General features: G+C 45.3%; 3 protein-coding genes across 13 annotated transcripts; 1 reads left to right on the top strand and 2 right to left on the bottom strand.

Annotated features, from left to right (window-relative positions):
* Window positions 1-50,933: 50,933 nt before the first annotated feature.
* LOC143942265 (uncharacterized) lies at window positions 50,934-52,971 on the bottom strand. The gene is made up of 3 exons (XM_077463508.1): window positions 52,304-52,971; window positions 51,639-51,761; window positions 50,934-51,553 (listed from the first exon to the last, which is right to left on the bottom strand). The coding sequence occupies exons 1-3, from the start codon at window positions 52,542-52,544 to the stop codon at window positions 51,282-51,284; spliced, it is 636 nt and encodes a 211-aa protein (XP_077319634.1). The 5' UTR covers window positions 52,545-52,971; the 3' UTR covers window positions 50,934-51,281.
* A 37,908-nt stretch (window positions 52,972-90,879) lies between these two features.
* LOC143942242 (uncharacterized) lies at window positions 90,880-93,073 on the bottom strand. The gene has a single exon (XM_077463489.1). It carries the CDS (start codon window positions 93,010-93,012, stop codon window positions 90,880-90,882), a length of 2,133 nt encoding a protein of 710 aa, XP_077319615.1. The 5' UTR covers window positions 93,013-93,073.
* Window positions 93,074-98,277: 5,204 nt separating this feature from the next.
* Window positions 98,278-748,107, top strand: LOC143943350 (uncharacterized). 11 transcript variants are annotated; one of them, XR_013264918.1, is made up of 6 exons: window positions 98,294-98,875; window positions 102,654-103,144; window positions 129,763-129,865; window positions 626,401-626,528; window positions 626,623-626,746; window positions 747,012-748,105. XR_013264918.1 is itself a non-coding variant. In XM_077465068.1 (4 exons), exons 2-4 carry the CDS (start codon window positions 103,069-103,071, stop codon window positions 159,616-159,618), a joined length of 309 nt encoding a protein of 102 aa, XP_077321194.1. In that variant the 5' UTR covers window positions 98,278-98,875; window positions 102,654-103,068; the 3' UTR covers window positions 159,619-160,248. The 11 variants fall into 11 exon arrangements, 1 of the variants encoding a protein (XP_077321194.1); XR_013264919.1 differs by lacking the exon at window positions 747,012-748,105 and adding an exon at window positions 698,703-698,935; XR_013264921.1 differs by lacking the exon at window positions 747,012-748,105 and adding an exon at window positions 698,703-698,935 and having other exon boundaries at window positions 98,285-98,875; window positions 626,401-626,746.
* Window positions 748,108-1,061,871: the final 313,764 nt, after the last annotated feature.

The following is a 1,061,871-nucleotide window of genomic DNA, read 5'->3' as shown; positions in this document are numbered from 1 at the left end:
AGAGAATGAGAGCGATAGAGGGAGAGAGGATAGAGGGAGAGAGATAGAGGGAGAGAGAAGAGAGGAAGAGAGAGAGAGGAGAGAGAAGAGAGAGAAGGGAGAGAGGGGAGAGAAGGGAGAGAGAGAATATTTTACATTAATATTACTAATAATTCAAAATTAAAGAAATGTGCAACATCTTTATATTCTGGCATGGCTTTGAAAAATTCAAATCCGCTTGTCATTGCAATCTATGGAATAAAAAATAAAATAATATTAGAATGATAGTATAACTAAAAGTTATACAAAATAACATAAAAACAGCATGTGCGAAAAGGTTTACATGTAAAAAAATTACACACATATAAACAAACCACCTTTTTTTTGTTTATTATCTTACCTGAATTCAACGAAGAGGAAAAGAAGAAAACATATGAAGTATTAATAGCAATACCCACTCTTCTGTCGCTCTGAAAGTAAGAAAAAATAGAAAATTAATAAAATGTATATATATAGATGGAAGAAGAGAGAAGCGGAGGGAGGGAGGAGAGAGAGAGAGGCGGAGGGAGAGAGGAGGAGAGAGGGGGGTGAGAAAGAGAGGGGGGTTAGAGAAAGAGAGAGGGCGTAGAGAGAGAGAGAGAGAGAGAACAAACATTGAAAGAGCATGATACAAACTCCATAACACATGAAACTGTACATAAAAAAAATATTAGGATGTTTTTGAAATGATACAAAAACAATTGCCTTTGAAAAAACTGAGAGAGAGAGGGAGGGGAGAGGAGAGAGAGAGAGATGAAATGAGAAGAGAGAGAGAGAGGGGGGGGGGGCAGACGGAGGCGAGAGATAAAGAGGAGGAGAGAGGGGAGGCGGACAGATAGACAGATTATATTACATCAATTTTATAAATAAATTTAAAATAAAGAAATCTAAAACATCGTTATATTCTGGCATGGCTTTGAAAAATTCAAATCTACTTGTCAGTGCAATCTATGGAATAAAAAATAAAAAGAATATTAGATTTATAGTTTAATTAAAAATTACAATCAAAAAAACACATATAAAAACAGTATTTGCAAAAATGTATGCATATATTTAAAAAAAATTGGAAGATTAAAAAAATATTACACACATGTAAACTATCAAATTTTTTTTTCTTACCTGAATTAAAAGCAGAAGAAAAATAACGAAGTATTTGTAGCAATACCCACTCTTCTGTCGCTCTAAAAGGTAATTAAAAACACACACACACACACACACACACTATAGATATCAAAACAGTCGAATAATAATGAACCTAAAAAAAAATATAAAATACATTAAAAGATATATTTTTTATTAAAGTACCTGTAAATATATGTATATATATATTTGTAAATTTGCCGTCTGTAAGCAGAGTACAATGTGATCTAAATTAAAAAAATAATAATAATTTTATTTATACAGAACATACGTTTTGCTAATACATTGACATATAAATATTTTAAATAATAAATTAATTTTAAAAAAAAGTTGTTGTTGAAAAATTGAATTATACAGTGGAGAAAAAAAAAATAATAAGAAAGGGAAAAAAAATAGAAAAAAAAATGTAAAAAAAAAATTGTCAAAACCATAAAAACAAAAACAAAAACCAAGCACATAAAGATGATGGTACAATAGCAATGATTTGAGATACAATAATTATTTTATATATTACATTAGAATACATACATTACATTTTACACTAACATTAGAAATACAGCAACTATATACACATGTGTTATTGAATATAGGTATAATTATAAACCTAATGAGTCTAATTATACCATGCAGTAAAGATTACTTACCTTTTGTGTGAAGCTGTATGTAGTGCAGGTCCGCAGGTGCTGTGCCTTTGTGTCCTCCTTTGTTTTGCTTCCTCTTGCCTCGTGTGCTATTGTGGTAATGGCAAATACAGCTGCTTGCCCACTTTGAAAATGGCAATTTTGGACACGCCCTCATCACGTGACCGGCGTCCTCCTTCCGAAATCTCACGAGATTTCGGCATGACTGTGTCCCCCATGGATTCTTGGGAAATAACTAAAAAAGTTCCCAGGGATCATTGCGAAGCAGGGGAAAGGCGATAAACACGCCTACTCCCACGGGAGGAGAGCCCGGAAGTCGTTATAAACATTATAGTTAAAAGGTAATTACTGGATATTATTTTATTTAACCCCTTCCCGCCGAGCGTACGCAGATCTGCGTACTCGAATTCCGGGGGGTATACCGGGATGATGCCCGCACCTGCAGGCATCATCCCGGTACCGTTTTCTTCAGCAGGTGATTGGCTATCCAGGCATAACAACCAAAGCGGCTAAAAGCCGCTCGGCTGTTATGCCGGAGGAGCGGGAGGGCACGCCCCCCCCTCCCGCCGCCTCCCGCCGCTGTTACCGGGGCTCCCGTTCGATCGGGAGCACCGATTCCGTGTCCGCTGCCTCCGGCCGCTGGGGAGGAACTGGAACGAAGCCGTAATCGGCTTCGTTCCAGTCTCCTCATAGTAAACACGGAAGCGACGTCATGACATCACTTCCCGTTTACTCGGCTGCCAATGGCGCCGGTTTTAAAAAATATACGGTATTCAGAATCACCGTTTTCGGCGATCTGAATACATTGAAGTGTAAAGGAGGGGTGGGGGGTCTTTTAGACCCCCGATCCCTCCATAAAGAGTACCTGTCACCACCTATTACTGTCACAAGGGATGTTTACATTCCTTGTGACAGCAATCAAAGTGATCAATTTTTTTTTTTTAAACAATTTAGTCATTTTAAAATAAATAAAAAAATAAAAAAACATTTTTTTAAAGCGCCCATCGTCCCCGCAAGCTAGCGAAGCAAAGAAAACGCATACGGAAGTCACGCCCGCGTATGTAAACGGTTTTCAAATCACACATGTGAGGTATCGCCGCGATCGTCAGAGCGAGAGCAATAATTCTAGCACTAGACCTCCTCTGTAACGCTAACCTGGTAACCTTAATTTTTTTTAAAGATTTGAGATTTTTAGGTACCGTACTTTGTCGTCAATCCACAAGTGCGTGCGATTATAAAGTGTGACATGTTTGGTATCTATTTAGTCGGCGTAACATTATCTTTCACATTATGCCAAAAAATTGGGCTAATTTTACTGTTTTTTTTTTTAATTCATGAAAGTGTCTCTTTTCCCAAAAAGTTGCATTTAAAACACCGCTGCGCAAATACCGTGTGACATAAAATATTGCAACAATCGCCGTTTTATTCTCTAGAGTCTCTGCTAAAAAAATATATATAATGTTTGGGGGTTCCAAGTAATTTTCTAGCAAAAAATATGGATTTTAACTTGTAAACACCAAATGCCAAAAATAGGCTTAGTCATGAAAGGGTTAAACGGACATATATGCATCTATGGTCCAAAGCGATTTGGATAAGATTAACTTTCAATTTTCAGTACAAAACCGCTTTAAATACTTAAAACAAATGTTATACTGATGTTGGCCAAGAATGTTTGTGTCTAATCTGCTTGTCTCTAATCTGCTTGCAATGTTATGTCCAAAAGTAGTAATTTTATTTTTTCTGGTTTGACTCCACAGTTTCCTTCAACGCCACAGGAATGGCAGACTGTGGCCTCCCAGTTTGCCGAGCGTTGATATTCTCCCAACTGCAGAGGGGCAAACGATGGGAAACATGTCCACATCGTCCCACCACCCCACTCGGGGGCATAATATTTTAACTATAAGGGGTTTCATAGTATCGTGTTGATGGCGGTGGTGTCGGCGACATATAGGTTTTTATATGTGGACGTGGGGAAGAATGGCCAGATGTCGGATGGTGGAGTCTTTGCCCAGACCGAGTTCTATGGACGTTTCCAGAGTGGTGGCTTGGCATTGCCACCTTCAGAAGAGAACGTGGAAGGACTCCCAATTGTGTTTGTCGCAGATGAAGCATTTGGTCTGGGTGAACATCTGATGAAGCCATTCCCCCAGAGGACCCTCACCCTGGAGAAGAGGGTTTTTAATTACCGGCTGGCCAGAGCCAGTAGAGTGGTGGAGAATGCGTTTGGTATAATAGCCAGCAGGTTCCGCCTATTCCTTACGGCAACATGGCGGTGTATAAACGTATTCACATAGTGCTAGCGTGCTGTATTCTCCATAATTATTTAAGGAGAAATGCTCCAAATTATGTGGCTTCAGTTGAGTCTGAGGCCGCAATTCAGAACATAAATACAATGATGGCCCTGGAAGCTGGCCATCCTGGCTTGCCACCCAAAGCGCCCCTGATGTGCGGCAAAAATATCTGGACTATTTTACAGATGGGGGCCTTTGCTATGCCAGCAAATTAAAAAAATATATATATTTTGATCTGAAATCATCTTTAATTTAATTTACTGCTTGTGTTTCTTTTAGCTGTCTCCTAGGTTATCCTAGTGCACTTGTAGTGCCAAATGGATTTTGCTTTATTAAATAACCCTCATTGTCACTGTAAACACCAGCTTAATACAAAAACTGGTATTGAGCATTGAAAGAAGAAGCCAGTATAAAAAATTTTACTCCGTGCACATTCACATGTGCTTTGAAAAAAAAAATTCCAACAAAAATACATCTTTGTTTAATTAAGTTTGCCATTTTTATATTTTGCTTTAACAGGCATGTTTCAAACCATAACATACAAAAAGTGAAGGCAAGATCAGACATGAGTGTGTCAAAACTGTGTTGATCTTGCCTTCATCATATGAAGTGATGTCACCCCTGTAAAAGCCACATTTTAAAGATGCACAAAAATTGGGATTCAAATGGGAATTTCCCTCCTGATCCCATGCCTCATGTCAACATGTGCTAGCTCCCATCATGGGGGATCAATGACGTGTTTTGGGGGTGCAACCCCTTCCTCTCACCTACTTTGCACCCACAAAACGTGTACATTGATATCCCATGATGGCAGATAGCACATTTTGACACACTGTGTGCATCGTCAAAATTTGGCTTTTAAAATGTATTAAAACTTTAGGAAATTTATATTAAAAAAAATAAAATGGTGTAATTTTGTTGTTCTTTACATTCTCCCTAATACATCAATCATGTTCTTCAGTTTTTGTTCAACATCATTCGTTTTTTGCTTTATGATGTCTAAATCCCAACCACACAGCATTGTGTCCTGGCACTAGCATTTGTGCACTTTCACTGGTGAAATTAGTAGATTGTTCTTCCACAATATGCACATCACCTAAAATCAAAAAACACACCATGTATTATAAATATGCAGGCATATAGCTATTACCCAAAGCTGTGGTCTCAGACACTCACCTGTTGTGGTCACTATTTCAACCACCTTCCTCCACATCCTCAGGTTGTGTGCTGAGTTCCCCTTTCAGAGGTGGGGGGTTCCTGGTGTCCTCAGACATCTTTTCTCCCCTATGAGAATTAAACAAAAGGTATATTTGGCACACAGATATGTGAGGGCAGAAATAGGAATATGAAACATTGCTTGGAAGTGTCGTACAATTATCTGTTTTGGTAGAGTTCCGTGCTGAATACATGATTTGTTCCCTTACCAAAGCTGGAATTTACCTTTTTTGTACAATATTCACACATGGAGACACCCCTAGTATCCCCTGGAGCACCTGTGTGGGACACCCTAAATTTCAGAGAAGATGGAAAAGTTATGCAAAGTATGGTTTAACCCTGGGTCAGATACTTGAAACAGGGAGCAGGCAGGGGCAGAGCCTCTGGATTCACACATGGAGATGTTAAATATTGACCTGCTGCAGATAGAGGGGTTAGTCTGGGTCTCATTCCCTAAATGAAAACACCAATCAGGGGAATGACTTCTACCTGCTATTGGAAAGGTAACAGTGTTGTTTATGTACAAAGTGGATATATTAGTCAAGAACACAGGAGGAGTCTCATTGACAAAGGAGGAAATATTTAAAGGTACAGCCAAAAGGGGAATTCAGGCAGTGCTAGGATGTAATTTTCTACATATCCAACATTCTTCATACACAGATTTTTGAGCATAAGCATACTTAAATTTTAGCAAAAGCATCTTATCAGTAAAACTATCTCCAATCTCTCTCTTGGTTCTAGCTTGTGTCACTCTAATGTTCTCTTGTGTGTGTGTTTCCACAGATACTTTTAATTGCACCCAAATCTGCAGGGCGGTAGATACAGTTCATGATGATCAGAGAGATCAGGATCAGTAGGCAGAATGCCTTGCTAGAAGTCTGTGGTGAAATAAGCGAGGTCATCTTTTTCAGGGACTTGGCTACCTATCCCATTCGCTGTTTGAGGTCTTATATCACCTGCTTCGCCCCTCTGTACTTTGTCTTTGTCTTGCTTCTTAGGGTCCTGGTTGACCTTCTTTACCCGACTGGCATGCATCCAGGATTGGCAGTTGTCCACTAGGATGGCTGTTCTGGTCACTGCAACCACTGTGGTAGGAGGTCCAAAGGGATACTCTTGCTTCTTATTTCTGTTCAGCTGTTGGACCACCATGGTGTCTCCCACCTTGAAGGGGTGAGTAGCTTCCTGTGAAGAAAATGGAGAGGTGCGAGCAACATTTCTCTCAACTGTATCCAATGTTTCAAACAATGTTTCAACCAGTTTCCTGTATTAAAGGGGTTGTAAAGGTAAATGTTATTTCACCTTAATGCATTCTATGCATTAAGGTGAAAAAACATCTGACAGTGCCTGCGCCCCCAGCCCCCCCGTTTTACTTACCTCACCCCTCAAAAGTCCCCCGACATCCTTTCCACCGTTCAGCCTGGCCGCTGATTGGCTGGAGTGGAGGGATGGAAAGCAGCGCAGTCATTGGCTCGCGCTGCTGTCAATCACATCCACTGACGCGGAGCTGTATCATGGAAGCATGCCCACAGATGTTTCTCACCATGCGAGGGAGCTCGCATGAACGGGAGAAGCACCTGCGGGAGGAAGCAGAGACAGCCGTCGAAGGACCCCAGAAGAGCAGGTTCGGGGCCAAAACGAGCTGCACAGTGGTGGTAAGTATAACATGTTTGTTATTTTAAATAAAATAAAAAATTCACTTTACAACCCCTTTAAGTCTAAATCTCCCTTTTCTATCATTAAAGGTGCTCTGGCCCATGGGGTGGGAAAAGGTCGACCCATCAAGACTTCAAAAGTTGAATATCCTGTTGTCTTGGAATGGGTCATTCTTATTTCTGCCAGAACTTCTGGGAGGACCTTCTTCCAGTTGGCAAAGGTTCCTCCTGTGGCCTTTCTTATTTTGTCTTTTTGTCAGGAAAGGTACTGGTAAGATCTATCATTTGGCGTGCAGTACTGAGGTCCACCAGCAGGTGTCTCCTGGCAGTTTGGAATGGTCAGGAGCGTCTTTCCCTGCTGGTGTTATGTCATTATTGCACCGCAGTACTGACGTTCACTAGCTGATGGATCCTGGCAATATGGAGCAGACAACACTCCCTGTGCTCAGGTGTTACATGAGGACAATCACTGGCATTCCCATAAATACTCGGCAAGCCTTCACATGCTTGGCTTGATATCTTTCTTCCTTGTGCCCTGGCCTATACCTGCAACCTGTATCTGGAACCCTGTAACCTGAGCCTGTCCCCAATCCCATCCTGATCCTGTCCCTCCTGTGTTCCTGTTCTCTTGTAAGCCTGATCCCATCCATTATCTCCCTCTCCTATCCTGCTCTTGTTCATTTTCTGATCCCCTGTGTATGACCCAGGCATGGCTAACATGTTTGATTTCGGTACCTCCCTTTGGCTTTATATATTATCTGTTGTCTGTGGGTTTCTATTGCTTGGTTGAGCACTATTTGTGTTTGGGGTGTTTACTTATTTATATCACTTATATTAAAGAGGAAGTAAACCCTGTTGAGTTTACTTCCTCTTTCATTCCCTGCAAAGGCAAAGCATAATGGGCCACTATGCATCGCATAGTAGTCCATTATGTGTCACTTACCTGACACAGGAGCCAGCGAAGTCACCGCTGTCCCCTGTAGTCCGGCGCATCCATCTTCTCGGTGGGGTCTCGCAGCTCCGCCGCTGTCATTCGGCGAAGCCGCGGTGACGTCACTCCCGCGCATGCGCACGGGAGCCGACACGCGCGGCAGCTCCGTCATTGGAAATGCCGCGCTCAGTGCGCCTGCGCGCCGCTGTCTAAGGCGCATGCGCCGTAGACAGCGGTGCCTGTCTTCGGGCAAATATCTCCTAAACCGTATAGGTTTAGGAGATATTTCTTGGACCTACAGGTAAGCCGTAATCTAGGCTTACCTGTAGATCAAAGTGTGTTGTAAGGGTTTACAACCACTTTAACCACTTAAGGACCGCCGTATTGCCATTGTACGTCATCACAATGGCACAGGCAGGCACAAGCACGTACATGTACGTGCCTGCCTCCCAGCGGGTGGGGGGTACGATCGGACCCCCTCCCGCTGGATACGGCGGTCCGGTTCGCTCCAGGAGCGATCCGTGATGAGGGGATGGCCGTTGGTTTCTGGCCACCCCCTCTAGATCGCTCCTGGCCAATGACAAGCTTCCTCCCACTGTGTATTGTTTACACAGGAAGGAGGAAGTGATGTCATTCTCCTCGGGGCGGTCTTTTTGACCGGACTACGAGGAGAAGACTAAAAGTAAGTGCACCAAAACACTACACTGACACATAGGTACACAAACCCCCCCCGATCCCCCCCCCGATCGCCCCCCCTCCCCCCCCAGTCACAGTGTCACTGATTGAATTGATCATTTCTTTACTGATCACTGCATTCAGTGTCAGTGGTAACAGTTAAAACTGTCAGGGCAGTTAGTGTTAGGTCCAGGGTAGCCCCCATCACCCCCCAATAAAGATTTAACCCCCTGATTGCCCCTAGAGTTAACCCTTCCATCCCCTTTTGCCAGTGTCACTAAGCGATCATTTGTCTGATCCCTGCATCAGTGTCGCTACTGTCGCTAGGTAGCTAGTTATTTTTTTAGGTTCACTGCCAGGTTTTTATATCGCTAGGTACCCCGATATACTACCCAATAATGGTTTTAACCCCCTGATTGCCCTTAGTTAACCCTTTCACCCCCTTTTGCCACTGTCACTAAGCGATCATTTTTCTGATCGCTGCATTAGTGTCGCTACTGTCGCTAGGTAGCTAGTTATTTTTTTAGGTTCACCGCCAGGTTTTTATAGCGCTAGGTACCCCGATATACTACCCAATAATGGTTTTAACCCCCTGATTGCCCCTAGTTAACCCTTTCACCCCCTTTTGCCACTGTCACTAAGCGATCATTTTTCTGATCGCTGCATTAGTGTCGCTAGTGTCGGTAGGTAGCTAGTTATCCCTTTCACCAGCGATCACGGTATAAGTGTCACTGGTGAAGCTGGTTAGCCAGTTAGTTATTTAGGTTCCCCGTCAGGTTTTTATATAGCGCCAGGGACCCCCATATACTACCTAATAAAAATGTAACCCCCTGATTGCCCCTAGTTAATCCTTTCACCCCCTTTTGCCACTGTCACTAAGCGATCATTTTTCTGATCGCTGCATTAGTGTCGCTAGTGTCGCTAGGTAGCTAGTTATTTTTTTGGTTCACTGCCAGGTTTTTATAGCGCTAGGTACCCCCATATACTACCTAATAATGGTTTTAACCCCCGATTGCCCCTAGTTAACCCTTTCACCCCCTTTTGCCAGTGTCACTAAGCGATCATTTTTCTGATCGCTGCATTAGTGTCGCTAGGTAGCTAGTTATTTTTTTAGGTTCACCTCCGGGTTTTTATAGCGTTAGGTACCCCCATATACTACCCAATAATGGTTTTAACCCCCTGATTGCCCCTAGTTAACCCTTTCACCAGCGATCACAGTATAAGTGTCACTGGTGATGCTGGTTAGCCAGTTAGTTATTTAGGTTCCCCGTCAGGTTTTTATATAGTGCCAGGGACCCCCATTTACTACCTAATAAAAATGTAACCCCCTGATTGCCCCTAGTTAACCCTTTCACCCCCTTTTGCCACTGTCACTAAGCGATCATTTTTCTGATCGCTGCATTAGTGTCGCTAGTGTCGCTAGGTAGCTAGTTATTTTTTTGGTTCACTGCCAGGTTTTTATAGCGCTAGGTACCCCCATATACTACCTAATAATGGTTTTAACCCCCGATTGCCCCTAGTTAACCCTTTCACCCCCTTTTGCCAGTGTCACTAAGCGATCGTTTTTCTGATCGCTGCATTAGTGTCGCTAGGTAGCTAGTTTTTTTTAGGTTCACCGCCAGGTTTTTATAGCGCTAGGTACCCCGATATACTACCCAATAATGGTTTTAACCCCCTGATTGCCCCTAGTTAACCCTTTCACCCCCTTTTGCCAGTGTCATTAAGCGATCTTTTTTCTGATCGATGCATTAGTGTCACTAGTGTCATTAGGTAGCTAGTTATTTTTTTAGGTTCACCGCCAGGTTTTTATAGCGTTAGGTACCCCCATATACTACCCAATAATGGTTTTAACCCCCTGATTGCCCCTAGTTAACCCTTTCACCTGCGATCACAGTATAAGTGTCACTGGTGACGCTAGTTAGCCAGTTAGTTATTTAGGTTCCCTGTCAAGTTTTTATATAGTGCCAGGGACCCCCATATACTACCTAATAAAAATTTGAACCCCCTGATTGCCCCTAGTTAACCCTTTCACCACTGATCACCGTATAAGTGTTACGGGTGACTCTGGTTAGTTTGCTTTTTATAGCATCAGGGCACCCACCATTTATTACCCAATAAAGGTTTAACCCCCTGATCACGCGGCGGGTGATATCAATTAGGTTTTAGGGTCAGGGTCTGCGTCGCCCCAGGCAGCGCTAGGTTAGTGCCAGTACCGCTAACACCCACACGCAAAGCATAAACCTCCTGTAGTGGTATAGAATCTAAACAGATCAATATCTGATCTGATCAGATCTATACTAGCGTCCCCAGCAGTTCAGGGTTCCAAAAAAATGCATTGTTAGCGGGATCAGCCCAGATACCTGCTAGCACCTGCGTTTTGCCCCTCTGCCCAGCCCACCCAAGTGCAGTATCGATCGATCACTGTCACTTACAAAACACTAAACACATAACTGCAGTGATCGCAGAGTCAGGCCTGATCCCTGCGATCGCTAACAGTTTTTTTGGTAGCATTTTATATTTAAATCCGGAAGGCAGTGCTTGGTTTTCGGGGTCCCGTACGTGGCTAGGCTCCCAAAAAGTCCCCCACATGTGGTATCTCCGTACTCGGGAGAAGCAGCAGAATTTATTTTGGGGTGTAATTTGACTTATGCCCATAGCATGTGTGAGCAATATATCATTTAGTGCAAAAAAAAAAAGTTTGTAATATTCGCAACTTGTGGCAAAATATAAAATATTCCATGGACTCAACATGCCTCTCAGTAAATAGCTTGGGGTGTCTACTTTCCAAAATGGGGTCATTTTGGGGGGTTTTGTGCTATTTTGGCATCTTATGGCCTTCGAAACTGTGATAGGTAGTGAGGAGTGAAATCAAAAATTTGCACCCTTAGAAATCCTGAAGGTGGTGATTGGTTTTCGGGGTGCCGTGCGCGACTAGACTTCCAAAAAGTCCCACACATGTGGTATCCCCATACTCGGGAGAAGTAGCGGAATATATTTTGGGGTGCAATTCCACATATAACCATGGCATGTGTGAGCAATATATCATTTAGTGACAACTTTTTGTAAAAAATAAAAAAAAAAAAAATTTTTGTCATTATTCAATCCCTTGGGACAAAAAAAAAAATATTCAATGGTCTCAACATGGCCCTCAGCAAATAGCTTGGGGTGTCTACTTTCCAAAATAGGGTCATTTGGGGGGGTTTTGTGCCATATTGGCATTTTATGGCCTTCAAAACTGTGATAGGTAGTGATAGGTAGTGAGGAGTAAAATAAAAAATGTATGCCCTTAGAAATCCTGAAGGCGGTGCATGGATTTCGGGGTCCCGTACGCGGCTAGGCTCCCAAAAAGTCCCACACATGTGGTATCCCTGTACTCAGGAGAAGCAGCAGAATGTATTTTGGGGTGTCATTTCACATATGCCCATAGCATGTGTGAGCAATATATCATTTTTTTTTTTATCAGAAAAAGTTTTTATTAGAAAACATAATGGTACGAGACATCCATAACAATGACCACACAATGTACCAACGCACATAATATGAAATCTGTAGGATTTCCCTCCATACAGGAGTTTCTGTGCTGCCTCCTTGTAGCAATCTTTCGCCGCCCTCCGCGCGCCGGCGCCATCTTGGTCAGGGGGATCCGACGGGGCCTTGTTCTGTCTGTGTCCTTTAGACATGTCCGGTGTCCTACGGCGTCCGGAGGCAGAGCCCGCCCGTCTTCTGGTGCCCGGTGGAGCAATTTCTAGAGTGTTTCGCCGCACGAGAGCGGGCTGGGGAGGATGTATGCACGGATGGCCGGCGGAGCTCCGGGAACACACGTCCACCTACATGCGCTTCTAGGCCATGCCCCAGCAATATATATATATATATATTTTTTTGTCATTATTCAATCCCTTAGGACAAAAAAAATAAATATTCAATGGGCTCAACATACCCATCAGCAATTACCTTGGGGTGTCTACTTTCCAAAATGGGGTCATTTGGGGGGGGTTTGTACTGCCCTGCCATTTTAGCACCTCAAGAAATGAGATAGGCAGTCATAAATTAAAAGCTGTGTAAATTCCAGAAAATGTACTTTAGTTTGTAGACGCTATAACTTTTGAGCAAACGAAAAAATATACGCTTATTGACATTTTTTTTACTAAAGACATGTGGCTGAATAGATTTTGCCCTCAATGTATGACTAAAATTTAGTTTATTCGATTTTTCTTAAAACAAAAAGAAGAAAATATCTTTTTTTTTCTAAATTTTCGCTCTTTTTCCATTTATATCGCAAAAAATAAAAATCGCAGAGGCAATCAAATACCATCAAAAGAAAGCTCTATTTGTGGGAAGAAAAGGACGCAAATTTCGTTTGGGTGCAATATTGCATGACCGCGCAATTACCAGTTAAAGCAGCGCAGTGCGAAATTGGAAAAAGACCTCTGGTCCTTAAGGTGTTTATTGGTCCGGGGCTGTAGTGGTTAAATAAACATTCTTATTCACTTTACATGCGTTTTGGTTTCCTCTTTGCAGTCCATACAATCTGGTCACACCTGTTCATGACAGTATACCAAGGCCATCTCTGACCAGAAGTGGCTGCACAGGGGAACCATCTTGGTTCTGTTTCACGTTGCTGGGATGAATTCAGATATAATTGTTTGCCCCTGGATGACGCAATTTTGTTGCGAAACGCGTAGGGATGAGCGACATGCCAACGTCACCTCATGTTCAGTGTCCAGGAAGGACGGGTTTGTCCGCGTGCGTCCAGCCGGCGCAACGGACTTAAGGCTCAAAAAAGTGAAATTTTAAATTTCGGCTTTTAATAATAAAAGGTTTTACACTATTGGAGCTTTATCTCTCTTTCATGATTTGTGCATACCTTGAGCTTTCCAAACACATGAGAGGTGTTCTGTGGGAATGTATCCAGCCATTTATGCATGAAAGCGGTGGTGCAAGGAGATCAATAAGGATTGCTTTGGAGTGGGGGATCTATCTATATGCTCATTGTGACCCTCTGTAGTGGGGGGGTCATGAATTTCTGGTAAGAAGTGAATTCAGATATATGGTGGTGGATAGAACACTGTTCATCTATGGAGGATTCCGTTTACATCTAATCTGTTACAGCAGGACTGTTTTCTGTTTGACAATTTTTATTTCTACAGAGACTCTTTGTATTTCACTGGGTGTTTTTTATTAATTCACATTATTTGTATTATTTATGATTGAGGTTGTGTTCTGCCCACCCAAGGGTAAGGTAGAACATATGAAAGATTGTCACATCATTTGCATATGCACTTTGGTTTTGTATGCTTTCCCCCATTAGTTGGGGGTACAATAGAGTTGTAATTTATTGTCACATCATTTATATTTGCAAAGTAGGCCTCGGCCTTGTTACACGTTGCATTTAGCGCAGCTTATTTTTTCTTTTCTTTTCAATTGTTTATTATGCTCTGCTGGCAACAGAGAGTTCTTAATATCTCCGCCAGACATTGAAAGGATAGTCCAGTGATCAGCTGCTGGAGATTATTTGTTTAGCTCACTCTGTGGTCGATCAGGGCAGTGTACTGTTTGAGGATGTTCAGCCTTTGATTGGAATGTGTACAGAGCTGGCTCTGTCCTATATCCCAAAGGGTCATGATGACCCGGAGTCTGCTGCCCAGCCTGATGGCCCGGAGCTCACTACCCAGCCTGATGACCCAGAGCCTGCTGCCCAGCCTGATGACCCAGAGCCTGCTGCCCAGCCCGATGGCCCAGAGTCTGCTGCCCAGCCTGATGACCCAGAGATCGCTGCCCAGCCTGATCACCTGGAGCCTGCTGCCCAGCCTGATGACCCGGAGCCTGCTGCCCAGCCTGATGACCCAGAGCCTGCTGCCCAGCCTGATGTGCCACTGTCCGCTGCTTAGCCTGATGTGCCTCTGTCCGCTGCCCAGCCTGATGTGCCTCTGTCCGCTGCCCAGCCTTATTATTCTGTTCATTCTTTCTACTATCCCTGAGCTTTGAGGGAGGTAGGGAATATGACATTTTCATTCTATCTTGAGAGTTTTTACCATGTCCTGGCTGACCCTTTTTTAAAATAGAATTTTATTTATATTCATACACAACAAACAATACAGAAAACAAACTGTATATGAAGTGAACATCGCTTAAACCATTACATAATCTGGTAAACTGGTATACATTTAGTGGATATATGACAACTTAAAGGTCCAATGTCCATTCTGCTTAACTGGAACCAATCAATGATCAAGGGGCTACATTTAGTCTTTCAAGGGGTCGGCGGTATGGTACTTTCAGAGCTGACCTAAGAGCCCCAAATCTTAAGGAATTTTTTTGGGCATCCTCTGGCCTCATACATCAACTTATATAATGGTATTGCATGATTAATGGTAGTGATCCAAAAGGCTATAGTGGGTGAGGATTGAGACTTCCAGTGGATGGTTATCGATATATTATAATACTATGCGCAGAAAGGTTTTTACATTTTTATGTAAACCTTCATCATCAATATATCCCAGTAAGCACCGTAGAGGGTTGCAGATATTGGGTATCTGAGTCAAGGAGCTGAAGAAAGCCGTGACCTCCGACCAGAACTTCCTAATCGGGGTGCACTCGCACATCATATGAAAGAACGTGCCATCTACCGTACCACATCGAGGGCATAATGCAGAGGGCAATCTATTTAATATGTATAGTAAACATGGTGTCAAGTAGGATCTGTATAACAATTTTGTCTGTATCACCTTGTCACGGGAAGAAATGACTAAGGGGACCTGGAGGGGAAGAACTTCCTTCCAGATGTCCTCCGTCAATTCAGGGATGTCAGCACTCCATTTATCAACCGTACTGCTAAGCCTATGAGTTGTAGAATGTAGGAGGGATCTATAATATGATGAAACTAGTTTAGTGTGAGAAGAATCGGTCAGTAATCGTTCTAGTGGAGAGAGTTGAACAACTATGTTACGAAGGCCTAACTGCGTTGCAGCAGTGTGACGTATCTGCAAATATATAAAGTAGGCTGTATTGAGTAGGTTATATTCCCGACAAAATTCCTCAAATGGGCGGAACACATTATTTGAAGATAGGTGCATAATAATTTTTGCCCCATGTGTAGACCAAAATCCCCCATCAGTTCTGCAGTAGAATTCCTGCAAATTTGGATTTCCCCATAGTGGGGTATTTGGTGAGTAGGTATTGCGTTCGCTGAATGCCAGCATTTTAGTGAGCCTAAAAATCCATAGGGTCATTGCTAGTATAGTCATGCCTTCTCTCCCTCTAAGAGACAGATGATGAATCAGGTTTTGAAGGGACTCATAGGAGGTGAGTATAGCTGCTTCCAGGTCAGTGGCCGCATTGTTGGTTTCAGGATAAAACCACCAGTGCGTGTGGGCCAACTGCGAGGCGATATAATAGGTTTGAAGGCAAGGTAAAGCCAGTCCGCCCTCCATTACTGGCAACTGTAGGGTGTTTCTCGCAATCCTAACTGCTCCCCCCTCCAAATGAAGGTGGTAAGAAGTGAGTCTATTTCCTTAAACATGACCTTAGTGACATATACTGGCGAATTACTCAAGATGTTCAGAAATCACGGTAAAAAGATCATTTTAAAAATGTTTATCCTACCAATAGTGTTAGGGGGAGGTTGGTCCACGTCTTTAATGTGGTTCTTAGCCTTCCGATAAGAGGATCCAGGTTAATTTTGATGTAGGAGGAGATTGGTTGTTGTGTCATAACCCCCAGATATCGGAAGGAACTGAATATTTGTAAGGGACAGGAGGGAAGTGGCAATATCGACGTTGCTTGGTCTATCATAAACACATGGGATTTGTCCCAGTTGACCTGGAACCCAGAAAAGTGACCAAATCTCTGAATAATTTCCAGCAGGGCTGGGAGAGACGATTGGGGGTCCGACAGGTAAATTAACATATCATCAGTGTACAAAGATACCTTCCAGACCCCCAACCGTCAGTCCCACTACCTCCCCACTGGATCTTATTAGCGCTGCCAGAGGTTCTATCGCCAATGCAAATAGCAGCGGCGACAGGGGACATCCCTGTCTAGTGCCTCTCTTTATCAGAAAGGGATCAAACATGGCTGCATTTACTGTTAGTCTAGCAGTGGGCTTCAAGTAGAGTAGTTGCACCCATCTGATAAAGGTGTTGCCAAATCCGAATTTTGCTAAAACTTCCAACAGGTATGGCCATTCAATTCGGTCAAATGCCTTGTGTGCATCCAAGGCCAATACTGCCCGAGATCCCACATTATCATGAGTGACTTGCAGATTAGTAAAAAGTCTACGCAAATTGATGGAGGTCGATCGCCCAGGGAAGAACCCAGTTTGGTCCGCTCCAATAATAGCAGTGATGACTGTGTTCAGTCACCGGGCAAGCACCTTGGCCAGAATCTTGATATCTGAATTAATGAGCGAAATCGGTCTATACGATTCACAGAGCAGGTGATCTTTATGGGGTTTGGGAATGAGGACAATCAGTGCCTCTGACATAGAGGGCGGTAACTGTCCTGTTTTCATAGCAAAATTATATACCCTCAGTAGGTGAGGTATTAGTAGTTCTCTGAAGTGCATATGCCACTCGATGGGGAATCCATCCAACCCTGGCGTTTTATTTCTGGCAAAGGATTGTATGGCTTCCCCAATTTCCTCAGTCATTACAGGGGAATCAAGACGTGAAGCCTGATGATCCTGAAGTCTTGGTAGCGAGATATCAGATAGGAAGTCATCCAGTTCCACAATCGTGTAATGAGCTCTGGTAGTGTATAATGAGGAATAAAATGCGACAAATGCGTCCATTATCTCTTTGTTTTGTTCTACAACTACTCCCTCTGAGTTTCTAATTCTCGGGATGCTACATGGCTGATAGTCGGGTCTGGAGAGATAAGCCAGTAGGTGACTGTTTTTGTCACCGAACTCAAAGAGTCGCTGATTCTGATACAGCAACTTCTTTTGGGTGCGCTCCAAAAGTACCAAGTCTAGTTCCCTGGTCCTGTGCTTCCAGGCCGTGTGTGTCTCGGGTGGGGGCAGCAGAATATGCAGCTTCCGTCTCCCTGAGACCCCTTTCGGCATCCACCAGTCTGGACTGAGATGCTCTGCAGGCTTGCCCGATTGCTGCAGCAAAACAGCCACGTGTGGTGGCCTTAAAAGCATCCCATACCATCGGGAAGGAGGCGCTCTGTTTGGTAGTTATCCAATATAATTTAATTTGGGCCATAATTTGGTCCACAATGGCCTGGTCAGCTAGCCACAAAGGACCCAGTCTCCACACCCTATAGGAGGAGGGGGAGTCCAGGGCAAGGACTACCATTAAAGGAGAGTGATCAGATACCGCCCTAGGGAGATACCTAACCTCAATCATCATATTGAGCAAGTCTGATGACACTAGACAGAGATCAATACGAGATAAGGTACCATGTGATTCTGACTGACACGAATACTCTCTCTTAACCGCATGCTTCCATCTCCAGGCCTCTACTAAATCAAATTGAATCAGAAAAGAACCTAAGGGTGTGGGGGGCTTTGTAGAGAAACGGAACCTATCGATAGAGTTATCAAGTACTGTATTAAAATCACCCGCTATTAATAAAGGGCCCTCCGCTATTGCCAGTATGGAGCTAATCACCCGGTCAAAAAACTGTTTAGTGAAGGGTGGTGGAGCATATATACTAGCCACTGTGTATGGCTTACCTAGGAGTTCAAGCACGACAATTACAAAGCAGCCATTAGGATCGAGTTTGATATGTTTAATGCTGATGGGTGCTGATTTCGCTATGAGGATGGATGTACCCCTAGCGTATGTGGAGTACGTGGAGTGGATGGCGTATGCAATTTTCACTCTCTTAAGGGCCATGACCCTAGATCCATGGAGGTGGGTTTCCTGGAGAAGAATCACATGCAGATTATGTCTTGCCAGATATTCAAACATAAGGGACCATTTCACTTTAGAGTTAAGCCTCCGAACATTCCAGGAAACTATACGTAGTCTAGACATGAGCAGAAATAAAGTATGACTAGTAAAGCCCAGTTCTCAAAGCCTGCTGGGGTCAACCATAGCCTAGGGTCCAGTGTGCCACGAGAAGTGCATAAAAGTGTGGGGGAGTCAAACATGTGAAACCACAGAATACCTTGTATAGTTATCAGTTGTATACCATATTGGTTGGTTAGATTACTAAATAAAAATACATATAATGGTAGATACCAGCAACACAGCAGAAAAAAAGCCTCTTGAATGGATCAGTTGCTGGCTAAACAAGCTAGCCAAACCCGTAGCCAGATACTCATGCATTAGCGAGTTAGATCTGCACAAAACAAAAAACAAAAAAGTAACAGGAACAAAAAACAATCCCAAAACATTCAGTACCACCCTAACCCTCCCGGCTCCCAAACCCAAACACATGAGAGCTTTATTCCCAAAACTGTAACTGCAAAGCAAGGGGGACATGTCACTGTCCCACAACCCACAAACCCTGAGGTGTGAAAAGAGGTCCGTAGCCGTGGTCTTCCATCCACATCCGCACAAAACAAAAATATGTGTTCACCCGAATTCTAGAAAAACAATTCCTGAGTTAATAGGAGTAAACGTTGAAGGAGAAACATAAGGTTAATACCAATTGTCAACCTGTGAGGCTGACATGCATGGCCCGTGATGTAGAAATGAGGATGATCCCCAGCTTCAGCGGGTGGCATGGTGAATAATGGGGCCATACATTTGTAGTAACCTATCCCTGTCACTTTTTCTCCCCCAATCTATCTCAAACAAATGGGGGGGGGGGAGTGTAGGCCATAGGTATGCAATTGTGTTCTGCTTCAAGCCACTTCAATGATGAGGTGGTCTCTGGTTTTGATCCTTGTGATCCGGGCGTCCTAGGGTGTCCACCCAATGCGACGCCTCCTTAGGATCTGTGAAGAAGTAGGCATTGCCTTGATAAGTCATCCTCAATTTTGCAGGATAAAGCATACCATAGGGTAGATGGAGCTCTCTTAGCCTCCTTTTGATGGCCAGAAAGGTAGTCCTTTGTTTCTGAGTGGCTGCTGAGAAATCAGGAAAGATAGTGATTTCATTGCCATGGAAGGATATTTTGCCTTTTTCTCGGGCAGCTCTGAGAACAGTTTCCCTGTCTCTGAAGTGCAATAATTTGATGACGATGGAACGTGGTGGGGCTCCTGGAAGCATAGGGCGTAGGGGAACTCTATGCGCCTGTTCGATTGCGAACAACCGTGAGAAGGTGTAGGCGCTAAAGGTGGTGGTCAGCCAGTGCTCCATGAAGGCTTCCGGGTCCCTGCCCTCTGAAACCTCCGGGAAACCTAAGAAGCGCAAATTGTTACGTCTCAAACGGTCCTCCATATCCCTGAGCTTGTCAGCAGTATAGGTATGGGTCTGACGCAGTTCCCTAACAGAGCCTTGCAAGGGATGCGTTTCATATTCTAGGTCCCCTATGCATTGTTCTGCATTTGTCACTCTATGATGGAGGGTATGAACATCATGTTTCAGGAATGAGAGATCCGTTTTAATGGAATCTATCTGTGTTGTGAGAGCGGTATGGCTGTGCTGTATAGCCTCCATGATCTGTGTCAGGGTAGGTTCTGTGTGCTCTGTCTCATGGTGTGGATTTTCAGGGGAGTCAGTGGCATCAGGAGGAGAGAATAGGAGGGGATCAGCAGGGCTGGAAGCCTGGGATTGCTGTGACTCACCCTTCCCTGGAGGTTGCTGTGTTGAGGAGGGCGAGGATGAAGGCTGCCCCTGCTTCCAACTGTGGTGCTGTTCTTGCTGTTGGGAAGGCTGCGGCAGCGGTGGTATGCATCCTGACACTTGCTCCATCGCAGGTCCGTACTTTACCATCCCTTGATGGGTTGCGTAGTCTGGATAGTCTATTGAGGCAGATGGAACCCCTGGAGCTTGATCGGGTGTGTGTTATCTCCTGAAGATGTGTGCGGCATGAACGGGCTCCCCTCATTTTCTGGTCATGGGCTACCTCCCCGGGTTCCCCCCACAGGCAAGTTTAAAGGAGGATTGTCAGGTGGGCTATGGTGCTGTGATGGTGAAATGGGGGCCCAAAATAAGGAGGAGAGAGGCCAGGAGGCTGGGGTGTCCGTTTAGGTGTGGCAAGATGGCCGCCACATACCCCAGGAATCTAGTAGTATCTGCAGGCCAGTGTAAGCCAGAAGCTCCCAGGAGGGCTGTGGGCAGTAGTGGATAAATGGGCCCTCAGTTGGTGTACTGCAGAGGGCTATAGGAAAGCCAGGGATGCCAATGCACAGCACAGAGTGGGCCTGGGTGTACCTGGGTGTACCAAGATGGCCACTGGCTCCAGAGTAGGCCGAAGCCACGGCCTTTCCCGGGGGCCTGAAGCCTAAAATGTGATCCTGTGATTCCCCAGTCTCTGTACTCATCCGGGGGTGAGCTGCTATCGGCGGATGGGGGTGTGATGCCGTTTGTTTCGCTGAGCACCGCACTGGGGCTCGGGGAGGGCAGGAGGCTTCACAGGCCTCAAGATGGCAGCCGGTCCTGAGTGCATGGAGCCGGCCGTGGCCTGATTGCAGTACAATTGGCCGGCCAGTCTCCACCATTCAGACTGGGGCTGCTGTGGGGTATGTCAAGGAGCAGGTAGGCCAAGTTTGGGGGCTCACCAGGATGGATTTGTGGCAGGATGGCGGTGGATTTGTCAGGAGTTTGCAGAGCTCCTCAGCTATGTGTCTATCTCCTTTCCCAGTAGGACACGCCCCCCTGGCTGACCCTTGATACAAATGCAGGTCCATTGTCTGAGTTTATTTGAAGTGAGCATCCCCATTGAGGAATGATTTCCTGAGGGAGAATCCTCACTACTGTTTGTGCATCTTCTTTTGTGGTCATAAAAAGTTCAACCTATCTTGAGAATGTCCACAATTACCAAAAGATATTCCTGTCTTTTGCCTAGTTTGGGCATGTGTGTGAAGTCAATCTGCAAATGTGTAAAATGAGTTATTGGATATATCAAGTGTTCATGTTTGGCCTCCTGTGGGTTGTTTGGTTGTTCCTGATACATGTGATGCATCTTTTTTTTGTTTTCAAAAAAGTTTATTAAAGCGATAAATAGAAAACAGCGTCAGCAAAAAGGATCAGATGACATATGCATCATAAGCAGTTGGATGACAAGATTATAATAAAATGGTAAACAGACCATAGGACTCTACGGGAACATACAAAAAATATAAACATTAGTATAGATCTTACATCCAACAAAAGACTGCAAGAAAGGGAGAGATAAAATATTCAATGTCCTGACCTTAATATTTGTAATGTATAAGAATAGACAATACTAAGAAAGAAAGGAGAAAAGATTAGAAAGAAAAAAAACACACACACAAAAAAAAAAAAATTCAGATAGCCAAGAGAAAAAACCAAAGGTGTGATCATTTTTGTAATCGGAATAGGAACCATGGGTTCCACTTTAGGTCATATATATGAGTCGTGTCCTGCAGAGTATGGAAAATCTTTTCAGTCAGCATTACTTGATCAATGCGTGAGAGAACCTGAGATAAAGGGATCGACGGGGACTTCCAATGTAGTGCTATAGTCTATAGCATAGAGACACAGATGGAATGAATGAGCCTTACTAGGGGTTTAGGGGTGTCAGGCGGGGTTTGGAAGAGAAGACAGTGGTGGTAAGTAAGGGACAATGCACGACCAGCGAGCTTGTCCATCATTCTCAAAACCTCTTGCCAAACTGGACGAATCAACTCACAGTCCCAAAAGATGTGAACAAAGGTGCCCAGGTGATTGCAACCTCTAAAACAGCTGGGGGATGTATGAACATAAATCTTGTGCAAACGTATCGGAGTGTAGTACCATCTGGTAATTACTTTAATAGCCGTTTCCCTAATTGTTAAGGATCTGGTGCATTTACACATGTTGTCTCATCCCTCTTCCCAATCTACAACACCGGCCCCCAGTGCAAGCTCCTGTTCCCATTGTGATCTATACTTCAGAGTCTGAACCACTGTAAGTCCTTCAAGAACATTGTAGATCAGGGAAATCAGGCCTTTTTGGCGTGGGAAGTTAAAACATAAATCCTCAAAGATGGTGAGTTGGACCTGGGACCGGAGTCTGTAATGGGAGAGAAAGAAGTGACAGATTTGCAGTTATCTGAAAAGTTCTCCGTCGGGGAGTTGGTGCTGGGTCTGTAATACCGAGAAGGGAATGAAGTCAGAACCCGTCACGAAGTCCCTTAACTGAGTAAGTTTGCATTGAACCCACAATCTGAAAGACTCAGTATGGAGATAGGCTGGGGGGAACCTAGGATCGCCCAGGAAAGAGGCGCCCACAGAGCTCTCCGAAGTGAGGTTGTATTTGTGTTTGTAGCGGTGCCACAGTAGTAGACTGTCCGCAACTATAGTATTAAGCGTGCATAAGGTTGAGTGAGGTCGATGCGTTGACCACATAAGGCCAGGGAGATAAAAGAGTGCTATCGAATCACTCTCAAACCGCAACCAAGGAACTCTGGAGTTAGGGATCGACCACTGTGCTTGTTGAGTAAATCTGCAGGTAAGATAATACAACCAAATTTGAGGAACCCCTAGGCCTCCACTTCTCATAGAGCTGTACAGGACTCCCTTGGCAAACCTGGGCGACCTATTATTCCAAATGAATCTGTTAAAATGGGACTGAAGGTTGAGGAGAAAAGATTTGGAAAGCTTAACCGGTAGGGAGTGAAACAGATATAACAGCCTAGGAAGGATGACCATTTTGAGCGCTGTGATTCTTCCTATAAAGGGGATATGTAAAGAAAGCCAGCTTTTAATAGTATTTTTAAGTTTTCTAATCAATGGGGGGTAATTAACCCCAAAGAGATCGCGGAAATTTCCGGGCAGTCCTACTCCCAAGTAGGGTATGTGGGAAGTGGCCCATGTAAAGGAGTAGTTTTGTTTAATAAGGGCAAAATCAGTGGGAGCAAAGCCTATAGGAAGGGCCACAGATTTGGAGACATTAATGGATAGACCAGAGACCTTCGCGAAATTCGACAGAGTCAGAAAAAGGTTGGGGAGTGAAACATGGGGATTGGTTATGAACATCAAAACATCATCTGCATACATGCAAAATTTGTACATTTCGTCACCCTTAGTGTAACCAGTAATATCAGGATGTCTCAAAAGGGCAATCGCGAGGGGCTCTAGGGTTAAAGCAAAGATTAAAGGGGAAAGGGGACACCCTTGTCTAGTGCCTCTACCTATTGGCAAGAATTCGGAGCAACAGCCAGGTAGCTTAATGCGGGTCATAGGGTTATCGTAAAGGGCTTTGAAACCTACTAGGAATTTACCCTGAAATCCCATGCGTGGCAGAAGCGTGTTGATGTAATCCCATGTAACACTGTCAAACGCCTTCTGTATGTCTAGGCTTAACAGGAGGAGCTTGCGGGAAAATAGGTTAGCATCTTGGATGTGATGCATCTTGATACATAATCTTTGATCAGTCAAGGAAGTTCTGTAATGTAAAAATCGTTCTCCAATAGTTCACAAGTGGCTTTCCAGCCTCTGTGACCTATTCCATGGTACTGGGAATTAACCACCTCAATACAGTGCAGTTACACCCCCTTCCTGACCAGACCAATTTTCAGCTTTCAGCGCTCTCACAGTTTGAATGACAATTACTCAGTCATCCAACACTGTATCCATATGAAACTTGCGTCCTTTTTTCCACACAAATAGAGCTTTCTTTTAGTGGTATTTAATCACTAGTGGGTTTTTGTTTTTTGTGCTATAAATAAAATAAAACGTACATTTTGAGAAAAAAATGCCTTTTTCTTCGTTTCTGTCATAAATTTTTGCTAATTAGTAATTTTTCTTCATAAATTTTGGCCAAAATTTATACTGCTACATATCTTTGGTAAAAATAACCCACATTAGTACATATTATTTGGTCTTTGTGAAAGTTATAGAGTCTACAAACTATGGTGCCAATCACTGAAAATTGATCACTTCTGATCAGGCCTTCAGTACATCAGGTGTACCTCATTTCTTGAGACACTAACAAGTCAGGAAAGTACAAATACCCCCCAAATGACCCCTTTTTACAAAGTAGACATCCCAAGGTATTAAGTAAGTAGCATGGTGAGTTTTTTTAAGTTGTCATTTTTTTCCCACAATTCTTTGCAAAATGAAGATTTTTTTTTTTTTTTTTTTTTTACTAAATTGTCATATTATCAGGTTATTTCTCACACACAGCATATGCATACAACAAATTACACCCCAAAATACATTCTGCTACTCTTCCCGAGTACGGCGATACCACATGTGTGAGACTTTTACACAGCCTGGCCACATACAGAGCACCAACATTGATGTAGTACCTTCAGACGTTCTACGAGCAAAAATGACGCATCTCATTTCTCAACCACCTATTACACTTTTGAAGTCCCTGGAGTACCAGGACAATGGAATTTCCCATAAAATGACCCCATTTTGGAAAGCAAACACCCCAACGTATAATCTGTGAGGCATAATGAGTCTTTTGAATGGTTAATTTTTTTCCAGAAGTTTTTGGAATATGTGGAAAAAAATTAAAACGCATTTTTTTTTACACAAAATTATCAATTTATAAGATATTTCTAACACATAGCATGTATATAGCAAAAATTACACCCCAAAATACATTCTGCTACTCTTCCCGAGTACGGCGATACCACGTGTGTGAGACTTTTACACAGCCTGGCCACATACAGAGCATAACATTGATGTAGTACCTTCAGACGTTCTACGAGCAAAAATTACGCATCTCATTTCTCAACCACCTATTACACTTTTGAAGGCCCTGGAGTACCAGGACAATGGAATTTCCCATAAAATTACCCCATTTTGGAAAGCGAACACCCCAATGTATAATCTGTGAGGCATAATGAGTCTTTTGAATGGTTAATTTTTTTCCAGAAGTTTTTGGAATATGTGGAAAAAAATTAAAACGCATTTTTTTTTTACACAAAATTGACAATTTATAAGATATTTCTAACACATAGCATGTATATAGCAAAAATTACACCCCAAAATACATTCTGCTACTCCTCCCGAGTATGGCGATACCACATGTGTAGGACTTTTACACAGCCTGGCCACATAGAGAGGCCGAAAATTGAAGTAGTACGTTAAGGCGTTCTAGGAGCATAAATTACACATCTCATTTCATTCCTACCCATCACACTTTTGAAGGTCCTGGACCACAGGACAGTGAAATTACCCACAAAATGACCCCATTTTGGAAAGCAAACACCCCAACATATATTCTATGAGACATGGGCTGCAAATAGGTACTCGGGTACTCTGATGGGCTGGAGATAGGTACTCGGGTACTCTGATGGCCTGGTGACAGATACTCGGGTACTCTGATGGCCTGGTGACAGGTACTCGGGTACTCTGATGGCCTGGTGACAGGTACTCGGGTACTCTGATGGCCTGGTGACAGGTACTCGGGTACTCTGATGGCCTGGTGACAGGTACTCGGGTACTCTGATGGCCTGGTGACAGGTACTCTGATGGTTTGGTGACTGGTATTTGGGTACTCTGAAGGGCGGTGACAGGTACTCATATGGACTGTGACAGGTACTCGGGTACTCAGATGAACTGTGACAGGTACTCTGGTACTCAGATGGACTGTGACAGGTACTCTGGTACACAGATGGACTGGAACAGGTACTCGGGTACTCAGATGGGCTGTGACAGGTACTCGGGTACCCTGATGGACTGTGACAGGTACTCGGTACTCTAATGGACTGTGACAGGTACTCGGTACTCTAATGGACTGTGACAGGTACTCGGTACTCTGATGGACTGTGACAGGTACTCGGGTACCCTGATGGACTGTGACAGGTACTCGGGTACCCTGATGGACTGTGACAGGTACTCGGTACTCTAATGCAGTGGTCATCAACCCTGTCCTCAGGGCCCACTAACAGGCCAGGTTTTATGTATTACCTTGGGGAGATGCAGACTAGAATACTGCAATCACTAAGCAGCAAATGATCTCACCTGTAATGAATTTCAGTAATCTTGCAAACCTGGCCTGTTAGTGGGCCCTGAGGACAGGGTTGATGACCACTGCTCTAATGGACTGTGACAGGTACTCGGGTACCCTGATGGACTGTGACAGGTACTCGGGTACTCAGATGGGCTGTGACAGGTACTCGGGTACTCAGATGGGCTGTGACAGGTACTCGGTACTCTAATGGAATGTGACAGGTACTCGGTACTCTAATGGACTGTGACAGGTACTCGGTATTCTAATGGACTGTGACAGGTACTCGGTACTCTAATGGACTGTGACAGGTACTCAGGTACTCAAATGGGCTGTGACAGATACTCGGGTACCCTGATGGACCGTGACAGGTACTCGGTACTCTAATTGACCGTGACAGGTACTCGGGTACCCTGATGGGCCGTGACAGGTACTCGGGTACCCTGATGGGCCGTGACAGGTACTCGGGTACCTTGATGGGCCGTGACAGGTACTCGGGTACCCTGATGGGCCATGACAGGTACTCGGGTACTCTGATGGGCCGGGACAGGTACTCGGGTACTCTGATGGGCCGGGACAGGTACTTGGGTACTCTGATGGGCCGGGACAGGTACTCGGGTACTCTGCTGGGCTGTGACAGGTACTCGGGTACTCTGATGGGCTGTGACAGGTACTCAGGTACTGTCAGGGAAATGGCCGTAGGAGAACGGGCTATAGTGTCAGTTGTCAGGGAGCCATCAGCAGGAGAAGGGCTCTAGGACCCAGAATCTCTGGCAGGAGAAGGACTTTAGGACCCAGTATCTCTACCAGCAGGTCACATGGGCCTATTTAAGGAAGTCTGCTGGTGTCTGCAGTTGCTGGTTTGTCAGTCTTCCTGTGTTCCTGAACCTCTGTGAAAGTTCTATTTGGATTCCTGTTGTGACCCGGCTTGTTCCTGACCTGTCTGATCTGCTCTTCTGGTTTTGACCCCCTGGCTTGCTTTACCGACTTGCTGTCTTCTCCTATACCTGATCCCGGCTAGTATCACGGACTTCGCTACAGTTATCTGTTCCTGCCTGCTTCCTGATACCAGACCTTTGATTCGTCCCCGTTTCTGCAACCTGCCTCATCCTCCTGCTGGATCTACTGTGTTTGACCCCTGGCCTGGCTTCCACTACTGCTCCTTACGCACACCTTGCCAAGTATTACCGAGGATTCTCATAGACTTGAACTCTGCTGTGCTTCCTGCATTACCTGGTGTCCTTCTGGTGCCCACCAGCTCTTATTTCCGGAATCCATCTGGCAACCTGTGCTTCTCTGGGCATTACACCCTCTGTACCCAACTTCAGGGGTGTACTGCACTCAGCCGCAAGGGGAGCCCTCTCGGCATTTCGGCCTCCAACCAGGTACGTGACAGTACAAACCAGCCATGACCGAGGCCGACGGAGGTGCTTCCCCGCTCAAAATGATGTGTCAGCAAGTCACCACCCTTACACAAGCTGTACAGAAGCTCCAGGACGGCTACTTCCAGTTGAAGGATCGGCTGCAGCATTTGCCTGTTGCTCCAGCCTTGGTGGACTCTAGTTCTTCCTCCTCTAATACGGTTCCAGTTTCCTTGCCTCCTCCTGAACCACGGATACCTACACCCGAACGATTCTCCGGTGACCGGAAAAAGTTCAGGGCCTTCAAGAATGCCTGCCTACTGTACCTGGCCCTCCAACCTAGAACTTTTTCTTCGGAGTTTGTGAAAGTAGGATTTGTCATTTCTTTATTATCTGAGGGACCCCAAGCCTGGGCTCATAACCTGCTGGAACAAAAAAATTCTGCTTTGAATACTATGGACACTTTCTTTGAGGCCATGACTCTGTTGTACGATGACCCCCAGCGTGCGGCCTCCGCTGAATCTGCCTTAGTTGCTCTACGGCAAGGAAAACGCCCAGTGGAAGATTATACTGTGGATTTCTGCAGATGGTCCACTGACACTAACTGGAATGAGGCAGCACTCAGGTTCCAGTACCGCCAAGGACTGTCTGAGATCCTTAAGGATGAACTGGCTCGAGTTGCTATTCCTGACTCTCTTGATGGACTTATTCGCCTAGCCATTCAGCTTGACAGGCGCCTGCGGGAGCGGCGGTCTGAACGTGCTCAATCCTTTCAGCCTACACAGATGCTACCCAAGTTTTCTCCTGCTGTAGCACCCACAGCTGTTTGCCCTGCAACTTCTGAAAGGGAACCAAAGCAAGTTGGCCTGGCCCGTTCCTCCCTTACTCTTGGGGAGAGACAACACCGCCAGCAGGCCAATCTCTGCCTGTACTGCGGAGGGGCCGGACATTTTTTGCGCAGCTGCCCCATAAGACCCAGTAAGGTCTACCCACCAACTTCCACATATCTCCAAGTCTCTGGATCCTGCCATTCTTACCTTGTTCTTCCCATCTCCTTACAAGTGGCAGAAAGGGAGATTCGGCTACAAGCAATCATTGATTCTGGGGCATCTAGCTGTTTTATGGACTTATCTCTGGCTAAGAAACTTGGTGTGCCTCTCTATGAAAAAAAGCAAAGACTTGAGGTTCTGTTGGCTGATGGTTCCCTTCCCAGTTCTGGAGTTGTCACCCAGGAAACCATGCCCATCTTCACTACCACAGATACCGGCCATCAAGAATTTGTCCGATTTGATGTCCTATGTTCCCCCATGTTTCCCATCATCTTGGGAATTCCATGGCTGCAGGCACATAACCCACAGATCAATTGGACCAAGAAGGAAATTTCTCTTTCTTCAGGATATTGCCTGCAGCATTGCTTTACTCCCAGCTCAAGTAAGCCTGTTAGCTGTCTGGCGGTGCAACCTGCTCTCAGTAATCTCCAGTATGTTCCTCCAGCTTATCATGAGTTTATAGACATTTTCGACAAGAAAAAGGCCGATGTCCTCCCACCTCACCGGCCTTATGACTGTCCAATTGAACTCCTCCCGGGGGCCGAGATCCCATTTGGACGAATCTTCCCCCTATCTGAAAACGAGCTGGAGACCCTACGAGTATATATTCACGAGAACCTAGAAAAGGGGTTTATCCGACCCTCTTCTTCTCCTGCTGGGGCAGGTATATTCTTTGTGGAGAAGAAGGATGGTACATTGCGGCCGTGTGTAGATTACAGAGAAATCAATAAAATCACTGTAAAGAACAGATACCCACTCCCTCTCATTCCTGAACTCTTTCAAAGGTTCCGAACCGCCCGGATTTTCACTAAATTGGATTTGAGGGGTGCTTATAACCTTGTCCGCATACGCCAGGGTGATGAGTGGAAAACAGCATTTCGGACACGGTTCGGCCACTTTGAATATCTTGTGATGCCGTTCGGGTTATGCAACGCCCCAGCCACGTTCCAGCATCTAGTGAACGACATTTTTCGGGAATTCCTGGATTACTTTGTAATCGTATACCTCGATGATATCCTAATTTTTTCTGCCTCTTTGGAGCTTCATCGAATCCACGTAAAAAAGGTGCTCTCAACCTTGAGAAAACATGGACTATATGTTAAGGCAGACAAATGTGATTTTGAAAAAACATCTATTCAATTCCTGGGTCTCATTATCTCCACAGAAGGAATTTCAATGGACCCAAAGAAAGTGAAAGCAATACTAGACTGGCCAGCTCCTTCAGACAAGAAAGGTGTTCAGCGCTTCGTGGGGTTCTCTAACTTCTACAGGAGGTTTGTGAAGGATTTCTCCACCACCATAGCACCCATCACTCAGCTGACCCACCAGAAGGTCCGGTTCCAGTGGTCTCCAGAAGCCCAGACAGCCTTTGACAAATTAAAGAATCTGTTCACTTCCGCCCCAATCCTACGGCACCCAGATCCGACCCTGCCTTACGTATTGGAAGTGGACGCCTCTGAAGTAGCTACAGGGGCAATCCTGTCCCAAGGGCAGGGACCTAAGGCTCTTCTTCACCCCGTAGCCTTTTTCTCTCGAAAGATGAGTCCACCAGAGAGAAATTATGACGTGGGAGATAGAGAACTTCTGGCCATTAAATCTGCCCTAGAAGAATGGAGGTACTTATTGGAGGGCGCCGCTCATCCCATTATGATTTTTACAGACCATAAGAACCTGGAGTACCTCAGGACAGCCAAGCGTTTAAGACCTCGGCAAGCCCGCTGGGCTCTGTTCTTCTCCAGGTTCAATTTCCATATTACATATAGGCCAGGTTCCAAGAATGGGAAGGCAGATGCACTCTCCCGAATGTTCCCGGACACCCCTGAAATGACAGAGCCAAGTACGATCCTATCTACCCAGAATTTTTTGCTTATCCAACCTGACTTAAAGACCTTAATCAAGCAAGCCTCAACCCAGTGCTCTGGATCAGAAGTGTCCTCACTGAGAAATGAAGATGGATTTTTGTGGCACCAGAATAAAATTTTTGTTCCCCAGCCAGTCAGACTCCAGGTTCTAAAGATGTCACATGACCATAAACTTGCTGGGCATTTTGGGATACGAAGAACCACTGAACTTGTTCAACGCTCATTTTGGTGGGCCAGCCTAAGACAGGACTGCAGAAAGTATGTGAACTCTTGCACCATATGCCAGCGCAGCAAGGGTTGCAATGCCAAGCCATGGGGACTTTTGAGGCCATTACCCATTCCTGAACAACCTTGGAAAGAAATATCCATGGACTTTATAGTAGACCTGCCCCCCTCTGGGGGATGCACCACCATCATGGTGGTGGTAGACCGCCTTTCCAAAATGGCACACTTCCTTCCGATGAGTGGCACACCCTCCGCCTCAGACACAGCAAACATGTTCATTAAAGAGATTGTCAGATTACATGGATTACCCGATAGTATTGTCTCCGATAGAGGGGTACAGTTCACCTCCAGGTTCTGGAGGGATCTCTGCAAATCTCTATCAATAGAAGTGTGTCTTTCCTCAGCTTACCACCCTCAGAGCAATGGTCAAACAGAGAGGACTAACCAGACCTTAGAACAGTACCTTCGGTGTTTCTGTACTTGCTCGCAGGATGACTGGATCTCCCTTCTTCCCTGTGCTGAGTTTGCATACAATAATTCTTTGCATGCAGCAATCAATCAGTCCCCTTTCTGGGCAAACTATGGATTCCATCCCTCCTTCCTTCCAAATACTATACCTGAAACTTCTGCTCCCGCTGTCCAGGATCGATTAAGGTTCATTCAATCCAACTATAAGTTGCTACAGGAGGTCATGCGAAAAGCCCAAGAGGACTATAAAAAATTCCATGATAAAAGAAGAAGAAGGAATCCTGTCTTTAAGATTGGGGACAAGGTATGGCTTTCTTCAGTAAACCTCAAGCTCTCATGTCCCTCCCGGAAGCTCGGACCCAAATTCATCGGTCCCTTTGAAATCAAAAGAGAGATAAACCCGGTGGCTTTTGAGCTGGCACTACCCAATACTTACAAGATCCATCCAGTGTTCCACATATCCCTGCTTAAACCAGCTGTACCCAGTCCCTTCCCTGGAAGAGAAGAGCCACCTCCACCTCCAGTCTTGGTAGAAGGGGAAACAGAATTTGAGATCGAAGCCATTATGGATTGCCGGAGGAGGGGTAGGCAGGTTCAGTACCTAATCAAATGGAAGGGGTACCCCCCCGAAGACAATTCCTGGAAGCCTGAAAACAATGTGCATGCTCCTAGACTTGTGCGAGACTTTCACAGAAGACATCCCGAAGCATTGGCCCGTTGGGGCATCCGGAGGCTGCCCCTTGGGGGGGGGCACTGTCAGGGAAATGGCCGTAGGAGAACGGGCTATAGTGTCAGTTGTCAGGGAGCCATCAGCAGGAGAAGGGCTCTAGGACCCAGAATCTCTGGCAGGAGAAGGACTTTAGGACCCAGTATCTCTACCAGCAGGTCACATGGGCCTATTTAAGGAAGTCTGCTGGTGTCTGCAGTTGCTGGTTTGTCAGTCTTCCTGTGTTCCTGAACCTCTGTGAAAGTTCTATTTGGATTCCTGTTGTGACCCGGCTTGTTCCTGACCTGTCTGATCTGCTCTTCTGGTTTTGACCCCCTGGCTTGCTTTACCGACTTGCTGTCTTCTCCTATACCTGATCCCGGCTAGTATCACGGACTTCGCTACAGTTATCTGTTCCTGCCTGCTTCCTGATACCAGACCTTTGATTCGTCCCCGTTTCTGCAACCTGCCTCATCCTCCTGCTGGATCTACTGTGTTTGACCCCTGGCCTGGCTTCCACTACTGCTCCTTACGCACACCTTGCCAAGTATTACCGAGGATTCTCATAGACTTGAACTCTGCTGTGCTTCCTGCATTACCTGGTGTCCTTCTGGTGCCCACCAGCTCTTATTTCCGGAATCCATCTGGCAACCTGTGCTTCTCTGGGCACTACACCCTCTGTACCCAACTTCAGGGGTGTACTGCACTCAGCCGCAAGGGGAGCCCTCTCGGCATTTCGGCCTCCAACCAGGTACGTGACAGGTACTCTGATGGGCTGGGACAGGTACTCGGGTACTCTGATGGGCTGGGACAGGTACTCAAATACTCTGATGGACTGTGACAGGTACTCTGATGGACTGTGATTGACAGGTACTATGAGGGGTGGTGACAGGTCCTCTTTATTGGGGGGGGGGCAATCAGTATGATTGGTGTACACTGTATGCGGTAACGAGATGTTACCGCAATCTCCTCCTCACACACGATCGGTGTGTGAGGAGGAGAACCCGGTAACATCCCGTTACCGCGGTTTGTTTACATTTTAGTGATCGGCTGTGAAAGGATCACAGCCGATCACGTGGGTAAACAGCCGGCCAATGGCTGTTTACCAGCGTCGGTGACGAGCAGTGTTCCCGGGGAACACGCCGCCACCGACGTGCACGCGCAGCGCGCTCGCGATCGCACGCATGCACCGTGCACGTTCGGGGTGTGACCATCTGTGATCGGCCGTGACTTCATCACGGCCGATCACGTGGTAAACAGCCATAACGAATGGCTGTTCACCCCCTTCGGTGGCGAGCGGTGTCTCCGTGACACGTCGCCACCGAAGAAACAGGGATGCACGCGCACGATCGCGCGCATTCCCTGTTTAAATGGGAGGCCGTCATATGACGGCCTCCCGCCACAATAGGTGCGCCGCCTGGCCGTCATTTGACAGCGGGCGGTCGGCATCTAGTTAAAAAGTGATGCACTAGCTACTGGTATACATGGCTTCCCCTCTTTGCAGAGAAGTCCAGTCTTTGGATCTTTCTGCACACCTATTTTGTCCCAATCTCTAAAATCAACTTCTTCTGCACATCCCTGCATATCTGAAAGAACCTGATCAAAAAAGGGCAATTCTGGTGCTAGAATGGGCATTTGGATCTGTACATTTTGTGAAGTAGCAGCTTGTTTAACAGCTAAATCGGCCAGAGCATTTCCCTTGGATGTCTCTGTTGGCCTGTGTGTGCTCTGCAGTGTACTATAGCCAGTGTTTTAGGTAGCTGGATAGCTTTTAGCAGTGACATTACCAAAGAAGAATGTGAAATGTTCTTTCCATCTGCTGCCATAAAACCACGCCTACTCCATATCACACCGAAGTCGTGTACCACACCGTACCCATACTTTGAGTCAGTGTAAATGTATAGATCCTGACCTTCAAAGAGCTGACATGGTCTAGTGAGTGCAATTAACTCAACAGCTTGTGCTGATTGATATGGGATAGGCTTGGTCTCAAATATGACATCTGGAAGTTGTACAACTACATAACCTGCAGGGTATGTGTGATCATTTGGCCTAGAGCAAGAACCATCTACAAAAACATTCTGTGTGTCTGGCAGTGCTGTGGAAGATAAATCAGACCTGGGTGATGTGTCTTGGTGAATGAGGTTTACGTAATCATGTTGTGGTACAACCTCATCCTGTTCACCTTTTAATCCTAAAAGGGCATTTAAGATTGGTGCTGGTCCTGCAGTGGGAGAAGCATATTTGATGTGCAATTTTGGATTAGACAGTAAGATCACCTCATAGCCACTCAACCTTTGAACATGTGCTGTGTATGTACATTTTTCAACAAGATTGACACATTGTGGGTTGTGTGAAGTGTAGTGTCGTGCCCCAACGTGAAAGAAGTGGCCATCTCAACCACCATCACATAGGATGCTGAAGCTCTGAGACATGCAGGCATGCCTTGAACCTGCACCAGAACCATCTATGAAAAAAAAAGCAATAGGGGGCAACTTGCCTTCATGCTCTTGAGCGAGGACACCTGATAAAGTTTTAAAATTTTCCCTTGCAAACAAATGAAACATCTTTCCATAGTTAGGGAGGCCGAGCCCTGGAGCTGTTACCATAGCATTTTTCAAATACACAAAAGCATTGCACATTTCATCTGACTATTTTATAGAGTCTGGCATGTCTGAACCTGTGGCTTGTCTCAGGAGATTTTGACATAGTAGGAACAGTCAGGTATCCATTGGCGGCAGTAACCAATCATACCAAGAAAGGTAAGCATGTCTTTCTTAGTAAGTGGGCGGGGCAGACCCACACGAGCCATAGCTCTTTTGTGACTGACTTTCCTTTCTCCTTTGAGAGTGCAAAGCCAAGATATTCAACCGTTTCCTGACACCATTGTAATTTTTTTCTTTGACACTTTGTGACCACTTTCAAAAAGACATTTCAAAAGATCCCTCCCATCCTCCAAGGCAGCCATCCAATTAGAACTGCAGAGGAGGAGATCATCCGCATACTGCAGCAGCGATATTCAGTGTCTTGGTATCCAAGCTCTGAGAGTAGTTTGGAGGACAATGGAATAGACTGAGGCATTCTACACCATGTTAGTTGGTGGTTTTTAAAACACAAAGCAAAGATTGTCTGTCTCCTCATCCACAGGGATGGAAAAAAATATAAGTTTGACAAATCAATCACAGTGAAATACTTTGCATCGGATGGTATGGCGGTAAGTATTGATGGCACATCAGGCACTATTGGGGCAATTGGTACCACAAGGCTATTGATGGCCCTTAGGTCTTGTACAAACCTATAGTCACCATTTGCCTTCTTTACTGGGTTAATGTGAGTATTGTAGGGAGAGATCCCTTTCTTTAAGAAATCCTTGACTATTGGCTGTAAGCCATCCTATTTTTCTTTAGCTATGGGGTATTGTTTGTGGTATAGAGTTTGGGCCCCTGGTTTTAGGGTGGCTTTGTAAGGTATACAAGGGATAAATCCCACATCCAGTGAATTTTCTGCCTAAACTGCCTCCTCTATTCCTCCTTCAATCACATCTTCTGTCAAGGAGATGGATAGAAAAAGGGTGAGGATGTTTATCCTGTCAGATTCCACATGTAGTCCTCCTTGCTTTGTGACTTTCATTGTAATTTCCAGTTTTCCTAGTAAATCTCTGCCCAAGAGATTCACCGGACAGCCAGGTATTATTCTGAAACAGTGTTGAATCACTGATCCTGTTTCAGTCAGGTCAATGATTGTAAGGGGTGGTGTTTTAAACGTTTTGGTCAGTACCCCATTTATTCCAATTGAAGGCTTAGCATTTGCGACCTCTCCTCTATAAGAATCCTTGCTAATTGTGCTGCATGTGGCTCCACTGTCTATTTACTTGTGAACCTGCCACTGCAATTGTTGCTAAAAATTCCATGTCCTCTTTCGAGAACGAGGGATATATTTGTTTATATGGCTCCCCTTGAGGCTGTGGAATGTAAGGGGGAGGAGGCGGGCACATGGTACAGGCATATAGGGTTGATTTAACCCTTTTCTCACAAGAATGTAATCCTGGAGCTTCTATATCCCTTAATTTAGGTGTTGTCATAAACTAGATGTGACCAGAACTGTGCGACTGCGACCAAGTGAACCAGACATAAATAGGTGAAGGTAAGTTTATTAAAGTAAATGCATATAAATGTGAACACACCACCAATACAAACTGAGTGAACAAACCAAACAACCAAACAGTGATAATAAACTAACTAGCATATGTAGCAAAAAAGGAGTACCAGACTCAAAGTCAAGCCAGGCCAGTGTCATAAACAGGAGATCAGTAGATGGGGAGCCAGAAGTAAACAGACAGGGAACAAGATGGAGGGATCAGGCTGCAGGGTAAGGATCCAGGGATACAGGAGCAGATACAAACAGGTACAGGATACAGGAATCAGGGTTCAGTTTCAGGTTCAGGATCAGGATAACAGATAAACAGGCTGCAGGTCAGGGCACAAGGATAATACCAGCGCAAGGTGTGTGTGCACTTGGCGGGTATTTAAACTATAGCTGCTATCAAAGTCATGTGACGCCTGATTGCAGAAGCTAATACCTGCTCCACACTGCCATGACCCCTCCGCTGGTGGACGCCAGTATTGCGGTCCAAAGATGACATAATTCCAGCAGGGAAAAGCTCTTCTGACAGATCCAAACTGCCAGGAGACTGTCAGGGCTGGCTTAGCCCTTCCTCCTCTGGGCTGGCTGCTCAGCTGTCGCCTAATTGCCAGCTCTCTTCTCTCTCCACAGTTACTAGCTGTTCCGGATGATACTCGTCTGACCTGCCTATTTAAAGTCTTCCAGCTCATTTCTCCATTGCCTTCACGTTTGGCCACATCACAAGGAACCATCTCCTGCTGTTTGTTTCTAGACTGGCTTGCTGACATCCCTCCTGGCTTCTTATCCGGCTTGCAGTTGCTCTCCTTGGATCCCTGACTTCCGGACTGGCTGATTACCCGATCTGGTTTATGAACTTTGGACTGGCTGACTACTCGATCTGGCTACTGGACTCTGGCTATGCTTGACTACGCTTTTTTCTATTTACCTTTTTATTTTTATTATTAATAAACAAGTGTGATTTGATTTTTACTTCTGTCTCTGTCTGTTTCATGGTTCCTGACAGTACGTGAAGGCCATGAATTCAGAAGATAGTCAATCCACTTGTTGGTAATATTTTTTCCAGATTGGATGAGCAAAATCACTGCATGGATACATTTGCCTTGGCAATACAAATGCTCCTGAATTGCAGGGCTCACCTGGAATCCCCCACGGTGGCTGCTCCGGTACAACCTGAGTCGCAGGCCGTCCCTGCTGCTGCGCCAGTCTCTGTGCAGGCACCCGCCTCCAGTATTACCTCTATAAGAGGTATGTCTGGTTCTGCTCCGCTTCCCTAGCAATTTGGGGGCGATCCAGTTCAATGCAGATGGTTTCTAAATCAGGTTTAGATATACTTCGAAATGCTGCCCCAGGCGTTTCCCACGGACAGAAGCAAAGTAGGTTTCGTGACATCTTTGCTTTCTAAGAGAGCCTTGGCCTGGGCTAACCCTCTATGGGAGATGCAAAAACCTGTTTTCTTGAGTTACCCTTAGTTTGTGGCCTTCTTTAAAAGGGTTTTTGACGTCCCCGCACGCTCCACTTCTGCTGCCAAGTGCCTCATGTCCATCAAACAGAGTACGAGAACTGTTGCAGACTACGCCATTGAATTCCGTAGTCTGGCAGCAGAGGTTGCTTGGAACAATGAGGCCCTCGTGGCTGCTTTTTCTCATGCTCTCTCGAATTCCATCAAGGATGAGATAGCAGCCCGAGATATACCCACTGAGCTGGAGAGCTTGATCTTGTTTGCCATCCTCATTGACTCCAGACTCAGAGAAAGACTTTCTCTTAAGGAGCGCTTGCGGAAGCCTCCTGTACATTTGCCTCCGAGCTTTGTAGTCCTGCCCATGCCTCCCTCACCTCCCATGCCTCCTGGTACCGAGTTGGTCAGTGAAGATGAACCCATGCACCTGGGCTTCACGCGTCTCTCTGCAGATGAGAGAGCCTTTAGGAGGAGGGATAGATTGTGCCTTTATTGTGGCCAGGCAGGTCACTTTTTGAAGTCTTGTCCTACCCGTCCAGGGAACGCCCGAACCTTGAGGTCCTGTCATGGACAGACCTTAGGTGGCGTTGTTTCATCCCCAGTTATCCAGAAGGATAAGCCCCTGGTTTTTGTCACCCTTTCTTGGGCTGAGTCGTCCATCGAGATACAGGCTCTAATCAACTCTGGGGCTGCAGGCCTGTTCATTGATGCTGCATTTGTTTTGCAGCACTCGATTCCACTGCAGCTGCGTGATACTCCACTTGCCTTTGAGGCTCTTGACGGGAGACCTTTACAGTCTGCCCATGTGACTCATGAGACGGTTCCGTTGTCCATGGCCGTAGGGGCTCTTCACCATGAGATAATCCAATTCCAATTTATTTCCTCACCCAGATTTCCGCTGGTTATTGGTCATTCTTGGTTACAGAGGCACAACACCTCTTTTGATTGGCTTTGTGCTGAGGTTCTCTCCTGGTAACCACAATGCAGTGAGACATGCTTCCTGAAGGTATCCAAGGTCCTGTGCACTGCTTCACTCCCCTCCCTGCCGGAGGAGTACCATGATTTTGGCGATGTCTTTGATAAAGGTCAAGCCGGTAGTTTGCCTTCACACCGGCTTTATGATTGTGAAATTGACCTTCAACCTGGTACCATACCTCCTCGTGGCCGGGTTTACCCTTTGTCGGTCTTGGAGGATAAGGCCATGGAGGAGTATGTTGCTGATGTACTTTCTCGAGGTTTCATCAGCAAATCCTCGTCTCCTGCTGGTGCTGGTTTCTTCTTTGTGAAGAAGAAGAGCGGTGAACTGAGACCTTGTATAGATTATAGGGGTCTCAATTGTGTCACAATTAAGAATGCCTACCCGATTCCATTGATTACTGAGTTATTTGAATGCCTCAAGGGAGCAACGGTTTTCACGAAGCTTGACCTGAGAGGGGCATACAATCTCGTGCGCATTAAGGAGGGTGACGAGTGGAAGACTGCGTTTAATACCAGAACAGGCCATTATGAATACCTGGTAATGCCTTTTGGCCTTTGTAATGCCCGACAGTTTTCCAGGAATTTATTAACAATGTCCTCCGAGATTTGTTGCAGTTTTGTGTGGTGGTTTATCTTGATAATATCCTCATAATTTCCAAGTCCCTGGAGAGCCATCACACAGATGTCTGTAGTGTACTTCAGAAACTAAGAAAGAACAATCTCTATTGTAAACTGGAGAAGTGCGAGTTCCATCGTGAACAGGTTACATTCCTGGGCTATGTTATTTCCACTGCTGGGTTTTCAATGGACCCAGAGAAACTTTTGGCAGTCCTACAGTGGCCTCGACCCGTGGGTTTACGTCCTCTGCAGCGTTTCCTGGGCTTTGCCAACTACTATCGGAAGTTTATTCGTAACTTCTCATCTCTGGTCAAGCCTCTGACTGATATGACCAGAAAGGACGGTAATCCACAGAGTTGGTCTCCGGAGTCCAATTTGGCCTTTGAGACTCTCAAGGCTGCCTTTGTTTCTGCTCCTGTGTTGGCACATCCTGATCCTACGTTGCCTTTTATCCTAGAAGTTGATGCTTCTGAGACTGGAGTTGGCGCTCTTCTGTCTCAACGTCCTAACTCTGAGAGTGCTATGCATCCGTGTGGCTACTTTTCCAAGAAATTGTCACCTGCTGAGTGCAATTATGAGATTGGTGACAGAGAGCTGTTGGCGATCATTTTAGCCCTGAAAGAATGGAGACATCTCCTTGAAGGTACCACTGTGCCCGTTCTTATTCTTACTGACCATAAGAAACATTCTTATCTGAGGCTAAGCGACTCTCTCCCAGAAGGGCGCAATGGGCTCTTTTCTTGTCGAGCTTTAATTACATTGTCTCATTCTTACCCGGTACTAAGAATGTAAGGGCTGATGCCTTGTCACGACAATTTTCCTCCACTTCCAAGTCGGAGTCGGTTCGGGTTCCTATGATTCCTCCTGATCTTATCTATGGTTCGCACCAGTCTTACTTCTCCTTTGGGTGACAAAATTCTTGCTGCTCAGGTCCATGCTCCTCCTGATAAACCTTGTGACCGCTGCTTTGTCCCAGAGAGTCTCCGTACTGCAGTGCTCCAGACTTATCATTCTCCCAAGGCAGCTGGCCATCCAGGAAGAAATCAACTCATTTGGGCCATCTCCCAACAATTCTGGTGGCCTAGTCTACGGGCTGATGTTACTGCTTTCGTAGCTGCCTGTCCCGTGTGTGCTCAGAGTAAGACTCCACGACACCTTGGGCCTCCTACAACCCATACCCAATAGAGAGAGGCCCTGGACTCACCTGTCTATGGATTTCATTGTGGAATTGCCCAACTCCAAAGGCAACACTGTTATCCTTATGGTGGTTGACCGGTTCTCAAAGATGTGTCATTGTATTCCACTTAAGAAGTTGCCCACCTCTAAGGAACTGGCTTCCATTTCTGCTTGGGAGATCTTTCGCTTACATGGGCTACCCAAGGTTATTGTCTCGGATAGGGGCAGTCAGTTTGTGTCCCGGTTCTGGTGAGCCTTGTGTGCACAGTTGGGAATCCAGCTTGCGTTCTCTTCTGCATATCACCCGCAGTCTAATGGGGCCGCAGAACGAGCCAATCAGTCCTTGGAGCAATTCCTACGTTGCTATATTTCTGACCATCATAACAACTGGTCTGACCTATTACCTTGGGCAGAGTTTGCTCACAACAGTGCCTTGAATTCTGCCTCCCGATTGTCTCCATTTATGGCGAATTATGGTTTCCAACCTTCCATGTTGCCTGACTCGTTTGTTCCGCAGAGTATTCCTGCGTTAGAGGAGCATCTCCGTGGTCTTCGTTCCACTTGGGTACAAGTCCAGGAGGCTTTGCGTCATGCTAATGATAGGTACAGACTCCATGCTGACCGCAGACGCCTGGCAGCGCCTTCCTACCAGGTTAGGGACAGGGTCTGGCTGTCATCTCGCAACCTCGGGCTTCATGTTCCCTCACTGAAGCTTGCACCTCAGTTTATTGGGCCTTTCCGTATCCTTCACAGGATTAATCCAGTAGCTTACGTGTTGGAACTTCCTCCTAGTATGCGCATCTCAAATGTGTTTCATGTCTCCTTATTGAAACCGTTGGTCTGTAACCGATTTACCACCTCGGTGCCACGTCCTCACCCTATTCAGGTTGAGAATCATGAGGAGTATGAGGTACAATCCATTGTTGACTCCCGTAGGTTCCGTGGGCGCATACAGTACCTGGTGCATTGGAAGGGGTACGGTCCGGAGGAACGCTCCTGGGTTTCATCCTCTGACGTACATGCCCCTGTCCTCCTCCGCGAGTTCCATAGACGGTTACCTTCAAGCCCGGTGGCCCTCTGAGGGAGAGGGGTCATTGAGGGGGGTGTACTGTCAGGGCTGGCTTAGACCTTCCTCCTCTGGGCTGGCCGTTCAGCTGTCAGCTAATTGCCAGCTCTCTTCTCTCGCCACAGTTACCAGCTGTTCCCGATGATGCTCGTCTGACCTACCTATTTAAAGTCTTCCAGCTAATTTCTCCATTGCCTTCACGTTTGGTCACATCACAAGGAACCATCTCCTGCTGTTTGTTTCTAGACTGGCTTTCTGAAATCCCTCCTGGCTTCTTATACAGCTTGCAGTTGCTCTCCTTGGATCCCTGACTTCTGGACTGGCTGATTACCCGATCTGATTTATGAACTTTGGACTGGCTGACTACCCGATCTGGCTACTGGACTCTGGCTATGCTTGACTACGCTTTTTTTATCTACCTTTTTATTTTTATTATTAATAAACAAGTGTGATTCGATTGTACTTCTGTCTCTGTCTGTTTCATGGTTCCTGACAGAGACACCTGCTAGTGGATCTCAGTACTGCACACCAAATGATCGATATTACCAGCGGAGGGAACCTTTCCTGACAGTACCCCCCCCCCCCCCCCCGAAAGAGTGACCTCCAACTAGCCATTGCTGGGGAAACTCCATGGCGTCAAGCCAGGCAGTGGGCAAAGTCACATCAGGTTGGTCAGTAAGTATGTCAAGCTGGATAGCAGGCACAGGAACCTCAAGCTGAGTAGCAGGCACATTGAGCTGGGCGGCAGGCACATCAAACTTGGCAACAGGCACTGGCAGGTGGCACGGGCTGGGCAGGCGGTACAGGCACATCAAGCAGGGCAGCAGGCACGGGCACATGAAGCGGAGCAGCAGGTACATCAAGCGGGGCAGCAGGCACATCAAGCTGGGCAGCAGGCACAGGCACATCAAGCTGGGCAGCAGGCACAGGCACATCAAGCGGAGCAGCAGACACATCCAGTGGGGGAGCAGGCAGGGGCACATCAAGCTGGGCAGAAGGCACGGGCACATCAAGTGGAGCAGCAGGCACGGGCACATCAAGCGGAGCAGCAGGCACATCAAGCAGGGCAGCAGGCATGGGCACATCACGCTTGGCAACAGGCACTTCAACCTGGGCAGCAGGCATGGGCTAATCAGGCTGGGCAGAAGGCACATCAGGCTGAGCAGCAGGCATGGGCACTTCAGGCTGGGCAGCAGGCACGGGCACATCAGGCTGGGCAGAAGGAACGGGCACATCAGGTTGGGCAGAAGGCATGGGCACCTCAGGCTGGGCAGAAGGCACGGGCACCTCAGGCTGGGCAGCAGACAGTGGCACATCTGGCTGGGCAGCAGACAGTGGCACATCAGGCTGGGCAGAAGACAGAGGCTCATCAGATTGGGCAGAAGACAGAGGCGCATCAGGCTGGGTAGCAGACAGAGGTTCGTCAGGCTGGGCAGCAGACAGAGGCTCGTCAGGCTGGGCAGCAGACAGAGGCTCATCAGGCTGGGCAGGAGACAGGAACACATCAGGCTGGGCAGCAGACAGAGGTTCATCAGGCTGGGCAGCAGACAGAGGCTCATCAGGCTGGGTAGCAGACAGAGGCTCGTCAGGCTGGGCAGCAGACAGAGGCATGTCAGGCTGGGCAGCAGACAGAGGCATGTCAGCCTGGGCAGCAGACAGAGGCATGTCAGGCTGGGCAGCAGACAGAGGCTCATCAGACTGGGCAGAAGACAGAGGCTCATCAGACTGGGCAGCAGACAGGAACACATCAGGCTGGGCAGCAGACAGAGGCTCGTTAGGCTGGGCAGCAGACAGAGGCTCATCAGGCTGGATAGCAGACAGAGGTTCGTCAGGCTGGGCAGCAGACAGAGGCACATCAGTCTGGGCAGCAGACAGAGGCTCATCAGACTGGGCAGAAGACAGAGGCTCATCAGGCTGGGCAGCAGACAGGAACACATCAGGCTGGGCAGCAGACAGAGGTTTGTCAGGCTGGGCAGCAGACAGAGGCTCATCAGGCTGGGTAGTAGACAGAGGTTCATCAGGCTGGGCAGCAGACAGAGGCTCATCAGGCTGGGCAGCAGACAGAGGCATGTCAGCCTGGGCAGCAGACAGAGGCACTACAGGCTGGGCAGCAGACAGAGGCTCATCAGACTGGGCAGAAGACAGAGGCTCATCAGACTGGGCAGCAGACAGGGGCTCATCAGACTGGGCAGCAGACAGGAACACATCAGGCTGGGCAGCAGACAGGAACACATCAGGCTGGGCAGCAGACAGAGGCTCGTCAGGCTGGGCAGCAAACAGAGGCTCGTCAGGCTGGGCAGCAGACAGAGGCTCGTCAGCTGGGTAGCAGACAGAGGCTCGTCAGGCTGGGTAGCAGACAGAGGTTCGTCAGGCTAGGCGGCAGACAGAGGCATGTCAGGCTGGGCAGCAGACAGAGGCACTACAGGCTGGGCAGCAGACAGAGGCACGTCGGGCTGGGCAGCAGACAGAGGCACGTCGGGCTGGGCAGCAGACAGAGGCGCGTCGGGCTGGGCAGCAGACAGAGGCGCGTCGGGCTGGGCAGCAGACAGAGGCACGTCGGGCTGGGCAGCAGACAGAGGCACGTCGGGCTGGGCATAAGACAGAGGCAGGTTGGGCTGGTCAGCAGACAGAGGCACGTCAGGCTGGGCAGCAGACAGAGGCACGTCAGGCTGGGCAGCAGACAGAGGCTCGTCAGGCTGGGCAGCAGACAGAGGCTCATCAGGCTGGGCAGGAGACAGGAACACATCAGGCTGGGCAGCAGACAGAGGTTCATCAGGCTGGGCAGCAGACAGAGGTTCATCAGGCTGGGCAGCAGACAGAGGTTCGTCAGGCTGGGCAGCAGACAGAGGCATGTCAGGCTGGGCAGCAGACAGAGGCATGTCAGCCTGGGCAGCAGACAGAGGCATGTCAGGCTGGGCAGCAGACAGAGGCTCATCAGACTGGGCAGAAGACAGAGGCTCATCAGACTGGGCAGCAGACAGGAACACATCAGGCTGGGCAGCAGACAGAGGTTCGTCAGGCTGGGCAGCAGACAGAGGCTCATCAGGCTGGATAGCAGACAGAGGTTCATCAGGCTGGGCAGCAGACAGAGGCACATCAGGCTGGGCAGCAGACAGAGGCTCATCAGACTGGGCAGAAGACAGAGGCTCATCAGGCTGGGCAGCAGACAGGAACACATCAGGCTGGGCAGCAGACAGAGGTTTGTCAGGCTGGGCAGCAGACAGAGGCTCATCAGGCTGGGTAGTAGACAGAGGTTCATCAGGCTGGGCAGCAGACAGAGGCTCATCAGGCTGGGCAGCAGACAGAGGCATGTCAGCCTGGGCAGCAGACAGAGGCACTACAGGCTGGGCAGCAGACAGAGGCTCATCAGACTGGGCAGAAGACAGAGGCTCATCAGACTGGGCAGCAGACAGGGGCTCATCAGACTGGGCAGCAGACAGGAACACATCAGGCTGGGCAGCAGACAGGAACACATCAGGCTGGGCAGCAGACAGAGGCTCGTCAGGCTGGGCAGCAAACAGAGGCTCGTCAGGCTGGGCAGCAGACAGAGGCTCGTCAGCTGGGTAGCAGACAGAGGCTCGTCAGGCTGGGTAGCAGACAGAGGTTCGTCAGGCTAGGCGGCAGACAGAGGCACCTCAGGCTGGGCAGCAGACAGAGGCATGTCAGGCTGGGCAGCAGACAGAGGCACTACAGGCTGGGCAGCAGACAGAGGCACGTCGGGCTGGGCAGCAGACAGAGGCGCGTCGGGCTGGGCAGCAGACAGAGGCGCGTCGGGCTGGGCAGCAGACAGAGGCACGTCGGGCTGGGCAGCAGACAGAGGCACGTCGGGCTGGGCATAAGACAGAGGCAGGTTGGGCTGGTCAGCAGACAGAGGCACGTCAGGCTGGGCAGCAGACAGAGGCACGTCAGGCTGGGCAGCAGACAGAGGCTCGTCAGGCTGGGCAGCAGACAGAGGCTCGTCAGGCTGGTGTCAGTACTAGAATCCCTTTAGGACCCAGCAATAATCTACCCTCATCTGCAGCAGTGAACTACAAGGTCCAGCAATCATCTACCTTCACCTGCAGCAGTGAACTACAAGTCCCAGCTGACCTGCTCTGCTTAGACCTACTCATGGTATGTGCTCTTGTTTTTTGAACTCTTTGTATAATCAGCACACCTGAATTGTTACCTGTTAGCTGCTCCTAGCCTGACATTAACACGAGCCATACATAAAGGGAAACCTATCATGGATCCTGAGCAGGCTCGGTTGTTTGCACAAGAACTTTGCCGTTTATCCCATCAAGTTCAGGAAATGGCCACAGAGCTCACTAAGGTGCAATCTCCTTCTACTACCACTGCTATAAAAAGTCCATCTGAACCAAAAATTCCTTTGCCCGACCGGTTTTCTGGTGACCGTAAAGGATTTTGCAACTTTAAAAACAGCTGCAAATTATATTTCAAGCTGAGGCCATCCTCATCTGGCCCTGAAACTCAGAGGGTTCAAATCATTATCTCTCTACTACAGGGTGACCCCCAGGCTTGGGCCTTTAACCTGCAACCAAACCATCCAGCCCTGCTAACAGTAGATGCCTTCTTTGAAGCCCTTGGTTTGCTATATGATGATCCAGATCGTGCTGCTACTGCAGAATCAACCCTGCGTAACTTAAAACGAGGAACTACCACAGCTGAAATGTATTGCTCAGAGTTTCGCAGGAGGGCCACAGAATCTGGCTGGAATGATGCAGCTCTCCGCAGCCAGTTTAAAATTGGCCTTTCAGATGCAATTAAAGCGGCTCTGGTCAACTTCTCCTACCCAGCCTCACTGGAAGAGGCTATGTCTCTAGCCATTAGAATTGACTGCCGCTAGCGAGAGAGGAGGTGAGAACAAACCATGGCTGTGGCAAACTATATACCTTGCTTGCCACCTGACTATTCCATCTCCAGTGCCAAACCTGAGGAAGAACCTATGCAGTTAGGCTCCACCCGGTTATCTGCCCAGGAACACAAACGCCGGCGAAATATGGGGCTCTGCTTATACTGTGGCCTCAAGGGTCATATGCTCCGTTCGTGCCCTACACGTATGGGAAACTCCAGGACCTAGGTGATTGCGGGGAGGTCACCTTAGGTCTACTCTCATCTCCCCAGGGGGACAATTGTGTACTTTTACCTGCTGTCATTCACTTCGGGACAGGGGCTCATGAACTGCTGGCCTTGGTGGATTCTGGAGAAGTTGAGAATTTTATTGATAAGACTGTGATTACCTCTTTGTCCCTGGAAACTCATGCTCTAGATTGCCCAGTCCGCCTGATCTCCGTGGATAATCGGCCTCTCTCACAAGACCTAGCGCTCCAATCCACCAACCCTTTCCAGTTACAATTGGAGGCTTTGCATTGGGAGAAGATTTCATGTCTTGTCATTGACTCTCCATCCACTGCTTTGATCCTATGCCTTCCTTGGCTTCAGAAGCACAATCCTGTAATTGACTGGCCAACAGGAAATATTCTGGCTTGGTCCAATCAGTGTAAAAAGAACTGCATCCAGCACCCTGTTCGACTTGCTACCTGTCAAGTGGGAATGGACAGATTCCGCTTTGTTATAAGGACTTTCGGGATGTGTTTTCTAAAGGGATTGCTGACCCTTTACCTCCTCATCGCTTTGCAAGAATACATCCAGGAAAACCTAGCTACGAGTTTCATCCGTTCCTCCACTTCTCCCGCAGGAGCAGGATGCTTCTTTGTCCCAAAGAAGGATGGGGGACTGAGACTTTGTGTTGATTACAGAGGTCTAAATAAAATAACTGTTCCCAATCGGTATGCTCTCCCTCTCATCGCAGAGTTGTTCTCTCAAATACAGGGAGCCAAAATCTTCTCCAAACTGGATTTAAGGGGAGCCTATAATCTGGTGCGCATCCGTGCAGGCGACGAATGGAAGACGGCCTTTAACACCAAGGATGGTCATTACGAATATCTTGTCATGCCTTTCGGCCTCAGAAATGCACCAGCCATCTTTCAGAACTTTATGAATGACCTTTTCCGTGACATGTTGGGTCGCTTCATGCTTGTATATTTAGATGATATTTTGATATACTCTCCCAATCTTGAAACACATCAGAAGCATGTCTGTTCGGTATTGGCCCAACTAAAGACTCACTCCCTTTTTGTAAAGCCTGAAAAATGTATTTTACATGTTAAACAAGTACCTTTCCTGGGATACCTAATTTCTGACACAGGCCTCACCATGGACCCAGCCAAGATTCAAGCCATTTTAGACTGGGCACCACCTTCAGACCTGAAGGCAGTTCAACGCTTCCTGGGCTTTGCAAATTTCTATTGAAAATTCATTAAGACTTTACCACCATTGCACATCCCATCACCTCTCTCACCAGGAAGACTCTGACTACATTTAAATGAAGTACTGAAGCCCAGGCAGCCTTCACTCAGTTAAAGAAAGCCTTTACCTCTGCACCAATTCTACGCCATCCTGTTCCTGAGCTACCTTTTATTGTAGAGGTAGATGCATCTGAAGTAGGGGTGGGGGCGCTTTTGTCACAAAAGGATCCTGTAAATGCTGCCATCCACCCTGTGCCTTCTTGTCCCCAGCAGAGCGCAATTATGATATAGGCAACAGAGAACTTTTAGCCATAAAGCTAGCTTTGGAGGAATGGAGACATTGGCTGGAGGGAGCTCGCTATCCATTCATAGTTCTGACTGACCACAAAAACCTTGAATACATCCGTTCTGCTAAAAGACTGAACTCACATCAAGCCAGGTGGTCATTGTTCATCTCCAGATTTGACTTCACAATTTCTTATTTACCAGGACCAAAAAACATAAAGGCTTGTCTCGCAGCTTGTCACCACTTGACCACTTGTCTCGCAGCTTTTTATCAGAGTCTCCTCCTCCGCTTCCTCCACAACCCATTATCTCTGAGGATAGGATTTTGGCTTTTACCCAGACTGATATCTCGGAGGCCTTGTAACCAGCACAGGCTGAAGCTCCTCCTTCCACTCCCTCTGGTATGCTCTTTGTGCCCCTGGCTCTTCGTTTGCAGGTATTGCAGCAAGTATATGCATCAAAACCTGCAGCACATCCGGGGTTTAGACAAACCTTTGAGATTATCTCTCTGGTGGCCATTGATTAGGCAGGATGTGTTATGCCTGACGGAATTCCAATGACCAGTTCTCTCATTTGCCTTTGCTGCGTGAGATCCGTGAGAATAATCCTGATGATTTCAGGAATTATCTCCGGATGATGGACCTCGTTTTTCACCGTCTGCTGGCTTTGCTGTCCCCTTATATCAGCAGGCAGGATACCTACATGCGGCAAGCCATCACTCCGGAGCAGAGGCAAGTTGCCACGTTGCGGTACTTGGCGACTGGGAGAAGCCTTCAGGACCTCAAGATCTCGACAGGCATCTCCCCCCAGGCTATGGGAATCATTATTCCAGAGACCTCTTCTGCCATTATACAGGTCCTGCAGAAGGATCATATGAGGGTAAGTTTTCTCCTTTAACATCACATTCTATGTATTTAATGTTTGCTAATGCATTGTATTTTTTTCATCATTCTATAATTAACATAATTGTAATATGCTGGGAATTTCCTCTTTGTCCTCATGCATGTTGGATTTTTGTATGCTCCTTTTTTGTCCTTCATGCATATTCTGTCCTTCACTAACCCCCCCCCCCCCCCCCCCAGCATGCTATCCGAGGCCCATATACTCCTAGTCTAGTCACTTAACAATGTATTTTGTCATCTCCATTGTAATGCTTTACCCTAAAGACCCCCTAAAATGTTTACAAATGTTATTGTTGTCCTTAAATTCATGCAGAGTGCCAGAGGCTTTTTTGGGGGGCTCAAAATCATTTGGAACCACCCGCTTCCCAACTGCTAATAAGTCAGCTGATAGCAATCCTCTATCTGCTGACTTTGCCAAACCCAATACACACTATACCTACCTCTTTTGTGGTCAGATTTATGGATGAATTTCTCCAAAGCATGTAGTGCAAGGGCCTGCCTCAATACTTTCAAATGCTACTGTTTACATTTGTCTTTTCATATTATTATCTTGATAGGTAATTGCAGAATCTACAAATGTGCTTCCATTTGTTAATTTGTTTTGATGCCACTTCTTATTACCTGTCCAGTGGGCTGCCAATAGTGTAATTAAGGAGGGGCTGGCCAAAGTAACACACATTACTTTGTTATTACTCCATTACATAGTGGAGAGGGTGGTTACCTGTCCAAAACATACCTCCCCCCCAAAATATTTACAAGGAGCCATCAGAGGGGGTGATAAATCTGATAAGTGGACCTTATAGTTTAGCCTTTAAATACTCTTTACAAGAAATGTTTGAATGATTTTTTTGTTTGACTCCACAGTTTCCTTCAACGCCACAGGAATGGCAGACTGTGGCCTCCCAGTTTGCCCAATGGTGGGATTTGCCTAACTGCGGAGGGGCAATCGATGGGAAGCACATCCGCATCGTCCCACCACCCCATTCGGGGTCATACTATTTTAACTATAAGCGGTTTCATAGTATTGTGTTGATGGCGGTGGTGTCAGCGACATATGAGTTTATATATGTGGACGTGGGGTGGAATGGCCAGATGTCGGATGGAGGAGTATTTACCTGGACCGAGTTTTACCGACGTCTCGAGAGTGGTGGCTTGGGATTGCCACCCCTGGAGGAGAATGTCAAAGGACTGCCATTTGTCTTCGTAGCAGATGAGGCTTTCGGTCTGACAAACCATGTCATGAGGCCATTCCCACAGAGGACCCTCACCCCTGAGAAGAGGGTTTTTAATTACTGGCTGGCCAGAGCCAGAAGAGTTGTGGAGAACGCGTTTGGGATTCTGGCCAGCTGGTTCCCCCTGTTTCAAACGGCCATTAATATGGCGAAATACAAACTTAACACCATCATTTTATCTTGTTGCATCTTGCATAACTTTATGAAAAGAAACAACCCAAATTATGTGGTCACAGTTGGGCCTGACGCCGGACTTCAGCAATCAATGGCGTCCCTGGAAGTGGCCTGTCCTGGCTTGCCTCCCCAAAGTGCCCGTGAAGTGCACCAAAATTATGTACAATATTTTTCGGGGAGGGGGGCCATTGCTTTGCCAGCACATGTTTGAATACATTTTTTAAGCTGGAAAAATCTGGATTTTTGAATTCCTGCTTGTGTTTCTTTCTTCTGTCTCCTAGTGCACTTGCAGTACCAAGTGGTTTGTACATTATTATCTAAACCCATTGACACTGTAAACACCAATTTAAACACAAAAAATTGTATTGATCATTGAAAGAAGAAGCCACACATTGTTGAGTAAAAATTATTTTACTCCGTACACATTCACATGTGCGTTGTAAAACTTTTTTTTGTAAAACAATTCAGTTAGCTACATATTTTTTTGTTTTAAGGTTACATAAACAGCCATGTTTCAAAACAGAACATACAAAACTCTGGAACTTACAAAGTTGAACATTGAAAAACTTAAAAGGCAAGATCACACATTATATTGTCCAAAATTTGTGCATCTTGCCTTCAACAGATGGGGTGAAGTCACCTCTGTAACAGCCTAATTTTGAAGATGCACACAAACTGGGAGTCAAACTGGGGATTTGCATTCTGATCCCATGCCTAATGTCAACATGTGCTATCTCCCATCAAGGGGGACACATGGACGTGTTTTGGGGGTGCAACACCTTTCTCTCACCCACTTGAGTTTTGAGGAAGGGGTTGCAGGCGCAAAACGCGTACATTGCTAATTTTATTCTTCCTAGGACATCAATCATGTTCTTAAGTTTTACTTCAATATCCATAGTTTTCTGTTCGATAATGTGTAAATCCTGACTGCACCACATGATGTCCTGGATTAGCCTTTGGGCACTGTCACTGGTGAAATAATCTGATTGTTCTTCCACAACCCGTACATCACCTAAAAATCAAAAAAACACACCATGTATTATAAATATGCAAGCATACATCTCTTATTGCCTGAAGATGGGGTGTCGGACACTCACTTGTTGTGGTCTCAGTCTCGAGCACCTCTCCTTCCTCTACATCCTCTGGTTGTGACCTCTGTTCCCCTTGTTCAGGAGGTGAGGGGTCCCTGGTGACCTCATATCTCCTGATTCTTTGCTCCCCTATGAGAATGAAACAAAAGGTATACTTAGCACACAGATATTTGAGGCAACAAATATGAATAATAAACATTGCTTGGAAGTAGGGTACAATTGTCTGTTTGATCAGAATTACAAGCTGAAGACATGATTTATGCCCTACTAAAGCTGGAATACTTACCTTTTTTGGGCCCCCAAGTATCCAATGGAGTACCTGTGTTTGACACCCTAAAAAGTTTGTTCTGGTGTCCCACACTAGTGCACCTGAGTCCAGATGTGTAGACAGCTACTGACTGTCATCTCCTACATTACACTGAATCTAGTTTGCTATTTCTTATAGGTTCAAACACATCTAGACAACAATGTCCTAAACCTCTTTTATTAAATTCAAAAATAACATGAACAAATGTATTTAATCAGGTATCTGGGAAAACAGCGTATTTATTTAGGAAATGAACAATGTTTACTACAACCGCTTACTGTGCGTATGAACATGAAAGTAGCCAAGTAACACATGGCGCAGCATGCAATATTAATAATAATAGGAGCACATGACAAATACTTACTTTTTCTAAGAACTTTCTTGATCTTTCTATACTGATCGTGCTCCCTTAATTTGAGGTCCGACCAGCGTTTCCTAAATTGATCCTTGAAACGTCGTACCCCAAAATTCCTGTACAGACTCTTCACAACTTTAGTCATGATCTTGGCCTTTCTCAGATTTGGGTTTGGATATGGACCATAATTCCCGTCATAGTCGTTCTTCCTCAAGATGTCGACCATCTCCAACATCTCAGCAAAGGACATATTTGTGGCCTTAAATCTCCTCCGGGATCAGGATGTTTCTGGTTCCGGGCTTTCCTCCTCCTCCTCGTTACTGCTATTATTATGCACCTGGTGTGTCTCCGCCATGTTCCTCTCCCACTGCAACGAAAGAGACGGGGTGGGGAACATTCTAGAAAGAATGTCAGGGGTGGGCGATGCGGGTGGAGTTTCACGCATGCGTAGTGTATATAAAGCTTAAACACTTGTGTGTCGTAACTACGTTCTGTGTGCAGAGGAAGGAGGAATGGAAACGTTAGAACGAAGGTAAGATTTTAACTTTGGTGACATGAGCAGACTATACTAAATCTAGATTGATGCCTATATTGGCTTTTAAGATTATCCTGAGATGAGTGTTTTTGTCTTTTGTTTGGTCTTGCAGAGAATATGTATCCATTTAAAGATCAAGAATTTCTGGGCGAATTCCTGGATAAATACAGAGATATGAGAAATCTATGGGAGGTGAAAAACCCCTTATATCACAACAAAGCAGCTAGGAAAGCAACGCTGGAGAAGCTGCTTGAATTTGTAAAGACCCGGGCCCCCAATGCAGACATGAGGTCTCTGGAAACAAAAATTGGTAGCTTGAGAAGCACCTATAGGAAGGAGTATCAGAAGGTCCAGCAATCCCTGAGGTCAGGAGTAGCAGCAGACCAGGTGTATGTACCTAGTCTGTGGTACTATAACAGGATGCGCTTTCTTGATGACCAGATTAAGGGCAAGGAATCACTTTCAACTCTTTTGGCACCCCTTCCCTCCAGCCTTCCCTCAACCCCAGCTGAGGCTTCCGTGGACCAACCTGGGCCTTCCATCCAGGAGGAGATTGAGGAGCCCAGTTGGAGTCAGGTATAGGATTTTTATACATATTTTTTATGTGAAAATGATGATTGTTAATTAGATGTTATTAATGATAAGAAATTAATGATTTAACAAAAAGTGTTTCACATATCAATAGACAGTACTGGCCAAAAATGATTGGGGTAAGAATGAAAAAAGCTGGGTTTAGAATCATAGTCTTTTCTATTTAGTAACATTAAATTTGCAACAGTCATGAGCTGAAAATTGTGTGTGTTTGATGAACAAAAAACTAAAACTCTGTCCCTTTTTCATACACAGGAAGACCTCAGCCAGGACGAGGCTCTGGCAAGTGGCACACAGGTGGAGGCGGGGGAAGGTGTCAGCCAGGAGGTGGCAGGGCCTAGTAACACCCAGTCTCAGGTGCCTCCCCTCTGCCTTCCATACAAAAGGCCCAGGAAGGGGACTAAAACAGAGGAGGCAGCATTGCCCCTCATTAAGGAGGCTAATGACGCCCTGAAATCCCCCCTCGATGCTGTAGAGGCCTATGGCATCTACATAGCCTCCAATTTACAGCAAATAGAGGAGGGCCAATGGCGCAAATGTGAAAAACAATTTTTTTACAACCATCCACAAGGGGTTGAGTGGCGAAATAACTGATGACGACCACCTGTGTGCGCACCCCCATCCTCCTCCTCCTCCTCCTGCCACAGGTCCACCTCCAGAGCCACAGCCTCCAGGGAAGGCTCTAGGGAAGGCTACAGGGAAGGCTGCAGGGAAAGCTGTACGGGAGACAAGAAAGTGATTGCATGCCTTCAGTCTGGCCTGAAGAACACACAGCCTGTTGTAGTACCACAGCCTGGGTACATATGTCATCTGCTGCTGTTCCTGTTCTCTGGGATTCCTGGACCAGACCTTGAGAAGTCCTTTCAATATGGACTTCTCAAGCTACCAAGTTTTTGAGCCACAAAGTTTATGTGTGCCTTTGGGGCCAAAGGCTTCGCAAATCCAAGCACTTTCTCCAGCATTGCCTTCTTTATTTTGTTTTTATGATGTTAAATAAATTCAGATTTTTTTTTTCAAGAAAATACTTGCCTATGTGTTTTTCTTCAAATAGCAAATATAACATTTTTGGGTGAGTGGGCAGGTACATTTCAAAAATACAATGTCAAAATTAACAAGGGACACCAACAACAAACAGGTTTACAAATAAAACATAATAATGGTGCTGTGGAAATGTGACATAAAAAAATAAAAAGGAGAGCACGAGAAAATAATACAATAATCCAAAAATGTATATTAATGAAAAAAAAGGACTTTACAAAAAATATATATATTATGTAGATCTGGCTTAAATTAAAATAAAGATTATTCAGGAGTAGGGATGAGCTTCGAGTTCGAGTCGAACTCATGTTCTACTCGAACATTGCCTGTTCGCCTGTTCAGCGAACAGTGAACAATTTGGGCTGTTCGCAGCAAATTCGAAAAGCCGGAACACCCTATACAAGTCTATGGGAGAAATCTAAAGTGCTAATTTTAAAGGGTAATATGCAGGTTACTGTCCTAAAAAGTGTTTGGGGACCCGGGTCCTGCCCCAGGGGACATGGATCAATGCAAAAAAAAGTTTTAAAAACGGCCGTTTTTTCAGGAGCAGTGATTTTAATAATGATTAAAGTGAAACAATAAAAGTGTAATATTCCTTAAAATTTCGTAGCTGGGGGGTATCTATAGTATGCCTGTGAAGGGGCGCATGTTTCTGGTGCTTAGAACTGTTTCTGCACAAAGTGTCATTTGTGCAGGAAAAAAAGTCTTTTAAAATCACTTGCGGCTATTGTCGGGTCCCGTAATACAGAGAACACTCAATGAGTGTTCTCTGCATTAGCCGACAATTCATTCATTCATTGATAAAAAAAAAAAAAATAAAAAAAAAAAAAAAGCGTGGGGGTAATTGAATTTACAATTACCAGGCCCTTCAGGTCTGACATGGATATTAAGGGGAACCCCGTGTCAAATTTAAAAAAAAAATTGACGTGGGGGTCCCCCTAAATATCCATAACCAGACCCTTCAGGTCTGATATGGATATTAAGGGGAACCCCGCATCAAATTTAAAAAAAATTGACGTGGGGGTCCCCCTAAAAATCCATATCAGACCCTTTATCCGAGCATGCAACCTGGCAGGCTGCAGGAAAAGAGGGGGGGACGAGAGCGGCCCCCCTCCCTCCTGAACCGTACCAGGCCACATACCCTCAACATTAGGAGGATGCTTTGGGGGTCTGTGACCCCTCAAAGCACCTTGTCCCCATGTTGATGAGGACAAGGGCCTCATCCTCACAACCCTGGCCGTTGGTTGTGAGAGTCTGCGGTCGGGGGGCTTATCAGAATCTGGAAGCCCCCTTTAACAAGGGGACCCCCAGATCCCGGCCCCCCCCTGTTTGAAATGGTAAGGGGGTACAAAAGTACCCCTACCATTTCACAAAGAAAGTGTCAAAATGGTTAAATAAGACAAACACACTTTTGAAAAATTCCTTTATTAAAAAAAAAAAAAAAAGATTCCAGCGGTGCTAATCCACTCTTGCTATCCAGTGACGGGTCTCCGGGGTCCAGCGATGGATGATCATATCCAGCGACGGGGGATCTCTCAGTCCAGCGCTGTCCATACATCCTTCTTCTGTCTCCACTCCGGAGACACTGCAGAGAGCCCAGCGCTGACGTTTCTTATATTAGGAGGGCGGGGCCACCCGTCACCTGACCCCGCCCCCTCTGACGCTGGTGAAGGGAGCCAGGGGTTCCCCAGTGACGTATGGGTGACCCCGCCCCCTCTGATGTAACGGAAACTTGCGTTACATCAGAGGGGGCGGGGTCACCCACACGTCACTGGGGAACCCCTGGCTTCCCTCTCCAGCGTCAGAGGGGCGGGGTCAGGTGATGGGTGGCCCCGCCCTCCTAATATAAGAAACGTCAGCGCTGGGATCTCTGCAGTGTCTCCGGAGTGGAGACAGAAGAAGGATGTATGGACAGCGCTGGACTGAGAGATCCCCCGTCGCTGGATATGATCATCCGTCGCTGGAACCCGGAGACCCGTCGCTGGATAGCAAGAGTGGATTAGCACCGCTGGAATCTTTTTTTTTTTTTTTAATAAAGGAATTTTTCAAAAGTGTGTTTGTCTTATTTAACCATTTTAACACTTTCTTTGTGAAATGGTAGGGGTACTTTTGTACCCCCTTACCATTTCAAACAGGGGGGGCGGGATCTGGGGGTCCCCTTGTTAAAGGGGGCTTCCAGATTCTGATAAGCCCCCCGCCCGTTGACCCTCACAACCATCGGCCAGGGTTGTGAGGATGAGGCCCTTGTCCTCATCAACATGGGGACAAGGTGCTTTGAGGGGTCACAGACCCCCAAAGCATCCTCCCAATGTTGAGGGTATGTGGCCTGGTACGGTTCAGGAGGGAGGGGGGGCCGCTCTCTCGTCCCCCCCTCTTTTCCTGCGGCCTGCCAGGTTGCGTGCTCGGATAAAGGGTCTGATATGGATTTTTAGGGGGACCCCCACGTCAATTTTTTTTTAAATTTGATGCGGGGTTCCCCTTAATATCCATATCAGACCTGAAGGGTCTGGTTATGGATATTTAGGGGGACCCCCACGTCAATTTTTTTTTAAAATTTGACACGAGGTTCCCCTTAATATCCATGTCAGACCTGAAGGGCCTGGTAATTGAATTTAGGGGAACCCCCAGGCTTTTTTTTTTTTTTTTTTTTATCAATGAATGAATGAATTGTCGGCTAATGCAGAGACCACTCATTGAGTGTTCTCTGTATTACGGGACCCGACAATAGCCGCAAGTGATTTTAAAAGACTTTTTTTCCTGCACAAATGACACTTTGTGCAGAGACAGTTCTAAGCACCAGAAACATGCGCCCCTTCACAGGCATACTATAGATACCCCCCAGCTACGAAATTTAAAGGAATATTACACTTTTATTGTTTCACTTTAATCATTATTAAAATCACTGCTCCTGAAAAAACGGCCGTTTTTAAAACTTTTTTTTGCATTGATCCATGTCCCCTGGGGCAGGACCCGGGTCCCCAAACACTTTTTAGGACAGTAACCTGCATATTACCCTTTAAAATGAGCACTTTAGATTGTGAACGTTCGAGTCCCATAGACTTTAATAGGGTTCTAAAGTTCACACGAAGTTTAGGTCTGTTCGCAGGTTCTGGTGCGAACCGAACAGGGGGGTGTTCGGCTCATCCCTATTCAGGAGATACCTAGAAATAATAAAAAAATAAGTTTGTGATAACTCTGCGTGAATATGAGCAGCAAAACAACTTCATTCTTCTAGCATTATATAAAGAAGAGAATGCGCGGCATTGAACAATTTAAAAATATACAGTGTGACGAATCTGCTATATCCATTACGAACGCTAGTTTTACCAGACCGAGCAGTTCCGTCTCGTACTGGATTCTGAGAATGCGTGATTTTTTGGCATGTCGGAATTGCATACACAGGATCGGAGTTACCGATACAAAGTTTTTCAGTCAGGAAAATTGAGAACATGCTATAAATTTTTGGCTGGCGGAAATTCGGACAGCTAAATTCCGATGGAGCATACACACGGTCGCATTTTCCAATGAAAAGCTCTCATCGGTCTTTTTCTGGCTGATATTTCGACCGTGTGTACGTGGCATTAGCCTCCGTCCAGGCCTGTGAAGTTTGCGCCAGAAGCAAGAGCAGTACCTCTAAGCCCCCCAGTCTCCTACGTCCTCTGCCAATACCTACCTGTCCCTGGACCCATTTATCTATGGACTTTATCACTGACTTGCCTCCGTCCCAGGAATGTTCCACGATCTGGGTGGTGGTAGACAGGTTCAGTAAGATGGCCCACTCTGTTCCGCTTCCGAAGCTGACATCTTTATTCATTAAGCATATTTTCAGGCTCAATGGGGCACCAATTAACATTGTCTGTGACAGTGGCTCTCAGTTTATAGCCCGGTTTTGGAAGGCCCTTTGCTCTCAGCTGGGGATTAAATTATCATATTCTTCAGCATATCATCCTGAGACAAATGGCCAAACAGAAAGGACTAATCAGACTCTAGAGAAGATGGTATGTTGTCTGATGGCCAAAGATGAGGTGGAGTAGGTCAACATCCTTCCATGGGCAGAGTTTGCCTTTAATAATTGTGCCAGCACTTTTACAGGGACCTCTCCTTTCTTTTGTGTTTACGGATTGCATCCTCGTGTGTGCTCCTTTGATCTTCCGCCCTTTGATGTGCCAGATGCCAACACTCAGATTGAAAATTTCTCCAAAATTTGGTCTGATGTAAATCGTGCTATTTCTTGCTCTGTGCAGGCTTTTAAAAAAACGACTGACAAGAAGCGCTCAAAGGCACCAGGATATAAAGTTGGTGACAAAGTGTGGCTATCATCTAGGAATCTGTCCCTGCATGTTCCATCTAAAAAGCTTGGCCCAAAATTCATTGGGCCTTATGAAATTTTGGAGATTGTTAATCCTGTGTCCTACAGATTAAAACTTCCCCCATCCATGTGCATACCAAATGTCTTTCATGTTTCATTGTTGAAACCTGTTTATTCCAGCCTCGTAGTAAATGAACCAGAACCTGTGGATGTGTTGGACAGTCAAGAATATGAAGTGGCATTTATTCTTGATTCCAGACGGGTGCGCAATTCCTTACAATATCTCGTTCATTGGAAAGGTTTCGGCCCAGAGGATCGATCTTGGGTACCAGCTCGTGATCTTCATGCTGATCGTCTTAAGAAGAAGTTCCATCTCCATTATCCAAGTAAGCGTGGGGATGCAGGAGCAACCCCTCGAGAAAGGGGGGGTACTGTCAGTACTAGAATCCCTTTAGGGACCCAGCAATCATCTACCCTCATCTGCAGCAGTGAACTACAAGATCCAGCAATCATCTACCCTCACCTGCAGCAGGGAAATACAAGGTCCAGCAATCATCTACCTTCATCTGCAGCAGTGAACCACAAGTCCCAGCTGACCTGCTCTGCTTAGACCTGCTCATGATATGTGCTCTTGTTCTTTGAACTCTTTGTATAATCAACACACCTGAGCTATTACCTGTTAGCTGCTCATAGCCTGACAGCTGGGCAGCAGACAGAGGCTCATCAGGCTGGGCAGCAGACAGGAACACATCAGGCTGGGCAGCAGGCACTGCAGGCCGGGAAACGGGCAATGCACCCTCAGACCGGGAAACAAACACTGGGACTTCAGGCTGGAACGCTGGCTCTGGTTCTTTGGGCTGGAATGCTGGCTCTTCAGACTGGAACACTGGCTCTGGCTCTTCAGGCTGGAACGCTATACGAAAGAAAATATGAAAATATTCCCCATGGGATTTTTTAGCAGCCAATTGAGAGACATCAAATACATTTTTTTCTCCAAAATATTTTTATTACTTATAAAACACTAGGTGACACATATCACAATAAATAAGCATAATGGGATTAAAATATGAGCTTACGTGTGACAATGAGGATCCGCAAGGTTTTTTACACAATAATGCTAGATATTGCAATCCTAGATGGAATATATCTCAGTTTAAACAAAGATCTCTCTTTATGAATTCCCAAATTTTCTTTACATGTTATAACAAAACCACTTAATATTGGGAAATACCCCAATGCATTTCGACTTGGAACTTGTCACAGTCTTCTTCAGGGGGTTCTTTATTTCTATCAATATGACAAATGAATAATTAATATAAATTACAATATCATTAGACAGATACTTATACAGACATCTTCCATATATTTACCCTTTCCATAAATGGTGTATATGCAAGCCAGAAGCTCTCATAACAACATCCAATTTCGCTGGAGGCAAACCCAAACTGTCCACACCCCGCTATCCATGTCCACACAGTCCCCCGGTGAGGAAAGAGGAAGAAGATTGTTTTCTACATAAACCGGGGGCCCTTTGGGACCTACAAGCGGTCACAAGACTTTTGAGGCTTTAACCATCCAGACAGAAGAACGGAGAGGTGCACCTGCAAGTGATTATGTTTATAAAAGCATTTTTTTATATCTATACAAATACAATATGGTAAGTTCACTATCTAGTATAAAAGGGAAATGAGGAATGGGGGAGGAGACTAAGGAAAAATAATGACATATGGTTTATATATATATATATATATATATATATATATATATATATATATATATATATATATATATATATATATATATATATATATATATGAATGAGTGTATCCTGCAAATTAATTACAATGCCTTATTTGAAGATGTGAATAAATCAGTTTTTATATTTTATTTTATATTTTGTATTCCTTAATAAATAATTAATTTAAATGTGTCAATGTGTGAATGTGAGTGGACCAAATTCTAAATGTGTGTAGGACTGCAACTATGCAAAAAGTGATAAGTGAATGATGATAGTGAATGTGACACTGATATAAGTGAAATGATAATAATGATGGTGAAATAAAATAAAATGAAATGAAAAAAATAATGGAATGAAATAAAGTGAAATAAAATAAAATTAAATTAAATGAAAAAAATTATGTAATGAAATGAAGTGAAATAAAATAAAATAAAATGAAAATAAATAAAAAGAATACGTAAGTGAACCAACAATAATTAGTGAAAAAACCTGAAAAATGTGAGAAAAAAAATTATTTAAAATGGATACCTGTTATGTAATTTAGGTGCTAAAGAGTCCTTATAGAAAGGAGAGCTGCACCACTAAGAGGAAAAATTGTTTGCATCTAATTAATTCTAAGATAGAATCAAAGATTTTTTATGTAGAACCATAATTCATCCATGGTCTTACCTGCTCCTCAGCTTTAGCATGTACTGTCTCCGGTAGAAGAAATCAGTTAACTGACCTCCGCCGGAGATAGACCATTTATATATACCCTTAATTGGCTTTTACTTAGCTGCACCTGTGCCTCACTCATACGCTCCCCTGATGGCATGGAGCCTCCTGGCCATTAAGCATGGTCCGTTCATGGCCGCCTCGGCGTCCTGGAATCCCCCTGACGTCGCCACCACGTGACGTCAGAGGTGAGGGACAGCCTCTGCACGCGCGGCACCGCCGCAGTATCCCGACCTGGCCCACCGCGCACACGCCAACGTCCCCCCACTGGGCCAGACTGCGCACGCGCAAGGCGGGCGCCAGGGCGGGGACCGGACGTGGCGCCCGCGCCCACCTCTCCCCTACCTCCTAGTCCGGCGGCGATTACAGGACGCCGCCGGCACTGGGAAGGAGCCCTGGGCAGTCAAGGAGACCACTGGGGTTAGACGGAGGTCCTCTCAGGCCTCCCCCATCTCTCTCTCCAGTGCCGTGAGGACCCTCTGGGACCCCGGCCATGCATCCCCCAAAGATAGCCTCAAACCCAGGGAAAAGAGAAGACCGGGACAGAGCAATCAGAAGGGAGGAGCCTGCAATAAAATGATAAAACAAAATATGATTTTATACAATAATACGGAAAATACAAGGATGTAATTGTACCAAAATATAAAAATACAAATATATATATATATATATATATATATATATATATATATATATATATATACACAATTATAAATAGCAGATCTCTGAATTGTCATCACTCTCTATTTCTTACACGGGTCCTAACATATCTATGACACCCGTATCTCTCAAAAAACAATTATTTTTTGAGCCAGGAAAGAATTATATTGTGAAAATGTATAGTGTGCATTAATTTCATTTTTTCTTTTTTATAAAAGGCTATACCCTTTCAACTAATTATATTTAGTTTTATTATTATGTCTTCTATATTCCTGAAAGTTTAGCTTGTTGTGCCTCCAAGAATTGTACAAAAGAAATTGACTCGTTGAGACCTGGATATACATTGGCTTGCAATCTAAATATCAATTTTTGTTCTATTTGCAATAAATGCTTGTTCCAATCACCGCCCCGGCTAGGGATATGTATCCGATCCAGGACGGTGAAGGAATCCTTAGGCATCTTGTAATGGTGTTTAGTCACGACATGTCTTCCTAAAGGGAGATAAATGTTCCCAATTTCCATGTTTTAAATATGTTTTGACGTTCTACACCAGAATCGTTGCTTGGTTTTACCTACATAAAATGAGCCGCATTCGCAGCTCATAAGGTAAACCACCCCACACGTTTGACAGTTTGTGAAATGTTTAGGAATAAACCTTTCGCTGTTTGGAAGGATAAAGGTTTTTTCTTTTCTAACGAACGAACAATGTGAACAATGCCCGCAGGGAAATGTGCCAAACATAGAACAATGTTTTTTAGTACATTTTTTATATTCACTTTTAACTAATTTGTTATACTTTGAGCGAAAGTGCTCTTTTATAAGTGATTGAAGGGGAACAGGAGATGAATCGACTCACTTTTACATCATCTGTTAGAATGGACCAATGTCGATTTAGAATATCATAAATTTCCTTATGCTGTACTGAAAACCGCATAATCATACGTGTAACTTTACTTGTCTTCTCTCTAGTGTTTTTCGGTCTAAATAATAGGGTTTCCCGTGCCTGTTTGACCATACGATTATATGCCTTCCGAAGGCAGCAACGGCTGTACCCCCAGTCAAAAAAGCGTTGTTGAAGCTTTGCAGCCTCTTCTTTAAAAAGAGCGTCACTTGAACAATTCCTGCGCAAATGGAGGTATTGTCCATATGGTATTGAGTTCTTAAGAGGTAGAGGATGGAAACTATTTGCATGAAGAACGGTGTTTCCTGCCGTCCCTTTACTATACAGGGTACTGGTCAGATTGCCCTGAAGATCTTGTTGGATTTTTACGTCCATAAATTTAACACACTTTGTGTCATAAGTCATGGTAAATTTTAGCTTAAATTGGTTAATGTTTAATGCATCAAAGAATTCCAACAGCAATTTCTCCATGCTCCCCCAGATTACAAAGACATCATCTATGTACCTGAGCCACATTTTTATGTGGCCCAGGTACATAGAGAGGTCCTCATTCTCTGGAAAGGACCGCTCCCACTCCCCCAGGTACAGATTGGCGTAGGATGGGGCACAACATGTCCCCATCGCTACGCCCTGGACCTGGAGGTAGTGGGAGCCGTCAAAACTGAAATAATTGTTGAAAAGAATGTGACCCAGACCCTCCACAATGAAGTCATTTGTTTTCAAGTCACACCGTGGCGAGGAGACCTTTGTTATGTGGAATCCAAGAATGAAGGGATTCAACGTCAATAGTCACTAGAAAGCTATTTGGAAATAATTGAAGTTGATTAATTTTCTTGAGGAAATCAATCGTATCCTTAACGAAGGAGGGCATTGTTATAACAAAGGGTTGAAGGTACGTAGGGGTCCAATATTTTTAGGCACATTTGCCTGTACCCAATGTTGTCCATTATGATGACATTACCTCCTTTAACTGAGGGTTTGATCAAAATTTGATTATTAGTACAAAGTAGTGATAATGCCTTATTTTCCTCAATTGAAATATTTCTTGGCATATGCTGAAGTTTACGTGAAAGTTTCGACAGATCTTTCAAGGTCTAACGGAAACCTGCCTGTGTTACATCAGAGGGGGGCGGGGTCACCCATACGTCACGGGGAAGCCCGGGTTTCCCCTTGCGCCAGAGGGGGGCGGAGTCAGGTGACGGATGGCCCCGCCCTCCGCATATAACACGCATTAGGCCGCCGGGATCCCCGCAGTGTCTCCTCCGTGGAGACAGAAGATGGATGGATTCGCTGTGCTGGATCAGATCAGCCATCGCTGGAGAGATGATCATCCATCGTTGGATAGCAAGAGTGGATTACCACCGCTGGAATCTTTTTTTTTTTTTTTTTAATAAAGGAATTTTTCAAAAGTGTGTTTGTCTTATTTAACTATTTTTTACACTTTCTTTGTGAAATGGTAGGGGTACTTTTGTACCCCCTTACCATTTCAAACAGGGGGGCGGGATCTGTGGGTCCCCTTGTTAAAGGGGACTTCCAGATTCTGATAACCCCCCCGCCCGCAGACGCCCACAACCACCGGCCAGGCCCTTCTCCACATCAACATGGGGACAAGGTGCTTTGAGGGGTCACAGACCCCCAAAGCATCCTCCCAATGTTGAGGGCATGTGGCCTGGTACGGTTCAGGAGGGAGGGGGGGCCGCTCTCTCGTCCCCCCTTCTTTTCCTGCGGCCTGCCAGGTTGCATGCTCGGATAAAGGGTCTGGTATGGATTTTTAGGTAGACCCCATGTCAATTTTTTTTTAAATTTGACGCGGGGTTCCCCTTAATATCCATACCAGCTTTTTTTTTATTTTTATTTTTTTTTTATCAATGACTTTCAATGAGTGTTCTCTGTATTACGGAGCCGACAATTCATAATAGCTGCGAGTGATTTTAAAGGACTTTTTTTCCTGCATAAATGACACTTTGTGCAGGGACAGTTCTAAGCACCAGAAACATGTGCCCCTTCACAGGCATACTATAGACACCCCCCAGGTACGAAATTTAAAGGAATATTACACTTTTATTGTTTCACTTTAATCATTATTAAAATCCCTGCTCCCGAAAAAACGTTAGTTTTTAAAACTTTTTTTTGCATTGATACATGTCCCCTGGGGCAGGACCTGGGTCCCCAAACACTTTTTAGGACAGTAACTTGCAGAATCTGTTCTCTCTGTCAAATCTTTTTTCTCTGTCGAATATTTTCTCTATATAATCTTGGACTAATAGAGGTAAGGTTAGGCACATTCGACCACAGGCTCTATAGACAGATTGTTATTGTCAGAGTCACGTTGAATCTCCTATTCTATATCGAACTGTTGTAACAATGAAAACGAAAATAAAGCATTTATTTATGTCGGATCTTTCGTTTTTCGGATTCTGTGCTTTCGTTATCGTTTGTCAAAACGAAAATGAAAATACCTGAAACTCGGACGAAAATGCATTCGGACGAAAACGAATGCACATGTCTACTGATCAATCAGCTCTTCTGGATTATTTTCCTCTAGCAGTAAAGTTAAGTCCCTGAGTGCTTTAAATTCCCGCATTGAGAATTTTGAATAATCCGTTGTGTCTATTTCATTGGGAACTGAGTCATACTGACATCTCAACAACAACTTCCTTGCAAATAAATGAAGATCTATGATCGATTCAAAAAGATCAAAATTTTTCTCTGGGCAAAAATTCAACCCCTTAGAGAGGAGGTGAATGTCTGCCTCTGTTATAATATACAAAGATAAATTAATTACATTTTGGGATGATTTTGGAAGCAAATTACATGGGGTTCCATCCCCTTTCCGACTTTGTTGGATTGTGGGGAGAAGGCTCCCCGTCCTGGGTTTAAATAATTTTTTTGCGGCATTGTTCGTTCTGGTACAATTCCTGTCCTATTCGAAATGAAAGCAGCGTCAGATAGGGATAAATCTGATTCCCCTAACCCTGTATCTAAACACTGGCCACCACAAGATGATGTTGGAATGGATTCATTCTGATTTTCCTGTTGTGTATAGTCTGAGTCAGTATCAATGGTGCATTTTTTCTGATCTTGTTCTAACGAAAACCCCTGTTGTTTCTGCTTCTTTTGTGTTATCCCCGTCCACTATTGCCAACATTTCGGCTTTGTATGGGTGGAGGAGAAGATGATTGTGAATACTGATAAGGTTTCTGGAACTTAGAATGTTCACGTGAACTTCCTCTTCCTTGCGATTTTTGTGCAAGCCATTTATAGGCCCTACCTTCCGAAAATGACATTTTGCCTCTCCAGAACTTAATCTCTTTATTCAGAAGGATGCTTTTATTGTATACTGTGTGGCAGCAGGCAGGTAAAATCACCTGGTTGTATCCAGGATGGAAAATATGTATGCCATAGATTCAGGCTTTATGCGGACTTGTACAACTAGAGGGGAGTGCTGGGAGTCCTATAGGGGAAGAGTTAATGAGCCCAGCTGAATTAAGTGGGCTCATTAAGGCCTCTACAAAAAACCCCAGCATGCTTAGGGAGATGCTCCATCCTGGAACCAGTTTTGTGTTTGTATAGACTGGGGAGTGTGACAACTGTTCTGTGTGGTGAGTTAACGCCTGTGTGGCAAACCTCTACAACAGAGACAGAGACAGAGACAGGGACTGGTGCAGCACAAGGCTGCACTCAGTTGTTAGACAGGGAATCTATGTGTGTAATTAGAGGTCAAGCTGACCAGGATTTATTTTCATGTTTTTTTTTTTTGTTTGGCTGTTATATTTTTCACTGCATGTAGCATAAATAAACCGCACCTTTTGTTGTTTCCACCTACAACGCTGTCTGCTGTACCTGATTTTGTGTTGTGAACCCATCCAGGGGGTCACACACACCCGCTGCCGAGCAAACCCCTCACAGTTGGTGGAGAATTCAGCAGTTTTTTTTTTTAAGGCCAGCATGGAGGAGATACTGAGACAGCTGGCTCTAGCAAATGCAAATCAGCAGCAAACAAATGTGGGTTTACAAAAGAGCCTTGCAGCCCAGCAGCAGACAAATGCAACTTTGCAGCAGAGTCTGGAAGCTCAGCAACAAGCCCAGCAGCAATCTGAAGCCTGCTTCATAGACCTGTTGCAGAAGCAAGAGCAGCAACAGTTTTCAACAGCAAATAGAGACATTAATACAGCAACGTCCGCAGACCAATGAGGCAAGTGGTTACACTAATACCGCATCCTTTGGTGTGAGCCGTTTACTGACAAAAATTACTGGAGAGGATGATCCGGAGGTGTTTTTGACCACATTTGAAAGGACTGCTGAAAGGGAAAAGTGGCCTAAGGAGCAGTGGGCTGGACTGGTGGCCCCTCTGTTAACTGGGGAATCGCAGAAAGCTTATTATGACCTAGAGCCTGACCAAGCAAAAGACTATGTGGTGCTAAAAACAGAAATATTGGCACGGCTGGGTGTCACCCTGGCCGTCCGGGCTCAGCGTGTGCATAATTGGACTTTTCAGGTTGGAAAACCCCCCAGGTCTCAAATGTATGATCTCATTCACCTGAGCAGGAAGTGGCTGCACCCAGAGACTTTGACCGCACCAAACATTGTGGAACGTGTTGTTATGGATCGTTTCCTGAGAGCTCTTCCTACTGCCATCCAAAAATGGGTAAGCCATGGAGACCCAGAAAATGCAGATAAACTTGTGGATCTGGATGAGAGGTACTTGGCTACAGAGAACCTGACCACCTCTTCCAGGGACTCACAGACTTTACACCCTAAGACCAGATCATCCCCAGTGGCGGGTAAGATGATTCCAAGGGGTGAGGGTGGAGAGAGTGAGAGGGTGGGAGTTCTACCTAAGGTCTGGCGGGAGCAGCCCGGGAAGCCCAGGCTGCAAAAAGCAGCAAAAAAGATTATTTGCTACCACTGCCGGCAAGAGGGACATATTGCAGCCAATTGCCCAGTTGTGGATGAGCCTATGCAATGTGACTTTATAAGGGAGAGACGTCAGTCGCTGTTTGCGACAGTTGCATGCACTGCCATTCGGGGACCTGAGAAACATTTATGTAAAATGTGTATTAATGGTAGAAATGTTGATGTGTTGCTGGATTCAGGTAGCCTAGTAACATTGATAAAAGCTGAATTAGTTACTACAGAGGTCTCTGGGAAGAACAAGGTGGCTGTTATTTGTGTGCATGGGGACACCCGAGAGTATCCTGTAACTTCAGTGTTTTTTGAGACCCCCAAAGGTAACCTCTCTCATCAGGTGGGGTTAGTGTCTCACTTACCACATGATGCTATTGTGGGAAGGGATTTTCCAAAGTTCTGGGAACTCTGGGATTGTCCTGAACCCCCCACTGGTGCCCCTATAGACCAGGAAGATGACCAGAATTCCTCTGGGAGTGGTGAGGACTCTCCTGAAATTCCCTTGTCGGTATTGGCGGGGGAAACTCGAGAAACTGGGGAGGAGCCAACATCCTCAGATGAAAACATGCCGTCTGTGGAGTTTTCAGATCTTGAGGTTCACAGGGAAAATTTTGCCACAGAACAGTTAAAAGACCCCACCCTAATAAAGGCACGGGAAAATGTGGTGAAAATAGATGGCGAGTTAGTGAACCCAGAAAAGATTTGCACTTACCCCGTACTTCACTATGGAAAGGGACCTGCTGTATCGAGTGGCTCAAAGGGCAGAAGAAACCATTGAGCAACTTGTGGTGCCCAAACCTTACAGGAAGTTGGTGTTAGAATTGGCCCATGGGCACATTCTGGGAGGTCATCTGGGGACCGAGAAAACCAGAGAGAGGGTATTGCAGAGATTCTATTGGCCTGGGGTCATGAAGGAAACAGAAAATTATTGTTCCTCCTGCCCTGTGTGTCAGAAGTCGGCACCTATGCCACATTTCCGTAACCCGCTGGTACCTCTTTCTACCCTTTGAGAGGATCGCAATGGATTTGGTAGGTCCGATAATGAAGTCCGCTAGGGGGCATCAGTACATTTTGGTTATATTGGACTATGCCACCCGTTATCCGGAAGCAATTCCTCTTCGAAATACCTCGGCCAAAACCATAGCCAAAGAGCTATCTCTTGTTTTTAGCCGTGTGGGTATTTGTAAGGAACTGCTTACGGACCAAGGTACACCCTTTATGTCCCGGGTTATGAAAGAACTATGAAAGTTGTTCAAAGTGACACAATTGCGTACATCTGTGTATCACCCTCAAACAGATGGGTTGGTTGAAATATTCAACAAAACCCTAAAACAAATGTTAAAGAAGGTGGTGGATAGAGATGGAAAGAATTGGCACTGTCTAATACGCTATCTGATGTTTGCCATTAGGGAGGTACCCCAATCCTCTATGGGTTTCTCACCCTTCGAGTTGCTCTATGGGAGACACCCAAGAGGGCTGCTGGATATCGCCAAGGAAACTTGGGAAAATTAGAGTTCTCCTCACAGGAGTGTGATTGAGCATGTCGCCCTGATGCAAGATAGAATTGCACAGGTAATGCCAATAGTAAAGGAACATTTGACCCAAGCGCAGTTAGCACAGCAGAGAGTGTACAACCGTGGGGCCAAGACCCGTACTTTTTCCCCGGGGGATAGGGTCTTGGTGCTAATTTTGAAAGCAAGGTTGAAAGCAAATTTCTGGCCAAATGGCAAGGTCCATATGAAGTAATTGAAAAAATTAGTGAGGTGAACTACAGGGTTAGACAGCCAGGAAGGCGAAAGCCGGAACAGATCTATCACGTCAATCTGCTGAAAGCCTGGAGGGATAGGGAATCCCTAGTCGAAGAGACTTGGTCACAAGCCCAGTCTGATTGCTTAGTTCCTGAGGTTGGAATAGCAGTCACCTTATCGAAACCCCAACAACAGGAGGTTAGAGTTTGTACTTCGTAACAAAGAGATTTTCTCTGAGCTGCCTGGACAAACATCTGGCGTAAAGCATGACATTATCTAAACTAAAACCTTATAGAATACCAGAGGCCCGACGGGAGGCAATACGTGGGGAGGTTCAAAGAATGCTGGAATTGGGTGTGATAGAGGAGTCCCAGAGTGACTGGTCCAGTCCTATCGTACTAGTGCCCAAACCTGATGGGAGCTGGCGGTTTTGTAACGATTTTCGACAATTGAATAAAGTTACAAAATTTGACACCTACCCCATGCCGCGTATAGATGAGTTGATTGACCGGCTGGGAACAGCCCGATAGATGACAACTCTTGATCTCACCAAAGGGTATTGGCAAATTCCCCTAGCCGAGTCGGCCAAAGAGAAAACTGCGTTTGTAACCCCAGATGGGGCATTCCAATATAAGAGAATGCCGTTTGGGTTACAGAATGCACCAGCAACATTCCAGCTGAAAATGGATAAGATTCTGAGGCCCCATCAGAAATAGGCTGCAGCTTACCTGGATGATGTGATTATCCATAGCACAGACTGTGTCTCACATTTGCCAAAAGTACAAGCAGTCCTAGACTCTATCCGGGAAGCTGGGTTTACGGCCAATCCAAAGAAGTGTACCATTGGACAGGAGGAGGCCAAATATCTTGGGTACACTATTGGGAGGGGGGTGATAAAACCCCAAGTCGAGGCCATACAGAGTTGGCCACGTCCCAACAGCAAGAAACAGGTACGAGCCTCTCTGGGAATCGCTGGCTATTATCGACGATTCATTCCCCATTTTGCTTCTCAGGCTGTGCCCCTCACCAACCTGACAAAAGGGAAAGAGACTGTCATGGTTAAATGGTCCCCAGCGGCTGAGGAAGCATTTCAGTCCTTAAAAACAGCCTTATGTAGCCAGCCAGTGTTGTACTCACCAGACTTCTCTAAGGACTTCGTTGTACAAACCGATACATCAGACGTTGGGTTAGGAGCAGTGTTATCCCAGGTCTGGAACGGGGAAGAGCACCCAGTCATTTACCTCAGCAGGAAGTTGAAGTCCCATGAGGTAAAATACGCCACGATTGAGAAGGAATGTTTAGCAGTGAAGTGGGCTCTAGATTCCCTTCGGTACTATCTGTTAGGTAGGCACTTTGACCTGGTGACTGATCACACTCCTTTAAAGTGGATGGCTCAGAACAAGAAGACCAATAGAAGGGTAAATAGGTGGTTCCTGGCCCTACAGGAATTTAACTTTACAGTTAAGCATCGCCCTGGTGCTAAAATGGGGAATGTGGATGCTTTGTCTCGGATACATGCGTGTCTGACTGCTTGTGTTACAACCCCAAGGTTGAAACAAGAGGGGGGGGTATGTGGCAGCAGGCAGGTAAAATCACCTGGTTGTATCCAGAATGGAAAATATGTATGCGCCTGTGTGGCAAACCTCTACAACAGAGACAGAGACAGGGACTGGTGCAGCACAAGGCTGCACTCAGTTGTTAGACAGGGAATCTATGTGTGTAATTAGAGGTCAAGCTGACCAGGATTTATTTTCATGTTTTTTTTTTGTTTGGCTGTTATATTTTTCACTGCATGTAGCACAACGCTGTCTGCTGTGCCTGATTTTGTGTTGTGAACCCATCCAGGGGGTCACACACACCCGCTGCCGAGCAAACCCCTCACAACTGATAAATGATTCTTCAATTTAGTATATAGCCGGGAGTGAGCATTGTGGCCACTAAACGAGGCCAACTGTGTCTCCAGGATACCAATTTCTGAATCAAACTTGGATATTTGTTGTGTGTATTCCTCTATTAAAATCGTCATCATTGTTTCCGAACAGTTCTGTAAATTAGTTTCCCATGCTGCCTTAGCCCTTGTACACACGGTCGGAGAATCCGTCAGAATGTGTCCTATTGGACAAGGGCTTACATTTATCACTGATTTGTTCTAAATTAGGAAAGATTTGAATTCTTAGTCCATAAGGGTTGATTTTTTCTTTAATATACCTATTGAAGGTTTTAATGTGCCAAAAAAGGGCGGATTTATTTTCTAAGATTTTGGTTAGTTTTTGAATCAGGGAGGATATTTCTGTTTCCCCCTGATCTCCCTGTTCGAAGTCCGTTTCATAACCGGACATAAGATTGGTCCATTCCTCTCCCTGAAAGACACTAATTTTTGAGATACAAAAAAAGGGAACAAATAAATCTACTACAAATATTTATAAGCAATTCTTTTCACTATCTATCTCCAATAGCACAACACATAATTCACAATACAACATAGCTCAAATTATTAACCCATCATGTTCAAAAAGGGGAAAGAATGAGTGTTTAACCACCCAAATAGTGACAAGAAAGCAAAGTTTGAACATTTTACTGGGTTTCAAAAAAGGCTGCACATCCCGAAAATCTATACGGAACTCTGGCATCTTCGGCTGGAACTCTGGCATCTTCGGCTGGAACTCTGGAACCGGAACTTCAAGCTGGGACTTGGTGGGTGTGGAGGCAGGTTGGGTTAATGGCAGGATCGTTTTGGTTTGGAAAAACTTTCATTTTTTCTTTGACTTAGCCACTGAAGCTCTGTACATGACTGCAGGACTGTAGGTAAGGGGTGCAGTAGACTGGAAATGAGGATTGGGATATGGCAGAGAAGAGGTAACAGCTGGGGGAAGATCTTGTGGGTTTGTAGGCAGCGGAGAAGAGGGAGGTGGGTTGAATGCAGGATAGGTACAGGGAGCAGAGACCGGATATGAGTATTTGGTTGGGAGCAGCGTGTACTGGGCTGCAACTGAGGTTGACATGGCTGATGGGGAAACATTCATTTGGGTGGGCTAGTGTCTGATAGCAGAGGTGGTTTGTTTGGCTGGGGCTGACTGCACCATGTCAGACCATGCTGAAAGTATAGGTTGTACAAACTGTAGTTTTAAGTCTCCCTGTTTAACAAAAGACTGAGCAGACACAATGCACTCAGCAATCACCTGTGGGGAACAGGCTGAATAGTGTTCACAAAAATCGTCAGGATCATCTTCAAAAAGCCATATTAAGGATACAACCTGATTCATATTAAAAAGAGGAGTGAAATCATCATGGCCATCTGGGATACAGGGCAGGGCCGCCAGCTTAGTACAGATCTTGATCAAAGGCTGCACCTCCACAAACAACATATAACCCTGATCGACCAGGGAGTGAGCCAAACGTGTGGTTGAAAATAACTGGTCACTAGACCATCCTTTTAAAGCCTGGTGGCAATAATCACCACTTTCAGATGGCAGCAGAGAAAAATAAATAACCTCATGGGCATTCATGTTTGCAACAAAACTGAATCAAATTGTTCCCCTGTGCAGCCACTTCTGGTCAGGGATGGCCCTGGTATTCTATCATAAACTAGCTGTGACCAGAACTGTGTGGCTGCGACAGAGTGAACCAGACATAAATATTTTTATTAATGTAAATGCATATAAATGTGAACACACCACCAATACAAACTGAGTGAACAAACCAAACAACCAAACAGTGATAATAAACTAACCAGCATATGTAGCAAAAGGGAGTCAAAGTCAAGCCAGGCCAGTTTCATAAACAGGAGATTAGTAGATTGGGCCAGGAGTAAACAGATATGGAACAAGATGGAGGGATCAGGCTGCAGGGCAAGGATCCAGGGATACAGGAGCAGATACAAACCGGTCCAGGATACAGGAATAAGGGTTCCGGATCAGGATAACAGATAAACAGGCTGCAGATCAGGGCTCAAGGACAATACCAGGGCAAGGTGTGTGTCCACTTGCCAGGTATTTATACTATAGCTGCTATCAAAGTCATGTGATGCCTGATTGCAGAAGGTAATACCTGCTCCACACTGCTAGGATCCTTCCGCTGGTGGACACCAGTACTGCGGCCCAAAGATAACATAATTCCAGCAGGGAAAAGCTCTTCTGATAGATCCAAACTGCCAGGAGACACCTGCTGGTGGATATCAGTACTGCGTGCCAAATTATCAATATTACCAGTGGAGGGAACCTTTCCTGACAGGTGTCCTCTTTTTCTGCTTTTTATCTGTTCTTTCATACCAGTAAGGGGCATAAGTTAACCAGTTCTCTCCTCCTTTTTTCATGTATGTCATGTCCCATTGAGGACCAGCAGAATAGTAGGCAAACGCCTCTTTATCTCCAAGACAAAAGGCTTTGATCATATCCATATGGAACATGTCGTTCGCCCCGTCATGGGGAATGGACTGCTACTACCCATAGCTTCTGTAGATCCTGTTAAGTTGTCCACCCAGGGGTTAATGTACACATAGTCAGTACCACACACACTTTTTCAAGTCTCTTTTACAAGTCTCTCCCACATCCGGTGGTAGCGGGACATTTTTCCTATTAAGCCTTCCTATTATAACACAGTGCAGTGGAGGGCGTTGCCTCACCTATATATGGTTCTTGTAGATACTGAGTCTTTTTTTTTTTCTTGCCAGAATGCCAATAAGAACTCCTTATGGCCAGAGGTTCCCCTGATCACAAGCAAGCTTTGTATGTTATTACTGTTCTTATATTTATAACCAAACAATTTTTATTTATATTTCAAATTTGTTGGCAGAGTGCCAACATGTTCAAACAGTACTTTCAATTGCAGTAGTTCCCCACTACGGTTAGTGAGATATTAGCAATTGAACCCTGTTGGCAAAAAGACAAATAGCCAAAGTTTGCACCTGACTTCCACTGTGCAAGAGATGTCAGTAGCAAAAATAATTATTCAAATAGCATGTTTTTATCAAAAGTTAGCCTCAGAGTATCCTGCTGACTGTGCCAATTTATGTATTACCTTAAGAAAGTGTTATTAACCCTGTTACTACACTCACTATCTTACCATATAGGCAAATAAGGATTAAAGGTAAAACATATATTATTTATTGTAAAGTAATACGATACAGGTTATAACTTATACTTTATAGTCAAAGCATTCATATGTAATCCATTAAGAGTAAGCATCAATACATTACCGGATATTGTAGCATCACACAGTGCAGTGGAAAGTGTTGTCTTACCTCACAGCGTTTGACAAATTCCACACAGGCAAATTTTACAAATTATCTTATGTTGCTATGCGACAAGAAGATAAGCAAAGAGATTGAGTTTTGTCTGGCAAACCTTATCAGACTTTTTCTTATAATTACAGTACTATATAAATCATATTCTATGGACTTCTCAGAGCCCCTTGAAAGCCTCCCAGGGCTTATCTCACTGTTACTCAGAACAGTTTCAAATTATTAAGTATAAAAAGTTATTCCTGCGCCTAATCAGGGAACCAAAGAGCGTTTGTACTGCTGCACACACTGAAGTGGGGTACTTGAACCCCAGTAAAGGAGTAAAAAACGGCAAAGGTAGTGATGCGCAGTACTATGACAGGAAGTTTAGCCTTGAGGCTAATAAGCTCTATGGGCACTAAAAATATTAGGTAATATATATACTATCGCATAAGGTGAAAATATATGTGTAAAACAATATGCGTGTTTTATGAGGGGATAATGAGGGACCCTCACCACTATAACGTTATAGCATCCAGGATAAAAATCAAATGTAGATACAAACATACGAAAAGAAAACAATCGCAATATTTAAAACTAGTGATTCCCAATGCGATTTGTTGTAGCTGACAAAATCGCATAAAGTGCCAGTGCCAAAGGATAACAAATAAATCCGTGCAAATATCCTCTACACCATAAAATAATTAAAACAATATAAATAAAGCAGTGAACAACTCGATAATTCAATTGTGCAGAGAGTGACAGAAAGTAAAAATCCAAATAAAACGCATTAAAGTGTTATTGCTGAGGGAATAAATGCAGAATCCCTCTAGAACAATATAAAGCTTATGCACAATACCTAAAATTTATGCAAAAATATCAAAGTAAAAAATATAAAAAAATGAAAAATACATATGTCGGAAAATGTCTGTTACACTTGTGCAACAACCAGTGGCGATTATATCAAAGAATCGCATAAAGTGCTAGTGTCTAAATACATGTGCACTATATTTAACCACTTGGGTACCGCGCTATTGCAAAATGACGGCAATAGCGCGGACCCACATTTTCGGGACTACGTCTATTGACGTAGTCCCGGTTACGAGCGGCCTGCGCGCCCCCTGAGGGGCGCGCGCGGCGCGCTCTGTGATCGGCGAGTCTGTGAGACTCGCCTGATCACCGATCCGTGTAAGGGGTCGATCCCGACCCCTTATCACGTGATCAGCTGTCAGCCAATGACAGCTGATCATGTGATAAAACGGAGCCGGTAATCGGCTAGTATTCCTCCTCGCGCTGACAGCGCGAGGAGAAAAAAAAAAAGCCGATCGCCGGCGGCCGTGTTCGGGACATCAGTCCCGATCACGGCCAGAAATTTAAACGGACACCTGCCCCCTGCCAGTGCCCACCTGCCACCCGCAGTGCCATCCTGAAATAAAGTAAGTGCCCCCCTGTCAGTGCCACCCAGCAGTGCCCATAGTGCCCACAGTGCCACCCAGCAGTGCCCACAGTGCCACCCAGCAGTGCCCACAGTGCCACCCAACAGTGCCACCCAGCAGTGCCACCCACAGTGCCACCAAAATCTGCCTCAAAGGTGCTGCACCCCAGTGCCGCCCATCAGTGCCCAGCAGTGCCGCCCATCAGTGCCCAGCAGTGCCGCCCATCAGTGCCCAGCAGTGCCACCTATCAGAGCCACCTATCAGTGCCACCTATCAGTGCCCATCAGTCCCATCTATCTGTGGTACCTATCAGTGCCCATCCGTGCCACCCATCCGTGCCACTTATCCGTGCCACCCATCCGTGCCATCTTATCTGTGCCCATCTTTGCCCATCAGTGCCGCCTTATCTGTGCCCATCGGTGCCGCCTTATCTGTGCCTATTAGTGCCGCCTTAACTATGCCTATCAGTGCCCACCAGTGCAGCCCATCAGTGCCCACCAATGCAGCCCATCAGTGCCCACCAATGCAGCCCATCAGTGCCCACCAATGCAGCCTATCAGTGCCGCCTAATCAGCGCACTTCAATGAAGGAGAAAAATGACCCGTTTGCAAAATTTTATAACAAACTATTAAAACATGATTTTATTTTTTTATTTTTTTGCATCTTTTTTTGTTTGTTTAGCAAAAAATAAAACTCCGAGCTGTAACTAAATACCACCAAAAGAAAGCTCTATTTGTGGGAAAAAAATGATAAAAATTTCATTTGGGTACAGTGTTGTATGCCCGCGCAATTGTCATTCAAAGTGCATCAGCGCTGAAAGCTGAAAATTGGTCTGGGACTGAGGGGGGTTTAAGTGCCCAGTAAGCAAGTGGTTAAAAAGCAATGTAATCGGTGATGATAGTAGTGATGGTGAATATATCCCTCGTGGTCCTGTGTGGTCAGAATATGGGTGTCCCCTTACCTTACAGCTGTAAGGTAACAGCATATAATATGTATATCATTAGGGTCCCTGGTATTCTTTATCCTTTGAGGTCCTGTTGTGGTGTCCCCAGATCCTGGCGTCAGTATCCTGCCTATTGCGCTGTGTTGGTCCCTTTAATTAATAACTCAGCAGCATTCAGCGTGGGGGGTGCCTCAGCAATTGGTGTGTATATAAGGGGTTAAAAAGATGAGGAGGAAGGAAGCCCCATAGTGTAGTAGTTTTTAACCATATAGTATTTTATTTAAGTAAAATAATCAGGTACTCACAAACAAAGCAAGTCTCTAATGCAGTGTATAAACGAGCCTCGAGCTCGATTTGCGGCACTTCCGGTAGCTCGTCCCGACGCGTGTTCGTCGCGGTCACGTGACCGTGGCGAACACGCGTCGGGACGAGCTACCGGAAGTGACGCAAATCGAGCTCAAGGCTCGTTTATACACTGCATTAAAGACTTGCTTTGTTTGTGAGTACCTGATTATTTTACTTAACCACTTGAGACCCGCGCTATAGCCGAATGACGGCTACAGCGCGGATCTCCTTTTCCGGGACTACGTCTATTGACGTAGTCCCTTGCACGAGCGGCCTGCGCGCCCCCTGAGGGGCACGCTCGGCGCGCTCTGTGATCGGCGAGTCTACGAGACTCGCCTGATCACCGATCCGTGCAAGGGGTCGATCCCGACCCCTTATCACGTGATCAGCTGTCAGCCAATGACAGCTGATCATGTGATATAACGGAGCCGGTAATCGGCTATTATTCCTCCTCGCGCTGACAGAGCGAGGAGAAACAAAAAGCCGATCACCGGCGGCTGTGATCGGGACATCAGTCCCGATCACGGCCAGCCCTGCTAGTGCCCACCTGCCCCCTGCCAGTGCCACATTAATAAAAAGTAAGTGCCCCCCGTCAGTGCCACCCAGCAGTGCCCATAGTGCCACCCAGCAGTGCCCACAGTGCCACCCAGCAGTGCCCACAGTGCCACCCAGCAGTGCCACCCAGCAGTGCCCACAGTGCCACCCAGCAGTGCCCACAATCTGCCTTAACAAATGTGCTGCACCCCAGTGCCACCTATCCGTGCCCATCAGTGTCATCTACCAGTGCCCAGCAGTGCCACCTATCAGAGCCACTTATCAGTGCCCATCAGTCCCATCTATCAGTGGTACCTATCAGTGCCCATCCGTGCCACCCATCTGTGCCACCCACCCGTGCCATCTTATCGGTGCCCATCTTTGCCCATCAGTGCCGCCTTATCTGTGCCCATCGGTGCCGCCTTATCTGTGCCTATTAGTGCCGCCTTAACTATGCCTATCAGTGCCCACCAGTGCAGCCTATCAGTGCCCACCAATGCAGCCCATCAGTGCCCACCAATGCAGCCCATCAGTGCCCACCAGTGCAGCCCATCAGTGCCGCCTCATCAGCCCACTTCAATGAAGGAGAAAAATTACCTGTTTGCAAAATTTTATAACAAGCTATTAAACATGATTTTTTTTTTTGCATCTTTTTTTGTTTGTTTAGCAAAAAATAAAACTCTGAGCTGTAATTAAATACCACCAAAAGAAAGCTCTATTTGTGGGAAAAAAATGATAAAAATTTCATTTGGATACAGTGTTGTATGCCCGCGCAATTGTCATTCAAAGTGCATCAGCGCTGAAAGCTGAAAATTGGTCTGGGACTGAGGTGGGTATAAGTGCCCAGTAAGCAAGTGGTTAAATAAAATACTATATGGTTAAAAACTACTACACTATGGGGCTTCCTTCCTCCTCATCTTTTTAACCTCTTATATACACACCAATTGCTGAGGCACCCCCCCACGCTGAATGCTGCTGAGTTATTAATTAAAGGGACCAACACAGCGCAATAGGCAGGATACTGACGCCAGGATCTGGGGACACCACAACAGGACCTCAAAGGATAAAGAATACCAGGGACCCTGATGATATACATATTATATGCTGTTACCTTACAGCTGTAAGGTAAGGGGACACCCATATTCTGACCACACAGAACCACGAGGGATATATTCACCATCACTACTATCATCACCGATTACATTGCTTTTTAAATATAGTGCACATGTATTTAGACACTAGCACTTTATGCGATTCTTTGATATAATCGTCACTGGTTGTTGCACAAGTGTAACGGACATTTTCCGACATATGTATTTTTCAATTTTTTATATTTTTTACTTTGATATTTTTGCATAAATTTTAGGTATTGTGCATAAGCTTTATATTGTTCTAGAGGGATTCTGCATTTATTCCCTCAGCACTAACACTTTTATGCACAATTGAATTATCGAGTTGTTCACTGCTTTATTTATATTGTTTTAATTATTTTATGGTGTAGAGGATATTTGCACGGATTTATTTGTTATCCTTTGGCACTGGCACTTTATGCGATTTTGTCAGCTACAACAAATCGCATTGGGAATCACTAGTTTTAAATATTGCGATTGTTTTCTTTTCGTATGTTTGTATCTACATTTGATTTTTATCCTGGATGCTATAACGTTATAGTGGTGAGGGTCCATCATTATCCCCTCATAAAACACGCATATTGTTTTACACATATATTTTCACCTTATGCGATAGTATATATATTACCTAATATTTTTAGTGCCCATAGAGCTTATTAGCCTCTAGGCTAAACTTCCTGTCATAGTACTGCGCATCACTACCTTTGCCGTTTTTTAGTTTCAAATTATTACTGCTTCTCAGAGCAGTCAATTTATTATCAAGGTCTAAAACATACACAAATTACAGGTCCCTTTAAAGAAATCTATCTTTTAAATAGAGGTCACGGCAAGAGAAGATATAAATTCATCTCATGGGACAGATTATAATCGATCCCGAAACGAGTCCCCAAACTGATAGAATGTTGATAATCTAGTGCAGGGGTCGCCAAACTGTTGTCAGATGTGGCCCTTTGCTACCCTTTAGCCGGCTCCTGGGGCACAATTCCTCCCACTGATAAGAGGCACTATTCCTCCCACTGACACAAACAATAGGGCACTATATCGTCCACCAATACCAATGATGGGATACTATTCCTTCCTACTAATAGGGGGAATACTGCTCCTCCTATTGACCACCAACCCTGAGGCCATATTTATTCTCACTGATGCTGGGTTGTGACATTTTCTGCCTCTACTGCCTACAGTTCGGCCCTCCTAAAGTCTGAAGGACAATAAAGTGGCCCTTTGTTCTGGTCTAGGGGTAGGTTAACCCTCAATACCTCTGTATAAGGTGTGACTTCCAGTCCCCACAGGCCTGGAGATTTAACCCTTTGAGACACTGACACAAGACAAGATCTCTCCGAGCAAATCTAAATCTTTATTCTTTGGTGAGAATATTTAAAGGGGGCTTTCAGAAGGTACTGCCCTTTGAACGTGTCATACCGATTGTTCAATCAAATACAGAGACAAAACATGCATTACAAGAATTGTGAAGTAACTTATGAGAAATGAAACTTACAAGAAGATAACAGGAACATGAAAAACGAAACTACCGCATTTATCGGCGTATAACACGCACCCCAAGTTTAGAAGGGAATTTTAAAGAAAAAAACTTTTAGGAGGGAAGTTTAAGGAAAAAAACTTACATTTAAATATCCATCAATGCAGCCTTGTCAGTGTCATTTGCAGCCTTGCATTGCAGCCTTGTCAGTCATTTGCAGCCTTGCATTGCAGCCTTGCATGTCATTTGCAGCCTTGCATTTCAGCCTTGCATGTCAATAGCAGCCTTCCATTGCAGCCTTCCCAGTCATTTGCAGCCTTCCATTGCAGCCTTGTCAGTCATTTGCAGCCTTGTCAGTTTCTTTTGCAGGATTTCCGTTTAAAAATGGCGCTGCCGAGATACAGAGTGGATGTCCTGTGTATCTAGGCGGCACTTAGTAGCTCTCGGCCGTTCTCGGCTATTTGCGGCCGCACTCGGCCATTCTTGGCTTCCGAAAGCCGTCGAGAATGGCCGAAAATAGCCGAGAGCAGCCGGAAATAGCCAAAAATAGCCGAAAGCTGCTGAGACCGGCAGAAAAGGCAGAAGAGTTTGCAATCGGCGGGTGATCTGCGTATAACACGCACCAACGATTTTCCCCTGATTTTAAGGGGGAAAAAGTGTGTGTTATACGCCGATAAATACGGTAGATTACCAATACGCACCTAGTAATTGTCAGAAACCATGAACTAGACCAAGACAGAAGTACAATTAAATCACACTTGTATCAGAGTCCTATGTACCTGACCGGTGAGTCCACTTGGGCAGAGGGTGGTTTCCCTTACGTATCCAACTCGAGGCCCCTGGTAGAGAAGATAGATGGCTGAGGAGTGTGGAAGAGTATGAAAGCCTGGTAGGTAAGTCCTGATGCTGGAAGAGAAGGGTCTTCAGACAGCAAGGTGGTGAGCAGGAATGCAGGCAGCGAATACTGAGCAGGAGCAGGTTGGGTAAGTCCAGGTACAGGCTGGGTTCAGCAACGTGCGGGCAGCGAAGTACAAGGGAACAGGCAGAAGCAAGGTCAAAAATGAGCCAGATGTCAGATGCGGGCAGCTATCCAGGAAGGTCCAAAGGGCAAGCTGAGTCAATAGATAGTCAAGCCGGAATTCAGGTTCAGGGACCAAGGTCACGTGGAACTGTTGATCAGGCAGCATCGATCAATTGGCTCAGCCAGACTAAATAGACCAGTAGATGCCTAACAGCGCGCAGATGTGTGCGCCAATGCGCACAGGCGTGCGCAAACCCGCACACATGCCCGAATACCCGCGGGCACACCCCCAGAAGCACGTAAGTCGATGCCCAAAGAAGCGCACACACCATTGTGCATCCGCACGCGTGTCTGTGCACCAACCTGTGCATCAGGGTCAGCCGGCACACGCACACGGGTGCCCACAGGAGCACGCACAGGAACGTGCGCCGGTGCACACCGGCGTGAGCCAGAGCGGCCGACCATCCGTCCAGTCAGGTAACCTCTCTGACAACCTGTTTATTAATAAAAAGGTAAATAGAGTACGCATAGCCAGAGTCCAGTAACCGGATCGAGTAGTCAGCCAGTCCAGAGTTCAATAACCAGATCAGGTAATCAGCCAGGCCAGAAGTCAGGGATCCAAGTGGAGCAACAGCAAGCAGGGTAAGGATTCAGAAGGTATGTCAGAAAGCCAGTCTTTAAACAGGACCACAGTAGATGGTTTCTTGTGACCAAGGCGAAGGCAGAGATGAAGTGAGCTGGACAGCTTTAAGTAGGCAGGTCCAATAAGTAGGATCAGGAACAGCTGAGTGACTGTGGAGAGAGCTGAGAGCTGGCAATTAGGCGACAGCTGAGCAGCCAGCCCAGAGAAGGAAGGGCTAAGCCAGCCCTGCTAGTACCCCCTCCTCACTGACCCCTCTCCCTCGGGGGGCCACCGGGCTTGAGGGGAAAATGTCTATGGAACTCGTACCCCTTCCATTGCACCAGGTACTCTATGCGCCCACGGAACCTACGGGAGTCAACAATGGATTGTACCCAGGGCAGGACTTAGGGTGGTGGGGGCCCCGGGCTTGAGTCACGTTCGGGCCCTACTTTCTATACATTACCACATTTATCGGCATGCAACAAGCGTCGGCATATAACACGCACCCCAAGTTTAGGAGGAAATTTTTAGGAAAATATATTTTAGAAGGGAAGTTTAACCACTTGCCGACCGCCGCACGACGATATACGTTGACAGAATGGCACGGGCAGGCATATGGGCATACCTGTACGTCCCTGCCTTCCCGCGGGTGGGGGGCCCGATCGGGCCCCCGCCCCGGTGCCTGCGGCAGTCGGTATTCGTTCGGGAGCGATCCGGGATGAGGGGGCGGCCATTCATTCATGGCCACCCCCTCGCGATCGCTCCCGACGAATGGAAATGCTCCGTGACATCACTTCCTCTCCTGTAATGTAAACACAGGCAGAGGAAGTGATGTAATCTCTCCTCCGTGTCGGTATTTTTCGTTCCGGCACCGAGGAGAGAGGATCGGTGAGTTGCACCAACACGACACTACACAGTAGAATATGCCAGGCACACTCACACCCCCCGATCACCCCCCCAATTACCCCTGCCCCCCCAGTCACAGTGACACCAATTGCATTTTTTTTTTTTTTTGCATTGGTGTCATTTGTGACTGTAATAACTGTTAGGGCAGTTAGGGTTAGCCCCCTTTAGTTCTAATGTACCCCCCTAACCCCCCCAATAAAGGTTTAACCCCGTGATCACCCCCCGTCGGCAGTGTCACTAACGCTGGGTTCACATTGCAGCGGTTTATGAGAACGGATGTGATTCGCACCGCACTGCAGTGCAAATCACATCCGATCTCTGTGCGATTCGAGTTCAGCCATACAGATAGTATGGCTGAATTCGCGCCGCACCCGCCGCAAATTCGCACGGGACCCTTTTTTTGGTCCGCAGCAGAATCGGATCGCATGGGTGTTCACACCATGCGATCCGAGTTTGCAGATCGCACTGCGATATGCGAACTGATCTGGGGGTGTCATTAACATTTCACTGACACTCCCAGCAGTTCGCATAGGGCAGTGTGAACTGCCGCCGGGAGGCATGCGATGCGGGAACCCGCCGCGGATTTGTGGCGTTCCCGCATCGCTCCAGTGTGAACCCAGCCTAATAAGCGATCGTTTTTCTGATCGCTGTATTAGTGTCACAGGTGACGCTAGTTAGGCAGGTAGGTATTTAGGTTCGCCGCAGCTTTTTATAGCGCCAGGGACCCCCATATACTACCGCATAAAGCCCCCTGATTGCCCCCTAGTTAACCCTTTCACCAGTGATCACCATATAACTGTTACAGGTGACGCTGGTTGGTTAGTTATTTTTTTATAGTTTCAGGGCACCCGCCATTTATTACCTAATAAAGGTTTAACCCCCTGATCACCCGGCGGGTGTCATTTGTGACTGTAATAACTGTTAGGGCAGTTAGGGTTAGCCCCCTTTAGTTCTAAGGTACCCCCCTAACCCCCCCAATAAAGGTTTAACCCCGTGATCACCCCCCGTCGGCAGTGTCACTAAGGCTGGGTTCACATTGCAGCGGTTTATGAGAACGGATGTGATTCGCACCGCACTGCAGTGCAAATCACATCCGATCTCTGTGCGATTCGAGTTCAGCCATACAGATAGTATGGCTGAATTTGCGTCGCACCCGCCGCAAACTCGCACGGGACCCTTTTTTTGGTCCGCAGCAGAATCGGATCGCATGGGTGTTCACAACATGCGATCCGAGTTTGCAGATCGCACTGCGATATGCGAACTGATCTGGGGGTGTCATTAACATTTCACTGACACTCCCAGCAGTTTGCATAGGGCAGTGTGAACTGCCGCCGGGAGGCATGCGATGCGGGAACCCGCCGCGGATTCGTGGCGTTCCCGCATCGCTCCAGTGTGAACCCAGCCTAATAAGCGATCGTTTTTCTGATCGCTGTATTAGTGCCACAGGTGACGCTAGTTAGGCAGGTAGGTATTTAGGTTCGCCGCAGCTTTTTATAGCGCCAGGGACCCCATATACTACCGCATAAAGCCCCCTGATTGCCCCCTAGTTAACCCTTTCACCAGTGATCACCATATAACTGTTACAGGTGACGCTGGTTGGTTAGTTATTTTTTTATAGTTTCAGGGCACCCGCCATTTATTACCTAGTCTCACTAGTGTACCCCTAAATTTAGGGGTGTCTACTTTCCAAAATTGGGTCATTTGGGGGGGGGGTTTGTGCCATCTTGGCATTTTATGGCCTTCAAAACTGTAACGCCCTTAGAAAGCCTGAAGGCGGTGCTTGGTTTTCGGGGCCCCGTACGCGGCTAGGCTCCCAAAATGTCCCACATATGTGGTATCCCCGTACTCAGGAGAAGCAGCAGAATTTATTTTGGGGTGTCATTTCACATATGCCCATGGCATGCGTGAGCAATATATCATTTAGTGACAACTTTGTGAAAAAAAAAAAAAAAAGTTTGTAATTTTCCCGCAACTTGTGGCAAAATATAAAATATTCCATGGACTCAACATGCCTCTCAGCAAATAGCTTGGGGTGTCTACTTTCTAAAATGGGGTCATTTGTGGGGGTTTTGTGCCATCTTGGCATTTTATGGCCTTCAAAACTGTAATAGGTAGTGAGAAGTGAAATCAAAAATTTACGCCCTTAGAAAGCCTGAAGGTGGTGCTTGGTTTTCGGGGCCCCGTGCGCGGCTAGGCTCACAAAAAGTCCCACATATGTGGTATCCCCGTACTCAGGAGAAGCAGCAGAATTTATTTTGGGGTGTCATTTCACATATGCCCATGGCATGCGTGAGCAATATATCATTTAGTGACAACTTTGTGTAAAAAAAAAAAATAAAAAATTTTTTTTTTGTCATTATTCAATCGCTTGAGGCAAAAAAAAAAATATTCAATGGGCTCAACATGCCTCTTATCAATTTCCTTAGGGGGTCTACTTTCCAAAATGGGGTCATTTGGGGGGGTTTTGTACTGCCCTGCCATTTTAGCACCTCAAGAAATGAGATAGGCAGTCGTAAACTAAAAGCTGCGTAAATTCCAGAAAACGTACCTTAGTTTGTAGATGTGACAACTTTTGCGCAAACCAATAAATATACAGTTATTGACTTTTTTTTTACCAAAGACATGTGGCTGAATACATTTTGGCCTAAATGTATGACTAAAATTGAGTTTATTGGATTTTTCTAATAACAAAAAGTAGAAAATATCATTTTTTTTTCAAAATTTGCGGTCTTTTTACGTTTATATCGCAAAAAATAAAAATCGCAGAGTCAGTCAAATACCTTTAAAAGAAAGCTCTATTTGTGGGAAAAAAAGGACGCAAATTTTGTTTGGGTACAACATTGCATGACCGCGCAATTACCAGTTAAAGCAGCGCAGTGCCAAATTGTAAAAAGACCTCTGGTCATTGACCAGCAAAATGGTCCGGTCTGAAAGTGGTTAAGGAAAAAAATTACATTTAAATGCCTATCAATGCAGCCTTATCAGTGTCCAGCTGCAGCCTTGCCCATCCATCTGCAGCCTTGTCCAGTGTCATTGCAGCCATGTCAGTGTCATTTGCAGCCTTGTTATTGTAGTCTTGTGCCCCATACATACTATCAGTTTTTCTGCTGAGTTTTTCCTTCAGATTTACCAAAACCATATAATATGAGGTCAAACCATAGGGGTTTCAGTTTGTATGCAGTCAGGCAGGCCCTTGCACTACATGGTTTTGGTAAACCTGAAGGAAAAACTCAGCAGAAAAACTGATAGTGTGTATGGGGCTATAAAGTTTAAAAATGGCGCTGCTGAGTTTACTACAGAAGTGACATTCCGTCGCCGCCATCTTGGTACACGCCACACTTGTCCACAGTTAGGATACACTAAGCCGATGTACACACGGTCGGAGATTTCGACAACCAAATCCGTCGGATCTTGTCCCTCGGATTTTGCCCATCGGATCTTGTCCGAAACTGTTGCATACACACGGTCGGACCAAGTTGTCGAAAAATCCGATCATTCAGAACGTGATGACGTAATTTCGTTACGATGGCACTACGTTCAGGCTAGTAGCCAATAGCTTTGATTCAGGAATTTGATCTGAGCATGCGTGGCACTTGGTCCGATCAAAATTCTCTACACATGATCGGAGTATGTCCGATCGAACCAGTTGGTCGGAAAATATTTCCAACAAGTTGGAAAATTGGGTCAGACGGATATTCCGACAGAATCAGTCCGATGCATACCACACACAGTCGGATTATCCAAGAACACGGTCCGATAGGACACATTCCGACGGATTCTCCGACCGTGTGTACAAGGGCTAAGAAGGGGTAAAGCGGACATGTTGTTACACCCACCGGAGTTTTACATTTTACATGTATTTATAACAGTAAAGTCAGTTTACTGACTTACCATTGGGCTTGACCCACCAGAGTTTTGCATTTTAGACATATTTATAACATTAAAGTAAGTATATAGTGAAATATAGTACTTACAACTCCCTCTGACTACTTAGATGTTGAATTTTAAAACCAGCGGCAACCCTGCTCATCTCACAGGTTTGCTAATCTGATAGAAGTTTGCTGCTTTTAAAATTCAACATTTAAGTAGTCAGACGGAGTTGTAAGTACTGTATTTCACTATATACAGTGGTGTGAAAAAGTGTTTGCCCCCTTCCTCATTTCCTGTTCCTTTGCATGTTTGTCACACTTAAGTGTTTCGGAACATCAAACCAATTTAAACAATAGTCAAGGACAACACAAGTAAACACAAAATGCAATTTGTAAATGAAGGTGTTTATTATTAAAGGTGAAAAAAAATCCAAACCATCATGGCCCTGTGTGAAAAAGTGATTGCCCCCTAAACCTAATAACTGGTTGGGCCACCCTTAGCAGCAACAACTGCAACCAAGCGTTTGCGATAACGTGCAATGAGGCTTTTACAGCGTCCTGGAGGAATTTTGGCCCACTCATCTTTGCAGAATTGTCCTAATTCAGTTACATTAGAGGGTTTTCGAGCATGAACGGCCTTTTTAAGGTCATACCACAACATCTCAATAGGATTCAGGTCAGAACTTTGGCTAGGCCACTCCAAAGTCTTCATTTTGTTTTTCTTCAGCCATTCGGTGGTGGACTTGCTGATGTGTTTAGGATCATTGTCCTGCTGCAGAACCCAAGTTCGTTTCAGCTTGAGTACACGAACAGATGGTCGGACATTCTCCTTCAGGATCTCTTGGTAGACAGCAGAATTCATAGTTCCTTTTATCACGGCAAGTCTTCCAGGTCCTGAAGCAGCAAAACAGCCCCAGACCATCACACTACCACCACCATATTTTACTGTTGGTATAATGTTCTTTTTATGAAATGCAGTGTTCCTTCTACGCCAGATATACTTGGACACACACCTTCCAAAGAGTTCCACTTTTGTCTCATCGGTCCACAGAATGTTGTCCCAAAAGTCTTGGGGATCATTGTGACGAACGCTGGTGTCAGATCCCTGCCCTCCTCGCTAACTGGCGACAAAGGACCGGCCAACCTAACACCACGCTGTCACTTACGTAACAATGCCACACTCAGCTGCACCCAGCACAAAGATTTTCCAGCTTGCGGGACCACAATCTAGGTGCAGGCAGCCTGAGAGCGATTGTCACTGGGCTAATTACACAATTAACCCTTTAACTGCCACCACCCCCGTTTAAAAGACAGAGCCGGGGGGACTCGTAATTTAAGCAATACCAATTATAAGTTTAGAATAAGCGCCTGCAACACACACTGCCACCACTGACAGGTCTGCTCAGTGCCTTACTCTACCGCAGTAGCGCCCTTTTAAGAGACAGGTTCGTTTATAGTTTGCATCAAGAGCTTTAAAGACAAGGTTAACACTTTTCAACATAAGGATTTATTATGAAAAGGTCAAGGTTGGTGCGAATAAAACATTTACAGAAAAAGGATGTTTCAAAAAATAAAGACAATATACAGCCACCAAGAAATAAGGTAGAATTGAGAAGGAAGAATACTTGCAATTAATGTCCGAGAGTTGATCAGAGTTCAATCGATAAGCAAAGGTAATCGGTTCTCAAACTTGGCAGAGGTTCCTGCTTGGATGGTAAAAAGGAGAACTGCCTATTGCCTTGGCCTCTCCTCTTTTCTGTCAAATCAAAGGGGGTGTTGACAGCGACCAGTGACCAATCGTCTGGTCATCTTGTTTAGGGGTTGGTTGCTGGGAGGTGTCTACACTCATGACCCTGTCCCAGGTACACTTTGTTATACATATTCATATCTCTGCCTCTCTATTGTTTATAGACTGCAGATATCCATTTTAGTGATCAGCATGATATTTGCTTCAAAACGAGTCCACACATGACAGGTTTCCCATTTCAGGGTTACCTTGGAGGAGTAAGGGGTCCCAGTGGCTTCCCATATGACCTGACATAGGGGTGTTTGGACTTGAAATGTTAGAAATTATCCAAGGAAACTAAATATATCCATATTATGGCTGTGCTATGAGGGCTTTGAAAGTTATAAAAAATGTTAAAGTTTTCAACACTTTACTAATCTGTTTGCACGCTATCTGTTTGGAAGTATTTACGACGGGGATCTGTTGGTTCTCTGAATGGAGAAAGTGACAGTTTTACGACAGGCCGGAATATCTGCCAGGCAACTTGAGCCTTGTTTTCTCTGCTAAGATAACCTTTCTTCCCTTTGAAGATTTTAAGAGCTTTTGGAATTCCTAAGACAAGGGAGGGGGGAGTTTAGATTATTCTGTAAGTTTATTCTAAGGTCAGCCAAACTGTCATGGCTGCTTTCCACACAAAATGGCAACTAGTTACAATATATCCTGGCTCAGACGTGATATCGTTACACCTCCCTCCTTAGGTGGTTGCATGGGAGGGAACTACAATTTCCCTCCTGACGCAACCGACTCTTGCAGGCTCGGCTTGTCGCAACAGCCCATCAGCATTGCCATGGGTGCTGCCTTTCTTATGCTGGATGGTGAAATTGTATTGCTGAAGAATTAAGCTCCACCGAAGTAGTTTGCCATTCTCCCCAGCCACACGATTTAGCCAGCTCAAGGGATTGTGATCTGTGATCACAGTAAAGTGCCGTCCATAAAGGTACGTTTGTAACTTCTGGAGAGCCCACACGATCGCAAGACACTCCTTTTCAATCGTAGCGTATGCTACTTCCCTGGGAAGCAGCTTTCGGCTCAGGTAGAGGATGGGATGCTCCTCTCCAGCATCATCCACCTGGCTCAGGACTGCACCCAATCCATAGGCAGAGGCATCAGTCTGCACTAGGAAACGGCGGGTAAAGTCTGGAGCCTGTAGCACAGGAGCGCGGGCCAGCGCCTCTTTCAAGGCCTGAAATGCCTGCTCACATTCTGGTGTCCAAGACACCACCTTGGGCAGTTTCTTTTTGGTTAGGTCAGTCAAAGGTTTAGCCAGGCTACTATAGTTACATACAAACTTCCTATAGTAGCCAGCGGTCCCCAAGAAAGACATAACCTGCTTTTTGGTTTGGGGGGTAGGCCATGCCAGGATGGCATCAACCTTCCCGGTCTCGGGTTTCAGGGTGCCCCCTCCTACCCGGTGTCCCAAGTACTGCACATTGGTCATGGCAATCTGACACTTACTGGGTTTGACGGTCAGATTGGCAGCTGTCAGTTGGTCCAGGACCTGTGACAGGTGCCCCAGGTGTTCTTCCCGCACAATTTCCAGCAGCGTCTCCATTTTATCCCTGATATGCGTCATCTGTATTTTCTGACAGAGAGCTTGCATCAAGTCAGACACAAACTGAGGGCCTTGATCGCTAATGAGCTTGGCTGGGAATTCCACTCTTGTGAAGATTCCCAGCAGAGCATCAGCGACCTTGTCTGTCCGGAGGCAGGAGAGAACCACCGCCTCTGGATAACGCGTGGCATAGTTGACAACTGTAAGGATATAACGTTTGCCTGAACTGCTAGGGATGGCCAAAGGCCCAACGATATCCACTGCCACCCTCTTAAAAGGTTCGTCAACCACAGGCAAAGGTTTTAGTGGGGCCCTGTGGACATCCCCTACCTTGCCAACTCGCTGGCAGGTAACACAGGACCGACAGTAGTCAGCTATGTCAGCAAGCATCCTGGGCCAATAAAAGTTATGTACCAACCGCCCTCTGGTCTTAGTGATCCCCAAGTGCCCTGCGAGGGGAATCTCATGGGCCACTTTTAGCAGCGGTCCCCTATATTGACTGGGTACCACCAGCTGTCTGTCACCTATGTCAGCCTCATTCCCCTCTGCAGGCAAATTTTCTCTATACAGTTTCCCTTTGTCCCAGTAGACCTTTTGTTTGTCATTCATCAGCTAGACTTCTGAGCTGTGCTAGTGTTTGGTCTGTCTGCAGTGCTGTTTCAAAGGCGGGACCACAACTCTCAGCCAGCAGTCCTGTGGCAAACGAGGACGGCTGCTGAGGCTCAACAGAGGTGGAGTCCACTGGGTCAGAACAGGGAGAGGGCCCCGAGACCTCCTCCTGCTGTTCTGCGATCAGTGCCTGCACCTCGGCTGCCTTTGCAGCACTGCGAGTGACCACTAAGACTGGCAATACATCATCATCATCATCATCATTATCGTCATCATTGTCATCATCATCACATTTAACCTTTATCAGTTCAGCAACATTGGAACATACATCAGGTACCTTCACTAGCAAGGGGATCTCCTCTCCTGTCTCTGAAGGAGGACCTTGCACTTCAACTCCACCCTCCCCCTCCCTCTGTCCATCCACAGGTTGCCCAGATATTACCCCAACATCTGTAAACAGTACCTTGGTAGGTCCAGAAGGTTCCGTGGGAGCATCCTGGGTGCTCTTAGCAGGGGCATAGTAAGAAACAAGGGTACCTAAATCAGAACCCAACAACACAGCAGTGGGGATCTCCTCAGAGACACCCACCTCTCTCATCCCACTTCCGGCACCCCAATCCAGGAAAACATAGGCACGAGGTACATGGGAACAGGTTCCCCCAACTCCAGTCAGGGAAAGGTACTTCTCTGGGATGATGTCTGTTTCTTCTATCACCTCTGGTCTGACCAAAGTGACTTCGGCTCCAGTGTCACGAAAGCCTGTTACAGTTCGTTGGCCTACAATGACTGGCTGCAAGTTGACATTGGTTCCTGGAGGTTTTCCACCGACGAGCAGCACAGCAGAAGGGTTGCTGGCCGGATGGCCAGGGGTTGTCGTCTTCTTCTGCTCAGGGCACTGTGTCCGGAGATGTCCGCTTTTCCCACAGTTATAGCATTTGCGGTTGTCAGTCACAAAGGCTTTGGCCCCAGGAGCTGCAGGTTCCGGCCGCTGAGGAACTTGGTTGGTAGGTAGAGGAGGGGTTGCCATGTGTGATTTCCCTCCTTTCCAGCCATTTGGAGGAGCCTTGCGATGGTCAGATACCCGAGAGTGGATATAGGTATCTGCCAGTTCTGCTGCTGCTTTGGCAGAGGTTGGCTTTCGCTCCAGCACAAACTGTCTGACGTCTGTAGGACAGATGTGCAAAAGTTGATCTTCAATCATAAGATCTTCCAAGGACTCAAAAGAATCGGCTTTCAAGCCTTTAGTCCACTGCCGGAATGTGGTGCGTAAGCGACTTACCACATCCAGGTATGAGTCCCCAGGCCCCTTTTGCAAGGACCTAAAACGCTTCCGGTACACTTCCGGGGTTAGCTGAAACTTTTGGATGATTGCAGCCTTTAGGGCCTCATAATCACCGCCTTGCTCTTCTGACAGTTCAACATAAGCATCCAGGGCCTTGCCTCGTAGCCCTGGCGTCAGGTACCGGGCCCATTGTGCTGGGGGTAGATGGTACTGACGGCAAGTTTTTTCAAACGACAGTAGATACACGTCAATATCACTGTCCTTTTCCATAACTGGAAATTTGGCTGCCGGGGTCACTGGCAGAGAGTCATCCCTGTGCTCTAGGGATCCGAGGTTCTGAACCTGTCGCTGCTGCTGGAGCCTAGCCATCTCCAGTTCTTGCCGACGATCAGCCTCCCTCTCAGCCCGGCGTTCCGCAGCCTCTCTCTCAGCCCTGCGTTCCTCTCTCTCAGCCTGGCGCTCGAGAAACTGCAGGTACGCCACAGGATCCGTCTCCCTGAGGTGTTGTAGTGTTTCCTGCATTTGAGGACAGTCTATTCTGGTTCCAGGCAATCTGATGCTGGCCTGCTCTGGCGATGACTTGGAGGTAACAATCCGTGGTAGTCCAGTGTCAGTCTCTGCATGCCCATCTGGTGAGGCCGCCTCTGAACCACTGGGCTCTGGAGTAGCGGAAACCCTTTCTGGTCCAGTTTCCCCCAGGTTCTGTTCTGCACGGATATCAAACTCATGTAGGGCATGTATCAAGCCATCACGGTTTTTGCCACCGACATCAATTCCTCTTTCTGTGCACTCAGCAGTCAGTTCATTTTTGCTCATCTTTTTATATGCTGATACCCCAGACATGTTGCAAGCAGAAAAGATAGAACAGAAAGCAGAGATAGGAAGAAGGTGTAGAAAGGAGCTGTTGCTGTATATCTTTTTTTTTTTTTTTTTTTTTAAAGTAAACAAAAAAAATAATGTGCACCAGCTTGTCTCTAAGGACTGTTTCCACAAAGGTTACAATCCTTCAGTGCAGAGCTAATTCCTAACAATGCACTGAATGCTCTTAATGCGAAACTATCCCGCTACGCTGCCAGCCAATATGTGACGAACGCTGGTGTCAGATCCCTGCCCTCCTCGCTAACTGGCGACAAAGGACCGGCCAACCTAACACCACGCTGTCACTTACGTAACAATGCCACACTCAGCTGCACCCAGCACAAAGATTTTCCAGCTTGCGGGACCACAATCTAGGTGCAGGCAGCCTGAGAGCGATTGTCACTGGGCTAATTACACAATTAACCCTTTAACTGCCACCACCCCCGTTTAAAAGACAGAGCCGGGGGGACTCGTAATTTAAGCAATACCAATTATAAGTTTAGAATAAGCGCCTGCAACACACACTGCCACCACTGACAGGTCTGCTCAGTGCCTTACTCTACCGCAGTAGCGCCCTTTTAAGAGACAGGTTCGTTTATAGTTTGCATCAAGAGCTTTAAAGACAAGGTTAACACTTTTCAACATAAGGATTTATTATGAAAAGGTCAAGGTTGGTGCGAATAAAACATTTACAGAAAAAGGATGTTTCAAAAAATAAAGACAATATACAGCCACCAAGAAATAAGGTAGAATTGAGAAGGAAGAATACTTGCAATTAATGTCCGAGAGTTGATCAGAGTTCAATCGATAAGCAAAGGTAATCGGTTCTCAAACTTGGCAGAGGTTCCTGCTTGGATGGTAAAAAGGAGAACTGCCTATTGCCTTGGCCTCTCCTCTTTTCTGTCAAATCAAAGGGGGTGTTGACAGCGACCAGTGACCAATCGTCTGGTCATCTTGTTTAGGGGTTGGTTGCTGGGAGGTGTCTACACTCATGACCCTGTCCCAGGTACACTTTGTTATACATATTCATATCTCTGCCTCTCTATTGTTTATAGACTGCAGATATCCATTTTAGTGATCAGCATGATATTTGCTTCAAAACGAGTCCACACATGACAGGTTTCCCATTTCAGGGTTACCTTGGAGGAGTAAGGGGTCCCAGTGGCTTCCCATATGACCTGACATAGGGGTGTTTGGACTTGAAATGTTAGAAATTATCCAAGGAAACTAAATATATCCATATTATGGCTGTGCTATGAGGGCTTTGAAAGTTATAAAAAATGTTAAAGTTTTCAACACTTTACTAATCTGTTTGCACGCTATCTGTTTGGAAGTATTTACGACGGGGATCTGTTGGTTCTCTGAATGGAGAAAGTGACAGTTTTACGACAGGCCGGAATATCTGCCAGGCAACTTGAGCCTTGTTTTCTCTGCTAAGATAACCTTTCTTCCCTTTGAAGATTTTAAGAGCTTTTGGAATTCCTAAGACAAGGGAGGGGGGAGTTTAGATTATTCTGTAAGTTTATTCTAAGGTCAGCCAAACTGTCATGGCTGCTTTCCACACAAAATGGCAACTAGTTACAATATATCCTGGCTCAGACGTGATATCGTTACAGGATCATCAAGATGTGTTGTGGAGAAATTGAGACGAGCTTTGATGTTCTTTTTGCCCAGCAGTGGTTTTCTCCTTGGAACTCTGCCATGCAGGCCATTTTTGCCTAGTCTTTTCCTGATGGTGGAGGCATGAACGCTGACCTTAACTGAGGCAAGTGAAGCCTGCAGTTCCTTGGACGTTGTTGTGGGGTCTTTTGTGACCTCTTGGATGAGTCGTCGCTGCGCTCTTGGGGTAATTTTGGGCGGCCGGCCACTCCTGGGAAGGTTCACCACTGTTCCATGTCTTCGCCATTTGTGGATAATGGCTCTCACTGTGGTTCGCTGGATTCCCAAAGCTTTGGAAATGGCTTTATAACCCTTTTCAGACTGATAGATCTCAATTACTTTCTTTCTCAATTGTTCCTGAATTTCTTTGGGTCTCGGCCTAATGTGTAGCTTTTAAGGATCTTCTGGTGGACCTTACTGTGTCAAGCAGCTCCTATTTAAGTGATGCCTTGATTGTGAACAGGTGTGGCAATAATCAGGCCTGGGTGTGGCTAGAGAAATTGAACTCAGGTGTGGACAACCACAGTTATAGTATGTTTTAACAAGGGGGCAATCACTTTTTCACACAGGGCCATGATGGTTTGGATTTTTTTTCACCTTTAATAATAAACACCTTCATTTACAAATTGCATTTTGTATTTACTTGTGTTGTCCTTGACTATTGTTTAAATTGGTTTGATGTTCCGAAACACTTAAGTGTGACAAACATGCAAATGAACAGGAAATGAGGAAGGGGGCAAACACTTTTTCACACCACTGTACTTACTTTAATGTAATTAATACATCTAAAATGCAAAACTCTGGTGGGTCTAACAACATGTCCCCTTTACCCCTTCTTAGTGTATCCTTACTGTGGACAGGTGTGGGGTGTAGCAAGATGGCAGCGATGGAACGTCACTTCCCTAGCAAACTGCAATGGGTCACCGAATATGTCATTACATCGGCTCTCGGGTCCTCTTGCAGTCTTGCAGTGGAGCCAAGAGTAGCCGAGTGTACGCGGCTCACAGTCACGCCCAGTCCCTGTGTTATGTCCATCATAGGGTGGGACTGGGCGTGACTGTGAGCCGAGCCGAGTACACTCTTCTATGTATCTCAACGGGGTCCCCTATTGGGGGGGCCCATGGGCTTGAGCCCAGTCAAGCCCAATGGTAAGTCCAGCCCTGTCTGTCACTCGCTGACCACAGAATGGATCCCTCTTAGTAATTTGCCCGGCAGTGCTCCCCGCTGTCCTCTTCCTGCTCCTATTCAGGATACCACAAGTTAGGGTTGTATGAAGAGGTTCCTTCCAAGCTCCCGAGCTCAAAGCCCAAGGTCACCCCCCCCCCCCCCAGAAAGAGGGCTCCCTCAAAAGGCCCTCGACAGCCTAACACTCCATTACTCAGTTCTTCCACCCGACAACTCCTCCCACAGCAGGCTGACCCTGAGTATATATAGGAGGCCTGCCCCTTGTCAATCATAGTTGGGCATTGGACAGGGCTCCCAGATACACTCCATGCCACTCCAATCCTCTGCCATGCCTCTTTTCAAGAACCTTCTATAAATAGGAGGTATCAGAGAGATAAAGTACATGTCATTCATTTGCTACTACTCTAAACCACTACCTAGCCCCAGATCAAAACAAACCAGCCTAGCTCCTAGCTAGGCCTGCCTAAATTTACCTGCACTCTCTGTAAAAAAAAAACACAACTACCTCTAGCAACCTACCTACATTAGAGGGTGCTACACTAAGCTCTTGTGAAAATTCTCTTGAAAAGTGCAACTCCCATTGCAAAGTGAACAGTCTATTTGCCATTAGTAAATCCAACTCATTATTTACAGTGACTAATGTTTTCCCACACTGGATAAATTCCAGTCACTGCAACAGCACAGAAAACAACACTGGTGTGATGTGTGGTGCAGTGAAGACAGATGCACACATGCTGCTGTGTGTATAAACAAATGAAATGTCAATTGGACATGTCAAAGAATGTTTTTTTTTTTTTTTTTACGTAAACAGTGCAATGCGCTGAAATATGCATCCCCTCACTACTGCTCACTACAGAGCAACACTCACAGCTGCTAGCGCAATAAAATTGTGCTTTTAATGTACAGGAAGTGTAGATGATCCCCAAGGCTTTGCAGAGACCTAAAAAATATTTTAGGGCTTCCTCTTGGGTAAAAAGGTTTAGAAAGGTGATCTACAGTGCAGTACAATATGTGACTAGAACATGGAGATTGCCTTAAAGTATAAGGCGCACTTTGTTAGATTTTGGATATAGTTGAAAGGGATTAGAACATGTCAGGTTTTTATTCTTTCCTGAGTGTGTTTCCGTTAGACTCCTTTCACATTTAGGCAGTTTTATCTCTAAAAATAGCACCTGTAAAACACCTGAAAACTGCCTCTCATGCCTCCCGTTTGAAAGCCTGAGTGCTTTCACACTGGGGCGATGTGCTTGCGGGATGGGAAAAAAGTCCTGCAAGCAGCATCTTTGGAGTGATGAGGGAGCACTGTATATAGCGCTCCTACACCGCCCCTGCTCATTGGAATGAATGGGCAGCACTTCGGAAGTGCCGCAACACGGGCGCATTTAACCCCTTCTTGGGGGTTAAAAGCACCCCGCTACCGGCCGAAAAGCGCATCTTTAACAGCGCTTTACCTCTTATGTACCGGCCGTCCCAGTGTCAAAGCAGCCTTAGGAAGATTTATCTTCTTTATTTGCCCTTGTGACTGTTATCACTGAAAGCAAACATCACAAAAAAATACCACATTTTGGATTGATGCCAGAACAGAAATAAAAGGGGAAATAATCCAATGTTGATATTGGTTCTGGTCACTACCAGGTACTTCCTCACTTTAGAGCGGTTTCCTTTCACTTTCGGCTATTGGACAGGAAGTGAAAGGGAAATCTCCCCAATGAGATTCGGATGACAAATACAATTCTGAAAGGGATTATTATGCCCCGTACACACGTTCCAATTATCACAAGACAGATCGTTCACATTTTGTTGTATACAACTAAGATCGAATACAACAGTGCAAAATGTATGTAAGATTTTTGTCGTACGATTCTGGAAAAATTTTCCGTCATGCGTAGCTACGTATTTTAAATGATGTCACATATGTGTGACCTGTGTGTCCTTCTGGTTTATTTTCGTGTTTCTGATCATGCGTGGTGTTTGTCGAATGACTTTTATCAGATGCATACTGTACTGGCTACACGATTGTCATACGATGGGCTGTCATCCGACCAAAGTTTTCCTGTTTATCCCTTCGGATTTGGTTGGACGGACTGTTGTGATCGGCTGTCAAAAGCTACGTACTAACGATCAGATTATTGAACGATCTGTCCGAAAGTGACTTTTGTGGTCCGATAATTGGAACGTGTGTACGGGGCACTACTCTATCCAAAATAAAGAGAAATGTTTTGCCTTTCGTTTCACTTTAATGAACAGGGTACGTTTCACTGATTTTAAGACAGCCTATCAGGGATGAAGTGTACATTTCTCGTCAGGTTCCTCCTCCTATATTGTGCACATCCATTGTCTGCGGATGCGTTTGCTGTAATCAGGTCTTTTGTCATCTATGAGAACACGATAAACACAGACTCTCACGTAAACCAATCCCTCACATGTACAGATGACTAGTGGGACGTATATTATGTACGAATATCACCAGTCGTGTGGAGCATCTATTCTACGCTATTTCCGTAGTGACCCCGATGACGCACGAGGAACACTTCCGCTGATTGCGGTGCAGTTTAGAGGGGAAGCGGCGGACAATGCGCGTCTCATTGTTATGATCTCGGAGATCATGCTGTTTGATCTCCGGAGATCAGAGAACATGACTCTTATATTGACAGAGTGGGGCAGGAGTGTATATTGGGCTTAGTATGTCAACATCGGTTTAGAGGGCTGGGGATCCTTTTGAGCTCCCAGCTCTTCACTGACCGGAACTCGTACATAGAGATCATCTATATTTCTGTTCATATCACACCGTACGCTACCTCATCATAACATGGCCACGGACCGAAGTCTGCATGTAACCAGTGCGGATGTCAGAACGGGTAGTAGTCCCTCCTCTCACAAACTCTCTGATTGGCTACCTCCTGAGCTGAAGGCTCATTTGCTGCATGTAGATTAACCAATCACGCCACGGGGAGAAAACAGCTGAGCACCAGAAGTGTCATCGCCAGTCTGAGCTGTGTGTGTGGTAAGTGTACCTTCCGTCACTAGATCGCTCAACTGTTAATGGTTAGGTCGCCAAACGTTCCACCGCAAGTTCACTGAACCATCCATCATAATATCACTAAACATCCCATCACTAGATCAGTCATGAATAGGGATGAGCTCAGGCGCGTTCACGTGGTCCATGCACTGAGCCCACCAGGAAGACGGTGCAGCGTTGCGCTAATCACAGGCAGTGAAACATTGCCCAGATGTGCAGCTGCAGAGATCGGGCAATGTCTCCCTGCCTGTGATTTGCGCAGCGCTGCGCCGACTTCCTGGCGGGCTCTGCACGTGGACCATGCAAACACGCCTGAGCTCATCCCTAGTCATGAACATCAATACAATATATTGAGCCAATAGTGAGTAGGCCATAAATATGGGTGATGTCAGAGTACAGTAGAATGTTAAAGCGGAGGTCCAACCTAAATTGGACCTTCCTCTCATCGGAACCCTCCCCCCCTTCGGCGCCACAATTGGCACCTTTCAGGGGGGAGGGGGGTGCAGATACCTGTACAGTACAGGTATCTGCACCCACTTCCGGAATAGCTCTCTGCGGAAAGGGGCGTAGATTACGCTCATTTCCGCAAGTGCCCCGCTGCCTGCTGGGAAACACAGATCCCAGAGGCAGCGGGGCCGTCCTTATTGCGCAGCGCGTCTCGCGCATGCGCAGTAGGGAACCGGGAAATGAAGCCGAAAGGCTCAATTTCCTGATTCCCATACCCAAGATGGCGGCGGCAGCACCCGAGAGACGATCTAGAGATCGGCTTCGGGTGCCGACATCGCGGGCGCGCTGGACAGGTAAGTGTCACTATTTTAAAAGTCAGCAGCTGCAGTATTTGTAGCTGCTGGCTTTAAAAAAAAAAAAAAAAAAAAACGCGGAGTCCCAGCGGACTCCCGCTTTAATCCAAATCATTTGGGTACAGTGAGGGACAGGGCCATACAGTGGCGGCTGGGGAAGTTTTAGGATTGGGCCCCCCCTCTTTTTGACACCTCCCATTTATAAGCCCCACCCCTTATGGCATCCACCCACTCTGCCCCCCTTATTCCACTTGCTTCCACCCATAGTGCCAGGGGTATACAGCTCTGCATCACAGGACAGAGTGTACAGCCCAGACTTGCAGCAGATTATACAGTCCAGAATCACAGCAGAGTATCCATGCATGACTTGTAATGGGTCTAATGTTCTCCACTGCTACCAAGTACTCAGTTACAATGAACAGGCTGAAGTTGATCTTAATACGTACGTTGAATTACCTAGCAGCCATATGGCATTCAACTTCTGTGATTGCAAAATATTCTTATAAATCTTGGGACTGATAGAAAGTATGAGCTAGCTTGATTTTTTTTTTATGTTCCAAAAATAAAATAGCCTGTGAAGATGATGCTTTTGTGGATCAGAATTTTGTGATGGTGGAAAAAGGAAATCTCTATAAGGAGAGGACTTACCATCCGATTCTGGGAAAAAAAAGCTCTGTGCTTTCCACTGATGTCACTTCTGGTTTATCACTGGCACAGATAAACCAGAGGTGAGGCTGTAACTCAGAGGGAAAGCACCACCCATGTCCTAGGGCAGTGCCAATCAAAAACCAGGCATCCATAACAACACTCTGGATGAGAGCAATATGGCACAATGTATCACGCCAGAAGGCAGAGCTAAGCAGAGATGTCATGCTTCCCATGGTGCACAGTGTCCGGCTCCCGAACACCGTGCACTTAAAGGACCTTTTATTATTATTATTATTTTTTTTAAATTGCCTTGGGGTGCCCCCTATGGACGGGCCGCCACTGGCCATAGATGGGGTTTTTTTTACCGGGGGGAAGGGGGTTCAGCCTTCGGTACAAAGAGGACAATTAGTGCCTGCCACGGTTATGGCAAATTGTGGGTGTGGCACAAATAGACTGTTTCCTTAAACAATTCAATACTGGGTACTTTCCCCCCTTTCCTGCCCAAGCCAGCTTTCAGCGCTGTCGCCTATTAAATGACAATTGCACAGTCATGCTATGCTGTACCCAAGCAACATTTTTATAATTTTCTTCCCACAAATAGAGCTTTCTTTTGGTGGTAGTTGATCACCTCTGTGGTTTTTATTTTTTGCTAAACAAATAAAAAAAAACGGAATGAAATACAAATGTTATAAAATTTTGTAAATAAGTAAGTTATCTCTTTCACTTATGGGCACTAGGCTGCACTGCCGGGCACCGATGAGGTGACACTGATAGGGGTATAGATGGGCACTCATAGGTGGGCATGGATGGGCACTGATAAGTGGCACCTCATATGTCCTTAGTGCTACCTATGGGCACTGATATGCGACACCAATGGGCATTGATAGGTGGCACTGATATGCAGCACTGATGTTCACTCATAGATGGCACAGATGGGCACTAAAAGGCTGTATTGATGGGTTCTTATGGGTGGCATTGATGGGCATTAATATGCAGCACTGATAGGTGGGCACTGAGGTTAGAGCTGGGCGATTATCTAAAAAAAAAAAAAAAATTCAATTTTTTATTTATTTTTTTTAAAGAAAAAAAACTCAATTCACGATTCAAATCAAGTTTATTTTTTTTGATGAACACCGCACTGGTTCTGAGTAGGGATGAGCTCCGGAAGAGCCCACCAGGAAGTCAGTGCAGCGCTGCGCTAATCACAGGCAGTGAGACATTTCCCAATCTCTGCAGTTGCGCATCGGGGCAATGTCTCACTGCCTGTGATTAGCGCTGTGCTGCGCTGACTTCCTGGCGGGCTCTGCACGTGCAGCATGCGAACATGCTTCAGCTCATCCTTAGTCCTGAGCAGCTGTGGGCGGACTAGGCCGAAGCCACGGCCTCACCTAAAAACTCCTGCCCGCAGCTCCTCAGGACTGGCGCGGTGTCAGCACCGGTCCTGGTGAAAAAAAAATAAAAAAACGATTTGCTGAAAATTTGAATCGATTTGACCTCTCAACTCGATTCAAAATTCAAATCGATTTTTTTCCCCCAGTCCTATGATAGGTGGCACTGATTGACACTGATAGATGACAATCATGACACTGATTGGCATCACTGATTAGGAGGCACTGGCAGGTATTGCTGGTGGGCACTGGCATCATGTGGGCACACATTGCCACCCATGGCCACCATACCTGGTGGTCATCGGTGGTGACCATCCCTGGTGGTCCTGGGTGGGCATCCAAAGGGGGGCTGTGCTGATAAACAATCAGCGCAGACCCCCCCCTGCCAGAGGAGCAGCTGATCAGCTCTCCTCTACTCGTGTCTGTCAGATGCGAGTGAGGAAAAGCTGATAAATGACTCTTCCTATTTACATTGTGATCAGCTGTGATTGGACACAGCTGATCAGGTGGTAAAAAGTCTCTGTAAAATTTTTCAAAAATGGGACCTGTCAATTGTACTACAGGGATGGATAAAATGGTCACAGGAAGAAGAGCCCTCCTTAAAATGGGTCATGCACAAAACGGTCTTCTTAGTGGCCATATCCACAGCTAGACGTATTAGCGAGCTTCAGGCGCTTTCCATTAAAGAGCCTTTTTTGCTAATTTTTGAAGACAGGCTGGTGCTACGCACAGACCCAGGGTTTTTGCCTAAAGTAGTGACAAAATTCCATAGAACTCAGGAAATGAATTTGCCATCATTCTGTGGGTCCCCCACCAATCCAAAAGAAGTAGAATTCCATCAACTGGATGTGAGGGCCTATGTGTTACAGTATCTGGAGATGTTGAAAAGAATTAGGAAATCCAATGCACTATTTATTTTACATGCAGGAAAGAAATTGGGGTCCCAAGCTTCAAAAAACACAATTGCAAGATGGATTAAACAAGCTATTGCGGAAGCTTACAAAATTATGAAAATGGAATGTCCTTTTTCCCCCATGGCTCATTCCACACGGGCACTATCGGCCTCCTGGGCAGAGCAAGCTGAAGCGACACCAGAACAAATCTGTCGAGCAGCAACATGGTCAAACTAATCGACTTTCGTGAAGCACAATAGATTGGACCTGATCTCTGCACAAGACCAAGCGTTTGGGAGAAAAGTCCTCCAAGCAGTAGTCCCCCCAATCTGGTTTGTTCTCGTTGGTCCTCTCTAGTGCTGTCCTGGACAGACGACTAGAGAAAACTAGAAGTTCTCGGTTAAAGACTGAGGGAGAAGGGACGGGAGCCGCCCTTGAAAGATCTGGTGATGTGTTTCCTGCCTCCAGAGGTGGAGCCTATCTCTTCAGTGCTGTCCTTGACAACTCCTAGAAACAGAGTTACCGGTAAGTATAACTCTAGTTTTATGGTGTTTTTTATTAATAATTTTTTTTTTTTACTAGTAATGGTGGCAATCTGCGATTGTTTTTTTTTTTTGTGACTGCGACATTATGGCGGACACGTCGGACATTTTTGACACATTTTTTAGACCGTTGTCATTTATACAGCAATCAGTGCTATACAAATGCACTGATTCCTGTGTAAATGACACTGGCAGTGAAGGGATTAACCACTAGGGGGCAGGATAAGCGTTAAGTGTGTCATGGGGTGTGTTTATAACTGTGGGGGGCGTGGATACATGTGACACGTCACTGATCTCTGCTCTCAATCACAGGGAGCAGAGATCAGTGACACTGTCACCAGGCATAATGGGGAGATGCTTGTTTACATTAGCAACTCCCCCGTTCTTCCTCCCAGTGAGGCGATCGTGGGTATCCCTGTGGCGAGTCCACAGGACCTGCGACCCAACTCACGGAGGTCCCGGCCGTCACTCGCCGCCGATGGCACGGCGGCAAATTTAAAGGGATGTACCTGTATGCCCATTTTCCTGCCGATGTACAACGACGTGTGCCGGTCGTGAACTGATTAAACAATCATGGTAGAGGATGATGGGCTTGTTGAAGAGGATGGGACTGCTATTATGGAATTTGATTCAGATGCTGGACTCTTGAAGTAGACATCAAGGGATGTTTATCTCATCATAAATAGCCCTGTAACATCTCAGGCCTTCAGTAACTGTACAATAAACTTTGGTAAACCTCTCTGTATCAGAATCTTGCTCATCTAACTTTGCCATTCCTGCTTCAATGAGATGAAAAGCATCAGCTAACTGTTTTGTAGAAAACTTTTTAAATTTTGGATTTTCTAGGTCCTGTTTTTTTTTCCCTAAATGCTTTCATCTGCTGCTCTAGTTCCATAAGGTCTTCTTCATTGGTTAGTTGTTGGCCATGGGAGTCAAGTAACTCAATATCATTTTCACAGATGTCCAACTGCAGTTGATTACCAATAGTAACCACAGCTTGCCTAGTTGTGGCGATTTCTTCATCTGTAAACCCCAGAAATTCTTGTGTGAATTAGAGGAACAATTTCTTACAAACTCCTCTCATATTTGTTTCTGTCACTTCAGCCCAAGCATCAGCAATATTTTTGATGGCATCATAAATGTTATAATTCTTCCAGAGCCCTCTTAAGGTCGTCTGATCCTTTTGGGTAGCCCTGACAGCTTTTGAGAATGTCCTCCATAAATAATACGCCTTAAAGGAGGCTATGATTCCTTGATCCATAGGCTGACAAGTGATGTGGTCTTGAGGGGTAGAAATGCCACCTTTACATTGGGATGCATGTGAGCTAAAGTGTTTGGATGTCTAGGGGCATTGTCAAGGAGAAGAAGAATTTTGAAGGGAATGAATTCCCAGCAATAACGTTAAACAGCAGGGACAAAATGGTTTGAAAACCAGTCCTCAAAGACTGTAACCCAAGCCTTTGCATTTGCCCTCCAGATAACAGGCAGAGACGCCTTAGTGACATTACGTAGTGCCCTGGGATTTAAGAAGTGATGCACTAGCAAAGGCTCGAGCTTGAAATCCCCAGATTCATTAGCCCCAAGTAATACAGTCAGCCTGCCCTTTGATGCCTTATGTCCTGGTGCACGTTTCCTCTTTTGAAATGTAGGTCCTTGCTGGCATTCTTTTCCAAAACAAGCCAGTTTCATCTACATTAATATTTTGTTCTGGCATATAACCTCCGTTTTATCAATAATATCTTCCAATATCTTGGGAAAATCATTTTCAGCACTTATATCTGCACTTGCTGCTTCACCTTGCACTCTAATGTTATGCAAATTAGCTCTTTCTTTAAAGCGATTGAACCAACCCCTACTTGCACCAAATTCTTCATTGCAATAGTTTTCAGCTGTTGGATGAGCAACTTTTAAATCTTTGAATAGGCTTCGAGTCTTTTCTTGGACTAAAGAAAGAGAGATAGACATATTACGCTGATTTTGGTCTTCTATCCAAATTGTCAGCAGCCTTTCCATCTCAACAATTAAACCACTGCGTTGCTTGGTAATAATTGTAGACTGCATTTGGGTATGGCCTTTCACATGCTCCATTATTCTACCTTTATCTTTTAAAATTGTTGCGATCGTTGACTGATTGTAGCCTAATGCTCTGCCAATAGATGATGGAGTTTCAAAATTTTCTGATCTTTTTAATATTTCTACTTTATTTTCCATGGTTATGGTTCTTCTTTTCTTTGCTGTATCACCAGCACTTGCATCAGATTTGTTTTTTGGCATGTTAAAGACAGAAAATGTGGAATTAAGTGCACTTTAGAAAAGAACAAGAAGAAAAAGTGTAGCAGCCAGCCAATTTATTCTATTAAGATTGGTACAGTACTGTAAAAAAAACCTCACTATGGCCGCAAGCTATAAGGTTGGAAATGCCCGCTTGTTGTGCGCCCTCAGCAGTAGTGGTCCTCAGAGCCACCCAGCACTGTGTGATCCAGTATAAAAAACAGGGCTAAAAGACCCAGAAGAATAGTTGCATTCATGACCAAGTGACTTCTGTACAGTACTGTATAAACAATAAAAGATGTATAAAAAAAAAAACTAGGGATGCACCGAAATTTCGGCTGCCGAAATATATCGGCCGAAAGAGAATTCTTGCCGATAATGGTGCCGAAAATCGCGCATGCGCAGTAGCGGTGGGAGAAACTTCGGATGACGCCACTCGTTCTGTGGGCGGCTTGCACGTTCCTCGCGGATAAGACGCCGCACTCATAAGCACGGTCCCTGCTGAGACGCTGGCACCTTCCCCGCGAAAGTTCCTCGTGCTTGTGAGACACTGCTGGGACCCGAGAGATGGCTTCATAGAGGGCTGCACATAGCATACTCGAGTACAAGAGTGGGCACTGTCCCTCCTGGTTGGCTACCATTACTACTATTCGCCGGTGAGCAATGCATTGCCTTTTTTGCCTTACTTAAACCGACAAACAATCCAACTAATTTTATTTTACTATACTACTGAAACTGTCATAGTAGTCAAACAACATGTATTACTTACTACTTGGCCTTTGTGCCATGCAGTATGGTATTAAATATGTCTGTCTGCACTGCAGTACATCTGACTTGTACCAAAAATAATATTATATATAATAAAACTGATTTGAAATGGAATGGCATGCTATTTATTCTGCAGTATACTATAAAATTAAATGTGTGCCCTTGTTGTCATTAAATTTGTCATTTTGTCACAGTATAGTATAATTAGTTATACAGTACACACTGACATGACAGCAAGCACATGATTTTTTTTAAAACATGACCGTACTCAATAAATATATAATATATTTAATAACTATATATTTTATTGCGTACTGTCATGTTTCAACAAATCATGTATAACTTAGTTATAATACTACGCTGACAAATTCAATGACAACAAGCGCATGAGGTTATAGTATACTATACTACAGACTAGCTAAAAAAAATTAAATATAGCATGCAATTGCAATTTGCATGCAAGCAATCCATTCCATTTCAAATGAAATTTAATCAGTGCAATTATATTATCTTTTTGGTACAAGTCAGATGTACTGCAGTGCAGACATAACTACCTTGCATGGCAAGAGCTGCACCGTTTAAAAAAAAAAAAAAAAGTGATAGTTTGTTATTTTTTAAAGCTGCCTCCTGGGGTTTAGCTTTTAAATTGATTTCGTCCTTTCTCCCCCCCCCCCCCCCCCTCAGATTTCTCTCCCACTATAGATCATTCTATGCTATTATTCAGCACTTCCAGCTAAGGTGGACCATGTCTGCAGTGTGGAAATATTTTAAAGTTTCTGATAAAGACCCCAAATTTGCAATCTGTAGTCTTTGCTCAGCAGAAATTTCAAGAGGGGGTACAGTGCCAAGGCATTTTTCAACAACAGGTTTGATACACCACCTGAAAACACGTCATCCAGTTCAGCATTCAAATTACAAGAAAACAGTGCCACTTCCAAAAAGTGACTCGGGCTCAACACCATCTGTGGCCACGGTCTTTGAAAAGGTTAACAAATTTGCAAGTGACAGTCCCAAAGCTCGTGCCATAACAGATAAAATGATGGAATTTATTGCATTAGACGACCAGCCATTCTCCGTTGTGGAGGACATTGGATTCCATAGGCTCATGCAACATATTGAGCCGCGTTACTTACTACCAAGCAGACGCTACTTTGCAGATACCTGTCTACCTGAATTGTTTTGCAGTGTTAGAAAACACGTTCAAGAGCTCATGACTACCGACATCATAGCAATCAGTTTTACTACCGACATTTGGAGTTCAGACGTCAGTCCAATGAGCATGCTTAGCCTGACAGCGCAGTGGATAGATGACAAATTTCAATTGCAAAACATCCTACTTAATGCACGTGAGTTTGTTGTATCACATACTGCAGCAGCAATAGCTGACACTTTAAAATCCATGCTTGACACTTGGCACAGTGAGAAGTCTAAAGTGCATTTGATTGTCCGAGATAATGCGTGGAACATGGCAAAGGCAATGGAGGAAAGTGAACTTAAAAGCATACCGTGTATGGCACACACGCTGCAATTGGCTGTGAATGAAGGATTGCTGAGTCAGCGCACCATATCTGATATTGTATCAAAAGGAAGAAAAATTGTGGGTCACTTTAAGCATTCTCCGCTTGCTTATTCCAGATTACAAGCTTTGCAGATACAGTTTGGAATGCCACCGAAACGACTGCAGCAAGATGTAGTCACTCGTTGGAACAGCACCTACTATATGCTGCTAAGTCTTTTTGAACAAAAGCGTGTTTTAGCTGCATACATTGCATGAGCTGCCGGCAACACTGAGCGCACATCAGTGGATGTTAGTTGAAAATAGTTTGTCTCTTCTATCTCCATTTGTACAGTTAACAAAAGAAATAAGCTCAACTAATGCTTCCATTTCTGAAGTTATTCCCTTGATTGCCGCACTGAAGTGTCTGCTAGGAAAAGAGATAGAAACAAACCATGGCATAAAAACGGCTAAAACCACTCTACTGGAGGCCGTTACCAACCGGTTTCAAGACACAGAGTCCAACCCTCTGTACTGCATTGCAACAGTTCTAGATCCTCGATTTAAAGAGCATTATTTTAATGTTGAGAAAAAGCAGCATGCACAGGAAATGATACAGGTACAAATGGAGGTGGTGGAAGCATCTGGTGAAGGAGTTTTGAGGTGTAGCACAGAGGAAAGTGAGAAGAAACGGTTGCATACAAGTGAAGAGGGACACGCTCCCTCCATATCTGATATGTTTGAAGAAATTTTACATGAATGCACCCCGGTCCATAGCAGTGCAACAAGTGCAGCTACCCAACAGCTGGACATTTTATTTAGCTGAACAGCCTATTGCCAGAAGTGACAATCCCCTTGCGTACTAGCGCATCAACAAACAACATTTTCCTTTGCTTGCGCAGATTACACGCAGATATTTATCTGCCCCAAGCACCAGTACAGAGAGTGAGAGACTATTCCGTCTAGCATCTCATATTCTTGACGAGAAGAGAAACTGTCTCTCCTGTGAGAAAGCTGAGCAACTTTTGTTCTTAAAGCGAAATCTATCACTTTTACTGAAATAGATTTATAAATCCGTAGCATAGACTAATTAATTTACCATCTTGTTGAACATAGTAAATGAATTGGCATTGGACTGTGCTATTGGAACATACAGCATAGTATGACTGACTACCAGTATGTTCCAATTGTCTAGTTGTGCCATACTGCTATTAGTTGGTTGTTCATTGTAGTTCTTCTACAGTTTTTTGCACTTCTTCAATTTAAGAGAGAACTCCAGCTTTTAATCTAGTACTGTACACACATACATAGTTTTTTGCTGTTGGGCCAAACTATATCTCTCCCTAAGCTTTCAGCCCGCTGCATGTGCAAAACTGTATGTTCTGTATCTGTGGCTGTCTACATACTCCAGTACTATACACTATACCACTCTGTGTTTCAGATATAGGCGGAGACTTCTAGAAACAGACTAGTCTACAATGCTTGCTTGCTGTGATTGGCTGAGCACCGCCTCTTTAGACCAGTCTGTGTTCCGGGATGTCTCCGCTCATACCCGGGGGCCGGAAAACAGTGTGGTCTACTGTATGACTATGTATGTAACCCGCAGCTGCATACATACTTTTATTGGACATGCAGCCGCTGACACCTTAGGGAGAGAGAGAACTGAATTAATACTAGTTCTGATTTACGTTGAAAATTAATAAAATCTAAGACTTTAAGTATTCTTAGACTTAGTCTTAGTCATTTTATTTTTATATTATTTATATATATATATATATATTTTTTTATTTTGTTGTTATGGTTCAATGTGCACTGACTGCAATCTGCACTGCAGGATATGCTGTAGTAACTTTAATTTATAATTTTGTATTATTTGATTTTATGATTTGATTTTCATCTTCTGTCCACTGTCCAATTTATTTGGGTTGCTTTATTAAAGTACTGTTATTTACATTACTGGACTATTCTTTTATTCATAAAATTAATGATTCAGTTGAATATAAATACTATAATGAATAATAATATAAGACAATTTTATATAAATCATGTATTTTTTAAAATATATATAAAAAGCCATTTTTGGTTTCGATGCTGTTTCGGTTTTCGGGCTAGTGTATTTTTCATTTTCGGTATCGGTTTCGGCACCAAAAAACCCATTCGGTGCCCCCCTAAAAAAACCCACACACGATTAAATGAAAGCTCCACATAGGCAGATGACATGAGCTCATTCTGGGACACAGGGATAGTAACAGAGTCCAGTTATCACATAAGTTATAGATACAAGTACTGTACATGGCATATAGTAGTGGGCACAGAGAACAGTATGTAATCTCACCAGCTCCACAGGGGATGCTTTTCTAGGAGCATCTGGGCATATAGTCCTGTACTGTATGTGGGGCCTGCAGTACATCTGCAGTGTGAAATGTGTCCCGTTCTGCAAGATGGCTATTTGACAGTTTCCAGGACCAGCGTGGAACGCAAGAGACCTGCAGTGATGTCACGCCGACTCCGTCCTATCATAAGTAGGAGTCGTTCGCAAGTTTGATGTTCGGAATTCGGGGACTCCCTGTATGCAGAATCAGCTACATACAGGATAAAGCGCTGTGTTCCAGCAGCAGGATGGGGATTTTCCATCATGCTCTCAGATCAAAATTTAGTTGGGTTATGCGCTCAGCAATTCACGGGACACCTTGTATTTTATCAACAGATACAAAGCTTCCTCTGATTAGCTGAGGTGGGAATTGTGACATTATCCACCCACCTTCATCAATCAGAGGAAGCATTGTGTTTGTTGTTACAATATAAGGTTCCCTGTGCAGTGGCGGCTGGTGCTCAAATTTTTTGGGGGGGGGGTGGGGGGGCGCAAACAAACTGAAAAATGTAGAAGAAAATCCCCATCAATTGTAGCCTCACTGTGTCCATCAAACACTGCCACTGTGCCCCCACCCGCCCACCATCTGCCCGGCACTTACCCTGTCTCGGTGGGGCAGCGGTTGACTACAGCGGGCGGTGTCCTCTCCTCCATGTCCTTGATGTCTTCTCTTCCCATCCTCTCCTATGATTAGATGCCTGATAGGCATCCAATCACAGCGCCAGTTGTTTTAGCCAATCAGGTGATGGGTAACAGACCCAAGTACCTGTTTGGCAAAGAGGCGGTTCAGTGTTAGGAACGTGAATATTCATTGGCTTTTCTAACACAGCGGGGTGAACTGTGAGTGCCAAGTATGATGCTCGCTGTTTGCCTTTTTCAATGCCTATTAGAGCCTATGGCCCTGATCAGGTGCTTCAAAAACACCCCCCACTGCTGTAATTCAGGCGCCCTAATAGGGGGTGGCAACGGCGGCCATGGATAGATTTGAATCTATTTATTGGTGATAGAGGGGGCACTGCCCATGTGCCCTTATGGACGCAGCGCCACTGGTCCTGTAAATGGCTGCGCACTCAACCCAACTCAATTTTGTTCTGAGTGCATAATGAGAAGTCACCATTCTGCTTCTAGAACACAGTATGTAGCTGATACAGTTTATACAGCGCCCTCAGCAGGCACCCCTGTCAGTGAAGCAAATGGTAAAGCTGGAATTTACAAAGACTGTCAGCCTCTTTACAGAGGGGCTCTTTTTTAAAATATTTTGGGCAGAGCTGCTGAGTAATTGGGATGGCCGAACTGTGTATAGATGGGACTGCTTTGCTTTTGTCTGTTTGTCCACAGGCTCAAATGTTGCTTCTAGTTGATTTGTGTTTCCCTGCACAGCTGCTCTTTCCCTGGCTCACACTCCTTATATCTCACATGGTTTTGTAGTCCACAGTGCTCTCTGCTGCTGTCTTCTCTCCCCACCCAACTTCTACTGTACTGCATGCCACATGGCCCAATGTGGAAATGTGATTGCTCTCACCAGATCCAGTCCCCTTGAGGGGTTAATCAAGCTTTCACAATGTAAGCCACTGTGTTGCTATTCAAACGCTGTTGCTGGTGCGCTGGGAGAATTGAAAAGTGAACATTCTCCCAGCGCACCAGCAGCAGCGTTTGAATAGCAACACAGTGGCTTACATTGTGAAAGCTTGATTAACCCCTCAAGGGGACTGGATCTGGTGAGAGCAATCACATTTCCACATTACTGAGTGGCGCACCGGGGATGAATGTTTCCGCTTTATACTGACTTTTTTGCACTAGTCACCTCACTTTACTTTAATCTCTCGAAGTACTGCAGCATGCGATTTTCCAGCAATTTCTGAAAGCGATTTTGGAAAAAAAAATTTTTTACATCAAAGGATATTTTTTGGGAGATTAATTTAATTGCACATGTGAATTATTTCCATTTTTATTTCCATTTTCATTTTTCTCTTGATATATGTATTTTCTGTATTCGCTCTAGTTTCTAGGATTTCCTATAAAATTGCAATAGAAGTAGAATATAGACGGGTTACCGTAGCACTAGCACTTTACGCATAGTTTGATAGCACTGGTAAATTTGATGCGCATACACTTATATGCACAAGTTGCACATACATTGGGTTTTAGCGCCATAGCACACTTTTTAATTTTTCAGGAATTTGTAATGTACAGAGTGTAGAGGTAAGGACTGTGTAATGTACAGAGGTAAGGTAATGTGTAATATACAGAGCACAGGGGTCAGGAGTGTATAAAACACAAAATGCATGATCACCTACTGGTCTTATAACGGTCAGTGCTTGCAGACAAATAATTGTACCCTTTCAAGGCCTCTTTCACATGGATGGTCATGAGACATTAAAAACAGATGACTGAACCTCACTTACACTGCCCCTTGGCCACGCACCCAAGTCTAAAATACAGCTAAAAGAGGCTGCTTACATGCTGTGGCTGTGGCGCTTTGTGTCACAGCCACAAAAAATTTACAGTGTAATTTAGAGTTGACTATCAAACTCAGCCATTCAAGTCAATAGGACTGTGCCACAACTGTGAGCCAAACACTTGGATCGTGGTTATGGTGCATAAGCACCATTATAAACTGTTATTTGGCCTCCTGAATAACTTACCGCAGCCACTTAGCTGCACTCTGAAAAGTGATCCAACAAGGATCACTTTTCAGAGCTTTGGCTAGCGTAAACCCAGCCTAATAACACTCATTGTAATGCCAACCATATTGCCATCATTTTAACATGTGACAGTAGGCTGACAACTATGATACACAGGTGCACACTTATCAGGTTTCTGTGGTGCTGTTAAAAGAACAGGAATATGGGTGGCATCACAGAGTGTTGTTAAGGGGTGGCACAGGCTATGCAGTGTACAGGAGGAACTTCTAACAGCTCCCCATTTTTCCTTAATTTCTACTGGGGAAAAATGCTGCTTTTGTCCTCTTCTCCCTCACCTTATCGATCATTAAAGGAGAGAAACCTCACTGCTTGAAGTTCAGTTCAGGAGCTTGCCTGCAGGCTTCTCTCCATATTGGAGTCGCCAATCCATCCTGCATCTGCACTGACGAGAAGCCCGTGGGATGAACATTTAATTGCAGTGATGGACAGCACACAGGCAGTAGGAGGCGCTGAAGTCCGTAGGCTACAGGCTGCACTACCCCCTGCTGCCTCTTCAGCCAATAGTTAACATAGTCTGGCTAAAAATAGACACAAGTCCATCTAGTTCAACCAATAAAATAAAATAATAAATAAAATCATATTCCCACAGTTGATCCTGAGGAAGGCAAAAAACCCCAGCAAAGCATGATCCAATTTGCTCCAGCAGTCGGAAAAATTCCTTCCTGATTTCCCCAAGAGGCAATCCGATATTACATGGATCAACTTTACCTATAAATGTTAGTATCCAGTTATATTATGTACATTTAGGAAAGAATCCAGGCCTTTTTTAACCACTTCCGGACCAGCCGCCGCAGTTTTTTGGCTACCCTGCACGAAACCACATAACTATACGTTGGCTCGTGGGGTCCGGATAGGCAGGCCCTGCTACACAGCTGGGGTGCTGTTGCTCATGGCCGACGGTCATGATGACCGCTGGCCACTGGCCACGAGTAATCGTGAGCTGGAGACACACACACACGCTTCCCTGTTCTGTTCTGACAGGAGTGACAGCTCGTGTGTTCCTATTAGCTAGGAACCACTATCTGTCACTTCCTGTAGTTAGTCCCTCCCCATTAGTTAGAATTGCCTCCCAGGGAACACAGTTAACCCCTTTACTGCCAGTGACATTTTTACAGTAATCAATGAATTTTTAATCGCACTGATCACTGTATTAATGTCAGTGGTTCCAAAAATGTGTCAGAATTGTCCGATGTGTATGCCATAATGTCTCAGTCACAATTGAAATTGCAGATTGCTGCCATTACTAGTAAAAATAGTAATAATGCTATAAATCTATTCCCTATTTTGTAGACGCCATAACTTTTGCACAAACCAATCAATTTACACATACTGCGATTTTCTCTTACGTTCACCAACTGACGCAGCTCCTTTCTTAGACCATTGGGTTGTTACGCCACCTTCCGGAGAGGACTAGGCATAACATGTTAACATGTGATAATAAAACTAGAACTTTCTAGTTCCGCCCAAGGGGCGGTCCCTTAGGTAACAACCCCTGAGCCTGCTACTGCAGCCTCAGTTTTTTTCTGCGTAGTGAAGGAGAAGGACCTAGGAACCCTGCGGGCCCATCGGTCCGTGGATTTTTCTGCAGAAGTTTTGCTTTTTGAGCAAGAGTAAAGATCCTGTGATCTGCTGTCAACAGCCGGCTGGGTGACAGGCTGGATACTCTTATCCAGGGATATGCAATTAGCGGACCTCCAGCTGTTATAGAACTACAAGTCCCATGAGGCATAGCAAGACTCTGACAGCCACAAGAATGACACCCAGAGGCAGAGGCATGATGGGACTTGTAGTTTTGCAACAGCTGGAGGTCCACTAATTGCATGTCACTGCTCTTATCCTTGTAGTCTCCACAGCCTGGCCAGCGAGCGTGTGCAGACCAGAGCTCTGCGCTGGGTCGGCAATGACATGCCCCTAACTCCAGGGGGACCAGTGAGCGCAATGCTCTGGGGCACCTATATGACTGGGCTACCGATGTCTGCGTCGCAGTGTGCCGGGCCTTCAGCCACCCCGTACTGATCGGAGAGTGGGTCTGTGATGGAATGTCTCCCAGCTCTTCAGCACTGGTAAGTACAGCTCTCCCTGCCTCGGGCTGAGCAGCTGGGCATTCCCTGGGAGGTCGATTCGGGGGTCCCTCCCCTCCCTCTCTTCTCTCCCTGTCCTTATCTTCCCTCCCCCCTTTCCCTGTAGGGGATGCTGCATGGGCTGCTGAGCAGTGTGTGTGCCATAGACAGGGGCTCTCACCTGGGGGGGGGGGGGACTGCGCTGGATAGCTGTGCCTAGATGTGTGTAGGTCTCTCCCCTGAGGTGTCTGGAGGCTGTGTCTGTTGATCACTAGCAATGTTTCACCACCATTTCTCTGCCTGTTTTTTCATTGTCCCTCATGGTATACAGTGCGCTGTGGCCATTTTTGGTGTGACCAGAGAGCAGCATGCTCTGTCTCCATTTTCCTGTAATCCGGCGGCCATTTTCCTTGTAATTATGTCCTTTATACTGGACGCTTGGCGGCCATGTTCTTGGAGCCTAAACACGTTTTTCAGTTTCAGCGCTATTCAGAACTGCTCAGCACAGTGCGGTGTGGTCTCTTATGCATCTGAGAGCTGACACAGGCACACCTAGCTGGATGGCAGAGAACTCGGTCAGGGTGGTGAGTCCTGCGGGAGGAGCCCCTCAGCCAGCGGCAGTTAGCAGTGTGGGACCATCACTGTCCTAAGTCCCCAACAGGTGGCAGACAGGATAGGGTAAGCATGGCTTCAGAAACTGGTGTTTCTTCCCCCGAAATCCAGGTAATTGCAACCGGTTCGCCTGCAGACAGTGCAGTGCTTCTGGGCGATTTGTCAGCGGCCCTTAATTAGTTTGTTGCCAAGATGGAGGCGGTGGGCGGGCGCAAAGATAGTAAAAAATGGCCCCTGCCCCCCGTCCTCCGGGGAGAGCTCTGACGCAGACTCGGGCCCTGCTGAGGCTGGTGACCCTTGTTCTGTCGTTTCAGACGACGCTGACCAGGACTGATCGGACCGTTCCGGGTCCGTGCACGACAAAACGCTTGTTGGAGCACTTATCACGGCTTTGCGTGGTACCCCCTGCTGAACCGTGGGGTGATAGTACCTGTTCCTGAATTGGAACGTTTCCAGGGGTTCTACTCAAACCTGTTTGGACGTACCCCTTCCTTTTTGGGGACTACAATTTTGGACCTTATAGCCCTCAATTATTTTGTAAAAGTTTAGAGGTTCAGAATGGAATCAGTTCGCTCAGTAGTCGCTGCACTCCATCAAGGGGACTCCCTGGCGTCTTTGGACATCCAGGATGCGTACCTGCACATACCCATATGCCTTTGGTATCAGAGGTTTCTGTGATTTTGCAGTTGGGGAAGCCCACTACCAGTTTGCGGCTCTCCCCTTTGGTTCGGCATCAGCCCCCCGAGTCTTTACCAAGGTATTGGCTACTGTTTTGGCGTTACTGCAGCAACGATTACTTCTGCATGCGAGTCCTGGGACTCATGGTGGCCTCCTTTGAGGCAGTACCATATGCCCAGTTTCACACCAGAGTATTGCAGAAGGAGATTTTGACAAAGTGGGACAAATCTCAGTTGTCCCTGGATCGGCAGATTTAGTTAGCCAGTTAGTCAGGGATTCCCTACTCTGGTGGTTGAGGTCCCCGGCACTTCCGTCTGGGAAGTCGTTCCTACCTCTGAAATGTACAGTGATCACAACGGACACCAGCCTAACCAGCTGGGGTGGAGTAATGGGAGTTCAGTTGACCCAAGGCCTCTGGTTGGTGGAGGAATCCAAGTTGCCGATCAATCTGCTCAAGCTGAGAGCTATCAGGCTATGCCTTTTTGCTCATGGTCGATAAGACTTTGAGTGTGTCCGATCAGGATCCAGTCAGACAATGCCATGGCAGTCGTATACGCCAGTCACCAAGGAGGAACGAGAAGCTCGGCCGCTGCACGGGAGGTCACTCACATCCTTCAGTGGGCAGAGCGGCATGTACCAGCCCTGACGGCCATTTACATCCCGGGAGTGGAGAACTGGCAGGCGGACTACCTAAGTCGCCAGATGCTGGACCCAGGAGAATGGGCGTTGCATCCGGAGGTGTTCAGGCTACTGTGCCTGCGACGGAGCACACCAGACGTGGATCTTCTGGCCTCCTGTCTCAATTGGAAGGTGCTGAGATTCGTGTCCGGGTCAAGAGATCCTTGGGCAGACGCGCTGGTGGCTCTGTGGGATCAGTACCAGCTGATCTATGCCTTCCCTCCACTGAAACTATTACCACTTCTGCTCCACAGAGTGGAGGCTAAGGGGCTTCCAGTAATACTGATTACCCCAGCGTCCCTGGTACACAGACCTAGTGCGCCTGGTGGCCGTTACGAGAGGACCTTCTGTCTCAAGGTCAGATTCTCCATCCTGCTTTACCATTGCTGGTTTTAACGGCATGGCTATTGAGAGCCAGGGGTTGAGGAACTGGGGTCTTTCAGACTCGGTGATTCCAACTATGCTGAGAGCACGTAAATCTTCTTCTTGGAAGATATATCGTCGTACCTGGAAGGCCTACATCTCCATGTGTGAGGCGAAAGGATGGCGTCCACGCTACTTTTCTATTTCCAGGATCCTGCTGTTTCTACAGCAAGGAGTAGACCAGAAATTGGCTTTAAGCACCATTAAGGGACAAATATCAGCTTTGGCTGTCTTTTTTTTCAATGACTCGTGGCATCTCATTCTCTAGTGAGCACTTTTGTTCAAGGTGTCCGACAGGTAGTTCCTCTGATGCGTCCACCGTTACCCCCGTGGGATCTGAACCTGGTATTATCAATGCTTCAAAAACCGCCATTTGAAAATATCAGAGAGATCACTCTGTTGACTCTTTCCCATAAAGTGGTCTTTCTAGTGGCAATTACTTAGGCCAGGAGGGTTTTGGAACTGGCGGCTTTCTCTTGCAAGTTGCCCCATCTGGTTATCTACAAGGATAAGGTGGTGTTGCGTCCGCAACCTTCTTTTTTGCAGAAGGTGGTTTTTGGCGATACACATCAATGAAGACATTGTGTTACCATCTCTGTGTCCTAAACCGACACATCCTAAGGAGGTGGCCCTCCATTCCCTGGACGTGGTTTGGGCTCTGAGGGTGTATTTGTCTGCTACGGCTCCCTTTTGGAAGTCAGACTCCTTGTTTGTTTCAGTGGCTGGTCTGAAAAAAGGCATAGTGGTCTTGTCGGACACCATTTCTAGGTGGATCAGACAGATTGTAGTACAGGCTTATGCCTTGAAGGAGCAGGTGCCCCCTTTTCCGGTCATGGCCCACTCCACCAGAGCAATTGGAATGTCTTGAGCCTTCAGTCATCAAGCGTCTGTTGCTCAAGTGTGTAAAGCGGCGACTTGGTCGTCTGTTCACACCTTTACAAAATTCTACAAGGTAGATGTCAGTGCATTGGCGCGGATACCTGTTTTGGCCACAAAGTTTTGCAGGCGGCCGTGTAATTGCAATTGCACTTAAATTTTTTCCTGGGTTTTGGTAAAAACACAGTACCTTTTAAGTAAATGCACTGTTGCATTTGTTACCGCAGTTCTGAGGCGGTTTGGAGGTACTGACTCCCAGATGAGGAGCACTGGGGGTAAAAAAGTTCTTGGTTATTCCCACACACTGTTGTTTTTGTGGGTAAAGTTTTTGTATTAGTTCCCACATGCCATTGTGGGTGAAGTTTTTATGCTGTTTTCCCACTCCTCGTTTTGGCACTGCTTGGGGATGTTCCAATGGTCTAAGAAAGCAGCTGTGTCAGTTGGTGAAGTTAGGGGAAAATAGGATTTTTTGTACTCACCGTAAAATCCTTTTCTCTATAGTTCACTGACTGACACAGCATCCTCTCCTCCTATTTTTGTCTGTTATACTGCTTGTTGACGTATTGAGGCTGCAGTAGTAGGCTGAGGGGTTGTTACCTAAGGGACCGCCCCTTGGGTGGAACTAGAAAGTTCTAGTTTTATTATCACATGTTAACATATTATGCCTCGTCCTCTCCTGAAGGTGGCGTAACAACCCAATGGTCTAAGAAAGGAGCTGTGTCAGTCGGTGAACTACAGAGAAAAGGATTTTACGGTGTGTAGAAAAAAATCCAATTTTTTTTTTTTAACCAAAAATATGTAGAAGAATGCATATCAGCCTAAACTGAGGGAAAAAAAAATTATATACTTATATTTATTCTATTTATTATAGCAAAAAGTAAAAAATGCGTTTTTTTCAAAATTGTCACTCTTCTTTTTTTTATAGAGCAAAAAATAAAAACCGAAGGGGCAATCAAATACCACCAAAAGAAAGATCTATTTATGGGGGAAAAAAAGGGCATCAATTTTGTATGGGTACAACGTCACACGACCCCGCAATTGTCAGTTAAAGTGATGCAGTGCCGAATCCCAAAAAGTGCTCTGGTCAGGAAGGGGGTAAATTCTTCCGGGGCTGTTTAAAGCAAGCTACTGAACGGACATAACCAGCTCTTGAGGGAGTCTGTTCCACATTTCCACAGCTCTTACTGTGAAGAAACCTTTCCGTATTTGGAGATTAAATCTCCCTTCTTCTAGATGTAAAGAGTACCCCCTTGTCCTCTGTGACAGAGTTTCACTAAATGGACCATCGTGTATTTATACAAATGGACTCCTATTTCTCCGTCTGTCTGTTTTTTTTTATCTCACTGAAAAAAGATAAGAGGACTGGTCAGGGCTGGTCTAACTCTTGGTGGCAAGACTGGGCACAGATGACATGAAATCCTATACTGTACAAGGTGCAGGCCTTAATTAAAAATGTATTTTTTCGGGTTTACATCCACTTTAATCTCCTCTTCTCAAGAGATAATACATTTGGTTCCTCTAATCTTTCCTCAAAGCTGAGCTCTTCCGGGCCTCTTATCAGTTTGGTTGACCACCTCTGCACTTTCTCTGGTTCCCTGATATTCTTTTTGTTATTTTGTGCCCAAAACTGAACTACATATTCCAGTTGAGGTCTTACTAATGATTTGTATAGGGGTAAAATTATATCTCTCTCTGGAGTCTATACATCTCTTATTACAAAGGATATTACTCGCTTTGGAAACCGCAGCTTGGCATTGGCTGCCATAACTAAGCTTATGATCTACCAGCACACCCAAGTCCTTCTCCACTATTGATTGATTATGTATGATGCATGTATATTTTTAGTTCTCAAGTGCATAACTACATTTATCATCATTAAACCTCATTTGCCGCATCCATTAGTTACCCAATTAAACAACGCATCGAGGTCGGCTTGTAAGTTGGAGACGTCTTGTAAGGATGTTATTCCATTGCATAGTTTGGTGTCATCTGCAAAGACTGAAATAGTACTTTTAATCCCTGACCCTATATCATTTATAAATATATTAACCAAATGCTGACCGACGGCCGTCAAATGACGGCCAGGCGTCGCACCTATTGTGGCGTATGACGTCCTCCTGTTTAAACAGGGAATGTGCGTGACCCTTCGGTGGCGGCGTGTCATGGAGACACCGCTCGCTGCCTAGGGGGGTGAACAGCCATTGGGTATGGCTGTTTACCACTTTATCGACGTGATGAAGTCACGGCCGGTCACTGATGGTTCCACCCCCACTGTGCACAGCGCGTGATCGCGAGCGTGTGCACGTCGTGGTGGCGTGTTCCCGGGAACAGTGCTCGTCACGAGGCTGGTAAACAGCCATTGGCTGACTGTTAACCCACGCGATCGGCTGTGATCCTTTCACAGCCGATCACTAAATGTAAACAAACTGCGGTAACGAGATGTTACCGGGTTCTTATCGTATGTGAGGAGGAGATTGCGGTAACATCTCGTTACCGCTTACAGTACACATCAAGCACACTGATTGTCCCCCCAATAAAGAGGACCGGTCACCACCCATCATAGTACCTGTCCTTCACAGCCCATCAGAGTACCCGAGTACCTGTCCTTCACAGCCCATCAGAGTACCCGAGTACCTGTCACTCACAGCCCATCAGAGTACCCGAGTACCTGTCGTTCACAGCCCATCAGAGTACCCGAGTACCTGTCGTTCACAGCTCATCAGAGTACCCGAGTACCTGTCGCGGTCCATCCGAGTACCTGTCGCAGCCCATTAGAGTACCCGAGTACCTGTCACAGCCCATCAGAGTACCCGAGTACCTGTCGCGGTCCATCCGAGTACCTGTCGCGGTCCATCCGAGTACCTGTCGCGGTCCATCCGAGTACCTGTCGCGGTCCATCCGAGTACCTGTCGCGGTCCATCCGAGTACCTGTCGCGGTCCATCCGAGTACCTGTCGCGGTCCATCCGAGTACCTGTCGTGGTCCATCCGAGTACCCGTCGCGGTCCATCCGAGTACCCGTCGCGGTCCATATGAGTACCAGAGTACCTGTCACAATCCATGTAAATACCTGTCACAGTTAATCTGAGCACCCGAGTACCTATCACAGTCCATATGAGTACCCGAGTACCTATCACCGCCCTTCAGAGTACCCGAGTACCTGTCACCAGGCCATGAGAGTACCCGAGTACCTGTCACCAGGCCATGAGAGTACCCGAGTACCTATCTGCAGCCCATCAGAGTACCCGAGTACTTATTTGCAGCCCATGCGTCATAGAATATACATTGGGGTGTTTGCTTTCCAAAATGGGGTCATTTTGTGGGTAATTTCACTGTCCTGGTGCTCCAGGACCTTCAAAAGTGTGATGGGTAGGAATGAAATGAGATGTGTCGTTTATGCTCCTAGAACGCCTGAAGGTACTACTTCAATGTTCGGCCTCTGTATGTGGCCAGGCTGTGTAAAAGTCCTACACATGTGGTATTGCCATACTCGGGAGGAGTAGCAGAATGTGTTTTGGGGTGTAATTTTTGCTATATACATGCTGTGTGTTAGAAATATCTTATAAATTGACAACTTTGTGTAAAAAAATAAAATAAATGCGTTTTCATTTTTTTCCACATTTTCCAAAAACTTCTGGAAAAAAAAATGAACCATTTAAAAGACTCATTATGCCTCACAAATTATACGTTGGGGTGTTAGCGTTCCAAAATGGGGTAATTTTATGGGCAATTCCATTGTCCTGGTACTCCAGGGCCTTCAAAAGTGTAATAGGTGGCTGTGAAATGAGATGTCATTTTTGCTCGTAGAAGGTCTGAAAGTGCCACTTCAATGTTGGTGCTCTGTATGTGGCCATGCTGTGTAAAAGTCTCACACATGTGGTATCACCATACTCGGGAAGAGTAGCAGAATGTATTTTGGTGTCTAATTTGTTGTATGCATATGCTGTGTGTGAGAAATAACCTGATAATATGGCAATTTTGTAAAAAAAAAAATAATAAAAAAAAATCTTCATTTTGAAAAGAATTGTGGGAAAAAATTACAACTTAAACACTCACCATGCTACTTACTTAATACCTTGGAATGCCTACTTTCTAAAAAGGGGTCATTTGGGGGGTATTTGTACTTTCTTACTTGTTTGTGTCTCAAGAAATGAGATACACCTGATGTACTGAAGGCCTGATCAGATGTGATCAAATCTTTAGTGTTTGGCACCATAGTTTGTAGACTCTATAACAGGGGTGTCCAAACTTTTTTCAAAGAGGGCCAGATTTGATGAAGTGAACATGCACGAGGGCAGACCATTTTGCCTGACATTCTTTGAACCATTAAAAATCGGTCTAAGTGTGTTCGTTTGAACACTAATACACGGCCCAACAAGAATTCTCTTGCCTTTGTGGCTGTGTGTGTTGAAAAGATGAGCTCGGGCGTGTTATTTGGATATACCATATTTATTGGCGAATAAGAGGGAAGTTTCAGGAAAAAAAAAACTCTCAAGCAAAATAAGGGTCAGTGCCCATCTGCGCTCCCACCATTGCCAGGAATGCAGCCACCATTAGCCAGGAATGCAGCCACCATTAGCCAGGATTTCACTCACTATTGCCAGGAATGCAGCCACCATTGCCAGGAATGCAGCCACCATTGCCAGGAATGCAGCCACCATTGCCAGGAATGCAGCCACCATTGCCAGGATTTCACATACTATTGCCAGAAATGCACCCACCATTGCCAGTATTTCACATACTATTGCCAGGAATGCAGCCACCATTGCCAGGATTTCACATACTATTGCCAGAAATGCACCCACCATTGCCAGTATTTCACATACTATTGCCAGGAATGCAGCCACCATTGCCAGGATTTCACTCACTATTAGCCAGGAATGTACTTACCATTGCCATCAGTGCAGCCTTTGAGGGGACATGGAGGGGGCTGGACGAGCGCCAAAGAACATGAGAATCTCCTGTTTTCACAGCGGCCTCTTTAAGAGAAAGTCCTGCCTCCTTTGATGGACAGAACAGTCGTCCAATGGCGGAGATGGGACTTCCTATTACAGAGGCTGCAGTGTAAACAGGAAATACTCCTGTGTGCACAGCGCTCGTACAGCCTCCTATCTCCAATGCAGCCAGACTATATATCTTTTGTGGCCCCGGCGCTGGGAGATCGTCGGGGGCCACAAAAGATATACATGTTTAGATTACCAGGCGGGCCGCTCAAAACCGGACCGTGGGCCGCGATTGGCCCGCGGGCCGGACTTTGGACATGCCTGCTTTAGAACTTTCACAAAGACCAAATAATATACACTAATGTGGGTTATTTTTACCAAAGATATGTAGCAGTATACATTTTGGCCAAAATTTATGAAGAAAAATTACTCATTAGCAAAATTTTATGACAGAAACAAAGAAAAAAGCATTTTTTTCACAATTTTTTTTTTTTTTTTTAATTTATAGCACAAAAAATAAAAAACCCACTAGTGATTAAATACCACTAAAAGAAAGCTCTATTTGTGTGAAAAAAAGGACGCAAGTTTCATATGGGTACAGTGTTGCATGATTGAGTAATTGTCATTCAAACTGTGAGAGCGCTGAAAGCTTAAAATTGGTCTGGTCAGGAAGGGGGTGTAAGTCCACTGTATTTAGGTGGTTAAAAAAGAAGGTTCCCAGCACTGAATCTTGGGGTACACCACTGATGACCACTCAGAGTTAGAATCATTAACTCTCTGAATACAGTCTTTATATGCATCTACAAACAGATTTTTCCAAGCCTGTAACCTTAACCCTACACATTAGCTTTGTGTGGGGAACTGAGTAAAACACTTTGCACTGTGTCTGAGGCTCTGAGCTCCCCACCTGCGCAATCCTCCTATTAATCCTTCTATTATTGCCATCACACACGACCCTCCTGTGTCCCCTAGCCTCTCCGGTGTGTGACTTTGTGCAGGGGAGAAGTTGAACTGTCAATCAGCCACCTGCACTCCCGGCCGCCACGGATTAGGCCGAAGCCACGGCCTCCCCTTAATAATCCTGCCCGCAGCTGTGATTTGTTAACAGTTCCTAGCAGTTAAATAGCTTACATTTGGATTATTAATAAGAATTAGAGGTCGACCGATATATCGGCCGATTGTGCTGATAAAAAGCCGATTTAGAACTGCAGCGGGACTTTGAAATGACTTCTGTAATAGAAGTCAGTGTAAGTTGCCTGAGTCGTCATAGAAACGCCTTTCCTCCTCTCTGGGCAGGCTGCCAAGAAAAGAACAGAAAGATACAATGTTTACACTTGAATGAATGAAATCATCTCTGTGTGTAGAAGTTCAGTTTAACCATTTAAAGACTAAATCTTTTCTGACACTTGTTGCTTACAAGTAAAAATCCTGTATTTTCTGCCAGAAAATCACTTAGACCCCCCAAAAATGATATATATTTTTTTAGCAGAGATCCTAGGGAATAAAATAGCGGTTGTTGCAATATTTTATGTGACACAGCATTTGCACAGAGGTCTTTCAAATGCACTTTTTTGGGAAAAAAATACACTATTTAAAAAATAAAAATAAAATAAAAACAGTAAAGTTAGCCCATTTTTTTTTTCGTCCAAAAGTTTTGACTACCGTATATACTCGAGTATAAGCCGAGATTTTCAGCCTCTTTTTTGAGGCTGAAAGTGCCCCCTGGGCTTATACTCGAGTCACCGCTGTCTGACTGCTCGATCAGCGTATCGAGCAGACAGACAGCGGACATTCTAAAATTCAAAAGCCGCGCCTCCGCCTCCGCCTTCGCCTGTGATAGGCGGAACACTGAATTTCCCAGCAGTCAGTGTTCCGCCTATCACGGACATCCGCTCATCCTCGTACTACGGACGAGGATGAGACGATGTCCGTGATAGGCGGAACACAGGCTGCTGGGAAATTCAGTGTTCCGCCTATCACAGGCGAAGGCGGAGGCGCGGCTTTTGAAATTTAGAATGGCCGCCGAGAAGAGCGGCGATCCTGGAAGGACGGAGGAGGCTCGGGACGGCGGCTCGGGACGGCGGCTCGGGACGGCGGCTCGGGACGGCGGCTCGGGACGGAGGCTCGGGACGGAGGCTCGGGACACAGGCTCGGGACACAGGTAGGCTGGACACACACACAAGGCTGCACGGACACACACACACAGGGATGGATGGATGGACACACACACACAGGGATGGATGGATGGATGGACACACACACAGGGATGGATGGATGGATGGACACACACACAGGGATGGATGGATGGATGGACACACACACAGGGATGGATGGATGGACACACACACAGGGATGGATGGATGGACGGACACACACACACAGGGATGGACGGACACACACACAGGGATGGACGGACACACAGGGATGGACAGCCATGTCTCACCCTCGGCTTATACACGAGTCAATAAGTTTTCCAGTTTTTTGGGGGTAAATTGGGGGCCTCGGCTTATATTCGGGTCGGCCTATACTCGAGTATATACGGTACCTGTTTTTATTTAATATATAGTTTTGTTTTGTTTTTTTATCTAAATCATACATACAAGTAAACTGATTGGAGGTTTGTTTTGTTTAATAAATGTTTAAATGTAAGAAATTTTCTGTATCACTTATGAAGGCTGCTTTCACACTGGAGCGGGCAGGCGTTGATGGTAAAACGCAAGTTTTAGCGGCTCTTTACCATCATTTTAGCGGTGCTATTTGGCTGCTAGTGGGGCACATCTAACCCAGCTAGCCACCAAGGAAGAGGTTAAATGCGCCCATGAAGCACTGCTGCCAAATCGCATTGCATGCGCTTCGGCAGTGGTGCCCATTCATATCAATGGGCAGGAGTGGTGGAGGAGCGGTATACACCACTCCAAACGTGCTGCTTGCAGGACTTTTTTTTAAGATCCTGCCAGCGCATCGCTCCAGTGTGAAAGCACTCTGTCTTTCACACAGACTGCAGGGGAGCCATTTTGCAGGCACTTTACAGGCGCTATTTTTAGCCCAAAAGCGCCTGAAAAACGCCCCAGTGGGAAAGGTGTGTTGGTTTAAGGGGGATTAAAAAAAAATAATAATAAATAAAAAAGGAAAAAAATAAATAAATAAAATAAAATCGGCCTAACATATCGGCCCAAAAAAATTGGCATCATATATCGGCTATCGGCCGCCATGATTTCTAAATATCAGCATCGGCCAGAGAAAAACCCATATCAGTCGACCTCTAATAAGAATTGTGCACAAAGGAATGTCAATGAATCTTCTTGGCTGTCTAGGCTGTGAACACTTTTTAGTAAATTCATTAATTCTCAATTATTTACATACCAATATTCTTCCAAAATGTCAGTAAAAAAGGCAAGTGCAGTGTTCTATAGCCTATGTGCTACAATGCATCCTGTACTCTTTGTCCAGCATGCCGTTTATTTCCCCACTATCACTATAGTATACTAAGATATTATACCATTGTCTTCATATAGGCTTTCTTTCTGAACATATGCAGCTGCTTTTTTTTTTTTTCTTTTTTTTTACATTTTACAAAAATAAGAGTGAACAATACCATATTAGGGCCTGAGTCGGCAGACTTTAGGCTTGTGTTGATGCCATCAGTTAGACATCAGTTTAATAATTTCCAATTCACTTGCAGGTGGAATTTTACCTGCCAGTGAGTGACTGACCTGCATTGGACATGCTTCAAGCACGTTTTGTATTCCCATAGACAATATATATACAGTACAAGCTTCAGTATCTTGCTAGTCGGCCCCGCTGGGTCTCAACCTAAACCATGCCTGCACCAAATCAGAATGTTTAGGTATTGTGAGAGCCAGCAGGGCCGACTATCAAGATATGGAAGCTTGGGCCAGTGGGAGATTCTTACATCCACACAGTTCAGCATAGATGGAGGAATCTGTTCCACTTTTTCTATCTGACCGTCACCTGACCATAGAAATCTGCAGATAATCTATAGGTAGTATGACCAGTCTTGGAGTCAGTTACCTCAGGATTTTTTCTTGTTTTGTGGGGGCATTGTGACTTGTCACCTGTCACCGAGCTTGCCTAAACCTGCTGTTGTTGATAGGCACATTTTCCTTGCGAAGAATGTTTAAAATGCAATTACATTTTTTTGGGGAATGCTGTTACTGTTTACATGTTCAAATCAACTAAGAGTAACCTCAGGATTTTTTTGTTTTATTAGCTCAATCCAAATACAGTATAATTTGGATGTTTAACAATCTTTGTTGCACACTGACTTTTTAGTTAAAGCGGGAGTCCGCTGGGACTCCGCGTTTATTTTTTTTAAAGCCAGCAGCTACAAATACTGCAGCTGCTGACTTTTAAAATACTGACACTTACCTGTCCAGCGCGCCCGCGATGTCGGCACCCGAAGCCGATCTCTTGATCGTCTCTCGGGTGCTGCCGCCGCCATCTTGGGTATGGGAATCAGGAAGTGGAGCCTTTCGGCTTCATTTCCCGGTTCCCTACTGCGCATGCGCGAGTCGCGCTGCGCAATAAGGATGGACCCGCTGCCTCTGGGATCTGTGTGTTTCCCAGCAGGCAGCGGGGGACTTTCGGAAATTTTGGCACTGCGCTGCTTTAACTGCTAATTGCGTGGTCATGCAATGTTGTACCCAAATTTAATGTGTGTCCTTTTTTTTTCCCCACAAATAGAGCTTTCTTTTGATGGTATTTGATTGCCTCTGCGATTTTTCATTTTTTTTTGTGATATAAACGGAAAAAGACAGAAAATGTTGAAAAAAATATGTTTTCTAATTTTTGTTATAAGAGAAATTCAATAAACTCAATTTTAGTCATACATTTAGGCCAAAATGTATTCAGCCACATGTCTTTGGTAAAAAAAAAAATGCCAATAAGCGTATATTTATGGCAGGGCTCGACAAAACCCCGGGCGCCAGGTCGCATTGGCGACTAGAAATAGCGACCTCGCGCCTGGGGCAGCACAGCTGGGGGTATCCTGTCTCTGTGGACCCCCCCAGCGTGATCGCGTCGGGCCGTTCCGCCGGCGGCCGAAAATTTAGGCCGCGGCTTTGAGGCCTTCTGCGGTCCTATGATTCCTTATGGAATCTGGCGCCCTCTTGTGGTCGCCGTTGGTATGACAAACCAGCAATGTTAATGAAGTTTCCTCTGCCTGTTTTATATTACCTGCCTTTTCTTCCCTTTATTTAGAACCCCCTAAACATTATATATATTTTTTATTCTAACACGCTAGAGAATAAAATGGTGGTTGTTGCAATACTGTCTGTCACACCGTATTTGTGCAGCGGACTTACAAGCGCACTTTTGTTGGGAAAAATAATTTAGTTAATAAAAAAATAAGACAACAGTAAAGTTAGCCCAATTATTTTTTATATTGTGAAAGATAATGTTACGCCGAGTAAATTGATACCCAACATGTCACGCTTCAAAATTGCACCCGTTCATGGAATGGCGACAAACTTTTACCCTTTAAAATCTCCATAGGCGACGTTTAAAAAAATTCTACAGGTTGCACGTTTTGAGTTACAGAGGAGGTCTGGGGCTAGAATTATTGCTCTCGCTCTACCGATCACGGCGCTACCTCCTATGTGTGGTTCGAACACCGATTTTATATGCGGGCAGGACAGGGCGCGTTTAAAAATTATTATTTTTTCTGCTTATTTTAATTTTTTTTTTTTCCACTGTTCTTTTAAAAAAAATGTTGTGTCACTTTTATTCTTATTACAAGGAATGTAAAAATCCCTTGTAATAGAAAAAGCATGACAGGTCCTCTTAAATATGAGATCTGGGGTCAGAGAGACCTCGGATCTCATATTTACACTAAAATGCAATTGAAAAAAAATTGTCATTTGAAAAAAATAAATAAAATGTCCCTCTAAGAGCTATGGGCAATGACTTGGAGACGGGGGGGGGGGGGGGGGGGGGGCGGCGACGGCGCTGCTATCTTCCCCTCACTCGTCTCCATGTCAGGCCAGGGACAGGTCCGGATCGCCGTCACGGACCTGGCTCCTAACTTTTTAAGCTGGCTCCTAGATTCCAAGCAAATTTGTCAACCCCTGCACTTAGGTGTCTTGAGCCTCACAGCTGTGTAACTGCAGTGTGAGATCATCTAAGGTGGGGATCTTCCAACTAAAAAAAGATTTATGGCCCTCCAGCTGTTGTGGAACTATACACCCCATGAGGCATTGTAAACCTCAGACATGACTAGGCATGATGGGAATTGTAGTTCCTGAACAACTGGAGGGCCATAGTTTGAAGACCCCTGATCTAAGGCTAGTTTCAGGAGATTCATGATGATATTTGGAAATGTAACCATTCTGTACTGTTCTCCTTACTGGAGAGAATTATGTACCCGGGGATCTACAGTGATGGTTCTGTGTCATCTATTCTGTGGATCTGTGGCTTCTGCACCTTTCCTGTTACCTCTTGATTATAACGTCACCAGTAATCCGATCACCAGCCATCATGTGACCAGCTCTGACACAAGGTGTTAGGTAAAGCTAGTCTTTTGTTCTCTGCTTTTTTTGGGGCACATCACATGTCCTTAGTAACTCTTATAATGAATGACTTTAGTAATGATGAATCTTGAAGTAATATTTGGAATTTAGTACATTTTAAAACTGGCTTGAAAATTTAATTGGCAGAATGTGCTTAAAGATGATGTTTTATTTTTATTTTTTTTATTTTATCCAGGTATTCTTCAGCAGAAATAAGGAAACATGTCACCCTTCATGGTACCTCTGGATTTTTACATCAGCGTAGTCAGAGTACACAAAATTCATCTTCCTTACAACTAGTAAGTATGACAGCATTAACTGACATACAAGAGAATATAAAAGTACAGATATTCATTTCCAAAAGCGTAATCCTTAGCACAGGGCTCGACAAAACCCGGGCGCCAGGTCGCATTGGCGACTAGAAATAGCGACCTCGCGCCTGGGGCAGCACAGCTGGGGGTATCCTGTCTCTGTGGACCCCCCCAGCGTGATCGCGTCGGGCCGTTCCGCCGGCGGCCGAAAATTTAGGCCGCGGCTTTGAGGCCTTCTGCGGTCCTATGATTCCTTATGGAATCTGGCGCCCTCTTGTGGTCGCCGTTGGTATGACAAACCAGCAATGTTAATGAAGTTTCCTCTGCCTGTTTTATATTACCTGCCTTTTCTTCCCTTTATTTAGAACCCCCTAAATATTATATATATTTTTTATTCTAACACCCTAGAGAATAAAATGGTGGTTGTTGCAATACTCTCTGTCACACCGTATTTGTGCAGCGGACTTACAAGCGCACTTTTGTTGGGAAAAATAATTTAGTTAATAAAAAAATAAGACAACAGTAAAGTTAGCTCAATTATTTTTTATATTGTGAAAGATAATGTTACGCCGAGTAAATTGATACCCAACATGTCACGCTTCAAAATTGCACCCGTTCATGGAACGGCGACAAACTTTTACCCTTTAAAATCTCCATAGGCGACATTTAAAAAAATTCTACAGGTTGCACGTTTTGAGTTACAGAGGAGGTCTGGGGCTAGAATTATTGCTCTCGCTCTACCGATCACGGCGCTACCTCCTATGTGTGGTTCGAACACCGATTTTATATGCGGGCAGGACAGGGCGCGTTTAAAAATTATTATTTTTTCTGCTTATTTTAACTTTTTTTTTTTTTTCCACTGTTCTTTTAAAAAAAATGTTGTGTCACTTTTATTCTTATTACAAGGAATGTAAAAATCCCTTGTAATAGAAAAAGCATGACAGGTCCTCTTAAATATGAGATCTGGGGTCAGAGAGACCTCGGATCTCATATTTACACTAAAATGCAATTGAAAAAAAATTGTCATTTGAAAAAAATAAATAAAATGTCCCTCTAAGAGCTATGGGCAATGACTTGGAGACGGGGGGGGGGGGGGGCGGCGACGGCGCTGCTATCTTCCCCTCACTCGTCTCCATGTCAGGCCAGGGACAGGTCCGGATCGCCGTCACGGACCTGGCTCCTAACTTTTTAAGCTGGCTCCTAGATTCCAAGCAAATTTGTCAACCCCTGATTTATGGGTTTGCGCAAAAGTTTTATAACCTCTACAAACTATGGTACATTTTGTGGAATTTATGCAGCTTTTAGTTTGACTGCCTATCTCATTTCTTGAGATGCTAAAATGTCAGGGCAGTATAACCCCCCCCTCAAATGACCCCATTTTGAAAAGTAGGCATCCCAAGAAAATTGCTGAGAGGCTAGTTGAGCCCAATGAATATTTTATTTATTTGTCACAAGTGATTGAAAGATGACAAAAATAAATAAAATTACACACAGTTGTCACTAAATGATATATTGCTCACACATGCCATGGTTATATGTGGAACTACACCCCAAAATACATTCTTCTGCTTCTCCTGAGTATGGGGGATACCACGTGTGAGACTTTTTGGGAGCCTAGCCTCGTACAGGACCCTGAAAACCAAGCAACGCCTTCTGGATTTCTAAGGGCGTAAATTTTTGATAATTTTTGATTTCACTCCTCACTACCTATCACAGTTTTGAAGGCAATAAAATGCCCAGATAGCACACAACCCCCCCCCCCCCACCCCCAAAATGACCCAATTTTGGAAAGTAGTCACCCAAAACTATTTGCTGAGAGGCCTGTTGAGTCCATGGAATATTTTATATTTTGCCACAAGTTGCGGTAATATCAGACACTTATTTTTATTTATTTTTTTGCACAAAGCTTTCACTTTTTTTTCACTTTTGCTACTTCTCCTGAATACAGGCATACCACATGTGAGACTTTTTGGGAGCTTAGCCGTGTGCAGGACCCCAAAAACCAAGCACCGCCTTCTGGATTTCTAAGGGCGTAAATTTTTGTTTTAACACCTCACTACCCCTATCACAGTTTCGAAGGCCATAAAATGTCAAGATAGCACAAAACCCCCCCAAATGACCCAATTTTCCAAAGTAGACACCCCAAGCTATTTGCTGAGAGGCCATAGAGATGATTGGAGCCATTCTGGTCTCTGATCAGCTCTATGGTCACCTGGCGGAACCACCGGCTGCATTCTCGGGTTGGGACAGGAGAGCCCGAGAAATCCATGGACGATGGCGGGGGGAGTTACTTCCCACTGCTTGTAAAAGCAGTCTAGAGGCTAATTAGCTGCTAGGATTGCTTTCACATGAAAGCTGACTGCTGGCTGAAAAGAATGATTCCAAGATAATACCTAAATCTGCAGGCATCATTCTGGTATAACTACTCAAAGTCCAGCAACATACCAGTATGTCGCTGGTCCTTATTGAGCATACATTGTAATGTTCTTTTTTTCATGCAGCCTGTGGGCCTAAAAAAATGATCAGCGAGTATGCCCACCATTAGAATACTGCCCTTCATCCACCCACTTCTAATGATGGGCATTCATGCACCTTTTTTTTTTTTTTTTTTTTTACTGTGGTGGTGAAATCACCTCCTACACCATTGGACTCGCCGATTTGCATATCGTGGGAGCAAACGCTGTTGCTGTCAAGATAGATAAATTAGCTGAATGAAGCTGCAGGGTGTACCTGCTAAGAAAATGATGGTTAACAATAAAACAAAGTAACATTACGGTATAACAGTAAGACATACCATACCTGCAAAGCAAATACGATAAAACATAGTAAAAATAAAACGGAGAGAGAACAATAGCTATAGATCAATAGTGAGCGAACATAAGGCAGAGAACAATAGAAGAAATATAAAACCACAACTATTTTTTGGCTTTTTTTATTATAATATAATATATATATTTATTTTTTTGTGTGTGTTTTGCGTTTTTTTTTTTTTTCACTTTTATAAAAACTGTAAGCTGAACATTGCAATTTAGGGTCTCTCAAAATGTGATGGCCATCACATCTTTCAAGACCCTGTGTTGGTGTGCCCCAAGACTGTGTAGTGCTGTATCCTACGCTAATACTTCACTAGTGTGTGTGGTAACGTTTGAAACAGTCACTGATGCAGAGATCAGGTTGGTCAGGACATGAGGGACAATAAAAGCCGGTGTCATGCCTAAATCTGCAGACACAACATCTTCTTTCGGGTGTTCTTTTATGTAGGGGTACCAGGGAGGACATAAGGAAAATACCTCTCATGCAGCCAGCTCACTACATTTGCGTTGGGAAGATGGGCCATAGCACCGTCTGGAAACAGAAGGGCTGTGATTATCTCTTCCTGAAATCTGAGGAAGGATCCAACTGAATGTTTGAGACCTCTGGTCTCCAAACAGAGGTATCAAAAGGATGTGAGCAAGGGGACTATTGTGGTGCACATGAGTTACATACATCACATAAGGAAAGAACAAATTTTACATAAAAAAAATGATAAAGTTTATTTCAATAAAAAACATTACAAAATCCAACATATCCAAAATTCATGGGGCAGGTGAGGTGAGCTAACCAGTGTCACCCTGGTGACGCTGGTGACGAGGGGTGATTAAGGGGTTAAACCTTTATTAGGGGGTCCCTAGACCTATCTTGGCCTACACGAAGTACCCTAATACTGATTTTTGTCACTAATGACACCAGCACAGTGATCAAAAAAACATAATATGAACACTGCACTGGGTGACACAGTGACAGGGGGTGAAGAGATTAACTGGGGGGTGATCGGTGGGTGACAAGTGTACCTATGTGAACTGGTGCTAGTGTAGAGTTGGTGCACTTACTGTGAGATGTTCTCTCTCCTCTCTCTGGAACTGAAAAGCATTCCATGAGGGGAGATGACATCAGTTCTCCTGCTGTGTTTACACTTATCCATGCAGGGGAAGGATTTCATTTGCCAGGACCGATCACGAGGTCCAAGCCAGATATCATTGACCTGGGGATTGATCAAATCCGATCATCACGGCCACGTTGGGGGCGCACAACGTATAGCTATGACGCTTCGCGCAGCCGGGCCAACCTGCCGCGGTATAACTGCGGCGGCTGGTCTGGAAGCGGTTAATAATAGCAAAATATTACAAGAAAAATATCAAAATGTAAAAATAACGTGTGTGTGAAGCTGTGTTAGCTTCCTTCAATGTCTGCCCAACTGTCCTGTTACTAGCTTTTACTCCTAAAATCTGGCCCGCCTTCCTAAAAAGGCTGGTTAAAGGTTCTCTTTTGTCTTGCAGTTCCACAGAAAACCGCAGGCTTTAACCCCCTTACGTAATGGTGGGAGTTACTTAGTCTCTATGTATTGACATCCCTGAGGAGTGGGCAAGAACAATGTGTGAAACTATTTTAAGTATAGGATATAACTTCTTTAACATCTAAATCAAATACTACATAAATCGGTATGCATATTATATTACTGTAATTGAAATCCCAATGTTCTTATATCCTAATCAAGTAATATTGTAGTTTAAAGAACTTATAATCTTAAGTAAAGCATGAACTTTTACATCTTAAGAAATATGAATCCTTCCTTCTCTATCTGTGATGGGGGGCGGGGGGTGATAATGTTAATTGATGTATATTAGATTAAAGAAACTTTCTAACAGTCTTCCCAAATATAGAAGTTAATCTAACAGGTCTATAGTTGGTAAAGACTTGGATCCCTTTTTAAATATAGGTACCACGTTAGCCTTACACCAATCCAGTCATTAAAGACTCCCTAAAAATTACAAAATGATGGCTTTGAAATGAGAGCGCAGGTGCACATCCTTGCTTTGGCACATTTCTGATGCATCCTAGTGCATTTACACATTCCTGCTCAGGCAAATGCGGCCATGTAAAGTACAGTGCATACGGAAAGTATTCACAGTGCTTCATTTTTTCCACATTTTGTTGCAACCTTATTCCAAAATGGATTAAATTCATTATTTTCCTCATACTACAAACAATACCCCATAATGACAACGTGAAAGAAGTTTGTTTAAAATCTTTACAAATTTATTAAAAATAAAAAAAAACACATGTACATACAGTGGGTATACAACTTCTACACACCCCTTTTTAAAATGTCAGGTTTCTAAAAATTTGGACAAAAATTAGTTTTTGTAAAAAAGCTGGACAAAAATCATTTCAGAGCTTTTTCCACCTTTAATGTGACCTATGAACTCAGTTGACGACAACAAACTGAAATCTTTTAGCTGGAGGGAAGTAAAAATAAAAAACAAAAATAATATGGTTGCATAAGTGTGCATACCCTTAAACTAATGCTTTGTTGAAGTACCTTTTGATTTTATTACAGCACTCAGTCTTTTTGGGTATGAGTCTGCATTAGTACATATTGACTTGGCAATATTTGCCCACTCTTCTTTGCAAAAATACTCCAAATCTGTCAAATTGCAAGGGCATGTCCTGCGCATAGCTCTCTTCAGGTCACCCCACAGATTTTCAGTCGGATTCAGGTCTGGGCTCTGGCTAGGCCATTCCAAAATAATTCCTCTTTTAATATTGCTGTAGTCCTCTTGGCAGCCTCCCTGACCAGTTTTCTTCTCATCAATTTTGGAGAGACATCCAGTTCTTGGTCATGTGACTTATGCCATATTTTCTCCACTTGATGACTGTCTGTCTTCATTGTATTCCATGGTATTTCTAATGCCTTGGGAATTCTTTTGTACCCTTTTTGTAACGATATCACGTCCGGGACAGGAGATTTTGTAACTAGTTGCCATGTTGTGTGGAACGCAGCCAACATTACAGAATAATTTTAACTTCCCCCTCCCTTGTCTTAGGAATCCAAAGCTTTTAAAATTTTCAAAAGGAAAGAGAGGTTATCTCAGCAGAGGAAGCAGAGCCAGGCTAGGTCAATAAACAAGGCTCAAGTTGCCTGGCAGGATATTCAGGCCTGTCATAAAACTGTCACCCTCTCCATTCAGAGAACCAACAGATACCCGTCGTAAATGCCTCAAACCACATAGAGTGCAGACAGATTAGTATAGTTTTGAAACTTCAACATTTTTTTATAACTTCCAAAGTAATCATAGCATAGCCATAATATGGATATATTTAGTTTCCTCAGATAATTTCTAACATTTCAAGTCCAGACACCCATATGTCAGGTCATATGGGAAGCTACTGGGACCCCTTACTCCTCCTAGGTAACCCTGAAATGGCAAACCTGTCATGTGTGGACTTTTTTTGAAGCAAATATCATGCTGATCACTAAAATGGATATCTGCAGTCTATAAACAGTTGAGAGGCAGAGATATGAATATGTATCACAAAGTGTACCTGGGATAGGGTCATGAGTGTAGACACCTCCCAGCAACCAACCCCTAAACAAGATGACCAGACGATTGGTCACTGATCGCTGTCAACACCCCCTTTTGATTTGACAGAAAAGAGGAGAGGCCAAGGCAATGGTCAATTCTCCTATTACCATCCAAGCAAGAACATCTGCCAAGTTTGAGAACTGATTACCTTTGCTCATCGATTGAACTCTGATCAACCCTCGGACATTAATTGCAAGTATTCTTCCTTCCCAATTCTAGCTTATTTCTTTGTGGCTGTATATTGTCTTTATTTTTTGAAACATCCTTTTTCTGTAAATGTTTTATTCGCACCAACCTTGACCTTTTTATAATAAACCCTTATGTTGAAAAGTGTTAACCTTGTCTTTAAAGCTCTTGATGCAAACTATAAACGAACCTGTCTCTTAAAAGGGCGCTAATGTGGTAGAGTAAGGCACTGAGCAGACCTGTCTGTGGTGGCAGTGTGTGTTGCAGGCGCTTATTCTAAACTTATAATTGGTATTGCTAAAATTATGAGTCCCCCCGGCTCTGTATTTTAAATGGGGGTGGTGGCAGTTAAAGGGTTAATTGTGTAATTAGCCCAGTGACAATCGCTCTCAGGCTGCTGCACCTAGATTGTGGTCCCGCAAGCCGGAAAATCTTTGTGCTGGGTGCAGCTGAGTGTGGCATTGTTACGTAAGTGACAGCGTGGTGTTGGGTTGGCCGGTCCTTTGTCGCCAGTTAGTGAGGAGGGCAGGGATCTGACACCCGTGTTCGTCACACCCTTCTCCTGATACCTTTTAACAAATAGAGCCCTCTGATGCTTTGGAAGCTCTCTGCGGACCATGGCTTTTGCAGAAGGATGCGACTAAGAAAATGTCAGGAAAGACATATTAGAACAGCTGAACTTTATTTGGGGTTAATCGGAGGCACTTTAAATGACAGGTGTGTACTGACTCTTATTTAACATGAGTTTGAATGTGATTGCTTACAGCTACATCCCTGGTTATGAGAGGGTGTGCACACTTCTGCAACCACATTATTTTATTTTAGTTTTATTATTTACTTCACACAAGTTCTGAAATGATTTTTTTTTTTTTTTTTTTTTTTACATCACAGAATCCTGACGTTTTACCAGGGGTGTGTAGACTTTTTATATCCACTGTAGGTATTAAAGTGGTTTTAAACCCTTACAATACACTTTTTACTACAGGTGATAAGGCTTACCCATAGCTACCCTGGATATCTCCTAAACCTCCCAACGGTTTAGGCGATATCCCCTGTATCAGCATGTGCCGACAGCAACGGCACTATTCCTGCTGTTGCTTCAGCTGATGTGCCATTACCGGCGGCTCCCACGTGCATGCGTGGGAGTAATGTCATCGCAGCCCTGGCCAATCACAGCGCAGGAGCCTTCGATGCCTGGAAATAACTCTTGTAGCGGTTTCGCCAGCCGGGCCAGTGTATGGGGACTGCTGCGGGGGCTTTGATCTAAGGTGAGTATTTCATAATAGGCGAGTATGCTATGCATACTCGCTGATTATGACTGTCTTGCAGGGTTTTTTTTTTTTTTTTTTAAGTGGAGTGGTTTTACAACCACTTTAACAGCTTTTGCCGTGACACTTAAAATTTAGCTCAAGTGCATCTTGTTTCCACTGGTCATCTTTGAGATGTTTCTACAACTTGACTGGAATCCACCTGTGGTAAATTCAGTGGATTAGACAGGATTTGGAAAGGCGCACACCTGTCTATATAAGGTCCCACAGTTAACAGTACATGTCAGAGCACAAACCAAGCCTTAAAGTTTTTCAGTGACTGGGACTAGTCGGGATCAAGGGAAAATGCAGCAATGTACAGATACAGCACTCTGGACCTCAGACTGGAGTAAAGTTTCATCTTCCAACAGGCCCACGACCTTAAGCGCTCAGCTAAGATAACAAAGGACTCGCTACAGGACAACTCTGTGAATGTCCTTGGGTGGCCCAGCCAGGACTAGATTTGCCCCTAGTTACGCTAATCTATTCATGGGCTACTGGGAGCAGAATTACATTTGGGCTAATAATCCATTTGGAAGGAACTAAATACTGTATTCCCGGTATATTGATGATGTCCTTATTATCTGGAGTGGTACTGATGAAGAATTAGGATTCTTAAAACAATCTGTTTGGAATTACATTTACGCATGTGGTGGATGACGTGTCTCTGGTTTTCCTGGATTTGGAGCTGCGTGCTGACGATGAGGGAAGAATATATTCAAGAATTCATTTTAAGCCAAGTGCTGGCAATTCATATCTTCATGCACATAGTCATCACCACCCCAAATGGATTTGATATTTCCCTTTCGACCAATTCTGTAGACTGAGGCGGACCTATACCCTTAAACGAGACTATGAAGAACAAAGTCTTGTCCTTAAGAGTAAATTCACGGAAAAGGGATACAAGGATGAGCATATTGAGGAAGCCTGTTGAAAATATCTGTTGTTGTACGACAATGCTGGGGTGGAAGGGGGGGGAAAGATAGAACCCCATGGTGATCAACAACTCCAAGTAGGCGTCTGTACTAGGTTTAGCAATAAGGCCCCTGCAATACAAAAAATCCTCAAAAAGAACTGGAGGATATTAGAATCAGACCCCATCCTGAGGACCAGTCTTGCTCTGAGGAGACCTGAGGAGTATCATTGCCCCAAGCAGGGTGAAGAATATTAGAAATAGTGGCCTAAATAGCCTTTGGACAACGGTATTCGATCAAAAGGGTAGCTACAAATGTCGGAGTACCAATTGCAGGAATTGTACACACATGTGCCATAGGAAGAAGGATGTAGTAGGTGTTGACGGCAGAACCCACAAGATCAAGCAATTCATAAATTGCGGTACCCCATATGTAGTCTATGGCCTCCTGTGCCCATATCGCCTCTTGTATGTTGGCCGTACTTCAAGGCCAATGAGAACCAGAATGAATGAACATAGAAGCAATATTCTGACGAAGGATAAATGTTCAATACTGAGACATTTTAAGGAGGTTCACACCAGGAATGTGGACAGTCTTAGGGTTTTTGGTATTGAGGCCATGCCGAATGATTTGGACAATAGCAAAATACACCAGCTGCTGTGTAGTAGAGAGGCTTACTGGATTTTCTCCTTAGGAACTATGGTCCCAAAGCGCTTGAATGAAGAAATTGAATTACATAATCTCGTATGAGATCTGCTGTCTCTGTGAGTCCCTGGGATATGTTACAGTATGGCAATATTTACTGGGCTTGTCTACTGGATCAATTTACTACAAGAGGGCCCCATCCCTTTTTGATGAGGTCCAGCACTTAAAATAACTTATTTTGTAGCCATTATATCTGATAGTGTATTGTTGTGTAGAACTAGGATATCGCTTTTTTTTTAATCGATCGGTTGAATTATTGGTTAACTAACTAGGAGATTGGGTGACTGACTAATTAGTCGTTCTATTCTTATTTTTAAAAGAATTTCTTGAATTATGTTAATTATTTTAAGTACTATTTTTAATTTGTGCACAGGTCTTGCTATTACATGTAATGTGTGTGTGTGTGTGTGTGTGTGTGTGTGTGTGTGTGTGTGTGTGTGTGGGGCTGGGCTCCTCCATTCCCCCCTTCCTCCCCTTAATTTTTTGCAAAAATAAATAGATTTTTTATTATTACCGTATTTTATTATTTTCATTATAAAAAAAATGTAACATTATTTGCCCCCCCCCCCCATATTCCACTATGCCTATAGTGCGAGCTGCCAGTCTGTGGGTTGACACTGTCCCCACTTGCGGGCAGTGCCATTGCACACATTATCTGTATTTATGTGCTGGCCGAAAGTAGCAGGTGGAACGCACATATCCTCACTTCTGGACCGCACTAAGGACATTTAGTCCTTATGCGTGCGCCGAGACGCTGGTGCTGTCGCTTGCGCATGCAGGCATTCCGCTTGTGAGCGGAAGTGACGCGGGGCAGCTGGAAGTTGCGGGTGGAATGCACTTTCACCCGCACTTCCTGTTTGGAGGTATGGTGTGCAATCCACTCTCTGCATTATGTGGATGGGACATCTTCATTAGTTCACACCTCCCCTCTCGTCGCCCTGGCAACCAGTATGGTAAGTGCAATATGGAAGTACATGTATTATTATTACCACTGCTAATGATATCTGATCATCCCCATTACTATTGTTATTATTAATACACTAGTATGGGTTAGCGCGAGATGGTAGTGCACTTATGAACATTACCATAGAGATCTGATTTCCGATTTTTTATTTATTTATGCACTATTACTATTGTTATTATTATTATATGATATACACAAAAATGGTTCTATTGCCATATAATAACTTTTTAACAATTTTTAATTTATTCAATTTAATAAAATTTTTATTTACATTTTTTTTTTGGGTGTGGCCTATAGGGGTGGATTGGGTGGGGCTTGGGGTGTGTGGCCGCACACACACTCAGACACACACATATATGGGGCTGTCTGTATGTGAGAAACCATTGCCTGTTTAGGCTCTGAAGAAAGGGGTTCTCCCTGAAACGCGTCAGGATTTTTTGGGGTATCGTTTGATCCACTCGACGTCAGGTCCAGGCTTGTTGATGTTCGGAAACGTTGATTCTGCTTTATTGATTATGCCTTCTATCAATACTCTTTTGTGAGTATATATTTTGCTGTGTTTTATTGAATAAAGCTCTATTAGTGGTAATGCACTAGGTTGGTGTGCCCTCCTTTTTCTTTTTTGTTTCTTTTGGCCCAGCCAGAGCCCAGACTATAACGCGATTGAACATCTCTGGAGAGATCTGAAAATGGCTGTGTACCGACTCTCCCCATCCAACCATCTTGAGAGGTCCTGCAAAGAAGACTGGGAGAAACTGCCAAAAAATAGGTGTTCCACCACGCTTGTAGCATAAATACTTGAGGCTGTAATTGGTGCCAAAGGTGGTTCAACAAAGTATTGAGAAAAGCCTGTGAATACTTACCGTATTTATCAGTGTATAACGCACTTTTTTTTCCCCTTAAAATCTGAGAAAATCACGGGTGTGTGTTATACGCTGATCTCTGCTGATTGTGAGGAGAGGATTGAGCGGAGCCAAGATACACAAAGCTTAGTGTACTTTGGCTAGACTCGGCTCCTCTCGCAGTCCCGCCCCTGACTGTGAGCAGAGCCGAGTCTAGCAGAAGTACACTTAGCTTTGTGTATCTCGGCTCCTCTCCTCCGATCGGCACCAATTTTAAATGACACAGGGCTGCAAAGACATTGGGAAGGCTGCAATGATGCAGGGCTGCAAAGACTCTGGGAAGGCTGCAGATGGACACTGGACAAGGCTGCAATGATGTATGCATCAATCGCATGCAATTCCAAGCTGCAACATGCAGACTTTTAGCATGTGTTTAAAAAGGTATTTACTAAAGAGATAAAACTAAATATTTCTACTACTTCACAGAATTCTGGTCCAGCCACATCTTGAATAAGTTGTCCCGTACTAGTCACAAGTCCTCAGGATGTACTGGAGGTTTGGAGGACCTCTGTTATGAGGAATAGCTACAAGCATTAAAGTAGAACTGCAGGCAAACTTTTTTTTCTCTTTCGTTCATTGACGGACACAGCATCTTTATTTTGACCTTAGGTTTATATCACCCCTTTAGGAGAGGACTAGGCAGAAAGTGTTAAAAACAGCAACACTTGCACAGTACCACCCAGGGGGCGGTCCTACTGGATATAACCCCTCACATTGCATCCAGCAGCTCCAGTTTTTTTCCTTCCTAGTGTAGAAGAACCTGGCTCCCGGTGGGACCGTAGGCCCTGGAAATTTTTATTTTTTCTCCCGCATTTTTGTTTCCCGTGATCTACAATTAACAGCCGGGCTGGGTGACAGGCTGGATAATATAGATCCTGGTAGTTTCCCCAGCCCGGCCATTGAGCGTGAGCAGGCCCTAGCTATGTGCTGGGTTGGCCACGCCATGCCCTGTCTGATCTAGGGGTGGCCAGTGAGCTGTGTGCTCTGGGGCACACATATGACCGGGCTACTGCTGTCTGTGTCACAGTGTGCTGTGGCCGACAGCCACCCCGTACTGCTCGGGTGATGGGTCTGTCTGTGGAATGCGTCCAGCAGTCCCTGCAGGAGGGGTAAGTATGGTTCCACCTGTCTCGGCGGGATGAAGCAGCTGGGCATTCCCTGAGAGGTTGACTAGGGGGTCTCCCATTCTTCTCTCCCTATCCCTTCCCTCCTCCCCATTCTGTGGGCCGCTGTGCGACTGGGCACATGGGGGTGTGGTGCAGGTACCTGGCCGTGGGTCCTCCGGGGGCCTCTGGGTTCTGGCAGGGGGCTGCGCTGGGTGTTGGGGGTCTGTTCATCCTCTTCACTGTTTCTGGGCCATGGTGGGGTATTTGTGCTGTGTTTGACATGTGGGGAGGCCGCCCGCGCGCTCCCCGGCCATTTTTTTTGTAGCCTCAGCCAGTTTTTGCCTTTCAGCCATTTTCTGGAAGTTCGGCGGCCATTTTCTCGGTGCCCTCAGACGTTTTTGCTGAGACGGCCGGTGGCCATTTTCTAGTAGCCCCAGGTAGTTTTGTCTCTAGCGCTGAGTGCTTGTTTCCTTCTAGAACAGTGCGCTTTTCACATAGAACACCTTGTGGATGACACAGGGGAGAGCAGACAGCAGCAGCACAGCGCAGTACCTGGGTCAAGGTGGCGAGTCTTGTGGGGGGCCCCTTAGTCTGTGGCAGCTAGGAGGGTGGACATTTTGTGTGACTTGCCTTAGGTTCCTAAGTGGTGACAGGTAAGTGGCTTCTTCCACAGACATCCCTGTTATTGCAACTGGTTCCCCTGCACCTGCAGTGCCTATGAATGATCTGTTGGGGGTCCTGGAGGCCTTTGTTGCCAGGGTGGAAGCGGCGTTCGGGCGCAAGGGAGGTAAAAACGTCCCCTCCCCCTCACCGTTTTCTGGGGAAAGCTCTGATTCATACTCAGGCCCTGCTGTGACAGGCGGCCCGTGTTCTGATGTATCAGAGGATGCAGACCAGGACCCTTTGGACAGTGAGGATGACTCTGTGTCCAGGTCAGCACAGGAAAAGGTGCTTGTAGGAGCACTTATTACAGTGGTGCGGGATACCCTAAAGATGGAGGATATGCAGGGGGCATCTAAAGAGGTGTCAGTCCTTTTCGAGTCCCACAAGCCGACCCACACTGCTAAGGTGTTTCCTTACCCAATTTATTTTGATACGTTTATTTACAAGGAGTGGGGAAAACCGCAGTGGGCCATTTCAGTCCCGAAACACATGGTGGAGCTTTACCCTTTTGAGGAGAGTTTCCTGAAGAAATGGACATCTCCTCCAATTGTCGACCCCCCCCCCCCCTGGTATACAGGCTAAATAAGGTTACCACGATTCTGGCAGAAGAGCCGAGGTGGTTGCCCGGTCCATGTTTATGTTGGTGGGGTCAGCATTGTGGCCAGTGTTAGCCACGGCCCTGGTGTCAGCAACGTTTACTGAATGGGCAAAATTGTTGCACCATGCAACAGGCTTCCCTGGCCTGCGTGGAGCTGGCGGATCAGTTGGTACAGGGCCTTAAGTATGTCTGTGATGCGGCCTTTGATATGGCCCCCTTTCTCTCTAGAGCCTTTGTATTACCACAACAGCGGAAAGTGCTAAGTGCTAAATAAAAGTGCTGAATTAAAAGTGCCAAGTGCTAGAAAAAGCTGAAGATCCTTAATATTATATTCTTATTATTAAGAGATGACAAGGAGGAGACACGCCTCCCTGAAATATTCCACTCCTCTTATAAATGTGATTAAAAAGTATTCAAGGTAAAAGTGCACTGTGCAAAAAAAAAAATATATTAAATATACAGTTATTATTAAAGAGGAGGGCCGGTTTTGAAAAAAATAAAATAAAAGTCAGCAGCTGCAAACACTGTAGCTGCTGACTTTTAAAAAGTAGACTTACCTGTCCAGGGCCCCCGCGATGTCGGCCGCCCGAGGCTGACCCGTCCCTCGGCCTCGGGTCCCGGCACTGCCATTTTGAGTAAGGGAAACAGGCAGTGGAGCCTTGCGGCTTCACTGGCTGTTTCCTACTGCGCATGCGCGAGTCGCGCAGCGCTTTGTGAATGGGATGCGCTGTGTTCTAGGACACACAGTTCCCAGAACACAGCGTGACCCATTACCCAGAAGACGCCGCACGGAGGAGAGAAGAAAGAAGATCTCCGCGGAGGAGGAAGAGGCAGATTAGGATGATGTGCCTAGCAACAGGCATTTCTGGTAAGTAAAATAAAAATATAATGTATTTTCTTTTTTCAGGGTGGCCCTCCACTTTAAGGATCTTCAGCTTTTTCTAGCACTTGGCACTTTTAATTCAGTACTTTTATTTAGCACTTTCCGTTGTGGTTACACTGAAGAAAGCGCAATATATGTTATTGCTTTCTTGGGATAATTTAATATATATTATTTGGATAATTTAATATAATTTTTTGATGATTAGGCAGTTGGCACTTAGTGGTCTGATTACTGAAGATAGCGCAACACTACCAATATGTAGCTCTCCCTTATGGCCTGGCATCGGCACTGAGGGTCTTCATCAAGGTGCTAGCCCCAATTTTGGCTTTGCTAAGGCAGCGAGGAATCGCAGTCATGGGTTACCTGGACGACCCCTCCTTCTGAGAGCACCTTCCACCTCAGAAATAAGGGAGGATGTGGCAATCGCTATGCAAACTCTTCTGGAGTCGGTGTTGGTGCCGAATCAATGCCTGGAGTACCTGGGCCTGCTTCCGGACTCAGAGGAGAGAGTCTTTCTCCCTTCGGACAAGCTGCAGACTCTTCAAGCTGCAGTTGTTGGTTTCCCACAGGTGGTCGTCGCTACGTTTTTGCATGCGAGTCCTGGGTCTCATAGTAGCCACTTTCGAGGTGGTACCGTATGCTCAATTCCACACTTGAGTCTTGCAAAAGGAGATCCTGTCCAAATGGGACAAATATCATTGTCCCTGTATTGTCAAATTCGGGTGAGCCAGCTAGTCAGAGATTCCCTGCTCTGGTGGATGAGGTCGTCGGCACTTCGGTCCGGGAAGTCGTTCCTTCCTCTTCATTAGACGGTGATAACAACGGACGCCGGCCTGACCGGTTGGGGGGGAGTTTGGGGCATACAGTCAGCCCAGGGTCGCTGGACCCAGGAAGAAGCCTGCTTGCTGATCAACACGCTAGAACTTTGGGCGATCAGGCGGCGCTTCTCCATATGATCACAGAGACTGCAGGGGCGTCCGGTCAGGATCCAGTCGGAATACGCCACAGCGGTGGTGTATGTCAACCATCAAGGAGGAAAAGGAGCTTGGCTGCCGCACTGGAGGTCATTCACATCCTGTGATGGGCAGAGTGGCGCGTGCCGGCTCTGTCGGTTGTGTACATTCTGGGCGTAGAAAACTAGCAAGCGGACTACCTAAGTTGTCAGATGCTGGACCAAGGGGAACGGTTGCTACATCTGGATGTATTTTGGCTCCTTTGCCTAAGGGGGGGGCATGCCAGATGTGGATCTCCTGGGTTTTTGACTCAATTGGAAGGTACAGAGGTTTTTGGCCAGGTCAAAGGATCCCTGGGCGAACGTGGCAGATGTGTTGGTGGCTCCATGAGGGCATTATTGGCTGATTTACGCTTTTCAACCACTCAAACTTCTACCACGTCTGCTTCGCAGAGTGGAGGCCGAGGGTGTGAGCGCATCTTTGGATGCTTGCTTCGGCCGCAAGGTTTTGCAGGTGGATGTTTAAGGTTGCAACACCTCCGTTGAGGTTGTTATGGGTGGAGTTATTTTCTTGCTGTTCCCACCCCTCGTTTCTTTGACACTGCTTGGGGACGTCCCTAAGGTCAAGATGAAGATGCTGTGTCCATCAATAAATGAAAGAGAAAATAGGATTTTTGTACTCACCGTAAAATACTTTTCTCTGAAGTTCATTGACTGACACAGCACCCACCCCTCCTATTTGTTTGTACTGCTTTTGACGAACAGAGCTGCTGGATGCAGTGTGAGGGGTTATAGCCAGTTGGACTGCCCCCTGGGCGGTACTGTGCAAGTGTTGCTGTTTTTAACACTTTCTGCCTAGTCCTCTCCTAAAGGGACGATATAACTGGGCGGCATAGTGGTGTAGGGTTTAGCACTCTCGCCTAGCAGTAAAAAGGGTCGCTGGTTCAAATCCCAGCCACCACACTACCTGCCTGGAGTTTGCATGTTCTCTCTGTGCCTGTGTGGGTTTCCTCCGGGTACTCCGGTTTCCTCCCACACTCCAAAGACATGCAGGTAGGTTAATTGGCTTCTGTCCAAAATTGGCCCTGGTATATGAATGGGGACCTTGGATTGTGGGCTCCTTGAGGGTAGGGACTGATGTGAGTGTGCAATGTACAGCGATAGGGACAATTGTAGACACTCGCTCAGGTTGAACTGGATGGACTGGTGTCTTTATTCAAAATTACTAACTAACCCAAAAGTCAAGATGAAGAGGCTGTGTCCGTCAATGAACTTTTGAGAAAATTATTTTATGGTGAGTACAAAAATCCTATTTAAAAAAAAAAAAATATTTTGGAGAGAGTAAGGGAGGGTTTTAACCCCTATAAGGTTTAGTCTTGCCATATTTGTTCCATTGGGGAGACTTACCTTTACTTCCTGTCCTATAGCCAAACAGGAAGTGAGAGTAAATCCCTGCAAATAAAGGCAATCTCTTGGGGACCCCCAGGTCAGTAGACCTAGTGTCATCATTGAAAGATTTACCCTCTGTTACTTTTCTAGGGACAGCCCAACATTTGGGATTTTCTTTTACTTTTACTGTCAATGATAATGGTAAATAGGACAAACAGAGAAGGCAAATCTCCCTAACAGGTGTTCTAATCTCTCTCCCTCTATCCAAAAAAAAAAAAAAAGTTTTGCTTTTATCTATTCTTTAATCCTATTGTAATATAGATAAAAAATGCACATTAATCCACTCGCTAGCCTAAAAAAAAAATCGAAGCCTCCCATGGAGCAGAATAAATATGTATAGAAAAAAAAAGAGAGATGACACCATAGCGGGCTCACGACTGCTCCAACGGGAAAATAAAGAAACAAAGTTGTATATTTTGATCATCAAAAGGTAAACTTTATTGAAATAAATGCACAGACATCTAAAAAAGAGATCCCACAGGTGTATCACATACCCACACCTGTGAGATCCTTTCCTTCACAGTACCACGTAGTCGAGTAAAACGTGAAGCTGTCGAAACAAAACAAAACAACCTTGTGTACTAAAAACAATACAATATGCTGCTATCAACTATATAAACCCCCCCACTACCTTGCAACCCTGATATTGCACTCTTATAAAAGTTTACTAAGCTAGGTATAGAGCATAGCATTACTTTCTCATAATCTCCTGACCGCACCAGAACCATAATATGGAATATATTTATAGTCCATAAAGATCCAGGAGGAGGGTAAATATATGTTCACTTCCCACATAATCACTTGTCAAAAATCTTAATTTGCAAGTCTATAGCTGGTATAACAAGTATGGAGCAAAAAGGCAGTCCAATAAATGGAGAGTATATAGTCTGCTATGCATAAATGAAGAGTGGGGGATGTATGTATAAGTCCATAGGTCTTGTCCTATCTAAAGACACACGTCAGCCGCCAACTGGCTATATGGTCATATAGATGAAGAATAGAGACTCTGAATATACCGGTAACACAGCGCTCATGTCACTCAGCTGTCCGTCAGATCACCGTAATCATGCCATCAAGAAGTGTCCAAGGGGAATTAATCCACAGTGTAGAGGATGGCCATCATAGTGCAAGCGGACAGACCACAGGCGGAGCTGTTAATAGGCAGATACTTGCTAAACAGCGTTGGTCAGCGTGAGAGAGCAAACACTCTTAAGCCCTTGTACACACGATCGGAGAATCCGTCGGAATGTGTCCTATCGGACCGTGTTGTCGGATAATCCGACTGTGTGTGGTATACATCGGACTGATTCCGTCGGAATATCCGTCGGACCCAATTTTCCAACTTGTTGGAAATATTTTCCGACCAACTGGGCCGATCGGACATACTCCGATCATGTGTAGCCTACTCAGACGGATAAGGTGCCACACATGCTCACATTCAAATTCCGACACAGAAGCGCTCGTTCAGGTAAAACTACTGCTCGTAAGCGATATAGCACATTCGTCACGCTGCAGTGTTAACAATTCTTTCATCAAGCGCATTCTCTTGTTCTTTACAATGCTGCAAGAACGAACTTCTTTTGATGCTCATAGTCACATACACTTCTCCCGAACGTATTTCATTACTTTTTTTTAACCATTTTAGCAATACAATTTTAGTTTGCGTCACAACTACACAATTTTAGATTTGGTTTATTCTTTTTTGGATGCTAAAGTAACTGATCAATTCACTCTATTAATATTATTATCAGTTATGTATTCCTTTGTCTAGTCCCTATAGTTCAGCTAATCTATCAATACGCCAAGCACATGTTATCGTTAATATCACAATACTAACATTGGCTATGAAATCAATACACGGTCTAAGATCAATTAAATCTCATTTATTTCCCAAGGAAATAATAAAGCGTGCATAAGGTATCAATATAAGTTACAATAATACATAGCATACAATCAAAGTACAATATAAGCCATACTTATCAGACCTTCGCAGCTAAGCCTCATGATGGAAGTGAGAGACCGAACTCATTGTTGCAACCCTTTTTGTTAAACATACCTCAGCCATACCACACCCCATAGCCCACCCTACTTTTCCCGTAGACCAATCAGCGTCTCTGGGGCGTTTCCTCCCCCAGGCTAATCACCTCGGACAGTCCTGCCATACTTGGCCTCTGGGGGGCAGTGTCTGCCCATGAATTGCAACTGCTCCGATTGAGTTCCCATCTTGTGGCTCGATCTCGGACGCCCCTCCCGCTCACCAACTATCTTCTTTGTTCTTGCAGACAGGCCGGCACCATATTGTCTTTGAAGTTCATGTACATTCCAGGTGGGCTGAATAGAACTCATTCTGCTATTCAAATTGTGTCTTGGTGTCACATTCCTTGCTTTTAAACATGTGAGACTGCATGGTATCAATATGGCTGAGTTCGGCTGTACAAACAGCTGTGTAGATGTATAATATTAATTCCTGTTTGATTCCAACATATGCCGCTTTGCGCCTAAAAGGCGCACACCACCCTTCTTTAGACACGGCTCCTATTGAACAGTCCATAACTGTCTTAACGTGTGTAGTTCCCCAACATGTGCGTCTGAACCAGTACCTGTGGCACAGTCCTTAGCTTGTGTAACGCGTGGTTGTTTTCAACGAGCGCTCCAGAGACATCTCTCATGGAACAGTACACAATTGTCTTACCATGCTGTGTTTTTAACGTGTGCAGAAACAGGTCCTATGGAGCAGTCCATAATTGTTTTACCATGTGATGTTTCCCAACACGTGCCGCTTTGCCACTGAGTGACACATCTCCACCATTCTTCAGGGACAGCTTCCATGTCACCATTCTGTATCTTGGGTATATTCAGGACGGCAGTACAGGCAAGGGGTGCCCATTCATTCACCATTCACCAGCACCCATTCAGAGCAACATATCACCCAGCTTTCAGACCCAGAGTCTTGAGGAGGGCCTTTCTTGCCCATATTACTAGCCTACAATACCCATAGGTCACACTCTACCACAAACATGAATCAACTTATTACCATAATATATACATATATATCTATTACGCAGCCCGCTCCCAACCTCCTATAACCTCTTACTGTAAATACGGGTCGGGATTAGGCAGGCTTGCTCGCAGCGGCGTTGCAGGGCTCTGACTTGGCAGCAACGTCTCCAATTTGTACACAGAGAGCTCACCGTCAAATCGTCCCTCAACTTGCATAGACAAATGGGAGACCCTTCTAGATAAATATCGCTTAACTACACATATAAGTTTACAACAATTACCAAACCCACACAATTCCACCCCTGTGCCTGGATTTCAGAGATCATGCCCATTGTATACCATGCACCTCTACCTACGGTTAGGTTCAAGGAACCCTCTAGTTCCATGACTAACTCTACACCGGTATTCTTTAGGACAAAGAAACAAACTCGCCTATGTCCTAAATAATACCTGGGTGCCTTCTTCCCAGCAATGATCTCTCCATCCAGAACACAGAGAGAAATAACTTCCCAACATTACTCGTTCATCCCCACGTATTGACCTGGCATACAAAGGACATCATGGTCATGCTTCCGACAAAGGGAAATATCCACCTGCCTCCAGCATTCATCTTCTCTGATCACATGTGTGATATAGTCTCAAATGCAACAAGATAGAATCCCCAGTCAGTAAGCCCATTGATGCCACCCAACTATACAGACCGAGTCTGCACTTCTGTATATGGGAACATACAGCATAACACCTTTCACAATCCAACTTAGTACAGCCCATACAGGCATTCGACCACTACTTTGGATTAGTGTAAGCAACGTGTTTTGGCAAAATCTTACTGAGCGGTGATGCTAACTCATCAGGCCACTGCCCCTCATACGGAGACGGTACAATCAGCTTGATGTTGGCTGATATTTCCACCTGCCACAGAGTGCGCGCCAGAGCCGATGACAGGTTTCTGTCCTCTCTACCAACCTCTCAACATGGTTGACACAATCCGGAGCCATTCTAACCTGAGGGTCTCTGTGACTTCATTGAATGTTATCAAGGATGCCACCAATCTCCCGGGGTAACAAAGTCACGTTCCTTCTCTGAAGCTATGGCTGTGAGTTTGTTCCTCAGGAGGCTGATGTCCCCTCCATTAACAACACCCATCCCAGCTATTGTCCCCCCCCCAATATAGTGCTGAATACATCCCTCCTCTTTCGGGTTACTCCTCAGAAATAAGCATCCTGCATGGACTTGATCGCATCTCTGGGAGTAAGTCACTGGTACAATGACCGTACTTGATTCAGTGTATACTCAGCACATATAGGGTGATAGGTTCCTGTCAACCACCGTGAGATGTTGCAGCGCCATGTGGTGAAGTCCTATGGTATCCTGGTAGCCAGCGTTTGTTCCCTTTATTTTAACGGAGCATTCTCCTGTGTGTATTTACTGGCATTATCTGTGCAGGGTTTCAACTTCTCAGGTGAGACATCAACCAGGCGTATCTTCCCCATGTCTAGTTCTGGTGTCCCGCATGTCCAGTAACCGAAAGCTTCTCTCTAGGACCGCTAGGATTGAGACACCACCCCTACGAGGAAGTTTTCACCCCATTGATGTGTCACCTGGCACCCTCTAGTCTGGCCAACAGCTACCTTATTATGCATAAGTGCCGGCCTGCCTCCTAGGTACCTGCACCATATTAACTCTGTTACATCAATACATGTCATACATTAAAACCTTTCTTCTTTCAATTCCTCCTTCCAACAAAAAAACACATATTTTACATTTTCATGTTTTGACGGATTGGATGTGTCATAATTCTTCCCCAACCTCCAACCCATTGCACATGTATAAATAACATGTTTGCATTCATCAGGAGAGACTTCAGCAAAAATATTTCACAAGTTCTCTTGCTAGGCACAGTCTTTCAGATTCAGCATTAGCACCAAATTGTCCATACGAAAAAACAGGTATTAATCTGAATCTTTCAGTTTTCCTTCTCTCCTGATGTTTATCGGAACTAATTTGTGGTATGGTGTGGCACAGACAAACTGCCAACCAGATGATCATCTGTGATCCATGTTCCAGAAGCCTCTCCAATTCTCGCCCTACTTGGATTCTGGAAGTGAAAAACAAGAGCAGTATCAAATTCTTATCCACAATATCTGCTCGCTTACCATGTTTACTTATAGTTCCCTCCTTGGAGACCAGGATCTCAGTATTCCTGGCTTCTGCAACTCTGACCAAACTATCCAAACAACCATGACCTCTTTAGGCTGAACCCACTGTAAAATGGATCCCCATGGTATGATCAAAAAATGTTTAAAACTGAACGTCAGTGTTGCTTCTCAAAAACTTCAAATTTTACAAGCTACAAAAACAATGCATCTATCTGTATCTTTACGATGTATGCACTACCCCCTTTCAGGTGACTGGTTCTAACTGAGGGCATTGTCAATTCCCCCCCTTTCAGGTGGATTAGACCTACTACTTTTCCACCTGAATAAAAATATAACTAAAATAGAGGACTAAACCAATATCAAAAAAAAAAAAAAACATTTTAGAAGAAAAAAAAAAATAAATAAAAAAAAAAAATGTAAAAATTTTTTTTAAATCTGGCCATGATCACACAAACAACATGACAAGACAACCACCATAAAACAATGACAAACACTCAACTTTTAGTTAACAACATCCATGGACTTTTCCATGAGCGTGCTCATTCCAATCTGAAATACAATTAGTTAAAGAGGAGCTGCACCTAAAAAAAAAAATATTAAAAGCCAGCAGCTACTAATATTGCAGCTGCTGACTTTTAATAATATCACACTTACCTGTCCCAGGTTCCAGCGATGTCGGCGGCAGATGATGAGCGATCGCTCGTCTCGCTGCAGCCACCGCCGCCATCCTCTGTCAGGGAATCGGGAAGTGAAGCATGAGGGCTTCGCTGCCCGGTTCCCTACTGCGCATGCGCGAGTCGCGCTGCGCTTCTCTTATGGTCCCCCGCTGTGTCTCTGGGAACTGTTTGTTTCCCAGAACACAACGGGGGGGGGGGGGGGGGCCGGAGCGATGCAGGGGTCTGCGGCAGTCTGTCCGGAAGTGGGTGCAGTTACCTGGATTATTCAGGTAACTGCACCCCCCTCCCCCCTGAAAGGTGCCGATTGTGGCACCGGAGGGGGGGAGGGATAATACTAGCGGAACTTCCCCTTTAGGGTGAAGAACCGCTTTAATGGGGAAAACGAAAAACAAAAACAAAACAAAGCATATGTATCTCATCACAACACTGTAGCTTCATTTATATCCTTTTTAGTACTATTTATTTTTCATTGTTTGCAAACAATTACTAACTAATGAGCTCATGGTACCATGTGATAATCGATTATGCATTTACAATAACTTAACCCATGTTCTGCTATATTTTACCACTGTTGTTCTCACTTTGACAGACCTGCAAACAAATGCAAATGTCCGTATACGAACCAGTTTAACTTCTTCCCTGGTCTCTGGAAAAAGGAACACACAAGTGATTACACACAATTCTTATGTTAATCAGCAGTATTGGATATTACTCAGGAAAAGTTTACAAAGACTGACAATAAGAGAAGAGTAAAGAAACACAAGAAAAAAAAAATACTCATAACAGAAACATCTTTTAACCACACAAAAGAAAAACCACAATACCAATTCAGAGGTTTATCCCTGAAAGTACAAAACAAAAAAACAAAAACAAAAAAAAAAATGTATATCTATATCAAGGTCCTCTATCATATTCTGAACCTGAAACTTACATCAAACTTTTTTCATAGCCGGGAAACATTGACCAGAATATTCTTACCATGCTTGCAGCTCACTAAGTTCTGCTAACATTGTTTCCCCCAGTGCTATATTTGAGTAACCATGCGTCTATCTCCATTTTGACTCTACGCAACTGTCCTACATATTGCTTTTTAGTTTGTAGACCCCGCATTTGCGTTTTACACGGGAAATGGGTTTGATTACTATGGGTTCCATGCTTTGGATGGCTACCCCACCTTGCTGAATAACACACCTGAAGCCTTGGGGTCGTTTTCGGGTATAATTTCCTTTCGATATCATTATTCGCCGCCCGACAATATTTTGAAATGTGACCCCCCCTTTTACACAAAAAACATTTTAGTTCTGGTTTCCCTGCATAGGCCATTTTTTTAGCATATGGCGCTGGAAACCCACATTGCTGGATAATATTACTGCGATTGGAATGCACAGACTTTACACTTTCGTTGTCTGAGGAGTCATCCGAAGTTTCAACTCCTGAGTCAATTTCAAGTGCAGTTATCCCACCTTTATTTGCTTCTTCCACATCGATTCCCATTACAGTACTATCATTTGCAGTGATAATAGCATACGGGTTTTCTTCATGTTTCACTTCTAGCTTTTCTATACACTGAGCATGTGTGGAGGGTACCTCCACCATTGCACACTTGGAGGATAATTCCATTATGGCTGCTTGTGCCCTAAGCATTGTGATAACCTGCAAATTCTCAGCCTCCCTTTGATTCAAAGAGGCAATACAACTTTCTCTTAATCTGCACGTTTGTTCTAATTCATCTAATCTCTGTTGCAATACACATTTCTCAGTCACTAATTGTTTAATCCGACTACGAGCATCTGCATCAGCCTTTTCAATCCCCATTGCTATATCACTTACCTGTTCCATCACTTTTTCTCTATCAGCAAGCCATTCTAATTCTTTTTGTTCTGCAATTTCTTTCATTCTCATTAACATGCATAAGGCATTGGCCATTCTCTGTTTCCTGCCTTTTTTTGATTTATTACTTATGAGATTGTTATGTGTATTGCATTGTCTCAAAAGTTCACCAAATTGATATGTTAACTTACTTTCGTGAGTAAGTTGAAATCTAATCCCACCATGCTTGCTAATGAAACCTTCAATGGCTTCCATTGATATGCTAATTAGCCTATCCACACTAAGGTTGCTCCACCAGTTGCTTAGACAATAGAAACCAGACAAACAACTAGATAACCCCCACAAAGACACAGCTGTTTAAAAACTAGTTTACCTCTAGTCCTACCAACAAACAAAAAAACAAACAAAAAAAAAAACAGCTACGAACCGTTTAAATCTACTTTGACTTGTGGTTCTACAGCATACAAGACACAAGGCACACTCTTAATCAATGCCTTAGGTTGCAGGTCATCTTACCAGAGCTATTTCACTCTCACGTGGGTAGAAATAAAAACCTATATTCCCCCCCACTTTTTTTCTTTTTCCTCAAAGATGTATGGTCATTCCTGTCAATCTCTAACCAACACTTTGCATTAGCAATACACTAGACAAACAGATACCAAGCACACACAGAGACACAGATGAAGCTGTTTAGAAGCTAGCTTTGACCTGTAGTCCCACTCCAAATACAAAAAAAAACGCAAAAAAAAACGCAAAAAAAAACGCAAAAAACAAATACAAATCCGTTTACTCACGAATTTCGTTAGAACACACTCTTATTCAATGCCCTCCTATCCGATAGCAGGCCATAGGGAATTTCTATTGGGACCGAGCTTTGCCACACTCACGTGGATATTTCCACTTTTCCCTCAAAATTGTATGGTTTATCCTGTCAATCTGCGGTTATATCACATAACCGGGGATGATCAGTCCCTATCTCGCCAGTGCGCCAATTTGCCCTCTGGTTACAGTTCTGCAGCAAACACAACAATAATGTACATATATATATATATATATATATATATATATATCAGTCACAATTCTCACCAGGTTTTACACGTCCGTTCTACCAGTGGAATATCTCACAGAATCCTCCTGCTCATCCAAGCGTGGTTTCAGAATTCGCGAGCCAGCGCCAATCTTGTCCACACTAGAGATGACTTTCAGTTCTGGGTGTCTTTGAGGATCCTCGTGACTTACAGGGACTCAGAAACAAAAATACATTAGATTTTTTTGTGGATTCTGTGTAAAAATACGTTTTACACGCCTTCTGGGGTGCCAAATGAAGTAACTGATCAATTCACTCTATTAATATTATTATCAGTTATGTATTCCTTTGTCTAGTCCCTATAGTTCAGCTAATCTATCAATACGCCAAGCACATGTTATCGTTAATATCACAATACTAACACCATTGGCTATGAAATCAATACACGGTCTAAGATCAATTAAATCTCATTTATTTCCCAAGGAAATAATAAAGCGTGCATAAGGTATCAATATAAGTTACAATAATACATAGCATACAATCAAAGTACAATATAAGCCATACTTATCAGACCTTCGCAGCTAAGCCTCATGATGGAAGTGAGAGACCGAACTCATTGTTGCAACCCTTTTTGTTAAACATACCTCAGCCATACCACACCCCATAGCCCACCCTACTTTTCCCGTAGACCAATCAGCGTCTCTGGGGCGTTTCCTCCCCCAGGCTAATCACCTCGGACAGTCCTGCCATACTTGGCCTCTGGGGGGCAGTGTCTGCCCATGAATTGCAACTGCTCCGATTGAGTTCCCATCTTGTGGCTCGATCTCGGACGCCCCTCCCGCTCACCAACTATCTTGTTTGTTCTTGCAGACAGGCCGGCACCATATTGTCTTTGAAGTTCAGTACATTCCAGGTGGGCTGAATAGAACTCATTCTGCTATTCAAATTGTGTCTTGGTGTCACATTCCTTGCTTTTAAACATGTGAGACTGCATGGTATCAATATGGCTGAGTTCGGCTGTACAAACAGCTGTGTAGATGTATAATATTAATTCCTGTTTGATTCCAACAGATGCTTTTTTTTTGGGATTCCCTAAAAATCTCATTTAAAGACAGTTTGCTCATTTCTCCTTTTTTTGGTGTTTTTTTGGTGTGTAAACTTATCACAACAACATTATTCTATTTTTTATATTTTGCTTTTCTTTTTTAATATACAGGAGGTTGTTTAGTGTTGGTACCCCTTGTTATTTATTTCACTTTGTATTTTTGAAATGTACCTGCCTGCTCACAAATAAACTGGCCTTTTGGAAGGAAAACACATATGCAAGTATTTCTTCAAAACAAAAAATACCTTTATTTTGGTGTCAGTAACAAATAAAGAGGGAGGCAGCAATGTTGAAACTGGGGAGATTAGCGAAGCCTTTGGCCCCCAGGGCACACATCAACTATTTCAACGCAAAATTTGGTAGCCTGAGGAATACATGTCTGAGGGAGAGCAGTCTGGTCCTGAAGTTCATGAAACCCGGAAGAGCAGCAGATGACATCTATGTCCCCAGGCTGTGGTACTACATCAGGCTGCATCTTCAGTCAGACCAGACTGAACCCAGGTCATCACTCTCTGGTCTTCCTTCCACGCTTCCTTCCAGGCTGTGTCTGTGGTGCTGGAGGTGTGGCAGAAGGAGGAGGGGCATGGGCCAAATCACACAAGTGTGTTGTTTGTGTCATTTTGCCCAACAGACCCTTGTGGAGGGTGTGGAGTATAACCTCCTCACACAAGATCTGTTGCCCCTCCTCCATTTTATCAAGCTTGCACGCAACCATGGCGGCAAAGGCCTCTTGGTCGGTGGGTTTTGCTTGGAGTGCCACAGAAGCCTCACCAATCGGCCTCAGGGCCGACACCTCAACATTTCCCCCCTTCCTCTCCCTTTTGCGTGGAAGGCGGAGGGGAGGGACCTGGCATTCTGTGAGGCTCCTTTGGCTGCCCACTGCCTGGCTGCCGCTTACCCCCACCACCTCCTGGCTGCCACTTTCCACAGCCACCTCCTGGCTGCTGCATTCCACACCCTCCTCCTGGCTGAGTTCTTCCCGTGTATGAAAAAGGGACATAGTTTTAGTTTTTGGTTCATCAAACACACACACAATTTTCACATCAACACTGTTGCAAATTGTTAACCAATAGAAAAGACTATTATTCTGAGCCCAGCATTTTTCTTTCTTGTCCCAAAGGTTTTGGCCACTACTGTCTATTGATATGTGAAACGCTTTCTAAACTCAGCAATTGGTGAGCAAAAATCAAGTTATCATTCATTTTGACTCCACAAATATGTACAACAATACTATACCTGGCTCAAGCTGGGCTCCCACAGTTCTTCCTGAGTGGAAGGCCCAGGTTGGGCGTCGGAAGACTCAGCGGGTGTGGAATGAAGCATAGGACGTGTGGAAGGAAGAGTAGAAAAGGGATTCTCTGGCCTCAGCCTGGTCTGCCAGAAAATGCATCCTGTCATAATACCACAGGGTGGGTACAAAAACGTCATCTGCTGAAGCTCCAGATTTCTCGGACTTCAGCACCTTCTTCCTCTCCTTCAGATATGTACTCCTGAGGTTACCAATTTTCTTTTTAAAATATTTTTCATCTGCCCTGGGGACCACCGGCTTCACAAACTCAACCAGTTGCAACAGTGCTGCATGCCTCTTTTGTTTGTTACTATATAGTGGGTGTGTTGATTGCCACAGGATGGGCATGTCTCTGTATTTATCGATGAACAGAGGGAGGAAGCTATGGTCATTGAACCCGTCCATAATGTCTGCAAGACACAACACAAGACAAACCCTAATGTCAGGCTAAACTCCACTAATGCAGGCCTCAATCTAGAAGCAGTGTAGCCTAGTGATGTACCAAGTTCAAAATTTTACCTTCGTTTGCACGTTCGTCGCCTCAGCTTCTCCCTCTGTTCACAGATTGTACGGACAACACATGCGTGTTGCGTTTCATATACAGTACGCATGCCTGAAACTCCGCCCGCCCCTGATGTTCTTTCCAGACTATTCCCCACCCCTTCGCTTCCGGCGCAGTGGGGAGAGCACATAGCGGAGAGAACACAGGTGCGCACTAATAATTCCACTAACGAGGAGGAGGGTGAGGAAAGCCCGGAGCCTGAAACGTCCCGATCCAGGAAGAGAAGATTTAAGGCCTCAAATAGGTCTTTTGGAGAGATGTTGGAGATGGTGGACATATTGAACAGGACCGACTATGATGGGAAGTATGGACCTTACCCAAAGTCAAATATCAGAAAGGCCAAGATCCTGAATAAAGTTGTGAAGAGTTTTCTGCATAATTTTGGGGTACACCGATCCATGGATCAACTGAGAAAACGCTGGTCAGACCTGAAACTGAGGGAGCACGAGCAGTACATAAGGATCAAGCGTGTAAGTAGTTGTCGTGTGTTCATATGATTATTATTGCTTGCATACTGCTCCATGTGCTTTGAGTTCATGGTGTGCATTTTAAAATGGCCACTTTCAAGTTCATGGTTTCATTCGTTCGTAGGAAACATCGTTCTTCCGGTAAGTATTCCAGCTGAACACAGTGTCCCCAATAATGTTCTGACCTTGAAGCTCGGCCAAAATAAACAATTGAACAACTCTTCCAAACAATGTTTCATATTGTTAATTCTGCCCTCTGTGTGCTAATTGTTTATTTTTTTCCATTCTTATAGGGGAGAGAAGACTCGGCAAGTATGAGGACACCAGGGACCCCACCCCTCCCAAAGAAGGCCAACTTCCAAAAGCAGAAACAGAGGAGCAGGAGGAGGAGGAGGACAGAGAGATCGTGGAGGTTGGGCAAATTGTCACCACAACAGGGGAGTGTCGGAGAACACAGCTTCCGGTAAGCTCATCAATGTATGTCACCATATTTTTATTACATGGTGTTTTTTTTTTGCTTTGTTTTGTAGGTGATGTGGAAGAAGATTCCCGTTTTACCAGTGAAAGTGCCCAGATCCAGATTGGGGAGATAATGGGGTGCAATCGGGATTTGGAAAATATCCTGCAAAACATCAATGATGTTAAAAAAAAAAAAAAAAAATGAAGAACATCATTGATGTTTTGGGGAGAGTGTGAAACTCCAAAAACTAGATAGGGTCTTATTTTTGCTCTTTTAAAAACAAAATGTTGTATTTCTCAAAATTACAAATTTGGAAGATGCTCAGAGTGTGTAAACATGCGCTATCTCCCATCATGGGGGATCAATATACGTGTTTTGTGTAAAGTGTCTGAGATGAAGGGGTTGCAGCCCCAAAGCATGTACATTGATCCCCCATGATGGGAGATAGCACATGTTGACACACTGTGTGCATCTTCCAAATTTGGATTTTTCAGGGGTGACACCCCATGTGATGAAGGCAATATCAGCCCAGTTTGTACGTACTCAGGTCTGATATTGTCTTCACTTTTCAAAGTTGAACTTTGTAAGTTCCTGTATTCTGTATTTTACAGTTTGATACATGCCTGTTTACCCAAAAACACCAAGTAAACCAAATTTTGATTAAACTCGGTTTTTGAAACACACAATTTGTTGGTTTGTTGTAAAAACCTTTTCGAAACGCACATGTGAATGTGCTTGGATTAAAAAGTTTAATTATCAACAATGTGTGGCTTCCTTTTTCATGGCACCAAAAATGTATTTGGAGTAAAATTTTAGTTTGTGCTGAGAAGGAGTGTGATTTACTAAAGTCAACTCCACTTTGCACTCCAAGTGCAGTTTCAGGTGTACTTTTGCAGTGCACTTGTAGTGCATAGTGGATGTGCCTTTAATAAAAAACACCCACAGTGAGGTGTAAATTTTGACAATCATGCCATTTTCCTGCCATGGTGCTGAAAATGAGCACGATTTTGGTCAGTAATGCACTACATACATTAGTTACAAAAATAAGGTGTGTGTGTGTGTAGCAGACCCACAACATAATAAGATTATCTGAAGAAGAGACTGTCCCCTCATCTCGCTCTGAAATTGGGTTTGCACTGTTGGTGAAAAAGGCACAACTTGAAAAAACCTAATTATACCTAGGAGACACCTAATACCAAGCCAAGCAGTAAATGAAGGAGTTTCAGATTCAAATTTATTCTTAAAATGCCGCTCAGACATTGGCATATCAATGGCCCCTCTTCCCACACAGTAGTCCATGTATTGTGTTCTAACCTCACGGGCAGTTTGGGGGGGGGGGGGGCAAACCAGGATGAGCATGTTCAATGCCCATGAGGTTATCTGCATTTTCCATCAAGTCTGCTTCTTGTTGGCCAACTGAGACCGCATAGTTCACAGAAACTTTTTTCAAATAATTGTGCAGAACACAGCACGCCAGCGCTATGTGATTCAGTTTGTATTCCACCATGTGAATAGGCGTAAGAAAAAGGCGGAACCGGCTGGCCAGTATACCAAAAGTGTTCTCAACCACTCTTCGGGCTCTGGGCAGGCGGAAATTAAAAATGCTCTGGTCTGGGGTGAGGGTCCTCATGGGGAAAGGCCGCATCAGATGGTTCGCCAGGGCAAACGCCTCATCCGCGACAAAGAGGAACGGGAGTCCTTCCTGATTCTCCTCTGGGGGTGGCAAGCCCAGACTGCCACTCTGGAGACGCCAGTAGAACTACGTCCGTGTGAAGACTCCACCATCCGACATCCGTCCATTTTGCCCCACGTCCTCATACAAAAACTTAGTAATATGACAAATCAACATTACAAGCAGATTAGACACCAACATTTTTGGTCAAAATTAGTATAACATTTTGGGAACTGAGTATTTAAAGCCTAAAGTCTAATGTCCCCTTATGAGAGTCATCACCCCCCCATCCCTCCCCCACCCCCCATATCCCCCATCTGATGGGCCCTTGCTAAAAAATGAGGGGGGGGTGTTTAGGACAGGTAACCCTCTCCACTTGATTGAGAGCTGAATGGCTAAATAATGTGTGCTACTTTGGGAAGCCCCTCCTTAGTTACACTATTGGCAGCCCACCGGACAGGTAATAAGTGTCATAATAACAAAAAGAAACCAAAATTGAAGCACTTTTCGACATTCTGCTATTACATATCCAGATAATTAATAGGTTAAAAAAATAAATAATAGCATTTGAAAGTATTGAGGCAGGCCCTTGCACTACATGCTTAGGTGAATTCATCCATAAATGTGAGCATCAAAAAGGTAGGTATAGTGTGTATTGGGTTTGGTAAAGTCAGCAGTTAGAGGATTGCTATCAACTGAGCTAGCAGTTGGGGGAAGGTGGGTTCCTAATGAGTTTGGTACAACCCCTCAAAAAAATGTCACTGCATGAATTGAAGCACACACATAACATTTTTAGACATTTTAGGGGGTGTTTAGGCGAAAGCAATACTATGGAGCTGACAAAAGACATTAGTAAGTGACTAGACTATAGTTTTATGGGCCAAGAAGAGCATGGTGGGGAAGTTAGTGAGGCAAATATGCCTGAGGACAAAGGGGCAGAGCATATGAATTAGAGCATATTGCAATGATGGTAATTAGGGAATGAGGAAAGAAATCCAATACATTAGCAATCATGAAATACATAGAATGTGATGTTAAAGGATAAAACTTACCTTCATATAGTCCTTCTGTAGGACCTGAATGATGGCAGAATGGGTCTCTGGAATAATGATCCCCAGAGCCTGAGGGGAGATGCCTGTAGAGAACTTGAGGTCCTGAAGGCTTTTCCCAGTCGCCAAGTAGCACAACGTGGCGATGAGCCTCTGCTCCGGAGTGATGGCTTGCCGCATGCAGGTATCCTGCCTGCTGATATAAGGGGTCAGCAAAGCCAGCAGACGGGGAAAAACGGGGTCCGTCATCCGGAGATAATTCCTGAAATCATCAGGATTATTCTCCCGGATCTCACGGAGCAAAGGCATGTGCGAGAACTGGTCCCGCTGGCGCAACCAATTCTTGGTCCACAAACGCCTCCCCTCCCTGTTCATGGACCAGGCTTGTGTCAAAGTAAGAACCCCAACACGAAGCTCCTGCACAGCATAAACTCTACGACGAGTACGTAGACTAAACCTGGTTTGAAAATGGTCGGCTCGTCAGAACGGACACCAGAAAGCACCGATAAACAGCAAGGCCTGAAAGAACGACCTGAATAGCAGAAGCAAGCAGACAATAAAAAATGCCTTTCAAAGCGTACTATACCAAGATATAGTCCACAATGATCAACAAAAACGTACTTACTGCATGCACTGATTATCAGATACACAAAGACAAGCACAAACCGAAGAGTAGTAGCTATCTGAATCACAAATCTGAAAAGCGAGAATCGTCTCTCACCAAACTTCTACTAACGCGCGATAGACACGAGATCAGCAGAAGGAGCCCAAAGGGTGCCGGACGTGGTACTGAACTTCCCTTTTCTAGTCCCGCCGTACACGGCTTACGTCACCGCGTTCTTGGCAACCGCAAAATCAGACAACTTGGTCCAACCGTGTGTATGCAACAGTTTCGGACACAATCCGTCGGACAAAATCCGACGGATTTGGTTGGCAGAATGTCCGACCGTGTGTACGGGGGCTAACACATCTGAGTCATCAATGGTCTGCAAAGGGATAAGTCCGCACAGGCATCCAGCAGAGGGAGCTTTACTTAAAGCTTAAAGCAGACCTTCAGTAATTTTTTTCATCTTTTCCATCTATTAAATCTCCTGCCCTTGTTTTTAACTTTGGATAGTAAAACATATATATATTTTTTCTGCCAGTAAATACCTTATGCAGCCCACTTCCTGTTTCTTATCTGGTAAAAGCCTAAGCTTATGACATCATGCACAGCGCTCTCACTCTCGCTCTCTCGCTCTCTCTCTCTCTCTCTCTCTCTCGTGAAAGTTTCCCAGGAAGCGAGTTGGGGTGAGTCATAAGAGGGCCACTTAGAGCTTCAGAGCTGGAGGTGTGCCTCTGTGTAAATCCAGGAAGTGAACAGGCAGCAGTTTCAGCTGCCCACAGTTAAAATGGTTGCAGCCAGACTAAGTGAAGGGAGATTTCTGCAGCATATTTGGCAAGTACAGAATCACTGTGTGTGTGTATATATGTGTGTGTGTATATTATGCACTCACACACACAGTGGTTGGAGGGAAGCTTCCGAAAAGCAAATATGTTTTCTCTTTTGTTCACTGACTGACACAACTCCATTAATCTTGACCATAGGGTTGTTAGGAGAAGACTAGGTGTTATACATGAAAAAACAGAACTTTACAGTTCCGTCCAGGGGGCAGTCTCTCCAGTAATAACCCCTCAGCCTGCTTCCTGCAGCTCAGTTTTTTTCTGCCTATTGAGGGAGATGGATCTAGGATCCCTGCGGAACCATCGGTCCTGGGATTTTTTTGCTGAAGTTTGCCTTTTGCGCAAGATTTTAAGATCCTGTGATCTGCTATCAACAGCCGGCTGGGTGACAGGCTGGATAATCTAGATCCGTGTAGTCTCCCCAGCCTGGCCATCGAGCATGTGCAGACAACCCTAGCTACGTGCTGGGTCGGCCATGACATGCCCCTCAGGCTCCAGGGGCGGCCAGTGAGCGCAACGCTCCGGGGGACACACATATGACCGGACTACCGATGTCTTTGTCACAGTGTACCATGGCTAGCAGCCACCCCGTACTGATCGGAGAGTGGGTCTGTGACGGGATGTCCCCAGCTTGTCCGGATGGTAAGTACAGCTCTCCCTGGCTCGGCAGGATTGAGCAGCTGGGCATTCCCTGGGAGGTCAATTCAAGGGTCCCTCTCCCTGTCCCTATTTTCCTCACCCCCCCGAGGGGGATGCTGTATTTGTACCTGTAGCCAGGGGTCCCCTGGGGGGCTCTCACCTTAGCTGGGGGGCTGCGCTGGGTGGCTGTGCCCCTGGGTGACTGTGGTCTCCCCACTCGGTCTCAGGTGGTCTGCATGTGCTGATCGCCATAACTCTGTTCTGCTGCCAATTTCTCAGTCTTTTCACTCAGTCTTGTACAGTTGTTTGTCGGCCATTTTTGGTGTGCCTCAGTGGTAAGCATGGTCAGGGGACATTTTTCTGTAGCTCGGCCATTTTCTCTGTGATTGTGTCCTTTATACAGGGTGTCTGGCAGCCATTTTGTTGTAGTCCAGCGCTGTTTTTATGCTCAGTGCTGGTCCCTGCTGCTCAGAAATGCGTGTTTTTTTGCTGAGGACACCTGGGAGCTGATGCTGGACACAGACATTTTTAACTGAACAGCGCAGCACTCGATCGTGGTGGGGACCCCTCAGTCTGCAGCAGCTAGGAGGGTGGGACTGTGCACCTGTCCTAAGTGCCCAAGGGTGGAAGACAGAGTTGGTCAGCATGGCTTCAGAAAGTGGTGTTTCTTCCCCAGAACTCCCTGCAATTGCAACCGGCTCGTCTGCAAACAGTGCAGTGCCTTTGGACGCTTTGTCGGTGGTTCTTGAAACGTTCGTTGCCAGGGTGGAGGCGGTGTGTAGGCGGAAAGGTGGTAAAAAACGCCCCCTGACGCAGACTCGGGCCCCGCTGAGACTGGTGGGTCCTGCTCTGTTACTTCAGATGACGCTGACCAGGACCGATTGGACAGTGAGGATGAGTCCCCGTCTGGGTCCACACAAGAAAAAGCGCTAGTTGGAACACTTATCACAGCTGTGTGTGATACCCTGAAAATTCAGGATACAACAGGTTCCTCTGCTGAAGTAACGGTCCCTTTTGGGTCCCATAAGCCAGCCCGTACACCTAAGGTGTTTCCGTATCTGACTTATTTCGATAAGTTCATATACAAGAAATGGGGAAGACTGCAATGGACCTTCTCTGCCCCAAAAAGAATGGCGGCTTGTTACCCCATTGAGGAGAGCCTTCTTAAAAAATGGTCGGCTCCTCCGGTCGTGGACCAACCAATATCCAGGTTAAATAAAGTAACCACGAATCTGGTAGAGGAGACTCCTGAATTTAAGGACCCTACTGACAGGACGGCTGAGGCAGTGGGCCGTTCCTTGTTTACAGTTGTGGGGTCCGCAATACGACCAGTACTGGCCACAGCACTTGTGTCGCAGACACTTACTGAATGGGCAAAACTTTTGTACTGCAAATTGGAGAAGCAGCAGGCTACTCCCGTCTGCGTGGAACTAGCAGACCAGTTAGTGCACGGCCTTAAGTACGTTTGTGACGCGGCCCTGGATATGCTTCCCCTGCTATCCAGGGCTTCAGTGTCGGCAGTGGTGCTGAGGCGCCTGATTTGGCTAAAATGCTGGTCTGCGGACCAGGCATCTAAAAAGCCTTGACCGATCTACCCTTCCTTGGTGAGTGGCTCTTTGGAGCCTCGTTGGATGACATTATTAAGAATGTCACAGGTGGGAAGGGTACCTTGCTCCCACAGGCCAGGAAGCCTAAGGAGCCACGCCGCAGGCAAGGGCCCTAATTTTCCACTCAAAAGAGGCTTTTTCGTCTGTACTGTACTTCGGCTAAACGCTCCTAGTCCAACAGGAGGACCTCTGAGGGACAAAAACCTCACTGGAACCGCAAGCCTGCGAACAAAAGTGCTACCGCATGAAGGTTTGCCCCCGCCCGTCACACGGGTAGAGGTCGCCTTTGGCAGTTTGCAGCCCGGTGGGCCTCTCGGCTATTCAACCAATGATTCTGCGAACTGATTTCCTCTGGCTACAAGATAGAGTTCCAACAAAGAAAAGACACATACCAAAAGGTAAGAGAGCGCTGCTCACCCCCAAAAAGAAATGAAAATGGAAAGAACTCCCCTATAATGGGTTTTTAGGCGGGGGGGGGGGGAATTGTGATTAAATAGGCAATTTATGAAAAATCTATGTTTATTGATATATACAAAAACCCTTTACATGATGCTTAAAACATGAGCTTCAGTGGGAAATTAATAATGCCGGATACATATTATTAGAAAGTGGTTACAGATCAACATTACACAGTGAATGTCAAGTTTGTCAACAAATTGCAGTCTGACGCGTTTCAACCCACACTGGGGTCTTCTTCAGAGGGACTTTCTGCTAGAGAAATGTATAACAATTACTTATTGTACACACTGTTGGCATATCATAATCATGTAAAATACACATAGTTGATATAGTTACCCCATAGAATGTATCCAAAACCAAGAAAAAGGAATTATTCCCACATGAAGCAACTCTTGCTTAAAAGGAGATTAGAGTTCCTCTCTTGGCCACCAAACAGATTCTTCCTCTCCAATATACCTTTACTCCTGGCTCACCGGGAGGCCCTAATGGGGGCAGTAAGGGATCTGCTAAGCCGCGGGGTGATAGTGCCTGTTCGAGAGTTGGAAAGGTTCCAGGGGTTCTACTACATCTGTTTGTAGTCCCCAAAAAGGAAGGGGTACGTCCAATCTTGGACCTAAAAGCCCTCAATTGCTTTGTAAAAGTACAGAGGTTCAGAATGGAATCAGTTTGCTCAGTGGTCGCTGCGCTCCATCAAGGGGACTCCCTGGCATCTTTGGACATCCAGGATGCGTACCTGCACATACCCATATGCCTTCGGCATCAGCGTTTTTTGCGATTTGCAGTTAGAGAAGCCCAGTACCAGTTTGTGGCTCTCCCCTTTGGCTTGGCATCAGCACCCCGAGTCTTTACCAAGTTATTGGTTCCAATTTTGGCGTTGCGACGTGGGATCGCGATCGTAGGTTACTTAGACGATCTCCTGAGAGCAGCTTCCGCCTCAGAATTAGAGGATGTGGCGATCACCATGCAAACCCTGCAGGAATTTGAGTGGCTGTTGAACCTAAAAAAGTCGGTGCTCATACTGACTCAGAGCTTGGAGTACCTAGGCTTATTGCTGGACTCCATTGAATCGAGAGTTTTTCTCCCTTCAGACAAACTGCAGACTCTCCGAGCCACAGTAAAACTATTGATGAACCGCAGGTGGTCGTCGCTGCGCTTCTGAATGCGAGTCCTGGGCCTCATGGTATATCAAGGAGATATTTACCAAATGGGACAAATCTCCGTTATCCCTGGATCGCCATATTCGGGTGAGCCAGTCAGTCAGGGACTCCCTGCTCTGGTGACTGAGGTCCTTGGCACTTCGGTCCGGGAAGTCGTTCTACATATACATTGGACAGTGATCACAATTGATGCCAGCCTGACCGGCTGGGGTGGAGTGCTGGGAGTACAGTCGACCCAGGGCCTCTGGTCGAGGGAGGAATCCAAGTTGCTGATCAATGTGCTTGAGCTTCAAACAATCAGGCTATGCCTCTCCACATGGTCAATAAGACTACGAGGGCATCCGATCAGGATCCAGTCAGACAGCGCCATGGCGGTGGCATATGTCAACCATCAAGGAGGAACGAGAAGCTTGCCTGCAGCATGGGAGGTCGCTCACATCCTTCAGTGGGCAGAGCGACATGTACCGGCCTTGTCGGCCATTTACATCCTGGGAATGGAGAACATGCAGGTGGACTACCTAAGTCGCCAGATGCTGGACCTGGGAGAATGGACGTTGCATCCGGAGGTGTTCAGGCTACTGTGCCTGCGGTGGGGCACACCAGACGTGGATCTCCTGGCTTCCTGTCTCAATTGGAAGGTGCCAAGATTCGTATCCAGGACAAGAGATCCTTGGGCAGAGGCGTCAGATATGCTGGTGGCTCCGTGGGGTCAGTACCGACTGATCTACGCCTTTCCTCCGCGAAAACTACTACCACATCTGCAGAGTGGAGGCCGAGGGGATTCCAGTGATACTGATTGCCCCAGATTGGCCTCGGCATCCCTGGTACGCCGCTCTAGTGCGCCTGGTTTGCGGACGCTCCCTGGCGACTACCGTTACGAGAGGACCTTCTGTGTCAAGGTCCGATTCTCCATCCTGCTTTACCATCGCTGGTTTTAACGGCATGGTTGTTGAGAGCCAGGTGCTAAGGAACCGGGGCCTGTCAGACTCTGTGATTTCAACTATGTTGAGCACGAAAATCTTCCTCTCGGAAGATATACCATCGTACCTGAAAGGCCTGCATCTCCATGTGTGAGGAGAAAGGGTGGCGTCCGTGCACCTATTCTGTTTCCAGGATCCTGCTGTTTTTACAGCGAGGAACAGACCAAAAATTGGCTTTAAGCACCATTAAGGGACAAATATCAGCCTTGGCTGTTTTTTTCCAACAATCCCTGGCATCTCATTCTCTAGTGAGCACTTTTATTCAAGGGGTCCGGCATGTAGTTCCTCCGGTGCGTCCACCTTTACCCCTGTGGGATCTGAACCTGGTGCTATTGGCGATTCAAAAACTGCCATTTGAGAACATCAGGAAAATTCCCTTGTTGACTCTTTCTCAGAAAGTGGTCTTCCTAGTGGCCATTACATCGGCCAGGAGGGTTTCGGAACTGGCGTCCTTGTCTTCCAAGTCGCCCCCTATCTGGTTATCCATAAGGATATTGTGGTGTTGCGTCCGTAACCTTTTTTTCTGCTGAAGGTGGTTTCGGCGTTCCACATCAATGAAGACATTGTTACCATCTCTGTGTCCTAAACTGACACATCCTAAGGATGTAGCCCTTCATTCCCTGGATGTGGTCTGGGCTCTAAGGGTGTATTTGTCTGTCACGGCTCCCTTTCGAAAGTCAGACTCTGTTTGATTTGGTAGCTGGTCCGAAAAAAAGGTAGGGTGGTCTCGGCCACCATTTCTAGGTGGATTAGACAGATTGTGGTACAGGTCCGTTCACAGTTTTCCAAATTCTACAAGGTGAATGTAAGCGCATCGTCTGATACCTGCTTTTGGCCACAAAGTTTTGCAGGCGGAGATGTAATGTTGCAATTCTGCACTCTACTCTGTTTTTAAAAATACAGTTACTTTTGAGTATAATGCACTGTTGCATTGTTGACCGCAAGTTCTGATGCGGCTAGATAAGGTGGTGACTCCCCTGTTAGGGAGCACTTCTGGTTGTGGGTGAAGTGTTTATGCTGTTCCCACCCCTCATTATGACACTGCTTGGGGACGTCCCTATGGTCAAGTTTAAAGGAGTTGTGTCAGTCAGTGAACGAATGAGAAAATAGGATTTTTGTACTCACCGTAAAATCCTTTTCTCTGAAGTTCACTGACTGACACAGCACCCTCCCCTCCTATTGGTTTATGTTATACTGCTTATTGACGTACTGAGCTGCAGGAAGCAGGCTGAGGGGTTATTACTGGAGGGACTGCCCCCTGGACGGAACTGTAAAGTTCTGTTTTTTTCACATGTATGTATATTTCACATGTTCTGCCTAGTCCTCTCCTGAAGGTGGCATAACAACCCTATGGTCAAGATTAATGGAGCTGTGTCAGTCAGTGAACTTAAGAGAAAAGATGTTACGGTGAGTACAAAAATCCTATTTTTATTACAAATTATGTGAGCAGACTGCAGTTCTTCTTTAAGAGCAGATATCATTGAGATATTTGTATATCGCTGTGGAAAAGGTATATGGAAACTTTTTTGTACATATGGATTAATCTTCTGGTGACTAAAAAGAGCTGCAACAATGACAATGGGTCATTATAATCTACACCTCCCATGAACTGATTGCAGTCGTGTATACAATCAGGTTTTTGGACCGGAGCGTTCCTTCCTTGGATATCCACTGAGGAGCTGTGACTGGAGTAAAGGACCTACACATGGCGTTTTATTCCTCCTTCCAAAATTTCTTCTTTCCACAGACTGGTTGATTCCCCCCTTTTTCAGCTTAGTGGCAACTATTTGTTATTGGAAGCCCTTTTCAATTGAATCAAACTATAGCACAGTTTGTTGGAGATAAAGGTGGTGGAAAAGAGGCAGTCTAGTGAAAAAGTTGTCCATGTAGAAGTGGTACTCTTAATGGAAAAGGAGTGATCGAAGTTCCCACACAATTGTTTTCACTGCTCCCCATATAAATTGAACATCCATCCAGGGGGCTCCAGCTGGCTGTCTATTCCTTCATAAATCCAATCCAATCCATATGGCCCTCTCACTAAGTTTGTATAACTTCACTCCATACCTGGCATGTTTTGGATATATTGTTTGATGCCCAGCCTGCCAGTAAAATGGGTGAGGAACGCCTCAACACAGATATGCTTGTCAGGACTATACATTTCTGATTTTTTTGGGGTTAAAATACTTGATTATTTGTCTAAATGTTATAGTACTAGTCATATTTGGAGTGATTTTGGGGAGGGCACAAGGAATTGTTGGTGAAGTGTAGAAATCGCATAATTATTTTATAGTGGGTCCTGGACATAATGAAGGAATAGAGTGCCCTATGGTAAATGGAGTGTGTGGACCAATAAGCTTGCAGTTCATATTTTGTTATTAAGTGTGAAAGCTAGAAACACTTTAAATTCTTCAACTGTGATGGGTTTCCAGTGAAGTGGGCATTTTTTTTTTTTTGTTTTTGGTGATATACTGTTGGGCATAAAGGTTTCACTGGTCTACAATTGTATTAAAACAATCTTCTCTAAAAAATAAATGTAAAGATTGAATGAGCGTAAAATTTGGGGTTTCTGCCTGGCTGCGCTGTAAATGTGGAGATGCTGAACTTGAAGGCCCCGATATAGGATTTAAAAGGTGTAGGGTTATCTCTGATGCCGCGTACACACGGGCGGACTGTATGGCGTACTTAGTCCGTCGAAACACATTTCAGCGGACAGTCCGCTCGTGTGTGGGCTTCATCTGACTTTTTCAGCGTGCAGTCTGGCATACTAAGTATTTCGGATTTTTCTAAATTCTGTCCGTCGTACTTTGGTTTCAGCGGACAATCCGCTCGTCAGTAGGCTAGTTCGACGGACTAAGAATGGCGCATGCCCAGAAAGGATTTACACGGCGGAAGGGTGCTTTGCTGTGTATTGGACTTCCTATTTCTAGTCCCGTCGTACGTGCTGTACACGTCATCGCGCAAGCTTTCGACGGACTGTTTGTGCATCCGTGTGTGGTCAAGTCCGTTCAGTCGAAAGTATGACAGACTGTCCGTCGGATTGTATGACGGACTAAGTACGCCATACAGTCCGCTCGTGTGTACGCGGCATTAAACTTACTTTATACCATCCTCTGAGAATTCTTACACCATAACAGCTTCCATTATCCGAAATGGATTTCAATATTCCAAAGAGACAGTTATATATATTGAGAGAGATTTTTACTCTGGATGCTGAATATGATTCCCAGGGACAGTTACTTAAAGTGGTTGTTAAAGGAAAAGCAAAACCTAATGCTAAACCTGCTCTGTGCCACATTCTAAGCCTAACCTATCTAACCCATGTCAATCAAAACTCACTTTACTTACCTATTCTGTCACATATCACATGTATCAAAGTGTTTGTTAACCTCAAAAAATAAAAATAAATCCTGTTCCTTTAACCACTTAAGCCCGGACCATTTTGCTGGTCAATGACCAGAGGACTTTTTACAATTTGGCACTGCGCTGCTTTAACTGGTAATTGCGCGGTCATGCAATGTTGTACCCAAAAAAAACGTGCATGCTTTTTTCACACAAATAGAGCTTTCTTTTAAGGCCGGGTTCACACTGCTGCGGGGGGAGATCCGGATGTGATTCGCACCGCACTGCAGTGCAAATCACATCCGATCTCCGTAGCGATGCGAGTTCAGCCATACAGATAGTATGGCTGAATTCGCATCGCTCCCGCAGCAAACTCGCACGGGACCCTTTTTTTGGTCCGCAACAGAATCGGATCGCATGGGTGTTCACACCATGCGATCCGATTCCTGTGCGAGTCGGCAGATCGCACTGCGATATGCGGACGGATCTGGGGGTGTCATTAACATATCATTGACACTCCCAGCCGTTCGCATAGGGCAGTGTGAACTGCCGGCGGGAGTAATGCGATGCGGGAAAACGCAGCGGATTCGCTGCGTTCCCGCATCGCTGTGGTGTGAACCCAGCCTAAAGGTATTTGATTGACTCTGCGATTTTTATTTTTTGTGATATAAATGTAAACATTTTTGAAAAGAAATATTTTTGGGTGTAATTCCACATATGCCCATAGCATGCGCGAGCAATATATAATTTAGTGACAACTAAATTATATATCCCCAGAGTAGGGGGGACTTTTTGGGAGCCAAGGACCGCCTTCAGGATTTCTAAGGGCATACTTTTTAAATTTCACTCCTCACTACCTATCACAGATTTGAAGGCCATAAAATGCCAAGATGGCACAACCCCCCCCCCCCCCCCCCAAATGACCCAATTTTGGAAAGTAGACACCCCAAGCTATTTTCTGAGAGGCATGTTGAGTCCATGGAATATTTTATATTTTGCCACAAGTTGCGGGAAAGTGACCAACTTTTTTTTTTGCCCAAAGTTGTTACTAAATGATATATTGCTCACACATTCCATGGGCATATGTGGAATTACACCCCAAAATTAATTCTGCTGCTTCTCCTGAGTATGGGGATACCACATGTGTGGGACCTTTTGGGAGCCTAGCCACGTACGGGGCCCGAAATCCAAGCACCGCCTTCAGGATTTCTAAGGACGTAAATTTTTGATTTCACTACTCACTACTTATCACAGTTTTGAAGGCCATAAAATGCCAAGATGGCACCAAACCCCCCAAATGACCCCATTTTGGAAAGTAGACACCCTAAGCTATTTGCTGAGAGTAAGGTTGAGTCCATGGAATATTTAATATTTTGCCACAAGTTGCGGGAATAAGACAAACTTTTTTTTTGTTGCACAAAGTTGTCACTAAATGATATATTGCTCAAACATGCCATGGGCATATGTGAAATTACACCCCAAAATACATTCTGGTGCTTCTCTTGAGTATGGGGATACTACATGTGTGGGACTTTTTGGGAGCCTAGCCATGTACAGGTCCCCGAAATCCAAGCACCACCTTCAGGATTTCTAAGGGCGTACATTTTTGATTTCACACCTCACTACCTATCACAGTTTTGAAGCCCATAAAATGCCAAGATGGCACAACCCCCCCCCCCATGACCCTATTTTGGAAAGTAGACACCCCAAGCTATTTGCCGAGAGGCAGGCATGGTGAGCATTTTTGCAGCTCTCATTTGTTTTTGAAAATGTATATATTTTTTATTTTTTCAATTTTAAAAACTTTGTGACGAAAATCAAGGTCTGCAAAATACTCACCATACCTCTCAGCAAATAGCTTGGGGTGTCTACTTTCCAAAATGGGGTCATTTGGTGGGGGGGGGGGGGGTTGAACTGTCCTGGCCTTTTATGCACAACATTTAGAAGCTTATGGCACACATCACTCACTCTTCTAACCACTTGAAGACAGCCCTTTCTGACACTTTTTGTTTACATGAAAAAAAACATTTTGTAAGAAAATTACTTTGAACCCCCAAACATTAAGTATTTTTTTAAAGCAAAGGCCCTACAGATTAAAATGGTGGGTGTTTCATTTTTTTTTCACACGGTATTTGCGCAGCGATTTTTCAAACGCATTTTCTGGGGAAAAAACACACTTTTTTTAAATTTTAATGCACTAAAAAACACTATATTGCCCAAATGTTTGATGAAATAAAAAAGATAATCTTAGGCCGAGTACATGGATACCAAACACGACCTGCTTTAAAATTTGCGCAGAAACGTGCAGCGGTGACAAACTACATACATTTTTAAAAGCCTTTAAACGCCTTTACAGGTTTTCACTTTAGATTTATGGAGGAGGTCTACTGCTAGAATTGGTACCCTCGACCTGACCTTTGCGGTGATACCTTACATGCATGGTGCAATTGCTGTTTACATATGACGCCAGACCGACGCTTGCGTTCGAAATTTGTGCAAGAGCAGGGGGGACAGGGTTTTTATTTTTTTTTATTTTTTTTATTATTTATTTTTCTTTTTTCTTTTATTTTTAAACTGTTCCTTTCATTTATATTTTTTTTATTGTTATCTCAAGGAATGTAAATATCCCCTATGATTGCAATAGGTAGTGACAGGTACTAGGGTCTATTAGACCCTAGATCTCTCCTCTGCCCTCAAAGCATGCTTATATCCGGTGAAATCGAAGTCATGAAATGCTCGTAGCTTCCAGTTTCTTAGGCCATAGAGATGATTGGAGCCATTCTGGTCTCTAATCAGCTCTATGGTCAGCTGGCGGAACCACCGGCTGCATTCTCATGTTCCCTGTTGGGACAGGAGAGCCTGAGAAAACCATGGAAGACGGTGGGGGGGGGGGGGGGCATTCCCTCCCACTGCTTGTAAAAGTAGTCTAGAGGCTAATTAGCCGCTCCCTTCATCCACCCACTTCTAATGGTGGGTATACATGCACCATTTATATATATGCCGAAGCATGGGGGCATCAGCCCCAAAAAGTAGTAGCAAATCGTTCCTCCACCCCTGCTGCCCCCATGCTTCGGCATATATGCTCTTTTTTTTTTTTTTAACTGTGGTGGTGAAATCACCTCCGACAGCGCTGGAGTCATGGCTTTATGTATCGTGGGAGCAAACACTGTTGCTGTCTAGATAAATAAATCCGTGCTGCAGCCGAATGACGTACCTGCTAAGAAAATGATGGTTAACAATAAAACAAAGTAACATTACAGTATAGCAGTAAGACTTACCATACCTGCAAAGCAAATGCAAAAAATAAAAAATGTTAATGCAACCTGTGCCTAAAATATATATATATATATATATATACCGAAGCATGGGGGCATCCTCCCGCAAAAGGTAGGAGCAAATCACTCCTCCACCCCTGCTGCCCCCATGCTTCGACATATATGCTCTTTTCTTTAACTGTGGTGGTGAAATCACCTCCGACAGCGCTGGAGTCATGGTTTATGTATCGTGGGAGCAAACCCATAAATCCATGCTGCAGCTGAATGGTGTACCTCGAAACATAAAATGGTTAACAATAAAACATTGCAGAATAGAATACAGTACAAAGGAGCAGAACAATAGAGAGAGAGAGAGAACAATAAAACAACTATTTTTATTTTTTTTATTTAAATTTTTTTTTGTTTTTTATTTTTTACTTTTTTTTTTTTTTACACTTTTTTTATATAGCTGTAACAGTTCTAACTATTGTAACGGTTCCAGCAGTTTGGGTCTCTCAAAATGCGATGGCGTCTTGGGAGAACCTGTGAATGTGTGCCTAGTCTGTACAATGCTGTACCCTACTCTAAAACTCAACTAGTGAATGGTAGCGTTCAAAACATTCACCAATGCAAAGACCAGGATTTTCAGGACATCGGGGAAAATAATAACGGGTGTCAAGCCTATATCCGTGCTATCTGCAGACACATTTTCTTTGGTGGGCTCATTGGGTAGGGGCATGTGGGAGGACATAAAGATAATGCCTCTCATGCAGCCGGCTTACTGCATTTGATTGGGGAAGGTGAGGTGGAGCACCGTCTGGATACAGAAGGGCTCTGATGATATATTCCTGGAATTTAAGGGAGGATCTAGTCCGTCCTGAAGCTCTGTGTAGCACACGAGCGTTCAGCATAGCCAATTTAAATAAACAGACACTTTTTTTGTACCAGCATATGGCTTTACGGGCAACTAGGTACGGCGCCAACAACTGGTCATTGAGGTCCACCCCTCCCATATTTTGATTATATTTGTGGACACAGAGGGGTTTCTCCACAACACCAGTCGCCGTAGTAATTTGGACCGTCGTGTCTGCATGAAGGGAGGTAAGAACGAAAACATTCTTATTATTCCTCCAATTCATAGCGAGCAAGTTATTACACTTGAAGCAGGCTCTCTCCCCCAGCCTAAAACGAGAATCTAAAAGCCGCTGGGCAAAGCCCTGGCGATTAGTTCGCACGGTTCCACATGCTCCAATCTGCTGATCAAACAAATGACTAAACAGTGGCACGCTCGTGTAATAATTGTCCACATACAAATGGTACCCCTTTCCGAATAAGGGTGACACCAAGTCCCACACAATCTTGCCAGCGCTTCCTATGTAGTCAGGGCAGTTCTCCGGCTCTATGTGACTATCTTTGCCCGCATAAACCATAAAACTACATGTATAGCCTGTGGCCCTGTCACAGAGCTTATACATCTTGACCCCCTATCTGGAACGCTTGTTGGTAATGTACTGTTTGAATGACAAGCAGCCAGAAAACTTAATCAGAGACTCATCAACGCAGACAACTTGATGGGGAGTAAACAAGTCTGCAAAACGTTGGTTGAAGTGGTTTATAAGGGGCCGAATTTTGTAGAGCCGATCGTATTCAGGGTCTTCACGAGGACGACAGAGTTCATTGTCGTTGAAGTGCACGAAAAGCCAAATCTGCTCGTATCGTGCCCTGGCCATGGAAGCAGAGAACACGTGCATATGGTGAATTGGGTCAGTGGACCAATATGACCGCAACTCAAAAAACAAACAAAAATATTGCTCTTGGGGCAAAACCTAAAAGCTGCAACTAAAAACCATCAAATATCAATTATGGATCAAATCAGAAAAAATGATTTGTTTTGCAAATATCTTTTTATTGGTTTTATATCACATAAGTACAGAGATAGAGGATAGGCCCACAAATCTCTAGGATTCCCTAATATAGGGGTCAAAGGCGATGTCCGAGTTGTTTGTTGTATCCTCAGTATAGCTTTTGCACTTTGTATCAGAGTGTTTCCAATCAGGGGATGTGTCTTAAAGTCGGTTGGGATCCCGTCCCAGCACCAGAGTGCTCTATTTAGGGGGATGGTGGATTGCTCCTGTTCTATCTGGGCCCACAGCTTCAGTTTCCTGTGTCGTTGCCAATCAATGACTCTGCCCAGTTAAACCGCCAAATAGTAGCCTCTGACATCCGGGAGGGCGAGGCCTCCAAAATGTTTAGAAGCAGTTAATTGTGATCGCTTGATGCAGGGTTTTCTATGGGCCCAGACAAACTCTGTAAACAAAGCCTGCACTCATTTAAAGAATGTGCTCGGTATAGCCACCGGTAGGGCCTGAAATAGGTAGAGATATTTTGGAAGTATACTCATCTTTAGTAAGTTCAAATCAGAAAAAATTATATATAAAGTTGTGCTGAATATATGTGAAATCTATAGTGTAAAGAGTAATGAAATCCAATATAGATTATATATAAAACATGAATCAAGAAAATACAACATGTAAGAAATTCAATCAAAAAAGTCCTTATACGGAAAAAATCCTTGATATAACTAAAGTCCCCAAATAATAGAGAACAGGAAAATCAATCCTTCTCAAAAGTTTGATGAGACCTTCCTGGTTTTGCCAGTATCACTTCCAGACCGGAAAAAAAAGTTGGACTCTTACCGCAATGGATGGACTCCGGACCAACGGAGTGGTTAGCGCTGGCAGACAAACCCTCTGCAGGGATCACAGATGCGTACTCCGTTCTCACACGCCGCTGAGGGCGTGAGTACGTACGGATCTTCCGAAGATTACCGACACGGGCCGAAGAATTCCGGAACCAGCCGATCATCCTGCTTTCCTCTCAGTCGACACGAAGCAGATAGGCAGGGTGGCCGTCCAATCACAGTTAATTTCCGGAGTTATGCAAAGTTATGCAAAGCTCTGATATGACCGCAACTCATCCTTTTTGGTTATGCCCTTGTTGAGGGAAAGGCTCAGAAAGATCTTAAATTTGGAAACCGTAATAAAGCAAATAAAATCAAGTGACGTAAAATCAACAGTTTCCACCTGAATGCTGGGTTGGCCAGTAAATGGGGGAAGTAAGGGTTCTGCAAAAGTAGTGGGCACCCAATCAGGATTGACTAATTCTTCAGGAAGGGCACTATTGGCACGACGGGCCTGCCTTTGTCTTCTTGGTGGCAGCGGGACACTAGTTGTGCTTGCCACCTCGCCAGCTTGAACTGCACTAATGGACTCGCCACGCCACCACGTGCTACTGCAGTGCTGGATGTACGACCAGGGTGTACTAGGCTGCTGGTGCTTGCCAGTTCACCAGAAGCAATAGCAGCGCTAGTACTGCTCTGCTCCATACGAGGGACCTGTGGATCTTGCACATCAACAACAGAAGAGGTTTGGGGTCTGGTACGCCAAAGGAGGACCACATCTCTGTCATCAGAGCTATCTGTCATGGAGCCACTGTTCTCTACAGGATCGTATTCTGAGCCTGAATCTGACAGATGAGTGACTTCCTCTTCACTGTCTGTCATGCTCAGAAACGTATAGGCCTCTTCACTACTGTACCTTCGATTTGCCATTTTGGGCTCTAAATTTAGTGGTACACGAGTGAGACTCACAGGTAAAAAAGCACATAGGCTGTCAGCGACTGTATCAAAACGCTAACAAAAAAACTGTTAGCGATCACAGGGATTAGGTCTGACTCTGTGAATGCTGCAGTTATGTGTTTAATGTTTTGTAAGTGACAGTGATCGATCGATACTGCACTTGGGTGGGGTGGGCTGGGCTGGGCTGGGCTGAGGGGATAAACGCAGGTGCTAGCAGGTATCTGGGCTGATCCCGCTAACACTGCTTTTTGGGAACCCTAAACTGCTGGGGACGCTAGTATAGATTTAATCAGATCAGATATTGATCTGTTCAGATGCTATACCACTAAGGGAGGTGTATGCTGCGTGCGTGAGTGTTAGCGGTACTGGCACTAACCTGACGCTGTCTGGGGCAACGCAGACCCTATTTGATCCTAAAACCTTACTTATATCTAGAGGTCGACTGATATGGGTTTTTCTCTGGCCGATGCTGATATTTAGAAATCGCGATTTTTTTGGGCCGATATGTTAGGCCGATTTTTTTTTTATAGATTTTTTTCCCTTCATCTCATAAAATCTAAGTTAGACACCTTTCACACTGGGGTGTTTTTCAGGTGCTTTTGGGCTAAAAATAGCACCTGTAAATTGCCTTGAAAACGGCTCCCCTGCAGTCTGTGTGAAAGCCCGAGTGCTTTCACAATGAGGAGATGCGCTGGCAGGACGTTAAAAAAAAAAAAAAAAAAGTCCTGCAAGCAGCATCTTTGGAGTATTGTAAACCGCTCCTCCACCACTCCTGCCCATTGAAATAAAGTGCATTTAACCCCTTCCTGGGCCACTAGCTGGGTTATAAGTGCCCCGCTAGCAGCCGAATAGCGCCGTTAAATGGCGGTAAAGTGCCCCTAAAACTAGCAGCGTTTTACCGTCAACTCCTGCCCGCTCCAGTATGAAAGCAGCCTTCAGTAATAAGTGATACAGAAAATTTCTTACATTTAAACATTTATTAAACAAAACAAACCTCCAAATCAGTTCACTTGTATGTATAATTTAGATTTAAAAAAAAAAACCTATATATTAAATACACAAAAATAGGTACTCAAAACTTTTCAGACGAAAAAAAGGGCTAACTTTACTCTTTTAGTTTTTAAAAAAAAAATAATTAAATCGCTGTTTTTTTTTCAAAAGAAATTAAGTTTGAAAGACCTCTGCGCAAATACCGCGTCACATAAAATATTGCAACAACCGCTATTTTATTCCTTAGGGTCTCTGCTAAAAAATATATATCATTTTTGGGGGTTCCAAGTGATTTTCTAGCAGAAAATACAGGATTTTTACTTGTAAGCAACAAGTGTCAGAAAAGATTTAGTCTTTAAATGGTTAAACTGAGAACTCTACACACTGAGCTCAGTTCATTGAATAAGAAATATTGTATCTCTTTGATCTTTTCTTGGCAGACTGCCCAGAGAGGAGGAAAGCCGCTCCACTTATTAACTTCAGGCAACTTACATTGACTCCTGTTACAGAAGTGTGTTGCACTGAACATATAATCAGCCTTTTTATCAGCACAATCGGCCGATGCCGATTAATTAAAAAATGCCAAATATCGGTCGACCTCTACTTATATCACCCACAGGGTGATCAGGGGGTTAAACCATTATTAGGTAATAAATGGCGGGTGCCCTGAAACTATAAAAAAAATAACTAACCAGCGTCACCCGTAACAGTTATACAGTGATCACTGGTGAAAGGGTTAACTAGGGGGCAATCAGAGGGTTAAAACCTTTATTAGGTAGGATATGGGGGTCCCTGACGCTATAAAAAGCTGTGGCGAACCTAAATACTTACCTGTCTAACTAGCATCACCTGTGATACTAATACAGCGATCAGAAAAACGATTGCTTAGTGACACTGGTGACGGAGGGTGATCACAGGGGTTAAGCCTTTATTGGGAGGGGGGTCAGGGGGTACTCTAGACCTAAAAGGGGCTAACCCTAACTGCCCTAACAGTTATTTAAGTCACAAATGACACCAATGCAATAATAATAAAAAAAAAAAACTGCAATTGGTATCCCTGTGACTGGGGGTGATGGGGGGGGGGGGGGGGGTGATGGAGGATGAGAAGGGTGCCTAGAGTGTTCTGTACTGTGTAGGGTGTTGGTGCAACTCACTGATCTTTTCTCCTCAGCGCCGGAACGAAAAAGACCGACACGAGGAGAGATTGCATCACTTCCGCTGCTCCTGTTTACATTACAGGAGCAGAGGAAGCTTTCTATTCGTCAGGAGAGATCACGAGGGGGTGGCCATGAATGAATGGCCTCCCCCTCATCTCGGATCACTCCTGAATGGATTCCAACCACCGCAGGCACCGCGGAGGGGGGCCCTATCGGGCCCCCCACCCGCAAGCAGGCATGGACGTACCAATATGCCTGCCTGTGCCATTCTGCCGACGTACAGCGTCGTGCGGCGGTCGGCAACTGGTTAATGCATGTTATACAGCACAGTGCTTGTGTTGTCATTTGGCCCCCTGTATCACCTGAAATACCTGGCTGATCCTGTCAGTTTCTACCCTCCCCTCTCTGCACTGACTCTTATCTATCAGGGCTGCATAGCTCTGACACCAGAGTCAGCGTACATGTACATGCCATCCGCAGCCTACTCTGTGTCTCCTGTGTGCTCTCTTTCCTCCTCCTCCCGCCACCTCTCCTCTCTGCCTCCAGCTTCCGGATCCTCAACTCCTGCTCTAAAAAAACAGTTTTTATTTTATATAGTAATGAAATCCAGCGTTCATGTGACTGCCTGCCGGTCTCCTCCCCTCCCCGGCTGACATTTTTGCAACAACTTCTTTTAGCCGCTTCAGCCCTGGAAGATTTCCTGACCAGAGCACTTTTTGCGATCTGGCACTGCGTCGCTTTTACTGACAATTGCACGGTCGTGCGACGTTGCACCCAAACAAAATTGATGTGCTTTTTTCCCACAAATAGAGCTTTCTTATGGTGGTATTTGATCACCTCTGTTTTTTTTGCACTATAAACAAAAAAAGAGCATCAATTTTGAAAACGCAATATTTTTTACTTTTTGCTATAATAAATATCCCCCAAAAATATATTAAAAAAAATATTTGTTTTCCTCAGTTTAGGCTATGTATTCTTCTACATATTTTTGGTAAAAAAAATCACAATAAGCATATATAGATTGGTTTGCGCAAAAGTTATAGTATCTACAAAATAGGGGATAGTTTTATGGCATTTTTATTTATTTATTTATTTTATTAGTAATGGTGGCGATCTGCGATTTTGATCAGGACTGCAACATTATGGCGGACACATTGGACACTTTTGACACTATTTTGGGACCATTGTCATTTTATACAGTGATCAGTGCTATAAAAATGCACTGATTACTGTGTAAATTACACTGGCAGGGTAGGGGTTAAGTGTGTCCTAGGGAGTTATTCTAACTGTGTGGGGGGGGGGGGCTTCAATTCACATGATGATAGGGAGCAGTGATCTGTCATGAAATAAGGCAGAATGTCCTGTGGCTCCGTGACACGATTGCTGGGAGACCGGCGGACATAGAGTCCCATGGGCCTGCTAGCCCTGCCTCTTGAAGGGGACATACAGGTACACCCATTTGCCTACTGCTGCCATTGTGCCGACGTATATTGGCGTGCAGAGGTCGGCAAGTGGTTAAAGACAGGTTCCCTAACAAGGGCTATAATCCTGAGCTCATTGATCTAGTCCATCAGGAATGACACATTGTTCCCACTAAGATGGCCAATAACGAAATAGCATCCAATCCAGATGTTGACTACTTTAAGACAGCCCCATAGCATTTTTTCTGTTACAGGGCAGTTCTCCTGTGCAGAATTACGTTTACAGTATATACATGATTCTGCACTTCTGCCTGCAGGAGGCCTGAACCCCCTGGCAGGCTACTTTTTTGCTGTGATTATTCACAGCAGAAGCCGATCTGCTGGTGCCAGCCACTGTCCGCCAGCACCTGTTGATCGTCAGTAATACACACAGAACTGGGATCTACCTATGTAAACAAGGCAGATCTCAGTTCTGACAGAGGTAAATTAATGGATTTTGTGTTCCTGCATAACGGGGAACAAAATCTCTTCTCTTAGTAAAAGCACCAAACACAGTACACAAAAACACTGGCTAGGCACACAGTTAACCCTTTGATTACTCTAGATGTTTAAGCCCTTCCTAGCAAGTGTCATTAGTACAGTCACAGTGCATATTTTTAGCACTTATCACTGTATTAGTGTCACTGGTTCCGGCAAAGTCTCAACAATGCCAGTTTTCGATTGTCTGCAGCAATATTGCAGTCCTGCTATAAGTCGCTGATCGTTGCCATTAATAGTATAAAAATAAAAATTCCATAAATATATCCCATAATTTGTAGACACTATAACATTTGCATAAACCAAGGGGGGGGAAAAAAAGAGAGAGGGGGTAAGGATTCTGGTCCAGTACTCTCTACCTGCAGTTAGTGAAATGGTGTGAAGTGCAATCCCACCGTCCCACTGGGCCCCCTACCTCATTTCCAACACAAAAAGATATGTGGGCTGCTCTCTGCTCACAAGGAGAGCAGTTCCTCATAACCATTGATTGTATGCAGTGGGATATTTAAAATCATTCCAATAGAACCATTTCTTCGTCACTTCAGAGGTCCTGTCTCTAATGGCCATCGTGAGGTCTTCCATTTGCTGTAAATCATTAACCATGGCAAACCATTGACCCACAGTTGGAGGTGAAATACTCTTCCATGTACTGGTGGGGATGCAGGCCTTGGCCATGTTCAGCAGCTGCAAAAACAAAGATGAAGAAAGATGGCTGCTGGATTATCCACTAGGGAGAAGCCTGTGGCGTGGCATACGATCTCCAAGAAGGTTTGTAGGACTGGGCAATCCCAACAGATATGCAAGAAAGTACCTATACATGTACCACAGCTCCAACCTATCTGGCGTTCTGTACCAGCTGGTAACTAATAAGAGATTTCTTGATATTTGTTACATACTAATGCCTTGCGGGCAAAACCCAAGATGTGCTCTTTTTGTTTCTTTGAAAACGTAACCGCTATGTCAGTCTCCCATTTCTAAAGAAACACCAGCTCTCCTCGGGAATGAGTGTTCAGCAGCTTATTGTGGGAGAGGGACTACTCTTGCCGTATCGGGCCTCTGTTCATACATGTCCTTTCAGTGGGCATTAAGTCCCAATGGAACTGTTGCAGTGCAGGGAGGGAGCGCAAAACGTGAGATGGCTGTCGTCACTAGCGGCCCAATGTCAGAACCTCCCATGACAAGGAAAGGTGAGAAGTCACACCACTCTGTATTGGTCAGAATGTCTCTTGCTCTGGTTAGGCCATTGGCTGCCCAGGCTAGAAAAATGTTGTCCAGCCATCTGGGGAGGAACTGTAGGGCACTCAGTGTGGGGTAAGATGTGAAGAGCAACTGCGATAGCTCACCAAGGTACAATGTCTGGTCATTTTGCGTAACATAGCTCCTATTATCAGGTGCTTCTGAAGAGAAAGAGTAGTGATTTGACCAGATTTGATTTGGGCCTCTCTAAGTGGCTAGGCTGTGGAAAAGTCCCACACATGTGGTATCGTAATACTCAGGAGGAGTAGCAGAATTTATTTTGGGGTGTCATTTGTGGTATACACATGCCATCTGGGAGAAATAACTTCTTACAATGGCAATTTTGTGGAAAAAAAATCTTAATTTTGCAAATAATTGTGGGAAAAATGACATCATCAAAAACCTCACTATGCCTCTTACTAAATACATTGGAATGTCTACTTTCAAAAAAGGGGTCATTTGGGGGATATTTGTACTTTCCTGGCTTGTTTGGGTCTCAAGAAACGAGGTACATCAGGTGTGATCAATTTTGTATTATTTGCACCACAGCTTGTAGACTCTCTAACTTTCACAAAGACCAAATAATATCCACTAATTTGGGTTATTTTTTACCAAAGATATATAGCAGTATAAATTGTGGCCAAAATGTGTGAAGAAAAATCAATAATTTGCTAAATTTTATCACAGAAACAAAGAAAATGCTTTTTTTTTTTCCAAAATATTCGGTCTTTTTTCATTTATAGCGCAAAAAATAAAAAACCCAGAGGTGATCAAATACCACCAAAAGAAAGCTATATTTGTGAGAAACAAAAAGGACAAAAAATTTGTTTGGGTATAGTGTTGCATGACTGAGTAATTGTCATTCAAATTGTGAGAGCACCGAAAGCTGAAAATTGGTCTGGGCAGGAGAGGGGTTTAAGTGCCCAGTAGGCAAGTGGTTAAAGACCTCATGCTTGTCCCAGTCAATTACTTTTATCATATGAGAGGCCATGCAATATCTGGCTGGGTCTGGTGAGCCTGTTCCTCCTCTGTCTTGAGTTTATCAACATGTCCCTACCAATGTGTGGCAGTTTGCCCTGCCAAACAAAACCAGGTAAATTCAGCCTTGAGCAAGCAAAAATACGTATGCATCGGTAGAGTTTGAAGCAAATATAGGAGTCTGGGCATCACATTCATTCTTTAACTGGTTGCCGACCACCGGCCGTCAAATGACGGCCAGGCGGCGCACCTATTGTGGCGGGAGGACGTCATATGACGTCCTCCCGTTTAAACAGGGAATGCGCGCGATCGTGCGCACGCAACCCTGTTTCTTCGGTGGCGGCGTGTCACGGAGACACCGCTCTCCACCGAAGGGGGTGAACAGCCATTCGTTATGGCTGTTTACCACGTGATCGGCCGTGATGAAGTCACGGCCGATCACAGATGGTCACACCCCGAACGTGCACGGCGCATGCGCGCGCACGTCGGTGGCGGCGTGTTCCCCGGGAACACTGCTCGTCACCGACGCTGGTAAACAGCCATTGGCCGGCTGTTTACCCACGTGATCGGCTGTGATCCTTTCCCAGCCGATCACTAAAATGTAAACAAACCGCGGTAACGGGATGTTACCGGGTTCTCCTCCTCACACACCGATCGTGTGTGAGGAGGAGATTGCGGTAACATCTCGTTACCGCATACAGTGTACACAAATCACACTGATTGCCCCCCCCCAATAAAGAGGACCTGTCACCACCCCTCATAGTACCTGTCAATCACAGTCCATCAGAGTACCTGTCCCAGCCCATCAGAGTACCCGAGTGCCTGTCCCAGCCCATCTGAGTACCCGAGTACCTGTCCCAGCCCATCTGAGTACCCGAGTACCTGTCCCGGCCCATCGGAGTACCCGAGTACCTGTCCCGGCCCATCGGAGTACCCGAGTACCTGTCCCGGCCCATCGGAGTACCCGAGTACCTGTCCCGGCCCATCGGAGTACCCGAGTACCTGTCCCGGCAGATCAGAGTACCCGAGTACCTGTCCCGGCAGATCAGAGTACCCGAGTACCTGTCGCGGCACATCAGGGTACCCGAGTACCTGTCGCAGCACATCAGGGTACCCGAGTACCTGTCACGGCACATCAGGGTACCCGAGTACCTGTCACAGCCCATCTGAGTACCCGAGTACCTGTCACAGTCCATCTGAGTACCCGAGTACCTGTCACCGCCCTTCAGAGTACCCAAATACCAGTCACCAAACCATCAGAGTACCTGTCACCAGGCCATCAGAGTACCTGAGTACTTGTCTCCAGGCCATCAGAGTACCTGAGTACTTGTCACCAGGCCATCAGAGTACCTGAGTACTTGTCACCAGGCCATCAGAGTACCCGAGTACCTGTCACCGTCTATCAGAGTACCCGAGTACCTGTCACAGTCCATTAGAGTACCGAGTACCTGTCACAGTCCATTAGAGTACCGAGTACCTGTCACAGTCCATTAGAGTACCGAGTACCTGTCACAGTCCATCAGGGTACCCGCGTACCTGTCACAGTCCATCAGGGTACCCGCGTACCTGTCACAGTCCATCAGGGTACCCGCGTACCTGTCACAGTCCATCAGGGTACCCGAGTACCTGTCACAGTCCATCAGGGTACAAGAGTACCTGTCACAGTCCATCTGAGTACCCGAGTACCTGTCACAGTCCATCTGAGTACCCGAGTACCTGTCACAGTTCATCTGAGTACCCGAGTACCTGTCACAGTCCATATGAGTACCTGTCACCGCCCTTCAGAGTACCCAAATACCAGTCACCAAACCATCAGAGTACCTGTCACCAGGCCATCAGTGTACCTGAGTACTTGTCACCAGGCCATCAGAGTACCTGGGTACTTGTCACCGAGTACCTGTCACAGTTCATCTGAGTACCCGAGTACCTGTCACAGTCCATATGAGTACCTGTCACCGCCCTTCAGAGTACCCAAATACCAGTCACCAAACCATCAGAGTACCTGTCACCAGGCCATCAGTGTACCTGAGTACTTGTCACCAGGCCATCAGAGTACCTGGGTACTTGTCAGGCCATCAGAGTACCCGAGTACCTGTCACCAGGCCATCAGAGTACCCGAGTACCTGTCACCAGGCCATCAGAGTACCCGAGTACCTGTCACCAGGCCATCAGAGTACCTGAGGACCTGTCACCAGGCCATCAGAGTACCCGAGTACCTGTCACCAGGCCATCAGAGTACCCGAGTACCTATCTCCAGCCCATCAGAGTACCCGAGTACCTATTTGCAGCCCATGTCTCATAGAATATACGTTGGGGTGTTTGCTTTCAAAAATGGGGTCATTTTGTGGGTAATTTCACTGTCCTGGTGGTCCAGGACCTTCAAAAGTGTGATGGGTAGGAATGAAATGAGATGTGTCATTTATGCTCCTAGAACGCCTGAACGTACTACTTCAATGTTCGGCCTCTCTATGTGGCCAGGCTGTGTAAAAGTCCTACACCTGTGGTATCGCCATACTCGGGAGGAGTAGCAGAATGTATTTTGGGGTGTAATTTTTGCTATATACATGCTATGTGTTAGAAATATCTTATAAATTGACAATTTTGTGTAAAAAAAAAAATGTGTTTTAATTTTTTTCCACATATTCCAAAAACTTCTGGAAAAAAATGAACCGTTCAAAAGACTCATTATGCCTCACAAATTATACGTTGGGGTGTTTGCTTTCCAAAATGGGGTCATTTTATGGGAAATTCCATTGTCCTGGTACTCCAGGGCCTTCAAAAGTGTAATAGGTGGTTGAGAAACGAGATGCGTAATTTTTGCTCGTAGAACGTCTGAAGGTACTACATCAATGTTAGTGCTCTGTATGTGGCCAGGCTGTGTAAAAGTCTCACACATGTGGTATCGCCATACTCGGGAGGAGTAGCAGAATGTATTTTGGGGTGTAATTTTTGCTATATACATGCTATGTGTTAGAAATATCTTATAAATTGACAATTTTGTGTAAAAAAAAATGTGTTTTAATTTTTTTCCACATATTCCAAAAACTTTGGGAAAAAAATTAACCATTCAAAAGACTCATTATGCCTCACAGATTATACGTTGGGGTGTTTGCTTTCCAAAATGGGATCATTTTATGGGAAATTCCATTGTCCTGGTACTCCAGGGACTTCAAAAGTGTAATAGGTGGTTGAGAAATGAGATGCGTCATTTTTGCTCGTAGAACGTCTGAAGGTACTACATCAATGTTGGTGCTCTGTATGTGGCCAGGCTGTGTAAAAGTCTCACACATGTGGTATCGCCGTACTCGGGATAAGTAGCAGAATGTATTTTGGGGTGTAATTTGTTGTATGCATATGCTGTGTGTGAGAAATAACCTGATAATATGACAATTTAGTAAAAAAAAAAAAAAAAATCTTTATTTTGCAAAGAATTGTGGGAAAAAATGACAACTTAAAAAAACTCACCATGCTACTTACTTAATACCTTGGAATGTCTACTTTGTAAAAAGGGGTCATTTGGGGGGTATTTGTACTTTCCTGACTTGTTAGTGTCTCAAGAAATGAGATGCACCTGATGTACTGAAGGCCTCATCAGAAGTGATCAATTTTCAGTGATTGGCACCATAGTTTGTAGACTCTATAACTTTCACAAAGACCAAATAATATATACTAATGTGGGTTATTTTTACCAAAGATATGTAGCAGTATAAATTTTAGCCAAAATTTATGAAGAAAAATTAATGATTAGCAAAAATTTATGACAGAAACCAAGAAAAATGCATTTTTTTCACAAAATTTACGTTTTATTTTATTTATAGCACAAAAAATTAAAAACCCACTAGTGATTAAATACCACTAAAAGAAAGCTCTATTTGTGTGGAAAAAAGGACGCAAGTTTCATATGGATACAGTGTTGGATGACTGAGTAATTGTCATTCAAACTGTGAGAGCGCTGAAAGCTGAAAATTGGTCTGGTCAGGAAGGGGGTGTAACTGCACTGTATTGAGGTGGTTAAACTTTACAGTGCCCAAACCACGACAAGGCTAACGTGTTCCACGAAAGCAAATCTTTCTGGATCATTTACAGAATCTGGACAAGATAGTTTTAGTGTCTTAGATCCACAGAGATATAAGTGCCAAGATATCTTTGGGCATGAGTGGGCCATCGAAGCGGAAAAGTAGGCTGCACGGCTTGCATTGTAACATTCGGTAGATTGATGTTTAACCACTTCTTGATACTGCTATCTCTGAATGGTGGCTACAGCACAGCCATCCAGTTCTGGGAGGGCATCTATTGACGTCCTCCCAGAACGGCACTCGCTGCAATGCTCATCTGGCACACTCTGTGATCGCTATGTTTTTCGGACACAGCTGATCACAGATCAGGGTAAAGGGCCAATCACAGTGGTTCTTTTACCATGTGACACATCACCGCTGATCACATGTAAACAAGCTTGCCAGTTATCCCTATTCCTTTCCTCATACACTATCACAGCTTGAAGAGAGGAGAGCCGGTAACCGGCAAGTATGACGGGACATCTACACTGATAATCCGGGCAATCAGTGCTACCTCATCAGCGCACATCAGTAAAGAAGAAAAATTACTTATTTGCAAAAACTTTTTTTTTTCGTTTTGTTTATAAAAATATAAAACAACCTAGTGGTGATTAAATATCACAAAAAGAAAGCTCTATTTGTGTGAAAAAAACAATAAAAATTTTATGTACAGTGTTGCATGACTGCACAATTTTCATTCAAGGTGCGACAGCACTGAAATCTGAAAATTTGCCTGGGCAGGAAGGGGGTGAAAGTGGCCAGTAGGCAAGGGGATAATGCCTCTGACTTTTGGAGGGTGACCTCCAATTAATCTTTTTATTTTTTTTATTAAATTAAAAGATAAAAATGATCAAACTCCAATTTAGTGTGTATTTAAACAGGCATATCAACAGAGGACATCAAATAGGATGGGGTCACCCTCAGAATGGATCAGCAGTTTCAGGAGGTAAGAGAACTGGTGCAAGTTTCTCTCTCTTTCACAGGGGAATGCGGATTGCTCTGTCTGGCCTCTGCTATAGCTGAGAAGTAGAAATGCAGTTTGCTGAGCATCAATCCATACAGCCCAGCTGTGAGGGAGAGCCATGAACAGATATCGGGAGAGGAATGAGAGCTTCTGACCACAGTAGCAGGTAGCCTAGCATCCTTTTGAGTGTTCCCCTTTTTTCAAGTCATGGGCAATACATTGAGGCAGTCGTATATAACAAATCTCAGGATTGGCAGATTAACCCTTAAGGGTATGATTTGCGGCTAAAATGCAACTATTTACATACATATTTACATACTATTTAAAAGTAGGGTTGTCTCGATACCACTTTTTTAAGACCTAGTACGAGTACCGATACTTTTTTCAAGTACTCGCCGATACCGATGCTTTTTTTTAATGTCAGTAGTTTTTATTTTATTTTTACAATTTTTATTTTTTACAATTTCAATTCTTCTTTTTTTTTGTGTTTTACAATGCTTTCTTTTTTGTGGGCCGATTATTTATTACAATTCTTACTTTTTTTTTCTTTTTTTTTTTAGCTCTTTTGGGGGGCTTTGGTGCAATATCAGGGGTCTGTTTAGACCCCTGAAATCTCCTCTTTGAGACCGGGAAAGGGACTAAGGACACAGATTTCCTGGTCCCTTTCTCTGCAGCCTCAGGTGCACTGAAAATGAATGGAGAGGCGACCATTTACAATGCTCGGTTATGAATGGACAGAGTCAGTGATCACTGACTCTGTTGATTCGGAATAGGAAAGGGCTGGTAAATGATAGATTTACCGGCTCCTTCCACCGCTGTCCATCCTGACATATTGGGGACAAAGGGGGCGGAGGAGCACCGAGGGGGATCGGAGCAGAGCACGTAGGGTGAACACAGCATGAGGGAGGACAGGAGCATAGAGGAGCACAGAGGAGGACAGATGATTTATTAAAATCTATACAGGGGGATTGGTGCTTGTAACTCCCCCCACCACTGCACCGATCACCTCTGACTGCCCAGATATTGGGTCAAGCATCAAAGCATTTGCCCGTGTACAAGTACTCAGGCAAATGCTCGGTATTGGGACAGCCCTATTTAAAAGGGATCAATGTAATAAATAACGTAGCTGGACACTTTCCACTGTGGCCATTGTGACTTGCCAATTTATTCGAACTACCAGAGACCCTATCCAAAAAGTATCTCTTACTGTCAGTCCCAAAACATTTTGTGAATTGTGAGACCAAGGGCATCGAGTGCCTATTGGCAAAACTAAGAATGTTGTGGCAGAGAATGAAGGAACTTGTTGTGGACATTAATAATAATCACCCAGAGAGCCCCATTACAAGGCAGTTTGGTGACCACCATATGTATAAGCTAGAGTCTTTATAATTCATGGTCTTAGGTAGATAGATACACCCCAATACATGAGGGGGTGACACTAAAAACGGTATCGTATGCATAGAATCCAAGTGGATCTGTACCCTGAAAGCTAATCGTCCACCAGGTCTAAATGGATTTTTCAGTTATGCCCCCTTTTTGGAGGAATGACATGGTGAATGTACTTTTCCTGTTTTCTCACTGATTGACTGGCAGTTTTCTCACTGATTGCCAGTTTGTTGTATATTAATATGCATCCAGATTGTACACCCTTTGGCTTAAGGGGGAAGATACAGTATCTCACAGCTTTGTAAATATTTTAATCTATCTTTTCATGTGACACTACTGATAAAAAGTACACTTTGCTACAATGTAAAGTAGTGAGTGTATAGCTTGAAGAACAGTGTCAATTCCCTCAAAATAACTCAATACACAGCCATCAATGTCTAAACCGTTGGCAACAAAAGTTAGTACACCCCTAAGTGAAAATGTCCAAATTGGGCCTAAAGTGTAAGTATATTGTGTGGCTACCATTATTTTCCAGCACTGCCTTAAGGCATGGAGTTCACCAGAGCTTCACAGGTTGCCACTGGAGTCCTCTTCCACTCCTTCATGACCACATCACAGAGCTGGTGGATGTTAGAGACCTTGTGCTCTTCCACCTTCCGTTTGAGGATGCTCCACAGATGCTCAATTGGGTTTATGTCTGGAGACTAGAGGTTGATTGATATGGGTGTTTCTCTGACCAATGACGATATTTAGAAATTGGGGTGGCTGATATATGATGCTGATATTTTAGGCTGATTTAAAAAAAAAAAACTCTACCACACACTTGATGTCCTCAGTACAGATGGCACTGGTTGGCTTAGACAGGTGGCACTGGCAGGTGGAACTGGCTGGTGGCACTGGATTGGAATTGACAGATGGCACTGGTTGGCACTGGCAGGTGGCACTGGTTTGGAGCTGACAGATGGCACTGGTTGGTGGCACTGGTTTGGAACTGACAGGTGGCACTGGCAGGTGGCACTGGTTGGCACGTGGCACTGGTTTGGAACTGACAGATGACACTGGTTGACCATGGCATTGGTTGGCACTGGAACATGACACTGACAGTGGCAGGTGGCACTGACAGATGGCACTGGCAGGTGCCACTGATTGGCAGTGGCACTGGTTTGGAACTGGCAGGTGGCACTATTCGCACTGGCAGGTGGCACTGATTGGCAGTGACGTGGCACTGATTGCCGGTGACACTGGCAGGTGGCACTGATTGCCACTGGCGGGTGGCACTGGCAGGTTTCACACTGAACAAGAAGGTGAATGTAGCTAAACCCATCCAAATAACCATAAAATATCACCTTGTAGCGCTAAATTAGTGTAAAAGTAATCAAATTGAAGTTACCCCTCAAACAACAAATTGTGTTACTCACAACAAAATATCTCTAAAAAAATTGAAAATATATATATTTGTGAAAAGACTCAATGTGATAGTCTTAAAATAATAATACATAGATGAAATCAATAGTCCATAAAAAATTTTTTAAATCCTTTTCATGTGCAAATCTTATCAGTGTCCATATAATACTGGTATAGCCTTCACCATACACCCTCAGTGACCGTGCCCCCCTCGTTGGAGAACTCACCAGCTGTGGCGCCCAGCACTCTCGTGCCAGGCCAGATGTGCGTTTAGATCACTCAAACGATGACAGCAGGTATCCAGCAATCAATGTATATTCTCCTTTAAGGCTTTAATTATTATTTTAAGACTATCACATTGAGTCTTTTCACAAATATATATATTTTCAATTTTTTTTTAGATATTTTGTTGTGAGTAACACAATTTGTTGTTTGAGGGGTAACTTCAATTTGATTACTTTTACACTAATTTAGCGCTACAAGGTGATATTTTATGGTTATTTGGATGGGTTTAGCTACATTCACCTTCTTGTTAATTTATTCATACATTTAAGTAGCAGCTGGGAGAGGGGTTATTGGCGCGGTGGTGATACACTTAGGTGGCAATTTTTGAGGTGTGTATCAAGTTTTTTAGGTTTCACACTGAGCCGAGTGGAACTGTGTGTGAAACTGACAAGTAACAGACAGGAGAGAGGAGCTGTCAGAATTGAGCTTAATGTCGGGGGTGGGCGGGATACGGCCCGGGGTCCCAGCATCTATCAAACACCAGCCAATGATAGGGCTGCTTAAGAAAAGGGGCAGGGCAACATACACGTAGCTGCCCGCCCAGATCGCAGCCCATCCCATTGGCTGGTGTTTGATAGCTGCTGTGTCCCGCCCACGCCCAACATCAAGCTCAATTCTGACCGATCCTCTCTCTCTCCTCTGTGTTTATGTCAATTTCACACACTCAGCAGCTCTGGCAAGCATCAAGCGCCATGCTGAGTGTGAAGAAGGGAGGAGGAATCGCGGTCAGTGTTAAATAACGGCCTAATTTTGATAATAATCGGCCGATGCCGATTTATCAAAAATGGCCAAATATCGGCCAATGTATCAGCTGGCCGATGTATCGGTTGACCGCTACTGGAAACATGCTAGGCCAGTCCATCACCTTTTATACCCTCAGCTTCTTTAGCAAGGCAGTGGTCGCCTTGGAGGCGTGTTTGGGGTTGTTATGTTGGAATATTGCCCTGTGGCCCAGTCTCCGAAGGGAAGGGTTCATGCTCTGCTTCAGTATGTCACAGTACATGTTGGCATTGATGGTTCCCTCAATGAACTGTAGCTCCCCAGTGCCGGCAGCACTCATGCAGCTCCAGACCATGACACTTCCACCACCATGCTTGACTGTAGGAAAGACACTTGTCTTTGTACTCCTCACCTGGTTGCGGCCACACACGCTTGACACCATCTGAACCAAATAAGTTTAGCTTGGTCTCATCAGACCACAGGACATGGTTCCAGTAATCCATGTCCTTAGTCTTCTTGTCTTCAGCAAACTGTTCATGAGCTTTCTTGTGCATCATATTTAGAAGAGGCTTTCTTCTGGGATGACAGCCATGCAGACCAATTTGATGCAGTGTGCGGCATATTGGCTGATCACTGACAGGCTGATCTCCCACCCCTTCAACCTCTGCAGCAATGTTGGCAGCATTCATACGTCTATTTCCCAAACACAACCTCTGGATATGACGCTAAGCACATGCACTCAACTTCTTTGGTCGACCATGGCAAGGCCTGTTCTGAGTGGAACCTGTCCTGTTAAACCGTTGTATGGTTGTGGCCACCATGCTGCAGCTCAGTTTCAGGGTCTTGGCAATCTAATTTTAGCCTAGGCCATATTTTATGTAGAGCAACAATTCTTTTTTTCAGATCCTCAGATTCTTTGCGATGAGATGCCATATTGAACTTCCAGTGACCATTATGAGAGAGTAATGCCACGGACACACGATTGGAATTTTGGTCAGAAAAAGCTCTGGTTTTTCGGACAGAATTCCGACAGGATTTCGCTCAAGCTGTCTTCATACACACGATCGCATTCCGACCGTCAAGAATGCGGTGACGTACAACATGTACGACGGGACTAGAGAAAGGAAGTTCAATACCCATTGCGCCACCCTTTGGGCTCCTTTTGCTAATCTCATGTTAGTAGAAGTTTGGTGAGACGATTTGCGCTTTTCAAACTCTTGCTTAATAACGATCCTTTTACTGCTGTTCAGTTTGTGCTTGTGGTTTTGTATCTGGTTTTTGGTGCGTGTAGTCATGTCGTATATGCTTTTCAGTGTTTGTCCGCTTGTTTCTGATTTTCAGCTCGCTCTTTACAGGCCTTGCTGTTCTTCAGTGCATTTGGTTAGTTTGTTTTGACCAGCCGACCGCTTTGAAGCCATATTGCGGTTACGTACTCGTAGAGTCTGTGCTGTGCGGGGGTTTGGTGTTGGGGTTCTTACTTTGACCTAAGCCCAGTCCATGAACAGGGTGGGGAGGCGTTCACGCACCAAGAATTGGTTACTCCAGCGTGACCAATGCTCTCATATGCCTCTGCTGCGTGAGATCCAGGAGAATAACCCTGATGATTTCAGAAATTTTGTCCGGATGGCAGACCCCATTTTTCACCATATGTTGGCTTTTCTCACCTCTTATAGTAGCAGGCAGGACACCTGCATGTGGCAACTCATCATTCCCGTGCAGTGGCTAGGCGCCACCTTGCAGTACTTGGCGATGGGGAGAAGTCTTACAGGACCTCAAGTTCTCTACAGGCATCTCCCCCCAGGCTCTGGGGATCATTATTGCAGAGACCCGTTCTGCTATTATTCAGGTCCTGCAGCAGGACTATATTACGGTAAGTTTTATCCTTTAACATCACATTCTATGTATTTAATGTTTGTTAATGTTTTGTATTTATTTCATCGTTCCATAATTACCCTGATTATAATATGCTGTGAATGTCCTCTTTGTCGTCATGCATGCTTGAATCTTTTACTGCTCCTTTTTTGGCCTGCATGCATATTTGCCTTCACTAACCTCCCCAGCATGCCGTCCTGGGCCCATACACACCTAGCCTAGCCACTTAACAATGTATTTTGTCAGCTCCATTGTACTGCTTTACCGTAAACACCCCTATAATGTGTACAAATGTTATTGTTGTCCTTAAATTCATGCAGCATGTCAGAGGCTTTTTTTGAGCTCACAAACTCATTTATAACCCCCCCCCCCCCCCTAAAATTTGGACAATGGGCCATCAGAGGGGTGAGGAATTTGATAAGTGAACCTTATTGTTTTGTCTTTAAATACGCATTATGGGGCGTGGCCTGGCAAGCAATGGAGTAAGACGTGCTGTGGGTGAGCTCCCGTCCGCCGTTACTCCTATTTACATCCTGCGCACAAAAATCTAGCCAGAAATCGAAGATTGACTGCCCACACCCTCGCGGAGTACCGAGGACAGATGTCGCCCACCAAATGGAACCCTGGGGCCACGGACAAGCTGGCACAATTCCGCCGTCCGGGAGCGGACCGGCAGGCCGAAGATGGCGCGAGCACGTGTGCGGATGCAGAGCGCCATGCCTCAGACACTGCCAAGATATTAGACTCCATAGCGGGACTCCAGGGGACACAGACGGCCAAAATAGACGATGTTAAAACAGACATCTCCCTACTTAGGCAAGATATGTCCAAGCTCCGGGACAGAGTTACCGAGGCGGAAACGAGGATAGGTGCGGCCGAGGACATCCTACACCCGCTACGACATGCCGCGGAGGATATGCAAAGGCAGATACACATGCTGCACTCTCACCAGGACGACATGGAGAACCGCTTGAGGAGGTGCAACCTCCGGTTTATTGGACTCCCAGAAAAGATAGAAATAACGGATCCTGCCGAATACCTGGAATCCCTCCTTATCAATACATTTGGAAGAGCAGAGTTCTCAGGGATGTTTGCAGTGGAACGCGCACATCGTATTCCTATGAAGCCAGCGCCGCCTGGAGCTCCTCCCCGCACATTTATAGCAACGTTTTTGAATTTCCGTGACCGGGATAAGATCCTGAGACTCACCAGAGAAAAAGGCAACATCCAAGTGGAAAATTCCAGAGTAGCAGTGTTCCCGGATTTCTCCAGCGAAGTGCAAAGGAAAAGATCCCTTTTTCAGGAAGTCAAGCGGTGTCTCCGCACACAACACCTCAAATACGCCATGTTGTTTCCGGCCAGGTTGCGGGTTGAGGAGGATGGCCGTGCCCAGTTTTTTGATGACCCAGCGGCTGTGACATCCTGGCTGGACCAGCGGGGTAGGCCGGCCTAGTACCCGAGAAACCAGAGGTCTCGTGAGTATCCCTGCCTCTTGTTTGACCATGCCCTATAATATACTGGTCCCACACCACCACCGTTGCAGCCCGCAGGGATCCCCCTTATAAACTTGGGGAACTGATTAACTTGTCCCATTTTCAGGGGAGGAATCCTAAACTGAGCCATTTACCGCTGTCATATACCCGATTCACACCGAGGGGACAGAGGAGGGGGGAGTGGGGCGGATGTTCCCCTGAAGATCTCTTTTTCATATACTTAGTACTTTTGCCCCACCGAGTCTGTCACCTGGATGGATGGAGGAGTGCAACGGACCTGACATGCTGTGCAATTTACTTACAGGGGGCTTGCACCACGTACTTATACCGTATTACTTTACTGTTGACTACAGTGCAGGGAAGGGACATGCCAGGGTGGGTGGAGCAGTTAGACTCTCTTCAACATTACAACCGATAAGTTGAAAGGCGGGGGGAGCTCAAATGGGGGGATCCCAGGTTTACTGGACCCTGCTACACCGCGGAGCTCCGCTGATTGACAGTGTGAAGAGTTGCCTCCAGAGGACTGTTCTTACCCTGGTGTAATATGCATACTACTGTTAAATATGATGTACCTCCAGTTGCGTTTTTACACTGGATGATGAGCATTGGGAATATGGTTCAGGAAGATATGCTTTCACCATGTTGGGGCGGTGTAAAGCTGGGCAGGAGGGGTTGGGTTCTATTGTTTGGTTATTATTTACACGGGAAATACCTATTTACTATATGCTGGTTGCGGTATGAACAACCGAAGGGAGGGGTTGGGTGTGTACGACCGGGGAGGGGCAAGCAGTTTTTGCCACTCCCGGGTCGGCCGCACCGGCCCCTCGTGTATACGATGGATGGAGATATGGCGTCTATGAAGTTTATGACCTGGAATATTAGGGGGATGTGTAACAAGATTAAACTAACCGCAGCTCTCAACTTCCTCAAGACCCAGGGGGCTGATGTAATAGTTCTGGTAGAGACACATATAACAGGTCACCTCCAGGCAGCATTGAGATGGCCGTGGGTGGGATGGGTGTTTCACAGCACCCACACAAGCCAATCCCGGGGGGTCTCGGTGCTGGTGGCTAAGAAGGCCCCTTTTGAACTGATAGCAATGGAGACAGACCAGCAGGGCAGATTTGTGTTTCTGCACGCCCTGCTAGGGGGGAGCCCATTTCTCCTTTTGGCCTGCTATGTTCCTCCCCCATTCACGTTTGAGGTGATTACAAAGGGATTGTCATATATTGTACAGAACCCCTCGGTACCGGCGGTGTGGATGGGGGATTTCAACATGACCATGCATCTGGGGCTGGACAGGTCGGGAGGGGGGGTACAACAGAGTGGCGGACATAACTTAACCCACTTTGGCAAACTGATGACGAAATTTGCGTTGACAGACGCTTGGCGTCACCAACACCCGACCACCAGAGCATATACCTGCCATTCTATTAGTTATGGCACGATTTCTAGGATAGATCTTATTTTGCTCTCAAATATCCTGCTGCACAGGGTGGGGGGATCGGGGATGGCACCGCGGGCCCTCTCGGATCACTCCCCATGTTGGGTGACTATCACGATCCCGGGATCAACGCCCAAGCGGGTTTGGCGGCTGAACCCATTCTGGCTATCTAGCCTGCCGGATATGGAGGCCATTGCGGGTGAGCTAAGCCATATACTGTGCGAGACCGGAGTTACATACACTGACCCGACGGAGTGGGATGGGTTTAAAGATCATGCCCGCGGGTTGCTGTCCAGAAAAATTGACCGTTTAAAATGATCTTCAGGTCTAGCTGTGCAGCTCTCCACGACCAAATTACAAGAGCTAGAATTGGCCTACAATACTGACCCCAGTGCAGACAAACTAAGACAGGTTAAATTACAGTCTAGACTGGTCTCCCAGCTCCACATGGAGAAAGCTAAACAACATATATTCTTCAGCAGACAACGGGTATTTGAACATGGGGAGAGGGCCGGAAGACTCCTAGCATACCTCTCAAACCTGAATGACAGACCCCCGGTGGTGGTATCCTTACGGACTCCACAGGGCACAGGGGTCACTGACCCCGCTTCTGTGGCAGACACGTTCAGGGCTTTCTACCGGGAGCTGTATCGGATTCACCTTACACACACAAGTCAGGACATACAGGCAGAACTACACACAATCGATTTCCCGAGGCTCAATGTTGAACAACTTAAGATGTTGGAAGCCCCTATATCTACTGAGGAGGTAGCAGAGGCAGTGTCTCAATTAGCCAAGTCCAAAGCCCCGGGCCTAGATGGCCTACCCTTAGAATTTTATTCAACCTTCTCCGAGGTCCTTACCCCCACTCTGACAAAACTATACCATAACATATTTAGCGAAGGGATACTCCCCCCATCTATGCAAGAGACGCAAATTATAGTACTCCCTAAACCAGGGAAGGATCCAGGATACCCTGAATCCTACAGACCTATATCCCTTTTACAAGTGGATATCAAGATCTTGGCAAAGATCTTGGCCACTAGGCTGAATCGAGTTATACTGTCCCTTGTCCACCCTGATCAAACTGGGTTTATGCCGGGGAAGAATACGGCTAGGAACATCAGGAGGCTATTTATGAATATACAGGCGCGCCACGAAAACTCGGGTTCGCGAGTCATTGTAACGTTAGACACGGCGAAGGCGTTTGACTCGGTGGAGTGGCCCTATCTATGGGAGTGCCTCCGTAGTTTCGGATTCGGGCCCAATTTCCAAAAATGGATACGTATTCTATACCAGTCGCCTAAGGCCAGAGTTTTTGTCAATGGGTGGATGTCGGAGCAGTTTCCACTGGAAAGGGGAACCGGACAGGGATGTCCCCTTTCCCCTCTCCTGTACGCCCTGGCGGCAGAACATTTGGCCATGGCAATTAGGACATCCCCGGACATAGAGGGCCTGCGTGTTGGAAATACACTGGATAAACTAGGTCTATACGTGGACAACACACTATTATATTTGGCTGATCACGGTCCGTTTCTCTGGGCAGCACTGACCATCACTGAACGCATGGGCAATTATTCAGGGCTACGTATGAACTGGGACAAATCCCAAATTCTCCCTATAGACCAGTTTCCACCGCCACAGAACACCCCGGAGCTTCCTCTGCAGAGGGTGGAGGAGATTAAATACCTGGGGGTACAGGTCACAAGGGATCTGAGGGACTACTGCCCACGTAATATAGAGCCCTTGTTTACGCTGCTTAAACTTAGGACGCAGGCCTGGACCAAATTGCCGCTTGGGGTTATGGGCAGGATTAATTTAGTAAATACGCATTATAATCAATGTTATACTGATGAAAGGGGGTGTGGCTGGAAGAACCTCAATGAATATGGCACCTCATCCCTGTTACTGGATTTATTGTGTAAAGGGGAAGAGAAGGAGGAGGAAAGGGATTATCGCAATGCCAAAAACTACAGGGACACTATATATGTATAAAAAATATTTAACAATATCATTTTATTTTAACCACTTTCAGACCGGACCAATTTGCTGGTCAAAGACCAGACCACTTTTTGCGATTCGGCACTGCGTCGCTTTAACTGACAATTGCGCGGTCGTGCGACGTGGCTCCCAAACAAAATTGACGTCCTTTTTTTCCCACAAATAGAGCTTTCTTTTGGTGGTATTTGATCACCCCTGCGGTTTTTATTTTTTGCGCTATAAACAAAAATAGAGCGACAATTTTGAAAAAAACGCATTATTTTTTACTTTTTGTTATAATAAATATCCCCCCAAAATATATAAAAAAACATTTTTTTCCCTCAATTTAGGCCGATACGTATTCTTCTACATATTTTTGGTAAAAAAAATCGCAATAAGCGATTATTGATTGGTTTGCGCAAAAGTTATAGTGTTTACAAAATAGGGATAGTTTTATAGCATTTTTATTAATAATTTTTTTTTTTTTTTTTTTACTAGTAATGGCGGCGATCTGCGATTTTTATTGTGACTGCGACATTGTCGGGGACCCATCGGACATTTTTGACACATTTTTGGGACCATTGTCATTTATACAGTAATCACTGCTATATAAATGCAGTGATTCCTGTGTAAATGACACTGGCAGTGAAAGGGTTAACCAGTGGGTGGCAGTGTAGGGGTTAAGTGTTCCTAGGGGTGTGTTACGAACTGTGGGGGGGTTGGGCTTTCATTTAGTGTACACTGATCTCTGCTCCAATCACATGGAGCAGAGATCAGCGTCACTAGTTGCTAGGCAGAATGGAAAAATGTTGTTTATACAGCATTTCCTCCATTCGGCCGCTCCGTGAGACGATCGCGGGGATGCCCGCGGCGATCGAGTCCGCGGGTCCCGCGACCGGACTCACGGGGGTCCCGACCAGCGCGGGAGCGCGCCGCCGGCGGCGCGCTCCCGATGGCAGGGCGGCATCGAATATTGGACGTACATGTACGCCAATATGCCTGCCCGTGCCATTTGTCGACGTACATCGTCGTGCGCTGGTCGGGAAGTGGTTAATGACAAAAATGCAAAAACACTGAACAAGTACAAACAATATGACATAAACATAAGTTGATACAATGGGTACTAAGCAATTGATTATTCAGCTGTTAAGCAAGCAAAAATAATCCCACAGGCACAGATCTTGTATTAGTCTGTGATTTGAGATATCACCTCCTACATGTTTCGCCAAACCATGGCTTCCTCAGGGAAATGATATCTGCTTGTACTTGTAAAGTAAACAAAAAAGGACAAAGTAAGAATAAATAACAGAACAATTTACTTCAAAAACATAAGTCTCAATTCAGAATGCATGGCACGGTCACCCCCCCCCCCCCCCCCCATAGAAGCCACTAAATCAGAGAAAGCAGCAGCACATACCCCCAAATCGCAGAGGCCACAAGAGTGGGGGACAGGAAACCCCCAAAAACCAACAGGCACTACCGACCAGGCGCCGCGTCTATTGCTGCAGAGGGCAAATAAAAACCTAATGATAAAATTATAGTGTTCATTGATTATTAAATATTTTTTAGGATAGAAAAATCACAAAATTAGAAGGGGCTAACATAGCCTCAATTACAATTATATACGAAAATCAATTTTGAAGTAGGCACTGAGAAACAGATGTAAAATGAATAGAAGATCACCGAGAATAGGGATTGCAACCAATTGAATCTGTCAGAGAGGCTGTCAGGTCACCTTGAGGCGAGGTGACAGGTGCACACCGTAGGGATCAGGAGTGCACCGCAAGGTTGTGGACCCTACGGCTGACTGCTGCAGACGGGGGACAGATCCCACTGGGGTTAGAGCATAAGATTCCCTGAGGCGCGGAGTCTAAGAGCCAGCAGGTGTTCACCAGAGCCTCCAGTGGTGAGGATGGACTTGGCTGCAACTGGCTCCAGGTCGCGACCCCCAGGGTCCTCCAGCTCACACCCACAGTAGGCAACAGGAGGATAGGGATGATGAGGGACAAAGCCAAGGTCGGGGCCACAAGCAGACAAGAATAGTCGGGTACACGCCAAAAGGTCAGGATCACAGGCAAACAAGGATAGTCAAGACACGCCAAAGTCGGTAACAGAAACCAGTAGCAGAGCAAACGGCAGGAAACAGGAAGCTAACACACAAAGAATACACAATGGTTGATCAGCACTGAGGCCTGCAGTGCACAGGTTAATATAGGGCTCCCTGATAGGGCCTGGGGTGGAGCCATGCTTAGAGGAGAGGTTATAAAAACCACCAGGTGGAAGTGGCTAGCTTCTTAGTCTGAAGACATGGGGGAAGGTAAGCAAACACAGGAAGATCACTGCATAACCATGACAGAGGCTAAGAGAGAGAAGAAAAAATCATACTAATAATGATCCTTCACAAACAGCAGTGTACTGTCATTAATACAGCACACTAGGGTACAGCAAAAAACAAGACAAAAATCTCACCTATATTTGCAAAGAAAGCAAACTGCCAAACATGTTTGCCCAGTCACCAGGGGCTGGTGTATAATTTATGTAACCGAAAAGACAAGTGAGCTAACAATCAGCTAAAAAATAAATTATTTTTAGTAACTTTTTAAAGGCGAAAAAGAGCACATTAGAACTGCAAAAGAGCCCCATACCAAGTTCAGCTTACGGTGGAACCGCTAATGTGTTTGCTAGGTAGCCCAGATGAAGACTTGTACCTCCTCTTGGTGTACATTGCCCCCACGAGGCTCCTATACTTAGCCAGGAAGCTGATTTCCAGTTTGTGGCTATCAGCACGCACCCCAAGGGAGGAGCAGTGGATCCAAATGGTCAATGAAAATCGTCAAAAAAATGTACCAACATCTGGCAGAGTTGGTTGAACTCCCCAGAGGTGGCTCCACCACAACTGGCTCTGGATAGGCTGCTGTTGGGATAACTGGGCCTGCGGTGCTATTCTTTGAGCCTTATGCTGTAAGGAAAGATGAGCGACGTACTTGGAGTGCTTTGCATGAGTGACAGATTTAAACCCCTAGTGGTATACCAATGGTGCGTCTAACATTTATTTTTTATTTAAATTGAATTTTGTTTCTTTACTGGACTGCTCATCTGTTTGTTTGTATTTCCCGATACTTGTGGGAACCAGGAACAGTTAACACCATTCTTATGTTGATGTGAGATTTAAGATTCCAGCTCTTATTATATGTCATACGTATGTAAATGTGCCATGTAATGCCTTGTGTTCTCATTAAAAGAAAACTTTTTTGTTGATTAAAGAAAAAACAAAGTAGTCAAAACGCAGGATGAGATGGTCGATGTGCATGAGGAATATACTGAACCGCTCCGTAGACTGCAATTAAAAGTGGCAGACCTTGAAGACCGCTCGCGACGAAACAGTGTATATTTACAGTCCCCTCAAAATAACTCAATACACAGCCATTAATGTCTAAACCACTGGCAACAAAAGTGAGTACACCCCTAAGTGGGCCCAATTAGCCATTTTCCCTCCCCAATGTCATGTGACTCATTAGTGTTACAAGGTCTCAGGTAGGAATTTGCAGCAGGTGTGTTAAATTTGGTATTATCGCTCTCACTCTCTCATACTGGTCACTGGAAGTTCAACATGGCACCTCATGGCAAATAACTCTCTGAGGATCTGAAAAAAAGAATTGTTGTTCTACATAAAGATTGCCTAGGCTATAAGAAGATTGCAAAGACCCTGAACCCGGGCTGCAGCATGGTGGCCAAGAACATACAGCGGTTTAACAGGACAGGTTCCACTCAGAACAGGCCTTGCCATGGTCGACCAAAGAAGTTGAGTGCTTGCATGTGCTTAGCGTCATATCCAGAGGTTGTGTTTGGGAAATAGACATATGAATGCTGCCAGCATTGCTGCAGAGGTTGAAGGGGTGGGAGGTCAGTCTGTCAGTGCTCAGGCAGCACACTGTATGAAATCGGTCTGCTTGGCTGTCATCCCAGAAGAAAGCCTATTCTAAAGATGAGGCACAAGAAAGCCCACAAACTGTTTGCTGAAGACAAGCAGTCTAAGGGCATGGATTATTGGAACCATGTCCTGTGGTCTGATGAGACCAAGATAAACTTATTGGGTTCAGATGGTGTCAAACATGTGTGACACCAACCAGGTGAGGAGTACAAAGAATTGCAGGAGAAGTACAAAGACAAGTGTGTCTTGCCTACAGTCAAGCATGGTGGTGTGAGTGTCATGGTCTGGAGCTGCATGAGTGCTGCCGGCACTGGGGAGCTACAGTTCATTGAGGGAACCATCATGATCCCCTAACTTCGGAGACTGGGCCACAGGGCAATATTCCAACATAACGACCCCAAACGCACCTCCAAGGTGACCACTGCTTTGCTAAAGAAAGTTAGGGTTAAGGTGATGGACTGGCCAAACATGTCTCCAGACCTAAACCATATTGAGCATCTTTGGGGCATCCTCAAAGATAATGTTCAACATTCCTGTCAATGTTAACAGCCCAACTACAGCTAAACTTCTCGACTTAAAGGGGAGGGCCACCCTGAAAAACAAAAAAATGTTAAAAATTACAAAAAATCAAAAAAAAAAAAAATCAAAAAAAATTTTTTTTTTTACTTACCAGAAATGCCTGTTGCTAGGCACTTTATCCTAATCTTCCTCTTCCTCCTCCGCGGAGATCTTCTGTCTTCTCTCTTCGTCGCGGCGTCTTCTGGGTAATGAGTCGCGCTGTGTTCTGGGAACTGTGTGTTCCAGAACACAGCGCGTCCCATTCAGAAAGCGCTGCGGGACTCGCGCATGCGCAGTAGCTGCGGGACTCGCGCATGAGAAGTAGGAAACGGGCAGTGAAGCCGTAAGGCTCCGCTGCCTGTTTCCCTTACAAGGGATGGCGGCGCAGGGACCCGAGAGCCGAGGGACGGGTCGGCCTCGGGCGGCCGACATCGCGGGCGCCCTGGACAGGTGAGTGTGTTTATTAAGTCAGCAGCTGCAGTGTTTGCAGCTGCTGACTTTTTTTTTTTTTTTTTTTTAATAACCGGCCCTCCGCTTTAACCTCATCTTTTGACCTAACCCAATGGACACATACTTCCACTCACTCCAATGGTAATACACTTGCCCTTGTATTCTCCCATCTCTGAAACCCTGGCAACCTCACCAACACCCCCTTTCCTCTCTCTGATCACAACCTCATTAGTTTCACTATATCCTTGCCTTCAACCACCCATCCCTCCAAGCACCAAAAAAAAACTATTACTTGTACAAACCTTTGCTACTTTAACCCTTCTCTTGTCTATTCTGCTACTGACCACCTATATGACATGATCTCTCCCTTGTCCTGTCCTGACCTGGCCACCTCTGTCTACAACAGTTCACTCTCATCATCACTAGATGCACTTGCTCCTCTAACCACACCAGAATCAGGCCCCGACCATTACAACCCTGGCAAACTGCCATCATTAGAAATCTTGAGACATTGCCGTGCTCTTGAACGACTGTGGCGTAAAACCAAATGCCTGCAAGACTTCACCCTATATAAATCTGCCCTTCTAAAATACAATTTCTGCCTCCATCCTGCCAAACAAGCCTACTTTGTCTCTCTTATTAATACTTTGTCATCCAGTCCCCGTCGGCTCTTCTCAACCTTTAACTCTCTGCTTCGTCCTCTACCCACTAACTCACTCACTGCCCAAGAGATTGCCAATCACTTCAAAGACTAGATTGATGCACTTTGTGACGACAACTCCACTGTGCGTACATCTTCCCCACCCAACAAACGTATTCAACACTCTCTTCTTTTGAGTTGGCTACTATTGAAGAGGTTACAAAACTTTTCTTAGATGCCTACCTAACCAATTGTCCCTTGGATCCTGTTCTCCGCAACTGCTAAGGTCACCCTCTTCTTCTATCCTATGCTCCCTCACTCACATCTTCAATCTCTCCCTCTCTAGTAGCATCTTCCCCTCCCCTCTAAAACATGTGCATATATCTCCCATACTTAAAAAACCCTCACTGGACCCCATCAACCTGAACAACTTAAGACCCATCTCATTGCTCCCATTCAGCTCTAAACTTCTAGTAAAATGTATGGAACTAATTGATACAAATATTTCATAAACAATTCAAACAATTAAAAACTACTTTTATCCAATCTGTTTCATTGCTCCCGTGTGCTTCATGGAAAAGTCCCGCCATCTATGTTTTTCTATTTTTTTCTTTTTTAAATATTGAACCGGGATGGAGGAGGGGATTTGAACGGCCCCTGTATACCTCATTTAAAGTCCCAACTAACTCTTTTTTTTCTTTGCCTTTTATTCTAGAACGCTTAGTCTACAATCGTCTTAGCTCCTAACTCAGTGAAAATAACCTTCTTGACCCCTTACAGTCTGGCTTTAACTCACAGCACTCCACGGAAACTACCTTACTAAAACTCACGATTTACTAACTGCTAAAACCAACAGCCAGTATTCCGTACTCCTACTACTTGACCTCTCTGCGGCCTTTGATACTGTTGACCACTCGCTCCTTCTCAGTAAACTACATTCCCTTGGCCTCTGAGATTCTGCTCTATCCTGGTTCTCTGCCTATCTATCACAGCGCTCCTTCAGTGTCACCTACAACTCTGTCTCCTCCTCTCCATTGCTGTGGGGGTCCCCCAAGGCTCTGTTCTTGGACCCCTTCTCTTCTCTATCTACACCTCCTCCCTTGGTCCACAGCTTCTAATACCACTTGTACGCCAATGACACCCAAATCTATCTGTCTACTCACCTCACTCCTTCAGTCTCCGCTCACATTACTAACTGACATATCAGCATGGATGTCGCACCACTTCCTTAAACAAAAGCTCTCTAAAGCGGAGCTATTAATATTACCCCCCCCCCCCCCCCCGTGCACCGCTCCATGACTTTTCCATCGAAATCAACAATGTAACTATCAGTCCCTCCCCTCATGCCAAGGCACTAGGTGTAATCCTAGACTCTGACTTGTCATTTCAGCCTCAAATCCAATCGTTGTCAAAGGTTTGTAGAATTCACCTCCATAACATCTCTAAAACTTTCCCCTTTTTAACAAATGAAACTACCAAGCTCCTCATTCACTCCCTTGTTATCTCTTGCCTTGACTATTGCAACGCCCTTCTCATCGGCCTGCCTCTCCACCAATCACCCAGCAAATTAAATGAAAAATACTAACCACAACATACATACACATAGTATATACATATACAATATACATACACAAGTCATTCACATCTCTGCCCCGAGCTACATCACCGATCTTGTCTCCAAATATCACCCAAATCGTCCTCTCCGCTCTTCTCAAGACCTCCTACTCTCAAGCTCTCTTGTCTCCTCCTCTCATGCTCATCTCCAGGATTTCTCCAGAGCCTCTCCCACCCTTTGGAACTCACTACCTCCACCTGTCTGGCTATCCCCTACTCTTGCTACCTTCAGGCGATCCCTGAAAACTCATCTCTTCAGGAAAGCCTATCACGTCTCTAACTAAACTTTTACCATTTCCATCAGCTCATTCTCCACATTTACAACTTTTTGTACCACCTGCCCCACCCTATTAGATTGTAAGCTCTTCTGAACAGGGCCCTCTTCATCCTCTTGTATTTTATTGTATTATAACTGTATTGTCTCCCTTTTATATTGTAAAGCGCTGTGTAAACTGTTCGCGCTATATAAATCCTGTATAATAATAATGTAGAGGAATGGAAAGTCACTAACATCCGCCAGCTTCATGATGTCATCATGGAGGATTAGGAGAGGACTCTAGTGGCAACCTGTGAAGCTCTGGTAAACTCCATACCCAAGAAGGTTAAGGCAGTGCTGGAAAATAATGGTGGCCACACAAAATATTGAGACTTTGGGCCTAATTTGGACATTTTCACTTAGGGATGTACTCTTTTTTTTTTTTTTTTTTTTTTTTTTTTTTTTTTGCCCGTGGTTTAGAAATTAATGTCTGTGTATTGAGTTATTTTGAGGGGACAGCAAATTTACACTGTTATACAAGTTGTACACTCACTACTTAACATTGTTGCAAAGTGTAATTTCTTCAGTGTTGTCACAGGAAAAGATAAAATATTTTACAAAAATGTGAGGGTGTACTCACTTTTGTGATACTGTATACTCTTGGTTTTGCTTCAACTTGTGATTGGTGTCATCCTGGTGTATAATTAACTGGGCGTCTTCTGCCATTGTCTGGGGAAAAGCTGAGTCAACACTGGGTTCTTACGAAGGAGACAATCTCGCCCTTTGAAACAATGGGGATGTTTACCCTGGCTTTCCTTAAACAAAAGGCCTTGATATCTGAAACTCAAAATACCAGTTGGCCATTGTCCATTGGGTTTGAGTAGTTGCTTCATTGTTCAGGTTACTCTGTTTCAACTTTAGGTTTGTATATGAAAATTTGTATGTATCCTGGCCATGACACTCCTACCACCATGCTTGACTGTAGGCAAGACACACTTGTCTTTGTACTCCTCACCTGGTTGCTACCACACACGCTTGACACCATCTAAACCAAGTATGTTTTATCTTGGTCTTATCAGACCACAGAACATGGTTCCAGTAATACATGTCCTTAGTCTGCTTTTCTTCAGCAAACTGTTTGCGGACTTTCTTGTGCATCATCTTTAGAAGAGGCTTTCTTCTGGGACAACAGCCATGCAGACAAATTTGATACAGTGTGCAGTGTATGGTCTGTGCACTAACAGGCTGACCCCCCCCCACCCCTTCAACCTCTGCAGCAATGCTGACAGCACTCGTATGTCTATTTCCCAAAGGCAATCTCTGGATATGACTGTGAGCACGTGCACTCAACTTCTTTGTTTGACCATAGCGAGGCCTGTTCTGACTGGGACCTGTCCTGTTACACTGCTGTATGGTCTTGGCCACCCAGCTGCAGCTTAATTTCAGGGTCTTGGCAATCTTCTTATAGCCTAGGCCATCTTTATGTAGAACAACAATAATTTTTTTCAGATCCTCAGAGAGTTCTTTGCCATGAGGTGCCATGTTGAACTTCCAGTGACCAGTATGAGAGAGTGAGAGTGATAACACCAAATTTAACACACCTGCTCCCCATTCACACCTGAGACCTTGTACCACTAACGAGTCACTTGACATCGGGAGGGAAAATGGCTAATTGGACCCAATTTGGACATTTTCACTTAGGGGCGTACATACTTTTGCCAGCAGTTTAGCCATTAATGCCTGTGTGTTGAGTTATTTTGAGGGGACAGCAAATTTACACTGCTATACAATCTGTACACTCACTACTTTACATTGAAGCAAAGTGTCGTTTCTTCAGTGTTGTCGCATGAAAAGATATAAAATATTTTCAAAAAATGTGAGGGGTGTGCTCACTTTTGTGAGATACAGTGTGTGTGTGTGTGTGTGTGTTTACACACACACACACACACACACACAGTGCCTTGAAGACATATTCATGCCCCTTGCAATTTTCCACATTTGGTCATGTTACAACCAAAAAAATTAAGTGTTTTTTTTGGGGGGGGGGGGGTTATATGATAGACTAACACAATGTGGCACATAATTGTGAAGCTGAAGGAAAATTATTAAAATAGGTTTTTTTACGTACCATAAAATCAGTTTCTCTGAGTTCATTGACAGACACAGCCTTCTTTATTCCGAATGGTAGGGTTATATTATCTCCAAAGGAGTAGGACTAGGCAGAGCAAAAAACAACCCCTGGCTATGCCCATGGGCTGTCCTTTGTCAGTATATAACCCCTCCCTGTTCTAGGTATTCAGTTTAGTAGCAAGCAGTAATAGAATTATCAAAAAACTCCATGGAGGGGTGGGTGCTGTATCTGTCAATGAACTCAGAGAAACTGCTTTTACGGTAAGTAAAAAATACTATTTTCTCATTCGTTCATTGACGGACACATCCTTCTTTATTCAGAACAGTAGGGACGTCCCAAAGCAGTGCTGAACATGAGGGGTGGGACATCGAAAAATCCCAAGGCTAACACAAAAGCCAACCAGGTAACAGGAGTTTCACACAGGACAAGTCGGAACCCAACCTGAATGATGCCCCTTCAAGAGGGATTAGACCCTCTTAACAGCACCCTGCAAAAAGCTTGCGGCCAAAAAAGGCACCTGCAGATGCCAACCCATCCACTTTGTAGAACTTGTGAAAAATGTGCCACGAATGCCTGAAGACAGGCGCCAAAGAAGAAAGCGCCGTAACAGGGAAAGCAGGAACCCAATTCCTCACAGAATAGCCCAGAGTCATCATCTGTCTGATCCATCCCGAAGAAGGTCGCAGAAAAAGCAGACAGTCCCTTTCTTGGCCTGTCCGTGAGTACAGAGAGCCTGACCTCCAAAAGACTCATCGGATGGCAAATACAACTCAATCCCCCAAACCACATCTCGCTCAGATAAGACAAATGCCTTGGGATGTGTTGCCAGGGGCACAAGAAAGGAAACACAGTGTCCTTGTTCAAACAGAAACCCAGGCACGAAACTATAGAAAAGGGCGGAGCACCGCCTAAACCTGGGTAAGGTGAACGAGAAAATAACGCCACCCTTTTCGACGCCCTGTGAACAGAGGTGAAAGCCACCAAGAGGCCACCTTCCAAGACAGAGTAAGCAGTGGAATCTCCCGATATTTTGAGAGAGGGAGAGAGAGCGTGGTACCTGCAGAACCGAAAATGGCAAGTTCAGATACCACAGCAGTAGAAAAAAAAATGCACAGGTGGAAACAGACGTCTAACCCTTATATAAAGGTACGCATCAGGGAGCGCGTGACCAGGAGATGCTGAAGACGACCACCCAGGCTGACACCAGGTCCTCGATGGTTGGCCAATCATAGCGCAGAAAAAACGGAGAGCCATGATTGGCCAACGCCCAGGGGGTTTAGTACATGCCCCACACTATATAAGGCCGCCTGCGTGGCAGCCTTGTGTAGTGTGTTGCGGCGGTGGTTAAAGACAGAGAGAGACAGTGTCGTTTAATTTGAGTTAGATCGAGTAGGCAGGGGAATCAGCTACAGTTACAGTGTGTATAGGATATATATGCATCCTAGGTGTGTTGTGTGTGTGTGTATATGTATGTATGTATATATATATATATATATATATATATATATATATATATATATATATATATATATATATATATATATATATATATTCACTGTGTTCAGTTTAGCTAGATCCGTTCCTGTTATGAGAGCCAGGGAGCTGCAGTATTTTCACTTAGTGTACTGTGTCCTTTGCACAATGTGCACCTAAAGCTTTACCTGAATACACTTTTCGGCGTTCTCATACAAATACAGGCAGGGAGCTACAGTATTTTGTTTTAGTGTCCTTTGCACAGCGTGCACCTAAATCTTTACCTGAATACTATTGCTGGCGTTCTCATACAAATACAGGCAGGGAGCTACAGTATTTTGTTTGTGTTTTTTGCACAGTGTGCACCTAAAGCTTACCTGAATACAATTGCCGATGTTCTCATACTAAAAATACTACTAATACTAATAAAACAGGCAGACAATTGATTCTACTAGCTGCAGTATAATCAGTATATATATTCGTCCCAGCTTTGTGCAGCTACATCTCCCTGCAGGCCATTAGTATGTCTGGAATGCCAACAAGGAGAGGCAGACAGTCACGAGCCAATATGTCTAGAGGCAACAGTGCTGGTAATGGACACGGTGCATCCTCATCAGCATAAGGCCGTGGAACACGCTTGTCGTTTTTTTTTTTTTGGCAGCTGGTCTTGTTGAGCCGCAACATGGCGAAGACTTGGTAGAGTAGATGACCAAGCCGTCCTCATCCTCCTCATACTCTCTCACCCAGGCTCAGAGTACTTTGGCAAAGCAGCTGCCAACGCGGCCTCTTCCCTCGGCTCAATGTCATCAGTCACTCCTTCCCTAGCCCCACAATGCGCTCCTGAGGAGTCCCCTGAACTGTTTGACCACAGTGTTGGATACATGCTCCAGGAGGATGCCCAGTTTTTTGAAGGCTCTGATGATGATACCCAGCTAGAGGAAGGCAGCAACATGAGCCCAGAGAGAGGGGGTGCCCAAGAAGGACAGCAATCTGGCAGTCATGTTCCCCCAGCTGCAGCATACTGCTAGGATTGCTCCAGTGATGGGGAGGGAGAGGATGATGAGTTCACTGACTCCACATGGGTGCCTGATAGGAAAGAGGATGAGGCATATCTCCGAGGCAGGATGCCCTCCAGGGGCCAGCTTAAGGGCAGCACACCAAGTGCATCAGATAGCACTGCTGCTATTTGCAACATAGGTCTCAAGCGTATCTCACGTGGCCAAAACTTCAGGCGCTTGGGCACCACATGCTTGACCAGACATATGTCAACCTGCCATGCAGTTCGTTGGCAAGCGTACCTAAAAGACCCACACCAAAGAACAAAGCGAACCTCTCCTTGCTCCTCATCAGCTGGGATCTCCAACCCCACTATACCTTCAGTCCTCTCTGAAACCTGCACTGAGAGGAATAAAGGTATAGAATTAGGTGTGTCACAGCCAAGTACTTGCGTGAAATCTGCTATTGGTACACCGACATCAGATTGTACCAGGCAAATTTCCCTGCCCCAGCTGCTGCACTACCGAAAGAAGTTCATTCCCAGCCATCCACATGCCCAGCAGTTGAATGCTAGCTTAGCTAAATTGCTAGCACTTCAACTGCTGCCTTTTCAGTTGGTAGACTCTTCCCCCTTCCGTGAGTTTGTGGAATGTGCGGTTCCTCAGTGGTAGGTTCGCAAACGGCACTTTTTCTCACAGAAGGTGATTATGGCTCTCTGCCGGCATGTGGAAGGCAATGTCTTGGCCTCGCTGGACAGGGCGGTCAGCAGTAAGGTGTATATTACTGCTAACTCATGGTCCAGCAGGCATGGACAGGGACGTTACCTATCTTTCTCTTTCAAATATTTTATTGACAACAAGCAAGAAAAAGAAACAGGCACAGTTACAGATGTTCTAAACGTGGGAAGACATTCCAGCAGAGCATTGGTATAGTAAAAAGCCATGACTATGTATATAGATACAGATTATACAACTGATTCCCATTCAATGTGGATCAGAAACCAACAAGTAACATTGGTGGGAAAAGTATGTAAGTGTGAGTCCAAAAACTATAACAAACACAAGAGGTAGGGATACTCTGCCCGAGCAATCTGGGCAACAGTAGCAGGTACATAACGTGTATTATATGCCACAATATCCAAAAGAATCAGTGAAGGGGGAAAAAAGAGGGAAAAGAGAAAAGAAAAAGAAAGAGGGAACTAAAGATAGAGAGGAATAGAGACTAAAGGAGAAGATAAGGAGAGAAAAAATAAGATAGAGAAAGAAAAGGTACTGGCCAGGCGGCCCCCACGCACTATGGAAAGTTAGAAGCCACCTACCACCACTATGAATAGGATCAGGGTTCCAGGAGACTTTTATCAAAATCGGGGAGATAATGATCCGACCAAGGGCGCCAAATTTTAAGGTGTTGGGGAATCTTATCCAAGATTGTGGCTTCGATTTTACTGTGTATCATAGCCTGGGTGACTCTATTTTTAATTTCCACAGTATTCAGGAGTGGGGATTTCCAGGCTTTTGCAATGGTCTGCTTGGCGGCAGTGGTGAGCTGGAGGAAAAGACGCAATTGTGCCCTAGAGAAGTTGTGTGGGGGGAAATTGAGCAGTGCAAGGGCTGGGTCCAGGACAAGGGTTGTATTAAACAGGGTGGAAGCCATTCGGAATATGAGTGCCCAGAAGTGTTCCACCACAGGGCATGTCCACTATATATGAAGATGGGTACCCCCTGCATCGCACCCTCGGAAACAGTTGGGAGAATAGGTTGGAATGTATTTAGCAATCCTAACTGGGACCAGGTACCACCTCATGAGGACTTTGTAACTAGCTTCTAATGCCACCACATTCTGTGACGATAGTTTAGTTGTTGACCACATCCTTGTCCAGTCACCCGCATCCCAATCAATGGATAGGTCTTTGGACCAAGCAGAAGCATATGATGGAAGTGGGGATGGGGAGGACATGAGATGCGCATAGAGGCTGAAAATGATGCCCGGTGCATGCGGGTCCTAGTCGCATATATTCTCGAATGTGGATAGGTTGTTCGATACTCTGTGAGGGCCTATAATTGTTTGGATAAAATGGGAAATTTGGAGGTATCTAAAGCACTCCCGCGGAGAAATGTGTGTCTGTGACTGTAGGACTGGGAAAGGTGTGATGGCACCGTTGGAAATGAAATCACGTATACGATCCAGGCCGGCATGAGTCCAGGCCTGGAAAGAGACTGGTTGGGAGAAGGCTGGGTAAAATAATGGTTGACCAATTAGAGAAAGTAAGGGTAAGTGTGGAGTGAGTAACTTAAAAGGTTTGCATAATTTGTCCCAGATTCGTAAGGAATGCTGGGTTAAGGGATTAGTGATAGAGCCCCGAGCTGAAGCAGGGAGCCACAGAATATTGGCGATGGAGATGGGGTGCAAGTCTATAGCCTCCAAGGCGACCCAAAGGGGGATCTCCGTCTTCGCATGATAGAGAGTTAGTTGTGCCAGCTGGGCGAAGTGATAATAATGTAGAAAGTTGGGAACTCCCAAACCCCCATTAAGTTTACTGCGAAGTAAAATGGGTCTAGAAATACGGGGGGTCTTAGTGCCCCAGATATATTTATACACCCGACTCTGGATCGCCCTGTGGAAATAAGGTGGTATTGCGACTGGGAGGACCCTGTAGAGGTATAAAAGCTTGGGTAACAGAGACATTTTCACGGCTGCGATTCGTCCAAGCCAGGAGATATGGAGGGGTAGCCAAGTATTAAGTAAGGAGGACAAATATTTTAGCATCGGGAGGTAATTCGATTGGAATAGATGAGTGGGATCACTAGTCAATTTGATTCCTAAATACGGAATTGAGGAAGAGGACCATTGAAAGGGAAAATTAAGCTGTATGAGTTTCAATTCGGCTAATGGGAGGGACACATTAAGGGCTTTGGATTTCGCCTGATTAACCTCCAAACCTGAGATCTTAGCAAACTTGGTTAAAAGTAGGTGGAGGTTAGGCAGGGAAATATGTGGGGAAGTAATAAATAAAAGAGCGTCGTCGGCAAAGAGGCAGAGTTTATGGGATGTGGAAGCTATATCTAGGCCATGGATATTTGGATTTGATCTAATTAATGCAGCAAGAGGCTCTATCACTAAAGCAAATATTAATGGGGATAAGGGGCAACCCTGTCTCGTACCTCTCCGAATGGGGAAGCACTCTGAACTATAACCAGAATATTTTACGTAGGCTTGTGGGTGGGCATACAGGGCACTCACCCATTGTAGAAAATTGGGACCAAAGCCCCAGCGAGCTAAGATGTAGTGGAGAAAGGGCCATGAGACAGTGTCAAATGCTTTTCTGATATCGAGTGATAAAAGGTGCATAGGGATCTTGCGGGATTTTGCTATATGTTGTAGGAGAATAAACCGACGAATATTGTCACTGGCCTGTCTACGAGGGATAAAGCCTACTTAGTCTTTGTGAATTAAGCCTCCAATTATTGGGTTAAGCCTCAGGGCAAGAATTTTAGCTAGGATTTTCACGTCCAAATTTAAAAGGGAAATGGGCCTATAATTGGACCAGAGGGTATGATCTGTGTTGGGTTTAGGAAGCATGGCTATAATGGCTGTCAGCATATCACGACCGAGGGATTGTTGTTTTAGCAGGGCGTTATACGAATTGGCAAGGAGTGGGGCCAGGGTGGTTGCAAATTTCTTATAATATATGCTTGGAAGACCATCTGGACCAGGACGCTTGTGGGGCTTGAGAGTTTTAATAACACCGAGAACCTCATCGACCGTGATTGATTTATCTATAGACTCCCGGCTAGCATCAGACAATTTGGGTAAAGGTAAGTCCTGAAAAAGTATCTCTGCCTCCTTAGAGGGAAGAGACCCCCTCCCTTCATATAGATCAGCAAGACGCTTACGAAACTCAGAGAGTACTCTAACAGGGTTACTTGAATGTGTGCCATTGGCCAGCCGAAGTCTAATAGGGTTGTGGGTATGATCCTGTCTACTGAGGCGAAGTGCCAGAAAGGTGTCAGGCTTATTAGCCTTGGTGTAGATCTTGTGGCCAGACCGGCGGATAGATTTGTCTGCCGATTCGGCCAAAAGAAGGTCCAATTCCAGCTTGGTCTTCTCTAGTAGCTTTTTATTAGTGGCTGAGGGGGACGCCTGGAACAACAGGAAGCGGTGGTGAAAGTCAGATTCCAATTGATGTAGTTTGGATTTCTTAGCGCGTTTAAGGTGGGTGGCAACAGAGATACAGGTGCCTCTGATTACCGGCTTATGTGCTTCCCAAAGCAGGGTTGGCGATATATCGGGGGTGGCATTGTGTAGTAGATAGTCAGTAAGAGCTGATTGAATATCAAGACAATAGGACTGATTGGTAAAGTGGGCTTCATTCATGCACCATGTGTTCGTGGCAGAGCGAGATATTAGCGAGGAGACCGTGGTGATCACAGCACAGTGGTCTGACCATGTAATAGGGTGAATAACAGATCGTTGTAGGATTGGAGAGGATGCGACTGGGACAAGGATGTGGTCAATTCTAGAAAAAGAATTATGCGGGTAAGAATAGTAAGTATAATTTTTCTTTGATGGATTACACTCTCTCCATGTATCCAGGAGAGAGGAATGATGAAGTAGTCTGCGAAATTGTGAGGAAGGAGAGTAATGGTTCGAAGAGTATGGGGATTTATCCAGATGTGGGTGGAGTACTAAGTTGGAGTCACCACATATGAAAAGTGTACCTTTGGAATGAGTTCTGACTACCTGCAGTAAGTGGGAAAAGAAAGGGAGAGGGTTAGTATTTGGGGCGTAATAAGAGACCAGGGTCGTTTCCACATCTTGCAGGAGGCCAATCAAAATGATGTAACGGCCAGCTGGATCTTTAATTTCTGTTGTCACTTTAAAGGGCAAGGAGGAGTGGAAGGCCAGTAAGACCCCTCTGTGCTTCGATTCAGCAGAGGCGGTGTACACTTGGGGGTAACGGGAGCTGAAAAATGTAGGGGTACTACGGGTTGATAAATGTGTCTCCTGAAGGGCTACAATGTCGGCCCTCAGGGAAACAAAGGTGCGAAAGGCCTTGACTCCCTTAATGTTAAGGAAGAGGATGTTTAGAGGGGCCATCTGAGCGGAGGTAGGGGCTTATTAATAAATGATAGGTGACACATGGGGGCCACCCGGCCAGCAAAAAAAAATAAAAAAGCAGAAATAAGGAGAGAGTGAAAAGAAGAAACAGAGAGAAGGAGAGAGTAAAGAAGAATAGGCGTAGGGCATGACATTACAATTGATAGGCGGAAAATAACTTCTTTATAGCCCGACTAAATAGCGCGCTATCTCTGCAGCCAACAATAGAAAAAACCGCCACAGAGAGAGTGCACTGAGAGGTGGGGGAGCAGTGACAACTCCCCGCTGCAAACGGATCAAACAAATAAATCGTTACAGTAGAACTTAGAAAAGTAACCTAAAACGGTTTACCAGAAACATATAAGCATAAACAGCGAAGCATAGAGCCTCCATTGATAAACATTATATGCCTATCACATTGGGCAGTGTATGACCATTTTAAGGGGTGAGTGGGGGAAGGAGAGGGAGAGAGGGATAGAGAGATATAGGGTGTAGTAGTAGTTGAGGAGGGGGGCAAAAGGGGAAGAGAAAAAAAAAAAGGGTTGGGAGAGAGGGAGAGCGGATGGGGAAGGAATGGGTGGGGAGGGGGGGGAGGGAAGAAGGGAAAAAAAAAAAAAGACTAGCAGCCCAATAGACCTAAATGAAGGCACAAATATAAGAGAACATAAATCGCTGTGTATGCAACTTAACGCAGGAAGAGGGTGTGATGCAGAATAGCCGCCGGGGGCACATGGATAAAAACATGCAAAACAAAAAAGAAAAAGGAAAGGTGCCCAAGAATGACAAGGGGGGGGGGGGCAACCTCCCTCCATCCCCCCCCTGTCCACACACCGATCTTCACGCTGACAAGGCTTATGAAGAGAAAAAAAAAAAAAAATATATATATATATATATATATGCATTCAACGAAACTGGTTGGGTGAAACAAAAAACAAAAAGGGAGTGACTGAACCTTATCGGAGGCCCTACAGAGGGCACACCATTCTTGTGGGTCGCCCCAATTAGGGTACAATTAACAATCCTCGGTGTGAACCCCTGAGCTTAATACCCCTCTCCGCTTAATACAAAAAGTCAATAAAAGAAAATAAAATAAAAGTAAAACAAAGTAACTGAGGTGTCTGGGGCCAAGTGCAGTAACATTACAGCTGCAAGGTGGCTATGAGAGCCCGGAGCCCGAGGACACAGGGGGGGCACACCAAGGGTATCGGGCGGATGAAAGAGGAAGAAACAGGGCTCACGGAACCAAGTCAGCGTGGGATGCGAGACTTCGGGCTAAGGAAGGAGTCTTCGTGCCGGCGTGATGGAGTTCATTTACGGACCGATGCCGGGTCCAGGGAGATGCGCTTGGGCGTAGCTGTGTATGAGTGAGCTGCAGACCGGGCAGGGGTCCGAGGCAGTGCAGTCTCCGAAGGTTGAGCCGGTGGGGTCAAATGAAGCGATTCCAGGAGATGTTGTAAAGCTTCCGGAGAAGAGCAGGCATGCTGTTGGCCTAAGTGAGTGAATTGCAGGGCAAAGGGAAACCTCCAGGTATACTTAATTTGATGGTGCAGTACTGAAGCTGGGGTTTCATAGCACGACGCTTAGATATGGTCAGAGGAGCCAAATCGGAGAAGAGTTGATACTTGTGGGTTTGGAAAATCAATTCTTCTTTCTGGCGGGCGGCATTGAGCAGCTGTTTCTTGGTTCGGAAGAAGTGTAACTTTATAATGATGTCTCATGGAGGACCATCTGGTTGGCGGCGTGTGAGGGCTCTGTGAATTCTGTCAAATTCAAGCCGTTCAATAGGGATAGAGGGTAAGAGTTCCTGGAACAGTGCGGTTGTAAATGACTGTATGTCGTCTATTGATTCAGGGATTCCACGTAGTCGCAGATTGGATCTGCGGGAACGGTTTTCGGCGTCCTCTAAATGGGACAGCAAGGTGGCATTCTGCTCCCTGAGCACTGAGAAGTCTTGTGTGTGGTCTCGGAGGGTGAGCTCCATATCGTCCACCCTCGTCTCCAGATCAGCAGTGCGCTGGCCTATCAGTTATTTGTTCTGAAGTGTTCTTGAGGGCTTTCTGGAGCATATATTCCATATGTTTTCAGAAAGCAGCTTGCGACATACCTGGGGAAGGTAGAGGTGGGGAGCCGCCAAGATTGGAGTCTGTGTCCTCCTCTTCACCGCTGTCCGAGGCCGCTGGAGATACGGCGTGATGTTTCGCTAAGGCTTTCGCCGCCATTTTGGAGGAGGCCCGGGCCAAAGCTTCTTTGATGGGTTTCGGCTTGTTTTTGCCCTTGGGTCCCATGAGTACCATACCTTAAGGTACCGTGGAGTATCAGGAGGCGATCCCGGTCAGTTTGTAAAAAGATTACGGTTCAGGTTAGCATAAATGATCCGATAATGCAGCGGGGAATGCGGAGCTCTATGAAAGCACGTCTGCCATGTCGAGCCTCGCGCATGCGCCCGGACGTTACCTATCTTTCACGTCGTGTTGGGTGACTCTGCTGGGAGCTGGGAAGGATGCAGGACAAGGTGCAGTAGTGTTGGAGGTTGTTCCGCCACCACGCCTCCAAAATGCTACTACTGGTGATTCTGACACACCTCTCTCCTCCACCCCCTCCTCTTCTTCTTTCTCCATGGCCTCTTCCTGTGCTTTGTCCTCGGAACCAGCAGTACTCCGTAGGCTTTCAAGGGGCTACGCAAGTACGCAGGCAAAAAGATGCCATGCGGTGCTTGCGCTGGTGTGCTTGGGGGACAGGAGCCACACTGGAGCAGAGATTCTGTCAGCTCTGCAAGGGCAGGCTGAGAGGTGGTTAACGCCATGCCAGCTTAAGCCAGGAATGGTGGTTTGCGACAATGGCACCAACCTCCTCTCCGCCCTCTGACATGGAATACTGACCCATGTGCCCTGTTTGGCTCACGTCCTTAACTTGGTGGTGCAGCGGTTCTTGGGCGGGTACCAGAGCTTACAGGATGTCCTGAGGCAGACCAGGAAAGTCTGTATGCATTTCCGCCGGTCATATACTGTAATGCCAGTGCTCGGCTGGCTGACTTCCAAAAGAAATTTAACCTGCCCAAGAACCGCATAATCTGTGACATGCCCACCAGGTGGAACTCAACATTGGCCATGCTGCAGCGGCTGCACATGCAGCAGAGGGCCATCAATGAGTACCTGTGTGACTATGGCACCAGGAAAGGGTCAAGGGAGCTTGTTTTTTTTCCCCATGCCAGTGGGCCATGATCAGGGATGCATGCACTGTCCTGTCACCATTTGAGGAGGCCATGAGGATTGTGAGCAGTGACAGTGCATGCATCAGTGACACTGTCCCTCTTGTCCTCTTGTGTTGGAGCACACGCTGCGTGGAATAATGGACAGGGCACTTGAGGCAGAACAGAGGCAGGAAGAGGATGACTTCCTTACCTCTCAAGGCCCCCTCTCTCCAGACAGTGTTCCTGCTGGCCTGCCGATCACACAGGAAGAGAGGGAGGATTGTGTCAGCATTGAGGTGGAGCCTAGCACTCGGCATCAGCAGCAGTCTTTAAGGGATCATTTAGATCCCAAGAAACCCATGGACTTGTACGTGGCTGGGAGGAGGTGGCTGCGGATCATGTCGTCCTTAGTGACCCAGAGGACTCTGGACCGAATGCCTCTGCTAACCTACACTGCATGGCCTCCCTGATCCTGCAAAGCCTTCGGAAGGATCCTCGTATTCGTGTGATCAAGGAGAGGGATCATTACTGGCTGGCAACCCTCCTTGATCCACGTTACAAGGGTAAGGTTGCGGACCTTATCTTGCCATCGCATAGGGAGCAGGGGATGAAACATCTTTGGGAGGCCTTGCAGAAAGGTCTGTGCAATGCGTTCCCAGAGACTGGGAGGTTACAAATGCCTGGTCCTGGACAACGTGTTGCTGAGACTTCGGACAGTCACAGAAGGAGCGGTGGAGAAGGTGGCCGTCTCACCCATGCGTTCAGACAATTTTTTAGTCCGCAACCCCAAGGTATGATCGGTTCTAGCAACCATCGGCAGCATCTTATTTACATGGTGCAGGAATACCTAGGGGCAAGATCAGACTTCAACACCTTTCCCACCGAAAATCCTATGGGTTACTGGGTCTTGAGGATGGATCACTGGCCAGAGCTTGCACAGTATGCAATTGAGCTACTGGCCTGTCCAGCATCCAGCGTTCTTTTGGAACGCACATTCAGCGCTGCTGGAGCCTTTGTAATCGATCACAGGGTGCGCCTGTCCACCGACTAGGTCAATCGACTGACCTTCATAAAAATGAATCAGTCTTGGATCACCACCAGCTACCAAGCGCCTGATGCTGATGTAACTGAATAATTTTTTTTGAAATATCACATCCCTTTAAGACTGCCTATGCTGAGTGATTATCCTGTTATGCTGAGTGACTATCCTCTTCCTCCTCAATGAACATTTTTGGTTCTGGGCGCCGCCACCAGTGGCTAAGACCAGTGGCTCAACATATCTGTGAGGGGTTGCAGTGTTGTGGCACCAGTGCCTAAGGCCCAGTTTTTCAGCCCCTGTTTAATAGGTGTGTGTAATTAAAATTTTTGATGCAATACTTTGCAGCAGGGCTCATTCCTGCGCTCCAACTAGAGTATCTGTGAGGGGTTGCAGTGTTGTGGCACCAGCACCAGTGCCTAAGGCTCAATTTTTCTTCCCCTGTTCAACAATGTAATTGCAATTCTTGATCTAATATTTTACAGCAGGGCCTGTTCCAGCACCCACCAAGAGTAACTGTGAGGACTGTTGTGGGACCAGCACCACCACTACCAAAGGCCCATTTTTTTTCTGCTACTGTACAACAATGGCATGTAATTACAATGCTTGATATAATAGTTCACAGCAGGGCGTTCCAGCGCCCACTAAGAGTAACTGTGAGGGCTTACAGTGTTGTGGCAACACCTTAGGCCCAAATTTCTGCAGAGCATATAGGGCAGGCCCCTACTTTCAAACATCCAACTTACAAACGACTTCTACTTGCAAACGGAAGGAGACAACAGGAAGTGAGATGAAATCTACCCCTAGGAAGGGAAATTCTCTCCTGTAAGAGATGATATGGGAAAAACATGTCTCCTCTCCACTGATGCTTTATCGCCAATCCTTGTTTCACAAAAAATGCCACATTTTCAAAAAACATTTGTCATTGGGACAGAAAGTGAGGTGAAATCTTCTGAAGAGGTGCACAGACAGCACTAAAATGTTACAGGGGTGATAACCTTTCCCTATGTTTTCCAAAAATGCGTAAAAATTTTTTTTTTGCTGGAGCTACACTTTAAAAATGTGCCAGTTCAGAATTACAAACAGATTCTACTTAACAACAAACCTACACAGTCCATGTCTTGTTTTCACTGCCTGTATATTGCTGTTCAGAGTACATAGGGCCTGGGGGCCACACGCCTTTCCTTTTTTTAATTTGGGTGTGGGGTTCCCCTTAATATCCATACAAGACCCAAAGGACCTGGTAATGGATGGAGGGGTGGCCGTTTGTCTCACTGATTTTCATCCATATTGCCGGGACCAGACATTACATTAAAGCCTCAAGAAGTTTTAAATGACTTTTATTCCTTTAAAAATGACATTTTGTGCAGGGACTGTTCTAAGCACGGGAAACACGCGCCACTTTACACGCATACTATAGACAGTGTTAGACATCCCCCAGGTATGATATTTTTTCCACTTTAAGCATCATTAAAATCACTGCTCTCGAAAAAACATCAGTTTTTACAACTTTTTTTTGCATTGATACATGTCCCGTGGGGCAGGACCCGGGTCCCCAAACCCTTTTTAGGAAAATAACTCGCATATTAGACTTTACAATTAGCACTTTTGATTTTGAACATTCGAGTCCCATAGACTTTAACAGGGTTCTAAAATTTGCGCGAACTTTCAGTCCATTCGCAGGTTCTAGTGCGAACCGAACCGGGGGGTGTTTGGCTCATCCATAGCCATCAACAGTGTCGGAATGTCGGGCTCAACACAGCCAGGTCATTAAAACCAGTGACTCTAAGGCAGGATGGAAGAACGGCCCTGGGACCATAGATCCTTCCTGAGAGGCAGTCCACAAGGAACACCGGTGACCAGGCACACCCGGTTTGCGTACCCAGACTGACTGGACCCATCCGGGGATAATAGAATGACCGCAACCCCCGCAGCCATGATCCTGCGTAAAAGCCACAACAGAAGCTGGAGAGGAGTAAAGGCACAGGGAAACATCACTGGCCCCATGGGCCACCAGAGAAACCTATGACCTTACCAGAAACCTTGGTACCGTCCAATTGAACCAGGACACCAAGAGAACTACCTCATGAGTGTCCACGTGGGAACAAACCCAAAGAGACATGGCCCGGTGAAGGGCCAATCCGTGGTCCAACCCTCGCCAACTAAGTTATCCGCCTGTCCGCATTCCACTCCTGGAATGCATACAAAGGAAAGCGGGCAGACGAAACGTTCTGCCCACCGGGAAATATTGGCAACAGCCAGGGCCGCCACAGTCTATTTGACCTGCCCTGGTGAAGGGCATAAGCCATCGTGGTTGCCTTGTCCGACTAGAACCGTACTGAGAGCCCCCAAAGTCGATCAGTCCATGATCCAGATTTAGCCTGATTGCTCAAAGTTCCAGGATATTATCTGGTAGTCCGGATTCCACCAGCGTACAATGACCCTGAGCAGAGTTCAGTCCCAGGACATGCTACCTGGACGGACTGATATTGGTGGTCACCCTGTTTAATGCAAGAGGAGAAAGGATTTATCCCACCAAAGAACCAGAGATATTTTATCCTGCCGCCAGACCAGGGAACCCTGGTTTCCTAACTGTCCTGAGACCGCCGGTATTTGTCACATGCCAGGATCTCCCCAAAGGAAGCTTGTATGTAACTGCGCAAATGGAATTGTTTCAAAAAGGTAGAAACTCTCAGACCCAATACCCACACATGGGTCCGCAGAGGGCCTACCTGCCGTACAGAAAAATAAAAAATGCAGCATGCAACTTCTGGAGTTTGTTCAAGAGAAGAAAACATGCTGGCATGAGCTGAGGCTCAGGCTTAGATAATCTGATGTTCTGGAAGGGCCCAAGCAGACTTCAGATAGTATAGATGCTTAGTGAAATCAGTCAAGGTCTGTATAGAAACTACATTGCCCCTCGGGGTAGCCGAGGAGTGACAGAAGAAGATCGTCCAGGCAGCCAGGACCACATACCTCCACAGGTGCAACCACGCCCGATGCGGGCCAACACCTCGCGAATACCTGAGGATTGGTGGCCAGACTATGCGCCACACCCACAGGAAAACTGAGGAGGTGCTGGAGTTGGGCACATAACGGAATGCGTAAACAAGCATTTGTGATGTTGATAGAAACCAGAAGGTTCCCATGATGAAGGGGTGCTACCACCATGCTAGCAGACTCCATCCTGACCTTCTGTACCCACACAAGGCAGGTCAGAGCTTTAACCTGTTCCCGACAACCACACTCTGGAGCTTGCACATCCCCCCCCCCCTGCGCGTGCGCGGAGCACAGCAAGCGGCCCGTCAGTAGATGCCCATTGGAAGTATTGACTTCCAGGGTAGCCTCCAAAATACCTGTCTAAGCACCCTGAAGAGACCTTAGATTAAGCTCAGCAACCAGGGGAACTATGACCAAGAGGCGTAGCCTAGTCCATTGGTCCGGCAATGCAACAAAGGCAGGAGAATTCCCAAATGGGTACCTCACAGCAAGCGTTTTTTTTTTTTTTTTTAAACACAAATGCACTCTAGACTTTCCCAGTCTTCAAAGACAATATTGTCAAGATAAGAGGGAAAAGGGAACACTTTTGTCACGCAAGGCAGCTTATGAGGTATCGTCTCTCCTCCACAGCCACCACTGCATCCCCCATCTTGACAGATGTAATAAGTGCGATAACCAACGCTTTTTGTGCCCTACTTCAGTCATCCTCACTCCTTGACATTATAGGGAGTGTGGCCACTACCCCACAAGGTGGGCCACATCCCCAGAGCCAGATAGGAGATGGGGAGGGCAGGGGTGTTATATACAAGGCTATATGCCTAAGCACTACCCCAAAAAACACAGGGGGAGTGGGCCTCCAACTGGAACCCCCCGACCGAGGTCCACATATGGGATGTTGACCGAGGCCCCTCGGCCTCCTTTACAGGATACACAAAACTGATCTCCTAACAGGGGGTGCAGACCGGGGCCCCTCACAGGGTGTGCACACCAGGGGCCCCTCACAGGAGATACAGACCAGTGCCCCTCACAGGGGGCAAATACTGGGGGGGCCCTCACAGGGGCAAATATCGAGGGCCCGCACAGGGGCGCTGATCCAGGAGGCCACAGAAGCTGCGGCCCAATAGGTACAAAAAATGCGGTCCAGTAGGCCACAAAAGCCGCTGGCTAAATATTGGCCCACGGTGGGACCAAACCGCCCGACAGGACAGCCAGTCGGTTGGCTGCAATGCCACAGCCTAAATTTTCTGACCTCCAAGCCGGTAGGTCAAAAAGCGCAGCCTAAATTTTCGGCCGCAAGTGCGGTAGGCCGCAAAGCCGTGGCCTAAATTTTCAGCCACATGTGCGAAAAGCCACAACCTAAATTTTCAGCCGATGGCCACGAATGTGGTAGGCCGCAAAGTTGCGGCCTAAATTACGGCAACCGCTTACCTCCCAGGGCCAACCCTAGATGTCCCCCGAGTAACAACCCGAAGGTGAAAAAAGGGGAACCATGTCCCCTAGGGCGAAGCCTGGACCTCACCCGGGATGGGGAGTGGAGGAGAACCCCGGAGGGACCGTCCACCCCAGGGAGTTACCCGCACCCCACACCACTCCGGGGAAGGAGAGGAGGGGACCCCTTGCCTTTCCAGCGAAAAGCATGGGTAACATGCCCAGACAGATCCTCCTTGCCACTGAAGTGGGGGGCTGTCGGCCATGAGGAACGTTGCGACACAGGCTAAGACTCGGTCCTATGTGACCTCGCAAGCTGTTTAACTCGCAAGGCCAGCCCCTGTCCAGTGGGTCTTTGTCATGGCCGACCTAGCACATAGCTGTGGTCTGCGTGCGCTCCCTGGCCAGTCTGGGGTGACCACTGGATCTAGCCTCCAGCCCGACAGTTAATTGTAGATCTCTCTGGAAAAAATCCAGGAAAAAAGAGAAAAGAACAACAAAAAAATTCCCAGGACTAGAGATGCCAGCAAGGAACTAAGTCCTTACTCCTGACTAGGCAGAAAAAAAACTGAATACTGATGGAGGACAGCCCATGGGCGTAGTCAGGGTTTGTTTTTTTGTTCTGCCTAGTCCTACTCCTGCAGAGATGATATAACCCTACCGTTATGAATAAAGAAAGCTGTGTCAATGAACGAATGAGAAATGTTGTTTTTTAAAACGTTTTACAAATTATTATCTGAAAAGTGCATTTGTGTTCACCCCCGAGTCAATACTTTGTAGAAACAACCTTTTGCTGCAATTACAGCTGCAAGTATTTTTCGGTATGTCTTTACCAGCTTTGCACATCTAGAGAGTGACATTTTTTCCCACTCTGCTATGTAAAATAGCTTTGTCCGGTCAGATGAGAGGGTCGGTGAACGGCAGTTTTAAAGTCTTGCCACAGATTCTCAGTTGGATTTAGGTCTGGGCTTTGCCTGGGCCATTCTAACACATTAATATGCTTTGATCTAAACCATTCCATTGTAGCTCTGTATGGTTAAGGTCGTTGTCCTGCTGGAAGATGAACCTCTGCCCCAGTCTCAAGTCTTTTGCAGACCCTAATGCCGTGTACACACAACTGGACTTTTTTACAGCAAAGGTCAGACGGAAAGAATCCGCCAGACAATTTGATCATGTGTGGGCTTCATCGGACCTTTGCTATCTAAAAATCAGACGAACTTTAGATTTAGAACATGTTTCAAATCTTTCCGATGGACTCGAGTCCGGTTGAAAAATCAGTTTGTCTGTATGCTAGTTCGATGGATGATAACTGACGCTAGGGCAGCTATTGGCTACTGGCTATGAACTTCCTTATTCTAGTCCGGTCGTACGTCATCCTGTTCAAATCCGTCGGACTTTAGTATGATTGTGTGGGGCCAAGTCCGTTTGTTCGGAGAGTCCGTCGGGAAGACCGTCGGACCTAGTCTGTCGGAAAGTCCGGTCGTGTGTACACAGCATTACAGGTTTTCTTCTAAGATTGCTTGGTATTTGGATCCATCCATATTACCATCAACTTTGATCGGCTTCCCTGTCCCGGCTGAAGAAAAGCACCCCCATAACATGATGCTGCCACCACAATGTTTCCAGGGTGTTAGTTTTCTGCACCGCATAGCGTTTTGCTTTTAGTCCAAAAAGGTTAATTTTGGTCTAATTTGACCAGAGCACCTTTTTTTACATATTTTCTGTGTCCCCCATATGGCTTCTCGCAAACTGCAAACAGGAGTTTTTATGGCTTTCTTTCAACAAATGGCTTTATTATTGACACTCTTCTATAAAGGGCAGATTTGTGGAGTGCACAACTAATTGTTCTCCTGTGGACAAATTCAACCACCTGAGCTGCAGAGTTACTATGGGCCTCTTGCCTGCTTCTCTGAATAATGCTCTCCTTGACAGGCCTGTCAGTTTAGGTGGATGGTCATGTCTTCGTAGGTTTGCAGTTGTGCCATACTGTTTTGCCGGGACGACGTCTATTGACGTCGTCCCGTGCACGAGTGGCCTGCGCGCCCTGTGATCAGCGAGTCTGAGACTCGCCTGATCACAGATCGGAGCAAGGGGTCGATCGCGTGAACATCAATCGGCCATTTTTCCTCCTCGTGCTGACAGCGCGAGGAGAAAATAAACAGCCGATCACCGGCGGCCGTGAGAGGGACTTCAGTCCCGATCACAGCGAGCTGGGGCCAGCGCATCAGTGCCCACCTGCCCCCTGCCAGTGCCACCTAAAGTATTGGAAAAGTGCCACCCATCAGTGCCCCCAATTAGTGCCCACAGTGCCACCCATCAGTGCCCACAGTGCTACCTATCAGTGCCCACACTCTGCCTCAACAACAGTGCTGCACCTCAGTGCCACATATCCGTGCCCATCAGTGTCATCTACCAGTGCCCAGCAGTGCCACCTATCAGAGCCACCTATCAGTGCCCATCAGTCCCATCTATCATTGGTACCTATCAGTGCCATCTTATCTGTGCCCATCTTTGCCCATCAGTGCTGCCTTATCTGTGCCCATCAGATAAGGATCTGTGCTTATCGGTGCCGCCTTAACTGTGCCTATCAGTGCCCACCAGTGCAGCCTATCAGTGCCCACCAGCGCTGCCTCATCAGCACATTTCAATGAAGGAGAAAAATTACCTGTTTGCAAAATTTTATAACAAACTATTAAACATGATTTTTTATTTTTTTTTGTTTGTTTAGCAAAAAATAAAACTCCCAGCTGTAATTAAATACCACCAAAACAAAGCTCTATTTGTGGGAAAAAAAATGATAAAAATGTAATTTGGATACAGTGTTGTATGGCCGCGCAATTGTCATTCAAAGTGCATCAGCGCTGAAAGCTGAAAATTGGTCTGGGCAGGGGGGGGGGGGGGGTTAAGTGCCCAGTAAGCAAGTGGTTAAATAAACCTAACCCTGCTTTTAAACTTCTCCACAACTTTATCCCTGACCTGTCTGATGCTTTCCTTTGCCCTCATGATGCTGTTTGTTCAGCTCTGGTCAGAGGAGGCCACAATTAAACTTTTTGGCCTAAAAGCAAACCACTATGTGTGGCGGAAAAATAATACTGCACATCACCCTAAACACACTATCCCCACCATGAAACGTGGTGGTGGCAGCATCATGTGGAGTTACTTTTCTCATCAGCAGGGACAGGGAAACTGATCAGAGTTGATGGGAAGGTGGCTGGAGCCAAATACAGGGCAATCTTAAGCCTCATACACACGGTCTGATTGTTGAACGACTGAGCGTCTGATTTTGGTCAAAAGCGCATGTGCAAGATTTTGTCTAGCATACTGTCTGCAAATTGTCGTTTGACAAACACGAAAGCAGTGATGTACTATGAGTATATAAAGAGAAAGTTAATTTCTCAGGCGCCACCCTTTGGGCCCCTTCTCCTAATTTCGTGTTAGTAGAAGTTTGTTGAGCGTTGATTCGAGTTTTTCATATCGTAGAAAGCAAATGCCTTTTAAAATACATTTGGCATAACTACATCAGTATCACCAGCAAAGCAGCTTCATTATGATCCCATTAACCACTTCAGCCCCGGACCAATAAACACCCTAAGGACCAGAGGTCTTTTTACAATTTCGCACTGCGCTGCTTTAACTGGTAATTGCGTGGTCATGCAATATTGCACCAAAACGAAATTTGCGTCCTTTTCTTCCCACAAATAGAGCTTTCTTTTGATGGTGTTTGATTGCCTCTGCGATTTTTATTTTTTGCGATATAAATGGAAAAAGACCGAAAATTTTGAGAAAAAATTATATTTTCTAATTTTTGTTATAAGAAAAATCGAATAAACTCAATTTTAGTCATACATTTAGGGCAAAATTTATTCAGCCACATGTCTTTAGTAAAAAAAAATGTCAATAAGCGTATATTTATTGGTTTGCGCAAAAGTTATAGCGTCTACAAACTAGAGTACATTTTCTGGAATTTACACAACTTTTAATTTACGACTGCCTATCTCATTTCTTGAGGTGCTAAAATGGCAGGGCAGTACAAACCCCCCCCCCCCAAATGACCCCATTTTGGAAAGTAGACACCCCAAGGAAGTTGTGGAGAGGCATATTGAGCCCATTGAATATTTTTTTTTTGTCCCAAGTGATTGAATAATGACACAAAAAAAAAGTTTACAAAAAGTTGTCACTAAATGATATATTGCTCACACATGCCATAGTTATATGTGGAATTGCACCCCAAAATATATTCTGCTGCTTCTCCTGAGTACGAGGATACCACATATGTGGGACTTTTTGGGAGTCTAGCTGCGTACGGCACCCCGAAAACCAATCACTGCCTTCAGGGTTTCTAAGGGTGCAAATTTTTGATTTCACTCCTCACTACCTATCACAGTTTCGAAGGCCATAAAATGCCAAAATAGCACAAAACCCCCCCAAATGACCCCATTTTGGAAAGTAGATACCCCAAGCTATTTACTGAGAGTCATGTTGAGTCCATGAAATATTTTATATTTTGCCACAAGTTGCAGGAATTAAAAAAAAATTTTTTTTTTTGCACAAAGTTGTCACTAAATGATATATTGCTCAAACATGCTATGGGCATAAGTCAAATTGCACCCAAAAATAAATTTTGCTGCTTCTCCCGAGTACGGGGATACCACATGTGGGGGACTTTAAATATAAAATGCTACCAAAAAAAACTGTTAGCGATCGCAGGGATCAGGCCTGACTCTGCGATCGCTGCAGTTATGTGTTTAGTGTTTTGTAAGTGACAGTGATCGATCGATACTGCAGTTGGGTGGGCTGGGCGGAGGGGCAAAACGCAGGTGCCAGCAGGTATCTGGGCTGATCCCGCTAACAATGCGTTTTTTTGAACCCTAAATTGCTGGGGACGCTAGTATAGATCTGATCAGATCAGCTATTGATCTGTTCAGATTCTATACCACTACGGGAGGTTTATGCTTTGCGTGTGGGTGTTAGCGGTACTGGCACTAACCTAGCACTGCCTGGGGCGATGCAGACCCTGACCCTAAAACCTAATTGATATCACCCGCCGTGTGATCAGGGGGTTAAACCTTTATTGGGTAATAAATGGTGGGTGCCCTGATGCTATAAAAAGCAAACTAACCAGAGTCACCCGTAACACTTATACGGTGATCACTGGTGAAAGGGTTAACTAGGGGCAATCAGGGGGTTCAAATTTTTATTAGGTAGTATATGGGGGTCCCTGGCGCTATATAAAAACCTGACGGGGAACCTAAATAACTAACTGGCTAACCAGCGTCACCAGTGACACTTATACTGTGATCGCTGGCGAAAGGGTTAACTAGGGGCAATCAGGGGGTTAAATCAGGGGGTTAAAACCATTATTGGGTAGTATATCGGGGTACCTAGCGCTATAAAAACCTGGCAGTGAACCTAAAAAAATAACTAGCTACCTAGTGACACTAATGCAGCGATCAGAAAAATGATCGCTTAGTGACACTGGCAAAAGGGGGTGAAAGGGTTAACTAGGGGCAAACAGGGGGTTAAAACCATTATTGGGTAGTATATCGGGGTACCTAGCGCTATAAAAACCTGGCGGTGAACCTAAAAAAAAACTATCTACCTAGCGACACTAGCGACACTAATGCAGCGATCAGAAAAATGATCGCTTAGTGACAGTGGCAAAAGGGGGTCAAAGGGTTAACTAGGGGCAATCAGGGGGTTAAAACCATTATTGGGTAGTATATCGGGGTACCTAGCGCTATAAAAACCCGGCAGTGAACCTAAAAAAATAACTAGCTACCTAGCGACACTAATGCAGCGATCAGAAAAATGATCGCTTAGTGACAGTGGCAAAAGGGGGTGAAAGGGTTAACTAGGGGCAATCAGGGGGTTAAAACCATTATTGGGTAGTATATCGGGGTACCTAGCGCTATAAAAACCTGGCAGTGAACCTAAAAAAATAACTAGCTACCTAGCGACACTAGCGACACTAATGCAGCGATCAGAAAAATGATCGCTTAGTGACACTGGCAAAAGGGGGTGAAAGGGTTAACTCTAGGGGCAATCAGGGGGTTAAACCTTTATTGAGGGTGGTAGGGGGCTACCCTGGACCTAACACTAACTGTGATCAGTAAATAAATGATCACTGCAATCAGTGACACTGTGACGGGGGGGGGGGGGGGGGGGGTTGTGTGCCTGTGTGTACCTACATGTCAGTGTAGTGTTGGTGCACACTTACTTTCTGTCTTCTCCTCGTAGTCCGGTCAAAAAGACCGCCCGAGGAGAGTGACATCACTTCCTTCTTCCTGTGTATACAATACACAGTGGGAGGAAGCTTCTCATTGGCCAGGAGCGATCAAGATGGGATGGCCAGAAACCAACGGCCATCCCCTCATCTCGGATCGCTCCTGCAGCGAACCGGACCGCTGTATCCAGTGGGAGGGGGTCCGATCGGACCCCCCACCCGCTGGAAGGCAGGCACGTACATGTACGTGCTTGTGCCTGCCTGTGCTATTGTAATGATGTACATTGGCAATACTGGGGTCCTTAAGTGGTTAAAGGAGATAAGAATTCTGACATTTCATCGATTGCCGCGTCACAAATGTTAATTCTAGATTACGAACTGTAGTTTACAAGACCGAACTCTTCCTAGTCGTTCCTTGATTCCGAGCATGCGTTTGTAATTTTCGACTTTTGTGTGATGGATTTCTGTACTGACCATCCAAAAATCAGACGTTGAGTTCATATCAGACAAATATTTTATAGCCTGCACATGCAGCTCTTATCTGATTGTAAAAGTCAAATCGTCTGTCCAATGCACCGTACTAATGATCCGAAAATTCGCAAACAGCTTGTCTTCAGACTTTTCCCTTCTGATTTTCGTATCGTGTGTACGAGGCCTTAGCATAAAACCTGTTATGCCCCATACACATGACCGGTTTTCCTGTCAGAATAAACTCTAAGCCCTTGTACACACGGTCGGACATTCCGACAGCAATTTTGACCGAAACTGGTGTTGCATACACACAGTCAGACAAAGTTGACGGAAAATCCGATCGTTCGTAACGTGATGACGCTATTTCGTTGCGACGGGACTACGTTCAGGCTAGTAGCCAATAGCTTTGGCCTCGTAATTTGATCTGAGCATGCGTGGCACTTTGTCTAATCGGAATTCTCTACAAAAGATCGGACTTTGTCCGATCGGATCATGTTGTCGGAAAATTTTATAGCCCAGCTCTAAAACTTTGTCGGTTGGATATTCAGACGGAAACAGTCCGATGGAACCCGGATTATCCAACAACATGGTCCGATCGGACGCTTTCTGTCGGAATGTCTGACCGTGCGTACAAGGGCTTAGTGTCACATGCTCTGTCATTACATATACAAACACCTTTTTGAAAGGCCCCAGAGGCTGCAACACCTAATAAAGAGGCACCACTAACCAAAGGTTGCCATGAACACCAAGGAACTCTCCAAACAAGTAAGGGAGAATGTTGTTGAGAAGTACAAGTCAGGGTTAGGTCATAAAACATATCCAAATCTTTGATCCCTAGGAGCACCATCAAATCTATCATAACCAAATGGAAAGAACATTGCACAAAAGCAAACCTGCCAAGAGATGGCCGCACATCAATACTCACGGACCAGGCAAGGAGGGCATTAATCAGAGAGGCAGCACAGAGACCTCAGGTAACCCTGGATGAGCTGCAGAGTTCCACAGCAGAGACTGGAGTGTCTGTACATAGGACAGCAATACGTACGCTCCATAGAGACTCCCAAAATGTATGGAGGAAGGTGCTCTGGTCTGATGAGACTAAAATTGAACTTTTTGCCATCAAACATAATGCTTTGTCTGGCGCAAACCTAACACATCTCCCATAGAACACCATCCCCACAGTGAAATGTGGTGGTGGCAGTATCATGCTGTGGGGAAGTTTTTCAGCAGTTGAGACTGGGAAACTGGTCAGCATTGAGGGAAAGATAGATGGTGCTAAATACAGGGATATCCCTGAGAAAAACCTGTACCACTCTGTGTGATTTGAGGACAATGGCCCCAAACACACTGCTAAAGCAACACTGGAGTGGTTTAAGGGGAAACATGTAAATGTGTTGGCATGGTCTAGTCAAAGCCCAGACCTCAATCCAATAGAAAAACTGTGGGCAGACTTAAAGATTGCTGTTCACCAGCGCAAACCATCCAACTTGAAGGAACTGGAGCAGTTTTGCAAGGAGCAATGGGCAAAAATCCCAGTGGTAACATGTGGCAAGCTCATAGACTTATCCAAAGCAACTTAGAGCTGTGATAGCCGCAAAAGGTGGCTCTACAAAGTATTGACTTTAGGGGGGTGAATAGTTATGCACATTGACTTTTTCTGTTATTTTGTCCTATTTGTGGGCATGTTCTGTAAATTTAAATGATGCAAATCCTCAAACAATCCATGTTAATTCCAGGTTGTGAGGCAGCAAAACGAAAAATGTCAAGGGGGTGCTTTTAACCACTACAATACAGGGCACTTTCGCCCCCTTCCTTCCCAGCCCAATTTTCAGCTTTCATCGCTCTAGCGCTTTCAGTGACAATTGCGCGGTCATGCTACACTGTACCCAAATGAAATTTTTATCATTTTGTTCGCACAAATAGAGCTTTATTTTGGTGTTATTTATTCACGACTCCGTTTTTAATTTTTTGCGATATAAGTGCAAAAAAAGCGGAAATTTGGAAAAAAAACTATATTTTCTTTTTTCTATTTTAAAAGAAATCCAATAAAATCAAATTTTGTCATAAATTTAAGCCAAAATGTATTCTGCTACATGTTTTTGGTAAAAAAAATTCCGTTAAGTGTATAATAATTGGTTTGTGTGATCACGGACATATGTATGCAAATGATCATGTGCATATGTGTGCAGGTGATCACGTATATACGTGTGCAGATAATCATTGGAACATGTGATTTTAGTGAGACATATGTGGGGGACATGTTTTTATTATTAGGGACATGTGTTTTTATTATTTGGGGACATGTATGTTTTGGGGACATATGTGGGGACTGTGTTTATACTGTGTGGTGTGTGTTGTGTATTACACTAGACTGGTGATTAGTGAGTAAAAAGCTGTAAAAAAACAGCTCATACTCACTGATCATCAGCCGGCTGCAGCGATCTGCTCTCCTCTCCTCAGCGATGACTTCTGTGTGAGGAGAGGAGGAGCCGATTGCCTAGCAACCGGCTGTTTGTTTACATCACATGACAGCCGTGATTGGACACGGCCGTCATGTGATCAGGAGGGCCAATCAGAGAGCCCTCCTGCCGATCTGAGATGCGCCGTGTCTGGGTGACACGGGCACATCGGGATCGCGCCGCTGCGCGGGCAAGATCCCGTTCCTTCTGATGAACGTTCCTGAACGTCCTATCAGAAGTAGACGGCTCCCACCCGGCCGTATATGTGCATTGGCCGGGTGGGAAGTGGTTAAAGGCACTGCGGTTGCCCAACCAATTATTTTATTTAGGTCTTCCTGCAAGGTTTCCACATCCCATGTAGAAGTTATGACCCTACTTAACTTATTATTATGCACAGATATTGAGATTGAGCTATTTATCCCATTCTCTATTTCATTGATGATTAAATTAAACAGAATGTCCCAGGACATATATGCTCTGACATCTAAAAAAAACCCTTTAAGAACAAGAAATGAACAAAAAAACAGTCTTTGCACTAAAAGATATATGGAGTCCTAAAACAAAAACACTCTGTCCAAAGAATTCTTCAAGTGAAAGAGAGTTAATTCAAATGTCTATCTGACTCCACTCTCCTTGCAGCTCCGTGATCAGTGGGAAACTGACAGCTGTGAAAATATGGAGGAGGGATACGAGCGCACAGGCTCATGTTGCCAATAACGTTTGTTGAACGTTTGTTGAAAATAAATTCCTTCCATTACACTAAACAAACGTTATTTGCACCATGATGCTGTGCGCTTGTATCCCTCTTTATAAAAAAAAAACCCTTAATGTCGATAGATTGTCCTGACTGGGGATGGGTAAATGAGGTGCCCTTAATTATACTGGAACAGTGGGCACAAGACACACGGGAAGGAACCATTTCTATTAGGCCCTAGAAATGTAGGTAACCCCATCATTTTCTCACTCTGAAATTCTGACTTGATAACCATATTCCTAGTAGTTTGTCCCCTCCTATAAGATGGTAATGGAGGGGCTTGAAATTCTTCATCAGGAAAAGCTTCTTCTCTCAGAATTCTCCAGTGCTTCCTAATCACCGAATAAACTTGTGCAGAATGTAAGTGATACCGTGAAACAAAATTAATTATTTTGCTCTGCCCATATTGTCATCTAACTTCCCTGTTAGCTTCCTGTCTTGAATACCCTCTGTCTGCGAATCTGTGTTACATTTCTAATAAATGTTCCTGTTTCACTGACTCTTCACTCACTATGCGTCTCACACATGTCATCTGGCTATGGGGTACTGATAGAAATACAGCTGGTGGATGACAGCTAGAGTATGATGGCAACTGCTTACTGTGGGTTTAATGTATAGATCCTTCTCAATTTTACTGTTTTGCTTCTATAACTTAACATCCAGGAAGCGAACTGAGTCCTCACTACAATACATATTAAACAGTAATCCCAGTATTGTGCTATTTAAGTATGAATCAAAATATTTTAAAGTGGATGTAAACCCTCCCTATACCCAGTGAAGGGAACAGCCTCAGATGATACACAGGGGTGAAACAAATCTTCCCATATGTTTTACATGCATACCTGCGGTTCTCAGTTTGCTATATATACGGTAGTCTTAAGAATTCTTACACTGTGTTAGAATTTTTACTTCCTTTTTTTATTGTGTAAAAGGGAAGAGAAGGAGGAGGAAAGGGACTATTGCGGTGCCAAAAACTACAGGGACACTATGTATGAAAAATATTTAACAATATAATTTTATTTTAATGACAAAAATACAAAAACACGGAACAAGTACAAACAATATGACATAAAAGTTGATACAATGGTTACTAAGCAATTGATTATTCAGCTATTAAGCAACCAAAAATAATCCCACAGGCATAGATCTTGTGTTAGCCTGTGATTTGAGATATCAGTTCCTACATGTTTCGCCAAACCATTGGCTTCCTCAGGGAAATGATAATGATATAAGTAAATTGTTCTGTTATCCTTACTTTGTCCTTTTTTGTTTACTTTACAAGTACAAGCAGATATAATTTCCATGAGGAAGCCAATGGTTTGGCTAAACATTTAGGAGCTGATATCTCAAATCACAGGATAACACAAGATCTATGCCTGTGGGATTCTTTTTGGTTGCTGAATAATCAATTTCTTTGTACCCATTGTATCAACTTTTGTTTATGTCATATTGTTTGTACTTGTTCAGTGTTTTTGTATTTTTGTCATTAAAATAAAATTATATTGTTAAATATATTTTATACATATATAGTGTCCCTGTAGTTTTTGGCACTGCAATAATCCCTTTCCTCCTCCTTCTCTTGCCCTTTAGATAATAAAGCCAGTAACAGGGATGAGGTGCCGTATTCATTGAGGTTCTTCCAGCCACACCCCCCTTTCTTCATTTTAAAATTTTTACTTCCTCATTCTGCAGTAGGAGTGGTGTCTGGGCTTACACTGTGTGATAGCTGATTGGCAGAAAGGCGCACATGCCACATTGGCAGAAGAGCGAAGATACTTTCAGAGCTGTGCTGTGGCAAGACAAGCTCTCTGCTAATCTGTTTATAGTACCCACCCCGACACAAATCTCAGACTGGTTTTCTCCTGTCTTGGAGAACTTGTCAGAAGTTATCATGCTAATAACAGAGGAATGAAACAACAGAAAGACATGGAACTTAGGGCTTTGGAGAGAGATAAATAAACACTACAGAGATATGTGCCTAGGTCAAATTTCATGAATCGCGTTTACATCCACTTTAAGGACTACATGTCTTCCGCCCCTATAGCAAAAATATTAATCTATACCAAACAACTGTTGCAAAAACATAGGGTGTTGCATTGTCAACCATATCCATATACGAATAAGCATGGGGGGAGACATGTGAGCCCATTGCTGCTCCTCTCATTTGCAAAAAAAAAACTAATTATCGAACATAAAAAAAAAATATTTTGAAGAACAATTCTCAGTAAGACAGCAAAACATTGTATTTGTGCCTCACTATATAGACCACATGACCGTAAAAATGTTGCACCATGGCATATATACCCATATCATGTTCTATTGATGTACATAAGCTTGCTACATCCCAGGTAGCCAGAACAGAATGTTGAGGTAATGTCACATTGCCCAATTTGCTCAAAAAGGCGGTGTCTCTTAAATAAGTTTTGCCATTTGCTATTAATGGGGAGATGATTTTATCAAGATTCATAGCCAAAGGAGCACATAAAGAAACCTTATCTGTCATTGGTGGCGTGGAGGGGTTCTTATGGATTTTGAGTAATGTATACAGAACTGGAACAATGGGATGAGGCCCAAGCAGGAAAGTAACAGTTTGCCTATCAATTAGATCATCTTTAAATGCAGAATTAGGTGTGAAAAACATGAACGCATGGATCCATCCTGCCTTGTATCAATGGTTCAGGCTGGTGGTGTATTGGTGTGGGGGTTATTTTCTTTTTCACACTTTGGACCCCTTAGTACCAATTGAGCATCATTTAAACACCATGGCCTACCTGAGTATTGTTGCTGACCATGTCCATCCCTTTATGACTACAGTGACCCATCTTCTGATGGCTACTTCCAGCAGGATAATGCACCATGTCACAAAACTGAAATCATCTCAAACTAGTTTCTTGAACATGACAATTAGTTTGCTGTATTCCAGTGGCCTCCACAGTCACTAGATCTCAATCCAATAGAGCACCTTTGAGATGTGGTGGAACAGGAGATTTGCATCATGGATGTGCATCTCACAAATCGGCAGTAACTGCGTAATGCGATCATGTCAATATGGACCAAAATCTCTAAGGAATGTTTCCAACACCTTGTTGAATCTATGCCACGAAGAATTAAAGTGGTTGTAAAGACAAAAGTTATTTTTTATCTTAATGCATTCTATGCATTAAGATAAAAAGCCTTCTGTGTGCAGCAACCTCCCTAATACTTACCTAAGCCCCATCTTGAGCCAGCGATGTTGCATGAGAAACTTGGCTGTCCTGGACTCTCCCTCCTTATTGGCTGAGACATCAAGCACCACTGGCTCCCGCTGACGTCAGTCAGTGAACCAATGAGGAGAAAGAGGGGGCAGGGCTGGGCCGCGGCTCCATGGCTCCACAGGGACCTGTGGCTCGGCTTGGGTGCCCCCATAGCAAGCTGCTTGCTGTGGGGGCACTTAACAGGAGGGAGCAGTCAGGAGCTCCAAAGAGGGACCCGAGAAGAGAATCTGGGCTGCTCTTTGCAAAAATCGGTGCACAGAACAGGTAAGTATAACATGTTTGTTATTTTTAACAAAATAAAAATGAGACTTTAGTAGCACTTGAAGGCAGTTCTGAAGGTAAAAGGGGGTCCAAACGGGTACTAATAAGATGTACTTAATAACATTTTGAGGAAAAATATACTTTAATTCACTGTAAAGCGGAGTTCCAGGTAAAAATGTAATTCTGTTTAAATCAAAAGTACATACCGTATATACTCGAGTATAGACCGACCCGAATATAAGCCGAGGCCCCCAATTTACCCCCAAAAAAACTGGCAAACTTATTGACTCGTGTATAAGCCGAGGGTGAGACATGGCTGTCCATCCCTGTGTGTGTGTCCGTCCATCCCTGTGTGTCCGTCCATCCCTGTGTGTCCGTCCATCCCTGTGTGTCCGTCCATCCATCCATCCCTGTGTGTGTGTGTGTCCATCCATCCATCCATCCCTGTGTGTGTGTGTGTGTGTCCATCCATCCATCCCTGTGTGTGTGTGTCTCCATCCATCCATCCGTGTGTGTGTGTCTCCATCCATCCATCCGTGTGTGTGTGTGTGTGTGTGTGTGTGTGTCCAGCCTACCTGTGTCCCGAGCCTGTGTCCCGAGCCTCCGTCCCGTGCCTTGCCTCCTTGCCTCCGTCCCGTGCCGTGCCTTGCCTCCTTGCCTCCGTCCCGTGCCGTGCCTTGCCTCCTTGCCTCCGTCCCGTGTCGTGCCTTGCCTCCGTCCCGTGCCGTGCCTTGCCTCCGTCCCGTGCCGTGCCTTGCCTCCGTCCCGTGCCGTGCCTTGCCTTGCCTCCGTCCCGTGCCTTGCCAGGATCGCCTCGGCGGCCATTCCTCTTTTCAAAAGCCGCGCCTCCGTCTGTGATAGGCGGAACACTCAATCTCCCAGCAGTCTGTGTTCCGCCTATCACGGACATCCTCTCATCCTCGTCCGTAGTACGAGGATGAGCCGATGTCCGTGATAGGCGGACCGCTGACTGCTGGGAAATTGAGTGCTCCGCCTATCACAGACGGAGGCGCGGCGTTTGAAGGGTAGAATGTCCGCCGTCTGTCTGCTCGACACGCTGATCGAGCAGGCAGACAGCGATGACTCGAGTATAAGCCAAGGGGGGCACTTTCAGCCTCAAAAAAGAGGCTGAAAATCTCGGCTTATACTCGAGTATATACGGTACCACTCCTTGTTTTTGGATATATATTTTTTCTTCATACTTTTTTGGTATGTTTTCTTCAGGACTTCCGTCCCATGTCGCTGGGGTGAGGTACGTCCCTTCCGCATTTTTTACGTGCCCTCCTCCTCCTCCCTGTTGCCTTCCAGGACCTGTTTGTGTCCCAGAAGGCAACGGGACCATTCAGAAAGCGCCATGCGACTCTCACATGCCCAGTAGGAAACAGACTGTGAAGCTGCAAGGCTTCACTTCATTTTTCCCTTAGTAAGGATGCTGGCTTCAGGTGCTGACGTTGCGGGCTCCTTGGACAGGTAAGTGTACTTATATTAAAAGTCAGCAGCTACAGTATTTGTAGCTGCTGACTTTTTTTTTCACCCAGGCTAGAACTCTGTTTTAATAAATTGTACCAATTTTTTTTTATTTAAATAAAGTTGATGCCATACCAAGTAAATATATACCAAACATGTCACGTTTTACAAGTAAAAAATGTGCATTTATTTAAAAAATTTTCTTAAGAGCCTGTAATGCATTGCACCTGTGATCATCAGATCACGGGTACAATGTCAGGCTCCTGCAGACTGTTCATGTAGTTGTCTGCCCATACCTCTGATACGAAAAGACAGTTATTTCAGTCCAGGAAGTTTTAATGAACTATGAGGACTAACACCCTCATAGTCAATTGAGAACTATGAGCTGTCAGCTGCAAAGACTGAGGATCTCTGTGTGAGGAGAGAGGACCAGAAGCTGCACCGTTCGGCTTCTGTTTTCCATTTATCAAATGCTCTGACTGGGCACAGTGATCACATGATATAGGACCAATTTCATTGGTCCTGTACAATGTCATGTGATCTGCTGTGTCTGGGACGACACAGAAATCACTGAGTTTGTGGGTGCATTCTTTAAGAGGCGCAACACGAGCCTCTGATGCAGGAGGACCTATGGGTATTGCCACTCGAATCAACACTGCTTCTGTCCTGTATTGTATATAAGTTGGCTCTGCAGGAGGTAGTTCAATTTCCAGATGAAGTTAGATGACTCAGAGTTGGCAGATAGAGGAAGGTATCATGAAAGGTAGGGCTGACAGAAGATTCTTTCAGAAAGATTGTCATCTTGATGATGCTGCATTGTCCAAACAATAAAAACCATCCAGAGTTAAATTTCTGCAAGGGCCTTTTCACACTGATGTGCTTTTGGTAAGCTGTAAGGCCCCTTTCACACGGGGCGGATCAGTAATGATCCGCCCCGTGATGATCCGCTCGCTCAGCAGGGATCGCTCCGTTGTCCCCGCTGAGTAAGTTCTCCGTTCTCCTCTATGGGGATCGGATGAGCACGGACCGTCTGTCCTTGTTCATCCGATCCGCTCTGCAGATGGATAGAAAAATAGGATTTTCCTCCGTCTGCACTATCGGACAATAGCGGAGGCGGACAATAGCAGGTGTCTGCGGATGTTCATCCGCAGACACCCACTATCCCATAGGAATGCATGTATGTCCGTATTTCATCCGCGAGCGGATGGATGAAATACAGACATACTGTCTGCATCTGTGAAAGGGGCCTTACAGACACCAAAAAGCAATTAAAATATTTCCCTTCATATCCTATGGAACTCTTCACATCACTGCCCTGTTTAAAAAAATGCACCTCTTGTTGATTGCTATAGGAAATATACTTGGGGCTCATTTTTGGTGCTTTTTTTTTTTGAGTCACCTGTTTGTTTCATAAGTAAAAAATGTGATATGCAAAATGGATGCCACGTTTTTAAGCACACCAGTTTTAAAGGGCCCTAAGGCTATTCATTTTCAACAAGGATGCTGGGAAATGCCTACATTCAAACTCCATATTTTTTGCTAAAGTCACATGTAAAAATGATTACAGGACCCATTTGAATGACGGCCAGGCTGCGCATCTCTTGTGGTGGGAGGGCGTCATATGACGTCCTCCCGTTTAAACAGGGAATGCGCGCGATCGTGCGCACGCATCCCTGTTCCTTCGGTGGTGGCATGTCACGGAGACACCGCTCGCCAATGAGGGGGGTGAACAGCCATTGGGTATGGCTGTTTACCACGTCATCACGGCCGATCACAGATGGTTACACCCCCACTGTGCACGCACGTCGGTGGCGGCGTGTTCCCGGGAACACTGCCGACACTGGTAAACAGCCATTGGCCGGCTGTTTACCCACCTGATCGGCTGTGATTGTTTCACAGCTGATCACTAAATGTAAACAAACTGCGGTAACGAGATGTTACCGGGTTATCCTCACACACCGATCGTGTGTGGTGGAGGAGATTGCGGTAACATGTCGTTACCGCCTACAGTACACACCAATCACACTGATTGCCCCCCCAATAAAGAGGACCTGCCACCACCCATCATAGTACCTGTCACTCGCAGTCCATCAGAATACCCAAGTACCTGTCACAGTCCATCAGAGTACCTGAGTACCTATCACAGTCCATCAGAGTACCCAAGTACCTGTCACCAGGCCATCAGAGTACTCAAGTACCTGTCACCAGCCCATCAGGGTACCCGAGTACCTATTTGCAGCCCATGCCTCAGAGAATATACGTTGGGGTGTTTGCTTTCCAAAATGAGGTCGTTTTGTGGGTAATTCCATTGTCCTTGTGCTCCAGGACCTTCAAAAGTGTGATAGGTAGGAATGAAATGAGATGTGTCAATTATGCTCCTAGAACACCTGAAGGTACTACTTCAATGTTTGGCCTCTCTATGTGACCATGCTGTGTAAAAGTCCTACACATGTGGTATCGCCATACTCAGGAGGAGTAGCAGAATGTGTTTTGGGGTGTAATTTATGCTATATACATGCTACGTGTTAGAAATATCTTATAAATTGACAACTTTGTGTAAAAAAAAAAAAAAAATGCGTTTTCATTTACATTTACATTTTCCAAAAACTTCTGGAAAAAAATGAAGCGTTCAAAAGACTCATTATGCCTCACAGATTATACGTTGGGGTGTTTGCTTTCCAAAATGGGGTAATTTTTTTTTTTGTTTTCAAAAAAGTTTATTAAAGCGATAAATAGAAAACAGTGTCAGCAAAAAGGATCAGATGACATATACATCATAAGCAGTTGGATGACAAGATTGTAATAAAGTGGTAAACAGACCATAGGATTCTACAGACCAAGCAAAAAACATAAACATTAGTGTAGATCTTACATCCAACAAAAGACTGCAAGAAAGGGAAAGATAAAATATTCAATGTTCTGACCTTCATATTCATAATGTATAAGAATAGACTATACTAAGAAAGAGAGGAGAAAAGTTCAGAAAGGAAATAAAAAAAAAGGAAAGAAAAAATTTGTAGATAGCCAAGAGAAAAAACCCAAGGTCATGATCACTTTAGTAATCGGAATAGGAACCATGGGTTCCACTTTAGATCATATATAGGAGTCGTGTCCTGCAGAGTATGGAAAATCTTTTCAGTCAGCATTACTTGATCAATGCGTGAGAGAACCTGAGATAAAGGGATCGATGGGGATTTCCAATGAAGTGCTATAGTCCATAGCATAAAGACACAGATGGAGTGAATGAGCCTTACTAGGTGTTTTGGGGTGTCAGGCGGTGTTTGGAAGAGAAGACAGTGGTAGTAAGTGAGGGACAATGCCCGACCAGTGAGCTTGTCCATCATTCCTAAAACCTCTTGCCAAATTGGACGAATTAAACCACAGTCCCAAAAGATGTGAATAAAGGTGCCCAGGTGATTGCAACCTCTAAAACAATTGGGGGATGTATGGACATAAATCTGGTGCAAACGTACCGGAGTGTAGTACCATCTGGTGATTACTTTAATAGCTGTTTCCCTGATTGTTAAGGATCTAGTGCATTTACGCATGTTGTCCCATCCCTCCTCCCAGTCTACAACACCGGTCCCCAGCGCAAGCTCCTCTTTCCCATTGTGATCTATACCGCGGAATCTGATCCACTGTATGTCCTTCAAGAGTTTTGTAGATCAGGGAAATCAGGCCTTTTTGGTGTGGGAAGTTAAAACATAAATCCTCAAAAATGGTGAGTTGGGCCTGGGACCGGAGTCTGTAATGGGAGAGAAAGAAGTGGCGGATTTGTAGGTATCTGAAACGTTCTCCATCAGGGAGTTGGTGCTGGGTCTGTAATATCGAAAAAGGAATGAAGTCAGAACCCGTCACAAAGTCCTTTAACTGGGTAAGTTTGCATTGAACCCACAATCTGAAAGACTCAGTATGGAGATAGGCTGGGGGGAACCTAGGATCACCCAGGAAAGAGGCGCCTACAGAGCTCTCCGAGGTGAGGTTGTATTTGTGTTTGTAGCGGTGCCACAGTAGTAGACTGTCCGCAACTATAGTATTAAGCGTGTGTAAAGCAGAGTGAGGTCGGTGTGTCGACCACATAAGGCCAGGGAGATAAAAGGGTGCTATCGAATCACTCTCAAACCTCACCCAGGGGACCCTGGAGTTAGGGATCGACCACTGCGCTTGTTGCGTGAATCTGCAGGTAAGATAATACAACCAAATTTGAGGAACCCCCAGGCCTCCACTTCTCATAGAGCTGTACAGAACCCCCTTAGCAAACCTGGGCGATCGGTTATTCCAAATGGATCTGTTAAAATGGGATTGAAGACTGAGAAGAAAAGATTTGGAGAGCTTAACCGGTAGGGAGCGAAACAGATATAGCAGCCTGGGAAGGATGACCATTTTGAGCGCTGTGATTCTTCCTATAAAGGGGATATGTAAAGAAAGCCAGCTTTTAATAGTATTTTTAAGTTTTCTAATCAATGGGGGGTAATTAACCCCAAAGAGATCGCGGAAATTTCCGGGCAGTCCTACTCCCAAGTAGGGAATGTGGGAAGTGGCCCAAGTAAAGGAGTAGTTCTGTTTAATAAGGGCTAAATCAGTGGGAGCAAAACCTATAGGAAGGGCCACAGATTTGGAGACATTAATGGAAAGACCAGAGACCTTCGCAAAATTCAACAGTGTCAGAAAAAGGTTGGGAGGTGAAACATGAGGATTGGTTATAAACATCAGAACGTCATCTGCATACATACAAAATTTGTACATTTCGTCACCCTTAATGTAACCAGCAATGTCAGGATGTCTCAAAAGAGCAATCGCGAGGGGTTCTAGGGCTAATGCGAAGATTAAAGGAGAAAGGGGACACCCTTGTCTAGTGCCTCTACCTATTGGGAAGAATTCGGAGCAACAGCCAGGTAGCTTAATGCGGGTCATAGGGTTATCGTAAAGGGCTTTGAAACCTACTAGGAATTTACCTTGAAATCCCATGCGTGGCAGAAGTGTGTTGATGTAATCCCATGTAACACTGTCAAACGCCTTCTGTATGTCTAGGCTTAACAGGAGGAGCTTGCGGGAAAATAGGTTGGCGTCTTGGATAACGTCTGTTGCTAAGCGGATGTTGTCTGTTATGAAGCGATGTGGGATAAATCCAGATTGGAAGGGGGAAATCAAGGAGGGAATAAATTTTGCTAGTCTGTCAGCTAAAACTCTACTGAATATTTTGATGTCATTATAACCGAGATAGGCCTAAAATTTTGGGGTAAATTATGATTCTTATTGGGTTTCGGGATTAGCGACATGTTGGCTAACAACATTTCCTCTGGGAAGCTATTGCCAAGTAGGATTGAGTTAAAGAGGTGTACCATTCTAGGGGCTAGGATCATGGAGTATTTTTTGTAATAAAGGGCCGAAAAGCCATCTGGGCCTGGGGCAGAACCCGATTTCAGTGATTTGACGACCCTCCTCAAGTTGTGAGGGGGAGAGTGTTGGGAGGGGGATGTCATGAAGCCAGGACAGGTCATCAGGGGAGGGGAGAGTGTGGGGGGGCTCTAAGAGTTTGGTGTAGAATTGCTCGAAGATTTTGAGTACCTCCTTGGGATGTGAGGATGCAAATCCGTCTTTATTAGACAGCCGGTATAAATGAGGAGGGCGAATCGAGTTAGACAATCTCCTAGCAAACATAGTTGATGCTGAGTTATTGAACAATAAACAACGGGCTTTAGTCCAACGGAGTGTCTTTTCTACCTTGGACGACAAAAGGGAGTCTAGATCTAGGCGTTTTTGTTCGATGGAATGTCTGGTAGAATCTAAGTGTAATAAAGACGTATTTTTATATAATTGATCCAGTTCTCTGGTTAACTCCACTATTCTGAGTCTATTAGACTTGTTACGGGCAGCAGAAATACTGATAATTTTCCCTCTGATGACAGCTTTATGAGCCGTCCAGAGAAGCGAGGGCTGAATATCTGGGCGGGCGTTCAGAGAAAAATAGTCTTCCAGAGATTGGGCCAATTGGGAATCTACCGCTGGGTCAGAGAGAATGGATTCATTCAGTCTCCAGGAATGGGGTGTGGGGGCGAGCCTAATAAACCCCGTAGTGAAGGATGTAACCTGATGGTCTGACCATACACAGGGGTGGATGGAGGCCGCTAAAGAATTAGCAAGTATGATTGGAGAGGTGTAAATGTAGTCTAATCTCGCATAAATGTTATGAGGATGAGAGAAAATGGTGAACTCTCTGCAACCCACGTTATGTGCCCTCCAGGTGTCAGTGAGTTGAAGCTCCCGTAAGCCACCAGTGAGAGATTTCGGGAATGCTCTAGATGCGACCGTAGTCGACGAGCGGTCTAGAGTGGCGTTGGCTACTGAGTTAAAGTCACCACCTATGATCATATGAGGGGAGTGGTGTTGTGCCAATTTCTCAAAAAATTATCTAAAAAAAGCTGCTGAGCCGTCATTGGGTGCATAAACACTGGCAATAGTAAGTTCCCTGTTGTGGATAATCCCTTTCACAATCATATAACGACTTTCAGGGTCCCTGAACATTTGCTTAACCTCCATCGGGAGGGAAGAGTGGAGGAGTATGGCGGCACCCCTGGTCTTGGACGAGTGGAGCGAGTAGAAGGCTTGAGGGAAATCTTTATGAAAAAATTTAGGATGGGAGGAGTGGGAGAAATGTGTTTCTTGGAGAAAAAGGATTTTAGCTCCAAGTTGTTTATAAAAGGTAAAGGCTTTGCGCCGTTTGGAAGGGGAGTTAAATCCTTTAACGTTGTGTGAAATACATGTTATTGCCATGGCATATGAGAAAATACGTAGATAGTTGGGGGATCAGATCTGATGGAAGGGGGGGAGGGGGAAGTCACAAATGAACACTCGTCCGTCAAGTCCAAGAATGTCAGGGGAACCCTCACAGCATCCCCCAAAGTCCACAGGGATAGGGTACAATGCAGTAACACTAAGAGTATAATTAGATCACAGAACCTGAGTATAAAAAAAACATATGCTGTAGAAGAATCATAGGATTTGAAAAATGATCTACCTATAGAAGAGAGAACCAAAAAACATAGAAAAATAAAACTAACATTTGAAAAAACAATCCCAGCCTCTGACATAGGCCTGAGAAACAACATTAACGATAGATGTGGTAGCGTGTGGGAGAGAGTTCCCACACCGAAGGGAAAGTCGTATACCGAGACAACTAGGTCTCGTGCCCAGTAGGGTTGCGCAATGGTAGGGAGCACCCACCAGAGAAGCAACCAACCACTGGAAGGGGGAGCCATAATACAGCTCCTAGGGACTTGTAGAACTCCAGAGGAATGGGCAGAAGACCGTAGAAAACATATGCTTCTCCCCTCTCTCTCCCTCCCCCCCGAAAGAAAAAAGGGTGGAGAGGAAGAGAGGGAGAGAAAAAAAAGCTACTCTTAAAAAAACAAACGAAAAACATAGTGCGCATGTCCTCTGGGAGTCAATGTTAACTGCATATAGAACCTCAAGATAAGCCGGAGTAAGGTACCATTAACAAGGGCTGTCCTCCACCCATTCTCCAACATCATACCGGATCCTACGTCTGTCTCTCCTGGTAGGGGGTGTTTGCCATATAGGTGTAGCTCTGGGAGTAGAGGGTAGTCTGCGAATCGCAGAGGCATCCAATAGGCCAAGTTTTACCAGGATTTCTTGACCCTCCGGGACGGAGGTGGCGGAGTGCTTCGTGCCATTATGAGGGATCACCTGGCGGAATGGGAATCCCCACCGGTATCTGATACGGGCTGATTGCAAGACATTGGTAATCTCCTTCAGGTTCCTTCTCCTCTCCAAAGTCGCCGGTGCAATATCAGGGAAAATCTGGATAAAGTGGTCATCAAGGGTTATCCTCTGCTTGTTTCGGGCTGCTCCCAATATTTCTTCCTTAACCAGAAAATCCTTCATGCAAAGGATGATATCCCTAGGAGGCTTGTCCTCCGGGGGTTTGGGGCGAAGAGCCCTATGAATACGATCACATTTGAACATGTTGGAATCATGGTCAGGGAGCAAGGATTTAAACAACCTAATCACCACAGGGATGAGCTCAGATTCAGACTCAGGAATTCCATGGAGGCGCAGATTATGGCGCCTGTTTCTGTTGTCAAGGTCTTCGATCTGAGACTGCAGCAACTGGACTGTAGAGGATAGTGCTTCATGTTCTCTGCTAAGGCCATTATGAGCAATCGCCAGCTCATCATGCTTAGTCTCTAACCTCTCAGTTCTCGCACCCAGGGCAGAGATTTCTTGTGAAAGTGCATGTGAAGTTTTTTGTAGTTCTGACTGGAATTTGGAGGCCAACCTGTTGTACATGGTTTCCAGACTTTCCTCTAGGTCCGTTTTAGAGAGGGTGCTAGGGCACTCACTATTTGATGATGGAGCAAGTGAGGATGGACCTGGCGAACGTGGAGAGGTGGCGGGACCCGGGGAGAGGCCTCCTCTGACGGTACCATCCTGCGCCATGCCGGAATGTTCCTGAGAGCGGAGAAGATACTGCGTGAGGGTCTTTTGAGCGATGCCCCGTGCTTTTTTTTTCTTCGCCGGCATGCACCAAGGTTCTGCGGGTTGAGGGGTGATGTAAGAAAAGAGAGCGAATCGTGGTGTTAACGGCCCTTGGGGATAGGCAGAAGTCCCGGACGGAGCAGATCTAGAGACTCAAACGTCCATCCTGTATCTAGCCACGCATGCGGCCTCTGTGGAAGGGGGTGAGCTGAAGTGGGTGTAGAAAGATGGCTGCTGGCTTTCTACCCCTAGACCTGCTGGGATGTGCTGTCCCACAGACTGGTCCTGAACTGTAAAGGACCCAGGTCCTGTAGGGCTGGGTGGAGGGGGGTAGTCCCAAGGGTATATGCTCCAGCAGGGGTCAGGATGTCAGACAGCAGTTGGCAGCCGGGGGGGGAGCGCTGCAGTACTCACTGTGTGCTCAGTAGGCTGTGTGATGAGGCTGTAGGCCAGAGATGCAGCCTGTGCTCCTGTAGACGCAGGCCGCGGCCGGAAACTTGCCAGTGGTGGTCCGTGGCATCTCAGGGTCCGACTGCGAGCCGCTCTCCCCAGCTTCGGGAGGTGATCTCCTGCTATGCTGTGCGTATGGCGGTGAGATGCGGCGCGGGGCGACTCGTCCGAGGGCCCCAAGATGGCGCCCGCTGACACTCCTAACCTCGTGGCGGCAATCTGCGGCGAAAAGCGTTCCGGTCGCACAGGTGAAACCGGAGACTGCTGCACAGTGTCTGCGGCCGTGGCCTCGGGAAGGATGGTGCCTTGTTAGGTTGGTACAGGCTCCGGATCTGGAAAGGGAGACCCGCGGCCGGCCTAGGGTGTACCAAGATGGCCGCCGGCGCTCACCTGAGATCCCCAGGCTCCGATTCGCCGCTTTGTCTGCCGCCACCTGACTACAGTCCCCTGGTCTCGAGCGGAGTTGTCTTCCGTTTTGTGCGGCAGGTGGATGGCCCGCCGATGGCCGCTGCTTGGGAGCCACGGAGTGGAGGTAGGCCGAAAGATGGCGGCGGTGGGTCTCTTGCTGCGTCCGGGGCCTCCAGCTGGTCCGGAGTATGTAGAGGCGCCGTGGCCGAGCAAAAACATCCGCAACAAGCAGCGGGCGAGGGGTAATTTTATGGGCAATTCCATTGTCCTGGTACTCCAGGGCCTTCAAAAGTGTAATAGGTGGCTGTGAAATGAGATGCGTCGTTGGTGCTCTGTATGTGGCCAGGCTGTGTAAAAGTCTCACACATGTGGTATCGCCATACTCGGGAAGAGTAGCAGAATGTATTTTGGGGTGTAATTTGTTGTATGCATATGCTGTGTGAGAAATAACCTGATAATATGACAATTTTGTAAAAAAATAAATCTTCATTTTGCAAAGAATTGTGGGAAAAAATGACAAATTAGGAAAACTCACTATGCTACTTACTTAATACATTGCAATGTCTACTTTCTAAAAAGGGGCCATTTGGGGGGTATTTGTACTTTTCTGACTTGTTGGTGTCTTAAGAAATGAGATACACCTGATGTACTGAAGGTGTATCTGATGTACTGATCAGATGTGATCAATTTTCAGTGACTTTCACAAAGACCAAATAATATGCACTAATGTGGATTATTTTTACCAAAGATATGTAGCAGTATAAATTTTGCCCAAAATTTATGAAGAAAAATGACTAATTAGCAAAATTTTATGACAGAAACCAAGAAAAATGCATTTTTTTTCACATTTACATTTTTTTTATTTATAGCAAAAAAAATAAAAAAACCCGCTAGTGATTAAATACCACTAAAAGAAAGCTCTATTTGTGTGGAACAAAGGACGCAAGTTTCATATGGGTACAGTGTTGCATGACTGAGTAATTGTCATTCAAACTGTGAGAGTGCTGAAAGCTGAAAATTGGTCTGGTCAGGAAGGGGGTGTTAACAGATTTTCATAATAAGAAAAAGCTTTTTCTAATAACTTTTCTGCACCTTGGAGCTGTACCTTTCTGTTCAAAATGTTTAAAACCATGCATTCTGAGCACATCACTTCCTGTATCATCATGTGACCATCCAGAAAATTTCATATTTCACTGGGCACTGCCTTACTCCATCACATCGAGTGTGTTTACCTCTCTGGACTACACCTCTCTCAGTAATATACCACCTTTTTTATTTCCACCTACTTCTTCCATTAACTACTTCAGCCCCGGAAGGATTTCCCCTCTTCCTGACCAGATCGTTTTTTGCGATTCGGCGCTACGTTTAACTGACAATTGCGTGGTCGTGCCACATGGCTCCCAAACAAAATTGCCATCCTTTTTTCCCCACAAATAGAGCTTTCTTTTGGTGGTATTTGATCACCTCTGCAATTTGTATTTTTTTCCCTCAGTTTAGGCCGATACGTATTCTACATATTTTTCGTAAAAAAAAAAAAAAGCAATAAGCATTTATTGATTGGTTTGTGCAAAAGTTATAGCGTCTAAAAAACAGGGGATAGTTTTATGGCATTTTTATTATTATTTTTTACTAGTAATGGCGGCGATCAGCGATTTTTATCGTGACTGTGACATTATGGCGCACACATCTGACAATTTTGACACATTTTTGGGACCATTGGCATTAATACAGCGATCGATGCTATAAAATTGCATTGATTACTGTAAAAATGTCACAGGCTGTGAAGGGGTTAACCACTAGGTGGCAGTGTAGGGTTTAAGTGTTCCTAGGGGCGTGTTTCTAACTGTATGGGGGCGTGGCTGTGTGTGACGCCACACTGATCGCTGATCCAGATGACAGGGAGCAGACGATCAGTGTGCTGTTACTAGGCAGAACGGGGAGATGCTGTTTACATCGGCATCTCCCCATTCTTGAGCTCCGTGACACGATCACGGATATCCCCACAGTGATGGATTCCGCAGGACCCATGACCACGGTCATGGAGCCCTTGGCAGGCGCGCGCGCATGGTGGGGAATTCAAAGTAACGCATGGGTACCGTGCCATTCCGCCGACGTATATGTGCAGGAGCCGGTCGGGAACAGGTTAAGGTGGCCATACATAGTACAGTCTCCTTTAACTCTACCATCAGCTATGTGGTACAAGCGCCTACCCGATTTGATAAAAAATGAAATAGATTGTTCAGGTGGGTCCTTCTATTCCATATTTTTGGTAATTCTGAAAGAAAATTGTAGAGAGCGTGTACAATCAGATTGCATACTGTATGGCCAGCTATATACAAGTAGATGTAAGGGAGTGGGTGGAGACACCCAGCTGTAATTGTTCTTGTGTAAACACACCAACTATACTTTCAGGCCCCATTCACATCTAGCGTAGTGAAGGCACATGTATTTTGGCATGTTTTTCCAGCGTCATGCATAGGACAGTCAGTTGATTTTAATGGCTGCCCTACATGCGACAAGGTAGTTTATGGGACATTTTGGCGTGTTTCGGTTTGCATGTTTTTTATGGCACATTTTGCCTCTTTTTGTTATGCGATTTTTCACACTGAAAAATTCATGTTTGCTTCCACGTTTTGGGTGCCATTAACAATTAATGTTATCAAAAGCACGACTAGTTCATTTTAGGTGTGTAAAGGTGGCCATACACAATACTGTGGTTTCCAAACTGTGGCCTGAGGGCCTGATGCATCCTTTGTTTGCGTTTTATCTTGCCCTTGGGGCCCTATTCCTCCCACTGACATGAGGTACGATTTCTTCCACTGGCACCAACAATGGGGCACTATTTCTTCCACTGATATCAATGATGGGGTACTATTTCTCCTATGAATGCCAATTATGGGGCACTACTCCTCTTTCTACTAACCCCCAAGCCTGAGGCCATGTTGATCCAAACTGATGCTGGGCCGGGACAGTTTGTACCCACACTGACCATGGCCCCCCTAAAGTCTGAAGGACAGTAAACTTGCACTTTGAAAAGTTTGGAAAGCCCTGCACTATATATTGTTGCATGGTTAGTCTGCTTGAAAAAAGTCTATCTAGTTCAACCAATAAAAGGTAAAAAACATCCTATATAAACAGTCATATACCTACAGTTGATCCAGAGGATGGCAAAAAATAAATAAAAACGCAAAGCACGATCCAATTTGCTCCAGCAGTGGAAAACTATACATTAATTTTGTATAATTTATGGTGAGATTAAGGACTTACAGGGACACACGTCTCCCTGTTTTTAGTACTACAGCTTTGCTTCTGGTAAGGTACAAAACGATTAATAAGCAGAGTAAGACACTGGCTTGTGTATTCAGGGAGAATGGTTCTCACTGTAAATGATTGCATGGTAACTGCAGAGGTGGGCGGGAGAAATCTCAGTGGGAATGGCAAGTGCAGAGTGTGTTCAGGTCAACTGCTGAAGTACTTCGCTCTAATAGTTTTTACGTCCCTGAGGAGGACTACTCGGAAGTAAAGTTTTCCATAGGAGAAACTGGAGGCTGAGGTTAAGCTTGCTCTAAGATATAGAGAAAGCTTTTTCTTTTCTGCAACAGAGATGCATTAAAATAAACCTAGCTCATAAAACAACACTTATACCAGTCCAGGGTGTGTGTCTACAATAGAATGTTCATGCAAACAAAAAAAGTCAACTGTGAATTAGTGATGAAATAATCTCCATATGATGTAAAATAAACTCCAAGTGAAAAAACAACTCACTCCTTACTCCCGCACCAGAGCCCAAATCAAAGGCTTACCAGAACAGTATGACCCTCACAAAATAAAGTCATAAACTGCTTGAAAGTGATTAGCTCAGATCCTGGATATATGAGGACGCCGCTTCAACCCACTATATACATTAATCCATTAATAAATCACCGGGACCAGATGGCTTGCACCCGAGGATACTTGGGGAACTCAGTCAAGTAATTACCAGACCATTGTGCCTAATTTTTATTGACAGTCTACTGACTGGAATGGTACCAGCTGATTGGAGAAAAGCCAATGTAGCATCAATATTTAAAAAGCGCACAAAATACATCCCTGGGAATTACAGGCCAGTTAGCCTAACATCAATAGTATGTAAATTCTTGGAGGGGATGATAAGGGACTATATACAAGATTTTAGTAATTAGAATGGTATCATTAGCAGTAATCAGCATGGATTCATGAAGAATCGTTCTTGCCAAACCAATCTATTAACCTTCTATGAGGAGGTGAGTTGCCATCTAGATAAAAGAAGGCCTGTAGACGTGGTGTATCTGGATTTTGCAAAAGCATTTCACACAGTTCCCTATAAACATTTACTGTACAAAATAAGGTCAGTTGGCATGGACCATAGGGTGAGTACATGGATTGAAAACTGCCTACAAGGGCAAGTTCAGAGGGTGGTGATTAGGGATGAGCTTCGAGTTTGAGTCGAACATGAGTTCAACGAGAACACAGGCAGTTCGATCGTTTGACGAAGATCGAACATTATGGGGCGTTTGTGCCAAATTCGAGTGGCACATCACGTCCCATAACGCACTGTGTAATCGCAGTGCATTGCTGGCTGATGATTGGTCAAGCATGCACTATGACCCTATGAAGTTTGCTGCCGTGAGTGGAACCAGCACGGGCAGGGCTCTAGCTTATAAGCCCACTGAGGTACCTCTTTACATTTCCATCGGCAAAGTGGGGCAATATGATTCCGGCGTGGGCTCTATGAGTATTTCCCTTGCAAGTCTGGCAATATATTGTACGGACGATACACACATCTTCCAGCATAAGAGACTTCATATATGGGATGCTCGGGGACAAGCCCAGTACTGCTAAAGATGCCTGATGCTACAGAATGAAAAGTTAAAGAGTGAAAAATTGATTATAGATAACCCCTGCACTGACTTCAAGTATTGCTTATATTGTGTATATTTTCTATGCCTTGATTGGATTATTTGTCCCTCATTCTTTGACGCTGCAATAGAATCAAGCACACTTTATGAACAGGCTGTTTGTGTATGAGCAGATGAATAACTTTCAGTGATTTTAGAACCTTATTTAGAGGACTCTAATGGGTGGGGTTGCAATCATTATTACTATTATTATTATCTCTATGGCTCTGCTCTAATTGCTACCCTCTTGGCTATCCCTTTCTCCTATGTGGCTCGAGCCCCCGAGGGGGAATTGAGGTTGGACCTATATTGCCAATTAGTGGTAGTTGATGCATATTTTATTGACACCAACATTGGACCAGCTTCAATTCCACTGGCGTCCGGACGTGTATGTTTTTTGTTTTATGTTCGGTATAAGCATGGTTTTTGTGTCTGTTTCCTTCTCGTCTGTGCCTGTTGGGACCGATTAACCTTATTCGGTCAACAACAGCTCACATATTGTAGTTATTTAAGTGGTGATCTTTTATATAGCTCTTAGTGTGTCTTGGTGAATTTTAGGTGTACTATAGGTGTACTATATATATTAATTATACTAAACTTAAAGTAAGATTAGTTTTGATACGTTGGTGTATTGTCTCTCAGTGAGCCTCACTGCCCTTGGGGTCACCTGTCTTTTAGGGACCCATGTTTTTCGTATGCACTATGACCCACATGCTTTGGCCAATCACAGCGCCATCAGCAAAGACAGCCTTTGGCCAATTATGGCTCAGGGGGTTAAGTCCACGCCCCACACTATATAAGGCCATCTGCACATTGGCCTTGTGTATTGTGTTGCTGGCAGAGAGAGAGAGAGGGTAATTTTATTTACTTTGAGCAGGCAGTTTATTCAGTTAGATCTTACTGTGGACCATTCCTGCTGTACTGTTTCTAATATTCTTCAGGCAGGCAGTTTATTATGTTAGCTGCAGTGTATTTAATATTACATATATATATATATATATATTTCTTGATCATACATCACGGGACACAGGAGCTTCATTACATAGTGGGTTATATAGAGGCACCTCTGGTGATTGGACACTGGTTGACCCCAATTAAGGAGAATTCCTCCCCTATATAACCCCTCCCATATGGGAGGCACCTCAGTTTTTTCGCCAGTGTCTATGGTGGTTGGTCACGTAAAACTTTATCTCTGTGCAGGATTTCTTCATTGTGAGTAGTTGTATGTCTTACCTGGTTTCCACCACTAGAGGGAGTAAGAGCAGCCTAATGCATACTTACATGCCTTTCAGTACACATGCTCAGTGAAGCCTGGTTCTCCAGCTGTCTCACGTCTCCACTGCAGTCCCTGCCACAACAAGGTAACACAGGGATCCCACGTAGTCTGGGTGTCCCACGCAGCTCCGGTGGAGTTCTCCTTTCCCCCCCTGGATCCCACGGTCCTCGTGCATGCGCGCCAGGCGCGTTCCCAGCCTAATGGAGGAGGGGGGAGTGTGGTTGTGAGTCGTGCACGTCAGTGTGCACGGCGCTGTACTGCGCAGGCGCCAGGCGGCAGATTTAAAAAGCCCAGAGCGTCAGGGGGCTGTAAGTGGAGACACAGGAGCTGTGGGCAGTAAGCATCCCAGGGGATTGGATCCAGGCAAACCTTAGACACCTACTCAGCATCAGGTTGTGCAGTTTAAGCATATATATTTATTGTGAGACTTTAAGCACAACAGTGATTGCACTTGTACTAGTACTTCTGCTTTGTAGCTTAGGACTATGTCTCCCCGGGGGAGGTAGCAAAGGCACTGGTAAATCACCGCCTAGGTCCAGGGGTTCTAAAGGTGCCTGTAAGTTACCATCCCCCCCTACAAGACTGGAGCCAGCCTCTCAAGACGAGTCAGTGCCCCTGTCAGGTTTTGCAGCCTCTCCTAATGTCCCAGCCCCGGTTTATGTCACTGAGGACTCCCTTAGGGCTACATTAGAGGGTTTTGAAGGGAGAATAATGAATTATATTTCTGCTTCCCTGAAAGATAACAGGAAAAGGGGTAGATCCCTGCTGAAATTCCTCTCTCAGATGATTCTTTTGAAAATGAGGAGAGATCCCTGTCCCGAGCAGTCAGATGAATTAGAGGAAGAGGAGAGAGTCCCCTCCTCCCAGGAGCTCAGAAAACAGGTGCAGTATTATACTGAATTGGTGCGTACCACATTCAGAATTCCTGCTGCTGAAGTTGCTACGTTCTCTGTTTCTTCCCTGGGAGTCAGGAAAGCCCCACAGACTGCCTATTCCTTTCCAATTCATCCCTTAATGGATGAATTGTTGTATGAGGATTGGGGACATCCCGATTAAACTGTTTGCTCCTCCTAAAAGGTTTTCTATGCATTATCCTCTGGAGGAAAGTTTCACCAAGAAGTGGGGGGTCCCATCTGTTGATGCGGCTGTCTCTTGCGTGAATAAAAACCTGACTTGTCCCTTGGATAATGCGCAGGTATTTAAAGATCCAACTGATAAGAAGCTGGAAACCTTATTAAAAGCCTCCTTTTCCATGACTAGCGCTGTAGTGCAACCTACAGTCGCAGCCTTGAGGTTATGTCAGTTCCTCAAGGAACAGGTTAAGCAGATGCTTGGGCTCCTTCCCAGTGAGGAAGTAGAGAAGTATGCAGAAATGCCTCATATTCTGTGTTTCATGATTGATGCGATTTTGGATTCTGTCCAACAAGCATCACGTTTGTCCCTCATGTTGTTACACATGCGAAGGGCCCTATGGCTAAAGAATTGGGCAGCTGAGCTGTCATGCAAGAAGCATTTGATTGGGTTCCCATTTAAAGGGAAACATTTGTTTGGAGAAGAATTAGACAAATTCGTCCAAAAAATTTCAGGGGGTAAATCTACTCTCCTTCCAGTCAAAAGGAGCAAGCGTCCTTCATTCAGGCGTGCTCTCTCTTCTGGAGCATCAAGCTCTAAGCAGTGGCGACGGCCTTCTCAACCTTCCTCTACAGGAAAGGCTCAAGGCCGAGCCCAGGGACAGAAAAAGCAGAGCCCAAAAGCTTCCTTGTGAAGGGGCGCCCCCACTCGGCCGAGTGGCGGGAAGGCTCCTGCAGTTTGCAGGAGCCTGGCGGGAAAAGATCCGGGACAAGTGGGTGATCTCTTCGGTATCTCTGGGCTACAGGCTAAAGTTTCAGGAGATTCCACCTTCTCGCTTTCTAAGGTCAAGGATCCCCAGGGATCCAGTAAAGCAAAAAACGCTATTTCTGGCCTTAGATCACTTACTATCCCAGGGGGTGATAGTAGAAGTGGACCCAAAAGAACAGGGTTCAGGGTTTTACTCAAATCTTTTCACCGTCCAAAGCCAAATGGAAGTGTCAGACCTATCCTAGATCTGAAGGATCTGAACTGGTTTTTACGCATCCGGTCCTTCCGAATGCAGTCAATCCGCACTGTGGTCTCCTCCCTGCAAGGGGGAGAATTTATGGCATCAATAGATATCAAAGATGCATATCTCCATGTGGCAATTTTTCCCGCACACCAAAAATTTCTAAGGTTCGCGGTAGAGCGGCGCCATTTTCAATTTGTGGCCTTGCTGTTCGAGCTTGCTACGGCCCCTCGAGTCTTCACAAAGATTCTGGACCCTCTCTTAGCAAACCTAAGAGCTCATGGTATAGCCGTCATGGCTTATCTAGACGATTTGCTTCTCATGGAGAAAACAGCAGCGTTCCTGAACCACAGCGTCAACAGAACGCTAGAACACCTGGAACGCCTAGGTTGTATCATAAACCTAGAAAAGTCGTCCCTACAGCCTGCCACATGGTTGGAATACCTGGGCATGATCATCGACACCACTCAGGGCAGGGTGTTTCTTCCAAGGCCAAAGGCCTTGGCCATTGGGGATCTGGTGCGCCTAATTCTGGGCAGGAGATCTTCCCCCATTCGGTTGTGCATGAGACTGTTAGTGAAAATGGTCGCCTCCTTCGAGGCCGTCCCATTCGCCCAGTTCCACTCAAGGCCTCTGCAAAGATGCATCCTTTCGGCTTGGAAAAGGAAGCCCCAAGCCTTGGATCTCCTATGCGTCTATCCCCAGGGACACGCAAGAGTCTCGTCTGGGGGTTACAAACCAAGAATTTTCTGAAGGGCAAAACTTTTCTTCCTCTTCCATGGAAGATTATCACGACAGATGCCAGCCTGACAGGCTGGGGAGCAGTGTTGGAGGAGACGTGCTTGCAGGGGAAATGGTCTGCGATCGAGGAGCTATTGCCCATAAATATCTTGGAGATCCGGGCAGTTTATATGGCTCTCATAAAGTGGTCTTACAGACTACGAGGTCTCCCGGTTCGGGTTCAGTCCGACAATGCCACAGCAGTGGCTTGTATCAATCACCAGGGCGGTACCAGGAGTCTGGTGGCCCAAAAAGAGGTGAATCGCATACTTGTCTGGGCAGAAAAGCATGTTCCGTGTCTTTCTGCAGTCTTCATTCCAGGAGTGGAAAATTGGCAGGCGGATTTTCTGAGCCACCAGCAGTTGTGTCCAGGACAATGGGCTCTGCACCCCGACGTGTTTCGGAACATATGTCACCGGTGGGGTACTCCAGACGTAGATCTGTTTGCATCCAGGTTCAACAGGAAACTGGACAATTTTGTGTCAAGGACAAGAGATACACTTGCTCAGGGGTCAGATGCTCTGACAGTTCCCTGGGATCAGTACAATCTGATCTATGCCTTCCCCCCGACCCCGCTTCTGTTGCGGTTCCTGGGAAGAGTCAAGAGGGAGACAAAGTCGGTCCTGTTGGTGGCCCCGGCTTGGCCCAGGCGACCATGGTACACGGAGATCATGAAGTTGACAGTAGGCAGGCCATGGATCCTCCCTCTCCGGCCAGATCTGCTCTCACAGGGTCCAATCTACCATCCTGCTTTACGCAGTCTGAATTTGACGGTTTGGCTGCTGAGACCCACATTCTGAGAGACCGTGGCCTTTGGGGGCCAGTCCTTTCTTCTCTGGTCAATGCCAGAAAGCCGGCCTCCAGGCTTATTTATTACAAAATCTAGAGGGCATATGTTTCCTGGTGTGAACTCAGGAAATGGCATCCTAGAAAGTATGTCATTAGCAGGATCTTGGCCTTTCTCCAGTCAGGCCTCGAAATGAATTTGGCCATAAGCACTATCAAGGTGCAGATTTCGGCCCTGTCAGTGTTTTTTCAGAAGCCACTTGCATCACATTCCCTGGTGCGGGCTTTCATCCAGGGGGCTATGTGGATAAGGCCGCCAGTCAAACCTCCGGTATGCCCATGGGATCTGAATTTGGTTCTCTCGGCTTTGCAGGGGCAACCATTTGAACCTTTGCATCTGGCTTCATTAGTTCTCCTGACTAAAAAATTGGTCTTCTTGGTAGCCATATCTACGGCTAGAAGAGTATCAGAGCTAGCAGCTCTTTCCAGCAAGGAGCCGTATCTAATTATTCATAAGGACCGGGTGGTCATGCGTCCCAACAGGTCCTTTCTACCTAAGGTGGTTTCGGGATTCCATTTGAATCAAGACGTAATCCTACCATCCCTTTTTCCGGACCCACAGTCCGCAGAAGAAGAATCTTTGCACACCTTGGATGTGGTTAGAGCAATCAGTATATATCTTCAAGCAACTGCTCGGATAAGGAAAACTGATTGCTTGTTTATTTTGCCGGAAAGGCCCTAGGAAGGGCCAGGCGGTGTCAAAATCCACTCTCTCAAGGTGAATTAGACAGGTTATTTCTCAGGCCTATAATGTAAAGGGGAAGATTGCTCCTTTTCAAGTGAAAGCGCACTCAACGAGGGCTGTAAGTGCTTCTTGGGCAGTGCATCACCAGGCCTCCCTGGCTCAGATCTGTAAGGCTGCAACTTGGTCATCAGTCCACACATTCACCAGATTCTATTAGGTGGATGTCAGAGGGCAAGAGGATATCGCCTTCGGGCGCAGTGTACTGCAGGCTGCAGTTTAGGTCCTCCGGTCCCTTGTGGTCTATAATTATGATCTGTGTCTCCCTCCCCTCAATCTGAGCATTGCTTTGGGACATCCCACTATGTAAGGAAGCTCCTGTGTCCCGTGATGTATGATCAAGAAAATTGGATTTTTATATACAGCTTACCTGTAAAATCCTTTTCTTGAGAGTACATCACGGGACACAGGGCTCCTGCTCCTCTTGGGTTTGACGTGGTTTCTTATTGCTTTGCTACAAAACTGAGGTGCCTCCCATATGGGAGGGGTTATATAGGGGAGGAATTCTCCTTAATTGGGGTCAACCAGTGTCCAATCACCAGAGGTGCCTATATAACCCACTATGTAATGAAGCTCCTGTGTCCCGTGATGTACTCTCAAGAAAAGGATTTTACAGGTAAGCTGTATTTAAAAATCCCATTATCCACTGCATTCTAGTCTAGCCAAGCCTATATCTTTTTTTACCTTTATCTTTTTATTATTTTATACAAATATGTATTACAATCAAAAACATTTGTGCATTTTACAAAAGGAAAAAAAAAGAGGATAAAAACATCAACACCAGTAAATTCCTCAAGATTATCAAAATACATTTTTATGATACTATTCAATACCCATATTGGTAATTGCTATTATCCTCCCCTTTCCCGTTATTTACAGCCCCCCCTCCACCCCCCCCCGCTATCTCAACATCATGTTATTATACACCTCATTTTCACTTTTAACTCTCGCCTTTCCCCGCCACTCAATATGATTTGTTCACATGTTGTTAAGAAGCTTGTGGGGAAAAGCAGGGAAGAAATGACAGGAGAAAAAAAGAAAGAAAGAAAGAAAAAAAAAAGAAAAAATTTCCAGGTGGAGGGGGCAGGTCTGATTTTTATAGCTAGTACTAAAACCTCCTCGCAGCTTATGGGGGGATCCCCAGTCTCCCCAACCAAGGTCCCCACATTCTTATAAACTTCTTATCGCCCTGTTTGACAAAAAAGACCCTCTCATTACCAATTTGATTTTATACTCGCTAGCCAAGTTTCAACTAGCGGGGGCAGGTGCGCCTGCCATTGTTGGGCAATCAGCTTTCTTGCTTGGAAAAGGCATCTTATAACTGGTTCAACAATGTCTTTCGGGACTTTGCACCCTTCAAATAAACCCACAAGGCAGGTCTTAACAGTCGTTTCTAATTTTATCTTAAAGGTTTTATTGATCTCATCTATAACATTCATCCAATATCTAAGTAACTTCAGACACTTCCAAAGCATATGGTTAAAATCTCCAGATGACCCGCATTTGGGGCACTGCTCATTATCTCGCCATCCCAGTTTGAACATTTTCTTAGGGGTATAACATACTCGATAGAAAAACAAAAGATGTGAAACTTTCTGCGAGGTGGAAATTGAAACACATGTTCCCTGTTTGATTATCCGGTCCCATTCAACATTAGACAATGGCCCCACATCACTCTCTTGATTCACCCATTCCCTAGATCTTTCAATTTTGGCTACCTCAACCAGGTTCCTATTGTTCCATAGGGGAGACAATTCTGATACCCCCTGGTATCCTAATATGGCCTTCGTTGTTTGCCAAAGTTTAACAATTTGGTTTCATTGGACAACTGTGATGTTGCAACCACTTACGATATGTATATATAAAAAATATATAGTAGATGTTCCCAATACCCACATTAATAGCACACAAAAATTATGCGTAAAAGAAATACAAAAAAAACACAAAGTGCACAAATCAAAGTCCAACTAAAGTTCATGAATAAACATGTGAAGCACAAATGCCACCTCTCTGTTGGAGAGGTTTTGGGGAACATGTTCATATTTGGTGGTACTGCCCATTCATTCGGCCCTATTGGCCAACTATCCTACACTGAATGAAAGAAATTTTAGGTTATGAGATACCCAATGACCCATGGGTCATACTTTTTCACTGTACAGGCTCCCCAGCGGGATCATACAAAAAATCTTTGACTCCACACTTGCTTAATGCTGCAAAAGCACTTACTCCGCGCAGTTGAAAACAACCCACGGTACCCTCTTTACGTCAATGGTTGATGGAGGTGGATCGCACATATCATTTGGAGGATCTCACTTACTCCTTACGGAATAAGTCAGATCTGGGGAAAAAGATTTGGTCCTGCTGGTTAGTCTTCAAATGTACATCTGTATATACGGACATTATGTCACAAAATGGGTAAGATAGTGTACTAGCATATACAGTGCCTTGCGAAAGTATTCGGCCCCCTTGAACTTTTAAACCTTTTGCCACATTTCAGGCTTCAAACATAAAGATAAAAATTTTTAATTTTTTGTGAAGAATCACCAACAAGTGGGGCACAATTGTGAAGTGGAACGAAATCTATTGGATAATTTAAACTTTTTTAGCAAATAAAAAACGGAAAAGTGGTGCGTGCAAAATTATTCGGTCCCTTTACTTTCAGTACAGCAAACTCACTCCAGAAGTTCAGCGAGGATCTCTGAATGATCCAATGTTGTCCTAAATGACTGATTGTGATAAATAGAATCCACCTGTGTGTAATCAAGTCTCTGTATAAATGCACCTGCTCTGTGATAGTCTCAGGGTTCTGTTGAAAGCGCAGAGAGCATCATGAAGACCAAGGAACACACCAGGCAGGTCCGTAATACTGTTGTGGAGAAGTTTAAAGCCGGATTTGGATACAAAAATATTTCCCAAGCTTTAAACATCCCAAGGAGCAAGTGATCATTTTGAAATGGAAGGAGTATCAGACCACTGCAAATCTGCCAAGACCTGCTCAGACAAGGAGAAGACTGATCAGAGATGCAGCCAAGAGGCCGATGATCACTCTGGATGAACTGCAGAGAACTACAGCTGAGGTGGGAGAGTCTGTCCATAGGACAACAATCAGTCGTACACTGCACAAATCTGGCCTTTATGGAAGAGTGGCAAGAAGAAAGCCATTTCTCAAAGATATCCATAAAAAGTCTCATCTAAAGTTTGCCACAAGCCACCTGGGAGACACACCAAACATGTGGAAGAAGGTGCTCTGGTCAGATGAAACCAAAATCGAACTTTTTGCCCACAATGCAAAACGATATGTTTGGCGTAAAAAGCAACACAGCTCATCACCCTCAACACACCATCCCCACTGTCAAACATGGTGGTGGCAGTATCATGGTTTGGGCCAGCTTTTCTTCAGCAGGTACAGGGAAGATGGTTAAAATTGAGGGGAAGATGGGTGCAGCCAAATACAGGACCATTCTGGATGAAAACCTGTTGGAGTCTGCAGAAGACCTGAAACTGGGACAGAGATTTATCTTCCAACAAGACAATGATCACAAACATACAGCAAAATCTACAAAGGAATGGTTCACAAATAAACGTATCCAGGTGTTAGAATGGCCAAGTCAATGCCCAGACCTGAATCCAATCGAGAATCTGTGGAAAGAGCTGAAAACTGCTGTTCACAAACACTCTCCATCCAACCTCCCTGAGCTCGAGCTGTTTTGCAAGGAAGAATGGGCAAGAATTTCAGTCTGTCGATGTGCAAAACTGATAGAGACATACCCCAAGCGACTTGCAGCTGTAATCGCAGCAAAAGGTGGCTCTACAAAGTATTAAAGCAAGGGGGCCGAATAATTTTGCACACCCCACTTTTCATTTTCTTATTAGTTAAAAAAGTTTCAGAAATTCAATAGATTTCATTCCAATTGTGTCCCACTTGTTGGTGATTCTTCACAAAAAATAAAAATTTTATATCTTTATGTTTTGAAGCCTGAAATGTGGCAAAAGGTTGAAAAGTTCAAGGGGGTCGAATACTTTCGCAAGACACTGTATTTCTTCTCTCAGGCTAGGATAGGACCGAGGCAGACTTCAACTCTCCTTCCCCCTCCCTTCCCCCCCTCGATCTTCCTCTCTTTTTCTTCTTTCTATCTTTCTTCCACCCGCTTACTTTCTTTCAGCTTGGTTCAATGTAAGTTAATTGATGCAACAAGAGACTCTGCAGTTATACTGTTGTAGCCTCAAGTCTCTGCTGGTGATTGGCCTCCCTGCTTGGCCTGTTGGGCTTAGAGCCTAAGCGGACGACTACTGTCGAGTTGCTAGCAATACGGTGCCCTACACCTTGATCATTGTCATTTGCAGTTCTTGTCTTACTTTGTACTGTGTATTGTATGTGCCAAGATATGTTCTTGTTTTTTTTTCCCAATAAACATAAATTAAACAAAAAGAATAAACATGTGAAGAATCCAAAAATAAAAATGAATGAAGATCTCCCTCTACGCAGCCTGTGATGGCGCTCAACGGCAGGAATGAGCAGGATATATGGAACAATCAGCACTCCATGACTCGTTGACGTCACTGCGTGTGCGAACTGATTGTTTTGAGCTGGCCGGCTATATATTTAATGCTTTTTAGCTTTATATTATTTCGATTTTGCCTTAATAAAACTCTCGGATTTTACCGATGTGGGCCTTCCTCTGATTTTTTTTTCAATGGCCATAGAGTGCTGATTGTTCCATATATCCTGCTCATTCCTGCCGTTGAGCGCCATCACAGGCTGCGTAGAGGGAGATCTGGTCAGTGCAAACCTTATCCTAAGAGTGGACGGATGTCTGAGGATTACAGACCGGGGGAAATGCATCCTACCCCACTTCCCATGTGGTGAGGTGATAAGCCGTTTCTGATTGGGAATCCAGTAAGCCTAATTCATATAGGTGGTGGATACACAGAGTGGTGAAGCATTGAGGATTCGGCACTGGGTGTCTTTCTTGTGGTTGTGTCACTTCCTACAAATTGGATTTTTTAATTTTAATTTTAATTTTTTGATTCTTCACATGATTATTCATGAACTTTAGTTGGACTTTGATTTGTGCAGTTTGTGTGTTTTTTTTTTGTTTTTGTTTATTTTACCCGTAATTTTTGTGTGCTATTAATGTGGGTATTGTGAACATCTACTATATATTTTTAATATATACATATCGTAAGTGGTTGCAACATCACTGTTTTCATTTAGTTGTATCACTGTTTTGGCGCAGCTTCACTTTTCCCTATATGTCGATAGTGTTGTATACCACTTGAAGTTGCTGCTTTGTTTCTTTAATAATAACCTTTTATAGCACGGTTTTCTTTCTAGATATATCTTTGGACAACGTATAGCGAACGAGTTTGCCTCTAGGACCTCAATAAGTGTATTGTGGGGGCATCCTATCATCATCAATCTACCACTAGGTTTACCCCCGTTTAATGCTCCTCCCCCTGCTAAATGCTGTAAATAAAGTCTGGGATATGGAACTGCCAAGCCTATATCTGACTGCAGGTATTTCCTGGTGTACGTTTTCAAATACACTTTCAGGCAGGCACAGGTGATTCAGTGAACTGCAGTGCATAAAATATGTATGCAGTCTCCAAAATTTTATATATATATATATATATATATATATATATATATCTCCACTGCATTCCAGTGTAGCCAAGCCTATATCTGACTGCAGGCCATTGCTGGTGTACGTTTTCAAATACACTTTCAGGTAGGCAGGCAAGTGATTCAGTCATCAGCAGTGCATTAAATATATATATATATATATACAGTCTCCAACATTTATATCCACTGCATCCTAGTCTAGCCAAGCCTATATCTGACTGCAGGTAGTTCCTGGTGTACATTTTCAAATACTCCTTCAGGCAGGTGATTCAGTGATCTGCTGTCTCCTACATATATACCCACTGCATTCTAGTCTAGCCAAGCCTATACCTGACTACAGCCATTCCTGGTGTATGTTTTCAATGACACTTTCAGGCAGGCAGGGGATTCAGTGATCTGCAATGCATAAAGATATTTATATAGTCTCATATATATATATATATATATATATATATATATATATATATATATATCCACAGTATTCTAGTCTAGCCGAGCCTAACCTGACTGCAGGCCATTCCTGGTGTCATTTTTCTAGTAAACTTCAGGTGGTGTTTTGCTAATCCAATTTTACAGCATGTCTGGAAGGCCACCAAGGAAAGGCAGGCGCTCCGAGGCCACTAGGCAAAGAGGGCAAGCAGGCTCTGTATCTACACCCAACAGTGCTGGTAATGGACATGCTGTATCCTCAGCACGTGGCCGTGGGGCACGCTTGTCCTTTTTTTCAACAGCTGGTCATGTTGAGCCACAACATGCAGAAGAGTTGGTAGAGTGGATCACAAAGCCCTCCTAGGCCTCTGTCACCCAGGCTAAGGCAAGTTTGGCTGCCAATTCAGCTGCCAAAGTGGCATATTCCACCGGCTCAGTGGCATCATTTACTCCTTCCCTAGCCCCACCATCATGTCCTGAGGAGTCCCCCAAACTGATCACAGTGCCCGGGTGCATGCTGCAGGAGGATGCACAGCGTTTTGACGGCTGCAATGATGGTACCCAGGTTGAGTATAAAGGCAGTAATGTGAGCCCAAGGAGTGTGGGGGGTGCCCAAGAAGGACAAGAAAGTGGCAGTCATGTTCCCCGCAGCTGCAGCATACTGCCAGGTTTGCTCCAGTAGCGAGGGGGGAGGAAATGATGAGGTCATTGACTCTACGTGGGTTTCTGATAGAAGAGAGGAGGAGGCAGCACATCTCCAACGAGGTAGGATGCCCTCCAGGGGCCAGCTTAAGGACAGCCAACCGACTGCATCACACTGCAGAGCTCCGCATGTGCAGGATGCTGCTGATGTGTGTTTTTTCAAAAGTTCTTTGGTGTGGGCCTTTTTTGAGAAGTGTGCAGCAGATCGCACCATTGCTGTTTGCAACATATGTCTGAAGCGTATCAAGCGTTGTCAAAACAGCAGCCACTTGGGCACCACATGCTTGACCAGACATATGTCAAGCTCCCATGCATTCTGTTGGCAACAGTACTTAAAAGACATACACCAAAGAACAAGACGGACCTCTCCTTGCTCCTTATTAGCTGGGATCTTCAACCCCACTATACCTTCAGTCCTCTCAGAGACCTGCACTGAGAGGAATGAAGGTATAGAATTAGGTGACCCAAGCACTTGTGGGCAATCTGCTAGCGGTACACATAAATCAGATTGCAGCAGGAAAATTTCCCTACCCTAGTTGCTAGACGGTCAAAAGAAATTAGCCAGCCATCCACATGCTCAGAAGCTGAATGCTAGTTTGGCTAAATTGCTAGCACTCAAACTGCTGCCTTTTCAGCTGGTAGACTCTGCCCCCTTTCGAGAATTTGTGAAATGTGCAGTACCTCAGTGGCAGGTTCCCAAATGCCATTTTTTTCTCGGAAGACCATTCCAGCTCTCTATCGGCATGTAAAAGGCAATGTCTTGGCCTCATTGAACAGGGCAGTCATCGGTAAGGTGCATATTACTGCTGACTAATGGTCCAGCAGGCATGGACAGGGACGTTATCTTTCTTTCACTGCACACTGGGTAACCCTGCTGGCAGCTGGGAAGGATGCAGGACAGGGTGCAGTAATGTTGGAGATTGTTCTGCCACCACGCCTCCAAAATGCTGGTAGTGGTAATTTTACCACACCTCTCTCCTCCGCTCCCTCTTCTTCTTCCTCTATGGCCTCTTCCTGTGCATATTTGTCCTCGGAACCAGCGGTGCTCTGTAGGCATTCTAGGGGCTACGCAAGTACTCAGGCAAAAAAATGCCATGCGGTGCTTGAGTTGATCTGCTTAGGGGACAGGTGCCACACTGGGGCAGAGATTCTTGCAGCTCTACAGGGGCAGGTTGAGAGGTGGTTGACACCACACCAGCTTTAGGCAGGAATGGTGGTTTGCGACAATGGCACCAACCTCTTCTCCGCCCTCCGACAGGGACACTTGACCCATGTTCCCTGTTTGGCTCACATCCTTAATTTGGTGGTGCAGCGGTTCTTGTGCAGGTACCCGGGCTTACAGGATCTCCTGAGGCAGGCCAGGAAGGTCTGTGGGCATTTCTGCCGGTCATATAATGCTAATGCTCAGCTGGCTGACCTTCAAAAGGAATGCAACCTGCCCAAGAACCGCCTCATCTGTGACATGCCCACCAGGTGGAACTTAATGTTGGCAATGCTGCAGCGGCTGCACACGCAGCAGAGGGCCATCAATGAGTACCTGTGCGAGTATGACACCAGGACAGGGTCAAGGAAGCTTGGCTTTTTTTCGCCACACCAGTGGCAAATGATCAAGGATGCATGTACTGTCCTGTCACCATTTGAGGAGGCCACAAGGATGGTGAGCAGTGACAGTGCATGCATCAGTGATACTGTCCCTCTTGTCTTCCTGTTGGAGCACACGCTGCATGCAATAATGGGCAGGGTGTAGCAACATATTCGACGACCCATTGCAGTTTGCTACGGAAGTGACGTTCCGTCGCCGCTATCTTGCTACACCCCACATTCCTCCACAGTAAGGATACACTAAGAACGAGGAAAGCGGACATGTTGTTACACCCACTGGAGTATTGCATTTTACACATATTTTTCTAACAAAAAAGTGAGTTTATATAGTGAAATACAGTACTTACAACTCCGTCTGACTACTTAGATGGGAGGGGTTGTAATGTTGTGCCACCAGTGCCTAAGGCCCAATTTTTCTGCCCCTGTTTAACAGGGGCATGTAATTACAATTTCTACTGTAATATTTCACAGCAGTGCCTGTTCCTGCACTCAACAAGAGTATCTATGAGGGGTTACAGTGTTGTGGCACCACCACCACTGCCTAAGACCCAATTTTTCTGCCTCTGTTTAACAGGGGCGTGTAATTGCAATTATCTAATATTTCACAGCAGGGCCCGTTCCTGTGCCCACCAAGAGTAACTGTGAGGGCTTAAGTGTTGTGTCAACACCACCACTAAAGGCCAAATTTTTCTGACCCTGTTCAACAGGGGCATGTAATTACAATTCTTGATATAATATTTCACAGCAGGGCCCATTCCAGCACCCAGCAAGAGTAACTGTGAGGGCTTACAGTGTTCTGGTACCACAGGCCCAAATTTCTGCAGAGTATATAGGGCAGGCCATATAATATATACAGGCGGTCCCCTACTTTCAAACATCCAACTTACAAACGACTCCTACTTACAGAGAGAGACAACAGGAAGTGAAAGGAAATCTACCCCTAGGAAGGGAAATTCTCTCCTGTAATGCCACGTACACGCGATCAGACTATCCGCCGGACAACCTGCCGGACTTTGCAGCGGAGGTCCGTTGGACTTTCCGAACAAGCGGACCTGCCCACATACAACTGGGCTTCTCCGGCGGACTAGGTCTTTTCTGGCGGACTTTTGAAATGAACAGACTTGCCCACACACGGAGAAAAGTCTGTTAATTTAGAACGTGGCTCCAGGTAGACGGAACTAGCGAAGGAAGTCAATGTCGCCACCTCCACCAGCGAGATTGACACATCGTTAGCCCCGTCACCTGGTATGGATTTAAAGGGGAACCCCAACGCTGAAAAAACGCCGTGGGGGTCCCCCCTCAAAGTCCATAGCAGACCCTTATCCGAGCACGCAGCCCGGCTGGTCTTCTGTCTTCGGGGGTCTTCTCGCCAGGCTCCTCTGCTATCTTCTGCTATTTTACTAGCATAGGAGCCCGGCTTTCTTCTTTGTCGCCGCCACCGTCCGGGGGTCTTCTTCCGACTTTGGGGGTCTTCTTCTGACTTCGGGGGTCTTGTCCCGCTCTTCGGTTCTTCTTGCCGGGCCTCCGCTTTCTTCTTCCAGCTCTTTAACTAGCATTGGCCTGGTCTTGTCGTTGTCATTGCTGCCTTCTTCTTCTCCTCTTCTTCTTCTTCCTTTCGATGTTGACACAACGCTCTCTCCAGCCTTAATGGCAGGGATGCGTTGTACGGCGACTTATGTAGGGATAAGGGGCGGGGGTTACCGGATGTCACATGGTGACCCCGCCCCTTATGATGCCACAGTCCCGGAGGATGCTGGGACTGTGACATCATAAGGGGCGGGGGTCACCATGTGACATCACCCAGTGACCCCACCCCTTATCCCTATATAGTTACATTGTAAGGTTGAATAAAGACACCAGTCTATCCAGTCCAACCTGAGTGTCTACAATTGTCCTTATCCCTGTACATTGCACACTCACATCGGTCCCCACCCTCAAGGAGCCCACAAAGTCGCCGCACAAAGCGTCCCTGTCATTGCGGCCGGAGAGAGCGTCCAAATGTTACAGGGGTGATGATAACCCTTCCCTATGTTATCCAAAAAGCTTAAAAATAGATTTTTTGGCTGGAGCTACACTTAAAAAAATTTACCTGTTCCAAATTACAAACAGATTTAACTTAACAGTCCCTACAGTCCCTATCTTGTTTGTAACCCAGGGACCGCCTGTATACTGCTGTTCAGAGTATATAGGGCCTGGGGGCTCCACGCCTTTTCTTTTTTTTTATTTGGGTACGGGGTTACCCTTAATATCCACACAAGACCCAAAGGGCCTCGTAATGGGCTGGGGGTTTACCCATGCCGTTTTTCTCAATAATTTTCATCCTTATTGCCGGGACCCTACATTACATTACAGCCGCAAGCAGTTTTAAATGACTTTTATTCCTTTAGAAATTTAATTTTGTGCAGGGACTGTTCTAAACACGGGAAACACGTGCCACTTTACAGAAATACTATAGCCACCCCCTGGGTACAATATTTAAAGGAATATTTTGTTTTATTTTTTCACTTTAAGCATCATTAAAATCACTGCTCCCGAAAAAGCGTCCATTTTTAAAACTTTCGTTTGCATGCATATATATATACCCTGGGGCAGGACCCAGGTCTCCAAACCCTTTTAGGACAATAACTTTCATGTTAGCCTTTAAAATTTGCACTTTTGATTTCTCATGGTCGAGTCCCATAGACTTTAACGGTGTTCGAATGTTCGCGTGAACGTTCGTTCCATTCGCATGTTCTGGATGTGAACCAAACTGGGGGGGAGGGGGGTGTTCGGCTCATCCCTAGTGGTGATAAATGGGGATTACTTGGAATGGTCAGGGGTGGGTAACGGGGCTGTGCTGGGATCAATCCTGTTTAATTTGTTCATAAACGACCTATAGGATGGGGTAAACAGTTCAATCTCTGTATTTATGGACAATACTAAGCTAAGCAGGGCAATAACTTCTCTGAATTATGTGGAAACCTTGCAAAAAGATCTGAACAAATTAATGGGGTCAATAACTACATGGCAAATGAGGTTCAATGTAGAAAATTTTTAAATAATGCATTTGGGTGGCAAAAATATGAATGCAATCTATACACTGGGGGAGAACCTCTGGGGGAATCTAGCATGGAAAAGGCCCTGGGGGTCCTAGTAGCTGATAGGCTCAGCAATGGCATGCAATGCCAAGCTGCTGCTAACAAAGCAAACAGAATATTAGCATGCATTAAAAAGGGGATTCATTCCAGGGATAAAACAATAATTCTCCCACTCTACAAGACTCTGGTCTGGCCACGCCTAGAGTATGCTGTCTAGTTCTGAGCACCAGTCCTCAGGAAGGATGTACTGGAAATGGAGCGAGTACAAAGAAGGGCAACAAAACTAATGAAGGGTCAGGAAGATATTAGTTATGAGGAAAGGTTGCAAGCACTGAACTTATTCTCTCTGGAGAAGAGATGCTTGAGAGGGGATATGATTCCAATATACAAATACCATACTGGTGACCCCACAATAGGGATAAAACTTTTTCGCAGAAGGGAGTTTAACAAGACTCGTGTCCACTCATTAAAATTAGAAGAAAAGAGGTTTAACCTTAACCGCTTGCTGACCAGCGCACGCCGATTTACATGGGCAGAATGGCACTGGCAGGAAAAAGGGCGTACAAGTACGTCCCCTTTAAGAAGCAGTGTCGCGCACGCCACAGTCTCCGTGATTGCGGGTCCCGCAGACTTGATGTCTGCCAGGTGCCCACAATCTTGTCACAGAGAGGAAGAATGGGGAGATGCTTTTGTAAACAAAGCATTTCCCCATTCTGCCTAGTGACAGGACAAAGATCACTGCTCTCTGTCATCGAGAGCAGTGATCATTGTCCTATGTGTTGAAGCCCAGCCCCCTCACAGTTAGAATCACTCCCTAGGACACACGTAACCCCTTCACTGCCCCCTAGTCGTTAACCCCTTCACTGCCAGTGTCATTTACACAGTAATCAATGCATTTTTATATCACTGATCGGTGTATAAGTGACAATGGTCCCAAAAAAGTGTCAAAAGTGTCTGATCTGTCCGCTATAATGTCGCAGTTCCGATAAAAATCGCAGATCTCCGCCATTAAAATACGACTGAAGCGGTTAAACTACATAAAGGGTTCTTTACTGTAAGAGCGACTAGGATGTGGACTTTCCTTCCACAAGCGGTGGTCTCCACGAGCTGGGATTTTTTTATCGTGACTGCGACATTATGGCAGACACATTGGACGCGCTTGACACCATTTTGGGACCATTGTCATTTATACAGTGATCAGTGCTATAAAAATGCAATGATTACTGTGTAAATGACACTGGCAGGTAAGGGGTTAAACACTAGGGGGCGATCAAGGGATTAATTGTGTCCTAGGGAGATGTTCTAATTGTGAGGGTGTGGGCTACCACTGACATGACAGCGATCACTGCTCCCAATGACAGGGAGCAGTAGATTCCTGTCATGTCTCTAGGCAGAACAGGGAAATGCCTTGTTTATATAGGCATCTCCCCGTTCTACATCTCTACACTGCAATCGTGGGCCGCCGGTGTACATCGAGTTCCCGGGACCTGCAGGCACACTCCTGCGGTGTGCGGCGTGGCCGATAGGTATCAAATTTAAAGGGACGTACCTGTATGCCCTTTTGCCTCCCTGTGCCATTCTGCCAAAGTACATCTGTGTGCGGCGGTCAGCAAGCTGTTAAAGGAAAAAAGCTGTCCAAACCAGCCTGTGCCTATTTAAAAATGTTATTTCCCCCCTAAACCCAATAACTGGCTGTGCCAACCTTGGCGGCAACAACTGCAAGCAAACATTTTGACTGGCAATGAATCTTTTGCATCGCTGTGGAGGAATTTTGGCCCACTATTCTTTACAGGATTGTTTTAATCCAGCCACTTTGGAGGATTTTTGAGCGTAAACAACCTGTTTAAGGTCATACCACAGCTTAATGAATATAAGGTTTTATAATATGTTTTGAAAGCCTCTGCGATCTCTGACGTTTTGAATTTTATTTCTCCGTTTTCATCTTTAATCTTCTCAATATAATTTTCAGCTTTTTTTTTCCCGGGCTATTCTTGCTAGATACTTCCCCGTCTTATTCGCCCACATATATCTTTCTTTTGCTACGTTTTAATACTTCTTTGTTTTTGCTCTATCAGATCATTTAATTGAGATCGTTTTTGAATGATCTCCTTATATATTTTTTTATCTAGATATCTCTTATGTTTTTGTTCTAATTCATAAAGAGCTTTTTTTAAGATGTCATATCTAGCTTTGCTTTCTTTTTTTTTACCTGTACCTATACTAATTAACTTTCCGCGAATCAGGGATTTATGCGCTTCCCATAAGGTGGAATTGGAGACCTCCTTGGTGTCGTTTATTTTAAAATATTGTTCTATCTCAATTTTTATAATACTCTCAACTTCCTCGTTTTCAATCAGCCCCTCGTTCAATCTCCAATTCCCCCTTCTAGGCTCTTTTTCCAGCTGCTTAACCACTTAAGGACCGCCGTATTGCCATTGTACGTCATTACAATGGCACAGGCAGGCACAAGCACGTACATGTACGTGCCTGCCTTCCAGCGGGTGGGGGGCCCGATCGGACCCCCTCCCGCTGGATACGGCGGTACGGTTTGCTCCAGGACCGTGATGAGGGGATGGCCGTTGGTTTCTGGCCACCCCCTCTGGATCGCTCCTGGCCAATGAGAAGCTTCCTCCCACTGTGTATTGTTTACACAGGAAGGAGAAAGTGATGTCATTCTCCTCGGGGCGGTCTTTTTGACCGGACTACGAGGAGAAGACTATAAAAGTAAGTGTGCACCAACACTACACTGACATGTAGGTACACACAGGCACACAAACCCCCCCCCCAGATCCCCCCCCGATCGCCCCCCGATACCCCCCGCCCCCCCTCCCCCCCCAGTCACAGTGTCACTGATTGCATTGATCATTTCTTTAATGATCACTGCATTCAGTGTCAGTTGTAACAGTAAAAACTGTCAGGGCAGTTAGTGTTAGGTCCAGGGTAGCCCCCTATCACCCCCAATAAAGATTTAACCCCCTGATTGCCCCTAGAGTTAACCCTTTCACCCCCTTTTGCCAGTGTCACTAAGCAATCATTTTTCTGATCGCTGCATTAGTGTCGCTACTGTCGCTAGGTAGCTAGTTAATTTTTTAGGTTCACCGCTAGGTTTTTATATCGCTAGGTACCCCGATATACTACCCAATAATGGTTTTAACCCCCTGATTGCCCCTAGTTAACCCTTTCACCCCCTTTTGCCAGTGTCACTAAGCGATCATTTTTCTGATCGCTGCATTAGTGTCGCTACTGTCGCTAGGTAGCTATTTATTTTTTTAGGTTCACCGCCTGGTTTTTATAGCGCTAGGTACCCCGATATACTACCCAATAATGGTTTTAACCCCCTGATTGCCCCTAGTTAACCCTTTCACCCCCTTTTGCCAGTGTCACTAAGCAATCATTTTTCTGATCGCTGCATTAGTGTCGCTAGTGTCGGTAGGTAGCTAGTTATCCCTTTCACCAGCGATCACGGTATAAGTGTCACTGGTGACGCTGGTTAGCCAGTTAGTTATTTAGGTTCCCCGTCAGGTTTTTATATAGCGCCAGGGACCCCCATATACTACCTAATAAAAATTTGAACCCCCTGATTACCCCTAGTTAACCCTTTCACCACTGATCACCATGTAAGTGTTACGGGTGACTCTGGTTAGTTTGCTTTTTATAGCATCAGGGCACCCACCATTTATTACCCAATAAAGGTTTAACCCCCTGATCACCCGGCGGGTGATATCAATTAGGTTTTAGGGTCAGGGTCTGCGTCGCCCCAGGCAGCGCTAGGTTAGTGCCAGTACCGCTAACACCCACACGCAAAGCATAAACCTCCCGTAGTGGTATAGAATCTGAACAGATCAATATCTGATCTGATCAGATCTATACTAGCTTCCCCAGCAGTTTAGGGTTCCAAAAAAACGCATTGTTAGCGGGATCAGCCCAGATACCTGCTAGCACCTGCGTTTTGCCCCTCTGCCCAGCCCACCCAAGTGCAGTATCGATCGATCACTGTCACTTACAAAACATACCCATCAGCAATTTCCTTGGGGTGTCTACTTTCCAAAATGGGGTCATTTGGGGGGGGGGGGTTGTACTGCCCTGCCATTTTAGCACCTCAAGAAATGAGATAGGCAGTCATAAATTAAAAGCTGTGTAAATTCCAGAAAATGTACTCTAGATTGTAGACGCTATAACTTTTGCGCAAACCAAAAAATATACGCTTATTGACATTTTTTTTACTAAAGACATGTGGCTGAATACATTTTGCCCTCAATGTATGACTAAAATTTAGTTTATTCGATTTTTCTTATAACAAAAAGAAGAAAAAATCTTTTTTTTTCAAAATTTTCGCTCTTTTTCCATTTATATCGCAAAAAATAAAAATCGCAGAGGCAATCAAATACCATCAAAAGAAAGCTCTATTTGTGGGAAGAAAAGGACGCAAATTTCGTTTGGGTGCAATATTGCATGACCGCGCAATTACCAGTTAAAGCAGCGCAGTGCAAAATTGGAAAAAGACCTCTGGTCCTTAACCACTACAGCCCCGGACCAATAAACACCTTAAGGACCAGAGGTCTTTTTCCAATTTTGCACTGCGCTGCTTTAACTGGTAATTGCGCGGTCATGCAATATTGCACCCAAACGAAATTTGCATCCTTTTCTTCCCACAAATAGAGCTTTCTTTTGATGGTATTTGATTGCCTCTGCGATTTTTATTTTTTGCGATATAAATGGAAAAAGAGCGAAAATTTTGAAAAAAAAAAGATATTTTCTTATTTTGTTATAAGAAAAATCGAATAAACTAAATTTTAGTCATACATTGAGGGCAAAATTTATTCAGCCACATGTCTTTAGTAAAAAAAATGTCAATAAGCGTATATTTTTTGGTTTGCGCAAAAGTTATAGCGTCTACAAACTAGAGTACATTTTCTGGAATTTACACAGCTTTTAATTTATGACTGCCTATCTCATTTCTTGAGGTGCTAAAATGGCAGGGCAGTACAAACCCCCCCAAATGACCCCATTTTGGAAAGTAGACACCCCAAGGAAATTGCTGATGGGTATGTTGAGCCCATTGAATATTTTTTTTTTTTGTCCTAAGGGATTGAATAATGACAAAAAAAAAAAAATCACTAAATGATATATTGCTCACACATGCCATGGTTATATGTGGAATTGCACCCCAAAATATATTCCGCTACTTCTCCCGAGTATGGGGATACCACATGTGTGGGACTTTTTGGGAGTCTAGTCGTGCACGGCACCCCGAAAACCAATCACCACCTTCAGGATTTCTAAGGGTGCAAATGTTTGATTTCACTCCTCACTACCTATCACAGTTTCGAAGGCCATAAAATGCCAAAATAGCACAAAACCCCCCAAAATGACCCCATTTTGGAAAGTAGACACCCCAAGCTATTTACTGAGAGGCATGTTGAGTCCATGGAATATTTTATATTTTGCCACAAGTTGCGGGAATATTACAAACTTTTTTTTTTTTGCACAAGTTGTCACTAAATGATATATTGCTCACACATGCTATGGGCATATGTGAAATGACACCCCAAAATACATTCTGCTGCTTCTCCTGAGTACAGGGATACCACATGTGTGGGACTTTTTGGGAGCCTAGCCGCGTACGGGACCACGAAATCCAAGCACCGCCTTCAGGATTTCTAAGGGCATACATTTTTTATTTTACTCCTCACTACCTATCACTACCTATCACAGTTTTGAAGGCCATAAAATGCCAAGATGGCACAAAACCCCCCCAAATGACCCCATTTTGGAAAGTAGACACCCCAAGCTATTTGCTGAGGGCCATGTTGAGACCATTGAATATTTTTTTTTGTCCCAAGGGATTGAATAATGACAAAAAATAAAAAACATTTTTTTTTTTACAAAAAGTTTTCACTAAATGATATATTGCTCACACATACCATGGTTATATGTGGAATTGCACCCCAAAATATATTCCGCTACTTCTCCCGAGTATGGGGATACCACATGTGTGGGACTTTTTGGGAGTCTAGTCGCGCACGGCACCCCGAAATCCAATCACCACCTTCAGGATTTCTAAGGGTGCAAATTTTTGATTTCACTCCTCACTACCTATCACAGTTTCGAAGGCCATAAAATGCCAAAATAGCACAAAACCCCCCAAAATGACCCCATTTTGGAAAGTAGACACCCCAAGCTATTTACTGAGAGGCATGTTGAGTCCATGGAATATTTTATATTTTGCCACAAGTTGCAGGAATATTACAAACTTTTTTTTTTTTGCACAAAGTTGTCACTAAATGATATATTGCTCACACATGCTATTGGCATAAGTCAAATTACACCCCAAAATAAATTCTGCTGCTTCTCCCGAGTACGGGGATACCACATGTGGGGGACTTTTTGCGAGCCTAGCCACGTATGGGACCCCAAAAACCAAGCACTGCCTTCCGGATTTAAATATAAAATGCTACCAAAAAACTGTTAGCGATCGCAGGGATCAGGCCTGACTCTGCGATCGCTGCAGTTATGTGTTTAGTGTTTTGTAAGTGACAGTGATCGATCGATACTGCACTTGGGTGGGCTGGGCAGAGGGGCAAAACGCAGGTGCTAGCAGGTATCTGGGCTGATCCCGCTAACAATGCGTTTTTTTGGAACCCTGAACTGCTGGGGACGCTAGTATAGATCTGATCAGATCAGATATTGATCTGTTCAGATTCTATACCACTACAGGAGGTTTATGCTTTGCGTGTGGGTGTTAGCGGTACTGGCACTAACCTAGCGCTGCCTGGGGTGACGCAGGCCCTGACCCTAAAACCTAATTGATATCACCCGCCAGGTGATCAGGGGGTTAAACCTTTATTGGGTAATAAATGGTGGGTGCCCCGATGCTATAAAAAGCAAACTAACCAGAGTCACCCGTAACACTTATACGGTGATCAGTGGTGAAAGGGTTAACTAGGGGCAATCAGGGGGTTCAAATTTTTATTAGGTAGTATATGGGGGTCCCTGGCACTATATAAAAACCTGACGGGGAACCTAAATAACTAACTGGCTAACCAGCGTCACCAGTGACACTTATACCGTGATCGCTGGTGAAAGGGTTAACTAGGGGCAATCAGGGGGTCAAAACCATTATTGGGTAGTATATGGGGGTACCTAACGCTATAAAAACCTGGCGGTGAACCTAAAAAAATAACTAGCTACCTAACGACACTAGTGACACTAATGCAGCGATCAGAAAAACGATCGCTTAGTGACACTGGCAAAAGGGGGTGAAAGGGTTAACTAGGGGCAATCAGGGGGTTAAAACCATTATTGGGTAGTATATCGGGGTACCTAGCGCTATAAAAACCTGGCGGTGAACCTAAAAAAAAAATAGATACCTAGCGACACTAGCGACACTAATGCAGCGATCAGAAAAATGATCGCTTAGTGACAGTGGCAAAAGGGGGTGAAAGGGTTAACTAGGGGCAATCAGGGGGTTAAAACCATTATTGGGTAGTATATCGGGGTACCTAGCGCTATAAAAACCTGGCGGTAAACCTAAAAAAAAACTAGCTACCTAGCGACACTAGCGACACTAATGCAGCGATCAGAAAAATTATCGCTTAGTGACAGTGTCAAAAGGGGGTGAAAGGGTTAACTAGGGGCAATCAGGGGGTTAAAACCATTATTGGGTAGTATATCGGGGTACCTAGCGCTATAAAAACCTGGCGGTGAACCTAAAAATAACTAGCTACCTAGCGACAGTAGCGACACTAATGCAGCGATCAGAAAAATGATCGCTTAGTGACAGTGGCAAAAGGGGGTGAAAGGGTTAACTAGGGGCAATCAGGGGGTTAAAACCATTATTGGGTAGTATATCGGGGTACCTAGCGCTATAAAAACCTGGCGGTGAACCTAAAAAAATAACTAGCTACCTAGCGACAGTAGCGACACTGATGCAGCGATCAGAAAAATGAACGCTTAGTGACACTGGCAAAAGGGGGTGAAAGGGTTAACTAGGGGCAATCAGGGGGTTAAAACCATTATTGGGTAGTATATCGGGGTACCTAGCGATATAAAAACCTGGCGGTGAACCTAAAAAAATAACTAGCTACCTAGCGACAGTAGCGACACTGATGCAGCGATCAGAAAAATGATCGCTTAGTGACACTGGCAAAAGGGGGTGAAAGGGTTAACTCTAGGGGCAATCAGGGGGTTAAATCTTTATTGGGGGGTGATAGGGGGCTACCCTGGACCTAACACTAACTGCCCTGACAGTTTTAACTGTTACAACTGACACTGAATGCATTGATCAGTAAAGAAATGATCAATGCAATCAGTGACACTGTGACTGGGGGGGAGGGGGGGCGGGGGGCGATCGGGGGGGGTTTGTGTACCTATGTGTCAGTGTAGTGTTTTGGTGCACTTACTTTTTGTCTTCTCCTCGTAGTCCGGTCAAAAAGACCACCCCGAGGAGAATGACATCACTTCCTCCTTCCTGTGTAAACTATACACAGTGGGAGGAAGCTCGTCATTGGCCAGGAGCGATCCAGAGGGGGTGGCCAGAAACCAACGGCCATCCCCTCATCACGGATCGCTCCTGGAGGGAAACGGACCGCTGTATCCAGCGGGAGGGGGTCCGATCGGACCCCCCACCCGCTGGAAGGCAGGCACGTACATCTACGTGCTTGTGCCTGTCTGTGCCATTGCGATGACGTATAATGGCAATACGGCGGTCCTTAAGTGGTTAAGGTGTTTATTGGTCCGGGGCTGTAGTGGTTAATTTGCTCTATCACTGGGGCGTGATCCGATAACGTAATGTTACCTATCAGGACCTCTACCAGCATTTCTAGTGTTTCATGGTCTAAAATTATATATTCCAGTCTTGCATAAGTGTCATGAACTGGAGAGTAATATGTATAATCCTTTTCTAGCGGATTGCATGCTCTCCATGCATCCACAAACTGTTGTCTATGAAGAAGTTTTTTTTTTTTTTTTTTTTTTTTCAAAGTAATAGAAACTTTTCTTTTTTTTTTTTTTTTTTTTTTTTTTTTTTTTAATTTAAAAGATGTTTATTGAAACCAAGACAATACATATATCAAATTGCTCTCACGTAGGAGAGACAGCAGTAAGGCACGTAGTAAACAACAAAAGACAATATGCCAAAGGACAATGAAAAGGGGAATGATAGCGCCCGCGAGCCAAAACTACAAGAATACTGGTCAAAAATGCGGGGCACATGTGAATTGGGGGGGAGCGAGTGATGCACACGGGAGTCCCCAGCTAAAGAGAAGTCCAGGGAAAGGGGGAGAGGGGAACGGTTTCAGTGGTAAAGGGAGAATTCAATTTCTCTTGGGGAGCCCGGCTTCCAGACACCCCACATGGGCTCAGACTGTGCCCGGAGCTCTGAGCCCCCCAAACCCCTAACCCCCTAGGACTACCGCGTGCATCAAACCTGACATAGGACAACTTAACAAGAATAATGTCAACCAAACGAACTCAGGGACTGAAAACGTAGTAAAAAATGCGATCCGACTCTGGACCCTCCAAACAAGAAACAATGGGAGGGGCCAGAGTAGGGAAGGCCCTATGGGCCACAAGATAACAGTGTCTATGCAGGCCAAAAGGTAGGTCAATCTTGCTCAGTCCAGGCTCCAAACTTGTGCCGCATATCCAACACCTCCCGACGAAAGATTTCGAGGGGAGGGATGGAGTAGAGAGAAGAAGAAAGACAGGACAGAAACAGAGGGGACAGAATAGGGAAAGGGAGAAGGGAAAGGAATGGGTAGGGGAGGTACCCGTGCCAGGGGGAGCTCCTAGGGGAAGGCAGGGATCTCGTTGTGATACAGGTTGTCAAAAATACGCCCTGTTCTAGGGCTAGAGGAGAACCCCCACGTAGCGAGCCCAGGGATTCCAGATTTTCTTGAATTTTTTATATTTATCAATGATGAGACTGGAGGTCTTTTCCTGGAACATAATCCAGGAGATTTTCTGTTTAGCTGCTGGGTACGAGACCCTTGGGGACTTCCAAGCCCGGGCTATGGTCATCTTGGCACTAATCAAAATGTAGTGGATCAAACATTGCTGGTATTTAGAAGTATTAGGGATTGGCTGGTTCAGGAGCGCTATAGCAGGGGTTTGGGGGGCTGCAACGTCAGTGACCTTGCGGATCAGAGAGAAGATTTTGTTCCAGTAGCTTCTTACCCGGGGACACTCCCATAGGATATGGAGAAGGGAGCCCATGTGGCCACAGCCTCGAAAGCATAAAGGCGAGGTCTGTGGGTAGAATTTAGCCAGGCGGGTTGGAACCAGATACCATCTAGTGAGGACCTTAACGTCTGCCTCAATGAGGGAGACATTAAGGATCCCTGTGAAGGCTCTTGAAAAATAGGAGTGCCAAGTGTCCATGTCCCACTCTAAGTCAAGGTCTCGCTCCCAGCTTAGCATATAACTGGATTTCTCCGAGGGGGTAGACAGAGCTGTGTAGATCAGGGAGATTCCCCCCTTCATGTCCATGGCCGAGACACACCACTGTTCATAAGGAGTGACCTCAAGGCGATCTGAGTTGGTGTGTAGGAGAGAGCGTAAGAAGTGATTTATCTGGTAAAAGTGGAACTGCTCCGTGGGGGGCATGGCAAGTTGGGAGATGCATTGCTTTAAGGTGACGGGACCATTCATATTAAAGAAGTGCCCAATCCTATATAGGCCTTTGTCCAGCCACCATCGAAAAGCTTTAACGTTTAAACCGGGGGGAAGGCAGGATTATTAAAGATATGGGCCAGGGGGTGCCAGCTGGAAGTAACCTTATTCATCTTATGTAGGGTGTCACAAAGTGCGAAGGAATGGGAGAGAGTAGGGGACATGATCGGGGGTCTGCTTTTTGAGGGGCGCCAAAGGAGAAAGTCAATGGTGAAGTTGGGAATTGCCTGTCTCTCCATCTCGATCCAATCCGGTTTGGATCCTCTCGAGTATACAGTCGAAATTTGGTTCAGGTGAGCAGCTTGATAGTACCAGCGAAGATTGGGTAAGCCCAAGCCCCCTTTCCGTCTGGGGCGGAATAGAGTGTTCTTGGGGAGCCTATGGGTGGAGGACCCCCAAATAAATCGGTTAACGGACAATTGGAGGGATCGGATATGAGATTGGGGGACCAGAATAGGGAGCGAACGGAATAGGTAAAGAATCCTAGGGAGAAGGGTCATCTTGACTGCGTTCACCCTTCCGAACCATGATAATTTGTGGAGGGACCATTGATCTAGATCCATCTTAAGCTTCTTAAACATAGGGGGGTAATTATGTTTGTAGAGTTGGTCAAATTTTGGGGTGAGGTGAACTCCAAGGTAGGGAATGGAGGAGGTGCTCCAGGAGAAGGGGAAACGTTCTGTTAGCAGATCTACTGTGGCTTGGGGGGAGGAGATATTAAGGGCTAAGGACTTAGACATATTAACCTGTAACCCTGAGGCGTGTCCAAAGTGGAGAAGAAGTTGGAGGATATTGGGAGTAGAAACAAGGGGGTTGGTAACGAAAAGGAGGACATCATCGGCGAATAACGCACACTTATGTACGGATTGGCCGCATCGAACTCCATGAATGTCTGGGTGATTCCTGATAGCGATCGCAAGCGATTCCACGCCTATGGCAAAGAGGAGGGGGGAAAGGGGACAACCCTGTCTGGTGCCTTTGGAGATCGGGAACGGGTCAGAGAGGTGTCCCTGGAGTCTGACTTGAGCCCTGGGCTGTGAGTATAAGGAACTCAGGAGAGTCCTGAAAGGAGAACCGAAGCCCCAGTGCTCAAGGGTACGGAATAAGAAGGGCCAAGTGATAGTGTCAAATGCTTTCTGTAAGTCAAGCGAAAGGAGGAAGCCCTCCTGTGGGGGGCTCCCGTCCCATCGAGCCTGGAGGACAGAGATAATGTCTACAGCTCTCCTTATTTGGTCTGGGCCCTGTCTCCCCGGGATAAAGCCTACCTGGTCTTTGTGGACATAGGAACTTATAAAAGAGCCCAACCTGTTCGAGAGAATTTTTGTCATTATTTTGAGGTCGTTGTTGATCAAGGAGATGGGTCTGTAGTTGCTCACTAGGCTCTGGTCCTTGCCAGGTTTAGGTATGACAGATATGTATGCGAGGTTGGAAGCTGGGTCTACGGGTGAGTTTTGGCCTAGGGAGTTAAAGAATCGGGTCAGGAAGGGGGAGAGGGTTTCCGAAAAGGTTTTATAATAACAATTAGAAAATCCGTCAGGGCCGGGGGCAGAATTTTTTTTCAGGGACTTGATCACCTCGCTTACCTCCTCCTCAGAAAAAGGGGCATCCATGATGGATCGGTGGCTAGCAGAGATTTTGGGGAAGGGGATGCTGTTAAAAAAGGAGTCGATCGTTTGGTCGTTACCTGGATTAGGGCCAGAGTAGAGGTCAGAATAAAATTTGTGGAAGGCCTCAAGTATTTGTTTGGGGTTTTGGGTCAGAGAGCCAGAAAGGGATTTGATTTTGGGTAAGGCTCTTACTCTATATTTCGGGGAAAGTTTGGCCGCAAGATGGGGGCCAAATTTGTCAGAGTTAAGGTAGAATCTACCGCTTACCCACCGCAGATGCTGTTCCGCGTTGGAGGTAAGAGCTGTATTAAGTGCAAGCCTAGCTGCATCGAGGCGCGCGAGAGATGGAAGGGAAGGGGTAGCTTTGTGGGCCTGGCTAATGGAGCGGAATTCTTTCTCAAGTTTTACGATGTCTATTCGTTTCTCTCGCTTTAGGCGTGAAGAGAGTTGTATGATTTTACCCCTCATGACCGCCTTGTGGGCTTCCCAAAGAGTACCAGGAGAGGTATCATCGGTGTCATTGTGACGGAAATAATCCTTCAGTTCATGTTCAAGCATAGTGCGGTGAGCTGTATTGGATAGGAGAGAGTCCCCAAGGCGCCATTGAGGGGTGCTTGCTTTGTTCAACAGACCTGAAAGCGTTACTGAAACTAGGGAATGATCAGACCAGGGGACCTCGCATATGGTGGCCTGAGAGGCCAAAGATATGTCCGAGGAATGAAGGAAGATATGGTCGATGCGAGCATAAGTGTTGTGTGGAGCAGAGAAGTGAGTGTAATCCCTAGTCGTGGGGTGCAGCTCCCTCCAGGCATCAATCATGCCCATCGAGTGGAGGAGTCGTGCGATAGTGAGGCTCTGCTTGGGCGGTCTTTTGAGGATGGTTTTGTGGAGGGATGATTTATCCAAAAGGAGGTCGAAGGCGACATTTGAGTCGCCTCCTAGGACCACTTTACCTTCTATGTGAGGAGCGAGGGAAGTTAACATTGAGGAGAAGAAACGAGTCTGGCCCTTGTTAGGAGCATAGTATGAGATGAAGGTGAACAAGGTCCCATTCACATGGCCTTTGACAAGAAGGTATCTCCCCTCACTGTCTCTGATTATATGGGAAAGGGTGAAAGGGATATGTTTAGAAATGAGAATGGCCACTCCTCGCTTCTTTTCCTCAGCGCTAGCAAGATAAAAGGTGGGGTAATTGCGATGTAAAAAAGTGGGATTAAAACTTTTGGGGAAGTGGGTCTCCTGTAGTAGTATAATGTCAAGTTTTCTCGAGTGATAGCTATGAAAGGCTTTGCGTCTCTTCATTGGGGAATTCAGACCCTGCGTATTGTGCGTCCCTATCCGGAGGGATTGGAGCGTGGGGAGGTCATCAGCCATGGACATGAGGGTAGAGGAGCAAAAAAAAACAGAAGGGTCTCACCTGATCCAGTAGAGAGGATTTCATTGGAGACAGCAGGAGGGATCGATCCCGGTGTCGCTTGGAAGACGGGTGTGGAGCTCCCCTTGGAGGTACCTGAAGGAAGAGGGAAAAGGGGACGAGAAAAAGGAGGAAAAGCCAGAAAGGGGGAAGAGAGAGAGAAAAGTGAGAAAAGAGCAGGTCCAGGAAAGAAACTATCCTGGGCTGCATGTCAGCAGGGCTGGGCGGCCAGCACCTGCTCCGGTTCCCTAGACAAAATAGGGAACGGTATAAAGGCATCCCTACAGTGGGATGAAAGCCTGGTGGCATCCCGAGGGGAAATAAGGAGCCCTCGAGACAACAACAGGGGGAGCGGCAAAGAGTACCGCTCCGGCCGTTAGGCATTATACATTTCAAAATAGCAGTGGGACCACCAGGGGTCCGATCCACTTAGGTGAACCATCAAACCAATAGGGTTAATTAGACAGGCTCAAACAGACAATCAATAATGATAAGAGAGATAATGACATAGTTTTTAAAAAAAAAAAAAAAAAAAAAAAAAAAAAAGAAAAGAAAAAAAAAAAAAAAAACAAAACATAAATAAAAGGGTGAAAAAATGTTCGAAAATAGTTAAAAAAAAAGAAAAAAAAAAAAAAAAAAAAAAAAAAGGGGTCCCAAAAAAAAGGGGGGGGGAAAGGGGGACCTGTCTGGGTGTATAAGTGGATCATTGTTGACAAAAAAGAGAAAAATCCGGCCTAGGCAGAGGAATAGGACCATTCCCAGCAGGGAACACTGGCCGAGGGATTCATCTTGGGGGGATGGAGTCACGGTATCTCTTCGACTTTTGTTTCATCCACATCGGGGGGAGCGGGCTGGTCGGAGGGGGCCTCTTAGAGGAGCTGGAACGGGTTTCCATCTGGTCATGATCGACATCCTGGGAGATGAGACCAAGCTGGAGAAGTAGGCGTTCGCCATTTTGGAAGTTTGTGAAGCTGTAGGATTTCTCCTTGTACTGGAATTGCAGGCGAAAGGGGAAGGCCCATCTGTATTTGATGAATTTCTGGGAGAGGACTTCCAGGAGCGGTTTGAGGGATCTCCTCTTCTGGATAGTAGCCGGGGAAATATCAGCAAAAATCTGGATTTTATTGCCGTTCAAAAGTATGTCTTCTCTATTACGCGAACGCTTCATGATTTCCTCCTTGACCCCATAAAAGTGGGGCTTGACAACAATATCCCTGGGGAGGCCATCTTGACGAGGGGCTTGAAGGGCTCTGTGCGCCCTATCCAATTCTAGCCTGTGGTCTGGGATATCAGGGATAAGGTCTTTAATCACTGCTTTGACTGTGTCCTGCACATCTAAAGTGGATTCGGGGATGCCTCTGATACGAAAATTGTATCGTCTGCTTCTGTTTTCCAAATCTTCTAATTTGGACTGGGCAGTTTCAAGTTGATCCTGAAGCGATTGTATACACAGAGTGTTCTGGTTAGTGCGTGCATTAGAGTCATCAACCGCCTGTTCAATAGCATCTATCCTGGCCCCAAGGCTCTGTATATCTGCTTTAATGGATGTAGTAATCTGTGCAGCGTTTTGAGCAAGGCCTGCTGCCAGCATGTCAGAAAAGCTATTGAGAAGCTGTGCCATGTCAGGAGAGTGAATAGCCTGCATGATAGGGGCCTGTGGGGAAGCTAGTATACTGCCCGGTGTGTTACTGAGGGGGGAAAAAGGCGTCCCGTTCTGGAGTCTGCTTAGGAGGGATTCAGTAGATGCCGGGGATGAGAAGGGATGTTGGCCACTACTCACAATAGGAAGAGGAGTCAGCGGAGGTTCTGCCTCGATGGGGCCTGTAGCGGTGCCGCTGCCTGGATTCAACGCGGCCGCCATCTTGGAAGGCTCAGGGGGAACCAGGCCAAAGTTAAGATGCCGGTTAACGTCCCTCTTGGGAAGCCCCTGCGACATACGGGAGGTGTCTCTGCCGTGTCCGGAGTGCGTGGATAGTCTCGCTGGGATTTTTCGCTGTCAGATGCGCGGTCTGTATGCCTTAGACGGCCGGAGCGGAGCGGAGCTCCCGGTTAGCGTGGCGATCCGGAAGTCCCGCGCATGCGCCGAAGAAGTTTTTTTAATATTCTATGTTGTTTGATTTCTTGAAGAGGAATAGCAGATGTTGTATCTATTTCGGGCTTCATGGTAAAATTCAGGTCCCCCGCTATGATCACATGACCTTGTTTATATTTCTCTATTATTTTCAAAATCCTATTTAGGTATTTTTTTGGGGCCTTATTGGTAAATATTAATTGATGTATATTTTTGCATTCGTATATTACCCTTTAATGTTAAAAACCTCCCCTCCGGGTCCACCTTCATCTCCTCTAGCTTAATCAGGGAATCAGCATAATACCAAGTTGGATATTTTCTCGTATCTATCCGAATATTGGAATCCAGGGTTAAATGTGTCTCCTGTAGGAAAACAATATCCGCATAATAGCCCTCCAGTTCTAAAAAAATATTAAACCTTTTTCTTGGAGAATTCATTCCTCTCACATTGTATGTTACTATCTTGAGTTCTGCCATCCGGTAGTACTAGAATCTTTCCTATTTCTCTTTTTTGGATACGGGCCAACATGCTTTCCCTCCCTCCCCGCCCCCCTTCCACCCCTACCCCTCCCCTTGTTTGATGTAATTTTGACCCCTTGGTCTGGGCTACTTTCTCCGGAACCTCCATGTTCCTTGTGCCCCTATATCCTAGGGTGGAGTTCTGTTCTGCCTCGTCGTCGTCCCTCTCGCCTATTACTTGCGAGATGAAAGCCAAACATGCCTAGAGGATCCTAGCCCCCCCACTCCCCCGTCCCCCCCAACAGTAGGAGGGGGGAGAGCGGAGAGGGGGGGCGACGTGGGGAGACAGCCCCAGGGATCTACGTATAGACATATAGTACAGCCGGTCGGCTGCTCTCGCTTATCCCCCTCCTCCTTTTACAGGAGAGGGGGGATATTCCCTCGTCTCCCTGGTGTCTCCCCCCCTCGCTCGCCCCCCTACGCCCCAATCTTGGGGACTGGCACATCAAGCTTCCTACAGAATTCGGACACATCTTCCACATGTCTCAATATCCCAGTCCGTCCGTTCTTCCTGCCTATTAGGCATGCAAGGAACCCCCAGTTATATTGGACCCCATGCTCATTCAAAACTGTCAATAGCTGTTTCAAAGTTCTTCTTCTTTTCAGAGTATCTGGAGATAGATCCTGAAATATTTGTATGTCTGTTCCCTCGTATAGAATTGGTGTCTTTACTCTTATATTTTTCCAGATTAAATTCTTATCTTCTTCCTGCTGGAAACGCACTATTATGTCCCTTGGAATATCCTGCGACAATTCTTTAGGTTTCCTTACACGGTGCACCCTTTCTATATTGATTGTATTCGTTATATCTTTATTCATAAGAGGATTACATATCTTTTTTATTATTTCTATAAAATTTTCTTGCAATGCTGTATCAGGGACCCCTCGAATTCTTAAATTTTTCCTTCTTTCCCTGTTTTCTTGATCCTCTAGTTTATACGCTTGCACTTGTTGCGCCTTTTTTAAGGAAATTATTTCGGAATCCAATTTCTTTATTATTTTTGCTTCCGTCTCTACCCTTCTTTCTATTTCTTCCACCCTATCCATTACATGAGCCAAGTTCTTATGAACTCTATCCATTTCCTTTTTCATGGAGTTTTCCAATGCTGCAAACATGGAAATTATTTCTATTTTCGTGGGTAATGCAGAAGGGTTTTCCACGTGCGGCAAGTGGGACTGTATATCTTCTGTATCATGATCTACATCAGCTGATTGATCCGTCTCCATCTCCAACATACACTCCTGGGGGTGTGGGGAGGTGCTTTGCTATTGCTGTCTCCTTTTATCCCTCCTTTCCTTATCTTTCCTATCTTTGTTTTCTGCTTGAGAACTTCTTGTATGTAATTGTTTCTCTGATTGTTGTTTCTCTAAACCCCCCGATTGTGACAAATGTATTCATGGGGCCGGGACTTGCAACCAGGCTCCTACGGGGTGATTTAGGAATTGCTCCCACCTTGGGTGTCTTTCCCTTCATTGTCTAAGTCTCCGATCAGCCCCAGGGGGTGAACTGGACTAGTCCAATCCTTTTTATCCTGAGGGGGTGCCTTCACGCCAGAGGTTTAGCCTTGCAGCCATATAATTGTATGTATAATAGCATATAGCTATATCGATAAGTACCCAACACTTAATGACCGCTATATCCTTATTCCCTCAACTTTTCCGTTCTTATGACCCCTTAGTTCCTCCACAATATGTTATATTTGTTTGCACACATTTTCTGTTAACCAGGTTGCTATTATCTCCCTCAGGGGAGATCCGGAGAGGAAAAAAAAAAAAGGGGGGAAGCAAGCAAGACAAAAAAGGGAAAAAAAAGACACGACAGTTTAAAGTTCCTCTGACTCGCTTAGTGTCTCTCTTCTTTGCAGTATTGGAGTATAACAACTAAACATAAAAGTATTTCAGCCGTGACGGTCAATATAAGTTCTCTGCTCTGATTATCTGCAGAATCAGTGTCTGCTCATATCACTTTACCAGCATTTACAGAGGGTGTTAAAAAGGCCATAGAAAAAAAGACAGGTAGAGAAAGTTCTCCAGTACAACCAATGCTGAGATCATGAACGCAAATGCTTTTCTTCTCTCTGAATTCCTTTCTGATAAGTTCTTTCAGCTGTATATGTTGTACATTATTATTACTTCATACCTGGTCCTGTGTTTCTGGTTCACCGTCTAAACACTTCACTGTCAGAGAAGCAGCATCTCCTCTTGCCGCTGTTCCACTTTTTAGCCAGCAGTTGGCAGCCGACTCCACAGTCCGCTCGAACACCGCCACTGCCACTCCGCTCCCCCGGGGTTTCACAGCCTCGTCCGAGGTTCCAGTCGAGCCACCGTGCCCCTCCGGCTAACCGCTAAACTGGCTTCGGCTCTGCTCGTCTCCGCCCTGTCCGCGGCCTCGTCTCCTCTCCCAGAACGGAGCTCCGGTGGACCACAACGGCAAAGGTATGGGGGACAGATATAGGATGCTGTACACTGGGGCACACAGGGAAAGAGGGGGGAGCCTACCACCACACCACCTAGGTCAAAATCGGACCCGGCATTACGGCGGTATCCCAGCGGTACAGGGGGGGGGCGATCCTCATCCACACGCCTAGGGGAAGTAATGAGTCAGGGCCACAAAAGGAGCAAAGGAAAATTAAAATCCAGCAATACTTAGGTGAAGCAGATTTACCTAAATTATCAGAACAAAGGGTCAGAAGTTTAGAGGAGCCAATTAGGCCGGAAGAAATATATAAAGCAATAAAAGAAACACCAAATGGGAAAAGTCCTGGCCCGGATGGCTTCACAATCAGGTATTATAAGAAATGAAAACATCAATTAGTCCCTGAACTTTGTAAATTTTGGAATAGACTGGGTGAGGACGAGACCATGAGGAGAGAGGCCTTATTGGCAAATATTACAGTTATCCCAGAAACCAGGAAAGGATGAATCCATCTGCTCCAGCTATCGACCAATAGCTCTGCTAAATGTTGACACAAAGCTATACGCAAAAGTATTGGCAACAAGAATAAAAAATTTGATGACGGAATTAATAAATGGGGATCAGGTAGGATTCATCCCAGGAAGGGAGGGAAGAGACAACAGCCTGAGGACTTTGCTTCTCATAGGTAAAGATTATGAAAAAAAACCTCCAATGCTAATGATCTCCATCGATGCCGAAAAGGCATTTGATAGAGTTGACTGGTGTTTTATAATAGAAACTCTTTGGAATATTGGTTTAGGCCCAAAAATTTTGAAGTGGGTTACTAATTTATACACACAACCAACAGCCAGAGTGCGAGTAAATGGGAGTATGTCGTCCGTGTTTGAAATGCTAAATGGAACAAGGCAGGGCTGTCCACTTTCGCCCCTGCTATACGTAATTGCAATGGAACCATTTCTGGCAAAGATTCAAAATAATGTAAGTATAAGTGGGGTTAATTGGGGGGAAGAAGTTCATAAAGTGGCAGCCTACGCGGATGACATACTCCTATATATAACTAAACCAAGAATATCTCTACCTAGCTTAATAAAAGAAATAAAAGAATATGGCGGCCTTTCAAACTTTAAAATAAATCCGATAAAAACAGTTATACTGAACATAGGACTGGACAACGAGGAAGAGATGGCGTTACAACAAGAATATCCCTTCACATGGGAAAAAAAAGAAATAACTTACTTAGGTATTAAAATAACAAAAACGGTACAGGAGCTATATCTAGCGAATTATATCCCACTAGTAAACGAAATCAAAACAGTGTCAGGAAAGATAAGAAAGGGTCCAATATCCTGGACAGGCAGAATTAACATGCTGAAAATGGTAGTATTACCTAAAATCACCTATAAACTTCAAATGCTCCCAATTAATATTCCAAATAGTTTCTTTAAAATAATAAAATCACTTTTTCTAAAATGTATATGGCAAAATAAGAAATCGAGGATAAATTACAATATATTAATCAGGGAAAAAAAGGGGTGGGATGGCTTTGCCAGACATATATAGATACTATAGTGCAATCACGCTAGCGAGAATGGTGGAATGGGCAAATGTGGACACGGAAAAGAAATGGGCAAAAATGGAAGAGTTTCTAATAGGCACACAATTAAAAAAAATTATATGGATCCCCCAAAATTTAGATTTAAAATAGGCACGAATAAGGCACATGAAATCACGAAAATAACGTTTAAAATATGGGATGCACTGCACAGGAGAAATAAATGGGAATATAATTCTCCACTAATTCCATTAGAGGGCACAGATTTTTTTACCCCAGGAAAGGGTACTTCACTAGGTAAACAAATGGAAAATACACAATTAAAAGATATCACTTTAGGCGGTCAAAACAAGATATATTTGAGAAATATGGTTGGAAAAATTTAAAGGAATGGGAGTATGCACAGATCCAACATTTTGTTAGTTCAATTCCAAAACCCATAAGAGATGAAAATAATTTAACACCAATAGAAAAATTATGTAACTCTAAAACAAAAGTAAAGCACTGTATGTCAAAAATGTATGAATGTTTGTCGGAAATGGAGGCACATGAAAAAAATACCAGCTATAGGAAAATGGGAAATGGATATGGGTATCAAAATAGAGGAAAAGCAGATGATGGAGTCAATATATAGGCAGGTGTCGGATGTAACGTCTAGAGAGGTAAATTATAAGTGTATGATGAGATGGCAGCTAACTCCTGATAGACTCCATAGAATTGATCCTTCTAGACCCAGCTACTGTTGGAGGGAGTGTAAACTACCTGGGACAGCATTCCACATTTGGTGGGAATGTCCAGAGATAAAGTTATACTGGCAAGAGATTATAGCTTATATCGAAAAAAAAAAACGGAGAAAAAATACCATGTAGCCCGTTAGAATGGCTGTTCTATGGAGTAGACGAAATAAGTAGTAACTTACAAACAGAAAAAAATAAGGGAAAAAAAAAATGAACTCACTAGTAGTTTACTTGCTTAATGCGGCAAAAGCCTTGATACCGGTAAACTGGACACAAATTAAAAAACCCACCATTAGAGAATGGGTGCAGAGAATCGAACATATTAATAATATGGAATACTTAATTAAAATGGAGAACAATCAAATGAAAAAATATTGGGCAATATGGAAAAACTGGAGACCTTTCAAAAAGACAGAAACTTACATCCAAGCACTTGTAGAATAAATAGAGGAGGACGGGCCAACAAACAGAGGGGGAGTATGGGAGGGGGGATTAGGGTATACTGGGGAAAAATGGAAGAGGGGGGAGATAGAAAATATATTGATGTTAAGCAAGTAGGGTAAATAGGCCACGAAGTGTACTGAAGAGAATATTTGTTATGTACATGTGTTTTTTCTGCCACATGGTATTTTTGGCCTGTTTGGTGGCCATTTTATAATATTTTTTTTTCTCTTTGATACCCTAACGGATTGTTGATGTTTGTAATTGTAAAAATTTTATAAAATTTTAATTATAAAAAAAAAAAGGTCATACCACAGCATCTCAATTGGATTTAAGTTCAGACCTTGACTAGGCCACTCCAAAACTTTAATTGTTTTTGAGCCATTCAGAGGTGGACTTGCTGGTGTGTTTCAGATCATTTTCCTGCTGCATAACTGAAGGGCACTTATTTTTATTTTATTTCAGGTACTTATGTAGTGCTGTCAGTTTAAATATACATTGTACATTCACATCAGTCCCTGCCCAAGGAGCTTACAACCTAAGGTCCCTAACACACAATCTTACATACTAGGGCCAATTTAGACATGATCTGATTCACCTACCAGCATGTCTTTAGAGTGTGGGAGGAAACTGCAGTATCCGGAGAAAACCTATACAGACACAGGGAGAACATGCAAACTCCAGGTAGATGGTGTCATGGTTCGGATTCAAACAAGCAACCCTTTTCACTACTAGGTGAAAGTGCTAACCACTACACCACTGTGCTGCTTGAGATCATGATCTGATGGTCAAACATTCTTCTTAAGAACTTCAGTCTCAACTCCCTCAGTACAATACTGGATAAAATAAAAAATACTTACAATATATAAGACTGTCTGTCAGGGCCGCACAACACAATAGCAACTTCGATTGCTCCAGAATCACTCCAAAAAAGAACGGTCACAATAAAACAGTGTGTCAAGCTCATATATCCATCTGGTCTCGTTTTGGGATATCTTTTGTGCAAATCACTGCAACTCCAATGCTTATAAACCCTATCTAGTTCATAAAAACTCAACAGTAAGGGGTCTTTGTTGTGTACCAATCTGAAATGGTTAGACACACTATGTTGTCTAACACCGTTTTTAATATTATTTATGTGTTTGGCTAGGCATCTTGTAGTTTTTCCTACATATCTCAATCTACAAGAGCACGTGAGAAGAGAAGTAACATATCTTGCGCCCCAGGTGATAAATGTATCAACTTGATATTCTTTACCAGTGGATAAAAAAATTGTCAGTCTTCTTCCTCTTATATTTAGTGACTCAACATGAGGTGGAACTTCCACACCTGTAAAACCCTGCTCTTTCAAGGAAAGTGGTGATCCTCCTAGGATGGTCTAAAACACTCTTGGCTATTTGGCTAACATGTTTCTGATACCTGGGGCTCTCTTATAAATAGCCATTTTTGTCCACATCTTTAACCAGTTGCCGACCGCCGCACGACGATGTACGTCGATAGCATGGCACGGGCAGGCATATTGGCGTACATGTACGTCCCTTGCCTCCCGCGGGTCGGGGGCCCGATCGGGCCCCCGCCCGGTGCCTGCGGCGGTCGGTATTCGTGCGGGAGCGATCCCGGACGAGGGGACGGCCATTCGTTCATGGCCACCCCCTCGCGATCGCTCCCGACGAATAGGAATCCCCCGTGACATCACTTCCTCTCCTGTAATGTAAACACAGGAGAGGAAGTGATGTATTCTCTCCTCCGTGTCGGTATTTTTCGTTCCGACACGGAGGAGAGCGGATCGGTGAGTTGCACCAACACTCTACACACACAGTAGAACATGCCAGGCACACTCACACCCCCCCTTTACCCCCCGATCACCCCCCCAATTACCCCTGCCCCCCAGTCACAGTGACACCAATGTCATTTTTTTTTTTTTTTTTTTTTTTGCATTGGTGTCATTTGTGACTGTAATAATTGTTAGGGCAGTTAGAGTTAGCCCCCTTTAGTTCTAATGTACCCCCCTAACCCCCCCAATAAAGGTTTAACCCCGTGATCACCCCCCGTCGCCAGTGTCACTAAGGCTGGGTTCACATTGCAGCGGTTTATGAGAACGAATGTGATTCGCACCGCACTGCAGTGCAAATCACATCCGATCTCTGTGCGATTCGAGTTCAGCCATTCGCCGCACCCGCCACACCCGCCGCACCCACCGCAAATTCGCACGGGACCCTTTTTTTGGCCCGCAGCAGAATCGGATCGCATGGGTGTTCACACCATGCGATCCGAGTTTGCAGATCGCACTGCGATATGCGAACTGATCTGGGGGTGTCAGTAACATTTCACTGACACTCCCAGCAGTTCGCATAGGGCAGTGTGAACTGCCGCCGGGAGGCATGCGATGCGGGAACCCGCCGCGGATTTGCGGCGTTTCCGCATCGCTCCAGTGTGAACCCAGCCTAATAAGCGATCATTTTTCTGATCGCCGTATTAGTGTCACAGGTGACGCTAGTTAGGCAGGTAGGTATTTAGGTTCGCCGCAGCTTTTTATAGCGCCAGGGACCCCCATATACTACCGCATAAAGCCCCCTGATTGCCCCCTAGTTAACCCTTTCACCAGTGATCACCATATAACTGTTACAGGTGACGCTGGTTGGTTAGTTATTTTTTATAGTTTCAGGGCACCCGCCATTTATTACCTAATAAAGGTTTAACCCCCTGATCACCCGGCGGGTGTCATTTGTGACTAATAACTGTTAGGGCAGTTAGGGTTAGCCCCCTTTAGTTCTAAGGTACCCCCCTAACCCCCCCAATAAAGGTTTAACCCCGTGATCACCCCCCGTCGCCAGTGTCACTAAGGCTGGGTTCACATTGCAGCGGTTTATGAGAACGGATGTGATTCGCACCGCACTGCAGTGCAAATCACATCCGATCTCTGTGCGATTCGAGTTCAGCCATTCGCCGCACCCGCCGCACCCGCCACACCCGCCGCACCCGCCGCAAATTCGCACGGGACCCTTTTTTTGGCCCGCAGCAGAATCGGATCGCATGGGTGTTCACACCATGCGATCCGAGTTTGCAGATCGCACTGCGATATGCGAACTGATCTGGGGGTGTCAGTAACATTTCACTGACACTCCCAGCAGTTCGCATAGGGCAGTGTGAACTGCCGCCGGGAGGCATGCGATGCGGGAACCCGCCGCGCATTCGTGGCGTTCCCGCATCGCTCCAGTGTGAACCCAGCCTAATAAGCGATCGTTTTTCTGATCGCTGTATTAGTGTCACAGGTGACGCTAGTTAGGCAGGTAGGTATTTAGGTTCGCCGCAGCTTTTTATAGCGCCAGGGACCCCCATATACTACCGCATAAAGCCCCCTGATTGCCCCCTAGTTAACCCTTTCACCAGTGATCACCATATAACTGTTACAGGTGACGCTGGTTGGTTAGTTATTTTTTTATAGTTTCAGGGCACCCGCCATTTATTACCTAGTCTCACTAGTGTACCCCTAAATTTAGGGGTGTCTACTTTCCAAAATGGGGTCATTTGGGGGGGGTTTGTGCCATCTTGGCATTTTATGGCCTTCAAAACTGTAACGCCCTTAGAAAGCCTGAAGGCGGTGCTTGGTTTTCGGGGCCCCGTACGCGGCTAGGCTCCCAAAAAGTCCCACATATGTGGTATCCCCGTACTCAGGAGAAGCAGCAGAATTTATTTTGGGGTGTCATTTCACATATGCCCATGGCATGCGTGAGCAATATATCATTTAGTGACAACTTTGTGAAAAAAAAAAAAAAAAAAAAAAAGTTTGTAATTTTCCCGCAACTTGTGGCAAAATATAAAATATTCCATGGACTCAACATGCCTCTCAGCAAATAGCTTGGGGTGTCTACTTTCTAAAATGGGGTCATTTGTGGGGGTTTTGTGCCATCTTGGCATTTTATGGCCTTCAAAACTGTAATAGGTAGTGAGAAGTGAACTCAAAAATTTACGCCCTTAGAAAGCCTGAAGGCGGTGCTTGGTTTTCGGGGCCCCGTACGCGGCTAGGCTCCCAAAAAGTCCCACATATGTGGTATCCCCGTACTCAGGAGAAGCAGCAGAATTTATTTTGGGGTGTCATTTCACATATGCCCATGGCATGTGTGAGCAATATATCATTTAGTGACAACTTTGTGAAAAAAAAAAAAAAAAAAAAAAAGTTTGTAATTTTCCCGCAACTTGTGGCAAAATATAAAATATTCCATGAACTCAACATGCCTCTCAGCAAATAGCTTGGGGTGTCTACTTTCTAAAATGGGGTCATTTGTGGGGGTTTTGTGCCATCTTGGCATTTTATGGCCTTCAAAACTGTAATAGGTAGTGAGAAGTGAACTCAAAAATGTACGCCCTTAGAAAGCCTGAAGGCGGTGCTTGGATTTCGGGGCCCCGTACGCGGCTAGGCTCCCAAAAAGTCCCACATATGTGGTATCCCCGTACTCAGGAGAAGCAGCAGAATTTATTTTGGGGTGTTATTTCACATACGCCCATAGCATGTGTGAGCAATATATCATTTAGTGACAACTTTGTGTAAAAAAAAAAAAAAATTTTTTTTTTTGTCATTATTCAATCGCTTGAGGCAAAAAAATAAAATATTCAATGGGCTCAACATGCCTCTTATCAATTTCCTTAGGGGGTCTACTTTCCAAAATGGGGTCATTTGGGGGGGTTTTGTACTGCCCTGCCATTTTAGCACCTCAAGAAATGAGATAGGCAGTCGTAAACTAAAAGCTGCGTAAATTGCAGAAAACGTACCTTAGTTTGTAGATGTGACAACTTTTGCGCAAACCAATAAATATACAATTATTGACTTTTTTTTTACCAAAGACATGTGGCTGAATACATTTTGGCCTAAATGTATGACTAAAATTGAGTTTATTGGATTTTTCTAATAACAAAAAGTAGAAAATATCATTTTTTTTCAAAATTTGCGGTCTTTTTACGTTTATATCGCAAAAAATAAAAATCGCAGAGGCAATCAAATACCATCAAAAGAAAGCTCTATTTGTGGGAAGAAAAGGACGCAAATTTTGTTTGGGTACAACATTGCATGACCGCGCAATTACCAGTTAAAGCAGCGCAGTGCCAAAGTGTAAAAAGACCTCTGGTCATTTACCAGCAAAATGGTCCGGTCTGAAAGTGGTTAAAATGTGTTTGAGTATCAAGCCTTGTGCCTTTATTAAATATTTCCAAATCCAGAAATTGGATACTATTTTCCTCCATTTACATTGGTTATAGAAATGAATCTCCCCCCCCCCCCCCCCCCATAAGTAAATAATTACATTTTGTTGCTTTGCAGCCTGAAATGAAGACACACAGTTCTTTTAGCCAGCTGTATTTACTCAATTTGCAAATTATAACATCTAAGTGAACGGTATAACACCAACATGTTAGTATTTTGTTAAACCACCAGTTTGCTTTAATTACAGCCTTTAGTCTCTTGGGATGTGTCTACTAACGTTGCAATATTTGCTCACTCTTCTTTGCAGAACTGCTCAAGTTCAGATACAGTCAGGTCCATAAATATTGGGACATCAACACAATTCTAATCTGTTTGGCTCTATACACCACCACAGTGGATTTGAAATTAAACAAACAAGATGTGCTTTAACTGCGGACTTTCAGCTTTAATTTGAGGGTATTTACATCCAAATCAGGTGAACAGTGTAGGAATTACAACAGTTTGTATATGTACCTCTCACTTTTTAAGGGACCAAAAGTAATGGGACAGATTAATAATCATCCATCAAACTTTCACTTTTTAATACTTGGTTGAAAATCCTTTGCAGTCAATTACAACCTGAAGTCTGGAACGCATAGACATCACCAGACACTGGGTTTCATCCCTAGTGATGCTCTGCCAGGCCTCTACTGTAACTGTCTTCAGTTCCTGCTTGTTCTTGAGGATTTTTTCCCTTCAGTTTTGTCTTCAGCAAGTGAAATGCATGCTCAGTCAGATACAGGTCAGATGATTGACTTGGCCATTGTATAAAATTTCACTTATTTCCCTTAAAAAACTCATTGGTTGCTTTCGCAGTATGCTTTGGGTCATTGGCCATCTGCACTGTGAAGTGCCGTCCAATGAGTTTTGAAGCATTTTGCTGAATATGAGCAGAAAATATTGCCCGAAACACTTCAGAATTCATCCTGCTGCTTTTGTCAGCAGCCACATCATCAATAAATACAAGAGAACCAGTTCCATTGGCAGTCATACATGCCCACGCCATGACACTACCACCACCATGCTTCTGATGAGGTGGTATGCTTTGGATCATGAGCAGTTCCTTTCCTTCTCTCCATACTTTTCTCTTCCCATCACTCTGGAACAAGCTGATCTTGGTCTCATCTGTCCATAGGACAGAACCGTGAAGGCTTTTTTAAATGTTTGGCAAACGCTAATCTGGCCTTCCTGTTTTTGAGGCTCACCAATGGTTTACATCTTGTGGTGAACCCTCTGTATTCACTCTGATGAAGTCTTCTCTTGATTGTTGACTTTGACACCTCCTAGAGAGTGTTCTTGATCTGGCCAGTTGTTGTGAAGGCTGCTTTCTTCACCAGGGAAAGAATTTTTCGGTCATCCACCACAGTTGTTTTCTGTGTTCTTCGGGTATTTTGGTGTTGCTGCGCTCACGTGAGTTCTTTTTTAAGGATGTTCCAAACAGTTGATTTGGCCACACCTAATGTTTTTGCTATCTCTTTGATGGGTTTGTTTTGTTTTTTCAGCCTAATGATGGCTTTCTTCACTGATAGCGACAGCTCTTTGGATCTCATACTGGGAGTTGACAGCAATAGATTCCAAAAGCAAATATCACACTTGAAATGAACTCTGGACCTTTTATCTGCTCCTTGTAAATGGGATAATGAGGGAATAACACACACCTGGCCATTGAGCAGCTGAGCAGCCAATTGTCCCATTACTTTTGGTTCCTTAAAAAGTGGGAGGCACATATACAGACTGTTGTAATTACTACACCGTTCACCTGATTTGGATGCAAACACCCTCAAATTAAAGCTGAAAGTCTGCAGTTAAAGCACATCTTGTTTCATTCCAAATCCATTGTGGTGGTTTATAGAGCCAAAAAGATTAGAATTGTGTCAATGTCCCAATATTGATGGACCCGACTGTACATTTGATGGTGACTGTGGACTGCAGTCTTCAAGTCATTCCACAGATTTTCAGTGGAGTTTAACCACTTGCCTACCAGGCCAATTCTGACATTTCTCTCCTACATGTAAAAATCATGATTTTTTTTACTAGAAAATTACATAGAACCCCCAAACATTATATATTTTTTTAGCACAGACCCTAGAGAATACAATGGTGGTCATTGCAACTTTTTTTCTTGCACGTCATTTGTGCAGCAATTTTTCAAATGCGCTTTTTTGGAAAAAACAAAGTTTTGTGCTTTAAAAAAAAACTGTAAAGTTAGCTCAATGTTTTTGCATAATGTGAAAGATGAAGTTACGCCGAGTAAATAGATACCTAACATGTAAAGCTTCAAAATTGCACACGCTCGTGGAATAGCACCAAACTTCGCTACTTAAAAATGTCCTTAGGTGATGTTTTAAAATGTTTTACTGGTTACATATTTTGAGTTACAGAGGAGGTCTAGGACCAAAATTATTGCTCCCGCTCTAACGCTCGTGTCGATACCTCATGTGTGGTTTGAATACCGTTTTCATATGTGGGCAGGACTTAAGTATGCGTTCGCTTCTGCATGTTTGCTTGAAATTTTTTTTTATTGTTAATTTTACTTTTTATTTTAGCTTGACACTTTTTTCCACCCCAAAAATTTTTTTGATCACTGTTATTTCTATTACAAGGAATGTAAACATCCCTTGTAATAGGAATATGGCATGACAGGTGCTCTTTACAGTGAGATATGGGGTCAAAAAGACCCCACATCTCACCACTAGGCTGGGAAACCTGAAATAATAAAAAAAAAAAGATCACCGCTTCCCAGCCGAAGTGGCGCAGTTTTTTTGAATACAGAGGCCGAGCGTGACGTTTTAAAGATGTGAACAATCAAGCGGCGAAACAGCCACTCTGATCATTCTTATGGTGCACATATTTGCCGACTCTAAAATACGATATCGGAATGATGTCTGTAGCTACAGGCATCATTCAGATATTCCCGCTCAAAGCCAAGGACGTCATTTTGGCATACGGCGGACAGGAAGCTGTTAAAGGGGTCGTAAACCCTCATATCCAATGCATTAAGGCAGGGCTCGACAAACCCCGGGCGCCAGGTCACATTTGCGACTAGAATTAGCGACCTGGTGCCTGGGGCTGCACAGCGTGGGGGTATCCTGTCTCCTTCCCTCCCCCCCGGCGTGATCGCGTTGGGCCGGGCCGCCACCGGTCGGTAATTGAGGCCGCGGCTTTGAGGCCTTCTGCGGTCCTGTTTCCTTCCGTAATCTGTGCCATCTAGTGGTGGCTGTTGGTATGACAGCCAGCAATGCTATTGGAGCTTTCTCTGCCCGCCCATCTCCTCACCTTTACTTAGAATAAAAAATATATATAATGTTTAGGAGTTCTAACATACTAGAGAATAAAATGGTGGTCGTTGCAATACTGTCTGTCACACTGTATTTGTGCAGCGGACTTACAAGCGCATTTTTGGGGAAAAATTATTTATTTAATTAAAAAAATAAGACAACAGTTAGCCCAATTTTTTTTATATTGTGAAAAATAATGTTACGCCGAGTAAATTGATAACCAACATGTCACGCTTCAAAATTGCGTCCGCTCATGGAATGGCGACAAACTTTTAGCCTTTAAAATCTCCATAGGCGATGTTTAAAAAATTCTACAGGTTGCACGTTTTGGGTTACAGAGGAGGTCTAGGGCTAGAATTATTGCTCTCACTCTACCGAACGCAGCGATACCTCACGTGTGGTTTGAACACCGCTTTCCTATGCGGGCGCTACTCACGTATGCGTTCGCTTCTGCACGCAAGCTTGGCGGAACAGGGCGCATTTAAAAAAATATTTTTTTCTTATTTTAACTTATTTTTTCACGGTTCTTTAAAAAAAAAAATTGCCACTTTTATTCCTATTACAAGGAATGTAAAAATCCCTTGTAATAGAAAAAAGCATGACAGGTCCTCTTAAATATGAGATCTGGGGTCAGAGAGACCTCAGATCTCATATTTACACTAAAATGCAATTTAAAAAAGAAATAAAAAAATTGTCATTTGAGAAAAAATAAAATAAATGAAAATGTCCCTCCTAAGAGCTATGGGCAATGACTTGGAGACAGGTGGGGGGGGGGGGGGGGGGCTGTGCTATCTTCCCCTCACTCATCTCCATATCAGGCCAGGTACAGGTCCAGATTGCCGTTACCAACCTGGCTCCTAACTTTTTTAGCTGGCTCCTAAACTCCAAGCAAATTTGTCAAGCCCTGCATTAAGGTGAAAAAAACTTCTGACACTGACCAGTGGCCCCCGTTTTACTCACCTGAGCCTGTTTGTTCCCGCGGCGGAGACGTGCTCTACCTCTCTGCCTGTTGTCTTGGCTCTTGATTGGATAGATTGATAGCAGCGCTATCAGGGACGTGGGCGCCGGGGGGAATTCTGTGCCTATGGATGCAAAAGCCAGACTCGAGAGCATGCCCATGCGGTAACCCCCAGGGAGAGCGCTTCTCCTAAGGGGTTTACCGATGCAGGGAGGAGCTAATATTGCCACTGGGGGGCCAGAAGAGTAGGATCTGGGCCACTCTGCAAAACAAACTGCAAAGTGGAGGTAAGTATAACATATTTGTTATTTGTCGTGACTGCATTTGCCTTTCTTGATTGTTTTTTTTTTCTGGCAACCCTCCCATACAAGCCGCATTTGTGGAGAATTTTTGATATTGTCACATGCATACAATGACCACTCTTTGTTATAAATTCATTTAACTGCTTCAGAGTTGCTATAGGCCTTTTGGTAGCCTCTCTGATCAGTTTCCTCCTGACATTTAAATCCAGTTTGGTATGAGATTCTGATCCAGGGAGGGTCTGTGTTGTACCAAATACCTTTCACTTCTTAATAATAGCCTTTATTTTGCTTCTAGGCATTGATAAAGTTTTTGTACATTTTTTGTATCCATCTGCCTGTCCAAAACTTTATCCTGATAATCTTGTGACCATGCATCGCCACCTATAGTTGATTGTTTGCTTCAGTTGCACTACCATGGACTGAAATGCTCCGGGAAAGCTGTTTTCATGCTGAGCTAATCAAAATGACCACAGATGATCACAGCTGAATGTCAAATGGCTTTGTGTGCCATTGAGAAGGTGATTAGCTACACCTGATTGAGTTTACAAGTCCTTTTCGGGAGGGGGTGATCCTTTTTTGTTTTTTTTTTCACGTGGCAAAATGCATGTTTGTTTCTGTGTTTGTTGTGCCATTACCAATTAATTGCACTGAAAGAGCAACTAATAATTTTAAGAGTATAAAGGTAGACATACACTATGCAATCTGACTGTACACTGAAAACACAAAGTGAGATCTTGCATGGAGCCCCAGACCGGAGATTGACAGTTTTTTACCCTGCCAATACCGTGCCGTACTCTGCAATACCCTGCCAATACTCTAGCCATAAATTGCCATACCCAGCCATACTCGGAGATACCCTGCAATACCCAGCCATACTCTGCAATACCCAGCCATACTCGGTGATACCCTGCAATACCCAGCCATAGTCGGTGATCTCCTGCAATACCCAGCCATAGTCTGTGATCTCCTGCAATACCAAGCCATAGTCGGTGCTCTCCTGCAATACCCAGCCATAGTCAGGGATACCCTGCAATACCCAGCAATAGTCGGTGATATCCTGCAATATCCAGCCATGCTCGGTGATATTCTGCAATACCCAGCCATACTCAGTGATACTCTGCAATACCCAGCCATACTCGTGATACTCTGCAATACCCAGCCATACTCGGCCATGCTCATCCATACTCTGATACCCTGCAATACCCAGCCATACTCGGCCATGCTCAGTCATACCCGGTGATACCCTGCAATACCCAGCCATACTCGGCCATGCTCAGCTATACTCGGTGATACCCTGCAATACTCGGTGATACCCATCCATGCTCGGCTGTACTCGGCCTCTGTATGTGGCCAGGCTGTGGAAGTCTCACACATGTGGTATCGCCCTACTCAGGAGGAGTATGAGAATCTATTTTGGGGTGTCGTTTTTGGTATGTACATGCTATGTGTTAGAAATATTGTATAAATGGACACCTTTGTGTAAAAATAAAAAAGCATTTTAACCACTTCCAGCCCGCCGGCCGTCATATGATGGCCTTGACTTTGTGCGGGGATATCTGAGTGATGCCTGTAGCTACAGGCATCATTTAGATATCAGCTTTTTCAGCCGGCGATTCCCTACACCATAAGAACTTTCATAACGGCTGTTCCCCTGCTTGATCGTTCTTACAGGAGGCGAGAGGGGACGTTTCCCCCCCCCCCCACGCCGCCCTCTGGTGCTTCTACCGACTCGCCAATACGATCAAAGCCAGAATCGTTTTTTTATTTCAGGCTTCCCACCTAGAGGTGAGATGCGGGGTCTTATTGACCCCATATCTCACTGTAAAGAGGACCTGTCATGCCATATTCCTATTACAAGGGATGTTTATTTATTTATCATTCCTTGTAATAGGAATAAAAGTGATCAAAAAATTAAAATTAATAAAGTAAAATGAACAATAAAAAAAAAAATGAAAGCGCCCCTGTCCCCAGGTGCTCGCATGCAGAAGCAAACGCATACGTAAGTCCCACCCACATATGAAAACAGTGTTCAAACCACACATGTGAGGTATCGCTGCGAACGTTAGAGCGAGAGCAATAATTCTAGCCCTAGACCCCCTCTGTAACTCAAAATATGTACGGGGATTTTTAAGTAGCGACGTTTGGCGCCATTCCACGAGCGTGTGCAATTTTGAAGAGTGACATGTTAGGTATCTATGTACTCAGCGTAACTTCATCTTTCACATTATGCAAAAAGATTGGGCTAACTTTACTGTTTGTTTTTTTTAAGCACAAAACTGTTTTTTTCCCCAAAAAAAACGCGTTTGAAAAATTGCTGCGCAAATGAATGAATAAAATATTTGTATAGCGCTCAACGTGAACTGAATCGCCTCAAGGCGCTGTGGCAAATACGGTGTGAGATAAAAAGTTGCAACGACCACCATTGTATTCTCTAGGGTCTTTGCTAAAAAAATATATATAATGTTTTGGGGTTCTATGTAATTTTCTAGCAAATAAATGATGATTTTTACACATAGGAGAGAAATGTCAGAATTGGCCTGGGTGCTCCAGAACGCCTGATGGTGCTTCCTGCATGTTGGGCCTCTGTATGTGGCCACACTGTGTAAAAGTCTCACACATGTGGTATCGCCATACTCAGGAGTAATATCAGAATGTGTTTTGGGGTGTAATTTGTGGAATGCATATGCTGTGAGTGAGAAATATCCTGATAATATGACAATTTTGTGAAAAAAAAGGAAAAAAAAATCTTGATTTTGCAAAGAATTGTGGGAAAAAATGACAACTTCAAAAAACTCATCATGCCTCTTACTAAATACCTTGGAATGTCTTCTTTCCAAAATGGGTTCATTTGGGGTGTATTTGTACTTTTATGACATGTTAGGGTCTCAAGAAATGAGATAGGCCATCAGTCCTTCAGGTGTGATCAATTTTCAGATATTGGCACCATAGCTTGTGGACTCTATAACTTTCACAAAGACCAAATAATATCCACTAATCTGTATTAGTATAAATTTTGGCAAAAATTTATGAAGAAAAATTACTAATCTGCTAAATTTTATAACAGAAACGAAGAAAATTGTTTTTTTTACTGAATTTTCGGTCCTTTTTCTTTTATAGCACAAAAAAATAAAAGCGGTGTAAATTAAATACCACCAAAAGAGAGCTCTATTTGTGTGAAAAAAATGGGTACAGTGTTGCATGACTGAGTAATTTTCATTCAAAATGTGAGAGCACCGAAAGCTAAAAATTTGTCTGGTTATTAAGGGTGTTTAGGTGCCAAGTGGTTAAGAGAGTGCTTTTAATCTCAGCTCGTTACCTGTATAGAAGACACCTGGGAGCTAAAAAGCTTACTTTAGGGGATCAAATACTTATTTCACTCATTAAAATGTAAATCAATTTATAATTTTTTTGAAAGGGATTTTTCTGGATATTGTTATTATTTATTATTATTCAGGATTTATATAGCGCCAACAGTTTGCGCAGTGCTTTACAATATGAGGGCAGACAGTACACTTACAATACAAATCAATACAGGAGGGATCAGAGGGCCCTGCTCGTTAGAGCTTACAATCTAGAAGGGAGGGTCAAGTTGAAACAAAAGGTAATAACTGTGGGGGATGAGCTGATGGAGAAAATGTAAGTAAATAAATAAAGCCGCGCTACGGACTACCCACCCTGTGAGTGCTAAAACCCAAATAAAGTAAAAACAAAAGGTGGTAATAAATTTTCCGGGGTTAGAGCTGCCTTTACCTAGAACCTCCACCTCCTAGTGTAGGAGGGGGGTTTTGAGTTTGATGGATATAGATAATAGGTTATGGCGCTAAACCCAAAGTTATATACTTAGCGTATGTGTATGAATATACTATTAGTGACCTGTCTACAAACTTAGTGGTATTATAAGTACTAATTGAACCATATAAAATTAAAGTGCAAATGCGTGCTGGCTCTGCTGTGTCAAATTAATATAAGTGCCGTATGGTAGTAACCTCAAAGCAAAATAAAAAAGCACAATCAAAAAATCCATATACGTGCCATACAACAGTAAAATCAAACTACAATCAAAAAATTCATACAAAAATAATAATTGATACCAAGTCCTTGTGCGTAAAAGAAACTTTCAAAGCCACATAGGATCATTGACAATGTCCCTTAATAATGTCCTGGCTAGCCGTGGCACAAAATAAAGTGACCAGTGCAAAAGGTGCCAATCTTCAATGCAGGAAAAAAATCACATGATGACGCTACACATTTCCCATATTAGTGTCCTAGGTGGTAATGATACCAAATAAAGTGACTAGTGCAAATCTTCAATGGAGAGAAAAACATTGTGTGGGCACTGCAACAGAAATCAGATTTGAAGCAGGAGCAGATTAAATATATTATGGAGGGCCTAAAGATGGCAATGAATTCCAACTATTTCTGGTATAAAGGAACTTTCTACACACAAACAAAAGGTGTAGCAATGGGAGCTAAGTACGCCCCGAGTGTAGCGAACCTGTTCTTGAACAGGTGGGAAGAAGAACAAATATACGGGGTACACAGGCAAAATCTAAAATTGTACTGTCGGTATATAGATGACATTATAATCGTATGGGGGGTACACCGGAACAACTACAAGATTTTTTTGATGAGATTAACAACAACATATACCACATAAAATTTACAGGAAATTACAACAACCAGAGTGTAGACTATTTGGATTTACAGATCTACAAACAAGAAGGGAACTTGGGTACCCATACCTTCTATAAGGCCACTGACCGTAATGGGTATATTCCCACAAACAGCTACCACCACCCTCGGTGGCTTGGGAATATACCCAAGGGTCAGCTTATGCGATTATACAGGAATTGCAGTAAGAGTGAAGATTTTGACCAACAGGTAGAAACCATCATAGAAAGATTTAGGAGGAAGGTGTATGAGGAGAAAAACCTCCACAAATTGAAAAACGGAATAAAGTGTATGGAAAGAAATAAACTATTAGAAGACAAAAAAGGAAAATCAAAACAGAGTAATCTGCAAATTGCATTCCTTACTGGATATAACAGACAGTATAAAGATGTGGGACACATCATTAAAAAGCATTGGCCTATCCTATCCTATTGGCGGATAGTTCACTCCGCACTATACTACCAAAAAAACCCCGGTTCATCCACCAAAACAAATAAAAATCTCGGAGACCTTGAAAGGATTCTACAAATGTGGAAAATGCCTTCCTTGTAAAGTTAGCAAAAAGACCAACAAAAAGAAAACTACTTTCAAATCAACCTCCAATGGAAAAGAATATAAAATAAATGAGTTGATTACTTGCAACAGCTCTCATGTCACCTGTGTCATTGAGTGCCCCTGCCTTAAACAATATGTGAGTAGAACCACGAGGGAGTTACGAGTCAGAATAAGGGAACACATCACAAACATTAACCACTTCAATACAGGGCACTTTCGCCCCCTTCCTTCCCAGCCCAATTTTTAGCTTTCATTGCTCTAGCACTTTCAGTGACAATTGCGCGGTCATGCTACACTGTACCCAAATGAAATTTTTATCATTTTGTTCGCACAAATAGAGCTTTATTTTGGTGGTATTTATTCACGATTTTTTATTTTTTGCGATATAAGCGCAAAAAAAGCGGAAATTTGGAAAAAAAACAATATTTTCTTTTTTCTATTTTAAAAGAAATCCAATAAAATCTAATTTTGTCATAAATTTAAGCCAAAATGTATTCTGCTACATGTTTTTGGTAAAAAAATTCCGTTAAGTGTATAATAATTGGTTTGTGTGATAACGGACATATGTACACAAATGATCATGCACATATGTGTGCAGGTGATCACGTATATATGTGTGCAGATAATCATTGGGACATGTGATTTTAGTGGGACATATGTGGGGGACATGTTTTTATTATTAGGGACATGTGTATTTATTATTTGGGGACATGTATGTTTTGGGGACATGTGTGGGGACATTGTGTTTATACTGTGTGGTGTGTTTACACTGTGTGGTGATTTGTGTTTACACTAGACTGGTGATCAGTGAGTAAAAATCTGTAAAAAACAGCTCATACTCACTGATCATCAGCCGGCTGCAGCGATCTGCTCTCCTCTCCTCTCCTCAGCGATGACTTCTGTGTGAGGAGAGGAGGAGCCGATTGCCTAGCAACCGGCTGTTTGTTTACATCACATGACGGCTGTGATTGGACACGGCCGTCATGTGATCAGAAGGGCCAATCACAGAGCCCTCCTGAGATGTGCCGTGTCTGGGTGACACGGGCGCATCGGGACCGCGCCGCTGCGCGGGCACGCGCGCGCGATCCCGCTCCTTCTGATGGACGTTCCTGAATGTCCTATCAGAAGTAGACGGCTCCCACCCGGCCGTATATGTGCATTGGCCGGGTGGGAAGTGGTTAAGAAGGTGTTTCAGAAACGTAGTGTCTCTAAACATTTCAGTGATTTTCATAATCGGGATCCAGGCAGATGGTGTTCTACGGAATAGACAAAATAAGAGGCCACTGGAGAGGGGAGGATAAAACAATCAAAGTATCTAGGAATGAGACCAAATGGATTTTTAACCTAGACACCCTCCAACCAGGGGGAATGAATATAGATTTGGGCCTCAATTGCTTTCTAACCAATTTTTAATGATGGAAATCTACCATTTCAAGTAATTTTTTAGTCTGGGTCGGAGGTTATGCATTCAATAAAACTACAGTGCCTTGCAAAAGTATTCGGCCCCCTTGAACTTTTCAACCTTTTGCCACATTTCAGGCTTCAAACATAAAGATATAAAATTTTTATTTTTTGTGAAGAATCACCAACAAGTGGGACACAATTGTGAAGTGGAACGAAATCTATTGGATATTTTAAACTTTTTTAGCAAATAAAAAACTGAAAAGTGGTGCGTGCAAAATTATTCGGCCCCTTCACTTACAGGGCAGCAAACTCACTCCAGAAGTTCAGTGAGGATCTCTGAATGATCCAATGTTGTCCTAAGTGACTGATGGTGATAAATAGAATCCACCTGTGTGTAATCAAGTCTCTGTATAAATGCACCTGCTCTGTGATAGTCTCAGGGTTCTGTTAAAAGCGCAGAGAGCATCACGAAGACCAAGGAACACACCAGGCCGGTCCGTAATACTGTTGTGGAGAAGTTTAAAGCCGGATTTGGATACAAAAAGATTTCCCAAGCTTTAAACATCCCAAGGAGCACTGTGCAAGCAATCATTTTGAAATGGAAGGAGTATCAGATCACTGCAAATCTACCAAGACCTGGCCGTCCCTCTAAACTTTCAGCTCAGACAAGGAGAAGACTGATCAGAGATGCAGCCAAGAGGCCCATGATCACTCTGGATGAACTGCAGAGAACTACAGCTGAGGTGGGAGAGTCTGTCCATAGGACAACAATCAGTCGTACTCTGCACAAATCTGGCCTTTATGGAAGAGTGGCAAGAAGAAAGCCATTTCTCAAAGATATCCATAAAAAGTCTCGTCTAAAGTTTGCCACAAGCCACCTGGGAGACACACCAAACATGTGGAAGAAGGTGCTCTGGTCAGATGAAACCAAAATCAAACTTTTTGCCCACAATGCAAAATGATATGTTTGGCATAAAAGCAACACAGCTCATCACCCTCAACACACCATCCCCACTGTCAAACATGGTGGTTGCAGCATCATGGTTTGGGCCTGCTTTTCTTCAGCAGGGACAGGGAAGATGGTTAAAATTGAGGGGAAGATGGATGCAGCCAAATACAGGACCATTCTGGATGAGAACCTGTTGGAGTCTGCAAAATACCTGAAACTGGGAGGGAGATTTATCTTCCAACAAGACAATGATCCCAAACATACAGCAAAATCTACAAAGGAATGGTTCAAAAATAAACGTATCCAGGTGTTAGAATGGCCAAGTCAAAGTCCAGACCTGAATCCAATCGAGAATCTGTGGAAAGAGCTGAAAACTGCTGTTCACAAATGCTCTCTATCCAACCTCACTGAGCTCGAGCTGTTTTGCAAGGAAGAATGGGCAAGAATTTAAGTCTCTCGATGTGCAAAACTGATAGAGACATACCCCAAGCGACTTGCAGCTGTAATCGCAGCAAAAGGTGGCTCTACAAAGTATTAACGCAAGGGGGCCGAATAATTTTGCACGCCCCACTTTTCATTTTTTTATTAGTTAAAAAAGTTTCAAAAATCCAATAGATTTGGTTCCACTTCACAATTGTGTCCCACTTGTTGGTGATTCTTCACAAAAAAAAAAAAATTTGATATCTTTATGTTTGAAGCCTAAATGTGGCAAAAGGTTGATAAGTTCAAGGGGGCCGAATACTTTCGCAAGGCACTGTAGCATGTATGTTGGAACAAACTCCCAGGGGTACACTTCCTCAAAATTTGCCGACTAAGATCATACATTAATATAAATACACCAGCATACCGGCAGAGAGAACATATTAGATATATAATATACCTCATAGAGCATATGGCATAGCCTGCGACCGAGGTCTTCAATCGAGGTTAGATAGTATTTTCATAACCCTTTCTAGTCCTTGCCCAATGAATAGTAATGGCTCAGTAATATATCATAGAGACTATACTTTGGACACATTGGGGTCGGGGAACACATGGCCAATAAAATAATAACAAAAATTGATGGCCAAGTAGCTATTAGTCACGACTTTGAATCCCCCTGCCCCCTTTAAGGGATTGATAAATAACGCCTTAAACGGCGGATGCAGCCTTCCGCTTCCTTTATAATTCCTTTCTAGTGATGGCCGAACGGTTCGCCCGGCGGTCGTTTCGCGGCGAATTTCCGACTTTCGCCGTCCGCGGGTTCGAACGCCTTTTTCCGTCGTTCGCCCCGGCGGACTTACGTGTTTAATGTATACAAGAACTTTAACCTTTCGTGACACGTTTATCATGTGTTACAGGACAACCAATTGAGACATGACAGCTCATGGACACTTGGACATTCCCCCTAACCTATAAATACACCCGATCCGGTGGCCATTTTACATTCTTTCTTCTGTCACTGTAGGGAAAGGATCCTGTGTGGAGTAGGGACAGAGAAAACGCTAGCTATTTGGTACACAAAAGTTCTTTTCAGGACTGGTATAGGTGTTAGGTCAGCAGCCTGAGTTTCTTTTGTCAGTTTAGATAAAGGGACAGAGCGCTGTATGCTGCTATTTTAGGGACAGCTCAGCCAGATTAGTCTTTCTTCATCATCATCATCATCATCATCATTAGCTGTTACTATCAGGTCCACAAAAGAGCTGTTCCAGCTAATCGTTCCAGCCTACTCTTTTTTGCCAATTTGTATAGGGACAGGCAGGAAGCAGTGTGTCAGGCAGTGAGGATAATTTTAAAGACTTGCTGTTACTATTAGTTCCACAAAGGTTCTTTTCAGGACTGGTATCAGTGGTACGGTAATAGGCTTGTACACGTATAATATTCTTTCTTCCAAATATAGAAAGAATATTATACTTGACTGCTGCCCTTCTGCTGCAGTCTGCTAATCATTCACAACTCACTTGTTCCACAAAGCTCTTTATCAGGACTGGTAACTTGGTCTGTCTAGGGTGCTACGGTACATAGGCTTGGGTGCGGTACAGTCTGCTGTTCTGTAAGGACCGCTATCGGTCCACAATACATAGGGTTGCCGTGCACTACTGCTGACCGCTGCCCTATACTGCAGCAGTCCTTCAGCGGTATAGGGACTGACGCACAGTCTGCTAAACACTAATACACAACCTGCTTGGTCCACAAAAGTTCTTATAAGGACTGGTAACTTGGTATAGGGTGCTACGGTACATAGGCCTGAGTGCAGTACAGTCTGCTGTTCTGTAAGGACCGCTATCGGTCCACAATACATAGGGTTGCCGTGCACTACTGCTGACCGCTGCCCTATACTGCAGCAGTCCTTCATTGGTATAGGGACTGACGTACAGTCTGCTAATCACTAACACACAACCTGCTTGGTCCACAAAAGTTCTTATAAGGACTGGTAACTTGGTATAGGGTGCTACGGTACATAGGCCTGAGTGCAGTACAGTCTGCTGTTCTGTAAGGACCGCTATCGGTCCACAATACATAGGGTTGCCGTGCACTACTGCTGACCGCTGCCCTATACTGCAGCAGTCCTTCATTGGTATAGGGACTGACGTACAGTCTGCTAATCACTAACACACAACCTGCTTGGTCCACAAAAGTTCTTATAAGGACTGGTAACTTGGTATAGGGTGCTACGGTACATAGGCCTGAGTGCGTTACAGTCTGCTGTTCTGTAAGGACCGCTATCGGTCCACAATACATAGGGTTGCCGTGCACTACTGCTGACCGCTGCCCTATACTGCAGCAGTCCTTCAGCGGTATAGGGACTGACGCACAGTCTGCTAAACACTAACACACAACCTGCTTGGTCCACAAAAGTTTTTATAAGGACTGGTAACTTGGTATAGGGTGCTACGGTACATAGGCCTGAGTGCAGTACAGTCTGCTGTTCTGTAAGGACCGCTATCGGTCCACAATACATAGGGTTGCCGTGCACTACTGCTGACCGCTGCCCTATACTGCAGCAGTCCTTCATTGGTATAGGGACTGACGTACAGTCTGCTAATCACTAACACACAACCTGCTTGGTCCACAAAAGTTCTTATAAGGACTGGTAACTTGGTATAGGGTGCTACGGTACATAGGCCTGAGTGCGTTACAGTCTGCTGTTCTGTAAGGACCGCTATCGGTCCACAATACATAGGGTTGCCGTGCACTACTGCTGACCGCTGCCCTATACTGCAGCAGTCCTTCATTGGTATAGGGACTGACGTACAGTCTGCTAATCACTAACACACAACCTGCTTGTTCCACAAAAGTTCTTATAAGGACTGGTAACTTGGTATAGGGTGCTACGGTACATAGGCTTGAGTGCGGTACAGTCTGCTGTTCTGTAAGGACCGCTATCGGTCCACAATAGATAGGGTTGACGTGCACCACTGCTGACCGCTGCCCTATACTGCAGCAGTCCTTCAGCGGTATAGGGACTGACGTACAGTCTGCTAAACACTAATACACAACCTGCTTGGTCCACAAAAGTTCTTATAAGGACTGGTAACTTGGTATAGGGTGCTACGGTACATAGGCTTGAGTGCGGTACAGTCTGCTGTTCTGTAAGGACCGCTATCGGTCCACAATAGATAGGGTTGACGTGCACCACTGCTGACCGCTGCCCTATACTGCAGCAGTCCTTCAGCGGTATAGGGACTGACGTACAGTCTGCTAAACACTAATACACAACCTGCTTGGTCCACAAAAGTTCTTATAAGGACTGGTAACTTGGTATAGGGTGCTACGGTACATAGGCTTGAGTGCGGTACAGTCTGCTGTTCTGTAAGGACCGCTATCGGTCCACAATAGATAGGGTTGACGTGCACCACTGCTGACCGCTGCCCTATACTGCAGCAGTCCTTCAGCGGTATAGGGACTGACGTACAGTCTGCTAAACACTAATACACAACCTGCTTGGTCCACAAAAGTTCTTATAAGGACTGGTAACTTGGTATAGGGTGCTACGGTACATAGGCTTGAGTGCGGTACAGTCTGCTGTTCTGTAAGGACCGCTATCGGTCCACAATAGATAGGGTTGACGTGCACCACTGCTGACCGCTCACCTATACTGCAGCAGTCCTTCAGCGGTATAGGGACTGACGTACAGTCTGCTAATCACTAACACACAACCTGCTTGTTCCACAAAAGTTCTTATAAGGACTGGTAACTTGGTATAGGGTGCTACGGTACATAGGCTTGAGTGCGGTACAGTCTGCTGTTCTGTAAGGACCGCTATCGGTCCACAATAGATAGGGTTGACGTGCACCACTGCTGACCGCTGCCCTATACTGCAGCAGTCCTTCAGCGGTATAGGGACTGACGTACAGTCTGCTAAACACTAATACACAACCTGCTTGGTCCACAAAAGTTCTTATAAGGACTGGTAACTTGGTATAGGGTGCTACGGTACATAGGCTTGAGTGCGGTACAGTCTGCTGTTCTGTAAGGACCGCTATCGGTCCACAATAGATAGGGTTGACGTGCACCACTGCTGACCGCTGCCCTATACTGCAGCAGTCCTTCAGCGGTATAGGGACTGACGTACAGTCTGCTAAACACTAATACACAACCTGCTTGGTCCACAAAAGTTCTTATAAGGACTGGTAACTTGGTATAGGGTGCTACGGTACATAGGCTTGAGTGCGGTACAGTCTGCTGTTCTGTAAGGACCGCTATCGGTCCACAATAGATAGGGTTGACGTGCACCACTGCTGACCGCTCACCTATACTGCAGCAGTCCTTCAGCGGTATAGGGACTAAGAGTTTTGTCACAGGGTCATTTAAAAAATGACATGCAGAGGAAGAGGCAGGCCCTTCCGCAGGGGTGGTAGGGGTAGGGCAGGAGCAACAGGCTTGAGCCAAAGTGGGAAGTTGCAGAAGGTGCGTTCAATTACTTTAAAGGATGCACCAGACTTGGTTGAGTGGCTCGCTCAGCCTTACTCTTCTGCACCCTCCTCATCCTCTCGATCTGCACCCTCTTCTTCACTCTCTGCTATGTGCACCCCCAAAGACACTACCACCAACAACACGACCACCACCACCACCACCACATACCTTCCGCTTGAGTCACTGGAATTATTTTCCGATCCATATCAAGAGGACATTTCTGATGCGCAGCCACTCTTGGTATTGGATCAGGAAGAGGAGGTAGCAACAAGCGCTACTCAGCAGTCTGACGCCAGTACCCAGATCAGCCCAAGGAGGAGGTTGGTCCCCGGTGTTGCTGCCTACTCTACTTATAGCGGTGGGGAAGGTGACGTTGATGATGACGTGTCTAGTGATGTCACGTGGGTGCCCACAAGAGAGGAAGAGGAGGGGAGTTCAGAGGGAGATATGGACCAGCAGATAGGGAGGAGAAGCAGCAATGACTTACATTGCACAGCAGGGACAAAGCAGACTGCAAATGTATCAGGAGCGAGTCATCGACCATGTACGGTCACATCTGGCGCTCCCAGGACACCGGCACATGGCTCCGCAGTGTGGGCTTTTTTTAACGTGTCCGCTGCTGACAATAGCGTTGCCATCTGCAATCTTTGCAGTCAACGCGTTAGTCGCGGTAAGCCCAATACTCACCTAGGGACGACCGCCTTAAGAAGGCACATGAGCAGCCATCACCGAGCCCAGTGGGAGCAACGGAACACACAAAGCCACACTGCAGGCTCTCACCGTCCAGCCTCGTCTTCTACTTCTCCTTCTCCTCTCTCCTCACAATTGTCCTCCACTCCACCTTCCATCACGCCAAGCTCACATTTTTCTGCAAAAAGGCAGGCTTCCGTGGGCCTAATGTTTGAGCGTAAAAAAATGATGACGCCGGATAACCCTCTTGCCCAACGGTTGGCGGCTGGCTTGTCAGAACTCATAGCCCGCCAACTACTGCCATATAAACTGGTGGACTCGGAGGCCTTTCGCAAATTTGTGGCCATTGGAACACCACAATGGAAGGTCCCAGGAAGGAAGTATTTCTCAGAGAAGGGCATCCCAGAGCTATATGGCCATGTTCAGCGGCAAGTGAATGTATCTCTGGCACACAGTGTCGGTGCCAAGATACATCTGACCACAGACACGTGGTCTAGCAAACACGGGCAGGGAAGGTATATCAGTTTTACTGCCCACTGGGTGAACCTTCTGACGGCCGTCAAGCATGTAACCCGTGGCACCCGTGTAGATTTGGTTTTACCGCCACGGATTGCATGCAGGCCTGACTCTTCTTCTCCTCCTCCTACTCCATCCTCCTCCCTCTCCTCCTCAGCTGCCTCCTCCTTTTCCGCTGCTAGCGTCTCTTCCACTGCACCGCCCAAGCTCCCCAGAACCTATTCCACATGCCAGGTGAGACGTTGCCATGCCGTGCTGCGTCTGTTGTGCCTGGAAGCAAAGAGCCACACTGGCCCGGCACTCCTTTCAGCTTTGCGTTCACAGGCAGATGAGTGGCTAACACCGCTCAATTTGACAGTTGGTAAAGTGGTGTGTGACAACGGTGCCAATCTGCTTAGCGCATTGAAACAGGGCAAAATCACGCACGTGCCGTGCATGGCACACGTCTTAAACTTGGTCGTGCAGCGATTCCTTGTCAAATACCCTGGGGTCCAGGACATCTTGCGGCAGGCAAGGAAAATCTCGGCCCATTTCAGAAGATCTTACACGGCCATGGCTCGCCTTGCTGACATTCAGCGGCGACACCATCTGCCGGTCAGACGTCTTATTTGCGATTGCCCGACGCGATGGAACTCAACCTTCTATATGCTTGATAGGCTGCTCCAGCAGAAACGTGCAGTTAACGTCTACCTGTATGAACTCTGCGAAAGAAACGGTTCTGGGGAGCTGGGTTTTTTTTCACCGCGCCAGTGGCTGCTCATGCGCGACACATGCAGACTTCTGCGGCCATTTGAGGAGATCACCAAACTGGTCAGTCGCAGCCATGGCGCCATCAGTGACATGGTACCTTATGCCTTCTTTCTGGAGCGTGCATTGCGTCGTGTCATTGATCAGGCTGTGGAGGAGCAGGAGCGGGAAGATGAGGAAGTCGCAATGCTGGATGAATTCCCAGGGGGGGCTACTCTATCTGAGACAAGTCAACAACAGGAGTCTGATGAGGAGTCAGAGGAGGATGGTGCCGGGGCGGATGAGCAGGAGCAAGAAGAGCATGCTTTAAACCTTTCTGGGATCCCTGTTGTGCGAGGATGGGGAGAGGAGAATGAAGAGGACGACATTATCCTGGATGATGAGCAGGAGCCAGGCCACCACACCGCTTCCACTTTAGTGCAAATGGGGGCCTTCATGCTCCAGTGTTTTAATAGGGACCCCCGTATAAAAAGCATGAGGGTCAAGGACCAGTACTGGGTGGCAACGTACTTAGACCCCCGGTACAAACACAAAATGGCGGAAATGTTACCGCCGTCGCAGAGGGCTGTCAGAATGCAGCACTTCCAGGCCTTGCTTCGAGAAATGCTGCATTCTGCTTTTGCGTGCGCTGGCAGAGGAGCAATTCCCACTCCCAGAGAAGGATTTGCGGGTACCAATCCAACAGCGCCTGCAAGAAGAGGCCGGTTTGAAGATGTGTTGGTGACTTCGGATATGAGGTCATTCTTTCAGCCGACCCATCGACAGGTGTCATCCGGATCCAGCATCAGGGAACGCCTAGACCGTCAGGTGTCCGACTACATTGGGTTAACGGCCGATGTGGACGCTCTGAGGAGTGATGAACCCCTAGACTACTGGGTGGGCAGGCTTGACCTCTGGCCAGAGCTTGCCCAATTTGCAATCGAACTGTTGGCTTGCCCCTCATCCAGTGTCCTGTCCGAAAGGACGTTCAGCGCAGCAGGGGGGATTGTGACCGATAAGCGTACTCGCCTAGCTCACCACAGTGTTAACTACCTCACATTTCTAAAAATGAATGAGGCATGGATCTCGGAGGAATTCAACACATGTGATCAGTAGACCATGTATATGTCTATAAACAATTTTTGGAATCAAGCACACAGACCTTCTTAATTCATTTGGCTCACTTCCCTGACCCAAAAAAGCACACCGTACTATATGCCCCTACCCTCCTCTTTGAAGAGGTTGAGCGGTGTCATATTTCTACTGGGGCTGCTTATTATGAGGGGTTCCCACCATCCCTGTGCTGTGCTGACTTCCTCCTGGGTGTTCTTATTATGAGGGGCTCCCACCATCCCTGTGCTGTGCTGACTTCCTCCTGGGGGTTCTTATTATGAGGGGATCACACCATCCCTGTGCTGTGCTGACTTCCTCCTGGGGCTGCTTACGGTGCTGCTGTCAGCGCTGTATGTCACGGAGCTGCTGTCAGCGCTGTATGTCACGGAGCTGCTGTCAGCGCTGTATGTCACGGAGCTGCTGTCAGCGCTGTATGTCACGGAGCTGCTGTCAGCGCTGTATGTCACGGAGCTGCTGTCAGCGCTGTATGTCACGGAGCTGCTGTCAGCGCTGTATGTCACGGAGCTGCTGTCAGCGCTGTATGTCACGGAGCTGCTGTCAGCGCTGTATGTCACGGAGCTGCTGTCAGCGCTGTATGTCACGGAGCTGCTGTCAGCGCTGTATGTCACGGTGCTGCTGTCAGCGCTGTATGTCACGGAGCTGCTGTCAGCGCTGTATGTCACGGAGCTGCTGTCAGTGCTGTATGTCACGGAGCTGCTGTCAGCGCTGTATGTCACGGAGCTGCTGTCAGCGCTGTATGTCACGGAGCTGCTGTCAGCGCTGTATGTCACGGTGCTGCTGTCAGCGCTGTATGTCACGGAGCTGCTGTCAGCGCTGTATGTCACGGAGCTGCTGTCAGCGCTGTATGTCACGGAGCTGCTGTCAGCGCTGTATGTCACGGAGCTGCTGTCAGCGCTGTATGTCACGGAGCTGCTGTCAGCGCTGTATGTCACGGTGCTGATGTCAGTGCTCTGTATTACGGTGCTGCTGTCAGTGCTCTGTATCTCCTGCACCCTCTTGTTTGCCTACCCTGGTCCCTGACCTTCCCTCTCCTCCATTGCCTTCATTAGCTCCATAGTCCTGAATTGTCAGAACAATTTCCCAAATAAAAAAAAAATGCTTGTAGTTATCGATCCCAAATTCACCTCATACATGTATTATGCTATTGTCCAGGTGGTGGGACTACGTGCTACCCCCTAATAATTACCCCGTGGCCGCAAATTCGACCTAAAGGTTTGCGAAATTCGCCTCCCATTGAAGTCAATGGAGCCCGCGGCGAACGGTCGTTTTCGCGAACGTTTGTGTCCGTTCGCGTTTCGCGTTCGCGAAACGTCCCGTCGGAAGTTCGTCCATCACTATTCCTTTCCTTTGGCCCCTTCTTTTCCCAATCTTTTCCCAAACTTTTCTCCAAAAATTTTTTATTTTTATTTTTATTTTTATATTTATTCTTATTATTTTTCCTCTCAAGTTTTGATCACAATTAGGAAATAGGACTTTCACCTGCCTAAATAAGATTTTCTTATTTAGAAAATAATATGAATATAACTCGGGTCCCTCGCTTCCCCCTTTAAAAAGGAATAACACATGCATACCTAGAAAATATTGCTGTCATTTTAATTTAAATTTACATTTTTAATTTTTATTTTAAATTTTTATTTAAATTTTTCCATTTTAAATTTTCCATTTTAATTTGGTTTATATTGTTGCTGGATATTTCACAATTTTTGATGTGGTGATTTATCCATTTTAATTTCAAATGTAATTTCTTATAAGTGTACAGTTATATATTTGTATATCAGCTCCCGCTGAGTTGTTCCATTGTGATAGGCATAGGATGTTGAAATCGAATGTTAGTAGTGCTGGCTCATTTACATATTTGCATATGAAAATAGGTTGCAGTGCTCCACGTTCATACAAAACACTAACATAAGTGTGGGATATGGCACAGAAAGATCGGGTCACTCTCCTATGTGTTGCACGCCCAGTGGGAGGGAAGTGTAATACAAATCGCAGGAGGAGAAGAGATGGGACCGTAATGTAAGGGATTCCCATATCAAAAATGGCGCCGTTAGATTTGCGCAAGCGCAGTGGAGCCCTGCACCCTATTTAAACTGGAAGGTGCACCAATATGGCCGCTCCAGAAGACGTCACTCTGACGAAACGCGTAGGGTGAGGCTACGTTACGTGCACCCTTCCTATAGCTAGAGGCGGCCGGCGGAGTTTTTATGCGAATAGTTTTTACTGCTAAATGTGAGTAGGTTTTTACTTTAATAAACGAAAAGTCTGTTTAAAACATAATACACTATGGATGTGTTTTCCCTTATATGCATATAATAACGGAGTCTATGCAAATGGAAGAGTGAACATCTCCTCAGCGCACCAGCAGCAGCATCCAGATAGCAGCACAGTGGCTCACACTGTGAAAGCCCATCCAACCCCACAGGGGTACAAGTTCTGGTGAGAGCATTCACATTACCATAGCACTGAGTGGCGCACCAGGGACGAATGTTTTTCTCTCTATTGAAGATTTGCACTGTTTGCACTAGTCACTTTATTTGGTATCATTACCACCTAGGACACTAATATGGGACATGTGTAGCGTCCTCATGTGATTTTTTTCCTGCATTGAACATTGGCACCTTTTGCACTGGTCACTTTATTTTGTGTCACGGCTAGCCAGGACATTATTAAGGGACATTGTCAATGATCCTATGTGGCTTTGAAAGTTTCTTTTACGCACAAGGACTTGGTATCAATTATTATTTTTGTATGAATTTTTTTGTTGTAGTTTGATTTTACTGTTGTATAGCACGTATATGGATTTTTTGATTGTGCTTTTTTATTTTGCTTTGAGGTTACTACCATACGGCACTTATATTAATTTGACACATCAGAGCCAGCACGCATTTGCACTTTAATTTTATATGGTTCAATTAGTACTTATAATACCACTAAGTTTGTAGACAGGTCACTAATAGTATATTCATACACATACGCAAAGTATATAACTTTGGGTTTAGCGCCATAATCTATTATCTATATGATGGAGAAAATGAAAATACAGTTAGGTGTGGGTGGGGTAGGCTTCTCTGAAGAGAAGTATTTTCAGGGATCGTCTAAAAGCTAATAAAGTAGGAGATAGGCGGACAGATTGGGGTAGGGCATTCCATAGGATTGGAGAGGCTTTGGAAAAGTCCTGGAGGCGAGTATGGGAGGAGGTGATGAGGGAGCTAGAGAGCAGGAGGTCTTGAGAGGAAAGAAGAGAACAAGTAGCTTGGTATTTAGAGACTAAGCTAGTGATGTAGCTGGGTGCAGAGTTGTGGATGGCTTTGTATGTAGTTGTTAGTATTTTGAATTTAATTCTTTGGCTGAGCGTAAGCCAGTGGAGGGATTGACAGAGAGGAGTAGCAGACACAGAGCGATTGGTAAGGTGGATGAGTCTGGCAGCGGCATTCATGATGGATTGAAGAGGTGATAGACTATGTAGAGGTAAGCCAATGAGAAGGGAGTTGCAGTAGTCGAGGCAGGAGATGACCAGCGAGTAAATTAAGAGCTTTGTTGTGTCATTGGTTAGAAAGGGGCGTATTTTGGAGATGTTGCGGAGGTTGAGGCGGCAGGATTTGGACAGTGATTAAATGTGTTGCTTGAAGGAGAGTTCAGAGTCCAGGACTACACCTAGAACCTTGGCGTGAGGGGATGGGCTTATGGTTGTGCCATCGATTTTGACAGTGAGATCAGGGGAAGGGGCATATGGGGGAGGAAAAATTATAAGTTCGGTTTTGGATAGATTGAGTTTGAGGAAGTGATGTGACATCCAGACTGATATATCTGATAGTAAATTAGTGATACGTGAGGAGACAGAGGGAGTGAGCTGAGGGGTAGAGAAATAGATTTGGGTGTCGTCAGCATAGAGGTGGTATTGGAAGCCGTGGGAGGCTATCAGTTGACCCAGGGAGGAGGTATAGATTGAAAATAGGAGTGGTCCAAGAACAGAACCTTGGGGGACCCCAACAGAGAAAGGAAGAGGAGAGGAGGAAGTAGAGTTGTAATGCCGCGTACACACGAGCAGACTTTTCAACATCCAAAGTCCGACGGACTGATTCCGTCAGACTATTCGATCGTGTGTGGGCTGCAACGGACTTTTGATTTACCAAAGTCTGACGGACTTTAGAATACGGAACATGCTTCAAATTTTCCCGACGGAACTCCGCCGGACCCGGTCCCTTCGAAAAGTTCGCTCGTGTGTAGGCTATTCCGACGGACTAAAACCGACGCTAGGGCAGCTATTGGCTACTGGCTATGAACTTCCTTATTCGAGTCCAGTCGTACGTCATCACGTTCGAATCCGTCGGAGTTTAGTGTGATTGTGTGTGGCCAAGTCCGCTCAGTCGAAAAGTCCGTCAGAACTCTGTCGGAACTCCGGCAGAACTCCGGCAGAACTCCTTCGGAAGTCTGTCGGACATAAGTCCTCTCATATGTACGGGGCTTAAGAAGCGCTAAAGGTGCGGTTGGATAAGTAGGAAGAGAACCATCGTAGAGTACAGTCACGGAGACCAAAGGTGTGGAGTTTTTTGAGGAGGAGGGGGTGGTCAACCGTATCAAAGGCAGCAGAGAAGTCCAGGAGGAGGAGTACAAAATAATGTCAATTGGTTTTGGCCATTAGTAGATCGTTTGTTAGTTTTAGGAGAGCAGTTTCTGTGGAGTGTTGAGGATGAAATCCAGACTGAAGTTGATCAAGAAGGCTATTATCAGCGAGGTGGACACTCAGTCGGTTGTAGACCAGACGTTCGAGTAGTTTGGATAAGAAGGGGAGCAAGGAGATGGGGCGTAGGTTGTTAGGATTGGATGGGTCCAGTGAGGGCTTTTTAAGTATGGGTTTGACAAGTGCATGTTTTAGAGAGTTGGGGAAGATGCCAGAAGAGAGGGAGAGATTGAAGGTGTGAGTTAGAGAGTGTACACTGATATTTTTGTTGTTATTCTGTCTCACTGTTAAAATAACCCTACCATTAAAATTATACACTGATCAATTTTTTGTCAGTGTGCAAACGTAAAAAATCAGCAGGAGACCAAATACTTTTTTCCCTCACTGTATATAACGATTTCACATCTACTATGACTAATAGCGTGGAATCATTAACAGACAATTCTTGTGATAATGGGGGTTATTTACGTAAGGCAAATCCACTTTGAACTGCAAGTGCACTTGGAAGTGCAGTCGCTCTAAATCTAAGGGATAGATCTTAAATGAGTGGAAGCTCTGCTGATTTTATCATCCAATCATGTGCAAGCTAAAATGCTGTTTTTTATTTTCCTTGAATGTCCTCCTCGGATCTACAGCGACTTTACTTCCAAGTGCACTTTCATTGCACTTTCAAGTGCATTTGCAGTGCAAAGTGGATTTTCCTTTAGTAAATGACCCCCAATGTCTCTTCTATCTTTTTATAAAGGCCCTCCCTTTCCCTGCCAAAGGTTGGAGAAATATTTCCAAATACTCCTCAAGGTGGAAGTATAAGGAATTAGTCCCACTAATAATGGGTCTTCCCAGTGGTTGCAATTTATTTTTGTGCATTTTGGAGAATTGATTAATAACTGGAATTTTGTGAGCCTTTGAATATAAACATTTGACCTGCTTTTTTGATCCATTCATTTATTCTGTTACTTAATTTAGATGTGGGGTTTCTGGCAGTACCTTACAGTATCTCACAAAAGTGAGTACACCCCTCACATTTTTGTAAATATTTTATTATATCTTTTCATATGACAACAATGAAGAAATGACACTTTGTAAAGTAGTGAGTATACAGCTTACAGTATAACAGTGTAAAATGTGTTGTCCCCTCAAAAATAACTCAACACACAGCCGTTAATGTCGAAACCGCTGGCAACAAAATTAGTAAACCCCTAAGTGAAAATGTCCAAATTGCGCCATCACCGCCATTACTAATAAAAAAAATGATTAATAAAAATGCCATAAATCTATCCCCTATTTTGTAGACGCGATAGCTTTTGCACAAATCAATCAGTATACGCTTATTGCGATTTTTTTTTTTTTTAACAGAAATATGTAGAGGAATACATATTGGCCTAAACTGAGGAAGAGATTTCATTTATATATATATATATATATATATATATATATATATATATGTGATATTTATTATTGCAAAAAATAAAAAAAAAATTATTTATTTTTTTCAAAATTGTTGCTCTTTTTTGTTTATAGCTCAAAGAATAAAAACCCCAGAGGTGATCAAATACTACCAAAAGAAAGCTCTATTTGTGAGGAAAAAAGGACGTAGGACCATGCAAATGTCGGTTAAAGCAGCACAGTGCCGTATCTCAAAAAAGGGCTTGGTCAGGAAGAGGGTAAATCCTTCTGGGGCTGAAGTGGTTAATATCTTTTTTTTTTTTTTTTTTTTTTATATCATTGTCATATTTAGTGAGGTATACCTCTAAGTGTTAGGTTTTTATTCTTATATTCCTGGGTGTCTGAAAAAGGCATCATTCTCTCTTTCAGTGTGGATATTTTAGAATCCAACAAACTTTTTTTTCTTTTGGAAATAATTCCAATAGTTTTTTTTCACATTGATCCGCTCTAGTATCAGTTTTTGATCATCTACCCCATAATTAGGACTCAAATCCCATCTTAAACGTCTTGGTGTAATATTTTCTTTAATGTATTGCTTAAGGGGTGGAATTGTCTACATGGAGTTACAGTATATGTCAAATAACAATGGTTCCATAATATGTAAATTCTCCAATCACTAAACAATATTGTGAAATGACTTTTCATATTAGTGCTCCACCATGCGTGAGAAAACTGTTCTCTTACCAACTACAAGTGAATACTAAAGGTTTAAATTGCTCTTCAAATGGTCAGAAGAGGTCTGTATCACTCTTCAGATGAACTCAATAAAAGGGATGGGATGACTCCACAATGTTCAAACATTCCAACACAAGTGCTCTCTCGTGGACAAAGAAAGCCACAAACCCAAAGAGATTGTGGATTGAGCTATGTAGGAAGAACTACAAGATGCTTGGCCAAATGCATTAATGAACATGTGAATAATAACTAAAATGGTGTTAGACAACATAGTGTGTCTAACAATTTCAGATTGGTACACAACAAAAACCTCTCTGTTAAGCTTTTATGATATAGATAGGGTTTTTAAGCATTAGAGGGTGTCAGGGCTGGGCTCTGGGCAGGGCTGAGACTTCAGGCCACACTGGCACACACACTGCTGCTCTAATCAAGACCCACTGCCTGTTTGAAACACCAGACGTGCTCTGGCCTAAGCGCTGTGCCCGTCATTTACCACCGGCAGCTTTTTTCCGCAATACAATTCTACAAATTTTTCAGTGGCTTCCAGATTACCCCCTGCGGGTTCTGTGAGGGACCTCCATTGACGCCCTCTGTTGGGTGAAGCCCCACTTCCTCACTCAAGGTCACAAGCCTCCCATCCAGGGCAGGAGCAATTTTTCAAGGATCAGTCTCTCTCCACCTCCTGGTTCTTTCGTCGGATGCGAGGAGATAAAAGGCAGCACACAAAAAACATCCCCCCCCCTTCCTGTTCTCCTGAGGTCCATCATTGTTTTTAATTATGTATAATTATGGATGCATTTATGACATATCGAGCTTCTGATACAGGGTCAGTACAACCCTAGCTTTTACTCAATGTTGGTATGCTACAGTGACTATAACCTTTGTATTAGCCACGCATCTTATGTTATCTTTTTTTTGTAGATTGATATTATATGTTTGTTGATCCATTTCCCTGAGGAAGAGTTTGAAACACTCGAAACGCATTGGAATAGGAATATTCATCTGTATTGTGCTCTTTTTGTTTATTGTATTTTGCATCCTGTTTTTGCTTTGTGTATCCACACATTCATTCATATTCCTTCTACCATTTGGGCTTCTGTTTTGGCCATATAACCACTACTCCTTTGATTTTACTTGTAGTAAAATAAAAATATTTGTTTAAAGATATTGCCTAATAAATATCTGTCCTGCCCCTTTAAAGTCCCGCTGAGGCACCCTTTCCCCATCAGGGCCTGGCTCTCAGCCCTCCCTTCTCTGTGCTCAGGATGCTTTGCTGTCTGTTAATTGTCAGTACTCACCGTTCCACATCTGTTGTCTCGCCCACAGCCAGCTCCTTCTGGCTATTTAAACTGCCTGGTTCACTTCTTCAATGCCTTCACCTTGGTCAACATATCTAGAGAATCACTTCTGTGTTCCTGTTGAAGACTTGCTTGGTTGTCCTCCCTTCTAGTTCTTGATCCATCTGCTGCCTCTAACTACGCTGATATCTGGCCTCCTGAATTCCTGGCTTGTTCTGACTACCCGATTTGGCTGCTGAACCCTGGCTATGTTTTGACTACATTTACCATTTTATTAAAAGATGGGATTTTTACTGCATTTTATGCCTCCATTTGTTTCATGGTTCCTGACTGTAGGGGAAGGCCATGAATTCAGAAGATGCAAGTAATCCAATATTTTTTTCAGGTTGAATGAGCAGGATCACCACATGGATCAGCTTTCCATAGCGTTAGACGCTCCTGATTTGCACTGATCACCTGGATCCTCCCACTGTGGCTGTTCTGGTATAACCTGTGTTGCAGGCCATCCCAGCTGCTGCTCTGTGCAGGCACCCTCCTCGAATATTACCTCTGTAAGAATTATGTCTGGTTCCACTCTGCTTCCACAGCGATTTGGGGTGATCCGGTTCAATTCAGAGGGTTTCTTAACCAGGTTGGGATATACTTTTAGATGCTGCCCCAGGTGTTCCTCACGGACAGACGCAAAGTACGCTTCATTATTTCTTTGCTTTTGGATAGAGCCTTCGCCTGGGAAAACCCTCCACATGAGATGCAAAAACCCATTGTCCTGAGTTACCCTGAGTTTGTGGCTTCCTTTAAAAGGGTATTTGATGTTCCCGCATGCTCTACTTCTGCTGCCAAGAGCTTCATGTCCATCAGAGTATGAGAACTGTTGCCGATTACGCCATTTAATTCTGTACTCTGGCAGCAGAGGTCGTTTGGCACAATGAGGCCCTCATGGCTGCCTTTTCTCATGGTCTCTCAGATAACATCAAAGATGAGATATCAGCCAGAGTCATACCTAAAGACTTGGAGACTCCCACCCTTGCCTCCCATGCCTCCTGGTACCGAGTCTGCCAGTGAAGTAGAACCCATGCATTTGGTTATTGTGGCCAGGCAAGTCCCTTCTTGAAGTCTTGTCCTACCCGTCTGGAAACGCTTACAACTGAGGTCCTGTAGGGGACAGACCTTAGGTGGCATTGTTGCATTCCCCAGTTACCTTGAAGGTTAAGCCTCTAGTTCTGGTTACCCTTTCGTGGTCTGATTCGTCCATCGATAAACACAGGCTCCAATCGACTCTGGGGCTGCAGGCCTGTTCATAAACTTTGTGTCTCACCACTCGATTCTGCTGTAGTTTCATGCCACTCCACTTGCCATTGAGGCTATTGATTATAGATCTCTACAGCCTACCCGGTTTCAAGTCATTTCCTCTTCTTGTTGTCCAGTGATTATTGGTTACACACATCCCTCTTTTGGTTGGCTTCGTGCTGAGGTTCTTTCTTGGTCGCCACAATGCAGTAAGATATGTTTTCATTAAGTGGCTAAGGTCTTGTGCACCTCTTCCCTCTTCCCTCTCCTCCTTGCCAGAGGAGTTCTGCAAAATTGGACTTTGACCTCCACACTGGCCCTATGATTGTGCAGTTGACCTTCAACCAGTTGCTATGCTTCCCCGTGGCTGGGTTTACCCTATGTCTGTCTTGGAGGATAAAGCTATGGAGGACTATGTTGCTGATTCACTTTCTTGTGGGTTCATCCACAAATCCTCATCTCCTGCTGGTGCTGGCTTTTTCTTTGCAAGAAAGAAAAGTGGTGACCTCAGAACTTGTATCGATTATAGGGGTCTCAGTCGCATGCCGATTAAGAACGCCTACCCGATTCTGTTGATTACAAAATTATTTGACTCCCTCCCTTCACAAAGCTCAATCTGAGAGGGGCATACAATCTTGTGATGATCAAGGAGGGCGACAAATGGAATACTGCCTTTAACACCAGGACAGGACATTATGAATACCTTGTAATGCCGTTTGGTCTTTGCAGCGCTTCTGCAGTTTTTCAGGAGTTCATCAACAATGTCCTCTGAGATATGTTGCAACAATGTATGGTGGTTTATCTCAATGATTTTACAATATTATATGTGGTTTTTAGCATGCCCTGCGTGTATGCGATTCTGTGCCTTTTTTTGTGTCATTCAGTATGCTGTACATGATTTCACAAGGTATAATAAAATGTTCTTTGCCAAGACTGCTCTTTGATCTACATCTCTCTTTCAAATTCCTCAAAAAACTCCCCCCGTTTTGCTGAAACACATAAAAGCAATAATGTGTTTTATATCCCACATGCTTACTCTATATAGTGATTGGCCTCATTCAAAGTCCCACCGACCAAACTTTCTCACGTATACCAATTGTACCATTTTTACCATTGTATTAAAAAGTGTGATTTTTACTGCATTTTCTGTCTCCATCTGTTTCATGATTCCTGACAGAGAGGCAGTGATTTACCAATATCACAAAATGAGACCAGATGGATATACTGAAAATTCATATAGGGTGGAGGGTGAGAAGGGTAAGGTTCTGTATATTTATATTCATACCACATAGACTTGAGAGTGGGGGGGAAGCGAAGGGAAAGGAAAGACAGATTCTGGTGGTAGGGAACTCAATTCTTAGGACAGAGAGGGCAATCTCTAACAAAGACCTGAACCGTCAAACTGTATGTTGTCTACTGGGCGCTCGGGCTCAGCACATCATGGATCTGGTGGACAGATTACTTGGAGGGGCTGGGGCAGACCCGGCTGTCATGGTGCACGTTGGCACCAATGACAAAGTCAGAGGCAGATGGAGATTCCTAAAGAATGATTTTAGGGACTTGGGAGCTAAATTGAGGAAAAAGACCTCCAAGGTAGTAGGGAATGCAGAGGGAGATTAGGGAAGTAAATACGTGGCTGAAGAGCTGGTATAGTAAGGAGGGGCTTGATCCACAGCCGCTGGCTGAGTAGAGTAATGTCGAAAAAATTATCTGCACTCCGGTTGCTTTTAAAATTTCTTAATTTTATTGAATAGCCACAGTGAACAAACGCAGATTAAGTCAGTAGACATGCTTATAAGGCCTTGTTCATAACCCATACGTGGCATGTTCACCAATGCCAGGAGCCTGGCTGAAAAGATGGGTGAACTAGAGATACTGATGTACGAGGAGGATTTGGATTTTGTGGGAATTTCAGAGACCTGGTTCAACAGCTCTCATGATTGGCTGGCAACCATTCAAGGGTATACCCTTTATTGCAGGGATAGAGAGGCTAAAAAAGGGGAGGGTTATGCCTATATATCAAGAATAATGTACAAGTGAGTGTGAGAGATTAAATCGCCAAGGGAGCTAGGGAGGAGGTGGAATCCTTATGGGTAGAGTTCAAAAGGGATGAAGTTAAGGGGAAAATATTACTGGAAGTATGCTATAGGCCCCCTAACCTGAGGGAGGAGGGGGAGTCCGATCTCCTATCACAAGTTGGATTAGCAACAAGTATGGGAAGTGTTATCATAATGGGGGATTTTAATTATCCAGACATACACTGGGAGGAGGGAACCACACATTTGTTTAAGGCTCACCAGTTCCTAAATGTCTTGCAGGACAATTTGGTGGTTCAGATGGTAGACGCACCAACTAGAAATAAAGCGTTACTGGATCTACTGATTACCAACAATACAGACCTGATCGCGGATGTGGAAATTTGGGGCAATTTAGGAAACCGTGATCACAGGTCAATTGGCTTCAGTGTAAATCACACAAATAGGAAACATAAGGGGAATACAAAGACACTGAATTTCAAAAGAGCCAACATCCCTAAACTACAAACCTTGTTAGAAGGCATGAATTGGGATAAAATCTTAGGAACAAAGAACACGTAGGAGAGATGGGTTTACTTTAAGAGCATATTAAATAAGGGCATTAGCCAATGCATCCCATTGGGTAATACATTTAAAAGAGCGAACAAAAGTCCTTAATGGCTTAATTCCAATGTAAAAATGCATATAAAAGCAAAGGAGAAAGCCTTAAAAAAATACAAGGTTGAGGGATCATCATCAGCATTCTGTCAGGGCTGGCTTAGCCCTTCCTCCTCTGGGCTGGCCGTTCAGCTGTCGGCTAATTACCAGCTCTCTTCTCTTTCCACAGTTACCAGCTGTTCCCGATGATGCTCGTCTGACCTGCCTATTTAAAGCCTTCCAGCTCACTTTTTCCTTTGCCTTCACGAGGAACCATCTCCTGCTGTTTGTTTCAAGACTGGCTTGCTGACATCCCTCCTGGCTTCTTATCCTGCTTGCAGTTGCTCTCCTGACTTCTGGCCTGGCTGATTACCCGATCTGGTTAATGAACTTTGGACTGGCTGACTACCTGATCTGGCTACTGGACTCTGGCTATGCTTGACTGCGCTTTTTTCTATTTTCCTTTTTATGTTTATTAATAAACAAGTGGGATTTATTTGTACTTCTGTCCCAGCCTGATTCATGGTTCCTGACACATTCAGACTTTATAAAGAATGCAACAAGAAATGTAAGGGTGTAATTAGGGCGTCTGAGATAGAACATGAAAGACACACAGCGGAGGAGAGCAAAAAAAATCCCAAGAAATTCTTTAAGTAAACCGTAAAAAAAGGGAGGACAGACCATATTAGCCCCATAAAGAATGAGGAAGGACATCTGGTTACAAAGGATGGGGAGATAGTGAAGGTATTGAATATATTCCTCTGCTCAGTCGAGGGAATTGGTGGGCTTCAGTAAACAAAACTGCAGTGTTTATCCTTATGACACATCACAGGAAGCACCTCCATGTTTACCAGAGGACAGAATTAAAATTAGACTTGGGAAACTTAACATTAATAAATCACTGGGACAAGATGACTTGAATCCGAGGGTACTTAGGGAACTCAGTCAAGTAATTGCCAGACCATTATTCCTAATTTTTACTGACAGTCTGACTGGAATGGTACCAGGTGATTAAGGAAAAGCCAATGTAGCACCAATATTTCAAAAGGGCCCAAACCTGATCAACGTGCATTGGATCAATTGTCTTTTACCTACAATGATTTGCTTCACTCCTAATATATCTTCAGGATCTACTTAACTGCCTAGACTGCCTTGGTCCTTATTTGCTCCCCAGGTTTCTCCTATGTGGTCATTGCATATGAATCCTTTCTTAAGATGTTATCCTTGTTCCTAATCTGCCTTCTCCCCCCCCCCGGTCCCCTCCCCCCCCCTTTTTTTTTTATTTGTCCTTCCCTACCTCTCCCTCCTCCCCCCTCCCCCTCCCCTCCCTCTTAATTACTTGGATCTATAAAGTGTAATTAGGCACTTGTTCCGCTAGGGAGCCGGTATCAATACCTGTTCTACTTAAGGTTCGAAACAGTCCCCGATTCATCCATTTGGTCCCTGTTGCCCTATGCTATTATAGTATTACTGTTCGTTGAACTCTTCTGTGTTTCACGGTTTCCTCTGCCCCAGGGCTTGCCCTGGATATTTATATCTTCCCTCTTTATCGCTGATTGTGCCTTCTTCTATGCCGTTGTATGTTCTTATTTCTTTTTTTCCTGAATAAAAATGATTTAAAAAAAAAAAAAGGGCCCAAAATACATCCCTGTTAATTACAGACCAGTTAGCCTAACATCAATAGTACAGGAAGCTCTTGGAGGGGGTGATAAGGGACTATATGTCAGAAACCATGAATCAGTCTGAGACAGAAGTACAATTAAATCACACTTGTTTATTAATAAAAAATAAAAAGGTAAATAGAAAAAGCGTAGTCAAGCATAGCCAGAGTCCAGTAACCAGATCGGGTAGTCAGTCAGGCCAGAAGTCAGGGATCCTAGTAGAGCACAGCAAGCAGGATAAGGAGCCAGAAGGAATGTCAGCAAGCCAGTCTTTAAAGGAGATGGTTTCGGTGATGTGACCAAGGCAAAGGCAGAGGGGAAGTGAGCTGGAACTTTAAGTAGGCAGGTCCAAAGAGCATCATCAGGAACAGCTGGTAGCTGTGGAGAAAGAAGAGAGCTGGCAGTTAGCCGACAGCTGAGCGGCCAGCCCAGAGAAGGAAGGGCTAAGCTAGCCCTGACACTATGTACAAGATTTTAGTTAGGAGAACGGTATCATTAGCAGTAATCGACATGGATTCGTGAAGAATTGTTCTTGCCAAACCAATCTATTAACCATCTGTGAGGAAGTGAGTTGCCATCCAGATAAAGGAAGGCCCATAGACGGATTTTGCAAAAGCATTTGACAGCATTTGACACAGTTCCCCATAAACGTTTACTGCACAAAATATGGTCCGTTGGCAAAGACCGTAGGGTAATTACATGGATTGAAAACTGGCTACAGGGGCGAGTTCAAAGGGTGGTGATAAATGGGAAGTACACAGAGGTGGGTAGTGGGATCCCCCAGGGTTCTGTGCTGAGACCAATCCTATTTATTGTTCATAAACGACCTGGAGGTTAGGGTAAACAGTTCAATCTCTGTATTTGCAGACGATACGCTAAGAAGCTAAGCAGGGAAATATCTTCTCCGCAGGATGTGGAAACCTTGCAAAAAGATCTGAACAAATTAATGTGATGGGCAACTACATAGCAAATGAGGTTTAATGTAGAAAAATTTTATATAATGCATTTGTGTCTTTTTTCAACCTCACCTTCTATGTAACTTACCTTTGTCCCCTGAAGAAGTGACGTGGGCATGACGTAATGGGTAGGGCGTGAGCGGAGGCATATCGGAAGTGACATCAGTAAGGGTACGCATTTGGCACTCGTGGATTCTTGTACAGTTCTTATTATTTTAATGTTAGTAGTAGCTGTTTACCTATAAATAAAACTTTATAAATCTAATAACATCATGGGAGTGTTTTTTACATACATATAACCAAGGATTCTGTGAAGAGAGGTCCTCAGGATCACCATAGAGAATACATCCACCATAGATATCTGTTGATTGGGAGGAGAACAGGACCCCCAGAGGTGAGCAGATGTATTACCAGCTTTGAAATATTTTCCAAAGCCTTATTAAAGGGGAGTTCCACCCAAAAGTGGAACTTCCGCTTGTTGTATTACTCCCCCCCTCCAGTGCCACATTTGACACCTTTTGTCACCGCCCAGGCTCCTTCCTCCTCCCGCCTCCTTCCCTGGCTGCATGCCAGTAGGAGAGAGGAGCGGAGTCTCACGTGTACACAGTAGGCTTCCTGGCGTGAAGCCATAAGGCTTCTGATTATTAAGTGTCAGCAGCTGCTGGCTTTTAATTTTTGCAGCGGTGGTGGACCTCCGCTTTAAGGTGAGAGGCTAGTGCACATTGACGTGACACCATGTTGGAAAAGGGAAGAAAAATACATCCATATAGACACTTATAATTATAGGTAAAGGGATGCACCATTTAAAAAAAGGACTGCTTTTTATTGCTGGGGCAGCAATTCTTTTTTATGCTACCACTAATCACAATACCGTGTATTTTTATATGATTGTATATCGTGTTATTTCTCATGAATAGCACATTTTGTATTTAATCTTTACTATAGACACAAGAGTTTACACACAACCCCTTTTTTGCAGGCATTACACATTTTTTGGGTCAACCAGAAGACACCAGTGTGGGGAGTTAAGGCCTCCTTCCAAAGGAGATTGCATTTAAAGGCAGAATTTAGGCCTTTTGCGTTTATAGTAGTGATTATGAGGGCCATAGTAATAATTTGCATGCAGGGTAGGAAGTGTAAGGAGAGAGACTATACCTTCCAGGCAAATCAAACAGGCACAATATACAGAATTTTGCTGGGAGTACAGTTGCAATAAACAAAAAGAGAAATAAAAGTTTTACACTGTCTGCGATACGGTATTTAGAACACAATAAAATACTTACACTTAGAGTTGCAAATGGTGCTCAAGTGAAACCAAACAATAACAAAGCGTACGAATTGGTGTGCTTAGCACACTATATCCTGGGGGGTGGAAAAAAGAGAACAAAATAACACGTATATATAGAAAAAGAAAAAAAGAATTTCGTGGGTAGTGAGTCCCGACCATGGTGGGTAAGGTAGATGAGAGGACTGGGTATGGTAATGAACTAGTCATCTAAATCCAGATTAGGTGTCGTCTTGCCGGTGGCAGTTGCTCTAGAAGGATTTTTGTTTTGACCAGAGTCTCTGTAGGCAATGGGAAGAAGAGCCCAGTTTGTCAGCTTCTTGTAGCCATGCTTGGGGGGTGAGGATGGGGACAGTTTGCTGCTGATAGGTGACCAGCAGTTTTGTCAGAAATCCCCATCTATAAGTAATTTTTTTCTGCTGGAGAATGGAGATAACTGGTGTGAAAGATTTGCGCATTTCCATTGTTGTTGGGGAGAGTTCAGTGAACAGATTGATATTAGTATACGGAGCAGGCAGTGATTTTGAGGACCTGGCAATGGAGAGGATTTGCTCTTTAATTTGGAAGAAGTGGATCCGGGCTAGAATGTCTCGCGGAATATCATCAGGTAGATGTGATGGTTTGGAGATCCTGTGAGCCCAGTCAATCAGAATATCATTGGTGCTGAGGTGCGGGAGCAGGGTTAAGAATAACTGCTGCAAATAGGGAATAATTTTATTCGATTTTATCGACTCTGGAATTCCTCTAAATTTTATATTGTTGCGCCTGGAGCAGTCCTCCAAATCTGCTAATTTCATTTTTATGTGATGAATTTCCTCGGTATGGTGCTCATGTGCATCTAAAAGCTTGTTATGGGCTTTAGAAGTCTTGCATATTTTCTTCTATAGCATCTGTTCTTTCCTCCAAGCAAGTTATTTTATCATGCATCTAAAACATGGAGATTTGTAGCTCTTTATGTAAATCCTTCTGAAGGGTTAATAGCATAGATTTCAGCATTTCTTCAGATACTGGATTGTCTGTGACAGGGACAGCGGCTAGTGAGGGAGTTTGATCTGTGTCATGTATGCCTGCAACTAATGCTGACCATAGTTGCTTCTTAGCATGAGGCTCTATGCATGGGGAGTAACCAGGGAAGGTTGCCAGTCTCTTACCTCTATCCACTTGCTGTGTCCCTAGAGCTTCAATCGGAGGTGACAGGGTGTCCATGCTGTCCGTGTGGATGCTGGTGGAGCTTTACGCTGAGCGGTGTGGAGATTTCTGGGCGCTTTGCGATGGATGCCTTGTGTCAGCGTGCCGTGGATCTCCTGAGCTGGCGCCATCTTAGGCTGACTGCATGGCTGTGGGGGAGTGGTAGTAATGTGTCAGGAGGCGCAGAGCAGGTGGCTTATGCCTCTTTCTAGACATACCCCGGGGAGTCCTCTGTCCTTCCCCGCTCAGCTAGTGGGCTAGGGGGAAGGAAAGGCACTGATTGTTGCTTTTATCCCACCCAGTGGAGCAGAGCTGTGAAGTCAGGCAGCCAACCCGGTCAGCAACAGGCCTGCCCCCCATAATAGATCTTTTTTAGGAAGAGGTGCAGTGAACCACTGAGGAGAAGAACCAAGAGGGATGAGAAGAAGTCCAGAAAGAAAACAGGATGTAGAGCAGGTAAGAGAAAACAAATGAAAAAGAGAATAATTGGATGAGTATTCAACTTGAGTGGGAAACCTGAACCCAGGAAAAACTAAAGGTGCTTGATAAAGGTCTAAAATATGCACCCAAAAGAAATAGACAAATTCCAAACATATATAGGTGTACAAAAATGATATAAGGAAACTCGACATTAAAAATATATATTAGGAAATCCCATGAAGTTCATTACGACCACACAAGAGAACAAAGGAATCGTACATAGCAGCTTGTGAAATAAGTCCATATTTAACCTTAGAAGTAATGATAATAAGCATATTGAGATGTTCAAGAAATTAGTACTAAAAGATGTGAGAGAGCTGAAGATCAAGAAAAGAGAAGAACCCATCCACATACAAACAGGCATTAAAAAAAATTATGAAAATCAATGATGTAGTAATAAGACCAGCTGATAAAGAAGGAGGGATTGTGAGCCAATCCAAAGAAAAATACAATGAAACAATACTAAAACTACTGGACGACGAAGATACATACCAGAAATTGCATAGAAATCCCATCAACAAACACGAGAAGTGGAAAAAGTGGTCCCTTTGGGACAAAAAATTGGTATTTTGGAGAAAAGAGAAGCCAAATATTTGATCCTTGAAACATGTCGGATTCCTATGATCTACTCGGTACCTAAAATCCACAAAGACAAAGAAGACCCTCCACCAAGACCTATAGTGAGCAGAATAGAATCAATAACAGCTAGAATGGGCTAATACATGGATACGTTTTTACAGCCAGTAGTACAGAACACCAAGGCATACCTGAGAGATACAAAATGCATCCTTTAACTGTTAGAAAATATGGAAGTTAAAGAAGGTCTTATAATTATGGCGACAGTAGATGTATCCTTGCTATACATGATCATTCATCATCACCAGGAATGCAAGGCCACCAAATGGACACTTGGACAATACACCTCATTACCATGCACACAAAGAAAATATCTCATTAAATGTATAGACTTCTGTCTGAAAAACGACTTCTGGTAACAATACACATTTTACCAACAGAAAACTGAAGTGGCAATGGGAGCTAAATTTGCACCCAGCGTTATTCATGGCCCAATGGGAAGAAGAATCGATCTACAAGAATACACCATCAGATTTGATATTTTACAAAAGGTACATCAATGATGTAATTATTCTATGGAAGGAAGACCAAGACACACTAACCAGCTTCCTTGAAGGGTTGAATCAGAACAACCGGTACATTCAACTCTCATGAAACATCACCGAGAAAATTATCTCCTTCCTAGATCTGGAAATCACGCAAGATGGTAACAAATGGATAAGTGTCAAATGATGTGATTTAGATGTAAATGGACTACACTGAACAAGCAAAGAAATGAGACAGAGGTTCATCAATAAAGGATACAACCATCAAAGAAAAAATTAATGAAGTAGCAGAAATGGACAGATTGTTGTGTTTCGAATCCTTTAATAATGTCACTCAACAATTAGATAATGCCCCTTATTGTGTTCAATTACAATGTACAATACAAAGACAAATAGAAAAAAATTATACAAAGACATTGGCATATAGCTCAACCACATATTCCACCTTTAATTGAAACTGGGATCTGCTTGCTAATTCTGTGTATGTGTCAGCTAAACCACATCTTGTACCTTTAATTGAAACTGGGATCTACTTGCTAATTCTGTTTATGTGCTTTTTGGTGATCTATGCTGCCTTCAAATTCTTTGCCTCTGTCCATATCACAATGATGTTTATTTTACTTTCTTATTGTCTATACCTAAATTATGAGATTTTCCTATATTTACGGCTCTGACCTTTCTGCTCTCTTGCTGTGTCTTGTAGTGATGTCAGGGCTGGCTTAGCCCTTCCTGGCTGCTCAGCTGTCAGCTTATTGACAGCTCTCATCTCTCTCCACTCTTACCCAGCTGTTCCTGATCCTGCTCTTCTGACCTGCCTACTTAAGGCTGTCCAGCTCACTTCATCTCTGCCTTCGTCTTGGTCACATCACAAGAAACCATCTCCTCAATGGCAAGTGGAGTGCGTGATACTCCACTTGCCATTGAGGCTCTTGAAGGGAGACCTCTACAGCCAGCTCATGTGACTCATGAGACTGTTCCTTTGTCCATGGCCATAGGGGCTCTTCACCATGAGATAATCCAATTCCAAGTTATTTCCTCACCCAGGTTTCCTCTGGTTATTGGTTATCCTTGGTTACAGAGGCACAACCCCTCTTTTGATTGGTTTAGTGCTGAGGTTCTCTCCTGGTCACCACAATGCAGTGAGACATGCTTCCTGAAGGTATCCAAGATCCTGTGCACCTCTTCACTTTGCTCCCTGCCGGAGGAGTAAGGCAATTTTAGCGATGTCTTTGACAAAGGTCAAGCTGGTAGTTTACCTCCACACCGGTCTTATGATTGTGCAATTGACCTTCAGCCTGGTGCCATACCTCCTTGTGGCCGGGTTTATCCTTTGTCGGTCTTGGAGGATAAGGACATGGAGGAGTATGTTGCAGACACACTTTCTCCTAGGTTTCATCTGAAATTCCTCGTCTCCTGCTGGTGCTGGTTTCTTCTTTGTGAAGAAGAAGAGCGGTGAACTGAGACCTTGTATTTATTATAGGGGTCTCAATCGTGTCATGATTAAGAATGCCTACCCAATTCCATTGATTACAGTTATTTGACCCCCCTCAAGGGAGCAACAGTTTTCACAAAGCTTTATTTGAGAGGGGCATACAATCTCGTGCGGATTAAAGAGGGAGACAAGTGGAAAACTGTGTTTAATACCAGAACCGGCCATTCTGAATACCTCATAATGCCTTTTGGCCTTTATAATGCCCCGACAGTTTTCCAGGAATTTATTAACGATGTCCTCCGAGATTTGTTGCAATTATGTGTGGTGGTTTATCTTGATGATATTCTCATATTTTCCAAGTCCCTGGAGATCCACCACACAGATGTCTGTCGTGTGCTTCAGAAACTAAGAGAGAACAATCTCTATTGTAAACTGTAGAAGTGCAAGTTCCATCGTGAACAGGTTATATTCCTGGGCTATGTCATTTCCACTGCTGGTTTTTCGATGGACCCAGAGAAACTTTCGGCAGTCCTACAGTGGCCTCGACCTGTGGGTTTACATCCTCTGCAGCGTTTCCTGGGCTTTGCCAACTACTATTGGAAATGTATTCATAACTTCTCGTCTCTGGTCAAGCCCCTGACTGATATGACCAGAAAGGACGGTAACCCACAGAGTTGGTCTCCGGAGTCCATTAAGGCCTTTGAGACTCTCAAGGCTGCCTTTGTTTCTGCTCCTGTGTTGGCACATCCTGATCCTACGTTGCCTTTTATCCTAGAAGTTGATGCTTCTCAGACTGGAGTTGGCACCTGTGACAGACCTAGCCGGGACACAGGCTTTTTGAGAGGACTGAATGCGAGCCTCTTGCCGATGGATTATGGGCCCTGGATTTTAAGGGGCACAAGGTGAATGAGAACCCCACTATAATCTGTGCTAGTCCGATTTAATGCTGTATATATGTATATATAATGTGTGTTGTCTCATGCTGTTGGGACACAAACTGTTAGATGCTAATGTCATGAACTCCAGCCACCTGTATGTTGTGTAAATGAGTCTAGTCTGAGTATTGAGTATTCACACGTTGTTTGTACTAATTAACCCTGTGTTTATGTTTATGTTAATGTTTATTAAATTGTTAGTGAGCTAGGAGCCTAAAAGTCTTGTCTCTCAGTCAACTAGTCTGAGTGTTGATTTAGATAATTAGCTCATGCTAATTAGGTTAGGTTTTAGTCTTCTACTGTATTATAAATACTTGGCATTTTGGTTCTAATAAATGAGTCCATGTTGGCACTAAGCAAGTGTTGTCTTGTTTTGTGCTTGTGAGCGGTTGGAATATCTGATCTCTATATTCAGATTTAGGAAGCGGTACACTGACAGAAGCACTCAATCGGAGTGTGGGATCGGTTCCGTCACAGCACCCTTCTGTCTCAATGCCCTAACTCTGAGAGCGATATGCATCTTTTCTAAGAAATTGTCACCTGCTGAGTGCAATTACGAGATTGGTGACAGAGAGCTGTTGGTGATCATTTTAGCCCTGAAAGAATGGAGACATCCCTTTGAAGGTACCACTGTGTTGGTTCTCATTCTTACTGACCATAAAAATCTCACATTCTTGTCTGAGGCTAAGTGCCTATCTCCCAGAAGGGTGTGATGGGCTCTTTTCTTGTCGAGTTTTAATTACATTGTCTCATTCTTACCCGGTACTAAGAATGTAAGGGCTGATGCCTTGTTACAACAATTTTCCTCCACTTCCAAGTCGGAGTCGGTTCCGGTTCCTATGATTCCTCCTGATCATATCTTGGCTACGGTTTGCACCAGTCTTACTTCTCCTTTGGGTGACAAAATTCTTGCTGCTCAGGTCCATGCTCCTCTTGAGAAACCCTGTGACCGCTGTTTTGACCCAGAGAGTCTCCATACTGCCATGCTCCAGACTTATCATTCTCCCAAGGCAGCTGGCCATCCTGGGAAGAATCAACTCATTTGGGCCATTTCCCAACAATTCTGATGGCCTAGTCTAAGGACTGTCTTCATAGCTGCCTGTTCCATGTGTGCTCAGAGTAAGACTCCACAACGCCTTCCAGTGGGCCTCCTACAACCCATACCCAATGGAGAGAGGCCCTGGACCCACCTGTCTATTGATTTAATTGTGGAGTTGCTCAACTCCCAAGGCAACACTGTTATCCTTATGGTGGCTGACCGATTCTCGAAGATGTGTCATTGTAGTCCACTTAAGAAATTGTCTACTTCTAAGGAACTGGCTTCCATTTTTGCTCGGGAGATCTTTCGCTTACATGGGCTATCCAAGGTGATTGTCTCGGACAGGGGCAGTCAGTTTGTCTCCCGGTTCTAGTGAGCCTTTTGTGCACAGTTGGGAATTCAGCTTGCATTATCTTCTGCGTATCACCCACAGTCTAATGGGGCCGCAGAGCGAGCCAATCAGTCCTTGGAGCAATTCCTACGTTGCTATATTTCTGGCCACCATAACAACTGGTCAGACCTATTACCATGGGCAGAGTTTGCTCACAACAGTGTATGTGTTTCATGTCTCCTTATTGAAACCGTTGGTCTGCAACTGATTTACCACCTCGTGCTATGTCCTCACCCTATACAGGTTGATAACCATGAGGAGTATGAGGTATAATCCATTGTTGACTCCCCTTAGGTTCCATAGGTGCATACAGTACCTGGTGCATTGGAAGGGGTATGGTCCGGAGGAACGCTCCTGGGTTTCATCCTCTGACGTACATGCCCCTGTCCTCCTCCACGATTTCCATAGTCGTTTTCCCCTCAAGTCCAGTGGCCCTCCGAGGGAGAGGGTTCATTGAAGAGGGGGTATTGTCAGGGCTGGCTTAGCCCTTCCTTCTCTGGGCTGGCTGCTCAGCTGTCGGCTTATTGCCAGCCCTCATCTATCTACACAGTTACCCAGCTGTTCTTGATCCTGCTCGTCTGACCTGCCTATTTAAGGCTGTCCAGCTCACTTCGCCCTCTGCCTTCGCCTTGGTCACATCACAAGAAACCATCTCCTGCGTTGTTGTTTAAAGACTGGCTTGCTGACATCCCTTCTGGCTCCTTATCCTGCTTGCTGTTCCTCCACTTGGATCCCTGACTTCTGGCCTGGCTGATTACCCAATCTGGTTATTGAACTCTGACCTGGCTGACCACTCGATCCGGTTACTGGACTCTGGCTATGCTTTGACTATGCTTACTTTATTTATCTTTTTATTTTTTATTAATAAACAAGTGTGATTTAATTGTATTTCTGTCTCGGTCTGATTCTTGGTTTCTGACAAGTGAGCCTTGGTGTGAGAAGTTCATTCTGTTAGCCATGTGTTCCTCCTATGCAATCCTGACTAATTGACAATACCCCCTCCCAAATTCAGTATAAATGTAGGCCTTACCTTCAGCGAATGCACAAAGCCAAAATACACAACAGACTTCTGCAGAACACTAAACAGAATATCGGTGACCTTATTCTCCATCAAACTTCACCCATCTTCTCCACCTCTCTCCTGTCTTTACCTTATTACTGCACATATCAGCTCCTGCTAATTCTGAACCCATATACCAATAAAATCTGCAGGACACTGGGACATGTCCCCCCACATAAGTCACACTCTTATATCCCCTTTCTCAACCTTCAGGTTCTAACTTCTGGAGATATTTCCCCAAACCCTGGACCACCATCATTTACTTTTGGCCAACCTACCCAGCACCCTCCATCCTCTGACAGCAGCCGCAATCCACACAATCTAATTTCTATTCCTCTTCAGCCTAGAGCCAGCCTCTCCTTCTCCTGTGCCCTTTGGAATGCCTGCTCTGTTTATAACAAACCACCATCCATGACCTATTTATCACTAACTCCCTGAACCTATTTGCAATTTACTGAGACCTAGATTCAAGAATCTTACCTTTCTTCTCCTGCTTCTCTCTCCTGTGGTGGCCTTCTGTGGACTCACTCTCCCAGGCCTAGTGGACGGAAAGGAGGTGGTGTTGGAATCCTCCTATCCCCTCAAAGCACTTTTCAGGTTCTTCATCCAGCTCCCTCTCTGTCCCTCTCTTCATTTGAAGCTCACTGTATTTGTCTATTTTCCCCAGTTTCATTGAGAATTGATGTGATCTATCGGCCGCCTGGACCGGTACCTTGACGACTTCTCTGCCTGGCTACCCTACTTTCTCTCCTCTGAAATTCCAACAATCATTCTTGGTGACTTCAACATCCCTGTTAATCTTAACACTCCCGCTACTTCTAAGCTGCTGAGCCTAACCTCTTTTGACCTAAAACAATGGACAAGCGCTTATATTTCACTCCGTTGACAACTGCCTTGACCTCATATTCTCCTACCTATGCACTCCGCACACCCTCTCCAATATTCCTTTTCCTCTCTCTGATCACCACCTTATTAGTTTCACTCTCTCCTTGTCTGCCTCCTCCTTGCCTTCCAAATACCAAACTAGAAACCTTTGCCATCTTAATTTTTCTGCTACAGATTGTCTCTATGACAAAATCTCATCCTTGTCCTGTGCCAACTTGACCACTTCTGTCTACAACAGTTCACTGTCATCCACCCTAGATGCCTTCCCCCCCTAACTATGCACAGAATCAGGCCCCGCCCTCTACACCTCTGGCAGACAGACAATACCAGAAGCCTCAAAAAATGTAGCTGCGCTCTTGAGCATCTGTGGCGTAAAACTAAGCCACAGCAAGATTTCAGCCAATATAAATCTGCCCTCCAAAAATATAATTCCTGCATCCACACTGTCAAACAGACCTACTTTATCACTCTCATTAACACCCTCTCACGCAGTATCCATCAACTCTTGTATACCTTTACCACTCTACTTCGTACTCCTTTACCCCCACCCACTAACTTACTCACTGCCCAGGAGATTGCTAATCACTTCAAAATTAAGATTGAGATAAGACGTCTTAAGATCTCCGCTCTATAGACATCTCCCTCACTTTGCAATCGATGTCCCCATGCACAATCAATACTTCCCTCTTTTAACCCAGCTACTATAGAGGAAGTCACTAAAGTTTTTTCTAATGCCCACCTAACCTCCTGCCCCCTGGACCCTGTTCCTTCTAAAATACTACAGTCACCCTCTGACTCAATCCTATACTCCTTAACTCATATCTTCAACCTCTCACTGTCTACTACTGGCAACTTCCCCAACCCTCTAAAACGCGCTAGTCACTCCCATACCAAAAAAAGGCCTCAGACCCCACCAATCTTAACAACCTAAGACCCATCTCTTTACTCCCTTTTGCCTCCAAACTCCTTGACAGTTTAGTCTACAACTGAGCGACCACCTCATTGAGAATAGCTTTCTTGGTCCCCTTCAGTCGGAATTTTGCCCACAGCACTCCACAGAAACTCCCCTCCTAAAACTCACAAACAACTTACTAACAGCCAAAATCAACGGTCATCATTCCATACTCTTATGCCGTGTACACACGATCAAACAATCCAGTGGAAAAGTCCGGCGGACTCAAGTCCGCCCGTGTGTAGGCTCCAGCGGACTTTTTTTACCCAAAAGTCCGGCGGACTAAGATTGGAGTTTTGCACACCAATCTGTCCGCCGGACTTGCATTTCGGCGGACAGTACGCCCGTGTGTGTGCCAGTCCGCCGTACTTTTGAAATGAATGGACTTTTCCCGCCCGGAGAAAAGTCTGCTCATTTTGAGCGTGGCTCCAGGTAGCTGGGACCATTGAAGGAGGCGTCGCTGGCCCGTCACCAGGTATGGACTTAAAGGGGAAGCCCTACACCAAAAAAATGGCGTGGGGGTTCCCCCCTAGGTCCGTATCAGACCCTTATCCGAGCACGCTACCGGGCCAGCCAGGAAAGGGGGTGGGGACGAGCGATCGCCCCCCTCCTGAGCTGTACCAGGCCACATGCCCTCAACATGGGGGGTGCCTTGGGGAAGGGGGGGCCACGTGGCCCCCCACCCCAAAGCACCTTGTCCCCATGTTGATGAGGACGAAGGGCCTCTTCCCGACAACCCTGGCCGTTGGTTGTCGGGGTCTGCGGGCGGGGGGCTTATCGGAATCCGTGAGCCCCCTTTAATAAGGGGGCCCCCGGATCCCGGCCCCCCACCCTATGTGAATGAGTATGGGGTACAATGTACCCCTACCCATTCACCTGTGAACAAAATGTAACCTAGTCCGCCACAAAAGTACCGTGTGTGGGGAGGTAGCTTGTTCGGAAAGTCCGGCAGACAGTCCGCCAGACTAAGTCTGCCGGATAGTCTGATATGTGTGTACGCGGCATTACTCTTACTCTTGGACCTTTCTGCTGCCTTTGATAAAGTTGGCCACTCCCCCCTCCTCAAAAAACTCAATTTGTTGGGTCTCCATGGCTGCACTCTCCGTTGGTTCAAATCTTACAAATCTCGTTGCACCTTCAGTGTCACTTACATCTCCACTTTCTCTTCTCCAACTCCTCTTTCCGTTGTGGTCCCCCGAGGTTCTGTCCTTGGACCACTACTATTCTTGATCTACACATCCTCCCTGGGTCAGCTGATAGGCTCCCATGGCTTTCACTACCATTTATATGCTGATGACACCTAAATCTATCTCTCTGCCCCTCAGCTCATCCCATCAATCTCGTCACGCATCACTGATCTACTAACAGCCATATCAGCCTGGTCAAACCACTTCCTCAAACTTAATCTAAAACTGAGCTCTTAATATTTCCTCACGTGCCCCTTCCCCTGACTTCTCTGTCAAGATCAATGGCACATCTATCAGTCTGTCCCCACATGCCAGGGTGCTAGGGGTAACCTTAGACTCTGAACTGTCCTTTCAGGCCCACATACAATCACTGTCCAAATCATGCCGCCATATCCTCTGCAACATTTCCAGAATACGCCCCTTTTTAACTAATGACACCACCACACTTCTAATTCACTCCCTGGTCATCTCTTGCCTCGACTACTGCAACTCCCTCCATATTGGATTACCTGTACATAGACTACCCCCCCAGTCCATAATGAATACCGCTGCAAGACTCATCCACCTTACCAACCATTCAGTGTCCTCCGCCCCTCTCTGCCAATCTCTCCACTGGCTTCCACTCACCCAACGAATAAAATTCAAAGTACTAACAATAATTTACAAAGCCATCCATAACTCTGCCCTCAGCTACATCACTAACCTAGTCCCAAAATTCCAACCAAACCGCTCTCTTCGGTCATCCCAAGACCTCCTGCTCTCTAGCTCCCTTGTCACCTCCTCCCATGCTTGCCTCCAGTATTTCTCCAGAGCTTCTCCAAACCTTTGGAACTCCCTACCCCAATCTGTCCAACTGTCCCCTAATCTAACCATCTTTAGGCGATCCCTGAAAACCCTCCTCTTCAAATAAGCCTATCCTGCTACTAACACTGTTTTACTTCCTCCATCAGCTCATCCCTCCATAGTTATTACCTTTTGTATCAATTGACCCTTCCTTTTTAGATTGTAAGCTCTAACGAGCAGGACCCTCTGATTCCTCTTGTCCCAATTTGTAATGTCTGCCCTCATGTTGTAAAATGCTGCGCAAACTGTTGGAGCTATATAAAACCTGTATAATAATAATATAGTACAAAGGGATAAACATCTCCATACCATACTACTGAACAAACCCAATTTCATATATAAAAGGGCCCCCACCATTCGAGTTAAAGTAGTAAAAAGTGTTTTATGAGTTTTACGTTCTTCACAGGAAAAGGCTTCTATCCCTGCAAAAAATGCTACGCATGCACACGTACTAAACGTCCAAATGAAAAAATGTTCAGTTTCACATCTACTAGTACCAGAGCTACATATAATATCAAGGAATTTAAAGGATGTAATACGGAGGGAACAGTTTATGCCCTAGAACAGTAATGGCGAACCTTGGCACCCCAGATGTTTTGGAACTACATTTCCCATGATGCTCATGCACTCTGCAGTGTAGTTGAGTAATATGGGAAATGTAGTTCCAAAACATCTGGGATGCCAAAGTTTGCCATTACTGCCCTAGAATGTAGCTGTGGTCTACAATATTTAAAAGGGGGGAATTTTTGAGATTGAGATATATGGTCAAAGGAGCATACACCTACATCCTTAATAATCGCTAAGAAAAAGGGGAGGATTGCATAAGAAGTGTGTTACACAAAAATAAATTGCACAATAACGAGAAAGTTTATTCATATAAATACCCATGGGATATGGTACATAGCAGATGTGCTGAGCTGAAGGCCATATAATAGACACATGTAAAAATTCTATTATTGCACATGATCCATAAAATCAAAGAAAATATCTTTGATTTTTTGTATCATGTGCAACAATTATATCTTGCATATCTGCTAAGTCCCAAATTCCCCTCCCCACCTTTTTCGTAACGGTCTACAATATATAAGTTGAATAAAAAGTCTTTAAGTCTTTAAATAGTTTCATAGTCCGGTTGAAAAAAGACACAAGTCCATCTAGTTCAACCAAAAAAAAAAAAATACACAATCCTTCACCCACAGGCTAAAAAACCCCAGCAAAGCATGCTCCAATTTGCTACAGTAGGGGAATAAATTCCTTCTTGATCCTCCCGAGAGGCAATTGGATTTTCCCTGGATCAACTTTACCTATAGATGTTAGTACCCAGTTATATTATGTACATTTAGGAAAGAATTTAGGCCTTTTTTAACCTCTTCAACCCGGAAGATTTTACCCCCTCCCTGACTAGAGCACTTTTTGCGATTCAGCACTGCGTCGCTTTAACTGACAGTTGCGCGGTCGTGGGATGTTGCACCCAAACAAAATCGACGTCCTTTTTTCTACAAATAGAGCTTTCTTTTGGTGGTATTTGATCACCTCTGCGGTTTGTATTTTTTGCGCTATAAACAAAAAAAAGACCGTCAATTTTCAAAAAAACACAATATTTTTTACTTTTTGCTATAATATAATAAGACCCCCTAAAATATATATAAAAATTTTTTTTTTCCCTCAGTTTAGGCCAATGTGTATTCTTCTACATACTTTTGGTAATAAAAATAACAATAAGCGTATATTGATTGGTTTGCGCAAAAGTTATAGCGGCTACAAAATAGGGGTTCATGTCATTTTTTTTATTCATTTTTTTTTATTCATTTTTTTTTTACTAGTAATTGCGGCGATCTGTGATTTTTATCAGGATTGCGACATTATGGCGGACACATTGGATAATTTTGACACCATTGGCATTTATACAGCGATCAGTGCTATAAAAAAGCATTGATTACTGTGAAAATGTAACTGGCAGGGAAGGGGTTAACACTAGGGGGCGATCGAGGAGTTAATTGTCTTCCCTAGTGTATGTTCTAACTGAAGGGGGCGGGGACTGTGTAGGGGAGATGACAGATCGCTGCTCATACTCTGTATGAACAGATGATATGTCTTTTCTCCGCTCAGAGAACTGGAAACTGTATGTTTACACACACAGATCCCGGTTCTCGTTGTGCCACAGGCGATCTCGGGAGCCCGGCGGTGATCGCGACCACCGGGCACTCGCATTGGCTCTGTGGGCACGCACCCCTAGTGGCCACAGGGTGAAGCGATGTTACATAACGTTGTTTCGCCCAGTCGTGCCAGTCGTACAACTGCAGCGGCTGGTCGGCAAGTGGTTAAAGCAATCTATTGAGCTTGCCAGAACCACCTCTGGAGGGAGTCTATTTCACATTTTCACAGCTCTTACTTTGAAGAAACCTTTTTTCCTCTAGATGTAAAGAGGTAATAACCTTGGCCACTCGCGATTGCTCCACAGAGAGGCAGACCGGGGATCTGCCTGTGTAAACAAACAGATCACCATTCTGTCAGGGGAGTAGCGAGAGATTGTCTGTTCCTAGTGATCAGGAACAGCTATCTCTCTCTACTCCCTGTCAGTCCCCTCCCCCCACAGTTAGAAAGCACCTCCCTAGGGAATATTTAACCCTTTGATGGGCGGGGCAGTTGCACATAACAGATCTAAACCTTGGAGTGTTGGGTTATTTGACTTTCTACTTGTACTGCTTTGTGACAAATTGTCAGATGGGGGGTTTATACTGGCTAGGACTGCCCATAGGCGATACTCCTAAAGGTAGCGTGATAAACCCTATGGTCGAGGATATCAAGAGGTTGTGTCCATTAATGAACTGAGAGAAAGGGATTTAATGGTTTCATGCATCTTACTTGGCTAGATTGATATTCGAAACTTAGGGCAGAAAAGAAATTGCCTTGTAAATAGTTGGAAGGTGCTCCAAGTATGCATCTTGAGGTTTATCTCTTTATTTTGACTGAAGTGCACCTTTGCCCAAACTATGGATATTAACCAATTGTCTACTGGCCCCTTTTACCCCCTTCCTGCCTAGTCTAATTTTCATCTTTCAGCGGTGACGCACTTTGACAATTGTGCGGCCATTTTACACTGTACCAATATGAAAGTTTTATAATTTTTTTCACACAAATAGAACTTTATTTTGGTGGTATTTAACCACTTCAATACCGGGCACTTAAACACCTTCCTGCCCAGACCAATTTTGAGCTTTCAGCGCTGTCGCACTTTGAATGACAATTGCGCAATCATGCTACACTGTACCCAAATGAAATTTTTATCATTTTTTTCCCACAAATAGAGCTTTCTTTTGGTGGTATTTGATCACCTCTGCGGTTTTTATTTTTTGCTAAACAAATAAAAAAATACCGAAAATTTTGAAAAAAAATATTTTTTTTTTGTTTCAGTTTCAAAACTTTGCAAATAAGTAAGTTTTCTCCTTCACTGATGGGCACTGATGGGGTTACACTGATGGGCAATGATAAGGCGGCACTGATGGGCACCGATGAGGTGGCACCAATGAAGTGGCACTGATGAGGTGGCATTGATGGACACCGATATGTGGCACTGATAGACGGCACTGATGGGCGACACGGATGGGCACTGATAGGTGGCACAAATTGGCACGGATTGGCATGGATGGGCATGGATAGGTGGCACAGGTGGGCATGGGTTAGGCGGCACAGGTGGGCATGGGTAGGCGGCACAGGTGGGCATGGGTAGGCACTGATAGGCGGCACAGATGGGAACTGATAGGCGGCATTGTATTATAATATATTGTACTAATGGATGCCAATCAGTGCCAATCAATAATGCATGCCAATCAGTGATGCCCATTGTGGGCACTGATTGGCATCCATTATGGGCACTGATTGGCATCCATTGTGGCACTGGCTGGAATCCCTGGTGGTCTAGGGTGGCATACCTTGTCCTTGGCATCCCTGGTGGTCTGGTGGCGTCCCTGGTGGTCCAGTGTGGGCATCCTCGGGGGGGCTGTGCTGATAATCGATCAGCACAGACCCCCCCTGTCAGAGGAGCAGCCGATCGGCTCTCCTCTACTCGCGTCTGACAGACGCGAGTGAGGAAAAGCCGATCACCGGCTTTTCCTATTTACACTGTGATCAGCCGTGATTGGACACGGCTGATCACGTGGTAAAGAGTCTCCGTCGGAGACTCTTTACCGAGATCGTAGTTGCCGGGTGTCAGACGGACACCCCGCAACAACGATCGCCGCGATGCGCGCCCCCGGGGGCGCGCAGCGGCTCATAATCCTGATCACGTCATATGACGTCCGGTCAGGATTATGAAACCACTTTGCCGCTGTCTATTTGCTATAGGGCGGGCGGCAAGTGGTTAATCAACCACTTTGTTTTTTATTAGGGATGCACTGATCTCTTGTATCATGTCCCCAGTCTCTGACCATCTCCTGTACCATCTCTGCAGTTTCTGTTTTCGGCCTAGTGTATTTTTCAGTTTTGGTATCAGTTTCAGCACCAAAAAACCCATTCGGTGCACCCCTATTTTTTTTTTTTTTTACATTCAAGAAATATGTTTATTGAAAGGTGATAAAAGTACAAGAGAAAAGTACAGACTCGGAGTTGAAGCATACAAAAATAAGTCATAAGAAAACACATTACTGGGCAACAAGTGTATCAGGTTATGTCCAAAACACACAATATCTATCAGCTCAAATCTGAGCAGGACTGTGAACCAGTGTTGGCAATATAGCTAATTGGTCACATATATTGTGGCCAACAATAAACAGCGTAGAGTATCCATACTTCGTGAGATAAAGAAGAGTAAAAAGGAACAGAGAAAACAAAGGGGGACAAAAAGGCAAGAGAAAGTAGAAGCAGCAGGAGTGACGGTGAGGGATTCGGTGAACTCAGAACATTGTATACAGCATGTAATAAGTAACCCAATGGAGGGTCATCCATCTAGCCAGTGGTTATTTTGCATTTCTGCCAGCCCAAATTCCAGGTCACAGGACCAAAGTTTTGAATTCTGGCGAGAGCCGGTACTCGAACCAGGGAGACCAGGTCTTATGGTAGCGTTCAATGCTTTCCTCCGATTGTGCTTTAGTGTCTTCCATTTCACAGATGGAAGAAATTTTGAGTAACCATTCTTTCAAGGATGGAGAGCGAGTGGTCTTCCAGTGAAGGGGAACAAGTGACCGAGCCGCATTGATCAAGTGCCTAGATAAGGAGTTTTTGTATTTCTTCATAGAGAAGTTGGTGATGTTGAGTAGGCAGCACGCAGCATCCAAAGTAAGCCTGGTCTCCGTGATTCGACGCACCAGCCCAATCACTTCATCCCAGTAGGACCTTATCTTTTCACACGTCCACCAAATATGTAATATAGTCCCCTTATCCTTATGACAGCGCCAACATAAGTCACTTGACAGAGGATACCAATTGTGTATTCTGTCGGGTGTAGCATACCAACGGGTAAGTACCTTGTAAGCTGCCTCCTGTATCCGTGTACTGATGGAACACTTATGAGCCAGTGAGCAGGCCCTCTCCCATTGGTCGTTAGAAATGTTTACGTTCAGGTCCTCCGACCATCTCTCTCTGAACCGGTCGCTTGTCACTGCATTAAGGTGCTGTAACCACTCGTAAGCTGTAGAGGTTGTTTTTAGAACCCTGTCCCCCTTGAGGCACACCGACTCCAACTCTGTGAGGTCCCCAACAAAAAGGTGCCTACTAGTCTGTTGATTAACAAAAGAGCGTATTTGAAAATATGTCCACAGGGGCAGGTCGGGTATATCGTTGTCAGTTTTCAGGTCAGAAAAGTCCTTTATGGCTCCCCCATTAAAACAGTGAAGTGCAAGGAGGGGGAGTTGTTTGTTATTGGGTCGTAACAATTGGTTCCCCATTCCTGGGGTAAATTCTGGATTGTTTTGTAAGGGCGTGAGGGGACCCAAGGGTGTGGTAAATCTGTCTTGCTTGGATAATAAGTGGAAAATGTCCAGTGTGGTCCCTATCAAGGGATGTGTTTTTAGTTGCGAAGGATATACGGATCTCGAGATCCAGGGGGAAAAGAGCAGAGGAATTGGAGCAGACTCCTTTTCCAGCACCACCCACTCCTTTGTGTCGGCATGACAGTGCCAGTCAATAATGCGGGCTATGTGGGAGGCATGGTAGTAGGTCTTGAAGTTCGGCACCCCCAACCCTCCCAGGTGCTTGGGTCTCATTAATAGAGCGAACCTAATACGAGGCGTTTTTTGCGCCCATACAAACTTTAGCAGTAATGCCTGCATGGACCTAAAGAAACTTTGGGGAATTTTGATAGGGAGGGCGCGAATTAGATATAGTACCCTAGGCAGGACATTCATTTTACAAATAGCAGCCCTACCAAACCATGAGAAGAGTTTGGCATGCCAATTTTGCAAATCCTTCTCAATTGACCGGAGGAGGGGCACAAAGTTATGGGTGAAGATAGATTCAACCTTGGGAGTTAACCAAACCCCCAGATATTTAATGGCCTGCGTGACCCATCTGAAGGAACTATTGTCCATGAGTTGTTGCAATTTCTGTGCCGGCAATGAAACGTTCATCGCTTCCGACTTAGAGTAGTTTATTTTAAGGTTAGAGATGTAGCCATACGTCGTGAATTCTTTTAAAAGGGATGGTACTGTTATGTGTGGTTCGGTGACAAAAAATAGGAGATCATCGGCGTATCCGGCCACCTTAAACTCCCTCTCCCCGACCTCGAATCCTCTCACCGACTTGTTGGTCGCGATCTTTCTAATAAAAGGTTCAAGCGTAAGGATGAATAATAAAGGGGACAAGGGACAACCCTGTCGGGTGCCATTCCTTATGCTTACCCTGTCAGACAGCACACCGTTAACCTTTAGCCTAGCTGAGGGATCCTGGTACAGAGATGCTATCAGGTTCAGGATTCCGGGTCCCAGTCCCACATGTCTACAAGTCTCAAACATGTAATCCCAGGCTACTCTATCGAAGGCCTTCTCCGCGTCGGTTGACAGGAGAAGGCCCTCGATCTTTCGCTCATGGGCCGCATGTATCAGGTCCAAGGCCTTAGTAACATTATCTCTGGCCTCTTTTCCAGGCATAAAGCCCGCCTGACTCGGGCCTATCAGTTTGGGAAGAAAAGGTACCAGTCTCGTAGCTACAATCTTCGCTAGCAGTTTGACATCTAGATTTAACAACGAGATTGGCCTATAACTAGCGCAGTTTACTGGGTCCTTGTCCGGTTTTAAAATGACTGCAATGTGAGCAGACAGATAAGTCAGGTGGAACCCGCCCTCCCTCCGTCAAAGAATTCAAAGCGGCAAGAAGGTGAGGGGTCAACATGTCTCGGAACGTCTTGTAGTAAATAGCTGTATATCCGTCCGAGCCCGGGCTTTTGCCTGTCTTAAGTTCCTTTATTGCCAGACTGAGTTCTGCTTGGGTTATGGGGGCGTCAAGAACATTAGAGTCTTCCTGTGTAAGTGTGGGAAGTCCCGAGGCATGTAAGTATTCCCGTATCGCTTGTGTTCTATCGCTTCGTATGTCTGGGGGTTTGTGTTGTGGTGGGAGGTTATAGAGCTTAGTATAAAAATCGTGAAAGTGGTGGGCAATTTTGTCAGTCGTCTTGTCAACGTGGCCGTCTCTATTACGGATACCTGGTATGTTGGTGTTGTGTGTAAGGTTCCTCAGGGCCCTAGCGAGCAAGCGTCCTGCCTTATCTCCCTGTTCATAATACATCTTTTTCCGAAGGAACAGAAGGCGCTTGGTTTTTGAGTCAAAGAGCTGTTTAAGGGTCAGCCGCGTCTCTAGTAATGTTGTAGCTGAGCGTTCGGACAAAGACTGCTTATGGAGGGCTTCTAGACGACGAATGGTGTGAGTCAGCCGGCGAATTTTGTCCTCCCTTTCCCTCTTCTTCTGAGCTCCCATTGCCATCAGTGTCCCCCTAATGGTACATTTATGGGCTTCCCAGAGCACTAAAGGGTCAATATCAGGGGTCGCGTTATGCTCAAAAAATTCTTTTATGGCCGTATCTATTTTTGGGAACAGTGAGGGGTCCGTCAGGAGTGAGGAGTTCAATCTCCACATGGGGGATGTTTTAGTGTTATACCCCAAGTCGAGACCGAGCGACACCGGAGCATGGTCAGAAATAGTTTGAATTCCTATATGGGCCTCTTGTACTAAGTGCAAATCCCTTTGGGAAACAAATAGGTAATCGATCCGCGAGTGTCTGTCGTGGGGGATAGAGTAAAACGAAAAGTCTTTATCAGCTGGGTGTAGGTAACGCCACGCGTCGATTAAGTCTAAAGTGTGGAGAAGTGTTTTTATTGTTTTCAGGGTCTGGAAGGAGACGAGGGTCTTCCCAGTAGAAGTGTCCAGTAAGGGGTTGAGTGGGATATTAAAATCCCCACCCAGGATCAAGCATCCCGACCCAAAGCTCTCAAGTTCTTTTATCATCGCCCTACAGAAAGCTAGATGGGAGGTATTAGGGAAATATACATTTGCCAACGTAGTAGGCCTTCCCGCCAAGGTCCCCTTTAAAAAGACAAATCTCCCGTTTGGGTCTACTAGCTTGTCAGAGAGCTCAAAGTTTGCCCCTTTACTCAGGAGGACAGAAACACCCCTTGACTTAGAGACAGCATTAGTGGAGTGGTGTGCCTCTGTGAAGTAGGAGTCGGTGAGCCTAGGGACCTGGCCTGTTCTGAAATGAGTCTCTTGTAGGAAGACGATCTTTGGCCTACCTTTTTTCAACTCCCGAAACAAGGTTGAGCGCTTCTCAGGGATGTTTAACCCTTTAACATTGTGGGAGATCAGCGTAGCCGCTGCGCCCAGTGCCGAGTAAGCCATCGGTCCAGGTCAGAGAGAGATGGAGAGCCGTGATCGAAAGCCCCACCTATGGAGAGCAAAAAATACAAACTTATAGATTAATACACCCCCACCGATTCCGCCGGAAAGGAGACCAGGAAAGGCAGATAGGGAATGGAAAGAGGAAACAAAAAGAAAGAGAGAAAAAAAAAAAAAAAGAAAAAAAGAGAAAGAAAGCAAAAGAAAGTCAGATGTAGAGGAGGAGGTAGAGGTAACAACCTGCTCAGACTACTAAGTCTTCCAAGCAGGACAAAAATCTGGAGCCCGGGCGGCAACAAAAGTACCGCCCAGACCCTCAGCTGTTTGTGGGGACAAGGGAGGCACCCAAACGGAGCTGCGGTCACTACCCTGTGCGCGATGGCACAAACAAAGAGTTGCAAATGCCAAAACACAAAGGGTATACCAGCAAAGAAAAACAAAAAACAATAAACCAGAGTGAGCCGAACCCCAGCCCTTGTAGCGTACACAACTAACTATAAAATCCTCTCTGCCAAAGAGGAGATGAGTAAAACAGAACTGCAGAATGGGTGAACATACTAAACTAGACCCGGGCAAAGAAACTGAGAACTAAATCTGCAAAACATTAAAGCCGGCATCAGAGACCACCGTCAGTAGAGGTGCGGATAGAGGAAACGGGGAAAACCCCTCCCCCCCATCATCACACACTCCCCCCGATCAATGTCTCCTGCCTAGGCACACTGTGAAATATCCCACATCCCACCCCAAACCATCTTAGGATCGGTATCTGTTCAAGCAATAAAAATGTTTGCAGGGTCCTGCGGTTATAGGGCAATAGACCGCCGCGACCCCCACCGTGCCTCAAAGACCCAGAACACCGGGAGGTCAAATGGTGGGACATCACTGCAGATCAAACTAGTAAAAGGCAGTAGTCGCTGAGGTCAAATATGTCTTAGAGCAACCACAACAATACTAATAGTGCAGAAATATTAGCAATTGTTTGCCCAGGAAAGAAGTGGTGAGGGCGGACCACAAAAGCCAGGAACCTGTACATAGGGATCCAACATGGCGAACTTTAGTCTTCAGGCTGGGACCGTGAGGAATGTGCTCTTCTGCGAGGCGTGCTCACCCCAGGGCTCTCTTGCCAGGCCTGACGTTGCTTTTTGGGATGCCGCTTGTCGGGCGTCGACACAGGGGAATGGGGTGGACTCCTCTCTCTGGGTGGCAGTGCAAACTCCTGGTACCAGTCCGGTAAGTCCACAGGATCTAGGTGCAGAGCATTGCAGAAGTCTGGGAGATCGTTCGGCGTGCGGAGCGTGTATTGCTTGCCATTGTGAGACACCAGAAGGGCAAAGGGGAAGCGCCATGTGTAACGTAGGTCTCTGGCCCGCAGTATCTCCAGCAAAGGGCGCAGAGCTCTGCGATTTTTGAGTGTTATTTGCGAGAGATCTTGGAATAGTTTAATGTTTTCACCATTAAACACAATCAAGTCGTTTCTACGAGCTTTAAGCATGATTTCCTCCTTTAGGGAAAAGTTCTGCAAACAGCATATTATATCACGCGGAGGCAAGGTATCGGGGCCTCTAGCTCGGAGAGCCCTGTGGGCCCGAACAAATTCAATAGCAGAATCTTCCGGTCTTTCCAGAACACTATTAAAAACCCTTTGGAGAGCTGGTACTATTTGTTCGGCGGTCACTGACTCCGGGACCCCCCTGACTCTTATATTGTTCCTCCTCCCTCTGTTGTCAAGGTCCTCCATGTGCCTGTTCAATTCAATGAAGTGCTGAGCATGGGTGGAGGTGACATTATCTAAGCGGAGTATTGCTTTGTCTCTCAGCTTCCCTGCTGTTTCAGCGGTGGCCATCTTTTCAGTGAGTACAAGCAGGTTAGTTTTCAGGTCTGTAATGGCCCCTGAAAATGATGCCTTGATGTCAGCAGCGAAACCTGACATATCTGCATATGTGAGGGGATGGCCAGGTCGAGCCAGTCTCCTACCGTTATCCTCCGTAGCGGATTGGGAGTCCTCGCTGAGATCGCCGTCTGTGGGGACCGGCGCCATCTTGCCTCGCTCCGGGGCCCGCTGCGCCATCGCCTGTTTCTGGAATATGTCGGAGATATTCCTGCTAGCAGACACTGCGGTTGATCGGCGGGATCGTGAGTGCTGTGATCCGCGGAATTGCTTGTTCATCCTCGCTGGGTGCTGGGCAGAGAGGTGCTTAGGGCTTCAGGCTGCACGGAGCTCCTCTTTCAAGCGGCCATCTCCGTCGCGTGCCAAGCCACGCCCCCGGTGCACCCCTATTTTTATAATTATACAATTTTGCAAACCGGAAACTTCTTCACTGATGTGTGCTGATGAGGCAGCACTGATGGGCACTGATAGGCAGCACTAACAGATGAGCATTGATTGGCAGCACTGGTGGGCACTAAATGGCAGCACTTATGGGCACTGTTGGGGCTGCACTGATAATCAGGAAACTGATAATGAATGTAATGCCCTGTACACACGGTCGGACTTTCCGTCAGAAAATGTGTGATTGGACTGTGTTGTCGGAAATTCCGATCGTGTTTGCTCCATCTGACTTTTTCCATCGGAATTTCCAACACACAAAGTTTGAGATCAGGATCTAAAATTTTCCGACAACAAAAATCTGATCGTTTAAATTCCGATCGCGTGTAGACAATTCCGACACACAAAGTGTCACGCATGCTCAGAATAAAATTATGAGACGAAAGCTCTCCAAACAAACCATGAACCCCTTCCTCACACCGGCCTCAAACTCATCCTACAAATTTGACTTTACTTTGTATGAAAAGCTATACTCACCTAAGTTTGCCATCAGGGTCCCTCAATGGCACCATTTGCAAGGGAATTGTAGTTTCTGAACAACTGGAGGGCCATAGTTTGGAGACTAAGGCCGCGTACACACGGGCGGACTGTTCGCCCAACTTTGTCCGCTGAACAGTGTTTGGGCGGACAGTCCGCTCGTGTGTGGGCTTTCAGCGGACAGTTTGACGAACAAGGTTTTACGGAATTTCCGAAAAACTGTCCGCTGAAACCTTGTTTCAGCGAACAGTCCGCTCGTGTGTAGGCTTGTTCGTCAAACTAAGTTCCGCGCATGCTCAGAAAGGATTTACACGCCGAAAGTTATAATGCAGTGTATAGGACGTCGTATTTTTCGTCCCGTCGTACGTGCCGTTCACGTCATCGCGCACGGTTTCAGCAAACTGTTCGTCCGTCGTGTGTGGCCATGTCCGTCCATGCTAATTTTGAGCGGACTGTTTGCCGAAACTGTTTGACGGACAAAGTTGGGCGAACAGTCCGCGCGTGTGTACGCGGCCTAAGAGCTCCTGAGATGTGCTTAGCCAGTCACTGACATTTACCTCACACTGACCTCACCACTGTACACACCTCTTCTGGTTCCTGAGGAAACCCCACTTACCCCAACAGACAGCCAGCAGCAAGCGTCCACATCATGCAGGCAGAAGAATTCCGAAGAAAGAACCCATCCGCTATAAACAGAAGAGGAGAGAAGACTTTGGACTGTAGTGTCAAGTGATCGTTTTTTTATTTTTTTTTGTAAAGGCAACACTCAGATGGGGGTGATGAGATGTAGGATCAGCTTTAACACCTGCTTGTTGTTTACTTTAGAGCAGGGAAATACAATCTACGGCCCTCCAGCTGTTGTGGAACTACACGTCCCATGAGGCATTGTAAAAATCTGATATTCACAGACATGACAAGGCATGATGGGAATTGTAGTTCCTGAACAACTGGAGGGCCAATGTTTGGAGACCCCTGTTTTAGAGAGTTGGCAGCCTTCCAAGTTCCATTCGTTCTTCATAAAAAAGCTAAGATTTCAATATTTGTGTTGTGATCCCTAAAAAAAAAGGAAATTCCTCTACAGTGCTTTTAGATACAGAGCTAAATGAAAGCTTGTTTTGAAGTGTTTTTTTGTATAGAACATGTAAATAAGTTTAGTACTTACTATAATCTATATAATAAGACCTCTTCTTCAACTTGAGGCTCAGTTCACAATGGTCAGAAACCATGAAATCAGACCGAGACAGAAGTACAGTTAAATCATACTTGTTTAGTAATAAAAGTAAAAAGAATAAATGTAGTCAAAACATAGCCAGAGTTCAGTGACTGTAACGGATAGTCAGCCAAGCCAGAAGTCAGGGATCAAAGTAGTAGAACAGCAAGCAGGATCTGGAGCCAGAAGGGATGTCAGCAAAGCCAGTCTTTAAACAGGAACGTAGGAGATGTTTCCTGTGATGTTGACCAAGGTGAAGGCAGAGACGAGCAGGATATGAACATCAGCTGAGTAACTATGGAGAGAGATGGGAGCTTGCAATTAGTCGACAGCTCAGCGGCCAGCTCACGGAAGGCAGGGCTGAGCCCAGCCCTGGCAACAACATTGTGAATTGCGGCTTCTCTGCATCCGATTTGCAGCAGCAGTAGATTTTGACCGTTTCTCTATGGTTCACATATTCGCAGCGGGTCTGGTGTGTTTTGCACAAAAACACTGTGTGTCTTTTGGTCCATTTCAGGCCCGAATTCAGAACTAAATTCGGGCTGAAATCGCACCTGAAACAGTGAACCAGGACGCACCGGACCCCTGCTGTCAGCCGGATGCAGTGATGGTGTGAACCCAGCCTTAGACTTAAATGATAAGGAGGAAGTGATTGCAGCAACGTTGCAGAACCTCCCTTGCAGATTTGAGCTGATGAAATTAAGACTGCATTAGAAGCTATGTTCACAGAGAAAGAACTTTACTCCACAATTTTACAAACAATTCGGCAATGTTCTTTATCATTTTTTTTCCTTTAACCACTTGCTTACTGGGCACTTAAACCCCCCTCAGTCCCAGACCAATTTTCAGCTTTCAGCGCTGATGCACTTTGAGTGACAATTACGCGGTCATACAACACTGTACCCAAATGAAATTTTTATCATTTTTTTCCCACAAATAGAGCTTTCTTTTGGTGGTATTTAGTTACAGCTCGGAGTTTTATTTTTTGCTAAACAAACAAAAAAAGATGCAAAAAAAAAAAAATCATGTTTTAATAGTTTGTTATAAAATTTTGCAAACGGGTCATTTTTCTCCTTCATTGAAGTGCGCTGATTAGGCGGCACTGATAGGCTGCATTGGTGGGCACTGATGGGCTGCATTGGTGGGCACTGATGGGCTGCATTGGTGGGCACTGATAGGCTGCACCGGTGGGCACTGATAGGCATAGTTAAGGCAGCACTAATAGGCACAGATAAGGCGGCACCGATGGGCACAGATAAGGCGGCACTGATGGGCAAAGATGGGCACAGATAAGATGGCACGGATGGGTGGCACGGATAAGTGGCACGGATGGGTGGCACAGATGGGCACTGATAGGTACCACAGATAGATGGGACTGATGGGCACTGATAGGTGGCACTGATAGGTGGCTCTGATAGGTGGCACTGCTGGGCACTGATGGGCGGCACTGCTGGGCACTGATGGGCGGCACTGGGGTGCAGCACCTTTGAGGCAGATTGGGTGGCACTGTGGGTGGCACTGTGGGTGGCACTGTGGGGTGGCACTGTGGGCACTATGGGCACTGACGGGGGGCACTGACGGGGGGCACTGACGGGGGGCACTTACTTTTGCTTTTATTTTATTTCAGGATGGCACTGCGGGAGGCAGGTGGGCACAGGCAGGTGGCAGGTGGTCCCTTGTATTGATGGCCGTGATCGGGACTGATGTCCCGATCACGGCCGCCGGCGATCGGCTTTTTTTTTCTCTCCTCGCGCTGTCAGCGCGAGGAGGAATAATAGCCGATTACCGGCTCCATTCTATCACATGATCAGCTGTCATTGGCTGACAGCTGATCACGTGATAAGGGGTCGGGATCGACCCCTTACACGGATCGGTGATCAGGCGAGTCTCACGGACTCGCCGATCACAGAGCGCGCCGCGCGCGCCCCTCAGGGGGCGCGCAGGCCGCTCGTAACCGGGACCACGTCAATAGACGTAGTCCCGGAAATGTAGGTCCGCGCTAATGCCGTCATTTGGCAATAGCGCGGATCTGTAGTGGTTAAAGGGATTGTAAAGGTATATTTAAAAAAAAAAATATATAACTTTTCTTTGTATGGCTCTGGAGAAGAGATGCTTGAGAGGGGATATGATTTAAATTTACAAATACTGTACTGGTGACCCCACAATAGGGATAACACTTTTTTGCAGAAGGGAGTTTAACAAAACACATGGCCACTCATTAAGGTTAGAAGAAAAGAGGTTTAACCTTAAACTACGTAGAGGGTTTTTTACTGTAAGAGCAGCAAGGATGTGGAATTCCATTCCATGGGTGGTGGTATCAGTGGGGAGCATCGATAGTTTCAAAAAACTATTAGATAAGCACCTGAACGACCACAACATACAGGGATATGCAATGTAATACTGACATATAATCACACACATAGGTTGGACTTGTGTCTTTTTTCAACCTCACCTACTGTGTACCTATGTCTATACTTACTTACTCTGTGCAATGAAATCGCACAGAGAGGGCAGGAACCTCCTCTTTTTGGGTCCTCCACCGGCGCTCCTGGCCCCTCCTCTCTGACCAGTGCCCCCATGGAAAGCCGCTTCCCATGGAGGGCACTTTTGCGCAATCGCACCCGAGTTCCTCTGCTGCGTCCATTGACACAGACAGCGGGACTCCACCCCCCACTTACTCATCATTGGCTTTGATTGACAACACTGAGAGCCGATGGCTCCCGATGCCCCAGCAAAGCCAGCAAGTCCCTAAAGCGAGGAGAGAAAAGATCTGTATGTAAATAAGGGAAGATCAATGCGCAAACCAATAGGAGAAAAAAAATCAACAGGCAGCTGCCAACATCAGGGTGTTCCCACACCAAAACAACAAACTACTATTAATGGGTATTATATATATATATATATATATATATATATATATATATATATATATATATATAACTATAAATAAAAGGATAAAAAGTGTCTGGGGCTTAATATCTCATAGATAATGGAGACAGCAATCAGATAGTAACAGCCTCCACTAATCGATGAACAATCCCCCTCTTCCCCTTCAATCACACAGTTGTGAGGAAACAAGGAAAAACCGACAACCCGCACTACTACAGCTCCAACTCACTGTAAATAGTTAACTAAATTGACTCAATAGTGCTCAATAAAGAATAAAAAGTGTTCTCATAAAAATATTAATCCTCAATAGTATTCATGCAACTAAAAATTAATAAACCATAAAAGATAAATACCAAATAATTGCGAAAAAACGTAATTTATTAAAAAAAATATATACCTAAATCAATAGTCATCCAGTGTAAATGTGCAAAAAAGCCCACATGTGCAAAAGAGCAAAGTGCACAATCAGCAAATAGCTGACTCACTGATAACGTTCTTAAATTAATAATTGATATAATATGAACAAATAGGAATTAGTGCAAATAACAATTAATTAATGTGCAAGTCAGCAAAATGTTCAAAATAAGCAAAGAGATGTGCACCATGCATAAAGTGCAATAATGCAAAATAACAAATGAATATGAATATAAATCATTCCATCGTGCAAACAGCTAAACTGATAGTTTGTGCAAAAAAGTCCCATACACAGTGCAATTTAAATCGTGCAATTTCAGTTGTGATGATGTTTTCCAATATAATTCTGAATTCCACAAATAGCTTCCGTGCTCTTGTGTGAATCGATCTGCAGTGTTCATGCAGAGTGTCTCCCCCAAACTCTCACCTTATATAAGACAAGTAACAGCCTTAATAGTGTTGATTCCCGGGCTGCTTAAATCCACGTCCCTCTGTGTTACCTTTACACTGCTTCCTATATCCTCCGCTGTAGTAACCTCCAGGTCACACTCATTCAATCTCAGCCCAAGGATAGTGGGCGGTTCATAGGAAGAAATGGAAGAACTCCATAGTGTAGTATCACAGTAACAGACGTTTAATAGATCAAATAACGTAAACATACAGACGATAATCAGCAATCTTTTTAGTGCAGGATGGCTCCAACCTCGGGCGCGGTCAGAGCCTCAGCGTCACCTGACTCTCCTCCCTTTTTGGGTCCTCCGCCGGTGCTCCTGTCCCCTCCTCTCTGACCCGTGCCCCATGGAAATTCGCTTCCCATGGAGGGCACTTTTGCGGAATCGCACTCGAGTTCCTCTGCTGCATCCATTGACACAGACAGCGGGACTCCACCCCCCACTTTCTCATCACTGGCATTGATTGACAACACTGGGAGCCGATGGCTCCCAGTGCCCCAGCAAAGCCAGCAAGACCCTAAAGCGAGGAGAGAAAAGATCTGCAGAAGTGCACAACACTGTATCAATAAGAGAAGTAAAGGGGGGCTGAGGGGACGGTGGTGACACCTAAACATTTTTTACCTTAATGCAAGGAATGGGACTTGGTGCCCTTTTGACTCCCACACCACCAACACAAGCTAGAAAAGAAAGGTAGTATTGATTTAGATTGTCTGGGCACCTATACTATTGTGTCATTTTCTTGTGCAGCGCTAGCTATAGAAAGCTTATATGACAAAATTAATGCTTTCACCAGGGGCCCAAAGCGACCCATGTACCCCCTATAGTAAAAGTTGGATTATCTAATAGGGGTGCCATAGGGCCAATATAAGATGAAATATGGAGGCTTTCAATCAAGGTATCCCACAAGCCCAAAGTTTGTTTAGTAAGGACCTAAAGAGTGCTAATATCCTTCCTCTTAGGGGGTGGGATCCAAGGGAAAGCTTGTAAGTCTAATGCCTTGTACACACGGTCGGAGAATCTGTCGGAATGCGTCTGACGACCGCGTCGTCAGATAATCCGACTGTGTGTGGTATGCATCGGACTGATTCCGTCCGACCCAATTTTCCAACATGTTGGAAATATTTCCCGACCAACTGGGCCGGTCGGACCTAATCCGATCATGTGTAGAGCATTTTGATCGGACCAAGTGCCACGCATGCTCACATTCAAATTCCGACACGGAAGCGCTCGTTCAGGTAAAACTACTGCTCGTAAGCGATATAGCACATTCATCACGCTGCAATGTTAAAAAATCATTCATCAAGCGCATTCTCTTGTTCTTTACAATGCTGCAAGAACGAACTTCTTTTGATGCTCATAGTCACACACACTTCTCCCGAACGGATTTCATTACTCTTTTTTAACCATTTCAGCAATACAATTTTAGTTTGCGTCACATCTACACAATGTTTGATTTGTTTTTTTTATTTTTGGGATGTTTTTTGGGGGGGGGGGGGATTCCCTAAAAATCTTTAAAGACACTGCTCATTTCTCCTTATTTTTTAATAAATTTTTTGGGGTGTAAACTTACAACAACATTATTGTATTTTTTATATTTTCTTTTTCTTTTTTAATCTACAGGAGGTTGTTTATTGTTGGTACCCCTTGTTCTTTAGTTCACTTTGTATTTTGGAAATGTACCTGCCTGCTCACAAATAAACTGTACTTTTTGAAGGAAAACACATTACACAAGTAATTAATCAAACAAAAATAAAATGTATTTTGTTTGCTCGAAAATAAAACTAGGAACGCAGCACTGGAGAAACTTCTTAACTTTGGTGCAGCCTTTGGCCCCCGGGGCAGACATGACTAAATGAGATATTAAAAAATTGGTGGCCTGAGGAGTACATATCTCAGGGAGAGAAGTCTGCTCCCGAAGTCCTAGAGAGCAGGAAATTCAGATGCCATTTCTGTCCCCAGGATGGTGATCTTCAAGAGGCTGCATCTTCTGGCACACCAGACTCAACCCAGGCCATCACTCTCTTGTCTTCCTTTGTGACTTCCCACCAGGCATCCTTCCAGGCTGTGGCTTGGCTCCTGTAGCTGGGGCAGGAGAAGGAGGGCGTTGGTGGACCTCCTGGCTGCCACTTGCCACAGCCTCCCCCCGACTGAGGTCTTCCTGTGTATGAAAAGGGGACATAGTTTTAGTTTTTTGATCATCAATCACAACATTTTGTGCTCCTGGCTTTTGCTAATTGAATGTTACCAAATAGAACAGACTATCATTCTGACACAAGCATTTTTCTTTCCCGTCCCAATCATTTTTGGTCACTACTGTCTATTGAGATGTAAACCACTTGGAGAAATCTCAACGTACTGATCAATAAGAACATCTAGTTAACATCATTAAATGTAACACAAGAAATATGTTCAATAATGCAATACCTGTCTCAAGCTGGGCCCCACCACATGGTGCTGCCTGGAAGGCCCAGGTTGGACATCAGAAGCCTCAGTAGCCCCATAAAGTTGGCATTGTTGAATGGGTCCATTTTGTCTGCAAGACACAACACAAGACAAACCCTCAAATACTAATAATGCAATTAAAATCTCTCCTAATCTTGTCCCAACATCGGCCTAGATACAAGCAGTCTAGTCTAGTGAAGCACAAAGTTAAAAATGTTACCTTCGTTTCGACTTTCGCCGCATCCATGACTCACACTCTCCTCCCAGATCGTACGGACGATACACATGTGTGGCATTTTATATACAGTGCTCATGCGTGAAACTCCGCCCGCCCCTGACGTTCTTTCCAGACTATTCCCCGCCCCTCCGCTTCCTGCGCAGTGGGGAGAGCACATGGCGGAGAGAACGCAGGTGCGCACTAATAGTTCCACTAACGAGGAGGAGGGTGAGGAAAGCCCGGAGCCTGAAACTTCCCAATCCAGGAAGACAAGATTTAAGGCCTCAAATATGTCTTTTGGAGAGATGTTGGAGATGGTCGACATATTGAACAGGACCGACTATGATGGGAAGTATGGACCTTACCCAAACCCAAATATCAGAAAGGCCAAGATCATGAATAAAGTTGTGAAGAGTCTTCTGAAGAATTTTGGGGTACACCGATCCAAGGATCAACTGAGAAAACGCTGGTCAGACCTGAAACTGAGGGAGCACGAGCAGTACCTAAGGATCAAGCGTGTTCTTAAAAAAAGTAAGTAGTTGTCGTGTGTTCATATGATTATTCTTGCTTGCATACATGCTCCATGTGCTTTGATTTCATGTTGTGCATTTTAAAATGGCCACTTTCAAGGTCATGGTTTCGTTCGTGCGTATGAAACATCGTTCTGCAGGGAAGTATTCCAGCTTAACAAAGTGGCCCCAATAATGTTCTCACCTTGTAACTCGGCCCAAAAACACAATTGTACCACACTTCCAAGCAATGTTTCAGATTCCTATTTCTGCCCTCTGTGTGCTAATTAATCTTTGTTTACATTCTCATAGGGGAGAAAAGACTCGGCAAGTATGAGGACACCAGGGACCATGAGGACACCAGTGACCACACCCCTCCCAAAGAAGGGTAACTTCCAAAAGAAGAAACAGAGGAGCAGGAGCAGGAGGAGGAGGAGGAAGAAGGAGAGATCGTGGAGGTTGGACAAATTGTCACCACAACAGGTGAGTGTCGGAGAACACAGCTTCCGGTAAGCTCATCAATGTATATCACCATATTTGGATTACATGGTGTGTTTGTTTTTTTGTTTTTTCTAGGTGATGTGCAGGAAGATTCCCGTTTTACCAGTGAAAGTGCCCAGATCTTGATCGGGGAGATAATGGTGTGCAATAGGGATTTGGAAATTGTACAACAAAACATCAATGATGTTAAAAATAAAATGAAGAACATCATTGATGTTTTGGGGAGAGTGTGAAAACAAAAAAACTAGATAGGGTTTTATTTTTGCTTTTTAACATAAAAATGTTGTATTTTGCATAATTAAAAATGTGGAAGATGCACAGAGTGTGTAAACATGCGCTATCTCCCATCATGGGGGATCAATGTACATGTTTTGTGGAAAGTGTCTGAGATGAAGGGGTTGCAGCCCCAAAGCATGTACATTGATCCCCCATGATAGGAGTTAGCACATGTTGACACACTGTGTGCATCTTCCAAATTTGGATTTTTCAGGGGTCACACCCCATGTGATGAAGGCAATATCAGCCCAGTTTGTACATACTCATGTCTGATATTGTCTTCACTTTTCCAAGTTGAACTTTGTAAGTTCCTGTGTTCTGTATTTTACGGTTTGATACATGCCTGTTTACACAAAAAAACAAGTAAAAACTAAATATGATTAAACTCGGTTTTGGATACCCAAAATATCTTGGTTTGTTGTAAAAACCTTTACTAAACGCACATATGAATGTGCTTGTATTAAAAAGTTGAATTCTCAACAATGTGTGGCTTCCTTTTTCATTGGGCTTAAAATGTATTTGTAGTCAAATTTGATTTTGTGCTGAGAAGGAGTGCGATTTACTAAAGGCAACTCCACTTTGCACTCCAAGTGCAGTTTCAGGTGTACTTTTGCAGTGCACTTGTAGTGTATAGTGGATGTGCCTTTAGTAAAAAGCACCCACAGTGATGTGTAAATTTGGACAATCATGCCATTTTCCTGCCATGGTGCTGAAAATGATCATGATTTTGATCAGTAATGCACTACACATTAGTTAACAAAAAGAAGGTGTGTGTGTAGCAGACCCACAACATAATAAGATTATCTGAAGAAGAGACTGTCCCCTCATCTCGCTCTGAACTTGGGTTTGCACTGTTGGTGAAAAAGGCACAACTTTAATAAAAATGGCAAAGTGGGAGGCCACAGTCTGCCATTCCTGTGGCGTTTATGGACACTGTGTAGTGACACAAGAAAAAAAAAAATTAATTTGACAAATCAACATTGCATGCAGATTAGACACCCACATTTTTGGGCAAAATTAGTATAACATTTTTTGAAATGAGTATTTAAAGCCTACAGTATAAGGTCCCATTATGAGAGTCATAACCCCCCCCCATCTGATGGGCCCTTGCTAAAAAATGAGGGGGGGATGTTTAGGGTAGGTAACGCTCTCCACTTGACTGAGAGCTGAATGCCTAAATAATGTGTGATACTTTGTGAAGCCCCTCAGTTACACTATTGGCAGCCCACCGGACAGGTAAGAAGTGTCATAATAACAAAATGGAAGGACATTTTGACATTCTGCTATTACATAGCAAGAAAATTAATGTGTTTTAGAAAAAAAAAAAACTAGCATTTGAAAGTATTGAGGCAGGCCCTTACACTACGTGCTTTGGTGAATTTGTCCATAAATGTGATCATGAAAAAGGTATTTAGAGTGTGTATTAGGTTGGGTCAAGTCATCAGATAGAAGATTGCTATCAGCTGAGGTAGCAGTTGGGGGTTCCTAATGAGTTTGGCACAACTCCAAAAAAAACAAAAAAGGTCACTTTGCATGAATTGAAGCACACACATCACATTTATAGAGATTTTAGGGGGTGTTTAGGGGAAAGCAATACTATGGAGCTGCCAAAAGACATTGTTAAGTGACTAGACTATAGTTTTAGGGGCCAAGAAGAGCATGGTGGGGAAGTTAGTGAGGCAAATCTGCATGAGGACAAAGGGGCAGAGCATATGAATTAGAGCATATTGCAATGATGGTAATTAGGGAATGAGGAAAGAAATGCAAGACATTAGCAATCATGAAATACATAGAATGTGATGTTTAAGGCTAAAACTTAGCATAATATAGTCCTTCTGCAGGAGCTGAATGATGGCAGAACAGGTCTCTGGAATAATGATCCCCAGAGCCTGGGGGAGATGCCTGTAGAGAACTTGAGGTCCTGAAGGCTTCTCCCTGTCGCCAAGTAGCGCAACGTGGCGATGAGCCTCTGCTCCGGAGTGATGGCTTGCCGCATGCAGGTATCCTGCCTGGTGATATAAGGGGACAGCAAAGCCAGCAGACAGTGAAAAACGGGGTCTGTCATCCTGAGAATAATCCAGAAATGATCAGGATTATTCTCGCAGATCTCACGGAGCAAAGGCATGTGGGAGAACTGGTGACACTGGCGCAACCAATTCTTGGTCCACAAATGCCTCCCTTCCCTGTTCATGGACTGGGCTTGTGTCAAAGTAAGAACCCCTGCATAGCACAAACTGTACGATGAGTACGTAGACGAAACATGTTTGGAAAACGGTCGGCTGGTAAGAACGGACACCAGAAAGCACAGATAAACAGCAAGGCCTGAAAGGACGACCTGAATAGCAGAAGCAAGCAGACACTAAAAAAATGCCTTTCAAAGCGTACTATACCAAGATATAGTCCACAATGAGAAGCAAATACTTAATGACTGCACGCACTGATTATCAGATACGCAAAGACAAGCACAAACTGAAGAGCGGTAGCGATCTGAATCACTAATCTGAAAAGCGCGAATCGTCTCTCACCAAACTTCTACTAAAACACGAGATCAGCAGAAGGAGCCCAAAGGGTGCCAGACGTGGTGCTGAACTTCCTTTTTCTAGTCCCGCCGTACACGGCTTACGTCACCGCATTCTTGGCAACCGCTAAATCAGACAACTTGGCCCGACCGTGTGTATGCAACAGTTTTGGACACAATCCGGACTAAATCTGACGTGCAAAATCCGACGGATTTGGTTACCAAAATCTCTGACCGTGTGTACGTGGGCTAACGGAGCAGAGATTGCTCAAATTGAGCCTACTGTTTCTCTTGGAAATAATGAAACCAATCTGAAACCCTAATAAGGATTTATTTGGGCAAGGAAAGTACTTTAAAGTTCAACCGAGCATGTTTTGATCCCTATATAAAATGCAATTTATGATAAAAGGAGATAGGAACATACATCTTGGGATTACATCCATTTTCAGTGTATTACTTCTCCTAAACCATGAATGAACCTTCCTGTCCTATTAAGAGAGAGTTAGTAGGGACTCTAAAGTGATATTCAGGTGGGAAAGAGCCTCTCTCCCTGACCACAGGGATTCAGCACACAGGAGGTTAAAGGCCTCCAGGAAAACAGCTCATGAAAGACAGGAAGTAGTGAAGAGGTGGTTGTGAGGAGGAGTAGGTGATTTACTCATGTCTGATGAGCTGTGTTGCTGTTTTGGAGGCTGCAAAAGATTCAATAAGGACTCTCAAAACTTTGGGGTGAAGACCCGGCTACAGAACTGTATGTGTTTTCTTTAATTTTTGCTTTTGTGTTGAAGATAAGATAAGATATTTTGACCTGTGTGCTGAAGAAAGCCTTTATATTTAATTTGCTTATAAATAAAAGTCTTTTGGTTTCAAGTTCAAACGGTTTATGCACTTGGTCCCGCAGAGCTATTATCCCCAAAGTTTACAACTGGTGGAGAATGCGGGCAAAAGTGCATTTGCAGCTGCAAAAAACGTTTAAAAACTAAAAACTGACAATTAAAAGAGACTGTGTACAAATGCCATGTCTTGGGTGAAGTCAGCTCAGACGCAGCAAGCAGCAGGTAAAGACATGGAGGAGGTCACCAGGGCTTTGGCATAAGCCACTGTGACCCAGCAACAAGCTTCAGCAGACGCAGACCGTCGCCATGAGGAAGCGAGGGCTCAGCAGCAGCAGGCCCTGGCACAAGCTATAGCTGCACAGCAGGAAAGCACACGGTTGATAGCAGCCCGGTTTACTGCTCAAGCACAGGTGGCTGCCATGCAGGAGGCAATACAGCAGCTGGGAGGAGAACAATCGGTTGTCGCCGCTGGCAACCAAGTGTCTGTGAGGGCATGCCATTTTTTACAAAAACTGACACCCAGCGATGACGTAGAGGCCTTTCTCACCACCTTTGAGAGGATAACGGAGAGAGAGGGGTGGCCCCGCGACCAATGGGCAGGCATTATCTCCCCTTTCCTCACCGGTGACCCGCAAAAGGCCTATTTTGACCTAACAGAACACATCAGCGACTATGAGCGTCTGAAGGCAGAGATCCTGGCCCGCCTAGGAGTGACCACAGCCGTCCGGGCTCAGAGGGTGCATCGCTGGCGGTACAAACCTGACCGATCACCCAGGTCCCAAATGCATGAACTGGTACAGCTGGTTAAAAAATGGCTGCAGCCAGAAAAACTGTCAGGCCCACAGATGGTGGAACGAGTAGTGATGGACTGGTACCTGTGGTCCCTGCCAGATGACCCACAGCGCTGGGTAAGCCATGGAGACCCTGCAACCGCTGACCAGCTGGTTGAGTTGATTGAAAGGTACACTGTGGTGGAGGACCTGCTTGGGCCTGCCAAGCGTCGGGAACCCACACCAAGGGCAACCAGACCAGCCACAGCACCTAGGAGAGAAGCCCTGCCAGACGTTGGAACCCACAAACCTGCATCGTCTGCTGCAGAACCTCGAAGGGTGGTTCCTGTCCCAAGAATGGGAGACCTACAGTATTGGCAATGTCGGTCCTGGGGACATACCTGGGCGCAATGCCCACTTCAGGAGGAGCCTGTGGATTGTGGGAGTGGTTGGAGAAGCTCCTTCTATGTGCAAAGAGTGTGTGCCACTTATCTGGATCCAATCTCAGGACAGTTCGAGTGTGAAGTGTGGGTGAACTACCTTGCTGCCAGGGTGCTACTGGACTACTGGTAGCATGGTAACATTGGAACATGCCAGGGTGATTGGGAGACTTGGCTCCGTAAGAAAAACCCTACGCGTAGTGCGCATCCATGGGGACACCAAGGAGTACCCCTTGGTTTCGGTGACTGTGTCCTATGGCCAAACCTCAGTGACACAAGAGGCTGGGGTAGTGAGAAGCTTAATACATGATATTATAGTGGGGCGGGACTGTCCACTATTTCTCGAACTGTGGAACCAGGTACAGATGGGGCTGCCAGGACAGCCAGGAGAACTGGGGACACTGGGCCTGAAAGAGACAGAGTCTGAGTGGCCTAGGCCTGAAACCCCCACAACACGCCCCTCTGATACGGGGATACCGGTCACTGATAATGATACTGCAGAGAATGTTAAGTTGAAGGATGATGTTTCCGTTTCAGGTTTCACCTGGGGGGGGGGAGTCTTCCCGTTACAGGTTATGCTGGGGGTGGATGAAGAGGAGCTCTCCCTGTTGCAGTTCCCGGTTGAGAAGGGTGAAGGGGAAACATCCTCAAGGCCAGTGCACCCAGACCTAGATGTACCCAGGGGTTCGTTTGGCACCGCCCAGTTGCAGGATCCTACCTTGGTCAAAGCTCAAAAGCAGGTTTCTGTTGTTGATGGGGTCTCACAAATACCAGGGGCAGATCAGAGGTTTCCTCATTTTGCGTTGAAGGGGGACTTGGTTTATCGTGTGGCTGAAAGCAGAGGGGAAACTGTAGACCAGTTGCTCGTTTCCCAACCGTATAGGCGGATGCTACTTGATCTAGACCACAACGACGCACTGGGAGGACACTTGGGGCAGAGAAAACAGACGCCAGGATAACCGACCGGTTTTACTGGCCAGTGGTGAAGGCCGAAGTTAAAAGATATTGTGCATCTTGTCCCATTTGCCAGTTAACTGTCCCAGTGCCCCACTATAGAAGCCCTCTGGTACCCTTGCCAATTATTAAGGTTCAATTTGAGCGGATCGCTATGGATCTCGTGGGACCCCTGGTAAAGTCGGCAAGGGGGCACCAATATATATTAGTCACCTAAGACTACGCAACCAGATATCCAGAAGCAGTTCCTTTGAGGAAAACTTCCTCTAAGGCCATTGCCCGGGAATTATTTCAAATGTTTTCACAAACTGGATTTCCCAAAAAGATACTAACGGACCAGGGCACCCCTTTTATGTCAAAGGTGATGACAGACTTGTGCAAACTATTTCAGATTAAACAGTTGCGGACATCCGTCTATCACCCGCAGACCGATGGCCTAGTTGAGAGAGTTAATAAAACTCTAAAGTCCATGTTAAAAAGAGTGGTCCAGAAAGACGGGAAGGATTGGGATATGTTACTCCCTGCCCTCTTGTTTGCCATCCGGGAGGTTCCACAAGCATCCAAGGGCTTCTCACCGTGTATGGGCGAAGGCCCCGGGGGTTGCTCGATCTGTTAAAGGAAACGTGGGAAAGTGAATCCTCACCACACAAAACCGTGGTAGAGCATATCTCTCAAATGCGAGAGAGGGTGGCTAAGGTGATGCCGCTGGTGAGTTTCAGAAACCATGAATCAGACTGAGACAGAAGTACAATTAAATCACACTTGTTTATTAATAAAAATAAAAAGGTAAATAGAAAAAGCGTAGCCAGAGTCCAGTAACCAGATCGGCTAGTCAGCCAGGCCAGAAGTCAGGGATCCAAGTAGAGCAACAGCAAGCAGGATAAGGAGCCAGAAGGGATGTCAGCAAGCCAGTCTTTAAACAAACCACATGAGATGGTTTCTAGTGATGTGACCAAGGCGAAGTCAGAGGTGAAGTGAGCTGGAAGGCTTTAAGTAGGCAGTTCAGACGAGCATCATCAGGAACAGCTGGCAACTGTGGAGAGAGAAGAGAGCTGGCAATTAGCCGACAGCTGAGCGGCCAGCCCAGAGAAGGAAGGACCAAGCCAGCCCTGACAGTACCCCCTCCTCAATGACCCCTCTCCCTCGGAGGGCCACCGGGCTTGAGGGGAAACCGTCTATGGAACTCGCGGAGGAGGGCAGGGGCATGTACGTCAGAGGACGAAACCCAGGAGTGTTCCTCCAGACCATACCCCTTCCAATGCACCAGGTACTGTATGCGCCCACGGAACCTACGAAAGTCAAAAAAGGATTGTACCTCATACTCCTCATGGTTCTCAACCTGAATAGGGTGAGGACGTGGCACCGAGGTGGTAAATCGGTTACAGACCAACGGTTTCAGTAAGGAGACATGAAACACATTTGAGATGCGCATACTAGGAGGAAGATCCAAGGTGTAAGCCACTGGGTTAATTCTGCGAAGGATACGGAAAGGCCCAATAAACCGAGGTGCAAACTTCAGTGAGGGAACACAAAGCTGGAGGTTGCGAGATGACAGCCAGACCCTTTCCCCAACCTGGTAGGAAGGCGCAGGCAGGCGTCTGCGGTCAGCATGGAGTCTGTACCTATCATTAGCATGACGCAAAGCCTCATGGACTTGTACCCAAGTGGAACGAAGACCATGGAGATGCTCCTCTAACACAGGAATACTCTGCGGAACAAACGGGTAAGGCAACGTGGAAGGTTGGAAACCATAATTCACCATAAATGGAGACAATCGGGAGGCAGAATACAAGGCACTGTTGTGAGCAAACTCTGCCCAAGGTAATAGGTCAGACCAGTTGTTATGATGGTCAGAAATATAGCAACGTAGGAATTGCTCCAAGGACTGATTGGCTCGTTCTGCAGTCCCATTAGACTGCAGGTGATACGCAGAAGAAAATGCAAGCTGGATTCCCAACTGTGCGCAAAAGGCTCGCCAGAACCGGGAGACAAACTGACTGCCCCTGTCCGAGACAATCACCTTGGGTAGCCCATGTAAGCGAAAAATCTCCCAAGCAAAAATGGAAGCCAGTTCCTTAGAGGTGGGCAACTTCTTAAGTGGAATACAATGACACATCTTTGAGAACTGGTCAACCACCATAAGGATAACGGTGTTACCTTGGGAGTTTGGCAACTCAACAATGAAATCCATAGACAGGTGAGTCCAGGGCCTCTCTCCATTGGGTATGGGTTGTAGGAGGCCCACTAGAAGGTGTCGTGGAGTCTTACTCTGAGCACACATGGGACAAGCAGCTATGAAGGTAGTAACATCAGCCCGTAGACTAGGCCACCAGAATTGTTGTGAAATGGCCCAAATGAGTTGATTCTTCCCAGGATGGCCAGCTGCCTTGGGAGAATGATAAGTCTGGAGCACTGCAGTACAGAGACTCTCTGGGACAAAGCAGCGGTTACAAGGTTTATTAGGAGGAGCATGAACCTGAGCAACAAGAATTTTGTCACCCAAAGGAGAAGTAAGACTTGTGCGAACCGTAGCCAAGATACGATCAAGAGGAATCATAGGAACCGGAACCGACTCTGACTTGGAAGTGGAGGAAAATTGTCGTGACAAGGTATCAGCCCTTACATTCTTAGTACCGTGTAAGAATTAGACAATGTAATTAAAGCTTGACAAGAAAAGAGCCCATCGCGCCCTTCTGGGAGAGAGTCGCTTAGCCTCAGACAAGAATGTAAGATTCTTATGGTTAGTAAGAATAAGAACAGGCACAGTGGTACTTTCAAGGAGATGTCTCCATTCTTTCAGGGCTAAAATGATCGCCAACAGCTCTCGCTAATCTCATAATTGCACTCAGCAGGTGACAATTTCTTGGAAAAGTAGCCACACGGATGCATAGTGCTCTCAGAATTAGGACGTTGAGACAGAAGGTTGCCAACTCCAGTCTCAGAAGCATCAACTTCTAGGATAAAAGGCAACGTAGGATCAGGATGTGCCAACACAGGCACAGAAACAAAGGCAGCCTTGAGAGTCTCAAAGGCCTTAATGGACTCCGGAGACCAACTCTGTGGGTTACCGTCCTTTCTGGTCATATCAGTCAGGGGCTTGACCAGAGACGAGAAGTTACGAATAAACTTCCGATAGTAGTTGGCAAAGCCCAGAAAACACTGCAGATGATGTAAACCCACGGGTAGAGGCCACTGTAGGACTGCCGAAAGTTTCTCTGGGTCCATCGAAAAACCAGCAGTGGAAATGACATAGCCCAGGAATGTTCACGATGGAACTCGCACTTCTCCAGTTTGTAATAGAGATTGTTCTCTCTTAGTTTCTGAAGCACATGACAGACATCTGTGTGGTGGCTCTCCAGGGACGTGGAAAATATGAGGATATCATCGAGATAAACTACCACACACAACTGCAACAAATCTCAGAGGACATCATTAATAAATTCCTGGAAAACTGCCGGGGCGTTACAAAGGCCAAAAGGCATTACCAGGTATTCATAATGGCCTGTTCTGGTATTAAATGCAGTTTTCCACTCGTCGCCCTCCTTAATGCGCACAAGATTGGATGCCCCTCCCAAGTCAAGCTTCGTGAAAACCGTTGCTCCCTTGAGGCAGTCAAATAACTCTGTAATCAATGTAATCGGGTAGGCATTCTTAATCATGACATGATTGAGACCCCTATAATCTATACAGGGTCTCAGTTCACCGCTCATCTTTTTCACAAAGAAGAAACAAGCACCAGCAGGAGATGAGGATTTGCGGATAAAACCTTGAGAAAGTGCGTCAGCAACATACTCCTCCATGGCCTTATCTTCCAAGACCGACAAAGGGTAAACCCAGCCACGAGGAGGTATGGCACCAGGTTGAAGGTTATTTGCGCAATCATAAGACCACTGTGGAGGCAAACTACCGGCTTGACCTTTATCAAAGACATCACTAAAATCGCGGTACCCCTCTGGCAGGGAGGGGAGTGAAGCGGTGCACATGACCTTGGATACCTTCAGGAAGCATGTCTCTCTGCATTTTGATGACTAGGAGAGAACCTCAGCACGGAGCCAATCAAAAGAGGGGTTGTGCCTCTGTAACCAAGGAACCAATAACCAGCAGAAACCTGGGTGAGGAAATAACTTGGAATTGGATTATCTCATGGTGAAGAGCCCCTACGGCCATGGACAACTGAACCGTCTCATGAGTCACATGGGCAGGCTGTAAAGGTCTCCTGTCAAGAGCCTCAATGGCAAGTGGAGTGTCAGGCAGCTGCCTCAGAATTGAGTGCTGTGAAACAAATGCAGCATGAATGAACAGGGCTGCAGCCCCAGAGTCGATTAGAGCCTGTATCTCGATGGATGACTCAGCCCAAGAAAGGGTGACCAAAACCAGGGGCTTATCCTTCTGGATAACTGGGGACGAAACAACGCCACCTAAAGTCTGTCCATGACAGGACCTTAAGGTTCAGGCGTTCCCTGGACGGGTAGGACAAGACTTCAAAAAGTGACCTGCCTGGCCACAATAAATGCACAATCTCTCCCTCCTCCTAAAGGCTCTCTCATCCACAGAGAGACGCGTGAAGCCCATGTGCATGGGTTCATCTTCACTGACTAACTCGGTACCAGGAGGCATGGGAGGTGAGGGAGGCATGGGTGGGACTACAAAGCAAAAGGCAAAAGTACAGGAGGATTCCGCAAGCGCTCCTTAAGAGAAAGTCTTTCTCTGAGTCTGGTGTCAATGAGAATGGCAAACGAGATCAAGCTCTCCAGCTCAGTGGGTATATCTCGGGCTGCTATCTCATCCTTGATGGAATCCGAGAGACCATGAGAAAAAGCAGCCACGAGGGCCTCATTGTTCCAAGCAACCTCTGCTGCCAGAGTACAGAATTCAATGGCAACAGTTCTCGTACGTTTTCAGGGTTGCCGGGTCTCACCAATGTCATCGATCATGACATTGTAACTGAGCCTAATGTAAAAATTTGGTTAATGCCTTACCGTATCCCAGAAGCTCATAGAGTGTCAGTGTCTGAAGAGGTCAAAAGAATGCTCGAGCTTGATGTCATTGAGGAGTCGCAGAGCGAGTGGTCGAATCCAATCGTGTTGGTACCCAAACCCAACGACACTCTCCGCTTCTGCAACGACTTTAGAAAACTTAATGAAATCTCCAAGTTTGATGCGTATACCATGCCACGGGTAGATAAGCTAATTGAGAGGTTGGGTCCTGCCAGGTATATAACCACGCTGGACCTCACGAAAGGGTACTGGCAGATTCTCCTGACTAATGAAGCTAGGGAGAAAACAGCCTTCTCTACCCCAAAAGGCCACTTCCAATACAAAAGAATGCCATTAGGTCTCCACTCTGCCCCCGCTACGTTCCAAAGGGCCATGGACAAAACTTTGCGTCCACATCAACGGTACACTGCTGTTTATTTAGATGACATAGTCATCTTCAGCGCTGATTGGGAGTCCCATCTTCCCCGAGTTCAGGCAGTTGTAGACTCCTTGAGAAGTGCAGGATTCACCATCAATCTGGAGAAATGTGCAATTGGGGTGGAGGAAGCCAAGTACCTAGGGTACATTGTGGGTAGAGGGCTGGTGAAGCCCAAATGAGTAAAGTAAAAGCCATACAGGACTGACCCCGTCCCCTAACCAAGAAGCAGGTCAGAGTGTTTTTGGGCATAGTTGGCTACTACCAGAGGTTTGTCTCCAACTTTGCCACCATTGCTGCACCATTGACTGACCTGACCAAGGCAGAAAGTCTGTGATGGTAAAGTGGAATGACGATGCCGAAAAAGCTTTTCAGAAGCTTAAGGCGGCATTGTGCTAGGATCTGCTGCTCATAGCTCCGGACTTTACTAAGGATTTTGTAGTACAGAAAGATGCTTCAAGTGAAGGGTTAGGAGCAGTCCTGTCTCAAGTGATCAATGGGGAAGAGCACCCCGTAGTTTTTCTAAGTAGGAAGCTGACGGCAGCGGAGAAAAACCATGCAGTGGTGGAGCGGGAGTGTCTTGCCATTAAGTGGGCTTTGGACTCTTTATGGTATTTCCTCCTAGGTAGAAGGTTTCGCCTGGTATCTGACCACGCCCCACTGACCTGGATGAGGTAAAATAAGCACAACAATGCCAGGGTGACAAGGTGGTTCCTTTCTCTCCAGGAGTTTAATTTTCGTTGTAGAACACTGATCCGGGAGACAACATCAGAATGTCGATGCTCTCTCCCAGGTCCATTGTATGATGTCAAGTGGTGCCTCCGTGTTGAGGCAGAGGGGGGATATGTATAGGACGCCAAGGTTGGGTCCTGAATGAGTGATTGTGGTCCCTTTAAGGGAGTCACGGTAGACTTTAGGGGTCACCCAGAATGGGTGAGGAATTCCAGGTGTAGTCATCAGGAGAGGACTGACTCGCAGTCCTCGCTATATTAAGAGAAAGTTAGTTGGGACCCGAAATTTGGTGGGCTCTGAAGTGATATTCGGGTGGGAAAGAGCCTCCCTTCCTGACCACAGGGATTCAGCACACAGGGGGTTAAAGGCCTCCGGGAAAACAGCTCATAAAAGACAGGAAGTAGTGAAGAGGTGGTGGTGAGGAGGAGTAGGTGATTTACACCTGTCTGATTAGCTGTGTTGCTGTTTTGGAGGCTGCAAAATATGATAAGGTGATAAGGACTCTCAAAACTTTGGGGCGAAGACCCAGCTACAGAGCTGTATGTGTTTTCTTAAATTTTTGCTTTTGTGCTGAAGATAAGCGGACTTTGGTTTATATTTTGACCTGTGTGCTGAAGAAAGCCTTTATATTTAATTTGCTTATAAATAAAAGTATTTTGGTTTCAAGTTCAAACGGTTTATGCACTTGGTCCTGCAGAGCTATTATCCCCAAAGTTTAAAATATATATGTATGATTTGAGTACAGGTATAATAAGAACAGCCTATACAGCTATCCAACCACATACCTAGTGTATAGTGAGTGTTGACACTCAGCCAAGCTTTGTACTTGGTAGTGCATAAAATTATAGCATAGCTGATTGTTATCAGTGAGCCAAGTCGCATGCGCCATGCCCGCTGACACGCACATGCGGGTACACATGTTGCCAAGCAACCACTGAGGAGGAAGCCAGAGCTGGTGAAAGGCATAGGGCTGGAGGCCTGCCCCTATCCAGAAGAACCGGTGCATGCGTCATAGGACACGTGAGTGCAGGTCCACACGTTGCCTGGCAATGACCAAGTTGGGGAAGCCAGGAATATCAGAGCTGCTGGACTCTGAGCCCGCCCCTATCCTTAAGAACCAGCGCAAATAGAAAAGGCCAAATTGGCCAGCCACCCAAGGGGCGGAAGGGGGTACACCGACCAACCCAGCACCATAGGCCGAGTTGTCCATGCTTGCTGGGCATGCACATTAACAAGCCCATCCCAAGTGGCCCAGATACGGTGTAGTGGAGGAAAATATAAAAATTAAAAAGGAAAAGCATATCAAAAAAAAATATGGAGGAAAAAAATGAGCAAAAAAAATAAAATAAGAGATGGATATACAGAATGATAAATCAATTCAAATAAAAAAAGGGGGAAGGAAAAGGGAAGTCAAAGGAAAGGGTGGTAAAATGTATACCAGGAATGCTGGCCAATGAGGACACTCATTAAGGATAATTAAATCACAAAAGAAGATGCAGGGTCTACATATAGGAATTGGACAACCCATGGGTGGGGCGTGATAAAAAAAATAAACATATCAATTAACCAAAAACGGATACATGATCTTAAGACCTGATTATACACACAGCAAAGGATCAGGAGACGGGCTACAAACATAGAGGCTGAACCCCAAAGAACATCATAATTTTTCTATACCCCAGAGGTAAAACCCTCCAAAAAGGGTTTATAGTTGTCTGCTTCATTGAGGCCTGGAAAATTAGTTGCTTTGAGGAGATAAATCCATTTAAGCTCTCTCTGAAGAAGAAGCTTGTTCCAATCCCCTCCTCTGTGGTTGAGAGGTACGCTATCAAGGGCCAAAAAGTTTACCTTAGGGAATTGTCCACCCTGCAGTGCAGCCACATGTCTGACCAGGGACAATTCGGGATCACAGGCCTTCATGCTCCAAACAGGTTTGTAAACCCTGTTTTGGAATTCCACCTTTGTCTTGCACACATAAAATGAGCCACAATCACAAAGCAATCTTACAGTTGACAAAGTGCCACGCCCTAAAAATCTTGCCATTTGGTAAGCTTCATGAAGGACCCAAACATGTATTTGTAATAATTGCACCCTCCACATGTGTATGTCCCTTTGAGTCTACAAGGATCACATCTCCCCTCCCCTTTTGAACCCACTTTGAATAATACAATCTTTAACCGGTTCCCGACCAGCGCACGACGATGTACATCGACAGAATGGCACGGGCAGGCATATTGGCGTACAGGTACGTCCAATATTTAATGCCGCCCTGCCATCGGGAGTGCGCCGCCGGCGGCGCGTTCCCGCGCTGGTCGGGACCCCCGTGAGTCCGGTCGCGGGACCCGCGAACTCGATCGCCGCGGGCATCCCCGCGATCGTGTCACGGGACGGAAGAAAGGAGGAAATGCCATGTAAACAAGCATTTCTCCATTCTGCCTAGCAACTGATCTCTGCTCCATGTGATTGGAGCAGAGATCAGTGTTCACTAAATGAAAGCCCAACCCCCCCCACAGTTAGTAACACACCCCTAGGAACACTTAACCCCTACACTGCCACCCACTGGTTAACCCCTTCACTGCCAGTGTCATTTACACAGGAATCACTGCATTTATATAGCAGTGATTACTGTATAAATGACAATGGTCCCAAAAATGTGTCAAAAATGTCCGATGTGTCCGCCATAATGTCGCAGTCACAATAAAAATCACTGATCGCCGCCATTACTAGTAAAAAAAAATATTAATAAAAATTGTTCATGTTTCTGGAACGGCTCAGGAGGGGGGGGGGGGGGGGCGCTCGCTCGTCCCCACCCCCTTTCCTGGCCGGCCGGGTAGCGTGCTCGGATAAGGGTCTGATATGGACCTGGGGGACCCCCACGCCGATTTTTCAGCGTGCGGATTCCCCTTTAAGTCCATACCAGGTGACGGGGCCAGTGACGCCTCCTTCACTGGCCCCGGCTACCTGGAGCCGCGCTCAAAATGAGCGGACTTTTCTCCGGGCGGGAAAAGTCCATTCATTTCAAAAGTACGGCGGAATGGCACACACACGGCCGTACTGTCTGCCGAAATGCGAGTCCGGCGGACTAAAAAAGTAGTTTTGCACACCAATCTGTCCGCCGGACTCGCATTTCGGCGGACAGTACGTCGTGTGTGTGTCAGTCCGCCGGAGGGTAAAAAAAAGTCCGCCGGAGCCTACACATGGGCGTATTGTCCGGCGGACTTGAGTCCGCTGGACTTTTCCACCGGATTGTTTGATCGTGTGTATGCGGCATAAGTAGTTTCTCCTTGTTCTTAAATAATGGCTATAGGGTATTGAGGTCAGTAGGGGTTTCGGATGAAAAACAGAAAATTGTATACTCACCTTTTCGTAATTTTCCTTTCCTGATGCATCTTCATGGCAGCACACACTGGGGTTGTGACTCCGCCCCCAAAACCTGACAGGATTGGTTAAGTATAAATTTGAAAGAGACACCCGCTTCATTCTCTTTATCTATCATCTAAAGAAGAGCGGGATGCTGTGTGCTGCCATGAAGATGCGTCAGAAAGGAAAATTATCGAAAGGTGAGTATACAATTTTTCATTTTCCTGACGCATCTTCACAGGCACACACTGGGAAATAACTCACTAGTAGGGTGGGTGCAAGAAAAAAGTAGTATTTATTTAACATGTAGCTGTAGAATTGTCACAAATAATGGATGTTCCGAAATCTACCTTTGATAGTTGGGCCAAATCCACCCTATAGTGGGACATGAATGTATGTCTGGAGGATCAGGTCGCTGTCCTGCAGATTGCCTCCGGCGAAACCCTGCAATTTTTTTCCCATGAAGTTGCCACTGCCCTATTTAAGTGAGCTCTAATGCCTTCTGATAACGGTAGTTGTTGAATGGCATAGGTTTTCTTGATGGACTTGACTAGCCATGATGCGAGTGCGAGATGCTGCCATGTAATCTTTTCTGTTCCCATGAGGAATTACCAATAGATTATTTTTCTAAAAGAGGCTATAGCCGTCAGGTAGCTGCTAATAGTTGATTTTATAGCCAAGGCATGTGGTTGGCCCTGATCATTGGTAAAGATCGGGAGATTGATGTCCTGATTGTAATGAAAAGATGTTGCCACCTTCGGAGTAAAGTGGTCTGAAGGCCTCAGTACCACCCTGTCTGGGTAAACGACCATGTAGGTTTCTGTAATCATTAATGCTTGCATCTCTGAAACTCTCTTAGCTGAGGTGATGGCGATGAGAAAGGTTAATTTTAGTGTCCCACAGTGAGAGGAGTCAGCCGGATGAATTTGAAAGTGCGTTCAGCACTTCTGACAAATCCCATGCTGGAAACATTGGTCTTCTTGAAGGCCTGATCTTTAAACACACCCTCATAAACTGAATCAGAAGAGGATGTGAGGCCCACCTGAAGCCCGTTTTCACAGATAAAGCTGAAACTTGCACTTTTAGAGTACTTGAGCTTAGCCCCTTAGCTAGGCCTGCTTGAAGAAGTTCCAGAATCTGTGGTGCCTCTGGAGATAGTGGGTCCCAGTTATTTTGCTGAGCCATAGATTAGGGATAGGCTTTATGTCCAGGTCGAACATGAGTTTGACTCGAACATTGGCTGTTTGCCGAATAGTGAACAATTTGGGGTGTTCGTGGCAAATTCGAAAGCCGCGGAGCACCCTTTAAAAGTCTATGGGAAAAATCAAAAGTGCTAATTTTAAAGGTTAATGAGCAAGTTGTCATAAAAGTGTTTGGGGACCTGGCTCCTGCCCCAGGGGACATGTACCAATGCAAAAATAAGTTTTAAAATGAACGTTTTTCGGGAGCAGTGATTTTAATAATGCTAAAAGTGAAACAATAAAAGTTTAATATTCCTTTAACCACTTCAGCCCCGGACCATTTTGCTGGTCAAAGACCAGACCACTTTTTGTGATTCGGCACTTCGTCGCTTTAACTGACAATTGCACGATCATGCGACGTGGCTCCCAAACAAAATTGATGTCCTTTTTTCGCACAAATAGAGTTTTCTTTTGGTGGTATTTGATCACCTCTGTGGTTTTTATTTTTTGCGCTATAAACAAAAATAGAGCGACAATTTTGAAAAAAAAGCATAATTTTTTTCTTTTTGTTATAATAAATATCCCCTAAAAAAATATATAAAAAAAAACATTTTTTCCCTCACTTTAGGCCGATACGTATTCTTCTACATATTTTTGGTAAAAAAATCGCAATAAGCGATTATTGATTGGTTTGCGCAAAAGTTATAGCGTTTACAAAATAGGGGATAGTTTTATGGCATTTTTATTAATATTTTTTTTTACTAGTAATGGCGGCGATCAGTGATTTTTATTGTGACTGCGACATTATGGCGGACACATCGGACATTTTTGACACATTTTTGGGACCATTGTTATTTATACAGAAATCACTGCTATATAAATGCAGTGATTCCTGTGTAAATGACACTGGCAGTGAAGGGGTTAACCAGTGGGTGGCAGTGTAGGGGTTAAGTGTTCCTAGGGGTGTGTTACTAACTGTTGGGGGCTGGGCTTTAATTTTGTGAACACTGATCTCTGCTCCAATCACATGGAGCAGAGATCAGCGTCACTAGTTGCTAGGCAGAATGGGAAAATGCTGTTTGCAACGGCATTTCTCCGTTCAGCCGTCCCGTGAGACGATCGTGGGTATGCCCGCGCGATCGAGTCCGCGGGACCCGTGACTGGACTCATGGGGGTCCCGACCGGCACGCGAGTGTGCCGCTGGTGGCGCGCTCGCGATGGCAGGGCGGCATTAAAGATTGGACGTACCTGTACACCAATATGCCTGCCCGTGCCATTCTGCCGACGTACAGCGGCGTGCGCCAGTCGGGAACCGGTTACATTTGTACCTGGGGGGGTGTCTATATTATGCCTGTAAAGTGGCGAATGTTTCCCGTGTTTAGAACAGTCTGAGAGCAAAATTACATTTCTAAAGGAAAAAGGTCATTTAAAACTACTCGCGGCTATAATTAATTGTTGTCCCGGCAATGCACATAAAAGTCATTTAAAAAAAATGGCATGGGATTCCCCCACAGGGGAACCCTGAACCAGGATTTTTAAAAAATGCCAACAATTTTTTTTAAATGGCGTGGGGTACTCCTAAAAATCCATACTAGACCCTTATCGGAGCATGCAACCTGGCAGGCTGCAGGAAAAGAGGGGGGAGAGAGTGTGCCCCCCTCACATGCCCTCAACATGGGGAAGGTGCTTTGGGGCCCCCCCAAAGCACCTTGTCCCCATGTTGATGGGGAGGGGGGCCTCATCCCCACAACCCTTGCCCGGTGGTTGTGGGGGGCTTATCGGAATCTGGAAGCCCCCTTTAACAAGGGGACCCCCAGAATTCCTTTATTAATGTCTTCTTTCCCTGCTTCTTCTTCCATCTTCTTAATTTCTTCCTTCAGTTTTCTTCTTCTTGCTCCATCTTGTTCTTCCCTCCCGCTTCTTCCTCTATCTTCCTCCACTTCTTCTTCCCCACTTCGTCCTCCGGACAATCCGTCTCAATGGGAGTTTCCCACTGTGTGACGCTTCTTTTCAGATGACAGCTCTTATATAACGGAGGGTGGGGCCACCTGGTGACCCCACTCCCCTCTGACTCACGGGGTCTTCCCTATGACTTTCCCCTGGTGTCAGAGGGGGGTGGGGTCACCTGTTTACGTAAATGACCCCGCTCCCTCTGACAGAAGATCTGATGACATCCACTGAGGCTTCTGTGACAAAATCGCCTGCCAGCTTCAGTTCCTGAAGGGAGCTAATTATTTTCTCCTGGTCAGCCCCCTTGCATAGAGACTTCTCTTTGCTGACAGACCATCCAGAAATCGCCTTACCATCTATTGATGCAGCAACCGCTGGCCTACATGCGCCGCTTGCCCTGGAGTATGCCTTCTTCAGGTCTAAATCAATTTTCTGGTCCAGCACATCACAGAAGGTTACTGCATCCTCAATTGGTAAGGTGACATGTCTAGCGAGTCACATTAAAGAGGCATCAACAACAGGTGGGTGGATCAGGGGATTTACATTAGGCTCCTTTAGAGGATACAGTTTTGCCAGACTGTTGTTAATGTTGGATCTCTTATCTGATTTTTCCCACTCATCTTTAATGAGGTCCTCCAATCCCTCTATGAAGGGGAAGGACTCCGGTTTCTTCTTCAAATTGGGGAAATATTTTCTGCCTTTACGGGGAACTTCTTTAGTTTATTCCCATCCTTTCACTGATTTTACAAAAGGTTCGACCAGGTTAAAGTCAGAACCTGAAGACATCAATGGGTCTTCATTCTCTGAAAATTACTTTGGTTCTAAGGAGGGAATGGGAGCTGTGGATGATGTGCTTGAACCTGCCCTGTCTGCTTCAGGAGCCGACGACTCAAGGATAGACTGTTGAACAGACTCACTGATGAGATCTGTTACCTCCCTTGTGTCTGACTCTTTCTCCTTGGTTGTTTCATTGAAGCATGCACGGCAAGCTAATTTGTCTGGCAAAGCTGGAGAATCGCACACCCAGCAAGCATTTGGCGCAGGACAGGCGTGAAAGCTCCTGTTGTGACAGGATGATGGTGGCCTTCTATGATGTGAGCAGCTATGACATGAGCGGCTGTGATGTGAGTGGCAATGTCGAGATGAGGACCTTTTTTTTTTTTTTTTTTTCCTTGCCACTCAGCAAGATACTTGTTATTGGTAGATTCCAATCAGCTTCACTATCAGAATCCTTTTATTCTCTCTTAACATCATTGTGGCTTTTTTTTTTTTTCTTCTAATCTCTCTTTTTTTTTTTTTTTTTTTAACTTCTCATTATTACTCATATTTATTTATTATTTAACCATTTCAAAGGAAAAACCTTACAGATTAAAAGAGAGAAAAACAGCAAAGACAGACATTTCAGCTGACATCTACTTAGTTATCTTTACTATCTTATTATTGCTACCAATATCTTATTTATTTAACGCCGTGTTAATTTAAGTTTTAAATTGAATTTTACCACCCCCACCCTTCCCTCTTCTCTACTATCTGTTGATCTTCCTCGAGTCCACTACTCTTTACTCCATTAATGCTTGTGTATAATACTTCGTCTTTTTAAATATTCTCCACTTTTCCCATGTACTGCGATATTTTTCCATTTTATTTTCCTCCATTTTTCTTAGATGTTCCATGTTGTTGATATATTCTATTCTTTGAATCCATTCTCTGATCGAGGGTTTTTTCACCTGTAGCCAGTTTTTTGGTATTGTGGCTTTTGCCGCATTAAGTAAAATAGGTACTAATGAATTTTTTATTCTTCTTTTAAAAAGCTTACTCGTTTTTTCATCTACCCCTAAAAACAAACACTCCCCTGGGATTAAAGGTATTTTTTGCTCTGTTATTTTCTCTATAGATTCTATTATTTTACTCCAATATTGATTTATTACTGGGCATTCCCACCACAAGTGGAATATTGATCCTGGTATGCCACATTCTCGCCAACATAATTTCGAGTTGGAGGGATCCATTTTATGTAATTTATCTGGTGTTAAATGCCATCTCGTTAAACATTTATAATTTACTTCCATTGATCTTATATCGAATACGGAATCATATACCGAATTGATCATTTGGGTCACATCGACTTTATAGCCCAAGTCTTTCTCCCATTTAGCTATAAATGGGATAATTCCTTGGCCTTCTATTTACGACAAACAGTCGTATAGCTGTGAGACACAGTGTTTAACTGCTGTTTTCCTTATACATAATTTTTCCATTGATGTTAGCCTACTTTCATTTCTTATTGGTTTTGGGATGGAATTAACAAAGTGTTGAATCTGTAGGTATTCCCAATCTTTTAATAATTGCCAATTGTGCTTCGTCATTAAATCTTGTTTTAGCATTAACTTCCCCTCCCTTATAATATCTTTTAATCATAAATTCTTCATTTGTTTCCCTAATGGTGTATTGTGTCCTGGTGGAAAAAAACTCGTGCCCTCTAGAGGGATTAGTGGTGAGTTATATTGCCATTTATTTTTACGCTGTATTATATCCCATTTTTTCAGTGCCGTTAAAGTGATTTCATGTGTCCTACTACTAATACATCTAAATTTTGGTGGAATCCAAATATTTTTTTTGTAATTGTGACCCAATCAATGTCTCCTCCATTTTTACCCATTTCTTTGTAGTGTTTTGGTTTGTGCTTTCAACCAATCTTGTGAAAATAATTGCTAAATAATATCTGTGTATATCTGGTAATGCCGTACCTCCCCCATTTTTTTTTCTAGTTAACAAATTAAATTTTATCCTGGGTTTTTTATTTTGCCATATGAATTTTAAAAATAAAGTTCTTATTATATTAAAGAAACCCATTGGAATGTTTATCAGAAGCATTTGAATTTTATATATAATTTTTGGTAATACCACCATCTTCAACACGTTAGTTCTTCCCATCCAAGATATCATTCCTTTATTCATCTTCGTAAGTAACATTTTTACTTCATTTATTAACGGGATGTAGTTAGCTTGGTATAACCCCCGAATTGTCTTTGTTATTTTAATTCCTAGGTATGTTATTTCTCTTTTTTCCCCATGTAAAAGGGAATTTATGCCGAATCTTTTCCTCTTCCTGCAAACCTAGTCCGATGTTCAGGATAACTGTTTTAATTGGATTTATTTTAAAATTAGAAAGGGGCCCATATTCTCTGATCTCCCTTATCAGGCCTGGTAATGACGTTTGGGGGTTAATCATATATAGGAGTATGTCGTCTGCATATGCCGCCACTTTATGTTCTTCCCCCCCCCCATTCTTATTCCTTCTATAGCTGAATTATTTCGAATTTTTGCTAATAGAGGCTCCAAGGCTATCACATATAGCAAAGGCGAAAGGGGGCACCCTTGTCTTGTACCGTTTCGCATATCAAAGGCGGACGACATACTCCCATTTACCCCCACTCTGGCTGTTGGATATGTATATAAATTGTTTACCCATTTCAGCATTTTTGGGCCTAGGCCCAATGTCTGTAAAGTTTCCATTATAAAGCACCAATCCACTCGATCAAAAGCTTTTTCAGCGTCGATCGAAACCAAAATCATTGGTGGATTGGTTTCCTTGTCCTTACCCATTAACAACAGTGTTCGGAGACTATTGTCTCGGCCCTCCCTTCCTGGTACAAATCCTACTTGATCTCCATTGATCAGTTCTGGAAGTAGGTTTTTTATCCTTGTTGCTAGTACTTTTGCATATAGTTTAGTATCTGTATTCAGCAGTGCAATTGGTCGGTAGTTAGAACAAATCGAACCATCTTTACCCGGTTTTGGGATAAGTGTGATGTTTGCTAGGAGTGATTCTTTCCTCAGGAGCTCGTCCTCTGCCAGTTTGTTCCAAAGTTTACATAACTGTGGGATCAACTGCTGTTTAGATTTTTTATAGTACCTGATGGTGAAACCGTCTGGTCCTGGGCTTTTCCCATTTGGCATATCCTTTATTGCGTTTTCAATTTCCTCAGGGGTAATCGGGACCTCTAAACTTTTAGACATCTCGGGGGTTATCCTTGGTAGGTCTGTCTCCCTCAGGTATTCTTGTATTTAAATTTTTCTAATCTCCTTCTGACTTTCAGTCTCCGTGTTCCTGATTGAATATAGGGCGCTATAATATGTTTTAAATGCGTTTGCTATTTCTGATGTTCTATATTTTATTTCACCTTTTGCGTTTTTGATCTTTTCTATATAATTAATAGCTTTCTTATCCCTTACTAATCTGGCCAGATGTTTCCCCGTCTTATTTCCCCACATGTATCTTTCTTTAGCCACATTTTTATACGTTTTTCTTACTTCTTGTTCCAATCTATTATTTAGTTGCGTGCGTTTGTGTATTATTTCTTTATATATGTTTTTATCGAGTTGACATTTGTGTTTTTGTTCTAATAAGTATAGTTCTTTTTTTAAATCATTTTGCTTCTTTTCACTTTCTTTTTTTTTCCAGGAACCTATGGAGATTAATTTCCCCCTAATTAGGGCTTTATGGGCCTCCCAGAGTGTAGCCCTTGGGATCTCCTCTAAGTCATTAACTAAAAAATATTGTTCAATTTCATTTTTATTAATATCTTCTGTTTCCACATTTTCCAGTAGGGACTCATTTAGTCTCCTTATCCCTTTTCTGTATTCTCTTCCTGGATCTTTTAGTTTTATTATTACCGGCGCGTGATCCGACAGGGTTATGGATCCTATTGTTACCTCTAGTATATTTTCTAACAAATCATGGTCTACTAGTATGTAATCCAGTCTAACGTACATATCGTGTACTGCGGAATAATATGTGTAATCTTTTTTTCCTAAATTAAATATTCACCAGGTATCTATTAATTGTTGCTGAAGCATCTTCTTTTTTAAAATTCTATGTTGTTTATTTTCTTGTACCAAACCCTGTGAAGTACTATCTATGGTCGGGTCAATAGCAAAATTTAAATCCCCGCCCAAAATTATGTGGCCTTGTTTAAATATTTCTAATAAGTTCAGGATTTTATTTAAATATTTCTTTGGACCTTTATTAGGGCAATAGACATTTGCCAATGTATATCTTTTTCTTTCTATGTGTCCTTTTACAAATAAGAACCTCCCCTGCGGATCCACTTTTATTTCTTCCATTTTCCAATTGACTTTTTTAGAGATCCCAATTGCTACTCCCCTAGAGCCCTTACATGGAGTATCCGCATAATACCATGTTGGAAACATCTGTGTATTCATCCTTATAGTTAAGTCTAATGTTAAATGCGTTTCTTGTAAAAAAAACATATCAACAGAATTTCCCTCCACCTCTCTCAGTATGTTGTACCTTTTTTTTGGAGAATTCATTCCTCTCACGTTATATGTTGCTATTTTAATTTCCGACATTATACCGGCCTAGACTTTTTCTGATTTTTTTTTTAGCTGGAGGTAGTGGTATCGTATCAACAGATTTAACCCTCCCACCCTTCCCCCTTCCTACCACCCTTTTCCCCTTTACCCTCCCATCCTTCCCCCCTCCCTGCCCCCACTTCAGATGTAAAATTAACCTACTGGTCCGGGACCTTTTATCTGGAACTCCCTTGTTCCAGTTGTCCCTTGGCCCTAGGGTGGAATTCTGTTTGACAGTGCCGTCACCCATCTCGCCTTTCATTGGAAAGGTGATTAATTCCGCTTACCAGGGACACTCCAACCCCCACCGCACCCTCCCCCCCCCCCGCTCCCCCAACTCCATCCTACCCACCCCCCCTGTTAAGCTAAGGGGGGGGGGGAGGGGCGAGGCGAAGACAAGCAGGGAAAGGAGCTCTGAAAGACTGGAACTCCACCTTCTCACTAATTGACATCTCTGTCTACCTCTCCCTCGTCCCCCCCCCACCTCCCGGCGGAGGGGGCCGGGGTTGTTTCCCATCTCCCCCCCACCTCCCCCACCCTGCACCCCTCCCACCGGGAGCCCCAGTTTTCTAGAGAATTCTGCTGTTTCTTCGGTAAATCTCATTCTTGCTATGCAGCCATTCTTTTTTCCTATTAAACTTGCAGGGAAACCCCAGTTATATTGCACATCATTCTCGACCAAAACTGTCAATAACGGTTTTAGGGCTCTTCTCCTCTTCAAGGTTTCCTGTGCAAGATCTTGGAATATCTGAATGTCATTTCCTTCATATCTTAATGGTGCTTTTGATCTTGTATTCCGCCATATTTGATATTTTTCCTCTTCATTTTGAAATCGCACTATGATGTCCCGTGGCATTTCTTGTGGGAGACCTTTGGGTTTCCTTACTCTGTGCACTCTTTCTACATTTATTACATTAGTTATCTCTTTGTTCATTAACGGGTTGCAGATCTTCTTGATTATATCATTCAGATCCTCTTGTTGTTGTATGTCTGGAACTCCACGGATTCTTAGGTTTTTTCTTCTATCGTTATTTTCTTGATTTTCGATCTTATATGCTTGTTCTTGTTGTGCTTTTTTTAGTCCTTGTATTTCTGCTTCCAGATTCTTTATTATATTCGTATCTTTTTCCACTTTTTTTTCTACTTCTACTACCCTATCTAGTATATGTCCCAAATTCTTATGTAGTCTTTCCATTTCAGATTTCATTGAGTTTTCCAGAGCTGCAAACATGGATATTATCTAATTTTTAGTGGGCAATACTTGGCGGTTGTCTTGTTGTATCTGTTGTGTTATTAAGGGTTCAACGTCTCGGGCTAGTTCAATTGATGGATCCATTCCTTCTTCTGGTGATACATCAAGTAAAGTTTCTAAGTCATGTGCGGAGATGTTTTGCGTTTGATATTTCCTTTTCTCTTTTTTACTTTTTTCTCTCTCCTTTTTATCACTGCTTTCCGCCTGTTGGGTTTTTGTGTATTGGGGTTTTTCCACGTGCTGCTTCTCTGTAGCGACTGTCTGTGTAACATACTTGTTCATAGCTCCGGGGCTGGTGACCAAACTCCGGCGTGGTGATTTCAAACCAGCACCTGCTTTTGCTGTTTTTCCCTTCATCTGGCACTGCGCTATTTGAACACCTTTCTGCTCTTGTTGTCTGTGTCCGTCCGCTGGTACTAAGATGTGGTTTTAAGGTTTCTTTCTGTCGCAGTGTTTACGTGTTCCCGTCCGATTGCCGCTAGTACTTGCTTATTAGAGTCTCAACATACGTGTTTTTTCACTCTATTTTTTACTAGTAATCTAGGGCAGTCGCATATTATAATAGTCTGTCCCCTTTTATTTTCTTAAGGAAGATCACTATTGTATTATATACTTAATTGTAATTGCTTATATACCCTCACGATTACTCCGCAAAGCACAACAGTATTTTTATATATTAGCTTTTTATCTTCACATGGTTTCTTATCAATCCTGATATTTTTAACAGAAATTAAATTGCCGTGTACTTTATTGCTTTATCTAGTAAAAGCGCTTACCCCTTGGTTGCTTGCAGTCTGGTTTGTCTGCCTGATTTAATTCTGCCCGACATTCAACATTCTTATATAGGTTCTAGGTTTTCTTTTTTTTTTTTTTTACTGACCTTCTCAGGATCCCTTTTTTTTTTTTTCCACAATACCATTCAATGTCCTCTGGAAGCAGTACCTTACTTTGACAGCTAGATGGCGTCCGGAGCTCTTCGTAAGCCTTCCCAGTAGATTTGCTTTCTCTTCACAGACAGCACAGACAGCACTACCAAAGCGCCGACATCTACAGCACCCGGCCGCTCCAACACAAGAATCTCCACCCACACACCGGAGGTCCGAGCATCCACCAGCCGCGCCGCTCAGCGCAGGGTGCCGTGTCCCGACCCGGAGAGGGAAGAGGAAGGGGCAGGGGGAAGGTGAGAGAGAGAGCCCACCTCACCAGCGGTGGGGCACCGCCATGGGTTAGGGCTGCAGAGCGGGGATCAGCAGAGGACCGCGAACAGCGGCATAATTAGTGCGGCGGGGGACATGGAGCACTCCAGCATGCTAGGAATGGACACGCACCATTGTCAGACTCCTCCCCCGGAAGCTCCTGCTGAGAGATGAGATGAGGACCTTGATCGGCTTTTCCTAGATCTTCTGTGGCTTGAGGCATAACTTGAGCGACCTTGATGTCTGGACTTTGCCAATCTTGACCTGGTAGGGCTGCCAAAAAAAAAAAATCGCAGCATTAGTGCTCATGTTCTCTTTTTCCTCTTCAATAGCTATCCATAAATGGAGGACAACTCTTACCTTACATGCTGAGGATGGTCTGCTTGGGCAGTGGCCTCCATGAGCAGTGATCAGGTAATAGAACCTGAAAAAGAAGACACTACAGAAAGAAATACTAAAATATTAGATGCAGAAAAAGAGAATACGTTTCAGAAAACAGGAAGGCATAGGGAAGAGGACCATACCTGGGACTGATTGGCAGCAAAAACAACAGACTCCTAAGGGTAGTAGTGTCCATAAACCAGCCAGCGTTTACTGACAGCAACCTGTTTTTTCCAGCTGTCATAGCAGAAATGACGTCATCACGCATGCACAGAAGCGGTCCGCCAAAACTTGCGCTATCTTGGAAGAGGGCAAGATGACATGACTGGCTAACACATTTTCTCCAGCATATGAGCAGAACACAGCAGAGGACGCAGCCGCCATCTTGGAGAGGTCTCTGCCTCTGGAGGAACTACAGGATCCAAAATGGCCAGTAAAAAAAAAAAAGGAAGATTTGATAATACCTTAGTGCTTGAAATAAAGGTAGGAGGCCACTGCAATATATAAGCTTCTTTAAAGCTTGCAAAATGCCAGAGGATGTGCCCCCGAGACCACCAGATTGGGGTTCTCTCCATAAAGGCTCCTTTAGAGACTGCACAGGAGAGAATTCCATCCAAGAGAGGCTTAACCTGATGGGGCATATGTGGTAAGAGGTGTGATATTCATGTCAATCTTGTCAGGTGAGAATCAAAAAGAGAATGAAGCCGGGTGTCTCTCCTTCAAATTTATAGTTAACCAATCCTGTCAGGTTGTGGGGGCAGAGTCACATCCCCAGTGTGTGCTGCCATGATGCGACATGAAGACAGAATTACCCACCATCAAGTTTCGGTACAGACAGGTCATTTTACTATGATCCAAAGGGCCTGGTATATACTGGGGGGGGGGGGGGGGGATCCTATGCCGTTTTTTTCCTTGATTTTTGAATAGCTGGCGTAGCACTGACCCCTGCAGAAGCTGCTGATATTTGATTGGGTCTGTACTCTGCCCTTCCACCCCCAATAAATTGTCTCGACCCACTTGACACAACTGTGGAACAGTGTTGGTGTGAATCTAGGCAGCAAAGGACAATCCCACAATAACAGTGTACGAATAATATACCTTTACCTGGGTATCTGTTGCTCCACCTATAGGAAAAGGAACAACACTGCACACCAATTGTAATTAACTAGAACGTGATTTTACTAGAACTGGTAAAACAATAATTACAATAAGTACACTGCCACACAAACGTAATAGGACAATTCAATGAATATTCACAATTTCTTACTGAAAAAGATTGTTTTGTTAACCCCTGCAAGCATGTCTCCAATTGGGACTAGTGCCCAGAGTAACAATGCTCTGACACTGGGCACCTTCCCACTTCCAGCACGCTGCCTAATCACAGTAATCCAATGTTCTACACGATACAGTATAATACACCTTGCGCAATAGCTCCCCCTTGAGGTGTGGCGCAGTCCCTTGCTACGGCAACTATGCACAAAGCCTCTTAGGCCGCGTACACACGCGGGGACTGTCTGCTGAAACTAAGTTCGTCAAACAGTCCGCTCAAACTTTTGAATGAACGAACACGCCCACACACGGCACTTTTTGAGCGGACAAATACGGCAAACTTTGTTCGTCGTACTAAGTCCGCGCAACTTTTGAAATGAACGGACTCGCCCACACACGAGGCAACAGTCCGCTCATTTCGAGCGCGTGTGCAGGTAGGCGGGGCCCGCGACGGAGACGTCGCGGGCTCCGCCGCCTGGAATGTACTTAAAGGGAACCCCAACGCCGAAAAAAATCGGCGTGGGGGTCCCCCCCAAAGTCCACAACAGACCCTTGTCCGAGCACGCTACCCGGCCGGCCAGGAAAGGGGGGCGAGCGCGCCCCACCTCCTGAGCCGTACCAGGCCGCGTGCCCTCAACATGGGGGGTGCCTTGGGGAAGGGGGGGCCGCGTGGCCCCCCCACCCCAAAGCACCTTGTCCCCATGTTGATGAGGACAAGGGCCTCTTCCCGACAACCCTGGCCGTTGGTTGTCGGGGTCTGCGGGCGGGGGGCTTATCGGAATCCGGGAGCCCCCTTTAATAAGGGGGCCCCCGGATACCGGCCCCCCACCCTATGTGAATGAGTATGGGGTACAATGTACCCCTACCCATTCACCTGTAAAATAAAAGTACCCAAAAAAAAAACACAACACACGAGATAAAATATTTTATTGCACAGCTCCGGGGGTCTTCCGTCTTCGGGGGTCTTCTCGCCGGACTCCTCCGCTATCTTCTTGTAGCTCTTTTGCTAGCGGAGGAGTCCGGCTTTCTTCCTCCCCGCCGCCGGCCTCTTCTCCCGACTTCGGGGGTCTTGTCCCCCTCTTCGGTTCTTCTGCCGGGCCACCGCGCCTTCTTATAGCTCTTTTGCAGGCGGTGGCCCGGTCTTCTGTCGCCGCCGCCTTCCGTTCTTCTGCCGGGCCACCGCGCCTTCTTATAGCTCTTTTGCAGGCGGTGGCCCGGTCTTCTGTCGCCGCTGTCGCCTTCCGGTCGCCTTCCGTTCTTCTTCTTGTTCTTCCTCTTCTTCTTTTTCTCCAGGAGATGTTGACACGTCGCTCTCTCCGGCCGGAATGCCAGAGCCGCGCTGTGCGGCCACTTATATAGTGACAATGGGGCGGTGTCACATGGTATATGTCACATGGGTTGGTCACATGGTGACCCCGCCCCCTTACGATGTCATAGTCCCCATGTGACATCAACCCATGTGACCAACCCATGTGACATATACCATGTGACACCGCCCCATTGTCACTATATAAGTGGCCGCTCAGCGCGGCTCTGCCATTCCGGCCGGAGAGAGCGACGTGTCAACATCTCCTGGAGAAGAAGAAGAAGAGGAAGAAGAAGAAGAAGAAGAACGGAAGGCGACGGCGACAGCGGCGACAGAAGACCGGGCCATCGCCTGCAAAAGAGCTATAAGAAGGCGCGGTGGCCCGGCAGAAGAACCGAAGAGGGGGACAAGACCCCCGAAGTCGGGAGAAGAGGCCGGCGGCGGGGAGGAAGAAAGCCGGACTCCTCCGCTAGCAAAAGAGCTACAAGAAGATAGCGGAGGAGTCCGGCGAGAAGACCCCCGAAGACGGAAGACCCCCGGAGCTGTGCAATAAAATATTTTATCTCGTGTGTTGTGTTTTTTTTTGGGTACTTTTATTTTACAGGTGAATGGGTAGGGGTACATTGTACCCCATACTCATTCACATAGGGTGGGGGGCCGGTATCCGTGGGCCCCCTTATTAAAGGGGGCTCCCGGATTCCGATAAGCCCCCCGCCCGCAGACCCCGACAACCAACAGCCAGGGTTGTCGGGAAGAGGCCCTTGTCCTCATCAATATGGGGACAAGGTGCTTTGGGGTGGGGGGGCCGCGCGGCCCCCCCTTCCCCAAGGCACCCCCCATGTTGAGGGCACGCGGCCTGGTACGGCTCGGGAGGGGGGGCGCGCTCGCTCGCCCCCCTTTCCTGGCCGACCGGGTAGCGTGCTCGGACAAGGGTCTGTTGTGGACTTTGGGGGGACCCCCACGCCGATTTTTTTCGGCGTTGGGGTTCCCCTTTAAGTCCATACCAGGCGGCGGGGCCCGCGACGTCTCCTTCGCGGGCCCCGCCTACCTGGAGACGCGCTCGAAATGAGCAGACTTTCCTCCGAGCGGGAACAGTTTGCTCATTTCGAAAGTGGCCTACACACGGGCGGACTGTCCGCTCAAACCAAGTTTCAGCGGACAGTTTTTCGGAATTTCCGAAAAACTTTGTTCGTCAAACTGTCCGCTGAAACTGTCCGCTGAAGCCCCACACACGAGCGGACTGTCCGCTGAAACACTGTTCAGCGGACAAAGTTGAGCGAACAGTCCGCCCGTGTGTACGCGGCCTTAGTGAAAGGTGCAGTCTTTGGTCTTCTGTCTTCTGCTAGCTTTTATACTGCAGTGTATTGTAATCCAAGGGTTTTAATAAGAGAGAGAAAGGCAATATAAACTGACAATTTAGACTGTCCTACTGGTGTGACACACTTCTAACTGCCTCCAGTATATTTGTCTCTGAACCGCAGTGTGTTGGTGTCTCAGTGAACAATAGGCTTGAGCCCTGCTTGAATTTAGTCTAATTGGGGGTGACCCTTTTGTGGAACTACTGGTCCCAGCAACACTGTGGTATGAGTCTGAGTGTGTAAAGTGCATTAGTGAACTGTGGGCAACAGCCCTCTCACCATACCAGGTCTGGATAACTGGAAACCTCCGCTCCGATTGTCCTGGTCCTGCTGCCAGTCAGCGCCGTCACACTGCTCCGCTATGTTTGATTACCGTGGCCCTTAAATGGCTCCGTCAGGTGTCTCTGGATCCTCCTCGATCCAGTCACACTGTCTCTCCAGCACACAGGTATGAAGCAGGGTCGCTGGCTGTTCCGCTCCGCAGTTGATGTAGGCCGCGCTCTCTGGCACATCTCCTCACAAATCCTTGTAGGCAGGCCATGCATCCAGAAGAGAAAGAAAATGGCCGTGTGGGGTCTTTTATATCCTACCCAGCATGCAATTCAATACTAAGGCCGCGTACACACGGGCGGACTGTTCGCCCAACCTTGTCCGCTGAACAGTGTTTGGGCGGACAGTCCGCTCGTGTGTGGGCTTTCAGCGGACAGTTTCAGCGGACAGTTGGACGGACAAAGTCTTTCGGAAATTCCGAAAAACTGTCCGCTGAAACTGTGTTTGAGCGAACAGTCCGCCCGTGTGTGGGCCTGTCCGCTGTACTTTCGAAATGAGCGGACTGTTCCCGCTCGGAAAGTCCGCCCATTTCGAGCGCGTGTACAGGTAGGCGGGGCCCGCGAAGGAGACGTCGCGGGCTCCGCCGCCTGGAATGGGCTTAAAGGGGAACCCCAACGCCGAAAAAAATCGGCGTGGGGGTTCCCCCCAAGTCCACACCAGACCCTTGTCCGAGCACGCTACCCGGCCGGCCAGGAAAGGGGGGCGAGCGAGCGCGCCCCCCCCCTCCTGAGCCGTACCAGGCCGCGTGCCCTCAACATGGGGGGTGCCTTGGGGAAGGGGGGGCCGCGCGGCCCCCCCACCCCAAAGCACCTTGTCCCCATGTTGATGAGGACAAGGGCCTCTTCCCGACAACCCTGGCCATTGGTTGTCGGGGTCTGCGGGCGGGGGGCTTATCGGAATCCGGGAGCCCCCTTTAAGAAGGGGGCCCCCGGATACCGGCCCCCCACCCTATGTGAATGAGTATGGGGTACAATGTACCCCTACCCATTCACCTGTGAAATAAAGTACAAAAAAAAACACAACACATGGAAAAAGTATTTTATTGCACAGCTCCGGGGGTCTTCCGTCTTCGGGGGTCTTCTCGCCGGACTCCTCCGCTATGTGTGTGTAGCTCTTTTGCTAGCGGAGGAGTCCGGCTTTCTTCCTCCCCGCCGCCGGCCTCTTCTCCCGACTTCGGGGGTCTTGTCCCCCTCTTCGGTTCTTCTGCCGGGCCACCGCGCCTGGTCCGGTGGCCCGGTCTTCTGTCGCCGTCTTCCGTTCTTCTGTCGCCGCCTTCGGTTCTTCTGCCGGGCCACCGCGCCTTCTTGTAGCTCTTTTACAGGCGGTGGCCCGGTCTTCTGTCGCCGCTGTCGTCGCCGCCGCCGCCTTCCGTTCTTGTTCTTCTTGTTCTTCTTCTTGTTCTTCTCCTGGAGATGTTGACTCGACGAGCTCTCCGGCCGGAATGCCAGGGACACGCTCCGCTGCCACTTATATAGTGACAATGGGGCGGTGTCACATGGTATATGTCACATGGGTTGGTCACATGGGTTGATGTCACATGGGGACTATGACATCGTAAGGGGGCGGGGTCACCATGTGACCAACCCATGGGACATATACCATGTGACACCGCCCCATTGTCACTATATAAGTGACCGCACAGCGCGGCTCTGGCATTCCGGCCGGAGAGATCGTCGAGTCAACATCTCCAGGAGAAGAACAAGAAGAAGAACAAGAAGAACAAGAACGGAAGGCGGCGGCGGCGGCGACGACAGCGGCGACAGAAGACCGGGCCACCGCCTGTAAAAGAGCTACAAGAAGGCGCGGTGGCCCGGCAGAAGAACCGAAGGCGGCGACAGAAGAACGGAAGACGGCGACAGAAGACCGGACCAGGCGCGGTGGCCCGGCAGAAGAACCGAAGAGGGGGACAAGACCCCCGAAGTCGGGAGAAGAGGCCGGCGGCGGGGAGGAAGAAAGCCGGACTCCTCCGCTAGCAAAAGAGCTACACACACATAGCGGAGGAGTCCGGCGAGAAGACCCCCGAAGACGGAAGACCCCCGGAGCTGTGCAATAAAATACTTTTTCCATGTGTTGTGTTTTTTTTTGTACTTTATTTCACAGGTGAATGGGTAGGGGTATATTGTACCCCATACTCATTCACATAGGGTGGGGGGCCGGTATCCGGGGGCCCCCTTATTAAAGGGGGCTCCCGGATTCCGATAAGCCCCCCGCCCGCAGACCCCGACAACCAACGGCCAGGGTTGTCGGGAAGAGGCCCTTGTCCTCATCAACATGGGGACAAGGTGCTTTGGGGTGGGGGGGCCGCGCGGCCCCCCCTTCCCCAAGGCACCCCCATGTTGAGGGCACGCGGCCTGGTACGGCTCAGGAGGGGGGGCGCGCTCGCTCGCCCCCCTTTCCTGGCCGGCCGGGTAGCGTGCTCGGACAAGGGTCTGGTGTGGACTTGGGGGGAACCCCCACGCCGATTTTTTTCGGCGTTGGGGTTCCCCTTTAAGCCCATTCCAGGCGGCGGAGCCCGCGACGTTTCCTTCGCGGGCCCCGCCTACCTGTACACACGCTCGAAATGGGCGGACTTGCCTCCGCCTTACGTGGGCGAGTCCGTTCATTTCAAAAGTTGAGCGGACTGTTTGGCAAACAGTTTGTTGAAACAGTCCGCTCGTGTGTGGGCAAGTCCGCTCATGCAAATTTTGAGCGGACTGTTTGCCCAAACTGTTTGACGAACAAGGTTGGGCAAACAGTCCGCGCGTGTGTACGCGGCCTCAGTGTTCATGTGTAGGTTATTTGGCATTGTGGGTAGGTAAGTCCTTGTAAATAATGATTCACTTCCTGTAACATTTCTCTATGTTCTTCAAACAGAAAAATAGACAAATTACCTTCTACATAAGCCACTAGATGAACACTGTCCATAGTTTAATATTACATTGCACTAACAGGCAAAAATACCAGCGCAACACTGGATTTCCACACCATAATATTATTGAATAATTACATACCATTACATGCATTGTTATGACAATAGTTAGAAGGGTCCTGCTCAAAAGAGCTTATAAAACTACAAGGGTTGGACACTAAAAATATTACTCATTAACCACTTGCCACCCGCCAATTGTCAAATGACGGCTGCAAAGTGGTTTCAAAATCCTGACTGGACGTCATAGACCGTCCTCAGGATTTTGAGCCTCTGCGTGCCCCCAGGGGCGTGCATCGTGGCGATCGTTGTTGCCGGGTGTTAGTCTGACACCCTGCAACTACGATCTTGGTAAAGCATCTCCAACAGAGACGCTTTACCATGTGATCAGCCGTGTCCAATCACGGCTGATCACAGTGTAAATAGGAAGAGCCGGTGATCAGCTTTTCCTCACTCGCGTCTGTCAGACACGAGTAGAGGAGAGCCGATTGGCTGCTCCTCTGATGGGGGGGTCTGTGCTGATCGATTATCAGCACAGCCCCCCCGAGGATGCCCACACTGGACCACCAGGGACGCCACCAGACCACCAGGGATGCCCAGCACCAGGTATGCCACCCTAGACCACCAGGGATGCCAATCAGTGCCCACAATGGGCATCACTGATTGGCATGCATTATTGTTTGGCACTGATTGGCATCCATCAGCACAAAACCATACAATACAATGCCGCCTATCAGTGCCCAGCCGTGCCACCTATCAGTGCCCATCCGTGCCAACTATCAGTGCCCATCCATGCCCATCTGTGCTGCCTATCCATACCCATCTGTGCCACCTATCCATGCCCATTCATGCCGCCTATCCATGCCAATCCGTGCCAGCTATCAGTGCCAATCTGTGCCACCTATCAGTGTCCATCCGTGTGGTCCATAAGTGCCGCCTATCGGTGCCACATATCAGTGCCCATCAATGCCACCTCATCAGTGCCACTTCATTGGTGCCAGCTCATCAGTGCCACCTTAGTGCCCATTAGTGCAGCCCCATCAGTGAAGGGGGAAACGTACTTATTTACAAAGTTTTGAAACTGAAACAACAAAAAAAAATTTTTTTTTTAATTTTCGGTCTTTTTTTTTTTTTAAACTTAGTTTTTATTGAGATTTTGCACAAGAGATAACAGTAATATAAGACATACATTGTCATGTAGCCGTAGTCATTGCTTCCAATCGGGAAGCTTAGTCCAACAAGAATAAACATAGTAATAACATAAATGAATATGTTTAACAGTCAACAACAATTTCTAAGAAGTTGAGAGCGCCATCAGTCAGCCCCGAACACCCCTACTGGGTACAAGCTGTGTTTGGGGGAGAGAGACGACACTGCCCATCCCTGGGCCTTAGTGGTTATAACAAATTGCGAGGGTAGGGGTAGAGACAAAAAAAAAAAGAGGGGGGGGGGGGGTTTAAGTTATCATACACTTCAATAAAGCTAATGTTCTGTAATCCTTGCGTCGTAGTTGGTTTTTCTTGTTGCTTTTCTACTTCTCCACTCCGGTTCCTCGGTGTAGGAAGAATGAGTATCAAAACTATGGCGAAGAGACATGAAGAGTCACAGTGGAATACAGGAGGATGTGGATGTTACTGGAGTGGGGGAACAGACCAGCTGAACACTTCTGGGGTCTTTGATCCATGGGTCCCAGTTCCGGAAGAATTTGCCTGTAGTGAGATTAACCTTGGCAAAACTATATTTCATTCTGAAGCTGTCGTTAAGTATTGTAATGACGTCTTGGACGTTAGGAGGAGGAGTCCTTTTCCAATTTCTGGCTATTGCTAGACTTGCTGCGATGAGAATGTGGGTGGCCACAGTTTGGGATTTTCTGGGCCATGTAGGGACCATCAGGCCCAGGAGGAGATCCACCGCAGAAAGGTCAGTTGAGGGGAAGCTCACTTTGAGAAGATTGGTCGTTTGATCCCAGAAAACTTTAAGTAGGGGGCATTCCCACCAGATATGGATGAGAGATCCTGGGAGGCCGCAATTTCTCGAGCAGAGATTAGAAGAGGCAGGATAGATTTTGGCAATTCTACTGGGGGTGTAGTACCACCGATTAAAAAGTTTTTGCATGGATTCCCAGTGCGTGGTGCAATGGGAGAGTTTTGAGGGTAGTGATAACGCTGTATGCCATTGCGATTGTGGCGGGGCATGTGGGATGTATATCTTCCACTTTTCTGTTTGAGCACGGATGTGCTTTTCTGTATCTTGGGAAAGTAGACCATATAGGTATGAGATACCTTTAGAAGAGGGTTTTCTTAACCGAAAATGTTGTAGGACCGGTAACAGTACATTGTCCTGATTGGACCAAGTTATCTTAGCGAGTAGAGATCTAATCCTGAGGTATATGTAAAAAGTTCTCGATGAAAGACCAAACTTGGAGCTTAGTTGAGCAAATGACATTAAGTTGTAGGAATGGAAGAGATGTCCGATAGTATGAATGCCTGCCTCGAGCCAAGATGTCAGTTGTAGATCCAGGAGTAGCAGTGACACGGCCGGCAGCGGTATATATTGTATTATGGCATGTGGTATGCCCTTCGATAGTTGAGGAAGGGATGTCCACACCCTGAGAGATGCTGTTATCGAGTCCAACTGGGAATGTGTGGGCATAGGAGCTAGGAGAGCTGCACAGAGGTATAGCTGGAGGTCCTTGGCCAAAACAGATGCTTCTATCTGTGACCAGATGTAGACTATTTCGGTGTTCCACCACTGGTTAAGTTGGTCCAGTATGACTGCTTTATAATACAGGCCGATGTTGGGAGTTGTTTTTGTGTAGTCTGGGCTTCTTGTGTTGCCATATGAAGGAGTTGAATATAGCTTGAAGAGATCGTGAAAGAAATGGTATTGGCATCGTACGAAATAAATACAAAATATGTGGGAGGAGGTACATTTTTGCAAATGCTATTCTTCCAGCCCATGATACAAAGGGAAGATTTAAATCAGCGGACAGGTTTTTGAGCCTTTCTACGAGGTCTGCTAGATTGATGCGAAGGATATTTTTACCGGGTGAGAGTAGGCAAATCCCTAAGTAGGTAATGGAAGAGTCTTTTGACCACGCAAATGGGGATTGTTCAGAAATCTGTTGTTTGGTGGATTGGTCTAGTCCAATCGCTAGCATAACTGATTTACTATGATTTACTTTATATAGGGATATTGCACTGAACTGGTCGAGAATATTTTGCAGCGCCAATAGTGATTGTGTTGGTTCGGTAATGGAGATGATTACATCATCTGCATATAGTCCAATTTTATGTTCCGTCTGCCCTACGATTATTCCTTTAATTTGATTTTCTGTCCGAATTTTCTGAGCTAGGGGCTCCATGACCATGGCAAAAATTAGGGGCGATAGTGGGCACCCTTTTCGAGTACCATTTGAGATACTAAATGGATCAGATGTTACTCCTGAGGTCCACACTCTCGCGCTGGGATTTGTATATAAGCCGAGTATGGCTGTTAGTAGTGTGCCTGATAGGACAAATTTTCACAATACCGCTTCTAGGTATGTCCATTGCACCCGGTCGAATGCCTTCTCCGCATCCAGAGAGAGGAGCAGAGAAGGCATTCGATGATTTTCTGCCCACTGACTGAGGTCTATGAACCGACAGGTTCTGTCGGACGTTTGCCTTCGGGGTATAAAACCCACTTGGTCTATATGTAATAAGTGGTGTAGAACTGAAGAAAGTCTAAGGGCAAGTAGTTTGGCGTATAATTTAATGTCCGTGTTCAGAAGGGAAATGGGCCTATAATTTTCTGGGACATCATGGGGTTTGCCGGGTTTGGGGAGGGTCACTATAAGGGCTTCTAAACATTCTTTAGGTATTGCCCCAGTGGAGGCAAATTGGTTAAGTTTCCTACATAAATGAGGTGTAAGTATGGGCTGGAATTGTTTAAAATATTCATTAGCGAATCCATCTGGTCCTGGGGCTTTATGTAATGGGAGGGAATGGATGACTTTGTTAATTTCTTCGGTGGTAAATGGGGTAGAAAGAGTATCTAATTGTTCCGGAGTCAGGCTAGGGATTTGGATGGACTCAAGAAAGGCAGTTATGTCATTGGAGTGTGGAGGGGCGGAGCCCTCTGAGGCATGTAGATTATATAATTTGTTATAAAAGGTCGCGAATGTGTTAGCTATGTCTAATGGGTTAGTCATCCTAGCTCCTTGTGAATTTAACAGGAAGGGGATTTTGGCTCTGACTTGTTGTCTTTTGACTTGCCGAGCAAGAAAGGCACGAGACTTGTTGTTAAAGGAGTAAGAACGCAATTTCAATCGTTGAATGTAAAATTAAAATTTGTTATGTAGGTGCTCGCTCAGTTTACGTCTGTGATCAGTTATTGCTGTGAGTGTTTCCTGATTAGGTGAGGTTTTGTTAATATTTTCTAAATGTTTGAGTTGTTTAAGCAGGGATTCTGTCTCTTCCATTCTCTTTTTTCTTTCTTGCACTCCAAATTTGATGAGGAGACCCCGTAGAAAGGCTTCATGGGCCAACCAGATCATGGAGTAGTCACTAGTAGATTCACAGTTAGTTTCAAAGAAGCCCTCAAGCTCGGATCTGATCTTCTCCTCATATTTTGGATTATTCAAAAGAGAAGTGTTCATTCTCCAAGGGGGTCGCATGTTTAAGTTGTGTTGTGGGAACATTTTCAAGGTAATTGGGGCATGGTCTGACCAAGTGATAAGACCAATTTGTGTTTCCGAGATCGACAATAGAGCTTGTTTGTTGGTGAGGAAAAGATCGATCCGAGAGTAAGAGCCCCCAGTATGAGAGTAAAAGGTATAGTCGCGTTCAACGTCATGCATACACCTCCATGGATCGTAGAGATCTTCATTGGCCATAAAGGAGGAGAGAGCAGAAGTTGGCCTTCTGCGTGGGTTAGTAGAGTCTAAGGAGGGGTCTGGTGTGTCATTGAAGTCACCACAGATGATTAGGGCTCTATCCCTATATGGGTCTAATTTGAATTTGAGTTTTTTGAAAAAAGATTTTTGGCAGGTATTGTGTACGTACACATTAACAAGTGTTATGGGGTGATTATTAATCGTGGCGGAGAGGATGATAAATCGTCCCTCCTCATCTGTTTCAATGTGATGAAGGGTAAAGGGAGTGGCAGCATTTATTGCTATCATGACTCCACATTTTTTTTTACTGTGGTTCGAGAAAAAGTAGTGTGCAAATTTCTTATGCTTACAATTTGGTGTGTTGGTTTTGTTAAAGTGTGTCTCTTGGACACACAGGATATCAGCTTTAGACGCGCCTGCTTCTTTCCATAAGAGATTTCTCTTGAAGGGGGAATTAAGCCCCTTTGCATTAATTGATGTAACGTTAATAGCCATTTGTTATTAGGTGAGTACGGTATTCACTACTGAGTACACGGTATAACCTGTTGATTACAGCATTCACGGGTGAAATATTAAACGGGACTAAAGCTTTTAGAATATTTGTATACAGTCGGTCAGGATGACAACAATTGCCAGGAAGGGAGAGGGAGGGAAAAAAAAAAGGGTTCTTAAAGAAAACACAGTAGTCGATACAGTTCAATGATAGGTACCGGTGAAGTTAGAAGCGATAACAGCTTATTGTTCTTACGATGAGTAAGGTAGCAAAAAAAAACACAGTAAGAGAACTTGTAAACCAAATGTGCTTGGCACACTTTAAACCTGGGGAGTGAGAATCTGACATGTCGCCCGAGCAGGGGAATTCTGTGCTGGGGACAGGTAATCCAAGTGTAGGGATGAGCTTCGTGTTTAAGTTGAACATACGTTCGACTCGAACATCGGCTGTTGGCCCGTTCGGCGAATTCCGAACGTTATGGGCCGTACGCGCCAAATTCGTGTGGCGCTCACGGCCCACAATGCACTGCGCCATCGCAGTGCATTGCTGGCTCATGATTGGCCAAGCATGCACTGTGACCCCGCATGCTTGGCCAATCACAGCGCCGGCAGCGAGGAGAGCCATGATTGGCCACAGGCAGGATTCCTGTGGCCAATCATAGCTCAGGCTGTGTAGTACACGACCCACACTATATAAGGCCGCCAGCGCGGCAGCCTTGTGTAGTGTGTTGGCGTCTGTAGGAATTAGTGGGTGTTCTGTGTACCTTCAACACAGTATACACCGATCGTTATCGGACGATTTTTCATTCTTGCTCTTCTGTAGTGGTTGTTGTCTGTGTGCCCTGACCGCAGTATATACCGCTATATTCACCTATATAGCTAGCTATATTTCTCTTTTTTAATAGAGCTTGCAGTCAGTGCTAGGAGATTGTGCGTGCTGTCTGCATGCTCTGAACCCAGTATACACCGCTATATTCATCTATATAGCTAGCTATCTTGCTCGTTTTAAATAGAGCTTGCAGTCAGTGGTAGTAGATTGTGCGTGCTGTCTGCGTGATCTGAACCCAGTATACACCGCTATATCCACCTATATAGCTAACTATCTTGCTTTTTTTTAATAGAGCTTGCAGTCAGTGGTAGGAGATTGTGCGTGCTGTCTGCGTGCTCTGAACCCAGTATACACCGCTATATCCATCTATATAGCTAGCTATCTTGCTCGTTTTAAATAGAGCTTGCAGTCAGTGGTAGGAGATTGTGCGTGCTGTCTGCGTGCTCTGAACCCAGTATACACCGCTATATCCACCTATATAGCTAGCTATCTTGCTTGTTTTAAATAGAGCTTGCAGTCGGTGGTAGGAGATTGTGTGTGCTGTCTGCGTGCTCTGAACCCAGTATACACCGCTATATCCATCTATATAGCTAGCTATCTTGCTCGTTTTAAATAGAGCTTGCAGTCAGTGGTAGTAGATTGTGCGTGCTGTCTGCATGCTCTGAATCCAGTATACACCGCTATATCCACCTATATAGCTAACTATCTTGCTTTTTTTTAATAGAGCTTGCAGTCAGTGGTAGGAGATTGTGCGTGCTGTCTGCGTGCTCTGAACCCAGTATACACTGCTATATCCATCTATATTGCTAACTATCTTGCTTTTTTTTAATAGAGCTTGCAGTCAGTGGTAGGAGATTGTGCGTGCTGTCTGCGTGCTCTGAACCCAGCACACAGGAGAGGCTTCCGAGGAGAGCAGACGTGTGTGGTAGAGCTCTGTGGAGAACCGTAGCTGTCTTGGACATCCAGCCTTATGGCGTCGGCCAGCCCAGGCTCGGGGCCCTCTTCCCGGCCTGGGGCTACAGCTCATCCCCCTGGTGGAAAGGAAGGCCTCTCCAGGGAGGAACGATTGTTTTTATCCACCCAAGTGGAGTTAAGCGACTGGACCCGGGCACAGCCGGGTGAAGACGGCTTGAAGCTGCAGAGGCGCAGGGTCAGGGTGAAAACCCTGATCCAGAAGGCAGTAGAGGTATACGGCAAGAAGATGGAAAGGCTGACGGCTCTCAGGAACTCCAGAGACCGTTCAGGAAGCAGGAAGAGAGCAGAGTACAGAGATACCATAGAAGAGCTTAAATCTGAATGCAGAGACCTCTGGCAGCTCCTGGGCGGTCTCTGTGAGAAAGGAGTAGGAGAGAGAGGATTCCTGCTTGAAATAAAACGGGAACTCCTGAGAATGAGCCAGGAGGGCTCCCATGCAGGAAGGAGGGGAACACGGAAGAGCTTACCCGAGCCGACTGTGGAAGACCCTTTGGCAAGTGTGGAGGAAGAGAGAAGCCAGCATCCCGGTACAGACATCAGTGAGGACGGTGCCCCCCTTGGAGCGGTAAGCACGGAGGGTCCCCGGGTCCATGCAAGTCCGCCTGCCCAGTCCGTGATTGGGGCAAGGGTTGACCCGGGTAGGGTACCCGGTGAAGTGTTGGGAGGCTCCAGGGGAGAGGGAAGAGCGGGAAGTGTGGAGTGCCAAAGGAAAAAACTGGTAGTAGTCCTCACCCGGAGCCATCTGGAAGGGCCGGTACAACCTGTTGTCAGCAAGTCCGCGGCTGATGGTGCAGCACAGGCCCCCCCAGTGATCCAGGGTGATCCGTCGGTCCCCCATGCGGTGCGGGGGTTGCCGGCCATAATGGCGGCCCCCGCCGCGGCCGCACGTGGTGAGGGGTTGGAGTCTGTGGCGCCAATGGCGTCTGTGGCGTCTGTGAAGACATATGTGGAAAGGAGATCTTCCTCTGCTGCGGACACCATGGCGGGACATGTCGCGGGAAAATCCGCGTCATTTCCGGCGCAGGGGGCCGCGACCGGAAGTGGCTCCCGCGGACCGGAAGTGACTGCCGCGACCGGAAGTGGCTCCCGCGGACCGGAAGTGACTGCCGCGACCGGAAGTGGCTCCCGCGGACCGGAAGTGACTGCCGCGACCGGAAGTGGCTCCCGCGAACCGGAAGTGACTGACAATACGTCCCCGGAAGTGCAGGAAATGTCCGAAAAGACTGTGGAGTCACCGCATGATACTGCCCACGGCCTCTCGATCGAGGCGGAAGGAATGGACGAGGAGTTGGGAGACCCACTGGGTACTATCTCGGAGGGGCAGGGGGAATCCCCTGGTGTGGATCTCCCGGCCAGGCAGGGGAGCTGGGGTGAATCCCCTATGGGAGAGTTGGGAGCGGAATGCTCCGCACTGAAATTTATAAGGGAGCTAGAGGGATCCCAACGGGAGGAGGTGATGGAAGTCGCCTCCCCCCAGGGTCCTGCAGTAGAGGTGGCTAGTGCCCTCGCCCCCCATGGTAAGGGTGAGGAGGAAAGTAAGGGTCACAGATGGGCCAGAGGGTGGGAAAACAGCATCAGCTCAGCCTGGGCCTTCTGGCCTGGTTCACAGGGAGCCTGACCCTTCCCCCGCAGGCCCCAATACCATCTTGGGCACGCAAGCCGAGGCTAACCTCCTGAGTGCCCTGAAAACTGGGCGTTCGTTTGCCCAGGTGGCAGGTGCGTCTGTGCCCCTAAGGCCCCTGTACGGCCAGTTTGGTGCCCAGAACTTCAGGGCCCCCCCCGAGGAGCAGTTCCAAGGGGCGAATGCCTGGTCCAGGGGTACAGGGGGTCCCGAAAGGCGCAGGCGCAACGTGGTGCAGCTCAGGTGGGAGGGAGCGACCGCTTGTCCCAGCAGGGGTCAAGTGATTGATTACCTGTTGGAGCTTCGGTTTAAGGTTTCGGACCTGTTCGCAGTGATACATCCTGCGAACTCGAAAGAGTTCGATATTAGCTTCGTCTCCGTGGTCTCCATGGAGCTTTTCCTGACCCTCTACGAGATTGTCGGGAGGTCTGAACCATGGAAAAGTTTCCGGGTAGTGCCTCTCTCGAGGCAGGAGGAAATTAAAAACATCACTGTGCTGGTCAGGAACGAGTCTCTCCCGCCTGAGGACATCGCCACCTGGCTGGCGCGGTACGGACAGCTCCAGTCAGGGCTGAGGAAGAGCCTTGACGAGCGCGGGGTCTGGACGGGTGCGTGGCAGGTCAGGATCCGGCTCAAGCGCCAGGGCAACACCGTGGCGCACGTTCCTGGTAGCGCGTTTATCGGGCGAGACCGGATCCTGGTCTTCTACCCCGGCCAGCCCCGTAGGTGTTTCAAGTGCGGCAGTCCTGCACACCTCAGTGCAGACTGCACAATGCCTCGGTGCGTGAGATGTAATGGCTTCGGCCATTCATCTGATGGTTGCAGACTGATAGTCTGCAACCTCTGCGGGGAAATGGGGCACCCCTTCAGCCGTTGCCCCAAGGCTTTCCGGGGGCATCAGGCGGGCGGGGCTGCCCCAGGCCCAGGGGGTGATGGTGACCCTAGACAAAGTGGAGCCCCCAATCCCCCAGAGCCACAGAGGGAGGATCCCCCCCTCCCTCAAAGGGTTAGGCCCCCCCAGGCGTGAGCAGGGGGCGGGTAGGGTGGTTGAAGACCCAATAGGTGGTTGCCCAGTAGACCCCCCGGCCCAGCCTGGGTCAAGGAGGGATGGAGTAGTGACAGGTAGACCGGCTGATAAGCCGGTAAAAGCCAATAAATCACCCATTAAAAAGCCTCAGACCCCCCCCCTCCCCCCCCTTCCCATCCTCCCCCAGCTCCCCGTGCTCCCGGCTCCTCCCCTCCTCCCTCCCCTGCCCCCCCCGGCCCATCCCTCCCCCTCGTACTAAGCTTCCTCCCCCCCTTCCCATCCCCCATCCCCTGTGTCCTTGGATACAACCCCCCCAAGCCTAGGCCTGGCTGTTAACCCTATGCCCCCCCCAGATTCTTCTGGGGTGGGTGCCAAATGCCAAGCTTACCTGGCAGCAGAAAATCCTTCAGAGACCCCTATGGACACTACTGGTCCTGGGAAAGGGGCAAATAAACGGCCCAAGGACCTATCAAGTGGTAGATCGGACGGAGAGAGTGGGAGGGAACCCCTACATATTGAGTGGGAAAAAAAGAAAACAAAGAAAAAGAAGAGAAGGAGCCCGGGGAAGGAGGGCGGCGGGGGTCCTCAGCCTGAAACCAGTTCGGGGGCGGAAGGGGATCCCTCGCTTGCCCTCTGGAACCGGTTTGGGGTCCTCTCCTCGGACTCCGAGGAGGATTAATGTTGTAAGTATAAAGAGAGGAACGTAGACTTTTATCACTAAGGATGACGGCGCCCTCTCCAATACGCCTTGCGACCATTAATGTCGCAAGTGTGCGTTCTGCGGCGGCTAGGTTTGCAGCCTTTGATTTTCTCGGCCGGGTTGAAGCCGACATTTTGTTTTTGCAAGAGACCTGGCTGGCATCTGTGGCAGAGATGCATCTAGCAAAGAGGGAGTGGAGACATGGGCCCTCCCTCTGGTCTCTTGCGGCTGAGCCCTGCAGTGGAGTTGCGGTCCTTTTTAAGACTGGTTCGGTGGCTTGTCGACGAGTGATCGAATTAGAAATGGGTAGATGTTTGATTGTGGATGCAGTCGTGAGGGGGGAATTCCTCCGCCTCATAAATTTCTATGGTCCTCAGTCCCAGAGGGGGAGGAAGGACCTTCTCACGCTGCTGAAACCATACCTGTTTACATCCCAGCAGGTGGTCTTTGGTGGTGACTTTAACATGGTCACCAGGTCAAAGGACCGGGCAGGCACCTCAGGCCCTCTGGGATATGATAGTATCTTTTTGAATAGAATAGTGAGGGAAGCTGGGTTGGTGGATGTGCACGTTCGCCACTTCCCCAACCTCACTGGTTTCACATACTCCAGAGGTAGTAGTAAGAGTAGAATAGACAGGTTTTTTTTGAAGGGGGACTCGTCCTTTGCGGCTCCTGTGCTGCATGCGGTCGAGTTCTCTGACCACTGTATGGTATCGGTCACTCTGAATGTGGTGGACACCCCTCAGAAAGGTAGGGGTCTGTGGCGACTAAATGGGTCGCTACTTGAGGACCCTGAAATTAGGTCGGCCTATGAAGACTTCTTTAAGGAACAAGCCTCGCTCCTTGAGAGCGGCTGCTCCCGCCAGGAATGGTGGGAAGTAGTGAAGAAGAGGTCGGAGGGCTTCTTCCGGGAAGTCTCAGGCCGCCGGGCAGCATCCCGGTACCAGGCCTACCAAAGGTTGCGCAGGCGACTGGATCGCTTGGTTTCCGATGGTGGCCCTCAGGACCAGATCTCAGATCTGAAGCGTCAGATGAAGGAGTGTCAGTATGACCGTCTCGCCTCCCTGAAGCTGGAGAGGGATTACGGGAAGTTTACCAACCCGGATCCCTACAAAAGCTGCGGGGACGCGGTGAGTGGGAAGGTCATACACGGACTGAAAGATCCCTCGGGTTCCCTGGTGAGGTCCAAACCAGGCATCTTGGGGATCGTCAGAGCCCATTTTTCAGACATCCTTCGGAAGAAGCCGTTGGATCTGAGAAAGGCCAAACAATTCCTTGACGAGACTCCGCTTGAAGTGGGGTCTGACTCTCGGGACTCTTTGGCAGAAGAGATCTCTGTGGCTGAGATAGAACAGGCCATAGACTCTTTGTCTCCAAAGAAATCGCCGGGGCCCGATGGGTTCACGGCAGAATTCTATAAAACCTTTAAGAGTCTTTTGGCTCCTCGTCTGAAGGAGGTTTTTAACGAGTGTTTGGCATCCGGCCTGCTCCCTCCTTCGATGAGAAGGTCAGCCTTGATCCTTCTGTCCAAAGGGAAGGATCCGTCTGTGGTAGAGAATTGGCGTCCCATCGCCCTTTGATTGGCTTAAGATCTTGTACAGGGGGGCTGAGAGCTTCCCTCTGGTCAATGGTTGGGTGGGTCCTACCTTCCCGGTGGACTCTGGTGTTAGGCAGGGTTGTCCGTTGAGTCCCCTTCTCTACGTCTTTGCGGTCGACCCCTTCGTAAGGAGGCTAGACTGCGAGCGTTTGAGGGGGGTCCTGACGGAGCCCGGCAGTGGCCCAGATAAGGCGGTGAGGGTAGTGGCCTACGCGGACGACGTCTCGGTGGTGGTGGCTAGCCGAGAGGAGGCCCAGTTTGTGGAAACACAGATTGGGGGCTACTCCGAGGCGTCCGGTTCGTTGGTCAACTGGGATAAGAGCGAAGCTCTCTGGCTGGGTAGGGCGGGTGAGCAGTTCACCCTCCCGGACGTTTTTCCCACGCCCCAGCCAGAAATTCGAATTCTTGGCATTTATTTCGGCCCGGGTGATTATCCCAAGCAAAACTGGGAGCGCAGGCTGGTAAGTGCCACCCAGAAAGTTAACGCCTGGAAAGGCTGGAAGCTGACGTTGAGGGAAAGGGTGAGCTTGGTTAAAACCTATCTGCTTCCCGAGTTTCTCTATGTCAGCTACGTTTGTCTTTTGCCGAGGTCTCTCTATGCACGGGTCTGCGGTCTGTTCTTCCTGCTCCTGTGGGGAAACAGACTGAACCTGGTGAAAAGAGAAGTCACGTACCGACGGAGAGAGCAGGGTGGGTTGGACATGGTGAACCCCACGGTCTTTTTCACCGTGGTGTTTATAAAGTTCAACCTACAATCCATCTTTGTGGGCGAACCCTCTCTGTGGGAACGTTCGTGTAAGGATTGGTTTCTGGCTTTCCTGAGTGGGTGGGAGGAGGGTGGTCGTCCTGGAGACCTTCGGAGGTCCCATGGATACCTCCCTGCCTATGTTCCAACCGCCCTAAAGGTACTGAGGCGTTGGAGGCTGACGGCCTTGGAGGTGGGCTCCCTGGGGCGGCGTGAGCTGCACCAGAGGGTCATGGCCTCGGATGTCCTGAAGCCCCTAGCCTTAAGGGACTGTCCGGACAGGGTTCTCAAGGAGGGGCTAGCCCTCCTGAATTCCAAGAGAATTCCTGCCAAGTTCTGGGATCTCGCATGGAGGGCGTTCCACGGACGCCTCTATGTGAGATCGAACTTGAAGTACCGGAACCTAGAGGACAGAGGCTGTCCTTGTTCTGAGTGTGGAGGGGCGCTGGAGACTATGGACCACTTTTTGGTCGAGTGCCCTTTCAATTCAGAGGTTCTGGGGGAGGTGGGAGATGCCATCGGCTATCCCCGTCTCCAGGCCCTTACCTACTCGGAGAGGGTGTACGGCAACTTTGGAGCCCGAAGGGGTTTTGATTTGTCGTCACTTTACCTAGTTAATGTAGTCTGTCTCTATTACACCTGGCACGCTCGGTGTTTGATTTCCACTAGGGGTAAGTACCTGCCCATGCATGAGGTGGTGGGTGATATCCTTCGGGAATTGGAAAAGGTGAGGTATCTTGAGGGAGAAAGAATGGGGAGAGAGAGGTGTGCCAAGTTGTGGAGGGGGTTCTCTTTCCGGCCGCCTTGATGACCCCCCCCCTTCCTTTTCCTTGGTGGTGGGTCTTTCTATCCTATCACTCCCTGTTTAGCTTTTTGGTAACCTTCTTTTAAAAATATGGTAAGCATTGAGAGTTTCGCTACGTTCCTGCCTATATCATAATATAATGTAAATAACTGTGTAGTATAGGTAGATTTAGAGTGTAGTCTTAAGTTGTCAATAGTCTAGGTGACTGTATTTCCCGCTTTGCGGGTAAGTTAAGATGGTCTTTGTTGGCCTGTTTGGGCCTATATAGCCCTGTCTAATTTGTTGCTCAAGTAAGAGCTTATTTTTATTTGTCACCTTTTCTCAAAGTCTGAGTCAAATTTATGTTATAAGTTGATGTATTGGTAGCAGTTTACAAATAAAGAAAAATATCCACCTATATAGCTAACTATCTTGCTTTTTTTTAATAGAGCTTGCAGTCAGTGGTAGGAGATTGTGCGTGCTGTCTGCGTGCTCTGAACCCAGTATACACTGCTATATCCATCTATATTGCTAACTATCTTGCTTTTTTTTTAATAGAGCTTGCAGTCAGTGGTAGGAGATTGTGCGTGCTGTCTGCGTGCTCTGAACGCAGTGCATTGTTGGCTCATGATTGGCCAAGCATGCACTGTGACCCCGCATGCTTGGCCAATCACAGCGCCGGCAGCGAGGAGAGCCATGATTGGCCACAGGCAGGATTCCTGTGGCCAATCATAGCTCAGGCTGTGTAGTACACGACCCACACTATATAAGGCCGCCAGCGCGGCGGCCTTGTGTAGTGTGTTGGCGTCTGTAGGAATTAGTGGGTGTCCTGTGTACCTTCAACACAGTATACACCGATCGTTATCGGACGATTTTTCGTTCTTGCTCTTCTGTAGTGGTTGTTGTCTGTGTGCCCTGACCGCAGTATATACCGCTATATTCACCTATATAGCTAGCTTTATTTCTCTTTTTTAATAGTGCTTGCAGTCAGTGCTAGGAGATTGTGCGTGCTGTCTGCATGCTCTGAACCCAGTATACACCGCTATATCCATCTATATAGCTAGCTATCTTGCTCGTTTTAAATAGAGCTTGCAGTCAGTGGTAGTAGATTGTGCGTGCTGTCTGCATGCTCTGAACCCAGTATACACCTCTATATCCACCTATATAGCTAACTATCTTGCTTTTTTTTAATAGAGCTTGCAGTCAGTGGTAGGAGATTGTGCGTGCTGTCTGCGTGCTCTGAACCCAGTATACACCGCTATATCCATCTATATAGCTAGCTATCTTGCTCGTTTTAAATAGAGCTTGCAGTCAGTGGTAGGAGATTGTGCGTGCTGTCTGCGTGCTCTGAACCCAGTATACACCGCTATATCCACCTATATAGCTAGCTATCTTGCTCGTTTTAAATAGAGCTTGCAGTCAGTGGTAGGAGATTGTGCATGCTGTCTGCGTGCTCTGAACCCAGTATACACCGCTATATCCACCTATATAGCTAGCTATCTTGCTCGTTTTAAATAGAGCTTGCAGTCAGTGGTAGGAGATTGTGCGTGCTGTCTGCGTGCTCTGAACCCAGTATACACCGCTATATCCACCTATATAGCTAGCTATCTTGCTCGTTTTAAATAGAGCTTGCAGTCAGTGGTAGGAGATTGTGCGTGCTGTCTGCGTGCTCTGAACCCAGTATACACCGCTATATCCACCTATATAGCTAGCTATCTTGCTCGTTTTAAATAGAGCTTGCAGTCAGTGGTAGGAGATTGTGCGTGCTGTCTGCGTGCTCTGAACCCAGTATACACCGCTATATCCACCTATATAGCTAGCTATCTTGCTCATTTTAAAGAGTTGCAGTCAGTGGTAGGCTAATTCCTGCACTAAAACTAGAGTATATGGGAGAGGTTTCAGTGTCGTGGCACCAGTGCCCAAGGCCCAATTTTTCTGCCCCCTGTTTAACAGGGACATGTAATTACAATTCTTGATATAATATTTCACAGGAGGGTCTGTTCCTGTGCCCACCCAGAGTAACTGTGAGGACTTATAGTGTTGTGGCACCAGCACCACAACCACCAAAGGTCAATTTTTCTACCACTGTTCAACAATGGCATGTAATTACAATTCTTGATATAATCATTCACAGCAGGGCGCTCCAGCGCCCACCAAGAGTCACTTTGAGGGCTTACAATGTTGTGGCAAAACCAACACCTTGTTCCGCCATTTCTGCAGAGCATATAGGGCAGGCCCCTACTTTCAAACATCCAACTTACAAACATCTCCTACTGCAAATGGAAGGAGACAATAGCAAGCGAGATGAAAAAAGACGGACGGCAAAACATATTATACAGGGGTGATAACCCTTCCCTATGTTTTCCAAAAAGCTTAAAAATTGTTTTTTTGACTGGAGCTACACTTTAAAAATGTACCAGTTGAAAATTACAAACAGATGCAACTTAACACAACAAATCTACACAGTCCCTGTCTTGTTTGCACCGCCTGTATACTGCTGTTCTGAGTATATAGGGCCTGGGGGGCCACACGTATTTCCTTTTTTTAATATGGGTACGGGGTTCCCCTTAATATCCGTACAAGACCCAAAGGGGCTGGTAATGGGCAGGGAGGGCTACCCATGCCATTTTTCTCAATGATTTTCAACCATATTGCAGGAACCAGATATAACATTAAAACCGCAAGCAGTTTGAAATGACGTTATTTCCGTTAAATGTCATTTTGTGCAGGGACTGTTCTAAACACGGGAAACACGTGCCACTTACAGGCATACTATAAACACCCCCCCCGGCACGATATTTAAAGGAATATTTCATTTTTTTTTCACTTTAATCGTCATTAAAATCAGTGCTCCCGCCAAAACGGCCATTTTTAAAACTTTTTTTTGCATTGACCCATGTCCCCTGGGGCAGAAGCCATGTCCCCAAACCCTTTTTAGGACAGTATCTTGCATATTAGCCATTAAAATTAGCACTTTTAATTTCGAACGTTCGAGTCCCATAGACTTCAATGGGGTTCTAACGTTCGTACGAATTTGGGGTACGTTCGAAAGTTCTGGTGCGAACCGAACCGGGGGGGGGGGGTGTGTTCGGTTCATCCCTATAAGTGTAACTATCAATTATCAGGCTTTATCCAATTTGTGCTTGCGGTGGCGACGGTGTGAGGCTGAGGAGGCATTATGGTTAATATGCCCGCGATGGGTCGATGTAATAGGCAGCAGGCCCCAGTTAGTCAGTTTCTTGTATCCATCTTTAGGGGACATTATTGGGACAATTTTTTGCTGATATGTCACCAGGAGCTTTGAAGGATATCCCCAGTGGTAGGTAATTTTGTTCTCTTGGAGAACTGAAGTGACTGGCACAAATGCCCTGCGTAGCTCCATTGTGGCTGGTGATAGGTCAGCATACAGAGTTATTTTAGAGTAAGGTGAAGGCAGGGGTTTTAGATTTCTGGTCGTGTATAGGATTTGTTCCTTTATGTGAAAAAAATGAATCCTGGCCAGGACGTCTCTGGGTGTATCTGCTGGAAGGTGGTCCGGTTTGGCGATTCTGTGCGCACAGTCTATAGTCAAGTCGTGAGAGGATAAGTTGGGGATCAGAGACGTTATGAGTTGTTGTATGTACTGTTTGAGCTCGGTGGGTGGGACTGCTTCTGGGATCCCCCTGAATTTGATGTTGTTCCTTCGGGTCCTGTCTTTGAAGTCAGCCAATTTAAGTTTTATTTTATGTATTTCAGCTGCATGATGTTCATGAGCATCTAGTAGCTCATTATGTGCTTTGCTCATTCCTGACATATGTTCCTCTGTTATGTCCACTCTGTCTTCCAGGCAATCAAGTCTGTCATGTACTTGTGAGAGAGACATCTGCAGATCCCTATGCAGTTCTTTTTGTAAAGTAAGCAGCATTGATCTCAGCCTACTTTCTGAGACAGGTTTGTCTGTGACAGGTACAGTAGCTAGGGAGGACATATGAGCCATGTTATGAGAAACTAAAGCTGGAGCTGTGCCCTGGTGTTTTTTGGCCTGGTGAGCTTTAGTGGGAGAGTTGCAGGGGGATGAGGCAATTCTCTTACCTCTGTCCTGTTGGAGCGCTGTGGCATCCTTGTCAGGGGGTGGAAGGCTGTCCATAACTTCTGGCTCTCTGCCATCCTGGCTCTCCTCAGCGCTGTGCAGGTGAGAGTAGTGAGACTGCATCCCGCCGTGTTGCGCTCCCGCTGGCGGAGTTCGACCGGCGCCATCTTGGCCTTTCCTCTGCTCCATGCGGCCGAAATATTCAGTCAGGCGGCGCGGATGTGCTGGTGGATTCCGCCTGCCTGACATGCAGAGGGTGTCCCGCAGCTCTCCTCTCCCTTTCCGAAGAGAGGGGAGCTGTCTGTAGCTTTTCCGCCGCTCGTATCCCCCTGCTCTGGAGCGGAGCTGAGACACTAAGCGTCCATCTTGCTCTGCGGCTGGCCACGCCCCCCCCCCCATTTTTGGTCCTTTTTTATTTGTTTAGCAAAAAATAAACACCGTAAAGGTGATCAAATACCACCAAAAGAAAGCTCTATTTGTGGGGAAAAAATGATACAAATTTAATTTGGGTACAGTGTAGCATAACTGTGCAATTGTCATTCAAAGTGCGACAGCGCTGAAAGCTCAAAATTGATCTGGGCAGGAAGGTGTTTAAGTGCCCAGTATTGAAGTGGTTAAACAAATCACATTAGAAATCCAGGGATACAAATCAAGCTAATAACAAGCATGACAAACCTTTTTTTGTGATCAGAAGTCCTCACCCCAAAAAAGTTACATGGCAGATTTATCATAAGCAAAAAAAGACAAAATAATACAAAAGGCAGAGCACAATCTACATTGACACACACAGCAGGAATGAATTAGCAGGAGCATTCATTTTTATCTCAACCATTACATAGCAGTTGTTAGTCTAACATATGAGATTTAGAAGCAATCATCAAACAGCCTTAGTGGAGTGTGTAGGGTTATGAATTATGCACACCCCAAAAACCCACATCTATTTGTAACCCAATATACACACGGCAAAGAAAAATTCAGGCCTGTTTTTAGGCCAAACAGCCGCCACAAATGCAGGGCTTTAAATAGCCTACATAATCTTGCTCACCTCCACCCACCCAGTAAAGGACACACTCACCAGTGTAATTGATTCTGTCTCTTGAGGTAGGACTCAAGTGGTCACACCTGTTCATTAGGAATACACACTCTTTACAAATAAAAAAAATGCCTCAGCATTGATAGCTGGTGGGCAGGGTAAAGCTTAAAATAACACATGTCCAAGGCTCTGGCCCTAATCAGTGATCCCAAAAATCCCCAAATCCAATATGTACATTGTTGGGCATGTGGAGGGTCCAAAACAGGAAATTATAACTTTGTGAAGGGTGTTTAACACAAATTGGTGACAAAGCGCATTTGTCATTCATTATCATAAGCATACCACATTAAAATATGTGTGCAGCATCGCACCAGACATATACATCCATATCTGGGCAAAAACACCCCAGTTCTAGATTTGGTGCAAACCCACACTTGCTTGATTTATAATGTGATTTCTTGGGGTTCCATTATGTGAAACCCATCAAAAATGTTAGCACTGGTGAAAAATAAAGTTTAACACCACAACATATAAACCTCTAGCCAGGTAGCAGGATTGGGAATCGGACCAAGAAACTCAGCACTGCAAGGCAGATGTGCTAGGCTGTGAGCAACCATGCTGTTACATGTTTTTAGACTGCATTTCTGTGGTGTCAAACTGTCCTAAGTCCCAGGGGTGCAAGAAGTTAATCAATGCAGATGCACCATGGAAGGCCAGAGTGCCAGTGAACAGCATATGCAATCTGATATGAAGGCTACGTATGGCTGATTACAGCTGTCATTTTGTAGGTTTTAGCTTTCTAAGAGGCTGCAGTTAGTGGTGGTAGGGAAATGTTAAGGCTGATTATAGTTAGGAGTTATGAATCAATAATACACACTTACGCCCTCACACCTGTGTTTCACAACTGCGCTAATAAAAACCTAAAACTCCTGCTGCCACTCTAAATAAACAAAATCGTGTACAATATTCCTAACAAACAATGTGGAATAAGCGGCGCTAAATACTATGTGAATATAGCCAATAACACACACTGTGAACACTAATGTATCCAATAAGTTAATACAAGTAACAAAAGTGTCAGTGAAATCTAACAAATCCAACTATAAGTGAAAACACCCTGTGAAATGAGTGATTACAGAAATATATATATATATATATATATATATATATATATATATATATATATATATATATATATATATATATATATATATATATATAGTGTCCAATTTAAATAATACCAACAAAAAATGTCCACTTCCTAAAGAAAGTTCATTAGATGGTGACCAGTGAATCACTCATGGTCATAATCCACAAAACTTTTCCAGGAACACTCCTCCACCACACCGCCTTGTCTGTGAATCCAATCCTCTTATGTTCACACACTCACCAGCTGTCTGTGCCTTACACTCTCGTGCTTGGCTGAAAGCGCTTTAACCCTCTTTTTATAGGGGTGAAAAGTAGAAATCTCTAGGTGCCAATCAGAGATAAATGCACATTCCTCGGGTTATCCTCTTTAAAAACTTCACATATAAATGAGAAAAATAGCCTCCGATAGTGTAAAACCTTCACACACTTTTATTCTCATAAAAATTCACTGCATTGTACTCACATGTAAGATTTCAAAAGCACACCATAAAATAAATTGCACAGCACTCCATAACATCAGTAGCTGAATAATGGATGGCCACGTCAGACCAAGGGCTTATGAGATTGCAAGACGTCAGCTCATCCCTCCTCACCCCTGCTCTCGCTAGCAGCCAATCAGTGTATCATGGTCAGCGTTCCGTGTCTACCTCAAAAGATCTCCAAGTAGCCACGAACCGACATGTTTCATCATACAAATGACTTAATCATGGGATTGACTACCTGGGAAAGCAATCACTCTTTTATTTCATAAAGTACACCCCCCGAGCGGAGAAAACAGATACCGCACATGTGTACTCCCTGTGTCCCCATCTCATCAATGCACCAGCCATTTACAACACAGTGCTGATTAACCCATAAATGAATGCATCAGTACATAATAATACTCTGCAATGGATCATAACATAGTTGTAGTCTCATGCACAATCCCACAGCACATTACGAGCAGTGTACGCTGTAATTAAAAACCCAACCACATACCTCAACCCGTTCTGACAGGCTGAGTTATATCAAAGCAAATACACATTTTATCATAACATCCTTCACATTCAATAAATTATAATATTCCTAAATGATTGCAGATTATATATTATAGAATATTATATTATAAAAAGGAGCTGATCACACTACCCTCCTGTGCAACAGAGTGATCCCACCAATAACACAGAGTGGTCACGCTGATCAGCACAGCTAATTCCACTAAATACAATTAGAATGCCGAATGACTAAGTCAAAAAATCATTAATATGACATTACTCATAAAGAGAACAAAGATAAAGATCCACTATATGGATATATATGAACCCCCAGATGAATTAATTTAAATTAATATAGTACATGTAGTCCTTCACATAGGTTCAAAGATAACTTCAAAAATGACATAGCTGCAATACAAGATTACTGTAAATAATATTATCTAATAAATAAATAAATCATTAAATAATATCTAATAAATAATTAAATGTATATATATGTGTAAATAATCTCAATTAATTAATTTCGACCATAACTAAAGAAAAAACCCCTAAAAATATTACGAGATACAGATAATGTACCCCATAACTAGCCTGAACATAAATTAAAATAAATACCAATAAAGATAGAAAAGTGGAGAAGAAACTGCGCTATGGTAAATAAATGCACTCATGTGCATATACAGCTAAGAAGGTTGATCTCTATGAAGACCTATTGGAAGCTGCAACTCTGCTGCATAACATAACTACAGTAAAAAATAAGGAAACATAAAACATAAATGAGTTGTGCTAAACCATTAATGCACATATATCATAAGTGTGTCCGTGACATCACCATTAACCAGAATCGCACTGGCCGTGCCAAAAAGGAGCAGCGCGATTCTGATGTGACAGAAATAAATATAAAGATGCTAAACATACAATCAAACATACATATGCTATATAAAACATCCATGCATTGATAGCATTAAATAGTGATTAAGGGTTCTCACAGAATTGATATTAGAGAACAAAAATTATGAATAAAATAAATGTGACTAAAAAAGTAATAACCTTAAAAAATGCACAAATGAGTGAATATAAACGTATATCCTACACCCGTGCAAAACTACAAATAATATATTAAGCATTAAAGTCCATCCATACAAAAATCCAATCTTCAAATTGTGAGCTGTGTTTAATCCACCACCAATGTGTAGATATTTACTTCTTACCGGAAGTCTATGACCCCCCCCCATTACAGAGGATCACAGAAAACAAGTGTTGATAATATATTTCTGGACCCTGGAAGAATCCTGGTTGCCACCTGGCCAAGCCTCGCTCTGAGCTGTAAACCACATCTACACCTGCCCAGCAAAGTGTGATGCTCGCAAGATCCGCCGATATTAACCAGCGGAACTATGTAAGTGCTGGCTGCCCGCATCTATCAAATACAGATAAAAATAAACCAAAAAAAATTGGATAAAAAACTTGTAATAAAAAGAAAGAAGCTAAGAGTCCATCAAGTGACCAGACTGAACAAGTCACAGCACAAGAAGGAGATATGGACCCTAAATATGACCCACTTCGCTGATCCAGCAGCGGAAGTGGACCAAAATGCGATTTAGGGGACACTTCCATTTAATGGATCATGTGTCTACTTAATCATAAAAATATGCGGAGTGTCAAAATGTGCATCACCGGGGCAGGATCATGCGTGCATATCAAATGCCCCGCTCACATGAACAACCTCCGTTGGTGCAATTTGCACCTAAAATTAAATTACATATCCCAGGTCATGAACGTGTGGTCACACTCACTCTAGTATTAGGAATGCGCCACATACCCAGAAACTTGAGCATTAAAAACAAAAACTCCTCAAACATCACGGTGTTACCTAAATCACCGGACACTACAAAAACTAAAATATCTTGATTGACGCCACCTAAGTTATATACACACATACTTCTCCGATGACAATTATGTCAGAGAAGGAAGGTAAAAATTCATAAAAAATATATTAATCCAAAACATATAGTATGCGCCACCTAGTAACCAATTGACAGTAGCGCATACCCAATGTATAATCCCAAGAGGCCATACACCTCAGGGTTATCATAAGTTAGGAGAACAGGTTAGTCAGTGTCAGCTAGACAGCAGAGAGTCAACATAACACTCAGTGTGCACTGACCTACCGTCTCCCCAACTAAATTAATATCAAAAAGATGATTTATGGAAACTCATTATTAAAAAAATTCCTATAAAAGTTATAAATAATAGGATAAAACGGAATGACACGAACAGCGAAATCAAAAGATTCCCATGAGTCAATGCGTGTCAATTCTCAACACCCCAAAGGCTCAGAGTGAAAGGCCAGGCGGTCAACCAACCTCAAAATGTATAAACACACCACATCACCATAACAGTTTAGCATAACATAGCAGTTTGACACATTGATGTTATTATAACTCAGATTCTTATAAGCATCCCAACAGATGTCATAATCACAGTAACATAAATACTGGCACCACACCCCATAAACCATTTTCCATGTCACAATAAACTCAAGATCACCAGACACATGCCATATACATTGTGAATGCAATCATTAATTATTAATGAAGGCATTCACATCTGTATCAACGTTGAGGCCAAAAGGAACATAGCTTTTAAGTCTATGTATCCAGGCCATTTCTAGTTTTGAGATTTCTCCGACAAGTGACCCACCTCTCCAGTGAGGCTTATATTTAGCTATACCCATATATAGTGTATTTGATGGGTCCCTGTTGTGCATCTGATCGTAATGCCTTGATACTGAATGTTTATCAAAGCCTTTTCTAATGTTGTTAATATGTTCATTTAATCTGATGCGGGGAGCCCTTTTGGTTCTCCCTACGTACTGTAGGCCACAAGGGCACTGTATGAGGTAAAACACTACCTCAGAAGAAATGTAATAAAGGGCTCAACTTCATAAGATCTTGAGGTGCTAGTGGACATGAAACTACAGATCTTTCTTTCCTTACACCTATTCAGTGTGCACACCTGGCAGTTTTTACACCTATAATACCCCATAAGGTTCTGAAAGAAACACCTGTTGGTTTTAGGTGGGTCCTGCACACTAGGTGCAATCCTACTTAAAGAGGAAGCCCCTTTAAAAATAACACACGGTTTCTCGGGTAAAACGGCTGCAAGGACCTGACACATGCCAGTGTTTCTGAATCAGGCCCTTGATGCAACAGTGCTTTATTGAGAAAGTGGTGATAAATGGTAAATTAGTTTGGTTGTCTACCCTATCGGGGTTTCTATCCATCAGCAATGCTGACCTATCTTTCTCACATGCTGTTTTCACTGCTTTGGAGAGAAATTCCCAGTCATAACCCTTTTCCAAGAATCTATTTGAGAGTAAGGTTGCTTGATTATTAAAAGTCTCAACATCAGTACAGTTATTATTATTATTATTATAATACAGGATTTATATAGCGCAAACAGTTTGCGCAGTGCTTTACAATATGAGGGCAGACACTACACTTACAATACAAATCAATACAGGAGGGATCAGAGGGCCCTGCTTCTTAGAGCAGTGGTCATCAACCCTGTCCTCAGGGCCCGCTAACTGGCCAGGTTTTATGTATTACCTTGGGGAGATGCAGACTAGAATACTGCAATCACTGAGCAGCAAATGATATCACCTGTGATGTATTTCAGTTATCTTGCAAACCTGGCCTGTTAGTGGGCCCTGAGGACAGGGTTGATGACCACTGCCTTAGAGCTTACAATCTAGAAGGGAGGGTCAAGTTGATACAAAAGGTAATAACTGTGGGGGATGAGCCGATGGAGAAAAGGAAAATACAGTTGTTAGGTGTGGGTAGGGTAGACTTCTCTGAAGAGAAGGGTTTTCAGGAATCCTCTAAAAGCTAATAAAGTAGTAGATAGGTGGACACATTGGGGTAGGGCATTCCATAGCATTGGAGAGGCTTTGGAAAAGTCCTGGAGGTGAGCATGGGAGAAGGTGATGAGGGAGCTAGAGAGCAGGAGGTCTTGAGAGGAACAAAGAGAACGAGTAGGTTGGTATTTAGAGACTAAGCTAGTGATGTAGCTGGGGGCAGAGTTGTGGATGGCTTTGTACGTAGTTGTTAGTATTTTGAATTTAATTCTTTGGCTGAGCGGAAACAAGTGGAGGGATTGACAGAGAAGAGTAGCAGACACAGAGCGATTGGTAAGGTGGATGAGTCTGGCAGCAGCATTCATGATGGATTGAAGAGGTGATAGACTATGTAGAGGTAAGCCAATGAGAAGGGAGTTGCAGTAGTCGAGGCGGGAGATGACCAGCGAGTGAATTAAGAGCTTTGTTGTGTCATTGGTTAGAAAGGGGCGTATTTTGGAGATGTTGCGGAGGTTGAGGTGGCAGGATTTGGACAGTGATTGGATGTGTTGCTTGAAGGAGAGTTCAGAGTCCACGACTACACCAGTTACGCCTTAGGCGTGTAAACTGTCCCTGAGGAACTGCTTTTAACCACGGTCCATAATGGCAACCGCCCAGAGAGATGTATGAGTTTCTGTCAGTTGACTTGAAAAAAGTTGACGTGACAAAGCTGTCATTTACCACTTTAATATTCAAGTCAAGAAAGTTAATTTCTTCCAGACTAGCTTCAAAATTCAACTTGATGCCTCTGTCATTCCCGTTCAAGGTTGCCATGAACATATGCAAAACTGGTTCACTACCATCCCATAGAAGGAGGACATCATCGATGTAGCCCGCCCACAAGACCACCTCCTGCCCCCTGGGGGCATCGATGACGTCCTCCTCCCACATGGCCATGAATAGGTTCGGCGGATCTCGCGAGCACCACACTTTGCTGGGCATGTATAGTTGTGGTTTACAGCTCGCCACATAAAGGGAGATGACGCAGCTCACCACCCATGCCCCTGGACGGCGTAACTCTATTATGAAACGCGTAGGGCGGAGCGACACACTGACGTCACCTCGTGTCTGTGGTCGGAGATCCAGGAAGTACGGGTCTTCTGTGTGTGTCCCCCCCATTGCACCGGACTTTAGGCTTCTAATATCTTCGTTTTCTGTAAGTGCAATTGCTGTTTTCATTTTTAAATAAATAAAGGGTTTTACACTATTGGAGCCTCTATCTTTTCCATGTCATTTATACACACCAATGAGCCTTGGTTTATGTGAGATGAATTGAAGAGTGCCGGGTTTATTGCCTACGTTTTGGGAATTGTGCAATAAGGAGATCAGCAGGATTGATTGCCTGAGGGTCCAGGAGAAATATATTATCAACATATGTTTTCTGTGATCCTCTGTAACAGGGGGTCATAGACTTCCGGTAAGAAGTAAATCTTTACACATTGGTGGTGGATTGAACACAGCTCACAATTTGAAGATTGGATTCTTCTATGGATGGACTTTAATGCTTAATATATTATTTGTAGTTTTGCACGGGTGTAGGATATACGTTTATATTCACTAATTTGTGAATTTTTTAAGGTTATCACTTTTTATAGTCACATTTATTTTATTCGTAATTTTTGTTCTCTAGTATCAATTCTGTGAGGACCCTTAATCACTATTTAATGCTAATAATGCTATCAGTGTATGGATGTTTTATATAGCATATGTATGTTTGTATGTTTAGCATCTTTATATTTATTTCTGTCACAGCTGCTCCTTTTTGGTACGGCCAGTGTAATTCTGGTTAATGGTGATGTCACGGACATACTTATGATATGTGTGTGTTATTGGTTTAGCGCAACTCATTTATTTTTTCATACCAATAAAGATTAATGTAAATGTGAAATCTATAATTACTAATAAAACAATTCAAATCAACTTCAATATTCATTCCCCTTGGGGAAAAACACTTCATCAAAAAAATCCATTTAGTCTCCCTCTGGGATAAATCCCTGACCCGATTGGATCCTCTCCATGAGGAATGAACACAATACCACAAAACTGAAGTAAACTTGGATCCTGGCCATGATGTTACTTAAAGTGCAATGACACACTGTGGTCCTTGAACCCCCTTCCTGATGTTTGCTAAATGTTCAGAAATAAGCACCCTAAGGAGTCGCTTAGTGCGACCCAAATAAAACAGCCCACAAGGGCACCATAGCAAATAGACAACGTGTCATATTTCATGTAATGAATTCCCTAATTTGAAAAATCTCTCCAGCCCCATTTGCAATAGCGGTGACACCCCTGTTAACATTCTGCACGGTTCTACAGCAGATGCACCTCCTACATGCATAAAATCCCTTCAAATCACTGAAGATGGATTGCTTCATAGGCAGGTCAAGTATTTTTCTCACTACCCTATCTCCAATATTTGGAGCACATCTATATATAAAATTTCGGTTGGCTTGGTATAACTTCTCCATGATGTTTGTCTCTACATAGGATGTACCAATATTTCCTAAAGATCAATTCTACATCCTTATATTGATGATGAAATCCTGACACAAATCCCCACTGATGTTGATCATTCCCTGATTTTCCCTATTTTTCAGTTAAACACAACTCTCTTGGGATATCTGCCACATTCTGGATGGTTCTATTTAAAAACTCCTCCTCATATCCTTTTTGAAAAAATCTCTCCTTCAAAATCTGTGATTGAATCTTATAATCCTCATATTCTGTACAATTCCGATGCACTCTCAAAAATTGCCCTTTCGGAAAATTCCAAATCCAGGCCGGATGGTGGCCACTTTTAATCGACAAATAGCTATTACGACCCATTGTTTTAAAATAAACCATGGTGTTAAGCTTATTGCCCTTTCTCTCTATCTTTAAATCTAAAAAAAGAACAGATAGCTCACTAATCACATTAATATTGTGAGCATTATCATTTAGATCTCTCAAAAATTCAACTGCAGATGTCTCTGTCCCCTCCCAAATAAATAGGAGGTCATCAATGAACCTACGATAAAATTTAAGTTGTGGAGGTCTCTTGCTATACACACTTCTATCCTCCCACTCTGCCATAAATAGGTAGGCGAGGCTAGGGGCATATTTGGCTCCCATAGCCACACCAACCTGCTGGGAGAAGAATAGGCCACCATACCAAAAATAAGAGGACTGCCTTACTTTCTTCTCACAACAGGGCCCTACTATTATTTGTATACAGGAGTCCCACCTTACCAAAGACACTACTAATTTCATATGTATGTCCAAACACCCTGTGCAGTACCACTCGGTTCATACTAGATATTCCAGGGGTGTTAGTATTTTGTTCTCCAGGACCACAGCATTTACTGAAAAAGATGCACAAATAGACCCTGAAGGCAGATTTATTTTTCTGATGGGGATATGGGAAACTCAGACTTGTGTTATTGCCTTTTACACTAACGGTCTCACAATGCCTGGCAAGATTCTTAGCCAGACACCCCAGCTCCCAGTATATGTCCTAGGAGATTTTAATAGTGCTATGGACTCCTCCCTGGATATACGTAGAAAATTCTGTCCCCAGGGTCCCAGGGTATATACTCCTATGGCCAAATTTGCAAAGGAGCTGGGACTGGAAGACCTCTGGAGATGCAAGTCTCCCCTTCAAGCCCAATTCTCTTGTCACTCGCTAACACTGTACATTGTCACGTATAGATTTGCACTAGGTAATGACCTAACGTACTGTTATGACCCGATCATAACATATTTATCCAGAGGGTTGTCCGACCACTCCCCGTGCAGCTCAGCCTGAACCTTCAAAAGTCACACTTACCAGTACATTGGAAGTTGAACCCATTTTGGCTTCAGCTGTTCACTGACCAGGATGATAGGCAAAGGCATATTAAATATTTTTTGGAAATTAACAAACCATCGACTGCGCCCGGAGTGGTATGGGACACCCTAAAAGCTTTTATTAGAGGAATGTGCATAAAAGAAATTAACAAAATTAAAACTAAAAGCGGACAATGGGCTAGAGATGCTGCTCAGGCGGTGGATAAAGCGGAGAAATTATATCTGCGGACTCCTATGCCTGAGCATCAGAGACAATGGACAGATGCACAGAAAATATTCTGTACTGTACACTTACAACAAGCTGAAAATAAAAGATTCTTTACTTCCCAAACTTACTTTGAAGGTGAGAAGACTGGCCATATGCTGACCATGATAGCTAGCTCACAGCAACCACCTCAGGATATACACAGCATCACAACCTCATTAGCATCAACAGTCACGGATACACGTTCCATTCTGAAGGAGTTCTGCTCCTTTTACCAAGAGTTATACTCGTCCAAGGTATCCTATCCCATGGATGAGCTGACACGATTCTTAGACTCTGTCACCCTACCCCAGCTTCAGGAAACAGATAATAATCTCTTAAATGTCCCCCTTACTTTAGAAGAACTTCAACTTGCGCTAGCCACATTCCCAAATTCAAAGGCCCCTGGTAATGATGGCCTACCAATTGAATTGTATAAAAAAGTTGGCGGAGTGCTCCTACTGGAGCTACTCCACACACTTACGGAGGCATTTGATTCAGGTTCCTTGCCAAGATCTATGTAGGAAGCGGTGGTGGTAGTCCTATTGAAACCAGAGACAGATTTTGATAAACCACAATCATATAGACCTATTTTGTTGCTAAACACAGATCTGAAACTTCTTACTAAGACCATAGCTATGAGACTCTCAAAAGTGGTGATTAAATTAGTGCACCCGGACCAATCCGGCTTCATACCAAACAATCTACGCCGCCTATATCTTAATATCCAAATACCCACTGATAATCAGGGACAAAGAGCTATCCTTTCGCTAGATGCTGCTAAGGCATTCAAATGTGTTGAGTGGGAATACTTATGGAAAGTACTGGAAATACTTAATTTGGGAGAAAATATCATCTCCTGGATTAAACTACTATACCAAGAGCCAAAAGAATGCATCAGAATAAATAATACCTTATCTCCCTCCTTTGACTTATTCAGGGGGACCAGGCAAGGCTGCCCCCTATCCCCCCCTACTTTTTGCCCTGGCCATTGAGCCCCTGGCAGCAGCCATAAGGGGGAACCCAGATATAGTTGGCTTTAAGCGAGGGGAAAAGAAGATAAACTGGCATTGTATGCTGACGACGCACTTTTGTTCCTGGGTGACACATCCACCTCCCTGATTAAACTTATGGACTTAATACGGACATTCAGAGCTTTCTCTGGATTTACCATAAATTGGGACAAGTCAACTATCCTACCCTTAGACCCATTGACAGAGCCTCTCCCTCAAACAGCTAGACAGATCAAAATAGTAGATACGTTCAAATACCTGGGAATTATTATACACCCTAACTTAGCTCAATATATAAAACTAAATATAGACCCACTGTTTAAAAATCTCCAGGACAAAATGACCAGTTGGATTAAGTTACCACTTTCTGTAGTTGGTCGCTGCAACTTAAACTTAAAAATGGTCTGGAACCCACAAATATTATATGCACTCCACAATGCCCCTCTGTGGATCCCTGTACACGTGTTTAGACGATGCAACACCCTTTAACGGGCATTGATATGGAGAAAGCAGGTTCCAAGAATCAAATTGGAAACCTTGCAGGAAGCAAAGGACTCCGGTGGACTAGTGGTACCAAACCCATTCTATTATTTTATAGCTGCTCAGCTACAGAATTTAAGGGGTTGGTTCCAAACCCGAGCCCTCTGACCTTATTAGGAACATCATCCGTAAGCAGATATCTAGTGATGGACTGGTGGAGTGCATAGAGGCAGGTGAATTTGGAGAGCTAACTTAATATCTCACAATAACTCTCATAGATAAGATATGGAATAAAACCAAACAACACATGCAATACACAGGGTACACAAATTGGTCACGCATATGGAATAATCGCAACTACCTAGAGTTAAACAAATTGAACAATTTCTCTAATTGGTCAAAGAACTGAGTAAACTATATTCCACAATTATACTGTGGAGGTGTACTCCTAGGCTTCCAATCACTACGTATAGAATTTAATCTGCCAAATACCTCTTTTTTTCAATACCTTCAGCTCAGGCACACGATAGCAGCACAAGCTACAATATCACATTGGGAGCTAACTAGGCCTGCAGTGCTTAAACAATTGATCACGTCATCATCCCGGAAGGGACAAATCTCCTCTATATACAGCTCACTTCTTGGTCATGTCTCCAGGGCGATGACTTTGAGTTGTAGAGCTGGTTGGGGAGAGGACATAGGGCACATTACAGATGAGGAATGGAACACCATACTAGATAATGTACTTAAGGTGTCACTGTCCGCCCCCCAAAAAATCACCCAACTATTCATTATTCACCATACGTACCGCACACCTGAGAAGTTATACAAGTGGCACAGAGGGGACGACCCACTATGCCCCCGATGCCTTGTTGACAACGGTACATTGATCCATATGCTGTGGAAATTCCTGAAATTACAAAGATATTGGGCAACGGTGATAAATACTATTAACAGCATATGGAATCTCAAACTTAGCACTGACCCTAAACTATGCTTACTGGGATTATTAGATGAAGAAGAGTACACGCCTTTTATACACATTATAAAGCTTATTGCTAGGAAATGGCTATCCACAACGGCACCCACACAGACGGAATGGATAGTGTCCGTGAATGATTCTCTTATTAGAGAACAACTCACAGGCAAGCACTGGGGTAGCCCACAAAAATTTGAAAATATATGGGATCCCTGGTTAGACACCCTGGGACTAGCACCATTACGCCTGGTCCACAATAGAATCCTAGGGGTAGGACCGCTTCAACAAATATGCCAGGTTAAAATCTGTCACGAAAATAAAAACAAAAAACAGCCAGATTGAAAGAAAAGGGGAAAGGAATACTACCTCATTCTCACAAATATGTTCGATGAGAGACAAATATAAAAACACAGGGTACTGCAGAGGTTACGATTACGTATATAGTTGGTTTTGCACAACGTTGAAAATTTGAAACGATATGCACCACTCCCCGCTGGGTAGGGGTTGGTGACACCCCGCTCTGCTCCATGGCCCTGATATGGCTGGAAGCGGTAAGGGGGGAAGACACGTGGCAGAGGACACGTGATAAACACTGAGACTAAAGAAATATGCGTACTACAGCCATAGCACACGAACATATCTTTATTTCTGATTATATGAACACAGTGCGGTTGGTAATAAAAACAACAGGCCATACTGAAGATCATGCAACATTGGTCTCTATGTGTCCTCGTAAATATACAGGAATCCCCCTGTCTTGTAATATGGGAAAAAGACATTGCTATTTTTGTTTTTGTTTTTGATGTATGTATGTTTTGTTTGTGTTTGTTTGTTTTCAGTAAAAAAGTATTATCTGATTAAAAAAAAAACACCTTCTGAAAATGGGGGCTATCCTCTCTTTTACTTACAGCCCAATTAAGGGCTAATGCCGTATCCTGATGTTGAAAGAGGGTGTATAGCGTGGCAACATCTGCCATCACCAAATACACTTTGGTGGTGCTAAACTGGTTTTATCCAATGATCTCAAGAGATCAGTGGTATCCCTCAGAAAAGCCCTAGTGGTCCTCACGCTTGGCTGGAGGAATCTATCTAGATACTCCCCCAGCCTAGCTGTGACTGATCCAATCCCGTTCACAATTGGACAGGCTGGTGGTTCAGTGACGCTTTTATGTATCTTTGGCAACGTGTATATGATTGGTATTCTACACACACTTGGAACAAGATACCATCTCTCTTTAGCATTCAGGGTCCCACTACCATATCCCCACTCTATAAGTGAGTCCAACTGGAGTCTGTACTCAGTGGTGGGGTCAGACGTCTACCTTTTATAGGTAGACCGATTCCCCAACAATACAATCAGCTTATCATGGTAGAAGGTAGTATCCAGAATAACCTCCCCCTCCCTTATTTGATGTGCATACAATGATGTTTTTCCTATCTTCTAATGCTTGTATCCCATCCTTGATATAGTTCGGATTGACCCATTTTTTTCTGAGTCAATTGTTCTATATTATTTAACACCAGGTTTTTAAATACTTCCACAAAATGGTTATTAGAGTTCTGGGGATTGAAGTTAGATTTGTTTTTCAAACCACTATCTATTCTAGTTTCAATCCCCAGATCCCTAATTCTTGGGGCCACTGGATGATTTAAAAAAAAAATAATAATTATGTTGAGAGTCCAGATAAATTTATGACCATCTAGATACACATCAAACTTGTTCATAGGTTTTCTAGAAGCACATTTAAGGTATCCGTGGTAGCACTCTCTGTTACCTCCTATGGAACCTCATTTTGTTGCCAAGCATAAATCTTATTGTTTTTAAAATCTGCTGAATCCTTATGATTTTTTTTTTTTCTGTGTATCTCTGTCCCATTTTCCAACTTTTTCATATTCATATTAAAATCCTTAATCTGCCTATAGGCATCCTGGTTCGTTAACTGGTAACCCGCCGCCCATTGAGGGTTCTATATGGACCATGCTCTCTTGGTCGGGCTCATCGTTACAGACTTAATGCTAATGTGCGCCTTTCCCTGTACTGGACGCAGCAAGTTCCCAAAGGGGCACCCAGTCCGGGGAAAAGGCTACCCGTATTGTATGATTTACATGCGTATTACTGTGAATATAGATGAGAACCCCAATGTGCTACATGATTGTAATAGTATGCCTTATCTCACCGCTAACTGTAAAGTATATACCATGTTTAATACTGTTGGACCAGCCAGCCCATTGTTGGCCATCTGGCTCTGTTCCCACCTTATGTTTTTTTCGTATTGACTTTACAAATTTCAATTGCCTATATTTTGATAAAAAAAGATTAATAAAAATGTATTGAACCTAAAATCCTTAATCTGATTGGAGAAGCAAACAGTCCAAGAAAGAGAATGACGGACACTTAAATGATGGGATTTATAGTCTGAGCAGTGTAGAGCTGGATCAAAAAGAGATGAAGGCTTAAATGTGCTCCTAGAAAACCTATGTACAAGTTTGATGTGTATCTAGATGTTCATAAATTTATCCGGACTCTCAACATAAAAAAACATTTTTTAAATCATCCAGTGGCCCCAAGAATTAGGGATCTGGGGATTGAAACTAAAATAGATAGTTGTCAGGTCACCTTGAGGCGAGGTGACAGATGCACACCGTAGGGATCAGGAGTGCACCGCAAGGTTGTGGACCCTACGGCTGACTGCTGCAGACGGGGGACAGATCCCACTGGGGTTAGAGCGTAAGATTCCCTGGGGCGCGGAGTTTAAGAGCCAGCAGGTGTTCACCAGCGCCTCCAGTGGTGAGGATGGACTTGGCTGCAACTGGCTCCAGGTCGCGACCCCCAGGGTCCCCCAGCTCACACCCACAGTAGGCAACAGGAGGATAGGGATGGTGAGGGACAAAGCCAAGGTCGGGGCCACAACCAGACAAGAATAGTCAGGGACACGCCAAAAGGTCAGGATCAGAGGCAAACAGGGATAGTCAAAAACACGCCAAAGTCGGTAACGGAAAACAGTAGAAGAGCACACGGCAGGAAACAGGAAGCTAATACACAATGGTTGATCAGCACTGATGGCCTGCAGTGCACAGGTTAATATAGGGCTCCCTGATAGGGCCTGGGGTGGAGCCATGCTTAGAGGAGAGCTTATAAAAACCACCAGGTGGAAGTGGCTGGCCTCTAGTCTGAACACATGAGGGGAGGTAAGCAAACACAGGAAGATCACTGCATAACCATGACAATAGTGGTTTGAAAAACAAATTTATCTTCAATCCCCAGAACTATAATAACCATTTTGTGGAAGCATTTAAAAACCTGGTGTTAAATGATATAGAACAATTGACTCAAAAAATGGGTGAATCCGAACTATATCAAGGATGGGATACAAGCATTAGAAATAGGAAAAACATCATTGTATGCCCGGCAGATAAGGGGGGGGGGGGGGCTAGGTTATTCTGGATACTACCTTCTACCATGATCAGCTGATTGAATTGTTGGGGATCGGTCTACCTATAAAAGGTTGACGTCTGACCCCACCAATGGGTACAGACTTCAGTTGGACTCACTTATGGAGTGGGGATATGGTAATGGGGCCCTGAATGCTAAAGAGAGATGGTATCTGGTTCCGAGTGTGTGTAGAATACTGGTCATATACACGCTGCCAAAGATACATAAAAGCGTCACTGAACCACCAGCCGTCCAATTGTGAATGGGATTGGATCAGTCACAGCTAGGCTGGGGGAGTATCTAGATAGATTCCTCCAGCCAAGCGTGAGGACCACTAGGGCTTTTCTGAGGGATACCACTGACCTCTTGAGATCATTGGATGAAATCAGTTTATCACCATCGGCAGTGTATTTGGTGACGGCAGATGTTGCCGCTCTATATACCATCATTCAACATCAGGATGTGGCATTAGCCCTTAATTGGGCTTTAAGTAAAAGAGGATATCCCCCATGTTCAGAAGGTGTTTATTTATCATGCATTAGATTTTTGCACGACACATAATTATTTTTGGTATGGTGGCCTATTATTCTCCCAGCAGGTTGGCATGACTATGGTAGCCAAATATGCCCCTAGCCTCCCCAACCTGTTTATGACAGAGTGGGATTATAGAAGTGTGTTTAGCAAGAGACCTCCACAACTTAAATTCTATTGTAGGTTCATTGATGACCTCCTATTTATTTGGGTGGGGATGGAGACATCTGCAGTTGAATTTTTGAGAGATCTAAATTATAATGCTCACAATATTAAAATTAGATTATGTGATTAGTGAGGTATCTGTTCATTTTTTAGATTTATAGATAGAGAGAAAGGGCAATAAGCTTAACACCATGGTGTATTTTAAAACGTTGGATCGTAATAGCTATTTGTCGAATAAAAGTGGCCACCATCCGACCTGGATTTGGAATATTCCGATAGGGCAATTTTTGAGAGTGCGCCGAAATTGTACAGAGGATTATAAAATTCAATCACAGATTTTGAAGGAAAGGTTTTTGCAAAAAGGATATGAGGAGGAGTTTTTAAATAGAACCTTCCAGAATGTGGCAGATATTCCAAGAGAGTTGTGTTTAACGGAAAAAGAGGGAACATCAGGGAATGATCAACATCAGTGGGGTTTTGTCAGGATTTCATCATCAATACGAGGATGTAGAATTGATCTTTAGGAAATATTGGTACATCCTATGTAGAGACAAACATCTTGGAGAAGTTATACCAAGCCAACCGAAAATGTATATATAGACGTGCTCTGAATATTGGGGATAGGGTAGTAAGAAAAATACTTGACTCACTTATGAGTGATTTGAAGGGATTTTATGCATGTAGGAGGTGCATCTGCTGTAGAACTGTGCGTAATGTTAACAGGGGTGTCACCACTATTGCAAATAGGGATGGAGAGATTTTATCAAATTAGGAAATTCATTACGTGCAATATGACACGTGGTCTATTTGCTATGGTGCCCTTGTGAGCTGTTTTATGTGGGTCGCACTAAGTGACTCCTTAGGGTGCATATTTCTGAACATTTAGCACACATCAGGAAGGGGTTCAAGGACCACAGTGTGTCATTGCACTTTAAGGAATATCATGGCCAGGATCCAAGCTTACTTCAGTTTTTTGGTATTGATTGTGTTCACTCCTCATGGAGAGGATCCAATCGGGTCAGTGATTTATCCCAGAGGGAGACTCGATGGATTTTTTTGATGAAGTGTTTGTCCCCAAGGGGAATGAGCATTGAGGTTGATTTGAATTGTTTTATTAGTAATTATTGATTTTTTTCACATTTACATTTATCTTTATTGGTATGTTTATTTATTTTTATCTTTATTTTTATTTTTAATTTATTTTCTAGTTATGGGGTACATTATCTGTATCTTGTAATATTTTTAGTGTTTTTTTGTTTAGTTATGGTCAAAACGAATTAATTGAGATTATTTACACATATATACATTTAATTATTTATTAGATATTATTTATTCATTATTATTTATTTATTAGATAATATTATTTACAGTAATGTTATATTGCAGCTATGTCATTTTTTAAGTTATCTTTGAACGCATGTGAAGACCTACATGTACTATATTAATCTAAATTAATTAATCTTGGGTTCATATATTCTATATATATTCATATAGTGGATCTTTATCTTTGTTCTCTTTATGAGTAATGTCATATTAATGATTTTTTGACTTAGTCATTTGGCTTTCTAATTGTATTTAGTGGAATTAGCTGTGCTGATCAGCCTGACCGCTCTGTGATATAGGCGGGATCACTCTGTTGCACAGGAGGGTAGTGTGATCAGCTCCTTTTTATAATATAATATTCTATAATATATAATCTGCAATCATTTAAGAATATTATAATTTATTGAATGTGAAGGATGTTAGGATAAAATGTGTATTTGCTTTGATATAACTCAGCCTGTGAGAACGGGTTGTGGTATGTGGTTGGGTTTTTAATTACAGCGTACCACTGCTCATAATGTGCTGTGGGATTGTGCGTGAGGCTACAACTATGCTATGGTCCTTTGCAGAGTATTATTATGTAGTGATGTTTTATTAGTAATTATTAGTCATTTATGGATTAATCAGCACTGTGTTGTAAAGGGCTGGTGCATTGATGGGATGGGGACACAGGGAGTACGTATGTGCAGTGGTGTACTTTATGAAATAAAGGAGTGATTGCTTTGCCAGGTAGCCAATAAGCCCTGGGTCTGCGTGGCCATCCATTGTCCAGCTACTGATGTTATGGAGTGCTGTGCAATTTATTTTATGGTGTGCTTTTGAAATCTTACATGTGAGTGCAATGCAGTGAATTTTTATGAGAATAAAAGTGTGTGAAGGTTTTACACTATTGGAGGCTATTTTTCTCATTTACATGTGGAGTTTGTAAAGAGGATAACCCAAGGAATGTGCATTTATCTCTGATTGGCACCTAGAGATTTCTACTTTTCACCCCCTATGAAAAAAGGGTTAAAGCGCTTTCAGCCAAGCATGAGAGTGTAAGGCACAGACAGCTGGTGAGTGTGTGAAGGGGATTGGATTCACAGACACGGCGGTGTGGTGGAAGAGTGTTCCTGGAAAAGTTTTGTGGATTATCACCATGAGTGATTCACTGGTCACCATCTAATGAACTTTCTTTAAGAAGTGGACATTTTTTGTTGGTGTTATTTAATTGGACACTTCATATACTGTATATATTTATTTATTTCTGTAATCGCTCATTTCACAGGGTGTTTTCATTATAGTTTGATTTGTTACATTTCACTGACACTTTTGTTACTTGTATTAACTTTTTGGATACATTAGTGTTCACAGTGTGTGTTATTGGCTATATTCACATAGTATTTAGTGCCGCTTATTACACATTGTTTGTTAGGAATATTGTACACTAGTCAGGACTTATGTTTAACAAAATAGGAAGAACAGAGATTCTCTACATGAAGTAGCTTGTTTGGGACATATAGCCAGAAACTCTGTGCTGGAAGGCAGAAATGCTAATCTCTAAGCCACTAATCTGCCACATGCAGAGCCCTCCTACACATAAATACTACACTTTTTTTGGACATATAGGTGGTGGAATTACATTAGTCAGGAGTTATTATTCTTAAAGTGGTGTTGCCACCAAAAAAAAAAATTGCTCAAAGTTTATAAAAATAAAAAAATAGACATTTTTTTGGAAAAAAACATTTTTTTACTCACCTCTAAATGCCTGTTGCTAGGAGGTCCCTCGTAGTCTGCCTCCTTCAGTGCCTGGGCTGGTGACATCACTTCCCCTCATGTCCCAGATGACTGCAGTGTATCACGATGCGCTGCGCTGCTCGCACATGCGCAGTGGGTGCCCGGCTGTGAAGCCACAACCGGGTGCCCACAGTAAGAATGCCGGCGCCGCAAGCGGAATGGGGAACGAGGGGGGGCTTCGTTCCCCCACATCGCTGGACTCTGGGAAAGGTAAGTGTCCGATTATTAAAAGTCAGCAGCTGCAGTATTTGTAGCTGTTGACTTTTAATTTATTTTTTTAGGGGGCACCCCACTTTAATTCATTCTGTGATTTTTTGGAATGCCATTTTGATTTCTGATGTTGGTACACCTATCACATTTTTTGGGCTCAAATTACATAGTTAGTCAGGTTGAAAAAAGACACAAGTCCATCCAGTTCAACCTTAAAAACAAATAAATAAAATAAAAAATAATCGTACAATCCAGATACCAAGTTTATGCCCACAATTGATCCAGAGGAAGGCAAAAAAAAAAACCAGCAGAGCATGCTCCGATTTGCTACAGCAGGGGAAAAAAATTCCTTTCTGATCCCCCAAGAGGCGATCGGATTTTCCCTGGATCAACTTTACCTATGTTTGTACCTAGTTATATTATGTACCATCAGGAAAGTATCCAGGCCTTTCTTAAAGCAATCTACTGAACTGGCCAGAACCACCTCTGGCGGGAGTCTATTCCACATTTTCACAGCTCTAACTGTGAAGAAACCTTTCCGTACTTGAAGATGAAATCTCTTTTCCTCTAGACGTAAAGAGTGCCCCCGTGTCCTCTGGGTTGACCGTACAGAGAACAACTCAACACCAAGTTCACTATATGGACCCCTAATGTATTTGAACATGTTGATCATATCCCCCCTTAATCTCCTCTTCTCAAGAGTGAATAAATTTAGTTCCTCTAATCTCTCCTCATAGCTGAGTTCTTCCATGCCTCTTATCAGTTTGGTTGCCCTTCTCTGCACTTTTTCCAGTTCCTCGATATCCTTTTTGAGAACTGGTGCCCAAAACTGAACGGCATATTCCAGGTGAGGTCTTACTAATGATTTGAACAGGGGCAAAATTATATCTCTCTCTCTGGAGTCCATACCTCTCCTAATAGAAGAAAGGACTTTGCTCGCTTTGGAAACAGCAGCTTGGCATTGCATGTTGTTATTGAGCTTATGGTCTACCAAAACCCCCAGATCCTTCTCCACTATGGATTCCCCCAGTTGTACTCCCCCTAGCATGTATGATGCATGCATATTCTTAGGCCCCAAGTGCATAACTTTACATTTATCAACATTAAACCTCATCTGCCACATAGTCGCCCAATTGGACAGTGTATTGAGGTCGGCTTGTAAATTGGAGACATCCTGTAAGGACGTTATTCCACTGCATATCTTGGTGTCATCTGCAAAGACAGAAATATTACTTTTGATCCCAGACCCAATATCATTTATAAAGATGTTAAAAAGTAAGGGTCCCAGCACTGAACCTTGGGGTACACCACTCATAACCTTAGACCATTCAGAGTAAGAGTCATTAACCACTACTCTCTGAATTCTGTCTTTTAGCCAATTTTCTATCCATTTACAAACTGATATTTCCAAACCTGTAGACTTTACCTTACACATGAGCCGTGTGTGGGGAACTGTATCGAATGCTTTTGCAAAATCCAAGTATACCACGTCCACTGCCACCCCTCTGTCCAAAGTTTTACTTACCTCCTCATAAAAAGAAATCAGATTTGTCTGACAACTTCTGTCTTTCATGAATCCATGCTGTCTGTTGCTTAAAGTGTTTTTGTTCAGCAAGAACTCGTCGATGTGGTCTTTTATTAAACGCTCCAGTATCTTCCCAGCTATAGAAGTTAAGCTAACAGGTCTATAGTTACTTGGTAAAGACTTTGATCCCTTTTTAAATATAGGCACCACGTTCGCCCTGCGCCAATCCAGTGGGACTATTCCCGTCATTAATGAGTCCCTAAAAATTAGATACAATGGCTCTGAAATTACAGAGCTCAATTCTTTTAGGATCCGTGGGTGGATGCCATCAGGGCCAGGTGCTTTATCCACCTTTATTCCGTCTAAGTATTTCTGGACCATATCACTTTTGAGCCATTGTGGATCATTTGGGGCTGTGTCACTATCACCCCCATTATGGACATGCGCTCCCCCATGCTCTTCTGTGTACACAGAGCTGAAGAAAGTGTTTAATAAATTAGCCTTCTCTTTGTCCCCAGTCACCAACTCTAGATTGTTTTGTAAAGGGCCTACATGCTCAGACTTGACCTTTTTACTATTAATATATTTGAAGAATTTTTTGGGGTTTGTCCTACTATCTTTTGCAATCTGTCATTCGTTTTGAATTTTTGCATCCTTGATTTCCTTTTTACATATTCTGTTAATTTCTTTGTAACATTTAAATGACACTAGTGATCCTTCATTTTTATATTTTTTAAAAGCTCTTCTCTTACAGTTTATTATTATTATTGTATTATTTACAAATTATAATCATTTGTAAATAATAAAAACACATAAAATGGTGACTCATTTTAAATTTGCATCAGCAATGGTATTGTTTGTGGTTTGTAAAGAGAAAGTCACAAAGAAAAATATATTTTACCAAAACATGAAAACATTACACATTCTAGCATTCTTAAAAACAAAATAGATTAAAAAAGAAGAAATACTGTTACAAGGACAATTTCTTTGAGAGAAAGCTACATTTCAACATGAAAAAGATTTATTTGGGGAAGTTAAAATTGTACCATTATAATCAATAGCTGAAACTTGCATTGGGCTACATAACTCACATTTTCACGCCCAGGAAACGCTCTATCGATACTCGTGAAAATGCGCCGATTCTTGATTCCAATATCTTCAGGTTCTGCTGTTTCATCTGTCAGCGCGATTACCCCGCTGACAGATGAAATGTATACAATAGAATGCAGGCAGTTATTAGTTGTTAAGGAGCACGTCTTTAACAACCAATGGCGTTTCTGCTGTCAGTGGGGATTTCCCTTCCTTGCAGTGGACTGCCTGACTCCGCCCCCTCCCAAGCCGGCTCAGCTCCTCCCACTCAGCTCCGTTTTTTTGTGGTAAAGTAAAAATAGGTATCAGTATTCAGTATCGGCAAGTACTTGAGGAAAAGTATCGGTACTCGTACTCAGTCTTAAAAAACTGGAATCGGTGCAACCCTAGTATTTACTATAACTCTTGGGAATTTGTCTATTTCAGTGTAGAAATCACTTTTTCACACAGTTTAAAATCAGATTACCTTTAAACAATATACAGCATATGTCAGTACCATTTAGGCGATTATATCATGCTCTAAACATTATTTATATGTGCAATAGTCATGGTCTTAACAAAAGTAAGAGTTTGAGGGCTATTCGTTTTCTGGGAGCTATAGCAAATTTGGTTTTGAGAGTATTTTTTCACCAGCAGTATAGTGAATACTGTTTAAGCACGATAAGCGCCAATTAGCGCATGGCGCTATAGTAAATGACCCCCTTTGTGTTGTTTGCTGGTTCTGTTCCAACTTTTTTGCCACTTGGTCCTGTTTTGCCTCATTGTTCCTTTATCTTTTGGAATGTCCATTGGTTTTATGTTTAAAAGAGGGCTGTGATTGAGCAAAAGAGATAGAATGGGAAACATTAGCAGCATTGCCCCTAGGGGTGTTGACATATGCTGTTTGTTTATTCTGTCTCGAATGCCATTTGTATGCTTTTCCTTCCCTGAAGAATGATCATTTTCTTTTTTCATAAGAATACCCTAAACTTATCTAGCCGTTTGATCAGTATTTTCTGTTTCTCAATATAGGATGTTTGAGTTTTAAGGGGTTGGAGTAGTGTGTTAATTCGATTTAGATCTTTGTCTGGATCACTAATTTGTTTTTCATATGCTGTTATCAATAACATCATCTCCTTGGAGCATTTTTTCCCACTCTTTTTTGAAGTCAGCATCTACTGTTTTCAAAAGTTGGACACATTTGAACTCTAATGCTCCGTACACACAATCAGACTTTCCGACAACAAAGCCATGGATTTTTGTTTGAAGGATGTTGGCTCCAACTTATCTTGCATACACACAGTCACACAGATGTTGGCTAACAATTATGAACATAGTGACGTACAACAGGTATGGCGGTTGATAAAATGGAAGTTCAATAGCCAGTGTGCCACCCTTTGGGCTCCTTCTGCTAATCTCATGTTTATCTCGTGTTAGTAGAAGTTTTGTGAGAGGCAATTCACGCTTTTCAGCCTCGTGCTTTTCAGTTAATTTCTGCTTTTCAGTTTGTGCTTGTCAGTTTGTATCTGTTCTTGAGTGCGTGCTTGTCAGTTCATTCCTGTCTTTCAGTGCATCCTATTTATAGATCACTTCTGATTTTCAGTGCGTCCTTGTCCGGTCGTTTCTGATTTTCAGCTGGTTCTTCTCAGGTGCTTTATGATTTTCAGTGCGTTCTGAGAAGCCGTTCATTTATTAGCCATGTAGCAGTTATGTACTCATCGTAGAGTTTGTGCTGTTGTTGGGCTTGCTGTTGGAGTTATTGCTTTGACCCAAGTCCTGTCCATGAACGGGGGGGAGGAGGAGTTCTTAGACTAAGAACTGGTTGCTTAATCGTGAACAGTCCTGTCATATGCCTTTGTTGCAGGAGCTCCAGGAGAATAATCCTGATGATTTCAGGAATTATCTCCAGATGACGGACCTCATCTTTTACTGTCTCTTGGCTTTGCTAACCCCTTATATTACGAAGCAGGACACTGCATGCGGCAAGCCTTCACTCCCGAGCAAAAGGCTCCCTCCCCCCAGGCGCTAGGAATCATTATTCCAGAGACCTGTTCTGCAATCATTCAGGTCCAGCAGAAGGACTTTATTAGGTGAGTTTTATCCTTTAACATCACATTCTATGTATTTAATGTTTGCCAATGTATTGTATTTATTTCATCATTCCATAATTACCATGATTGTAATATGCTGTGAATGTCCTCTTTGTCTTCATGCATACTGTAAGCTTTTAATGCTCCTTTTTTGTTCTTCATGCATATTTGCCTTTACCAACCTCCCCAGCATGCTATCCTGGGCCCATACACACCTAGCCTAGTCACTTAACAATGTATTTTGTCAGCTCCATTGTAGTACTTACCCTAAACACCCTCTAAAATGTGTCCAAATGTTATTGTTGTCCTTAAATTCAGGCAGAGTGCAAGAGGCTTTTTTTGGGGAAGGCCAAAACTCATTTGGAACCCTCCCTCCCCCCAACCGCTAAGTCAACTGATACCAACACTTTATGTGCTGACTTTGACAAACCCATACACACTAAACCTACCTCTTTTGCCGTTATATTTATGGATGAATTCATCAAAGCATGTAGTGCAAGTGCCTGCCTGAATACTTTCAAATGGTACTGTTTAAAGTTTTGTTCTCATATTATCTTGATACGTAATTGTCTGCAATTGTAAAAATATGCTTCCATTTGGACAGTGTGTATTCATATTTGTGGATTATGACACTTCTTACTTGTCCAGTGGACTGCCAATAGTGTAAGTAATTAGGGGCTGGCAAAAGTAACACACATTATTTATGCATTCAGCTCTCAATGAAGTGGAGAGGGTTAAATGTCCAAAACATCTCCCCGCACCCTAAAATTTTTACAATGGGCATCAGAGGGGGTGGGGAATCTTATACGTGGACCTTATACTTTTGTCTTTAAATTCTCATTTCAATAAATGTTATACTTATGTTGGCCAAGAATGTCTAATCTGCTGGCAATGTTATGTGCAAAAGTACTAATTTTCTTTTTCTTGTTTGACTCCACAGTTTCCTTCTAACCCACAGGAATAGCAGACTGTGGCCCCCCAATTCCACCAGCAGTGGGACTTTCCTAATTGCGGTGGTGCGATCAATGGGAAGCATGTCCGGATCATCCCACCACCCAACTCGGGGTCATACTACTTCAGTTATAAGAGATACAGTAGTATTGTGATGTTGGCGGTGGTGACGGTGAATTATGAGTTCATATATCCGGACGTAGGGAAGAATGGCTGTATGTCTGATGGAGGAGTGATCGCCCAGATGGAATTTTACAGGTGTCTCCAGAATGGCACCTTGGAGTTCCCACCTCCAAAGGATAATGTTGCGGGCCTCAAGTTTGTTTGTGTGGCGGATGAGGTCTTTGCGCTGGGGACCATCTGAGGAGGCCGTTCCCCATGAGGACCCTGACCCCGAAGCAGAGGGTTTTTAATTACTGGGCGGCCAGTGCCAGAAGAGTGGTCAAGAATGCCTTTGGCATAATGGCCAGGCAGTTCCAGCTTTTCCAAATGGCCATCAACATGGCCGAATACAAACTAAATCACATTATCTTGAGCTGCTGCATTCTTCACAATTTTCTGTGGAAGAATGCAGCCAACTATTTGGCCTCAGTTGCGACTGAGGCTGACTTTTCACCTGACAAAGCAATGACGGCGCTTGAAAGTGGCCATCCTGGCTTGCTCCCCCCATAGCGCCCACAAAGTATGGCAAAACTATGTAGAGTACTTAGGGTAGGGGGGAAATTGATTTACCAGAAAATCTGGAAGCTGAGTAAAATTTTTTTTTTTTTTTAAACTAAACTCATATTTAATTTGAATTATTGTTTGTGTTTCTTATCTATCTCCTAGATTATTTTATTGGCCATTTTCTTCAATAGTGCAAACGTAACTTATTTGATACATGAGGTGACAATCTCTTCTTCAGCTAACTATTATGTTGTGCTGTGGGTCCACTACACACACACACACACAATGTTTTTGTTGTTAATGCATTAATGATAAAAATAATCATCCTTTTCAACTCCATGAATTCATTGTTTGTAGTCCCTAAAATGGCTTGATTTTGGCAAATTTCACAGCACAGTGGGGGTTATTTATTAAAGGCAAATCCACTTTGCATTATAGGTGCAAAGTGGAGTTGCCTTTAGTAAATAACCCCCATTGTCACTGTAACTACACCAACTTAAAAAAAAAATGGTATTGAGCATTGAAAGAAGAACACACACATTGTTGAGTATGAAACATTTGAGTTATAAAAGTTTTTTTTTTTAACAAAGACAACATCTTGGTGTATAACATGTATGTTTGACAGTATATAGCCTCTTTGTGTGGCTAAACAGGCATAAAACCATAACATGCACATATTCCCAACTCAGGAACTGACAAAGTTCAACTTTGCTAAAGTGAAGGCCATCTGAGACATTAGTATTTCAAAACTGTGTTGATTTTGCCTTCATCAGATGGGATGATCTCACCCCTGTAAAAGCTACATTTTGAAGATGTACACAAATTGGGACTCACAATTTGGATTTCCCTCATGATCCCATGCCTAAAATGTGTGTATTTTCCCTACATTTATTTTGCTAAAGTCGCAAAACACACAGTGGGGGTCATTTACTATAGCGCCAGGAAGTAATGGGCACTATTGCAAATAATAGTGCACATTTTAGCCAAGTAAAAGTTTAACAGGCGAATGTGTGCATGTATAGGAGCGCTATTAGCCACGAACAAGCATTAGTCAATTTGAAAATATGCACTAATTAGCGCCTCCGTGTATACGCAAATGCATATTTTTTTCCAAAGTTATTATATAGCACTGCAACCATGATCCATGTATGTGAAAGAAATTTTTTTATGTGAGATGTGCTCTACTTTGTGTGCATCTGTTGATGTATATTGCAATTAGTATTCCTAGATTTTTTCCTTCTTTTGCTAAAAAATGCAGTTATGAATGATTATTACATAGTAATGTCTGCTATTCTGTAAATTTACATGTATTAAACATTTAGGTTACCTATTTGTTGTATTTTATTTTTTGATTTAGGTGACTATAAAGCCGTACTTATTTATGTTCATTCTTTAATCATACTACACTATTATGCGATCTTGTACTTAGCACAATGGCTTAGTGGTCTACTCAGATGTCTCCACAGCATTCATGGTACAAGTTCAAATACCAGTTGACCTACCATCCACCAGCTGTGTTTATTTTTTCAGTGCACAAGCAAATTAAAATAAACAAACAAGTTATGTAATCTGCCCGTTAGCTAGTGTGTGGTGTTTGGAATTTCACAGCATAATAGTATTGAATCATCATTGCATGCATTTGAAGAGTTAATATAATACAATCAGCCACATTAAAGTTCATTGGCATTCACCTATTTTCAGCATATGCTGCTTTGGCTAATAGCCATTTGCCTTTTTCTTAAATCTTTTAGTATCTCTCCGTGGGATTTGAACCCATGAGTCCTTCAAAGCCTTAGTTGTTCAAGGTAGAAGTGCTGACCACTAGCCTATTGGACATAGCACATTCATACATAGAAATTACATTTACTAGTGTTTGATGTTTCTTCTCCCCAATCTGTCTCTCCTGCCATTGCCGTCTTCTCCCGCTGATGTGTTCTTCCGTGCAGCCGATTACCCACTAATTAAAAAAAAGCCGCTCTTCTTCTGTGGCGGTCTTCTGTGGCCATCCGGTAATGTGACCCGGAGCATCCACTTCATGGCTATGTAAGAGACGCCACACAGCGGGTAACAACACAGCAGAGGAAGACCGCCGCAGAAGAAGAGCAGCTTTTTTTTTATTAGCGGGTAACCAGCTTTGTGGAAGAACAAAGCAGATGGAGAAAATGGTGGTGGCAGGAGAGATGACTCTGGGAGAATACAGCTCGGGGAGAAGATGGAGGAGGGAGAGACAGCGTCTGGAGCAGACAGCTCGGAGCCATTTTACAATAAAGGTCAAAAACCGGCTATTGATTTTTTTACATTTCATTGCTTTTTTTGGTGAACGGGTAGGGGTCCATACCTATTCACATAGGGGGGCAGGATCTGGGAGCCCCCTTGTTAAAGGGGGCTTCCAGAGTCTGATAAACCCCCTGCCCGCAGACCGACAACCACCGACCAGGGTTGTCGGGAAGAGGCCCTTGTCTCCATCAACATGGGGACAAGGTGCTTTGGGGCATGGGGCCTGGTATAGTTCAGAAGGGGTTTGTGCTCGCTTGTCCCCCCCTATCCTGACCTCCAGGCTGCATGCTCAGATAAGGGTCTGGTATGGATTTTGGGGGGGACCCACATCAATTTTATTTTACATGTTGGTGTGGGGTTCCCTTTAAAGTCCATACCAGACCCGAAGGAAGGACCCTATGATATTTTTTTCCTTGAATTTTGGAATACCATAACATAATATTATTGAAGTACATATCATTGCATGCATTAGAAGAGTTAAAATATGGAATAAACCAAAATTGCGTGCATTGGCTAATTATACGGAGTACAATGCACACTTTCAGGAGGTGACGCTGTCAGTAGGATTTGAACTCATAGATTGAACCTTTGAGGCCAGCAGGGCATACTGCTATGCTACAGAGCTGAACCCATACCTACTGAGAAAATATATTTACTAATGTTTGATTCTATACAATAAAGTTTTTCATTTCAGGCATTAATATTATAGTAACAGCCAATGCCACATCAGCATGGTTAATAGGCATTTGCCTCTTTTCAGCATATGCTACTGAGTCTAATGCAAGCTTTCATTAGGTGATACCATCTGTGTGGTTTTCAGGCATTTGAGCACAATTATATTGAGAACATGCGTTTACTAGTGTTTGATGGTGGGACTACTTTATATGCTAGGTATAATAGTACTCAGCACAGCGACTTGGGCCCCTCTCACATTTATGCGACCTGAAAGTTGCGAAATTTTGATGCGACTTTAAGCAATGCCTGTGTAATCTTGAGGTCTATGGACGCAGGAGTCGCAGGGAAAGGTGCACAACTTTCCTGCAATTTTGCATCAGCAATTTTGCCGTGATTCCAGGGAATGCCTGTGTAAACCTGAGGTCTATGGACCTTAACTCGCATCAAAGTCTGACAAAAGTAGTACAGGGACTACGTTGAAGTCAGTGTCACTTTAAGTCACACAGATATGAATGGTACACATTGAAAATCATAGGGTATGACTTGTCATGCGACTCTGATATCCAAAGTCACACAAATGTGACTCAGCCAGACTTAATTTCTAAAATTCCTTTGTTTGTAAATTTCCAAAGCCAATCTAAAGGAATATTATTGGTAAAAAAAAAAAAAGCACATATATATATATATATATATATATATATATATATATTTTTTTAAATAAGTTGGGAGGTAAGAAATTGCCCCCTGAAGTCACCAAAAGTATTGCAGGAACTACTTTTGGGAATCGTGGTGTCACACCAATTCGGACAGCTCCACTGCTGATAATAGACGGCGATTTGGCCTGCAATTTGACATGTCAATTCAGAGCTATGTGAACACGGGTGAAGTTGCATAGATATTAGAGCTGCACGATTCTGGCCAAAATGAGGATCACAATTTTTTTTTGCTTAGAATAAAAAGACCACGATCCTCTCAACGTAAAATCTTTCACATATCCGCCAAAAAATTTGGCTAACTTTACTGGTTAGTTTTTCCCAAAAAATTGCATTTGAAAGACTGCTGCGCAAATACAGTGTGACATAAAATATTGCAGCAACCACCATTTTATTCTTTAGGTTATCAACTAAAAAATATATATAATGTTGGGGGGGGGGGGGGGGGGGGGGCTTCTAAGTAATTTTCTAGCAAAAAAAAAATACAATTTTTAACTTGAAACCAACAAATGTCAGAAAAAGTTTTAGTGTTTAAGTGGTTAAACTTTCCTCACTTACACAGAAGTGTAAGTGCAACAATTTCATTGACAAATTGTTACAATGTTCTAATTAAGTTCACTGATAAAGAATGTTCTAATTCTTGGCAGACTGCCCATTTTTTCTCTTCCTTTCTTTTGAGGGCTGTGGTTTCAGAAGAGCAGAGAGAATTCTTTACTTAGCAAGAATCATGAAATGCTTTTTTCAAGATCACAAAGTGATAATGATTGACGATTAATCATGCAGCTCTAATAAATATGAACAGAAATCATGGGGGACAACTTTTCATGTCACTGAGTTCCAAAGCTGCACGAAAAGTCACCCAAGTGTGAAAGTAACCTAATGAGATTAATCGATAACACCTTTGAATAATGCCCCATTTGCACTTGTGGGACCTTAAAATTGCAAAGCTTTGCCATGAAGCAATTTCTGTGTAATCTTGTGGTGTATGGCCCTCAAATCGCATCAAAGTCAAACCAAGGTAGTGCAGGGACGAATTTGCCACACTAGTGACAATAGGGCCAAATTCAAAAGGTGTTATCCTTGAATCTCATTTACACTGCTGTGACCTGAAAGTCACACTATTTTGCGGCCACTTGGCCCCGTCTTCTGGGAATGCCTGTGTAATATTGCGCCCGATGTACCTCAAGTCATACCTAAATAGTACAGGGACTACTTTAAAGTTGGTGCGACTTAAAGTAGCACAGATATGAATGGTTATCATTGAGAATCATGAGGTGCAACTCAGAGGTCCACATTGTCTGGAAAATTCACCCAACTGTGAAACAAGTCATATATATTTTAATTAACCACTTGACCACTGGGCACTTAAACACCCTTAATAACCAGACCAATTTTCAGCTTTCGGTGCTCTCACATTTTTAATGACAATTACACAGTCATGCATGACATTTTTGTCCTTTTTTCACACAAATAGAGCTTTCTTTTGGTGGTATTTAATCACCGCTGGGTTTTTTATTTTTTGTGCTATAAAAGAAAAAAAGACCGAAAATTCTGTAAAAAAAAAAAAAATGAATTTTTCTTTGTTTCTGTTATAAATTTTAGCAGATTAGTCATTTTTCTTCATAAATTTTGGCCAAAATGTATACTACTACATATCTTTGGTAAAAATAAGTACAAATTGGTGGATATTATTTGGTCTTTGTGAAAGTTATAGAGTCCACAAGCTATGATGCCAATATCTAAAAAATTTATCGCACCTGAAGTACTGACGGCCGATCTCATTTATTGCCAGAAAAGTACAAATACCCCCCAAATGACTCCTTTTTGGAAAGAAGACATTCCAAGGTATTTAGCGGCATGGTGAGTTTTTTGAAGTTGTAATTTTTTCCCACAATTCTTTGTAAAATCAAGATTATTTTCCCTTTTTTTTTTCACAAAATTGTCATATTATCAGGTTATTTCTCACACACAGCATATGCATACCACAAATTACACCCCAAAACACATTCTGCTATTACTCCAGAGTATGGCTATACCACATGTGTGAGACTTTTACACAGCCTGGCCACATACAGAGGCCCAACATGCAAGGAGCACCATCAGGCGTTCTGGAGCACTCAGGCCAATTCTGATATTTCTCTCCTACATATAAAAATCATAATTTATTTGCTAGAAAATTACATAGAACCCCAAAATATTATATATGTTTTTTTTTAGCAAAGACCCTAGAGAATACAATGGTGGTTGTAGCAACTTTTTATCTCGCACGGTATTTGCGCAGCAATATTTCGAACAAAAAAACTTTTTTGTGCTTTAAAAAAACAAAACAATAAAGTTAGCCCAATGTTTTTGCATAATGTGAAAGATGAAGTTACGCCGAGTAAATAGATACCAAACAGGTCATCCTTCAATATTGCACACGCCCGTGGAATGGCGCCAAACGTCGCTACTTAAAAATCCCCACAGGCAACGTGTTCAATTTTTTTTACTGGTTACAGGTTTTGAGCTACAGAGGAGCTTTAGGGCCAGAATTATTTCTCTCACTCGAACGTTCGCAGTGATACCTCAGATGTGTGGTTTGAACACAGTTTTCATATGTGGGTGGGACTTACGTATGCATTCGCTTCTGCATGCAAGCTCACGGGGACAGGGCACTTTAAAAAAAATTAAATTTTATTGTTCATTTTACTTTATTTTAGTTTGAAACTTTTTTTCCCCAAAAATACATTTTTGATCACTTTTATTCCTATTAGCTTTTATTCCCAGTAGCTACAGGCATCATTCAGATATCCCCGCACAAAGTTGTCCATTTATACATTATTTCTAACACATAGCATGTACATACCAAAAGAATTAGCAGGGCATTGTGGGGTTAATTGTCAGTGAGCAGCGCTGTGGGCACTGCAGATCCAGCCCACAGTGCTGCTGACACCGATCTCTCCCCTCTCACTGTACCGATCAGTACAGAGAGGGGAGGTTTGTATACAAGTGATCGGTCCGTCATTTGACGGAGCGATCACGTGGTAAACGGCTGCGATGAGCTGTGGACCCAGCGGTCACGGATTCTCTCAAGAGCGGAATTCTGGGAGGATGTCATATGACGGTCTCCCAAAGTTAAGCAACCGCCCTGTAGCCGTCATTCGGCTATGGGCCGGTTGAGCTCTCATTTATACTTGCATAGTCCTTACTGATTTACAGCAGCAGAACAAATGCACGAAGTGATGTGTGCACATGGGACGGAAGCAAATGTGTGGTGATGCCAAACAAATCATTAAACCACACCAAATCTAACTACTACATTGAGTAAGTATATAACCTACTCTTACCTGGAAAACGAGCAGCACCTACTCTTTGCTAAAGAGACCTCACCCTGTCTACCTAGATGGAGATCCTGACCAGCCCAGAAAATTCCAGGCGCATACAATGACTCATTTCCGGGTCAGATGGTGAAACCACAATTAGTATTTTTTATTTTAGTTTATTTGCAGATATGTAAATCTTCATTTCTACAAATTTTTGAAGGTAAACTTAAGGGAGTTTGATAAGAAATGGTGTCCCTGGGATAGTAGCAGGTGAATTACAAAAACAAAAAAAAAAGGCCCAGTTTGAGACCTGGTTCACACTGACAGCGGGAGGAAATCGTTCAGCTGAACTCACATGATTTCATTCCCTCATGTCAGTCCCAACTGTGGGGGGGAATATCAGAGACGTGTGTGTATATATTTTTTTTATTATTATCGATACAAATCGCACCCTAAAGTCACACAAATTAGAACAGTGCAGTTGCCACCGTTTTGACATGTCAAATTGCACCAATGTGAGCCAGAGCTGACACATTCAAACACTGCCTATCCACCGGCTGAATTCATTACCTGCAATTCTCCACAGCTGTTATATATAAAGATTCCACCTTTATCTCTTACTTGCAGGTTTACATTGGAGCACTCTCTCATGCAATTTGAGACAGCAAATTGCATAACAAGTCACAGCCTATTAGCAGCAATGGCACTGTTCCAATCGATGCAACACCGATTTGCTAAAGTAGTTCCTGCACTACTTTTGTGGATTTCAGGTGTGACTTCAATAGAAATCTGTATGAAGCCACACAGATGTCTATCATGTAGCACCTGAAATCACACTGACCTTGCTACTTTGAAATCTGGCTACTTCAAGCGTAGCCCGATTTCAAAGTAGCATCAATGTGAACCAGGCCAAAGAGACTTTTTTGGTGCACAAATACATATAGAAAATAAGATAAAAAGATATTGCACTTCCAAAAAAAAAAAAAAACCACACACACACACACACACACACACACAATAATATTTTGCCAGCATAAAACAAAATGATGTACATTTACTAGTGTCAAAAAAAAATAAAAAAATCTACTGGATATATGGCACTACATTTAGCAAACAAACATTTAGCAATTGGATTTTAAGGGCCCTGCTCATAGGAGCTTACAATCTAAAATGTGGCTAAACCTTAGAGTGGACATAGCTTTACTTTCAGTGTATAATAGGCAACACATCACATTTTTATCTGCAAGATTATAGAAATATACTTAACAGTCATTCTTACAATGCATTCCAACAGAATATTAAAAAAGCCACTTATTCAAAACACCCACCACCACCCCACAATCCATACATACATTGGTGACCATGTTCTGCTGGAAGCTGCATTTCTGTGTACATGATTAAGCAATGAGATCAAAGAGTTGAAGGTCAGCATATACTCCCAAACCATGCTTGCATAGTCAGACATGAACAATACACACAAAATTGACAGCATGGCCTCAAAAAGCCACTTTTAATGGAAAAAAAAAATGCCCAATTATTTCAGCAAACAACCCAATCTGCACAATCTCTTTCCCACACCACCCATCACAGAAAAAACCAAAAAAAAAAACCTGACCTTCTCAGACCAAATGCAGCCCTTTATATAAGAGAGGTTGTATTGTTAGCACACTGACACACGCCCAATAAAAGTACACACCCACCAGTAGCTTTCAATCTGTCTCTTCATATATGTCTAAAGTGATTGCACCTGATGGGCAGGAACACATAATTCTATTTGCACCTATGGTAGCCCTCAGTTATGTTTATCAAATCTCCAACTACTAGGCCAGAGATCAAAGTGTATTTGCAGCCACAAAGCAACACTACCTGCCTGGAGTTTGCATGTTCTCCATGTGCCTGTGTGGGTTTCCTCCTACACTCCAAAGACATGCAGGTAGGTTAATTGGTTTCTGTCCAAAATTGGCCTTGGTATATGAATGGGGACCTTGGATTGTGGGCCCCTTGAGGGTAGGGAACAATGTCAGTGTGGGATATAGTACAATGTAAGTACAGCGATAGGGACAATTGTAGAACTGGATGGACTGGTGTCTTTATTCAGCCTTACTAACTATGTTACTATATGCAAGTGCACTTTGCAAAGTGGATTTTCCTTTCGGAAATAACCCCCATTAACATCCGTCCCTGGCTTCAATGAGCTTCCAATCTAAAGTCCAAAATTAACTTTCTTACATTAGAGACTATTTTGACAGGAGCCAAATAAAAAGCCAGCATGTCTTTGGATTGTAGTGGGAAAACCACATAGGGAGAAGATATAAACTTCAACACAAGCATTCACATGTTGGGGAATTGAACCAGCACCCCCAGTGCTGCTAGACAGAATTTCTACCCACTAAGCCTCACACATAGTGTCAGCATCTCTGTGGTGTAAACCAGCCCTAAGTCCATAGCCATGCTCAGCAATATACAATATATTGGTCTAAGTAGTGGGATGCCTGCCTTTAAATGCACATGAACTGTAATGGCGTCTCAATTTTAGTCTGTAGGGTTCAATATTGAGTTGGCCCACCCTTTACAGCTACAACAGCTTCAACTCTTCTTGGAAGGCTGTCCACAAGGTTTAGGAGTGTGTCTGTCTATGGCAATGTTTGACCATTCTTCCAAGTGCATTTGTGAGGTCAGGCACTGATGTTGGATGAGAAGGCCTGGCTTACAGTCTCCGCTCTAATTCATCCCCAAGGTGTTCTATTGGGTTGAGGTCAGGACTCAGGCCAGTCAAGTTCCTCCACCCCAAACTCGCTCATCTATGTCTTTATGGACCTTGCTACTGGTCCAAATAATTTTGTGGAGGGGGGGGGGTTATAGTGTGGGGTTGTTTTTTTCAAGGGTTGGGCTTATCCCCTTCGTTCCAGTGAAGGGAACTCTTAAGGCATCATCATACCAAGACATTTTGGACAATTTCATGCTCCCAACATTGTGGGGGCAGTTTGGGGAAGGCCCCCTCTTGTTCCAACATGACTGCACACCAGTGCACAAAGCAAGGTCCATAAAGACATGGATGAGCAAGTTTGGGGTGGAGAAACTTGACTGGCCTGCACAGAGTCCTGGCCTCAACCCGATAGAACACCCTTTGGCTGAATTGGAGCAGAGACTGCGACCCATGCCTTCTCATCCAACATCAGTGCCTGGCCTCATAAATTCACTTCTGGAAGAATGATTAAACATTCCCATAGACACACTAAACCTTGTGGACAGCCTTCCCAGAAGCTGTTCTAGCTGCAAAGGGTGGGCCAAATCAAATTTTAACCCTACGGACTAAGATTGGGCTGCCATTAGGTTTTGGCTAAATAGTGTATCTGGCAAGATGCTGGAACCCTCCTACACATAAATACTACATTTAGACATTGTTTAAACTTCACACAACTTTAGTCATGATCTTGGACTTTCTCACATTAGGGTTTCTGTACGGTCCATGCTTCCGATCATAGTCTGTCCTCTTCAAGTCGTCCACCATCTCTTCAAAGGACATATTTGAGGCCTTATATCTCCTCCTGGATGTGGAACTGCCTTGCTCTGGGCTTTCCTCATCCTCGTCATTGCTGATAACAGCACAAACCTTCTGTGTCTCCGCCATGTTTTCTCCCACTGCCTTGAAAGAGAAGAGGTGGGGAATACACTAGAAAGAAGGACAGGGCAGAGTTTTACACATGCGCAGTGCATGTAAAGCATAACATGCAGGCGGCGTATGTACGATCTGTGAGTGGAGAACAGAGGATCGTTAGCGCCGATTGCTCAAGCGAAGCTACAATTGTAACTTGGGGCATCAGTGGTTAGTGGCCTATCCTGCTGATAGATTGAGGCCTATATTGGGGCAAGATTAGGAGAGTTTAGCCTGAGTTTAGCCTGAGATTAGGGTTCATCTTGTGTTGTGTTTTGCAGATAAAATGGTTGACAAATTCACAGCCCCTGACTTCCTGCCCAACTTCATAGACAAATACAGGGAGCTGCTATGTCTCTGGCAAGTCCAATGCAGGGACTATTCGAACAAACAAAAGAGGAAGGCAGCGCTGTATAAACTGTTGGAATTGGTGAAGCCTGTGTATCCCATGGCAGACATCAACTATTTGAAGGTCAATATTGGTAGCCTGAGGAGCACATATAATAGGGAGTGCGAGAAGGTCCAGGATTCCCTGAGATCCAGAGCAGCAGCAGATGATGTATATGTCTTCAGGCTGTGGTACTAGGACAGCCTGCGTTTTTTGTCTGACCAGTCAGAACCCAGGCCTTCGCTCTCAACAATTCCTTCCACATCAGTTGAGGCTCCTGAGGTCCAACCTGGGCCTTCCACCTAGGAAGAAAATGTGGAGGAGCCCAGCTTGACCCAGGTATAGCATTGTTGAAGATATTTCTTGTCAAAAATTGAATGATGTTAACTACTAGATGCTGTTGATCACAAATTTCTGATTTAACAGAGTGGTTTACATATCAAGACAGTAGTAGACAAAAATGATTGGGACAAGAATGAAAAATGCTGGGGTCACAATAATAGTTTTTTCTATTTGTTAACATTCAATTTGCAACAGTCATGAGCTCAAAATTGAGCTGTTAAATTATTGCTGTTCCAATATTTGAAAATGCATAACCCTCACATAGTGTTGTTGCAGGAGACGCACCTGATAGGTAGCAGGGTCCAGGCTCTTCAGCGGCTATGGGTGCAGAGAGCGCTCCATGCGACTTACTCCTCATAGTCCCGTGGGGTGTCTATTCTGATTAGCAAACGTATAGCATGTGTGTTTCAAGATGTTCATTTAGACCCCCAGGGGAAGTATATTATGTTAGTGTTAGCCATCTATAATGTGAAGTATATTATTGTAAATATATATCTGCCTCCTAGTCAGATACAGGTCCTGTACTCGCTGTAGGAGAGGCTGGCTCCGCATTGTCCAGGCCGCGTTCTGTTCATGGGGGACTTTAATGCCACATTATAACATGACCCCCCCCCCCAATCTAATTTTGGCCCAGAATTGGGTACTTGGGCTCAAGCCACTGAATTTACTGAGATATGGAGATGGTTACATTCCCAGGATAGAACATACTCCTGCTTCTCAACTACCTTTAAAACCTCCTCCCATATTAACTTGGCTTTCGTCAATGTAGCCCTCCTGAATGACATTCAAGAGGCAAGTTACCTCCCCTCTGGCCTCTCTGACCATAACCTGCTTAAAATTACCATTAGGACTACCAAGTCGCATAACCAAGCCCTTTGGAGGTTACAACCCCACTGGATCAATAACAAGACGGAGTTTCCCCCCAGCTGCAGCAGTATTGGGCACAAAACGTGGAGTCGGCCTCTCCAGAGATGATTTGGGACGCATTCAAGGCTCACGGCAGGGGACAGTATATTTCCGCTGTGGCTGCAATGAAGGCGGAGCTGGGGGATACGGTCTCCAAACTGCAGCGCAGGGTTGGTGAGGCCTTGAGCCAATACTCGGCTACAGTCCCAAACTTCGAGCATCTCTCCTCGCTTAGGAGAGAATTGCTTAATCTTCATGTTTCTGAAACCACTAGGCTTGGCATACAATCCAGCTAGCAGGCAGGAGTATTTTGAACATGGAGACAAAAATAGCCGACTACTGGCGCTATTCGCACAGCACCTTGCTGTTATCTCTGAAATCCTCGCGCCTGGTGGCGCATTGGCCACCACGCGGGAGGATATACTGACCGAATTCACCACTTTCTATATCACACTGTACAATTCTTCATTACCGGGAAATTTTGACCCTGCACCTATGGTTTATATGCTGGACACCCTGGCACTGGGCTGGCTCTCTGACACTGAAAGGAACCTCCTAGTTTCAGAAATAACCCCAGGTGAAATTACAATTGCCATACAGTCTTTCCCGGCAGGTAAAGCACCGGGCCGGATAGTCTGCCCCTGGAATTCTATAGAGCCCACATTGAATTTCTTGCCCCTAGATTGGCAATGCTGTTCCAAACCTGTTTACGAACAGGTTCTCTACCCCCATCCATGCGAGAAGCACATATTTTTATCCCCAAGCCCAACAAGGACCCTAAGCTGTGCGCCTCCTACAGGCCAATCGCACTCCTTAATTGCGATCTAAAGATGCTTACTAAAATGCTGGCTACTAGACTAAATAAACTTATAAGGTCTCTTGTTAACTCTGATCAAACGGGCTTTATGTATGCCTGGTACATTCACGGACATCAATATATGCAAATTATTTGCTCATATCCACACCCCACACACCAATCAGGGTACTAAAACTATTGCCACCCTGGATATGGAAAAGGCATCCGATACGGTGGAGTGGGTGTATCTCTGGGAGGTGCTGCAAAGAATGGGATTCCCATTAAAATGTATTGATTGGATTCGTATTTTATACACTGGACCCTCGGCAGATATTAGGCTAAATAGATCTTTGTCTGCTCCATTTCCCCTGCAGAGGGGCACCAGACAGGGATGCCCTCTCTCCCCGCCGCACTTCGCCCTGGCCATGGAGCCCATTGTTGAGGCTCTCAGGTGCTCGGTTGGGGTCCGTGGTCTCTGGGTGGGATGGCTGGAGGAGAGAGTGGCTCTCTACTCAGATGATCTGCTCCTTTTTTTTTTAAATGATGCTGGGGCCTCCTTGCGGGGTGCCCTCGAAATCATGGATACCTTCTCCACCTTCACTGGTCTGAGAGTGAATTGGCACAAATCCCAACTCTTCCCAGTGGATCCCCCCTCTCTTGCGCTGCAATGGGTCGACCATTTTACCTATTTGAATATAGTCATTTCAAAACAGAGCAGGGATTGTGTGGCTCGATCTTGACCCTGTGTTGACTGAAGTAAGTGCCAAACTTAAGGCTTGGAGCAACCTACCCCTTTCCCTCATTGGACGTATCAACCTGCTAAAAATGAAAGTCCTCCCTAAATTCACGTACATTTTTTAGAAACTCCCCACAATGGTTGACCAAGACATTCTTCAATTCCATTAAACAACTTTTTACCTCCTTCATTTTGTGGACCCAAACCGCCTAGATTTATTTATAGAACTCTGACTAGGCCTGTGGAAAATGGGGGGTTGGCTCTTTCTGATTGTCACAAGTATTATTTGACCACCCAGCTTGTGACCGCCCATTGGTGGTTACAGCTGGACTTGACCAACTCTACAACGGTGCTGGAGGCTGCTATAGTTGGGTCTCTGGAGGCCTTGCAGGGGCTGCTGTTCAGGGGACCCAAAACCCCACATAGCCTTACTCCTTCCATGCGAACCACCATGCAGGCGTGGAGGGTGAGCGAGGCTCTGAGGGCTCCCCAACCAAACTCCTGATCTCCTCACACTACACTTTGGCTAAACCCAAACCTTCCACAATTCAACACCATACCAGATCCACAGGCCTGGGCTAAATATAAAATAGTGAAACTGGAACATATTATCACAAATGGAGAGCTGACGCCTTTTCATATTTTACGCACCAAATTTAATGTACCCGAACATGCACATTTTAGGTACTTTCAAATTGCGCATGCCTATAGGTGTCAGTCCCCCCCCCCCCCCCCCCATTAGATTTTGGAAAAGCCTGTTAAATGCTAGCTTGCCCTTATACAGGGCCACCTATTCAAACAGAGGCTGCCCACAAAAGTTTGATAAAGTGTGGACATGTTGGCTAGATGATGACACCACAGCAAGTGATGAAGTTAGAAAGACCTAGATTAGGATTATATTTCAAGTAAATGAACCCAGATATTCTTCTATTTAAGTACCCTGCCAACACAGCTTGAGCGCAGATCCCCCCTGAACTGGAACCTCTCCCCACATTGGGGTTGTACTTTAGTTGTTCATGTAAAGTTGTACATAGTATCAATGTTACGGCATGTTGCTGTTACATGGGACTTGCCCCTGCCTAGGCAAATGGTGTTTGGCCCCTGCGTGGGCTAGTTTTGTTTTGAATTAAACTGAAAACTCAGTAAAAAGGATTTTTCAAAGAAGAAAATGCACTGCATTGAGAGATTTCATCATTTGCTGTGTGATGAATGTGATATCTCCATTTCGAACGCTAGTTTTACAAGACCAAGTGCTTCCGGGTCATACTTGATTCCGAGCATGCCTGAACTTTTGTGCGACAGACTTGTGTACACAGGATTGGAAAGACCGACAACAACGTTTTGTTGGTGGAAAATTTGAGAACCTGCTAACCAACCTTTGTTGGCGTAAAGTCCGACCAACAATTGTTTGATGGAACATACACACATGGTCGGACTTTCAGCCAACAAGCTCACATCCAACATTTCCCATCGGAAAATCTGATCATTTGTTCGTGGCATAAGACCAAATGGATTTATTTCTTCCTTAATATAGCTCTCAAATGATTGTATGTGCCAATATAATGTCTGTCTAAAATCCTTCAAATACCCTGTCATCTGATTATTCCACTTTCTCCCTTTAAAGCCAGCCATTTTATAGTGTATAACCATGTTACCAATTAAGGATGATGAAAAGCACTTTGAGGAGAGTATTGATGATATAGTATGCGTGACATAAAAAATTGCAACACCCCTCATTTTATTCTATAGGGCAGTGATGGCGAACCTTGGCACCTCAGATGTTTTGGAACTACATTTCCCATGATGCTCATGCACTCAGTAGTGTAGTTGAGCATCATGGGAAATGTAGTGCCAAAACATCTGGGGTGCCAAGGTTCGTTATCACTGCTATAGGGCCTCTGCTGTTTGGGGAATCATAGTAATTTTCTAGCAAAAAAAAAAAAAAAGTAGATTTTTACATGCATGTGAGAAGTGTCAGAATTGGCCCGGTAAGCAAGTGGTTAAGCATGTACATTGTATTATTTTTTTCTGATGTATAATTTCTGTGTTGTATGGGCCTCTATAATTATTGTTTTATCAAATAATTGTTTTATTTCCATTACTTTACATAAAAATTATTTTAGAAATGTTTTTTGTAAAGGGTACAGAAGGACACTAAAGCCGCGTACACACGATCAAACAATCCGGTGGAAAAGTCCAATCCGTCCATGTGTGGGCTCCGGCGGACTCTTTTTTTTTGTTTTTTTTGTTTTTTTTTTTTTATTTTTTTTTTACCCAAAAGTCTAGCGGACTAAGAAAGTAGTTTTGCACTCAAATATGTCCGCCGGACTCGCATTTTGGCGGACAATACAGCCGTGTGTGTGCTAGTCCGCCGTACTTTTGAAATGAATGGACTTTTCCCACCGGAGAAAAGTCAGCTCATTTTGAGCGCGGCTCCAGGTAGCCGGGACCAGCGAAGGAAGCGTCGCTGGCCCCGTGGCCTGATATGGAGTTAAAGGGGAAGCCCTACGCCGAAAAAACGGAGTGGGGTCCCCCCAGGTCCATATCAGACCCTTATCCGAGCACGGTACCCGGCCGATCAGGAAGGGGGTGGGGAGGAGCGAGCGCCCCCCCCCCCTCCTGAGCCGTACGAGGCCGCGTGCCCTCAACATGGGGGTGCTTTGGGGAAGGGGGGCCGCGCGGCCCTCCCACCCCAAAGCACCTTGTCCCCATGTTAATGAGGACAAGGGCCTCTTCCCGACAACCCTGGCCGTTGGTTGTCAGGGTCTGCGGGCGGGGGGCTTATCGGAATCCAGGAGCCCCCTTTAATAAGGGGGCCCCCAGATACCGGCCCCCCACCCTATGTGCATGAGTATGGGATACAATGTACCCCTACCCATTCACCTGTGAAGAACAAGCACGTACCTGTACGTTGCTTTTTAAGTGCCCAGCCATGGGGCGGGAGCGTGCCGCCGGTCCTGAGCTCTGTGACCGTGTCCGCAGGACCAGCGGACCCGATTGCCACTGGTGTCCCGCGATCGGGTCACAGAGCTGAAGAACGAGGAGTTTGTAAACAAACCTCTCCCCGTGCTTCCCTGTGTGGCTGTCACCGATCATCTGTTCCCTTTTTATAGGGAAGGACGATCAGTGATGTCACATGCCAGGCCACGCCCCCCCTACAATAAAAAAAAAACACATAACGTAATACATAACATCTACACTGCCCCCTAGTGGTTAATTCCTTCACTAAAAACGGGTAAACAGCGGCGCTAGATATGGTGATAACATAAAATTATATAGCAACTGGAATATAGGTATACATAAAATGTGTGTGAATAAGCACACATAATATTAAAACATTTGTTAAAACATAATGTCCATAAATGATCCAAGATCGTGTATGATTAGCACCTGGAGGCAGCTCTCTTAGAGTGAAGCGATGAGCTCTGTGTAGAAATGGGAACAGAGGGACGCCAGACTGAGTGCAGTATAAATCATATATTTAATAAAAACAAGTAGTAACTCGCAGGTTAAATTAGATGAGTTCAGTATGTGGTGAAAATCGCCAGTCCTGGAGTCTCATAAAAGTCTTTCCTTTGCAGCCATTTCGAAGCTACAGCTTCTTCATCAGATCATCTGGTCTGATGAAGAAGCTGTAGCTTCGAAATGCATTACCATGCCTTGCCACTGTGAATAATCACATTTCCTGTTCTTGTGAAGTCACGACCAGATGCTTCTTGTTTCCTGCCTCCTGGTTCCCAGCATTCTCTGGATCCCTGTAAGATCACGCCAGTGCCCCAGGCAAAGGGAAGACTTTTATGATACTCCAGGACTGGCGATTTTCACCACATACTGAACTCCTCTAATTTAACCTGTGAGTTACTACTTGTTTTTATTAAATATGATTTATACTGCACTCAGTCTGGCGCCCCTCTGTTCCCGTTAATTCCTTCACTGCCAGTGTCATTTACACAGCAATCAGTGCATTTAAATAGCACTGATTGCTGTATAAATGACAATGGTTCCAAAAAATGTCTCAAAAATGTCCGATGTCTCCTCCATAATGTCGCAGTCACAATAAAAATCGCTGATCGCCGCCATTACTAGTAAAAAAAAAAAAATTATAAAAATGCTATAAAACTATCCCCTATTTTGTAAACATTATAACTTTAGCGCAAACCAATCAATAATCGCTAATTGCGATTTTTTTTTTTTTCCCCCAAAAAAATATGTAGAAGAATACGTATCGGCCTAAACTGAGGAAAAAAATGTTTTTTTTATATATTTTTTTGGGGATATTTATTATAGCAGAAAGTAAAAAATATTGCATTTGTTTTCAAAATTGTCGCTCTATTTTTGTTTATAGCGCAAAAAATAATACCACCAAAATGTAGCTCTATTTGTGGGAAATAAAAAGGATGCCAATTTTGTTTGGGAGCCACGTCGCACGACCGTGCAATTGTCAGTTAAAGCGACACAGTGCCCAATCGCAAAAAGGGGCTTGGTCCTTTGGCTGCAAATTGGTCCGGGGCTTAAGTGGTTAAAGCTGGCCATATAATGTGATTGTAGATTGTCTACAAGTCTGCCTGACTAGATACAAACTAAACAGAATATTTATGTTTGTCTTCATATTACATAGTCTTTGTGCAGATGTTGTACAATTAGGTTGTATAGAGTATGGCCAGCTTTAGGCTCAATTCACACCTATGCATGTTGCTTTTGAGCGTTTCTGCAGTGCTTGCCGTGTTTTTGGACACATGTTTTTACCATGATTTTGCAGAAATTTGCATTTTTTTTTACACTGTATATAGCTGGTTGCTAAGGAGGGGGCCGAAAAGCTGGCCACAGTGTCCTTAACAATCGAAGAGTCATCAGCTCTCAGTGGGCTTCCCCACTAAATGTAAAAAAAAAAAAGAATTGCCAGCAAAAAAAAAAAATTGTGAAAAAAAACAGCATGCCCCAGGTCCATACCAGGCCCTTGAGTCTAGTATGAATTCAGAGGGCACCCCCACGTAAAAAAAATAAAATAATTTCAAATGGCTAGGGGTCCCCCCCAAAATCCATACCAGACCCTTATCCGAGCATGCAGTCTGGCAGGTCAGGAAAGGGAGAGGACGAGTGCCCCCCCCTCCTGAACCATAACAGGCCACATGCCCTCAACATGAGGGATGGGTGCTTTGGGGTAGGGGAGGCTCTGGGCCCCCCACTCCAAAGCACCTTGCACCCATGTTTATGGGGACAGGGTCCTCTTCCGGACAACCCTTCCCTGGTTGTTGTCTGGGTCTGCGTGCAGGGGGCTTATCGGAATATGGAAGCCCCATTTAACAAGAGGGTGCCCAGATCCTGGCCCCCCATATGAATGAGTATGGGGTACATTGTACACCCACCCATTCACCAAAAAATAGTAGTGTAGTGTGAAAAAATACAGTAGACAGTTTTTGAAAAGTCTTTTATTAAAATAATCTACTTCTACCCTGCTTCTTCCTCCGTTCTGCCTCCATCTTCTCCCAAATCTTCATCCTCTGGGCTTCTCCTGCTTCTTCTCTTCTTCTTTCTTCTGTCTTTTTTGTCCTGTGTTCTTCTTCCTCTACTGTCGATGACCCTCCTCCGATGCTGAGTTCCGCTGGTCTGTCTGTGCCGATGTCAGGCATTTCTTAGATAACAATGGGGGCATGGCCATCAGATTATATCATCTGGGGGCCCCACCCCTCTGTGATGTCATGGACCCATCATGCCCCAGGTGGTGACATCATAAGGGATGGGACCTCCGGATGATGTAATCCAATGGCCACGCCCCACCATTATCTAAGAAATGCTTGACATCATATTAAAAGACTTTTTGAAAACTGTCTACTGTATTTTTTCACACTACACTACTTTTTTCTGGTGAATGGGTAGGGGTACAAGGTACTCCATACTCATTCACATGGGAGGGTGAAATCTGGGGGCCCCCTTGTTAAAGGGGACTTCTGGATTCCTATAACGCCCCCGCTCACAGACCCCGACAACCACCAGGCAAAGGTTGTCGGGAAGGGGCCAAGGTGCTTTGGGGTGGGGGGCGTAGAGCATGTGGCCTGGTATGGTTCGGGGGGCTCTCTGTTTTTTTTTTTTTTTTTGTTTACTGAACAGCTTCAACTCTGGTTTGTTAGTGGGTTTCTTGCTTGTTTAAGATTTTCCCCAATGTTACTATAGAACTAAAGTCAGGGTTTTGACACACCCATACTAAAACATTTAACTTTCTTCTGCTTTAACCATTCTTTGGTAGATCAACTTATGTATTGAGGGTAGTGGTTATGCAGCAAGACCAATACCCTCAATACATTGTCTCTCCAGCTTCAGTTCTTAACCATTTTCCAAAAAGTTTTCTTTAATCCATTTACAGTAGTGGTCATCAACCCTGTCCTCAGGGCCCACTAACTGAGCAGAAAATGATATCACCTGTGATGTATTGCAGTTATTTTGAAAACCTGCCCTGTGATTTCAGTATTCTAGTCTGCATCTCCCCAAGGTAATACATAAAACCTGGCCTGTTAGTGGGCCCTGAGGACAGGGTTGATGACCACTAGGGATGAGCCGAACACCCCTCGGTTCGGTTTGCACCAGAACTTTTGAACGGACCCCGAATTCGTACGAACGTTAGAACCCCATTGAAGTCTATGGGACTCGAACGTTCAAAATTAAAAGTACTAATTTTAACTGCTAATATGCAAGATACTGTCCTAAAAAGGGTTTGGGGACATGGCTTCTGCCCCAGGGGACATGGGTCAATGCAAAAAAAAGTTTTAAAAATGGCCGTTTTGGCGGGAGCCCTGATTTTAATGACGATTAAAGTGAAAAAAAAAAGTGAAATATTCCTTTAAATATCGTGCCTGGGGGGGTGTCTATAGTATGCCTGTGAAGTGCCACGTGTTTCCTGTGTTTAGAACAGTCCCTGCACAAAATGACATTTAACGGAAATAACGTCATTTCAAACTGCATGCGGTTTTAATGTTATATCTGGTTCCTGCAATATGGTTGAAAATCATTGATAAAAATGGCATGGGTAGCCCTCCCTGCCCATTACCAGCCCCTTTGGGTCTTCTACGGATATTAAGGGGAACCCCGTACCCATATTAAAAAAAGGAAATACGTGTGGCCCCCAGGCCCTAAATACTCAGAACAGCAGTATACAGGCGGTGCAAACAAGACAGGGACTGTGTAGATTTGTTGTGTTAAGTTGAATCTGTTTGTAATTTTCAACTGGTACATTTTTAAAGTGTAGCTCCAGTCAAAAAAACGATTTTTAAGCTTTTTGGAAAACATAGGGAAGGGTTATCACCCCTGTATAATTTGTTTTGCCGTCCGTCTTTTTTCATCTCGCTTGCTATTGTCTCCTTCCATTTGCAAGTAGATGTTTGTAAATTGGATGTTTTTGAAAGTAGGGGCCTGCCCTATATGCTCTGCAGAAATGGCGGAACAAGGTGTTGGTTTTGCCACAACATTGTAAGCCCTCAAAGTGATTCTTGGTGGGCGCTGGAGCGCCCTGCTGTGAACGATTATATCAAGAATTGTAATTACATGCCATTGTTGAACAGTGGTTGAAGAATTGACCTTTGGTGGTTGTGGTGCTGGTGCCACAACACTATAAGTCCTCACAGTTACTCTGGGTGGGCACAGGAACAGGCCCTCCTGTGAAATATTATATCAAGAATTGTAATTACATGTCCCTGTTAAACAGGGGCAGAAAAATTGGGCCTTAGGCACTGGTGCTGGTGCCACGACACTGCAACCTCTCCCATATACTCTAGTTTTAGTGCAGGAATTAGCCTACCACTGACTGCAAGCTCTATTTAAAACGAGCAAGATAGCTAGCTATATAGATGGATATAGTGGTGTATACTGGGTTCAGAGCACGCAGACAGCACGCACAATCTCCTACCACTGTGTAAATACGAAAACTGCAGCAAATAAACTCCGCGCCACTTAATAAAATACTGTGTGAAAAAAATAATATATATAAAAAATCAGTGATTCAATACTAAGCTAAGTGAAACACTAATAGCTGCTCCCTAGAAACAAGAGAAAAAAACTTGCCGTGCTGAAAATATGGTAATAATAGGGGCGCTAAAATATGAACATCAATTACAAACAAGTGTGAAACGTATTATTCTTAAACAACTAAAGTGGTAGACAGACCTGGCACTGGGGCTGCTTGCTTAAACCAATCGTTTTGTGGTAGATGCGTAGTTCCTCGTTGTGTACGGCGTGCGTTCCACTGAAAACAGCCTCAGGCTTCCTGAGGACGTGAAAACGAAACGTACGTCGAGGCGCTACCTAGTCACGTTCGTATACGCACAGTTCCGGACGTTTTGGTTGTCGCCTTTTTTCGGTGGAACGCACGCCGTACACAACGAGGAACTACGCATCTACCACGAAACGATTGGTTTAAGCAAGCAGCCCCAGTGCCAGGTCGGGCACCGGGAAATGTAAGCAACCATTTGGCTTTATGTTTTTAAATTTTTTTAATTAAACGGTGTCACACTATGGATATTGTTTGCTCTCCTTTTTTTATGACCTGTCTGAGTCTGAGGAGGAAGGTTTTTTCCATAAGAGATCCATCTTACTCCATGTGAGCAGGGAATCACCTGCATAAGCTCATTTGACTATCTTTTTAAGTAAAGTAGTCAACACCATCTGGTAAGAAGACAACTATATCTTCACGGTTGGAGTGTTGTCTGTGTCCAAAATTTGGTGAAGGGACGTTTCACAACTCTGTAGAAGATTTCAGTCATTTTTTGGCAAATGGATATAGACGGAGTTTATCACTAAATGAATCACTGTATGGACTGTGGATATATGTTGTTCTCTAGTATCTAATTGGGACTTTATTATTTATTATTTTTTTGCAATTGTCTTATGTTTATTATGGTGATAGGCTGTCTACCACTTTAGTTGTTTATGAATAATAAGTTTCACACTTGTTTTAATTGATGTTTATATTTTAGCGCCCCTATTATTACCATAAATCTCCTACCACTGACTGCAAGCTCTATTTAAAAGGAGCATGATAGCTAGCTATATAGATGGATATAGCGGTGTATACTGGGTTCAGGGCACGCAGACAGCACGCACAATCTCCTAACACTGACTGCAAGCTCTATTAAAAAAGAGAAATATAGCTAGCTATATAGGTGAATATAGTGGTGTATACTGCGGTCAATCATGGCTCTCCTCGCTGCCGGTGCTGTGATTGGCCAAGCATGCGGGGTCACAGTGCATGCTTGGCCAATCATGAGCCAGCAATGCACTGCGCCATCGCAGTGCATTGTGGGCCGTGAGCGCCACACGAATTTGGAGCGAACGGCCCATAACGTTCGGAATTCGCCGAACGGGCGAACAGCCGATGTTCGAGTCGAACGTATGTTTGACTCGAACACGAAGCTCATCCCTAATGACCACTTATCTACAGAACATATTGCCAGAAGCATTCTCTCCACATGGTCTTTACATGTAGATGAGTAGCAATGTTGTATTTGTTGGTAGTCTTAGTATGGCGAACTCGTGAATACTGGGACTCATCAATTGCAAGAGAGGCCTTTAAATGTTAGATTCCTTAGACATTAGCCTTGGATTCTTTGTGATTTTTGTGATTTTTCAAACCTTACTCTTATGCCGCGTACACACGACCGGACTTTCCAGCAGACTAGGTCCGACAGTCTTCCCGATGGACTTTTCACTGGAGTTTGTATATCAGGGCGTTCTGGTCTGCTGGTTCCTGTTCTTGAGGCCGCTCTTCATAGGCCTTACTGTTCTAGAGTGCATTCACTTAAGTTTGTGCTGACCGTTTTAAAGCCATGGTGCGTGGAGTTACTCATTCTCAAGTTCATGCTGTGTGGGGGCTTGGTGTTGGGGTTAATGTTTTGACCCGAGCCCAGTCCATGAACAGGGCGAGGAGGAGTTCACGGACGAAGAATTGGTTGCTCCAGCGTGATCAATTGTCGCACATGCCTTTGCTTTGTGAGATCCAGGAGAATAATCTTGAGGATTTCAGGAATTATCTCAGAATGACGGCTGTTGGCTTTGCAGACCCCTTATATCAGCATGCAGGATACCTACATGCGGCAAGCCATCACTCCGGAGCAGAGGCTAGACGCCACCTTGCTGTACTTGGCGACTGGGAGAAGCCTGCAGGACCTCATGTTCAAGTACTTATATATTTTTTTCTTGTTTGACTCCACAGTTTCCTTCAATGCAACAGGAATGGCAGACTGTGGCCTCCCAGTTCGTTGACCGTTGGGACTTTCCCAACTGTGGAGGGGTGATAGATAGGAAGCATGTACACATTGTGCCACCACCTCATTCGGGGTCTTACTATTACAACTACAAGGGGTTTAATAGTGTAGTGTTGATGGCGGTGGTCTCGGCACAATATGAATTTATGTATGTGGACGTGGGGAAGAATGGCCAGATGTCAGATGGAAGAGTCTTCGCCCAGACAGAGATCTGCCAACGTCTCCAGACTGGTGGCCTGGGATTGCCACCTGATGCTGATAACGTTGAAGGACTCCCCTTTGTCTTCATTGCAGATGAATCCTTCAGTCTGGACGAGCACCTGATGAGGCCATTCCCCCAAAGGACCCTCACCCCGGAGAGGAGGGTTTTTAACTACCGGCTGGCCCGAGGGAGAAGAGTTGTTGAGAATACCTTCGGGAAAATGGCCAGCCGGTTCCGCCTGTTTCTCACAACCATCAATATGGCAGACTACAAAATAAACCACATTATCCTGTGCTGTTGCATACTACATAATATTTTAGGGAAACATTTGCAAAATTATCTTTCATCAGTTGGGTCTAAGGCCGGACTTATTTCAGTATCTTCACTGACAGGCCTGGATACAGGCCGTACTGGCTTGGCACCCCAAACCGCCTGTCAAGTGCTGGACAGATATGTAAATAATTTTACGGGTAGGGGGGGCCATTGCAATTCCAGAAAATCTTTAACATTTATATTAATATATGTGTGTGTGTGTGTGTGTGTGTGTGTATATATATATATATATATATATATATATATATATATATATATATATATATATATATATATATATATAATTATACACACAGTGCCTTGCGAAAGTATACGGCCCCCTTGCAGTTTTCAACCTTTTGCCACATTTCAGGCTTCAAAGATAAAGATATAACATTTTTATTTTTTATGAAGAATCACCAACAAGTGGAACACAATTGTGAAGTGGAACGAAATCTATTGGATTTTTGAAACTTTTTTTAACTAATAAAAAAAAATGAAAAGTGGGGCGTGCAAAATTATTTGGCCCCTTTACTTTCAGTGCAGCAAACTCACTCCAGAAGTTCAGCGAGGATCTCTGAATGATCCAATGTTGTCCCAAATGACTGATGGTGATTAAATAGAATCCACCTGTGTGTAATCAAGTCTCTGTATAAATGCACCTGCTCTGTGATAGTCTCAGGGTTCTGTTGAAAGCACAGAGAGCATCATGAAGACCAAGGAACACACCAGGCAGGTCCGTAATACTGTTGTGGAGAAGTTTAAAGCCGGATTTGGATACAAAAAGATTTCCCAAGCTTTAAACATCCCAAGGAGCACTGTGCAAGCGATCATTTTGAAATGGAAGGAGTATCAGACCACTGCAAATCTACCAAGACCTGGCCGTATATATATATATATATATATATATATATATATATATATATATATATATATATATATACTACCGTTCAAAAGTTTGGGGTCACATTGAAATGTCCTTATTTTTGAAGGAAAAGCACTGTACTTTTCAATGAAGCTAACTTTAAACTAGTCCTAACTTTAAACAAATATACTCTATACATTGCTAATGTGGTAAATGACTATTCTAACTGCAAATGTCTAGTTTTTGGTGCAATATCTACATAGGTGTATAGAGGCCCATTTCCAGCAACTATCACTCCAGTGTTCTAATGGTACAATGTGTTTGCTCATTGGCTCAGAAGGCTAATTGATGATTAGCAAACCCTTGTGCAATCATGTTCACACATCTAAAAACAGTCTAGCTCCTTCCAGAAGCTACAAAACTGACCTTCCTGTGAGCAGATTGAGTTTCTGGAGCATCACATTTGTGGCGTCAATTAAACGCTCAAAATGGCCAGAAAAAGAGAACTTTCATCTGAAACTCGACAGTCTATTCTTGTTCTTAGAAATGAAGGCTATTCCATGCGAGAAATTGCAAAGAAATTGAAGATTTCCTACAACGGTGTGTACTACTCCCTTCAGAGGACAGCACAAACAGGCTCTAACCAGAGTAGAAAAAGAAGTGGGAGGCCGCGTTGCACAACTAAGCAAGAAGATAAGCACATTTTCTCAAACTCTAGTTTGAGAAACAGACGCCTCACAGGTCCCCAACTGGCATCTTCATTAAATGAATAAGGAAGGCTATCACTCCATTTTGCAACGCCATGCCCTACCCAGTGGACAGCGCTTGATTGGAGCCAATTTCATCCTACAACAGGACAATGACCCTAAACACACCTCCAAATTGTGCAACAACTATTTACAGCAGAAGCAGGCAGCTGGTATTCTATCGGTAATGGAGTGGCCAGCACAGTCACCAGATCTGAACCCCATTGAGCTGTTGTGGGAGCAGCTTGACCGTATGGTACGCCAGAAGTGCCCATCCAACCAATCCAACTTGTGGGAGCTGCTTCTAGAAGCGTGGGGTGCAATTTCTCCAGCTTACCTCAATAAATTAACAGCTAGAATGCCAAAGGTGTGCAATGCTGTAATTGCTGCAAAAGGAGGATTCTTTGACGAAAGCAAAGTTTGATGTAAAAACAATGTTATTTCAAATACAAATCATTATTTCTAACCTTGTCAATGTCTTGACTCTATTTTCTATTCATTTCACAACGTATGGTGGTGAATAAGTGTGACTTTTCATGGAAAACACAAAATTGTTTGGGCGACCCCAAACTTTTGAACGGTAGTGTGTATGTGTGTATGTATATATGTATATGTATGTGTGTATATATATATATATATATATATATTTTATGATAAAATATAGTTTGATTTCTCGCTTGCTTTTTTTTTTTTTTTGGCCTAGGTTCTCTTAGTGCACTTGTAGTGCCAAGTGGATTTCCCTTTAGTATTTAAGCCCCATTGTCACTGTAAACACAAAATGAATTACAAAACTGGTATTGAGTAGGGATGAGCCGAACACCCCCCGGTTCGGTTCGCACCAGAACTTGCGAACGGCCCCCACGTTCGTTACGAACGTTAGAACCCCATTGAAGTCTATGGGACTCGAACGTTCGAAATGGAAAGTGCTAATTTTAACGGCTAATATGCAAGATACTGTCCTAAAAAGGGTTTGGGGACCTGCTTCCTGCCTCAGGGGACATGGGTCAATGCAAAAAAAAGTTTTAAAAACGGCCGTTTTGGCGGGAGCACTGATTTTAATGACGATTAAAGTGAAAAAAAAAAGTGAAATATTCCTTTAAATATGGTGCCTGGGGGGTGTCTGTAGTATGCCTGTGAAGTGCCACGTGTTTCCCGTGTTTAGAACAGTCCCTGCACCAAATGACATTAAACGGAAATAACACCATTTAAAACTGCTTGCGGTTTTAATGTTATATCTGGTTCCTGCAATATGGTTGAAAATCATTCAGAAAAATGGCATGGGTAGCCCTCCCTGCCCATTACCAGCCTATTTGGGTCTTGTACGCATATTAAGGGTAACCCTGTACCCAAATTAAAAATAGGAAATGCGTGTGGCCCCCAGGCCCTATATACTCAGAACAGCAGTATACAGGCGGTGCAAACAAGACAGGGACTGTGTAGGTTTGTTGTGTTAAGTTGAATCTGTTTGTAATTTTCAACTGGTACATTTTTAAAGTGTAGCTCCAGTCAAAAAAACTATTTTTAAGCTTTTTGGAAAACATAGGGAAGGGTTATCACCCCTGTATAATTTGTTTTGTCGTCCGTCTTTTTTCATCTCACTTGCTGCTGTCTCCTTGCGTTTGCAAGTAGGAGATGTTTGTAAGTTGGATGTTTGAAAGTAGGGGCCTGCCCTATATTATAGCGGTATGTACTGGGTACAGAGCACGCAGACAGCACGCACTATCTCCTAACACTGACTGCAAGCTCTATTATTAACCACTTGACCACTGGGCACTTAAACACCCTTAATAACCAGACCAATTTTCAGCTTTTGGTGCTCTCACATTTTGAATGACAATTACTCAGTCATGCAACACTGGACCTATATGAAATGTTTGTCCTTTTTTTCCACACAAATAGAGCTTTCTTTTGGTGGTATTTAATCACCTCTCAGTTTTTTATTTTATGTGCTATAAAAGAAAAAAGACCGGAAATTCTGCGAAAAAATGAATTTTTCTTTGTTTCTGTTATAAAATTTAGCAGATTAGTAATTTTTTCTTCATAAATTTTTTTTTACTGGTTACATGTTTTGAGTTGCAGAGGAGGTCTAGGACTAGAATTATTGCTCTCGCTCTAACGTTCTCGGCGATACCTCACATGTGTGGTTTGAACACCGTTTTCATATGTGGGCAGGGCTTACGCATGCGTTCGCTTCTGCATGCGAGCACATGGGGACATGGGCGCTTTAAATTTATTTTTCTTATTTATTGTTCATTTTACTTTATTTATTTTAGTTTGACATTTTTTTCCCCAAAAATATATTTTTGATCACTTTTATTCCTATTACAAGGAATGTAAACATCCCTTGTAATAGGAATATGGGGTGACAGGTCCTCTTTACAGTGAAATCTGGGGGTCAATATGACCCCACATCTCACCTCTAGGCTGGGAAGCCTGAAATAAAAAATAAAAAAAAAGATTCTGGCTTTGATCGTACTGGCGAGTTGGTAGAAGCACCAGAGGGCGGTGAGGGGCGTCTATGGCTGGGTATTTCAGGGTATCACGAGTATGGCTGGGTATCTCCGAGTATGGCTGGGTATGGCAATTTATGGCAGGGTATTGCAGAGTATTGGCGGGGTATTGGCGGGGTACTACAGAGTAATAAAAGTAGAAAAAAGAAGAACTGCGCTAACCACAAGATACCCAATGTGATTAGGGTATATGAAAGTATCAGACCCACACTGTGGGTCTTAGTATCTAGTGTGTTAATATTGTGAATTCCCCAGACTCAATATATGTGTATCAAACTCTGTGCATAAACCCCTAAACCATAAAGATAAGAATATAAAAAATATATATTTGCTATTAGGCATAAATGACCTATCGAAAAAATACTAAATCTGTGTTCAGAGACACTCTGTCTAATGTCCATACAATCATATATCAAAAAATTGAAAAATTAAATAAAAAATAAACATAAAAAATAAATGTCCATATAGTGAATGAACACCAGTGAAACAGAAATTTCAAATGAGGTACGACAATAAAGAAAAGTTCCAAACGACTGAATTGCAAATGCACGGATTGAAAATCTTCTCCAAAGACGTGGTGTGCTTATCCCATCACCGAAATAAATGAATCAGCTCCTTACCAGATCCAGACGACCCCCCGTTACAGAGGGTCACCACAAGCAGTAGTAGTCAAAAGGGTGTCCGGATAGCGCCTCCTCCTCAGATGGTCACGAATCTTCCACACGATGGGGTTGTGGCTGTTACTCACTCCCAACACGACGTGGTGTCACATAAGGGAAAACATAGGCTCCAGATAGTGTAAAACCAAATGACTTTAATTCTTAAAAAGCGAACGTAAACACTTACATAAAAGACTTTAAAAGCAGGTTCAAAACAAAGACGTGCACCGGCCGGATACACGCCAACGCCAAGACCAACCCGTCCTTCCTGGTCCACAAAAACGAACACGACTTGGGGTGACGTCGACACGTTCGCACCGCCCTACGCGTTTCGTAATAATTTACGTCGTCCAGGGGCACGGGCGGCGTGCGACGTCACCCCTTTTATAACCATATATTTAACCAAGCCTCACTTTGGGTCAGCGGCCATTTTAGACGTCACCAACAATAGTAATCAAAGAGAACGTAGGCCAAGCCTCACTATCACTCACGAACGTCAGATGTGCGTCTCCGCAACGAACGTCCTATGGTTGCGGGCCAAGCCTCGTTTTCATGTGGACGTTATAGGATCATAAGCCAAGCCTCGCTTCCAGGTATTAGCTCTATCGGCAGAGTAACATAGGCAGATGCCCTCACATGAAAAGTGCGCCTCCTGAACCCCGGAACAGGGTACAGTGTGGATCGCCAAAACAGAAGGATAAAATAGATTAAAAATCAATAAGATAAAGAAATAAAAAATTATAATAATGTATTAGAAAAAAATAATAATAATAAAAAATAGAAAAATTAAATAGGCCATCCCAAATAGGGACAGAAATGCATCAGAAATTCTACGCTTCCTGCTGCATTCATACGGCCAACAGGTCCAGTTACGTGTGGACAAATAGGTGTAAAGATACCTCAAAGGTAGTGCGTTTACTCGGTGTGTTTATATAGCAATCAAATTCACTTAGGAAATGAGATTGTTGTAGACATGTATTTCAAGTGTCTTCTTGTCTCACGTGTTCCCCAGGGACTTTTCTGGAGTGCCCCACAAACAACGTCGAGGGATAGACCTAACAGTAACCTAAAAGGCCGCCAGACCCAAAGCCAGGTCTGTCACACCAGAATGTGCTCTACAATGATATACACCAAAGTAAACAGCAAGAAAAAATTAATAATGCAGCAAGAAAAATTAATAATGCAATCAGGTGATTTTTCACAGTAACTAATACAGTAAAACCATTGTAGGGAAACATTACATCAAAACAGGTCCCCTCATGAGTTATTAATGAAGGCATTTACATCGGTGTCCACATTGAGGCCAAACGGAGTGTATGTTTTTAATTTATGAATCCAGGCCATTTCGAGCTTGGATATCTCCCTGACCAAGGACCAGCTTATATTTATCTAAGCCAACAAATAGGGTGCCTGATGGGTCTCAGGGATCACAGCAGACGTGAACTCACTGTATACCATCATTCCCCATTCTTTAGGGGTCGAGGCAGTGAGATTATTCCTACAGAGGGGATCAGGTCTTCCTTCAGCTCAGATTGACTTCCTAATAGAACTGTTGGAATATGCGGCCGGACACAACTATTTCTGGTTTGAACAGCAATTTTACCGCCAGGATAGGGGAGTGGCCATGGGGGCTAAATATGCCCCCAGCCTGGCCAACCTCTTTATGGCCAAATGGGAGGAGGACGTCGTCGATGCCCCTAGAAGGTCTGAGATAGTCCTGTGGGCGAGGTATATCGATGACGTCCTCCTCCTTTGGGAAGGAACAGAGCCAGACTTGCGGTCGTTTATGGCTGGTCTAAACGAAAACAACAGAGGAATTAAATTTAGCTTTGAGGCTAGCCAGGATGAGGTCAACTTTCTTGATCTTAACATCAGGAGGGTTGGCAATGAGTTCATTACATCTACATATTTCAAGTCAACAGACAGGAATTCGTACATCCCTACCGATAGTTGCCATTTTCAACCTTGGCTAAAAGCTGTTCCCCTGGGGCAATTTCTACGCCTCAGACGGAACTGTTCGGATATAGTAAAATATGATGAACAGGCAGCGATTTTGGCAGGTAGATTCCTAGAAAAGGGATATGATCCCGTTTCTCTTGGTGACACTATGGAGATTGCCCGGACTAGAGATAGACCCTCACTACTGGCAGATAGACAAAGTGCCAGGGTAGGTACACAGGGTGGCGTACCGTTTGTTACGACTTTCTCAGTTCAGCATCGTGGTGTGAGAAACCTGATTCAGAAACATTGGCACTTACTCACTAGTGACCATGTTTTGAATCCAGTTCTGCCTGTTAAACCTCAAATAATTTTTAAAGGGGCCTCTTCACTGGGAAACAAGATTGCCCCCAGTGTACAAGACCCGCCCAAGGCCAATAGATGTTTTTTTCAAAATCTAGTTGGCTATTATAAATGTAAGAACTGTCAGGTCTGTACCCTGAATTCATATAGGGGCTCTAAGATTTCTAGTATCGCATCTTCGAGCACTTCTAGGACATATGACATAGAGTCCTTTATTACTTGCTCCTCGGAGGCTGTGGTTTACCTTTTACAGTGCCCCTGTGGCCTCCAGTATATTGGGCGGACCAAGAGGGCATTTCGGGTCAGGGTGAACGAACACATTGGTAACATCAGACGGGGGTTCGACAAACACCCTGTGTCCAGGCATTACGATCAGACACACAAGAGAGACCCATCAGGCACCCTATTTGTTGGCTTAGATAAATATAAGCCCCACTGGAGGGGGGGGTCCTTGGTCAGGGAGATATCCAAGCTCGAAATGGCCTGGATTCATAAATTAAAAACATACACTCCGTTTGGCCTCAATGTGGACACCGATGTAAATGCCTTCATTAATAACTCATGAGGTGACCTGTTTTGATGTAATGTTTCCCTACAATGGTTTTACTGTATTAGTTACTGTGAAAAATCACCTGATTGCATTATTAATTTTTCTTGCTGCATTATTAATTTTTTCTTGCTGTTTACTTTGGTGTATATCATTGTAGAGCACATTCTGGTGTGACAGACCTGGCTTTGGGTCTGGCGGCCTTTTAGGTTACTGTTAGGTCTATCCCTCGACGTTGTTTGTGGGGCACTCCAGAAAAGTCCCTGGGGAACACGTGAGACAAGAAGACACTTGAAATACATGTCTACAACAATCTCATTTCCTAAGTGAATTTGATTGCTATATAAACACACCGAGTAAACGCACTACCTTTGAGGTATCTTTACACCTATTTGTCCACACGTAACTGGACCTGTTGGCCGTATGAATGCAGCAGGAAGCGTAGAATTTCTGATGCATTTCTGTCCCTATTTGGGATGGCCTATTTAATTTTTCTATTTTTTATTATTATTATTTTTTTCTAATACATTATTATAATTTTTTATTTCTTTATCTTATTGATTTTTAATCTATTTTATCCTTCTGTTTTGGCGATCCACACTGTACCCTGTTCCGGGGTTCAGGAGGCGCACTTTTCATGTGAGGGCATCTGCCTATGTTACTCTGCCGATAGAGCTAATACCTGGAAGCGAGGCTTGGCTTATGATCCTATAACGTCCACATGAAAACGAGGCTTGGCCCGCAACCATAGGACGTTCGTTGCGGAGACGCACATCTGACGTTCGTGAGTGATAGTGAGGCTTGGCCTACGTTCTCTTTGATTACTATTGTTGGTGACGTCTAAAATGGCCGCTGACCCAAAGTGAGGCTTGGTTAAATATATGGTTATAAAAGGGGTGACGTCGCACGCCGCCCGTGCCCCTGGACGACGTAAATTATTACGAAACGCGTAGGGCGGTGCGAACGTGTCGACGTCACCCCAAGTCGTGTTCGTTTTTGTGGACCAGGAAGGACGGGTTGGTCTTGGCGTTGGCGTGTATCCGGCCGGTGCACGTCTTTGTTTTGAACCTGCTTTTAAAGTCTTTTATGTAAGTGTTTACGTTCGCTTTTTAAGAATTAAAGTCATTTGGTTTTACACTATCTGGAGCCTATGTTTTCCCTTATGTGACACCACGTCGTGTTGGGAGTGAGTAACAGCCACAACCCCATCGTGTGGAAGATTCGTGACCATCTGAGGAGGAGGCGCTATCCGGACACCCTTTTGACTACTACTGCTTGTGGTGACCCTCTGTAACGGGGGGTCGTCTGGATCTGGTAAGGAGCTGATTCATTTATTTCGGTGATGGGATAAGCACACCACGTCTTTGGAGAAGATTTTCAATCCGTGCATTTGCAATTCAGTCGTTTGGAACTTTTCTTTATTGTCGTACCTCATTTGAAATTTCTGTTTCACTGGTGTTCATTCACTATATGGACATTTATTTTTTATGTTTATTTTTTATTTAATTTTTCAATTTTTTGATATATGATTGTATGGACATTAGACAGAGTGTCTCTGAACACAGATTTAGTATTTTTTCGATAGGTCATTTATGCCTAATAGCAAATATATATTTTTTATATTCTTATCTTTATGGTTTAGGGGTTTATGCACAGAGTTTGATACACATATATTGAGTCTGGGGAATTCACAATATTAACACACTAGATACTAAGACCCACAGTGTGGGTCTGATACTTTCATATACCCTAATCACATTGGGTATCTTGTGGTTAGCGCAGTTCTTCTTTTTTCTACTTTTGTTTGATATATTTTTGGTATATATTTGAATTGCAGCTTCCGTTCAACACTATTTGCTTCTTTTTTCCCGTAGCGCAGTTTTTCCCCTCTTTTTCCTGTTTACTACAGAGTAATAGCAGGGTACTGCAGAGTATTGGGGAGTACTACAGAGTAATGGCAGGGTACTGCAGAGTAATGGCAGGGTACTGCAGAGTAATGGCAGGGTACTGCAGAGTAATGGGGGTCACTGCAGAGTAATGGGGGTCACTGCAGAGTAATGGCGGGGTACTGCAGAGTAATGGCGGGGTACTGCAGAGTATGCACTGGTATTGCAGAGTATTGGCAGGGAATTGAGGGGTTAAATTCGGTGAGCAGCGATGTGGGCACTGCAGATGCAGCCCACATCGCTGCTGACACCGATCTCTTTCCCCTCCGCTGTACCGATCGGTACAGAGAGGGGAGGGAGGAACCGGCGTGTGACGCCGGTTTGTTTACAAGTGATCACTCCGTCATTTGACGGAGCGATCACGTGGTAAACGGCCGCGACGAGCGGCCGTTTACCGTGATCCGTGATGCGCCGGGTCCTGTGGACCCGGCGGTCACGGATGCTCTCAAGTGCGCGCCCCAGGGGGCGCGCGAGAGCAGAATTCTAGGAGGCCGTTAATTAACGGCCTCTCAGAGTTAAACAACCGCCCTGAAGCCGTTAATCGGCAATGGGCGGTTGTTAAGTGGTTAAAGATAGATCACTAGCTAGCTATATAGGTGAGGTGAATATAGTGTAGTGGTGTATACTGCGGTCAGGGCACAGACAATAACCACTACTGGCGCTGCGATTGGCCAAGCATGCGGGGTCAACATCTTCAAAATTTGGCTTTTAAAATTGTAAAAAATTTAAAATGCTGAATGTGGTCATTTAAAAAGGAAATGAAGAACATGATTGATTGCGTTTTAGGGAAAAAGGGAATAGATTCTCCCCAAAACATCAATCATGTTCTTCATTTCCTGCTGCATGATGTCCAGGTGATTCTGCGTAATGTCTAGGCGATTGAGCATTTCATCAATCTCCCCATTCCAGGCCATGATCTGTCCAATTAGTCTTTGTACGCTGTCGCTTGTAAATGGGTCCACCGCTTTCCCTTCCACAACCAGAACATCACATAAAAATTTATGAAAACATATGTGTTTAGAAATATGCAGGCATACATAGATTACCTGAAGCTGGGGTGTCAGACACTCACATTTGTGGGGTGCACATCTTGACTACTTCCTCCCACCTCTCCTTCTTCCACCTCTCCTTCCTCCACATGCTCGTGGAGGCTGGGGCTAACTTGCCATTCAGGCTGGTGAGGTCGGGGGTCCCTGGGATCCTGTTGTCTGAGTCTATTTTCCCCTATGAGAATGAAACAAAAGGTATACTTAGCACACAGATATTTGAGTCCAGAAATAGGAATATGAAACATTGCTTAGAAGTGGTGTACAATTGTCTGTTTGGAAAGAGATCCAAGCTGAAGACATGATTAAGATTCCCTTTTAACCAAACTGCAATACTTCCCTTTTTTGGCCACGTTTCACAGATGGAGACACCCCAAGTATCCCCTGGAGCCCCTGTGTGGGTTACCCTAAAAAATGTTCTCTGATGTCCTACACAATTGCTTCTGAGTCCAGATGTGTAAACAGCTGCTGTTACATTAATATATATATGTGTGTGTGTGCCCTATATTGGGATAAGATAATAATGAGAGTTTGAACTGACATTGTGTTTTTGTCTTGTGTATTGTCTTTCAGAAAAAATGAATCTGTTTAACTGGTTGCTGACTGACGGCTATCAAATGACGGCCAGGCGGCGTGGCTCTTGTGGCAGGAGGGCGTCATATGACGTCCTGCCATTTAAACAGAGAATGCGTGCGACCGTGTGATCCTGTTCCTTCGTTGGTGGCGTGCCATGGAGACACTGCTCACCACCGAGGGGGGTGAACAGCCATTGGGTATGGCTGTTAACAACGTGATTGGCCGTGATGAAGTCACGGCCAATCACAGATGGTTCCACCCCCACTGTGCCCGGAGCATGCGCACTGTGCATGCACGTCGGTGGCGGCGTGTTCCTGGGAACACTACTTGTCACCGACGCTGGTAAACAGCCATTGGCCGGCTGTTTACTCACGTGATCGGCTGTGATCCTTTCACAGCCGATCACTAAATGTAAACAAAACACGGTAACGAGATGTTACTGGTCATGTGTGAGAAGGAGATTGCGGTAACATCTTGTTACCGCCTACTGTACACACCAATCACACTGATTTTCCCCCCCAATAAAGAGGACCTGTCACCACCCATCATAGTACCTGTCACTCACAGTCCATCAGAGTACCCGAGTACTCTTCACAGTCCATATGAGTACCTGTCCCACTCCATATGATACCGAGTACCTGTCACAGTCCATCAGAGTACCTGTCTCACAGTCCATATGAGTATCCGTGTACCCGAGTACCTGTCACAGTCCATCTGAGTGCCCGAGTACCTGTCACAGTCCATAGGAGTACCTGTGTACCTGTCACAGTCCATCAGAGTATCCGAGTACCCGTCACAGTCCATATGAGTACCTGTGTACCTGTCACAGTCCATCAGAGTACCCAAAGTACCTGTCCCAGTCCATCTGAGTACCTGTCCCAGTCCATCTGAGTACCCGAGTATCTGTCACAGTTCATCTGAGTACCCGAGTATCTGTCACAGTTCATCTGAGTACCCGAGTACCTATCTGCAGCCCATCAGAGTACCTGAGTACCTATTTTCAGCCCATACCTCATAGAATATACGTTGGGGTGTTTGCTTTCCAAAATGGGGTAATTTTGTGGGTAATTCCACTGTCCTGGTGCTCCTGAACCTTCAAAAGTGTGATAGGAAGGAATGAAATGAGATGTGTAATTTATGCTCGTAGAACGCCTGAAGGTACTACTTCAATGTTGGGCCTCTGTATGTGGTCAGGCTGTGTAAAAGTATCACACATGTGGTATCTCCATACTCAAAGAGTAGTGTTCAAGAGTACCACAATATGTAGAGCAATGCACAATGCACTGGTGTGGTCGGGTAGGGTCCAGTTGACCCTACCCGACCACACCAGGCATTGCTCTACATATTGTGGTACTCTTGAACACTAGTAGACCTTCACCCCCTGCTGGTTTCCATTGGTACTTGGGCTTGGATGACTATGTACATACGAGATAAAATATATGCCTAGGAAAAAGGACGGTTGGTCCGAAACAACATGCCGACATTCTTCTCAAAATTTACATAAGTTGCAAGTCCATTGTTTACATTATTAATGTTTGGTCTAGCAACTTTTCATGTATTGCCATTACTATGTTCTTTTACAATACATGTATGTAATATTTTCTATGAATAAAATTATTGTACTATATTTCTTCTACGGACTGGTCTATCTCATTCAAACATCCCCAGGGGTACTTGCTGTGTTATTTGCACTAGGCCAATTTTTCTAGTATTACCTAATACCTTGGAATGTCTACTTTCTAAAAAGGGGTAATTTGGGGGGCATTTGTACTTTCCTGACTTGTTAGTGTCTCAAGAAATGAGATACACCTGATGTAATGAAGGCCTGATCAGATGTGATAAATCTTCATTGATTGTCACCATAGTTTGTAGACTCTATAACTTTCACAAAGACCAAATAATATACACTAATGGGGGTTATTTTTACCAAAGATATGTAGCAGTATAAATTTTGCCCAAAATTTATGAAAAAAAATTACTAATTGGCAAAATTTTATGGCAGAAACAAAGAAAATGGTATTTTCTTTTCACAAAATGTAAGTTTTTTTTTTTTTTTTTTTTTTTTTTTTTTTTTATAGCACAAAAAAATAAAATACCCACTAGTGATTAACTACCACTAAAAGAAAGCTCTATTTGTGAGGAAAAAAGGACACAAGTTTCATATGGGTACATTCAAACTGTAAGTGCACTGTATTGAGGTAGTTAAAGAGCATGTTTTTTTGAGCATTTTTATTGATACGTATAGAGTGATGCAAAATCTGTGGAAGGTCAAGCACAGTTTTTATTATAATAAATAAGCAAGGAAGGCAACACTGGAGACACTTCTGGAATTTGTCAAGACTCGGATCCCTGAAGCAAACATAAGTATTTGGAAAATAAAATTGTGATCTTTACATGTACAGGCGAGAGTACAAGAAGATCCAGGCTTCCCTCAGATCAGGAGCAGCAGCAAATGATGTTTATTTCTCCAAGCTGTGGTACTTCCACAAACTGTATTTTCTGGACGACCAGACTGAAGCGAGGGAATCTCTTTGGACCCTTCCCTGCAGCCTTCCCTCCACCCTTCCCTCCACCCCAGCAGAGGCTTCCCAGGAACAACCGGACCCTTCCATCCTTGAGGAAGTGGATGCGGCCAGCAGGAGCCAGGTATACTAGCTTTATAGAAATATTGACTGTCCTAATATTAATATTGTTAACTAAAATGTTATAATTGCTTACAAATCAGTGATTTTATCCCAAAAGTTATGTATACATATCACTAGACAGTAGTGACCAAAAATGTTGGTGACCAGCTTGAAAAATGCTGGGGTCAGAATGATAGCCTTTTTAATTTATTAACATTCAATTTGCAAGTCATGAGCTGAAAATTGGTGTGATTGATGAAGCAAAAACTACTACTATGTCCCTTTTTTATACACAGGATGAGCTCAGCCAGGAGGAGGCTGTGCCCAGTAGCAGGCAGGAGGAGGCTGTGCCCAATGGTAGCCAGGAGGTGGCATCACTTATCCTCATTTGGGAAGCCAGCCAGTTCCTGATTAATCTCCCCAACGCTGAAGAGGCCTGTGGTTGCTACGTGGCCACCAGGTTGGTGGAATTGGAGAAGGGTCAATGCCTTCTCTGTGAGGGGATTTTTGCTGAGGCCCTTTGGAAGGGGTTGAGGGGCCAGCTCACTGAAAACAGCCATATCTACGATCAAGCTCCTACTACTCCTCCTCCTGCCACAAGTCCACCACCAGAGGCACAGCCTCCAAGGAAGGCTGCAGAGAATTGTGGAGGGAAGGCTGCAGGGCAGCGTGGAGCGAAGAGAAGAAAGTGATGGTCTGGGTTCAGTCTGGTCTGACAGAAGACGCAGGCTGTTGTAGTACCACAGCCTGGGGACATATGTCATCTGCTGCTTGTCCTGATCTCTGGAATTCCTGGACCAGATTTTGCTCCTTATTATATGGACTCCTCAAGATCCCAATTTTGTTTTCTACTGACTTGATGTGTGCCCTGGGGGCCAAAAGGCTTCACAAATTCCAAAAGTTTCTCCAATGTTGCCTTCCTCTTTATTTTGTAAACAAGAATAAATTGATATTATATTTTCTGAAAATACTTTCCTATGTGTTTTAATTCAAAAAGGACAGTTTGTGCTTAGGCAGGTACATTTCAAAAAGACCATGAAAGGCAAATTAATTTTGCACTACAAGTGCAAAGTGCACTTGAAATTGCACTGCAAGTGCACTTGGAAGTGCAGTCGCTGTAAATCTCAGGGGTAGATCTGAAATGAGGGGTAGCTCTGTTGATTTTATCATCCAATCATGTGCAAGCTAAAATGCTGTTTTTTATTTTCCTTGCATCTCCCCCTCAGATCCACAATGACTGCACTTCCAAGTGCACTTTCAGTGCAATTTCTGTTTCAATATGTTTATTGAAAATTTGAATAAACAAGAGACTACAATCTGCTCCTTCTTTGACCGCCCTCACAGGGGCTACAAAGCATGAATACAAAACCAAAGGGCAAACCATCACATTGTACTTATAACAAACACAAAAAGAAAAATGAGTGGGGGGTGGTATTGAGACTGGCTCCAGTACCAAACAACTTGTTCCCTTGTTGTTTCCGGAGGGTAAGCCCTTCTCCTACTACCCCCTTCCACGGGGGGCAGCAGTATTTGTTACCAATGGGAGAGATTATAAAGAAGAGTGAAAAGAGATAGGGAACAAAAGGAAGGGTAGAGAGAAGAAAGGAGGGGGAAAGCTCGGGCGTGGACGCCTCGCGAGAGGAGTTAGATCAAGCCCAGGCATGCGGCTTGGAGCGCAGGGAACTCATAGGAGATCCACGGCTCCCACATTTTTAGAAATTTTGCATGAGAATCATGGACAATACTGGCCATACATTCCTGAAGTAGCATAGTAGTCATGCGGGTTTTAACCCCTTGAAAATCTACCCGTTGGGACTTCCAGGCTTGGGCAATGGTCCGCTTGGCTGCTATAAATAGATAGGTAGCCAGCTTCTGTTGAGGGCCTTGCAAACCAGGTACCGGGCAATGTAGGAGAGCTAGCGTAGCATCCCTTCAGATCGTTAGGTGAAAGAGTGTCTGCAGCAAACCAAAAACCCTAGACCAGAACCCCACCAGCCTTGGGCAAGCCCACCATGTGTGCATAACGTCACCTCGCTGCCCACAGTTGCGGAAGCATCTGTCAGTACTCCCAGGGAAAGCTCGAGTTGTGCGGGCAGGTACCCAATACCATCAGAACAATACTTTATATGCGACCTGCAGGGTATTTGTGTTGAACGAGCATTTGGTGACCGTTTTCCAGGCCCTGCTCCAGTCCTCTGGGTCTACTGGGGCCTGAAGGTCCTTTTCTCATTGAGTCATATAAGTGAGGGGTGCTGATGGTGGGCGACCATTCAAGGAGGCATAAATGGCCGAAATAAGGCCTGGGGACCCTGGGGCGTGTTGGCATGCATGCTCGAAAAAAGTTTTTTGGAAGGGGTAGGTGGACATGCGGCGCAATGTTGCAATCCAGTGCTTGAATTGGATAAAGTGATAATGCTCGTTAGCCGGCGCCACATATGTTTCCCGGATACTCTCCCAGGAGGGGAATAAGCGCGAGGAAAGACAATTTTGGACTCGTGGGTAGCCATGTGAGGGCCACCAGGAGAATGCCTGGAGCTCCTCCAGACCAGGGGGAAAAGAGGGTTATGGGTGATGGGGAGTAGGGGTAGAAAGGGGGGACATCAGATTGCTGGAAAAGCGAACTGAGTCCCACACCTGCAGACCATGCAGCAGCATGGGGCTTAGGGAGGGAGGGCGCAGATTCCTGGGGAGCCAGAGTAGTGCCTGAAGTGCACAAGGGTCACAGCCAGGCACCTCCAGGAGCACCCACAGAGGAACATCCGTGGTTGCATGAAGCATAGTCAATGGGGAGATCTGGGCCGCTGTGTAGTATTTAGAGATATTGGGGACCCCCAAGCCTCCCCGGAGCCTATGGGTATAAAGGGTCGCTCTAGGTACCCTGGGTCGTTTGCGCGCCCATATAAATTGGAGGATCCTGTTCTGCAGGAGTCGAAGGAAAAAAGGGGGTACCCGGACAGGCAAAGAATGAAAATAATAAAGAACTTTAGGCAGGATCGTCATCTTCACCTCCGAGATCCTGCCTACCCATGAGAGTGTGGAGAATTGCCAGGCTTGCATAAGGGTGGACACCGTTCGCAACAGGGGATAATAGTTGGCCGGGAAGAGTAAGATGGCGTTAATTTGACACCTAAATAATCAATCGAGTGGGATGCCCAATGGTAAGGAAAATGGTCCTGAAGGCAGTTCCAGAGGGAGGTTAACATTCAGCGCTGTGGTCTTGGAGGGGTTAATTTGAAGACCGAGAAGGCTGAAAATCAGTCTAAAACTAGTTGCAGGTTGGGCAGGGAGATGAGCGGGTTTGATAGAGTCAAAAGGGCGTCGTCCACAAAGAGGTTCACTCTGTATTGAGTGCCCATGTAAGGGATTCCCGAGATATCACTATTGGCCCTGATCGCCACCGCCAGCGGCTCCAACGCCAGGATAAACAGGGCTGGGGACAGGGGGCATCCCTGTCTAGTCCCCCGGAGTATCGGGAAAGGGTCCGAAAGGAAGCCTGCATATTTTGCCAACGGTGCGGAATAGAGGGCCTGGATCCATTGCAGAAAATGTGGTCCAAATCCCCATTTGGTTAGAACAAAATAAAGGTAGTCCCAGGAGAGTGAGTCAAACGCTTTATAGATATCTAGGGGTAGCAAAAGTCATGGTATTCTACGCTGACGAAATATATGGAGGAGATGGACAACATTGCGGACATTGTCCCCCGCCTGGCAACCGGGCACAAAGCCCACCTGATCCCTGTGAATGAGGGCCTGAAGATATCTGTTGACTCGCATGCTCAGAACCTTTCCCAGAACCTTCAGGTCAACATTCAGCAAGGAAATGGGACGAAAGGACTGCGGGTCCGTGGCTTCCTCGGGTGACTTAGCCCCCATACACACTATATCAGTTTTTCTGCAGAGTTTTTCCTTCAGATTTACCAAAACCATATAGTGCAAAGGGCCTGCCTGATTGCATACAAACTGAAACTCCTAAGGTTTGACCTCATATTATATGGTTTTGGTAAATCTGAAGGAAAAACTCAGCAGAAAAACTGATAGTGTGTATGGGGCATTAGGGATCATAGAGATATGGGCTTTCAGCGAATCTGGCGAGGGCCTCGCACCTTCCCCCCAGGAGTTGAAATAAGAAGTTAGGTGGGGCGTGAGCAGGGATGCAAATGTCTTATAGTATAGACTGGTAAAGCCGTCCGGACCCGGGGCCTTGGATGGCTTAAGGGACGTTAGGGCTTGGGCGACCTCCATTTCAGTTATAGGAGCATACAAATTATCCTGTGCCGCCGAGGACAATAAAGGAAGACTAATCGATTGGAAGAAACTCTCGGCCTTGTCCCAGTCGAAGGCAGCCGGGCCATTATATAGGGAGGAGAGGAAGGAGGCAAAGCCAGCCACTACCTTAGATGGATTTGACGTGAATCCCCCTCCTTTCACCTGTAGTCGAACCGGCCTACCCGAACGTCCCACTGAATTAAGTTTCCTAGCCAACATAGGACCAGGTTTGTTCGAGCTACTGTAAAATGTATACTTGGACTAGCGCAGGGCTTTCTCCGCCTGAGCAGAGGCAAGCAGGTCCAACTCAGTGGCTAAGTTGTCACGTGTCCGCCTATGGGCTACCGTAGGACGCGCCTTCCACATCGCATCCGCTGCTTCTAACAAGGAGGTCAACTCCCGTATCCGCTGCTCCCTGGCCCGCTTTTTACAGGAAGTGATCTGGATCAGATGTCCCCTGACCGTCGCCTTGTGGGCTTCCCACAAGGCAACTGGAGAATCGACTGAGACTACATTTTCTGTGAAAATAAGTTTGGATATGTGTTTCTATCTGGGAGCATGTAGCTTGCGTACTCAGGAGGGATTCATTAATCCGCCAGAGGTAGGCCAGGAGGGAGAATCCCGCCAAGGAGATTCCGAGGATCAGGGGATCATGATCAGACCATGGAGGGGTGGCAATAGTGATCTTATGTACCAACGGCAGGGAGCTAAGTTGCAGAAACGCGTGATCTATTCTACAGAAACTCTGGTGGGGGTTAGAGAAGAAGGTAAATTCCTGGGACAACGGATGTTGCTCGCGCCACACGTCCACCAACGCCATATGATTGGAAGAGATCACGCAACACTTGAGTTGGAGTCTCCCATAATAATCAGAAGGCCTTTTTGGTGCCTAGTGATCACTTGAAACAAATGGGGAAAAAAACCTCTGCTGAAATGAAATAAGAGCATAGTATCCAATCAAAGTGACCTCCTGGTCAAGTAAATTGGAGGTTACGCCTAAAGGCCATCAGCACCCCTCTATGCTTCTCAGAAGCAGAGGCCGTAAAAAACACTGGATAATGGGAGGACAAGTATTTGGGAGATGAGGATATGGAGAACCTGGTTTTCTGCAGACACACTACATCAATTGATTGAGATTTTAAGTGACGGAAGACCTTCGACCTCTTAATGGGGGAATTGAACCCATGGATGTTCTGCGAGAATATTTTCAACACATTCTGAGCCATCTGGGGGGTAAAGGAAGGTTCATATAATTATAGAGCGGCCAACAAGGTACGTACTTACCCTGACCCCATGGCGAGGCAATCCGAGCTCGAGTAGGGGAGTGGGAGGGAGGAGAACACAAAGGAGAAGAGAGAGAGAGAGAGAAAAGGAAACACAGAGTAGACAAGTAAAACACATAAACACCACAATTGGTGGGCATTGCTTCCTGCTACAGGACACTAGAGGGGGTGGCTCTACCACCAACCACAAGGCTAGCAAATAGTAAAACATAACAGTATTAACAGTAATAATACTACAATATTACTACATTATTACCTTATTACCGCCCCTACACAGGGCTAGTAGAACTAGAAAAAAAAACAGGAGAGACGAGCTAAGCCCGGGTAGCAGTGAATAGAACTGACAATGGGATTAAAGGTTCTCCCCGGCCGGCGCCGCCCTGCAGGGAGCGCCCGAGGGGAGAACACAACCTCGGTCCCAGAATGCGACCCCCTCGCTGGAGCGCCGCCAGGCCCCCGAGGGTCCAACAAGAAGGGGACCCCGTAAGGCCTGCGGCCACAGTCCAGTGGGGAGCCACCAGCATGGATCATGACCCGCCCCCCTGGGGGGGTCGACCCGAAATAAACCATGGCTTGACCCGAGCAAGGAAGGGAGGAAAGGGAGGAAGTAGAGGGATTGGGAAAAGAGAGAAAGAAAGAAAAAAAATATAAGAGGGAGGGAAAGGCAAGGGAAGGGGAGGGAGTTAAGAGGAGAGAGGAGTGGGGAGGGGGAGTAAGAGGGGAAGAAGGGGGGGAAGGGAGGGGCAGGAAGGGGGGAAGAGAGAAGCAGGGTGTGGGGAGCGGGGGAATGGAAGGGTATCGGGGAGGGGGCAGGGATGAGGAGGGAAGGAAGGGTAAAAAGTGGAAAGATTAGAGCCCTTTATAGTTCTCAGGGTCCAGAAACCAACCAGCGTACACAGAAAATTAGACGTTATACACAGTAATCCCTGGTACCGGCCCCCCAGACTACCCCTATCCCACCAGGGGTATGGTCCCACTTTAACCACTTCCCGACCAGCGCACGACGATGTACGTCGACAGAATGGCACGGACAGGCATATTGGCGTACAGGTACGTCCAATATTCAATGCCGCCCTGCCATCGGGAGCGTGTGAGTCCAGTCGCGGGACCCGCGGACTGGATCGCCGCGGGCATCCCCGCGATCGTCTCACGGAGCGGCCGAATGGAGGAAATGCTGTTTAAACAGCATTTCTCCATTCTGCCTAGCAACTAGTGACGCTGATCTCTGCTCCATGTGATTGGAGCAGAGATCAGTGTTCACTAAATGAAAGCCCAACCCCCCCACAGTTAGTAACACACCCCTAGGAACACTTAACCCCTACACTGCTACCCCCTGGTTAACCCCTTCACTGCCAGTGTCATTTACACAGGAATCACTGCATTTATATAGTCCCAAAAATGTGTCAAAAATTTCCGATGGGTCTGCCACAATGTCGCAGTCACAATAAAAATCGCTGATCGCCGCCATTACTAGTAAAAAAAAAAAAAAAAATTATTAATAAAAATGCTATAAAACTATCCCTATTTTGTAAACGCTATAACTTTTGCACAAACCAATCAATAATCGCTTATTGCGATTTTTATTTTTATTTTTTACCAAAAATATGTAGAAGAATACGTATCGGCCTAAACTGAGGGAAAAAAAATTTTTTTATATGTTTTTGGGGGATATTTATTATAACAAAAAGTAAAAAATAATGCGTTTTTTTCAAAATTGTCGCTCTATTTTTGTTTATAGCGCAAAAAATAAAAACTGCAGGGGTGATCAAATACCACCAAAAGAAAGCTCCATTTGTGGGAAAAAAAAGACGTCAATTTTGTTTGGGAGCCACGTCGCACAACCGCGCAATTGTCGGTTAAAGCGATGCAGTGCCGAATCGCAAAAAGTGGTCTGGTCTTTGACCAGCAAAATGGTCCGGTCTGCAAGTGGTTAAAAAAAAAAAAAAGGGGGGGGGAATTTTCCCGAGATAAGGCCCCCAGGTTAGCTGGGGGGCTTGGGCGAAACTAGGCAGTCTTCGTAGCGCTGGGTCATCGGCAGAAGCCCAAGGTCTAAGATGAAGGCATAAGGCCTTTAGATTGAATAAAAACAAAAGTAAAAGTAACTATAAATTTATAAAATAAAAACAAGGAAGGGGGGGGGTATGGGCAAAGGGAGCATGGTCACATCATCTGGTATAAGACAAAATCCAGCACCAGGAAGAGACAAAAAGTACTTCAAAGGCCTGGGGAAGCCAACCGAGCAAAAAGCAAAGGATTGTGGACGAGCTCACCCGTGCGGTCGTCATCCCGGATCTGAATAAGGGGATCGTGCATGCGGCTGGGTATCGGGGGGGCCGTTTCCGGTTACTGACTGGTTCCCACACACGGCCCAAGCGCCTAGAAGAGGGCCGAGGACCTTAAGCCCTCTCACGGAGGCTGGGGTCATCCGGAGGGGGGAGCAAATGTAGTGCTTCAAAAGTCGCCAGGGCTTCCTCCACGGTGCGCACAGTGTAGCCCCGGCCTTGGTAAGTGAAAGCGAGGCAAAAAGGAAAGCCCCATCTGTATTTGATGTGGCGTTCCACCAGAGCTGAAGTGTATGGTTTTAGTTGTCGCCTCTTTTGCACTGTAGTGGGGGCCAGATCAGTAAAGAGCTGGTACTTGTGACCTTAGAAACGGAGATCAGACTTGTCCCGTGCTGCTTTTAAGGAGTGTTTCCTTAGTGTGGTAGTACGTGAACTTGATGATAATGTCCCGAGGGGGCCCCCCTCCTTCCTCTGCCCCAGGGCCCAATGGATCCGGTCAAACTCCATGCAATCAATGGGGATGCCTGGGACCAATTCCTGGAATAGGGCCGTGGCAGTGGAGGTTAAGTCCTCAATAGTTTCGGGGAGTCCCCTAAGCCGGAGGTTCCCACGTCTAGACCTGTTATCATAGTCCTCTAATTTTAGAAGGGCTGCATCCAGCTCCCTGCGGAGGTCCTGCAAGTCCTGCCCATGGTGATCAATGACCATTGCTACAGCCTCCATTCTATCTTCCAGTGCATTCGTACGGTTGCCCAGCTCACGAATTTCCTTCGTGAGATGCGTGGCCAGTTTGGAGGTGGCCGCTGACAGTTCCCCCTGCAGCATGGTTTTAAAGTGAGACAGCAGGTCGGCGTCCCGCAATGTAGGCGCTATATAGGGTTGCTGGACTCCTGGTATGCTTTCTGCATCCGAGCAGGCTTCGGGCTCACCAGTAAGCAACGGAGGGGTGCAGTCCATGTCCGAGGCCTGCGAGTCCAGCGTCCGTCCGGTGGAAAGGCCGCAAGGCTTGAACACACAGCCTGTCTCCTCATGGTGCTCTGCGCTGTGCCTGATTTGCGCCCCATACTGTCAGCCTCGATGTCGGGATATAGCAAGCCCAGATTAATGTGCAGGGACGGCGATATCACAGCCGGTGTGGTCGGTGGTGGAGAAGCGCCATTAGCTTGCGGTCATCGTGGTTCTTAGCTCATGAGCGCCCCCGGTATGTAGTGATTTCAGATAATGTCAAATAATTACATTCCCCCCCTCACACCAGCAGGCTGTGGTAAGAAGAGCTTTTTAGGATGCTGGGTGTAGCAAGATGTCCGCCGTCATCCAGGGCGGGCCGGAGCCAGGGCCTTTCCTGGGAAAAAGGGCTGCAGCAGGCTAGAATTTGGCTCAAGTTCAGGAGGAGTTATCAGGGCCTTCTCTAACTTCGACCTCCTCACAGCCCAGGAAAACAGCACCCGCCCGGTGGGGAGAGAGTAGCTGGGGAGAAGTTTAAGTATAACCCCTCAGGGGACTCTCCAGGCCGAAGGAAGTCCGTCTTGGTGACCGGGAGGCGGCTCCCATTTCGGAGGCTCAGCGACTAGAGGAATCCTCTCCTGATGACCATCCGCCGCCGATGTGATGGTTCCCGGCAGGCGAGCGCGGTGATCCTGGAGGCCGAGTAGGCCGCAAGATGGTGGCCGGCGGCCTGCCGATGGGATCTGCAGCGGGCCGGATTGTGCAGTCCGCGGCTATGGAGAGCGGCCAAAGTCGTCGCGGGCTGTAGGGGAGAGCCCAGCGGAGAGGATGAGTGGTATCCGAGGGAGCAGAAGCAATCCACAGCGGAGCCACTTTCAGTGCAATTTCAAGTGCACTTTGCACTTATAGTTTGCACTTGTAGTGCAAAATGAATTTGCCTTTCGTTAAATGATCCCCTATGTCAAATTAACAAGGGACACCAACCTCCTTAAGGTTCAGAAAAAATACAAGATAATAATGTTATTGTGGTAACTTGAAACTGCAAAATATCTAATTATATGGAGATCACTAGAAAATAATTTTTAAGTAATTGTAAAATAAATATTGATTAAATATAAAATTCTAAAAGATGAGTTTAATAAAAAATTGTAAACCTTTTTTATGGAGATCGGGTTTTTAACCACTTGCCTACTGGGCACTTAAACATCCCTCCTGCCCAGACCAATTTTCAGCTTTTGGTGCTCTCACACTTTGAATGACAATTACTCAGTCATGCAACACTGTACCCAAATGAAATTTTTTTCCTTTTTCTCTCATAAATCGTATTTCTTTTGGTGGTATTTGATCACCTCTGGGTTTTTTATTTTTTGCGCTATAAATGAAAAAAGACCAAAAATTTTGAAAAAAAAAATAAATGTTCTTTGTTTCTGTGATAAAATTATGCAAATTATTAATTTTTCTTCATACATTTTGGTCACAATTTATACTGCTACATATCTTTGGTAAAAATAACCCAAATTAGTGGCTATTATTTAGTGTATGTGAAAGTTAGAGAGTCTACAAGCTGTGGTGCAAATCATAAAAAATTGATCACATCTGATGTACTGGTGGCCTATCTCATTTCTTGCAACCCTAACAAGCCAGGAAAATACAAATACCCCCCCCCCCCAAATGACCCCTTTTTGGAAAGTAGACTTCTTTGCAAAATGAAGATTTTTTTTTTTTTTATTCTTTTCCCACAAAATTGTCATTGTAATAGGTTATTTCTCTCACATGGCACGTGTATACCACAAATGACACCCCAAAATAAATTCTGCTACTCCTTCTGAGTATTACGATACCATGTGTGGGACTTTTTCACAGCCTGGCCACTTAGAGAGACCCAACATGCAGGGAGTGCCATCACGTGTCCTAGGAGCATAAATTACACATCTAACTTGTTGACTACCTATTACACTTTTGAAGGTCCTGGAGCACCAGGACAATGACACGTGACACTGACGTGGTACTGATGGCAGATGGCACTAATAAGTGGCACTGATGACACGTGACACTGACAGGTGGCACTGATATGTGGCACTGATGACACTGACAGGTGGCACTGGGGACACATGGCACTAGGGACAGGTGGCACTGGGGACAGGTGGCACGGATAGGTGGCACTGGGGAAAGGTGGTACTGGGGACAGATGACATTGTTAGGTGGCACTGGGGACAGGTGGCTGTATTAAAAGATCACAGAATTAGCAGTGTGTGGAATGTGCTAGCTTCAATACGAACGCTAGTTTTACCACCCCGGTGCTTCCGTCTTGTACTTACTGCAAAGCATGCGTCGTTTTTGGTCCGTCGGACTAGCACACAAACGGTTTTCCCGATAGAAATTCGAGTCCGTCGGACAGATTTGAAACATGTTTTATTTCTAGGTCTGTCAGAGTTTTGGGGAGAAAAAAAGTCAGCTGGAGCCCATACACGATCTTAATATCTGATGCATTCATTCCGTCGGCCCTAGTCTGCCGGAAAGTCCGGTCGTGTATATGCGGCATTAGTGTGACCTTTGTTGGTGTTAAATATATACAGTTGTGTGTGTGATTGTATGTATATCTATACAAAAGCTCCTTTACATGATTTCAAACTAGTCAGCCTGGTCACCAACTAGAAGAAACATCATACCTCCAGAGAGGAACGGAATTAAGCCAGAGGCTGGGTGGAGGGCCGGACATGACAGATGCTGAGGGAAGAGCGTAGGGGGTTAACGTAACGAGGAGAAGAAGGAGGTGGAGTGTAGAATAAAGAAAGAAAGATGGGGCGGAGCATAATAAAAGGAAGGGGAGGAGCGTAGAGCGCAGCGTGGTTCAGTCTGGGAAGAGAATTGCCAGTGAGAGGACCTGCTCCGTTTATCAGCTAATACAGTGCGGTAGGCGCGGCGTGGTCAGCAGGGTTTTAATCAGCAGGACTGTCCGGTTATTCGGCGGGGGGATCCGGAGCGGCGGGTGGGTTTTTTGGAGGGGTTCAGCGAAGGTCTTCACATGTCAGACCTGGACGCGCTGTTTGAACGGCTGCGGGCCGCGGCAGCGTCACGAGGGACAGACTGGCTGCAGAGCCAGGTGGCGGCCATTACTAATGCGGCGGAGGGGGGACCGGTAGCGGGGGGAGACTACTCCACGCGCTCTGCGGTCCCGGCCGCTGGAACGTTTTTCCCCTGGCCCCTCCACCAGAGCCCAGCGCCACCCTAGGAGCCCGGGGATGGACCCGCCGGCCCCCCCAGCAAAACGTTTGGGCGCCACAGTGCCAGGGGGGTCCGGGCGGAATCCTCTTCATTGGCGGGGCTCGGGGAGCAGGGCTGGAGGCGCAGAAGGAGCCAGCTCCCCGCCGGAGAGGGCAGTGCAGGAGGGGACGGCGGTCACCCATGGAAGCGCGGCGTCTTCGCCGCAGGGGGGACTCGGCATAGGAGGAGCAGTGTCACGCCTGTGCGCCAGCAACCAGACGCTGCGGGCAGGTCCAGACGGTCGGATGGGAGGAGATTGGCGGCAGAAGAGAGAGGGAGAGCTGAGGGACCGGTGAGGAGACAGATGGCGGTGGTCACGCGGAGCGGAGCCAGGGGGCGAGACGCCAGTGTTCGGGCTACTACAAGCAGTTGTCGATCCACGGCCGCTGGGGTGGAGTCACCCGGTAGGCTGAGCACGCCTCTGCTACCTACGGCAGGTGAGTGGTCGGAAGGTGAGCTGTCGTGCTCGGAGGAGGAGATCCGGGACGGCGTCGCGACGGCTGGAGCATCCGGGGTGACGACTGACGGGAGCAGACCCAGGCAGCCAGGTAAGACTTTCGATCTCTCGCCTATTGAGTTTAATGCTGCTTTGTGTGGGATTGTTGGGGGGGATGTGCGGGCTGCTGGGGGTGGTGTTGGGCCTGACACAGTGGGCCCGTGGGGGGCGGGCTGTCAGCCCGCCGCCGGCGGGTCACGGGATCAATTGCAATCCTTATTGGGGGGGACTCCAGGTTCTGATTCACCGGTTTGCAGCCGGGGACACGGGGGTCCACCCGGGGGCGGCTCCTTGGGTTGGGGGGCACCTGGGGCTGGGGTCGCAGGCGCTGGTGTGCAGTTTGGGGAGTCCGGTGCAGAGTAGGGTGCTGGAGACCCAGCAGGTTTTGGAGGCTCCGGTGGGGGCGAGTGCGCAGCAGGAGGCGCAACAGACGGCGGGGACTCCGCGGGAGGAGGGCTCTGCGCCTTTAGCAACGGCTCCGCCGGTGGTCGTGCCTACATCGGTTTCGACGACGGGGGACGCTGCGGTAAGTAGTCCGGGGGTGGAAAAGAAGGGGGAGGCACCCAGGGTTGACGTGGTTAGGATAGCGGACGCTGCGAAGTGCGAGGTATATGTGTGCTATGAGGGGCCGCTGGGCACACATCTGAAGCAGGAAGTGCGGGACAAGATCACCAAGGGTGAGTATGTGGAGATATTTTCCTTGCTGCCCCTGGAGAAATTTAATCTGGATAGGGTCAAGCCTGATGACTCCAAGAAGGACGACGAGGAGAAGAGGCGGTATAGGCTTATACCGCGGACTTTCGCGAACTGGCTGCATGCGTTCACCATCATGACCAGTGTGATCGGAGAGAAATCTCCGGAACACTGCTCGGCTCTCTTTTGCTATATGGACGCCATTGGGGAGGCGCATAGGGTCTATGGGGGCTCGGCGTGGCTGAGGTACGACGAGCAATTTAGGCAGAGGAGGGCGGTTCGGCCGGATATCAGGTGGGATCACAAGGATATCAGCCTTTGGATGCGATTGATGTCGTCGGTGCGGGCTCCGTCGCAGTTTTTTCAGGGGACTTTTTTTCGGGACTTCCGGCCGGTAAGAAATTTAGGGTGTGCTGGCAATTTAACGAGGGGGCTTGCAAATTTGGGGGGGTCCTGTCATTTCCGGCATGAGTGTTCCGGATGTGGGGGGAGCCACGCCCTGTCCCGTTGCTTCAAACGGGGTAAGCGCGGCGCTGACGCTGCATTTAAGAGGGACAACACCGGTGAGGGTGGAAAGGATGCGACCTTTCCTAAATAGGTACCCGAATAGGGAGGCGGCGAGAGTGTTGGGGGAGGGTTTTGCGGTGGGTTTCAAAATTCCGTGTTCCATGGCTGAGGTTCCGCCGATGGCTCGGAACTTGCGATCCGCGCTGTTACATCCGGGGGTGGTTTCGGGGGAAATTGGCCAAAGAAGTTGCGATGGGTAGGATGAGTGGCCCTTTCTCGGAGTGACCATTGCCGGATCTGGTGGTGTCCCCGTTGGGGGTGGTGCCTAAGAAGGAACCTAACAAGTTTCGGCTTATTCACCACCTTTCGTTTCCAAAAGGGGGTTCCGTGAATGACGCAATTGACCCGGAAGCCTGGATGGTGTCTTATACTTCTTTTGACGCGGCAGTGGGTTGGGTGCGTCATTTTGGGCGGGGAGCACTCATGGCAAAATCGGACATTGAGTCGGCATTTCGGTTGCTGCCGGTACACCCGGAAAGTTTTCGTCTTCTGGGGTGCTGTTGGCAGGATCGTTTTTATGTGGACAGATGCTTGCCCATGGGCTGCTCCGTCTCCTGCGCCCTGTTTGAGCTCTTAAGCTCTTTCTTGGAGTGGGTAGTGCGCGATTTGTCCGGATGGGGTTCGGTTATCCATTATCTGGATGACTTCCTCGTGGTGGGCCCCCCGGCTTCCAATGTGTGTGCGATCCTTTTGGCCACGTTGCAGCACATTGCGGAGAAGTTCGGGGTCCCTCTAGCGCCGGACAAGACGGAAGGGCCGGTGGAGGTATTGAGTTTTTTAGGCATCGAGCTGGACACGGTCGCCATGGAATGCCGGCTTCCGAGGGACAAGGTGGAGGGACTCCGGACGGAGATTAGAGAGATGATGGGGCTGCGGAAGGTGCAGCTCAGGAAGCTGCAGTCGGTTTTGGGTAAGCTCAACTTCGCTTGCCGCATCATCCCCATGGGGAGGGTGTTTTGCCGACAGCTGTCGGCGGCCACGGCGGGAGTCTCAGTTCCGACTCATTTTGTGAGATTGACGGAGGAACATAGGGAGGATTTGCGGGTTTGGCACACATTTTTGGAAGACTACAACGGACGTTCTGTTTGGATGGATGGGCCGGTGAGTAACTTCGACCTAGAGCTGGTGACGGATGCGGCAGGGGCGACGGGATACGGGGCGTATTTTCAGGGTCAGTGGAGTGCGGAGGCATGGCCACGGACTTGGGTGGAGGAAGGGTTGACTAAGAACCTGGTGCTGCTGGAGCTGTTTCCGGTGGTAGTGGCTTTGGAATTGTGGGGTGCGTCCTGTCGGGACCTTAAGATTAGGTTGAATTGCGATAATATGGGAGTCGCGCAGGTGATTAACCGGATTTCGGGTTCTTCCCCTCCGGTGATCAGGCTGCTGCGCCATCTGGTGCTGCGGTGCCTGCAGATGAACATATTATTGTATGCCGTACACATTCCAGGGGTGGAGAATAACCTGGCTGATGCCTTGTCTCGATTTCAGTGGCAGAGGTTTCGGGACTTGGCGCCAGGAGCGGCGAGAGAGGAGATCCCCTGCCCGGAGTGGCTTTGGACAATTGCTTTGGGATCCCCGCCGGATGGATCAAGAGGTCAGTGAGCGAGTCGACTTGGTCGGCGTACAGTAGAGTTTGGAGGGAGTGGCTGGAATTTTCATGGCTGGCGGATGCCGAGCTGGGGGAAAGGAGGGCGGACAGCGGTTTGTTGGTTTTGTATTTTGTGGTTAGACAGATGGAAGGGCTAGGGTCAGTTTCTGGGATTGAACGGAAGCTGGCGGCACTGGCGTTCTGGTTTAAGTTGCGGGGCGAAACGGATGCGACAAAAGGTTTCTGGGTGCGGCAGGCGCTGAAGGGGTACCGGAAGGGTAATCAGAAGAAGGACGGGAGGAGGCCGGTGACTTTTGCGATTTTGCAGGTGATTTGCCGGCAGTTGGGGGGTCTGTGTGCATCAGGTTATGAAGCTCACCTGTTTCGAACAGCCTTTTCCTTGGCTTTTTTCGGGGCCTTCCGGGTGGGTGAGTTGGTCAGTCCGGCGAAGAACGTTGGGGGGGGTTTGTTGGGTCAGGATGTTACATTGGGGGAGGGTTGCGTGTGTCTGAAACTGCGCAGGTCTAAAACGGACCAGAAGGGGAAGGGTGTGGACGTTTGGTTGTATGCATTGCCGGGTTCGGAGATCTGTCCGGTGATGGCGGTGACGGAGTTCATGAGGCTTCGACCACAAGGGGAGGGTCCACTGCTGGTGCATCGGGATGGGAGTTTCCTGTCCAAATTACAATTTATAGCAATGTTTAGAAAATGTTTGAAGTCGGGGGGGTTCGACGGGGCACAGTTTGCTTCGCACTCCTTCCGCATCGGGGCGGCCACAGAGGCTGCCAGATGCGGGTTGGACGAGGCTGCGGTAAAACGGATAGGGAGATGGGAGTCCAGGCGTTTCAGGTCCTATGTTCGGCCGCACTTGGTGTAGACTGTTTTCTGGGTCGGGGGGTGCTTGGGGTTTGTGTGATGGGGTGCTGATGTTTGTCTGTGTCATTTCAGATGGAGGTTTACCACGCCTCGTCTGGATTCTCGGACACTCCTATGTTTTTTGGGGTGCAAGGCGAGCAGATGTCAGACCGGAAGGAAGGCAGCTGGGGATCCCACGTAGGGAGGCTTGCATCAGGTGGTTGGGTATCCCGGGGATGAAGTGGGGTAGGGTCATACCTGAAATACACCGGTACGCCAGACTGGATAGGCCCCCTGATGTGCTGGTTCTCCATGTTGGGGGGGAATGACCTGGGGATTAGGTCTACTCGGGATATAATTGCAGACGTGAAGTGCGATTTTTTTTTTTTTTTTTTTTTTTTTTTTTTTTTTTTTTGATGCTTCGGAGGGACTTCCCGGATATGGTCATAGTCTGGTCGGACATCGTAGCACGTACGGCATGGCGGATGGCACGGTCTGTGGTCAGACTTAATAAAGCCCGAATTAAAGTTAACAAGGTTTTGGGGAGGTTTATAAAGCGTAATGGGGGTTTAGTGGCGCGCCACTTGGAGTTGGAGGTTAACGTGGGCATGTACCTTCGGGGGGATGGGGTCCATCTGACGGCAGTGGGCATTGACCTTTGGGCGTTGGGATTGCAAGATGGGATTGAACGGGCCCTGAGGGTGTGGAGGGGCCTTTAAGGATAAGGGGGTCATCCTTGCGGGCTGTGGCGGTGTCTTTTGGTCTTTGATGGGGCAAAAGGAAACAGATGATGGAAATGTGGGGGGGAGCTCATAGGGATATGGGCCCTCCCTTTTGGTGTATCCCAGCGGAAGGGTAGGCTGGAATACAGGATTTGGTGGCATTGCGGGAAGGTGGTTGTCTCCAGGCTTATAAACGGCCGGAGGCCTGGTATGGTAAAAGGTGGTCCCGCAGTGTAATGGTGAAAAAGGTTATGTTTAAAAAGGTGGAACGTGGTACCGTCAAAGACCAACTGACTGGGAGTTCTTTTAAAATTGCCGTTACCAAAAAGTTGTTTTTATATATATATATATATATATATATATATATATATATATATATATATATATATATATATATATATATATATATATATATATATATATATATATATATATATATATTTAATAAAGTTATTTAAGTTATTGGTTTGAAGAGTGTTAATAAAAGGCTGCTATGGCCATTTTATACTCCAAACTCCTGTGTGGCCTGCTTATTGGGTTGGAGGGTAAAATGTAGAGAGTAACGTTAATAGGATTATATAAAGGGAAAGAAGGGGTAAGTAACAGGGGGGTAAAAAGTACGGAGAGGTATGTCCCTAATGCATTCGTCATGTGCTGGCCAACAAGGGTTTCTCCACCAAGTACTAAGTCATGTTTTGCTTTGGGATCAAATACTTATTTTACTTACTGAGCTTAATAAATAACATTTGTTGCATGTGGTTTTTGGTTGCTATTCACTATCATTTAAAATACACCTATGATAAAAATTATAGACCCTTCACTTCTTTGTAAGTTGGCAAACTTATAAAATCTGCAGGGAATAAAATAATTATTTTTCCCACTGTACATAGCATAGCACAAACAGAGAGCAGACTCACCTGGAGCCAGCCCTTTCCTCCTTAACTGCTTGCCGACCGCTGCACGAACATTTACGTCGGCAGAATGGCATGTACAGGCAAGTGGGCGTACAGGTACGTTATTTTAAATTTGCCTCTGTGTGGTCACGTGTGCGCCGCTGGCGGCGCTCGTGCAACCCTGCGGCGAGCTCTGTGAGTGTGATACCGCGATGTCTGTGGGGATACCCACGATCGTCTCACCTCTGTGTAAACAAGCATTTCCCTGTTCTGCCTAATGACACTGACACTGATCACCGCTCCCTGTGATCAGGAGCGGTGATCAGTGTCATGTCACACGTACATTTAAAATCACTCCCTATGACACACTTAACCCCTGCAGCGCCCCTCATGGTTAACCCCTTCACTGCCAGTTACATTTACACAGTAATCAATGCATTTTTAATCGCACTGATAGCTTTATAAATGTGAATGGCCCCAAAATAGCACCAAAAGTGTCCGATCTGCCCGCCATAATGTCAGTCGGGATAAAAATTGCAGATTGCCGCCATTACTAGTAAAAAAATTATAAATAAAAATGCCATAAAACTATCCCCTATTTTGTGGACACTATAACTTTTGCGCAAACCAGTCAAACACTTATTGTGATTTTTATTTACCAAAAATATGTAGAAGAATATGTATCGGCCTAAACTGACGTTTTTTTAATATATTTTTTGGGGATATTTATTATAGCAAAAAGTAAAAAATAATGCGTTATTTTTTCAAAATTGTCACTTTTATTTATTTTTTTGTTTATAGAGCAAAAAATAAAAAACCGCAGAGGCCATCAAATACCACCAAAAGAAAGTTCTATTTGTGGGGAAAAAAACTACGTCAATTTTGTTTGGGAGCCACGTCGCACAACCACGCAATTGTCAGTTAAAGCGACAGTGCCAAATCTCAAAAAGTGCTGTGGTCTTGGGCTTAAGTGATTAAAAGTACAGCAACATATCAGAAGCCCAGACCTCACCTTTGCAAGGCATCTTAAGACTTTCGATGTTTGCCTGCACCAAATCTAAGAAGAGCAACAGTGGCAGACTCTGATCTGTTGGAAACTAGAAAAAAAAATTAAACAAACACAAGACAGGGCAATAAAAAAAATAGAAAAGGTATCAGACACACTTTCAAGCTAGCCATCAAACCTGAATACAAAAACTAAGCTGCCCTAACCTACTCAAGTTAGTACTCTAAAGGCTATTGCTGTGAACATCAAAACGAGAGCAATAAATCTAGCTTTGTAACTCTAAAATGGTAATCTGTAAAGGCTTTTAAAGCATCGCTTGTAGTGACGTAGCTTCTTGCCATTCCACAAGCATGTGCAATTTTAAAGTGTGACATGTTGGGTATCTATTTACTCGGTGTAACACCACCTATTATATGTTACCAAAAAAATGGGTATTGTGTTTATGTGTATTAAAATTCATTAAAGTGTATATTTTTTTTATAAAAAATATGCTGTCAGGAAGGACACACCAGCAATCAAGATAGTGACCTTAGACGTCTCCCTGTGTGCACCTATTCGTGCACTTGCACGCACCTGCACCTATGCTCACACGCACATGCCTGCGCACTAGTGTTGCACAAAATGCTGACATTGGCGCGCACCCTTGTTGACGCTTCTGGCGCTAATAGTCTATTTATTTAAACTTCCTTGTTCCCTTGCATCAGTGCTGTCTGGTCTACAGCCTTTACCTGAGACCCCTGATTGTCGTCTGCCTGTATCCTGCTCCAATTGACCCTACCTGGCTTTCTCCTGACGACCCCTGCTATCTGCCTGCATCTGACCTCAGCCTGTTTGACTACGTTCCCACCTTCTCTTTCTGCTACCTCGCTGCCAGCCTGCTGCCGAACCTGCCTGCACCTGACCCTGTTCCAGTGGTCACCTGCTTGGACTTGTTTGCCGATGCTTCCAGTTCATCTGCCTGCACCTGCCTGAACTTCAGCTTCCTGCCTGACAGCTGTTCCTGAGTCCATTCCAGTTCCTGCTCCAGTTCCGGTCCAGCTCATCTACTAGCAACCTTTCCAGGCACTCGTGCGACTCTACACTCCTGCGCCTCCTGTCTACTCTATCAGGGACCTCGAGTCAGAGGTATAAGAGAGGCCTCCCTCTGCATACCAGACTCTACCACCAGGTACGTGACATATGCATTTGAAAAACTGCTGGGCAAATATATTTTTTTTTTTTTTGTAGTGGCTTAAATGGATGGGGACCAGATTAATCAAGCATGTGGCCGCATTCAGTTCCAGGCGAGTTTCTGTTATGTGTTTTATCCAGGTTCTAATTGCATCCCAATAGGTTCGTATTAGTGGACATTCCCACCATATGTGCATGAAGGTGCCTGTGTGTATTTTACATCTCCAGCATGTGTCTGAGGCGGAGGGAGACAATCTCCTTGCTTTTTGTGGTGTAATATACCATTGAGCGAGAATTTTATAGGATATATCCTGATATTTGGAGCTTAAGGAGCACTTATGTGCCAAAATGCATGCCTTATCCCATTGCTAATCAGGTATACTGGTCTTGAGATCATATTCACACTTTGTTTTGAATTTAGTTTTGTCATCATGTGACGCTTGAGTTAACACTGAGTATGCAAGAGATGTGGTGCTCGCTATTGTTGATCTCTGTGTACATATATTCTCAATCTGAGTCAATGGGAGGCAAAATTGATGCTTGTGTTTGTTATTTACCAGGAAGTCCTTTAGTTGGATGTAAAACCAACTTCCAAGAAACAGCTCCCCCACCTCGGCGTTTAGTGTTTCGAATGTCTTGACTTGTGAACCTGACATACAAGTGTGTACCAGGAAGTTTTGTGGCATGTTATGGTGTAGGCCTGGAATGAATTCAGGGTTATTCGTGAGTGGTGTCAGGGGACCTGGGTTTGTTGCGATTTTTTGCGACTTTACCAGTGCTTGCCAGATCCTTATTGTAGTTTCGATTAGTGGGTGGTCTACAAGTTTGGGCTTTCTGGAATGAAGCGACCATGGGAGGTAGAGGGTGTTGCGCATTGCCAAATTGCTATCTAGCTGGACCCAATCCTTATTTAGTCCGTGGCAGTGCCAATCTATCACTCTCGTGATGTGGATGGCCTGGTGGTACTTTTTAAAGTCCGGCAGTCCTATACCCCCATCCCTCTTAGACAGTGTTAAACATCGGAATTGAATTCTAGGCTTCTTATCTGCCCAAAGAAATCGTCTTTGAATTTGACTCAATGTTTTAAAAAAAAGTTCTGGAATTTTAATTGGTAGAGCGTTAAATACATACAGAAGCTTGGGAAGTACTGTCATCTTTAATATTGAGGCCCTTCCAAACCAGGAGAACATTTTTACATTCCATTTGAGAAGGTCCTTTTTGATCGTGGCAAGTAAGGGTTTGTAGTTTACATCATATAGTGATTCAATGTTACTGGTTAAGTTTATGCCCAAATACTTAAGGGTTCCCATTTATATGGGTGATTGTTCTGTACATTTTTGAGGTGGATCTGTGGTAGGGTGAGGTTCAGGGCCTCAGATTTCGACTGATTTACTTTAAAGTTGGATATATACCCAAAGGTTTGAAATATTTTGTGGAGGTTAGGTATCGAGATGTGGGGATTGGTGAGAAAGAACAGGAGGTCATCCACATAAGCAGCAATTTTGTACTCTCTATCCTTTAGCGTAAAGCCCTGAATATCAGCGTTTAGATTAATTGTTCTGATTAGAGGTTCTAGGGTAAGGACAAAAACAACCTTGGCTGGTACCATTATGGATGGATATAGGTTCTGAAAAAATATCAATTTTGATTTTGGCTTGGGGATTCCAATAGAGAGCCGAGCTCCACGACAACATGTTTCCGTTTAGGCCAATATGAGCGCATGTAGCCATCATGTAGTCCCAGGAGACCCTATCGAAGGCCTTCTTGGCATCGGTAGAGAGCAGCATGCCTTTGGTGTTAGATTTCCGTGCAAAATGAATTATGTTCAAGGCCTTGATGGTATTGTGACGGGCCTCCCTCCCCTGCATGAATTCCACTTGTTCGGGCCGATTATTTTTGCTAAAAGAGGTTTTAGTCTATTGGCTAGAATTTTGGCTAGGAGTTTAAGGTCTATGTTAAGAAGTGAGATGGGTCTAAAGTTTGTGCAGTCCGTGTGTTCTTTATTGGGCTTGGGGATTACAACTATATGTGCCATAAGGAAGGACTGGGGGTCATGTTGGTTCTTTGCTAAAAAATTAAAGGCCGAACGAAGGGGCTTTATAAGAGAGTTAGTATAAGTTTTATAGTACTGTGACGTGAAGCCGTCGGGTCCGGGGCTCTTTCCTGCTTTTAAGTCTGCAATTGCATTCGAGATTTCAGTGGTAGTTATGGGGTCCTTGAGTGCATTTGTATCTTCTGTTGTCAGGGAGGGTAGTCCGCTATTCTTTAGAAAATCATGTATGTTGTCCTGTTTTGTGCACGTTAGGTGAGATTGTTTGTGTCGGGCCGGAAGTTTATACAATTTAGAATAGTAGGCATGGAACATTTCTGCTATTTCTTCTGAATTGTGTTTTAAAGTACCCCCTTTGTCTTTTAAGGCATGAATATGGTTTGACAACGTGGCATCTTTTAGGGCCTTGGCCAATTGCTTGCCACTCTTGTCTCTGTATTTGTAAAAAATGCTTTTTTTTAAAAAAAGAGAACATTTAATCTTCATATCTAACAGAAGCCTTAGGGAGGTTCTGTGTTGTGTTAATTGGTTTTCTAGTCTGAGTGATTGGGATTGTTTATGTTGTAGTTTAAGGTTTGCTATTTGCTGGGAGAGTTTATTAATTTCATCTTCACAGAAGAAAAAACAGCGCCAATCTAAGTGCAGTATTGTTGAATCAAAGACATTTAATTTGTGAAGTTATGCACTCACACTCTACCAGAAGGTTTCAGGCACATCATGTATCTAGAGGGCATCGCAGGGCTCTCGAGGAGAAGCGGTAACTCGTTCGGCTGTATCTCTCGTCCGGTGGCGCCGGTGGTTCCCAGCGTCGCACGGCTTGGTGTAACAGCGTCAGGGAGGTCCGTTCGTCCGTTCGTTGTTATGTTGAGGGGCGCACTGCGATGACGTTTCGTTGTGGTTTAATTTCATCTTCCCTTTCTTTCTTTTTCCGGGCACCCCATTTGATAAGTTCGCCTCTTACCACTGATTTTGTGTGCCTCCCAATTGCTTAGTGGGTTTGTGTCAGTGTCAATGTTGTGGTTAAAGTATGTGTTGATGGCGTTTAGGATGTCATCTTTTATAATTGGGTCGGTGAGGAGGGTGGAATTCAATCTCCAATTAAATGCGGACTTGTGCGGTGTATTGAGATGTAATGTAACCGCCGTGGGTGCATGGTCAGAGAGGGCTATAATGCCTATCTCTGTTGAGAGCAGATTACCAAGGTCCCTTTGTGAGATGAATATCATGTTGATTCTCGAGTACTTTTTATGGGGTGCAGAGAAAAAGGTGTAGTCCCTGCCTGTGGGGTGCACGGACCTCCATGTATCTACCAGTGTCAGTGACTGCAGTAGTGCTTTTATTCGTTTGAGAGTCCTATACGGGACTTGCGTATGTCCTGTCGATGTGTCTTTGAGGGGTGCCAGAGGGACGTTAAAGTCTCCTCCAAGGAGGATACACCCTTCTGCAAACCATTTGAGCTCCTCTACAATTTTGTTGCAGAAAGATATATGGGAGGAATTCGGGAAGTACACATTGGCTAAGGTTACAGGTGACCCTTCCCATGAGCTTTTGAGAAATAGAAATCGTCCCTCAGGGTCTGTCAGTTGTTGCTTTAGCACAAAGGGAGCATCTTTGTGGAGAAGGATGGATACTCCTTTGGTTTTGGCCAGGGGGTTGGTGGCGTGATACACTATGGTAAAGGTACTGTCAGTGAGTCTAGGGATATTGCTGCCTTTAAAGTGAATTTCCTGTATGGATACAATTAAGGGTCGGGCTTTTTTTAAGTTCCCTTAATAATTTAGACCTTTTTTTCGGCTACGTTCAGACCATTTACATTATGGGAAAGGATGGTAGGTGCTCTCCCTAAGAAAGCATATGCCATGTTGTAAGCGGAACTTCAAGAGGGGAGTGTCCAGAGATATTGAGTATTCTAGCAGTGTACTCTGTACTTGCTGCGATCGTGAGGCGTAGGCGGGCAGGGATAATATAGGAGTAAGAAAATGATTGTGTGGTTAAGGAATATATTTAGGTAGGGGGAGGGGGTGGGGTGGGACGTGTGGGGTGATGTGAAGGGGTGAACTAATCTGCCACCATTGGAGAGTGAGTCAGCCTGGTGTCTGACTCGTTCTAAAATAAGGTGGTACTTCCCCTATGGGGGGTAGTGGGAGGTGTGATAGCAAGGTAGGATTATATGTTGCGCTATGTAGTAGCACGGTGTGTATCTGCTAATGGGTAACTCTGTGAGAAGGTCCAGCGGGACCTGGGGGCCCAAATATCAGGATGGGGGATATTTCCCCCTTGAGATTAGGGTGACTGGGATCAAGTGTGATGCTAATCCTAGGTAAAGGTTAGCAGCGTATGGTGTCGCATGAGATAATGACATTACATTTGAATTGTGTCCATTCTGTCTGTTAGCATCTTAAACTCTATCAACATTGTATAACTGTAAAGTGCTTACAGAATAGTCAAAGAGGAGAAACTAAAAAAAAAAAAAAGAAAAAACATTTTAAGTCATAGATAGCTTAAACATACCAATCTGTCAACCAAAAATAGGAGTGTAGTACTCTTTAACCTAGTATGAGAAAGCAAACAATAGATGACTCTACGCTATAACGTACCCATTGAACCTATTAACAAGGAGTAGAGGCCTAAGGTAAATAATTAAATAAACTCGGTTACAGTCCCGGGCGTGTACCAAAGGTCTCCACCGTAGGAGATTTAAAGTGTCTTGCACAGGATTCTAGATATATATAATCGCCTTCCAGAAAAGGAGGCAGTGGTAAACCGAACTATCAAAGTTCCACCGTTAGGGTCAGCATGGCGTCCAATCTGCAAAAGGGGGAAGCGGTGCTGGGGTTTTCCCCCTACCTTCTTGGCCAGTTCCACTCCCATTGAGAGACCGTGTGTGGTACAGGCTAAAATATTTGCGTCAACCCTTCCAGAGGTTGCAAAAGGGTAACAGCCAAGGTCTTTGCTTCTGCATAGCTTCAGCCAGGGATGAACTGTACGAGGCTCTTCCTGGGAGACATTAGGAGGTACGGTTATTGTTACTCACAGTTCAGCTGGAAGCAGTAGCTCAAGTTTGGTAGCAGGTTACACTTTCCAGGGGTCAGTCTTTGCATAGGTCTGTATGTGGGGCTGACTGGTTCCCAAAAGGTCAGAAAAAAGTGTAGAAACGCTACCGAGGTAGGTGTGGCAGTGAAGTAGGTAAACGTGATAGTCCAGCTTAGGTTGCGTACCGGTCGCAGTTTGTATTCGGGTGCAGATCTCGCACTAACTTGGCGCCTGTTAACCTAAGGCAGTCTAATGGCCTTAGTGTTCAATGGGTGTCAGAAATTTACAACTTGCGGGATCAAAACTTATGTGTAGCATCTTCAGGTCAATAGCCCCTCGTGTCTCTCCCTCTTGGGCTCCTGGCATTTCTAGAGGGGTATGGAGGCTCAAAACTGCTCCTGTCTGGATTCCTGCGGTGTTTGCTTGATTGGTAGGGCGACTGTGCATGGGACGGTCCTGGTAAGAATCGCAGATTGTTCACTTCTGGGGGTGTACGGAATTCCGCTTACCATTCTGGGAGGTCCAAGGTGTCGATCTGAAGGTCTTCACAAAATTTGTTTAAATCATCTGGGACTTTAAGCATATATTGTTTCCCCAGGAAATTTGCTTGAAGTGCGAAGGGAAACTTCCATCTGTAATTGATTCCTTTTTGCCGCAGCACCTCCAGGAGTGGTTTCAGGGCCCTCCTGTTTTTGAGTGTAATGGGCGACAGGTCCTGGAAGCGTTGTATTACAGCTTCCTCATCTACGATCCGTTCTTTGGCCCTGGCCTTTTGAAGAATGTCTTCCTTCAGGCAGTAGTTGGGTAGATAGCAAATGATGTCCCTCGGAGAGTTTCCGTCTTGTGCTCTAGGCCTGAGGGCCCTATGTGCCCTGTCAAAATCAATAGGGGATTGTTCTGTTCTTTCTATGAGGGTATTGAATATGGCGGTAAGAGTAGGCCTGATTTGTTCTTGGGATACAGTCTCAGGTACTCCTTTGATTCTGATATTGTTCCTGCGTCCTCGATTTTCTAAGTCTTCGATTTGCCGGTTCATATCGATTAGGTGTTGTGAATGCGTGGCCTGCGATGTCATCCAGTCTAATCAGGGCTCTGTCTCTTCTTTTCCCCGCACGGTCTGATATTGCCAGTTGTTCCGTTAGTCACAGAATTTCTGTTTTGATGTCAGTGATCGCTGCAGTAAAGGAGCTTTTAATGTCAGCAACAATGTCTGTCATGGCCGCATAGGTAAGCAGGTGTTCATTCATATTAGCGCCAGTAGTAGAGTCTTCATAGGCTGGTAGAGAAACCTCGTCATCCTCCATGTCTTCTATAATACTGTTACTCTGTGGAAGTGCTTTTTTGGCGTTTTTACAGACGCCAGAGTATTTAAATTTGCTTAGGTTTGCAGATGTTTTTTGCTCTGTGGGGTCCCCAAAGAGCGCAGGGTATGGTTATGTGTACTTCTCCGCGAGTGCACTGACATAGTCAGAGTGATCCGTTTTCACGTCTCAGGTCCCCAGGTCACCAGGGTTTTGTTACAGCATCACCATAAAGGCTATACACCAGGCCACTGCCCCTATTGCAAATTCCTTAGAATATGTGGCAGTCTAGTAACTAAGTGGGGTGTACCTTATGCTCAGTAGTTGTTGTGGTCCTTTTGTGTTCCGAGCAGCTGGACCAAGCTATTCCGGATAGGTTTGGAAGGGGGTAAAGTAAGCTGGGTGTGTAGCAAGATGGCCGCTGACTTCTTGTCTGTAGGCCTGCTGGTTAATATTGTCCCACAGCCCTAAATGTCCCAGGTCTTGTAGGGTGGGGTGTCAGGGGGTACGCCCCAAGGTATATGTCTCTGCGGGGGTCAGGGTGCCAGGCAACGGCAGGTATAAGGGGGGGCGAGTTTTGCGGTACTCACTGCATGCCGAGGCTGTAGGCCTAGGACGTGGTCTGTACTCCTGCGGGTCCTGGCCGCGGTCTGGGGCTCGCCGGTGCCGATCTATGGCTTCTCTGGGCCTGCCCGGATGTCACAGTTCTCGGCCCCGGGTGATGGTCTCCCGAGATTCCTCGTCTCTGGCGGCGGTGCGCGGCGTGGAGCGGCTCGTCTGTACCGTCTCTACCTCGCGGTGGTCTGCGGCTCCAACACTGTTCCCGCTGCACAAATAACACCGCGGTGTGCAGCCCTGTGTCCGCGGCAGCTGCCCCATGCAGGATGGGTATTCGCCCGTGTGGTTTTAGCCCCGGATGGCGGTGGCTTGCGATCACCCTCCTGGAGCTCAGCTTCCACACATCTGCTCTCTTCCCCGGTTGAACACGCCCCCCCTTTTCATTTTAATGAGTGGCCACAAGTCTTGTTACACTCCCTTTTTGTGAAAAAGTTTTATCCCTATTGTGGGGGTCACAGTATGGTATTTGTATATTGAAATCATATCTCCTCTCAAGCGTCTCTTCTCCAGAGAGAATAAGTTCAGTGCTCACAACCTATTGATTAGTCTGAAGCTTTCAGGTAGATATATACCATTTGCCTTTCGTGAATATTAGTACCACATTTGCTTTTTTTTATCTGTTGGTACACTTCCAGTCACTAAGGTGTCCTTAAAAATTAGGAACCGTGGTCTGCCTATAACAAGACTAAGCCATCTGGTCCTAGGGATTTTTTCCACATTAAATTTTTCTAGTCATTTTTGAACATCAATTTATGCTAGCTACAGTAACCTGTCAGTGTAGATTCAATACAACGTTGTTAAAATTTCAGTTTTGTTTATTGTACCCCTCCTTTTCATTTATTTAAACTGAAGTGAATAATGCATTTTATTTGCCATGTATTTTAATATTAGAAAAAAAGGGAGCAAAGGGCGGGACTTTAAATGAGGCACATGGGAGCAGAAGCATATAATGGATAAAATGATGGTTTTTTAATAAATTCGTTCAAATATTCATATATTTATTGGGAATATGGCTAACAAGGAACCCAAACCAATATATAAAACATAATCTTGCTCCCCTCCTGTTTAGATTTAGTCAGAAGCTGGATATTTGGAAACATCTACCTTTGTCAGAAGCTGGCAGAATTAATTTAAAATGGTCTGGATGCCCCAGTTGTTTTATATACACAACGCTCCAGTTTGGATAAGAATGGAATGGTTTAAAAAGATCAAAACGTTATTTAGGGAACTAATATGGAAGAAGAGACAACCTCGTATAGGCCTACAGACACTGCAGTTACCAATAAAAGAGGTGGGAGCCCTTGCACCATTGTTTTAGGGTATGTACCTAATTCATTCACCCCTGTCTAGTAACTTGTCTATTGGTGTCCTTTTGTTAGAAATATACTCGAGAATGTGAACATCTATTATCCTTGATACTGGGTTAATCTATTATTCTCCTCCTTGGGGTCTATATTCCTGTAGAGCCTTTTAAGAATCCAAAGCTAGTCAAGTTATTTCAAAGTATTGTACCATTTTAGGGTATTTATACACCTCATGGATCTGTCACGTTTGAATGACTTGTTGAGTACCTGATGTACTTTATTTCTGTTCATCATTTTGTATCTATTCATACCTTCTTTCAATAAAACTTTTTTTTTTGGGAAAAAAAAAAAAAAAGAGGTGGGAGCAGCAGTCCCACACCCCCGCTGCTATTTCCTGGCCGCTCAGCTACAGCATTTGAGATGGGGTGGAGGATAGGAATAAAAAGGAGCCGATGCTGTTGCAGGGAGCTAAGCATGTTAAACTGAAAAATAGAAGACAGGAAGATTTCGGAAAAAGCTCTGGAAGCTGACTCATTCCTTTCTGAATGCCCTACACTAAGATTAATTACAAAGGTCTAGGCAGGCAGTAAAAAAAGGAATGGGATACGTAGGACCAACAGAATATACCCCATTGTGGGAAAATAAGCACTTTTCAGACTTGACACCTATACAGTAGGTAAAGTAGGTGTATGGGAAAAGTGTGGCAAGATTGGCCCAACTATATGAGGGGAGTAGGTTGAAGTCTTTTGAGGAGCTGAGGAGGGAGTATGGTGTTACTAACCATTCGTTTTTCCGATATCTTCAGATAAGACATGCCGTACAAACAAATTTTAGAAATCAAATAGTAGTATGGTGTAAAACCCCTCTTATTCAAAAAGTTTTGAATAAAGAGTCATCTAAGGGATTGATATCTGAGATATATGCACAGCTCTGCAGTAAATTTATTACTAGGGACGGATTGGCTAGAAATAAAAAAAGGTGGGAAGAGGATCTTGGAGTAAAGATAAAGTAAAGAACAGAAGCACAGTGGAGAAAGATATTAGAAGGTAGTGCCCTGGTTTCAGCGTCCCCTGCACAAAAAATAGCCCAACTATTTTTTTTACATAGGGCTTATTATACCCAGGAAAAACTTTTTGGATTTGGTTATAGAGTGGACGCTAAATGTCCAAGGTGTCAAACTGGGGATTTGATACATATGATGTGGAAGTGCCCAAAATTATTTATATACTGGACAGGAATAGTGGAAGTTATTAACAATACTTTTGGGAACATGCTTAAACCTGGGGAGGATATATGCTTATTGGGAAAAATAGAAGATGGGAAGATTTCGGAAAAAGTTAAAATAGCAGTGATAAGGGGCTTATTTCAGGCATGAAAGTTAATAGCCCAGAACTGGCAATCGGTAAGATCCCCCACGTGTGAAGAATGGATAAAGGTGATGGATGATACTATATGGAGGGAAAAAGTGGTATACACTAGAAGAAGGAACTTTGGTGTTTTTTTTAAGTTGTGGACACCATGGCTGGATAAAATGGGTTATCCACCATAAAGGGTATCAATGGGCACATGGCAAGAGAGAATTAAACACTGAGGGGATGTTATAAGGAAGGGAGAATAGATTAGAAGGGTGACAAAGTAATCTATGTGAGGGAAAGTAGGATAATGGTAATATATTTATTGTTTACTATTCCCACAAAAATTAAGGCACAGTAAAAAGATGGTTGAAAGATAAGGCACTAGGAGGGAATGGGGGGAGGATGGCGGGATGGGAGGGGTTTAAAGGGTTATAGAAAGAATATTGTATGTAGGGAGCTATTAATCATGACACTGATGGAATTGTGTAAGATTATCTCTTGGTAGTTTCTTTATTCTTAATGGTATGTACATTTTATATGTTTATAAAATAAAAAGATTTAATTAAAAAAAAGTTCAAACAGGTAAAAAAAAGCTCTACACGTTTCAGGACCTTATAGCCACTCATCAGGAGAAAAACCATAGTGACCACAAATATATCTGCACAATGGTGGTGCAGCCATGGAAGTCAAGCCAGCCAGAAATGCCACAACCTGGAGCTGAGGGAGCACGTCCGGGCGACAAACACCCAACACAGACAGCACCCCGAGTAGGTCATGGTGTAGGAAATAAACACAAGTAGGTGATGAGGGGGAACCCTGAAAAACAAACAATAACTGTATGAGTGAAAAATAGTGAAGAATATGGAGGGTGTAGGACTGAAAGGGAGAATAAAGGACACTTTCAGTCCTACACCCTCCATAATCTTCTCTATTTTTTCACTCATACAGTTAATCAGTTAATGTTCATTTTTCAGGATTCTCCCTCATTGAGGCCAACTCTCTTTCACCACCTACTTGTGTTTCTTTCCTACACCCTGACCTACTCGGGGTACTGTCTGTGTTTTGTGTTTGTCGCCTGGACATGCTCCCTCAGCTCCAGGTTGTGGCATTTCTGGCTGGCTGCGCAGATATATTTGTGGTCACTGCGGTTTTTCTCCTGATGAGTGGCTATAAGGTCTCTAAACACGTAGAGTTTACAACTACCGTTATGTGCACACAATTATTAACCATGTATGGATGTTCCATCTTGATATATAAAAAAATAGTTTTTGCTATTTTCTTTAAGTGACACATTTAATGTGACACATGTTTATATATTTGTATTTTTTTATATGTCAAGTACTTCATATATTTACAAAAAAGTCCTTGTTGGAATGTATATTTTAATGGAATATAAAATATCAATATAGCTATGTGCATAAATCTGTAAATACCGTATATGAATATTTGAATGAATTAAAAAACTGAATTTTATCCATTTTATATTTCTGCTCCCGTGTGCCTCATTTAAAGTTCTGCCCTTTGCTCCCTTTTTTTCTAATATTGAACCAGTATTGAGGAGGGGACTTGAACGGCCCCACTATCCTCATCTAAAGTCCCAAATAACTTTCTTTCTTCTTTTAATCAAATAATTAGGGTTGGAGGCACACAGTGGCACTAATAATTAATATATTTTCTTCACTTCAGTCATCTTTATTTTCAACTTTCATACTATGTATTTTGATTGTCCTTATACAGAAACAATTAACTGAATGCTATATTTTTTATTTGTATTTTTTTTTGTTCCCTGTTACTTTGATCATTCACATCATATGTGCGTATTGGTGGCATCAGCCGTTGTTTGTCTTGTGGCCATGCTTCTTTTATCGCGCCCCGGAGCTGCGACGCGCACTGGGGATTTCCCCTCCACCCTTTTCTGACGTGGGGCGGGCAGGGTCTCCTCCACTGAGCGTCAACTTCATGCCTTCTGCACCGGATGTTTGGTGTCCTCGCAACGCACTTATACCGACTGTTTGGCTCACCATCTGCAGTGCTTGGGGGGCCCGGTTTGACGTTGTTGGCTAGCCAGTTTGGTTGGTTGGCTGGCAGCTTTGTGGCACCTCCCTCGTCCCACTTGAGTTGCTGGTGCATGACATTGGGGGCGGGTCTATAGCGGCGCTCCCCGCATGAGCCTCTCTTTGTGCACCCTGGTTTCCTTTCATCACTTTTTTCACTGCAACCACATGCTCCTTTGCTCTCATGCCCATATTCACCTTGCAGCAGGTATTTATTTCTTCTCACTGTCTTTACACTCACTTCCTTTTAATTGTTCCCTGTTCCTTCCCTCTGGCTATTTCTTTCACTGCTGTGGCCTCTCTCACAGTTTCTTCTCTTCCATTCTATCTTTCTCTCATCACTTACTTTCTTTCCTTTTTTCTTCTTTTTTCCCCCACTGTCTTCAATCTTATTTTTGCTCTTTTGTCCTTCATTCTCCCTTTCAGTCCTACACCCTCCATACTCTTCACAATTTTTCACTCATACAGTTATTGTTTGTTTTTCAGGGTTCCCCCTCATTGAGGCCACCCCTCTTTCATCACCTACTTGTGTTTATTTCCTACACCCTGACCTACTCGGGGTGCTGTCTGTGTTGGATGTTTGTCGCCCGGACATGCTCCCTCAGCTCCGGGTTGTGGCATTTCTGGCTGGCTTGACTTCCATGGCTGCACCACCATTGCGCAGATATATTTGTGGTCACTACGGTTTTTCTCCTGATGAGTGGCTATAAGGTCCCGAAACGCATAGAGTTTACAACTACCGTTATGTGCACACAATCATTAACCATGGATGGACATTCCATCTTGATATATAAAAAAATAGTTTTTGCTATTTTCTTTAAGTGACACATTTAATGTGACACATGTTTATATATTATTTGTATTTTTTTTGTAAAGTTCTTCATATATTTGCAAAAAAGTCCTTGTTGAAATGTATGATTTTAATGGAATATAAATATTAATATATAGCTATGTGCATAAATATGTAACTATATGAATATTTGAATTAATTTATTAAAAAACTTAATTTTATATTTCTGCTCCCTGGTGCCTCGTTTAAAGTCCCGCCCTTTGCTCCTTTTTTTTCTAATATTGAACCGGAATGGAGGAGGGGACTTGAATGGCTCCACTATCCTCATTTAAAGTCCCAAATAACTTTCTTTCTTCTTTTAATCATGTATTTTAATATGTTTAACTATACATAGTGAAGTGTTCATTTTGACTTCAAATTTAGATTCCGTTTTAATCATAGTCTTTTGACTAATATACGATTTATGCCATTTTTCATTTTAGTCATCTGAATTGTTTTAATTTTACTCAAATTTTTAGTTGACTAAAATCTCCAGTGCATTTTAGTCTACTAAAATCTAATGGGCTTCAGTTAAATTGTAATGTCACGATCAGGGTCAGGCTCAATGACCTGTTGCTGTAGCAGTAGTGGAACTACCACCAACCAGCAGGATAGGATAGTCAATGACTATCAAGATAGTGATGTGAGTCATTATTATTTTTTGAGGGAGGTACACAACCACAAAGTCCATAGACATTGACCCCCATGGCTGGACCAACCCCAAAGGAGAGGCTCAGGTTTCCTATTGCGTGCGCAAGTCCATATAGCTTTTGACATCTTTCTTGTAACTGGGCCACCAAAAGTAACGTGACAAAAGTTCTTCTGTGTTAAAAACCCAAAATGCCCCCCAAGTTTAAAGTCATGAACAAACCAGAGGGCTTCAAACCAAACAGATTTAGGTACATAGAGCTGATGTGCCAAAGCCATTCTTGCATTCAAGGATAATGTCCTTAGGAGGATGATTGAGAAGTGGGTCATTCTCATACCCTTCTTTTAGGAGACTCAAGAATGTCTTGAAACTTGTGGTCCCTAGGAAGTTCTTGTAGGATTGTACATTGAGTCACCTTCCTGGAGAGGCTCAGACATCATGCTTGATAGGACATTGGCCTTGCCATTCCTTGATTCAGTTTGAGATAATAAAATTTACCCTGGAAAAGAATAGAGACCAACGTGCTTGTCTAGAAAACAACCTCTTGGCAGAGTGAATGAATTCCAAATTTTTATGATCAGTGAGAACTGTTACCACGTGATTAGCCCCTTCCAGCAGATGCTTCCATTCAGAAAAGGCTTCCTTAATTGCCAGAAACTCTTTTTATTCCCAATGTCATAATTCCTTTTGGCTAAAGAAATTAAACAAGAGAATAAACTTTTGTGCATAAAACTCTAATATAAATGAATGATACAAATCTCAATTCATAAAGTGCAAAAAAATTAGAAATGAATGCAAATTTAATTTCATTAAAAAAATACACCAACATAGAAAATCCCTTCACTACGCCATTGCTTAGTGGAGGTGGAACGGATCTATCACATGAAAAATAGCACACTTAGGCTTAAAAACAAAGCCGAGTTAGCAACCAAAATATGGTTCTGTTGGTTTGTCTTTAAGTTTTTATCAACATACCCAGAAATCATGGCCCAATAGTAAAAACTGAAAGGAACAAATGTTCATGCTTAAAATGATATAGTGCAACAGCTGGACAACTACCCCACCTCTTCCCCCCCTCTTCCTTCCCCTTTTCTAACTTGCTACTTTCCTCACTTTTCTGTCCTTCTCTCCACTTAATGGCATATTGTTAGTGGTTCGTCCACTAGAGATTTCAGGATCTTTAGAAATGTAGCCTCCAGAGGTGACACTTGTAGTGTACAGGGGTACCCTATTACAATGCCATGGATAGTGAATGACAGAGGAGTAATGTTTGGCTTATTCACATTTCCAAGCAAGTGTGAACAAAATGTTTACAAGAATGGCAGTTGCCAAAGGATAAGAGGTGTTACATTGGTACATATTATAAAAGAATATTGTTCTATTACTGGTTGCATTTTTATTGTAATATGCATTATGTCTTTCAATAAAAAACTTATTGAACAAAAAAAAAAAAAAAACATAACATCCAAAAAAATAATGGGTGATATCACTGTGATATCACAAAGCCATTGTTTCTAATTTATAGGGACATTTTAATGACTGGCATAGTGCCACTGCATTGGCGTAAGGCCAATGTGGTGTCTATATTTACAAAGGGATCAAAGTCTTTGCAAAGTAACTATAGACCTGTTAGTTTAACTTCTATAGTTGGAAGATACTGGAGAGTTTAATAAAAGATCACATACAGTAGATGAGTTCTTGCTGGAAAAGGTATTTTAAGCAACAGACAGCTTGGGTTCATGAATGACAGAAGTTGTCAAACAAATCAGATTTTTTTTTATGAGGTGGTAAGTAAAACCTTGGATATAGGGGTGGCTGTGGACGTGGTATACATGGAGTTTGCAAAAGCATTTGACACAGTTCCCCACACATGGCTAATATGTAAGGTAAAGTCTACATGCTTGGAAAGATCTATTGGTTTGTAAATGGATAGAAAACTGGCTAAAAGATCAAATTAAGAGAGTAGTGGTTAATTATTCTTAATAAATCAAAAAGTAAATATAACCTGACGACTTCACTTTGTCAAATCAATATTACCTTGTGGCGCTAAATAAATGTAAAAAAAACCCCCTGTATACCCTTCCAAAAAGTGTATACTTATAGTATATAAAAGGGACTCTCCAGCCCTTATTCTAGTCACCTAAAAATATATGTGTGAAAATATACATACAACTTAAATATCAAGTCACCCTAATTCACCCAATGGATATATGTGCAAAAAAATTATGTATCAAATCCAAATGCATATATATATATCCTTTTCCTTTGAAATGCTAGTGAGAAACACGATACATTGAACAGCAAAAATGCAAATGTGTAAACCACAACTTAATATGTGTTTTAAAATAAACAACAAAAGAGCAAGTCCTCAATAGAAGTGTCCAAAAAGAGGGGCTAATAGTGATATATAGAAGGTCAGCAAGTCCTTCTCCTGTGTGGTTTCTTATCGGTGTCCCCAAACGATGAAAAACCTTCACCACACCAACAGTGACCCCCTTTAGATGGAGCACTCACCAACTATAACGCCTGGCACTCTCGCACCAGGCTCAACAGGCGTTTTAAATCACTCAATTGAGGATCATAGATGTCCGGCACGCAGCATTCAGCGAATAATAATTCCTCTTTTCAGATTCCAGTAAGATTATTTCCCAAAATTCCTCAAAGAGAAAAACAGAGGCCTCCCATAGTGCAATATTATAAAATATCTTTAATAGCACACTTTAAAAGCCACTCAGTAATGCACTCACATGTAAAAAACTTGGAACAAGCACTTCAAAGTCACTGCAATCCTTCACAACAGCAAAACTTCACTCTAAGGCATTGGTGGTCACAGTGGATACTGGTCACAGTTAGCAGTGTCAATGATATCTCTCACCCCTCCGTCAACTGTATGGTACCCTACAGCCAGGTTCCCAATGACATTCTCTCTCCAGTCCTGTTCCTCGTGTTACAAACACACACTTCTGCCTTGTTTGCAGTGTTGAATCAATCAATAGTAGTTGCCAGATAGCCACGCCCCCGACCTGTTTCGTCATAGGACTTATTCATGGGATTGGCTATCTGGATCCCAATACCGCCTTTTATTATAATGGCAACAATCCCATAATAGACATGCCTTTCAGTCACGTCCACTATTACCATAATCACTCCCTGTCACCTATCACCTCTAATCGGACTACTCCGATCCACCCGCTTTCCCTCCAGTATCTGGAACCAATCCGATGGCATTGTGTTCGAGGGGTTACGAGCAAGCAGCTGTAAACACTGCCGCTCGTAACCGTCCGGTCACGCAAGCGCAGACGCTGCCCCCTCCCCACTCATCAGGTGTCAAACACCTCAAACGGCGCTACCGCGCATGCTCCAGCACCTCGCTCTACTCATCATAGGAGAACAAGGTGTCGGGGAAGAGTATAGCGTTACCGCGCATGCGTCAGCACCTCGCTCTCTTCATCGTGGAGTGTATAGGACGTAGGCAATGCCCACCTCCCAACCAGTCGGATCCTTAACAGACATCCGATTACTCACACGGTGTCACCGCGTACGCGCAAACCCCTCACCTCATTCACCAAGGAGTGTGTAACACGTCCGATTACCTCCCATATATGGTCCCCATATATTCGACATCAATCCACCCAGACCCACAGGGAGGCAGCAGCGTTAACACCCCAATCTGCCATCACTCATACAGTGCTATAAGGCTATAGGGTCTCTCCTCCCCCTTAAAAATAGCTGTAACACGCCATACCCTGTCCCTCCCCACAATATTTCTAGGGGCATATGGGAGAACTCAGCAGAGAAAACACTAGTGATCATAGCACAACTCATAAGTTCAACTACAACACATTTGCATATCCCCACTGTAGTGTCATATCTCTGTGTTACCATTGCCTTAAAGTTTACACAATAATCATCCTACCATATATATAATATAATCCTAGGTGCAGATGACATCAATTAAATAAATGTGCATCACGTCATGATCCCATAATCAAAATAAAATCATATAAAATGACTTTAAAAACTAAAATAACTAAAAAATAAAAATTAATTTATATCCGCAGATGACAGCAAAAGGTTAAACCCATATGCAACCCCACTAATGTGGTATGTAAAACAATTGCATAGATATAATCACTCCATATATCTCTATTCAAATGTACATAACACTCCATCATTCACCTGTCTGCATGATATCAATTAAAATTAATATTTTCAATAAGATTTCACTAATGGTCATTTCTACTCGGAACTCTTGGTCAATTCTACTCGGAACTATTGGGCAAATAGTTAATTAATTAATCCAGATATTTACATATGGGTATTCCCATATTTCCCATATGAATGGTAGAGTCATTGGTAGGGTCATTTCCACACGAAGCTATTAAACAAACAAAAAATTAATTCATTCATCCTGAAATTACACATGGGTATTCACATATTTCCAATCTCAATAGTGGGGTATTATGAGTTGCTAATGAAGCAATTCACATCCAATTCGATGTTCATTCCCCTCGGCGCCAAGCTTTTCATCAAAAAGATCCATTTAGTTTCTCTCTGAGAGAGTTCCCTCACCCGATTAGAACCCCTCCATGAGGGATGTACATGATCTATACCGCAGAATTGTAGAAGACTCGGGTCTTGTTGGTGACACTCTTTAAAATGTAAGGATACACTATGATCCCGATATCCCTTCCGAATATTAGCTAAATGTTCGGAGATGCGTACCCTCAATAGCCTCTTAGTCCAGCCCACATAGAGTAACTTACAGGGGCACCATAGTAGGTATACCACGTATGACATATTACATGTCATAAATTCATTTATGTGGAAGGTTTCTCCCACTCCATTGATTACCATAGTGGCCCCCCTACTCAGATTCCTCACGGTTTTACAACAAATACATCTTCTGCATGAGAAGAATCCCTTCAATTCACTTGATATAGTTTGTCTGATCGGGGATCAATTATTTTTTTGACAATTTTATCACCTATATTCGGGGCCTTTCTGTAGATAAACTTGGGACGATCTGGTAAGCATGGTCCCAAATGTTTATCTCTCCCCAGAATATGCCAGTATTTTTCAAAGATATATTCGATTTCCCTATACTGATGATGAAATCCCGATAAAAATTTAAACTGGTGTTGTATCTCTCCCCCCTTCTTGCGTGCCTGAAGGCAAACCTCCCTAGGTGTATTGGCGATCTCTCTAATAGTAGTGTCCAGAATGGTTACATCGTACCCCTTCTGTATGAACCTCTTTCTCAGAACCTCAGATTGGGTCAAATAATTCTCGTCAGTGGTACAATTGCGACGGACCCTCAAGAATTGCCCTCTCGGAATATTCTTAATCCAAGCGGGATGATGTCCACTCCTTGTGGACAAAGAACTGTTCCGATCCGTGGCCTTAAAAAATACTGTAGTCTTCATTTGGCTCCCCTTTCTTTCTATGGTGAGGTCCAAAAAGTTTACACTTTTAGGGCTGATGTGAAAATCCAATCTGATGTTATTAGAATTGGAATTCAATCTACCAATGAATTCCCTGGCTGATGGTTCAGTGCCAACCCAGACAAAAAACAGATCGTCTATAAATCTACGATAGAATATTAACTGTTGGGGTTTATTCAAAAAGACAAATCTATCCTCCCACTCAGCCATAAATAGGTTGGCAAGGCTCGGAGCATACTTTGCCCCCATTGCCACACCAACACACTGGGAGTAAAACCTGCCCCCATACCAAAAGTAGTTGTGGGTCATGCAAAATTCCAAGGCATGACCCACAAATACCTTCCGAGCATGGGAGACATCGTCCCTCCTACTCATCGCCCAGTTCAGGGCTAGTAGGGCATCCTCATGTTGGATGATAGTATATAGACTTGATACATCAGCTGTCACTAAAAAGACTTCGGCCATCGGAGCCAAATGAAGACTATAAAATAGTTTTTTTAAGGCCACGGATCGGAACAGTTTTTTGTCCACAAGGAGTGGACATCATCCCGCTTGGATTAAGAATATTCAGAGAGGGCAATTCTTGAGGGTCCGTCGCAATTGTACCACTGACGAGGATTATTTGACCCAATCTGAGGTTCTGAGAAAGAGGTTCATACAGAAGGGGTACGATGTAACCATTCTGGACACTACTATTAGAGAGATCGCCAATACACCTAGGGAGGTTTACCTTCAGGCACGTAAGAAGGGGGGAGAGATACAACACCAGTTTAAATTTTTATCGGGATTTCATCATCAGTATAGGGAAATCGAATATATCTTTGCAAAATACTGGCATATTCTGGGGAGAGATAAACATTTGGGACCATGCTTACCAGATCGTCCCAAGTTTATCTACAGAAAGGCCCCGAATATAGGGGATAAAATTGTCAAAAAAATAATTGATCCCCCGATCAGACAAACTATATCAAGTGAATTGAAGGGATTCTTCTCATGCAGAAAATGTATTTGTTGTAAAACCGTGAGGAATCTGAGTAGGGGGGCCACTATGGTAATCAATGGAGTGGGAGAAACCTTCCACATAAATGAATTTATGACATGTAATATGTCATACGTGGTATACCTACTATGGTGCCCCTGTAAGTTACTCTATGTGGGCCGGACTAAGAGGCTATTGAGGGTACGCATCTCCGAACATTTAGCTAATATTCGGAAGGGATATCGGGATCATAGTGTATCCTTACATTTTAAAGAGTGTCACCAACAAGACCCGAGTCTTCTACAATTCTGCGGTATAGATCATGTACATCCCTCATGGAGGGGTTCTAATCGGGTGAGGGAACTCTCTCAGAGAGAAACTAAATGGATCTTTTTGATGAAAAGCTTGGCGCCGAGGGGAATGAACATCGAATTGGATGTGAATTGCTTCATTAGCAACTCATAATACCCCACTATTGAGATTGGAAATATATGAATACCCATGTGTAATTTCAGGATGAATGAATTAATTTTTTGTTTGTTTAATAGCTTCGTGTGGAAATGACCCTACCAATGACTCTACCATTCATATGGGAAATATGGCAATACCCATATGTAAATATCTGGATTAATTAATTAATTATTTGCCCAATAGTTCCGAGTAGAATTGACCAAGAGTTCCGAGTAGAAATGACCATTAGTGAAATCTTATTGAAAATATTAATTTTAATTGATATCATGCAGACAGGTGAATGATGGAGTGTTATGTACATTTGAATAGAGATATATGGAGTGATTATATCTATGCAATTGTTTTACATACCACATTAGTGGGGTTGCATATGGGTTTAACCTTTTGCTGTCATCTGCGGATATAAATTAATTTTTATTTTTTAGTTATTTTAGTTTTTAAAGTAATTTTATATGATTTTATTTTGATTATGGGATCATGATCTGATGCACATTTATTTAATTGATGTCATCTGCACCTAGGATTATATTATATATATATGGTAGGATGATTATTGTGTAAACTTTAAGGCAATGGTAACACAGAGATATGACACTACAGTGGGGATATGCAAATGTGTTGTAGTTGAACTTATGAGTTGTGCTATGATCACTAGTGTTTTCTCTGCTGAGTTCTCCCATATGCCCCTAGAAATATTGTGGGGAGGGACAGGGTATGGCGTGTTACAGCTATTTTTAAGGGGGGGGGAGAGACCCTATAGCCTTATAGCACTGTATGAGTGATGGCAGATTGGGGTGTTAACGCTGCTGCCTCCCTGTGGGTCTGGGTGGATTGATGTCGAATATATGGGGACCATATATGGCAGGTAATCGGACATGTTACATACTCCTTGGTGAATGAGGTGAAGGGTTTGCGCGTGCGCGGTGACACCGTGTGAGTAATCGGATGTCTGTTAAGGATCCGACTGGTTGGGAGGTGGGCATTGCCTACGTCCTATACACTCCACGATGAAGAGAGCGAGGTGCTGACGCATGCGCGGTAACGCTATACTCTTCCCCGACACCTTGTTCTCCTATGATGAGTAGAGCGAGGTGCTGGAGCATGCGCGGTAGCGCCATTTGAGGTGTTTGACACCTGATGAGTGGGGAGGGGGCAGCGTCTGCGCTTGCGTGACCGGACGGTTACGAGTGGCAGTGTTTACAGCTGCTTGCTCGTAACCCCTCGAACACAATGCCATCGGATTGGTTCCAGATACTGGAGGGAAAGCTCCTGTAGAGAAGTGGGTGGATCGGAGTAGTCCGATTAGAGGTGATAGGTGACAGGGAGTGATTATGGTAATAGTGGGTGTGACTGAAAGGCATGTCTATTATGGGATGGTTTCCATTATAATAAAAGGCGGTATTGGGATCCAGATAGCCAATCCCATGAATAAGTCCTATGACGAAACATGTCGGGGGCGTGGCTATCTGGCAACTACTATTGATTGATTCAACACTGCAAACAAGGCGGAAGTGTGTGTGTTTGTAACACGAGGAACAGGACTGGAGAGAGAGTGTCATTGGGAACCTGGCTGTAGGGTACCATACAGCTGACGGAGGGGTGAGAGATATCATTGACACTGCTAACTGTGACCAGTATCCACTGTGACCACCAATGCCTTAGAGTGAAGTTTTGCTGTTGTGAAGGATTGCAGTGACTTTGAAGTGCTTGTTCCAAGTTTTTTACATGTGAGTGCATTACTGAGTGGCTTTTAAAGTGTGCTATTAAAGATATTTTATAATATTGCACTATGGGAGGCCTCTGCTTTTCTCTTTGAGGAATTTTGGGAAATAACCTTACTGGAATCTGAAAAGAGGAATTATTATTCGCTGAATGCTGCGTGCCGGACATCTATGATCCTCAATTGAGTGATTTAAAACGCCTGTTGAGCCTGGTGCGAGAGTGCCAGGCGTTATAGTTGGTGAGTGCTCCATCTAAAGGGGGTCACTGTTGGTGTGGTGAAGGTTTTTCATCGTTTGGGGACACTGATAAGAAACCACACAGGAGAAGGACTTGCTGATCTTCTATATATCACTATTAGCCCCTCTTTTTGGACACTTCTATTGAGGACTTGCTCTTTTGTTGTTTATTTTAAAACACATATTAAGTTGTGGTTTACACATTTGCATTTTTGCTGTTCAATGTATCGTGTTTCTCACTAGCATTTCAAAGGAAAAGGATATATATATATATATGCATTTGGATTTGATACATAATTTTTTTGCACATATATCCATTGGGTGAATTAGGGTGACTTGATATTTAAGTTGTATGTATATTTTCACACATATATTTTTAGGTGACTAGAATAAGGGCTGGAGAGCCCCTTTTATATACTATAAGTATACACTTTTTGGAAGGGTATACAGGGGTTTTTTTTTACATTTATTTAGCACCACAAGGTAATATTGATTTGACAAAGTGAAGTCGTCAGGTTATATTTACTTTTTGATTTATCCAGTGACATATATATAAGTGGCAGCTGGGGGAGGTAGGGTGCTGGCGCAGTGTTGACACACGTAGGTGGCGGTATTTGAGGTGTGTATTGGTTGTGGTTAATTATTCTTACTCTGAATGGTCTAAGGTTATCAGTGGTGTACCCCAAGGTTCAGTTTTGGGACCTTTACTTATTATCTTTATAAATGATATAGGGTCTGGGATTAAAAGTACCATTTCAGTGTTTGCAGATGACACCAAGCTATGCAGTGGAATAACGCCCTTACATGATGTCTCCAACTTACAAGCCGATCTCAATGCACTATTTATTGGGCATCTACTGTATGTGGCAAATGAGGTTTAATGTTGATAAATGTAAAGGTATTGTCAGAAACTATGAAGCAGACTGAGACAAAAGTACAGTTAAATCACACTTGTTTAATAATAATAAAAAAGAGTAAACATAGTCAAAACATAGCTAAAGTTCAGGAACTGGAATGGATAGTCAGACAAGCCAAAACGTCAGGGAGCCAGAGAGGAGCGTAGAACAGCAAGCAGGATCTGGAGACAGAAGGAATGTCAGCCAAGCAAGTCTTTAACAGGAACACAGGAGAGCATCTCTAGAGATGTGACCAAGACAAAGGCAGAGATCATCTGGACTGGATGGCTTAAGTAGGCAGCGCTGAGGAGCAGGATATCATCAACAGGTGAGTCACTGTGGAGAGATTGGAGCTGGCAATTAGCCGACAGCTGAGCGGCCAGCTTTGAGAAGGAAGGGCTGAGCCCAGCTTTGACCACCAAGCTTGAGGGGAAAACATCTATGGAAATCATGGAGGAGAACAGGAGCATGTACGTCCAAGGATGAGACCCTGTGGAACAAATGAGTCAGGCAACATGGAAGGTTGGAAACCATCGTTCGCCATAAATGGGGACAATTGGGAAGCAGAAGATACTATTGTGAGGAAACCCTGCCCACAGTAAGAGGTCTGACCAGTTATGATGGTCAGAAATATAGCAACATAGGAATTGCTTCAAGGATTGTTGGCTTGTTCTGCGGCCCCATTAGACTGCGGGTGATACGCAGAGGAGGAAGCAAGCTGAATTCCCCACTGTGCACAAAAGACTCGCCAGAACCGGGACATAAACTGACTACCCCCCTCTTAGACAATCACCTCGGGTAGCCCATGTAAGCGAAAGATCTCCTGAGCAAAAATGGAAGCCAGTTCCTTAGAAGTGGGCAATTTCTTAAGTGGAATACAATGGGACATTTTCGAGAACCGGTCAACCACCATAAGAATAACTGTGTTTCCCTGGGAGTTGGGTAACTCCACAATGAAAAACATAGACAGGTGGGTCCAGGGCCTCTCTCCATTGGGTATGGGTTGTGGGAGGACCACTGGAAAGTGTCATGAAGTCTTACTCTGAGCACACACAGAACAGGCAGTTATATCAGCACATAGACTAGGCCACCAGAATTGTTGGGAAATGGCCCAAAAGAGTTGGGAGAATGGCAAGGCCCCAGGGTGGCCAGCAGCATAGGGGGAATGGTAAGTCTGGAGCACGGCAGTATGGACACTCTCTGGGGCAAAGCAGTGGTCATAAGGTTACTCAGGAGGAGCATGGCCCTGAGCAGCAAGACTTTTGTCACCCAAAGGAGAAGTGAGACTGGTGCGAACAGTGGCCAGAATACGATCAGATGGAATCACAGGAACCAGAACCGACTCCATCTTGGAAGTGGAGGAAAATTGCCCTTACATTCTTAGTACTGGGTAAGAAAGAGACAATGTAATTGAAGCTAGACAAGAAAAGAGCTCATCGTGCCAACTCCAGTCTCAGAAGCATCAACCTCAGGGATAAAAGGTAAGCAGAAACAAAGGAAGTCTTGAGACTCTCAAAAGCCTTAATCGACTCCGGAGACCAATTCTCTGGGTTTCTGGTCATATCAGTTAGGGGCTTGACCAGAGACGAGAAGTTAAGCTTAAACTTCCAATAATAGCTGGAAAAGCCAAGAAAACGCTGCAGAGGACATAAACCCATGGGTCAGGGCCACTGTAGGACTGCTGAAAGTTTCTCTGGGTCCATCGAAAATCCAGCAGTGCAAATGACAGGAATTTAACCTGTTCATGATGGAACTTGCACTTGAACTTTACAATAGAGATTTTTTTCTCTTAGTTTCTGATGCACACGACAGACATCTGTGTGGTGGCTCTCTAGGGACTCAGAAGATATGAAGATATCTTCGAAATAAACCACCACAAGCACAATCATGGAGGCAAACTACTTTTGGGTATATATAGGGGCTCCTGCGCTGTATGTGGAAGTGGAAAACCAACACAATCTAACTGGCTGGGTGCTGCGAACACTTTATAGCCTTGTACACACGGTCGGAGAATCCGTTGGAATGTGTCCTATCGGACCATGTCATTGGATAATCCGACTGTGTGTGGTATGCATCGGACTGATTCCGTCCGATTCTCCGTCGGACCCAATTTTCCAACATGTTGGAAATATTTCCCGACCAACTGGGCCAATCATGTGTAGAGAATTTTGATCGGACCAAGTGCCACACATGCTCACATTCAAATTCTGACACGGAAGTGCTCGTTCAGGTAAAACTACTGCTCGTAAGCGATATAGCACATTCGTCACGCTGCAATGTTAAAAATTATTTCATCAAGCGCATTCTCTTGTTCTTTACAATGCTGCAAGAATGAACTTCTTTTGATGCTCATAGTCACACACACTTCTCCTGAACGCATTTCATTACTCTTTTTTAACCATTTCAGCAATACAATTTTAGTTTGCGTCACATCTACCCAATTTTTCATTTGTTTTTTTATTTTTTGGATGTTTTTTGGGGGGGATTCCCTAAAAAATCTCCTTTAAAGACACTTTGCTCATTTCTCCTTATTTTTTTTTTATTTATTTTTTTGTGTGTAAACTTACAACAACAACATTATTATATTTTTTAGATTTTGTTTTTCTTTTTTAATCTACAGGAGGTTGTTTTGTGTTGGCACCCCTTGTTATTTATTTCACTTTGTTTTTTGGAAATGTACCTGCCTGCTCACAAATAAACTGTCCTTTTGGAAGGAAAACACATACGCAAGTATTTCATCCAAACAAAAAATACCTTTATTTCGATGTCAGTAACAGATAAAGAAGGAGGCAGCAATGTTGAAACTGGGGAGATTCATGAAGCCTTGGGCCCCCAGGGCACACATCAGCTATTTCAACGCAAAACTTGGTGGCCTGAGGAGTACATATCTGGAGGGAGAGAAGTCTGGTTCTGAAGTCCATGAAACCCGGAACAGCAGCAGATGACATCTATGTTCCCAGGCTGTGGTACTACAACAGGCTGCATCTTCTGTCAGACCAGACTGAACCCAGGCCATCACTCTCTGGTCTTCCTTCCACGCTTTCTTCCAGGCTGTGGCTGTGGTGCTGGAGGTGTGGCAGAAGGAGGAGGAGCAGGGGCATGGGCCAAACGACACAAGTGTGTTTCTGGTGTCATTTGGCCCAACAGACCCGTGTTGAGGGTTTGTAGAATAGCCTGCTCACACAAGATCTGTTGCCCCTGCTCCATTTTCTCAAGCTTGCATGCAACCAAGGCGGCAAAGGCCTCTTGGTAGGTGGGTTTGGCTTGGAGTGCCGCAGAAGCCTCACCAATCAGCCTTAGGGCCGACTCCTCAACATTCCCCCCCTTTCTGCATGGAAGGCAGAGGGGAGGGACCTGGCATTCTGTGAGGCTCCTTTGGCTGCCCACCGCCTGGCTGCCGCTTACCCCCGCCTCCTCCTGGCTGCCACTTTCCACAGCCACCACCTGGCTGCTGCATTCCACACCCTCCTGGTCTTGGCTGAGGTCTTCCTGTTTATGAATAAGGGACATCGTTTGAGTTTTTGGTTCATCAAACACAATTTTCACATCAACACTGTTGCAAATTGTTAACCAATAGAAAAGACTATCATTTTGAGCCCAGCATTTTTCTTTCTTGTCCCAAAGGGTTTGGCCACTACTGTCTATTGATATGTGAAACACTTTCAAAACTCACCAATTAGGGAGCAAAAATCAAGTTAACATCATTCATTTTGACTCCACAAATATGTACAACAATACTATACCTGGCTCAAGCTGGGCTCCTCCAGTTCTTCCTGAGTGGAAGGCCCAGGTTGGGCGTCGGAAAAGACTCAGCGGGTGTGGAATGTAGCATAGAAGGACGCGTGGAAGGAAGAGTAGAGAGGGATTCTCTGGCCTCAACCTGGTCTGCCAGAAAATGCATCCTGTCATAATACCACAGGCTGGGGACATAAACCTCATCTGCTGAAGCTCCAGATTTCATGGACTTCAGCACCTTATTCCTCTCCTTCATATATGTACTCCTGAGGTTCCCAATTTTCTTTTTGATATATTTGTCATCTGCCCTGGGGACCACGGCTTCACAAACTCAACCTGTTCCAACAGTGCTGCCTTCCTCTTTGGTCTGTTACTATACAGAGGGTGCGTTGTTTGCCACAGGATAGGCATGTCTCGGTATTTATCGATGAACAGAGGGAGGAAGCTATAGTCATTAAACCCGTCCATAATGTCTGCAAGACACAACACAAGACAAACCCTAATGTCAGGCTAAACTCCACTAAATGCAGGCCTCAATCTAGAAGCAGTGTAGCCTAGTGATGTGCCAAGTTAAAAATTTTACCTTAGTTTGTGCGTTCGTCGCCTCAGCTTCTCCCTCTGTTCACAGATCGTACGGACAACACACGCGTTTTGCGTTTTATATACAGTGTGCATGCGTGCAACTCCGCCCGCCCCTGGCGTTCTTTTCAGACTATTCCCCGCCCCTTCGCTTCCAGCACAGTGGGGAGAGCACATGGCGTGGAAAACACAGGTGGGCACTAATAATTACACTAACGAGGAGGAGGGTGAGGAAAGCCCGGAGCCTGAAACGTCCCGATCCAGGAAGACAAGATTTAAGGCCGCAAATATGTCTTTTGGAGAGATGTTGGAGATGGTGGACATATTGAACAGGACCGACTATGATGGAAAGTATGGACCTTATCCAAACCCAAATATCACAAAGGCCAAGATCATGAATAAAGTTTTGAGGAGTCTTCTGCATAATTTTGGGGTACACCGATCCATGGATCAACTGAGAAAACGCTGGTCAGACCTGAAACTGAGGGAGCACGAGCAGTACATAAGTATCAAGCGTGTTCTTGCCAAAATTAAGTAGTTGTCGTGTGTTCATATGATTATTATTGCTTGCATACTGTTCCATGTCCTTTGAGTTCATGTTGTGCATTTTAAAATGGCCACTTTCAAGTTCATGGTTTCATTCGTTTGTAGGAAACATCGTTCTTCCGGTAAGTATTCCAACTGAACACAGTGTTCCCAATAATGTTATGACCTTGAAGCTCGGCAAAAATAAACAATTGAACAACACTTCCAAACAATGTTTCATATTGTTAAAGCGGGATTCCACTGTCTTTAACGTTTTTTTTTTTTTTTGAGGCATACTGACAAGCAATAGTATTAATAATTATAACACTTACTTTTTCTGTTTTTGCAAACAGCAGCATGCCGTTTTCTCCTCAAAAATTATTTTATAAAACCGTCTCCTGACGGTTTCCATTTTGCCTGTGGGCATGTGAAGCCCACAGGCATCCTCTTCCGGGAGAGTGTGCTGCTAAAAGACCAGCATGCACCGACCGTTCGATAAAAGATCTCGTGCATGCGCAGTCAGCGTAATATCGAGCGCCGTCAACAGCTCCGGTTGCCATGACAACGGGTGTCCCGCCCCGTTGTGATGGCAACGGATATAAACAATGAAACAAAGAAGCACAGCACAGACTCCTGGGAAAAAAAAAAGATCCCAGGAGCCCCTGCGGCAGACCGGAAGAAGTGACCTGAAGCCCTGCCCTTTTCCGCATCGGCTCCTCCCCTTTCCGCAATCTACAGAGGCCGAAAATTTGAAATAAGAAAAAAACAGAAGAAGACAGCTGAAAGGTAAGGGGGTTACCTAGCGTTTAGGGAAGGGGGGATCACATCTACCTAGGAGTGTAATTTAGGGTGGACCTCCGCTTTAAATCTGCCCTCTGTGTGCTAATTCTTTATTTTTGAAAAATCTCATAGGGGAGAGAAGACTCGGCAAGTATGAGGACACTAGGGACCCCACCCCTCACAAAGAAGGCCAACTTCCAAAAGCACAAACAGAGGAGCAGGAGGAGGAGGAGGAGGAAGGAGAGATCGTGGAGGTTGGGCAAATTGTCCCCACAACAGGTGAGTGTGGTAGAACACAGCTTCCGGTAAACTCATCAATGTATGTCACCATATTTATATTACATGTTTTTTTGTTACTGCTTTGTTTTGTAAGTGATGTGGAAGAAGATTCCCGTTTTAACAGTGAAAGTGCCCAGATCGTGGAGATAATGGTGTGCAATCCGGATTGGGAACATATACTGCAAAACATCAATGATGTAACTCAAAAATTGAAGAACATCATTGATGTTTTGGGGAGAGTGTGAAACACCCAAAACTAGATAGGGTTTTTTTTTGGAAATGTAAAACTCAAAATGTTGTATTTCTCCAAATTTGAACTTTGGAAGATGCACAGAGTGTGTAAACATGCATTATCTCCCATAATGGGGGATCAATGTAAGTGTTTTGTGTAAAGTGTCTGAGATGAAGGGGTTGCAGCCCCAAAGCATGTACATTGATCCCCCATGATGGGAGATAGCACGTGTTGACACACTGTGTGCATCTTCCAAATTTGGATTTTTCAGGGGTTACACCCCATGTGATGAAGGCAATATCAGCCCAGTTTGTACATACTCATGTCTGATATTGTCTTCACTTTTCAAAGTTGAACTTTGTAAGTTCCTGTGTTCTGTATTTTACAGTTAGATACATGGTTGTTTACCCAAAAACACCAAGTAACCCAAATTTTTATTAAACTCTGTTTTCGAAACACACTATTTCTTGGTTGGTTGTATAAACATTTTCAAAACGCACATGTGAATGTGCTTGTATTAAAAAAGTTAAATTATCACCAATGTGTGGCTTCCCTTTTCATGGCAACAAAAATGTATTTGGAGTACAATTTGTGTTTGTGCTGAGAAGGAGTGTGATTTACTAAAGTCAACTCCACTTTGCACTCCAAGTGGAGTTTCAGGTGTACTTTTGCAGTGCACTTGGAGGACATAGTGGATGTGCCTTTAATGAAAAAACTGTGTGTGTAGCAGACCCACAAAATAATAACATTATCTTAAGAAGAGACTGTCCCCTCATCTCGCTCTGAACTTGGGTTTGCACTGTTGGTGAAAAAAGGCACAACTTGCAAAAACCTAATTATACCTAGGAGACACCAAAAACCAAGCCAAGCAGTAAATGAAGGAGTTTCATATACAAATTTATTTTTAAAATGCCGCTCAGACATTGTCTGGCAGATCAATGGCCCCCCTACCCACAAAGTAGTCCATGTATTGGGTTCTAACATCACGGGCGCTTTGGGGGGGGCAAGCCAGGATGAGCATGTTGAAGTTCCGTGAGGTTATCTGCATTGTCCATCAAGTCTGCTTCTTGTTGGCCAACTAAGACTGCATAGTTCGCAGAAACTTTTTTCAAATAATTGTGAAGAACACAGCACGCCAGCACTATGTGATTCAGTTTGTATTCCGCCATATAAATAGGCGTAAGAAAAAGGCGGAACCGACTGGCCAGTATACCAAAAGTGTTCTCCACCACTCTTCGGGCTTGGGATAGGCGGAAATTAAAAATACTCTGGTCTGGGGTGAGGGTCCTCATGGGGAAAGGCCGCATCAGATGGGTCGTCAGGGCAAACGCCTCATCCGCGACAAAGACGAACGGGAGTCCTTCCTGATTCTCCTCTGGGGTTGGCAAGCCCAGACTGCCACTCTGGAGACGCCAGTAGAACTCCATCCGTGAGAAGACTCCACCATCCGACATCCGTCCATTTTGCCCCACGTCCACATACAAAAACTCATATGTCGCAGACACCACCGCCAACATCACGATACTATGAAACCCCTTATAATTATAATAGTACGACCCCGAGTTGGGTGGTGGGACGATGCGGACGTGCTTCCGATCTATTGCTCCTCCACAATTGGGAAAGTCCCAACGACTGGCAAAGTGGGAGGTCACAGTCTGCCATTCCTGTGGCGTTGAAGGACACTGTGGAGTGAAACAAGAACAAAAATTATTAATTTGACCAATAAACATTCCAAGCAGATTACACACAAACATTTTGTGACTAAATTAGTCAAACATTTTGGGAACTGAGTATTTAAAGCCTAAAGTCTAATGTCCCCTTATGAGAGTCATCACCCCCCATCTCCCCCATCTGATGGGCCCTTGCTAAAAAATAAGGGGGGGGTTGTTTAGGACAGATAACCCTCTCCACTTGATTGAGAGCTGAATGGCTAAATAATGTGTGATACTTTGGGAAACCCCTCCTTAGTTACACTATTGGCAGCCCACCAGACAGGTAAGAAGTGTCATAATAACAAAAATTAAACAAAATGTAAGCACTTTTTGACATTCTGATATTACATATCCAGATAATTAATAGGTTAAAAACAAAATAAAAAAAACATTTTAAAGTATTGAGGCAGGCCCTTGCACTACATGCTTAGGTGAATTCATCCATAAATGTGAGCATCAAAAAGGTAGGTATAGTGTGTATTGAGTTTGGTAAAGTCAGCAGATAGAGGATTGCTATCAGCTGAGCTAGCAGTTGGGGGGAGGGGGGTTCCTAATGAGTTTGGCAACCCCCCCCCCCCAAAAAAAAAACACTCTGCATGAATTAAAGCACACACATCACATTTATAGACATTTTAGGGGAAAGCAATACTATGGAGCTGCCAAAAGACATTGTTAAGTGACTAGACTATAGTTTTATGGGCCAAGAAGAGCATGGTGGGGAAGTTAGTGAGGCAAATATGCATGAGGACAAAGGGGCAGAGCATATAAATTAGAGCATAATGCAATGATGGTAATTAGGGAATGAGGAAAAAATGCAAGACATTAGCAATCATGAAATACATAGAATGTGATGTTAAATGAGAAAACTTACCTTCATATAGTCCTTCTGCAGGAGCTGAATGATGGCAGAACAGGTCTCTGGAATAATGATCCCCAGAGCCTGGGGGGAGATGCCTGTAGAGAACTTGAGGTCCTGAAGGCTTCTCCCAGTCGCCAAGTAGCGCAACGTGGCGATGAGCCTCTGCTCTGGAGTGATGGCTTGCCGCATGCAGGTATCCTGCCTGGTGATATAAGGGGTCAGCAAAGCCAGCAGACGGTGAAAAACGTGGTCCGTCATCCGGAGATAATTCCTGAAATCATCAGGATTATTCTCCTGGATCTCACGGAGCAAAGGCATGTGGGAGAACTGGTCACGCTGGCGCAACCAATTCTTGGTCCACAAACACCTCCCCTCCCTGTTCATGGACCGGGCTTGTGTCAAAGTAACAACCCCAACACGAAGCCCCTGCACAGCAGAAACTATACGACGATGCACTGATTATCAGATACGCAAAGACAAGCACAAACTGAAGAGCTGTAGCGATCTGAATCACAAATCTGAAAAGCGTGAATCGTCTCTCACCAAACTTCTACTAAACACGCGATAGACACATCAGCAGAAGGAGCCCAAAGGGTGCCGGACGTGGTGCTGAACTTCCTTTTTCTAGTCCCGCCGTACACGGCTTACGTCACAGCGTTCTTGGCAACCGCTAAATCAGACAACTTGGCCCGACCGTGTGTATGCAACAGTTTCGGACACAATCCGTCGGACACAATCCGACGGACTAAAGCCGACGGATTTGGTTGGCAGAATCTCCGACCGTGTGTACAGGGGCTATGAGTTACACTCTCATATAGATGTAAATTCAGTGATAAAATAGGTGCTGCGCTCCCACAAATAAAAGAAATGGAAAAAATATATCCCACAAAATAAAAAACTGAATAATGTAAAGCAAGAATTCTTACCATAAACTTGCAAATAGTGTTCAAGTGCATGATAATAAAAGTGGAAATGTCATAAAAGTAGTGTGATAAACTACAAAATAATTAATGTGTAAACAACAGAAATTACACTCGTGCTGTGTATCCAGCAAAATACCACTTGTGCTGTGATAAAACAAACTAAAGTGCTAAAGTGCATAAAAAATTGCTAATAACACAATATTGATTTAAAATTGGAATAGTCCAATGGTGAATAATATGGTGAAAAAATATCATAAACAGTCCAAATATAAAGTGCAATTGTGCATTCACGGTACAAAAAAAAACGCTTTCTCCACTTCAGTGATGTCCGCGTGTTCACTAGGCACACCAAACAATTACCTTACTGCTGTAAGGTACACAGCATGTATGTAGCCCTTTAAGGGAGAACACTGGGAACCATCAGGGGGACTTCAAACTTCTATCACATCACCATTCATATACATACTCCATAGATGAGGCCAGTATAGGTGCTCACAAAATAAATATAAAGCCCGCCATAGTGTAGTAGGTTTTAAAATTTTAGCAATCTTTATTAAAAAACACAAAGCTACTCACAAACCAACACGGATAAGTCGCACAGTCAGCAAACTACGAGTGTACCGCTCAGGTGTAGGCGTCACTTCCAGTATCCTACGCGTTACGTCACTTCCCGTGACTTCAACTGGGATGTTTCAATAGCTAGCGGAAACGGCGTTAAAAAGGACTGGGCGGGTATACCTCTGCCCATTATTCAAATATAGCATATTCACACTGTGCAATGGAGAGCATTGCATAACCAAATGATCGAACAAAAAAACAAAAAACGGGGGCATAAAAACAGATGATCCGTGGGGGGAGACAAACTATATCGAACACCCATTTTTCCCTTAACCTAAGCGGCAACCTCCTTGCATATTCTTATCTGTAATGTGACTGTATACAGATCGCAATCGCGGCCATTTTCTCGAAAGTCGAATATATGTCTCATCGAGTCACAGCGGCCATCTTTTTGGAAGTTTATTTCAATGAATGGAAAATAGTACTTCTCTCAATGGCAGCAACGGCCATCTTTTTGGAAGTTTATTTTAATGCATGGTAACTAATAATTTTATCATAGCCGCAATAGTATGTCAGCAATGTTCATTACACTGACCAAAAGTAATAACAGAACAAGGGAAAAAACGTAAATTTAAAATTCAAAAATTCACACCATCATAAAGCGGTTGGTGTCCATAAAAAACATTAAAATCTATTATACGAACAACTAATAAATATCTTTACAAAAATTAAAATAATCTAAAAAAACTTTCACATAACAAAGTTTTAAAAGAAATAGAAAATATATCCCGTGGGATCTCGGGAATGACGCCTACATTACAAAATTCATAATAGAGAAAGAGAGGTGGGGGGAGGGTAAGAGGAAATGGAGAAGGGAGGACCAGGAAGGAAAGGGGAGGAAAGGACAGGGGGAAGGGGGGGAGAGGGGAAAATGAGAAAAGGAAGGGGAATAGGGAAAGGAAGGGAAGAGAACACATGGAGGAGGTGACCCTAAAAATTACTAATAAGACAGTTCAGATCGAACTCAACATTAAGTCCTCTAGGGGAAAAGGTGTCAAGGGAGAATATCCATTTAGATTCAATCTGACTGAGGGTCCTCACTTTGTGTCCCCCTCTCCAATGTTTGACATGCGGTACAATCCCCCAAAATTTTAAATCCCTGGGGTCCTTTTTGTGATGTGTGGCAAAATGTTTTGAAACGATGTGTTTGTCAAATCCCTTTATAATGTTTTGCACATGTTCCTTAAGTCTTACCTTTAAAGGCCTTTTTTTTCGGCCCACATATTGTAGGCTGCAACTACACTCTAACACATACACGGCCTCTTGTGTATTGCAACAGATAAAGTCTCTAATCTCATGCGTGTTTCCTGTACTTGTGGATGAAAATGTTAACACTTTATTAGGTTTATTCATTCTAGTGCACGCAAAGCATCTTTTACATGGAAAAAATCCTTTTCCTGTAAAGAACGTAAAAGTCTTGGTTGGTGGATCTGGGATATTTTTTAATATCCTATCCCTCAGTGTAGGAGCACGTCTGTATATAAATTTTGGCATAGATGGCAAGACACTATGCAGATCCTTATCGTTCAACAGGATGTGCCAATGTTTTTTTATTATCTTTTCCACACTTTTATATTGGATGTTAAAATCTAGAATCGTAGCCCCCTCGTTCGATCTTGTGTTACTCTTGTCTTGTCTTATTCTATCCTTAATGAGTTCTTGGCGGTTCATCTTCCCGACTTCTAATATTTTTTCTTCAATCAGGTCCTTCTCATAAACTTTTTCTTGGAATCTCTGACCCACAAGTCCTGGCTTGTTTTGAAAACTCTTCCTGCTTACTGCAATTTCTGCGCAGTCTCATAAACTGTCCCTTAGGGATGTTAAATAGCCAGTTGTGGGGATGACAACTCGTTACCGGGAGATAGCTATTTTTATCTACACGCTTAAAGTGTGTTTTTGTGTATAGCTTCCCATCATCTTGTGTTATCTCTAAATCAAGAAAGGTCACCTGTTGTTCACTTGTATTCCATGTGAGTACTATATTCATATCATTCACATTTAATTTGTGTTGGAATTCATTCAAGCTACTAATGCTACCTTTCCACAATACTATGATGTAATCGATGTAACGTTTGTACATAACTAGCGCAGCGGGTGTATCGGGGAAAAAAAACATGTTTTCCTCCCATTTCGCCATAAAGAGTCCGGCCACACTAGGGACAAACTTATCGCTTATTGCGACGCCTGTTGTTTGATGATAGAAGTTCCGATAGAACCAAAAATAATTATTCTTCAGACAAAATCAAATCAAGTCTGAATGTTTTCTAAGGCCCCATTTAACAGCTTCACAGGCCTCATGGTGAGGGATTATAGTATACAGTGAAGATACATCTGCTGTTGCAAGAATATATGGTCCTTCACTGGAGAGTTCTCCCAGAATCTGCAAAATATGCTTAGTATCTCGAAGATAAGCTTTAGTGTTTTTTACTACAGGTTGTAAAAAGTTATCAATGTATGATCCCATCCTCGAGGTGAGCGAGTCTATTCTGTTCATTTTAGGCCAGGGGGGGGAGGTTTGTCTTATCTTTATGGAGCTTGGGTAGATAATATATTATTGGGGTTCTCACAGATTCAGGTATTAGAAACTGTGCTTCAAGTAAGAAGTGTTTTCAAGTCTTCTACGACAACTTTTTTTAAAACATCCCCAAATTTGTTATTATTAATCTGAGGGTTAAATACTGATTTGTTTATCAAGGAACTGTGTACAACCTCATTTGATGATGATATCTGTGTTTTTATAGGGTTATTTGTTAAATATTTCTTTATATTCAGGCCTCTTATATATTTCTGAATATTTACATACATTTGAAATGTGTCCAGATTCTTCTTAAGAGCAAATTTCAGGCCTTTATCTAACACAGCTGTTTCTTCTGCCATCAAAGGGATACCACTTAAATTAAAAATGCCTTCTCCTTTTATTCTCTTTTTTGCTTGTGTTCTCTTTCCTGCTCTTCTGCCTCTCTACCTGCTTGACCTTTTGTGAAAGACATTGCTAAAATCGCCATACTCTTCCAGCAGGGAGGAGAGTGAAGATAAGGATTAGAACCTTGGCTACCTTCTGGAAGCCTGTCTTACTGCACTGTGGTGACCAGGAGAGAACCTCAGCATGGAGCCAATCAAAAGAGGTGTTGTGCCTCTGTAACCAAGCGGAAAATTAGGTGAGGAAATAACTTGGAATTGGATTATCTCATGGCAAAGAGCACCTACGGCCATGGACAACGGAAGTCTCATGAGTTACATAGGCAGGCTGTAGAGGTCTCCCGTCAAGAGCCACAATGGCAAGTGGAGTGTCACGCAGCTGTAGCAGAATCGAGTGCTTCGATACAAAGGCAGTATCAATAAACAGGCCTGCAGCCCCATAGTCGATTAGAGCCTGTATCTCAACATATGACTCAGCCCAAGAAAGGGTAAACAAACTCAGGGGCTTATCCTTCTGGATAACTGGGAAGGAAACAACGCCACCTAAGGTCTGTCCATGACAGGACCTCAAGGTTTGGGCGTTCCCTGGACGGGTAGGACAAGATTTCAAAAAGTGACCTGCCTAGCCACAATACGTCTCTCCTTCCTCCTCCTAAGGGTTCTCTCATCCACAGAGAGATGCGTGAAGCCTAAGTGAATGGGTTCATCTTCACAGACTGACTTGGTACCAGGAGGCATGGGAGGTGAGGGAGGCAAGGATGGGACTGAAGTTCGGAGACAAATATACAGGAGGCTTCTGCTAGCGCTCCTTTAAAAGGGAGTCTTCCTCTGAGTCTGGAGTCAAAGAAGATGGCAAACATGATCAACTTCTCCATGCATGGGAGTGACATCATCGCGGCTCCTGCCAATCACAGTCATGAACCCGGAAATTATTCTGGTGGAAGATGTCCACGCTGTACTTGGAGGGCTGACACCTATTCAGGGCATCGTTCTAAAGTAAGTATTTCAAAATAAGCTAGTATGCAATGCATACTAGCTCATTATGCCTTTGTCTTGGGGTTTTCAATCTCTTTAAGAGAGGTATAGACTCCAGAGAGAAAGATATCATTGTGCCCCTGTACAAATTAGTAAGACCTGTAAGATCAGTAATTAGTAAGTCCTCATCTGGAATATGCAGTTCAGTTTTGGGCACCAGTTCACAAAAAGGATATCGGGGAACTTGAGAAAATGCAGAGAAGGGCAACTAAACTGATGAGGGGTATGGAGGAGCTCACCTATGAGGATAGATTAGAGGAACTGAATTTATTCTCTTTTGAGAGGAGGAGCTTAAGGGGGGATGTGATCAACATGTATAAATACATAAGTGGTCCATATAGTGAACTTGGTGTTGAGGTATTCACTTTAAGGTCCTCACAGAGGACAATGGGACACTCTTTAAATCTGGAGAAATACATTTATTCTCCAAATACGGAATGGTTTCTTCATAGTAAGACTCCCTCAATAGCTGGTTCTGACTAGCTCAGTAGCTTGCTTTAAAAATAAAAGAAATGCATAGCTCTACCAGAAATATACACAAGTGAACATATTTACAATGCTTCCCCCTACTGGATGGAGAGCAGTATAACACAATACATAACACTCCTTCCCCCTAGACCTCAAAGTCTTTCAGATAATTGGTAGGGTGGATATTTCTCCTTGGATGCCTAAGGACCACTGTTTGAGACAGTTTCCCGGGACCCTCATTTGGGTGCAATTCTTCTTGTGCTGTGTCAGAGGGACTGAGAGAAAATGGCTCTGCAACAGAATTTCCTGGAGGAATAGCACCTGTATCAACCAATGGTTCACAATGATCTACCATCAATGGAATCCCAGTACGACTAGAATCAGCAGAAGGTACAATTTCACCACTTCTTTCTCAGATCTGATCAATGCTTCTTTGTAATATTCTACCATCAGTAATTTGTACTTTGTATGACAAAGGTCCTGTAGCCACAAGCACCTTTGCCGGCATCCAACAAGGCCCAGCATAGTTTCTGACATAGACAGCACTGTCAGGCTCAAACACTCACAGATATATTGCCATCCTTTTTAAAATGCAGTTCTTGCTCTTCTTGTAACTCTGATGTCAGATCAGGGTGTAAACAATCCAAATATGTTTTTAGACGATGGTTCATTAGAAGCTATGCTGGGCTACCTCCAGCGCTTGAGCATGGTGCCACATGTTGTTGCAGGAGAAAATTGGCAAGTCTCTGATTCCAATCTACTTGAACAATTCTTTTCAATGAGTCTTTGGTGGTCTTAACCATACGTTCAGCTTGACCATTTGATGAAGGGTGGAATAGTGCAATCGTAACATGTTGAAAAAGATTGCGTAAATTGCAATCAGACATGATTGTATCTGGTAACCCATATGTAGCAAACAACCTCCTTAAAACTCTTATGACAGTAGCTGAGGTGGGGGATGTAACTCATACAACGTCCAGACATTTTGAGAAGGATTCGACAACTACAAAAAAAATCTGTCTTTGAAAAAGCCCCGTTAAATCTAAATGCAACCGTGACCAAGGTGACCTAGTCACTTCCCAGAGGTGTACTGAGGCTTTAGGAGGAGCATGACATGGTACACAGTTTTGTACCCACTTCTCAATAACTTCATCCATTTAAGGCCACCAAACATAGCTTCTGGCTAATGCTTTCATACAGACTATTCCAGGATGTCCTTCATGGAGAGCATGCAGTACTTGAGCTTGTCCTGCCTTGGTAATTACCACTCTGTTTCCTTATAACAGGCAACCTTTAAAAAATGGTTTGAACCAGCACTTGGACCAGCATGGGATGTTTAGCAGTCATACCAGAAATGTCTCTAGCATTTAACAGAGTGTTTGGAATGGATTCCAACATGAGAACCTCATGTTGATTCCAACATGAGAACCTCAGGCCCAGAAGGGACAAGGAAATCGGGAGAAAACAAAGCCAACCAGCTCAACCCATCAGCATTAGTGATATTCTTGCCAGGTTGATATTCAAAATCACAGTCATAGGCATGCGTGACCATCTAAGCATTTGTGAAGAAAGAATTTGAGGAGTGGAAGTACTTCTGGTGAACAGACCCAGCAAAGGCTTATGGTCTGTTACAATGGTAAACCTCTGCCTATATAAATAGCCATGAAAACGTTTTCACCCCAGATACAATAGCTAAAGCCTCCTTGTCAATTTGAGCATAATTCCTCCCTGTCATAGACAAGGTCCTTGGATAGAATGCAATAGGAGCCTCAACACCAATTTCCAAAACACGACTCAAAACGGCTACAATGCCATATGGAGAAGCATCACAGGTAAGCCCTTGTACACATGGTCGGACATTCTGACAACCAAATCCATTGGATTTTGTCCGACGTATTTTGTCCGACGGATTGTGTCCGAAACTGTTGCATACACATGGTCGGACCAAATTGTTGGAATTTGCGGTTGCCAAGAACACGGTGACATAAGCCGTGTATGGCGGGACTAGAAAAGGGAAGTTCAGCACCAGGTCCGGCACCCTTTGGGCTCCTTCTGCTGATCTCGTGTTAGTAGAAGTTTGGTGAGAGACGATTCGTGCTTTTCAGATTAGTGATTCAGATCGCTACTGCTCTTGGGTTTGTGCTTGTGTGTGCGTATCTGATAATCAGTGCGTGCAGTCAGTAATTATTTGTTTCTCATTGTGGACTATATCTTGGTATAGTACGCTTTGAAAAGCATTTCTTATTGTCTGCTTGCTTCTGCTATTCAGGTCGTTCTTTCAGGCCTTGCTGTTTATCGGTGCTTTCTGGTGTCCGTTCTGACCAGCTGACCGTTTTGAAACCATGTTTTGTCTACGTATTCGTAGAGTTTGTGCTGTGCAGGGGCTTCGTGTTGGGGTTGTTACTTTGACACAAGCCTGGTCCATGAACAGGGAGGGGAGGCGTTTGTGGACCAAGAATTGGTTGCGCCAGCGTGACCAGTTCTCGCACATGCCTTTGCTCCGTGAGATCCGCGAGAATAATCCTGATTATTTCAGGAATTATCTCCGGATGACGGACCCCGTTTTTCACCATCTGCTGGCTTTACTGACCCCCTTATATCACCAGGCAGGATACCTGCATGCGGCAAGCCATCACTCCGGAGCAGAGGCTCATCACCACGTTTCGCTACTTGGCGACAGGGAGAAGCCTTCAGGACCTCAAGTTCTCTACAGGCATCTCCCCCCAGGCTCTGGGGATCATTATTCCAGAGACCCGTTCTTCCATCATTCAGGTCCTGCAGAAAGACTATATGAAGGTAATTTTTATCCTTTAACATCACATTCTATGTATTTCATGATTGCTAATGTCTTGCATTTCTTTCCTCATTCCTTAATTACCATTATTGCAATATGCTCTAATTCATATGCTCTGCCCCTTTGTCCACATGCATATTTGCCTCACTAACTTCCCCACCATGCTCTTTTTGGCCCATAAAACTATAGTCTAGTCACTTACCAATGTCTTTTGTCAGCTCCATAGTATTGATGACTCTCATAAGGGGACTTTAGGCTTTAAATACTCCGTTCCCAAAATGTTATCCTAATTTTGACCAAAAATGTTGGTATCTAATCTGCTTGCAATGTTGATTTGTCAAATTACAAATTTTGGTTCTTGTTTCACTCCACAGTGTCCTTCAATGCCACAGGAATGGCAGACTGTGGCCTCCCACTTTGCCAGTCATTGGGACTTTCCCAATTGTGGAGGAGCAATAGATGGGAAGCACGTCCGCATCGTCCCACCACCCAACTCGGGGTCATACTATTTTAACTACAAGGGGTTTAATAGTATCGTGGTGTTGGCGGTGGTTTCTGCGACATATGAGTTTTTGTATGTGGACGTGGGGCAAAATGGACGGATGTCAGATGGTGGAGTCTTCGCACGGACGGAGTTCTACTGGTGTCTCCAGAGTGGCCGTCTGGGCTTGCCACCCCCAGAGGAGAATCAGGAAGGACTCCCGTTCGTCTTTGTCACGGATGAGGCATTTGCCTTGGCGACCCATGTGATGCGGCCTTTCCCGATGAGGACCCTCACCCCAGACCAGAGGATTTTTAATTTCCGCCTGTCCAGAGCCCGAAGAGTGGTGGAGAACACTTTTGGTATACTGGCCAGCCGGTTCCGCCTTTTTCTTACGCCTATTCACATGGCGGAATACGAACTGAATCACATAGTGCTGGCGTGCTGTGTTCTGCACAATTTTATGAAAAAAGTTTCTGTGAACTATGCGTTCTCAGTTGGCCAACAAGAAGCAGACTTGCTGGAAAATGAAGATAACCTCACGGGCCTTGAACCTGCTCATCCTGGCTTGCCCCCCCCCCCCCCCAAAGCGCCAGTGAGGGTAGAACCCAATACATGGACTACTTTGTGGGTAGGGGGGCCATTGATATGCCAGACAATATCTGAGCTGCATTTTAAGTATAATTTTTTCTCTGAAACTCCCTTCATTTACTGCTTGGCTTGGTTTTAGGTGTCTCCTAGGTATATTTATGTTTTTTCAAGTTGTGCCTTTTTCAACAACAGTGCAAACGAGCGAGATGAGGGGGACAGTCTCTTCTTCAGATAATCTTATTATGTTGTGGGTCTGCTACACACACACCTTCTTTTTGTAACTAATGTATGTAGTGCATTACTGACCAAAATCGTGCTCATTTTCAGCACCATGGCAGGAAAATTGCATGGATGTCCAAATTTACACCTCACTGTGGGTGTTTTTTACTAAAGGCACATCCACTATGCCCTACAATGCACTACAATGCACTGCAAAAGTACATCTGAAACTGCACTTGGAGTGCAAAGTGGAGTTTCCTTTAGTAAATCACACTCCTTCTCAGCACAAACTTAAATTTTACTACAAATAAATTTTTGGCACAATGAAAAACCAAATTTTGATAAAACTCTGTTTTTGATACACACAGTTTCTTAGTTTGTTGTAAAAACCTTTTCTAAACGCACATGTGAATGTGCTTGGATTAAAATGTTTAATTATCAACAATGTCACATTATTATTATTAATTCTCACATTGTTGATAATTAAACTTTTTAATCCAAGCACATTCACATGTGCGTTTAGAAAAGGTTTTTACAACAAACCAAGAAACTGTGTGTATCAAAAACAGAGTTTAATCAAAATTTGGTTTACTTGGTGTTTTTGTGTAAACAGGCATGTATCAAACCGTAAAATACAGAACACAGGAACTTACAAAGTTCAACTTTGAAAAGTGAAGACAATATCAGACATGAGTATGTACAAACTGGGCTGATATTGCCTTCATCACATGGGGTGTGACCCCTGAAAAATACAAATTTGGAAGATGCACACAGTGTGTCAACATGTGCTATATCCCATCATAGGGGATCAATGTACATGCTTTGGGGCTGCAACCCCTTCATCTCAGCCACTTTACACAAAACATGTACATTGATCCCCCATGATGGGAGATGGTACATGTTTACACACTCTGTGCATCTTCCAAATGTGTAATTTCGATAAATACAAAAGTTGTGTTTTAAAAATATCAGAAATAAAACCCTATCTAGTTTTTTCTGTTTCACACTCTCCCTAAAACATCAATGATGTTCTTCATTTTATTTTTAACATCATTGATGTTTTGCTGTATATTTTCCAAATCCGGATTGCACCCCATTATCTCCCCAATCAGGATCTGGGCACTTTCACTGGTAAAACGGGAATCTTCTTCCACATCACCTACAAAACAAAGCAAAAAAACACACCATGTAATAAAAATAGTGTGAAATACATTGATGAGCTTACCGGAAGCTGTGTTCTCCGACACTCACCTGTTGTGGTGACAATTTGGCCAACCTCAACGATCTCTCCTTCCTCCTCCTCCTCCTCCTGCTCCTCTGTTTCTGGTTTTCGAATTTGGGAGGGGTGTGGTCCCTGGTGTCCTCATACTTGCCGAGTCTTCTCTCTCCTGTGAGAATGAAAAAAAAAGAATTAGCACACAGAGGGCAGAATTAGGAATATGAAACATTGTTTGGAAGTGTTGTACAATTGTTTCTTTTGGCCGAGCTTCAAGGTCAGAACATTATTGGGGACACTGTGTTCAGCTGGAATACTTACCTGCAGAACGATGTTTCCTATGAACGAATGAAACCATGAACTTGAAAGTGGCCATTTTAAAATGCACAACATGAAATCAAAGCACATGGAGCAGGATGCAAGCAGTAATAATCATATGAACACACGACAACTACTTATAAAGGCGAAAAGAAAGAGAAAAAATCAGGCAGAGCAAAAAATTATCAAGGCACCTCATCCCAAAGTGGTTAGATAAAAAGATAAAGGAGGACAGAATGGGATTATTACGGTGCTAGTCACTTATTTTTAAAGAAGACCCCAATAGGGGGGTGCAAAAACACAGATAGTATGACTTATAATAAAAGTAGTAAAAAGATTTTTATTTATTAATTAATTAAACATAATTCTTTAAAATACAAAACAAATATTTGAGGTAGCAAATAAACCACTTATTATTAAAGGAGATGTTTAGGAAAAAATATTTAAAAAAAAGCATCCGAAAAAGAATAAACTAAATCTAAAATTGTGTAGATGTGACGAAATACAAAATTGTATTTCCGAAATGGTTAAAAAAGAGTCAGGATATACGTTCGGGAGAAGTGTGTGCGACTATGAGCATCAAAAGAACTTCCTTCTTGCAGCATTGTAAAGAACAAGAGAATGCGCTTCATGAAAGAATTTTTAACATTGCAGCGTGACGAATGTGCTATATCGCTTACGAGCAGTAGTTTTACCTGAACGAGCGCTTCCGTGTCGGAATTTGAATGTGAGCATGCGTGGCACTTTGTCCGTCGGAGTAGGCTACACATGATCGGAGTATGTCCGATCGGACCAGTTTGTCGGAAAATATTTCCAGCAAGTTGGAAAATTTGGTCCGACGACTATTACGACGGAAACAGTCCGATGCATACCACACACAGTCGGAATATCCTACAAAACAGTCCAATAGGACACACTCTGACGGATTCTCCAACCGTGTGTACAAGGGCTAAGAGTGAGTGGTTTTGTAAATCATGTGTTCAAGTACACTGTCAGTAGATAACAGCTTTTTTGCAGCATTGAAAGCTGTAGAATGAACGTCGGTCCACTTCCATGGAAAATCTTTATCTAGTAAATGATGCAGGGGTTCAGAAACAGTGGCTTTGTCGGGCAGAAAAGAATGGTAAAAGTTAAGTAATTCTAGGAAAGCCTTGTAGCTCTTATTTGGAGCTTTATGGATAGCTTCAACCTTAGAATCAGTTGAATGAATTCTATGTTCATCAATTCTGTATCCAAGAATTCTGTTTACCCCAAAAAACACACTTTTCTTTTTTAAGTTTGGGACCAGCATCAAGAAAACTTTTCAAAACAAGCTGAATGCAATCCACTATAATAAGAACATCATCAAAATAAAGTACTACACATGGAAGTCCAGATAAGAGGTCCTCTATTAATTTCTGGAATATGCCAGGAGAATTGGAAACTCCAAACTGCAAACATTTTGGTCGGAAAGCTCCTTTGTATGTTATTATTGTTTGTACATCCGCAGTGTGTCGTCATCCACAGGTAATTGTTGGTAAGCTTGTGCCATATCCAGATTGGCAAATACCTTCCCTTTTGCTAACGTATTTAGAATTTCATGTACAGCTGGAATTTGATAGCTGCAATGCTTTGTTGATTGTACATTTATAGTCGGCACAAATTCTAGCATCACCATCTGGCTTCAATACTGGAACTATTGGGGTACACCACTTGGGGTGTGTTACAGGTTCAAGTATACCTTGTTCCACAAAATGTGTAATCTCAGCAACAATTTTTGGTCTGAAAATTTTGCACTTTTTCATACGAATTGGTGTTACTGTAGGTTCAATTTGAAAGAAACAGGAGGGCCTTTATACCTGCCAAGGCTTTCTTCAAAAACTGCACTAAAGTCTTCTATCACATTTTGTAGAGTAACTGGAGATACATTATGAACTCCCGATAATGAAATTCTAAGGGGTTCAAACCACTCTCTATCCAGCAAATTTGCTCTTTGTTCCTTAGTAATTATTAAGTGTAAGCATCCTCTGAAATTTCCATATTTCACTGGGACAAAGCAAGCACCCTCAACTTCCACAACTTGTTTGTTGTAGTCTACCAACTGAATATCACGTTTCTTCATGAGGAACAAGGATGTATTGGCCATGAAGTGGAGGGACAAAAAAAATGTTCACATCCTCTCTACCATCCACAATGACACCGTGGTGGAGATCCAAAGAAGATATGGCCCTACTATAAAGCCTGAATGTGTCCACGACTACAATATGTAGATGGGGGGGGGGGGGGGGTGGATGGATTTAAATGATCAGATGCTACAGCCCTATTTATCAACCAGAAAGTCCCGTTATTGGTACAAGAAAGTTGTGTTTCATGTGGCCCTTTTAAATTCATTTGTCTGCTACCAAAAAGCAACTCAAAACCAACATTTCCCCATTTGCCTGCTACCATGTTAATTGACTGACCCTGGCCTGTTTACGACAATGTCTTTGCTTGCCAATTTAAACCACATTTCTGACTTTCACGTGCACCAACCTCAACCTGTTTACTGACGATGCCTCTGCCTGCCAATTTAAACCATGCTTCTGACTTCCACGTGCACCGACCTTGGCCTGTTAATCAACCATGTTTTTGCCTGCCACTTGGACTGATCTTTTGGCTATCTACTTTAGTACACAGGGGTCTCGCATATGTGAAGGGCTTCAGAATAATGTTCTGAGTAGAGAAAACCAGTTTTTCGTTTTCTGTGCTCCCAGAACAGGGTCTGGTTTCCCGGAGGCTTCAAAGCGATTTGGGTGGGAGAAGCCTCTACCCCTGTACCCTTGGCCCTAAGCTTGATGCTGCCTGGACCAATACTTTGGCTGTGCTGACCATATTGCTGCCTGTAATGACCCATGACATTATGGACCATGTTTCTTCCTGCTGCTTGGACCAATACTTTGGCTGTGTTGACCATATATCTGCCTGCTGCTTCTACTGACTTTGGACAGTATTTCTACCGGGACACCTCTGCCTGCTACCTGGACCTGTGCTCTGGCCATGCTGACAGTATCCCTGCCTGTACGAACTATGGACAATAGTCCTGCCTGCTGCCTGCTGCCTGGACTGATGCTCTCCTCTGTGGACCACTGCACTTCTGAAGCCACGGGTAATCTTTTGTTATTTGGTATGTACCTGCTATCGCCTTACTCAGGAGGAGTAGCAGAATGTATTTTGGGATGTAAGTTTGGCTATGTACATGCTATGCGTTAGAAATATCTTATAAATGGACAACTTTGTGTAAAAAAAAAATAAAAAAAATAATGCATTTTCATTTTTTTCCCACATTTTCCAAAACCTTCTGAAAAAAAATTAAATATTCAAAAGACTCATTATGCCTCATAGATTATCTGTTGGGGTGTGTGCTTTCCAAAATGGGGTTATTTGTGGAAAATTCCATTGCCCTGGTGCTCCAGGGCCTTCAAAAGTGTAATAGGTTGGACAAACCTATCTCCCTACAGACATGGGATAGGATTTGGTCCTCTACCTTTAAATCCTCTAAGTGTGTCACACAAAGGGCAACGGCAATAAAAATCCTTATGTTTTGGTATAGGACCCCCGATGTCATCCACAAATACGACCCCTCAGTCTCGCCATGTTGTTGGAGATGTGGACTTGACGTTGGGTCACTGTTTCATATTTTCTGGAAATGCCCCCTGATACGGCCTTTCTGCATAGCGGTGGGGTCGTTGGTGGTGGAGGTGACGGGGGTGTCCCTCCCGATCGATCGGCCTACCTAAAAATACCAACCGGCTAGTCTCTTATATTTTACTAGCTGCTAAGAGGCTTATCCCGTTGTGCTGGCTGTCCGGAGCAACTCCCCCCTGGCCTAGATTTCTCCAATTGGTGTCCGAAATTCGGAGAATTAAGTATCTGATGGCCTCGGGGCATGATTTGGTTCCCCAGTTTGATAAAGTGTGGGAACCCTGGGATCGGTCGGAATACGGGGCCCCCCCTCCCTGTGTATCCATCTGACCGCAGTTGCCGATCGTAGCACCTTATTGCTGGCTACCATCCCCACCTTTCCCTACCTAATCCTCTGGGTAACTCCCCCCCCCCCCCCCGGGGACTCACTATGATGACCATGTGAATGTTTCTGGCCGCCGGCCTTTTGTTGAACAGAAATGTTTGTTTTGATTTACACAAACTGTTTGTTATTTATTGTGCAAGATATGGTTGTGCAGCTCACCCTTGTGTCTGCATATGTGGACATTATTTTCTGTCTTCTGTAACTAATGTTTTCGCTATAATCTATACTCATTTCCGCTTACTGAATTTTCCAATGCGCAAGTATATTGTATTTGCTTTGAAAATTAATAAAAATTACAATTATAAAAAAAAGTGTAATAGGTGGTTGAGAAAGGATATGTTCAATTTATGCTTGTAGAACGCCTGAAGCCTGGCCACTTCAATGTTAGACCTTTCTATGTGGCCAGGCTGTGTAAAAGTCTCACATGTGGTATCGCCATACTTGGCAGGAGTAGCAGAATCTATTTTGGGGTGTAGTTGCAATTATGCATATGCTGTGTGAGAGAAATAACCTGTTAATGTTCCCAAGAATTGTGGGAAAAAATTACAACTTCAAAAAACTCACCATGCCTCTTAGTAAATACCTTGGACTGTCTACTTTCCAAAAAGGGGTAATTTGTGGGGTATTTGTACTTTCCTGGCTTCTTAATGTCTCCAGAAATGCGATAGGCCTTCAGTGCATCAGGTAAGATCAGATGCGATAAATTTTCAATGATTGGCACCATAGTTTGTAGACTCTATAACTTTCACAAAGACCAAATAATATACACTAAGTTGGGTTATTTTTTCCAAAAATATGTAGCAGTATAAATTTTGGCACAAACGTATGAAGAAAATGACTTATTTTTTTATTTTCTATTGTAAAATTTTGCAAAGTGTTTTTTTTTTATCAAAAAACTGGGTGGTGATTAAATACCACCAAAAGAAAACTCTATTTGTGAGAAGAAAATTATAAAAATGTTTTTTGGATACAGTGTAGCATGACTGAGTCATTCAAAGTGTGAGAGAGCTGAAAGCTGAAAATTGGTCTGGGCGGGAAGGTGCATAAGTGCCTGGTATTGAAGTTGTTAAAGTAAATGCAAACCTTTGTGAATTTGTGAAGTTTGACCTGGGAACATATATCTATAGTGTTTTCTTATCTCTCTCCAAAGCCTGTGTCTTTCTACTGCTTCCTTCCTCTGTTATCAGTATGATAGCGTCTAACAAGCTCTCTGACATGGGAGATTAAAGCAGCTGGGAATTTGTGTCAGGGTGGGTGCTATAAATAGATTAGCAGAGAGCTAATCTATTCACAGCACAGCTCTGCATGTTTCTTTCTTCCTCTGCCTATGTAGAGGGGGGTGTGTGCCTTTCCTCAAATCAGCTGTCAAACTTTCTATGCTCAGACTTCCCTACCACTGCTGACAGTAAAACTTCTAACACGATGTTCGGTTTCTAAAGAATTTAGAAAGCTGAAGACAGCAGATATGCATGTAAAACTTATGTAGGGATATTTGTTTTATCTCTGTGTATCATCTGAGGCTGTTCACTTCACTGGGTATAGGAGAGGGTTTACATCCACGTTAACCACTTCAGCCCCAGGAGAATTTACCCCCTTCCTGACCAGAGCACTTTTTTTGCGATTCGGCACTGCGTCAATTTGCGGTCGTGCGATGTTGTACCCAAACAAAATTTATGGTCTTTTTTTCCCACAAATAAAGCTTTCTTTTGGTGGTATTTGATCACCTCTGCGTTTTTTTTATTTTTTGCGCTATAAACAAAAAAAGAGCGACAATTTTGAAAAAAACACATTATTTTTTACTTTTTTATTTTATTAAATATCCCCCAAAAACTTATAAATATAAATATTTTTTTTCTCAGTTTAGGCCGATATGTATCCTTCGACATATTTTTGGTAAAAAAAATCGCAATAAGCGTATATTGACTGGTTTGCGCAAAAGTTATAGCGTCTACAAAATAGGAGATATATTTATAGCATTTTTATTATTATTATTATTTTTTTTACTAGTAATGGTGGTGTTTTATCCTGACTGAAACATTATGGCGGACACATCGGACAATTTTGACACATTTTTCGAACCATTGGCATTAATACAGGGATCAGTGCGATTAAAAATGCATTGATTACTGTAAAAATGCCACTGGCAGTGAAGGGGTTAACACTAGGAGGCGGTGAAGGGGTTAACTGTGTTCCCTGGGAGGTGATTCTAACTGAAGGGGGAGGCAATAACTACAGGACGTGACAGATTGTGGTTCCTAGCTAATAGGAACACACTATCTGTCACTCCTGTCAGAACAGAACAAGGAAGTGTGTGTTTACACACACTCATCCATGTTTGGTCTCTCCTCTTCACGATCACTTGTGGCTGGCAGTCATCACGACTGTCGGCCACTAGCACTGGCACCCCCACTGTGCAGCGGGCCCCTGCTATGCGGACCCTGCAAGTCCCATATACAGTTACGTGGTTTTGTGCAGGGGAGCCAACCTGCCGCAATAAACTGCGGTGGCTGGTCCGGAAGCGGTTAAATCAGGAAGTTCATGGGAGGAGCAAAGAGTTCAGGGTTCAAGACAAACAAGGTTTAATAATTTTTTTGGCTGGCATATTTTTTTTTACTTTCAGTGGGGAAGCCGCAGACAGCTGAAGATTCATTGGCTGTTAAGGACGCGGAAGCTGGCTTCCCAGCCACCCGGTTAGCAACCAGCTATATACAGTGTTAAAATAATAACCGCAAAACACATCAAAAAATCACATCACAAGCGCAACGTTGTGTTTCTGATGTGGTTCCATTGAAATCTATTATCCGCAAATCGCGTGAAAAAAAGTCCCTGGCCATTTCCAAAAACATACTGGCCACAAAACGCATAGGTCTGAACTAGTACCATAGGAAACCATGTTAAATGGACTGTATAGTGTTTCTGAAAACTGCAAAATGCACTAAAAAATGCATAGGTGTGAACCTAGGGTCAGGGCCAGTTCACACTGGAGCGATACAGGAACCCTGCGAATCAAGTTCACGCTTCGCATACAACTCGCATGCAGATCACACTGCGAACTGCTGGGAGTAGTACAAAAGTAGTACAGAAACAACTTTTGGAAATTGCGGCACCAATTAGTTCAATTGCCACTGATTTGACATGTCCTGACCAGCACAGGAACTTCCTGGTGATTATTATTATACAGGATTTATATAGCACCAACAGTTCACGCAGTGCTTTACAATATAAAAAGGAGACAATACAGTGTATTAGCTAATCAGCTAATATAATAAAATAATACAATAAAATACAAGAGGATTAAGAGGTCCCTGCTCAGAAGAGTTTTCAGGGATTGCCTAAAGGTAGCAAGAGTAGGGAATAGCCTGACCAGTGGAGGTAGCGAGTTCCAAAGGATGGGAAAGGCTCTGGAGAAATCCCGGAGACAAGCATGGGAGGAGGAGACGAGAGAGCTTGAGAGTAAGAGGTCTTGAGAAGAGCTGACAATTTGGGTGATATTTGGAGACAAGATTGGTGATGTAGCTAGGGGTAGAGTTGAGAATGGCTTTATATGTTGCGGTTAGTATTTTGAATTTAATTTGCTGGGTGATTGGGAGCCAGTGTAGGGATTGGAGGAGAGGGTTGGTAAGGTGGATAAGTCTGGCAGCAGCATTCATGATAGACTGAAGAGGGTATAGCCTATGGAGAGGCAGGCCAATAAGAAGGGAGTTGCAATAGGTGAGAGATAAGGGAGTGAATAAGGAGCTTGGTGGTTTCATTTGTTAATAAGGGGTGAATTTTAGAGATGTTACGGAGGGGAATTCTACAAACTTTTGACAATTGGACTAGGGGCTGAAATGACAAGTCAGATTCTAGAATTACACATAATACCCTGGTGTGAGGGGAGGGACTGATAGTTGCATTGTTGATTTTGATGGAAAAGTCATGGAGGGGGGCATGGGGAATATTAATAGCTCAGTTTTTGAGAGATTTTGTTTAACCCCCCTGACGGTCTTCCAGAGTCTGGCTCGGGTGGAATTTTTGTACCATTAGCGGTAACCCCGAGCCAGGCTCGGGACCGCATCGCTGGATCCAGGAGGATGCTTACTTACCTTCTCCCTCAGATCCAGCGTTTTCTCCCCACTGTACGAGCGAGCCGTGTCTCGCTCGATCTATCACATCGCCGATCTCCGTGCCCTGCGAGCGTTGCGACGAATGGGGACGGAGATCGGCGCCAAATTCAAAAAGTGAAACACACAGTATACATACAGTATAATGTAATCTTACAGATTACATTGCTGTATGTAAATATTTCACATCCCCTTTGTCCCTAGTGGTCTGTCCAGTGTCCTGCATGCAGTTTTATATAATAAAAACTGTTCTTTTTGCCTGGAAACTGGAGATTGTCCATAGCAACCAAAACTGTCCCTTTACATCAAAAATGATTTTAGACCAGCTAGAAAATAGCGATAATAAATTGGAATCACTCGCAGAATTGAGCGACAGCGATTTGTGGAGAGATCCGTCATCAAATATTGAAAAGTAATGACAGTGACAATTCTGCAACTGAGCAAATTTCAGTGTTTTTGATTTGATTACATTATTGAATAATTTTTATTATTGTTATATTATTATTTGGTACAATTATTTATAGTTATTTATTATATTATGATTTAATTTTTCAAACTTTATTATACCCGGGATGTCTACTAGACTCTGGTTTGGACAGATTTAAGAGAGTTATTCCTAAGAATTACAGGACTACAATATAAAATGCCAAATTTTCATGCAAAATAATTGTACCGCTTTTAGCACCTAAAATCCGAAATAATCGTACCGCCAGGGAGATTAAGAAAGTGGTGCGACATCCATGCTGATATGTCAGTAAGTTAGTAATGCCAGAGGAGACTGAATGAGTGAGGTGAGGAGTAGATAGACAGATTTGGGTGTCATTGACATATAAGTGGTATTGGAAGCTTTGGGCGGCTATCAAGTGACCAAGGGAGGAGGTGTAGATAGAGAAGAGAAGGGATCCAAGAACAGAGCCTTGGAGGACCCCCACAGAAAGGGGCAATGGAGAGGAGGATACAGAGTTGTAAGTGGCACTGAAGGAGCACTGTGATATATAGGCAGAGAACCAGGATAGAGTAGAATCTCGGGGGCCAAGGGAATGTAGTTTATTGAGAAGGAACGGGTGGTCAATAGTATCAAAGGCAGAGAGGTCAAGTAGTAGGAGTATGGAGTACTGGCTGTTGGTTTTAGTAGTTAGTAAATCGTTAGTGAGTTTTAGTAAGGCAGTTTACGTGGAGTATTGCGAACGAAAGACAGACTGTAAGGGGCCAAGAAGGTTATTTTCACCGAGGTGGGAGCTAAGACGGCTGTAGACTAAGCGATCTAGAAGTTTAGAGGTGAATGGAAGCAATGAGATGGGTCTTAAGTTGTTTAGGTTGGTGGGGTCCATTGAGGGCTTTTTAAGTATGAGAGTGATCTGCACATGTTTTAAAGGGGAGGAACTAGAGAGGGAGAGATTGAAGATGAGAGTGAGGGAGCATAGGATAGAAGAAGAGGGTGACCGTAGTAGTTGAGGGAGCAGAAGACAAGTGTAAAGGCTGACCGCAGGGTAAGCCTGTATTTGTAGGAGGAGTCAGGCTGCATAAAGCCTGCCCTCCTCTGCCTCCTTCTCGTTGGACGTCGGGTCTCGTGTGGCTGACGTCACTTCCGGCGGATCGGAGGAGGACGGCGTTCTGCTGTCATTGCGCTCGTGGATGGGGAGGCGGCAGCCGCTGTCTGCACGGGGGAGCCTTCCACCCGCTTCCTTCTTCTTCTCCGGCTGCGTCAGCCAGGGAGGTACTGGTACTAGGGGGGCTCCACGAGGGGGACACGCCGTCCGCCCGCTTCTCCCGCTGTTCCGCTGGGAGAGGGGGGGGATTCGGCTGCCATCAACTTCCCTGTCCTGGCTCCACGTGGGGGCCGCCCATCCGCTTCTTCCGCTGTTTCGCCGGGAGAAGGGGGGGGTTTGGCTCCTGTCAGCTCCTCTGTCCTGGAGGGGGTCTGGCTCCACGAGGGGGCCGCCCGCTTCTCCTGGTTTCCGCCGGGAGGGGGGGGGTGTGTTCGGCCACCAGCCTGTTCCTCTCCCCATAAAATGCTGGCTCACAGGGGCCGCTTCTCTCGGTACTCATGTCAGGAGGGGGGTGGGGTTAGGCTGCTCCTCTCCTCATGTACTGTGGGCTCCACGGGGGGCCGCCTGGTTCTCCCAGTTTTAATGGGGGGGGGCGGGGGGTCCTTCTTTCTATTCCACATTTCAGGCAGTTTTGGAATCTGCGACTTTCCTCTTGGTGGGGGGGAGGGGATCGCCGGCTCCCCCTCTCCCCTCACATGTGCGGAGCACCTGCAGTTTTCTCCCAGTGTGTTTGGGGGGGGATTGGCCGCCCGACGGCTCCTCTCTCCCCATGCGGGTATGTCAGATTCGGTGGAGTATTCAAAAATGGCCATAGTTTGTAATGGTGTCTACCAACTCATTTATAAAGTCCTGGACAAAGGCAAAAGGAATAATTCATATACTCCTCAAACGTAAAATTCCCAAAATGTACCAATGCTCAGTAAAAACTTCTAAAAGCAAATAGTGTTATCCTATGTGTCCATGCCACGTTTTGCTCTGCCCGGCGATTTCCCTGGTGAGGGAAGGTAGTCGGCCGCCGTCGGCTCCCCTTCTTTCCTTGCATGTTCTGGTTCTATCTCTTCCCTCCAGCCGCACCGCCTGAGCGCCACGTGGCGTGCCCCTCCCTTGCCTGAGCTCCACGTGGCGGGCCCCCCCCGCCTGACCTCCACGTGGCGGCCCCCCCGCCTGAGCTCCACGTGGCGGGCCTCCCCCCGCCTGAGCTCCACGTGGCGGGCCTGAGCTCCATGTGGCGGTCCTCCCCCCGCCTGAGCTCCACGTACCATGTGCTACTTTGCGTTCTTGTGCTATTTACGTTCTTGGGCAGGTTTTTTTGCGTTCTGGTGCTATTAATATTCTCGTGCCATTCATGTTCTCGTGCTATTCACGGTTTTCTCATGCAGTTTTACGTTCTGGTGCATTTTATGGTTTTCCCATGTGATTCGGTCCCATGCGTTTCCGGTCTCAGGCCATTCACGTTCTCATAGCGGTCACGTTCTCAAAGCAGTTACGTTGTCATGCATTTGCGTTTTCATGCATTTGCATCTTCTTGCATTTGCGTTTTTCATGCATTTGCGTTTTCATGCTTTTGCATCTTCTTGCAGTTGCGTTTTCTCGAGCAGTTGCGTTTTCTCGAGCAGTTGCGTTTTTCATGCATTTGCATCTTCTTGCAGTTGCGTTTCTCAAGCAGTTGCGTTTCTCAAGCAGTTGCATCTTCTTGCAGTTGCGTTTCTCAGGCAGTTGCATTTCTCAGGCAGTTGCGTTTCTCAAGCAGTTGCATTTCTCAAGCAGTTGCGTCTTCTTGCAGTTGCGTTTCTCAGGCAGTTGCGTTTCTCAGGCAATTGCGTTTCTCAAGCAGCTGCATTTCTCAAGCAGTTGCGTTTCTCAAGCAGTTGCGTCTTCTTGCAGTTGCGTTTCTCAGGCAGTTGCGTTTCTCAGGCAATTGCGTTTCTCAGGCAATTGCGTTTCTCAGGCAATTGCGTTTCTCAGGCAGTTGCGTTTCTCAGGCAGTTGCGTTTTCTCAGGCCGTTGCGTTTTCTCAGGCCATTGCGTTTTCTCAGGCAATTGTGTTTCTCAGGCAATTGCGTTTCTTGTATTTGCGTTTCTTGCATTTGCATTTTGTTTCGTTTGCGTTTTCATGCAGTTATGTTCTCGTTAGTTTACATTCTCATGCAGTTATGTTCTCGTTTCGTTTTCCGTTCTCATTCGATTTGACGTTCTCATGCTTGTTGGTTTCAAGCACGTTGCTTACGGTTCTTACGCAATTTTGTTTTTCATGCGATTTGGGTCTCTCATGTGATTTACTTTTCTTATGAAGTTGTTGTTTCTCATACAATTGATGGTTTTCCATGCAATTTTACGGTTTCTCAGGCAATTGCGTTTCGCAGGCAGTTGGCGGTTTTTAAACGACGTACAGTTCTTACGCATTTATGGTTCTCATGAATTTATGGTTCTCAGGCATGTTAAATTTCTCATGCAATTTACGTTTCAGATGTAATTTACTTGTCTCACGCAACTTCTTGCGTTTCCCATGTTTCTGACGTTTCCCCATGTTTTTATAGCGTTTTCAGACGTTTCCCGTGGTTCTGACGTATTCCCGTGGTACAGTTGACGGTTCATGCAACTACGGTTTCTCGTGCTTTTTTATGGTTTCTCTCGCTTTCCAGGTTTCTCTATCGCTTTCCAGGTTTCTCTATCGCGTTCCAGCGTTATGCGTTTTGCGTTTCATGCATTTTGCGTTTCATGCATGTTTGGCATTTCATGTTTTGCGTTCTCATGCAGTTATGTCCTCGTTTCATTTTACGTTCTCATGCACTCATGTCCTCATTTCGTTTTATGTTCTCATGCACTCATGTCCTCGTTTCGTTTTACGTTCTCATGCACTCATGTCCTCGTTTAGTTTTACGTTCTCATGCACTCATGTTCTCGTTTCGTTTACGTTCTCATGCAATCATGTTCTCGTTTTCGTTTTACGTTCTCATGCATTTTATGTTCTCGTTTCATTTTACGTTCTCATGCGATTATGTTCTCATTCGATTTGACGTTCTTATGCTTTGTTTTCACGCACGGTTCTCACTCGTTTTACGGTTTTACATGCAATTGCCATTTTCTCATGCAATTCAGTTTATGCAATTCACGGTTTCCATGCAGTTGGTGTTTCATTAAGTTACGGTTCTTACGCAATTTTGTTTTGTCATGCGATTTAGGTCTCTCATGTGATTTACACATGAAGTTGGTGTTTCTCATACATTTGATGGTTTTCCATGCAATTTTACGGTTTCTTATACAATTGCGTTCTCGTGTGTTTTGCTGGCAGTTGACGGTTTTTAAACGACTTACAGTTCTTACGCTTTTACGGTTCTCATGAATTTATGGTTATCAGGGTCTTTACGTTTCTCATGCAATTCATGTATCGGATGTAATGTTCGTGGCTGTTATTTACGTGATGCAACTTCTTGTGTTTCCCTTGTTTCTGACGTTTCCCCATGTTTTTCTAGCATTTTCTGACGTATTTCCATGGTTTTGACGTATTCACATGTTTCCTTACATGTTGTCCTGTGTTTCCTTCCGTATTTCCCATGTGCCGCACGTTTCATGTCTTATGCCTTTCATGTCATTACCCTTGTGTAATTTCATGATTCTCAGGCTTTTTTGCGTTCCTCATGCTTGTTAGTGTCGGATGTATGGTACGTGTCTGATGCTATTTACGTGTCTCATGCATCTTCTCGCGTTCCCCATGTTTCTTTTGTTTCTCGTGTTTTCTTGCCTTTTCTCGTGTTTCTTACATATTCCTATATGCCGCACGTTTTGTGTCTTATGCTTTTCTTTTCTCTTGTGTACCCCCCAGGGTTTTCTCTTGGGTACCCCCCAGGGTTTTCTTTTGTGTTTTTCATCAATTTGCGTTTCTTGTGCAACCTGCATTTCCTAGGCAGGTCGTGTTTTCTAGCAGCCGCGGTTCTTAAGCCGCTCACGGTGATCAGTTCACGCTACTCATGTTTTCGTTCAGTCACGTTTCCTTATCGCAGGTTTCGTTCTTGTCGCAGGTATTTTTTGTCTGATCACGATTCTCTCGCTAGTTGTGTTCCTGATCAGTTGGGTGCCATTCCTCACTATTTATTTTAATTTCCTAGCTGCGTCTCCGGCCAGGAGTTGCCCTGGGGCATGGAAGTTTGGTCAGTCAGTTTTTCACTGATCCACAGTTTCTACTGGCTCAGGGGCTTTCGTGGATCACGGGGCCCGGGCCAGTATCTGTAGGCCCGGGTCTCAGAAGCAGGTTCCAGTGACGCACTTTCTTTTCAGCTCCAGTTGTGTTAGATTGGTTTTCCATTTGGTTGGCACTGCAGCCTTGATCATTGGGTTTTGTTTTAAATTCCAGGAAGGCCCATGACACTGCTTGGCATGTTTCCAGGTTAGGTTTCCAGTCCTGATGGTGAAACATCTAGTTCCTTTTTGCTTTTCTGTTTTGTTTTAGTTTCCTTTTTTGCCTCCTCCAGCTTGTATCAGCCTTCAGCACTTTCTGGGCATATCCAGTTAAGTCCCAGCATTTCATGCTGAATGATCGGTCAGGTTGGTTTATTTTCTGCTTTTTCGTTTGAAGCCATCCAGGTCTCCAGTGGTGGGGACTCCCTGCTGTGCTTAGCTGACTTTCCATTGTGGGTTTAATTTTATGACGTTCACGTACTCTCAGGTTTATCTTGCGTTGGCCGCTGGGTTGGGCTCAAGGGGGTGCTATAGCTGGCCTTGTGGTTCCTGAAGCCAGGGGAGGGGCTACTGCCTTTCTTAGCATTTCCTTCTCTGCGGCAAAGGCATAACTCATTTGCCGCCACTCCAGGTTAGACGTTATTCACTGGGTCATCTGGTTGTTGAGCTTTCTTCCTACTGTGTTATTTTTTGCCCCCTTTTAGGCATACTGACCACGTGACCTTTGGCACACTTCAGGTCTTTGTTTCCTTGTTACTCTTTGTTCCTTTCCTCACCATCCACAGAGTGACTCTGAGTACAAGTGTAAAGGCTGACCGCAGGGTAAGCCTGTATTTGTAGGAGGAGTCAGGCTGCATAAAGCCTGCCCTCCTCTGCCGCCTCCTCGTTGGACGTCGGGTCTCGTGTCCCACCCACCCATTCCCTTTTTCTTTTAATTTCATTCTTTACATTTCATACTTGGGTATGCCCCCTTTTAGGCATACTGACCACGTGACCTTTGGCACACTTCAGGTCTTTGTTTCCTTGTTACTCTTTGTTCCTTTCCTCACCATCCACAGGGTGACTCTGAGTACAAATGGACAATTGGTTAGGTGGGCTTCTGAGAAAAGTTTTGTAACCTCTTCAGTAGTAGGGATGAGCTTCGTGTTCGAGTTGAACCCATGTTCGTTGAATTCCGAACATTGTGGGCCGTTCGCTCCAAGTTCGAGTTGCGCATCATGGCCCATAATTCACTGCGGCATCTCAGTGCATTGCTAGCTGATGATTGGCCAAGCGTGCACTATGACCCGCATGCTTTGGCCAATCACAGCGTGGAAAAAACGGAGAGCCATAATTGGCCAAAAGCCAGGGTGGCTTTGGCCAATTATGGCTCAGGGGGTTTAGTACACACCCCACACTATATAAGGCCACCTGTGCGGCGGCCTTGTGTAGTGTGTTGCAGCGGCAGAGAGAGAGAGACAGAGAGACAGTGTGATTTCATTTCATTTGAAGCTGTTGCAAATACAGTGGGTCAGGGCCAATCCTAGGCAGGGTGCGTGGGGTGCTCCGCATCCGGGCGTCGCAGAGGTGGGGAGCCGAAGCTCCAGAGTGCTGCTCCCCTCCCTCCTCCTCATGTGTGTCCAGATGTGGAGAGGTGGAGCGCATGTAGTGGGTGCTGCGGTTCCCCATCTCACCAGCAACTGACAAGAGCGCATACCAATTCCGCTGTCCCTGGAATCCATGCTGTCTGAGTACCACTGTGGAACCTAGTAACAGAACACTTTCCAGTACTAGACTCCACAAATTTTTCTGTCGGTTGCGTGTGGAGCAGTCTACTGTCTGCCCCGCCCCCTCTGTGTGTGTCGGTACTTCTCTTCTGGGTTGGATCGGAGCTGCTGCCAATCATCCAGTGCACTTCCAGAAATGCTGTTCGAGTGCCGCCCTCCTAGTAACCAAATGTAAACCATGCCACGGATGCCCCGCACCCCTGCAACGTGCACGGTGCCTCTGCTCTCAGCGTGCCCAAGCTACAGTGATCTATTGGACAGGTACTGATCTATGGGGACACCTGCTGTGGGGGGCTCTGATGGGGGACACCTGCTGTGGGGGGCTCTGATGGGGGACACCGGCTGTGGGGGGCTCTGTTGGGGGACACCTGCTGTGGGGGGCTCTGTTGGGGGACACCTGCTGTGGGGAGCTCTGTTGGGGGACACCTGCTCTGGGGGGGCTCTGTGGGGGACACCTGCTCTGGGGGGCTCTGTTGGGGACACCTGCTGTGGGGGGCTCTGATGGGGGACACCTGCTGTGGGGGGCTCTGATGGGGGACACCTGCTGTGGGGGGGGGGGCTCTGATGGGGACACCTTCTGTGGGGGGCCCTGATGGGGGGACACCTGCTGGTGGGGGGCCATGATGGGGGGACACCTGCTGGTGGGGGCCCCTGATGGGGGGACACCTGCTGTTGGGGGGCTCTGATGGGGGACACCTGCTGTGGGGAGCTCTGTTGGGGGACACCTGCTCTGGGGGGGCTCTGTTGGGGACACCTGCTCTGGGGGGGCTCTGATGGGGGACACCTGCTGTGGGGGGCTCTGATGGGGGACACCTGCTGTGGGGGGGCTCTGATGGGGGACACCTGCTGTGGGGAGCTCTGTTGGGGGACACCTGCTCTGGGGGGGCTCTGTTGGGGACACCTGCTCTGGGGGGGCTCTGATGGGGGACACCTGCTGTGGGGGGGCTCTGATGGGGGACACCTGCTGTGGGGGGGCTCTGATGGGGGACACCTGCTGTGGGGGGCCCTGATGGGGGGAAACCTGCTGGTGGGGGGCCCTGATGGGGGACACCTGTTGTTGGGGGGCCCTGATGGGGGGACACCTGCTGTTGGGGGGGCTCTGATGGGGGACACCTTCTGTGGGGGGCTCTGATGGGGACACCTTCTGTGGGGGGCTCTGATGGGGGACACCTTTTGTGGGGGGGCTCTGATGGGGGAACACCTGCTGTGGGGGGGGCTCTGATGGGGGGACACCTGCTGTGCGGGGGCTCTGATGGGGGGACACCTGTGTAGGGGGGGCTCTGTTGGGGACACCTGCTCTGGGGGGGCTCTGATGGGGGACACCTGCTGTGGGGGGCTCTGATGGGGACACCTGCTGTGGGGGGGCTCTGATGGGGGACACCTGCTGTGGGGGGCCCTGATGGGGGGACACCTGCTGGTGGGGGACCCTGATGGGGGGACACCTGCTGTTGGGGGGCCTTGATGGGGGGACACCTGCTGTTGGGGGGCTCTGATGGGGGACACCTTCTGTGGGGGGCTCTGATGGGGACACCTTCTGTGGGGGGGGCTCTGATGGGGACACCTTCTGTGGGGGGGGCTCTGATGGGGGGACACCTGCTGTGGGGGGGGGGCTCTGATGGGGGGACACCTGCTGTGGGGGGGGCTCTGATGGGCACTTTGATATAAGCTGCGTGTGCAGGTCAGTATCCCCAGAATGTCCCTCATTCTCAACTTTAAAAGTTGGGAGGTATGCAGGAGCGGATCAGGGGAGGAGAGACTGTGCCACCACTGTCCCTGTTATCAACGGGAAGAAGGCTCTCTGTGTTTACTGCCCATCCCCCTCCCTCCTCCTGTCAGAGGGGGAGAGCGAAGCAGCCGGAGATTGGAGTGCCGTGTCTGAGTAGAGAGAGCAGTTGCGGGCTCTAAAAACCCCCCTCCCTCTCCTCCTCGCACTGCTTTACTAGTGAGTGGCGCATTCCAGGTCAGCTGCCTGCTATGTTTCTTCTCCCTCCTTCATAATGGCCAGGGAAGAAATACAATAAAAAGGGAGCAGAGAATAGGATTGTGGGACATGTAGTCTTGAGGACTGGTGGCCCCATTGTGACCCGGAAACTGCAAACCACACAGCATGCTCAGCTGAATAAGAGAGGAGGGGGGGGGGGGGAGAGGGCGCCAGGAGCCCAGGAAAGCTTTCGGGGAAGTGCACCCAGGACTCCAGGGAGAGGACAGTGCTGAGGGGACGCCATTAGAAAGAGAACCCTGCTGTCCTTTGCCACCAGAGGGAAAGCAGCACAGCCTGGCGCCATCCCCGGTGAAGAAAGGAATGGATTGATTGCCAGAATACAGATCTGAGCACCACCCAGCGGAGTCGCCACGGGCAACCCAGAGTGAGCTGACTCCTGATCAGAAGAACTGATGCTGCTGTATCGCCAGGTCTGGTGAGAGGGCTGGTCGGCCATTATCTACTTCCATCCTTAGGAACTGCAGTCTCTGACCCTCTCCTGTACTACGTTTGCAGTCTTTGACCGTCTCCTGTACTATGTCTGCAGTCTCTGACCATCTCCTGTACTATGTCTGCAGTCTCTGATCATCTCCTGTACTTTGTCGGCAGTCTCTGATCATCTCCTGTACTTTGTCTGCAGTCTCTGGTCATCTCCTATAGTATGTCTGCAGTCTCCGGCCATCTCTTGTAGTATGTCTGCAGTATCTGACCACCTCCTGTATCATGTCTGCAGTATGTCTGGGAGCTCTTTCTAACAGACTCTCTAACGGAAAGCCCTCTCTGTGTGCATTAGCGGGACCCCCCTTCAGGTCCCATTAGTGCATTAATTTTCTTTATTGTTAAAAGATCACGGGAGGATCCCAGGGCAATAGAGATTTCTTAGGGGGGCATCTCTGTGTTTGAGTTGTAGCCATAGAAACATGTGTAAAGGGGAGGAGTTAGTAAGATGACCACGCCCATGTGGGGGTGCCAGAAATATTTCTGCACCTAGGCGTCTGTGACCCTAGGATCGGCCCTGCAGTCAGTGTATTGTGCCGCCTGCACAGTGTACACCTAAAGCTACCCCAATTGCTGGTGTTCTGCTGATCCTATCCACAGGCAGCTGTAGCAATTACAGTTGGTGTATTGTGCCATCTGCACAGTGTACACCTAAGGCTACCCCAATTGTTGGTGTTCTTCTGATCCTATCCGCAGGCAGCTGTAGCAATTACAGTTGTTGTATTGCGAATTCCAAACATTATGGGCCGTTCGCGCCAAATTCGAGTTGCTCGTCACGGCCCATAATTCACTACGTCATTGCAGTGCATTGCTGGCTGATGATTGGCCAAGCATGCACTATGACCCACATGCTTTGGCCAATCACAGCACAGAAAAAACGGAGAGCCGTAATTGGCCAAAGCCAAGGGTGGCTTTGGCCAATTATGGCTCAGGGAGTTTAGTACATACCCCACACTATATAAGACCACCTGTGCGCCAGCCTTGTGTAGTGTGCCATCTGCACAGTGTACGCCTAAAGCTACCTCAATTGCTAGTGTTCTGCTGATCCTATCCACAGGCAGCTGTAGCAATTGCAGTCGGTGTATTGTGCCATCTGCACAGTGTATGCCTAAAGCTACCCCAATTGCTGGTGTTCTGCTGATCCTATCTGCAGGCAGCTGTAGCAATTACAGTCGGTGTATTGTGCTATCTGCACAGTGTACGCCTAAAGCTACCCCAATTGCTGGTGTTTTGCTGATCCTATCCGCAGGCAGCTGTAGCAATTACAGTCGGCGTATTGTGCCATCTGCACAGTGTGCGCCTAAAGCTACCCCAATTGCTGGTGTTCTGCTGATCCTATCCGCAGGCAGCTGTAGCAATTACAGTCTGTGTACTGTGTCATCTGCACAGTGTGCACGTAAATCTATCCCAATTGCTGGTGTTCTTCTGATCCTATACCACAGGCAGGCAGCTGCAGTAATTAGTCGTGTATTGTGTAATCTGCACAGTGTGGGCCTAAAGCTACCCCAATTGCTGGTGTTCTGCTGATCCTATACCGCAGGCAGGTGCAGTAATTAGAGTTGGTGTACTGTAGGGATGAGCCGAACACTCCCCGGTTTGGTTCGCACCAGAACTTTCGAACGGACCCCAAATTCGTACGAACTTTAGAACCCCATTGAAGTCTATGGGACTCGAACGTTCAAAATTAAAAGTGCTAATTTTAACGGCTAATATGCAAGATACTGTCCTAAAAAGGGTTTGGGGACCTGGCTCCTGCCCCAGGGGACATAGGTCAATGCCTAAAATGTTTTTAAAAATGGCCCTTTTGGCTGGAACACTGATTTTAATGACGATTAAAGTGAAAAAAAAAAGTGAAATGTTCCTTTAAATGTGGTGCCTGGGGGGTGTCTGTAGTATGCCTGTGAAGTGCCACGTGTTTCCCGTGTTTAGAACAGTCCCTGCACAAAATGACATTAAACGGAAATAACATCATTTAAAACTGCTTGCGGTTTTAATGTTATATCTGGTTCCTGCAATATGGTTGAAAATCATTGAGAAAAATGGCATGCGTAGCCCTCCCTGCCCATTACCAGCCCCTTTGGGTCTTGTACGCATATTAAGGGGAACCCCGTCCCCATATTTAAAAAAGGAAATGTGTGTGGGCCCCCAGGCCCTATATACTCAGAACAGCAGTATACAGGCGGTGCAAACAAGACAGGGACTGTGTAGGTTTGTTGTGTTAAGTTGAATCTGTTTGTAATTTTCAACTGGTACATTTTTAAAGTGTAGCTCCAGTCAAAAAAACTATTTTTAAGCTTTTTGGAAAACATAGGGAAGGGTTATCACCCCTGTATAATTTGTTTTGTCGTACATCTTTTTTCATCTCACTTGCTGTTGTCTCCTTCCGTTTGCAAGTAGGAGATGTTTGTAAGTTGGATGTTTGAAAGTAGGGGCCTGCCCTATATGCTCTGCAGAAATGGCGGAACAAGGTGTTGGTTTTGCCACAACATTGTAAGTCCTCAAAGTGACTCTTGGTGGGCGCTGGAGCACCCTGCTGTGAACGATTATATCAAGAATTGTAATTACATGCCATTGTTGAACAGTGGTAGAAAAATTGACCTTTGGTGGTTGTGGTGCTGGTGCCACAACACTATAAGTCCTCACAGTTACTCTGGGTGGGCACAGGAACGGGCCTCCTGTGAAATATTATATCAAGAATTGTAATTACATGTCCCTGTTAAACAGGGGCAGAAAAATTGGGCCTTAGGCACTGGTGCTGGTGCCACGACACTGCAACCTCTCCCATATACTCTAGTTTTATTGAAGGAATTAGCCCTGCTGCAAAGCATTGCATCAAAAATTGTAATTAAACTCCCCTGTTAAACGGGCAGAAAAATTGGGCCTTAGGCACTGGTGCTGGTGCCACCACACTGCAACCTCTCCCATATACTCTATTTTTATTGCAGGAATTAGCCCTGCTGCATAGCATTGCATCAAAAATTGTAATTAAACGCCCCTGTTAAACAGGGGCAGAAAAATTGGGCTGATGGCATCACCCAGAACCAGAAATGTTCTTCCAACATATCAGCGGAGGAGGAAGAGGATAGACAATCAACATAACAGGACAGTCACTCAGCATCAGCATAGGCAGTCTTGAAGGGATGTGATATTTTAAAAATAATTATTCGGTTACATCAGCTTCAGGTGCTTGGTAGCTGTGGGTGATCCAAGACTGATTCATCTTGATGAAGGTCAGTCGATCAACTGATTCGGTGGACAGGCGCACCCTGTGATCGGTAACAAAGCCACCAGCAGCACTGAAGGTGCGTTCCCGAAAGAACGCTGGATGCAGGACAGGCCAGTAGCTCAATTGCACACTGTGCAAGCTCTGGCCAGTGATCCATCCTCAAGACCCAGTAAGCCAGAGGATTTTCCTTCTGCAGACTTTGCAGGATCAGGGAGGCCATGCAGCATACGTTAGCTGAGGCATTCGGTCCGGGGAGTCCTCTGGGTCACTAAGGACAACATGATCCGCAGCTACCTCCTCCCAGCCACGTACAAGTCCACGTGTTTCTTGGGACTGTAAATCATACTTTCAAGACTGCTGCTGCTGATGCTGAGTGCCAACCTCCACCTCCATGCTGACACAATCATCCTCCTCCTCCTCTTCCTCCTCCTCATCCTCTTCCTGTGTGATGGGTGGCACAGCAGGAACACTGTCTGGATAAAGGGGGCCTTGAGAGGCAAGGAAGTCCTCCTCTTCCTGCCTCTGTTCTGCCTCAAGTGCCCTGTCCATTATTCCACGCAGCGTATGCTCCAAGAGGTGGACAAGAGGTACAGTGTCACTGATGCATGCACTGTCACTGCTCACCATCCTTGTGGCCTCCTCAAACGGTGACAGGACAGTGCATGCATCCCTGATCATGCCCCACTGGCGTGGTGAGAAAAAACCCAGCTCCCCTGACCCTGTCCTGGTGCCGTAGTCTCACAGGTACTCATTGATGGCCCTCTGCTGCGTGTGCAGCCGCTGCAGCATGGCCAACGTTGAGTTCCACCTGGTGGGCATGTCACATATAAGGCGGTTCTTGGGCAGGTTCAACTCCTTTTGGAGCTCAGCCAGCCGAGCACAGGCATTAAATGATCGTCGGAAATGCACACAGACTTTCCTGGCCTGCTTCAGGACATCCTGTAAGCCGGGGTACCTGCCCAAGAACCGCTGCACCACCAGGTTAAGGACGTGAGCTACACAGGGCACATGGGTCAGTTGTCCCTGTCAGAGGGCGGAGAGGAGGTTGGTGCCATTGTCGCAAACCACCATTCCTGGCTTAAGCTGGCGTGGCGTCAACCACCTCTCGGCCTGCCCCTGCAGAGCTGACAAAACATCCACCCCAGTGTGGCTCCTGTCCCCCAAACAAATCAGCGCAAGCACGGCATGGCATCGTTTTGCCTGTGTACTTGCGTAGCCCCTGGAACGCCTACGGAGCACCGCTGGTTCTGAGGACAGAGCACTGGAAGAGGCCATGGAGGAAGAAGAAGAGGAGGGGGTGGAGAAGAGAGGTGTGTCACAACCAATAGTAGCATTTTGGAGGGGTGGTGGCGGAACAACCTCCAACACTACTGCACCTTGTCCTGCATCCTTCCCAGCTGCCAGAAGAGTGACCCAATGGGCCGTGAAAGACAGGTAACGTCCCTGTCCATGCCTGCTGGACCATGAGTCAGCGGTAATATGCACCTTACCGCTGACCGCCCTGTCCAGCGAGGCAAGGACATTGCCTTTCACATGCCGGTAGAGAGCCGGTGTTCTGCCGTATAGTGTCCGGCCATTAAATAGTGTCCGCCCCGTACCGCGCATGCGCAGTACGGAGCAGACGAAGCTTCGGAAAATTTGCGAAGCTGAGCGGCGCCTGCGCCGTGAGTGGAGGTGTTAGCCCCACCATCCAAGCGGACATAGGGTTGTGAGTATTAAAGGGCCCCTCGCGGGCGAGCTTCGCTCGCCACGCTTCGGGCTCGGCCTCGCTGTGCTCGGCTCTTATTTATTCCTACTCTATGTCCACTTGGATAGTGGGGATAGAACCTGGACTCACGGTGCAGGCGCCGTTCATCCTCTGCAATTTTCGAAATCTGTGTTGCTGTGTACTGCACATGCGCAGTACACAGCGGACACTATCCGATGGAGGACGTTATTAGACAAGACACCGGAATTGCCTTCCAAGAGAAAAAGTGGCGTTTGGGGACCTGCCACTGAGGAACCACACATTGTACAAACTCACGGAAGGGGGCCGAGTCTACCAACTGAAAAGGCAGCAGTTGAAGTGCTAGAAATTTAGCCAAGCTAGCATTCAACCGCTGGGCATGTGGATGGCTGGGAGTGAACTTCTTTCGCCGGTCCAGCAGCTGGGGCAGGGACATTTGCCTGCTATAATCGGACGTGGGTGTACTGCTAGCAGAGTGCCCGGAAGCACTTGGCTGTGACACACCTAATTCTACACCTTCATTCCTCTCAGAGCAGGTTTCAGAGAGGACTGAAGGTCTAGTGGGGTTGGAGATGCCAGCTGATGAGGAGCAAGGAGAGGTCCGCTTTGTTCTTTGGTGTGGGTCTTTGAGGTACGCTTGCCAACGAGCTGGATGGCAGGTCAACATATGTCTGGTCAAGCATGTGGTGCCCAAGCGGCTGATGTTTTGGCCACACGAGAAACGCTTGAGACATATGTTGCAAATAGCAGCGGTGCGATCAGATGCACTCGTCTCAAAAAAGGCCCACACCAAAGAACTTTTAGAATAACGCGCAGAGGCAGCGCCCTGCACAGGTGGAGCTCTGCGGTGTGATTCAGTCGGTGTGCTGCCCCTAAGCTGGCCCCCGGAGGGCATCCTGCCTCATTGGACATGTGCCTCCTCCTCCTCTCTCCTACCAGGCACCCACGTGGAGTCAGTGCCCTCATCATCCCCTCGCTCTTCATTGCTGTAGCAAACCTGTCAATATGCTGCAGCTTGTGGAACATGACTGCCAGATTGCTGTCCTTCTTGAGCATCCCCTCTCTCTGCATTCACGCTACTGCCTTCCTCTAGCTGAGTGTCATCATCAGAGCCTACAAAACACTGGGCATCCTCCTGAAGCATGTACCCAACACTGTGCTCAAAGAGTTCTGGAGACTCCTCAGGAGGACGTGGTGGGTCTAGGGAAGGAGTCACTGATGATGACATTGAGAGGAGGGAAGACGATGCGTTGGCAGCTGCTTTGCTAGTACCCTGAGACTGGGTGAGAGAGGATGAGGAGGATGAAGAGGGCTTGGTCATCCACTCTACCAAGTCATTGCGGTTCAACATGTCCAGCTGCCGAAAAGAAGGACAAGCGTGTCCCATGGCCACGTGCTGATGACAATGCACCGCTTTCACGACCAGCACTGTTGTCTCTAGACACAGAGCCTGCTTGCCCTCTTTTATCGGCCCGCGCCTGTCTGCCTCTCCTTGCTGGCCTTCCAGACATGGTAATGGCCTGAAGGGAGTTGGGTAAAACAGCAGTTGGGTAGTGTATATTGTGCTGGAGGCACACAACACCCACTAACTCCTGCAGATGCCTTTAGTATAGAACACCAGAGATAAAGGGGTATACTGTAATGGAGTCACACAACACCCACTAAGCCCTGCAGATGGCTCTATTAGAGAACAGCAATAAAGGGTAGATACAGGTGTATATTGTGCTGGAGGCACAAAACACCCACTAACTCCTGCAGATGCCTTTATTATAGAACACCAGAGATAAAGGGGTATATACAGATGTATACTGTGCTGTGCTGGAGGCACACACAACTTCCAATAACTCCTGCAGATGGCAAGTGGGCTCAAATAGAGAAGAGCTATGTAGGTGGATATAGCGGTGTGTACTGGGTACAGAGCACGCAGACAGCACGCACAAGCTCCTAACACTACTGACTGCAAGCTCTATTATAAAATATAGATCACTAGCTATATAGGTGAGGTGAATATAGCGGTGTATACTGCGGTCAGGGCACGCAGACAACAACCACTACACAACAGCAAGATCGAAAATCGTCCGATAACGATCGGTGTATACTGTGTTGAAAGTACACAGAACACCCACTAACTGCTTCAGACGCCAACACACTCCACAAGCGCGGCGGCCTTATATAGTGTGGGGCGTGTACTACACAGCCTGAGCTATGAGGCGTGGCGGCCTTATATAATGTGGGGCGTGTACTACACAGTCTGAGCTATGATTGGCCCTCCTCGCTGCTGGCGCTGTGATTGGCCAAGCATGCGGGGTCACAGTGCATGCTTGGCCAATCATGAGCCAGCAATGCACTGCGATGATGCAGTGCATTGTGGGCCGTGAGCGCCACACGAATTTTGGCGCGAACGGCCCATAATGTTCGGAATTCGCCGAACGGGCGAACAGCCGATGTTTGAGTCGAACGTATGTTCGACTCGAACATGAAGCTCATCCCTAGTGTACTGTGCACTCTGCACAGTGTGCACATAAAGCTAGCCCAATTGCTGGTGTTCTCATACTAATACTACAGGCAGGCAGTTGATTCTGCTAGCTGCAGTATATCAGTATATACGTCCCAGCTTTGTGTAGCTACCTGTCCCTGCAGGCCATTAGTATGTCTTGAAGGCCAACAAGGAGAGGCAGATAGTCGCGAGACAATAAAAGAGGGCAAGCAGGCTCTGTGTCTAGAGGCAACAGTGATGGTCGTGGACACGGTGCATCTTCATCAGCATGTGGCCATGGGACATGGTTGTGCTTATTTTTGGCAACTGGATGTGTTGAGCCGTAACATGCCGAAGACTTGGTAGAGTGGATGACCAAGCCGTCCTCATCCTCCTCATCCTCTCTCACCCAGGCTCAGGGTACTGGCAAAGCAGCTGCCAATGTGGCCTCTTCCCTCGGCTCAATGGCTTCAGTCACTCCTTCCCTAGCCCCACCATGTCCTCCTGAGGAGTCCCCCGAACTGTTTGAGCACAGTGTTTGGTACATGCTTCATGAGGATGCCTAGCGTTTTGAAGGCTCAGATGATGATACCCAGCTAGAGGAAGGCAGTAATGTGAGCCCAGAGAGAGGGGATGCCCAAGAAGGACAGCAATCTGGCAGTCATGTTCCCCCAGCTGCAGCATACTGCCAGGTTTGCTCCAGTGATGAGGGAGGGGATTATGAGATCACTGACTCCACGTGGGTGCCTGATAGGAGAGAGGAGGAGGAGGCACATCTCCAATGAGGCAAAATGCCCTCCAGGGGCCAGCTTAAGGGCAGAACACTGACTGCATTACACCACAGAAATCTGCATGTGCAGGGCGCTGCCTCTGCGCGCTATTCCAAAAGTTCTTTGGTGTGGGTCTTTTTTGAGACGAGTGCATCAGATCGCACTGCTGCTATTTGAAACATATGTCTCAAACGTATCTCGCATGGCCAAAACATCAGCCACTTAGTCACCACATGTTTGACCAGACCTATGTCGTCATGCCATGCAGTTCATTGGCAAGTTACCTAAAATACCCACACCAAAGAACAAAGCGGACCTCTCTTTGCTCCTCATCAGCAGGGATCTCCAACTCCACTATACCTTCAGTCCTTTCTGAAACCTGCACTGAGAAGAATGAAGGTGTAGAATTAGGTGTGTCACAGCCAAGTACTTGCGGACAATCTGCTATCGGTACACCGATGTCCGATTGTACCAGGCAAATTTCCCTGCCCCAGCTGCTGCACCATTGAAAGAAGTTCACTCCCAGCCATCCACATGCCCAGCGGTTGAATGCTAGCTTGGCTAAATTGCTAGCACTTCAACTGCTGCCTTTTCAGTTGGTAGACTCTGCCCGCTTCTGTGAGTTTTGTGGAATGAGCGGTTCCTCAGTGGCAGGTTCCCAAGCGCCACTTTTTCACACAGAAGGTGATTCTGGCTCTCTACCGGCATGTGAAAGACAATGTCTTGGCCTCGCTGGACAGGGCAGTCAGCGGTAAGGTGCATATTACCGGTGACTTATGGTCCAGTAGGCATGGACAGGGACGTTACCTATCTTTCGCGCCGCATTGGGTGACTCTTCTGGCAGCTGGGAAGGATGCAGGACAAGGTGCATTAGTGTTGGAGGTTGTTCCGCCACCACACCTCCAAAATGCTACTACTGGTGATTCTGACACACCTCTCTCCTCCACCCCCTCCTCTTTTTCTTCCTCCATGGCCTCTTCCTGTGCTTTGTACTCAGAACCAGCGGTGCTCCATAGGCATTCAAGGGGCTACGCAAGTACGCAGGCAAAAAGATGCCATGCGGTGCTTACGCTGGGTGTGCTTGGGAGACAAGAGCCACATTGGGGAAGAGATCCTGTCAGCTCTACAGGGGCAGGCTGAGAGGTGGTTGTTGCCACGCCAGCTTAAGCCAGGAATGGTGGTTTGCGACAATGGCACCAACCTTCTCTCCGCCCTCCGACAGGGACAACTGACCCATGTGCCCTGTCTTGCTCACGTCCTTCACTTGGTGGTGCAGCAGTTCTTGGGCAGGTACCCGGGCTTACAGGATGTCCTGGGGCAGGCCAGAAAAGTCTGTGCATTTCCACCGGTCATATAATGCCAGTGCTCGGCTGGCTGACCTCCAAAAGGAATTGAACCTGCCCACGAACCGCCTAATCTGGGACATGCCCACCAGGTGGAACTCAACGTTGGCCATGCAGTAGCGGCTGCACATGCAGCAGAGGGCCATCAATGAGTACCTGTGCAACTACGGCACCAGGACAGGGTCAGGGGAGCTTGGTTTTTTTCCCCACGCCAGTGAGCCATGATCAGGGATGCATGCACTGTCCTGTCACCATTTGAGGAGGCCACGAGGATGGTGAGCAGTGACAGTGCATGCATCAGTGACACTGTCCCTCTTATCCACCTGTTGGAGCACACGCTGCATGGAATAATGGACAGGGCATTTGAGGCAGAACAGAGGCAGGAAGAAGAGGACTTCCTTACCTCTCAAGGCCCCCTTTATCCAGACAGTGTTCTTGCTGGCCTGCCGATCACACAGGAAGAGGAGGAGGAGGAGGAGTGTGTCAGCATGGAGGTGGAGCCTCGTACTTAGCATCAGCAGCAGTCTTTTAGGGATGATTTACAGTCCCAAGAAACCTGTAGACTTGTACGTGACTGGGAGGAGGTGGCTGCGTATCATGTTGTCCTTAGTGACCCAGAGGACTCTGGACCGAAATGCCTCAACTAACCTACGCTGCATGGCCTCCCTGATCCTGCAAAGCCTTCGGAAGGATCCTTGTATTCGTCGGATCAAGGAGAGGGATCATTAATGCCTGGCAACCCTCCTTGATCCACGTTACAAGGGTAAGGTTGCGGACCTTATCTTGCCGTCGCAGAGGGAGCAGATGATGAAACATCTTTAGGAGGCCTTGCAGAAAGGTCTGTGTAACGCGTTCCCAGAGACTGGGAGGTTACAAATTCCTGGTCCTGGACAGCGCGTTGCTGAGGCTTCGGTCAGTCACAGAAGGAGCAGTGGAGAAGGTGGCCGTCTGACCGATGCATTCAGACAATTTTTTAGTCCACAGCCCCAAGGTATGATCGGTTCCAGCAACCATCGCCAGCGTCTGATTTACATGGTGCAGGAATTCCTAGGGGCAAGATCAGACTTCGACACCTTTCCCACCGAAAATCCTCTGGGTTACTGGGTCTTAAGGATGGATCACTGGCCAGAGCTTGCACAGTATGCAATTGAGCTACTGGCCTGTCCTGCATCCAGCGTTCTTTTGGAACGCACATTCAGTGCTGCTGGAGGCTTTGTAACCGATCACAGGGTGCGCCTGTTCACCGACTCAGGCCGCGTACACACGCGCGGACTGTTTGCCCAACCTTGTTCGTCAAACAGTTTCGGCAAACAGTCCGCTCAAAATTTGCATGAGCGGACTTGCCCACACACGAGCGGACTGTTTGACGAACAAGGTTGGGCAAACAGTTCGCTCAACTTTTGAAATGAACGGACTCGCCCACGTAAGGAGGAGGCAAATCCGCCCATTTCGAGCGCGTGTACAGGTAGGCGGGGCCCGCGAAGGAGACGTCGCGGGCTCCGCCGCCTGGAATGGGCTTAAAGGGGAACCCCAACGCCGAAAAAAATCGGCGTGGGGGTTCCCCCAAAGTCCACACCAGACCCTTGTCCGAGCACGCTACCCGGCCGGCCAGGAAAGGGGGGCGAGCGAGCGCGCCCCCCCTCCTGAGCCGTACCAGGCCGCGTGCCCTCAACATGGGGGGGTGCCTTGGGGAAGGGGGGGCCGCGCGGCCCCCCCACCCCAAAGCACCTTGTCCCCATGTTGATGAGGACAAGGGCCTCTTCCCGACAACCCTGGCCGTTGGTTGTCGGGGTCTGCGGGCGGGGGGCTTATCGGAATCCGGGAGCCCCCTTTAAGAAGGGGGCCCCCGGATACCGGCCCCCCACCCTATGTGAATGAGTATGGGGTACAATGTACCCCTACCCATTCACCTGTGAAATAAAGTACAAAAAAAAACACAACACAGGGAAAAAATATTTTATTGCACAGCTCCGGGGGTCTTCCGTCTTCGGGGGTCTTCTCGCCGGACTCCTCCACTATCTGTGTGTAGCTCTTTTACTAGCGGAGGAGTCCGGCTTTCTTCCTCCCCGCCGCCGGCCTCTTCTCCCGACTTCGGGGGTCTTGTCCCCCTCTTCGGTTCTTCTGCCGGGCCACCGCGCCTTCTTGTAGCTCTTTTACAGGCGGTGGCCCGGTCTTCTGTCGCCGCTGTCGTCGTCGCCGCCGCCGCCTTCCGTTCTTGTTCTTCTTCTTGTTCTTCTCCTGGAGATGTTGACTCGACGAGCTCTCCGGCCGGAATGCCAGAGCCGCGCTGTGCGGTCACTTATATAGTGACAATGGGGCGGTGTCACATGGTATATGTCACATGGGTTGGTCACATGGGTTGATGTCACATGGGGACTATGACATCGTAAGGGGCGGGGTCACCATGTGACCAACCCATGTGACATATACCATGTGACACCGCCCCATTGTCACTATATAAGTGACCGCACAGCGCGGCTCTGGCATTCCGGCCGGAGAGATCGTCGAGTCAACATCTCCAGGAGAAGAAGAAGAAGAACAAGAAGAAGAACAAGAACGGAAGGCGGCGGCGGCGGCGACGACAGCGGCGACAGAAGACCGGGCCACCGCCTGTAAAAGAGCTACAAGAAGGCGCGGTGGCCCGGCAGAAGAACCGAAGAGGGGGACAAGACCCCCGAAGTCGGGAGAAGAGGCCGGCGGCGGGGAGGAAGAAAGCCGGACTCCTCCGCTAGTAAAAGAGCTACACACAGATAGCGGAGGAGTCCGGCGAGAAGACCCCCGAAGACGGAAGACCCCCGGAGCTGTGCAATAAAATATTTTTTCCCTGTGTTGTGTTTTTTTTTGTACTTTATTTCACAGGTGAATGGGTAGGGGTACATTGTACCCCATACTCATTCACATAGGGTGGGGGGCCGGTATCCGGGAGCCCCCTTCTTAAAGGGGGCTCCCGGATTCCGATAAGCCCCCCGCCCGCAGACCCCGACAACCAACGGCCAGGGTTGTCGGGAAGAGGCCCTTGTCCTCATCAACATGGGGACAAGGTGCTTTGGGGTGGGGGGGCCGCGCGGCCCCCCCTTCCCCAAGGCACCCTCCCATGTTGAGGGCACGCGGCCTGGTACGGCTCAGGAGGGGGGGCGCGCTCGCTCGCCCCCCTTTCCTGGCCGGCCGGGTAGCGTGCTCGGACAAGGGTCTGGTGTGGACTTTGGGGGAGCCCCCACGCCGATTTTTTTCGGCGTTGGGGTTCCCCTTTAAGCCCATTCCAGGCGGCGGAGCCCGCGACGTCTCCTTCGCGGGCCCCGCCTACCTGTACACGCGCTCGAAATGGGCGGACTTTCCGAGCGGGAACAGTCCGCTCATTTCGAAAGTACAGCGGACAAGCCCACACACGGGCGGACTGTTCGCTCAAACACAGTTTCAGCGGACAGTTTTTCGGAATTTCCGAAAGACTTTGTCCGTCCAACTGTCCGCTGAAACTGTCCGCTGAAAGCCCACACACGAGCGGACTGTCCGCCCAAACACTGTTCAGCGGACAAGGTTGGGCGAACAGTCCGCCCGTGTGTACGCGGCCTCAGTTGATTGACTGACCTTCATAAAAATGAATCAGTCTTTGATCACCACCAGCTACCAAGCACCTGATGCTGATGTAACCAAATCATTTTTTTTGAAATGTCAGATCCCTTCAAGACCGCCTATGCTGATGCTGAGTGACTATCCTCTTCCTCCTCAATGATCATGCTGATAGCTTGTAAGAACATGTTTGGTTCTGGGTGCTGCCACCAGTGGCTAAGGCCCAATTTTTCAGCGCCTGTTTAACAGGGGCATGTAATTACAATTTTTGATGCAATATTTTGCAGGAGGGTTCGTTGCTGCGCTCAACTACAATATTTGTGAGTGGTTGCAGTGTTATGGCACCGGCACCAGTGCCTAAGGCCCAATTTTTCAGCCCCTGTTTAACAGGGGCGTGTAATTTACATTTTTAATCCAATACTTTGCAACAGTGCTCATTCCTGCACTCCAACTAGAGTTTTCTGTGAGGTGTGCAGTGTTGTGGCACCAGTGCCTAAGTCCCAATTTTTGTGCCCCTGTTCAACAGGTGCATGTAATTACAATTCTTGATATAATATTTCACAGCAGGGGCCATTCCAGCACCCGCAAAGAGTAACCGTGAGGACTTAGTGTTATGGCACCAGCACCATCTCCACGAAAGGCCCAATTTTTTTACCACTGTTCAACAATGACATGTAATTACAATTATTGATATAATAGTTCAAAGCAGGGCGTTCCAGCGCCCACCAAGAGTCACTTTGAGGGCTTACAGTGTTGTGGGAACACCAACAACTTAGGCCCAAATTTCTGCAGAGCATATAGGGCATGCCCCTACTTTCATCCAACTTACAAACGTCTCCTACTTGCAAACGGAAGGAGACAACAGGAAGTGAGATGGAATCTACCCCTAGGAAGGGAAATTCTCTCCTGTAAGCCCTTGTACACACGGTCGGACATTCCGACGGAAAATGTCCAATCCGACCATGTGTGGGCTTCACCTGACTTTTTCCGTCGGCATGTATGACCAAGTTTGAGAGCTGGATATAAAAAATTTCCCATAACATGATCCGATCGGACTTTGTCTAATCGTTTGTAGAGAATTCTGATCGGACAAAGTGCCACGCATGCTCAGATCAAATTCCTAGACCAAAGCTATTGGCTACTAGCCTGAACGTAGTCCCGACATAACCAAAAAACGTCATCACGTTTCTGACAAAATCCGACAGATTTTGTTGTCGGAATGTCCGACCGTGTGTACACGGGCTAAAAGTTGATATGGGAAAAACGTGTCTCCTCTCCACTGATGCTTTATCCCAATCCTTGTTTTACTAAAAAAAACAAATTTTCAAAAAACATTTGTCATTGGGACAGAAAGTGAGGTGAAATCTTCTGAAGAGGTGCACAGACAGCAAAAAAAATATGTTACAGGGGTGATAACCCTTCCCTATATTTTCCAAAAAGCTTAAAAATTTATTTTTTGACTGGAGCTACACTTTAAAAATGTACCAGTTCAAAATTACAAACAGATTCTTCTTAACAACAAACCTACACAGTCCCTATCTTTCCACTGCCTGCATACTGCTGTTCTGAGTATATAGAGCCTGGGGGCCCCATGCCTTTCCTTTCTTTCCTTTGGGTATGGGGTTCCCCTCAATATCCATACAAGATCCAAAGGGGCTGGTAATGGGCAGGGGGGGTACACATGCCATTTTTCTCACAGATTTTCATCCATATTGCCAGTACCAGACATTACATTAAAACCGCAAGCAGTTTTAAGTGTCATTTTGTGCAGGGAATGTTCTAAACACAGGAAACACGTGCCACTTCACAGGCATACTATAGACACCCCCCAGGCATGATATATAAAGGAATATATCACTTTTTTTTCAATTTAAGTGTCATTAAAATCAGTGCTCCCAAAAAAACAGCAATTTTTTAAACTTTTTTTCACATTGATACATGTCCTCTGGGGCAGGACCCGGGTCCCCAAACCCTTTTTAGGACAATAACTTGCATATTAGCCTTTAAAATTAGCACTTTTGATTTTGAACGTTCGAGTCCTATAGACTTTAGCGGGGTTGTAAAGTTCCCACAAATTTTCGATTCGTTTGCAGGTTCTGGTGCGAACCGAACCGGGGGGGGGGGGGTGTTTTGCTCATCCCTATTCAGTAGTAGCCTATTCAAAAGAGGAGAGTGTTGAATGTGCTGTTAGTATGTTGGGTGGGGAAGATTTGTGCACAGTGGAGGTGTCCTCATGAATAGCATCAATCTTGTCTTTGAAGTGATTGGCAATCTCTTGGGCAGTGAGTGAGTTAGTGGGTAGAGGACCAAGCAGAGAGTTAAAGGATGAGTAGAACCAACGGGGACTGGATTACACAGTATTAATGAGAGACAAAGCAGGTTTGTTTGGCAGCATGGAGGCAGGAATTGTATTTTAGAAGGGCAGATTTATATAGGGTGAAGTCTTGCAGGCATTTGGTTTTACGCCACAGTCGTTCAAGAGCATGGCAATGTCTCAAGATTTCTAGCATTGTCAGTTTGCCAGGGTTGTAACGGTCAGGACCTGATTCTGCACGTGGTTAGAGGAGTAAGTGTATCTAGAGATGATGAGAGTGAACTGTTGTAGACAGAGGTGACCAGGTCAGGACTGAGAGAATATGTCATATAGGTGGTCAGTAGCAGAATAGAGAAGGGTTAAAGTGACAAAGGTTCCTACAAGTAATGGTTTGCTGCTTGGAGGCAAGGATACAGTGAAACTAATGAGGTTGTGATCAGAGAGAGGAAAGGGGGTGTTTGTGAGGTTGCCAGGGTTACAGAGATAGAAGAATACAAGGTCAAGGGTATTACTATTGGAGTGAGTGGAAGTATGTGTCCATTGGGTTAGGTCAAATGATGAGGTTAAGTCGAGAAGTTTAGCTGTAGTTGGACTGTTAACATTGACAGGAATGTTGAAGTCACCAAGAATGATTGTAGGATAAAGTAGGGTAGCCAGGCAGCAAAGTCATCAGGAAACCGCAACACCGGTCCATGAGACAGATAAATTGCTGCAATCTTCTTATGCCTCATACACACGATCAAACAATCCAGTGGAAGAGTCCGCTGGACAATCCGCCCGTGTGTAGGCTCCGGTGGACTTTTTTGTGTGTGCCAGTCCGCCGTACTTTTGAAATGAATGGACTTTTCCTGCCCGGAGAAAAGTCCGCTCATTTTGTGCGCGTCTCCAGGTAGTCTGGGCCAGCGAAGGAGGCGTCGCTGGCCCCGTTACCTAGTATGGACTTAAAGGGGAGTCCCTACGCCGAAAAATCGGTGTGGGGGTCCCCCCCAGACCCATATCAGACCCTTATCCGAGCACGCTACCCGGCCGGCCAGGAAAGGGGGTGGGGACGAGCGAGCGCCCCCTCCCCCCGAGCCGTACCAGGCCGCGCGGCCCCCCACCCCAAAGCACCTTGTCCCCATGTTGATGAGGACAAGGGCCTCTTCCCGACAACCCTAGCCTTTGGTTGTCAGGGTCTGCGGGCGGGGGTCTTTTCGGAATCCAGGAGCCCCCTTTGATAAGGGGGCCCTCGGATCCCGGCCCCCCACCCTATGTGAATGAATATGGGGTACAATGTACCCCTACCCATTCACCTGTGAAAAAAAGTAAAAAAAAAAACACAACACACAAGGGTTAAAATAGATTATTGCACAGCTCCGGCCGGACTCCTCCGATCTTATCTTCTGCTCTTTTGCTAGCTCTTTCACTAGCGGAGGAACCCGGCTTTCTTCTTCACCGCCACCCTCTTCTTCCGACTTCGGGGGTCTTGTCCCCCTCTTCGGTTCTTCTTGCCAGGCCACCACGCCTCCGTCTAGCTCTTTTGCACGCGGTGGCCCGGTCTTCTGTCACCGCTGTCGCCGTCTTCTCTTCTTCTCTTCTGGAAATGTTGCCTCATCGCTGATGAGGGACTAGGACTGTGACATCATAATGGGCGGGGACATATATAAGTCGCCGCGCGCCACGTCCCTGCCATTGTGACCGGAGACAGCGATGAGGCAACATCTCCAGAAGAGAAGACGGTGACAGCGTAGGGATTCCCCTTTAAGTCCATACCAGGTGACGGGGCCAACGACGCCTCCTTCGCTGGTCCCGGCTACCTGGAGACACGCTGAAAATGAGTGGACTTTCCTCCGCGTGTGTGGGCGAGTCCGTTCATTTCAAAAGTACGGCGGTTAGTCTGGCGGACTTAGTACGTCGTATTAGTCTGCCGCAAAAGTACCGTGTGTGGGCAAATAGCTCATTCAGAAAGTCCGGCGGACAGTCCGGCGGAAAGTCCGCCAGACTAAGTCTGCCGGATAGTCTGCTACGTGTGTATGCGGCCTAAGGAATAGAAACAGACGAATACAGTGCATCTCAAAAGAAGATAGAGAGGGATAGGAAGCACTTGGAAGGTGCTTTGTGAGGATAGAAGCAATCCAACTCCACCTCCTTTCTGTCTGTTGGGTCTGGGGGAGTGATTCCAATGGAGTCCACCATAGGAGAGGACAGCAGGAGAAGCTGAGTCAAAATTTTGAAGGCAGGTTTCGGTTATGGCGAGTATGTTAAAGCCATGAGAGATGAAATGGTCATGTAAGGATATTATCTTATTACAGATGAATCGGTTTGTTCCAAAGGGCGCATAAGATAGGTGGGCTGCTTTTGCGGAAGCAGGGGTATAGAAATTAAACTGAGTGGATTGCGATGGTTGCCAGAGGAGGAGGCGTATTGGATATGTGGCTTGCAGTTGGAAAATGCCAGGCCAGGATTAGGAGAAATGTCACCTGATACTAGGAAAAGGAGGAGGGCGTGGGAGGCAAGATGGGAGTGGGATGTTCATGAGCGCACATGTATAATGGCTCTGGTGTTTATGTCAGCATGTGGGTGCAGCAAATTCAGGAGATGGTGGCTGCAGTAGGAGTGAGGGTGATATGTGCATGCTGCAGGGTAGAGAGGAGGGGTAGAGTGAGGATAGAAGACACTGATGTGAGAAGGAAGAGAATGAGGAGCATGTTAGTGGATAGAGAGTGAGAATCTGACTTGTTATAAAATAAATGTCAAATGCTTGTTTGCTTGTCATCTTGCAGAGTGGAGCAGAGTTCTTGTTTTATCTTCATCAAGCTTTAGTTATCCTGCTTTTGTTAAACTGTGGCGGTGAAACTGCGCATCACTCGTGACAGAGCCACTCAGGAAAGAGCCATGTTGTCTGCACCTTGCCCCTGTGATTACAATGACTCATTTCCAGGTCAGAAGGCGAAAGCATGCTCTTTTGATCACAACTAGGGATGAGCTTCGTGTTCGAGTCGAACGTACGTTCGACTCGAACATTGGCTGTTCGTCCGTTCGGCGAAATCCGAACACTTGGTCCGTTTGCGTCAAAATTCGCATGGCGCTCACGGCCCACAATGCACTGCGATGGCGCAGTGCATTGCTGGCTCATGATTGGCCAAGCATGCACTGTGACCCCGCATGCTTGGCCAATCGCAGTGCGAGCAGCGAGGAGAGCCATGATTGGCCACAGGCAGGATGCCTGTGGCCAATCATAGCTGAGGCTGTGTAGTGCACGCCCCACACTATATAAGGCCGCCATTGAGGCGGCCTCGTGTAGTGTGTTAGCATCTGAAGCAGTGGGTGTTCTGTGTACCTTCAACACAGTACACACCGATCGTTTTTGGCTGATTTCCTATCTTGCTGTTGTGTAGTGGTTATTGTCTGTGCCCTGACCGCAGTATACACCACTATATTCACTATTCACTTCACTATATTTATATATCTTTAATAATAGAGCTTGCAGTCAGTAGTGTTAGGAGATAGTGCGTGCTGTCTGCGTGCTCTGTACCCAGTACATACCGCTATAATCCACCTACATAGCTGTTCTCTATTTGAGCCCAATTGCCATCTGCAGGAGTTAGGCCGCGTACACACGCGCGGACTGTTCGCCCAACTTTGTCCGTCCAACAGTTTCGGCAAACAGTCCGCTCAAACTTAGCATGGACGGACATGGCCACACACGACGGACGAACAGTTTGCTGAAACCGTGCGCGATGACGTGAACGGCACGTACGACGGGACGAAAAATACGACGTCCTATACACTGCATTATAGCTTTCGGCGTGAAAATCCTTTCTGAGCATGCGCGCAACTTTGTTTGACGAACAAGCCTACACACGAGCGGACTGTTTGCTGAAACAAGGTTTCAGCGGACAGTTTTACGGAATTTCCGAAAAACCTTGTCCGTCCAACTGTCCGCTGAAACTGTCCGCTGAAAGCCCACACACGAGCGGACTGTCCGCCCAAACACTGTTCAGCGGACAAAGTTGGACGAACAGTCCGCCCGTGTGTACGCGGCCTTATTGGAAGTTGTGTGTGCCTCCAGCACAGCACAGTATACATCTGTATATACCCCTTTATCTCTGCTGTTTTCTGGTTATTGTCTGCGTGCCCTGACCGCAGTATACACCGCGATATTCACCTAACCTATATAGCTAGTGATCTATCGTTAATAATAGAGCTTGCAGTCAGTAGTGTTAGGAGATAGTGCGTGCTGTCTGCGTGCTCTTTACCCAGTACATACCGCTATTATCCACCTACATAGCTGTTCTCTATTTGAGCCCAATTGCCATCTGCAGGAGTTATTGGAAGTTGTGTGTGCCTCCAGCACAGTATACATCTGTATATACCCCTTTATCTCTGCTGTTTTCTGGTTATTGTCTGCGTGCCCTGACCGCAGTATACACCGCGATATTCACCTAACCTTTATAGCTAGTGATCTATCGTTAATAATAGAGCTTGCAGTCAGTAGTGTTAGGAGATAGTGCGTGCTGTCTGCGTGCTCTGTACCCAGTACATACCGCTATAATCCACCTACATAATTTAAAGATACACACTCCACAAACCCTTTCCCTAGTGTATCATCACAGCGCTGTGAATAACTCAATATTTTATATCTTAGCTGCCACTTACCATAAAATGTCACATATAAAAAGGTGCATACAAAAATAGTAGTAAATTTCCAAAAAACTAATTAGTTGCACGTGGCGCTATAACCTGTGTACCTTTCAGTGCACAAATCCTCACCTCCTCAGTGATCCTATCTCAAATCATAAATTGTCTAATCAATAACAAAATATATAAATATTAATCACTCAGTGAATACCCAAATTTACATTTAAATTACACATATAGTGAAAAATATATAAACGAATGTGAATATAGTCCATCCACCACACAATATTCGAAAAAGCATCCAGATTACAGAAAGTCTTTCTATAAATGTATAAGAAGAATATCCAGTGTTCAGATTCCTTTCTACAAGTGACTCCTTCACCACACCATCCGTGATTTATACTCCCCCCTTCGTGAAAACACTCACCGACTGCTAAGCCTTACACTCTCGTGTGAGGCTCAAGGGCTTTCAAATGATCTCTCAAGATGAAATTCAGACCCCAGCACATCCGATTGGAACTTCTCCACTTACACACTTCATTGTATAAATATATACCTTTTCTCATCAGCAGTATATAGCAGTCTTGTGACTTCTATCAGTGTCCGGCCGAGCACTGGTTAAAACTTGAAGGAGGAGTTTTCATTCTACCCGTTGTCTGGACAGTGCTGATTGGCCATGTGCTGATCACATGCACCTTCCCCCAATTTTGCTCAACGTAACAAAGAGTTTAATCCCCAAAGAATGGCAGGACACAGAAAGCCCTTCAACTGCGTAGTAGAAGGACCTGCCTGATTGCACACAGGATGGACACCTTTCCCACCGAAAATCCTCTGGCTTACTGGGTCTTGAGGATGGATCACTGGCCAGAGCTTGCACAGTATGCAATTGAGCTACTGGCCTGTCCTGCATCCAGCGTTCTTTCGGAACGCACCTTCAGTGCTGCTGGTGGCTTTGTTACCGATCACAGGGTGCGCCTGTCCACCGAATCAGTTGATCGACTGACCTTCATCAAGATGAATCAGTCTTGGATCACCCACAGCTACCAAGCACCTGAAGCTGATGTAACTGAATAATTTTTTTTGAAATACCACATCCCTTCAAGACTGCCTATGCTGATGCTGAGTGACTGTCCTGTTATGTTGATTGTCTATCCTCTTCCTCCTCCGCTGATATGTTGGAAGAACATTTTTGGTTCTGGGTGATGCCAGCAGCCCAATTTTTCTGCCCCTGTTTAACAGGGGCGTTTAATTACAATTTTTGATGCAATGCTTTGCAGCAGGGCTAATTCCTGCAATAAAACTAGAGTATATGGCAGAGGTTGCAGTGTGGTGGCACCAGCACCAGTGCCTAAGGCCCAATTTTTCTGCCCCTGTTTAACAGGGGCGTTTAATTACAATTTTTGATGCAATGCTTTGCAGCAGGGCTAATTCCTGCAATAAAACTAGAGTATATGGCAGAGGTTGCAGTGTGGTGGCACCAGCACCAGTGCCTAAGGCCCAATTTTTCTGCCCCTGTTTAACAGGGACATGTAATTACAATTCTTGATATAATATTTCACAGGAGGGCCCCTTCCTGTGCCCACCCAGAGTAACGGTGAGGACTTATAGTGTTGTGGCACCAGCACCACAACCACCAAAGATCAATTTTTCTACCACTGTTCAACAATGGCATGTAATTACAATTCTTGATATAATCGTTCACAGCAGGGCGCTCCAGCGCCCACCAAGAGTCACTTTGAGGGCTTACAATGTTGTGGCAAAACCAACACCTTGTTCCGCCATTTCTGCAGAGCATATAGGGCAGGCCCCTACTTTCAAACATCCAACTTACAAACATCTCCTACTTGCAAACGCAAGGAGACAGCAGCAAGTGAGATGAAAAAAGATGGACGACAAAACAAATTATACAGGGGTGATAACCCTTCCCTATGTTTTCCAAAAAGCTTAAAAATAGTTTTTTTGACTGGAGCTACACTTTAAAAATGTACCAGTTGAAAATTACAAACAGATTCAACTTAACACAACAAACCTACACAGTCCCTGTCTTGTTTGCACCGCCTGTATACTGCTGTTCTGAGTATATAGGGCCTGGGAGCCACACGCATTTCCTTTTTTTAATATGGGTACAGGGTTCCCCTTAATATGTGTACAAGACCCAAATAGGCTGGTAATGGGCAGGGAGGGCTACCCATGACATTTTTCTCAATGATTTTCAACCATATTGCAGGAACCAGATATAACATTAAAACCGCAAGCAGTTTTAAATGGTGTTATTTCCGTTTAATGTCATTTTGTGCAGGGACTGTTCTAAACACGGGAAACACATGGCACTTCACAGGCATACTACAGACACCCCCCAGGCACCATATTTAAAGGAATATTTCACTTTTTTTTTTCACTTTAATCGTCATTAAAATCAGTGCTCCCGCCAAAACGGCCGTTTTTAAAACTTTTTTTTGCATTGACCAATGTCCCCTGAGGCAGGAGTCAGGTCCCCAAACCCTTTTTAGGACAATATCTTGCATATTAGCCATTAAAATTAGCACTTTCCATTTCGAACGTTCGAGTCCCATAGACTTCAATGGGGTTCTAACGTTCGTAACGAACGTGGGGTCCGTTCGAAAGTTCTGGTGCGAACCGAACTGGGGGGTGTCCGGCTCATCCCTAATCACAACCACGATTAGAATATTTATATTTTTGTTTATTTGTAAATATGCAAATCTGTATTTCTACATATATTTGAAGGTAAACTTAAGGGAATTTGATAAGAAATGGTGTCCCTGGGATAGAAGCAGGTGAGTTACAAAGACAAAGGCCCAGTTTGAGCCCTCGTTCACACTGATAGCGGGAGGAAATCGTACGAGTAAATTCCCGCATGTCAGTCCCGACTGCGGGGGGGAATTCAGAGACATTGTTACAGGTTTCTGCACTGATGTCAATAAAAATCACACCCTGAAGTCGCCAAAAAGTAGTACAGAAACTACTTTTGGAAATTGCGGCACTGCACCAATTAGAACCGTGCAATCGCCACCGATTTGACATGTCAAATCACACCAATATGAACCAGGACTGACACAGACAACACTGCCTATCCACCAGCTGAATTCATTACATGCAATTCTCCACAACTGTGTGTGTATATATATATATATATATATATATATATACACAGTGGTGTGAAAAAGTGTTTGCCCCCTTCCTCATTTTCCTGTTCCTTTGCATGTTTGTCACACTTAAGTGTTTCGGAACATCAAACCAATTTAAACAATAGTCAAGGACAACACAAGTAAACACAAAATGCAATTTGTAAATGAAGGTGTTTATTAGTAAAGGTGAAAAAAAATCCAAACCATCATGGCCCTGTGTGAAAAAGTGATTGCCCCCCTTGTTAAAACATACTATAACTGTGGTTGTCCACACCTGAGTTCAATTTCTCTAGCCACACCCAGGCCTGATTATTGCCACACCTGTTCACAATCAAGGCATCACTTAAATAGGAGCTGCTTGACACAGTAATGTCCACCAGAAGATCCTTAAAAGCTACACATCATGCCGAGACCCAAAGAAATTCAGGAACAATTGAGAAAGAAAGTAATTGAGATCTATCAGTCTGGAAAGGGTTATAAAGCCATTTCCAAAGCTTTGGGAATCCAGCGAACCACAGTGAGAGCCATTATCCACAAATGGCGAAGACATGGAACAGTGGTGAACCTTTCCAGGAGTGGCCGGCCGCCCAAAATTACCCCAAGAGCGCAGCGACGACTCATCCAAGAGGTCACAAAAGACCCCACAACAACGTCCAAGGAACTGCAGGCCTCACTTGCCTCAGTTAAGGTCAGCGTTCATGCCTCCACCATCAGGAAAAGACTGGGCAAAAATGGCCTGCATGGCAGAGTTCCAAGGAGAAAACCACTGCTGAGCAAAAAGAACATCAAAGCTCGTCTCAATTTCTCCACAACACATCTTGATGATCCCCAAGACTTTTGGGACAACATTCTGTGGACCGATGAGACAAAAGTGGAACTCTTTGGAAGGTGTGTGTCCAAGTATATCTGGCGTAGAAGGAACACTGCATTTCATAAAAAGAACATTATACCAACAGTAAAATATGGTGGTGGTAGTGTGATGGTCTGGGGCTGTTTTGCTGCTTCAGGACCTGGAAGACTTGCCGTGATAAAAGGAACTATGAATTCTGCTGTCTACCAAGAGATCCTGAAGGAGAATGTCCGACCATCTGTTCGTGTACTCAAGCTGAAACGAACTTGGGTTCTGCAGCAGGACAATGATCCTAAACACACCAGCAAGTCCACCACCAAATGGCTGAAGAAAAACAAAATGAAGACTTTGGAGTGGCCTAGCCAAAGTCCTGACCCGAATCCTATTGAGATGTTGTGGTATGACCTTAAAAAGGCCGTTCATGCTCGAAAACCCTCTAATGTAACTGAATTAGGACAATTCTGCAAAGATGAGTGGGCCAAAATTCCTCCAGGACGCTGTAAAAGCCTCATTGCACGTTATCGCAAACGCTTGGTTGCAGTTGTTGCTGCTAAGGGTGGCCCAACCAGTTATTAGGTTTAGGGGGCAATCACTTTTTCACACAGGGCCATGATGGTTTGGATTTTTTTTCACCTTTAATAATAAACACCTTCATTTACAAATTGCATTTTGTGTTTACTTGTGTTGTCCTTGACTATTGTTTAAATTGGTTTGATGTTCCGAAACACTTAAGTGTGACAAACATGCAAAGGAACAGGAAATGAGGAAGGGGGCAAACACTTTTTCACACCACTGTATATATATATATATATATATATATATATATATATATATATATATATATATATATATATATATATATATATAAATAAAGATTCCACCTTTATCATTTACTTGCAAGTGTGCTGAAGAGATTCATTTTTTTGGTGCACAAATACATATAGAAATGATAAGATAAGATATTGCACTTCCCCAAAACCACCACCCCCAAAACTAATTAAAAAGAAAAAAAAAAACAACCAACAAGCTCAATAATGTACTTTTATTTTGCCAACAGAAACAAAATTATGTACATTCATTTCCTAGCTTCAAAAAAATTCTACAGGATATATGGTGCTACATTTAGCAAAACGGTTAGCAATTGGATTTTAAGGGCCCTGCTCATAGGAGCTTACAAAACCTAAACCTTAAACCTTAGAGTGCGCACAGCTTTACTTTCAGTGTATAACAGGCAACACATCACGTTTTTATCTGCAAGATTATTGAAACATACTTAACAGTCATTATTCTTACAAAGCATTCCAACATAATATTAAAAAAGGCACATGTTCAAAATATAACACCCACCACCACCCCACAAATCCACACACATACATTGGTGACCATGTGCTGCTGGAAGCTACATTTCTGTGTACATGATTAACCACCTCAATACAGGGCACTTATACCCCTTCCTGACCAGACCAATTTTCAGCTTTCAGCGCTCTCACAGTTTAAATGACAATTACTCAATCATGCAACACTTTACGTCCTTTTTTCCACACAAATAGAGCTTTCTTTTGGCGGTATTTAACCACTAGTGGGTTTTTTATTTTTTGTGCTATAAATAATAAAAACATAAATTTTGTGAAAAAAATGCCTTTTTCTTAGTTTCTGTCATAAAATTTTGCTAATTAGTAATTTTTCTTCATAAATTTTGGCCAAAATTTATACTGCTACATATCTTTGGTGAAAAATAACCCACATTAGTGTATATTATTTGGTCTTTGTGAAAGTTATAAGCCCTGTACACACGAGCGGACTTAAGTCCGAAGGAGTTTCCAACGGAGTTCCGCCGGAGTTCCGACAGAGTTCCGTGGAAACGGACTTGCCTACACACGATCCCACTAAAGTCCGCCCGTCTGGTACGCGGTGACGTACACCAGGTCCGACGAGACTATAAAACGGAAGTTCAATACCAACCCTTTGGGCTCCTTCTGCTAATTTCGTGTTTATCTCGTGTTAGTAGAAGTTGGTGAGAGACGATTCGCGTTTTTCAGACTCGTATTTTTCAGAACGTTTTTCACTGCTTTTCAGTTTGTGCTTGTGAGGTTTGTATCTGTTTTTTAGTGCGTGTAGTCAGTTCGTCTCTGTATTTTGCAGTGCGATCTACTGCGCTCGCTGACTTTCAGCTCGCTCTTCACAGGCCTTGCTGTTCTTCAGTGACTTCTGTTAAGTTCGTTCTGACAAGCCGACCGTTTTGAAGCCATGTTGCGTGTACGTACTCGTCGTCGAGTTCGTGCTTTGCTTGCGCTTGGTGTTGTAGTTCATTCTTCAACCCAAGAACAGTCCGTGGACGGGGTGTTGAGGAGTTCATGGACGAAGAATTGGTTGCTCCAGCGTGACCAGTTCTCGCACATGCCTTTGCTTCGTGAGATCCGGGAGAATAATCCTGATTTCAGGAATTATCTCCGGATGATGGACCCCATTTTTCACCGTCTGCTGGCTTTGCTGACCCCTTATATCAGCAGGCAGGATACCTGCATGCGGCAAGCCATCATTCCGGAGCAGAGGCTCATCGCCACGTTGCGCTACTTGGCGACAGGGAGAAGCCTTCAGGACCTGAAGTTCTCGACAGGCATCTCCCCCCGGGCTCTGGGGATCATTATCCCAGAGACCTGTTCTGCCATCATACAGGTCCTGCAGGAGGACTATATTAAGGTAAGAATTATCATTTAACATCACATTTTATTGACTTTAATGTTTGCTAATGCCTTGTATTTCTTTCCTCAATCTCTAATTACCATGATTGCAATATGCTGTGAATGTCCCCTTTGTCCTCATGCATGCTGTAATCTTTTAATGCTCCTTTTTTGTCTTTCCTGCATATTTGCCTTCATTAAACCTCACCAACATGCTATGGTAGGCCCATATCCACCTAGTCTAGTCACTTAAAATGTCTTTTGTCAGCTCCATTCTATTGCTTTATCCTAAAACCAAACATTTAAAGATTATTCCAAATGGTCTGTGTCCCCTTAACTGAATCCCCCCCCCTTAATAGTATCCCAAATGGTCTGTGTGTCCTTTAACTGGATCCCCCCCCCCACTTAATATAATTCCAACTAGTCTGTGTGTCCTTAAATTAATGTTGAATTATATATTGTATTTTTAACCCACTTCAACCCTGGAATGATTTTCCCCCTTCCTGACCTTCAGCACTTTTTTGGGTGATTTGGCAGTGCGTTGTTTGAATTGACAATTGTGCGTCCTTGTAACATGGCTCCTCCTAGTAAATTATCTTCATTTTATTAGCACAAATAGATGTTGTATTTGGTTGTCTTTGATCACCTCTGCTTTTTGATTTTTGGTGATTAACCACCAACAAACCCAAAATGCATTTTTCAAAATATGCATTATTTTTCACTTTTCGCTCTAAGAAATATAGGCACAAAAATATATCACCCTGATTTTTTTGGACATCATTTTATGCCGATACGTATTCTTAGTAAACAAATGTGTTAAAATGAATCGCAATAAGCGTTTATTGATTGTTTTGTGCAAAAGTTCTATCGTTTCGTAAATATGGTCTATTTTGCTGGCATTTGTAAAATCTTGCCATTTTTGAAAATGGTAATGGCGGTGCTAACCGTTTTTTTTTTTTTTTTCTTGTGACTGCCACATTATGGCGGACACATTGGCCAATTTCCATACATTTTTGGGACCATTGTCATTAATACAGTGATCAATGCTGTAAAAAATTGTATTGATTACTGTAAAAATGTCACATGCAGTGAAGGTGTTATTAAGCACAAGGGAGCCGAGGAATGGTTTAAAGTGTGTTCTGGGTGAGTGTTTATTAACTGTCTGGGGGATGGGCTAGCAGTGACATGACCCTGATCACTGCTCCCAATGACAGGGAGCAGACGATCGGTGTCCTGTGACTAGGCAGAAACGGGAAAGAAAGTTTGTGTTGTAATGTACAATGTTTAATGTGCAAAAGTACTTATTTTTGTTTTTTCTGCTTTGCCTCCCCAGTTTCCTTCATCGCCACAGGAATGGCAGACTGTGGCATCCCATTTTGCCACCCGTTGGGACTTTCCGAACTGCGGTGGTGCGATAGATGGGAAGCAAATCCACATTGTGCCACCACCCCATTCAGGGGTCATACTATTATAACTACAAGGGGTTTCACAGTATTGTGTTAATGGCGGTGGTGTCGGCACAGTATGAATTTCTGTATGTGGACGTGGGGAAGAATGGCCGGATGTCGGATGGAGGAGTCTTCGCCCAGACGGAGTTCTACCGCCGTCTACAGACAGGTGGACTGGGATTGCCACCTGATTCCGAGAATGTAGAAGAACTCCCCTTCGTGTTCATAGCTGATGAGGCTTTTGCTCTGGACGACCACGTCATGAGGCCATTCCCCCAAAGAACCCTCACCCCGGAGAGGAGGGTTTTCAACTACCGGCTGGCCAGAGCGAGAAGAGTTGTGGAAAATGCGTTTGGAATAATGGCCAGCCGGTTCCGTGTTTTTCTGACTCCTATTAACCTAGCCGAATACAAACTGAACCATGTAGTACTTACGTGCTGCATTTTGCACAATTTTTTAAATAAAAACTCAACAAATTATTTATCAACAATAATGCCTGAGGCTGGACTTGGTCCGGAATCTCTGACAGGCCTGGATACTGGCCGTACTGGCTTGGCCCCCCAAAGTGCCCGTGAAGTTCGGCAAAGATATGTCACTTATTTTAAGGGTAGGGGGGCCATTGCAATGCCACAGAATATTTAATTTTTAAAACCATTAAAATAATAAAAGAACATCAAATCTGAATTTTGTTTTCTTGCTTGCTTTTGGTTTGTGCTGTCTCCTATGTTATCCTAGTGCACTTGTAGTGCCAAGTGTATTTTCATTAATTAAATAAGGCCCATTGTCACTGGATACACAAAATCACTTTTCCCAAACTGGTATTGAGCATTGAAAGAATACGCCACACATTGTTGATTGTTCAAAATTTTAATTTGGCCACATTCACATGTGCCATTGAATATTTATTTATATATATATTTTTTTAGGTTAATTTAACTTTCTTTGCCAAACATTTTTTCTTTTCCTTTTTTTTAGAATTTTTTAAAAACTTTTTTTTTTTTTGGTTTTCTTTTTCTTAAAAAAATATGAAAAATGTAACAACAATCAGCCACAATATTGATAATTTTGGAAGTAACAATCTTTTAAGTAAAACAAGGGAAATGAAGAACATGATCGATATTATGGAGAAACGGATTATATTCTCCCCAAAATATCGATAATGTTCTTCATTTCCTGCTGCATATTGTCAATCTGATTCTTCATGAGATCCAGGCTAGTTCGCATGGCATCTATTTCCCCATTCCAGCCCATTATCTGGCCAATCAGCCTTTGTGCGCTGTCACTGGAAAACGGGGCCCTTTCCACAACCAGAACATCACCTACAATAGATGGTAAAAATTGGGTCAAAAAATATGCAGTCATACATGGATTTCAACAAGCTGGGGTGTCAGACACTCACCTGGTGGGGTGCCCATCTCCCCTACTTCCTCCACCTCTCCTTCCTCGACATCCTCGGGGGGGGCACTGGTGCTTGGAAATGTGTCCCTTTCCACAACCAGAACATCACCTAAAATAGATGTAAAAACATGTGTTTTGAAATATGCAGGTATACATCGATTACCTGAAGCTGTGGTGTCAGACACTCACCTGGTGGGGTGCCCATTTCCTCTCCTTCCTCCACCTCTCCTTCCTCCACATGCACATCCACGGGGGGGATGGGGCTAACCTCACATTCATGCTAGCAAGGGTGGCGGTCCCTGGGATCCTGCTTTGTGAGTCTTTTCTCCCCTATGAGAAATTAACAAACAAAAAGGTATACTTTAGCACACAGATATTTAAGGCCAGAACTAGGAAGATGAAACCTTGATTAGAAGTCTTGTACAATTGTCGGTTTATGAAGAGATGCAAAATGAAGACATGATAAATCAATTCACTTTGCCAAAAAATACAATAATTTGCTTGTTTGCCCAAGTTTCACACCTGCCCAACCCCCCCCCCCCAAGTATACCAAGGAACCCCGTGTGGTTTACCCTAATAAATGTTCTCTGGTGTCCCACACTTTTGCTCATGAGTGCAGATGTGTTTTTAGCCAGCTGCCAAGTGTCCTCTCCTTCAATTACACTGAATGTTCTTTTCTAGTCATTGTATTTTGAAACACATCTAAACCACAATGTCCTAATCTTTTTTTGGGTCCTAAAAATTACACAGCAAAAAAATGCGGATTAAACCCTGTATCATAAACGAGGTTTGCCACGAACAACTTACGAGGGTTTGTTAATAACGATACGATTATTACTGTATCCAACATGAAAGCAGCAATTTTTTACATTGTACAAAGGTAAAGCATATGGATCAGTATGCAATAATCATAAAATAGGAACACACGACAAGTACTTACTTTTTTTAAGAACTTTCTTGATCCTTCTGTATTGATCCGGCTCCCTCAATTTAAGGTCGGACCACCGTTTCCTCAATTGGTCTTTTGACCGTCGTACCTCAAAACGATTGTGCAGGGTCTTAACTACTTTGGCCATGATTCTGGCCTTGCGCAAGTTCGGATGGGTGTATGGTCCATGCTTGCCATCATAATCCTTACTTCGCAAGATTGCCACCATCTCCACCATCTCTTCAAATGCCATATTTGAGGCCTTAAATCTCCTCTTTCCGGATTGGGACGTTTGTGGCTCCGGGGATTCGTGACTACTGGAGTCGTTAATATCAAGCACCTGTTGTGTTTCCGCCATGTTTCTCCTACTGCGCACCGTAGAGAAAAGGGGGCGGGAAATATTCTTGGAAAAGAACGTCATGGGCGGGCAACGCAGGCGTAGTTCTACGCGTACGCACTGGATCTTACGCCAAAATGCACATGTCGTACGTACGTTATGTGCGCAGAAAAGGGCGGGAAAACAAGAACTTGACTAAAAGAACGTCATGGGCGGGCAACGCAGGTGTAGTTCTACGCGTGCGCACTGTATATAACGACAAAATGCACATGTCGTATGTTCTTTTGCGAAAATAGGAACGGAAGTTGGGAGCAAGCAAAACGAAGGTAAGTTTAAACAAATTCCCCAAATAAGTGGCAGATCCTGGGGTCTATATTTGGCTAAGATTAGGAGAGTCTGAGCTAACATTATTGTTTTTGGCTTGTGTATTGTCTTTCAGAAAAATGAATCAGAAATTTAAGGATCCTGAATTTTTAAGTCTATTTATAGACAAATACAAAGAGCTGACAAATCTGTGGCATTCCAAGCACATTGATTATTATAATAAACCAGTAAGGAGGGCAACACTGGAGAAATTTGTGACATTTGTGCAGCCTTGGATCCCAGAGGCAGACGTGGACTTTGTGGAAAAGAAAATTCAATTATTGCGAAATATGTACCGAAAGGAGAATAGGAAAATCGAGAAATCCAAAACATCAGGAGCAGCACCAGGTGCTGTGTATGTACCCAGGCTGTGGTACTTTGACAAATTACGGTTTATTGGCGACCAGTGTAAAGCCAGGGAGTCGCTTTCAACTCTTCCCTCCACCCTTCCCTGCAGCATTCCCTCCACCTCAGCAGAGGCCGATGAGCAAGCGGAGCCTTCCATCCTGGAAGAAGCGGATGCACCCAGCTGGAGCCAGGTATTTTGTTACAAAAAATAGTGATATTCATAATATTAATGATGTTAACTAGATGTTATAATTTAAACGCTATTATTGATGTTAAAAAAACCTAAAAATTTGGACATATCAATTTACAGTAGTAGCCACAAATGTTTGTCACCAGCAGAAACAAGAAATAGTGGTGTCATAATGATACTCTTTTATATGTATTAACAGAATTTTGAAGTCAGGAGCTGAAAAATGTTTATGATTGATGAACAAAAAACTAAAACAATGTCCCTTTTTTATACACAGGATGAGCTCAGCCAGGAGGAAGGTGTGGAAAGTGGCAGGCAGGAGGAGGCTGGGCCCACTGTCAGCCAGGAGGTGGCCGGGCCCAGTAGAAGACTGACAAAATCACAGGTGCCTCCCCTCCGTCTTCCAGCAAAAAGGCCAAAGAAAATGACAGTAACACAGGAGGAATCCCTGCGCCTAATTCGAGAGGCTACTAATGTGTTAAAGAGCCCCCCTGAAGCTGAAGAGGCCTATGGCTGCTACATCGCCAGCCGTCTACAGCAATTGGAGATGGGCCAATGCCTCCAGTGTGAGAGACTAATTTTCTTGGCCTTGCAGAAGGGGCTGAGTGGCGAATTAACTGCCACCAGCGATATTGTGGAGCAAGTTCCTCCTGTTCCTCCTCCTCCTCCTCCTCCTCCTCCTGCCACAAGTACACCACGGGAGACACAGCCTCCCAGGAAGGCTACAGGGAAGTCTGCAGGGAAGGGTGCAGTGAAGGGTGAAGTGAAGAGAAGAAGGTGCTGACCTGGCTTCACTCTGGTCTGACCAAAGACGCAGCCTGTTGTACCACAGCCTGGGGACATATATACCATCTGCTGCTGCTCTTGATGTCTGGGATTCTGGGACCATATTGTATTTCGGAATATTTGAATTTTCTTTTTCACAGAGTTTAATGTTTGCCCTGGGGCCAAAAGGCTACACAAATGTCACAAGTTTCTCCAGTGTTGCCTTCATTTTTTTTTTTTTTTTTGTTGAACCAGAATAAATGGATATTTTTGTTTGAAAATATAATTGCCTATGTGTTTTTTGGTCAAATACATTTCTAAAAGACAATGTGAAATTAACAAGGGACGCTAACCTCCTTGAGGTTACAAACAAAATAAAAATGTTATTGTGGTAACTTGTCACCAGAATAAAAATAAAAAGGTTATTGTGGTAATGAAAAACACACAAAAAAAAAAAAAGGTTTTTGGTGTTAACTTGACAGAATAATTAAATATGGAGATCACAAGAAAAAAAATGGTAAAGAATTATACGAAAAATATGGAGGAAAAAATTACTAAAAAAATAAAAAAAAAAGGTTTTTGGTGTTAACTTGACAGAATAATTAAATATGGAGATCACAAGAAAAAAAATGGTAAAGAATTATACGAAAAATATGGAGGAAAAAATTACTAAAAAAAAAAAAAAAAATATTAATGAGATGGGGCTTTAAAATAAAAACAAGATCATTCATGAGATGAGGAGAAATAAGACAGAAATGTGTTTTGTGAGAACTCTGTGAGTGAATATGAGCAGCAAAGCAACTTCGTTCTTCTAGCATTATAAATAAAGACTTCGTTCTTCTAGCATTATAAAGAAGATGCGCTACATTTAAACGAGCACAGAACTTGCAGCATGACGAATGTGCTACTTCCAATACGAACTGGAGTTTTACAAGACCAAGCACTTCCGTCTCGTACTTGCTTCAGAGCATGCGTCGTTTTAGGTCTGTCGGAACAGCATACAGACGAGCGGACTTCTACATCGGAACTGGGTCCGACGGAGTTCCGTCGGAAAAATTTGAAGCATGTTCCATTTTCTAAAGTCCGTCAGACTTTGGAGAATCAAAAGTCCGTTGCAGCCCACACACGATCGAGTAGTCTGACGGACTCAGTCCGTCGGACTTTGGATGTTGAAAAGTCCGCTCGTGTGTACGCGGCATTAGAGTCTACAAACTATGGTGCCAATCACTGAAAATTGATCACATCTGATCAGGCCTTCAGTACATTGGGTGTATCTCATTTCTTGAGACATTAACAAGTCAGGAAAGTACAAATACCCCCCAAATGACCCCTTTTTAGAAAGTAGACATTCCAAGGTATAAGTAAGTAGCATGGTGAGTTTTTTTAAGTTGTAATTTTTCCCCAAAATTCTTTGCAAAACGAAGATTTTTTTTTTATTATTATTATTTTTTTAGAAAATTTTCATATTATCCGGTTATTTCTCACACACAGCATATGCATACAACAAATTACACTCCAAAATACATTCTGCTACTCTTCCTGAGTATGGCAATACCACATGTGTGAGACTTTTACACAGCCTGGCCACATACAGAGCACCAGCATTGAAGTAGTACCTTCAGGCGTTCCACAAGCAAAAATGACACATCTCATTTCACAGCCACCTATTACACTTTTGAAGGCCCTGGAGTACTAGGACAATGGAATTGCCCATAAAATGACCCCATTTTGGAAAGCAAACACCCCATCGTATAATGTGTGAGGCATAATGAGTCTTTTGAACAGTTAATTTTTTTCCAGAAGTTTTTGGAAAATGTGGAAAAAAAATGAAAACGCATTTTTACACAAAGTTGTCAATTTATAAGATATGTCTAACACATAGCATGTATATAGCAACAATTACACCCCAAAACACATTCTGCTACTCCTCCGGAGTACGGCGATACCACAAGTGTAGGACTTTTACTCAGCCTGGCCACATAGAGAGGCCGAACATTGAAATAGTACCTTCAGGCGTTCTAGGAGCATACATGACACATCTCATTTCATTCCTACCTATCACACTTTTGAAGGTCCTGGAGCACCAGGACAATGGAATTGCCCCCAAAATGAACCCATTTTTAAAATCAAAAACCCCAACGTATATTCTATGAGGCATGGGCTGCAGATAGGTACTCTGGTACTCTGATGGGCTGGTGACATGTATTTGAGTACTCTGATGGCCTGGTGACAGGTACTCGGGTACTCTGATGGCCTGGTGACAGGTTCTCTGATGGCCTAGTGATTAGTATTTGGGTACTCTGAGGGGCGGTGATGGGCAATCAGGTACTGGGGTGCTCAGATGAACTGTGACAGGTACTCAGGTGAACTGTGACAGGTATTCAGGTACTCTGATGGGCTGTGATAGGTACTCGGGTACTCTGATGGGCTGTGACAGGTACTCGGGTACTCTGATGGACTGTGACAGGTACTCGGGTACTTTGATGGGCTGTGACGGGTACTTGGATGGACTGTGACAGGTACTCGGGTACTTGGATGGACTGTGACAGATACTCAGGTACCTTTTTTTTTGCAAAATCTTTTTTATTGAGTTTTTCAGTAGCATAGAAAATTGCCCACACAGGGGCCAACAACACCCACACAGGGGCAAAATCTCTGATGCGGCTACAGACCGCAGCAGGGCACATCAGCTATCATAACATAATCAGTCTGCCGCTGAAGTAACAGTCTTCAGCTGGGCAGTCCGACAACAAACAAAACTTAACTTATTAATACCCCAATGTGGGAGAGGTTAACAGCAGGAGAATCTGTGCTCAATGGCATAAATGTAGGATAAAATGACATAGGGATACCTGGGTCAGTCCACTAGCATATTATAACCGTAATGTTGATCTAAGGGTTAACTACTGCATCAGTTGCCGTAGTGTTATTGTCTAACCAACAGGTCCACACCTTTTCACATTTTTGTGAGCAACCCCTGCCTGTGTCGGAGGCTCTATAAAGGGGCAAACTGGCATTCACTAGGCCTTTCCAGAACCTGACAGAGGGAGGAGATGATTGTTTCCAGTTCATCGTGATGGCCTTACGTGCATAGTACAGTAATAGGGATATGAGTATTTTCCTAGCTCTATGGATGGACATTTGTTCCACTAGCCCCAGCAGACAATATTTAGGATCATAAGGAACACTAGTCTTAGTGATATTAGTTATCACCTGGAGAACTTCCTTCCAGTAATGTACAATTGCCGGGCAAGCCCAGAAAATGTGAAAGAAGTCCCCTGGCTGATAAGAGCATCGCCAGCACGCCGGGGAATGCGTTGGCGACATCCGATGCAGCCTGTGGGGTGTGTAGTGAGCTCTATGTATAATTTTGTATTGGACCAGTTTGTCCCTAGCTGAGCCCAGGGGAGAAAATGGAAAATCCCAAATTTCCCTCCAATCGGCCTCGTCCAGCTCCGGGGATGCCAGCAACCAGTAGGGACCCATAAATCTGAGAAGTGGGTTTCTCCAAGTTCTTTACCCGAAGGGTGTATTCAAGCTCCGAGTATTCCATTATAATTGGTTGACCTAAGAACTGACATCTATACGCATGGGCGATTTGGAGATACCTGAAACGGGCTCGTGCAGGCACATTAAATTTGGTACGCAATACATGAAAGGGAGCAAGCTCCCCATTGGTGACAACATGCTCAAGAGTCAGTATTTTGTATTTGGCCCAGGCCTGTGGATCTGGGATGATAGTGAATTGTGGTAGGTTAGGATTCAGCCACAGGGGGGTGTGAGGAGACCAGGTGTTTGGCAGGGATGCCCTCAGCGCCTCTCCCACCTTCAACGCCCTCATAGTGGTGCGCATAGAAGGGGTGAGGCAATGAGGTGTTTTTGGTTCCCTGAATATCAAACCCTTTCAAGGCCTCCAGAGACCCCACTATAGCCACCTCCAACATCGTAGCAGAATTAGTCAGATCTGGCTACAACCACCAGTGGACGGTTACAAGCTGAGTGGCCAAGAAGTATTTGTGGCAGTCCAGGAGAGCCAAGCCCCCACTATCCACAGGCCTGGTCAGAGTGGTATACTTGAATCTAGGTGATCCAGACCCCCAAATAAATGAAAGGAAAAGTTGTTTAAGAGAATTAAAAAAGGTTTTTTTCAGCCATTGCAAGGAATTCCTAAATATGTACGCAAGTTTGGGGAGGACTTTCATTTTTAGAAGGTTGATGCGCCCAATGAGGGAGAGGGGAAGATTGCCCCATGCCCTCAACTTGGATTTAATCCCTATCAGGACAGGTTCAAGATTGAGCCAGACAAAATCCCAGCTCCCTCTTGAAATAATGATACCTAAATAGGTGAACTTATCCACCCATTGGAGCAGGGTAGAGGGGGACGAGAAGGATCCCTGGCCCCCTCGTCCACCGGAAAAAGCTGAGACTTATGGCAATTCACTTTTAACCCTGTGAAGGTGGAGAAGGTGTCCATGATTCCAAGTGCACCCCGCAGAGAGTCACCAGCATTGTTTAAGAAAAGCAGTAAGTCATCCGCGTAGAGAGCCACTCTCTCCTCCAGCCAGCCCACCCTAAGTCCACGGACCTCGGCCGAGCTCCTGAGGGCCTCCGCAATAGGTTCCATGGCCAGGGCGAACAAGGACGGGGAAAGAGGGCATCCCTGCCTGGTGCCCCTCTGCAGGAGGAATGGAGGAGACAGGGAGCCATTCAGTTTAATGCATGCTAGGGGATGGTGTACAGTGTGTGCATCCAGGCAATAAACTTCAGTTGGAAGCCCATTCTTCTGAGCACCTCTCACAGATACACCCACTCCACCGTATCAAATGCCTTTTCCATATCAAGGGTGGCAATGGTCCTAGTGCATTAGTGTGGGGGGCATGAATATTAGAAAACAGTCTACGGATGTTGATGTCTGTGGACCTACCTGGCATAAAGCCCGTTTGATCAGGGTCAATCAGATATTTAATCACCTTATTAAGTCTAGTGGCCAGTATTTTGGTTAGTATTTTTAAGCCACAATTTAGGAGTGCTATTGCCCTGTAGGAGGCGCACAACTTGGGTTCCTTATTAGGCTTTGGAATGAGAACAATATGGGCCTCCCTCATAGAGGACATCAGGGAGCCCTGTTGAAGACAGGCTTGATACAGCTGAGCCAGCCTGGGGGCAAGTAGCTCCACATGGGCTCTATAGTACTCTATGGGTAGTCCATCTGGCCCTGGGGTCCTCCCAGCCGGGAAAGACCCGATGGCCATCGTCACCTCTTCTGATGTGATCTCTGAGACAAGGAGTTGTCTCTCTGCATCAGAGAGCCACCCCAATGCTAGCGTGTAAAACATGGAGGTCATAGAACTGGGGTCAAATCCATCAGGGAGTGAGGAAACATATAGAGAGGTATAAAACCTGATAAAAGCAGACAGAATGTCCTCTGGAGAGGTAACCAATACTCCTTCTGCCATGAGTATTTCTGAAATAACCGCTAAGGGCCTATCCTGCTGTGCTAACATCGCTAGTAGCTTGCTGTTCTTATCACCATGCTCAATACTCCTGTCTGCTATGTTGTATACCAAGCCTGGTGGTGTCTGAGACATGGACATGCAATTCTCGCCTAAGCGAGGAAAGGTGCTTGAATTTGGGGACCATAGCTGAGGCAGAGTAATGATTCAGAGCCTCCTCAACCTTGTACTGTAGGTCAGAGACCTTGTTCCCAAGTTCCGCCCTAACCACCGCCACGGCTGAAATGTACTGACCCCTGATGTGGGCTTTGGAAGCATCCCATGCCATCACCAGGGAGGCTGACCCCCTCATTGTGCACCCAGTAGTCCTGCAAGGAGGGAGAAACCCTAGCATGGACTGTCTCATTGTTGATCCAGTGGGGTTGTAACCTCCAGAGGGCTATGCTTCTTGTCTTGGTGGTCTTAATGGTTAGTTTAAGAGGGTGATGATCAGAGGGTGAGGAGGCCAGAGGGAAGGTAACTGGCCTCCTGGATACTAGCCAGAGGGCATTATTGTCAAAAGCCAAAACAATTCGGGAGGACGTTTTAAATGTAGATGAGAAGCAGGAGTATGTTATATTCTGGGGATGAAGCCACCTCCATGCCTCTTGGAATTCTGTTGCCTGGGCCCACACACCAAGATCAGGATTGAAAGTAGAGTGTGGGGAGGGTCTATCCAGATCACGTGACAGTGTTGCATTGAAATCTTCCATGAACAGGACACCCGCTGGACAATGCAGAGCCAACCTTATATATAACATATACAGAATGTGTATCTGGCTCGGAGGAGGCAGATAGACGTTCACAATGACATATTTCTCACTATAGATACTCAACACCACCATAGCAAATTTCCCCTGGGGGGTCTAAATGAACCCCATGGATTGCACATGGAACTAATTTACTGATCAATATAGATACCCCTCAAGAATACGAAGAGTAGGTCGCATGAAGCGCCCTTTGCACCCAGGGTTTTTTCAAAGCCAGAACCTTACTACTAGTGAAAGGGATTCTAAAGTAAGAAAATAAAAATAACAAACATGTTATACTTGCCTCCACTGTGCAGCTCGTTTTGCACAGAGTGGCCCCAAAACCTGCTCTTCTGGGGTCCCTCGCGGCTGTCTCTGCTTCCTCCTGCAGGTACTTCTCACGTTCATGAAGCACCTGCGGGCGCGCTCCCGTGATACAGCCGGCGGCTATAGCCTCTCGCTGTATCAAATGGCCCAGCCCCGGCGCGCTGCGTCATTGGATGTGATTGCTGCTTTCAATCCATCCACTCCAGCCAATCAGCAGCCAGGCTGAGCGGCGAAGAGGATGGCGGGGGCGAGCGTGGGACTTTTGAGGGGTCATGTAAGTAAAACGGGGGGACTGGGGGCGTGGCAGTGTGAGATTTTTTCACCTTAATGCATTTATCTTTACAACCCCTTTAAGTGCGTTTCCTGTAACAGTACTATGTGGGGGTTATCTAGCTTCAAATATTGGAATAGGAGCGAACGTTTGTATTTGGAGTTAAGCCCTCTGACGTTCCATGATATAATGGTCAGCGACTCACCGTCTGAGGGGCCATCATGGAACACCAGGGGGAAACAGAAGCAGGATGATCCTAACCAACCAGTAGATATAGACTGACCCAAGTTTGGCAAATACAATCAGCAGCCTATGAGCAGGACAGTACTTATTCATTACTTGAAGGCAGAAAAACCCCTCCCCCAGAACATATAACGCCCTCCCCAAACATCATGAGAACCAAGTTCAATGACCAAAAAAATAGGCCAGAGAGCCATACAAACCGATGCAGGGTTTTGTCCCTTAACTAGAAAAAACATAGAGTCTTTAGGTCACTGGGACCCCTGGACGTTGGGCCACTGGGCCGAAGGTGGATACAAACCTTACCGAGGGAGTCCGTCTCAAGTGCAGGAGGGGAATCCAAGTGTGGAGGGGGAAACAGAGGGGTAAACAAGGGGGCGCTTCTGAACAAAGGTGGGGTGATTCCGTGGTAGGCATTGGAGCTCCTTAGGCAGGAGTAAACTGCATTCTAGCCAGCAACAGAAGACAAAAAAAAAGTCAATAATCATCAGTATGGGTACAAGTGGGATGTAGTAGGGAGGAGAGGACTGGGGACAGAGAGCAGTTAATGTGGGGAATCAGCAAGAGACAGTTCTGTTGAAAAGGAGAGGGATACTTAGCTACTGATTGCGAATGGTCGGTCCTCCCCTCGGCCGCGCTTGTTTAGCAGGTGTCCAGCCATGCCGCCGCAGCCTCCGGAGTGTCGAAGAAATGAGTGCTGTCACCATCAGTAATTCGTAGCCTGCTGGGATACAAAAGGCCGAAACGGATTCCTTTTTCTCAAAGCCGGCGTCTCACATCAGTAAAGGATTTATGTCTTTGCTGTACCTCCTTTGAGAAGTCCGGGAAAAAAAGCAGTTTGGTATTCTCATACTTGATTTCAGGCATGGTACGAGCCACCGCCAGGATGCGGTCCCGTTTGCGATAATTTAGCAGGCGCAACAGGAATGGGCGTGGAGGTGCCCTGGGCCTTGGAGGAAGCGGTGGGACCCTGTGGGCTCTTTCCACTACAAAGGTGGGCGGTACCTCCCCCAGGTTGAACAAGGTGGATAGCAGCTGCTCAGTGAACTCTGCGGGTCTAGGGCCCTCAGCTCTCTCGGGAAGCCCAAGTTTACGTATATTGATTCGCCTGAGGCAGTTTTCAGTATCTATTGCACGCTCCTGGAGCGCCTTCACCTGTAGCTGCAAGGCCTTCACCTCCCTGGAATCTGATCGGACCGTGTCCTCCACGGTAGAGACCCTGTCCTCCACTTCGGCGACGCGCGATCTGAATTTATCCATATCCTGGCAGATGAGACCGACATCCACAGTCAAGAAGTCGATGTTTGCTGTGAGAGTTTCTTTGCAGGAGGTTATGGCTGCTAGGATCTCTGCTCCTGTGGGAGCCCCCGCCTCCCCTGAATCCGCAACCGCCCGTGTACCGGACGCCATCTTAGCTGCAGACTGCCCTGCAGAAAAGGCTGCTGCCGGAGGCGGGGGCACGAGGAGTTTTGGAGTCAGATTTGGAGCAGCGGGTCTTAGGATGGCCATTCCGAGGTCCCCCTTGGGATTCACGAAGGTCCTGAAGGAGGCTATGGGCTTAGAGCCTGCATTCTGGCAACAGAATAAAAAAAAGTGTCAGGATTGGTGCACTGACACAAGAGCCAATCCTCTTTGCTGGAGGGGGTGGCAGCAGGCAGGCTTCGGAGTGCCATTGACAGAATGAAAGGTGTGTTGGTGGCAAGTTGTCTGCACAAGGTCGGGACCTTCAGCAGAGCACAACCTCTGTGAGGGTGGTGGCGCAGGGAGGGCGAAGCAGGGGTACTGGGGCACGGATGGTGGCACAGGGAGGGGAGTGTGTTTCCCCCCGGGGCACAGATTGGGGCACAGGGAAGATGGTACAGGGGAGCTGACACACACAGTACCTTAAGGTGGAGGATAAGCCTGGCGCAGTAGGCCACAAGATGGTGCCTATGGTCGGCCTTTATGGGTCCCCCGGTGTTTCTCCAGGCCCCCGCACAGTTCAGTCTCCTCCAAAAGCTTCTAAAATTGCCCAGAGCTGTTTTATATGATCTGCACTTTCTAGCTTCAAATTATATTTTTTTATGTTTTGTATTTTATTGTATTGTTCAGGTCTTGTTCATTTGATCAATCTTTATTCATTTTATAAAGATTTACCCCTTCTAATAGTCACTCCGCAGCCATTATCTAGGATTGTACTGTCAGGTGTTTCTGATATTATGCAATTGCCAGCCTATATATACAGACTAGGAGTGCTGAATATAATTGTAGCATCGATGCATCATGATTCAGCTGTCCGCAATTCCGCATTGATGCTACAACCGGCTAAATTGATGGATGATGTCATCCAGCGCGCCGCTCCCTTCCTCACCCAAGTGAGCATCCCCGACTCCCAGAATACTGGATGGGCTTGTCCTCAGTCCTACTCACACTCTCACAGACTGTCATTGGGAACTTGGTAGGTAGTAACTAAGTGCACTTTGAAGAACATTAACCTCCCATGGGTCTCTTTCTTTCTATTTAATAATGGCTATATAATAACTGTCATTTACAGGGCCAGATTAAGAACATCATGGGCCTGGTGCTGAGGATTTTGGTGGGGCCTTTTATAAACAATAAATAAATAAAAATGCTAACTATTTTTTGTGATAACAAATAAAATTAAAGAGAGAGAGGGAGGATGAGAGAGAGAGAGAGAGAATAAAAGAGACAGAGAAAGGGGATGAAATAGGGTGTGAGGGGTAAGGGAGGAAGGATGAGAGAGAAAGGGGGGGATGGGAGAGAGAGGATGCACATGAGCATGTGTGGTAATGACATCAACGCAGCCCGGCCAAGGCAAGTGACCGAAGGCACAGAACCCAGAAGGAAGACCGGGTAAAGATGGAAGTGCCCGGGCCCCGCCGGACTGATCACAGCACAGCACTGGAGGGCTCAGTCTGACAATTTAAGTGTACCCTAATGTGCTAATATGCTGGGCATACTTGTACATTATGGCATAACCTACCCCAGGGCCTCTAAAAAGTAGTAATGTCAGAAAAGTTTACTACCGCTTTAATATCACAGGAGCCTCTCATGGGGCCCCCTACTGACCCTGTGGCCCTTGGGCAGTGCCTAAGTGCATAGTTGTCAACATTTCAAAAATATTTTCAGGGAGGCTTTTTTTTTACAAGTGCTATATTTAGAGTAGCTGACATCCCCCGTGTTCCTCTATACATCACAATAGTAATTACAAAACGAAATAAGTACTAATAATGGGGCAGAACAAATATGAGGACTGTGAGATTTCCTTTAGTTGAACTGACAAAAGTGCCCATTCTAGAGCTGGTAACATTGAGGATATTCAGTATAATTTTAAAGAACAGTTTTTGTTGGTAAGAGGCATAGGGGAGGAGTATGGATGGTATAAAAGTGGGAAGTATGTGCAGGTGAGGGAGAGGAATGTGGAGGGTCTAACAGTGGGCACTATGTACAGGAGAAGAGTGTGAAGGGTATGACAGTGGGCAGTATGCACAGCAGAGGAGTGTAGATGGTATGACATTGGGCACTATGTATAAGAGAAGAGTGTGGAGGGTATGACAGTGAACAATATGTACAGGAGTGTGGAGGGCATGACAGTAGGCACTATGTATAGGAGAGAAGTGTGGAGAGTAGGACAGTAAGCAGTAATTACAGGAGAAGAGTGTGGAGGGAGGGTATGACGTGGGCACTATGTATAGGAGAGGAGTATGGAGGGTATGACAGTGAGTAGTATGTACAGGAGAGCAGTGTGGAGAGTATGACAGTGGGCACTATGTATAGGAGTATGGAGGGTATGACAGTGAGTAGTATGTACAGGAGAGGAGTGTGGAGATTATGACAGTCAGCGCTATGTATAGGAGAGAAGTGTTGGAGGTATGACAGTGGGCACTATGTATAGGAGAGAAGTGTGGAGAGTATGACAGTGGGCACTATGTATAGGAGAGGAGGATGAAGTAATCTGGGAAGGAAAAATGTAAAGGTTTGTGGAAGGATGTTTAGGGACTGCGTAGTGGTTAAGTGGGCCAGACATATTAAGCAGAGACCAGCCATTGTCGATCTATGTATGGACTAGCTGGTTTTACACAAGTCAACCTATTAACCGACTTGAGTACAACCAGCCTGTCAGGTTTTCCCCAAAACAATCAGTGCTGCCAGCTATAGTTACCAACACTAATCATTGTATTCACTGGCAGAACACAATAACACTGCGGGAGTGATTGCCCCATTCACAGGTCAGCAGGTGAAAGGGTGTCTCGGGACAGGCTGGGGAGAGATACTAGTCAGTCCCTGGGTAGGCACTGGTTAGTATCAGAGCCAGATACACAAAGGTTACATACGCCACGATCGTTAGAGTGAGAACAATAATTCTAGCACTAGACCTCCTCTGTAACTCTAAACATGTAACCTGTAAAAAAATGTAAAGCAAAATCGTGCTAACTTTAGTGTTTTTTTTTATGAATGAAACAGTTTCTTTCCAAAAAAAAGTTTGAAAAATTGCTGCGCAAATATCGTGTAACATAAAAAGTTGCAAAGACCACCATTTTATTCCATAGGGTCTCTGCTAAAACAATATATAATGTTTGAGGGTTCTGAGTAATTTTCTAGTATAAAAAAAAAAGATGATTTTTACATGTAGGAGAGAAGTCTCAGAATGGGCCTGGGTGGCAAGGGGTTAATTATCATAAGTAATATACAAATAATTATTATTATTTTTTTTTTTTTTTTTTCCCAATAAAATTTTTTATTCATGTTAAGTCACATAACAGGCTGAAGAAATCACATTATGCAATGCCAGTAACAAATAGTGCATAACAATTATACTTATAATTATAATTATAAATATCTTCTGGTAACTATAATGTAATCACGGACTCAGGGTCCGGATCGACTGTAACAACCTTCGTGAAAAAAAAGGAGTACCAGAAAGACCAATGTAACAGCACCTACTTAAACAGTACAATATCCTGAGAGCAAAAAGCACAACTTATCTGTAGGGTACATGTTTAACAAGGGGGAGGGGGGGGTATGGGGGAACAAAAGGAGGGTAAAAGGAAGGGTAGAAGAGAAAAGATAGAAAAGAAATAGAAATAAGTAGACAAGGAGCAAGACTGCGGTTCAATGCAGCCTTCACAGAGAAGTCCACACCAGCGCCGTCCGAAATAGGCCAGCAGACCCCTAATTAGACGATCCACTAAGATCGGGGAACCTATCAACCCGTGGACAAGCTATCAAATGAGTCCGAATATTTGAACTGAACCCATGGGGACCAAGTATTATGAAATCTTTCAGAGGATTCATTAGCTGTAGCCAGCGTCTCTTCCATTGCGAATATTCGGTTAACTTCCCTCAGCCATTCTCCAACTGATGGGGTTGAGGTCGACTTCCAATACCTAGGAATCAGGGACTTAGCGGCAATAAGGAGGTGCTTCGTTAAGGATCTTTTGTATCTGCCAAGCGGCCAATCAGAGATATGAAGCAGGCAGCAAGCCGGTGTCAGAGGTAGGGTCGTGTGTAAAATCAGATCACAAATTTTGCCCCAGAATTCAGAAATCCGGGGGCAATTCCACCATATGTGCAACATGTCTCCTTTGGCCTCACCACACCTCCAACAGAGGTCCGTGGAAGCAGGGTACCATCTCTTGACTTTTTCTGGAGTGGCATACCATTGTGACAATAGTTTATAAGAGTTTTCCTGTAGCCTAGTGCTAATAGAGCACTTGTGGGCCAAAATACACGCGTTTTGCCACTGCAGATCTGTAAAGCGAGTCTGGAGTGACGCTTCCCATTGATCCCTGAAACGTATCGGCTCCGTACGCCCGTGCTGCTGGAGACATGTGCACATAAGCGATGTCGTCCTCTCCACCGGCCTGCCCTCCAAGCAAAGAGTTTCAAAAGGGGTAGGGTCTCTCAACATCTCCTTCCGTCTCAAGGGTGCCATTACATAGTGACGCGCCTGTCTATAATTCCAAGAGGGGAGCACCCGGGGTTCGGGGCCACTCAGCAAGTCGACCTGAGAAAGAAACTGTCCAGACTGTGTCAGATGTAGAGCCAGAAGGGGTAACGTACCCCTCCAGGCGAATGTACTTGTGTCCAATCCCGGAGGGAAATCCGGGTTGTTCAACAAGGGGGTCAAAGGTCCCGGTGAAGTAGCAATTAGATACTCTGCAGTGGTTTTGTGAAAGACTTGTAAAGTTGCCCTGATAAGAGGGTGTTGTAACAATTCTGGGGGGCATTTAGCCCAGGGTATCCACGGGGAGAATTTTAAAGGGGTATGGGAAACTGCCTCCTCTAAAGCTACCCAGTCTTTATTTTCAGAGTGACAATGCCAATCTATAACTCTGGCCAAATGCGTAATAGTAAAGCTTGAAATTCGGGAAGCCTAAGCCTCCCACTGCCTTCGGCCTCATCAACAGGCGAAGGCTAACGCGCGGCTTCTTGCCGGCCCATACAAATTTCCAGAGTACAGACTGTAATTGTTTAAAAAAACTGACCGGTACCGTGATTGGTAAGGTACAAAAAAGATAAAGCAGTCTAGGGAGCACCACCATCTTTATTATTGCCGCCCTCCCAAACCAAGAGAAGGACTTAAGGGACCACTTAGTTAAATCGGATTGAATCCGCTGTAGCATGGGTGTAAAATTTTTGGAAAAGACACTGCCGAGCTGAGAGGGCAGCAAGATTCCCAAATATTTAAGCGTATTTACCACCCATTTAAAGGAGTTATTTGTCTGAACCTGAGCTAAAATCTCGGGCGGGAGCGAAATATTCATGGCTTCTGACTTAGTATAATTAATTTTTAAATTAGAAACATAGCCATAGATAGAGAATGCCTTTAATAGATTGGGGATGGACGCGTGAGGCTGAGTCAGAAAAAACAACAGATCATCAGCGTATGCTGCCGTTTTATAGATTTTAGAGCCGACCTGGAAGCCAGTGATATCGGGATTTTGATTAACGACGCGTATGAAGGGTTCCAATGAGAGTATGAATAGAAGGGGCGACAGGGGACAGCCCTGCCTAGTCCCATTTTTAATAGTCACCGGTTCTGATAGGGATCCATTGATTTTTAACTGCGCCGTGGGGTTCCTGTACAAGGAGGAGATCCAGGACATCATGTGGGGTTTCAAACCTATGTGGGCACAAGTTGCCAACAAATAATCCCACGCGACCCTGTCGAAGGCCTTCTCCGCATCAGTAGACAGGAGAAGGCCCTCGAGTCCCAATCTGTGGCAGTGGTATGTCAAGTTCAGGGCCTTAGTCACATTATCTCTGGCTTCCCTCCCCGGCATGAACCCAACCTGCTCTGGACCGATTATGTGGGGTAGAAAGGGGCGTAGGCGATTTGCAATTATCTTGGCTAAAATTTTCAAATCTAAGTTGAGAAGGGAAATGGGCCTGTAACTTGCACACTCCGACGGGTCCTTGCCTGGCTTAGGGAGCACTGTGATATGTGCCCCTAAGAACGTGGTGGGAATTTGGTGGGGGTCCATAAGAAAGTTAAGTGTTTTTAAAAGTGGGGCTTCCAAAATGGTCACAAACGTCTTATAATAAAGAGCCGACAGCCCATCAGGTCCTGGGCTCTTTCCGGGCTTGAGATTTTTGACGGTATTCAATAGCTCCTCTGAGGAAATCGGTCGCTCTAGAGACTCTGCATCCTCAGGAGAGAGCGAGGGGAGGCCACTCTGCTGCAAATAATCCTGAATAATTTGAGTCCTGTCTCCCCCCAACTCCCCAGGTTTGTGTTGGTGGGGAATGTCATAGAGTTTTGAATAAAAATGGTGGAAACTCTCCGCTATCTCATCCGTTCTGTTTGTTAATGGGCCGTCTACGGTTTTAATCGCCATAATATTGTTAGCTAAGGAGGCCTCTTTTAACGCCCTAGCCAAAAATTTCCCCCCCTTGTCTCCGTGTTCGTAATACATTTTGTGCTTAAGGAAGAGTGCGCGTTTACTGCTAGCTTCCAAGATATCTCGGAGCTCGCCACGTGTCGCCATAAGTTCTTGTGCTTTTTGAGAGTCCAGGGATTGTTTATGCTGGGCTTCCAAACCGGCAATTTTGGCTGAAAGGGTCTTAATCCGTTTTTCTGCTTCCCTCTTGCGGATAACCCCTGCTCTGATGAGCTCCCCCCTCATCACGCACTTATGTGCTTCCCAAATTGTTAGGGGGGAGAGACCATCAGAGCTATTCTCAGAAAAATAGTGGCGTAGAACATCAGTTAGTTTTGGTAGTAATTCAATATCTAATAACAAGGAAGAATTCAAACGCCACATGCATGGCTTCGGCCTGCGATCCGCATGCTCGATAAAGAGGGAAGTTGGAGCATGGTCCGAGAGTGATTGGATACCTATGTGCGCCTCACGTAACACCGGTAAATCTTTTTGCGTAATAAAAATGTAGTCGATGCGCGCATATTTATTATGGGGGGCTGAGTAGCAAGTAAAATCTTTACCGGACGGGTTTAAGGTGCGCCACGAATCCACCAACGTCACAGAGTGCAAAAGATTCTTGATACGTTTCAAAGTACCATAGGTCACACTGGATTTGCCAGTAGACGTATCTTGGGAGGGGTTGAGTGGTATATTGAAATCCCCTCCAAGCAAGACACCTCCCTCTGCAAAACTTTTGAGTTCCTCAATAAGGTGTCTGCAAAAAGTTATGTGGGCCCTATTTGGGAAATAGACGTTAGCTAACGTCAACGGAACCGTTCCCCAAGTCCCCTTCAAGAACAGGTACCTACCGTCAGGATCCACTAGCTGCTGAGTGACCTCGAAACCCGCCGCTTTATGCAGCAAAATCGTGACTACCTTGGTCTTAGCTAAAGGGTTTGTGGCATGATATGCCTTGGGAAAATTTTTATGCCTTAGAATAGGAATTTTAGTGGATTGGAAATGCGTTTCTTGTAAAAATACGAACATAGGTTTTACCTTATTAAGTTCTCTGAGCAAGGAAGAGCGCTTCTCCGGGGTGTTCAGACCTCAGATGTTGTGAGATATCAGGGTAGGACCGTGGCCCAGCCCTGAGTACGCCATTGCGCAGACACACCACCCTTTCCTCACAGCCTTGCAACCTGTAAGAAAAAGAAACAGAAAAGGGGGAAAAGGCGGAGAAAGAAAAGATCAGGGGAGGGGTAAGGGGGAAGGGAAAAAATGTGGGGAGAGGGGAATCTAGCCCGTGGGTTCGGGCTGTATAATGGGGGAAAGAGATCAAGAATCTGCCTGCAGTACGCAAGACTGCAAGCTTTGTAGTAGGATAAGAGCAGTATCTGTGTCGCAATCGTGGCACGACACTACTCACCTGCGGGGTAGGTGGGAGGAACTCTGAGCAGAGGATGCTAGGATACTTCTGAACTATATGCAATCTGCTACGTGTACAAAAATAACCAAACTAAGTTCCATATAGGAGAGCTAGAGTCAGAAGGCCCCGCAGTCCAACAATTCTAAGAAGAAAGCACGTGTAATAGTTCCTTGGCAGTATAAAAACAGGACTATATTAAATACAAATGTTGCATAAAACAATGAACGGTTCGATACAGGATAAGGGCTAAAATATCGACCAGGGGTGTAGACAAGCTTCAGGCTGAGTCTCAATAGGCAGTCAATCAGCTGCTCGGCCTATAAATGTAAGGCCACAGCCATCCTGAGGAAAAAAGCAAAATGAAATAAGTAAAAAACAAAAACCCACATATAACCTCCAGGTAACAGTCCAGCCATCCCGAGATCTGCGAGCGGGGAGAGAAGGAGGGAACCAACTAGGCGATAACATAACATTGGTGAGAGTCCTCATCTCAACAGGGGAATAAAACAGCAAAAACATCAATAGCCATGTAATGCCTACAGTGTAGGGAAGCAAGATCCGTCCTTCTGAGTTGAGCAGGTTGCTCAGGGGCAGTCACGGTGTCTAGGAGGGTGAACCGAAAGGGACGAGCGGCTCGAGCCTAGGCCTCCGGATTTTCCCACTTTGCTTCTCTTAGGCGGAGGTTTAGCAGGGGATGAGTGGGGCGTGCCCACCGGACTGCGATCCATCGGAGGAAGCCTGAACTCCGCATACCAGTCTGGTAGCTCCGTGTACGGAATGTTTAGGGCATTGCAAAAGTCTGACAGCTCCTCCGGCATCCGCAAAACAAATTGCCTCCCATCCAGCGTGGCCTGCAAGGCAAAAGGGAATCGCCACTTGTAAACAATCCCCTTGTTCCTGAGTGCCTCCAGAAGCGGGCGCAAAGCCCGCCTGTTGCGCAAGGTGATAGGGGACAAGTCCTGAAATAGGGAGATCTCACTATCATTAAAGAACACATGGTCATTTTTCCGTGCTTGGTTTAGAATCACTTCCTTCAATGGGAAGCTTTGGAGGCAGCAGACAATATCCCTGGGGGGTGTGGAATCCGAAGGCTTCACTCTCAGGGCCCTGTGCGCTCTCACCAAATCTATAGGGGTAGCAATCGGGTTCTCCAACAGATTGTTAAAAATCGATCTCAGGGCGGAAGGGATTTGTTCAGGGCCCACTGACTCCGGGACCCCCTCACCCTAAGGTTGCTCCTCCTGCCTCTATTGTCGAGGTCTTCTAAATGGCGGTTGATTTCAATCAAGTGGGCAGAGTGGGATGCAGCGGTGGCTTCCAGCCTAACTATAGCTCTGTCTCTCCTGCCCTCTGCCCTCTCCATAGCGGTCATCTTTTCAGTCAGTGACAATAGATCCGCTTTTAAGTCAGTGATTGCAGAAAAGAGAGTGGTTTTGATGTCTGTGGCAATGGAGGTCATATCCCCTAATGTGAGGGGGTGATTGGGGTGCCCCGTTCCGCTTACCGCGTCCTCCGCCGCTGACTGGGACCCGTCACTGAGTTCTTCCTCCTCGCCTCGTGCCAGCGCCATCTTGGTCGGCGTGTTGCGGCCTGAGCGGGTCTGAGTGGCGAAAATGTCCTGGATGCTACGGGTGCATGAAGGAGCAGAGGGCCGGCACGATCGTGTCCCCGTGTTGTGGCGCCCTGATTTGCTCATTTTCAGCTGTGGTACTGCCAAGGAAAAGGCTACAGGACTGCGGGTCTCCCGGAGCTCTGGGTTCAGGCAGCCATTCTCCGCGCGCGCCAAGCCACCTACAAATAATTATTATAAGCTCTATGAGTTCATCCTCTCAGTCTGCTGCAGAGTGTTCCAGCTTGCATTTAAACTGGCCAGTCTGTATGTAGCTTCTGACAGGCTGTGCAAGGAGCCCCGTATCTCTGGAACCATAGATGATGGCAGCCCCATATTTTAACCAGTGCTGGAGTGGATCTTTAGCTACCTACCCCCCATGGGGGGTCTCTGTGACTCCTGATCGCCGAGCTACAATCCTCAAAGTCGATCTTTTTTTTTTTTATATTGATATTTTTTTTTTTTTTTGGGCAAATGGGCCTATCTTGAGAAAGGGGCCTGGAGCTGCAGCTCCAATAGCCCCTATGTTAATCCGGCCCTGGTCATTTACCCAAGGATATGGTATCAATGGCAAGTAGTTGCAGAACTGTCAGCTTTGTTTTTCATCTAGAATTGCTTTTCTCCATCAGCAACATATTTATCTCAAGCAGCAAATAATCCAATAGTATATAGCAATCCATTTACCTTTAGCTGCATATAGTTTCCCCCCTGCAGTGTATATACTGTACTTCCAGGAGAATATGTACTTTTATTTTTATAATTATAGTGTGATTTTTTTTAAAGTGACACTAAAGGGTATTATTTTTTTCTGAAAATAAAAAATATATTACATTTACCTGCTTACTGTCTCCTGTAGTATCTTTGCATTTTCTTACCCTCTCTTGTAGTAGGTCCGCAGTCTCTGACCCTCTCTTGTATATCATGTCTGCAGTCTCTGACCACCTCCTGTAGTAGGTCTGCAGTCTCTGACCCTCTCTGACTGAATCTCTGACCCTCTCTTGTATGCCTGCAGTCTCTGACCATCTCCTGTAGTATGTATGAATGAATGAAATATTTGTATAGCGCACAATGCAAACTGAATCGCCTCTAGGCGCTGTCTGCAGTCTGGCCATCTCCTGTGGTATGTCTGCATTCTCTGACCCTCTCTTGTAGTACAGCGGAGAAAAAGTATTTGATTCCCTGCTGTGTTTGCCCACTGACAAAGAAATGAATAGTATTATAATTTTAATGGTAAGTTTATTTTAACAGTGAGGCCGCGTACACACGGGCGGACTGTTCGCCCAACTTTGTCCGCTGAACAGTGTTTGGGCGGACAGTCCGCTCGTGTGTGGGCTTTCAGCGGACAGTTTCAGCGGACAGTTGGACGGACAAGGTTTTTCGGAATTTCCGAAAAACTGTCCGCTGAAACCTTGTTTGAGCCAACAGTCCGCCCGTGTGTAGGCTTGTTCGTCAAACAAAGTTGCGCGCATGCTCAGAAAGGATTTTCACGCCGAAAGCTATAATGCAGTGTATAGGACGTCGTATTTTCCGTCCCGTCGTACGTGCCGTTCACGTCATCGCGCACGGTTTCAGCAAACTGTTCGTCCGTCGTGTGTGGCCATGTCCGTCCATGCTAAGTTTGAGCGGACTGTTTGCCGAAACTGTTGGACGGACAAAGTTGGGCGAACAGTCCGCGCGTGTGTACGCGGCCTGAGAGACAGAATAACAACAAAAATATCCAGAAAAAAACATTAAAAAAAAAAAAGTTATACATTGATTTGCATTTTAATGAGTGACATTTTAATGAGCATTTTAAAGTATTTGAACCCCAATCGGTCAGCAAGATTTCTGGTAACAAGCTGAGATTAGGAGAGTTCTCTTAAAGGGAGTGCTCCCATCTCAGCTTGTTACCTGTATAAAAGATACCTGTCCACAGAACCAATCGATCAGTCAGATTCCAATCTCTTCAGCATGGCCAAGACCAAAGAGCTGTCCAAGTATGTCAGGGACAATATTGTAGATCTACACAAGGCTGGAATAGGCTACAAAACCATTGCCAAGCAGCTTGGTGAGAGAGTGACAACAGTTGGTGCGATTTTTTCGAGAATGGAAGAAACACAAAATAACTATCATTCTCCCTTGGTCTGGGGATCCATGCAAGATCTCTCCTTGCAGAGTTTCAATGATCATTCGAATAGTGAGGAATCGCAGCTCAGAACTACATGGGAAAATCTTGTCAATGATCTCAGGGCAGCTGGGACAATATTCACCAAGAAAACAATTGGTAATACACTACAGTGGGAAGGACTGAAATCCTGCAGTGCCTGCAAGGTCCCCCTGTTCAAGAAAGAACTTGTACAGGCCCGTATGAAGTTTGCTAATAAACATCTAAATTATTCAGATTAGAACTGGTTGAACGTGTTGTGGTCAGATGAGACCAACATCAAGCTTTTGGCATCAACTCAACGTGCCGTGTTTGAAGGAGGAGGAGGAATGCTGCTTATGACCCCAAGAACACCATCCCTACCGTCAAATAGGGATGAGCTGAACACCCCCCGGTTCGGTTCGTACCAGAACATTCCAACAGACCAAAAATTTGTGCAAACTTTAGAACCCCATTGAAGTCTATGGGACTCGAACATTCAAAATAAAAAGTGCTAATTGTAATGGCTAATATGCAAGATATTGTCCTAAAAAGGGTTTGAGGACATGGCTCCTGCCCCAGGGGACATGTGTCAATGCCTAAAATGTTTTTAAAAACTGAAGTTTTTTCGAGAGCAGTGATTTTAATGACGATTAAAGCGAAAGAAAAGTGAAATATTTCTTTAAATATCGTGCCTGGGGGGTGTCTATAGTATGCCTGTGAAGTGCCACGTGTTTCCCGTGTTTAGAACAGTCCCTGCACAAAATTACATTTAACGGAAAAAAAAGTAATTTAAAACTGCTTGCTGTTTTAATGTAATATCTGGTTCTGGCAATATGGATCACAATCATTGAGACAAATGGCATAGGTAGCCCCCCCCCGCCCATTACCAGCCCCTTTTGGTCTTGTACGGATATTAAGGGGAACCCCGTACCCATATAAAAAAAAGGAAAGGCGTGGGGCCCCCAGGCCCTATATAATCAGAACAGGAGTATACAGGCGGTACAAACAAGACAGGGACTGTGTAGGTTTGTTGTCTTAAGTAGAATCTGTTTGCAATTTTGAACTGGTACATTTTTAAAGTGTAGCTCCAGTCAAAAAATCTATTTTTAAGCTTATTGGAAAACATAGGGAAGGGTTATCATAGGGTTGTCTCCCTCCGTTTGCAAGTAGGAGACGTTTGTAAGTTGGATGTTTGAAAGTAGGGACCTGCCCTATATGCTCTGCAGAAATGGCGTAACAAGGTGTTGGTGTTACCACAACACTGTAATCCCTCAAAGTGACTCTTGGTGGGCGCTGGAGCGCCCCTTGCTGTGAACGTTTATATCAAGAATTTTAATTGCATGCCGTTGCTGAACAGTGGTAGAAAAATTGGGCCTTTGGTGGTTGTGGTGGTGGTGCTGGTGGCACAACACTATAGGTCCTCACAGTTACTCTCGGTGGGAACAGGAACAGGCCCTGCTGTGAAATATTATATCAAGAATTGTAATTACACACCCCTGTTAAACAGGGCTGAAAAATTGGGCCTTAGGCACTGCTTGCTGGTCCCACAACACTGCAACCTCTCCCAGATACTCTAGTTGGAGTGCATCAAAAATTGTATTACATGCCCCTGTTAAACAGGGGCTGAAAAATTGGGCCTATACACTGCAACCTCTACCATATACTCTAGTTCGAGTCCATGAATGAGCCCTTCTGCAAAGCATTGCATCAAAAATTTTAATTACACGCCCCTGTTAAACAGGGGCTGAAAAATTGGGCCTTAGGCACTGGTGCTGGTGCCACGACACTGCAACTTCTCCCATATACTCTATTTGTAGTGCAGGAATGAGTACTGCTGCAAAGCATTGCATCAAAAATTGTAATTACACGCCCCTGTTAAACGGGGGCTGAAAAGTTGGGCTGGTGGCATCACCCATAACCAAAAATGTTCTTCCAAGATATCAGCGGAGGAGGAAGAGGATAGACAGTCAACATAACAGGACAGTCACTCAGCATCAGCATAGGCAGTCTTGAAGGGATGTGATATTTCAAAAAAAAATTGTTCGGTTACATCAGCTTCAGGTGCTTGGTAGCTGGTGGTGATCCAAGACTGATTCATCTTTATGAAGGTCAGTCGATCAACTGAGTTGGTGGACAGGTGCACCCTGTGATCGGTTACAAAGCCACCAGCAGCACTGAAGGTGCGTTCCAAAAGAACGCTGGATGCAGGACAGGCCAGTAGCTCAATTGCATACTGTGCAAGCTCTGGCCAGTGATCCATCCTCAAGACCCAGTAACCCAGAGGATTTTCGGTGGGAAAGGTGTCCAAGTCTGACCCTAGGTATTCCCCTAGGTATTCCTGCAACATGTTAATCAGATGCTGGCGATGGTTGTTGGAACTGATCATACCTTGGGGATGCGGACTAAAAAATTGTCTGAACGCATCGGTCAGACGGCCACCTTCTGACCGAAGCCTCAGCAACACGTTGCCCAGGACCAGGAGTTTGTAACCTCCCAGTCTCTGGGAACGCGTTGTACAGACCTTTCTGCAAGGCCTCCCGGAGATGTCTCATCCTCTGCTCCCTCTGCAATGGCAAGATAAGGTCGGCAACCTTACGCTTGTACTGTGGATCAAGGAGAGTGGCCAGCCAGTAATGGTCCCTCTCCTTGATCCGAAAAATACGAGGATCCTTCTGCAGGCTTTGCAGGATCAGGGAGGCCATGCAGCATAGGTTAGCTGAGGCATTTGGTCCGGAGTCCTCTGGGTCACTAAGGACAACATGATCCGCAGCTACCTCCTCCCAGCCACGTACAAGTCCACTGGTTTCTTGGGACTGTAAATCATCCCTACAAGACTGCTGATGCTGAGTGCCAGGCTCCACCTCCATGCTGACACAATCATCCTCATCCTCATCCTCCTCCTCGTCCTCTTTCCGTGTGATGGGTGGGACAGCAGGAACCCTGTCTGGATAAAGGGGCCTTGAGAGGCAAGGAAGTCCTCCTCTTTCTGCCTCAAGTGCCCTGTCCATTATTCCACGCAGCGTATGCTCCAACAGGTGGACAAGAGGTACAGTGTCACTGATGCATGCACTGTCACTGCTCACCATCCTTGAGGCCTCCTCAAATGGTGACAAGACAGTGCATGCATCCCTGATCATGCCCCACTGGCGTGGTGAGAAAAAACTGAGCTCCCCTGACCCTGTACTGGTGCCGTAGTCGCACAGGTACTCTTTGATGGTCCTCTGCTACGTGTCCAGCCGCTGCAGCATGGCCAACGTTGAGTTCCACCTGGTAGACATGTCACATATAAGGCGGTTCTTGGGCAGGTTCAACTCCTTTTGGAGTTCAGCCAGCCGAGCACTGGCATTAAATGATCGGCGGAAATGCACACAGACTTTCCTGGCCTGCTTCAGGACATCCTGTAAGCCCGGGTACCTGCCCAAGAACCTGCACCACCAGGTTAAGGACGTGAGCCACACAGGGCACATGGGTCAGTTGTCCCTGTTGGAGGGCGGAGAGGAGGTTGGTGCCATTGTCGCAAACCACCAATCCTGGCTTAACCTGGCATGGCGTCAACCACCTCTCGGCCTGCCCCTGCAGAGCTGACAAAATATCTGCCCCGGTGTGGCTCCTGTCCCCCAAACAAACCAGCGCAAGCACGGCATGGCATCGTTTTGCCTGCGTACTTGCTTACGGAGAACCGCTGGTTCCGAGGTCAGAGCACTGGAAGAAGCCATGGAGGAAGAAGAAGAGGAGGGGGTGGAGGAGAGAGGTGTGTCACAACCAGTAGTAGCATTTTGGAGGCGTGGTGGCGGAACAATCTCCAACACTACTGCACCTTGTCCTGCATCCTTCCCAGCTGCCAGAAGAGTGACCCAATGGGCCGTGAAAGACAGGTAACGTCCCTGTCCATGCCTGCTGGACCATGAGTCAGCGGTAATATGCACCGCTGACCGCCCTGTCCAGTGAGGCAAGGACATTGCCTTCCACATGCCGGTAGAGAGCCGGAATCGCCTTCCGTGAGAAAAAGTGGCGTTTGGGGACCTGCCACTGAGGAACCGCACATTGCACAAACTCACGGAAGGGTGCCGAGCCTACCAACTGAAAAGGCAGCAGTTGAAGTGTGGATGGCTGTGAGTGAACTTCTTTCTACGGCCAGCAGCTGGGGCAGGGAAATTTGCCTGCTACAATCGGACGTGGGTGTACTGCTAGCAGAGTGCCCGCAAGCACTTGGCTGTGACACACCTAATTCTACACCTTCATTCCTCTCCGTGCAGGTTTCAGAGAGGACTGAAGGTCTAGTGGGGTTGGAGATCCCAGCTGATGAGGAGCAAGGAGAGGTCTGCTTTGTTCTTTGGTGTGAGTCTTTAAGGTAAGCTTGCCAACGAGCTGCATGGCTGGTCAACATATGTCTGGTCAAGCATGCGGTGCCCAAGCGGCTGATGTTTTGGTCACGCGAGATATGCTTGAGACATATGTTGCAAATAGTAGTGGTGCGATCTGATGCACTAGTCACAAGAAAGGCCCACACCAAGGAACTTTTAGAATAACACGCAGAGACAGCGTCTTGCACAGGCGGAGCTCTGCGGTGTGATTCAGTCGTGTGCTGCCCCTAAGCTGGCCCCCGGAGTGCATCCTGCCTCGGAGATGTGCCTCCTCCTCCTCTCTCCTACTACGCACCCACGTGGAGTCAGTGCCCTCTTCATCCTCTCCCTCTTCATCACTCGAGCAAACCTGGCAGTATGCTGCAGCTTGTGGAACATGACTGCTAGATTGCTGTCCTTCTTGAGCATCCCCTCTCTCTTCCTCTAGCTGAGTATCATCATCAGAGCCTACAAAACACTGGGCATCCTTCTGGAGCATGTACCCAACACTGTGCTCAAACAGTTCGGGGGACTCCTCAGGAGGACATGGTGGGTCTAGGGAAGGAGTCACTGATGATGACATTGAGACGAGGGAAGAGGATGCGTTGGCAGCTGCTTTTTGAGTACCCTGAGCCTGGGTGAGTGAGGATGAGGAGGATGAAGAGGGCTTGGTCATCCACTCTACCAAGTCGTCGGCATGATGTGGCTCAATACATCCTGCTGCTGAAAATAAGGACAAGTGTGTCCCATGGCCACATGCTGATGACGATGCACCATGTCCACGACCAGCACTGTTGTCTCTAGACACAGAGCCTGCTTGCCCTCTTTTATTGGCTCGTGCCTGTCTGCCTCTCCTTGTTGGCCTTCAAGACATGGTAATGCCCTGCAGGGAGATGGGAAAACCAGCAATTGGGTAGTGTATATTGTGCTGGAGGCACACAACACCAACTAACTCCTGCAGATCCTTTATTATAGAACACCAGCAATTAAAGGGTAGATACCAGTGTATACTGTGCTGTGCTGGAGGCACACAACACCAACTAACTCTTGCAGATGGCTCAATTAGAGAACAGCAATATAAGTAGCCACAGGTGTATACTGCGCTGGAGGCACACAACACCCACTAACTCCTGCAGATGGCTCAATTAGAGAAGAGCAATATAGGTAGCTATAGGGGTATATACTGCGCTGGAAGCACACAACACCCACTAACTCCTGCAGATGGCTCAATTAGAGAAGAGCAATATAGGTAGCTACAGGTGTATACTGCGCTGGAGGCACACAGACAACACCCACTAACTCGTGCAGATGGCTCAATTAGAGAACAGCAATACAGGTAGCTACAGGTGTATACTGCGCTGAAGGCACACAGACAACACCCACTAACTCCTGCAGATGACTCAATTAGAGAACAGCAATATAGGTAGCTACAGGTGTATACTGCGCTGGAGGCACACAACACCAACTAACTCCTGCAGATGGCTCAATTAGAGAACAGCAATATAGGTAGATACAGGTATATACTGCGCTGGAAGCACACAACACCCACTAACTCCTACAGATGGCTCAATTAGAGAAGAGCAATATAGGTAGCTACAGGTGTATACTGCGCTGAAGGCACACAGACAACACCCACTAACTCCTGCAGATGACTCAATTAGAGAACAGCAGTATAGGTAGATACAGGTGTATACTGCGCTGAAGGCACACAGACAACACCCACTAACTCCTGCAGACGCTGGAACACTACACAAGGCCGCCGCGCCGGCGGCCTTATATAGTGTGGGGCGTGTACTACACAGAGTGAGCTATAATTGGCCTTGTGGCTCATGGCTCTCCTCGCTGCTGGTGCTGTGATTGGCCAAGCATGCGGGGTCACAGTGCATGCTTGGCCAATCATGAGCCAGCAAAGAACTGTGATGGCGCAGTGCATTGTGGGCCGTGAGCACCACACGAATGGCCCACAGAGTTCTGGCTTCGCCGAACGGGCAAACAGCCGGTGTTCAAGTCAAACATGCATTCGCCTCGAACACCAAGCTCATCCCTACCGTCAAACATGGAAGTGGAAACATTATGCTTGGAGGGTGTTTTTATTCTAAGGGGACAAGACAACTTCACTGTATCGAGGGGACAAATGACGTGGCCATGTACCGTCAAATCATGGGTGAAAACCTCCTTCCCTCAGCCAGGGCATTGAAAATGGGTTGTGGATGAGTATTCCAGCATGACAATGACCCAAAACATGCACGCAAGGCAACAAAGGAGTGGCTCAAGAAGAAGCACATTAAGGTCCTGAAGTGGCATAGTTAGTCTCCAGACCTTAATCCCATAGAAAATATGTGGAAGGAGCTGAGGGTTCGAGTTACTAAACGTCAACCTCGAAACCTTAATGACTTGGAGAAGCTCTGCAAAGAGGAGTGGGACAAAATCCTTCCTGAGATGTGTGCAACCTGGTGGCCACCTACAAGAAACGTCTGATCTGCGATTGCCAACAAGGGTTTTGCCACCAAGTACTAAGTCATGTTTTGCAAAGGGGCCAAATATTTATTACACTCATTAGAATGCAAATCAATTTATATCTTTTTGGAAATGTGTTTTTCTGGATTTTTTTTGTTGTTGTTCTCACTATTAAAATAAACCTACCATTAAAATTATGGACTGATAATTTCTTTGTCAGTAGGCAAACTTACAAAATCAGCAGGGGATCAAATACTTTTTCCCTCTCTTTTAGTATGTCTGCATTCTCTGACCCTGATCTGCAGTATTTTGGGAAAGCCAGGAGCTCCCCTTTAAGTTGTTGTCTGCTGTGTTTAGACTTTGCTACATGCAGTGAGTGTTGTCTTTTTTTTTTTTTTAAATAACAGATAAAATAAATAAATGTAGTTCTTCTGACTGCTTACATTTTTTTGATGAAAACCATGGGCAGTAATCATGATGTGTCTTGGAATCGAATCAAATCGTTGACATGATAATCGTAATCGAATCGTGAGACCATTGAAGATTCGCACCAATACAGACACATTTAGCCCTTCCAAGGTAGGCTGATGAATGGAAGGTTCCCAGAAACACACCCCTGCATGGCATCTAGACTCATGGCTTTTTTTTTTACAGCAGTCGGTGTTGGTTTCCCAAAAGGCTTCACAGTCTCTCTATTACAGATGACTTCCCTGTTTTTCCTGGCCAGAGCTGCTTGGGACTCTGCCAACTTACTTTACAGCTTGATCCCGTTACACTGTTCCATACAATAGTAGAAGACCACATTTGTGGGTTCACTAGCTTTGAGTGTTTCTACTTAATAAATCCTACTGTTTTTAATACTACACTTACTGTTTTTTTTGTGTTGTTTTTTATCTTTACATGTACCTGGAGTCATAGTAGCCATGTGTCTAGTGTCTGTTTGGGCTACCTGTGTCCATTGATTTCTTTTTGTAATTGCCAGGATCACTCTCTGTTTAATAGTTGATGTTTATTCACTGCTGAATGGTCACTGACAGAAAGCTATAGGTGGTATTTTGTATAATATTAACTTACTTTTGATCACTGTGTTTCTTACCGTTTTGGGGCGGAGCACATGTGTTTTGGTGTATTATTACTGTTGGGGATTAATACAGTGTCTTTTCCACAGAAGTTGCTGAGCATGAATAACTACAGAAGAGCGTCTTTCTGAATGCTGTAAATGAAGAAAAGGGGAAGAAAGACCAGCCTTTCTACCGAGGAGTCCATTAGACCATAATGAAACAGTGCTGCTCCCAGGTAATCCATCATCCCAACACAAAGCTGTCGGCTCCTGCCCACTGCAGAGGTTCACACTGTAAATGCAGATATACTGGCTTTTTTCTTGCTACAGACTTCTCGTGGAGCATGGTTGTCTTTGTATTAGTGGTACAAAGCGAGTTGGACAGAAATGCTGCCTGTCATGCCAACAGACTGACAATTATTCTGATTACCTTCTTTCAAAATTTGCATCATAGGTCTGTATATTCATATTTAGCACTATATTATCTTTATCTTCATTTTTTTTTTCTGTGTTTTACTGTACTTGTACTTACATAATGCAGTTTTAGTTGCATGTTTGGTTGTATATAAGGGGTTTTACGGCATGTACCTTAAAGAAAATTCTGAATTGTTTCTAAAGAGTGGTATTTCTGTGGTGTGTTTTTTTTTTTTTCTGTGTGCTGACATTGTGGAGCATATAAATATAGGGATTTCGGAAATCTTACAAAAATATATGTAACTGCTATATGAAAGATAAATCCTACACATGAAACCTATGACACATATTGTGCTGTTTTGTAATACTTGATAAATAATCAGAAAATTAAAGTTGCTGAAAAAGGATTTGTGGGAGGAACATGTAGGTTTAATTGTGTTTCTTGTACCCATGTTTATTTTGGATTGGTGATTGTAATATGATGCATTTTGGGATCCTCAGATCATTTAGGATCTATTTATTAAATCTATATAGTGAATACATGAATGGGACTCTAATTTCAGCACTTGAGATCATACACTTCAGATCATAAAAACCATAAGTGTTTTTTGTGAGCATTATTTCTAAAATTACGCATAGACCACATCCACATTTGGAATAAAAATAGGTTTGTGTACCATAAGATGCAATATACAATCACTGACCACATTAGTTAGCATTTTAAATTGTATTTAAATTAAACGATTACAGGATTTGGCAAGACAGCATCTGCGCACGACCAAAGTAATCAGCAATTCTGATATAATTGTAGTCGGTTGTCTTTACACTACATGCAGCATAAGAATAAACATTATGTCACAAGCAAAGCATACAGTAAGCATATACATATTAGTATATAAATAACACATTTGATTAAAGTATGCTTAAATCAACATCATTAAAAACTATTAATAAATGCTTTATTGCTTGCTGTTCATACTCACTCAGTCACTATAGGATTCATTTTCTGTATTCTGCATAAAATCTGTTTAATCCTGCTGTCCGGACTCCCCTTTCTGTCCATGTCCCCACTGCAGTTGGGGATTTTGCATAGCTGTGTTGGATGCTAGTGCACATGCTCAGTTTTCAGTGTATTCTACCCTTTTAGCATTTTCTTCCTATCATATCTGAGCAGCCCATGTGAAAAGAGTCACAATATAGTATACTGTACACAGTGGTAAATGGCTGTCCACTCCCTCCCTCCTCCTCCATGCCCACTAACCCACAAAACACAATGGGGGTGGGTTATTACATTTTGATGGAGGCTTCACCGCCTTGTTATTCTAAGACATAGGCTCCAGGGGTGTGACACAGCCTGTGACTGGCAGAAATCTGCCCACACCATGTTATTGCAAAAAAATAAAATAAATATTTGATTTCAGATATATATTTGAAAATGTAAAACCGTTTATTGGTATTTATTTTTACTATGTATGCACTTTAATACAGGGCACTTTCACCCCCTTCCTGCCCAGGGCAATTTTCAGCTTTCAGTGCTGTCGCACTTTGAATTACAATTGCGAGGTCATGCAACACTGTATCCATATGAAATTTGCATAATTTTTTTTCACACAAATAGATCTTTCTTTTGGTGGTATTTAATCACCACTAGTTTTTTTATTTTTTTATCAATAAACAAGTTTTTCTTTGTTTCTGTTGTAACATTTCTCTTATATTCACAGACCAACACAGCTCCTCTCTTAGCCATTGGGTTGTTTGCCCTATTACTAGGAGATACTAGGCATTAGTTGTAACACAACACTCAGAACTCTTAGTTCCGTCCAGGGGGCGGCCCCTTGGGCAACAACCCTCCAGTCTGCCCAACAGACCTCAGTTTTATTTTGCCTAGTGATGGAGAAGGACCTAGGAACCCTGCAGGCCCATCGGTCCGTGCTTTTTTATGCAGAAGCTTGGCTTTTTGCGCAAGATGAATAATTCTGCGATCTGCTATCAACAGCCGCCTGGGTGACAGGCTGGATACCCTTATCCTTGTAGTCTCCCCAGTCTGGCCCTCGAGCGTGTGCAGGCCGCAGCTACGCGCTTGGCAAGCCACAACGAAACCTCAGCTCAAGAGGTGGTCGGTGAACTTTTATGCTCTGGGGCCAACATATGACCGGCTACTGATGTTTGCGTCATAGTGGGCCGAGGCCAGCAGCCACCCTGTACTGATCAGTGAGTGGGTCTGTAATGTCTCCCAGCTCTTCAGGACTGGTAAGTACAGCTCTCCCTGCCTTGGTGGGGCTGAGCAGCTGAGCATTCCCTGGGAGGTCGATTCGGGTGTCCCTCACCTCCCTCTCTTCTCTCCCGGTCCCTATCTTCCCTCCCCCTCCTCCTTGGGGGGATGCTGCATGTGGCTGCTGAGTGGTGTGTGTGTGTGCATATACAGGGGCTCTCTGGTGGGCTCTCACCTGCGATGGGAGGCTGGCTGTCTAGCGGTGTCCTGGGTCCTGTGTTTTATGTCCCTGGAAAGTGCCTGTGAGGGTTGTCTGGTATGGCGCTGTGTTCTCTGCCATCGTTTTTCCTTTCTGTACCTCATGGAGCTGCTGGCAGCCATTTTAGGTGTGGGCCAGGGCAGCATGCCTTCCTGAGCTTCAGCGGCCATTTTCCTAGTGATCTCCTATTCAGGACACTGGCGGACATTTTCTGGAAGCCTGAACACGTTTTTCAGTGTTCTCTAGAGCTCATGTGCTCTCACAGCCATTTTCCCTGTGTTTTCTGTATTTGTATTGGATGCTGGGTGGCCATTTTGTCGAAGCCTGCACACATTTCAGAGCGCTAATTACAGCGGCTGCCACCGACACAGCTTTTGTTTCCTCTGCACCTGGGAACACACAGGGACTACAGGCAATACTTGTGGGACAGCGCAGAACTCCTCAGGGCGGTGAGTCCGGCGGGAAAGAGCCCCTCAGCCAGCGACAGCAAGGAGGGTGGGACTGTCACTGTCCTAAGTCCCCATTGGGTGGCAGACTGGGTAGGGTCAGCATGGCTTCAGAAACTGGTTTTTCTTCCCCCAAAATCCAGGCAATTGCAACCGGGTCACCTGCACAGTGCCCATGGACACCCTGACAGCAATCCTCAATTTGCTCGTTGTCAAGATGGAGGCTGTGCGTGGGAATAAAGGTGCACTAAAGCGGCTCCGCGCACATCCTCTGGGGAGAGCTCTGACGCAGACTCGGCTCCTGCTGAGGCTGGTGAGGCTGGTGACCCCTGCTCTGTCTTGTCAGATGGAGCTGACTAGGACCGTTCGGACAGTGAGGATGAATCCTCTGTGCACAACAAAGTGCTTGTTGGAGCACTTATCACAGCTGTGCGTGATACCCTGAAGATTCAGGAGCCAGCGGATCCCTCTGCTGATGTACCGGTCCCTTTTGGGTCCCGCAAGCCAGCACGTTCACCTAAGGTGTTCCCGTATCTGAATTATTTTGACAAGTTCATTTACAAGGAATTGGGTCACCCGCAACGGACCTTTTCGGTCTCCAAATACATGGCGGTGCGTTAACCTTTTGAAGAGAGCCTTCTTAAAAAATGGTTGGCTCCTCTGGTCGTGGACCCCCCAGTATCCAGGTTAACTAAAGTAACCACGATCCTGGTTGAGGGGACTCCTGCATTCAAGGAGTCCATGGACAGGAAGGCCGAGGCAGTGGCTCGTTCCCTGTTTACGGTTGTGGGGTCAGCCGTGCGACCAGTACTGACATCCGCACTTGTGTCGCAGACACTGACTGAGTGGGCAAAATGCAATTTGCATCGCGAATTGGGAGAGCAACAGGCTTCTCCTGTCTGCTTGAAACTAGCAGACCAACTAGTGCAAGGCCTTAAGTATGTCTGCGACGCAGCCCTGGATACTCTCCCTCTGTTATCCAGGGCTTCAGTGTCAGCTGTGGTGCTGAGGCGCCTGATTTGGCTAAAATGCTGGTCTGCTGAACAGGCATCCAAAAAAGCACTGACGGATCTTCCCTTCCTTGGCAACCGGCTCTCTGGAGCCTCTTTGGATGACATTATTAAAAATGCCACCAGTGGTTACTCCCAAAAGCCTGGAAGGCTAAGGAGCCATGCCATAAGCAAGGGCCCTCTTTTTTCCCTCACAAATGACTTTTTTGTCCGCCCGGAGCTTTTGTTTGCCCCCACCCATGTCTCAGGTGGGGGTTTGCCTTCGGGAGTTTGCAGTCCAGTGGTCCTCTCGGTTATCCGACCAATGGGTCTGCAATCTGATTTCCACAGGCTACAAGATAGAGTTTCTCTCTTGGCCGCCAAACAGATTCTTCCCCTCCAGCATACCCGTATCCCCGGCTCACCGGGAGGCCCTCTTGGGGGCAGTAAGGGACCTGCTGAATCGTGGGGTGATTGTACTGGTTCCGGAATCGGAACGCTTCCAGGGATTCTACTCAAATCTGTGGTTCCCAAGAAGGAAGGAGTACGTCCAATCTTGGACCTAAAAGTCCTCAATCACTTTGTAAAAGTGCAGAGGTTTAGAATGGAATCAGTTCACTCAGTAGTCGCTGCACTCCATCAAGGGGACTCCCTGGCATCCTTAGACATTCAGGATGCATACCTGCACATACCCATATTCAGCATCAAAAATTTCTGCGGTTTGCAGTCGGGGAAGCCCAGTACCAGTTTGTGGCTCTTCCTTTTGGTCTGGCATCAGCCCCCCAAGTCTTTACCAAGGTATTGGCTCCGCTTTTGGTGTTGCTACGGCAACGTGGAATCGCGATCGTGGGGTACCTAGACGATCTCTACCTGAGGGCATCTTCCACCTCAGAATTAGAGGAGGATGTGGCGATCACCATGCAGACCCTGCAACAATTTGGGTGGCTGTTGAACCTAAAGATCGTACTGACCCAGCATCTGGAGTACCTAGTCTTGCTGCTGAACTCCATGGAAACGAGAGTGTTTTTCCCCTTCAGACAAACTGCAGACTCTCAGATCCACGGTAAAACTGCTTATGAACCGCAAGTGGTCGTCGCTCTGCTTTGCATGCGAGTACTTGGTCTCATGGTAGCCTTCTTTGAGGCAGTACCTTATTCCCAGTTCCACACCAGAGTCCTGCAGAAGGAGATTGAAAAATGGGACACATCTCAGTTTTCCCTGGATCGACAGATCCAGGTGAACCAGTCAGACAGTCAGAGACTCACTGATCTGGTGGTTAAGGTCCCCGGTGATTCATTCAGGAAAATCATTCCTACTTCTGAAGTGGACAGTGATCACAACGGATGCCAGTCTATCCGGCTGGGGTGGAGTGATGGGGGTTCAGTCGGCTCAGGGCCTCTGGTCAACGGAAGAATCCAATTTGCCATCAATCTGCTCGAATTGAGAGCGATCAGGCTGTGCCTCTCCACATGGCCGATGAGACTGCAAGGACGTCGGATCAGGATCCAGTCAGACAACGCCACTGCGGTGGCATATGTCAATCATCAAGGGGGAACAAGAAGCTCAGCCGCTGTACAAGAGGTCACTCATATACTTCGGTGGGCAGAGCGACACATACCGGCCCTGTCGGCCATTTACATCTCCGGAGTGGAGAACTGGCAGGCGGACTATCTGAGTCGACAAATGCTGGAACCAGGAGAATGGGCATTGCATCCAAAGATATTCAGGTTACTGACACCAGACATGGATCTTCTGGCCTCCCGTCTCAATCGGAAGGTGCCAAAATTCGTGGCCAGGACAAGAGATCCGTGGGCAAGCGTGTCAAGCTGATCTACGCCTTTCCTCCACTAAAACTGTTACCACTCCTGCTTCGCAGAGTGGAAGCCGAGGGGATCCCAGTAATACTGGTGGCCCCAGATTGGCCTCAGCGTCCTTGGTACGCAGACCTGGTGCATCTGGTCGTAGACGCTCCCTCCCGATTCTCCATCCTTCTTTACCATCGCTGGCTTTAACGGCATGGCTATTGAGAGCCAGGTGTTGAGGAACCGGGGTCTGTCAGACTCGGTGATCCCAACTATGTTAAAGGCACGAAAATCTTCTTCCTGGAAGATATACCATCGTACCTGGAAGGCCTACATCTCCATGTATGAGGAGAAAGGATGGCTTCTGCACTCCTTTTCTATATCAAGGATCCTGCTGTTTCATCAGCAAGGAGTAGACCAGAAATTGGCGTTAAGTACCATTAAGGGGCAAATTTCAGACTTGGCTGTCTTTTTTTAGCGACCCCTGGCGTCTCACTAATTAGTGAGTACCTTCGTTCAGGGGGTACGACATGTAGTCCCTCCGGTGCGTCCACCATTACCCCCATGGAATTTGAACCTGGTGTTGTCGGCGCTTCAAAAAACGCTGTTCAAAATATCAGGGAGATTCCCTTGTTGACTCTATCCCAGAAAGTGGTCTTTCTAGTGGCCATCACATCGGCCAGGAGGGTTTCAGAACTGGCGGCATTGTCTTGCAAGTCTCCCTATCTGGTTATCCACAAGGATAAGGTGGTCTTTCCTACCGAAAGTGGTCTCGGCTTTTCATATCAATGAGGACATTGCATTACCATCTCTGTGTCCTAAGCCGAAGCACCTAAGGAGGTGGCCCTTCACGCTCTGGACGTGGTTTGGGATCTGAAAGTGTATTTGTCTGCAACGGCTCCCTTTCGGAAGTCGGACTCACTGTTTGTTTTGGTGGCTGGTCTAAAGAAAGGCATGGCAGTCTCGTCCGCCACCATTTCCAGGTGGATCAGACAGATTGTAATACAAGCCTACGCCTTGAAGGGGCAGGTGCCCCCCTTTCCGGTCACGGGCCACTCCACAAAGGCAATCAGAACATCTTGGGCCTTCCAACTCCAAGTGTCTGTCGCTCAGGTGTGTAAAGCGGCAACCTGGTCGTCTGTCTGCAGGTTTACCAAGTTCTACAAGGTAGACGTCAGTGCATCGGCTGATGGCTGTTTTGGCCGCAAAGTTTTACAGGCAGCCGTATAGTTGCAATTGAATATGCAATATATATATTTCCTTTTTTCCTGTTTTTTCGATAAAAACACAGTACTGTTAAGTTAATGCACTGTTGCATTACATTCTTCAGTTTTTGGTGCGGCTATGGGTAGTCACTCCTGTTGAGGGTACCCTGGTATTTGTGGTGGTTTTTCCACGCACTGTTGTTTTTTGTGGGTAAAGTTTCACTAGTTCCCACTTGCCATGGTGGATGAAGTTGCTATGCTGTTTTTCCCACCCCTCATTTGGCACTGCTTGGGGACGTCCCAATGGCTAAGAGAAGAGCTGTGTTGGTTGGTGAATATAAGAGAAAACAGTTTTTTTTGTACTCACCGTAAAATCCTTTTCTCTGTAATTCACCGACCGACACAGCACACCCCACCCTCCTTTTTCTCTTTACGTTATACTGCTTGTTGACGTACTGAGGTCTGTTGGGCAGACTGGAGGGTTGTTGCCCAAGGGACCGCCCCCCTGGGCAGAACTAAGAGCTCTGAGTGTTGTGTTACAACTAATGCCTAGTATCTCATAGTAATAGGGCAAACAACCCAATAGCTAAGAGAGGAGCTATGCTGGTCGCTGAATTACAGAGAAAATGATTTTACGGTGAGTACAAAAAATCCTATTTTTGCAAAAAAAAATCTTTCTTCATAAATTTAGGCCAAAATTTCAAATGTATTCAGCTACACTTCTTTGAAAATTTGAAAATAACCCAAATCAGTGTTTATTATTTAGTCTGTAAGAAAGTTCTATAGAGTTAGCAAACGATACTATACTAAACTGTACTGTATATCAGAAAATTGATCAATCCTGAAAATGCCAGGGCAGTACAAACATCCCCCAAATGACCACTTTTTGGAAAGTAGACAGTTAAAGTTGTGTATATGTTGAATGGTGTTGCGCTCCACAATTAATGAAATTAAATACATTTATAGATATAAATGTATATATCAATATAGAATACACAGATTGTTATAAAATAGCAGCTAGCAATTTCAAATAGTGAATAAGTGCCAACTAAGTAGTCTCCAATCACATGCAATATGACAATTGGATCCTCTTAGACTAAAGTGCATCCAGTGACAATAAACAGTAAAGTGCATCCAGTGCCAATAAAGGTAACCAAACTAAGCTATTTGCAATAAGATCCAAAAAATATATGATTCAATCCAAAAAGTGAGTTATAAGGAAGAACAATATAAAAAAATAAAGAATATACAAAATAAGAATAAAAATTGTGTATTAACGAATATTAACAAAACAATGAATAATCAATATCCAATAAAGTGCAGCAGGGTCATTAATATCTAATAGCAGTGGCAGTGTCTCTTTCTATAACAGAAACATTGGTCCCTATTTAAACATGCACTATGTGAATCCACTCTGTGTCATAAACATATAATGACTCTGTGAACAGAAAGCACAGTTCCACCGGTGATCTCGTGAATCCTCAACCAATCGGTGTCCACACACTAGGTGCAATGACTACCTTACCTCACTGCTGTAAGGTAAACAGTAGATATTACTTCCAGCAACCAGATGGTATAGGTAATATAGGTGGTCCCTTCTAGGTGCTCAGCCATAAACCATCACTCATGTCCATAGGAGAAAAGAAGGAGCTCCAATAGTGAAGTATGTAATTAAAATCAAACTTTATTCTAAAAGGACATAGTCCTGGGTATTCACATTTAGACATGCAATATATAGGCAAAACAAAAGCAAAACGACAGCATCAAACGAACGGACTCCACGTTCGTACTCCGGACATCACTTCCGGTACCCTCCTAGTCCAATCCTACGCGTATCGTCACTTGGACATGTGACTTCATCAGGGAATAGACTATAGGAGGAAAACTAACACTTAAATAGTAACTGTGAAACGCGGCCATTTTCTTGTAGTCCGCTACATATCATAGCGCTAATGGCCATAAACAGCAAACGCTAATGGCCATAAACAGCAAACGCGGCCATCTTCCTGTAGCTCATATGGTAAACCTGACTGGCGGCCATTTTCCTGTAGTCTGCTGCATAGCGCTGTGCAGCGGACTATATATATGTGGATTCACATAGTGCATGCTTAAATACAGACTGATTTTTCTGTTATAGAAAGAGACACTGCCACTGCTATTGGATATTAATGACCCTGCTGCACTTTATTGGATATTGATTATTCATTGTTTTGTTAATATTCGTTAATACACAATTTTTATTCTTATTTTGTATATTCTTTATTTTTTTATATTGTTCTTCACTATAACGCACTTTTTGGATTGAATCATATATTTTTTGGATCTTATTGCAAATAGCTTAGTTTGGTTACCTTTATTGGCACTGGATGCACTTTTCTGTTTATTGTCACTGGATGCACTTTAGTCTAAGCCCTTGTACACACGATCAGAGATTCCGCTGACCAAATCCGTCTGAGTTATTCCGACGGATTCATTCCGGACCCGGTCCGGAAGTGATGTTGCATACACACGGTCGGAACCAAGTTGTCTGAGTTTGCGGTTGCCAAGAACGCGGTGACGTAAGCCATGTATGGCGGGACTAGAAAAGGGAAGTTCAGCACCACGTCCGGCACCCTTTGGGCTCCTTCTGCTGATCTCGTGTTAGTAGAAGTTTGGTGAGAGACGATTCGTGCTTTTCAGATTAGTGATTCAGATCGCTAATGCTCTTCGGTTTGTGCTTGTGTGTGCATATCTGATAATCAGTGCGTGCATTCAGTAAGTATTTGTTTCTCATTGTGGACTATATCTTGGTATAGTACGCTTTGAAAGGCATTTCTTATTGTCTGCTTGCTTCTGTTATTCAGGTCATTCTTTCAGGCCTTGCTGTTTATCGGGCTTTCTGTTGTCCGTTCTGACGAGCCCACCGTTTTGAAACCATGTTTCGTCTACGTACTTGTCGTAGAGTTTGTGCTGTGCAGGGGCTTCGTGTTGGGGTTGTTACTTTGACACAAGCCCGGTCCATGAACAGGGACGGGAGGCGTTTGTGGACCAAGAATTGGTTGCGCCAGCATGACCAGTTCTCACACATGCCTTTGCTCCGTGAGATCCTGGAGAATAATCCTGATGATTTCAGGAATTATCTACGGATGACGGACCCCGTTTTTCACCATCTGCTGGCTTTACTGACCCCTTAGATCACCAGGCAGGATACCTGCATGCGGCAAGCCATCACTCCGGAGCAGAGGCTCGTCGCCACGTTGCGCTACTTGGCGACAGGGAGAAGCCTTCAGGACCTCAAGTTCTCTACAGGCATCTCCCCCCAGGCTCTGGGGATCATTATTCCAGAGACCTGTTCTGCCATCATTCAGGTCCTGCAGAAGGACTATATGAAGGTAAGTTTTATCCTTTAACATCACATTCTATGTATTTCATGATTGCTAATGTCTTGCATTTCTTTCCTCATTCCCTAATTACCATCATTGCAATATGCTCTAATTCATATACTCTGCCCCTTTGTCCTCAGGCATATTTGCCTCACTGACTTCCCCACCATGCTCTTCTTGGCCCATAAAACTATAGTCTAGTCACTTACCAATGTCTTTTGTCAGCTCCATAGTATTGTTTTCCCCTAAACACCCCCTATAATGTCTACAAATGTGATGTGTGTGCTTCAATTCATGCAGAGTCACTTTTTAAAATTTTTGGGGTTGTGCCAAACTCATTAGGAACCCCCCTCCCCCCAACTGCTAGCTCAGCTGATAGCAATCCTCTCTCTGATGACTTTACCAAACCCAATACACACTATACCTACCTTTTTGATGATCACATTTATGGATGAATTCACCTAAGCATGTAGTGCAAGGGCCTGCCTCAATACTTTCAAATGCTATTTTTATTTTGTTTTTTCACCTATTAATTATCTTGATATGTAATAGCAGAATGTCAAAATCTGCTTCCATTTTGGTTTCTTTTTGGTATTATGACACTTCTTACCTGTCCGGTGGGCTGCCAATACTATTTTAACTACAAGGGGTTTAATAGTATCGTGATGTTGGCGACATATGAGTTTTTGTATGTGGATGTGGGGCAAAATGGACAGATGTCGGATGGTGGAGTCTTTGCACGGACGGAGTTCTACTGGCGTCTCCAGAGTGGCAGTCTGGGCTTGCCACCCCCAGAAGAGAATCAGGAAGGACTCCCGTTCTTCTTCGTCGCGGATGAGGTGTTTGCCCTGGCGAACCATCTGATGCGGCCTTTCCCGATGAGGACCCTCGCCCCAGACCAGAGGATTTTTAATTTCCGCCTGTCCAGAGCCCGAAGAGTGGTGGAGAACACTTTTGGTATACTGGCCAGCCGGTTCCGCCTTTTTCTTACGCCTATTCACATGGCAGAATACAAACTGAATCACATAGTGCTGGCATGCTGTGTTCTGCACAATTTTCTGCGAACTATGCGGTCTCAGTTGGCCAACAAGAAGCAGACTTGCTGGAAAATGAAGAAACCTCACGGGTCTTGAACCTGCTCATCCTGGCTTGCCCCCCCAAAGTGCCCGTGAGGTTAGATCACAATATATGGACTACTTTGTGGGTAGGGGGGGCCATTGATATGCCAGACAATGCCTGAGAGGCATTTTCAAAATAAATTTTACTTTGAAACTCCTTCATTCACTGCTTGGCTTGGTTTTAGGTGTCTCCTAGGTATATTTATGTTTTTTCAAGTTGTGATTTTTTCAAAAACAGTGCAAACCCAAGTTCTGAGCGAGATGAGGGGACAGTCTCTTCTTCAGATAAGCTTATTATGTTGTGGGTCTGCTACACACACACCTTGTTTTTGGTAACTAATGTATGTAGTGCATTAATGACCACAATTGTGCTCATTTTCAGCATCATGGCAGGAAAATGGCATGATTATACAAATTTACACCTCACTGTGGGTGTTTTTTACTAAAGGCACATCCACTATGCACTACAAGTGCACTGCAAAAGTACACCTGAAACTGCACTTGGAGTGCAAAGTGGAGTTGCCTTTAGTAAATAACACCCATTCTCACCGCAAACTAAAATTTTACTCCAAATACATGTTTGGCGCAATGAAAAAGAAAGCCACACATTGTTGATAATTAAACTTTTTAATCCAAGCACATTCACATATGCGTTTAGAAATGGTTTTTACAACAAAACAAGAAATTGTGTGTGTCAAAAACAGACTTTCAGCTAATTTTTGTTTACTTGGTGTTTTTGTGTAAACAGGCATGTATCAAAGTGTAAAATACAGAACACAGGAACTTACAAAGTTCAACTTTGAAAAGTGAAGACAATATCAGACATGAGTATGTACAAACTGGGCTGATATTGCCTTCATCACATGGGGTGTCACCCCTGGAAAATCCAAATTTGGAAGATGCACACAGTGTGTCAACATGTGCTATCTCCCATCATGGGGGATCAATGTACATGCTTTGGGGCCGCAACCCCTTCATCTCAGCCACTTTCCACAAAACACGTACATTGATCCCCCATGATGGGAGATAGTACATGTTTACACACTCTGTGCATCTTCCAAATTTGTAATTTTGATAAATACAAAAGTTGTGGTTTAAAATAGCAAAACTAAAACCCTACCTAGTTTTTTCTGTTTCACACTCTCCCCAAAACATCAATGATGTTCTTAATTTTATTTTTAACATCATTGATGTTTTGCTGTATATTTTCCAAATCCCGATTGCACCCCATTATCTCCCCAATCAGGATCTGGGCACTTTCACTGGTAAAACGGGAATCTTCTTCCACATCACCTACAAAACAAAGCAAAAAAACACACCATGTAATAAAAATATGGTGACCTACATTGATGAGCTTACCGGAAGCTGTGTTCTCCGACACTCACCTGTTGTGGTGACAATTTGCCCAACCTCAATGATCTCTCCTTCCTCCTCCTCCTCCTCCTCCTGCTCCTCTGTTTCTGGTTTTCGAAGTTGCCCTTCTTTGGGAGGGGTGTGGTCCCTGGTGTCCTCATACTTGCCGAGTCTTCTCTCCCCTATGAGAATGTAAAAATAAAAAAATTAGCACACAGAGGGCAGAAATAGGAATATGAAACATTGTTTGGAAGTGTTGTACAATTGTGTTTTTTGGCCGAGTTCCAAGGTGAGAACATTATTGGGGACACTTTGTTAAGCTGGAATACTTCCCTGCAGAACGATGTTTCTTACGAACGAATGAAACCATGAACTTGAAAGTGGCCATTTTAAAATGCACAACATGAAATCAAAGCACATGGAGCATGTATGCAAGCAAGAATAATCATATGAACACACGACAACTACTTACTTTTTTTTAAGAACACGCTTGATCCTTCTGTACTGCTCGTGCTCCCTCAGATTTAGGTCTGGCCAGCATTTTCTCAGTTGATCCTTGGATCGTTGTACCCCAAAATTCTTCTGAAGACTCTTCACAACTTTAGTCATGATCTTGGCCTTTCTGATATTTGGGTTTGGGTAAGGTCCATATTACCCATCATAGTCGGTCCTGTTCAATATGTCCACCATCTCCAACATCTCTCCAAAAGACATATTTGAGGCCTTAAATCTTCTCTTCCTGGATCGGGACGTTTCAGGCTCCGGGCTTTCCTCACCCTCCTCCTTGTTAGTGGAACTTTGATTGCGCACCTGCGTTCTCTCCGCCATGTGCTCTCCCCACTGCGCCAAAAGTGAAGGGGTGGGGAATAGTCTAGAAAGAACGTCAGGGGCGGGCGGAGTTTCACGCATGCGCACTGTATATAAAAACGCAACACGCGTGTATCGTCTGTACGATCTGGGAAGAGAGTGAGGCGCGGATGCGACGATCGTGCAAACGCAAGTAAAACTTTTAACTTGGTGCATCACTAGACTAGACTGCTTCTATCTAGGCCGATGTTGGGACAAGATTAGGAGGGGTTTTAATGGCATTATTAGTATTTGAGGGTTTGTCTTGTGTTGTGTCTTGCAGACAAGATGGATCCATTCCAAAACCCCAATTTTATGGGGCTATTCCTCCAAATGTACAGGAAGATGCCCTGCCTGTGGCAGATCCACAACAAATTTTATTACGACATAAGAAAGAGGAACGCAGCGCTGGAGAAGCTTCTTTCTTTGGTGCGGATCATGGTCCCCACGGCAGACATGGCCTATATGAATATGAAAATTGGGGACATGAAGATTACATATCTCAGGGAGAGAAAGAAGCACCTTGAGTCCTTGAGAGCAGGAGATCCAGATGCCGTTTATTACCCAAGGATGGTTTACTTCGACAGGCTGCATTTTCTGGTAGACCAGGGGGTACCCAGGCCACCACTCAGGCCACCACTATCCAGTCTTCCTTCAAGGCATCCTTCACCCCCAGCTGAGGCTTCCAACGTCCAACCTGGGCCTTCCAGGCAGCAACATGTGGTGGGGCCCAGCTTGAGACAGGTATTGCATTGTTGAACATATTTCTTGTGGTACATTTAATGATGTTAACTAGATGTACTTATTGATCAGTAAGTTGTGATTTAACAAAGTGGTTTACATATCAAGAGACATTAGTGACCAAAAATGATTGGGACGGGAAAGAAAAATGCTGGGCTCAGAATGATAGTCTGTTCTATTTGGTAACATTCAATTTGCAAAAGCCAGGAGCACAAAATGGTGTGATTGATGAGCAAAAAACTAAAACTATGTCCCATTTTCATACACAGGAAGACCTCAGTCGGGGGAGGCTGTGGCAAGTGGCAGCCAGGAGGTCGACCAACGCCCTCCTTCTCCTCCTCCTGCCCCAACTACAGGAGCCCAGCCACAGCCTCAAAGGATGCCTGGAGGGAAGTGCCTAAGGAAGATGAGAGAGTGATGGCCTGGGTTCAGTCTGGTCTGCCAGAAGATGCAGCTTGAAGAACCACTTCCTGGGGACATAAATGGCAACTGAATTTCCTGTTCTCTAGGACTTCGGGACCAGACTTCTCTCCCTGAGATATCTACTCCTCAGGCCACTAATTTTTCTTATTCTAATTTGTTCATGTCTGCCCTGGGGGCCAAAGGCTGCACCAAAGTAACAAGTTTCTCCAGTGCTGTGTTCCTCTTTTTATTTTATTGCGACCAAAATAAAGGTTTTTTTTTGTTTGATGAAATACTTGTGTATGTGTTTTCCTTCCAAAAGGCCAGTTTATTTGTGAGCAGGCAGGTACATTTCAAAAATACAAAGTGAAATGAATAACAAGGGGTACCAATACTAAACAACCTCCTGTAGATTAAAAACTAAAAACCAAAGATAAAAAATACAATAATGTTGTTGTGGTAAGTTTACACACAAAAAACACCCCCAAAAAAGGAGAAATGAGCAAACTGTCTTTAAAGGAGATTTTTAGGAAATAAAAAAAAAAAGCATCCAAAAAAGAATAAACAAAATCTAAAATTGTGTAGATGTGACGAAAACAAAAATTGTATTGCCGAAATGGTTAAAAAAGAGTAATGAAATACGTTCGGGAGAAGTGTGTGTGACTATGAGCATCAAAAGAAGTTCCTTCTTGCAGCATTGTAAAGAACAAGAGAATGCGCTTCATGAAAGAATTTTTAACATTGCAGCGTGACGAATGTGCTATATCGATTACGAGCAGTAGTTTTACCTGAACGAGCGCTTCCGTGTCGGAATTTGAATGTGAGCATGCGTGGCACCTTGTCCGTCGGAGTAGGCTACACATGATCAGAGTATGTCCGATCGGAGCAGTTTGTCGGAAAATATTTCCAGCAAGTTGGAAAATTTGGTCCGACAGAAACAGTCTGATACATACCACACACAGTCGGAATATCAGACAAACCGCTCCGATCGGACACATTCTGACGGAATCTCCGACCGTGTGTACAAGGGCTAAGAGGATCCAACCGTCATATTGCATGTGATTGGAGACTACTTAGTTGGCACTTATTCACTATTTGAAATTGCTAGCAGCTATTTTATAACAATCTGTTTATTATATATTGATATATACATTTATATCTATAAATTTATTTAATTTCATTAATTGTGGAGCGCAACACCATTCAACATATACACAGCATATCTATTTAGGAGAGGGTTTGAGCCCCTGCCGGTGTTTTTCTGCAACCACACCTTTTTTCTTTATTTGTTTAAACATTGTGGCGCGAGGATAATTCATAACTAAGACAGTTAAAGTTATTTAAAAATAAAAATATATATTTATAGATATATATCTATTTTTTTTTCTTCTTCTTCTTTATTGCATTTTTTTTTTAAGATTTTTTTTTTTTTAACCCATTGTGACCAGAGCAATGCAGTGTTACCATAGTACTCTGGGGAAGTGAACGGGATTTGTAACCAATCACAGCTAGCAACACAGTTATACACAATGGTTGGCCTGAAGCAGGTCACATGACAATTGGATGGCTTACAATTGTGTACAACAATACAAAATATATGGTGAATATATTCAAAATGTGCACAAAAATGCAAAAAGGGATGGAATTTTTTGAAACCTTATCATAGTCATAAAATATATCAATGTAATAATGTTTATCCAGTAACGGTATGTAAAGTAATAATTGAATCAAGGTGAACTTCCCTATCACAAAATATCCACATAGTTCATATGCTAAAATATCCACATAGTTCATATGCTAGAAAATTTCTCAGAAATCCCCAAACATTATATATATTTTTAAGCCCTAGAGAATAAAATGGTGGGTGTTGCAATTTTTTATGTCACACTGTATTTGCACAGTGATTATTTAATCACATTTTTTTGGGTAAAAAATACACTTTAATGAATTGTAATGCAAAAAAAAATATATGACCCAAAATCTCCATAGGCTATGCTTTACATTTTTTTTTTTTGAAGGTTACCAGTTAGGAGTTACAGAGGAGGTCTAGTGCTGGAATTTTTGCTCTCACTATAACTTTATCAGCGATACCTCACATGTGTGGTGTGAATACAGTCTACATATGCAGGGATGACTTACATATACATTTGCTTCTGCTCACGAACACGAGGGGACGGGTGTTTAAAAAAAAAAATATATATATATATATATAATTTTTTTTTTTTTTTTACACTGTTCCTTTAATTAACCACTTTCCAACCGCTGCATGCCAATATACGTCAGCACAATGGCAGCAGTGAGCAAATGGGTGTGCCTGTACGTCCCCTTAAAGAGACAGGGATACAGTGTACAGCGTTACCGGTCTCCCATCGATCGTGCCACTGAGCCGCAGAATGGGGAAGTGCCTATGTAAACAAGGGGAGCAGTGATTGCTGTCATGTGAGTTGAAGCCCACCCCCCCAACAGTTAGAATCACTCCCTAGAACGCACTTAATCCCTTCATCACCCCCTAGTGGTTAACCCCTTCACTGCCAGTATAATTTACACAGTAATCAGTGCATTTTTATAGCACTGATTGCTGTATAAATGACAATGGTCCCAAAATAGTGTCAAAAGTGTCTGATGTGTCTGCCAGAATGTCGCAGTTCCGATAAAAATTGCAGATCACCGCCATTACTAATAAAAAAAAATGAAAAATAAAAATGGCACAAAACTATCCCCTATTTTGTAGATGCTATAACTTTTGAGCAAACCAATCAATATTTGCTTATTGCAATTTTTTTACCAAAAATATGTAGAAGAATACATATCAGCCTAAACTGAGGAAAAAGTTTTTTTTTTAATTTAATTTTGGGGGATATTTATTATAGTAAGAAATAATGCTTTTTTCAAAATTGTCACTATTTCTTTGTTTATAGCGCAAAAAAATAAAAACTGCAAAGATGATCAAATACCACCAAAAGAAAGCTCTATTTGTGGGGAAAAAAAGATTTTGATTTGGGTTTGGGTGCAACGTTGTAAGACCGTGCAACTGTCAGTTAAAGCGACGCAGTGCCAAATCACAAAAAGTGCTCTGTCAGCAAGGAGGTAAAATTAATTTTTTCTTTTATTCCCATCACAAGAAATAGTGACAGAGATAAGGCATGACAGGTCCTCTTTATGGAAAAATCTGGGGTCTATAAGACTCCAAATCTCTTCTCTACCCTGGAAAGCATAAGATCTCTGCTTTCCACACAAAACAAATGGCAATATTTACACCTGCCAAAACCGAACGTAGCGTCAGACCTCCATCTGGTCCTCTGTGGTAATCACTGAATCAGATCCCGGGCTCTCCAATCACATGGGAGAGCACGGAGAGGTGCAAATCGGGCTTGTCCCCTCTTGCTGCCTGCAAAAGCAATCCAGCGGCTAATCATTCGCTAGGGTAGTTTTACGAAAAAGGAAATCGCTGGCTGAAAAAAAATGATACTACAATGGGAAGTGGTTAAAGTGTCCTTTATACTTACAAGATGTGCTACATTAGTAAAGGTATTCTCTCTCTCCAAGGATAGAAAAATCACCCTATAGCTTCGGCAGATCCCTGAATCCAGAGATTTGACTGCAGACACAGTGAAAAAGAAAAATCCCCCAAAATAGGAATGCTAGCCCAGAGAACAAATCAACAGAACATGTCCAGCGAAATAGTGATAGAGATAAGGCATGACAGGTCCTCTTTATGGAAAAATATGGGGTCTATGCTGTCAGTCAAAGCCAGTGATGAGGGAGTGGGGGGCAGGGCCGAGTCCCGGTGTCTGTGTCTATACACTCAGGCAGCGAAGCTCAGGCACAAGCCCACGTGTGCCCCCATAGAAAGCAACTTTGTATGGGGGCACTCACTAGAGAAGATGAGCCAGGAGCGCCAGTGGGGGACCCATGAAGAGGAGGTTTAAGGCTGCCCCATTGCACAGAGCAGGTAACACTGCTTTTTATTAGAAAAAAAAATCCATTAAATTCATGCCTCATTAGCCACAAATCATATGGTTCTACTTTGTTTGCAACTACAGTAATGCCAATGCAAACGTCATTTAAATTGTGATTACATCATCAGTGGACTACACATTGCACTACGCATTGCACATTGCAGTGTGGCCAAATTCTGGTCACCAGGAATATGTTTAGCCTTAAACCACACAAAAGCATGGCTACCCGAGTCCTAGGCCTGTGTCCCTACATTTTCATTGGTAGTAGAGTATTTGATTACTGCCATGTTCTACAATTGTATAACATAATAATTACTCATGAATAGGGATGAGCTTCGTGTTCGAGTCGAACATGCGTTCGACTCGAACATTGGCTGTTCGTCCGTTCGACGAAGTCCGAACATTTTAGTCCGTTCGCGCCAAATTCGTGTGGCGCTCACGGCCCACAATGCACTGCGATGGCGCAGTGCATTGCTGGCTCATGATTGGCCAAGCATGCACTGTGACCCCGCATGCTTGGCCAATCGCAGCGCCAGCAGCGAGGAGAGCCATGATTGGCCACAGGCAGGATGCCTGTGGCCAATCATAGCTCAGGCTGTGTAGTGCATGCCCCACACTATATAAGGCCGCCAGCGTGGCGGCCTTGTGTAGTGTGTTGGCGTCTGAAGCAGTGGGTGTTCTGTGTACCTTCAACACAGTACACACCGATCGTTTTCGGCCGATTTTCGATCTTGCTGTTGTGTAGTGGTTATTGTCTGCGTGCCCTGACTGCAGTATACACCGCTATATTCACCTCACCTATATAGCTAGTGATCTATCTTTTATAATAGAGCTTGCAGTCAGTAGTGTTAGGAGATAGTGCGTGCTGTCTGCGTGCTCTGTACCCAGTACATACCGCTATATCCACCTACATAGCTCTTCTCTATTTGAGCCCACTTGCCATCTGCAGGAGTTATTGGAAGTTGTGTGTGCCTCCAGCACAGCACAGTATACATCTGTATATACCCCTTTATCTCTGGTGTTCTATAATAAAGGCATCTGCAGGAGTTAGTGGGTGTTGTGTGCCTCTAGCACAATATACACTACCCAACTGCTTTTTTACCCAACTCCCTTCAGGCCATTACCATGTCTGGAAGGCCAGCAAGGAGAGGCAGACAGGCGCGAACCGATAAAAGAGGGCAAGCAGGCTCTGTGTCTAGTGACAACAGTGCTGGTCGTGGACGCGGTGCATTGTCATCAGCACGTGGCCATGGGACACACTTGTCCTTCTTTTCGGCAGCTGGACATGTTGAACCGCAACATGCCAACGACTTGGTAGAGTGGATGACCAAGCCCTCTTCATCCTCCTCATCCTCTCTCACCCAGTCTCAGGGTACTAGCAAAGCAGCTGCCAACGCATCGTCTTCCCTCCTCTCAATGTCATCATCAGTGACTTCTTCCCTAGACCCACCACGTCCTCCTGAGGAGTCTCCTGAACTCTTTGAGCACAGTGTTGGGTACATGCTCCAGGAGGATGCCCAGTGTTTTGTGGGCTCTGATGATGACACTCAGCTAGAGGAAGGCAGTAGCGTGAGCGCAGAGAGAGGGGATGCTCAAGAAGGACAGCAATCTGGCAGTCATGTTCCACAAGCTGCAGCATACTGCCAGGTTTGCTACAGCGATGAAGAGGGAGGGGATGATGAGGGCACTGACTCCACGTGGGTGCCTGGAAGGAGAGAGGAGGAGGAGGAGGAGGAGGAGGCACATGTCCAACGAGGCAGGATGCCCTCCGGGGGCCAGCTTAGGGGCAGCACACCGACTGAATCACACCGCAGAGCTCCGCCTGTGCAGAGCGCTGCCTCTGCGCGTTATTCTAAAAGTTCTTTGGTGTGGGCCTTTTTTGAGACGAGTGCATCAGATCGCACCGCTGCTATTTGCAACATATGTCTCAAGCGTATCTCACGTGGCCAAAACATCAGCCGCTTGGGCACCACATGCTTGACCAGACATATGTTGACCTGCCATGCAGCTCGTTGGCAAGCGTACCTCAAAGACCCACACCAAAGAACAAAGTGGACCTCTCCTTGCTCCTCATCAGCTGGCATCTCCAACCCCACTAGACCTTCAGTCCTCTCTGAAACCTGCTCTGAGAGGAATGAAGGTGTAGAATTAGGTGTGTCACAGCCAAGTGCTTCCGGGAACTCTGCTAGCGGTACACCCACGTCCGATTACTTTTTCTCACGGAAGGCGATTCCAGCTTTCTACCGGCATGTGGAAGGCAATGTCCTTGCCTCGCTGGACAGGGCGGTCAGCGGTAAGGTGCATATTACCGCTGACTCATGGTCCAGCAGGCATGGACAGTGACGTTACCTGTCTTTCACGGCCCATTGGGTCACTCTTCTGGCAGCTGGGAAGGATGCAGGACAAGGTGCAGTAGTGTTGGAGGTTGTTCCGCCACGACGCCTCCAAAATGCTACTATTGGTTGTGACACACCTCTCTCCTCCACCCCTCCTCTTCTTCTTCCTCCATGGCCTCTTCCAGTGCTCTGTCCTCAGAACCAGCGGTGCTTCGTAGGCGTTCCAGGGGCTACGCAAGTACGCAGGCAAAACGATGCCATGCCGTGCTTGCGCTGGTTTGTTTGGGGGACAGGAGCCACACTGGGGCGGATGTTTTGTCAGCTCTGCAGGGGCAGGCCGAGAGGTGGTTGACGCCACGCCAGCTTAAGCCAGGAATGGTGGTTTGTGACAATGGCACCAACCTCCTCTCCGCCCTCCGACAGGGACAACTGACCCATGTGCCCTGTGTAGCTCACGTCCTTAACCTGGTGGTGCAGCGGTTCTTGGGCAGGTACCCCGGCTTACAGGATGTCCTGAAGCAGGCCAGGAAAGTCTGTGTGCATTTCCACCGATCATTTAATGCCTGTGCTCGGCTGGCTGAGCTCCAAAAGGAGTTGAACCTGCCCAAGAACCGCCTTATATGTAACATGCCCACCAGATGGAACTCAACATTGGTCATGCTGCAGCGGCTGCACACGCAGCAGAGGGCCATCAATGAGTACCTGTGCGACTACGGCACCAGGACAGGGTCAGGGGAGCTTAGTTTTTTCTCACCACGCCAGTGGGGCATGATCAGGGATGCTTGCACTGTCCTGTCACCGTTTGAGGAGGCCACAAGGATGGTGAGCAGTGACAGTGCATGCATCAGTGACACTGTACCTCTTGTCCACCTCTTGGAGCATACGCTGCGTGGAATAATGGACAGGGCACTTGAGGCAGAACAGAGGCAGGAAGAGGAGGACTTCCTTGCCTCTCGAGGCCCCCTTTATCCAGACAGTGTTCCTGCTGTGCCACCCATCACACAGGAAGAGGATGAGGAGGAGGAAGAGGAGGAGGAGGATGATTGTGTCAGCATGGAGGTGGAGGCTGGCACTCAGCATCAGCAGCAGCAGCAGCAGCAGCAGTCTTGTAGGGATGATTTACAGTCCCAAGAAACACATGGACTTGTACGTGGCTGGGAGGAGGTAGCTGCGGATCATTTTGTCCTTAGTGACCCAGAGGACTCCGGACCGAATGCCTCAGCTAACCTACGCTGCATGGCCTCCCTGATCCTGCAAAGCCTGCGGAAGGATCCTTGTATTCTTCGGATCAAGGAGAGGGACCATTACTGGCTGGCCACTCTCCTTGATCCACGGTACAAGGGTAAGGTTACCTTATCTTGCCATCGCAGAGGGAGCAGAGGATGAGACATCTCCGGGAGGCCTTGCAGAAAGGTCTGTGCAACGCGTTCCCACAAACTGGGAGGTTACAAACTCCTGGTCCTGGACAACGTGTTGCTGAGGCATCGGTCAGAAGGAGCGGTGGAGAAGGTGGCCATCTGACTGATGCTTTCAGACAATTTTTTAGTCCGCAACCCCAAGGTATGATCGGTTCCAGCACCCATCGCCAGCGTCTGATTTACATGGTTCAGGAATACCTAGGGGCAAGGTCAGACTTGGACACCTTTCCCACCGAAAATCCTCTGGCTTACTGGGTCTTGAGGATGGATCACTGGCCAGAGCTTGCACAGTATGCAATTGAGCTACTGGCCTGTCCTGCATCCAGCGTTCTTTCGGAACGCACCTTCAGTGCTGCTGGTGGCTTTGTTACCGATCACAGGGTGCGCCTGTCCACCGAATCAGTTGATCGACTGACCTTCATCAAGATGAATCAGTCTTGGATCACCCACAGCTACCAAGCACCTGAAGCTGATGTAACAGAATAATTTTTTTTGAAATATCACATCCCTTCAAGACTGCCTATGCTGATGCTGAGTGACTGTCCTGTTATGTTGATTATCTATCCTCTTCCTCCTCCGCTGATATGTTGGAAGAACATTTCTGGTTCTGGTTGATGCCATCAGCCCAATTTTTCTGCCCCTGTTTAACAGGGGTGTTTAAGTACAATTTTTGATGCAATGCTTTGCAGCAGGGCTAATTCCTGCAATCAAACAAGAGCATATGGGAGAGGTTGCAGTGTGGTGGCACCAGCACCAGTGCCTAAGGCCCAATTTTTCTGCCCCTGTTTAACAGGGGTGTTTAATTACAATTTTTGATGCAATGCTTTGCAGCAGGGATAATTCCTGCAATAAAACTAGAGTATATGGCAGAGGTTGCAGTGTGGTGGCACCAGCACCAGTGCCTAAGGCCCAATTTTTCTGCCCCTGTTTAACAGGGGCGTTTAATTACAATTTTTGATGCAATGCTTTGCAGCAGGGCTAATTCCTGCAATAAAACTAGAGTATATGGCAGAGGTTGCAGTGTGGTGGCACCAGCACCAGTGCCTAAGGCCCAATTTTTCTGCCCCTGTTTAACAGGGGCGTTTAATTACAATTTTTGATGCAATGCTTTGCAGCAGGGCTAATTCCTGCAATAAAACTAGAGTATATGGCACAGGTTGCAGTGTGGTGGCACCAGCACCAGTGCCTAAGGCCCAATTTTTCTGCCCCTGTTTAACAGGGGCATTTAATTACAATTTTTGATGCAATGCTTTGCAGCAGGGCTAATTCCTGCAATAAAACTAGAGTATATGGCAGAGGTTGCAGTTTGGTGGCACCAGCACCAGTGCCTAAGGCCCAATTTTTCTGCCCCTGTTTAACAGGGGCGTTTAAGTACAATTTTTGATGCAATGCTTTGCAGCAGGGCTAATTCCTGCAATAAAACTAGAGTATATGGGAGAGGTTGCAGTGTGGTGGCACCAGCAGCAGTGCCTAAGGCCCAATTTTTCTGCCCCTGTTTAACATGGACATGTAATTACAATTCTTGATATAATATTTCACAGGAGGGCCCCTTCCTGTGCCCACCCAGAGTAACGGTGAGGACTTATAGTGTTGTGGCACCAGCACCACAACCACTAAAGGTCAATTTTTCTACCACTGTTCAACAATGGCATGTAATTACAATTCTTGATATAATCGTTCACAGCAGGGCGCTCCAGCGCCCACCAAGAGTCACTTTGAGGGCTTACAATGTTGTGGCAAAACCAACACCTTGTTCCGCCATTTCTGCAGAGCATATAGGGCAGGCCCCTACTTTCAAACATCCAATTTACAAACATCTCCTACTTGCAAACGGAAGGAGACAACAGCAAGTGAGATGAAAAAAGATGGACGACAAAACAAATTATACAGGGGTGATAACCCTTCCCTATGTTTTCCAAAAAGCTTAAAAATAGTTTTTTTGACTGGAGCTACACTTTAAAAATGTACCAGTTGAAAATTACAAACAGATTCAACTTAACACAACAAACCTACACAGTCCCTGTCTTGTTTGCACCGCCTGTATACTGCTGTTCTGAGTATATAGGGCCTGGGGGCCACACGCATTTCCTTTTTTTAATATGGGTACGGGGTTCCCCTTAATATGCGTTCAAGACCTAAAGGGGCTGGTAATGGGCAGGGAGGGCTACCCATGCCATTTTTCTCAATGATTTTCAACCATATTGCAGTAACCAGATATAACATTAAAACCGCAAGCAGTTTTAAATGGTGTTATTTCCGTTTAATGTCATTTTGTGCAGGGACTGTTCTAAACACGGGAAACACGTGGCACTTCACAGGCATACTACAGACACCCCCCAGGCACCATATTTAAAGGAATATTTCACTTTTTTTTTTCACTTTAATCGTCATTAAAATCAGTGCTCCCGCCAAAAAGGCCATTTTTAAAAACATTTTAGGCATTGACCCATGTCCCCTGGGGCAGGAGCCAGGTCCCCAAACCCTTTTTAGGACAGTATCTTGCATATTAGCCATTAAAATTAACACTTTTCATTTTGAACGTTCAAGTCCCATAGACTTCAATGGGGTTCTAAAGTTCGTTCGAATTTGGGGTCCGTTCGAAAGTTCTGGTGCGAACCGAACCGGGGGGTGTTCGACTCATCCCTACTCATGAAACTATCCTTCACAACCTGCTTTTCAGAGGGGTGACTAGTGTATATTGCTGATAATCAGGAGCCAGGATCGCCTCCTCTCTATATTATGTGATATAGTGTTGATCATAAGTCACCAAACACAAAGTTACAGTTGAGACCTGCTTTTTGCAAGAGTGCACCAACCATTGTACTACCAAACATGTGCTTAACCGCTTAAGGACCTCTTAATAACCAGGCAATTTTTGTGATACGGCACTGCGCCAATTTAACTGACAATTGCACGGGTGTACAGCGCTGTACCCAAACAAAATTTATGTATTTTTTTCCCCCACATATAGAACCTTTTTTTGGTGGTATTTGATTACCTCTGCGGTTTTCATTTATTTTTTTGCGATATAAACAAAAAAGAGTGACAATTTTGAAAAAAATAATATTTTAGTGTTGAATATATTTTTATTGAAACATTTCAAGTAAAGACAATAAACAGTAACCATCATGAGGCAAATGCAGACAGGAACAGTAACATGAGTACATTTACGGGAGGCCGGCTAACGACTATCGGCCACAGCCGGTCCCCGACGGGAAGCTTGGAAAGTAGAGAAGATGGCCTGCTCACCGATCCACGATGCCACAGTAGTAAGAAATACATATGGGTTACTACATGAGGCAATATTTAAACAATAACATAGAAAAGATAGAAAGAAAGAGAGAAGAGAGAGGAGCAAAGTAAAAAGGAGCAAGGCGGTATAGGGGAAAGCTAAAAAGCGAGAGGGGAGGAGAGGAAAGTGGGAGGGAGGGGGGAGGGGGAAGGAATATGGGCAGGGGATGGGGAAGGGTAAGGAAGAGCCCACAGTGACCTCATGAGTTCAAGATATGGTTCATTAAAGTGTCAGAGGAAGAGAAGCGGAGCCAGATCGACCATTGAGAAAGAAATTTGGCGTAAGTGTCATTGTCCAGTGCCAACATCTCCTCCATTCTCATAGTGTCATTCATAATCGACACCCACCGTGACAATGGGGGAGTGGCTGTCGTCTTCCAATAAGCGGGTATCAGCTGTCTAGCAGAGGACATAAAGAAACGGAGCAATCTTTGTCTCTGTGATTTAAGAGACCCAGGCAGTATAGAGAGTAATGCAATTTTTGGAGAAATAGGAACCGGAATATCAGCTAAAAGATTATAACATTCAAAAACCTGTGTCCAAAAGGGGCGGATCCTCTCACAGTCCCACCAGACATGCATGTAGGTTCCGACTGAAGCTTCACAGCGCCAGCAGGTGGCAGGTGTAGACGGGAAAATCCTGTGTAAGGTAGCAGGGTCCCTGTACCACCTCGATAATAGTTTGTAGTTCTTTTCTTGGGCGTAGCAGGAGATTGTTGACTTATGTGTGAAATGAAAAGAGGTATGCCATTCCGGCACAGAGATGTCTTCACCCAAATCCGCAGACCACAGCCTGGTGTAATGTGGGAGTTGATCATGTGCTAAAGTCTGCAGTAGGTTATATAAGGAGGATAGTAAGTGTTTGGGAATTTCTGGAAGCGAGCACAGTTCCTCGAAGTCGGTAAGCTTGCGATGTATTTGAGAGGAGGAGTGTAGGCGTTTGGCAAATGTGGACACATGTAGGGCCGTGAGCCAATCTCCGGAATCTGTCACGGAGACCGGGGTCCCCCGAGAGGGATGCACAAATGTACGGGCTTGCGGCCATTCTGTACGCTTAAAGGGTCCTAGGGAGGCTGCCCCCGTACTTTGTGGTAAATCGGGATGGTCAAAGAGGGACGTTAGGGGGCCCGGATCCGAGGAGAGAGTGGCGTTTAGCCCCGTCCTGTACCACATCGTCAGGGAGGCCAAAGTCAGTGGGGACAAGGAAGTCATATGAGAGTAGTCCTGTTTATAACCCCATGGAAGAGCTCGGAGATCCACAGGAGAAAGGTCCTGTTCAACAGACACCGAGGCCTTGCAGGAAGGGCGAGAGAACCATTCTATGATGCGAGTCAGGTGAGCGGCCTTATGATAAGTCTCAAAGTCAGGGAGGCCTGTTCCCCCCATAGTCTTCGGGATCGTTAGTAGTTTAAATTTAACCCTGGGGAGGCCCCTGTTCCACATGAATCTAATTGCCAACGAGCGTAGGGAGATAAAAAATGATTTGGGGACGTGGATGGGGATTGTTTGGGACAAATACAGGAACTTGGGTAGAGTGTCCATCTTTAGGGTATTAATCCGTCCGAACCAGGGTAAGGGAGATCCCCCCCACTCCTCAAGCAGGGGGATATAATTCAGGGAAAACAAATCAGCTAGGTTGGAGGGTATAATGACCCCTAGGTAAGAGATCCCTTTGGCCTGCCATTTAAATGGGAAGTTGGATTTCAGAAGGGACAGCGTGGAGGGGGTAAGGGATATGTTAAGAGCTTCTGTCTTAGAGATGTTGAGCTTAAAGTTACTATAGACACCAAAACGTTGAAATTCACTGAGTAGGGCTGGTAAGGAGATGTGGGGATTAAAAAATAATATTTTATACTTTTTGCTATAATTAATATAAAACAATGTAAAAGAAAAAATTCTTAGGCCAATGTATATTCTGCTACATATTTTAGTAAAAAAAATCGCAATAAGCATATATTGATTGGTTTGCGCAAAAAGTTATAGCGTCTACAAAACAGGGGATAGATTTATGGCATTTTAATTATTTTTTTTTTTTACTAGTAATGGTGGTGATCTGAGATTTTTAGAGGGACTGTGGCATTGCTGCTGACAGATTGGACACTTTCGAGACTTTTTTGGGACCATTGACATCTATACAGCGATCACAGCGAAAAATAGCCACTGATTACTGTATAAATGTCACTGGCAGGGAAGGAGTTAACACTAGGGGGTGATCAAGGGGTTAGGTGTGTTCCCTGGGAGTTGTTTCTAATTGTATGGGGGCTGGGCTGACTGGAGAAGTAGAGAGATCGCTGTTTCTAAACACTAGAAACAGACAATCTCCTCCCCTGATAGAATGGGGATCTGTTTGTTTACACTGACAGATCCCCATTCTGCCTGGCTCTGGTGCGAATGTGAGTGGCCAGCGAACATTGAGTCCCCCACTCGGTTGGCTCCCCCGCTCACGAATGGGCGCATGGCTACAAATCACTGTGTATACACCTGACGTACAATGAAGGCGACATGCTGCAGTACAACGGCGTCAGGCGGTTCATAACTAGGTGAAAGAGAAGTTCTGTTTTTTTTTGTATTTTCAAAATCATACTTACCTAGGGGGATGCAGTTTTGGTCTTCCAGTGGCTCTAAGACTGAGCACTGAGTGATCAAACACCATTGATCAAGAGTGCTGTGAGCAGAGAGCTGGTGAGTGTCAGTCACCACTGTCTGCTCTGCCCCCCTTGCTGAGCTGTGGAGGGGGCGGGAGCAGTGGGCTCAGGCTCTCAGCGGCTCACTGAGTGGCTGAGCCAGGTGCGATTCCAGTGTTGTGGGACCCGATCATATTGTCATGATCCTTCCACAGCCTGGACCGCTCTGTTGCATCAGCCGACAGTGGGCTTCGGGCCCACTGTCTGCTGAAAACGGGTCACATGAGTGTAGAATGGACTGCATTCCTGTGATGCACCAGCTTTGGCTGTACTTCTCCTTTAAATACTTGTTTTATCTGGTAGGTGGTGGAAGAGGTGACTATTGAAAAAAGGGGACATTTTATACATGGCTGATGTTTAAAAAATTGGGAAACTATAAAGCTTTATTCACATGGCCATTAAAAAAAACACATATACAAGTGTTTTTTAATTGCAGATCTGTCAGCAGCTGCTATTTTATTTGTTTTTGAGCCATTCACACATGTGCATAAACCAGGGGCGGATCGGGGGGGGGGGCAGTCTGAGAGAGTGGGCGGCTCAGTCTGTGAGCGGGCGGTGAGAGTCTGAGAGTGCGGACGGCTTGGTCAGTGAGCAGGCAGCTGCTGGCCAATCGGGGAGCCGGTGGGTGGGGGAGCATAGAGATGACATACATCATCTCTTACCACCGCCCTGCATCCCTGCAGTTTCGCCCTTAATGTGCAGGCAGCCGTGGGCAGCAGAGAGGCATCTCTCTGCTACCTGATTGGTAATCTGCTGCCTGAATCTCTGGGACACAGTAGGAAAGTGACACAGAAAGTGACAATTGTAGCAGGCAAGTGACAATCCATATCTAGGGGCAGGTGATGTGACAAGTGACAATCCGCATCTGGTGACAGGCGATGTGGCAAGTGACATTCCGCATTTGGTGGCAGGCGACGTGGCAAGTGACAATCCGCAATGTGTGGCAGGTGACGTGGCAAGCGACAATCTGCATCTGGTAGCAGGCGATGTGGCAAGTGACACACTCAGGGCTCCCACTGTTTTTGCATTATGGTGAGTTGAACTATTTAATTTTATATAACAATGTAGTAATATAAATAATGCACTTCAATCATTACGACACCATAACAACCATGGTGCCGTGATGATAGAAGTGCCAACACCAGCCATTTCCCAGATAAATTGCCCCCAAACAAACGTATTTTCTGGCAGTGCCCCTCCCGAGACTAGACTCTGGATCCGCCCCTGGCATAAATATGAGCTGCTTTCAGATCCATTACACCGAGACTAAAAATCTGCATTTAAGAACATGCATTTTTCATGCCTATACATATATACACATGTATATGTGCTTGTGTGCACTTAAACTACATAGTTACATAGTAGGTAAGGTTGACTTGAGACAATAGTCCATTCAGTTCAACCTGTGTAGGCGCACGTGTTATGCCGAGTACACACGACACACGATTTTCCGATGGAGCTCCGCTAAAACTTTTGTGCGTACACGCGATCACACCAAAGTCCGATTGTTAAGAACGCCGTGGCGTACAGCACGTACAACAGGTCTAGAAAAAGGGAATTCAAGACCCAGTGCACCACCCTTTGGGTTCCTTCTGCTGATCTCATGTTAGTAGAAGTTTGGTTAGAGACGATTCACGCTTTTCAGACTCTGTGCTTATTCTAATCATTTTACTGCTGTTCAGTTTGTGCTTGTGGGTTTGTATCTGGTTTTCAGTGCATGTAGTCAGTTCGTATCTGTTTTTCAATGCGTTCTGGTCCACTTGTTACTGATTTTCAGCTCGCTCTTCACAGGCCTTGCTGTTCTTTAGTGCGTTCTGTTAAGTTTGTTCTGACCAGCTGACCGTTTTGAAACCATGGTGCGGGTACGTACTCATTGTAGAGTTTGTGCTGTGTGGGACGTTAGGGGGCCCGGATCCGAGGAGAGAGTGGCGTTTAGCCCCGTCCTGTACCACATCGTCAGGGAGGCCAAAGTCAGTGGGGACAAGGAAGTCATACGAGAGTAGTCCTGTTTATAACCCCATGGAAGAGCTCGGAGATCCACAGGAGAAAGGTCCTGTTCAACAGACACCGAGGCCTTGCAGGAAGGGCGAGAGAACCATTCTATGATGCGAGTCAGGTGAGCGGCCTTATGATAAGTCTCAAAGTCAGGGAGGCCTGTTCCCCCCATAGTCTTCGGGATCGTTAGTAGTTTAAATTTAACCCTGGGGAGGCCCCTGTTCCACATGAATCTAATTGCCAACGAGCGTAGGGAGATAAAAAATGATTTGGGGACGTGGATGGGGATTGTTTGGGACAAATACAGGAACTTGGGTAGAGTGTCCATCTTTAGGGTATTAATCCGTCCGAACCAGGGTAAGGGAGATCCCCCCCACTCCTCAAGGTCCTTCCGTATACGGTTAAGCAGGGGGATATAATTCAGGGAAAACAAATCAGCTAGGTTGGAGGGTATAATGACCCCTAGGTAAGAGATCCCTTTGGCCTGCCATTTAAATGTGAAGTTGGATTTCAGAAGGGACAGCGTGGAGGGGGTAAGGGATATGTTAAGAGCTTCTGTCTTAGAGATGTTGAGCTTAAAGTTACTATAGACACCAAAACGTTGAAATTCACTGAGTAGGGCTGGTAAGGAGATGTGGGGATTAAAAAATAATATTTTATACTTTTTGCTATAATTAATATAAAACAATGTAAAAGAAAAAATTCTTAGGCCAATGTATATTCTGCTACATATTTTAGTAAAAAAAATCGCAATAAGCATATATTGATTGGTTTGCGCAAAAAGTTATAGCGTCTACAAAACAGGGGATAGATTTATGGCATTTTAATTATTATTTTTTTTTTACTAGTAATGGTGGTGATCTGAGATTTTTAGAGGGACTGTGGCATTGCTGCTGACAGATTGGACACTTTCGAGACTTTTTTGGGACCATTGACATCTATACAGCGATCACAGCGAAAAATAGCCACTGATTACTGTATAAATGTCACTGGCAGGGAAGGAGTTAACACTAGGGGGTGATCAAGGGGTTAGGTGTGTTCCCTGGGAGTTGTTTCTAATTGTATGGGGGCTGGGCTGACTGGAGAAGTAGAGAGATCGCTGTTTCTAAACACTAGAAACAGACAATCTCCTCCCCTGATAGAATGGGGATCTGTTTGTTTACACTGACAGATCCCCATTCTGCCTGGCTCTGGTGCGAATGTGAGTGGCCAGCGAACATTGAGTCCCCCACTCGGTTGGCTCCCCCGCTCACGAATGGGCGCACGGCTACAAATCACTGTGTATACACCTGACGTACAATGAAGGCGACATGCTGCAGTACAACGGCGTCAGGCGGTTCATAACTAGGTGAAAGAGAAGTTCTGTTTTTTTTTGTATTTTCAAAATCATACTTACCTAGGGGGATGCAGTTTTGGTCTTCCAGTGGCTCTAAGACTGAGCACTGAGTGATCAAACACCATTGATCAAGAGTGCTGTGAGCAGAGAGCTGGTGAGTGTCAGTCACCACTGTCTGCTCTGCCCCCCTTGCTGAGCTGTGGAGGGGGCGGGAGCAGTGGGCTCAGGCTCTCAGCGGCTCACTGAGTGGCTGAGCCAGGTGCGATTCCAGTGTTGTGGGACCCGATCATATTGTCATGATCCTTCCACAGCCTGGACCGCTCTGTTGCATCAGCCGACAGTGGGCTTCGGGCCCACTGTCTGCTGAAAACGGGTCACATGAGTGTAGAATGGACTGCATTCCTGTGATGCACCAGCTTTGGCTGTACTTCTCCTTTAAATACTTGTTTTATCTGGTAGGTGGTGGAAGAGGTGACTATTGAAAAAAGGGGACATTTTATACATGGCTGATGTTTAAAAAATTGGGAAACTATAAAGCTTTATTCACATGGCCATTAAAAAAAACACATATACAAGTGTTTTTTAATTGCAGATCTGTCAGCAGCTGCTATTTTATTTGTTTTTGAGCCATTCACACATGTGCATAAACCAGGGGCGGATCGGGGGGGGGGGGGGGCAGTCTGAGAGAGTGGGCGGCTCAGTCTGTGAGCGGGCGGTGAGAGTCTGAGAGTGCGGACGGCTTGGTCAGTGAGCAGGCAGCTGCTGGCCAATCGGGGAGCCGGTGGGTGGGGGAGCATAGAGATGACATACATCATCTCTTACCACCGCCCTGCATCCCTGCAGTTTCGCCCTTAATGTGCAGGCAGCCGTGGGCAGCAGAGAGGCATCTCTCTGCTACCTGATTGGTAATCTGCTGCCTGAATCTCTGGGACACAGTAGGAAAGTGACACAGAAAGTGACAATTGTAGCAGGCAAGTGACAATCCATATCTAGGGGCAGGTGATGTGACAAGTGACAATCCGCATCTGGTGACAGGCGATGTGGCAAGTGACATTCCGCATTTGGTGGCAGGCGACGTGGCAAGTGACAATCCGCAATGTGTGGCAGGTGACGTGGAAAGCGACAATCTGCATCTGGTAGCAGGCGATGTGGCAAGTGACACACTCAGGGCTCCCACTGTTTTTGCATTATGGTGAGTTGAACTATTTATTTTTATATAACAATGTAGTAATATAAATAATGCACTTCAATCATTACGACACCATAACAACCATGGTGCCGTGATGATAGAAGTGCCAACACCAGCCATTTCCCAGATAAATTGCCCCCAAACAAACGTATTTTCTGGCAGTGCCCCTCCCGAGACTAGACTCTGGATCCGCCCCTGGCATAAATATGAGCTGCTTTCAGATCCATTACACCGAGACTAAAAATCTGCATTTAAGAACATGCATTTTTCATGCCTATACATATATACACATGTATATGTGCTTGTGTGCACTTAAACTACATAGTTACATAGTAGGTAAGGTTGACTTGAGACAATAGTCCATTCAGTTCAACCTGTGTAGGCGCACGTGTTATGCCGAGTACACACGACACACGATTTTCCGATGGAGCTCCGCTAAAACTTTTGTGCGTACACGCGATCACACCAAAGTCCGATTGTTAAGAACGCCGTGGCGTACAGCACGTACAACAGGTCTAGAAAAAGGGAATTCAAGACCCAGTGCACCACCCTTTGGGTTCCTTCTGCTGATCTCATGTTAGTAGAAGTTTGGTTAGAGACGATTCACGCTTTTCAGACTCTGTGCTTATTCTAATCATTTTACTGCTGTTCAGTTTGTGCTTGTGGGTTTGTATCTGGTTTTCAGTGCATGTAGTCAGTTTGTATCTGTTTTTCAATGCGTTCTGGTCCACTTGTTACTGATTTTCAGCTCGCTCTTCACAGGCCTTGCTGTTCTTTAGTGCGTTCTGTTAAGTTTGTTCTGACCAGCTGACCGTTTTGAAACCATGGTGCGGGTACGTACTCATTGTAGAGTTTGTGCTGTGTGGGTGCTTGGTGTTGGGGTTCATACTTTGACCCGAGCCCAGTCTATGAACAGGGCGAGGAGGAGTTCATGGACTAAGAATTGGTTACTCCAACGTGACCAATTCTCACACATGCCTTTGCTTCAGGAGATCCAGTAGAATAATCCTGATGATTTCAGGAATTATCTCAGGATGACGGACCCCGTTTTTCATCGTCTGTTGGCTTTGCTCACCCCTTATATCAGCAGGCAGCATACCTGCATGCGTCAAGCCATCACTCCGGAGCAGAGGCTAGTCGCCACCTTGCAGTACTTGGCGACTGGGAGAAGTCTACAGGACCTCAAGTTCGCTACAGGCATCTCCCCCCAGGCTCTGGGGATCATTATTCCAGAGGCCTGTTCTGCCATCATTCAGGTCCTGCATAAGGACTATATTAAGGTAAGTTTTCTCCTTTAACATCACATTATATGTATTTAACCAGTTCCCAACCGGCGCACAACAATGTACTTCGGCAGAATGGCACGTGCAGGCAAACTGGAGTATAGGTACATCCAGTTGAAATTGCCACCCTGCCATTGCGTGTGCGCTGCCGGCTGCACGCGCATGTGCCGGTCGGGACCTCCGTGAGTCCGGTCTTGGGTCCCGCAGACTCGATCGCCGCGGGGATACCCGCAATCCTCTCACAGGGAGGCTGAACGGGGAGATGCTGATGTAAACAGCATCACCCCATTCTGCCTAGCAACAAGTGACACTAATCTCTGCTCCCTGTGATTGAAGCAGAGATCAGTGTTCACTAACACACAGCCCAGCCCCCCCCACAGTTAGTAACCTGCCCCTAGGACACACTTAACCCCTACACTACCACCCCCTGGTTAACCCCTTCAGTGCCAGTGTAATTTATACAGGAATCAGTGCATTTGCATAGCACTGATTGCTGTATAAATGACAATGGTCCCAAAAATGTGTCAAAAATGTCCGATGAATCCGCCATAATGTCGCAGTCACAATAAAAATCGCTGATCGCCGCCATTACTAGTAAAAAAAAAAATTATTAATAAAAATGCCATAAAACTATCCCCTATTTTGTAAACGCTATACATTTTGCGCAAACCAATCAATAATCGCTTATTGCGGGTTTTTTTTTACCAAAAATATGTAGAAGAATACGTATCGGCCTAAACTGGGGAAACACTTTTTTTATATATATATTTTTGGGGGATATTTTATTATAGCAAAAAGTAAAAAATAATGCTTTTTTTCAAAATTGTTGCTCTTTTTTTGTTTATAGCGCAAAAAATAGCAGGGGTGATCAAATACCACCAAAAGATAGCTCTAATTATGGGAAAAAAAGGACGTAAATTTTGTTTGGGAGTCACGTCGCACGACCGCGCAATTGTCAGTTAAAGCAACACAGTGCCGAATCGCAAAAAGTGGTCTTGTCTTAAGCCAGCAAAATGGTCTGGTCTGAATGTGGTTAATGTTTGCTATTGTATTTATTTCATCATTCCCTAATTACTATGATTGAAATATGCTGTGAATGTCCCCTTTATGCTCATGCATGCTGGAAGCTTTTAATGCTCCTTTTTTTGGCCTACATGCATATTTGCCTTCACTAACCTCCCCAGCAGGCTATGCTGAGCCCATGTACACCTATAGCCTAGTCACTTAACAATGTATATTGTCAGCTCCATTGTACTGCTTTCCCCGAAACACCCCCTAAAATGTGTCACAATGTTATGTGTGTCCTTAAATTCAGGCAGAGTGCTGGAAGCTTTTTTTTTTTTTGGCTCCTAAAGTCACCTCAGACCCTCCCCCCCCCTCCATACAATTTTATCAATGGGCCATCAGAGGGGGTGAGGAATCTGATAAGTGGGCCTTATATTTTTGTTTTCTCAAATACTCCTTAAAATAAATGTTATACTGATGTTGTGCAAGAATGTTTTTGTGTAATCTGCTTGCAATGTTATGTGCAAAAGTACTTATTTTTTTTCTTGTTTGACTCCACAGTTTCCTTCAACACCACAGGAATGGCAGACTGTGGCCTCCCATTTTGCTGACCGTTGGGACTTTCCCAACTATGGAGGGGCTATAGATAGGAAGCATGTCCACATTGTGCCACAATCCCATTGGGGGTCTTACTATTATAACTATAAGGGGTTTAATAGTGTAGTGTTAATGGTGGTGGTGTTGGCACACTATGAGTTCCTCTATGTGGACGTGGGGAAGAATGGCCGGATGTGGGATGGAGGAGTCTTTGCCCAGACGGAGTTTTACCAGCTTCTCCAGACTGGGGGCCTGGCATTGCCACCTGATGCAGATAACGTGGAAGGACTCCCCTTCGTCTTTATTGCAGATGAAGCCTTCGGTCTGGGCAAGCACCTGATGAGACCATTCCCCCAAAGGACCCTCACCCCAGAGAGAAGGGTTTTTCACTACCGACTGGCCAGAGCGAGAAGAGTCGTTAAGAATACCTTCGGGATAATGACCAGTCAGCTCCGCCTGTTTCTGACAGCAATCCATATGGCAGACTACAATGTCAACTATATCATCCTATGCTGCTGCATATTGCACAATTATTTAAGAAAAAATTTACTGAATTATCTAGCCCAGGGATATGCAATTAGCGGACCTCCAGCTGTTGCAAAACTGCAAGTCCCATCATGGCTCTGCCTATGCCATCATGCTTATGGCTGTCAGAGTCTTGCTATGCCTCATGAGACTTGTAGTTCTGCAACAGCTGGAGGTCAGCTGTTTGCATATCCCTGATCTAGCCTCAGTTGGGCCTGAGGCCAGACTTATTATAGACAATTCGCTGATGGGCCTGGATAGTGGCCGTACTGGCTTGGCACCCTAAAGCGCCCATGAAGTTCGGCAGAAATATGTTAAATATTTTATGGGTAGTGGGGCCATTGCAATGCCAGACAATGTCTAAAATTTTTAGTAAATAGTAAATCCCCATTCATATACTAGGGCCAATTTTGGACAGAATGCATGTCTTTAGAGTGTGGGAGGAAACTCATGCAGGCACAGGGAGAACATGCAAAGACCAGGCAGATAGTGTCACGGTTGGGATTCGAACCAGCGACCCTTTTTACTGCTAGGTGAGAGTGCTAACCACTGCACCACTGTGCCACCCGTAAAGGCCAAGTGGATTTTCCTTTAGTAAATATTGTCACTGTAAACACAAAATTACTTACAAAACTGGTATTGAGCATTGAAAGAAGAAGCTACACATTGTTGTATTTCAAAATGTTTACATTCACACATGTGCGTTTAGAAAATTTGTTTAAATTTTTTATTCTTCCTCAATATTTATTTGATTTTTTTTTACAAACACGCATGTTTTAAAACATAACATACACAACTCTGGAACTTACAAAGTTCAACGTGTAGAAACTGAAGGCAATATCAGATATTATATTGTCAAAAATGTCTTGATAGTGTCGTAAATCTGATGGGGTGATGTCACCCCTGTAAAAGCCAAATTTTGAAGATGCACATAAATTGGGAGTCCAAATGGGTAATGTCAACATCTCCCATCATGGGGGATCAATGGATGCGTTTTGGGGGTGCAACCCCTTCCTCTCACCTACTAGAGTTATGAGGAAAGGGTTGCACCTACAAAACATTGAGATCCCCCGATGGCAGATAGCACATGTTGACACACCGTGTGCATCTTCAAAATTTGCCTTTTAAAATGTGCAATAAAAAACTTTTTTGAAGAATATAAAAACAAAACAGGATGTGATTAGGGAAAAAGTTATTAGCTTCTCCCCAACACATCTATCATGTTCTTCATTTGCTGTTCCATAATGTTGAGTCTATTTCTCATAGAGTCGATTTCCCCATTCCAGATCATTATTTGCTGAGGCTTTGGGCGCTGGCCCTAGTGAAAGGTTCTGCCGCTTCCTCTTCCACAACCAGCACATCACCTAAAAATTGTTTAAAAAAAACATGTATTTAGAAATGCACAAGAGAGATGAGTAATTTGTGGGAGGTGAAACACAGCTTATATTATAATAAACAAGCTAGGAAGTCATTGTTGGAGAAATTTTGGGAATTTGAGAAGACTCGGGTCCCCAAAGCAAACATGAACTTTTTGGAAAATAAAATTGGGATCTTGAGGAACATGTATAAAAAGGAGCATAATAAAATCCAGAAATCACTCCGATCCGGAGCATCAATAGAGAGTGTTTATGTCCCCAGGCTGTGGTACTTCAACAAACTGCGATCTCTGGGTGACCAGACTGAAACCAGGGACTCTCTTTTGACCCTTCCCTCCACCATTCTCTCAACCCCAGAAGAGGCTGATGAGGAACAACCTGGGCCTTCCATCCTAGAAGTGGATGCACCCAGCTGCAGCCAGGTATATTATTTTTTGACCTATTTAATGTCCTAATATTAATGATGTTAACTATATGTTATAATTATAATATAATAACAAATCAATGATTTTATCCAGAAAATTAGGTATACATATCACTAGACAGTAGTGGCCAGAAATGTTTGGGACCAGCTTGAGAAATGCTGGGGTCAGAATGATAGTCTTTTCTATTTATTAACATTCAATTTTCAAGTCATGAGTTGAAAATTGTGTGTGATTGATGAAGCAAAAACTGCAACTATGTCCCTTTATTATACACAGGATGAGCTCAGCCTGGAGGAGGGTCTGGAAAGCATCAGCCAGGAGTAGGCTATGCTCAGTGTCAGCCAGGAGAAGGCCATGCCTAGTGTCAGCCAGGAGGAGGCCATACCCAGGAAGTGGCTGGGCCCAGTAGGAGCCTCACCCAATCCCAGGTGCCTCCCCTCTGCCTTACCAAAAGGCCCAGGAAGGGGACAATGATGGAGGAGGCAGCACTGGGCCTTATTAGGGAAGCCAGCAATTTCCTCAGGAGCCCCCCCAACACTGTAGAGGCCTATGGCTGCTATCTAGCCACAAGGTTGCTGGGATTGGAGAAGGGCCAGTGACTCCTTTGTGAGGGATTTTTTTCTGATGCCATTCAGGAGGGGTTGAGGGGCCAGCTGACTCCAAGGAAGGCTGCAGGGAAGAGAAAAAAGTGACGGCCTGGGTTCAGTCTGATCTGACAGAAGACGCAGGCTGTTGTAGTAGGCTGTTGTAGATATGTCATCTGCTGCTGGTCCTGATCTCTGGACCTAATTGTGCTCCTTATTATATGGACTCCTCAAGCTACCAAGTTTCTTTTCCACAGACTTAAGGTGTGCCCTGGAGGCCAAAAGGCTTCGCAAATTCAAAAAGTTTGTCCAGCGTTGACTTCCTCTTTATTTTGTTACCCAGAATAAATGGATATTTTTTTTTCACAGAATACTTTCCTATGTGTTTTTATTCAAAAAGGACAGTTTGTTTGTGAGTAGGCAGGTACATTTAAAAAAGATAATGTCAAAATAGCAAGGGACAACAACCTCCTTGAGGTTAATAAAAAATATAAGATAATAATGTTATTGTGGTAACTTGACAAAAAACTAATTATATGGATATCACTAGAAAATAATTTTTAAGTAATCGTAAAATAAATCTTGATGAAATAAAAAATTATAAAAGATTAGATTAAAAAATAATTGTAAACATTATTGTGAAGATCGGGCTTTTAAAAAAATAGAATATTAGTCATGAGATGGGGATAAATAATGAAGAAAACAGTTTGTGAGAACTCTGTGTGAATATGAGCAGTAGGGATGAGCCGAACACCCCCCTGTTCGGTTCGCACCAGAACCTGCGAACAGACCTAAACTTCGTGTGAACTTTAGAACCCTATTAAAGTCTATGGGACTCGAACGTTCACAATCTAAAGTGCTCATTTTAAAGGGTAATATGCAGGTTACTGTCCTAAAAAGTGTTTGGGGACCCGGGTCCTGCCCCAGGGGACATGGATCAATGCAAAAAAAAGTTTTAAAAACGGCCGTTTTTTCAGGAGCAGTGATTTTAATAATGATTAAAGTGAAACAATAAAAGTGTAATATTCCTTTAAATTTCGTGGCTGGGGGGTATCTGGGGCGCATGTTTCTGGTGCTTAGAACTGTCCCTGCACAAAGTGTCATTTGTGCAGGAAAAAAAGTCTTTTAAAATCACTTGCGGCTATTGTCGGGTCCCGTAATACAGAGAACACTCAATGAGTGTTCTCTGCATTAGCCAACAATTCATTAATTCATTGATAAAAAAAAAAAAGCGTGGGGGTTCCCCTAAATTCAATTACCAGGCCCTTCAGGTCTGACATGGATATTAAGGGGAACCCCGTGTCAAATTAAAAAAAAAATTGACGTGGGGGTCCCCCTAAATATCCATAACCAGACCCTTCAGGTCTGATATGGATATTAAGGGGAACCCCGCATCAAATGAAAAAAAAATTGACATGGGGGTCCCCCTAAAAATCCATATCAGACCCTTTATCCGAGCACGCAACCTGGCAGGCCGCAGGAAAAGAGGGGGGGACGAGAGAGCGGCCCCCCCTCCCTCCTGAACCGTACCAGGCCACATACCCTCAACATTGGGAGGATGCTTTGGGGGTCTGTGACCCCTCAAAGCACCTTGTCCCCATGTTGATGAGGACAAGGGCCTCATCCTCACAACCCTGGCCGTTGGTTGTGAGGGTCTGCGGGCGGCGGGCTTATCAGAATCTGGAAGCCCCCTTTAACAAGGGGACCCCCAGATCCCGCCCCCCCCTGTTTGAAATGGTAAGGGGGTACAAAAGTACCCCTACCATTTCACAAAGAAAGTGTCAAAATGGTTCAATAAGACAAACACACTTTTGAAAAATTCCTTTATTAAAAAAAAAAAAAAAAAAAAAAAAAAAAGATTCCAGCGGTGCTAATCCACTCTTGCTATCCAGCGACGGGTCTCCGGGGTCCAGCGATGGATGATCATATCCAGCGACGGGGGATCTCTCAGTCCAGCGCTGTCCATACATCCTTCTTCTGTCTCCACTCCGGAGACACTGCAGAGATCCCAGCGCTGACGTTTCTTATATTAGGAGGGCGGGGCCACCCGTCACCTGACCCCGCCCCTCTGACGCTGGAGAGGGAAGCCAGGGGTTCCCCAGTGACGTGTGGGTGACCCCGCCCCCTCTGATGTAACGGAAACCCGCGTTACATAATAAAATCACTGCTCCTGAAAAAACGGCCGTTTTTAAAACTTTTTTTGCATTGATCCATGTCCCCTGGGACAGGACCCGGGTCCCCAAACACTTTTTAGGACAGTAACCTGCATATTACCCTTTAAAATTAGCACTTTAGATTTCTCCCATAGACTTGTATAGGGTGTTCCGGGTTTTCGAATTTGCTGCGAACAGCCCAAATTGTTCACTGTTGGCTGAACAGGCGAACAGGCAATGTTCGAGTAGAACATGAGTTCGACTCGAACTCGAAGCTCATCCCTAATGAGCAGCAAAACACTTCATTCTTCCAGCATTCTAAAGAAGAAAAGTATGAGCTGCATTAAAAGATCACATAATTAGTAGTGTGAGGAATGTGCTAACTCCACACCCAGCACTTCTGTCCCATACTTGCTTCAGAGCATGCGTTGTTTTTGGTCCGTCGGAACAGCATACAGACGAACGGTTTTCCCAATAGGAATTGGTTCCTTTGGAAATATTTAAAACATGTTCTATTTCTAGGTCCGTCAGAATTTTCGTTAAAAAAAAATGTGATGGAGCATACACACGATAGGAACATACAATGAAAAGCTTCCGTCTGACTTTTTCTGTCGGACATTCCACTGGTGTTGTTGTGCTTTTTAAGGACATTTTCCCGCACAATATTTAATAAGTAATTTTTAACGAAGATATTTTTAAGATACAAAATCAATCTATATGACACAGTCTATATATGTGAAACGTATTCACGGAGACGAATGATCATACGAAATAGTTACATTTATTGGTTGACAAAAGACCAATATTTACATGAAATATTAAAATACAGATTGCATTACTTGATCATTTGACAATTAATGGAAATACCCTCAAAATGGGAGTGTCGTACTTTGGACTTAATCATCACCATTATCACTTCTCGGTAGAATCAATAACCTTTTGATAATTGACAATTAAACAGAATGTCTCTATTTCATACGTCCAACTGTTACTATACTGCAGGTAAATAAGTGGTTAACAATGTGAAATAAATTAGACATTAGTTTGTCAATAAAATTGGCATCTATGCAAAAAGAAATTTATAATGAAAAATTCAATTTAGAGAAAAATCTAACAGGCGGTTATTGATTCGGGAGAAATATTTTCAATAATAGAATATTCAAAAAAATCTATATTTAAGAGAACATAGAATAGATGATAAACATATATTTATCAATATGGTATATTTACCCATTCCGATTGGCTACTAGTGTGGATTGTTGGTTACCAGGAATTTTAAGATGGCTGCCGTGGCTTTCAACCTAGATTCTCTTACAGAGGAATTACTTTGTGTGACCTCCGAGTTCCAAGGAGCAGGGATCTTCATGAATGTAAAAATGTGTATTCATGCATGGTGCATGAGTGTCAGTTGTCTGGGAGTCTTCCAGTGTCCCTTCTCAGGGGGGGTCCCTAAGCTTCCCCCTGAGCTCTTTGCCCCAGCTCTCTCCCCTTGATCATCTTTTTAGTTTCTTAAATATCCTCTTAGACAAAAAGATCATAAAATTATACTGAGTTCTGCCCAGAGGGTATGTGTTCCCTCCTCATTGGCGGGCAACATGTAATGGTTAGCTTTCCCGGGAGTCTCGTGATTTTAAGGTAGTTACACCTTCAACCACCAGGTGTCTCACATGTGTTTTGTGGTTTATCTCTATAAGTGATATGTTTAATTTTATATTGTGTATTTTTTTGTACCTTAGTGAAAATAATCTCTCAAACTGTGAATTCTACTAACCACATACTATCAAATACGCTTAGCATAATTATTGATTAATCACCAGGGGCGTAACTATAGGGGGTGCAGCAGTTGCGACCGCAACTGGGCCCTGTGATGCAGGGGGCCCATGCAGCCCCCTCTACATATGGCCGGCAGCAGCATAGGCAGCTAGGGGTACCAGTGCACCATGCACACGGGTGGCTGGAGGTGGTGGGTGACTAGCAGAGCTCCATGCTCGACTATCGCACTGGCTGCTCTTTAGTTGTGCATTCCCCGCATGACCTGTGTCCTCGGCCGGCTCCTCAGAGTACCCCTCTCCTGCTCCATGCATTGCCGCTCAGTCCGATGTCTGTTCTCCCCAGGCAGAGTCCCGCCCTCCCCCGAGTCCGGCCCACACTGCACTGCATACTTCTCCCGGGTAAACAAACTTTAAGCATACAGATGCAGTGCAGCCCTATGAGAGCCCCCCCGGAGGACACTGCAGGCTTGTCTGCCAGCCCCCCTCCTCCCCCGTCATACACAGATGATGAAAGGTCTTTCTGGGAGATATGCTGATCGCCCGTCCAGCACACTGGATGGAGCCCAGGCCAACATGGATGAGTGCGCGGCCTGCAGCCCTCACACCATTACATACCCCCTCCATCTCCCCTTGGGGACAGGGACCACTTCTCACGTGGGGACAGGGACCCCCACCTCCCCTGGGGACAGGGACCCCTTCTCACCTGGGGGCAGTAACTTAATCTGCCCTGGAGAAAAGGACCTCATCTCTTCTGGGGACGGGGACCCCATCCTGCCTAGGGACAGTCCCCCAATGGGGCACCTAAAAATAAAAAAAATAAAATAAAAAAAACTTCTGATACCAGTGGTGGAACTACAGGGCTCACAAAGGTCATACCTGTGACCACACCCTGGAGTTCTACCGCCGGACTCGGACGGAAGGGCCCTGGCTGGGGTTCAGGGGGGCCCTTCATGGTTTCTTGCATCGGGGGCCTGAAGGTTCTAGTTACGCCACTGTTAATCACTTACATAAAATGGTGATATAGGGGGCGTGGCCGGCACCGGAACAGTATGGCAGCATAGACTGTGAGCTCTCTCTCAGCCCCAGCTACACGAGCCACAGACCGGCATCCTCACCACTCCAACATGGGCGGCTCCAGGGCGACCCGCTCCGCAAAGTCGCGGGGATCATCTCAACCCCCCCTGCGCTCGTCCTCGACCCTCCGGGGCTATTTTGCACAGTCCGAAGCTCCGCCGGGACGGAAGTCCAAGATGGCGCCGGCCGGCGCCACGGAGCAGGCCGCACCACACTCCCGCGGATCCCTCCCAGCCATGCAGCAGCAGCGGGCCCCCCCGCATCCACACACCTTACCCCAGCCAGTGGAGGGGACATCCCGGGACCGAGGAGCGGTGAGTCCTCCCCACGGGCCTTTATCCCAGCAGGCGGCCGTCCTCCCTGTACTCCCGGCGGCCATCTTGGGACTCCCAATGAAGCCACAGATGAACTACACCCAATGCTCGGAGGCCTTTCCGCGCTTGCTGCGCACGGCCTCGGACCCAGGCATGGCGGGGTTGCATTCAGGGGCACTAGACTATGTAGGGGGAGATGAGGACTTCCCATCCCTGACCAATCGGCCCTACCTGTCCCCACCCTATGGGCGCGCTGATGCCACCACCACCAGCGGATCCACCCGCTCGGGCCCTCCATCACCTGGGGCACTGAGATCCCCGAGACTGGGGCGCCCGGACTTACCGCCCCCTCCTGCTGCAACGGCTCTCTCCTATGCCCAGGTGGCCAGCACTTCGGCCAGGGCACCGTCACCACAGGTCCTGGAGGAGGGCCGCCTGCTCCCACATGGCCCGGACTGGACTGAGCCCTGGGAAGAGACACCTGCCTACCCGGCCACTCCGAATCCCCCCTGGAGAGCGGATTGTCTCCCCCGGCACCCACCCGATGACTTCCAGCGGGCCCGGGGACAGGAGATGCACCCCCCGCTGCCCTCCCCATGGCACGCATATCTTCAAGCGATGCCGACCAAGGATGATTTCAAACAACTAATAGAGGACGTGAAGTCAACCTGCAGATCTGAGATCCAAACCCTCCAGTCAGGTCTTAAACATCTAGCTGACAGGGTGGAGATGGCGGAGGAGGAAATCCAAGAAACAAAACTGGCTGTCCACCGTACCCAGGTTCAGGGATCGGAACATCGCACCCTCCTCAGGGACATGCAACGCCACCTGGAGGACCTGGATAATCGGGGGCGCAGGAACAACATTCGTGTCCGAGGAATTCCTGAAGCGGAGGGCCAGGAGGATGTCCATAATGTCCTGCGATCGCTCTTCAATGATCTCCTCGGGGAGGCCCACACCCATAATATTGAAATGGACAGAGCACACCGAGCACTGCGGCCTAAAGGCTCCACGGCCAGGCCCCGTGACATTATTTGCAGGCTGACTTCATATCCACTGAAGGAAGATATCATGAGGCAAGCCCGCCTCGTCCGCAACGTGACCCACGGCGAGCACCAAGTTCAGTTGTTCCCGGACCTATCCTGGATCACCCTGCAGAAACGCAGACTACTCCAACCACTGCTGCGTATCCTCCAAGACGAGCACATCCCATACCGCTGGGGATTCCCCTTCAGCCTTACAGCCCGACACCAAGGCCGGACGGCGATTTTGCGATATCCGGAGGACTTAAAGGCTTTCTGCGACACTTTGGGGCTTAAAGCCCCCCAGCTTCCAGACTGGGACCTTGTCACAACCCCCCCTACACCTCCTACAGTGTGGCAGACCGTTCCTTCAACCAAGCGCCTCCGCGGTCCAGAGATGTCCCCCAGAGGCAGAAGCAATCCACAACGCAGGTCGTGAACGTGTTATGGTCGGGCCTGATCAGATACCTGAGGAGACACTAGTTTCTTATTGTTCTCCCCTGGGCTTGTTGCTGCCCTCCCCGCTGGAGCTACCCTGGCCATAGGCCACGTACATAATGCCTCTGGCATCTTAGCCACAAATTTTTTTTTTATAAACACTATGGGCTAGTCTCGGATGAGACTTTAGAGAGATGGTAGCCGTGTATCTTTTACCACCCCCCCTCTTAGACTGCTGAACTTTTAATACAAGCAGTTTCTAAAGGTCTTATATGTTTGTCTCTGGGTTCCCCTGGGCACCCCTGGCTCACCCTACTCGAGCGGGGCTGGTGGGTCTCACGGGAAGCCGGTTAGACCTAGGCCAACTGGCCTCTACGGGTCCACTGCTGATGTTATTGTTCTTTATGTTTGGTTTTACTGTTCTAAATGTTTTTCTCTTCTTCCTAGCTTTTCCTCACCCCTCCCCATCCTGTGATGGTAATTGGCTCCACAGCATTAGTCTTCTAAACGCCTGGATCACCTCCCGTGCGGTGCCTCGCTGTCTGGAACGATTCCACCTGCATCAGATGAGTATATACGCCGCCCACCCCAGTACCCATGACTAAGATTCTGTCATTGAATGTCCACGGTCTAAATTCCAACCGTAAAAGGCAGCTGGCATTGGGGGAGTTTAGGCGGTCAGGAGCGAGTATTATAATGGTGCAAGAAACTCACTTTGATCGAGAGGGCTCTTTTGCGTTCACATCCAGATATTTTCCGCAGCATTACCAAGCATCGGGTCCCCATAAACGAGCTGGTGTAGCCATATTGATTAAACAAGGTTCCCCTTTTACGTACTCGTCCCATTACGCCGACCCCCGAGGTCACTTCCTCATCCTCCGGGGACGATGGCTAGACAGGGAGATTGCGCTTTGCGCAATATATGTCCCAAATGCTAAGCAGATAGGATTTCTGAATGGAGTGCTGACCCGCCTTTTCCGTACAGACCACGGGGTGTTGGTGGTGGGAGGGGACTTTAATCTTACCCACTCGTTGCTGTCGGATCGTCAGGGGGTGGGCCCCAGGGCTCCTACCGCTCAGGCGCTTAGGGATTCGAAACAATTCCGACAACTCACTAGACGGTATGCCCTATTTGATGCCTGGCGGGCCCTCCATCCTGGCGATCGACAGTACACATTCTATTCGGCCCCCCACCGCACCCACTCCCGCATTGATTACCTATTTGTCAATGGTGCTGCCCTGGGCATGACCCACACGGCGCAGATTCTACCAATTTCATGGTCGGATCATGCCCCGGTGGTACTGACCCTGGATCTGGGCTCCCCGGCGCGCAGGCCCTGTACCTGGCGTCTCAATGCGTTCCTGCTCCAGCACCTCCCCTCGAAAACAGAACTCCTTACTACCCTGCAAAATTATCTAGAGGAAAATGACACTGGAGAAGTGTCCGTGCCCACTTTGTGGGAGGCCCATAAGGCGGTACTGAGGGGCAGATGTTTGGCCCTCTCCTCTGCCATGAAGAAGGATGTGAAGGCTGTGCAGCTACACATGGAAAGGGAGCTTAGAACTTTAGAGAAGCGTTTGCAAAACACCCCCACCCTAACTCTCCTAAAGAAAATCACGTCCCTCAGGGCAACTTTAGCTGAACTCGCTCTGGGTAGAGTTGAACAGGCCTTACTTAAGTTGAAGCAGCTGTTCTATGATAAGGGTAATAAGGCCCATACACTCTTGGCGAGAAAGTTGAGGGACAACGCTTTGATGTCGACCCCACACCAGATTCAGGACAGATCGGGCCGATTGGTCTCTCACCCTAGAGACATTGCCCAGTCCTTTGCTGACTTCTATAGGACCCTCTACAATAATCATGACATCCCGACCAATCCCCCCTCGCCCGATCTTGCCGCGCGAATGCAGCAGTATCTAGACCATAGTGGAATATCAAAGCTCCTAACAACAGATTTAGACTCCTTGAACTCCCCGATTACACAGGAGGAAATAGAGCAGACCGTCAAATCCCTACCCAATCGTAAAGCCCCAGGCCCGGACGGTTTTCCGTATGAGTATTACAAGGCGTTCCTTCCGTCCCTGCTCCCCACTATGTGCAGGCTGTTTAATGCATTCCTGCAGGATACCCCGATCCCACGGGATATGCAGAGCTCCTTCATTACGGTAATCCCTAAACCGGGGAAGGACCCCGCCATGTGCGCCAGTTATAGGCCAATAACCCTGCTGAACTCTGACCTCAAAATCTTTACCAAGCTCCTATCTCTGCGCTTAAGTGTGGTCCTTCCGTCCCTGATCCATAAAGATCAGGTGGGCTTTGTCCCTATGCGCCAAGCAGGGGATAATACCAGGAAGATCATAGATTTGGTGGAGGTGGTGAACAGGGAGGGAGGCCAGGCCTTGCTGTTGGGTCTGGACGCAGAGAAGGCGTTTGACCGCCTGGGGTGGCCCTTCCTGTTTGCCACGCTTCGCCACATAGGGATCAGAGGACCCTTTTTCAGGGCTATCCAGCACCTATACCTGAACCCTACGTCCCAGGTCAAGCTCCCCTTTGCCCTCTCTACCCCACTACCTGTACATAATGGCACCAGACAGGGGTGCCCGCTTTCGCCCCTGCTCTTCGCATTATGTGTCGAGCCCCTGGCGGCCACTATCCGGAAAAACCCGGACATTAAGGGCGTAATGGTGCGAGACAGGGAGTTTAAAATCTCCCTGTTCGCAGACGATGTTATACTCTCGCTGATACAACCCAGAACCTCCCTCCCTAATCTTCACAGGGAACTGGAACACTATGGGGCCCTGTCGGGATATAAAATAAATACCTCTAAGTCAGAGGCACTCCCAATTAACACCCCGGTAGAGGAGGTAGCACGTCTCAAAGCCAACTTCCCCTACAGCTGGAGGACTAAGGCACTGCAGTACCTAGGGATTTATATCACCCCGCAGTACTCCACGCTCTATCAGGCGAACTTTCCCCCCCTTCTCCATAACATTAGAACCCTCCTCCAACAGTGGAAGAAACACCATCTCTCACTCCTTGGGAGGATTGCGTCTATAAAGATGACTATCCTCCCGAAGCTATTATACCTCTTCCAAACCCTACCCATACCAGTCCCCTACGGCCAACTGAATCACTTACAGGCTGACTTACTGAACTTCACGTGGAACTACAGAAGGCATAGGATCCCGCGCTCTGTATTGCAGGCGGCCCGATTGGATGGCGGCCTGGCTTTCCCTAACCTCACTAAGTATTACCAGGCGGCACAACTACGGGCAGTAACCTCTTGGTTTACGCTCCGGACATATAATAAATGGACCGAGATAGAGAAGTTATGGCTCGCCCCGATACACCCCAATAGTCTGCTATGGAATACGAACGCGGAGGTAGAATCTGCACGGCTTCTAGGCCCGATGGCACTACTCCGAAAGCTCTGGCGCGCACTATCGCGGCAACATGAGCTAGCATCAGAAAGATCGCTCCTGACCTCGTTTGCCTGTAATCCCAAACTGCCGGATAGCCTGACTCATCGGATGTCCTCACCGTGGACCACTAGAAACCTTTTCCATTATGGCCATCTGGTAGATCCCTGCACCCGTAAACTGCGTTCCTTTGCTGACTTACGGTCCAAATTTGATCTCCCGAAGCAGGTTTTCTACGGGTATCTCCAAATCCGACACTATGCCTTGACATTTGCACCGAGCCTGCAATTCTCCACTCCGACCCCCTTTGAAAACCTCATCTTGGCAGGCTCAACCCAAAAAGGTCTGATCTCGGACATCTATACAATACTGAATGACAGGCCCATTATCTCAGCGGGCAAGCACAAATATATGCTTAAGTGGGAAAAGGCACTGGGAGAGGAGATACCCGTGGACCAGTGGAGGGTCATCTGGATTCAGGCATCCAAGTCTTCGATATGCACGCTCTATAAAGAAAATATTTATAAAATACTCTACTTCTGGTACATGACCCCTGATGTAATCCACGCCATCCATCCGGCAAGCTCTGATCGCTGCTGGAGATGCCTGGGAGACAGGGGAACATTGTATCACATATACTGGGAATGTCCACTGATAGTACCCTACTGGGAGTCAGTACGTCAACTCCTGACTCACCTCTTAGAGAGGGACGTCCCCCTCACCCCTAAATTTTTCCTGCTAGGGCTGTCGCCCCTGAAAATCCCGGCCCCACAGGGGAAACTGGTCAGGCACATTCTCACGGCAGCTCGCTGCCTAGTGGCACTGAACTGGAAGCGCCGGACCCCTCCACTGGAGGGAGCACTATATGCTAGGGTAAAGGAGGTAGAGACAATGGAGAAGATGACAGCGAGGATGCAGGACCGCCTGGACGCACACAACCTGATTTGGGAACTGTGGCACCGCCGAGAGGATCCTAGTAATCCAAACCCAGGTATTGGCTGATGTTGGTTGAGCCTTCCATCTCCCCCCCTCCCTCTCTCCCCCCCTCTTTTTTCTTTTCCCCTTTTTTTTTCTCTCTCTCCCTCTTTCTCCTACTTTCTTCTTTCATCTATCTCTGTCCATGGGTATCCTCTTGGGACCCATGCGACCGCTTATTATGCCGGCAGGATGATACGTTTGACTGTGATTGCATAGGTTGTATATATATCCTGCGCTGGACAATCTTGCGAAGTGTATACGGGCACATGGTCTGTGGATAGACACAGTACTTGAAAAATTAGATGTTACATGTTTTTCCCGATTGGAAGTTTTATATTGTTGATCGAAAGCACTTCAACTGTATGTCGAATATCTTTCAATAAAACGTTATTGATAAAAAAAAAAAAAATGGTGATATATATGCATATCGATGTATATCTATTAATCTTTAGTCCATTTAGAAAGGACACAGGTTAGATATATATCAAACAATATCACATACAATTATTATCTATATGGATACATGTATAATTCGAGTATCCAATCAATATTTGTTTATCTAAAGATAGGTTAAAATTTTATACAGTTATAATCATGATTATATGTTTTTCATAATACTAATTCGTTGCTAAAACACTTCTACTTATGATCACACTTTCATATATAATTTTTTTATGACAAAGTTCTTTAGATCATTAGATACTAAAATTATAATATCTCTGTTGTGACCTATATATAATTTGAATGGCTTAGAAAAATATGGATGATACTGGTAAATGAATCTTACTCCAACATTGTCACACAACACCCCAGATACATGCACCTGTCATTCGACTCTCGGTTTTTATAACTGTTATCATCCTAGCGTGTAAATCTCTCCTGCCATTGTCTCATGAGAAGCTAGGACAATACTGACTACTTGGCTTATTGATCTCTCACTTTCTGAGACAATGGGATATTTGTTCTGGTCATTCAGGTTTAATGACTGTTGGTCACAGGTACTCCTAAGTATAGCCCAAACCTTGCCATATATATTTGCATGGCCTTCCTTGTCCATTCAAGGAGCTAGATAAGAGTTTTTCTGGTGTTTGTGACCAAACATCCCTTTTGTTCAGGTAACACATTGTCTCAATACAGGCTTGTAGAACTTTAAAAGATAGCTAATCCCTTTAACATTTGGAAAAACCTGTGAGATCCTGTACTTTTCTTTAAAGTTCTCCAAGAGGCAGTGGCGTAACTAGAACCTTCAGGGCCCCGATGCAAGAAACCATGAAGGGCCCCCCTGAACCCCAGCCAGGGCCCTTCCCTCTGAGTCCGCCTGTGGAACTCCAGGGCGTGGTCACAGGTATGACCTTTGTGAGCCCTGTAGTTCCACCACTGGCATCAGTAGTTTTTTTTATTATTTATTTTTTTCTCTGGCTGGGGAGAACAGACATCGGACTGAGCGGCAATGCATGGAGAAGGGTACTCTGAGTATCCGGGTAGTCACCCTCCACCTCCAGCCACCCGTGTGCATGGTGCACTGGTACCCCTAGCTGCCTATGCTGCTGCCAGCCATATGTAGAGGGGGCTGCATGGGCCCCCTGCAGCACAGGGCCCAGTTGCGGTCGCAACTGCTGCACCCCCTATAGTTACGCCCCTGCCAAGAGGTCACAGTTCAATAATATCAACACTATAGTTCATCCACCTTTTTCTAGGCCTACTGAAATCTCTCATCTCTGCCAGTGAATATTAAATGTATTTCTTCATGAATTCACAACAGGGTGTACGTGGCATTAGTGCCTACATTTAAAAAGCCCTGTACTAGGGTCATTAAATGTTCACAATCTTATGTGAAGATTGATGAAATTAAAATCTGCATTTCATTTTCATTGATCATGGGGATCAATAACAGGGAGGGGGGGGGGGGACAACAAGATATACCCAAAATGAATTAATAAGAATTAGTCCATACATTTCTTGCTGAGGAGCTGCCGGTGATGGTGTGTGCAAATCGCACTAACCCAGGTGCCCTCTTTCTGCTGTTTTTGCTAACCCTTTGTTGATAAACAGTCATATGATTGCCAATGCATAACAGGCACTAGATCTCCTACCACAATGCTATACCTGTGAGTGGCTGTCTTTTTTTATTAATAAGCTGGATTGCTTTGGTAAGGCTGCCTTCACGCAACCAAGGGCACCTGCAGAGGATCTTGAGAAAGATCCAGATACACAGAAAACAGTGTAGAGGGTGCAGGAGATGATCACCAGCACCGTCATATAGAGCACTAACACCAGCACTGTGATAGAGTGCACTGACACCAGCACCGTGAGAGCACTGACACCAGCACCATGATATAGAGCACTGACACCAGCACCATGATAGAGAGCACTGACACCAGCACCGAGATAGAGAGCACTGACACCAGCACCGTGATAGCGTGCACTGACACCAGCACCGTGATAGAGTGCACTGACACCAGCACCGTGATAGAGTGCACTGACACCAGCACCGTGATAGAGAGCACTGACACCAGAACCGTGATAGAGTGCACTGACACCAGCACCGTGATATAGAGCACTGACACCAGCACCGTGATATAGAGCACTGACACCAGCACCAAGATAGAGAGCACTGACACCAGCTCCGTTAAATAGAGCACTGACACCAGCACCGTGATATAGAGAGCACTGACACCAGCACCGTGATAGAGAGCATTGACACCAGCACTGTGATAGAGAGCACTGACACCAGCACCGTGATATAGAGCACTGACACCAGCACCGTGATAGAGTGCACTGACACCAGCACCGTGATAGAGTGCACTGACATCAGCACCGTGATAGAGTTCACTGACGCCAGCACCGAGATAGAGAGCACTGATGCCAGCACCGTGATATAGAGCACTGACACCAGCACCGTGATATAGAGCACTGACACCAGCACCGAGATAGAGAGCATTGACACCAGCACCGTGATAGAGTGCACTGACACCAGCACCGTGATATAGAGCACTGACACCAGCACCGAGATAGAGAGCACTGACACCACACCAGCACCGAGATAGAGAGAGAGCACTGACACCAGCACTGATACCAGCAACTCGCTGCTGGGCCCCAAAAATATGACACCACTCAACCTCTTCAAACAGGAGGGTAGGGCATATAGTATGGTGTGCTTTTTTTGTACAAAGAAGTGGGCCAAATGTAGAAAAAAGGTCTGTGTGCTCGATTAAATAAATAGTTTATAGAGATATACATGGTCTACTGGTCACATGTGTTGAATTTCTCCGAGATCCGTGCCTCGTTCATTTTTATAAATGTGAAGTAGTCAACACTGTCGTGAGCTAGGTGAGTGTGCTTATCGGTCACGATCCCCCCTGCTGCGCTGAACGTCCTTTTGGACAGGACACTGGACGAGGGGAAAGCCAACAGTTCCATTGCAGATTGGGCAAGCTCTGGCCAGAGGTCAAGCCTGCCTACCCAGTAGTCCAGGGGTTCATCACTCCTCAGAGCGTCCACATCGGCCGTTAACCCAATGTAGTCGGACACCTGTCGGTCTAGGCGTTCCCTGATGCTGGATCCGGATGAGACCTGCCGATGGGTTGACTGAAAGAATGACCTCATATCAGAAGTCACCAACAGAAGTCACCGCCCTCTTCTTGCAGGCGCTGTTGGATTTGTACCCACAACTCTTACTTTGGGAGTGGGAATTCCTCCTCTGCCAGCGCACGCAAAAGCAGAATGCAGCATTTCTCGAAGCAAGGCCTGGAAGTGCTACATTCTGACAGCCCTCTGTGACAGCAGTAACATTTCCACCATTTTGTGTTTGTACCGGGGGTCTAAGTACATTGCCACTCAGTACTGGTCCTTGACCCTTATGCTTTTTATACGGGAGTCCCTGTTAAAACACTGGAAGCGGTGTGGTGGCCTGGCTCCTGCTAATCATCCAGGATATGTCATCCTCCTCGTTCTCCTCTCCCCATCCACGCACAACAACAGGGATCCCAGAAAGGTTTAAAGCATGCTTTTCTTGCTCCTCCTCATCCGCCCCGGCACCATCCTCCTCTGACTCCTCTTCAGACTCCTGTTGTTGACTTGTCTCAGATAGAGTAGCCCCCCCGGGAATTCATCCAGCATTGCAACTTCCTCATCTTCCCGCTCCTGCTCCTCCACGGCTTGATCAATGACACGACGCAATGCACGCTCCATAAAGAAGGCATAAGGTACCATGTCACTGATGGCGCCATGGCTGCGACTGACCAGTTTGGTGATCTCATCAAATGGCCGCAGAAGTCTGCATGCGTCACGCATGAGCAGCCACTGGCGCAATGAAGAAAAACCCAGCTCCCCAGAACCTGTTCTGCCGCAGAGTTCGTACAGGTAGACGTTAACTGCACGTTTCTGCTGAAGCAGCCTATCAAGCATATAGAAGGTTGAGTTCCATCGCATCGGGCAATCGCAAATAAGACGTCTGACCGGCAGATTGTGTCGCCGCTGAATGTCAGCAAGGCGAGCCATGGCCTTGTAAGATCTTCTGAAATGGGCCGAGATTTTCCTTGCCTGCCGCAAGATGTCCTGGACCCCAGGGTATTTGACAACGAATCGCTGCACAACCAAGTTTAAGACGTGTGCCATGCATGGCACGTGCGTAATTTTGCCCTGTTTCAATGCGCTAAGCAGATTGGCACCATTGTCATACACCACTTTACCAACTGTCAAATTGAGTGGTGTTAGCCACTGATCTGCCTGTGAATGCAAATCTTAAAGGAGTGCATGGTTAGTGTGGCTCTTGGCTTCCAGGCACAACAGATGTAGCACAGCATGGCAACGTCTCAACTGGCATGTCAAATAGGTTCTGGGAGCTTGGGTGGCGCAGCGGAAGAGACGCTAGCAGCGGAAAAGGAGGAGTCAGCCGAGGAGGAGAGAGAGGAGGATGGAGTAGGAGGAGGAGAAGAGGCAGGCCTGCATGCAATCCGTGGAGGTAAAACCAAATCTACACGGGTGCCACGGGTTACATGCTTGACGGCCGTCAGAAGGTTCACCCAGTGGGCAGTAAAAGTGATATACCTTCCCTGCCCGTGTTTGCTAGACCACGTGTCTGTGGTCAGATGTATCTTGGCACCGACACTGTGTGCCAGAGATACATTCACTTGCCGCTGAACATGGCCATATAGCTCTGGGATGCCCTTCTGTGAGAAATACTTCCGGCGTCATCATTTTTTTTATGCTCAAGCATGCCTTTTTGCAGAAAAACGTGAGGATGGCGTGAGGGAAGGTGGAGTGGAGGACAATTTTGAGGAGAGAAGAGAAGGAGAAGTAGAAGACGAGGCTGGATGGTGAGAGCCTGGAGTGTGGCTTTGTGTGTTCCGTTGCTCCCACTGGGCTCGGTGATGGCAGCTCATGTGCCTTCTTAAGGCGGTCGTCCCTAGGTGAGTGTTGGGCTTACCGCGACTTATGCGTTGACTGCAACGATTGCAGATGGCAACACTATTGTCAGCAGCAGACACGTTAAAAAAAGCCCACACTGTGGAGCCATGTGCCGGCGTCGTGGGAGCGCCAGATGTGACCATACATGGTTGATGCCTCGCTCCTGATACATTCGCAGTCTGCTTTGTCCCTCCTGTGCAATCTAAGTTCTTCCTGCTTCTCCTCCCTATCTGCTGGTCCATATCTCCCTCTGAACTCCCCTCCTCTTCCTCTCTTGTGGACACCCACGTGACATCACTAGACACGTCATCATCGACTTCACCTTCCCCACTGCTATAATTAGAGATCTCGGAGTAGGCAGCAACAGCGGGGACCAACCTCCTCCTTGGGCTGATCTGGGTACTGTCATCATTCCTGAGTGGCGGTTGTTGCTACCTCCTCTTCCTGATCCAATGCCAAGAGTGGCTGTGCATCGGAAATGTCTTGATATGGATCGGAAAATAATTCCTGTGACTCAAGCGGAAGGTATATGGTGGTGTTGGTGGTAGTGTCTTTGGGGGTGCACATAGCAGAGAGTGAAGAAGAGGGTGCAGATCGAGAGGATGAGGAGGGTGCAAAAGAATAAGGCTGAGTGAGCCACTCAACCAAGTCTGGTGCGTCCTTTGATGTAATCGCACGCACCTTCTGCAGTTTGCCACTTTGGCTCAAGCCTGTTGCTCCTGCCCTACCCCTACCACCCCTGCGGAAGGGCCTGCCTCTTCCTCTGCCTGTGATTTTTTAAATGAACCTGTGACAAAAGTCTCTAGAGAAGTGCAGTATGTATGTGGAAGAAGGTATATAACACCCCGCTTCAATCTGCCGTTTTTGGGGGCCACTGGTCTATCACACCAGTTATAATACTTTTTTTTTATTGCGTTTGTCACTCTTTGTAGTATCGTTGCAGAACCTCTCAGCAGTCACAATGCTGCACAGTGGAAATGCACTATACTATGCTTTCTATATGTGCATTTTATACGTGTATTACACACCTATATACTGCACACCAAATAGTACACCTATACCAGTCCTTACAAGGACCTTTGTGGACCTAGCAGCTAGTGATTTGCAGACTGTCCCTCAGTCCCTACACTGATAAAGGACTGCTGCAGAATAGGGCAGTAATCTGCAGCACAGCCCTGCACCAGCACCCTATATATTGTACACCTATACCAGTCCTTTCAAGGACCTTTGTGGACCTAGTAGCTAGTGATTTGCAGACTGTCCCTCAGTCCCTACACTGATAAAGGACTGCTGCAGAATAGGGCAGCAGTCAGCAGCAGTTCACCACAACCCTATATATTGTACACCTATACCAGTCCTTACAAGGACCTTTGTGGACCTAGTAGCTAGTGATTTGCAGACTGTCCCTCAGTCCCTACACTGATAAAAGACAGCTGCAGAATCGGGCAGCAGTCAAGTATAATATTCTTTCTATATTTGGAAGAAAGTATATTATACGTGTACAACCCTATATACTGTACACCTATACCAGTCCTTAAAAGGACCTTTGTGGACCTAATAGTAATAGCTAGCGATTAAACTGACTGTCCCTGCTCCACACAGCGTCCTGTCCCTACACTGACAAAAGACAGCTGCAGAATCAGTCAGCAGTGCACTCAGCAATCACCAGCACAGCAGTGCACTAGAACCATATATACTGTACACCTATACCAGTCCTTAAAAGGACCTTTGTGGACCTAATAGTAATAGCTAGCTAGTGATTAAACTGACTGTCCCTGCTGCACACAGCATCCTGTCCCTACACTGACAAAAGACAGGCTGCTGCAATCACCAGCACAGCAGTGCACTGAACCCTATATACTGTACTACACGTATACCAGTCCATAAAAGGACTTTTGTGGGCCTAATAGTTAGCGATTTGTGTCACTACAGTCTCTCCCTGCTCCACACAGCGTCCTGTCCCTAAACTGACATAAGACAGAATGTAAAATGGCCGCCAGATCAGGTCTATTTATAAGGTAGGGGGAATGTCCAATTGTCCATGTGCTGAAATGTCTCAATTGGCTGTCCTGTACCCCATGATGTCATCATGGGTTAAAGTTCTTTCACACTGTAAACACATATGTCTGCCGGGCGAACAGCGGCAATAGTCCGCCGATCGGGCGAATCGCGAACACGCAAAATTTGCAGCGAATCGACCGCTGGGCGAACAGTTCGGCTAACCCTATCCCCGTATGCTGTGTTCTTTAACCACTTGCGGACTGCCCACCATCGTTATGCATTGGTACATTTGAAGAGGAATATCGCTGTTATGGCAGAAGCTAGCTTCCATAACCCCAGGATCCTCTTCGTCAGCGGGCAGTCATCTTCAAGATAAAAGTGGTCTCTGTGGCAGATTCCCCGCAAGATCACTTTTATCAGTGGCGGGAGAGGGCCCCCCCCCTTCTGCCACGCTCTGGTGACTTCCCAGAGCCGCCGGTATCAGCGGAGGCGATCAGATCCTTTCCCTAGCCTGACATGGAGATGAGTGAGGGGAAGATGGCCCCCATCCATCTCCATATGATTGCACGGTGGAAGCAACGTCAAAACGTAATTTCCACCCATAGATATTAAAGGGCCATTTTTTTTTGTATTTTTTTAAATGCCAACATTTTTTATTTATTTTTTATTTTTTTATTGCATTTCAATGTAAATATGAGATCTGAGGTCTTTTTGACCATTTCACAAAAAAAGTGTCACAAATTTTAAAAATGGCAAGAGCCAGTTTTTGACAATTGCTTTATTAAAGCGGGAGTTCGGCCGTTTTAAAAGTCAGCGGCTACAAATACTGCAGCTGCTGACTTTTAAAATAAGGACACTTACCCGCCCAGCGTGCCCGCGATGTCGTCACCCGAAGCCGATCTCTCGATCGTCTCCCGGGTGCTGCTGCCGCCATCTTGGGTATAGGAATCAGAAGGTGAAGCCTTGTGGCTTCACTTCCCGGTTCCCTACTGCACATGCGCGAATCCATGTGTTTCCCAGCGGACAGCGGGGGACCCGCAGGAAGTGGCGTAAATATTGCAGATTCTGCGGATATTTATGCCGGAAGTGGGTGCAAATACCTGTACTGTACAGGTATCTGCACCCCCTCCCCCCTGAAAGGTGCCAATTGTGGCGCCGGAGGGGGGGAGGGTTCCGATGAGTGGAAGTTCCACTTTAGGGTGGAGCCCCGCTTTAAAGTCTTCTTCTTTCCATCTTCTTCGGGTCTTCTTCCTTCTTCTTTCCTTCATTCTTCAGTTTCTTCCTCCATCTTCTACCTCTGCTTCTTCCTCCAATCCTCTGCTTCTTGCTCCGGTGTTCTCATCTGGCATCTTCCTCCATGGCGTCTTTTCTTCCACGCCTCGTTCTCAGGCCGCTCCGCTCAATGGGAGGCTCCCGCTGTGTGACGCTTCTCTTCTTCTGACACTTCTTATATAATGGAGGGTGGGGCCATCCATTGACCCTGGCCCCCTCTGACGCACGGTTCCATTACATAAGTGTCAGAAGGTACAGATTTAACCCCACAGCTGCTGCGGAGGGATCTGAGTGGGAGGATCAGTTAATCCTTCAATGGCCAGGTATAACCAGCAGCCACTTCTTGAAGCTTGCTGGGTATGTTTTACCTATCATTTCTCACAGGCAGTGTTGGGGGGTTGGTAGTAGGGGGTCTGTACATTGCAGGGGTCAGTGGTTGAGGAGGTGTGTCAGTCTGGGGGAGTGGGGTCTGTCTGTGTGTCCTGCTCTCTGTCTTGTCCTTTGTAAATCAGTGGGTGCTCTAAGTAATGACACCCCCCACCCCTCAAGAGGTGTCTGACAACTTTTCTGTGTCTCTATGAGTGTTACATTACAGGTGCTGTGGAGGGCAATATGTGTGTGTTTGCTGTACCCGTCCTCCCCACATGAGAGAACACTTCTCCTCATACACCAGCGTGTCTCTTACTGAAGTCCTGTCCTGGCTCTCTCCTCCTCACGCTGTGTCTGTGTGGCAGAGAGAGGCAGCTCACTGTCCTCCTCCCATTCTCAGCAGTGATCACACTTCCAGGCTGGCAGAGGCAAATATCACATGTCCCTGTCCTGGGCTTGCTAATGCAGGATCTTCTGGGAAACGCAGACTTCTCTCCTCCAGCTAATAGGAGTGGGGGAGGGGTGTGGTCTGGGGAGAAAGCAAACTAGAAGCCCCGACTGGATTTCAAAGCTTAGCTGGGATTCTGGGAGACACAATGCAGATTGGACCTGGATTCTGTTTTCAGGATTTTATCATTCTAAAATTCAACATGTAAAATGACTGCTTGTAGCTGCGGACCCCCTGGAGCTGAACGCGGGGTTGCTATGGTGACTCTTGCACCCCTTCACTCTACACCAATGTGTAGGATTATTGTTTTATCTCTGGAGTATATCCCTTTTTTATGCATGCTAATATTCTGCTGGCTTTGGTTGCTGCAGCTTGACATTGCATGCTGTTGCTCAATCTGTCATCTACTTCGACCCCCAGATCTTTCTCCATTCTTGATTTCCCCAGCTGTTCTTCCTCTAGTGAGTAGTTTGCATTTATGTTTTTTGCCCCCAAGTGCATTACATTTCTCCACATCAAACCTTATTTTTTTATCGTATTTCTTTATCACAAAGCCAGTTACTATAATAACTACTTGGGTTATACGCCACCTATAGGTGAATGGACACTGGTAGATCAATCCGAACAATCAAACAGGAAGTCCTCCCCTATATAACCCCTCCTACACAGGAAGTACTTCAGTTTTTTGCCAGTGTCTGTAAGGTGGTGGTCACAGATGTGATATATGTGCTCTGGGAGCATACTTGGGGGTCTGGACGGTTCTATTTAGAATCATGGACTTCATTCAGATCCATTTGAAAGAGCTGCCAGCCAAATTGGATGGTACCCAAGCCTTATTAGACAGGAGGGAAAATTCCTTGAGGTTTGTCTGTAATGCAGCCTTGCAGCACTGGTCCCTGCGTATTGGAACCCTGTGCAGTGTTTGTTCTTGCCAAGGTGCTATACAGGTCCAGGGGAGTGGACCCCAGATTAGGGGGATGCAGTCTCTGAAGGTCTTTTTATGACACAGCCCACCGTGGTGCATTTTTGTTGCAGTTTCTCTTTAAATCTGACTGTCTGGTCTTCTCTTTGTAGCCCTTACATATAGTGGGGTTCGAAAGTTTGGGCACCCCAGGTAAAAATGTATATTAGTGTGCATAACGAAGCCAAGGAAAGATGGAAAAATCTCCAAATGGTATCAAATTACAGATTAGACATTCTTATAATATGTAAAAAAAAGTTATATTTTATTTCCATCATTTACACTTTCAAAATTACAAAAAACAAAAAAATGGCATCTGCAAAAGTTTGGGCACCCTGCAGAGTTAATATCTTCTACTGCCCCCTTTGGCCAGTATCCAAGCTTGTAAACACTTTTTGTAGCCAGCCAAAAGTCTTTCAATTCTTGTTTGAGGTATCTTTGCCCATTCTTCCTTACAAAAGTGTTCCAGTTCTTTGAGATTTCTGGGCTGTCTGTCACGCACTGCTCTTTTAAGGTCTATCCATAGATTTTCAATAATGTTGAGGTCAGGAGATTGTGAAGGCCATGGCAAAACCTTCAGTTTACGCCTCTTGATGTAACCCCCCCCCTGGATTTTGAGGTGTGTTTAGGATCATTATCCATTTGTAGAAGCCACCCTCTCTTTAACTTCAGCTTTTTCACAGATGGCATCAAGTTACCATACAAAATTTGCTGAAATATTATTGAATCCATTTTTCTTTCTACTCGTGAAATGTTCCCTGTGCCACTGGCTGCAATACAACCCCAAAGCATGATTGATCCACCCCCATGCTTAACAGTTGAACAGAGGTTGTTTTCATTAAATTCTGTGCCCTTTCTTCTCCAAACGTACCTTTGCTCATTCCGGCCAAAAAGTTCTATTTTAACCTCATCGGCCCACAGAACTTGTTTCCAAAATGCCTCAGGCTTGTCTATATGTTCATTTGCAAAGTTCAAATGCTGATTTTTGTGGTGAGGACGTAGAAGAGGTTTTCTTCTGATGACTCTTTCATGAAGACCATATTTGTACAAGTATCTCTTTATAGTGTACCACAACTCCAGTGTCTGAATGAATGAATGAATGAATGAAATACTTGTATAGCGCACAATGCGAACTGAATCGCCTCTAGGTGTCTGCCAGATCTTTTTGGAGGAATCGTGCAGTCAAACATGGGTTTTGAATTGCTTTTCTCACAATCCTGCGAGCTGTTCTGTCTGATATTTTTATTGGTCTTCCAGATCTTGCTTTAACTTCCACTGTTCCTGATGACTGCCATTTCTTAATTACATTCCGAACAGAGGATATTGACATCTGAAAACGCTTTGCTATCTTCTCATAGCCTTCTCCAGCTTTGTGAGCGTCAACTATTTTCAGTTTCAGTTTTCTAGACAACTGCTTAGAAGAACCCATGGTGCTGATTGTTGAGGCAAGGTCAGATGAGTCTGGCCATTTAAAACCTTTGAGATTGACATCACCTGGTCTTCCCAGATGATGATTGAGAACAATCCATGACACTGGCAGGTCTCAGCTTTGCAAAGCGGGCAGTGCATGCTATAAATTCTGCAGGGTGCCCAAACTTTTGCAGACGCCATTTTTTTGTTTTCTGTCATTTTGAAAGTGTAAATGATGGAAATAAAATCGAACTTTTTTTGACATATTATAAGAATGTCTAATCTGTAATTTGATGCCATTTGGAGATTTTTCCATCTTTCCTTGGCTTCGTTATGCACATTAATACACATTTTTACCTGGGGTACCCAAACTTTCGATCCCCACTTTAGTAGGCGACATTGAAAAAAGATACAAGCCCATCACGTCCAAGTGTGATTTTTTTTTTTGTCAGTATTTTCTAATTTTAGTGAATGGCCACGTATCTTATTAAATTTGCTTTTGCTGAAAAGTTTTATCCCTATTGTGGGGTCACCAGTACGGTATTTGTACATTGAACTCATATCCCCTCTCAAGCGTCTCCTCTCCAGAGAGAACAAGTTCAGTACTCATAACCTTTCCTCATAAATAAGGTCTTCTACTCCCTTTATTAGTTTTTTTTTATTAGTCCAGTTCTCTGGACTCTCTCCAGTTCTAGCACATCCTTCCTGAGGACTGGTGCCCAGAACTGCACAGCATACTCCAGGTGCGGCCGGACCAGAGTCTTGTAGAGTGGGAGAATTATGGTTTTATCTCTGGCATTAAAATGGTTGTACAACCACTTTTACGTACAGGTAAGCCTATATTAAGGCTTACCTGTAGGTGCTGGAAATATCTCCTAAACCTCCACAGTTTAGGAGATATTTACGAAAACCTGGTCCCGGTGGCTTATTAATGTTAAATTTTTCAAGTCTATTTCTAATTCTGTCCTCTGTTAGCCATGAGGGTGCTTCCTGTGATGTGTCATGAGGATAAACATTGCAGTTTTGGTTACTGAAGCCCCCCCGTTTACCCTCGTGAAGACTGGGGAGAAGAATAAATCCAATACCTTTCGCCATTTCTCCATCCTTAGTAACCAGATTCCCTTCATCATTCTTTATGGGACCAATATGATCTGACCTTCCTTTCTTACTATTTATGTACTTAAAGAATTTCTTGGGACTTCTTTTACTCTCCTCCGCTATGTGCCTTTTCGCATTCTATCTTAGCCGCCCTGATAGCACCCTTACATTTCTTGTTGCATTCTTTGTAAATTTGGAATACTGATGATGATCTCTCAGCCTTATATTTTTTGAAGGCCTTCTCCTTTGCTTTTATATTCATTTTTACATTGGAATTAAACCACCCAGGACTTTAATTAGCTCTTTTAAACTTATTTCCCATTGGGATGGATTGGCTATTGCCCTTATTTAATATGCTCTTAAAGCATGCCCATTTCTTTTTCATACATCGCGGGACACAGAGCCACAGTATTTACTGATGGTTATAAAGGCACCACTAGGTGATGGACACTGGCACACCTTAGACAGGAAGTTTAGCTCCCTATATAACCCTTCCCCTTACTGGGAGTGCCTCAGTTTTTTCACCAGTGTCTTAGGTGTTGGTCATAAATAAAGATGTGCTGTGCTGAGCTCCACTGGAATATTCCTTACTGGGACAAGCCATGCAACTGGATCCATGAGAGGTGAAGATTGGGTCTGTTCCCACAGAACCCTGCAGCTGGTAAGGGAGGAAGGTAAGGGAGATTCCTAAGGAATTTCTTGTGGGTTTTCTCCTTTAAGTAAATGTATGCTGTGCCTAAAGTCACCACTGGGGGCTGTCAAGAGCACGTACTTTTCCATGCTTGTCAGTCTCGTCTCTGTGTCACAAGCTGCAAGCTCCTCTGAGCTCCTCTGAGACCATGCTCCAGGTAGGATGAGGGAAGGGGAAAGGTGTTTTCTTTTTAGGAATGTCCCTCCACAGCTCCCTGTATGCTAGAAGCCATAGGGCAGTCGGCGGTATGCACATCGCCTCCCACCACCGCTGGCATTACGGCGGTTCTCCATCCACCAGCCCTCCTCTCTCCTCCGCCCCAGCCTCCCCTCCTTGTGCGATCCGATCAGGATTGGAGCCCTCGGCTTGCGTGGGAAAAACTGTCTTTTTTAAAAAAAAATACGGGGGGGCAGAAGGAGGGGGTGAAGCTTTAGTGCAATGTTGATGTGGTTTAACGCCCACAACGTGGGCTATACAAAACTATTGCAGGTGCACACAGCTCAAGGAGTGACACAGAGCAGATGGGGGCATGTGAGTGTAGGTGACACAGGCATTCCCAGGCAACATTTACTTAGCATCAGATTGAGCCTTGATAGCCGCGGCAGTTGCTGAACTATATTGCTCAGCAGCAGGTGCATTTCTGGTAGTACCTCTGCATTTTGTGCTTGGCGCTATGGGCAGAAAGGGAGGTACAAACACCCCGAGGAATAGGGGCTCAAAGGAATCTCCCTCGGGCTCTGAGGACCCCCCCTCTGCTGCACCATCTCCCCCTGGAGGACCTAAGGAGGCTGGACCTAACATGGCTTGATCCACCGTTAGAGCTGCACTGAACCCTCTTGAATTTTGTTCTGTCAGCATTACAGAAACAGCCTTTAGAGCCGATACGGCATATTCCCTTGGTCCTGTTGACAAGGAAGCTAAGTGTTCTGTTAGCCATTTCTTCTGCACAAAGGGTATCAAAATTGGTGTCTCTATCTTGTAAAGATCCATATTTAATTATTCATAAGGATAGAGTAGTACTGCATCCTCATCCTAGCTTTCTACTGAATGCAGTTTCAGGTTTTTATCTAAACCAGGATATTGTTCTGCCTTCATTTTTTCCAGATCCCCGTTCTACGGAGGAAAAGTCACTACATTCTCTGGATGTAGTGAGAGCAGAAAACCTATTTGGAAGCGACTGCACAGATTCGCAAAATGGATGTTTTGTTTGTGTTCCCTTATGTTTCCCATTTGTGTAATTTATACTAAAACAAATTGACCTGTGATTGCTGTTTCCTAAATTGCCCTGTATTTACACATCCGTGATCAGGTCCATATTGTTGGTAATCAGTAGGTCTAGTAACGCTTTGTTTCTAGTTGGTGCAACTAGGAAACTAAGGGGAAAGTAATACTGGGAGTATGCTATAGGCCCCCTAACCAGAGGGAGCAGGCGGAACTCCTATCACAATATGGGTTAGCGGCAAGAATGGGAAGTGTCATTATAATGGGGGATTTTAATTATCCAGATAAAGACTGGGTAGAAGGAACCGTGACCCAGAGGAAGGCGGGTCGCCCGTTTAGATCACTGAGTGGCCCCACCCTCAGCTACCGGTATATAACAGCTTTTTTCGGCTCGTCTGCAGCGTGAGATGAATTTACATCGTGGGACATTTTTATTATTTTATCTTTTAATAAAGGACTTGTCCCAAAGTGTCTACTGTCTTTTTTACTATTTTTGACGCTTTTTTTGTGAAATGTTAGGGGTACAAAGTACCTGTTACCAATTCACATGAGGGGGAGGCCCAGGATCTGGGGGTCCCTTTGTTAAAGGGGGCTTCCAGTTTCCGATAAGCGCCCCAACTGCAGACCCCCACAACCATCGGGCAAAGTTTGTGCGGATGAAGCCCTTGTCCCCATCAACATGGGGACAAGGTGCTTTGGGGGGCTACTCCAAAGCAACCTCCCTATGTTGAGGGCAGATGGCCTGGTACAGTTCAGGAGGGGGGGTGCTCTCTCCTCCCCCCTCTTTTCCTGCAGCTTGCCAGGTTGCTTGCTTGGATAAGGGTCTGGTATGGATTTTGAGGGGGACCCCTATGCCTTTTTTTTTTTTGACGCAGGGTGCCCCCTATAATCCATACTAGACCGTTCGGACTGGTATGGATTTTTGGAGGAGGTTCCCCTTAATTTCCGTACCAGACCAGAAGGGCCTGGTACAGATTTTGAGGGAACCCCACAAATTTGTTTTAAATTTTTGGTTCCCCTTAATATTCATACTAGACCCAAAGGGCCTGGTAATGGACTGGGGGGGGGGGGAAACCATGCTGTTTTTTCTCAAGGAGTTTTAGCTATATTGCCAAGATCCAACAATTCATTACAGCCGCGATCAGTTTTAAATGACTTTTTTCCTTTTAGAATTTTCATTTTGCTGTGGTAGTGTTCTAAACACAGGACATCTGTGCCACTTTACAGGTATACTATAGACAACCCCAGGCACAATATTTAAAGGAATATTTAATTTTTATTGTTTCACTTTAAGCATTATTAAAATCACTGCTCCCCCCCAAAAAAAGGCTGTTTTTAAAACTTTTTTTGCATTGATACATGGGGCAGGACTCTTGGTCCCCAAACACTTTTTATAACAATAACCTGAATTATAAGCCTTTAAAATGAGTACTTTTGATTTTTTATGTTTGTGTGTTTGTCCATATTTTTTGCCTGTTCTGGTGTGAACCGAACCGGGAGGGTGTTCAGCTCATTCTTACTTATTTGATGCTTTTCCCCTGTTTCGACTTCTCCAACATATTTTGCAACGAATCCTGTAGGTGGTAACACTAATAATAATCAGCCGAATTTGCCCAGGAGGGCTTGGTACACTGATATAGTGAGTCTGGTGAGAGTCGCTCCTTGGACACTCCCAGTCCAGCGGGAACTAATGGTCTTGTATCTTAGCACTGTTGGGCCCTGGCAGCCAGCTTCAGGGAACTTCAATTACAGGACTTGGAAATATTTTTTGCTGGGGGAAGCCAGGGAGTGGCACCCACAGAAATATGTGAGTGGGAAATTTTATTTTCTTTCCCCAATCAGTAGGGGAAAGAAGATTGATCTTAAGTACCGTTAAGGGTTAGAGTTCATCCCTATCCATTGGCCATTGTTGTTCACTCCTTGATTCATACTTCATACCATGTGTAATAGACAGTCCCGCATGTCAGTCTACTCTTGTGTCCTTCGGACTGGAATTTGCTCCTTACTGTGAGCCTTCAGACCTCAGCTTGTAAATTAAGCATTTATGGGGGACTGTATCGAATGCTTTTGCAAAATACAGGCACTCTAAATCTACTGGCATTCCCCTGTCTAGGATGGCAGTTCACTTCCTCGTGGAAGGTTGTTAACAGATTGGTCTGGCTTGTATTCAGTTTATTAAGTCTTTTCTTCACTTCGACCTCTATTATCTACGAGTGTATGCCCTGTGATTTGTCACTAACAGTACTGTTGTGGTCGGTATACCCCTCCTTTTCCCACATAGAAAATGGGAAGAAGAAGGCATTTGGTACAGTTGCCTTCTCTGTGTCATCCATAACCATCCTCCCATCCTCATCTTTTATGTGGGCAATGCACTCTGATCTCGCCTTTTTACTGTCAATATATATAAAAAAAAAATCTTTGGATTTTTCTTTTAGTCTCCTCTGCTATGTGTCTCTCTTGTGCTGCGTACATACGACCGGACTTTCTGGCTGAAAAGGTCAGACAGAATCAGTTCATCTGATATTCCGATCGTGTGTGGGCTTCAGCTGACTTTTTTTTTCTCAAAATGTCTGACGGACCTAGAAATAGAACATGTTTTAAATCTTTCCGACGGAATCAATTCCTATCGGGAAAACCGTTCATCTGTATGCTAGTCCGATGGACCAAATACGACGCAAGGGCATCTATTGGCTACCGGCTATTGCACTTCCTTTTCTAGTCCCGTTGTACGTCATCACGTTTGAAACAAACGGACTTTGGTGTGATCGTGTGTAGGCAATTCCGTTCGGTCGGAACTCCGTCGGAAACTCCTTTGGAAAGACCATCAGAGTTTATTCTGATGGAAAGTCCGCTCGTGTGTACGTGGCATTAGTCTTTTTTTTAGCCACCCAGATTGTGTTCTTACACTACTTATTGCATGTTGGAATGCTGACGGTGATCCATCTCCTTTGGGTTTTCTAACCACTTCAGCCCCGGAAGGATTTACCCCCTTCCAGACCAGAGCACTTTTTGCGTCGGCATGAGACGCTTTAACTGACAATTGTGCGGTCGTGCGACGTGGCTCCCAAACAAAATTGGTGTCCTTTTTTCCCACAAATAGAGCGTTCTTTTGGTGGTATTTGATCACCCCTGTGGTTTTTATTTTTTGCGCTATAAACAAAAAATAGCGAAAATTTTGAAAAAAAAACATTATTTTTTACTTTTTGCTATAATAAATATCCCTCAAAAATATATAAAAAAACTTTTTTTCTCCTCAGTTTAGGCCGATATGTATTCTTTTAAATATTTTTGCTTAAAAAAATCGCAATAAGCCTTTATTGATTGGTTTGCGCAAAAGTTATATTGTCTACACTACACTCTACAATAGTGGATAGTTTTATGGCATTTTTACTACTATTTTTTTTTACTAGTAACTGCGTTTTACTAGTGACATTCGACATTATGGCGCACACATCGGACAATTTTGACACATTTTTCTGACCATTGGCATTAATACAGCGATCAATGCTTTAAAATTGCATTGATTACTGTAAAAATGTCACTGGTAGTGAAGGGGTTAACCACTAGGGGCGGGGAGGGGTTAAGTGTGTCCTAGGGGAGTGTTTCTAACTGACTGTGAGATGGGCTTGTGTGACGTGGACACTGATCGATGCTCCCGATGACAGGCATCAGCATCTCCCCGTTCTTGAGCTCCATGACACGATCGCGGGTATCCCCGCGGCAATCAACTCCACGGGTCCCGCGGGCGCGGTCACGGAGATCGCGGCAGGCGCTCGCACATGTTCAGAAAAATTGGATCTTTGAAATTTAGTGTTCTTGTGCTAGCCTCGTACCTCCTTTTTCTATGGTTCTTTTAGGCTAGATCCCAAGTTGTCCTGAATTGCCACATCTGAGATCAGACTTGGATCATTCGTAATTAATAGATCTAGCAGGGCATTCTTTCTAGTTGGGGAAGCCACCAATTGGGACATGAAGTCCTGTAAGACATTCATGAAATGGCGGGCCTTTAATGAGTGAGCTGTCAATATCAGGATAATTGAAGTCCCCTATTATGATATTGTCCTGTCTCGCTGCCATTTCTAGCTCTTCCTCCTCCATCAGGTTGGAGGACATACCACCACTTCTAATTTCTCACTTACTTCTTTTCTTTGAAGTTCTACCCACACTGCCCCCCTACTCCCCCCTCGTCCCTTTCACAATGCCTCTCCTCTGCCACCCTTACCTCTTCTACCTTCCCTGTCCTTTCCGATACAAGGAATACCCCTCGATCTTTGCCAGCTGTCAAACCAAGTGTGAGCTGTCAAACAAAGTTTCTATTATTCCCACAAAGTCTAAGCCCCTGTACACACGGTCGGAGATTCTGCCAACCAAATCCGTCAGATTTTGCCCGTCGGATTTAGTCCGACGGATTGTGTCCGAAACTGTTGCATACACACGGTCGGGCCAAGTTGGCGAAAAATCCGATCTTTCAGAACGTGATGACGTAATTTCGTTACGATGGGACTATATTCAGGCCAGTAGCCAATAGCTTTGATGTAGGAATTTGATCTGAGCATGCGTGGCACTTGGTCCGATCAAAATGCTATACACATGATCGGATTAGGTCCGACCTGCCCAGTTGGTCGGGAAATATTTCCAACACGTTGGAAAATTGGCTCGGACGGAGATTCGGACGGAATCAGTCCGATACATACCACACAGAGTCGGATTATCTGACGACTCGGTCCGATAAGATGCATTCCGACAGATTCTCTGACCATGTGTACAGGGCTTAAGACCTCCTCATGTAATAGCAGCTCCAGTTCCTCTATTTTGTTAGCTAGGCTCCTAGCATTTGTGTATACGCCTCTCAGTGTTGTATGAGTGCATATTATTTCCTCATGTTTTCTCTGACTTTGTTTTCCAATTGTCTACTCATTCACTCCAGGGTTAGATTTTACAGCTGTATTATCACTGTTGACTCCACTATTACCCTCTGTCCTTTGCTCGCCACCGACTATTGCTTCCTCTGACAACCCTTCCCCTTCTCGTCAGCCCAGTTCTCCAGGAACCTGAACCCCTCTTTCCTTTATCAGTTCCTCAGCCACGTGTTCAGTTCCCTAAGCTCCTGCTGCCTCTCTGGTGTGGCTTGAGGCACAGGTAGTATTTCTGAGAAAACTACCATGGAGGTTCTTCTCCTCAATCTACTCCCTAAGTCCCTGAAAATGTTTTTTTAAGACTCTCCCCCTTCCTCTCACTTTGTCAGTGGTACCAACGTGTACCATGACTGCTGGGTTCTCTCCAGCGCCCCCCAATAATCTGTCCACCCGATCCGTGATGTGCCAAACCCATGTGCCTGGTAAACAACATACTTTTCGGTGACCACAGACTTTCTGACAGATTGCCCTCTCTGTCCTCCTAATAATTGAGTCCCCCAACACCAGCACTTGTCTAACCTTTCCTGTATCTCTGCCCCCTCCTTACCAGAGCCATCACTCTCATGGCAGCTAGGGGCACCTGCTCCAGCAATGCCACCCCTGAGCTGATATCCCCAACATCATGCAACTTGGCATTTTCTTTGGGGTGTACCAACTCAGGACTGGCCTCCCTAGCGCTCTTCCCTCTACCCCTCTAACAATACTCAGGTACTCGACTCAACAATACCCAGGTACTCAACAATGGTCAGTTACTCAACCTTAGTTACTCACACTACACCCTCCTCAGCCAGCGTCCCCTCTACACACAGTCAGCCTATCAGTCGTTTTTTTCTAATTGGTTGTCCTCCTCTGCTCCTGCTCAGCCTCCCCTATAAACTGACAATTGCAGGGCTTTTCAGCACCTTCAGTCTCCCCTCATCAACCTGCCTCTCACTGCTTCCCTGGTCTGCCTGTCACACACACTCCACTTCCTCTCTGCTATTCCAATTACCCGCTGCCTCTCCGGTCACCTGTCACGCTCTTGGTCTCCCAGTCCTGTTGATTTCACCCACCTCCTCTGTCAAAGTTTGAGAGGTGATACTGTCTCCAGTCACTCTTGCTCCACTTCTCGATGGCCTGTGCCTGCCGCTGCTCACAGTCCCTGGGTCATCCGCTGCCTCTCCATTCCACCCGTTGCTGCCCCCTGCCTCTCTCAGTCTCAGTGGGAGAGGTCACAGTCCGCAGGTCTCTCACCCCTTCACTCCACACACGCACACACCACACAGTCTCATGTCTGTAGCATCTGCACTTCCATGTCAAAACTGTAACAGAACCACCTGCTGGACAACAGTTTTTAAGTGGCAGTCCAAATGAAGGGGACAAATTATGATTATGTACACTTGCACATCTTTTTATGTTAATATAAATCTATACGCAAGTATCTTACTTATCATTACGCAGGGTATTTTCTCCTAGAGTACATGTGTAATATAACATCAGTAACGATTGTGTGATAGAAGCCTTAGCCTAGGTTTACACTTGTGCGATGCGGGAACCAGCACGATTACAGCTCCAGTTCCCACATCAAATCTTTCCTTCAGGCAGTTCACACTGTCCTCTGCGAACTGCTGTGGGTGTCAATACATTGTTAATGACACCCCCAGATAGGTTCACAGATTGCAGTGCGAATTGTGACAACTCCAGATGGGTTCACACATCGCAGTGCAAACTGTGGACTCGCACAGGAATTGGATTGTATAGGTGAGGACACCCATGCGATCTGATTTCAGTGCGGGAGAAAAAGGTCCCTGCACCTTTTTTGTGTGCAAATACAATGCGAGTTCAACCATATAGTGTATGGCTGAGCCCGCACTGCACAGACATTGCGTGCGATCGACTCCACAGTGTGGGTGTGAATCACATGTGATGTCTGTGTACACACAAATGTGAACCTAGGCTCCAATGTAGCTGCTTAAGGGAAGGAATGGAGAGGGGGAACTAGTTTTTATTGGGGCTAGCAAACACTACAGATTGTCTAACGTTGTCCCTAAACAATCTTTGACTGATATTTTGGATAAGATTTGTTGATGCGTGGAGCCTTGGGCAATATCGGTGAGATATTCAATCATTGTAATAATCACTACAGTTTAATTATTTCATCTATTATATGTATCTGTTTAAATTTTTGAAAAATCACTAATAATTATCAGTTTTCATTATTTCGTTTATTTCTTTTTGGATTATTGTAAAATTGTTGTCACTTTATGCACTAACTTATAGTAACATTCATGTTTTATTGTTTTACTACTCTAGTGCTATTTCTTTGGCTGCTCAATCAGTTTTTTCTGAAGAAGCCCATTCCGGGCGAAACATGTTGAGAATGATTGCAGCTTGCTTTTTCTTCATTCTTCCTGTTTGGTGAATGGAAAATGTGATTAAATGCCAATATGCTTGTTCCTGCAAATCGATGTTAAATCATTGTTTTTATGAATGTTTAATTTATATTTGTGTATATTATGAATAAAATTGTAATATTTTATTTCTAATTTTTTGCAAACATTTTTTGATTCAATACCGTTAAAGTCCCAGGGGTTGGTGATTCCCCAGCCCCTTCTTGGCCCTTTTCTTCTTTGTTGTGTTCACAAATATTGGGACGTGGTATCTGGCCTGTTCAGACTCCTTTTCTCTCAAAAAATTGTTGTTTCTTAATGTCTGTATGTTTAGGGTTGTTGTCCTGCTGGAAGGTGAACCTCTGCCCCAGTCTCAAGTCATTTGCAATTTGACTCAGGTTTTCTTCTAAGATTGCCCTGTATATGGCTCCATCCAGCTTCCCATCAACTCTGACCAGCTTTCCCTTTCTCTGCAGAAAACAAAGCATCCCCACAACATGATGCTGCCACCACCATGTTTCACGGTGGGGTTCAGGGTGATGTGCAGTGTTAGTTTTCCGCCACACATGCGTTTTTCTAGGCCAAAAAGTTCAATTTTGGTCTCCTCTGACCAGAGCACCTTCTTCCACATGTTTGCTGTATCCCCCAAATGGCTTTTCGCAAACTGCAAACGGGACTTCTTGTGGCTTTCTTTCAACAATGGCTTTGTTCTTGCCACTCTTCCATAAAGGCGGAGTACACGACTTATAGTTGTCCTGTGGACTCTTTTTACTAATTAGGTGACTTGGTTCCACTAGATTTTAGTTGGGGGTATTAGAATAAAGGGGGCTGAATAAAAATGCATGTCACACTTTTCAGATATTTATTTGTAAAAAATGTTGAAAACCATTTATCATTTTCCTTCCACTTCACAATCATGTGCCACTTTGTGTTGGTCTATCACATAAAATCCCATTAAAATACTTTGACAGATTCCATGGCAGCATACGTTTGGGTTTAGCCCCGTCTCCACTCCTACCTTATAGGACCCCACTCCCATAAATCTTAGCTCCGAAGCCAGCAGTTGTGTTCTTTTTTTGTCCTCCTCTGAAAGACCTGAATGATGGATTGTTCCTATCCTGAATGTATCGTCCGCGATCAAGGCCTGGCAAGCTACAACCAGAGGAAGATGGGTTGTGATACTCCAATAAGGCTTAGCTTTTAGCAGGGTAAGGAGTGGGCAATGGAAGAAGTGCCAGAAGAGCTAAGCCTGGCCATTGGCAGGCAAGTGGCGAGATGGCCAAATAGCCCAGCTAGTAGCGGGTGGCCTATGTTTTGCCCCAAGACCGGTGTGGCATTGCTTTCCCAGACCTGATGGAATCATGGCAGGAGTGGTGAGATAAACCTTTTTCTTATCCATAGCAGCAGTGTTTGTGTTTTGTCCGTTATCTGTCTTCCCTGTTCTTCTTTCCTTGGTGCTAGTGTCCCTGGCTATAGTGGCTGGTTATAGGTATTCCTCTACACCAGGGATCTCCAAAATATGTAGTGATGGACGAACTTCCGACGGGACGTTTCGCGAACGCGAAATGCGAACGGACCCAAACGTTCGCGAAACCGACCGTTCGCCGCGGGCCCCATTGACTTCAATGGGAGGCGAACTTTGCAAACCTTCATGTCGAATTTGCGGCCACGTGGTAATTATTAGGGGGTAAAACGTAGTCCCACCATCTGGACAATGACATAATACATGTATGAGGTGAATTTGGGATCGATAACTACAAGCATTTTTATTTTATTTGGGAAATTGTTCTAACAATTCAGGACTATGGAGCTAATGAAGGCAATGGAGGAGAGGGAAGGTCAGGGACCAGGGTAGGCAAAGAAGAGGGTGCAGGAGATGATCACCAGCAGCGTGACATACCGGAATGACACATGCACCGTGATAGAGGCATCTGACAGCAGCACCGTAATACAGAGCACTGACAGCAGCACCGTGACATACAGCGCTGACAGCAGCACCGTGACATACAGCGCTGACAGCAGCACCGTGACATACAGCGCTGACAGCAGCACCGTGACATACAGCGCTGACAGCAGCACCGTGACATACAGCGCTGACAGCAGCACCGTGACATACAGCGCTGACAGCAGCACCGTGACATACAGCGCTGACAGCAGCACCGTGACATACAGCGCTGACAGCAGCACCGTGACATACAGCGCTGACAGCAGCACCGTGACATACAGCACTGACAGCAGCACCGTAAGCAGCCCCAGGAGGAAGTCAGCACAGCACAGGGATGGTGTGATCCCCTCATAATAAGAACCCCCAGGAGGAAGTCAGCACAGCACAGGGATAGTGTGATCCCTTCATAATAAGAACCCCCAGGAGGAAGTCAGCACAGCACAGGGATATCATAAGCAGCCCCAGTAGAAATATGACACCGCTCAACCTCTTCAAAGAGGAGGGTAGGGGCATATAGTACGGTGTGCTTTTTTGGGTCAAGGAAGTGAGCCAAATGAATTAAGAAGGTCTGTGTGCTTGATTAAAAAAATAGTTTATAGACATATACATGGTCTACTGGTCACATGTGTTGAATTCCTCCGAGATCCATGCCTCATTCATTTTTAGAAATGTGAGGTAGTTAACACTGTGGTGAGCTAGGCGAGTACGCTTATCGGTCACAATCCCCCCTGCTGCGCTGAACGTCCTTTCGGACAGGACACTGGATGAGGGGCAAGCCAACAGTTCGATTGCAAATTGGGCAAGCTCTGGCCAGAGGTCAAGCCTGCCCACCCAGTAGTCTAGGGGTTCATCACTCCTCAGAGCGTCCACATCGGCCGTTAACCCAATGTAGTCGGACACCTGACGGTCTAGGCGTTCCCTGATGCTGGATCCGGATGACACCTGTCGATGGGTCGGCTGAAAGAATGACCTCATATCCGAAGTCACCAACACATCTTCAAACCGGCCTCTTCTTGCAGGCGCTGTTGGATTGGTACCCGCAAATCCTTCTCTGGGAGTGGGAATTGCTCCTCTGCCAGCGCACGCAAAAGCAGAATGCAGCATTTCTCGAAGCAAGGCCTGGAAGTGCTGCATTCTGACAGCCCTCTGCGACGGCGGTAACATTTCCGCCATTTTGTGTTTGTACCGGGGGTCTAAGTACGTTGCCACCCAGTACTGGTCCTTGACCCTCATGCTTTTTATACGGGGGTCCCTATTAAAACACTGGAGCATGAAGGCCCCCATTTGCACTAAAGTGGAAGCGGTGTGGTGGCCTGGCTCCTGCTCATCATCCAGGATAATGTCGTCCTCTTCATTCTCCTCTCCCCATCCTCGCACAACAGGGATCCCAGAAAGGTTTAAAGCATGCTCTTCTTGCTCCTGCTCATCCGCCCCGGCACCATCCTCCTCTGACTCCTCATCAGACTCCTGTTGTTGACTTGTCTCAGATAGAGTAGCCCCCCCTGGGAATTCATCCAGCATTGCGACTTCCTCATCTTCCCGCTCCTGCTCCTCCACAGCCTGATCAATGACACGACGCAATGCACGCTCCAGAAAGAAGGCATAAGGTACCATGTCACTGATGGCGCCATGGCTGCGACTGACCAGTTTGGTGATCTCCTCAAATGGCCGCAGAAGTCTGCATGTGTCGCGCATGAGCAGCCACTGGCGCGGTGAAAAAAAACCCAGCTCCCCAGAACCGTTTCTTTCGCAGAGTTCATACAGGTAGACGTTAACTGCACGTTTCTGCTGGAGCAGCCTATCAAGCATATAGAAGGTTGAGTTCCATCGCGTCGGGCAATCGCAAATAAGACGTCTGACCGGCAGATGGTGTCGCCGCTGAATGTCAGCAAGGCGAGCCATGGCCGTGTAAGATCTTCTGAAATGGGCCGAGATTTTCCTTGCCTGCCGCAAGATGTCCTGGACCCCAGGGTATTTGACAAGGAATCGCTGCACGACCAAGTTTAAGACGTGTGCCATGCACGGCACGTGCGTGATTTTGCCCTGTTTCAATGCGCTAAGCAGATTGGCACCGTTGTCACACACCACTTTACCAACTGTCAAATTGAGCGGTGTTAGCCACTCATCTGCCTGTGAACGCAAAGCTGAAAGGAGTGCCGGGCCAGTGTGGCTCTTTGCTTCCAGGCACAACAGACGCAGCACGGCATGGCAACGTCTCACCTGGCATGTGGAATAGGTTCTGGGGAGCTTGGGCGGTGCAGTGGAAGAGACGCTAGCAGCGGAAAAGGAGGAGGCAGCTGAGGAGGAGAGGGAGGAGGATGGAGTAGGAGGAGGAGAAGAAGAGTCAGGCCTGCATGCAATCCGTGGCGGTAAAACCAAATCTACACGGGTGCCACGGGTTACATGCTTGACGGCCGTCAGAAGGTTCACCCAGTGGGCAGTAAAAGTGATATACCTTCCCTGCCCGTGTTTGCTAGACCACGTGTCTGTGGTCAGATGTATCTTGGCACCGACACTGTGTGCCAGAGATACATTCACTTGCCGCTGAACATGGCCATATAGCTCTGGGATGCCCTTCTCTGAGAAATACTTCCTTCCTGGGACCTTCCATTGTGGTGTTCCAATGGCCACAAATTTGCGAAAGGCCTCCGAGTCCACCAGTTTATATGGCAGTAGTTGGCGGGCTATGAGTTCTGACAAGCCAGCCGCCAACCGTTGGGCAAGAGGGTTATCCGGCATCATCATTTTTTTACGCTCAAACATTAGGCCCACGGAAGCCTGCCTTTTTGCAGAAAAATGTGAGCTTGGCGTGATGGAAGGTGGAGTGGAGGACAATTGTGAGGAGAGAGGAGAAGGAGAAGTAGAAGACGAGGCTGGACGGTGAGAGCCTGCAGTGTGGCTTTGTGTGTTCCGTTGCTCCCACTGGGCTCGGTGATGGCTGCTCATGTGCCTTCTTAAGGCGGTCGTCCCTAGGTGAGTATTGGGCTTACCGCGACTAACGCGTTGACTGCAAAGATTGCAGATGGCAACGCTATTGTCAGCAGCGGACACGTTAAAAAAAGCCCACACTGCGGAGCCATGTGCCGGTGTCCTGGGAGCGCCAGATGTGACCGTACATGGTCGATGACTCGCTCCTGATACATTTGCAGTCTGCTTTGTCCCTGCTGTGCAATGTAAGTCATTGCTGCTTCTCCTCCCTATCTGCTGGTCCATATCTCCCTCTGAACTCCCCTCCTCTTCCTCTCTTGTGGGCACCCACGTGACATCACTAGACACGTCATCATCAACGTCACCTTCCCCACCGCTATAAGTAGAGATCTCGGAGTAGGCAGCAACACCGGGGACCAACCTCCTCCTTGGGCTGATCTGGGTACTGGCGTCAGACTGCTGAGTAGCGCTTGTTGCTACCTCCTCTTCCTGATCCAATACCAAGAGTGGCTGCGCATCAGAAATGTCCTCTTGATATGGATCGGAAAATAATTCCAGTGACTCAAGCGGAAGGTATGTGGTGGTGGTGGTGGTGGTCGTGTTGTTGGTGGTAGTGTCTTTGGGGGTGCACATAGCAGAGAGTGAAGAAGAGGGTGCAGATCGAGAGGATGAGGAGGGTGCAGAAGAGTAAGGCTGAGCGAGCCACTCAACCAAGTCTGGTGCATCCTTTAAAGTAATTGAACGCACCTTCTGCAACTTCCCACTTTGGCTCAAGCCTGTTGCTCCTGCCCTACCCCTACCACCCCTGCGGAAGGGCCTGCCTCTTCCTCTGCATGTCATTTTTTAAATGACCCTGTGACAAAACTCTTAGTCCCTATACCGCTGAAGGACTGCTGCAGTATAGGTGAGCGGTCAGCAGTGGTGCACGTCAACCCTATCTATTGTGGACCGATAGCGGTCCTTACAGAACAGCAGACTGTACCGCACTCAAGCCTATGTACCGTAGCACCCTATACCAAGTTACCAGTCCTTATAAGAACTTTTGTGGAACAAGCAGGTTGTGTGTTAGTGATTAGCAGACTGTACGTCAGTCCCTATACCGCTGAAGGACTGCTGCAGTATAGGGCAGCGGTCAGCAGTGGTGCACGTCAACCCTATCTATTGTGGACCGATAGCGGTCCTTACAGAACAGCAGACTGTACCGCACTCAAGCCTATGTACCGTAGCACCCTATACCAAGTTACCAGTCCTTATAAGAACTTTTGTGGACCAAGCAGGTTGTGTATTAGTGTTTAGCAGACTGTACGTCAGTCCCTATACCGCTGAAGGACTGCTGCAGTATAGGTGAGCGGTCAGCAGTGGTGCACGTCAACCCTATCTATTGTGGACCGATAGCGGTCCTTACAGAACAGCAGACTGTACCGCACTCAAGCCTATGTACCGTAGCACCCTATACCAAGTTACCAGTCCTTATAAGAACTTTTGTGGACCAAGCAGGTTGTGTATTAGTGTTTAGCAGACTGTACGTCAGTCCCTATACCGCTGAAGGACTGCTGCAGTATAGGTGAGCGGTCAGCAGTGGTGCACGTCAACCCTATCTATTGTGGACCGATAGCGGTCCTTACAGAACAGCAGACTGTACCGCACTCAAGCCTATGTACCGTAGCACCCTATACCAAGTTACCAGTCCTTATAAGAACTTTTGTGGAACAAGCAGGTTGTGTGTTAGTGATTAGCAGACTGTACGTCAGTCCCTATACCGCTGAAGGACTGCTGCAGTATAGGGCAGCGGTCAGCAGTGGTGCACGTCAACCCTATCTATTGTGGACCGATAGCGGTCCTTACAGAACAGCAGACTGTACCGCACTCAAGCCTATGTACCGTAGCACCCTATACCAAGTTACCAGTCCTTATAAGAACTTTTGTGGACCAAGCAGGTTGTGTATTAGTGTTTAGCAGACTGTACGTCAGTCCCTATACCGCTGAAGGACTGCTGCAGTATAGGTGAGCGGTCAGCAGTGGTGCACGTCAACCCTATCTATTGTGGACCGATAGCGGTCCTTACAGAACAGCAGACTGTACCGCACTCAAGCCTATGTACCGTAGCACCCTATACCAAGTTACCAGTCCTTATAAGAACTTTTGTGGACCAAGCAGGTTGTGTATTAGTGTTTAGCAGACTGTACGTCAGTCCCTATACCGCTGAAGGACTGCTGCAGTATAGGTGAGCGGTCAGCAGTGGTGCACGTCAACCCTATCTATTGTGGACCGATAGCGGTCCTTACAGAACAGCAGACTGTACCGCACTCAAGCCTATGTACCGTAGCACCCTATACCAAGTTACCAGTCCTTATAAGAACTTTTGTGGACCAAGCAGGTTGTGTATTAGTGTTTAGCAGACTGTACGTCAGTCCCTATACCGCTGAAGGACTGCTGCAGTATAGGTGAGCGGTCAGCAGTGGTGCACGTCAACCCTATCTATTGTGGACCGATAGCGGTCCTTACAGAACAGCAGACTGTACCGCACTCAAGCCTATGTACCGTAGCACCCTATACCAAGTTACCAGTCCTTATAAGAACTTTTGTGGACCAAGCAGGTTGTGTATTAGTGTTTAGCAGACTGTACGTCAGTCCCTATACCGCTGAAGGACTGCTGCAGTATAGGTGAGCGGTCAGCAGTGGTGCACGTCAACCCTATCTATTGTGGACCGATAGCGGTCCTTACAGAACAGCAGACTGTACCGCACTCAAGCCTATGTACCGTAGCACCCTATACCAAGTTACCAGTCCTTATAAGAACTTTTGTGGACCAAGCAGGTTGTGTATTAGTGTTTAGCAGACTGTACGTCAGTCCCTATACCGCTGAAGGACTGCTGCAGTATAGGTGAGCGGTCAGCAGTGGTGCACGTCAACCCTATCTATTGTGGACCGATAGCGGTCCTTACAGAACAGCAGACTGTACCGCACTCAAGCCTATGTACCGTAGCACCCTATACCAAGTTACCAGTCCTTATAAGAACTTTTGTGGACCAAGCAGGTTGTGTATTAGTGTTTAGCAGACTGTACGTCAGTCCCTATACCGCTGAAGGACTGCTGCAGTATAGGTGAGCGGTCAGCAGTGGTGCACGTCAACCCTATCTATTGTGGACCGATAGCGGTCCTTACAGAACAGCAGACTGTACCGCACTCAAGCCTATGTACCGTAGCACCCTATACCAAGTTACCAGTCCTTATAAGAACTTTTGTGGACCAAGCAGGTTGTGTATTAGTGTTTAGCAGACTGTACGTCAGTCCCTATACCGCTGAAGGACTGCTGCAGTATAGGGCAGCGGTCAGCAGTGGTGCACGTCAACCCTATCTATTGTGGACCGATAGCGGTCCTTACAGAACAGCAGACTGTACCGCACTCAAGCCTATGTACCGTAGCACCCTATACCAAGTTACCAGTCCTTATAAGAACTTTTGTGGAACAAGCAGGTTGTGTGTTAGTGATTAGCAGACTGTACGTCAGTCCCTATACCGCTGAAGGACTGCTGCAGTATAGGGCAGCGGTCAGCAGTGGTGCACGTCAACCCTATCTATTGTGGACCGATAGCGGTCCTTACAGAACAGCAGACTGTACCGCACTCAAGCCTATGTACCGTAGCACCCTATACCAAGTTACCAGTCCTTATAATAACTTTTGTGGAACAAGCAGGTTGTGTGTTAGTGATTAGCAGACTGTACGTCAGTCCCTATACCGCTGAAGGACTGCTGCAGTATAGGGCAGCGGTCAGCAGTGGTGCACGTCAACCCTATCTATTGTGGACCGATAGCGGTCCTTACAGAACAGCAGACTGTACCGCACTCAAGCCTATGTACCGTAGCACCCTATACCAAGTTACCAGTCCTTATAAGAACTTTTGTGGAACAAGTGAGTTGTGAATGTTTAGCAGACTGCAGCAGAAGGGCAGCAGTCAAGTATAATATCCTTTCTATATTTGGAAGAAAGAATATTATACATGTACAAGCCTATTACTGTACCACTGATACCAGTCCTGAAAAGAACCTTTGTGGAACTAATAATAACAGCAAGTCTTTAAAATTACCCTCACTGCCTGACAACACTGCTTCCTTCCTGTCCCTATACAAATTGGCAAAAAAAGAGAACGATTAGTGGTTACTGGAACAGCTCTTTTGTGGACCTTGATAGTAACAGCTAATGATGATGATGATGATGATGATGATGAAAGACTAATCTGGCTGTCCCTGTAGCATACACCGTCCTTTCCCTTTCTCTAAACTAACAAAAGACACTCAGGCTGCTGCAAGAATCAGCAGCACAGCAAACCTATCAACACCTAACACCTATACCAGTCCTGAAAAGAACTTTTGTGTACCAAATAGCTAGTGGTTTATCTCTCCCTACTCCACACAGGAACCTGTCCCTATCTTAACAGAAGAAAGAATGTAAAATGGCCACCGGATCGGGTGTATTTATAGGTTAGGGGGAATGTACAAGTGTCCATGTGCTGTCATGTCTCAATTGGCTGTCCTGTATCACATGATAAACGTGTCACCAAAGGTTAAAGTTCTTGTATACATTAAACACGTAAGTCCGCCGCGGCGAACGACGGAAAAAGGCGTTCGAACGTGCGGACCGCGAATGTCGGAAATTCGCCGCGAAACGACCGCCGGGCGAACCGTTCGGCCATCACTAAAAATATGTCCCTCCAGCTGTCACGAAACTACATGTCCCATGATACATTGTAAAACTCTGACATTCACAGACATGACTAGGCATGATGGCAATTGTAGTTCCTGAGAAACTGAAGGGCCATAGTTTGGAGCCCCCTGAACTACACCATTACCTAGACGATTTTCTTCTACTGTCCCAAGACAGGGAAAGACTATTAGATCACAGGGGTCAAGTCATCTCCACTCTCCAAGAGTTTGGATGGATCTTGAACATGGAGAAGAGTCACTTAGAGCCCGCACAGTCCCATATGTTTCTCTGGGCTCAGTTTGACACAGTGAGGGGAACCATCTCTCTGCCTAAGGAAAAAGTCCTGGTGGTCTGAGACAGAATAAGTCTGCCTCTCTGTCCAACTAATCTCCATGTCCGGCAGTGTCACGGCACCCATGGTGAAATGGGCGCTATGGAGAATGCGGCACTTCCAGAGAGGCTTCCTCCAACAATGGAGGTCAGAGAGTACATAACGGCATCAACAAGAGAGTGCCTTCCCTGTTAGCTTTAATGGAGGAATCTACTCAATTGTCACTCCATTGCCCCTGTTTCATGGGTCACAATAACGTCAGACGACAGCAATGTAGGTTGGGGCGCCCACTGTGTAACGGAAATAGCACAGGGCAGATGGGACTTCACTTCCTGAGGGATAGTTTCTAACATTCTGAAACTCTGGGCATTACAGGCCTTCCGTCACCTAACATCAGGGTCTTCAGTGATGATCAGATTAGACAACACAACAGCAGTGGCCTATGTAAGAAAATGGGGGAACACACAGCCTGTCCTTGCTATGGGAGGTAGAGCCAACCATGACCTGGCTCAGAAGACTCTGTCCAACACATCAACAATCTATGTCCCATGAAGTCCAGAATGTTCAAGCAGATTTCAGCTCTCAAGTCTGGCTGTACAACGAATGGGCTCTCCACATGGAGGTCTTGGAGTAGGTCCTGACCCACTCCAGATTACTCCAGAGGTCTCCATGCAACAACAAACTAGTAAAATATTACTTGAGATTCTGAGACCCTCAGGCCTATGGGGTGTACACCTTCACGGATCAATGGAAGTTTCATAGGGCCTATGCCTTCCCTCCGATGCCAGTTATTTTCCAGTTCATACAGAGACTCAGGATAATAGAGGTGGAGGTAACGGTGATAGTCCCATATTGGCCCAACAGACCATGGTTTTCCCTATTAAGGCTGCTCAGTTACGGGGATCCTATCCCCCTGCCTCTCAGACCAACAAAACAGCGTAATCCATAATGCATAATCCGTAATGCAGCGTAATCCATAAAAACATATAGTACACTTACATGTTAAAATCTTGACGATCAGCATAGATGGCAGATGAAAAACACCACATGATTGTACGTAGTGTGATGGATGAACAAACTGCAAGGCTGAGTCTGTCCTATCCCTCTAGCCGGCATCAGGGAGGGTGCCTTCAGCATTATCCCTTAATCCAGACAAACACAAAGGGGCTGCCATGAGGTAGACTGCGATTGTGCAGGACACAGAAATTCAGGGCTTTCTGCCATCTGCCATGATCTTATCTCCCTGATGCTGGCTAGAGGGATAGGACAGACTCATCCTTGCAGTTTCTTCAATCCTGTGGTGTCTTTCATCTGCCATCTATGCTGATCATCAATATTTTAACATGTAAGTGTACTATTTGTTTTTATGGATTAAATTGCTTCATCTTTCTAATGCGTATCCCGCGCTGATAACAGTAATTAGGGACGCTCTGCAAAAAATAATTTCTAAACCAGCTAATTCACCATAACTGTGGCAAAAATGCTTAAAACAACATAATAATCACCAGAGTACAAATATGCACATATATGATGACAGTGATTACAATGAGAAAATAGTGAACATTGGTGGACCACCAAAAATAATTATAATAATTAACAATGTAAAGTCCCAATGACGTGTCTCTACAAAGATAAATTCTGCAGATCCAAAATGTGGAAACAGATATTAATCGTGATATAGCAGCAAATCGGAAAAAAGGCTTGTGACTCCCTCCACCATATATGCAGCAATACACCAGTTGTGAAGATGCAAATCCAAACTGCTTACCAGATCCGTTTGACCACTTTAATTAAAAAGTAAGTATCCCGCGCTGACATTTCTTTGTTGTTTAAGCTCCTTGGATCTTCCAGGATCTTTATATGGCAAGCAGGACCCTTGTATGTTGGAATGAACATTTGTCCTCACCATGCTGATACACATAGACTGTTGTGCTAGACCTTGTAGTGCACTTTACTGGTGTATGTTTTTTTTTTTATATACTGTCTCTCAGACCAGATGTCTCAGGACACTGCCCTACATGCATGCCCAGCTCACCTGCATTTGAGGGCCTGGTTCTTGAGAGGGTAAGGCTAGAGGCTCGAGGCTTTAGGCTGTCCAGAGTCATCCCTACACTTACAGTATATGCGTTCCAGATTTCAGGCTGTAATTGACTGCAAAGGATTTGCAACAAAGTATTAAAAAGTGAAAGTTGGATGATTATTAATCTGTCCCATTACTTTTGGTCCCTTAAAAAGTGAGAGGTACATATACAAACTGTTGTAATTCCTACACTGTTCACCTGATTTGGATGTAAATACCCTCAAATTAAAGCTGAAAGTCTGCAGTTAAAGCACGTCTTGTTTGTTTAATTTCAAATCCATTGTGGTGGTTATAGAGCCAAAAAGATTAGAATTGTGTCAATGTACCAATATTTATGGACATGACTGTATAAACGCTAGGAGGAAGAGCACTAACAGAGCCTATGAAAGAACATGGTCAAAATTCATGGACCATATGTCCACCAGAGCTAGATTCAGTAGTGTCCCAGCAGTCCAAGACATCCAAGGCTTCTTACAGTCAGGCCTAGGCCCTGTTGGTCAGTTCTCTTCGGGTGCAGGTGTTGGCGCTATCAGCATTCACTGGAGTATCATGGGCCTTTTCATATGCTTGTCCTTCAGTTTTTCAAAGGGGTAGTGAGACTCAGGCCCCAGAGGAAGCCAACATTTCCCAAGTGGGATCTCCCGTTGGTCCTTAACTTCTTTCAGAACCTGGCAAGCCGTTCTCGAACAAAGAACTTGCTCTCCGTGCTCTGGGCTCGAAGGAGCCTTTTTCTAACCTTCTTCCCAGACAGAGTGGTCCTAATTCTTATACTAGGGCCAAACCAGTGCATTCCATGAAAATCAGGAGATTGTTCTCCCCACTTTCAGATCAGCCGAAAAATTCTGACGTTCATCCATTTAATGTGGGAGTTACCTTGAAACAATATCTGAAGGCCACGGCTCCCTTTCGCCACTCCAAAAACCTATTCGTACTCTTCCAATGCGAAAAACAAGTGAGGCATGCCTGATCTAGATCCATTGCTGCATGGATCGTTCAGTCCATTCACTGGGCCTATAAAGTGAAGTGCTTGGTACTTCCGGATGCACTGACTGCAAACTTGACGAGAAGCGTCTCAACATCTTGGGCAGCCTCATGGCACGTCACCCTGAAGTGATCTGCAAGGTGGCCTCCTGGTCTTCAATCAACATATTTATAACCCATTATTGTGTTGAACCAGCTGCTTTATCTTCTGTCAATTTTGGTTTACAAATCTTGTCGGTTGAAGGTGTCAATTAAACTTTTTTCTGGGCTCAACATCTGCCCATCTGGGTGTGTAGGATGAGTTATTTCCCAAATGTATGCTGCCTTGGAGTCTGTCAGGAAAACTGAAAATTGTCTGTCAAATACTTACTGTAATTTTGACACACAGCAGCACTGTTTTTAAAAACAAAGAAGAGGAGAGAGAAGGTGCACACAGGTATTCTACACACAAATGTAAGTTGATTCCTGGGGTTATGTATGCTCCCATGCTGCATGTTACATCCTAAACATGAGTATATCATGCAACATGGGAAGAAAGGAGAACTTATCATTTAACAGGGCTCGAAAGAGTGATGAAGTTTTATTTCAACAAAGCACAAGCTCACCTGCCTGAGGAAGACAAGCTTGTGCCTCATCGTCAAAAATGAAAACGTTATCACTATGTCTTCACCTTTCAAGCCCTGTGAGTGCCACCTTATCTTTTGGATATGTTCTTCATGTGGATATGTTGGATATGTACTTCATGCTTTGCTTAGATCTTCTCTTGGATATGTGTGCAGTGGCAACTGTTGGACATTATTATATACACACTATATATAAGAAGGCCAGTATGGTGGCCTGAATTTATGGGAGGGGCCCGGAGGGGTATTTAATCAGCCCGTTCGGCTGTGTTCCTTGACGGTTCCTGTGCGAGATATCTGTTACATCAGAGATCTAGGGCCGACTATTCGAGATTATACGTTGTGAGTTCAGTGTTCGTTAATCCCGTGTTCCCGTGTTCCCGTGAGTTCCCGTGTTCGTTAATCCCGTCTCCGTGAGTCCGTGTTTCGAGTCTGTCTTGTCTTCGTGAGCGTTCGTGTGTTGTCGTTGTCCGAGTGTCGCAATACTCGAAATTGCCGTTGTCGTACAACGCATCTGGTCCGGCATCTGGTCCGCTCCTATTTCTCATTTCATGTTTTACTATGTCACTAAACTGCGATAGTCTGAATTCGCGAACCACTCACTAACATTTCACAAACGTATTTCGATCATGTCGTACGCATTCGTTACCGCAAAAATCGGCTGCTCCTTAGCTTCTCGAAAGAAGTCGTTGTCACTCGTTCGTGACACATCGGTTATGCCACATTAGGCATTTATTTCAGACATTTCATTCATTCGGAATAGTCACTAGTCATTTCTAAACATTCCAAATCGTTCCAAATCGTTCGAATCATTTCTAAAAATTACAGGCGGTTGTTCATCATGTCAGAATGTTCTAATCAGTCCGGATCATTTCAAATCATTTCGAAATCATTTCATTCATTTCTGTCACGAATCGCGCTCCGATTCGAATCTAGTCGCATCTTCGATGCACCGATTCGCTTCGGTGTGCCCCAGTTTTTCGGCCTCATTTCAGTACATGCTCCAGAGACTGTTTCGTGCTCAGTCGTAAGGTTACGGCATGGCGATCCGGGCCACTGCCATGGCGGACTCACTCATTTCACTGTCACGTTCTGCACCCCGGTTCTAATCCAGTTGTTTTGCAATGTTCCGATTCCAGCCGGGGGCCTTGCCTTGTCACTCACAGGTTCAGGCGCAGTCTCGGATTCTTGTCTTTGTCATGGCATATCATTTCTTGTCACGTATTACGCTCCATTACGAATCCAGTCGCATTTCAGGAATGCACCGATTCACCCCGGTGCGCCGAGTTGTTTGGCCTCATTTCTGTACATGCTCCAGAGACGGATTCTTTGTCGAATCATTGGTCCGGTCGCTGATTCTTGTCTCTGTCATGGCATATCATTTCTGGTCACTTATTACGCTCCGATTCGAATCCTGTGGCATTTTTCAGATTCGTTCTGGTGTGCCCAGCTGTTTGGCCTCATTTCGGTACATGCTCCAGAGACAGGATTGTCAAATCATGGGCGCACCCTCTGATTCTTGTCTTAGTCATGGGTATCATTTCGTTTCACCTATCACGCTCCGACATGAATAGTCACATCTGTGCACTAAATTCGTCTCGGCGTGCCCCAGGACAGGCCTCATTCCAGTACATGCTCCAGAGTCTGTTTCGTGCTCAGTCCTAAGGTTACGGCATGGCGATCCGGGCCACTGCCATGGCGGACTCACTCATTTCACTGTCATGTTCTGCACCCCGGTTCTAATCCAGTTGTTTTGCAATGTTCCGATTCCAGCCGGGGGCCTTGCTCATTGGCCTCATTTCACTAATTGCCTCATTTCAGTACATGCTCCAGAGTCCGGTTTGCTGTCAGTTGCGTCTGTAACACGGCCGAGTCGTGCCTCTGTCATGGCAGATGTTTTCATTTTTGTTTGTTTGTCTCATTTCATTTCATTTCAAAACTCACCACCTCACTGAAGTCACTATTTTAGCTAGTTGTCTGTAAACAGGTGTAGAACTCTCAACAAGTTTTGCCTTCATGTTCTTGGGTCAGTCGAGTTTCAGTAGGTCCACCCTGCACCTGTTCGGACGGTGCCTCCTTAGGTAAGAAAAAAAAATGGAGAAGGCGCACGTAAGCAGGAGTGCCCCCTTTTTAATTAGGTATGTATACCATCTGAGATCACCAGCGAGTCTTGTAATCCATGTCACCCTAAATAGGTTCCGCTCAGAGAGAATCCAAACCCGAGGACAAGTTGGCTCGCCCAGGCTTGGACTACACCACCATGTCCCTGGCCGGCAGTGAGGATCTCACGGCCCTGTTGTCCCCATCTCCAGTTTCAGAGAATGGCAGCCTGCGGTCCCCCAGAGCATGGGCCATTCCTAGACTGACATCAGAGTTGAGGCGTAGAGGTGTACCCTTTCCTGCGACAGCCAGGAAGGCCGAGCTCTTCAAGCTCCTCTTCCCTCCTCCAGCCATGGCAGGATCCAGTACCCAGCAGGCCTCCCTGGATTCTATTGCCTCCTCTATTACGCAACTCCATACCCTGGTGTCTTCCCTGGCTACCTCAGTTTCTGAGGTCCAGAATAGGGTGGCCCTCCTGGAGACTCGCCCGTCCGTTTCTTCTCCCGAACCAGCAGCCCAGGCAGTGGCTATTCCTCTCCCAGGTACCACAGGGAGCAGTACTGTGGTGTACCCTTCTCATCTGGTCCCGGCCAACGTCAGGAAGGACATCCTAGAGGGCAAGGATGTCAATCTCGCTTCCCTGCTCATCTCCGTCCATGATCTTGCGGAGAACAAGGCGTATATGTGGGGGGATGTGTCAGTGGTCCTCAAGGCCAAAGATCCCAGGCTGGACAGGAAACTTTCACTCACAGAATTTACATTGGCCTTTGGCATGTTGAGTGATGTCATCTGCTCAGCCTCCCCCAGCAGGAGCTGGATCGGTACCTCCACACTGTCGTAGACCTACAAATATGGGGGTTTTGGTTTCTATGACTACCACCGTTTCTCTGCTAAAGCGGCTGCCAGGCTTCTGAAATTTCAGACGCCTACTGACTGGAGCGTCATGGACACTGAGCTGTTCTGTCACCCCTTTGCAGGCCTACGTTCTCCCCTCTGCGCAATTTGCCAGTCGGCCACCCACACCGCCACCTGGTGCGCTAACTCGATAGCAGCTCGCCCCTCAGAAAACCCTTCTACCTTGGGTACTGCTCAGGGCCAACAGGCCCCCGCACGCCTGCCTCAGCTAGACAAATTTGGGTGCCCGGTCAAGACCATAGGAGGAGCAGCAATCTGCAATAATTATAACTACGGCTCATGTAACTTTAGCCAATGCCGGCTGCTCCATATTTGCACCCTGTGCCAAAGGGCTCACCCCAGGCTCATGTGCGAGGTTAAACAGCTCAAGAAGTCGTGACTAAGCCAGGTCAACGTCTCGTGGCTCAGCTTCTACCTTGCTTCACACCCCACTCCCTCGCTATCCATCTACCTCGTTCAAGGCTTCACCCAAGGCTTCCACACAGGTCTCATCTCTCTCCCTCATGTCACATATGAGTGCCGGAACCTACGGTCAGCGGCCATCGACGAACAGGCCATAGATCAGCTCCTGCAAGCCGAGTTAGATTGGGACTTTATGATAGGCCCTTTCACCCAGCCCCCCTTCAACACCTGGAGAGTCAGCCCTATTGTGCTTGTCAAGGGCAAGTTTTCAAATAAATTGAGATTGGTGTATGACTTGTCAGTGCCTCGTTCCTCTCCTATCCCCAGTCTAAATTCTCTCATCCCCTCCGAGGAGTTCTCTCTTAAATATGCCTCCGTAGACATGGCCATCCAGGCCATACTCAAGACAGGCACGGGCACCTGGCTCTCCAAGGCCGATATCTCGGATGCCTTCAAGCTCCTTCCCATCCACTCATCTCTTTGGTGCTGGCATGGCATCAAGTGGAGGGAGCTGTATTATTTTGCTACCAAGCTGACCTTCGGGTCTAAAAGCAGCCCTTGGCTCTTTGACACGTTTGCACAGTCACTTACGTGGATCCTTCTACACGAAGCCCGGTGTCAAGAAGTCATACACTACCTGGACGACTTCCTGTTGATTGAGCCACCCGGCTCACCTCCGGGGGACCTGGATAAGTTGAGGGTGGTATTCAGGAACCTCAATGTGCCTATTGCAGAACACAAGGTGGATGGTCCAGCGCAGTCCATCACCTTTCTCGGGGTCAATTTGGACACCAACACCATGCAGGCCAGCCTCCCCCCGGATAAACTGGCCCGCATCAGGGCGGTCCTGAGGGACTTCACCCGCTCCAGAGCGTGCACCAAGAAACAACTGCAATCCCTTCTCGGCATGCTGAACTTTGCCATGCGTATCATCCCCCAGGGTCGCTACTTTGTGTCCCGCCTTCCGGTGTTACTGTCCCACACGCAGGATCCGGAGCAGGTCCTCAGCCTCGATTCCGCGGCGATAGCGGACCTCTCTATGTGGGAGGAATTTCTGTCATCCTGGAATGGCGTATCCCTGTTCAATTCCTCAGTATCTTCCCTTTCACCCCAGGTGGTGACCGACGCTGCTGCCTCCACAGGCTTCGCGGCAATTTTTGGCCACCTCTGGCTCGCAGATCTCTGGCCTCCCCAGATACTGGCTATACCCGGCTTCTCCCAAACGTCCTCCCTTTTTGAGTTGTACCCCTGGTCGGGCCAAACCGTGGCCTTTTTGACAGATAACTTGGCCACTGCAGAAATCCTTAATAAAGGCAGGTCCAGGTCTCCAGTGGTGATGTCCTTCCTGCGTCGGCTGGTTCAGCTCTCTTTACTATTTCAGTTCAATGTCTACTGCTCCTTTATCCCCGGTAAACGCAATCTGGAAGCAGATGCCCTCTCTCGCTTTAATTTTGTCTCGTTTTTTGAACAGGTGCCCGAAGCCGAACCGATGTCAGCAGCTATCCCGGCCTGGTCTCAACTGACCCTGGACTAGCCCCACACCTTCTAGCAGCAACTCAGCTCATCAACCTCTCCCTCTCACGCAACACCCTCAAGGCCTACCAAATGGCCTGGAGGGCCTTCAACCGTTTCATGACACGCCACGGTACAAAGACATCCCATGTCAAACAAGTCCTGGTCTTTATCTCTTACTGCCACTCGGAACTCGCATTATACCACAATACAATCCGGCTGTATCTAGCCGGCGTCCAACATTTCACGTCCCTCCAGGACCCTACTGAACCCTTGTTGTTTTCTTACCATGCCGTACGGGCTGTCTTGCGTGGCGTCCAGAGGCGCCAGCCAGTGATCAGCACCAAACGCCTGCCTATTACAGGAGATATCTTCAGGAGCATGTCAGATATCCTGGCCACGTCACCCTTCGGTCTACATCCTAGCATGGTCTTACAAGCAGCCATACTTCTGGCCTTCTACGGCTTCTTACAGCCAGGAGAGTTCACCTGTAACAACCCCGCAGAATGCATGCTTCGCAAACGCCACCTGGTCCGTTACGAAGACCACTTCATCTTACATCTAGCAGTCTCCAAAACACAACAGGCCGGCTCTGGTACAGACATCCATTATTAGAAGACCAACAACAGCTGGCATCCAGTCTCCACTCTCAACTGCCTGTTGTCCCTTCTGGCCGATCAACCAGACGCTAGTCCACTCCTGCCGTTCCATACCAAGCCCCTAAACGCTGCTCGGTTCATGAAACATGTTAGGATACTACTACGTATCCTTCAGCTCAACCCTGCTCAGTACTCCGGACACTTGTTCCGTATCGGGGCAGCCTCAACAGCCTCCCACCAAGGGGTCCCGGACCACGTAATCAGGAAACTGGGCAGATGGAAGTCCACCTGCTTTGCCCACTGAAGGACATTGTGTACTCTACAAACTATTATTAACTTGTCTCTTCCCATAGTTATCTAGTTTATAAAACCCTACTAGGCACACTGATATAAAGTTACTTATGAAAACACACACATTGCTGCTAGTAAAACACTATCTTATTTATTTCCCAATAAATTAGGAAAGCTAACATAAAGTATTAAAAAGACATTACAATATCACAAAGCTTACAATCAGAACATATAATACAAGAATATGAAAGATACTTATCACACGGCCCTCCATGAGGCTTTGCTGCATTGGCTAGGCTCAGACCAGGAGAGGGCCCTCACCATGAGGTTTAGGCCGGAGCCATCACCTAGAGTAGGCCGAATCATCAGGTCAGCAGAAGCACATGGCAGGCTCTTGCAGCAAACAGAGAGAGAGCCTTGTCTGTGTGTGAGCCTTTTCATTCAATCATACACGCCCACTCGTAGCCACCCCCATTTGCCTTCCATCCAATAGATTTGGCCAAGAGGTAATCCTTCACATGTATGCCCATTCTTCAGGAAGCATGCTGTATTGTCCACTATGATCAGTGTCTCTTTTAACGATGAGCCGTCTAGCTAGCTCTTATTCCCTTTGAAGCCTGCAATCACACATATCACAGCAGGTGGGTCTGAGCCAAGCTATTGTTCTTCTGATTACAAAGCTTTCATGTGCTTCATTCAACTGAGGTTAAGTGGCTATCTCAATCATGAACAAAGACCAGAAGTATTATATGAATTCAATGCAACGTACGCCGCTTTGCGCCTGAAAGGCGCATACCACCCTTCTTCAGACACGGCTCCTATAAAACAGTCCATAACTGTCTTAACGTGTGTGGCTCCCCAACCTGTGTTTCCGAACCAGTACCTATGGAACAGTCCTTAGCTGTGTAACGTGTTGTGGTTTTCAACATGTGCTTCAGAAATAGCTCCCGTGGAAAAGTTCATAATGGTCTTACCGTGTTGTGTTTTTCAACATGTGCAGAAACAGGTCCTATGGAGCAGTCCATAATTGTTTTACCGTGTGGTGCTTCATAACACGTGCCGCTTTGCATCTGAGTGACACACCACCATCATTCTTCAGCGACAGCTTCCATGTCACCATTCTGGATCTTCGGTATCCTCAGGACGGCAGTACAGGCAAGGGGTGTCCATTCATTCACCATTCACCAGCACACATTCAGAGTAACATCTTAACCAGCTTTCAAATACCGAGTCTTGAGGAGGGCCTTTCTTGCCCATAGTACTAGCCTACAATACCCATAGGTCACACTCTACCACAAAAATAAATCAACTTATTACCATAATATATACATATATATATTTATTACGCACCCCGCTCCCAACCTCCTATAACCCTTTACTGTAAATATGGGTCGGGATTCGGCAGGCTTGCTCACAACGGTATTGCAGGGCTCTGACTTGACCGCAAATTCTCTAACTTGTACACAGTGACCTTACCGTCAAATCGTCCCTCAACTTGCATAGAGAAATGGGAGACCCTTCTAGATAAATATTGCTTAACTACACATATAAATTTACAACAATGACCAAACCCACACAATTCCACCCCGGTGCCTGGATTTCAGAGATCATGCCCATGGTATACCATGCACCTCTACCTATGGTTAGGTTCAAGGAACCCTCTAGTTCCATGACTAACACTACACCGGTATTCTTTAGGACAAAGAAACAAACTCGCCTACGTCCCAAATAATACCCGGGTGCTTCCTTCCCAGCAATGATCTCTCCATCCAGAACACAGAGAGAAATAACTTCCCAACATTATTCGTTCATCCACATGTATTGAGCTGGCATAAAAAGGACATCATGGTCATGCTTCCGACAGAGGGAAATAACAACCTGCCTCCAGCTTCCATCTTCTCTGATCTCATGTGTGATGTAGCCTCAAATGCAACAAGATAGAATCACCAGTCAGTAAGCCCATTGATGCCACCAAATATACAGCCTGAGTCTGCACTTCTGTATATGGGAACATACAGCATAACACTTTTCACAATCCAAATTAGTACAGCCCATACAGGCATTCGACCACTACTTTGGATTAGTGTAAGCAACGTGTTTTGGCAAAATCTTACTGAGCGGTGATGCTATCTCATCAGGCCACTGCCCCTCATACAGAGACGGTACAATCAGCTTGATGTTGGCTGATATTTCCACCTGCCACAGAGTGCACGCCAGAGCCAATGACAGGTTTCTGTCCTCTCTACCAATCTCTCAACATGGTTGACAAAATCCGGAGCCACTCTAACCTGGGTGTTTCTGTGACTTTGTTGAATGTTATCAAGGACGCCACCAATCTCTCTGGGTAACAAAGTCACGCTCCTTCGCTGAAGCTATGGTTGTGAGTTTGTTCCTCAGGAGGCCGATGTCCACTCCATTCACAACACCCATCCCCGCTATTATTCCCCTCCAATATAGTGCTGAATGCATCCCTCCTCTTTCAGGTTACTCCTCAGAAATAAGCATCCTGCATGGACTTCATCGCATCTCTGGGAGTAAGTCACTGGTACAATGACCACACTTCATTCAGTGTATACTCAGCACATATAGGGTGATGTTGCAGCGCCATGTGGTGAAGTCATACGGTACCCTGGTAGCCAGCGTTTGTTCCCTTTATTTAACAGAGCATGCTCCCGTGTGTATTCACTAGCATTATCTGTGCAGGGTTTTGACCCCTCAGGTGAGACATCAACCAGGCGTATCTCCCCCATACAAGGAAATTTTCACCCCATTGATGTGTCAACTGACCAACATCTAGTCTGGCCCACGAACACCTTATTTACGCATAAGTGCCAGCCTGCCTCCTGGGTATCTGCACCATATTCACTCCGTTACATCAATACATGTCATATATTAAAACCTTCCTTCTTTCAATTCCTCCTTCCAACAAAAAAAACACATATTTTACATTTTCATGTTCTGACGGATTGGATTTGTCATATTCCTTCCCCAACCTCCAACCCATTGCACATGTATTAATAACATGTTTGCATTCATCAGGAGAGACTTCAGCAAAAATATTTCACAAGTTCTGTTGTTTCAGATTCAGCATTCGCACCACATTGTCCATAAGAAAAAAACAAGTATTAATCTGAATCTTTCCGTTTTTTTTTCTCTCCTGATGTTTATCAGAACAAATTTGCGGCGTGGTGTGGCACAGACAAACTGCCAACCAGATGATCATCTGTCATCCATGTTCCAGAAGCCTCTCCAATCTCGCGCCACCAGGATTCTGGAAGTGAAAAACAAGAGCAGTATAAAATTCTTATCCACAATATCTGTTCGCTTACCATGTTTACTTATAGTTCCCTCGTTGGAACCCAGGACCTTAGTATTCCTGGCTTCTGCAACTCTGACCAAACTATCCAAACAACCATGACCTCTTTAGGCTGAACCCACTGTAAAATGGATCCCCATGGTATGATTAAAAATGTTTAAAACTGAACGTCAGTGTTGCTTCTCAAAAACTTCAAATTTTACAAGCTACAAAGACAATGCATTTCTGTATCTTTACGCTGTAAGCACTACCCCCTTTCAGGTGGACAGAGCCTAAAACTTTTGGAACTCTTTTCCATCTGAAAGAAAATAAAACAAAGAAAAAAAACACAAGGCTCCAGCGGCTTAGAATGGTTTCCAGCTGCTAACTGAGGGCATCGTCAATTACCCCCCTTTCAGGTGGACTAAACATACTAATTTTTCCACCTGAACAAAAATGAAAATAAAATAGATGTCTAAACCAATATCAATTTTTTTTTTAGAGAAAAAGTAAAAAATAAAAATAAATAAAAAAATCTGGCCATTATCACACAAACAACATGACAAGACAACCACCATAAAACACTGACAAACACTCAACTTTTAGTTAACAACATCCATGGACTTTTCTCCTAAAAAGAATGCTCATTCCGATCTGAAATACAATTAGTTAATGGGAAAAACAAAAGCAAAACAAAACATATGTATCTTATCACAACATTGTAGCTTCATTTATAACTCTTATACCAGTACTATTTATTTTTCATTGTTTGCAAACAATTACTAATTAATGAGCTCATGGTACCATGTGATAATCGATTATGCATTTACAATAACCTAACCCCTGTTCTGCTATATTTTCCCACTGTTCTCACTTTGACAGACCTGCAAACAAACGCAAATGTTAGTATCTAAAGCCGTTTAACTTCTTCCATGGTCTCTGGAGTAGGAACACAAAAACAGTGATTACACACAATTATCATGACAATTGACTTTTTAAGTCCCCAAAGCCTTTCCCATTAATGCAATATAGTTGCCATATTACTCAGAAAAAATGGCAATGCAATTTGCGTCCAACTACATACAAGCCAGAATGGTAGATTAACCCAGGGGGCAAATATTGGAATGTTCATCCAGTCTTGTTGCTGGCTGTGCTTAGGGTGTGGATTGTCATTTCTTATCTCTCCTTCAGAACTGTGTAATCTGTCCTGGCTGCTATCTTTCATACCAGGCCTTTGAGTTACGCTGTCCCTGTCCTGGGTGAGGATTTTCATTGTAGATACCTGTACTTCTGGGGTTTCCTGTTCCATGCTAGCAATTTTTAGAGCTTTATGAACTCTATGCCTATTCCATTTACAATGTCTGAACTTTCTCTGCCTTCCTGTACCTCTGCTTATTATGGATACATCTGCCTTTGACCCATACTCCCTTTCCTTGGACTCTTGACAGAAGTCTCGGAGGATATTGACAAAATTTTGGTAGGATCTAGCATTCCTCAGAGCCATTCTAGTGGGATAGCTTACATAACACGTATTGGCCATTGAGTATATGAAACTTGCATCGTCCTCCAATAAGTCAGGACAGTTGAACACTTTCATATACAATGCAAGATACTCACTGCAGAACTAAATTGGGTCATCTCCTCTCCTAAATTTAATTTGTTGCAAATCACTCATACCATTGAGTCCACAATACGCTGCAACTCTTTCCTCCGCACCTCTGCATCTGCTAAGTTATCATTAACTTGTGCCGATAACTGGCCTACCAAAGGTCCTGGTAGCCATGCTTTCAGAAGAGAACATGCATCCTCATTACTCAAATGGAATTTAACTACTAGAGCTTCAAATTTATTGGACAGACTCATTGGTGATTCCAGGGCATTAAATTCACCCAAAATCTGGCACAAAGTAAGTCTCTCTTGGATTGTAATCAAGCTCTCATTCTGCCTTGAAGCTATAGGTGCCATAGCAGACTGTGTTTCATCACGGCCCTTCTCCTCATTGATTGTGAAGATATCGGCCAATTGGCATGTTCCTTTGTGCTCATTGAGCGATACCATAACTTTCTCTGTAGTAAGAAGCTGGGAGCGTACATTTGCTAATTCTCTTTCTAAAGACATAACCAACTCTTCCATCTCTGACAACTTTATTCGCAATGACTCTAAAAGTTTGCTCTTCATATCACAGTCCATGCTGTACCTGTGGAGCTGTTCTTGTAGCTCACTGTTTCTCTCTGACAAATCTCCTGCTTTTGCCCGCAATTCATCCATCTCATCACTGGAGGCTGTTGCAATCTTTAGAAGGTTTTCACTGACTTTCGCTATGTCCTCACCGAGACGTCTCCTCTCTACTTCCCATTTCCCCCCCATTTGCTCAGATATAAATTTAATTCTGAGCAAAACTGCAATTTCATCAGCCAACTTTTCTTTCTTAACTTATTTTAGCTATTTGCCCGATAATCTGCTATTATGTTGCTGACACTGAGACAATAATATCTTACATTGGCTTTCAAGGGGTCATCTGCACATGAATGATAACTGGCAGAGGCATACTTTTTAACATATGTATACACAAGTTCCATTTCACAACCATACAATCCACACAATCCACACTTCTATTTGTACTAACGTTCCAACACTGTACTGAGTACTAAACCAAACTCAATTATCGTTAGCTCTTACAACTCACAAAAAAAACCAAATCGCTCTTCTAGCATTCAATATTCTTAATTCGTTACCACTTTTACCTGATATCATTCAAAACAATTAAACTTTTTCCTATCCATATAAAAGACTCACCACACTTATTGTGGCATTGTCAGCTGCCTTGTATCTGAGCCTTTCTGTTTTGTTGGTTCTATGCGGCTTTTAGGATTGCCACATGCTATCTGGGGTGCCATTTGAAGGACATTGTGTACTCTACAAACTATTATTAACCACTTTCAGACCGGACCATTTTGCTGGTAAATGACCAGAGGTCTTTTTACACTTTGGCACTGCGCTGCTTTAACTGGTAATTGCGCGGTCATGCAATGTTGTACCCAAACAAAATTTGCGTCCTTTTCTTCCCACAAATAGAGCTTTCTTTTGATGGTATTTGATTGCCTCTGCGATTTTTATTTTTTGCGATATAAACGTAAAAAGACCGCAAATTTTGAAAAAAAATGATATTTTCTACTTTTTGTTATTAGAAAAATCCAATAAACTCAATTTTAGTCATACATTTAGGCCAAAATGTATTCAGCCACATGTCTTTGGTAAAAAAAAAGTCAATAATTGTATATTTATTGGTTTGCGCAAAAGTTGTCACATCTACAAACTAAGGTACGTTTTCTGGAATTTACGCAGCTTTTAGTTTACGACTGTCTATCTCATTTCTTGAGGTGCTAAAATGACAGGGCAGTACAAAACCCCCCCAAATGACCCCATTTTGGAAAGTAGACCCCCTAAGGAAATTGATAAGAGGCATGTTGAGCCCATTGAATATTTTATTTTTTTGCCTCAAGCGATTGAATAATGACAAAAAAAAAATTTTTTTTTTTTTTTTACACAAAGTTGTCACTAAATGATATATTGCTCACACATGCTATGGGCGTATGTGAAATGACACCCCAAAATAAATTCTGCTGCTTCTCCTGAGTACGGGGATACCACATATGTGGGACTTTTTGGGAGCCTAGCCGCGTACAGGGCCCCGAAAACCAAGCACCGCCTTCAGGCTTTCTAAGGGCGTAAATTTTTGATTTCACGCCTCACTACCTATTACAGTTTTGAAGGCCATAAAATGCCAAGATGGCACAAAACCCCCACAAATGACCCCATTTTAGAAAGTAGACACCCCAAGCTATTTGCTGAGAGGCATGTTGAGTCCATGGAATATTTTATATTTTGCCACAAGTTGCGGGAAAATTACAAACTTTTTTTTTTTTTTTTTTTTTTTCACAAAGTTGTCACTAAATGATATATTGCTCATGCATGCCATGGGCATATGTGAAATGACACCCCAAAATAAATTCTGCTGCTTCTCCTGAGTACGGGGATACCACATATGTGGGACTTTTTGGGAGCCTAGCCGCGTACGGGGCCCCGAAAACCAAGCACCGCCTTCAGGCTTTCTAAGGGCGTAATTTTTTGAGTTCACTTCTCACTACCTATTACAGTTTTGAAGGCCATAAAATGCCAAGATGGCACAAAACCCCCACAAATGACCCCATTTTAGAAAGTAGACACCCCAAGCTATTTGCTGAGAGGCATGTTGAGTCCATGGAATATTTTATATTTTGCCACAAGTTGCGGGAAAATTACAAACTTTTTTTTTTTTTCACAAAGTTGTCACTAAATGATATATTGCTCACGCATGCCATGGGCATATGTGAAATGACACCCCAAAATAAATTCTGCTGCTTCTCCTGAGTACGGGGATACCACATATGTGGGACTTTTTGGGAGCCTAGCCGCGTACGGGGCCCCAAAAACCAAGCACCGCCTTCAGGCTTTCTAAGGGCGTTACAGTTTTGAAGGCCATAAAATGCCAAGATGGCACAAACCCCCCCCCCAAATGACCCCATTTTAGAAAGTAGACACCCCTAAATTTAGGGGTACACTAGTGAGACTAGGTAATAAATGGCGGGTGCCCTGAAACTATAAAAAAATAACTAACCAACCAGCGTCACCTGTAACAGTTATATGGTGATCACTGGTGAAAGGGTTAACTAGGGGGCAATCAGGGGGCTTTATGCGGTAGTATATGGGGGTCCCTGGCGCTATAAAAAGCTGCGGCGAACCTAAATACCTACCTGCCTAACTAGCGTCACCTGTGACACTAATACAGCGATCAGAAAAACGATCGCTTATTAGGCTGGGTTCACACTGGAGCGATGCGGGAACGCCACGAATGCGCGGCGGGTTCCCGCATCGCATGCCTCCCGGCGGCAGTTCACACTGCCCTATGCGAACTGCTGGGAGTGTCAGTGAAATGTTAATGACACCCCCAGATCAGTTCGCATATCGCAGTGCGATCTGCAAACTTGGATCGCATGGTGTGAACACCCATGCGATCCGATTCTGCTGCGGACCAAAAAAAGGGTCCCGTGCGAGTTTGCGGCGGGTGCGGCGGGTGCGACACGAATTCAGCCATACTATCTGTATAGCTGAACTCGAATCGCACAGAGATCGGATGTGATTTGCACTGCAGTGCGGTGCGAATCACATCCGTTCTCATAAACCGCTGCAATGTGAACCCAGCCTTAGTGACACTGGCGACGGGGGGTGATCACGGGGTTAAACCTTTATTGGGGGGGTTAGGGGGGTACCTTAGAACTAAAGGGGGCTAACCCTAACTGCCCTAACAGTTATTAGTCACAAATGACACCTGCCGGGTGATCAGGGGGTTAAACCTTTATTAGGTAATAAATGGCGGGTGCCCTGAAACTATAAAAAAATAACTAACCAACCAGCGTCACCTGTAACAGTTATATGGTGATCACTGGTGAAAGGGTTAACTAGGGGGCAATCAGGGGGCTTTATGCGGTAGTATATGGGGGTCCCTAGCGCTATAAAAAGCTGCGGCGAACCTAAATACCTACCTGCCTAACTAGCGTCACCTGTGACACTAATACGGCGATCAGAAAAATGATCGCTTATTAGGCTGGGTTCACACTGGAGCGATGCGGAAACGCCGCGAATCCGCGGCGGGTTCCCGCATCGCATGCCTCCCGGCGGCAGTTCACACTGCCCTATGCGAACTGCTGGGAGTGTCAGTGAAATGTTACTGACACCCCCAGATCAGTTCGCATATCGCAGTGCGATCTGCAAACTCGGATCGCATGGTGTGAACACCCATGCGATCCGATTCTGCTGCGGGCCAAAAAAAGGGTCCCGTGCGAATTTGCGGCGGGTGCGGCGGGTGCGGCGGGTGCGGCGAATGGCTGAACTCGAATCGCACAGAGATCGGATGTGATTTGCACTGCAGTGCGGTGCGAATCACATTCGTTCTCATAAACCGCTGCAATGTGAACCCAGCCTTAGTGACACTGGCGACGGGGGGTGATCACGGGGTTAAACCTTTATTGGGGGGGTTAGGGGGGTACATTAGAACTAAAGGGGGCTAACCCTAACTGCCCTAACAGTTATTACAGTCACAAATGACACCAATGCAAAAAAAAAAAAAAAAAAAAAAAAAATGACATTGGTGTCACTGTGACTGGGGGGCAGGGGTAATTGGGGGGGTGATCGGGGGGTAAAGGGGGGGTGTGAGTGTGCCTGGCATGTTCTACTGTGTGTGGGATGTGTTGGTGCAACTCACTGATCCGCTCTCCTCCGTGTCGGAACGAAAAATACCGACACGGAGGAGAGAATACATCACTTCCTCTCCTGTGTTTACATTACAGGAGAGGAAGTGATGTCACCGAGGATTTCCATTCGTCGGGAGCGATCGCGAGGGGGTGGCCATGAATGAATGGCCGTCCCCTCGTCCGGGATCGCTCCCGAACGAAAACCGACCGCCGCAGGCACCGGGCGGGGGCCCGATCGGGCCCCCGACCCGCGGGAGGCAAAGCACGTACATGTACGTGCTTATGCCTGCCCGTGCCATTCTGCCGACGTACATCGGCGTGAGGCGGTCGGCAAGTGGTTAACTTGTCTCTTCCCATAGTTATCTAGTTTATAAAACCCTACTAGGCACACTGATATAAAGTTACTTATGAAAACACACACATTGCTGCTAGTAAAACACTATCTTATTTATTTCCCAAGAAATTAGGAAAGCTAACATAAAGTATTAAAAAGATATTACAATATCACAAAGCGTACAATCAGAACATATAATACAAGAATATGAAAGATACTTATTACACGGCCCTCCGTGAGGCTGTGCTGCATTGGCTAGGCTCAGACCAGGAGAGGGCCGGCCCCTCACCATGAGGTTTAGGCTGAAGCCATCACCCAGAGTAGGCCGAATCATCAGGTCAGCAGAAGCACATGGCAGGCTCTTGCAGCAAACAGAGAGAGAGCCTTGTCTGTGTGTGAGCCTTTTCATTCAAACATACACGCCCTCTCATAGCCACCCCCCATTTGCCTTCCATCCAATAGATTTCGCCAAGAGGTAATCCTTCACATGTATGCCCATTCTTCAGGAAGCATGCTGTATTGTCCACTATGATCAGTGTCTCTATTAACGATGAGCCGTCTAGCTAGCTCTTATTCCCTTTGAAGCCTGCAATCACACATATCACAGCAGGTGGGTCTGAGCCAAGCTATTGTTCTTCTGATTACAAAGCTTTCATGTGCTTCATTCAACTGAGGCTAAGTGGCTATCTCAATCATGAACAAATACCAGAAGTATTATATGAATTCAATCCAACACCCGCTATATTCCCAATCCACAAGTAGAGATGGCCCAGGCCTTCGTCAAACTCACTCAGTAACTAGATTAAGTCAATAAAGCACAATCCCTACCTGAATGTTTTTGCCCCCTTATTTACGTTAGACCAAGGCACACTTTCAGGTCCATTTCAAGGGGTAAGTTTGCGTTAACCCTGTTTGTCATCCTTATCCGTACCGGCCATAGGGCTCTGAACCATAAATAAGAAGGCCAGTATGGTGGCCTGAATTTATGGGAGGAGCCCAGAGGGGTATTTAATCAACCCGTTCGGCTGTGTTCCTTGTCGGTTCCTGTGCGCGATACCTACCCTCCCATCCCCTTTTTAGGGCATTTCTCAAGGCATCATACTCCTCACAAGAGTACTCATTTCACTTCATTTCATGTTCATTTAATTTAATCCTCATTTCTTATCTAGGGTATGCCCCCTTATTTTGGTATACCGTACGTTAGACCAAGGCACACTTTCAGGTCCATTTCAAGGGGTAAGTTTGCGTTAACCCTGTTTGTCATCCTTAGCCGTACCGGCCATAGGGCTCTGAACCATAAATAAGAAGGCCAGTATGGTGGCCTGAATTTATGGGAGGAGCCCAGAGGGGTATTTAATCAACCCGTTCGACTGTGTTCCTTGTCGGTTCCTGTGCGCGATACCTACCCTCCCATCCCCTTTTTAGGGCATTTCTCAAGGCATCATACTCCTCACAAGAGTACTCATTTCACTTCATTTCATGTTCATTTAATTTAATCCTCATTTCTTATCTAGGGTATGCCCCCTTATTTTGGTATACCGTACGTTAGACCAAGGCACACTTTCAGGTCCATTTCAAGTGGTAAGTTTGTGTTAACCCTGTTTGTCATCCTTATCCGTATATATATATATATATATATATATATATATATATATATATATATATATAATATGATTTTTATATACAGCTTACCTGTAAAATCCTTTTCTTGAGAGTACATCACGGGACACAGGAGTTCATTACATAGTGGGTTATATAGGCACCTCTGGTGATTGGACACTGGTTAACCCCAATTAAGGAGAATTCCTCCCCTATATAACCCCTCCCATATGGGAGGCACCTCAGTTTTGTAGCAAAGCAATAGGAAACCACCTAAAACCCAAGAGGGGCGGGAGCCCTGTGTCCCGTGATGTACTCTCAAGAAAAGGATTTTACAGGTAAGCTGTATGTAAAAATCAATTTTCTTGATCATACATCACGGGACACAGGAGCTCATTACATAGTGGGATGTCACAAAGCAATGCTCAGATTGAGGAGAGGGAGACATAGATCATAATTATAGACCGCCATGGACCGGAGGACCTAAACTGCAGCCTGCAGTACACTGCGCCCAAAGGCGATATCCTCTTGCCCTCTGACATCCACCTGATAGAATCTGGTGAATGTGTGGACTGATGACCAAGTTGCAGCCTTACAGATCTGAGCCAGGGAGGCCTGGTGATGCACTGCCCAAGAAGCACTTATAGCCCTAGTAGAGTGCGCTTTCACTTGAAAAGGAGGGATTTTCCCTTAAACACTATAGGCCTGAGAAATAATCTGTCTAATCCACCTTGAGAGAGTGGACTTTGATGCCGCCTGGCCCTTCCTAGGGCCTTCCGGCAAAATAAATAAACAATCAGTTTTCCTTATCTGAGCAGTTGCTTGAAGATAGATACTGATTGCCCTAACCACATCCAAAGTGTGAAAAGATTCTTCTTCTGCGGACTGTGGGTCCGGAAAAAAGGATGGTAGGATTACATTTTGATTTAAATGGAATCCCGAAACCACCTTAGGTAGAAAGGACCTGTTGGGACGCATGACCACCCAGTCCTTATGAACAATTAGATACAGCTCTTTGCTGGAGAGAGCTGCTAGTTCTGACACTCTTCTAGCCGTGGATATGGCTACCAAGAAAACCAATTTTTTAGTCAAAAGAACTAATGAAGCCAGATGCAAAGGTTCAAAAGGTTGCCCCTGCAAAGCCGAGAGAACCAAATTCAGATCCCATGGGCATACCGGAGGTTTGACTGGTGGCCTTATCCGCATAGCCCCCTGGATGAAAGCCTGCACCAGGGAATGCGATGCAAGTGGCTTCTGAAAAAACACTGATAAGGCCGAAATCTGCACCTTGATAGTGCTTACGGCCAAATTCATTTCTAGGCCTGACTGGAGGAAAGCCAAGATCCTGCTAATGACATACTTTCTAGGATGCCTATCCCTGAGTTCACACCAGGAAACATATGCCCTCCAGATTTTGTAGTAAATAAGCCTGGAGGCCGGCTTTCTGGCATTAACCAGAGTAGAAAGGACTGGCCCCGAAAGCCCACGGTCTCTCAGAATGTGGGTCTCAGCAGCCAAACCGTCAAATTCAGACTGTGTAAAGCAGGATGGTAAATTGGACCCTGTGAGAGCAGATCTGGCCGGAGAGGGAGGATCCACTGCCTGCCTACTGCCAACTTCATGATCTCTGCGTACCACGGTCACCTGGGCCAAGCCGGAGCTACCAAAAGAACTGATTTTGTCTCCCTCTTGACTCTTTCCAGGAACCGCGACAGAAGCGGGCACGGGGGGAAGGCATAAATCAGATTGTACTGATCCCAGGGACCTGTTAGAGCATCTGACCCCTGAGCAAGTGCATCTCTTGTTCTTGACACGAATTTGTCCAGTTTTCTGTTGAACCTGGACGCAAACAGATCTACGTCTGGAGTACCCCACCTGCAACATATGTTCCAAAACACGTCTGGGTACAGAGCCCATTCTCCTGGGCACAACTGCTGGTGGCTCAGAAAATCCGCCTGCCAATTTTCCACTCCTGGAATGCGGTGTCGATTAGTGATGGCCGAACGGTTCGCCCGGCGGTCGTTTCGCGGCGAATTTCCGACTTTCGCCGTCCGCGGGTTCGAACGCCTTTTTCCGTCGTTCGCCCCGGCGGACTTACGTGTTTAATGTATACAAGAACTTTAACCTTTCGTGACACGTTTATCATGTGTTACAGGACAACCAATTGAGACATGACAGCTCATGGACACTTGGACATTCCCCCTAACCTATAAATACACCCGATCCGGTGGCCATTTTACATTCTTTCTTCTGTCACTGTAGGGAAAGGATCCTGTGTGGAGTAGGGACAGAGAAAACGCTAGCTATTTGGTACACAAAAGTTCTTTTCAGGACTGGTATAGGTGTTAGGTCAGCAGCCTGAGTTTCTTTTGTCAGTTTAGATAAAGGGACAGAGCGCTGTATGCTGCTATTTTAGGGACAGCTCAGCCAGATTAGTCTTTCTTCATCATCATCATCATCATCATCATTAGCTGTTACTATCAGGTCCACAAAAGAGCTGTTCCAGCTAATCGTTCCAGCCTACTCTTTTTTGCCAATTTGTATAGGGACAGGCAGGAAGCAGTGTGTCAGGCAGTGAGGATAATTTTAAAGACTTGCTGTTACTATTAGTTCCACAAAGGTTCTTTTCAGGACTGGTATCAGTGGTACGGTAATAGGCTTGTACACGTATAATATTCTTTCTTCCAAATATAGAAAGAATATTATACTTGACTGCTGCCCTTCTGCTGCAGTCTGCTAATCATTCACAACTCACTTGTTCCACAAAGCTCTTTATCAGGACTGGTAACTTGGTCTGTCTAGGGTGCTACGGTACATAGGCTTGGGTGCGGTACAGTCTGCTGTTCTGTAAGGACCGCTATCGGTCCACAATACATAGGTTTGCCGTGCACTACTGCTGACCGCTGCCCTATACTGCAGCAGTCCTTCATTGGTATAGGGACTGACGTACAGTCTGCTAATCACTAACACACAACCTGCTTGGTCCACAAAAGTTCTTATAAGGACTGGTAACTTGGTATAGGGTGCTACGGTACATAGGCCTGAGTGCGTTACAGTCTGCTGTTCTGTAAGGACCGCTATCGGTCCACAATACATAGGGTTGCCGTGCACTACTGCTGACCGCTGCCCTATACTGCAGCAGTCCTTCAGCGGTATAGGGACTGACGCACAGTCTGCTAAACACTAACACACAACCTGCTTGGTCCACAAAAGTTTTTATAAGGACTGGTAACTTGGTATAGGGTGCTACGGTACATAGGCCTGAGTGCAGTACAGTCTGCTGTTCTGTAAGGACCGCTATCGGTCCACAATACATAGGGTTGCCGTGCACTACTGCTGACCGCTGCCCTATACTGCAGCAGTCCTTCATTGGTATAGGGACTGACGTACAGTCTGCTAATCACTAACACACAACCTGCTTGGTCCACAAAAGTTCTTATAAGGACTGGTAACTTGGTATAGGGTGCTACGGTACATAGGCCTGAGTGCGTTACAGTCTGCTGTTCTGTAAGGACCGCTATCGGTCCACAATACATAGGGTTGACGTGCACCACTGCTGACCGCTGCCCTATACTGCAGCAGTCCTTCAGCGGTATAGGGACTGACGTACAGTCTGCTAAACACTAATACACAACCTGCTTGGTCCACAAAAGTTCTTATAAGGACTGGTAACTTGGTATAGGGTGCTACGGTACATAGGCTTGAGTGCGGTACAGTCTGCTGTTCTGTAAGGACCGCTATCGGTCCACAATAGATAGGGTTGACGTGCACCACTGCTGACCGCTGCCCTATACTGCAGCAGTCCTTCAGCGGTATAGGGACTGACGCACAGTCTGCTAAACACTAACACACAACCTGCTTGGTCCACAAAAGTTTTTATAAGGACTGGTAACTTGGTATAGGGTGCTACGGTACATAGGCCTGAGTGCGTTACAGTCTGCTGTTCTGTAAGGACCGCTATCGGTCCACAATACATAGGGTTGCCGTGCACTACTGCTGACCGCTGCCCTATACTGCAGCAGTCCTTCATTGGTATAGGGACTGACGTACAGTCTGCTAATCACTAACACACAACCTGCTTGGTCCACAAAAGTTCTTATAAGGACTGGTAACTTGGTATAGGGTGCTACGGTACATAGGCCTGAGTGCGTTACAGTCTGCTGTTCTGTAAGGACCGCTATCGGTCCACAATACATAGGGTTGACGTGCACCACTGCTGACCGCTGCCCTATACTGCAGCAGTCCTTCAGCGGTATAGGGACTGACGTACAGTCTGCTAAACACTAATACACAACCTGCTTGGTCCACAAAAGTTCTTATAAGGACTGGTAACTTGGTATAGGGTGCTACGGTACATAGGCTTGAGTGCGGTACAGTCTGCTGTTCTGTAAGGACCGCTATCGGTCCACAATACATAGGGTTGCCGTGCACTACTGCTGACCGCTGCCCTATACTGCAGCAGTCCTTCATTGGTATAGGGACTGACGTACAGTCTGCTAATCACTAACACACAACCTGCTTGTTCCACAAAAGTTCTTATAAGGACTGGTAACTTGGTATAGGGTGCTACGGTACATAGGCTTGAGTGCGGTACAGTCTGCTGTTCTGTAAGGACCGCTATCGGTCCACAATAGATAGGGTTGACGTGCACCACTGCTGACCGCTGCCCTATACTGCAGCAGTCCTTCAGCGGTATAGGGACTGACGTACAGTCTGCTAAACACTAATACACAACCTGCTTGGTCCACAAAAGTTCTTATAAGGACTGGTAACTTGGTATAGGGTGCTACGGTACATAGGCTTGAGTGCGGTACAGTCTGCTGTTCTGTAAGGACCGCTATCGGTCCACAATAGATAGGGTTGACGTGCACCACTGCTGACCGCTGCCCTATACTGCAGCAGTCCTTCAGCGGTATAGGGACTGACGTACAGTCTGCTAAACACTAATACACAACCTGCTTGGTCCACAAAAGTTCTTATAAGGACTGGTAACTTGGTATAGGGTGCTACGGTACATAGGCTTGAGTGCGGTACAGTCTGCTGTTCTGTAAGGACCGCTATCGGTCCACAATACATAGGGTTGCCGTGCACTACTGCTGACCGCTGCCCTATACTGCAGCAGTCCTTCATTGGTATAGGGACTGACGTACAGTCTGCTAATCACTAACACACAACCTGCTTGTTCCACAAAAGTTCTTATAAGGACTGGTAACTTGGTATAGGGTGCTACGGTACATAGGCTTGAGTGCGGTACAGTCTGCTGTTCTGTAAGGACCGCTATCGGTCCACAATAGATAGGGTTGACGTGCACCACTGCTGACCGCTGCCCTATACTGCAGCAGTCCTTCAGCGGTATAGGGACTGACGTACAGTCTGCTAAACACTAATACACAACCTGCTTGGTCCACAAAAGTTCTTATAAGGACTGGTAACTTGGTATAGGGTGCTACGGTACATAGGCTTGAGTGCGGTACAGTCTGCTGTTCTGTAAGGACCGCTATCGGTCCACAATAGATAGGGTTGACGTGCACCACTGCTGACCGCTGCCCTATACTGCAGCAGTCCTTCAGCGGTATAGGGACTGACGTACAGTCTGCTAAACACTAATACACAACCTGCTTGGTCCACAAAAGTTCTTATAAGGACTGGTAACTTGGTATAGGGTGCTACGGTACATAGGCTTGAGTGCGGTACAGTCTGCTGTTCTGTAAGGACCGCTATAGGTCCACAATAGATAGGGTTGACGTGCACCACTGCTGACCGCTCACCTATACTGCAGCAGTCCTTCAGCGGTATAGGGACTAAGAGTTTTGTCACAGGGTCATTTAAAAAATGACATGCAGAGGAAGAGGCAGGCCCTTCCGCAGGGGTGGTAGGGGTAGGGCAGGAGCAACAGGCTTGAGCCAAAGTGGGAAGTTGCAGAAGGTGCGTTCAATTACTTTAAAGGATGCACCAGACTTGGTTGAGTGGCTCGCTCAGCCTTACTCTTCTGCACCCTCCTCATCCTCTCGATCTGCACCCTCTTCTTCACTCTCTGCTATGTGCACCCCCAAAGACACTACCACCAACAACACGACCACCACCACCACCACCACATACCTTCCGCTTGAGTCACTGGAATTATTTTCCGATCCATATCAAGAGGACATTTCTGATGCGCAGCCACTCTTGGTATTGGATCAGGAAGAGGAGGTAGCAACAAGCGCTACTCAGCAGTCTGACGCCAGTACCCAGATCAGCCCAAGGAGGAGGTTGGTCCCCGGTGTTGCTGCCTACTCTACTTATAGCGGTGGGGAAGGTGACGTTGATGATGACGTGTCTAGTGATGTCACGTGGGTGCCCACAAGAGAGGAAGAGGAGGGGAGTTCAGAGGGAGATATGGACCAGCAGATAGGGAGGAGAAGCAGCAATGACTTACATTGCACAGCAGGGACAAAGCAGACTGCAAATGTATCAGGAGCGAGTCATCGACCATGTACGGTCACATCTGGCGCTCCCAGGACACCGGCACATGGCTCCGCAGTGTGGGCTTTTTTTAACGTGTCCGCTGCTGACAATAGCGTTGCCATCTGCAATCTTTGCAGTCAACGCGTTAGTCGCGGTAAGCCCAATACTCACCTAGGGACGACCGCCTTAAGAAGGCACATGAGCAGCCATCACCGAGCCCAGTGGGAGCAACGGAACACACAAAGCCACACTGCAGGCTCTCACCGTCCAGCCTCGTCTTCTACTTCTCCTTCTCCTCTCTCCTCACAATTGTCCTCCACTCCACCTTCCATCACGCCAAGCTCACATTTTTCTGCAAAAAGGCAGGCTTCCGTGGGCCTAATGTTTGAGCGTAAAAAAATGATGACGCCGGATAACCCTCTTGCCCAACGGTTGGCGGCTGGCTTGTCAGAACTCATAGCCCGCCAACTACTGCCATATAAACTGGTGGACTCGGAGGCCTTTCGCAAATTTGTGGCCATTGGAACACCACAATGGAAGGTCCCAGGAAGGAAGTATTTCTCAGAGAAGGGCATCCCAGAGCTATATGGCCATGTTCAGCGGCAAGTGAATGTATCTCTGGCACACAGTGTCGGTGCCAAGATACATCTGACCACAGACACGTGGTCTAGCAAACACGGGCAGGGAAGGTATATCAGTTTTACTGCCCACTGGGTGAACCTTCTGACGGCCGTCAAGCATGTAACCCGTGGCACCCGTGTAGATTTGGTTTTACCGCCACGGATTGCATGCAGGCCTGACTCTTCTTCTCCTCCTCCTACTCCATCCTCCTCCCTCTCCTCCTCAGCTGCCTCCTCCTTTTCCGCTGCTAGCGTCTCTTCCACTGCACCGCCCAAGCTCCCCAGAACCTATTCCACATGCCAGGTGAGACGTTGCCATGCCGTGCTGCGTCTGTTGTGCCTGGAAGCAAAGAGCCACACTGGCCCGGCACTCCTTTCAGCTTTGCGTTCACAGGCAGATGAGTGGCTAACACCGCTCAATTTGACAGTTGGTAAAGTGGTGTGTGACAACGGTGCCAATCTGCTTAGCGCATTGAAACAGGGCAAAATCACGCACGTGCCGTGCATGGCACACGTCTTAAACTTGGTCGTGCAGCGATTCCTTGTCAAATACCCTGGGGTCCAGGACATCTTGCGGCAGGCAAGGAAAATCTCGGCCCATTTCAGAAGATCTTACACGGCCATGGCTCGCCTTGCTGACATTCAGCGGCGACACCATCTGCCGGTCAGACGTCTTATTTGCGATTGCCCGACGCGATGGAACTCAACCTTCTATATGCTTGATAGGCTGCTCCAGCAGAAACGTGCAGTTAACGTCTACCTGTATGAACTCTGCGAAAGAAACGGTTCTGGGGAGCTGGGTTTTTTTTCACCGCGCCAGTGGCTGCTCATGCGCGACACATGCAGACTTCTGCGGCCATTTGAGGAGATCACCAAACTGGTCAGTCGCAGCCATGGCGCCATCAGTGACATGGTACCTTATGCCTTCTTTCTGGAGCGTGCATTGCGTCGTGTCATTGATCAGGCTGTGGAGGAGCAGGAGCGGGAAGATGAGGAAGTCGCAATGCTGGATGAATTCCCAGGGGGGGCTACTCTATCTGAGACAAGTCAACAACAGGAGTCTGATGAGGAGTCAGAGGAGGATGGTGCCGGGGCGGATGAGCAGGAGCAAGAAGAGCATGCTTTAAACCTTTCTGGGATCCCTGTTGTGCGAGGATGGGGAGAGGAGAATGAAGAGGACGACATTATCCTGGATGATGAGCAGGAGCCAGGCCACCACACCGCTTCCACTTTAGTGCAAATGGGGGCCTTCATGCTCCAGTGTTTTAATAGGGACCCCCGTATAAAAAGCATGAGGGTCAAGGACCAGTACTGGGTGGCAACGTACTTAGACCCCCGGTACAAACACAAAATGGCGGAAATGTTACCGCCGTCGCAGAGGGCTGTCAGAATGCAGCACTTCCAGGCCTTGCTTCGAGAAATGCTGCATTCTGCTTTTGCGTGCGCTGGCAGAGGAGCAATTCCCACTCCCAGAGAAGGATTTGCGGGTACCAATCCAACAGCGCCTGCAAGAAGAGGCCGGTTTGAAGATGTGTTGGTGACTTCGGATATGAGGTCATTCTTTCAGCCGACCCATCGACAGGTGTCATCCGGATCCAGCATCAGGGAACGCCTAGACCGTCAGGTGTCCGACTACATTGGGTTAACGGCCGATGTGGACGCTCTGAGGAGTGATGAACCCCTAGACTACTGGGTGGGCAGGCTTGACCTCTGGCCAGAGCTTGCCCAATTTGCAATCGAACTGTTGGCTTGCCCCTCATCCAGTGTCCTGTCCGAAAGGACGTTCAGCGCAGCAGGGGGGATTGTGACCGATAAGCGTACTCGCCTAGCTCACCACAGTGTTAACTACCTCACATTTCTAAAAATGAATGAGGCATGGATCTCGGAGGAATTCAACACATGTGATCAGTAGACCATGTATATGTCTATAAACAATTTTTGGAATCAAGCACACAGACCTTCTTAATTCATTTGGCTCACTTCCCTGACCCAAAAAAGCACACCGTACTATATGCCCCTACCCTCCTCTTTGAAGAGGTTGAGCGGTGTCATATTTCTACTGGGGCTGCTTATTATGAGGGGTTCCCACCATCCCTGTGCTGTGCTGACTTCCTCCTGGGTGTTCTTATTATGAGGGGCTCCCACCATCCCTGTGCTGTGCTGACTTCCTCCTGGGGGTTCTTATTATGAGGGGATCACACCATCCCTGTGCTGTGCTGACTTCCTCCTGGGGCTGCTTACGGTGCTGCTGTCAGCGCTGTATGTCACGGAGCTGCTGTCAGCGCTGTATGTCACGGAGCTGCTGTCAGCGCTGTATGTCACGGAGCTGCTGTCAGCGCTGTATGTCACGGAGCTGCTGTCAGCGCTGTATGTCACGGAGCTGCTGTCAGCGCTGTATGTCACGGAGCTGCTGTCAGCGCTGTATGTCACGGAGCTGCTGTCAGCGCTGTATGTCACGGAGCTGCTGTCAGCGCTGTATGTCACGGAGCTGCTGTCAGCGCTGTATGTCACGGAGCTGCTGTCAGCGCTGTATGTCACGGAGCTGCTGTCAGCGCTGTATGTCACGGAGCTGCTGTCAGCGCTGTATGTCACGGTGCTGCTGTCAGCGCTGTATGTCACGGAGCTGCTGTCAGCGCTGTATGTCACGGAGCTGCTGTCAGTGCTGTATGTCACGGAGCTGCTGTCAGCGCTGTATGTCACGGAGCTGCTGTCAGCGCTGTATGTCACGGAGCTGCTGTCAGCGCTGTATGTCACGGTGCTGCTGTCAGCGCTGTATGTCACGGAGCTGCTGTCAGCGCTGTATGTCACGGAGCTGCTGTCAGCGCTGTATGTCACGGAGCTGCTGTCAGCGCTGTATGTCACGGAGCTGCTGTCAGCGCTGTATGTCACGGAGCTGCTGTCAGCGCTGTATGTCACGGTGCTGCTGTCAGCGCTGTATGTCACGGAGCTGCTGTCAGCGCTGTATGTCACGGAGCTGCTGTCAGTGCTGTATGTCACGGAGCTGCTGTCAGCGCTGTATGTCACGGAGCTGCTGTCAGCGCTGTATGTCACGGAGCTGCTGTCAGCGCTGTATGTCACGGTGCTGCTGTCAGCGCTGTATGTCACGGAGCTGCTGTCAGCGCTGTATGTCACGGAGCTGCTGTCAGCGCTGTATGTCACGGAGCTGCTGTCAGCGCTGTATGTCACGGAGCTGCTGTCAGCGCTGTATGTCACGGAGCTGCTGTCAGCGCTGTATGTCACGGTGCTGATGTCAGTGCTCTGTATTACGGTGCTGCTGTCAGTGCTCTGTATCTCCTGCACCCTCTTGTTTGCCTACCCTGGTCCCTGACCTTCCCTCTCCTCCATTGCCTTCATTAGCTCCATAGTCCTGAATTGTCAGAACAATTTCCCAAATAAAAAAAAAATGCTTGTAGTTATCGATCCCAAATTCACCTCATACATGTATTATGCTATTGTCCAGGTGGTGGGACTACGTGCTACCCCCTAATAATTACCCCGTGGCCGCAAATTCGACCTAAAGGTTTGCGAAATTCGCCTCCCATTGAAGTCAATGGAGCCCGCGGCGAACGGTCGTTTTCGCGAACGTTTGTGTCCGTTCGCGTTTCGCGTTCGCGAAACGTCCCGTCGGAAGTTCGTCCATCACTAGTGTCGATAAGCATACCCAGGTATTCCAACCTGGTAGCAGGCTGTAGGGACGACTTTTCTAGGTTTATAATCCAACCTAGGCGTTCCAGGTGTTATAGCGTTCTGGTAACACTGTGGTTCAGGAACGCTACTGTTTTCTCCATGAGAAGCAAATCGTCTAGATAAGCCATGATGGCTATACCCTGAGCTCTTAGGTTTGCCAAGAGAGGGTCCAGAATCTTTGTGAAGACTCGAGGGGCCGTAGCGAGCCCGAACGGCAAGGCCACAAATTGAAAATGGCGCCGCTCTACTGCGAACCATGGAGATATGCATCCTTGATGTCTATTGATGCCATAAACTCTCCCCCTTCCAGGGAGGAGATCACAGTGCGAATTGACTGCATTCGGAAGGACCGGATGCGTAAAAACCGGGTTAAGATCCTTCAGATCCAGGATAGGTCTGACACTTCCATTTGGCTTCGGAACGGTAAAGAGATTCGAGTAAAACCCCGAAACCTGTTCTTTTGGGTCCACTTCTACTATCACCCCCTGGGATAGTAAGTGATCTAAGGCCAGAAATAGCGTTTTTTGCTTTACTAGGTCCCTGGGGATCCTTGACCTTAGAAAGCAAGAAGGTGGAATCTCCTGAAACTCTAGCTTGTAGCCCAGAGATACCGAAGAGATCACCCACTTATCCCGGATCTCTTCCCGCCAGGCTTCCGTAAACTGCAGGAGCCTTCCCCCCACTCGGCCGAGCGGGGGCGCCCCTTCACAAGGAAGCTTTTGGGCTCTGCTTGGCAGACTTTTGACCCCAGGATTTCTTCTGCCCCTGGGCCCGGCCTTGAGCCTTTCCAGTAGAGGAGGGTTGAGAAGGCCGTCGCCACTGCTTAGAGCTTGATGCTCCGGGAGAGAGAGAACGCCTAAATGATGGACATTTGCTCCATTTGACTGGAAGGAGAGTAGATTTACCCCCTGAAATTTTTTGGACGAATTTGTCTAATTCTTCTCCAAACAAACGTTCCCCCTTAAACGGTAACCCAATAAAATGCTTCTTGCATGATAGCTCAGCTGCCCAATTCTTTAGCCATAGGGCCCTTCGCATGTGCACCAACAGGAGAGACAAACGAGATGCTTGTTGGACAGAATCCAAAATCGCATCAATCATGAAACACAGAATTTGAGGTATTTCTGCATAATTCTCAACTTCCTCACTGGGAAGGAGGCCAAGCATCTGCTTAACCTGTTCCTTGAGGAACTGACACAACCCCACGGCTGCGACTGTAGGTTGCACTACAGCGCCAGTCATGGAAAAGGAGGCTTTTAACAATGTTTCCAACTTCTTATCAGTTGGATCTTTAAATACCTGAGCATTATCCAACAGACAGGTCAGGTTTTTATTCACGCAAGAAACAGCCGAATCGACAGATGGGACCCCCCATTTCTTGGTGAAACTTTCCTCTAGAGGATAATGCATAGAAAACCTTTTAGGAGGAGCAAACAGTTTATCTGGATGTCCCCAATCCTCATGCAACAATTTATCCATTAAGGGATGAATTGGAAAGGAAAAAGCTGTGGGATTTTCCTGACTCCCAGGGAAGAAACAGAGGACGTAGCGACTTCAGCAGCAGGCATTCTGAATGTGGTACGCACCAATTCAGTATAATACTGCACCTGTTTTCTGAGTGCCTGGGAGGAGGGGACTCTCTCCTCCTCCTCTGATTCCTCTGACTGCTCAAGATCCCTGTCCCAAGATAGGGATCTCTCCTCATTGTCAGAAGAATCATCTGAAAGAGGAATCTCAGCAGAGGGAGGGGATCTACCCCTTTTCCTGCTATCTTTCAGGGAAGCAGAAATAAAATTCATGATTCTCCCCTCAAAACCCTCCAATGTAGCCCTAAGGGAGTCCTCAGTGACGTATACCGGGGCTGAGACATTAGGAGAGGCTGCAAAACCTGACAGGGGCACTGACTCATCCTGTGAGGCTGGCTCCAGTCTTGCAGGGGGGGATGGTAACTTAAAGGCATTTTTAGAACCCCTGGACCTAGGCGGTGATTTACCAGTGCCCTTGTTACCTCCCCCTGAGACCCTCTTACGAGGAGACATAGTCCTAATCTACAAAGCAGAGGTACTAGTACAAAGTGCAATCACTGTTGTGCTTAAAGTCTCACAAAAAATATATATGCTTAAACTGCACAACCTGATGCTGAGTAGGTGTCTTAGGTTTGCCTGGATCCAATCCCTTGGGATGCTTACTGCCCACAGCTCCTCTGTCTCACACTTACAGCCCCCTGACGCTCTGGGCTTTTTAAATCTGCCGCCTGGCGCCTGCGCAGTACAGCGCCGTGCACACCAACGTGCACAGCTCACAACCACACTCCCCCCTCCTCCATTAGCCCGGGAGCGCGCTCGGCGCGCGTGTGCACGAGGACCGAATCCAGGGGGGAAAGGGAATCTCCATCGGAGCTGCGTGGGACCCCCAGTCTACGTGGGACCCCTGTATTACATATATTATGGCAGGGATTGCAGTGGAGACGTGAGACCTCTGGAGAACCAGGCTTCACTGAGCGTGTGTACTGAAAGGCATGTAAGTATGCATCAGGCTGCTCTTACTCCCTCTAGTGGTGGAAACCAGGAAAGACATACTACTACTCAAATGAAGAAATCCATAATATAATTATATATAGGATTAACTTCCCTTACCTGTCCTCGCCGCAGGAATTGCAGTAATCACGGTGGGCAGAGTTGTGCCAACCTTCAGGTTTTTTTGGGGTTCTTTCTCAGAAGAACCTCCTACCTGGACCTTGTAAAGACTCTGCCAGAAACTTTCGTGCCACTATGTAAATAGTACACCAAGTCTGGTTTTCCCAGAGCCCAGTCTTCCAATAGGAGAGGACTTACAGGCAAAACCTTGTTTCTTCGGATGACAGGGCCCGGGTACCATACCATCTTGGGAGTCAAAATATCGGCCCGAGATATGGATTCGGTTTGTTGTAGCCCTTAGGTCCCCGCAGGGACCTGCACAGAGCTTTCTTCATAGCACATGTTTTACGTGACCAACCACCATAGACACTGGCGAAAAAACTGAGGTGCCTCCCATATGGGAGGGGTTATATAGGGGAGGAATTCTCCTTAATTGGCGTTAACCAGTGTCCAATCACCAGAGGTGCCTATATAACCCACTATGTAATGAGCTCCTGTGTCCCCTGATGTATGATCAAGAAATATATATATATATATAGAGAGAGAGAGAGAGAGAGAGAGGGAGAGATCAGCCATAACATTATGTACATCCATCATAACCCGTCAAGGCATGTACGCCACTAAGCCTCTGAAGGTACGCTGCTGTATCTGGCACCAAGCCGTCACATCCGAGCACATCCCACAGAGGCTCGATTTGAATTGGGATCTAGACAAGTTAACAGCTGTCTTCCTTCGGGTCTTGGATATAGTAACCCGGAAGCGATGTCATTACATCACTTCCTGGATGGCATCTTTAAGGCGTCAGTTTTAAAAAATATAAAGTATTTAAAAACGCTGATCTTGACATTTTGAATACTTTCAAGTGCAGAGGAGAGGTTTGGGGCCTTGTAGATCTCTGTCAAAAGACATCTTTACATTCCTTGTGACAGCAATAACAAGTGATAAAAAAAAGCGTACAAATTTTTTTTTTAATGTACAGAATATCGGCAGACATTATCGGCTATCAGTATTGTATCGGCACTGAAAAAAACATATCGGTCGGTCCCTACTGAGGAGCATGTTGTGTGGACAAAGGAGAACTAGTCCAAAGTTCACTTTAATGATGAAAGCGAGTTTAATTTATTTGGGTCCAAAGGGAAACATTATGGTTGTTGTCAAACTGGGGAAAGACCGAACCCAAAGTATGTAAAGAAGTCAGTAAAAGATGGTCATGGTTTGGGGAATGTTTTCTGTTGTGGGAGTTAGGCCTCTGTTTACAGCTACATGGCAGAGTGAATACAAATATCTATCAGAACCTTCAACAACATGCGGTTCCTTCCCTGTGTTCATCACTCAGTCAGAAATGTTCATGCACAACAATGCCTCCTGTCACACAGCAAAACGGGTAAAGCAGTTCCTTAAAGAGGAAGTAAACCCTGATGAGTTTACTTCCTCTTTCATTCCCTGCAAAGGCAAAGCATAATGGACTACTATGCATTGCATTGCATAGTAGTCCATTATGTGTCACTTACCTGACACAGGAGCCAGCGAAGTCGCTGCTGTCCCCTGTAGTCCGCCGCATCCATCTTGTTGGTGGGTCTCGCAGCTCAGCCGCTGTCATTCGGCGAAGCCGCGATGACGTCACTCCCGCGCATGCGCACGGGAGCCGACACGCGCGGCAGCTCCATCGCTGAGAATGCCGCGCTCAGTGCGCTTGCGTGCCGCTGTCTACGGTGCATGCGCCGTAGACAGCGGTGCCCATTTTCGGGCAAATATCTCCTAAACCATATAGGTTTAGGAGATATTGCTTGGACCTACAGGTAAGCCTTAATCTAGGCTTACCTGTAGGTCAAAGTGGTTTGTAAGGGTTTACAACCACTTTAAAGCTGAAAACATTGAAATAATGAAATGGCTAGTCCAGAGTCTGGATCTAAACCCAATAGAAAACCTCTGGAAAATCCTTTGCAACCTATGGCCAAGAGACCCACTACAGTCACAGAACTGTGCAAAAGACTGGAAGAAGAATGGAACAAAATCACACCAGAGCAGTGTGAGAGACTAAGTGATGCCCTGTGGCTGCAGATGTGGTGAAGTCAAGAGCAAGAGCCCCCCACCTCCTACTAATTGTTCATTGATGTAACCTTCAGAAATTTTAGTTGCAATCTTTCTCCGTGCAACAGTCATTGCCGTTCTCTAATTTTGATCATTGCGTTTTCTACTAAAGTTTTTTTGTTGAAGTGCCTTGGTAATTTTGAAAAACACCATTTTATTAGCATGGTTTGGCCACAACAAAAATTCCATCAAATGTTAAGCAATGAAGATTACAATATTTATGAAAAAATCAAGTGTTAATAAATTGTTCTCTAATTTTGATCTCCAGTGTGTGTGTGTGTGTGTGTATGTATGTATATATATATATATATATATATATATGTGTGTGTGTATGTATATAATTCATTACCAAAATATGGAAAAATAGATTCAAAATTTGGAAGCAAGCCTATGAAAAAAGTCTACTGCTAAAAATTAAAGAAAATAATACTGAAGATACCTTAGACCAAGGTTCACTAAATGCTGGACCCGCAACAAAAGAGACAGTGCTGTCCAGACCGTAGCCATGCCACTTATCAGCCTGGGTGATCTCTCTCTGGTTCCCTGCTGGCCACTGCTATCATACTCACAGCAGGCAGGAGGGAGGCGCTGCATATCAGGACAGAGGGCAGGATTTGGTAATCATCCACTTGTTGATAAAATAAGTTGGGCAGCACCTGCCCTCTGTCCTGATATGCAGCACCTTCCGCCATGCTCGGTGTGAGGATGATAGCGGTGGCCGGGTGGGAGACCAGAGGGAGAAAACACCCAGCTGCTATGTGCCTCTGCCCTGGTAGGACTGTGCAGGGGGAGCTGAATGATGAAAGAGGGACTGTGATGTAAAGGAGGGGGGGGCTATGACTGCAAGGGGCACTGTGATTTATGAGGGGGGGTGTTGTAATGTATAAAGTGGACACTGATGTAAAGTGGGAGCTGCGATGTTAGGGGGGGTTGTGATGTGAAGGAAGCTGAGGACAGTGATGTACAGAAGAGACTGTCACCAAGATTCGGGCATCTGCCTTAAGAAAATTTTACAAACTAGACCCCTCTGAATTTTAATTTGAGACTTATGCCCTGTACACACGGTTGGACATTCCGACTACAAAATCTGTCGGGTTTTTTCTGACAGATTTTGGCGCAAACTTGTCTTGCATACACACGGTCGCACAAAGTTGTTAGAAAATCCGATCGTTCAGAATGTGGTGATGTACAATACGTACGACAGGACTATAAAGAGGGCAGTAGCCAATATATTTTGTCTCGTAATTTATTCTGAGCATGCGTGGCAATTTGTCCGTCGGAATTGTCTACACACGATCAGAATTTAAACAGTCGGATTTTGTTGTCGGGAAAATTTTAGATCCTGCTCTCAAATTTTGTGTGTCGGAAATTTAGATGGTAAAAGCCGGATGGACCCCCCATTTTCCGTCGGAAAGTCAGACCGTGTGTACAGGGCATAATACCTTCTCTGTAAATGTTCATTAACTGGTATTAGTGATTTAACCATTTTGGAAGACAAGTATGTATGAAAGACCATTCATTTTATTCTTAGGGTAGTGCCAATAGCCGAAACGCCTGGAAAACAATTATATAGTATGCATGGCTTAAATTAAACAGAATTTTGGACATTTTAGATTGACTTACCAAAAAGCATTGCCATGGTGACAGATCTGGTGCCTGCCTAATTGAACAGGTTCCATTTTTTAATTGACATGATCTATATATATATAGCTAAGCTTTATAGCTAAGTAAGAGTGCATGTGAATATTGCTTGTCTAGTTAGTTGGTTTTATAAATCTTAAATGAGGATATGTTTAACCTTTTTGTCTTTTTATCTTTCCTTAGGTCAGTAGCAATGATAAAAGAACAAGATTAAAAAGTGTTCTTGAATGGATAATGGAACTTGTTTCATGTAAACCTGTACACATCCTCATAAATTAGTATGTATTGGAAGAATGTCTGATGGAAATGAATACCGTTACAGTATGAACAATTCAGTGCTGTGACTTTGCCTCACTGGTCCTATTAATATGCTTCTCAGATAAGGCATCAAGAAAAGTGCCATGACATGTAATCTTCTGAATGACTATGCCAACTGATTTGATGAGAACAGTATGAAATCCCTTTACTTTGCGTCATGCTCTGCACTATTAATTTGATGCCAGTACTATATAAACACTTGGCCAAGAAGAGGATGTCTAGTGGTAATACATACTGACCCGATGAGGAGTAATTATCTTCAAATTGTTTTGTATTTTCACAACCCCACCTCTTGTATTTTTTTTTTTTTTTTTTTTTTTTAGGGGGAATCCTTGTCATGTTACAGAAAGGGTAAAACCTATAGGGCGCAGGAATACAAAATACTGTACAACTCAATATGGCAGCAACATTTGTAGATTGTAAGTGTCAATGAAGGAACATTGTCAACATGACAGGGTGGAGACTACAGCATCTTGGGGCCCAAGTTGAATTTCCAGGTATTTCTTACACACAGGATTCTGATTTATCTTTCGTTGGTCAAACATTAAGTATGTTTCGATACTGTGTTGTTGTTTTTTTTGCCATGATCACTTTTTTTTGTGAAATTACCTTAAGTTCAATTTCACTTTTTGTATACATGGAACTGAAAAGAAATCTCTTACAATGAATATTGTTGGAAGGAACAAACAGAACAAGGCAAGCTGGTAAAGATCAAACAAAAAACTTAAAACTTGTTATGGTTCAAATCCCTTGAAAAGTTTGCAATATGCTGTCAGTAGCCTCAATTCTCAGGTTTCCTTACAATGTAAATATTTTATTGTTATCTTACACTCTACTGGTACAGATTTACCTCTGTATCCCTAAAAATTATGCTATATGTAGATACATCATATAACACATATTCACCTTTTTCCTGTATTGTTATGGTAAACATAAAATGTGTTATGTGGTATTAATATATATATATATATATATATATATATATATATATATATTGTTTTTTGTTTTTCATTTAGTTTTTTCATTTGAAGGACAAGGAAAAAAATATTTATTTTTGAAAATTGCCCAGCTCATCCAGATACAACCTACACAAGTGAAGGTGTGATGTATGTTTGGAGAGCTTTATGAGGAATGTTTATTGAAAATTTGGTTTTCTAGGGCTATTCAGCTTGTTTGATTTATTTTGAGTTAACAGCTTTTGCTAAGCAGTAAAATCTGTTAACTCAATATAAATCAAACAATCTTATAAGCATAAACACTGTAATAAGTGAGTCTGTATAAACCGGTTATTATCCATGGAATGCTCTTGTAAGGCTGGGTTCACACTAGTGTGGATTGGATGCGGCTTTCCCTGCATCCAATTCACACAGCAGGAGATTGTGACTGTCTCTCTATGGAGCCGGTTCACATATCTCCGCACGACTCTGGTGCGATTTGCACAGGAGCCCTGTGCGTCTTTTGGTCTATTCAAGGTCTGAAATCAGCCAAAAATTTGGCTGAAATGTGACTTGAAACAATGAACAAGGAGGCACCAGACTCCTGATGTGAGCTGCTGTGTGCTCATATATCAGTGATGGTGAACCTTGGCACCCCAGATGTTTTGTAACTACATTTCCCATGATGCTCCAGTATACTGCAGAGTGCCAGAGCATCATGGGAAATGTAGTTCCAAAACATCTGGGGTGCCAAGGTTCACCATCACTGTCATATATGAACCCAACCTAAAGCAGTTATAATCATCAATAAATCTGAAAAACCACATGTGCTGAGATTTATAATTTCAATAATCCTAACCTCTTTCTAGTAAGATGAGCACTGTGTTTTTCACGCTGGTAGAACATTAGCTATAACATGCATGTTATGTTAATGCAAGTATACTCTACATAGGTTAACAAAGCAGGATTGAGTAGAAATTTAATTTTATTATTCTTATTTTATTTTTATTTTTTTGCTGTGCAGATTGTTCACATTGGAGTATAGATATCATAACGTGTTTTAATGGTGGGTAGTGGGTGGGTATTTTGAACTGTACGTGTTAAGTGTCTCAAGGATTGTGGTAGCATGTAGCCCTCTTTTGCAGCACTGGCAATTTTTTCATACTAAAATAAAATCATGTTTAGAAAGCAAAGCAGTAAAATTTAAAACTGCAAGGCACATTTTAAGTAAATTTCGCCAAATATGGGTAAAGGCTCATCAAGAAGAATGATGAACACCTATCATTCACTTGCTGCTGGAAGACATGGCAGACTTGTTCCCTTTTTGTTTGATGGGTGAAAATGAATGCTTCATAAAAAATAACTGTTGGCTGACTTTTCAACTTTTTGGAAAACTTTTTTTTATGCAGCAATGGTCACTTCCAAAGACTGGAAGTGCACTTTAAAAAATGTGATAGTTGTCTAATTATTGCATGTGATAAAACGGTTACTTTAAATAACGTGTATATAGGACCCTTTAAACTGGCCACACACTATGCATTGGGGGTTATTTATGAAAGGCAAATCCACTTTGCACTGAAAGTGCACTTGGTAGTGCAGTCGCTCTAAATCTAAGAGGTAGATCTGAAATGAATGGAAGCTCTCCTGATTTTATCATCCAATCATGTGCAAGCTAAAATGCTGTTTTTTTTATTTTCCTTGCATGTCCCTTTTGGATCTACAGTGACTTTACTTCCAAGTGCATTTCCAGTGCAAAGTGGATTTGCCTTTAGTAAATAACCCCCATTATGTCTTCTATCTTGGACTACTGCACTTCCCCTCTGGATCTTAAACATGGGGCCTATTTATAACAGGTTTAAAATCACTTTCCAGGAAGTGTATTTTGGATTACTACTTTCTACTAGTTATACTAATACATATGGAATTTGGAATGGGGGGGGATTACCATGTGAATAGTTTTGTTGCTAATGTGGAGGAATGCCTTCATTTTTTTGGAGGAAGGTCATAGGTGTGTGCAGCCTATTGCATTAGGGTTTGCACCCCAGAACTCAAACACGCATTTGTGTACCACTCTGAAAAGTGTTCCACATTTGGATTACTTTTCACAGGTATTTGGGAGGGGCAGTGATGAGGCGATATGTTGCCTCTTCACCACCTGTTTTACTACTGCGCCGCAACCACAGGCATTGCACTGAATGGATTGCATTCAGTGGACATTACTGCTGAATGCAACAGGGTGTGCAATTCCTGCCACAAAGCAACATTGCATGTGCAAAACCACATTACAGGGGTGTTTTACCAGGGTGCAAATGGAAGGGGGCAGCAATCTATTGATTCTTGCTGTTTATTACAGGTGTGAGCAGCTAACTGCCCCTGCTGAACCTGTACACCTCAAAGAAAAAGTGTGTCCAGCATAGATCACGGCAGGTGTGCGAACAGCCACAAATAGCTGTGGCCATCGACCTTAATTGAAGTGTGCAGGTTTGGCTGCTGCAGCTAGCAAGCAGATTCCTGCCGCTGCCATTTGCACCCTTGAAAAACACTGAAAAACACTGTATCTGAAGGGAAGCTGGATGGAGGGGATGTAAAAATGTGGCTCAGCTGCATGTTTTCACCACACAACCAACCACAAGCGTAAAGGAGCCCAAATAGTCAGCTATAGGAAAATGCAGTGCAGTGCCTTCTATTATAGTCTATCAAATAGCACAAATAGCAAAAGTCCACTGAGTACATGAGAGCAATCACACTCACAGTGCTCATATCCTCAGCCGAATGCAGTAGACTAGAATGACACTGTACTTGTAATCCTAAAACTTGTCAGCATACTGGTCTAGTCCCAGCTTCTTCTGCTTACTTCTATCCCCACTTATTAGATCCATAACACAGAGTCAAAGGAAGTTTTCCAAAACTCTGTTAGCTCTGTTCTACAGGCAGGCTGGGAGAGACAATAAGCTGGCAACATCAGGGCAATTGCTATGCATGGCACATGGGGTGTTTAGGATGTGCCCAGGCACATCCGACACACTCTGTGCACACACCTATGAGGAGGATGTTGGATGTTACATAGGATAGAGGGACAACAGAAAATGGTAGGGAAAATGGGTACTGATTTTCTCCTATAAGCACACTGCTTTAAAATTCTAAAGTGAGATAAAGAAAAATGGATAAGTGATGTTGACCTTCAAATTTCTATAAATAGGGGAATTATGTCAAGTGTTGGAATGTTATGCATGTGCTAACATCAATTTTATAACATTTAATGTAACAACATTTTTGCAGAAATGCTATTTATAAATCATGTGAAATGAGCAGCGTCCAACAGAGAAAGTGCATAAATAATGTAAACGGTTTTTTTTTCTTGTTTTTTTTTGCAATTTAACAAGAAAAATTGAGGGGAATCTCAGTAACATCCAAGAAATTAACTGAGTAGGATGCAAAGCAACCACTGTCCCACTTTATAATAAAGCCAAATTAGAAAGATTAGCAAAGTGCCAAAGCATGTTCTGCAATGTGTGGTCTGTTCCTAGTTTCAGTATTTCAGTTTCTTATAGCATATTATTAAATATGTACAAATACTATTCAGCTAGGCACACTGTCTTGTAAACATGTGTAAGTTTAATAGGGAACCTAATTCTGTAATCGCTTCTGTGTGTTTTTAGCCAGTTTTAGTCACTGTTACTACTGAGTATTCATTAATTGTTTACTTTACTCATCCCCTTTCCCTGATAAATATTAGATTGATAATGGGATATGTGCAATATTGGCGTAAATACTGTATAGTTTACTACTTGTGGACAAAATGTTACAAGTTGTCTGAGAACAACAAAATCACCAATGTCTTCCATTTTGAGATGTGTATAGTTCCATACAGTGTAGCTAACTGTAGTACCACTTAGTACCAGTGCATGAAATATTAATCTTTACTAAATAGGAGTGACTAAAAATTATACCATTATATTGAGTGCTGTATTGAGTAAATGTTCCTTAACATGCATGGGGTAGTTCTTTGTTTTTTGACAAATACAATAGGTAAAAAAATCGCAAAATAGAATTTTTGCATCCGAAAACTACTATTACTATTTTTGTTGTAAAATGAATCGAATCTTCCCTCTTTTAGTGTAGATCTGATTACCTAGTGTAGGTCATTGATACATATTTACTACAGGGTACTGTGGGGCAGAACCAAGAGATGGCATACAAATGTTTTGTTTATTCTAATTCCTTGTACACACAGTCAGACTTTCCGACGGAAACTGTGTGATCGGACTGTGTTGTCGGAAAATCAAATCGTGTGTGGGCTCCATCAGTCTTTTTCCGTCTCAATTTCCGACACACAAAGTTTGAGTATAGAAAACTAAGCATAGAGCTCAGAACATCAAGGAAAAAAACTCGACAGGAGTATTTCCTAATAGTTCAGTGGGACACAAAGTTTGAGATCTGGATCTGGATGCAAAGTGCCATGTATGCTCAGAATAAATTACGTGATGAAAGCTATTGGCTACTGGCCTCTTTATAGTCCCGTCGTACATGTTGTAGGTCACCTCGTTCTCAACGTTCGGATTTTCCGACAACTTTGTGCGACCGCGTGTATGCAAGACAAGTTTGGGCCAAAATCCATCTGAAAATATCTGACGGATTTTATCGTCGGAATGTCTGACCATGTGTACAGGGCATTAGATTGCCCTGATTATAACAGAAATAAACTGTTGTGATGCCTATGGAAGTTTTGAAAGGGTGACATCCCTGTAATTACTATAATGATGCTTTATAGTTTTTCAGTGATCTTGCCAATCTTTCCACGTCCAAAACAAATAGAGGCCTATTCTACCTCTCATTGTCGGCTTTAACTATTGAAGCAGTAATATCCCAAAAGGCAGTTGCCTGAATTGTGCTCAAATACAAATTTCGTAAACCTTTAGTTGGTTGCACACCTCATTATGCAGGAAATACTGCGGGATCTCAGAGTACTATGTAGAAGGTAAAACTATGCACATATTTTAAAAATTTCTGACAACAGAACTTGGGTCTCCATTTGATCACAGACGATTGCAGGGCAACTGCATCATCTTTCCAAAATCTTTACAGTAACCCAGGATACTGCAGAATGTGAAGGAACATAGTTTTAATAACCCATTAGTACATGTACACTGTATGATAGTGTTTTTGTTTCTACAGTGAAAGTCTAATTGCATGCATATATTGTAAACGGACATGTATATATTAGGAAGCAAGCATACTTAGTAAATTGTGAGATGGTATGGCAAGCTGAAGTTCTCCAATTGTCAAACTTTTAACTCCTGGCAGGCTTGCTTTTGCTGGCTGGGAGGGATGACTTGGACTTTTCGGTGTGCAGCATTAAAGCCCTGCTTTGACATCTGTCGAGCATCCAGGTATTCACATTATTATATAACCACTCCAGTGGAGGAAGCAATAAAAGTTGAGCTTTGCATGCAGTAGCATAATGAGAAACATTAAATACCTCTGAAATGAAAGTGCAATATAGCAGCTTGGCACTGTTGGTGCAAAGAAAGCCATACAAGTTTAAGTCTTGTAGCAATAACTGTTTACACAATACATTACAGAACTGTCAAAGGTAGCCATGTGCTTTGTTATCTGAAACAGAAGCTCAGTGAAAATCATTTTTATTTAAAGAGTACCACAGTTTTTAAAGGGGTTGTAAACCCTCAAGGTTTTTCACATGAATGCATTTTTTGCATTAAGATAAAAAATCTCCTGTGATGCAGCAGCCCCCCAGAGCCCCCCTTTTACTTACCTGAACCCAAATTTAGGCACTTTAGGAGAGTCAATCTGTGTGCCATGTTAATAGTGATTCAGGATCCAAAGAGGGTTTTACCTTTTCCGAGTGTATGAACATGTACTTTTCGCAGCCACATTGCTGTGGTTGGAGGAGTTTGTTGTTTTCAGAGTAAGGGAATGCAGGACTTAGCTGCATTCGTTAGGGGACGTAGTAGGGACTTTTTATATTTTCTGGCGGATATAGTCGATATATACAGTAGGAAGAATGCTGGGTCGTTCGGGATCTGGAACTCTGTAAATTTTGGGGATATGGTCCGGACCGCAATCCAGAATGCTGCCAGTCTGGGGCAGGACCAAAATATACGAAGCATTGTTCCCTTGTCTTCTCGACAGCGCCAGCATTGTTCTGGTGCGTCCAGGAAGATAATGTGCAGGCGACTAGGTGTCAAGTACCACCTCGTTAAAATTTTGTAGTTTGTCTTCTGTATTTTTGTGCACGGTGATGATTTGAGGGAGAATTGTATCACATTTTGAGTTTGGGATGTTGTAAAAGTGCGATCTTGATCTACTTCCCACTTTGTAATTCCTGAGAGTTGTGGCTGCTGGGTCAGTGTACTCAGAAGTGAGCACATTTTGGAAAGGACCCGTGGTAATGGTTCTGTGCCAGAGCAATATTCTTCGAATATGGTAATAGGTCTGCTGTAGCTTTGTGGGTCTTGGATCGTCTGAAGAAAGTGGTGTAATTGTGCAGCCTTCCAGAAGTCAAGTTTAAATGGACCTATAAGTTCTGAAATGGAGGGCCACCTATCCCGTAACACAAACTGAGAAGCTGTGGTGTGGTTAGAGTTCCTCGACGTCTGGAATTGTGTGGTTGTTATTCCTGGGGAGAATTTGGGGTTACCCAAAATCGGGGTTAATAGTGATGTTTTGGTTGTTAGGGTGTTTTTTAATGTCACCTGAGAGGCATGGCGGAGGGTATTGCCTATCAGAGGGTGTACTCTTGTCTCTATAGCTAGTGAGTCGCTACACCACAACGCGTTCTTTAGTGGGATGATGCTCTGGTGTTGTTCTATTTGTGCCCATAAATTAGATACTTGATGACAGCACCAGTCGACAACCCTGCTCAACTGGGATGCCTGGTAGTTTTTCTTTACATCAGGTAGCGCTAAGCCTCCATATTGTTTTGGCATTGAGAGTTGGGCACGTGGGGTACATGGCTGTTTGTGTGCCCATATAAAACGAGGGAACAAAGCTTGCACTTGCTTAAAGTGGTATTTTAACTGGCAAGGCTTGGAAGAGGTAAAGAAATTTTGGCAGTATGCACATTTTCAGCAAATTACACCTTCCAAACCAAGAGTAAGTCCCTTTGTGCCATGATTCCAAGAGCAGCTTTACTTTTGCTAATAAAGGGGGAAAATTCCTCTCATATGCATGAGAGATCGGACAGGATGTTAGTCCCTAGATAAGTCAGGGTGGAGGACGTCCACTTAAACTGGAAGTTTGATCTTATAGTGGGAAGCGTGTGCTGTGGTATGGATAGTCCCATAGCCTCTGATTTAGAGAAGTTTATCTTAAGGTTGGGCAGTTTCCCATATATCTCAAATTCCCTAAGCAGGTTTGGCAGGGACACTCCTGGATTGGTAAGCGAAAAGAGCAAATCATCAGCATAAGCTGATATCTTGTGTTGCGACTGTCCGACAGTCACCCCCTGTATATCGGGGTTCCGTCTGATTGTGGCCAGAAATGGTTCTAAAGATAGGGCAAACAAGAGAGGGGACAGTGGGCATCCCTGTCTTGTCCCGTTCGTTATTGGGAAGGATTCCGACAGAACCCTGTTTGCTTTCACTTGGGCTGTCTGGGGTAGGGGAATCAACATGGGTGGCACTAGCCTAGGGTCCTGAAAATGGGGGGGTTGTTCCCCTTTCCCATGCTCTCTCCTCCTCTGCGTGGAATGGATATTTCTCTGTAAAAGATAGTCACTGCAATAGGGATATATAGTAGTTTGTCATTCAAGTCCCGATGGGTCCCTCATCAGCAGGAGAGAGAGAGAGAGGGGGGGGGGAAGGAGGGAGGGGGGGCAGTTGGGCAATGTGGTGGGTATGTTCAGATCAAGGATCGCCATAGCAAAGAAAATGCAAGGGTGTACCTACATCAATCTGCAACCATTCATGACTCACTTACGCCATCCTCTGATGCTGCGCTGGGCCTTCGGCGGCTTCTCTGTGGTCTGGGTTGGAGATCATCTCTTTGTGTGGTAGGGTTCCCCCTGGCTTGAGCTTGAGAACCAAGGCAAGCTAATTTGGTAGGTCTACCGGTTCCGCTTCAAGGAACTCAAATAGAGTGGGCAGGGAATCTGGCTTTCGCAGGGTGAAAGACCGCTGGCCTTTCCGGAAGGTGACAGAAATGAGATATGCCCAGCGATAAGTCGCTCCTCTTTGGCAGGCCAAATCCAGTAGTGGCTTCAGCATTGCCCATCTTTGCAAGGTGGCGCGAGAGAGGTTGGTAGTATTTTAATTGTTGCTCCGTCGAATACTGGATCTCCTGCTTCCCAGGCTTTCCGCAGAATATGTTCTTTGTGCACATATTGATGCAATCTGCAAATAACATTGCGAGGTCTCATAGGATCTGACAGCCTCGGGCCCAGTACTCTGTGGATTCTGTCCATTATGACTTGGTCAGGTAATTCCATGCCATTCACACTTTGGAATATGGCTACTGCTGTGTCCGCAAGATCTTCCGGACCCGTGGCTTCTGGGATTCCCCAGAGGCGCAGATTATTCCTGCGGCTCCGGTCCTCCATTTCTTCAAGTCGGAGTTGCTGTTCCACCAGAGCTTCTGCCTGTGTCTCCTGCCTCTCTTTTAGTGACACTACCCATCATTCCAAGGCTGTCAGGAGGATTCACCTGCTGTAACCCTTGTATTCAGTGCCTGCACTTCTGTTTTCACTAAGGTTAGTTCCTAGCAGTGGGCAGCTTCCACAGCTGAGAGTTGCAATTTCCACTTTGGTAGGAAGCTCTTGAAGCAGAGAACGGAGCTCCGCATCCACTCTGCAAGGCTGGGAGGAGGCATGTGAAGTGTCCTCTACCTCGGAGTTGAAGACCGGAGGGGTGCTGAAGGACGGGTCCATCAGAGACACATCTGTGCGCTGAGCTGGTGAACCGTGCGGGTGCTGCTTCTCCACTGCCTCGCCATGTGACTCCGCCCTTCTTAATTTCCAACGGGCTCTGCTGTGAGAGTAGAAAAAGTCTCCGGATTTCGCTCGATGGATGAGCCTGAGGTGTAGCTCTGGTGGTTTTATTGTTCTTCTTGTCTGTCCTCTTCTTCAAGGAGTGCATAGTGTGAACTGAACGACTGAAATATGCAGGGTAATTAGGAGACGGCCAGGAGCTTAGATAGAACGTGTCTCTATTCAGCCATGTCCAGGCCACGCCCCCTAATGGAGAATATTTGAAGACACACGGCCAATATTTTAGTAAATCGCAGACAGGCAGTATTAGACTTGGTAAAGGCACACCCCAGTAAGTGTTACCTCACTAAAAGCTTTGGTATCTAGTGTTTTTAACAATTTAGTGGTTTCTTCTGAATGTTCAGTTGATATTTTTTTACATACACTAAGATTTAAAAGCAAAATACATTTCCAAAGTTAAGTATGCAACTTGTACTAAAACTGTAGTAATTGTATGATACCACTGAAGTGGTAATAATTTTGGAAGCATTCTTAGTTTGCATAAATGTGGAAAATGCATACCGTTTTATGATTAGCCTGTTTTGCCTGCCACTACATCTATGTATCTATTATACATTTTGCAGTCAGTGAAAATCAAAAAAAAAAAAAAATGCTTTTATTTTTAGCATTGTCTTCAAAAAACTAAACTGAGAGAAAGGTATCCAATGAGATAGGCACAATGAGCTCTCAGATGGTAAGAAGAGAGGAAATGATTGCAAATCATCCCCATAATCTGTAATAAAAAGGGACTTATGTTCTGTCCTGATCCTGAGTTGTCATCAAAGCTGCTCAGACTTTGGTGTCCATTGTGGTTTTCAGTATGTTACTCAACATTTGGAAAACTGGTATTAGATCATGTATAAGGCATCCAGTACAGAATGACTACCTAGGGCCAAAATGTAAATCCATTGATCTATTAAATGGTTTAAACCAATTGACCTATTAAAATGGTTTAAACAACAGGGAAAACCTACTGACTGATGTGAAACAGCATAATATACTTTTTTTAAAGACAGTGGGAGAGATTTACTAAAAACTCTGGGGTAGCTCTGCATAAAAACCAAAAAAAATAAAACCGCTTCTAGGTTTTAGCCCAGGTTCGCACTGACAGCAGGAATTAAATTTTGAGAGTTCAGCTGAGCTCGCAAAATTTCATTCCTGCATGTCAGTCCCGACTTTGGGAGCGATTTTAGAGACTTTTGTGCAGCTTTCTACACAGATGTCAATTTAAATCGCATCCCTGAAGTCGTCAAAAGTAGCACAGAAACTCTATTATTGCTGATGATCAGTGGGAGGATATTGACACCTGAACCTGACTTTCCAGCGATGGAGACAAGCACACCAGCTCCAGTTGGTGTCTCGGGTACTGATTGGATTGGCCATTGGCTCCCGCTGCTGTCAATCATATCCAGTTACTCAGGAGCCAGGGGGTGGGCCAGAGTCCTGCCTTCTGTGTTAATGGACATGGGAGCACGCCCACACGAGTTCCTGACGGTAATCTGTGTTTATACGACCTTGGGTTGAAGTAGTTTTACAAACCATGATCCTTGTATAAATCTTTGCAGCCAGGAATCCTACAATGTAAAAGTGATCAGATCAGCTATACAGCCACTTGGATCACTTTACAGGTGGTGAAAGTTGGCCCCCTTCGATCGGACTGGCCACATCCAATGCCCAAGACAGAGTGAATGGAAACAAGAGGATTGGCATAAATCAAAAGGCACATATGCAAAACTAGAGCTCTCTGAACTTAAGGCTTTGGCCAGAGAAAGAGATATAGGGGGTTATTTACGAAAGGCAAATCCACTTTGCACTACTTTGCACCCTTTGAAGTGAAGTCACTTTAATCCGAGGGGGACATGCAAGGAAAATAAAAAAACAGTATTTTAGCTGGCACATGATTGGATGATAAAATCAGCAGAGCTCCCCCTCATTTCAGATCTACCCCTCAGATTTACAGACTGCACTTCTAAGTGCACTTGCAGAGCACTTGTAGTGCAAAGTGGATTTGCCTTTTGTAAATAGAGTCTGAACTTCCAGAGCAAGCCATCATTTCCAAATTGGGGCAGCAAGATAAAGAGAGAAGCCACCTCTTCCCTTTTGCCCCTGTCACAGTGCAATCTGTTACAGTTTAACCTGTCAAAACCCAATTTCTTTTTGAAGGATATTAAGTTGACAGTGATTCTCAAATGAAATGGCATTTACCTTTTAGTCCCCAAGAAATGAGAGCCATATTAGAGGGACTGGGAGATCCTAGAAATAAACAAAGGCTTCTGCTACTGACATTCATCAGCTTCTTATTAAAGCAGTGGGAAGCACCGTGTGAGGGTATATACTTAAAGAATGTGATGTAGATGTCACAATTCTAAATAAGATGGTTAGTGGACGAAAGGTTTGTGAAAAATTTAAGGAAAAATTGCCCCAAATTTATGGGCAAACCAGACATGCTGAATTCATGCAAGGGAAGCCACAGGGGCTTTTTGGATTTGGTTAAGCGATATGGCTGAGGAAGCAGGCCTTAAAATAGAGAAAGAAAAGAAGTGAGAAACTATACAAAAAAGGTTTCTTGATGGTTTAATACACCAGTTGAAAGAAATTTTCACGCCAAGGCCTGAGGCAGGCAATATGTCTATTCTAGACCTCCTGTCTATCCTGTTATCCATAGAAAACAGGATTAACCAGAAAGACAGCAAACCCAAAGTTATGTACATGCGGAAGCAGAGGGGAAGAGGAAGAGGTAAGGGCAATTTCAGAAATCATGCCAATCAGTGACCAATCATATGCTACAATTGTAATGGGGAAGGACGCAAAGCCAAATTCTGTCATCTTCCTGACCATAGACTAGAAAGGAGCTAGAGGCACCTCATGCTGATCCTAGTTCTCTAAAAGCAGGGGATCAGGCCTAGTAAAATGGCATGCCAGTGTTAATCATGTTAAATAGGTGAGACAATGGTCCGGAGGCCAGAGTAAAAGTATTTTTCTCCTTCTATCCTAGAGGAGAAACATATTTGCTTGACGGAGATGTTTAAAAAAAGTACTGCCTAAATTGACTATGTTTGTCCAAAAGACTCTGTAGAGGAGGACCCCCCCACCTTATGGGGCTGCCAGTTTGGCTTTAAGAGATCTATCCACAAAAGCACAAGAATCAGATTACATGAAACACACAAAAGATCAGCTGGGCAATATAGTAGAGAGCAGAGGTTTAACAGCCACATATCAACCTACAAAGTGTGATTTGGCTCATATTTTAGAAACAAATGGCAAGCTTTGCCTAGGAAGGGGTTTACAGGTGACCCGGAGAATCCGAAAAGAGGAGTTTAAGACAATCTGGGAATTTCTGATAATCAGCCGGCTGAGGTAAGCTCTTTGCTTATATTGAAGTTATCAGACTTCCTTGATCGGTAAGGCATTTTTGGGACAAGGGGTACCTATTTTACTCCCCTTAATCAAACTGTATTGATTGATGGTTATATGTTATGTGAGGATAGGAGTTGCCTATCTATAATTTTGTCACTTACAGATTTGGTTTGTTGTTTACTAGCAATTACCTGATTGTGAAAGCATCTGATTAAACCTTGATTTGATTAGATGCTTTGGAGGCCAGAGAAGAAAAATGGGGCCCCAGATAATAGACCCAAGGGATGTTGTTCATCCATTAGGATGCCAATAAAGTTGATCCAAAAAATAAAATAAAGTTACAGTGGAATCTCAGATTGCGAGTAACCTGGTTTATGAGTGTTTTGCAATACGAACTGTTTTAAAAAAAAAAAATCCTGACTCGCTTTACGAGTGTTGTCTCGCAAGACAAGGATTCAAGCCTCTGGGGTGTGCAGTACCCCATCTGAAGCTATTCAAAAACTTGCGCTAAGGTACTAAAATATAATAAATTAAAATAAAATACATGCAAAACGGCAGCAGCTGTGCAAAGGTGCTATAACCTTGAGTGATAGAAAAATATGAAACAGCGCTGGCAATAATATATTAATCTAAACATTTCAGTGTCTATTAATCTAAACAATATTATTAACATATTGTGTATATTATATATTTTTTGTTGCATATTGATTTATATGGCGCTACCATATTGATTTACAGTATATGGCACCAGCCACTGTGACACTGAATTGTTTTGATTAATATATTCTACCAGCACTGTTTCATATTTTTATATCAGTACCACATTTGGCCAGAGGTGTGGAGACACTTGGAGCCTCTCAGAAACACTTGGAAACACTCCGTTCCAGAGAGTCTCCGAGTGTTTCCAAGTGTCTCCGGCACCCCCGCACCTCTGGCCACATGTGGTACTGCATAGACAAGCAGTGGCTGTGGAGCGGATAATCTGAGTTTCCATTATTTCCTATGGGGAAACCCGCTTTGATATACAAGTGCTCTGGATTACAAGCATTCTTCTGGAACAAATTATGCTAATAAAAAAAATTGCAACACCAACAGACATTTGCTTTATTGGTGAATCTATAAAAGATGTCAAAGAAACATTGACATCAGATTATTCATTGATGCTTCCTGTCATTCAGTAACTGCCTGCCTGTACGAGGTATGGGGCAGACAGCCAGATAGCTACACTAATGCCCCGTCCAACGGAAAATGTTTGGGAGCTTTTTTTCAGAAATTCCAACCGTGTGTAAGCTCCATCGGACATTTTCCATCGGAATTTCCATCACACAAAATTTGAGATCTGGATCTCAAATTTTCCAACAACAAAATCCGTTGTTGGAAATTCCGATCGCGTGTACACAATTCTGACACACAAAGTGCCACACATGCTCAGAATCAAGCAGAAGAGACGTGCTGGCTATTGAACTTCATTTTTCTCAGCTCGTCGTACATGTTGTACGTCACCACGTTCTTGACGTTCGCAATTTACGACCAACTTTGTGTGACCATGTGTATGCAAGAAAAGTTTGGACCATGGCTCACGCAGATCCGATATCCCTGCAGGGTGGAATGAACAGGTGCGGGGCCTCCAGGCTGCCATGGGACAGTGAAGGGGAGCTGTCCCCAATTGTCCTTCCAGATATCCGCTGGGTAAATCTGCCAGAGCAGGCCACGAAACCTCTTCAGCTTACCCTGTAACGGATTCCCTGCATGCAGATCCACGCCAGTCCCAAGAGTGAGCGCCAAGCCTAAAACCTGTTCTCTTATAGTCCCTCCCAGTGGTCTGCTCTTCTCCATCAGCCAGCAGGTAGTTGTATTTTCACATAATGCAGTCAAAGGGTGAATTCTATCCAAAAGGACTACTTGTCCCAAGATTCTTTGCTCTGTCTTGTCTCTGATTTAGAAAAAAGGACATCCCACACTGAAACACTAGAGGGAAACAGCTTCCTCTAAAACAATGCCACACAGCGTCTTCTGATTGCAAGAATAAACAGATATCCAGATTAGTCAACTCTAACCAGTATTAAAATTCAACAAATATTGACAAACATCAGGATTCTGCTTAACCCACTGGTACATATTTTCAGTTAACTCATAATCAGTTTTCTGGCAGACCAGGGTAATAGCCGTGTCCCACCCAGTGGTGTCAGAGGTCACATCAAGGCCATCTGCTGCCCAATTGATGGTAGCAGAGTCGGGCATAGGGACTGGCCTTTGAAGGGTAGGAATCAACTTGTCAGAGTTCTCCCCCAGTGTATCATAGGTGAGTCTTCAAGGAGGGTGGATATTCCTCCTCAATCTGACGGCAGAATGGGCTTCTGGCTTTGGTGTAAGATTTCTTCCAGGACTTTTTAGCCGAGTATAGATCCGTTCTGGATTTTGAGCAGGAGTAGCATTTCTTTCAGGACTTTCCACAAGTGTAGAGTTCCTTTCAGAACTTTCCACAGGAGTAAATTTCCTCTCAGGATTTTTTTTTACAGGAGTAGAGTTCCCGTCAGGGCTTTTTTTTAGAAGTAAAGTCCCCATCAATAAAGCTGGGCTTGCTTCTTCCCTGATTTGAGGATGGTAAAACCAGCCTCATCAATGACATTGGAGTTCAGCACATTGCTCTCACCTTCTCCCCCTTCTAATACCACGTACACACGATCAGACTTTCTGGCAGACTAGGTCCGACGGACTTTCGGCGGACTTTCCGAAAGAACGGACGTGGCCACACACGAATGGACTAAGTCTGTTTGAAAGTCTGTTCATTTTGAACGTGATGATTTAAATGGGACTAAACAAGGAAGTTCAATAGCCAGTAGCCAATAGCTGCCCTTGCGTCATGTTTGGTCCGCCGGACTAGCACACAGACGAACGGTTTTCCCGATTTTAGTCTGTGGGAATTGAGTCCGTCGGATAGATTTGAAACATGCTCTATTTCTAGGTCTGTCTGATTTTATTTTTTTTGAAAAACAATCAGACTAGCTCACACACGATTAGATTGTCCGACGGACTGATCCTGTCGGACCTAGTCTGCCGGAAATTCCGGTCGTGTGTATGCGGCATCACAATGATGTTTTCTTCTCTGTGTGGCTTATGAATTTCATTTATCAGTAAAACTAATCAAGTCTCCTTCTGCTGAGTTCAGAATTGGTCCAGTAGTTTCCAATTTTAGGAACATCTATTCTCCTAGGTGATAATGAAGCATTCATTTCCTGGCCAGGTGACTTTTCTGACTTTTCCACCTCTTTTACTGACCTTCTTCTTCAGTTCCAATTGCTGACTTCTGCTTCAGTATCTACAGCTGGGGACCACAACCAGCAAGGCACTATCTCTTCATCCTCACTCTCTTCTTGTACTGGAAAGTCTTAGACGAGAACGAGTGGGTGGACTTCCAAGGGAATATAAGATTTATCAAAGCATTGACACAGGATGGAGCTGTGGAAGCTTATGGTAGAGCAGTGCCACGTCCTAAATATCAATTGGTCAAATATTGTAAATGAAAGTTTTGTAAAAGGCACCAATCATAAGAAATAAACAACGCATTTTTATTAACAATACATAGAAATGTTCTTATAAAGAACACATTAAAATACTGCAGTGTTACTACAGTGGCAGCTAGACCTCTCCAATAATGGCCATAGATGTCAAAAACATATCATAATAGACATGTATGGCTGAACTATAACACAACAATAAAATAAGCTCTACATGTTCTGCGAAAATCACTTCTTCAGGAGCTTGTGTATATTCTATGGAGAGAAAAAGACAAACAATAAATATATCCCAATAAAACTATATATGATATGAGTAAATAGTCTCAAATTTAGCATAGTATGCAAAGGCACCAAGACTTTGCCCAGGAGCAAACAAATTGACACAAAGCATGCAAGGTGCGCAATGAGGGATATGTGGGGGCGTGCCAGATAGAAAAAAAGTAAAAATAAATAAGAAAATATATATGAACCAAGAAAGGTTGCAATACCTAAACTGTGTACGTAAAGGAGAAAAAAAAATAAATGATTTTTTAATATATATGTGTATATATATATATATATATATATATATATATTACACACACACACACAGTATATATACAATATATATATATAAAAATATATAGGAATAGTTGGCAAACTACGCCCATATCCAGGTATTTTCATGCATTGGGGTGTACAGAATCTTAAATATGCCTACCTTAATAAGAACATCAAATATTTGTAGATTAAGGATATTTTATCTGTAGTATGTGGCTGGGACCTTCGCGTATAGCTTTAAATGTGCTTAGCGGCAAAAAAAATACAATCTAAGAAATATAAGGAGCCAAATTAAAAATGGTCCTAAAAGAGGGGGAGGACAAACTTTTACTCTATAACATAACCTGGTTAGGTATGTACTTATTGTTTTTACTTAGCAGGGATTAGCATAAGCTCCTGAAGAAGCAATTTTCATGAAACATGTAGAGCTTATTTTATTGTTATATTATAGTTCAGTCATACATGTCTATTATGACATGTTTGTGACATCTATGACCAATATCGAAGAGGTCTAATTGCCACTGTAACACTGCAGTATTTGAACGTATTTATTATAAGAAAATGTCTATGTATTAATTGTTAATAAAAATGTGTTGTTTATTTCTTGATTGGTGCCTAGAAAGTAAATTTTTTCACTTACAATATTTGACCAATTGTCAGTTCCAAGGGAAGTGGAGAAGAAACAGGAGGCACTCGGACAGCATCTGATAAAGGAAGCAGATGATTGCCATGCCACATCTTGAGAGGCCCTAGCTTCCCCTCAGGCTTGATAAACCAATGACAGATGACATAGGCCAACTTATGTTTTCCTGGCACACCCAAGTTTAGCAGCACTTGGTCCCCTGGCAGTAAATCTTACACTTTTACCTTGAGGTCGAAATACTTCTTAGTTTTCAATTATCGGGTGGCAGTATGTTCGATAGCTCTCTCATAAGCTTGTTTCAAATTCTGCCGTAAAAGTTCTACATACTCCTAATGGGAAGTTAAAGAAGTGTCATCTGCAGATGTTCCAAAAAAACAGATCAATTGGAAGTCAAGCTCTCCCAAACATAAGTCTGTAGGGTGAGTATCCAGTGGCATCACTCACTGTACTGTTGTATGCATGTACGACTGTAGCAATATAGTTTCCCCAGTGTTGTTTCTTTTCAGTGGGTAGAGATCAGTAAAGTCCAATTTAACCTTTCAGGTTGGGGATTTCCCTGTGGATGGTATGGTGTAGTTCAGGACTTTTTGATACCCAGCAACTGGCACAACTGATGTATGAGCAGACTTTCGAAATCTCTTCCTTGATCAAAATGAATCCTGACAAGTAGCCCGTAGTGAATGAAGAATTTTTCTATAAAGGACAGTAGTCTGTTGATCTCTGGTAGGGTAAGCCTGGGCATACCGAGTGAAATGATCAGTCACCACCAGAATTTTGCTTCTTTCAACTGTATCAGGTTCCAGAGACAGGAAGTCAATACACACCAACTCCATAGGCCCCTGGCTCTGCAGATGTCCCATAGGAGCATCTCAAACTGGGAGAGTTTTTCTTTGAATACAAGGTAAACAAGAACGGCAATAGTTCTCAATCTCCCTTCTCATATCAGGCCAATAGAACCTATCTCTAACTAAAAGGCCTTTCTATGCCCAAATGTCCATGTTCATCGGGCAAAGCTACCAATACTGAAATGCAATGCTTTTCAGGGAGGAAAAGTTACCATGTTTCCTCGGATTCCTCAGTAAGGCCCTTTCTGTATAGCAGACCATCTCTAAACTGCAGCCAATTTCATCCTCTGTGCAAGACCTTAGTGTTGACTACAGGACTCTTCATCAGCAGCTCGATCTTGGTTGGCCAGAATTTCAAGGGCTAAGTGACATTGAGGATCCTGCACTTGGTCAGTTTTTATATCTCTTTTTGATAACCAAAGAAGACCCTCGATTCTTACTTGTGTCAGTCCACAGTAAGAACAAGGTACTCCTGAGGGAGGAACTCCTATCGATTCCTTTCAAGCGTTGGACCAGACCTCTGCATAAAGCTTGCACTCCTTCTGTAGGTACAAAAGTCCATTCTCTAAATTCTTCTGCTGGCCGATGAGGCCTACGGGACAGTGCATCTGCATCTCTATTGCCAATTCCAGGTCGATACTTCAAGCTAAACTGGAACCTGACCGATGCAGCTAACCATCGATGTCCAGTGCCATCTAGCTTAGCAGAAGACAGGAGGTGGGTCAAAGTGTTATTGTCGGTCTTCACTACAAACTTGGCCCCATACAAATAACCCTTCAGCTTGTCAACTACCACCCATTTCAAGGCCAAAACTTCAATTTGTGTATTGGGTAGTTCTTCTCAGAGGGAACAAGGCTTCGGCTTACATATGCCACTGGTCTCAGTCCATCATCTTGTTCTTTACTTGCTTCTCAACTATCATCCACATGGAACTAATAGGGCTTATTTGGGACAGCATATGCCAAGATCGGGGCTTCTGTAAATGCTGATAAGCCTCCTCACATGGACGAGCCCATTGTTCTCTGATGGATTCTTTTTTTCCTCTCATTCCTGACTTCTTCACCTTCATCTTTCCTTCCTCCTCGCCTGGAACTACCCATAGTAACTCATTAAGGTGTATGGAAATCTTTGCGAAGTTGGCTGCTAACCTTCGGCATCTGATTAAACCTTGATTTGATTAGATGCTTTGGAGGCCAGAGAAGAAAAATGGGGCCCCAGATAATAGACCCAAGGGATGTTGTTCATCCATTAGGATGCCAATAAAGTTGATCCAAAAAATAAAATAAAGTTACAGTGGAATCTCAGATTGCGAGTAACCTGGTTTATGAGTGTTTTGCAATACGAACTGTTTTTAAAAAGAAAAATCCTGACTCGCTTTACGAGTGTTGTCTCGCAAGACAAGGATTCAAGCCTCTGGGGTGTGCAGTACCCCATCTGAAGCTATTCAAAAACTTGCGCTAAGGTACTAAAATATAATAAATTAAAATAAAATACATGCAAAACGGCAGCAGCTGTGCAAAGGTGCTATAACCTTGAGTGATAGAAAAATATGAAACAGCGCTGGCAATAATATATTAATCTAAACATTTCAGTGTCTATTAATCTAAACAATATTATTAACATATTGTGTATATTATATATTTTTTGTTGCATATTGATTTATATGGCACTACCATATTGATTTACAGTATATGGCACCAGCCACTGTGACACTGAATTGTTTTGATTAATATATTCTACCAGCACTGTTTCATATTTTTATATCAGTACCACATTTGGCCAGAGGTGTGGAGACACTTGGAGCCTCTCAGAAACACTTGGAAACACTCCGTTCCAGAGAGTCTCCGAGTGTTTCCAAGTGTCTCCGGCACCCCCGCACCTCTGGCCACATGCGGTACTGCATAGACAAGCAGTGGCTGTGGAGCGGATAATCTGAGTTTCCATTATTTCCTATGGGGAAACCCGCTTTGATATACAAGTGCTCTGGATTACAAGCATTCTTCTGGAACAAATTATGCTAATAAAAAAAATTGCAACACCAACAGACATTTGCTTTATTGGTGAATCTATAAAAGATGTCAAAGAAACATTGACATCAGATTATTCATTGATGCTTCCTGTCATTCAGTAACTGCCTGCCTGTACGAGGTATGGGGCAGACAGCCAGATAGCTACACTAATGCCCCGTCCAACGGAAAATGTTTGGGAGCTTTTTTTCAGAAATTCCAACCATGTGTAAGCTCCATCGGACATTTTCCATCGGAATTTCCATCACACAAAATTTGAGATCTGGATCTCAAATTTTCCAACAACAAAATCCGTTGTTGGAAATTCCGATCGCGTGTACACAATTCTGACACACAAAGTGCCACACATGCTCAGAATCAAGCAGAAGAGACGTGCTGGCTATTGAACTTCATTTTTCTCAGCTCGTCGTACATGTTGTACGTCACCACGTTCTTGACGTTCGCAATTTACGACCAACTTTGTGTGACCATGTGTATGCAAGAAAAGTTTGAGCCAACATCAATCGGAAAAAAAACATGGATTTTGTTGTCGGAATGTGCAATTGTGTGTACGCTGCATAACAGTTTGCAGAACCATGAGATTGTACCTGTAATCACAGGTGCAATGCTTTTAAAGGCTCCAAATAAAAAATAATAAATGCACATTTAACCTGCAAATAGATGTGCATTTATTATATATATATGTGTGTGTGTAGCGCTGCCCTCTTGAGGATCGCAAGATAAATCAATACCCCTCTGGTTGCCCTGACCCTGGGAATCCTGGGTTCAAATATTTTTCCTTTAAATAACAGCAGCAATAAGGAAATACACCAGAATTTGTTAAATCAGGAATAGTTTACTCAATATGATGAATGAGCAAATTATCAAAGAACAAACTTGAATTTAACCCGAAAAAAGGTTGTCTTACAAAGAATATTATTGGTAGCAAAATAACGATCACCTTTATGATTCAAACAGTCAACAGTTTCCTATACCCAAATAAGTGCATATAATGTCTATGTGAGTAGGCTACAGGAGAGCAGAGGAATGACTCTTATGAGTGTCAGACCCCTCTCTACTGCTCCCTCACATAGGAAAACGACAGATAAACAGATACAACTTCAGCAAACAGTAATTGTAGCACAAATCAACCTGCTCTTACAGAGTTCTTGGTAAAATGCAGCTTTAACAGCTTCAGCAAACAATTCCCTGAAGTGGGAAGGGAAGTGAAAGTAGGCCAGTGTTGCTGTGTGGCAATCTAGTTAATCTTCAGCTCAGATCTCAGATGTTTAATTACATGCATAGAGTATTAATTTATAAGGCAGAATAGCCGATCCAATAGATGGTATATAACCAGGAGACATTATTCATGTGGAAATTAGAACTGTAATTGAATTCACAGTGATCACTGACTTAAAGATGTTAAACTCTGTGGGACTATAAGCAACAGCAGAAAAATAGATGGCATAGATGTCTGTGTATAGTGTCTATGATATGCTGGAACAGATCTTTAGACTAAAGATGGTAAGACTCCTTTCATACTGGGGTGATTTGCAGGTGCTACATCACTAAAAATGGCACCTGCAACCCCCCCCCCACAAAAAGAGCTGCTGCTGTGTCTCCAATGTGAAATCCCCAAGTGCTCTCACACTGGAGCAGTGCACTGGCAGGATGCTAAAAAAAAGTCCTGCTTTGGAGCTTTGAAGGAGCAATGTATACACCATTCCAGCCCATTTAAATCAATGCCACTTTGTGGTGGTTTTAACCCTTTTTCGGCTGCTAGCGGGGCACTTTTACCCCCCGCTATCGACCGAGAAAGGGTTAAAACCACCACAAAATTGGCGTTAAAGCGTTGTTTTTAGTGACGTTTTAGCACCGACGCCCCCACTGCCCCGAGTGTGAAAGGGGCCTAATTGCTGCAGGAAGCAATAACACAGTGTCTATCAGAATTGGCTATCATCCGCTCACCACATCGGAACAGGAGATGATAAGCATGATGATCTCTCAGGAATGTATCTCAAGGGATGACCTCTGGCTTCCGCAGCACTGGACCACGGCTCACGCAGATCCGATATCCCTGCAGGGTGGAATGAACAGGTGCGGGGCCTCCAGGCTGCCATGGGACAGTGAAGGGGAGCTGTCCCCAATTGTCCTTCCAGATATCCGCTGGGTAAATCTGCCAGAGCAGGCCACGAAACCTCTTCAGCTTACCCTGTAACGGATTCCCTGCATGCAGATCCACGCCAGTCCCAAGAGTGAGCGCCAAGCCTAAAACCTGTTCTCTTATAGTCCCTCCCAGTGGTCTGCTCTTCTCCATCAGCCAGCAGGTAGTTGTATTTTCACATAATGCAGTCAAAGGGTGAATTCTATCCAAAAGGACTACTTGTCCCAAGATTCTTTGCTCTGTCTTGTCTCTGATTTAGAAAAAAGGACATCCCACACTGAAACACTAGAGGGAAACAGCTTCCTCTAAAACAATGCCACACAGCGTCTTCTGATTGCAAGAATAAACAGATATCCAGATTAGTCAACTCTAACCAGTATTAAAATTCAACAAATATTGACAAACATCAGGATTCTGCTTAACCCACTGGTACATATTTTCAGTTAACTCATAATCAGTTTTCTGGCAGACCAGGGTAATAGCCGTGTCCCACCCAGTGGTGTCAGAGGTCACATCAAGGCCATCTGCTGCCCAATTGATGGTAGCAGAGTCGGGCATAGGGACTGGCCTTTGAAGGGTAGGAATCAACTTGTCAGAGTTCTCCCCCAGTGTATCATAGGTGAGTCTTCTAGGAGGGTGGATATTCCTCCTCAATCTGACGGCAGAATGGGCTTCTGGCTTTGGTGTAAGATTTCTTCCAGGACTTTTTAGCCGAGTATAGATCCGTTCTGGATTTTGAGCAGGAGTAGCATTTCTTTCAGGACTTTCCACAAGTGTAGAGTTCCTTTTAGAACTTTCCACAGGAGTAAATTTCCTCTCAGGATTTTTTTTTACAGGAGTAGAGTTCCCGTCAGGGCTTTTTTTTAGAAGTAAAGTCCCCATCAATAAAGCTGGGCTTGCTTCTTCCCTGATTTGAGGATGGTAAAACCAGCCTCATCAATGACATTGGAGTTCAGCACATTGCTCTCACCTTCTCCCCCTTCTAATACAACGTACACACGATCAGACTTTCTGGCAGACTAGGTCCGACGGACTTTCGGCGGACTTTCCGAACGAACGGACGTGGCCACACACGAATGGACTAAGTCTGTTTGAAAGTCTGTTCATTTTGAACGTGATGATTTAAATGGGACTAAACAAGGAAGTTCAACAGCCAGTAGCCAATAGCTGCCCTTGCGTCATGTTTGGTCCGCCGGACTAGCACACAGACGAACAGTTTTCCCGATTTTAGTCTGTGGGAATTGAGTCCGTCGGATAGATTTGAAACATGCTCTATTTCTAGGTCTGTCTGATTTATTTTTTTCGAAAAACAATCAGACTAGCTCACACACGATTAGATTGTCCGACGGACTGATCCTGTCGGACCTAGTCTGCCGGAAATTCCGGTCGTGTGTATGCGGCATCACAATGATGTTTTCTTCTCTGTGTGGCTTATGAATTTCATTTATCAGTAAAACTAATCAAGTCTCCTTCTGCCGAGTTCAGAATTGGTCCAGTAGTTTCCAATTTTAGGAACATCTATTCTCCTAGGTGATAATGAAGCATTCATTTCCTGGCCAGTTGACTTTTCTGACTTTTCCACCTCTTTTACTGACCTTCTTCTTCAGTTCCAATTGCTGACTTCTGCTTCAGTATCTACAGCTGGGGACCACAACCAGCAAGGCACTATCTCTTCATCCTCACTCTCTTCTTGTACTGGAAAGTCTTAGACGAGAACGAGTGGGTGGACTTCCAAGGGAATATAAGATTTATCAAAGCATTGACACAGGATGGAGCTGTGGAAGCTTATGGTAGAGCAGTGCCATGTCCTAAATGTCAATTGGTCAAATATTGTAAATGAAACTTTTGTAAAAGGCACCAATCATAAGAAATAAACAACACATTTTTATTAACAATACATAGAAATGTTCTTATAAAGAACACATTAAAATACTGCAGTGTTACTACAGTGGCAGCTAGACCTCTCCAATAATGGCCATAGATGTCATCATAATAGACATGTATGGCTGAACTATAACATAACAATAAAATAAGCTCTACATGTTCTGCGAAAATCACTTCTTCAGGAGCTTGTGTATATTCTATGGAGAGAAAAAGACAAACAATAAATATATCCCAATAAAACTATATATGATATGAGTAAATAGTCTCAAATTTAGCATAGTATGCAAAGGCACCAAGACTTTGCCCAGGAGCAAACAAATTGACACAAAGCATGCAAGGTGCGCAATGAGGGATATGTGGGGGCGTGCCAGATAGAAAAAAAGTAAAAATAAATAAGAAAATATATATGAACCAAGAAAGGTTGCAATACCTAAACTGTGTACGTAAAGGAAAAAAAAAATGATTTTTTAATATATATGTATATATGTATATATGTATATATATATATATATATATATATATATATATATATATATATATATATATATATATATATATATATATATATATATACATACACACACACACACACACACACACAGTATATATACAATATATATATAAAAATATATAGGAATAGTTGGCAAACTACGCCCATATCCAGGTATTTTCATGCATTGGGGTGCACAGAATCTTAAATATGCCTACCTTAATAAGAACATCAAATATTTGTAGATTAAGGATATTTTATCTGTAGTATGTGGCTGGGACCTTCGCGTATAGCTTTAAATGTGCTTAGCGGCAAAAAAAATACAATCTAAGAAATATAAGGAGCCAAATTAAAAATGGTTCTAAAAGAGGGGGAGGACAAACTTTTACTCTATAACATAACCTGGTTAGGTATGTACTTATTGTTTTTACTTAGCAGGGATTAGCATAAGCTCCTGAAGAAGCAATTTTCATGAAACATGCAGAGCTTATTTTATTGTTATATTATAGTTCAGTCATACATGTCTATTATGACATGTTTGTGACATCTATGACCAATATGGGAGAGGTCTAATTGCCACTGTAACACTGCAGTATTTGAACGTATTTATTATAAGAAAATGTCTATGTATTAATTGTTAATAAAAATGTGTTGTTTATTTCTTGATTGGTGCCTAGAAAGTAAATTTTTTCACTTACAATATTTGACCAATTGTCAGTTCCAAGGGAAGTGGAGAAGAAACAGGAGGCACTCGGACAGCATCTGATAAAGGAAGCAGATGATTGCCATGCCACATCTTGAGAGGCCCTAGCTTCCCCTCAGGCTTGATAAACCAATGACAGATGACATAGGCCAACTTATGTTTTCCTGGCACACCCAAGTTTAGCAGCACTTGGTCCCCTGGCAGTAAATCTTACACTTTTACCTTGAGGTCGAAATACTTCTTAGTTTTCAATTATCGGGTGGCAGTATGTTCGATAGCTCTCTCATAAGCTTGTTTCAAATTCTGCCATAAAAGTTCTACATACTCCTAATGGGAAGTTAAAGAAGTGTCATCAATTGGAACTCAAGCTCTCCCAAACCTAAGTCTGTAGGGTGAGTATCCAGTGGCATCACTCACTGTACTGTTGTATGCATGTACGACTGTAGCAATATAGTTTCCCCAGTGTTGTTTATTTTCAGTGGGTAGAGATCAGTAAAGTCCAATTTAACCTTTCAGGTTGGGGATTTCCCTGTGGATGGTATGGTGTAGTTCAGGACTTTTTGATACCCAGCAACTGGCACAACTGATGTATGAGCAGACTTTCGAAATCTCTTCCTTGATCAAAATGAATCCTGACAAGTACCGTATATACTCGAGTATAAGCCGAGATTTTCAGCCTCTTTTTTGAGGCTGAAAGTGCCCCCCTCGGCTTATACTCGAGTCATCGCTGTCTGCCCGCTCGATCAGCGTGTCGAGCAGACAGACAGCGGCCATTCTATAGTTCAAAAGCCGCGCCTCCGGCTCCGCCTTCGCCTGTGATAGGCGGAACACTGAATTTCCCAGCAGCCTGTGTTCCGCCTATCACGGACATCGTATCATCCTCGTACTACGGACGAGGATGATACGATGTACGTGATAGGCGGAACACAGGCTGCTGGGAAATTCAGTGTTCCGCCTATCACAGGCGAAGGCGGCGGCGCAGCTTTTGAATTTTACAATGGCCGCCGAGGCGCCGACGAACGAAGAGGGCACGGGACGGAGGCAAGGCAAGGCACGGCACGGGACGGGACGGGACGGGACGGAGGCAAGGCACGGCGGCGAGGCACGGAGGCAAGGAGGCTCGGCACGGGACGGAGGCTCGGGACAAAGGCTCGGGACACAGGTAGGCTGGACACACACACACACACACACACACACACACACACACACACACACACACACGGATGGATACACACACACACAGGGATGGATGGATGGATGGAGACACACACACACAGGGATGGATGGGTGGATGGATGGAGACACACACACACAGGGATGGATGGATGGATGGACACACACACACACAGGGATGGATGGACGGACACACAGGGATGGACGGACACACAGGGATGGACGGACACACAGGGATGGACGGACACACACACAGGGATGGACAGGCATGTCTTACCCTCGGCTTATACACGAGTCAATAAGTTTGCCAGTTTTTTTGGGGGTAAATTGGGGGCCTCGGCTTATATTCGGGTCGGCCTATACTCGAGTATATACGGTAGCCCGTAGTGAATGAAGAATCTTTCTATAAAGGACAGTAGTCTGTTGATCTTTGGTAGGGTAAGCCTGGGCATACCGAGTGAAATGATCAGTCACCACCAGAATTTTGCTTCTTTCAACTGTATCAGGTTCCAGAGACAGGAAGTCAATACACACCAACTCCATAGGCCCCTGGCTCTGCAGATGTCCCATAGGAGCATCTCAAACTGGGAGAGTTTTTCTTTGAATACAAGGTAAACAAGAACGGCAATAGTTCTCAATCTCCCTTCTCATATCAGGCCAATAGAACCTTTTTCTAACTAAAAGGCCTTTCTATGCCCAAATGTCCATGTTCATCGGGCAAAGCTACCAATACTGAAATGCAATGCTTTTCAGGGAGGAAAAGTTACCATGTTTCCTCGGATTCCTCAGTAAGGCCCTTTCTGTATAGCAGACCATCTCTAAACTGCAGCCAATTTCATCCTCTGTGCAAGACCTTAGTGTTGACTACAGGACTCTTCATCAGCAGCTCGATCTTGGTTGGCCAGAATTTCAAGAGCTAAGTGACATTGAGGATCCTGCACTTGGTCAGTTTTTATATCTCTTTTTGATAACCAAAGAAGACCCTCGATTCTTACTTGTGTCAGTCCACAGTAAGAACAAGGTACTCCTGAGGGAGGAACTCCTATCGATTCCTTTCAAGCGTTGGACCAGACCTCTGCATAAAGCTTGCACTCCTTCTGTAGGCACAAAAGTCCATTCTCTAAATTCTTCTGCTGGCCGATGAGGCTCACATGGACGAGCCCATTGTTCTCTGATGGATTCTTTTTTTCCTCTCATTCCCGACTTCTTCACCTTCATCTTTCCTTCCTCCTCGCCTGGAACTACCCATAGTAACTCATTAAGGTGTATGGAAATCTTTGCGAAGTTGGCTGCTAACCTTCGGCACTAGGAACAAAACCCCAGGAAGGACCTTAGTTCCATTACAGTCTCGGGTCTAGGCCATGCAGTGACGGCTTCCAGCTTCTATGGGTCAGTAGCCACTCCACTGGCAGAAACAACATGGCCTAAATAGGTGACTGAAGTTCTGTAAAACTGACACTTTTTCAGAGATAATTTAAGCCCCTCCTCGTGTAGTCTTTCAAACACTTTCTCCAATCATGCCTCATGTTCTTCTAATGTCTTTCCAAACACTATAATATCGTCCAGATATACCAGAACTTCAATCAGATTTATATCTCCTATAGTTCTCCCTATTAATCGTTGGAATGTTGCTAGTGCCCCAACAGTCCTTGAGGCATCCGATTGAATTCAAAGAAACCAAGTGAGCAGATGAAAGCAGTTGTCATGAACAGGTGTGACCAGAATCATGTGATTTGCGACAGAGGACACCAAAACGTATATAAGTGAGTAATATAAAGTTTATTAAAGATAAGTGTTAAATAAGTGAATGAATGAGTGACTTGTATAACGCTACCTATGCAAACTGAATTGCCTCAGGGCGCTGTTTGCCGCTGTGTCCATCTGCGGTATGGTACGGTCCTTTGCCCCATGGGGTCCTGACTAGCTTACATGTACATACACATATTTGGCCAATTTTTCAACACAATCTAAATTAACCTACCAGCAGCATGTCTTTGGAGTGTGGGAGGAAACCGGAGTACCTGGAGGAAACCCTGGAGGAGGCACAGGGAAAACTTGCAAACTCAAGGCAGATGGTGTTGTGGTCGGAATTTGAACCAGCGACCCTATTGCTGCTAGGTGAAAGTGCTAACCACTACACCACTGTGCTGCCCAAAAGTAACACCCCATATACAAATAGTGCTCAACCAACAAACATAAACCCACAGACAACAGATAATTATATACAGCCAAGGGAAGTACCAAAATCAAACACGTTAGCCAGGCCAGGGTCATACACAGCAGATCATCAGATGGACAAAGGGAAGTTCCAGAAACATAAACGTAAGCCAGGCCAAGGTCATACACAGGGAGTCAGCAGATGAGGACAGGGAACAAAACAAGACAGGGAGAGGATGGATGGATCAGACTGCAGGGCAGGGATGTAAGGTAACAGGTGGGACCAGATGGGGATCAGGTACACTGGTAACAGGTTCAGGTTTAGGGAACAGGAACAGGATCAGATAACAGGCTGTCAGGGCGTAAGGACGAAACCAAGGCAAACATGTGAGCGCTTGCCGGGTATTTATATGCCTGTAATTGTCCTCAAGTGACACCTGATTGCAGGAGGTGCTGTCTGCTCCACAATACCTAGATCCATCCGCTGGTGGACGCCAGTACTACGGCCCAAAGATGACATCAGCAGGGAAAAGCTCTCCTGACAGTTCCAAACTGCCAGGAGACACCTGCTGGTGAACCTCAGTACTGCACGCCAAATGACACATATTACCAGCAGATGGAACTTTTACTGACAGCAGTGTTCTCTTTATCTTCAGCATGCATCGGTACTTAATATAATACCCACTTTTCAGATCCAGCACACTAAACCACTTAGACCCTGCAAGAGCATCCTCTATCCTAGAAGTTGTATATTTATCAGGAACAGTCCATCAATTAAGTGTCCGATAGTCTATATACAAGTGCAGTGCCCCATTCTTCTTCCGTACCACCCCAATGGGTGAAGCGTAGGAACTTCTATATTCTTGAATAACTCCTGACTTCAACCCAGCCAATTGTTCTCTTAGATCTTCTAGGTCACTGAGAGGTATCCTCTGAGCTCTTTCCCTAAAAGGTTTGTCTTTTTGTAACCGTATTCGATGTTGGGGACTTTTAGCACAACCTACATCAAAATCATTATCAGAAAAGATCTTCTCCCAAAGGGACAGCTGTAACTTCATCCTTCTTCTCAATGCAAGAGGCAACACCTCACCTCACTCCTCCATTTCCTTCTGTAGCCCTTGATACTTCTCACCTTTCACAATTTCTGCTGGAGGTACTGGGGTGGCTGCACTCACTTGCCCCACCAGCATTTGAGTCCCTAGCACCACAGTATGGTTAGTGACATTTCAGAGGCTGATACCTTCTTCTAACTTCGGAATAGGGTCTTGGTAGAAACCAACTCTGGAACCATCGCTATCCCAGCAGCTTCTGCTTGTGCGTCAATCTCCAACACAACGAAGGGTCCTGGATACTCCCAAGTGAGTATAACAGTTGTCTTTGACAAAAGTAATTTCTCCAGGCTGTAGCACCTTCTCTCTTGTTTATAACTTCCATAACTGCCCCATTCCCTCCACAGGGGCATTTTTCTCCCTAATCATTGGGCCTGGCATAGTCATGGATGGATCCCAGTCAGCACAGAACCATCTTCTTCCACCACAGTTGCTATCAGTCTTCTCGCTAGATCCGTGATAGTCCCAATCAACAGAGATTGGGACTATCACGCTCCAGGAGGCCTGGAACACACCACAGCCAGGGTGTCAAATGTCTCCATCTTCACTGTAGCCACTGGCCCCAAGGAGATCTTTACGGGCATATATCCATCATATGGAAACTTAGTCTCAATTCCCCAAATTTCCAGCTCTTTGAGGTTGCTTAAAGGAATATGCTTCAAATATTGATCATAGAAGTCCCGGTAAAGTAAAATGACTTGAGCTCCCGTATCTAATAGGGTCCTGGTGTAAACACCTTCTACCTGTACAGACACAATTGGGGATGGCCCCACTAACTTTTAGGGTAATATTCCCACTTCGACTCTCCTGAGGTGCTTTCTATTTCCACCATCACTCGCAGCAATGTCTGTTGCATCTGATTTTGAACTACTTGTGCAAGCAATTTGACCAGGTTGTTCTAAGGAACAGGTGGTACTGAAGGGGTCCTAGGGCACTCCCCCACTCTGATTATTCATCACTGTCCACTTCTGGAGCCCCTTTTTCTATTTACACAGGCTGGGCTGACACTTTTCCGGTCTTTTCAGAATGATCTTATGCAGAATTTGATCCACTCTAACAACAAGCAGACAATTTCTCACCTCTGTACTGATGAGTGTGCTCAAACTTGTACATAAAATTGGGGATCTTTTCTACCCTCCCATAGACTGCACACAAAGCTTCAATATGTCCATGGCTACACAGTCAGGCTTCCCTCTCTTTAAACTCTGAATAACATCTACCAAAGAACTTATGAGGCTCTCACTTATCCTCTATCTTTACACTCCACTCTTCCACTGCTTGAATGGCTTGATCCATCCAGTTTTCAAACTCTTTTTCACCTTCTGGGGTTGGTGTGAGACCCGAAAAGAACTGCATCTTTCGTTACCCCTGACATATTGGTGCTTTTTATCAGACTCTCAACCAGCCGGCTCATATCCATATAAAAAGAAGCAGGTGGACACGCCCATCCCAGAAGCATCAACTTCTTCCTCTATCTCAGGACTTGTGGAAACACATCTGGAATGTTCTTCCTCTGAATTTCCCACTGTCAACAAAGGGTATCACTTGGGCCTCCAACCCATCAGCTAAACTCATAGACTCTTTCCAAAATCTAGCTGTAACACTCTCTCTCCACCCTATCAGGGCATAGGTGTAATCTTCCTCAAATTCAGGCTTCACATCCACAACATAGGATCCTTGCTCGGGAACAGCCCTTATCAGCTGCTACACTTCCCTTTCAGAACATCCAATTCCGGGCTTCTTCACCACACTGGCCAGTTCCAGTTGACTCCCTTGCTCTTGTGCCCAACTGGTGGCAGTGACTGAGTCCATCATCCCCTTCTCTCTGGATTGGTCACAGGACTTGATTGGGCTTGCCATGAGGGGTATCCCGGATGAGCCCCCAAATGTAGCACTGCCCTCTTGAGAGTCGTAAAGATAAATTAATACCCCTCTGATTGCCCTGACCCTGTGATTCCTCTGCCACCTTTAACACCCTGTGTTTAAACATTTTCCCTTTAAATAACAGTAGCAATGAGGATCCATAAAATCAGGAAACGTTTACTCATTGAGATAAATGAGGAAAGAATCAAATAACAAACCTGAATTTAACCCCAAAAAGGTTATCTTACATCAGGGGTGCCCAACCAGTGGCCCGGGGGCCACATGTGGCCCGCAGAGCCCTCTGATGTGGCCTCCTGCTCTGGGATGGCTAGTTGGCAAGCCCAGATTGTGGGTTGTCCACCTGTCATCCCAGAGCATCATTGTTGTTAATTAAGGTGGCGGTAGAGAAAGCAAGTGGCTACAGAGCTGCATAAACCAATGCTCCCTGTATAACACTGCCTCCTGTCATAGGTGGAGTGATACCAAATGCATTCTGCCTGGGACAGCAACAGCCAGCGATACCTGAATGGATAACTTATTAAAGGTAAGTTTATTACTAAAATCACAGTGTATTTATGGGCATATCTCTTCTGCAGTGGTTACTGGGCTGCTTTCAAACTGATTTGAAGGTGCAGCGCAGAACACCGGTGGGTTACCTGCATTGACCCATAGAATTCTGTTATTACCTGCAGGTGTGGTGAGTGCACCACACCTGCAGGATATAATAGAAGTCTAAGTGCAGCTAACCCGCAGGGAAAGCCACAGGTGTACTGCACTGCACCAGCAGTGCAGGTAATCCAAAGCATGTCAGTTTGAAAGCTGCATTAGGCCCCTTTGGCATGATCGGTCCAACCCAGTCAGACCTTCCATTCACCTCTATTGAGCCACAGATCTAAATGGACTTGTGGCCGTATACACCCACCTACCTCCAATCTGGTCCACTAAAAAAAACAGAAGGGGGATCCGTCCCATTCCATCATGGCAGATCAGATCGGAGGGCCCAAAGAGTAGAGAAAGCCATGTCTGTGTCCGCTCTGCATATGCAGGATGGACATGGACTTGTCATCTGCCCACTCCACTCATTGTGGCCCGCGCCTGGTTACTAAGTCGCTTAAGTGGCCCTCACTCTGTAAAAGGTTGGGCACCCCTGTCTTACATGGTAGCAAAATAACGATCACCTTTATGATTCAAACATTCAACAGTGCACACTTTATTTCCTATTCTCAAATAAGTATATATAATCTGTATGTGAGTGGGCTACAGGAGAGCAGAGGAATGACTCTGATAGAAGACAGATAAACAGATACAACTTTAGCAAACAGTAATGCCGCGTACACACGATCAGACTATCTGCCCGTGTAAAGTCCGTTCATTTTGAATGCGACTCTAGGTAGACGGGACTAGCGCAGGAAGTCAATATAGCCGCCTCCATCAGCGAGATTGACACTTCGCTGGCCCCGTCACCTGATATGGACTCAGGCTAGGTTCACACCGTAGCGATGCGAGAACGCCACGAATCCGCGGCGTTTTCCCGCATCGCATGCCTCCCGCCGGCAGTTCACACTGCCCTATGCGGACTGCTGGGAGTGTCAATGAAATCTTAATGACACCCCCAGATCCGTCCGCATATCGCAGTGCGATCTGCACACTCGGACAGGAATCGGATCGCATGGTGTGAACACCCATGCGATCCGATTCTGCTGCGGACCAAAAAAAGGGTCCCGTGCGAGTTTGCGGCGGGTGCGATGCGAATTCAGCCATACTATCTGTATGGCTGAACTCGCATCGCTACAGAGATCGGATGTGATTTGCACTGCAGTGCGGTGCGAATCACATCCGGATCTCCCACCCGCAGCAGTGTGAACCCAGCCTTAAAGTGGAAGCCCTATGCCGAAAAAACGGCGTGGGGGTCCCCCAAAGCCCATATCAGACCCTTATCTGAGCATGCAGCCCGGCCGGTCAGGAAAGGGGGTGGGGACGAGCGAGGACAAGGGCCTCTTTCCGACAACCCCGGCCGTTGGTTGACGGGGTCTGTGGGCGGGGGACTTATCGGAATCTGGGAGCCCCCTTTAATAAGGGGGCCCCCAGATACTGGCCCCCCACAATATGTGAATGAGTATTGGGGTACCGTGTACCCCTACCCATTCACCTGGTGAAAAAAAGTGTAAAGAAAAAAACAACACATGTTTTTAAAATAATTTATTGGACAGATCCGGTGGTCTTCCGTCTTGGGAGGTCTTCTTGCCGGACTAATTCGCTATCTTCTGCTAGCTCTTTTACTAGCGGAGGAGCCCGGCTTTCTTCTTCATCGCCACCGTCCGGGGGTCTTCTTCTGACTTCGGGGGTCTTGTCCCCCTCTTCGGTTCTTCTTGCCGGGCCTCTGCTATCTTCTTCCAGCTCTTTTACTAGCAGTGGCCAGGTCTTCTGTCGCCGCCGCCGCCTTCTCTTCTCCTCTTCTTCTCATCTTCTTCCTTGAGATGTTGACTCGACGCTCTCTCTGGCCGCAAAGCGGAGGCCCGGCAAGAAGAATCGAAGAGGGGGACAAGTCCCCCGAAAAGGGGGACAAGAATCCCGAAGTCGGAAGAAGACCCCCGGACGGCAGCGGCAACGACGAAAAAGAAAACCAGGCCACTAGTAAAAGAGCTCGCAGACCCTGACAACCAACGGACAGGGTTGTCAGGAAGAGGCCCTTGTCCTCATCAGTATGGGGACAAGGTGCTTTGGGGTGGGGGGCCGCAGGGCCCCCCTTCTCCAAAGCACCCCCCCATGTTGAGGGCATGCAGCCTGGTACGGGGCTCAGGAGGGGGATGCTCGCTCGTCCCCACCCCCTTTCCTGACCAGCTGGGCTGCATGCTCGGATAAGGGTCTGATATGGACTTTGGGGGGACCCCACGCCGTTTTTTCAGCGTAAGGCTTCCCTTTTAAGCCCAGACCAGGTGACGGGGCCAGAGACATGTCAATCTCACCGATGGAGGCGGCGACACCTACTTCCTGTGATAGTCCCGTCTTCAAAATGAATGGACTTTTCTCCGTGTGTGGGCAAGTCCGTTCATTTCAAAAGTCCGGCAGACTCCCGCCATAGTCCAGCGGATTGTCCGCCGGAAAAGTCCGGTCATGTGTGGGCAGGTCCGCTCGTTCAGAAAGTCCAGCAGACCTCCGCTGCATCGGATAGTCCGATCGTGTGTATGCGGCATAACTGTAGCACAATTAAACCTGCTCTTACAGAGAGTTATTGGTGAAATGCAGCTTTAACAGCTCTTAGATGTTTAATTTCATACAAAGAATATTGAGTGATAAGGCAGGATAGCTGATCCAATAGATGGTGTGTACCTAGGAGACAATATTCATGTGCAAATCAGAACTGTAATTGAATTCACAGTGATTACTGACTTAAAGATGTTAAACTCTGTGGAAGCTATAACAGCAACGGCAACAGCAGAACAATGGATGACATAGATGTCTGTGTATAGTGTCTATGATATGCTGGAACAGATCTTTAGACTAAAGATGGTAATGGGTGCAGAAAGCAATGATGTCTAAACACAGTGTCTATCAGAATGGGCTATTGCTGCTCACCACACCGGAACAGGAGATGAGGATGATGATGATGATCTTTCAGGAATGTGGCTCAAGGGGCCCCCGCCGCATTGCACCACAGCTCACACAGATCCGATATTCCTGCAGGGTTTACATGGAAAACGAACAAACTCTGGACAGTTGCATTGGGGGTAAAAATAAAAGTGCCTTTATTTCTTCAAGTGAAAAAACTCCATATCACACGAATCACCACAGCAAAGGGAAAAAACCTTGAACAAAATTCTGACGCGTTTCACGCTAAAACCAGCGCTTACTCATAGCAGGGTGGATGGAACAGAAGCAGCCTCCAAAATGCCATCGGACAGTGAAGGGGAGCTGTCAGCAAGTGTTCTTCCAGATATCTGCTGGGTAAATCTGCCAGAGCAGGCCGCAAAACAGCTGCAGATCACCCTGTAACAGATTGCCTGCATGCAAATCCATGCCGGTCCCAAGAGAGCACGCCAGGCCCCAAACCTGTTTGCTTATAGTCCCTCCCAGCCGTCTGCATTTCTCCATCAGCCTGCTGGTAGTCATAGTTACATGTCCCAAGATGCTTTGCTCTGTCTTGTCTCTGATTTAGAAAATAGGATATCCCACACTGAAACACTAGTGGGAAACAGCTTCCTCTGAAACAATGGCATACAACATCTTCTGATTGCAGACATCTAGCTCCTGGCTACATCTATATACACACACTCACCGGCCACTTTATTACCTACACTTTGATAGTACAGAGTTGGACCCCTTTTGCCTTCAGAACTGCCTTAATTCTTGTGGCATAGATTCAACAAGGTGTTGGAAACATTCCTCAGAGATTTTGGTCCATAATGGCATGATAGAATCATGCAGTTGCTGCAGATTTGTTGGCTACACATCCATGATTTGAATCTCCCATTCCACCACATCCCACAGATGATTTGAGCTTTGTTACAAGTAGATGGGTACACTGTAGTCATAAAAGGATGGATGTGATCAGCAAAAATACTCAGGTTGGCCGTGGCATTTAAACTTCTGCTGCTTTAGCCCATCTGATTCAATGTTCGATGTGTTGTGCGTTCAGAGATGGTATTCTGCATTCCTTGGTTGTAAAGAGTGATTACTTGAGTTACGGTTGCTTTTCTATCATTTCAAATCAGTCTGCCCATTCTCCTCTGACAAACAAGGCATTTTCATCCACGCAACTTCTGCTCACTGGATATGTTCTATTTTTCAAACCATTCTCTTACAGATGGTTGTGCATGGAAATCCCAGTAGATCAGCAGTTTTTGAAATACTCAAAGACCAACAACCATGCCATGTTCAAAGTCACTTAAAGTCTTCCCCATTCTGATGCTCAGTTTGAACTTTAGCAAGTCGTCTTCACCATGTCTAGATGCCTAAATGCATTGAGTTGCTGCAATTTGATTGGCTGATTAGCAATTTGTGTTACCAAGCAATTGAACAGGTATCTCTAAAGTGACCGGTGAGTGTGTGTGTGTGTGTATATATATATATATATGCGTTCATTTGCAGAAAACTAAGGTGAAATCTGGTCCGGGTTTTACCAGCCTCCTTGGCAAGGTCAGTTCTGGACCAGATTTTGTGGTCCACTTGTGTCCACCAAAGGGAGGTATAAATTAAGCAGGACTAGAGCATAGGATTGTTCTTAGCCTAGGACTCAGGAAGCAAAAAAAAAAAACAGCTGCTTATGCGATGTTTGCTTTATAAAAGAAAAGGTTTGCATTATCTTTGTTTTGTAGGTGACTGGATTACAAGATTTTAGTAATAATTTTAATAATTAAAAACTGTATTATTAGCAGTAATCGGCATGGATTCATGAAGCCTTCTATGAGGCGGTGAGCTGCCATTTAGATAAAGAAAGGCCTGTAGACGTGGTGTATCTGGATTTTGCAAAGGCATTTGATATAGTTCCCCATAAACGTTTACTGTACAAACTAAGGTCTGTCAGCATAGACCAAAGGGTGAGTACATGGATTGAAAACTGGCTATGGCGGTGAGTCCAGAGGGTGGTGATATATGGGTTGTACTTGGAATGGTCTGGTATGGAAAGCAGGGTCCCCCAGGATTCTGTCCTGGGATCTATCCTATTTAATATATTCATAAACAATTTGGAGGATGGGATAAACAGATCAATCTCAGTATTTACAGACGATACTAAGCTAAGCAGGGGATGTGAAAATCTTGCAAGAAGATCTAAACAAATTAATTGGGTGGGCAATTACATGGCAAATGACAACAAACACTGGGAGTACAAAAAATATTTACCATTTATTGAAAAATACATATAGTATAAAGACCAGAGACATGAAAGAAATAATGATAAAAATCACATATGGAGATAGAAATCAATACATGATATGAGCCCTAATGCGTTTCGTTGTACACTTCTTTAGGACACATTTGGGGTTCAGAAAGAAGGATCGCACTCTCTTGCAGGAGGATCACGTAAATACATGTTAATCAATCAGTGATTGGACAGAAAAGTTTTCCAATAGAGAAAAACATACGAGTAAGCTCAGGGGCAATGGAAGCTGAATACCGCCGAAGCCTATACAGGTCAACTGTGGGCTGATCATCAAAATCTTATTGAACAGGGGATATTGGATGGGAGATGTTGTGTGCCGTGGGCCATGGTGAATAGATCAAGAAGGATCCTTAGGTCACAAAAAAGACCATAGGTAGAAGCCTAACTATTTATCCAATATAGTGGATCCAGATCCCAGTTAGCATGATCCCAAATAAGTATTTGGTGGTATCGTAAAAATCCACTGGGAGAGAGTGAAGAAGTTGTTCACTCTTTCCCAGTGGTTTCAGCGGGGAGCATCAATAACTTAAAAAAAACAATTAGATAGGCACCTAAGCTACCACAACATACAGAGATATACAATGTAATATTAACATAAAAGCACACACACAGTTTGGGCTTGAGGGAATTCTTTTTTCAGCCTCACCAACTATGTAACATATTTTCCCTGGAAAAGCTGTCATTCACTAATAGGGGTTATTCGTTGAAATTTCAGAAACAATGGTCTTTATGGATAAACAGAATTGACAGTTTCTTGTGGCATGCCTCTCTCCTGTAGCTGTTCCATTCCAATTGACTTGATTGTAATGCGTAGGCTTGGATGCTGCTTATTCTGAGCAATGCTGAGGAGTGTGAGAAATAAAGACCCGGTGTAAAATCTATGGTTCTTGTAAATCTTTGGTTTATTGCCATATATAATGTACTGATATTTGATATCAAGTTTGTTGACCTGTGTAATGTAACTATTTCAGTTGCACTGAGTGAATGTTGCACTAAGTGTTCCACTGTTTATTCCTTTTATCCATTTTATTCCTTTCAGTATGATGTGTAGTTTGTGTTTAGTCTGAACTTTCTTGCTATAGCTAATTTCTTTTATTCTTCAATAGCAATCAAAATTTATTTTAAATATTCTTTGGAAGCAGTGATATATATTTTGAAACAGCTAGTAGAAAGGTGTCATGGCTCAGCAATATCGAATAGTACTTAGTTGTACTGACTAATCTATTTGAATTTTTACTGGTGGCCTAGTAATACAATTTTTCTATGTTGAAGTTTGGGGGGTAGGGAGTAGGGTAATTGGACTTAGAGTAGCTTCTCCTCATAAAAGGGGCCCCTGATATAACATTTGTCCAAGTAAAAACTTTAAATGTTTTATGTATTAACCACTTCCCGACTGACGCACGCTGATGTACGTCGGCAGAATGGCACGGGCAGGCAAATGGGCGTACCTGTATGTCCCTTTAAATATGCTGCCCTGCCATCGCGAGCACGTCTCCGGCGGCACGCTCATGTGCCAGTCGGGACCCCCGTGAGTCCGGTCGGGGGTCCCGCGGAATCGATCGCTGCGTGCATTTCTGCAATGGGCTCATGGGGCGGCTGAACTAGGAAATGCCATTGTAAACAGCATCTCCCAGTTCTGCCTAGCAACAAGTGATGCTGATCTCTGCTCCATGTGATTGGAGCAGAGATCAGTGTTCTCTAAAAGAAAGCCCAGTACCCAACAGTTAGTAACACGGCCCTCAGAAAACTTAACCCCTACACTGCCACCCACTGGTTAACCCCTTCACTGCCGGTGTCATTTACACAGGAATCACTGCATTTGTATAGCAGTGATTGCTGTATAAATGACAATGGTCCCAAAAATGTGTCAAAAATGTCCGATGTGTCCGCCATAATGTCAGAGTCACAATAAAAATCGCTGATCGCCGCCATTACTAGTAAAAAAAAATGATTAATAAAAATGCCATAAAACTATCCCCTATTTTGTAAACGCTATAACTTTTGTGCAAACCAATCAATAATCACTTATTACGATTTTTATTTTATTTTTTTACCAAAAATATGTAGAATAATATGTATTGGCCTAAACTGAGGGAAAAATATGTTTTTTTATATATTTTCGGGGGCTATTTATTATAACAAAAAGTAAAAAATAATGCGTTTTTTTCAAAATTGTCGCTCTATTTTCGTTTATAGCACAAAAAATAAATACCGCAGGGGTGATCAAATACCATCAAAAGAAAGCTCTATTTGTGGGAAAAAAAGGACATCAATTTTGTTTGGGAGCCACGTCGCACGACCGCACAATTGTCAGTTAAAGCGACGCAGTGCCGAATTGCAAAAAGTGGTCTGGTCTTAAGCCAGCAAAATGGTCCGGGCTTAAGTGGTTAAAGGAAATCTGTCCTGTAGCCGGAGACACTTTGAAAGGCAGTACTGATGGTACTGGATGCTATGACATTGAACTGCATAAACCAGTGGGGAATTAGCTCAGAAAGAGGTGGTAAAAATGGTATGTGGAAAATGTGAAACATTACTGAGCGATCCTGTGAATGAGGTTTTTGTTGGCAAAAGTAACCACAAAAGGTTAATGAATGCAAGACACCAAGAGTGATGGAAGTGAGTACAAAAAAGAAGAAAATTGTCTGAGTTAAGCACAGGTGGTTCCTCATCAGGTGTAGTGTCAGGAAAAGGAAAGTGAGTTAAAAGGAAGTAGAAGGGAAGACCAAGGTCCCCCAGAAAATAAATATGAGCTTAGGAACCCCAAGGATAAAGGGAGAGGGCTGAGTCTGGAAATATACTGTAAAAATAATTGGTGCTACGCAGCTAACAGCTGGCACAGAGGTGCAGTGACAGACTCATGTGTTCTTTCCTCCGGATCAAAACAATGGGGGGGGGGTCACTGTGGAGTTAGGAACAGGACACAGGGTTTGCACCTTTGCAGAGTGCCGGACTATGGAGCGTTCATTTTGAACGGAGAAAACATCCTTTGCATCCTCCGAAGTTTGATATTTCTGGGTGAGACTCTGAATTTTGGAGATTTCAAACTTGGGAGGGAAGAAATCTCCAACTCAGTGTCTGGGTTTTGTGGACAACCAGCAGGGTGTGTGCCCAAAGGCACACAGCCCTTATAATAAAGGTCTGCTGAAAGTTGCAGATGGAGCAGGAGCTGCTTTTTGGAAACAGAGGCCCGTCAGAAGAGCTGGGTGCCCCTGTTGGAGGCTGCAACTCTTGAGAGGGGGGGGATTTCTTGCCCAAGTACTAGAGAAGTCTGGGAGACCTAGAAAGGATCTGGGAGACTGAGCAAGCAGAGAAGGCCAGTAAGTCCAGGGGCTGGATTGAATCTGCAAAGGAGCAAGCTTGAGGTACTAGGAAAACCCTGTCAAGAGGACATGTGGGGTCAGAATAGCACGGTGCTGTCACTTAGGCTGAGAGAGCCTGAATAGCCAGTGGTCTGGGAGACCAAAACAGAGCAGAGGTACTACTGACCAGAGAGCGAGGTGGCTCAGCATTTTTCAGCATTGATATTTTTGCTGGAGAAGATCCCCTGCGAGGCAAACTTTGTTGCACCTTTTGTTTTGTCTTCTGCCATTTAATAAAAGTGGGCTCTCAGGCTTATGCCGTTTAATAAAAGCAGGCTATCAGGCCCCTAAACACAGTTATGCCTGGCATGAATTTCACTAAACAATGCTTCTACTACTGAGCTAACAATTCCCCAGGTCACACTGAAGACAGTAGAGGCATACATGGAATCTTCATAGGACTGCATTTTGTTATTATTGATTGATGGGAAGTCAACTTCAGGATAGGGGTGGGGAATGATGAGACAGCTTGACAGGAATTTGCTGTGTGAACAGTAAGTGCGGCGCTCAGAATAGATCTCAACATAAACTGAAAAATAATATATTATATATGATGGTTTCACTGGACTGCATTGCTGCAAATCCTTTGGAATGCATGGTGTAAGTGTTTGGAACGCATGCGCAGGGCAAAATTTCTGGCCGCAACGTCACTTCAGGAACATTCTACGATGGGGAGCAAAATATGACACTACACCGGGTTCACACCAGCGCAATTCCAGTGCCAGTTCCCACATTGCGTGGAACGCGCAGGCAGTTCATACTGCCCTATGCGTACCACTGCGGGTGTCAATAGAAAGTTAATGACACCCCCTGATTGGTTTGGATATCGCAGTGCGAACTGTGAATTCAGACAGGAGTCGTATAAACACCCATGCATTCCGATTCTGGTTCAGACAAAAAAAGGGTCCTGCATGATTTTGGTCCGAATGCGATGCAAATCAGCCATATAATCTGTATGTAAAATAAAAAAATATTATTCCTGCGCTACCACGAGAAAAGAAAAAATATATATATAGGACAAAAAGGGGGAACTGCTGCATACACCGAAGCGAATCAAACCGTATTTACCATACATGCAAATAATTCAAGGGGGTGATGTTGCTCTGTTCAATGTCCTAATCTGGCAATACTAAGAAGAGGGATAGTGTATTACTGTGTTTGCAGTATCAGTATGAATAAGTGTAGTAGAGTATAGAAAAAATAATATAGATTAATACCAGTATTTCTATTTAGAATATTGCTTCGTAAAAATAGTATTATGCAACCAATACACCAAGACAATTCAAATAATTCCAAGGTTGCTAATGTAAACAATCCAGAAAAATATGTGCAAAATATCGCATTAAATCCAAGGTTGGTACTGTAAACAATCCAGAAAAATATGTGCAAAAAATCGCATTAAAGTGCAACGTGAACCAGTGGAAAATAAATATAGTAAATTCAAACAGAATAAATATAAAATTAATATCATGCAAAAGTGCAAGAAAAAGCACAACGTCCTCTACACCCGGCCTGTGCAAACGTGCATAAATATTCAAATAGCAACAAATATCTTACAAGGTAATTTGATCCAAATCTCAAAAAAAATATATAAAATAAATGAAAAAATTAATATGTGTGAAAAAATAATGACAATTTATAACAGTGTTCAGTCCATAGAGTGCAAGAGAATATAAGAAGTTTCTCAAGTGCAAGTGCTTCACTGTGCAAAAAGTGCAATCTCTCCAATAAAATTTGACAGCATCCAGGTGTTTCTCCACTTTGTGCAAACACACATTGATAAGGGAATAGCCACATATGTAAACACACTGGATGTTTCAAATCCTTCTCCCCATATCCACAGATAATGATGACAATCAGTCCTTATTCCTTTATCTCGTCTTTGTCTTTTAGTTTTAACTGGTTGTTTACAATTAGCAGGGATGGATTACTCTTAAAAAATCCAGTTAAGTTCCCGTACTCTTTGATGATTTCTCGGTCTTCTGTGGAAAGTAATATATACCAGCCTAAAACTTCCTTTCCTGACAGACTCCATGGCAGCAACGTGTCGGTTAAGTCCCGCCTCCACTACCCTATAGGACACTACTCCCATAAATCTTTGCTCCCTGCCCCTGGCCGTGTTATTTTTTTGTCCTCCTCCGAAGGACCCAGAGGTGGTCTTTCTACCTGAAGATCTATCATCCCCACGATCGAGGTCGGCCAGTCTGCGACTCTGGGTCTGGAAAGTCGCATTACTCCGCTAAGCCTTAGCTATTAGCAGGGTATGGAGTGGGCAGTGGAAGAGGCGCTGTGAAGAAGCCCATGTCCTGGCCACTGGCAGGCAGGCTGCGCATTGGTCGGATAGCCAGCTATTAGCAGGTGACCTGTTTTGCCCCCTGCAAAGTCCGGTGTCATCTTACCTTACATTCAGCCGAATGATCGATCGTGGTGGGAGTGGTGAGAGGTTCTATATTTCATTATGGCAGCAGTTTGTGTATCTTTTATCTGTCGTCGTTTTTTCTGTTTGTTTGTATGTGCAGGCATGGCGGCTGGTTCTTCCGCGTTCCAGCCGCCGTTCTACTTCCGGGTTTGCGTTCTCGGCCGTACTACGCATGCGTGAGTGCGGTTTGAGATCGAGGCTTGGTTTCGCGCATGCGCGATAGCGGAAAATTGCCGCTATTTCGCGCATGTGCACAGGCACAGCGGTGACATCACAGGGGCGGGCTGTTTAAACGGGGAATTAGTCTGCAAGCTTTGGGAATGCTTGCGGGCTGTTGCGGTGACTTCCCCCTGCCTCTGTGTTGCATCTATTGGTAAGTGGCATTCTGGGACAGGGTGGTTATCCCTTCCCTGTCCCTTGCACTGATCCCTTGTCATATTTTCAGCGCGTATGGATATCGCTGAGGACATGGATTCTCTACCGCCTGTCTGTGGCCAGCCCTCTCATTAAAGGTATTTTTATTGATCACCTGAAGGTCTGGTGGGGGAGGGGTATATATCTGTTAGCTCTGTCCTGATATCTTGTCTCTTGTGGTTTCTTGTCTTGTTCCTGTTTCAGCCCTTCCAGGTCAGAACAGCATCGCAGCTCTCATAGAGGGAGCGACTCCTCCAAGTCGCATCACTGGCACTCCTCTTCCAAATCAAAACATTATGGTTCCTCCTCAAGATCAGGACATCGTAGTGAGGAACGGTCGCATTACTCGAGGACTCAATCTAGTCACTCAGCTAGTGCCTGTTGGGGGTGCAGAGATCTTGTACCGGCAGGAAAATCTTTGTGCGATCCTTGCTACGCCAAGGCTTCCAATGAAAGGGGTGACGCGGATCAACAACTTAAAACCCTGGTGGAAAAAGTTGTTAAGGAGTCCCTCAGAAATATTGAGGGCCAGTCCTATGTTCCCCCGGCAGAGCCACCACTTTCTCCAGGAAGGGAGACTCAGCTGCAGGATACTTGGGAATCCTCTGCGCATAGCCACCCCTCAGCTGCCATATCTGACAGTGACTCTGATAACAGTGATCCCTGTGTGGGTTCTGATTTCGCTCTACTTCCTCCTCTGGTCAGAGCCATTAGAGAGACACTGAACTGGGAAGATTCTGTGGCCGCTCCTTCCAAACAGAGAAAATTCTTTAAGCAATTAAAGAAGGAACAGATTAATTTTCCTTTTATCTCTGAGCTAGATGAGATTATCACAGATGAATGGGGCAAGGTGGAGAAGAAAAATTCCATGCTATCTAAGGTTTCAAAACTCTATCCTTTCAATGAAGAAGAGGTGAAGCATTTGGAGTCAGCACCGTTGGTAGACGCAGCAGTCATGAGGCTGGTGAAACATGTCACACTTCCCTTAGAGGATGCTGTTTCTTTTAAGGATGTTCTGGACAGACGGATTGACGCTGATTTGAAGAGAGTGTATCTCATAGCAGGAATGGCCTGTAAGCCAGCGTTAGCTCTGGCCGCTATGTCCAAAGCAATGGACGGATAGTGTAGATGAGACACTTAGAAATATCTCTGAAGATACGGCTAAGAGCTCGCCTATCCAAGAACTTGGGCTGGCCTCCGCCTTTCTTGGGGAGGCCTCTATCGACATCATAAGCCTGGTGGCTCAGGTGATGCTTTATTCTGTTACGGCCAAACGGGCTCTGTGGCTCCGCCCTTGGCTAACGGACCCAGCCTCAAAACAAGTATGGTGCCGTATCCCCTTGAGGGGTCCTCCCTTTTTGGCAATAAGTTGGATGAGGCTATTACCCGAGCCACTGGTGGGAGGTCGGGGTTCCTTCCCCGGGACCGCCGTTTGCAAGCCCAGAGAAGGTCTTTTCCAAAGAGACAGTACCAGGAACGAGCCAGGGAAGCTCGCAGTTACAGACCGGGCCTTGAATTTTCCAGGTCCTGGAAATCAAGACAATCCTTTTCCACTTTCGCCATGTCTGGGCGGCCTCGATCCAAGACTTCTGGACTGTCAAGACTGTCTCCTCAGGTCATGTTGGGACCTTCAAGGAATCTCCCAGGCTCAGATGGGTCCCCACCTCTCTTCCAGCTTCAGATGAAAAAAGGCTAATTCTTCTAGCCTACGTGTAATCTTTGTTGGCTCAAGGCGCCGTTATCCATGTTCCAGTCATTCAGCAAGGCATGGGAATCTACTCTTCTCTATTTATGGTCCAGAAAAAGAGCGGGGCCTGGAGGCCGGTCATAGATCTAACTCACTTGAACAGTTTTATCAAAAAAGAAAAATTCAAGATGGAGACATTATCCACAATTCAACAATCTGTTCAAGCAGGGGACTGGATGGTCTCCATAGACCTCAAGAATTACTAGGCAGTATCTCTGCTTCTCCGTGGGTGAAAGCCATTTTCAATTCACATGCCTTCCCTTCGGACTATCAACTTCTCCTCCTGTATTTTCAAAAGTACTGTTGGCAGTGGTGGCTATTCTGAGAACCAAAGGGATTCGTCTACATCTCTACCTAGACGGCCTTCTGTTGTTGGCTCAAGACAAGGATCAACTTCTGGTACACAGAGAGCAGGTCATCTCCACCCTACAGGAGTTCGGGTGGATCTTTAACTTGGAGAAGAGCCAGCTGGACCCATCTCAGCGGCTGGTGTTCTTAGGGGCCCTATTCAAAACTGTCAGAGGCACCATCTCATTACCAGAAGAGAAGTTGTCAGTGGTCAGGGACAGAATCCGTCCAGTCCTCTGTCTCTCATCTCCAGGCTCTCCAGTGCCTGAAAATTATAGGCACTATGGTAGCGACAATTCCGATTGTGAGGTGGGCACAGTGGAGGATGAGGCCCTTTCAGAAGGGGTTCCTTCATCAATGGTCAGGCAACAAAACCCAGCTGATTCGGATCACCCTATCCATGAGGAATTCCCTTCTGTGGTGGCTGCAACGGGAAAATCTCTGCAACTGCCATTCAATTCTCCCCATCTCATGGGTCACCATAACAACGGATGCCAGCAACAGAGGCTGGGTCGCCCACTGTCTGGCGGAAGTGACTCAGGGGCACCTGGATTCTCCCCTCCAGAAGGACGGTGTCAAACATCCTGGAGTTAAGGGCAGCCTTTCAAGCTCTGCTAGCCTTTCGGCATCTGATTTCAGGAGCCTTGGTCTTACTCAGGCTAGACAATACCACAGCAGTAGCGTACATAAGAAGGCAAGGGGGTACCCAAAGTCTATCCCTTCTACAGGAGGTGGAACCGATCATGACCTGGGCTCAGAGGAACCTGAAGGATCTGACAGCAACTTATGTTCTGGGGATTCAGAACGTTCAGGCAGACTTTCTTTCCCGGATACTTCTGGACAACAATGAGTGGTCTCTTCACGAGGAAGTGTTCAACTGGATCCTGACGATGGGGCTCTCCCTGGAAGTCGACCTGTTTGCCTCTCCCTACAACAAAAAACTGGAGAAGTACTACTCGAGGTACAGGGATCCTCAAGCCTACGGGGTGGATGCCTTGACGGAGAAATGGTGGTTCCACAGGGCCTATGCCTTTCCACCAACTCCTATCATTCATCAGTTCCTGAGGAGACTCAGGTCAGAGACAGCAGAAGTGATAGCCATAATCCCTTATTGGCCCAACAGACCCTGGTTTCCGCTTCTGATGCTCCTCAGTGTCAGGGATCCAATTCCTTTACCATCCAGACCAGACCTTCTGTCTCAAGGGTCGAGATTACATCCTTGCCCGGATCACCTGCGCCTAAAGGCTTGATTTTTTTGAAAGGGGACGGTTGAAGGCTTTAGGCTGTCCTGAAGAAGTCATTCCCACTTTTCTTAGTGCACGAAGAAGTAGTACCAACTGGGTATATGAGAGAATTTGGGCGAAGTTTACAAATCACTTGTCTTCAAGGTCCAGTTCCTGTAATACCCTGGCAGTTCCGGCACGTTTTAAGCTTTTTACAATCAGGATTGGATATCTCCCTTTCGGTTAGTTCTCTCCGGGTCCAGGTATCAGCAATTTTCAGCTTTTTCTGGAGTCGCATGGGCCAATCATCCCTTGGTCCAACAATTTTTCAAAGGAGCAGTCAGGCTTAGGCCACAAAGGAAGCTTAGATTCCCCAAATGGGACCTTCCATTGGTTCTAGATTTCTTCTCTCAACTTGACAAAACGCTCTCAATAAGGGAATTAACCCTTAAAACCTTTTTTCTGGTAGCCATAACTTCGGCGAAGAGAATCTCCGAAATTCAGTCTCTAGGTGCAAAGGAACCTTTTCTCACCTTCTTTCCAGATAGGGTAGTCCTAATTCCGATGTTGGGGACAAATCCCAAGGTTACCTCTGTTTTCCATGAAAACCAGGAAATCACTCTTCCTACCTTCAATTCTGCTGGAAGTCCGAATCCACATCCACTCGATTTGGGAGTTACTCTAAAACAATATCTGGATGTTGCAGCTTCTTTTCGTCATTCTGACTTCCTCTTCGTGTTATTTAACGGGAAAAATAGAGGCGCTAAGGCCTCCGTTAGATCCATCGCTGCTTGGGTGGTCCAGGCAATCCAATGGGCTTATAGAGAGAAGGGCTTGGCTCCTCCTGAGGCGGTTACAGCTCACTCTACCAGAAGTCTCTTAACCTCATGGGCGGCTTCGCGTCATGTTGCGCCTGATGTAATCTGCAGAGCGGCTTCCTGGTCTTCAATTCATACCTTCATGTCTCACTATTGTGTTGAGCCAGCATCTTTATCCTCTGTTGATTTTGGTTTGAAAGTCCTGTCGGCTGACAGTGTTAAATAAATCTTTTTTTCAGCATTTTGCCCACCCGGGTGTGTTTGGCGAGTTATTTCCCACACGTTGCTGCCATGGAGTCTGTCAGGAAAATGGAAAATTCCTATCAAAATAACGTAATTTTCCTTTCCTGATGGACTCCATGGCAGCAGGAGTTCCCTCCCAAATGGCTGGAGTAGGCTAGTTAGCGAACACGGCCAGGGGCAGGGAGCAAAGATTTATGGGAGTAGTGTCCTATAGGGTAGTGGAGGCGGGACTTAACCCACACGTTGCTGCCATGGAGTCCATCAGGAAAGGAAAATTACGGTAAGTATTTTGATAGGAATTTTCAATTTTCCATCAATTTCAACTTTTTGCACAGTGAAGCACTTGCACTTGAGAAACTTTTCATATTCTCGTGCACTTTATATGGACTGAACACTGTTATCTATTGTCATTATTTTTTTACTCATATTAATTTTTTTATTTATTTTATATTTTTTAGAGATTTATTTGGATCAAATTACCTTGTAAGAGATTTGGTGCTATTTGAATATTTATGCACATTTTCACAAGCTGGGTGTAGAACACGTTGTGCTTTTTCTTGCACTTTTGCATGATATTAATTTTATATTTATTCTGTTTGAATTTACTATATTTATTTAACACTGGTTCACGTTGCACTTTAATGCGATTTTTTGCACATATTTTTCTGGATTGTTTACAGTAGCAACCTTGGATTTAATGCGATTTTTTTGCACATATTTTTCTGGATTGTTTACATTAGCAACCTTGGAATTATTTGAATTGTCTTGGTGTATTGGTTACATAATACTATTATTACGAAGCAATATTCTAAATAGAAATACTGGTATTAATCTATATTATTTTTTCTATACTCTACTACACTTATTCATGCTGATACTGTAAACATATATACGGTAATCTATATGGCTGAACTAGCAGCGCACAGACATTGCATGTGATCTGCACTGCAGTGCGGTGCAAATCACATACAATGTCTGACATCCCACCAAGGTGAACCCAGCCTAGAGTTTCTCAAACACTGCTTGATTATAGCAAACATTGTAATTTTTGTGGCTTGCAAGGATCATGTAATCTTGTAGTTTAGACTTTTTATCTTTGGTTGCAATCATCAGAGACAGTGAATTTTTAGCATGAATGAAATTTCATTGGAACTAGGAGCCAATCTTTCTCTTTTCTGTGGAGAAAATAAAAACATTTTCCTGCCAAGGAGTTTACCACAACCACCAGAAGAGCAAAAGACCTCTGTACGTTTTTTTCCCCTCAAAAATGTGCAAATTTCTCAGGACCTGTCTTATTTTGAGCAATAAATTCTAGCTTGATTTCTCTTTTTTTAACCTTTCCATCTAATATTAAATAAACATGACCAACTTCCCCTATGCAATGTGCCTTGAGCACAGTGTTGTTTTTTTTGCACACCATAAGCTTGAAGTCCATTTCATTGTAACGGCTGTATTTATTATACTAAACATTCATATGTTATTTGTAATGTTCAATTAGCATCTATTTGTAGCATGTGTTTTCTTTGGAAATATGTAGTTATTAAATGATTCTACTAGTCACTATTGCCAAATTTCCAAATAGCCCCCTTAAAATAATATAAAAATGTTAATGGTGTTCTGACGTCCTGATGTCCCAATGTCAGGGTCCCCCAGACACATCCTCAGGATTTCTTGCCCATACTTCTGTACTGGCTTTGTGTTAAACAGCTGGAGAAAGCATCAATGAACTATGCCTTCCCAGTCCCTTAAGAACTGTAAGCTGTCTGTTGCAGACAAACAGGACTTCAAATGTTTTCATTCAGATAGCTGTGAATGAATGATGCAGCTGTGCAGGCCTATTATCATTGGGGGGGGGGGGGGTACCCGAGCATGTTACATCCTAAACATGTGTATTGTGTAAGATGCTCTAAAACGTGAACTTGGCCTTTAAAGAAAATCTGTATCATGAAAAACATCAGATTTTTTAGCTGGTAACGTTTTACTAACAGAAACAAACTTGTAATGGAGAAGCCTTTTGGGTTGTTGGATGCCGAAAACATGGGCTGAACCACACATTTTTTTACCAAGTGGTGTACCCAAATGCATATAGGGGCATTAGCTACCCACCTGCTGTCAATTGCTCATTTATGGAAATTCAGCAGGAATACAGGTCTATGCCCCACTCTGTACCATGTAATTTTCATGAATTTGTTATCTGTAATCTACCAAAGCATTATCACATGTGCCATCAAGTGACTAGCCTTTTGCCGTAGGTTATTTTTTATATAGAATTTGCAGCCAGTTAATCTGGCCAAATCACACCAAATCTGCACAAAAAAGGTACAGGGCCCTTTTTTTTCCCACACTGGAATTGGATTGCATGTGGGGATTACACCCAAGTAATCCAATTCTGTCATTTGCACTGTGTTTTGCGAACCGTTTTAGGGCGTTGTTAACTTAACATTGACACTGTTTGCGATTCACATTAATGTTGTGAAATTTCAATGCGGTGTGCGAGAAACGCAGAGGATTCGCTGCGCTTTCCACTTCATATGTATGTGAACCGAGCCTAAATCATTTCCCACCAAACCTGGCTTCCTATAAGCTACATAGTAAATTGCAAAATAACTTACTTTGCAGGTCAGTATTGTGAACTGCAGGAATCCGGTAAAGTTGGCTACTTCCTATTAGTATTAGTAAACAATAGGTGCTATTATATTGCCTTGTGCACACCGAGCATGGGAAAAACGCTCCTCTGAATGCCAAAACTGCTGGCAGGAAAATGAGGCATAAAATACGGTTATGCACATCATGTGTATACAAGCGCTAATTTTTCACTCTGAAATGGCCACAATGCATTGCAAAAACAATGTTTAATTAATGGTTATTTAATTAAGCCTAACTGTCTGTCCTACTCTGTTTCTTCACTGCATTTAGCATGGATCCTGTTCTCAACAAGATTGATGAAGCAGTCCTGCTGATTTTGTTAAAGGTGAGAAGACTGAAAGAATTGGAAGAGAAGAGTTTGAGTCATTGCTACTGGACACATTGTTTGCTGTCTCAGCATTTATATTCTGCTCCTTCCAAACTTCTCAGCCTAACCTCCTCCTTTGACCTGAAACAGTGGATACATGATCCTACTCACTCCGAAGGCAATATCCTTGACCTCATTTTCTCTCACCTTTGCACTCCATGCAACCTCTCTAACTATCCATTCCCTCTCTCTGATCACCACCTTATTAGTTTCACTCTCTCCCTCTCCTTCACCTCCTCTCCCTCCAACCGCATTAAAGTTACCCGCAGAAACCTACGTCATCTCAACCCTTCTCTTCTCTACTCTGCTATTGACAACCTCTACGACAAAATCTCACCCCTATCCTGCACCAACCTAGCCACTTCTGTCTACAACACTTCACTTCTGGCCTCTGTGGACTCACTGGCCCCTCTCACTACACACAGAATCAAGCCCCGACCCCTTCAACCTTGGCAAACAGATATCACTAGAAGTCTGAAAAAACGTAGTCGTGCTCATGAGCGTCTGTGGCGCAAGACCAAGTCTCAGAGAGATTTCAACCAATATAAATCTGCCCTCTAAAATTACAATTCTAGCCTCCTCTCTGCCAAGCAGAACTATTTTATCACTCTCATCAGCAACCTATCATCCCGTCCCAGTCAACTCTTCTCTACTTTCAACTCTCTACTTCGTCCTCCACCTCCTCCACCCGCCAACTCACTCTCTGCCCAGGAGATTGCTAATCACTTCAAACAGAAGATTGATACAATTTGCGTGGAGATTTCTACTGTTCTGATACCCTTCACGCTTTACACATCATGCCCACAGTTACAATCATTACTTCCCTCTTTCAACCCCACCAGTATAGACGAAGTTGCTAAACTACTTGGTAATGTCCACCTTACCACCTGCCCTCTGGATCCTGTTCCCTCGCAAATGCTGCGTTCACCCTCTGACTCTATGCTACACTCTCTAACTCACATCTTCAATCTCTCCCTCTCTTCTGGCATCTTCCCCAACTCTCTAAAACATGCACTTGTCAAACCCATACTTAAAAAACCCTCACTGGACCCATCCAATCCTAACAACCTACGCCCCATCTCCTTGCTCCCCTTTTTATCCAAACTACTCGAACGTCTGGTCTACAACCGACTGAGTGTCCACCTCGCTGATAATAGCCTTCTTGATCCACTTCAGTCTGGATTTCGTCCTCAACACTCCACAGAAACTGCTCTCCTAAAACTAACAAACGATCTACTAACGGCCAAAACCAATCGACATTATTCTGTCCTCCTCTTCCTGGACCTCTCTGCTGCCTTTGATACGGTTGACCACCCCCTCCTTCTCAAAAAACTCCACACCTTTGGTCTCCGTGACCTTACTCTACGATGGTTCTCTTCCTATTTATCCAACCGCACCTTTAGCGTTTCTTACAACTCTACTTCCTCCTCTCCTCTTCCTTTCTCTGTTGGGCTCCCCCAAGGTTCTGTTATTGGACCGGCCGCTCCTATTTTCAATCTATACCTCCTCCCTGGGTCAACTGATAGCCTCCCACGGCTTCCAATACCACCTCTATGCTGACGACACCCAAATCTATTTCTCTACCCCTCAGCTCACTCCCTCTGTCTCCTCACGTATCACTAATTTACTATCAGATATATCAGTCTGGATGTCACATCACTTCCTCAAAATCAATCTATCCAAAACTGAACTTATAATTTTTCCTCCCCATATGCCCCTTCCCCTGATCTCACTGTCAAAATTGATGGCACAACCATAAGCCCATCCCCTCACGCCAAGGTTCTAGGTGTAGTCCTGGACTCTGAACTCTCCTTCAAGCAACACATCCAATCACTGTCCAAATCCTGCCGCCTCAACCTCCGCAACATCTCCAAAATACACCCCTTTCTAACCAACGAGACAACAAAGCTCTTAATTCACTCGCTGGTCATGTCTCGCCTCGACTACTGCAACTCCCTTCTCATTGGCTTACCTCTACATAGTCTATCACCTCTTCAATCCATTATGAATGCCGCTGCCAGACTCATCCACCTTACCAATCGCTCTGTGTCTGCTACTCCTCTCTGTCAATCCCTCCACTGGCTTCCGCTCAGCCAAAGAATTCAATTCAAAATACTAACAACTACATACAAAGCCATCCACAACTCTGCCCCCAGCTACATCACTAGCTTAGTCTCTAAATACCAACCTACTCGTCCTCTTCGTTCCTCTCAAGACCTCCTGCACCTACCTCCCTCATCACCTCCTCCCATACTCGCATCCAGGACTTTTCCAAAGCCTCCCCAAACCTATGGAATGCCCTACCCCAATCTGTCCGCTTATCTCCTACTTTATTAACTTTTAGACGATCCCTGAAAACCCTTCTCTTCAGAGAAGCCTACCCCACCCACACCTAACTGTATTTTCATTTTCTCCATCAGCTCATCCCCCCACAGTTAATACCTTTTGTTTCAACTTGACCCTCCCTTCTAGATTGTAAGCTCTAATGAGCAGGGCCCTCTGATCCCTCCTGTATTGATTTGTATTGTAAGTGTACTGTCTGCCCTCATTTTGTAAAGCGCTGCGCAAACTGTTGGCGCTATATAAATCCTGAATAATAATAATAATAATAATAATTTGAAAGCAGTGGTGGCCGGTGGTTTATTTTTATTTTTTTGGGGGGGGCTGAGGCAAACGGTCAGTCAGTCAACCGCAACACTTACCCGGGCATCTTCCCCTGCGTCTTCTACTCGGCATCACGGCGTTATCCTCCCTGTGCGTCTCCTCCCTCAGCCAATAGGGTACAGTGCCTTGAAAAGGTATTCATACCCCTTGACATTTTCCACATTTTGTCATGTTACAACCAAAAACGTAAATGTATTTTATTGTGCTTTTATGTGATAGACCAACTCAAAGTGGCACATAATTGTAAAGTGGAAGGAATATAATAAATGGTTTTCAATTTTTTTACAAATATCTGAAAAGTGCAGCGTGAATTTGTATGCAGCCCCCTGAGTTAATACTTTGTAGAACCACCTTTCGCTGCCATTACAGCTGCAATTCTTTTTGGGTATGTCTCTACCAGCTTTGCACATCTAGAGAGTGAAATTTTTGCCCAGGGCACAGCGCTTTTGCTTAAGCGCTGTCAGATTGGATGGAGAGCATCTGTGAACAGCAATTTTCAAGTCTTGCCACAGATTCTCAACTGGATTTAGATCTGGACTTTGACTGGGCCATTCTAACACATGGATATGCTTTGATCTACAGTAAATGATTCCATTGTAGCTTTGGCTGGCTGTATGTTTAGGGTCGTTGTTCTGCTGGAAGGTGAACCTCTGTCCCAGTCTCAAGTCTTTTGCAGACCTTTTCTTCTAATGCCGCCTACAAACGGACAGACTTTCCGACGTAAAATGTGCGATTGGAGCTTGTCGGAAATTCTGACCGTGTGTAGTCTCCGTCGGACAGTTTCCATCTGCATTTCCGTTACACAAAATTTGAGATCTGGTTCTCAAATTTTCCGATAACAAAATCCATTTGCGTGTACACAATTCCGACGTACAAAGTGTCACGCATGCTCAGAATCAAGCAGAAGAGCCGCATTGGCTATTGAACTTAATTTTTCTCTGCTCATTGTGTGTGTTGTACGTCACCGCGTTCTTGTTGTTTGGAAATTCTGACAACTTTGTGTGACTGTGTGTATGCAAGACAAGTTTGAGCCAACATCTGTTGGAAAAAATCCATGTATTTTTTTGTCGGAATGTCCGATCAATGTCCGATTGTGTGTATGGGGCATAAGATTATCCTGTATTTGGCTCCATCCATCTTCCCATCAACTCTGACTGGCTTTCCTGTCCCCGCTGCAGAAAAGCATCCCTGGAACATGATACTGCCACAACCATGTTTTACAATGGGGCTGGTTTGTTCAAGATGATGTGCAGTGTTAGTTTTCCACCACACATAGCGTTTTGCTTTTAGGATAAAAAGTTAAATTTTGGTCTCATCCAACTACAGCACCTTCTTCCACTTGTTTGCCATATCCCTCAAGTCCCTTTGGCTTCTTGCAAACGGGACTTCTTATGGCTTTCTTTCAAAAATTGCTTTCTTCTTGTCGCTTCCATAAAGGCCAGATTGGATCGGAAATCCCGCCAGCAAATGTCCGTGAGGCTTTGATTGGAAAATGTGACCGTGTGTATGCTCCATTGGACTTTTGCTGGCGGAATTTCAGCCAACATAAGATTGAGAGCAGGTTGTCTATTTTTTGGTTGGAAAAATTTCCTATCCGAAAATGCGTTCGTCTGTATGCAATTCGGACGCACAAAAAATCACGCATGCTCACAATCAAGTATGAGATGGAAGCTCTCGGTCCGGTAAAACTACCGTTCATAATGGAGATGAATGAATGACTCATGAATAATCTTTTTTGTTTTTAAAGCCAGATCTCCATAATAATTTTAGAATTATTTTTTATTCTCATCTATTTTTTTTAAATCAAGAACTCCTTTTTTTATTATTTTTAAAATATTTTCTAGTGATCTCCATAATTTTTTTTTGTGTGTCAAGTTTCCACAACAACATTATTATCTTGTATTTTTTAACCTCAAGGAAGTTGGTTGGTGTCCTTTGTTAATTAGACATTCTATTTTTGAAATGTACCTGCCTACTCACAAACAAACTGTCCTATTTAAAGAAAAACACATAGGCAAGTATTTTCATATAAAAAAATCTCCATTTATTCTGTCTCAAAGCAAAATAAAGGAGGAAGGCAACACTAGAAAAACTGCTGAAATTTGCAAAGCCTTTCTATCCCAGGGCACACATCAACTCTTTGGAAATTAAAATTGGTAGCTTGAAGAGTCCATATAATAGGGAGCACAATCTGGTCCAGGACTCCCAGAGATCAGGAACAGCAGCAGATGACGTATATATGTCCCCAGGCTGTGGTACTACAACAACCTGTATCTTCTGTCAGACCAGACTGAACCCAGGCCATCACTTTCTTGTCTTCCCTGCCTCCATGCTTCCCTGCAGCCTTCCTTGGAGGCTGTGGCTCTGGAGGTGGACTTTTGACAGGAGGAGGAGGATGGGCGAGTGCACTTGCATGTTATCACTCATTTGGCCCCTCAACCCTTTATGAATGGCCTCAATTATATTTTTCTCACACATGAGGCGTTGTCCCTCCTCCATTTTCTGCAATTTTGCAGCTATATATCAGCCATAGGCCTCTTCAGCATCGGGGAGGGGGGGTTTCAGGGCCACATTAGCCTCCTTAATGAGGCCCAATGCTGCCTCCTCTGTGTTTCTTCCCTTCCTGGCCCTTTTTGTTGTAAGGCGGGGGGGAGGCACCTGGGATTGGGTGAGGCTAAAGGGCCCCGCCAACTCCTGGCGGACACTTACCCCCGCCTCCTCCTGTCTGCCACATTCCAGAGCCTGGTCCTGTCTGAGGTCTTCCTGTGTATTAAAAAGTGACATCATTTTAGTTTTTGCTTCATCAATCACACACAATTTTCAGCTCATGACTGTTGCAAATTGAATGTTAATAAATAGAAAAGACTGTCATTCTGACCCCAGCATTTTTCATTCTTGTCACACTTTTTTGGCCCCTACTGTCTATTGATATGTCAAACACTTTTTGTTAAATCCATAATTTGTTAGCAATAATAAAATCTAGTTAACAACAATCATTTTCTGACAATAAATATGTTAAAAAATGACCTGACTCCAGCTGGGCTCCTCAACTTATTCCAGAATGGAATGCCCAGGTTGGTCCTCAGAAGCCTCAGCTGGGTTTGAATGGTGAATGGAAGTGTAGAAAGTGATTCCCTGCCTTCAATCTGGTGTTCCAGAAACTGCATCCTGTTGTAGTACCACAGACTGGGTGCATACACATCCTCTGCTGCTGCTCCTTATCTCATGGAAGCCTGGATCTTATTAAACTCCTTCCTATACATGCTTCTCAAGCTACTAATTTTCTTCTCCACAAACTCGATGTCTTTGTCAGGGACCTGTGTCTTCACAAATTCCAGCAGTTTCTCCAGCGATGCCTTCCTAGCTGGTTTATTGTGATATAAGTGGTTTTTAACCTCCCACAAATTTTGCATATTCCTGTAATTGTTGAACTGGCCCATAATTCATCGTCTTTGAATTTTTTCATATTTGCTGATAGACAAACACAAGACCAAAACACTAAAATCAGGCTAACCTTTCCTAATCTTATCCCAATATAGGTCTCAATCTAGAATCAGTATAGGCCACTGATGTCCCAAGTTAAAATGTTACCATCGTTCGAACGTTCATCCTCCTTCCTCCACACACACACAACGTACGACACATGCATGTTAACTTTATATACACTCCGCCCAATCCTGACGTTCTTTCCAGAATATTCCCCGCCCCTTTGGTGAGATGGTGGACATCTTGAAGCCGACTATGATGGGAAGTATGGACCGTACCTAAACCCAAATGTGAGAAAGGCCAAGTTCATGACTAAAGTTGTGAAGAGTCTTCGCCGGAATCTTGGGGTACGACAATCCAAAGAGCAATTGAGGAAACACTGGTCAAACCTGAAATTGAGGGAGCAGGATCAGTACAGAAGGATAAAGAGGGTTCTTCTAAAAAGTAAGTAGTTGTCATGTGTCCCTATTATTATTACTTGCATGCTGCTCCATGTGCTTTCCTTTACTGTTGTACAGTTTAAAATGGCTACTTTCATGTTTGTGGGCACAGTAATCGGTCATAGGAAACATTGTTCATTTGACAACTAAATACGATGTTTTTGGCAGATACAGGGTTAACTACATTTGTTCATACTAATTTGTATTAAAATAAGTTTAGGATATTGTTGCCTAGATGTGTTTGAATCTAGAATGAATTGCAAACTTGATTCTGTTTAATATAAGGAGAGAACACTCAGCAGCTGTTTACACATCTGGATTCAGGAGCACTAGTGTGGGACACCAGAACAAACTTTTTAGGGTGTCCCACATAGGTGCTCCAGTGGATACTTGGGGTGTCTGCAGGTGTGAAACTTGTCCAAAAAAGCTAAGTATTCCAGCTTTGTTAAAGGAAGAAATCATGTCTTCAGCTTGGAACTCTGCCAAAACAGACAATTGTACCCCACTTCCAAGCAATGTTTCATATTTTTATTTCTGGCCTCCAATATCTGTGTGCTAAGTATACCTTTTGTTTCATTCTCATAGGGCAGAAAAGACTCAGGATGTCGGAGGAAACCAGGGACCTCTCACCTCTGAAAGAAGGGGAGCAGAGGACACAACAACCTTGGGATGTAGAGGAAGGAGAGGTGGAAGAAGTGGTTGAATTTGTCAGCACAACAGGTCAGTGTCTGACACCACTGATGGATGCCTGCATATCTATAATACATGGTGTGTGTTTTTTTTTATTTTAGGTGAGATGCGCATCTTGTGGAAGAATAATCTAATTTCACCACTGAAAGCGCACAAATAATAATCCAGGACATTATGGTGTGTTGTCGGTATTTAGACATCATAAAGGAAAAAAGCAATGAGATTGAACAAAGAATGAAGAACATGATTGACGTATTAGGGAGAATCTGAATCCAAAAAATAGTACAGCTTTTTTTGTTTTCACTAAACTATTAATACAGTTTAAAAGCAAAATTTGGAAGATGCACATAGTGTGTCAATATGTGCTATCTGCCTTCAGGGGATATCAATGTATGCGTTTTGTGGGTGCAACCCCTTCCTCCCAGCTCTAGAAGGTGAGAGGAAGTGGTTGCACCCCCAAAACATGTCCATTGATCCCCCATGATGGGAGATAGCACATGTTGACATTAGGCATGGGATCAGGAGGGAAATCCCCAGTTTGACTCCCAATGTGTCTGCATCTTCTAAATTTGGCTTTTACAGACTCTTACACCTCATCTGATGAAGGCAAGATCAATACATTTTTGACACTATAATGTCTGATATTGCCTTAATGTTTTCAATGTTGAACTTTGTAAGTTCCAGAGTTGTGTATGTTATGTTTGCAAACATGCCTGTTTATGTACTTTTAAAAAAATTTCAAGTTCTGAGATGGATGCATAATTGCAGAGCTCCCGTCCCGAGGTCCAGCTATCTACTTATAACCGAGCCACAGCGGATCTAAAATGAGCGGCACACACCGGAGCACTTCAGCTACATGCTCTCCCAGGGACCAGAACACACGAGCCGGACGGCACATTCCTGAGATTTTTCGGTCCAAACCTCCCGCGCCATAATTGCGCCACAGGCCTCCTCACAAGAGACACAGGGCGTCAGCAGCACTCTCCCAGCGGTGACACACAGAGAGATAGAAGCTGTAGCCCTCCTCCTCCATACGTGCCCTCAACCTCTACACTGAGCCTGGCTGACCTCCGACATCAAAACTACATTAGTGGCAGCTACCTCCGTTCCGACATACAGGCCATAGCGCTGAGAGTAGATGAGGTGGAGGACACACAAGCCCGCCATGATGCCGCCCTGTGTCACGTTCAGCAAGTTACCGAGTCACACTCAATACACATGAGGGACATCAACAGACATATGGAAGACCTTGACAACCGCGGCAGGCACCCCAACTTGAGAGTGAGAGGTCTACCTGAGTCATTCGAACCCGCTCAGATTACACATGCAGTCTGCACCATTTTCAATGATCTGCTGGAGAGACCCCCGAGACACCTATTGTGATGGAGCGCATACACAGGGCTCTACGTCCGAGAGGTAAGGACACTGACCCGCCTAGGGACATTGTATGCTGCCTGAATGATTATTTGCTGAAAAAGGAAATACTGCGGAAAGCTAGGCATGGGGGCCGCCTCATGTTTCAGGGCACTGAAATTAAGATCTTCCAAGATCTCTCCAATATAACCCTGCAAAGGAGAAGGGAAGTGAGACCACTATTGGATGCCCTCAGAGCAAGAGCGATCCCCTACCGATGGAAATTCCCCTTCTGCCTCTCAGCAAGCCATGACAACCGCATCTTGATCACTTTTTCAGAACCCTCAATATCCCTCTAATTAAATTACCAGACTGGTACAGTGACTTCCGCCTACCACCTATGCGACGAGCCACTTCCATGGATGGAATTACTGAAGCAGGGAATGAAAACTTCAGCATTCAATGTCGCCGTACTCATCCCCCACTGTCACCATCAAAAGCGCCGGGGATACCGAGAAATGGAAGCCCGGCGGCTTCACTGGATCACCGCAGAGCCAGGCATTCCTAACCAGGTACCGATTGCAGACAGGAAGAATGAACGAAAACTCCTACCTGATGTTATGTCACATTATACTAAGACATCTGCATGGTGCCATAAAGAGACTAACCACGCAACATAGCAGAATGAACGCTATCTGGAACTGCATGCTACTACATTATACTCCGACCACAAACATTTTTTTTTCCTTCTCTCAGCCAAAGCCATCATCTGTATTACTCAATTGTAAGGTAAACTTAGAGTTAAGGAAACTGCTATGGTCTATCACATATCTGGAGATTGAACTACAGTCTATAGATCTGCTTTCGTGCACTAGCAGCATAGTCTCCCCTAACTGTTTATTGTTTCTTCTTAATACTGCTATCTAAATAAGCCCGCAATTATACAGCCCATGTCATGATTTGGGTCCCCCGACCTAACTATCAACATACAGACTAGAAGCGCACGAGAGGAGGGGGTTCAGCCCATGGCGGCATGCAGACCATATCCCCACCCCACTCGGCACTAAGCAGAGATTTAATTAGTGGAGCTGTCTCACAAGATTGCCTACACCCCTCTGAATACGCTTAAAAGGAGTAACTCCGTAAGAAAATAGAAAGTCCTGACTCTCAATAATGCTTACCTAGTGCAGCCAGGGGCTGACCCCCCCCCCCCCCCCCTTCTCCCTTTTGAATTATTTTCTATTTTTTTCTCACCTTTATTACTACTGTTATCATTTTTATTAATTTTATTAACACCCCACATGAAAACGGGGTCAACAAGAGCTGACCTATCCCATACATTGTAAGATTACACTACTGATCAGGGCCGGACACAGGGACTCAGACTTCTAATTGTCCTACCTGTGCAACCATAACCTGTACCTCCCCACCTGATATATCAGACTCAGAGAAACCTAGAATATATCCATGTAAGGGACCTGAGCCACACGACTGATTCCTCGTCCCTCTGGGGTAGACTGCACCTCCCTCCACCCGCCTAGACGGGTTTCCAGATGGCACATGCAGTGAATTGGTTCTCTTATGTTTTCGTTATGTTGTTGTTGTTACATGCATAAATTGACTGCTAAGTCTAGTGAACTCTGTAAACAGTATTTCTTGGTACTAACTCTATTTGCCGGTTCGGTGATTTCTAGAGCTCCTACCATGTACACTACTATACTTAATGACATGCTTCACACGCAAGTTCAGTTATGCTACCCCAGGCACACACATGTAGATATATATTACTCTGGAAAGAGGCCCTGCTACCCTGCTCTCACCCTTACCTCTCATGTCCAACTACCGGTATACTAACCTACTTCCACCAAGATTCGTCATCATACTTACATACAGCTCCATACTTTGAACACCTTGACCTCATAGGAACGGGAACACCTCTCCATCTGAGAAACCTATACAACCATGCTCACACACAGCAGACTCTAATAGAGTACTGGCTGACCACCGCTGGGCTTAACAATAGTGACTGGAGATTATGCTCCCAATCACTACCAGCTAGACTGAGACTCATTAATTGCCCCTACACTTCCACAACATACAACCTATACTCCCTTTCCCCCGGAGTTCTCACCTGCCTCTCTCCCTCTCTTCTGACCCACCCACTCCCTCGTAACCTCCTTCCCTAAACCCCCCTGGACGCCAGACCTCCTCTCGCTTCTGCCCCCCCCTACGGGGGCCCCATCTGATACAACACCGCCTTGACCCACCATGACTGCATCTATGAATGTCTCACTCAAAGTTGTCTCACTCAACACCAAGGGTTTGAATATCCCAGAAAAATGCTCTCAGGTGCTGTCCTATATGCGGAGTACAAAAGCAGATGTTGTATTTCTGCAGGAGACCGACTTTTCCACAGAAGCAACCCCGAAGCTATCCAACAGACCGATCACGCTTGCAAACATATACTGTCCCAACTCAAACCAAGTTTCATTCCTCCATAAAACCCTACAATCCCTAACCTCATTCCAGTGCGGCATACTTGTATTAGGGGGCGACCTTAATGTCCCCTTGGATCCCCTAATCGACACGTCTACTGGAACATCCAGCTTGCCATACAGGGCGCTACACCGGACATTTCCAGCCTGACCCAGTGGGTAGTACACAAATGTGTGATCCGTGGCCAATTGCTTTCCATGGCAGCGGCAATCAAAAAAGAGAGACGGAAAAAACGTGATGACTTATCCCACAAAATTAGATCATTAAAAGCCCTTCATAAACAGACCCTAGCGCAACAAGCCTATCAAGATCACCTTGACGTGCGTAAAACACTGCAGGATGAGTTAGGCCAGGTAGCGAGGAGGAAATTTATACTAACTCAGAAACTTTTTTTATGAAATGGGAAACAAGAGCAGACATCTCCTGGCCCAAGCGCTACACACTAGGAAAACTACCTTGACAGTGCACAAACTACACTCCCCAGAGGGACATATATACACTTGTAATACTGACTACAAATTTGAGAAGTTTTACACAGAACTTTATAACATAGGCAAGCCACACAACTCCACACACTCCTTGAGTGATAGCCAAACGCACATTAGGCGTTTCCTCGAAAAACACTGCCCTAAGGGGATCCCTGCAGAATCTGCCTAACTCCTTGAAAGCGCAATCACGCAACAAGAGCTGGAGGAGGTGGTTAGGAGCCTAAAACCAGGCAAAAGTCCAGGCCCCGATGGTTTATCGCGGCCTATTATAGAACATTCCTCTCTCCACCATCCTATTTGTACTCACACTAGAGCCCCTGTTATGCTCGATCAGACACAACCCCGACATACAAGGAATACCCACCAGTCACAAGGAATACAAACTAGTGGCCTACGTGGATGATATCCTCCTATTTCTCTCAAATCCTCACAACACTATCCCAGTATTACTAAGAGAATTAAAAAAATTTGGCCTAATCCCCAATCTTAAAATAAAATTTTAATAAATCTTTTGCACTCAATGTATCGTTGCCCCCGTCTGTAGTCGCACAATGTAAAGTAAATTTTCCATTCCATTGGCAATCAGATTTGATCACATATCTAGGAATACAACTCCCTACAAAACTATCAAGTCTATATGCGAAGAATTACGCACCAATGCTAAACAAACTTACAACAGATCTTGCAAATTGGAGCAGGCCAGTGTTTTCGTGGTTTGGTAGAGCGGCCATCCTAAAAATGAATGCATTGCCACGTATCTTGTACTTAATGCAAGCTGTGCCGATCCACGTACCATGGGCCTTCTTCAAAAACTATAGGAAAATAAAGTTCCAAATTTCTATTGGGCAGCAACAAACCCAGAATTAAATACTCACAACTAGCCCTGCCTAAGCATCTGGGAGGTATAGGCCTCCCGGAGCTCAACAACTATTACAAGGCAGCACACCTTACTAGAATCCTAGATTGGAACCTACACGGACCTTTGAAAGACTGGAAGACTGGGTCGGGTTGGAAGAGTCCGTCACAACTCTTTCCCTAGACTCCATGCCCTGGACGATAGAAAGACACATACTCCATGCCGTATTATTACATCCCCTAATCCAGGCATGTCCAAAGTCCGGCCCGCGGGGATATTTACTAAAGGGGTACAGGCTGATCACTTACAAGTATTAATAGGGACAATTATTTACTAAAGGAGTACAGGCTGATCACTTACAAGTAATGGGGACAATGATTTACTAAAGGGGTACAGGCTGATCACTTACAAGCAATAGGGATAATTCTTTACTAAAGGAGTACAGGATGATCACTTGCAAAGAATAAGGACAATGATTTTGTGTGCCCTTTAAATGCTGAAGAGTGCAAGCTCCTGGGATCAGAGAAGATGACTGTCTGCCTAATAATCCCCAGACAAGATCAGCACTGGAGAAAGTTCTCCTCCAGGGAGGGAGAGGATTGATCTCTGCACAGTTGATGACTGTCTATAGCAGAGACTGCTCAGTGCTGGAACACCTCCTGCAACAAGTCATCAGCCTGAGCACAGATCACCAGGATCCCAGGATCTACAGAGCTCACACAGACACTGATGTGCTAAAGGAGTGCAGGAGATGTACTTATAAGTCACACAGAGACTGGGGACAATGATTTACAGGCTGATCACTTACAAGTAATCGGGATATTTACTAAAGGAGTACAGGCTGATCACTTATAGGAGAAGTTGTGCCGGAGTTTTGTCCAGATTGTATGTAGTAAGTCTCTTGATTATGTCATGGACTTCTGTCCAGTAGGCTTGAATTAGGGGGCATTCTCACCATATGTGGAGTAATGTTACTGGGTGCTCTGAGCATCTCCAACACGTCTGTCTCAGGGATCATTGGGTTAAATTTGTGTAGTAGGTTAGGTGTGCGGTACCATTGAGTTAGTATTTTAAATCCGTTTTCTTGGGTAGAGACATTAATGGACCCCTTGTGGATAGTAAGATAAATCTTTCCCCATTCCTCCGGAGATAGGGAGATGGATAGCTCCCTCTCCCATGCGGCACACATTGGCAGATCATTGGGTTTCTGGTTGCCAAAAAGAAGAGAGTGGGTGGTGGAGACCAGGTGTGGCTGGGGGGATTTCTGAGAACATAGGATTTCGAAAGGAGTCAGTGGTCTGGAACAGGAGGATTTTTTATCCAGCTATCTTAGGAAAAGAGTTATCATGAGATATGTCCAGTCCGGTATTTGAGGTTTGCCATGTCTTAAGGAAAGATGGGGTGCTGAGCATAGTTTCTTCTGATCAAAGAAGTTATGGGCTAGGACTTTCTCATCAGGCCAGTGCTGCCCTATGAAAGTGTTGTGCATGCCTGGAGGGAAGTCAGGGTTCATTTTAATCGGGGTCATAGGGCCTAAAATTGTCAATATTGAGTTATGCTTACATGCTTGCCTAAGCATTGCAAAGTTGGTCCGATTAGGACAGGGGTATCCAAACTTTTTTCAAAGAGGGCCAGATTTGATGAAGTGAACATGCACGAGGGCCGGCCATTTTTCCTGACATTCTTTGAACCATTAAAATTCGGTCTAAGTGTGTTTGTTCGAACACTAATACACGGCCCAACAAGAATTCTCTTGCCTTTGTGTTGAAGAGATGAGCTCGGGCGTGTTATTTGGATATACCGTATTTATTGGCGAATAAGAGGGAAGTTTCAGGAAAAAACCTTAAAATTTTAAATAAAAAACTGTAACGCAAAATAAGGGTCAGTGCCCATCTGCGCGCCCACCATTGCTGGGAATGCAGCCCCCACCATTGCCAGGAATGCAGCCACCATTAGCCAGCAATGCAGCCACCATTAGCCAGGAATGCAGCCACCATTGCCAGGATTTCACTCACTATTAGCCAGGAATGCAGCCACTATTGCCAGGATTTCACTCAGCATTAGCCAGGAATGCAGCCACCATTAGCCAGGATTTCACATACAGTGGTGTGAAAAAGTGTTTGCCCCCTTCCTCATTTCCTGTTCCTTTGCATGTTTGTCACATTTAAGTGTTTCGGAACATCAAACCAATTTAAACAATAGTCAAGGACAACACAAGTAAACACAAAATGCAATTTGTAAATGAAGGTGTTTATTATTAAAAGTGAAAAAAAATCCAAACCATCATGGCCCTGTGTGAAAAAGTGATTGCCCCCCTTGTTAAAACATACTATAACTGTGGTTGTCCACACCTGAGTTCAATTTCTCTAGCCACACCCAGGCCTGATTATTGCCACACCTGCTCACAATCAAGGCATCACTTAAATAGGAGCTGCTTGACACAGTAAGGTCCACCAGAAGATCCTTAAAAGCTACACATCATGCCGAGACCCAAAGAAATTCAGGAACAATTGAGAAAGAAAGTAATTGAGATCTATCAGTCTGGAAAGGGTTATAAAGCCATTTCCAAAGCTTTGGGAATCCAGCAAACTACAGTGAGAGCCATTATCCACAAATGGCGAAGACATGGAACAGTGGTGAACCTTCCCAGGAGTGGCCGGCCGCCCAAAATTACCCCAAGAGCGCAGCAACGACTCATCCAAGAGGTCACAAAAGACCCCACAACAACGTCCAAGGAATTGCAGGCCTCACTTGCCTCAGTTAAGGTCAGCGTTCATGCCTCCACCATCAGGAAAAGACTGGGCAAAAATGGCCTGCATGGCAGAGTTACAAGGAGAAAACCACTGCTGAGCAAAAAGAACATCAAAGCTCGTCTCAATTTCTCCACAACACATCTTGATGATCCCCAAGACTTTTGGGACAACATTCTGTGGACCGATGAGACAAAAGTGGAACTCTTTGGAAGGTGTGTGTCCAAGTATATCTGGCGTAGAAGGAACACTGCATTTCATAAAAAGAACATTATACCAACAGTAAAATATGGTGGTGGTAGTGTGATGGTCTGGGGCTGTGTTGCTGCTTCAGGACCTGGAAGACTTGCCGTGATAAAAGGAACTATGAATTCTGCTGTCTACCAAGAGATCCTGAAGGAGAATGTCCGACCATCTGTTCGTGTACTCAAGCTGAAACGAACTTGGGTTCTGCAGCAGGACAATGATCCTAAACACACCAGCAAGTCCACCACCGAATGGCTGAAGAAAAACAAAATGAAGACTTTGGAGTGGCCTAGCCAAAGTCCTGACCTGAATCCTATTGAGATGTTGTGGTATGACCTTAAAAAGGCCGTTCATGCTCGAAAACCCTCTAATGTAACTGAATTAGGACAATTCTGCAAAGATGAGTGGGCCAAAATTCCTCCAGGACGCTGTAAAAGCCTCATTGCACGTTATCGCAAACGCTTGGTTGCAGTTGTTGCTGCTAAGGGTGGCCCAACCAGTTATTAGGTTTAGGGGGCAATCACTTTTTCACACAGGGCCATGATGGTTTGGATTTTTTTTCACCTTTAATAATAAACACCTTCATTTACAAATTGCATTTTGTGTTTACTTGTGTTGTCCTTGACTATTGTTTAAATTGGTTTGATGTTCCGAAACACTTAAGTGTGACAAACATGCAAAGGAACAGGAAATGAGGAAGGGGGCAAACACTTTTTCACACCACTGTACTATTGCCAGGAATGCAGCCACCATTAGCCAGGAATGCAGCCACCATTAGCCAGGATTTCACTCACTATTAGCCAGGAATGCAGCCACCATTAACCAGGAATGTACTCACCATTAGCCAGGATTTCACTCACCATTAGCCAGGAATGCAGCCACCATTGCCAGGATTTCACTCACCATTAGCCAGGAATGCAGCGACCATTAGCCAGGATTTCACTCACCATTAGCCAGGAATGCAGCCACCATTAGCCAGAATTTCACATACTATTGCCAGGAATGCAGCCACCATTAGCCAGGAATGCAGCCATCATTAGCCAGGATTTCACTCACTATTAGCCAGGAATGCAGCCACCATTAGCCAGGATTTCACATACTATTGCCAGGAATGCACCCACCATTGCCAGGAATGCAGCCACCATTAGCCAGGAATGCAGCCACCATTAGCCAGGAATGCAGAAAATAAAAAACTGCGCCAATCCTATAGTAAAAAATATCAAAAAGTAATATCAAAATAAATAGACATTAACCTTAAATGATTATCACAATGAAAAAACACCTTAAGTGCATAAAAAACAAAGCAATGTGTAAAGTGAAAAGACAATATAAATCAAAGTCCATTCAAGGAAAGTTCCTGTGTGGATCCAAATAAGAGTTGGTGTCACCACGGTGATTTAAACACGATCCAAAAACTCATAAAAGTGCCCGTCACCGTACAATGAATGTGCTTACCAGAAAAATAAGCAATTTGGGCGTTTGTAAATAATCGATGGATCCCGTCAAAAGATATCCTCCTTTTAAGTGGGTCAAATCTCCATCTCCCAATAATGCCCTCCAGATATTAATATGCCTCGTGGAGCTCAGTAATACCCGAAAAAGAAAGGGGCTAACATGGCATGATAACGTTTGAACAATTTATTTAAAGAAAAAGGTAGCACACTTACATGTGGATGAATAAAATACAGCGTATACGAACAATAATAATAAGAAACCGGCCGGTAAAACAGGAGCCCGTCCTCCTCTCAAACAGCGTGGTGGCGTCACTGCGTGCCCTCCCATGGGAGGGCACGCAGTGACGCCACCACGCTGTTTGAGAGGAGGACGGGCTCCTGTTTTACCGGCCGGTTTCTTATTATTATTGTTCGTATACGCTGTATTTTATTCATCCACATGTAAGTGTGCTACCTTTTTCTTTAAATAAATTGTTCAAACGTTATCATGCCATGTTAGCCCCTTTCTTTTTCGGGTATTACTGAGCTCCACGAGGCATATTAATATCTGGAGGGCATTATTGGGAGATGGAGATTTGATGGGAGGGCACGCAGTGACGCCACCACGCTGTTTGAGAGGAGGACGGGCTCCTGTTTTACCGGCCGGTTTCTTATTATTATTGTTCGTATACGCTGTATTTTATTCATCCACATGTAAGTGTGCTACCTTTTTCTTTAAATAAATTGTTCAAACGTTATCATGCCATGTTAGCCCCTTTCTTTTTCGGGTATTACTGAGCTCCACGAGGCATATTAATATCTGGAGGGCATTATTGGGAGATGGAGATTTGACCCACTTAAAAGGAGGATATCTTTTGACGGGATCCATCGATTATTTACAAACGCCCAAATTGCTTATTTTTCTGGTAAGCACATTCATTGTACGGTGACGGGCACTTTTATGAGTTTTTGGATCGTGTTTAAATCACCGTGGTGACACCAACTCTTATTTGGATCCACACAGGAACTTTCCTTGAATGGACTTTGATTTATATTGTCTTTTCACTTTACACATTGCTTTGTTTTTTATGCACTTAAGGTGTTTTTTCATTGTGATAATCATTTAAGGTTAATGTCTATTTATTTTGATATTACTTTTTGATATTTTTTACTATAGGATTGGCGCAGTTTTTTATTTTCTGCATATTTGTTTGGTGTTATATCACATCTATTGCTGCTGCCTGTTTCACATTTTATTTGTTTTCATGTTTCTTTCCTAGCGCGGAATAATTTTTTTCCATTAGCCAGGAATGCAGCCACCATTAGCCAGGAATGCAGCCACCATTGCCAGGATTTCACATACTATTGCCAGGAATGCAGCCACCATTGCCAAGATTTCACTCACTATTAGCCAGGAATGCAGCCACCATTAGCCAGGAATGTACTTACCATTGCCATCAGTGCAGCCTTGGAGGGGACATGGAGGGGGCTGAACGAGCGCCAAAAAACAGGAGAATCTCCTGTTTACACAGCGGCCTCTTTAAGAGAAAGTCCCGCCTCCTTTGATGGACAGAACAGTCGTCCAATAACGGAGATGGGACTTCCTATTACAGAGGCTGCCGTGTAAACAGGAAATACACCTGTGTGCACAGCGCTCGTACAGCCTCCTATCTCCAATGCAACCAGACTATATATCTTTTGTGGCCCCGGCGCTGGGAGATCGCCGGGGGCCACAAAAGATATATATGTTTAGATTACGAGGCAGGCCGTTCAAAACCGGGCCGCGGGCCGCGATTGGCCCGCGGGCCGGACTTTGGACATGCCTGTCCTATACCATTCGAAAATCCCACACCGGCACTATCACAAATCGTTAGCGATGCACATGATAATTGCTGCAAAACAATGTGTACCAGCAGATTGGAAATCCCAAACCCCTCCCTCTATTAAAGAATGGCTCACCAGAGTTAACAGAATTGCTGAAATGGAGGAGTTGATTCACATAGCGAAGGATACAACCAACAAATTCAGTATCAAATGGGCGTGCTGGAAACATTATCAAACAACCCCAGAATACGCAACACTTTCATCCCAGAACCATTCTTGAATCAGAATTGGTCACATACCCTTAGATTCGCCCAACTCACATGTCACGGTGTTAATGAACAGTCTTGGATCCTGCAAGGTGGCACCCCTGGGGAAGAGAGACGAGAGCAGACTTCATTACACACACATATGTAATACACCCCTCAGACCCATGAGCAAGTAGTATTAACCCGTACCCTCACCCTTACCTCTATCTATCTGGCATGTACAGTAATGGACGTATTTTTCAACCACTGCCCACACATTCCCGAGGCGTCCGAATCAGATGGCAATGCATACATTAGAACTCCCTTTACACACCTTCCTATACACATCTTCCCTTGTGGAAAACATCGCCCACACTCAAACCCGGACACCTCGACAACAATATTTCCGACATCCAATAATCAACTCCACAATGCAGCCCCCCGATACACTCTCGAGACCACTGACCCACATGTAGCTCCTGGCATCTGACAGGACCCCCGAGAATTAGTCTTTGCACCAAATCAGCCACATGCCTCGCTGAAGCCAAATTTTTGACCAAAACGCATCGGGTCCAGGGTTCCCCCACAAGATCACACTCCCTATCCACCTGAAAACAGAAACAATAGAAGATCCTAGATACCACACACCTCCTGCTCTAGCCTAAGGGGGAACAAGGTTACCTGGAACCTAATGCCATCCGATCCTGACGCTACACAAGACGATCTATGTATTTCTACTGTTAAGAATGTGTTTTAATGTCCATTACATTTCTCTCTCTGTAACCAACCATGAACGAGCAACACTGTGGGGCTCTGCCTAGCCCTTTCCGGCACAGATAGCTCCCAGTTGGGGTGCTGGAGAGGGAGAGACAGAGTTACACCACGATAACAGGATGCTTGTGGAATGTCAACAGAGACCATATAACACTACGCTGATATTGTACTTATAACAAGTAAAAGACGTTGTTTGAGCATTTCATAGGGCTTAAAGTGTTCCTTATTCTTTTTCTCCTGTTACTATATCCTGTAATGTATTGACAAAACTGTTAATAAAACTTTTTGAAAAAAAAAAATATATATATAGGTGTAATCTCATGGTCTGACCATGCACCGGTATCGATTAAACTTTTTCTCCAAAATCAATCCCAAAAAAAAAAAAAAAAATTTCAAGGTAAAACTTAAAAAAAACAAGATGTGTTTTTTTTTTTACCCCAAAATGTTTTAGAACGCACATGTGCACAGAGTAAAAAGCTTTCTACTCAACAATGTGTGGCTTCTTCGTTTAATGCTCAATACCACTTTTTTTTTATTAAGTTGGTATTTACAGTGACAATGAGTGTTATTTAAATAATGGAAAAAACACTTGGCACTACAAGTGCACTAGGAGAACCTAGGAGACAGCTAAGAGAAACACAAGCAGCAAATCAAAATCAAGATTTTTATCATATCATTTTCTTTTTTTTTAAATATTTAAAAATTTGCTGGCATAACAATGGTCACCCTTGAAATAATCCACATATTTTTGACACACTTCACGAGCGATTTGGGGGGGGGGGGGGGCAAGCAAGGACGGCCAGCTTCCAGGGCCGTCAGTGTCGTTTCATTAAGTCCACCCTCAGGCCCACCTGAGGCAACATAACTAGGAGAATTTTGCTTTGAAAAATTGTGCAGTATGCAGCATGCTCATACGATGTGGTTAAGTTTGTATGCGGCCATATTTATTGCTGTTAGAAATAGGTGGAACCGGCTGGCCATTATTCCAAAGGTATTCTGCACGACTTTTCTGGCTCTGGCCAGCCGGTAATTAAAAACCCTCTTCTCCAGGGTGAGGGTCTTCTGAGGGAATGGCATCATGTGATCACCCAGACCAAATGCTTCATCAGCGATCAAAAACAAATGGGAGTATTTTGACATTCTCTTCCACAGGAGGCAATCCCAAGCCACCACTCTGGAGACGTTGGTAGAACTCAGTCTGGGCAAAAGACACCACCATCCGACATCCGGCCATTCTTCCCCACGTCCACATATAAAAACTCATATGTCGCTGACACCACTGCACATGTTTACAATCGATTGCCCCTCCGCAGTTAGGAAAGTTCCAACGCTCAGCAAAATGGGAGGCCACAGTCTGCCATTCCTGTGGCATTGAAGGAAATTGTCAAAAAAGAAACAAAAAAAAATTAGTACTTTTGCACATAAGCAGATTAGACACAAACATTCTTGGCCAACATCAGTATAACATTTATTTTAAGTATTATTTAAAGACAAAAGTAGAAGGTCCACTTATCAGATTCCTCACCCCCTCTGATGGCACATTGTAAAAAAAATTAGGGGGGGGGGGGTTCTAAATGAGTTTGGGAGCCAAAAACAGCCTCTGGCACTCTGCATGAATTTAAGGACAACAATAACAATTGTACACATTTTAGGGGGGGTTTAGGGTAAAGCACTACAATGGAGCTGACAAAATACATTGTTAAGTGACTAGGCTATACAGTGGGGATCGAAAGTTTGGGCACCCCAGGTAAAAATGTGTATTAACCACTTAAGGACCGCCGTATTGCCATTGTACGTCATCACAATGGCACAGGCAGGCACAAGCACGTAGATGTACGTGCCTGCCTTCCAGCGGGTAGGGGGTCTGATCGGACCCCCTCCCGCTGGATACGGCGGTCCGGTTCGCTCCAGAAGCGATCCGTGATGAGGGGATGGGCATTGGTTTCTGGCCACCCCCTCTGGATCGCTCCTGGCCAATGACAAGCTTCCTCCCACTGTGTATTGTTTACACAGGAAGGAGGAAGTGATGTCATTCTCCTCGGGGCGGTCTTTTTGACCGGACTACGAGGAGAAGACTAAAAGTAAGTGCACCAAAACACTACACTGACACAAAGGTACACATAGGTACACAAACCCCCCCGATCCCTCCCCCCCCAGTCACAGTGTCACTGATTGCATTGATCATTTCTTTACTGATCACTGCATTCAGTGTCAGTTGTAACAGTTAAAACTGTCAGGGCAGTTAGTGTTAGGTCCAGGGTAGCCCCCTATCACCCCCCAATAAAGATTTAACCCCCTGATTGCCCCTAGAGTTAACCCTTTCACCCCCTTTTGCCAGTGTCACTAAGCGATCATTTTTCTGATCGCTGCATTAGTGTCGCTACTGTCGATAGGTAGTTAGTTATTTTTTTAGGTTCACCGCCTGGTTTTTATAGCGCTAGGTACCCCGATATACTACCCAATAATGGTTTTAACCCCCCGATTGCCCCTAGTTAACCCTTTCACCCCCTTTTGCCAGTGTCACTAAGCGATCGTTTTTCTGATCGCTGCATTAGTCTCACTAGTGTTGTTAGGTAGCTAGTTTTTTTTTAGGTTCACCGCCAAGTTTTTATAGCGTTAGGTACCCCCATATACTACCCAATAATGGTTTTAACCCCCTGATTGCCCCTAGTTAACCCTTTCACCAGCGATCACAGTATAAGTGTCACTGGTGACGCTGGTTAGCCAGTTAGTTATTTAGGTTCCCCGTCAGGTTTTTATATAGCGCCAGGGACCCCCATATACTACCTAATAAAAATTTTAACCCCCTGATTGCCCCTAGTTAACCCTTTCACCACTGATCACCGTATAAGTGTTACGGGTGACTCTGGTTAGTTTGCTTTTTATAGCATCAGGGCACCCACCATTTATTACCCAATAAAGGTTTAACCCCCTGATCACCCGGCGGGTGATATCAATTAGGTTTTAGGGTCAGGGTCTGCGTCGCCCCAGGCAGCGCTAGGTTAGTGCCAGTACCGCTAACACCCCCACGCAAAGCATAAACCTCCTGTAGTGGTATAGAATCTGAACAGATCAATATCTGATCTGATCAGATCTATACTAGCGTCCCCAGCAGTTCAGGGTTCCAAAAAAACGCATTGTTAGCGGGATCAGCCCAGATAACTGCCAGCACCTGCGTTTTGCCCCTCTGCCCAGCCCACCCAAGTGCAGTATCGATCGATCACTGTCACTTACAAAACACTAAACACATAACTGCAGCGATCGCAGAGTCAGGCCTGATCCCTGCGATCGCTAACAGTTTTTTTGATATCATTTTATATTTAAATCCGGAAGGCAGTGCTTGGTTTTCGGGGTCCCGTACGTGGCTAGGCTCCCAAAAAGTCCCCCACATGTGGTATCCCCGTACTCGGGAGAAGCAGCAGAATTTATTTTGGGGTGTAATTTGACTTATGCCCATAGCATGTGTGAGCAATATATCATTTAGTGACAACTTTGTGCAAAAAAAAAAAAGTTTGTAATATTCCCGCAACTTGTGGCAAAATATAAAATATTCCATGGACTCAACATGCCTCTCAGTAAATAGCTTGGGGTGTCTACTTTCCAAAATGGGGTCATTTTGGGGGGTTTTGTGCTATTTTGGCATTTTATGGCCTTCGAAACTGTGATAGGTAGTGAGGAGTGAAATCAAAAATTTGCACCCTTAGAAATCCTGAAGGTGGTGATTGGATTTCGGGGTGCCGTGCGCGACTAGACTCCCAAAAAGTCCCACACATGTGGTATCCCCATACTCGGGAGAAGTAGCGGAATATATTTTGGGGTGCAATTCCACATATAACCATGGCATGTGTGAGCAATATATCATTTAGTGACAACTTTTTGTAAAAAAAATATTTTTTTTGTCATTATTCAATCCCTTAGGACAAAAAAAATAAATATTCAATGGGCTCAACATACCCATCAGCAATTTCCTTGGGGTGTCTACTTTCCAAAATAGGGTCATTTGGGGGGGGGGTTTGTACTGCCCTGCCATTTTAGCACCTCAAGAAATTAGATAGGCAGTCATAAATTAAAAGCTGTGTAAATTCCAGAAAATGTACTCTAGTTTGTAGACGCTATAACTTTTGCGCAAACCAAAAAATATACGCTTATTGACATTTTTTTTACTAAAGACATGTTGCTGAATAATTTTTGCCCTCAATGTATGACTAAAATTTAGTTTATTCGATTTTTCTTATAACAAAAAGAAGAAAATATCTTTTTTTTTTCAAAATTTTCGCTCTTTTTCCATTTATATCGCAAAAAATAAAAATCGCAGAGGCAATCAAATACCATCAAAAGAAAGCTCTATTTGTGGGAAATAAAGGACGCAAATTTCGTTTGGGTACAATATTGCATGACCGCGCAATTACCAGTTAAAGCAGCGCAGTGCGAAATTGGAAAAAGACCTCTGGTCCTTAAGGTGTTTATTGGTCCGGGGCTGTAGTGGTTAATGTGCATAACAAAGCCAAGGAAAGATGGAAAAATCTCCAAATGGCATCAAATTACAGATTAGACATTCTTATAATATGTCAAAAAAAGTTAGATTTTATTTCCATCATTTATACTTTCAAGATTACAGAAAACAAAAAAATGGCATCTGCAAAAGTTTGGGCACCCCGCAGAGTTAATATCTTGTACTGCCCCCTTTGGCAAGTATCACAGCTTGTAAACGCTTTTTGTAGCCATCCAAGAGTCTTTCAATTCTTGTTTGAGGTATCTTTGCCCATTCTTCCTTACAAAAGTGTTCCAGTTCTTTGAGATTTCTGGGCTGTCTGTCACGCACTGCTCTTTTAAGGTCTATCCATAGATTTTCAATAATGTTGAGGTCAAGAGACTGTGAAGGCCATGACAAAACCTTCAGTTTATGCCTCTTGATGTAATCCCCCTGGATTTTGAGGTGTGTTTAGGATCATTATCCATTTGTAGAAGCCATCCTCTCTTTAACTTCAGCTTTTTCACAGATGGCATCAAGTTACCATCCAAAATTTGCGGAAATTTTATTGAATCCATTTTTCCTTCTACTCCTGAAACGTTCCCTGTACCACTGGCTGCAATACAACCCCAAAGCATCCCCATGCTTAACAGTTGGACAGAGGTGCTTTTCATTAAATTCTGTGCCCTTTCTTCTCCAAACGTACCTTTGCTCATTCCGGCCAAAAAGTTCTATTTTAACCTCATCGGTCCACAGAACTTGTTTCCAAAATGCCTCAGGCTTGTCTATATGTTCATTTGCAAAGTTCAAATGCTGATTTTTGTGGTGAGGACGTAGAAGAGGTTTTCTTCTTATGACTCTTCCATGAAGACCATATTTGTACAAGTATCTCTTTATAGTGGAATAGTGTACCACAACTACAGTGTCTGCCAGATCTTTCTGGAGGGATCGTGCAGTCAAACGTGGGTTTTGAATAGCTTTGCTCACAATCCTGCGAGCTGTTCTGTCTGATATTTTTCTTGGTCTTCCAGATCTTGCTTTAACTTCCACTGTTCCTGATGACTGCCATTTCTTAATTACATTCCGAACAGAGGATATTGACATCTGAAAACGCTTTGCTATCTTATAGCCTTCTCCAGCTTTGTGAGCGTCAACTATTTTCAGTTTCAGTTTTCTAGACAACTGCTTAGAACAGGCATGTCCAAAGTCCGGCCCGCGGGCCAATCGCGGCCCGCGGCCCGGTTTTGAACGGCCCGCCTCGTAATCTAAACATATATATCTTTTGTGGCCCCCGGCGATCTCCCAGCGCCGGGGCCACAAAAGATATATAGTCTGGTTGCATTGGAGATAGGAGGCTGTACGAGCGCTGTGCACACAGGTGTATTTCCTGTTTACACGGCAGCCTCGGTAATAGGAAGTCCCATCTCCGTTATTGGACGACTGTTCTGTCCATCAAAGGAGGCGGGACTTTCTCTTAAAGAGGCCGCTGTGTAAACAGGAGATTCTCCTGTTCTTTGGCGCTCGTTCAGCCCCCTCCATGTCCCCTCCAAGGCTGCACTGATAGCAATGGTAAGTACATTCCTGGCTAATGGTGGCTGCATTCCTGGCTAATAGTGAGTGAAATCTTGGCAATGGTGGCTGCATTCCTGGCAATAGTATGTGAAATCCTGGCTAATGGTGGCTGCATTCCTGGCTAATAGTGAGTGAAATCCTGGCAATGGTGGCTGCATTCCTGGCTAATGGTGGCTGCATTCCTGGCTAATGGTGGCTGCATTCCTGGCTAATGGTGGCTGCATTCCTGGCAATGGTGGCTGCATTCCTGGCAATAGTATGTGAAATCCTGGCTAATGGTGGCTGCATTCCTGGCTAATAGTGAGTGAAATCCTGGCTAATGATGGCTGCATTCCTGGCTAATGGTGGCTGCATTCCTGGCAATAGTATGTGAAATTCTGGCTAATGGTGGCTGCATTCCTGGCTAATGGTGAGTGAAATCCTGGCTAATGGTGGCTGCATTCCTGGCTAATGGTGAGTGAAATCCTGGCAATGGTGGCTGCATTCCTGGCTAATAGTGAGTGAAATCCTGGCTAATGATGGCTGCATTCCTGGCTAATGGTGAGTGAAATCCTGGCTAATGGTGAGTGAAATCCTGGCAATGGTGGCTGCATTCCTGGCTAATGGTGAGTGAAATCCAGGCTAATGGTGAGTACATTCCTGGTTAATGGTGGCTGCATTCCTGGCTAATAGTGAGTGAAATCCTGGCTAATGGTGGCTGCATTCCTGGCTAATAGTGAGTGAAATCCTGGCTAATGGTGGCTGCATTCCTGGCTAATGGTGGCTGCATTCCTGGCAATAGTATGTGAAATCCTGGCTAATGGTGGCTGCATTCCTGGCTAATGGTGAGTGAAATCCTGGCAATGGTGGCTGCATTCCTGGCTAATAGTGAGTGAAATCCTGGCAATGGTGGCTGCATTCCTGGCTAATGGTGGCTGCATTCCTGGTAATGGTGGCTGCATTCCTGGCTAATGGTGGCTGCATTCCTGGCAATGGTGGGGGCTGCATTCCCAGCAATGGTGGGCGCGCAGATGGGCACTGACCCTTATTTTGCTTTACAGTTTTTTATTTAAAATTTTAAGGTTTTTTCCTGAAACTTCCCTCTTATTCGCCAATAAATACGGTATATCCAAATAACACGCCCGAGCTCATCTCTTCAACACAAAGGCAAGAGAATTCTTCTTGGGCCGTGTATTAGTGTTCGAACGAACACACTTAGACCGAATTTTAATGGTTCAAAGAATGTCAGGAAAAATGGTCGGCCCTCGTGCATGTTCACTTCATCAAATCTGGCCCTCTTTGAAAAAAGTTTGGACACCCCTGATATATATAATGTGATGTTAAAGGATAAAACTTACCCTAATATAGTCCTTCTGCAGGACCTGAATGATGGCAGAACAGGTCTCTGGAATAATGATCCCCAGAGCCTGGGAGGAGATGCCTGTAGAGAACTTGAGGTCTTGCAGACTTCTCCCTGTCACCAAGTACCCCAACGTGGCGACTAACCTCTGCTCGGGAGTGATGGCTTGCCGCATGCAGGTGTTCTGCTTCGTAATATAAGGGGTCAACAAAGCCAGCAGCCGGTGAAAAACGGGGTCCATCATCCGGAGAAAATTCCTGAAATCATCAGTTTATTCTCTTGGATCTCACACAGCAAAGGCATATGAGAGAATTGGTCATGCTGGAGCAACCAATTTTCGGCCCACGAACTCCTCCTCACCCTGTTCATGGACTGGGCTTGGGTCAAAGCAAGAACCCCAACACCAAGCCCCCACACAGCACGAACTTGATGAGTACATAAGAGCAACATGGCTTCAAATGGTCGGCTGGCCAGAACAAACTAACAGAACGCACTGAATAACAGCAAGGCCTGTGAAGAGCGAGCTGAAAATCATAAACGAGCGGACAAGAACGCACTGAAAAACAGATACGAACTGACTACACGCACTGAAAAACAGATACGAACTGACTACACGCACTGAAAAACAGATACAAACCCACAAGCACAAACTGAACAGCAGTAAAACGATCTGAAAAGCATGAATCTGAAAAGTGCAAATCGTCTCTCACCAAACTTCTACTAACACGAGATAAACACGAGATTAGCAGAAGGAGCCCAAAGGGTGGCGCGCTGGCTATTGAACTTCCTCTCCATTGTCCCGCCATAAGGTTGCTGTGTTCTTGGCAGCCAGAATCTGGTGTGACCGTGTGTATGCAAGACAAGCTTGAGCGGAATCCCGTCAGAAAACCATTATGGCTTTTACCGACCAAAATTCCGATCGTGTGTACGCCACATAATAGTTGTCCTTGCTATGTAGTGCAAGAGCTTGTCTAATTTTGATACAAATTGAATGAATTGTTCAGGTGTGGCCTTCCATTCCATACCGTAGTCCTGGTACATTAAAAGGAGATTATATAGTCAGATTGTATGGCCTGAGCAGTGGATCTCTGCAGCTCCTCCAGAGTTACCCACTGGCTGCTTCTCTGATTCATGCTCTCCTTTACCGGCCTGTCAGTTTAGGTGGACGGCCATGTCTTCGTAGGTTTGCAGTTGTGCCATACTCTTTCCATTTTCAGATGATGGATTGAACGGTGCTCTGTAAAATGTTCAAAGCTTGGGATATTTTTTGTTATGACCTAACCCTGACCTGTCTGGTGTGTTCCTTGGCCTTTGGTCTTATACTGAGATTAAAGTACACACATGTGGACTCCATCTACTAATTAGGTGACTTCTGAAGGCAATTGGTTCCACTAGATTTTAGTTAGGGGTATCAGAGTAATTTTTATTTGTAAAAAACTTTGAAAATTGTTTTCCTTCCACTTCACAATTATGTGCCACTTTGTGTTGGTCTATCACATAAAATCTGTATAAAATACAATAATCCATTTACATTTTTGGTTGTAGCATGACAAAATGTGCAAAATGTCAAGGGTATGAATACTTATTCAACTGTAGCTTCTCCTTTTTGGCCAATATTTATTCGCTATTGTCACACAACTGGGTGGGCTTCGGGCACAGTGCTCTGCGCCCGGTGCCCTCACTTTTTTTAAGCCTATTAAAGCCTCTGGCTCTAATCACGTGTTGAAAAAAAGAAAAAAATCCCCCATTGGAATCCCATGTGTCTGGCACTCTGCATGTAGATCAGGGGGCTGGACGCATGAATAGGCCGTCACCATTTGCAAGCATGTATGGGGAGCTGTGAAAATACCCCTATGCGAATGTCTGTTGTCACCTTTGACAACCTTCTTCAATGTCTGCGAACTCAACTCTCCCAAATTGGACATCCAGATGAGGATGAGTGTGTCACCTGAAGAACATCTCCTCCTGAAAAGCATTGATATGTTATCATGCTAATGGTACTGTAAACACTAAAGCCTTCTGCCTGAAAAGATGAACTTTTCATAATAAACTTTTCATTATAAATGGAAGCATTTTCTATTGTCATTTCTGGCCCAGAAAAAAAACTTTCATCTGTCTGGATTTTAACCACTTCAATATATTTTATCTCCTTCCTGCCCAGGTCAATTTTCATCTTTCAGTGCTGTCGAACTTTGAATTACAATTGCGCGGTCATTCAACACTGTACTCAAACTACATTTTTGTCATTTTTTTTCACACAAATACAGCCATGGCCAAAAGTTTTGAATTCATAGGTGTCAAGGGCTTTTATTGACAATTAGACATGTGCAATTTGTTTTGGTCCGAATACAAATGTTTGGTTATTCTGAGATTCGGATGTATACGAATCTCCAAATGAAATAGTAAGGAATTTTGTTAAACTCCGTTAAATTTGTTTAGTTTATTTTGTTTTCTTTTTAGAAAGATTCGAATTTGGATTGGTCAAAAAATCGCTCAATTCGAATTCTGTGTAAAGAAATAGCTGATTATTAAGCAGTGGTTTGGGAATCCGGCCCACGTTCTTAACAACCATGAGTCATCATCTGTCAGCGGGCTTCCCCACTGACTGATGAATGTAAAGAAAAGAATGCCGGCAATTTCCCGGCGATAGGAAAATGTAAAAATATATATTTTTTTTAAATGGCGTGGGCCCCCCCCAAAATACATAGCAGACCCTTATCCAAGCATGCAGGTCAGGAAAGAGGGGGGCAAGCGAGCACCCCCCCGAACCATACCAGGCCACATGCATTCAACACGAGGGGGTGGGTGCTTTAGGGCCCCCCCCCCACACTTTTCCTGACCTGCCAGGCTGCATTTTCAGCGAAGGGTCTGGTATAGATTCTGTACAATCTGATTATACAATATCCTTTACCATCAGCTATGTAGTGCAAGAGCTTGTCTAATTTTGATACAAATTGAATGAATTGTTCAGGTGTGGCCTTCTATTCCATACTGTAGTCCTGGTACATTAAAAGGAGATTATATAGTCAGATTGTATGGCCAGGTTTATACAAGTACATAGGAGGGAGTGGATGGCGACTCTCAGCTGTTAGGCCCCGTTCACATCTCCACATGGCGGGAACTTATGCCCCCATGTGTTTTTTGGAGCCCCCCCCCAAACGTTTTCATTGTTAGATTTGTACATGAACAACAATGCAAAGTCATATTTTGTGATCCTTTCAATAAATAAATATTTAGTTTTACTGTTTACTGCACAGAACATGGGACCATTAAAGGTAAATAATTGACCAAAATAAGGTCTGTATTTTTGTCTAGTAGCACCATACATACATCTGCTGCTCTGATATAGCTGGATAAATAAAACAGTTGGCTGCAGGTTTTGTGGACTCTGTGTGATGGGACTGTTATAGTTTAATTTTATTTACTACTCTCACATCATGGACCACACATCTAGTTATTATCAGACCTTTAGATGTCATTGTAGCAAAACTTCTTATGTATCCCATCCATCTAGGCTTGACCACCTCACCTTAATCTAAATTAAACCCATATAAAAAAAATTCCCAATAACCTCTATCATTTCCAACCAAAGGTTGTCTAAACCAATTAAAATATATCTATATCATTCAAAAAGTAACATTGTATCAGAAATTAATACTCAAGTACTAATTTAATTGCACAGATATATCTCCTTAAAGGAGGAGAATGTAACCTTCATTTTACCATGTTTGGAAAACAGATTCAAAATAATTGTGATCACATTGTTTGTTTATCATTAGATTAATTAAGCAGGCACATAATATTATTAAAGAGGAACTTCAGTCTACTCACATAATTTGTAATAAAAACATATTTGCCATTCTGAAGCTTCCCTTCAACCACTTTGTATATTACTTTATATATACTGTTATTCTGTAGTTGCCAAATATGCAGCGGAAATCTCCCTCCACTGAGTCTGGCTGCAATCATTTTAACTGTGGGCAGCTGAAGCTGCTGCCTGTTTACTTCCTGGATTTAAACAGACACACCTCCAGCTCTGCAGCTCTTATTGGCCCTCTTATGACTCCCACCTCCCTTCCTGGCAAACTCTCACGAGATTGAGAGAGAGCTGTGCATGATGCCAAAAGCTTAAGCTTTTTACCAGACAAGAAACAGGAAGTGGGCTGTTTGAGGTATTTACTGGCAGAAAAAAAATGTTTTACTATCCAAAGTTAAAACAAGGGCAGAAGATTTAATAGATGGAGAGTTGAAAAAAATGACTAAAGGACCACTTTATCGTTTTGTCTAAAATACAGAAATTTGTATGGGTGTCCTTGCTAGTGTTTATCACTCATGTCTTATCCAGCCCATTCTTATCATGAGGAAGTGAGCTGCCACCTAGACAGGGGAGGCCTGTGGATGTGGTGTATCTGGATTTTGCAAAGCATTCAGCTCAGTTCCCCATAGACGCTTAATCTACAAGCTGAGGTCTGCAGGCATGGAGGCATAGGAAACTGGTTACAGGGTCCCTTTTAAAGGGTAGTGATAAATAACGTGTACTCATATTGGTCTGTAGTGGTAAGTGGGGTACCACAAGGTACTGGGTCTTGGAACCAATTCTGTTTATTCATAAATGATATTTACTGATGGGATAAATGGCACAATAGCAGCTTTTGCAGACAATACAAAAATAAGCAGGGCAATAACTTCACAGCAGGATATAGATAGAAAGAACTGAACAAAATAATGGAGTGGGCAACCACATGGCAAATGAGGTTTAAAGAGTAGGGATGAGCTTGGCGTTAGAGTCGAACGCACGTTCAGCTCGAACACTGGCTGTTTGCCCGTTCGGCGAAGCCAGAACTCTGTGGGCCATTCGCGCCAAATTCGTGTGGCACTCACGGCCCACAATGCACTGCGCCATTGCAGGAGTTAGTTGGTGTTGTGTGCCTTCAGCGCAGTATACACCTGTATCTACCTATATTGCCATTCTCTAATTGAGCCATCTGAAGGAGTTAGTTGGTGTTGTGTTCCTCCAGCGCAGTATACACCTGTAGCTACCTATATTGCTGTTCTCTAATTGAGCCATCTGCAGGAGTTAGTGGGTGTTGTCTGTGTGCCTTCAGCGTAGTATACACCTGTAGCTACCTATATTGCTGTTCTCTAATTGAGCCATCTGCAGGAGTTAGTGGGTGTTGTGTGCCTCCAGCAAAGTATACACCTGTAGCTACCTATATTGCTGTTCTCTAATTGAGCCATCTGCAGGAGTTAGTGGGTGTTGTCTGTGTGCCTTCAGCGTAGTATACACCTGTAGCTACCTATATTGCTGTTCTCTAATTGAGCCATCTGCAGGAGTTAGTGGGTGTTGTGTGCCTCCAGCAAAGTATACACCTGTAGCTACCTATATTGCTCTTCTCCAATTGAGCCATCTGCAGGAGTTAGTGGGTGTTGTGCTTCCAGTGCAGTATACACCTGTATCTACCAATATTGCTGTTCTCTAATTGAGCTATCTGCAGGAGTTAGTTGGTGTTGTGTGCCTCCAGCGCAGTATACACCTGTAGCTACCTAAATTGCTCTTCTCTAATTGAGCCATCTGCAGGAGCTAGTGGGTGTTGTGTGCCTCCAGCGCAGTATACACCTGTATATACCCTTTATTGCTGGTGTTCTCTAATACAGCCAGCTGCAGGAGTTAGTGGGTATTGTGTGCCTCCAGCATAGCACAATATACACTTGTATCTACCCTTTTTTTTCTGGTGTTCTATAATAAAGGCATCTGCAGGAGTTAGTGGGCGTTGTGTACCTCCAGCACAGCAAAATATACACCTGTAGCTACCCTTTATTGCTGGTGTTCTATAATAAAGGCATCTGCAGGAGTTAGTGGGTGTTGTGTGCCTCCAGCACAGCACAATATACACCTGTATCTACCCTTAATTGCTGGTGTTCTCTAATACAGCCACCTGCAAGAGTTGGTGTTGTGTGCCTCCAGCACAGTATACACCTGTATCTACCCTTTATTGCTGTTCTCTAATAGAGCCATCTGCAGGAGTTAGTAGGTGTTGTGTGCCCCAGCACAGCACAGTATACACCTGTATCTACCCTTTATTGCTGGTGTTCTATCATACAGGCATCTGCAGGAGTTAGTGGGTGTTGTGTGCCTCTAGCACAATATACACTACCCAATTGCAGGTTTTCCCATCTCCTTGCAGGCCATTCCATGTCTGGAAGGCCAACAAGGAGAGGCAGACAGGCATGAGCCAATAAAAGAGGGCAAGCAGGCTCTGTGTCTAGAGACAACAGTGCTGGTCATGGACGCGGTGCATCGTCATCAGCACGTGGCCATGGGACGCGCTTGTCCTTATTTTCGGCAGCTGGACGTGTTGAGCCGAATCATGCCGAAAACTTGGTAGAGTGGATGACCAAGCCCTCTTCATCCTCCTCATCCTCTCTCACCCAGGCTCAGGGTACTAGCAAAGCAGCTGCCAACGCATCCTCTTCCCTCGTCTCAATGTCATCATCAGTCACTCCTTCCCTAGACCCACCATGTCCTCCTGAGGAGTCCCCTGAACTGTTTGAGCACAGTGTTGGGTACATGCTCCAGGAGGATGCCCAGTGTTTTGTAGGCTCTGATGATGATACTCAGCTGGAGGAAGGCAGTAGCGTGAGCGCAAAGAGAGGGGATGCTCAAGAAGGACAGCAATCTGGCAGTCATGTTCCACAAGCCGCAGCATACTGCCAGGTTTTCTCCAGTGATGAAAAGGGAGGGGATGATGAGGTCACTGACTCCACAAGGGTGCCTGGTAGGAGAGAGGAGGAGGAGGCACATCTCCAACGAGGCAGGATGCCCTCCGGGGCCAGCTTAGGGGCGGCACACTGACTGAATCACACCGCAGAGCTCCGCCTGTGCAGGGAACTGCCTCTGCGCATTATTCTAAAAGTTCTTTGGTGTGGGCCTTCTTTGAGACTAATGCATCAGATCGCACCACTGCTATTTGCAACATATGTCTCAAGCGTATCTCGCAAGGCCAAAACATCAGCCGCTTGGGCACCACATGCTTGACCAGACATATGTTGACCTGCCATGCAGCTTGTTGGCAAGCTTACCTCAAAGACCCACACCAAAGAACAAAGCGGACCTCCAACCCCTCTAGACCTTCAGTCCTCTCTGAAACCTGCACTGAGAGGAATAAAAGTGTACAATTAGGTGTGTCACAGCCAAGTGCTTGCGGGCACTCTCCTAGCAGTACACCCATGTCCGATTGTAGCAGGAAAATTTCCCTGCTTCAGCTGCTGGACCGTAGAAAGAAGTTCACTCCCAGCCACCCACATGCCCAGTGGATGAATGCTAGCTTGGCTAAATTGCTAGCACTTCAACTGCTGCCTTTTCAGTTGGTAGACTTGGCCCCCTTCCGTGAGTTTGTACAATGTGCGGTTCCTCAGTGGCAGGTCCCCAAACGCCACTTTTTCTCACGGAAGGTGATTCCGGCTCTCTACCAGCATGTGGAAGGCAATGTCCTTGTCTCACTGGACAGGGCGGTCAGCGGTAAGGTGCATATGTTACTCATGGTCCAGCAGGCATGGACAGGGACGTTACCTGTCTTTCGCGGCCCATTGGGTCACTCTTCTGGCAGCTGGGAAGGATGCAGGACAAGGTGCAGTAGTGTTGGAGGTTGTTCCGCCACCACACCTCCAAAATGCTACTACTGGTTGTGACACACCTCTGTCCACCACTCCCTCTTCTTCTTCCTCCATGGCCTCTTCCAGGGCTCTGTCCTCGGAACCAGCGGTGCTCCATAGGCGTTCAAGGGGCTACGCAAGTACACAGGCAAAACTATGCCATGCCGTGCTTGCGCTGGTTTGTTTGGGGGACAGGAGCCACACTGGGGCAGATATTTTGTCAGCTCTGCAGGGGCAGGCTTGAGAAGTGGTTGACGCCACGCCAGCTTAAGCCAGGATTGGTGGTTTGCGACAATGGCACCAACCTCCTCTCCGCCCTCCGACAGGGACAACTGACCCTTGTGCCCTGTGTGGCTCACGTCCTTAACCTGGTGGTGCAGCGGTTCTTGGGCAGGTACCCGGGTTTACAGGATGTCCTGAATCAGGCCAGAAAAGTCTGTGTGCATTTCTGCCGATCATTTAATGCAAGTGCTCGGTTGGCTGAGCTCCAAAAGGAGTCGACATGCCCACCAGGTGGAACTCAATGTTGGCCATGCTGCAGCGGCTGCACACGCAGCAGAGGGCCATCAATGAGTACTTATGCGACTAAATGATAGTGTTTTATTCCTGCGCTACGACTGGTGATCTATCAAATGTCAGGGGCTGCTGCTACTACCAGAATGGATCACACCGTATCCACTTAATATGAAACTAAAGATATGTTGGTATTGCGCTGCTCCTATATTAAATAACCCTCCAAGGGGGATAAGTATAATTACTAGTTACATAAATCAATAGTGTAATATAAAAATATATATATATAAATGTCTACTGAATAATATCAAAAAGTGCAAAGTGCTACATTAAATAAAATAAACACACCACAGAGGTGATAGAATCCAAATAAATGAAAATCAAGTGAACAAAGATAAGTAACTAAAAACAGTCTCTTAAAAAATTACTATTTTGATAAAGTGCAGAGAAAATGCAAAAAAAAAAAAAAAAGTAAACACACTACAGAATTAATTGAGAACCTCCACGGAAACACAACTGCTTCAATTGAGTGCAAAGCCAAAAAACAGTGAATTGATCATAAAGTGCCAGGTGCGTCTTATAAATGTGCAAATAAGTAAACACTCTCCAGAGGTGATATAAGTGAACCACCCTAATAATAAACAAATGATATACAAGAAAGTAAGAAAGAGTATACCTAGACCAAAAAGAGTGTACCCTCTCCTGATCACATGGAGATAAACTTTAGAATTAAACAAAAAATATATATAGTAGTAAACGCACTACAGAGCCGGCTGTAACATACATTATATCAGAATGAATCCGGCCTCTATAGATTAAATATACATATTGAAATCCATCAAAAAGAAAAAGATATAAATATTCAAGTCCATAAATAAACAACAATCTCCTTTAAGTAAGTGCTTTGTGCAAACGTGTGCAAATTCAACTGAGGTGTGGGTCTCCCAGTGCTTAATCCCGCTGTGATCACACTTTAGTGGGCAGTGGCCCCTTACCCATAGCAAGGAGGGATTCGCATAGAGGTATATAGATTTCTTTATATGTCTTCTCTACTGGTAAATTCGGTCACCTTCTCCTTTAAATTTTATTCTTATTGCTCCATAGGACCCAATGGATTAAAAGAGAGGGAATACCATAGTGTAGTATTTCACAAATAGCATTTATTAAAAATGTTCATACACAGGGTACTTACACATTAATAGATAGAAAAAAGCCTTTTGCTAGTAATCAGCAGAAAGTGCATCCACAGACAGCTTCCTTCCCGTCCCTACGCGTGACATCACATCACGTGACTTATGCGACTAAGGCACCAGGGTCAGGGGAGCTAGGTTTTTTCTCACCACGCCAGTGGGGCATGATCAGGGATGCATGCACTGTCCTGTCACCGTTTGAGGAGGCCACAAGGAGACTGCGAGGTTACAAACTCCTGGTCATGGACAACATGTTGCTGAGGTTTCGGTCAGAAGGAGCAGTGGAGTAGGTGGCCGTCTGACCGATGCATTCAGGAAATTTTTTAGTCAGCAGCCCCAAGGTATGATCGGTTCCAGCAACCATCGCCAGCGTCTGATTTACATGGTGCAGGAATACCTAGGGGCAAGGTCAGACTTGGACACCTTTCCCACTGAAAATCATCTGGCTTACTGGGTCTTGAGGATGGATTACTGGCCAGAGCTTGCACAGTATGCAATTGAGCTACTGGCCTGTCCTGCATCCAGCGTATCGGGACATCCACCGATCACAGAGTGCACTTGTCCACCGACTCGGTTGATCGACTGACCTTCATAAAGATGAAGCAGTCTTGGATCACCACCAGCTACCAAGCACCTGAAGCTGATGTAACCAAAATTTTTTTTTTTAAATATCACATCCCTTCAAGACTGCCTATGCTGATGCTGAGTGACTGTCCTGTTATGTTGACTGTCTATCCTCTTCCTCCTCCGCTGATATCTTGGAAGAACATTTTTGGTTCTGGGTGCCACCAGCCCAATTTTTCAGCCCCTGTTTAACAGGGGTGTGTAATTACAATTTTTGATGCAATGCTTTGCAGCAGGGCTCATTCCTGCACTCCAACTAGAGTATCTGGGAGAGGTTGCAGTGTTGTGGCACCAGCAAGCAGTGCCTAAGGCACATTTTTTCAGCCCCTGTTTAACAGGGGCATACAATTACAATTCTTGATATAATATTTCACAGCAGGGCCCGTTCCTGTGCCCACCGAGAGTAACTATGAGGACTTATAGTGTTGTATAGTGTTGTGCCACCAGCACCACCACCACCACCACAACCACCAAAGGCCCAATGGCATGTGATTACAATTCTTGATATAATCGTTCACAGCAGGGCGCTTCAGCGCCCACCAAGAGTCACTTTGAGGGCTTATGGTGTTGTGACAACACCAACACCTTGTTCCGCCATTTCTGCAGAGCATATAGGGCCCCTACTTTCAAACATCCAACTTACAAACATCTCCTACTTGCAAACGGAAGGAGACAACAGGAAGTGAGATGAAAAAAGACGGACGGCAAAACAAATTATACAGGGGTGATAACCCTTCCCTATGTTTTCCAAAAAAGCTTAAAAATAGATTTTTTTGACTGGAGCTACACTTTAAAAATGTACCAGTTGAAAATTACAAACAGACTCTACTTAACACAACAAACCTACACAGTCCCTGTCTTGTTTGCACCACCTGTATACTCCTGTTCTGAGTATATAGGGCCTGGGGGCCCCAAGCCTTTCCTTTTTTTAATATGGGTACGGGGTTCCCCTTAATATCCGTACAAGACCCAAAGGGGCTGGTAATGGGCGGGGGGCTACCTATGCCATTTTTCTCAATGATTTTCATCCATATTGCCGGAACCAAATATTACATTAAATCCGTAAGCAGTTTTAAATGACTTTTTTTCCGTTAAATGTCATTTTGTGTAGGGACTGTTCTAAACACGTGGCACTTCACAGGCATACTATATAGACACCCCCCAGGCACGATATTTAAAGGAATATTTCACTTTTTTCCCACTTTAATCGTCATTAAAATCAGTGCTCCCGAAAAAATGGCAGTTTTTAAAAACATTTTAGCTATTGTCCCATGTCCCCCGAGGCAGGAGCCAGGTCCCCAAACCCTTTTTAGGACAATATCTTGCATATTGGCCATTAAAATTAGCACTTTTTATTTCGAACGTTCAAGTCCCATAGACTTCAATGGGGTTCTAAAGTTTGCACATATTTTTGGTCCGTTCGAAAGTTCTGGTGCGAACTGAACTGGGGGGTGTTTGGCTCATCCCTATTAAAGAGGAAAAATTAAAAATAATGCACTTGGGGGCTAAGAACATAAACACAACTACTGGGAGAATCAAGGATGGAGAAAGATCTGGGGGTCCTTGTGGAAGATTGACTGTGCAATAGCAAGGAATGTCAGGTTGCAGTTACCATAGCAGGCAGAATATTGGCATGCATAAAAAGGGGATATACTCCAGAGATAAAACTATAATCCTGCCACTTTATAAAAACTTTGGTCCGGCCATATCTGGAGTATTGCATCCAGTTCTGCTCACCAGTCTTCAGAAGGGATGTGCCGGAAAGAGTCGAAAGAAGGGCAACTAAATTAAGGGGATGGAGGATCTCGAATACGAGTAGCAACTGCAAGCACTAAATTTATTCTCACTGGAGAAAAGATCCTTGAGAGGGGACATGATAGTGATTTACAAATACCTCAATGGTGACCCCAGTATAGGAACAAAAAGCCATTCTCAGGGGGTGTACGAGGACACGGGGCCACACAATGAGATTGGAGAAGCAGTTTAATCTTAACCACCTTCAGACCGGACCATTTTGCTGGTAAATGACCAGAGGTCTTTTTACAATTTGGCACTGCGCTGCTTTAACTGGTAATTGCGCGGTCATGCAATGTTGTACCCAAACAAAATTTGCGTCCTTTTCTTCCCACAAATAGAGCTTTCTTTTGATGGTATTTGATTGCCTCTGCGATTTTTATTTTTTGCGATATAAACGTAAAAAGACCGCAAATTTTGAAAAAAAATGATATTTTCTACTTTTTGTTATTAGAAAAATCCAATAAACTCAATTTTAGTCATACATTTAGGCCAAAATGTATTCAGCCACATGTCTTTGGTAAAAAAAAAAGTCAATAATTGTATATTTATTGGTTTGCGCAAAAGTTGTCACATCTACAAACTAAGGTACGTTTTCTGGAATTTACGCAGCTTTTAGTTTACGACTGCCTATCTCATTTCTTGAGGTGCTAAAATGGCAGGGCAGTACAAAACCCCCCCAAATGACCCCATTTTGGAAAGTAGACACCCTAAGGAAATTGATAAGTGGCATGTTGAGCCCATTGAATATTTTATTTTTTTGCCTCAAGCGATTGAATAATGACAAAAAATATTTTTTTTTTTTTTTTTTACACAAAGTTGTCACTAAATGATATATTGCTCACACATGCTATGGGCATATGTGAAATGACACCCCAAAATAAATTCTGCTGCTTCTCCTGAGTACGGGGATACCACATATGTGGGACTTTTTGGGAGCCTAGCCGCGTACGGGGCCCCGAAAACCAAGCACCGCCTTCAGGCTTTCTAAGGGCGTAAATTTTTGATTTCACTTCTCACTACCTATTACAGTTTTGAAGGCCATAAAATGCCAAGATGGCACAAAACCCCCACAAATGACCCCATTTTAGAAAGTAGACACCCCAAGCTATTTTCTGAGAGGCATTTTGAGTCCATGGAATATTTTATATTTTGCCACAAGTTGCGGGAAAATTACAAACTTTAATTTTTTTTTATTTTTTTTTCACAAAGTTGTCACTAAATGATATATTGCTCACACATGCTATGGGCATATGTGAAATGACACCCCAAAATAAATTCTGCTGCTTCTCCTGAGTACGGGGATACCACATATGTGGGACTTTTTGGGAGCCTAGCCACGTACGGGGCCCCGAAAACCAAGAACCGCCTTCAGGTTTTCTAAGGGCGTAAATATTTGACTTCACTCCTCACTACCTATTACAGTTTTGAAGGCCATAAAATGCCAAGATGGCACAAAACCCCCACAAATGACCCCATTTTAGAAAGTAGACACCCCAAGCTATTTGCTGAGAGGCATGTTGAGTCCATGGAATATTTTATATTTTGCCACAAGTTGCGGGAAAATTACAAACTTTTTTTTTTTTTTTTCACAAAGTTGTCACTAAATGATATATTGCTCACGCATGCCATGGGCATATGTGAAATGACACCCCAAAATAAATTCTGCTGCTTCTCCTGAGTACGGGGATACCACATATGTGGGATTTTTTTTGGAGCCTAGCCGCGTACGGGGCCCCGAAAACCAAGCACCGCCTTCAGGCTTTCTAAGGGCGTTACAGTTTTGAAGGCCATAAAATGCCAAGATGGCACAAACCCCCCCCCCAAATGACCCCATTTTGGAAAGTAGACACCCCTAAATTTAGGGGTACACTAGTGAGACTAGGTAATAAATGGCGGGTGCCCTGAAACTATAAAAAAAATAACTAACCAACCAGCGTCACCTGTAACAGTTATATGGTGATCACTGGTGAAAGGGTTAACTAGGGGGCAATCAGGGGGCTTTATGCGGTAGTATATGGGGGTCCCTGGCGCTATAAAAAGCTGCGGCGAACCTAAATACCTACCTGCCTAACTAGCGTCACCTGTGACACTAATACAGTGATCAGAAAAACGATCGCTTATTAGGCTGGGTTCCCACTGGAGCGATGTGGGAACGCCATGAATGTGCGGCGGGTTCCCGCATCACATGCCTCCCGGCGGCAGTTCACACTGCCCTATGCGAACTGCTGGGAGTGTCAGTGAAATGTTAATGACACCCCCAGATCAGTTCGCATATCGCAGTGCGATCTGCAAACTCGGATCGCATGGTGTGAACACCCATGCGATCCGATTCTGCTGCGGACCAAAAAAAGGGTCCCGTGCGAGTTTGCGGCGGGTGCGACACGAATTCAGCCATACTATCTGTATGGCTGAACTCGAATCGCACAGAGATTGGATGTGATTTGCACTGCAGTGCGGTGCGAATCACATCCGTTCTCATAAACCGCTGCAATGTGAACCCAGCCTTAGTGACACTGGCGACGGGGGGTGATCACGGGGTTAAACCTTTATTGGGGGGGTTAGGGGGGTACCTTAGAACTAAAGGGGGCTAACCCTAACTGCCCTAACAGTTATTACAGTCACAAATGACACCCGCCGGGTGATCAGGGGGTTAAACCTTTATTAGGTAATAAATGGCGGGTGCCCTGAAACTATAAAAAAATAACTAACCAACCAGCGTCACCTGTAACAGTTATATGGTGATCACTGGTGAAAGGGTTAACTAGGGGGAAATCAGGGGGCTTTATGCGGTAGTATATGGGGGTCCCTGGCACTATAAAAAGCTGCGGCGAACCTAAATACCTACCTGCCTAACTAGCGTCACCTGTGACACTAATACAGCGATCAGAAAAATGATCGCTTATTAGGCTGGGTTCACACTGGAGCGATGCGGGAACGCCATGAATCCGCGGCGGGTTCCCGCATCGCATGCCTCCCGGCGGCAGTTCACACTGCCCTATGCGAACTGCTGGGAGTGTCAGTGAAATGTTAATGACACCCCCAGATCAGTTCGCATATCGCAGTGCGATCTGCAAACTCGGATCGCATGGTGTGAACACCCATGCGATCCGATTCTGCTGCGGGCCAAAAAAAGGGTCCCGTGCGAATTTGCGGCGGGTGCGGCGGGTGCGACACGAATTCAGCCATACTATCTGTATGGCTGAACTCGAATCGCACAGAGATCGGATGTGATTTGCACTGCAGTGCGGTGCGAATCACATTCGTTCTCATAAACCGCTGCAATGTGAACCCAGCCTTAGTGACACTGGCGAGGGGGGGTGATCACGGGGTTAAACCTTTATTGGGGGGGTTAGGGGGCACATTAGAACTAAAGGGGGCTAACCCTAACTGCCCTAACAGTTATTACAGTCACAAATGACACCAATGCAAAAAAAATAATTAAAAAAAAGCAATTGGTGTCACTGTGACTGGGGGGGCAGGGGTAATTGGGGGGTGATCGGGGGGTAAAGGGGGGGTGTGAGTGTGCCTGGCATGTTCTACTGTGTAGTGTAGTGCTTGTGCAACTCACCGATGCTCTCTCCTCGGTGCCGGAACGAAAAATACCGACACGGAGGAGAGAATACATCACTTCCTCTCCTGTGTTTACATTACAGGAGAGGAAGTGATGTCACGGACATTTTCATTCGTCGGGAGCGATCGCGAGGGGGTGGCCATGAATGAATGGCCGTCCCCTCGTCCGGGATCGCTCCCGAACGAATACAGACCGCCGCAGGCACCGGGCGGGGGCCCGATCGGGCCCCCGACCGGCGGGCAGGCAAGGACGTACATGTAAGCCCTTATGCCTGCCCGTGCCATTCTGTCGACGTACATCGTCGTGCGGCGGTCGGCAAGTGGTTAAGCAGTGCAGGGTTTTTTTCACTGTCAGGGCGAGTAGAATGTGGGACTCTCTTCCACAAGTGGTGGTGTCAGCAGGGAGTATTGATATTTTTAAAAGACTCTTGGATGTGCATCTTAAAGTACACATTATACAGGGATATGGGAAATGATTATCAACGTTGACACATGTACACATATACAGGTTGAACTGGATGGACTGTTGTCTTTATTCAACCCTACCAACTATGTAACTATGAGAAAGAGAAAAGGGAGGGGGCATGTCTCCACAGAGTTAACAGGTCACACAATAGAAGTGGGACTAAAACCCCAGCATTCCCATTCACATACACGATTATCTCTTTAAAATTGCTTACATTTTTCACATTTCTAAACAACTCATGCATATCATTCTCTCACTTTCTTTAAGCTCTCCTGAACATTTCCCTGCTTATACCCCTAAATTCTCCTTAATTTGTTCTGATATTCCTTGCATGCCATGTCCTGTAATCACACACTTAACTTACTCTAGCTTCTATGATCAGAAGAGCAGCCATAGTGCGCATCCCATTTTCCTTCTGTGACCACATATAAAGTATTCTGTTTGGACCAGGGTCAAAAATTGTTACTCCTATACATTTTGACTCACATTTCTCTGTTTTAGCTTTTTCTCATGTTCTAGAATGTACTAGTTGTAGTGCCTGACCCCAAATTTCCTTTTATGTCTATGGTTAGCTTGTCTCTCACCCTTGATCCATTCTGCTCAAATAGTTTCTCCAGTTTTTTAATCTGCAAGATTTAGTCCTTGTGGACTTGCTAACTGTTGCCCATTGTGGATCCCTGTCCACTTTAACCATTTATCTAGGAGTTCATATATTTTCTAGAGCCCCTCTTGCGCTGGGCATTTTTAAGGGGCCCTTACCCTTCATTCCCTTACTTAATTTAATGCCCATAATGACTGGCCGGTCTTCTCTCTTCTCTAACTGTGTCTATACCCTCTTTCCTCAAAACTACTATTACAGCAAATGTGTGTTTCATATAAGAAAAAGAATAGTGCTGTTAACTGGTTTGTTGTTCTGTGCTGTTAGCAGGTTAATATTGGGATTTAGCCTCTAAATTCACTTAATCACCTCCAGAGTCCAGACTGTTTGGTGCGAGAAAGGAACACATTGTTCTCTTGAGTTTGGTTTCTTTGTGTGATTTAATTTTTTCTTGATGTGTGTCATACCTGAAGGTTTTTTGTATATAAACATTCTGTGGTTTATTAATAAAGTCAATCCTGTTTTAGGCAGGCCATAGATGGTTGCCAGCAATAGGCTGCAATTTGGCATGCGATTTGACAATCTCCGCCAAACTACAGCTTCATCCACTTTGGAACCAGAATATAGCAATGTTAGCCCATACCTCTCTAATTACCAGACAGGACCAGTATATTAGGTTAGGACTGTCAATAGTAAATTTTGCGGCCCTGCACAAATTTCGAAAAGTAGTTCCAGCACTACTTTTGGCGACTTTAGGGCGATTTGAATAGACTTGCACAATTTCAAACCCACCTCCAATCCCACAGCTAATGGATGAGTTTTTAACACTGAGGCTGAGGTAGAAAAATTGAAAGCATCCATTCTGCAAAAGAAGTACATTAATGGTATATTGCTTATACATGGCTTATAATCCGAGTTTGAGAAGCAGTCAACATGTCACTTCTAGTTCTGGGTCAAGCACAATGTTGATACTTTGTCAGGCAGGGCAGATGGTCTGCCTCATATCCAGCTCGCACTAGGTTAGGGTGTCTCGGCTGTCGGGCGGGTTTTGCAGAGCAGGCAACACAGGGTTTTTCAGCGCTTTGTTCTGGTTCATGCAGGGACGTCACTAATACCGCACAGAGGTAGGAATTACGGTGTGGACGCTCCATTCATCCCTAGCTCTCCTCTGGTGATCTTACGGCTCTGTGGCTCAGCGGCTCACGGTACAGGTACCTACTGCGGATGTGGCACCAACAACCAGCATTCTGTTAGAAGGTATGTGCAGGGCCAGGTGGGGGAGGGACGTACGGGTGCTATACCATTAGGGTATAGCTCATTGATCACGGGCTCAGTGATTTAAGGAATCACTGCAGGTTGTTCCTTCAAGCTGCTGCACCATTCACTTTTGGGGTTTTACCAGGTCCCACGTGCATAGTGAATCACTGAGCCGTTCCATTATGGTAGTTCAGGGCTCAGCTCTCTCCAGCCATAGCACCGGGGGCTTTAGCACTGGGAGTCATAACTCATGCTGAGTTTTGTAGTTCCTCAGCTGGGTGGCCACATCCAGCCCCTCACTTGAGCTGCCACTTCATCCTACGTTAGCATCAAGGTTCATGTTCACAGGTGGGCCAGGGCATGCCCAGCCTGATTTCAGGTAGCCCCCCTTTGAAAAAAAAAGGGGGAGCTCACGGTCCATTTAGTTTTTAATTTCTCTACCACCACCACTGTACACGTTGCTCTTTGTTCAGATGGTTTCTCGTTGGTTTGTCACGTGTGTCAAGTTTTGATTTCTTGCTTGTTCGCCCATCTCATTATTCAGTGCATACATCACAATGTTGTTACAGGTGGATTCTACGTTTACATTCAGAGACAGAAAGGTGTTTTTGGTGGGTCTTTCGTTCATGGTTCATGGCTAGTTACATGACATATCAAGGTCTGTCATGTCTTGAGGATCTGTATGGGCTGAGGTTTTTAATGATTGTAATTTTACAGTCTTCTCTGTATACCATACGTCATACTTTGCACGTAATTTTCATTCCTATTTTCTGCCTACCACGGTCTGTAATTACCATGCCCTGAGTGTTAGTTTTTAATTGCCTGTCTTGGTGCTGCAGGTTACTTGGGCTCGCTCACCACACACACACACGCACACGCACACGCACTTAAACACCCTTCCTGCCCAGACCAATTTTCAGCTTTCGGTGCTCTCACAATTTGAATGACAATTACTCAGTCATGCAACGCTGTACCCAAATGAATTTTTTGTCCTTTTTTTTCCCACAAATAGAGCTTTCTTTTGGTGGTATTTGATCACCTCTGGGGTTTTTATTTTTTGCGCTATAAATTAAAAAAGACCGAAAATTTTGAAAAAAAACACATATTTCTTTGTTTCTGTGACAGAATTATGCAAATTATTAATTTTTCTTCATAAATTTTGGCCACGATTTATACTGCTACATATCTTTGGTAAAAATAACCCAAATTAGTGGATATTATTTGGTCTTTGTGAAAGTTAGAGAGTCTACAAGCTGTGGTGCGAATCGCACAAAATTGATCACATCTGATGTACTGGTGGCCTATCTCGCTTCTTGTGACCCGAACAAATCAGGAAAGTACAAATACCCCCCAAATGACCCCTTTTTGGAAAGTAGACATTCCAAGGTATTTAGTAAGAGGCATAGTGAGCTTTTTGATGTTGTCATTTTTTTCCCACAATTCTTTGCAAAATTAAGATTTTTCATTTTTTTTTCTCCACAAAATTGTCATTGTAATAGGTTATTTCTCTCACGTGGCATGTGTATACCACAAATGACACCCCCCAAAAAATTCTGCTACTCCTCCTGAGTATTACAATACCACATGTGTGGGACTTTTTCACAGCCTGGCCACATAGAGAGGCCCAACATGCAGGTAGCGCCATCATGTGTTCTAGGAACATAAATTACGCGTCTAACTTGTTGACTATTTATTACACTTTTGAAGCACCAGGACAATGACACGTGACACTGATGACAGATGGCACTGATACGTGGCAATGATGACACTTATACGTGGCACTGATGACAGATGGCACTAATATGTGGCACTGATGACACATGGCACTAATACGTGGCACTGAAGACACGTGGCACTAATACGTGGCACTGATGACAGATGGCACTAATACGTGGCACTAATACATGCCACCGATGACAGATGGCACTAATACATGTCACCGATGACGCGTGACAATGATGACAGATGGCACTGATAAGTGGCATTGATGACACGTGACACTGACAACAGATGGCACGTGACACTGACAGGTGGCACTGATGACAAATGGCACTAATACGTGGCACTGATGACAGATGGCACTATGTGGCACTGATGACACGTGGCACTGATGACAGATGGCACTTATACATGGCACTGATGACAGATGGCACTGGGGACAAATGGCACTGACAGGTGGCACTGGGGGCAGGTGGCACTGGGGGCAGGTAGCACTGGGGTGGATGGCACTGGGGGCAGGTGGCACTGGGGCGGATGGCACTACTTCTTTTTTTTTTTTTTTTTTTTTTACTCGAGGCAGAACGGCTGCCGCTGCAGCCGTTCATCTCTCCCCTCTCACACTGTCTGTGTGAGTAGGGAGAGCGGCGCTGAGAGATGATCTCACATGTTTACATATGAGATCATCTCCCATTGGACACGCTGATCACGCTGTAAACGGCCGCTGTGATTGGCCGTTTACAGCGATCTGTGTTTGCCTGTCCCCGGTGGACACGGCGAACACAGAACTTCCGTGATGCGCGCCCGTGGCGGTGCGCATTGCGGAAGTAAACATCAGGACGTCCAGGGACGACCACCCGGACGAACGCGCCTGCTCTACGGCCGTCATTCGGCTATAGGGCGGGCGCGAGGTGGTTAACTACCTCTAGTTGGTTTTTCCACAGATTTGAACATGTCACTTGCATCGGAGAGTGACAAATTTGCCTTCATCAGGGTATCCAGTCAGGGGCTCAGAGCATGGAAGCACTCCATCCCTGAGAAACTGGACTATTCCAAAACTTATAGCTGAGCTCCAACACAGGGGCATTCTGTTCTCAGCCGTGCCTAGGAAAACTGAGTTGTTTAGACTTCTTTTTTCCAAACCCGTCCCAGCCGCAGCCATCCACCAGTGCAGAGCATGTGTCTTTACTCACATCACTGACACAAATCCATACAGTTTTAAATACCCTCTCCTCTTCAGTTCAGCAGTTACAGGATACGATGGATGTGATGGAAGCCCGTCCAGCCAGAGTGGAAGTTTCAGCGGCTTCCATAGGCCCTGTGCCATCCGGAACCTCTGTAGGTAATACCAGTGTGCCATTACCTCCTGCTGTTCCTTCACCACTAACAGTACTACCATCCATATCGCCTGCACACTTCATCCCTGCTCATCTAAAAAAATATATATTTTGGAGGAGAAGGACCTAGAATCCCTGTCCCCAGGGGAGGGCTGGCAGCCTTAGGCCTGGGGGCAAGTCCAGTCAAGTGGCCCATAGAACCGGTGGTGGCAAAATGGTGGATCGGGAAAACAGTCTCTAAGGTTTTTCATGATCGCAAAGGTGGGGGGTGCAGGGAGGACAATGTGGCCCTCCAGGGCCTGTGGGGGACTTGTACTACCATGTCCTCTAGGAACTAAACCGCAAGCAAGTCCCTGTATGAATCCCTCAGAGCTGAGGACCTGCCCCCCGCCCACAACTAGACAAACTACAAGTCCCAGCATTAACCCCTGAGATCTAAGGATGTGTCCCCTTAGATCCCACGGGTTCATACTGTGCCCTGTAGTCCTTCACTAGTTGGGGGGGGTGACACATCCTGAGCTCTGAGGGGTTATGCTGAGACCTTTAGTCCTTCACTTTTGGGGTGTTACATCCCAAAAAGTAAAGTACTACAAGTTCCAGCATGAACCCTGGCTGAGATTTAAGGATGTGATCTCCTCCTCTGCTGCTGGCTCATGCTCCCATGACACACGTATGTTCTAATTCATTAATTCTCCCAACCTCACCTCAGGCAGCTTGACCATAGGGTCTAATATGCTTCAAAATAGGGTGGACTCAGAGCGCAGATCATTGTGCTCAGAGCCCACCCAGGCGTGTTAGAAAAGCAAATTAATATTTGCTTTTCTAACACTGAACTGCCTCTCTGCCAATCAGGAAGAGAGGGTCTGATATCCGTCACCTGATTGGCTGAAAGGACAGGCGCTCCTATTGGATGTCTAGCAGGAGGAAAAGCATGGAGTAAGCAGAGAACATAGGAGCCGCTGCCTGTCCCACAGCTCCCAGCCATCACTCGCTGCCTGACCTGCCACCCAGATGAGGTAAGTGCCGGTCAGACAGCGGGCGAGGTGGGGTGCTGGTTAAATGCCGACGGGGGGTAACATTGGCTACATTTGATGGGGCACAGCGAGGCTGCATTTGATGGGGCACAGCGAGGCTGCATTTGATGGGGCACAGCGAGGCTGCATTTGATGGGGCACAGCGAGGCTGCATTTGATGGGGCACAGCGAGGCTGCATTTAATAGCAGAGTGAGGCTATTTTTCAGTATTTTTTAGTTTGCACCAGACAGAGAGACATCGCTCCAAATTGCCCGCACAGAGAGACCACTCCTCAAGAAAATTGCTTGATTCCTTTATCAACATAGTAAAGCCTTGTACACACCACTATTGTTTTTTTTCTCAATCCAGTGAGTTGAACAAAAAAAAAAAAAAGCTGACAGCTCTGGTTGGAGCTGCTGATCATTAGCAAAAGTGACCTGGGCATTGATCACTTTTCAGTGGAGTGGCAGTGCCTGCTGCAAGTGTGTACAAGCCTTTCATCGCACACTGGTGTGCTGCAGTTTAGCCGCAGTGCTTATGCACGCAGTTTTCCTTAGCCGCAGTCCCATAGGCTTATTTTAGGTTGTGCGTTTTTGCTGCAGTTTTTTTATAGCACACCAAAGATGCAGCCGTTTTTGTGCACTTTCAGAAAATGCAGCAAAAAATGTGCAAACTAATAGAAGTCTATGGGACATGCAGGAAGACCATGAGATGACCAACACTGCAGCAGACCAGTGTAAGCTCACATTATAGTACATAGGAGCAGGTACTGCACATGCTGCTGAAAGAAACCTCCTTATCTGCAGAGAGAGGGGGGGGAGAGGAATTTGGGAGAGAGAGGGGGGAGAGGCCAGTCACAGCTCACTCACTTGGAAGGACTCAGCAGGCAGAAGGCTCGGTTATCAGCTTCCAGAGCTTCCTATACAGATCACCGAGGGATCTCAGTTTGAATGTTCCCGCCCACACGTCCGATTCAAAGACGCAGCACACAGGCTGCCCGGAGTGTGGGCGGGCACAGTGAGAGAGGGGGCTGGAGGAGGCGGAGCGGATCCACCCTCTTCTATTCGGCTGTGCTCAGTCTGAATGGAATGGACACAGACTGTCAGCTCAGAAGCAGGGAACAGCACTGTGACATGACAGATGTCCAATCACAGCGCTAACGTTCCTGCATGCTTCTGGGCTGTTATCCAGCCCTGCCGGCCTCCCTCAGTAGTAACACTCTGCCAACTGCACATGCTCAGTTCTCAGCTGGCAGCACATCGGCCTTTTTACGGGGATTTAGAGAGCAGCCTGGGGGGAAAATACATCCCTGCCCCCTGGCCCAGCCCGCCCCTGCCTGTCCCTGCAGGACATTGTGAAAAAAAAAGCTTATGTTTGCGGGGAAGTCTCGATGGTCCTCAAAACAAGGGATCCAAGGCTTAATCGCAAACTGAGCATAGCCAAATTTGTTCTCTCCTTTAGTATTTGTAGGAGTCAGTCCCGGTCAGTCCCGGCAGGAGAGAAGAGTTGGACCTTTTTCTCCACATGGTGGTGGATCTAGCCCACAAATATGGTGGCTCTACATTTTATGATTATCACCAGGTCGCTGCTACTTTGGCGCAGTTTCAGTTAGTCAAATGTTCGAGCAATGTTGACACAGAGCTATTCTGTACATATTTCGCCAGTCAGAAGTATCCAACTTGTGGTAGTTGTCAGTCATCTGCTCACACTTCCAATCGGTGTCCTAACCTGGAACATCCCTTACCTATGGGGTCCACCAGGCAGTGGTCCAGTGGTTCCTCCACAGCGCCATCCGGTCAGGTTGATAAACTGGGCAGACCCATACACTAGCTAGGCAAGGCACAGCTGTGTAATAATTTCAGCTACATGGTCTGCAACTACAATCAATGCAGACTCCTCCATACTGTTTCAGAGCGCACCCCAAGTCCGCCTGCCCTATTAAGTCATCCAGTTTGTCATGACTGAGCCGAGTCACAATATCAAGGTTAGAGTTCTAGTTGATACAACACCCATCCCCAGCTCTTAGGCATTTTCTTGTGGAAGGTTTTTCTGAGAGTGTTCATACGGGCCTCATCACTTTACCTTTGGAGACTTTTGAGTGTGCCGATTTGTTACCTGCTGCCAGAAATGCTCAGTTAGTTGAGGAAGTATTACAGATCGAGTTAGCTAAGGTTTTGTCATAGGGCCAATTTTTTCTTCACCATTCAGCATGTGGACGGTTAGCCCCATAGCCCAATCGGTGTGGTAAAGGGTACATTTTTCAGTAAATATTGGTTAATCTATGACTTGTCTGCTTCTCGTTCATCACACATACCTAGTCTAAATTCTCTCATTCAGTCAGAGGAATTTTCGCTGCAATATTTGTAAGTAGACTGGGCCATTCAGCATATTTTACAGACTGGTTAGGGCACATGGTTTTTCAAAGCGGATATTTCGGATGTCTTCAAACTCCTCCCCATCAAACCTTCTCTCTGGCAATGGCATGGGTTCAAATGGCGTGAGCAGTATTATTTCGCCACTAAATTGACATTTGGCTCCAAGAGTAGTCTCTGGCTCTTTAATATTTTTGCCTCAGCTCTCAATTGGGTATTGTCCAATCGCAAAGGGTGTCGTAGGGTTATTCATTACTTGAACAATTTTTTGTTATTAGAAAACCCTGCTCAGTCTCCCAAGGACCCCGTAGCACTCACGGAACTGTTTATGGGTTTGAACATCCCCTTAGCTGCCCACAAGGTAGAAGGGCCTTCCACTGTGATTAGCTTTTTAGGTATTACCTTAGACAGTTGTCAGTTTGCCTCAGAAAAAGCTGCATAGGATTCGAGGCATTATTCACAATCTGGTCAGGTCCCCTGTGTGTTCCAAGAAGGATTTTTAGTCACTGTTAGGAATAATCCTCATGGCAATGTTGAGCATGCCTAAGGGCAGGTCATTTGTTTCCAAGATGTTGGCCCTTCTTCCCCTGTATCAGGGCACTGATTTGGCTGTGAAATTGCAAGCCAATGCTCGGGCAGATCTGCCCATGTGTGCAATTGGAATGGGATCTCCATGTTTATACATCTAATTACGACCATGTTGGCAAGAATTTTTTCGGATGCCGCAGCCTCAGTGGGTTTTTCAGCCTTTTTTTGGATGTCAGTGGTTGGTCGGCCCATGGCCCACTGAGGTTTCCAACATTTCAAGATTTGCTCAGACTTCTGCACTATTTGAAATGTATCCAATACTGGCTTCTGCTGTCACTTGAGGACCCACTTGGTCTTTGTTTTCTTTATTATTGTTCACTATTTGTTTTCTTTACTATTCTTCACTATTTGAAATGTATTCAATAGTGGCTTCTGCTGTCACTTGAGAACCCACTTGGACTTTGTCTGCTTCCCTTATCTTTGACTAGTGTCACAATACAAGATAAATAGAAGGATTTTGTCCCCTGGTATTATTCTAACTCTGTTTCCCACTCGTTAGAAACAAGCCAGGTCCTCTTGCAGACAGGTGGCTGAGCCCATTCTGTGTAATTGTAGTTGAATTTTCTCCACCCAGGCAGCCCAGATGACATGAATGATTGTATGCTGCTGTATTCCTTATGATGGTGCCATACAACCATTCATGTCAATGACAGGCTGTACGCTGCACCTGAAAAAAGTACAGGCTGCACCTGGGCTGCCTGGATGGAGGAACTTTAACTGCAATTACACAGAATGGGCTCAGACACCTGTGTGCAAGAGACACAAATCTCAATAAAAGTAACGTGAACTTTGCCTCCCTCCCAATCTCATGCAATCTATTCAAGGGAATCAGGCAATTCACAACTGTGTACTCCTCGTAGCACACTCCTGAATGCTGCATCCTGTACATAGCATCTTCCTGAGCCCTGCACTCTGTGCGTAGTGCACTCCTGAGCCCTGCACTCTGTATGTAGTACACTCCTGGGCCCTGTACATGTTACTCTCCTGAGCCCTGCACTCTGTATATATCATCCTCCTGAATTCTGCCCCATGCACATAGTATCCTCCTGAACCCTGCCTGCATGTAGCATCCTCCTGCACCCTGCAAGTAGCACCAGCATACAGGGGCATACAGACGACCAATAGGCAGGGCCAGTAGTTACCGGTATACAGAGGACAGAACAAATCAAGTAAAACAACTACCATGCAACTAAAACAATTTCAAAAGCAATAGGAGAATCTCCTCTAAACACGAACAATCACCTTCGTTGGGATGAATGCACCTATGTGTTTTCTGTAAAGGGTGCGATAAACTGCATCTTGGTGTAATTTTTAATTTTGGTGCGATTTTTGGATTTTTCAGCTTTTTTGGTGCAATTTTTATTTTTATTTGGTTTATATACACCTTGATTTTATGATTTGGACACTATATGTATATACTTATATGTTTTTGTATATGGTGCGATAATTACACTCTGGTGCAACTTTGGTGTGATTTTTTTTATAACTTTTTTTTATATAGCATTTTTATTTGGATTTGGTTTTTGGGCTAACTCAAATCCTGTATTTTGGGTTTGGACACTATACTATCATGATATTCATGTCTGGATGTTTTATACTCTAATTTATAAGCCATTATATTTTTGGTGATAACCTCTCCTGTGTAGGATTGGTGTCCACACCTAGAGGGATTTAGTACTCACCTGCTGGGGTTGGTGAGGTGTGATAATTATTACACTATCACCTTTATGGTAACTGTTTTTGTTAAAATGTATTCCACAATAACACTGTGTCTTTTAATACTTAGTCACTATAGAGTGATTTGGTAGAGCACTATTTGATATATAGGTAGCTGCACTCGCCCCCTCACATCTTTCTTTCTATATAACAGAAGAATCTTGTTAGCTGGTGCCCTCATCTAACGCAAATCAATAAAAAGAAAAAAAAAAATGCAGAGCTGCTCTACACCTAATCTGTAAAATTGTACAAATGGATTTACAAGTGCAATGGCAAAACCTATAAATGAATATCCAGTGCAAATCAACTATTGCAATATAATATTGCTGATGTCACCCCCTCTGCAAAAATATTTTAAGAAATTGCAGAGCTTCAATGTGCAAATAATGGTTAAACCCCCTTCATACAATAATAATAAATATAACAGAGATGCAAATCAACTAGTGTATTAGATCATAGTAGTGATGGTGTCACCCTCTCTGCAAAAGGTCAGAAATGATGCAGAGCTGCAATGGGCAAATAATTGTGAACAAGCCCCTTGGCTGGTCACACCCACTTTGTGGCTATGCCCGCAGGTGTGCGGTAGCACGCTGCATTAGCACCCCCACTTTTACCTCAAGCACCACCATAGCACCCCCCAAAAAATTGTCTGGAGCCGCCTCTGCCCAGATTGGATTTGAATTGTGTGCCCCACCCCTCTCTCCAAGTTTTTTCTCTATCTGATCTTCTTAACATTTGGTAGTCCTATCCCAAAAAATTCTAAGAAGTTTTTTTTATCTTGTGGATGAAATGTGAGAAATAATGTATATACAGTATCATACAATCATTCCATAAACACATACGCTGCATATATAATTTGAGGAAAATATGCTTATAAAATTGTTTACCATTTGCCATTGAAAAAAAAGTCCCCAGATTTAATTATAAATCTGGTCACCTTGTTGTAACTGATATTAACCACTTCAGCTCAGGAAGGATTTACCCCCTTCCTGATGAGAGCACTTTTGCGATTCGGCATTGCATCGGTTGAATGAATGAATGAATGAAATACTTATATAGCGCACAATGCGAACTGAATCGCCTCTAGGCGCTGCCTCTAGGCGGTTGTGCGACATTGCACCCAAACAAAATTGCCGCCCTTTTTTCCCCACAAATAGAGCTCTCTTTTGGTGGCATTTGATCACCTCTGCGGTTTTTATTGAGTGACAATTTAGAAAACGACGCAATATATTTTTACTTTTTGGTATAACAAATATCCCCCAAAAATATATATAAAAAACAATATTTTTCCTCAGTTTAGGCCAATATGGATTCTTCTACATATTTTTGGTAAAAAAAAAAAGACACAATAAGCGCATATTGATTGGTTTGCGCAAAAGTTATAGCTAGGGGTGATGAAGGGGTTAAATGTGTCTCTGTGGGTTTACAAAGGCATCTCCTCATTTTTCCGCTCCATGACATGATTGCAGGCACCCGGCGGACATAGAGTATGGTCACGGAGCAGCTGTGCGCGCCCACAATGCAGCATCTTAAAGGGGACGTACCTGTATGTCCCTTTGCTCAGCTGTGCCATTCTGCCGACGCACATTATCGTGCTGTGGTCGGAAAGGGGTCCAGCCGCAGCAGCAGGGAGAGAGAGAGAGCAGCCAGGGAGCGTCTTCTGTATCTCCTCCTCTTGAGTCCTGAGGGCGGCTTCTTACTGTTGCTGGCACGCCCACCACCTGTAGCACAGAGCCTTGGAGAACTTTCTTTGGCTACTGTGATAGGTGACTGATAGGTCACGCTGGTGGTAGGCGGGGACAGAAGTCCTCCGACGGTCACTGCCTTTCCATCCTCCGAGGGGAGATCCACACACTGCTCAATCCAGCATGCCTGCCTGGGCAAGCTTGTGACACTTACCGGAAAGCCGCTGACTGTGAGCCCCCTGGACCATCCAAGTGAGTGAGCTGAGCAATGTCTGTCACTAACAAGACCCTGACCCCCCCTCTGCCCCTTCCTCTCTCTCTTCCTGTCCCCCCTCCATGTCCCACCCCTCCCTCTCTCCCCCTGCCCCCTCTGTCTCCCTGTCCCCCCTCCCTGTCCCCCCTCTCCCTCCCTGCCCCCCCTCTGCCTTCCTCTGTCTCCCTGTCCCCCCTCCCTCTCCCTGTCCCCCCCTCTCTCCCTGCCCCCCTCCCTCTCCCTGCTCCCCTCTGTCTCCCTGCCCCCCTTTCTCTCCATCTCCCTGCCCCCCCTCCCTCTCCCCCTCCTTCTCCCCCTGTCCCCCCTCCCTCTCCCCTGTCCCCCTCCTTCTCCCTCTGTCCCCCCTCCCTGTCCCCCCTCTCTCTCCCTGTCCCCCCTCTCTCTCCCTGTCCCTCCTCTCTCCCTGTCCCCCCTCTCTCTCCCTGCCCCCCTCTCTCCCCTCTCTCTCCCTGCCCCCTCTCTCTCCCCTCTCCCTCCCTGCCCCCCCTCTCTCTCCCTGTCCCCCCTCTGTCTCCCTGCCCCCTCTGTCTCCCTGTCCCCCCTCCGTCTCCCTGTCCCCCCTCCGTCTCCCTGTCCCCCCTCCGTCTCCCTGTCCCCCCTCCGTCTCCCTGTCCCCCCTCCGTCTCCCTGTCCCCCCTCCGTCTCCCTGTCCCCCCTCCGTCTCCCTGTCCCCCCTCCGTCTCCCTGTCCCCCTCCCTCTCTCTGCCCCCCTTTCTCTCCCTGCCCCCTCTTTTTCTCCCTGCCCCTTTCTTTCTCTCCCTGCCCCCCTCCTTCTCTCCATCTCCCTGCCCCCCTCCCTCTCCCCCTGTCCTCCCTCCCTCCCAATGGCCCCTCTGTCTCCCTGTCCCCCCCTGCCCCCTCTGTCTCCCTGTCCCCCCTCCGTCTCCCTGCCCCCCTCTCTCTCCCTGCCCCCCTCTCTCTCCCTGCCCCCCTCTCTCTCCCTGCCCCCCTCTTTCTCTCCATCTCCCTGCCCCCCCTCCCTCTCCCCCTGCCCCCCCTCTGTCTCCCTGCCCCCCTCCCTCTCCCCCTCCCTCTCCCCCTGCCCCCCTCCCTCTCTCTACCCCCTTTCTCTCCCTGCCCCCCACCTTTCTCTCCCTGCCCCCTCTTTTTCTCCCTGTGCCCCTCTTTTTCTCCCTGTGCCCCTCTTTTTCTCCCTGTGCCCCTCTTTTTCTCCCTGCGCCCCTCTTTTTCTCCCTGCCCCCCTCTTTCTCTCCATCTCCCTGTCCCCCCTCCCTTTCCCCCTGTCCCCCCTCCCTGTCTCCCTGCCCCCCTCCCTGTCTCCCTGCCCCCTCCCTGTCTCCCTGCCCCCCTCTGTCTCCCTGCCCCCCCTCTTTCTCTCCATCTCCCTGTCTCTCCCCCTGTCCCCCCTCTTTCTCTCCATCTCCCTGTCCCCCTCCCTCTCCCCCTGTCCCCCCACCCTCTCCCCCTGTCCCCCCACCCTCTCCCTGCCCCCCTCTTTCTCTCCATCTCCCTGTCCCCCTCCCTCTCCCCCTGTCCCCCCTCCCTCTCCGTGTCCTCCCTCCCTCTCTTTGTCCCCCCTCTGTCTCCCTGTCCCCCCTTTCTCTCCATCTCCCTGTCCCCCCTCCCTCTCCCCTGTCCCCTCTTTCTCTCCATCTCCCTGCCCCCCCTCCCCCTGTCCCCCTCTCCCTGCCCCCTCTTTCTCTCCATCTCGTTGTCCCCCTCCCTCTCCCCCTGTCCTCCCTCCCTCTCCCCCTGTCCCCCCACCCTCTCCCTGCCCCCCCACCCTCTCCCTGCCCCCCTCTTTCTCTCCATCTCCCTGCCCCCCTCTTTCTCTCCATCTCCCTGCCCCCCTCCCTCTCTTTGTCCCCCCTCCCTCTCTTTGTCCCCCCTCTGTCTCCCTGTCCCCCTCTGTCTCCCTGCCCCCCCTTCTCTCCCTCTCCCCCCTCCTTCTCCGCCTGTCCTCCCCCCCTCCTCCTGTCCTCCCTCCCTCCCCCTGTCCTCCCTCCCCCTGTCCTCCCTCCCCCACCTCCCCCTGTCCTCCCTCCCCCCCTCCCCCCCTCCCCCACCTCCCCCTGTCCTCCCTCCCCCACCTCCCCCTGTCCTCCCTCCCCCTGTCCTCCCTCCCCCTGTCCTCCCTCCCCCTGTCCTCCCTTCCCCTCTCCCCCTGTCCTCCCTTCCCCTGTCCCCCCTCCCCCTCTCCCCCTGTCCTCCCTCCCTCCCCCTCTCCCCCTGTCCTCCCTTCCCCTGTCCCCCCTCCCCCTCTCCCCCTGTCCTCCCTCCCTCCCCCTCTCCCCCTGTCCTCCCTCCCTCCCCCTCTCCCCCTGTCCTCCCTCCCTCCCCCTCTCCCCCTTCTCCGCCTGACCCCCTCCTTCTCCGCCTGCCCCCCTCCTTCTCCCCCTGCCCCCCCTCCTTCTCCCCCTGCCCCCCCTCCTTCTCCCCCTGCCCCCCCTCCTTCTCCCCCTGTCCCCCCTCTCTCCCTGTCCTCCCTCCCTCTCTTTGTCCCCCCTCTGTCTCCCTGCCCCCCCTCTGTCTCCCTGCCCCCCTCCCTCTCCCTCTCCTTCTCCCCCTGTCCCTCCTCCCTCCTTCTCCCCCTGTCCCCCCTCCTTCTCCCCCTGCCCCCCTCCTTCTCCCCCTGCCCCCTCCCTCTCCCCCTGACCCCTCTTTCTCTCCCTTTCCCCCTGTCCCCCCTCCTACTCCCCCTGTCCCCCCTCCCTCTCCCTGCCCCCCTCTCTCTCCCTGTCCCTCCTCTCTCCTTGCCCCTGTCCCTCCCCCTCTCCCTGTCCCTCCCCCTCTCCCTGTCCCTCCTCTCTCCCCTCTCTCTCCCTGCCCCCCCTCTGTCTCCCTGCCCCCCTCCCTCTCCCTGCCCCCCTCTTCCTCTCCATCTCCCTATACCCCTCCCTCTACCCCTCTCTCTCCCTGCCCCCTCTCTCTCCCCCTCTTTCTCTCCATCTCCCTGCCCCCCCCTCCTTCTCCCCCTGTCCCCCCTCTCTCTCCCTGCCCCCCTCTCTCTCCCTGCACCCTCTTTCCCCTCTCTCTCCCTGCCCCCCTCTCTCTCCCTGTCCCCCCTCCCTCTCCCCCCTCTGTCTCCCTGTCCCCCTTCCCTCTCCATGTCCCCCCTTCCTCTCCCTGCCCCCTCCTTCTCTCTGTCTCCCTGCCCCCCCCCTCTCCCTGCCCCCCTCCCTCTCCCTGACCCCCCTTCCTCTTCCGCGTCTTTCTATCCCCCTCCATCTCCCTGTCCCACCCCTCCCTCTCTCTCCCTGCCCCTCTCTCTCTCTCCCCCCTCTCTCCCTGCTCCCCCTCTCTCCCTGCCCCCCTCTCTCTCCCTGCCCCCTCTTTCCTCTCTCTCCCTGCCCCCCCCTCTCCCTGTCCCCCCTCTCTCCCTGCCCCCCTCTCTCTCCCTGCCCCCTCTTCCCTCTCTCTCTCTTCTCTCTCTCTCCCTGCCCCCTCTTCCCTCTCTCTCCCTGGCCCCCCTCTCTCTCCCTGGCCCCCCTCTCTCTCCCTGGCCCCCCTCTCTCTCCCTGGCCCCCCTCTCTCTCCCTGTCCCCCCTCTCTCTCCCTGCCCCTCCCCTCTCTCCCTGCCCCTCCCCTCTCTCCCTGCCCCTCCCCTCTCTCCCTGTCCCCCCCCTCTCTCTCCCTGCCCCTCCCCTCTCTCCCTGTCCCCCCTCTCTCTCCCTGTCCCCCTCTCTCCCTGCCCCTCCCCTCTCTCCCTGCCCCTCCCCTCTCTCCCTGCCCCTCCCCTCTCTCCCTGTCCCCCCCCTCTCTCCCTGTCCCCCCCCCTCTCTCCCTGCCCCTCCCCTCTCTCCCTGTCCCCCCTCTCTCTCCCTGGCCCCCCTCTCTCTCCCTGGCCCCCCTCTCTCTCCCTGGCCCCCCTCTCTCTCCCTGGCCCCCCTCTCTCTCCCTGGTCCCCCTCTCTCTCCCTGGCCCCCCTCTCTCCCTGTCCCCCCCCCTCTCTCCCTGTCCCCCTCCCCTCTCTCCCTGTCCCCCCCCCTCTCTCCCTGTCCCCCTCCCCTCTCTCCCTGTCCCCCCCCCTCTCTCCCTGTCCCCCCCCCTCTCTCCCTGTCCCCCCCCTCTCTCCCTGCCCCCCCCTCTCTCCCTGTCCCCCCCCTCTCTCCCTGCCCCCCCCCTCTCTCCCTGTCCCCCCCCTCTCTCCCTGTCCCCCCTCTCTCTCCCTGCCCCCCCCTCTCTCCCTGTCCCCCCTCTCTCTCCCTCTCCGCCCTCTTCCCTCTCTCTCCCTGCCCCCCCTCTCTTTCCCCTCTCTCTCCCTGCCCCCTCTTCCTGCCCCCTCTCTCTCTCCCTGTCCCCCCTCTCGCTGCTCTCTCTCCCTGCCCTCTCTCTGGCAGCAGGTGAGAAGTGACACGCTTCAACTGGTGGCAGGTGATGGTGGCAAGTGACACGCGTCATCTGGTGGCAAGCAACGGTGCAAGTGACAAGCGGCCTCCGGTGGCAGGAGACAGTGGCATCTGGTGGCAGGAGACAGTGGCAAGTGACATCTGGTGGCAAATGGCAAGCTCAGGGTACCCTCTGCGTTATGGTGAGTTGAACTATTTAATTTCATATTACAATGTAGTAATAGAAATAATGTGATTTGATCATCCTGACACCATACTAAGCATGGTGTCAGAATGATTTCAGTGCTAGCACCCGCCATTTACTTCTGAATGCGCCATCAACCCTGAGACTACATTCGCGCCCTCCCCCCCCCCCCCCGGTCCTTGGCAAAATTGTCCCTGAATGCCAGTTTGGAAATGTGGTCACCCTAGTGGATACCCATAGTCAGTACCTTGCCATACACAAACTGACTTTTTTTCATTCAATTTGCAGGCAGATTTATCCAACTATGCTAAACGGTGCGGATTGAAGAAACTCCCACTGCAGCACCACTGGTTATCAAAACACCCAAACGCTAACTGTTTTCTGCCTGGCTCCTTTGATATTTCAATCATTTGCCCACCTAGGGAGCAAATTTCAGCCAGTTCATAAGGAGCAAGCTGAAATTGATTCTACTTTAAGTAGGCCATGCAGAAAGCAAAAGTTCAGTGGTCACAAAAGAAAGCCGGCAAGTGCAATGTCTTTTCTGCAATAACATCAACCTGCTTGCTGTCTTCTCTGGCATGTAAACTGCGCAGCTCAGCTTACATTGCCCTCACAGTCCCTGAGTGCGGGGATAATTGACTTCTGCACATGCACATGCAGTGACATCATGCCAAGAAAGGCAATAAAGATTGCTAGAGACCGGCAATCTTCAGGGACCATTGAAGAAAAGGTAAGTTTAGCTCTGTTTTTAAAGGCTGGGTTCTCACCTTTGCAAATTGGATACGGGTTTCACTGCATTCAATTCGCATAGCAGGAGGTTGGGACTGGCTCTTACATCTCCACAGCGGCTCTGGTGCGAATTGCACAGGAGTCCTGTGCATCTTTTGGTCTGTTTCAGGTTCGAATTTAGCCCACAATTCGGGCTGAATCGGACCTGAAACAGCGAATGGGGATGCACCGGACCCCTGCTGTGAGCCTCTGCGATCTTTGGTGTGAACCCAGTGTGCCTTTGCCTCCAATACCAACCTCTTTTCCATGCCCCCCTAAAAAATTACTGTAATGTTACATAGTTACATAGTGGGTGAGGTTGAAAAAAGACTCAAGTCCAACCTATGTGTGTGATTATATGTCAGTATTTCATTGTATAGCCCTTTATGTTGTTCAGGTGCTTGTCTAATAGTTTTTTGAACTTATCGATGCTCCCCGCTGAGACCGTCGCCTATGGAAGGGAATTCCACATCCTTGTCGCTTACAGGAAAGAACCCTCTACATAGTTTAAGGTTAAACCTCTTTTCTTCAAATTTTAATGAGTGGCCACTTGTCTTGTTAAACTCCCTTCCACAAAAAAGTTTTATCCCTATTGTGGGGTCACCAGTATGGTATTTATAAATTGAAATCATATCCCCTCTCAAGCGTCTCTTCTTCAGAGAGAATAAGTTCAGTGCTTGCAACCTTTCCTTATAACTAATATCCTCCAGACCCTTTATTAGCTTAGTTGCCCTTCTTTGTACTTACTCCATTTCCAGTACATCCTTCCTGGGGACTGGTACGCAGAACTGGACAGCGTACTCTAGGTGCGACCAGACCAGAGTCTTGTAGAGCAGGAGAATTATCGTTTTATCTCTGGAGTTGATGCATGCCAATATTATGTTTGCTTTGTTAGCAGCAGCTTGGCATTGCATGCCATTGCTGAGTCTATTATCTACTAGGTCCCCCAGGTAATTTTCCATCCTGGTCACATACAGAGGCTGAGTACAGCCAAGCATGGCTGAGCATGGCCAAGTATGGCCGAGCATGGCTGAGTATCACCAAGTATTGCAGGGTATCACCGAGTTTGGCTGGGAATTGCAGGGTATCACAGAGTATGGCTGAGCATGGCCGAGTATGGCTGGGTATTGCAGGGTATCACCGAGTATGGCTGGGTATTGCAGGGTATCACCGAGTATGGCTGGGTATTGCCGGGTATGGCAGGGCATTGCAGAGTATTGGCAGGGCATTGCAGAGTATTGGCAGGGCATTGGCAGGGCATTGCAGAGTATTGGCAGGGAATTGCGGGGTTAATTGTCGGTGAGTGGCGCTGTGGGCACTGCAGATCCAGCCCACAGCACTGCTGACATGATCTCTCCCCCTCCACTGTACCTATCGGTACAGAGAGGGGAGGGAGGAACCGGCATAATAACATGACGCCGGTTTGTTTACAGTGATCACTCGGTCATTTGACGGAGCGATCCCGTGGTAAATGGCCGTGATGAGTGGCTGTTTATTGTGATCCGTGATGTGCCGGGTCCTGTGGACCCGGTGGTCATGGATGCTCTCGAGTGCGTTCCCCAGGGGGCGCGTGAGAGTGGAATTCTGGGAGGACGTACTATAAAGTCCTCCCAGAGTTAAGCAACTGCCCTGTAGCCGTCATTCAGCTATGGGCCGGTTGTTGAGTGGTTAATATGCTCTTAAAGCAAACCCATCTCTCCTCCGTGTCCTTTGTTTCTAAGATTTTATCTCAATTCATGCCTTCTAACAAGGTTCGTAGTTTAGGGAAGTTGGCTCTTTTGAAATTCAGTGTCTTTGTATCCCCCTTATGTTTCCTATTTGTGTGATTTATACTGAAGCCAATTGACCTGTGAGCACTGTTTCCTAAATTGCTGCATATTTCCACATCCGTGATCAGGTCTGTATTGTTGGTAATCAGTAGATCCAGTAACACTTTATTTCTAGTTGGTGCATCTACCATCTGAACCACAAAATTGTCCTGCAAGACATTTAGGAACTGGCAAGCCTTAGATGAATGTGTGGTTCCTGTCATCTCTCACATTCACTTGTACAGTATATTGATATATAGGCATACCCCTCCCCCTTTTTTACCCTCTCTATCCCTGTGATAAAGGGTATACCCTTGAATGGTTGCCAGCCAATCATGAGAGCTGTTGAACCAGGTCTCTGAAATTCCCACAAAATCCAAATCCTCCTTGTACAACAGTATCTCTAGTTCACCTATCTTGTCCGTCAGGCTCCTGGCATTGGTGAACATGCTACGTAGTTTAGATCGGTCGCATACTCTTATTGGGTGTTCAGAGATTGCATGTGAAAGTTCACATTCACTAACCAGTCCAAAGATTGGGGTGTGTAAAAGGCTTAGGATGTGTGAGGACAATGCACTCACAAGGGTCCATGTCTGGCTGTTAAATTTCCATGGCAGCCAGAGCTCCAGGCTGGATCTTCAGAGAGCTGACAGTGGATGGTGAGAGTGTGTCAGCATGCAGCCGCCGATGAGCTGCACACAAGTCGCTCATCCACAGCAGAGATCCTCCGGTCATGGAAGGCTGGGCCCGCCTACAGGATCATGTCACTCCAGGCAGCACCAGCTGACAGGGAACGCTCCTAGTTGCCAAGACAACATGATTCAAAGGGAGTAGCCTCCTTCTGCAGGTCAGCCATGTGCTGTCATAGGACATGGCTTATAGAGTTGCATTGTTAGGCTATTGGGCTTCCCCATGAAACACATGGCTACGATTCAAAAGGCAACTTTTGAATTACCTTTTGAATTATCTCTACACACCCTTGTGAGTGCATTGAAAAACTGTTGCACTAGGAATCCGTGCGCTCTGTCTCTCCTTTGTTTTTTATAAAATTTGGATTTTTTTTATTTTCAAATAAAACTGCATTAAAATGTAGTCGAAATAAAAAAGCATCCTCTATATGAGATAGAAATTGGAATAGAATAAAACTGAAAGAGTGCATGCTGCAATGCTGCTATAAGATTGATACAGGAACTTATTTTATTTTTTTTTGAAATTTTTTTTGAGATTTTCAGTCTTATACACATACGTATCAAATACATAAAATATAAACCAACAGTTTATTAGACATGTGCAGAGTAAAATATTTTGTTTCGGAATTTCGTTTTCGTCCGAAAACTTAATTTATTTAGTTACTCCCGAAATTCGTTTTTATTTATTTAGTTTTTCGTTCAAAAATTGCATTCGTCCGAAAATCCACATGAATTACGGTCGAATCTGTCTTTGAAGGCTTATGGTGTCTGTCGAATGTATAAAGAAGATTCAACGGAGCTAGTATATAGCATACTTTAAAACCCTATTAAAGTCTATGGGACTCCAACGTTCAAAATCTAAAGTGCTAATTTTAAAGGCTAATTTGCAAGTTACTGTCCTAAAAAGTGTTTGGGGACCCAGGTCCTGCCCCAGGGGACATGTATCAATGCAAAAAAAAGTTGTAAAAACTGCAGTTTTTTCAGGAGCAGTGATTTTAATAATGATTAAAGTGAAACAATAAAAGTGTAATATTCCTTTAAATTTCGTAGGGGGGGGGTTGTCTATAGTATGCCTGTGAAGAGGGGCTCATGTTTCTGGTGCTTAGAACTGTCCCTGCACAAAGTGTCATTTATGCAGGAAAAAAAGTCCTTTAAAATCACTCGCAGCTATTATGAATTGTCGGCTCCCGTAATACAGAGAACACTCATTGAAAGTCATTGATAACAAAATAAATAAATAAATAAATAAAAAAGCGTGGGGGTCCCCCAAATTCAATTACCAGGCCCTTCAGGTCTGGTATGGATATTAAGGGGAACCCCGCGTCAAATTTTAAAAAAAATTGACGTGGGGTTCCCCCTAAAAATCCATACCAGACCCTTTATCCGAGCACGCAACCTGGCAGGCCGCAGGAAAAGAGTGGGGGACGAGAGAGCGGCCCCCCCTCCCTCCTGAACCGTACCAGGCCACATGCCCTCAACATTGGGAGGATGCTTTGGGGGTCTGTGACCCCTCAAAGCACCTTGTCCCCATGTTGATGAGGACAAGGGCCTCATCCCCACAACCGTGGCCGGTGGTTGTGGAGGTCTGCGGGCGGGGGGCTTATCAGAATCTGGAAGCCCCCTTTAACAAGGGGACCCCCAGATCCCGCCCCCCCTGTTTGAAATGGTAAGGGGGTACAAAAGTACCCCTACCATTTCACAAAGAAAGTGTAAAAAATGGTTAAATAAAACAAACACACTTTTGAAAAATTCCTTTATTAAAAATAAAAAAATAAAAAAAAAGATTCCAGCGGCGGTAATCCACTCTTGCTATCCAGCGACGGACGGTCATCTCTCCAGCGATGTCTCATCTCATCCAGCGCAGCGAATCCATCCTTCTTCTGTCTCCGTGGAGGAGACACTGCAAGGATTCCGGCGGCCTGACGTTTCTTATATACGGTGGGCGGGGCCACCCGTCACCTGACCCCGCCCCCCCTCTGACGCAAGGGGAAACCCGGGGTTCCCCGTGACGTATGGATGACCCCGCACCCCTCTGATGTAACGGAAACCTGCCTGTGTTACATCAGAGGGGTGCGGAGTCATCCATACGTCACGGGGAACCCCGGGTTTCCCCTTGCGTCAGAGGGGGGGCGGGGTCAGGTGACGGGTGGCCCCGCCCACCGTATATAAGAAACGTCAGGCCGCCGGAATCCTTGCAGTGTCTCCTCCACGGAGACAGAAGAAGGATGGATTCGCTGCGCTGGATGAGATGAGACATCGCTGGAGAGATGACCGTCCGTCTCTGGATAGCAAGAGTGGATTACCGCCGCTGGAATCTTTTTTTTTTTTTTTTTTTTTTTTTTTTAATAAAGGAATTTTTCAAAAGTGTGTTTGTTTTTATTTAACCATTTTTTACACTTTCTTTGTGAAATGGTAGGGGTACTTTTGTACCCCCTTACCATTTCAAACAGGGGGGGGGCGGGATCTGGGGGTCCCCTTGTTAAAGGGGGCTTCCAGATTCTGATAAGCCCCCCGCCCGCAGACCTCCACAACCACCGGCCACGGTTGTGGGGATGAGGCCCTTGTCCTCATCAACATGGGGACAAGGTGCTTTGAGGGGTCACAGACCCCCAAAGCATCCTCCCAATGTTGAGGGCATGTGGCCTGGTACGGTTCAGGAGGGAGGGGGGCCGCTCTCGCCCCCCCCTCTTTTCCTGCGGCCTGCCAGGTTGCGTGCTCGGATAAAGGGTCTGGTATGGATTTTTAGGGGGAACCCCACGTCAATTTTTTTTTAAATTTGACGCGGGGTTCCCCTTAATATCCATACGAGACCTGAAGGGCCTGGTAATTGAATTTGGGGGACCCCCACGCTTTTTTTACGATCTATTAAACCGAGAATCTTTATTGGCTACATGTAAAAACACATTAATAGTACGCTAACATGTTTCAGCTATGACAGTCTATCTCATTTTTTTTTTTTTTTTTTTTTCCATTCAAGATTTTTATTGAACATAAGTGATAATACAGATCGTTGAGGTACAACCATATAAACAAAAGGGTATAGTGACGGATATACAAACATGTCATACATATTCCAGAAATAAAGTCCCCCACGCTTTTTTTATTTTTTTTTATTTTTTTTATCAATGACTTTCAATGAGTGTTCTCTGTATTACAGAGCCGACAATTCATAATAGCTGCGAGTGATTTTAAAGGACTTTTTTTCCTGCATAAATGACACTTTGTGCAGGGACAGTTCTAAGCACCAGAAACATGAGCCCCTTCACAGGCATACTATAGACGACCCCCCCCCCTACGAAATTTAAAGGGATATTACACTTTTATTGTTTCACTTTAATCATTATTAAAATCACTGCTCCCGAAAAAACGGCCGTTTTTAAAACTTTTTTTTGCATTGATACATGTCCCCTGGGGCAGGACCCGGGTCCCCAAACACTTTTTAGGACAGTAACTTGCAGAATCTTTTCTCTCTCTGTCAAATCTTTTTTCTCTGTCGAATATTTTCTCTATATAATCTTGGACTAATAGAGGTAAGGTTAGGCACATTCGACCACAGGTTCTATAGACAGATTGTTATTGTCAGAGTCACGTCGAATCTCCTATTCTATATCGAACTGTTGTAACAATGAAAACGAAAATAAAGCATTTATTTATGTCGGATCTTTCGTTTTTCGGATTTTGTGCTTTCGTTATCGTTTGTCAAAACGAAAATAGCTGAAATTCGGACGAAAATGCATTCGGACTAAAACGAATGCACATGTCTACAGTTTATGCATAACAACTTCTTGGTGTTATTCTATCATAGCACATAACAGCATTCAGTGCCTTCAGGAGTGGAAGCAACGTTCCTAGTCTTAAAACTACAAATCTATACCAGAGCCTGAACATGGTAGCCATACTGGGTAAAGATTTTAATGTTGGGGTGGGGTGGTCATGGGCTCAGAGAGTCCCATTATTTCTTTTTTTTCCTGTGTCAGGACAGGGGGGACCGCTATGAGATTGATGCGTTGGGTTCGTAATGTCTCTTTTAAGATACCAATCCGTGTATCGAAATGGGTGCATATTTGTTCGTATCTCTGCTTGTGAAAACTCATGTTCCATAAATTTGCGCCATCTCGAGAAGAATCGCGTGGTGGAACGGAAGTTCAATAGGATAGTATCTAGCCTTTCAAGGTAAAAGAGCGTTATCAGGGCTTTTTTTACAGCCTGTACCTTTGGCGGTACTTCCTTGATCCATTGAGTCCTACGTTCAACCAAAAGGCAGAGATGTGCCCATTGAGGAATCCGCAGAGAGTTCACCTCCGACGATGCGAGCATGGACGGTGCGTATCCAAATAGGCATAGTAAGTGGTCTCTTGGGATCCGAACTTTAGCTATCTCATGTATGAACTTCAGTATGGAGTCCTAATATGCAGCAATAGCTGGACACTCGCATAAGCAATGTAACAGTGTGGGGCTTTGTGTCAAGCACCACTGGCCATGTTCCTGCTCAGGATCTGCACGGTTGATGCGGAAGGGGTAGTATGCTCTGTGCAGAATCTTAAATTATGTTTCTCTCCACGTTTCAGAAACAATAAGTTGTCAGACTTGTTTGTGTCCTTCCAATATTTTTCTGGGAAGGTCGACGTCATCAAATATGTCAGCCCACTTTTTGAACGGTTGAAGATGGTATTTGGCAGATTGGTGGGAAATAAGATGGGTATATAAACTGGAGACTGAGTAGTCTCCATTATTTAGTACCGTGTCTAAAAAGGATTTTTGGAGAGGATCCGTGCTAGGTCCATGACAGGTCTTCAGGTAACTGAGTAGCTGGTGGTAATAGAAAATATGGGTTGCTGGTAGAGAGAATTCTCTAGCCAGCAGCTGAAAAGGTTTTGTTTTGCCCAAACCATTGAGGTAAATGTCCTGTACTTTAGTAAGACCTTTCCCTTTCCATCAGTCAAATGCTCCATGCATAGTAGACGGGGGGGAACATGGGATTGGCTTGAATTGGCAGGTGGCGTGAGATACTGGAAGGCAACCCTAGTAGTCTCCGGGTCTCCCTCCAAGCTATGACTGTGTCCCTGATAAGCATATTTGATTTGAGGTGTACAGGTAGCTTATGTGGGTTCGAGTGGAGAATAGCTGATAGGGCAAATGGTGTGGCAGCTGCACCTTCTAAAATATTATTAGAGTATCTGGATTTGCCCAATATCCAATCCAGGCCTTGCCTAAGTAAACAAGCTAAGTTATAAAAACGTATATTGGGCAAGCTCGATACCATTTTGAAAAGATGACATCTCCCAAAGAGCGAGATGGGGAGAGCTGCCCAAGCTTCCAACTCCTTCACAATTTTTGATATCAATGGTGGAAAATCAAGTGTGCACAGAGAAGGTTCTCAACCAAAGCGTATTCCCAGGTAAGTGATGCTCTGAGTTGCTATAGCTAGGGGGGATCGATGGAGTCATTTAGTAGCTAGTTTAGGCCTGAGCGACAATATTTCACTCTTGTCAAAATTTATACGTAACCCTGAGCATAGGCGAAAAGTCTGGAAAATGTCCCGAGTCTCTCAAAGTCCTCTGAGGGTTTGGTGGAGAATAACAATATATTGTCCGCAAATAGAGCAAAGCGTAGAGTTTGGTCTCCTATTGTTATACCACTGATTCCATCAGGCGAGTTGAGTAGACTCCATTGCGAGATTAAATAGTAGGGGTTCCCTACTATTCCCTACAAGGGGCACCCTTGTCGGGTTCCTTTTGTCAAGGGGATCATGTCCGAAAAAGTCAGGTGTAACTAGACAGGCCGTTGGGGATTCATATAGTCGGTGCAGGAAGTGCATGATTGGGCCCGAGAACGCTTGGAAAAGCCAAGATAAGCTGATGTTATCAAAAGCCTTTTCAGCATCTCACGATATTATGGCAATGTCTTGTTCGGGGTGCAATTTAGCATACTCCAGTACTGTCAGGACTTTGCGGATAATTAAAGTGGCCGAGCGTCCCTTTACAAACCCCGATTGGGCCGGAAGTAGTAAGGATGGGAGTATATGTGCTAGGCGCATCGCAATTATTTTGGATAAGATTTTGACATCCACATTGATCAATGAAATTGGTCGATACGACCCTGGAAGTGTGGGATCCCTATCTTTTTTGCCTATTAGTCTGATGTATGCTTGTGTTCCTGTAGGTGGGTATGGGCCTCCACCCCAGACGGCCTTAAAGACCTGTTTCAATGTATCTGGAATGAATTCTTTGGTTAATTTGTAAAATTCGGCTGTAAAGGCGTCCAGGCCCGGAGCTTTGGAAGATGCTAGGGACCTAATTGTGTCTTGGATATCCTCTACAGAAATAGGTTTGTTGAGGGCGTTTAAGTATCTCCTGGCAGCTTGGGTAAGTGCAATTTATCTAAAAGGGCCTCAGCCACATGCTGGTCAACAGGATCTGCTGAGTATAAATGGGTATAATAATTTGCTAGGATTTTACTAATATCCATGGGAGTAGTATGCAACACCCCCGCGTCATTCTTCAAGGCAAGGATGCGAGTGGGTCGTTTTGTCCCAGTACATAGTTTTGCGAGTACTTTGCCCGCCTTATTACCAAATTTGTGAAAATATAAGGTTGAAAAGGAGGTTTTGGCTAGCTCCTGTTGTTCAGCCCATAGATCAAACTCTCGCTTGGCAGCTGTTCAGGTCCGAACATTTGCGGGTGTGCGATTAAGCGTTAGTTGTTCGTGTGCTAATCGTAGAGTCCCGCTGGCCCTTACGTAATGTCGTTTGGCATTCATTTTAAACTGAGTGGTGTATGAAATAATTTTGCCACGTAAGAAGGCTTTTCCGGCCTCCCAGAAGAGATTTGGGTCCCAGAGATGTGTCTCATTATTGGATGTATAGTCCGCCCATGCTGTTTCCAGCATGTGGCGAAAGTCCTCATTTCCTGCCAGGTACGAGGGAAAGCGCCACATTTGTATCGGGAATGAAGTTTGTGTATCTATCAATTTAATAGCTATGGGGCTGTGGTCCGAGATTCTAAAGTCATTGATTTCCGGGCCATCCTGACTGGTCCCTCTACATGTTATTTTACCCGTACGGTCCAGTGTGGGTGACATTAACGAGTTAAAATCTCCCCCTAGTAAGTGTAAGGTCTCTGGTACTGACACAACCCATGTCATCAGTTCCTGGAAAAAGAGTCTGGTGAATTCATGCATAAACATTGGTGACAGCTATGTCTTTATGAGCTACGGTCATGAAGATCGTTATCTTACGCCCATCCTGGTCAGTTTTTATGCCTTTGATGGTGTAGTCCAGGTTCCTATGCAGTAGGATGGCTACCCCGGCTTTACGTCCCACTGCAGGTGACCCGTAAACCGCTCCCACCCACATCCTGCAGAGGCGTTGTAGATCATCAGCAGACAGATTTGTCTCCTGTATCAGTGCCACATCTGCCCACAGACGCTTTAGGTGTCTAAGTATCATCATGCGTTTATTTGGAGAGCGGAGCCCCCTGACGTTCCATGATACAACCTTCAGGTGATTCCTACCGACTGCTGAAGCCATGTCTGATGTAGAGGGGTGTACTGAGTTAGATAAAGGGGAGGAAATCTCCCCCAAGACATAGTGTCATCAATCAACAGAGCACCCAAGAATTGTATGGCTCCCAGGCCCGAAGACACAAGGCATAGAGGCAAACATTGTGTATCAATTAACATGCACTTAGCAAAAGATAACAAAAAAAGAAAAAAATAAACCAACTGAAAACAAACTATAATTATAGTCTATCAGGTACTTCACCTTTTTCCACACTCAGCTAGATCAGGTAACATGGCCTCCCGCCTTACCCCCCTCCCTCTAATGCAGTATGTCTTAGGCTGCGAGCTGAGTGGAACAAAAGGAGTGGGGGGCATTGGGGGTACATGTACGTACTCCGCCATACATAGGATGACCTATTGAGCTGGGCCTAGGCCCAGGGAGCTATGACACTCATATAGAAGGAGCAGGCAGGAGATGTTAGCTCGTTGGCGAGCAGGGTAAGTAGTCCTTCTCAATTGGCAGCAAAGGGCCCTAATCAGTACTGGAAAGCCCTCTATAGGAGTGATATAGGTAACGTATCAAAGAGAGGAGAGTCCTGTCATATCCACACTTGGGCACTGACTCATAGTGGTTTGTCCCATACAGCCGTTGGGTCAAAAGTTACGTGGGAAGACAGGGAGAGAGATGAAGAAGAAAGGTAACAAAAAGAATACTCATCTAATTTTCTTCTTCTTGTCATTTGTTTTCCATCTGCCTGAACGGTTGTTCAGGTACCAGTGTTCATTGCCCGCGATTTCCAGTGCGCCCTGTGGGCTGGGTAAAGCGAGTGCGTTTATATGGCGGTTTGCTGGGGCTGGATTGTGGCCTGTGGGTCTCCGAGGGAGATGAGCTCTGGTGGGGTGAGGAGCCCTCTGAAGAATCTGTGTGTTCCATTGCAGAGCAGGTAGTTGCTAGATGCCGTTCCGCTTCTTCAGGTGATGTAAAAGTAAGACGCTCCCCTGAGTGTGTTTGAATGCATAAAACAGCAGGGTATGCCAGAGAAAATGTAACTTGGCTATGGTATAAGTTTGAGCAAACCGTGGAGAACGCCTTGCGTTGCTTCATCACCCTAATCGAGTAGTCTGCAAATAATAGCAGCTTCGCTCCCTCTACAGACAAGTTGCGGGCATGGCGAAACGCTTGCATAATAGCGGTTTTGTCCGCATAGTTCAAATATTTTACAATAACGTGTCTGGGTTTGGTGCAGTTGTCCACATATTGGCCAATACGGTGTGCTCGCTCTATAACGCATTGGTATGGGGAGTCCCAATTGTTCTGGTATCACTTTTGCGCATATGTTGGTGAGCTGGTTGTTTGTGACAGATTCTGGGAGTCCAATAATGCGCAGATTGTTCCTCCTGGAGCGATTTTCAAGGTCATCGATTTTCTCCCATAATTCTCTATTCTCAGCAGAGATACGTGCTAGTGCTGCTGACTGGGCAGTAGTGTCATCCTCCAGCAATGATATCCTATCCTCTGCCTGTGTAATCCTCTGAGCTTGTGTTTGCAGTTCTATGTGCAGCTGCTCCAAGCCTTTATGTACTGCCGCATCCACTCTGGCTGACAGCTGACAAGTTAACGGGGGATGCTGCGTTGTAGTGTGTATGAGCGCTGACTCAAAGAGAGCCCAGACACCGGTGTCATCTGTCCCGTAGCACATTTAAAACTGATCGTTGATAACATGAAAAACAGTAACTGTATACAACAGGGCTTGACAAATTTGCTTGGAATCTAGGAGCCAGCTAAAAAAGTTAGGAGCCAGGTCGGTAACGGCAATCCAGACCTGTCCCTGGCCTGACATGGAGACGAGTGAGGGGAGGATAGCGCGGCCCCCCCACCTGTCTCCATGTCATTGCCCATAGCTCTTAGAGGGACATTTTTTATTTTTATTTTTTTTTTTTCAAATGACAATTTTTTTATTTTTATTTATTTTTTTTATTGCATTTTAGTGTAAATTTGAGATCTGAGGTCTCTCTGACCCCAGATCTCATATATTTAAGAGGACCTGTCCTGTTTTTTTCAATTACAAGGGATTTTTACATTCCTTGTAATAGGAATAAAAGTGACAATTTTTTTTTTTTAAAAGCACCGTGAAAAAATAAAAAGTTAAAATAAGAAAAAAAAAAACGTTTTAAATGCGCCCTGTCCTGCCAAGCTTGCGTGCAGAAGCGAACGCATACGTGAGTAGCGCCCGCATAGGAAAGCGGTGTTCAAACCACACATGAGGTATCGCTGCGTTCGGTAGAGCGAGAGCAATAATTCTAGCCCTAGACCTCCTCTGTAACCCAAAACGTGCAACCTGTAGAATTTTTTAAACGTCGCCTATGGAGATTTTAAAGGCTAAAAGTTTGTCGCCATTCCATGAGCGGACGCAATTTTGAAGCGTGACATGTTGGGTATCAATTTATTCGGTGTAACATTATTTTTCACAATATAAAAAAATTGGGCCAACTTTACTGTTATATTTAATTAAAAAAAATAAGACTTTTTCCCCGAAAATGCGCTTGTAAGTCCGCTGCACAAATACGGTGTGACAGACAGTATTGCAACGACCACCATTTTATTCTCTAGGTTGTTAGAACTCCTAAACACACACACACACATATATATATATATATATATATATATATATATATATATATATATATATATATATATATATATATATATATATATATATATATATATATATATATATATACACACACACACACACACACACACACACACACACACACACACACACACACACACACACACACACACACACACACACATTTTTTTTTTTTTTTTATTCTAAGTAAAGGTGAGATGGGTGGGCAGTGAAAGCTTCATTAGCATCGCTGGCTGTCATACCAACAGCCACCACTAGATGGCGCCAGATTACAGAACTAAACATAGGACCACAGAAGGCCTCAAAGCCGCGGCCTCAATTACCGGCCGGCGGCGGCGCGGCCCGACACGATCACGCCAGGGGGGGTGGAAGGAGACAGGATACCCCCGCTGTGCTGCCCCAGGCGCCAGATCACAAATTCTAGTCGCCAATGCGATCTGGCGCCTGGGGTTTGTCGAGCCCTGGGATGCTAATCCAGGTGTGCGCTTCTATGTTGTTGATGTATTCATCCCCACACTCACAGCTGCTGGAATGTGTGAAGGAGAAGAATATGGTATCCTTACCTGGACAATTAGCAGTCCTCAGTGCTGTCTGTGTGTTCAGAGTCAACAATGAGAAGTGTTTTTTGCCCCAGGGATTTGTAACTTGACTGGTGGGAGGGATTAAGTGATGACAAACACCTATTGGAGTGGTGCTTAATGCACAATATTGGTACAGGTGAGTGAAGCGATATTATGTTGCCCCATAATAGCGATATTATTTTACCTATTAATTTAAACTGAAATCCCATCGAATTGGACAGGTGAATCTACCTCTTAATTTATATATATACACACACACACCTTTGATGGATTTGTTTTTGATCATTTGTTTTTGGTCCTCCCACGAAATGTGTAGGCCGACTTCTCTGATCCGACACCCCGGATAAGTCATACTATAACAGTGTTTTTAAAGTTGTCTGTCTTTCAAGGTTTTAATCTATTGTATGTATAAATGTTAAATAAAATGATGTATACTCTTTTTAAAACTTTCTGCATTTCTTAAAAAAACCCTACATGATACATGTAAAGTCCCACCCAACCTTCCTCTTTTTCTGTACATGTATTTTCCACATTCACCCCCTGCACTCTTTGACTATATACATTCAGGTGTTTCAATACACCATCCTTTCTTCTTTCAGGGGTGAATATGCGATGATTACATACAAATATTTTGAATTTAATCAAAGGTGCTTATTGATAATATGACTTTTTTTCCCTTATGTTCTGTATATCTGTAGGTGGACAATTGCAATTTTGTGATTCATTTTGAGATTTGGGTGTTTACATTTTTAAAACAGTTTTTTTTGCTAGAAAATTACTTCGAACCCCCAAACATTATAATTGTTTTTTTTTTTCTAACTCCCTAGAGAATAAAATGGCGGTCATTGGAATACTTTTTTTCACACCGTATTTGCGCAGCGGTCTTACAAGCAAACTTTTTGGGAAAAAATCACTTTTTTGAATAAAAAAATAAGACACCAGTAAAATTAGAAATTGCACCTGCTCGTGGAATGGCGTCAAACTTTTACCCTCAAAAATCTCCATAAGTGTTGCTTAAAAAGTTCTACAGGTTGCATGTTTTGAGTTACAGAGGAGTTCTAAGGCTAGAATTATTGCTCTTGCACTAACGATCGTGGCAATGCCTCACATGTATGGTTTGACCACCATTTTCATATGCGGGCGCTACTCACGTATGCGTTCGCTTCTGCGCGTGAGCATTTTAAAACATTTTTTTTATTATTTATTTTACTTTAACTTTTTTCTTTTTTTAATTGGGTCACTTCTTCCTATTACAAGGAATCTAAAAATCCCTTGTAATAGAAAAAAGCATGACAGGTCCTCTTAAATATGTGATCTGGGATCAAAAAGTCCTCAGATCTCATATTTGGTCTTAAATACCTGCTATGGTATGGAGACGGGTGGGGCCATCTTGCCCTCACCCGTATCTATACCAAGCTGGAGACAGGACCCGATCGCCTCTGGTAATCGGCGGAGGGTGCGGGGGAGCGGCAAGAGGGGGGGGGGGGGTGGCAGAGACCACCATTATCGTAAACACGACCAGTGCCTGAAGAGATGGATACCTTGGTTGTGGCAGCAGCTGCCATTACCGAGATATCCCACTTCAAAAAAAGGATGTACGTCAAGTGCGGGTCGTGAAGTGGTTAAGCATTAAACCATCCAGTTGTAACCAAATATGACAGACTATGTAACACAATGTGATTGATCTAATGAATCAAGCACTAACAGTGCTTTACTGCATATTCGGAATACTTCTATTATCTTATTGTTCCCAAAGTGCAGTCCAAATCTGTTTGTTACACCACTCTAATTACAGTGATTGCCAACAACCAGTGTCCAAACAATGGAAAATGAGTGAGAACAAGTCCAGCAAAAAAAACAGCTCAAAGTATTTCCAAACAATTTATATGAAAGGTACATGCAGGTTAGAAGGAATGTTGTAGATATTAGCGGAGTTTGTCCTACACCTTCACCGTTTGCACCGCAGTGTGGACCCACTTAGATGGCAGCTTACCAGAAGCGTTCTGCTTTGAAGCCTGTCTATTTAATCCTGCTGTGTAGGCACCTCTTATCTCCTCCTGCCTCCTCCGTTTTATTTTGCTGTCTTGGAAGGACCCAGCAGGCAGAAGGCTCACTGGCTCGGCTATTACCTTCCTGAACGTCCCATACACAACACTGAAGGATCCAATAAACACATCAAATAAGGATGTGCAATAAACTATTTTGAACCCTTGTGTTTTATTTACATTTTTTTCACAGGTAAATGGGTAGGGGTACATTGTACCCCATACTCATTCACATAGGATGGGGGGCCGGTATCCGGGGGCCCCCTTATTAAAGGGGGCTCCCGGGATTCCGATAAGCCCCTGCCCGCAGACCCCGACAACCAACGGTTGTCTGTAAGAGGCCCTTGTCCTCATCAACATGGGGACAAGGTGTTGTTGAGGACACGCGGCCTGGTATGGCTCAGGAGGGGGGGTGCTCACTCATCCCCACCCCCTTTCCTGGCCAGGTAACATGCTCGGATAAGGGTCTGATATGGACCCAGGGGGGGACCCCCATGCCGTTTTTTTTCGGTGTAGGGCTTCCCCTTTAACTCCATACCAGGTGACGGGGCCAGCGACGCTTCCTTCGCTAGTCCCGGCTACCTGGAACCGCGCTCAAAATGAACGGACTTTCCTCCGTGTGTGTGGGCAAGTTCGTTCATTTAAAAAGTAGGACGGATAATCCGGCGGACGTAAAGTCACGTATGTGGGCAGGTCTGCTCGTTCGGAACAGCCGGCGGACTTTACGCTGGTTTTCCCGCCAGACTAAGTCCGCCGGTTAGTTTGATTTTGTGTACGCGGCATTACTCTATAATTGCTCTAGCACCATTCTAGGGAAGCTGTAGGTTTAAAGAGCACACCAAACCTCTATGATATCTTCTTCATTAACTTCAGCTTTTATTCATATATAACACTGACAATTTAGCAGCAGGCAGTGCATGTACAAGCATGTGTTATGATCTCTCTGAGAGGTATAGCTGAGGCTCAAGAAATAGTTTTGTTTGCTTGCTTGTTTGTTTGATAATGCTGGTTTGTTTGTTTGGTTTGGTGGAACTACAAGTGAACAAATAACTAGTTCAGTATACAGTTCTAATCACATTATTTAACAATAGTAACATATATATGAATTAAATACCTATTTTGGCCACTTGCTTCCATAAAACTGAACTCTGTTGTATCTTTAACCACTTTCAGACCGGACCAATTTGCTGGTCAAAGACCAGACCACTTTTTGCGATTCGGCACTGCGTCGCTTTAACTGACAATTGCGCGGTCGTGCGACGTGGCTCCCAAACAAAATTGACGTCCTTTTTTTCCCACAAATAGAGCTTTCTTTTGGTGGTACTTGATCACCCCTGCGGTTTTTATTTTTTGCGCTATAAACAAAAATAGAGCGACAATTTTGAAAAAAACGCATTATTTTTTACTTTTTGTTATAATAAATATCCCCCAAAAATATATAAAAAAACATTTTTTTCCCTCAATTTAGGCCGATACGTATTCTTCTACATATTTTTGGTAAAAAAAAACGCAATAAGTGATTATTGATTGGTTTGCGCAAAAGTTATAGCGTTTACAAAATAGGGATAGTTTTATAGCATTTTTATTAATAATTTTTTATTATTTTTTTTCTTTACTAGTAATGGCGGCGATCTGCAATTTTTATTGTGACTGCGACATTGTCGGGGACCCATCGGACATTTTTGACACATTTTTGGGACCATTGTCATTTATACAGTAATCACTGCTATATAAATGCAGTGATTCCTGTGTAAATTACACTGGCAGTGAAAGGGTTAACCAGTGGGTGGCAGTGTAGGGGTTAAGTGTTCCTAGGGGTGTGTTACTAACTGTGGGGGGGTTGGGCTTTCATTTAGTGTACACTGATCTCTGCTCCAATCACATGGAGCAGAGATCAGCGTCACTAGTTGCTAGGCAGAATGGAAAAATGTTGTTTACACAGCATTTCCTCCATTCGGCCGCTCCGTGAGACCATCGCGGGGATGCCCGCGGCGATCGAGTCCGCGGGTCCCGCGACCGGACTCACGGGGGTCCCGACCAGCGCGGGAGCGCGCCGCCGGCGGCGCGCTCCCGATGGCAGGGCGGCATCGAATATTGGACGTACCTGTACGCCAATATGCCTGCCCGTGCCATTCTGTCGACGTACATCGTCGTGCGCTGGTCGGGAAGTGGTTAATCCGTGCAGATCCTCTCTCTCTGGTGTAATGAGTTCTAGCCATGTGCTGGGTAATTTGCAGACAAAATAATAGGTGTAAGGCTGGCTGTGATTGGCCAAGACTCTTGATCAGTGTGAGATTGGCTGTGAGTCACAAAGGTTTAACTCTATGCTTTCTGGTTTCAATTCTGCTGTGTCTTTGAGCTTACCTTTTACTGTCATATAATGAATCTTAAAAGGCATATGTTTCTTGTTTGCTTCTGTGAACACAATATACAACTGTTATATGTCACAGTAAATAACTCTGTTTTTATCTCTCACATGTGAGCATATAAACTGTATTAAGGTTATTATCAGGTCCATCTGTATATGCATGTAAATCACATTAGCAACCTAGGACAGGTTTTAGCTGGCCAGCTACAGTAGGTACTGTGTTTTTTTTCTTTGTAGGCCTCATTCTGTTTTCGGTAAACAGAATGTGCTTGGTAAACATGTGCTTTACCAAAAAGCTCTATCTTGGTCTCATCTGTCCACAAGAGGTTTTCCCAGAAGGATTTTGGCTTATTCAAGTACATTTTGGCAAACTGTAGTCTTGCTTTTTTATGTCTCTGTGACAGCAGTGGGGTCCTCCTGCCATAGCGTTTCATTTCATTTAAATGTCGAAGGATATTTCACGCTGACACTGATGCTCCCTGAACTTGAATTTCTTTGGAATTTGTTGCAAGTTTTCATCAATTTTTCTCTTCCGTCCACGCACAGAGAGATTAGCTATAGTGCTATGGGTTGCAAACTTCTTGATAAAGTTGCACACGGTGGACAAAGGCAAATCTAGATCTCTGGAGATGGACTTGTAAGCTTGAGATTGTTGATATTTTTCCACAATTTTGGTTCTCAAGTCCTCAGACAGTTCTCTTCTCTTTCTGTTGTCCATGCTTGTGTGGCACACACAGACACACAATGCAAAGACTAAGTGAACTTCTCTCCTTTTTAAGCTCCCTGGCGGTAATACCGTGTCTGGCTCAGGCTGGGATTTCAGTACCACGAGCGGTAAACCCGAGTCAGGCTCGGGATCGCATCGCTGGATACAGGGAGAGCTTACTTACCTTGTCCCCTGGATCTAGCGATGTCCCCCCGCTGTGTGTGCGAGCCGTCCTCTGCTCGATTCACACAGTGCCGCCGAGCTCCATTCCCTGCGACGTACGGGAGCGGAGATCTCTTACAGATTACAGTACTGTATAAAAAAAATACACATCCCCTTTGTCCCTAGTGGTCTGCCCAGTGCCCTACATGCACTTTTATATTATAAATACAGTTTTTTCTGCCTGGAATTTGGAGATTGTCCATAGCAACCAAAAAGTGTCCCCTTATGTCTCAAAAGGGATTTTAGACCAGCTAGAAAACAGTCATAATAAATTAGAATCACTTGCAAAATTGAGCGATAGCAATTTGTGGGGAGATCCGTCATCAAACACTAAATCTGACAGCGATAATTCTGCAAATTAGCAAATTTCAATGTTTTTGGATTTGATTACATTATTGAATCATTTTGATTATTATTTGTTATTATTTATAGTTATTTATTATATTATAAACTTTATCACACCGGGGAGGTCTACTAGACTCTTGTTTGAACAGATTTAAGTGAGTTATTCCTAATAATTGCAGGCCTACAATATAAAAGTCAAAATTTCCATGCAAAATAATTGTACCGCTTTCAGCCCCTAAAGAAACAATCATACCACCAGGGAGGTTAAAAGATCATTACGTGCTTGAAATAATTTTATTTATTCATAATTTTGAAAGGGTTCCAAAAATTTTGACCAGCCCATTTTTGGAATTTTGTGTGACATTATGTCCAATTAGCTTTTTTTCCTACACTGTTTTTGTTTTGTTCCAATACACACACAAAGGGAATAAACATGTGTGTAGCAAAACATGTGTTACTGCAATACTTTTCTGTGAGAAATACTTGATTTTCTGGAAAAAATTTCTGGGGTGCCAACAATTTCGGCCATGACTGTATGATTTTTTTAAATTTCAAATATGTTTTAATACAGTTTTTGTTAGGTGCTTCGTCTTCTTAATAATACCCCTGGTAGCCTAGGCTAGGATGGAAGAGCGGAGGTCCCAATCACCGGTGGACAGACATCACACATACACGATTGTACGTGAATAATGACTGTGAGTTTATTGGAGCACACAGTAGTTTTATGCAGTTTGAGCTAAAACACAGCCCTGTGGTTTAGCCAATCAGGGACTGCCACATAAAATATGCAAGATAGTATATTTTACTACGTCATCATGGTTTTTTGCACAAGCAATATTTCTGCCTAGTAACAAAAACTAAATATATACATATCTATACAGTTTAAAATGTTTCTTAGGTGTGATGAAAGACAGGCCTGTGGTCTAACGCCATGAAGTTACTTCTGCTCTTAAAAAGGGAAGTAGCTTAACCGCATCCATCTGTTCTGAACAGATATCTAACCTTGTACAAGCAAAAACACATATGACCTTAAGCAATAGGTTTCTATGTCATGCTGACAGTAATTTTCCATTACACAAAATGGATGTCTCTTAACAAGATGGGTCCCTCATTACCTTATAATCCTCCCTTTGATCATTCTGTGATTTACATAATGATCATTCCTTTTCTAATTTAATAGCACAGGCTTCATACTCCGAACCCTTGTGCTCTTGGTTTTTATACCATACCGTTGGATCCTTAACAATGGAAGTGAGTTTCAGATCCTTCGGAGCGGCCGTGTTTCCCTTTTTACATAAACATTTGATTATCTTATAACAGGCATATAAAAATAGAATGAAGAGAATCAAAGTGACAATTGTCATGGCAGCATTTCGGAGCCAAGATATTAATCCCCCAAAACTAAAACTGCTCGAGAAGGGATCCCAGTTTTTTCCTATGTTCCTTGCCTCTTTCTGTAGTTTATTTACCTCTTCCCTGTGTTGGGCAATAACGTCATAGTAGTCTGGGACTTCAATGCTGGTATTATGAATCCAGGTACAACACTCATAATCCTCAGTAGTCTCACAGAGGCCAGTAAGGGCTGCACTCATACTTTCTATAGCCAACTCATGTAGTTCTAGTTGCTTCCTAATTGCCCTAGTTTCTAGATTTAGTTTGGTTATGTCATCAGAATTTTCCTCCAGAATCTCATCAATTATGCCAGTGTAATTATTTAATCTTTTCATTAGGTCAATTCCCCACCCTGTCCAGGAAGGGAACCATGCCCAGGCCATATCTTTTTCTAAAAACAATTCTCGTTTATTACGGTGTCTAAGGGGATATCTAGGATGCATGCTAGCTTCAAGGAGGTGACTTCCCTTGTTATCCCCTAATACCCCCATGATAGGAACCAGGGCTGCAAGGTAACACCACCCCTGGGGTTTGGTTGGGATCCAGGGGTGACAGAGTTTCCCACAGCAGATATAAGTATTATTCCCCAAGGCTATGGGGCGCTTGAGGAACACTTTATACAAGTTGTCGGAACCAGGTTGGTAGGAACACTACTAGGGTAATACAGCATAAGAGGCACAAGGCCTTCCCTGACACTGATGGAGAAAGCATCTTTGTTTTTTAAAGTTCTGATTATTTGTTATCTAAGAGTTCTGTTCTTCTTCTTCGTTTCTCATCCCGGCAGTTGTTGGCTCTGTTTTGTCCTTTTGAGGGGGTGTGGGATCTTCCAGGGAAATTTGTTCTATGCCTCTCTGAACTTCTTGTAGATCTTGTTCTTGGGAGTTGCTGCTCTCTGTCACTGCCAGGGGCTCTGGAGTCGAGGGAAGCTGGGGACACTTTTTAAGACGGCTGGCGTGGATCCAGGTGTTTCCTAGGTCTGTTAACACTGCGGTCCTGGATACCTTTTCCACCATCCATGGTCCTGAGAAAGCCGGTCCGATACTCTTTCTTTGTGCTAATTGTTTGATCAGCACTTTATCCCCAGGGATGAAGGGATGCATTGGTTCTGTGGGAAGAGGGAAAAAGGTGACAGAAACTTGTTCGTTTATTTCATGAAGCATACTTACCAGGTTTTTCACGTACACTTCCTGTTGGGAATAAATGTTAATGTCAGAGTTAGGGTCTAATGGGGGTAATAGTCAGAAGTTGGATTTGTTTATTCAAATTATTTGTACAAAAAGATTTATTATACAGGTTGGTTAAAGGGGCAGCTCCTATGTGTCCTGGGCCATGGAGGTATGAGAGTATGAGAATGCAACTTGCTTCAGGTATTCCCAGTACCTTCCCCTCTTTTGGCCAAAGACCCTCGGGGTCTTTGGTTAATCCTGCAGCGACCCAGAAACGAACGTCCTGGTCTGTGGCCATTGTTTGTATTTGTGCTACAATTGTTTTGAAGTTAGATGAAGTGAAATGCTCTTTAAAGAAAACTGTTGTGGGGGCAGGGGGGTTAGGGGAGGAGGCGGCAGCCTGCTTTGCAGTCCTATCGGCTAGGGCGTTACCCTTGGATATTTTACTGTTATCCGAGGAATGGGCTTTTACCTTGATAATAGCCACTTCCTTTGGGAGAAGGATGGCCTGGAGAAGAGCCATAATATGTGTTGAATTGGCAATTAGTCTATTGTCTGCGGTTTTGAAACCTCTATTAGCCCATATCACACCAAAGTCATGCACCAATCCGAAAGCATATCTACTGTCAGTGTAAATGTTCACCTTTTTATCAGTGAATAGAATGCAGGCTCTGGTGAGAGCTTCCAATTCTGCTACTTGGGCTGAAGAGGGAGGTAGCGGCTTGGCTTCTAGCACCTTGTCTGGTAATTGGACTATCGCATAACCTGTTAGGAAAGTGGAATCAGAGGGGCGGGAGCAACTACCGTCAACGAAAACATCTTCCGCATCTATAATAGGTGTATCCATGAGATCAGGTCTAGGGGATGTGATGGATTCCACTTTTTCCACACAGTCATGAAGCTGGTCTGGGTCTTGTGGTAGACGCAGCATGGAGTGCAGGAGGCGGACAGCAGGGTTGCTAACGGGAACATATTTAAGAGATAGATTGTCAGTGTTCATAAGGGTAATCTCATAACCGCTGAGCCTTTGTGAGGTCATGTGTTGGGTGTTCATGTTCTGTATGAGGTGGGTGACAGAATGGGTGGTGAAAAGTGTCATTGGGTGGCCCAAGATCATTTTGTTAGCGTCCTGTACTGCCATAGCACAGGCTGCTAAATTCTGGAGACATGACGGCATGCCTTGAACCTGGACAGGGAGTTTCTTGGATAGGTAAGAAACCGGGCGGTATCCTGTTCCATGTTGTTGTGTGAGAACCGCGGCAAAAGATTTCCCTGAAACTACACAGTACAGCTGAAAAGCTTTACCATAGTCTACCAATCCCAGGGCGGGTGCACATGACAGACTGTTTAATAGAGCTTGAAAAGCTTGTAGTCTGTCTTCAGTCCAATCTATTAATTTAGGGGCTGTCGAGCCAGTAGCCTCTCTTAGGATACTATCATAATGAGAACAGTCAGGAATCCATTGGCGGCAATATACCATTGCACCCAAGAACGAGAGTAGGGCGGCTTTGTCTTTTGGGGGACTGAGAGCTCGAAGGGCTGCGGCACGTTTGGGGGACACTAGCCTTGTCCCTTCCTTTAGAATGCACCCTAGGTATTCTACCTGTGGCTGGCACCATTGTATTTTCTTCCTTGAGGCTAGATGCCCGGCGTGAGCTAGGTGTTGTAACAGTGATGTTGAATCGACCGCACAATCTTCAGCAGTTCGACTGCACAGGAGCAGGTCGTCCACATACTGTATTAGTACCGACCCACGCTCAGAAGTCCAAGACTTGACAGTCTTGTTGAGTACCATAGAGAAGGCGGCTGGACTGTCTACATACCCTTGCCAGGTTAGTTGGCCCCCGGCCCAGGAGAAAGCAAACATAGGTTGGGCTTCCTCTGCAATGGGAATGCTAAAGAAAGCATTCGCTAAATCAATTACTGTGTAGCATAGAGAGTCTGCCGGTATGCATGAGAAAATAAAAGTGATGTCTGAGACTAGGGGTGGGAGGGGAATCACTTGTTTGTTTACTGCTCTGAGGTCTTGGATGAGTCTCCACTCGCCACTGGCCTTCTTTACAGGGTAAATGGGTGTGTTCCAGGGGCTAATGATTGGTTTTAGGATGCCTTTAGATATGTAGTCATCGATCTGGGGGGCAATGCCTTGGGTCTTTTCGGGGGGCAGGGGGTATTGTTTGTGATATTGTGCTTCTGCGTCAGGGCGCATCTGAGGCGAGTAAGGCGTACAGTTAATGAAACCTACGCTACCTTTGTTTTCTGCCCAGATAGCATGTGTTTCGAGAGAGGCGGGGAGTAGCATAAAGAAGCCTCTGTGTGCATGTCGCTTAGGGCCATGTAAGTCACATAATGGTGAACTAGCGGTAAGGGAACCTTCTCTATTAAACTTAATGGTAATACACAGTTGTGCCAAGAGGTCCCGTCCCATAAGGGGCACAGGGCATGAGGACAAGACGGCAAAAGTTTGGGTACATAATTTCTGTCCTTCTGGAGTGGCTACAGTCAGTGGTGGAGTGATGGGATGGGTGACAGGTGTCCCATTAATACCAACAGAGTTTCCCTCGGTGCATTATTTGTGGCTGTGTAGGATATTGGGGTAGTGGTTGACGAGGGTTCTGGTATGGCGGATAACGGGGATACTGTGGGCGGGTCTGGGGGTTAAATCCCCTGCCTCTGCCTCTTGCTCTAATCTGTCCAGTCCTATAAGGGCACTGGGATTTCCAATGTCCTTGCTGTCCACAATTGCCTATATTTTCCAAGGCATTTGTTCCATGCACAGAAACAATCCTTCATGTATTGTGGGTCAGCCCCTTTGCAGGGAGGATAAGAATGCTTATGTACCTGACAAATTTTACTGACTTCTTGCCAGTCTTCCTCTGAACAAGGACCTTGGGGTCCTGGGTCATGGATTCCCAATTGGTGACACCTTTCCCGGACTTGTGTCCAAAATGGTTCTACCTGGGGGCCAGGGATCATATTACTGACAAATTCATAGGGTGATGGGGTGGCCATGGCTTGGGTTGCTGCAGAATTCCCCATCTAGTAGTCTGGGCAGTGTGTGTCTAGTGGCAGGACACTGGTGATAACACCTGGTTTGTCCAACAATCCGGTCTCTGGTCTGGGAGTAGGATCCCTGATCTTTTTTGGGGCAGATGGACTTACCGTATATACTCGAGTATAAGCCGAGATTTTCAGCCTCTTTTTTGAGGCTGAAAGTGCCCCCCTCGGCTTATACTCGAGTCATCGCCGTCTGACTACCCGATCAGCGTATCGAGCAGACAGACGGCGGACATACTACAATTCGAAAGCCGCGCCTCCGCCTGTGATAGGCGGAACACTGAATTTCCCAGCAGCCTGTGTTCCGCCTATCACGGACATCGTCTCATCCTCGTCCGTAGTACGAGGATGAGACGATGTCCGTGATAGGCGGAACACAGGCTGCTGGGAAATTCAGTGTTCCGCCTATCACAGGCGAAGGCGGAGGCGCGGCTTTCGAATTGTAGTATGTCCGCCGAGGCGCCGACGAAGAGCGGCGATCCTGGCAAGGCACGGGACGGAGGCAAGGCACGGCACGGCACGGGACGGGACGGAGGCAAGGCACGACACGGGACGGAGGCAAGGAGGCAAGGCACGGCACGGGACGGAGGCAAGGAGGCAAGGCACGGCACGGGACGGAGGCAAGGAGGCAAGGCACGGGACGGAGGCTCGGGACACAGGCTCGGGACACAGGTAGGCTGGACACACACACACACACACACACACACACACACAGGGATGGATGGATGGAGACACACACACACAGGGATGGATGGATGGATGGAGACACACACACACAGGGATGGATGGATGGATGGAGACACACACACACAGGGATGGATGGATGGATGGAGACACACACACACAGGGATGGATGGATGGATGGACACACACACACACAGGGATGGATGGATGGATGGACACACACACACACAGGGATGGATGGATGGATGGACACACACACACACACAGGGATGGACGGACACACAGGGATGGACGGACACACAGGGACGGACACACACACAGGGATGGACAGGCATGTCTCACCCTCGGCTTATACACGAGTCAATAAGTTTGCCAGTTTTTTTGGGGGTAAATTGGGGGCCTCGGCTTATATTCGGGTCGGCCTATACTCGAGTATATACGGTATATAAAACTATGAAGATTTACCCTTAATATACGATGAAGGGTAAATCTTTCCTGGTGGCGGGATATACCCCTCTTACACCAAGTCTGCAAGAGAACCCCCCTGGTCTGGTGGTCAGTAAAATCCACTTGTCATCTATTCTTAGGAAGAGTAGACCTAACGTGCAATGGGGGCAGGCGGATGCTATGTCACTACAAGAGGGCTCCTCATACTCTGCACTCATTTAAACAACAACAATTATTTTCCTTATACTCTATATTAAAACTTATACTCTATATACTTACACACGTACCTAGAGAGAAACAGACATATTCTTAATATACTTTAAGACATGAAATAACCGTATTGCAATACATTTATCAATTTATAGTGCACTTTTTAAAAAAAAAAATTTCAAATGGGCGTCCACTCCACCAATCCCTTTGTCACGGGCGTAATCTACTACTTCCCGTGTTAAAAATACTATCACCAATAGTTTTAAGTCAGACCAACCTAGTCGGACTCCCCTAAACCTATAAATTCCTTGCGAGCCCTTTTAACCTCCCGAGGGACCAACCTAGTCCGTCGCGAAGGCACAGTTATTTCTTTTAAATTAAACTAAGTTCATGGCGACCATCTGGACAGAGTAAGTATTCACACCATTCACCTTTTAGGCAAAAAGGAGTAAAGTGACTTACCTGCCGCAAGATGACCCCACTTGCTGGTACCAAAACTGTTAGGTGCTTCGTCTTCTTAATAATACCCCTGGTAGCCTAGGCTAGGATGGAAGAGCGGAGGTCCCAATCACCGGTGGACAGACATCACACATACACGATTGTACGTGAATAATGACTGTGAGTTTATTGGAGCACACAGTAGTTTTATGCAGTTTGAGCTAAAACACAGCCCTGTGGTTTAGCCAATCAGGGACTGCCACATAAAATATGCAAGATAGTATATTTTACTACGTCATCATGGTTTTTTGCACAAGCAATATTTCTGCCTAGTAACAAAAACTAAATATATACATATCTATACAGTTTAAAATGTTTCTTAGGTGTGATGAAAGACAGGCCTGTGGTCTAACGCCATGAAGTTACTTCTGCTCTTAAAAAGGGAAGTAGCTTAACCGCATCCATCTGTTCTGAACAGATATCTAACCTTGTACAAGCAAAAACACATATGACCTTAAGCAATAGGTTTCTATGTCATGCTGACAGTAATTTTCCATTACACAAAATGGATGTCTCTTAACAAGATGGTTCCCTCATTACCTTATAGTTTTAATTTGAAAAGTTTTTTTCCTAACAAAAACATATGTGCAGATATACTGTATATAAAGTTTTATGTTTTTTTCCACATACAATTATGACCGTACGATTGACAACTACTTCTATGATGTAGCTAAACCTATCCAAATAACCATAAAATATCACCTTGTAGCGCTAAATTAGTGTAAAAGTAATCAAATTTAAGTTACCCCTCAAACAACAAATTGTGTTACAAATTGTGAAATCAATAGTCCATAAAAATTATTATTTTTTTTTTTTAAAAACCTTTTCATGTGCAAATCTTATCAGTGTCCATATAATACTGGTATAGCCTTCACCATACACCCTCAGTGACCGTGCCCCCCTCGTTGGAGAACTCATCAGCTGCAACGCCCAGCACTCTCGTGTCAGGCTAGATGTGCATTTAGATCACTCAAACGATGACAGCAGGTATCCAGCACTCAATGTATATTCTCCTTTAAGGCTTTTAATGGAGCAACCCCTCAAAGCACCTCAGAAAGAAGAACAAAAATCTCCCATAGTGCAACACTGTAAAAACTCTTTAATTCCAAAATTAAAATCCACTCATTAATGCACTCACATGTAAACAGCTTGAACGAAAGCACTTCAAAATCACTCCACTCCTTAGTAACAACGCACTTTACTCCAAGGCAATTGTGGTCACAGTGGATACTGGTTAGATAAGTAGCATAAATGCTGTCTCTCACCCTTCCTTCTGCTGTTTGGTACCTCACAGCAGAGCTCACAGTTCAAACACAGCGTGCCACTCTCCCAGTTCTGTTCCTCGTATTAGACACCTCCTTCCGCCTTGGTTGCAGTGCTCAGTGTATCAAAGATAGTTGCCAGATAGTTGCCAGATAGCCACGCCCCCGACATGTTTCGTCATAGGACTTATTCTAGGGATTGGCTATCTGGCTCCCAGTTCCACCTTTTATTCAAATAGCAACTATCCCATAATACCACGCAGCCTAACCCCGCCTCTGTCTCCACAGGCTCTATGAGCAGCCTAGGTCTTCTCATTGGCCACTCAGTGTAACTCTACACAGCCCCCCTCTGTGTAGGCCCTCCCTCAAGAAGTGTCCATCCGACAGAGCGGCAGAACTGATCAGCTGTTTCCACTCCCGCATGTCGTCGCTCGGCCGCGCATGCGCAGACAGTCACAATCCCTCATTCACAGATGACATTGTTTATCCAACGCACGGCCCACACCCCCCCCCATTCACGCATGCGCCACCCCCTTCACCTCGCTCCTTAGGACATGCACGATACATAGGAGCTCCCACTAAACCGTATCTCGTCGGCGCAAACCATCCCAAAGCATGCGCGGTCTCATATTAGCTGTCAGACCTGGATGACAACATCAGCCTCCATGCCTTGATCCCCATCCAATCGCTTGACGCGGATCCATCAGTGGGCAGGCCCTCACCTCTCCTCAAAAACCACTCCACAGGCAATAACGTAGCCCCTGGATACAACATGTATCCGGGTCACATGCAGAGTGATACTCTAAATGGCCAGTAAGTGAAATCTCTTATCCCTATTCATTTAAGCTAAATGGCATACCCCTGTGTCACCAATGCCTTAAAGTTTACACAAGCATATTTGGTTTGAGGTATATGAACCCGGTAATACATCTCTACATCCCAGGAATCCATTCCTCTTAATTCGCAATATAAACATCAAAACATAAAAACATACTAAAAATAAAACTATAAAATACAATAAAAAATAATAATGAATAAAAAATTATATTAGAAAGGTAATGTATAGTTGCGTTTACTTCTGTATATATAGCCGCAGTCCTATATTCACTCCAGCTATACTACATAACCTATATAACAACTATAGGACCCTCTACCTATTTGTTATCAGGGGTCATTTCATTTTTTTGGAACAGATGAACAAATATTCTAAAAACTTATTCTAGATACTAAAGCCCTCCTCCTTCATTAAGTTACTATACCAATTAGTCCCTCTTTCTAAACCCTAATTTTTTAAACATATAGATCACAAAAAGTAAGGACATTCCTGCCATAGATCTCATATGGATAGTCCACCCTATATTCCCAGGGTATCAAGAATTGTTAATGAAGCAATTAACATCTAATTCAATGTTCATTCCCTTCGGCGTCAAACTTCTCATCAAAAAAATCCATTTAGTTTCCCTTTGGGATAAATCCCTCACCCGATTTGAGCCCCTCCATGAGGGGTGAACATGATCAATGCCACATAATTGTAGGAGACTAGGGTCTTGTTGGTGACATTCCTTAAAATGTAAGGATACACTGTGGTACTGGTATCCCTTCCGAATGTTAGCTAGATGTTCAGAGATCCTTATCCTCAATAGCCTCTTAGTCCGACCCACATAAAACAAATTGCAGGGACACCATAATAAGTATACCACATATGACATATTACATGTCATAAACTCCTTAATAATATGGAAAGTTTCCCCCACCCCGTTAGTAACCGAGGTGACACCCCTATTGAGCCGGACAGTTTTACAGCAAGTGCATCTTCTACATGCATAAAACCCCTTCAAATCTCCAGAAATAGTCTGTCTCACCGGGGGATCAATTATCTTCCTAACAATCCTGTCCCCAATACTTGGTGCCCGTCTATAGATACATTTGGGGTTCCTCGGCAGAGATGGTCCCAAGTGCCTATCTCTCCCCAAAATGTGCCAATGTTTCGCAAAGATTTGTTCAATCTCCCTGTATTGGTGATGGTATGCTGATAAGAATTTAAATTGATATTGGCTCTCATCCCTTCCCTTATTACGTCCCTGCAAGCAAGACTCCCTAGGTATATTGGCTACCTCTTCAATGGTGGTATCAAGCCCAGTAGCATCATATCCCTTCTGCATAAACCTATTTCTCAAGACCTTGGACTGGGTCGCATAGTCCTCATCAGCAGTGCAATTCCGACGAACCCTTAAAAACTGCCCTTTCGGGATGTTTCTGATCCAAGACGGGTGATGTCCACTACTTGTGGACAGATAGCTATTCCGGTCCGTGGCCTTGAAAAATACAGTTGTCTTCAACTGACACCCCTTCCTTTCTATAATAAGGTCCAAAAAGTTTACACTTTTAGAACTAATATTGAAATCCAACCTAATATTACTGGTATTGGAGTTCAATCTCTCCATGAACTCCCTAACAGATTGTTCAGTACCAACCCAAATGAAGAACAAGTCATCAATAAATCTACGATAAAAAATTAACTGTTGAGGGTTATGCAAGAAGACATATCTGTCCTCCCACTCCGCCATGAATAGGTTGGCGAGGCTCGGAGCATATTTTGCCCCCATTGTGATCTAAACGCACATCTAGCCTGACACGAGAGTGCTGGGCGTTGCAGCTGATGCTTTGAGGGGTTGCTCCATTAAAGCCTTAAAGGAGAATATACATTGATTGCTGGATACCTGCTGTCATCGTTTGAGTGATCTAAACGCACATCTGGCCTGGCACGAGAGTGCTGGGCGCCGCAGCTGGTGAGTTCTCCAACGAGGGGGGCACGTTCACTGAGGGTGTATGGTGAAGGCTATACCAGTATTATATGGACACTGATAAGATTTGCACATGAAAAGTATTTAAAATTTTTTTTTTTTTATGGACTATTGATTTCATCTATGTATTATTATTTTAAGACTATCACACTGAGTCTTTTCACAAATATATATATTTTCAATTTTTTTTAGAGATATTTTGTTGTGAGTAACACAATTTGTTGTTTGAGGGGTAACTTCAATTTGATTACTTTTACACTAATTTAGCGCTACAAGGTGATATTTTATGGTTATTTGGATGGGTTTAGCTACATTCACCTTCTTGTTTATTTATTCATACATTTAAGTAGCAGCTGGGAGAGGGGTTGTTGGCGCGGTGGTGATACACTTAGGTGGCAATTTTTTTTTTTTTTTTTTCCAAAATATTTTATTATTATTATGTAGTGAGCATCATACAAAATCACATTGAGTAAGAACAATATAAAAACATTGTGTAACCAAAAGTGCAACATGTAACAGATTAAACAAGCGGTGATACAGAGACCACTGAGATACACATACCCAACAAGTAAAGGAATTACAAAACCCCAAAGTAACTTTAACATCTCCTAATGAATATAGGGCTCCCCCGAGATTCACCTGTGCTTCCGCCTCAGGTTCCTCTCCGAAGGAGTAGACCCCCTTGTAATTCCCTCTAAAATTAAGATCGAATTAAGGGTCTGACCAGGCTCCCAGCTACACTGGGATGTGTGGACTAGCATAAGTATGGAAGCTGCAGGGGTCACAATCACAACAATTGCTACTGTGAGTTTGTTAATCCCCACCACTTTGCTATAATGCCTAATCATCCCCGAAGGGAGTAGTAGCCCTATAGGGGATATCAACGGGAGGGGAAGGGAGAGAGGGGAAGAGGGGGAGAGGAAAAAAAGGAGAGGGAGAGAGAAGAAAAAAAAAAATAAAAAATAAAAAAAGGGGGGGGGAGGGGGGGGAAGAGAAGCCCAGACTTAAAAATTGAAGCGAGATTGCCAAGAATAAAGCTACGGAGCAGAGAGGGGGTGGGGGGTACCACCAGCTACCCTCTCAGTTTGCGACTGACAGCAACTCAGGTTATAAATACAAAAAGGGGGGGGGAGGGCCAGGCGAAGTGCCTAGTTCTAGGTGGCAATTTTTGAGGTGTGTATCAAGTCTTTTACTTCTATGATGTACATGAAATGATATCCTCAGTGTGATGGGTAAATATTTTTGTATGTATATTGTGGCAGCACGCAGGTAAAATCACCTGGTTGTATTCAGGATGGGAAATGTGTGTCCTAGATTCAGGCTTTATGCAGACTTTTACAATTAGAGGGGAAGAGTTAATGAGCCCAGCTGTAGTAAGTGGGCTTATTAAGACCTCTACAAAAAACCCCAGCATGCATAGGGAGATGCTCCATCCTGGAACCAGTTTTGTGTGTATAGACTGGGGAGTCTGAGACCTGTTCTGTGCGGTGAGTTAACGCCTGTGTGGCAAACCCCTACAATAGAGACAGGGACTGGGGCAGCACAAGGCTGCACCCAGTTGTTAGACAGGGAGTCTACGTGTGTAGTTAGAGGTCAAGCTGACCAGGATTTATTTTCTTGTTTTATTTTGTTTGGCTGTTATATGTATCATTGCATGTAGCCTTAAAAAACCGGATCTTTTGTTTTTTGCACCTACACCGCTGTCTGCTGTGCCTGACTTTGTGTTGTGAACCCATCCAGGGGGTCACACACACCCGCTACCGAGCTAACCCCCTCACAGTTGGTGGAGAATTTTGGCATTTTTTTTTCAATTTTTTTTTAAAAGGCCAGCATGGAGGAGATACTGAGACAGCTGGCTCTAGCAAATGCAAATCAGCAGCAAGCAAATGCAAATCAGCAGCAAACAAATGCGGCTTTACAAAAGAGCCTTGCAGCCCAGCAGAGCAGAAAGCTCATCAGCAGAGTATGGAAGCTCAGCAACAAGCACAGCAGCAGACAAATGCAAATCAGCAGCAGATAAATGCAACTTTGCAGCAGAGTTTGGAAGCTCAGCAACAAGCCCAGCAGCGATCTGAAGCCCGCTTCATAGACCTGTTGCAGAAGCAAGAGCAGAGCTTTCAACAGCAAATAGAGACATTGATACAGCAACGTCCGCAGACCAATGAAGCAAGTGGTTACAATAATACCGCATCCTTTGGTGTGAGCCGTTTATTGACAAAAATGACTGGAGAGGATGATCCGGAGGTGTTTTTGACCACATTTGAAAGGACTGCTGAAAGGGGAAAGTGGCCTAAGGAGCAATGGGCTGGACTGGTGGCCCCTCTGTTAACTGGGGAATCGCAGAAAGCTTATTATGACCTAGAGCCTGACCAAGCAAAAGACTATGTGGTACTAAAAACAGAAATATTGGCACGGCTGGGTGTCACCCTGGCCGTCCGGGCTCAGCGTGTGCATAATTGGACTTTTCAGGTTGGAAAACCCCCCAGATCTCAAATGTATGATCTCATTCACCTGAGCAGGAAGTGGCTGCAGCCAGAGATTTTGACCGCACCAAACATTGTGGAACGCGTGGTTATGGATCGTTTCCTGAGAGCTCTTCCTACTGCCATCCAAAAATGGGTAAGCCATGGAGACCCAGAAAATGCAGATAAACTTGTGGATCTGGTTGAGAGGTACTTGGCTACAGAGAACTTGACCACCTCTTCCAGGGACTCACAGACTTTCCATCCTAAGACCAGATCATCCCCAGTGGCGGGTAAGATGACTCCAAGGGGTGAGGGTGGAGAGAGTGAGGGGATGGGAGTTCTACCTAAGGTCTGGCGGGAGCAACCCAGGAAGCCCATGCTGCAAGACGCAGCGAAAAAGATTATTTGCTACCGCTGCCGGCAAGAGGGACATATTGCAGCCAATTGCCCAGTTGTGGATGAGCCTATGCAATGTGACTTTATAAGGGAGAGACGTCAGTCGCTGTTTGCGACAGTTGCATGCACTGCCATTCGGGGACCTGAGAAACATTTATGTAAAATGTGTATTAATGGTAGACATGTTGATGTGTTGCTAGATTCAGGTAGCCTGGTAACATTGATAAAAGCTGAATTAGTTACTACAGAGGTCTCTGGGAAGAACAGGGTGGCTGTTATTTGTGTGCATGGGGACACCCGAGAGTATCCTGTAACTTCAGTGTTTTTTGAGACCCCCAAAGGTAACCTCTCTCATCAGGTGGGGTTAGTGTCTCACTTACCACATGATGCTATTGTGGGAAGGGATTTTCCAAAATTCTGGGATTGTCCTGAGCCCCCCACTGGTGCCCCTATAAACCAGGAAGATGACCAGAATTCCTCTGGGGGTGGTGAGGACTCTCCTGAATTTCCCTTGTCGGTATTGGCGGGGGAAACTCGAGAAACTGGGGAGGAGCCAACACCCTCAGTTGAAAACATGCTGTCTGTGGAGTTTTCGGATCTTGAGGTTCACAGGGAAAATTTTGCCACAGAACAGTTAAAAGACCCCACCCTAATAAAGGCACGGGAAAATGTGGTGAAAATAGATGGCGAGTTAGTGAACCCAGCTAAGACTTGCACTTACCCGTACTTCACTGTGGAAAGGGACCTGCTGTATCGAGTGGCTCAAAGGGCAGAAGAAACCATTGAGCAACTTGTGGTGCCCAAACCTTACAGGAAGTTGGCGTTAGAATTGGCCCATGGGCACATTCTGGGAGGTCATCTGGGGACAGAGAAAACCAGAGAGAGGGTATTGCAGAGATTCTATTGGCCTGGGGTCATGAAGGAAATAGAAAATTATTGTTCCTCCTGCCCTGTGTGTCAGAAGTCGGCACCTATGCCACATTTCCGTAACCCACTGGTACCTCTTCCTATCATTGAGGTCCCCTTTGAGAGGATCACAATGGATTTGGTAGGTCCGATAATGAAGTCTGCTAGGGGGCATCAGTACATTTTGTTTATATTGGACTATGCCACCCGTTATCCGGAAGCAATTCCTCTCCGAAAAACCTCGGCCAAAACCATAGCCAAAGAGCTATCTCTTGTTTTTAGCCACGTGGGTATTTGTAAGGAACTGCTTACGGACCAAGGTACACCCTTTATGTCCCGGGTTATGAAAGAATTATGCAAGTTGTACAAAGTGAAGCAATTGCGTACATCTGTGTATCACCCCCAAACAGATGGGTTGGTTGAAAGATTCAACAAAACCCTAAAACAAATGTTAAAGAAGGTGGTGGATAGAGATGGAAAGAATTGGGATTGTCTAATACCCTATCTGATGTTTGCCATTAGGGAGGTACCCCAATCCTCTACGGGTTTCTCACCCTTCGAGTTGCTCTATGGGAGACACCCAAGAGGGCTGCTGGATATCGCCAAGGAAACTTGGGAAAATGAGAGTTCTCCTCACAGGAATGTGATTGAGCATGTCGCCCTGATGCAAGATAGAATTGCACAGGTAATGCCAATTGTAAAGGAACATTTAACCCAAGCGCAGTTAGCACAGCAGAGAGTGTACAACCGTGGGGCCAAGACCCGTACTTTTTCCCCGGGGGATAGGGTCTTGGTGCTAGTCCCTACGGTTGAAAGCAAATTTCTGGCCAAATGGCAAGGTCCATACGAAGTAATTGAAAAAATTAGTGAGGTGAACTACAGGGTTAGACAGCCAGGAAGGCGAAAGCCGGAGCAGATCTATCACGTCAATCTGCTGAAAGCCTGGAGGGATAGGGAATCCCTAGTCGCGGAGACTTTGTCACAAGCACAGCCTGATTGCTTAGTTCCTGAGGTTGGAATAGCAGACACCTTATCGAAACCCCAACAACAGGAGGTTAAAGAGTTTGTACTTCGTAACAAAGAGATTTTCTCTGAGCTTCCGGGACAAACATCTGGCGTAGAGCATGACATTATCACCCCGCCAGGAGAAAGGGTAAAACTAAAACCTTATAGAATACCAGAGGCCCGACGGGAGGCAATACGTGGGGAGGTTCAAAGGATGCTGGAATTGGGTGTGATAGAGGAGTCCCAGAGTGACTGGTCCAGTCCTATCGTACTAGTGCCCAAACCTGATGGGAGCTGGCGGTTTTGTAACGATTTTCGACAATTAAATAAAGTTACAAAATTTGACACCTACCCCATGCCGCGTATAGATGAGTTGATTGACCGGCTGGGGACAGCCCGATATATGACAACTCTTGATCTCACCAAAGGGTATTGGCAAATTCCCCTGGCCGAGTCGGCCAAGGAGAAGACTGCGTTTGTAACCCCAGATGGGGCATTCCAATATAAGAGAATGCCGTTTGGGTTACAGAATGCACCGGCAACATTCCAGCGGAAAATGGATAAGATTCTGAGGCCCCATCAGAAATATGCTGCAGCTTACCTGGATGATGTGATTATCCATAGCAGAGACTGGGTCTCACATTTGCCAAAAGTACAAGCAGTCCTAGACTCTATCCGGGAAGCTGGGTTTACGGCCAATCCAAAGAAGTGTACCATTGGACAGGAGGAGGCCAAATATCTTGGGTACACTATTGGGAGGGGGGGTGATAAAACCCCAAGTCAATAAAGTCGAGGCCATACAGAGTTGGCCACATCCCAACAGCAAGAAACAGGTACGAGCCTTTCTGGGAATCGCTGGCTATTATCGACGATTCATTCCCCATTTTGCTTCTCAGGCTGTGCCCCTCACCAACCTGACAAAAGGGAAAGAGTCTGTTATGGTTAAATGGTCCCCAGAGGCTGAAGAAGCATTTCAGTCCTTAAAAACAGCCTTATGTAGCCAGCCAGTGTTGTACTCACCAGACTTCTCTAAGGACTTCGTGGTACAAACTGATGCATCAGACGTTGGGTTAGGAGCAGTGTTATCCCAGGTCTGGAACGGGGAAGAGCACCCAGTCATTTACCTCAGCAGGAAGTTGAAGTCCCATGAGGTAAATTACTCCACGATTGAGAAGGAATGTTTAGCAGTGAAGTGGGCTCTAGATTCTCTTCGGTACTATCTGCTAGGTAGGCACTTTGACCTGGTGACTGATCACGCTCCTTTAAAGTGGATGGCTCAAAACAAGGAGACCAATAGAAGGGTAAATAGGTGGTTCCTGGCCCTACAGGAATTTAACTTTACAGTTAAGCATCGCCCTGGTGTTAAAATGGGGAATGTGGATGCTTTGTCTCGGATACATGCGTGTCTGGCTGCTTGTGTTACAACCCCAAGGTTGAAACAAGGGTATGTGGCAGCACGCAGGTAAAATCACCTGGTTGTATTCAGGATGGGAAATATGTGTGTCCTAGATTCAGGCTTTATGCAGACTTTTACAATTAGAGGGGAAGAGTTAATGAGCCCAGCTGTAGTAAGTGGGCTCATTAAGACCTCTATAAAAAACCCCAGCATGCATAGGGAGATGCTCCATCCTGGAACCAGTTTTGTGTGTATAGACTGGGGAGTCTGAGACCTGTTCTGTGCGGTGAGTTAACGCCTGTGTGGCAAACCCCTACAATAGAGACAGGGACTGGGGCAGCACAAGGCTGCACCCAGTTGTTAGACAGGGAGTCTACGTGTGTAGTTAGAGGTCAAGCTGACCAGGATTTATTTTCTTGTTTTATTTTGTTTGGCTGTTATATGTATCATTGCATGTAGCCTTAATAAACCGGATCTTTTGTTTTTTGCACCTACACCGCTGTCTGCTGTGCCTGACTTTGTGTTGTGAACCCATCCAGGGGGTCACACACACCCGCTACCGAGCTAACCCCCTCACAATATGTAGGTACAGCTTTTTTACACAATACTTGTGCACTGCCACGCGCTGGTTCTTCTTTTTAAGGGCTTTGTTTGCCCATTTTTATTAAAAGAAAGTCCTCAGTCACACTCCAAACTCCACTATAGTGAAGACCAAAGAGCTGTCGAAGGACACCAGAAACAAAATTGTAGACCTGCACCAGGCTAGGAAGACTGAATCTGCAAAAGGCAAGCAGCATGGTGTGAATAAATCAACTGTGGACATACACGACCACTGATAATCTCCCTCAACCTGCAGAGAGCTGGGACCAACAAAGGCTACCATCAGTAACACACTATGCCACTGGCGACTCAGATCCTGCAGTGCCAGATGTGTCCCCTTGCTTAAGCCAGCCAGGCATGTCCAGGCCCGTCCGAGGTTTGCTAGAGAGCATTTGGATGATCCAGAAGAGGATTGGCAGAATGTCATATGGTCAGACGAAACCAAAGTAGAACTGTTTGGTAGAAACACAACTCATCGTGTTTGGAGGAGAGAGAATGCCGAGTTGCAGCCAAAGAACACCATACCTACTGTGAAGCATGGGGGTGGCAACATCATGCTTTGGGGCTGTTTCTCTTCAAAGGGAACAGGATGACTGATCTGTGTACATGAATGAATGGGGCCATGTATCATGAGATTTTGAGTGCAACCCTCCTCCCATCAGCAAGGGCATTGAAGATGAAACGTGGCTGGGTCTTTCAGCATGAAAATGATCCCAAACACACCGCCTGGGCAATGAAGGAGTGGCTTCGTAAGAAGCATTTCAATGTCCCGGAGTGGCCTAGCCAGTCTCCAGAACTCAACCCCATAGAAAACCTTTGGAGGGAGTTGAAAGTCCATGTTGCCCGGTGACAGCCCCTAAAAATCACTGCTATAGAGGTGATCTTCATGGAGGATTGGGCCAACATACCAGCAACAGTGTGTGACAACCTTGTGAAGACTTACAGAAAATGTTTGACCTCTGTCATTGCCAACAAAGGATATATAACAAAGTATTGAGATGAACTTTTGATATTGACAAAATACTTATTTTCCACCATAATTTGCAAATAAATTCTTTCAAAAAAATCAGACCATGTGATTGTCTGGATTTGTTTCCACATTTTGTCTTTCGTAGTTGAGGTATACCTATGATGACAATTACAGGCCTCCTCTTTTTAAGTGGGAGAACTTGCACAATTGGTGGCTGACTAAATACTTATTTGCCCCCACTGTACGTGTGCCCTCTGGCACTTCCACCCATATTACTGTCCTGTCCAACAGTCCAGAGTGCCTTTCATACACAACCTCTGTATGACGCAATCCAGCACACTGAGACAATTTTCCATAACAACAATGATTGCATTACATGCTTCCAAAAATTGCGATAGTACAGCCTGTAATATCCAGCTCCATTTATTCATACCCCATGGTACAAGTTCTCCAAATGCAGGAGAGGACAGCAGGACATACATCGGCTGTACACTCCAACATTCTAATAATTCTACACTCAAGACCTTCCTGGGGTCCTTAATGTTCCTTGGGATGTGGAAAGACTCATTTACTAATGCCTTAGAGGTGTTGCTTCTTAAAGGGTCTTCCTCCCCACTGGAGGTATCCATGCAATAACCTGGTGCTCCCTTAGAGGGCAGCCAGGTGCGGGATTCACCACAAAACTCTCAGGCTCAGTGTCAGTGATCTGTTCCAGGTCTTTTCTATGGATAACATTAGTTTTGTATACCACACCAATTACTCCTTTATGGGTTGTGGGCACAACCTCTGCTATGTGCTCAATCTCTCTTGGCCCTTCCATCTCCTGAGGAATATCCTCTGCAATAGCAGCAAGCGAGCCCTTGTCCAAAAACTGCTCTGCAGTCCCTCCATTTAGCACAGTAGAAATTGTGTCCGCTCCATTGTTACACATTGAGATTTCTTTCAATAAAGCCAACAGACTTGTTGCCCATCTGTCCCAGTCTACTTTCTCTGGGCTCCCATCAGAGGTACTAAGTACCGCTCCAACTGCCAAAGGACACAGGACAGAGTGGTTCCACATCAGGCACATTGCACATATCACTTTTGTTTAAACTAACCTGTGGCAAAATATTTTTAAACACAGCAGGCTGCAATACCATAACTTCACCACCTTACTCGGGGTAGCGTTTCATTAAACTCATGAAGCCTTTGCTGTCAGCAGTGACAGACCGCAGTAACCCATTATCACCACAAGTAATTTCAGACATTTTATAGTTTTAACATTGGACACATCACCAAGGTTAAGTACCCTCTTATCCATCAGAGTGGCACCACAGTTGTCCTGGGCAACCTCTGGCTCCAACACACAGAGCTCCCTTGAGGTTTCTAGGGATACCTCTGCGGCACTACCTGTGGTTACCATGGGAGACACCAAACCATCAACATTGTCAGTAATACACTTTTCAACATCATCATTATCCACCTTCCTGCCTTGTATAAGCTGTGTTAGCACATCAGCAGTTTGAGATTGTAGAATATTTAGTACATTGCTTTTCACCTCATGTGAAACACACTTGTCAATCGGGGCGGCAACACAGTTGTCCTGGGAAACCCTGAGCACAGACACCATGAGCTCCTAGGCGGTCTCCAGGGACACCTCTGCTACGGTACATATTTCTCAGTGGTCACCCCTGACATTTCTGGATGCAATATCACATTTTTACCACTTGTCTTCCTGATACACAGTACACAGCCTGAAGACAAGTCCTTACCAGTCCTCAAGCTTGCTGCAGGTTCAGCTTCAAACTGGGCTTTGCTACTACAGAAGGTATTCACTTGCAGCAAGTCTCTGAAAGCAATTTTTCACTCATATTTGTAACTGCAACAGTCTTACCATTCCATTTGACAGGTGTTGAAAGCTTCAATTGAGGGTGTTGTCCCTTCTTTGCTGTATTTTCACAAGCTAATGCCCCCACATGGATACAGGGCAACATTGCATCCTTCTTGGATTTTCCAACATTCCTTGCAGGCCAAACAGATTTCCTGTTGGCAGGGGTAACAGCAAACACTTTTACACAAACCTCTTCACTCAGAATTTGAGCCACATCTCTGCTGTAGCTCCTCCTTTCTGCAAACAGACTTTCTCCGGTTGCTATGGGAGACCACATTCTCCCCTCTGATCTTTTCCAACGCTCTCTAGATTGGATTGCTCCTAGGAAATTGTCATAGTCATCTTGGTTATAATACATCCCACGGTACACCTCTTGGTACTCCTCCATCAAAAAAGGTTGCACCAACTCAACCCAGCGACTTTTGGGCCATCCTCTGGAGAACGCAATCATCGCAAAATCATCCAAAAGGTCTTCAACATGTTCAGAAGGCAGCATAGGCCGTATGAAGTCAGCTGTACGGATTTCTGATTTGTTGCCATGGGCAACAGCATCCACTCTTTGCACTAAGTGACGGCTCGCTTTACTTTTTTCTTTGCTCCAGTGCGGCCAGGTGCATCTTGCAACAGTCTGGGGCTTGTTCTGTCGGTAACAAACCCTCCAGCCACAGGGTTCTGTCTCTCATCTCAGCAAACATTGCTTCCTTTTTTTGCGTTTTGACCGCCCCATCTCTGCAGTCAGGCACACAACGCTTTTTAACACAGTTCCTTTTAACACCAGAAAATTTTGCATACTGTCTTAAGACTTGCAAACAGCACACTTTCACTTGCAGATTCTCCTCAACTGCACACAGATTATGCAGTCTCATGCACCAAAACACAGTTCATATAACAGATGAACTTACTTGCTTGTAGGGATCTCAGATTTTGCCCACAGCACTTCACATGTAAAGGATTAGCATCAAATGTAGAGCTTGAAGGACACCACCATGTGCTGGTTCTTTTTAAGGGCTTTGTTTGCCCATTTTTATTAAAAGAAAGTCCAACAAAGATAGGTTTCAGAATTCCTTTTCATCAACAAAACTACATTCAGCCTAGTGGGCTCTCACTTGCAGCAATGCTGCTCTGGCCTTACACTCCAGGCCCTTGTCTGTCTCCTACAGACTGTTTCACCAACCACCTTGGTGCACTAAAAGCCCAGCACACACCTGACCAATCAGTATGCTGGCTGTTCTCAAAACCAGGACCCAGGACTAGGGATTCCATCCCACCCGGAACTCTCAGAAATCCCTGAGCTCCAGGTCCCATAGTAGACTTTAGAAAACACTGAGGAAACTGAGGATGTTACATACTCCCTGGAGCCCCTTAACCCATCTGGTTAAGAATTCTGTGTCACATCCTCTTTCTAGACCCTGGCAGGGCAACGCTCTGCCACTATATGGGAGTCTCTAGTCTTCCGAAATGTGTTGGCCTCTTTTTATTGCTGAAACTTCAAATAAAATACAAATTAATTACCACTTTGATCACCGGGTGCTCCTTTATCCTCATTTCTTCTGAAGTTGGTGAAGGGCCTGGCAAGCACAATCAATCACTGAAGTATTCAGTTATCATTTGATAGGTGCATGTTGTGTAAACAGGTCCTTGTATTGAACAAAGGAACAGGCCTCCAATTTGGATTGGCCAGGAAAGCTCAACCTAAGCAAATGCGATCTGACTTGCTGCCTCCCCATCTCCCTCACAAGGATAGTTGACTTGGTGTGTCTGCTGTAATCAAGGTTTGCCTTGGTTGTTACAGAAAAGTTCTTCAAAAATGATGGTTGTGGTTCACTATCAGTTGCAAATATACATTCTGTAAGATAAATGTACTGTTTATTCTATTATAAATGGCTGAAAATGTAAAACCATTACTTTGTATATCTAATATATTCAGATTCATGTGTACATTTCATGACCAAAGTACTTGTAGCATGAAAATCCAACACCAAAACGATTTTGCACAAATTTATTAGCAATATATGCAATTCTGTCTATGGCTGTGAGAATAAACCTCTAGAACAGGCTCTTCAAACCCAAAACCAAAATTATGTAATTCTTTTGCAAGGTTTTCTGTAATTATTGGCTTTAAATGTTTGCAGACTTTATTATTAAGTCCAGCATAGGAAATATGTCATAAAAAGTAGGCTTTTTTTTTTTATTATATAGCAATAAATACACCTTTTGTAAGGGTACCTTTTGCATGTAAGGGTCTTACCTGAATATTTGAACATGGATATGTGACATTTTGCATTTGGAAAACCTTGCTGGGTGTAGCTATACCATATTCAATATACACTATATTAACAAAAGTATTGGGACACCTGTCTTTACATGCACATGAACTTTAATGACATCCCAGTCTTAATCCATAGGGTTCAATATTGGGATGGCCCACTCTTTGCAGCTATAACAGCTTCAACTCTTCTGGGAAGGCTGTCCAGAAGGTTTAAAAGTGTGGGTTTGACCATTCTTCCAGAAGCGCATTTGTGAGGTCAGGCACTGATGTGGACAAGAAGCCCTGGCTTCGCAGTCTCCACGCTAATTTATTCCAAAAGTGTTCTATTGGGTTGAAGCCAGGTCTCAAGGTCCATAAAGACATGGAAGAGCGAGTTTGGGGTGGAGGAACTTGACTGGCCTGCACAGAGTACTGACCTCAACCTGATAGAACACCTTTGGTAAGAATTAGCGGGGAGACTGCGTGCCAGGCCTTCCCGTCCTCATCAGTGCCTGACCTCACAAATGTGCTTCTGGAAGAATGATCAAACATTCCCATAGACACACTCCTAAACCTTGTGGACAGCCTTCCCAGGAGAGTTGAAGCTGCAAAGGGTGGATATTGAACCCTACAGGCTAAGCCCGAGATGCCAGTTAAAGCAATTGGTAGCTTGCTTAATATCTATGCATATTTTGTGACACAAGAATGGGTTACTACTGTAATAATTATATATTTTTACGTTGTATCTACAGGTGAAACTGCATTTGTGTACCCTTTAAAAGTGATAAAAAGTGACTGAAAATATACCAGATGGCTGTCAGTTTGTTTTTGAACATTGAAATAACTAAATTCATTCCTTCTCCAATGGCCTTTGCTTATGTAATGCCCTCAGTCTACAAGACCAGCTGGACAATTTACAATATATCTGTCTCATGTTTCTTTCTTTAGTACTATTTTATTCATAGTACAGAATTTTATATTTTTTACTGCTGTCTTATTATGCCATGTTAAAACCAAAATTGAATATACGCTGCACTGGAATGGCTATGCACTGAATAATCTGTATCTTAATCTATAGTTATAGATCCACAAGAAAAAAAGGGGAAGTAGACTTGGTGTATACCTTTAAAGAGGAAGTAAACCCTTTCAAACCACTTTGCCCTACAGGTAAGCCTAGATTAAGGCTTACCTGTAGGTCCAAGCAATATCTCCTAAACCTATATGGTTTAGGAGATATTTGCCCGAAAATGGGCACCGCTGTCTACGGCGCATGCGCCGTAGACAGCGGCGCGCAGGCGCACTAAATGCGGCAAGTCCAAGAATGGATCTGCCTAATTTGTCGACTCCCGTGCGCATGCGCGGGAGTGACGTCATCGCGGCTTCGCCGAATGGCAGCGGCGGAGCTGCGAGACGCGACTCCCGTGCGCATGCGCGGGAGTGACGTCATCGCGGCTTCGCCGCTGTCATTCGTCGGAGCTGCGAGACGCCACCAGCAAGATGGATGCGGCGGACTACAGGGGACAGCGGCGACTTCGCTGGCTCCTGTGTCAGGTAAGTGACACATAATGAGCTACTATGCGATGCATAGTAGTCCATTATGCTTTACCTTTGCAGGGAAAAAAAGAGGAAGTAAACCCATCAGGGTTTACTTCCTCTTTAAGGCACGTGAAATAACAAACTTAAAATAATATTGTACAGCTATTATTTTAATGTGCTTATTTTTACTAAATCTGGGAGTGAATCAGTTAAATAGTAATTAGTGTAGTGGTGGTGACTTAGAATTTTTTTTTTTTTAAAGGAGTAAGTAGGTATACTTCCAATCAATATACAATAAATATATACAAATTTAAATTTACACAACCAAAATTTGTGCACGAGTGCATATTACACAAATGTGAAGCTGTCTACTGAACATCCAGTTTACATGCAATTAGTACTAATGGTGCTTAAATAAAAATGTATAATCTGATTGAAAAGTCCCAAAGTAATGATATTGCTCTCACCAGATATCCTGCCCCTGCAGGGGTGGATTTGTCTTCACAGTGTAAGCCCATGTGTCGCTGCCTGGTGTCTCCCTGGGAGGTTAGTTTTTCATCCGCTGGAAATACCTCATTCAAGTTTTCAATAAAAGAGAGGAATATCCATAGTGTAAAAAGCTTCCACAATGTGTTTATTAAGAAGAAATGTACTCACATTTAACAATGTATTAAAAATGCCAGTGAATTGAAACAGCCGCTACAGCTTGTGAAGGAGAGTGGCCACGCTCCTATGGCCACGCCCTATGCATTTCATCAGCACGACGTCATCTGGGGGGAGGGTATCTGGTGAGGGCAATATCATTACTTTGCACTGGAAATATGCCTCGGGGAGCTCTTTAGAAGTGATTATACTTTTTCAGCACAAGTCACCTGCAAGATTTTTTTGGGACTTTTAATCGGATTATACATTTTTATTTAAGCACTATTAGTACTAATTGCATGTAAACTGGATGTTCAGTAGACAGCTTCACATTTATGTTATATGCATTCGTGCACAAATTGTGGTTGTGTAAATTTAAATTTGTATATATTTATATGCATGTATATTGATTGGAAGTATACATACTTCCTCTTTTTTTTTTTTTTTTTTTTTCTTTCAAAGTCACCACCACTACACTAATTACCATTTAACTGATTCACTCCTAGATTTAGTAAAAATAAGCACATTAAAATAATAGGAGTACAATATTATTTTAACCACTTTCAGACCGGACCATTTTGCTGGTAAATGACCAGAGGTCTTTTTACAATTTGGCACTGCGCTGCTTTAACTGGTAATTGCGCGGTCATGCAATGTTGTACCCAAACAAAATTTGCGTCCTTTTCTTCCCACAAATAGAGCTTTCTTTTGATGGTATTTGATTGCCTCTGCGATTTTTATTTTTTGCGATATAAACGTAAAAAGACCGCAAATTTTGAAAAAAAAATGATATTTTCTACTTTTTGTTATTAGAAAAATCCAATAAACTCAATTTTAGTCATACATTTAGGCCAAAATGTATTCAGCCACATGTCTTTGGTAAAAAAAAAGTCAATAATTGTATATTTATTGGTTTGCGCAAAAGTTGTCACATCTACAAACTAAGGTAAGTTTTCTGGAATTTACGCAGCTTTTAGTTTACGACTGCCTATCTCATTTCTTGAGGTGCTAAAATGGCAGGGCAGTACAAAACCCCCCCAAATGACCCCATTTTGGAAAGTAGACACCCTAAGGAAATTGATAAGTGGCATGTTGAGCCCATTGAATATTTTATTTTTTTGCCTCAAGCGATTGAATAATGACAAAAAATAATTTTTTTTTTTATTTTTTTACACAAAGTTGTCACTAAATGATATATTGCTTACACATGCTATAGGCATATGTGAAATGACACCCCAAAATAAATTCTGCTGCTTCTCCTGAGTACGGGGATACCACATATGTGGGACTTTTTGGGAGCCTAGCCGCGTACGGGGCCCTGAAAACCAAGCACCGCCTTCAGGCTTTCTAAGGGCGTAAATGTTTGATTTCACTTCTCACTACCTATTACAGTTTTGAAGGCATAAAATGCCAAGATGGCACAAAACCCCCACAAATGACCCCATTTTAGAAAGTAGACACCCCAAGCTATTTGCTGAGAGGCATTTTGAGTCCATGGAATATTTTATATTTTGCCACAAGTTGCGGGAAAATTACAAACTTTAATTTTTTTTTATTTTTTTTTCACAAAGTTGTCACTAAATGATATATTGCTCACACATGCTATGGGCATATGTGAAATGACACCCCAAAATAAATTCTGCTGCTTCTCCTGAGTACGGGGACACCACATATGTGGGACTTTTTGGGAGCCTAGCCGCGTACGGGGCCCCGAAAACCAAGAACCGCCTTCAGGTTTTCTAAGGGCGTAAATATTTGACTTCACTCCTCACTACCTATTACAGTTTTGAAGGCCATAAAATGCCAAGATGGCACAAAACCCCCACAAATGACCCCATTTTAGAAAGTAGACACCCCAAGCTATTTGCTGAGAGGCATGTTGAGTCCATGGAATATTTTATATTTTGCCACAAGTTGCGGGAAAATTACAAACTTTTTTTTTTTTTTTTTTCACAAAGTTGTCACTAAATGATATATTGCTCACGCATGCCATGGGCATATGTGAAATGACACCCCAAAATAAATTCTGCTGCTTCTCCTGAGTACGGGGATACCACATATGGGGACTTTTTGGGAGCCTAGCCGCGTAGGGGGCCCCGAAAACCAAGCACTGCCTTCAGGATTTCTAAGGGCGTTACAGTTTTGAAAGCCATAAAATGCCAAGATGGCACAAACCCCCCCCAAATGACCCAATTTTGGAAAGTAGACACCCCTAAATTTAGGGGTACACTAGTGAGACTAGGTAATAAATGGCGGGTGCCCTGAAACTATAAAAAAAAATAACTAACCAACCAGCGTCACCTGTAACAGTTATATGGTGATCACTGGTGAAAGGGTTAACTAGGGGGCAATCAGGGGGCTTTATGCGGTAGTATATGGGGGTCCCTGGCGCTATAAAAAGCTGCGGCGAACCTAAATACCTGCCTAACTAGCGTCACCTGTGACACTAATACAGCGATCAGAAAAACGATCGCTTATTAGGCTGGGTTCACACTGGAGCGATGTGGGAACGCCACGAATGCGCGGCGGGTTCCCGCATCACATGCCTCCCGGCGGCAGTTCACACTGCCCTATGCGAACTGCTGGGAGTGTCAGTGAAATGTTAATGACACCCCCAGATCAGTTCGCATATCGCAGTGCGATCTGCAAACTCGGATCGCATGGTGTGAACACCCATGCGATCCGATTCTGCTGCGGACCAAAAAAAGGGTCCCGTGCGAGTTTGCGGCGGGTGCGGCGGGTGCGACACGAATTCAGCCATACTATCTGTATGGCTGAACTCGAATCGCACAGAGATCGGATGTGATTTGCACTGCAGTGCGGTGCGAATCACATCCGTTCTCATAAACCGCTGCAATGTGAACCCAGCCTTAGTGACACTGGCGACGGGGGGTGATCACGGGGTTAAACCTTTATTGGGGGGGTTAGGGGGGTACCTTAGAACTAAAGGGGGCTAACCCTAACTGCCCTAACAGTTATTACAGTCACAAATGACACCCGCCGGGTGATCAGGGGGTTAAACCTTTATTAGGTAATAAATGGCGGGTGCCCTGAAACTATAAAAAAATAACTAACCAACCAGCGTCACCTGTAACAGTTATATGGTGATCACTGGTGAAAGGGTTAACTAGGGGGAAATCAGGGGGCTTTATGCGGTAGTATATGGGGGTCCCTGGCGCTATAAAAAGCTGCGGCGAACCTAAATACCTACCTGCCTAACTAGCGTCACCTGTGACACTAATACAGCGATCAGAAAAATGATCGCTTATTAGGCTGGGTTCACACTGGAGCGATGCGGGAACGCCACGAATCCGTGGCGGGTTCCCGCATCGCATGCCTCCCGGCGGCAGTTCACACTGCCCTATGCGAACTGCTGGGAGTGTCAGTGAAATGTTAATGACACCCCCAGATCAGTTCGCATATCGCAGTGCGATCTGCAAACTCAGATCGCATGGTGTGAACACCCATGCGATCCGATTCTACTGCGGGCCAAAAAAAGGGTCCCGTGCGAATTTGCGACGGGTGCGACACGAATTCAGCCATACTATCTGTATGGCTGAACTCGAATCGCACAGAGATCGGATGTGATTTGCACTGCAGTGCGGTGCGAATCACATTCGTTCTCATAAACCGCTGCAATGTGAACCCAGCCTTAGTGACACTGGCGACAGGGGGTGATTACGGGGTTAAACCTTTATTGGGGGGGTTAGGGGGGCACATTAGAACTAAAGGGGGCTAACCCTAACTGCCCTAACAGTTATTACAGTCACAAATGACACCAATGCAAAAAAAAAAAAAAAAAGCAATTGGTGTCACTGTGACTGGGGGGGCAGGGGTAATTGGGGGGTGATCGGGGGGTAAAGGGGGGGTGTGAGTGTGCCTGGCATGTTCTACTGTGTAGTGGAGTGCTTGTGCAACTCACCGATGCTCTCTCCTCGGTGCCGGAACGAAAAATACCGACACGGAGGAGAGAATACATCACTTCCTCTCCTGTGTTTACATTACAGGAGAGGAAGTGATGTCACCGGACATTTTCATTCGTCGGGAGCGATCGCGAGGGGGTGGCCATGAATGAATGGCCGTCCCCTCGTCCGGGATCGCTCCCGAACGAATACCGACCGCCGCAGGCACCGGGCGGGCAAGGACGTACATGTAAGCCCTTATGCCTGCCCGTGCCATTCTGTCGACGTACATCGTCGTGCGGCGGTCGGCAAGTGGTTAAGTTTGTTATATCACGTGCCTTAAATGTATAGTGCCAAGTCTATTTCCCCTTTTTTTCATAAGCTCAATCCACCCTATTTGGGAGGAGATATTAGGTAGAGGCAGCTCATACCCATTATATCTTGGCCCAATCCATAGCGCAATCTCACCTCTCTTTTCCATAGATCCACAAGAATATAATAATGTGCATAAAATAGTAAACATACAACTGGTGTAAAGTGCAAGTGCAAAATATAGAAAAAAAATAATGTACACAAAATCTGTAAACACACAACTAAAACGCACAACTAAATATAAAGTGCACAAGTGCCAATAAAACTCTGTGAGGTTATATGGACCCCTTATGCCCCGTACACACGACCAGACTTTTCAACATCAAAAGTCTGACGGAATGATTCCGGCAGACTATTCGAACGTGTGTGGGCTGCAGCGGACTTTTGATTTGCAAAAGTCTGACAGACTTTAGAAATGGAACATGTTTCAAATTTTTCCGACAGAACTCTGCCGGACCCAGTTCCTACTGAGAAATCCGCTCGTGTGTGTGCTAGTCTGATGGACTAAAACCGACGCTAGGGCAGCTATTGGCTACTGGCTATGAACTTCCTTATTCTAGTCGAGTCATACGTCATCACGTTCGAATCCGTCGGACTTTGGTGTGATTGTGTGTGGCCAAGTCCGTTCATTCAGAAAGTCCGTCAGAACTCTGTCAGAACTCCGTCAGAACTCCGTCGAAAGTCTGTCAGACTTAGTCCCTCAAAGTCTGGTCGTGTGTACGCGGCATTAGAGTTACAAGGTGCCATGCACAATAACACACCAGGAAATAAAATATCAATAATAATAATAATATTAGGCCGCGTACACACGCGGGGACTGTTCGCTCAACTTTGTTCGTCAAACAGTTTCAGCGGACAGTCCGCTCAAAATTAGCATGGACGGACTTGCCCACACACGACGAACGAACAGTCCGCTGAAACCGTGCGCGATGACATGAACGGCACGTACGACGGGACTAGAAAACGACGTCCTATACACTGCAATGCAACCTTCGGCGTGTAAATTCTTTCTGAGCATGCGCGAGACTTAGTTTGACGAACAAGCCTACACACGGGCGGACTGTCCGCTCAAACCAAGTTTCAGCGGACAGTTTTTCGGGATTTCCGAAAAACATTGTTCGTCAAACTGTCCGCTGAAACTGTCCGCTGAAGCCCACACACGAGCGGACTGTCCGCTGAAACACTGTTCAGCGGACAAAGTTGAGCGAACAGTCCCCGCGTGTGTACGCGGCCTCAGATGAAAAAAGTGCTGAATGCATACATATATGTGAGAAAACATATATAAATAAAAGACTTCTAAAAAAAGGTGCAAGTGCATAAACCATACAAGTGCCACATTGAAGGAGTAGTCACACTTTACATAAGCATTCGTTCTCACAGTCTTGAATTATTATAGGTGAAATAATCCTTTATTCAAAAGGGATTCAAAGTACATGGCATAATAACAAAACAACAAAATCCTGCGAGCCTTAAAGAATCCCCTCGAATCTGCCACTAACAAGCTGCAAACGTTAAAACACGTCTCATACGTTCGTGCACATTAAAGCCAAAATTGAATATACGCTGCACTGGAATGGCTATGCACTGAATAATCTGTATCTTAATCTATAGTTCTAGATCCACAAGAATGGTGTGGTGTATCTTCCTCACCACACCCTGAGTTCGACACGCATAGGGGAGGGGCCAGGATGGAGCAAGAGACAGTGCACCTGCCTAAAGGAGATACAAACCATACCTATACTGTTTACAGTATTCTATTGAGCCTTATGAAGTACGGTGCACTGACGCACCTTATATATGTGAGTACCCCGGCGGGGAATGTTTTTTAACTTGTCTATTAAATTTTGAAAAACGGTATTGCACTATTAGTCTTTTTCCTTTTTTCATGCACTTCTGAGATCATTGCATTGAGGATACTACTGATCCAGTGTAACAGCTGAGAACCCTATAGTGGTTCATATGCGTGTTTTGACTCAGTGTAAAAGCTGGTCACACGCTCTGAGGTGAGCTTATTACCATAAGGGGTTCCCGGATTTCACCTATGCATGATTCAGAGCCACGGTTGGATGTAACAATCATGTCAATAGTATGATCACTGGAGATCAGGTCACCTGTATCTAGTCTCACATCAATCAACATTTTTTGTTTCTTATCACAGCCCAAGACAGGCTACCACAAAGAACTGTTTTTTAATAATATAGAGACACTTGCATGGTTTATGCACTTGCACTTTTTTTATATGTCTTTTATTTATACATGTTTGCTATCACATTTGTATGCATTGAGCACTTTTTTTCATCTAATATTATTATTATTATTGATATTTTATTTCCTGGTGTGTTATTGTGCATGGCACCTTGTAACTCTGAGGCCGCGTACACACGCGGGGACTGTTCGCTCAACTTTGTCCGTCAAACAGTTTCAGCAGACAGTCCGCTCAAAATTAGCATGGACGGACTTGGCCACACACGACGAACGAACAGTCCGCTGAAACCGTGCACGATGACGTGAACGGCACGTCCGACGGGACTAGAAAACGACGTCCTATACACTGCAATGCAAACTTCGGCGTGTAAATCCTTTCTGAGCATGCGCGGAACTTAGTTTGACGAACAAGCCTACACACGAGGGGACTGTTCGCTGAAACAAAGTTTCAGCGGACAGTTTTTCGGAATTTCCGAAAAACTTTGTTCAGCAGACTGTCCGCTGAAACTGTCCGCTGAAAGCCCACACACGAGCGGACTGTCCGCCGAAACACTGTTCAGCGGACAAAGTTGAGCGAACAGTCCCCGCGTGTGTACGCGGCCTAAGGGGTCCATATAACCTCACAGAGTTTTATTGGCACTTGTGCACTTTATATTTAGTTGTGAGTTTTAGTTGTGTGTTTACAGATTTTGTGCACATTATTTGTTTTTCTATATTTTGCACTTGCACTTTACACCAGTGGTATGTTTACTATGTTATGCTTAATATTATATTCTTGTGGATCTATAACTATAGATTAAGATACAGATTATTCGGTGCATAGCCAGTCCAGCGCAGCGTATATTCAATTTTGGTTTTAATGTGCACGAACGTATGAGACGTCTTTAACGTTAGCAGCTTGTTAGTGGCAGATAGATAGGGGGTTCTTTAAGGCTCGCAGGATTTTGTTGTTTTGTTATTATGCCATGTACTTTTAAACCCTTTGAAGAAAGGATTATTTCACCTATAATTCAAGGCTGTGAGACCGAATGCTTATGTAAAGTGTGACTACTCCTTCAATGCCATGGGTGTAGTAAAAAAAAAAAAAACCTGAAGATTGGTCTCAGAGAAAACATTCAGTACCTTGTAGCTAAACAACCCCAGCTCCAAAAAAGTTGGGACACTGTGTAAAATCTACATAAAAACAAAATGTAATGATTTGCAAATCTCATAGACCCTTATTTTATTCATAATAAAACCTAGAAAACATTAAATGTTTGAACTGAGAAAATTTTGCAACTATTTAGACTAATTGGTAACACTTCAGTAACATTATTTAGTATAAAATGAGCATCTCATGAGTGTCTCAGAAGAAAAGATAATCAAATCTGCGAAAAGCTGAGCCGAAAAATTGTCGAACAATCTTAGAATTTCCTCAATGTAAAATTGCAAAGACTTTAAGTATATAATCATTTACAGTACATAATATCAAAAGATTTAGAGAATCTGGAAAAAATCTGCCTGTAAGGGACGAGGCTGAAAAGAAATTTGGATGCCCGTGATCTGCGGTGCCATGAAGATCACAGGCATACGTGATTCTGTGATGGCCATCTCTGCACGGGCTCCAGAATGCTTCCAAAAATCACTTATCTGTGTACACAGTTTTCTGTGCAATCCAAAAATTCAAGGTAAAACTCTATTATGCAAAGAATAAGCCATATTTATACATGACACACCACCATCTTGGGTCAAAGCTCATTAAAATGGTCTGGTACAAAGTGGAAAACTGTTCTGTGTTCAAACTAATCAAAATTTTACATTATTTTGGCAACCATGGGCACTGCATCATTTGGATTAAGAGGAGAGGGTATGGCTTGTTATCTGCTCAGTTCAAAAGTCTGTGTCTCTGTTTGTATTATGGAGGTGCTTAGTGCATATGGAATGGGTAGCTTGCACATTCGGAAAAGTACCATCAATGCTAAAAAAAAGTTTTAGAACAGCTAATGCTCCCATCCCATAGTTATGCAAGGCCTTCCCTGAAAAGATGTTGTCTGGAGTGCAGCAGAACAATGCTAAACTGCATACTACATCTATGACAACAGTGTGGCTTTGTAGTAGAAGAGGCCAGCTTAACTGGCCTGTGTAGTCCAGAACATTCACCAACTGAAAATATTTAGTCCATCATGAAAAGAAAAATATGACAAAGAGGACCCAGAACTGTATCATGCAAGAATACGATCTTATTCCTCTCCCAAAACTGGTCTCAGTTCCCAGAAGTTTACAGAGTGCTACTAATAGAATGGTAAACGTGGCCATGTTGGTTGGTTTGGTATTAATTTCAAAATTACCTTATTTTTTCTTAAAATTTTAAGTTTTCTCAGCTTAAACATTTAATATGTTTTCTATGTTCTATTGTGAATAAAATATGGGTTTATGAGATTTGAAAATCATTGTATTCTGTTCTTATATAGATTTTACCCACTTCTTTGAAATTGGGGTTGTAATGTGGCATATTTAACGTCCTGATTTATTTGATAGTGTCAACATGCCCTCTTCCAATGGTGGTCAGTGGAGAAATGCTTTGTTACATTGATGGTCAGTGGGTGAAGTTACCCCCTTTGAAATGTGATCTGCCAGAGAAGGGTCCACATACTGCTCACAAGGCTACTAGGCCTACTTTTTGACCTGACCTTTAAGTAACAAGGCAATCCACCAAAATAACTCCCCATCCCCCTCCTCCCCTTTTTTGGGAGCCATTTATGTATTATACAATAGTATTATTCTGGCTTTTTTTTATACTTTTAAACAATTTTCTTACATCTACTCCTGAGGAAGTGGACAGGGATCCACGAAAAACAGAGTCATAGGATGTTAAGAATCTTTTGGTAGCTATATGCTATTAAGTATCTCCATCTACAAAACATCATCATGGATTATGTATGAATTCATATTTCTATTATGTTAAATTATTATAGATCAGCTTATTAGCTTTTTTATAGTTGGAATTTTATGGTATTTAATTACTGTAAATATGAAATCTGTTACCATGCAATAAATCTGTAATCATGTGTTCTAATTATATTATGTTTTGGATGTGATTTGCCTCATGTAAAGTCCCATGATCAATGTATTTTTTATTGTATGTAAAAGGTATAGGACAACTTGAGCGGTATAGGTTTGCAAGGTTTATTTTGTTATAGTGTTTGTTACCCCAGTATTTCATATTCCTGATATGTGCCTGCTGTGCAATGCTCTTGTATGAGAAAGTGCCCTGTTCTCTTTGTATTGCTTCCTTTTTGTTAAATCCCTGGTGTTCCCGCTAGTCCTCTTCCCTAAGCCACACTGACCACACTAAGCAGGAGAACACACCTTAGTCAGCTCTATAGATATGCTGGGAACTCAGGCTGCTCTCCTCCAATATTCATCCTGGCACTCCCCTTCTGCACAGCCATTTACTGAGACTTGTACTTTTGCTTCTCCTCCCCCCCAGCTCTTATGCAGCTGAGAAAAGAGGGAGCAGAGGGAACGTGATCACTTATTACAAAAACCATTATAAATACCTTTTTATATCTATATTTTTGTTTGCCTTTTGTTTCAATTTTAAACTGATTGGGCTGTTTTAAAAAGTGATCATTTACAATCACTGGAAGTTGTAAAGCTAGTAGCGTATCTGGTTTGTTTCCTTTTATGTAGTGTTTCTGACATGAACATCAAATTACCTTTTTCACTGTTTCAGTGAGAAACAAGTCTAGTGCTATCCTAATTTCTTTAAGCACTGACGAAGATATTTGCTGATCGAGTTTTAATGGATTGACGTGCAAGAGGTCCAAAAATCCCTTTCTAACTGTTCTATGTAAATCTGCTTATCCCACTTAAATTGGGTGGCTACACTATGGGCTGAGATATCCTGGGTATTGTAAATGTCAGATTTTCCTTCAGAGCTGTAGAATAATCTAGGCACAAGGCTGGGCTAGACAAAAGGGTGACATTCATAGACCATGGTGCGGGGTATCAAGGCTTATTACTAAGTAACCACCGCTGTGTGGCCTGTCCATGCAAGCGGGTGGACATTTGAGTGTAGGAATGCAACCAAGAGGAATATGTGGTCAATACAAGAGAACACTTGATGTGGGTTAAAATAGAATGTATATTTGTGACACTCGAGCCAGGAGTCAACTAGAGAGTTTTTTTATTAAGAGAGTACACAATGTGGCTGAAGCCTAGGCAGTAGGGTTGCAACGATACCACTTTTTTAGACCGAGTACAAGTACTGATACTTTTTTTTTTCCCCAGTACTTGCCCTTACCGATACATTTTTTTAATATCATGTGACAGTGGCACTAATATGCAGCACTGATAGGGCGCGTGGACTGTGTCAGTAGTTTATTATTTACAATGTATTTTTTTATTAAAGTTTATAATTTATTTTTACATTATGGACGGTGTCAGTGTTTTTTTTTTACAATTTAACGTTTTTAATTTTTTTATTACGATTCTTTCTTTCTTTCTTTATTTTTTTATCTGCCTTGTTGGATGGACACGGGACCGCAGCTCCTAACCCTTCATATACGGAGACACCATTTACAAACAATGCTCAGTTATGAATGGACAGTCAGTGATCACTGACTGTGTGCATTCAGAAAAGGAAGGAGTCAGTAAATAACATATTTACTGTCTCCTTCCTCCAGGAGGGGGGGGGCGTGGAAGAGCATGGAGGAGGTGCACAGAGTGGGGACCAGAGGAGCACGGAACCAGAGGGGGGACCAGGGGAGCATGGAGGAGGACCAGAGCAGACTCAGGGAACCGGAGGAGGACACAGTCGGTGAGGGCAGTTACAAGCACCAATCTCCTTGTATACCTTTTAATAAAGCTGCGGGAGGGAGAAGAGGAGGGACATTATCTGCTTTTCACAGGCCACCTGTTGGACACTGAAATAACCATAGTTACAATGGCTCCTAACACCTCCTCAACCACTTTTTTTTAATTGAATTTGGGGCTGTCAACTGCTTTTATTAAAAGGTATACAGGGAGATTAGTGCTTGTAACTGCCCGCACCGATCATCTGTGAGGCTGCACAGGCCCCCCCTGCTACGCTGAGGACGCAGGTATTGTGTCAAGTATTGGAGCAGTTGCACGAGTACAAGTACTCATGCAAATGCTTGGTATCAGCATAAAATACACACTTGGTAAGCATAAAATACACATCTAATTTCATTCCAACCTATCACACTTTTGAAGGTCCTGGAACAGTGAAATTACCCCCAAAATTACCCAATTTTGGAAAGAAACCCCCCCCCCCCCGACTTATATTCTATGAGGCATGGGCTGCAGTACTCAGGTACTCTGAGGCTGCAGGAGGGAGGGAGTGTTCCTGCTGGTGTCATTTTGCAATGTCCCGGTGGAGAAGTGGTTAAATCCCATACCAGGCCCAAAGGGTCCCCCCACACCATGTTTTCCCCAATTTTTTACATTTACACTTTTTTTTTTGTACAATATTTTTATTTTTTTTTATTTAGCTCTCAGCGGGGAAGCCTTAATAACCTATTGACTGTGCGCTTGGTGGACGAACATCCCACTAAGTGCCCAGAAAGTTTGGATGTACCTGAATGGGCAAAACTTATGCTCAGCCCAAACCGTTCACCCATCCCAAGCGGTGCCTGAACACTGTTGCCTCACAGTTACTCTTGTTGGGTGCTGTTAAAAATGATTTAATAATTGTACTTACATGCCCCTGTCAAACAGGTGGCGAAAAATTGGGCCTTGGTGTTGGTGGTGCCCTAAACCAAAAATATTGTTGTCTATCTCCAGTTCTCAACACGAACACACTACATACAGTCGCCGTGTAAGCAGCCTTATACTGTATAGTGTGGGCTGTGGTCTTAGCCCCTGGTGATCAAATACCACCAAAAGAAAGCTCTATCTGTGGGGAAAAGGACATCAATTTTGGTTGAGTACAAAGTTGCACGACCACACAATTGTCAGCTAAAGCAAAAAATGCTCTGGATAGGAAGGGGGTAAATCCTTCCAGGGCTGAAGTGGTTAACAGGGGTGTGTAGACTTTTAATATCCACTATATATTTATATATATTTATTTTCTCTTTCTCTGTGATGGCTATACACTATTCCAGAGGAGGACCTTTTTCTTGTGTGAAATTTGGACTAACATCTTGGAAGTAGTCTCCAACATTCCCATTCCAACTGCAAAATGCTTTTTACAAATATCATACAAGTGAATGGCGCAAAACTACAACAGTAATCCACAGTACGTTTAACCACTTGGGATCCGCGCTATTGCAAAATGACGGCAACAGCGCGGACCCACATTTCCGGGACTACGTCTATTGACGTCGTCCCGGATACGAGCGGCCTGCGCGCCCCCTGAGGGGCGCGTGCGGCGCGCTCTGTGATCGGCGAGTCCGTGAGACTCGCCTGATCACCGATCCGTGTAAGGGGTCGATCCCGACCCCTTATCACGTGATCAGCTGTCAGCCAATGACAGCTGATCATGTGATAAAACGGAGCCGGTAATCGGCTAGTATTCCTCCTCGCGCTGACAGCGCGAGGAGAAAAAAAAAAAGCCGATCGCCGGCGGCCGTGTTCGGGACATCAGTCCCGATCACGGCCAGCAATTTAAGCGGACACCTGCCCCCTGCCAGTGCCCACCTGCCACCCGCAGTGCCATCCTGAAATAAAGTAAGTGCCCCCCTGTCAGTGCCACCCAGCAGTGCCCATAGTGCCCACAGTGCCACCCAGCAGTGCCCACAGTGCCACCCAGCAGTGCCCACAGTGCCACCCACAGTGCCACCCAGCAGTGCCACCCACAGTGCCACCCAAAATCTGCCTCAAAGGTGCTGCACCCCAGTGCCGCCCATCAGTGCCCAGCAGTGCCGCCCATCAGTGCCCAGCAGTGCCGCCCATCAGTGCCCAGCAGTGCCACCTATCAGAGCCACCTATCAGTGCCACCTATCAGTGCCCATCAGTCCCATCTATCTGTGGTACCTATCAGTGCCCATCCGTGCCACCCATCCGTGCCACTTATCCGTGCCATCTTATCTGTGCCCATCTTTGCCCATCAGTGCCGCCTTATCTGTGCCCATCGGTGCCGCCTTATCTGTGCCTATTAGTGCCGCCTTAACTATGCCTATCAGTGCCCACCAGTGCAGCCTATCAGTGCCCACCAATGCAGCCCATCAGTGCCCACCAATGCAGCCCATCAGTGCCCACCAATGCAGCCTATCAGTGCCGCCTAATCAGCGCACTTCAATGAAGGAGAAAAATGACCCGTTTGCAAAATTTTATAACAAACTATTAAAACATGATTTTTTTTTTTTTTTTTTTTTGCATCTTTTTTTGTTTGTTTAGCAAAAAATAAAACTCCGAGCTGTAACTAAATACCACCAAAAGAAAGCTCTATTTGTGGGAAAAAAATGATAAAAATTTCATTTGGGTACAGTGTTGTATGACCGCGTAATTGTCACTCAAAATGCATCAGCGCTGAAAGCTGAAAATTGGTCTGGGACTGAGGGGGGTTTAAGTGCCCAGTAAGCAAGTGGTTAAACAAAGTGCTGGATGAGCATAAACAGAAATCTTATTCCCAAAGCACTGAAAAAAAAAGATGAAGATTCTCTCGTTAATATGAAAATGGGCAAATTTAAAAGGGACTTAGATGATTATGACTTTTATAGCATCTTCACATGGAAGAAAAAATCTCAGGCACCACTGCGCCATCCACATCCCACATCCCACCTCTGCATCCACTGTACCTTTACTTCTACCCATCACCCATACCACCGTGAGTCTCCTGCCCCTCCTCCACCACTCAGACGTTTGCGGCTGCAAAACCCTTTTGGGCCCAAACGTCAAATAGACATCACACATATCCCTCTCCGCTTTCAGTCAGCCATTCACCTTATCCATCGCTACCAAATTCCAAGAGGAATTTTGAGAAAAATAATGTAGCACTAACCCCCGAAGGAGCTGCTGGTTAGATTGGGCTTACCTTTACCTTCTTTTTCCTCACTTCACGTCTAGGGCTGTCCCATGATAGATGGCCCAGTAACTTGAGAGACTGATGACAAATCCACTTAAATGGATTTTATTTGCAAAAATGTAGACAATGAACAGTCTCTTAAAATGAGATCAGAGGGTTGGAAAGGAAGTTCAGGTACTCTTAGTGTCAAAGTCAATATTGAAGAACTTGCTTACTTTGACTGCATCCAGAGAATAGCCATTCACAACTGGATGTTAACTCAAGTTGGATAGTCCCTCTCTCACAAGGCCTAGCAGCCAACAAGGTGCTTACACAGGAACAAGTCTCTGCCACAGACGTTGTTGTAGAACATACAAGGATATCTCTCTGCCACAGACGTTGTTGTAGAACATGCAGGAAAACTAAACTTGTAGAACACTCGTGTGATACCTGGATCTTTCAGCCAGTTTGGCAATATCCATGAGACTGAATTCTCTTGGGTACTTCAGCTCCTCCAGGCTCTTGCTAAGAAACCAACCCGTACGTGGCCTTCTTCTGACGAGTCCTCCTTATGCGTGAAGTCACTGGGTCTCTCCCAAACCGGAGATGGCACCCAAACACCTCAGAATCCTCCTTTAGTTTCCGTGGCTCGGGCTACCCAGCCCCAAGACAACAAGATCGGGTGGATCCGCATCCCAGGCCATAGGACCAGGACCATGAAGTCAGTACATCCTTCTGGACCGAAACCCCGAACCAGGTGACATCCGCATCTTAAATACCCTATCCCAGAAAGCACAGCAAGAGCACCACTCCCACTGGGCGGGCTCGTAGAGAGAGTAACTTAAGCACCCAACCAGACCATAGTTCCATGGCTGCCGGAAGAGACAGTGCCCCCTGTGGCCAGGCTGAAAATCCCATAGTCCAGTCAGACTGATGCTGAGGTCCCAATTTAGACAATTGTACCCAAACCACACTGCAGTTGAGGTGTAACCTTAAATTTGAAAAATACATAGTGCGTGCTCTTCAGGAGCCAGCGCTAGAATAAGCATACACAATATGAGAGAAATAGAGATCTGATCACTTCTCTTATGCCGCGTACACACGACCGGACTTTTTGACAGCAAAGGTCAGACGGAACGAGTCCGTCGGACAATTCGATCTTGTGTGGGCTCCATCGGACCTTTGCTTGCCAAAAATCTGGCGGACTTTAGAAATAGAACGTTTTAAATTTTTCCACCGGAACTCCGCCGGACCGAGAAATCCCTTCGTGTGTATGCTAGTCCGACGGATAAAAACCGACGCTAGGGCAGCTATTGGCTACTGGCTATGAACTTCCTTATTTTAGTCCAGTCGTACGTCATCACGTCCAAATCCGTCGGACTTTGGTGTGATTGTGTGTGGCCAAGTCCGTTCATTCAGAAAGTCCGTCGGAACTCCGCCGAAACTCTGTTGGAAAGACCGCCGGACCTAGTCCCTCGAAAAGTCCGGTCGTGTGTACGCGGCATTAATCATTTTTATAATAGATCAAACCCTACACCAGTTTCCACTCTTATTCCACCTACACCAGCTATTCCTACCACCATGACTCTCAGCTTCATGGATCAATCTGCTATAAACAAGGCTCCCATCCCATCGAATATAGATCATTCATCAATATCCATCCCAAACAGAATCCCGATCAACACCACAGTGGCACCCTGTACAAGTCTTCAGAATTCCTCATTGAGTGATGTACAGTGGTGTGAAAAAGTGTTTGCCCCCTTCCTCATTTCCTGTTCCTTTGCATGTTTGTCACACTTAAGTGTTTCGGAACATCAAACCAATTTAAACAATAGTCAAGGACAACACAAGTAAACACAAAATGCAATTTGTAAATGAAGATGTTTATTATTAAAGGTGAAAAAAAATCCAAACCATCATGGCCCTGTGTGAAAAAGTGATTGCCCCCTAAACCTAATAACTGGTTGGGCCACCCTTAGCAGCAACAACTGCAACCAAGCGTTTGCGATAACGTGCAATGAGGCTTTTACAGCGTCCTGGAGGAATTTTGGCCCACTCATCTTTGCAGAATTGTCCTAATTCAGTTACATTAGAGGGTTTTCGAGCATTAACGGCCTTTTTAAGGTCATACCACAACATCTCAATAGGATTCAGGTCAGGACTTTGGCTAGGCCACTCCAAAGTCTTCATTTTGTTTTTCTTCAGCCATTCGGTGGTGGACTTGCTGGTGTGTTTAGGATCATTGTCCTGCTGCAGAACCCAAGTTCGTTTCAGCTTGAGTACACGAACAGATGGTCGGACATTCTCCTTCAGGATCTCTTGGTAGACAGCAGAATTCATAGTTCCTTTTATCACGGCAAGTCTTCCAGGTCCTGAAGCAGCAAAACAGCCCCAGACCATCACACTACCACCACCATATTTTACTGTTGGTATAATGTTCTTTTTATGAAATGCAGTGTTCCTTCTACGCCAGATATACTTGGACACACACCTTCCAAAGAGTTCCACTTTTGTCTCATCGGTCCACAGAATGTTGTCCCAAAAGTCTTGGGGATCATCAAGATGTGTTGTGGAGAAATTGAGACGAGCTTTGATGTTCTTTTTGCTCAGCAGTGGTTTTCTCCTTGTAACTCTGCCATGCAGGCCATTTTTGCCCAGTCTTTTCCTGATGGTGGAGGCATGAACGCTGACCTTAACTGAGGCAAGTGAGGCCTGCAGTTCCTTGGACGTTGTTGTGGGGTCTTTTGTGACCTCTTGGGTGAGTCGTCGCTGCGCTTTTGGGGTAATTTTGGGCGGCCGGCCACTCCTGGGAAGGTTCACCACTGTTCCATGTCTTCGCCATTTGTGGATAATGGCTCTCACTGTGGTTCGCTGGATTCCCAAAGCTTTGTAAATGGCTTTATAACCCTTTCCAGACTGATAGATCTCAATTACTTTCTTTCTCAATTGTTCCTGAATTTCTTTGGGTCTCGGCATGATGTGTAGCTTTTAAGGATCTTCTGGTGGACCTTACTGTGTCAAGCAGCTCCTATTTAAGTGATGCCTTGATTGTGAACAGGTGTGGCAATAATCAGGCCTGGGTGTGGCTAGAGAAATTGAACTCAGGTGTGGACAACCACAGTTATAGTATGTTTTAACAAGGGGGGCAATCACTTTTTCACACAGGGCCATGATGGTTTGGATTTTTTTTCACCTTTAATAATAAACACCTTCATTTACAAATTGCATTTTGTGTTTACTTGTGTTGTCCTTGACTATTGTTTAAATTGGTTTGATGTTCCGAAACACTTAAGTGTGACAAACATGCAAAGGAACAGGAAATGAGGAAGGGGCAAACACTTTTTCACACCACTGTAGGTCCTAACATCTTGACCTGCTCCACATCACCGATTACCCATTACCAATGGCCCATTGTTTTTTTAGTGCCCAGTCCTCCTCTGGCAATAACATCTCTCAAAAGAAAGCTCACCATAGAGACTGCAGAGGAGGACGAGGCAGACAATCAAAACATGCAGAAACAACTAAAACGGTTAAAATCTTCAACTTGTCCAATCAAATACTTTCCCCTGCAGATATCTCTTTACTTAGTCGTGGTTTAAATATTGCTCCCATAAACAGACCCAATCCTTTTTAACTTTTTAAGGATCTCAATGGCTATATCAGAAACTTGACCCTCAAGAGACACTTCCATATTAAAAATGAGAAAGCCAAATATATTACCCAGTTTGAATCCACGACTGTCTCTTCTGAGTTCAATGAGTCTGATACTTTACTAGATAACTGTGATTGCGACAATTTTGGCCTGCACTGATGAGGACCTGTCCAAATTGCTCACACAACATCTAGCTACCTCTCCCCTCTCTATTCAAATTTTAAACCTAAGTCCATATGCTTTCCTACACAGTCCAAGGACCTGGAAAGTTTCTACAGAGTGGTCTTTTCTGACATGGTGAAACTTTGCAATTCCACGTCCTCATACATATCTCATAACCTTACATCCCTCGAAAACCAGAGCCCTTCATGACTTTATGCATGCTGAAGACCTCATAATCAAGTCTGCGATAAAGGAGGAGGCATCATTCTCCTCTGGCAAACAAAGATGAATACATTGCTGAAGCAGAAAGACTTGTTGGATTCATCTACATACATTAAGCTTAAATCTGATCCCACCAGCATTTTTGCTGAAGAAGCAGACTGCCTGGCATCATCTCCAGTAGAAAGTAGAAAGTTCCTTTCTTCACAAATCATTTTATTTCATACCCTATTTTTATCATCTCCCTAAAATCCACAAAAAAAAAAAAAAACCCAGACAGACCAATTGTGGCCTCTATGAATAGCATCACTTCTGGCATCAGTCTTTATGTGGACCAGTTCTTGCAACCCCTAGTTCTTCAACTCCAATGATACATCTGTGGCGGCACACATCTTTTAGAACTCCTTTCATCCTATTCCTGGGAACCAACATATGTTTGGTTATCATTAGATGTCAGCTCTTTATATACCACCATTCCCCACACTTTTGGCATTTCTTCTCTGGAACATTTTCTGCCCATGGACCCCCTCATTAACCCCCGTCAAGCCGCCATCATAAAAGCAACTAAATTCTACTTAACACACATTTATTTTACTTTTAATGGAGATTTGTATCTACAGCAACAAGGAACAGTGATGGGGGCCAATTTTGCCCTGTCCTACGCCAATGTAGCTATGGGCTTTTGGGAGAATCAATTCATCTACAACAATAACCCCTTTTTAGCCAACATAATTTTTTTGGGAGATACATTTGGGATGGCATGTCAGACCTCATTAATTCATTTCTCCAACATTGTAATAACACGTATGGATTATCTTTCACATACAAAAACAACCAGGCCTCCCTAGATTTTCTAGAGCTGGGACATGATGGCCAAGAAATATATGCTAAAAATTACACTAAGCCTACAGCCGGCAACTCATATTTGCACTTTAAAAGTTGCCACCACCCAAAATGGGTCCAAAATATCCCTAAGGGTCAATTTTGTAATCTGAGGGATACAGATTACATTAAACTTAGTGCCCATCTAAAAAATAAATTCTTTGAGAAAAAATTACCAGAGAGTTTAGTGGAAGACGCCTACAAACAGTAACTTCATGGAAAACCCACCAAAACCAACTTACCACCCAAAGACTGCTCAAGTAGTTTCATCACCACTTTTCACTCTAATAGCAAGAAAATGGAAAGAATTGTGTCCAAACATTTGGAAATATTGCAACAGGACCCTCACCTTAAATCTATTCTTCCCATACACCCTAGGGTTATATACCGTAGGGCCCCAAATCTGAAGAATAAAATTTCTCCCAGCAAACTGAAAACCATTCCGGTCCCCTTTCCAGCACTTACTCTTATTCCTTTGGTAGGGATGTATCACTGTTACAAAAAAAACTATGCAAAACATGCAGCTTCGTAGATCATGGTAAAAAATCATTTAGTACTAAAGGACATATTTACCCCCTGAAAGACTTTTATAATTGCTCGTCGGATTACGTAGTTTATGGCCTCACCTGTCCGCGTGGCCTGATATGCGTTGGACGTACCATTAGACCCCTCCGACAGTGATTTGGAGAGCAACGTTTTTAAATGTTTCCACATTATGTTCCTCTTTCCCTCCTGTGCGGCCGTATTATAGTTGCCGCGATGTATCGTTTCATAGGGAAAATGATCCATTCTGGCCACTCCCCCCTCCCCTTCCATATATTCCTTGCTATCGGTTCTTGTCAATCAGCTTAAGAAAGGAGGCGTCATGCTACTCACGGCCAGCCAGCTCGAGAAACGCGTTGCATTCCCAGGGATGTCAGCCGGTTTACCAAGCCTCGTTCTGATGTCCATTCACAGCTGCCGGCCGAACACCATCTAGCGGCTTTGGAAATTAACACAGGGACAGCTAATCCACCCCAGGGATTGACTCCATTGATGATCCCCATTGCATGAGACTGTACTATGCTTTTCACTTACTACTGAAATGTGAGTTATACTTGTAACCACCTGTTATATTAAAATTATTATACAGCCTGCACCCAGGGGCACCTATTTTTCTTGTTTTTTTACAAATATCACGTTATTCTATCAGGTAATTCTACTTGAATTGCAATTCATTAATTAAGTTTTTGGCGTTTTATATAAAAAAAAACACATCAGTATAATTATATTGATATATTCCTTAGATGCTCTCCCTAGCTGGAGGCACTAGTAGAATACAATATTTTATACATGCGTATATATAATTCGCAGGTATCATGCCATCCTCAAATGTATTCATACCTTATTTTAATCTTATCCAATCTCTTGGTGGATAACATCTTCAGGCTTGGTAAGCTCAGACTGCCCACATGTACCTCCTTTTATACTTTCACATTTTCACATACTTTTTCCTTTTGATTTTTTTTACGTACATTTTGTACATAATCGCCCAATCGCATCCCCTGTTCCAGCTTTGATGCATATCTTGTGAGGCTTAGGTGGACCACCCTGGAAACAGTCCTGAATTTGAAATTGCTTTGGTTGATGTCTAGTTACCCCTTCTTTAAGGTGCGGCACTCAATGAACAATACAGAAGGACATCTAGATTGGAAACATACACTATTAGGATATTCACATGAATATCCTAATAGTGTATGTTTCCAATCTAGATGTCCCAATCCCCCTTAAGCAGATTTTGATCACTTTAATCAAAATGCATTGGGGCTTTTTAGGCTGGACAAGATCACTTTTATCGGTGGCAGGAGGGGGCCCCCCTCCTGCCGCAATCTGTTGCCCTCCGCTGCTTACCGGAGCCGTCAGCTGTGGCAGAGGTGATCGCGTGTGTCTCCTTGCTAGGTATGGAGATGAGTAGGGGGAAGATTGTCCCCACCTGTCTCCATACCATAGCTGTCGATGTTAAAACGTCACTTCCGCCCATACTTCTTAAAGGCACTTTTTTTATGTCATTTTTTCAAAATGACAATTTTTTTTAAGTTTTTTATTTGCATTTAAGTCCAAATATGAGATCTGAGGACTTTTTCAAGGCAAGGCTGCTCCTTCGCAGTATATAGGTGATTGTGGTGACTAGTTCCAATAGGCAATGACTAAGCACTAATATTTGCATGAAACGCATCTACCTCTTTGTCATCTGCTTCATCTGTCAACCACTTGTCATACGAAGCTCCAATAAAAAGGTATATTGGAAGTGCAGCTGCCCACAAACATTTCTTCATATTACATAGCATGCAAGCTAGTCTAGCACTTGACTATTGTGTGTAGGGGATTAACCAGAGATTCACTCACCTGGAGCGGATTTTTTTGTTTCACAGTGTATAGCTAAGTCTTGATTGAAGAACAAGTGGCATATACTGGTTTGGAGGCCGAGGTGCTGAGAGGGCTCCCCTTGCGGCTAAGTGCAACACACCCCTGGAGATGATACAGGGAGTGCGGTGCCCAAAGAAGCATGGCTTGCCACATGCTGCTGTAGTCAGAAGGGCAGATCACCAGGAGATGGCTGTAACAAACTGGAAAACACTTGAAGAGCAGGTGTGCTGAGGTGCTTGGTAGAGAGGAAACAAGGATCAGGCAGCGGGAACTGAAACAAGCCGGGGTCATACCCAGGGTACAGGAGAAGCTGTGTCGATGAGCCAGGCCAGGGTCAAACACTGGGAAGCAAGCAGGAGCAGAGTCAAAAGTACAAGCCAGTGGTCAAACAAGGATATTAGGAAGCAGGGTCAAGACAAGCTGGGTCAGTAACAGGAAGTCCAAGAATCGGGGAATAGTGTAGCGCTAGGTGAGTGAATAAGGAAATTAAATAATACAATTAAATATTAAGAAGTATTGGTAATGAAACTAATACTATACCACATACAAGTGGCAAAATATATAAAAATGTGTGAACCAAAATACAAACATTGGTTCGCTAAATACACAACATGTGTATAAAAGGCACACAACTATTAGTGAATATCAGTGACTAAAATGTAAGTCCCAGAAAAAACAATCCACATGTGTTGAATAATGAACAAGTATCAATGTTGGTCTTCCCAACGAGAGGATCAGGTAACCCACAATTCAGTTGGACCGGGAACAGTGACTTGTCTGTAGTAATTTCAGAAAAAATAAATACTCTTACCAGAGAGGATGGACTCATCTGTCATATTACAGTGGGTCAACTGCGCTTGTAATCCCAAATGATGCCAATCGGGTATTGTGAGTTGATGGTAGTTCACATGAGTCACCGCACTGTCTCCGGATTACACAGACTTCCAGTATTGGAGGCTGTAACATGCGTCTCCTGGGTCGACAGGGTCCAGTTAATCGCATTGGGGTGCCACCCCAAGTGCGGTGAGTGTTCAAAAAGAAAGAGGAAAAAAGGCTCCAAATGGTGCAGGTCAGACGGTAACCATTGGGTTTATTTAAGAAAAGTCATAAGAACCATGACATAAAAAACAACATGTGATCACAGAATAAAATAAAACATAAAAAAGCAATGTGGGGTGCCAAATGTAAGCCCGACGTGTTTCGACAACAAAAGGTCTTCAACAGGGGCATATTGTAACCCTCCACATTGCTACTAAATTTATAAACGAACCCATATCCGGTCTGCCTATTAAGGGGTGGAGCCAGAATTAAAGTCAAGGTGTGTGCAAGGTAGTCGTCCAATGGGTGCACTTCATGGACGGTCCGCTCTGCACATCATAACCAATGGGTTGTCATGGTTATGCAGTGATCTTCCTGTGTTTGCTTACCTTCCCCCATGTCTTCAGACTAAGAAGTCAGCCACTTCCACCTGGTGGTTTTTATAACCTCCCCTCTAAGCATGGCTCCACCCCAGGCCCTATCAGAGAGCCCTATATTAACCTGTGCACTGCAGGCCATGAGTGCTGATCAACCATTGTGTATTCCTTTGTGTGTTAGCTTCCTGTTTCCTGCCGTGTGCTCTGCTACTGTTTTCTGTTACCGACTTTGGCGTGTCTTGACTATCCTTGTTTGCCTGTGATCCTGACCTTTTGGCGTGTACCCGACTATTCTTGTCTGCTTGTGGCCCCGACCTTGGCTTTGTCCCTCACCTTCCCTATCCTCCTGTTGCCTACTGTGGGTGTGAGCTGGGGACCCTGGGGGTCGCGACCTGGAGCCAGTTGCAGCCAAGTCCATCCTCACCACTGGAGGTTCTGGTGAACACCTGCTGGCTCTTAGACTCCGCGCCCCAGGGAATCTTACGCTCTAACCCCAGTGAGATCTGTCCCTCATCCGCAGCAGTCAGCCATAGGGTCCACAACCTTGCGGTGCACTCCTGATCCTTCGGTGTGCACCTGTCACCCCGCCTCAAGGTGACCTGACATGGGTATCAGGCCATCAATCTCACATTCACTATATAAACACAGATGAGCTCCATGCACTATAAAAATATATATAAACACCAAAATCTCAACTGATACAGTTAAAACACTCACAGATGAGTCTAAAGTTCCATGTCTCACCCTCAATCTATATCCCAAGGGATGTATTTGCCAATACAATCTTGCATCATCCATCGGAGCATATGGGGACATGGAAAATTGTAGGGATATGTATGGCCAATGTGTCAGCTAGTCCGCAACAAACAAGCCAGGGGCTGGAAATATACAGCCATCCAAGCCACTCTCACGCAGGGGTTGGACGCTCACCTTATATGTCAAGAAGGACAGCCTTCACTAGATCAGCGGTGATCTTACCTTTATTAGGTGGATATCGCTGTATGGATCATATGGCATCCGTGACATGTGTTTTCCCGTTGCCATGACACTAGCCAGGATGCTGTACAAACACTTCCCTATTCCAGGTCACGTGACTCCCCACGTCAGCGCTCTGTGTATTGCAGGGCGCTGAACAGACACCTCCCTGTTCAAGGTCACATGACTCCCGACGTCAGCGTTCTGTGTAATGAACACAGGCGCTCAACAGACCTCCTCACTAATAGTGGGGGTCGCCGCAGCCTGTGTCCCCATATACAGCTTTTAAGCAAACGGAACGAAATTACACGTCATGTGGGGGAAGCAGCTAGTAAATTGAAACAAAAATTATGCGTGTTGTAACCTGAAATGTAACCCATCTTGTCTGTAATATACAGTACTGTGGCACAAAAAGAAAGCTAAATGGACCTCTATATTTAAGGCAAAATATAACTCTGCATAAAAAATAAAACATGATAGTAAATATAGCCAAAGCAAAGGGTGGAAGTATAATAGATAACCCCTAATATGAAAACATTGGGATATATGAATACCATGTGCAAAAATTCAATCGTATAAACAAGGATGTATATAGACATGATGATAAATATTTGAATTAAGAAGCGCCAAAGGAGTAACAATGGCTATATGCAATCACTAGATTTATATAAGATCGTATTAGACTTATGCTGGTAATAGTTTTAAAGCACACTCTATATTTCTCCGCAGGCTAATAAGGGCATATAGCCCGTGGGTCTGAAGGAAACAGAGCGCCAAAAAAATGCTCAAACTATATAAGGGGCATATTCCTCTAATGAGAGATATGTATCTCTTTTAAATATAGATTTATGCTTGATTAATAAAACAATTGATATCCCAATTGGTGTTCATGCCGTGGGGTGAATAGCATCTCAACTCATGTATCCAGAAAGTTTTGAGGCGCGATACACCCCGCAGGCATGAATCACCTCTCCAACTGGGAATAAATCTGTCAATAATTTGGAACTGGGTGCCTGTCGGGTCTCTACCATGATACTCCAAAAAATGCCGGGGGACAGTGCGTTTGTCACAACCCTTTTTTATTTTTGCAAGGTGTTCATTCACCCTAATCGAAAAGTTTCTAATGGTGCGACCAACGTACTGCTTTTTGCACGGGAACGTGATAAGGTACACTATAAATCTAGTTGTGCAAGTGGTGAAATGCTTCATGGAATATACCCGCTGCGTGGTCGTGGATGTAAAAGTGTCACTCTTTCTTTTCCCTAAAGCATTGTGTATACACACATTGCATTTTCTGCATGGGAAGAAACCCTTACATTGCGGAAAAAATTGGATAGGTTTCGGAATGTCGATCGCATTGGGGGCAATATCGCCCTGAATGGAGCGTGCCCCCCTTTAAATAACCCCTGCTTTCTCCGGGCTCAAACTTCCAATGATTTATCATTATTTTCCAATGTTTATTAAAAATGTTCTTTATTTCATTCTGTTGAGTAGAAAAAGTCATGAAAAATGACCATTTGAATTTGTCATTTTTATTAGTTTTGGGCTTTGTTTCGATAAGTGAAGTCCTATTGGTTTGTAGGGCTGATGTTATGTCGGCATCCAAGTTATGTGGTCAGGGCCAGATTAAGAACATCGTGGGCCTGGTGCTGAGGATTTTGGTGGGGCCTTTTATAAATAATAAATAAATAAAAATGCAAACTATTTTTTGTTATAACAAATTAAAGAGAGAGAGAGGGAGGATGAGAGAGAAAGAGAGAGAAAGGGGATGAAAGAGGTGTGAGGGGTAAGGGAGGGAGGATGAGAGAGTAAGGGGGGGTTGGGAGAGATAGGATGCACATGAGGATGTGTGGGAATGACATCAACGCAGCCTGGCCAAGGCAAGTCACCGAAGGCACAGAACCCAGAAGGAAGTCCGGGTGAAGATGGAAGTGCCCGGGCCCTGCCGGATTGATCACAGCAAAGCACTGGAGGGCTCAGTCTGACAATTTACGTGTGCCCTAATGTGCTGATATGCTGTGCATACTTGCACATTATGGCATAACCTACCCCAGGGCCTCTAAATAAATAAATGTTAGAAACGTTTACTACCACTTTAATATCCCAGGAGCCTCTCATGGGGCCCCTACTGACCCTGTGGCCCTTGGGCAGTGCCTAAGTGCATAGTTGTCAACATTTCAAAAATATTTTGAGGGACGCTTTTTTTTACAAGTGCTATATTTAGAGTAGCTGACATCCCCCGTGTTCCTCTATACATCACAATAGTAATTACAAAATTAAATAAGTACTAATAATGGGGCAGAACAAATATGAGGACTGTGAGATTTCCTTTAGTTGAACTGACAAAAGTGCCCATTCTAGAGCTGGTAACATCGAGGATATTAAGTATAATTTTAAAGAACAGTTTTTATGGGTAAGAGGCATAGGGGAGGAGTATGGATGGTATAAAAGTGGGAAGTATGTGCAGGTGAGGGAGAGAAATGTGGAGGGTATGACAGTGAGAAGTATGTACAGGAGAGGAGTGTGGAGGGTATGACGGTGGGCACTATGTATAGTAGAGGAGTGTGGAGGGTACAACAGTGGGCACTATGTACAGGAGAGAAGTGTATGACAGCGGGCACTATGTACAGGATAGGAGTGTGTAGGATATGACAGCAGGCGTTATGTACAGGAGACAAGTGTGGAGGGTATGACAGTGAGCAGTATGTACAGGAGAGAAGTGTGGAGAAAATGACAGTGGGCACTATGTTTAGGAGAGGAGGATGAAGTAATCTGGGAAGGAAAAATGTAAAGGTTTGTGGAAAGATGTTTAGAGACTTAAGTTAAGCGGTCCATACATGGGTTGAAATTACACCAATTAAGCAGAGACCAGCCATAGTCGATCTATGTATGGGCTAGTTGGTTTTACACAAGTCAACCTATTAACCGACTTGAGTACAACCAGCCTGTCAGGTTTTCCCCAAAACAATCAGTGCTGCCAGCTATAGTTAGCAACACTAATCATTGTATTGACTGGCAGAACACAATAACACTGCGGGAGTGATTGCCCCATTCACAGGTCAGCAGGTGAGAGGGTATGTGGGGACAGGCTGGGGAGAGATACTAGTCAGTCCCTGGGTAGGCACTGGTTAGTATCAGAGCCAGATACACACAGGTTGCATACGCCACGATCGTTACAGCGAGAGCAATAATTCTAGCACTAGACCTACTCTGTAACTCTAAACATGTAATCTGTAAAAAAAATGTAAAGCATCGCTTAGTACACAACAAAAAATCCTGCTAACTTTAGTTTTTAGCTTTTTTATGAGTGAAACAGTTTCTTTAAAAAAAAAAAAAAAGTTTGAAAAATTGCTGAGCAAATATCGTGTGACATAAAAAGTTGCAAAGACCACCCTTTTATTCCATAGGGTGTCTGCTAAAACAATATATAATGCTTGAGGGTTCTGAGTAATTTTCTAGCATAAAAAAAATGATGATTTTTACATGTAGGAGAGTAGTCTCAGAATGGGCCTGGGTGGCAAGGGGTTAATTATCATAAGTAATATACAAATAATTATTATAAGCTCTGTGAGGTCATCCTCTCAGTCTGCTGCAGAGTGTTCCAGCTTGTATTTATACTGCCGCTCTGTATGTAGCTTCTGACAGGCTGTGCAAGGAGCCCTGTATCTCCGGAACCATAGATGATAGCAGCCCCATATTTTAACCAGTGCTGGAGAGGGTCTTTAGCTACCTACCCCCCAAATGTGGCTTGATCGCCGAGCTACAATCCTCGAAGTCGGTCTTATTTTTTTTTGTTTTTTTTTTTGTTTTTGTTTTTTGGGCAAATGGGCCTATCTTGAGAAAGGGGCCTGGAGCTGCAGCTCCAATAGCCCCTATGTTAATCCGGCCCTGCATGTGGTTTGTATCCCTTATCTATAAATCTCTGCCTGATGGTATAGGCTTGAGATATGAAATCACTGTCATTGGTGCAATTACGGCGCAACCGAAGGAATTGGCCACGTGGAACCGATTTTAACCATTGATGGTGGTGGCAACTATCCACAGGAATGTAGCCATTCCTATCGGTTGGTTTGAAAAAGGTTTTAAGCTCAAGGCGTTTCTGAATGACAGTGATTTCCAAATCTAGAAAGTGTATACTAGTGGTACTGGCCTCAAAATTTAGAATGATGCCACGATCGTTGTTGTTGAGAGTTGCCATGAAAGAATCCAAGGAGGGCCTGGTCCCTTTCCATAGGAGGAGGATGTCGTCTATATATCTAGCCCATAGGACCAATTCGGGCCTATTTAGGGCATAGACGACATCCTCCTCCCATTGGGCCATAAACAGATTGGCCAAACTTGGATCGTATTTAGTTCCCATGGCAACTCCTTTAATCTGTGAGTAAAAAGTGCCCTGGAACCAAAAATAATTATGTCTAGTGGCAAATTGCAAAAGTTCCATAACAAAATTCCTATGAATGAAAGGGAGCGTAGAATCTCTAGAGAGAAAGTATTCTACTGCGTTGAGACCCAAATGGTGTGGGATACAGGTATACAAGGCAGATACATCAGCCGTAACCAAGATTAAATCATCATGATATTGAACCCTCTCTAGAAGTCTGATCGTGTCTCTAGTATCTTGTAGATATGATGGAATACGTCTCACTAGGGGCTGGAGATGAAAATCGATGTATTTACCAATTCGGGAAGTCACCGAATCGATGCCACTAACTATTGGATGTCCAGGAGGGTTGACAGGGTCTTTTTGTATTTTGGATAATTGATAAATAATAGGGATACATGGTGCCAATGGAATCAAACTCTTTTTCTTTTTGGTTAAGTATATTAAGAGAAAAACCTTTGTTTACAATTTCGATAAGTGCTTTCTTGTATTTTAAAGTGGGGTCCCCGGGTAGGGGACTGCAGGTGGTGCGATCTTCTAGTAACCTATTCATTTCTTGAATATAGCATTCTTTGTCCAATACTACTATCCCACCCCCCTTATCGGCGGGACAGATAATAAGATCCTTCCTTTCGCAGAGGGATTTGAGGCCAGCCTGTATGGCTGGATCTTGATGTATCCTTTTATTGGGCAATTTATCTAAATCGTTCAACACAAGATTGTGGAAAACATTGATCGATGGAGCTATAGTACCCGGGGGGTTGAATAGAGAAGGATTCGCTAATCTCGAATGCCTATCAGTATTCGGATCTGGGACTACAATATTCCCAGTTGGCATAGATAGAAAATGCCTTTGAATATTACGTTTACGAATGAATTTTTGCACGTCTATAAAAGTGGTGAATTTATTCAACTTCCTACGTGGAACAAATTTGAGGCCTTTATGAAGAATGCGTTTTTCACTCTCAGACAAAATCACTGTACTGAGATTGAAAATACCAGTTCCTATTGTGTTCGCTTTCTTTTTCCGTTGGATGCGCCACCCCCCTCTGGAACCTCGTTTGGTTTTATATTTCCTGCGTGATTGGGGGTAGGCCTGTGAAAATCCTGGTGTTGTGATGATCCATACAGCGATATCCACCTAATAAAGGTAAGATCACCGCTGATCTAGTGAAGGCTGTCCTTTTTGACATATAAGGTGAGCGTACAACCCCTGTGTGAGAGGGGCTTGGATGGCTGTATATTTCCAGCGCCTGGCTTGTTTGTTGCGGACTAGCTGACACATTGACCATACATATCCCTACAACTTTCCATGTCCCCATATGCTCCGATGGATGATGCAAGATTGTATTGGCAAATACATCCCTTGGGATATAGAATGAGGGTGAGACGTGGAACTTAAGACTCATCTGTGAGTGTTTTAACTGTATCAGTTGAGATTTTGGTGTTTATATATATTTTTATAGTGCATGGAGCTCATCTGTGTTTATATAGTGAATGTGAGATTGATGGCCTGATACCCATAGGTTATGATGTGCAGAGCGGACCGTCCATGAAGTGCACCCATTGGACGACTACCTTGCACACACCTTGACTTTAATTCTGGCTCCGCCCCTTAATAGGCAGACCGGATATGGGTTAGTTTATAAATTTAGTAGCAATGTGGAGGGTTACAATATGCCCCTGTTGAAGACCTTTTGTTGTCGAAACGCGTCGGCCTTGCATTTGGCACCCCACATTGCTTTTTTATGTTTTATTTTATTCTGTGATCACATGTTGTTTTTTATGTCATGGTTCTTATGACTTTTCTTAAATAAACCCAATGGTTACCGTCTGACCTGCACCATTTGGAGCCTTTTTTCCTCTTTCTTTTTGAACACTCACCGCACTTGGGGTGGCACCCCAATGCGATTAACTGGACCCTGTCGACCCAGGAGACGCATGTTACAGCCTCCAATACTGGAAGTCCGTGTAATCCGGAGACAGTGCGGTGACTCATTTGAACTACCATCAACTCACAATACCCGATTGGCATCATTTGGGATTACAAGCGCAGTTGACCCACTGTCATATGACAGATGAGTCCATCCTCTCTGGTAAGAGTATTTATTTTTTCTGAAATTACTACAGACAAGTCGCTGTTCCCAGTCCAACTGAATTGTGGGTTACCTGATCCTCTCGTTGGGAAGACCAACATTGATACTTGTTCATTATTCAACACATGTGGACTGTTTTTTCTGGGACTTACATTTTAGTCACTGATATTCACTAATAGTTGTGTGCCTTTATACATATGTTGTGTATTTAGCGAACCAATGTTTGTATTTTGGTTCACGCATTTTTATATATTTTGCCACTTGTATGTGGTATAGTATTAGTTTCATTACCAATACTTCTTAATATTTAATTGTATTATTTAATTTCCTTATTCACTCACCTAGCGCTACACTATTTGTTTCCCCACTTTTACTGAACTTTGTTTGTTTGAGTGTTAGCTGATGATCTTCACTTTAGCTATAGCGCAGTGTTTTCCCCTTAATTCCTTTCAAGAATCGGGGATACAGAGGCACAGGGAACACAGTGGAGCTGATGATAATCCAGTAACATCATGTTCTCAGCAGCATCTCTCACACCATTCGTGTGCTATTGCGCATGTGTGTACGCCTGTTTGCTCCATCGTGTATCTGCGTATGCCAGTTTGCAATGCTTGCAACAGTGTGTACAGAGGGTCTTTATAGGCATCCATGCTGAATATGGGCAGCATTGCCAGTCCTTCTGCAGCCATTTTCCTGACAAGTAATTCTGAGAAAAAGAACAAAAATGGTTAGTAAAAATGGTTAAACGTTTCTCAGTAGAGAAAAGTCATCCATCCTCCTAGGGCACCAGCACAAATCAGAGGCATTTTTTGTTTGCCAGTGTCCAAACCCTCCTGCAGGCTACAATGTTAACAGGGACGGGGCATGGATGGGAGGGGGTGATGTGTGAAGTAATTCTTTATAACAAAAAAAAATAAAAAATCACAGCAGACTGTAAAGTCAGATTTTTTTTTTAGCACTCCCCTTTGAAATAAATGGAGAGAAATTTTGATTGCAATGTCTTGGTTGTGAAATTTTAATTCATGATGCCATAATCCATGATGCCTATAGTTAAAGAGGTGAATAGGGGTTTGTTTTAAATCTTACCTGCAGGAATTGAATGCATTTCATACTATAGTAGTTGGGAAAGAGATATAGCCGCAATCTTCTGGGTCCTGTTCAAATCCTGTGCGAGTGGCTTCTCCTCTGCACACAAAACATAGGGGTTCATTCGCTTGGCACCACCACCATTTATAGAACATCTTTTCCTACTGTTCAACTAGAGAACACCTTGCATTCATTGGAAAAAAATGCAAGGTGTTCTATGAATGCTGGCAGTATTGAGTAAGTGACCCTTTGTGGTCAGTATGCAGAGAAAAAGCTGCTTGCACAGAATGCATAAGATTGCAGCTATCACTGTAGTAGCACTGATTACTACAGTGCTTTTTAGCTCCCTCAGTGGTTTATCAAGTATAATTACATTGTGCCAAACTGGACAAATAATTTGTGGAACTCAGAGTTTAAGTGGTTTTCCTACTTGTTTGAAATATGCAAATACTTTAAAGCAGACCTGTGCCTATACTATGCATATTAAAAAAAATTACTTGTATCATGTAGACACAAGTACAAAACCAGATTGATATAATTGTGCCAATAAAAACACAAAGCCAAAGATAAAGTGCTAACAATAATTACTGTCATTCATTTTATTCAATGGAGAGTAAATTTGGATAAACATATAAGTTATTATAAACATTTTTTTCCTGGAAAAAACCCTGAAAAAGCATTTTCTCCGTTACACAGTAAGTAAAGTAATCTTGCTTGCATTTTCATCACTGTATACAGCAGAATGATCTTATAGCCACTAGATAATATGGTAAATATTACAGATTGTCATCATTTTAAGACACTTCCTGACAGCAACCTGGCACAGTATGGCACTTTAACATCAATTCATATATTGGGCTCATGAAAGGCAAGTGCTGATATACTCTATTGACGTGTTTTAATTTATTTTGCACCATTTACAAGTTCCCTTGGTATCATGAACACCTGAATAGGAAAATGGGTGCTGATGGTTATTTTTCTGGACAAGGCATTGCAAATAAAAACAGGCAGGTTTTCAGTTATCACCCAAACCCATATCACAATGTCAAATATACAATATGGCTATTTTTTAGCACTCCCCTTTGAAATAAATGGAGAGAAATTTTGATTGCAATGTCTTGGTTGTGAAATTTTAATTCATGATGCCATAATCCATGATGCCTATAGTTACAGAGGTGAATAGGGGTTTGTTTTAAATCTTACCTGCAGGAATTGAATGCATTTCATACTATAGTAGTTGGGAAAGAGATATAGCCGCAATCTTCTGGGTCCTGTTCAAATCCTATGCGAGTGGCTTCTCCTCTGCACACAAAACATAGGGGTTCATTCGCTTGGCACCACCACCATTTATAGAACATCTTTTCCTACTGTTCAACTAGAGAACACCTTGCATTCATTGGAAAAAAATGCAAGGTGTTCTATGAATGCTGGCAGTATTGAGTAAGTGACCCTTTGTGGTCAGTATGCAGAGAAAAAGCTGCTTGCACAGAATGCATAAGATTGCAGCTATCACTGTAGTAGCACTGATTACTACAGTGCTTTTTAGCTCCCTCAGTGGTTTATCAAGTATAATTACATTGTGCCAAACTGGACAAATAATTTGTGGAACTCAGAGTTTAAGTGGTTTTCCTACTTGTTTGAAATATGCAAATACTTTAAAGCAGACCTGTGCCTATACTATGCATATTAAAAAAAATTACTTGTATCATGTAGACACAAGTACAAAACCAGATTGATATAATTGTGCCAATAAAAACACAAAGCCAAAGATAAAGTGCTAACAATAATTACTGTCATTCATTTTATTCAATGGAGAGTAAATTTGGATAAACATATAAGTTATTATAAACATTTTTTTCCTGGAAAAAACCCTGAAAAAGCATTTTCTCCGTTACACAGTAAGTAAAGTAATCTTGCTTGCATTTTCATCACTGTATACAGCAGAATGATCTTATAGCCACTAGATAATATGGTAAATATTACAGATTGTCATCATTTTAAGACACTTCCTGACAGCAACCTGGCACAGTATGGCACTTTAACATCAATTCATATATTGGGCTCATGAAAGGCAAGTGCTGATATACTCTATTGACGTGTTTTAATTTATTTTGCACCATTTACAAGTTCCCTTGGTATCATGAACACCTGAATAGGAAAATGGGTGCTGATGGTTATTTTTCTGGACAAGGCATTGCAAATAAAAACAGGCAGGTTTTCAGTTATCACCCAAACCCATATCACAATGTCAAATATACAATATGGCTATTTTGAAGCATTTTCCATGTCTAAACTGTCAATGAACCTGGATGAGGGTAAAATGAAAGAAATATTTACAGTTACTAAAACACCAGACACTGCTAACCTAAACTAAACTAAAGAGAGCAGCAAGTGTTCAAGCTTTGTGGCAAACTATTTGATGGAAAGGAATTTCCAACTGTAATAAGCTCAGGAACTGCTAGCAGTGTTTTCAGCATACATTTAGTGATAAAAGCGATTGCAAATCAATGTGGAGAAGTTAAAAAAAAAATTGCAAATTAGAAAGTTCCCATAGTCATAATTTGTTATTTTTCTATATAAAACCAACAGTAAAAGTACATTTTAGGGGTTACACATTTTTTTCCCCTTTAATATTGAGAAGCTCAGTAGCTCTGTTTAGATATCCTAGAATGCAGTATGAAGATAGTAACCGCTATGTGTGGAAAAAAGTGAACTCTAGTTTATTAGAATAACCACAGTGTCCGTGAAGTCAGATCAACACAAGTCCTATACCAAGGTGTGTAAGTCGTAGAACATAATTTGAGTGGTTTTATCAAACAACTCCATTAAAAATAATTTCTCAGTAAATCTCATATTAAGAACCCTCAGTTTGTTAAATATTAATTCAAGTATAAATTATTCCTAAAGTGGAGCTCCACCCAAAGAGGGGGGGGGGTAACTGATTTTGACAGGTATTCGCTTCCACTTCCGCTTGTATCGCCTAGGTCCTTAAAGACTGTGGGACTATTCGCAATGCGCACACACAGTGGGCACTTGGCTGTAAAACTGCAATCTGTCATAGATGTGTGCCCACTAGGGATGAGCTTCGTGTTCGAGTCGAACATATGTTCGACTCGAACATCGGCTGTTCGCCCGTTCGGCGAATTCCGAACGTCATGGGCCATTTGCGCCAAATTCGTGTGGCGCTCATGGCCCACAATGCACTGCGATGGCGCAGTGCATTGCTGGCCCATGATTGGCCAAGCATGCACTGTGACCCCGCATGCTTGGCCAATCACAGCGCCGGCAGCGAGGAGAGCCATGATTGGCCACAGGCAGGATGCCTGTGGCCAATCATAGCTCAGGCTGTGTAGTACACGCCCCACACTATATAAGGCCGCCAGCGCGGCGGCCTTGTGTAGTGTGTTGGCGTCTGAAGCAGTTAGTGGGTGTTCTGTGTACCTTCAACACAGTATACACCGATCATTATCGGACGATTTTCGTTCTTGCTCTTCTGTAGTGGTTGTCGTCTGCGTGCCCTGACCGCAGTATACACCGCTATATTCACCTATATAGCTAGCGATATATCTATCTTTTATAATAGAGCTTGCAGTCAGTGTTAGGAGCTTGTGCGTGCTGTCTGCGTGCTCTGAACCCAGTACACACCGCTATATCCACCTATATAGCAAACTATCTTGCTCGTTTTAAATAGAGCTTGCAGTCAGCGGTAGGAACTTGTGCGTGCTGTCTGCGTGCTCTGAACCCAGTACACACCGCTATATCCACCTATATAGCAAACGATCTTGCTTGTTTTAAATAGAGCTTGCAGTCAGCGGTAGGAGCTTGTGCGAGCTGTCTGCGTGCTCTGAACCCAGTACACACCGCTATATCCACCTATATAGCAAACTATCTTGCTCGTTTTAAATAGAGCTTTCAGTCAGCGTTAGGAGCTTGTGCGTGCTCTGAACCCAGTATACACCGCTATATCCACCTACATAGCTCTTCTCTATTTGAGCCATCTGCCATCTGCAGGAGCTATTGGAAGTTGTGTGTGCCTCCAGCACAATATACACTACCCAATTGCTGTTTTTCCCAACTCCCTTCAGGCCATTACCATGTCTGGAAGGCCAGCAAGGAGAGACAGACAGGCGCGAGCCGATAAAAGAGGGCAAGCAGGCTCTGTGTCTAGAGACAACAGTGCTGGTCGTGGACGCGGTGCATCGTCATCATCAGCACGTGGCCATGGGACACGCTTGTCCTTCTTTTCAGCAGCTGGACATGTTGAGCCGCAACATGCCAACGACTTGGTAGAGTGGATGACCAAGCCCTCTTCATCCTCCTCATCCTTTCTCACCCAGTCTCAGGGTACTAGCAAAGCAGCTGCCAACGCATCGTCTTCCCTCCTCTTAATGTCATCATCAGTGCCTCCTTCCCTAGACCCACCACGTCCTCCTGAGGAGTCTCCTGAACTCTTTGAGCACAGTGTTGGGTACATGCTCCAGGAGGATGCCCAGTGTTTTGTAGGCTCCGATGATAATACTCAGCTAGAGGAAGGCAGTAGCGTGAATGCAGAGAGAGGGGATGCTCAAGAAGGACAGCAATCTGGCAGTCATGTTCCACAAGCTGCAGCATACTGCCAGGTTTGCTCCAGCGATGAAGAGGGAGGGGATGATGAGGGCACTGACTCCACATGGGTGCCTGGTAGGAGCTGGGGGCCAGCTTAGGGGCAGCACACCGACTGAATCACACCGCAGAGCTCCGCCTGTGCAGGGCGCTGCCTCTGCACGTTATTCTAAAAGTTCTTTGGTGTGGGCCTTTTTTGAGACGGGTGCATCAGATCGCACCGCTGCTATTTGCAACATATGTCTCAAGTGTATCTCGCGTGGCCAAAACATCAGCCGCTTGGGCACCACATGCTTGACCAGACATATGTTGACCTGCCATGCAGCTCGTTGGCAAGCGTACCTCAAAGACCCACACAAAGAACAAAGCGGACCTCTCCTTGCTCCTCATGAGCTGGCATCTCCAACCCCACTAAACCTTCAGTCCTCTCTGAAACCTGCTCTGAGAGGAATGAAGGTGTAGAATTAGGTGTGTCACAGCCAAGTGCTTCAGGGCACTCTGCTAGCAGTACACCCACGTCCGATTATAGCAGGCAAATGTCCCTGCCCCAGCTGCTAGAACTTCAACTGCTGCCTTTTCAGTTGGTAGACTCGGCCCCCTTCCGTGAGTTTGTACAATGTACGGTTCCTCAGTGGCAGGTCCCCAAACGCCACTTTTTCTCACGGAAGGCGATTCCGGCTCTCTACCGGCATGTGGAAGGCAATGTCCTTGCCTCGCTGGACAGGGCGGTCAGCAGTAAGGTGCATATCATCGCTGACTCATGGTCCAGCAGGCATGGACAGGGACGTTACCTATCTTTCACGGCCCATTGGGTCACTCTTCTGGCAGCTGGGAAGGATGCAGGACAAGGTGCAGTAGTGTTGGAGGTTGTTCCGCCACCACACCTCCAAAATGCTACTATTGGTTGTGACACACCTCTCACCTCCACCCCCTCCTCTTCTTCCTCCATGGCCTCTTCCAGTGCTCTGTCCTCAGAACCAGCGGTGCTCCGTAGGCATTCCAGGGGCTTGCGCTGGTTTGTTTGGGGGACAGGAGCCACACTGGGGCGGATGTTTTGTCAGCTCTGCAGGGGCAGGCCGAGAGGTGGTTGACATCACGCCAGCTTAAGCCAGGAATGGTGGTTTGCGACAATGGCACCAACCTCCTCTCTGCCCTCCGACAGGGACAACTGACCCATGTGCCCTGTGTAGCTCACGTCCTTAACCTGGTGGTGCAGCGGTTCTTGGGCAGGTACCCGGGCTTACAGGATGTCCTGAAGCAGGCCAGGAAAGTCTGTGTGCACTTCCGCCGATCATTTAATGCCTGTGCTCGGCTGGCTGAGCTCCAAAAGGAGTTGAACCTGCCCAAGAACCGCCTTATATGTGACATGCCCACCAGGTGGAACTCATGTTGGCCATGCTGCAGCGGCTGCACATGCAGCAGAGGGCCATCAATGAGTACCTGTGCAACTACGGCACCAGGACAGGGTCAGGGGAGCTCGGTTTTTTCTCACCACGCCAGTGTGGCATGATCAGGGATGCATGCACTGTCCTGTCACCATTTGAGGAGGCCACAAGGATGGTGAGCAGTGACAGTGCATGCATCAGTGACACTGTACCTCTTGTCCACCTCTTGGAGCATACGCTGCGTGGAATAATGGACAGGGCACTTGAGGCAGAACAGAGGCAGGAAGAGGAGGACTTCCTTGCCTCTCAAGGCCCCCTTTATCCAGACAGTGTTCCTGCTGTGCCACCCATCACACAGGAAGAGGATGAGGAGGAGGAAGAGGAGGAGGAGGATGATTGTGTCAGCATGGAGGTGGAGGCTGGCACTCAGCAGCAGCAGCAGTCTTGTAGGGATGATTTACAGTCCCAAGAAACCCGTGGACTTATACGTGGCTGGGAGGAGGTAGCTGCGGATCATGTTGTCCTTTGTGACCCAGAGGACTCCGGACCGAATGCCTCAGCTAACCTACGCTGCATGGCCTCCCTGATCCTGCAAAGCCTGCGGAAGGATCCTCGTATTCTTCGGATCAAAGAGAGGGACCATTACTGGCTGGCCACTCTCCTTGATCCACGGTACAAGGGTAAGGTTGCCGACCTTATCTTGGCATCACAGAGGGAGCAGAGGATGAGACATCTCCGGGAGGCCTTGCAGAAAGGTCTGTGCAACGCGTTCCCAGAGACTGGGAGGTTACAAACTCCTAGTCCTGGACAACGTGTTGCTGAGGCATCGGTCAGAAGGAGCGGTGGAGAAGGTGGCCGTCTGACTGATGCTTTCAGACAATTTTTTAGTCCGCAGCCCCAAGGTATGATCGGTTCCAGCAACCATCGCCAGCGTCTGATTTACATGGTGCAGGAATACCTAGGGGTAAGGTCAGACTTGGACACCTTTCCCACCGAAAATCCTCTGGCTTACTGGATCTTGAGGATGGATCACTGGCCAGAACTTGCACAGTATGCAATTGAGCTACTGGCCTGTCCTGCATCCAGCGTTCTTTGGGAACGCACCTTCAGTGCTGCTGGTGGCTTTGTTACCGATCACAGGGTGCGCCTGTCCACCGAATCAGTTGATCGACTGACCTTCATCAAGATGAATCAGTCTTGGATCACCCACAGCTACCAAGCACCTTGTCATGGTTATGCAATAGAGTTTGTCTGCTTACCTGTCTGCATGTGTTCATTTCTAGAGACCAGCCGAGCTTCACCTGACTGCTTTTATAATCCATCCTCTGGCATGGCTCCACCCTAGCTCCTATCAGACAACTCTATATTAACCTGTGCACTGCTAGCCTATCCTGCTGATCAACCTTTGTGTGTTAGCTTCCTGTTTCCTGCCGTGTGCTCTGCTACTGTTTTCCGTTACCGACTTTGGCGTGTCTTGACTATCCCTGTTTGCCTGTGATCCTAACCTTTTGGCGTGTACCCGACTATTCTTGTATGCTTGTGGCCCTGACCTTGGCTTTGTCCCTCACCATCCCTATCCTCCTGTTGCCTACTGTGGGTGTGAGCTGGGGGACCCTGGGGGTCGCGACCTGGAGCCAGTTGTAGCCAAGTCCATCCTCACCACTCCAGGCTCTGGTGAACACCTGCTGGCTCTTAGACTCTGTGCCCCAGGGAATCTTACGCTCTAACCCCAGTGGGATCTGTCCCCGTCTGCAGCAGTCAGCCCTAGGGTCCACAACCTTGCGGTGCACCCCTAAACCCTACGGTGTGCATCTGTCACCTGGGCTCTAGGTGACCTGACAATTTGATCAGCCATGGACCCGGCTGACGTGCCGCTCCCTGCAGTCGATCCATTGCAGGGCATAGTGCGGAGACTCGATACCCAGGAATCTAATCAGACTCAGGTGATGCAATTCCTTCAGGATCTGGCTTCCCGCTTTGAGCAGCTACAGGCTTCCTTGGGAACCCCGAATCTGCAGCCTCAAGTACAGTCTGCGACTGCACCTATCGCACCAGTCGCATCCATGCATTCATTATTACTGCCAGCTCCGTCCCGTTTCTCTGGGGACTCCAAGGCCTGCAGGGCCAATGCACCATTCATTTTGAGCTCCAGCCTCAAAACTTTCTGTCCGATCGGGCAAAGGTAGCCTATATAATTTCCCTCCTCTCCGATGAAGCTTTAGCTTGGGCTGCTCCCCTGTGGGAGAAAAATGATCCAGTGGTTTCCAGCCTTTAGCTTGGGCTGCTCCCCTGTGGGAGAAAAATGATCCAGTGGTTTCCAGCCTGTCCAACTTCTCGTAACATCTTCGAGGAGCCAGCTCGGGTTTCTTCTGCGGCTAGTGCCCTTTTACGCCTTCACCAAGAATCTTGTTCAGTGGGCCAATATGCACTTCAGTTCCATATCCTTACAGCGGAATTGAGCTGGAACAATGAGGCCCTGGTCGCAACCTTTTTACATGGCCTCTCTGACCGAGTGAAGGACGAATTAGCAGGAAGAGCTATCCCCGCCGGTCTGGACGATGTCATTTCCTTATGTAATCAGATTGACATTCGTTTCCAGGAGAGGTCCTTAGAACAAAGACGCCAGCATCCCCCAGGTTCTAGTCAGCCTCAGCGTTTTCCCCATCGCCCTGTGGAGCATCCTCTGTCTGCTGAGGAACCCATGCAGCTGGGCCGGACCAGACTAACCCCCAAAGAATGTGCTAGACGAAGAACTCTGGCCTTGTGTCTTTATTGTGGGGGCAAGGGTCATTTTCGTAACTCCTGCTCGTTCCGTCCGGGAAACGCTCAGGTCTAATACATTTGGAAGGTGGAGTATTGGACCCAGAAACATCACCTTCTCGTCTCCTTCTTCCGGTGTTCCTCCATGTAGGCACTTCTTCCCAATCGGTCCTAGCATATCTGGACTCCGGGGCTGCCGGCAATTTTATGGACTGGAGAACTGCTTCTTCTATGAAGCTTACCCTTTCTCCCCTCGCTACTCCACTAGTAGTCTCGGCAATTGATGGCACTGTGCTCCCAGGGGGCCCTATCCGTTTCCAGACGCTACCTATTAAGATGTCGGTAGGGATACTCCACCAGGAGTGGATCTCCTTCCTCATCCTACCCAAGGCCTCTACCCCCATTGTATTGGGCCTTCCTTGGCTACAGCTCCACTCGCCATATGTGGACTGGGTCTCTGGGCAGATCCTGGCCTGGGGTCCTTTGTGTTTCTCGTCTTGTCTTCCCAAGGTGACCCCCAAGAGGAAACTTCCCATTGCTACCACATCTATATTGTCCGATCTTCCCGCGGCATACAGCGATTTCCGGGATGTGTTCTGCAAGAAGTCTGCTGAGGTGCTTCCTCCTCACAGATCTTTTGACTGTGCTATTGACCTTGTCCCTGGAGCAACCCTGCCCAGGGGTCGTACCTACCCTTGTCCATTCCAGAGACCCAGGCCATGTCTGAGTATGTCGCCGAGAATCTGGAGAGAGGTTTCATCTGGAAATCCTCATCGCCTGCAGGAGCAGGATTCTTTTTCGTTGCCAAAAACAATGGTACCCTCAGACCCTGCATCGACTATAGAGGTTTAAACGCTGTGACTATTAAAAACCGTTACCCCTTACCTCTAATATCTGAGCTATTTGACAGGTTGAAGGGGGCTTCCATTTTCACTAAGTTGGATCTCAGAGGTGCATACAATCTCATTCGAATACGGGAAGGTGACGAATGGAAGACCGCGTTTAACACTAGGGACGGGCATTACGAATACTTGGTTATGCCTTTTGGTTTGTGTAATGCTCCAGCTATGTTCCAGAACTTTGTCAATGAAATATTCAGGGATCTACTGTATCAGTTTGTTGTCATCTATCTGGATGATATTCTCATCTTTTCCGAAAATCTGCCTGCTCACAGAAATCATGTACGCACCGTACTTCAGCGCCTTAGAGAGAACAATCTCTATGCCAAGATGGAGAAATGTTCCTTTGAATGTTCCGAGGTCCTGTTTTTGGGATGTTTTGTTTCTAGTGCGGGTCTTCGCATGGATCCCGGAAAGGTCTCAGCCATTACCAACTGGCCCCTTCCCGCTAGCCTCAAGGCCACACAGCACTTTCTTGGCTTCACAAATTATTATAGGCAGTTCATAATGAATTACTCTTCCATTGCTGCGCCTATTATCGCTTTGACCAAGAAGGGTGCGAATGCCAAAGACTGGCCTTCCGAGGCTGTCTCTGCGTTTCACGATCTGAAACAGGCCTTTGTCTCTGGACCCCTCTTGAGGAGACCAAATCCTGAGGACCCATTTTTTATTGAAGTAGACACTTCTTCGATGGGGGTGGGAGCTGTGCTTCTTCAGGACTTTGAGAAGAAACGTCAACCATGTGCGTTCTTCTCCAAAAAAAATTCTCAGGCAGAGAGAAATTATGCCATTGGTGATCGGGAACTTCTCGCAATTAAATTGGCGTTGGAGGAGTGGCGTCATCTCTTGGAAGGTTCCCCTCACTCCATAACGATCTTTACTAATCATAAGAATCTACAGTACCTACAGAATGCTAAACGTCTGAACCCCAGACAGGCCAGGTGGAGTCTCTTCTTTTCTCGTTTTAAATTAACGATTACATACAAACCTGGTTCCTGCAACGGTCGAGCTGATGCGCTCTCTAGGTCATTTGACACTTTGGACGAGGAGTCCAACCCTGATCCTGAGCCGATCATTCCTACCTCATGCATTGTTGCCCATTCTACCACCCTGGAATCACAAATTCCTCCTGGTAAGACCTTTGTTCCCACGGAGCTAAGAACTAAGATCCTTCGTTGGGGACATGATTCCAAGGTGGCAGGTCATGCTGGGTTCCTCCGATCCTTCCTGCTCATCAGTCGTCACTACTGGTGGCCTAATCTCCGCTCGGATGTTAAAGACTATGTTAAGGCTTGTCACGTCTGTGCTCAGTCTAAATCTTCCACTCAAGCCCCTGCTGGTCTTCTCATGCCCTTGCCCATTCCTAAGGAGCCCTGGTCTCATATCGCCATGGATTTTATCACTGATCTTCCACTATCGGAGAATAATACAGCCATTTGGGTAGTAATCGATCGGTTCTCCAAGATGGCTCATTTTGTTCCTCTTCCTGGTCTCCCTTCTGCCTCTGCCTTGGTTCCCATTTTTGTACGAGAGATTTTCTGCCTTCATGGTGTTTCTTCTCATGTCGTTTCGGACAGGGGTGTGCAATTTACTTCTCGTTTTTGGAGAGCCTTTTGCAAATCCCTCGACATTACCTTGGATTTTACCTCTTCTTATCATCCCCAATCCAATGGCCAGACAGAGAGTTAATCAGGAGTTGGAGGTCTTTCTCCGTACCTTGGTCTCTGCCCATCATGATGATTGGGCATCACTATTACCGTGGGCTGAGTTCTCCCACAATAATCATGTCAACGTCAGTTCTCAGAAAAACACCCTTTGTCGCTGTTTATGGAAGACATCCTCAGCTTCCTCTTCCTATGACTTGTTTTTCTGACATTCCAGCTTTGGCTACTGTTCAGGAATCATTCAATTCCATGTGGGCTGACGTTCATGATTCCCTCCAGAAAGCTGCCAACAAATTCAAGAGTTTTGCTGACCGTCGCAGGCGTAAGCCACCTTCTCTTCAGCCAGGAGACAAAGTCTGGCTCTCCACCAGGAACATCAAACTCCGGGTTCCTTCCCTCAAATTTGCCCCAAGATTCAGTGGTCTGTACACCATAATTTCTAAACTGAATCCGGTTTGTTTCAAGCTCCAGATTCCCAAAAGCCTCAAAATCTCTAACTCCTTCCATGTTGCCCTTCTGAAGCCTTTAGTCCTCAATAAGTTTTCTCGTCCTCTCTCTACCGTAGCACCGATCTCTGAGGATGATCAGGAGTACGAGGTTAGCCACATTTTGGATTCCCGACTCTGTAGAGGCATTCTCCAGTACCTCGTGCACTGGAAAGGTTTTGGTCCTGAGGAGAGGTCGTGGATTTCGGCTTCCGAGGTCTTTGCACCTCGTCTGTTGAGGAAGTTTCATTTGAAGTTCCCCTCTAAACCTGGTCCCAGGCGGGGAAGGGGGAGGCCTCGTAAGAGGGGGGGTACTGTCATGGTTATGCAATAGAGTTCATCTGCTTACCTGTCTGCATGTGTTCATTTCTAGAGACCAGCCGAGCTTCACCTGACTGCTTTTAGAATCCATCCTCTGGCATGGCTCCACCCTAGCTCCTATCAGACAACTCTATATTAACCTGTGCACTGCTAGCCTATCCTGCTGATCAACCTTTGTGTGTTAGCTTCCTGTTTCCTGCCGTGTGCTCTGCTACCGTTTTCCGTTACCGACTTTGGCGTGTACCCGACTATTCTTGTCTGCTTGTGGCCCTGACCTTGGCTTTGTCCCTCACCATCCCTATCCTCCTGTTGCCTACTGTGGGTGTGAGCTGGGGGACCCTGGGGGCCGCGACCTGGAGCCAGTTGTAGCCAAGTCCATCCTCACCACTCCAGGCTCTGGTAAACACCTGCTGGCTCTTAGACTCCGTGCCCCAGGGAATCTTACGCTCTAACCCCAGTGGGATCTGTCCCCCGTCTGCAGCAGTCAGCCGTAGGGTCCACAACCTTGCGGTGCACCCCTAAACCCTACGGTGTGCATCTGTCACCTGGGCTCTAGGTGACCTGACACACCTGAAGCTGATGTAACCGAATAATTTTTTTGGAAATGTCACATCCCTTCAAGACTGCCTATGCTGATGCTGAGTGACTGTCCTGTTATGTTGATTGTCTATCCTCTTCCTCTCCCGCCGATATGTTGGAAGAACATTTCTGGTTCTGGGTGATGCCATCAGCCCAATTTTTCTGCCCCTGTTTAACAGGGGCGATTACAATTTTTGATGCAATGCTTTGCAGCAGGGCTAATTCCTGCACTAAAACTAGAGTATATGGGAGAGGTTGCAGTGTCGTGGCACCAGCACCAGTGCCTAAGGCCCAATTTTTCTGCCCCTGTTTAACAGGGACATGTAATTACAATTCTTGATATAATATTTCACAGGACGGCCCGTTCCTGTGCCCACCCAGAGTAACTGTGAGGACTTATAGTGTTGTGGCACCAGCACCACAACCACCAAAGGTCAATTTTTCTACCACTGTTCAACAATGGCATGTAATTACAATTCTTGATATAATCGTTCACAGCAGGGCGCTCCAGCGCCCACCAAGAGTCACTTTGAGGGCTTACAATGTTGTGGCAAAACCAACACCTTGTTCCGCCATTTCTGTAGAGCATATAATGCAGGCCCCTACTTTCAAACATCCAACTTACAAACATCTCCTACTTGCAAACGGAAGGAGACAACAGCAAGTGAGATGAAAAAAGATGGACGACAAAACAAATTATACAGGGGTGATAACCCTTCCCTATGTTTTCCAAAAAGCTTAAAAATATTTTTTTTTGACTGGAGCTACACTTTAAAAATGTACCAGTTGAAAATTACAAACAGATTCTACTTAACACAACAAACCTACACAGTCCCTGTCTTGTTTGCACTGCCTGTATACTGCTGTTCTGAGTATATAGGGCCTGGGGGCCACACGTATTTCCTTTTTTTAATATGGGTACGGGGTTCCCCTTAATATGCGTACAAGACCCAAAGGGGCTGGCAATGGGCAGGGAGGGCTACCCATGCCATTTTTCTCAATGATTTTCAACCATATTGCAGGAACCAGATATAACATTAAAACCGCAAGCAGTTTTAAATGATGTTATTTCCGTTAAATGTCATTTTGTGCAGGGACTGTTCTAAACATGGGAAACACGTGGCGCTTCACAGGCATACTACAGACACCCCCCAGGCACGATATTTAAAGGAATATTTCACTTTTTTTTTCACTTTAATCGTCATTAAAATCAGTGCTCCCGCCAAAACGGCCATTTTTAAAAACATTTTAGGCATTGACCCATGTCCCCTGGGGCAGGAGCCAGGTCCCCAAACCCTTTTTAGGACAGCATCTTGCATATTAGCCGTTAAAATTTGCACTTTTAATTTCGAACGTTCGAGTCCCATAGACTTCAATGGGGTTCTAAAGTTCGTACGAATTTGGGGTCCGTTCGAAAGTTCTGGTGCGAACCGAACCGGGGGGTGTTCGGCTCATTCCTAGTGCCCACATTTGAAATGCTGGCTCCGGGGACAGAAGACCGAGAGAAGGCATGGCTCATGTGAGCACATTGCTGGTTCCCTAGACAGGTGAGTTTCTGTTTATTAAAACTCAGCAGCTAGAGTTTTTGTAATAAACACAAAATTTACTTTAACTATTGTGCCAATCCTTTTTGGAAAATGGCAAAGCTCAAAATTCACAAAAGTAACAAAACACCTTGGCAGCAGAAAAGATAAAGCTGCAGCTGCTCCAATGAATTCGAAGTAGTTGTGAGGAATATAATTTCCCTTCACAAACAATGTAACAGAGTGGAAAAAAGATCCATCCTGGCAGAACGTTTCAAGAAAGTGCAAGACCACGAATGGCATAGTACTAGTTTAATTCAATCAAAGGTCAACCTAAAATTCCAACACACACATACTGAAATCACCAATCTAACCCAACCCTACATGTAACACATTGGTTAGCAGTGAAGCTTTTTACCCAGTTAATGGAGTACCAAAATTACTGCTGGGTAAGCAGTATGTTTAAGACTCTTGATTTTGAAGATGTCCTCCCTTGGTTGTAAAATTAAAAAATACAAAAACGTGACTTCAAACTTAACTTTAAATATTTTGAACAATAAAAAAACAGTAAAAATAAAACAAAGAAAAGGAGCTGGATGGGCTTCAGTTTGAGATAGTAGTTGGCACTAGTTAGTGTTGGGTATCCAAACATCCCGTCTTAAGAAGAAAGGCAGCTGTGACAAGACCCCTGTAGTAGAAGGCTAGAAGGTGGATTTTGAATGTCGAAATATACAGATGGGGGAAGTGCTTGACATGAGACAACCACTGTGCAGCTAGCTGGAAAAATGATTCCATTGATTATAACTGAAAGAAAGATGTTAAAATGCACAAATGTACATAATGATACGATCCCATGTACATTTTATATATTGTGAAATTCTACTACAATTGTAATTTTTTCCTGTTTTACTGGCATGTAAGCCAGTTGTTGTGCTTTATTTGAATGTAGCAACACCCCAACACACAGGATGTTCCCAAAACAAGCTGTCTTGGAAAATTTCCCAAATGATGACAAAGATGGAATGAAAAACTTAGAGGTTCTAACTCTTCTACAGTTGACTAAAGATATGATTTTTTTGTGCCCATCTCCACTGGTGATAGTGCCCCCCCATGATCAGGATGCAATCCTTGTATTTACAGTCATTGGAAGACTGTGTTTTAAACAGGCATGTACTGGCCATCGGTACTACCGGGAGTTTCCCGGTTTCAGTGACAGTGGCGGTAGAGCGGCGGGGGGACTCCCAAACCCTGTCCACCAATAAGCTAATCTCCTACTGTGCAGCTGTTTAGAAAAAAAAAACTTCTCCGAGCACTCTGTGTTCAGTGGGGGGCTGGGGTGGATTAATCCGCTGCAGCACATTACACAGTTGAAGGCCGGCCTGTGCCATATCAGTACGCTGGAGCCGGCCGGGAGCGATGCTGTGGATAAACCCGAAAGTGATGAAATAGATGGCTTTCTGTCCCCTGGCCCCCACTGAACACCTGGGAGGGCCATAGAAGTTTTTTTTCTAAACAACTACACACCGGGAGTTGGGAGATTGATGGACAGTATTTGGGCACTGATCAGGCTGCATTAATGGGCACTGGTGAGCCTGTATTATTGGGGACTGGTGTGGCTGCATTATTGGGCAATGGTGTGGCTGAGCTGATAGGAACTGATCAGGCTGCATTAATGGGCACTGGTGTTGCTGCACTAATGGGCACTGGTCAGGTTGCATTAATGGGCACTGGTGTGGCTGCACTGCTCAGGCTGCATCAATGGGCACTGGTGTGGCTGTGCTGATGGGCACTGATCAGGCTGCAATAATGGGCACTGGAGTGGCTGCTCTAATGAGCACTGATCAGCCTGCATTAATGAGCACTGGTATGGCTGCATTATTTGGCACTGGTGTGGCTGTGCTGATGGGCACTGATCCAGCTGCATTAATGGGCACTGATGTGGTTGCATTATTTGGCACTGGTGTGGCTGCTCTGACGGGCACTGATCGGGCTGCGTTAATAGGCCCTGGTGCGGCTATGCCCTGTCCTAAGCCCCATAGTAGAATGTTTTTTCTTATGCTTTTTGTGGAATTGCGTATAGTTTATATACTGTTTTTATGCATGTTTGCAAAATTAAAGTGTGTCGGTCTGGATCCAGGGCCAAATGTTTGTACCAGTCCAGCCCTGGTTTTAGATCATCACTATACATGATACAAACACTAAAGGAGTCTCCCGCCCAAGTAGTTCATAACTGAGGACCAAAACAGTGTAGCCATTCAAGAGACTGTTTAAACAGTATAAAAGGCTAACCAAGTTTTTAAGTCAGAAATAGGACATTATGGGGGTGATTTATGAAAGCCTTGCGCCATCAGTAGAGGCACACTGCGAGGTGCAATGCACATTTCCATATTTATGACACGGTGTGCCCATAACAGAGCTCGAATCCCCCATTTACTTTAGCGATCTCAGCGCACGGGAGAGAATGCAATCTGTGCTCCACACTATGGACATGGCGCATTAGAACTGCGTGAGATCAATATAAACAGTGCGCATGAGTTTGTTCACTGTGCGGCCAAAATCTTAGTAAATGTTAAGCAAAGTACATGCAATTTCATGGGTTGAACGGGCACACCTCTAAACTTGACAAATTTGTTTTTACGCTGGTTCACCTTTATGTGTTACGTTGCCAACATGTGACATGCACCTCGTTAAAATTATGTAAAAAGACTCTCGCTCCTCTAGCTCCTCCTAAAAACTGAAAATTCCTATCAAAATACTTACCGTAATTTTCCCTTCCTGATGGACTCCATGGCAGCCAACGTGTGGGTTTAGTCCCGCCTCCACTACCCTATAGGATGCTACTCCCATAAATCTTTTCTCCCTGCCAGAGGCCATGTTCGGTAACTAGCCTACTCCAGCCATTTGGGAGGGAACTCCTGCTGCCACGGAGTCCATCAAGAAAGGAAAATTACTGTAAGTATTTTTAGATAGGAAGTTTCGGTTTTCCTGATAGACTCCATTGCAGCCAACGTGTGGGAAATAACTCGCCATACACACCCGGGTGGGAAAAATGCTGAAAAATAAAGATTTAACACCGTCAACAGACAGTACTTTGGTGTTAAAGTCAACTAAGGATAGAGCCGCTGGCTCAACACAATAGTGAGACATAAAGGTATGAATCGATGACCAGGATGCCGCTCTGCAGATCACTTCAGGAGCCACATGGCGTGAAGCTGCCCACAAGGTCAAAAGACTTCTGTTGGTACTTAGTCTTCTTGCATTCAGGAGAGTGGGAATAGCTTCCTTAGGACATCCTAGTGCTTCCAACCTTCCCCTCTCAAAAACCAGGCCCTTAACTGTTGGTGAAATATTTAAATTTAAGAGTAGTGCGAGTACTTCCTTATTTTTTTTTTATTTACATTTTTACTATATAATTTCTATTACAAACCACACATTTCATCTTAAAACAATCTTCTTTATCATACAGCACTTATTCATTCCCCATTATTGCCCCCCCCCCCCCCCCCCATGTTCTGTTGACCACCTTTGAATCCGCTCTATGTTGATTCTAACATTGCCTGAAGGCAAGTTTTAGTCATTTTGAATAATCTCCACTTTTCCCACGTAGCCTGATATCTATTCATACGATCCTTCTCCATATGGCTTAAATATGCCGTATTATTGATAAATTCAATTCTCTGTATCCATTCCCTAATAGTAGGTTTTTTAGTCTCTAACCATTTTTTAGGGATGAGGGCTTTTGCCGCATTAAGCAAGAATGGTACTAAGGTTTTTTATATTGGGTCTTAGTTTTCTCCAAACCATCGAATAGACAAACCCAGGAGCAATATGGTATCCTATCCCCGGTTATTATCTCTATATGGTCCAATATGCTTTACCAATATTGTTTTATCTCTAGGCATTCCCACCATATATGGAATGTTGTTCCAAGTAATGTACACTGTCTCCAACACTGTGAAGGTTTGGAGGGGTACATTCTGTGGAGCTTTTCCGGTGTCAAATGCCACCTTATTAGACACTTATAATATATATATAATTTACTTCTATGGACCTTATGTCCGATGAGTAATTATATACAGCATTTATCATTTGTGTCTCATCCAATTTAATATCCATATCCTGTTCCCATTTTACTATAGCGGGTATAGCCCCCTGCCTCTCGCTGGTATAGTCCCCTGAAATTTCGTATATACCCGAGATATACTATTTTTTTACTGTAATTTTTGAATTACAGAGCTTTTCCATTGGCATTAGTGTACTTTCATCTCTTATTGGACCTGGGATTGAGTTAAAAAATTATTAAATCCGTCAGAGTTATTCCGACGGATTAATTCCGGACCAGGTCCGGAAGTGATGTTGCATACACACGGTCGGTCCAAGTTGTCGGAATTTCCGGTTGCCAAGAACGCGGTGACGTAAGCCGTGTACGGCGGGCCTACAAAAGGGAAGTTCAGCACCACGTCCGGCACCCTTTGGGCTCCTTCTGCTGATCTTGTGTCTATCACCTGTTAGTAGAAGTTTGGTGAGAGACGATTCGTGCTTTTCAGATTTGTGATTCAGATCGCTACTGCTCTTCAGTTTGTGCTTGTCTTTGCGTATCTGATAATCAGTGCGTGCAGTCAATAAGTATTTGTTTCTTATTGTGGACTATATCTTGGTATAGTACACTTTGATTTGCATTTCTTATTGTCTGCTTGCTTCTGCTATTCAGTTCGTTCTTTCAGGCATTGCTGTTTATCGGTGATGTTGTCCGTTCTGACCAGCCGACCTCTTTGAAACCATGTTTCGTCTACGTACTCATCGTAGAGTTTGTGCTGTGCAGGGGCTTCGTGTTGGGGTTGTTACTTTGACACAAGCCCGGTCCATGAACAGGGAGGGGAGGCGTTTGTAGACCAAGAATTGGTTGCACCTGCGTGACCAGTTCTCGCACATGCCTTTGCTCCGTGAGAATAATCCTGATGATTTCAGGAATTATCTCCGGATGACGGACCCCGTTTTTCACCGTCTGCTGGCTTTGCTTACCCCTTATATCAGCAGGCAGGATACCTGCATGCGGCAAGCCATCACTCCGGAGCAGAGGCTCATCGCCACGTTGCGCTACTTGGCGACAGGGAGAAGCCTTCAGGACCACAAGTTCTCTACATGCATCTCCCCCCAGGCTCTGGGGATCATTATTCCAGAGACCTGTTCTGCCATCATTCAGGTCCTGCAGAAGTACTATATGAAGGTAAGTTTTATCCTTTAACATCACATTCTATGTATTTCATGATTGCTAATGTATTGCATTTCTTTCCTCATTCTCTAATTACCATCATTGCAATATGCTCTAATTCATATGCTCTGCCCCTTTGTCCTCAGGCATATTTGCCTCACTAACTTCCCCACCGTGCTCTTCTTGGCCCATAAAACTATAGTCTAGTCACTTACCAATATCTTTTGTCAGCTCCATAGTATTGCTTTCCCCTAAACACCCCCTAAAATGTCTACAAATGTTATGTGTGTGCGTCAATTCATGCAGAGTGACTATTTTTTTTGGTTGTGCCAAACTCATTAGGAACCCCCCTCCCCCCAACTTCTAGCTCAGATGATAGCAATCCTCTATCCACTGACTTTACCAAATCCAATACACATTATAGCTACCTTTTTGATGGTCACATTTATGGATAAATTCACCTAAGCATGTAGTGCAAGGGCCTGCCTCAATACTTGCCAATGTTTGTTTTTTTTTCCCCCTATTAATTATCTTGATATGTAATAGCAGAATGTCAAAATGTGCTTCCATTTTCTTTTCTTTTTGGTATTATGACACTTCTTACCTGTCCCGTGGGCTGCCAATAGTGTAAGTAAGAAGGGGATTCCCAAAGTATCACACATTATTTTGGCATTCAGCTCTCATTTAAGTGGAGAGGGTTACCTGTCCAAAACACCCCCCCCTCATTTTTTAGCAAGAGCCCATCAGATGGGGGGATGGGGGGGGTGATGACTCTCATAAGGGGACCTTATACTTTAGGCTTTAAATACTCCGTTCCCAAAATGTTATACTAATCTTGGCCAAAAATGTTTGTGTCTAATCTGCTTGCAATATTGATTATTTAAAATTACTAATTTTGGTTCTTGTTTCACTCCACAGTGTCCTTCAACGCCACAGGAATGGCAGACTGTGGCCTCCCACTTTCCCAGTCATTGGGATTTTCCCAATTGTGGAGGAGCAATTGATGGGAAGCATGTCCGCATCATCCTACCACCCAACTCGGGGTCGTACTATTATAATTATAAGGGGTTTCATAGTATCGTGATGTTGGCGGTGGTGTCTGCGACATATGAGTTTTTGCATGTGGACGTGGGGCAAAATGGACGGAGTGTTCGCACGGACGGAGTTCTACTGGCGTCTCCAGAGTGGCAGTCTGGGCTTGCCACCCCCAGATGAGAATCAGGAAGGACTCCCGTTCATCTTCGTCGCAGATGAGGCGTTTGCCCTGGCGAACCATCTGATGCTGCCTTTCCCGATGAGGACCCTCACCCCAGACCAGAGGATTTTAAATTTTCGCCTGTCCAGAGCCTGAAGAGTGGTGGAGAACACTTTTGGTATACTGGCCAGCCGGTTCCGCCTTTTTTCTTACGCCTATTCACATGGCGGAATACAAACTGAATCACATAGTACTGGCGTGCTGTGTTTTTCACAATTTTCTTTAAAAAGTTTCTGTGAACTATGCGGTCTCAGTTGGCCAACAAGAAGCAGACTTGCTTGAAAATGATGATAACCTCACGGGCCTTGAACCTGCTCATCCTGGCTTGGCCCCCCAAAGCGCTCGTGAGGTTAGAACCCAATACATGGACTACTTTGTGGGTAGGGGGGCCATTTATATGCCAGACAATGTCTGAGAGGCCTTTTCTCAATAAATTTTTCCTTGAAACTCCTTTATTTACTGCTTGGCTTGCTTTTAGGTGTCTCCTAGGTAAATTTAGTTTTTTTCTTGTTGTTTTTCACCAACTGTGCAAACCCAAGTTCAGAGCGAGATGAGGGGACAGTCTCTTCTTCAGATAAGCTTATTATGTTGTGGGTCTGCTACACACACACACCTTGTTTTTGTTAACTAATGTATGTAGTGCATTACTGACCAAAATCATGCTCATTTTCAGCACCATGGCAGGAAAATGGCATGATTGTCCAAATTATCACATCACTGTGGGTGTTTTTTTACTGAAAGGCACATGCACTATGCACTACAAGTGCACTGCAAAAGTACACCTGAAACTGCACTTGGAGTGCACAGTGGAGTTTCCTTTAGTAAATAACACCCATTCTCACCGGAATCTAAAATTTAACTCCAAATACATCTTTGGCGCAATGAAAAAGGAAGCCACACATTGATGATAATTTAACTTTTTAATCCAAGCACATTCACATGTGCGTTTAGAAAAGGTTTTTACAACAAACCAAGAAATTGTGTGTATCGAAAACAGTCTTTCAGCAAATTTTTGTGTACTCTGTGTTTTTGTGTAAACAGGCATGTATCAAAGCATGGTTTTGGAATTTGGCCTTCTTTGGGAGGGGTGGGGTCCCTGGTGTCCTCATACTTCCCGAGTCTTCTCTCCCCTATGAGAATGTAAAAAAAGAATAATTAGCACACAGAGGGCAGAATTAGGAATATGAAACATTGTTTGGAAGTGTTGTACAATTGTTTATTTTGGGGGAGCTCCAAGGTCAGAACATTATTGTGAATACTGTGTTCAGCTGGAATACTTCCCTTCAGAACGATGTTTCCTACGAACGAATGAAACCATGAACTTGAAAGTGGCCCTTTTAAACTGCACAACATGAAATCAAAGCACATGGAGCAGTATGCAAGCAAGAATAATCATATGAAAACACGACAACTACTTACTTTTTTCAAGAACACGCTTGATTTTTATGTACTGCTCGTGCTCCCTCAGTTTCAGGTCTGACCAGCGTTTTCTCAGTTGATCCATTGATCGGCGTACCCCAAAATTCTTCTGAAGACTCTTCACAACTTTAGTCATGATCTTGGCCTTTCTGATATTTGAGTTTGGGTAAGGTCCATACTTCCCATCATAGTTGGTCCTGTTCAATATGTCCACCATCTCCAACATCTCTCCAAAAGACACATTTGAGGCCTTAAATCTTCTCTTCCTGTATTGGGACGTTTCAGGCTCCGGGCTTTCCTCACCCTCCTCCTCGTTAGTGGAACTATTATTAGTGCGCACCTGCGTTCTCTCCGCTATGTGCTCTCCCCACTGTGCCGAACGCGAAGGGGTGGGGAATAGTCTAGAAAGAACGTCAGGGGCGGGCGGAGTTTCACGCATGCACACTGTATATAAAACGCAACACGCGTGTGTCGTCCGTACGATCTGTGAACAGAGGGAGAAGCTGACGCGACGAACGTGCAAATGAAGGTAAAATTTTGAACTTGGTACATCACTAGGCTATACTGCTTATAGATTGAGGCCTGCATTAGTGGAGTTTAGCCTGACATTAGGGTTTGTCTTGTGTTGTGTCTTGCAGACATTATGGACGGCTTCAACGATCATAGCTTCCTCCCTCTGTTCATCGATAAATACAGAGACATGCCCTGCCTGTGGCAACCAACACACCCTCAATATAGTAACAGATAAAAGAGGCAGGCAGCAATGTGGTGGTCCCCAGGGCAGACGTCAACTATTTAAAAAAGAAAATTGGTGGCCTCAGGAGTACATATCTGAGGGAGAGGACCAAGGTGCTGAAGTCCATGCAATCTGGAGCTGCAGCAGATGACGTTTCTGTCCCCAGCCTGTGGTATTATGACAGGATGCAGTTTCTGTCAGACCAGGCTGAGGTCAGAGAATCACTCTACTCTTCCTTCCACGCGTCCTATGCTACATTCCACCCCTGCTGAGTCTTCTGACGCCCAACCTGGGCCTTCCACTCAGGAAGAACTGGGGGAGCCCAGCTTGAGCCAGGTATAGTATTGTTGTACATATTTTGGGAGTAGAAATGAATGATGTTAACTTGATTTTTGCTCACTAATTGTTGAGTTTAGAAAGTGTTTCACATATCAATAGACAGTAGTGGCCAAAACCTTTGAGACAAGAAAGAAAAATGATGGGCACAGAATGATAGTCTTTTCTATTGGTTAACAATTTGCAATAGTCTTGATGTGAAAATTGTGTGCGTTTGATGAACCAAAGACTCAAACTATGTCCCTTTTTCATACACAGGAAGACCTCAGCCAGGAACAGGAGGGTGTGGAATGCAGCAGCCAGGAGGTGGCTGCGGAAAGTGGCAGCCAGGAGGAGGCGGGGGTAAGCGTCAGCCAAGCGATGGGTGAGCAAAGGAGCCTCACTGAATGCCAGTTCCCTCCTCTCCGCCTTCCACGCAAAAGGGCGAGAAAGGGGGGGGGGGATGTGAAGGAGTCGGCTCTAAGGCTGATTGGTGAGGCTTCTGCGGCCCTCCAAGCAAAACCTACCTACCAAGAGGCCTTTGCCGCCTTGGTTGCGTGCAAGCTTGATAAAATGGAGCAGGGGCAACAGCTCTTGTGTGAGGAGGTTATTATACACACCCTGAACAAGGGTCTGTTGTGCCAAATGACACAAGAAACACACTTGTGTGGTTTGGCCCATGCCCCTCCTCCTCCTCCTTCTGCCACACCTCCAGCACCACAGCCACAGCCTGGAAGGAAGCGTGGAAGGAAGACCAGAGTGTGATGACCTGGGTTCAGTCTGGTCTGACAGAAGATGCAGCCTGTTGTAGTACCACAGCCTGGGAACATAGATGTCATCTGCTGCTGTTCCAGGTTTCTTGGACTTCAGGACCAGACTTCTCTCCCTCAGACATGTATTCCTCAGGCCACCAAGTTTTGCGTTTAAATAGTTGATGTGTGCCCTGGGGGCCAAAGGCTTCTATAATCTCCCCAGTTTCTAAATCGCTGCCTCCCTCTTTATCTGTTACTGACACCGAAATAAAGGTATTTTTTGTTTGAAGAAATACTTGCATATGTGTTTTACTTCAAAAAGGACAGTTTATTTGTGAGCAGGCAGGTACATTTCAAAAAAACAAAGTGACATGAATAACAAGGGGTACCAACACTAAACAGCCTCCTGTAGATTAAAAAAGAAAAACAAAATATAAAAAATACAATAATGTTGTTGTGGTAGGTTTACACACAAAACACACCCCAAAAAATGGAAAAATTACCAAACTGTCAAAAAAGGAGATGTTTAGAAAAAAAATACAAAATGTTGCCAAAAAAATAACAACAAAATCTAAAATTGTGTAGATGTGACGAAATCAAAAATTGTATTGCCAAAATGGTTAAAAAAAGAGTCAGGAAATACGTTCGGGAGAAGTGTGTGTGTGACTATGAGCATCAAAAGAAGTTCCTTCTTGCAGCATTGTAAAGAACAAGAGAATGCGCTTAATGAAATAATTTTTAACATTGCAGTGTGACGAATGTGCTATATCGATTACGAGCAGTAGTTTTAACTGAACGAGCGCTTCTGTGTCGGAATTTGAATGTGAGCATGCGTGGCACCTTGTCCGTCGGAGTAGGCTACACGTGATCGGAGTATGTCCGATCGGAGCAGTTTGTTGGAAAATATTTCCGGCAAGTTAGAAAATTTGGTCCGACGGATATTCCGATGGAAACAGTCCGATGCAGACCACACACAGTCGGAATATCCGACAAAACGCTCCGATCGGACACATTCCGACGGAATCTCTGACCGTGTGTACAAGGGCTTAAAGTGATATCTTTTAACTGCATGTTTGTCATTTGTTTCCCTAATTGCGTGCTATTACCTGGAATAAAAAAGTTTGTACCCTCAAGTGGAATTAGTGGAGAATTATATATCCAATTATTTCTACGGTGTAATACATCCCATATTTTAAGTGTTGTTAAAGTTATTTTGTGTGCGCTATTACTTCCTATTCTATATTTTGGTGGAATCCAAATTTTGTTTGTAATTGTGAACCAAAAAGTGTTTCCTCCATTTTTACCCATTTTTTGTTAGTGCCTATATTAGCCCATTCCACCAATCACGCTAAAGTGATTGCTATATAAAATACCTATACATATCTGGCAATGCCATCCCACCTTTTTTTCCTAGTTAATACGTGATAATTTACCCTTGCTTTTTTATTTTGCCATATGAATTTTAAAAAAAAAGTGTTTATTACCTTAAAGAAACTTTTGGGAATACTAATAGGGAGCATTTGAAATTTATAAGTAATTTTTGGTACTATCACCATCTTCAACATATTAATTCTACCCATCCATGTAATTGATCAATTTTTTATGTTCTTTAGCTCCGCTTTAATTTCATTTAGTAATGGAATATAATTAGCTTGGTATAAATCTTGGGCCATAGTTGTAATTTTTATTCCTAAATATGTTCTTTTTTCTCCCATGTAAAGGGGAATTCTTGTTGTAACAATTTATCTTCCTTTTTGTCTAATCCAATATTCAATATGACTGTTTTTATTGGATTTATTTAAAAGTTTGAGAGAGCTCCATAGTCTCTTATTTTTTCTTTTATTAAGCAGGGAAGGGACATCCGTGGGTTAGTCATATATAGGAGTATGTCATCCGCATATGCTGATACCTTATGATCCTCATCGCCCAATTTTACCTCCCCCCCCCCATATTAATATTGTTTCAAATTTTTGCGAGTAATGGTTCCAGAGCAATCACATACAAGAGGGGCCTTGTCCAATTCAACATCTCAAATGCGGATGACATACTCCCATTTACTCCCACTCTGGCTGATGGCTGTGTATATAGATTATTTATCCATTTCAACATCTTTGGACCTAAGCCTATATTCATCATAAAGCACCAATCTACTTGATTGAATGCCTTTTCGGCATCGATCGATATTAGTATCATTGGGGACTTATTTTCTTTGTCTTTACACATAAGTAACAGGGTTCTTAAACTGTTATCTCTCCCCTCTCTACCCGGTACGAATCCTACTTGGTCCCCATTTATTAATTCAGGCATAACATTTTTCAGTTTTGTTGCTAACACCTTCACATATAGCTTAGTATCAGACTTTGGTATCGGACTTTGGTATAACCGTTATGTTTGTCAACAGCAAATCTTTCCTCATGTCCTCATTCTCCCCTATTTTAATCTAATATTTGCATAATTCTGGGGCTAGTTGCTCTTTGAATTTCTTATAGTACTTAATTGAGAAACCGTCCAGGCCCGGACTTTTCCCCATTAGGACTTTCCTTTAATGCATTGTAAATTTAATCCAACATAATGGGCTCATCCGATCTCTTGGCACTTGATACTGTTATTTTAGGTAAATTTATTTCAGCCAGATATTCTTGTATTTTAGCTTTTCTAATCTGCTTCTGTTCTCCTGTCTCTGTGCTTCTTATTGAATATAATGCACTATAGTATGTTTTAAAAGCGTTAGCTATCTCCGATGTTCTATATTTCATTTCTCCATACTCGTTTTTTATCTTTTCAATATAGTTTAAAGTTTTTTTTTTCCCTTGATATCCTTGCCAGGTGTTTCCCTGGCTTATTTCCCCACATAGCTACATTCTATCATTTAGTTGTAGACGCTTTTTAATAATTTCTTTATGTATATTTCTGTCTAAATGTCTCTTATGCTTTTGTTCTAGCTCATATTGTTCTTTTTTTTTTATATTATTCAATCTCTGTTCACCTTCTTTTTTTATCCCGGAGCCCATAGAGATTAATTTCCCCTGTATCAGGGCCTTATGAGCCTCCCAGAGTGTTGCTTTAGATCTATTGTGTCATTAATCTTAAAATTAAACTATCATGGGTGCATGGTCTGACAAGGTGATGATTTCAATCGCCACGTCTACCACGTTTTCCAATGTTTCGTGATCTACAAATATATAATCCAGTCTCGCATACCTATCATGCACTGAGGAACAATAAGTATAGTCCTTTTTTCCCGGGTTACTTATTCTCCAAACATCCACAAGCTGTGGTGTATGGATTTTTTTTTTAAGCATTCTATATTGTTTAATTTCCTGAGGGGGGACGTGCTATCTAAATTGGGATTGATTGAAAAATGTATATCTCCTGCCAAGATCACTTGTCCCTGCTTAAAATCTGCTAAAGCACTCAAAATCCCATTTAAGTATTTTTTTTGGAGACTTATTAGGACTATAGACATTAACTAAAGTGTATCTTTTCCTTTGTATAGTTCCGTTTAGAAATATAAACCTCCCCTCTGGGTCAACCTTCCTTTCCTCAACTACAAAATTCTAATTTTTTGAAATTCCAATGGCTACTCCCTTAGCTCCCTTATTTGGAGTATCTGCATAGTACCACATTGGAAACGCATGTGTATTTAGCCGAATATTGGAATCAAGGGATAAATGTGTTTCCTATAAGAAAACGATATCTGCAAAGTATCTCTCAACTTCTTTCAAAATAATATATATTTTCTTGGGAGAATTCAATCCTCTTACATTGTATGTTAAAAAATTAAAATTCTACCATTAGGCAAATCTTGAAAATTTCTTATGTCATTTAGTGGATTTGGGTCAACAGATTTTCCCTCTTTTCTTCCCTCCCCCCTTCCCCCCTTACTTGATGTAACTCTGACCCTATGATCCGGGACATCTTACCAGGGACCCCCTTGTCCCTCTGGCCCCTTTGTCCTGAGGTGGAGTTCTGTTTGACCGTGTCACAATCCATCCCACCTATTACCTGTGAGATGGTATCCCAACATGTCAGGTACCCCAGGCCCTCCCCCGCTGCTTTTTCTTCTTCATCCCTGCTTGCCCTTGAACCCCCCCTTGTCCCTCCCTCCCCGCACCCCCTGCCCCACCCAATTATTAATTAATTATTCCCCTTAGTCCCTTATAGGGAGGAGGGGGAGAGAGAGAGAGAGAGAGAGAGAGAAAGGGGGGAGAGAAAAGAAATCCCCCCCACTCTACCCCATGACCCTCTAGGCAACATTAACACTGTTCATTAGTATATTCCATGTCCTTAGTGCAGGAATATCAAGTTTTCTACAGAAGTCTGTTATATCTTCTATGAATCTTAGTCTTCCTGTATGACCGTTCTTTCTGCCAATTAGGCATGCGGGGAAACCCCAGTTATATTGGACCCTGTTCTCCTTCAGGACTGCTAATAAAGGTTTTAGGGCTCTTCTTCTCCTTAAGGTTTCTTGGGATAGGTCCTGGAATAACTGGATACCTCTTCCTTCATATTCTATTGGTGCATTAGCGCTTATGTTTCTACATATTACATTTTTTATCTTCTTCGTTTTGAAATCGCACTATAATGTCCCGGGGCGTCTCTTGAGGGAGATCTTTTGGTTTTCTTAGCCGATGAGCCCTTTCAATTTTTATTGGGTTTGTAGTATCTTTATTCATCAGTGGATTACATATCTTTTTTATTATATCTGTTAGGTCTTCTTGTTGTGATGATTCTAGGACCCCATGTATTCTTATGTTTTTTCTTCTGTCCCTATTTTCTTGGTCCTGTTGCGCATGTTCCTGTTGCGCTTTTTTTAGAGATGCGATTTCTGCTTCTAATTTCCCAATTATATTGGCATTTTTTTTCAGTTTTTTTTTTTCCATGTCTTCTACCCATTCCAATATGTGCCCAAGATTCTTATGTAGTCTTTCCATTTCAGATTTCATAGTTTTTTCGAGAGCTGCAAACATAGATGTTATTTCTATTTTAGTTGGAAGGGATAGGGGGCTTTCCTGGTGGGTCTGTGTGCCTTCAGTTTCATACTCCATTTCTAAGGGTTGTTCCATGTTAACGTCTAACAATGTATCTTGGTCTTGTGTAGATTTATTTTGCACTTGTTGCCTTCTTTTTTCCCTATCCTTCTTATCCTTTTCCTTTTTATCTTTGTCTTTGAGTGCTTCTGGTATTTTGTTGTTTTTCCGCCAGTTGTTTCTCAGTCGGGCCCGTTTGCTTAACATATTTATTTATTTGACCGGGACTAGGGGCTAAACTCAGCCGAGGTGATTTAGGGGTTACTCCTGTCTTGGGTGGCTTTCCCTTGATTTATCCGTGTAAAATATCTCCGTGGTATTTACCACCAATGTTATTTTGTTGGATTATACTTATAACAGCTATACTGCTCCTATCTCTTTCTCTAGAGCTTCTCAGATGGATAATAATACAATGTCCAGGGTTTCAAAACTATTTAACAGAGATCCCAGTTACCTACTCCTGTAACAGTCTTTTAGCGGTCTATTGTCGGTCACTAGTTCTCATTTTAGTATTAAAAAAAAAAAAATAAAAATGTAATACTCTAGGCCCAAAGGGAGTAGATGATGCAGCTCAAAAAAAATTAGCACAAGCATAAGCCAATGTGGAGATGCAGTTGTATCTGTTATGGTATCCAAACCTATGTCCTTTCTTATCAATATCCTGCGTTTATACCACTATCTTAGGTTCTGCCACAAGTAAAATCGCATAGGAAAAGGAAAAATTATTATTATTTTTTTTTAGTACTCCAGCAATTTCTGTAGTCCCCCTTATCTTGCCAACGAGTCGCACATTGTATAATATTACTGCTAATAATGCAAGGAGAGCTATGTAATGGATTATCCGTATGAGCAAATTTTCACCAATGTAAATTTTGTTACTTCTTTAAAGAACTATTCACATCTTTATGCAATACATTATTCTGTTATAATTTGAGCTGCAATGCTTATCATTTTAAAGCTATTACTGTTCTTTTTGGTTTAGTTTTCACCTTTTTGCCAATGGTGAATGGCGACAGTGGTGAGTCAGTCCCCCGGTCCATTCGCCCCTGTCAATGCAGCGCTAGGCTAATGAATCCTAAACACTGCAACTCACAGTGGCTCTTTTCTCCCAGTGGCTCTTTTCTCCCATCACCATGTCAGCCCCACTCCTCTGTCAGTCCCCCCTTTGTCAGCCCCCCCTGTCGACCCCTCTCCTCAGTCAGACCCCTCTCCTCAGTCAGACCCCTCTCCTCTGTAAACCCCCCGTCAGTCCCCTCTCCTCTGTCAGCCCCCCCCTCTGTCAGCCCCCCCTGTCAGCCCCTCGCCTCTGTCAGACCCCTCCTCTGTCAGACCCCTCTCCTCTGTAAACCCCCCGTCAGTCCCCTCTCCTCTGTAAGTCCCCCCTCTGTCAACCCCCTCCTCTGTTAGCCCCCTCCTCTGTCAGAACCCTCTCCTCTGTAAACCCCCCCGTCAGTCCCCTCTCCTTTGTCAGCCCCCCTCTGTCAGACCCCCCGTCAGTCCCCTCTCCTCTGTAAACCCCCCCCATCAGTCCCTTCTCCTCCTTAAGCCCCCCTCTGTCAGTCCCCTCTCCTCTGTCAACCCCCCCTCTGTCAGCCCCCCCCCTGTCAGTCCCCTCTCCTCTGTCAGCCCCCCTTCTGTCAGTCCCTTCTCCTCTGTAAACCCCCCGTCAGTCCCTTCTCCTCTGTCGCCCCCCTCCTCTGTAAGCCCCCTTCTGTCAGTCCCCAGTCCCCTCTCCTCTGTCGCCCCCTCCTCTGTCAGCCCCCCTCTGTCAGTCCCTTCTCCTCTTTCAGCCCCTCCTCTGTCAGTCCCCTCTCCTCAGTAAGCCCCCCTCTGTCAGTCCCCTTCTCTGTCAACCCTCCTCTTCTGTCAGTCCCCCCTCCTCTGTAAACCCCCCCATCAGTCGCCTCTCCTCTGTCAGCCCCCTCCTCTGTCAGCCCCCCCATCAGTCCTTTCTCCTCTGTCAGCCCCCCTCTGTCAGTCCTCTCTCCTCTGTAAACCCCCCTCTTCTGTCAGTCCCCTCTCCTCTGTCAACCCCACCTCTGTCAGCCCCCTCCTCTGTCAACCCCCCCTCTGTCAGTCCCCTCTCCTCTGTCAGTTCCTCCTCTGTCAGTCCCCTCTCCTCTGTCAACCCCCCCCTTCTGTCAGCCCCCACCCTCTGTTAGCCCCCCTCTTCTGTCAGTCCCCTCTCCTCTGTCAGTCCCCTCTCCTCTGTCAGCCCCCCCTCTGTCAGCCCCCCTCTGTCAGTCCCCTCTCCTCTGTAAACCCCCCCATCAGTCCCCTCTCCTCTGTCAGCCCCCCTCCTCCATCAGTCCCCCCTTTGTCAGCTCCCCCTGTCAGCCCCCTCCTCTGTCAGTCCCCTCTCCTCTGTCAGCCCCCACTCCTCTGTCAGCCCCCACTCCTCTGTCAGCCCCCCCTCCTCTCTGTCAGCTCCCCTCCTCTCTGTCAGCCCCCCCTCCTCCCTGTCAGCCCCCCCTCCTCTCTGTCAGCCCCCCCTCCTCTCTGTCAGCCCCCCTCCTGTGAGCCCCCCTCCTCCCTGTCAGCCCCCTCCTCTGTCAGCCCCCTCCTCTGTCAGCCCCCTCCTCTGTCAGCCCCCCACCTCCTCTGTCAGCCCCCCCTCCTCTGTCAGCCCCCCCTCCTCTCTGTCAGCCCCCCTCCTGTGAGACCCCCTCCTCTCAGCCCCCCTCCTCTCTGTCAGCCCCCCTCCTCTTCTCTGTCAGCCCTCCTTTTCTCTGTCAGCCCCCTCCTCTCTGTCAGCCCCCTCCTCTCTGTCAGCCCCCTCCTCTCTGTCAGCTCCCCTCTTCTGTCAGCCCCCTTCCTCTCCGTCGGCCCCCTCCTCTCTTTCAGCCCCTCTCCTCTGTCAGCTCCCCTCTCCTCTGTCAGCCCTCCTCTTTGTCAGCTCCCCTCTCCTCTGTCAGTCCTCCTCTTTGTCAGCTCCCCTCTCCTCTGTCAGCCCTCCTCTTTGTCAGCTCCCCTCTCCTCTGTCAGCTCCCCTCTCCTCTGTCAGCTCCCCTCTCCTCTGTCAGCTCCCCTCCTCTTTGTCAGCTCCCCTCCTCTTTGCCAGCTCCCCTCTCCTCTGTCAGCTCCCCTCTCCTCTGTCAGCTCCCCTCTCCTCTGTCAGCTCCCCTCCTCTTTGTCAGCTCCCCTCCTCTTTGTCAGCTCCCCTCCTCTTTGTCAGCTCCCCTCCTCTTTGTCAGCTCCCCTCCTCTTTGCCAGCTCCCCTCCTCTTTGTCAGCTCCCCTCCTCTTTGTCAGCTCCCCTCCTCTTTGTCAGCTCCCCTCCCCTTCGTCAGCTCCCCTCCTCTTCGTCAGCTCCCCTCCTCTCTGTCAGCTCCCCTCCTCTCTGTCAGCTCCCCTCCTCTCTGTCAGCTCCCATCCTCTCTGTCAGCCCCCATCCTCTCTGTCAGCCCCCCTCCTCTCTGTCAGCCCCCCTCCTGTGAGCTCCCCTCCTCTCTATCATCTCCCCTCCTCTGTCAGCCCTCCTCCTTCTCTGTCAGCCCCCCTCTCTGTCCACCCCCCTCCTCTCTGTTTGCCCCCCTCCTCTGTCAGCTACCCCCCTCTGTCAGCTACCCCCTGCTCCTCTGTCAGCTACCCCCAAACAGCACGCACCTCCTCCCTTCTTCCCCTGCTCCAGCGGGGCTAATGTCCTGCAGCCAGGTCACACTGCACTGTCTGTGCACTCTCTTTCTCTTTCTCCCACCCAGCCACCAGCACCGATGCAACCAGAGACAGTGAATGGAGGGCCACTAGACTGGTGTCCTAGCAACCAGGGATGTTTTTGCAGGAGAAGGCATGGTATTACAGAGTCCGCCCCCTAACAGGTTCACACACACACACATCTTTGCAGCGGCTCCTGGAAGGTAAGGTTTTCTTTGTCTCGCTGTAATGGAGGTCTCTATTGGGGGGGCACAGGCACTGTCTGATATATAATCTGTTACTTTCCACGGTCCTTCTGACACCATCCACTGCCCTTCTGACACCGTCCACTGCCCTACTGACACCATTTACTCTGCTGACACTGTCCACTGCCCTACTGACACCGTCCTCTGCCCTACTGACACCGTCCTCTGCCCTACTGACACCGTCCTCTGCCCTACTGACACTGTCCTCTGCCCTGCTGACACTGTCCTCTGCCCTGCTGACACCGTCCTGCTGACACTGTCCTCTGCCCTACTGACACCGTCCTCTGCTCTACTGGCTGACAGTGTCCACTTTTAAGCTAGGCTATTTTCACTGACATTTCTTTTATCAAATCATTTTTTATGGGTACACTAAATGCTTTTGTTTTATTTAATTATGCCGCTTTAAGTCCCCCCACTGTTAATTCAGTTTGGCTATAGCCACTGTTCACTATAGCACACTTCATTACTACTCTTTTTGGGTAACCTAAGGTATTTTACAATCCTATAGCGTGTACTACAAAAAAATTGCCATGCGCCGTGAAAATGTTCGGGTTTGGCTTGAAGAAAAGGTGGCAACCCTAGTCTAATATCTGTATGTATATGTCTTGTGGAAACTCCAGCAAAGCAATTTCCAGACATCAGAGCATTTACTGCGGTCTAGAAGGATTCCACATACCCTTTAGGAGTATTCTCACTGGGCATCCTGCCTGCTGTTTCCTCAAGCCGGCGAACATCCACCACATGTGGTCCTGGTGTCTTCCTCTCAGGGCAGCCACACACTGCGCTAACCCAGTAAACTAGGTGCACTATCTCCCGGTGGACAGCAGAGGGCGTCTGGGACCACTGATCATTCAGGGGATCCGAGTCTCTCACCGCATCCCGTCCGTTTGTCGCGCAAGTCCGCCGTCGCGTGCCCCTCCTCCGATCGAGGCTCTCCACCACTCGCTGGGGGGGGGGATGGGGGGGGGTGATGACTCTCATAAGGGGACCTTATACTTTAGGCTTTAAATACTCCGTTCCCAAAATGTTATACTAATCTTGGCCAAAAATGTTTGTGTCTAATCTGCTTGCAATATTGATTATTTAAAATTACTAATTTTGGTTCTGGTTTCACTCCACAGTGTCCTTCAACGCCACAGGAATGGCAGACTGTGGCCTCCCACTTTGCCAGTCGTTGGGATTTTCCCAATTGTGGAGGAGCAATTGATGGGAAGCACGTCTGCATCGTCCCACCACCCAACTCGGGGTCGTACTATTATAATTATAAGGGGTTTCATAGTATCGTGATGTTGGCGGTGGTGTCTGCGACATATGAGTTTTTATATGTGGACGTGGGGCAAAATGGACGGAGTGTTCGCACGGACGGAGTTCTACTGGCGTCTCCAGAGTGGCAGTCTGGGCTTGCCACCCCCAGATGAGAATCAGGAAGGACTCTCGTTCATCTTCGTCGCGGATGAGGCGTTTGCCCTGGCGAACCATCTGATGCTGCCTTTCCCGATGAGGACCCTCACCCCAGACCAGAGGATTTTTAATTTTCGCCTGTCCAGAGCCTGAAGAGTGGTGGAGAACATTTTTGGTATACTGGCCAGCCGGTTCCGCTTTTTTCTTACGCCTATTCACATGGCTGAATACAAACTGAATCACATAGTACTGGCGTGCTGTGTTTTTCACAATTTTCTTTAAAAAGTTTCTGTGAACTATGGGGTCTCAGTTGGCCAACAAGAAGCAGACTTGCTTGAAAATGATGATAACCTCACGGGCCTTGAACCTGCTCATCCTGGCTTGGCCCCCCAAAGCGCCCGTGAGGTTAGAACCCAATACATGGACTACTTTGTGGGTAGGGGGGCCATTTATATGCCAGACAATGTCTGAGAGGCCTTTTCTCAATAAATTTTTCCTTGAAACTCCTTTATTTACTGCTTGGCTTGCTTTTAGGTGTCTCCTAGGTAAATTTAGTTTTTTTCTTGTTGTGCCTTTTTCACCAAGTGTGCAAACCCAAGACCAGAGCGAGATGAGGGGACAGTCTCTTCTTCAGATAAGCTTATTATGTCGTGGGTCTGCTACACACACACACCTTGTTTTTGTTAACTAATGTATGTAGTGCATTACTGACCAAAATCGTGCTCATTTTCAGCACCATGGCAGGAAAATGGCATGATTGTCCAAATTATCACATCACTGTGGGTGTTTTTTTACTGAAAGGCACATCCACTATGCACTACAAGTGCACTGCAAAAGTACACCTGAAACTGCACTTGGAGTGCACAGTGGTGTTTCCTTTAGTAAATAACACCCATTCTCACCGGAATCTAAAATTTAACTCCAAATACATCTTTGGCACAATGAAAAAGGAAGCCACACATTGATGATAATTTAACTTTTTAATCCAAGCACATTCACATGTGCGTTTAGAAAAGGTTTTTACAACAAACCAAGAAATTGTGTGTATCAAAAACAGTCTTTCAGCAAATTTTTGTGTACTTGGTGTTTTTGTGTAAACAGGCATGTATCAAAGCGTAACATACAGAACACAGGAACTTACAAAGTTCAACTTTGAAAAGTAAAGACAATATCAGACGGGGGCATGGCCTAACCGGGGACAGAGATGGACGCCTGAGCCCTTTCCTCCGGCGTACAGGGAGCTTTTAAGCAACACACAGGGCTAATCCGCCGCCATCCGAACATGGGAAAGGGGGATCGGAGTACTCCGGGATCCAGGGAAACCGCTAAAGCAGGTCAGTCCCCTCTCACCAGTATTCCGGCGATGTTTCGCCCGGCGCACGGGGAAGGCCTCAAAGCCGCGGCCTCGCCTAAGCCATCCACCCCGCTCGGCACCTCCGGAGGTGCGGCGGGCGGCGCGAACGGTCCGCTAGGCCTAAACAAAGACAGTTTCCCCCCACTGACCCAGGCTGTATCCCCCCAAGCCTCCCCAGCCACACAGGCCCTAAGCCTTGCAGATCTCCAGGCTGTAGCACTTGATATTAAGGCTACACTGTCAGCAGCCATTACAGATCTGAAGTCTGACATTCAGCACATGGCAGCAAGAATTGGAGCAGCTGAACAAACTGCATCACGTCACTCTGATGCCCTGAAGCAAATACAAAGATCCTGTGATAATCACCTTTGTCACCTTATAGAGATGCAACGCCACATCGAGGACCTCGACAATAGAGGAAGGCGCCACAACATCAGAATCCGTGGGGTCCCCGAGACAACAGACCAAACCCCTGTAATGCAAACGGCAACTTCCATTTTCAATGATCTGCTGGAGAGACCCCCTGACTCCCCAATTGACTTTGAAAGAATTCACCGTGCTCTCAGACCGAGGGGAAGAGACACTGACCCACCAAGAGACATTGTCTGCTGCTTGGTAAATTTTCCACTAAAGGAAGTCATCCTTAAAAAAGCTAGAGAAAAAAACAGAGTGCTTTTCAACGGTCACGAAATCAAATTGTACCAAGACCTCTCCAACATTACCTTACAGCAACGCAGGGCCCTTCGCCCGCTACTGGACCAACTCCAGACCAGAGGCATTCCCTATAGATGGAAGTTTCCATTCTGCTTGTCCGCAACATGGAGAGGTCACACAGCGCTTCTACGCACTCCTGACTTGCATTCATTCTGTGAATCGCTCAACCTCCCTGTAACGGAGGTACCGGACTGGTACAACTCCTTCCAGATCCATGACACATGGATCGAAGTAACAAACAACTCGACTCCCAGAGCGCAGAGAAACAGAGACCGCAGACGAAGGTCTTCGTCAGCACCGCACCATGGAAGGGGAGCAGAACACGGAAGCCCAGGCATCTCCCTACCTAGAAGACGAGACCGAATCGACAGACCAGATCTAATGGACACCTAGACCGCAGTCCATCGCCTCCTTCATGCTGAAACTTCCTGAAACATTCATATTGAAGAAGCCCCAAGACCCTTCTCGATCCTCTTTCTCGCCAACTCTCCGTTGTTCCAACTGTCCCACCATCATCTCTTCTAATGATCTTACTCCGCCAGATCACACCTTGTTGACAGCTTGAAACTCTACCCAGAAAACACTCATTACCCTCATCCACATCTGGGTAAAACAGGTTTGCCTCAAAAGGTAAGCCCCTTCAGGGGGTTCTTTTGAGCCCTTATTCAGGGTTTCCCGGTTTCTGAGTAAAACGCATACTGTCTCGCTTTGATGGAACCTATTCAGCGTTTGGGCCTGCACTCACGTTGACCTACAGTTGCCCACTCAAAACATGTTTGTTTTCCTGTTTTTTTTTGTTCTTTTTCTTTTTTGTTTTCTGGGGAAAAGACTGAACTGAGTATCTTGTAATAAAGCTTTTTTTACAGGTGGACTCATAATCAGATGGCGAACACTATCTCCATACCCACCTTGAAATGTGCTATTTACGCATACACGAGGGGGACAGTCTAATTTTGAGTTTGTTTCTATAAGCCAGTTTGATCGCTGTCTACTATGTGGAAGCTACCTAGTTTTCTTTTCTTTTTTTTCCTTATGACAGCATACAAGAGCTTCATGGTTCTAATCACTTTAGGTTTGTCTCTCTTATGAACCCTAGGGACTGGGTTATCCCCATACCAGCCCTGTTAAAAGGTTTCTCATAACCTGGCTCAACTCCCATTCCATTAAGGTTATTGAGGAGAATTTTATTTTTTGTTCTTCCTTCTTCTCTACCACTATATACATAAAGTTTAAGTCTGTGCTTGAATACAGCTTTTGTTTGTTACCAGTCAGAGGCTTCTGCAAGGGGTATAACCCCTCCTCTTTTTCACTAAAACCCATGTTAAATGGGCGTACGGAGAACCCTGCTAGTGCACACCCCCCTTGGGTCCAAGAAAGACTCATCCTAAATTTCCTACTCGATATATAGACACAACCCTTCTGCTACCAGGGACAAGCACTAGTCTCCAAATTGACTGATACAACTATTTGTTGTTAATTTTTAGCTCCAAACTTGTTGATGCCTGGCGGGTTTCTCGGTACACCCTCCCTCTTCTTTATATAAGGCTAAAGGTATTGTTATTAAGATTGTTGTTCAGATGATTCTTTTATCGCACACTACTACCAAGTAACATATTTAGTCAACCCCTCCTAAGGGTGAAAGGGTTTCATCTCCCTGACGCATTAATACACAACATATACAAAATGTTCTCACTGATTTTGTCTCGATGGCTATTATAGAGAGAAATGCACACCCACGGCCCAAGGGTGATCACTGAATCACACTCCATCTTACTGCAACATAGGCTTGGCTGGCTCTGACCGCATGACGCGATAGTGTCACGCTATCCCCCTTCCACCTCCTTGCATTACAACCCTGTCTAGTTTTAAATTACCATGCGCATTTGAGCTCCCTGGGCGCTGGTCCCACTTACCTTATATCTAACACCTCACTTTGTGATACAACATCTGACACTTGTTCGTCCCCCCTTTTGGTCATTGAACCCACACAAGGAGTGATCCCCCATATCGCTCCTTGACCCTACCGGCATATACATATAGGTTGGCTTAGCTGGTCTAATCCTTCCTCCGGTGTGTGTTCTACCTACCTGTATTAGGTACTCCCTTCACCCCCCCCCTTCTTCCCCTCCCCCCCTCATTTTATTTATTTTTTCTTTTATTATTTTCTTTCTTCTTTTTTCTTTTCCAACATTGCTAGCAGACACTTACAGTGATGCTGTCTCAGGGACCGCATTCCTCAACCCTTTCTCTCAAACTACTATCTATTAATGCTAAAAGGCTCAATATTCCAACTAAAAGAACCAAATTCCTTTCTGAATTTCATAAATACAAAGCCAACATAGTATGTATCCAAGAGACTCACTTCAAATCTAACAATGTGCCTAAATTCTCGGATGGACGATTCCCCACTGTTTTCCACTCCACCAACCCTGAGGGGAAGACGAAAGGAGTCTCCATCCTCATCTCGAAACACACTCCACTGCAGATACAAGACACAATGGTTGACCCGGGGGGAAGATACATCTTCCTTAAGGGAGTGGTGTCATCCCGCCCGGTCACGATTGCCAACATTTACGCCCCCAACACGAAACAGATAGCTTTTTTTTCGTAAGATCAAGGACCTTTTAACAAACTTCGCTTCCGGTATTCTAATATTGGGAGGTGACTTCAATGTCCCCCTTAACCCTATTGCCGACACCTCGAATGGCTCTTCGAGCATTCCTTTCAGGGCTTTGAAACAAATAAAACTACAGCTGCAGCTGCTAACGCTACACGACACGTGGAGAACTCTCAATCCAGAGATTATACTTACTTTTCAACAATCCATCAAAAATATTCCAGAATCGACTACTTTTACATCACGCAATCAGACCTACCACTCCTGACGAACACATCTATAGAGCCAATGACTTTATCTGACCACCACCCAATTACACTAACTTTGACTTTCCCGGAAAAAATTACTAAAACTAAAACTTGGAGAATGAACACCACTGTACTTAAGGACCCTATAGATATTCTCCGCTTTAGAGACATACTCACCGATTATTTTACTCGTAATGACACTGATGATACCTCCAACATCATTCAATGGGAAGCCCACAAAAGCGTCATCAGAGGCGAATTTATAAGGAAGCTGACTCAACTCAAAAAGGAAAAACAAGCTAGAATCAAATCCCTAGTAGATCACATACACAAACTCGAACTTCAACATAAAAAAAATGTGGCTGTCTCCACGTTTGAGGAGTTGACTAAAGCTAGAGACTCACTTACCGATGAACTGAATCTAAAGGCCAAAAGGCAATATATATTACGACATAAAATATACTACGAACAAGGTAATAAAAGTGGAAAACTTCTTGCAAGAGCCGTTCAGAGTAAGAAAGCAGCTTCCACCATACACCAAATAAAAGATAACAAAGGAGAGTCGTGCTCCTCGAACGAGGAGATAGCCACCCAGTTTGAGCAGTACTACCAATCACTATATAATATCCCTCCCAATCCCAAGTTTCCCCCCAACTCAGAGGCTAGAACTAAAATCATTCAAGAATATCTGGACAAACACAGTCCCCCAAAAATAGCACACAATATCGCTCAGGAACTCGAATCTCCCATTAACGGAGAAGAATTTGACAGAGCCTTAAAGGATATGAAAATTGGCAAAGCCCCGGGTCCAGATGGTCTCCCACTACAATATTACAAAACTTTTCTTGACATTCTCAAACCCAAATTCTTGAAAACTTTCCAATCACTCCATTCCGAACGAAACCCCCCCAAACAGGTCCTGGAAGCGCACATAGCAGTCATTCCCAAAGAAGGAAAAGACCCAACCCTTGTCACGAACTACCGCCCAATTTCTTTAATAAATGTCGACATTAAAATTTATGCCAAAATCCCCGCCAATAGATTATTACTCCTACTTCCATCTCTAATTTCCCTTGACCAAGTGGGATTCATCCCGGGCAGGGAGGGTCGGGACAATACCATTAAGGCCCTGAACATAAACAATTGGCTGACTTCCAAAAAGAAACAGGGATTCTTCCTCTCTCTCGAAGCAGAGAAGGCATTCGACAGAGTGGCCTGGGACTTTATCGATGCAGTCCTTAAAAACATCGGCATATTGCCTCAGATGAGAGCCTACATCGCCGCACTATACTCAAATCCAACTGCTCGCGTTCGCACCAATGGCCACCTGTCGAATGCCTTCAACCTTAAAAATGGGACGCAACAAGGCTGTCCCTTGTCCCCGCTACTATTTGTTCTTACCCTGGAACCGCTTCTTAATGAAATCAGATCAAACCCGGACATAAAAGGCATTGAAATAAAAGACCATTCCTATAAAATCGCTCCTTTCGCAGATGACATGCTACTCTTTCTATCGCAACCCCTTGTCTCACTGCCTAATATAATTCAAGAACTTGAAACGTTCCAATTAATATCCAATTTAAAAATTAACCACTCCAAATCGGTAGCACTGAACACATCCTTACCCTCCAAAGATGTTGAACTATGTAAGCAAAATTTCCCATTCACGTGGTCTCCTAAACAAATTACCTATCTTGGGATAGAAATACCCTCAAATTTAACCGACCTCTTCAAACTTAATTTTCTACTGTGGCAGCACGCAGGTAAAATCACCTGGTTGTATTCAGGATGGGAAATATGTGTGTCCTAGATTCAGGCTTTATGCAGACTTTTACAATTAGAGGGGAAGAGTTAATGAGCCCAGCTGAAGTAAGTGGGCTCATTAAGACCTCTACAAAAAACCCCAGCATGCATAGGGAGATGCTCCATCCTGGAACCAGTTTTGTGTGTATAGACTGGGGAGTCTGAGATCTGTTCTGTGCGGTGAGTTAACGCCTGTGTGGCAAACCCCTACAATAGAGACAGGGACTGGGGCAGCACAAGGCTGCACCCAGTTGTTAGACAGGGAGTCTACGTGTGTAGTTAGAGGTCAAGCTGACCAGGATTTATTTTCTTGTTTTATTTTGTTTGGCTGTTATATGTATCACTGCATGTAGCCTAAATAAACCAGACCTTTTGTTTTTTGCACCTACACCGCTGTCTGCTGTGCCTGACTTTGTGTTGTGAACCCATCCAGGGGGTCACACACACCCGCTACCGAGCGAACCCCCTCACAGTTGGTGGAGAATGCGGGCAGTTTTTTTTTTTTTTTTTTTGTTAAGGCCAGCATGGAGGAGATACTGAGACAGCTGGCTCTAGCAAATGCAAACCAGCAGCAAGCAAATGCAAATCAGCAGCAAACAAATGCAGCTTTACAAAAGAGCCTTGCAGCTCAACAACAAGCCCAGCAGCAGGCAAATGCAAATCAGCAGCAGACAAATGCAACTTTGCAGCAGAGTTTGGAAGCTCAGCAACAAGCCCAGCAGCGATCTGAAGCCCGCTTCATAGACCTGTTGCAGAAGCAAGAGCAGAATTTTCAACAGCAAATAGAGACATTGATACAGCAACGTCCGCAGACCAATGAAACAAGTGGGTACAATAATACCGCAACCTTTGGTGTGAGCCGTTTACTGACAAAAATGACTGGAGAGGATGATCCGGAGGTGTTTTTGACCACATTTGAAAGGACTGCTGAAAGGGAAAAGTGGCCTAAGGAGCAATGGGCTGGACTGGTGGCCCCTCTGTTAACTGGGGTATTGCAGAGATTCTATTGGCCTGGGGTCATGAAGGAAATAGAAAATTATTGTTCCTCCTGCCCTGTGTGTCAGAAGTCGGCACCTATGCCACATTTCCGTAACCCACTGGTACCTCTTCCTATCATTGAGGTCCCCTTTGAGAGGATCGCAATGGATTTGGTAGGTCCGATAATGAAGTCTGCTAGGGGGCATCAGTACATTTTGGTTATATTGGACTATGCCACCCGTTATCCGGAAGCAATTCCTCTCCGAAATACCTCGGCCAAAACCATAGCCAAAGAGCTATCCCTTGTTTTTAGCCGCGTGGGTATTTGTAAGGAACTGCTTACGGACCAAGGTACACCCTTTATGTCCCGGGTTATGAAAGAATTATGCAAGTTGTACAAAGTGAAGCAATTGCGTACATCTGTGTATCACCCCCAAACAGATGGGTTGGTTGAAAGATTCAACAAAACCCTAAAACAAATGTTAAAGAAGGTGGTGGATAGAGATGGAAAGAATTGGGATTGTCTAATACCCTATCTGATGTTTGCCATTAGGGAGGTACCCCAATCCTCTACGGGTTTCTCACCCTTCAAGTTGCTCTATGGGAGACACCCAAGAGGGCTGCTGGATATAGCCAAGGAAACTTGGGAAAATGAGAGTTCTCCTCACAGGAGTGTGATTGAGCATGTCGCCCTGATGCAAGATAGAATTGCACAGGTAATGCCAATTGTAAAGGAACATTTAACCCAAGCGCAGTTAGCACAGCAGAGAGTGTACAACCGTGGGGCCAAGACACGTACTTTTTCCCCGGGGGATAGGGTCTTGGTGCTAGTCCCTACGGTTGAAAGCAAATTTCTGGCCAAATGGCAAGGTCCATATGAAGTAATTGAAAAAATTAGTGAGGTGAACTACAGGGTTAGACAGCCAGGAAGGCGAAAGCCGGAGCAGATCTATCACGTCAATCTGCTGAAAGCCTGGAGGGATAGGGAATCCCTAGTCGCAGAGACTTTGTCACAAGTACAGCCTGATTGCTTAGTTCCTGAGGTTGGAATAGCAGACACCTTATCGAAACCCCAACAACAGGAGGTTAAAGAGTTTGTACTTCGTAACAAAGAGATTTTCTCTGAGCTTCCGGGACAAACATCTGGCGTAGAGCATGACATTATCACCCCGCCAGGAGAAAGGGTAAAACTAAAACCTTATAGAATACCATAGGCCCGACGGGAGGCAATACGTGGGGAGGTTCAAAGGATGCTGGAATTGGGTGTGATAGAGGAGTCCCAGAGTGACTGGTCCAGTCCTATTGTACTAGTGCCCAAACCTGATGGGAGCTGGCGGTTTTGTAACGATTTTAGACAATTAAATAAAGTTACAAAATTTGACACCTACCCCATGCCACGTATAGATGAGTTGGTTGACCGGCTGGGAACAGCCCGATATATGACAACTCTTGATCTCACCAAAGGGTATTGGCAAATTCCCCTGGCCGAGTCGGCCAAGGAGAAAACTGCGTTTGTAACCCCAGATGGGGCATTCCAATATAAGAGAATGCCGTTTGGGTTACAGAATGCACCGGCAACATTCCAGCGGAAAATGGATAAGATTCTGAGGCCCCATCATAAATATGCTGCAGCTTACCTGGATGATGTGATTATCCATAGCACAGACTGGGTCTCACATTTGCCAAAAGTACAAGCAGTCCTAGACTCTATCCGGGAAGCTGGGTTTACGGCCAATCCAAAGAAGTGTACCATTGGACAGGAGGAGGCCAAATATCTTGGGTACACTATTGGGAGGGGGGTGATAAAACCCCAAGTCAATAAAGTCGAGGCCATACAGAGTTGGCCACGTCCCAACAGCAAGAAACAGGTACGAGCCTTTCTGGGAATCGCTGGCTATTATCGACGATTCATTCCCCATTTTGCTTCTCAGGCTGTGCCCCTCACCAACCTGACAAAAGGGAAAGAGTCGGTTATGGTTAAATGGTCCCCAGAGGCTGAGGAAGCATTTCAGTCCTTAAAAACAGCCTTATGTAGCCAGCCAGTGTTGTACTCACCAGACTTCTCTAAGGACTTTGTTGTACAAACTGATGCATCAGACGTTGGGTTAGGAGCAGTGTTATCCCAGGTCTGGAACGGGGAAGAGCACCCAGTCATTTACCTCAGCAGGAAGTTGAAGTCCCATGAGGTAAATTACTCCACGATTGAGAAGGAATGTTTAGCAGTGAAGTGGGCTCTAGATTCCCTTCGGTACTATCTGCTAGGTAGGCACTTTGACCTGGTGACTGATCACGCTCCTTTAAAGTGGATGGCTCAAAACAAGGAGACCAATAGAAGGGTAAATAGGTGGTTCCTGGCCCTACAGGAATTTAACTTTACAGTTAAGCATCGCCCTGGTGTTAAAATGGGGAATGTGGATGCTTTGTCTCGGATACATGCGTGTCTGGCTGCTTGTGTTACAACCCCAAGGTTGAAACAAGAGGGGGGGGGTATGTGGCAGCACGCAGGTAAAATCACCTGGTTGTATTCAGGATGGGAAATATGTGTGTCCTAGATTCAGGCTTTATGCAGACTTTTACAATTAGAGGGGAAGAGTTAATGAGCCCAGCTGAAGTAAGTGGGCTCATTAAGACCTCTACAAAAAACCCCAGCATGCATAGGGAGACGCTCCATCCTGGAACCAGTTTTGTGTGTATAGACTGGGGAGTCTGAGATCTGTTCTGTGCGGTGAGTTAACGCCTGTGTGGCAAACCCCTACAATAGAGACAGGGCCTGGGGCAGCACAAGGCTGCACCCAGTTGTTAGACAGGGAGTCTACGTGTGTAGTTAGAGGTCAAGCTGACCAGGATTTATTTTCTTGTTTTATTTTGTTTGGCTGTTATATGTATCACTGCATGTAGCCTAAATAAACCAGACCTTTTGTTTTTTGCACCTACACCGCTGTCTGCTGTGCCTGACTTTGTGTTGTGAACCCATCCAGGGGGTCACACACACCCGCTACCGAGCGAACCCCCTCACACTACCCTTACTAAAAGACTCACAGGAAGACCTTAAAAGATGGAACTCCCTCAATATTTCGTGGTTTGGTAGGGCCTCATTGATAAAAATGACTATTCTGCCCAGATTCCTTTACGCTATGCAAACGATCCCCATCAGATTACCATCTTCCTTCTTTGCCGCCTTCCGCAAAGCATGTACCGCCTTTATATGGAGGAGTAAACCTCCTAGAATCAAATATACAAGATTAATTCTCCCAAAAAATAAAGGTGGAATAGCTCTCCCGGACCTGAAAAAGTACCACCAAGCAACTATACTCACACGAATAGTTGACTGGAATTTACACCAACCTATCAAGGATTGGGTATCACTAGAGCAAGCCCAATTTCCCTTCCCAATTAACCATCTTCCATGGATAAATCCCAAATACCACTCAAAAGAGATCAAATCTCATCCTCTTATTGGTCCCACGTTAGCAATATTTCATGACACATATAAGAAAAGTGACCTCACCCCTTGGATCAGTTCCCTAACGCCTCTTAGAGACAACCCCGACTTCCCCCCAGGAAACAAACAAAAATCTTTTCTTAGCAAGCTGGCCCCACAAAGCAGTACTGATTAAACATTTCTTACGCAATGGGAAACCTCTATCCCTCGAGGAAATCAATAAAGACAATGACCCTAGACTAATCTCACACTGGATGTACTTCCAAATAAGGCATTTTCTCTCCACAGTAGTATTGGCAACTCTGAGTTCCAAATCTCCCAAGACCCTTGAAACCCTATGCTCAGGAACGCACCCTCAAAGACACAATATTTTAAATTATCTATAATTCACTATTTGACGAGGGTTTAGAGTTTTCCTCCCCATCCTGTCTAGCTTGGGAAAACGACCTCAATCTATCATTCACTAATAAAAACTGGGAAACTATTTTCATGTACGCTCATAAAGGCTCACTCAACGTCGCTACTCAGGAGTGTGGGTTTAAGATTCTAACTAGATGGTATAGAACACCCAGCACCATACAGAAATTCAGATCTCCAACAAGTGTTGGAGGTGCAGTGGTGAAGTGGGTTCATTATTCCACCTATGGTGGTCTTGCCCGCATATTCAACCATTTTGGAAAATGGTTCATGAAACCATTACATTCATAACCTCAAACCTGTTAGAATTTGATTCAGCCCACTTTCTACTGCACCACAACACAATCCCCTCAAAAAAATACTTGAAATCCCTAATTATGATAATGACAAACGCTGCTAGACACTGCATCCCCTCCCATTGGAGGTCAACTTCAATCCCAACGAAAAAGGAATGGTTCAGAAGGATCACCTCTATTGAAACTATTGAAGAGCTTATCAGTATTTCGCAAGAAAGAATGTTACAATTCACCTCAACCTGGTCAAAATGGCTAGCATTTAAAGATACTCAGGAATACAAATCGTCCATTTAAGTATTATTTGTTGACGATTCTCTGTCAGTGATTTATGTTCTCTTACTTAAGATGTTCAAACAGCGCAGGCCGCTGTCCACTCAACCTCTCTGCCTAATCTTCCCTCCTGCTACTACGCCTAAATATAAACTCTTTTTTTTTCTCTTCTTTCTTTCTCTCCTCACCCCTCCCTCCCCCTTCCTTCACAAGAACATTCTTACTTTATCTTCATATACGCTTTGACTCTCTTTTCGCCTTAACTGACAAGTACAATTTTTCATTTTGATTAAAACATCACATGTTGTAACTACTCAATACCTGTGAATTTAGCAATTTCTTATGTATCCTTGCTTACATCTACGATAACGTGCTAAAATGTAAACGTCATTGTGTGATTCAATTTTGATTGTAATGCTCTGTTACTTTTCAATAAAAATTTGTGTAAAAAAAAAAAAAAGAATATCAGACATGAGTATGTACAAACTGGGCTGATATTGCCTTCATCACATGGGGTGTCACCCCTGGAAAATCCAAATTTGGAAGATGCACACATGATGGGGGATCAATGTACATGTTTTGGGGCTGAAACCCCTTCATCTCAGCCACTTTACACAAAACACATACATTGATCCCCCATGATGGGAGATAGCGCATGTTTACACACTCTGTGCATCTTCCAAATTAGAATTTTCGTAAAATACAAAAGTTGTGGTTTAAAATAGAAAAACTAAAAGCCTAGCTAGTTTGGCCTGTTTCACACTCTCCCCAAAACATCAATGATGTTCTTCATTTTCTTCATTTTATTTTTCACATCATTGATGTTTTGCTGTATATTTTCCAAATCCCCATTGCACCCCATTATCTCCCCAATCAGGATCTGGGCACTTTCACTGGTAAAACGGGAATCTTCTTCCACATCACCTACAAAACAAATTTAAAAAAAACACACCATGTATTAAAAATATGGTGATATAAATTGATGAGCTTACCGAGTTCTCCAAAACTCACCTGTTGTGACAATTTGTCCAACTTCAACGATCTCTCCTTCCTCCTCCTCCTCCTGCTCCTCTGCTTCTGGTTTTGGAATTTGGCCTTCTTTGGGAGGGGTGGGGTCCCTGGTGTCCTCATACTTCCCGAGTCTTCTCTCCCCTATGAGAATGTAAAAAAAGAATAATTAGCACACAGAGGGCAGAATTAGGAATACGAAACATTGTTTGGAAGTGTTGTACAATTGTTTATTTTGGGGGAGCTCCAAGGTCAGAACATTATTGTGAATACTGTGTTCAGCTGGAATACTTCCCTTCAGAACGATGTTTCCTACGAACGAATGAAACCATGAACTTGAAAGTGGCCCTTTTAAACTGCACAACATGAAATCAAAGCACATGGAGCAGTATGCAAGCAAGAATAATCATATGAACACACGACAACTACTTACTTTTTTCAAGAACACGCTTGATTTTTATGTACTGCTCGTGCTCCCTCAGTTTCAGGTCTGACCAGCGTTTTCTCAGTTGATCCATGGATCGGCGTACCCCAAAATTCTTCTGAAGACTCTTCACAACTTTAGTCATGATCTTGGCCTTTCTGATATTTGAGTTTGGGTAAGGTCCATACTTCCCATCATAGTCGGTCCTGTTCAATATGTCCACCATCTCCAACATCTCTCCAAAAGACACATTTGAGGCCTTAAATCTTCTCTTCCTGTATTGGGACGTTTCAGGCTCCGGGCTTTCCTCACCCTCCTCCTCGTTAGTGGAACTATTATTAGTGCGCACCTGCGTTCTCTCCGCTATGTGCTCTCCCCACTGCGCCGAAAGCGAAGGGGCGGGGAATATTCTAGAAAGAACGTCAGGAGAGGGTGGAGTTTCACGCATGCACACTGTATATAAAACGCAACACGCGTGTGTCGTCCGTACGATCTGTGAACAGAGGGAGAAGCGGACGCGACGAACGTGCAAACAAAGGTAAAATTTTGAACTTGGTACATCACTAGGCTATACTGCTTATAGATTGAGGCCTGCATTAGTGGAGTTTAGCCTGACATTAGGGTTTGTCTTGTGTTGTGTCTTGCAGACATTATGGACGGCTTCAACGATCATAGCTTCCTCCCTCTGTTCATCGATAAATACAGAGACATGCCCTGCCTGTGGCAACCAACACACCCTCAATATAGTAACAGATAAAAGAGGCAGGCAGCAATGTTGAAACTCGTTGAGTTTGTGAAGCCGGTGGTCCCCAGGGCAGACGTCAACTATTTAAAAAAGAAAATTGGTGGCCTCAGGAGTACATATCTGAGGGAGAGGACCATGGTGCTGAAGTCCATGCAATCTGGAGCTGCAGCAGATGACGTTTATGTCCCCAGCCTGTGGTATTATGACAGGATGCAGTTTCCATCAGACCAGGCTGAGGTCAGAGAATCACTCTACTCTTCCTTCCACGCGTCCTATGCTACATTTCACCCCTGCTGAGTCTTCTGACGCCCAACCTGGGCCTTCCACTCAGGAAGAACTGGGGGAGCCCAGCTTGAGCCAGGTATAGTATTGTTGTCCATATTTTGGGAGTAGAAATGAATGATGTTAACTTGATTTTTGCTCACTAATTGTTGAGTTTAGAAAGTGTTTCACATATCAATAGACAGTAGTGGCCAAAACCTTTGGGACAAGAAAGAAAAATGATGGGCACAGAATGATTGTCTTTTCTATTGGTTAACAATTTGCAATAGTCTTGATGTGAAAATTGTGTGCGTTTGATGAACCAAAAACTCAAACTATGTCCCTTTTTCATACACAGGAAGACCTCAGCCAGGAACAGAAGGGTGTGGAATGCAGCAGCCAGGAGGTGGCTGCGGAAAGTGGCAGCCAGGAGGAGGCGGGGGTAAGCGTCAGCCAAGCGATGGGTGGGCAAAGGAGCCTCACTGAATGCCAGTTCCCTCCCCTCCGCCTTCCACGCAAAAGGGCGAGAAAGGGGGGGGATGTGAAGGAGTCGGCTCTAAGGCTGATTGGTGAGGCTTCTGCGGCCCTCCAAGAAAAACCTACCTACCAAGAGGCCTTTGCCGCCTTGGTTGCATGCAAGCTTGATAAAATGGAGCAGGGGCAACAGCTCTTGTGCGAGGAGGTTATTATACACACCCTGAACAAGGGTCTGTTGTGCCAAATGACACAAGAAACATACTTGTGTGGTTTGGCCCATGCCCCTCCTCCTCCTCCTTCTGCCACACCTCCAGCACCACAGCCACAGCCTGGAAGGAAGCGTGGAAGGAAGACCAGAGTGTGATGACCTGGGTTCAGTCTGGTCTGACAGAAGATGCAGCCTGTTGTAGTACCACAGCCTGGGAACATAGATGTCATCTGCTGCTGTTCCAGGTTTCTTGGACTTCAGGACCAGACTTCTCTCCCTCAGACATGTATTCCTCAGGCCACCAAGTTTTGCGTTTAAATAGTTGATGTGTGCCCTGGGGGCCAAAGGCTTCTATAATCTCCCCAGTTTCTACATCGCTGCCTCCCTCTTTATCTGTTACTGACACCGAAATAAAGGTATTTTTTGTTTGAAGAAAGACTTGCATATGTGTTTTACTTCAAAAAGGACAGTTTATTTGTGAGCAGGCAGGTACATTTCAAAAAAACAAAGTGACATGAATAACAAGGGGTACCAACACTAAACAGCCTCCTGTAGATTAAAAAAGAAAAACAAAATATAAAAAATACAATAATGTTGTTGTGGCAAGTTTACACACAAAACACACCCCAAAAAATGGAAAAAATGACCAAACTGTCAAAAAAGGAGATGTTTAGAAAAAAAATAACAAACAAATCTAAAATTGTGTAGATGTGACGAAATCAAAAATTGTATTGCCGAAATGGTTAAAAAAAGAGTCAGGAAATACGTTCGGGAGAAGTGTGTTTGACTATGAGCATCAAAAGAAGTTCCTTCTTGCAGCATTGTAAAGAACAAGAGAATGCGCTTAATTAAAGAATTTTTAACATTGCAGTGTGACGAATGTGCTATATCGATTACGAGCAGTAGTTTTAACTGAACAAGCGCTTCTGTGAATTTGAATGTGAGCATGCGTGGCACCTTGTCCGTCGGAGTAGGCTACACGTGATCGGAGTATGTCCGATCGGAGCAGTTTGTCGGAAAATATTTCCGACAAGTTAGAAAATTTGGTCCGACGGATATTCCGATGGAAACAGTCCGATGCAGACCACACACAGTCGGAATATCCGACAAAACGGTCCGATCGGACACATTCCGACGGAATCTCCGACCGTGTGTACAAGGGCTTAAAGGGATATCTTTTAACTGCATGTTTGTCATTTGTTTCCCTAATTGCGTGCTATTACCTGGAATAAAAAAGTTTGTACCCTCAAGTGGAATTAGTGGAGAATTATATATCCAATTATTTCTACGGTGTAATACATCCCATATTTTAAGTGTTGTTAAAGTTATTTTGTGTGCGCTATTACTTCCTATTCTATATTTTGGTGGAATCCAAATTTTGTTTGTAATTGTGAACCAAAAAGTGTTTCCTCCATTTTTACCCATTTTTTGTTAGTGCCTATATTAGCCCATTCCACCAATCACGCTAAAGTGATTGCTATATAAAATACCTATACATATCTGGCAATGCCATCCCACCTTTTTTTCCTAGTTAATACGTGATAATTTACCCTTGCTTTTTTATTTTGCCATATGAATTTTTTTTAAAAAGTGTTTATTACCTTAAAGAAACTTTTGGGAATACTAATAGGGAGCATTTGAAATTTATAAGTAATTTTTGGTACTATCACCATCTTCAACATATTAATTCTACCCATCCATGTAATTGATCAATTTTTTATGTTCTTTAGCTCCGCTTTAATTTCATTTAGTAATGGAATATAATTAGCTTGGTATAAATCTTGGGCCATAATTGTAATTTTTATTCCTAAATATGTTCTTTTTTCTCCCATGTAAAGGGGAATTCTTGTTGTAACAATTTATCTTCCTTTTTGTCTAATTCAATATTCAATATGACTGTTTTTATTGGATTTATTTAAAAGTTTGAGAGAGCTCCATAGTCTCTTATTTTTTCTTTTATTAAAGAGGAGCTGCACCTAAAAAAAAAATATTAAAAGCCAGCAGCTACTAATATTGCAGCTGCTGACTTTTAATAATATCACACTTACCTGTCCCAGGTTCCAGCGATGTCGGCGGCAGATAACGAGCGATCGCTCGTCTCGCTGCAGCCACCGCCGCCATCCTCTGTCAGGGAATCGGGAAGTGAAGCATGAGGGCTTCACTGCCCGGTTCCCTACTGCGCATGCGCGAGTTGCGCTGCGCTTCTCTTATGGTCCCCCGCTGTGTCTCTGGGAACTGTGTGTTTCCCAGAACACAACGGGGGGGGGGAGCCATGCGGGGGTGGGCGGAGCCATGCGGCGGTCTGGCCGGAAGTGGGTGCAGATACCTGGATTATCCAGGTAACTGCACCCCCCTCCCCCCCGAAAGGTGCAGATTGTGGCACCGGAGGGGGGGAGGGATAATACTAGCGGAACTTCCCCTTTAGGGTGAAGAACCGCTTTAAGTAGGGAAGGGACATCCGCGGGTTATATATAGGAGTATGTCATCCGCATATGCTGATACCTTATGATCCTCATCGCCCAATTTTACCCCCCCCCCCCCCATATTAATATTGTTTCAAATTTTTGCGAGTAATGGTTCCCGAGCAATCACATACAAGAGGGGCGAAACCCCTGCCTTGTCCAATTCAACATCTCAAATGCGGATGACATACTCCCACTCTGGCTGATGGCTGTGTATATAGATTATTTATCCATTTCAACATCTTTGGACCTAAGCCTATATTCATCATAAAGCACCAATCTACTTGATTGAATGCCTTTTCGGCATCGATCGATATTAGTATCATTGGGGACTTATTTTCTTTGTCTTTACACATAAGTAACAGGGTTCTTAAACTGTTATCTCTCCCCTCTCTACCCGGTACGAATCCTACTTGGTCCCCATTTATTAATTCAGGCATAACATTTTTCAGTTTTGTTGCTAACACCTTCACATATAGCTTAGTATCAGACTTTGGTATCGGACTTTGGTATAACCGTTATGTTTGTCAACAGCAAATCTTTCCTCATGTCCTCATTCTCCCCTATTTTAATCTAATATTTGCATAATTCTGGGGCTAGTTGCTCTTTGAATTTCTTATAGTACTTAATTGAGAAACCGTCCAGGCCCGGACTTTTCCCCATTAGGACTTTCCTTTAATGCATTGTAAATTTAATCCAACATAATGGGCTCATCCGATCTCTTGGCACTTGATACTGTTATTTTAGGTAAATTTATTTCAGCCAGATATTCTTGTATTTTAGCTTTTCTAATCTGCTTCTGTTCTCCTGTCTCTGTGCTTCTTATTGAATATAATGCACTATAGTATGTTTTAAAAGCGTTAGCTATCTCCGATGTTCTATATTTCATTTCTCCATACTCGTTTTTTATCTTTTCAATATAGTTTAAAGTTTTTTTTTTCCCTTGATATCCTTGCCAGGTGTTTCCCTGGCTTATTTCCCCACATAGCTACATTCTATCATTTAGTTGTAGACGCTTTTTAATAATTTCTTTATGTATATTTCTGTCTAAATGTCTCTTATGCTTTTGTTCTAGCTCATATTGTTCTTTTTTTTTATATTATTCAATCTCTGTTCACCTTCTTTTTTTATCCCGGAGCCCATAGAGATTAATTTCCCCTGTATCAGGGCCTTATGAGCCTCCCAGAGTGTTGCTTTAGATCTATTGTGTCATTAATCTTAAAATTAAACTATCATGGGTGCATGGTCTGACAAGGTGATGATTTCAATCGCCGCGTCTACCACGTTTTCCAATGTTTCGTGATCTACAAATATATAATCCAGTCTCGCATACATATCATGCACTGAGGAACAATAAGTATAGTCCTTTTTTCCCGGGTTACTTATTCTCACAAGCTGTTGTGTATGGATTTTTTTTTTAAGCATTCTATATTGTTTAATTTCCTGAGGGGGGACGTGCTATCTAAATTGGGATTGATTGAAAAAATGTATATCTCCTGCCAAGATCACTTGTCCCTGCTTAAAATCTGCTAAAGCACTCAAAATCCCATTTAAGTATTTTTTTTTGGAGACTTATTAGGACTATAGACATTAACTAAAGTGTATCTTTTCCTTTGTATAGTTCCGTTTAGAAATATAAACCTCCCCTCTGGGTCAATCTTCCTTTCCTCAACTACAAAATTCACATTTTTCGAAATTCCAATGGCTACTCCCTTAGCTCCCTTATTTGGAGTATCTGCATAGTACCACATTGGAAACGCATGTGTATTTAGCCGAATATTGGAATCAAGGGATAAATGTGTTTCCTATAAGAAAACGATATCTGCAAAGTATCTCTCAACTTCTTTCAAAATAATATATATTTTCTTGGGAGAATTCAATCCTCTTACATTGTATGTTAAAAAATTTAAATTCTACCATTAGGCAAATCTTGAAAATTTCTTATGTCATTTAGTGGATTCGGGTCAACAGATTTTCCCTCTTTTCTTCCCTCCCCCCTTCCCCCCTTACTTGATGTAACTCTGACCCTATGGTCCGGGACATCTTACCAGGGACCCCCTTGTCCCTCTGGCCCCTTTGTCCTGAGGTGGAGTTCTGTTTGACCGTGTCACAATCCATCCCACCTATTACCTGTGAGATGGTATCCCAACATGTCAGGTACCCCAGGCCCTCCCCCGCTGCTTTTTCTTCTTCATCCCTGCTTGCCCTTGAACCCCCCCTTTTCCCTCCCTCACCCAATTATTAATTATTCCCCTTAGTCCCTTATAGGGAGGAGGGAGAGCGAGAGAGAGAGAGAAAGGGGGGAGAGAAAAGAAATCCCCCCCCACTCAACCCCATGACCCTCTAGGCAACATTAACACTGTTCATTAGTATATTCTATGTCCTTAGTGCAGGAATATCAAGTTTTCTACAGAAGTCTGTTATATCTTCTATGAATCTTAGTCTTCCTGTATGACCGTTCTTTCTGCCAATTAGGCATGCGGGGAAACCCCAGTTATTTTGGACCCCGTTCTCCTTCAGGACTGCTAATAAAGGTTTTAGGGCTATTCTTCTCCTTAAGGTTTCTTGGGATAGGTCCTGGAATAACTGGATACCTCTTCCTTCATATTCTATTGGTGCATTAGCTCTTATGTTTCTACATATTAGAATTTTTATCTTCTTCGTTTTGAAATCGCACTATAATGTCCCGGGGCGTCTCTTGAGGGAGATCTTTTGGTTTTCTTAGCCGATGAGCCCTTTCAATTTTTATTGGGTTTGTAGTATCTTTATTCATCAGTGGATTACATATCTTTTTTATTATATCTGTTAGGTCTTCTTGTTGTGATGATTCTAGGACCCCATGTATTCTTATGTTTTTTCTTCTGTCCCTATTTTCTTGGTCCTGTTGTGCATGTTCCTGTTGCGCTTTTTTTAGAGATGCGATTTCTGCTTCTAATTTCCCAATTATATTGGCATTTTTTTTCAGTTTTTTTTTTCCATGTCTTCTACCCATTCCAATATGTGCCCAAGATTCTTATGTAGTCTTTCCATTTCAGATTTCATAGTTTTTTCGAGAGCTGCAAACATAGATGTTATTTCTATTTTAGTTGGAAGGGATAGGGGGCTTTCCTGCTGGGTCTGTGTGCCTTCAGTTTCATACTCCATTTCTAAGGGCTGTTCCATGTTAACGTCTAACAATGTATCTTGGTCTTGTGTAGATTTATTTTGCACTTGTTGCCTTCTTTTTTCCCTATCCTTCTTATCCTTTTCCTTTTTATCTTTGTCTTTGAGTGCTTCTGGTATTTTGTTGCTTTTCCGCCAGTTGTTTCTCAGTCGGGCCCGTTTGCTTAACATATTTATTTATTTGACCGGGACTAGGGGCTAAACTCAGCCGAGGTGATTTAGGGGTTACTCCTGTCTTGGGTGGCTTTCCCTTCATTTATCCGTGTAAAATATCTCCGTGGTATTTACCACCAATGTTATTTTGTTGGATTATACTTATAACAGCTATACTGCTCCTATCTCTTTCTCTAGAGCTTCTCAGATAGATAATATATACAATGTCCAGGGTTTCAAAACTATTTAACAGAGATCCCAGTTACCTACTCCTGTAACAGTCTTTTAGCGGTCTATTGTCGGTCACTAGTTCTCATTTTAGTATTAAAAAAAATAAAAATAAAAAATGTAATACTTTAGGCCCAAAGGGAGTAGGTGATGCAGCTCAAAAAAAAATTAGCACAAGCATAAGCCAATGTGGAGATGCAGTTGTATCTGTTATGGTATCCAAACCTATGTCCTTTCTTATCAATGTCCTGCGTTTATACCACTATCTTAGGTTCTGCCACAACTGTTTCTTTTATAGTTCCGGGTCGGTTGCTATCTCATTTGATCAAAGTAAAATCGCATAGGAAAAGGAAAAATTATTATTTATTTTTTTAGTACTCCAGCAATTTCTGTAGCCCCCCTTATCTTGCCAACGAGTCGCACATTGTATAATATTACTGCTAATAATGCAAGGAGAGCTATGTAATGGATTATCCGTATGAGCAAATTTTCACCAATGTAAATTTTGTTACTCCTTTAAAGAACTATTCACATCTTTATGCAATACATTTTTCTGTTATAATTTGAGCTGCAATGCTTATCATTTTAAAGCTATTACTGTTCTTTTTGGTTTAGTTTTCACCTTTTTTAGTTTTTAATTATATACACATGTTTATATCCATTGCTTCATAGCGCAAATAATATTACAGCAGCACTGACGGTCTAATATAGGGTTGCCACCTGTACGGGAATGACCCGGACAGTCCGGGTTTTGACAGCTGTGCCCGGGTTTCTCTGCTCTTGAAACCCGGACACAGCAGCATAGGCTCCAGCCAGTGTGGGAGGTGAGAGTTTATCATACCTCCAGTCCACCAACAGCATAGCCCCCCACTCCTGTAGCTGTGCTCCACCCTGTATCCCTCCAGCAGCGCGACCTCTGTCACTAGTGATGGACGAACTTCCGACGGGACGTTTCGCGAAAGCGAAATGCGAACGGACCCAAACGTTCGCGAAACCGAACGTTCGCCGCGGGCCCCATTGACTTCAATGGGAGGCGAACTTTGCAAACCTTCATGTCGAATTTGCGGCCACGTGGTAATTATTAGGGGGTAAAACGTAGTCCCACCATCTGGACAATGACATAATACATGTATGAGGTGAATTTGGGATCGATAACTACAAGCATTTTTATTTTATTTGGGAAATTGTTCTAACAATTCAGGACTATGGAGCTAATGAAGGCAATGGAGGAGAGGGAAGGTCAGGGACCAGGGTAGGCAAAGAAGAGGGTGCAGGAGATGATCACCAGCAGCGTGACATACCGGAATGACACATGCACCGTGATAGAGGCATCTGACAGCAGCACCGTAATACAGAGCACTGACAGCAGCACCGTGACATACAGCGCTGACAGCAGCACCGTGACATACAGCGCTGACAGCAGCACCGTGACATACAGCGCTGACAGCAGCACCGTGACATACAGCGCTGACAGCAGCACCGTGACATACAGCGCTGACAGCAGCACCGTGACATACAGCGCTGACAGCAGCACCGTGACATACAGCGCTGACAGCAGCACCGTGACATACAGCGCTGACAGCAGCACCGTGACATACAGCGCTGACAGCAGCACCGTGACATACAGCGCTGACAGCAGCACCGTGACATACAGCGCTGACAGCAGCACCGTGACATACAGCGCTGACAGCAGCACCGTGACATACAGCGCTGACAGCAGCACCGTGACATACAGCGCTGACAGCAGCACCGTGACATACAGCACTGACAGCAGCACCGTGACATACAGCACTGACAGCAGCACCGTAAGCAGCCCCAGGAGGAAGTCAGCACAGCACAGGGATGGTGTGATCCCCTCATAATAAGAACCCCCAGGAGGAAGTCAGCACAGCACAGGGATAGTGTGATCCCTTCATAATAAGAACCCCCAGGAGGAAGTCAGCACAGCACAGGGATATCATAAGCAGCCCCAGTAGAAATATGACACCGCTCAACCTCTTCAAAGAGGAGGGTAGGGGCATATAGTACGGTGTGCTTTTTTGGGTCAAGGAAGTGAGCCAAATGAATTAAGAAGGTCTGTGTGCTTGATTAAAAAAATAGTTTATAGACATATACATGGTCTACTGGTCACATGTGTTGAATTCCTCCGAGATCCATGCCTCATTCATTTTTAGAAATGTGAGGTAGTTAACACTGTGGTGAGCTAGGCGAGTACGCTTATCGGTCACAATCCCCCCTGCTGCGCTGAACGTCCTTTCGGACAGGACACTGGATGAGGGGCAAGCCAACAGTTCGATTGCAAATTGGGCAAGCTCTGGCCAGAGGTCAAGCCTGCCCACCCAGTAGTCTAGGGGTTCATCACTCCTCAGAGCGTCCACATCGGCCGTTAACCCAATGTAGTCGGACACCTGACGGTCTAGGCGTTCCCTGATGCTGGATCCGGATGACACCTGTCGATGGGTCGGCTGAAAGAATGACCTCATATCCGAAGTCACCAACACATCTTCAAACCGGCCTCTTCTTGCAGGCGCTGTTGGATTGGTACCCGCAAATCCTTCTCTGGGAGTGGGAATTGCTCCTCTGCCAGCGCACGCAAAAGCAGAATGCAGCATTTCTCGAAGCAAGGCCTGGAAGTGCTGCATTCTGACAGCCCTCTGCGACGGCGGTAACATTTCCGCCATTTTGTGTTTGTACCGGGGGTCTAAGTACGTTGCCACCCAGTACTGGTCCTTGACCCTCATGCTTTTTATACGGGGGTCCCTATTAAAACACTGGAGCATGAAGGCCCCCATTTGCACTAAAGTGGAAGCGGTGTGGTGGCCTGGCTCCTGCTCATCATCCAGGATAATGTCGTCCTCTTCATTCTCCTCTCCCCATCCTCGCACAACAGGGATCCCAGAAAGGTTTAAAGCATGCTCTTCTTGCTCCTGCTCATCCGCCCCGGCACCATCCTCCTCTGACTCCTCATCAGACTCCTGTTGTTGACTTGTCTCAGATAGAGTAGCCCCCCCTGGGAATTCATCCAGCATTGCGACTTCCTCATCTTCCCGCTCCTGCTCCTCCACAGCCTGATCAATGACACGACGCAATGCACGCTCCAGAAAGAAGGCATAAGGTACCATGTCACTGATGGCGCCATGGCTGCGACTGACCAGTTTGGTGATCTCCTCAAATGGCCGCAGAAGTCTGCATGTGTCGCGCATGAGCAGCCACTGGCGCGGTGAAAAAAAACCCAGCTCCCCAGAACCGTTTCTTTCGCAGAGTTCATACAGGTAGACGTTAACTGCACGTTTCTGCTGGAGCAGCCTATCAAGCATATAGAAGGTTGAGTTCCATCGCGTCGGGCAATCGCAAATAAGACGTCTGACCGGCAGATGGTGTCGCCGCTGAATGTCAGCAAGGCGAGCCATGGCCGTGTAAGATCTTCTGAAATGGGCCGAGATTTTCCTTGCCTGCCGCAAGATGTCCTGGACCCCAGGGTATTTGACAAGGAATCGCTGCACGACCAAGTTTAAGACGTGTGCCATGCACGGCACGTGCGTGATTTTGCCCTGTTTCAATGCGCTAAGCAGATTGGCACCGTTGTCACACACCACTTTACCAACTGTCAAATTGAGCGGTGTTAGCCACTCATCTGCCTGTGAACGCAAAGCTGAAAGGAGTGCCGGGCCAGTGTGGCTCTTTGCTTCCAGGCACAACAGACGCAGCACGGCATGGCAACGTCTCACCTGGCATGTGGAATAGGTTCTGGGGAGCTTGGGCGGTGCAGTGGAAGAGACGCTAGCAGCGGAAAAGGAGGAGGCAGCTGAGGAGGAGAGGGAGGAGGATGGAGTAGGAGGAGGAGAAGAAGAGTCAGGCCTGCATGCAATCCGTGGCGGTAAAACCAAATCTACACGGGTGCCACGGGTTACATGCTTGACGGCCGTCAGAAGGTTCACCCAGTGGGCAGTAAAACTGATATACCTTCCCTGCCCGTGTTTGCTAGACCACGTGTCTGTGGTCAGATGTATCTTGGCACCGACACTGTGTGCCAGAGATACATTCACTTGCCGCTGAACATGGCCATATAGCTCTGGGATGCCCTTCTCTGAGAAATACTTCCTTCCTGGGACCTTCCATTGTGGTGTTCCAATGGCCACAAATTTGCGAAAGGCCTCCGAGTCCACCAGTTTATATGGCAGTAGTTGGCGGGCTATGAGTTCTGACAAGCCAGCCGCCAACCGTTGGGCAAGAGGGTTATCCGGCGTCATCATTTTTTTACGCTCAAACATTAGGCCCACGGAAGCCTGCCTTTTTGCAGAAAAATGTGAGCTTGGCGTGATGGAAGGTGGAGTGGAGGACAATTGTGAGGAGAGAGGAGAAGGAGAAGTAGAAGACGAGGCTGGACGGTGAGAGCCTGCAGTGTGGCTTTGTGTGTTCCGTTGCTCCCACTGGGCTCGGTGATGGCTGCTCATGTGCCTTCTTAAGGCGGTCGTCCCTAGGTGAGTATTGGGCTTACCGCGACTAACGCGTTGACTGCAAAGATTGCAGATGGCAACGCTATTGTCAGCAGCGGACACGTTAAAAAAAGCCCACACTGCGGAGCCATGTGCCGGTGTCCTGGGAGCGCCAGATGTGACCGTACATGGTCGATGACTCGCTCCTGATACATTTGCAGTCTGCTTTGTCCCTGCTGTGCAATGTAAGTCATTGCTGCTTCTCCTCCCTATCTGCTGGTCCATATCTCCCTCTGAACTCCCCTCCTCTTCCTCTCTTGTGGGCACCCACGTGACATCACTAGACACGTCATCATCAACGTCACCTTCCCCACCGCTATAAGTAGAGATCTCGGAGTAGGCAGCAACACCGGGGACCAACCTCCTCCTTGGGCTGATCTGGGTACTGGCGTCAGACTGCTGAGTAGCGCTTGTTGCTACCTCCTCTTCCTGATCCAATACCAAGAGTGGCTGCGCATCAGAAATGTCCTCTTGATATGGATCGGAAAATAATTCCAGTGACTCAAGCGGAAGGTATGTGGTGGTGGTGGTGGTGGTCGTGTTGTTGGTGGTAGTGTCTTTGGGGGTGCACATAGCAGAGAGTGAAGAAGAGGGTGCAGATCGAGAGGATGAGGAGGGTGCAGAAGAGTAAGGCTGAGCGAGCCACTCAACCAAGTCTGGTGCATCCTTTAAAGTAATTGAACGCACCTTCTGCAACTTCCCACTTTGGCTCAAGCCTGTTGCTCCTGCCCTACCCCTACCACCCCTGCGGAAGGGCCTGCCTCTTCCTCTGCCTGTCATTTTTTAAATGACCCTGTGACAAAACTCTTAGTCCCTATACCGATGAAGGACTGCTGCAGTATAGGGCAGCGGTCAGCAGTGGTGCACGTCAACCCTATCTATTGTGGACCGATAGCGGTCCTTACAGAACAGCAGACTGTACCGCACTCAAGCCTATGTACCGTAGCACCCTATACCAAGTTACCAGTCCTTATAAGAACTTTTGTGGACCAAGCAGGTTGTGTATTAGTGTTTAGCAGACTGTACGTCAGTCCCTATACCGCTGAAGGACTGCTGCAGTATAGGGCAGCGGTCAGCAGTGGTGCACGTCAACCCTATCTATTGTGGACCGATAGCGGTCCTTACAGAACAGCAGACTGTACCGCACTCAAGCCTATGTACCGTAGCACCCTATACCAAGTTACCAGTCCTTATAAGAACTTTTGTGGACCAAGCAGGTTGTGTATTAGTGTTTAGCAGACTGTACGTCAGTCCCTATACCGCTGAAGGACTGCTGCAGTATAGGGCAGCGGTCAGCAGTGGTGCACGTCAACCCTATCTATTGTGGACCGATAGCGGTCCTTACAGAACAGCAGACTGTACCGCACTCAAGCCTATGTACCGTAGCACCCTATACCAAGTTACCAGTCCTTATAAGAACTTTTGTGGACCAAGCAGGTTGTGTGTTAGTGTTTAGCAGACTGTACGTCAGTCCCTATACCGCTGAAGGACTGCTGCAGTATAGGTGAGCGGTCAGCAGTGGTGCACGTCAACCCTATCTATTGTGGACCGATAGCGGTCCTTACAGAACAGCAGACTGTACCGCACTCAAGCCTATGTACCGTAGCACCCTATACCAAGTTACCAGTCCTTATAAGAACTTTTGTGGACCAAGCAGGTTGTGTATTAGTGTTTAGCAGACTGTGCGTCAGTCCCTATACCGCTGAAGGACTGCTGCAGTATAGGGCAGCGGTCAGCAGTGGTGCACGTCAACCCTATCTATTGTGGACCGATAGCGGTCCTTACAGAACAGCAGACTGTACCGCACTCAAGCCTATGTACCGTAGCACCCTATACCAAGTTACCAGTCCTTATAAGAACTTTTGTGGAACAAGCAGGTTGTGTGTTAGTGATTAGCAGACTGTACGTCAGTCCCTATACCGCTGAAGGACTGCTGCAGTATAGGTGAGCGGTCAGCAGTGGTGCACGTCAACCCTATCTATTGTGGACCTATAGCGGTCCTTACAGAACAGCAGACTGTACCGCACTCAAGCCTATGTACCGTAGCACCCTATACCAAGTTACCAGTCCTTATAAGAACTTTTGTGGACCAAGCAGGTTGTGTATTAGTGTTTAGCAGACTGTACGTCAGTCCCTATACCGCTGAAGGACTGCTGCAGTATAGGGCAGCGGTCAGCAGTGGTGCACGTCAACCCTATCTATTGTGGACCGATAGCGGTCCTTACAGAACAGCAGACTGTACCGCACTCAAGCCTATGTACCGTAGCACCCTATACCAAGTTACCAGTCCTTATAAGAACTTTTGTGGACCAAGCAGGTTGTGTATTAGTGTTTAGCAGACTGTACGTCAGTCCCTATACCGCTGAAGGACTGCTGCAGTATAGGGCAGCGGTCAGCAGTGGTGCACGTCAACCCTATCTATTGTGGACCGATAGCGGTCCTTACAGAACAGCAGACTGTACCGCACTCAAGCCTATGTACCGTAGCACCCTATACCAAGTTACCAGTCCTTATAAGAACTTTTGTGGAACAAGCAGGTTGTGTGTTAGTGATTAGCAGACTGTACGTCAGTCCCTATACCGCTGAAGGACTGCTGCAGTATAGGTGAGCGGTCAGCAGTGGTGCACGTCAACCCTATCTATTGTGGACCGATAGCGGTCCTTACAGAACAGCAGACTGTACCGCACTCAAGCCTATGTACCGTAGCACCCTATACCAAGTTACCAGTCCTTATAAGAACTTTTGTGGACCAAGCAGGTTGTGTATTAGTGTTTAGCAGACTGTACGTCAGTCCCTATACCGCTGAAGGACTGCTGCAGTATAGGGCAGCGGTCAGCAGTGGTGCACGTCAACCCTATCTATTGTGGACCGATAGCGGTCCTTACAGAACAGCAGACTGTACCGCACTCAAGCCTATGTACCGTAGCACCCTATACCAAGTTACCAGTCCTTATAAGAACTTTTGTGGACCAAGCAGGTTGTGTATTAGTGTTTAGCAGACTGTACGTCAGTCCCTATACCGCTGAAGGACTGCTGCAGTATAGGGCAGCGGTCAGCAGTGGTGCACGTCAACCCTATCTATTGTGGACCGATAGCGGTCCTTACAGAACAGCAGACTGTACCGCACTCAAGCCTATGTACCGTAGCACCCTATACCAAGTTACCAGTCCTTATAAGAACTTTTGTGGAACAAGCAGGTTGTGTGTTAGTGATTAGCAGACTGTACGTCAGTCCCTATACCGCTGAAGGACTGCTGCAGTATAGGTGAGCGGTCAGCAGTGGTGCACGTCAACCCTATCTATTGTGGACCGATAGCGGTCCTTACAGAACAGCAGACTGTACCGCACTCAAGCCTATGTACCGTAGCACCCTATACCAAGTTACCAGTCCTTATAAGAACTTTTGTGGACCAAGCAGGTTGTGTATTAGTGTTTAGCAGACTGTACGTCAGTCCCTATACCGCTGAAGGACTGCTGCAGTATAGGGCAGCGGTCAGCAGTGGTGCACGTCAACCCTATCTATTGTGGACCGATAGCGGTCCTTACAGAACAGCAGACTGTACCGCACTCAAGCCTATGTACCGTAGCACCCTATACCAAGTTACCAGTCCTTATAAGAACTTTTGTGGAACAAGCAGGTTGTGTGTTAGTGATTAGCAGACTGTACGTCAGTCCCTATACCGCTGAAGGACTGCTGCAGTATAGGTGAGCGGTCAGCAGTGGTGCACGTCAACCCTATCTATTGTGGACCTATAGCGGTCCTTACAGAACAGCAGACTGTACCGCACTCAAGCCTATGTACCGTAGCACCCTATACCAAGTTACCAGTCCTTATAAGAACTTTTGTGGACCAAGCAGGTTGTGTATTAGTGTTTAGCAGACTGTACGTCAGTCCCTATACCGCTGAAGGACTGCTGCAGTATAGGGCAGCGGTCAGCAGTGGTGCACGTCAACCCTATCTATTGTGGACCGATAGCGGTCCTTACAGAACAGCAGACTGTACCGCACTCAAGCCTATGTACCGTAGCACCCTATACCAAGTTACCAGTCCTTATAAGAACTTTTGTGGAACAAGTGAGTTGTGAATGTTTAGCAGACTGCAGCAGAAGGGCAGCAGTCAAGTATAATATCCTTTCTATATTTGGAAGAAAGAATATTATACATGTACAAGCCTATTACTGTACCACTGATACCAGTCCTGAAAAGAACCTTTGTGGAACTAATAATAACAGCAAGTCTTTAAAATTACCCTCACTGCCTGACAACACTGCTTCCTTCCTGTCCCTATACAAATTGGCAAAAAAAGAGAACGATTAGTGGTTACTGGAACAGCTCTTTTGTGGACCTTGATAGTAACAGCTAATGATGATGATGATGATGATGATGATGAAAGACTAATCTGGCTGTCCCTGTAGCATACACCGTCCTTTCCCTTTCTCTAAACTAACAAAAGACACTCAGGCTGCTGCAAGAATCAGCAGCACAGCAAACCTATCAACACCTAACACCTATACCAGTCCTGAAAAGAACTTTTGTGTACCAAATAGCTAGTGGTTTATCTCTCCCTACTCCACACAGGAACCTGTCCCTATCGTAACAGAAGAAAGAATGTAAAATGGCCACCGGATCGGGTGTATTTATAGGTTAGGGGGAATGTACAAGTGTCCATGTGCTGTCATGTCTCAATTGGCTGTCCTGTATCACATGATAAACGTGTCACCAAAGGTTAAAGTTCTTGTATACATTAAACACGTAAGTCCGCCGCGGCGAACGACGGAAAAAGGCGTTCGAACGTGCGGACCGCGAATGTCGGAAATTCGCCGCGAAACGACCGCCGGGCGAAACGTTCGTCCATCACTATCTGTCACTGGATGTACACTCTACAATAGCACCTGCCCCCCTGACGGCTCCTGTCCTGTGTGGCTTCAGTGCTGAGCATTCTCCTCCGCCCACCTCAGGCATCTCTCCTCCAGCAAAAGTGTGGCTGTGCCGATCGGCAAATGCAGCCTGCTCTGAATGCGCTCTCTCTCCCGCAAGCAGCGCGCTCCCCCGGGCCCTCCTCCTTCCCCTGCTCCAGCAAGGCTAATGATTTTTGCCAGTCTCACTGCCAATGGTGAATGGCGACAGTGGTGAGTCAGTCCCCCGGTCCATTCGCCCCTGTCAATGCAGCGCTAGGCTAATGAATCCTAAACACTGCAACTCACAGTGGCTCTTTTCTCCCAGCACCATGCCAGCCCCACTCCTCTGTCAGTCTCCCCTTTGTCAGCCCCCCCTGTCAGCCCCACTCCTCTGTCAGTCCCCTCTCCTCAGTCAGCCCCCTCCTCTGTCAGACCCCTCTCCTCTGTAAACCCCCCCTGTCAGTCGCCTCTCCTCTGTCAGCCCCCCCCTCTGTCAGCCCCACTCCTCTGTCAGCCCCCCCCCTCTGTCAGCCCCCTCCTCTGTCAGACCCCTCCTCTGTCAGACCCCTCCTCTGTCAGACCCCTCTCCTCTGTAAACCCCCCGTCAGTCCCCTCTCTTCTGTCAGCCCCCCCTCTGTCAGCCCCCCCCCGTCAGCCCCACTCCTCTGTCAGTCCCCCCTCCTCCTTAAGTCCCCCCTCTGGTAGCCCCCTCCTCTGTTAGCCCCCTCCTCTGTCAGAACCCTCTCCTCTGTAAACCCCCCCATCAGTCCCCTCTCCTTTGTCAGCCCCCCTCTGTCAGACCCCCCGTCAGTCCCCTCTCCTCTGTAAACCCCCCCATCAGTCCCTTCTCGTCCTTAAGCCCCCCTCTGTCAGTCCCCTCTCCTCTGTAAACCCCCCTCTTCTGTCAGTCCCCTCTCCTCTGTCAACCCCCCCTCTGTCAGCCCCCTCTGTAAGTCCCCTCTCCTCTGTCAGTTCCTCCTCTGTCAGTCCCCTCTCCTCTGTCAGCCCCCCTTCTGTCAGTCCCTTCTCCTCTGTAAACCCCCCCCCGTCAGTCCCGTCTCCTCTGTCGCCCCCCTCCTCTGTCAGCCCCCTTCTGTCAGTCCCCAGTCCCCTCTCCTCTGTCACCCCCTCCTCTGTCAGCCCCCCTCTGTCAGTCCCTTCTCCTCTTTCAGCCCCTCCTCTGTCAGTCCCCTCTCCTCAGTAAGCCCCCCTCTGTCAGCCCCCTTCTCTGTCAACCCTCCTCTTCTGTCAGTCCCCTCTCCTCTGTCAGTCCCCCCTCCTCTGTAAACCCCCCCCATCAGTCGCCTCTCCTCTGTCAGCCCCCTCCTCTGTCAGCCCCCCCATCAGTCCTTTCTCCTCTGTCAGTCCCCTCTCCTCTGTCAACCCCCCCTCTGTCAGCCCCCCTCTCGTCTGTAAACCCCCCCATCAGACCCTTCTCCTCTGTCAGCCCCCCTCTGTCAGTCCCCTCTCCTATGTAAACCCCCTTCTTCTATCAGTCCCCTCTCCTCTGTCAACCCCCCCTCTGTCAGCCTCCTCCTCTGTCAGCCCCCCTCTGTCAGCCCTCCTCTGTCAGCCCCCTCTCCTCTGTCAGCCCCCTCTCCTCTGTCAGCCCCCTCTCCTCTGTCAGTTCCTCCTCTCCTCTGTCAGTTCCTCCTCTGTCAGTCCCCCCCTCTGTCAGCCCCCTCTCCTCTGTCAGCCCCCTCTCCTCTGTCAGCCCCCCACCCTCTGTCAGTCCCCCACCCTCTGTCAGTCCCCCACCCTCTGTCAGCCCCCACCCTCTGTAAACCTCCTCATCAGTCCCCTCTCCTCTGTCAGCCCCCCCCCTCCTCTGTAAACCCCCCCTGTCAGTCCCCCCTTTGTCAGCTCCCCCTGTCAGCCCCCTCCTCTGTCAGCCCCCCTCTGTCAGTCCCCTCTCCTTTGTCAGTCCCCTCTCCTCTGTCAACCCCCCTCTTCTGTCAGTCCCCTCTCCTCTGTCAGCCCCCACTCCTCTGTCAGCCCCCACCCTCTGTAAACCTCCCCATCAGTCCCCTCTCCTCTGTCTGCCCCCCCTCCTCTGTAAACCCCCCCTGTCAGTCCCCCCTTTGTCAGCTCCCCCTGTCAGCCCCCTCCTCTGTCAGCCCCCCTCTGTCAGTGTCAGTCCCCTCTCCTTTGTCAGTCCCCTCTCCTCTGTCAACCCCCCTCTTCTGTCAGTCCCCTCTCCTCTGTCAGCCCCCACTCCTCTGTCAGCCCCCACTCCTCTGTCAGCCCCCACTCCTCTGTCAGCCCCCCCTCCTCTCTGTCATCCCCCCCTCCTCTCTGTTAGCCCCCCCTCCTCTCTGTCAGCCCCCCCTCCTTTCTGTCAGCCCCCCCTCCTCTCTCAGCCCCCCTCCTCTCTCAGCCCCCTCCTCCTCTCTCAGCCCCCCTCCTCCCTGTCAGCCCCCCTCCTCTCTGTCAGCCCCCCTCCTCCCTGTCAGCCCCCCTCCTCCCTGTCAGCCCCCCTCTCCTCTGTCAGCCCCCCTCTACTCTGTCAGCCCCCCTCTCCTCTGTCAGCCCCCCTCCTCTCTGTCAGCCCCCTCCTCCCTGTCAGCCCCCCTCCTCTCTGTCAGCCCCCCTCCTCCCTGTCAGCCCCCCTCCTCCCTGTCAGCCCCCCTCCTCTCTGTCAGCCCCCCTCCTCCCTGTCAGCCCCCCTCTCCTCTGTCAGCCCCCCTCTACTCTGTCAGCCCCCCTCTCCTCTGTCAGCCCCCCTCCTCTCTGTCAGCCCCCTCCTCCCTGTCAGCCCCCCTCCTCCCTGTCAGCCCCCCTCCTCCCTGTCAGCCCCCTCCTCTCTGTCAGCCCCCCTCCTCTCTGTCAGCCCTCCTCTTCTCTGTCGGCCCCCTTCCTCTCTGTCGGCCCCCTCCTCTCTTTCAGTCCCCTCTCCTCTGTCAGCTCCCCTCTCCTCTGTCAGCTCCCCTCTCCTCTGTCAGCTCCCCTCTCCTCTGTCAGCCCTCCTCCGTCAGCTCCCCTCCTCTTTGTCAGCTCACCTCCTCTCTGTCAGCTCCCATCCTCTCTGTCAGCTCCCATCCTCTCTGTCAGCTCCCATCCTCTCTGTCAGCCCCCCTCCTCTCTGTCAGCCCCCCTCCTCTCTGTCAGTCCCCCTCCTCTCTGTCAGCTCCCCTCCTCTCTGTCAGCTCCCCTCCTCTCTGTCAGCTCCCCTCCTCTCTGTCAGCTCCCCTCCTCTCTGTCAGCTCCCCTCCTCTCTGTCAGCTCCCCTCCTCTCTGTCATCTCCCCTCCTCTGTCAGCCCTCCTCCTTCTCTGTCAGCCCCCCTCTCTGTCCACCCCCCTCCTCTCTGTTTGCCCCCCGCCTCTGTCAGCTACCCCCCTCTGTCAGCTACCCCCTGCTCCTCTGTCAGCTACCCCCAAACAGCACGCACCTCCTCCCTTCCTCCCCTGCTCCAGCGGGGCTAATGTCCTGCAGCCAGGTCACACTGCACTGTCTGTGCACTCTCTTTCTCCCACCCAGCCACCAGCACCGATGCCACCAGAGACAGTGAATGGAGGGCCACTAGACTGGTGTCCTAGCAACCAGGGATGCTTTTGCAGGAGAAGGCATGGTATTACCCCCTAACAGGTTCACACACACACCTTTGCAGCGGCTCCTGGAAGGTAAGGTTTTTTTTGTCTCGCTGTAATGGAGGTCTCTATTGGGGGGGGCACAGGCACTGTCTGATATATAATCTGTTACTTTCCACGGCCCTTCTGACACCATCCACTGCCCTTCTGACACCGTCCACTGCCCTTCTGACACCATCCACTGCCCTACTGACACCGTCCTCTGCCCTACTGACACCATTTACTCTACTGACACTGTCCTCTGCCCTGCTGACACTGTCCTCTGCCCTGCTGACACCGTCCTGCTGACACTGTCCTCTGCCCTACTGACACCGTCCTGCTGACACTGTCCTCTGCCCTACTGACACCGTCCTCTGCTCTACTGGCTGACAGTGTCCACTTTTAAGCTAGGCTATTTTCACTGACATTTCTTTTATCAAATCATTTTTTATGGGTACACTAAATGCTTTTGTTTTATTTAATTATGCCGCTTTAAGTCCCCCCACTGTTAATTCAGTTTGGCTATAGCCACTGTTCACTGTAGCACACTTCATTACTACTCTTTTTGGGTAACCTAAGGTATTTTAAAATCCTATAGCGTGTACTACAAAAAAATTGCCATGCGCCGTGAAAATGTTCGGGTTTGGCTTGAAGAAAAGGTGCCAACCCTAGTCTAATATCTGTATGTATATGTCTTGTGGAAACTCCAGCAAAGCAATTTCCGAGACATCAGAGCATTTACTGCGGTCTAGAAGGATTCCACATACCCTTTAGGAGTATTCTCACTAGGCGTCCTGCCTACTGTTTCCTCAAGCCGGCGAACATCCACCACATGTGGTCCTGGCGTCTTCCTCTCAGGGCAGCCACACACCGCGCTAACCCAGTAAACTAGGTGCACTATCTCCCGGTGGACAGCAGAGGGCGTCTGGGACCACCGATCATTCAGGGGATCCGAGTCTCTCACCGCATCCCGTCCGTTCGTCGCGCAAGTCCGCCGTCGCGTGCCCCGTCTCCGATCAGGTACCGAGGCTCTCCGCCACTCGCTTTTCTCAGGGGTCACTTCGGAGCAGGGGATCCCACTCCCGCTGTAACCTCAGCTATGGGTATGGTGGAGGGGGGAGCAACAGCAGGCCATTGAGGAACAAGCAGTGTCTAAGGCATATTACCGCTCGTGGCTGGGAGAGGAGACCTGGTCTTCACCTGAGCGTGCTAAGTGCAAACACGCTCCATCCCTAGACTCCTCCCTCCCGTGATACAGGTCTGAAAGAAATGCAAGTACTTCCATCCACACCATAAAGTAGGATGTAGTTCAGGTAAAGAAAAAACAGGAGACTAAAGATCTCCAAAGAAGGTCAAAGAGCACAATAGTAGATGCAAAAAATTTATTTTATTAATTACAAAAATAACCAACTACTTTAATGAGACACCGGGGAAAGGTACATACTATATATAAAGAACACAGACTCATTAAAACTATGACAATGTTGTCAAAACAATATTAAAAACAAACAAGGCCGCGGCTGCACACACATTCACACCACAGTCACCATCAACATCAATGCAGAATTGATAGTATAATGTCCAAAGGAACAATTCCCAGTAAGTCCAGTCAATCAGTAAAGGTCATACACCTGGTGTACTGGGTGGGTGAATAAATCAGGGTTTCTCAACTCCAGTCCTCAAGGCGCACCAACAGGTCATGTTTTCAGGATTTCCCTGAAATGGCTGTGGTAATTACTAAGGTGATGAAACTGATCAAATCACCTTTGCAAAATAATGTAAATCCTGAAAACATCACCTGTTGGGGCGCCTTGAGGCCTGGAGTTGAGAAACACTGGAATAGATGATTGAGTGTTAATCATGGGGGTGAGTACATCCTCACTTCAGCAGAGTCTTTACTAATATGATGTTTAAATATGCAACACTAGTTGATAGTCAAGCAAAAGGAGGTAATCGAACAACAGCTTGTTATAAAATATTCCTGTATGTTAGATAAGGTGTATATAAGTAAATGGCATCACCACTAGCATGTGAAAACAGTTTGTAATCAGGGGAGTACTTAAAGCGGACAGAACATTTTCAATATGAAACAATGTCTGGAGGAAAATTGATACTCTCACCACCTCCGCTGTGTCAAACGCCCATCCTTCAGACACATTCCTCTACCCCTAGGAGCTTCAGAAACTAAAGCTTCTTCCCGTGCTGTTCATGTCTCCAAATGCCTGTTTGCAAACAGGAAAGAAATGTTTGTGCTGTAAAGTCAAGTCTTTGTGGGTCGGCGTATCGTCCTCCAGGGAAAATGCGAACCATCCGTTGTTTAGACTACAGTATATGCAAACACTACAAGTCCTGCTGTGACGTGCAGAACTCTGAAGAAACCAACGGCTATTGGCTGGTGAAACGCGTCAGTGGTGTGATGTCACAGCGGGAACGCGCGCTGTTTGTAAACAGGCATCTGGCACATGAACAGCGTGGGGAGCAGCATTTGTTTTTGAAGCGCCTAGGGCAGTGATGGTGAACCTTGGCACCCCAGATGTTTTGGAACTACATTTCCCATGATGCTCAACTACACTGCAGAGTGCAAGAGCATCATGGGTGTAGTTCCAAAACATCTGGGGTGCCAAGGTTCACCATCACTGACCTAGGGGTAGAGGAATGTGTCTGAAGGATGGACGTTTGACACAGCGGAGGTGGTGAGAGTATCAATTTTCCTCCAGACATTGTTTCATATTGAAAATGTTCTCTCATTACACCAGGTGTATGACCTTTACTGATTGACTGGACTTAATGGGAATTGTTCTTTTGGACATTATACTATCAATTCAGTATTAGACTGTGGTGTGAATGTGATGTGTGCAGCCACGGCCTCATTTGTTTTTAACCACTTAACAACCGGTCCATAGCCGAATGACGGCTACAGGGAGGTTGCTTAACTCTGGGAGGCAATCCTATGATGTCCTCCCAGAATTCCGCTCTCACGCGCCCCCTGGGGCGTGCACTCGAGAGCATCCGTGACCGCCGGGTCCTCACGGATCACAGCGGCCATTTACCACGTGATCACTCCGTCAAATGACGGAGCGATCACTTGTAAAGAAACCGGCCTCATAACTCTGTACCGATCAGTACAGCGGAGGGGGACAGATTGGTGTCAGCAACGCTGTGGGCTGCATCTGCGGTGCCCACAGCGCTGCTCATCAACAATTAACCCCTCAATTCCCTGCCAATACTCTGCAATACCCAACAATGCCCTGCCAATACTCTGCAATGCCCTGCCAATACTCTGCAATACCCAGCAATGCCCTGCCAATACTCCTCAATACCCTGCCAATACTCCTCAATACCCTGCCAATACTCTGCAATGCTCTGCCAATACCCAGCAATAATCTGCAATACCCAGCAATAATCTGCAATACTCTGCAATAGACTGCAATACCCTGCCAATACTCTGCCATAAATTGCCATACCCAGCCATACTCGGTGATACCCAGCCATACTCTGCGATACCCAGCCATACTCGGTGATACCCTTGCGATACCCAGCCATAGTCAGTGATACCCTGCAATACCCAGCCATAGTCGGTGATACTCTGCAATACCCAGCCATACTCGGCCATGCTCAGCCATACTCTGTGATACCCTGCAATACCCAGCCATACTCGGTGATACCCTGCAATACTTGGTGATACCCAGCCATACTCGGCCATGCTCAGCCATACTCTGATACCCTGCAATACCCAGCCATACTCGGTGATACCCTGCAATACTTGGTGATACCCAGCCATACTCGGCCATGCTCAGCCATACTCTGATACCCTGCAATACCCAGCCATACTCGGTGATACCCTGCAATACTTTGTGATACCCAGCCATGCTCGGCCATGCTTGGCTGTACTCAGCCTCTGTATGTGGCCAGGCTGTGGAAGTTTCACACATGTGATATCGCCGTACTCAAGAGGAGTAGGAGAATCTATTTTGGGGTGTCACTTTTGGTATGTACATGCTATGTGTTAGAAATATTGTATAAATGGACAACTTTGTTTTAAAAAAAAAAAAACATTTTAACCACTTCCTGCCCACTGGTCGTCATATGACATCCTTGAGTTTGTGCGGGGATATCTGAATGATGCCTGTAGCTACAGGCATCATTCAGATATCAGCTTTTTCAGCCTGCGATTTCCTACCCCATAAGAGTGATCATAGTGGCTTTTCTACTGCTTGGAATCGTTCTTACAGGAGGCGAGAGTGGACTACCCCCCTCCCGCTGCCCTCCGATGCTTCTACCGACTCGCCAATACGATCAAAGCCAGAATCGTTTTCTTTTTTTTTTTTTTTATTTCAGGCTTCCCAGCCTAAAGGTGAGGTGTGGGGTCTTATTGACCCCATATCTCACTGTAAAGAGGACCTGTCATGCCATATTCTTATTACAAGGGATGTTTACATTCCTTGTAATAGATGGATGTTTACATTCCTCTTTACATTTTACTTTATTTATTTTGGTTCGACATTTTTTTCCCCAAAATACATTTTTTGATCACTTTTATTCCTATTACAAGGAATGTAAACATCCATCTATTACAAGGAATGTAAACATCCCTTGTAATAAGAATATGGCATGACAGGTCCTCTTATTACAAGGGATGTTTACATTCCTTGTAATAGGAATAAAAGTGATCAAAAAATGTTTTTTGGGGAAAAAAATGTCGAACTAAAATAAATAAAGTAAAATGAACAATAAAAAATAAAAATAAATTTTAAGCACCCCTGTCCCCATGTGCTATCATTCAGAAGTGAACGCAAACGTAAGTCCCGCCCACATATGAAAACTTTGTTCAAACCACACATATGAGATATCGCTGCGAACATTAGAGCGAGAGCAATAATTTTGGCTGTAGACCTCCTCTGTTACTCAAAACATATATATTATATATTTTAAAAATGAAAAACCCAGCGGTGATTAAATAAAGAAAACTCTATTTGTGTGAAAAAAAGGACAAAAATTTTAAATGGGTACAGTGTTGCATGACTGAGTAATTGTCATTCAAAATGTGAGAGCACCGAAAGCTGAAAATAGGTCTGGTTAATAAGGGTGTTTAAGTGCCCAGTGGTTAAGTGGTTAATATTGTTTTGATAACGTTGTCAAACTTTTAGCGAGTCTGTGTTCTTTACACTTTACACACCTTTCCCAGGTGTCTCATTAAATAAAGTAGTTGTGGAACCACCAACGCTCTGTCAGTGCATCTATCTTGTAGGCCTGGGGATCCTGGAACCTTGAGTAATAACTTGTTAGCTTCCTGTTGCATGGGGAGGCGAAGAGATCGACTTCCGGAGAGAGATCCCTAAGGTTAAGATCCATTTGAACACATCCCCGTGAAGAGACCACTCGTTGTTGTCCAAGTGGACTTGTGATAAGAAGTCCGCTTGGACATTGAGAGTTCCAGGAACATAGGTTGCCATTAAGTTGGCCAGATTCTTTTGTGCCCAGAACATGATCGGTTCCACCTCTTGTAGCAGAGGCCGACTTCTGGTACCCCCCTGTTTCCTTATATAGGCTACAGCCATCATATTGTCCAGTCTGAGTACTACAGATGGTCCTGCTATAAGATGATGAAGTGCCAGCAGTGCCTGAAATGCTGCTCGTAACTCTAGGATAATCGACACTATTCCCCGAGAGGGGAAATCCCAAGTGCCCTGCGCCACTTCCGTTAGACAATGAGCACCCCAACCTCTGTTGCCGGTGTCTGATGTTACTGTGATCCATGTAATTGGAAGAATGGAATGACATTTTCGTAGATTCTCCCATTGAAGCCACCAGAAGAGGGAACGCCTCATGACCTGAGTGATGCGAATGAGTTGGGCTTTGTCTCCCGACCACTGGTGAAGAAAACCCTTCTGGAAGGGACGCATCCTCCATTGTGCCCACTTCACCATTGGTATTGTAGACACCATGGTGCCTATGATCCTTAGACAATGAAGTGCATTGAGATGAGAAGATGAGAGAGCCAGACAAATCCTGTTTTGAACAATTGCAACCTTCTCCTCGGGTAGAGAGATGGTACCTCTTACTGTGTTGAAGAGAGCTCAGAGGAACACAAGAGACTACGAAGGTTCTAACTGACTCTCCAGGTTTAGGAGCCATTTGTATTCCCTGGGGGTTGAAATGGCTTGATTTCTGTGCTCCAAGAGACGATCTCGGTCCTAAGCTAGAAGGTGTAGGTAATCATGGATATGGATCCCTCTGATCCTCAACAGAGCCATAATCACCAACAGGACCTTTGAGAAGTTGACAGTCCGAAGGGAAGGCATGTAAATTGTAAGTGAAGTTGGCCTATGGAGAACCGGAGGAATTGTTGGAAGTCTGTTGCCACTGGAACGTGGAAGTAAGCATCCTTGAGGTCTATGGAGATAAGCCAATCTCCTGGCTGAAATGACTGCTGGATCATGGATAGAGTCTCCATTTTGAACCTTTTTTGATTAAGTGATTCAGATACATCAAATCTATTACCGGTCTCCATGCACCATTCTTCTTTTGGACCATAAAAAGAGGAGAATACATTCCCATACCATGCTGGTCGACTGGAACAGGAATAGCAGCGCCTTGATCCAACAAAGATTTTACATAGGCTGATAGGATTTGCCTTTTGTCTTCTGAAGGTGGAAGGGACGTGGGAATACACCTGAGTTTGGGAGTGCTGCTGAAGGTCAAGGTGTGAATCGAAGAGACCGTTCTGGCGGTCCAGAAGTCCTGGATCGAGGCCGCCCAGACGTGCCAAAAATGGAGAAGACGAGCTCCCATCTGGCCTGTCTGGGCAGGCCCAACCTCAAAAAGACTTGGTCGGTTCCTTCTCTCCCTTCAAATTGCTCTTTGCAGATTTCTTGTAAGATGACTGTCTGGACTTCCAAGACCTGGAAAATTCACGTTCAGGCTTATAACTGCGCACTTCCCTGGCACGATCCTGATTCTGTCTCCTTGGGAACGATCTTCTTTGGCCTTGCAGGCTTCTGTCTTGAGGAAGAAATCCCTATTTACCCCCAGTGGCCCGAGTTATGGATCTAATTTATTGCCAAAAAGAGAGGATCTATCAAAAGGAATCCGGCACCAAACCTGTTTGGATGCAGGATCGGCTAATCAAGGATGAAGCCACAGGGCACGCTTGGCGGTGACAAAAGATAACATAACTCGAGCCAACAGATGGATGATATCAATTGAGGCCTCCCCAAAGAAAGCCGATGCCAACCTCAACTGTTGGATGGGTGAACTCTTGGCTAAGTCTTCCGAGACATTTCTGAGTGTCAGACCAAATCTCCATAGCTCTAGACAAAGCTGCAAGAGCCAGGGCTGGTTTACAAGCCATGCCTGCTGTAAGATAGACCTGCTTCAAGTCAGAATCTATCTTTCTATCCAAGGCATCCTTGAATGAAACCCTGTCTTTTAGAGGAAGGGTCACGTGTCTGACCAGCCTCATTACAGCTGCATCCAGTAGAGGGGCTGACTCTAATTTCTTAACTTTATCTTCCTTGAAGCGATAAAGCCTCTGTATTTTAGAGAGGAGGGAATTCTTCTTCTCTACTATTTTTCCCCACTCATCAATGATAACTTCACCTAATTCAAAGAGAAAAGGAAAGCTGATACGCTCCTTCTTTAATTTTTTGAAAAATTGAAGAATCACTTCCTCTGCGTGAACTCCATTGCTGGATAGACCTAGAAAGGCTGACAGAAATAAAAGAACCATCTGTGTTAATGGAAGCAATCAGGGACTCCACTAAATTTCTTCATCAGTTTAGGCCAATATATATATATATATATATATATATATATATAAAAATGCAATAAGCGTGTATTGATTGGTTTGCGCAAAAGATGTATTGTCTACAAACTATGGGAATGCCATTTTTATAATTTTTTTTTTACTAGTAATAGCGGTGATTTGTGATTTTTAACGATACTGTGGCATTGCGATGGACAGATCGGACACTTTTGGCACTTTTTGGGACCACTCACATTTATACAGCGATCAGTGCTACAAAAATGAACTGATTACCGTATAAATGTCACTCTCAGCACACACACACATCCTCATGCAGGCACTCGTGCACGCAATCATGCCTACCAGCCATGCACATCGGGACCCCCACCATGCAGCGGGTGTGCGCTCTCTGGTGGCTGCTAAAAGGGAAGGACATACCCATACGGGATTTCACCTAGGGAGCTATTCGGCCACAGTAAATCTGTGTTAATGGAACCAGTTAATGTTCTACACTGCTTGGTCCTCAATTAGTAACTTCTTGGGCAGGGGACTCCTTTAGTCTCTGAATTTTGTATAGTTAGTTATAGTTACCCGGTCCACACTTAATATCTCTAAAAGGTGAGTCAGTGAGTACGGTTTAATTAAATGGGGAGAGCATGCTGTTTTTTTTAGTTGGTAATTTTAGATCATCACCAAGTGGATATAGTACCATCTGCAGGAGCAGAACGCTAGGTACAAATAAAAAACGAAAGACAGCCCATGGGACAGCCTATGCTTGTGGCTAAATATGCCCACCCCCTTCACCACTGTGGAACAATTCAGCTAAATGGCAGTGAAAATAAAAATAAAACTAGTCTACACAGGTAGCAGTAAGCCAAATATTGGGTGCTGTGTCCAGAGAAAAGGATTTGGCGGTAAGTACAAAAAAATCCTATTTTCTCTTTCATTCATTGGAGATCCTATCTCTGCTTTGGATCATCTCCAACAGGGGCATCCCAAAGCAGTGCCACAACAGGACAGGCAAATAAATAAAGAAATGAAAAACAGTCTGTCCATCTCAAAGGAAACCAATACAAGCTAGTCATACTGCCGCCTGAAAAACTTTACACCACATCTTGGCATCAGCTTATGCTGCCACATTTATCTTGTAAAACATGATGAACGTATCAACTGACAGCCAAGTGGCCTTTTTACATACCTGAGAAACTGATGTGTGATGGCGAAATGCCCAGGATGGACGAATTTCAAATGGAAAACTGGTACTACCTTAGGCAGGAAAGAGTCTTTGATGCCCTTATCCTTAGCCCTTGTACACACGGTCGGACATTCCGACAACAAAATCCATCGGATTTTGTCCGAAACTTGTGTTGCATAACACGGTCGGACAAAGTTGTCGGAAAATCCGATCGTACGTAACGTGACAATGTTATTTCATTACGACGGGACTACGTTCAGGCTAGTAGCCAATAGATTTGGTCTAGAAATTTCATCTGAGCATGTGTGGCACTTTGTCCGATCGGAAGTCTCTACACACAATCGGACAAAGTCCGATCGGATCATGTTGTCGGAAAGTTTTATAGCCCAGCTCTAAAACTTCGGATATTCAGTCGTATATTTCGACGGAAACAGTCCGATGGAGCCCACACACAGTCGGATTATCCGACAACACAGTCCGATCGGACATTTTCCGTCGGAATGTCCGACCGTGAGTACAAGGGCTTAGAAAGGTCCAAACATAGAGGTTTACAAGACCCTGAGGGGAATTTTCAATACTGGAGCTGTCAAAATCTTGTCAGCTATGCATAGTAACCAATCAGCTTCTAGCTTTCATTTTCAAAGCTTGACTGAATAAGCTAAAGATAGATGATTTTTTTCTGACATGCACAGCTGCTACAGATTCTGGTTGCTAAAATTTTGAGAAATTCTCCCCAATGTTGTCAGTTTGATGACTCTAAATGCAGAAGTAATGTCCACTAAGACTGACACTTTCTGAGAGAGTGTTAGAAGTAGGATCGCCTTATATTCTTATCAGGTGGTTTAGCAATACTGACAATGCCAGGCAACAATGGTGGCCTGACATCTTGCGTTGGAGAAAAGTCAGGATTAGGGCAGTAGTTATTCATTTGGAACCACTAATCAATATGAGGATAGGAGTTACATATCTGCAAAATATCTAAGTCAGGTGGCAAGCTTTGCCTAGGAGGGGTTTCCAGGTGACCCTGAGTATCCAAACGAGGAGCTTAAAACGATCCGGGAATTTCTGATAATCAGCCGGCTGAGGTAAGCCTTTTGCTTACATTTGAGTTATCAAACTTCCTTGATTGGTAAGGCATTTTTGGGACAAAGGGTACCTATTTTACTCCCCTTAATCGAACTGTATTGATTGGTGGTTATATGTTATGTTGTCACTGTCTACTGTCAAGTGTTATAGATAAGAAAGGGAAGAATAGTGATGTTCACAGGTATATGCAGTACATCTGCTAGATAAAGTAGTTTAGAGGCAAGAGGGTATAGGCACAATTAGAGAAGACTGGCCAGTCATTATAGGCATTAAATTAAGTAAGGGAATGAAGGGTAAGAGACTCTCAAAAATGCCCAGCACAAGAGGAGCGCTATATATGAACCGAAGGTGCGGTTCCGCCTATACTGAGCCCCTAGATTAATGGTTAAAGTGGACAGGGATCCGCAATGGGTAACTGGGTTACCAAAGTCCACAGGGACTAAGAATCATACATAGTAAACAGCTAGAGAAACAGCTATCTATGTGAGCTGGATGGATCAAGGGTGATAATTAACACTAGACAGAACGGGACATTTTGATGTTAAGTTGTGGGATGAATTTGGGGTCAGGCACTACAACTAGTAAAGTCAAGAAACAGAGAAATGAGAGTTACAACAGAATACTTTATATGTTGTCAGAGAGGGAAGATGGGATGAGCACTATGGCTGCCCGTCTGATCATAGAAGGTACAGTATGTGAAGAATGGTATTACAATACATTGGATGCAAAGGATATCAGCAAAAATAAGGACAGCATTAGTTAAGCAAGGAAATATTAAAAGAGTTAAAAGAAAGTGAGAGAATGATATGCATGTATTGTGTACAAATAGGAAAAATGTAAGTGATTTTAGTAAGATATTTGTGTATGTGTCTGAATGCTGGAACATTTAGTTCTATCTCTTGTGTGTGTCATGTATGCAAATGTCAAACATGATTATTTGGGGGTCACACCCTAAAAAAAATGCATAAAGATGGTGCTGCCATAAGACCATACAACAGAACAAAAATATTACAGCGCACACATGCAAAACATTTACCTCCAGCAAGGCTTTTTAAAAACACCTAGACATTTTCAAAAAACATTATCAAAAAATATGAGGATTTGGTCACACTATATTGCTATATGGTGCTTAAGCCCACTTACTGCGACAAAGTACCCCATGATTAGTGGGTCCTACACTATGCATAGATTGGGAGATCCTGCTTCTTAGAACCATGGTAGCTTTACTCCTCTATATGGGAGAACATGAGGTCTCCACCATGACACAGGTGGTCACTAATGAGATGTACTTACTGAGGGAGTGGGGTGCTCCACTCCCTCTTATGTATACAAATGTGACCCCCTCCTCCTTTCCGCTCTAATGAAAGATGTGGCTGGGATGAGAGGTCAGTGATAAGCTGGAAGGACACCATGCCAATTTCAGTTTTTTAGACAAGACATTTACAACAAAATGTGCCGGGTTAACTGATCTAATGATAAACAATGTGATCACAATTATTTTTGAAGCGGTTTTCCAAACATGGTCATTTTAACCATGTCTTAACCACTTACAGACCGGACCATTTTGCTGGTCAAAGACCAGACCACTTTTTGCGTATCGGCACTGCGTGGCTTTAACTGACAATTGCACGGACGTGCGACGTGGCTCCCAAACAAAATTGACGTCCTTTTTTTCCCACAAATAGAGCTTTCTTTTGGTGGTATTTGATCACCCCTGCGGTTTTTATTTTTTGCGCTATAAACAAAAATAGAGCGACAATTTTGAAAAAAAAACATTATTTTTTACTTTTTGTTATAATAAATATCCCCCAAAAATATATAAAAAAATTTTTTTCCCTCAGTTTAGGCTGATACGTATTTTTCTACATATTTTTGGTAAAAAAAGTCGCAATAAGCAATTATTGATTGGTTTGCGCAAAAGTTATAGCGTTTACAAAATAGGGATAGTTTTATGCCATTTTTATTAATAATTTTTTTTTCTACTAGTAATGGTGGCGATCAGCGATTTTTATTGTGACTGCGACATTGCGGCGGACACATTTTTGGGACCATTGTCATTTATACAGTAATCACTGCTATATAAATGCAGTGATTCCTGTGTAAATGACACTGGCAGTGAAGGGGTTAACCAGTGGGTGGCAGTGTAGGGGTTAAGTGTTCCTAGGGGTGTGTTACTAACTGTGGGGGGTTGGGCTTTCATTTAGTGAACACTGATCTCTGCTCCAATCACATTGCCGGCGGCGCGGTCGCGATGGCAGGGCGGCATTGAAGATTGGACGTACCTGTACACCAATATGCCTGCCCGTGCCATTCTGCTGACGTACATCGGCGTGCGCTGGTCGGGAACCGGTTACATAGTTAGGAAGGTTGAACAAATTGAATATCCTTTGATAGTGGAAACAGTGCATTTAAAAAAGGGAAATTGAGTAAAATTAAGTAATATGTTCCCCTTTAACCACTTGCCGACCGCCGGCCGTCAAATGAGACGGTCAGGCGGCGGACCTCTTCTGGCGGGAGGGCGTCATATGACATCCTCCCATTTAAACAGGGAATGCACGCGATCGTGCGCGTGCATCCCTGTTCCTTCGGTGGCGGCGTGTCATGGAGACACCGCTCGCCACCGAGGGTGGTAAACAGCCATTGGTCATGGCTGTTTACCACGTGATCAGCCGTGATGAAGTCACAGATAGTTCCAGCCTAATGTGAACGGTGCATGCGCGCGATCGGGCTGCTCGTTCACATCGGTGGCAGCGTCACTGATGCCGGTAAACAGCCATTGGCTGGCTGTTTACCCATGTGATTGGCTGTGAACCTTTCACAGCTGATCACTAAATCTAAACACAGAGCGGTAACTGGCTGTTACCAGCTCTTCTCTCCTCACACACCGTTTCCAGTGTGAGGAGAGAAGAGCCTGGAGCAGTGAGTTACCGATCTGTGTTCTGTAGTGTCTGCACCAACATCACACTGATCAGATCACCCCCCCCCCCCCATTGTCATCTGTCACCCAAAAGTCATCACAGTCACCCAATACAGTGAACCTGTCACATAGGAGACTGCTATCACTGACTGTCAGCTGTGCACCTGTCACCCATCACCTGTCACCCATCAGTGACCGCCAGCCGTCACCCATCAGTGAACGCCAGCTGTCACCCCTCAGTGACCACCAGCTGTCACCCGTCACCCATCAGCCACTGCCAGCCGTCACTTGTCACCCATCAGCCACCGCCAGCCGTCACCCATCAGTGACCGCCAGACATCACCCATCACCCATAAGCAACCACCAGCCATCACCTGTCACCCATCAGTGACCACCAGCCATTGCCCGTCACCCATCAGTGATCGCCAGCCATTCCCCTTTCAGTGACAGCCAGCCATCACCCGTCACCCATCAATGACCGCCAGCCATCAGTGACCACCAGCCATCACCTGTCACCCATCAGTGACTGCTAGCCATCCCCCTTCAGTGACCGCCAGCCATCACCCGTCACCCATCAATGACCACCAGCCATCAGTGACCACCAGCCATCACCCTTCACCCATCGTGACTGCCAGCCATCAGTGACCATCACCCGTCAGTGACCATCACCCGTCACTGTCCGTGGCCTGTCACATCGTCATCGCCTATCAGTAAAAGTCACCTGCCACCCATCGCACAGCCCATCAGTGACCGTCACCTGTCACACAGCCATCAGCGTCATGTCCAAAAGAGTATACACCAGTGAGGAGGCGTTCCAGATCCTCTCCATGACGGGGAGTTCTCATCAGATTCCAATTCTGATTCTGAATCAAATTCGGCATTTAACCCGAATAGTGAATTGGAAAATGATTCGGAGGAAGAATGGGTCCCTCCTAAATGGGCACAGCCCTCTGGAAATCAGGATTATATTCCCAGGCCCAGTACCAGAGCTCCCGCCAGCAATAGGCCCCAAGAACAAATTCCCAGGCCCAGTACCAGCGCTGCCACCAGCGTTAGGCCCCGGGAACAAATGCCTAGTACCAGTGCTGCCACATCACGCCTGAGTACCAGCACAGGAAATTCCAATCCAACTACTGGAGTGTCACATCCCCCAAGATCCAGGGCCTCTACATATATGCCAGATGGTCTTGCCAACCCAACATGGCTGCCTTCCGACTCAACATTACCAATTATTCCCCCTTTCACAGCACAGCCAGGTGTGCAGCCCAACACCCAAAATTTCTCAGAGATCGATCTCTTTCATCTGTTTGTGCCCGACACATTAGGTAATAATAGGTTATCTTCGCGCTACAATGGTAAATTCAAGAAGACTGGTATGGTTGCAGCAAAAACACCGGCAGAGGTGCAAACCCTCCCCTCAAATGATAGTAAGTAAATAGTAAATGGTGTTGCGCTCCACACAAAATTAATTAAATCTAATAATTAGTAAATAATCGCATAAAATCTTAAAGACGCACTCATGCGATTAAAATTACTTTAAATTATAACTACAAACTTTTGTGCTAAAATTTATACCAAGTGATTAGTAGAGTGTTCAGATAATAACTTATTCCTAGTGTTGTTCATAAAAGAAGATCTAAATGATCTATACCATCATAATAAAGTGCAAGTGAAATAATATAGGTAAAAACGCAAATCCTAATAATAACACTTCACAAGAATCGTGACATCAAACAAAAGTGTGACAGTCCATAAAAGTACATCCAAGTGCCAACGTGCGTACAAAAAAACTTGTGTAAGAGAAGACTGAATACACAATAACAAAATATATATAAAAATATATATAAAAAATGTATATAAAAATATATATCAGAAAGTGAAAAGCCAATAAATCCAAAAAAAAAAGGAGGGGTTCCTAAAAAGTGTCTCTTAAATTCGCATAGAAAGCTAATGATTCAGTTCATGCAAAAAAAATATTTTATTTTATAGAGTGAATCCACACTGTGCTACGTAAAGGGTTAATCCTGTGAACAACCCCGGGATAGTTCCACCAGTGATCTTGCAGCTCCTCAAACGTGGGTGCTCACACACTGAGTGCAGTGGGTACCTTACCTCACTGCTGTCAGTTAGACAGCAATATGCTCCAATATAGCAGGTGTCTCCTCAATTCGGATGTATGTCCTCAGTAGGTGTAGGCACACTCCAAAGATTTGCGGTGTATATCCCAAATACAGTATGGGCACCCCCAAAACTGTTCCTCCAGATACTCCGCAAGGGATCACAAGTCAGACCCAAGAAAGAGAAGAAGGGGCTCCAATAGTGAAGTACGTCACACAAATACTTTATTATAAAAAGGACTTTGGGGGTGCCCATACTGTATTTGGGATATACACCGCAAATCTTTGGAGTGTGCCTACACCTACTGAGGACATACATCCGAATTGAGGAGACACCTGCTATATTGGAGCATATTGCTGTCTAACTGACAGCAGTGAGGTAAGGTACCCACTGCACTCAGTGTGTGAGCACCCACGTTTGAGGAGCTGCAAGATCACTGGTGGAACTATCCCGGGGTTGTTCACAGGATTAACCCTTTACTTAGCACAGTGTGGATTCACTCTATAAAATAAAATATTTTTTTTGCATGAACTGAATCATTAGCTTTCTATGCGAATTTAAGAGACACTTTTTAGGAACCCCTCCTTTTTTTTGGATTTATTGGCTTTTCACTTTCTGATATATATTTTTATATACATTTTTTATATATATTTTTATATTTTTATATATATTTTGTTATTGTGTATTCAGTCTTCTCTTAAACAAGTTTTTTTGTACGCACATTGGCACTTGGATGTACTTTTATGGACTGTCACACTTTTGTTTGATGTCACGATTCTTGTGAAGTGTTATTATTAGGATTTGCGTTTTTACCTATATTATTTCACTTGCACTTTATTATGATGGTATAGATCATTTAGATCTTCTTTTATGAACAACACTAGGAATAAGTTATTATCTGAACACTCTACTAATCACTTGGTATAAATTTTAGCACAAAAGTTTGTAGTTATAATTTAAAGTAATTTTAATCGCATGAGTGCGTCTTTAAGATTTTATGCGATTATTTACTAATTATTAGATTTAATTAATTTTGTGTGGAGCGCAATACCATTTACTATTTACTTACTGCCCGACACATTGCTGCAATTCGTTGTGGACCAGACAAATTTATATGCCCAGCAGTATATTGCCAATAACCCCCAGTCATCATATGTCCGTCCCTTTCAGTGGAGAGATCTCAATTTGGAGGAGTTAAAAAATGTTATGGGCCTCACCCTGAACATGGGGATTACAAAAAAAAAAATTAAGGACATGCCTATTGGTCCACCCAACCCATCCATCACATGGCCATTTATTCTGCTGAAATGTCCAGATCCCAATACAAGAAGATAATGCGCTTTCTGTCAGGGCTGCCTTAGCCCTTCATCCTCTGGGCTGGCCGCTTAGCTGTCAGCTAATTGCCAGCTTTCTTCTCTTTCCACAGTTACCAGCTGTTCCCGATGATGCTCGTCTGACCTGCCTATTTCAGCCTTCCAGCTCACTCTTTTCTTTGCCTTTGCGTTGGTCATATCAATAGGAACCATCTCCTGCTGTTTGTTTCAAGACTGGCTTGCTGACATGCCTCCCGGCTTCTATCCTGCTTGAAGTTGCTCTCCTTGGATCCCTGACATCTGGACTGGCTGATTACCCGATCTGGTTTATGAACTTTGGACTGGCTGACTACAAGATCTGGCTATGCTTGACTACGCTTTTTCCTATTTACCTTTTTATTTTTATTAATAAACAAGTGTGATTTGATTGTACTTCTGTCTCTGTCTGTTTCATGGTTCCTGACAGTACGCGAAGGCCATGAATTCAGAAGATACAGTCAATCCACTTGTTGGTAATATTTTTTCCAGATTGGATGAGCAAGATCACCGCATGGATCAGTTTGCCTTGGCATTACAAATGCTCCTGAATCGCACGGCTCACCTGGAATCCTTCACGGTGGCTGCTCCGCTACAACCCGAGTCGCAGGCCATCCCTGCTGCTGCGCCAGTCTCTGTGAAGGCACCCACCTCAAGTATTACCTCTATAAGAGGTATGTCTGGTTTTGCGACGCTTCCCCAGCGATTTGGGGGCGATCCAGTTCAATGCAGAGGGTTTCTCAATCAGGTTGAGATATACTTTGAAATGCTGCCCCAGGCGTTTCCCACGGACAGAAGCAAAGTAGGTTTCGTGATATATTTGCTTTCTGAGAGAGCCTTGGCCTGAGCTAACCCTCTATGGGAGACGCAAAAACCTGTTGTCTTGAGTTACCCTCAGTTTGTGGCCTCCTTTAAAAGGGTTTTTGACGTTCCCGCATGCTCCACTTCTGCTGCCAAGTGCCTCATGTCCATCAAACAGAGTACGAGAACTGTTGCCGACTACACCATTGAATTCCGTACTCTGGCAGCAGAGGTTGCTTGGAACAATGAGGCCCTCGTGGCTTCTTTTTCTCATGGTCTCTCGGATTCCATCAAGGATAAGATAGCAGTCCGAGATATACCCACTGAGTTGGAGAGCTTGATCTCGTTTGCCATCCTCATTGACTCCAGACTCAGAGAAAGACTTTCTCTAAAGGAGCGCTTGCGGAAGCCTCCTGTATCTTTGCCTCCGAGATTTGTAGTCCCACCCATGCCTCCCTCACCTCCCATGCCTCCTGGTACCGAGTTGGTCAGTGAAGATGAACCCATGCACCTGGGCTTCATGCTTTTCTCTGCGGATGAGAGAGCCTTTAGGAGGAGGGAGAGATTGTGCCTTTATTGTGGCCAGGCAGGTCACTTTTGAAGTCTTGTCCTACCCGTCCAGGGAACGCCAGAACCTTGATGTCCTGTCATGGACAGACCTTGGGTGGCATTGTTTCATCCCCAGTTATCCAGAAGGATAAGCCCCTGGTTTTGGTCAACCTTTCTTGGGCTGAGTCGTCCATAGAGATACAGGCGCTAATCGACTCTGGGGCTGCAGGCCTGTTCATTGATGCTGCTTTGGTTTCGCAGCACTCAATTCCCCTGAAGCTGCGCGACACTCCACTTGCCATTGAGGCTCTTGACAAGAGACCTTTACAGCCTGCCCATGTGACTCATGAGACGGTTCCGTTGTCCATGACCGTAGGGGCTCTTCACCATGAGATAATCCAATTCCAAGTTATTTCCTCACCCAGATTTTCACTCGTTATTGGTTATCCTTCGTTACAGAGGCACGACCCCTCTTTTGATTGCCTCCGTGCTGAGGTTCTCTCCTGGTCACCACAATGCAGTGAGACATACTTTCTGAAGGTATCCAAAGTCCTGTGCACCGCTTCACTCCCCTCCCTGCCGGAGGAGTACCGTGATTTTGGCGATGTCTTTGATAAAGGTCAAGCCGGTAGTTTGCCTCCAAACCGGCCTTATGATTGCGCAATTGACCTTCAACCTGGTGCCATACCTCCTCGTCGCCCGGTCGGTCTTGGAGGATAAGGCTATGGAGGAGTATGTTGCTGACGCACTTTCTCGAGGTTTCATCCGCAAATCCTCGTCTCCTGCTGGTGCTGGTTTCTTCTGTGTGAAAAAGAAGAGTGGTGAACTGAGACCTTGTATAGATTATAGGGGTCTCAATCGTGTCATGATTAAGAATGCCTACCCGATTCCATTGATTACGGAGTTATTTTACCGCCTCAAGGGAGCAATGGTTTTCACAAAGCTTGACCTGAGAGGGCCATACAATCTCGTGCACATTAAGGAGGGTGACGAGCGGAAAACTGTGTTTAATACCAGAACAGGCCATTATGAATACCTGGTAATGCCTTTTGGCCTTTGTAATGCCCAGCAGTTTTCCAAGAATTTATTAACGATGTCCTCCGAGATTTGTTGCAATTGTGTGTGGTGGTTTATCTCGAAGATATCCTCATATTTTCCAAGTCCCTGGAGAGCCACCACACAGATGTCTGTCATGTACTTCAGAAACTAAGAGAGAACAATCTCTATTGTAAACTGGAGAAGTGTGAGTTCCATCGTGAACAGGTTACATTCCTGGGCTATGTCATTTCCACTGCTGGTTTTTTGATGGACCCAGAGAAACTGTCCGCAGCCCTACAGTGGCCTCGACCTGTGGGTTTACGTCCTCTGCAGCGTTTCCTGGGCTTTGCCAACTACTATCGGAAGTTTTTTCGTAACTTCTCGTCTCTGGTCAAGCCTCTGACTGATATGACCAGAAAGGACGGTAACCCACAGAATTGGTCTCCGGAGTCCATTAAGGCCTTTGATACTCTCAAGGCTGCCTTTTTTTCTGCTCCTGTGTTGGCACATCCTGATCCTACGTTGCCTTTTATCCTAGAAGTTGATGCTTCTGAGACTGGAGTTGGCGCCCTTCTGTCTCAACGTCCTAACTCTGAGAGCGCTATGCATCCGTGTGGCCACTTTTCCAAGAAATTGAGACCTGCTGAGTGCATTTATGAGATTGGTGACAGAGAGCTGTTGGCGATCATTTTAGCCCTGAAAGAATGGAGACATGTCCTTGAAGGTACCACTGTGCCCGTTCTTATTCTTACTGACCATAAGAATCTTACATTCTTGTCTGAGGCTAAGCGACTCTCTCCCAGAAGGGCGCGATGGACTCTTTTCTTGTCGAGCTTCTTATTCTTACCCGGTACTAAGAATGTAAGGGCTGATGCCTTGTCACGACAATTTTCCTCCACTTCCAAGCCATTCGGTTCTGGTTCCTATGATTCCTCCTGATCGTATCTTGGCTACGGTTCGCACCAGTCTTACTTCTCCTTTGGGTGACAAAATTCTTGCTGCTCGGGTCCTTGCTCCTCCTGATAAACCTTGTGACCGCTGCTTTGTCCCAGGGAGTCTCCGTACTGCAGTGCTCCAGACTTACCATTCTCCCAAGGCAGCTGGCCATCCTGGGAAGAATCAACTCATTTGGGCCATCTGCCAACAATTCTGATGGCCTAGTCTACGGGCTGATGTTACTGCCTTTGTAGCTGCCTGTCCCGTGTGTGCTCAGAGTAAGACTCCATGACACCTTCCAGTGGGTCTCCTACAACCCATACCCAATGGAGAGAGGCCCTGGAATCACCTGTCTATGGATTTCATTGTGGAATTGCCCAACTCCCAAGGCAACACTGTTGTCCTTATGGTTGTTGACCGGTTCTCAAAGATGTGTCATTGTATTCCACTTAAGATGTTGCCCACCTCTAAGGAACTGGCTTCCATTTTTGCTCGGGAGATCTTTTGCTTATATGGGCTACCCAAGGTGATTGTCTTGGATAGGGGCAGTCAGTTTGTCTCCCGGTTCTGGCGAGCCTTTTGTGCACAGTTGGGAATCCAGCTTGCGTTCTCTTCTGTGTATCACCCGCAGTCTAATGGGGCCGCAGAACGAGCCAATCAGTCCTTGGAGCAATTCCTACGTTGCTATATTTCTGACCATCATAACAACTGGTCTGACCTATTACCTTGGGCAGAGTTTGCCCACAACAGTGCCTTGAATTCTGCCTCCCGATCGTCTCCATTTATGGCGAATTATGGTTTCCAACCTTCCATGTTGCCTGACTCGTTTGTTCCTCAGAGTATTCCTGCGTTCCTTCGTTCCACTTGGCTACAAGTCCAGGAGGCTTTGCGTCATGCTAATGATAGGTACAGACTCCATGCTGACCACAGACGCCTGCCTGCGCCTTCCTACCAAGTTGAGGACAGGGTCTGGCTGTCATCTCGCAACCTCCAGCTTCGTATTCCCTCACTGAAGTTTTCACCTCGGTTTATTGGGCAGCTCCGTATCCTTCGCAGGATTAACCCAGTAGCTTACACGTTGGACCTTCCTTCTAGTATGCGCATCTCTAATGTGTTTCATCTCTCCTTATTGAAACCCGGTAGTCTGTAACCGATTTACCACCTTGATGCCACGTCCTCACCCTATTCAGGTTGAGAACCATGAGGAGTATGAGGTACAATCCATTATTGACTCCCGTAGGTTCCGTGGGCGCATACAGTACCTGGTGCATTGGAGGGGGTATGGTCCGGAGGAACGCTCCTGGGTTTCACGTACATGCCCCTGTCCTCCTCCGCAAGTTCCATAGACGGTTTCCCCTCAAGCCCGGTGGCCCTCCAAGGGAGGGGGGTCATTGAGGGGGGGTACTGTCAGGGCTGACCTAGCCCTTCCTCTTCTGGGCTGGCTGCTCAGCTGTCGGCTAATTGCCAGCTCTCTTCTCTTTCCACAGTTACCAGCTGTTCCCGATGATGCTCGTCTGACCTGCCTATTTAAAGCCTTCCTGCTCACTTTTTCATTGGCCTTCGCGTTGGTCACATCACAAGGAACCATCTCCTGCTGTTTGTTTCAAGACTGGCTTGCTGACATCCCTCCTGGCTTCTTATCCTGCTTGCAGTTGCTCTCCTCGGATCCCTTGACTTCTGGCCTGGCTGATTACCCGATCTGTTTAATGAACTTTGGACTGGCTGACTACCCGATCTGGCTACTGGACTCTGGCTATGCTTGACTATGCTTTTTTCTATTTACCTTTTATTTTTATTAATAAACAAGTGTGATTTGATTGTACTCCTTTCTCGGAAGTTTCATGGTTTCTGACAAAATCTTAACAATGAAAAATGCATACATTTGAATCCAGCCACCTTATTGCCTCTATTGGAGGAGGCTGTAGACAAAGAAAGCCACATTTTTTAAATTGATGACGTAGGAATCAGCTGCATTGAGCCCAGTGCAGGACACACTCCCTGAAGACTCAGATATTTCATTTTTTATAGTGTTATTCCTGGTTTTACACTGATGCAGTTTATCACCCAGAAGGATACTCTGTATTTTTAGTCATTGGATCCTTTTTCTCCAGCTCAAGAAGCAGAGCTCCATGTTTTAGCAAAGCCTGTGAGCTATAAAAAGAGTATACATTTATATAGATAGTCAAAATATAGAGAGCTTTTGGTTCAATTTGAAGGGCCAAAAGTTTGTTATTACCTTGGCAGGTGAACCAACCAAGCACACTAAGTTAATTTGATCGGCTGTTTTCAGCCTTCCAGGTTCTTGCTGAGGTAGCTATACTAACATTAAAACTCACACATGGAAGCAGACCAGGCGACTAAGGATGTTGCATTTACAGCCCCGGACACTTGCTGGGTCTGTACAACTCACAGATTCCACCCTAGTTCTGGCCCAGTATAGCTGGGATTAATAATTCAACTTTATGGACCTCAGAAGGAGAACAACAAGAGGTCCACAGGGGGCAACTTCTTACAAAACAAGACTTTGGAAAAGGTGATCATTTCTGCCAGTCACTCTTTTCCCTTCAGCTTGACACATGGACTGTGTCATCAGTCACAAGCAGTTATGGCTGCCTTAGTAAATGAGCATGGGATAGAGCCAGGGTTCACCACAGTTGTTTTTATAACATACCACTTCTTGTTTTATCTGTTACCAAAGGTGTTACCAAAAACTGAACATCCCTTCCAGATATTACAAAAAGATATATCCAGATGCCAGGATCTATGGACATGTTTTCTGGATGTCCAGTGGCAAATGCTACTGCAAAGGCCACAGTAAAAAGTGTTATCAGAAGTAGTTTGTAAATACAGAGTGCAGAATCGACAGAGAGTAACAGAGGAAATCATTTTTATAGGAGAGTCCTTACTAGAAGTTTTGAGGTTTTATTTTTACACCCCCTACTTGTTTACAAAGTAGAGTAAGAAACTAGAAAACGTTTGCCTGAATGTTTTATTATAGTTTATCAAGCCCCTATGACTCTCCCTATGGGATTTGGTTTGGGAGTGTGTTACTCACTTATATTTTGTTTCAGCAGCTGAAGTCCTCCATTCGGATCTCACAGAGAATGTTGCTGATCTTTTAAGGTTTTTGACAAACTTATTTGTGTTTTCTCCCCAATTCCGGATCCTAAAAGTTTGGAAGGATCTAAAACTAAAGCCAGGTGACTTGTGGATTGTTAAGAGACATTTATATATAAGGAAATGTTTGGAGTGTCAATACAGCATCTATTTCATGTACAGTTTTGCAAAACATGAAGGAAAAATCACCTGGATCCACACCAGACACTGCAAAAAAAATTATTACATTAAAGAAATCTCTGTGTTTGATTTGTTTTCCTCTTGCGATCACAGTCTAGGGTACTTTATGATTCAATTACTTTAATTGTAATATATATATATATATATATATATATATATATATTTGAAAAGTAGTTTAGCCATGTTGAAGTCATATTTGTCTTTTGTACCTCTTCCATTTTATGTAGAATTGTCTGTGTTTACATATGCCGATAAATCAGCATACCAACAATTAAGCTAGAAAGCCTTTCTGGCCATAGGAGTGTACAGCCAGTACTCTGTAAATATGTCTTATCAATCATTTGTTTTTCACAATGAAAAGTCATTTTGTAATGAAAAACGCTGCTCAGCTATTATTTTCTCCACAATGGAGTGTAAGTTCTGTATATAATTGTATTCTATTTTATATGTATTGCACAATGCCCTCATTGTGCACACGGCACTAATAATGTTTTCAGTACATGTTTTGCATTCTTTCGAGTCCTGATTAGAATTAGCCTGCCTATGTAATGCCCCTTGTTACCATAAACATATAATTGTAATATTAATGTGATACCTGCATAATCATGTGTATAAAAACCTTCAATCATGTCATAATAAAGCAGAACAGTTATTTGGAAAGATGCTGAGCGTATCTTGTGTGTCTGTTCCCTACTGCACTAGTTATTAATAATTTGGAATCACTAATCAATATGAGGATAGGAGTTGCCTATCTACAAAATATCTAAGTCACCAGCAACTGTACAAGACCCAACAGATCTACTGCCAGAAAAATTAGACCCATGTACTATGGCCGCAAGGATCAAGAGGATCACCAGAATTCCCTGGACTTCCATTTGGAGAAGCAGATGCTGCAAATGTTTTACTACAATGTAAAGTAGTGAGTGTACAGCTTTTATAACCGTGTAAATTTTCTGTCCCCTCAAAATAACTCAACACACAGCCATTAATGTCTAAACCGCTGGCAACAAAAGTGAGTACACATCTAAGTGAAAATGCCCAAATTGGGCCGATTAGCCATTTTCTCTCCTCTGTGTCATATGACTCATTAGTGTTACAAGGTCTCAGGTGTGAATGGGGAGCAGGTGTGTTAAATTGGGTGGTATCACTCTCGCTCTTTCATACTGGTCACTGGAAGTTCAACATGGCACCTCATGGCAAAGAACTCTCTGAGGATCTGAAAAAAAGAATTGTTGCTCTACATAAAGATGGCCTAGGCTATAAGAAAATTGCCAATACCCTGAAACTGAGCTGCAGCACGGTGGCCAAGACCATTCAGCGGCTTAACTGGACAGGTTCCACTCGGAACAGTCCTCGCCATGATCGACCAAAGAAGTTGAGTGCATGTGCTCAGCGTCATATCCAGAGATTGTCTTTGGGAAATAGACTTACGAGTGCTGCCAGCATTGCTGCAGAGGTTGAAGGGGTGGGGAGTCTGTCAGTGCCCAGGCCATAAGCTGCACACCGCAATAAATTGCTTTGCATGGCTGTTGTCCCAGAAGGAAGCCTCTTCTAAAAATACACAAAGCTCGCAGTTTCCTGAAGACAAGCAGACTAAGGACATGGATTACTGGAACCAGACAGATTGTGGTTCCAAGCTGTTTTTCCCTCTCAATATATGCTTATTGCAATATTTTTTTAAAATCAAAAATAGGTAGAATACATATTGGCCTAAACTGAGAAAAAAATTGCTTTCTTAAAAAAAAAAACACAGGGATATTTTTTAATAGCAAAAAGTATTGTGTTTTTTTTTTTTAATTTACGCTCTTTTTGTTTATAGCGCAAAAAAAAACGCAGTCAATTACCACCAAAAGAAAGCTCTATTTATGGGAAAAAAAGGACGTTGATTTTATTAGGGTGCAATTGTCAGTTAAAGCGACACAGTGCTGAATCGCAAAAAATGGCCCGTGATTCAGCAGCCAAATCTTCCAGGCCTGAGGTGGTTAAATAAAGATGTATGTTTTTTTTACTGTGCCTGAAAAGTCCATGTTCTCATTGCAAAATAAAATTATGACAATTGGAACTGGAATCACCACTCTCTAGGCCAGAAGCCCCTTAAAGGCCTAATTTTTTTGTGGTTTCCCCTGGATCCTCTGTGGGTATAGGTTTGTGGGTATGGACGTTTTCTATTAGTTTTATTTTCTATTGTAGAGGCTTGTATGGGCTTTTGTCTTTTGTTAATATCCAACTATGTAACTATGCAAGTCTGAGGCCGCGTACACACGCGGGGACTGTTCGCCCAACTTTGTCCGTCAAACAGTTTCGGCAAACAGTCCGCTCAAAATTAGCATGGACGGACATGGCCACACACGATGGACGAACAGTTTGCTGAAACCGTGCGCGATGACGTGAACGGCACGTACGACGGGACGAAAAATACGACGTCCTATACACTGCATTATAACTTTCGGCGTGTAAATCCTTTCTGAGCATGCGCGGAACTTAGTTTGACGAACAAGCCTACACACGAGGGGACTGTTCGCTGAAACAAGGTTTCAGCGGACAGTTTTTCGGAATTTCCGAAAAACCTTGTTCAGCGGACTGTTCGCTGAAACTGTCCGCTGAAAGCCCACACACGAGCGGACTGTTTGCCGAAACACTGTTCAGTGGACAAAGTTGGGCGAACAGTCCCTGCATGTGTACGCGGCCTAACAAAAGCTAGGCATAGGATGGAGGTGAAAATCCTATGCAGTGGACTTGTCCAAAATATGGGATAGCCAGAGGTCTTTGAACACTAGTAATTGTTTCCCTACCTTGAACTGAATGAGTGGGGCAAAACTTAATGCAGATTTGGGCTTCTCTGTGGGCTTTTAACGCCAGGGATTATTACCCCCTGCAGAGTTAGAAGGCTTACGGGACTTAGGCCTGCCATACACGGTTCGAAACTTGGCCAATATTCGAACAGTTATGGGCAGGCTGAATATACCAAGTTGATCAATCAACTTGAGTTCAACCAGCCTGCCAGATTCTCTTACGATTATCGATAGTAGCTGCTAACATTTCCAGTCTCAGCAATAGTGGAACAAAAAGGAAAGAAAAATCTGTCCTGTGGACACAGCAATACAGACATGAAAAAGATCCTAACCTTTTCCAATTCTATCAAAAACTGCAATGTTTTACCTGATGTTTTCCACTCAGATATGCAGTGGGACAAAATGGGGATGTATATAGGAATTCTAACTTTTCTCTATTCTACTAGTATACAGTAAGTTATTCTCATTTCTGTTTGAGAGCTCCTGGTTGAACTTTTGAAAATAGAGTTTATATACTGCGTATATATCTATATATCTATATATATTTATATATATACACACACATGCACACACACAACACACACAACACACACAGTATTATATATACAATATAAAATACGATATAATCAATATGTAAAATTGCTCTTCACAAATGCTCTCCATCCAATCTGACAGATCTTGGGCTGTTTTGCAAAGAAGAATGGGGGAAAATGTTACTCTCTAGAGACATACCCAAAAAGACTTGCAGCTGTAGTTGCAGTGAAAGGTGGTTCTACAAAGTATTGACTGTTTATAATTTTTCTTCCACTTCACAATTATGTGCCACTTTGTGATGGTCTATCACATAAAATTCAAATAAAATACATTTACCTTTTTGGCTGTAACATAAGAAAATGTGGAAAATGTCAAGGGGTAAGAATACTTTTTCAAGGCACTGTAGTATATATATTTCTTTGAGCCACTATGTTTGTGCTACAATCTCCTCTACTATAGTAAATGATGTGCCCCAGTGTATGTGTGTGCTTTTTTTTTTTTAAATAAGTCGCTATATACCTTATTTTATAGTGCTGCTTGGCGGTCAGGTGACAAGCTGCCTCTCTCCTCAGCGACAGTGGGCGGGGCTGAGAATCTCCCGCTGACATCAGCCAGAAGGAGACTGTAACACAAAGCCTCAGGCTGAGTTCACACTAGTGCAAATTGGATACGGGATTCCCCACATCCAATTTGCATGTCAGGAGACTGTGACTGGCTCTCAATGGAGCTGGTTCACACAGTGGCGGGACGACTGCGGAGTGCTTTGCAGAAGAGTCCTGTGCGTCTTCTGGTCTGTTTCAAGTTCCAATTCAGCCAAAAATTTGAACCAAATTCAAACCTGAAATAGTAAACAGGGACGCACTGAACTCCCTGCTGAGAGCTGTTCCGCACACAGTGTGAATCCAGCCTTAGTTATGATAGCAGCAGGAAGGGAGAGCCAGGAAGCGAATCGGAGCTGACAGGCGGGGGGGGGGAGAGGGACAGAGGAGAGCTGCAGCTTACAGAGGCACATAAATTCACCACAGTATCAGGGCTCAGCAGCAATGATAAACATGGTCAGGTTACAGAGGGAAAGGCAGAACCAAGCAGGATCAGCCAAGTATTTTAGATGATACAGGGGAACAAATGACACTGCACAACAGCACTTTAAACATGCTTAAAAGGATCTATTTTTTTTTTTAGGGTTACAAATAGTGATGGACGAGCTTCCGCCAGGACATTTCTCTAACGCGGACCGCGAACGCGGCCGATAGTTCGTGAACCGTAACGTTCGCTGCGGGCCCCATTGACTTCAATGGGAGGCGAACTTTGCAAACCTACAGGTCAAATTTGCAGCCACAAAATATTTACTAGCTGTGCAAACATAGTCTCACCACATGGCCAATGACATAACACATGTATGAGGTGAATCTGGGATCGACAACTACAAGCATTCTTTTTTATATGTGAAATTGTTGTGACAATTTAGGACTGTGGAGTGCATGAAGGCAATGGAGGAGAGGGAAGGTCAGGGTAGGCAAAGAAGAGGGTGCAGGAGATGATCACCAGCAGCGTGACATACAGCAATGACACCTGCACCGTGATAGAGTGATCTGACACCAGCACCGTGATAAAGAGCACTGACATCAGCAGCGTGACATACAGCAATGACACCTGCACCGTGATAGAGAGCACTGACATCAGCAGCGTGACATAAAGCACTGACACCAGCACCGTGATATACAGCACTGACAGCAGCACCGTGATAGAGAGCACTGACATCAGCAGCGTGACATACAGCAATGACACCTGCACCGTGATAGAGTGAACTGACACCAGCACCGTGATAGAGAGCACTGACATCAGCAGCGTGACTTAAAGCACTGACACCAGCACCGTGATATACAGCACTCACACCAGCACCGTGATAGAGAGCACTGACATCAGCAGCGCGACATAAAGCACTCACACCAGCACCGTGCAATACAGCACTGACACCAGCACCGTGATATACAGCACTGACACCTGCACCGTAAGCAGCCCCAGGAGGAAGTCTGCATAGCACAGGGATGGTGGGAGCCCCTCATAATGAGCATAGCACAGGGATGGTGGGAGCTCCTCATAATAAGCAGCCCCAGGAGGATGTCAGCATATCACAGGGATGGTGGGAGCCCCTCATAATAAGCAGCCCCAGGAGGAATTCAGCACAGCACAGGGATGATGTGAGCCCCTCATAATAAGAAGCCCCAGTAGAAATATGACACCGCTCAACCTCTTCAAACAGGAGGGTACGGGCATATAGTACGTTGTGCTTTTTTTGGACAAGGAAGTGAGCCAAATGAAGAAAGAAGGTCTGTGTGCTCGATTAAAAAAATAATTTATAGACATATACATGGTCTACTGGTCACATGTGTTGAATTCCTTCGAGATCCATGCCTCATTCATTTTTAGAAATGTGAGGTAGTTAACCCTGTCGTGAGCTAGGCGAGTACGCTTATCGGTCACAATCCCCCCTGCTGCGCTGAACGTCCTTTCAGACAGGACACTGGACGAGGGGCAAGCCAACAGTTCGATTGCAAATTGGGCAAGCTCTGGCCAGAGGTCAAGCCTGCCCACCCAGTAGTCCAGGGGTTCATCACTCCTCAGAGCATCCACATCGTCCGTTAACTCGATGTAGTCGGACACCTGACGGTCTAGGCGTTCCCTGATGCTGGATCCGGATGACACCTGTCGATGGGTTGGCTGAAAGAATGACCTCATATCCAAAGTCACCAACACATCTTCAAACCGGCCTCTTCTTGCAGGCGCTGTTGGATTGGTACCCGCAACTCCTTCTCTGGGAGTGGGAATTGCTCCTCTGCCAGCGCACGCAAAAGCAGAATGCAGCATTTCTCGAAGCAAGGCCTGGAAGTGCTCCATTCTGACAGCCCTCTGTGACGGCGGTAACATTTCTACCATTTTGTGTTTGTACCGGGTGTCTAAGTATGTTGCCACCCAGTACTGGTCCTTGACCCTTATTCTTTTTATACGGGGGTCCCTATTAAAACACTGGAGCATGAAGGCCCCCATTTGCACTAAACTGGAAGCGATGTGGTGGCCTGGCTCCTGCTCATCATCCAGGGTAATGTTGTCCTCTTCATTCTCCTCTACCCATCCACGCACAACAACAGGGATCCCAGAAAGGTTTAAAGCATGCTGTTCTTGCTCCTCCTCATCCGCCCCGGCACCATCCTCCTCTGACTCCTCTTCAGACTCCTGTTGTTCACTTGTCTCAGATAGAGAAGCCCCCCCTGGGAATTCATCCAGCATTGCGACTTCCTCATCTTCCCGCTCCTGATCCTCCACAGCTTGATCAATGACACGATGCAATGCACGCTCCATAAAGAAGGCATAAGGTACCATGTCACTGATGGCGCCATGGCTGCGACCAGTTTGGTGATCTCCTCAAATGGGTGCAGAAGTCTGTATGCGTCGCGCATGAGCAGCCACTGGCGTGGTGAAAAAAACCCCAGCTCCCCAGAACCTGTTCTGCCGCAGAGTTCATACAGGTAGACATTAAATGCATGTTTCTGCTGGCGCAGCCTATCAAGCATATAGGTTGAGTTCCATCGCGCCGGGTAATCGCAAATAAGACGTCTGACTGGCAGATTGAGTTGCCGCTGAATGTCAGCAAGGCGAGCCATGGCCGTGTAAGATCTAATGAAATGGGCCGAGATTTTCCTTGCCTGCCGCAAGATGTCCTGGACCCCAGGGTATTTGACAACTAATCGCTGCACGACCAAGTTTAAGACGTGTGCCATGCATGGCACGTGCGTAATTTTGCCCTGTTTCAATGCGCTAAGCAGATTGGCACCGTTGTCACACACCACTTTGCCAAATGTCAAATTGAGCGGTGTTAGCCACTGATCTGCCTGTGAACGCAAAGCTAAAAGGTGGCTTCCAGGCACAACAGACGCAGCACGGCATGGCAACATCACACCTGGCATGTCGAATAGGTTCTGGGGAGCTTGGGCGGCACAGCGGAAGAGACGCTAGCAGTGGAAAAGGAGGAGTCAGCCGAGGAGGAGAGGGAGGAGGGTGGAGTAGGAGGAGGAGGAGAAGAAGAGCCAGGCCTGCATGCAATCCGTGGCGGTAAAACCAAATCTACATGGGTGCCACGGGTTACATGCTTGACGGCCGTCAGAAGGTTCACCCAGTGGGCAGTAAAAGTGATATACCTTCCCTGCCCGTGTTTGCTAGACCACGTGTCTGTGGTCAGATGTATCTTGGCACCGACACTGTGTGCCAGAGATACATTCACTTGCCGCTGAACATGGCCATATAGCTCTGGGATGCCCTTCTGTGAGAAATAATTCCTTTCTGGGACCTTCCATTGTGGTGTTCCAATGGCCACAAATTTTCGAAAGGCCTCCGAGTCCACCAGTTTATATGACAGTAGTTGGCGGGCTATCAGTTCTGACAAGCCAGCCGTCAACCGTTGGGCAAGAGGGTTATCCGGCACCATCATTTTTTTACGCTCGAACATTAGGCCCATGGAAGCCTGCCTTTTTGCAGAAAAACGTGAGCTTGGCGTGATGGAAGGTGGAGTGGAGGACAATTGTGAGGAGAGAGGAGAAGGAGAAGAAGAAGACGAGGCTGGACGGTTAGAGCCTGGAGTGTGGCTTTGTGTGTTCCGTTGCTCCCACTGGGCTCGGTGATGGCTGCTCATGTGCCTTCTTAAGGCGGTTGTCCCTAGGTCATTGTTGGGCTTACCGCGACTAATGGCAACGCTATTGTCAGCAGCGGACACGTTAAAAAAAGCCCACACTGCGGAGCCATGTGCCGGCGTCCTGGGAGCGCCAGATGTGACCGTACATGGTCCATGACTCGCTCCTGATACATTAGCAGTCTGCTTTGTCCCTCCTGTGCAATGTAAGTTATTCCTGCTTCTCCTCCCTATCTGCTGGTCCATATCTCCCTCTGAACTCCCCTCCTCTTCCTCTCTTGTGGGCACCCACGTGACATCACTAGACACATCATCATCGACGTCACCTTCCCCACCGCTATAAGTAGAGATCTCGGAGTAGGCAGCAACACCGGGGACCAGCCTCCTCCTTGTGCTGATCTGGGTACTGTCGTCAGACTGCTGAGTGGCGGTTGTTGCTACCTCCTCTTCCTGATCCAATGCCAAGAGTGGCTGCGCATCAAAAATGTCTTGATATGGATCAGAAAATAATTCCTGTGACTCAAGCGGAAGGTATGTGGTGGTGGTGGTGGTGGTGGTATTGGTGGTAGTGTCTTTGGGGGTGCACATAGCAGAGAGTGAAGAAGAGGGTGCAGATCGAGAGGATGAGGAGAGTGCAGAAGAGTAAGGCTGAGTGAGCCACTCAACCAAGTCTGGTGCGTCCTTTAAAGTAATTGAACGCACCTTCTGCAACTTCCCACTTTGGCTCAAGCCTGTTGTTCCTGCCCTACCCCTACCACCCCTGCGGAAGGGCCTGCCTCTTCCTCTGCCTGTCATTTTTTAAATGACCCTGTGACAAAACTCTCAGTCCCTATACTGATAAAGGACTGCTGCAGAATAGGGCAGCAGTCAGCAGTAGTGCACCTCAACGCTATATATTGTGGACCTGTACCAGTCCTTAAGGATTAGCAGACTGTACCTCACTCAACCCTATATACTGTAGTACCCTATACCTTACCAGTCCTTATAAAGACCTTTGTGGAACTAGTAGGTTGTGAATAGGGATAAGCTTCGTGTTGCATACGTTCGACTCGAACATCGGCTGTTCGCCCGTTCGGCGAATTCCGAACATTATGGGCCGTTCGCGCCAAATTCGTGTGGCGCTCACGGCCCACAATGCACTGCGTCATCGCAGTGCATTGCTGGCTCATGATTGGCCAAGCATGCACTGTGGCCAATCACAGCGCCAGCAGCGAGGAGAGCCATGATTGGCCCCAGGCAGGATGCCTGTGGCCAATCATAGCTCAGGCTGTGTAGTACACGCCCCACACTATATAAGGCCGCCAGCGCGGCGGCCTTGTGTAGTGTGTTGGCGTCTGAAGCAGTTAGTGGGTGTTCTGTGTACCTTTAACACAGTATACACCGATCGTTATCGGCCGATTTTCGATCTTGCTCTTCTGTAGTGGTTGTTGTCTGCGTGCCCTGACCGCAGTATACACCGCTATATTCACCTCATCTATATAGCTAGTGATCTATTTTTTATAATAGAGCTTGCAGTCAGTAGTGTTAGGAGCTTGTGCATGCTGTCTGCGTGCTCTGTACCCAGTACACACCGCTATATCCACCTACATTGCTCTTCTCTATTTGAGCCATCTGCAGGAGTTATTGGAAGTTGTGTGTGCCTCCAGCACAGCACAGTATACATCTGTATATACCCCTTTATCTCTGGTGTTCTATAATAAAGGCATCTGCAGGAGTTAGTGGGTATTTTGTGCCTCCAGCACAATATACACCTGTATCTACCCTTTATTGCTGTTCTCTAATAGAGCCATCTGCAGGGCTTAGTGGGTGTTGTGTGCCTCCAGTACAGTATACCCCTTTATCTCTGGTGTTCTATAATAAAGGCATCTGCAGGAATTAGTGGGTGTTGTGTGCCTCCAGCACAATATACACTACCCAACTGCTGTTTTACCCAACTCCCTTCAGGCCATTACCATGTCTGGAAGGCCAGCAAGGAGAGGCAGACAGGCGCGAGCCGATAAAAGAGGGCCAGCAGGCTCTGTGTCTAGAGACAACAGTGCTGGTCGTGGACGCGGTGCATCGTCATCAGCACGTGGCCATGGGACATGCTTGTCCTTATTTTCGGCAGCTGGACGTGTTGAGCTGCATCATACTGAAGACTTGGTAGAATGGATGACCAAGCCCTCTTCATCCTCCTCATCCTCTCTCACCCAGGCTCAGGGTACTAGCAAAGCAGCTGCCAACGCATCCTCTTTAATCGTCTCAATGTCATCATCAGTGACTCCTTCCCTAGACCCACCACGTCCTAAGGAGTCCCCTGAACTCTTTGAGCACAGTGTTGGGTACATGCTTCAGGAGGATGCCCGGTGTTTTGTAGGCTCTGATGATGATACTCAGCTAGAGGAAGGCAGTAGCGTGAGCGCAGAGAGAGGGGATGCTCAAGAAGGACAGCAATCTGGCAGTCATGTTCCGCAGGCTGCAGCATACTGCCAGGTTTGCTCCAGCGATGAAGAGGGAGGGGATGATGAGGGCACTGACTCCACGTGGGTGCCTGGTAGGAGAGAGGAGGAGGAGGAGGCACATGTCCAACGAGGCAGGATGCCCTCCGGAGGCCAGCTTAGGGGCAGCACACCGACTGAATCACACCGCAGGGCTCCGCCTGTGCAGTGCGCTGCCTCTGCGCGTTATTCTAAAAGTTCTTTGGTGTGGGCCTTTTTTGAGACGAGTGCATCAGATCACACCGCTGCTATTTGCAACATATGTCTCAAGCGTATCTCGCGTGGCCAAAACATCAGCCGCTTGGGCACCACATGCTTGACCAGACATATGTTGACCTGCCATGCAGCTCATTGGCAAGCGTACCTCAAAGACCCACACCAAAGAACAAAGCGGACCTCTCCTTGCTCCTCATCAGCTGGCATCTCCAACCCCACTAGACCTTCAGTCCTCTCTGAAACCTGCTCTGAGAGGAAAGAAGGTGTAGAATTAGGTGTGTCACAGCCAAGTGCTTCCGGGCACTCTGCTAGCAGTACACTCACGTCCGATTATAGCAGGCAAATGTCCCTGCCCCAGCTGCTGGACCGCCGAAAGAAGTTCACTGCCAGCCATCCACATGCCCAGCGGTTGAATGCTAGCTTGGCTAAATTGCTAGCACTTCAACTGCTGCCTTTTCAGTTGGTAGACTCGGACCCCTTCCGTGAGTTTGTACAATGTGCGGTTCCTCAGTGGCAGGTCCCCAAACGCCACTTTTTCTCACGGAAGGTGATTCCAGCTCTCTACCGGCATGTGGAAGGCAATGTCCTTGCCTCGCTGGACAGGGCGGTCAGCGGTAAGGTGCATATTACCGCTGACTCATGGTCCAGCAGGCATGGACAGGGATGTTACCTGTCTTTCACGGCCCATTGGGTCACTCTTCTGGCAGCTGGGAAGGATGCAGAACAAGGTGCAGTAGTGTTGGAGGTTGTTCCGCCACCACGCCTCCAAAATGCTACTATTGGTTGTGACACACCTCTCTCCTCCACCCCCTCCTCTTCTTCTTCCTCCATGGCCTCTTCCAGTGCTCTGTCCTCAGAACCAGCGGTGCTCCGTAGGCGTTCCAGGGGCTACGCAAGTACACAGGCAAAACGATGCCATGCCGTGCTTGCGCTGGTTTGTTTGGGGGACAGGAGCCACACTGGGGCGGATGTTTTGTCAGCTCTGCAGGGGCAGGCCAAGAGGTGGTTGACGCCACGCCAGCTTAAGCCAGGAATGGTGGTTTGCGACAATGGCACCAACCTCCTCTCCGCCCTCCGACAGGGACAACTGACCCATGTGCCCTGTGTAGCTCACGTCCTTAACCTGGTGGTGCAGTGGTTCTTGGGAAGGTACCTGGGCTTACAGGATGTCCTGAAGCAGGCCAGGAAAGTCTGTGTGCCTTTCCGCCGATCATTTAATGCCTGTGCTCGGCTGGCTGAGCTCCAAAAGGAGTTGAACCTGCCCAAGAACCGCCTTATATGTGACATGCCCACCAGGTGGAACTCAACATTGGCCATGCTGCAGCGGCTGCACACACAGCAGAGGGCCATCAATGAGTACCTGTGCGACTACGGCACCAGGACAGGGTCAGGGGAGCTCAGTTTTTTCTCACCACGCCAGTGGGGCATGATCAGGGATGCATGCACTGTCCTGTCACCATTTGAGGAGGCCACAAGGATGGTGAGCAGTGACAGTGCATGCATCAGTGACACTGTACCTCTTGTCCAACTCTTGGAGCATACGCTGCATGGAATAATGGACAGGGCACTTGAGGCAGAACAGAGGCAGGAAGAGGAGGACTTCCTTGCCTCTCAAGGCCCCCTTTATCCAGACAGTGTTCCTGCTGTGCCACCCATCACACAGGAAGAGGATGAGGAGGAGGAAGAGGAGGAGGAGGATGATTGTGTCAACATGGAGGTGGAGGCTGGCACTCAGCATAAGCAGCAGCAGTCTTGTAGGGATGATTTACAGTCCCAAGAAACACGTGGACTTGTACGTGGCTGGGAGGAGGTAGCTGCGGATCATGTTGTCCTTAGTGACCCAGGGGACTCCGGAACGAATGCCTCAGCTAACCTACGCTGCATGGCCTCCCTGATCCTGCAAAGCCTGCGGAAGGATCCTTGTATTCTTCGGATCAAGGAGAGGGACCATTACTGGCTGGCCACTCTCCTTGATCCACGGTACAAGGGTAAGGTTGCCGACCTTATCTTGCCATCGCAGAGGGAGCAGAGGATGAGACATCTCCGGGAAGCCTTGCAGAAAGGTCTGTGCAACGCGTTCCCAGAGACTGGGAGGTTACAAACTCCTGGTCCTGGACAACGTGTTGCTGAGGCATCGGTCAGAAGGAGCGGTGGAGAAGGTGGCCGTCTGACCGATGTTTTCAGACAATTTTTTAGTCCGCAGCCCCAAGGTATGATCGGTTCCAGCAACCATCGCCAGTGTCTGATTTACATGGTGCAGGAATACCTAGGGGCAAGGTCAGACTTGGACATCTTTCCCACCGAAAATCCTCTGGCTTACTGGGTCTTGAGGATGGATAACTGGCCAGAGCTTGCACAGTATGCAATTGAGCTACTGGCCTGTCCTGCATCCAGCGTTCTTTCGGAAGGCACCTTCAGTGCTGCTGGTGGCTTTGTTACCGATCACAGGGTGCGCCTGTCCACCGAATCAGTTGATCGACTGACCTTCATCAAGATGAATCAGTCTTGGATCACTCACAGCTACCAAGCACCTGAAGCTGAGGTAACCGAATAATTTTTTCTGAAATATCACATCCCTTCAAGACTGCCTATGCTGATGCTGAGTGACTGTCCTGTTATGTTGATTGTGTATCCTCTTCCTCCTCCGCTGATATGTTGGAAGAACATTTCTGGTTCTGGGTGATGCCATCAACCCAATTTTTCTGCCCCTGTTTAACAGGGGCGTTTAATTACAATTTTTGATGCAATGCTTTGCAGCAGGGCTAATTCCTGCACTACAACTAGAGTATATGGGAGAGGTTGCAGTGTGGTGGCACCAGCACCAGTGCCTAAGGCCCAATTTTTCTGCCCCTGTTTAACAGGGGCGTTTAAGTACAATTTTTGATGCAATGCTTTGCAGCAGGGCTAATTCCTGCAATAAAACAAGAGTATATGGGAGAGGTTGCAGTGTCGTGGCACCAGCACCAGTGCCTAAGGCCCAATTTTTCTGCCCCTGTTTAACAGGGGCGTTTAAGTACAATTTTTGATGCAATGCTTTGCAGCAGGGCTAATTCCTGCAATAAAACTAGAGTATATGGGAGAGGTTGCAGTGTGGTGTCACCAGCACCAGTGCCTAAGGCCCAATTTTTCTGCCCCTGTTTAACAGGGGTGTTTAATTACAATTTTTGATGCAATGCTTTGCAGCAGGGCTAATTCCTGCAATAAAACTAGAGTATATGGGAGAGGTTGCAGTGTTGTGGCACCAGTGCCTAAGGCCCAATTTTTCTGCCCCTGTTTAACAGGGACGTGTAATTACAATTCTTGATATAATATTTCACAGGAGGGCCCGTTCCTGTGCCCACCCAGAGTAACTGTGAGGACTTATAGTGTTGTGGCACCAGCACCACAACCACCAAAGGTCAATTTTTCTACCACTGTTCGACAATGGCATGTAATTACAATTCTTGATATAATCGTTCACAGCAGGGCGCTCCAGCGCCCACCAAGAGTCACTTTGAGGGCTTACAATGTTGTGGCAACACCTTGTTCCGACATTTCTGCAGAGCATATAGGGCAGGCCCCTACTTTCAAACATTCAACTTACAAACGTCTCCTACTTGCAAATGGAAGGAGACAACAGCAAGTGAGATGAATAAAGACGGATGGCAAAACAAATTATACAGGGGTGATAACCCTTCCCTATGTTTTCCAAAAAGCTTAAAAATAGTTTTTTTGACTGGAGCTACACTTTAAAAATGTACTTGTTGAAAATTACAAACAGATTCAACTTAACACAACAAACCTACACAGTCCCTGTCTTGTTTGCACCGCCTGTATACTGCTGTTCTGAGTATATAGGGCCTGGGGGCCACACGCATTTCCTTTTTTTAATATGGGTACTGGGTTCCCCTTAATATGCGTACATGACCCAAAGGGGCTGGTAATGGGCAGGGAGGGCTACCCATGTCATTTTTCTCAATGATTTTCAACCATATTGCAGGAACCAGATATAACATTAAAACCGCAAGCAGTTTTAAATGATGTTATTTCCGTTTAATGTCATTTTGTGCAGGGATTGTTCTAAACACGGGAAACATGTGGCACTTCCCAGGCATACTACAGACACCCCCTAGGCACCATATTTAAAGGAATATTTCACTTTTTTTTTCACTTTAATCGTCATTAAAATCAGTGCTCCCGCCAAAACGGCCATTTTTAAAAACATTTTAGGCATTGACCCATGTCCCCTGGGGCAGGAGCCAGGTCCCCAAACCCTTTTTAGGACAGGATCTTGCATATTAGCCGTTAAAATTAGCACTTTTAATTTAGAACGTTCGAGTCCCATAGACTTCAATGGGGTTCTAAAGTTCGTACGAATTTGGGGTCCGTTCGAAAGTTCTGGTGCGAACCGAACTGGGGGGTGTTCGTCTCATCCATAGTTGTGAATGATTAGCAGACTGTACCTCAGTCCCTATACTGATAAAGGACTGCTGCAGTAGAAGGGCAGGCAGCAGTCAGCAGTAGTGCACCTCAACCCTACATAAATCATGGACCTATACCAGTCCTTAAGGAATAGCAGACTGTACCTCACTCAACCCTATGTACTGTAGTACCCTATACCTTACTAGTCCTTATAAGGACCTTTGTGGAACTAGTAGGTTGTGAATGATTAACTTCACTGAAGTCTCTCCCTGCTCCACACAGCAACCTCTCCCTATAGTGACATACAAAAGAATGTAAAATGGCCGTGGGTTGGGTTTATTTATAAGTTAGGGGGAATGTCCAAGTGTCCATGTGCTGTAATGTCTCAATTGGCTGTCCTGTACCCCATGATGGATGTGTCATCATAGGTCAAAGTTCTTTTACACAGTAAACATGGAAGTCCGCCGGGCGAACGGTGGCAATAGTCCGCCGATCGGGCGGACGGCGAAATGCCGAAATTTGCTGCGAAACGACCGCCTGGCGAACCGTTCGGCCATCCCTAGTTTACAAATGCTTTACGTGGACACAGTTATGATGAATGACAGACCACTTACCTCTAAGCATATTCTGCTGATGCTTTGGAGTGAAAATTAATCTACTGATGCCTTCTATGCACTAATATTTGGATTCAACTTCTTTATCTTTCGTTTTTTTTAGGCAAAAACATATCTGAAAGAAACAATGATTATTACATTAATTTGGTAATCTGGTTGTTTGTTACAAACATATGATACATACTTTGGCAAGAAATTAATGATTGTATCTTTCTCCAACACTATTACTGAGAAACAATTCTGTATTATATCTGAAATACATGTATAAAGTAAGCTGTAAACTGTAAAATCCTCAGTTTCAAGGCCTCCTTCACATGGGCTGCGAGGGCTGTGTTTTCTCACATGGGAATGCACAGGTGTTCCATGCAGGCAGTCTCATTCACATCAACTGGGATGCAGCAGCCGCATTTCAACATTCGGGTGGGTAAGGATACATGGGCCCAAACACACACTTTCTGCATTAAGGGCTGTGTCCAAACAGCAGCTGCATCCAAATTGACATGAATAAAACCACCTGCATCGTACATCAATACATCCCCATGGAGGTAAACATGGTCCTTGCATTGGCGTACAATAGAGCAGTCATGTTTACAGACATATTAAAGTTTTACAGTCCACCTAAGTGTTTACAGAGAGCACATGAATATACAAAGACATATGTTTCTCACATGACACAAATGTTAACTATAGATATCGTTAAAAACTCTCACATATACCCAGTGAAGTGACTAGCATCAAATGATATACAGAAAAAAAACAATCTTCCTATATAAGTTGTACATGTTTAGCTGCAGCTATTTCTTCTGTAGATCATTTTGAAAACACACAGATCAAAGGATTTTTTCTGAGTTCTAGTAGCAAGGGGCGGGATCTGATGTCTCAAATTTCTGAGCTCAGTGAGAAGAGCTCTAAGCCCTGATTGGATGGAAGGGACACACCCTTTTCACAAAGTATATAGAGAATATGCAGTGCTGTGCTGTAAGGCCAGTGGGTGGTGCTGTTACACTGTCTCTGGGATAGAGACCAGGAAGTGTGGAGAGATGCAGAGGCAGCATGGTGTGCGACACTGGAGAGGGAGTGTGACAGGCAGACCAGAGAAGCAGCAAGAGCAGAGAGAGGCAAGCTGACTGGGAGATGCTGAATGTGCTGACTAGCCCTGCAGGAGACAGTCTACAAGGGCGGCTGAGCAGGAGGAGCAGAGCGGCATAACAAAAAGTTAAGGCAGGCTGACTATGTGCAGTGAGGACACTGTCTGAGGAAGATATAGTGTGAGTAACTGTGTACTGAGTACTGTGAGTAATTGTGTACTGTGTACAGAGTTACTGCTGAGTAACTGTGAGTAAATGAGTACTGCTGAGTAACTGCAAGTGACTGAGTACTGCTGAATAACTGTGAATAACTGTGTACCGAAGACTGCTGAGCAACTGTGAGTAACTGTATACCGAGTACTACTGAGTAACTGTGAGTAATTGAGTACTGCTGAGTGAGTACCAATTACTGCTGAGTAACTGTGTGCTGAGTAACGTTGCTGAGTAATTGGGAGTAAGAGTGTACTGAGTACTGTGAGTATTGGAAGGACACATATGCGAGAGTCAACAAGGCTGCACACCCCAAAAACATACAAAAATCGAAGAGGTTCCCCAAGGGTTTTTTTTAGCAATATTTATAAAGAGATAATTGGTTAGAGATCTTTTATTAGGTCAAAAAATGCATTCAAATATACAATGAATTTAAAATATAAGCTCTGGTTAACAACACAAACAACAACATGAACCATCACTCATGACAAACAATACACCAAGGAGACCATGATTTGCCAATTACATTACAACATTGCTATCCACAGGAATACTCGAATGCATTTCGACCCTTTTTTTTATTTTTTTATTTCTTTATTAAGATATTTATTTTATTTACAAAATACATCAAAATTGAACATCCCCTCAGTCCCCCCCCCCCATCACCTTATGAGATAAAAAATATAAAAAAGGATGATTCATATCTTGGGTGACCTAAGAGGGGATTGGTATCATGAGGGCCATCCTAGCTGATGTTCCATGTAATCTAGATTCCCACTCTATCAATATTCCCTCCCATCCCCATTCTCGCACACTTCCACCCTCTTCATTTGCCCTCTTACTTTAATTCTTATTGGGTCACTTTTCATCGTTAAAATATTTATTTTTCACACTATTATTATTCACATATCAATCCCTCTGGCTTCCCACCAAGGTTTCCACATCTTGCCATATTTCTTTAAAGTCCCTTGTTTTATATATAACGCTTTCTCTTTAAGAATTACCACATTCATGCTATTTATCCATTCTTTACCGGACGGAGGCGACACCGACAACCATCTTAGGGCAATCAATTTCCTTGCCTGAAATAGGCATTTCAGGACTGCCGTCTGGCTGCTTCCCGAGTTTCCAACTCCCTCAACTAATCCCAGGAGACAATACTTCGCCTCCATTCTGGTGGAGGTTCCAAACACCCGATCAATGGTTCCTGTCAACTCCGTCCAGTAGCGGATCAAGTTCGGGCATCTCCAAAACATATGAATCATGTCTCCCTCCATGTCCCCGCACCGGGGGCAGCTTGCATCCGGCCGTCGGACAAATTGAAAAAGTTTACGAGGAGTATAATAGGTTCTATATAATAAGAACAGATGTGACATCCTCTGAGAGGGAGAGAGTGATACCAACGGAGCCAGTTCAAGAATTCGATTCCATTGTATTTCTGAGATATCTCCCACATCTTTTTCCCACTTCCTCTTGTACATAGGGGTCTCTATCCCTCCCATTCTCCCCTTGTTTATATGTGGGTATATTTTTGAAATTAAACCTTTTCCTGTTTCTGCATTAATTATTTTTTTGAAGAACTGGGATTGTGCTCCATTCTAAGGTCCTCCCTCTAAACTGCTCCTCCAGTGCGTGCCTGACCTGCAAATACTTATAGAAGGATTTATTTGGTAGAGCAAAATAATCTCTCAGTTCCTGAAAGATTTTCAGGGCACCATCTTGGTATAGCTGAGCGATAAATTTTATTCCACATCTCTCCCATTCTCTTACTGTCCTCATCTTCTGCAGTTCTCCCAATTTACTATTCTTCCATAAGGGGGTATACTCATTAAATCCTCTGTATTTTAATATGGCCTTCGCTGTGTCCCACACTCTCGTCATTAAACTCAGAGTAGGGAGTCCTAATGGGAAGGATCCTGCCTCCAGAGCTTCCACTATTGAGTCATTTGGTGTATTTTGTAGGAGCATTTTTCTCCCTGCCTCTCCATTTCGACCCTTTCATTCATGGTCTTCAGGGGGATTTAGTATTCTAAGGAAATATATCAAGAAAAAATTCTAATGTAGACAACATTATTGACATTTTTCAGTATACAAAGCATTGTTGGACATTTCATATTGTGCATAAATACATCTCCATATGTGTGGTGCCATCATTCAGAAGATGGTAGTGTATAAGAAAGAAAAATGAAAGTCAATAATGCTATAAGTGTGAAAATGTGTACAAAACCACATTAGTGAACACTTATTACCTTTATTGATGAAGAGAACCCCATATTGGATGACAGAGGTGAAGTATGAGACAAACAAGCATGTATGACACTAAAATATACAAGGTATTTAGGGTAAAGCCATGTCTATATTAAATTAAAATATAGATATATTAGTTGATTTGTAAAGAGCCTAAATGATGGAGAATGTAGGTGAAGAAAATATTCAGTATAGTGCAAATATCAGCCAGTTTAGTATGTCCAACAGTTGCACTTAGTACTCCAATCCTTCCTGTGTGTGTTAGCAGCATTCCAGAGATCCCCTCAAGACCCACTGGAAGCTGCAAGTTTAAATAGTATCCAAATTTTGCGCCCATTGATTGCTCATTTCCTCCCCATCCTCGCCCTTACAGTCCCCACTGCCATGATTGTGGTATCCACGTGGCCCCCTCGGCGTTCCAGAAGGCATAAGCCCCGGCAGCCGCTGTTACCTCCAATGTAATAACGTCTGGTATGTCCAACAGATGCACTTAGTTAGTACTCCAATCATTCCTGCGTGTTAGCAGCATTCCAGAGATCACCTCAAGATCCACTGGAAGCTGCAAGTTTAAATAGTAGGCAAATTCAACAATTCCAAAACAAACAAATTCCAAATCCAACCAAATTTTGTGCCCATTGATTGCAGGTCTCCTCCCCATCCGCCCTTACAGTCCCCACCACCATGATCGCGTCTGCACACAACGTCATCGACCATCCGGCGGTGATCGAGGGACACCACCGGCATGGAAATGCTCTCTTCAGTGGCCCAGGAGGAAAAGGCTCAACTGTAGGAACATAGACTGGGGAGAGTCGTGAAAATGTTCACATTTCCCCACTGTGCCAGCAAGCTGAACAGAAAGGAGGCACCTGCCCCGTGCCGCATGCGGAGACAAAGCAGTGCATACAGGATAGTCACTGAAAAGCAAACATGTGTACTACAGAGCGTACAGAATTAAATACAAAATCATTTTTCTATCATTTGTCTTATATATCATATATTGTTTTCATAGTTTTCTTTGTTTGAAGACCTGTAAGCCCTTGTACACACGGTCGGACATTCCGATCACCAAATCCGTATAATTTCAGACGGATTTAGTCCGGAACTGGTGCTGCCTACACGCGGTCGGACAAGAACCCGACGATTTAAACCGTGTATAACGGGACTAGAAAAGGGAAGTTCAGCACCCTTTGGGCTCCTTCTGCTGAACTCGTGTTTATCGCGTGTTAGTAGAAGTTTGGTTAGAGACGATTCACGCTTTTCAGATTTGTGATTCAGATCGTTACTGCTCTTCAGTTTGTGCTTGTGGGTGCATATCTGCTTATCAGTGCATGTAGTCAGTTCGCATTTGTTGGTCATTGCGGACTATATCTTGGTATAGTATGCTTTAATTTTCAGTGCTTATTGTCTGCTTGTTTCTGGTTTTCAGTTCGTTCTTTCAGGCCTTGCTGTTTATCTGTGCTTTCTGTTGTTCGTTGTGACCAACCAACCGTTTTGAAGCCATGTTTCGTGTGCGTACTCATCGTAGAGTTGGTGCTATGCAGGGGCTTGTTGTTGGGCATTTAGCTTTTACACAAGCCCAGTCCATGAACAGGGCGAGGAGGAGTTCATGGAGCAATAATTGGTTGCTCCAGCATGACCAATTCTCGCACATGCCTTTGCTTCGTGAGATCCGGGAGAATAATCCTGATGATTTCAGGAATTATCTTCGGATGACGGACCCCGTTTTTCACAGTCTGCTGGCTTTGCTGTCCCCTTATATCATGTGGCAAGCCACCACTCTGGAGCAGAGGCTCATCACCACATTGCGGTACTTGGCGACTGGGAGAAGTCTTCAGGACCTCAAGTTCTCGAATAGGCATCTCCCCCCCAGGCTCTGGGGATCATTATTCCAGAGACCTGTTCTGCCATCATTCAGGTCCAGCAGAAGGACTATATTAAGGTAAGTTTTCTCCTTTAACATCACAGTCTATGTATTTAATGTTTGCTAATGTATTGTATTTCTTTCCTCATTCCCTAATTACCATGATTGCAATATGCTGTAATTGATATGCTGTGCCCCTTTGTTCTCATGCATGCTGGAAGCTTTTAAAGTTCCTTTTTTGTCCTTCATGCATATTTGCCTTCACTAACCTCCCCAGCGTGCTCTTCTGGGCCCATAAACCTATAGCCTAGTCACTTAGCAATGTATTTTGTCAGCTCCATAGTATTGTTTTTCCTTAACCACTTCAGCCCCGGACCAATTGTCAGCCTAAGGACCAGAGGTCTTTTTACAATTTCGCACTGCACTGCTTTAACTGGTAATTGCGCAGTCATGCAATGTTGTACCCAAACAAAATTTGCGTCCTTTTCTTCCCACAAATAGAGCTTTCTTTTGATGGTATTTGATTGCCTCTGCGATTTTTATTTTTTGCAATATAAATGAAAGAAGACCGAAAATTTCGAGAAAAAAAAGATATTTTCTACTTTTTGTTATAAGAAAAATCGAATAAACTCAATTTTAGTCATACATTTAGGGCAAAATGTATTCAGCCACATGTCTTTAGTAAAAAAAATGTCAATAAGCGTATATATATTGGTTTGCGCAAAAGTTATACGTCTACAAACTAGAGTACATTTTCTGGAATTTACACAGCTTTTAATTTATGACTGCCTGTCTCATTTCTTGAGGTGTTAAAATGGCAGGGCAGTACAAACCCCCCCAAATGACCCCATTTTGTAAAGTAGACACCCCAATGAAATTGCTGAGGGGCATGTTGAGCCCATTGAATATTTTTTTTTTTGTCCCAAGTGATTGAATAATGACACAAAAAAAAAAGTTTACAAAAAGTTGTCACTAAATGATATATTGCTCACACATGCCATAATTATGAGTGGAATTGCACTCAAAATATATTCTGCTGCTGGGAGGATACCACATATGTGGGACTTTTTGGGAGTCTAGCTGCGTACGGGACCCCGAAACCAATCACTGCCTTCAGGATTTCTAAGGGTGCACATTTTTGATTTCACTCCTCACTACCTATCACAGTTTCGAAGGCCATAAAATGCCAAAATAGCACAAAACCCCCCCCAAATGACCCCATTTTGGAAAGTAGACACCCAAAGCTATTTACTGAGAGGCATGTTGAGTCCATGAAATATTTTATATTTTGCCACAAGTTGCAGGAATATTACAATTTTTTTTTTTTTTGCACAAAGTTGTCACTAAATGATATATTGCTCACACAGGCTATGGGCATAAGTGAAATTACACCCCAAAATAAATTCTACTGCTTCTCCCGAGTACGGGGATACCACATGTGGGGGACTTTTTGGGAGCCTAGCCACGTACGGGACCCCGAAAACCAAGTACTGCCTTCCGGATTTAAATATAAAACGCTACCAAAAAAACCTGTTAGCGATCGCAGGGATCAGGGCTGACTCTGCGAATGCTGCAGTTATGTGTTTAGTGTTTTGTAAGTGACAGTGATCGATCGATACTGCACTTGGGTGGGCTGGGCGGAGGGGCTAAACGCAGGTGCCAGCAGATATCTGGGCTGATCCCGCTAACAATGCATTTTTTTGGAACCCTAAACTGCTGGGGACGCTAGTATAGATGTGATCAGATCAGATATTGATCTGTTCAGATTCTATACCACTACGGGAGGTTTATGCTTTGCGCGTGGGTGTTAACGGTACTGGCACTAACCTAACGCTGCCTGGGGCGACGCAGACCCTGACCCTAAAACCTAATTGATATCACCTGCCGGGTGATCAGGGGGTTAAACCTTTAAAAAATAAATGGTGAGTGCTCTGATGCTATAAAAAGCAAACTAACTAACCAGAGTCACCCGTAACACTTTTACGGTGATCACTGGTGAAAGGGTTAATGAGGGGCAATCAGGGGGTTAAAATCTTTATTAGGTAGTATATGGGGGTCCCTGGCGCTATATAAAAACCTGACAGGGAACCTAAATTACGAACTGGCTAACCAGTGTCACCAGTGGCACTTATACGGTGATCGCTGGTGAAAGGATTAACTAGGGGCAATCAGGGGGTTAAAACCATTATTGGGTAGTATATGGGGGTACCTAGCGCTATAAAAACCTGGCGGTGAACCTAAAAAAATAACTAGCTACCTAGCGGCACTAGTGACACTAATGCAGCGATCAGAAAAATGATTGCTTAGTGACACTGGCAAAAGGGGGTGAAAGGGTTAACTAGGGGCAATCAGGGGGTTAAAACCATTATTGGGTAGTATATGGGGGTACCTAGCGCTATAAAAAACCTGGCGGTGAACCTAAAAAAATAACTAGCTACCTAGCGGCACTAGTGACACTAATGCAGCGATCAGAAAAATGATCGCTTAGTGACACTGGCAAAAGGGGGTGAAAGGGTTAACTAGGGGCAATCAGGGGGTTAAAACCATTATTGGGTAGTATATGGGGGTACCTAGCACTATAAAAACCTGGCGGTGAACCTAAAAAAATAACTAGCTACCTAGCGGCACCAGTGACACTAATGCAGCAATCAGAAAAACGATCGCTTAGTGACACTGGCAAAAGGGGTGAAAGGGTTAACTCTAGGGGCAATCAGGGGGTTAAAACCGTTATTGGGTCGTATATGGGGGTACCTAGCACTATAAAAACCTGGCGGTGAACCTAAAAAAATAACTAGCTACTTAGCGGCACCAGTGATACTAATGCAGCGATCAGAAAAATGATCGCTTAGTGACACTGGCAAAAGGGGTGAAAGGGTTAACTAGGGGCAATCCGGGGGTTAAAACCATTATTGGGTAGTATATCGGGGTACCGAGCGCTATAAAAACCTGGCGGTGAACCTAAAAAAATAACTAGCTACTTAGCGGCACCATTGACACTAATGCAGCGATCAGAAAAACGATCGCTTAGTGACACTGGCAAGAGGGGGTGAAAGGATTAACTCTAGGGGCAATCAGGGGGTTAAAACCATTATTGGGTAGTATATGGGGGTACCTAGCGCTATAAAAACCTGGCGGTGAACCTAAAAAAATAACTAGCTACTTAGTGGCACCAGTTACACTAATGCAGCGATCAGAAAAACTATTGCTTAGTGACACTGGCAAAAGGGGGTGAAAGGGTTAACTAGGGGCAATCAGGGGGTTAAAACCATTATTGGGTAGTATATGGGGGTCCCTGGCGCTATATAAAAACCTGACGGGGAACCTAAATTACGAACTGGCTAACCAGTGTCACCAGTGGCACTTATACGGTGATCGCTGGTGAAAGGGTTAACTAGGGGCAATCAGGGGGTTAAAAACATTATTGGGTAGTATATCGGGGTCCCTGGCGCTATATAAAAACCTGACGGGGAACCTAAATTACGAACTGGCTAACCAGTGGCACCAGTGGCACTTATACGGTGATCGCTGGTGAAAGGGTTAACTAGGGGCAATCAGGGGGTTAAAACCATTATTGGGTAGTATATCGGGGTACCTAGCGCTATAAAAACCTGGCGGTTAACCTAAAAAATAACTAGCTACTTAGCGGCACCAGTGACACTAATGCAGCGATCAGAAAAACGATCGCTTAGTGACACTGGCAAAAGGGAGTGAAAGGGTTAACTCTAGGAGCAATCAGGGGGTTAAACCTTTATGGGGGTGTAGGGGGCTACCCTGGACCTAACACTAACTGCCCTGACAGTTTTTACTGTCACAACTGACACTAAATGCAGTGATCAGTAAATAAATGATCACTGCAATCAGTGACACTGTGACTGGGAGGGGGGGGGATCAGGGGGCGATTGGGGGGTGATCGGGGGGGGGGGATTTGTGTGCCTATGTGTACCTACATGTCAGTGTAGTGTTGGTGCACACTTACTTTCTCTGTTCTCCTCGCAGTCCGGTCAAAAAGGAGAATGACATCACTTCCTCCCTGCCTGTGTTTACTATACACAGCGAGGGAAGCTTCTCGTTCGCCAGGAGCGATCGAGAGGGGATGGCCAGAAACCAACGGCCATCCCCTCATCCCGGATTGCTCCTGCAGCGAAACGGAATGAATGAATGAATGAATGAAATACTTATATAGCGCACAATGCGAACTGAATCGCCTCTAGGCGACCCCCCACCCGCTGGAAGGCGAGCACATACATGTACGTGCTTGTGCCTGTCGGTGCCATTGCGCCAAAGTACATTGCCATGCGGCGGTCCTTAAGTGGTTAAACACCCCATAAAATGTGTACAAATGTTATGTGTGTGCTTAAATTCATGCAGAGTGCCAGAAGGTTTTTTTGGTGGGCCAAACTCATTAGGAACCCCCCTCCCCCCAACTGCTAGGTCAGCTGATAGCAATCTTCTATCTGCTGACTTTATCAAACCCAATACAGACTATATCTACCTCTTTTGTGATCAGATTTATGGATGAATTCACCAAAGCATGTAGTGCAAGGGCCTGCCTCAATACTTTCAAATGCTACTGTTTTAAGTTTTTTTCTCCTATTATTATTTTGATAGGTAATAGCAGAATGTAAAAATGTGCTTCCATTTGTTCATTATTTTTAGTTTTTTTGTATTATGACACTTCTTACCTGTCTGGTGGGCTGCCAATAGTGTAAGTAAGGAGGGCCTGGCCAAAGTATTACACATTATTTATGCATTCAACTCTCAATGAAGTGGATAGGGTAGTCTGTCCAAAACATCCCACCCCCCACCCCTATTTTTTTTGCAATGGACCATCAGATGGGGGGGTGAGGTATCTGATAAGGGGACCTTATACTTTTGGCTTTAAATACTCATTTCCAAAAATGTCAAAAATGTTTGTGTCTATGGTATTCTAGGCAGAACTTATATTTAGCCAATTTAATATATCAAACATTAATAATAAATAAACAATAAACAAATATGTGTGGAGTTAAATGGCCGCGGCCTTTTTATTATAGGTTTAAATATAAATCAATATATATCTATTTTATTAAGCATAAAATTGTCAAAAAACACAAATTAATATTTTAACAACATTAACATAGCTTAGCCATTAAAGCTCAAGCCATTTAAGCACACAGAATAAACAGTCCCTTTTCAAAGAAAAGGACAAATAACATCATAATACAGGCCGCGACATGGGAAGGGGGGCTGGAATGTCTTCTTCTCTTCTTGTCCCGGTAACTGCTACTTGTGACTAGTGATGGACGAACTTCCGACGGGACGTTTCGCGAAAGCGAAATGCGAACGGACCCAAACGTTCGCGAAACCGAACGTTCGCCGCGGGCCCCATTGACTTCAATGGGAGGCGAACTTTGCAAACCTTCATGTCGAATTTGCGGCCACGTGGTAATTATTAGGGGGTAAAACGTAGTCCCACCATCTGGACAATGACATAATACATGTATGAGGTGAATTTGGGATCGATAACTACAAGCATTTTTATTTTATTTGGGAAATTGTTCTAACAATTCAGGACTATGGAGCTAATGAAGGCAATGGAGGAGAGGGAAGGTCAGGGACCAGGGTAGGCAAAGAAGAGGGTGCAGGAGATGATCACCAGCAGCGTGACATACCGGAATGACACATGCACCGTGATAGAGGCATCTGACAGCAGCACCGTGACATACAGCGCTGACAGCAGCACCGTGACATACAGCGCTGACAGCAGCACCGTGACATACAGCGCTGACAGCAGCACCGTGACATACAGCGCTGACAGCAGCACCGTGACATACAGCGCTGACAGCAGCACCGTGACATACAGCGCTGACAGCAGCACCGTGACATACAGCGCTGACAGCAGCACCGTGACATACAGCGCTGACAGCAGCACCGTGACATACAGCGCTGACAGCAGCACCGTGACATACAGCGCTGACAGCAGCACCGTGACATACAGCACTGACAGCAGCACCGTAAGCAGCCCCAGGAGGAAGTCAGCACAGCACAGGGATGGTGTGATCCCCTCATAATAAGAACCCCCAGGAGGAAGTCAGCACAGCACAGGGATAGTGTGATCCCTTCATAATAAGAACCCCCAGGAGGAAGTCAGCACAGCACAGGGATATCATAAGCAGCCCCAGTAGAAATATGACACCGCTCAACCTCTTCAAAGAGGAGGGTAGGGGCATATAGTACGGTGTGCTTTTTTGGGTCAAGGAAGTGAGCCAAATGAATTAAGAAGGTCTGTGTGCTTGATTAAAAAAATAGTTTATAGACATATACATGGTCTACTGGTCACATGTGTTGAATTCCTCCGAGATCCATGCCTCATTCATTTTTAGAAATGTGAGGTAGTTAACACTGTGGTGAGCTAGGCGAGTACGCTTATCGGTCACAATCCCCCCTGCTGCGCTGAACGTCCTTTCGGACAGGACACTGGATGAGGGGCAAGCCAACAGTTCGATTGCAAATTGGGCAAGCTCTGGCCAGAGGTCAAGCCTGCCCACCCAGTAGTCTAGGGGTTCATCACTCCTCAGAGCGTCCACATCGGCCGTTAACCCAATGTAGTCGGACACCTGACGGTCTAGGCGTTCCCTGATGCTGGATCCGGATGACACCTGTCGATGGGTCGGCTGAAAGAATGACCTCATATCCGAAGTCACCAACACATCTTCAAACCGGCCTCTTCTTGCAGGCGCTGTTGGATTGGTACCCGCAAATCCTTCTCTGGGAGTGGGAATTGCTCCTCTGCCAGCGCACGCAAAAGCAGAATGCAGCATTTCTCGAAGCAAGGCCTGGAAGTGCTGCATTCTGACAGCCCTCTGCGACGGCGGTAACATTTCCGCCATTTTGTGTTTGTACCGGGGGTCTAAGTACGTTGCCACCCAGTACTGGTCCTTGACCCTCATGCTTTTTATACGGGGGTCCCTATTAAAACACTGGAGCATGAAGGCCCCCATTTGCACTAAAGTGGAAGCGGTGTGGTGGCCTGGCTCCTGCTCATCATCCAGGATAATGTCGTCCTCTTCATTCTCCTCTCCCCATCCTCGCACAACAGGGATCCCAGAAAGGTTTAAAGCATGCTCTTCTTGCTCCTGCTCATCCGCCCCGGCACCATCCTCCTCTGACTCCTCATCAGACTCCTGTTGTTGACTTGTCTCAGATAGAGTAGCCCCCCCTGGGAATTCATCCAGCATTGCGACTTCCTCATCTTCCCGCTCCTGCTCCTCCACAGCCTGATCAATGACACGACGCAATGCACGCTCCAGAAAGAAGGCATAAGGTACCATGTCACTGATGGCGCCATGGCTGCGACTGACCAGTTTGGTGATCTCCTCAAATGGCCGCAGAAGTCTGCATGTGTCGCGCATGAGCAGCCACTGGCGCGGTGAAAAAAAACCCAGCTCCCCAGAACCGTTTCTTTCGCAGAGTTCATACAGGTAGACGTTAACTGCACGTTTCTGCTGGAGCAGCCTATCAAGCATATAGAAGGTTGAGTTCCATCGCGTCGGGCAATCGCAAATAAGACGTCTGACCGGCAGATGGTGTCGCCGCTGAATGTCAGCAAGGCGAGCCATGGCCGTGTAAGATCTTCTGAAATGGGCCGAGATTTTCCTTGCCTGCCGCAAGATGTCCTGGACCCCAGGGTATTTGACAAGGAATCGCTGCACGACCAAGTTTAAGACGTGTGCCATGCACGGCACGTGCGTGATTTTGCCCTGTTTCAATGCGCTAAGCAGATTGGCACCGTTGTCACACACCACTTTACCAACTGTCAAATTGAGCGGTGTTAGCCACTCATCTGCCTGTGAACGCAAAGCTGAAAGGAGTGCCGGGCCAGTGTGGCTCTTTGCTTCCAGGCACAACAGACGCAGCACGGCATGGCAACGTCTCACCTGGCATGTGGAATAGGTTCTGGGGAGCTTGGGCGGTGCAGTGGAAGAGACGCTAGCAGCGGAAAAGGAGGAGGCAGCTGAGGAGGAGAGGGAGGAGGATGGAGTAGGAGGAGGAGAAGAAGAGTCAGGCCTGCATGCAATCCGTGGCGGTAAAACCAAATCTACACGGGTGCCACGGGTTACATGCTTGACGGCCGTCAGAAGGTTCACCCAGTGGGCAGTAAAACTGATATACCTTCCCTGCCCGTGTTTGCTAGACCACGTGTCTGTGGTCAGATGTATCTTGGCACCGACACTGTGTGCCAGAGATACATTCACTTGCCGCTGAACATGGCCATATAGCTCTGGGATGCCCTTCTCTGAGAAATACTTCCTTCCTGGGACCTTCCATTGTGGTGTTCCAATGGCCACAAATTTGCGAAAGGCCTCCGAGTCCACCAGTTTATATGGCAGTAGTTGGCGGGCTATGAGTTCTGACAAGCCAGCCGCCAACCGTTGGGCAAGAGGGTTATCCGGCGTCATCATTTTTTTACGCTCAAACATTAGGCCCACGGAAGCCTGCCTTTTTGCAGAAAAATGTGAGCTTGGCGTGATGGAAGGTGGAGTGGAGGACAATTGTGAGGAGAGAGGAGAAGGAGAAGTAGAAGACGAGGCTGGACGGTGAGAGCCTGCAGTGTGGCTTTGTGTGTTCCGTTGCTCCCACTGGGCTCGGTGATGGCTGCTCATGTGCCTTCTTAAGGCGGTCGTCCCTAGGTGAGTATTGGGCTTACCGCGACTAACGCGTTGACTGCAAAGATTGCAGATGGCAACGCTATTGTCAGCAGCGGACACGTTAAAAAAAGCCCACACTGCGGAGCCATGTGCCGGTGTCCTGGGAGCGCCAGATGTGACCGTACATGGTCGATGACTCGCTCCTGATACATTTGCAGTCTGCTTTGTCCCTGCTGTGCAATGTAAGTCATTGCTGCTTCTCCTCCCTATCTGCTGGTCCATATCTCCCTCTGAACTCCCCTCCTCTTCCTCTCTTGTGGGCACCCACGTGACATCACTAGACACGTCATCATCAACGTCACCTTCCCCACCGCTATAAGTAGAGATCTCGGAGTAGGCAGCAACACCGGGGACCAACCTCCTCCTTGGGCTGATCTGGGTACTGGCGTCAGACTGCTGAGTAGCGCTTGTTGCTACCTCCTCTTCCTGATCCAATACCAAGAGTGGCTGCGCATCAGAAATGTCCTCTTGATATGGATCGGAAAATAATTCCAGTGACTCAAGCGGAAGGTATGTGGTGGTGGTGGTGGTGGTCGTGTTGTTGGTGGTAGTGTCTTTGGGGGTGCACATAGCAGAGAGTGAAGAAGAGGGTGCAGATCGAGAGGATGAGGAGGGTGCAGAAGAGTAAGGCTGAGCGAGCCACTCAACCAAGTCTGGTGCATCCTTTAAAGTAATTGAACGCACCTTCTGCAACTTCCCACTTTGGCTCAAGCCTGTTGCTCCTGCCCTACCCCTACCACCCCTGCGGAAGGGCCTGCCTCTTCCTCTGCCTGTCATTTTTTAAATGACCCTGTGACAAAACTCTTAGTCCCTATACCGATGAAGGACTGCTGCAGTATAGGGCAGCGGTCAGCAGTGGTGCACGTCAACCCTATCTATTGTGGACCGATAGCGGTCCTTACAGAACAGCAGACTGTACCGCACTCAAGCCTATGTACCGTAGCACCCTATACCAAGTTACCAGTCCTTATAAGAACTTTTGTGGACCAAGCAGGTTGTGTATTAGTGTTTAGCAGACTGTACGTCAGTCCCTATACCGCTGAAGGACTGCTGCAGTATAGGGCAGCGGTCAGCAGTGGTGCACGTCAACCCTATCTATTGTGGACCGATAGCGGTCCTTACAGAACAGCAGACTGTACCGCACTCAAGCCTATGTACCGTAGCACCCTATACCAAGTTACCAGTCCTTATAAGAACTTTTGTGGACCAAGCAGGTTGTGTATTAGTGTTTAGCAGACTGTACGTCAGTCCCTATACCGCTGAAGGACTGCTGCAGTATAGGGCAGCGGTCAGCAGTGGTGCACGTCAACCCTATCTATTGTGGACCGATAGCGGTCCTTACAGAACAGCAGACTGTACCGCACTCAAGCCTATGTACCGTAGCACCCTATACCAAGTTACCAGTCCTTATAAGAACTTTTGTGGACCAAGCAGGTTGTGTGTTAGTGTTTAGCAGACTGTACGTCAGTCCCTATACCGCTGAAGGACTGCTGCAGTATAGGTGAGCGGTCAGCAGTGGTGCACGTCAACCCTATCTATTGTGGACCGATAGCGGTCCTTACAGAACAGCAGACTGTACCGCACTCAAGCCTATGTACCGTAGCACCCTATACCAAGTTACCAGTCCTTATAAGAACTTTTGTGGACCAAGCAGGTTGTGTATTAGTGTTTAGCAGACTGTACGTCAGTCCCTATACCGCTGAAGGACTGCTGCAGTATAGGGCAGCGGTCAGCAGTGGTGCACGTCAACCCTATCTATTGTGGACCGATAGCGGTCCTTACAGAACAGCAGACTGTACCGCACTCAAGCCTATGTACCGTAGCACCCTATACCAAGTTACCAGTCCTTATAAGAACTTTTGTGGAACAAGCAGGTTGTGTGTTAGTGATTAGCAGACTGTACGTCAGTCCCTATACCGCTGAAGGACTGCTGCAGTATAGGTGAGCGGTCAGCAGTGGTGCACGTCAACCCTATCTATTGTGGACCTATAGCGGTCCTTACAGAACAGCAGACTGTACCGCACTCAAGCCTATGTACCGTAGCACCCTATACCAAGTTACCAGTCCTTATAAGAACTTTTGTGGACCAAGCAGGTTGTGTATTAGTGTTTAGCAGACTGTACGTCAGTCCCTATACCGCTGAAGGACTGCTGCAGTATAGGGCAGCGGTCAGCAGTGGTGCACGTCAACCCTATCTATTGTGGACCGATAGCGGTCCTTACAGAACAGCAGACTGTACCGCACTCAAGCCTATGTACCGTAGCACCCTATACCAAGTTACCAGTCCTTATAAGAACTTTTGTGGACCAAGCAGGTTGTGTATTAGTGTTTAGCAGACTGTACGTCAGTCCCTATACCGCTGAAGGACTGCTGCAGTATAGGGCAGCGGTCAGCAGTGGTGCACGTCAACCCTATCTATTGTGGACCGATAGCGGTCCTTACAGAACAGCAGACTGTACCGCACTCAAGCCTATGTACCGTAGCACCCTATACCAAGTTACCAGTCCTTATAAGAACTTTTGTGGAACAAGCAGGTTGTGTGTTAGTGATTAGCAGACTGTACGTCAGTCCCTATACCGCTGAAGGACTGCTGCAGTATAGGTGAGCGGTCAGCAGTGGTGCACGTCAACCCTATCTATTGTGGACCTATAGCGGTCCTTACAGAACAGCAGACTGTACCGCACTCAAGCCTATGTACCGTAGCACCCTATACCAAGTTACCAGTCCTTATAAGAACTTTTGTGGACCAAGCAGGTTGTGTATTAGTGTTTAGCAGACTGTACGTCAGTCCCTATACCGCTGAAGGACTGCTGCAGTATAGGGCAGCGGTCAGCAGTGGTGCACGTCAACCCTATCTATTGTGGACCGATAGCGGTCCTTACAGAACAGCAGACTGTACCGCACTCAAGCCTATGTACCGTAGCACCCTATACCAAGTTACCAGTCCTTATAAGAACTTTTGTGGACCAAGCAGGTTGTGTATTAGTGTTTAGCAGACTGTACGTCAGTCCCTATACCGCTGAAGGACTGCTGCAGTATAGGGCAGCGGTCAGCAGTGGTGCACGTCAACCCTATCTATTGTGGACCGATAGCGGTCCTTACAGAACAGCAGACTGTACCGCACTCAAGCCTATGTACCGTAGCACCCTATACCAAGTTACCAGTCCTTATAAGAACTTTTGTGGAACAAGCAGGTTGTGTGTTAGTGATTAGCAGACTGTACGTCAGTCCCTATACCGCTGAAGGACTGCTGCAGTATAGGTGAGCGGTCAGCAGTGGTGCACGTCAACCCTATCTATTGTGGACCGATAGCGGTCCTTACAGAACAGCAGACTGTACCGCACTCAAGCCTATGTACCGTAGCACCCTATACCAAGTTACCAGTCCTTATAAGAACTTTTGTGGACCAAGCAGGTTGTGTATTAGTGTTTAGCAGACTGTACGTCAGTCCCTATACCGCTGAAGGACTGCTGCAGTATAGGGCAGCGGTCAGCAGTGGTGCACGTCAACCCTATCTATTGTGGACCGATAGCGGTCCTTACAGAACAGCAGACTGTACCGCACTCAAGCCTATGTACCGTAGCACCCTATACCAAGTTACCAGTCCTTATAAGAACTTTTGTGGAACAAGCAGGTTGTGTGTTAGTGATTAGCAGACTGTACGTCAGTCCCTATACCGCTGAAGGACTGCTGCAGTATAGGTGAGCGGTCAGCAGTGGTGCACGTCAACCCTATCTATTGTGGACCTATAGCGGTCCTTACAGAACAGCAGACTGTACCGCACTCAAGCCTATGTACCGTAGCACCCTATACCAAGTTACCAGTCCTTATAAGAACTTTTGTGGACCAAGCAGGTTGTGTATTAGTGTTTAGCAGACTGTACGTCAGTCCCTATACCGCTGAAGGACTGCTGCAGTATAGGGCAGCGGTCAGCAGTGGTGCACGTCAACCCTATCTATTGTGGACCGATAGCGGTCCTTACAGAACAGCAGACTGTACCGCACTCAAGCCTATGTACCGTAGCACCCTATACCAAGTTACCAGTCCTTATAAGAACTTTTGTGGAACAAGCAGGTTGTGTGTTAGTGATTAGCAGACTGTACGTCAGTCCCTATACCGCTGAAGGACTGCTGCAGTATAGGGCAGCGGTCAGCAGTGGTGCACGTCAACCCTATCTATTGTGGACCGATAGCGGTCCTTACAGAACAGCAGACTGTACCGCACTCAAGCCTATGTACCGTAGCACCCTATACCAAGTTACCAGTCCTTATAAGAACTTTTGTGGAACAAGTGAGTTGTGAATGTTTAGCAGACTGCAGCAGAAGGGCAGCAGTCAAGTATAATATCCTTTCTATATTTGGAAGAAAGAATATTATACATGTACAAGCCTATTACTGTACCACTGATACCAGTCCTGAAAAGAACCTTTGTGGAACTAATAATAACAGCAAGTCTTTAAAATTACCCTCACTGCCTGACAACACTGCTTCCTTCCTGTCCCTATACAAATTGGCAAAAAAAGAGAACGATTAGTGGTTACTGGAACAGCTCTTTTGTGGACCTTGATAGTAACAGCTAATGATGATGATGATGATGATGATGATGAAAGACTAATCTGGCTGTCCCTGTAGCATACACCGTCCTTTCCCTTTC

Source organism: Lithobates pipiens, unplaced genomic scaffold (genome assembly GCF_037356315.1).
Source record: "Lithobates pipiens isolate NorthernLeopardFrog02 unplaced genomic scaffold, aLitPip1_a1.2 Scaffold_30, whole genome shotgun sequence".
NCBI classification, from domain to species: Eukaryota; Metazoa; Chordata; class Amphibia; order Anura; family Ranidae; genus Lithobates; species Lithobates pipiens.
The sequence above is the reverse complement of the archived record's forward strand: the minus strand, read 5'-3'. Positions and strand labels throughout refer to the sequence as shown.

Excerpts from the sequence above, each read along its gene's own strand:
- LOC143943350 (XM_077465068.1), top strand. The coding sequence starts at position 103,069 with ATGTGTTTCCTGCCTCCAGAGGTGGAGCCTATCTCTTCAGTGCTGTCC. Across the intron at positions 103,145-159,318 it reads TCCTAGAAACAGAGTTACCG|GGGAGAGAAGACTCGGCAAG; the intron begins GTAAGTATAACT and ends CCATTCTTATAG. Across the intron at positions 159,489-159,555 it reads GTCGGAGAACACAGCTTCCG|GTGATGTGGAAGAAGATTCC; the intron begins GTAAGCTCATCA and ends TTTGTTTTGTAG.
- LOC143942242 (XM_077463489.1), bottom strand. The coding sequence starts at position 93,012 with ATGTCTGGGGTATCAGCATATAAAAAGATGAGCAAAAATGAACTGACT.
- LOC143942265 (XM_077463508.1), bottom strand. The coding sequence starts at position 52,544 with ATGTCCTTTGCTGAGATGTTGGAGATGGTCGACATCTTGAGGAAGAAC. Across the intron at positions 51,762-52,303 it reads CAAGAAAGTTCTTAGAAAAA|GGGAGCAAAGAATCAGGAGA; the intron begins GTAAGTATTTGT and ends TCATTCTCATAG. Across the intron at positions 51,554-51,638 it reads CGAGACTGAGACCACAACAA|GTGATGTACGGGTTGTGGAA; the intron begins GTGAGTGTCCGA and ends TTTGATTTTTAG.